Genomic DNA, 1135051 nt, shown 5'->3' on the forward strand with positions numbered 1-1135051 from the left:
GCAGGAGACACTGGTTCGTGCCCCGGTCAGGGAAGATCCCACATGCCGCGGAGCGGCTGGGCCCATGAGCCATGGCCGCTGAGCCTGCGCGTCCGGAGCCTGTGCTCCACAATAGGAGAGGCCACAACAGTGAGAGGCCCACGTACCGCAAAAAAAAAAAAAAAAGTGTACAATTTAATGTGTCAGCATATGTATACACCTTTATAATTATCACAATCAATATAATGAACATATCCATCAATTCCAACAATTTCCTTGTGCTTCCTTGTAATTCCTCTTTTCTACTTCTCCATAATATGATTCCATCCTCAGGCTACTACTGATCTGGTTTCTATCACTAGAAATTAGTGTGAATTTTCTAAAATTTTAAACAAATGAAATCAGGGAATGAGGAGATACTATTTGGGGAGGAGGTGGAGGTCTGGCTTTTTGTACTGAATGATTATTTTGATATTTATTCATCTTGTTATAAGTATAAACAGATCATTAACTTTTATTCTTGGTTATATTTTATTGTATGAATATACCACAGTTTGTTAATCCTTTCCACTATTGGTGGACTTCTGTTTGTTTCAAGTATTTCATTAATGCAAAGTAAAGCTAGTGTGAACATTTGTGTATATGACTTATATGGACATAAATTTTCATTTATTATTGGGTAAATACCTGGGAGCAGAATAATTGAATTATATGGTTGGTTGGTATATGTTTACATTTTTAAGAAACTGCTATACTTTTTCAAAGTAGTTATACCATTTACATTCCTACTAGCTGTGTATGAGAGTTCTAGCTCCTCAACATCTTAATCAGCATTATGGTCACTCATTTTAGTTTTAGCCATTTTAATAGGTGTGATTGTATATCATTGTGGTAAATTTGCATTTCTTTAATGATTAATGATGCTGACCATTTTTTTTGTGTGCATGCGATAGAGATTTGTGTAGCCCTTGTAATGTGTCTGCTAAAATCTTTTGCCCATTTTTATAAATTTGGGTTTTTTTGTTTCCTTATTGCTAAGTCTTGAGAATTCTTTACATATTATGGATATAAATTATTTATCAGATATATGAATTATACGTATTTTCAATCAGTCTGTGGCTTGAATTTTCATTCTCTTTATAGCTTCCTTTGAAGAGTAGAAGTTTTAAACTTTGCGTGCTAATTTATTTTTTGGAATAATAAGTGGCTTGCAGATTCTGGAAAAGTAATTTTGGAATATAACCACTGAAAATAGGAGAAGGCGAACACAATAGGTTACTATGTGTAGTCAGATGTAGGAAAGAGCTAAGGACAAATACTAAAAGTCCAACAATATCCATTACCTAATTCTTTAATATTAGAGCCCCCAAGTTTTAGCAGAGCTTATGGCTATCATGTACAGAGTATATGGTTATCAGCTACAGGCTACATTCCCGGCTTTCTCCACAGCTGGTGTATCTGTGTGACTAAGTTCTGGCAAATAGGGCGTAACTAGAAATAAAGAATGACATTTGTAGTCGTGCTCATAAAATGAAATGTACTTGTCCCTTGCCTTCATATTTCCTGCTTGTGGCAGATGGCAAGTACTGGAACAGCATCTTTTGCTCCAAGGATGGAAGTCATGTATTCAGGGCTACAGATTGCCTTCTAATATCAGGCTCCTTACCTCCAAAGAGGTAAGGATTTATGAGAGATATAAGAACCATCTATTTTCTTTGTTTCTGTAACTCTGGATTTCTTTGTTATAGTAGTTTAGCTTGTGCTCTAATTAATAACATCAGGATTATTAAGGGAAAGTGGGTATCACAAATTTCTAAAGAGGTATAGAAGACAAGTTTGTTTCATATATTTTAATTTTTCTGCAGTTTGATAATGTATGGAAAACACTTTTTCATACTAAAATTGGACTATTTCCTCAAAATAAACTGTATATTTTCACATTATAGGGATGTTCAAAGGATTCATCTGCCAAATGCTTTTTTAATGTGTAACCTGAGTAAAATGGACTTCTTCAGAGGTCATTTAAAAATCTATTGGATACTCTTCTGGAATGGTAAATAAGATATCTGATCTCAAGGTTAGGAATTATTGCCTATTTACATATGCAGTGGTTACTTCCTTCCCAACAAATTTGCTGATGCACACATATACACATACGTATATATACACACCTATGAATGTAATCATGCTTAAAAATGATAACTCAGTCTTTAAGAATTGTACAGATCTGTTTTTTTATTGTATTATTAGGTTTAAGATATGTACATTTCCCAAGGTCTGGACATCTTCTGGTTGAGTCTTGATTGCAGTTTTAAGCCTTAGGTTAGTAAGTGGGAGTTGTGGTAGTTTTTGACCTTGATAGTATTCAGAAGACTATGTGGTTCTTGAAGTCAGTGTTTCCTGTTTTGCAGTTGACTATTTACCATGTAGGCTGGGGAGGTTGCTTTGATCTTAGCCTTTTGTAAGGGTTGGCCACATGAATTTACGAACTTGCCAGGTTACTACCCTTTATGAAAGCTTTATTCACAGGCTTGTAGCAATTTTTATTTAGGTGAGCAAGTTTTATGCAGGCAATTGGCTATTTTTAAATCAGTAGGACTACAGCAGCAGCCTTAGCAAATGTAGGTGGACAGTACTGCCTTTAGCAATCACGAACGGCAGAGGCAAAGGATTTGGTTATAGAGAAAAAGTGTATTAGATTTCTGTGGCCGTGTAACACATTTCCATAACCTTAATGGCTTAAAACAGTACAAATACTATTTCATTGTTTCCATGGTAAGGAGTCCAGGCAAGTGTTGGCTGGATTATTTTTTTTTTTATTTTTTTGCGGTAGGCGGGTCTCTCACTGTTGCGGCCTCTCCCGTTGCGGAGCACAGGCTCCGGACGCGCAGGCTCAGCGGCCATGGCTCACGGGCCCATCCGCTCCGTGGCATGTGGGATCTTCCCGGACCGGGGCACGAACCCGTGTCCCCTGCATCGGCAGGCGGACTCTCAACCACTGCGCCACCAGGGAAGCCCCTAAACTTGGCTTTTTTAGATATTCATATAAGTGGCAGTATTTATCCTTCTGTGACTGCCTTATTTCACTCAGCATAATGTCCGCCAGGTTCACCCATTTGGTGAATAGTGTTGGGAATACTGAATATTCACATGCACAAGAATTAAATTGAACCCTTGTCTTATACCATACACAATATCACCTAAAAATGGATTAAATACTTAAACATAAGATCTGAAACTGTAAAACCCCTAGAAGAAAACAGGGGAAAAGCCTTATGACAATGGTTTGGCAAAGACAAACAAAAGAAAAAATAGACAAGTACGACCACATCAAACTAAAAAGCTGCTGCATAGCAAAGAAAACAATCAACAAAGTGAAAAGGCAACCTGCAGAATGAGAGAAAATATTTGCTAACCATGTACATGGTAAGGGGTTAATTTTCAAAACATATAAAATTGAACTCTTAAACTCAATAGTAAAAAAAAAGAAATGACTTGACTGAAAAACAGGTAAAGGCCTTGAATAAATATTTCTTCAAAGAAGACATACATATGGCCAACAGGTGTATGAAAAGGTGCTCAACATCACTAATCTTCAGGGAAATGCAAATCAAAACCACAGTGTGAAATCATCTCAAACCTGTTAGGATAGAAATTATATATATATAAAAAAGACAGGTATTGGTAAGTTTATGAAGAAACTGGAATCCTTAAATGCTATTAGTGGAAACATTAAATGGTGCAGGTGCTATGGGAACTATGTGGAAGATCCTCAAAAAATTTTAAAAAGGCACTATTATATGAGCCAGCAATCCTGTTTCTGAATATATATCCTAAAGAACTGAAATCAGGATGTTGAAGAGATATGTACACTTTTATGTTCATTACAGCATTATTCACAATAGCTAAGATATGGAAACCACCTAAATGTCTGTCAACTGATGAATGGATAAAGAAAATCTGACATATACATTAATGGAATGTTATTCAACCTTTAAATAAAAAGGAAATTCTGCCACTTCACTTTACTAAAGGACTTACCTGATCAGGTCAGACTCACCTAGGATAATCTCCCCAATTTAAAGCCAGTTGATTAGGGATTTTAATTATCTGCTAAATCCTTTCACAGTAGCACTTATATTAGTGTTTGAATAACTGAGAGAAGTTGTATACATTAGGGGCCAGAAATCTTGGAGTCAGGGAGAGGCCATCTTACTCTTATCAATTCTGCTTACTTCAGAGAATCTCTCCTAAATAGGTCTTTAGACATTAAGGTGAGAAATAATTGTTCAGCTTCTTAAATTTTTTCTCAGTTGAATCTACAAACTGAGGCCTAAGTTTTTATTCATAAAGAGAATTGAGTTCCATGTAGTGCTATAGAGTTCTGATGACATTTTAAACTACGATTGTTCATGCCGGGCATACATGCCTCAAAGTCAAGAGTAACCTTCAACCAACCTGCTCTGGAATTGTAATTACTGAATTTTGAATATAGCTTTAGATATCTGAGCCTCAATGTCATTTCACTCACAATGAAGTGATAGATATTATTTGTAAACAAATAAAAGGAAATAATTTCCTATTACAAAAAAAAAAATCCATCTCTCAGGGCCGTAGTAGTGGAAAAAAACACAATGACATTATTGCAAGCTTCAAGGATAAGACACCAGTAGCTCTCATACAAACAAAATGGCAGGGTAGCCAGAAGCTTAGTAAAGAGAACTAGGGAAAGAGACAGTCAATAAAAGCCCTCCTGGGATCATAGACAACACTAGGATTTGGAAAGCACATATACTAGGCTGAGCCCACACAAGAACAGACAGGGCAAGAATTGAAAGCATACCCCAAGCCTCACACAGATCAACAGTGTCTGTCTGAAGTTTCACAGGGGCTAAAACACAACTTCTGACTGAACACTGACAGAATAAGTTACTCTAACCAGGGGTGACTCCTCAAAAGCCAAGTTTTTAAATAATACCACAGTCATCCCTGGAAATCGCAAAGACCATGTGCATGCCCAAGGCTGCATTCTCTTATTAGTGATCAGAGAGAGAAACTTCAAGCTATCATTCCTGGCTGAACATGGAAAGAAATATAAAATCCCTGAAATGTGATAGTCTCCAAACCACACAAACCCATTCAACAAAAACCTAACTGGCTAAGGAGGCTTATGTGTAACCTTTGACCAATAAGTGGTTGTGCTGACCCAAGTGGCCAGGCTTAAGAAAATAAAGGGTTGGGGGACATGAGCAACAAACATGAGTCTGCACACTGCAGGGGAAATACATTTTATAGAATCATTTTTTTCAAGTCACTAAACAAACAAACTAATGACCTAGCAAGTAACAATTCCCAGGGGTGATAAGTATCTAGAACTTGTACAATATATTATCAAAAAATGTCCAGTTTTCAACAAAAATAATGGAACATGATAACAAACAGGAAAGTGTGACTTATACATAAGGAAAAAATTAGCAGTAGAATAGGTTTTTGAAATTGCCCAGAGAGTGGACTGAGCAGAAGAAAAACTTCAAAGAAGATATTGCAAATATATTCAAAGAACTAAAGGAAGCAAAGCTTAAAGAATTAAAAGACAGTATCTCTTTTGTATCTCATAAAATATTGAACATCAATAATGGAATAGAAATTTTTAAAAGGAACCAAATTAAAGTTCTATAGTTGAAAAATACAATAACTGAAATGAAAACTTCACTAGAATGGCTCAACAATAGATTTGAGATGACAGAACTTAAAAAAATCAAAGAACTTGAAGAAAGAGCAATAGAGTTACATAATCTAAAAGAGAGAATAAGGAATTAAGAAAAATTAACACAGGCTCCCACACAAAAACTGCTAGAACTGATAAATGAATTCAGGAAGGTAGCAGTAAACATGATTAACATACAGAAATCAGTTGCATTTCTTTAGACTAACAATGAAATATCAGAAAGGGAATGTAGACAAACAATCCTTTTTAAAATTGCATCCAAAAAAAAAAAAAACTTAAGAATAAACCTCATCAAGGAGGTGAAAGACTTATTTGCTGAGAACTATAAAACATTAATAAAGGAAACTGAAGGTGATTCAGAGAAATGGAAAGATATCCCATGCACTTATAGAAGTGCATTTACAGACTGGAAGAATTAATATTGTTAAAATGGCCATACTACCCAAAGCAGTCTACTGATTTAATTCAATCCCTATCAAATTACCCATGACACTTTTCACAGAACTAGAACAAATAATCTTAAAATTTATACGGAACCATAAAAGACCAAGAATTGCCAAAGTAATCCTGAGGAAAAAGAACAATGTAGGAGGCATAGCCCTCCCAGACTTCAGACAATACTACAAAGCTACAGTAATCAAAACAGTGTGGTATTGGCATAAAAACAGGTATATGGATCAATGGAAGAAAATAGTCCAAAAATAAACCCACACACCTACGGTCAATTAATCTTCGACAAAGGATGCAAGAATATAAAATGGGGCAAAGACAGTTTCTTAGCAAGTGATGTTGGGAAAGTTGGACAGCCACATGCAAATCAATGAGCTAGAACACACCCTCACACCATAAACAAAAATAAACTCAAAATGGCTTATTGTACAGCAAAGAAAACCATAAACAAAATAAAAAGTGACCTACAGACAGGGAGAAAGTATTTGCAAATAATGCAACCCACAAGGGTTTAATTTCCAAAATATACAAATAGCTCATACAACTCAACAAAAAAACAAACAACCCAATCAAAAAATTCACAGAAGACCTAAATAGATATTTATCCAAGGAGGACATACAGATGGCCAATAGACACATGAAAAGATGTTCATCATCGTTAATTATTAGAGAAATGCAAATCAAAACTACAGTGAGGCACCACCTCACACCAGTCAGAACGGCCATCATTAAAAAGTCTACAAATAACAAATGCTTGAGGGAGTGTGGAGAAGAGGAAACCCTCCTACACTGTTGGTGAAAATGTAAATTGGTGCAGCCACTATGGAAAGCAGCATGGAGGTTCCTCAGAAAACAAAAATAGAGTTGCCATATGATCCAGATATCCCACTCAATATACATAGACAAAGCTATAATTTGAAAAGATACCTGCACCCTTATGTTCATAGCAGCACTATTTGCAATAGCCAAGACATGAAAAAACCTAAATGTCCATCAACAGATGAATGGATAAACAAGATGTGGTGCATATATATGTGTGTGTGTGTATATATATATATAAATATATATATAATGGAATATTACTCAGTCATCAAAAAGAATGAAATAATGCCATTTGCAGCAACATAAATGGACCTAAAAATTATCATACTAAGTGAAGTAAGTCAGAAAGAGAAAGACAAATACCATATGATATCACTTATATATGGAATCTAAAATATGACACAAATGAACTTATCTACAAAATAGAAACAGACTCACAGATATAAAGAACAGACTTGTGGTTGTCAAGGGGGAGTGGTCTGGGAGGGTTTGATTGGGAGTTTGGGACTGGCAGATGCAAACAATTATATATAGGATGGATAAACAACAAGGTTGTACTGTATAGCACAGGGAACTATATTCAATATCCTGTAATAAACCATAATGGAAAAGAATATGAAAAATAATATATATATGCATAACTGTATCACTTTGCTGCAAAGCAGAAATTAACACAACATTGTAAATCAACTATACTTCAATAAAATTTTTTTAAAAGATGTGAAAAAAACAAAAAAAATTTAACAGAGTCTCAAGAGAAATGTGAAACACCATTAAACACACCAATGTATATAATAGTACTACCAGAAGGAGAGGAAAGCAAGAGAGAAAAAACAGTTAAGGAAATAAAGGCTGAAACCTTCCCAAATTTGATGAAAAATATGCACACACGACAGTCAAGAACTTCAACAAACTACAAGAGAAAAAGGAATCATAACATCAAGCTGACTGCTCATCAGAAACAATAGAGGTCAGAAGGCAGCGGGATGACATTCAAAGTACAAAAGCAGCAACTGTAAAACATAGAGTGCTTTGCCTAGTAAAACTATTTTTCAAGAATGAGGGTGAGATAAAGCCATTCCCAGATAAACAAAAACTGAGAATTTGTTGTGAGTAGATCAACCTTAAAAGAAATATTAAAAGACTGAAAGCAAGTGACAGAGAGTAATGCAAAATCATAAGAAAGAACAGAGTGCCACTAAAGGTAATTATGTAGGTAATTATACCATACTACTACCAAAGGCAGCCTATAGATTCAATGCAATCCCTATCAAAATACCCATGGCATTTTTCACAGAACTAGAACAAATATAAAATTTGTATGAAAATACAAAAGACCCCCAAATAGCTAAAATAATCTTGAGAAAGAAGAAAAAGCTGGAGGACTTTAACACTCCACTTACATCAACGGACATATCAAAGTATACTATGAAGCTACAGTAATCAAAACAATATGGTACTGGTACAAAAACAGAAAGATAGTTCAATGGAACAGAATAGAGAGCCTAGAAATGAACCCACACTTATATGGTCAATTAATCTATGACAAAGGAGGAAAGAATATACAATGGGGAAAAGACATCCTCTTTAATATATGTGTTAGGAAAACTGGACAGCTACATGTAAAAAAATCAAACTGGACTACTTTTTCACACCATTTACAAAAATAAATTCAATACGGATAAAATACTTAAATTTAAGACCTAAAACCACAAAACTTCTACAAGAAAATAGGCAGTACGTGCTTTTAAATTAGTCTTAGCAATATTTCAGGGGGTATGTCTCTTCAGGCAAGGGAAACAAAAGCAAACAAATGGAACTATATCAAACTAAAAAGCTTTTGCACAGCAAAAAAAGTCAACAAAATGAAAAGGCTGCCTACTAACTGGGAGAATATATTTGCAAATGATATATCTGATAAGGAGTTAATATCCAAAATATACACAAAACTCATACAACTTAATATCAAAAACCAAACAACTCAATTTAAAAAAGGATAGACAACCAGAATAGACATTTTTTCAATGAAGACATACAGACAGCCAACAGGCACATGAAATAATGCTCAACATCACTTATCATCAGGGAAATCCAAATCAAAACCACAATGAGATATCACCTCACACATGTCAGAATGGGTTTTATCGAAAAGATAACAAATAAGTGTTGACAAGGATGTGAAGAAAAGAGAATCCTTGTGTACTATTGCTGGGAATATAAGTTGGTGCAGCCACTATGGAAAACAGTAGAGCAGTTACTCAAAAAATTAAAAATAGAATTACCATACAATCCAGCAATTCTACTCTTGGGAACTTATCCAAAGAAAATGAAAACATTAATTCAAAAATGTATATGTACCCCTATGTTCATTGCAGCACTATTCATAATAGCTAAGAAATAGAAGCAATTCAAGTGCCCAGCAACAGATGAATGGATAAAGAAGATGTGTGTGTGTGTACGCACGTGTGCATGCATGTGTGTACACCCAAAAAACTCTTTAAAGAAGAACAAAGTTGGAGGGCTTAAACTTTCTGATTTCAACCCTACTGAAAATTATAGTAATCAAGACAGTTAGTTATTCCAGTGGTACTGACATAATTATAAACATATGGTCAATTTATTTTTGAAAAGTATGCCAAGAAAATTAAATGGTGAAGTAATAGTCATTTCAACAAATGTTGCTATGAAAATTGGATGACCACGTGCAAATGAGTATAGTGGGACCCTACCTCAAATCACATGCAAAAAAACACAATATAATACAACACAGTACAATAAAATGAAAATAACTCAAAATTGATCATAGACCTAAATGTAAGGACTATGAATATAAAACTCCTGGAAGAAAACATAGGAGTAAATCGCAACAACCATGAGTTAGGCAATGGTTTCTTAGGTACTACACCAAAAGCACAAATGCTAAAAGAAAAAAAATGGACTACATCAGTTAAAACTTTTGTGCTTCAAATGATACCATCAAGAAAATAAAGTAAAATAAGTTTCATAGGCAAATACATTTGCATATCATATATCTGCCAAGGACTTGTATCCAGATATTTAAAAAGAACTTACGTTTCAATAATAAAAGACATATAATGCAATTAAAATGGGCAAATAATTTAAACAGCCATTTTCTCCAAGGAAGATATACTTATGACCAATAAGCACATATAAAGATGTTCAACATCATTAATGCAAATCAAATCAAAAGCACAATGATATACTACTTTACACTCATTAAGATGGCTATAATAAAAAAGACAGACAATAACAAATTTGGCGAGGATGTGGAGAAACTGGAACTCATACATCATTAGGGATAGTGTATAATGGTGCAGCCATTTTGCAAAACAGAATGGCGGTTCTTCAGAAATTTAAACACAGTATTACCATATGACCTGAAATTCAACTCCTAGATATACACTCAAATGAAATGGAAATATATACCACACAAAAACTTGTATATGAATGTTCATAACAGCATTATATAGCAGGGGGATTGAAGATGTTCTAAATTAGATTTACCTTAGTGCTGGAGTTGAATGGGGGAGAATGGAGATTGATTGCTTATGGGAACAGGTTTTTTCAGGGGGATTGAAGATGTTCTAAATTAGATTTTCACGATGGTTGCAGAACTTAGTGAATATACTTAAAAATGTTGAATTGTATACTTTAAACGGATAAATCATACAGTATGCGAATTATATCTCAATAAAGCTGTTTGAAAACAAAAACAACAACAAAAAGAGCAATGACATACAAGGCCAGGGACTTTCTGAAGCTGTACAGGATAATGTATTTAAGATCACCTGACAGAAGTTGGTCCATCCTAAGCCTCTGGGGTCACAAGGTACAGAAAAAAACAGATGTTTTACCTTAGAAATATGTTGACGGTGATTCTCCAGTTGAAACAAATGAGAAGACTAGAGGAAGCCTTTCTTATGCCACAGATTTCAAAAGTCTCTACCCTTATTAAATGACCTAAAGCACAGGACTAAAATGCTTGCTTACATAATAGTGTGAAAGCATAGAGCCCCAAAGAGAAATAAATTAGAAAGGATTGAATTAAATTTAAAGGCTAGATGGGGAGACAGTAAAACAGCATATGGTGACTGGAACTGGTAGCAGTGCACTTCTAAACTTAGTAAGAAGGCAACAATAGCTCAAATGTTGCATGAGAAAACAGTATGAGTAGGTGGCTTTCCCAGCTCCAAATGAAAAACATTTAGTGAAAAATATTAACTCCTCAATGAGAACTTTCTCCTGATTGTGTTTCTTAAAAGTATGTTTAAATATACACTGATATTGAGTGTCTGACTTCCCACCATAGCTAAAATAAATATTTTCCCCATTTGTTCTCCTTCCTTCAAAAACCATTGAATTTCTGCTGTGGTCTACAGCAGTGATTTTTAACTCTGACTGGACATTAAAATACCCTGAGCCAAGATGTCCTTCAATAGGTAAATGGATAAACAAACTGTGATATATCTATATGTTGAAATTTTATTCTTCAATAAAAATAAATGAGCTCCGTGAAAAGACATGGAAGAATCTTAAATGCATAGTGGTAAGTGAAAGAAGCCAATCTGTTAAGGCTATTCTCTGATGATCCAACTAGGGTATTCATGTGAAAAGGCAAACCCGTGGAGATAGTAGAAAAATCAGCAGTCTCCAGGGGGTGGTTGGAGGAAAGAAGGGATGAGTAGGTGGAACACAGGAGACTTTTAAGGCAGTGAAACTATTCTGTATAATACTATAATGGTGGATACCTATCATTTTTTTAAATAAGGCACATTGGAGACTTTGGCAGAGATAAGCTCAACTTTATTGGTGCTATGGGATTTATAGTTTTCTCAGTAGACAAAAAACTGATACTATAGCTGCAAGTATCCAGACCTCTTCTTGCAGAGATTAAATGGAATAAGAAATTGGGTAGGACTTTAAATTCATCAGGCTTTAAATTCTTTCATATGAATGAATTATTTCAATTTTTAACGTAAAATTTCTTTGGACTGCTTTTTTCATATCTTCCTGTGAGTTAATAATGGAAGGGATTTATATTCAAATATGGAGCATATCTTAGTTGTTATTTTATCACTAGTAAACTTAAACTCATTTAATCTTATTGCAGAAACTGATGAACTATAATGACATGAACTGACATACTCTGGGTTGGGAAATAGTAAAGTGTATTACATTGGATTGAGTAACACTTGGAGTTAATTTGACTGATATATTAAAATAGTTTTAGGATGGGTTGTGCAGCTTTTTGTGGGATATATCTTACCCATCATCAGATCAAAGATAGTCCAAAAAGGAGCCATTGGTATTTTGGTCGGATCCTTTTGGTTATAGTAGTGGGATAACTCTGAGGAAAATGCTGATGTGCTCACCTGAGAGGGAAAATCACATCCTAGGTAGATCATAAGTCAAATGATCAAGTCCTATAGCTGAGAGTGGCCACTCCTTTCTTTAGCAAGTCTTCCCTAGAAAGGAGGTTCCTAGGATGAGCTGTACATTAGAATCACCTGGGGAGCTTTAGATAGTACCAGTGTCTTGGTAACACCCAGGCTAATTAAAGAAGAATATCTCGGATGAGACCTAACATCACAGAGAAGTAGACATGACATTATTTAGTGAATTTGGAAGAACACATTGAATGTATGCAGATCACCCACTGCTTCCTGCCCTCTGAGTACAGAGAACTATATTATCTATGCCTTCTTCTTCAGGATCAGGTACTCATGGGTGAGACCTGCAGAATTCCTTTTAGGTTTGTGACTGGGTATGTAAATCTGACAAATTTAGGATATGTTATTAGAAGATTGCCCTTCTCCAACTTAGATTTGATCACTAATTAAAGCTGACAATTTGATTTCTGTTATGCTTCCAAGTTTGTCTCTCCACTGGTTCCAAACTAGGGACCCAATTTATTAGCTCTGTACAATCCTAACTGATATGCCTGTGAAGCACTTAGGAACCAGAGGACTCAAAGAACCCAGTTGCAAAGAATACAGCTAATTTCATATGTGCTAGGTTTATAAGTAGCCTCTCTCCTGTTCTTTTGTTATTCTCTCTTTCTTACACTTGAATTCTCTCTCCTAGTTATTTCTCTCAGGCTGTGTACTACATATTGGCTTCATTCTTTCTCTTTAGATAGACAAGCTTGTCGATGAGTCTCTTTGTAGCTCATGGTGACTCTAGGTTTCTATGACACCAGTTTAAACACCAACTGAACAATACCTTATAACTCAAAGAATCAATACCCACAAACTAAGTCCTTGAATCAGAAAACATAAATTTCCAAGAGAAACAATAAGATTAGGTTATTTTGGAATATATGCCCATTTTTGTTCCCATCAATTGTGTTTGCAGGGAAGTCACAGGTGCATAAGAGGGCAGTTCAACCCTTTATCAGAGCCTGGGTCTGGGGATGCTTCTCAGAGTGTTGGCTGGGAAGGCACCCCATAGTATACCTACAGAATCACCAGCTTTCTTCTATTTCTATATTTATTCCAGGTCTTCTAAGTAACCTTCAAAAAGTCATTGAAACTTCTCATCCCACAATTGCAAAACTACAAAAATTCTCATTGTAAAAAATAAATGAGATAATTGTATGCACCATTTTGAGAATTTTAGGAAAAGCTCATTTCATTGTATTTTTAGGTAGTTCAATTGTATATATGAAAATTCAGGTGAAATAGGAGTAGTTGTGTAAACTTCAAAAGTTGTTACTATTTTTAAAAACATAGAATGATTATTGCAGGTAATATTACCTTGGGAAAGATAATCACAATCATTTTATTTCAGTAATGATTATTTTTTAGGCACTAATTATTGCTCTATAACACTTATTTTAAAAACATTCTTTAAAGTGTGTATCAACTGCACTCCTGAATATTTGATTTTGTTTAAAAATAGTCTCGACTGAATTTTATCTCTCTCATGAACCTATATAAAAATTGATTTTTTGCTTTTCAAGAAAAGGGTTGAAAATGTGGCTTGTTAAGAAAGGACTCTTTCATTTTGTTTCCTTCCCCATGTTCTCTTGCATTGTTTGATTCTTTTCATTTAGTTGTACTTTAATGTTGTAGGGCTTGAAAATTTCCTAGGGAAATGAAAGTGCCTGTTTTTGTTTCCCCTTTTATTTATGAATCATTGATTAGAAGCAGTACTTTTTATAGTTGAAAAAGCACTGGACAGAGCTTCGGAAGACCTGTATTTGATTCTACCTCTCTGACTAATGAACTGTATGACTTTGGGTTGGTGACGGTATTTCTGAACCTCATCTGTTTTCTGAAACTCCTCACAGTTTTCTCATCTGTGAAAGGAGTTATAATATATTTTCTTTAATTACCCTTCTAGCTCTGATATACTCTTCTATGTATGGCTCTGTGGCATGATTCTTGTTTCACAGTTATTATGGTAAACAATTACATGACCAGAGAATTACATTTTAAAATGTCTGTGAAACACCATCAGTGGTTCACTGTCAATGAGAGACACTTGTACCACAAGAACTTCGCAGAGAATCCTAAAAAATGCTAGTAAATCTGATTTATCACATGCATGAACATTTGCTCCGGATCCAAATGGTCTCTGAATTTGCCTGAAGAATGAAATGCTATGGTGGTAAAGGCGGGGAGTGACACGTGTGCCCAGAAACAAAAGATATGAGATTTGAAACTTGTGCAAAGAGTAGGATCTTTTCTGAGAATCTGAAAGTAAGTCCACCAAATCCAGGTTTAGGAACGCTTCATGGTTGGTGTCCATTCCCAGCTTTGTTCATTCATCCTGTTATCTTTAATGTTTGCTTTGAGTCATGGGCATATGGATGAAGGGGGGCACACAAAACAGAGGTCCAGGCTCTGAACTGGTATAACATCACTCCCATTGCCTTCTAGGGGTCAAAGAAAGCCACAGGACCAAGCCTTGTGGAGAAATAGGCTTCATCTCTTAAGGGGAGGAGCTGCGAAGTATTGAGGTTATTTTTGAAATCTATACCATCCTTAATTTTTGATAAAATTAGCATATGATATATACCTTACAGAGTTTTCATGAGCATTGAGTAAAATACAGTGCCTGAAAAGAGTAGCCACTCAATAGATATCTCTTTATCAGCTTCATAGTTATTGTTAAAGATCTTACCTGTGTTTAGGTTATCAAGATAACCAAATTCTGTTACTTCTACTCCTATTTTGCACTTCTTCTTCTCTATCTTCTCAACAGTGCCTGTTGCTACTGACTGAATTGTGACCCCCCCACATCACTTCTCACCATTTTTATTGAAATAACCTCTTAAATAATAAGCAACTAGCTATCTATCTCTTTTGAGGAACTATAAACTCCATGAGGGCAGGGACCCTGACTTTCTGATTTATAGTTGCATATTTATTTCCTGATACAGTACATTCTCACAGATGTTCCACAAATATTTGCTGAGTGTATGAATAGAAGGTTAAACTCTGCATACAAATAAAGTCTTAGAAAAATCAAAATCTTGTTACTCTGTTTCTTTATATTCCTCCAATGGCTCCCCACAGTCTTCAAAATAAAATAAAAGTTTCTTAGTTTAATCTACAAGGCTCTCCATGATCTGACCCCTGCCTCTGAAACTTCATCTATCACTCTTCTGGTACATGTAACCTATCTTCCAGGAGTTTTCTGACTCAATTATTATTTACTGAAAGATGTCCTTTTCCCTTGGAATAGCCAGATGTCCCTTATTTAACTGGAGAAACTCCTATCTGTCTTTAAGGCTTAGGTCAGTAATTTCCTTCTCTAGGTCATCCTCTATGAAGTTCCAACATTAACCAAATGTCACTCTTTTTATCTCTTAGCATACTGTGCATAACCATGTCACAACAATTATCAACCTACAAATCAGATGCTACCTTTTTCATCTCCATATAAGCTGCAAGCATCTAGCATATAGTAGATGTTTCATAATTACTATGTGAATGAACACAGGCAGGATAGCAGGTATGGAGGAAGTGTAGCTTTAAAATTCATTGCCAGGAATTTGATGGGGTATCCCACTTAAGCCTGAAGATGTATATTTTTTCTATTATTAAAGTCTCATTAGAGTTTTCCCCCACTAAATGGACTAAATTGCCTTTCTTTGCTGTTAAAATAACTCTTGGTAGTAAGCTTGGTGTTACTCTATTCCCAAATGACTATTGTCCTAACCTTTTTTTGCACTAAAGCCTGACTTTATTTCTTTTTGACTGGTGGATTATGTTTTATTCCTGAACAATTTCAAAAGACTTAGGCTACCCCAAAGGAATCTATTTTTGTACGATGCCAAACGATTCATTTGGTAGTGACTAAATTACTTTGGCATCTTGAGCACAGAGCCAGTCTCAGCTCCTTCAATAATAATAATGATATTTTGTTAGTATAAGTGCCTCCAGGAAAAAAGAGAAATCCAGCATAGATTTGACAAGACTAATGTTTTAAGTGGATCCTGCAGCATTTGCTTTTCAAGAGAAAGAAAAATGATAGTTGTACAAAGCAGCTCGTGATCCGTGTGCCATTGGTGCATCAGTTAAGTTGCCCCAGGCCACTTTTTTACTTACTCTTCTTTGATTTACTGTCTTTCTTAAAGTGGAATACAAATGCATTCTAACAATTTTAGCGTCACCTAGGGCTTTTTCATTTTTCCCAGCTATAGGCCAGATTTCTAAATTCTTAACTATTTAGAGGAAGAATACCCAAAAAGCACATAACTAGTAAAGAAAATACAGCAGAACATGAAAAATAATCCACAATATGTGAGTAAGCACATTTCCCCATTTCTTAAGATTAAACTAGAGCTAATTCCTTTCATAAATACACTTGACAATTTCAAAAGATGAGAGAACTTCTTTTGGGAAAATTTTTATCTTTTATTTTTCTTTGTAATGTGCCTAAGATTGAGCATGTGCTTTCATCGTGTATTAATTCTTCTTCCTTACTGCACTCAATAATAACTGACATACTTAAAATGCAACTTAGGATGAGTAGAGGTTTTCTTGATGAAACTCACATCCTCTTTATTCAGGTGAGAAAACTGAGGCCCAAGGAAAGCATGTGACTAGGACAAGGTCATACAACTGTGGACAAAGAATGTCACCTGTCATTTCAGTAAAAAAAGGATGTTGCAGCCATAAGGCCATCAGCCATTGCAGCTGCCCCTGATGTACGCTGAGGGAAATTCAGGATGGAGAAAAGCAGGATACTGGTCCTAGATAGTTAAGGTACATATCAAGGGAATAATTTCAATAAGCTTAGAATCTTGCATCTTTCCATACATAGAAAAGTACTAAAATCATTAATTTTAAATGTCTGTTTCTGTGAGTAATAGTAATCTTTTGATGTTTGACTATTTTCTTTTTTTTCATCAAAAACTCCTATGTATCCTGGCTTCTTTGTACCTCTTTGGAACAATGTCTCACAGCTATCTGAGAGGCAGTATCCTGGGCTTAAGTCCTCAGTAAGTCTGCAAAATAAAATATAATTCTCAACCTTTGGGTTGTACTTTTTTTTTTCAGTCAACAAAGCTAGCTAATTCAAGAACTAAACCAGGTACTAAGACTTCAGTCTCTTTCTATTCTTTCCACTACATCAATATATTTTTTATCCTACTTGTTCTTTTGGTGTTATCTTTCTGAATTCTTATTAATAAATTATTTTAAAGGTAGCTATACAGTTTAAAAGCAATGAGAAATTTAGCTTAATGAAATTAGTTTTAAGAAGGATTTGTTTATAATGCAAGACAATTATTATCCAGTCCTAATTTTAAAAAGCTCCCTTTTTGACACTATTTTACATAAATAAAAAAGAAATTAATACTTAATTAAGGTTGCTATGAAGATTGTAAGTCTTACTGAGAGGTTATTTTGGGATATACTCTATAGGCAAGACATATTTTGGAAGTAAAATGTATTATCTATTTTTAATTTGTACTGAATTTTATTTTTACTTGATGCATTAGGAATCGCTTGGGAGTATTCTAAAGCATTGTTCTGGACCTGCTTACAACTTCTTATTATGTTGCACTCAGTATCTAAAACAAAATAATCTATATACTGAAACCAGATATATTTATGATCAATCCAACTTTGCAGTTCTGGCTAGATCAATATTCATGCAGTCAAGATACAAATATGTCTGTATAGTATTAAATAATGGCTGAGTTCCTTTCCTTTTAAATTAAATCATTTGTACAGATGTTGCAGTGCTATAATGTATACGAATTCCATACAGTTTGCAGTTTCCTATATTTGTAAATACATGAAAAGAATTTGCAAAGTCTTATTTACAAAATTATGGTCTAGGGCTTCCCTGGTGGCACAGTGGTTGAGAGTCCGCCTGCCGATGCAGAGGACATGGTTTCGTGCCCTGGTCCGGGAAGATCTCACATGCCGCGAGCGGCTGGGCCCGTGACCCATGGCCGCTGAGCCTGCGCGTCCGGAGCCTGTGCTCTGCAACGGGAGAGGCCACAACAGTTGAGAGGCCCGCGTACCGCAAAAAAAAAAAAAAAATTATGGTCTAGATGAACAAGAATGCAAATATTCTTGCATATTTCAAGATAAAAAGGGCATATAGGTAAGTATTTATATGTGTATTTATTTTAAGATCTTGTTCATTTAATATCACTTAATTTTACTTTTAAATGTGTATCTACCTCTTTTAAGATGTCATCGTGGAAGAGCAATTTCTCATGGTTCAAAGCATTTCTCTGCTCTTACTAAATAGACTTTTGTAACAACACTATGAGGAGTAGGTATTATAATTTTTATTAGGGAAGAACTAAAAAGGCAGAAATACTTTAAAAAACATGTATTTTCCCATCTAGTTTTATTGTCAAAATAAGTGGGAGGAGTCTCAGGTTTCCTGAGTTTTTGTTTTACTACAGGTCATGCTAAAACCTTATCTCTATCTCTAGTGAAAACAGAGAACTGTGTTTAGATTAACTTTGATAGCTACACATTCTCAAATGAACTGTTTATTAATTAAGAGCGAAATGATAACTAGCATTTTGAGTGTGTGTATGAATGTATGTGCTGATTTGGGAAAGGAAGATCGTGATAATAAGAAAGTGAGAATGTTTCTGGAAGAGCATTAAGAGTGTTTTCTGTGATTGCTATCAGCCTGACCTTGGGAGAAAAAGAAAGAAATGACCAAGAAAGGATCTCTGGACAAATGGCAAGAGGAAGCACTGAGGAAGAAACCAGCTTAAAACAATATCACTGAATCAGTCAAATAATATTTGGTTGTAAGTAACTGAAACCCAGTTCAATCTGGCTTAAGCAAGAATAATTCTTATTACAAAACATCCTAGAGACAGATCTAGTTTCAGGCCAGCTAAATCCAGGGTTTTGACCCTTCTGGTGTCATCAAGATTTTGCACTACAACCTCTCAGCTCTGTTCTTGGTGGTGTTTTACAGCCTGCCACTTAGGAGTGAGATCTGTAAAAGAGGTATAGATTTAGGCATCATCACTGGATCAGTGTTGATTGTATCCCTGAGAAAGGATGAAATCACCCAGGAGAGGGTCCCAGATTAAGAGAAGAGGACCTTGAAGAGAATCCTGGAAAATACTAGCATTTCAGGATGAGGCAAAAGAGCCCAATAAAAAGACTGAGGAAGAATCTCCCGAAAATAAATAATACTAGGAACACAGAGGGCATGGGAAAGGTTGAATGTGCCACAGATATACATTTTCCGGCTATTTGATTTACAACAATTTCTTTTATTTCCAGAAATAGTCTCTATACTCAGGGTATGGCCACCAGGATTATATAACTTGACTTCTGGCCACAGCTGAATGCTTTAGTGGGTCCAATTGAGCCAAGCTGGCCCTGTCAGGTTCTTGTTTCTAATAAACTGAAATTTAGAACTGAGAGACAAAGATACCACTTATGCCATGCTGAGTCAAAGAAAACAAGTAAAACAAATTAAGTAAAAGTAAAGCCAGGGACAAGTCAGGAAGTAGAAGAGTTTAAAGAGTCTCAGCAGGGAAAGAAGCATCTGTTGGAGAAGGTTGAGGAAGGAAAAGCATAGGGACTGGGAAAGTTTTTGTTTTGTTTTGTTTTTAAGTTGTGAAAGACTTGAGTATGTCTTAATATATTTGCTTCCCCATTCTCATCAGATGAACTTGCTTCCTGAATCACAGAGAAAATAGAACTCAGTAGATAGAAAATTCCTCAATTCCTTGCCACCAATGCTGGAACTATCAGCATCTTCGTTCATTCCTTTGTTCTTGTTTGCATTGTATCACAAAGGAAAAAGGTGCCTGTTGGGTAATTTACCCCACTCTAATATTATAAGCAGATCCCCAAATTAAATAACCTAATATGTGGGGGTCACTTTATAGCAAGATTAATGAAATGAAGTCCAAGCCTGCACAGCAACCACCCTAAATTCCAGAGGTCTGTCTGCAAGGTCCAAATCCAATTTGTTCTGGCTGTTTGGTACCATCTTATAGCTGCTCTCTACTCTGGCTTAAATATGCATGAAGATGATTCTAGGACCTGAATATGGCTGTGACTTCCAGGACAGCACTTGCAATTCCAATATTCCTAGTCATCTGGCCCTTGAGAGACTGGGACTGAAAAATACCGAAAACATAAAAACCAGCAGTGCCTGCATTTTCCCTGCCTGACTCCAACCACCTTCCATATACTTCTCTTCCCCCCAGGAAACAAAAGCTTTGATCTGCTTCAGTTTGAGAAGGGGAGCTGGATGGAGGACAGGAGCCGACTGCCAGGTTGCACCGTATGGCAAGTTTCTGCTGTTTTCTCAAGCATATTCTCTAGGATTATTGTATTCTCAATGCCAAGCACAGGGCTCAGTACATAGTAGGATCTCAATACAATTTTGCAGAATATGTGAAAGAATGGATAAATGAATGAACAGGTGGATAATTTATGCCAGTTTGGGAGAGGGCAGGATCCAGAATACAAGAGGAAGGATACATTTTCAGGAAGAGGAACTTGTTTTTTCTGCTGAAACCTTTCTATTCTGCAGGGAAAGAAACAATATGGATTCTGCCTCACACACTACAGAAAATCAGATAATAGGTATTTGATGTTCTTTTAAATTCTAAGCATAGTGTTCTGTGTGAATAAAGAATTACAATAATTGGGAATATCTTTCAATGTTTACTTCTAATTTTCATTTCCAAGTGAATTAATTGAAATAGTCTGACACAATTTTCTTATTTTGGAACAACCAACATTATTAAAATAAGTTATGATTTTAACAGCTGCAAGTTTTAAACTAAGCATGACTATTAAAGCAATAATCTTGGGTTTGAAAACGAAGTGGCTTATTTACATTGCTAGAATTAAAATGTGGCTCTGTTTGATCAACACCTTTGGGTTTGTTTTTCTTTTTTAGAAAAAATACGTATACACACGCTTTTAAAATGCTAGTGTTCACTTTCTGCACCTTTCTTCTTTAAATCGGGCAGAGAACAATTCTTATTCCCTAATTCTCTTGGAAAATTAATCTAAGCCAGGCAGAAGCAACTATCTAGAAGGGGCTTTATTTTATCGTATGTCTAATAGGTTACCCTGGTCTGAATTTTTTCATACTGTCTGGTTTTATCTCCTGTTACTATTAAACCATCCTGCAGCACTGTATCTGTCTGATAGTCCCTTTCTGATGAATAAAAAAGAAAACTCCTTAAAGATCTCTTTTCAAATTGCAAAGCGTTGGAGATCCTTTACAATATAGGGAAGTAGATAAAAATAAGTATAATTTTGTTACTGTAATTGCACTTGGCCTTCGCTTAGAGCAGAAACCAAAGTTATAGTGGATAATACAGTTTCTGTGGGGCACCTGTCAAGGATAGTTTACAGCAATGGTTGATTCTGTGCCAACTTGACCAAGCTAAGCTATGTCCATATAGCTGGTAAAACATTATTTCTAGTTATGTTTGTGAGGGTGTTTCCAGAACAGATTAGCAATCTATTCTGGAATAGATTAGCAAGAAGGTCCTCCTCACCCATATAGGAGAGAATCAATTCCTTGTGGGTCTAATAAACGAAAGGGCCCCCCTCAGATGTCGGAGCTCCTTTTACTTAAGCTTATGGTCTCAGACTAAGAGTTACACTATTTACTCTGCTGGTTCCTGGCCCTTTAGACTAAGACTGAATTACACAACCAGCTCTCCTTGTTCTCCAGCTTATAGTCGACAGATTGTGGGGCTTTTTGGCCTCCATAGCAGCCTAAGCCATTCTATAATAAATCTCCTATATACGTTTAAGAGATAATTATAATTAATAAAATAATTATAATATATTATTATATATAATAATCTCATATGTATATACTTATATATATATCCCACTGGTTCTGTTTCACCCCAATACATTTACATTTATCTTAGAGAAACACGATTGAGATAAGGAAAGACATTTGTAATTTAAAAAATTAATAGTACTATGGCATTTTTCATAGAACTAGAACAAAATATTTCACAATTTGCATGGAAACACAAAAGACCTCGAAGAGCCAAAGCAATCTTGAGAACAAAAAACGGAGCTAGAGGAATCAGGCTCCCTGACTTCAGACTATACTACAAAGCTACAGTAATCAAGACAGTATGGTACTGGCACAAAAACAGAAATATAGATCAATGGAACAGGATAGAAAGCCCAGAGATAAACCCACGCACATATGGTCACCTTATCTTTGATAAAGGAGGCAAGAATATACAATGGAGAAAAGATAGCCTCTTCAATAAGTAGTGCTGGGGAAACTGGACAGGTACATGTAAAAGTATGAAATTAGAACACTTCCTAACACCATACACAAAAATAAACTCCAAATGGATTAAAGACCTAAATGTAAGGACAGACACTATCAAACTCTTAGAGGAAAACATTGACAGAAGACTCTATGACATATATCACAGCAAGATCCTTTTTGACCCACCTCCTAGAGAAATGTAAATAAAAACAAAAATAAACAAATGGGACCTAATGAAACTTCAAAGCTTTTGCACGGCAAAGGAAACCATAAACAAGACCAAAAGACAACCCTCAGAATGGGAGAAAATATTTGTAAATGAAGCAACTGACAAAGGATTAATCTCCAAAATTTACAAGCAGCTCATGCAGTTCAATATCAAAAAAACAAACAACCCAATCCAAAAATGGGCAGAAGACCTAAACAGACATTTCTCCAAAGAAGATATACAGATTGCCAACAAACACATGAAAGAATGATCAACATCACTAATCATTAGAGAAATGCAATTCAAAACTACAGAGATATCATCTCATACCAGTCAGAATGGCCATCATCAAAAAATCTACAAACAATAAATGCTGGAGAGGGTATGGAGAAAAGGGAACCCTCTTGCACTGTTGGTGGGAATGTAAATTGATACAGCCACTATGGAGAACAGTATGGAGGTTCCTTAAAAAACTAAAAATAGAACTACCATATGACCCAGCAATCCCACTACTGGGCATATACCCTGAGAAAACCATAATTCAAAAAGAATCATGCACCAAAATGTTCATTGCAGCTCTATTTACAATAGCCAGGACATGGAAGCAACCTCAGTGTCCATCGACAGATGAATGGATAAAGAAGATGTTGCACATATATACAATGGAATATTATGCAGCCATAAAAAGAAACAAAATTGAGTTATTTGTAGTGAGGTGGATGGACCTAGAGTCTGTCACACAGAGTGAAGTAAGTCAGAAAGAGAAAAACAAATACCGTATGCTAACACATATATATGGAATCTAAGGGGAAAAAATGGTCATGAAGAACCTAGGGGCAAGACAGGAATAAAGATACAGACCTACTAGAGAATGGACTTAAGGATATGGGGAGGGGCAAGGGTAAGCTGTGACAAAGTGAGAGAGTGGCATGGACATATATACACGACATATATACACTACCAAATGTAAAATAGATAGCTAGTGGGAAGCAGCTGCATAGCACAGGGAGATCAGCTCGGTGCTTTGTGACCACCTAGAGGGGTGGGATAGGGAGGGTGGGAGGGAGGGAGACGCAAGAGGGAAGAGATTTGGGAACAAAAGTATATATATAAAACTGATTCACTTTGTTATAAAGCAGAAATTAACACACCATTGTGTAGCAATTATACTCCAATAAAGATGTTAAAAAAATTTTAATAGTATTTAATAAAATTTGAAGTGGGGCTTTTCTCTTGCCCTAAATTCAGCCTGTGTTGCTGTGATTATAATTGGTGCTGTCCACCAATGTTTCTGGTTTTCCTTCCAGACACAGGGTAGGCTTTTATGTCCTAGCCTTCTTGATGACAGGCATGGACATATGACTTCCTTTGGCAAATGAAGTTTGAGCAGCAGTGACATGTGTCACCTGACAGTAGAAGCCTGTGAGGACTGAGATATCGTTTGTTGTGTTCTTTCCTTCCTGTTGTGGCAGACTACAACATTTCAGGAGGTGGAATCTCCAGCAGCCTACAACCCTAAAAAAGGATGAAGTAGAGCAAAGCCCCCCTGCTCACCCAAGACAGACAAGCAGCATGAGTGAAATAAACTTTTGTTTTAAATCACACTGATTTGGAGATTCATTTAAAAAAGAAGAAACTAGCTATTTTTACTAATATAGGAATTGATCACGAGTAGTAGGGTCTTCCATAAAAACTAAAAAGCAATATATGATGTTGGCTTAGCAGCTGGTGGTTAAGAAGGCAATCGATGTTATGTGGTGACAATTCATGTTATCCTGTGGGAAAATATTTGCTAAATCTGTCTCCTGAGGAAACCTGGGAGGCAAATCATGAATATATAGACCTCTTAGCTTGAGGCGATGAAGTCAGAAAACAGAATGCCAATGTATATATTGGTTGTTGTTGACTGCATTTGCCCAGGAATTGCAGAAAGACATGAGCTCAAAAAAGAATTTGTTGGCTCTGCAAGTAATAAATAACAGGACTAGATATCCCAGAAACTCAGAGCTTTAAAATATTGGCAGAGACAGGTATTTTTAGACCCTAAACAGTGAAGATAGCATTGAAAAATGCTTTAAGCAACGAAGATTTATATATATATATATATATATATATATATATATATATATATATATATATATAAACTCCATCTTACCACATGTGTCAGATGGCTAAAGTCCAAAACACTGACAACATCAAATGCTGGTGAGCATATGGAGTAACAGAAACTCTCATTCATTTCCGGTGGGAATGCAAAATGGTACGGCCACTTTGGGAGACAGTTTGACAATTTCTTAAATTAGTCTTACCATATGATTCATCAATTCTGCTCCTATGTATGTACATACCAAAAGGAGATGAAACCTTATGTTCACACAAAAACCTGCACATGAATATTTATGGCAGTTTTCTCATAATTGCCAAAAGTTGGAAGCAACCAAGATGTCCTTCAGCTATACACCTTAAACTTGTACAATGATGTATGTCAATTATTTCTCAGTAAAACTGGAAAAAAAGATGTCCATCAATAGGTGAGTGGATGAACAAACTGTGGTACATCCATACAATGAGGTATTATTCAATGATAAAAAGAGATGAACTGTTAAGCCAGAAAAAGACACAGAGAAACCTTAGATGTATTTTGCTAAGTGAAAGAAGCCAGTCTAAAAAGGCTAGATACTGTATGATTCCAACTATACAACATTCTGGATAAAGCAAAACTATGGAGACGGTAAAAAAACAATGGTTTTTAGGGTCAGTGAACCCCACTTCCCCCACACACACCTGAAAGTAGGCTGGATACTAACATGTGGAAACAGCACAAACAATCATTTCATTTTGACTGGAACTTTCTGTTGATATTTGAGTAGCACTGAAGAAGGATGAGGTTCAGCAACTGGCTTAGTTTTCATTCTCAGCATGGCAAAGGAAATACTAGCTGAAATGGGAATGAGAATCTAAGGGTTTGGTACAAATAATTTGCATACTTATGAGTTCTAATTCTATGTAAACTTTGGGGATCTTCAGGTAAATATTTACCTTCTTATTACTCTATTGTTTTTGAGAACAAATAGTTACCTTTTGGAATGTGTATTGTGTGTGCGTGTGTGTGTGTGTGTGTGTGTGTGTACTTAAGTGCATTAACTCAGAGCTGCACAACTGTAAAATTAAGAAGTCTGTGCAAATCCCACTTATAAGAAACCTGGAAGGAAAACAGACTTGGGTCACCAGAGTATAAGTAGACATTGCAGTACTGCAGTATGGTGGGAAGAACCTGGGCTTGGAGGTCAGGCAAATTGAGATCTAATTCAGGCTTTACTGCTTGGGCCCTTGAGAAATTTTTGTTAACCTCTATGAGTTTTGATTTGCAAGTGGGATTAATGATCCCCATAGGATCACTGTGATCATTAAATGAGATGATACATGCAAAGGGCTTGGCTCATAGTAGAAGCTCAGTAAATGTTAACTAGTTTCATTATGCTGATATTTAGAAACCGTTGAATAAATAGTGAGTCAAATAAGAAAGTAAATCTAGAGAGACACGACCTTGGTCCGGGCACCATAGAGATCTTGGTCTAAGCTCCATATAGATCCTTTTGTACAAATAAGTAAACTTTTCTTTAAATTCAGTCTCAAATATTTACTGAGCAATTACTTTAAGTCCTATATTAGACTAAGGTATATAAATTTTAAAATTATAAAACTTTTCTTCAAGATGCTTAGAATGGCGTTCAGAGAGTGATTATTTATATATCCAAGACAAACATAGCAAACATTGTCAAAGAGTGAATGCTAATTGGCAAGTGAGGCAAGATTACTATGATGTGGGAGTGTTGGCAAAATTCAAGTGTAAAATGAAGGATTTTATCTGGGTCTTAAAAGAGGATAATGGCTTAAATAAATGAGTATGTGGAATAGAACATGAGAGAGGAGTAAGTGACTGATGTTGAGTGTTTACTATGTTTCAGGTACTATCTACATATATCACAATATATAGATAGGGCCTGATACAGTTTTTGCATACAAACAGATGGATGGTGTGTGTGTGGGGGGAGAGACATGGAGAATGAAGATGAAGACATTGAAAATTACTCCACCAAGAAATTTGTCCAAGATCTTATAGCCAGCAGGCACAGAAGTGGGTTTACCAGCTAAATTCTGACTCACAAGATTCTAACATAGCATGACATTTCTTGGGTATTTTTTTGAAGAGGGGTAATAAACTATAAGGTTAGAGAGGTTAAAGTCAAATTATTCGCTTAGATCATGTCTGCTCTACCAGATTCACAAAGATTTCTGTATGGATCAAGAGTAAGGCTGGACCCTCAAGTTGGAGAGAGGGAAAAAGATGAAGATGTGTAAATCTTATTATGGAATACTAACTAAATTTTTTACTTGGATTTTTACCTTGTAAGTTCAGAAATAAATTCTTGAGATCACTATTTCTTTTATAACATTTGTTTTCACAAAAAGTTTTACCCATTAAGAATTCCTCCTACTTTCATATGTATTTTCTGGTAAGAATTGTGTTCAAAATTCACAAGTTGACTTCAGCAGGCAGGGTGGTGGAATTAGATTGTATTGTATTATCAGAAAGAGAATCTGGTAATTTTTCATTTAAATAAATTTAAATTTGTTTAGATTATAATTTTTGTGCTGGATATAATATGACTTGTATTTACAATACAATTTTATCATTATACTATATAATATTGAAATACAGCAGGCTGTACATTATTAATCATTAATAATGACTAACTTGTTTGTCTGTCAAACATTTATTGGAACATTACCAAGGTCAGTAAAAGAATTATCATAATTTATTCTTACTGTGCTTGAATACTTTATGAATGGCTTTAATTTCTATAATCTTCAATGAGACATCTTCAAAGGTAAGTGAGTATATATGGATTGAGGAAATAGTTACTGATATTCTACATCACAAGTAAGTTATTTTATCAGTTTTATATGTTTGTTTTGCTTCTACTGTTAGTTAACATTACCTATTAACATTGCTATAAAATTTTGTTGGTATCTCCTTTTTGTTCTCTTGGGGTAGAGTTGTGTGACAGTCACATTAATTTTCTACAAAATGCTGTGTGACATATTCGTTGCCTTTCACACAAAGCTTACATAAAGTTTGCTTAGATCGTCACTGGATTTTTCTCTCATCAGCTTAGTATATTATTTTTATGTGAAGTTATTATTGTTGTTTAGTTTGTGCTTAAAATTGTATCTGTTTATTATGACTTTCCTAACAGTTGGCCAACTATCTTATATCATATGTATTACAATTGTAAACTAGTCACAATATTTACTGTCTTTTGGTGTTTTGTATAAAAATGTAAAACATATTAACTGTATATAATATTTATAATATAGGCACATATAAAGAAGAAACTAAGTTACCCATAATTTTATGACCCAGGGATAACTACCATTAACTTTTAGGTACATTTTGAAAGAGAGATAAAATCGATACATAGAGGCAAAAATTATAATAGGAATTTCTCGGTGAAGTTACATTCAGACACACATTTCTCAAAAGAAGATGTACAAATGGCCAACAGATGCATGAAAAGGTGTTGAATATCACTAATCATCAGGGAAATGCAAATCAAAACCACAATGATATATTACCTCACACATGTTAGGATGGCTATTATCAAAAAATCTGAAAGAAACCAATGGTTGGTGAATTTGTAAAGAAATTAGAACATTTGTACACTGTTGGTAGGAACGTAAAATGGTGCAGTCACTATGAAAACCACTGGGGAGGTTCCTCAAAACACTGAAAATAGAACTACCACACAGCCACCGCTAAGTATCTAATCCGCCCCTAGCAGAGACCAACACTGAGTCCCCAGTATGGCACCATTCCCCAGGGTGATCAACGAGCTACCTGGTGACAGGTTTATTACACTGTATTGCTTCCATCATGGAAGAAACGGTGCTTTATTCTTATTAGAATAAATACTTACTCTGGATATGAACTTACCTTCCCTGCACACGATGCTTCTGTCATAACTATCATCCAAGAATTTACAGCATGCCTTATCCACTGTCATGGTATCCCACACACACTGTGATCAAGGAACTCACTTTACAACAAAGTGTGGCAGTGGTCTTATGCCCATGGAATTCATTGGTCTTACCATGTTCCCCATCCTCTTGAAACAACTGGCTTAATAGAACAGCAGAGTAGCCTTTTGAGGACTTAGTTATAGTGCTAGTTAGGTAGCAATATTGTGCAGGTTGGCAGCAATGCTCTCCAGAAGGCTATATATGCTCTGAATCAGCATCCAATATATGGTCTATTTTCCCCCTAGCCATAATTCATGAGTCTAGAAATCAAAAGGTGGAACTGGAAGTCACACCACTCACAGTTACCTCTAGTTGCAAAATTTGGGGATCCTCATGCCTCTGAATCAACAGGCAAGGAAGGAAGTTACTATTCTGGCTGGGGTGATTGATCCTGATTACCAAGAGAAATTGGACGGCTACTACACAAAGAAGGTAAGGAAAAGTATGTCTGGAAAACAAGATATCCCTTAAAGACTTCTCTTATTACCACCATGGCCTTTGATTAAAGTCAATGGAAAACCATGATAACCCAATTTTGGCAGGAAAATTAATCACCCAGGTCCTTCAGGAGTAAACGTTTATGCTAGCCACCAGGCAAAGAACCATGAAAACTGAGGTTTCCTGGAGAAAAAGAAATCTCTCTTAAGACTGAAGCATTAATTTCTGCCTGAGTTTCCTTCTGCCCTCTAGACTTCAGACTCAAGACTACAATATCAACTTGTATCTGAGCTTCTAGCTGGCTGACCTGCCCTACAGATTTCAGATTTGCCAGCTCCCACAATCACATGAGCCGGTTTCTTAAAATAAACTCTTAATATATATGTATGTGTATATCCAGTTGGTTCTATTTTCAGGAGAACCCTTACACAGCAAATTTCTAAAATTCTCAGCTTAGCTCTTAGATGGGCAAATAAAACTACCTGTATTATAAAGTTGTTATGAGTAAAAACTGAGACAATGCAATCAAATTACTTAGAAAAATATCAGACAAATCATAAGTACTTGATAAATACTAGCTTCCACTCTTTTACTATTACTCTGATTTACAAAGAAAAAGTATTCCAGGTATAAACTTCTTTTTTTTAGCTGTATCTTTATCTCAACCTATTTTAATGTAATAATTTCACTTTACTTTTTCTCTAGCAGACTCCAGGAAATGATTAAACTTTCTAGGTATTAAAAAGACCAGTTCTTTTAGACAGCATATTCATTGACTAACTCAATTTTCTCAGGTTGGCTGAACACACACCTTAAGTCTCTGAAACCATTGTGCAATTAAGATTATTGCTTAGATAATGTCCACAGAAAATCTATGATCAAAGAAGAAAATGACAAGAGATCAACATCTTCCCCAACAAGGCTTTGGTCATTTGGGCCTAAAGGCTGGCTTTTGGTAAAAATATTTAATGAGCACCTACTATGTGCCAGGGTCTGTTCTACAGACTGATTAAATAGCAGTAAGCAAAGCATACAAAGTCCCTTTTCCTCATAGAGGCTGCATTCTATAAGCCCACTGAAGGCTTTTTCTTGGAAAGAAAACTAGCCTTTGGAGGGTTTTGAACACAAGGGAGGTGCATGGGAGAAGAATATGAATAAGAATTCACATAATGTATCCTGTCATAAACAAAATAAACTCTTTGCATGATAGGATAAGCAAATAGAAATTAGGTCACCTTTCTCGTAATTCTCCAAATAAATGATATATGGTACTTTTTCCACAAGTTACAAACTCCTTAGCAAAAACAACTTTACCCTTCACATGCAATCTAATGTCTGAACATATGTTATATTTTTGTTATATAATCACCACGTTTGAAAACTGTTTTGCTGTCTTGAACAGAATAATGTAAACTTGGTATAGTTAGTCATTTTTCATTTTTCTTTAAATTCCTTTTTTGTGTATTTTTTATTTGATTAAAATTGAATAATAAGGAGAAAGAGAGAAAATTGCTAGAATAAAGTCCTTGAGTAATTGGGAGAGTATTAGGATTTGTGCGCATAAATTTGAACAACCAGCAATCTGGGGAAAAGCCCTGATTTATAGCACTGGCCAATTTTTATGGTATAAATACTCCCTCCCCCCAATTTTCATTGTTTTGTTCAATTTAATAGTGATTATGACCAGGAGAGTTAAGAGCATCTACCTAAAAGTTGTCACTTACCCAGAATTTTTTTCTAGCCTTTTTTTAGGAACATGTAAATATGTCTGCCATTTTATCAGCATTACTGGAACAGTGTTCATGCATGATCACCTCTAAGATGAAACAATATGCAAGCTCATTTTTTAAAGTAATAGTAATTCTCTTCTTTCTTTCTAGAAAATGAAAAATAGAAACAATAATAAAGCTACTATATTTATAGTAAAGGCACTGAGAGATTTGAATAAAATGGCAACACTAAATTAAGGTCATTTCTACTCCAGCAGACCAGAACTTAAATTGATTGAAACAGGACACCTTCAAGATGGGAGAGGAGTAAGACGTGGATATCACCTTCCTTCCCACAAATACATCCAAAACACAGCTACATATGGACCAACTCCTACAGAACACCTACTGAACACTGGCAGAAGATCTCAGACTTCCCAAAAGGCAAGAAAATCCCCACATACCTGGGTAGGGCAAAAGAAAAAAGAAAAAACAGAGACAAAAGAATAGGGATGGGACCTGCACCTCTGGGAGGAAGCTGGGAAGTAGGAAAAGTTTCCACACACTAGGGAGCCCCTTCACTGGTGGGAGGCTTTGGAGCCACAAAGGAGAGCACAGGAACAGGGGTGCAGAGGGCAAAGCAGAGAGATTCCCACACAAAGGATTGGTGCTGACCAGCAACTCACCAACCTGAGACACTTGTCTGCTCACCTGCTGGGACAGGTGGGGCCTGGGAGCTGAGGTTCTTGCTTTGGAGGTCAGACCCCAGGGAGAGGACTGGGGTTGGCTGGCTGTGTGAAGACAGCCTGAAGGGGGGCTAGTGTGTTACAGCTAGCTGGGAGGGAGTCTGGGAAAAAGTTTGGACCTGCCAAACAGGCAAGAGACCATTGTTTCAGGGTGCACAAAGAGAGGGGATTCCTTCCCCATGTGCCCACAGAAGGCAGAGCACCACCTAAGCAAGCTCCAGAGACAGGCACAAGCCACAGCTATCAGCTCAGTCCCCACAGATGGGCATGAACCGCTAATGCTGCTGCCACTGCCACCAAGAATACTGTGGGCAAGTGCAGGTCACTACACACACGCCCCCGGAAGCCTGTGCAGCATGCCACTGCCAAGGTCCCGTGATCCAGGGACAACTTCCCTGGGAGAACGCATGGCATGCCTCAGTCTGTTGCAATGTCACACCGGCTCCCGCCACTGCAGGCTTGCCCCACATTCCAATTATGACTACCATAACCCTCCCTCTCTCCAGCCTGAGTGAGCAAGAGAGCCCTAATCAGCCGCTGCTTTAACCCCCTCCTCTCTGTGTAGGGAACAAACTCCTGAAGGTGGCATACACTCAGAGACAGGGCCAAAGCCAAAGCTGAACCCTAGGAGCTGTTCAAACAAAAAGGAGAAAGGGAAATTTCTCCATGCAGCCTCAGGAGCAGCAGATTACATCCCCACAATCAATTTGATAAACTCTGCAACTGAGGAATCCCTGAATAGACAGTGAATGTTCCCAAAATTGAGATAGTGGACTTTGGGAGGAACTGTAGACTTGGGGTGTGCTTTCTGCATCTAATTTGTTTCTAGTTTTATGATTATCTTAGTTTAGATTTTAGTGCTTCTTATCATTGGTGGATTGTTTATTAGTTTTGTTGCTCTTTTCCTTTTTTAAAATTTTTATTTATTTTTTATATGTATTTTTTATTTAAAAAATTTTTTATTTATATTTTTAATTTATATATATATAGTTTTTAATTAAAATTTTTTTTTCATTTTTCTCTTTTTGTTAGTGTGTATGTATATGCTTCTTTGTGTGATTTTGTGATTAGGTTTGCTTTTACCGTTTGTCCTAGGATTCTGTCTATTCATTGTTTTTTTTCTTTCTTCCTTTTCTTCTGAGCCATGTGGCTGGCAGGGTCTTGGTGCTCCAGCCGGATGACGGGTCTGACCCTCTGAGGTGGAAGAGCAGAGTCCAGGAATTTGGAACACGAGAAAACTCCCAGCCCAACGTAATATCAATTGGTGAGAGCTGTTCCAGAGATTTTTTTCTCAACACTAAGACCCAGCTCCACCCAATGGTCAGCAAGGTCCAGTGCTTGACGCTCCATGCCAACCAACTAGCAAAACAGGAACACAACCCCACCCATTATCAGAGAGGCTGCCTAAAGTCATACTAAGTTCACAGACACTCCAAAACACACCACCGGATGCAGCCCTGCCCACCAGAAGGACAAGATAAAGCTCCACCTACTAGAACACAGGCACCAGTCCCCTCCACCAGGAAACCGCCACAAGTCACCAAACCAACTTCACCCACTGAGGGCAGACACCAAAAATAATGGGAACTACGAACCTGCAGCTTGTGAAAAGGAGACCCCAAACACAGGAAGTTAAACAAAATGAGAAGACAGAGAAATATGCAGCAGGTGAAGGAGCAAGGTAAAAACCCACCAGACCAAACAAATGACCAGGAAATAGGAAGTCTGCCTGAAAAAGAATTCAGAGTACTGAGAGTAAAGATGATCCAAAATCTCGGAAATAGAATGGAGAAAATACAAGAACCATTTAACAAGGATCTAGAAGAACTAAAGAGCAAACAAACAATGATGAACAACACAGTAAATGAACTTAAAAATACTCTAGAAGGAATCAATAGCAGAATAACTGAGGCAGAAGAACGGATAAGTGAGCTGGAAGATAAAATAGTGGAAATAACTGCCATAGAACAGAATAAAGAAAAAACAATGAAAAGAATTGAGGACTGTCTCAGAGACCTCTGGGACAACATTAAGTGCATGAGCATTTGAATTATAGGGGTGCCAGAGAAGAAGAGAAAAAGAAAGGGTCTGAAAAAATATTTGAAGAGATTATAGTTGAAAATTTCCCTAACATGGGAAAAGAAATAGTCAATCAAGTCCAGGAAGCACAGAGAGTCCCGTACAGGACAAATCCAAGAAGAAATATGCCAAGACATATATTAATCAAACTATCAAAAATTAAATTCAAAAAAAATATTAAAAGCAGCAAGGGAAAAGCAACAAATAACATACAAGGGAATCCGCAAAAGGTTAACTGCTGATCTTTCAGCAGGAACTCTGCAAGCTGGAAGGGTGTGGCAGGACATATTTAAAGTGATGAAAGGGAAAAACCTACACCCAAGATTACATTACCCAACAAGGATCTCGTTCAGATTCAACGGAGAAATTAAAACCTTTACAGACAAGCAAAAGCTAAGAGAATTCAGCACCACCAAACCACCTTGACAACAAATGCTAAAGGAACTTCTCTAGGCAGGAAACACAAGAGAAGGAAAAGACTTAGAATAACAAACCCAAAACAATTAAGAAAATGGTAATAGGAATACACATATTGATAATTACCTTAAATGTACGGGGTTAAATGCTTCAATCAGAAGACACAGACTGGCTGAATGGATACAAAAACAAGACCCATACATATGCTGTCTACAAGAGACCCACTGAAAGTGAAGGGATAGAAAAAGATATTCCATGCAATGGAATTCAAAAGAAAGCTGGAGTTGCAAGTCTTATAACAGACAAAATAGACTTTAAACTTAACACTATTACAAGAGATAAAGAAGGACACTACATAATGATCAAGGGATCAATCCATGAAGTTATAACAATTGTAAATATTTATGCACCCAACATAGGAGCACCTCAATGCATAAGGCAAATGCTAACAGCCATAAAAGGAGAAATTGACAGTAACACAGTCATAGTAGGGGAATTTAACACCCCACTTTCACAACTGGACAGATCATCCAAAATGAAAATAAATAAGGAAACACAACCTTTAAATGATACATTAAACAAGATGGACTTAATTGATATTTATAGGACATTCCATCCCAAAACAACAGAATACACTTTCTTCTCAAGTGCTCATGGAACATTCTCCAGGATAGATCATATCTTGGGTCACAAATCAAGCCTTGGTAAATTTAAGAAAATTGAAATCATATCAAGTATCTTTTCCAACCACAACCCTATGAGACTAGATATCAATTACAGGATAAAATCTGTAAAAAATACAAACACATGGAGGCTAAACAATACACTACTAAATAACCAAGAGCTCACTGAAGAAATCAAAGAGGAAATCAAACAGTACCTAGAAACAAATGACAAAAAACACAATGACTCAAAACCGATTCAGCAAAAGCAGTTCTAAGAGGGAAGTTTATAGCAATACAATCCTACCTCAAGAAACAAGAAACATCTCAAATAAACAACCTAATCTTACACCTAAAGCAATTAGAGAACGTAGGACAAAGAAACACCAAAGTTAGCAGAAGGAAAGAAATCATAAAGAACATATCAGAAATAAATGAAAAAGAAATGAAGGAAATAATAGCAAAGATCAATAAAACATAGCAAAGGTGGTTCTTTGAGAAGATAAACAATATCGAAAAACCATTAGCAAGACTCATCAAGAAAAAAAGGGAGAAGACTCAAATCAACAGAATTAGAAATGAATAAGGAGAAGTAACAACTGACACTGCAGAAATATTAAGGATCGTGAGAGACTACTACAGCAGCTATATGCCAATAAAATGGACAAATTCTTAGAAAAGTATAACCTTCCAAAATGGAACCAGGAAGAAATAGAAAATATAAACAGACCAATCACAAGCACTGAAATTGAAACTGTGATCAAAAATCTTCCAACAAACAAAAGCCCAGGACCAGATGGCTTCACAGGTGAATTCTATCAAACATTTAAAGAAGAGCTAACACCTATCCTTCTCAAACTCTTCCAAAATATAGCAGAGGGAGGAACACTCCCAAACTCATTCTATGAGGCCACCATCATCCTGATACCAAAATCAGACAAAGATATCACAAAAATAGAAAACTACAGGCCAATATCACGGATGAACATAGATGCAAAAATCCTCAACAAAATACTAGCAAACAGAATCCAACAGCACATTAAAAGGATCATACACCATGATCAAGTGGGGTTTATCCTAGGAATGCAAGGATTCTTCAATATATGCAAGTCAATCAATGTGATACACCATATTAACAAACTGAAAGATAAAAACCATATGATAATCTCAATAGATGCAGAAAAAGCTTTTGACAAAATTCAACACCCATTTATGATAAAAAACTCTCCAGAAATTAGGCAAAGAGTGAACCTACCTCAACATAATAAAGGCCATATATGATAAACCCACAACCAACATCATTCTAAATGGTGATAAACTGAAACCATTTTCTGTAAGATCAGGAACAGGACAAGGTTGCCCACTCTCACCACTATTATTCAACATTATTTTGGAAGTTATAGCCATGGCAATCAGAGAAGAGAAAGAAATAAAAGGAATCCAAACTGGAATATAAGAAGTAATACTGTCACTGTTTGCAGATGACATGATACAATACATAGAGAATCCTAAAGATGCTACCAGAGAACAACTAGAGCTAATCAATGAATTTGGTAAACTAGTAGGATACAAAATTAATGCACAGAAATCTCTTGCATTCCTATACACTAATGATGAAAAATCTGAAAGAGAAATTAAGGAAACGCTCACATTTACCACTGCAACAAAAAGAATAAAATACATAGGAATAAACCTTCCTAAGGAGACAAAAGAATCTAAAAAAAAAAATGGTTTTGAAGAACCTAGGGGCAGGACAGGAATAAAGATGCAGACGTAGAGAATGGACTTGAGGACATAGGGAGGGGGAAGGGTAAGCTGGGGCGAAGTGAGAGAGTGGCATGGACATATATACACTACCAAACATAAAATAGATAGCTAGTGGGAAGCAGCCGCATAGCATAGGGAGATCAGCTCGGTCCTTTGTGACCACCTAGAGGGTTGGGATATGGAGGGTGGTGGGGAGGTGCAAGAGGGATTGGATATGGGTATATATGTGTACATACAGCTTATTCACTTTGTTATACAGTAGCTACTAACACAGTATTGTAAAGCAATTATACTCCAATAAAGATGTTAAAAAAATAAATAAATTGATTGAAACAAGGCATCACAAGCTAATTTGTGGAATCTTGATATAGGATATTGGTTACTTCTAATGTGGCAAGAAATTCATTCAGTAGTCTTCTCTCAGTTTAAAATGAACATCATGTTTTCTGTTTTGTAAAACAATGGTACAATTCTAATAAATTTAGGTGTTGATCAAAACAATCTTTCATTCCAAGTTTACGCATAGAGATTTTCACTATTCATGGTAACCAACTGTAATGCTTTATATTGCTTTATTAAACACATTATATTCCAGATGCTGTCTGTGTCCTCGAAATAAAGTAGTAAACTACATGGATAAAGTCTCAGCATTAGAATGTTTTGGAGAGTTAGTCTTACTATTTTGTGATAGGTTTTAGAAGAAAATGTAAAGTATTTTTCATGTGTGTTTTAGAAAGATAAATAAAGGAAATGTTGAAGCATGTCATAGATGGAGCTCCCCAAGAGGGGGATTCTGAGAAGAGATTTGCATGTGAAATTTATTAAGGAGTATTTCCATGCCTGTGGAAGGTACGCAAGAAAGGAGGTTGGCCAAAGGGAGAAGCTGGGCTGTGATGCAGTCTCAGCAAAGTCTTCAGTGAATTCCAAAAGAAATCCTGAATGTGATATGACCCTTCAGAGTTTTCCTTAGTTTGGGCAAGAGTGCCAGATTTAGTAGTCTTGCACTGACCAATCATTAAATGCAGGGTACTCTGGGCAGGAGCCATGGCCTTGGTTGAGGAGACTCTCTTCAACTATGGTGATTCTCAAAGAAGGCTACTTGATGGTAAGTTTTATGTATTACCTTGACTAGGTTATAGTCCCCAGTTAGGCAGTCAACTACTTATATAGGTGTGGCTGTGAAGGTAATTTTGGTTGATGTTAAGTAAGGGAGATTGTCCTAGATACCCTGGTTGGCCCTAATTCAATAAGTTGAAAGGCCTTAAGAAAAGAGCTGTGACTTCCTTGAGGAAGAAGAAATTCTACATGTGAATAGCAGCTTTAGCTATTCACATGAGCCCAAAAGGTCAAGCTTGCCCTTCCTGATATCCTGCTCTACAGATTCCAGACTTATCTTGCCAGTCCCTATAATTGGGTAAGTCAATCTCTTGCAGTAATTTTCTTCATATATACCTTCTACTGGTTTTGTTTCTCTGAACCCTGACTGATACAAGCTGACAGCTAAAAACTGTCTAGTAACAGAATGCCCAGTAGCTGGTTGATTAATTAAACCTTCAGTCCTGGGCTTCCCTGGTGGCGCAGTGGTTGAGAGTCCGCCTGCCGACGCAGGGGACACGTGTTCGTGCCCCGGTCCGGGAAGATCCCACATGCCACAGAAAGGCTAGGCCCGTGAGCCATGGCCACTGAGCCTGAGCGTCCGGAGCCTGCGTGTCCGGAGCCTGTGCTCCGCAACGGGAGAGGCCACAACAGTGAGAGGCCCGCGTACCTCAAAAAAAAAAAAACCAAAAAAAAAAAAAAACCTTCAGTCCTTAAGGGGTATCTGAGGTGGACTTCACAGTGTTCACTATGGAGTAGTTAAATTATTCCTTGTTCTCTACCTTTCACATTCAAATTCATACTTCCTACCACATGCCAGGCAGAGAAAAATAAGAGAAGACTGGGAAGAGCTATTATGCTATTGTACTAAAGGTGATTCATATTCAGGAAGCATACATCCAATTCAAGCAATCTTAAACTACATAAATTGAAAATCTGGAGGCAATGCTAGCTTCAGGTGCTGCTGAACCCAGGGATTCAAAACAAGTTATATATTTTTGGATTCCCATCCTTTATCTTTCACATCTGCTTTCATCTGGATTAAAGACATTCTCACCATTTCTTGGCTTCCTCCACTGCTTAGGATTTCATAAACCTCACACAAGCAAGTCTGATGCAAACAAACTAAGAAAAAAATCTGCATATCAAGCATTCTGATTTTAGAACTAGTATTAAGTTTTATTTCTCGTATTTGAATGATGAGTAACACTTAACCAATCACTATGAGCAAGGAAGATAAAATATGCTGATTGAATAACAAAGTCTGGGTCACTAGCCTACCACTGGAGATGGAGGCTTTTAAGTTTCATGAAAGGAAAGGAGCTGGAACACTGACAAGGAGGTGATAGTGAGATACCTGTCTATAGCTGGGAACAATCATGATAAAGATTTTTTAAAAATCCACTGCAGAATAAGAAGATGACAAGGAAGGTTGTCTTTCTCAGCCTGGACTCTGGGAAGAAAAATAATCTATTATTATTAAATAAGTATTATTATATAAGTGATATGTAAGTACTCATTAAATAGGTATGTTTAACATATAAAAGTATAAAATAAAAAATCAAAGATAAGAAATGACAATATTTTATAAAAATCGATGGATTTTAAAAAGAATAAAATAAAATGTACAGAATTAAAGTATACAGTTACTGAAATTAAAAGCCCAGTAGATGGGTTAAATTGCCATTTAGTCACAACATAAAATGAGATTAGTAATATAAAAAATAGACTGAAGAAAATTACTTAAAATGCAGCACTTCAAATTAAAGAGAGAATATTTGAAAAATTAATATAGAGGGAGATTAAACATGTATTGAATAGGAATTCTATAAATACAAACGAAATGGAATGAGAAACAGCAATATTTGAAGGGATAAAGGCTTAACATTTCCTAGAATTGATAAAAGACCTAAATCCTCATGTTCAAGAAGCACAGTCTGTTCCTGAGAAGAATAAACAAAAAATGGAGCCATACCTCAACACATTATAGTGAAAATAGTACCAAAAGAAGGTGAAGGCAAAAGTCAGATCAGGTACAGATCAATGGTCATTTTTGAACAGTAGACTTTTCTTCTTAAAATCAAAAGAAAGTATACTATTAGCTTCAATGTAAAGAGAGAAAAATAGGGTCCACCTAAAAGTCTATTCAGTGGTGTTTTGAAGCCAGCTCATCCTGACTTGGAAGAGCAAGTTGTTAAACCATTGGCAGCTCCCAGGTTCAAGAAACAAATATAGTCCTTGAGATAGTAGCTATGAATTCTTCTGAACTGAAACAACACTACCTCATATTCCAGAAGCTCAACATAACTTAAGTAGGGAAAACAAAAAGAAATACATTTGCTGACACATCTGAGTGAAAATTCAGAACACCAAAAACAAAGACAAGATCATAAGTGAAGATGGAAGAAAAAAACAGGAAAACTAACATCAATCTGTTTGTCAACAGTTTTCTTTATATCACTAATAGGAGTCATTAGACAGTGGAATAATATCTTTTAACTAGTCATATATGTGTATTTTAGCTGACCCTGTTTAAGAAATTGTATGTTTTTTGGTTTTTGGTTTTTTTTGCAGTACGTGGGCCTCTCACTGTTGTGGCCTCTCCCGTTGCGGAGCACAGGCTCCGGACGCGCAGGCTCAGCGGCCATGGCTCACGGGCCCAGCTGCTCCACGGCATGTGGGATCTTCCCAGACTGGGGCACGAACCCGTGTCCCCTGCATTGGCAGGTGGACTGTCAACCACTGCGCCACCAGGGAAGCCCAAGAAATTGTATGTTTTAATATGAATTGAGCTAAGCATTTTATGCTTTTCTTTAAAAATAGGAATAAATTATACATTATTATCTTTTCATGTTACACTAAACTTAGAATGCGGCTTGGACTTCTAAAAGTTTTATATTCCCTCTATAATATGTTTTGGCTTATTTTGGTTTCTCTTTTATATTTTTATAATAAGAAATCTGATTCAGAAAGTAAAAGTAAATACTATCTCAAATCTTCTGTAAACTTTTTAATATGTTGCTATGGAAGTTATAATAGTTACCTCTACATACTTAAAGAAGTAAATTGAAACCCAGTTCATCTTTTTCAACAAATCCTTAGATCGTCTGGAAGTACAAATGCAACCTGAGGTTGCCGGCTAGAAAAGATATTTATTACTTCAAAGGAATTTGGCCTATTTGAATTCCTAACTCTTCCTGGAAGTCTGTCTATATCTACAGCCTTTGATCAACTTGTCAGTCTGGTAAATGGACTGATTCATCCCACGGAATAGATTCTGATGGGCAATATGAACAACCTTAGCTGTCTTCTTTTCTTATTCCATTTCTTTGTTTTGTTCTACTTTCACTCTTCATGATAAACTATTTTTAAAAGGATGAATGATATGTATTTTATAATTTTTTTTTTTAACATCTTTATTGGGGTATAATTGCTTTACAATGGTGTGTTAGTTTCTGCTTTATAACAAAGTGAATCAGGTATACATATGTTCCCGTATCTCTTCCCTCTTGCGTCTTATAATTGTTTTTGACAAATACTTTGGTTAAAATTTTATATAAAAGGAATTTGATTAAGGATAAACCATTGTACTGGATTTATATTTCTGTTTTCCTTACGCTGAAAAGTCTACAACATGAATTCTTCAATGTTTTTTTTTTTTTTTAGATTTTCTTTTTTTTTTTAATAGTGTTTATTTATTTTTACTTGTTGACAGTTTGCTTTATTTATTTATTTATGGCTGTGTTGGGTCTTCGTTTCCATGCGAGGGCTTTCTCTAGTTGTGGCAAGTGGGGGCCACTCTTCATCGCAGTGCGCGGGCCTCTCACTATCGCGGCCTCTCTTGCTGCGGAGCACAGGCTCCTGACGCGCAGGCTCAGTAATTGTGGCTCATGGGCCCAGTTGCTCCACGGCATGTGGGATCTTCCCAGACCAGGGCTCGAACCCGTGTCCCCTGCATTGGCAGGCAGATTCTCAACCACTGCGCCACCAGGGAAGCCCTTCAATGTTTATTTGACCTTCATTATTTAAACACTTCAAAATTAGTTTTTGGGGGGATAGGTAAAATGAATTCTACCTACCAAAACTTTGAGTAAGATTTTGTCCTACCCTAGGTTTAGCCTATCATACAAAATTATAATAGTGTGTAATTTATTCCTGTCTTTAAAGATAATCAAAAAATACTTAATTTTAATTAAATTTAAAACATTATTCATAGGGACCTTCAAGATGGTGGAGGAGTAAGATGTGGAGATCACCTTCCTCCCCACAAATACATCAGAAATACATCTACATGTGGAACAACTCCTACAGACACCTACTGAATGCTGGCAGAAGACCCCAGACTTCCCAAAAGGCAAGACAATCCCCACGTACCTGGGTAGGGCAAAAGAAAAAAGAAAAAACAGAGACAAAAGAAAAGGGATGGGACCTGCACCTCTGGGAGGGAGCTTTGAAAGAGGAAAGTTTCCACACACTAGGGAGTCCCTTCACTGGTGGGGACGGGGCGGGGGGAAGCTTCGGAGCGACAGAGGAGAATGCAGCAACAGGGGTGCAGAAGGCAAAGCAGAGAGATTTCCACACAGAGGATCCATGCAGACCAGCACTCATCAGCCCGAGACGCTTGTCCGCTCACCCGCCAGGGCGGTGGGGGCTGGCAGCTGAGGCTCAGACTTCCTAGGTCAGATCCCAGGGAGAGAACTGGGGTTGGCTGCATGAACACAGCCTGAAGGGGGCTAGTGCACCACAGCTAGCCAGGAGGGAGTCCGGTAAAAAGTCTGGACCTGCCTAAGAGGCAAGAGACCATTGTTTCAGGGTGCGTGAGGTGAGGGGATGCAGAGCACTCCCTAAACGAGCTCCAGAGATGGGCGCGAGCCATGGCTATCAGCACGGACCCCAGAGATGGGCACAAAATGCTAAGGCTGCTGCTGCAACCACCAAAAATCCTGTGTGCAAACACAGGTCACTATCCACACCTCCCCTCCCAGGAGCCTGTGTCCTGTGATCCAGGGACAACTTCCCCAGGAGAACACACAGCACACCTCAGGTTGGTGCAATGTCATGCTGGCCTCTGCTGCCATAGGCACGCCCTGCATTCGGTACCCCTCCCTCACCCCGGCCTGAGTGAGCCAGAGCCCCATAATCAGTCGCTCCTTTAACACCCGCCCTATCTGGGAAGGGAACAGATGTCCTCAGGCAACCTACACGCAGAGGCGGGGCCAAATCCAAGGCTGAACCCCTAGGAGCTGTGTGAACAAAGAAGAGAAAGGGAATTTTTTCCCAGCAGCCTCAGGAGCAGTTGATTAAATCCCCACAATCAACTTAATGTACCCTGCACCTTTGGAATACCTGAATAGACAAAAAATCATTCCAAAATTGAGGTGGTGGACTTTGGGAGCAACAGTAGACTTGGGGTCTGCTTTCTGCATCTAATTTGTTTCTGATTTTCTGTTTATCTTAGTTTAGTATTTGGAGCTTATTATCATTGGTAGATTTATTGATTTGATGCTCCCTTCTTTTTATATATATATTTTTTTTTTCCTTTTTCTCTTTTTGTGAGTGTGTATGTTTATGCTTCTTTGTAGGATTTTGTCTGTATAGCCTTGCTTTTACAATTTGTCCTAGGGTTCTGTCTGTCCTTTTTTTTTTTTTTTTTTAGTATAGTTTTTAGCACTTGTTATCTTTGGTGGATTTGTTTTTTGGTTTGATTACTCTCTTCTTTCTTTCTTCTTTTTTTAATTACTTAAAAATTTTTTTAATAATATATTTTTCATTCTAATAACTTTATATTATTTTCTTTCTTTCTTTTTTCCTCCATTTTCTTCTGTGCCATGAGCTGACAGGGTCTTGGTGCTCTGGCTGGGTGTAAGGCCTGAGCCCCTGAGGTAGGAGAGCTGAGTTCAGGACATTGGTCGACCAGACACCTCCTGGCTCCATGTAATATCAAATGGCGAAAGCTCTCCCAGAGATCTCCATCTCAATGCTAAGACCCAGCTCCACTCAACGACCAGCAAGCTACAGTGGTGGACACCTTATGCCAAACAACCAGTGAGACAGGGACACAACCCCACCCATTAGCAGAGAGGATGCATAAAATCATAATAAGTTCACAGACACCCCAAAACACCACCAGACATGGTCCTGCCCACCAGAAAGACAAGATCCAGCCTCATCCACCAGAACACAGGCACCAGTCCCCTCCACCAGGAAGCTGACACAACCCAATGAACCAAAGTTAGCCACTGGGGTCAGACACCAAAAAACAATGGGAACTACCAACCTGCAGCCTGCAAAAAGCAGATGCCAAACACAGAAAGTTAAGTAAAATGAGAAGACAGAGAAATACACAGCAGATGAAGGAGCAAGGTAAAAACCCACCAGACCAAACAAATGAAGAGGAAATAGGCAGTCTACCTGAAAATTAATCCAGAGTAATGAGATAAAAGATGATCCAAAATCTTGGAAATCGAATGGAAAAAAATACAAGAAACGTTTAACAAGGAACTAGAAGATCTAAGGAGCAAACAATGATGAACAACACAATAAATGAAATTACAAATTCTATAGAAGGAATCAATAGCAGAATAACTGAGCAGAAGAACGGATAAGTGACCTGGAAGATAAAATATTGGAAATAACTACCACAGAGCAGAATAAAGAAGAAAGAATGAAACAAATTGAGGACAGTCTCAGAGATATCTGGGACAACATTAAGTGCACGAAGAGTTGAATTATAGGGGTGCCAGAAGAAAAGGGGAAAAAAAGGGACTGGGAAGATATTTGAAGAGATTATAGTTGAAAACTTCCCTCAGAAGGGAAAGGATATAGTCAAGAAAGTCCAGGAAGCACAGAGAGTCCCATACAGGATAAATCCAAGGAGAAACAACCAACACATATATTAAACAAACTAACAAAAATTAAACACAAAGAAAAAATATTAAAAGCAGCAAGGGAAAGGCAACAAATAACATACAAGGGAATCCCCATAAGGTTAACAGCTGATCTTTCAGAAGGAACTCTGAAAGCCAGAAGGGAGTGGCAGGATATATGTAAAGTGATAAAGGGAAAAACCTACAACCAAGATTACTCTACCCAGCAAGGATCTCAGATTCGACTGAGAAATTAAAACCTTTACAGAAAAGCAAAAGCTAAAAGAATTCAGCACCATCAAACCAGCTTTACAACAAATGCTAAAGGAACTTCTCTAAGTGGGAAACACAGGAGAAGGAAAAGACTTACAGTAATAAACACAAAACAATTAGAAAATGGTAATAGGAACATATATATCTATAACAACCTTAAATGTAAATGGATTAAATGCTCCAACCAAAACACACAGACTGGCTGAATGGATAGGAAAACAAGACCCATATATATGCTGTCTACAAGAGACCCACTTCAGACCTAGGGACACATACAGACTGAAAATAAGGGGATGGAAAAAGATATTCCACGCAAATGGAAATCAAAAGAAAGCTGGAGTAGCAATTCTCATATCAGACAAAATAGACTTTAATATAAAGACTATTACGAGAGACAAAGAAGGACACTAAATAATGATCAAGGGATCAACCCAAGAGGAAGATATAACAATTGTAAATATTTATGCACCTAATATAGGAGCACCTCAATACATAAGGCAAATGCTAACAGAGATAAAAAGGGAAATCGACAGTAACACAACCAGTAGGGGACTTTAACACCCCACTTTCACCAATGGACAGATCATCAAAAATGAAAATATATAAGGAAACACAAGCCTTAAATGATACATTAAAACAGACGGACTTAATTGATATTTATAGGGCATTCCATCCAAAAACAACGGAATACACATTTTTCTCAAGTACTCATGGAACATTCTCCAGGATAGATCATACTTGGGTCAAAAATCAAGCTTTGGTAAATTTAAGAAAATTGAAATCGTATCATGTATCTTTTCCAACCTCAGTGCTATGAGACTAGACATCAATTACAGGAAAAAATCTGTAAAACATAGAAACACATGGAGGCTAAACAACATACTACTAAATAACCAAGAGATCACTGAAGAAATCAAAGAGGAAATCAAAAAATACCTTGAAGCAAATGAGAATGAAAACATGACGACCGAAAACCAATGGGATGCAGCAAAGCAGTTCTAAGCAGGAAGTTTATAGCAATACAATCCTACCTCAAGAAACAAGAAACACCTCAAATAAACAACCTAACCTTACACTTAAAGCAATTGGAGAAAAAGAACAAAAAAACCCCAAAGTTAGAAGAAGGAAAGAAATCATAAAGACCAGATCACAAATAAATGAAAAAGAAACGAAGAAAATGACAGCAAAGGTCAATAAAACTAAAAGCTGGTTCTTTGAGAAGATAAACAAAATTGATAAACCATTAGCCAGACTCATCAAGAAAAAAAGGGAGAAGACTCAAATCAATAGAATTAGAAATGAAAAAGAAGTAACAACTGACACTGCAGAAATACAAATGATCGTGAGAGATTACCACAAGCAACTATATGCCAATAAAATGGACAACTTGAAAGAAATGGACAAATTCTTAGAAAAGCACAACCTCCCGAGACTGAACCAGGAAGAAATAGAAAATATAAACAGATCAATCACAAACACTGAAATTGAAACTGTGATTAAAATTCTGTCAACAAACAAAAGCCTAGGACCGGATGGCTTCACAGGCGAATTCTATCAAAGATTTAGAGAAGAACTAATACCTATCCTTCTCAAACTCTTCCAAAACATAGCAGGGGGAGGAACACTCTCAAACTCATTCTATTAGGCCACCATCATCCTGATATCAAAACCAGACAAAGATATCACAAGAAAAGAAAACTACAGACCAATATCACGGATGAACATAGATGCAGAAATCCTCAACAAAATACCAGCAAACAGAATCCAGCAGCACATTAAAAGGACCATACACCATGATCAAGTGGGGTTTACTGCCAGAGTGCAAGGATTCTTCAATATATGCAAATCAATCCATGTGATAAACCATATTAACAAACTGATGGAGAAAAACAATATGATCCTCTCAATAGATGCAGAAAATTTTTCGACAAAATTCAACACCCATTTATGATAAAAACTCTCCAGAAAGTAGGCATACAGGAAACTTACCTCAACATAATAAAGGCCTTATATGACAAACCCACAGCCAATATAGTTCTCAATGGTGAAAAACTGAAACCATTTCCACTAAGATCAAGAAAAAGGCAAGGTTGCCCACTCTCAGCACTATAATTCAACATAGTTTTGGAAGTTTCAGCCATGGCAATCAGAGAAGAAATAAATAAGAGGAATCCAAATTGGAAAAGAAGTAAAACTGTCACTGTTTGCAGATGACATGATACTATACATAAAGAATCCTAAGGATGCTACCAGAGAACTACTAGGGCTAATCAATGCATTTGGTAAAGTAGGAGGATACAGAATTAATGCAAAGAAATCTCTTGCATTCCTATACATTAGTGATGAAAAATCTGAAAGAGAAATTAAGGAACGAGTTCCATTTACCATTGCAACAAAAAGAATAAAATACCTAGGAATAAACCTACCTGAGGAGATAAAAGACCTGTATACAGAAAACTATAAGACATTGATGAAAGAAATTAAAGATGATACAAACAGATGGAGAGATATACCACATTCCTGGATTGGAAGAATCAACATTGTGAAAATGACTATACTACTCAAAGCAATCTACAGATTCAATGCAATCCCTATCAAACTACCAATGGCATTTTTCACATAACAAGAACAAAAATTTTCACAATTTGTATGGAAATACAAAAGACCCCGAAGAGCCAAAGCAATCTTGACAAAGAAAAATGGAGCTGGAGGAATCAGGCTCCCTGACTTCAGACTATACTACAAAGCTACAGTAATCAAGAAAATGTGGTACTGGCAAAAGAAAAACAGAAATATAGATCAATGGAACAGGATAGAAAGCCTAGAGATAAACCCACACAAATAAGGTCACCTTAGTTTTGATAAAGGAGGCAAGAATATACAATGGAGAAAAGACACCCTCTTCAATAAGTGCTGTTGGAAAACTGGACAGTTACATGGAAAAGAATGAAATTAGAACACTCCCTAATACCATACACAAAAATAAACTCCAGATGGATTAAAGACCTAAATGTAAGGCCAGACACTATCAAACTCATAGAGGAAAACATAGGCAGAACACTCTATGACCTATATCACAGCAAGATCCTTTTTGACCCACCTCCTAGAGAAATGGAAATAAAAACAAAAATAAACACATGGGACCTAATGAAACTTAAAAGTTTTTAAAGGAAATCATAAACAAGACGAAAAGGCAACCCCCAGAATGGGAGAACATATATGCAAATAAAGTAACTGACAAAGGATTAACTTCCAGAATTTACAACCAGCTCATGCAGCTCAATATCAAAAAAACGAACAACCCGATCCAAAAACGGGCAGAAGACCTAAATAGACATTTCTCCAAAGAAGATATACATATTGCCAACAAAAACATGAAAGAATGCTCAACATCATTAATCATTAGAGAAATGCAATTCAAAACTACAATGCGATATCATCTCATGCTGGTCAGAATGGCCATCATCAAAAAATCTACCAATAATAAATGCAGGAGAGGGTGTGGAGAAAAGGGAACCCTCATACACTGTTGGTGGGAATGTAAATTGATACAGCCACTATGGAGAACAGTATGGTGGTTCCTTAAAAGACTAAAAACAGAACTACCATACGACCCAGCAATCTCACTACTGGGCATATACCCTGAGAAAACCATAATTCAAAAAGAGTCATGTACCACAATGTTCATTGCAGCTCTATTTACAATAGCCAGGACATGGAAGCAACCTAAGTGTCCATCGATAGATGAATGGATAAAGAAGATGTGGCACATATATACAATGGAATATTACTCAGCCATAGAAAGAAATAAAATTAAGTTATTTGTAGTGAGGTGGGTGGACCTAGAGACTGTCATACAGAGTGAAGTCAGAAAGAGAAAAACAAATACCATTTGCTAACACATATATATGGAATCTAAAAAAAAATGGTTCTGAAGAACCCAGGGCCAAGACAGGAATAAAGACGCAGACATAGAGAATGGACTTGAGGACACGGGGATGGGGAAGGTTAAGCTGAGACGAAGTGAGAGAGTAGCATGGACATATATACACTACCAAATGTAAAACAGATGGCTCGTGGGAAGCAGCCACATAGCACAGGGAGATCAGCTCAGCCCTTTGTGTCCACCTAGAGGGGTGGGATAGGGAGGGTAAGTGGGAGACGCAAGAGGGAGGAGATATGGGGATATATGTTTATGTATAGATGATTCAGTTTGTTATAAAGCTGAAACTAACACACCATTGTAAAGCAATTATACTCCAATAAATATGTTAAATAAATAAATAAATATATAGGCAAGTCACAGAATGGGAGAAAATATCTGTGAAATGTAAAGAACATGTATCCAGGACATATATAATTCTATAGTTTAATAATAAAATTCCAACAATCCAATTTTTAAGTGTGTAAAATATTTGAACAAACCTTTCATAAAAAAAGATAAATACTGGCCAATAATCACATTAAAAGTGCTGAAGATCATTAGTCTCCAGGAAATAATAATTAGAATTACTACAAACCCTACCAGACTGAATAATATTAAAGTCTGAGCACACCATTGTTGATAAGGATGTGAAGCAGTTGCAACTGACATATATTGTTCATATAGAAAATGGTACAGTCACTTGGAGGAATGTCTCATGGCAATTCCATTCCTAGGTATTTACACAAATAAGATAAGAATAGATATTCATAAAAAGATTTGTACAATAATGTTCATGGAAGCTTTATTCACAATAGCCTTAAACTGCAAACAGCCTAGGTGTCCATTAATAGAAGAATAAATAAACTGACTATGGTATAATAATAATAGGATGAAATACTATTCAACGATAAAAAGGGAAAATGTACTAATATATAAATGACATGAATAGTTCTCAGAATAATTATGCTGAGTAGAAGAAACCTTACAGGAAAAAGTGCATACTCTTTGACTCCATCTATAAGAACTTCTAAACAGGCAAAATTAAACTATTCAGGAAAAAAATATCAGAACAGCGGTTTACTTTTGGATTGGGGAAGACTGGTATAAAGCACGCTGGCAATGCCAGTGTTCTGTACCTTGATCACAGTTTTGTTACACAGGTCTGTTTGCATCTGTCAAAACTTTGTTAAAAAACACTTAAGATTTGTGCATTTTTATGTGTGTTTTATATCAAAAGAAAAAAAGTATGAGCAAAATATTGAATTCTAGTTATATATGCATGTCGAACTATTTGGGGAGAAATGTACTGATGTCTGAAATTTATTTTGAATTACATCAAAAAATAAGATGGATTGATGGATAGATAGATAAATAGATGGATAAATATGTAGTAAAATAAGTATAAAACATTTTAATGACAGAATTTAATGGTAGATATATGAATGTTTGCTATAAAATTCTTTCAACTTTATTGATGTTTGAAATTTTTCATAAAAATTTTGAAAAAATTTAAAAAACCATTATTCTTAAATAAGTTTAGCTAAAATAAAAATTATTAGAGGCCTTGAAAAATATCACTAGATGTAGAAAATTAGTGTTAGGATATGGGAAAATTTGGAGGCTATATTTTACATGAAAAATGTTAGAAAAGAAGATGTTCAGCCTGAAGAAGAAATTAGTAAAAGTAGACATAATGACAGTCATCAAAGATTTAAGAACTTTCAGTTTTCTTTTGAAAGAGAAATTAGTGTGGATTATAAGAAAACATTTTAGGTTACTTTGTAGAAACCCTTTTTAATAACCAGCAATCCAACCTTGGAATTAAAATGAATAATTATGTGATACTGGATATATGAAGGTATGATATAAAAACAATTCCTGAATTAGATGAGGTCTGGGATTAGAGTATAGCAAGTATAGCAGATTTTTGGTTTTGCTTACAGGAAAACAAAGAGTGCAGAAAGAGAATGTGGGGCAAGAGAAATTTGTTTTTGTTTTTTAAGAAAGAAGAAAATACAGCATGATTATATGTTAAGAAAGATAATTCAGGAGGAAAGGGAAATATAGGAGAGGGACAGAGAGAGATATTATGGGAGCAAAACTCTAGACTATGATAAAGCAGGTAGAATGTAGTCATAAGTGACAGATAAATCTTTGATAAAAATGCAAGTAGTTCATTCCTTATGATGGAGGTGAGGCAGAGAATACGAGTACAGTGCAGTAGATTGAGGCACATCATGGTGAGAGAACGAAAGTGTTCTAATAACCTATGAATATATGTTTCAACTGCCTAGTCCCTGAAAAAGTTTGATTTTTGAATTTTCTTATTTCATGAGAGAGAAATAGAAAAAGAACAAGAAGGATACCAACATTTACAGAATACGTACTACATTCCACACACTCTAAAGAAACTTTACTTGTGTTATCACATTTTATACTCATAAAACTCCTGAAATAAAGGCATTAGTGTGACTATTGTATTGATATGAAAACTGAGAAACAGAGATTAAGCTCTTTGCCCAAGATACATTGAAATGATAAAGTCAGGATTTAGAACAAAGGTCTGGCTGACCTTAGACTCCTTGTTCTTTCCATAACTCATCATTGCCTAAATAATTGAAAACCACATGTAAGAAACTCCATTAAAATTCATTTTAATGAAAAATTAATACTAATATGTTTTTAGAATCTTTCCTAGGGTGCAAATATTATGATAATGGTTTGAAACAATTATTATAAGCTTTCTTTATTTTCAGTTTTCAAGGACTTAAGACCACATTGGCACCCTTGTGGTACTTAACAGACAATTCCTAAGGAGGGCACTTAGAAACTAATATGTACTTTTTATAGTTCAAAATATGTCTTAATTTGCTAATTCATCCATTTTGTTATATAATTTTGATGTCCAATAACTACTTATAATTTTTTTTTGAAAAATGACAACACACCGTATGTTTAATGTAGAAAATCCAGCACTATTTTCACAGTCTTGAATTTCAGGGAAAATATCTTGTATTTTGAAAATAGTGCAGTGTCAGAAAGTAACTGTCCACATGGTGATGAATCTCAGTAATTCTTTTTCATTTGTCTACAGTAGGAAAATCAGTTGTGTATTCTGCTATTTTATTAGTGTGCATGGTCATTTATAAATCAACAGTTTAACTTTAACAAAAATTTTGCATTGTTAGCAGGTAAATATCTGATGCTATCTGTGCATGGGAGATTTGATAATACTTGAGAAATCTTTATAAACTGGAGAAAAGAAACTCTTATTCTGCTTTCTCTAATTATTATTAATATTAAGAAATCTCAGAAATATGTACATCATCAAAAGAGTTATATATAAAGTTAGTAGAATACAAAACAATTTTGTTGGAAGTCAAAAAAACTGCTGCACAAAGAAGCATACTAATATTATATGTAACTCCACTCCCCTCCCCTCATCCTTTTTAATGATGGAAACAAATAACCAATACAGAATAGGTCTTAGAAAATGTTTAAAATGTTAAGGTTGCTCAAAATGCAAATTTTCAGGAAAAGCGTTATACAATATATAGGGATATAGGAGACAAGTCTGTTGTTTTTAGAAATACAAGTTATAACAATTTAGAAATATTTAGATAAATTATTTTATGATGAACACTCTGGATGGTAAAGTATAGAGAGTCTGGATTATGTTGACTTCTTAAAAAAATGAGTATTGAGCTTCTGGAAGGCAGTTAGGTGGATCCTTTTGATCCCATGAAGCTTTTATACTTTGGGCAGTTTATTTTAGTTATATTTTTACTCCTAGGGTGTGGTCTTACTTGGTTGTGGTATACATGATTCCTACTCTTAAGATCTGGCTTTCAAGGATTTTACCTGAAATTGAGTGAGTGATGGCCTTGCAAAGAAGTTCTCTTCACTTTGGTCAAGCTGAAATATCATGGTGTGACCATGATTCAGCCATGCAGCATTAGGTCTTGCCCTTTGCATCTGCAGTGCAGCTATTGATCAAAGACTCATAAGGAACCTCACATAGGCTTCTGGATCATCATCATTAGCCTTTGCAATTAGCCGCCACTTCATTAGCCTTAACTTCAATCTGTGATCTTTAGTTCAGGGAAACCATGGCTCATATTCTCTGTCTAGTTTTGTAATTATTTATGGTACAGAATAGGTCCAATACCAATTACTCCACTGTAGCTGGAAGTGAAAGTTATATAGATAAATTATTAACCCATACAGAATGAGGGTTTTGTTTTGTTTTTTCTCCTAAAAACTCTTTCCTGAAGGGTATGTATTGAATCAATTTTAAAGTCACAGGTATTCTATGTATATTGTAGGAGGGAGTAAATCAATATTACCTTTTGTAACTTATGCTATTTGTTGTTAACTGAGCTTTCTAGCATAAAGTAAAATTATGCAGGTATTAAATCAAAGAAAGAAAGAAAGTGAAAACACTGTTAACTGTGCAGTTCATGGGAAAAAGCAGTATGACCACTTTAGTTTTTCCTTTTTAAAACTTTACACATTCCCCAGCTCTGTTAATTGAAAAGGGCTAGAGGCAATGAAAACATACTAATATTGAGCTCGTCTAGCTTTCACATATTGGTCTCTAAATATCTTTTCCCAGTAGAAAAAGTAGGCTTCTTGAAAACATGACTGATTTCAAGTCTGGGTCAGGAAATGTACAAGAGAAGTCTGATATCCCATTGTGCTGGAAAGTAAGTTATAGAAAATAAATGAGTTGACATCAAAGTTCACAGGAAGTGTCACCGACTAAAGATGAGAGAGTGTGAGTCTCAAAAAAAAAAAAAAAAGACTTGACTTTGTTTAAAACACAGTGAGTACTAAAGGTCATGAGTTTATCACAGTATTTAAAAGAAAGGAGAGAGAAAGAAAATTCACTCCACACCACAGGAAATAGATAGCATAGCAATTATTCTAATTGAATTTAAAGTATAATACTTAAAAAAAAAAGAATTAATCAATTATTCTACCTTCCCAACATAAACTATAATTCTATGTAACAAAAAGACCCTAGTAGGTGGATAAAACTGTCTTTTATAAGAGAAGAATTCCACGTAATAAATGCAGAAGAAATGACATAATTAGAAAACACTCTTTTGCTACTATTAACAAAAGAACTGATTTGGACAATGGTCAATAATGGATGCTAAAACCATTAGGTGAAACTTGATGGAGAATTTTGCAACGAAGGAAACAGACTGCAACCATATGAAAGTACATATCAATCAGTATCACTGAACTGAGACAATTGGACAATATGTGCCTCCAAAGAGATGCAATATGATGAAGAAAGCATCATCTATAAAATATTTTTGCAAAAAAAGAAAACAAAGTACTTGAATTGAATCAAGTTTTTAAGGACTGATATCCAGTCTAACAGAATACAGTGTAAAATGCCACAGGAAATAATCACCCAAACCAGACTGTGGATCATCTATAACTAACCTAATTTCCTCAAAAAAGCTATGACAAGAAAAATAGAGTGGGAGGAGGGGAGACTTTTCTATATTAAAAAAATAAAAGAAACAGAGAGAGAATGATTTAGGAAATACAGTACCAAATACAAAGAATGGACCCTTTGGATTGGATTCTAATTTTTAAAAAAGCAAATGTAAAAGGATATTTTTCAGACAATTAAAGGCATTTTAGCTGATAATAAGAAATTGTTAATTTTGTTAATTGTTCATAGTAATAATGACATTATGAATTTTTAAGAAAATTACTTTCTTTGCTTTTGATGTATACTAAAATTGCGTGAAATGATATGCTGTCTGAGATTAGCTTTAAAATACTTCAGCCCTATCCCCACCCTCACCATTTGTCTTTCCCCCCAAAAAGGGCAAGGAAGATAGATTGAAACAAGTACAGTAAAATGTACAGGATTTTTGAAACTGGGTGATGGGAGTCACAGGATCTTATTTTACTCTACTGCTGTGTATGTTTGGAAATTTTATTAATGCAAATTTATAACAAGATAATAAAGATAACTGTGAAGTTGTATTTTACTGTCTTTGAAGAGAAATGTTTAAAACAGGCCTTATTTTAAAATGTGATGTTAATTTCCTCAATTGTCCTAGACAGGAACTTGAACTCAGTTCATATGTAGCATCAGTATGATACATATACCCAGCAGGAAACAGATGGCACCCTCAAAGAAGTTAACTGACAAAAGTTTAATGGCTGAATTATTTTTAGAGATGAATTCAGAGTGAAGGAAACCAAGGGATGGTGAATCCTAAGGGATTTATGGAAGCGAGTATTATCCTAGGCCTGAAACAACAAGGGCAGGGAATGAAACAGTGTTGCTGTAATTTTTGAGAGCTGGAGCCCTGGGAATGGGCCACAGGAAAGGAGCTAGAGCTGTGGAGACAAGACATTTGCAGGAAAAGCATCATCTTCTATCCCCCTGCTGGTGTCTTCCATCTCCGTAGTCCAGCTAGAAATCACAGGCTGCAGTCCACAGAGGGCAGACTACAGGAGCACACAGTAGGGCAGAGGTGGGCAGAGAACTGATGGTAGATGGGGGAGGTGAGGAAAAGTGCAATGGAGAAAAGTATTAATCTAAGTGTTTATTCCACTAAAAATCTGGTTCTGATTCGAAATAATTTCGTAATGTAAGGTAAAGTTTTACAAGGTTTTCAGAAGTTTCATAGTATGTACAATATCTGTCAAATTTGTGTTTTTGTAATTCTTAAGTTGCCAATTGCTTCCATATCTTGGCTTTTCTGAGACAACATGGATGGAGCTTATGCTAAGTGAAATAAGCCAGAAAGAGAAAGACAAATACTACATGGTATCACTTATATGTGGAATCTAAATAAAAAGTCAAACTCATAGAAACAGAAAGTAGAAAAGTGGTTGCCAGGGACTGGGATGTTTGAGAAATAGGGAGAGTTTGGTACAAACTGTCAGCTAAAAGATGTCTGAGGTCTAAGGTTCTACAGAATAACATGGTGACTATAATTGATAACACAGTATTGTATAATTTAAATTACTAAGAGAATAGAACTTAAATATTCTCACCAAAAAAAAGAGATAAATATGTTAAATGATTCCTCCCTAGATGGGAGGAATTATTTCACATGTATATGTGTATCTAATCATCATGATGTAAACTTTAAATATCTTACAATTTTGTCAATTATAACTCGATAAATGTAAAAAAAATCATTCATTGCCTTAAGTGGAAATACTAACATGTTAAATTTTAATAATATTTGATCACTATATTTATATTTTAGAGTATACTAAAATGTCCTTTTTCTCAATGCTATACTTTCTCTTTCACTTGCCAAACTTTTTAATAATATTTTAACCTCTGTTTTTAATAAATATGGTCACTTGAAAGACAACCTGAAGTTAAAATTACTATTAATCTTTAATTCAAATGATAATTTACAGAATTCTAAAATGAAGGTATCCATGAAAAAATGGCATCCAATAATTTTAAAAGCTGTGTCATGAATGTGGCAAGAATTTAAACACAAGAATTTAAATAAAAAATGTGTTGGAAACTATATTTGAAAAACTGCGTGGACCAAGACCATGCTATTTCTTTGAATTTCAAAACTGTACTAAACTGGCAAGAAAAGAATGAATTTAGTCAAGAGATTTTGAGCACCGCAGTCCCATTCAATTGTGTATGCATTGTATAACTGAGTGAATAAAAGCTACGTTACAAGTTAGGATTCAATCTCTGTCCATTTGACCCACATATTCATATAGTTTTCAGTAAAAGAGAAATTACACCAGGTCAGTTAAACAGGCAATGAAAACTTTTTTCAAGACTATCACAACAGAAAAGAGAGACTGTTGTGATAGGGCAGAAGAATGGAACTCAACTCCACTGAAACGAAAAGTGGAAAAGTACTGAAGGACATGGGGGTGTGGGAGGGGAGGCTCTATCAATGCGAATAGGCTAATTGATGCTTATAGAAGTTAGGTTCCTACCCTCCCACAGAAACTGGGAGATAGGGGTGATATGTTTCTTGATGATTACATTTCAGAGAAATGAATCCCAGGTCCTTGAGAAAGACATTCCTGGGCTGTAGAAGATTTACATCTCCAAAGGGCATAGAAATAATTTACAATTGCAAGTTTTCTAAAGTAAATGTTCTAAGAAGGGAGATCAGGGGCATATACTAAAGAAGAAACTTGGTTGAAGTTTAGTAAAGCTGAGGGGAACATTAAGGAAAGTCTATTTTGGTCAGCTACATCAATATTCAAATTATTGGATTGAAATGAAGATGTCATAAAACAATGTATTTTGTATTTGATGTTTTCAAGGCATTTAGGAATATATTACTATTCAAAGTTAATCTTACACTTAATCTCTAGAGAATCTGGTTAATTGTACATTTTGTTTTACTTCAGAGTTACACTTTCATAAAACTAAGGCTTCCATATACCAGTAAAATGATGTGAGGACTCTTTATCTTAGACTGAGTAAGCAGCCAATTTGTTGTCATAGATAACGAGGGGACAGGAGCAGCCCAACTGTTGAAAAAAGTAATAAACCTGCCTGTTAACTACTGAAAGGAATTCTATTTACCAGGGATCCTTTGTGGGAGGGCTGGCATAACCATAAATTGTAAATCAAAGCATAAACAACCATTGCATGACAAAAAATTCTTTCAGGCAATTCAGTGAAGAAAATCCACCAGAAAGTTGTTCTCTTCTCTCTTTTCTAATTAATACGCAATTTATGTTCCAAAAGGTTCTAGTCTCTTTTGGCTTAAAACTTTATACCTGCTGCTCCTTAAGCTGTCTTGTTTTTTAAGCTGGGTGAAAGTACACAGGGGAATATGTTGGTAGAATATTTAAGAGAGAATAATTCTATAAAATCCCTTGGAAAATGTAAGCAAGGAAAAATTTGTATTTTTGAACAAAGACAAATCTAAGGTTAGCTTCTCTTAGATATGACCAAAATGCTGGAATTGAAGACATTTGGAATAAATAAATATGTTTTTATAAAACAAAAGAATGATTTATTTAGGTACAGAAAGAATATTGCAAATGTTTGAGGAAAAAAACAAGAAAGAAAAAAATCAACAAAGGATTATGATGAAAAGTTGTGGAAGTGGGAAAAGAGGGCCATTTTCCTGAAAATACTGATGTCCAGTTTACATCTCAATGAGAAACTGAACATTAATATTAGAACCAGTTTATAGATGTAGCCTTATACTATTTGTAGTTTTGTAGCTACTCATGCTTAAATTAGTCATTAGAACATAAAGTATAGCTCGTTTTTGTATGAGGTCCCACACTTAAAAATATATTTATATGTAAATATGTTTTTTCCTTTTCAAGCTCATTCTTCTCTATCTGCTAATAAATTTGAAGTTATTCAAAGCAAAGCTCACCACCAAAGCTCTCCCTATCAATTACATCTATGACTGTGTTTTTTTGTTGTCTGTTTGTTTAAGCACCTGAAGGAAGATAGCTAGATGAGTCACAGCTCGTATATCTGATCTAGGACTTTAATCTAAGCTCCAAAGAAAATACCAACAGTTTACCTGGCATCTTCTCCTGGGTGTCTGAAAGCACCTCAACATATCCAAAGTTGAATTAAACCCAAACGCAGTCCTGTGAAAGGCAGCACCCTCCTCACTTCCCTTTCCCTCACCACCCTCCTTATCCAGTGCTTTCCCATGACTTGTGACTTTTACATCTTAAATGTCTTTTGAACCTTTTTGCTTCTCTCCATTTGTACTGCCACCACCTTCATCCAAGCTAGCATCCTTTGACATCTACATAATTGCAACAGCCTGGACCATCTACATCTTTCTTCCTTACCCTTTCTTCACCTCCTACACCAACACATTTCTGTCACTTTTCACTTCAGCTGGAGTGAGCTTTCTCAAGTGTAGAGCTAACCACCACGTTAACCTCCTCTTTCAATTTTTTAATGGCTTCCCTTTGCTTTTAAAATAAAACAGAATTATTTTATATGACTTTCAAGAGTCCTACCTTGCCAGCCTTATCTCACCTTAGGCTTTCCCTTGCTGTTTCTCAGCAACCACACTGGCTTTCTTTTGCTCTTTTACCACTTCACTAACATACTACATATAGGCATACCTTGGAGATATTGCAAGCTTGGTTCCAGTCTACTGTAATAAAGTGAATATTGCAATATTCACTTTACGTGGATTTTTTTGGTTTCCCAGTGCCTATAAAATTCACATTTACACTATATTGTAGTGTGCAATGACATCATGTCTAAGCAAACAATGCACATACCTTACTTAAAAACTCTATTGCTAAAAATGCTAACCATTACCTCAGCCTTCAGTGAGTCGTAATCTTTTTGTTGGTGGAGGGTCTTGCCTCCACTTTAATGGTTGGTGACGACCAGGATGCTGGTTGCTGAAGGCTGGGGTGGCAGTGGCAATTCCTTAAAATAAGACAACATTGAAGTTTGCTGAATCAATGGACTTTTTCTTTCACGAACAATTTCTCTGTAGCAGGCAATGCTGTTTGATAGCATTTTACCCACAGTAGACTTCTTTCAAAATTGGAGTCAATGCTCTCAAACCCTGCCTCTGCTTTATTAACTAAGTTTATGTAATATTCTAAATCCTTTCATAAAACTAAGGCTTCCATATACCGGTAAAATGATGTGAGGACTCTTTATCTTAGACTGAGCAAGCAGCCAATTTGTTGGCTGATTGTCATTTCAACAATCTTCACAGCATCTTCGCACCGTGAAGTTTCCATCTCAAGAAACTGCTGTCTTTGCTTATCCATAAGAAGTAACTCCTTACCTTTTCAAGTTTTATTATGAATTATTGTAGCAATTCAGTCCCATCTTCAGGTTCCACTTCTAATCCTAGTTCTCTCACTATACCCACCACCTCTGTAGTTACTTCCTCCACTGAAGTCTTGAACTCCTCAAAGTCATCCATCAGGCTAGGTATAAACTTCTTCCAATCTCCTGTTAACATTGATATTTTGTCCTTTTCCCATGAATCATGAATGTTCTTAATGGCATCTAGAATGGTGTATCCTTTCCAGAGGTTTTCAATTTACTTTGCCCAAATCCATCAGAGGAATCAATATCTATGGCATCTATAACCTTAAGAAATGCATTTTTTAAATAATAAGACTTGAAAGTTGAAATTACTCCTTGATCCATGGGCTTCTGGCGGATATTATATTAGCATCATGAAGACAACATTAATCTCTTTGTACGTCTCCATCAGAGCTCTTAGGTGACCAGATGCATTGTCAGTGAGCAGTAATATTTTGAAAGGAATCTTTTTCTGAGCAATAGGTCTCAACAGTGTGCTGAAAATATTTAGTAAACCATGTTGTAAATAGATGTGCTGTCACCCAGGATTTGTTGTTCCATTTAGAGAGCACAGGCAGAGCAGATTTAGCGTAAATTTTAAGGGCCTTATTTGGGAATGGTAGATGAGCATTGGCTTCAACTTAAAGTCACCAGCTGCATTAGCTCCTAACAAGAGAGTTACTTAACCTGTTCTTTGAAGCTTTGAAGCCAGGCATTGACTTCTTCTCTCTAGCTATGAAATTGCTAGATGGCATCTTCTTTCAATATAAGGCTATTTCATCTACGTTAAAAATCTGTTCTTTAGTGTAGCCACCTTCATTAATGATCTTAGCTAGATCTTCTGGATAACTTGTTGCAGCTTCTACATCAGTTCTTGCTGCTACACCTTGCACTTTGATATTATGGAGATGGCTTCTTTCTTTAAACCCCATGAGCCCACCTCTGCTAGCTTCAAACTCTTCTTCTGCAGCTTCTTTACCTCTCTCAGCCTTCACAGAATTGAAGAGAATTCAGGCCTTGCTCTGGATTAGGCTTTGGCTCAAGAGAATGTTATTGCTGGTTTGATCTTCTATCCAGACCACTGAAACTGTCTCCATATCACCAAGAATGCTGTTTAGCTTTCTTACCATTTGTGTGTTCACTGGAGTAGCACTTTAATTTCCTTCAAGAACTTTTCCTTTGCATTCACAACCTGGATAACTGTTCAGTGCAAGAGGGCTAACATATGGCCCGTCTCAGCTTTCAACTTGCCTTCCTCACTAAGCTTAATCGTTTCTAGCTTTTAATTTAAAGTGAAAGACATGTGATTCTTCCTTTCACTTAAATACTTAGAAGCCATTGCAGGGTTGTTAATTGGCCTAATTTCAAAATTGTTGTGTCTCAGAATAGGGATTTTGAGGAGAGGAGAGAGATGAAGTAACTAGCTAGTTGGTCAATGGAGCAGTTAGAACACACACAACATTTATCAATTATGTTGGCCATCTTATATGGGCATTATTTATGGTGTTCCAAAACAATTACAATAGTAACATCAAAGATCAGTGGTCACAGATCACCATAACAAGTATAATATTAATAAAAAGTTTTGAAATATTGGGAGAATTACCAAAATGTGACAAAAAGACACAAAGTGAGCAAATGCTATTGGAAAAATGGTGTCAATAGATTTGCTCAATACAAGATTGCCTTGAAGCTTCAATTTATTAAAAAAAAAAATGTAGTATCTGCGAAGTGCAATAAAATGAAGTATGCCTGTGTATCTTGTCCTCAACTAGAGATTTATGCTTGCTAGTCCCTCTGCTTGAAATGTTTTCTCCTCAAACGGCTGTATAGGTTCTTCTTTAAGGTTTTTGCTCAAATACTGCTCCTCAGCGAGATCTTCCCTGACCATCCTATTTAAAATTTAAAAACTTTTACCCCAACTTCTACACTTCCTATTGTTCCCTCTATTCTTTCAATGCCCTAGTTTTTCTCCATGGCTATTATCATCTTGTTGTATACTATATATTTTATTTATTTTGTTTATTTTATTCACCATCCCATTAGAATGTAATCTCCCTGCCAGAAGGCGTTTTTCTCTGTGAACTGGTAATACCGAAGAGCTTAAGAGTACCAAGAACACAGTTCTGCATATTCTCCATTTGCTTTACCAGGTCTGCTTCAAGTTCTTTCCCTGCATGTTCTGTGCTATGGGAAGCTGGCCTCTACAGATTACCAATTTGGACTCGCTTGCCCTCTGGCTTTATACTTGAAGAAGTTTGCCAGTGGGAAATACTTTCAGAGACTCAGAGGAGAAAGGAAATTTAGGGTTTATATTTATTCCCATTGAAGCACCCCAATAGTCGCTATGTTTGCCTATTTAAGGTCACAGCTGTCCCATAACACCTTTCCAAAGGTTCTAGAATCCCCAGGTCTGGTAACTGCTAGCTGTCCTTGCCCCTCAGGGGACAAGTCTTCTGTTTTAATTGCTAGGCTTTTGTCCTGTTTCTTTTGTTCCTTCAACCCTTCCTACACCCTTGTAACTTATCCTTCATTGAATCTCAGTTACCCACTTGAGTGTGCCATCTATTTCCTGCAGGTACGCAGACTGATAAAGTAAGCATTTAACAATGAGACCAAAAAAATAGTGTTAATAAAATTATTTCTAGGAAAATAAGATGTGTAAAGCATGGTATATTTCTAAGTACACTGTTAATGCTCAATAAATATGTACTAATTATTAGACCAAAATTTATTCTCAATATTGGCATCAATAAATTCTGTATAGCATTTTGTATACAGTATAGCATTTTAGCATTTACTACAGCACACAGTATAGCATTTTATTAAATCCATCTGCCCTTTCCCAGGTTAAAATATGTCATCAATAACCAGAAAGTAATAACTTTTTTAAGACATGTGTTTTCATGATTAATTTGTTGTCATTTTATAAAAATTCAAGTGCGTTCTCTAAAACTGCTGCAGTAGCAAAAATATATTTACTTTGTTTTATGTTGCTGGGTGACTCCTCTGTGTACAATAATGTAGTTCAAATACAGCTTAATTTATGATGCAAGAAGAAGATAAATCATAGAACAAGGATTCTAAAAATAGCCAGTGATTTACCTGTCAGCAATCTGAGCTTCAGACTGCTATACAAAGCAACTCACTTCACTTGAGACAGTAGCCACAAAATCCAAATGGCCAAATATAAAGCTATGGGGAATTTAACAATTAATTGAAAGGTATGTTTCGAATTCTGTGTTCTACTTAACGTTGTGCATAATTTTTTTTAGGAAGGTAAATCTACATGATGCTACTTATGACTTTTAAAAATTCTCCCTAGTGAAGGAATCAACACTGTGGCCTTCTGTATGGAATTCCTCTTAAGCTCACACCTGAGCAAAACGTAATCTCTAAGACATTGCATGGGACCCCAGAAGATCTTTAATGAGCTGAGATAAGAATTACACTGATGTCTACAGGGAGTCCTACAAGTTCTTCTTTGCCAAGAAGATAAAATTCAAAAGAGGGAGGACCAGAGCCTTTGGTCAACATATAAACTTAAAAAGAAAATTATACAATTTTATTTCTATAGCCACACTACGTAATTTATTTCATACTGTAATTATAATTTTTAAACTACATAATTAGCAATTTTAGTTTTAGTCATTTAATCTAGTCATTTACTTTTATCAACAGTACAAAATACATGATTCTAAATAAATCTGATGTTAAGGCCAAATGTCCTTTGAGACATTTCAAATAAATCCATGTGGAATCTATATTTCTGTCATTCATATCCACTATGACTACAAAAGGCAAAAAAAGCTTCATATTCCTCTACTTTCCACAAATTCATTTAATTCAAATTCTTCTGTGTCAACTACATATGACATTTGTCTTCCACAATTTATAGTTAAGCAATTTGTCAGAAATCTCTTCACTCCTGGTACATAGAACCCGACCAGCTGTTTTCAATTTTTATCCTTTCCAAGTCTTTTGGCTCAGTGACAATATCTCACCTCAAAAAAAAGTCATTGATGTCTTGGGATAAGATGATGAATAAGAAATTCCTTTGGAAATTTCAATATTCTCTATATACAACAATTGTTGAAAATCATATTTTATTCATATTACCTTCCAGATTGATTTGTATCTTCAACAACAACGCATCTTTTTTTTTTTCCACGCTGTTTGGAAACTTTGTTATCTCTATTCTTATCTCTTGGAGCTAGTAATGCCATTCTTTCTAATTGTCACTTATTCTCAGCTCTGGAGTATACAGTGTCCTTGACCAATTTCCATGCAATGCCGAATTTCTGCCTATGCTAACTGTTTGAGGATGTGGACAGACCCATAGCCACATTTTACAATTGTAGGGTCTGCTTAGGGTTTCCCTGGAGTTGTGCAGTGTGGGAAGTAGGATTTCTCTGTGGATAGGCAAGAGAAACAAGCTTAAAATCCTACAAAAACATTTGCTAAGTATGCCCCTAATGTCACCATAGAATTAGTACAACTACAAATGTAGGTACCCATAATATCACACCATGCAAAAATTGCTTCTGGGAATTAAAGGCTCTTCCAGTTCCTCAGTCTAATGATAAAAATGGCCAAAAGTTCAGTTTGTTCACAGATCACTTAGGATAAGGAAATGCCTTATCATGCTCCAGAGAGTCTAATTCTGAACATTTCCCACTCCACAGTAAAATAAAGACTGCTATGTTAACTGTTGTGAGTGTTCATCTTAATTTGTCTAATATAGCTGCATTTTTAAAGATCTAAAAATTCTAAGTTCAATGAAAATCTATGGAAGATTTTTAAACAAAGTTAAGTTAAATTTGTTGATATTAAAATAGCTTAAAATGTAGTCAATAAGAAGATCAATAACTGTTTTTAATTCAATAACTTCATTAATTCAGTAACTTTATTAATACTTTATTAATCAGATCATGTGACTTTTTTCCTCATGGAATTAAGATTCCCGACTTTGACTACTCCCACTCGACCAATTGCAAGCTAGTGAGAGGCAGCAGCTATGGCACATCCCTTTGCTGAGCTTCATGCCTATGCCTCTTTGTGATATAAAGGGAAAAGTAGATGGACTGGAAAGAGCAATGAGGAACGCATAGATGACGTCTATGGTGCCTTTTGGCTTGAAGAGTCTGGGGCCTGAGATTATATACTAAATTACTCATTTAATTCCACTTCTGCCTAGACAGTACTCTTTACATTTAGCAATTACATTTAGCAATTATAATAAGATTAAGTTTTGAGATAATTGCTGCATCACGCATATTATAACATTTCATTCCAGGGGTTTTTACTGAATTCATAGAATGTTGCATTTTTCCTCTCCATTAACTACCCCCTCCTCTGTTTTTGCTTTCATATAAAAATATTTATCAAAGTAATTTGGACATACAGTTTAAAAATACATAATACTGCAAATCACACTCTCCACTGCTAATCTTCAGTAGTAATCATTTCTCATTCATTCAGTTGTCTCTTATGATATTTACCTACAAATTTCTAAGTAACATGTTAATGTCATTACTTACTAATTTGTATCTTTGTATAATATATACTGACTTCCTTCTATGGCAGGTAAAGATTTTGTTTCCTTGTGTTCTTGCTATTCCCTTTCTTCCACTCAATATGGAAATCATAAGTTTTAGCTTAATCATTATTCAGTACTTAGATTGTATGGCTATGTAAATGTTATTCATTGTTGAGTATATTGTGATTTATATTTCCTTTCTTGAATATCTTTTTATAAAGTTAATAACTTTTTTATTTTTTCATAAATTTGTTATTGTTTTTTAATTCTCTGGTGAAAGTCTATAATCCCAAAGATGATAAAATATGAAAGGGTAAAATGTTGAAGAAGACACACCAATGGAAAATTAAAATGCCAAAATTTCATCATATTAGTAGAGTTTTGCAGAGAAAGAGAACAAATAGGATGTGTGTATATATGTAAATACGTATATCTATCTCTATCTATCTATCTATCTATCTATCGAGAGAGATTATAAGGAGCTGGCTTACACAATTGTGGAGACTGGCAAGTCCAGATCTATAATGTGGACCCACAGGCTCAAGCCCCAGGAAAGCTGACAGTGAAGTTCCAATCTGAAGGCCAACAGATGAAGACTTAGGAAAGCAATAGATACGTATAAACTCCAAAAATAGTGTGCTGGAGAATTTGCTCCTGCTCAGGGAGGCCATTCTTTTTGTTCTATTTAGGCCTTCAACTGATTAGATGAGGCACACTCACACTGTGGAGGGCAATCTGTTTACTCACACTTTACTGACTTAAAAGTCAGTCTCATCCAAAACCACTCTCCAAGTTGATACATAAAAGTAAACATCACATCCATGACTTTATTTAAAATTATATCCCAACATAATCAGGTTTTCCTCCCAATATGCATATCTTAGGAAAATTTTGAGAAAAAATATGGTCTCCTCCCTACATGATTATTTATTTGAAATAGTAGTTGGCTTTGTTGCATCCCCTGGGGATACAAAAGGTCAAATAAAGAGAGAACATGAGTTTTCAGTGACTAGAATTGAAGCAGAGAGAAAGAAATAAACTATAATTTTTTAATACTTATGCTGCTGTCTCTCTGTTCTTTTTTTTTTAAATTGTCTCTCATACTTCCCTAGACCTGTGCTCTACAATGTGGGAGCCACTAGCCACATATGCTTCTTTAAATTTAAATGAATTAAAATTAAATACAGTTAAAAATTCATTGACTTGGTCACACTTACTACACTTCAAGTGTTCAATGGCCACATGTGGTTACTCTACTGCACAGTGCATATATATAGAACATTCATATTACCACGAAATGGTCTATTGAACAGCACTGCCTTAGACAAATAATATAGAATTATTAATCACGAACAAATACATTGTGCCTGTCTGTGAGAAGACTGAAGCATGAGTTGGGCTTACAAAGGCTGCTTCTTTTTACCATTAATAAAAGATGCTTGAAATCCAAAACTAATAAAATCTGACAGAAATCTTACCTTTAAAACACTCCATTAGGATTTCTTGGTTTTTATAACTCAGCCTATGACTCAATTGATAATAAAGGCCAAGACATGAGAAAGAACATGACATATTAGAGGAAAAGCAATGTGCTTCATATTTGGGAATATGGCACACGAGGAAGAGTGCTAGCCTGTCAGGGGCAGGTGAAGGGCTAGGTTCTGAAGGCGTATGTGAAAAATATTAAGAAGTTTAGTTTTAGTCCCAAGGACAGTAGAAAAGACATTCAAAGTTCTTAAACATGGAGGTAGCATAAGCAGAGTATTTTCTTTAGAAGCAGCTCTCAGTTTTATGAAGAAAGCAAGCTAGAAAGCAGATAGGATTTAGAGTTAATCTTTTCTGGATTCACATTATTTTTTGTCTGTCACAATCTGAATGGTCTGGTACAAGTTCCTTAAATTCCATCTATCCTAGTTTCTCATCTGCAAAATGGAGCTAATAATACTTCATGAGTTAAGATAAACAAATGGAATAAAATATGTAAAGTGCCTATTGAATACTTGATATTTAATAGGAATTTTGTAATTTGCTAGTACATAGTCCTTCCCTTATTCACATATGTTTATATTGAAGCTATCAAAAGATATGAAATGGAAATTATGCAAGTTTATATTATATTTGAGCCCATAGCTCAAGATGATTTGTACATGGTTTAATTGCTGAGAAGTATAAGAAGTTTGAGATCAGGTAACAGCTTGTCAATCAACCTGTGACAGCTCTGAGTCCAGCAACATCAGGATATAAATGAACACCTCGTATCAAGTGGAAGCAGACATCTTGCAGATGTACTGAACACCTAACTTACCAGCTATTCAGAGACCCATCAATATAGCATTAGGTATGGTCACAATACATACAAAGGAGAAAAGAGTTTTTATCATATCAAAATGTTTTTCAGTTCGGCCATGGTTCACTGGGTACCACAAACCCAGAGATGTGCTTTCAATCTTCAAGAGATATGTATAATTTATATTTTCTACAACTGAGAATACATATTATGAATATACTTATTTGATCCCCTCATATGGCTAGAAAGCTTTCCTCCTAGAGAGTCACATAACTTGTTTTTATGCTTCATTCAGGCATCTGCTCAAGTGTCACTCTTCCAAGGGCATCTCCTTGACCACGCCACCTAAAATAGCATTTTTCCACACTAATTTGAAAAGAAACATTCACCCCAATGTTCATAGCAGCACTATTTACAATAGCCAAGACATGGAAGCAACCTAAGTGTCCAACAACAGATGAATGGATAAAGAAGATGTGGTATATATGTACAATATAGCCATAAAAAAGAACGAAATTTTGCAATTTGCAATAACATGGATGGACTTGGAGGGTATTAGACATAGTGAAATGTCAGATAGAGAAAGCCAAAACTGAATGTTATCACTTACATATAGAATCTAAAAATATAAAACAAACTAGTGAATGAAACAAAAAAGAAACAGGCTCATAGATGTAGAGAGCAAATTTGTGGTTACCAGTGGAGGGTGGGAAGTGCGGAGGAGCAAGATTGGGGTAGGGGATTAAGAGGTACAAACTACTATGTATAAAATAAATATACTACAAGGATATGTTGTACAACACAGGGGATATATTTTTCTATACTAACTATAAATGAAGTATAACATTTAAAAATTGTGACACTATGTTGTACACCTGAAATTTATATAATATTGTAAATCAATTATACCTGAATAAAATATTTTTTAAAAATAAAATTCACAGAAAAAAATAATAAAAGAAACATTCAACTAGTGAATACATTAGTAGTGTTGATAAGACTTGGTCCTGTAGTCTTGCATTTATTTATCTTGGATTGTTTTTAAACTTCAAATTGCCACATTTGAAATCTCTCACTAAATGTCTTGAAAAATATTTCCAAAGAGGTTACTTGAAGGAAAACCTAACTACTAATTATCTTGTTCTCACATGTGACCTCTAGCACATGACAAGGAATGGACAAAAATTGTGTTTGTACCAAATATTTTCATCTTTGTGTTGGGAACCTGGAAAGGCTTGAGTCCAGATATTTAAAGTAGCCTGGGTATAACAGTCAGGAAAGTAGAATTAAAATGATAAAGTACTCATCTTAAGAATAAAGAAAACCTTATCGAACCTACAAGTCTACTCCACACTTTCCAGGAAGTCATTTTCAGTCATTAGTTCTGTTTTGTCTGGATTCTTTTATTATCTGTATAGCATTGTTGATTTATGCAATGATTTGAATATTTTATTTAAACCTATTTTATAAAAATGAGTGGAAAGCAGAAAAATAAATTGCTAATACTTAATGATTATTCAAGTAAGACAAAGATGGAAATTATTAGGCATGTTAAAAGCAGCAAATATTTGGCCTCAATTAAATTCTTAAAAAAAATAGCAGTTTTCCAATGTTTTAAGTTTTACTCAGAGGATCAAATTTGATCTTTGGCAACATATACTGTTAATTGTTTTCTTGAAGTGACAGGCTTACTCTGTTCATTTTCAAATAATTACCCAAGTCTGAATAACCATAGTTTATTTGCCAGTTGTTCTTTCAAGTAAAAATGTTGTTTCATGAAAAAGGCAGCTAGTTTCAGCTTTCAAAGCAAACAATTTGTGCAAGTTCTTTTCCTTGAGACTACCATGGCAGTTTAGGCAGGCAGCAAAAGTGCTTTATGCATACTTCCCAGTTTACCGCATAGACTATTAAAATAATGGTCAGGTTTTAATAAAATTAATAATTTTTACTGTTTCATTAAAGACATTCTTAAGGGAAACTGACTTTTTACTGCAAGTACATGGCAGTGAAGAAAGCAATGATTAGTAGTACAGTTTGGTGATACAGCTTTGATCCATGCTAAGGCACCAATAATTTTACCCACTGTTACTTTTGCACTATCTAAATTGCCCACAACAATTAATTAGCATACAGAATAATGTTAAAATAAATAATTTTGTTTACAATTATTAAATAAATTATACAGGCTTTAAATACTCAGAATATTGAATGAAGAAATAAGTATGTTAAAGAGAGAAAACACAGATGCACAAAATTTAAACTCAGAATGAAATATAATCACATAAAATATTTTTAAATTATAAGAGATTACTATGTTCAATAGCATTTTCATGAGTTATAAATATTTTATGTAATGGATAATTTTCTACAGAAATGTAAGTTATCACAATGTGCCCAGTAGAAGATATGTATGGAACACCTGAGGAAACCATTAACCATGTAACTTAATATAGTGATACTTAATTTCCTCTGGACAAATAAAGGAGTAAGATAAGCAAAAAAAATATGGGTTGATAACAATAACAATGGTGAACTTCGCATGTCATATTTTACAATGCACATGAATAGAGAGTTTAATGGAATAGAATAGAAAGCGCAGAAATTGGCACATCACTTTCATCATCATCATCATCATCATCATCACCATAGCTAGCATTTATTGAACACTTACTATATGGCAAGTACTCTCTTAAGTCTGTAACATGCCTTAACTCAAAATCTTTATAACACTCCTGTGAAAAACTCTGCAGATAAAGAATCAAGCCATATAGTCACACAACCTGGATATAGTTTAATGACTGTAGAAGCATATTTTTTATGATAAAGTATTTTAAAACAGTAGGAAATGGATAAATTTATCTATAATGTTGATGTGAAAACTGGTTATATGTTTTAAAAGCATCTAAATTCTATTTTAATGAAAGAATTACATTTAAAATGAAATAAAAGTATTAGAGGGGCTTCCCTGGTGGCGCAGTGGTTGAGAGTCCGCCTGCCGATGCAGGGGACACGGGTTCGTGCCCCAGTCCGGGAAGATCCCACATGCCGCGGAGCGGCTGGGCCCGTGAGCCATGGCCGCTGAGCCTGTGCGTCCGGAGCCTGTGCTCCGCAACGGGAGAGGCCACAACAGTGAGAGGCCCGCGAACCGCAAAAAAAAAAAAAAAAAAAAAAAAAAAAAAAAAAAAAGTATTAGAAAAAGTAAATAAAATGATGGTTACTGGTTAACAGTTTGTAAAAATATACTTTACCTCACAATTTCCAAGAAAATTAATTACAGAAAGATGATGATTTAGCTGTAAATATAAAGAAAACCATAAAAGTTTTTATAAAAATACAGCCAAACATTTTTGTGTTTGGGGGATGGAGAAATCTTTTCTGATAATTCTGCAAAGACTGTAATTCAATGTGGTTTGGTAAATTAGATTACATGCACATAGAGGACATGTATGGTAAAAACTAACAAACATATAAAAAAGTACATAAACAATAAAACACAAATGTTAATCTCAGGAAAATAGTTGCATCAAGTATGATATGCACAAGATGAACAATCTAAATATATAAAGTTCTATAAATAAATATTTGATTTGATTTAATACTTGATAACAAGTCTAAAAAGAAAAGACTTACAAAACGAGAAAGATAATGGCCAAGAGATATCAGGAAAAGTCTTGTCGTTACAAAATCAAAGACGTAAGCACTAAAACAATATCAAGATCCTGTTTTTCACAAATTACATAGACAATGATTAAAAGAGTAATATCAGCATAGGTAAATAAGCCCTCCTAGTACACTGCTGTTGGAAATTTAAATTCAAAGAATTTTCTGTAGGAAAATTTGTTACCTATCAAAAAGTCTTCAAAATGTCCATACAAAATGCCCAGAAATTCAGTTTACCATATTTTATCCTAAATAAATAACAAAACATGTTATATATACAAGTTTATATACATTGAGGTACTATTTATAATAGTAAGAAAATCAGAAAATTTCTAAATGTATATGAATTAGGAGCTTCATTTAAAAATAAGGGTACATCTAGATATTCGCCCTTTCCAAAAATAATACACAGTAGACTTTTGAACAACATGGATTTGAACTGCATGGGTTCAAACTTATATGCAGATTTTTTCAATAAATATTTTGGAAAAAGTTTTGGAGATTTACAACAATTTGAAAAGAATCATAGATGTATCACCTAGACTTACTGGAAGAAAATTAAGAAAAATTTAGATATGTCATGAATGCATAAAATACATGTATATACCAGTCTATCTTACATAGCTATAAGGTGAGAGAGAATTAATATAAAATTAATATGTATTAGTTTTCTTACAGTTTTATAACTTCGCTTTCAAAGAATTACATTACTATATGGTATCTCACTCTCTCTCAGGTAGTGTCTCTCTCTCTCTTTTCTTTTTTTATATTTTATTTATTTATTTATGGCTGTGTTGGGTCTTCATTGCTGCGTGCAGGCTTTCTCTAGTTGCAGCGAGCAGGGGCTACTCTTCGTCATGGTGCATGGAGTTCTCATTGTGGTGGTTTTCCTTGTTGTGGAGCATGGGCTCTAGGCGCATGGGCTTCAGTAGTTGTGGCTCGTGGGCTCTAGAGCACAGGCTGAATAGTTGTGGCACATGGGATTAGGTGCTCCACGGCATGTGGGATCTTCCCAGACCAGGGACCAAATCCATGTCCCCTGACTTGGCAGGCAGATTCTTAACCACTGCACCACCAGGGACGTCCCTCTCTCTTTCTTAATTTAGAAATTGTGTGTCAGCCTACCATCACAGGTAAATGTCTTTTTTAAAATGTAACAATGTATCCAATACTGTACTATGAATTTGACTATAATACTGTATGTCAAAAAGTTCTATAACAATTCATACTTTAGTGTATAGGTTAGGCTACCTTGAAGCAATTATATCAATTACACTAGGCTATCATAAAGAAATCATACTACTGCTTCTTCATGATCAATGTATGAATAATTATACTTGTAAATAAACAGAAATTTCACTTCATATTATCTTTTCATTTTTGATGTCTAGTATTAGTAATATGTAGAACTACAGTGTTTTGTACCATATAAGACAATATTGATGTAGGTACTGACAGATGATTCAATTTGAAAACAGAGAATGTAAACTTATGGTATCAAAAAACAGACTGTAGAAAATCCTGCGGCCTGTGGAACAAAAACCACATTCACATAAAGATAGACAAGATGAAAAGGCAGTGGGCTATGTACCACATGAAGGAACAAGATAAAAGCCCAGAAAAACAACTAAATGAAATGGAGATAGGCAATCTTCCAGAAAAAGAATTCAGAATAAAGATAGTGAAGATGATCCAGGACCTCGGAAAAACAATGGAGGCAAAGATCAAGAAGATGCAAGAAACGTTTAAAAAAGATCTAGAAGAATTAAAGAACAAACAAACAGAGATGAACAATACAATAACTGAAATGAAAAATACACTAGAAGGAATCAAGAGCAGAATAACTGAGGCAGAAGAACGGATAAGTGACATGGAAGACAGAATGGTGGAATTCACTGCTGTGGAACAGACTAAAGAAAAAAGAATGAAAAGAAATGAAGACAGCCTAAGTGACCTCTGGGACAACATTAAATGCAACAACATTCGCATTATAGGGGTCCCAGAGGAGAAGAGAGAGAGAAAGGGCCAGAGAAAATATTTGAGCAGATTATAGCCGAAAACGTCCCTAACATGGGAAAGGAAATAGCCACCCAAGTCCAGGAAGCAAAGAGAGTCCCATACAGGATAAACCTAAGGAGAAACACACTGAGACACATAGTAATCAAATTGGCAAAAATTAAAGACAAAGAAAAATTCTTGAAAGCAGCAAGGGAAAAATGACAAACAACATTACAAGGGAACTCCCATAAGGTTAACAGCTGATTTCTCAGCAGAAACTCTACAAGCCAGAAGGCAGTGGCATGATATACTTAAAGTGATGAAAGGGAAGAACCTACAGCCAAGATTACTCTACCCAGCAAGGATCTCATTCAAAGTCAATGAAGAAATCAAAAGCTTTACGGACAAGCAAAAGCTAAGAGAATTCAGCACCACCAAACCAGCCCTACAACAAATGCTACAGGAACTTCTCTAAGCGGGAAACACAAGAGAAGAAAAGGACCTACAAAAACAAACACAAAACAATTAAGGAAATGGTAATAGGAACATACATATCGATAATTACCTTAAACGTGAATGGATTAATTGCTCCAACCAAAAGACACAGGCTTGCTGAATGGATACAAAAACAAGACCCATATATATGCTGTCTACAAGAGACCCACTTCAGACCTAGGGACATATAAAGACTGGAAGTGAGGGGACAGAAAAAGATATTCCATGCAAATGGAAATCAAAAGAAAGCTGGAGTAGCAATACTCATACCAGATAAAATGGACTTTAAAATAAAGAATGTTACAGGAAACAAGGAAGGATACTACGTAATGATCAAGGGATCAATCCAAGAAGAAGATATAACAATTATAAATATATATGCACCCAACATAGGAACACCTCAATACATAAGGCAACTGATAACGGCTCTAGAAGAGTAAATCGACAGTAGCACAATAATAGTGGGGGACATTAACACCTCACTTACACCAATGGACAGATCATCCAAACAGAAAATTAATAAGGAAACACAAGCTTTAAGTGACAGAATAGACTAGATAGATTTAATTGATATTTATAGGACATTCCATCCAAAAACAGCAGATTACACTTGCTTCTCAAGAGTGCATGGAACATTCTCCACAATAGATCACATCTTGGGTCACAAATCAAGCCTAAATAAATTTAAGAAAAGTGAAATCATATCAAGCATCTTTTCTCACGACAACACTATGAGATTAGAAAGCAATTACAGGGAAAAAAAACGTAAAAAACACAAACACATGGTGGCTAAACAATACTTTACTAAATAACCAAGAGCACTGAAGAATTCAGAGAGGAAATCAAAAATTACCTAGAGACAAATGACAATGAAAACGTGATGATCCAAAAGCTATGGGATGCAGAAAAAGCAGTTCTAAAAAGGAAGTTTATAGCTATACAAGCCTACTTCAAGAAACAAGAATCTCAAATAAACCATCTAACTTTACACATAAAGGAAGCGGAGAAAGAAGAACAAACAAAACCCAAAGTTAGCAGAAGGAAAGAAATCATAAAGATCAGAGCAGAAATAAATGAAATAGAAACAAAGAAAACAATAGCAAAGATCAATAGAACTAAAAGCTGGTTCTTTGAGAAGATAAACAAAATTGATAAACCATTAGCCAGACTCATCAAGAAAACGAGGGAGAGGACTCAAATCAATAAAATTAGAAGTGAAAAAGGAGAAGTTACAACACACATGGCAGAAATACAAAAGATCCTAAGAGACTACTACAAGCAACTCTGCCAATAAAATGTACAACGTGGAAGAAATGGACAAATTCTTAGAAAGGTATAACCTTCTAAGACTGAACCAGGAAGAAGTAGAAAATATGACCAAAACAATCACAAGCAATGAAATTGAAACTGTGATTGAAAATCTTCCAACAATGAAAAGTCCAGGACCAGACGGCTTCACAGGTTAATTCTATCAAACATTTAGAGAAGAGGTAACACCCATCCTTGTCAAAGTCTTTCGAAAAATTACAGAGGAAGGAAAACTCCCAAACTCATTCTCTGAGGCCAACATCACCCTGATACCAAAACCAGACAAAGATACTACAAAAAAAGAAAATTACAGACCAACTGCACTGATGAATATAGATGCAAAAATCCTCAACAAAATACTAGCAAACAGAATCCAACAACACATTAAAAGGATCATACACCACGATCAACTGGGATTTATCCCAGGGATTCAAGGATTCTTCAATATACATAAATCAATCAATGTGATACACCATATTAACAAATTGAAGAATAAAAACCATATGATCATCTCAATAGATGCAGAAAAAGCTTTTGACAAAATTCAACAGCCATTTATGATAAAAACTCTCCAGAAAGTGGGCATAGAGGGAACCTACTTCAACATAATAAAGGCCATATATGACAAACCCACAGCAAACATCATTCTCAAAGGTGAAAAACTGAAAGCATTTCCTCTAAGATCAGGAACGAGACAGAATGTCCACTCTCACCACTATTATTCAACATAGTTTTGGAAGTCCTAACCACAGCATTTAGGGAAGAAAAAGAAATAAAAGGAATACAAATTGGAAAAGAAGTAAAACTTTCACTGTTTGCAGATGACATGATACTATACATAGAGAATCATAAAGGTGCCACCGGAAAACTACTAGAGCTAATCAATGAATTTGGTAAAGTTGCAGGAAACAAAATTAATGCACAGAAATCTCTTGCATTCCTAAACACTAACGATGAAAAATCTGAAAGGGAAATTAAGGAAACACTCCCATTTATCACTGCAACAAAAAGAATAAAGTACCTAGAAATAAACCTACCTAGGGAGACAAAAGACCTGTATGCAGAAAACTATAAGACACTGATGAAAGTAATTAAAAATGATACAAACAGATGGAGAGACATATACCATATTCTTGGATGGAAGAATCAATATTGTGAAAATGACTATACTACCCAAAGCAATCTACACATTCAATGCAATCCCTATCAAATTACCAATGGCATTTTTTACAGAACTAGAGCAAAATATCTTAAAGTTTGTACGGAGACACAAAAGACCCTGAATAGCCAAAGCAGTCTTGAGGGAAAAAAATGGAGCCAGAGGAATCAGGCTCCCTGACCTCAGACTATACTACAAAGTTACAGTAATCAAGACAATATGGTACTGGCACAAAAGCAGAAATATAGATCAATGGAAAAGGATAGAAAGCCAAAGATAAGCCCACGCACCTATGGTCAACTAATCTATGACAAAGGATGCAAAGATACACAATGGAGAAAAGACAGTCTCTTCAAAAAGTGGTGCTGGGAAAACTGGACAGCTACATGTAAAAGAATGAAATTAGAACACTCCCTAACACCATACACAAAAATAAACTCAAAATGGATTCCAGACCTAGATGTAAGACCAGGAACTATAAAACTCTTAGAAGAAAACATAGGAAGAACACTCTTTGATATTAATCACAGCAAGATCTTTTTGATCCACCTCCTAGAGTAATGGAAATAAAACCAAAAATAAACAAATGGGACCTAATGAAACTTAAAAGCTTTTGCACAGCAAAGGAAACCATAAAGAAGACGAAAAGACAACCCTCAGAATGGGAGAAAATATCTGCAAATAAATCATTGGACAAAGGATTAATCTCCAAAATATATAAACAGGTCATGCAGCTCAATATTAAAAAAACAAACAACCCAATCCAAAAATGGGCAGAAGACCTAAATAGACATTTCTCCAGAGAAGACATACAGATGGCCAAGAAGCACATGAAAAGCTGCTCAACATCACTAATTATTAGAAAAATGCAAATCAAAACTACAATGAGGTATCACCTCACACCAGTTAGAATGGGCATTATCAGAAAATCTACCAACAAATGCTGCAGAGGGTGTGGAGAAAAGGGAACCCTCTTGCACTCTTGGTGGGAATGTAAATTGATACAGCCACTATGGAGAACAGTATGGAGGTTCCTTAAAGAACTAAAAATAGGGCTTCCCTGGTGGTGCAGTGGTTGAGAGTCCACCTGCTGATACAGGGAACACGGGTTCATGCCCCGGTCTGGGAAGATCCCACATGCCGTGGAGTAGCTGGGTCCGTAAGCCATGGCCACTGAGCCTGTACATCTGGAGCCTGTGCTCCGCAACGGGAGAGGCCACAACAGTGAGAGGCCCGCGTACCGCAAAAAAAAAAAAAGAACTAAAATTAGAATTACCATAAAAAAAAAAAAAGAACTAAAATTAGAATTACCATATGACTCAGCAATCCCACTACTGGGCATATACCCATAGATAACTATAATTGAAAAACACACATGCATCCCAATGTTCGTTGCAGCACTATTTACAATAGCTAGGTCATGGAGGCAACTTAAATGCCCATCGACAGATGAATGGATAAAGAAGATGTGATACATATATACAATGGAATATTTCTCAGCCATAAAAAGGAAAGGGTCATTTGTAGAGATGAGGATGCATCTAGAGACTATCATACAGAGTGAAGTAAGTCAGAAAGAGAGAAACAAATATTGTATATTAACGCATATATGTGGAATCTAGAAAATGGTACAGATGAACCGGTTTGCAGAGCAGAAATTGAGACACAGATGTAGAGAACAAACATATGGACACAAAGGGGGGAAAGCGTCGGGGATGGGGGTTGTGGTGTGATGAATTAGGAGATTGGGATTGACATGCATTCACTGATGTGTATAAAATGGATGACTAATAAGAAAATAAACATTAAAAAAAAAAAGAAAGTTAAAAAAAAGACCAATGATGAAAAATTTGCCATAATTAACTCCACCCTTGGCAAAGAGGACTAAAACAAAGAGATTAAAAGAAAAAAAAAAAAAGCACTGTAAATGATTTTTCTCTGTCTTATGACTTTCTTATAACATTTTTTTCTCTAGCTTAAATTATTGGAAGAATATAGCACATAATGCACATAACATACAAAATATGTGCTAATTAACACCTTATCTTATCAGTAAGACTTCTGGCCAACAGTAGTCTATTGGTAGTCAAGTTCTGGGGGAGTCAAAAGTTATATGCAAATTTTCAACTGCATAGGGTGTTGGTGTCCCTAACCCTCACATTGTTCGAGGGTCAACTGTGTATCCACATTTATTGACCTAAAACAATGTCCATATTTGTATGTGTATACCTATATTCAACCTGGAAGTTTCTATATAGAGTATTCATAATTACTTTTTAAACTTTTTAAATTAATTTTTCCATTTACATATTTTCTGCAGTGAGGTTTTATTCATTATCATAACAGAAAAAATGAAATTTAAGATAAAGGGTAATTTGTAAGGACTGTATTTATTAGTGTTAAGAAATAATGTCACTTAAATTGTCCCAATGTTTCCTTAGTTCAGTCTCCCAAGGCAAGAGAAATAAAAGCAAAAATAAACAAATGGGACCTAATCAAACTTACAAGCTTTTGTACAGCAAAGGAAACCATAAACAAAGTGAAAAGTCAACCTACAGAATGGGAGAAAATATTTGCAAATGATATGACTGACAAGGGCTTAATTTCCAAAATATACAAACAGCTCTTACAACTCAACAACAAAAAAACAAACAACCCAATCAAAAAACTGGCAAAAGAAAAAATAAACAACAAAAAAAAATTGGCAGAAGACCCAAATAGACATTTCTCCGAAGAAGACATACAAATGACCAACAGGCAAATGAACAGATGTTCAACATTGCTAAGTATTAGAGAAATGCAACTCAAAACTACAATGAGGTACCACCTCACACAGGTCAGAATGGCCATCATTAAAAAGTCTACAGATATCAAATGCTGGAGAGGCTGTGGAGAAAAGGGAATCCTCCTACATTGTTGGTGGGAATGTAAGTTGGTGCAGCCACTATAGAAAACAGTATAGAGGTTCCTCAAAAAACTTAAAATAGTTTGCCATATGATCTAGCAATCCCACTCCTAGGCATATATCTGGACAAAATTATAATTCAAAAAGATACATGCACCCCTATGTTCATAGTAGCACTATTTACAGTGGCTAAGACATAGAAACAACCTAAATGTCTATCAACAGTTGACTGGATAAAAAAGATGTGGTACCTACATACAATGGAATACTACTCAGCCATACATAAGAATGAAATAATGCCATTTGCAGCGACATGGATGGACATAGTGATTATCAAACTAAGTGAAGTAAGTCAGAAAGATGAATACAAAGACCATTTGATATCACTTATACGTGGAATCTAAAATATGACACAAATAAACTTATCTATGAAACAGAAACAGACACATGGACATAGAGAACAGATGACCTGTGGTTTCCAAGGGAGGGGGGGTGGTGGGTGGATGGCATGGGAGTTAAAGGTTAGCAGATGCAAACTATTACGTATAGAATGGATAAACAACAAGGTCCTATTGTATAGCACAAGGAGCTATATTCAATATCCTGTGATAAACCATAATGAAAAGAATACAAAGAAGAATGTATATATATGTATAACTGAATCACTTTGCTGTACCACAGAAATTAATACAACATTGTAAATCAACTATACTTCAATAAAAATAAAGAAAAAGAAATAATGCACTAATAATTAAACTGGTATGAACTCCTAGAATATTACATAACACTTATTAAATTTCTTTTATTTCCAATTAAAATATAGCCATATAATTTGGGAAAGATGAAAATTACTTATAACAATTTAAGCAGGGGCTGGGAAAATTGATAATTTAAATCATGCTAAACGTGCCTCACCAGTTTTTTGGAAAAATGTTTCTTACCTACTGTTTAAAAATTTCTGTAGCAAAAGCTTTTTTTTTCTTGGATTTTTCCATTAAAACAAACTTTGAACATTTCCAAAAGACTCAAACTTCCTATTTCTTGATAGTTACGAATAATCTGATCTGGAGTTACAATGGATTCCTAACTTGAATGCTTCACTTGGAACTTTTCTGAACTCCAAAAGGCATGTTGGATTAGGAGGTACAGCCTCTAGTCCCAAAGGCAGAATGTTTTTGACACAATTTATGTCACAGAGGTTGCAAACCGGATGCCCACTTGTCACATCCTGCTTGAGGTCATGTTTTCCTTGGCTTACATGATGTTTCAAAAATGTTAAATTATTTAACAACAATTTTAAAATGTTTCATTTCATAGCAAACTGAAATTTCGGATTCTGGGCTCCATTATTGCTACCCTGCGTGACAAAAATCTTCTGGAATAAAGCAGCTGTAGGGCTACCAGGATGGGGCTTTCACACTTAAGTTTGCCACACAATATCTGCATTGCTCATTGTCTTACTTGTCCAACTACTTTATAGAAGTTGAATTTATGACCACTTCTTTAGGCTATGTCCAAAGTCTTGCCTGACAGAAAATGATTTCCCAAAGTGCTTGCTATGTCATCAAATTCCCAAAAATAAAGACATTTTTTGGTTTATGAAACTCTACAAAATTTCCAGGCAGACAGCAGACGTGTATCGTGGGAAAGATTAATAATTTCATTCTCCTGTTAACAAAGATTGGTTTGTTAATGCCCAAGTGGGGAGGAGAGTTCTAAGTGAAGGTCATATATAGGATATGTAAATGTTCATGAGGGATGCAATAAGCAATGAGTACCAAATGTCTATAAAAGTCTGAGTGATCAGGCTGTGGAGAGGAGAGTTAAAATGACAGTTCATAAAAAACAAGAGAGTTAATTTACTTTTGAAGTTAATGGGCAAAAATTCCCTGACCTGTGATGAACACAAATAGCAGGTTAAAAAGATGCTCACATTGGCTTTTGAACTATTTTGAATAAGTTGCAGATTTTGAAATATGTGGTTAAATATACATATTTTTAAAAGAAGAAGACCAATATATGTTTAATATTCTATGGTCCTTAATCTCAGAAGTGCTTTTTCATTGTCATGCTTTTCTTGCTTTTCATGAAAAACAATTTTGAAATCTGTTGTTTTCTCTTCAAGACACATGCAATTAGGTTTTTTTTTTTTGACATTGCTCTAAGAGTAAACATGATTAAAATGGTAATGAGCCATTCATACAGCCATTAGTAAAATGTGTAATAAATCCATACTTAGAATTCCCATGTAGTTCTTTCTGTAAATCTATTCAACTTTTTGAATTTTGTCTCATGTAATTTTGGAACTGAGATTTCCCACAGTCAGCCATTATCAGAATTATTTGCTGCCGTAAGGGATGATAAAAACTGGGTCAGAGAATACAGGTCTAATTTGAGGAAATAGAGTATATGCTCTTTTTACTCATTCAAAAACATTTACTAAAATCTGATTACATGTTACTTAACACTAGTCCTTGCTGAGGAGGTTCTTGTTCATAAGGAGCTACCACCTTAGCCAGGCAGAAAGACAATAACTAGTACAATGTGATAACTGTTTAATGATCTGAGGCAACTGCAGAGGGAGCACAGGAGGATAGATTAATATTGCTATGAGAATAGGAGAGTTCCCCCAAAAAAAGCAATAACTGTGAATTGGACTTAGGATATGATATTATCACATAGCAAAGGGATACAGAAAAAGCACATGGTAGGTTCAGGGAGCCATAAGTAAACTCATGATTGAAAAATAACTTTGATGAGAGATAAGACTGCGAAAGGGTATTGAGACCAGATGGCATGTTTCATACTGAGACATTTTCCAAGGAAAATTGAGGACAACTGCAAAATATATACCAAGAGTCTTGGAAGTTATATATACCTTGAACAATTTCATGTATAGCAGTTTTTTCTAAAAAAATAACGTGAAATAGACTATGATATAGTAGTAGGGATGCTCCTCACAGCAATATCTAGAATACAAAAATTTGGAAGCATCTTAATAAATGGGCAAAAATAGGGGCCTGAAATAGGGGTAGAGCTTCAGAATAGATCTTTAGAATTACCTACATTTTGATATTTAAGGATAAGATTTTATAGTTAAAGCAAACTGAGTTATACAGAGATCAACTTCCAACGTCTCTAATTCTTTCAAGACTTGAACTATTTCTCACATCCCCATCTGCAATATTCCCATTGACTTTAACGGCTTGTGAAGAAGTTAATAGATTCAGAGGAGGCCTGGGGGAAATGGCTGTTTGGCAAAGTGAGTCTGATGGAGAGAGAGCCAGGTTTCTGCATTGTATCCATTTATTCACCCTCACCCTTTGGTACCTATTGTTCACATGTTTCATTTACACTTTTTCGGGACAAATTTATCACTTTTCCCTAAAATGTGATTTAGTATGTCCAGTATATACTAAGACAACCTCTTATCAAAGGCAGTTTTTTATTCATTCTAACTTCTAATTTCTTTTTAATTTCTAAATTATTTATCTTTTATACAGCAGGTTCTTATTAGTTATCTATTTTATACATATTAGTGTATATATGTCGATCCCAATCTCCTAATTCATCCCACCACCACCCCCCTCTTCCCCCCTTGGTGTCCATACGTTTGTTCTCTACATCCGTGTCTCTATTTCTGCCTTGCAAACTGGTTCATCTGTACCATTTTTCTAGATTCCACATATATACGTTAATATACGATATTTGTTTTTCTCTTTCTGACTTACTTCACTCTGTATGACAGTCTCTAGGTCCATCCACATCTTATTTAACTTCTAAATTAAAGAATGGCATATGAAGGCAGAGAGCTTGACTGCAAATTTTGCCTCCACCATTTTCTTTTTCTTTTTCTGAATTATTTATTTATTTATTTTTGGCTGTGTTGGGTCTTCGTTGCTGTGCGCGGGCTTTCTCTAGTTGCAGTGAGCGGGGCCTACTCTTTGTTGAAGTGCGCCGGCTTCTCATCGCGGTGGCTTCTCTTGTTGCAGAGCATGGGCTCTAGGTGCGCAGGCTTCAGTAGTTGTGGCTCGCAGGCTCCAGAGCGCAGGCTCGGTAGTTGTGGCACACGGGCTTAGTTGCTCCGCGGCATGTGGGATCTTCCCGGACCAGGGCTCAAACCCGTGTCCCTTGCACCGGCTGGCATATTCTTAACCACTGTGCCACCAGGGAAGTCTGCCTCCACCATTTTCTACCTGAGTGATCTTTGGCAATAAACTTAACCCTTCTCTTCCTCAGTTTAATCATCTGTAAAAATTTGGAATAAATTAAAACTTACCTGTTATGGCTTGAATTGTGTCCCTCAAATATTTAAATATTGACGTCATAACCCCCAGTATCTCAGAATATCACCCTATTTGGAAATAGGGTCATTGAACATATAATTACTTAAATGATGTCATATGGGAGTAGAGTGGGCCCCCAATCCAATGGGACTGGTGTCCTCATCAAAAGGGTAAATCTGGACACAGACATGGACAAAGGAAGAATGCTACAGGAAGATGGAAGCGGAGTCTACAGGCCAAGGAATACCAAAGAGTGCCAATAAACACCAGAAGCCAGGAGAGAGGCATGGAACAGATTCTCCCTAATAGCCATCAGAAGAAATCAAACCTGAGATTTTTTGGCTCTAGACTTCTACCCTCCAGAACTGTGAGACAATATATTTTTGTTGTTTAAACCACCCAGTTTAACCAACCAGCCCTAACAAACTGATATACTACCTCATGGTACATCTGAGAGAATGAAATGTAAAGCTTATAGAATGATCCTTCTCACATAATAAGCTAACATTTTTAGCCATCAACAAAAGAGAAATAAAAGTCTGGGTACAGTTGTTCTTTGCGGTACTCCTCAATTATGACAGCTACCTAGATCTAGTCTGCTCTCTGTAAGTCGGGTAAACTAAAACTTAGCACTTAAACAACCAACTCACCACTTAAAAAACAATTCCAGTGTGAACCCTTCAGCTAGACTGCCATTCATATCCAAAGAATGCTGCCATCTTTTTCTTTTTTTACCCCTTCAATTTGATGCAAAAACTTCAACTCATTTTTAGCTTTTCTATTTCCTTCATGATTGGTCACAAAATCTTATTTTCTTTTTGGTGTATGTTCAGGTTTTTATAACATAACATTTAGACTATGTTAATGGTCTCCATATTGTTTCCCTGTATATAAACTCTGCTGCTCAGCACATTATCCTGAAATGTCTTTCTGAGCATGTCATTGCCTTGCTAGAAAATGTACAGTGTTTTCAGAAACTGGTTTAAATTCTTTAACTTGACATTCAAGAAATTTTATGATTAGACTAACATTTAATTTCCCAAACTCATATTCCACACTCAGGAAGTTGATTTCCATTTAGCAGGTATGCCCAGGGCAGACAGCATAGCAAAAAAAGCCTCCTGTTTTTGCATTTCATCTTCTGCCAAACAAATATTATGGCTAAATTTTTTAATAAACTGTCTTCTTTGTTCCCAGAATACTTCACTGCTATTATTTTATTTTTAATAACTATGTGAGACTTAGGAAAAAGTTTATAAGATAATATGGTGAATACTTATTTACTAATTACCCAGAATAAACTATATAGCCTTAAAAAATATCCTCAGAGGTTCATTATGTGCTCTTCCCCAACATAACCTTCTTTCTTAAACTTCAGAGAAAACCAGGTTCATAAATATCTTTATATTTGTACTATGTTTCTACCTTTTAAAAATATAGTATAATTTTTACATTTAGTATTTTATATTTATGCTGTATGTATCCCTCTACAACTTGTTTTTTACTCCAAATTATGCCCTTGGGACTCATCCTATTGATTCATGTAGCTCTAGTTCACTTATTTTTCCTTTTGTATGGATTTTTATGTGTGACTATATCAAAATGAATCCATTATCCTGTTGGTGGACATTTAGTTGGCATCTGATTTTATTCCATTCATTTATCATTCATTAAAGAAATATTTATTACGCATCAAAGATACAAGAGGAAAATGAATTACCCATCCTCCTGAGGCTTATGTTCTAGTACAAATCCAACCAAAGATACAAGAGGAAAATAAATTACCCATCCTCCTGAGGCTTATGTTCTAGTACAAATCCAACCTCTTTTACAAACAAACATCAGTTTATCTAGAGTAAATTTGGGTCATTGGTTATACATATCTTTAACATCAGTAGAAACTGTCAAATTTTCCTCCACAATGATTATACCAGAATATTAGAATGTTATTTGATCTACATCCTCATTAATACTTGACATTGTCAAACATAAATTTTACCAACCTGATAGTTGTAAAATAGTTTCTCGTTATAGTCTTAATATGCAATTCCCTAATTACTATAGATATAAAATTTTTTTAAGTTCATAGGCCATTTGTGTTTCCTGTGCTTTTCTCTATTTTTTGTACTGGAATATTTGACTTTTTAAAACTGATTGGTGGGAGTTCTTTATATTTTTTTGCATGCTAATCTTAATGCCTTTAAACAAAGTTTTATAATTTTCTCTACAAAAGTCAACACTTCTTTTGATATATTAGTCTTACCCTATATATTAACTTTTTAAAATGATGTTTATAAATTACATTTTCTAATTGTTTGTGTTTGTAAATGGATTTTATTTGGGGATCTAGGTCCAGGGTTAGCAAATCTTTCTATAAAAGTCTAGTTAGTAAATATTTTCAGCTTTGTAGACCAAGGAGCAAAATCCAGCAACTGTTCTCACCAAAAAGCTAAGAAATTTTTTACATTTAAAATCGTTTTTAGCTCACGGGTCTTAGAAAAACAGGCAGCAAAATGGATGTGGTTTACAGGCTGTGTAGTTTGCCAATCCCTTTACTAAACTGTGGCACACTTACCAAATTCTCTTGTTAAGTGTAATAACTTGTAGATTTGTGTGAATGTTCTAGTTAGGCAATCATATTGTCTAGGATGTGGAGTATTTATACTTTTCTTTCTAATCATCATAAAATTACTTCTTTTTTTACTGTATTTGGTTAGGACTTCCAGAAAAATATTTAGTAAAAGTGTGTTGATCGTGTTATACTCTTGTTTTTTGTATAAAAGGGACCATCATAATATTTCACCATTGTGTATGGTATTTGTTATGGGCTTGTATTGGAACATTTGTCAGCTTAAGGGACTGTCTTGTATTCCTAGTTTCCTGAGAGTTTATTACTACTACTATTATTATTATTATTATAAATGCATATTTAATCATTTTAAACTATTTTTATTCTTTTAAATTAAAATTATTTTATTTTCCCCTTATGACTAAAGCAAAGCATATGAAGATATTTTCTCATGTTAAGCTTTTTTGATTACTTGTATTAAGCTTTGCTGAATAAGATTTGCTGCTATTTTACTTAGAATTTTTCATCTATGATAATATATAAGATTAATCCATAAATTTCCTTTCTCATATTGCCCTTTTCTGATTTTGGTATCAACACTATATTAGCTTCATAAAGTGAATTGGAGAGTATACTCATTTTATGATTATTTGAAAGGATTTGCATGTAATTGAAATGATCTGTTTCTTGAAAATAGGCTTCACCTGCAAAAACATCTGAGCTCAGTAGGTATATGTATGTCTGCAGATTTTAAACTATTGATTCCATTTCTTTAATGGTTCTATATCTTTTGAGATTTTTATTTCTTAAAAATGAGATTTGATAAGATATGCTCTAGGAAAAATTGCTCCTTTTACCTAAGTCTTCAAGTTTATTGGCATAGATTTGTATTACTTTGAGTTTTAAGACATTTTATTATGAAAAATTTCCAAACATTCATCAAATAGATTAATAAAATAAACTCCCCTGTACCCATTTGCCAACATCAATTATATATATTATATAAACATTCTACTGTTTAATTTCATCTATCTTCCTGACACACTTTTTTTGGCACAAATATTTTAAAACAAATCCAATAAATCATATAATTTTTTCTCTGAATAATTCACTATGTATTAATTTAAAAATTAATAATAAATAAATATCTTCTAATATCTGTCTGCATTTAACTTTCCTCTATTTTTTTTTTTTAATGCATCCTTTGGGGGAAAAATTTAAGCTTCTAAGCTCAGTCTGGTTTTCTCTGTAGTTTCTCTCTTAGAATGAATTAGTTTCAGTGCTCATATGGCCTTGTTAGTCATTTTATCTTCATGGTTAAAAACTATTCTTTAATTATAACATTGCATATAGAAAAACTATGCAACTTGAAATCAGAGAATCTGAATTATAGTTCCCACTTACTATCTACATGCAATTTGCAAGTTATTTAGGTCTTCTGCATCTCTGTTTTCTTAATTGGTTCAACAAAGTATTTTATTTATCTCCTACTGAGAATTCAAGAATTTAAATATATATTAATATACTTGTAAATTTTTTAATGCTATAGAGAATGTCATTTGCAAAAGCAATATGAAATGCTGTATTAATCAGTGCAAATTTCTCTGGACTTCTGAATGGAGAACTCAGTGTGCATGATCTACTGATGGAATATAAGTAGCCCAATCTCTGTATATTAGGGGTCAAGTTTTAAGTTTGTCCTATAATATTTGATATGAGCAGAATTTTGCAGAGGAACATAATTTAATAATAATCCTACTGCTGTTGGTTTGGAGTTGGGTAAAAGAGGTGATGATATTTTCAACTCTTAAAGATTTATGTTCTATCCAATGGCAAAAAGAATTCTCTTCTGTCCCAGTATTTATACTTTGAAAATTATAGCAGAGGTGCTAGGATAATATGTCTCCATACATTTTCCAGCTACCACTTGCAATCTCTTTCATTAATTCTCATACTTATTTTCCTAACCCTCATATTAAAATTTTATACTGGATTCTAGGCTTAAGCCAATTTTTGGTTGTTGAGATATAAATGAGCAAGAAGTGTAAATGGAAAATGTGTTATGTTGTCTTTTCCTACATGCTTGTTTAATTGTGGTACTGGATACATTTGGGTGATGATGGAGTTAATTTAGCTTAGTAAAGAGGAAGAAAAAATGGAGGCAACAAGGGTAACGGTATCCTGAGCTTGTATTAGGACATTTGTAATGCTGAAATATGAGAAACTTTTTCCTATTTCTTGCCTTCCTCCCAATCAGTTTGCATATATACAGAAATGTGTTAGTTCCCAAGGGCTGTTTCAAACTCTTACTGTATGCAAGTAACTGTATGTACATATGTTCACTCATACACACACACACACACACACACACAACCCTTTGCCATTTGCAATTTTGCCTTTGTAAAAGATACAGTTTTAGTCCAAAAAAGATATGATGAAATTGTCTTAGAAATAAAGAACATGGATGTATTGTCTCTCTATTCTTCTTCTGTGTTTAGGGTGATATTTGAATCTTAAATGTCTACTTTGTGCAATTGCTTATAACATAAATCAATGTGACAATGGCAATAGCCCATGTCAGACTTTTCATGCCAGCTGATGTCCAGTTATTAAATAACTCTATCAGCCACCATAATGCTTGGAATTGAAAAAGTTATTTTATCACACATTAGTCTGGCAATGAATAAAAGGCCAGTGGCCATTTTGAGTGTTAGACTTTTGTTTCTACAGAATATATAAAACTATAAAATCGATCCAACTAATAAATGCTTCCACTTCTGCAGATACTATAAAGTTGTAACTTTTTTTTTTACTAGAACTATAACTCACTTACCATCAAAGTATCAAAAACTTCTGAGTGCTTATTTTTGACAGCACACTGGAGGATAGATATTGAACCATCAACAATGACAGGAAGAAAACTATGGAGGATAAGATATTGACAACCTGCTCAAGCCACCCTAAGATGAAACCTAAATTTACTAGAGCTTATACTACTGCTATTGTATGATTCAGCAGGTATATACCAGTGTGACATATCACCTGGGTGTTCTGATTTTTCAGGCAGTTCTTATGACATACAAGTTGCTAACAATATTGAACTTTATCATTGTTTAGAGCTAACTTTCTTATTTTAAAGTGATACATGATCAGGAACAAGATGTTACTTAATGTGGGGGAGAGAGAAGAAGTTTTGTGAGAAGTGTCTAGAGGAAGTGAAAAATTGGATGTGGAGAAGGAGAGCACAAGATGGTTTATGCTCAAACTTGCTTCCATTTACTAGTTTTGAAATCTCTAAAAAGAGTCCTATAATTAAAAAGTGAAGGTAAATGTTTTCAAAGTGATTTCGGAATACAGAGAATATACAGTGTCATCTCAGGGCTTAGGAGACAAAGTGTGATCTTGAGTGGTTGGTAGTCTTTTTTCAATATCCATGAGGATCATACTGCAGCTCTGACACCATGAGAACTGAAACATTATTAATGTCCAGGAGAACTTCACATGTAGATGCAAATGAGCAGAAAAACTTGAGAGAATGTCTTAGGAATCATATAAAATAGACATTGGTGACCTTCAAAAATAACTGGAGACTGGGGAAATAGTGGAATGAGTGTTATGGTGCTGAAGTCATTCTCTTTAAAACTAGAAGGTGGCAAAATGGGGTAATACTAATAACCTAATATACATAAATATAAGTTACATAGGTAAGGAGGGATGGTGTCTCATGATTTTAACAGCCAGTGGTATAGAGGGAGAGAACATTTTTATGTATTGCAAAAGGTTAATGAATTATCTCATAGTCATACTGTATTGAGTACTAAGACAAAAAGCAAAAACAAAATTCTGCTTGTGGGACTTTCTGCAGACTAACCGTTTGAAAATAATTGATATGTAGCTGTTCTAATATCTGCAATTCAATATCTTTATAGTTGAACATCTAAATCTTTTTGTTCATTGTTTCATCTGACTTTGACTTATAGTGGCTTCACTTCTTTCACATTTGGTGATCTTTGATAGACTTTATAGCTTCATCTTATCCATTGAGAATCTAGCATAACACAAATTGGGAAATCTTTTTTCCTAAGACAATTTACTTCTACATTTACTAGTATCCAAGCTGAGATCGTTTCAGCCTCCTGATGATCGTAGTCAGTGGGGAAATCACTGACTCTGAGTCTCAATTTCATTCCATCTAAGACTGAATATCTTCACGGCAGTTATTGTTGGAAAATGTCCTCAGAACAACCATTTTTAGGGCCATGTACCGTTCTAGAGGTGGATCATTTTTTTCTTTCCTTTTTTTTTTACTATGAGAAGATAATTAAAGACTACCTTATAGCTTGTGAAACTAACTATGCCTTCCGGGAAGTGTTCTATTTAGGATATAGTTGGACTGTTGTAACAATGGTCTATCAATACACTTAGCCACTTGTAAACATAATGTGTGAAGCAGAAGTAACATTAACTATATACAGACATTTCTCATCATTATCTTCTGGAGCTTTTATTGTTAGAATGTACAAAATAATCTGAAATACTGGTGTGCTATGCTTCCTCTTTTACCTGATATTACTCTTTGCCTTTTTTTGAAAATCTTGGAAGTCACCAGTTGGAGAGTTTTCAAACGTGGTAAGGTACTTTATTTCTGGGGGTTATGTTGTTGTTAATCTTAAAGTTCATGGTTTTCTCATTTTGAAAAAAATTTATACTTTAATTATTTGGAAAATTGTAATTTAAAAAGAGGAAAAATGATAACTGTAATTCCTTCATCTAGAAAAATAGCATTATCATTTTGAATTATTCAATTCTAGTATACATATGCATTTTTACTAATATATTTTCATTTAATATGAAAATTGATAACATATTTTCATTTAGGGAATAGATTTTTTTTTTTTTTTTTTTTTTGCGGTATGCGGGCCTCTCACTGTTGTGGCCTCTCCCATTGCAGAGCACAGGCTCCGGACGCACAGGCTCAGCGGTCATGGCTCATGGGCCCAGCCGCTCCACGGCATGTGGGATCTTCCCGGACCAGGGCACGAACCTGCGCCCCCTGCATCGGCAGGCGGACTCTCAATCACTGTGCCACCAGGGAAGCCCGGGAATAGATTTTTTAAAAAATAAATTTATATGATCAATCTAGAAGTTCAAATAAACTTTAAAAATTGAAACAAAATATGGCATAAAATTGTAACACCCTAATGTAACACTCTAATACTTTAATAAACCGTATCAAGATCTCTAAGTTTACCCACACACACACACGATTTCCATATATGGCATATTATGTAATATCACGTTACACATGCTGTTCTATAACTACCCTTTTCTCCTAATAGTATGTTCTAAACTGCACAGGAACAACTTTTAAGAAAAATTGCAATAAGGATACAGCTCAAGAGAATAGTTTAATTGAGACAGTGAAAGCTTAGATATATAACATTTATTCTCATCTTTTCATGAGATCTTTCAAATATGTGCCTTTATAAATCATTGCCATCTGTGATTTGGTTCGTTTCCATTCATTCCTGCATGCATGTCTACATTAGGCATTAATTTCACTATTGGGAGTCCATTATTTTGAGTGCTAGAACTAGATGCTGGGAAACAAATGTAGCTCTGCCTTTGAGACATACCAACTCAGTGAAGAGGAAACAGAATTAAATACATATAAAACATATTCATGACCTATATAGAAAACACTGGGGGTACTTAGAGGAGTGGGCAATTCTTCCTAAGGGGAAAATTGGTTTAAAAACCCTAAAGAAGAATATCTTAGTTGAGTCTTGAAGATAAAAGATGTTTGTTTAACTTATGGACTTGTAAGGGTGAAGGAGAAGAAATACGAAATAGTATCTGGTATTCAAATAACAGCAAGTTCAATATAGTCAGTAAGTCAAAAGTGTAAGATTATTAAATTATAGGTAGTAGTGGTAGCACTAAGCAAACCTAATTAACAAGAAAGTTAATCAGATGGAAAATGACATTTTTCCAAATTCAATTCATTTTTAGTGATATGTACTCCGTGTATTATCAGACAGCAATACATATGTATTATATGCTCTCCTGCTATGATGGTGAGATTAGATATTCATTTCAGTAAACACTTGAGTATGTTTTAATTAAAATGCCTTCTGAGAAAATGGAATGTCGCATTTTTAAATAGAATTTCAGGTTGCTATAATAACTAATAAAACTGCCATTATTTATTCAGAATAACATAAAAAGCATCTTTAAAGATGGTAAATCACTTTCAAAGTATCCTAACCATTAGTTACTGATATTAAATTGAATTGTATTAACAATTAGTTGAATGTTTCATGTGTGAGAAACTGCAGAAAATGTATATAGAAAAACAGAAAATAGAGATACCTTTTAAAAGCTTATGTGTTAGATGGAAACAAATGTTTAATGCACCTTCTACAAAAGAGAAGACGGTTTCCCTTCACTGATCATATCATCTGTTAAGTTCAAATCATCCAGTAAAATTATTTTTTGTTGTTGTTCCCATGAAAGTATGCAAGCCACTGAAGCATAAGGGTAGCTAAATGAGGGAAACAGTGACTGACATAAGTGAGTAATGCATCCTGGAAATATGTAGCTCTTATGGTAAAATTCCTGAAGGAATACCTGTTTCTATGTTGCAGACCTTCTGACACTGGAAACAAAAGGCCAACTGCAAAAACGTTTAAATATTTAGTTTTTTCACAATATAATGAATGCAATTTGAATCTAAGACATTTTCTGCTACAGTTTGAAAGTTAGCTTAGTCAAATTAATACATAATCATGTTTGTATTTACCTAATAATGGCAGAGACCGCTAGATTATTAAAAAAAATTAAGTCAGGAGCTTGAGGTCAAGAATCCAAGTATAAAAGTTAAGAAGAATGCCAGCCAAAGATTTCAAAGACACACTCAAGGCTTGAAAGCAAATTCCAAAAATTACACATGTGCATACTACTACTAGTGGACACCATGATGCTTTCTCTTCTTTTTTGAGAAAGCAGCATATTTGCTCTATTGTTCTAGATGGTCTTTCTCTGTCCTTCGTTTCCTCATCTTCATTTTCAGGATGGTGAAAATAATGCATACTGAAAATGGAGAAATGATTTTAAGGATTCTAGCACAGTGCCAATAATCTTTGGTTTCCTTCTTTTGCCCACTGTGTTCAAGTTTCATAAGATTTTATATATATATCCTACTTTGCCACAGAAATTTACAGAAGAGTGTTTTCACTGAAGGCATAATTTTGAAATTAAGGAAGAGTTTAAAAGTCCTGCATTTTTTTTTAAAAAAATGAGCAAACCACGCATGGCAAAGCAAAGTAATTGGTTTCAACGATAAAAAGATGCAAACAGATTCTGAGATCCTTTGTCTTATTAGTGATGACATGATTCATTACTTACATTTAAGAATCCCGTCCATATTGTTTTGCTTCTGTGTCGTTGTATTTCCTAGAATAGTAAAAGAAAAAAAGTATATTTTTTCTTTTCTCACCGTTGTGGCCTCTCCCGCCGCGGAGCACAGGCTCCAGACGCGCAGGTCCGGCGGCCACGGCTCCCAGGCCCAGCCGCTTCGCGGCACGTGGGGCATGAACCCGCGTCCCCTGCATTGGCAGGCGCACTCCCAACCAGTGCGCCACCAGGGAAGCCCCTTTATATTGTTTTATTTTTCTGTTTAAAGAGCTTGAAAACTTTAGCTGAAATCCTCCTTACATCCTAATGTCTTTCAGGGTTAGTCATTTATCTGTGAGTGTTTCAGGAATTTTTTATGGAGTAATGGAACAGACATAAGCATTTCTTATTAAATGGCTCCATAAAATTTTTTTATGATAATTTGGAATCAGAACTTAATTTTTAAATGTAATTTTCGTGAATTAACTATTTTCCTCATTTGCTGTAGCAATATTTGATGGATAGCACATGTTTTCTTTGAGAAGACAGAGTTAGAAGGTATGATCAGAAGAAAAACTTAAATCCTACCAGAGAAAAGAACTGCTGGCATTCATAAGAAAATAATATTTTAAAAATAGGACTGGGGGCTTCTCAACCACTGTGCCACCAGGGAAGCCCAGGACTGGACATTTTATTATTATTTTTTTTAAATAGTAAGAGGAAATAAAATGATGTCTATCAGCCAAAAATTATCCAAGAAACAGATGGCAAGAAAAAAATGTTTTGTGTATCATCAATTAGTTCATGTTAGTTCTAGCATTCTAAGGAAAGAAAAACTCTTTTCTTAAAATTTATTTATTTTTCCAATGTTAAAGATAACTACCCTGATATTAAGGTGGTGAAATCAAAGCATGAAAATTAGGTGCAAGAATTAGAAAGTTCTGAGTTTTCATCCCATATGCACTGCATATATATTGGACATATTACTTAACTTCTGTAAGACCCAGTTTCCTCAACTATAAAAAGGAGAAAATAGTGAACAACTGTAGGTAAAATATAAGATTATATGTGTGACACCTTTAGCAAACACTGTGTGTTGTTGATGGTAAACAATCAATAAATGTTATCATTACACTTATATATATTTTTCTCTCAGCTTACAGTGTTATACTCAACATAATTAAAATACATTTACTTCATATTTCTACTCCCCTTGCACGGTTAACTCACTGTTGATCAAAGTAAAGCTAGTGGTGAAGCTTCAGGAAAAATATGGCTTTCAACGCCATTTCTACATTTCCCTCAAATTTTAATAATCATTAGAAAAAGATAAAAAATATATTGATATATTTATAGTTTTTCCAAGGAATACTATAATATACCAAATAATCAGTTTTTGTTCTAGTATCATATTTAAGTAATTTTTTAAGAGGTAGAGGAGGGAACAAAGTGACTACAATTTCCTTGAGTACCTTAGTATTTAAAATATTTGCACATCCTGAATGCATATATATTTAAGACATAGTAGTGTATATTTAGGCCATAAAATGCCCTGAAAAGCATAATGACAGATATTTAAGGATTAAAATATCAAAGGTAATTTTACTACACTGTAGGAATATTCTTGAATTCCATCTAATCACCAAGTAACATGAATAATTATATGCTCCTCTAAATTTGTATAAAACCATTTTCATGTATGCACTATATGACTTTAACATATCAGAGGAAATGCTTACAAAATGCAGAATGTTTTAATCAGTGTTTTATAAACTATTTGGGGAAAAGCTTGACAGTCAATCGGAGAAAACCAGTTTAGAAAGAGTTTACCACACATTGTTTACTGCATTCAATCCCTATCTGCACACAATAATCACAGTAGTTTTCCATTGTTTCTATATATAGGGCTTTATATTTTAAAAATTGTCTCAGCGTAAGAGGGAAGACATATGGGAACATATGTATATGTATAACTGATTCACTTTGTTATAAAGCAGAAACTAACACACCATTGTAAAGAAATTATACCCCAATAAAGATGTTTTAAAAAAATAAATAAAATTTAAAAAAATAAAAAAATAAAAATTGTCTCAGAATGAGTTTCTAAATTATGTTATCAAATTTGTAGATTTCTTTTCTCAAACCAGATTATACATTCCTAAAGGATAGAATTCCTTTTCATCTAACTTTGAATGAACACCAATCAGTACCTGGTACTCATGGTTGCTTGACTGGATTAAATTGAATTGCATGAAAGACTTCAGGAGTCTGATTTTAGGAGACTTAAATTCACATTCTAGCTCTTCTGTAAATAATCTGTGGGTTACTGAACTAGTTGCAAACACTTTGAGTCTCTGATTCCTCAGCTGTGAAATAGGGATCATAACATGTTCTGCCCTGCTGACCTCAAAGGTCTATTTAGTACAATAATATGAATAAAAGGGTGTTGGTTTACCACAAAAGCATTGCTTCCTTTCTAATCAGGCAGGAGCTCTCCTTTACCAGCTGATACTAAATTATGGAGCCCAGATTTTACAAGGCCAACCTTGGGTGGCAAAATAAACAGTACTATTCCCACTTCCTTTCTCATCAAAAACAAAATAAACTATGTCCTCAAATATTAACTGATATCCTTTTCTATAGAACCAATTATCCAGTAAAATTAAGGAGGTTGCCAAGGACAGGAGTATAGTTATGTCTATTAAAACGTTGAGCCTAATAACAGATCTGGACAATTTTATTAATTTGATTATTCATTTTTAATTTGCGTTGTGCTTTGTCAGCTTTGATTTGTGTTTGAATTGGATATTTATGCCTTGTCCTGAACTGGATTTGCGTCTCAATTGGGCAAATTTTTTTAAACATAAAAAACCTCAAAAACCAACTACAAACTTTTATCAGTGCTTTTATGATAGTGTTTCTACTGAATTGTTTTCACTATGATACTTAACATATATTTGACACTTTTATTAAACTCTCTATAATCAGCTGTGTGAGTGTACCGTTTCCTGATGGACACTCGCTGATACAAAGTATAAAGGATACTACTTAAAAAGAGAAGGAAGCTACTGTGTGTGAAGGATTTTCATTTCACTAAAGGAGTAATAACTTTACCCTATAATCAGAGTTTTAAGCAGAAGAATGGTATTTTTAAATTTCCATGATTCTCCTAGTAGTAATAACCCAAGGTCATGGCAACCCAATACATCAAGAGATTCTGAAATTTCAGTATTGAGCACATTCAGATCCTGTGGTTTAATAAAAAAAAAAAAATTAACAAATAGCTTGCTTACATCAGTTTATTGATTGCTTTAAGGTATATTTAACCCAGATGGGACAAGACACTGGGAAGAAGGCTTACCAATATTAGTCTTCTCTCAAAAATACCTTCAGACTCCTCACACAAACATTTATGAGCCTCCATTCTTAGCTCACTTTGCTATTATCATTATTTTTTCTTTGTTCTACTATCTCAAAGGTACTAATTGGCATGCCCCTGATATCTTACCTTAACTCGATTTGTATGTTGTTCTCATTTCTGAGAAGAAGTGTCAGGAACTTTACTATCCTGTATAATGTATTATGCAATTTTTCTTACTCCCTTTTGTCAAAGTCAGGAACAACTTATTCCAAGAAATGTTCTTGTTATTTATTCTTTTCAAGGCTGCTGGCAAATTTCCACATAAAGTTGCTCAATCTTAAGTAAGTTGATGAGGGGGAACAAAGATTTCCATTTAAAATTGTGTGTCTATGGGGGCCAAAGAATCTATTAAACATCAGATTTGGTTTAGAAAATCATGTGGAGGTTGGATGCGGATGAGGCAGGAAGACCACAGAGGATGCTATTTCAATAGCATGAATAAGAGAAGTTAAGTGAATGAGGATAGAGTGTAGGGAAGAGATTTAAAAATTAGTCACCAAATGCAGAAGATGATATTAATAGAAGAGTTGCTGAGTAAATGTGGAAGATAATATAAACAGAAAAGTTGAGGATGGTTGTAACTTGAGCAAAGCTTGGCAAATGACATGACTATTTCTGTCATTCTATGTAGGATCTCATATATCGCTGGTGGGGTTATAAACTGGTATTTCTTTCCTCCCATTCTCTCTTATACCATTTTAATTAGGTCTTCACTTCCACTACTCCAGTGAAAGTGCTCTTGGAAAGGACACTGATGACTTGTGTGCTGCTATACCCAGATGGTCAATTCTGTTCTCATTTTATGTGACCCCTTAGCAGCATTTGACAAAGTTGGTCACTATGTATTCCTTAATATACTTTTGTCACTGGTTTTCTGGACACTAAACTCTTGATCTTTTTCTTTCCTCTCTAATCACTCTATTTTTCACAGTCCATCCTCTTGTGAACTTTTAATGTTTGAATGTCCCAAGGGTCAGCTCTTGGTTCTATTTTCTTCTCTACATACAATCACTTCCTTATAGTCTTATCCAGGGTACTCTAACTTTTCTCAAATTTATATCTCCTGCTAAGAACTCACTCTCAAACTCCAAACTCCTCTCTCTCAAACAGAGTATAAAACTTTCTTTAATACAGAAATAGCTCATACAACTCAATAACAAAAAAAAACAAAAAACAACCCAATCAAAAAATGGGCTGAAGACCTAAATACACATTTCTTCAAAGAAGACATACAGATGGGCTATAGGCACATGAAAAGATTCTCATCATTGTTAATTACTAGAGAAATGAAAATCAAAACTACAGTGAGGCACCACCTCACACTGGTCAGAATGGTCATCATTAAAAAGTCTACAAATAACAAATGCTGGAGAAGGTGTGGAGAAAAGGGAACCCTCCTACACTGTTGGTGGGAATGTAAGTTGGTGCAGCCACTATGGAAAACAGTATAGAGGTTCCTCAAAATACTAAAAATGGAGTTGTTGTGTGATTCAGCAATCCTGCTCCTGGGCATATATCTGGACAAAACTGTAATTCAAAAAGATACATGCATCCCTACGTTCATAGCAGCACTATTTACAATAGCCAAAACATGGGAACAATCTAAACGTCCATCAACAGATGAAAGGATAAGAAGATGAATATTATTCAACCATACAAAAGAATGAAATCATGCCTTTTGCAGCAACATGGATGGATCTAAAGATCATCATAGTAAGCCAAATAAGTCAGAAAGAGAAAGAAAAATACCATATGATATCACTTACATGGGGAATGTAAAATATGACACAAATGAACATATCTACAAAACAGAAACAGACTCACACACATAGAGACAGACTTTTGGTTGTCAAGGGGGGGAAGGGGGTGGGGAGGGTTGAATTGGGAGTTTGGAAAACAACAAGATCCTATTGTATAGCCCAGGGAACTATTGATATATTTAATACCCTATAATAAACCATAAGGGAGGGACTTCCCTGGTCATCCAGTAGTTAAGAATCTGCCTTCCAATGCAGGGGACGCAGGTTCAATCCCTGGTCGGGGAGCTAAGATCCCATATGCCACGGGGCAACTAAGCCTGTGCACCGCAACTACTGATCCCACGTGCCACAACTAGAGAGAAGCTTGCCTGCTGCAACGAAGAGCCTGCATGCCACAGCTAGGACCTGACACAACCAAATAAATAAATATTTTTAAAAAAACATAATGGAAAAGAATATAAAAAAAATCTGTATATTTGACATCTTTACTTGGATGCCAAATATATATATATATATATATTTTTTTTTTTTTTTTTTTTTTTTTTTTTGAGGTATGCGGGCCTCTCACTGTTGTGGCCTCTCCCGTTGCAGAGCACAGGCTCCGGACACGCAGGCTCAGTGGCCATGGCTCACGGGCCTAGCCGTTCTGCGGCATGTGGGATCTTCCCGGACCGGGGCACGAACCCGTGTCCCCTGCATCGGCAGGCGGACTCTCAACCACTGCGCCACCAGGGAAGCCCCCAAATAGATATTTTAAACATGTATGAACACACCCAAAACTACACTCTTGGTCTTTCTTCAACAAACTTTTCTTGCTAGACTTGTCATTTTAGGTGATGGCAACTCAAACTTCTGGTTGCTCAGGCTAAAAGTCTTGGGGTTATATTTGACTTCTATGTATCTTTACACACCATATGCATTCTCTTAGAAAATCCTTTTCTACTTAACCTTCAAGTGCAGGTATCCTCCGCTTTCTGAAATTTCACATTAATCCATCTCACTTTTGTGAAACACCTACATTAGTACGTATTGGCTTTTTCCATAAAAGCAAAAATCCTCTTAGAATTTCTTTTGGCTAATGAAAACAGGTACTAAATTCTTACTCAACTGAATTTTCAATGGAATGAAATTCTTCCCTGTCCCTGCTCAACAGTCCTTCCAATACTTCTAAACCTATTATACTTTTTCCCCCATAATGCTTATCACCTTCTAGCAAACTCTGTAATTTACTTATTATATGTATCATCTGTAGTCTACACCTGAATGTAAACTCTATGAAGGGAGTATCCTTTGTTTTCATTCATTAATATATCATGGATACGAAATGATGCTTCTCACAATATTTTTGCAATAAATACTTGCTGAATGAATAAACCATTTCACAAATCATTTTAACATTGTGATGTGATATAGAACATTCACATACTCTCCAATAATTCCGCTTCAAATTACATATACCCAAAAGAAATTACAGCATATTTGCACTAGGAGATATATACAATCCAAAATACATATGGGACTCCTATAACTCAATAGCAAAAAAGCAAATAACCCAATTTTAAAAATGGGCAAAGGACTTGAATAGATGTTTCTCCAAAGAAGTCATCTAAATGGCCAATAAGTATATGAAAAGATGTTCAACATCACTAATCATCAGGAACATGCAAATCAAACCACAATGAGTTATCACCTTACATCTTTTAAGATGGCTATTATCAAAAAAACAAAAGATTACAAGTGTTGGCTAGATTGTGGAGAAATGGAACCTTTGTAGGCTATTGGTGGGGCTGTTAAATGGTACAGCCACTATGGAAAACAAAATGGAGATTACTCAAAAAATTAAAAATAGAACTACTGTATAATCCCATAATAGCACTTTTCGGTATATATCCAAGAAATTGGAATCAGAATCTAAAAGACATATCTGCCCTCCCATGTTCATTACAGCACTATTTACAATAGCCAAGATATGGAAACAACTCAAATATCCATTAACAGATGAATGGATAAAGAAAATATGGTATATACATACAATGGAATATTATTCGACCTTAAAAAGAAGGAAATCTTGCCATTTGCAACAACGTAGATTAACCAGGAGGACATTATGCTAAGTGAAATAAGCTGGTCACAGAAGGAAAAATACTGCATGATTTTACTTATGTAAGGTATCTAAAAAAGTCAAGAAATAGGAATAGTAGGAAATAGTCAACTATAGGAAAATATGCAATGAATCTTAGTAAAAATGTTGAGTGAAAAATGCACGTTCAAACAAACTACATATGGTGATGATAAATATAAAACTCAGAATACAGATTTGATTAGGAAAGGAATGCATAGTAAATATAAATTAAGGTTAATGTTATAGTTTTTAGTTGGTGTTGGATTTATGGTACTGTTTGTTTTTATAAAGAAAGAAAATAAGACAGAAAGAAGACTATATATGAACCAATGCTAATAGTATATCATGAACTGTATGATATTTTATAATAAGCCATGGATCTAATTCTCTGCACTTAAGTTCCAATTGGAATTTGGGGAGAAATTGTTTATACTTCCCTTTGCCACCCAAAGTTGGCATCTTATTCTCGTCTCATTAGAAGGCCTAGGACTCTTCAGGGCAATTATCTTTTACTTCCCTGTCCTGGGTGTCTCAGTTCTTATAGGAGCATGCTCAATAAGCTATTTGAATAAAGTTGTATCTGTGTCATAGAATTAACAAATCTTTAAGTGTGATCCAGAATACCAAAAGCTCAAAATACCACCCTATTTGTGTGGTTTCAAAAAGTGGAAATGTATTCTCAGCATATAGGTAGGGGAATTTGGTTCAGCAATGTACTCGCCTTAAAAGTAGTCAAAAGCAAAAGTAGTTTAATTTTAATGACACCAGATACTCTGGTTTTTGAACTAATTTAGAAAAAAAAGTAGAAATATGAGTAATTAACTACATGGATGAATTAAAATGAAAACAGCTACCAACATGATGAAATAATATTTAAAAATCAATTTCTTTGAAATATTGTCAAATTTAATTTGGGATGTTTTGGCCACTAAGAACTCTCATTTGGCTCTCTAAATGCAAATGTTCATTTTATTGCTTTTAAAATATTTATGTGTATTTTAAAATTCAGCAGTATCTTGGTTTATGAATTTTATTTTATCCTATAGACATAATACAGCAAATGTGATGATGATGGTGAAGATAATATACTGTTTAGCTATGACACTTTCTGAAAATAATAATTAAAAAATATTATCATGAATGCATGCACTAGAAAACCAATGAAAGGGCTTCCCTGGTGGTGCAGTGGTTGAGAGTCCGCCTGCCGATGCAGGGGGCACGAGTTCGTGCCCCGGTCCTGGAAGATCCCACATGAAGCGGAGTGGCTGGGCCCGTGAGCCATAGCCGCTGAGCCTGTGCATCTGGAGACTGTGCTCCACAATGGGAGAGGCCACAATAGTGAGAGGCTCGTGTACCGCAGAAAAAAAAGAAAACCAATGAAAAATAAAATCCAGATCAAATAATTGTCATAATTTAGGAAAAAGCCTAGAGTTTTAGTCTTCATTATTAGTCATATTTTTCTTACTGGAAGAGACTTATGAAATATACCTCTAATATTCATAATAGTTCCAGGAGAATAATAGTTTAATGTTTCAAAACATGGTTAGCAATACATGAATAATATGCTGCAAATTGTGTAAAAACATTTATAATTATTTTAGAATCAAAGGGTAGATGATTAATAGGAAAAGCCAAGTTTTTGGCTGGGAAATATTTTATTCTTTCCATAAGGGGATAGAAAGTTTACTCTATCACTTGCCTGGTTCTTTACACTGTCAAAGGACTAGATAAAATGAACATGAAAAATTGTCTCTAGTGATAAAAATATAAATGCCATACTAAAGACTTAGTAAAAATTTCTAATGAAGAAATGGTTTATGATTTTATTAAGTATGTTAATTTTATGCAATAATTTCTATCTTTATTTTAAAGTATTAGTTAAATTAAAGTGGGTTTATATTTTAATATTTAAAAAAATACTCTTACATTTCACATGGAGTCAGTGCCCCAAAATAAAGTGGGTTTGTTCATTTTTTTTTCCTAGAGATGTTAGCCAAAATTATCATTGACCATTATTATAATATAATTAATTCAGATGACAGTGGTCAGCAAAGCAGCATTAAAATCATTTATCATATTAAAGAAGTATTTTCTCATGTTTAAATTAAATATAGGATACCTGAGTTATTATAATATATTAGAAGTTCTTACTCTATCAGCTCAAAACTCCCTATATCTTTACAGTGCATAATCTGTTAGATATTGATAAACAACTTGCTGATTATTTCTTATATTAAACATAACTACATTTTGGATCAATAAGAAAGCTGTAGCCCACTGGAAAAGAGAGAAGAAAACCAAATCATAGTGGGTTAACTGATTTGCATGCTCTATGTTACCAGCTGCTGCTCTTAATAATAAATGAAGTCATCACTTTCAGCAATCTGGAAAATAAACTGAAATAATTATGTTTTCAATTTTGATTTAACTGAAAAACAGTTATTGGGAGGGGAAAAAACATTCTCCCAACTGAAAAAAGCTGTAGTTCACTGACAGCCAGGTCAAGAGTGTGTTTTTTACAGTGGCCTAATTTATTGGGTTGCCTATCCACTGAAGTGAAGGCAACCTCAGAGGGCCTTAATGCAGAGGTCCAAGAATAAAACTCAAAAAGCTCTATATTGACAGTCGCCAGATATTACTTAAAGGCACTGTTTTTAGATTAATACTCATTTCTGACCTTACTTTATATAAATAGCTAACATTATTAAACACTTTAACTTGCTTTTCTAGTACAGTAAATATCACATTTAAGCACCAAAATATACTTGAAAGAAGGTTGATGCTATTATGATCCCTATTTGAAATGTAAGGAAACAAATTTATTCACTTGCCCAAGGTCACATAGTAAATGACAGAACATGAATTTCTACAGTCTTTCTGATTCAGACCCTGAGATTTTTTTGCCCCTGTGATGCTGACTTCCTATGTGCTCATTATTAAACCACTATTTACACTGAGGAATTAATATATAGATCACATATTTGGTTTGAGAAATGTTTTCAAGAGAAACAAAACAACTCTTTATATTGGCACATAGCATAGTAGCCACAATCTAGTACCATGAACATTTAAGAGCACAGTATTCCAGAAGACAGAGCTAGAAGTACCCAGTAGATAAGTTAAAATATTTATTTTATTTGATCTTATAAGTTAGTAGTTAGATACCAAGCTATAGCAATTCAGGGTTACAATGTACAATTGTGGTGTTGTACACCCACAACTCTAGTGAGCACTATTCACGTTGTAGACTATGTAGCTGAGATGATGCACTGGAAGTATCCAACTTCTGTACACATACTTCCAATACTTTTCAGACTTTTGATTTCAAAGAGCTAACACTGGAACACATACCTTTTCTATGTATTTCACTAAGCAGAAAATAACTAGGAATTAGTATTTACCCTCTTCTAATCAAGGAACTAAAATACAAATTAAGAACAATATAAACTTACATAGTCAAAGCCTTAAGTATGTTCAGAGACAGACCAAAAGCAATATGTCAACTGTAACAGGTTAGATTTTTCTAGGGAAGTATCAATAGTAAGAGTTCTGGAGTCTGTTTTAATCTAGATTCTGTTTTTCCTTACTAACAATAGCACCTATCTCATAATTAGCTTTGCAAATTTAATGAGCTAGTGTATGTAAACCCCTAGGCACAGTGGTTGTGACATAGACTAGTTCAATTAGTGTTCAATAAATGTTAACTAGTTTTAAAACAAAATTGCAAATATGGCAGAAATAATTGCTTGTTTTATAAATAATTCTTACAAATTAATGAGAAAAAATAAAATAAATTATAACTAAAATAGAAGTAGGCAAACAAAAGAGGAAATATAATTAGTACATAAATAGTCATTTTAAAAAATTCAACCTTGGTCATTATCAAACTAATGCAAAGTAAGGCAAAATGAAAAAGCATTTCTTGTACTCATTAAGCATAATATAATAAATAATATTTATACTGGAGAGTGTGATATAAAAGTAGTTTTATCATTGATGGTGACATTGTAATTATACAACTGTATTAGAAATATATTAGATAATATCTATTAAAAGGAATCTTTATGTTAATAATCTTTGATCCAGTAATATCTGTACTGTGGATCTTATCTAATGAAGTAACACTGATATAAAAATAAATACATAAATATACTCTGATAAGGGACTCTTACATAAATAATAGTTTATATAAGAATATTACATACTATTAAAAATAAACATTATGAAGAATCTGTAGCAAAAAGGAAAATCCTTGGAGTTTTAAGTGAAAAAGAGAGTAGAAATTGTAAGTATGTAAAAAAGATAAAAGAAATCCTAGCTTGAGATACAACATCACGTCACAGTAGTTGTATTAAATTGGTAGCATTCTGAGTGACTTTTTTCTTGCCTCTTTCCATATTCTGTAATATGGTTACAATACTTTTATAATTTTAAAATACATATTATAATACAAATGATATTAAATAAATTTGTGATTATTTACACTGTCTACATTGGAAAGTTATATTGAGAAACTATGGTGGTAGTCCAAAGAGGAAATATATCAAAATTGTCTGAGAAGTAATTTTTAAAGCCCCAAAACAACCACAAATAAAAAGCACGGTTTCTTTGCCTATATTTAGGTATAAAAATTTATAAATTGAAAACATTAAGAAGAAATACCAGGCCTCCATATGAGTTAAAAGTAGAAAGACTAGACAAGAACAGCACAACATATATTATTTCATATATGAACAGTAAACAATATAAAAGAAGATTTGTCTTTGGGAACTCTGTAAATAAAAATAATACCTACATTCCTTTATTGTCTATCACAAATCAGGCATTATGCTCCACACAGGGGATAAAAATTTAAAAGATTTAAACATAGAATGTCCTTTCAATAAGTCTGAGGCACATTTAGGGAAAAATAGTTAGTTGAAGTTTAGGAGTTTAGAAAACACATTGTGGAGGAGTTTATATCTTAGGCAAATTTTGAAGGATGAGGAATGTTTGATAAACCAAAAATGCTAAGAGGAAGAGAATACAGCATAAGCAGAGATATCATAGAAAAAAATATCATAGAAGAGGTAGTTTGGTATTATTATAATGTAAATTAACAGACAGGAGTAGCAAGAGAGGAAAACAAGGAGATAGGTCATCGAAAAGCATATGTGAAATATTTAGGGAAATAAGCTCACTAGTTCCTCTCTTACTCTGGGCCATGGACCTCTGATTACCCAACAAAAGTAATTAACTGACTTCCTTTCAAAATTGTATATATTAATAAATGCACTCGATTATTTTGCATACAATTTTAGATAGGTCATTGAGCACCCAAAATCTATTAACTAACTCTGAATCCTGTGACAAGTGAAAAACAAAACAAAATAAAGCAGCAAAAACTAATCTCATTAATTAAGCAAAAATTATGTCAGAAAAAAAGAAGCTGTAATTTCTTTACCAGAAAGTCCACCAGTAAATCTTGCTTGTTCTAATTCTGAAATACATTCCAAATCAATCCACCTTTTCTCACTTCCAAAGCCCTCTCCCAGACCTAAAGCACTGTTTGGCTACCTAGAAGACCTCTTAGTTGGTATCACTGTTTCCGTTTTGCCTTCCTATAATCTATCTGTACTCTGCACTGCAGCCAGAATGATCTGCCTAAAAGGCATACCAATTCATGGTACCGCTGATTAAAACTCAAAAGGCATTTTATTGCACTTTGATTAAACCCACAGCAAGTACCAGCGTCCAGAAGACTGGTGCTCTGGCCAGGACTGACTTCCCAGCCTCACCTGATACCCTCTTTCCTGCTGTGCCTGAGCTCTAACCCACAGGCTTCTTCATCCTCTTCACCTCCCCAATTTTTTCCTATCTCAGGACTTTGAATCTGCTCTTTCCTCTGCATTATATGCTTCTTCCAACCTTATCATGATTGATTCCTTCCTAGAATAAAAATCTCAGCTCAAATGTTTACCCCTGAGAAAAGAATTCCTTAATAACCCAATCAAAAGTACTCTGCTACCCTCCAGTCACTATTTCAATAATGTATTTTTATAGTAATTATTAATATCTGATACACTGTGATTATATGATTATTTACATTATTAGTCATTTTCTCTCTCCCCCCACCCCACACACCCTTAAGCAGAATTTGACTGTTTTCTTCTCACCATTCCTATCTGCTTGGCACACAGTAGGTAGTCAACAAATGTCAGTTAAATCAATTTCTCTAAATAATTGAGACTATGTATAGTACAGTATTTAGACTAAGTCTAAAATATTAGCTTCCATGTGTGTCCTGAACAAATGTGTTAAAGGAAAGGATGATGTCTTTTAGTATTGTTCCATGTTGACATTTCTGAGATGAACAATTAACCTTTCCAGATGGATTTAGGTTTACATACAGTACCCTAATTTGTTTTTCAATTACCCCTTTTAAAGACATGACTTAAGCAATTTTGCTTAAAAGTTTGAAATTTCTATATATCTAAAGGGAACATAAAATTCTCTGTATTTTTCCTAACTCCTCTGCCAAGTTGTTTTTCTGCTTATTTGAAGTATAAAACAAACATTGCTGAAAACTGTTTCTCAACATTGCTACTTAGTAGGTACCATACAGTCAGTCCCAAATATTTGGAACTAGTGAAATAAAAATTTGGAATTGTAGATATTTAAGTGCTAGAAAAACAACGATTAACATGTAGCATAACTTCTATTTTTTAAAGTGCATTATGAAATATGGGTGGGATGACCATATGTTTTGGTGTGCCTGAGATAGTCCTAGTTTATGTTTGCTGTCTTATCTTTATTATTTACACTTTTATTCTCAAAGTGTCTCAAAAAGGATGTTAACTTATATACTAACTATAACTATGGGTACTATTTAGCTTTGGTAGCATTATTTGTCAAACGGTGAGGAAGGATAATAATAGTTTCTACTTTTATAGGTTGCTATATGGATTAAAGAATTTAGTGCATGTAATGTGCTTAGAAAAGTACCTGGCATATGATGCATGTGAATAAATGTTAGCCATTATTATCTAGTTCTGTTGGAAAGGATGGACGAGCAAAAGCTGCCCAGTTAGGCAGAATGACAGCATTTAGTGGATCCAGGAGCACTGGCCCTTCACAGATACCTTTTCCTATTTAGTTGCGTTCAATTTTTCACCTGATTTTTTAATGTAAATGGAAGCCAAATAACCACTCAGATCACCTGCAGTCCTTTAAAATGACTGCTTCCCTTGTAGGTAGATTTTCCTGGTGTTTGACTTCAGTAGGAACAGGTTATGCTGAACAAAAGACTTTGAAACAATATAACATATGGACATTATTTGGTTAGGAATATAGTAATACAATTTTTTTCATGTGAGGAAGGAATTGGACTTTGGATTGTGTAAGAACTGGAAGACTGAGGTAGTCTGTTTGAATAGAGGTATAGTGCATTAGTTAATATAGCTCTTCTAGGCCTCTTGTTTTAGAACAGCATTCATTTATTTACCTTAGGTAAATCACTATCAGATGGAATAGACTCACAACTGAAATGAAAGTATATGTATTACGTTCACGGCCAACACCAGAGGGCTGTACTATTCGTGTGTTCAGGTCCTGTGTTTTATAATAAAAAAGGATTTGGGGATTCCTCTTTTAGAATCTTCAAGAAGCAAAATTTAAGAAATATAACTCTTTTGTTTTTCTTTAAGGGAAACACAATTTCTGTCGTTCAATTTATGCATGGAGAATTCAATCCTAATAAATATGAATCAGTTTACATAAATTTCTCAGGAAACGTCTCTAGTAGCAGAAACAAAATTGGTCAGGAGATCTTCACTCTTGAATATGTCTGTGTGAAAGTTCATTATTTATTTCAGAATGCTAAGTTACCATGGTATTTATAATTCTTCTTCATTTATAAATTAATTACAAGAGGATTTTGGAAAAATTGCTGACTTATATTTGTCTTTTTATATTCACTGGTCCTTAGTTTACGTTGTTATCCAATTCTAAATATATTCTTCCTTAAGCAGATCTTTTCGGGAAAACTACAGGTAAAACCATCTTGATCATTGATAGAGAACAGCTGGTTCTTCTATTCCCAAGTTTTGTCTCAGGACAAAGCATATTCAATGCTGATTTTTAGTCCACATTTCCTCAGACTATTGTCTTCCTTGCTCAGACTATTGTATTTGTGGGAAATGTTTTAATTTTACGTTTTTAATTTATAAAAAGTGTCAAAGTGACAAATATAATGCACTTAAATTGTTCATTACAGTGCAAAAATAGATCCTTAATATGAATTTACAATCAGTCATCAGTGGCTTGGATTTATAATACTTACTATAGAATAAAACAAAAAGTAGAGATCATTTGCCAATTAATTGGTTGTGAAATACTCTGAACCAGTGGAGAATTACCTGGTTTGTGGATGACAGAAATCCTATATGATTGTAAGGAACTGGAGGATGATGGCTTATCATAAAAGGATGCTACTGTGAAAAACAAGAAACTGATGACAAATTCTGAAAGTGACTAAGAAAATGACAGCCAAGGCAAAGAGAACTCCTAAGAAATAACATGCCTGATATAAGCTGTCAAATAGTAACTTCTACATGAGGTTGGATTTGTATTGGGTTAGCCAATATAAACATCTTACGGAAAACCCCGAATGAACTTTTTGGCCAAAACAATACATCCAGCAAAACTGATAGATTGTTGATTGTGAAATGAATTACTGAAGATTTGATTAGACTCCATTGAAAGAGCAACCAGGAAAAATGCAGTGCTACCGCTTTGTCAAATTAACCATTGGATTATATTAGATATTGACTCTCTTCTACATACATGAAGGCTGAAAAACAATTGTTGAACCCCCTATCCAGTCATTTTTAGTGCATTATCTGAGACCAATCTATAGAATTGCTACATGCTAGTTTTGGAGATGATTATCAATTTGGATCATGCATTTGTTCATTTATCAAATAATTACAATAATAAACATAAAAGAGCAGGCATTTATTGTGCAAAACCCTGGAGATTCACTATTGACAGAATAACTTGTTTTCTTTGGATAATATGAAATACTTTTTGGATCAAATGGCATACTGGTAACATGGGCTTAAAAAGTTGGGTTTGTTGTTTAATTCTCTCAAGTTAGAGTTGATTGACATTTTTCATCTATCTTATAGAAAGAACTAATTGATAAGGCAACTAAGAAAATATCCAGAAATATTTCACAGTTAAAGCACTACTGATAACATTTATTGAGCTTTCACCACGGGTGATGCTATTTAACACCGTAAGGCTGTTAAATCATTCCTCACAACAACCTTAGGTCAGTTGTATCAGAGTAGGGTAATCTACTTTAACAAATGGCTCATCCCAATGGTTCAGTTAAATAGTCAAAGGGGATTATTCCTGGTAGATGGGCAGAGGTATGTCCACATTCACCTGCCATCAGCTGGTGGAATCAGAAAGAAAGCATGAAGGAAAAACACTCTCTTCTTTATAATCTTGGTCCAGAAGAGACAAGCATTACTTCTGTTCAGATTCCTTCAGTAAGAACTAGTAACATGGCCACACCTGGCTACAATGATAGCTGAGAAATGGAGTCTATAGATGGGCAAATCTTGCCCAGCAAAACCTGACTAACATAGAAGGAGAGAGAGTTGAACAGCTAACCTACCTGCCTAACGTGTTAATGTGATCCACGTTTTACTGATGAGGAAATTGAGTCATAGAATTGTTGAGAAACTTGCTCAAGATTACACAGCTAATAAGTGGTATATTTGGGAATTTCACTGAGAATGTGCTGCCTTTCATTTCCCATCTCTTAATTCTCTACTATTTTAATTAATTTATAGTAAACTGCAAGTTGCTTTTTAAATTCCCTTAATTTTCTCATGTTTATATTTTGTTTTTCCCTAACTAGCATTTATACTTAATAGCAGAGACTCTGCTTCTTTCTGTTTTTGTAACACTCTAATATTTTTGAGGCTCTGAGATCACTTCAACTCATAATTAATGTTCAGTAAATCTTATCTGAATGTCAGATTACAGATTAATGTTTAACCTAATTTAGAAACATAGGGCATGATGTAGGAACTGATGTAAGAAAGGAATGGAAGTAATGGCTGAGTTCAGCGTCTTGGCAAATTTTCAGAAATAAATTACAATGTAAAGTTAAACCACTAGCACAATCTCTGATCTAACCAAGAAAATGATGCAAAAAAAAACTAAACATTTTTTTCTTTTTGGTATCATTTGAAAAGGTCCTTTCTAAATAAGCTGTTAATGTTGTATGGTAAATAAAGGAATGGTTGCTATACAATGCTTAAGCTTATTTTTAAATGCATCAAGGTCTGACTAAATGAATAAAAGACATACATTTATGACAAATTTTTTCAGAAACAATAGAAACATTTTTCCAACCCAAAGGAACCAAATTTGTTATGCAGGTAGTAATAAAAACACACCATAGTTAAAAGTACTCTGATGGCCAGGCATAATTATTAACTTACTGAATAATCTTTAAAAATATTTTATATAACGTTTCCCCGCTAATTTCTGTAGAATATTTTAAATCTAGACTTAAACAGGCAAATGTATTGTATATGTTCTTTTGGAAGGGAGAGGTCAGATTCCAGACATGATCATATCACAATTGTAGAATTCATGGGAAATATTCAAGAAAAATTATATGAGCCAGTCTAAAATTTTCCAGGTTGACTACATGTTGAAAGATAAAGATAAACCTTGGAATTAAATGAATGTTGGATTTTATATAGGACATCTGGAAAAGCAATGTCTTTGTAAAAGACAAATTTAAGTGGTCCTTATTTTGACACATTGAAATGCCTGGTCACTACGTTGGTGAATTTAGAATTTTCTTTATAGATTGCTTTCAAATCTTGAACACACTATTTCCCCCAAATTTAGGCACTTTGACCTTTGAAATTTTTACCATTTTGCAAACTGCATTAACTATTAATTACTAAATATTATATTTAAATCAAATTTCTTTTTCACTTAAAGAAATTTATTTTAAAGGAAAACTTTATATCGTGACTTTAAATAAAAAAGCATCAATTTTTACAAATAAAATATAAAAATTAATAATAAAAATAAAACAGTTTAATTAAAATAAAATTTATTAAATTTTTACTTTAACAAGTATGCAAATATTTTCCAGATAATTATTACTTGAAAAACATATATTACCAAATCTAGAAAGGCGTTAAATAAAGACAAATAAGCAATAAAGTGAGATTTTCCTTTTGAAATAATTAGAAAGATTGAAGAGAGTATTTGTCTCAGTATTCGATTTAATTCTTTTAACACTGTGTTCACATAAATGAAATCATCTTTTACCATCAGGGTATGATCCACAATTGGGATGTATCAAGAAAATGTACTGAATATTTTATTGGTATGAAAAGCATTAGTGTTTCTAAGGGGATTTGACTGCGTCTTGAGCTTTTGTGTTACTCCTACAAAGAACAAGAAAATTGGCTTACTTATTGACAGTAAAATAGGTCGTGAGTTTTTGCTACAGCCATTCTCTCTGCCTCAAGTATCTTCACTCCCATTTCTGCCTGTTAAACACTTCTTCATCTTTTAAATCCCAAATTTAGTGCCACCTCTTCTAAGAATTCTTTCATGATCACAGTCAGCAAAACTTTACTTATGGGTTTATGACTAATGACCTAGAATCTCACCTGGTTTAGCATATGTCCAAGTCTTCCTTTTTAATTATTACCAATAGTGCATTAAAATAAACTGACATGCAATTGGTTGACTCCACTCTGACCATTTTGTACCGTCATATTTTCTAGTAGTATCTGAAATACATGTGCAGTGCACAGAGTTTTCACTTGAAAGTGCACACAAAATGGGAAAACAACCATTATCAATCTATCTCTTTTCCACTGCTTTTTCCAGGCACAAGTTAACAAACACCTCTCTTCATGGGCAGCATGAAGAGCAAGACCTTCTGGGCCCCTGCTGGGCACTGATGTGACCATCAGCTGTGTCATGGCCCATTCACAGCCTATAAGATATGTGAAGCTGTGTGAGAACAGTTAGCATTAACAGTGGGAAATTATAGGTTAGCTGTACAACATGTGAGCAAGAAAAAGAGCCTGAGCCCCATGGTTTAGAGAGCATAGAGATTCTGAATGTTCTTGCTTCTACAGTTTTGCCATTTATTATTTGATATAAATACATAGTATTAAAATATGCATTTATTTTATCTTTGTTAACATTTTGAAATTTTGTTTGCTTACATTTAACATCTGCCATGGGCCTCATGATGATATCAATGGCCCATGAAAGTAAAAAGTCATAAAATCTGCTTAAGAGGCATCAGCATCTACTTCAAATGTAAGTCTTCATTTTAAGAAGATGGTGCCCCACAAGATGCATAATTAACTCACGTAGCTGTAGAAAATGTGTTATGGATTTCTCTTGAAACATGACTTTTTTTTTTTTTTTTTTGCGGTACGTGGGCCCCTCACTGCTGTGGCCTCTCCCATTGTGGAGCACAGGCTCCGGACGCGCAGGCTCAGCGGCCAAGGCTCACGGGCCCAGCTGCTCCGCGGCATGTGGGATCTTCCCAGACCGGGGCACGAACCCACATCCCCTGCATCGGCAGGCGGACTCTCAACCACTGTGCCACCAGGGAAGCCCAAAACATGACTTTTATTTAGAGCAAATAACTATTCTTCTAAATTAATTTCACATTTTTCCCCTAATGTTTTTTACATGTACAAAAGGTAAAACAGTCAGTCACTTTTAATGTGTTGCTCCATTAGCAGAGCTCTGGGAACAAGTAAAGGATAATTGTTTCATATCAACGATGACATTTTCGTCAGTGTTATCTGATGCTTCAGACAGAAAATCAGTTGTTGAATTAATCTACTGCTTTCATTTCATGAATTCAAAGTAAAGCACTGGGAAGTTCATTTTGTACAAAGTGAAATACCTGACATTGTTATGAATACTACTGTAAATTCAGTTTAAAAATTCAACATTGAACATAAAATTTGTGGTTTTGTAGTGAAAATTCAAACACAAATTTTGCTGGAGCACAATGTCATGGAAAACCTGTTTTCTTATCAAATTCAGAAACTTCAGAGGAGTAATGTGGTTTGATTTTGATTGTGGTGCACACACAAATTTATAATTGTGTAGAAACAAGCTGTGATATTCTACCAATCAAAATAAAATTGTCCATGTTCACAAGTATTTTTTTATTATACACTGTTACCTAATTAAACTATTTTACAGTGAAGCTGATATTAAATACCGATACTACAGCATAGCATTATGTGCTTTCTTTCTTCGTTGCCCATCAGCAACTGGATTTTTAAAATGTTGAGCCTTTGATGAAACTACCTTGTAAATTAAGTGCCTTAGAATAATATTGAATTTATTTTATGAATTTGTGTTCTAAATTGGTTGCATTTGGCCAAAATCATTTGGAAGCCTAAAACAAATAAAGAATGCAATAACAATCTACAGCTTTTAGAACTCTTAGTAAGTTACAATTACTGAAAATGATACTTGCAAACAGGAATTCATTTGTTTCCTACAAAAACAAGGGAGGAAGTAAACAAATTAGATGATGGAAACATAAATAGTATATGAGATATAGCTTTGAAATAGGGTAATTATTATTATATATTGATTTGTCTTAAGACTCTTTAAAGGAATTTGTATACTTAATTGAATAAACTTACTTTCTATGCCAAAACTAAATTAACTCGAGAAGCCTAATGATTTTGCAGCATCTAAATTTTGTGACATTTGGAAAAGTAAATATAGAGTTAATTTATTGTTTAGTTTGCTGTAAACTGTAAGAAAAAGTTTCTCTGAGTTAAGGCAAAAAAGACAAGTACATTTGAAAATATGTGGGTTGAAATAATTATCTATTTCAGTATTAAAAAATAGCAGTGAGAGTATCCTCCATTTACCAGAATCTTCTCTGAGTTTCCTTTACCTCAGTACCTATCGGGAGATTATTTCCTCAAAGAAGATTACGGTCTCTAGAAGAGGTTTAATTAAACACGTCAACCATTTCAAGTGTACCAAACATAAATGCAATTTTGAAGATAATTTGCAGACCACTTTATAAAAAAGAGACGATTTATTCTTCAGAAAGATAGAAGACATTACATTAGAATAAGATACGTTTATAGATTTCAGTAAAGTTTATGCATGCTTACCAAGAATAATTTTGCTTACAGAGTATATCAGTGATTTAAAAAAACTATTAATTGAAGCATATGTGTACAAGTTCACAAATAATATGTGTACATCTCCAAAGAGTTTCACTAATTGAACCCAATGATGTAATCAAGAAACAGAACACTACCAAGAACACATAAACCCCTCTCATGCCTCTCTCTACTTGCTATTAAGCTATAGATCTGTTTTGCCAGTTTCAAATTTTATATAAATGGACTCATATACTATGTAGTCTTCTTTATTTGGCTTCTTATCTCAAAATATTGATAATAATGTTTCCATATTCCCTAATATTTATAGTTCTGGTTAACACATTCTCATTACTTTGTAGATTTCCATTATGTGAACATACCAAATTTACTTACACATTCTAATTTTGATAGACATTTTGGTAATTTACAATTTGGGCTATTGGAAAAAAGTGCTTTATGAATATTTTAGTGTATGTTTTAGTGTATTTTAGTCATAAGGTCATATGATTATAGATATGATTATAACTATTTTATATATCCACCTCAAATAATAAAACAATTTTTAAAGTCAATATATACATATTTTAAATTATGTGATTTAATTTTAGGTCCACTTAACCTCTCAAGACTGTCCCAGTTTGAACAATAAAATAAATGATCACATTAATAATAACATGTTCTACTTTATTTTATCAGGCTGCAAATAAGAAACTATTTTGTTGTGTGTGCTTTTTGTTCCCCAAATAAAAGGACACAATTATTTACTATGAATAAAAATTTATGCAATTTTCAATTTGCTTTGACTGTAATTCAAGTTGAATACAGTTCAAGATGGAGCATTAACAGAAAGTAAAATGTTCCTTGCCATTACTAAAAATTTTTTTCAAATAGTGACAAAATCCAATTTCAAGTGAGTAATTAGAAGCACAAAAAATAATTTAAAAACTAAAATGATTCACTTTTAAAATCCATTTTATTTAATGGACAAATGACAATATTGAAAAAGAAATAACATAATTCAATATTTTGAACACTAAAAATTTCCATACTTGAAACTACATCTTAAAATACTATTGTGACAAGTATAATTTAACATTCTGTTATTAAAGGGAACCCTCTTGCACTGTTGGTGGGAACATCAATTGATACAGCCACTATGGAGAACACTATGGAGGTTCGTCAAAAAACTAAAATTAGAACTACCGTATGACACAGCAATCCCACTACTGGGCATATACTCTGAGAAAAACATAATTCAAAATGAGTCATGTACCAGTGTTCATTGCAGCACTATTTCCAATAGCCAGGACATGGGAGCCACCTAAATGTCCCTTAACAGATGAATGGATAAAGAAGATGTGGCACATATATGTAATGGAATATTCCTCAGGCATAAAAAGAAACGAAATTCATGTATTTGTAGTGAGGTGGATGGACCTAGGGTCTGTCATACAGAGTGAAGTAAGTCACAAACAGGAAAACAAGTACCGTATGCTAACACATATATACGGAAGCAAAAAAAAAACCAAATGGTTCAGAAGAACCTAGGGGCAGGACAGGAATAAAGACGCAAACGCAGAGAATGGACTTGAGGACATGGGGAGGGGGAAGGGTAAGCTGGGACAAAGTGAGAGAGTGGCATTCACATATATACACTACCAAATGTAAAACAGATAGCTAGAGGGAAGCAGCTGCATTGCACAGGGAGATCAGCTCCGTGCTTTGTGTCCACCTAGAGGGATGGTATAGGGAGGGTGGGAAGGAGATACAAGAGGGAGGGGACATGGGGATATATGTATACATATAGCTGATTCACTTTGTTATACAACAGAAACCAACACAACATTGTAAAGCAATTATACTCCAATAAAGATGTTAAAAAAAAGAAACTTTACATAACAGTACTGTAGAATGAAAGACTTCTATTTGAGGTTTTTTCCTAACTATTCTTACAAACATTTGTAATTATTTTTTTATATTTAAAAACTTTCTTTCCTTTAGTAAATAAATAAAAATCTTTTGAGATAATCATTATATAGCTAAGTATATTGGAAATATCCAAGTTCTAAGCTTCTCACTTCTTATGAAGTGAAATGCTTTGTGGTTGTGTATTTTAAATGCATGTTTTAAATTTTGATTGTCAAGGCATTCCAAAAATGGCAAATACAGCATTGTCCAGTTATATTATAGTTTTCAATGTTAACTGGCTTTAAAGGAAATGGTGAACTGTTCAAAGAAGAGTGAACTACTGCATTGAGAAACATTATGTTCCCGTACAACAACCTGCTAGGGTTGCTACAAGTTCATGATTTTTCCACAGAGGCACATGTCTTTTGATATTATGACTATTGGCTTGATGCTTTTCACTAAAATATTGGTAAAACTTTAACTAACTGAAATAATATCCTTTAGTAAGGAATGTGGCCTTTAATCCTGATTTATACTGCTTTTATGTATGTAACTATTTTGTTTAAATTTCTGCAAGCCATAAAGCCCTAAAGAATTCATTCATTTAACAAATATTAATTGAGAACTTACTATTTGTCAACCACTGCCTAGGCTTTGGGACTATAGTAATGAAGTAGATAATTCTAGTGAGAGGAAGCAGATGGGAGGATACATATATCATGAGGAAATTAAAATGGTGATGTGAGAGAAGATAGACTATGTAGTTACTGTATGGTGAGAGAAAGTCTTACAAAAGAAATAATGTTTAAGACAAGACTTTCCAAAATACAGCAGGTGAACCAAAAGATGCTTTCAATTTCTCAAGTTATTTCAATGAGAAAAGATGTTACAAGATAATTCTATTCAGATACTAAATAAAGCATCAGAAGAAACAATATTTAGCTTTAGTTATGAAAGTTAGAATACAATAAGCAAATTACCTACCAACGTGCATTTCTGCCAGCCCTTTCAAAGTTTCATGAAGTAGTGCTCTCTTTTTTTCAGTAGGTATTTGATTAAATAATTTTGGAAATTACAGCACACTTTATTTTACTATTATTGAATCTCAATGCATATTAGACTATTAAAGTGTCTAAGAAGTCCTGCAGTAGAGAAACCTATTTCATTTTATTTAACCCCAAATTTTCCTAGTATAATATTGATATTTGATTTTTTTTCATAAAGCACCTACTAAAATCCATAGAAAGCTTTTAGTGCATGAAATGCATTTTGAGCCGTGTTGGAAATATATCACTAAACACTAAAAAGAGATTTGAAAATTTTAGTCACAGTAGAATAGCTAAAGGTACACTTCAAGCTATATCTAGAAGGAAAAAAAAAGGATTGCTTAATCTCGAATGAATTCTTAAGGATTTAAATCTTTGATATTTACTGATAGGTGACATGAACAATTATCATTTAGTTCTATATTTAGCTTTTATGTCTTGAATACTTCTATGAACACCTGCAAGGAAAGGTGGCCCGAGAAACAATTCTTTAAACATATATATTCAATAAATATATACATATTTGATATGTATGTACTTAGCTTTCCATTCAAATAAATTAGTAGTTGAAAATGGAATATTTTATGACAGAATATCATGGAGTTATTAATTTATTTAAATATATTTTGTTTTAAAATAGGTTTAAAGAATTTCCTTGTTTAGCATCCATTTATGAAGAGATTTCCACAGCCATAACACCCCTGCTATGTTAAATACTTTTTTATTAAACATCTTTATTGGAGTATTATTGCTTTACAATCGTACGTTAGTTTCTGCTTTATAACAAAGTGAATCAGTTATACATATACATATGTTCCCATACCTCTTCCCTCTTGCATCTTCCTCCCTCCCACCCTTCCTATCCCACCCCTCTAAGTGGTCACAAACCACCGAGATGATCTCCCTGTGCTATGAGGCTGCTTCCCACTAGCTATCTATTTTACATTTGGTAGTGTATATATGCCCATGACACTCTCTCACTTTGTCACAGCTTACCCTTCCCCCTCCCCATATCCTCAAGTACATTCTCTAGTAGGTCTGTGTCTTTATTCCCGTCTTGCCCCTAGGTTCTTCATGACCTTTTTTTTTCGTTAGATTCCATATATATGTGTTAGCATACGGTATTTGTTTTTCTCTTTCTGACTTACTTCACTCTGTATGACAGACTCTAGGTCCATCCACCTCACTACAAAAAACTCAATTTTGTTTAATTTTATGGCTGAGTAATATTCCATTGTATATATGTGCAACATCTTCTTTATCCATTCATCTGTTCATGGACACTTAGGTTGCTTCCATGTCCTGGCTATTGTAAATAGAGCTGCAATAAACATTTTGGTACATGACTCTTTATGAATTATGGTTTTCTCAGGATATATGCCCAGTAGTGGGATTGCTAGGTCGTATGGTAGTTCTATTTTTAGTTTTTTAAGGAACCTCCACACTGTTCTCTGTAGTGGCGGTATCAATTTACATTCCTACCAACACTGCAAGTGTTCCCTTTTCTCCACACCGTCTGCAGCATTTATTGTTTCTAGATTTGAGGATGGCCATTCTGACCGGTGTGAGATGATATCTCATTGTAGTTTTGATTTGCATTTCTCTAATGATTAATGATGTTGAGCATTCTTTCATGTGTTTGTTGGCAATCTGTATATCTTCTTTGGAGAAATGTCTATTCAGGTCTTCTGCCCATTTTTGGATTGGGTTGTTTGTTTTTTTTAATTGAGATGCATGAGCTGCTTGTAAATTTTAGAGATTAATCCTTTGTCAGTTGTTTCATTTGCAAATATTTTCTCCCATTCTGAGGGCTGTCTTTTGGTCTTGTTTATGGTTTCCTTTGCTGTGCAAAAGCTTTTAAGTTTCATTAGGTCCCATTTGTTTATTTTTATTTCCATTTTTCTAGGAGGTGGGTCAAAAAGGATCTTGCTGTGATTTATGTCATAGAGTGTTCTGCCTATGTTTTCCTCTAAGAGTTTGATAGCGTCTGGCCTTACATTTAGGTCTTTAATCCATTGGGAGTTTATTTTTTTGTATGGTGTTAGGGAGTGTTCTAATTTCATACTTTTACATGTACCTGTCCAGTTTCCCCAGCACCACTTATTGAAGAGGCTGTCTTTTCTCCACTGTATATTATTGCCTCCTTTACCAAAGATAAAGTGACCATATGTGTGTGGGTTTATCTCTGGGCTTTCTATCCTGTTCCTTTGATCTATATTTCAGTTTTTGTGCCAGTACCATATTGTCTTGATTACTGTAGCTTTGTAGTATAGTCTGAAGTCAGGGAGCCTGATTCCTCCAGCTCCATTTTTCGTTCTCAAGATTGCTTTGGCTATTCGGGGTCTTTTGTGTTTCCATACAAATTGTGAAATTTTTGTTCTAGTTCTGTGAAAAATGCCAGTGGTAGTTTGATAGGGATTGCATTGAATCTGTAGATTGCTTTAGTAGTAGAGTCATTTTCACAATGTTGATTGTTCCAATCCAAGAACATGGTATATCTCTCCATCTATTTGTATCATCTTTAATTCCTTTCATCAGTGTCTTATAGTTTTCTGCATACAGGTCTTTTGTCTCCTTAGGTAGGTTTATTCCTAGATATTTTATTCTTTTTGTTGCAGTGGTAAATGGCAGTGTTTTCTTAATTTCACTTTCAGATTTCTCATCATTAGTGTATAGGAATGCCAGGGATATCTGTGCATTAATTTTGCATCCTGCTACTTTACCAAATTCATTGATTAGCTCTAGTAGTTTTCTGGTAGCATCTTTAGGGTTCTCTATGTATAGTATTATGTCATCTGCAAACAGTGACAGCTTTACTTATTCTTTTCCAATTTGGATTCCTTTTATTTCTTTTTCTTCTCTGATTGCAGAGGGTGGAACACTCCCAAACTCGTTCTATGAGGCCACCATCACCCTGATACCAAAACCAGACAAAGATATCACAAAGAAAGAAAACTACAGGCCAATATCACTGATGAACATAGATGCAAAAATCCTCAACAAAATACTAGCAAACAGAATCCAACAGCACATTAAAAGGATCATACACCATGATCAAGTGGGGCTTATTCCAGGAATGCAAGGTTTCTTCATTATACGCAAATCAATCAATGTGATACACCATATTAACAAATTGAAGGAGAAAAACCATATGATCATCTCAATAGATGTAGAGAAAGCTTTCGACAAAATTCAACACCAATTTATGATAAAAACGCTGCAGAAAGTAGGCATAGAGGGAACTTTCCTGAACATAATAAGGCCATATCTGACAAACTCACAGCCAATACCATCCTCAATGGTAAAAAACTGAAATCATTTCCACTAAGATCAGGAAGAAGACAAGGTTGCCCACTCTCACCACTATTATTCAACATAGTTTTGGAAGTTTTAGCTAAATACTTTTTAATTCCAAAAGCCCACCAGAATTAGGCATAGTAACAGCTTGCATGAAAAGAAGGAGGAGTTGGTCAGGCTCATATCCCATTTCAAAGCACTTTATTTGGTATTGTTTGGAATATGGAAGGCATCTGGCATTTTATTCCAATTAGTTTGCTTCACTCAAGTAATTAGCTGAATGTATATTTCTGAAAAAAACTATATAGCCTGTAGAACATTGGCTTTGTTAGGGATGCACCAAATGATGCAGGCCATGTTGAGGATTTTGAATTAGATCCTAGAATCAAAAGAAAGACATTGAGGACCTTTCAAGTGACATGATCCTATTTGCATTTAAACACAATTTTGGGGGAATAGATTGGATTGAGGGAAAAATAGTGAGCTGAAGGTCAGTATAAAGGTTCAGCTTACTATTTTCCCCTCATTTTGATTATAGATCTCCTTCCTTGCCTGCTCTCCCATTTTAAGCAGAGAATCCTGAATCACTCTCCAGTTCTTATGAAAGTAACACTCATCAAGACCAAACATCAAAAGAGAAATAATCAAGAAGCAGACTCTCAGTGTAGGGGAACAGGAATCACTTACAGGCAGGGGCATAACCAAAAGGAGCATGGAATATGAATGCAATGGTGGTAGTCAGTGAATGTTTGAAAGCCCAGAGTCTTAAAAATCACTGCTCAATTCAACTTTAATTAATTTCTATTTCTTGGCAAGATTGTTGGCTATGTAATAAACAAGTATGATAAATGTTAGGAATTAATACTATCCTAATATCATATTTTAAACTTTTAACTGAAAGAGAAAACAGTCTGAAGAGGTAAGGAGACAAATAGGACAAATAGTAAGAAAAATTGTTCTAAAATGATAATACTTAATCCTGAATGATATTTTGGATGCATGAATTTTTGTGTTGGCTCACAAAGCTGTAGATAAATCATATTTGAGTTGATTAATTATTTTTGCTAAACTCAGATTATATTTGATATTCAAATGAAATTTATCATCACTTTTGAAGTAACTTGCAAATTAAAAATGTATTGCTTACTTTTGACTCATCTCATGTACATTATGACCAAATAAAATGTTTTAAAAGAAAAGAATAATTATCCTTTAAATTATATTTATAGTTTTAATTATTTTGTTAAAATTGTTTTATTATGCAAAACCTTTTGCTTTGATTGTATCAAAGAAAAAGATTTATTAAGCCATACATTTTATGTGAGATAGAACATATAGATTTTATATAAATCTAAGAAATTCAACATATCTCACATGATAATTGACACTCATGGTTCTAAAAGTTTTTCTTACACAATACAGAAAAATAAGTACAAATGTAATCAGGTTAATAAATTATTTTTATTATTTTTTTGTACATAGATGCTCTCTAATTTTAACATCAAGTATTATGGGAAATATGTTCAATTCATTCATTTATATCATTTAATTAGGAGCCTATTAGTACTACAAAATTAAATATGCAAGAAAATAAACTTATGTAAGCATTTTCAAGAGATGTCAAAAATATGGGAGCAGGTGGGAGAATGGTAGGCATCCTGGAAACTATAGGTTACTGAAAAGACAAGCTCTACACTACATTCCTATTTGAAAACCACATCCAGATTAACTATAGCCTCATATTTTGAAGGAAAAAGGAGGTAACAACTTAAGAATACTAGTATTAACAGGATAAAGTTATTAATCATTATGAAGAAAGAAACACATTTTCCTTAAAAACCCTTCCATCTTCAAATGTGATTCATTATGTCAGAATATTAATTGTAAAAGATTCAGGATCTTGTCAGCAAAGTCCCACAAAGCATGAAGAAAACAGAAGGGCATCATTATGTATCAGTCTAAAAAAATTTAACGAGACCAAGTGTTTTTCAGACTTGCTTATGCTTAATCATGGGCATGAAGCATGTGACAGGATGGCTGGGCACTTCTTCAGCTGAACGTATCACAAGTAAAAGTAATGACTTTCTCCTCTACATTTTCAGAGCATTTGATCATACCTATTCTTGTGTGAGTCTGAGTGTGAGTGTGTGTGTGTGTGTGTGTTTATTTTATAACTGAAGTCTACATCTATACAGTTAATTGCTCTAATTTTAAGTGTATGGCTGGAGAAATTTTAATATATGATTCTTCAATATTAATACACTTATATAACCACTACTCAGACCAAGATATTGAATTCCAGAAGATTCCCTCATTCTGTGTTCCATCCTAGGGTCCTTCCTCTAGAGATAACCAATATTCTGATATTTATCATATTTATCACCATAGATTTGTTTCACTTATCCTTGAAGCTAGTATAAATAGAGTCATATACTATGCATGAGTTCTTTCAATCAACATTTGTGAGATCTATTTATGTGTGGTTATCACTAATTTGTTCTTTTTTATTGCTGTGTAGTATTCCTCTAAGTATGCATAATACATAATCTATATATCCATTCTATTGTTTATGGCCATTTAAGTTTTTTCAAGTACTTGGGTACTGTAAAGAAAGCTTCTATGGGCTTCCCTGGTGGCTCCGTTGTTGAGAGTCCGCCTGCCAGTGCAGGGACGTGTCCCGGTCTGGGAAGATCCCACATGCCGTGGAGCGGCTAGGCCCGTGAGCCATGGCCGCTGAGCCTGAGCGTGTGGAGCCTGTGCTGCGCAACGGGAGAGGCCACAGCAGTGGGAGGCCCGCGTACCGGGGGAGGGGGGGGGCGGGGGGGGGGGAAGAAAGCTCCTATGAATAAATGATTTGTAACTGATATGCACTCTTAGGAATATCAAAGAGTGTAAATAGTAGGTCTAAGGTAAATGTAGGTTTAATTTTCCTAAATACTACCTAAAAGTTTGCCAAAGTGGTTGTACCAATTTACACTAAAATCAGCAATGTATGAGGGTTTTCCTTACTCATTCTCTGTTCTACCACTTAGAATGTTCTCTCATTTTAATTTTAGCCACTGTGGTGGGTATTCAGTGGTTTTAATTTGTATTTCTTTGATTAATGATGTGAAACTTTTCATATGCTTATTGACTAGCATCCTCTTTTGTTAAATGCTTGGTCAGTCTTTTGGCCATTTTCATTTAAATAGACTTTTTTTTTCAAATCAAGATTTTAAAAATATTTGCTTAGTAGAGTCCTTTATATTCTCAGTATGAATCTTTGGCCAGTATATTTATTGTGAATAATTTCTTCAAGTATGTCATATTTATTAACTCTCTTAATAATAATTTTTGATGAACAGATAATTTTAATGTACAGTTAGAAATTTTCAGTGAACTTTTTGTATGTCTTACTAAAGAAACCTTTGCCTACTCTAAGGTCATGAAGATATATACTCTTATGTTTCCTTCTGTATTACTTTTTTTATCTTTCTCTTTTGCATCAATAGTCATAATTGAATTTCTTCCTTATTATGGTAAACATGAGTACAGATTTATTGCTTTCTAATTTTATTTAATTTTCTAGTACCATTTATTGAAAAGGCTACCCATTCTCCACTGACTGGCATTGGCATGTTTATTTATAAATTAAATGACTCAGTATATATAAATTTACTTCTTGACTCCCTATTCTAGTCATTGGTTTATTTGAATAGTTTTATGCCAGCATCACACTGTCTTAACTATCATAGCTTTATAGTAATCCTTGTAATCTGATGGTGTAAGTCCTATAAAATTTCTTTTTAAAAAATTGTCTTTGATATTCAGAGTCCTTTGGATTTTCAATAAATTTTGTTTGGGAACTCTAATTGTGTTAGAGAAAGACCAGTTCGTTTTAGTCTATAAATCTTTATTACAGTAAGCAAGGCTTTGTTATTTTATTTTAATATTATTTTACTGCTCTTTCATTAGCAGAAATTCTTCCACAGTAAAACTGGAGAAAGTAACAGCGAGATGCAATTTTTATAATGGGCAATTACAGATTTTTTAATGTGCCGTTGGAAATTTTCAGAATATCTAGACTCATCAAATGATATGCAAGAATGGGAAATTCACAGTATATCTGACCACATATTGAAAAAATTTCGAGTTAAAATTCCAAACAATTATCTAGGAAATTTATAGTTTAGCAGTTGAAACTTTTAGAAAAATACTGTGATAGGATTGTGATTTTTTTTTAAATGCAGTTTGAAAAGATCCTTTATGTCGATTTTAAGATTCAACAACATATTTTTTTAATTTCAAAACTCCTCCATATCTTCTTAGCAAAAGCAGGAGATGGTTTGTTAGCTAGAAAAGTTTGTTTGATTTAGGAAGGTTTTGTGCTTGTTGTTTGTTGTATTATAGGCTTGATAATGCTTTAATGCAAACACTTGAAAGAGAAAATTTGAATGTAAAGCAAAAAGAAATAATAACCAGTGGTGTGAGTTGAGGTTCTTGAGAGGGCAGGAAGGTGTAGGTTAGAAGCTCAGATAGAAAAATTGGGCTTGGATGTGATGAGGGACACCTCTAATGAAAGGGAAAGAACAGACAGGAGAATGAGTATACATATAGGCTTGCAAGATTGGTGGAAGGAAGCTGAATGACTTCCTCTTTCTTTTCTTCTGTCAAATAGCAAGGGAGATCATTTGCTGACAGGGAGGGGCACAGAGGATAGGATGCAAGGAGTGGAGAAGTTTGCAAATAATTTATAGAGTGAGAAAGCAATCTGACCAGAGAAACTTAGCAGGTCAGCTGTTGGGTGGGACTGAAGGTTAATGTTAGTTTTGTTATCATAAATTTGCTTATTGTAGAATTCTTTCCAGAAGTTAAGTGTAAAATTGTCCTCTTGTGTCACCACAAGCTATTGTGTTTCTAAAAATCTTTTCAAAATATGTTATCTCACAGAGGTTTATTTCAATACAAGTCTAGATATTCTGACTTCATTGGGAAACATTCTTTGATACAGAATGTTAGTTATTATGCTTGGAAGTTTTGAGAAAGTCTTTATTTTAATTTCCCTAGATTACAAAATTTCTTGTTCTGTCTGTGGTAAAGAAGGAAAATAACTGTCAACCATTACGTGTATGATTGATCATCAGCTACTTAAAAGTCATTATAAGGTCAGGTTATGTTATATAGATAGATATAGATACAGATACAGATAGATAGCTACCCCCAACCTTAGATGAGCTTCCCTGCTATCTTCTGTTCTTTATATTCCTTTTAATTTTCAGGTTTACAACTATTAACACCTTATATTTGCATAAAACTTTAAAGCTTGCCAAATATTTTCTCCTTTCTTGCCCAAGTTCACTCAACCATTATGCTACACATTTGGCCACAAACGCAATTCTTCTGAATCTAACTCTAGTTCTGTTTCCACTATACTACAGGAGGAATAGTAATACACTTTTAGCTAAACTGATTTAATTGTACTGGGAGGTATGACTTGTATATATTTCTGCATATGTTTTTATTTGAACATGACTATTCAAATACATGATTTTCTCCTTTTATGTTTCATAAATATCTCGTACAAACTCACTATTAATTAGATGATGATTAAATCCAGTGGACAAATGTTTTAAAAGAATCTTGTAATCATTTCTTTCTTGCTTTTCTAGGCAAAAGAATACTTTATAGTGTATATATAATTTTATCCTAATTTATTTTTTTATTTTTATTTTTTTTGCGGTACGCAGGCCTCTCACTGCTGTGGCCTCTCCCGTTGCGGAGCACAGGCTCCGGACGTGCAGGCTCAGCGGCCATGGCTCACGGGCCCAGCCGCTCTGTGGCATGTGGGATCTTCCCGGACCGGGGCACGAACCCGTGTCCCCTGCATCGGCAGGTGGACTCTCGACCACTGCGCCACCAGGGAAGCCCTACCCTAACTTATTAGTTTTATAAATGTAGAGTCTTTTATTCCAGTATTTGTTAGAGTGGGGCATACTTGGATTTATAAAAAGGAACATTAAATAACACTCAATAACCAAGAATTTGAATGTCTGCATTTCAACTCTATGTATATTTTAGGGAACAAGTTCAAGCTTTGAAGACGTGGTTCATGGTTTAAGTCAACACTGGTTGAGATCCAAAAATAAATAGCATGACTAATAAAGAAAAAAAAGTTTCTATTTCCTCATGATCCACAAAAATTTTTTTTTCTACATATATAACTGCACAAAAATGACAAGTGAAATGTCCCTTTGAAAATCTTCTCAAACTTGAAAAATCAAGACAAGGTCATTTAAAGTTTAGATCTATGTGAAAGATTTGAACAGATATTTCTCCAAAGATGATAAGCACATTAAAAGATGCTCAATTTCATTAATCATTAGGAAATGAAATCAAAACCTCAATGAAATACCATTTTACAACCACTAGACTTGCTGTGATAAAATAGATAGTAACAAGGGTTGGCAAGGGTAAGGCGAAATTTGAACCCTCATACATTGTTGGTGGGAAGGCAAAATGGTACAGCCACTTTGGGAAACAGTTTGGCAGTTATTCTAAATATTACATAAGAAGTTATCCAGCAACTTCACTCCTAGGTATATACCCAAGAAAAATGAAAAAAATATCCACACAAAACTTGTACATGAATGCTTATAGCAACCTTATTCATAATAGAAAATGGAAAGAACCCAAATGCCTATCAACTGCTGAATGAATAAGCTAAACATGCTATAGCCATCACAATGGAATATTATTTGGCAGTAAAAAGGAATTAAGCACTGAAACATGCGACAACATGATGGAACTTGAAAGCATCATGCCAAATGAAAGAGGTCAGTCACTTCAGTATTATATGATTCCACTAATATGAAATGTCCAGAATAGGCAAATACATAGAGATAGAAGGTAGATTAGTGGTTGCCTATGTGTAAAGAAAATTGCATGAGACAAGTTAAAGAAACAAGGAAGACTTTCTTCAAGACTATCGTAATAGGGGAGGGAGATTGAACTCAACTTCTCTAAACAAAAGGTGAGAGGATTGTTGAGTGACTAAATGTGTAGGAATGCTAAGGTCGATCCCTTCTAGGAAATACAGGACTCTTGACCAACTTTGGTTCAAGCGCACAGATAGCTTTGCTGAACCTCCTTGTCTCCATCCAAAGTTCTCCCTCTCTTTCACTGATTTTCAACATAGTCTGACAACTTTCCCACCCTTCCGTAGCTCCTTCTCTATTTCTTTATACACAAACATTTCAAGGACTATGGCAAACAGAATCTGAGTTGGCATCAACACCCAGCGACCCAAAGCATTGTCTTGCTCTCCTTCTTTCTCTCTTGTTCAAATGAGAACCTATGGGAGCCAGGTAATAAAGTGAGTTTTGGTGAAAGTCTAGCCCATAGTGAATCCACTGGGTCTGCACACCCATTCAGTGCTCATTTTCTCAATTCCTGACCACATAAATGGAATTGGTGTACTTGGCAATAGGGGTGACTCTACACTGAGTCTCTGGTCTATGGCATAAGAGCTAATGTACTTTGGAAAGCCAAATGGAATACTTTGAAACTACTTCCCCAACCTCAACTCCAACCAAGAAAACAATATTCTTTCCTGAGGAGTATGATGAAGATCAGTGCAACCATTAAACACGTAAGAGATGCAGAGGTAATGGGGTCCTATCACATATCCATTTAATTTGTTCTTGGGGTCGTTGCAGAAATTAGAGAATTACCCATAGCCTATTTCAGGCTCTACCAAGTAGTAACTCCAATAGAGGCTATTGTGTCACTGCTAGAGCAGATTAATAATACCTCTGGCACATGGTATGTGATTTTTAATTTCACACATGCATTTTTTAACATTCCAATTATAAAATAAGTCAGAAACAGTTTGCATTCATGTGGGATGGACAAAATTAACTTACAGTTTTGTCTCAGGACTATGTCAACTCTCCTGCCCTGTATCAAACTAAAGTCAAAAAGATTTGGGCTATAGAGAAATCCCATATAAACCATATTGAACCACACTGATGGACATAATGCCAATGTGACACAGCGAGCAAAAAGTGACCTGAGTTAAGAATATATATATATAGATCCATGTTACTGACCATTGTCTTGGTCAACTGGTCAGAGGCTTGGATGAAAAAAGACTGAAAGGTCACAGACAAAATCCCTAATAGAGGTGTGCAAATAGACATATGGCACAGGACACAAAGTAAAAAATTTTGTATTTACTTTACACCAGAAAGCATCCATCATGGAAGAGGCACTGAACAATGAAGTAGACAAAATGACTTAGCCAACTTTCTTCAGTGACCATCCCCAAAAAGGGATGAAGAGCAGAATAAAAAAGTAGCCAAAATGGCAGACATGGCAGCTATTTATGGGCCCAATTTCATGAAGTATTTTACCAATGTATATCTAGCTACAGCTGCCTCTGAATGTGTAACTTTAAGGAATAGAAGCCAGTACTGAGCCCACCATATGAGGCTATTCCTTGAGAACCATCAGGCTATGACCCTAATCAGCAGATGGCTATAATGCAGTTTTACACAATGAGAGCAGGGAATAATGCATGTGAAACCCATATGATCCACTTGGGGGTCCCTCCTGATATTCCCTGGTCCCCTGGTAACTGTGGATAGACACATGCACTACACTGAGAAAGGTATGACTATCAAGTGTCCAGACCATACAGAGGGGGTGTTTTGGAAAGGAATTTTTTTTACTTAGTATTGGTTAATTAACTCAATGTTGATACATTATATTTAGGCTAAAAAACAAACTAACTCTTCTTATTTTTAGACAAAATTGGTCTTCTCTATAGACTTTCTCCATAGACTTTTGAATACACTATCCTATATAAAAGTGATAATGAAGGTTACCTTGAACCCAAGGTGTTAATAACTCTGCAATACCTTTGTTAGAAATTATGAAAATTTTATCCACTATCATACCATTCTCAGTATTTTTTCATCAGTTGCTTCCCATCTTAATTTAGACTGAGATTGATTCAAGAATATTTTATTTAGAAACATATTTTAAAGATAATGATTAATCCATATGTTTTCACTTTCAATAAAGCAACAGACAAATTTTAGAAAATATCTCCCTTTTGTTAGTTAACCTTAAATGTTATTGTGTTGAATAGCATCTGTTTACCCCTCCACCTTTTTACACTCTGCTCTCTGACCTAGGAGGCTGACCTGGATAGCCTATATCAATGGGTACCCTTTCTGTATAGCTTCCAGTATAGAAAATTGGAAACTGTGGCAAGAGATCAGAAAAAAGTAGGAAAGTAAGGTTAGGAAACTTGTTACCCTGAAGTCTTTCCCAAAGGGGTTCTTTAAACTGGCTGTTTTTCTCAACAAAAGGTCACATCTCCTCTCAAATTGGTCATTTAAATATGAGTATGTGAGTATGTGCTTCCAAGTTCTTTTAACTGTTCCTCCTTCTTGTCTCTTTTGACATACAGGTGGTACCTACCCTCAGGGTATTACACTTTCCTTTGTGTTTTTCCAAGATCCTACCCATACTTTTGTAAATAGTGTTTTAAATGAAACTATATAGTAATGCAGTGTTTCTCAATATTTTTTTTCATAGTAATTCAGTGTTTCTCAACATTTTTTTGCTACCTATCTCCTATAGAATCTTTTTAGACATTGCTTTTCTAATCGTGCCCACCCCCCCATCTTGTCCTTCTCCTTCCATTAAATACTATTATAATATTCCAGATTTTTTACACTCAAAACCCAATATCCCCCGGGGGTACCCCTGTTGAGAATGCATGGAAAACTGATAAAAGAAGAAGTAGCCTAATGGGATTTAGGGTTGCATACTCATACCATCAAGGACCTCAATTTTGGGGAAGAAATACGACATAATAGGCTCACAGGAGATGTGATATATGCCTTAAATCTCAGCTCATATATGCCCAGAATGGATAGATGTGGGAACCAAGAGATGACAGTGAATGAAGGTGGTTCCTCTCAATATTACATATAGTAATATTTTGAGGAATTTTTCTTCTTATCACTGCAACCTTGAACTTGGTAGGTATGGGGGTTCTAGTACCCAAAGAAGGAATATTTGCTCAAAAAAATACATTCATGATTCCAACAAATTGGAGGCTAAATCTACTCCTGGCCATTTTGGGCTTCTCATGTCTCTAAATCAACAAGAACAGAACTAACTGGCGTTATTGATCCCATTAGCTGGAATGTATTGGGCAAAAAGAAGACTATTATTGGAATCCAGGAGGTTCACTGGGTGCCTCTTTTTACTTCTTTGTGCTTGTTAATAGCCCTGATCAGTGGAATACTGTGGCAATGCAAGGTGTCAGATTCTGTAGGAAAGATGATTTGGTTTACCACACTAAGGAACCCTGTCCAGAAACTTACTGGCTAAGGGTAAGGAGAATATGGAATGTATTGTGGATTAAGGTAGTTATAATCATCAACCAAGGTCTTTTGACCAGCTAAAGAAGTGGTGACTTAGCCATATTTAACACTATTTAACTCTTTATCCCTCTTTTTCTCCCACTTTCTTATATGAAAACTGGTCGTGGTTAATATTTTAGATGTCAGATAGGAGTATGACTGAATGAACATGCTGTGGGTCTCTATGTGTCTCCTGTATTGGGAACACATTCAGGCCAAAGACAACAGTGTATGCTGAGAAACAAAAGGATGAACAGTGCCATCTATCTTCTTTCTTTTTAGATTCACTCTTCACTCTACTCTCCTTCCTGAAAAGTACCCCTATATTGACCACCTCATCAGGTTCTCTTGTCCTCTTCCAATTGAATTTGGCCAATAACGAATCTCAGACAGATGATCAGAAGGAAGACAGATAAACTGGCTATTTAGCGCACCAGCCATTTCCCCATGGAATTCTTCAAGGGTTGCTACACTACTAACTTTAAAAATAACCTCTTTAATAAACCCTCTTCAATTTATCCTAATTGAATATACCATCTTTATCTTGCTGAGACCTTGACTTACACATTACTTCTGATATATTTTTGTTTATATGAGCCTAATTCCAAGATTATATACTTATGTTAGTCATATTACCTATAACGTGATATTCAATAAGAAACTAAACTGGAGGAGTATTTTTTGCCAAAGAAAGTAATCTGAATCTTGAAACCTGTAAAATTAATTGCTACTGTGGAAAAAACAGAAAACACTCTGACCTGATAAATTCAACTGTAACAGAGTGTAACATCATTCCAGTGAAAACCAAGTTTTTTTCAGAAGACTGTATGGTAATTTACAAACTATTCTACTGACAGGCAAGAAACCTAATTGAATTATTCTCTATATTTGCATTTTTTTTGTGCTCATATGCAGGTAAAAATCATGTATACACTTAATGTGTCTTAACTGTATTTAGCTTAGTATGTGATTATTTTTAAAAACTAACACTTCTATTTATAAAATTTACAACCCCAAGTATAAAACTAGAGGTAAATTCAAGTATTTTTTAAAATGTAATTAAGATGATGTTCGTTTCTGATTAAATGGATTAAATGTATCATCTTCACTGTTTTGTCCCCAGGGTATAGCACAGTGAATGACCTACTTTTCATGAATTACAATAAACTATCAATATTTATTGAATGAACAAAACCTAGTTTTTTTTAAAAAAAAAACTACCAAAAATATCCCATAAAAATTCCAAGAGTCTTATGTAAAATCTAAGCTGAAGTCAAAATAACAGGAAAATGCATTCAATGTGACCTTGTTCACAATTCTTGAATTTCTTTTATATAATCTTTTAGAGATATAAAACAGAAAAAAGTTACCATTATTTTAATAACAAAAATATGAAATCATTCTAGTCAACTCTATCAATTAAAATAATGAATGATCCAGATATTTAAATTAATACAATTTTCCAGAATGGGAAATGAACCACTTCGATTTTCCTCCTTGTAGTCTAATAAATTTTGTTGACTTAGGCCTTTCTGGAGATCCACATCTTTCAAATTTGCATTGTGGCCCATCAAATTAAAAAGGAGAAATACCTGTTCTATGATTCAGAGTGACCTCTGTTCATAATGATGTATGTCTACACACCTCATATATGTGTGTGTTTATTGAACCAGCTATTGAACAATTTTTATTAATTTATACCCTCTAAGAAATTGTTCATATGAACCGTGTCCATGTCATGACTTAATTGTCCATAAAACAGAAAGATAAACTATAATTCAATAAAGGGAAATTTCTAAAATTAACAACTAAAACAATCATCTAACAAATTCTATTAAACTCCTCTCTAGTGATTTTAATGAAAATTACTAAGTTCCTTAAAGGAAAAATAATTCAAATCTCCAATCTATGTGCTTCAAAAGCTTTCATTCAAATAAGAGAGATAAAGAATAATCGTCCTTCCCAGTTTCCTCACGGCAGTCTGAATTTATACGTGTGTTCCTGGCTTAATTAATAAGATGCCCCTTTCATTTTCAAAGGTGGCCTTGTTAAGTCAATAAATCATGTGATCACCCTAGAGATAATGCATATAAACCAATAACTAAAATATAAAGTGGTAAGTAATTAGTATCTGGAAATAAGAAATGTACAAAGCAAGTACCACTGCAATTCATAATTGGGTGAGTTCAGTTCTCCCTAGTGATCAGGGAAGGCTTCAAAGCAGAGGTGGCAGTTACGTCAGATCTTAAAGAAAGAGGAAGATTTCAATAGAGATAAGATGTAGGGCAGGAAGCTTATTCAAAATGTGTATATATTTAATGTAAAAAAATTCACATTAAAGTTTGAATGTAGATTAAAATGTAGTTTTTTATAACAAATCTGTTTCTCTTTTTTTACTGACCTTGAATCCACCATTCAGTGGGGGAAATTTCACATTTTAGTTTTATCCAGTTTTAACCCTCTTCCATGAAGATAATTTAATCAAGAGACATACAAAATAAAACAAAATGTTTAGTCTCTCATATATTTTTAGTCTTCCATTCAGAAGAGTATTTACTGTGCACTATTTGCAATGTTTTAGCATTGTTGATTTTTTATAAGAATTTTAATAGTAATACTATATTTAATTCTAATTAGTTAAGGCTGCTATATTTTTCACTCCAACAATATGTCCATTGCACCTTTCCTCATCTTGAGTGAAAGGAGAGTGGCTGCTGGTATTTTGGGGTTCCACTGAAAATGTTAGGACTGTGTTTAGCTTGGGTCAAGGGTGACATTTTTTTTTTTTTTTTTTTGCGGTACGCGGGCCTCTCACTGTTGTGGCCTCTCCCGTTGCAGAGCACAGGCTCCGGACGCGCAGGCTCAGCGGCCATGGCTCACGGGACTGGCCGCAGACTCCCAACCACTGCGCCACCAGGGAAGCCCAAGGGTGACATACTTTTGAAGGTCACCGAGTACTGTGATGTAGAGTTCTGTTATGCTAGCTATCTCAGTGTAGCAATGGCTTCCCAGAACTACTCCTACTACTGTCTACTCTGATAACTCACCCTACTTCATGACATGAGGATGCAGAGCAAGAGGATTTAATATCATATGAACATGTTTTATGGCATCAGAGACCAGAAGTATGTGGGTAGTGATGGAGAAAAACAAAGTCTAAAATGCATGAAATGTACGGAGCCAGAAATTAATCTGTAAACAAATTCTTCCAATTATCAAATTATAAAATTGCCCAGGGAGTCTCTCTGTCTCTGTCCTCCTCTCTCTCTGTCTGCCTTTCTTTATCTCTGTCTTTCTCTCTCAATATGTATGATGGGCATTGCTTGACATAGAATTAATCAGAGTTCAGTTTTGTAGGGCACAAACCTATAGCAATATGACTGAGAGTTAGGTCTGAAATCTGAGACCAGTAACACCCATAATCCATTTCCTTTCAGTTTGGTTAAATCATGATGGTGCTTCCTGACAGTCTCATCACAGCACTTTCTGTGACTCCCCACTTGGGTAGTTCACCTGCCTAAGTAACCTTGAAACAACTCTCAGAATCTAGCAGCCAGCACCCTCACTATCTTCCAGGTCCCACATCAATTTATGCAAGAATTTTGGGGAGTCAAACCCTACCATTATTGCCTAACTATGCCATATGACCACTTACTCTGCTATGGGAACCCCAGGTGTTATCTATAGGAGAAGATAACACCTGGGAGATAGTTTTATTCCATAATCCAAAAGGAAATGAACCAGGACATCCTCTCTCTTTCTCATTATCTGACTCTTCTTTCCATGTCAAAGACTGGAAAGAAAAATCAGAGGAGGAGTTTTGACGATTTCACTTTCTTCTCTCTCCCTGCTTCCACAATCCCACAGGACAGAGAAGGACTGGCTTATCCCCATTCTCTATGTCTTAATTTCTTTCTACTAAGAACAAAGAGCCTTAAAGCCTAGCTGTCACAGGAGGAAGAGGCATGTTCTCTTTGCTATGGCTGTGTACTTTATTACTACTCTTCAAAATGTTAAGTGAGAGATGAAACAAACTGGTAATTTTTTTTTCTCTCCATAGAGCTGGTTCTTCTTGTCCAATGTTCTTGCTAAAAAGAACAAAATCCTACACTTTCCTTCCCAGGAGCTATAAACTTCCTGGCTTAGTTCTGGAGGTGGGAGATGGAAAACTCAAACATGATTTAAAGGGGAAATTAAAATGCATGTGGGTCATCATGTGCAAAATATTAATCATGATACACAAGCCTGTATCTTTTGGCAGCTTTTCTTTTTCCTTTATCTTGGTCATAACCCTTCTTTTCAGAATGGAATACAGAAAAATGATGAAAACAGATCCTGAAGCACTTTAAAAGTATAGAAAATTGATATTTTTAACTTAAAAGAAAAGTTCTGCTCCAACCCTTGTTAGTACCCTTTGAAACTATGAATTTTATTTTCCTGGGATAAAAAGACTTTCATGACCAAAGTTCAAGAAGCAATACCTATATGAGTATTGAAACTTTTATGCATATTAATAAAAGTAATGTGAGGTTACATTTTTATCAGCACTCTGTCATAACTTACAGCATAACTCTCAATCACATACCTGATTTACTTTGTTTTAAATACATATTTAATAAAAAGAGTTAAATTATGTAGGCTATACTACCAAATGGTAGCATAGAATCCAAACTTAACAGAAAATTCTGTTATTCTGATGCCTAAAAGTAATATAATAAAAACATCCTCCAGTTTGTCATATTTTCTGTGATAGGAAGAAAGGGAAGAATTCAGTCTTGTCTTTAAAATCACTTTTAAAACTACCTTTTTCAATCACTGCAACTATTTATATTAGATATTTGCTGTATTAGGATAATGAGGCTGTTAATTTTCTTCATGATCAAAAATCTGGAGGTTACATAGTCCAGGTCTAGCAGAGATACTCAAGCATGTCTTCAGGGAACCCTGCTTCTTCTATCCTTCTCTTCCACCCTTAACATACATTTTCTTCCCTGACTTACGAAGGCTCTGAACTTCTGATCATCATGTTCATGTTCTAGAGATGAGGAAGGCGATAGGAGAAGGTCAAAGGCAAAGCCTAATTTTCAAGAGATTTTGACATTTCATTCAGGAGGTAAAACCTGGGGCATCCTTCTACATTCTACTGGCCAAAACTCTATATCCTGACGAATCCTGTAAGGAGGTTGTAAAGAGACTGGAGTAATGAGTATTTTGCTTCCCAGTCTCTACAGAAAAGGAAGGAAGAGAGGTTTCCAGTGAGTCGTGAGTGAGCCAACTGCCAGCATCTGCCACACTGACATAAGGCTGTCTTTTGGCATGAGTTCAAACTTAAAGGAACTTTGAAAACACCATTCCCTATTTACATTCATGATTAAAAATTACATTTCTATGATAAAGCTTTATTTATAGTAAATGTTTATGATTTGGGATAAAGAGTCCATTAACTAGTAACTATACCATTTTACATGCTATGTAGCATCTAGTATAATTAAAAACTAATTCTGATCTATCATGGCAAAGTTTCTTCATGACTGAGACAACAATTCTTAGTCAAAAACAAAGTAAGCTGACAATATTTTAAGTTATAATTAAAAAGTCAAGGTGTTCAATGTTAATTTTTTCCCAGGAAACAAAAGCAACTGATTTTCAATTGAAATTCTACTTGAGCCTCAGTGAAAAAATCCTTTGGTCACCACATCCAAAGGTATACAAAAATAAAAAGGAAAAGGCAAAACTTATGAATGAGGATGAACTTATTCACAAGAACATCATATTTAGCTCTTTTATTTTCTTTAGGTAAAGTTCTTTATCATTGCTGCAGTTCAAGTTATTATATCTGATTATGCACTATAACTATGGCAGAATGAGAGGTTTGAGGATAAGGGTCAGATGGCATCTTGAGTTTGTATGAAACAATTTACTGTACAATGATAGACACCTGGTATATGTTTAATAAATAAGGAAAGGAATTTGTATAAATGGAGGGATATATGTAATTCACACAATTTCTATGGCAGAAAATGCCTAAAACCAACTTCTGAAACCAAGGTCTCATAAGAAAATAAATATCCTAAAATAAGACTCATGATGGACAGTTTTGAGAACTTTTAGATAAATATGCAGACATTATCCATTCAGGAAATACTTACAGAGCATCTATTCTACGCTAAGGCAAAGTTCTAAGTGATGAGAATACAATAGCAAATGAGAGAGATGTAAAGATGTTTGAACCATACTTTAAAATGTTCAGCCTACAGAACATGGTATTAGTTTAAGAGCCAAAAACTAGAGGCCATTAGCTGGTGTAATCAAGTTACAGTCTAGGGTGGTCAATCTCCATTGTTTTAGAGGACCAACGCTTTAGTGGTGGTTACAATAAGGGCTTCAGATATCAGTGTGTTGAAAAACAAATGGTTTTCTAGGTGGCATACTGGACTCCAGAAGTGGATTTATATTAGTGAAAAGTGTGGCTCTTGCCTATTATGATGAATACTACACTTGGGGATTAGTGGAGAACTTAACAATATTTAAGAAATATCCATTCGCTAAAATGTCTTAGAACTACTTCCTTCCTTTACACAATAGAGCATTAAAAGATAGCAAATCATGAATCTTGTGTCCTATAGTCAGCCTCAGGCAGGGTGATAGCTTGCTGCCTGAAGATGACGGTAACTATGACAGAACATTGTTTTATCTGCCCGTTGTGCAAAGTGTGGTTGGTGTCCCTGAAAGGACAGAGAGCTGGGAGAAGAAAAGGAATACAGAGGAGAAGGGCCAGGCTACCCCATACCTCTTTGCCAATTGCTGTAATCTACAAATATAAAACTAAAAAACTAAAAATTTAAAAATTGTGCATGACCAAATCAACTTAGGTTGTATTACAACGAAAAAGATCCTACCCTACAGAGCTTATATTCTGGTAAGAGAAATGAACAATACACAAATAAATATAGTAAAATGGTACAAGGCCCTATGGGGCATTCCCAGGACAGACTCCCCCTCCCATGTCCTCGGCATGCCTTTTGTCTGCAGAAAAACTTTAGTCAAAGAACAAATTTAATCAGAGAAGTGAGGAAATGCAGAAACAAACAAAACGCAGTCAAACAGGGCAAAGTAATAATAGTTTAGTAATTAAGCAAAGTCAAGGACATTTAGTTCGTCTCAAGGGCTATAGGTAATATTCTGAGCCATATCTTCTGAGCTGTTTTGTAGATATTGAAACCCTCACAGGTGGAAGAAGTTAACTACATGATGACCTGACTGTAGCCATGACATAAGCTGCCACAGTTCTGAGAACTGTCCTCAGAGAAATGGGAACAAACCAACTCTGGAACTGCAGATTAACTATACTTAAAACAATCAAGATGATGCTGATCAGACCACCATATGACTAATTTCAAGATAACTGTCAGAGCTGACTATGCTGTTCTGCATGTAGCTTTCTTTCTCCACCTATACAGCCCTGACATTCCCATTTAAAAGCTCTTTCCCCCTGATCAACAGGGGGTGTTGGCCTTTGGACATGAGTCTACCTTCTCCCCAGGTTGCTGGCTTCCTGAATAAAACAACCTTTCCTTTCCACCAACACTTGCCGCTTGAGTATTGGCTTTTGAGTGGCAAGCAACTGGACCTGAGCTTGGTAACAATAGTACATATTAAAGTACTTTACTGAGTATTCACAGAATGCCTTTGAGTAAGTGGTTGAGCCAAGATTTGAATGAAATGGACAGAAACAAGTTCTTTTACAAAAATTACATCAAATATTTTTTTTTTTTTTTTTTTTTTTTCAGGTATCATCAGGATTTTGGAGCTCTTCTCCCTAAACTGTACATAAACCAAGGTTGTTGGAACTAAGTGTCTGCTAACAATACAAAATGAGTGCGAGGTGGGAGAAAATAATCCTCAGTACTAAAGAACAGTTTGAACATCTAGCTATGTCATCTGGTGAGAGAGAGTGACTATTTTGTAGTTTATGATAAACTGAGATTGGAATGTAAAATACCTAATGTCTCTTTCAACTCTAAAATTTAAGTGATTCTTATTCTAAATAGTCTAGGACTAATTGACATTGTAGGCTTTGATATAAGTGAAAGTCAAGACAAGTATTTTTTTATAAGAGCTTCACTGTGATATAATTCACATAACTTACAACTCATGCATTTATGGGGGTACAATTCAATCATTTTCAGTTGATTTACAGAGTCATGCAACCATCACCACAATTTTTATCCACCCCCAAAAGAAGCCCTGTACCTATAAGCAACCTCTCATCACTTCCTCCCAAACTATTCCTCCAGTCCTAAGCAATCATCAATCAAGTTTCTATCTCTATGGATTTGCTTACTCTGAATATTTACTAGAAATGGAATCATACAATACAGTATGTGATCCTTTGTGACTGGCTTCTTTCACTTAGCATAATGCTTTCAAGGTTCATCCATGTTATACCATTTATCACTACCTCATTTCCTTCATTGCCATATAATAATATTCCATTGTATGGATATACCACATTTTATTTATCCATTCATCAGTTGATTTACATTTTACATTTTCTTACTCTTGCCTACTATAAATCAAATGCTGCCATGAGCAATTGTGATCATGTTTTTGTGGGGACTTATGTTTTATTTTCTCCTGGGCATATATCTAGGAGTGGAATTACTGGGTCATATGATAACTCTATGTTTAACATTTTGAGGAACTACCAGACTATTTTCCAAGGTTGATGTGACATTTTACATTCTACAAGTAGTGTACAAGGGTTCCAATTTTCTACAGGATAAACATTTAAAGGTAAGCTTTTAAAATTCAAAAGTTAATCTTAGGATAGAATAGCAGATCATAGCCCCCCAAGTTTGTACTTAGTAACCTCAAACCTTCATTTTATTGTGACTCTATGAATGGACCCAAGCAGTTTTATCACCTACTGTAACTACTAAATAGTGTGCATTTATTTTGCTTCTCATTCTTTTAGGCTCTTATTTCATCATCTGCTATTCACTGAAAGTGGTCACATTTCTCACATTTCTCAGGTGTGGTAGGCTGAATTATGGACCCCAAAGATAACTAAGTATTAATCCCTGAGACCTTTGTGACATTGTGTAGCAGAATAGACTTTGCAGATGTAATTAAATTAAAGATCTTGAGATGGAGAAATTATCCTAGATCGTCCAAATGGGCTCTAAATGAAACCCCAAATTGGAAGGCAAAGGTAGATTTGACACAGAAGAAAGCAATATGACCACTGTAGCAAGATGCTACACTGCTGGCTTTGAAGATAGAGGAAGGGGCCACGGGCCAAAAAATTCAAGCAATACACATCTAGAAGCTAAAAAAGTCAAGGAAATGGATTCTTTCCTAGCACCTCTGGAAGAAGCACAGCAATGGCAACATCTTGATTTTGACCTAGTGAAACTGATTTCAGACTTCTGACCTCTATAACTCTAAGAAAATAAACGTGTGTTGTTTTAAGCCAGCAAATTTGTGGTAATTTGTTACAGCAGCCATAGGAAATTAATAGATTAGGTAATACATTCACATTTTAATAGGATTCTTAGGGGACCTGTACTGTCTTACCTTATAGGAATAATTCTTTTTAATTTAATTTTATTAAATTTTATTTATTTATTTTTTATACAGCAGGTTCTTATTAGTTATCTATTTTATACATATTATACATGTCAATCCCAATCTCCCAATTTATTACACCCCCACCCCCACCCCCACTTTCCCACCTTGGTGTCCATACATTTGTTCTCTACATGTGTGTCTCTATTTCTGCCTTGCAAACCAGTTCATCTGTACCATTTTTCTAGATTCCACATGTATGCATTAATATACGATATTTGTTTTTCTCTGACTTACTTCACTCTGTATGACAGTCTCTAGGTCCATCCACATCACTACAAATGACCCAATTTCGTTCCTTTTTATGGCTGAGTAATACTCCATTGTATATATGTACCACATCTTTTTTATCCATTCATCTGTCGATGGTCATTTAGGTTGCTTCCATGTCCTGCCTATTGTAAATAGAGTCACAGTGAACACTGGGGTGCATGTGTCTTTTTGAATTATGGTTTTCTCTGGGTATATGCCCAGTAGTGGGATTGCTGGGTCATATGGTAATTCTATTTATAGTTTTTTAAGGAACCTCCATACTGTTCTCCATAGTGGCTGTATCAATTTACAGTCCCACCAACAGTGCAAGAGGGTTCCCTTTTCTCCACACCCTCTCCGGCATTTGTTGTTTGCAGATTTTCTGATGAAGCCCATTCTTACTGGTGTGAGGTGATACCTCATTTTGGTTTTGATTTGCATTTCTCTAATGTTTAATGATGTTGAGCAGCTTTTCATATGCCTCTTGGCCAACTGTATGTCTTCTTAGGAGGAATAATTCTAATGGTAATATCATATATGGAGTAGGTAATCCTAGGAGTATTTGAGGGTAAACAAATTTTTGGTGTCTCATCACCACAGATTCTACATGGTAGTTTATTCTTAAACTTCTGTAATTGGGAAATACACAAAGATCTTTAACCTTTGTATAAATAACAGACAGGATTCTAGGGAACAAATTCTATGTTCCACCAACTCAATATGTAAGTAAGAATGTATATTTATTCTCAATTTTTTTCTTTACTCCCAAATCTATGATCACTAGAGGTATTATCTTGACTTTCTTTGGCTCCAGTAGAAGGAGGTATAGCTGAGAGGTTTGCAAACTCAGGCTTTGGGATTTGATTACAAATTGTGCTAGAAGATGCAATGCATGTATATCAGAGCTCATTATGTGAAGAATGAAGGAGATAAGCTTTATAAAGTACTTATTACAGAGCTTAGTGTATAGTAAACATTCAAAAGTGGCCATTATTATTGTTTATTATTATTATCAATGAAGTTATCAATGAGTGACAGTTGCACATTGACAAAGAGCTCAGATTCTGAAGTCAGACTCCCAGGATCTGGGTCCTGGCTCAGCTAGGTATTATTAGGTGTATTACCCTGGATAAGTCATTTATCATCTCTGTCTCAGTTTCCATCTTTATAAAATGGTTTTAATAACAGAACCAACTCACAGAGATGTTGTAACTACTGGATGAATTCATGAATGGATGTGTGAAGAGTCATGCATAGTACCTAGAGGCTTGGTAAATTTTAATACTTCATATTATTTATTGAAGAATTACTTTAAATTCCCTACCTTACCACATCTGAGGGTCTCACCTTTTCTGTCTGTAGAGTCTTATTTGTTTGTATGTGGGTACTGTAAACAAAGAATGTTGGCCGCCATTCTAGTTCTACATGGATCAAGCCATTAGCCACTGCTAATGTTGTCCTGCAACGGTGCACCTGAGGGGAAGTCAGGGTGGAGAAAAACAGGAAGCATTCTGTGCTATGGGTACTAGCCCTAGATACTTAAGATGCATATCTAAGGAATAATTTCTATGAACCCAGATTCTAGCATCTTCCCACACACAATAAAACACTAAAATCATTATCTTGAGATGTTTGTTCTTTGTGATTAGCAGTAATCATTTGATGTTGGACTACATTTTTTTTTTTTTCCAGCAAAAAAACTCATGAATATCCTGGCTTCTCCCTTACCTCTTTGGAGTAGCTTCAGAGCTATCGGAGAGGCTGTTTCCCAGGCTATAGCCCTAAGTTAGGTCCCTGAATAAAACTTAACTTGCAACTTTTAAGTTGTACATTCCCCTTTCAGTTGGCAGTGGAGAAAACCTGAGTAAACCTGCTGTTGTGTTTCTGTGTCTCCCAGCCTGTCACATAGCTTTTGTCACAACACTCTGTGTACCAAACAGTGTTGCCTGGATCCCACAAATCAGTGGGGAAAATCCCCTATTAGGTGGCCCCTTTACTCAACCCACTTACACAGTGCTTGGTGATAAAGAGGCTTCTGCAATTCCAAAAGCTTCCTTGGGGGCAACATCCTCAGGCCTGCCACTAGGGTGCAAATTTGTTGCTACTTTTGGGAAAGGAGCCTTTTTTGCCATGATAACTCCCAGGCAAATACCTAATGGAGCTCAGCTTACATGGAATCTAGGCTCTAAATTCAGGTTAGGCATGGGGAGGGAGCAAAGCACCCTGCACAAACATACCAGAATCAAGGTCAGAAGGGAACAAACAAAATAATACCCTGAATTTTATGGATGAGCTTTTCTTCAGAAATGTTCATACAAACTCGTATAATTTGATTCCACAAACACTATATTGATAAATTTTCTTAAGCACAACATTCTTATATTGCACATGTGCAGATCATCATATTTACTCTTGAAAAAATACTCTGGAATAGATACTATTAACCCCATTTTGCATTTGAAGAAACAAAGATTAAGATAAGTTAGGTAACTCAGAAAAAGTCACAGATAAAGGAGAGAATCAGGATTTAAATCTATGCCTACCCATTCTCCCAACAGCAGATAGATGTGACAATGTGCTTTTAATCATTTTCCAAACACTGAACATGTAGGTTGTTTCCGATATCTTGCTATTAAAAGTAATGCCACAATGAATATACATGCACATTAATCTTTGTCAGAATTTTTATTGCCTCTAGATAGAATAGCAGGAAGTAACACACAAGGTCAAAGGGTATGTAATATTTTTAAAGATTACTTTTTAATACCTGAGATTGTTTCTCAGAAGGGTTGTTCTGGGCCTTACTCCCAGCAGATGTAAGAGTGCTTAATGTGTACACTTCCACCCACACTATTATTCTTTATTCTTTGTGAATTTGACAGGTAATACGGAATATTAATTTAAGCAATTCATGATGAGGATGAAAATTTTTGTATGTTTATTAGCCCTTCATATTCCTTCTATGAGTTGTCTACTCATATCTTTTTTATGTATATAATTCCCTGTGCTATACAGTAAAGCCTTGTTGTTTATTTGTTTTATGTATGGTAGTTTGCTTAAATTTCCATGCTTAGATTTTCTTTATGGTGGTCTTGTTTTAATAGATAATTGTATCTAATAATAATATATTCGGATTAATTTTTCCTGTATGATTTATTTCATGATTTTGTGCTTAGAAAACTTTATTATTTCTCTCCCCTAGATCATACACACATGTTCCCCTGTATTTCCATCTTGTTCCTTTGTAGTTGTATGTTTCACATATAATTCTTCAAACTGTTTGGCATTATTATATTATATGGTGTAAGGTTAAAATATGAGTTTATTTTTTCTCAAATAGCTAAAAATTTGTAGCTATATCATATGTTGATTTATCCTCAGTAGTTCTTTAATTAAAGTTTTTAATTAAGCCTATATTACAGATATTATCCTCTACTTTTTGCATTTTTGTACTATCTTTGTAAATTTTTGCATCATTTTAGTTTTCCTTTATTATCTACAAGGATGCTTATGATTCTGTAACGCTAAATAACAAAGTTAAATCATAGCATTAATAAGTGATGTGGCCAAGCCTGGATTTGAATGCAAATTTTCAAACTCTAAATGCCATGTAGCTGTCATCCTGCCAGTCTGTCCCCATTATATTTGTCCTCCTTTTTTTCTTCTTATTTCAGATAGCATGTATTGTTCTTATATTTTAGTGATAACACATAGTAAATGCAGTCTAACATTTTCTTACATTTCTTGTGGGACTACATTTCAGGAGTCAACTTTGTGCTACATTTTTAAGGCAATATCCCCATTACACCCTGCAATAGTCTTTTCATTAGCTTAAGGCCCCTTCCTTCCCTTAACACTTCCTCTAGTTTCCTTTTTTTGAATAATGAATACTATATCTTAGTAGTTTGCTGTTCAGCACAGATAAGATATGCATTTTCTCCTTGGAATCTTCAGGTCCACCTGGATGCTGCTAGAATACTCCTCTCAGATCTTCTGCTTGAGTACAGTTCAATGTACAAATTTCTCCTGTCTGGCAGTCTTTAGCCAGTGTGGTTCTGCAAGATTAAGGAATTATCTTGTCCTTCTCATTTTGCCTGTTCTTCCAACACTGAAAGATGGTATTTTCCCCCCCTGGATATTTTGAAATAAATGGTATTTGTTTTGCTAACCTCAGAATGGCTGCCCCAACATACAGTGCCATTCATGTCCCAGGACTGACATCCCCGTTTGGAAATTTTCTCAGTTGGCCAAACTACATCGTGGGTGCATAGTGTCCAGGGCAAATGCTTATAGAGAGGGATAGTAATGATATAAAACTGAAGAAAGCAGGTTCAGTTTTGGTACAGATCCTGTTGTTTCAAGGGCACCATCCATGTGATTTTACCTGAATCTCAAACTCATGACTTCCCTGTGTGGTGGTGTTTGTTTCACCCACCAAAATATAGAGCAGGTCTGAGTATTTGCAGAATGTGGCACATCTGCTGTGTAGCAGAGGAAATACCTCCCACAGTTTGGCAAATCAGAATTAGTACTCTCCCTTCTAGGGCCATGGAGACTTGGACACTTGTGATTTCATGGGTAATTTGAAGAGAAAGCAGAGGAGGTGGATGAGTCAATCACTGAGAAGTATTAGTCACCAACATAAGACAAAAGCCATACTTGTTTAAGAATTCTAATATTACACAAACTACAAAGATTTAAATACTTGTGACACCTCATTTCAATCCATTTCCCTGAGAACTGTTCTTGCAGTCCATGATTTCAGGCAAGCTAATGCAAAAGTTCTGCCTGCTTCTTGCCCATGCTTTGTACTTTTTCCTATCTATTCCTTTTCACGGAACCCAGCTGTGTGATGTCTTTGTGAGACATGATAAGTGGTTGTAAGTTGACTCTGACAGGTTTCCCTCTCTTACCATTTTGCTCTATTGTTTCCAACTGCCCCTACATAGTTGCTATGCTTTTCTTCATGAAAATCCAGATAAAAGTTACACTGGCCCTGAAAACCATCTGAATCATTTTCCATTCCTTCTCTACTTCACTTATCTTTAAGAGGCACACGTAATGAAGTCCTGTTCCTGTTCTCTTGGATCAACAATTTTTGGTTCAAGAGTATCTTCTATTTTTTTTCCACCTCCTCACTCAGTTATTATTTTGTACTTACTTGAAACAATTTTTCAAAACTTATAAGACAAATTGTTAGGAGTATTTTCAGTGGCTTTCTCATAGTCATATACCTGATAAATCAGTGGTAGAGCCCAAAGTGGATGCAAGGATGTTAATCTTGTAGATTTACAGTTTAAAATTCTTTCTAATATACTCATTACCTCATTGGAGGTTATAATTCATATTATAGCTAATGACTACAAACTAATATGAAATATATTTTTGATACACTATGACATAATGTGAATCCTTCATAAAGCTAAAAAAATATTGCCTTGATCATATTTGATTTTATAACAATTGATTAAAGGGAGTAAATGAGACAATAAATATAAGTGGTTAGCACAGGGTCTGGAACATAGTACTCAATAAGTCTTTGCTATCATTATTTATTAAGTGGCTAATAGATGTCAAGTAAGCTGCTATTCACTCTATGGCTAAGGAAGCCTTTAAAGCAAATTATTTAATTGTTCTGGATTTTTTTTTGGGCTTTGACATTTTCCTTGGGTTTATTATATCTACCCACTATCATTTCCAGTATAATTGAAATCTCAGTATATCATTAAGTGATTTAGAATTTACGTGTCAGAGAGTGGTATGTTTTCTTCATTTATTTAAGTTCCTTTAGTTGCATGTTGTAATGAGCCAGCCAGGTCCAGAATTGTGTTTGTTGGAAAGAAACACACTCTCATAAGTCCAGTTATGACTATTTGTCATAGTTTCTGTTTGAAAAAAATTATTAAAAACCTGTAAGATGTTTTTATGCTCTAATATTTCTTACATAATGAGTATATCAAATGAAACCTTGTGACTGAAAATAAGCAAATGCAATGTAATAACATGGCTTCAGTTAGTACCAGATACACATTAAGGCCATAGTTAGGTAAGGGTAGTTTCTAAATCTCTAATGTTTAAAATTAAAGTGTGTAATAATTTATTTCATAAATACACAAAGGCATTTTTTTTTACAAAGGGTGCCTAACAACTTCTCTGTATGAAACACTATCAGGCTGTATTTCCATTAGCAACCTAGGATGAAAATGACCACCACAGCAATGTCCTTAATACCTCCTTTTCATAGAAGGCATATTTATGGTTATGATTGGGATTCCAAGACTCAGATCCTTCTATTTTCACAGTCTTCAAAGACAAGATCTTTTTATACATTGTTTCTTGCTCTTTCAATTGTCCAAAGTTAACCTTCTGTTCCTTCTGGTGGTTGTGACACTGATCTCTATTCTTCCTCTGGTCTGTGTGAATGATTCAGAAACAAGAAGAAACTGAACATATGTGTATTGCTTACCATCAGTCAGGGCTTTCTGCCTATGCATTATCCTCTTTTGCCCCAATATAAAACAAACCCATGTCAGAAGAGGTACCGTGTCTGAATATGAAGTGAGATAAATCAGAGCAGCATAACATGTAGGATGTGACATATCCCTTGCAGAGAAGCAGAGCCCCAGTTTTCTTTGAGAAGGAAAGGCTGAACCTGCCAGGAACACATATCCTTTTGCATTGTTTAGTTGCTTGCATTGAGAAATGCAGATGAAGAAGCTTGATTACATTCGGAAAGAGGCACACCCAGTTATTGGAGTGTGCTCATGGTAAATCTCTCTCTTTTCATTACTCCATGTTTCCATTCTTTGCTCTATCTTGTGTCCCAGTCTAAAGAAAATCTCAGTTATCTGTAGGTCAATCCCACTAAAGTATTGATCTGAGAGTAATTTAAGGGAAAGGTTTTCAGACTAGATGTGTGTATGTGTGTGTGTGCCAAGAGGTAAAAGAGAGAATTTGAAGGTCTGGAATAAACATAGTATATCTAGTTAGGAGTGCAGTCAATTGCATGTCAAAGAAACCTGCCTACATACTCAACTAAATAGAGATATAATCTAGTTGTGCTATCAAATATAGTGGCCACTAGCCGTACATGGCTCTTAGTTAAATTTTAAAATACATTAAATTAAAAATTCATTCTTCAGTCTTACTAGCTGCATTTCAAATGCTCTATAACTTTGTGAGGACAGTGGCTACTGTATTGGGCAGCACACAACACAGAAATTTCCACTGGACAACAATGGCAGTCACAGCACTGGTGACACTCAGCCTCCTTCTAGATTCTTACTAGGTTGTTCATTGTGTATACTTGTCCATGAGTCGAAGGTCAATGCTCCAGGCAAGAAAAAGGGAAAGAGTAAGAGCCAACAAGCTGATTATAGCTGATTCTCTTCTCAATTATTTTTTCCAGAAAAATAATAACTTTTCCAGAATCTCCAGCTACTAGGCTCTTTATAGCACATGGAACTGAAATGGGTCATATGGCTTCCCCTGACTGTGAGAAGGTATAGGGTGATGGATATTTCTATTGACACCTTGCTACTACAAACAAAGTCAGAGTTGTGATGTAAGACAGAAAGAAAGAATCAAAATTGAGTAGGCAACATCAGAGTTTGAAACTCATGGGATACCTCCTTTACAGCATCAATTTTACTCAACTTTAAGCAATTTAAAAGATTTGCTTTAAATTTTTGATAAGCAAATTTTAAGTAATTTAGAATTTTACAGTGCACATTAAAAGAAAGATGAATATGATATACTGTACAGTAGAATATAAAGTTATCACGGCTTTTTAGATAGAGCTTGATAATACAAAGAAATGTCCTTTGGCATGACCACTTTAATATATACATCCACAAACTTTGGGGATCCTTATTCTTCCTCTTCTGCTATTAGGAGGATTTTAGTTAATTATTTTTAAAATATCTATCTATCTCTATATAAAATATACATAGTACTTCCTTTATTAGTAGATTTTTCATTTTTGTAGGAGGCTGTAAAGAATTGATAAGTCTTCAGGATGTCAGGAAATAACGAACTCTCCACCATGGTGAGAGTTGAAAAGATTTTGGTTGTTTGGGCTTGTGTGGGAACCAAAGCTTTCTGCAGTCCCTCAGATAAGCCTCAGTGACTATTAAGTATAACTCGTGATATTAATCATCTCCCTTAAAATGCCCTTTAAACTTTATATACCATCTTCTTAAAATTAGAAATTAGATTTTGGATTTCCAAATAATATGGTGATGGAAAGAAAGCATCAATCTAATTCTTCTGCCATCAAATGATTACTCTCATTTACACAGGATGTGACTGTGCATTTACAGGCGCCTTTGTTTTGAAAGTCCTGTAGAAGGTCTTTTCTAAGGTAGCATTTTTGTGTGTGTTTGTGGGGAGAATGATACCTTTTTCCTTTCCTGCAAAATAAGTGATTTTTTGGAATGGCTTGTCTTTCTTTATTCCAATCACATTAACTTTCTTAAAAAGTACGATTTCTTTAATGACCATTATAGATCTTCCAGGACCTGAGCCCAATCGACCTCCTTGATCATGATTTTAGGGCCCTCTATGTCTTTTCCTAAGCCTCTACTTTGAACAAATATGATGACTCATATTCCTCGACAATGCTACTTGCTCCCTCTTAGAGTTTTAATAATGCTGTTCCCTTCACCAGCATGGACACAGACTTAACGTACCACATGCATGGTCCCACCGAAGGCTGGTCTCAGTAGGGAAGAGCTATGATTTTGTAGAAAAAGTGACCAACAGTGGATCAATTGTCTATAATTTTCCTGACTGCGCCCCCACATTCCAAAATTTTCAATTAAAAAGTGGGATTTTGATACATCATCATTCCTTAGCAACTTCATCCTGAAAGCTGCATATTAGTCACAAATATTAAAAACAGAAATGACCCTTCATTTTGTCTCTGTAGCTGTGTGGTTTATGTAATAATTTAAAATATTTAATATTCCTCAAAATGCAGCATCTTATTCTGTAGCATTGACAAACTTCTACATGTTGTTGTGCTTGGCACTCTTCTAGGTAAAGAAAAGAAGGAAAGGAAATAACAGAGGGGACTCTGCTCTCTCCCTTATACTTACAATTTCAAATGGATACTAGGGCATAGATAAACGCAACCAATAGCAACAAGTGAATAAATTGAAGCATTTATGTTTCAAACGTGAAAATTGAAGTAGTAGAGATTTTACATTTGCATTTGTTGGAATGACAAGATGGTAAAGAAATTCAAAAGGTCACTGAATTCATTGTTTTAAACTCTTTAAACTATACGGTACATACATAAAAGTGCACAAATCATAACTGTATTGCTTAAGTACTAAAATAAACACACCTCTGTAACCACTACATATATCATCATGCACTTTGAGAAGGCTCCTTCATGTCACTCTCCAGTGCTTTCTCCACAGATAACTGCTATTCTGACTTGAATCACAAAAAAAATATTTTTGTTGCCTTTTTTGCATTTTACAGGAGTGGAATCATACACTGTATATTCTTTTTTGCATGGACTCTTTTGTCCAACATAATACATCTGAGATTACCCATGTTGTGTGTAGCAGTGATTTATTTATATTTATTTTTTATACAGCAGGTTCTTATTAGTTATCTATTTTATACATATGGATGTATATATGTCAATCCCAATCTCCCAACTCACCCCACCACCAACGCACCCCTACTTTCCCCCCTTGGTGTCCATATGTTTGTTCTCTACATCTGTGTCTCTATTTCTGCCTTGCAAACTGGTTCATCTGTACCATTCTTCCAGATTCAATATGTACGTATTCATACATGATATTTGTTTTTCTCTTTCTGACTTACTTCACTCTGAATGACTGTCTCTAGGTCCATCCAAGTCTCTAAAAATAACTTAGCTTTGTTCCTTTTTATGGCTGAGTATTATTCCATTGTATTTATGTACCACATCTTCTTTACCCATTCGTCTGTCGGCGGGCACTTAGGTTGTTTCCATGACCTGGCTTTTGGAAATAGTGCTGCAATGAACATTGGGTTGCATGTGTCTTTTTGAATTATGGTTTTCTCTGGGTATATGCCCAGTAGTGGGATTGCTGGGTCGTATGGTAGTTCTAGTTTTAGTTTTTTAAGGAACCTCCATACTGTTCTCCATAGTGGCCGCATCAATTTACATTCCCACCAGCAGTGTAAGAGGGTTGCCTTTTCTCCACACCCTCTCAGCATTTGCTGTTTGTAGATTTTCTGATGATGCCCATTCTAACTGGTGTGAGGTGATACCTCATTGTAGTTTTGATTTGCATTTCTCTAATGATTAGTGATGTTGAGAAGCTTTTCATGTGCTTCTTGGACATCTGTATGTCTTCTATGGAGAAATGTCTATTTAGGTCTTCTGCTCATTTTTTGATTGGGTTATTTGTTCTCTTGATATTGAGCTGCTGAGCTGTTTATATATTTTGGAGATTAATTCTTTGTCCATTGATTCGTTTGCAAACATTTTCTCTGATCCTGAGGGTTGCCTTTTCTTCGTCTCTGTAGTTCCCTTTGCTGTGCAAAAGCTTTAAGTTTCATTAGGTCCCATTTGTTTATTTTGTTTTTTTCCCCATTACTCTAGGAGGTGTATCAAAACAGATCTTACTGTGATTTATGTCAAAGAGTATTCTTCCTATGTTTTCCTCTAAGAGTTTTATAGTGTCCAGTCACACATTTAGGTATTTAATCTATTGTGACTTTATTTTTGTGTTTGGTGTTAGGGAATGTTCTAATTTCATTCTTTTATATGTAACTGTCCAGTTTTCCCAGCATCACTTATCGAAGAGACTGCCTTTTCTCTATTGCATATCCTTGCCTCATTTATCAGAGATTAGTTGACCATAGGTGCGTGGGTTTATCTCTGGGCTTTCTATCCTGTTCCATTGATCTATATTTCTGTTTTTGTGCCAGTACCATATTGTCTTGATTACTATAGCTTTGTGGTATAGTCTGAAGTCAGGGAGTCTCATTCCTCCAGCTCCGTTTTTTTTCCCTTAAGATTGCTTTGACTATTCGGGGTCTTTTGGGTCTCCATACAAATTTTAAGATTTTTGGTTCTAGTTTCGTAAACAATGTCATTGGTACTTTGACAGGGATTGCACTGAATCTGTAGATTGCTTTGGGCAGTATAGTCATTTTCACAATACTTATTCTTCCAATCCAAAAACGTGGTATATCTCTCCATCTGTTTGTTTCATCTTTGATTTCTTTCATAAGTGTCTTATAGTTTTCTGAGTACAGGTCTTTTACCTCCTTAGGTAGGTTTATTTCTAGGTATTTTATTCTTTTTTTGCAACGATGAGTGGGATTGTTTCTTTAATTTCCCTCTCAGATTTCTCATCATTAGTGTATAGAAATGCCAGAGATTTCTGTGCATTAATTTTGCAACCTGCAACTTTACCAAATTCACTGATTATCTCTAGTAGTTTTCTGGTGGCATCTTTAGGATTCTCTGTGTATAGTAAGTATCATGTCATCTGCAAACAGTAACAATTTTACTTCTTCTTTTCCAATTTGTATTCTTTTATTCATTTTTCTTCTCTGATTGCTGTGGCTAGAACTTCCAAAACTATGTTGAATAACAGTGAACATCCTTGTCTTGTTCCTGATCTTAGAGGAAATGCTTTCAGTTCTTCACCACTGAGAACAATGCTGGCTGTGGTTTTGTCGTATATGGCCGTTATTATGTTAAGGGAGGTTCCCTCTATGCCTACTTTCTGGAGAGTTTTTATCATAAATGGGTGTTGAATTTTGTCAAAACCTTTTTCTCTGTCTACTGAGATGATCATATGGTTTTTATTCTTCAATTTGTTAATATGGTGTATCACATTGATTGATTTGCATATATTGAATCCTTGCATGCCTGGGATATATCCCACTTGATCATGGTGTATGATCCTTATAATGTGCTGTTGGATTCTGTTTGCTAGTATTTTGTAGAGGATTTTTGCATCTATATTCATCAGTCATATTGGTCTGTAATTTTCTTTTTTGTAGTATCTTTGTCTGGTTTGGGTATCAAGGTGATGGTGGCCTCATAGAATGAGTTAGGGAGTGTTCCTTCCTCTGCAAATTTTTGGAAGAGTTTGAGAAGGATGGGTGTTAGCTCTTCTCTAAATGTTTGATAGAATTCACCTGTGAAGCCATCTGGTCCTGGGCTTTTGTTTGTTGGAAGATTTTTTTTTTTTTTCGGTATGCACGCCTCTCACTGTTGTGGCCTCTCCCATTGTGGAGCACAGGCTCCAGACACACAGGCTCAGTGGCCATGGCTCACAGGCCCAGCCGCTCTGTGGCATGTGGGATCTTCCTGGACCGGGGCACAAACCCATTTCCCCTGCATCGGCAGGTGGACTCTCAACCACTGTGCCACCAGGGAAGCCCTGTTGGAAGATTTTTAACCACAGTTTCAATTTCTTTACTTGTGATTGGTCTGTTCATCTTCTATTTCTTCCTGGTTCAGTCTTGGAAGGTGATAAATTTCTAAGAATTTGTCTATTTCTTCCAGGTTGTCCATTTTATTGGCATAGAGTTGTTTGTAGTGGTGTCTCATGATGCTTTGTACTTCTGCCGTGTCCATGGTAACTTCTCTTTTTTCATTTCTAATTTTATTGATTTGAATCCTCTCCCTCTTTTTCTTGATGAGTCTGGCTAATGGTTTATCAATTTGGTTAATCTTCTCAAAGAACTAGCTTTTAGTTTTATTGATCTTTGCTATTGTTTTCTTTGTTTCTATTTCATTTATTTCTGCTCTGATTTTTATGATTTCTTGCCTTCTACTAACTTTGGGTATTGTTTGTTCTTCTTTCTCTAGTTCCTTTAGATGTAAGGTTAGATTGTTTATTTGAGATTTTTCTCATTTCTTGAGGTAGGCTTGCATTGCTATAAGACTTCCATCTTAGAACTGCTTTTGCTGCATCCCATAGGTTTTGGATTATCATGTTTTCATTGTCATTTGTCTCTAGGTATTTTTTGATTTCCTCTTTGATTTCTTCAGTGATCTCTTGGTTACTTAGCAATGTATTGTTTACCCTCCATGAGTTTGTGTTTTTTACGTGTTTTTCCCTATAACTGATTTCTAATCTCAAAGTATTGTTGTCAGAAAAGATGTTTAATATGATTTAAATATTCTTAAATTTACTGAGGCTTGATTTGTGACCCAAGATGTGATCTATTCTGGAGAATGTTTTGCACTTGAGAAGAAAGTGTAATCTGCTGTTTTTGGATGGAATACCTATAAATATCAGTTAAATCTATCTGGTCTACTGTGTTGTTTAAAACTTGTGTTTCCTTACTTATTTTCTGTCTGGGTGATCTGTCCATTGGTGTAAGTGAGGTGTTAAAAGTCCCCCACTATTATTGTGTTACTGTCGACTTCCTCTTTTATGGCTGTTAGCAGTTGCCTTATGTATTAAGGTGCTCCCATGTTGGGTGCATATATATTTATAATTGTTATATCTTATTCTTGGATTAATCCCTTGATCATTATGTAGTGTCCTTCCTTGTCTCTTGTAACATTCTTTATTTTAAAGTCTATTTTATCTGAAATGAGTATTGCTAGTCCAGCTTTCTTTTGATTTCCATTTGCATGGAATATCTTTTTCCATCCCCTCACTCTCAGACTGTATGTGTCTGTAGGTCTGAAGAGGGTCTCTTGTAGACACCACATAGATGGTGGTGTCTATTCAGTGAGCCTGTGTCTTTTGGTTGGAGCGTTTAATCCATTCACATTTAAGGTAATTATTGATATGTAAGTTCCTATTACCATTTTCTTAATTGTTTTGGGTTTGTTTTCGTAGGTCTTTTTCTTCTCTTGTGTTTCCCACTTATAAAAGTTCCTTTAACATTTGTTGTAGAGCTGGTTTGGTGCTGCTGAATTCTCCTAGATTTTGCTTGTCTGTAATGCTTTTGATTTCTCCGTAGATTCTGAATGAGATCCTTGCCAGGAACAGTAATCTTGGTTGTAGGTTCTTCCCTTTCATCACTTTAAATATATTGTGGCACTCCCTTCTGGCTTGTACCGTTTCTGCTGAGAAATCAGCTGTTAACCCTATGGGTGTTCCCTTGTTTGTTATTTGTTGTTTCTCCCTTGTTGCTTTTAATAATTTTTCTTTGTCTTTAATTTTTGTCAGTTTGATTACTATGTGTCTTGGCCTGCTTCTCCTTGGGTTTATCCTGCCTGGGACTCTCTGCACTTCCTGGACTTGGGTTGCTATTTCCTTTCTCATGTTAGGGAAGTTTTAAACTATAATCTCTTCAAATATTTTCTTGGGTCCTTTCTCTCTCTCTCTTCTCCTTCTGGGACCCCTATAATGCAAATGCTGGTGCATTTAATGTTGTCCCAGAGGTCTCTTGGGCTGTCTTCATTTCTTTTCATTCTTTTTTCTTTATTTTTTCCATGGCAGTGAATTCCACCATTCTGTCTTCCAGGTCACTTATCCATTTTTTTGCCTCAGTTATTCTTCTATTGGTTCCTTCTAGTGTATTCTTCATTTCATTTATTGTATTGTTCATCTCTTTGTTCTTTAATTCTTCTAGGTCTTTGTTAAACATTTCTTGCATCTTCTCAATCTTTGCCTCCATTCTTTTTCCAAGGTCCTGGATCATCTTCACTATCATTATTCTGAATTTTTTTTTCTGGAAGGTTGCCTATCTCCACTTCATTTAGTTGTTTTCTGGGGTTTTATCTTGTTTCTTCATCTGATACATAGTCTTCTGCCTTTTCATTTTGTCTATCTTTCTGTGAATGTGGTTTTCATTCCACAGGCTGCAGGGCTGTAGTTCTTCTTGCTTCTGCTGTCTGTCTTCTGGTGGATGAGGCTAACTAAGAGGCTTGTGCAAGCTTCCAGATGGGAGAGACTGGTGGTGGCTAGAGCTGGATGTTGCTCTGGTGGGCAGAGCTCAGTAAAAGTGTAATCTGATTGTCTGCTGATGAGTGGGGCTGGGTTCCCTCCCTGTTGGTTGTTTGGCCTGAGGCAACCCAGCATGGGAAGCTATAAGCTCTTTGATGGGGCTAATGGCAGACTCCAGGAGGGCTCATGCCAAGGAGTACTTCCCAGAACTTCTGCTGCCAGTGTCTTTGTCCCTGTGGTTAGCCACAGCCACCCCCTGCCTCTGCAGGAGACCCTCCAACACTAGCAGGTAGGTCTGGTTCAGTCTCCCATGTGTTCACTGCTCCTTCCCCTTGGGTCCTGATGTGCACACTACTTTGTGTGTGCCCTCCAAGAGTGGAGTCTCTGTCAAAATCCTACAATCAAATCCTGCTAGCCTTCAAAGTCTGATTCTGTGGGAATTCCTCTTCCCGTTGCTGGACCTCCGGGTTGGGAAGCCTGACAGGGGGCTCAGAACCCTCACTCCAGTGGGTGAACTTCTGTGGTATAAGTGCTCTCCAGTTTGCCAGTCACCCACCTGGCAGTTATGGGATTTGATATACTGTGATTGCACCTCTTGTACCATCTCATTGCGGCTTCTCCTTTGTCTTTGGATGTGGGGTACCTTTTTTTGGTGAGTTCCAGTGTCTTCCTGTCAATGATTGTTCAGCAGTTAGTTATGATTCCAGTGCTCTCACAAGAGGGAGTGAGCACATGTCCTTTTACTCTACCATCTTGAACCACTCCCCCTAGCAGTGATTTTGTTTATCATTGCTGTTCTGTACTCCATTTTAAGAACGTAACATTATTTACTTATTCTACTGCTGATGGTTATTTGTTTTCTTTTCCAGTTTAGTGTTATTATGATGAGTACTGTAATGAATATGTAGCACTGTGTTCATGTTACATGTTTCTGTTCACAATTCTACTGTACATTGTATATTGTATCTACCTGGGGGTGGAATTGAAGAGATGATTAAAGTCTGATTTGTTAGAAACTACAAAACCGTTTTCCAAGGAGATTGTACCAATTTCTGCCCCAGCAGCTCTACATGAGAGTTCAAATTGTTCCTCATCCTCACTGACACTTGGCATTGCCAGCTATGCCAGCTATTTTTTAAGGCTTTCTTTTGGGTGTAGTGTGGTATCTCATTGTTGGTTTTCATTTTACTTTTCCCTGATGATTAAGGATGTGAAACACTTCTTCACAATGAAGTGAAAATAGAAATGAAGTTTTCCCTCTACTAAAAGCAAAGAAAACAAAGCGAACAATAAACAGGCTAGAAAAGAAACATAACCTGGCCTGAAAGAGTTAATCACTCCTAGTTTTATTTTAACTGTTGCTAATCTGTAGTGTCTGTAGTTAGATTTGTCCTTCACAAAGCTAACCTGTCACCCCTAATCCTATGTAATTTAGGTAATTTCTCTTGTAGCAAATCACACCTTGTAGCTGTTTGCATTTCAAAAAGGAGGTCACAGACAGATAACCCAGAGATGAAGGGACCCATTTACCAGGCTTCCTGATGCCAGCAGTGACTGTTTTAAAATATTGCAAGAAGAATGCAATACCTTCACCGCTTTGATCTTTATCACTTACCCTGGATGGTGAGTTCCACCTCTAAGACCCCCTGTAATTCCCCTGGACAGGGGGGCAGTTTTTGAGGCACTGGCCTGCTGTGTCTTCCCTTTGCCTTTGCAAAGAAAATAAAAAACCTCTCTATTTCTTATCCTCCAAATCTGTCTCCTTATTTCTATTCAGCATCGGTGCACAGGGAGCCAAAATTTGTTGGCAACAATATACCTAAAGGCAATTTGGATTTCCTCTTTTGTGAAGAGCTTGATCAAGTCATTTGTTTATCTTTTTTTGGAAAGGGTCATCTATCTTCTTTTTCTTGTTGGATTTTTTGAATGTGAAATATTCTGAATGAAAGTTCTCTTTAGATATAAGTATTACAAATATCATCTCTCTGAAGCTTGGCTTTATATAGGGCCATTTGATAAATAAGTTTTAATAAAAATGTATTGCAACTGGAGAGACATTGGTACCACGCAGCAGAACTTAATAAAAATTGCTATAGGACTCTGTCTTATTCATCAGTATTTCCTTCCCCCCCCAGCTTTTTTTGATGGTCTATTTAATCAATTTGTGCCCATAAGTTCCTGTAAATCTGTGCTATAATTCCCTTTACTCTCCTGTTCCAATCCTTAAATATCTTTTTTTTCAGATATTTATTTTACTTGTGAATAAAAATACATTTGTGACAGGAAAATATTAAATATTTCAAGGCCCCAAAGCTTTATAAGGAACATGCATTGCTTGCTGAGCTGGGTGATAAGAATGAAGAAATTTGCAAGACCTGAGAGGCTGAGGGATAACTGCATTCTGCTGAAGAAGAACCCTGAGGGCAGATTTCAGAGGTTGAAAAGCTGTAGTCCTGAGGCTAGAGAGGCCTGTGTGGAAAGAGAGCTACAGGAGGAGGAAGGAATAGAAGGTGCTTAGATTTTTCTGAAGTTCTGCTATGTGGTTGCAGTAAATCTCCATTTTCAGTAAAATCTACATTGCAAGTTGTTGCTTTTTAGAATTGTACTTTGGGGAAGGGTGTGCAAAAAGTTTCTTACTCAGGATGGGAAAAATAAATGAGATGCTGACCATGGGAACCCCATCACACTTGGGTTACCTGCAATTCTAACTTAATATCTGCACAGTGTAAATATGCTATTTTTCAGTTGCATTTTCAGTTAACAATAGGAAAATGATTTATAGCCCTACAGCAATGTATTTATTACAACAAATAAAATTATATCATATTTTTCCAATCCACTATACTTCTCTAAAATGTAGACATGTGAGAATTATACCACAATATATTTGACTTGGGCTTACCTTTGAAAATTAGTCTTTTTTTGCTACATCATATTCATACTGTTAATTAATTTACATTGGTAATATAGAAGGTCACTTGCTATTTTGTATTTACAAAGTAGGTTTTATCTTATTTGATGTACTTTAGCCATGTTCTTGTTCTTCCCTCTCAATTACATAATTTAAGAGGAAGTGTGGTTTTATTGTGTCCAGAAAAAAAGAATACTGATAAGAATGAACAGTAAAAGTAATAATTGCCTGTCTTTTATATTGACATTTCTTTTTGAAAAAAAATGAATGTTGTACCTTCAGAGGGTACTATCAGTACTATTATGCTTAAAAACCATATTTTATTATGGTATACCACTAATCTTTCCTCTTCCACTTGATTCTCTAATGTTTTCTCTTCTATAGCATTAGAAATTGATAAAATTAACTGAACTACTCCCTGACAGATGATAACTCCTGCCCTCCTTCCCACAAAAGAAAGACTTTCACCTAAGATTACTATCAAAAGAATTTCAAGATGTCTACAATTTTGTACGCATGTAAAATTCTTGTAACATGTACATTCACAAAGGCATGTACATTTATTGCTAAAATTATCATTGGCGAGAACTGATATAATGGGGAGGGGTGCCAATGCCCTGGCAGATGAAAAAGGGAGAAGATGATTTCTACAAAGAACCTGAGTGTCAAAACGAGAGTCTTGATGGAATGCTTTGTTTAGACTTTTGACAGAGATTTTCAAAGTCATGAACTTTAAATATTGTTAATTCCAACATTTTAAAAACGACAGATAACTCATTTTGTATTATATCTTCTACCCCCAAAAGTTAATTTTTTGTCTTTGGTTGTCAAGGGCTGATTAGGTAGCATAGAAACTGATTACTAAAAGATTCCTTTTTTAAATTAAGGAATTCATGTCTACAACCTTCCAGAATGAAAAAGATTTCTACTCTTTTGCCACTGGGATGAAGAGATTTTTTTTGCTAATGGAATGCACATGAAATCAGGCAAAACATTCAACATTCAACAGACACAAAGGGAATATTTGTTGAAGTGCCTCCTCCTTTTTAGAGTCTGGACATAGGAAAGTACTATTTCTGTACATTCTGCCTTCCACGTGTCTATGAAAAGTGACCATCAAAAATTCCCAGCAGCCAGTGGCACCTCCTGTTGGAAAAGTTACTCTGCATGAGTTTCAACACTCAAGGAAGGTGTCCTAAATATTCTTTTATTTCTTTCATTAGTCTGGAGAGAATGTTACTGCACAGGTGCCAATTCTGCTTGTGACTTTTTTGTCTCCTAAGTTGCCTTAAAACTGGTATCTAAATAAGGCAGGCTATTACTCTATGCATATTTTACTGAATCAAGGGACATGTGTCACACAAGAGCAATACAGAGTGTCCCCAGTCCTGCTGAATGTTTTCCCTGCCATCGGTTTCAGGATTCTTCACTTTGCTTCTCTCACCTAGCTCTAACAAGCAAACAGAGAAGGTAGCAGCCATCTCATTGGTTTTTCTTTCATCCAGTATGTATCACCCTGTTGATAATTTTGTTTTCTTGAGGCCAAATATCATTAAAAGCAAAAACAAATTACTAAAGGCAGTATGTTGTCGTATGAAGAGAGGGCTTTGGAGCCAAGGGTTTTCAGTTTAAAAGTGGCTTTATCATCTACTCAGGAGTGGGGACTTAGTCAAGTTAAATATCTTCTATGACTTAGTTTCCCTAATATAAGATGGTGAAAACAACACCTAGCAGGAGGTGCTATGTAATTAGATATATGAGATATATAATGTTCTTATAACAGGTGTGATTTAAATAATAGCCAGAAGTCAAAAGTAAAATTCAATTTCTCTGTCCGTAAGCAGCTTGGAATATAATTGGAAATACATCACACACACACACACACACACACACACACACACACACACACACAATCAGTATTACGATATAGTATATAATTTTGCCAGATGATTGATAGGGATGATTACTAGGGAATTTTAGAAGGCCAAGAAAAATATTCTGTGACATTCATAAGCTAGTGACCTTTTCTGAGACAAAAGCACCACAGTGAAATCATTGTCTTAGGCAGGTTCTTTTGACAGCAGTTGGCCCAAGACACCAGATGTGGCTGTGGAAAGTTAGAAAGCTACTGCACAAATTTAACAATGTGCTAAAGGCCAGAATTGTACAGACAGATAATTCTGTTTACGCTAAAATTAAAAACATTTAAGTACTGAGGGGAGTAAGCAGTACAAATAGGTAATTCACTCACCAACGTTAAACGGAGATGAGCATAACTTTCTTCCGCAGATAGACTGGTAGCATCGATTTGAAATGAACTAAATTGCACCGAGCTACTCATTAATCCATAGAAAACCAACTGGGGCTGTGAATAAGTACCTTTCCAAATTTTTTCCCTAGCAACTTTACATCCTGGTGTTAGTGTTGAATTTAATAAAACAGGGCCAAAGAAGCTGTGGCAACTGAAGCATGAAGCTTAGCTGCAGAGCTGAGGGAGGCCACACAGGGCTTTATCTTGACCATTTCCCAAAGATATGTAATATCCACAGAATGTACCTCAGGATTTGCTCCCCTCCAAATTCTTAGTCCTCCCCTTACTCTTGGCCTCCTACATACAGATGTAGAAAAGATTCATATCCTAGTGCCTAATACAGTAATAATAATAACTGTATTAGTCTCCATTTGCTTAGTACTTTACAGTTGTCAAAGTGCAGTCACATATATTTTCAGTAGTTTTTATTGTTTGTGTTTCCTAAATTTCTAAAGACATTTTAAAAAAATACTTTATTTTTTCAAAAGTTGTATAATATTCACATATTACTGAAGGCTTTTCTGAGAATTAAATTAAAAAATCATTTAAGATGTCCCTATTTTCAAATAACTTTAGACATATTAGATGAATGGAAATATAAGAAGTTTAATCAGAATAATTATGTTTCTTGGTAGGAAAGGAAATGGAAGTGTGAAGAATCTGGATTTTGCTTAAGAAATCAAAATGAGATGTTCGAAATGGGGCCTTGAAGATTCTGGGCAAAAGAGAAAACAGTAACATTTCCCCCTATATCTCAGTTCAGCTTCTTTAATGAATCTGTGTAGCATTAATATGGTTTTATAAGTCTTTAGAGAAAGAGATTGGAGTTTCCAGGACTGTAAACATAGACACTGAGAATAACAAGTATTCTCTGAGTATTGAAAGTGACTCTTAAACACAGCACGCTCAAAGACAAATACCGGAGTTGACAAGCATGTCTTGCTCATCATCAAGTCTAATAAAGATGAGCTGGGCAAGTTGCAATGTATCTACCAGCGTTTCTGACAAGGAAATGAATATTTTTAAGAAGTATTGCCCTGAGTGGATGATTCAGCTCTTCAACTACAGGAAATCAGTAGTAAAGCACAAAAAGCCAAAAACAAGTCAAATAGAGAGCCTTTTACTCTGTGGTGTGTGTGTGTGTGTGTGTGTAAGGGAAAGAAAAGCATCTAGTATAGGTAAAAAGTTGAGGTTAAAAAAACATTGGAAATGATTTTTTAAGTGCTATAAAACATTGAGTATTTCAAAGCAATGCTTCTGAGGTTTCCGTTGATACTATGTTTTCTAAGAGTTTAAACATACTATTTGGGGAGGGTGCAGAAATAATGAGACTTAATCATGCTATCTCTATCTTTTGGTCTGTTCAAATATGTTGTGAATATAAATTTAATCTACAGCCAATATGAGACTCTGTCCAGGGATATTTTAATATGACAATATAATAATAATAATGTTTAAAGTATTATTAAAATGAGAAGTCGGGGCATTGCTCATGTTTTTCACTTGCTAGGTAAGGTCACAGCAGAAGGTAGACATTTCAAAACAGCAGTTTACTGAATACAACTGGCCATACTTAATGCAAGAGTTAAAAGTTAGATTTTATTAAAAAATGAAAAGTCTTGGACAAATATAAAACTGGATGTGACACCATAACAACAGCAAGCATAATTCAAGTGTCTCCTGAGCAAAACAAGAAATACTGTCATTCTGGTTATATAAAGAGTGTCAGAGCTTCCCTGGTGGTGCAGGGGTTAAGAATCCGCCTGCTAATGCAAGGGACACAGGTTTGAGCTATGGTCTGGGAAGATCCCACATGCCGCGGATCAACTAAGCCCGTGTGCCATAACTACTGAGCCTGCACTCTAGAGCCCGCGAGCCACAACTACTGAAGCTCACATGCCTAGAGCCCGTGCTCCGCAACAAGAGAAGCCACCGCAATGAGAATCCCGCACGCCGCGACGAAGAGTAGCCTCTGCTCGCTGCAACTAGAGAAAGCCCACACGCAGCAACAGACCCACCTCAGCCAATAAACAAACAAACAAACAAACAAATAAATAAATAAGAGTGTCAAGTGCCCATTTGGTTTAGCAACATGAAGGTCAAAGTTGACATTAGCTAGAGAATATTGGTGTGGGTTGTAGAATGAGTGGGAGCTAATGAAATGGAGAGATTACAGATGAATATATCAGGGGATTGGCTGTAAATGGGAAGAGATCTAGAGTAGTAACTGGGAGAGTAGATGGGTCCTAGGAGGGATTTAAAAGATGGATGAGACTTGAGCAGGTTTATATGTTTGAAATAAAGAGTCAAAAGAAAGCAAGAGGTTGATAACCAAAAAGAGAAAGAAGATCAGTAGAACAAAACATGGTGAGTGCTCCAGAGCATTGGCATATATTTTAAACCAATTTAAATGAATTTTGAACATTCTATACAAAGTTCAGTTTTACTTGTGTGAAACAAACCTAAAGAGAATTAGAACCAACAGAAATAACAGAAAAATTACTCTTACTAAGAAGGGATAAAATAATAAGCTATGAAGACAAGGCTTCAGTAGTTTGAAATGAATTTCCTTATAAAATACATTAAATAAATGAGAAAATATTAAGAAGACTGATCATGGTAGTAATGGGTTTTAGGTTTCATGAAATGCTATGATAACTAGGTCAGAACTTTCAAGTGGAAATTGAGAGATGCAAAATATTCCTGGAACTTATAACAAGGATGTTATTAAAGTGCTCAGATAAATATAATTCTGGCTCAAAATAATAAGCTTTCATTTATCATCTTAACTCTCAATAAAATTTGCCTCCAAATGTTTTTATGGAAAGTAAAATTCTGTCTTATAGTTTTTATAGTTTCTGGATGAGAACTTCTGAAACCCTTCTAGGATTTAAAAAAATGTTTTTAAAGAGTTGAAAACCAGTGAAACTGCTGCTATAATGAGATATAGAATTCATCTGTTTAAAACTTTGGTTCAATTCAGTCATTACTTCACTTCTCACACAACAATGTAACTCAATAAAGGTTGAGTTTATTGCCTACATTTGGCTGTGTCATTCCATCCTTTTATTATTTATGCCGCTACTGGAAAGAAATCAGTATCTGTTTATATGCTATAGCTGATAAAATTAAGGTTTCTTCATTATTAAAGTACATGATACAGTGACTCTAGTAAATATCTAAAAATGAGAAACACTATATTGTATTATAAGATTGTGACTTTCTCACTGGGTAACAATACAAACATCAGTCTATCTTTTTTGATATTTCACTGCTGCAAGTGGAACTGAATGAGATAACATTTCTTTTCTAGAAAGATATAGCCATCCTATCCTCCATAGCATTTTAACAATACTATGACTATTAATGATATAGTCTATTATTGTTACTATTTATTTTATCCAATGTGTTCAAATATTTTTTAATGGAACAGTTTCATCTGCCATCAGAGTGAGTCAACATATCTTAACTGATTTTTACTTGTAGTGGTGAAAAACTTAAAATGTGGGTAAGAAACTAATATTTTTCTCATGCAGTGAAAGAATGCACATGAAAGACACCATATTTGCAGACACTTTGAGAATAAGAGACGGATTTCAAAACTAAACATGCCTTTTAATTGAAATTAAAAAATGTTTTAGTGTGTGACTTCAGTTTAATTTTTTAAATTATTCCAAGAATAGGTAGAGTAATGTAAAATAAAGAAGCATAAATTTTGACTAGTTTTACTCTCTTTTTTATTATATTGGTTATCCATATGTGAAAACCCTTTGTAAACTGTAAAGCCATATACAAAGATTTTCTTATTAGTGTATTCCTATTCTGGTAATTATTAATAGATTGATTCTTTTAATCAAAACTTGTGGTATCAGGAGAGTAAACATTAAGGATGGGGTTTATGAAACTGAAATTTTATTTTCATTTGCCATAAAGTTTGATAATTATATACCCACACATCCTGGCCCCAAACCCTTTTGAAGTAGCATACTCTGCATATTCATTATTTAATTAATACATTGTTAATTAACTAATTTGATATTTTTATTATTTTTATTATAGACTAGGTGCTATATAAAATATAAATTGTAGCCCATCATTTAAGTCACATGCACTTAATTAGGTTTTGAAAATCCTAATTACAAAATGATTCAGTGACTTAGCATAGAATTAAAGAAAAATTTTCCTGTATTACTGAAACAGCCTTTCTTAAGGCATCTTTTTGTTCTTCACTGTGAACTTTAGCCATACAATGTAAAGGTAAACGGAAAAAAATAACTTGAAAGATAATTCAGTATGGCATGTGAAGTGGAATAATTAATTCTTCCACACTATACCATATTGAGGGAAATGTCCTATCTCAAGTGAACTTGGGAATGAGAAATGCAGAGAAATTAGTGTAGAGGAGGGCATTTATCCTAAAATGGGGATGGGGAATGAAGGGTGATTGTGAACAAGAAGTAACTGGAAATGGTGATGATATCCAAAGGACAGAGCTTGTCAACAGGAACTCTTAGCCCATAGCATTGCTTCATGGCAGGCAAGGGTCATTTTCTGATTCCTAGAGGTCATCTAGCTCCCTGGAGCACAGGAAGAGAAGCTGGTGTCCGGGAGAAGGAGCCACTCTCAGGAGGGCGGAAATAAGAAGTACTAGGCAGAGCGTCACCAGCTACATGGACAGAGGTTCAGAGTAAAACTCCAACCCTATGAAGGGAATTGGAGACATCCGGGGAACTATAGTAGAATCATCAGACTATGCAAATATGACAGAAGTAGGGGGAAGATGCAGCTCACAGGGCCCTAAGGTACTCAGGAATCTCTTCTAAACTGTATCACCAAAACATGTCTTGAGGAGGCTGATTCCAGAATCATACTGCTGACTTTGACACATTTCAATGGAATAAGTAAAATATAATGGAGACATCAGTGACTGTAGCTGAACCATGAAAAATTCTCAATAACTTCAAAACACTAGAAATTGTACAGAGCACATACTCTGGCCAGACTGTATGTGAGGTGGTTGGACCCAGAGTCTGTCATACAGAGTGAAGTAAGTCAGAAAGAGAAAAACAAATACTGTATGCTAACACATATACATGGAATCTTAAAAAAAAAAAAAAAAAAGAAAATACTAGTGATGAACCTTGTTGCAGGGCAGGAATAAAGAGGTAGACATAGAGAATGGACTTGATGACATGGGGTGGGAGGGTGAAGCTGGGGCGAAGTGAGAGTAGCATTGATGTATATACACTACCAAATGTAAAATAGTTGCCTGGTGGGAAGCAGCCGCATAGCACAGGGAGATCGGCTCAGTGCTTTGCAATGACCTAGAGTGGTGGGATAGGGAGGATGGGAGGGAGGCTCAAGAGGGAGGGGATATGGGGACATGTGTATGCATATGTCTAATTCGCTTTGCTGTGCAACAGAAACTAACATGGTGTTGTGAAGCAATTATACTCTAATAAAGATGTATTAAAAAAAATATACATAGGGGCTTCCCTGGTGGCACAGTGGTTGAGAGTCCGCCTGCTGGTGCAGGGGACACAGGTTCGTGCCCCGCTCCGGGAGGATCCCACATTCCGCAGAGCGGCTGGGCCTGTGAGCCATGGCCGCTGAGCCTGCGCGTCCGGAGCCTGTGCTCTGCAGCAGGAGGGGCCACAACAGTGAGAGGCCCGCGTACCACCAAAAAAAAAAATATATATATATATATATATATATATATATATATATATATAAGATACAATAAATAAATATATAAAAATATAATCATGTAAAATGAGATACACAAAATAATGATAGATAGTTGGGATCTGTTGGTTCAGAAAGGAAATCAATTTCAAAATTGCTGAGTCTTGACATGGACAACAGACTTGTGGTTGCCAAGGGGGAGGGGAGTGAGAAAGGGCGGGACTGGGAGTATGGGATTAACAGATGTAAACTATTACATAGAGGATGGATAAACAACAAGGTCCTACTGTACAGCACAGGGAGCTATATTCAATATCCTATGATGAACCATAATGGAAAAGAATATGAAAAAAAAGAATGTCTCTGTGTATAACTGAGCCACTTTGCTGTAGAGGTTGGCACAACATTGTAAATCAACTATACTTCAATAAAAATTTTTTTAAAATTGCTGAATCTCTAGGAAATAATAATAAAAGCCAAAAACCTATGTGTGGACTTCTGCTTCTGCCCAAGATGAAGTGACAGAGACTCAATTTACCCTACTACCTAAAAACAATGAAAAAATAAATGGACAAGATCTGTAAATCAAAGGTATTCAAAACAGTGGACATAAAGCAAGGACAGTGATCCCTAAGAGACATGGCAAAAATGAGGTGAGCTCTTCCCAGCTTTTTGCCTTGAGAGAGCTTCCATGCTGTGTGGCACAGAGAGGGGGTACCTAGGTGGAGACTGCCATGGTCCCTGAGTTAAGGAGTCTGAGCTGAGGTCTGGAGAAACCAAGGTGGAAAGAATTCTGCAAATCCCAACACCTGAAAAGAGAGCTGCACAGAGATCTGCAGTGGATTCCCTGAGTATTGAAGCGAATACTGATCAGTGCATGACTGTGAGAAAACTCCTGGAGGCTGAGGAAAGAAACGCCCTAAAGGATGGGGATGTTGTTTATAAGCATGACATGAAATACAGGACCCCTAAAGTAGTAGATTAGTGAATTTCTTTACATAATAGCTGAGAATACTCTACATCAAAAAAGTTAAAAGACAATGATAGATAAAAATGTATGCAATAAATGGAACAGATGAGAGCCAGTATTCCTTAATATGCAAAACAACTCATAATTAGTTAAGGAAAAGATTAATAGTCCAATGGAAAATGAAAAACACTGTAAAGGTGCAGAGTATGTGGAAGGGTGATTATTGCAGGGTCATTTGTAATAAAAAATTTTTTTTTCTATATTCTAGCAAGAAAAATGTGGTTAAATATATTTTGGTACACTCACAAAATGAAATATTATTTAGCATATAGAAAGAACAAGGGAAATCTCTATATCCTGATATGAAGAGAATAGGACAGATTATTTTGGAAATAAAAGAAAATTGCAGAATATTAATACAGTATAATCCTACATTTGTAAAAATTATAATAAATAAATGTGTTTGTAATATAAAAAGAAAATAAAATGGAAAAAAGTTTATAAAATTACATCAATAATGAATAAATATAAGAAAATAACATACCAAAGGCCAATATATCTATGAATATATGGATGTATTAATAAAACTACTATCAGATTTGTAAAAATATAAACAGTTGATAAACAGCAGTGCTCATATCTGCTATGTAAAACAGAAATTATCAAACAGTTAGTGTTACAGATTCTGGAGTCTGAGCCTGAGTCCCAGCTATACCATTGACAAGAATGGCTATGGGAAAATGGCTTAACTTCTTTAAGCCTTAATTCCACATCTCTAAATTAAGCAGGTATTGTCTGTTCTATTGGGCTATCATGGGAATTAAATGAGAGTATGAATGTAACATACCAGCCAAAAAGACTTGGGTCATTAGTAATGAAAGGCAACATGTACTGATTGTTCACCATGTACCACATATTCTAAGAACTCTGTATGAACTATTTTAGTCTTCAATAGCTCTATGAATGGAGACTACTACGTAAGTTGATATGTATATATTTATATCGTATATAGTGTCCAGAACATAGAAAATATTATGTAGATGCTTGTATTATTGTCATTGTCATCCTAATTTCCAAAATTTAAAGATAAGGGAACTGAGAGTTTAAATATTAAAGGTTAGTTTACTGGGCTTCCCTGGTGGTGCAGTGGTTGAGAGTCCGCCTGCCGATGCAGGGGACACGGGTTCGTGCCCCGGTACGGGAAGATCCCACATGCCGCGGAGCAGCTGGGTCCGTGAGCCATGGCCGCTGAGCTTGCGCGTCCGGAGCCTGTGCTCCGCAACGGGAGAGGCCACAACAGTGAGAGGCCGGCGTACCACAAAAAAATAAAATAAAATAAATAAAGGTTAGTTTATCTATCAAGGAATTTACTTTGAATGTGAATTTAGAAGTGTGGCTTTAGAACACAATCTTTATTTTATGTGCACTCATTAGGTAAATAATACCTATGATTGTTACTGTTAAATTATTTGATTCATGTAAGTATGAATATTTGTATGTTTACAGACTATGTCAAGGAAGATTATGCATCAAGCCATTAATTTAAAAATACAGATATATGAATTAAAAACAAATTATGTAAGTATATCTATATATGTGTGTATATTTGTATACTGTCTACCTGTATACATATGAAGTGTCTGTCTATAAACTTGTTTCATTGAATAAAATTGCTAAATATATGTTATGAGTTAAAAATGTACAGTTATTAGAGAAAATAGTGTTTGTTTTCTATGGATATGAAGAAGAATATCTTCTTCATATATGAGAGGTATGAGTGGTACTTTTGTTTTTGTGCTATCACCAACCTTATAAGATGATTATTTTTATCTGCAGAATGCTATTTCACATGTTAATGAGAGTATACTTTGTTCATTTCCATTTTATTTAGAAGCCTCTGATATTGTTTAATATAAGTAGTTAATCTTTTAAAACCCTGTCTCTTATTGTATCTCCCTCATGAATAGAGGCTGCTTCAAAATACTGAAATATGCCTCATATGATGGACATAACACAAATTAATAGAATCTCTTACTAATGCAGAACTTCTAATGTAACCATGGTTTCATCATTGAACATTTCTATTGTTAGTTCCCTATTCTAATGGAGAAGGGCAAAACAGCAGGACTTTTTGATATCAGGATAATCTGAATGTAAAATGACAGAATAAAATACAAAAGGAAGATAGCTGAGATTTATGTGATATGGATTTAAATATAAAATCTTAATTTCCAAAAGGTAAAATGGATTCCTATGCCAAAGCAATGCCTCTAATTTAAACTACAATTTATTGTGAAGAATGAAGTGCATGATGAAACATTAAGGCAAACTGTCAGCACTGATGCTTAAATGTTGTGATTACAGTTGCTATTTGAGGGTAGAGATCGTTTTGCTTGAATTACTTGCTGGTAAATTTATTGTTCAAATAATATGGTCCCTAAAATGTGGTATAAAATGGATAGCTACAATCAGTAGACTTGTGATTTACATATCTGTTGTAGATATTTTCATTGTTAAGTTGCTGTGTATAAAAAGAAATAAAGATGGCAAACCTGTGGGAAAAATGTTGAAGATGCAAATTACAGATTATGCTATTAATTCACTCAGTGGCAGGGAAATTTTCAGGCATATACCAGCTTCACAATGTTAATTGGAAGAGAGTAAATGTTCTAAAAATATGTAAAAAAAAATTAGCTTCTTTGGTAAATAATATTAAACAATACTATGTGATAGTAAAGTTAAATTGTACATCATTTATGTTGATGGATAGATCTGTGATATAATTGATTAAATTAATAGTTGTAATGTGAAGTTTAATTTTAAAAGCTCCCAGAGCAAAATATTCAAAGATAATAAATTGTTTTCTTTGACGTGTCAGCCAAACATTGATGGACACAGGAAAGGATACTCCTTTTTCGATAATTTTGCCCTTACCCTCATCAAATTACATTCAACTAAACAAAACTCTCCTACCTTATCCTTTAGAATACTGTATTAGAGTTCCTAGTTAGGTTTTGGCAGATTTTTAAAAACATGTATACATTCTTTAAACTGAGATATAATAATGATGATCTAATGACCGACAGTTAAATAACTTCTTGAAAAAGATCTCAGCATGGCATTTTTAAATTTCCCTGACTTATTTTGAGCTACTACAGACTTTCCATATCCATTTTTTTAATTGTCTAGTATTGGAAAACATTTCCTAACTAATTAGAGATGCAGATTACAGGAGTAAACATTTTATTTTAGCTCTAGCTTTGATTCTAAAGCACTGTATAAAATGAAAAGAGTAATTTAATACCTATGGCCTGATCACCTTATAGGACAGGTTTTATTATTATTTGTGTTAGTATTACTGTCAAGGATTAGTGTTTTTTTAGTTCACAATGGGATCATGAAATGGTGTCATTTATCGTGGTAGGCAAGAATTGGTCTTACTATGGAAATCATATATTATTCTCAAATTCCTTACATGTGAATAAATCGTTTGCACATGGAAGAGTTAGAAACTTACAAATGTATTTCAAGCCTCCTATACTATACCTACTACTGAGCATTTTATCTGATCATACTTGAAATTCTTCAAAGAAATGCAATATAATTACCTTTCTTATCTTCCACAAATATAAAATGTATGTGTGTTTATATATATATAATCTAGGTAAATGTTTTTAATCTATGATACAAAGATAAGCAAGCAATTTGTTTTATTCTGTGTGTTTTGTGCATTTTTAAGTTACAGTTTTTTAAAGTAACTTTACTCATTTTCAGAGATCTAAATGAAAGTGTACTGGCAGCACTCTGTTTAAAGGTGTCATATAATGACTACATTTTAGCATGTTTTCCTTTTACAGTGGTTAAATTGTGAAGTGCATGGCCAGAATAGCTCCTGATGTGAAAACTTCACATTACAGTCATATCATTTAAAATTGATTTATCTTAGAAAACTGACAGTATAATGGATATAACATCATTAACCTTGAAACCAAGATCTAAAATTATCCAAAGTTGAAAGGAATAAAGGTCACCATCTAAAGGTTATCCTCAATACCTTGATCTAATTTCTAAAGGACAAACTACTTCATCTAACATCCACTGTCTAAGTGATCACAAAATAATCATTGTAAATTAGTCTAAACTAAATCACCTTGTCCATCTGTAGAGTTCCTTTGTCCTATAATAGGTAAATGACAAAGGAAGGGAATATTGGATTACTCTTGTTGATGCCTGCATGGTGCCTGCCCCATAAACGTATGCAGCCTATTAAGCTCGTGGTGTTTTATTAATCTTAGCCAGATTGGCCAGTGTGGTTAGTCCTTTCTAAAATGTGTCCTTCCTTCATCAAATAAAGGTTTTTCTAAAGTTTTTCATGAAGATGACATCACTGCAACCCTGGAGTCTTGAATAGTTTTCTCACGAGAATAAGTTAAACAAATCTTGAGGTTACAGAAAAACAATTAATCCAGTCATCTGAAGGCCTTTCAGGCAGAAACACTGTCTTCAATTTACATGGTAAATACATTATTCCAGTAAAAGACAAGAAAATAAATAAGTACAAATATTATTTTGTACAAATATTATTTCAGAAATGTTTCAAGTAATGTAATGTGGGTATGTAAGATAATATAAAGCAAGATAAATACCTAATATAAGTATGCATGTAGGAAATAACTATAAATAATATGAAGAGACTGGGTATAAAACATTTCATGGAGACAGTAATTGATAAATGATAAATGATAGTAATTGATAGCAAGTGATAAATGATAGTAATATTCCTTAGTTGTAGGCTCATTTTACAATGTTATGACAGTACCTATTTTATTAGTCATATCTTCAACTATTTGGCCAATTTTAAATGTGCATAATGCCTTATGTGCAGTTTGAATTTACATTTAGAGTACATTCATATGGAATATTATAATTTATTTATTAAAATTAGAGCTTTTGATATAAGTATAATGTAATGTCTTTCCGAAAATGAACCAAAACATAAATTACACATTTAAATCCTTTTTTTTGCGGTACACGGCCCTCTCACTGTTGTGGCCTCTCCCGTTGCGGAGCACAGGCTCCGGATGCGCAGGCTCAGCAGCCACGGCTCACGGGCCCAGCCGCTCTGCAGCATGTGGGATCCTCCCGGACCGGGGCACGAACCCGTGTCCCCTGCATCGGCAGGTGGACTCTCAACCACTGCGCCACCAGGGAAGCCCAACATTTAAATTCTTAAAATGTAATGTTTATGGCAGTAAACATAACAGGATATAATGAAATTCTTAAACACTGACTGACAGGAATATTGAGTTTATTCGTGGAGTAAAATGGAGAAATTAAATTATATTTTCCCATATCAGGAAAACTAACTCCCAGTTTCAATCTCAATATAATTTTAATATTTAGTTTTTGATAGTAAGAACCCAAATATTCAAATTATCTTAAAGTACTTAAGAGATTTTCCTATAATATGCCTCCTGTTTGGAAAAGTAGTATCTGTGAGGTAATTATTTTTAGTAGCCCACATTTTACTTAAGATTTTGAAAATGCTCCATCAAATAACTGACATCTTGGTGAAGTAGGAGGAATAAACAAACAAATAAACCAGAGTTTGACCTAGAGTAAAGCAATTATGCAGTTATTCAAGTGAACAATCTATCTTTGCATATTTCAGTTTAAAATTCTAAAATGTCACTTTTTTTTTTTAAGTTCAGTTTGTCAGCCACTTTCTGCATTATTAGAGTGATATTTAAGCACATACAAGTTTTTACCCTTTCAAAGCAAAAATAATACCTTAGGATAGTTTAATTAGATGTTGCTTGCTTTTTAAAAATTGAAGTATAGTTGATTTACAATGTTGTGTTAGTTTCAGGTATACAGCAAAGTGATTCAGTTATATATATTGTATACATATACATATTTTTTCAGATTCTTTTCCATTATAGGTTATTGTAAGATATTGAATATAGTTCCCTGTGCTATACAGTAGGTCCTTGTTTATCTATTTTATATATAGTAGTGTGTATCTGTTAATTCCAGACTCCTAATTTATCCCTTCTCTGCCCCTTCCCCTTTGGTAACCATAAGTGTTTTCTATGTCTATGAGTCTACTTCTGTTATGTAAATAAGTTCCTTTGTATCATTTTTTCAGATTCCACATATAAGATGTCATATGTTATTTGTCTTTCTCTTTCTGACTTACTTCATTTAGTATGACAATCTCTAAGTCCATCCATGTTGTGCAAATAGCATTATTTCATTCTTTTTATGGCTGAGTAGTATTCCATGGCATATACTATATACCACATTTTCTTTATCCATTCATTTGTTGATGAACGCTTAGTTTGCTTTCATGTCTTAGCTATTGTAAAGAGTACTGCTATGAACATTGGGGTGCATGTATATTTTCAAGTTAGGGTTTTCATCTTTTCTGGATATATGCCCAGGAGTGGGATCACATGGTAACTCTATTTTTAGTTTCTTAAGAAACCTCCATACTGTTCATATGCTTATATTCTGATACAAAGATAATAACTACATTACAAAGCATTTTATAAATTCATTAATAAACTAAATGGTATATTGGTGGCTTAAATGATAACATAAATTCTATATAATTTAGTTATGTATTTTTTAGATGAAACCTCAAAATTGAGAGGGTAAAACAAGGTATGTTTATCTATCAAGACCACCCCTGACTTTTACCTGCTTGTACAAATTTGCTCTACTGTTTGTGACCTCTAATTCTTATCTCAGCTGCAAATACTAGGTTTTGCCTGATTTCTCAGGTCTGGAATTACTGGTGCTAAGAATAGCTGGCATTTATTTAGCTCTGTATATAAATGATCTCCTTTATCCTATGATATAGATACTATTTTATCCCAACTTTACACATAATGAAATGGGAAACAAGAAAATCTAAATAATTTGCCTAAGGTCAGCTGTCATATGAGAGGACTTGAAACCAGGCAGTCTGCTTAGATGATGCTTTTAGTACTATATTTTATTTCCTTACTTAGGGCAGATGTCCTCCCTTGCTCTTTCAGCCTCTCATGGGCTGAAATTCTGCTTCTATATATGAGTAAAGCCCACATGCTGCCAGACATTCATTCTACTTGCCCCTACTTGACTGCTGGATTGTGACCTATTATGTATAGACATAATGATTCAGATGCTCTGCCTGCTGAAATATTTGTGTATAATTTATCAGTATATCTCAGTGGTACATCTCCCTGCCTGTTTTTAGTTCCAAGATTCTTTATTTCCTGACTTCCTCCTACACTTGCTGAACTCCTTCAAGATTATTAAAAACAACTCAGACGACTTCTACAATAATGTGGAGTGGAATATTGAGTCACAATGGTAAAAAGAGAAAGAAAAATGGGAGGGAATGTTTTGTAGTTAAAACTAAACAAATCTTAGTATCATATTAGGTACGGGATCAAAATTTAGAATTAAATGGAGATTCCAAAATTATGAACCTCAGTTATTGGGAGGATGGATGTGTCATACAGAGAAAAGGGACACCGAGAGGAGTTAGGAATAAAAAAGAAAAGAAAGAAATTTGGTTTTGGCTACATTAAGTTTGAGGCAAAGGAGAAACATATGAAGAGTATCTTGACATGATGTTCACATGTTTATTCAATCACTTTGCATAATATCATGCTTTTTTTTTTTTTTTACTTTTTAAATATCTCATAGTGAGATGTAGGAGCTCAGTAAGTTGCACTAAGAGGCACATAATCTTCAGTAATTTCATTGTAAATTTAATTGTAATTATTAGATGAAGGCATAGATTGATATCTAAATTTGCCACTTTCAAGGCCAATTCATTTCAAATTGAATGTGCTATACTTGATAATAAATTTAAAAAATATATCAAATGATCTCACTAAGGCAGAATCTGCTTTACAGATATATTCAATTAATTTCAAAAAATTTCAGTGTTAAATTTGAAAATACTCTTAATAATTTTTATTTGTGACCTTAATAACTTTAAAGTGAAATAAAAAATCAGTCTAAAAATTTCTGATTAATGATGCTTAAGTTTTCATTGCAGGTAATTTTTAAGGTGTTTTAATAAGTATCTTATTACAGAATTCTACATTATAAAGAAACAGACGTCTGAAGGAAGAGATTATAAGATTTATTCCTGATAATTTGATTAGGCAAATTTACATAATTATTACTTACAATATTTAAAATATTCAATGAATTAATGTATTTATATTTAGAAAGCAAAGAATATTTTTTTCTGTTTTCTTTGACTTTTTCTGTTTCTTTTTTTTTTGACTTATTTAATTAGAATACTGAAACCCAATTCAACAGAAATTAATTAAAGGAGAATTATATTTTTTGCTATATCTTTAAAACTGATTGCCCTTAGGTTCTGAAGGGGTTTAGAAATCACTAATACAGTTTTGTGTTTTTTAAAATTTTCAAACATTATTCCAAATTTGTCAACTTTATTGTAACCTGGAAGTATCTTTATAGTCATAAAAACCACACATGATAAAAAACAAATGCAATGAGGAAATAAAGAACAGTTTTGTGAAGAAGTACATTTTGTATTTAAGCTTCTCTGTAACTTAATAGGAATATAGAAGTGAAGTGTATTTTTTAATTGAAGTGTTGATTTACAATATTATATTAGTTTCACTTGAATAACATAGTGATTCAATATATATTATACTGCATGTGAAGTTATAAAATGTTGGCTGTATTCCCTGTGCTGCACATTACACCCTTGTTTCTTTTTTTTTTTATACATAGTAGTTTGTAACTCTTAATCCCCTACCCTTATCTTGCCCCTCCCTGTTTTCCTCTCTCACTGTATCTGTGAGTCTGTTTCTGTTTTGTTATATTCGTTTGCTTTATTTTTCACATTCCACATATAAGTGAAAACATATGATATTTGGCTTTCTTTATGTGACCTATTTCACTAAGCATAACACCCTCCAGGCCCATCCATGTTGTTGCAAATGGCAAAATTTCATTCTTTTTTATGGCTGAGTAGTATTTTATCGTATATATGTATATGGCTTCTTCTTTATTCTTTCATCTCTTGATGGACACTTAGGTTGCTTCCAAATCTTGGTTATTATAAATAATGCTGCAATAAACACTGGGATTCATATATCTTTTTAAATTAGTGTTTTATTTTTCTTTAGATATGAACCCAGGAGAGGAATTTCTGGATCACCTGGTAGTTTTATTTTTAAGTTTTTGAGGAACCTCCATACTGTTTTGCATGATGGCTGCAACAATTTACATTCCCATCAACAGTGCACTAGGTTCCCTTTTCTCCACATCCTTGCCAACACTTATTATTTGTTGTATTTTTGATGAGAGCCATTCAGACAGATGTGAGGTAATATCTCGTGATTTTGATTTGCATTTCCCTGGTGATTAGAGATGTTGAATGTCTTTCCATGTGCCTATTGGCCATCTGTCTGTCTTCTTTTGAAAAATACCTATTCAGGTCTTTTGCATTTTAAAAGTAAGATATTTGTGTCATGCTTCTAGGGTCAAAAGTTTCTCCCTCTCTCTCTCCACACACAAACATGCACACACACTATGGGTCTATGGTTTGAAAAGTACCATACAATAATTGATATTTATAACCATAATACTGATGAATTGTCTGATGAAAAGAAGACCTGTAATAAATATTCTGGAATGAATACTAGAATGTAAATTCCATGAGCACAGGTTTGTTTTGTTTTGTTTATTCACTGCTACATTCTCAGCATCTATAACATTGTCTGGCATATCATAGATGCTTAATAAAGCATATATAGTATGAAAGAAATGAAATTTATAAATAAAATTAATAGGAGCAGTGAAAAATTATATGAGCAGAAAAATGTTCCTGGCTACTTGGATTAACACTGCCAATCCCTATAATCTTAATTCCCAACCAAGCATCAAGTATCATCTTGCATTTCTAATTTTACTTCTTGTTCTTCCTTTCCCTGTTATGTATTTCCATATAAAGTTAACATAATGCCAAAAGATCTTTACTCCAAATGTCCTTTGGTTTCTTAATCACTAAAATTTTCGGGTCATCTATTTGAGCAAGCTAATAATCTCATGTCTGATAATTTAGATTTCTCACTCCTCTGTATGCAAGTCAACTCTCAGTTAGATGATCCTTCTCATCATTTAACCCTTTTTCTCTGCTTCTCTCATGCCCCAAATAAGTCTGTATATTTGTTCAAGCCATTTACTCATACTTTTCCCTCCTAATGTAACTCACAAAGAACATTTAAAACCAAATTCATATTCACTTAATTTGAGACATTACTCATTTGATTTGCATAAAATTTCACTGGCTTATAATTTTACTTTTCCATGTTTAAGTCCATTGTGATTTTGTCTTATTTCCCCCTTAGGGGCCCAAGGATTGAGGCCTCAGTTTTCTTCCTGCATAGTTAATATTAAGCAATATACTGTCATCATTCAATATATACTTGTTCTGTGGAAAAAAAATTCTTGATGCAGTCCTTCTTTTTCATTGCTTATATAGAATGGAAAAGGGGGAAAAACCTGAAAATGGCAACAATATCCAAAGAATAGTGATATGTGAGCACATTAGAAAAGATACTGTTTTGAAGAGTATACTTAAGTACTAGTCAGGCTGAAGGAATAGCAACTATTGTGGATCTGTGGCAGAGGGAAAAAAGCCACAGCAAATTGTGATGATTCTTCACATTTCTGTTAGGTCCTGGCATGGCCACTTTTGCTCACATTCCATGAACAGAAACAAGTAACATGGTAAGGTCTATGTCAATACGGAAGGGACACATACTCCTTACACAAAGGGCAGTAAAATAAGCATTGCAGTAGGTGGCGATTTATAATCTTCTTCAGGGAATATTGTGAATAATAGCAAACAGTAATAAAATATACCACAACATGCATTATAATAAAGTAACGAGATTTGTTTTCCTGTCCCAAACGAAACCAGTCACGATAATATATTGTCATTGTATATAAACTCAGGTCTATACAAATTATAAAGATTATACAAATAGTGTATAAAACTAATGGGTATCTAATACATCATATACAGCTCTGATTACTAACATTTTGATCTCTGATTGCCTTAAGAATCTCATGCTATAAATATTCACCTCAAAGAAATGCACTTATGCATATACTTCAAAGTTTGCATACAATTTTGGGGGATTCTGGAATTTTCTAATGCCCACCTAATGACCACCTAGAGCACTACTGACTCCCAAAACAAGAGCTCTTATTATATCTTTTCAGCTTGCTTCCATCTCTTTCACACCATTAGTAGCCACATTTCATGGATAGCTACTATTTCTACCTGTAATCTTCTTAAGCCATTGTGATTTGTTTTCTGCAATTATCATTTCAGTGAAACTTCCCTTGCTAAATATTCTAGTAATGTCTATCGCTAAATCTACAAAATGTTTTCCAATTTTCATCATACTTGATTTCCAGGAATATCTGACACTGGTCACCACTCACCTCTTCCTTCAAATGCTTGTTCTCTTTCCCTGGTATCCGTGACATATACCCTCCTATGTTCCTCTCTTATCTCTGCATATTTCTTGTTAGAATTATTTCTTAAATATTTGTGTTAATTGAGGTTCTGTGACCCTACGCCCATCTTGTCTAATTCTATACTCTCTTCATTGTCAATATTGTTCACTTCCATTGTTTCAAATGTCACTAATGATTTCCAAACATTTATCATAGGCCCAGATTTCTCATTTGATAGATTAGAATTTCCAACTCCTTTTGAATATCTCTAACTGGATGGCTCACCATCAGATAACAGAAAGAAATTAAAGATGATACAAATAGATGGAGAGATATACCATGTTCTTGGATTGGAAGAATCAACATTGGGAAAATGACTCTACTACCCAAAGCAATCTACAGATTCAATGCAATCCCTATCAAAGTACCACTGGCATTTTTCACAGAGCTAGAACAAAACATTTCACAATTTGTATGGAAACACAAAAGACCCCGAATAGCCAAAGCAATCTTGAGAACGAAAAATGGAGCTGGAGGAATCAGGCTCCCTGACTTCAGACTATACTACAAAGCTACAGTAATCAAGATAGTATGGTACTGGCACAAAAACAGAAAGATAGATCAATGGAACAGGATAGAAAGCCCAGAGATAAACCCACACATATATGGTCACCTTATCTTTGATAAAGGAGGCAGGAATGTACAGTGGAGAAAGGACAATCTCCTCAATAAGTGGTGCTGGGAGAATGGGACAGGTACATGTAAAAGTATGAGATTAGATCACTCTCTAACACCATACACAAAAATAAGCTCAAAATGGATTAAAGACCTAAATGTAAGGCCAGAAACTATCAAACTCTTAGAGGAAAACGTAAGCAGAATACTCTATGACATAAATCACAGCAAGATCCTTTTTGACCCACCTCCTAGAGAAATGGAAATAAAAACAAAAATAAACAAATGGGACCTAATGAAACTTAAAAGCTTTTGCACAGCAAAGGAAATCATAAACAAGACCAAAAGACAACCCTCAGAATGGGAGAAAATATTTGCAAATGAAGCCACTGACAAAGGATTAATCTCCAAAATTTATAAGCAGCTCATGCAGCTCAATAACAAAAAAACAAACAACCCAATCCAAAAATGGGCAGAAGACCTAAATAGACATTTCTCCAAAGAAGATATACAGATTGCCAACAAACACATGAAAGAATGCTCACCTTCATTAATCATTAGAGAAATGCAAATCAAAACTACAATGAGGTATCATCTCACACCAGTCAGAATGGCCATCATCATAAAATCTAGAAACAATAAATGCTGGAGAAGGTGTGGAGAAAAGGGAATCCTCCTGCATTGTTGGTGGGAATGTAAATTGATACAGCCACTGTGGAGAACAGTATGGAGGTTCCTTAAACAACTACAAATAGAACTACCATATGACCCAGCAATCCCACTACTGGGCATATACTCTGAGAAAACCATAATTCAAAAAGAGCCATGTACCAAAATGTTCATTGCAGCTCTATTTACAATAGCCAGGAGATGGACACAACCTAAGTGTCCATCATTGGATGAATGGCTAAAGAAGATGTGGCACATATATACAATGGAATATTACTCAGCCATAGAAAGCAACGAAATTGAGCTATTTGTAATGAGGTGGATAGACCTAGAGTCTGTCATACAGAGTGAAGTAAGTCAGAAAGAGAAAGAAAAATACTGTATGCTAACACATGTATATGGAATTTAAGAAAAAAAAACGTCATGAAGAACCTAGGGGTAAGACAGGAATAAAGACACAGACCTACTAGAGAATGGACTTGAAGATATGGGGAGGGGGAAGGGTAAGCTGTGACAAAGTGAGAGAGAGGCATGGACATGTATACACTACCAAACATAAGGTAGATAGCTAGTGGGAAGAAGCCACATAGCACAGAGAGATCAGCTCAGTGCTTTGTGACCGCCTGGAGGGGTGGGATAGGGAAGGTTTGGGGGGAAGGAGATGCAAGAGGGAAGAGATATGGGAACATATGTATATGTATAACTGATTCACTTTATTATAAAGCAGAAACTAACACACCATTGTAAAGCAATTATACTCCAATAAAGATGTAAAAAAAAACCAAAAAACAAAACAAAACAAAACAAAAACATGATCAAAAGTGAATTCATTCTGTTTTCACTGAAATGCACTCCAGCCTGCTTCATATCCCACTGAAGGATGGTTCAATCTTCATATCTTACCTATTGCTTTCTTTCTTAGTTCCCAATTTTTTATCCTGTCCTTTCCAAAATGTGCTCTAACTTTTCTTGATTTAAAACTTTCCTAGGCTTCCTATTCCCCTCAATAAATTTTAAGCTCTAAGAAGATTTACATGTTCTTTCACATATGGTGCTTAGATTTTCATTCTTTTCTTTCAGTCTATCTCTACACAGTAGCCAAATGGGCACTTTTCCCTGTTTCCTATGCAAGCTATAGATTATCTGCCTCTGGTTATTTGCCCTTGTTGTTACATTTCACACTATTTTTTCACAGACTTATTTAGAAAACACTTCTCATCCTCAGCTCTGATCTCCCATAAGTAGATTAGATGGTTCTTTTCTGTGCTCCTATATCACCTCCATTATATCTCTTGTCATATTGTGTGACTTCTGACTCCCTACACAGCTGGTTCCTAGATGATGCATGGACACCTAAAATTATGAATAAAACACTTATTTACAAATGTATAATATTATAAAATAAGTTTCAATACCCAAAGACCCATTTTACAACTCCAAAACTCTAAAATTCACTGGGAAATTAAATGAAAATAAAACACTGATGTACACCACAACAAATATTTACTAACCATGTTAAAATGATTACTAAAATAAATTTAATTATATAATGTGCCAGTTTTCATAATTTGAAGATTACTCAATGGATCCTAATGAAACTTTAACACCAGCTTGCCAGGAGTCCAGTTATGCTTTCCCTATACAAACCTAACCTGGACCCAGTTACAAACCTAACCTGGACCCAGTCACCATACATATCTGTGAGATGATTTTGCATTCTGTGGCTGAATAAGATTTCAGAGAACATCCAGTAGGCTGGCACTTGGTTAGTATCAGGGTTTTTTGTTGTTGTTGCTATTTTTTGTTTTTTTTGTGAGCCAAATCCAGAGAGATAACACCAGAAAAAATATTTGGGGTTATACAGGACCCCAAATTTCCCTTCCCTAGATAAAGTGTCATGTGGGACATCACCTTGAGGCAATGGGAGCCTCAAAGTACATTACCAGCAATGTATATCAGAGGTCATGGAATTGAAAAGCTCACAAAACAAATGAAAAAAGTCAAATCACTCATTTTATCAAGTCTGTTAAAAACACACAGAAACAAGGGAAAAGAGATAAGATATGTTAACACTGATGGGATAAGGTGCAGTGGGGAAGGATCACACTATCTGAATGATGGGGCAATGTATGTTCAAATGTCCTGTTCCTCTTTCTGCCATATCAACCGTCCTCACTGATGATGTGGTTACAAAGGCCAGAGTTAAAGTTTGAGCTGGGGGTAAAAAGGCAGAAGATGCTCTGGGTAAATGACACACACTTGTTCTACTAGAGAGATGCAGGGACAAATACACCTGGCCAATATTTCTAGCTCTCCTATTAGCTATGGATTTTATATGTTACTTGGGCAGAAGGCATATAGGGTGATAACTGAAGTCACCAATGGGTGGCCAAATAAAGACTTCATGAATGATAATTTTTCATGTGTATCTTGTGTATCCTGAATACTTAGAGACTCTTGTATATTTGTTCTTACATATATTTACATATTATAAATATATGGTACCCAGATGTTTCATGAGCATTAAGTATCTCTGATCTTTCCATCTTATTCTGTCTATTGTTTATTTTATACTTAGCAATTCCCATGAATTCTGCCCATGTCTAACAAACATTTTACTTACCAGTTACTAATCTATTCTTAAAACATTTTATATGTAAAACATCTGCCTACATATTGCAAACCACAAATTTATTCATCTAATATAACTGAATAGTTTTAATAGCAACTGTACATCTCACAAAGGTAGATGGTGTGGTTGACTGTATTTGCCAAAAATGGCTTCAAGAATACTCTTCTTACCATGTGATTTTTGATGCTTCTCCCATTGAGAGGTGGGGGTCTATATTTCTTCCCCATGAAACCAAGTTGGCTTGTGACTGTCATCCAATAATAGAGTTATGGTGGAATTGACACTATGTGACCTTAAAAGCTAGGTCATAAAAAGTGAAGGAACTTCTGCCTTGTTCACTACTTCTTTTGACTTTGGTGTGATATCTGACTGCCCTTAGGCTGCCATGTTGTGAGGAAGCCCAAATCATTCTATTTAGCAATATTACAAAAAGAAGCCATGGGATTAGAGAGAGAAAAAGAGATCTCCCCTGTCAGCCCCAGCTGCTTTAGCTGCCTACACCTCCCCTCTTCCAGATCTAGCCACCATCACACTACAACCACATGAGGAATTCCAAGCCAGAACTACCCATGTGAGCACTTTCCAAATTCCTGACCAACTGATACCATAATAAATAAGAAAATGACTGTTGTTTTAAGTTACTAAGTGGTGGAATAATTTTTCACTCAGTAATAAATACCAAAACACTTGCCATTTCCCCACATGGTCTTGAACTCCCTTCCACATCTCACCCTCCATATTCATGGGCTATGAACTTGAGTCCACCTGATTTAAGACTGAGCAGACTATAAGACTCAATTGCTAAAGACATTACACGTAACTGTCATTTTGAAGAGCGTTTTCTACATGACTTCAACTATCTAGGACTTATTATTAAATTATGCTTAGTATTGAAGATGCTGTCTTCTATTCATATTCTTTCTAAAGCATACATTTGTATTCTTCATTGCTCTGTGAATCTTTAAACTATCTAAAATGAGGATTACCCGTATCAGTTATTTTCATCATTTAATTTACTATCCATAACTGCTTGCACATGTCTTTAAATGGTGAACACTAAGGAAAAGCTCATTTTCACATTGGTGATTATTTTTTCCCATGATTTCTCATCCAAAGAACAGCAGTGATCACTGATCTCAACTTCATGCAGTTTATTTGTGTTGCCAATTGATTCAAAGAAATAATTGGATTAGTATCATTGATACCAATGATCAAAGTAGATAGGTAATCATAAATAAGTCTGAATCAAGTTCTGGAAGATTTATATTTAATAGGAAAAGTCAAAAAGTAGATATCAAAAGTCAAGCTGTACCTGCCTAGTTTCTTCAGGTACTTGAGCTAGACAACCCAAGAATTAGTACTACTGAGTACTCATCTGTAAGATTGGAGTTATATTAAAACTCCCAGCATAAAATTCCATGACTCTTTAATTCCAAAGCATAGCTCTCTGAATTGGAGCAGAAGCAAAAATTAAAATCTTTATTATGGGGCTTCGTGTTAGAATAAATCTCCTCTCTAGATAAAAACAACTGCTAAATATATTTAGAATGTTTCTTTAATATTTTACCTCATAGTAGTCTAAAGAGGAATATAGATTTTTCCCATGAAATATTATTTTTCCTTTAAAAAGGAGAAAAAGTTATTTCATAAGGCATCACTGTTCTAATTTATTTGTTTTCAGTGCCCTCATATTGCTCTTAGATTTGATGTTAGACACTGAATGATGCATAATAAAATTCTCTGAAACTTGTCTTCTCTTATTACACTTTTTTTTTTTTTTGTGGTACGCGGGCCTCTCACTGCTGTGGCCTCTCCCATTGCGGAGCACAGGCTCCGGACGCGCAGGCTCAGCGGCCATGGCTCACAGGCCCAGCCGCTCCGGCGGCATGTGGGATCTTCCCGGACCGGGGCACGAACCCGCGTCCCCTGCATCGGCAGGCGGACTCTCAATCCCTGCACCACCAGGGAAGCCCTCTTATTACACTTTGACTTCAAAAAATAACTAAGTTTTTGCTCCTCTAGAACACTAAGATTCCTTAGTTATAAATTGAAAACCCTGCGACTACTTGTCAAATTGCTACATATTACAGTAATCTCATATAAATGCATAGATAAAGGCTGATTAATGTAGCCTTTTACAAAATTTATCTTGTGAGAAATGATACTTATACATTTGTGTGGAAGCACAAGAATCAGCAGCTATGTGCTTATATAACTTTCATATTCTACAGTCTGCTTTTTTAGACAGGTAAAAAGAATAATGTGTAGCATAAATGCAACAAGTTACATGAAACCTATATAATAAACAATGCTTACTATCTGTGACAGAATTGGGTACTAATTGTATGACCATTGATTCCAATTAATTGCATTTATTTTTTTAAATGTACACATAACAGAAAGTTTAAACATATTGTCTATATACTTTTTATTTCCACTATCACTTTCACAAACAGAATGTGACAGAAACTGGATGAGTTTTTACCAACATCCTCTTTATTCTTCTTCTGGCCTTAAGGCTAGACTACTTTCCTAGGCTCTCTTGTAATTGGAATGCTGCCATGTGAGTTATTCTCACCAGTGGCATATGAGAAAAGTATGTTTCATTTCTGAACCAAGGATTTTAGAAGTGGGTATGCTGCTTCTCCCACCATCTGGGTTCAAAACCCAAGGAAATGGTAGAAATCAGACAAGAAAGGACTCTAAATTACTGCATGGAAAAAAGCAGCCCACTCACTAATTCTCATCTTGGAATATTGAAAAAGTAAAAAATAAATTTCAGTTGGCTTTGTGACCGATTATTTATGTGGGATTGTTTTGTTGCCTGCTCTAAATAATACAGTGTAATAATATTACATGGCCTAATTTTTGTGTGTGTGTGTGGTACGCGGTCCTCTCACTGCTGTGGCCTCTCCCGTTACGGAGCACAGGCTCCGGACGCGCAGGCTCCGGAGGCGCAGGCTCGGCGGCCATGGCTCACAGGCCCAGCTGCTCCGCGGCATGTGGGATCCTCCCGGACCGGGGCACGAACCCATGTTCCCTACATCGGCAGGCGGACTCTCAACCACTGCGCCATGAGGGAAGCCCCACATGGCCTAATTTTTTAATGGAAATAAAATAAATTTCATGTTCCCACAAAACTATAGGTAGGTAAAATTATGATGGGAGTTATTAAATTATATATTCAAACCCATCTTAAATTTTAAATTCAACAGTAAGCATAATGTCAGTAAGCATAATAAGAAAATGTAATTTGTTTCAATAATGTTAACATTAATAACAGAATATGAATAATCCTCATAAGTTAATAAAACTGTTGTGAATATAGGCAAAATATTTTCATAAACGGTTAAGTCTGTAGCTGAAATGAGGTGACATTGAAAGTAAAATGTCTATTACAACTGTAAATATTTGCTTTATTTTGCTTCAAAATTATATTTGCACTTAAAAGGCAACTTACTGACACTTACTGAATCTTTGTTACTGTCATGGCCAATACTTAATTACTCAGTTTCTTTGGCATCTGATCTTAGTTCACTTTACCTTGACATAAAAAATCGTCCTTGGTTTAAATAGAACGGTGCTTTTTATTATTATTACTATATTATGTTACTAATATACCATGTGATATTCAGAATATCTAAAGAGATGGAAGGGCTGGCCAGCATAGTAAAAATGAGAGTAGTTTTATGACATGTTCCCCTTAAAAGAGCATATAGACAAAAAGACCACATTTGAAATAAAATGTGCACATTTTATTTCAAATATATTTATTTATTTACTGCATGGAAATATATTTATTTCAAATATAAAAAGAATTAGTAGGTGTGCCTAGTGATACTGTATGCCTCTATGGATTAAATTTTTTCATTGATGTTAGGCACTAAAACTAATAAAAGAGGTGGGTTCCACTACCTCTGCCTAAACCTAGATGACTTTTAGAAGATAAGCATATTTCATCTTTTTTTTTTTTTTTAATGGGAGTATAGCTGCTTTACAATGTTAGTTTCTGCTGTACAGCAAAGTGAATCAGCCACACGTATACATGTATCCCCTCTTCCTGGATTTCCTTCCCATTTAGGTCACCATAGAGCAGTGAGTAGAGTTCTCTGTGCTATACAGTCTGTTCTAGGATATTTCATCTTAATCATTGATCCTTGGCTATCAAAAATCATTAGGAGTAGAAGATAACCTCAGCATAATAATTTGTTTGGGAGACCTTTTTGCCTTAACTGCAAAATATCAGCTGTTTTCTTGTTCTGTACTTATTTTGTTCCCAAATTTCTTCAGATTTATTTATTTAGTGTTCTCAAAGTGGGATTCCTGGGAACTTACTAGAAATGCAAATTCTCTGGCCATATCACAGACTTACTGAATCTGAAACTCTAGGCATGGGGCCCAGAAATCTGTGCTGTAACAAGCCCTCTAGAGATTCTCTTGCTTACTAAACTTGAGATCCACTAAACTAGAAAAACTGGTGTAGGGGATGACTACATTGCCTAAACATTATTTACATTCTTTGCAGTGGTGTTAAGGGTGAGAATGTGAGAACACATAGTTCTAAGCAGAGAATGACCATGAAGAATATTTCTTCTTACTAAAATACTCTTTACTCCATGACCGTTTCCTGCCATCCATTATCAAACTGTTCCTTTCTGTGATATCAACTCTCAGGTAGCCTTTAACTCTGTGTGTCAATTATATGTGGGTATTATATCTAGAATTAATACTTCTATTTGATATATGAATAGGAGTCAGGCAAATCAAGACTTTCCTTGGAAATACTAACAACATTTGAGGCTGTACTTGGCAAATGTTGACTACCAAGGAAATTAGAACCAAGGTTTAATAAGGAAGGAAATCTTGTACAAAGAGACATTTCAACTGTCTTTAAAAATAAGGTTTCTGAGGTTTAAAGAACATTTTATGTTCTTTAAACCTCAGAATTCCAGAGAGTGAAAGTTATGAGTACTGATATATGATTAGTATGATAAAGCTATTATTAAATTAGATCTATATGAAAATGGACTGGGATGCCTCGTGACTTAACGAGCTTTCCTGTGGTTAAGAGTATTTAAGTCGGGCTTCCCTTGTGGCGCAGTGGTTGAGAGTCCGCCTGCTGATGCAGGGTACGCGGGTTCGTGCCCCGGTCCGGAAGGATCCCACATGCCGTGGAGCGGCTGGGCCAGTGAGCCATGGCCGCTGAGCCTGTGCGTCCGGAGCCTGTGCTCTGCAACGGGAGAGGCCACAACAGTGAGAGGCCCGCGTATGGGGTGGGGTGGGGTGGGGTGGGGTGGGGTGGGGTGGGGGAAGTATTTAAGTCAACATCAAATGGTAGCTTAATTGGTTGATCTAGGTACTTGTTATGCAAAGTGTGGTTTCATTTGGTAGTTGTTATAGGTGCAGAATCTCAGGGTCCACCCCAGTCCTAGTGAATCAAAATCAACAATATAACAAGATCCATGGGTGATCTATATGCACATTATGTTTGAGAGATAGTGCTCCAGTTGACATCTAATGAATCTTTATATTACTCTTATACTTAATTTAAATAGGTTTATGTTGTGACGCAGAATTTGAATAACAGTCTAGAAGAGATGGGGGTAAATATGTGAGCTTGAGCTCACATTCTACTGTGAGGTTATTAACTTAATTAAATGCTGCCCCCAAAATAAAATAGTCTGTTTCCTGAATACTGAACTTAATGTAAGTGAGCTGGTGTTTGAATACTATTTCTATAGTTAGCTTTGAACTATTTGTTTTACACAAAAGTGAAACATACCTTTTGGGTTTATTGCACTACCTCATGAGGATATTTGTACTAATTTCCAAATTATACTCAATGTTGAACCCTTCTCCCAATTCCCTCTTGCATACCATCTTCCTTTTCACTAAAACTAGGATGTCTTAATTTCCCTTACTGAAACCTTTCCTTTTTGCTTAGAGTAGGTAGTGGTTTTGTCTTCTGCTTCTTCCCTATTCCTGATGGGTCTATATGAATGGGCAGCAGAGGCAGAAAGAAAGGAGAATACCTAAAGTGGTGTATAGGAATGGGGGAACTGGAAAAGATCAAGGGAGCAGACTTTGCTCAAAGCTGAAATTTACTCGGGCAAGGAGTACTTAACATACAGTTCTCATTGCCAAAGCAATGGATGGAAAAGAGCTGGAGAGGTAATGAGAAGTGACAGATTCCGCCACACCCTAGATTGACTCAGGTCTCTACAACCAAGACTTCCATGCCCTGGTCCTGGGAGAAGGAAGCCGCTTAAAGAAATGACAAGCACGGAAGGCCAGACAGCCAAAAGATCCCCAAACCTGTTCCCGTCCCCAGCAGTGCGGGCCAACACACGCCTTCCTGTAGAGACCTTTGTGTGTGGGAAGCCCGGGCGAGGAAGAACATACCCCCTTCTCACACCTGCCCATCCCCAGTTCTTGCTTTCGCCGGGGGCACTGGGACCAGCGCCAGCCGGCAGCGGCTTTGGGGGAGTCGTGTGTATCCGCGAGCGCGTGTGCGTGAGGAGGAGAGCAAAGACGTGATTACTTCAGAATTTATTTAAGGGCCGGTGGAAACCACTGCAGCAGCTTCCAGGGGAAGCCCTAGTTTCAGAGGAAGAGGAGGTGGTGGCTGCCAAGGAGTGGGTGGGGGGGCGGGGGGGTGGAGGGACAGAGGAGGAGGAGCAGCAGCGACAACAGCACAAGGCAAGTAAGGAGAGAAGATGCTACAGCATCCTCACCGGCGCCCAGTAGGTTGCTTCTACGGGCCAACTGATGCCAGCAAAGAGGCTAGGAGGCGAAGCTGGGTGTAGGGGGGCTGGCTGCTTGCCTTTCTGCAGAAGAAACACCTCTTTTAGGTGAAATAAGACACCCTAGCTTGGAAATAGGCAGGGGGCCAGGAGGGGACCTGCCCTGCTTCTCGCGTCCCTGGGGACTCGCTTCCCTTTAGCTTTCCAACTCCTGGTGGTAGCCATAAACTCCAGAGGGGCTCCGGGTGGGTGACTGGGTGGAGAAATTCCCTTCCAGATAGTCCTCACACCTTTCCCCAAAGCTCAGGTTTCGGGGCCACACTCTGGGTGGCCCGGTGGCGGAGGGAGAGCAGCGTCGCTTGGTTCAGTTTCTACAAGTCAAACCCAGTCCCCACTTGCCGGCTCCCCGGGTCTCCAGCAGCACGCGGGGAGCTGCGGCTGTTCGGGCAATCGGGCCGCTGCTGCTTTAAGAGCCGCCTCCCCCTCTCCTCCCTTTGACAATGGTCTGAACCGAGCTCTGCTTCCCAAAGCAAAATTTGTAATATGCCATTTTTCCGATGGACGCTTCTCCTTTTGGCTGCTGACGGAGCCGCGGAAAGATGCCGAGCTGCTGCCACGCCACCCAGCCGGGGCACGTTCCAGAGGACGCCGGGGCACCCGACTGTCTAAGCTACCTTTCTCCTCGCGTTGCTAGGGAAATGGTCCACGAGTGCCCGGTGTGAGCCTCCCCGCTCCTCAAGCCGGAGACTGCGGTTGTCAGTGATCAATTGAAGAAGCAGGACCCGAAATTACAGACATTAGGTACAGAAACTGTATTTGAGTTACACGGTTCCCCCCCGCCCCGGCTTTATTTTTTTTACCCCTTCCCCCACCCACCACCACCACCACCCCGGCCCCACCCCGCCCCCAGGGAAGATGAGATGCAGATTCCCTCCTTGTCAATCACTGTTCCGTACCTCTTGCTTTCCACCCCCAACCTCTCCCTTCTCCTGTTTCTCTACCTTCTCCCTACTTGGATGTCTCCTGTTGGGCAGGATGAACAGTTTTGGTGCAGACATCATGAAGTCAACTTCTTCAGGGTGGTGGCGGGGGTGGGGGTGGGGGGGTGTGGCTGAGAGAGAACTGTCCAGCCCGCCGTATGGTGTGTGCAGGCTCTTTGGCCAGCTCTAAATTAACTGGGGTAAAGAAAGTGCAAAATGCTTCCATTAAAGGGGTTAATAATATTTCCTGAGGACAGGGGACTTCAAAGAGTTAACTAGGAGGAGGAATATTCATGTAATGTAATCAGACAATGGCTAGGATTTCTCTCACTGAATTATTCCTTGTGGGTTAACTGAGGTGGAGATAGGTCAGTTCTTAAGACTAAATCTTTGCAGAAGAAACTGACTACAGAGAATAATTACATCTTTTTCTCTAGTAGGATCTAAATCCTAAAGATCTGTTCGAATAAAGTGATTCATTGACAGAAAAAAGCCTTTTGTAGCACTGTCATATCTGAATAGGTACTGTTTGAACAGCACATATTGCTAAGAAACACACTGGATCTTGAAAGCTCTTGGGTAATGACTCCAGTGGGCATTCAAAACTTTTATTTTGAAATATGAGGGATTTAGAAGACAGTCAAGGTTATGTGCTAAGAAAAAGGGAGTTGGTTTTCCTGGTATAAAATTCTTCAAGCTAAATTTAAGCACTGAGATAATTAAACCAGCTAGGTGTTTTGTTTTGTTTTGTTTCTTTTCACAATAAAATAATCTCTAACTAGACCTTGAAACTTTCAGTAATTTAATGAAAAGGGGCATCAACATCTAGAAGAGTATAACATAATCCATATATCAATTGACTTTGGGGAGGGGATGATGAAAAGACAAATATCAAAGCAAATTGTTAGTATGCCCTTTCTGGTTTTTCAGGAATTATGTGGTACACTGCAGTTTTTAATATTGAAAATGATTCTAAAAGTTAAAAGCGGTATATGAAATAGACTAGAGGTTGAATGACCATAGCCTTCTGTACTATGCAAGTTGCTTCAGATTGCATCCATTCTGTAAGAGGGTGTTTGACTCTTACATTGAATACAGATTTTTAATTGCTTTTAATACCTAAAAATGTGCATTTAGGAAATAAGTTATACTATATTTTAAGGAATATACAACTATTTTGTAATTTATATTAGACAGAATCTCAAGATTCTGTTTTATTGCGAGAAACAAAGCTAGCTCATGAAAGTGGCCTTATTTTTTGCAGACACATTTTTTCCTTCTAATTTTGATGAGAAGACTTTAGATTTACTTATTTGGGTTGACTGTGAGGAAAAAGAAGCATGTATTCATCTTATTTCCTAAGTAACTTTTGCATAGCTTGATTTTTTTTTCAATTAAATTTGAAAAGTTTAGAGCACCCATTGGAATTAAACCTTTAGGCATGGAAGCAGAATGAATCATAAAGGTAAAATACTCTTTCTGCAAAGGTGAATGTTGGTCATTTTATAATAGAAATAAATACTTGAATTTGTAATAGTCCTTTATTAATTAACAATCTGTTCTCAGTCAGGTATCCTATTGGACCCCTACAATGGGCTTGCTAAAATAAATGCTTGCATTATTATTCCTACTTTACAGAAGAGAAAACTGAAGTTTGGAGACATGAAGCGACTTGCTCTGGTTCACATGCCTTGGGAGTAAAATTGAATCAAGTTCTTTTGAGTGTAGATTTTCTAAATTCCATCATAGCATCTTTCAACTAACTAAATCAAAGACCAACTTTTATACCGATCTAAGAGCCTGAAGTTTGTGAATGTCTAATGTCTCACGGTGATGACGTTTGTTAGAATTAGGGTAGAATATTCAGAAGAAAACTGTAGCTGAGGTAATCACTACAGTTATGTTTTTCTTTGGAATTTAAAGTTGTTATAAGTAATTCAGAGTAGAGGCAGGCTAATAGCTTTCTTCAGGAAGGATATGATTTAAAATACAGTTTTGAAAATGTTTAACCTTAAATTTAAACCTTACAAGTGTTTTGGCACAGCTTGTCACTGTGCTACCATTTCCTCTCCCAGTATTTTGTTTTAACCTTAAATGTCAAAAAGAAACACACTGGCTCCTTATAATGATTTCTCAGAATGACACAGCTGTTCAGTGTGTGGATTTTATGCATGGTATGTGAACTAATTGCTTTAAATATTTAAATGTGTTGGAACATTTTTTTGTTTTGTTTTCCAATTCCTTTTTAATTAATGTAAAGAAAAATTGTAACAGTTAGAAAAGAGTCTCATCTTTTCCACCTTTGTGATATTGTTTGAATGAAATTCAGGTTAAAAAAATCAAAAAATATATTTTCATCCATTAAGTGGTTAACAATAATATCAAATGTATGAGTGTGAGTGTGTGCATGTGTGTGTTGTGAGTTTGTGTTTAAATACATCCTATATATCTACTCTGCTCTATATTTTAGGGTGAATAAGAAATTGAACAATTCAAGTTCTGGTCTTCAGGGAGCCCAGTGTTTTGAATGATGAGCAATAATTCAAAGCATTACCTCGAATTGTTCTAAAATTTACCACCGCCTTAATTCTTTTGTATAGGCTATCAGTCACAAAATACTTTCCTTTATCTTTTAAAAAGTTTCTCCTGGTTTTCAGTGGGCCCTGACCAAATTATTCACAGATAATTGAATTCTCTCCTCAGTAACCCAATTTATATCAAGAATCATAAAAAATAATTAACTATTGAGCTGTTAAATCTTGATATTTTATTTGAAAATATCACCAGAAATACTTTCCCCAAGGACAGGAATATGTAGGCAGAAAAATGAATTGACAATGTATTATAAAACCAAAGAATGCTCCAGGATCAACAGCCAAACCAGCCTTTCTCCACATCAGACTTCTGCAAAACCAAGCCCTCTAATTAACAGCTCCTGGCCTCAGTACAACAACTGAAATTGAGATGGATTTGATTTTTTTTAAAACAAAAGATAGAAAAGAGAAAATAAGATAATTTCTGATTTTTAAAATGCTACACAACAGGTCAATGTTACATCTTAATGTCTGTGTTTTCTATTTTAAATAATTTAAAAATATTCTGAACAGTTCATTTATTTTATGACTGACTCCTGATTAGCAGTTAGGATGTGAAGTTGCTACATTAGCTAATGTAATTTATGGCATCTGTTCTGTGGAATATTTGAAAGAGTGTTAGTTTGTATTGTTTGGATGGAAACCAGACAAAGCAGCTCACAGGAAACAAAGGAATAAGTGTAATTGGTAGTATAATAACCTAAACAAATTTATGCATCTCACTCTATTTCATAAAGCATATGTCTAATTCAGTCAGAATCACTTGTCTATTCTGTGTAGACTACTGTAGGAATTCAGGAAGAGAGTATATAAAATTAATGGGTTGGCCAAAATGTTCGTTCGTTTTTTCCATAAGCTGGCTCTAGTAGCAATTAGTTATCTTTGACTTCATTCAAAACAATTTTGTTAGACTGTATGTGGCAGCTGTCATATTAGTGTGCATTTAAAAAAACCTTATCAAAATTGGTGAATTTCTGTGTAGTCATTTTAATATTGAAGATGGAAGAAAAAAAGCAACATTTTTGGCATATTATGCTTTATTATTTCAAGAAAGGTAAAAACACAACGATATGCAAAAAAAAAAAGATTTGTGCAGTGTATGGAGAAGGTGCTGTGACTGACTGAACGTGTCAAAAGTGGTTTGCAGAGTTTTGTGCTGGAGGTTTCTCACTGGACGATGCACCACGGTCTGGTAGACCAGTTGAAGTTGATAGCGATCAAATCGAGACATTAATTGAGAACAATCAACGTTATACCATGCAGGAGATAGCCGACATACTCAAAATATCCAAATCAAGCATCGAAAATCATTTTCACCAGCTTGGTTATGTTAATCACTTTGATGTTTGGGTTCCACATAAGTTAAGAAAACCTTCTTGACTGCATGCGATTCTGTACTTAAACGTAATGAAAATGTTCCGTTTTTAAAACAAATTATGACAGGCGATGAAAAGTGGATACTGTACAATAATGTGGAGCAGAAGAGATTGTGGGGTAAGTGAAATGAACCACCACCAACCACACCAAAGTCCAGTCTTCATCCAAAGAAGGTGATGTTGTGTATCCGGTGGGATTGGAAGGGAGTCCTCTATTATGAGCTTCTTCCAGAAAACCAAATGATTAATTCCAAGTACTGCTCCCAATTAGACCAATTGAAAGCAGCACTTGACGAAAAGAGTCCAGAATTAGTCAACAGACAACGCATAATCTTCCATCAGGATAATGCAAGACCGCATATTTCTTTGATGACCAGGCAAAAACTGTTACAGCTTGGCTGGGAAGTTCTGATTCATCCGCCGTATTCACCAGACGTTGCACCTTCAGATTTCGATTTACTTAGGTCTTTACAAAATTCTCTTAATGGAAAAAATTTCAATTCCCTGGAAGACTGTAAAACACACCTGGAACAGTTCATTGCTCAAAAAGATAAAATGTTTTGGGAAGATGGAATTATGAAGTTGCCTGAAAAATGGCAGAAGGTAGTGGTACAAAAGGGTAAATACATTGTTCAATAAAGTTCTTGGTGAAAATGAAAAATGTGTCTTTTATTTTTACTTAACAACTAAAGAAACTTTTTGGCCAATCCAATAATAAAATGGGAGGTGTAAAGTCAAGAAGCTTTAAGTTAGTTGTATGAAAAAAATTAATAAAATTAAAAAGTAAAAGCTAATTTTTATATAAAATGAATACTCAATTATTTGGGGATTTTCTGAATGACAGAATGAACATTAATTCATTCAATTATTTAATACAAACATCATTTACTTCCCACCTGTTAAATGCCAAACACTATGCTTGCTGTTAACAACATAATAACGAATAAGGGTAAGATGGAGGTATTAGCTATAAGTGATTTGTAAACTTGCAGGGAAAGAAAGGTGATCAATTAATAAGCTTAGTAACATCTTATTATAAACTGAATTAGGTGGGGTTAATCATGAAAAAACTTTGAGAAGTAGGTTAAATCAAGCTGTGTTTTGTAGGTAGGAGATATTTAGACTGTCATGAAAAGAGAAAGCATGTTAGATATAGGAAGTCAGTGGATCATATTTCATTGAGGTTAAAACTTTTAGCATCATTGGAATTGGGGCAGTGGGTGGAGGAGAAATAGACAATTAGGTTGATGAGTTGCAAAGAGTTTGGAGAGTTGAGGGTCAGGTGGGATTATTGGAAATCATTTTTTTACTAAGACTTCCCTCCCTTTTACTTTCTTTAAGCAATGATGTGTGAAGTGATGCCCACAATTAATGAGGACACCCCAATGAGCCAAAGGGGGTCCCAAAGCAGTGGCTCGGACTCAGACTCCCATTTTGAGCAGCTGATGGTGAATATGCTAGATGAAAGGGATCGTCTTCTAGACACCCTTCGGGAAACCCAAGAAAGCCTCTCACTTGCCCAGCAAAGACTGCAGGATGTCATCTATGACAGAGATTCGCTCCAGAGACAGCTCAATTCAGCCCTGCCACAGGTATGCCTCCTGGGAGCTTCTGTCCTTCCTACTGCAACTGAAAATGTGATAAGACTTAAATAAGCTTTGCTTTATTCCCATTCTTAAAATTACTTTTGCCCTTAGTAGATATGATATACAAATTTTGGTGAGAAAAACTTAAGAATACATAATTAATTCACATGCAACCTTGCCTCAAACAAAATTGTGGTACTTCGGTGGTGGGGGATTTGAAACATGAGTTCCTATCTGGTCTTTCTCTTGAAAATTTTATCTGTTTTTTGGTGGAGGTAGAAAATTACCTGTTGATCAGCTTTTAATTACAAGAATGTGGGAATAGTTTTCTCCTTCTTACTTTTTAAACACTATTATGACATTTGGAAATATGTATTTTACATTTTCAGTTATGTAGTCTGTCTTTGGAAATAATAGTACTTTGGAAGTCTGCTGTCCAATATTTTTTATTTGTCTTTCTTTAATAATGCCTGACACCTGCTTAAACTTCTTGAACTTATTGATGTATTACCCTCTCTTCTGAAAACAACATTTTGACCAGTTTCTTTTAAAATATATATATATATTTTGGAAATAGGAGAAAAGGCAAAAGTTCAGCTTTATTCTCACAAACTTAAAACTGTAAGATTTTAACAATTTTATTTTATAAGTAAATATTTATAAAATAATTATTTTATATGTACTATGTAATAACATGTTATATGCATTATGTATATGTAATAATAATATTACTATTATATGTAGTAATATTATAAAAAATAACTTTTTTTTTTTGTGGTATGCGGGCCTCTCACTGACGCGGCCTCTCCCATTGTGGAGCACAGGCTCCGGAAGCGCAGGCTCAGCGGCCATGGCTCACGGGCCCAGCCGCTCCGCGGCATGTGGGATCTTCCCGGACCGGGGCACGAACCCATGTCCTCTGCATCAGCAGGCGGACTCTCAACCACTGCGCCACCAGGGAAGCCCCTTGAATTTTAATTATACTGGTGCACAATCTCTTATCTAAACCCCTTGTGTTTTAAAGTTTAGAGTTTCCCCAATTTTTGTATGTGTACAATGTATACTATGGAACACTCCACTAGCCAGATTCTGGGAAGCACCCTATAATTATACACTTTCATATTTCTGAAGAGAATTCTATGAATATTCCTACTGTGTGGAAAATATAAAGACTATAAATGACCTCATGTTAGTAAGGTCTGGTTTTGCCACCAATCAAGTTTGCAATATACTTACAAATAAATATCAGTTTTCAGAGTATTTGAGTTTGGGAATTATAGATTAGGGATTATGAGCCTGTACATTTAGATGGTTATAGTTCCAATCTCTTTTATAAATACTTTGACACATTTTTTCAATATTTATTTGTATTCTACTATTAGAAATATTTAATACCCCTAGCGATCCACAGGTCCTTAAAGATAGTGATGGTCCTGTCATTTGTTAAAGCAAGTATTTAATAACCTCATCTGTAACTTTAGGGCTATACGTTTTTTGCAGGTAATAGAGGAATATAAAATTCTTCTTCAATTGGTATCTTTGAATCTTTTAAAATAGTTTGTGAGCAATGTACCTGCGCTGTTTGGTGGCATTTCATTTGACATTTACCTGGAAGGAGAAAATGACTCCCATAAATGTGAGTTTTGAGGCAGAAATAAAGTATGTAAAATTGAAAACTACTACAATAACATAAAAGTAAAATTTGTTTTAGCAAACATGGGATAGAATTCAAAGCAGAGTCAAACTTTATGACATATCATGTTTTCAATTGCCTATACAATATTTTTTAGTTGTTGATGATTTAGTGCTTTGCTTTAGTCATTTCTCTCCTATAACATTTTTTATGAACACATGCAGCAGTTATTTTAACAATCCTAACCATGAAAATATTTTGTAGTCATATTGTTTACTTTTTCATTATGTGATGGAGTGTAACTGTGTTTAACAAGGACTGATAATTCCACATCATTCCACATTCTAGGCCTGATGTTTCTAAGCTATACACCGATTTTCTACCTTTCTAATGCACAGATCCATTTAATGTTCCATGGAACCTGAGATTCAACATGTCCAAACTCAGTTATCATCTGCCTCCCACTCGACCAAATCTGCTCTAACTCCTCACCCAGACACCTGAGAGTCCTCATAGCTGATTGCTTTCTTCACCATCTCTGAATTTGGCCATACTGTTTTTTTTTTCTCTTAAATAATCCTCAGATCTCTCTATTCTTTTCTGTTCTTTGGCACCTGACCCTTAATTTCTTTTTTGCTCTATGTCCTAACATTCCCACTTTTGTAAATGTATCACATTGTTTGCTTGAATAATAGCACACTGCTTGCTGTGTGCTGACAAACATCATACTATTCCAGTCTTTTTCCTTCAAGCATATTCCTTTCTGCCCATTAAGTTCTTCCTCAATATGTTTGTCTGGTTCATTTCTCATCCTAGCCAAGACTTTGTCTGTTCTAGGAAGTCTTCTCTGAATCCCCAAATACATGTCTTCTGTGTTTCTTACCCTTATCATTTTATCATTACATTATCTGTTTATATGTCTGTTTCCCACCCTAGACTATAAGCTCCTTGAGAACAGGAGTATATCTCAATCACCTACAACCCTCTGGATCAGCAGAGTACCACGTCCATAGTGAGGGCTTTTAAAGTAAAACTAAACTAAATGTATATGCATTTTGATGTAGAAAGAGGAAAAAAATTGATATAGGAAGATCTGGTTTGTAATGCGTTTCTATCATACATTATTAGCTTGAGTCAGGACTTCAAACTGACATGCTACAAAAAGTAGTTAATATTAATACCTCACAAGGTAGTTTGTGATGATTAAGGAAAGTAATATAAGTAATTGAGGCATTTATTTATAAGGCATTAAATACGTAAATGCTTGCATTTGTTTTATCCAGAATGCTAAAGATGAACTAATTTCTGCATATGTATGTCAATGAGTATTAGAACAATTTGCTAGGAATACTGATAAACAGTCTTTAACATTTTTGAAAACAGAGCAAATATTTACCAATTACTAATATGTTCACTAAGAATACTTAAAGGAGAGGTAAGGGGAGTGAAACTTCCATTGCAAAAAGTCATTAGATATAAAAGTTTAAAATTTCTTTTCAGCATCTGATTTAGCATATATTAAGGGTCTTCTGTGTATTATTAAATGATTACATATGTTGTAAAGGGGATAGAAAAAAAGGAACATAGTTTGGTTCCCACAGAACTTAGGAAATAGATATAAATGGATCCGAATTAATACAGTACCAGAAGATTATAGAAGTACTGAAAGTATTTGCACCATAATACTGATATGTTATTAACTACAGAAAGTTTCATGTGGAAAGTGATATTAAAGAGGTGTTTTTAAGAAAAGGTTAGAAAGGGCTAGAGGGTATTTCGCGTCAGGCAGTACAGTTGTGCATAGAGGACCCTGCTTAAGGACATGTGGGGGATTAAAAGTCAGCCTGTGGTGGCTTCCCTGGTGGCGCAGTGGTTGAGAGTCCGCCTGCCGATGTAGGGGACACGGGTTCATGCCCCGGTCCGGGAGGATCCCACATGCCATGGAGCAGCTGGGCCCATGAGCCATGGCCGCTGAGCCTGCGCATCCGGAGCCTGTGCTCCGCAACAGGAGAGGCCACAGCAGTGAGAGGCCCGCGTACCGCAAAAAAAAAAAAAAAAAAAAATTCAGCCTGTGTTCTGCTTTCCAGGCTAGGCTTGGTGTTCCTAATTTGCATAAAGGAGACAGTTGATCTAGCAGTATACCTAGTTAAAAAGAGAAGAGTAAATAGGAATTAAATAAGGAGAATAACTAACAGATTGTTTGTTGAAGGGCTGTAGGGTAGGAATGAAGTTTTGTATAGTGACAGTGGAGGACTGCAGCCTGTTCATATGTGTGATGGAAGCTAAGGACAGACATTTGTATACTTGGTAAGCAGTAGAAGTTTGAGTGAACTAGTGACATGATAAGGCAATAATGAAGGAATAATGTTCTGCCATTTTGATTTAGGATAGGTTATATAATACTCATGTATCAGTTATCTATGGCTAAAATAATGCTATGTAACAAACGACACAAAACCTCATTGTCATGCAAAATATTGGGTTTATGGAATTCAGCTGACCTTGACTTGGATTGATCTTGGCTAGGCTCACTATGCCACTGGTTGGCTGAAAGTTGGCTCAGTCAACTGTATGTTAACTGGCTTTCTGATCTAGGATGGCCTTAGCTGCACCAGCAGGGGCCCCTCAACTCTATTCATGTGTCTAATCCTTCAATAGCCTAGTCTTTGCATGTTTTCATGGTGATGGCAAAGGAGTAAGAGCAAAGCAGAAACAAGCAAGTACTTTTAAGCTTCTGCTTGGGTCTTTTTTTCTTTTTTTTTGTAATACCCCTTGACCAAGCCCAGAGACAGAGTGCAAAGCAATGCAGCATCACATGGAAAAATTACAAAGACAGATGAAACACAGTTAACATCATTTTGGTCATTATTTATGTTAGGAGAGCTTATTGTGATAATGTAATAGTTCTGGTGAGGTGTGGGAATTTGAAATAGGATTGTGAACCTTGAAACTAAGAAAGACATGTTAATGTAAAGAATGTTGAGGGGAAAGAATGGACATAGCCAGATAATGAACTAAATGGCCATGACTTTGGACTTGAGTTAGAAGATCTGAATTTGAATTGGAGTTCTTCCACTTATTAGCTGAGATACCACTGGTAAGTAACTTGACTTCTCTGAAACTCTGTTTCCTTAATTAGAAGGAGGGGATGATATCTACCCTAGGAGTAGTTAAAAGGAGGTGTGTGTATGTGCTTCAGAAACCCTAAACATTATAAAATGTCACCTGGTATTTTTCATAAACTGGGATGTGCCAGTATATATTCTGATGAGGAATTAAGTTAAAAGAGGCTACTTGTGGAGAAGAGGGATACATTTATATTTTAACATCTTAAAATACCAAATATTTAAGTGAAACTTACAGGGAGTTACAGAAGTCACTTTTATTCTAGAGGCGCTCTACCTAGGTATCTTTTGGGCTTGCTACTTACTAGCTTAATAACCTTGGTCAAGGTACTTAGTTCAAATAACGATAGAACCTGCCTCATAGGATCATTATGAGAAATAAATGAGCTGGAACATGGCAAATGATCAATTCAGTGCCTCACAGATAGTACATGCTCAATAAATGTTACATGCAGCTATTGATGCTGTTATTATTACCATAGATATTATCATCATTATCCTTAGCCAAACTTAACTGCAAAGTTTTACTGGGTAATAATGAATACTAGCACAAGTTGAAAGCACTAAAAATCCTTACTCTCCACAATCTTTACCAAATTTTGTAAGTTCTTTGATTGATCATTCTTTAAGGAAAAAAAAAATCCTAACTACACTCTCTTAAATGGTTTTCCCCAATTCTTCACTTCCTCACTTCCTGTTGTGCTAAGAAGATAACATCTGGATTGAGCTCCTTCCTTTTCAATGAAACCTAATGCCACAACCACATACACAAGAGTTATATCCCTCGCTCCTGTCAAAAAGAAAGATGCTGCATATTTTGCTACCTCTGATTATAGTTATTCTATTCTTAATGTGTTTCTCTTTTTTCCAGTTAGGTATTTTTCCCCTGGCCAAATGAAATGGTATTCATCTGCAGCCTGTATTTCCTGTTATTTATAACCCTTTATTTGTCTTTCTTTATATCTCTTTTTTTTTTCGTGTGGTCATGTCGTGCGGCATGCAGGATCTTAGTTCCCTCACCAGGGATCGAACCCATGCCTCCTGCAGTGGAAGTGTGGAGTCCTAACCACTGGACTGCCAGGGAAGTCCCTCTCTTTTCTTTTTAACCCGTATATCAGGCTTCTCTCATCACCATTCTCCTAAAACTACACTCCTGTATGCCACCAATGGGTACACATTTTGCAAATCTAGTGATCCTCTTTCATTCTTCATGTTCCTTGGCATCTTTGTGCCAAGTTATTCTATTAATTATTTCATCTTGAAATTCCCATGTCCTTAATTCTTCATAACCATTCCCCTCATAGGCTACAAGGTATGTTGTTCTTCAGTACTCACTCTTTTCCCACATACCCCCATACACTTATTTATACCCATACTCGTCTTTATTTACCTATATTCTCCAATCTTAAGCATTGCCTTTCTTGTTTAAGACCAATACTTCCCTCCAAATCCTTGATCCCCTCCTTTTCATCTCCTCCTTTGACTTTTTTTGTCTCAAGCATCTTCAATTTCTCCCTCTCCCTCTCAGCTGGCTTTTTGGTAACATATTCAAATCTGTTCCTTAAAAGTAAATGATAGCAAGTACAATACCAATAAAAGAGTTCCTTAACACTGTGTCTCCACTTAGCTACCAATCTATCTTTTATTTTCCTTTATTTCCCAACTTGTCTGTTTTCACTGTCTCAATATTCGTCTTCTATTCACTTTTTGAGCAACTGCAGTTGGGCTTTTCCTCTAATACCTTGCTAAATATTATACTACCGGTAACCAATTGATGAATGCAATAGGTTTGTTTCATTAAAATTCACTGCAAAATCTGACACTGTGATTAACTCCCTTCTCAAAAATTACCTCCCCAAACAAAAAAAAACCCAAAAAACTATTTTACTCTCTTAACTTTTATGACACCACATTGTCTTCATTCTTAAGTCTTTTTGACTTTTTTCTCATAATTTTTTTCTGTGAGCAATTCCTCATCTAGCTACTTTTTAAATGTTAAATAATAAATAGAAGATGAATGATAGTAATAGCTAACATTTCTGAACACTCTGCCTATACCAGGCAATGTTTTTATTTAAGCATCCAGATATTAAAATGAAGTCTTTCTGTTTGAGGGGAGGCTAAATAAGTGAGGTACAAGACTTTATTTGCAGGATGTGCTAACATATAATCCAACTAATAAATCCAGTATTAGGTAAAACTCTATTTTAAGAATCTACAAAGGTTGATAAAGCTAAAAGAGAGACAGAACTGTTTTGCATAGCTGTTGGTCTGCTGTGCATAATCTCCTACTCCATGTATGAGGCATGGGGTGATTCCTATTCAACTTAGCCAAGTGAGAAGGGCTTCAGGGGAAACATTCTGAGCTTGATGTGTTTCCTCCAGAAGCTGAAGAATATAGAGGCTGAAGTCTAAAAGTCACAGCCATGGCTGGAGATGCCCCTGCCTCTACAGCAGATTGAAGAGTCATTTCTCAGATAAACTACAGCTCCTCCAATATCAAGACAAAGATTAATTTTTTGAAGAGCAAATGGTTCCCTCAAAAGGGGATATTATTAGGGTTATCTTTGTGTAAACCCACAGACTGAGTAGACTGTTAGAAGCCCAGGTTTCTAGATGGTGAACAATGACTAACAAAGTGGGAGATTGATTTCAGAGAAGAGACTGAGAGCAAGTCAAGTAAAACCCGGGAAGAACCTACAGAGGGGTTCTTTGAGAAAGCCACGAACACGCCCCAGAAGAAGGCTCATTGATTGTGTATTTGCCATTAAGAAAGCCCTGATCATAGATGACAACTAGGTCAGCCCATACCACTGTGATCTGTCTCCCCAATTTCCCCTTCCCTGGCCCTGATTCTTAGAAGGGTCAGAAACTGTTGCTATGGGTGGCGGATGTCAGAGTAAAGAGAGACCACCACGCCCTCATCCTCTAATTCACACCTAGTTCAGGCTCGTTTCAAGCTTTGAAGTATGTATGAGGGGTGGGGGATGGCACATCTTTAGGTTGGATAGGAGCTCAGAACTAGTATATTACGCAGCCCTGTATTGAACCGGAACTATAAAATTGTTAGACTGCATAATTTCCTAACAAAAGGACAGATGGTTTATTTTCTAAACATGAGCAGAAAAGCTAAGACATCTGGCTGAAATTTCATTTGGGGTTAATTTCTTCACCTGAGGGAATCAGAGGAGATGTAATAATATTCATTTCTGAAACCAGCTCTTTCATTAAACTGGTTAGATGTATTATCTCAGTTAATCCTCAAAACATTCCAATTGTGGTTGTTATTATTATTCTCATTTTAGAGATGATAAAAACTGAAACTTACTAGGTTAAGTAACCTATTCAAACAGGATTCCATTCATGGCTTACTTTTGTTTTATTCTAAGCCATCTTCTTTACTTCATTATGTTCATCTAGATTTAAAGAAGTATTAAACTTCTGTAGAAACCTTTAAGAGACATGGGCCACTGAAAGCACTTATCAGGACTACTCCTAAGTTCTAATAAGGAAAATTTTATTAAAATAAAATTATTAATGAAATGTGAAATGATTATTAGAGTTGGTATAATTATACTGAATATAATTATTCAAGGATCCCAATCCTCATATTTATGATACCATGAATTTGCCTTTTTATGTGCCTTTTTTTAAGTTAATAAGCAAGACAGTATAGGCTTCAGGGAAGAGTATTTAACTAGAAATTACAATACCTGGATTTCAGTTTCAATTTTGCCAAACCCTGTGACAACAGAAAACAATTGAACTTCTCAGGCTTCTGTTTACTTACATATAAAAGATGGAATTCTAGTACTGCTTAATATGTTGTATACTTTTGCCAATTTCAAATGATTATAAAGGGTATGCACCTTAGCTTTATTAATTTATTCATAGTCATTTAATACACAATTATTATTTATTCAACAAATATTTTAGGGCCTGCTCTGTGTCAGGTTCTGTGTTTACAGTATACATATATATATTTTTTATTTTAAGACCTTGGCCAATTATGGTTTCTAGGAATATGCTGTGGTAATAAGAATACAATGCCTATAATCCACTGAATATTATATTTATTTGTAAATTCTCTGAAACTATTGTTTCTAGTTATTTTATTGCCTTTTATTCTCTACTGTGATGAACCGTCCATGTTCCTAGAATAGGCCAGTTCCCTCTTTTGTGTTCTAGATCTCCTCCCCTCTTGCTATTCTAGGACAAAACGTTTTCCCTCTTTTTCCTACATCATCAATGTTTCCATCTGTAATGGATTATAACGAATAGCATTAAATATGCTTATATTTCTCCCATTTAAAAAATCTATTAACAACCCTGCTCTACCAAGCTACCACCCCATTTATCTTTCCCTTTACAGAGAAAGTTAAAAATTTCTTTTCCTATACTTGTTCTAATTTCTCTCCTCTCACTTCTCTTGAATCTATGCCACTCAGGCATTCACCGCATCAACTTCATCTAAAATGCTCTTGCAAACATTATCTATAGCTTCCATATTGATAAATGCAGTGATCAATTCTCAGTCTCCATTCCTGTTTATCATTAGACGCTTTTCTTGTACTTTCTTCATTTGGCTCTAGGACAGCTCACTTGCCTGGTTTTTCTCCTACCTCACTGGTCATTCCTCAGTCTTCATTTTTAGTTACTTCTCATACTCCCGACTCATTAATACTTGATTACTCCAGGTCTCAATACCTGTACCTTTTCTCTTTCTGTCTCTATTGACACCATTTATGATCCCTTCCATCTCCTGGTTTTAAATACCATCTAAATGTTGGTGACTCCGGAATTTACGTTTTTAATCCAGACATTTCCTCTGACCTTCAGACTCATGCTGTCAAATGCAGAAATTTAACATGTCCAAAACTGCGTTCATGATCTTCATTTAGTCTTCTGCATCTCAGTTAATAGCAATGTCAATCTTATGTGGGCTTAAGCCAAAACCTTGGTGTTTTATTTCTTTCACATTCTGTATTCAGTTTAGCAGTTAAGCCTCTCAGTTCTATCTTCAAAGTATGTGTAGAATTGAACCACTATAATCACCTCTACAACTACATCTTAAGAGTCACCATCCTTTCCAAGAGATTAGGATTTTGCTAGTCTCCTTGCTTGTATCCATGTACCTTATCAGTTTACTGCAAAAACAACAGCAAGAGAGATCCTGATTCTGATAAAAGGTAGGTCAGATTTTGTTTCACATCTGCTCAATTCTCTGAAATGCTTTTCCATCTCAGTGTAAAATCCCAGGTCTTTAAACTGGTTCAAAGGTCTAACATCTCTGCCTCCTCCTCTTTATCCATCTGATATCATCTCCTGCTATTGTCTAGCTCACTTACTCTACTCCTACCATCCTGATGTTCTTGTTTTTCAACAAGTTAGGCATTCAACTGCCTTAGGGACTTTGCCCTGGCTCTTCCCTAGGCCTGGGAAAGTTGCCTCCCCATAAAACCATGTGACTTGCTCCTTCAACTCATTCTGGGCTTCACTCAGATATCACCTTCTCAGTGAGGCCATGACTGATCACTCATTTAAAATTATAATAGCCCCCTCCTTAATACTCCCAGTCCTTCTTCTCTGCTTTTACTCCATAGCACTTATAACCATCCAACACACTGCATATTTTATTTTTCTGTCTTGTTTATTATCTCCTTCTTCCTCACTAGATTCTATTCTGTGAAGCCAGGGGATTCTTTTTTACCGGTTCACAGCTGTGTTTTCTGCATACAACAGTATCTGGCATTTAGTTGTTGTTCAAAAAAACCAAATAATAAAATGAAAGCAAAAATTATTCCTTTGCTTTTTGAACACATTCTCTATATTGTGTACTTATATGGCAAGTCATATAGTCATAAACATGTTAGCCAGCATATATTAAATATCTTGATAAAACAAAAGAACAAATACAATTTATAAAGCCTTATGGCTAAAGTGTTTATAAAGTCATAGTATATATGAGTCTGGTGTTAATATTACACCTCAAAGCCCCTTCCAGAATGAAGTGAGTTTTATATCAAGAGGTGGTGGCATTTTGAATATTTTACAAATCAGAGCATGGGAGATCAGAATGTAAATGACTTGCTTTGAAGGTATGAATAAGGATATCACTCCAAGTTCTTTTGACTTCAAACTTCATTTCTTTTCACATTTTTCATGCTCTTTTACTAAGGAGTTTACTTCCTAAATTAAGCCAGCTTTCATAAAAGAAATGGTATAAATAGTTTTGTGATGTTACAAAACTACTACCACTGTTTGACATCTATATCTGACTTTCATTTCATGGAAAAACAAAGATAAAAGTAGAATGTTTGGGTTAGTTTTTATTTTTGAAGCAGTTTATTTATTTATTGTTTTGCTTGCTCTCATTCTCATTCTCTAAAAATAAATATTAAGAGAAAAAAGCCATTAGTATTCTCAAGATGAATTTCTAACCTGAGTTTTCCAATAAATTTTATAGTCTACTTTGGTATACTTAATATTAGCATGCATACAATTCATTTGTTTTTTGTTAATCTTTGAAGAGTAAATCTAGATTCAGTAACAAAGGTGTTGAAATTCACACTATTTACTTTTTACTGGATATTTCTCTTCAGAGCCTTATGGCTCAAAGCTAGGTAGCAACCATAAAAATGCTGTAGTTTGGGAAAAGAGAGAGAGTTTAGAACTACAGTTGTGGAATTCTTTTAAAACATGACTATCACACCCTAGCTAATTATATCATACATCTTTGTATTGACCTCTGCAATTTAATTAGTTTACAAAATAGTAGCTCTGTGTTAGCTTATGCTGCATGGCCCTTAGTAAGCCCTTAAAATTTCTTGTCTGATTACTTAACAGTCTTAAAGATTATATGATTTAATCTTATTGAAGACTAGCAGGCCAAAGGTACATAGGACTTGAATTTTAAATTATACTTTGTATTCTAATCCAAGTTTTATTTGTGGTTCTAGTGATTTTTTTACATAAAAGTCTACTAATTTCCCCCAAACATGACAGAATTTATTGAGTGAGATTCTGAATAATAGGTAATTTCTTTCTTGATCCTTGAATTATGACACATTTCTCCCAAAATGAAATTTTTAAACTCTTTTTTGCCTCCCATAAAGTGAGATCCCTTATCCTGGAACTTGGAATGGGTACTATGGGAACAAAGTAAATCTCATCTCTCTTGGCTCTTATCCCCTCCTCCCACCCCTCCCAGGAGATGTTCAAGAGATAGATCTCAGGCCGCTTTCAAAGGCAGGTATAAGAATTAACAGTTATTCCTCAAGTACCTTGGCAGAAGAAAATTTCCGCTTTGAAATGTTTCTTTGACTGCAAGCCCATGTTTATTTTGATGTTAGAGGAAATTGCTGAAGAATGGAAATGATTAGAATTTGACATCACATTGTTCTACAGTAAACTAATTTTTCTGGTTATTTTTACCTATGATTCTTTTTATGCCCACTTTTACGGTAAGCTGCTTTAAGATATATATTTTGGCTCAAATTTTTTTCTATTCCTGTTAAGAGTTTAGAAAATTCACTTATGTTTTGGTGACTTATAGATTTTTAATTGACTAAGTTAAAAAAATACTGGTTATTAATTTGAAAGTTTTTCATGATGAAGTTCTCACCTAATCAATTAATTCCAAATAATGGCCATATTATTTTATCATTGTTAATTTTATATATGGGAAATATTATTTAACAATTCTTATTTAAAATGTCATTTAAAGATTTTATTGCCTGATATACTCTGTCATCAGAATGTGGTCCTATGAACTATATTCAGTCTGTACAAAATATTCCATGAGTGTTTACACTGCTAGAGATAGAAAAAACTTATCTACTAGCATCTTTTTTATAGAAAAGATGTGATTTCTAAAATCACATTTTTTAAAGTAACATTGCTAAGTAAATGTAACTTTTCTTTTAAAAATGTAATTTCATTTTACAATTCCAAGTCTAATGTTGGTATAAATCACAAGTTTTAATGACTCCCACTATGATTATAGAGTTCCTATTCCTCTTTACAATTCTATTAATTTTTGCATATGTTTTGAGGCTTTTATTAGTTGCATTCAGCTGAATCATTGTTTACTTCATGGCCAATTTAACCTTATGTCATCATGAAGTGTCCTAGACAGGCATTTTCTCATAAATTCTATTGTGTCTGATTTTAATAGTATTATAGCAGATTTCTTTTTTGTTAGTGTTTGCACTGTGCATCTTTTTCTATCCTTTTACTTTCAATGTGTCTGTCTGTACATGTATCACAAATAGCAAATAGTTTCTGGATTTTATTTTTATGCAGTCTGTCAATCTTTCTTTTAAAATTATTTGGTCTCTCTATATTTACTGTGATTACCTGTATATTTGTACTTAATCTACTGTCTTACTAAGGGCTTTTTATTTTTCTCTATATGCTTTGCATTTCTGTTATTAACATTTCATGTCTCCTTTTGAATTGATTAACCATGTATTTTTTATCATTCAATTTCCTCCCTCTATTACTCTGGCACTTTTACACTCTTGCTTTTCTTCTAATAGTTAATGTATAAATTACAACATCCATTTTCAGTGTACCAAAGTGTAATGTTTTGGTTTTTTTTGTTTTGCTTGTTTTTAATTTTTATTGGAGTATGGTTGCTTTACAATGTTGTGTTAGTCTCCACTGCACAACAAAATGAATCAGCCATAAACATACAGATATCCCCTCCCTTTTGGACTTCCCTCCTATTTCCAAAGTGTAATGTTAATGTGTACTTTTCCTGCCTTATATTTCCATTTGTATCATGTGAAGATATTATTTTGTAGCTGTCTAGAGGCAATATTTCCCTTAGATTATTTATACATTTACCATTTGTGTTACTAATCACTCTTTCTGGATCTCAGATCTTACAACTGGGGTCATTTTTATTCTACCTGAAGAGCAGCCTTCGATATTTTCTTTAGTGTAGATCTAAAGATAAGTAATTTCTCAGCTTAGGACTTTCTGAAGATGCCTTTATTTCAACTTTATTCTTCAAGGATGTTTTGCTAGATATAGAATTTTAGGTTAGTGGTATTTTCTTTTGGCACTTTTAATATAACATTTTATTTTGAACTTCACTGTTGCTATTGAGAAGGCAGTAGCCAATTTAATTGTTGCCTCCTTGAGAATAAATTGTACTTTTTTTTGTTTTTCCTTTTGGCTGCTTTAAAGAATGTTTCTTTTTTTTAAGAAGTTTTACTATGATGATCTTACAATAAAATGTATTTATTTTTTCCTGCTTTGTGTTCATAGGTATTATTGACACTGTAACTTAATGCCTTTTATTATTTTGGGAAAATTTTTATTCATTTTTAGAAAGCATTGCTACCATCAAATTCTGTTTTTCCTTTAATTCTTGAATTCTACTTCCTGTATCCTTATTCTCATTTTGTATTCTATGCCTCATATACCCTTTATTTTCTATCCCTTTGTCTCTTTATGATTTATCAGGAATCTTATTTGTACCTACCTTTATTTATTTATTTGTTTATTTATTTATTTATTAGATCTTATTGTATTAGATCATAAGTAAACCAATTATTTTTTTAATATGGAACATTTGTAGTTTTTCTTATCAGCAAAGCTCATTCAACTTGCAGTATGCCATTATTAGAAGCAGAAGGCTATATAAGCTTTAATGAGCTCAATAATGTAATTAATTGAAAAGACAGCTTAAAGCAATTTTCTTAAAATAAACATGCCCAGTACTGTGAAAAAAAGTAATCAATTATCTTTCTTAATTCATTTTCTGATGTATTCCTAGTTTTGTTACATATTCCTGCTGGATTCTGGTTGTCAGTAACTATTGCAACCGTGTTGAAAAATCATCTCTTTTCCTCCAGCATTTCCTCCTTCTAATATGTCCTCCACACAGCTGCAAAATTATCTATTTAAAATTCTAATATGAGTATGCTACTCCCTTTCTTAAAATGCTTACATGTCCACAAAAAGAAAACAAAAAACAAACAAAAAACCTCCAAAACTACTAGAACCAATAAACTAGTTCAGCAAGGTCACAGAATAAAAGATTGACTGTTTCTATCTAGTATCAAAAAGTAAAAAAATAAATTAAGAAAACAGTTCCATCCAAAATAAGGTCAAAATAATTGAGAATAAATTTAACAAAATACATAACTTTATATGTACTGAAACTGAATACTGAAAACACACACTGAAAATTATAAAATACTGCTAATAAAAATTAAAGAGATCTAAACAGGGAGAGACATTCCATGTTCATGTTTTGGAAGACTCAAAATTAATATAACACATTGATCTATATACTGAGCACAATTCCTATCAAAAATGTCAGCAGGCTTTTTTGCAGGAAGGGAGAAGGTGATTCTAAATTTTATATGAAAAGGCAAAGAACACTGAATAGCCCAAACAATCTTGAAACATAATAACAAATTGAAGGACTTACACTTATTGATTTCACAACTTAGTCTAAAAGTGCTGTAATCAAGATAGCTTGGGCTTCCCTGGTGGCGCAGTGGTTGAGAGTCCACCTGCCGATGCAGGGGACACGGGTTCGTGCTCCGGTCCAGGAGGATCCCACATGCCGCGGAGCGGCTGGGCCCGTGAGCCATGGCCGCTGAGCCTGTGTATCCAGAGCCTGTGCACCGCAATGGGAGAGGCCACAACAGTGAGAGGCCGCGTACCACAAAAAAGATAGCTTAAGGATAAACATATCCTTAAACTAGATTAAGCACAGACATAAGGATAGAACAATGGAAGACAAGAGAAAGTACCAAACAAAACTCTTAGATTTATGGTCAATTGATTGTTAACAAATATACCAAGACAGTTTAATGTGGAAAATATAGACTTTTCAACAAAAAATGCTGGGATAATTGGATATTCACATAAAAATATTAATTTAGATTCTTACCCTATACCATACACAAAACTTAACTCAAAATGGCCCAGAGACCTAAATGTTAGAGCAAAACAGTATGCATTTTAGAAGAAGAAAAATTGGAGAGAATCTTTGAGACCTTGGATTAGGCAAAGATACATGGCACTATAAATATAATCCATTAAAACTGATATATTGGACTTCATCAAAATTTAAAAATGGATACTTTATAAGCCACCATAAAGAAAAATAAAAAGACAAAGACAACTAGAAGAAAACATTCCCAAATTATTTATCTGATAAAGGACTTGTATTCAGGATATAATAGGAACTCTCACAATTCAATAATAAGATAATTAAAATACTCCTAAACAGAAAGTGATGTCAACAGCATAGTCTAATAGTCCCTCACTCAAACTGCCCCCTCAACAACAATTTGGCATTCCATTCATGGATTAAAGTACCTTTGTGGAAGCTGTGGGATTCAGCACTATATGCCAAGAGATCTGGGAATAGTCTCACCCACTATGTATTGAGTAATAGACATATAGACCCTGGTCCCAGCTGTGGACCCTGCAGTGGCCTGTGAACTGTCTCCAGCCCCTCTTGGCTGGGGTCCAGAAGACACTGGAGAACAATGTCTTAGACAATCACCAATAATCAAGAGAGCCTTTATGGAAGTCCAAGTTTCTAGTGGACAAGTTGCAGCACCAACAAAATTGGTACACTCACTATGGAAAAGAGTATGGAGGTTCCTCTAAAAAGTAAAAATAGAATTATCATATAATCCAGCAATCCACTCCTGGATACACATCCAAAGGAAATGAAATCAGGACCTCAAAAAGAGATATCTGCATTCCCATGTTCATTGCAGCATTACTCACAATAGCCAAGATATGGAAACAACCTAAGTGTCTGTTAGCAAATGAATGGATAAAGAAGATGTGATATATACATAAAGGAATACTGTTCAGTCATGAGAAAGAAGGAAATCCTGCTATTTGCAACAACATGGATGGACCTTGAGGGCATTATGCTAAGTGAAATGAGTCAGATAAAGACAAATACTGTGTGATATCACTTATATGTGGAATCTAAAAAAGCCGAAATCATAGAAATAGATTGTAGAATGGTGGTTGCCAGGGACTGGGAGCAGGAGTGGAGACATAGTATGTGGAGGGAAAATAAGGAAATGTTGGTCAAAGGATACAAACTTCAAGTTACAAGATGAATACTTTCTGGGGATCTAACGTACAGCGTTGTGTAGTTAATAATACTGTATTACATACCTGAAAATTGCTGAGAGTGTAGAACTTAAATGCTCTCAGCACAAGGAAGAAACAGTAATTATTTGATGTGATGGAGGTGTTAACTAATCCTGCTGTGGTAATCATTTTATGATGTTTAAATGTAATCAATCATATTGTAGACGTTAAACCTACACAATGTTATATGCTAATTATATCTCAATAGCTGGAAAAAATTAAGATATCGGAACATTAAAAAAGTGGGCAAACAACTTGAATAGACGTTTCACTAATGATGATAAGTGGATATCAATAAACACATGTAAATATACTCAACACCTTTAGTCATTAGGAATTCCAAACTGAAACCAAAATGAGATTGCAGTTCACATCCGAGAATGTTATAATCAAAAAGACAGCCAATATCAAGTGTTAATGATGTTGTAGAGAACCTAGAACTTCCATAAATTGCTGATTGGCATCTAATATAGTACAGCCACTATCAAAAACTCCTAAAAAAGTTAAACATAAATTCCATTCTTAGAAATCTACCCAAGAGAAATGAAAACATATGTCCACATATAGTCTGTTTACAAATGTTCATAACAGAATTATTCATAATAGCCAAAAATGGAGGTGGAAAAAACATCCCTCAATTGGCAAATGGACAAAATACTGTATATCCATATAATGAAATGCTATTCAGCAATACCAATAGCAAACTACTGATACAACAGCATAAATGAAACTAAAAAGTATTATGCTAAGGGGAAGAAGCCAATCACAGAAGATCGCATAAAGTATGATTCCGTGTATATGAAATATCTAGTAAAGGCAAAGCTATAGAGATGGAGAGTAGACTAATAGTTTCCTAGGGATAGAGGTGGGAAAATGAAGTAACTGCAAGCAACTGTGAGCACTAGGGATCTTGAGGTAATGGGAATATTCTAAAATTGTATTGTGGTGATGATTATATAACTCTATCCATTAAAATCATGGCATTGCACACTTAAAGCAGATGAATTTTATGGTATTTAAATTATTTCTCAATGAAGGTGTTAGAAAAATATTTTTTCACGGCTCCTAGTCCTCTAGAACAGTTTTCAAAAACTTCACAGAAAATAAGAAATCACAGTGCTTGTTGACAATGACATCATCTTCTCTGGATACTTCCATTTCATACTTTTAATAATCACCTCAGATAACTCATATAATTAGATTTGGAAAACACTAATCTGGAAAATAAATTATTTATCTTCTTACTATATTTCAAAATCTGATTTCAAATCTGCCTCTCTTCCTCCTAATATTCCACTGTGTGCCTCATAACTTAAAATACAAGCCTAAACTTCTTATTAATGCTGTCTTGCTTAGTGTCATTTCATGTATTTTTTTTTCTCCAAATGCATTCTCTGAGAATATAGAGATTTTATCTTATATCTCCATATCTCCCCAAACTACTAATGCAGTGCTGAGCCTGGCTTTATCTGCAGTTAACGATTGTTAGATGTTTGAAGAGTTTCACTTGGGGTTAAAGAGAAAATCAAACTGTGAGCACCAGAGGCACAGGGAGAGCACCTATCATTTTCACCACAGTATTCTCAGATTTGAGTGCTATATGCACCTTAAATAGAAAACAGTGGTAACATGAGACCATGGTTTTATCTAGGACAAATATCGATCATTTTCAAGCTGAGAGACACTGTATTCCTGCCCTCAGTGATTTTACATATTTTCAGAAGCCACAGATTCCTAATCAAAACATTATAATAAAATGTCTATGTTATGTGACTAGTAGTACGGGAACACAAAGGGCAGGCATGTAGGTTATCCTGGGGTGTTATTGTACTTCACTTATAGAAATGAAAAAGGTAAATGAAAGATGCATTTGCCTTAAGGAATGTTTAGCTTATTTGAGGTGACTGATGATTAAACCTATATTTATGATTATATATGATAGAAGTTTGACAATGATGGAAGTATGGAAATAATGAACATGAGCAAAAATCTCAGAGTAGTGGAATAGGGGAAGAGAAGAAGCATGTTGATCACAAATTCCCAAGTACTATATTAACTGACTCATTCAACTGTTTTATTTTGTTCTCATGAGAGTCCAATATAAAATAAAACTTCTATTATTAAAAAAATTTAAAAATAAATAAAGAGTATGATGTTGAGGGGAAAAAAAGAAACATTATGGATTAAAAACAATCTCATCAAAAAAGGAAAGAAAGAAAGCATACTGAAAGTAGTCCCTTTAATTCTGTTTTATGTATAGTAAGATAAAAATCTCAGAGAAGTATGTTTTCTCTCTCACACTACTGGAAAGTATCAGAAGCAGGATTTAAATACAGGTTTCCCTAATTATTTTATTTTATATATATTTATTCATTAAAAAATTTCTTTACTTATGGTATGGGCACTTAACATGAGATTTACCATCTTCATTTTTTTTATGTGCACAATACAGGATTGTTAACTACAACACAATGTTGCATAGTAAATCTCTAGAGTTACTCATTTTGCATAACTTAAATTTTATACTATTGCACCTTTAAAATGCAATTTCTTTTTTTATGAATTTTATTTATTTTTATACAGCAGGTTCTTATATACATATTAGTGTATAAATGTCAATCCCAATCTCCCAATTCATCCCACCATCCCCCAACACCACTTCCCCCCTTGGTGTCCATATGTTTGTTCTCTACATCTGTGTCTCTATTTCTGCCTTGCAAACCGGTTCATATGTACCATTTTTCTAGATTCCACATATATGTTAATATACGATATTTGTTTTTCTCTTTCTGACTTACTTCACTCAGTATGATGGTCTCTACATCCATCCATGTCTCTACAAATGACCCAATTTCGGTCCTTTTTATGGCTGACTACTAATATTACATTGTATATATGTACCACATCCTCTTTATCCATTCATCTGTCCATGGGCATTTAGGTTGTTTCCATGACCTGCCTATTGTAAATAGTGCTGCAATGAACATTGGGGTGCATGTGTCTTTTTGAATTATGGTTTTCTCTGGGTATATGCCAAGTAGTGGGATTGTTGGGTCGTATGGTAGTTCTATTTTTAGTTTCTTAAGGAACCTCTATAATGTTCTCCATACTAGCTGTATCAATTTACATTCCCACCAACAGTGCAAGAGGGTTTCCTTTTCTCCACACCCTCTTTAGCATTTGTTGTTTGTAGATTTTCTGATGATGCCCATTCTAACCAGTGTGAGGTGATACCTCATTGCAGTTTTGATTTGCATTTCTCTAATAATTAGTGATGTTGAGCAGATTTTCATGTGCCTCTTGGCCATCTGTATGTCTTCTTTGGAGAAATGTCTATTTAGGGCTTCTGCCCATTTTTGGATTGGGTTGTTTTTTTAATATTGAGCTGCATGAGCTGTTTATATATTTTGGAGATTAATCCTTTGTCTGTTGATTCGTTTGCAAATATTTTCTCCCATTCTGAGGGCTGTCTTTTCACCGTTTATAGTTTTCTTTGCTGTGCAAAAGCTTTGAAGTTTTATTAGGTCCCATTTGTTTATTCTTGTTTTTATTTCCATTACTCTAGGAGGTGGGTCAAAAAAGATCTTGCTGTGATTTATGTCAAAGAGTGTTCTTCCTATGTTTTCCTCTAAGAGTTTTATAGTGTACAGTCTTACATTTAGGTCTTTAATCCATTTTGAGTTTATTTTTGTGTATGCTGTTAGGGAATGTTCTAATTTCATTCTTTTCCATGTAGGTGTCCAGTTTTCCCAGCACCACTTATTGAAGAGACTGTCTTTTCTCCACTGTATATTCTTGCCTCCTTTGTCATAGATTAGTTGAACATAGGTGCATGAGTTTATCTCTGGGCTTTCTATCCTGTTCCATTGATCTATCTTTCTGTTTTTGTGCCAGTACCCTATTGTCTTGATTACTGTAGCTTTGTAGAAGAGTCGGAAGTCAGGGAGTCTGATTCCTCCAGCTCCGTTTTTTTCCCTCAAGATTGCTTTGGCTATTTGGGGTATTTTGTGTCTCCAAACAAATTTTAAGATTTTTTGTTCTACTTCTGTAAAAAATGCCATTGATAATTTAACAGGGAATGCATTGAATCTGTAGATTGCTTTGGGCAGTATAGTCATTTTCACAATATTGATTCTTCCAATCCAAGAATATGGTATATCTCTCTATCTGTTTGTGTCATCTTTGCTTTCTTTCATCGTCTTATAGTTTTCTGAGTACAGGTCTTTTACCTCTTTAGGTAGATTTATTCCTAGGTATTTTACTCTTTTTGCTGCAATGATGAATGGGATTGCTTCTTTAATTCCTCTTTCTGATCATTCGTTGTTAGTGTACAGGAATGCAAGAGATTTCTGTGCATTAATTTTGCATCCGGCAACTTAACCAAATTCATTGATTAGCTCTAGTAGTTTTCTGGTGGCATCTTTGGGATTCTCTATGTATAGTATCAAGTCATCTGCAAACAGTGACAGTTTTACTTCTTTTCCAATTTGTATTCCTTTTATTTCTTTTTCTTCTCTGACTGCCATGGCTAGGACTACCAAAAATATGTTAATGGTAGTGGACATCCTTGTCTTGTTCCTGATGTTAGAGGAAATGCTTTCAGTTTTTCACCATTGAGAATGGTGTTTGCTGTGGGTTTGTTGTATATGGCCTTCATTATGTTGAGGTAGGTTCCCTCTATGCCCACTTTTGGGAGAGTTTTTATCATAAATGAGTGTTGAATTTTGTCAAAAGCTTTTTCTCCATCTGTTGAGATGATCATATGGTTTTTATTCTTCAGTTTGTTAATATGGTGTATCACATTGATTGATTTGTGTATATTGAAGAATCATTGCATCCCTGGGATAAATCCCAGTTGATCATGGTGTATGATCCTTTTAATGTGCTGTTGGATTCTGTTTGCTAATATGTTGTTGAGGATTTTTGCATCTATATTCATCAGTCATATTGGTCTGTAATATTCTTTTTCTTGTAGTATCTTTGTCTGGTTTTGGCATCAGGTGATGGTGGCCTCATAGAATGAGTTTGGGAGTGTTCCTTCTTCTGCAATTTTTTGGAAGAGTTTGAGAAGGTTAGGTGTTAGCTCTTCTCTAAATGTTTGATAGAATTCACCTGTGAAGCCATCTGGTCCTGGACTTTTGTTTGTTGGAAGATTTTTTTTTTTTTTTTTTTTAATTTTTGGCTGTATTGGGTCTTCGTTTCTATGCAAGGGCTTTCTCTAGTTGCGGCGAGCGGGGGCCACTCTTCATCGCGGTGCGCGGGCCTCTCACTATCATGGCCTTTTCTTGTTGCGGAGCACAGGCTCCAGACGCGCAGGCTCAGTACTTGTGGCTCATGGGCCTAGCTGCTCCGCAGCATGCGGGATCTTCCCAGACCAGGGCTTGAACCCGTGTACCCCGCATTGGCAGGCGGACTCTCAACCACTGGGCCACCAGGGAAGCCCTGTTGGAAGATTTTTAATCACAGTTTCCATTTCATTACTCGTGACTGGTCTGTTCATATTTTCTATTTCTTCCTGGTTCAGTCTTGGAAGGTTATACCTTTCTAAGAATTTGTCCATTTCTTCCAGGTTGTCCATTTTATTGGCATAGAGTTGCCTGTAGTAGTCTCTTATGATGCTTTATATTTCTGCAGTGTCCATTGTAACTTCTCGTTTTTCATTTCTAATTGTATTGATTTGAGTCCTTTTCCTGTTTTTCTTGATGAGTCTGGCTAAAGGTTTATCAATTTTGTTTAGCTTCTCAAAGAACCAGCTTTTAGTTTCATTGATCTTTGCTATTATTTTCTTTGTTTCTATTTATTTCTGCTCTGATCATAATGATTTCTTTCCTTCTTCTAACTTTGGGTTTTGTTTTTTCTTCTTTCTCTAGTTCCTTTAGGTATAAGGTTAGATTGTTTATTTGAGACTTTTCTCATTTCTTGATGTATGACTGTATTGCTATGAAGTTCCCTCTTAAAACTGCTTTTGCTGCATCCCATAGGTTTTGGACTGTCATGTTTTCATTGTCATTTCTCTCTAGGTATTTTTTGATTTCCTCTTTGATTTCTTCAGTGATCTCTTGGTTATTGAGTAACATATTGTTTAGCCTCCATGTGTTTCTGTTTTTTAATGTTTTTGTCCGTGTAACTGATTTCTAATCTCATAGCCTTGTGGTCAGTAAAGATGCTTGATATGATTTCAATTTTCTTAAATTTACTGAGGCTTGATTTGTGACCCAAGATGTGATCTATCCTGGAGAATGTTCCATGTGCACTTGAGAAGAAAGTGTAATCTGGTGTTTTTGGATGGAATGTCCTATAAATATCAATTAAATCTATCTGGTCTATTGTGTCATTTAAAGCTTCTGTTTCCAAAAAATAAATTAAAAAAAAAAAAAAAAAAGCCTCTGTTTCCTAATTAATTCTGTCTGGATGATCAGTTCATTGGTGTGAGATGTTAAAGTCCCCCACTATTATTGAGTTACTGTCAATTTCCTCTTTTATAGCTGTTAGCATATGCCTTATGTATTGAGGTGCTCCTATGTTGGGTGCATATATATTTATAATTGTTATATCTTTTTTTGGATTAATCCCTTGATTATTATGTAATGTCTTTCCTTGCCTCTTGTAACATTCTTTATTTTAAAGTCTATTTTACCTGATATGAGTGTTGCTACTCCAGCTTTCTCTTGATTTCCATTTGCATGGAATATATCTTTTTCCATCCCCTCACTCTCAGACTGTATGTGTCCCTAGGTCTGAAGTGGATCTCTTGTATACAGCATATAGATGGGTCTTGTTTTTGTTTCCATTCAGTGAGCCTGTGTCTTTTGGTTGGAGCATTTAATCCATTCACATTTAAGGTAATTATCAATATGTATGTTCCTATTACCATTTTCTTAGTTGTTCTGGGTTTGTTTTTGTAGGTCCTTTTCTTCTCTTGTTGACCACTTAGAGAAATTCCTTTAGCATTTGTTGTGGAGCTGGTTTGGTGGTGCTGAATTCTCTTAGCTTTTGCTTGTCTGTAAAGCTTTTGATTTCTCCATCAAATCTGAATGAGATCCTTGCTGGGTAGAGCAATCTTGGTTGTGGGTTCTTCCCTTTCATCACTCTAAATATATTGTGCCACTCCCTTCTGGCTTGAGAGTTTCTGCTGAGAAATCAGCTGTTAACATTATGGGAGTTCCCTTGTATGTTATTTGTCGTTTTTCCCTTGTTGCTTTTAATAGTTTTTCTTTGTCTTTAATTTTTGTCAGTTTGATTACTATGGGTCTCGGCATGTTTCTCCTTGGGTTTATCCTGTATGGGACTCTCTGTGCTTCCTGGACTTGGGTGGCTATTTCCTTCCCCATGTTAGGGAAATTTTCAACTATAATCTTTTCAAATATTTTCTTGGGTCCTTTCTCTCTCTCTCTTCACCTTCTGGGACCCATATAATTCGAAACTTGTGTTTAATGTTGTCCCAGAGGTGTCTTAGGCTGTCCTTATTTCTTTTCATTCTTTTTTCTTTATTCTTTCCTTGCAGTGAATTCCACCATTTTGTCTTCCGGGTCACTTATTCATTTTTCTGCCTCAGTTATTCTGCTAGTGATTCTTTCTAGTGCATTTTTCATTTCAGTTATTGTACTGTTCATCTCTGTTTGTTCTTTAATTATTCTGGGTGTTTGTTAAACATTTCTTGCATCTTCTTGATCTTTGCCTCCATTCTTTTTCTGAGGTCCTGGATCATCTTCACTGTCATTATTCTGAACTCTTTTTCTGGAAGGTTGCCTATCTCCACTTCATTTAGTTGTTTATCTGGAGTTTCATCTTGTTCCTTCAATCTGGTACATAGTCCTCTGCCTTTTGTCTATCTTTCTGTGAATGTGGTTTTTGTTCCACAGGCTGCAGGACTGTAGTTTTTCTTGCTTCTGCTGTCTGTCTGGTGGGTGAGGCTATTTAAGAGGCTGTGCAAGCTTCCTGATGGGAGGGACTGGTTGTGGATAGAGCTGGGTGTTCCTTTGATGGGCATAGCTCAGTAAAACTTTAATCTGGTTGTCTGCTAATGGGTGGGGCTGAGTTCCTTCCCTGTTGGTTGTTTGGCCTGAGGCGACCCAGCATGGAGCCTAGAGGCTCTTTGGTGAGGCCAATGGCAGACTTTGTGAGGGCTCATGCCAAGGATTACTTCCCAGAACTTCTGCTGCCAGTGTCCTTGTCCTCGTGGTGAGCCACAGCCACCCCCTGCCTCTGCAGGAGACCTTCCAACACCAGCAGGTAGGTCTGGTTCAGTCTCCCATGGGGTCACTGCTCCTTCCTCTTGGGTCCTGATGCACACATTACTTTGTGTGTGCCCTCCAAGAGTGGAGTGTCTGTTTCCCCCAGCCCTGTCAAAGTTCTGCAGTCAAATCCCACTAGCCTTCAAAGCCTGATTCTCTGGGAATTCCTCCTCCCATTTCTGGACCCACAGGTTGGGAAGCCTGATGGGAGGCTCCAAACCCTCACTCCAGTGGGTGAACTTCTGTGGTATAATTGCTCTCCAGTTTGTGAGTCACCCACCCAGCAGTTATGGGGTTTGATTTTATTGTGATTGCGCCCCTCCTACCATCTCATTGTGGTTTCTCCTTCGTCTTTGGATGTGGGGTATCTTTTTTGGTGAGTTCCAGTGTCTTCCTGTCGATGATGGTTCAGCAGTTAGCTGTGATTCTGGTGCTCTTACAAGAGGGAGTGAGCGTACGTCGTTGTACTCCGCCATCTTGACTGCAATCTCTTTTAAAGCACTTAAGGTTTTAGAGTCAAAGACAGTCAAGAACAATATTAAACACTTGATACTAGTTGTTTTACATTTCTGGAGTAATCATTTAACTTGAAACTTTATTAAATAAAAAAATGATTCTTAAGAATGATGACATACTTTAGAACCAGAATTTTTTTCTATTTCATCATCATAAACTTAAATATAATGTATATAATCCTAATATACAGAGGCCTCAAAGGGATTGCTATATTAATTTGTAACATCTCTTCAGTAAGAGATTTGTCAAAAACACAAGATCAGATATAAATAAGAGAATTTTTTTCTGATGCTCTGAGCTGATTTTCAACAGAGTTTGTGACACATATTTTGCTGATTTTTCCATTCTGAGTCCCATACTGACCTTGTCCATCTTTGGTCTGTTCTTGGAAGTTGTTTTCTTGTGTATTGCTTTCTTTGTGCTTTGCAGAAAATGTTCAGGTATCTACACCTACAATTATTTAAAGTTCAGTTTAAGTAGACCTTTATCATCTCTTACACTAGTAGAGAGATGCTTTTCTCAAAATTAGAATCATACTATATGTAATTTTATATGCTACTTTTCTCGTCTAACATATTATGAGCAATTTTTCCTGTCATTAAATTTTCTTTCCTTTTTCTTTGATGTTGCCTTTGTTTTTTTGCTTTGGCTGTTGAACTGGATTTCCTTGCTTTATTCTCTGCAGTATACATAAGAAAAACAAATTATTTGTAATTAAACTAGTGAACACTGTTTTTCTTTGGAAAAAATCACCTATATTTCTTTATTTAGCAAGATTAGGAGAGTAACTATCACTTTTGCACATGGTATAAAGTAGAAGAACTGGATATTTCTCTATTCTTGCTCTTTTCCCATACTGAACTTCCCCATCTGTGTTAGCATAGATCCATATTACTAGAAACTTTTATATAATACTTTTACTCCAACGTATATTGTCTATACTTGCATTCAGGGTTGCAATTAAGTGTTCAGCAGCTATTAAATGCCACTCATGTTTAATATGTTTGAATGTTTGTATCATTCCTGTATATATCATTTACCCGTTTTTATATTTTTTAACTTTGGGTTCATCTCTTGGCTAGATGGAATGTAACCTTTTTTTTTTTTTAAACACAATGGAATTTTTTTTAAGATGTTGGGGGTAGGAGTTTATTAATTAATTAATTTTTTTTTGCTGTGTTGGGTCTTCATTTCTGTGCGAGGGCTTTCTCTAGTTGTGGCAAGTGGGGGCCACTCTTCATCGCGGTGCGTGGGCCTCTCACTATCACAGCCTTTCCTGTTGCGGAGCACAGGCTCCAGAGGCGCAGACTCAGTAGTTGTGGCTCACGGGCCCAGCTGCTCCGCAGCATGTGGGATCCTCCCAGACCAGGGCTCGAACCCGTGTCCCCTGCATTAGCAGGCAGATTCTCAACCACTGCGCCACCAGGGAAGCCCGGAATGTAATCTTAACTAAACTTTCTAGGAAAGATATTTGAGTGGTGGTATATTTTCTGAGCCCTTACAAATATGACAGTTTCTATTAACTTTTTATATGGTCAAATTCCATGTTATATTCACTTATATTCCTCATATCATGTTGTGACCTAGGTTTTAATAATTGAAATCTTTTATAACTGCTCTTCATGACCCCTGCACTACTAACTCTTCAGACTAGTGACTAGAATCAGAAACAGAAATGATAGCTACTGTTTAAGAGCTTGTGTTCCAGACACAGTTCTAGGACTTTACATATAAAACAATCAATCTGAACCACTACCCTATGGACTAGAAGTACTGTTATTCCTCTTTTACAGGTGAGGAAACTGATATGGAGAGGGTTTAACTCACCTTCTCCAGGTTGCAAAGTAGTATATGTCAGAGTTTCAATTCTAACTAAGAGAGTCTGATTTCTGAACTCTCACACTATCAGTCTACATGGGTATACTTATATACTGGTATACAACTTTTGGTATTATTTCAAACTTATATATCTTTTACTTAACTGAAATGTCCTAAAAGGAAAGGTTGTTTTTTTTTTTTTTTCCTGTTAAGATATTAGCAAAATAAAGCCCTTTTGTAAACCTGAGACACTTAGGTCTACTGACTCTAGACCTTGATATACAAAGAAAAAGTATTGCCTCTGAAATTTGAAGTGTAGATTTCAAGTTACATCAACCTATTCAACCTCTCTGTGCTGCAGATTCTTCATTTTTGAAGAGTTAATGAGGTTCACATCCATAGCCAAGAAAAACCAGCAAAAGGGACTGAGCCTTCAAATTCAAGTATTTCACAATGTCATGTGGAGAAATGCAGACACACTGGAAAGTTCCAGTTCTAGTCTTAGTTCTCCCAGACAGACCAGAGATAGTTTTCTTTTAACTGCTGAGTTTAAATAAGAAAAATAGAAAGGGAGATGAAAAAGAAGACAGCATTTTTTGAGCAGCCAGCACCAGGCCATCAGATTAGCATCCAAAGGAGGACTTCTGAAGGTAAAAACTGAATTTAGCTGAGCTTTATAGCAGTGGTGGCAGTGATGTTAGCCAATGGAAGTGGTGGTAGTTGCAATCAGAGTTAGCAGTGCCAGGATGTCTGGATTTACAATGTAACAATTTCATTGTACTTTTAAAAAAAAAAGACTGTTTTAGTCGATGGTGTCTATTTTTTATCTTAAATATTTATAATCCTAGGGAAAGTAATGACTGTTTTACATTAGAAATTTCTCAGAAGCAAAGCCTGTATCTAGTTAAACTTTGGGTATTCCCAGCACTGTACATTATCTAGCATATTGTAAATTTCCCGCAAATTTTTGGTGAAGCAGGGTGGGCAAAAGGCAGTTTCAGTGAGTTTCAGAGAAAATGAATTGAGTAGAATTAGAGATTTTAGGTGGAAAGAAACGTTTCAAGAAACTTTGCTAATAAATAAGAAGATACAAATGGGTGGTAGCTGTTGGGTAAAGTGGAATCAAAAGAAATAAATGTTTTCTTTTCTTCCAGATAGAATAACAGGATATTTTTACACTGTCGGTACTGATGGAAATAATCTCCATAAATTTGTGATGTATGAAGGAGGGGGGGAACTTTCTGGAGTTACATTTTTGAGGAGATTTTGGGAATGGGAGAATGTATAGCTTTTTACATAGGAGAATACAAAGTTTGTTTTTTTCTTTTTTTCTGTGATAGTAAATGAGATGTTAAAGTATGTCAGTAGAGGTGCTAGAGAGCCTGTGAAAGTTCTCTGCTGGTTGTTTCAGTATTCTTAGTGCAGTAGAGAGCAAAAGAATAAATTGAGAATAAATATGGGTGATAAGCTGGGGATAGAAGAAAAGATATGAAATAGTTTTCTGAGAGAATGAAAGAAAAATGAATTAGCATGTAGAGTATGATTGCTAAAAAGCATTTAAGGATCCTCTTAAGGTTTGTTATAGTACCTATTGTTTACTTGCTATTTTTTCTTATTCACTTTGTGTATTTATGCATTCTCCTCCCCCTTTTTTTCTTGACTAGAGTACTTAAAAGGTTAGCTTCTGTTGTTTTTTTTTCACCTTACTGACTTTTATTTGGCTTATCAGCTTTATAATATTTGTTTCCTTATTCATCAATTTATTTTTTTTATCATTTTCAAATACTTTATTCTCTCTTCTGTAGGTTTATCATCTTGTTCTTTTTCTAACTTTATATGTTGGATGTTTAATTCACTTATTTTCCATTTTTCTTCTTCATTATTATGAATATTAAGGATTTTTTTTTTTTTTTGCGGTATGCGGGCCTCTCACTGTTGTGGCCTCTCCCGCTGCGGAGCACAGGCTCCGGACGCGCAGGCCCAGCGGCCATGGCTCACAGGCCCAGCCGCTCCGCGGCACGTGGGATCCTCCCAGACCGGGGCACGAACCCGTGTCCCCTGCATTGGCAGGCGGACTCTCAACCACTGCGCCACCAGGGAAGCCCAAGGATTTTTTTCTTCTGAGAACTGTTTGGTTTCTCATCAATAGGTTCTGATATGTAGTGTTTAAAATATTCTGCAGTTTTTAAAAATTATATAAGTGAGTAAATAGTTTTGAACTTTTCAGATGAAGAAACATTTTTGGCTTATTTTTCTAATTTTATTAGTGTTTCTATCTTTAATACATTCTGATCAGAATCTGTGGTCTTTACTAGTGCCAACTTTCAACTTAATTGATTTTTTTAAAATATTCTAATATGGTAAAATTTGTGAACTTTCTAAGGCAATTTGGGAAAAAACTTTATTCTATTGTTTTTCAAGGTAGAAATTAATGTATACATTATCTAGACCTATCTTATGAAGTTCTTCTAAATTGTTATTTAATTTTGGTACAGTTGATCTCACATGAACTGAGAAAAGGCTGAATTAATTACATAGGAAATTTAATAACATTTTGTCATTTCTTATAACTACAGAGCTTTCAAGTTATCAGCCAGGTATAACACAATGTCATTTTGAAACATAATAAGTACAGCAATTAACAATCACTGTTAACAATGTCAAATACAATCTTTTAAAAGAAGATATTGTATAAATCTTTAGTGTTATTTTTAAGATTATTCAAATTTAGAGATAAACAGTTGTAGCCAAGCCAAAAGATGACTGGAAATACTCTCATATGAAACAGTGATATTTTTCTTTTTTTTTCCTAATATTTTCAGATAGCTCCAATATTTAAAATAAGCAAAGTAATAATAATTTGAAATTCCCTAAAATGTGCTTCAATCTTAGACATTTTAGATAAAATTAACAGAAAATATCATTTATAATTTATCTCATTGAGAAGTGTCTTTTAATTTTATCCTCTAATTTGTGCTTTCAGATATAAAGCACCTTGGGGGGGGAATTATCCCATTGTAATATGAAGAATTTTCTCAATGAGTTGCTTTTATAGACAGAAATTCTAGAGTGGCTTTATATTTCATAATTTAAATTACAATAGATGTTTTTGCAAAACTTAATGCACTCAACTGGAAGCTTTTCAATGTGTATAGGGAATTGTATTCTATTAAGTGATGACATGATTATTTTTATGAAGAAGAGTAATTATTTTCTTGGACACCTGAAGAATGTGTTAGAATTAAAATACCAAGGAAAGAATAGATGACTATATTGATAGATGAGATTGTATCTCATTGATTCTCCTAAGTACCTCAGTATGGACAGATTTCTACAGAGTGATACACTTTGGTCATTGTTTTCATGAAAGTAAATTCAAATTATTAACATTATATTTATTAACATTCTTTTAACTTTATATATTTAAAAAAAATTGTAAATGTGCCATATATCATTTCAACTAATCATCACTATAAACTGAGGTGGCTTGTGCAATCTTGGCCATGTATTTTCTGTAAACTGACAATGCATGTCCTTCTTATATTTTCAGCTGTAGGCAGAAAGGGTACAGTGAACTAGTCAGTATTTCAAAGTGTTAATTATAGGTTTCAAAGAGGTTGTGTAGAGTTAGTGGAGCAGTGAAATATGAGGCAGCCAAGGAAAGGCACAGCATATTCATAACCTTTGTGTTCCTGAACATGTTTGCCTATATGCTTTAATCTGTACACATGGGCAACTAAATTTTTAATTGAGGCTAGGCACAGATGATAGAAGGTTATATCCTCAGGCTAGGTTCTGTTGGCTGATGTTATATAATGCCAGTGGACATGTAATTCATGTATTTCAGAGACCTGACAAGTTGAAGAGGTAATTAGTAATCCTTTATGCTTGACATGAAGCACTTTGTGAACTATCAGAAGAGAAATTTGGAAATAAATCATGTCATGACAAAGCAGCGAGACCAGTTTAGATAGGCATCAAGTGGGCTGGTTTTTCAGAATGGAAATCTTCCTTATGCAGGTTCGAATGAAGCAGCCTATAACATCTATATCAAGACCTAAATTTTGAATAATAAAAAGTTCCTCTGTAGAACCAGAGCTTGCCTGAGGTGGTGTCCTGATTTGTCTTTGGGAAGGCAAGGAGAAGAAAAAACAGTAACTATTTCTTAAGGGATATTGCTGTGGGAAGTTGAAGTTTCATAAAGAAGTGAGATAGGTGTGCTTTCTCTCCTGGGGTTCTGTGATGTTAGATAATCCTTTGCTGATAAATGAAGAATTAAAAAAATTTTTTTGAGGCAAACTACAGAAGCATTGTTACCTTTTATCTTAAAATATATTTGATAGTTTAATCCCAGATCTAGCCAGTTTAGATTTGGGAGTAAGGTATATGTTATATGTACATTATGAGAATTCTCATATGACTTGATGGACAGTGAATCTTGTTTAGAGAAAAGTCTATATTAGAAACAGACTGACATACATGAAATCAAGTTCTTATTGTTGATTGCTGTATAGCATATTTTAGTATTATTGCAAGGCTCAAGATACCACCTGATTTTTGGTTAAGATTAAACTTTGCTGGAAAGTAGGAGTTGGGGGAGAGAGTGAAGGTATGTCATAACACAGAACTCTGTCTAGGTTATACCTATTTTATGTATTGCAACATCTATGTGAAGTTTTGCATGAAAAAATATTATTTTAGAGATAAATGCTATAGATAAAGTTTTCTCTGAAAAACAGATATGTTTTCCCTTCTGGACAGTAGTAACAATTATAAATCACAGATCTAAACTAGTGACCTATATCTATCACTACAGATATATTTTGGTTCTACTACATATTGTTTTAAATAGTAAAAATGGCTAATGTATTAAATTCTTATAATTTATCAGACACTCCTTTATCTCCTTGAAGTCCTTACAAAACTTCTATGAAGCTGATATTATTATTGTTTTTCCAGATGAGGTATAGAGAGAGCGATTGTTGTGTCCATGGAAAACCAACAGTAAATGATGAAGCCAAGGCATAAGCTCCAGCAGTCTGATCCCAGAGCTACTTTTTGGTTTTAATCTACTAACTATGGATTAATTTCTAAACTTCAAACTTGGGAGATTTCACATAAAGTCTAAAATTCTAATCTCTCTAAAAACTTGGGTAATCTGGTTACTAGAGTTTGCCTTTCTTCATGGGACCAGTAAGTGTGAGCTGAGCAGCAACTGGCCCTTTAGACACATTTCTGCCTGGCTCTCACAACTGCTTATGCTCACAGGGGTTGAGACCTTGAATGGCAAAAGTGATCATGTTCTGCTCTTTGTCTGGATTGCCAAGATATTCAGAATGCTCTTTGTGACCAAGTAGTAAATTTTTTCCCTTTGGTATTGATTTTTAATCTTCATAGTTCACTAATTTTTTTTATTAGTCATCAATTTTATACATATCAGTGTATACATGTCAATCCTAATCGCCCAATTTAGCACACCACCATCCCCACCCCACCACGGTTTTCCCCTCTTGGTGTCCATATGTTTATTCTCTACATCTGTGTCTCAACTTGCGCCTGCAAACTGGTTCATCTGTACCATTTCTTTAGGTTCCACATGCATGCGTTAATATACATTTGTTTTTCTCTTTCTGACTTACTTCACTCTGTGTGACAGTCTCTAGGTCCATCCATGTCTCCACAAATGACTCAATTTCGTTCCCTTTTATGGCTGAGTAATATTCCATTGTATATATGTACCACATCCTCTTTATCCATTCATCTATCCATTGGCATTTAGGTTGCTTCCATGACCTGGCTATTGTATATACTGCTGCAATGAACATTGGGGTGCATGAGTCTTTTTGAATTATGGTTTTCTCAGGGTATATGCCCAGTACTGGGATTGCTGGATCATATGGTAATGCTATTTTTACTTTTCTAAGGAACCTCCATACTGTTCTCCATAGTGGCTGTATCAATTTACATTCCCACCAACAGTGCAAGAGGGTTCCCATTTCTCCACACCCTCTACATCATTTGTTGTTTGTAGATTTTTTGATGATGCCCATTCTAACTGGTGTGAGGTGATACCTCATTGTAGTTTTGATTTGCATTTCTCTAAAAAGTAGTGATGTTGAGCAGCTTTTCAAGTGCCTCTTGGCCATCTGTATGTCTTCTTTGGAGAAATGTCTATTTAGGGCTTCTGCCCATTTTTGGATTGGGTTGTTTGTTCTTTAATATTGAGCTGCATGAGCTGTTTATATATTGTGGAGATTAATCCTATGTCCGTTGATTCATTTGCAAATATTTTCTCCCATTCTGAGGGTTGTCTTTTCGTTTTGTTTATGGTTTCCTTTGCTGTGCAAAAGCTTTGAAGTTTCATTAGGTCCCATTTATTTATTTTTGTTTTTATTTCCATTACTCTAGGAGGTGGGTCAAAAAAGATCTTGCTGTGATTTATGTCAAAGAGTGTTCTTCCTATGTTTTCCTCTAAGAGTTTTATAGTGTCCAGGCTTACATTTAGGTCTCGAATCCATTTTGAGTTTACTTTTGTGTATGGTGTTAGGGAATGTTCTAATTTCATTCTTTTACATGTAGCTGTCCAGTTTTCCCAGCACCACTTATTGAAGAGACTGTCTTTTCTCTACTGTGTATCTTTGTCTCCTTTGTCATAGATTAGTTGACCATAGGTGTGTGGGTTTATCTCTGGGCTTTCTATCCTGTTCCATTGATCTATATTTCTGTTTTTGTGCCAGTACCATATTGTCTTGATCACTGTAGCTTTGTAGTAGAGTCTGAAGTCAGGGAGTCTGATTCCTCCAGCTTCATATTTTTCCCTCAAGACTGCTTTGGCTACTCAGGGTCTTTTGTGTCTCCATACAAATTTTAAGCTTTCTTGTTCTAGTTCTATAAAAAATGCTATTGGTAATTTGATAGGGATCGCATTGAATCTGTAGATTGATTTGGGTGGTATAGTCATTTTCACAATATTGATTCTTCCAATACAAGAACATGGTATATCTCTCCATCTGTTGGCATCACCTTTAATTTCTTTCATCAGTGTCTTATAGTATTCTACATACAGGTCTTTTGTCTCCCTAGGTAGGTTTATTCCTAGGTATTTTATTCTTTTTGGGGCAATGGTAAATGGGAGTGTTTCCATAATTTCTCTTTCAGGTTTTTCATCATTAGTGTATAGGAATGCAAGAGATTTCTGTGCATTAATTTTGTATCCTGCAACTTTAAGAAATTCATTGATTAGCTCTAGTGGTTTTCTGGTGGCATCTTTAGGATTCTGTATGTATAGTATAGTATCATGTCACCTGCAAACAGTGACAGTTGTACTTCTTTTCCAATTTGTATTCTTTTGTTTCTTTTTCTTCTCTGATTGCCATGGCTAGGACTTTCAAAACTATGTTGAATGATAGTGGTGAGAGTGCACATCCTTGTCTTGTTCCTGATCTTAGAGGAAATGCTTTCAGTTTTTCACCATTGAGAATGATGTTTGCTGTGGGTTTGTCGTATATGGCCTTTATTATGTTGAGGTACGTTCCCTCTATGCCCACTTTCTGGAGAGCTTTTATCATAAATTGGTGTTGAATATTGTCAAAAGCTTTTTCTGCATCTACTGAGATGATCATATGGTTTTTATTCTTCAATTTGTTAATATGGTGTATCACACTGATTGATTTGCATATATTGAAGAATCCTTGCATCCCTGGGATAAATCCCACTTGATCGTGCTGTATGATCCTTTTAATGTTTTGTTGGATTCTGTTTACTAGTATTTTGTTGAGGATTTTTGCATCTATATTCATCAGTGCAATTGGTCTGTAATTTTATTTATTTGCAGTATCTTTGTTTGGTTTTGGTATCAGGGTGATATTGGCCTCTGCAGTTTTTTAGAAGAGTTTGAGAAGGATGGGTGTTAACTCTTCTCTACATGTTTGACAGAATTCACCTGTGAAGCCATCTGGCCCTGGACTTTTGTTTGTTGGAAGATTTTTAATCACAGTTTCAATTTCATTACTTGTGATTGGTCTGTTCATATTTTCTATTTCCTCTTGGTTCAGTCTTGGAAGGTTATACCTTTCTAAGAATTTGTCCATTTCTTCCAGGTTGTCCATTTTATTGGCATAGAGTTGCCTGTAGTAGTCTCTTAGGATGCTTTGTGTTTCTGCGGTATCTGTTGTAACTTCTCCTTTTTCATTTCTGATTTTATGGACTTGAATTCTCTCCCTCTTTTTCTTGATGAGTCTGGCTAATGGTTTATCAATTTTGTTTATCTTCTGAAAGAACCAGCTTTTAGTTTTATTGATCTTTGCTATTGTTTTGTTTCTATTTCACTTATTTCTGCTCTGATCTTTACGAATTCTTTTGTTCTGCTAACTTTGGGTTTTGTTTGTTCTTCTTTCTCTAGTTCCTTTAGGTGTAAGGTTAGATTGTTTACTTGAGATTTTTCTTGTTTCTTGAGGTAGGCTTGTATAGCTATAAAATTCCCTCTTAGAACTGCTTTTGCTGCATCCCATAGGTTTTGGATCATCGTGTTTTCATTGTCATTTGTTTCTAGGTATTTTTTGATTTCCTCTTTGATTTCTTCAGTGATCTCTTGGTTATTTAGTAACGTATTGTTTAGCCTCCATGTGTTTGTGTTTTTTTCATTTTTTTCCCTGTAATTCATTTCTAATCTCATAGTGTGTGGTCAGAAAAGATGCTTGATATGATTTCAATTTTCTTAAATTTACTGAGGCTTAATTTGTGACCCAAGATGTGATCTATCCTGGAGAATGTTCCATGCGCACTTGAGAAGAAAGTGTAATCTGCTATTTTTGGATGGAATGTCCTACAAATATCAATTAAATCTATCTTGTCTATTGCATCATTTAAAGCTTCTGTTTCCTTATTTATTTTTATTTTGGATGATCTGTCCATTGGTGTAAATGAGGTGTTAAAGTCCCCCACTATTATTGTGTTACTGTCAATTTCCTCTTTCATAGCTGTTAGCAGTTGCCTTATGTATTGAGGTGCTCCCATGTTGGGTGCATATATATTTATAATTGTTATATCTTTTTCTTGGATTGATCCCTTGATAATTATGTAGTGTCCTTCCTTGTCTCTTGTAATATTCTTTATTTTAAAGTCTATTTTATCTGATATGAGTATTGCTAGTCCAGTTTTCTTTGGATGTCCATTTGCATGGAATATCTTTTTCCGTCCCATCACTTTCAGTCTGTATGTGTCCCTAGGTCTGAAGTGGGTGTCTTGTAGACAGCATATATATGGGTCTTGCTTTTGTATCCATTCAGCAAGCCTGTGTCTTTTGACTGGAGCATTTAATCCATTCACGTTTAAGGTAATTATCGATATGTATGTTCCTATGTCCATTTTCTTAATTGTTTTGTGTTTGTTTTTGTAGGTCCTTTGCTTCTCTTGTGTTTCCCACTTTGAGAAGTTCCTTCAGCATTTGTTGTAGAGCTGGTTTGGTGGTGCTGAATTCTCTTAGCTTTTGCTTGTCTTTAAAGGTTTTGATTTCCCCATCGAATCTGAATGAGATCCTTGTCGGGTAGAGTAATCTTGGCTGTAGGTTCTTCCCTTTCATCACTTTAAGTATATCATGCCACTCCCTTCTGGCTTGTAGAGTTTCTGCTGAGAAATCAGCTGTTAACCTTATGGGAGTTCCCTTGTATGTTATTTGTCATTTTTCCCTTGCTGCTTTCAATAATTTTTCTTTGTCTTTAATTTTTGCCAATTTGATTACTATGTGTCTCAGCATGTTTCGCCTTGGGTTTATTCTGTATGGGACTCGCTGCTCTTCCTGGACTTGGGTGGCTATTTCCTTTCCCATGTTACGGAAATTTTCGACTATAATCTCTTCAAATATTTTCTCTGGTCCTTTCTGTCTCTCTTCTCCTTCTGGGACCCGTATAATGCAAATGTTGTTGCGTTTAATGTTGTCCCAGAGGTCTCTTAGGATGTCTTCTTTTCATTCTTTTTTCTTTATTCTTTCCTTGCAGTGAATTCCACCATTCTGTCTTCCATGTCACTTATCCGTTCTTCTGCCTCAGTTATTCTGCTATTGATTCCTTTTAGTGTAGTTTTCATTCATTTGTTGTATTGTTCATCTCTGTTTGTTTGTTCTTTAATTCTTCTAGGTCTTTGTTAAACATTTCTTGCATCTTCTTGATCTTTGCCTCCATTCTTTTTCTGAGATCCTGGATCATCTTTACTATCATTATTGTGAATTCTTTTTCTGGAAGTTTGCCTATCTCCACGTCATTTAGTTGTTTTTCTGGGGTTTTATCTTCTTCCTTCATCTGGTATATAGCCGTCTGCCATTTCATCTTATCTATCTTTCTGTGAATGTGGTTTTTGTTCCACAGGCTGCAGGACTGTAGTTCTTCTTGCTTCTACTGTCTGCCCTCTGGTGGATGAGGGTATCTAAGAGGCTTGATGGGAGGGACTGGTGATGGGTAGAGCTGACTCTGTCTCATTGGCGTTACTTCTTTATATCTTTAGTTGTAGAGGTCTTTTCTGGTAGGTTTCAGTCTTTTCCACATGGTTGTTCTGCAGTTAGTTGCCTCTTCAAGAACTGGTGCTGGGGAAATGCAAGTAATAAAACCCTCCTTGTCCTGCTCTTTGCCTTGGTTGTGTCATTTGGCTCTGACACTCTCTGAGAGTTGAACCCAGTTCTGAGGTCATGCCAGAGCCTCAGCTCAACAGTCTCCCATAGTTCACTAAATTTTTGTGTGCATTTATTTTCAGGCATGCCAAAGTCTTCGTATAATGCTTTATTTGACTAGTGTGCTAAAATCCCTTCTGTAATTGTATAAAGACCTTGGGTTTTAAACAGACATAAATTTTGTCATAAAGAATTTACATAGATTGGCATTGAAGCGTATTAGAGCTACTATAGTTCTGCCATGTTGTCCTTAGGCTTATGAAGTTTATGTAACTAAAAAAAATATGTGGATGGTATAGTACCAGTGCTATATCATGAGATTATGAAGAAAGAGGTAGAGTTGCTTTTAGAAAAGACTTGTAGTAAAATAATATTTTTTTAATGGTAAAATTGTGTAGAATATGCTTTGTGAGACCCGCAATTCATTTGAAATTATGTCTCAACAGCAGCTACCTAATCATTGAGAGCAGTCTTAGAGATCAAATTGCCAATAAATGTGTGTGTGTGTGTGTGTGTGTGTGTGTGTGTGTGTGCTTATTAACTGGAATGAAGTCAATATATGTTAACAGAATAAAAATTCTGCAGGATTCACTCTACCAGATATAGAAAACATAGTAACCACAAGCTCTGCCCAATTTCAGCTTAAAAATGCATTAAAGAATGCAAAAGAGCTTAGAACACATACAAAATAAAATATATAGTCCTACTGAGGGGCAACAAAGTTGATCAGGGGAATTTTTCTAGGAAAATCTCTGGGATCAATGTGAAAGAATATCCAAGCTTGACCTCATCTACACTTGTATCTCCATTTCACTTTTATCTTTGTTGTAGAACTAATGTAATTTCTAATAGCTGCAGCTAAGCAATAAAAACTGTCAATTTTTTTCCTGCTACGTTGTTACAGTTTATTCATTAATCACTTGCCTGCCTGTTGTACTTTCCAACTTAAGATTTATGGCACATTTTATGTGCCGATTCTAATTTATTTAGTATTACTTCCCCACAGAAACATTTATTTTTTCTTAACATATAATATTTTATCATTTTTGTGAGCTTTCATTGGCCAGAGATTTTTGCTTGTAAGTAACAGAAGTTGATTCTGCCTAGCTAGAGCCAAAAAAGAATTTATTAGACGTATACAAGGCAGTGTGGAATCTCAGAAAGAAAACCTAATAGTTAGGTCTCAGAAAGAGGGACCAAGGAAAATCCAGCGATGTGAACAGGAACAAAAGAACAGTCAATGGGGTGTTTGCATATGAGCTGTATCATCTCCAATTCTTTTCACGCTATACGGCACTCTGTTCAAAATTCACATACCCAGGTGAAAGAATTGAAACAGCCAAAGTTGAGTCACAAGCTCACATCGTGGCCACAAGGGGTCTATACTTTAATTGATGGTCCAAGAGTATGTGACAGAGAGGGGCAGTGTTCCAAAGAAGTTGAATTCTCATTAACAGAAAAAGGGAATAAATGCTGTGCTAAGAAACCCATAGATGACACTTCTGTTGGAGTCTTAAATTCTATCATTTTAGTTCTATTTATATGTATGTAGCTCTTAGCCATTCAAGAATGAAGTCTGTAAATGCATTTGACATGCAGACCCAGATGTATTAATGCCAGTAATTTCAACCTATTTTTCTTCTAAAAAAACATTTTAAAATCAGTTAGAGCTTTTTCCAGAACCATTTGTCTTCCTAATTAAAGAATCCTGTTGAGAGCAACTGTCTTCACAGAAGAAAGTAACAATAAGGGATTTGATTCTATTTGAAATTTAAGATGTGGGCATATGTAGGCCATGCTTTCTCACCGATTATATCACAGGTTAGCTCACAAGAATCATACTTGACTTCTTAAAGTAGAGAATGCCAATTCAAAAAGAGTCATGTACCACAATGTTTATTGCAGAACTATTTAAAATAGTCAGGACGTGGAAGCAACCTAGGTATCCATCGACAGATGAATGGATAAAGAAGAAGTAGCACATATATACAGTGGAATATTACTTGTCCTTAAAAAGAAATGAAATTGATTTATTTGTAGTGAGGTGGATGGACCTAGAGTCTGTCATACAGAGTGAAGTAAGTCAGAAGGAGAAAAACAAATACCATATGCTAACACATATATATGGAATCTAAAAACAAAATGGTTCTGATGAACCTAGGGGCAGGACAGGAATAAAGATGCAGGTGGAGGGAATGGACTTGAGGACATGGGGAGGGGGAAGGGTAAACTGGGACGAAGTGAGAGAGTAGCATTGACATATATACACTACCAAATGTAAAACAGCTAGTGGGGAGCAGCTACGTAGCACAGGGAGATCAGCTCTGTGCTTTGTGACCACCTAGAGGGGTGGGATAGGGAGGTTGGGAGGGAGACACCAGAGGGAGGAGATATGGGGATATATGTATACATATAGCTGATTCACTTTGTTATACAGCAGAAACTAACACAACATTGTAAAGCAATTATATTCCAATAAAGATGTTTAAATAAATAAATAAATAAAGTCTGTATTAAATATCAAACAGATAAATAAAGTAGAGAATGCCAGCCTATGTTTAAATTGCATTAAATTTTCTTGAGGCTTACTAACTTTCAATACATTTAGAATGGTTACAATTTGGTAATAAATCAAACATCATCTTTAACTGTAAGAAAATTAAATAATGCTCTTTCACACTCAAATATTCTTTATATTTAAAACAAGGAGTTTTAAATAAATTAAGCAAAGTATGTCATGATGTTATTTATCAGACATACCCTATTTTAAAAGTCAGTGGACATACACACTATTTTGAAATGAGTCTGTCCCACCAAGGTATTAAAATATATATAATTGCAGGAAGGTAATGAATTTTTATTCAATGATCCTTTTAAGATCTATGGTTGAATGCTGTTTAAATACTGATTTAATTAAACTAAGATAGATACAGGTGTTCAGGTAAAAAGTTTAACTCCTCCAAATGCATCAGTTTGACCTAAATTTCTCTTTGATATCATTGGTATCTCAACATGTTTAAAAAAAAGAAGCAGAAGAAGTGTGACACAGAGATGAAAATTAGGCTTCTATTTCAAGAACATCTCCTCATTAAGGGGTAATCACCACACTAAGAAGTTTTTAATGGCAAATAATCAGGAAGCACTATTAGGATCAGAAATTTGTATAATGGGAGAATTGACATCAGAATAGTGAATACAGTTACTGATACTGTATTGTGTACTTAAAATTTGCTAAGAGAGTAGATCTCACATTATTGTGGTAATCATTTTGCAATACATATGATTATCAAATCATCACACTGTATACCTTAAACTTGCACAGTGTTGTCAATTATATCTCAATAAGGCTGGAAAAAATTGTCTATATATAAAGGTCAATTGTATGTATTGAGCTATAATTATGTTGATAATAATACGGTCAATTTTGTTTTAAATTATTTCATAGAGAATATAATTGACATATAACTTTTTACTAGATTCAGGTATACAACATAATGATTCGATATTTGTATATTACACTGGGAAGTGATCACAATAAATCTAGTTAACATCCATCACCATAAATAATTACAAATTTTTTCTTTTGATGAGAACTTTTAAGATCTACTCTCTTAGCAACTTTCAGATGTACAATACAGTATTATTAACTATAGTCACCATGTTGTACATTATATCCCCATGACTTGTTTATTTAATAACTGTAAGTTTGCACCCTTTAAATTAGTCCTAAATGGTAAAATATACAAGGTAAAATGAGATCAAAGGTGTATAAGCCATTAGCTTCTCTTAAATTCATGTGAAATATATACTTTTGCCAATGGTAGTTCATTTGATTTATATAATTTAGATTTCTTTGCCTAAGTTTTGTACATCCAGCTTGCAGAGCATTACTTAAATTACTAATGAGTTTTCGTTATTCACCCTAGCATTGAGATTTATGTTCATAAAGTCTGACAGCAAATGCTGCATTCCTCTCATTAATGTTATGGCCCTTACCTGAATGTTATGAAAAAAAAAAAAAAGCTGAGGAAAAGCACATAACATTTGGTCATTATCTAATCTGCCCACACCCAATAGCTTTTTTTCACTTGAGCATTCAACATGAAATCATCTGAGAAAATGTATACTTATTTATCATTCCCTATTTTTAAAAAATTTAAAATGTTATTTATATAAAACTTAGAATACAAGCACGAATTTAAGAACATGTACCAGATTCAGCTATTAGTATGTTGCTATTAACAAGTACTAAATTCAGCTTTAATATAATGAAATTCTCTTAATATTAGTAAACAGGGGAAATAGATGAATGAAGATAAAAATAATTCTGTCTTATAAATGTATAGGAAGTGTTCCCAGGATTAGCACTCTATGTAAAAAAATTGTGTTATTACTATGGTCTGCTGTGTATATTAGGAAATTATCTGCGTATATATACCAGGGTTCTTGTGCTGTTTTGTGAGATTAGAGCCAAGGAACACTTTCATTTCTTCAACAACTTGACCTCCTATTGCTTGCAAGATTAATAAGAAGAAGAATGACTCAGGGAAATTTGTAAACAGCCTTTGCTTTTCGTTAATATCCATTGACCATTTAAGGATATTTATAACAAATTCTCCATCTTTACCTCTTGGAAATGATGTGTTGGCATGTGCTCTTGACCCAATTCCATGCCAAGAATTAACATATGTATCCCTGTCATTGCCTTTATTTTCATAAAATAATATCAACTTTATATTCTTCTTGGTTCATTGGTAAAGCCAAAGGCTCTTCCCTTATTCAAGTACATTATCTCCATGAACTCTACCGTGTATCTTTTATGAAAGTGTAGTTGCAAAACATAATATTGTCATAAAATATTGTCTGAAGGATGTTAAGATCCTCTATTCCTTCAGATTTTATATTCTAATTATTTTTCTTGAGTCAAACAATGTAATTTCTCTCTCATATTCATAGCCTCTAAATGTCAACCAATATCAAAATTGGTCATCTGTCTTCTCATTTTACATGAACTCTGAAGGTGAAGTCACCCAGTCTCATGGCATTAAATACAATTCATAACATGACAACTCCCAGATTTCATCTCTGGCTAGTAACGCTTCCTCAAGGAGGACTCACAACTGCAACTGGTTGTTCAATAGCTCCATTTTGAAAGTGAATAGGAATCTCTAATTTAACATATCTATAACTTGAACATCTAGCTCCCTGCCAGAATTGCTCACCCAATTGCCTTCAATCTCTCTGTAATAGCTTCCATTCTTCCAGGTGCTTAGGCCAAACATTTGAAGTCATATTTAATTTTCTTTCTCTCATACACACACGAAAACCAGCATTTAATCTTTTTGGCTCTACTTTAAATACATAGAAATGTGTGCATGTCTGTATATATGCATGTACTACACACACACACACACACACACACACATTTCCCATTTCATCTGCCCCTCTTTGACCATACTACTCTCCTCTGTTTCCTTCCCTCCAATCACACTGGTACTCTGGATATTCTTCAGAACTCTTCCTGGAGTGGCCTTCTCCCAGAAATCTACATGGATCATTCCTTTACTTCATTTGGATCTTTAATCAAATGTCATCTTATTGTTGAGATGACATTTATATATAATGTCACCATCTCATATAAAGTGACTTTTCCCATCTTTGACTTTTTCATCCACAGCACTTATTGCTAGTAGACAAATTATTTATCACTCATCACTGTTATCTAGAATATAGGCTTCATAAGAGCAAGGATTTTGTTTCCTTCTCTGCTGTTTTCCCAGTGGCTAGAACAGTAATGGACACATAGTAAGTATTCAATAAATGTCAATGAATAAATGAATCAGGCTGACGTGGGAGTTAAATTAGACAGCAGGAAACTTCACAGCAATGACACGGGAAGTATGCTATAGACAGAGTACACTGGCAAACCCATGATACACCCCTAACACATTAGGATTTCCAGAACTTCTTAGGAGTAATTGAAATCGGGTTGCCTTAGAACTGTAGAAGTTGGCCTTGCTGGATCAGTGAAATGTTGTCTATTACTTTCATTATAACCCTGTCATAACTTCAGATTACGGAAGCTGCAGGAAACTGTAAGTTTCGTGAAGCAGTAGAGAGTATACTCTTTGAGAGGGGCTGTAGAAGCAGTCTGCCTACCTTTGTGTCTTATCTCTGCCATTCCTAGCTGTGTGACTTTGGACAAGTGTCTTAAGTTTCTGGTCAGTCAGGTTTTGCCTGTCAAGTAGGAATATAAATAGTACTAATCTCATGAGTTTGCTATGAAGATTAAATGAATTAATATTCTTAAAGCTCTTAGCATATAGTCAGTCCTTACAACATCTTTGTTATTATTATTTATGGTATTTTCTAACAAATTTGCACTGAAATAGTAAAGGGAACCACAGAAATACTAATCATGGCTATGTATCACACAGGTGACAATTTGTCTTATTATTAATTTCTATTATGCACAAAAAGAGCAAGAAAATGAAAAAAGTTAACATGAAAATGAAAAATTTAATATTTCAGGCTTCCAAATATAGGTTCCAGCCCTTGCCTTGAGAATAATGAGTTTATGATAAAAGCAAACTTCACTTACTCAGTGGGACTTCAGCCTCATCATCACTTCTCTTGGAGATGTGGTTGAATATAACAGAACATTTAAGGAAGTCTTAGGTACTGATAGGATGGTAATTTCATTATCCAAGTTAAAGACAGCACAATTGGAAGTATAACCCAGTCTTTTTTTGTGTGTGGTTGATATCAAAGAAAAAAAAAAGAGAAGTGATGTCACACTAAAAAATCCTTTTATGTTATTGTTAGAGCCAGAGTGAAAGGACTGAGTCACCCACTAAGCCACCTGTTAAATCACGATGTTTCAAACTGTATCTACCTTCAGGATATATTTGAGAGTGGGCTGTTTCTTAGTCATAACTGAAAACATTATATGGTACCAAAATGCAACCTAAAGACATGTAATCTCTATTACTGGTACTTACTATTAAACTCTTACTCTAAGTTTCTAAGTCTGTTTAGAAGTTTAGGCAGCCCATTTTAAGGCACATCCTTATGAAACAAAATTAAAGTCAGTTGAGAAAGACACATTTGCAATTAAGGGATTTTAGCATTTTTGTCCTATACAGGAACAATATTATTTGTGAGGTTCTCTTTGAGATCAATAGAAAATATTAAGGACTTTGTATCAAACTATCAGGATGGTACACTGATATAAGCCTCAACACTTTCAAACTTGCAAAGTGATTTCTCTAATACTTATAGATTTTTGTTGAATATTAAAGATGAAAATGAGACCAACATATAGTATGTACATATGTGATATATATTATAACATATGCACATTATGTATGTTTTGTGTGTGTGTGTATAATTTTCATAGTCTTGAGATAAAGTGGCACCCTGTAAAACTTGATACTAAAAATAAAAAACTTGAAGGGAAAACAGATTTTACTATAAAACAGCTAAACATTCATGAAAAAGATAAAATACATATAAAATTAGAAAAAATTATATGTAACAGAGTTATTTGACCACACATATTAAATAATCTTAATATGTAAATAGATCTTAGAAATCATTGAAAAAGATAAACTTTCCAATGTTCCAAAGGCCATGAACAATTCATTCAAAAAAGAAATGATAGGGACTTCCCCGGGTGGTGCAGTGGTTAAGAACCTGCCTGCCAATGCAGGGGACATGAGTTCTATCCCTGGTCCGGGAAGATCCCACATGCCGTGGAGCAACTAAGCTCGTGCACCACAACTACTGAGCCTGTGCTCTAGAGCCTGCGAGCCACAACTGCTGAAGCCCACGCGCCTAGAACCCATGATCCACAACAAGAAAAGCCACCGCAGTGAGAAGCCCATGCACTGCAACAAAGAGTAGCCCCCGCTCACCGCAACTAGAGAAAGCCCGCGTGCAGCAACGAAGACCCAACACAGCCAAAAAAAAAAAAAAAGATGTGATATAGTCTTCCCTACTGAATCGGCAAGTATTGATAATTTCCATATTGCCAAGATTATGGAGAAACAGTCACTTATACACAATGTTGATGTAAGTAGAAACTGGTAAAACTTTTTTGTAGAAAAGTATGATTATATGAGTCAAAATTTTAAATTTGTATATTTTTATTTACTTAGCAGTTTAACTTAGAATTTATCTGGAGGAAATAATCAGGCAAGTGTTCAAATATGTACCTACAAGGATGTAAGTCAAAATATTGTTTATAATATGCAAAAATGGTAGGAACCTAAGTATCCAACAATAGAGGATTTGATAACAAAGTCTAGTGTATTGAAATGGTGGAAGCCCTGTAATCATTAAAATCATTAAAATCATAAAAAAATCATTTATGCTTAAGCATAAGATATGCTTATGGACTTTGAAAGCTCTCAATAGATTTTTAAAAAAAATTATTTATTTTTGGCTGTGTTGGGTCTTTGTTGCTGCACACGGGCTTTCTCTAGTTGCAGCGAGCGGGGGCTACTCTTTGCTGCAGTTCATGGGCTTCTCACCGCGGTGGCTTTTCTTGTTGCAGAGCACGGGCTCTAGGTGCACAGGCTCAGTAGTTGTGGCACACGGGCTTAGTTGCTCTGTGGCATGTGGGATCTTCCCGGACCAGGGCTCGAATCCGTGTCCCCTGCATTGGCAGGCGGATTCTTAACCACTGTGCCACCAGGGAAGCCCTCTCAATAAATTTTTAATGAAAAAAAAAAAAAAACTACCAAATATCAGGAGCAATATGACAATAAATATATATTTATAAATATGTGTGTGTGTGTGTGTGTGTGTGTGTGTGTGGCATGTGTGTATGTATACCATTACTTCATTAATTAGTTTGTTAGCAGAGGTGGACAAGCCAAACAATGTTTCTGCTTCCATGGAGTGTATGTTCTACAGAGGAAAGTCTAACAACAACTATGCACACAAATTAACAAGATAAATTCAAATTTGATGATTGTTCTGAGGAAAAGAAAGGAATAATTCTTGCATTAGGCGAAATGATGAGCACTTAAAAAGGGAACTCTGGAAAGAGGACTTTGAAGTAGTAATGTTTGAACTGAGATTTAAATGAAAAGAAGGAGCTAGTTATGAGAGAATTGAGGAACACTGCCTTTCTGGAAGAGGGAACAGCAAGAACAAGGATTCTCAGGCCAGAATAGGCTTGCAGGGCTGGAGGAGGAAGAAGGTCTCTTGCACAATGAGAAGTGTGTGAGAGCAAGTCTGAGATGCTGGTAGTACAATGGCCCTGGTGGGTTGTGAGTATTTAAAAGTGTACTTTAATCTTAGCGCAATGTATGAAATTTTTATAGTTACAAAAAATAATGAAATAATTTTATTTTTAAAATTACCTTGCCTTATAAAGTAAAAATTCACATAGAATCTTTAGCATTGCCTTCCTAAAACAACACTGTTTTGCCTTCCCTAACAGTTTAACAGGGAATCAGGTTCATTGAATCACAGCTAATTGTAAAGCTTTCAAAATTAGCAGAAATCTTCCATTAAGGGCCCAGTGATTATGTTTATTAGTATTTCTGGCCTGATTTGTTATTAGGTAAAAGATGCTATTACAGTGTAATCTCATGCATTTTAACAGCTGTGTTATTCCCAATCATTCCAAGAAGCCTATAAACTGAGTCTCTTATATTAGCAGAAATTCCCTAAACACAGTGGATAGTAACAATCCATTTTATTTTAAGGCACTTCGCAGAAATTAGTGGCTGTATGTAATTAGTTTAATGTTATTGAATGTCACTATTGCTTCATGTTAACTCAGCTAAGTAAATATTAGTTGTAATTTTTGTACAGGTAATAATTTTACCAAAATAACCTCGGAAAACTTTTTATTTGAGGTTTATTGACTTACAAATAATTTCTAAATGCATTTCCTTAATTTTATAGTAATGGTAGATGGGTCCCAAAATGTCTAGTTTTGACCAATAAATATTGACCATTTTAAGCCATTTTCAATTTGATTCTAAATTATGTTGTCATCTTCTTTACTTTTATATTTCTCAAAATTAAAAAAAAACTAATCACGATAAAAATAATTGCTGTACATTTCTACCTGATTTCATTTTAATTGTATCTTTAGCTTTAATACATGCAAAGTGCTATTAAAAATGAAGAGAGTCAAAGGAAGGGTATCACACGTGGATCAGAAAAGTATTTTTGTATGTTAATTTTCTAAGATTGTGGAAATAACAAAAGTAACACAATAAATAGCCTCATTTAAAGAATAAAGGTGGTCATGAAATTCTCCACTAAGGCAACACAGTACTGTAGAAGCTTTCCAGGTTTAATTAAAATTATAAAATACAGCTTCTCTAGGTAAAACCACATTTTTAAAAAATGCTCAATGCTTTCCCACATGTATAAGAGAATACTTATGTGTCATACAATGCTAAACTTTTATGGTTTTCATTTTAATCACATAAATTTTAGAGAGGATTTTATGGGCTCAGTGTTGAATAATCCCTAATCTTCTAAATTGGTGTTGTCCATTCCTAGAGAATAGTATTAATTTGTTTTATAAACCCTTTAGAACAGTACTCTTTAATAGAAATAGCTGCACATGTAGTTTAAAATTTTCTAGAAGTCATTTAAAAACAGGAAAAATAAATACAGGCATCCCTCATTTTACTGCATTTTGTTTTTTGTGCTTTGCAGCTGTTGTGGTTTTTTTACAAATTTAAGGTTTGTGGCAACTCTACCTCAAGCAAGCCTATCGGTGCCATTTCCAACAGCATTTGCTCACTTTGTGACTCTGTGTCACATTTTGGTAATTCTCACAAAATTTCTAACTCTTTCATTACTATTATATTTGTTGTGGTGATTCGTGATCAGTGATCTTTGATATTACTATAGCAAAAAGACTAAGACTCCCTGCAGGCTCAGATGACGGTTAGCATTTTTTAGCAACACAGTATTTTTAAATTAGGGTATGTACATTGTTTTTTAGACATAATGCTATTGCACACTTAATAGACTACAGTTCAGTGTAAACTTAACTTTTATATGTACTGGGAAACCAAAATATTTGTATGACTCGCTTTATTGTGATATTTGCTTTACTGCAGTGGTCTGGAACCAAACCAGCAATATCTCCAAGGTATGCCTGTAGGTGAAATAATATTGATAATGTGTTTTATTTAATGTATCCAAAATATTATCATTTCAACATGTGATAACAGCCACGTTTCCAGTGCTCTGTGGCCACCTGTGGCTTGCAGCTCCAAATTGGGCAGTAAAGCTTTAGAACATGCATTGATCTGTGATTTCAGAGTCCCTAAAGTTTCTCCAAAAGATAAACTATTTTGCATTTAACAAAGATGGTTAACACAGCAGAAAGAAGTTAAAGGACTGATTAGGCAGTTTTGCATCATGACAAAATAACCAGCTGTATCACCATATTTGGCTTGCGTTTTTGCATTTTTCCTTTAAGTAGAATGTTTTGGCCTGGGTAGAAAAAGTCTTGTATGCTCCAAGAACCTATTGTATTAATTCACTGAGACTGCTTTGCATTCTATATTCCACAGACAACTCGTTTCCTCTCAGGCCTATAACTTTGAACAAGTCATTCCTTCTATCTGGAATAAGCTTCTCTCATTTTATGAGCAGTCAAAACTCTACTTATATTCAAGGCTTGGCTCAAATGACACACCCTGTGTAAATCCACCTTAGACTCCCACAAGCAAATTAGTTGACTCCTCAATCATGGGGCTTCCATAGCATCTTTGTGTGTATGTATTTTCTATACCACCTGTTGAACTGTAAATTTATTTGGCTTTTATATGATTATTTTACTTCCCTCTCCCTCCAACCGTACTGTGGACACACTGTGAGTAGGTATATACATTATTCATTTTTGCCAGTCTGACACCAGTCAGAGGATAAACGCAAGGTAGGTTACTATTGTTTATATATTATATTTTGCTACCCCAAAGTATTATGTACTTTGACTTTTCTTAGATAAACTACAATTCTGAATTCTTCTTATAAATTATCTGCAGGTATTAAAAATTCCCAAGGCACATGAATTTTGCATGTGCACACATATATGTAATATGATTCTGCAACTTTAGTGGGACCTGCTATTGTTATTTATTTTATCTCATCTCATAGGTGCTCACTTTTTGGAGGGCCATGACTCTTCATCAGATAGATCCTCATTATCATTAAGTTTCATTAAATATTTTACAGCTATTTTTCACATCATGAAATCATTTTATACATCCTTTCCATGTTTTTTGTGTATTTAAACATTAGCTCCTCTAGATTGTAACCTTTTTTTAAGAGTAATGATTATCTTTATTTTTAATCAACTCTCCCCATAATACCACACAGTATTCTGGGCATAAAGTAGGTACTGGGTTCAATTAAACATGTTGGTGAACTCAAAATATTTCTGCATAACAATTATGTGTAATATTTAAGCATTACTAAATAGTAATATAGTTAAACATGTTTATATGGTGTAATTTATAATAAACTCTAATTATTTAGGTGCATGTTGAATGCCTGTTTCATACTTGAGTTCATTCATTCAGCATATTGAGTGCTACGAATCCAGCAAATGTGCTGGATACTGAGCATGCATTAATGAATACAAGGAACAAGATCCTGCCCTTTTGTATTTTACAGTGTAATGAGAAATAAAGATAGCAAATATATAAGCAACAATACATATAAAATACTCTTAATTCAATCAGGAAAAAATGGTTGAGAAAGAAAGAATAACAAAGGGAATCCACATAGATGAAGTGGGTAGGCCCTCCACGAGCAGGGGACATTTAAACTGGGATTTGAAGGATTAATAAAGAATCACTATATGAAGATCAGCAGAAACAGCATTCACAGGAGAGGGAACAGCATGAGTAAGACAGAGCATGGTCCCTGCTGAGATTTAAGAGATGGCCACTGCACCTAGGACCCAGTGGCATGAAATGAAGGTGGATGGGTAGGCAAGACACAGGATTAAGCTGAGATCTGTAGGCAACAGCAGAATTGGGTTTTACTTAAAAGATTTTGAGTAATGAGGGCATCATTAATATTTTAACAGATGAATCTGCAGAAGCAAGTGGAGGAGGGCAAGAGGGCAAATAGAATAAGAGGCACATTGTAGGAGTTCCTAGGATAGAAGATGGTGACTTGGGCCAGAGTCGTAGCAGTGGTGAGGAAAAGAAAAGATGACATATTTTGGATTGATTTGGAGAAGACTTAAGGGATAGTATGGGAGGATTAAGGAAGGATGAAGAATCAAGAATGACTAACAGTGCTTATGCTTTGCAACTTGTGGGTGTTAAAACTTCTTTTTTTAAAAAAGATGGGCAGACTATGGAGAACAGCATGGAGGTTCCTCAAAAAACTAAAAATAGAACTACCATATGACCCAGCAATCCCACTACTGGGCATATACCCTGAGAAAACCATAATTCAAAAAGAGTCATGTACCACGATGTTCACTGCAGCTCTATTTACAATAACCAGGACATGGAAGCAACCTAAGTGTCCATCGATAGATGAATGGATAAAGAAGATGTGGCACATATATACAATGGAATATTACTCAGCCATAAAAAGAAACGAAATTGAGTTATTTGTAGTGAGGTGGATGGACCTAGAGTCTGTCATACAGAGTGAAGTAAGTCAGAAAGAGAAAAACAAATACCGTATGCTAACACATATATATGGAATCACAGATGTAGAGAATGGACTTGAGGACATGGGGAGGGGGAAAGGGAAGCTGGGACGAAGTGAGAGAGTGGCATGAACATATATACACTACCAAATGTAACATAGATAGCTAGTGGGAAGCAGCTGCATGGCACAGGGAGATCAGCTTGGTGCTTTGTGTCCACCTAGAGGGGTGGGATAGGGAGGGTGGGAGGGAGATGCAAGAGGGAGGGGATATGGGGATATATGTATATGAATGGCTGATTCACTTTGTTATAAAGCAGAAACTAACACACATTGTAAAGCAATTATACTCCAATAAAGATGTTAAAAAAATAAATAAAAAAGATGGGCAGGACTAAGAAAAATATAATTAGGAGGCTATAAAAAACAATTTTTAAACTTAAGTTTGAGGTATCTGTGAGATGCCCAATAAAATGTAGGATAAACATATTGTTATAAAAATCTGGAGCTCAAAGGAAATTTGGGGAGCCAAAAGTACAAATTTGGAATTCAATGACACATTTAGATAGTCTTGAAAACTTATGGAACTGGATGAAAACCCCTGGAGAAAAAGTGTAGAGAAAGAAGGAGGAGGTCTCCAAACTGAACCCTGGGGAACACCTGTGTATGAGCTCAGGCTGCCATAATAAATACTACAGACTAGGTGACTTAAACAACAGCATTTATTTCTTACAGTTCTGGAGGCTGGGAAGTCCAAGATCACTGTGCCAGCAGATTTGGTTCTTGGCGAGCGCCCTCCCTCTGACTTGCAGACCTCTGCTTTTTCTCTCTGTCCTCAAATGGAGGAGAGAGTGAGAACTTTGGTGTTCTTCCTGTGTTTATAAAGGGCACTGATCCCAGCCTGAGAGCTTCACCCTCCTGACCTAAAGCTAAGCACCCTCCTAAAGCTAAGCACTTCCCAAAAGCTCTACCTCCTAATACCATCGTTATGGGGATTAGGCTTCAACATATAAATCTGGAGGAGATGCAAACATTCAGTTGATAACAAATGGCATTTAGAATTTTGTTTGAGGAGGATACACTAGAGAAGTAGGTGCAAAACCCAGAGAGTGTAGTGTCACTGGAGGCTTCCCTCCCAAAAAATCTTTTTGTGGTTTTCTAGTGCACTTTAGATAAAACCTCAAAATCCTTATTGTGATCTATAAATCCCAGGGTTTTGAAAAAGGATACGAACAACTCCAGGAAACTGTACTGACCCATAGTAAAATGGACTTAAATAATTTGATGATGTCAACAAGACTGGCTTCCCTGGAATGGTGTATTTGAAGCCAGACTGGAGTGAAACAGGCAATATTCATAGTGGAAGGAACTAGTGGAGACAACAATTATAATTGTGGCTGTCAATGGCAAGAGAGAAACATAGTAATGGGGAAAGAAAATGGACAGAGAAGAGATACATTTAGACAGGGACATGCTACAGAACCTTTCTGTATTGAAGGGGTGTGTGTGCAGAGCTACATCAGCTTGCAAAATCTGGGCTAGAGCGTCGCGCTGGACAAGAGTAGTCACAGTGCCATTGGTAGTGGGGGAGGGTCTCAGAAAGAGAAGCTAGAGCTGGGTGTTTGCCAGCTGCCCTACTTTTCTTATTCCTATCCAACAACCAGCTGCTAGGAGCGAGTGACGGGAAATTCCTGCTTATATCCCATGTTTTCTCTCACTTTCTCTAGTTACCAGTCTGCTGTTTTTTCTCTTTCTCACTCTCTTTCCTTACTCAACTCATAATTCTAAGCTTTCAGCCACTTCCTTTTTTACTCTTTTTACCTTCCCAGAATATATATAGCTTACTCTTCTGAGGTTAATTTAAATCAGAAAAAGAGTTCAGTTCAGGGTTTATCAGAAGAACAGTTATGTGGTGAAATGAAGCATAAGTAATAAGCCTCTATTTAGATAGTCTTAGTGGATAGCCTCATTACTATTTTTACAACACACTGAAGGATAAAATGGTAGATTAGGCAGTGATTGATATTTATTTATTGAGTACTATGTTTCATATGCTGTTTTAAGTGCTTTATGTGAAACATGTTATTTAAATTTCACAATAACCCATTTAGTCAACTATTATTTTCATCCTCATTGTATAGATAAATAAAGAGGTTAAGTGACTTAATTAAGATCATGCATTTCCTAAGTCTTAGAGCCAGGAGTTCACTCAAGTAGTCTGACACAAAGTCTAAGCTCTAACCCTTAAATTCTACTGCCTGAGGCACCAGAAATGGATGGATGTCCAGGCAGAGTTCCAGAATCATGTGGTTCCTCAAAGATGGTGCCCTCTAAATGAATGGATCAGTTTGAACCAAGCCCCAAAAGGGGGGAACCATGTCTCTGTCTAACACTTATAAGCAGCAGCTACAACACCCACACTTCAAGAGCTGCCCTTTGCTGAATGGTGCCTAAGTGCCAGGCGCTGTCCCAACCACTTTACTTGTGACATTTTCATTTAATCTTCCCAATAATGTTGTTCAGGGGGCCCTTGATGATCTTTATCTCACAGATGAGGGAAATGAGATTCACAGTGGTTGGGTCATTTGCAACCTAACCACTAAGTGTTGGAGGAGGCAACATGACTCCGAAGTCTAAGTTGTCAATCTCAAAATCTTGCATACTTTTAATTGTTCAGAATTCTTACTGAGTTTAGCCATTTCTCCATAGTCCATCTCTATTTTCTAAACCTTTTAATCTCAATTTGGGAGTCACTTGTAGGTGACATTTTGTTGTTTTCTAAAGTATATAAAATATAGGAAGTCCATATTTCGAGCATTCTCAGTGAAGTTTATTTCCATTCAAAATGTTTCTTTTTACTCAATTTTTATAATCAACTAATCTACTTAGATTTCATGTTTGTTTGTTTTCTTCTTTGTTGCTTTTACTGGTAATTGTCCTCTGAAATATTTCTGTGGTAATTTTTAGCCATCACTTTACTTTTTATATTTCTCAACACTGTATGCATTTGAAATGTAAATTCAAACATAGTGCACAATGCCAGAAGTGGCACTAGTAATCTTTTATATAATGATATAAAACTATTTTGCAATACATGTTCTGATACCATATGCTTTGGAATGTGAAAAAAACCCAAAAAACCCAAAACTTTGGACAGAGCAAATTTTCAGGTTCCATGTTTTATTCCTATAAAGAATAAGAATCTTTATTCCTTATAAGAATAAGCTCTTCATTATTTTTTTCACACGCTGTGACAAATTTTACATTTGGCAGAAGAAAACATCTTTAAAAAGCCTAAGAACAGGAATTATAACTTATTTTTAAAATTTGAAAGTGATAGACACAGTTAGTACAACTTTGCCTTTGATGAACAACTGTAATGTTTCAAAACATTTTCATTTACATATCCAGTGTGATCTTTGTTATTACTTTTACATAGGTTTATCTTTGCTTTTCAAATGAGGCAGTGGTGGTCCTCAGAGGCTAGCCTCAGAGAGCCAAATAATTTTAAATACAGGCAAGCCCAGAATTAGCTAGATGGCAAAGATGGAATACCCCCCCTACCTTTTTTCTTTTTTGTCATTTCGGCCCCTACTCAGGGACTTCACTGGCAGTACTGAACAACCCCATGGACGCAAGAGGTGCCCCCAAAGAGAGTCAAAAGATACTACCCTCCCAAGACCCAGCGCCACTCCTAAAGACAACCAAAAGAAAAAAAAAACTCAGACAATTCCCCTGAGAGCTGCAACAGTCAGTAGGAACCCAGCCGCAAACAGAGTGCAACCCACATTTCTGTCCAGCCATATTTGGGGGACTCCCAGCCACCTAACTGTTGGCAGGCCAACGAGACAATCAAGAAGGCAGTAGCTTTCCCTGGGAAAGAATCAACAACCAATGAGTATCCAAAAGCAAATTCACAAGTCAGGTCAACGATCTAATTCTTACAAGTGCTTTTTGCCTGCCATTCTGAATTTGGGAAGGAAGGGACAACCTGAAATTTTACTTTCCTCTCTCAACCAGGCACCACAAATAGAAATCTGGGAGCGCTGCGTTTGATAAGAATTCTTACCCTTTGCTTTCTTCTGCCAGTTTTCCCCAGGATTCTACAGGCTCTGGAGCGAGTGGGATGTCCAAGCGGGTCTCATCCTGTCCACCAGAAGCTCAGGAGGCGGCGGAAAAATAGTTTTCCCTCAACTCTTTTTAGTGAGTTCTGGGCCGAGAACCCCCTATTTTCTAGGGCACCTCGTAGGTGGAAAAGCTTATCCAGGTTAAAAGTTCTTGCTGTGGCCGCTGTAATTCACGGTTTATCTTGGGTAAGGTTAACCCGCTTGTTCGGCCTTAAAACAGAATTTACTCCCCTGACGCCTCACGATAGGCCCAGTCCAGCTTCAGTCCGGCCCAGTCTGACCCGGAACCAGTCCCTTTTCTAACTTGTCCGTGGTCCGACCCCAAACCCGGTCCCGTTTCTAAGTCGGACTCACATCTGACCGCAAGTCGGTCCGTTTCTAAGTGGGACCCAGTCCGAGGTTTCCGGCAGCGAGCCTGGAAAAAGATAAGTTCAAACACAGTCTGAAAGCTCCTCAGGCAGAAGCCGCGGAGGCTCCTCGAGCGACCGACCCAGCACCTCCTGAGGCGGCGAGAAGGACTCGGGCTCAGGGCTCAGCAGGTACCACGTCGGGGTGCTCGTCGCTCCTGCGGCGGTTGGGTGTCTCCTGCGGTTCCCTCTTCTCACACTAAGAGCTCTTAAAAAATAAACTGAGGCATTTAAAAAAGTTTAGGAGTGGGCTTCCCTGGTGGCGCAGTGGTTGAGAGTCCGCCGGCCGATGCAGGGGACGCGAGTTTGTGCCTCGGTACGGGAGGATTCCACGTGCCGCGGAGCGGCTGGGCCCGTGAGCCATGGCCGCTGGGCCTGCGCGTCCGGAGCCTGTGCTCCGCAACGGGAGAGGCCACAGCAGTGAGAGGCCCGCGTACCGCAAAAAAAAAAAAAAAGTTTAGGAGTTATATATGAGCAAAAGCCGATTCAATCGAAAAGCATCCATTCTAGCAAATGGAGAGGAGCTCCAAGGAGCTGTTCAAAATGAAAGACTTTCTTAGGCAGAAGGGAGTAGGAACGAGGAAAATAAACTAGGCAAAAAAACACGTTGGTTACAGCAAAGTTACTTTCTTTTAAGGGATGGCAGGCGTCTATCAGGCAGATTCCTTAACTAAGGCTGATCTGGCGATTCCTGACTGGTTTAAGATGCCATTTCTGGGAGAGCCAACTCTAAGTTGTCTCAGTTTGGTGAGGGGCTTAGCGTAAGCAACTCCATTTTGGGCTTCTTGTTTTTAAAAAAGAATATAATCTTTTCTAATGCAGTATAAAATAGAACAGTAAGACTTGAAAAAGAAGCAGAAAAAAAGTCTTACTGACTTATACAGCTAAGAAAAGACAAGGTCGGGTAAAAATAATAGGATCTTTACCTTTATACATCGCCCACCCCTCCACTACTTTCAAAGTACTGTGCATTACCAAACGTTATAGGACAGATGTCACAACAAACGGGGTGCCTACATGCCTAACAACATTATTAGTTCCCTCTTTTCTTCTTTGGTGATTCCTTATCCACAGCCAATATGCAGCCTGTAAACATGTTCAGATCTTGCCGTCCTAAAAAAACAAACTTCCTGTACTAGAAATGCAGATTTTCATCCCCAGATCATCTGAATCAGAAACTTTTGGATGAGGTGTAGGATATGCCTTTTTATCAGCTTTACAGTTTACTCTATGTGCAAAGAAATTTGAGACTGACTTACACGGTAAAAGTAGCAGGACTGAGTGATCAATTAAATGTGACAGAGAAAGGAATCGTACAGGGGTTTCTCAAAGTTTGATCTAGGTGATGAACGTTGGTATTATTAATTGAGATATGAGGGACAGTTGAAAAGATAAAAGCTTCAGTTTGGATATACTATATTTGAGACTTCTTGGTGACATTAGGCACCAGGACAGGTAATGATTTAGGAATCATCAGTATATATTATCGCTGGTGTTATGACTCTATGAATGAACGAGATCATCTGAGGGAATCACAGAGCAAGAAGACAGATGGGTCAAGGATAGAATTCTGTGGAATACCAGTTTCAGGGGAGCTCAGGTGAAGAAGCATCCATGAGGAATCTGAGAAGGAGTGATCATGAGGTTAAGAGTGGAACTAAAAGAAAATCCAATATTTTTATGGAAGACAAGTTTCATGGATTAAGATTTTAAGGAGCGAAGATTTACCCATGCTATAGTAGTACTGACATCTAATAAGAATTTTATTTGGCAACATATTGAGATTATTGTGCCCTTGTCAAGGTAAGATTCAGTACAAATGTGGAAACGGAGACAAGTTTGGAATTGAATGATTAGTAAAGATATGGAGAGAGAAAAATGTATACTACACCTGAAAGCTGAACTAAAAAGAGAAGGAGAGATAGAGAGATAACCTGGGGGATGATTTAGGGCTAAGCAATGTATATTCAGAGACAATAATTAATATTGCTTAATATTATAAGATGGAGAATCAGCATGGTGATAAAATCCACTAAAAGCAAACTTTCATGTTTATATAACCATCTTAGAATCCAATAATTTGTTTTTCCTTTCATTGTGATTACACTTAACTAACCTATACCTAACTCTAATAATCAAGGTAGAAGCTCACTTTTGTTTTAGGGTATATTTCATAATTTTTAATTCACATATTCTTGACAAAAGCTTATATTACTAATATGAATAAAGTAATTTGACCACTACACAATTTTTGTTACATCAAATATTCATGATAAATACTGAAAAAAACCTTTAAATCAAGAAGAAAATATGTCTGCAAAAAGTCATTTACACAATTATAAAATCATAAAAATTTGAAATAATTTTATGTATTGTATTTATTTTTTTAAAAAAGAATATATAACAGAGCAAGGTCTGCTTAACCCTATCACATTTTTAAACTGCTATTGAAACAAATCAGATTCAAGTCAGTAGTCAATTGGTCCAGTTTTATCTTTGAGGATAAATTTGCCCATTAATAAAGGTTTATATACTATATGCCACCTTTAGTAACTTCTTATAATTTCTTGAATCCTACAATGTTTTATTTCTGTGGTTTTGATTTTGAGTATCGTTTGATAGTAGAATATCAGATCTAAAGGCTTTTCTGAGTTAGAAGAAATAACTCTGCTTTTCAAAGTTACTCAAAGATAGCAAATATCTTAGCTCTAACAATATTTGCAATACAGTCTTCTGTGCTCAAATATATTTTATTACAGTACATGGTAATTGTCATGGAACATGCAGTAGATAACTTGCATCCAGTCTGCTCAAAGTCACTACTTTAAAGAAGAAAAGGAATGAATCTCTTTCCATAACAGTGTGTGTGTGTGTGTGTGTGTGTGTATGTATAACTGTGTGCATATATATATGAAAAGGATTAGGTATGTTAAATTAATAACACCTCTAAACCACACATTCCACACACCACCCCTCCACAGGCACAGGAAATGCCAAACGTTATGCAAATTAATTTGCCACAAAGGATTTGCCTCAAATTATTAAAAAAATCTGGTTTTTCCTCAGGGTCCTATATCTTCATTTTCCTTCTTCTGACTCTTTATCCACAACAATCCTACATAAACAAACCTAATTTCTTAGAAACAAATATTTTCAACTCTTGGTCTACTAAATTAGAAACTCTCAGAGTAAGATATGGGATCTGTATCTTTGGCATCTTCATGTTTCTCTCCTGGAATAGTGATACCCATGGTGACATTCATGTAAATATATGTTATGTGGCTTATTTTTTTTTTTTTTTTTTTTTTTTTTTTTTTTTGCGTTACGTGGGCTTCTCACTGTTGTGGCCTCTCCCGGCTCCGGACGCGCAGGCTCAGCGGCCATGGCTCACGGGCTCAGCTGCTCCGCGGCATGTGGGATCTTCCCGGACCGGGGCACGAACCCGTGACCCCTGCATTGGCAGGCGGACTCTCAACCACTGCGCCACCAGGGAAGCCCCTATGTGGCTTATTTTAAAATGTCCCTCAACAAATTTATCTGAATAGGATTATTCTTATCACATTGGTTATGGTATTCTATATTGCAGATTCCAAACCCCATATATAAATTTGTTTAAAAAAATTAATGTCAGGACTTCCCTGGTGGCGAAGTGGTTGCGAGTCCTCCTGCCGATGCGGGGGTCACTGATCCGTACCCTGGTTCGGGAGGATCCCACATGCCGCGGAACGGCTGGGCCCGTGAGCCATGGCCGCTGGGCCTGCGCGCCCGGAGCCTGTGCTCCGCAACGGGAGAGGCCACAAGGTGCAGGAAATTGAGCGGTGAACAAAACAAAGTGTTGGCCTTGAGGAAACATGCTGAATAGTGAAGGGGAGAGAACTTAAGAGCATTTGTAACATTTTAGAAGATTTTATTGATTGATTTTCATTTTACTAAAGAGAACCCATGTTCTCTTGCCGTTTCTAGGTTAATGTTATTACTACAAAGTATAAATGCCCTCTTCTGAATATGTAAATCTAAATCCAATAGTATGATATAGTTATGTATAGATTTTTCAGCTCAAGTGTCCTGTAAAACTCCTCATAGTTATAAATGTGACTTATTTAATTTATCTGTTTTTCTTTTCCCTTCCTTCCCCACGCTAATTGGATGTATCTCCCTAAGTCTGAGCTCAGAGTTGTCGTAAGGGAAGAGAACTGTAACTATATTTTGTAAATCAGTTTTAAATAATTTATCATATAGCATAACATTTAGTGAATCAGAATAGCCTTAAGGTCTTAAAAATTACTGAGAAATTATCTCATTTGGAGTGTATACTTTCCAGTAAGACCTCTCAGTTGAGAGGGAGGGGGAAGATATCTTCCTTTTTATGTTTAATTCATTACACAATTAAACATGTTCATTACTTAAAATTTAGAAATTCAGAGGAATATCTACGTTTTCTATGTAAGCCTTCCACTTCTCTCATTAAGTAATGTCTATCTGTGATTTATTTCAACAACAAAAAAATGATTCTAGATTCATAATAAACACAGATTTAAGATTAAAATTATTTTCTTTCACATGCAAAAAAATCTTGTTCCTTAAGAGAAAAAAATCAAGGTCAAAAGGTAGAACTCTATATCCTTTTAAGTGTATGAGGTTTAAGGATGAAAGAGTATCTTTTCATCTAGTGGAGAAAAAACATAGCAGGAGATCAAATAGGTCAGGACTAATTGGATCCCATTTTAGTAGGTTAATTTTTTTTTGTCTATTTTCAAAAAAACTGTCAAAAAAAACCCTTTCATTCCTTTCCTGAGAGAAGAATTCATGATATGGCTTGAGAAATTCCTTATCAATAATGAATTCTGAAGAAATAAAAATACAGTAATATGTATTGTAGACAAAAAGTTTTGCTGAAGCCATTATATACAAGAAGACTTCAAGAGACCATACTTAATTATAGGTCCCAATTAAACCTGCAAAAGTACTGAGATCTGTTCACCTTGGTTTATGTCTCTGCTTCATAAGATAAACCTGGTTGCTTCATGGTTTTGTAAGTCAAATATGCAAGGTTTAAATGTGTAAATATGCATTTTTTAAGTGTTTTTCCCTAAACATTTTATTCAGTCACAATGTCTCCTGATGAAATTATGGTGCCACATTCTTTATTATTGGATTATGAGAGTGGAGAGCCTGCAGGCCACATACCTGGTAGAAGAATTGAAAAGCCAGCTTTTTTTCCACCCCTACCTGTGTAAAACAAAACACATCCAAACAATATTGCAATGACTATTGTTGTTGCTACTTATGCTACTACCAGCTAAACCTTATTTGCACTTGCCATGTGCAATCATTTATCCCACAACAATCATGTGAGACAGGTACTATTATTAGATAAGTTTCATATATGAGACAGTAAAACACAGAAATGTTAAGTAAGTAGCCCAAGGTTACATATCTAACCAGTGTCAAAGTCAAGATTTGAACCTTGGTATCCTGGCTCTAAAGCTCATACTTCTAAGCAAGCTATACAGCCCCATATATTAACACGAACACGAAACTACATGACAAAACCACAATATGTTAAAATTAAATTAGCTTATATGTTGATTTTATGATTGCACAGTTCTGGATAAATTCTTTTGGTATTTTGGGGGGGCCTACTGGTTCAGACAATTACGTAACACTGGAAATTAGGAATGAGGTTAGGGAGCTGCCTAAGGAAATTAAGGTTGAGGAATATAAAATGCAAAACCATTGAGAAGAAACAGAAGTCAATTGATGTGTAGTGGTGATCAGTTGAGCAGAAAGATATGTTTTCTAAGGAAAACGTATTCTTATTTTTTTGACTAGTGTGTGTGTGCACAGAGTGAGGCTAGATCATCTGTAAATGCTCCTATGGGGGGAATTCTTTACATGGAGTTTTAAGAATGTCATATACTTTCTAGTGCCTCCTTGAAAGCATGCTTTTAAATTGCCTTATTTATTACTAAAGCACTAGGTAGAAATAAATTGGATGCATATGTTCATATTTTTACTATGTGGTCAGATATTGAATGAGGGGTATTTTAATCTATGTTGTAAAATATCTCAGGCTAAAAATAAAGCATGAGTCATCTACCATGATGGTATATTCAGCAGCTAAAAATCACAGTGCTTTTTAAACATTCTGACTGAGTCATTCGTACATAATTGAAAAGAAATTGCTTTTTCTTTATAAGATTCCATATCATACCTGATAGTTACATGTGCCTTTAAGGTATCAAAGTTCAATCTAGTAGTAGTCACCACAAAAAAATATTTTTCTTAGAAATTTAAGAATTCTTAAATATTCAGAAATGGCCAAGACAACAGAAATGTATATGGAAGAAGATACATTGTGAGTTTTGCATACTTTTTATAATTCATACTGAGAATTGTTAATAACAGTGCAGTCAATCGGTTGATCACTTAATGTTTTTTCCCTAACATTCCTTTACTTTTAGAAATATAATTAGAGTTGTACAAATGCATAAAAACCAGAACAATAAAAATGCTTATTTCTTTCATTGATTCACTGGTACAAAAAATTTAATTCTGTGAAATATTTTTATTTTATTCATGAGCCCTTATATGGTGAATATTATTAGAACTGTGTGAATATCTAGTTTAGTTGCTGTATTAGTTATCTATTCCTGTTTAGTTGGTGTATTAGTTATCTATCCCTGAGTAATAAACAATTACGCAGTTGTGTAAAACTCAAAACCAACTGACTCAAAACAACAGCATTTATTATCTTACAGTCTCTGTGGGTAGGGATTTGGTGTGGTTTGCCTGGGTCCTCAGACTCAAAGTCTCTCATAAGCCTGCAATCAAAGTATCAGCCTGGCTGCAGTCATCTTAATCTCAAGTAGGGGAGGAGTGGCTTCTGAGTTCACTTACATGGCTTTATTTCCTGGCTGCTTATTGGCATGAGACATTAGTTTCTTGCCACATGGACCTCCCCATAGCAATACTTGTAATGTGGCAGCCTCTCCAGAGGGTTGAGAGAGACAGAGACTGAGAGAGACAGAGAGAGAGAGATCACAGGTTTTGTAACCTAGTCTCAGAAGTGACATCTCATCACTTTTACTACATTTTCACTAGTTCCAGCTCATACTCAAGGGGAGAGGATTACACAGACATGAAATTTAGGAAATGGGATCATTGAGATCCGTTTTAGAGACTTCCTACCACAGTTTCCAAAGATATTGTAGACAATACTGTAAAGTAAGTGAGATATATCTTTTCTTCCCTTTCCGTTTTTGATAATTTTCTTCTTTATGGAATTCTCTCCCTGGGTGTTACCTCTGGTGTGAAATGATGCATCTCCTTCCCATGACTGATTAAAATTCGCTTTGAGCTATTATCCCTCAATAGGTACTTGTTGAAGTAATCTTATTTTATGTGCAAGACATTTGGCAAATGCATTGTGGACAATGAAAGAATGAGTAACTTAATGTACTTCTTCCCATTGAGTTTGCACTTGAGGTGCTTAAGATTGGATAGAATCTGTGGAAATGATTCACTTAGAGTTAGTGACTAATTATAATAATGTGTTATCTTTTAATTATGCCTTAGGTTTCAATGACTTAGAATAGAAAAATAATGTATCATGGGAGAATATCAGGTACTGTGACCTGAAAGGAGTTACTTTTTGGCAGAGACCTTAAGAAGGCCTTGCTACCACCATTTGGCAACAGTCCACTCCAAGCCTCCTTCCATGGCTTTGGGGTTTTATGAATGAATGTATTTTTTTTTTTTTTTTTTTTTTTTTTTTTTTTTTTTTTTTTTTTATGCGTTACGCGGGCCTCTCACCGCTGTGGCCTCTCCCGCCGCGGAGGACAGGCTCCGGACGCGCAGGCCCAGCGGCCACGGCCCACGGGCCCAGCCGCTCCGCGGCATGCGGGATCCTCCCAGACCGGGGCACGAACCCGTGTCCCCTGCATCGGCAGGCGGACTCTCAACCACTGCGCCACCAGGGAAGCCCTGAATGTATTTTTTGAGAACCCACAGAACATAGATAAATCTCTGCTAAAGGAGTTAGAATTTATGTGGAAAGAAAACACATAGAATGATAATGTAAGACAATATATTGGGTTGGCCAGAAAGTTTGTTCGGATTCTTCATCTTAGAGAAAAACCCGAACAAAATTTTGGCGAACCCAATATATATGAAAATAAATATAATGAAAATTCAGTGGATGGATTTTTTAAAAATTATATTTGAAAAAAAAAAAAAAAAAGAAAAAGGGCTTCCCTGGTGGCGCAGTGGTTGAGAGTCCGCCTGCCGATGCAGAGGACACGGGTTCATGCCCCGGTCCGGGAAGATCCCACATGCCGCAGAGCGGCTGGGCCCGTGAGCCTGCGCGTCTGGAGCCTGTGCTCCGCAACGGGAGAGGCCACAGCAGTGAGAGGCCCGCGTACCGCCAAAAAAAAAAAAAAAAAAAAAAAAAAAAAAAAAATTATATTTGACATTTTTATTTTAGGGTGCAAAAACAAGCAAACAAACTGCTGGCTGGGATGGTCAAGAAAGTGTTATTTGTTTTGAATCTGAAGTATCCTCATACATCCTGTGATTCAGGCCAAGCCTACTCTGGCTTGCATTTTTAATATCCCCTTGTGGTAGGTTGAATAATGGTCCCCCAAAGATGTCCACGTCTTAATTCCCAGAACTTGAAAATATGTTACCTAACACGGTAAATGGGACTTTGTAGATACATTTAAAGGATCTTGAGATGGGGAGATTGTTCTGAGTTACTTGGGTGGTCCAATGTTATCATAAGGGTCCTTCTAAGAGGGAGGCAAGAGGGTTAGAGTCAGAAAAAGAAGATGTGAAGGTAGAATCGGAAATTAAACTGGTGCTCTTTGAAGATGGAGAGTGACACTATGAACCAAGGAAAGTAGGTGGCCTCTAGAAGCTGGAAAACGCAAGAAAGTAGATTCTTTACTGAAGTCTCCAGAAGGAACACAGCCCTGCCAACACCTTAATTTTCAGGTTTCTGGTCTCCCAAACTGTAAGAGAATAAATTTGTATTGTTTTAAGGCACTAAATTTGTAGTAATCTGTTAAAGCATCAATAGGAAATTAATACACTCCTTATCCCCGGGGATTCCACTCATCCACCACCAGGCTAGTTTGCTTAATCCTTCTAGGTGGTCCTTTTGGGTCAACTACATTTCAAGATGCTCTTCTTCCTGTGCAGCCCACATCTAGTCCTCAGAAATGTGTGTGTATGTGTGTGTATGTGGGTGGGGGGGGGGTGTGCTTTGGGGTTAAGGAGTGAGAAACAGGGACAGGCTTTGGTGCTCATGTCTGAAGATGCCAAACATCCTGAAAAACAAAGATACTGTACTATACACAAAGAAGATAACAAATGTTGGTGAAGATATAGAGAAATTGGAACCCTTGTACACTGTTGATGGGAATGCAAAATGGTGTAGCCAGTGTGAAAAACAGTATAGAGATTTCTCAAAAAATTAAAAATAGAAGTACCATGTGATCCAGCAACTTCACTTCTGGGTATTTATGCACAAGAATTTAAATCACAGTCTCAAAAATATTTTTCACTGGGGCACTATTCACAGCAGCTGAGATGTGCAAAAGATCTACATGGATGAATAGATAAAGAAAATGTGATATGTGTACACACACACACAGACATACACACATACATGTATACACACAATGGAATATTATACAGCCTTTAAAAAGAAGGAAATCCTGCCAAATGCAACAAGATGGATAAACCTTGAAGATATTATGTTAAGTAAAATAAGGCAGTCACAGAAGAACAAATTCTGCATGATTCTACTTATATGAAGTATCTAAAATAGTCAAAGTCATAGAATTAGAGAGTAGTGGTTTCCAGGGGTTATGGAGAGTGGGAAATGAGGAGTTGATAACCAACAGGTGTAATGTGTCAGTTATGTAAAATGTGTAAGTTCTAGAGACCTGCTGTACAATGTTGCGGCTACAGTTAATAGTACTGCATTGTGCACTTAAAATTTTGTTAAGAGGATAGATCCCATATTAAATGTGCTTACTGTATATAAAATGATATATATTTTTTTCTACCCAATATGTCAATAGTGCCCCATTAAGAGAAGATGCTTTTCAATTCTGGCAGAACATTTCTTTACAGTATTTTAGCAAGACCTGATGCAACTCCTTGCTTGAGGATGTGGGGATGCTTGTCACCATAGCATTGTTCTTAGCCTTTGGGCCAAGCTAAAATTGAGAAGGATTCCAATTTTAATATTGGGTTATACATAGCTACTGCATTATGTATTCAGGATTCACAATCTAGTTTTGGGGATGCTGGAGGCAAAGGAATAAAGACTAATCTACCATCTAAAAGTAACTGCAGGCAGTTCTTACTTTGCATGCTACTGTGTTAACTGAAACCAGTGCATGTTGGAACCAGAGGAGCTGTGGCCTTGCTTTACACAGCAACTGAACTGCCACAGAGCCATGCAAAACCAGGACATAGTTCTTATATTCACCAGATTTGGTTAACACTGTGTCATGCAAAGTGAGGACTATCTGCATTTATTGCCTGGAGGGCTTCATTTAAGAGAAATAGCCAAATTTCTTTGCCACTGCACTAATCTCAAGAGACTTAGAATTCTGTGCACTTTGGAATTCTTATCTGGCTGTGTGGCTCAGTTGAATGCTCTCATTTACATCTGGGAGGAATAATAAATAAGGAAAAATAAGTTTCAGAAATATTAAAGAAAGGAGAGATCCGAATATAAAATATTCCAATTATATTTGATTTACTATATCTTATAAATCAAAGCATATTTATTATAAACTTTGATACTTGATATTGGTTGAGTTTTTTGGGAACCTGTTCAGTTGAATAGAAGAAAACAAGACTGTCTATAGAACATACACCGACTATAGAGCATTCTGTCATTGACTAAATCTCCAGGTTGGACGTCTCTCACACTATGATATAATCTCAATTAGTTTAATTGCATAATATCAGTACATGTTATGCTCTGATTTCAGTCAGTTTCATTTTCTTTTATTTAATAGTATTTTGAGAATGTGATATTGATATTGCAAACATTGATTCATATCAGAATCCCGGTAGCATCGATTGAAATGGAGCTGCTCAGAAGAAAAAATAGAGAAATTATAGTCCTCTTGCTATTTCTGGTTACCATTATAGTCATCATTCTTTACTTCAAAAACAGAAGATAGGAAATGAATTTAAAATCTATTTCCTATGATTTAGAACTTGATAAGTTTTTTTCTTAAAAGAAAATAGCAATATAGAGGGAAGTTGTCTGCATATCCCTTAGATTCCAATTAGACTTCTTTCTGAAAATTTTGCATATCTTATTTTAGATAATGCTACTTATTACTGTTTTATCTAGTTCTAATCTCTCTACCTGATTCCTACATGACTATTATTTCCAAAATTAAGGTATTATCATGAAGTACTTAATATTTAGCTGAAAATCCTGTGCCAGACTTGTCTGTAAGTGTGAACTTAATGGATTTGAAAATATTTCATCTGCTTTCTTGCCAATTTCTCATGATTACCTTGAAAAACGATATATGTTAATTGGTCTAATACATAAAATTTAGACAGATCTGGTTAGATATTTGTTAGAAATATCTGTAATATACATATTTATTTTTAAATAGACTACTTGCCCTATTTTTGTTTTCAGTTCACAATCAATTCTTCCTTGTAGTTATTTATAAATCAGAATGATACATGTCTTTAAGGTACTGCAGTCAGTGGAATTGCTGATAGTGGTTGGAAAAGAGATATATTTTATTCTTTCCTCTAAAAAAGTCACCTCAGGATAATATCCAGTTGTTTTTTTTTAACCCAGTAAAAGTTTTAGGCTATTATTTACTGAGTTAAACATAAAACCTGATTTTTTAAAAAGGATGGGATATTGTATTTTTTCCTAGATATCTACTTGTGTTTTGTGTCAGGGAAGGATCAAGCATCATATAATTGAAGGTTTAATTGTAAATTAAGATCGCAGTAATTGAGTCTGACTCTCAAACAATAAAGGCTGATAGATAAATTTCCACAAATTTTGTGTACCTAGGATCATAACATTGATATCCTCTTTTAAATGTTGGATCCTTCCTCTCAATTGCTATAGCACATTTCAAACAGGCTTAAAGCTGCCCACCATGGTATATAAATATGTGACGTCAGATAACACAACACTGAAAGAGGAGTAAATTGTGTATACATTCATAAATTTTATACAAAAAAATAATTCTTACTCTACAGCAAAAAGATTCCTCAAACTTTAGTAGGGAGAATAAAAATTATGTATTTAAAAAATACTATTGGTGAAAAATTTATAAGAACCAAAATCATAGAAATGCATGAAAATTATAGGGATAATTGAGGAGGTAAAATATGAAACTTAGGATATCTTGCCTTTCAGGGAAAATACATTCTAGAAATTTAATGGAGATTCGTACCTAAAATTAATCTGTATGTTGGTCTCATCTACATGCATGCTAATGCTTATCTGTTTCAATGTATATCATTATGTAATGTGTCCAAGGACTATCTTTATTTTATACATGTATAATCTAATCTGTACCTGTGCATTATTCCATGCTTAATAATAGCTACTTTTAATTGATAATTTACTATAGATTATCAACTTAACTTTCCATGAACAATTGTAATTAATAGTCCAAGGTCCTCCTAAGATAAGTAGTAAGACATAGGTTGACTTATTTTACATGAGGTATATAAAGCAATTTGCCCAAGGTCACATAGCTAGTAAGTAGTGAAGCTAGGCTTGAACCTGTTCTCTTGATCACTAAGATATTTCTTCTTGCATGTGTGTTACATCTTGTAGGCTTGAGGTAGAATTAAAGGGCTGTTGGCTACTCCTCAGCCAGGTTCTCTTGGGATGATTGGTCCTCTATTGTGTTAACAAAAATATCTGATCATCAGTCTTGCCATCCGGAAGTTTAAATTCTGCAGTAAACTCAAAGATAATCAGCTTCTCAATGGCTGGTATACACTAACCAAACCAATATATATCCAGAATGAAAATGTACTAATATAGGATAATGAACATTTCAAAGTGATCCCAAGTACTACTGTCAGCCAGTCAGCTTGTCCTTTCCTTATAGGAGTTCACGGGAGGATTCAATATAAATTTATGAAATTCCTTTAACATTTATTGGTCATGCTTTGTGATAACTACCGAAGATACAGAGATGGTAAGTGCCTCACTGAGCTAATTTAGCCCTCAAATGGATGGCAAAGACAGATGAGTAGAATGACAATTATAAAATGATGTGGTAGAGTTGTGAGTGGGTTAAGTGGAAGATGCTGTGGAAGTAACAGCAGAACCATCACCCCAGCTTGAGGGACTCAGGAAAGTCTCCTGAGAGGAGGTGATGCCTGGGCTGAGTCTCAAAGGGTAAGATTTAACCAGAGGAGGGAGGGGTGTCTTTCTAGGCAGAAGGATCTGTGGAGCAGAAGCATAGAAGTAAGAAAACACTTGACACAAAAGGGAAGTACAGGGTTCATTATGATAGAGAGTATAAGGTTTCTTTTGAGGAAGTGGTAAAAAGTGAAATAAGAAAAGTCTAGAACTATATAATGAATGACTTCATGCATAAATATGCTTGATATGTTTTTCATCCTAAAAAGAATAGGATCTTATTAAGGATTTTGAGTATAGGAGTGACATATACATATTTCCATTTAAAACACATCATTCTGAAGTAGTGGTTGTTAAAGTTTAGCCTGCCTCAGACTCACTTGGAGGGCTTGTTAAGAGTTTCTGATTCAACAGGACTGGAGTAAACCCCAAGAAAATGCATTTTTAAGTTCCTAGGTGACACTGATGCTACTAGTTTCCAGGTCACATTGTGAGAAACACTTCTCTGGAGAAGAGATTGTATAAGGATGAGAGTAGAAAAAAAGAACTCAAAAAGACACTATTTTGGAGAAATCCAGGAATAGGGGAAAAATAAAATGAGGCTTTGAACTAAGGTAGTGAATGGAGTGGATGATGAAAGGAGGTAGTAGATTGAACTAAGCAGATATCTAGAAGGAAAAATTGACTGGCTTGGTATTTGAATACCAGAGTGAGGGAACACTCTATTGACCTCCAGAAATCTCAATTGACTGTTTATTGGAAACGCCAAAAGAGATAAATGCTGGGAGAAGAAATTGTATGGAGGCGGTTGCCCAGAGTAATGGCAGAGGAGGAGAGGAGATGAGGTCTGATTTGACCATATTAAATCTGAGATAACAAGTACCCATCAATGTGTAAAAGTTGGCAAAAAGGAGCTGAGTCTGAGTCAGGATTTAGCAAAAGGTTCCCTTTATCACCTCAGCCATATGGAAGGGAATAGACAAGAAAAAAAGCAGCACAAAAAAATCATAATGGAAAGTGCTTCAAAGAGGGCACTCCATGGAAAAGGCAGAACCTTAAATCTCTTTGGTACTTTCTTCAGAAAACCCTATTCCATGCAACACTGACACAATTATGTTTTTGATACATATTAGATTTCCTGTCTAGGTTTGAGTTTGAAAAGGATACTTCGAACTTAGAAATATATAACAAAAATCTTTGGAATTTTACTTTTTTGCTAAATCCAGTGGCATTAACGCTCTTATCTGAAGGTCAGACAAGGATATTCTTTTTTCCATCAGAGAATATCCACCTCACCTGAGAAAAATTCTGCTTGCAATTTTTTTCATTTCTTCTACAAATATTGAATAAGTATGTTTTCTGCCAGGTCACTATATGGCATGCCAAGATGTCCTCCACATTTATTTCCACACCTCCACTTACTCAAGAGAGCATAATAGTTAAAAATCATTGCCTCTGAAGTTAGCCTGTTTCGCTTTGAACACTTAGTAGTTAATGTAACCTTTGTCAAGTCATTTAAACTCTTGAAGACTCAGTTCCATCATCTTAAAAATGGTGAAAATAATCAGCTAATAGAGCTGGGATGCTTTTTAATGAGGCAATAGAACTCTCAGCATGGCATCTGGTACAGTAAATGCTTAATAAATGTTAATCATTATGTTACCCAACCAAGGTCTTAGGGCAGACTTACCCAGTGTGTGTTCAAAAACAAATACAATTCCAGCAACATGAAGTACTCAGACTTACTGTCACTTTATAAAATTTCCCTTTACAACCCCTATATGTTGTAAATTCCGCACCTTATTTCTCTGAATTCTTCCTTATGTTATTCTTCAGATTGACATTCTGAAAGATCCTTGAAGTCAGAGAGGATGTCATAGCGTCTGGATTCCATACACCAGATTCAGTGTGGTGCCTTGTGCTTATTTTGTGTGCAACGTGCATTTGTTGACTAAATTGTCTTGTCATTCTCTTGCCCTACGAGACTCTAAACTCTTTGAAAGCTGTGACCTTGACTTATTCATCATCATGCTCTCTGTGTCCAGCACAGTGCCTCAGTCATAACAGATGCTCAGTCATTCTCATTTGAAGGAATTAATTGTGTGGCTCAGGGAAAATTCAGATTTGGGCTGGACTATACTTCCAGTAAGAGTGTAGATATTTTCCTTTATTAAAAAAATTTAAAGAATGACTAAATAGGGCTCTTTCTGGCTTCCATAAGAAAGACGATTTATTGGTTGTGTGTGTTTCTTGCTTCTTCTCTGCCTCCCCGGAAATTTACCCTGTAAAGTTGCCAAGGAAACACTAACAGCTTAAGCCTGGTAGAGGAGGAAGATGTCTCATTAATAAACTCAGCTTCATTATTTGGATGCTTGCCTCAAGGAGCTGGTGTTCTGGGATGAAAGATTGTTTCCATTAAGCCTTATGTAAGAAACTGAATGATTTTTTAAAAGAAATTTTGTTTTCTGACTGTTACTCATTGCCAGTGCTATGTACCTACACACTATGAAATGTTACATAAAAATAAACATTACTGATTTTTAGTTTAATGTTTTTGAACTGTTTATTAATGCTCAGCACATATGTTATATAAAGTTATCAAGCACTGATGTATTTATTGTGCAATAATTAGGGTATCAGGTCTTTAATTTGAAGTATTGACAGTATTTCACCAGAAGATAAACTTAATGTATTGTTTATTATCTATTAAATCATCTTGTGTATTTTCCTTCTTATGAACTAGAAACTCTGGGATATATAGAAATGTATTGCCTCAAGATAATATAGAGTTGAGTGTCTTTTTTAAGGAGGATATCTCATTAGTGATGTATAATGGAAAAAAATGTACACTGTGCTTGGGGTTATAACACCCAGGATTTCAAAGCTTCTTTGGAGCATTTACCAGCTGTGTGATCTTGGGCAAGTCATTCATTAACTTGTTCACTCAGGCATTCGAAAAAGATTTGGTGTACAGACACTATTACCTTGAGCCATGCTTTCAAAGTGATACATTTATACAACAATTAGAAATCCTTCATCATTTGTACACTCTGAGACTTGGCTTTTTTAGGTATAAAATTATATTACCTGCTTCACTCAGTCAGTCATTCATCCATTCAAAAAGTACTTGTTGAGCTCCATGTGTGGCAAACTGCCCTAGAGGCTGATGAGTGGTGCTCATCCCTTGCTGAACTCCTGACAACATTGTTCTTTTACCTTTACTCCTTTGGGCTTGGAGTGGTTATTATGATTTTCCGTCAGTCTCCGTGCTTCACATTCCGCTGGATCCATTTAAACCCTCCATACTTCTATAAAATATCCTCTGATTAAATGCTCTTTTACATTGTTTTCGAGTTTGCCTTTTGTTCCCGGGTAGACCCTTCACTGATTTAGACAGTTAGTTATATTCGGCTTGTTTTTCGCACAGCAATGGAGCCAGTGTGGCTGGGTGGCATGAGAAAGAAGGATATGGCAAAAGACAAGATCAGTGAAGTGGGCAAAGCCAGATCATCACAGGGCTTGCATGACTTAGTAATAAGTTTGTATTTTGTTCTAAGATTAGTGGGAAACCATGGAGGGGTTTGGATCATGGGAGTAATCTGATTTAATGTGCATTTTAAGTAGATAGCTCTGACTGCAGTGTGGAGAATATATGAGGAATGAGGATACAAGAACAGATGCAGGGACAACAGTTAGGAAGATCATTCTTTAGCCCAAGGGAGAATATTGTTGATTTGGTCCAAGGGATCAGGTTGGTAGTAATGCAGGTGGTAAGAAATAGTCTAATTCAAGCCATATTTTAAAGATAGAATTGGCAGGATTTGCTGATGGATTTGGACCTAAGAAACTGGGTACATGGTGATGTCAAGATGGACAGTACTGGGACAGAAACCTAATTTGGGGGAGGTTTTCAGGTGAAAATCAAGTTTGATTTTGCATTAAGTTTTAGATAACTGTAATACACCCAAGTGGAGGTTGTAGGCAGTGTAAATCTCTGAGGTTAAAAGGAATCCAGAATTCATTAGCATACATGGTACTTAGGAGCCATGGTACTAAATAAAATTACACAGAAGGTGAAACTCAATGGATACTAAGACAAAAAGTATTTCAAGAAGGGTGGAGTGGTTAACTGTGTCAAATGTGACTTAGAGACAAGAAAAATGATGATGAACATTGACAGTTGATTCAGCTAATTAGATGTCATTGGCAGCCTTGATAAGAGGGGTAGCAGTGATGTAGCGGGGACAAAAGCCTGCATCGAGAGAGAATGGAACGTGAGGGATATTTGGGGGGAATTTTTCCATAAAACAGATGAGAGAAATGCTTAATTTTGATATTTTGAATATATGAATTTTGTAAACTTCTCTATAAACATAAAATATCTCATCATATTTTTAAATACCTTGAAACAAATTTTAAATATAATAATTCAGTAAATATGGTTGATGTTTTCCTATTATATTGATTTCACTATACTAATATATTTTTGATAGTTGTTTAGTGCATGAAAATGTACTCTATATTGAAATATAATCACTTTCCTCTAAAGATTTTCTAAAATAATTGCAAATTACAAATATGCATAAATCAAATTTCAAAATACTCATAGCTGGTAACAATATTGTAATGCTTTAAGTATTTTCATATTATGTAAAGTGATTCTTCAGAAGAGTAGTACTTGAAAACTTGATATTAACTTTAAATGTAACTATTAGGTTTTAAGATATTCTGGGTCTGATGGCATGTGCAATGTTAGATTCAACTGACTGTTTAGAATTTTCTATTCTTCATTTTTAATGTATTTAATACCCAAGCTACCTTAACATCTTTTCCTTGACCGTAACTGGCTGATCGTACTCTTCAGGAATAAAAATAAGGATCCAGCAATAGCCCTGAGTGAAACCTCAACTTCTCATATCCTCCTTTTTCCTACCTCCACACAGAGGAAGCAAGATTTACAACATCTGAACTTAATGATCTGCAGGGCAAACCACATGATTAATCCCTATAGCTCCATCATTCAAATTGTCTGTCAAGGGAAAAATATGTCAACTTTTAGAGCAAGGGAAAAAGTTGCAGATGGGCAACAAACAGCATCAGTGCAGCACAAAGTGGAGTTTATTTTAAACCTGGGTGGAGGTGATACCCATGCTCCAGGCTGCCCTCAAATCTCACTCTGCTTAGAGCTCTGACACTGACTGCTCTACTGCATCTGTGGCTCGCCGTTCCCAAGCCTTAAGACTTCTGATTCATGGGTCAGCCTTGAATTACCAGGTTTCCGTCTCAGAAGCAGGGTTTTCCCATATTAAAAGAGACTGACTGGGGCTTCCCTGGTGGCACAGTGGTTGAGAGTCCGCCTGCCGATGCAGGGGACACGGGTTCGTGTCCTGGTCCGGGAAGATCCCACATGCCGTGGAGCAGCTGGGTCCGTGAGCCATGGCCGCTAGGCCTGCGCGTCCGGAGCCTGTGCTCCGCAACGGGAGAGGTCACATCAGTGAGAGGCTCACATACCGCAAAAAAAAAAAAAAAAAAGAGACTGACTGTATACAGCTTGTGTCAAGGACTGCTAATAACCTCACTCAGGTATTTGAACCTTGGAGAGGGAAGTGAAACTTTCATTACCTGAATTTTCTTTTTAAGAAGTGAATTGGATTCCATCATTAATAGATCCTAGTTTATTTGGTTCTGTGTAGATAACAGCAGCCCGTATAAAGGAGGCTATATAATGTTGATATTAAGCAGCAAGCTGTCCCTGAGCAGGGACAGGTGTCAGGTTGGCTTGCCACACTTCTGTAGATTTGACTGGGAAGGAGACAGTGATTCCAAATGGATTGAAAGAATATATTACATATACAGCATAAACAAAGTCTCCGTGGTGTCAGCTTTCCACACCCCTAAAAGGTCCAGGACTAGGGTGAGACAAGTAAGGTACTTAGGGCACAAAGTTTAAGGAGTCATTCACTCTCAGGATTGTACAAGTGTCAGCTTGTTTTTGCAGATGTCTAAGAATGAGGTGCCTAGGGTATAACATTTAAGGAGGCACTCACTGTCAGGATCCTGCAGGGGCAGGATCAACACCTGTATGACCCTCAAAATGAGTGCCTCCTTAAATTTTGCACCTTAGTCACATCAGTAGCCTAAATCCAATCCTGTATGTGGTCGCTAGGCCCACAGGACAACACTAAATTGGATGAGCCAGATGACAGACAACAAGAGTGACAGGTTGCTCTGCTGGGGAGGAGCCCACTCCATATTGCACCTTAGCAGTTTTATAGCCTGTAGATGGATCTGGGGATGGGGGAGATGAGTGCAGTGGAAAGTTCCATGCCTCATTGGTGCCAGGGAGGAGAATGAGAAACAGCCATGTGTAAGGTCTTCATGACTTGCTTACCTGGAGGTCCACAGAATATTCCACCAAGACATGGGCCAACCTAAGGTTAGCCTTGCCTACATGGCCCATGTGGATATGTGCAAGGTCACCAGGGCGTCAGGATAAAGCTGTTCTCCTACAACTGGTATTAAAGACATAGGTTTGGAGTCAAACAAATATATTTTGTAACCCCACTTCTTAATAGCTGTGTGATATTGGGTAAATTATATAAACCTTTTAGCCTAAGTGAGAAAAGAAATAACTACTTTATAAGGCTCTTATAACTACCCTATAAAACTGTTTATAATGTATATAAAGCATTTAAAGAGTGCCTGCATGTAGTAAATGTTCAATAAGTAGTTATTATTTTATTAGCTATTAAATCTAAATGAATATGGTGTACAACATAGTTTTAAAAAATTCCATAACGTAGTAAAAAATCAAAGTTTGTTTTGAATGTTTTAATCAAACAAATAACATTATTACAGTAGTAAGTTTAAAAACCATCTAGGAAATCAATGTTTTTACTTTTTAGTGTCTCCCTTTTTGTTATCTCTATAAAAATACATGTAAATAACAAGATAGACAAATTTGTCAAAGATTTAAGTTATATTTTGTAGATAAGATATTTAGCAACCATCAGAAAGACTGACTCACTTTCAACTATTTTCAGAGTTTCTCAAGGGATTTATTTCACCTATTAATTTTACAACATAAATGCATTCATGCATACTTATGCTTGTTATTCACACCTGAAAATTTTTTTTGAGTCAAGTGATAGATAAGCCATGTTTAGTTTGGGCATCTATCCAAGTAGGACACTCTCTCTCAACTTACACTCAAAATAGAAAATAAGATTAAAAAAAGTTTTTTTAATTAAAAGAATAAACAGGATAAAAGAATATATCTGTATTCTCTTTAGAGCCATGAGTTCATAATTTGCTTTAATTCAACTTGTTAAAAAACAGAAATACCAATGCCTTTTCCATTCATCTCCAAAATTCTATTGTTGCTTTATTTTTTTTCAAGACCATGACTATCATGAAAAGTTTAAAATTTTACAGATCTGAGCATTGGCCCAACTTTTCTACGATGGCAAGAAATCATGGTAGAACTTTTAATTAACAAGATGACAAAATGCCTCAACTAAATTGCTAAAATATTTTTTCTCTGAATTAATTTCCCTATTACCTCTCTGATAATGTCATCAGAAATTCTATTGTTAATATCATTTATATGCCTTTCTATGAATAACGAAGGTATTAACTCAAAATGTACTTAACACCTTTTTTTTGTTCTTTTTATTTAAAATGTGCTTGGAAGAAACCTTTCATGTGAATAGAACTTTGTTTTTTGTCATAGTCATAACAGGAGTATTATCAAAAAGTGAAAAGGGCTGTGTGTTTTATTTTCTGTTAATCTAATACTTTAGCCATTTTATTACCATTTTATTTCACTCCATGAAATTCTAAAACAATTTTTAGATTATATTTTAATCTTTGGATTCAAAAGGAATGCTAATTTTGTTTGCCAATTTATAAATATGTTTCATGCTTAATTTTATTGTATACTGACATGATTTACTTAGATAACAATAGAAATGTTAAAGATCACGTAAGATCAAATAATTTAGATGATTTGATTGTTTATGGTATGCGTGGTGTTGGAATAAAGAATTTCAATAGGATAGAGAGGGAGGGCCTTTTCAAAATAGACTTAATATTGCAGACATATTAATTAGGATCTTTTAGTGTTTGGGAGCCAGAAACTTATCTTAAAGTTGCAGGCAGGGAGAACATCCAGTTTCAGACATTGCTCAAATGATATTATCAAGGACTTAAGACACTCCCATTATATCTTATAGAATCCATATTGCCTTAATTCTCTGGCAGGCCCCTACAACATTTGAAACGATTTTTATAAGCCTCTTTTAGAACTAGAATGGAGAGGGAAGAAGTTCCTCAAAGGGATGCTGGGTAGGAAAAAATATTATATACAATATATGCATTACGAAGAAGACAGTAAGTTTCTTGGCAAGCATTCTTGTGGTTGCCTTATCATTCATGGCCCTTAATAAAATATGCATGCAGAAATTCATCACTCATCAAGTTCCTGTTCAAAGTCAGCTCCTTCAGATGGAAACTTTCACCACACCATCCCTTCCTTCCTTCTTCCCTGCCCTGCCTTTAATGTTTCCTGCACGTGCTCATTTGAGTCCCATATTTATTGTTAAGATTCCCCATTTTTGAGATACCAGTGAAATGATGTAATTGAGTCCCAAGTGAATTAGTAGCATGTCTTCTTAATGATATCCAGGTGTTGGCTGTTTCTCTGATCATAGATATTTAAATTTCTTTTCCTTCTATCTTTACTCAATTATCTTTCTTTCATCTTTGATTTCTTACTGAAATACATTTCCCCAGGTTCCTCAAACCTATCCATTCAACTAGATGCAAACAGATAAGAAGTGGCCAGGGTCACAAGAAAGAAACTTTTTAGCAAAAACTGTAACTTATCAATTTAGCCCCAAGCTCCTATTCATCTACCTATGAGCAGACAGGTTTTTTTGTTGTTGTTGTTTTGTTTTTTCGTTTGGGAGGAGTGGGGGGATGGTTTAAAAATTAAAACAGTTGCAAACATTAAAGTCCTGAGAGATTTTACTTAAAAACCTAAAATTCTAGCTTCTTTTGAAAAAGCCATATGATTAGTAACCCTGGGACCAAAGCCGTACAACTGATAAGGCTGAGCTCTAGTTCCTAAAACAGCACACTTGCTCTCGAGTTTGTCACAGCATCACCCATTTCTTCATTTGTGATACCTTTGTCAATTGTAATCATTTCTCAGGCATGATCTACTGTGGTTGCCGATTTAAGATTAGAAATCAATCCTTATAAAAGAATAGCTAATCTGTCCATATCTGTTAATATTTTCATCTTCTATGTATAGTAATAGAGTGAACTGTAGATAATTAGATTTTTTTGTAGTTTAAGCATTTTCCATGGGTTCAGTATTTGCAAATAATATGTTAAATTGCAGTTTCATTAAATTTCTTTTTTCTGTTCTGCCCTCACTTCAGCTTCTTAGAGAATGAAACATCTGCTCCCACCTAGAGCCATTTTCTTTACATATTTCAAGAATAATTAGTCTGTTTGTATTTTTTTCTATTTACAGATTATACAGAGTTGGAGAAAATATCTAGATTTTTAGATATGACCATTGGTATAGCATTACAGTGTGTAAGATTGTCTCAAAACAAAACAGAAATATAGCTGAGTGCCCTAACTTTGTAGCTAAAGAAAATATTACACTGTGGGACTGGGAAATTCTCCATGCTGTTGAGTGGCATTTTACAATCAACACCTCTCCCCTTTTCAGGATATCGAATCCCTAACAGGAGGGCTGACTGGTTCTAAGGGGGCTGATCCACCGGTAAGTTAGATTCTTCCTTAAATTTAACTATTGACGAAATGAATTATGTACATACCAGATCATCAGAGTTACTTGTATACAAGTTGTCATACAGGTAACTTTTTGAAATAGTTTCTTTCAAAACTTTATAGCTATTGCAGTAACTAATACAAAAATGTGAACTTGCTCTGAGGTGTCATTTAGTGTTTTAAAAAAGTTTTAATACTCATAAAATTCATCTCCATACGTTGATTCTAAAAATAAGAATAAAAGCTTCATTAGTATGTGTAAACACCTTATGTCCTACTAACGGGCTACAAAAAAAGTTAAAGCTTTTTGGAACTTGAGAGTTTACCATTGTAAATAAGTGTATGATTTCAGTTGCAATATACTTTCTAGTTACTGAGAAAAAATTATTTTATCAGCCCATTTTTTTCACAGTATTGATTCTTGATATTGCTGTTTCTTTCCTGCTTTACCCAGGAAGCTTCTAGAAAATTGGAGAAAGTGCTTGAAAGTTTTAAAAGATTATCATTTTTAGGCAATAGCAAGAGATTGATAGCCTAGTATTGGAACATTGTAGGCCTTTCTGTGATGTCTGATTTCAGAAAACATTGAGTAAAACAACATTCCTGTGATTTCATGCTTGAGGCACAAACATGAGTTCATGGTGTATATCTAAAGTAATAAAATTCAATTTATTTCAACAAACAGCCAATGCATAAATTTGTATCACTGCTTGCTTTTCACTTAGCACTGTGAGGTTTAATGTGGAACACACAGAATCCTGTGTTGTCAATTTTTAGCTATACTTCATCTAGGCATCTAGCTGAAGTATATAACTACTTTAAGACACCACTGAAGTGTTAAAAAGATAACTTTCAGTTGTAGCTCTTTCTCTCCTGTCTCACTCTCATGTGTCTCATGATGTTGTCTAATCTTCATAATGCTCCTAAAGTAGGCCAAACAACATATTTTAGTCCTTTCCCTTCCTTTTGTTTTCATTGTCTAAATTTATGCAGGAAAAAAAATGTACTGTCTTCAGATAGCTGCTTATATTTAGTCCCTGAACCTATTATACTGCAGCATAAGACAAGATGAAATGTAAGTCAGTGTAGTAGTGTAGGTGACTGCTTATGTGATGTAATTTCATCCTGCTGCTTTGTGTTATGTTTGTGCATAGCATTCAACTCTTAATAGAAAAATAAACTCATTACCTTTAAAATACCTCCCCCACTGTTCACTGATTCCTGAAAGAATTCTGCGATTAGAGATAAGTTGGTTTTAAGAGGATTTGTCCCGTGTTCAAAACTAAACTAAACACCTCTCTTCTGCATGTGACCATAAAACTCTTACCTGCTATTTACATGTTAAAATAAATTAGTTTATCATATCCTTTCAAGAAAGCAAGTTTCTAAACATGGAAGATTGAGTCAGCATAAATCCTAGTTACTGAAAGAAGCCCCTTACAGGGGAAAAAGGTCACAGAAAGGAAAGATGGTGACCTAAAGGCGAACTTAATCAACTTAATTCCCAAAAGCTAAAAGTGAACTGTATATTTGTCTGTATTTTTATACTACATGTGTGTATGTCTTTTTTTCTTTGGACATAATTTATAATATTATGAAGATATAGGTTCTCTCTTGGCCATCCCTTACCATGATGATGGGTATTTTATACTGCTACCTACATTTTCTGAAATTCAATGATAGGGCTTACTTTATAACTTTTTGTAGAGTGGAAAACATCACACAAATGCCAGAGTACGTAGGAGCTAAGACAATCTAGGGTGTTAACAGTATACATACATTTAGTGTTTCCCACTGTTAAAGAGATATTGAGAGGATATTACCAAGAGCTAGGTAATAAAATCACTTTTTAATCCTTTATAAAGCTTATATAAAGTAGTCTAAGTATGAAGGTAAAATGGTAATGGTGTCTAGAGTTGCTTCAGTCATTTAAGAATAAGGCTTTGAATTAAGCTATTGTTTTTGCCCCCGTTAGAAAACTGAAAGTCAGATTAAATTATACATAACCTAAGTTCATTTGAAGTTTCATATTTCTTTTTCTTTCTTTAAAAAAAGGCCTTTCTAATAGATTATCTGAATACTGTTATCCATTATCCATTTCTAAAGTTGTGTCTTTTTTATAAATGTTGACAGTGTATTACTAAACCCATTCTATGATGAAATTTTCATTGGTAAGAAATTCAAGTTCCTATAATTTTTTCTCATTGAACAGAATATATAAAGTGTTGAATGAATGGTCTCTCACAAGGATATGTAGCTGTGGAGTAATTTCTTTACCAGTATAATAGAAATATCAGATACATCTTTAAATATAAATGGTATATTTAAATATTGAAAAATTTTCTGTGGGTAGATATAAATATTATTTCTGAAGCATTAGGAAAAAGTGAATTTTGCTTTTTTTCAAATAGTAAGCATGTATAAAAAGTTGTGTCAAATTTGCAAATGTCATTATAAATAAATTTGCATATCTGGTAAGAATAAATTTGAGTAACTCCAGGAATATAGTTTGCATTAATATTTTTAACAATATGTTAAGTATGTTTTTTGAAAATTCAAGAACTCTCAGTTTTAATGCTAATAATGACAGAGAATCACTCATTCATTATTTTCAGGGGCAATTCAAGAAGTTTTATAATGGCTTTCTTCTGAAAAGAATTTCAAAAAGTATGTTTTTAAATTTGTAAACTGGAAATCAGTTGCTGCTGCAAATAGAACTTGCAGACTTTTCTAAATCACACAGTTATCTTAGAAAATAAACCCTTCTATCGTTAAGAAAAATATGGCCCATTATGTTAACTTAAAATTGTCTTTGAAAATTTGTATCAAAGATATTCTACATTCTGCATATATTTTTCATTCATAAAAATTAGATCACAGATTAACCTCCAGTGTAAAAACATAGCATATATTTACATATAAAAATAAAATAGATAATTAAAATCTGAAGGGTAAAATATCATTATTAAGTGCTTTTTTAATATACCATTTTTCTATAGTGTTTTAAATTTAAAATATTAACATTATTGAAAATGAAGAGCTTGTGAAATATATAGGTGTCAGGGATATCCCTCATTATCAAGTTGTCAGGTCATCAGGCCGGCCATTAGGAAGGCCAGGGTAAGGTCTAGGTAACTCAGTTTCTGATAGCCAAGGTAATTTTAGATGCTGAAAAACAGGTATAAAGCATGAATAGTTATACTGCTATACCAGCTGAACCTGGTATCTGGAGAGCTGTGGATATGCAGGTCCATGTGGTACCAGTAGTGTGACAGATCACTGTCCTGTTTGAGCCCATGAGCTGGCGACATAGAGGATTTGGAACCTCAGCCTGGAGCCAGGATTTGTCACAGACTGCGAGCTAGGTCTAAGTCTGCAGGTGGGTTTTAGTAGCTCAGCTGGCTTGGCCACAAAAGTTAAGTTTCGTGATACAGATCTAAGCAGACTAATGCATACCATGAGGGGAGTTTCTCTTTGTCATTTGGTTTAAGAAACTTTCTGATTATAAACTGATATAAACTAGCTAGTTACTTTCCTATTATTTCTGATTCTTTTTGAGGGTTAATATGGACAAAATCTAATAAAGAGTAATGTGGGACAAACCCTAGACTATATGAAACAAATTCCTGAACATACTGGTCAAGTGTCGAAGTGTCCTGATAGTTCGCAGTTCTATTATCAGTGTTTGAATCAAGTCCACCTCATTGCCTCATCCAGGACTTACAGCAAGAATGCCACTGGGGCTATTCAGTTCCTCCCTTGTTTTTCTTTCTATTTGTTACCCCGGAGTGAGAAGCTCTATAAATTTGCTTCCTACACAACTTAGTATTTTAATTGTTCTAAGTTTCCGTTATTCAAATGCTAATGGTTCTCTTTATTTCTAGAGTGTGATGAATAAGTGAATATGCATCTAATTGGTATCCCTGGGCTTGATATGCACACTGTCCTGAACATTCTCCAGCTCTATTAATTCTTTCCCCACTGAGGAACCAGAATTGTACATTCCATGTTTTCGTACTTTCTGTTCTCATTTTAATGGTCTTCCTGATGGTTCTTAGCAATTTGAGTAAACACTCTACAGAATTTAAAACAAATTCAATTTCCTGAGGGTGCTATTTAGACCAGGTTATATATTTTTCATATTGTAGATAGCATTAAAATTTTAAAGTCTCCAAAACTGATCTTAATTTGATTATTCAAAAAATGCCAATGTTCTACTCACTTGCTTCAAAAGATAAGGGAATAAAATATGTGAGTCTGAATTTTTATCTAATTTAATTTCTTTCAGCCTGAATGTTATATTGCTGTATTACTAACTTTCATTCTCGTACTTGTTTAGTCAGAATTCAGTGTATATTTGAGTGTATGCTGTTTGCTAGACATTTGTTTAGGTTTTGGGAATACAGTGGTAAACAATTCACAGTTTCTTATTTCAGAATCTTACAATATAGTGGAGTAGACAGGTTGGTAAAAACTAATTACAATATAATGTAAGCACAGGATGAAATGAAAATAAGAAGATCACGTAATCCAATTGATGGGAGTAAAAAGGGGCTGGAGGATCAAGGAGGGCAAATAAAAGAAAATAATGTCTAATTGTAGAATGAGTTGAAGTTTGCCAACTGAGAAAGGTGGAACATGGAATTTTAAGTAAGGAAATACTATATGCATAAGTTAAAACTTAGAAAATAACTTAGAGTGGCTAGAGTATGAAATAAGTTGAAGGATGGGAGGTGGTGGTGAGATAGAAGGTAAAAGATTAATCCAGGGCAAGAAGTAAGAAATTTCATGGAAAAAAAATTGTACTCTATACTAAAGAACATGAGGACCATTAAAGTCTTTAAACAGGAGAGTCACTTAATCAGCTCTGTCCTTCAGAAACATTTTTCTGACTCTAGTGGAGAGTGATTTAGAGAAACAACTAAGCAGGAAAACCATTGAAAAAGGCTCTTGCAGTCATCCAAAGGAGGGATGACAAAAATGATAATGGTGATTTTTTTTTGTCTGTCCTACTACATTATAAAACTAATTGAGGCAATGTCTCAGGGGAAAGTCAACATTTTATTTTGTTTAAAACAGTAAATTTTTAGTATGAGCCTATGAAGTGACAGTGAGAATGGAGAGGAATAAACTGATTCATGAGCTATTAAGGACTTAGTGAACACACAAGAATAAGTGGTTGTTTGGAGGAAGGAGAATAAAACTTATTGAAGAGTCAAGGATGATTTTGAACTTTCTAATTTGGCAATTGAATAGATAAAGGTACATACATGAATCCCTTGAGGGTAGAGCATTTCTGGAGGGGGGATATTGAGTTCAGTTTTGGACACATTAAATTGAGGTGACAGAGTTGGGAATATATGAATGATTTTGGAATTTAAAGGTTAGATATCATTTATAGCCATTAATTTGAACATGTAGAATAGTTAATTGACACTGTTGGATCTGATGAAATGATTCCAAAAAAATGTATTCTGAATGAGAAGATAAGAGTTCAGAATAAACCCCTGAGGAAGAAAAGCATTTAAAGGTCAGAGGAAAGGGAAAGGGAAAATTAAGAGGAAGAGTATTTCTCAAAAAAGATAAAACAGGTTGGTTACAGGAAAGAATACCAGGAAAGTTTGTAATCATGAATGCCGAGGTCAAGAGAGGGTGGTGAAAAGGGTTATTAGCAGTTTCAGGATGTTGAGAGTTCAACAACAGAGTGCCCCACTGAAATTTAGCAACAAGAGGATAAAGGGTGGTCTAGGTGAGAATAATTTTAGTGGAGTAATTCAGGTAGAATCAAGTTTCCAGTGGCCTAAGAAATTAAATGGAAGGTAAGAATTGGATTCAGTGGCTAAGGAAACAATTTCTAAGTGTTTAATTATGAAGGAAGTGAAAAGAAATAATAGCCAATATAAGCGATGAGGCTGAGAGACAATTATTTTAAGGAGAGAAAATTTGAGTGTGTTGAAACATACGGAAAACACATAGAGAGGGAAAAGAATTTACTGAGGAAAGAGAGGTTAATTAATAGGTCATTGGATGAAGCAGAAAAAGATGGACTCCAGAGCATGTTACACAGAAAGAGAAATGTCGCTTCAAATGTGAAATGGAAGTAGAAAAAAAGAATGGAAACTGATGCAAACATTTTTGTAGGTGGGGATCTTAAAAAGTTGCAAGAGTTTCCATTTAATCGTTTCTGTTTTCCCCACAAAGTTAAAAAGACCTAATTAGCTGACAGTAGTGGGGAGATGATGGGTTAAGATATTTCAGGAATATAGAGAAGATGCATCTAGCCATTATGGATTGTGGGAGAATTAGGTAGACCATAGATGGATTAGTGGAAAGTGTTGGGGTACACTTGTAGGCAGTGAATTTGTAGTGGTTATAAATAAACTCAAAGGTGTGTTTTCTTTTCCTCCAACAGTGCTCTGTAGCCCAGGTATGGGCGGGGGTGGGGGGGATGCCTACAGTCATTTTGATTTCAGGCTGTGGTTCTGCCAGTCAATTACTGTGGAAGGCCAATGGAGCAAGATAATTGAGAATATTAGCAAGAATGTCATAAAGTCTAAGCTGAATAAGAATTTCAGTGAAGGTAGGAAGGGATTGATGAAGCACAGTATTCAGGGTCTCAATAAATTTGAAAAACAGGGTGTAGGAAGAGGGATACAGAATTGTGGTGAGAGGGTAAAATGCTTGATTTAAGCATTTTAGGACCAAAACATTCCCAGGTGCTGGTAAGACCCAAGTTATGGTCATGGAAATGGTTGAAGTACAGAGGGAATGAAGCTCATTGGAACTGATGACATCAAGGAACTGAGAGGCCAGTTGGATGGATTATCTATGTGGACCCTGCAGTCTTTTCTACCTATATTTACTCCCTTGATAATCCTAGCCTGTTTTACAGCTTAAGTGCCATCTAGACACTGATAACTGAATAATTTACATCTCTAGACTGGATCACTCCCCTGAACTTCAGACTTGTATATCCAACTAAATATTTGACATGTCTACTTGTATATCCAATATGAATTTAAAGCATAATGAATTAAAAACTGAGCTTCTGGTCTTTGTCACTCTCCACAAACCTCCTGCAGTTTCCCACCTAATCAATTAATGGCAATTTCATGCACTGTTTACAAAGTTAAAACCTTAGAGTCATCCTATGAGTTCTGTCTTCATAATTTGTTGATAATTTAACCAATTTTCGGAAACACCCCTACAAAATTACCACCTTGATCAGAACCACCATCCTTTTCATACGTCCTTTTTCAGTGAACCAAGCAGGATAAATTTCTTAAAATATGAGTCAGATCATGTCACATCAAGGCTTAAATCATCATTGGCTTCCCATCAGAATAAAATCCCCAAAGCCCATGGAGTGGTTTCTAAGACGCTTCATGACTTCTCACCTTACAATTCCTCTAGGAACTCATCTCATACCTTCCTTCCCATAGTTCATTCCAACTTGATATCCCTTTACCTGGGTATGCTGTTGCTATTATTCCTTCTGCTTACCATACTGTCTCCACAGATAGCCCCTAAACCTACTCTCTCACTTTCCTTGGGTCTTTTGTTCAAATGCTAATTTATCAGAAAGATCATCCAATATTCTTTTCTCTGCCCCTATGTGTTTATTATTTGTTTTCTTCTACTATAATATAAACTCCATATAGTCAGAGGCATTGTCTCTTTTGTTCACTATTATATTCCAAAGGTCTAGAATAATACTGTCATGTGAGTTCCTCAGTGTATATTTGCTCAATGAATAAGAACAAATACTCTCAAACACATGATTTATATGATCATATTTGTGTACTTAATGTATTGATAAGAACTCTAGCAGAATACCTTATGGAGAAAGGGATTGAGGCTGTTATAATAATTCTGGAATGAGATTACACAAGTGTACTTCAGATTATGGTAGTGGTAGCAAGAATTAAAATAGCAGAGAATAAAAACCTTACAAAGGCAGTATTAATAGAATCTTCCGGTGGGAAAAGAAATAGGACTCAAGGGTAACTACAAATATTGGCCACTGGGAAAAATAACAGCAGTGCAAAAATCATAAGGATATATTTGGATACTGAATATCTTATTTATCTTGTTTAATATCATTAAATATAATCCCTTTGAAAGCAGAAATTTCTGCCTGGTTTATAACTACACTCCAACAAACAAATGAATGAAGAAGAGGAATTTAATAGGTCTTCAGATGGAACAAATGGAAACCAAGTATTGAAACTTTCAATAAATAAGAAAGTAAAAGATGTGAAGTGGAACTTCCATTGTTGATTCAAAATTTTACTTAGAGCCTCAAAGCATAGTACCATTGGTGATAAGCATCTCCGCATTTCATGAAGAAGTGCTAAACATACCCACAGACTTACTAGTTAATAATTACAGTAGTATCAGTCCTGCCACTGTGAATCACCACCTTTAGCCTCTCTAGGTGAAAACCAGAAAGGACTCATTAGCAGAATTTCAGCCGGTAAGAAGTAATGCAGGGTTTTTACACTCATGAAGAAGAGAAGGGTGTCCTTCTCCTAAGCCAAATGGGAGTGGACCCAAAGGAATGACTCATAGAAGAAGGCAGTGTAATCTCTGTGTTTAGATTTTATTCAACAGCTATATCAGCGGGCAATTCCATGGAATATATGTAAGGCAAGGGGAGAAGGAAATTAATGTGTATCCCTTAGAGTTTGAAGATATACACATAACAACTGAATCAAATGTTTGCTTCCTATGTGCCGGTGTGGATAGGGGATAGGAAAGAAAAGAATAATTTCATTTTAATTATTTAACTTATCAATATTTTTAACTAGTCAACTAGTCAGAATAGGTACTTAAAATTTTGAAGTCATGAATATGTAGCCAAAATAATGAAAGATAGTTCGTATGCAGGAATTTTGTCATGAGAGAAATGTAGTGCTTTGTATATATGATACGAAAAGATTTCTGTGTTAGGTAATTTCCTATTCATTAATGCATTACTGATTAGACCTATTTAAGCATCTGTATTTCAACACAAACTACTTATTTAGAGAGCACATTTGAACATGGTTTCCTATATTCAAACATTTAAATCATGTTTAATATGAAAGTGAGCAAAGAGATATGAATTATAGACTAACATCCAAAAGTTGGGTTAGAATAACACTGAATGTGGAAGCACTTTTGAGATCTCTCAGCATATTGTTTCACTGGTGATTAATGTGTTAAGAAACATTTTAGAAATGATTTTTTCCAGGATAGGAGAAGTTATTTGGGAAGCTGAGAGTAATAAAACAACTTCTTGTTAGAAATAAGGGTCTTAGTTGTTATTTACTATTAATTTCTAATCAATCTATAAGAATAAAGGTACTTGAAATTTTTTTGAGGGAAAAGCAACATATTAATGAAAAAGGACATAAGTAAAATAAATTAGGAACTTGCATTATTGCAAAGATATATTATTTTTGTTAATAATAATAAAACAATAAACTATATATTAATATATACTCAGTTTTCTGATCATATAAAGTTTAATATGAATCATTTTAATTTACCTATCTTTGTTCCTCAAAATCCCTATTACAGTTCTGTCCAAAATAGTAATATAATTTCAATTACAGACATTGTAAATACTTGTATTTTATTCTTTTCCTATCTTTTCTATTTCTCTTTATTTTTATTGTACATAAATGTATTTGTACATATGTGTGTGTATTTATATATAGCATATATAAGCACATTTAAGTATAAATATATGTAATATATGTAAACATACATATTTATATATATTTCTTTTTTTAATTTTAATATGTATTTTCTCCTACAAAAAATGGGATTTTTTTTTAGTTTCTTGACTAAACAAGAGGCTGGTTTCTAATTAGACTGCTCTTATCCAACATAATAAAGTGGGACTATTTTTATTCTTGATCAAAGATGCTTATAATTTTGGATGTTTATTTGCAAGACAGATGGATGAATACAGCTTTATACATGTAATTGCTCATTAAAATGTGAAAAATATAAAGTAAGAATAAAAGTTTATTTAGGAAACATATTTGTAATGCTATTGTATATGCAGTACTATTCTGGGACTTTAGAAAAAATGAAAGATATCAGTTCAGTGCTATAGATTTTTGCACTCTAACTGGTTACCAATTGTTTCTTTTTAAAACATGATTGATAAGTGTAAAACAATGGTACATAGATAAATACTTTTGTGTTATATGGAAATAATCACAGTAAGTGTGTTTAGGGGGGATTTTAGTTTTATTTTTTTGGAAGACTTGTTTTGAGAGGTGAGTGTTGAACCAGATGTTGAAGATCTAATTTGCATTAAGCTAAAATCTTTATTTTGGATGGAAGGAATTAAGGGTCTTTCTCTCGTATCCAGAAGTAATTCAACTCTATAGACTTTAGCAACTCATAAAACTGGCTACTGCAACTTATTTATAGTACATCAGTTTAAATTTAATTGCTGAAGTTTAGAGTATAAAATTAAACCTGGTCTTGGGGTACTTTTTTAAAAGTATGTGTGAGTTATTTTTTTCTAGGAAGCCCCAGACACCTCCAGGGGCCTCTGCAGCTTAATGGCTAAACACCTGTTCAGCCTCAATGAGATTAGACTATGGGCCAATTCTTATTTGGCCATTCCAGAAAAGAGTCATGATTGCACCCAGCTGGCCCTCTAAGAAGGAGGGTCTGATGAGCCACTCATGCATAGCCTGAGGCAGTAGAATTTGCACAGATTTAGGGCTGCTGCTGTTGCTTTTCCAGGGATCCCAGTGAGGTGATGCACTACCTCCTTTGGCAAAATGAGAAAGGAGCTAGTTTTCTGATGATTTGCCCCATTCTACCACTGGTATTCATCAAAGGTTGGCTGGAGAAACTGCACACTTCTGTGGCTCCCCTATTTCCTCATTAGGCTTCCAGAGGAGGCAGCATTGAGGCTTACTGGTCCTTCTAGCCCTGCCTAGGAACTTGTGTTGCCATGTGAAGGAACTTACCTGGAAGGAAAACAACTTATTCTAACTACCTTTCAGTAACTACATTGTCTTTTTCAAATGCACACTCAGGGAAACATGAATCAGCAAAATGTGAATGCTGAAATTACATGCATATTCTCTTTTTTCACTTAACATTAATTATAACCACTACAGGCACTTTAAAAAGGAATCTGATTATATATTCATAACAAAGTTATTATTTTGCAAAATTATTATTTTCAGTTGAAATCTGTGTTGTTTCAAGAATACCACATAATAGGAATATGCCTTATGATAGGCTATTAAATTATTTTTCAAAAGGTATTTGAGGATAAGCTATTAAATTATTTTTCAAAAGATATTTGAATATACTTATTTATAAGTATAGGCTATTAAATTATTTTTCAAAAGATATTATTCAAAAGGTATTTGAAGATATTTGAATTCAAATATCTTTTGAAAAATAATTTAATAGCCTATACTTATAAATATACTTATAAAATTATAAGTGTTATAGGAAATATACTTATAAAATTATAATAAGTGTTATAGGAAAAGTAGAAGAGTTATAATATTAAAAATTTAATATTTGGCTAAAAATGTTCATCAAAGTCCCTGGAAAGTTGCAAATTCATCTTTTGGCTATATAACAAATTCTCCAGATACCATATTTTACTCATAGGAACAATTTATATTTTTATTGGAGTATGGTGGAAAGTTTTGTGGTAATGCTAGTTATTCTTTCTATTTTTCCTTTTCTTCATCATAGATTAAAATGAGTAATCCACATGAGTGACTATTTTTCTTCTATGGACAAGCTTTATGAAAAAAAAAATTAAAAATCTTGGTATTCATATCCAGAAGCACTGGGTTTCATTTAATTTACATTACCATTCTCTAAAAGGCCGGGAAATTCACTAAAATTTGATATTACAACCAACATCATTATTTTAACTTTTAAATAAATGTATATAAGTAATTGTATTAAATATAAGTGGAAGTAATTGCATTAAATATAAGTGGAAAAAATAGTCAATGTGAAATAAAGACTGTCTGAATGAATTTTTTTTTTTTTTTTTTTGCAGTACGTGGGCCTCTCACTGCTGTGGCCTCTCCCGTTGCAGAGCACAGGCTCCGGACGCGCAGGCTCAGCGGCCATGGCTCACGGGCCCAGCCGCTCCGCGGCATGTGGGATCTTCCCGGACCGGGGCACGAACCCGTGTCCCCTGCATCGGCAGGCGGACTCTCAACCGCTGCGCCACCAGGGAAGCCCTGAATGAATTTTTTTAAACTATGTGTAGTTTATAAAAGAAATCTAAAATATGGTAATAAAGGTTGAAACTAAAATGACAGAAAATATATACCATATAATACTAGGTAACAAAATAAAGCAGATGCAGCTATATTAATATCAGAAAGTGTAGTCTTTCATAAAAAATAGTAAATATAAAAAGGGAGATACTTAAATATAAAAAATGGTATACCAGGGGGCTTCCCTAGTGGTGCAGTGGTTGAGAGTCCGCCTGCCGATTCAGGGGACACGAGTTCGTGCCCCGGTCCGGGAAGATCCCACATGCCGCGGAGTGGCTGGGCCCGTGAGCCATGGCCGCTGACCCTGCGCGTCCAGAGCCTGTGCTCCACAACGGGAGAGGCCCGCGTACCGCAAAAAAAAAAAAGGTATACCAGGAAAGTAGAAATTTTAAATGCTTATGTACCTAATAACAAACACTCAAAATATAGAGAACAAAAGTTAGCAGAAATAAAAAGAGAATTAAAATGCCCTTTGTCATGGTGGAATATTATAACACTTCTTTCAGTACCTGACTGAACAAGAAAATAAAATCTGTAAAGATAATGATAACATGAGCAATGTGATAAACAAGATTGTCCTCAATGATATATAGAGAATCTTGCATTTTATTTCCCAAAATTGACCAAATGTGGATCATACAGGAAAACTCAACAAATTTCAAAGAATTGAAATCATACAGAATATGTTCTCTTACAATAGCAGCATTCAGCTAGAAATTGATACAAAACATGAAATTAAAAAATGATAAATAGAAAGTACTTAAGTTTTTGGAAAGTATTCTCTATGCTTCTAATTAACTCGTTGGTCAGAGAATTCAAACTAAAAATAGGAAAAAAATGTTGAATTTAGTGATATTAGAGTGCTACATATTGAAACATATTAGGAGGTAAAGCCCCACTTAGAAATTTATATCATTATTATATGTTAGAAAAAATAAAAGCCAAAAATCAATGATCTAAGCATTATCTCAAGAAGCTAGGAAATAAAAGAGCAAATAAAACCTAGGGTATATAGAAAGAAGGCAAAAATGAAGCTAGCAGCAAAAATTAATAAGGTAAAAATATTTAAACACACCATTGTAAAGCAATTATACCCCAATAAAGATGTTAAAAAATAAAATAAATAAAATGGAATATAAAATAAATATATATATATATTTAAATAGAGTATAAACAAAGCTAAACATTGGTTTTTTAAAAACTAACTGATAATTCTCTGGTGGGTTGGTAAAGTTCAAAATAATGAGGCTATTTTTTGAGCACAATTTATGCTGATGAATTTGAAACTGTAGATGAAATGAGAAAATTCCTAGGAAAACACGTCTTAAACCATGTTAACCCAAGAAATTAAAAAGTGCCAATAATACTTCACATGAAAGAAATGGAATCATCAATTAAAAAATCTTTTCACAAAGAAAAATCCAGGGCCAGATGGCTTCACCTGTGAATTCTGTTATTGTTTAAGGGAGGAATTATACTATTAACATTTCTAAAAGACAATTAAAATGAAGAAGCACTTCCCAAGTCGTTTTATGAGGTGTATTATTTTTCTATTGCTGTGTAACAAATTACCACAACCTAAGAGGCTTAAAGCAACACACTTATTATCTCAGTTTCTGTGGGTCAGAAGTCTGAGGACAGCTTAGGTAGGTCCTCTGCTCAGAGTTTTAACTGGTTGCAATCAAGGTGTGGGCTAGGCAGCATTCTGATCTGGAGCTCTGGGTCTCCTTCTGAGATCACGTGATTATTTGTATATATGTCTATATATACATGTATGTGTGTGAGTGCTTGTGTGTATATGCACATATACACATACGTGTGTAATGATGGTTATGATCTCCATTACCTTTGTCATTCATATTCTCTTTAGTTAGAAGCAAATCACAAGCCCTGTGATGCTCAAAGGTACGCCCCATATTCATCCCTTCTGTAAACCCCCTGCCCATGCTCAAAGGGAGGGGTTTATAGAATGGATGAACATGAGGGCCACTCTCAGGTCTGTCTGCTACCTGAGGCCAAAAAGTCTTAAAGTAAGACCTGAAATATTACCAAAATGTTAGTTAATTAAATGAAGCAATACATACGTATATGACATCAGGACCTAGTTGGGTTCCAGAAATGCAAAGTTATTTTAACTTTCACAATTCAGTGAATGTAATTCTCTGTGTTAATTAATAGAGAAAAGAATTCATATGATCATCTATACAGATGCAAACTAAATGTAGATAAAAATTCAGCATTTGTTTATAATGATATTTTTATATCATATAATGATCATGTAATGACTTAATATCACTACATATTAATGATATAATGATTACTTGTCATGGTAAAATTTCAACATTCTAGAAATAGAATGAACTTTCTTATTAATTATTGAATGTCATTATTTTATTCAAATGTTTATCGAGCAACTAATATTTGCCAGGAACTCAGCTGTTTTCCCTGTTTATATACACTCATGAGAATGTCTTCCTTTAAAATACTGACAGCTCTCCATGCACATTCACTATACAGAGAAGATTACTCTACTTATCAAAGTACTTACGCATCAAAAGTACACACAAAGTACTCTACACTTACCATAATGTATAGCTGGGTTTATTTCTATTTAATAATAAATATTTTTCTCCCACCCTTCTATGTTTATTTCCTTCCTTTTTATTTAACCAAACATAGTAGATCTTCCAGATCTTTCTATATTTAACAGCTGGAGATGTTTAACTTTCAAAATTCATTTAATATAATTACTCCCTTTTAATGGCTAGATCACACAAACTTACTTCTTGGCCAACCATACGAAATTAATGAAATAAAAAATCTTTGAGGAAATGTGACTTTCACCCTAGTTTGATTTTTTTTTAAGTGTAAAGAAGATAGATTATAGAAGATAGAAATAAATTATGTGATATACTTCCCAGATTGTAGAAGATAGAAATAAATTGTGTGATATACTTCCCAGATAATTTGGAGCATGAAAATTTTGTAACCTGTAATTGTTACACTCATTGTATAGAAAGATAACCAGCACCCGAATGAAGATTTAAAAAGTTATATTATTTTTGTTTCACTACTCTGTGCAGAACTTTAATTCTACAAACCAACCACCAAAATGCATACATAGTAAATGATAATTAGGTAGAGGTTTATATTAATATTCTTTTAAACGACTGATAAATGTCTGGAATTATGTTTATTTTATGGTTGTTAACATTGGGACTTAATATATCGCAGCCTAAAAAAGTTTCCAGTATAAAATAGCCTTTACCTGGTATTGATTTTAGAGGATGTAACTAGTGTTAAGCTAAAGAGTACAGTTGATATCTTGGATCATATGGTAAGACTCCCTTCCTTCCTTCCCTCCTTCCTTCCCCCCTTTAAAATTTTTACTTGTGGATCTATTTCTTTCAAAGCACTAATCAACTCTTTACATTGGATTACATGGCAATCAGTCTTGATTTGCTTATCTAAACTAAATGATGTTGGATGCCATAAACAACACAGGAAGAATGCTGTGTCCTAGTCCTTAAGAAATGTAGTTCTAAAGTCATCAAGGAATTAACTTACGTTCACATTTTCAATGCTATTCAAACAATTTAAAATATTTATTTGGACATAAAGCAATTCCATTTTCAAGATATTGTAGTAAGAAAGGTTGCTGTAGATACTCAAAACGAAGTTTCATTTATATTAATGTTGAAGATGTGTCAAGAATTGAAATGTTTTGCCAAAGTGTAACTCTAAAAATGCAGATTTTGCTAAAGTATATAAAGGTTTTATTTAACTATCATATCAAGCAGAGTATCCATAGCCACTCATCTAACGCTTTTATTATTTTCTATCAAGGTTGGATTTAATATGAATGACTGAGAAGGCAACTTTCTTTCCTTTTCTTAAGATGTTATTGCCTTCGGCAAGCTAGTTTTTATGGAAGCAACAAAAAAAATTTCCTTTGGCAGATCTATCAGAGAACTCTATAATCCTTACTCTCAGATTAACAGACTACAAGTTTTATATTTAGTTTTCTTGAACTTTAGATGTTTTTTCTCAACAGCTCATATAATACAAAGTGTTATTGCCTTATGTCTTCCCTTTTCCTTTCCATTATTAACACCTGTTTAGATTTACAGGTGTCTTTGTTCATTTTATTTTCTTCCTCACTTGTACTCTTTACTCCTCAAGTAATTTTGTTACTCTTCTCCATTTCTTAAATATTCCAGTTGTTTCTTGCTAGCTTCCTTTGAGTATGCACGATGACAAAGTTAAATTAAGAAATACTCCAAAAAAAAGAGAAATATCCTATGTTCTTAACTGATCATACAGAGCATGTGCGTGTACACACATACACACAAACACGTTACTATATAATGTTTTTTCTTACATTTATACATTTATATTTAGTATGTATATATGTATACATACACATATATGTAAACTTAAATACTCCAGTGAAATTATACATGTTTGGCTGGTGTTGTGAAGGAAACAACAGGGGGCTATAATTAAGAATGGAAGACAAGGTCAAGGAAGTTCTCTCTGAGGAAGTGACTTCAAAAAGATGAATTACCTGACGAGTAGATGATGAATGATCTGGGAGAATGTAATAACATAAGGAGAGTAGTGGGTTAAATAGTGTTCCTCCCAAATTCATGTTTACCCAGAACCTTGGAATGTGACCTTATTTGGAAATATAGTCTTTATAGGTGTACTTAGTTTAGGATCTTGAGATGAAATCATACTGGATTTAAGGTGGGCTCTAAATCCAATGACTAGTGTTCTTATAAGAAGAGGAGAGCACACAGAGAGACATGCAAAGGAGAATGTCATGTAAAAATGGAGACAGGGATTGGAATCACGCACCTATGTATCAAAGAATGACAAGGATTGCTAACAATCACCGGAAACTGGGAGAGAGTCATGGAATAGATCCTCCCTCAGAGTTTCCAGAAAGAACCGAACCTGCCCAACTACTTGATTTCAGACTTCTGGCACCCAGAACGATCCAGTTCTGTTTTAAGCTACCAAGTTTTTGGTAATTTATTATAGCACCCTTAGGAAACTAAGACAGGAATTAAGAGTGACTAAAGTTTAGTAAGCTAAAGACAAAGTGCATTTTCTTGGAGTATTACATTTGATTTAAGTAAGAGAAAATAGCCAGATCATGTCGTGTCTTACAGAAGTGTGGATTTTATTTCAAGTGCTATAGGAAGTCATAGGAGAGTTTATGTGAGAAAATTACATAGGATTTATGTGTTAAAATAATATGCTGGATGCTCTTAAAAACTGAGTAGAATAGGACAAGAATTGAAGCAAGGAGAACCTGGTAAGCAGGTAGGCTACTGTAGAAGTCCAGGCAAGAGATGGTGGGAGTTTGGTGTAGAATCATGGCAACAGAGAAGTAAAGCAGGCTGAGATCTATTTTGAAGTTAGAACTGATGACTTACTGATGGATTGAAAGTGCATGATGAGGAAAAAATTTAAATGCCTTCCTAAGTTTTGAGCTGAGCTACTGGGTAGATGTTCATGAAATTTACCAAAACAGAGAACACAAGGAAGATAAAAATTGGGGAGGAGTGAGAAAGGAGGATTTTTTAAAACTTTTTATTTTATATTGGAGTATAGCTGATTAACGATGTTGTGGTAGTTTCAGGTGCACAGCAAAGTGACTCAGCCATACATATACATGTATCCATTCTCCCCCAAACTCCCCTCCCATCCAGACTGCCACGTAACATTGAGCAGTGGTTCCTGTGCTGTACAGTAGGTCCTTGTTTGTTATCCATTTTAAATATAGCAGTAAGTACATGTCGATCCCAAACTGCCTAATTTTCCCTTCCCCCCCACCCAGTAACCATAAGTTCATTCTCTAAGTCTATGAGTCTGTTTCTGTTTTGTAAATAAGTTTATTTGTATCATTTCTTTTTAGATTCCGCATATAAGGGATATCATACGATATTTCTCTTTCTCTGTCTGACTTACTTCATTCAGTATGACAATCTCTAGGTCCATCCATGTTGCTGCAAATGGCATTCTTTTTAGTGGCTGAGTAATATTCCATTGTATATATGTACCACATCTTCTTTATCCATTCCTCTGTCGATGGACACTTAGGTGGCTTCCATGTCTTGGCTACTGCAAACAGTGCTGCAATGAACATTGGGGTGCGTGTATCCTTTCGGACCATGTTTTTCTCCAGATATATGCCCAGGAGTGCCATAAACAAAATGAAAAGACAACCCACAGAATGGGAGAAAATATTTGCAAACAATGTGACTGACAAGGGATTAATCTCCAAAATATACAAACAGCTCATACAGGTAAATATCAAAATAATAACCAACCCAATTTAAAAAAATGGGCAGAAGACCTAAACAGATGTTTCTCCAAACAAGATATGTAGATGGCCAAGAGGCACATGAAAAGATGTTCAACATTGCTAATTATTAGAGAAATGCAAATCAAAACTGTAATGAGATATCACCTCACACCAGTCAAAATGGCTATCATCAAAAAAATCCACAAACAATAAATGCTGGAGAGGGTGTGGAGAGAAGGGAACCTTCCTACACTGTTGGTGGGAATGTAAATCGGTACAGCCACTGTGGAGAACAGTATGGAGGTTCCTTAGATAAGTAAAAATAGAACTACCATATGACCCTGCAGTCCCACTCCTGGGCATATATCAGGAGGATGTTATTTAGCTTGACATATGTGAGTTCTTTACATGGATTGAGATTTAAATTTCAGGGACTCCAGTATATAAATAATATTTAAAGGCATGGGAATAGTTAAGGTCATCCAGGGAGAGAGTGTAGAAAGAGAGAAGTCCAAGCCAACACTGAAGCTAATTAAAGGAAAATATGCAATATAGGACATTAAATAAGAAGCTTCCTGCTGGAAAATATATGAATGTTAATGAATGTTATGTTATAGAAAGAAACAGAGGTAAGTAGGGATTTTCCTCAGCAATACATTCAGAGTAAGTCTCTGGAATTTCTGTGTTTTTAGTCTTTATGCTACTTTTTACTATTTAAGACAGGATAAGGAATTACTGAAGCAAATTGCCAATGACATTTTTGTAAATCCACAAATCTAATTCACATTGCTTTTGATAGCTTCTATGAGCAATAAACTTCAATAGCATTTTGTCCTTAATTTCACAACCAGTTCAAATAGTAAACTTTAAAATGTTTATATGTAAAATCCAAATGAAAAGAAAGGTGGATGCAAACATATAGCCCATCCAAAGTTTGGTTCATCAATATGGTAGAACTGGTCTTTTACAGTCAGTCCATTTTTACACTTATATACTGTAGAACTGGAGTTGACCTTACAAACTGTATGGCTGTATACCTTTACAAATAAGGGATCAAGATTCAGAAAGACAAATAACCTTCCTGTGGTGGTCATATCTTGTTAGTGGCAGAAGTGGAACTAAGATCACTGGTTTTCTTTTGGCTGGTCAAAGCTGCAACTATGGAAACCCCTCTTTGGAATTAATTACAAGGGGATGCTGTCTTTAAAAGGCAATATTAGATTTTAGTTTCATTGAGGGAAAGAACAAAAGAGAGAATATTTATTAAATACTGTGATTATATGAGATAGAAATAAAGTCTTAAGAAATGACCCTAGGGTTTAATCCCAATTTTATCACTTTAATAAGTGCTTTGATTTTCAACCAGCTACTTATTCTCACAGAGCATCAGTTTTCTCATCTGTAAAACTAAACCCGCATTTCATTGTTTTGTGAGGATTTATCATAATCCTTTAGTAACTATAATTAAGATTCTGAGCCTCTTGTAGCCTTCAGACATAACACCATTAAAGTAACACAATTTTGAATCATCACCTTGGAAGCTGGCCTTGATAGGAAGAGTCAAGTAGAGGGAAGAGGGAGAAAATAATGAAAAAAGAGAGAAAAGAAAATAGCATTTTTACGTTTTAGTCATGTACATACAACATTGATACATTGACATTGTATCATGTACCTGCCGGGAGATTTGTCTAAGTATTCCTGTAACACCCTCAACTTTCAGAAGACTCTGCATGCCTGTGCTACAAAATGGGTGGGGGGGAAATTTCTCTTTGCATTCTTGGGCCCTCCCTAGCAATAGACTACTGTAGCTTGTTATACATCGTGAAGAGCCAGGAAAAGGGAGACTGGGAGTTCATAGTTCGACTCCTCTAGCCTTAGTGTTAAGCTGGTTCTGTGCATCAAGCCTCAGGACAGGGTCTTTCTCTACTTCCCTGGACCTTCCCTAGTGGTCTAGAGTTTTCTACCCTCCCTCCGAGGCAGCTGACCTCTGTCTCAAATCAGTAAGTGTTTCCACAAGCTAGTCTCCTGCCCTTCCCCCATGGCAATGGACCTCTTTTTTATATCATTGCAAAGTCCTAGAATTAGGTCGGTTTCTTCCTCCTCTCCCAATGGCAGATGTTTTTTTCCTACTGGCCATGATGGTTAGAGGAGGTGGATTTCTATTCCACTCCCAGTGGCAGCTGACCTTGTCCTGGGAACAAGGAGTGAGAGGATTCTCTGTGCCCTCCCTAGTGGCAGCCAACTTCTGCCTGGGACTTAGGGCAGGATTTCCCTTCCTTTCTTTTGCAGATAGATGACTCTTCTTATCAAAGCAGGACAAGAAAGATGTTAGATGCTAAAAGGGTTCTCACCCTTTCCTCAGTGGCAGACACCTTTTTCTGTTTTTATGCCTATCCCCAAGCAGCAGTTGAGCCCATCTTATAAAAAACTGATGGTGGAGCTGGTGCAGGAATTCTGATCTCTCATGATAGCCCACACTAGGCTTTTAAGAATTTGTTAAAATGTGAGTTTATTTCTTCTCACCTACTTCTATGACTGCTTTTACTTGTCTCAACAGTTTGAGTATCCTGTGTTTCCTCAGAGGGCCTTGTCAACCTTGAGTATTTGATTTATCTGGTTGCCTTGCATCCTCAGCTCTCTGATTTTTAAAGGAAAAATTATGATGTTTTTAGATCACCTTTTTTTTTTCTCATTGTTAGCATAGGAGTAATGTTCTCAACACTTTCTATTATACTAAGTGGAAGTAGAGCTCCTCACCCAATTTATTTTATTTTTTTATTTTTAAGTTTTATTTTATTTTATTTTGTCCATGCTGTGCAGTATACGGAATCTTAGTGCGGCATGAGGGATCTTAGTTCCCCGACCAGGGATCGAACCCGTGCTCCCTGCAGTGGAATCTCAGAGTCTTAACCACTGAACTGCCAGGGAAGTCTCTCACCCACTTTTTTTTTATCCAGTATTAGAATTTATTATTCTCCCTGTGGTTGGTTACTAGGTAAACTCTTTACCTAGTACTGATGAGTGATGTGAACAAATAATATAAAATTTTGAACATTATCATGGGCCTTAGAAGGTGTGAAGTAATACTCTGAGAGACTTGAGGGAACTAAGGGCACTGAAGAAATAGCAAATTCAAACTTCCTACCTCATACTCAAGAAATGAGATTCTTGAAAGAAATGGTGGATAAAAAAACCCCACAGTCATTATTCATTCTCTGTTTTATATCTTTCCTTCTTTCTCTCTTTTTCTCCCCCCCTCTTTTAGCTTTCCCCCCACCTTCCCCAATAGCTGAATTCTAGTTAATAAAATGTGCTTAATGTATGACTTCTTGGTACTTGGCTTGATATTAAAGATTTTCTAGACACTGTTTCCATGCTATATTCTAGCTTCCCTCTATATCCAGAGAAGAACTTCTGTTCCAGACAAACTTATATTCTTATTATCTTTCCCTCCATGTTTTTGCTTATGTATAGAATGCATTTTCCCATTCATGTCCTAACTCTTAATTTTTAAAACATCTAAATTCTCAGTAACTGAATTGCTACCACCACAACTTATTTGTACATTTAACATTTTTTAAATAAAAATCTGACTTTAGGGCTTCCCTGGTGGCGCAGTGGTTGAGAGTCCGCCTGCCAATGCAGGGGACACGCGTTCGTGCCCTGGTCCAGGAAGATCCCACATGCCGCGGAGCGGCTGGGCCCGTGAGCCATGGCCGCTGGGCCTGCGCGTCCGGAGCCTGTGCTCTGCAACGGGAGAGGCCACAACAGTGAGAGGCCCGCATACCGCAAAAAAAAAAAAAATCTGACTTTAATTCAATGTGAAATAAAATGATCAATAAAAATACATTTTAAGTAACAAATGCATTTTCACTGCTCATTTGATCATTTACAATATGCTGAAGGCTGTACTATATCTTTGTGCACTATACAAATATAGAACTACTTTCTGTTGGAATTTTTAAATAAAGAGCACCACCTTGTGGGAATATATGCTTATATGTAATGGAAGACAGGAATAATAATTCATTTAAAAAATAGTGCTTATAATTTATACTAAATTATTAGCGTAGAAATAAAACCTCATGCTTTTTCCTGAGGAAAATTAAAAGATGGAAAGATGGAATTAGAAAAATTTTATTATGCAATCATACATCAATTTTTTCATATTTAATGGATCAATAAAAATCCTCTGTAAAATTATAACTACTAATGATTCCTTTTATAGGAACATTATTTTAGAACTAGTTTTTAGCATAGCATAATAAATAGCATTATAAGGAACTATTAAGATGACCTGACCCCCCCAAAAGCCTTTCTTTAAAAGTAGGGAAACCAGAATTGAGGGAGTGAATTTAGTGTGTCCACAAACTCATGTATAACCAGTAGAGGGCTAGATGTGGTCACGAAAACATCATTCCTGTTTGCCTGACTGGTTTTGATCAATTGTCAGACATTAGAATATAGTAATAGTTCATTGACCAGTACTGGGGAATCCTTCATTGACCTGTACCAGGGAATAGATTACTTAACAAAAGCGAATTTTGTTATCATAATTTAAAAAATACGTAACATATAATATACTATTGTCTACTTAAAAATAATACTCATTTTTCTAGAATCTTTTTGTGGCACATTATCCCTATTTTTCTAACAATAGATAATTAATGCATCTAGTATTTCATGGAATTTAACTTGAAAAAAACTTAACATTTTTTATGGATTAGATTGATACTGGTTCTTTTAGAGCTTCCACATTTGACATTATTTCATCTCAACTTACTTTCAAAGGTTGGACTAAAGTTTGGTGATATTCCTCTTGCAATTGGGAGCCCAGAGCTGGAAAGTATTTCCTCCTCCCAAATATAAAAAGAACACAGGTTTCATCATCTTACAAAATCAAACATTGTACTTATGCTTTGGGATTCCAAATCACCTTACTACTTTTTGATAACAAGTCATATCACTCTTCTATGCTGAAACTGTGGAAGAATAAAATCCATTCTGGTTTTTGTTCTTTTAATGGTTTATTTTTCAAACATGGGATTTTCTTAAGCCAGGTTTTCCCCACCCTGTTCTAACATGTTTGAGTTGGGCAATTATTTCTAATGAAACTAAGCATCTGACTTTCATTCTTTCAGTTTGTTAGAATCTTTATATATCCTGATTCTGTTCTTTGCTCCTTATTTCTGTAACTTTGAGTGATAAATATAATTTGTAAATGTGCCTTTGTGTCTTCATGTACAGCAACAGCAAATTATAAAGGTTCAGTTACAAAAACTTGAGTCTTGCTAATGGTGACCAACATTCAGGTGACTCACAATCCAGTTATTCATTCTGATAAGAAACCATCTCACCATCATATCATCCAGCCTACAGGCCCTTATCTTTTCTCCAAAAGCCTCAACTCAGACAATCAAACCCACCAGGATTATTGGACAATAGCAATATTTCTCTATTCTTATAACCAATTGTAATTCAAATAAATAATTTTACTTGTAGCTGTTTTCATTCATAATTTATTACATCTAATTAAAGTATGACTCTGAGGAACTACTAGTCACAGATTTATTGGATTTTGCATGATTTCAGACATCATTATACAGGGTAATTCATGGTAGCTTTAGGACAGGAGTCTGTAAAGGTATTTTCGTAGTTGAGAGGTCTTTGGTGTTTTTCTTTTCGTTTTTACATGGGCCAGGTGTGTTCAATAGACAGCAGTGGCAGATGTTTCAAGATAGAGAGCAGAGCATGAGAAGTCTCTTGAGACTTTGATTCAGAACTCATACAACCGCATTTCTGGAGCATTCTGTGGTCCTTAGTATATCACATGCCAGTCCAGATTCAAGGAGTAGGTAACTGTAACTCCACTTGTTAGTGGGTGGATCTGCAAAAAAATTGTGGTCACTTTTGTAATCTACCACAACCAGACTTGTAGCCATGGAAGTAGAAAAGGTACTCTTTTTGGGTTCCTGGACCACATTCCAATGTGCATGTATGGGGGGGGATGTCTGATAATTTAATTCAGTTCTGACACTATCTATCCAGAGATAGCATCAGATTCCACAGGTTGAGGGCTCAGTCACATAAGACCCCACCCCCCACACCAGATACACACACACACACACACACACACTCTTACACATTTTCAGACACTAGTCAGCTGTAAGCTCTGGCTAAATAACCTGTGCTTCTGACCAATAGGCTATAGATTGGAGGTTCCAACAGCCCCCTCTTTGAGTTTAATTAATTTGATAGAGTGGCTCAGCAAACCTGTTTACTCACTAGATTACTATTTATTATAAAAAGCTATAACTCAGGAACAACCATACGGAATAGATGCATAGGGCAAAGCATGAAGAAATGGTGCGGAGTTTCCATGCCCTCTCCAGGTGCACCACTTTCCCTGAATCTCCATTTGTTCACCAACTGGGGAGCTCTCCAAACTGTGTCCTTTTGGATTTTCATGGAGGCTTTATTACATAGTCATGATTGATTAACTGCTTGGCCATTGGTGACTGAACTCAATGTCCAATCCCCTCACCCCTCCCTGGAGGTCAGTGGGTGGGATTGAAAATTCAGATCCTCTAATTACTTGGTTGGTTCCACTGGCAACCAACCCCCTTTCTTAGGAGCTATCCAAAAGTCACCTCATTAACATAACACTTTATCACTCTCCACACTTAGGAAATTACATGGGTGTTGGGAGCTGTGAGCGAGGAATCACACAAAGACCAAATGTATATGAGTAATATAATTTGGTCATCTGAATGACCAAATATATATATATATTTTTTCACAGTATCACCATACACACTGTGAGACAATAATCAATGGGACCTGGAATCAGAGAAACAATTGAAGGAGGGAGAAAAGTCAAATTAAATCATTTGACCTAAGAGACTTTGTAAATGAGAAGCAACATAATTTACGTGCTTAAAGATTTGCAGTAAAGTTGACTTGGATTAAAAGTCTGTTCAATTTTATCACTAATTCCCTTCCCTAAAAACTGACCTTAGACATGTCTTTTATTTTCTGTAAGTTCTGATTTGTTTCTTCATTTGCAAAAAACTGGAAATGATAATAGCTACTTCATTAGGTGATTGGTTGGATTAAATGAAATCATGAAAATAAAGTGCGTAACTGTATGGTTGATAGAGTAAGGGCTCAAAAAATGTCATTAGTATATTATTTGTAGAATTAATAATTTCCTTAGTATTTTGAATAGTGTCCTGATTACAACAAAACACATATCAGGAAGAAAACTCATTTGAAAGTAATCTGTTTTGGACATGGTGTGATTGTATTGTCAATGGAAATAGTTGCTGGGGCGTTGAAAATTTAAAACTGGGGTTTTAGATGGAAATCACAGATAGAAATGTCCATATAGAGATGACATTTGAAACCTTGGGAATGAAGGAAACTTGGAGCAAAGATCTGTACAAGAAAAAGAACAGGCAGCCAAAACTAAATATTTAGGAATTTAGAAGATTAGATTATGATTAATTTGGCAAGTTTGATCAAATATATAGGATAAGATGGTATTTTTGTTGTCGTTTGCTTTCCTGGCACTAATTTTTGCTCATCGTGTTTCCAGTCATTGGCATTGTCACCAACTGTTAGAATCCTTTTCCTCTGTAAGGACATTTCATACATCCCCAGCTTTCCATGCGCAATGAACTCAGCCTGAAGCATAGTGTAGGTGAATAATAATAGCTCAAGAAATATTTTAATTTAATAAAAGAGAAGATGTAAGGTTCATAATATAAATAAGATTCCAAAAATGTTATGATAGTCCTTCATATTGCATAAACATTCAATTTAAATGTATCTAACCATATATATTTGTATGTAATCATGTTCACATTCAAGGATCATCTATCATATCTAAGTTTCCCCTAAACTCAAAACTCAAGTATTTATTAAAAAAAAAAAAAGTTATTCCTGGTAGTTGAGTATAAAATTAACAGTACCAGGTACAAATGGTAGTAACTAATTGCAGTTGATATAGGAAAACATGGAATCATCTGGTTCTTTCAAAAACAACCTTACATTCATTTTATTAATGGCTCAACATAGGGCAGAATATTGTCCAGATTATGAACAATTTTGGACTCCTATATAGTTATTATAATCTTACTGTGAACTCTTTTTTTAATTGAAGTCTAGTTGATTTACAATGTTGTGTTAGTTCAGGTGTACAGCAAAGTGATTCAGTTATACATATATATATTATTTTTCAGATTCTTTTCCATTATATGTTATTACAAGTATGAATGCTTTAGTGAAATATTATGACAGTTTCCAGTTCTATGTAATAGACATTTACTGAGCATATATTCTGTGAAGGATGTTCTTCTTTATCAATTAAGAAAACATTTATAACCTTTGTGTGAAACACATATACTTTAACTTTCTTAGTTTAAATCCAGAAATATTTTCCAGCATTAGTAAAACCTGTTGTGACTGCATAATGTATTATATTTTATTGCTGACTTTAGGAAAACTAAATTTTTCAACTGAGTAGACATTCTTTATAAGTGTGGTTAGGGGGAAAGTGAGTGTTTGAGTCGTGCTAGGTGTGGGAGGGGATGTAGGTGGTTGTGTTTTATTTTTCTAGGCTGTAGGCAGTATGTTGATGTGTCGGAGATATTTCAAGACTCAGGAGTGAATGTTCTATTGTAGTTTCTATCTTCTTTTGTCAGAGATCTGCTGAATGTTGTTTTTGTTGCAGGTGGTATTTGGAAATTTGATCCAGAGGAACATGTTTTAAGAGACAAAAAGTGGGGGGAAATTGATACCAGTCAAACCTACTCCTACACTACTCATCTGGTAGTTGTTATTGCTTTTGTAGTTTTATTTTGTTTCCTCATGAGGCACATAGTGATGAACAAGATTGTTGACTTTCCTATTTGACACACTAAGGGTTTTGACAATTCCCTTGCTAATAAGTACTTCCTTCAAAAGAGAGAAGAGAAAAGCCACAGGAAACTAGGGAAGAAATATGGGAAGGAGTCTCCAAAATATATTGAAGTGGGAAAGAAAATTTAAGACAATAAAAAGAAAGAATTGGAACTGCAGCAGTTCATCTCACCATATTAAATATGGAGCTCTAAGAAATCTTTGCATAGAGACCCCACATTTATAAAATGATTATCATCCTGGATAGATCATATGTGGGTGAAATCAATTAGACAGACATTGCTCCAAGACCCATCCTCAGCTCGCTACTTATCTCTCTCCATAAAATCATCCAAACTTGTGACTCCAAGTATAGCTTTAAAAATTATCTATCTCTATAAAGATAAATTCCTCTCAACATGTGCTATTTACTACTTATTATTGATTACTTATGTTTTTTCTGAGTTCTAGATCCACTTTACAACTTGCATGTCACAAACACCTCAAGTACAAATCCAGTATTGCCATCATTTTTTCCTCCTATATTTTATATTTCAGTAAATGGTTCTACCACCAAGTCAAGTGCTTCAGTCCAACACTTAAATATCATTCTTGAATCTTTCTTTTTCCTGAACTACTCTTTCATCACCAACTTCCACCAATGTACTCTCCAATTTCCATCAATTAAATCTTTAAAATACATCTCAAACCCAAACATTCCCTTTTCACTGTTAGAACCCTGGTCCCAATCACTGCTATCTCTCAACTGGACCTCTGCAACAGCCTCCTAATTAGATTCCTTACACACAGCTTCACTCCCTCAAATTGTTCTCTAACTTCTATAGTAAGTGGCTCTGTGACATGTAAATCTGATCACAGCATAGCGGCAATGGAATACAGGAAGAAGTGAGGTGGATCACTGGAGATGGTAGTCAAATACTTAAATTCTTATAGCTGGGCTTTAGAAAATCAGGCAGTCACTGACGATGAAAGATCAAGCATTGCCATATGAGCATGGGTGTCAGAGACAAACTAACGGAGGCAAGGACACTGAAAAGCCTAAAAAATCAGGTTGTTGAATGAATTTCCTGTCATTTTTCAAGCCATTAAGAATGGCAATAGGAATAGGTTGAGAACCTGGACTTCTGCCCCTACCTGGAATTAATGAGGCAGCAAGCACTTCACCCACTGCAGTAGTCAATGGAGGCTTGCTAAAACATAAAATTTAAATAAGATTCAGGATTCATAACATAATACCCAAAATGTCCAGGTTTCAATAGGAAATTACTAGCATAGCAAGAATGAGGGAGAGTTCAAACTGAATGAGAAATGGCAATCAACAGACATCAATCCTAAGATGGCACAATTGTTAGAATTATCTGTAAAGGATTTTAAAGCAGCCATCATTAAAATGCTTCAATGAGAAACTATAAACATGCTTGAAAAAAATAAAGTCTCAGCAAAGAAATACAAAGTTTCATCAAAGTAGTAGAGGATATAAATGGAACCAAATGGAAATTTTAGACCTGAAAAGTACAATAACAAAAATAAAAACTCAATGGCTGGGCTCAACAGCAGAATGGAGAAGGCAGAGGAAAGAATCACAGAATTTGGAGATTTAAAAGAAATAGAAATCACCTAATCTGAAAAAAAGAATAAATTGAAAAACAACATAGTCTCACACACATATGGAACTGAAACCAAATCTCTATCATTCATGTCAATGCAGTCTAAAAAAGAAAAGAGAAAGAAGGTGGGCTGGAAACATCTTCTAAGAAATATTAGCTGAAAATTCCCCATTTTCCCATTCTAGTCAAATTTCCGAAAACAAATACAAAGAAAAAATATTGAAAGCAACCAGAGAGAAATGACATGTTATCTATAGGAAAAAATCAATTCAGATGATAGTGGAATTTCATCAAAAACCTTAGATGTCAGAAGAAAGTGGTGTAGTATTTTTTTTTAATGCTGAAAGATCTGTCAACACAATCTTATATCCAGTGAAAATACCCTTTAAAAATGCAGGGGATAATCAAGAAATTCTCAGATGAGAGCAAAGTAAGAGAATTTGGCACCCATAGACCTACTTTAAAAGAATGTCTAAAGGAAATTCTCTAAACAGAAAGGAAATAATAAAAGAAGGAAACTTGGAACCATCAGGAAAGAAGAAAAAACATGGAAGGCGGATAAATATACTTTGCTTCATCTCTTGAGTTTTCAAAATTATGTTTGATGGATGAAGTAAAATTATTACACTGTCTAATGTGGTTCTCAAAACTAATTATGATGACGGGTAATGTTTATGAAAATTGTATTATAATGTACAGCAAGTTCCTTAAAGGAAAAATACTTCACTTTTCTCCACAAGAGGGCAGTGCAAGAGCCTCTGGGGGCTCTCGTTTTAACTGTGGAGAATTAATGTGTAAGACATGAAAGTGACTCAATTTCAAAAAGTTATTAAACAGCTTTCCCTGCTCTAGGGAACAGCCAAGTTACATTTGGATTGGACCACTTCATCAAGTCACCTGAAGACCAGAAATATTCCCTTTGCTCTAAAGAATACAAAATGAAAGCTTAAACATTTTTTCATTCCATGAAAGAAGCTTATAGAAATCATTCTGGCTATGAAAAATGGGAATAGTTAGCTGCAGCAGGAACATTCAAAGAAAGAATAGAGACTTTTTGCCTTATACATAATTTTAAACCCTTGACTATAAAATTCATATTGCAAGCTACAAAACGATGCCAACCTTCAAACTAACAATTTATGTAGAGCAGCTCATGAGAACAAAACCCACTATTAAAAAGATTACAGACATTTCTAGAAATGAAAAAAGCTCCAACTTCTATTTGCATTCATACATGGTGTGGCAGGGCACAAAAACTGCTTTACTGAAAAAAACAAATGGTAACATTTTACTTACATTCCAAGCCATTCCAAAGTGAATACCAGCTTACCACAGAGAGTACCTATAAATAGATTTTTTACTTCCAAGTTTTGCTAAAGAGTCCAACAGAGTTTTAAGTACCTGGTTCTCTCATTTTTGGCATATATTTTCCTGAGATCCCAGTAAAAATAGAAACAATCCCTCTATTACCCCCCACAAAACACACAGCCACAAAACAAAAATAAAATTACCTTAGATATCATCATAATAAGGGATTATGACTAATTTTACACTCTCCTATCTTGTTTAATAGTTTCCCTTGTCTCATTTTCTTTTTCTATTTAATTATACAGTTTTCATCTGTATAAATGTGTGATCTTTAGTTTATTAAGATTTCTTTCCTTTGATCCTAACATTCCTCCTGCCTGAAATGCTGTATTGCTATATCTACCATACTCTTCTCTATTGGCCAGTTCCTTTTTAGCTTTCAAGAACAAATTCAAAAGTCACCTCCTCTGGGAAATCTCTGCAAGTATTTTCTTGCTGTCCTTCAATAAAAAAAAAATGAAGAAGAAGAAGGAAAAAAAAAACCTAACCATGACTACAGCACTAGTTCTTTTAGCTGAGTACCTAGGTGACCGTGCATCACATTGTACTAGAATTGTTTGCATATCTGCTTTCCACAAGGTTGTCAGAAACTGGAAGGTGAGGACAATGAGAAAATTTTCACCAAATCTCCTGTACCTGGCCCAGTACCCAGCACAGGACTCCATTGTCTGGTTTAGTAAATATTTTCTGTTAATGAATACTTTCGAGAGTTGTATTTTGATAAGAAGTCTACATTAGCACCATGTAAAAACACCTGTAGACAAATATATGATATCGCTTATATGTGGAATCTAAAAAAAAAGATACAAATGAACCTATTTACAAAACAGAAATAGACCCACAGACAGAAAACAAACTTATGATTACCAAAGGGGACATGTAGGGGAGGTATAAATGAGGAGTTTGGGATTCACATATACACACTACTATATAAAAAACAGATAAACAGCAAGGACCTACTATATAGCACAAGGAACTATACTCAATATTTTGTAGTAATCTGTAAGGTTACTACAAAGAATCTGAAAAAGAATATATATATATATATATATATATATATAGTTGAATCACTGTGCTGTACACCTAAAACTAACGCAACACTGTAAATCAACTATACTTCAATTTTTAAAAAAACACGTGTAAAAATGATTCTAAGAATGCTAGTCATATATATGTGAATAAGGACTGTGTTATTTCATTGAAGAAAAATGTGCTCACCACACTGGCGTATGCAATATATTATGTAAAGGCACATGTATTAAAGATATTTTCTAGGAGAAAAAAGAAATATCTTATAAAACACCTACTTCTTGCACATTTTAATGGTTTACAACAGTAGAAACATATGGCCTAAATGAACATAGTGTGTGTCCCTAATAATAGACACAACTATTATTCACTCAGTATATATTTGACTCATCCTTGACTTAACATTGCTGATATATTTTTTTTTAATTTTTTTTTTTTTGTGGTATGCGGGCCTCTCACTGTGTGTCCTCTCCCGTTGCGGAGCACAGGCTCCGGACACGCAGGCTCAGCAGCCATGGCTCACGGGCCCACCCGCTCCGCGGCATGTGGGATCTTCCCAGACCAGGGCACAAACCCGTGTCCCCTGCATTGGCAGGCAGACTCTCAACCACTGCGCCACCAGGGAAGCCCAACATTGCTGATATTTATAATTAACATGTACTGAGTAGTTAGTTATCCTGTACCAGATAATGTGCCAAATCCCTAAGGCATTATGTTATGTCATTAAGTCATGTTTCTAACTTACGAGATAAGTACTATGATTACTACGGTTTTACATGTGAAGAGGGTTGTTGGGACACTGTAACCAGAACAGGTGAGAGCCAGAAATGGATATCAGGTCTGTCAGGAATGAAGTCTTTGCCACTGAACACACTTCTACACTGCTTAAATGTTTAGGAGCCATCGTAATGCAGTATTGGAATGAAAGTGTTTATGGAAGCATAAACACTGAATAGTAGACATTGTGGTAATTATGTTGTAACTTGGCTGAGATGATATCTTCCAAATTAAAATTCAACAATTCACGAGTTAGATATTCTGTACTTATCACCAGAAAAATGTTGAAAAAGAATGAAAAACAATTTTGAATTTTGCCTTTTGCTTCTGTCTTTTTATATAACAATTTTATAATTTCATACAACATTATCATTTGTTTTCCCTTCATTTTAACATACTATTGACCTTTGGGTTGGGTGAGGTAGAGGATTATTTTATTGTGTGTGTGTGTATGCACACATGCATACACACACACACACCCCCCACATCTTCTTTATCCATTTACCTGTTGATGGACACTTAGTTTGTGTCCATATCTTTTTTTGATATTGAATTGTATGAGCTGTTTATATATTTTGGATATTAACCCCTTATGGGTTATATTATTTGCAAATATTTTCTCCCATTCAGTAGGTTGTCTTTTTGTATTGTCCATGGTTTCCTTTGCTGTGCAAAAGCTTTTAAGTTTAATTAGATCCCATTTGTTTATTTTTACTTTTATTTCTTTTGTCTTAGGAGACAGATCCAAAAACATGTTGCTATGATTTACGTCAAAGAGTGTTCTGCTTATGTTCTTTTCTAGGAGTTTTAAAAGTACTAGAGATTAATCAGCTATTTTAAAAATCTTTACATCTAAAAAATTTTTTTTAATGATGCATAGGTTTAAAATCTATCATTAAATCATATATTAAAGCTCATTCAATGAATATACATTTTATTGGTGTAATCGATACATTATAAAATCACTATATATAAATATATCTCCTCAGATCTGTTATGTAAATACTTACAAAGCTTATATGATCTAATTTATGTCCATTTCTGATCCTGATATTAGCCACAGAGCTTGTTTTACCTTTCTTCTTGGCATATATCCCTTCTGGAAGAGGTAGAAAGGTCAACTAATTTAGTTTACCCAGGGGAGCCTGCTCAGCCTCCCTTTGCCTGTGGTCCTTTTCCTCCATTCTGTTGGCTCTGGGCCACACCTTGCTATTCTAGCACTGAGAACAACAGGAGACTGTAAACACTGTGTGTCATTGAATCCCTTTGCTCTGAAAAGAACTATCTCGGAAGCCTGCAAATGGGATCAGGAGGCAGCAGCTTCAAAAAATGAGAACTCAATAGATATTTTGCCTTGCATTCTAGAAGTCAGGTGGAGAAAGTAAGAACAAGAACAGAACTGTTGATTGCTAGTTTGTTCTTGTGAATGGTATGTAGTCACATCTGAAATAAGTGTTAGTCAAGATTATCTGGCTCAAATTTCTCTCTTTACAAATCAGGAAACTGAGGCCAAGAAAGCTTAAATAGCCAGCCCAGGATCAATACGTATTTAACAGCTTAAGTGCCTGATAGCATAGTGGTATTATTTTAAACTGTCTTTGAGAATAAAAGTGCTTTACTAAGTATGTTAGATAACCAAGAAGAAATTCTTTTTAATACCAGTAGTAGTACTTTTCTAATACTAATCTTAGATATTACTATTATATTCTAAAATTTCTTTCTCCTGAAAATTATATTAAAGATAGGACTAAAACTTTATTTTATGAAATTAAACCATTATATTAGCTTTATGGATCAATGAATGTTCATGGTTTAAAACTAATAACCATATCAAACCTTCTTTTACTTATTATATTTCTTGAATAATTTTATTGCAGCCAATAGTGAATTTTCAGAAATCAATATTTTGCTTATAATTCAAATTGGAGAATATTCATGGGTATTTTATCATTAAATGTTATAAACTGAATATTCAGATATTAATAAAACCTCAAGGCATTTACCAGATAGAACGAAACAAAATATATGTAGCATTTTCGTTTTATTGTTCATAGCATCATATATGGCCACAAGAGGGCAATCTATGAAAATAATTGAAATTCCAAGGACCACCTCAGCAGCATTTAATGTGTGGATGTTGTGAGTTATCCTTGATTATGAATTTAGTATTATTGTCAGAATATATAAAAGGGTACCATTTTAACTATATAGTATTTAATTTTGTTTCAAACTTGGAAATGAAGACAAATTTCCTTTAGGTTGTGATGTTTACAGCTATGCAATTGATACATCCCATGTGTGACACCAGAATAAGATTACACCCTTCTCGTAATGATGTAGTGGAAAAACAGTTGTAATGAACAGCCAGTACCGTCCTAGGAGAGTGACTGTCTTTCAGTGATCAAAATGACTAATTTTTAAAGATTGTCAAGGATTTTGGTGACCCTTGCCTAATCACCGATAATCTGTTTTCAAGCACATCATAGAGCACACCTAAGGCAAAAAAGTATCCCTTATAGATGTGCTCTATAAGGGATCTTGGGTGTGCTCACATCATAGAGCACACTTAAGGCAAAAAAGGATCCCTTATAGATTAAGATCTATTTTGAGAGGTAACAGTGGATTGATTAGTATTGTCTGTATCCCTATGACTCAAGGTAACGTAGCATAAAATGGGTACTTTCTTTACTAGGATCAAAGAGGAAAAAAGGTTTTAGAGATTAAAGAAAGATTTGGTATACTGAGTACTTCAAAAATCTCTGCCCATGCTAACCTCCCACCCAACAAATTCCCAAAATAACACACATCATTCAAAATGTATGCTTTTGTTCCCAGGGAAATAATGCAACAGAGTTTCCCAGTTGAATTTCTGGAAGCAGGTGTCCCTTATGATAGCATCACCTTAATTCCTGCCAAGAACATAATGTTCAGAACACAATTCCAGTTTTATTTATTTCATTATTGTTTGCAGTACTCTGCCCATTCTACCAGACATACTGCAGGGCGACTCAAACAGCTTGGCAGAATTTCTATTTATATCCAACATTGTGTCTATTTGGTTACATGCCTTAATTTTTAAGAGTATGTGGTTTTTTTAATTTAATAAAGTTGTAATAATAATACTGGATTAAATATTTTCTGGAATTATATTTTTGTGGTCCCTCACACCATGTAAATTTGAGATTTTATAAGTTGATAAAGGCTACATTAGTAGAAAGCATCCCTTTGATGTGCAATGGAAAAAGCTTGAAAATAGCTTCTTTTTCAATTTACAGAGAAGAATTCTTTCAGGTAGCTTTAAAGTCCTTTTTGACCTAGAATAAATCCTCTCCACGTGCTTTAATGTTCCTGTAGTAGGTAAGATGTGTACATTACATTTACAAACCTGCTATAAATGGTATCAGCATGAGTTTATAATCTAACTTAGAAAAGGAGTAACAAAATCTAGTGTTAAATATCCTGCTATGGGAACTGAACATTTCTCTCAATTAAGTAAGGCTCTATGTTTGGGTTTTTAATGAAATCTGAGAATGCTTGCTATTGAGAATTGGTCCTCCCTCTTTCTGTGACTTATGCGTCACATTTCTCTCTATCACAAGCAGCTAAGGTATAGCACATAAAAGGATTATGGGGAGTAAAAATAAAAGAGAGAAAGAATCAGGAAATAGCAATAATACTTAGAAAAATACTGGAGAATAATAGAAATATAAATGAAATCAATAGATCTTTTATTTTACTACCTATAATGCTAATGCTAGTTATTTTCAAATAAGATGTTCAAATACAATCTTCTCAAGAACTCTCTCAGGTATGTGTTATTGTAGCCAGTTTACAGCCTTAGAAGCCATGACTTTAAAAGCCAAGAATCTTGCCCAGGGACACAAAATAGCCACTATACAAAGTATCAGAGCCAGGATTCAGCTCATGCCATCTGAATCCAAGCCAGGTGATTTTTTTTTTTTTGGATCTTGTGAAAATTTTTAATGACCATTACTGAATTACCAGAACACTAGAGATCAACAAATTTCCTGGCCTAATGGAAGAAGTTGAGAGAGAAAGGATATAAAAGGAGGAAAAATAGAGGAAGAGCAAAAAAGAGGAAAAGTTTGCCATTACTGGAGATGCAGAATGTTAGGCTCTGTATCTGAAAGGCACCAGAACATAGTGGAGAGATAGAAGCCACTTCTCTACACACATGCTCCTACTCACCTGCATCCCATCCTGAACCCTGCTCTACGCATGTGTTGTCAGCTCTCGTGGTCTGTGCATAAGCTGTGTATCACCCTCTCACCAAATGTGATAAGGCTTCCTCTCAGATATTACAGATATGTCAGTCAACTTTGGCTGAGTTTTGAAAGCTCTTTGGGGCTTTTTTTCAGGGTTTTTTTTTTTAAGCTGGGAAATTTTTGCTAAGTCTGACCGAAGAACCTTGCAAGGAAGATCATGTCGTGACATTAATGTATCTATGATACCAGCTAAGGTTTTTAATACACAGCCTTCAGCTCTTTCCTATCACACTGAGTTTTCCTGCGTTCGTGGGGTGCCATCCGAAGGGAGTTCAAATTTCAGTAATGAATCTGAGGGCAAGCATAAATTTTCTTGCTAAATTTCTTGTTTCAAGATGTAAATATAGGCTTTGAATTCCTCATTCACAGCTCTTTGCAAGTGTTTAGGACATGTCCATGCAAATTGGACATATTACAGACAACCTTGACGTATCACAGTTATGGAGATTGATAAGCTTAGGCCCCAACCATAACCCCTAGTTAAAGTGTATAAGTACACAGTAGTGACATGTCCCACACGGTCATGAACTTTTATTTAAATGACCATAGTTTTGAGCCAAGTTTCTCTATGACACAGGACAGCTCTTTGCAAGACGGTGGTGAGCATGGGGTAAATTCTAGTACCACTTCAGACGGTGATTAATTTATATGAACAACATCATAGCATCATTACCTATATGCTTTAACAGAGGTAATGTCATTCTACATGAAATTTGCCCAATTATTCACATTTTAACTGAATATTTAAGTTAATAAGGTAGCTCATTGCAAGATGGCTTAGTCTCCCTCACTTTTGCAAGTTGATGTCATATTTAACATATGAAAATACTTTAAAATTTATATAACCTGTATCTTAGAAGTTGTTACGTCTATCAAAATTTTGTGAAAGGCCAAAACCAGTAAAGAGTATGTCATTGTCTAAATTCTCATTGTTGTCTCTGGTAGAATTTGAGGGGGAAACCTTTAAGGTATTTCATAATCATCCTTATCCTGATTAGATATTGTATATAAAATTGTGACTTGGGACAAGTGCTAAGCAATGTACAGATTATAGGATTGGCCTGGCTCAGAACCTAAGAAATTAATAATTAAAAAATAGTGTATACAGAAAGTAACAGTCATATATCTACTCTATATTTTTTGGATTTGCAAGTTGGCATGTGATTGTCAACTACTAGGAAGAGTGTATTTTGACCTTTAGTGTTTGTAGAGATGAAGATCCATTTTTCAACCTACCTGTCTCTTCCATTGAACCTGTTCCTTCCTATTCACTGTTTCACATGGAATCTTTTCCCTTGGCAAGGGGAAGATATATTAATCATAATAACCAATTAGTGCAAAAAAATAGATGATTCAATATAAAGGATTATTGGTGTCCTGATCAAGAAAATAGTGAATATTGTTTTAGGTTGTATGTCTATGTGTTTTTTATTATTCTTTTTATGCAGCTATTTGAGTAGTGCCCCAAATTTAGCTGACTTGTTTACAGGAGATAAAAGAGTACTAAGTAAAATTTGCCTTTTTTAACCCCAATATCACAGTCTTACTTTCATCACATCTTAGGTGGAAAATGATGTGGTTAACACTTCTCTATTCAAAATAGACTCCAAACTCAAAAACATGATATCTTTAGCTAGCACATAATAATTTCCATTTCCACAGAAACTTTCTTGGTGTCCTGATTTATCTAACTTGAATTCTACTTTTTAAAGTATTCTTGTATAAGTTTTTTAAACTAACATGTATCATAATAACACAGGCTATTTATCCTGATGTCTGTTGTTCTTCATAACAATACAAAAATCAGAAATCTTTTAAATTAACCATTCAATAGATATTGTTTTAAACATTGAAGCATAGAAAATACAGTGTTGAATAAGGATCTTTACTTTCCTGAGGCTTACAGTCTTGATTTATAGGTGAAAATACAAAAATACAGATTTGTCTGTCACATTTTATGATTCAACTGTCAATATATTAATGCTAAAGGTTAGTAAGCCATTATACATGCTGTTTAAAAGAACTGACAGTGAATTGAGGGTAATGAATATACAAATAAGTCTAATGTAAGAAATAGTTACAAGCCTAATAAAACTATAAACAGAATCATCTGGGAGTATATGTGAGGAAGAAATTATACCACTGTGGCTGGAGGTTTGTATACAATAATGAATAATTACTATATGAACATTTATATTTTATATCAAATGAATAATTACAACATAGTAATCACACAAGGATGATTGCACCTGTGATAAACTTATTTAGGATGCAAGATTTTCCTTTTCTCTTTCCCATTTTACACACACACAGACACACACATAGAGTCCTTTTAAGAAATCAAAGTTGAATACTCATTTCTCTTTTGGATCACCTGCAAGCTGAATTTTAACCAACCCTGTGGTTCTTTATGCTTGTATACTTTTTGGTTTTGTTTGGTTTTAACTACTTTGGCCTACTTTTAGTCTGAGTGGAAAAACCTTATGCCAGCTAACCATGTTTTAAAGCTTTCCTCCTTCCTGAATCACCCCTGATGATTACTGGCTTAGGTAAAATTAGAAAAATCAGTTTCTTCAGAATCAGGGACGTAGAGAACAGACTGGTAGTTGCCAAGGGGGACAGGGGAGGGGGAGGGATAGAGTGGGAGATTGGGGTTAGCAGATGTAAGCTTTTATATATAGAATGGATAAACAAAAATGTCCTACTGTATAGCACACAGAATTGTATTCAATATCCTGTGATAAGCCATAATGGAAAAAATATTTTTAAAAAAACTTGTATATATATATATGTATAACTGAATCACTTTGCTGTACAGCAGAAATTAACACAACACTGTAAATCAATTATACTTCAATAAAAAATATTAAAACTGAAAAAAAAGGAAAAAATGAAAAATTAGTTCCTTAATTTTTATGGTTTGTTTTGATTACCGAATACTGTTATCTTCTTATTTTCACCAAAAACTCAGTGTATTATTTATATATTGGGAATAACTACTGTCTTTTTTTTTCTAAAGAGTGAATATATATTTTGGGGCCTCCTACCTGTGCAAGTCTACAATTCTACTGTGCAAAGTAGCTTGTTTAAAATGGACATTTTACTGACTTCCAGGGAATAGTGTTGTCACTTTGGTTTGTTTATGTTAACTGGTCTTCATTCATTCAATAAATAGTCATTGAGTTGTAATTATGTGAGGCACTGTTCTAAGCCTTAAGGTTACAGCAATGAGCAAAACAAAATTCCCTCCCATTATATAATTTACATAATTCTAGTAGGAGGAGAAAATGAGTGAGTTTCATTCCTTGTCATGTGTTTTTGTATCAAATTTATATAAGAAAATGTCCACATACATATCTTAATCATCAGGACATTTGTTCTTCGTTCAAATGTCTGGTTTTAGGAACTGTACCCATATACCCACCGGATACAATTGGGGATATACTGGATATACAATCTGAAAACAGGTGGTGGTGGGAGTCTTATATTGTAAATGTAAGTTACTCTGACATCTTTGGCAGATCATTTCACTGCTCACATTTGTAAACTAGTGATATATCTTTCAGCCTTAGACAGAAAAAACAATGTCCCAATTCTATGTAGTAGATGGATGAAGTTAATGCTATATCATTTTAAGCCATTAAAATTGCCTAAGTTCCTCATCACTTTAATGAGCATTTATAATTTCCAGTTTGTATCTCTCATGACACTTATTCCTTTTTATCTACTCTTTGAAATTAGTTCATGCATTTTGAGTCTCTATTTTCACTGTTTTGAATACTGCCTGAAAGTCTTTTATCTCTAAATAAGTTGGAATATTCCTCTTGAGGGACCCTACAAGATTGCTTTTCTATTCACACTTCCACTTAGTGCTTGCAGGAAGGCTAATCTCCCATTTGATTAAAATAGATTGATATTGGATACAATTGGAGGTTCATTATCAAGTGTGCTCTTCATTGCAACTTCTGTCTTTCCCGAATTAGTTGTGGAAGAGCATATTCACTGTCTTGTTTTAAAAAACTTTTACATGCATTTTTACCCCTTTACCTTAGAGTTAATATATTCCTGAAATGGATAAACTTCACTGTATATGTGTATTCTTATTCACATCAGTTTTATTTTCTTCTAGACTATAAATCTTCTCTCTTTCTTTAAATTATAATTTACTTAACATTATTGCTAGATGACCCTGGTTGTCCCCAGTATGTTTTCTTTAGTTTTGGAGGTTTTGTAACTGCGATGTCATAATTCTGGGGGAAAATCCAAAGTATTGACAACCTGGGCTCAGTCTATTCTATCCAGTCCATTTTCCCCAGACCTTCCCTGACTGCTTCAAATGCCAATTTTTTTCATCTCTGACCTGCTTTCTTTTTAAGCTTCTGCCAGTGCTTTTAAGCCATGTTTGCCAGGACTCTAGGACTGTGTCAAGATGCCCCAAGGACAGTCCAACAGGGACTCTGAACAGGCAGGTCTCTGATTCTGCTACTCTGCCTCAAACAAAGAAATCCCACTCTTGTATATCTTATATTGTGGGCTTCCACATTTAATTTTATTTAACATACATTCTTCCATTTAGAAAAAAGTTCAAATTACTAGTTACTGGATTATATCAACATTTTACTCAAAGAATCTATATTATACCCCTTAACACTGACATCTAGCCCTCCAGATTATTTTGGTGTTGGTGTTGAACTCTATATCAATTGCAAACACATGTTGTTTATTGGTATATTCCCAGCCTGACCTTCCATTAAAGTCAGAATAGGATAATAATTATGTGATAATTTGTCACTTCATTGGTCACCACTGTGGGTTTATGTGACCTGGTTGGCCAGGAAAAGGCCACCTCCTTTTTCAATCCACCTGGCTTGTTGTCCAAGTTATCAGCTTGGACAAAAGCCTCCCCACTCTAGATAGGAGGCTTTTGCTTCAAGCAGGAGCATAAGAGTGGGCTGCTCCACCAGTGAAACACCAATCCTAGTGTGATGCTTACTGGCGCCTCCTTTTAGCTCCCTTTAGCTTTTAGCCTTTTAGCGTCTTTTGCTGGTCCTTCCTCATTTCACTGGATTCTGTAATATTGGGGTGCTGGAAGATTCTCTCTCTACATTTACTCCTATACACTTAAGCCTATACACTGAAGACTCCCAAATTTATAGTTCTTTCCAGGATTTGCCATTGAAATTCAAGCTCCTGTGTCCAGCTACCTCCTTGACGTATCCTCATGAATGTCTAATAGATATCTAAAACTCAACATGTTGAAAACTGTGCTCTGGATGGTCCTTACAAACCTGATCCAACCGTAATCTTCCCATCTCAGTTTATGGCCACTCCATCCTTCCATTTGTGGTAGGTAAAATTCTTGAAGTTTTGCTTGTCTCCTATTTCCTTCACATCCAAATCTACCTTCAAAATATTTTTAGAGTCCAGCCAGGTCTCACCAACTTCCCCACTACCACGTTGGTCTGAGCCACCATCTGCATTTACCTGCTCAGCCTCCTAGCTTGTTTTCCTTGTTCCACTCTAACCACCCCTCTCCATGCTGTTTTCTTAACCCACCAGTTTTGAATGGTGAGTTAACTCAAAAGAAGCAGTGTGATGATGTTCACAAACAATCTTTGTGTTTTGATTTTTATAATTATATATATGCAGTTTGTTAATAATTAAAGATGCTTTTTTAAAAAATTATATCCATCTTCTGAATTGTTGTATCCTCAGTGCTTAGTGCAAAAGTTAGAATGTTATAAGCACTCAATTAACAATTGTTGAATTAATGAGTGAGGGATCTCATTTAGAGAAGTTTGGCAGGTTATTGTTATCTATAAAAGTGCCATGGGCATAAAAAGCAGAACTTTTTAATATAAAATGTTTTCCCAATTATTGAGAAATAATATATTGGTGATTAAATTTCAGTTTTCTTGGCTCTACCTTTTACATTTAATAACCATTAGCTGAAGCTAATTATTACCTACATTCATTTATTTAATAAATATTTATTATAACTTTATGACAAATATTGTCCTAAGCACTGGAAATACAACAGTTAATAAAACAGAAAAATATATATTCATCATAAAATGAACAAATATATAGATATATAATGAAGTGAAGAAAATAAAGCTGATTAAGGGAATAGAGAGCTGCAGTGGGGATTGGTATACTTTTTACACTCTCTTCAGATAGGGACTTCTGGAAGTGTTGACATTTGGGCAGACACTTAAATAATTCATAGAAGGAACTATATGAATATTGGGTGGGCTTGGGGGAGAGCCAGGCAAAAGGAATAGCAGTTGCAAATACTAAGGGGTGGACATGCTTAATATGGGATTTGAAATCACAACTAACTAATCTCTTTTTCCCTTGCTCTAGTTCCTGTCCTCCTCCCCTGCTCTACTTCTTTCCATTGCACTTATTCCTTTTTGGGGTAAAATATAATTTACTTATTATGTTGGTGGTTTCTGCACTTCTTTCCCACTATAGTGGAAGCTCTACAAAGAAGGGTATTTGTTTATTGTATTCACCAATGTACCCTAAATGCCTACAATAGCATATGACTCATAGCTTCTGCTCAGTAGATCGTCACTGTATCAGTTGACATTATATTTTGGGGCCTGTAAGGAGACTGTGTGGCCACTGGATAGTGTGCAGGGGCATAATGGCATGAAGTAAACCGGCAGGGCCATGATCAAATATTGCATGGCTTTGTAGGCTTGGGAAGGACTTTGGATTTTCTCTGAAGTGTGATAGGAAAGTATTAAAAAGAGTTGAGAGAAAGAGAATGGAATGATTCATATCATTCATATCAGAGAATGGTCTGATTCATATATTTACAGATCTTATAGGCTTCTGTATGAAGAACACAATTCACATTTTCTAGGAGCTCCTAGTTGAGTGGACAGGTGCACCAATATGCTAATAACTCACCTATTGCAGACCTTGGTAAGGACTACAACTGAAGTGCAGACTAGTGGAGTGAAAATAAAGATTCTGGACTGGCGAGACTTCATAGAAGAGGGGGCACTGGATCTGGATCCTGAATTTCAGTAAAAAGGGAATTCTGGGTAACAGAAGGCAATCAAGAAAGGCAATACAATCTATTGGTAAAAAAAAAATTTAGGAAGTAGATTTGATTCTGAGTGAGAGGGTAATGATGACACTAAGGGCTTTACATACATTATCTCACTTGATTTTCACACCACCACCAATGAGTTAAAACCTATTTTAATCTCCACTTCTCAGAGAAAGAAAACTGACACTCAGAGAGGCTAACTCAAAGTTTTATTAGTCAAGAAAGTAGAGGCATGGGGATTTGAATTTGGATCTGTTTGACACTAGAGCCCATGTACTGAGTTGATGATTTAATGATAATACAATCATAACTCAAAGATATATCCTATTCCTTGCATCTAATCAGTTCATTCAAATTAACATTTTTTGCATGACTGGGGTTTCCAGTGTATATAATGCTGTCCAAGACACTAATCATATTACTAATTATGTGTCCTTTTGATAATTAAATCAAAGCATTTATAATACAGATTTCTGCCTTTGTTATGAAATGTTAATATTTATGTTCCTTTCATTTATTTATGTGTGGTGAATGTTAATTACAGGGCAGATAAATTGAAGGCATTAATAAATGTCCACAATTTATCGTGACATAATAAACTCTTAATTCTGTGTCTGCATGGCCTCCTAATCAACAACTGCAAAACTGACTTGACCATAGTCATTTAGGTGTCTGTGTACATTTATAGCTAAGAAGGTGTGATTTGGTAATAATAATTCACTGTCAATACGTTCAAAATGAAGTTTTGCTGAGGTCATTCCCTAAGTGGTGGTTAATCATTCATTCCTTATTTAGTTATTGCACTGAAGAATGTACTAATAACACAAAACTGGTCACATGATCTGGATTTAGAAGAGAGGGTAAACATAAAAAATGGAATTTAATGGAGAACAAGGTGAAAAGATAAACTTCTCAGAGAGGAAATACTAGCCAGCAAAATTTGAGGACCAGGGTACACTAGATGAGTGTTTCTCAACCTGGTTCACATAATGGCACAAAGAGAAAATCATGATATTTCTATATCACAGTAATGTAGACAGAGGAGCATACTCAAGCCTACAATTGAGCACCTCAGGAGCTCTGCAAGTCCCAGACTTTGAGGAGTCACCCTGAAACTGAGAAACTGGTGTTGCAGCACACCTGTAACCTATTTGCAGCACACTAGTTGAGATGCTCTGCCCTAGTTAGCTCAGAAAGATTCATGGTGTGACCAAGAAGAGCAGGATATTGTTATCTCTTATATTCAGCTTGACTATAAAATAAAAGAATTGCACTATGTCAGTGATCCCTTAATCTTGTTTGTACGTTGAAAAACAAACAAGATTAGAAAAATACTAATTTGGCATCCTTAAACTAATTAAACCAAGATCACTAGAAGTGAGGCCTAAATATTGGTATTTTTTAAAGCACCCTAGAGAATTCTAATGTTGGAAGATTCTAATATTGCTAGATGATTGCTAGGGTCTTTTATGTCTCTAACTATCTGAGATTTTAAATAATGTTTGGAGATAGTATATAGCCACCTAAGTTTAGAGGCGAGTGAATATGTGGATGCATTAACGGGACAATCAAGGGAAATCCGTAAAAGAGACAGTCCTAGAAAAGAGATTGGAAGCCATTGGCAATGATGCTTAAGAAGATCCCTTGTAGCCCTGAAATTGCCAGGAAGCTTCCCTTTCTCGTTGTGACAAAATCAAATAGAAGTATCAGTCTCAGACTTTGAGACGAGAGAAAAAGATAAGCATAGGTGCAAATACATGTAAGCGTATAAAGAAAGGGATTTCACTGTAAAACTACTGTTAATCTGTGGAGGGTGAGTGAGCAAGCAGGGGATAAAGGCCTTAAATAGATTGGAGAAAAGTTTATTCAGCTGCTGTGAAAGGAGAAAGAGGGAAATAATGAGGGGCAGGCAGCTTAGGGAGCACTGTTGAGGTGGAGCCTGGCAAGCTTGAAAGTGCATTGGTTGTATGATGTGCTCCAGCAGCACACATCAACTCAGGTTGTAGCAGAGAAGATGGACAATTGGATTAAGACAATTCTTTACTGAATGAATCAAATAAAATTATATTAGGAAAATAGGATGATGATATCGGCAAGAAAATGGAAGTCATAATAGACCATGGATTCTTGGTTAGGTGTGGAGAGAGTGGAAATAAGAATTGGCTGGTAAATTGGGAGAAAACTGGATTAAATGATGTCTAGTTTCATGATATCCAAGAAAAAATATAGTGGAAATATAAGAATATGGGAATGAGAGAATGAGGATTGATTTTTCTGGGAAATACCCTCTCTACCATGTGGCAGGGATCCCATTAAAGTAATACTTCTGGCCTGACTTGTACTCTTCCAAGGAGAAATGATTTCCTGGGTAAGCCAGTCTGAGAGACTGAACTGGGATGCATGGCTTACTTTTTCGGTCCCTCATTTTATCAGTTTGTGGAACTGCCTGCCTCAGGGGCGCAGGCATTCTAAACTGCTTTTTGCCACGCCGTAAACTTTGTAGCTTCTCTTAACCCACTCATCTATAGCCAAAGCCTTTAATTTAAGGAGGTAAAGTCCAGTGATTTGCTCACATAGCTAAGCTATGTTCTTTAATATGGTTATGTTTCAATATTCTCTCTCTCCCCTACATGATTAATTCATACCATTCTCTCACTTCTCAAACATTCAAAACACCCTTCCCCAACCTACCCTCAGCTGATGGCCTTGCTTCTTAAGTTCCCAAGGATTTGCACAAACTCGTACCACCATAGTTACCAGCATAGGGACTCACATACTCTGCCTTCCACCTGTTATCAAATATGGGGTCCTCTTCCTCTGTAAAGCCAGTCTCTGTTCTCATAGATTCTGTCTCCTCTCAGCTACTCAAGGGCCTTGCTCCAGAAATTTGCCTCTTCTCCTTCTGCATCATCAGTTTTTCATATTCTACTAGAGCCTTTCCCTCAGCACATGTTCTTATTTCTCTCCTTCCTTTCTTTGCCAGCCACTGTCCCACTTCTTTAATTCCCTTTGCAACAATATGCTTTAAAGTGTTGTAGAAACAGTCTCCAATTTCTCTCCTCCCATTTTATCTTAAGCTTAACTTCAGTCAGCTTTTCTTCCAACCCTCCACCAAGCCAACCTTCACATTGTTAAATCCGAGGGCCAATCTTCATCATAATTGATCTCTCAGCATCTGATACAGATGATCACTCTCACCCCTTGGGTTCAGGTTTATCACTGGCCTTTCAGGATGCAGTACTGTCTTGGTCTTCCCCCTCCTTTGCTGATTGTTTCTACTTACTCTCCTTTGCTGGTCTCCCAGGGTGCTTACTGTTGGAGTGCATCAGGGCTTGGGCTCTTACCTCTTCTCTCCTCTATTTACATTCACTTCCTGACGACTTCATTCTAGTCTTTTGGTTTTTACTCTGTATGCTAATTTGGGCTCCTGATTTGTATATTCAACTTCCTTTGTAACATCCCTGTTTAGATGACTAATAGAAACCTCAAACTTGACGTGTAAAACTGAGCAACTGAATTTTCCCCAAACCTGCTTCTGTGGCAGTCTTCTCCATCTTAGTTGGTGGCAATCTCATTCTTCCATTGATCAAGCCAAAAACTTGAGCAACTGCTCAGGTCAAAGGACTTGCAGTTGTACTGGATTATTTTCTGTCTTTCACAACGACAACTGATCCATTAGGAAAATCTGAACACTTCAATAATATTAAAATAAATAGTTCATCAGATAGCCAGTCACCTAAAATTTTTTGGATGTATGAAATCAATCAATCAATCATGTGTAAATCCCCTTTTCATATTCTGTACTGAATTAAAATCAGTGGTGGATAAAGCAGTGCCAAGATATAATTTTGAGTTACAGTGTGGTTTTGCAATCAGATAAACCTGATTTCAAGTTAAGTGACTTTCTCACTTACCAGCTTTGTGACCCAGACAAGTTATAATTTTTCTAAGACTCAGATTCGTTATATATAACTGAGGAATAAAATACCTCCTTTAGAAGGTTTTGTAAAAGTCAGCACTATGACTGGCATAGAATATCATTCAATAAATGGTAACTATTGAGCCATTGTTTTTGCTCTTAATAGAAAATAAAACAGGATAGTGATTGGCTTTAGCTTCCAAAGAAAATTCTTGGAAAAAGTATAATTAAGGAGGAAATAATGTACTTGCTGCCATGACAATTTGGCAGTAGAGATTTTAAAAAGAAAGAAATAGTCTAAAGATTAGTTTAGTCCACTCCACAGTTTTGCATAATATTGCCCTTGTTCCTGTGTTATTGCAATCTTTCTAATCTTAAACATGGGATTATGAATGGAGTGACCATCCATATAAGTCAATTGTTTTAATTGTTTTATTATTCCAAGCTAACCATGGTAATGTTATCCTAAAGGTCCTTGCATAGAATTGGTTACCATCATGATTTCTCTCATCCTATCAGTTAAATCTGTTTCTTCTGTGGTGGTATAAAGTGTTTAACATAAAGTGAACCGGATGAAAAGCATTAGAACATCTGTCTTGTTTGCTTGGAATATACCTTTATTTTCTTTAATATGGTATTTCAAAGCTCTGTGAATGTGTGCATGGAGAATTTATGTGTACATTTGGGTGAGTGGATACATATGTGTGCAAAGTGAGCTGTCTCAACATATATATTTAAAATCTATTTCCTAAACCGCTACATGGCATTATTTAATAAAAACAATATGGGTTGGTAGTTAGAATATCTGGATTTTTTCATTCTTCTTTTTGTACATTTCATTCAGCAAAGACTTGCCTATTATGTACCAAACAGTGCATTCAGCCCAAAGTTGGACTGTTAAATGTACAACATATTAACTGTAAGAATCTGAGAATGAGAATAAAGATTTTTGAATTATCAGGACTAGTCAGCAAGTCAAAAAGAGATAGTTAATATTAAAATGCAATCCATGAAAAAAGAGAAGCAAACCAGCCAGAAGAGAATCTTTAAAGCATTTCCCAAATATTTATTGGATGCCTATTCTATGGCATGCATGGTACTGGTTTTTGTTAGGGACAGACAAGAAGTTCCATATAAGCCACAACTTTTGCACACTAAGGAAGCCTCTTTTACCTCAAACTTTAGCTAGGAATTATGCTTCCTGATTTAAAAAATAAAATTCAAATTCTTTATGAGCAACTGAGAATTCTCTATTCTGATGCAATAGTTCTAGTGCAGAGTATCTGAGAACATATATGGAAACTGGACAGTATATAAGATTTGTCCAGAGTGGAGGTATTCTGTTTGGTAACAAATGGCTAAGAATTTTGTCAATTTGTAAGGAAAATTGAAACTTAATGTAAAAACTGTACCGTATAGTATAGCATGTAGGGCATATTCTGGTTCAAGTTCAACATATAATACTATATATGTAGTTATCATGCCATAGAATGGACCTCCTACTTCTCTACTAACTCTTTTCATGTGTATAAAGTCAGAGCTCTGAAACTTTTTCAGATATCATTATAAAAACCTGAGCTATGTGGGCATCTGGTATCCAGAGTGGTAGATGAGGAAATAGCATCCTATCATAAAACTTTAATGTGATTTCTGTAAAATCAGACTAATGACATATATTTCAGAACATGTAATAAACTTAACATAATGTAATGAAATTATTTACTTGTAGAATTTAGAGTTCTAATCAATTAATATTTTTTCTGCTAAAGGGCCAAACAAAACAAAAAAACTCAATGCTGAATTTCATACAATTAATATTTGTAATTTAAGCATAAAGATATTCATAGGCTACCATCATAATACATGTAAACATTTGTGAAAATGTGGTTCAAGAGGGCTTCCCTGGTGGCGCAGTGGTTGAGAGTCCGCCTGCCGATGCAGGGGACACGGGTTCGTGCCCTGGTCCGGGAAGATCCCATCATGCGCGGAGCAGCTAGGCCCGTGAGCCATGGCCGCTGAGCCTGCGCGTCTGGAGCCTGTGCTCCGCAACTGGAGAGGCCACAGCAGTGAGAGGCCTGCGTACCGCAAAAAAAAAAAAAAAAAAAAAAAAAAATGTGGTTCAAGAGAAACCAGAGTGAAAGAGAACAAAAAATATGAAAACAAGATAGCATTTAAAATTTTTCTAAGTTGAGTTCTGAAGACAGTATACGTGCAGGTATGTATGTGTATGTATGTGTACACAGGTGTAATGTATATGCACATATCTGTGTGTATATATGTACATGTGTGTATAATTTACACAATATATGTATATACATACATATATAGATACATATATAAAACTTTATGACATAATGTAAAAATATAACACATTATTTTCAAGATATGGATTCAAGCCAAATTTAATATTTTTGTTTTGCTATAAATGGAAGCTTGTCAATTTCAATTTCCATATGCTTGATTTTTTTTTCTTGGTCTACATGGTCACAAATCTTGAGGGATACTAAGAATTGTCTTTATTTGGGACACCCTCAGTGAATGGTTAACTAGCTAAAAAAAATTCTTGAACTTGGCAAAAAGTCTCTGAGGCATTAGAAGATTTTTTTTTTAATTGAAATACTTTAATGCAAGATCTCATTGCTAGACTTGATGACACCTGTTACATTGAGCATCTCGTTGGCATGGTACAAAATGCTGTTTCCCCTTAGTTCACCTGCCTTTCATTTCTGTTCTAACTGTAATAGGGGTCTGGTACATCATCTCCCTTCAATAAAGATTTGTTGAATCAATGAGTGAGTGAATGAATGAACAAACCTTACAAACTTGTGCACAGCCAGCTGTATCAGAAAGTAGGAAACTCAGAAGCAGGATGTAAAAGTCTTGGCTATCTGTACAGGGTCATCTTTGCTGCGTCCTGAAAACTTCATGATATAAATACAAGGATACAGATATAGATAAAGGTGCATAATTATGAATATATATTTAGATAGATAAATAGATGATTGATATATACATGATAGATAGATAGGTAGATAGATAGCAATATATACTTAATTATCTTCCATATGTCATCCATATGGATTCACTAGGATGTATTTCCCATCTGGGCTGTAAATTTCACTCCATCTGGCATGACTTCTAACTGAATGCTTGGCTATAAAATTCTTTGTTATAATGCTGTGATGAAAATTGTATTGATATCTCTCCTCTCTCCTTTCCTCTTCCACCTCCTCCCTGTCTTTCTTCCTCTTCTTCCTTCTTCTGCACTCTCTCTCTCTCCTGTTCTTCATCCAGTATGACACTTTCCCCCTGAGCATTTATTGGAAGCTAACAGCAAATGAGAAGCCCTTTTCAGTGTATTCCTTTAACTCCCCAAATTCTTATGATTGTAGCAAATTTTTCAGCTTGTTATCCAATACCTATAAATGAATGAAAGAAAAGCTATATTGAATTGCTTGTCTTGAAGCAGAATATGTCTAACAGTTATTTGTTGAAAAAAAATTATGTTGAAGGGATATAAAAATGTTTGTGCTTAATCTTCCTGACAGGATATGAAATAGTATCTCTAAAGTATTTTTTTTACATCTTTATTGGAGTATAATTGCTTTACAATGGTGTGTTAGTTTCTGCTTTATAACAAAGTGAATCAGTTATACATATACATATGTTCCCATATCTCTTCCCTCTTGCGTCTCCCTCCCTCCCACCCTCCCTATCCCACCCCTCTAGGTGGTCAATCAAAACTACAATGAGATATCATCTCACACCAATCAGAATGGCCATCATCAAAAAATCTAGAAACAATAAATGCTGGAGAGGGTGTGGAGAAAAGGGAACACTCTTACACTGATGGTGGGAATGTGAATTGGTACAGCCACTAGGGAGAACAGTATGGAGGTTCCTTAAAAAACTAAAAATACAACTACCATATGACTTAGCAATCCCACTACTGGGCATATACCCTGAGAAAACCATAATTCAAAAAGAGTCATGTACCACAATGTTCATTGCAGCTCTATTTACAATAGCCAGGAGATGGAAACAACCTAAGTGTCCATCATCGGATGAATGGATAAAGAAGATGTGGCACATATACACAATGGAATATTACTCAGCCATAAAAAGAAACGTAATGAGGTGGATAGACCTAGAGTCTGTCATACAGAGTGAAGTAAGTCAGAAAAAGAAAAACAAATACCGTACGCTGACACATATATATGGAATTTAAGAAAAAAATAAAGTATTTTTGAACTTTTTATAAAACCAAACTGATAACATACGTTTCAGAAGGCTTAATTTTTCCCAGAGGCAGAAGGGTATATTATATGACTTCTGGGAATCTTCTCTGTAAGTCTATTAAAAACAAGTGTCTGGCTTGAAGACTTTTATTTTACCCATTTTTTAAAAAAGTGTAATTTAGTTATCCTTTTGCTTTTTCATTTTCAGTTATTTTCTGTAAAAATTCAAGTGCTTGAGATAGCTGGCATTAAACCTTCTAGAGTTAATATCGTTAATTTACTTCTGTTGGTGAAAGCTATATCTTGAGAGATTTTAGGGAGTGGTTTGTGTGTAACAATTGAAGCAGACATATTATTTACCCATCATGTGTCAGACATTGGCTGAAAACCAGTTGCTACCATCAGCACGTTAAATTTTGTTTTACATAGTAATATTGTACTTTTTTTACTTTCAAGTTAATAATTAAAATAATCTTATTTTAAATCAGAGACAGTTAAACTAAGTATGAAATTTCTTGACAAGCCACAGCCATCCTGGAAAGCTATTTGGAAAGCTAACCAAAAGTATGAGAATATGCCTCTACATTTCATATATTTTTATTTTTTATTTTATTTTTGGCTGCTTTGGGTCTTTGTTGCTGTGCGCAGGCTTTTCTCTAGTTGCGGCGAGCAGGGCCTACTCTTCATTGTGGTGTGCAGGCTTCTCATTGTGGTGGCTTCTCTTGTTGCAGAGCACAGGCTCTAGGCACGCGGGCTTCAGTAGTTGTGGCACGTGGGCTCAGTAGTTGTGGCTTACAGGCTCTAGAGCGCAGGCTCACTAGTTGTGGTTCAGGGGCTTAGTAGCTGCACGGCATGTGGGATCTTCCTGGACCAGGGCTCGAATCTGTGTCCCCTCTAATGGCAGGCAGATTCGTAACCACTGCGCCACCAGGGAAGCCCTCATATATTTTTAGAAGACAAGTATGTTCTAATTTTACTTGATTTAATAGGAATAGGGTGTTCATAGACTGTCTCTTTACTAATTTCACTTGAGCAAATGTTTCTACATGAAAACACACACCTAGCGGACTTACTTCTTATGCCCTGAAATGTTTTCAGCCATATTTTCCCAACTGTTCTATTTCTATGCCATCTCATATCTTTTCACACATGGGTACTTCTCTTTGGAAAGACTTCCATCTCCTATTTTGGTGAGGGTCACTCTGATACATCCCTTGAATTAGCTTTTCAGATGACCTCACTTAGTCTCCTTTAGGTTAAGTCAGTCGTATTAATTAAACTGCATTTCAGTTGTCTTGCTAGTTAACTGTCTCTTACTAATTGATGTTTCTCCCACCAAATTTAAAGTTCCTTGAGCACAGATATTGTGTCTTTTATAGGTATGCCCCTAGCATCTGGCAACAGTACCAGGCCTCTATAACCAAAATGGATAAGGTAGGATTCTGTATCCTAGCAATTTTCAGAACTGGGCACCACTTTTATTATTGCTACTAGGCAGAGATAGAAAGTTGAGTTGTCTCCAAATAGACCTTCAGAACAATGAAATAATGTTATTATCATAAATAGCCTACATAGAAAAAAGAAAAGTTTGGGGAAGAATATATACTTCGGCAATTTCAGCGATATTTAGAATAAAGCAGTGTGCTTAAAATAATTATGTACTAACACTATTTCTCCTTCCTACTTCTTTCAACATTAATTCATACTGCTTTCCTCCCCTCTCCACAAAAGAAATATGAAAAAGAAAGAACATATATTCTTATTGACCAAATACTTCAGATTTCCTAGCTTATATAGTTTGCTGGATTATGCAAATTCAGCAAATATATGAGATTATTCCAGGAATATGTGATATTATACCAGAAATATTTGATTTATTGTCTATTCTACAATAATAATAAGAAATATAGTGAGTCATTTGATCTAAATTATACCAGAACCAACTTACACGTAAGCATAAAAGTAAATGGGGGTTATAGTTGTACCATAATAATCTACTTGGCAAACAAATTTTTCCTTTAAATCCTGAGTTCCCAAGAAGCTTCAGGTTTGTTTTTGAGACATTTTTTCCACTCACAACTCTTGAGAGTATGAGTTACATGGTGCCACCCACCATAAGAGGAATTATGATCCCAACATTAATTTCAAGGAGGAAGAACCAAAAATTTATATATACATCACTGATTACCACAGCTAATATGTGTATATAGTTACTTTATTTGAGAATCAATGGAATAAACCCCATGTGGGCTAAGAAATCAGAAGGGTAAAAATGATTAATTTGAAAAACAAAATAATATGGCCAATTAAAATAATAATGGAAAAGGAAAACATGACTTTTCAAGTAAACTTGCAGTGATAATTAGAGTTATAGTTAAGGAGACTAATCATTTTAGCAAATAATACATACTTTATACAGGAAAAAACATTTTTTAAAAATAATTATTTGTGCTTAAAGAAAAAAAGGATGGGAGCACATCAAAGGGTAACAGGATCCACCCTGAAGGATCTCCCAGTGGCCAATGCTGGGACAATTTAAGCATCAAATAAATGGTATTATAACCCAAAGTATAAAATAAATATACCTGAGTCCATGCCAATATAAATAAATGATCGAAAAAATAATCAGATGAGAGAAGCAAATCTTCTGTACAGAAGAATTCCGTGTAACATACGTACCTACTCCCACCTCCAGGAGGTAAAGCTCAATTTCACCCCTCCCTATCACTTCTTTGAGAGCATGCTAATGACTAACTTCCAAAGAACAGAGTATGGAAAGGGAAAAATAGTAACTTTACAGTTGAAAACCCTAACAAATATTACTTTAACCAAGTGATGAAGTTAACATCGCTAGTAATATGTGGATATCATGTACACCCAATATGATGTGATGAGGTCACTTCATTAATATGAGGTGATGAGAAAGTCACTTCACCCCTGTGGTATTCTTTTCCAAAACCCATAACCCTAGTTTAATCTTGAGGAAAACATCAGACAAAATAATATAAGCATCAGATCAGGAGATATCCTACAGAATACTTGACTAGAAATTCTTGATAGTCTTCTAGAGACTATCAAGATCATGAAAAACAAGGAAAAGCTAAGAAGCTGTCACAGCCCAGAGGAAACTAGGGAACCATAGAAACTAAATAAATGTGGTACCGTAGATTAGAACCTAGGATAGAAAAGGGACATTAATGAAATGACTAGTGAAATCCAAGCAAAGCCTAGTTTAGTGAATAGTAATGTACCATATCAGTTTATTAGTTTTAACAAATGTACCATAGAAACGTAAGGTGTTAACAATTACATAAATTGGGTGAGGGATATATGGGAACTCTTCATACTATCTTTGCAACTTTTCTATAAATCTAAAATTATCCCCCAATTAAACACTTATTTAACAAGTTATCTTCTGATTTATTTAGCAGCTTGCTAAGTAAACAATTACCTACTTACATAATTTACCATAATATAGAAATCCCAACTAAGGAAATGAACATTTTTTCTACTTCTTCCCCATTGATATTATAAATTTGAATCATGACTAGACAATCAAAAGTAAAAATGAATAATAATTTAAGTTTTAAGAGCTCATCACCATCATATTACTTTTATAGTCTTCAGGTTCAAAGGAGGTGGTTCCTGGTTCTTGATTGTAAATAACTATGTCATCTTAGATACGTTCACAAAGACACCACTTTTGGTTCATTCTAGTCTCTGTCCTCCTGAAGTCTCCGCCTTTGAATGATGTGTAAATGGAACATTTATTTTTACCTCTAAAAAGTGTAAAGTCATCTGAATATGCTGTTTTATACAGACTGAATAATCTGTGTGAAAAGACATAGAAAAATGAACATGCATTGCAACACAGCCTAAATATTTGTAATCAATATTTTTAGTTCTTGGGTCAAAAATTTTCATGTATCTAAAATATGTTTTATTAATTGCTTTCTATATACATGAGATAAAGTTGTAATTATTTAAAACACATGTATGGTACTTTTTAAAGCATTAATTGTGAAACAATTTTTTGAGTTAATGTGGGGGAAATAAGAAAACAATGATTACATTCATATTCATGATGTTCTTTAAGAGTTTAGAAAAGTAAAAATAATTGAAGCATTTTATTTGATAAAGTGCCTATTATTATATAGCCTTACTGAATTATATGCCTTGCCCGTGAATGTCCTAGCCAGCTAAAATATGACTTGATCTATACATTTTAAAAAGAACTGTTCATTAAAAAAAAAAAAGGCTTTAAAATTTAAAATCTCGTTGAACAGACTGGGATTAACAAAGAGATTTAGAAACATACAGAAATAATCATGATCAAATAATAATTTGTTACTAGATACAGCTTTAAACAGTATAGGAAGCATGCTTCAGGTTAGTCAGAAGAGGTCCTCTGAATTACACTGTGCATGCTTCCCTGAAATGAAACTGTATGTTATTGGTTAACCAGGATATTTAGCATAATCACTCTGCTAGACTGTGGTGGAGGGAGGTGATTATCACTGAGAACAGATGGGCAGGTCCACAGCACTGCCAGATTCTGCACAAGCTCCATTTATTGTTGGTTCTTGCTTTTTTTCCTTCGGTGTTTAAAATTTTTTTTTAAACCTTGTATGTTCTAAATAACTAGCTGCACAAAAGGTCAGTAGCCGATGACCTTTCAGCTTAGATTTCAAATGTAGGAGAAGGATTCAAAATGCTATCACTGTGTATCTAAGAAGGATGGGGCAGATTTCATTTTACCCTCTAGCCTCCCTCAATGCATGCACGGATTTATCTGTACGCTAAGCTCTCTGCTCTGCATCTCTAGCTCCTTGTGGATTATATTGTCTCTCTGATCAGAAATGATTTTCTCGGATATGAACACCGTTTCTGGCTCCCCTAAAGTGCATCCTCCTAATGGGACCCGGTTTTACACTTTTCAAGTAAGTGTGCTTTAAATGGCTTCACTACTTAGGAAGTTAATATATAGTCAAACTTTTAATAAAGAGAAAAGTAAGGGAAGGAAAACTGCAAAGTGTGAAAGTATTAAAGGGGATGTAAGATATAGATAATGTGCATGTCAGTTTAATCTGTTTTTTTTTATATGGAGATGAGATGGCGTTAGGATTCTCTGTGAATTCAAGCAAAATAATTGTGAACCCTTAATTTTCACAAGGATTCTTAAATCTGCTACAGTATCATCTTTTGAGAGTTTATGAGTTATTCTCCTGAAGTTGTTATTTATGGATATAATATGGTGAAAATTACAGAGTTACTTCCCTGATATATCACAGAAAGGGTAGAATTAAAAGACATTTTAGGGAACTTTGCAAACTGTGTTCTCTGGGCTTAGAAAAATGTTTTGTATTTCATATACATAGCTTAACATAACTCCTGTTATTTAATTTTGTTATGTGTGCAATATACAATCAATAATACAGTAGCTTAAGTACCAGGTTTAGTATGCTTTTCAATTTGAGATAAAGTAGAAACTCATTAAGATGGAAGATTTTGTGTTATCAAAAAGTCAAAATGATTTACAATATAAATGTAAATGTGAGTTACAAAGCTGTTACCTACTAAATGTATTCCAACTGCCTGTGAATAAATCAGTCATCAGTCTAGAAAATGGTTGTCTAAAGTAAATCATATTCTACTTCATTTTTATCCTCAAATTGCATTTTTCAGTACTAAGGATTACTTTGCAATTCAGTCATATCATCATTAGATTAAAAGGAAAAATGAAACTCTTCTCTTTGTATATTTTACACTATGGGAATATAAACAGCCTAACATTTAATTATTTTAGCTATATAGTTATAATGCACTGAAAAAATAAGTGTAAAGACCTAGAGAATTAATATAGTAGAGGCAGCATGAATTCTTTTGAAAGGGGGCTCTGAATAAATGCACATCTGATTGATTAAAGTCTCTTGCCTTTGCAAACTATAGCAGTAGCTATAATTACTCTCTCCCCCCCCTTCTTATACTTCTGTTCTTAATTCTGTCGCCTCTCCTGCCTTACACTGATGTCTACTGGTAGCGCAAGTCTGTGCTGTTACAGAATATATTTACTTCCCAGTGGCGATCAGCTTATTGTGGCAGTGACTCAGAATGCAATTGCCCCGGGGCTGCTCTACAGAATTATTACTTTTTTCTTCTCCATACACTGAGATATAAACACTCCTTACAATATATCCCATAGCTGCCTTTTAGGGGCAGCTTTTGACATTGGGTATTCTGCTTCAGTCTCTTAAAGTTTAAGGGTCAGTGAATTCCATGGCTCAGTCATGACACAGGCTTTTTACAATTCTTTCAGTAGATCTTGCTGACACATTTCCTGGCAGGTGATTTTCTTTGAAAACACACTAGAATGATTTTTAACCACTTATTTTTGTGTTGATGTTATAACAATTCATGTAAAAACACTAGGATTTCAGATAAAATAGAAGTGTTGGCAAATATGAACTCTGTTCTCCTACATTTTTAAAATCACAAAATGGTATTTGATCCTGACATTCATGATAACAGGAAATGTGTGTTTAACTTTTTGTTGCTATTGTTTGTTTTTGCTTTTGGTGGAAAAGAAGGAAGAAAGAAGGATGGTTTTTAAAGCATGAATATAAAGGTTTATAAAAGTTGACTCTTTGCTTTTATTTTCAAAGGACTGAATTAAACAGAATTATTTTTCTTATATATATATTAACCTATTTAATGCGGTATACTTTCTTTGGTTGAAATACTGTCATGAGAAATGAGATGCTGTAAAAGTAACAAACCGTTTGTCAAAAAATGTATCTTGTGGAAATGATTAGTTAAATTTTCAAAAGTGGTTCTCATTATAGAATGGCATAAATGCATTTCTGAAATGATTCTGCATCAAGGAATTGAGATTTTAATGCTTACTTTCTTAAATTATTCTTGCACAAGAGTTAACATATGCAAAAACATTTAAGATAGCTTAGCATGAATGATACTGAGTTTCAGTTCCATCTTCTCATCAAATGTTTAAACTAGCTTGTCATTTTTGCTGAAATTGTACAATATTAAATTTTAAAAGTAAGATATAGAATGTATTTGACCTGAAGGGTTCAGAGGTAAAAAGACAACAAATAAGAAGCTGAAGGATATTCTAATTACAAGCCTTTCTTTTTCATTGTATTTTAATTTAGCCAAATACATTCATACTTCTACACACACATGCAAATACTATTTTGTATAGACTAACACTTGATTTAAATTAATTTCCTTATAAATGAGACCTCACTTCAATATTCCGTGAAGATAATTGTGTCTGCATGTTTCTATTCAGAGGTTCTTAGACCCTGGGTGATGCCAACACCCAATTTGCACTATATATTTTGTGCATAACTTATCACCCAAAATCAAACTTTAGAGTATAGTTGCCGAGAATGATTTTTGATTGATGAAAATTAAAATTAATTATAATATTTGTGTGTATTAGAACTGTCAATTTATGGGGCTCAAATATATACAAATGGGAAACCTACCTTCAAACAAAATTATGTTTTTTATATATATATATATATATATATATGTGAATGCAGTAAAAATTCTTTTAAATTTTATGTCTATAAAAATGATGTCCCACAGCTCGGTGCTTTGTGACCACCTAGAGGGGTGGGATAGGGAGGGTGGGAGGGAGGGAGACGCAAGAGGGAAGAGATATGGAGATATATGTATATGTATAACTGATTCACTTTGTTATAAAGCAGAAACTAACACACCATTGTAAAGCAATTATACTCCAATAAAGAGGTTAAAAAAAAAATGATGTCCCAACATCATTTCACATTTAGCTCTATTTTTGCAAGCAAAACCATTTAATAATGCTTTACTAAACTTCTAGATTAGCTAATCATGACTTAATGTGTTAATTCTCCCAGAGGTATTGATGAGCAACACGCTACCCCCTCATTTCCTAGAGATTAAGTATCTTCACCTAGACATTTTCAAAGTCTGCCCAGTCCTAAGATTTCATGGGAGTTTGTCAGTAGTTGCTAGGGACAGTAGGGAAGAGGAATACATTCTTTTCAGGTTCTTAATGTTTTCTTATTCTACATTTACCTATTTTATTCATTGGAGCTTTATGCAAGCTTTCATGAACTACAACAATAACAAACAGTATACTGCTATCAAAAACAAAGCAAAAGTGGTTTGTAAACCACTTCCTCAAACCAAAGGAATATATTTCTGATGAGAGCAGTTTTGATCTATTGAATCCACAGAGCAATTATTTCTGCTTAGAATACATTTCTTTGCCATTTCATCCTAGTATTAATAACATTAACTGCCAAGAACGTGTGTAAAAGTCTGACTGTTGCCCCCTGGTATCCACTGAAGACAAGAGAAAGACACTTTGTCACAAAATATGGAAACACATTAATCTGCCATTTCCATGTTTAAAATACTTTATGGGGGCTTCCCTGGTGGCGCAGTGATTGAGAGTCCGCCTGCCGATGCAGGGGACACGGGTTCGTGCCCCGGTCTGGGAAGATCCCACATGCCGCGGAGCAGCTGGGCCCGTGAGCCATGGCCGCTGAGCCTGCGTGTCCGGAGCCTGTGCTCCGCAACGGGAGAGGCCACAGGAGTGAGAGGCCCGCATACCGCAAAAAATAAATAAATAAAATAAAATACTTTGTGTATCCCCTGTCCTTAAAGGATAAAATTCACTTCTTTAGCTTGTCATATAAAAGCTCTTCCTGGTCTGGAGCTCATGCAACTTACTACTTTATTTACCTGCTTTCCCAGAAATTTGTCTGTATGCCTCTGTTCTTCGCCTCTTCACTGAACCTGCCCATTGGAAAATTGTTTTTGCTTAAAGACTCATCTCAAATGCCACCTACCCCGTGAAGCCTTCACTCATTCACCTGATTCATGCATGATGTATTAAGATGTATTAAGTATATTTCCTTTTATCATTTGCCTGTTTATACCACTACTGAAGCAGTTATTATGCTTTTTTTTATTGGAGTGTAGTTGATTTATAATGTTGTGTTAGTTTTAGGTGTACAGCAAAGTGAATCAGTTATACATACACATATATCCACTCTTTTGTTTTTTAGATTCTTTTCCCTTATAAGCGATTATAGAGTATTGAGTAGAGTTCCCTGTGCTATACAGCAGGTTCTTATTAGTTGTCTATTTTATATATAGTGTATATATGTCAGTCCCAATCTCCCAAGTTATCCCTCCCTTATTATGCTTTGTTTTAATCCCCGAGAGCATTTTATTAATCTGTGTCCCTAGCAAATGGATACTGCAAATATCTCTGTATAATAAGCAGAGACATATATTTGGAAGGTGATTAAAATATGAAAATTCAACACAATAAACAACAACTTATTTTTGTGTTAACTATATAAGCAGTTGGTGAGACATATATTATTAGAGAAATATCTAAAGATATATAAAGGTAAATGTGTTTAATACTAAGCCTTTGTGTACCAGTGTTGGGTTCTTCAAAATAGATAACAGTTACATTAGTGATCTCAGAAAAGCTTTAATTTTATTGTTTTTAAAATAGATTTCTGTTACAGCTAGACAAAACCTTTTTGAGGTTTTTTTTCTTTATACCTCTTTACCATTCCTTATTAATTGGGGCATTTCATATTTTATCAAGAGAACTTTAAAATTGATTAATATATAATTTTTCATTTAGCAGATAGTATTACTTGAAATATATAGAAGACTAATAGGCAAGTTGGAACTCTCAATTGCATGAAGAATTTCACTCAAATTCTTAATAATTAGGATGGGGCACCATATCTTTGTGATCATATGAGGTTGAGGTAATTCTGACTTTTCAGGAAAGAAAAAAAACAGATTTTTTAATATTCTATCATTTTTTTCTCCCTGGGAATATACCATTATTTTTCTATTATTTGGAGCATATTATAACTTCTTACCGTTGATATATATATTTTTTAAAGCTGTGGTTTTCTTTTTTTGAAGATGTTGGGGGTAGGAGTTTATTAATTAATTTATTTTTGCTGTGTTGGGTCTTCATTTCTGTGCGAGTGCTTTCTCTAGTTGTGGCAAGCGGGGGCCACTCTTCATCGCAGTGCACGGGCCTCTCACTATCGCGGCCTCTCTTGTTGCGGATCACGCGGCTCCAGACGCGCAGGCTCAGTAGTTGTGGCTCACGGGCCTAGTTGCTCTGCGGCATGTGGGATCCTCCCAGACCAGGGCTTGAACCCGTGTCCCCTGCATTAGTAGGCAGAGTCTCAACCACTGCGCCACCAGGGAAGCCCCACTGTTGATATTTTTTAAACGCACTGGAAATATCTATCAGAATGCTTGGAACATAAAAAAAAAAGAAGAATGAAAGCAAAGTAGCCTAATAGAGATAAGAAAGACAGACCCTTTGGCTCCAAGGTTACAGAGTAATATAAGCAGACTTCCCCAGCTTAGTGAGAGAACTGAGGCTTTTCTCTGTTGCCCAACTGTATGCAGCCATGATTATGATTATGATTGGTGAGCTAACACAAGAGGTATTTCAAGCAAGCTGACTGACATGTTTAAAGGTACATATTGGTGTCTGGGAAAGGCAGAGTTTTGTATAACTGGAACGTAAGCTGGAGAAGGAAATGGCTAAAAGTCAATGTGCAAACTCCAGAATATAAAAATAGGTTTGAATGTCAAGTCCAGATCCTCAGGAACTTGTATTTAGGATTCAAGGATTTTCAGCAAAGAATGACAAGCTTCGATTTACTGTTTAGTTAGAATATTGGATTGTGCCTTGGCGGGTTGATAGGACAGGGAAAACTATTCAGTAGCTTTCCAAAAATATCTAGATGAATTGTCATGATTTCCCTGCTTTACAGATGAAAAAAACTGATGCTCAAAAAAGGCACTTAAGTAGTTGTTAATAATGCAGGGTATACGTAACGTAGTTTCTGTCTGAATCTGGGGTTATGGAACCCAGAATTCCACAGTCTTTTCTGTATAGTCTTCTGCTGAAATTGTATTCAGTATTCAAAAGTATTCCAAGCTATATAATTTCTAATCCTGTTGACCTATTAATTCAGAAACTTATAGAAATTTAACTCTACTTCTTCAAAACATTGTACTACAGCCTCATTGGGTTTTTAAACTTGAGGTTCTTATTCAGTTACATCTCCTCATTTAATCCTTATTAACACAGTTTTCTTCTAGTTGGAAATATGTTTTTATAGTAGTCAAATTGCTAATCAAATTGTGCTGAAAGGCAAAAAGGGAAATAGAGGGGGAAAACCTTCCCTGAACACGCACTTTTATTAATATAAGAATGCTCTGTATATCAGTGAGACCAACTGTAGAAAACAATGAGTAGCTCCTGAGCTCCCCATAGGAAATCGTATGTCTTCCATCTGCAGAAGTTTGTGCTTAATAGAATTTGGCTAGGCAATATATTCTAAGAGGACAGGCACTGTGTACTTTTTTTTCATTGTTAAATCACTAGCACCAAGCAGTGTCCAACACACAGCCTTGATTTAGTAAGTAGGTGTTGAATTGAATTACAAATTGAAAAGGAGTATGTATTCTGATCTAGAATGACCTCTCCATAGGAATACATAAATGGTTGTAAGATACCCAGCATAGCATCCACAAATATATTTCACTTATACCTAGCTAACATAGCTTTATATTTCAAGTATTGTCTGCAGGGAAAGGAAATTGGAAGTAAGGAAGTTAATTAGGAGGCTCTTAAGATAAAGCTTTTAATGCACGGAGCACAGTGCCTGGTGGTTAGTAAGAGCTCAATGAGCAGCAATCACAACAGCAGCGACCAAAAGTGGGGTCTGCAAAACGTACTAGAGAAGGCAAGGGTATGAGCATAAAGGACAAAGGAAAAGTCATTAAGAGATAGATTCAAAGGAGTCCATTAACTTACTGAATATAGGAGACGAGAGAAAAAGGCAAGATTACCTCTAGTGAGGGAGAGAGAAATATGGAGGAGGAGCAGCTTTGCAAAACAATATATTGAGTTTGGGTTTGGACAGATTGAGTAGACAGTTGGAAATAACGGGTTTGGCTCTGAGGAGGCAGGTCTGCCTGAATAGTAGATGTAAATGTGGGAGGCATCTGCTTACAGAGTAGGGAAAACTATGGAAGTGGATGAAATGACCTTGGCAAAGAATGAGGAGAATGGGGGTGGGAGTGGGGCTGGGTGTGAAATCCTTGGACCCGCTGACTTACCCAGAATTATTATCACTTGGAGTGTGTGTGCTTGGTTTATTTTGCAAACACAGTTTGGAAGCTTTTTCCTAATCACCTCTCCTTGAATATCACCTCTGAACCTAATTCAGTTTAGGTGCTCCTGCCTCTTTGTGTGTGTCTTTGCTTTATTTTGTAAATGTGTTTTGGTAGCTAGCATTTCCTTTTAACCCCCTCCTTAAATATTGTCCCCGAACTTTAATTCAAGTTAAATCCTCCTGTCCTTAACACCTTCACAAAGTAACTTGATGTATGTCTATTGTATTATTTATTACACCATATTTAATTTTTTACTTATCTCTCTTCACCACTAGTCTGTGAACTCCTGAAAAGCATAAAATTTATTTTACTTAACTACTCATATTTGTTTATTGACACCTAGACTAACGCTTGTCGTATAGACAGAATCTGTTTTTTGAATGAATGAATTCATGTGTAAATTGAAGGCTAGCTAAAATTAATCCTCTTATATTAATTTCTGAAATCATTTGACACACCTTGTTGAATATCCCCATTATGCCAGACTTTAATGATGGTGAGCAAAATACCAGTTTTCTGTGCTCAAAAGTCTTAGTTGCCTCTTGGAATATTATCCAACAGTCATAATAGCACATTGTTTGGTTCTCTGCAAATACTTTGACTTTAAAGGTTCATATAGATATTACTGTTATAATTTATGTAATTCCAATTAAATAATTCTAATTCCAAATCTATTTTTAATTCTGGTTCACAGTTAACTTTTCCACTGTTGGTTCCTTCTTTTATATTTTCAAAATATTTTACAAATAATAAGAATTATTCTCAAAAAATAAAATTGCATGATAGTTTGGAGCATGCCTTTTGAAATTAAACACACCGTTCAAAACTAGTTTCCACCGTTCACTAGAGTCTGCCTATAAGCACGTGAAATTATTTCTTTCTTTTCACTTTCCTTGACTGTCTATTGGAAAACAGTAGAGCACGTCATGAGGTTATCATGATGCTAAATGGATTATTTATAGAATAATATATAAAGTATTTACTTCCAATAAAGATGGCATTCAATCAAGATTAGCTAGTGTTGTTTTGATGATTAATGTACTTTCTAAATAATAGCATAATTTATTCCACAAATGATCTTTTTTCCTTTTGCTTATTTTAAATTTAGGAAAAAATTAATGCTAAGAAAACATATTCACCACTTTAAGTACTTTAAGTGCTTCATATATATGCTAAGGGATCTTATTAAAATATATTTATTAATTTTTCAAGATCTTAATTTTATATTAAATATTTTTGTGCTTATAGAATATAAGCTTTCAGAGAATTGATTTAAGTATCCCTTTGAAAGTATACTTGGATTCCTTTTATAAATACATTTTTGCTATTTTTCAATTGTATTTGGTAAAGTCTTTTGATGTTTATCTTGTATCTTCGTTATGAATTTTATTATCATCTCAAGTTTTACACAGATACAGATGCAAATTTAAAATGACCAGTTTGTGAAATTGGCTAACTTAGGATATAATTCAAAATATCTACAGATTAAAAGAGAGTGGCTCACTTTGTATGCTGGGTGCTCCACACAATATGTAAAGATTTAGAGTAATTACTAAATTTATTTAGAGCCAACCAGATTTGATGCTATTATTGGCAGCAGAAATGTCAAAGAATTACTGAGTATGTTAACAATGCTAAGGAGTGTATAACATTTTTAAACAACATCACAAAATTATTCTCTAAGTTATATCACAAAACAGAAGTTGGCAAAGTTACACGGACAACTGAGCAATGTCATTAGGAAGAAATAAACATAATCTAGTTTTTACAGCTTAAATATTCTCAATTTTAATTATGTTGGTGAAAAAATACAGAAGATACACAAAAAAAGACATACTTATTTGTTGTTTTCTATCAAATAAAATCAATGCAAAAGCAACAGTTGTGAACTACAATGTAATGTTATACTGTTTCATAGCATACTGTTTCCTTTTATTTTGTATTTTTGTTTTTCTCATTAAGCACATCATTAATCTTCTTTCTCAAATAATCCATCTTTGAAATTACAGTAGGCCTACGAGATGCTAAAAAAAAAGCATTCTTTGAACTCCTAAAACAAAAAAGCTATTATAAAATATTATAAACTCACTATATTTGAAAAGTTATACTTAATCATTGTTAAAGTATATCATGTGTTGTAATGTTTTGTTTAGATGTTAAAATATTTAATGCATAAAAAATCAAATATTTTAACAATAATATAAGGCAGTTCAAATATTTGCATACACATTTCTTTCATTCAAGAAACACTCAGAGAAATTGCTTTAGATATGGTCGACATTTTCAAGGAGCAAATGTTACAATACATAATAAGTAAAAATAAATATTAGAACAGAGAATCATGCAAAATACAGTGATGTGCTAAAAGAATCGGTTAATTTCAAGTGTGTCTTTGAGAAAGACTTCAAGTAAGAACATTACTTTTAAAAAATAGTAAAGAATTTCAAAATAACTATATCACAGAAATATAAGTGAAAAAAAATTTTTTGGCCATCGTATACCAGCCATGTTCTATGACTGACCAAGGGGCCATGATCTGTGGGAATATCCTAGACAGACCTCTGCCACTGCAGGGCTTTCCCCAGATATTCAGTGTCCTGTATCTTCTTGCAGTTCCGAAACATAGTATAGACACCAGACCTCTGTGTCTTTACTTAATGCTTTCTCTGTGTCCGTGTTGTGTCATGTACATGTAGAGACACTCATTCAATACAACCTTATGTCTCTGACTTCAGATTATACTACAAAGCTAAGTAATCAAGACAATATGGCACTGGCACAAAAACAGAAATATAGATCAATGGAACAGGATAGAAAGCCCAGAGATGAACCCATGCACCTATGGTCAACTAATCTATGACAAAGGAGGCAAGGATATACAATGGAGAAAAGACAGTCTCTTCAATAAGTGGTGCTGGGAAAACTAGACAGCTACATGTAAAAGAATCAAATTAGAACAATCCCTAACACCATACACAAAAATAAACTCAAAATGGATTAAAGACCTAAATGTAAGATCAGACACTGTAAAACTCTTAGAGGAAAACATAGACAGAACACTCATGGACATAAATCACAGCAAGATTTTTTTTGACCCATCTCCTAGAGAAATGGAAATAAAAACAAAAATAAACATAAGGGACCTAATGAAACTTCAAAGCTTTTGCACAGCAAAGGAAACTATAAACAAGATGAAAAGACAACCCTCAGAATGGGAGAAACTATTTGTAAACAAATCAAAGGACAAAGAATTAATCTCCAAAATATATAAACAGCTCATGCAGCTCAATATCAAAAAAACAAACAACCCAATCAAAAAATGGGCAGAAGACCTAAATAGACATCTCTCCAAAGAAGACATACAGATGGCCAAGAGGCACTTGAAAAGCTGCTCAACATCACTACTTATTAGAGAAATGCAAATCAGAACTACAATGAGGTATCACCTCACACCAGTTAGAATGGGCCTCATCAGAAAATCTACAAACAACAAATGCTGGAGAGGGTGTGGAGAAGAGGGAACCCTCTTGCACTGCTGGTGGGAATGTAAATTGATACAGCCACTATGGAGAACAGTATGGAGTTTCCTTAAAAAACTAAAAATAGAATTACCATATGATCCAGCATTCCCACTACTGGGCATATACCCAGAGAAAACCATAATTCAAAAAGACACACTCACCCCAATGTTCATTGCAGCACTATTTACAATAGCCAGGTCATGGCATCAGCCTAAACGCCCATCGACAGATGAATGGATAAAGAAGATGTGGTACATATATACAATGGAATATTACTCAGCCATAAAAAGGGATTAAATTGGGTCATTTGTAGAGACGTGGATGGACCTAGAGGCTGTCATACAGAGTGAAGTAAGTCAGAAAGAGAAAAACAAATATTGTATATTAACGCATATATGTGGAATCTAGAAAAATGGTACAGATGAACCGCTTTGCAGGGCAGAAATTGTGACACAGATATAGAGAACAAATGTATGGATGCCAAGGGGGGAAAGTGGGGTGGGGTGGGGGTGGTGGTGTGATGAATTGGGAGATTGGGATTGACATATATACACTAATATGTATAAAATAGATATAACTAATAAGAACTTGCTGTATAAAGAAAAATAATAAAATAAAATAAAAATACAACCTTATGATGATGGTGATCATGAAGAGGAAATACTTCTTCTTCTAAGAGGCTTTCATGGATAGAATCGTTCCTGAACTAGCATGGTATTCTGAAAAGAGCAATGACTGATTTGTTTTACTAAATCTTAAACATTCAACATTTATTCTTTTTTAAAGCAAAAAACCATTTTGCATAGCAAGAAATAAGCTATATATTTTCTTTGACCCTGAACATACATATTGATAGAGGGTAGAGAAAGCTAGGGAAATCAAGAAGGGTGAGGCTAAAGGAAGAGCTGCAACATTGGCCTTGGAAAGAAGAATGCTTCGCTTTCCAAGAAGTAAAACATAAAAGGTGAAAATGGATCAAAGGATAGAGGCTGTGTCTGGGATAATAGACATCAAGCGGCAATGAGAGTGGAGCCAAGAATGGAAGCATAGTTTTGGATCAGTCTTAAAAAGTGAGTTTCTGTGTTAATCGCCCTAAATGGAAATTGGAATGGGAATAAATATTGGTAAATGTGGCAAAAAAAAAAATCAAGTAAACAAAGAATCAAAGTGCTAACGAGATTAAGTTTAAACTGTCTGGACATGGGTCAGTCTTCAGTCTAATATTGCATAGGAAGTAACATTTTTGATTGAAATTATATTTCACTTTTTTTAAAAGAGGGGGAAAAAAGCTCACTGAAAAATTACGCTTTACTCAATGCTTCTATAATATGATGTTGTAGACATAAGTTCCAAGAAAGTGTATTTTATTTAACAGTGATTCCCAGAACATGCATGGCACATAGTAAGCTCTCCAAAAATATATGTAGAATGAATAGATGTTCTTTAATAATATAAATTTAAAGATTTTTTAACCTCATGAAATATTATAACTGAAATAAAGTTAATATAGTTTACACTATTAGGTAATTATCAAAGTTATTTAAATATTTTGCCTATATGTAATATTAAAGATTAAATGGCAATATACAACATGTATTTAGGGAAATATGAGTAAATAAAACATTGTAAGTAATGATAAGAGTACAGTCATAACTTATTATAAGCTAAACAAAAGTTAGTGGAGTTTGTGCCTTTGTGGGGAAAGCTCAACATACAGTCATATATATAGCATGCCACAGGCTAGATTATCTAGAAAATTGCCCTTACTCTTCACATTACATTAATATAATTTCATTTAATATAGCCTGTTATGGTACCACATTTTAAGATAAATCTTTAATATGGGATGCTGTCTACATAATTTATTAAATGAAAAATAGATCTTTGAAGAAAAGATGGAAAAAATTGTGGACATTACGTAGCCCAGGGAAAGGAATATGGAAGAAAGACATAATCTCTTTCACTCAAAAGAAATGTTCTTTTGATTTGATACACTGTAATTGTTCAACATATGTGGTGAGAAAACTGCAGGAATACATGAGTCTGAATAAAAATAAAAGAGGTTTCAGCTGGATATAGAAAATGAGTTTATGACTATTGGGGTGATAAAACATGAAAGTGGGTAGTTGTCAGTGATAGCTCAATGAAACCTTTATATTGGGGATTTTCAAGAGGAGGCAGAGTACAAAAGGCAAGGTGCAGGTGAGATAGATTTGAGTCTCATATCTGCAACTTAAAACATGTGCATATGCAAAAATTATTAAACTTCACTAAGATTCAATTTCTTCACTTTTAAGTAATGAGAATAATACATTTCTCAGGGTTGATGTGAGAAAATGTACTTGAAAGCATTTTGTACATTTAAAAACAGTTCAGTTAACGCTCTTTTACTAGCAACAGAAACTGATTATGGTATGTTAGTCAAAAGAAAAATGTATTTGAATGATATGGGAAACACTTTTATTGACTCATACAGTAAACTGTGTGCCTGGTTCTATTCTATGCATTGGATAATTAGTGAGTAAGTGAAAAATGAGGCTTTTATTCTGGTGGGACAAAACAGGTAATAAATAGGATAATGTATAGCAATGAGCAAGTGAACCATGAAGCTTATATTCTAATTGGATGAAACTGATAGTAAAATAAATAGAACAATGTATAGTATGTTAGATGGTGATAAATGCTAAGGAGAAATATAGAGCATAGACAGTGGATAGGGAGCATCGAAGTGCACAGCTTAAACTTTGGGCAGTGGAGGCTTTGTGGAGAAGAGGACATGTGAGTAAAGACCTGGAGAAATCAGAACAGCTTTGGATCTCAGTACTAGAATGAACTGAAGGGTGTACTCTTCACAGTGCTACCACCAGATAGGTTAACTCTGCCTACATTCCTTCCATTCAAGATTTAAATTCAAGAGAGAGAAGTCTGGTTGGTCCAACCTGGACTTCACTTAATCATAAACATGCCATCATCTACTTGCCTTCTGCCTGGCTTGCTCAACCTCTGTCCCAACACTTTTCCATTTACTATAATGAGGTACACTACAGACAGAATACAGTGCTCAAACAGATTTTAGCCTTTCTTTAAGAAAAGAAAGTATCCATTACATGTCTATATTCCTCACTCCTCCTAGAACTTCCTTTCCCCATTTTCTACTTGTTTGCCCCCAACTCACTCATTCTTTCAAACCGTTTACAATATGTGTCTTTTGTGGATATGTCAGTTCCCAGTTAAGTTCACTACCCTCCTTGTTGAGATCCCATAAAATGTTGTGCTTACCTCTATCGTAATAATTAACACCAATCTACTTTAAGTAGGCATATCTGTTTCCCCATTATACTGTGAGTTCCTTAAAGACACAGTATATATTTGTTAGCTGAACGAATTATGAGTGCTCAATAAATGTCTGGGTGTATAAAGGACACATGTCATTTTCCCACAAAGTCACAAGGTGCCTTTTATACCAAGCTTTACATTGAGACTATGTCAATTAAACTTGACATTGTGACTACAAAATATGAATTATCCAACAGAAGATAGTCATCCTGCCTCTGTGTGTGTGTGCGCATGCACGCATGTGTGCATTATTGTTGATGTTGTTTTCTTTGTTTATTTGGTGGAGAGGAGATGTAATTAACAAAATTTTTGTAAAAATTTTGAAAGAAAAAAATTTAAAACATTCCTAAATTTTAAATAAATATATTCATTCTTATTTAATGTTCACTAAATGGTATCAGGATCTATGCACTTCATGGGAACTCCATATAGCACTTAGATGTTCCATTTCAATCTGTTTGATGCTCTACATTACCATGCTGTACATCAGCTTCAATTTTCTTTCCCTATCTAATATCTTCCGAAAGCTATCAGGTTTGAATATTAAATCTTCATTAATCTATAGTGCTATATAGTATAGCAGTTTGAAGGCAGACAGACCTGAGTATCTCTGCCACCTACTGAGCATAATCTCTCTAAGTTCATTTTCTTCATCTGTAAATGAAGTAGATAGAAATATTGCCCTCAAAGGATTGTCATTAAGGTCAAGTGAGATGTTTACCGTGGGGCTCAACATATACGAATGTAAAACAAAAGTACTTAAAGCATAATTTTTATTAATATTATTATTAAAGTATCAAATATTTGAATGGAATACTTTGTTTCTCAAGACTATAATTACTTCCTACTAACTATCAATGGAAATTCTCTCTGGGAATTGATATTGGGCTTTCAGATTTTACATTATTGACTATAGTTTATTTTATCCTTCCTCTCTCATGGATCAGAATAAAAGATTCTTAGAACGGTTATATGGATTGTCAAACTTTAGAATACATAATTATCCAGAAATGTAAGCTACCATATACCACCCCCAGAGATGATTCAGAAAATCTGGTAAGGGCCAAGGAACCTTCATTTTTAAACAGAATTCCAAGTGTTGTCTATGCGGAAATGTCACAAATGGGGAAACAGTGGACAGGAGATGGAGTTCTTTTACCACTATAAAAGGTACTTTCTATTTGAAGGATAACTGGTGGGTAGAAGGTTAAATATCCACAAGGCCTTCTTTTAGTTATAAATAGTTATTCTGTTTTAGAAAGACATGATTTTGATTTGTTGTGATGAATTCATTTAGTTATATCTTTCATGGGCCAATTTTTAACTCCAATTGATGTGTGAATTATGAGAATTCCAAACCATTTCTTTGCATTAAAATAAGCTAATTAAATCAAGGACCAGCCCTCAGTAATGATGACCTTTAACTTATCCCTCCTTTAGAGGATGTGTTTTTCAGGGAATTTCCAAATTCAGATTTAATATATTGCTGTGTCAAGAATGATACTCATCTGTTGTTAATTAATTTATCTGTCACCCAGAAATTATGTAAAATGAAATAAAACCTTTAAATTATCTACTATAGTAAATGTGACCAGTTCTGTTTTAAAAATTCTGATTTTTAAATTAAATTAGAGGCTGATTAAAGTAATAAGTGTTCATTAGAAAAGTGGTATTATGTGGTTGCTATTCCTGGACTACATAATTCTTAAATAACAAGAATAAGCCCTCTTGTGTGTTTGATAATTATCTTTATGCCTTCAGCTGAATTTCAATAATAAGGCCTATGAAGTGTCACTTTGCTTTCATAAAATATCTGCCCTTATGTCAAGATGTATTTGCAAGTTCAAAATCACAACAAGTTCATAGGAAAATTATAATGTTGAAACAGTCATGAAGAAAGCACTAGTTTATTATTGGTTATAAGTTCATTAATAGCTGTCTCAAGATTTTTTTGAATTTAGCTTCAATGAGAGGATAGCAATCTTATTCTAATCTTACAAAATAAATATCATCATTAGATATATTTTAAGAAAAAATGCTTTTAAAATACTTGAATTATTAGTGTTTATTAATGCCTCGGTCTCCTGCCCTTTGTGCTATTTTTAAAAAGTACAACAGTCACTATGCAGACATTTTTTTAACATCCAGCAGGATCATCCTTAGAACAGACAATATTTTCTGAGTCTTCGTGGCATGGTTGAAGGATTGTAAGATTAGAAATCAGATCAACAGATATCCGGCCAGTTACCACCTGTGTGAGTTTGGGCAAGTTATTTAACTTTTCAGTTTCAGTTCTCTCACTATAAAATGAACACAATAAAACCTATCTCACAGGAATTTTATGAAGATTAAAAATGGGTAAACTACCAAGTACAGAGTAAGCTTTTAATATTAAAAATAATGATAATAATAATAATATTAATGATACATGATTTGGTTTCTAACTTCCAGGGTAACCACCAATGGTTCTCACCTCCTGAAGTTCATGCCTTTGTGTAGACCTCTCCTTCATTAAATTAGAACTGCCCCCGTGTGAATAACAAAATATGGTGTAAGTGGACGTGCATGCCTTCTGAAATGCCCCAGAAGCCCTATAGAGATGCCCATATGAAACAGAACTGAGGCCCCCAGCCAATAGCCAGCACTAACTTGTCAGTCATGCAAGTGAAATACTTTGGAAATGGATCCTCTGGTAGTATAGTCAAGGCTTTACATGAGTGCTGCCCAAATCAATCTCTAACTGCAACCTTCTGAGAAGTTCCAAGGTAGAACTACCCAATTGAGCCATCCCCTAATTTCTGACTCACAATAATAATGAGATAATAAATAATCACTGTTATTTCAAGCCATTGAATTTTGGGATTTGATATAGCAATAGATAATTAACATGACTGTCAAGGCAACCTTGTCATCTCTAAACAAGTTCATGGTAACCTAGGCTGTCCATTTATATTACATTACCCCTCATATAGCTTTCCTAGCCAAACCAACTTGCTCTTTTGCCATCTGATTTATCTTTGCTCCCCACTTTACCTCCCTGCTTTTACTTCATAAGTTCTTCGATCTTCGAGCATCAATATCCTTCACATGAAAACTATTTCATGGGCCTTTCTTCCTGAAAGTCCTTTCTAAGATGTTTACAAAATAAACGTATAAGTTGCTTTATCAGCAGGCAACGTCACTTCTCTTTGGATTCTTTTGGCAGCTCATCTGGTTTAACATTATTTTATGGTGGTTACATAAACATATATGTGCTCTCTGGTACTTGCCAAAGGCTTTTTCTTGGTAAGAAAGACACATGATTGAAGGTCACGTCTACTTGCTACGATTGTGCACAGTACAGGAGTTTTTCAGGCAGGGGATAACCAGTCCAAAGAGAATATTTGGAAGAAAAAATAAAATAAGAAACCCCTCATAGGATTTTTTAAGTGGAATATTTTACTGTAATTTAATTTTCTTATAAGCAGAATAATGTTAATTTTAGTAATCTGGATAGTTAAAATAATTATTTTATGAAAGATACACAAATGTTCATTTTCCTTGAATAAAATACCATTTTGCTTTGAAAGACTTTGAACCCCTATTAAGTAAATATACAGATTAGAGTAGCTTGGTTAGTAATGTATTTTATTATCTTAACAAAATTCAGCATAACATTGATTCTAATATTTGAAGGTGATAAAGTTTATGTGAAATTTTAGTATCTTCAGTTGTACTTTAAAACTGTTCCTGTCAGCTCTGGGTTTGTCAACAAATAAATGATTGATCTAAAAGTATTTGAAATTGTTTTGGATAAATTTCCAAACCCCTTTCCTCAAAAAATAAATGGTCACAGGATATTTTCAGAGTATGTATATATCAGATGAAAACATAAGCAGTTAAATTGACTTATTTTAACATGTGTTTTCATTGAAATATTTCCTAAAATATGAGATTTTATTATCTAAGCATTTTCAAAATCTTTGCTTTAGCTCAGCAAAAAGTGCTTCAAGCAGCTCTTATAAAATATGTATATATATATATATATATATATATATTCTGATAATATTTATATGATCTTGACAGGAGAGATTTATTTACTGTGTGTCTCTGATAATAGTAAAAGCTTATATAAGCTCATAAAAGTAAACCTATTATAATTAATAAACAAAACAAAAACATTAATCATATACCAGGCTCAAGAAAAATAGTAATATAGAGAAACTGGACCTTATCTAAGGAGTTAGCAAAGGCTATTATGTTACATAAAATTAGCTAGGATTCAGTTGAATTGAATATTTTAAAATTCTCAAAATAGAATTGACTACAACAAGAGAGAAGTTCTTTTCTGTACTACATAAAAGAATACTGAATACGAGTAGTCCATGTCCAGCTGTGTTGGAGGCTGGTATAGCCATGTGGATTGTGCTTTAGCCAGGAATTCTCTTCACTCTTCCCCTCTTCCCTAACACTTATTCATTCTTCAAACCTCAGATCTAAAGTCATTTTCTCAGGCAAACTATGGTAGATACTGATACTTGCCTCCAAATATCTATTATTTTATTCTTCTCTATTAAAAGTTACTCAGTTCTTAATTAGGCACATTTAATATGGCTATATCATCCTTCCTTACAGCTAGGTATGGCTATATGACTAAGTTTTCACCCACTAATGTAGTAGGACTAGTTGTGTAATACTTCTAGGAAGCTCTTGAAAAGAGATGAAAGGCACCATTCCCTACTTTATTCCTTATTGATAGTTGGAATGCAAAGCTGATTGTTGGAACTCAGGAAGGCATCTTTGATGATGAGGTAGAAGCACATTCCAAATTGGCAGAAACAAAAGAGAAGGAATATGGGCCTCTGTTAAATTGGAACTTCCCTAAATAGCCTTGGACCACATACATCTATCAGTCTTTTATATGAGACAGCAGTAAACTTCTCTCTTCTGTCACTTTTATTTTGTGATTTTTATATCAACTGAACCTTATCCTAATATAACAGCTATTGCTAATCCATTAGATAACTTCAAGTTCCTCTGTTTTACAGGTTTATAAGCACCATACTCTTTTCTAGTTATCTCATTATATAATTATATATATATATGGATTTTTTAAATGAAAACTCCAGACAGCAGAGCCCATGTATGTTTTTGCTCACTTTTTTTCACTGAAGCCTGTCTTGATGCTGACCACAAAGTCAATATTTTCATAAATATCTGTTCTATAAGGAATGCTCATAAGGTCAATATGTATGAGCTGAGATTGATAAGCTTAAGTGGAACTTTAAATTTCTCATAAAGCACAGAGGCCTCTGTTTGTACTGGTTGTCTGTCCAGCAGTAGTAGTGGATTTAAGACTATCTCTTTGTCATAAGACTTAGCCGGTGAGAAAAGTACTGTGAGAAATACTCTCTGTTTTGGTGGGATGATGAAATCCACTGTCTTCATCACTCTGATGAAATTCAGTTTCCAGGTTTCTTAATTACATTTATCTTTACTTTCAGGAACTATTTCCATTATGGAGATGGGGGTATTGAAAAATAGTTATTAAGCATTTGTTCACAAGTCTACAGTAAGATAGAAATTTAACAATCTTAAGGTGATTTTAAAATCTCACAAATATTGCATCTTTAAACTTAGAGGATATTCTTCACCCTCTTACATGCTTTGAAAAAAATTTGTATATATATATATATATATATATATATATATATGATTTTTTGCTTCATTATGAGAATTCTGCCAGTTTTCAGAACCAAAAAACCCCACAATCTTGTTTCAGTTTATTTAGCATTCAAATTAGTTTTGGTACAATTCCATGAAAGCAGGAGAGAATATCAAAAGAATTTGGGTTGCATGTCATCTTACCTCAGGAACACAAAGCCTTACCGAGCAATTAAACTTGGCAAATGTAAGAGCAGCGAGAAGCACAAGAGAATCAATTAAATTGTTTAATTGATCCTTGTTTAATCAATTAAATTGTTTCCATAAATGGACATGAATGTTAGCCTTCTCAGGGGAGTGGAGGGTTTTTTCCCCAAGAAAAACAGAAAGTCTATAGAGGCACCATGGTAACTACAGGTAGAAAAGCATTCGTATGTATTTTGCTCATGGGAACTGGAAAGTCAAAGGCTATTCTAAGGATCATATTACTAAATAGGTAATTGTTGGGTTGTGCAAATTGTTACCATTGCATTCATTTAGTCTTAATAAAAGAATGTGAACATTTATGCTTGGAAAGCTGAGCGCAGTGGCATAGAAATAAGAATCATCTTCCTCTAATTCTGACCATTTTTTATTTAATGGAATTTCTCTAAGGTTTTTTTTTTTAATACAAGAAATTTTAAGATTCTGATGGGCCTTCTGAAACATCAAGAAAAGAGTCAATAATGGTTCATGAAGTTTTAGTCTTAGATATATTCTAATTGCTTAAAAAAAGATAATCAATTGCTATTAAATAGAATTTTATATTATCTAGAATCCTCCATTAATTCCCTGATTAAAACAAAAATATATTAACAAGCAATACATCAACAGATGGTAAGGCGTGACATGCAACCTGCTGGTGGTACAGAAGTAGATGATAAAAGAGGAAATGTGAAAGTTATTTTTCCTGGGTGTCTACAGAAAATGGATATGCAGCCCATGATAACTGTTTTTGTATTGAGATATTAGAAAATTTAACATTAAAAGTGCAATTGAATACCATCTGTATAGTTGTAAGCCAGAATCATGATCACTGATCAGACATATTAAGTAAAGCTCTAATGAGAGGGTGAAAGTCAGAGGTACAATTCCTACTGAGAATGTTTCCAGACTAGAACAGTGTACAGATTGGATTTATTTTTTCTTTCAGTTGAGATATTAGAGTGCTTTTAAGTTAGAAAGAAATATTGATCGCTCTAGGAACTTGGGGTCAACTAAAGCTTCTTTAACAGCAGTAGATATTTCAAAAATAATTTAATACATTTAAGGACTGTAATTAATTTCTATTCTACAGGAGCATTGTAATTAACAGTTTTGAAGCTTCTAGCAACAGTGATTGAAACTGTGCTGCTCTTTTTGTGTTCCTTAAGGGGTTTATAAATTCTTAGCTGGGAAAGTGAAGAAAGACTTGTGATTGTGGTTATCAGACCAAACCCAGGATCAGAATCACGAGGTGAAAGCTCTGAAATTAGAGGCAGAGTGGAATGTGGGGATTCAAGTTCACCAGAAAGAACCTAGAAGTAGAGACAGCTTGTGAAACCTAGGTATTGACTCTGCTGTTTCCCCTTTGAGGATGCAGTCTTGCTAAAGCCAAGTGTGGGTCAAGAATCACAAGAATGGGTGTCTGTAAACATTTTTTAAACGGACATGCATAGATTGTTGGCATTCCAAAATGATGACATAAGGTCTAAGTGTAGAACATTATGTTGTTATTAGAAAGAAATTGGCTATTTTCTCACTACTACAGAGAATATGATAGCAGTTGTGTAGCCACCCTTTAGGGAGTCAAATGATAAGGAAGAGACAAGCCAAGATATGCTACTGCTTTGGCTGGTACCCCTTCTTTTCTTAAGGTCTATGACTGTCACCATTTAATTGGGAACTTATAGCACATGAATACATCTGTGCGGTTTCTTCCCACCAATATGCGACAAAATCTGATAATCTGAAGATACTCATATTTGACATTTGGAGCATGATATTTAATTAAACTTAATTTAATTAATCAAACTTCTTATTGCCTTCTTATGATATCAACCAAGCTATATTAGTTCCTATTATGTATTTTATAAGTACTTTTGAGTTTAAGTTATGAATTTTTATTAATTTTCTTTAAGCATTTTCTTTACATATGATATGTTAATAACTCACCCTTATTACTAAACAACAAAAAAGGCTTTTCTAGAAAAAGAACTTTATTAAGCACTGACCTTTTTTACATGATTATAATTAGAATTATAAGAAAATCCTTATTTTATTCTGTTTTATAAATAAACAGTAAAACTGACTTTTATAATACAGTTTGATGAATTTTAACACATATATAGATTCATGTAACCACCACCACAATTCAGGTACAGAACTGTTCCATTACCCCAAAAACTTCCCTCCTGCTATCACTATGCCATCACACTCTCCCTCTATCTCTATCCCCTGGAAATTTGATCTCTTCTCCATCATTATAGTTCTACTTTTATCTTTCAAGGATGTCATATAAATGGAATCATATATAATTTAACCTCTTGAGACTAGCTACTTTCACTCAACCTAATACATTTAGAGATTCATCCAAGCAGTTGTATGTATTAATAACATGCATGTTTTTAAAAGCTTCTTATACATAGTTCTGGAGGTAATTTTTGTTCCAAATGCCTATATCTTTTTCCTAGTAAATATGCCATCGACCAAATTACAATTTTAATATCTCTTACTAGAAACAGCAAGCCTTAAACTACCAGGCCAAAACAATTTTTATTTAATCTCTATTCACAATAATAGTGTGGGAAAAGGCAAGATTTTATTTTTAAAATTTGTTAGAGGCTTTATCATAAAAGCATTTTAAAATTACATGTTTAAAAATGTTCTTTTATTGGCAATCCTTTCAACCATTTTTATCCCCAAGTATCAGAATAGAGACATATACTTTGTGTTTAATGGGAAGAGTTGGATTTTAACAAATGTAGTTTATATTAATGATCAATTAATTTTTATTTTCTAAATATCTGAAAAGTAGCAATTTGGAGGAATGGCAAAAAAAGTTTAAAAAATCAACATGTAAAGCAGTGCTTTCCAACCAGAGAAGATTTTGTTCCTCCAGGGGACATAAGACAATGTTTATAGACATTTTGCGGGGTTTTCTTTTTGGGGGGGTGAGGGGACAATATCCTAGCATCTAGTGGATATAAGCTGGAATATTGTTAAACATTCTACAATGCAGGGGGCTGTCCCTCGCAACAAATAACTATCTAAAATGTCACTAGTGCCAAGATAAAGAAACCTTGAATAGGGTGTTGTATTCCACAAATGTTAGCAATTAATTTGCATCAACATTTTCTAATTTATATACAAAGACTATATTATTTATTATCATTATGCCAACTTCAAGCATCCAAGTTTTGATACTTGTATTTCAACTTTTTGTTATGAAAAATTTCAAACTACAGTGAAACTGAAAGAATAGTACAATGAAGATTTGAATCACCGTATCTTGATACACAACTGTTAATGTTTTCCAATATTTGGTTATATTATGTCTATTTTTTCTTTTTTCTGAACAATCTCAAAGTAAGTTGTGTAGATCATTGCAATTCATCATGAACTCCTAAGAGTAAAATATTCTCTTCTATAACTACAATCACGTCACATGTAAGAATACTAACAATAATACCCCAGTATATATCATCTAATGCACACCTCATATTCCAGTTTTTCCAATTGTTCCAGAAATATGTTTTATGACTTTATTTTTCTTTTGAAGAGGATCAAATCAAGGATCACACATTGTATTTGTTTTTTGTCTCTTTCGTCTCTTTTATTCTAGAATAGTTACCCAACATTTTTAGCATTCAAGGATCCGTGGTCCTTGACTATCATATTTTCCTTTGGGAGTTGTGAAACAGTAACTTTATCATCCTATTATCCCTTCTATTTATTAGCTGGGATACTACTGTAAAGAAGAGCATTGTCTTATTAGCTTTGGATGAGCTGTAGTTCCACCTAAAATAGCAGAGCAACTCTGAATTACCAATAGAGTAAAGAACTGATGCTATAGAAACTTTATTATTTTGTGTGTGTTGCGTGCATAGAGATTTTATAGGTGAAAATTCTCACATTAAAATAGCACAAGAATCATTTTAGACACAGTACAATCAATACAGCAGTTGTTACACAGTACTGACAACTTTGAATTGTCTCACAAAATTTGGATATATGATTTACAAATACCTTTTTCATTCAGTAAGTTTCCTGCTCATTTTGATTATGGTTTTCTTTGTTGTGCAGAATCTTTTTAGTTTGATATAGTCCCATTTGTTTATTTTTGCATTTGTTTTCCTTTGGAGTCAGATCCACAAAAACATCACTAAATCCAATGTCAGTGAGGGTACTATCTATGTCTTCTTCTAAGAAGTTTATCACTTAGGTCTTACATTCAAGTCTTTAATTCATTTTTGAGTTAATTTTTGTGTGTGGTGCAACATAGTGGTCTAGTTTCATTCTTTTGCGTGTGGCTGTCTAGTTTTCCCAACACCATTTATTGAAGAGACTATCCTTTTTCCATTGTATGTTCTTTGCTCCTTTGTCATAAATTAATTGTCCATATAAGTATGCATTTATTTGGGGGCCTTCAATTCTGTTCCATTGATCTGTGTGTCTGTTTTTTGTGCCAGTACCATATTGTTTTGACTACTGTAGCTTTGTAGTATAGTTTGAAATCAAGGCGTGTGATACCTCTAGCTCTGTTTTTCTTTCTCAGAATTGTTTAGGATATTTGAGATCTTTTGTGGTCTCGAATTCAAATTTCAGAAATTTGTTCTAGTTCTGTGAAGTATGCCATTGGAATCTTTATTGCATTGAATCTGTAGATTGCCTGGGTTTTAACAATATTAATTCTTCCAATCCATGAACATAGAATATTTCTCCTTTATTTGTGTCTTCTTCCATTTCTTTTATCAGCATCTTGTAGTTTTCAATATATAGGTCTTTTCAGCTCCTTGTTTAAATTTATTCCTAGATATTTTTTTGAGGTGATTGAAAATGGTATTGTTTTCTTAATTTGTCTTTATGATAGTTTGTCATTAAAGTATTATATAAAAGCTACAGATTTTTGTATTTTGATGCTGTATCCTGTGACTTTACTGAACCCATTTATTGGTTCTAATTTTTTTTGGTGGACTCTTTACGGTTCTCTCTATATTGTATCTTGTCATCTGCAAATAGTGACAATTTTACTTCTTTCTTTCCAATCTGGATGCCTTTTATTTCTTTTTCTTGCCCAATTGTTGTGGCTAGGACTTTCAATACTATGTTGAATAAAAGTGGAGAGAGTGGGCATCCTTGTCTTGTTCCTGATCTTAGTGGGAAGCTTTCAGCTTTTGACCATTGAGTATAATGTTAGCTATGAGTTTACAATATATGGCCTTTATTATGTTGGGATGCATTTCTTCTATACCCCCTTTATTGAGAGGGTTTTTTATCATAAATTCATGTTTAATTTTGACAAATGCTTCCTCTGCATCTGTTGAGATGATCATATGATTTTTATCCTACATTTTGTTAATGAATCTTTCAGTGTGGCAAATTAGTGTATCCCCTTATCCCCTTCTCTCTCTCTCAAACACACACACACACACACACAAATCTTATTGTGAATTCATGCATTTTTATATTTTCAGTACATTAAGATCAATTAATCAATTGTAAACATTTGTTTTTATGCTCAAGTTATCCCAGATTTAGTCAGTGGGAGCTCCTTCAAGCTGACCCTTGTGTCCTTTGACACGCCTCTGTTAGTCTTTGAATGCTTATTTATTTTCTGTGACAGAAAAGTTGTATTTCAGGCTCACCTTCCTTTCCCTTCTCCAGACATAAAATCAGTCAGTTATCCAAAGGGTCTTGGTTTCTTTTAATGGTAAAATGTCTTTAGAATCCAGAATCTGAGCACAAGAAGAGCTCATTACTAATTTTTAGTAATTGAACACAACTCCAGATTGTCATATGATCTATTTAGATTGTACTCAGGAAAGCAAATAGCTCAAGATGCATTCAAATTGAGAAAGTAACTGCATTTATTCTTCTATTCATTAAATATTTGAGTATGTGCTATGTGGTAGTCACTGTTCTTGAGGATACAAGTTGTATTCCCAAGATAGTCACTGTCACTGAAGCTACAAAGAAAGTTTACTGTTGTGATGGTGCTTACACTCTGTGGAAGGGAGATTGAAAATAATAAATAAGCAAATAAATATTTAGTATGTTATATGATGATAAGTGATGTGGGGGAAAACAAAGCAGGACAAGGTAAGGGGCAGAGTAAAGGAGACAGAGTAAAGGTGTGGTGGCTATTTTATAAAGGAGTCTAAGTCGGGGGGGGGCTTGCTGAAATTGTGACTTTTGAGCAGAGACCTGAAGGAGCTGAGCGTGTGAACCAAGCAGGTTATAGGCTGGGGGGAATGGTAGGGCTGGGAGGAAGGCTAGTACTTAAACTGAAGGAGCAGCAAATATAAATCTGAAGTGGAAGATAACTTGATGTGTCCTAAGAAAGCAAGGGGACCAGTGTGGCTGGAGCCAGAGTGATCAGATACGGTCAGGCAGAGCTGCATATCTGGCATGTTCTGAGGGATACCCTAAAGCAGTTCTCTCTTTAGCTTCCCTAGGTACCAATTTTCATAATCTAGTATTAAATTTACCAGTTTGGCTTATTAACAGGATTAGGGAATATTTTACATGGAAGGCCACCTCTACATATGAAATTGGAAAGAACACATTGGCTTTCTCTTCTATTAAGTTCTTAATTCCTATAACGTATCAAGAAATATTGTTTCTCATAACATATCAAGAAATATTGTTTCTCATCATCTTGGACAAAAATATTCTAGGCCCATAAAAGGAAAGAGAAACAGTTACAGTATTCTGTATATAATTTTGGAATAAGTGAATGAAAAGATTATTGAATGGATTTAATTATCATAAGATTATAAAATAGAAGGAACCAGGGTTGTTGTTTTTTTTTCTCCTACCAACATTTAGAGTACACACCATGTGCTCTGTCCTAAGCAGTTTACTCACATATTAGCTAGTTTAACTTTATAATAATTCAGTGTGGTAGTACTGCCATTATCCCATTTTCAAATGAATAACTTGCTCAGGGTCACACAACTAGTAAGTGGCAGAGCCCAGATCTCAGCCCAAGCAGTCTGCTCCCAAGTCCTTGAACCAATATTATAGAGTTCCTCTAAGTATCAACATGCTGCCACGTTGGTAGTAGAAAGGTAAAACAGAGAGAGGGAGAGTTGGTAGTATATACAGATATTTTTTTCTCCTAATATTCTGCCTTTATGTCTCTATTAAGTTGTTAGACATTTTTTTTCCTTTATTTTTCTCTATCTCCAATGCCCAGTTCAGTGCTCAGAATATAGTTCAGAAACGTTAATAGCAGTAACTAATCACTACATGGAACTCCAAATCTGGATGATATGGAAGAATATTCTACAGCTGTATTCCCAAGGAATTTTCAACCCTAAAATCATCCTCAATGTAGTCACATTCTAATTAGGTTCTGCAAATGTTGATGCCATAACTGGTTGGCGTAATCATAGCATAGCAAAATGGAAAAAAAAAATCCTCTATGAAAAAAAGATTAAACGAGTTAGTTCTCTGTTGATTACAGGCAATGTTTTAGAAGAATTCTTTTACTAGAAGATGCAATTTAAAATAGGCCATGTAGGGCTTCCCTGGTGGCACAGTGGTTAAGAATCCCCCTGCCAATACAGCGGACACGGGTTTGAGTCCTGGTCTGGGAAGATCCCACATGCCATGGAGCAACTAAGCCCATGCACCACAACTACTGAGCCTGTGCTCTAGAGCCCACAAGCCACAACTACTGAAGCCCACACGCCTAGAGCCCGTGCTCCACAACAAGAGATGCCACTGCAACGAGAAGACCACACACCTCAACGAGGAGTAGACCCTGCTCACCGCAACTAGAGAAAGCCCGTGCACAGCAACAAAGACCCAGTGCAGCCAAAAATAAATAAATTTATTTAAAAAATAAATAAAATAAAATAGGCCATGTAAATGAAAAAAAAATTGTGAATCTAGATTTATAGGTCAGTCAAAACCAGCAAGAAAAATTTATCTTCAGTTAGTTTCAAACTGGCTTTCTATGATGGGATAATATCACCTGGTAGACACTGTGGAACTATTTTTATGAACTGCATTACAGTTTATTATGTTGCAATTAACATATAAAATTGTAACTTTAAGTTTCATCAATACATACACTTTTTTTTTTACAGTGAATGGGACAAAATTTCTCCCCCTTTTTAACAAAAGTGTCTATCATTCATGAATGTTAATGAATGCATCAATTTTTGAAAATAAAAAAGATAGCATAAAAGGTATATAATAGATTATTTTTAATGAGTCATGCATTCTGTATTTGTCTTGTCAAAAATAGCAGTGTCTCTTATTGCTCATAATTCAACTCCTATCACTCCGCCTAAACACATTTCACGATTTGACAACACAGCAGTTGTCTTTCTCTAAATTTAAGTTGCAAGAAGTGAAGGGAAAAAAAAAACCCCAAAACACCCAATAAACTTTAGTATGGACTTGGCAAGTTATCAGTAGGGCCTATGAGTTTTGAAAGTCTTAATTTAAAATTTTATCAACATTTAGGGAAAAATATACAGACTAATGTTAAATGCAATTGTAAAGTTAAAATAGAGCATCTTTTGTCCTATTTTTACTGGGTTTAGTCACAATAGGCTTGTTCTCTGATAGGTTATTTTTGGATCCTGATGTTAACCATACAGAAAATTATCATGTATTTGAGAAATAGAAAGTAGAGGTGATGAGCATAGATTGGAAACAAAGAGGAGGGGACAAAGAATTGCTGAGCTTTGAGGTAATTGGGGATAATGGGCTAACCTGTGTCTAGATTTAGAGACTTTGTGAAAGAGCTGGTAGATATGGCTCATTCTCTCAGGATTGTTTTTCAGTAGTAAACTTAAACTCCAACTTTAAACTTGGAGTTTAAATTTTAGATAGGCCTGACTTCAAATACCTTCACAAACTATTACCAGCTCTGTAACCTTGAGTAGTTGACTTAACCACTTCTAACCTACTAAAAAATCGATACAAGGAATAATGATAGTGCTCATATCATGTGTTGCATATTAAGTAAAATAGAATATATAGTTTTGCACAATTCTTATTTTCATTAAGTGTAGTGAAGCTATTGATTGGTGATATTATTTAATAGCTCCTTAATTCCACAATGAAAGTGTTCTGAAGTTTTTTAATATTCTAAATTTATATTTATTATTTGATGTTAAATTAAAAATACAGGGCACAGTGTGCAGTGTAATCCTATTGTTATAAATGTTTTTGAGTGAATGTATTTTTTAAATTCTGGAAGTATACCCTGAAAGATATTACAACCAGATTTTTCTTTCCAGAACAGTAGGATTTAAAGTGATTTTACATGTCACAAAATACTAAAGGTTTTTTTTGTTGTTGTTAGATTTGCAGATTTTAGGTGATTTTATTTTGTTTTTGCTTACTTGTACATTCAAATTGTTTTAGAGTAAATGTACTTTACTTTTTTGCTGAGAGATAAAAGTTACATACAATGCTAATCTTAAAATACTTTAATTTTTCACTTGTACATCAGAGCTAATAAATAAGGTACAAAGTTCTTTCAAATCATGGAAAGCCTTCTAGGTATTTATCATATATTTTGTTTATTAACGATAAAAGAATATAACAGCTCCATTATCACCAGTGCATGCCTTTGGTCTAAATAAAATTGTTGTGAGCTTGTTTATCATTTGGCTCTGACCTGAGTAAACCTGAAGAACTGAAGCATAGAAAGATGACATGATTTATACAAATCGTGATACCATGTAGGTAAATTTTCAGCAATATTAATGAAAAAGCATGATTCAAGATAAGTGCATACTGGTAACTAAATTAAATAGTTCAAATGTTGGTTTGTTTTAAACAATTCTATTTGAATATCATTATGAAGAAAAGTAGAAAAAATATCTAATTTAGTTTTACTTTAAACAGTGGTTTTCTATTTTTGGCTACACATTTTTATTATTTTACATAAGTAATAAAAAATCTATATCCTTATTTAACAAAGGATAATGTTTTGAAAAAAGTTAAACTGAAATAATTTTCCCATCAAGCTGTAGTTTCATTGGTAGCTTTTAACCTCTGACACTGAGTAATAATGTAGAGAATGGGTTAAAGCCTGACCCTCTCTAGCCAGAGGGGAAATAAGAGGAATGACAGACAGGAATTGAGCAGTCAAGATATAGTAGGTAAAAGAGAGAGAGGCATATAAGGCAGAGAGAAGATTTGACCATAATGGACTTCCTGTTGAGATTCCCTCAGCTAGGGGCAGAAAGGAATTTGGTTTCCTTAGCATGCCTATTTCTCCTGTAGGGACATATAAACCTGTGAGTTCCCAGACCAAATCTTCCTGAAAGGACACACTGAAAGGAGCTGATTTGAGAATCTGTGGGCTTGCCATTGGGCTAGGTGTGAGAAAAAGCAATTTGACCCAGCAGTAAAGGTGTCTGTGGGAAGGGGGGACACCCATCCAAGGAAAATCAATGGACCTTGAGGCTTAGGTAAGGCTAAGCTGGCTGGCAATGTTGACCAGCTCCAACAGACATCCCAAGCTACATTAACAAGCTACATTATGACCATTTGTGAATATAAGAATATAAGATGGGAGATGCACCACTGGACAGACAAGGAACAAAGGAGGTAGGGATAGCATCCTTTGAGGCCCCTACTCTTGCTCTTCTTTTGTGAGCTTATAGAAACCTTACACCCTGAGCTGTCATCTCAGAGAGTAGCCAGAGTACAAAATATGGAAGTCCTGGGGAATCAGAGCTTTACCTGAAGGGACTGTTTAAATTGTCAGACTGGATTAAGTTCATTTCTTATCCACCACCCAATGTATGTAGCTTCTTCAGGAGAATTAGGTGAATTACGTAGTAAACAAACAAACAACTCACTCTACCTTCAAACATAGTGCTAGTTACATTTATGACATGGTTACTGTAGTGCAGTTCTGACACTGGTTACCTATAGTTAGCACAGACTTCATAGTTGAGGGCACAATCCTTTGTAAGACTCTTCATACTTCAGACACCAGTGGCAAGCTCTGGGGTTCCCAAGCTACCCATACTTCTGACCAACTGGCTCTAAATTTGAGGGTCCGTACTACTCCCTCAGGTTCAATAATTAACTAGAACAAATCAAAGAACTCAGGAAGCCACTATACTTACAATTAAAGTTTCACTACAAAGGATACAAATCAGGACCAGCCAAATGTAGAGACACTTGAGTGAGATCTGGGAGGGTCCCAGCTGTAAAGCTTTCCGTGTTCTCAGGATGCATCACCCTCCTGGTACATTGATGTGTATCACCAATCAGGAAGTTCATCAGGCTTCAGGTGTCCAGAGTTTTTGTTGGGGTTTTATTATGCAGGTATGATTAATTGAATCACTGCCCAAGTAATAGAACTTGATCTACAATCCTGTCCTCTCATTGGAGGTCATAAGGTCAGGCTCAAAGCTCCAATCCTCTAATCACATGGTTGATCTTTCTGGATTGCTCTGACCCTATCCTGAAACTATCTGAGGGCCTATCATGAGTCACCTCATTAGCATAAACTCAAGTATGGCCTAAGGGACCCACCATGAATAATAAAGATACTCATCACTGGGGGCATTCCAAAGTTTCAGAAGCTTCCTCCTAGGAACCTGGGACAAAAGACCAGACAAATGTGTTATTATATAACATTTTACATATTTTAGAAATTGTATTATTGTTAGAATTTTAACAAAATTCAGTAGTTTTCTGAAACAAACTTTTATACCATCAAAACATTTCTTGTACTACATATATGTGTATAGTTGAGTATGCATATACATAGTATACATATGCATAGTATATACATAGTGTATACATAGTATGCATAGTATATATATCAGAGTATATACAGGTATGTCTCATATATATGAGAAAAGAGTATGTATTAAGCAGGATGGCACCATTTGCACACGTATCTTATGTAAATTCAACTATTCATGTACTGCAACAACAAAAGGGGAGACAAATAACCATTTAAATGTTACAGAAGATTTCATGCAATGAACATATTCCCCAAGTGAATGTGATATGGGAAACCTAAACAATTTCTGTAGTAGATCCTGTGCTTTTCATGGTGTGAGCACCTTGTGAGGCTGAATGCAACCCCTGTTTTAAAAGATACTTCTCATCCATTAAAAAGTACACATTGTACTTTTCATACAAAGAAGCTCCATGGCAGGGAAGGTCATGCATCTGGTGCTTTTCCTCAGTGGGAGTGATATGTTCTAACTTGGGAGGAGAACTGCCTGGAATGGACTTAGTGTGATGTAGGATGTCGATCTCCAGTGTGATGCCTCCCTGAGGGATTTTCTAGAGTGGTTTTGAATAAATTGGTTTTTGCCTTATGAGCTGACTTTAAAACCTAACCCTCTCCACAGAAAAGGTATGATTTCCCTGTAAACATGTATATGTGACAGGTTTGAGGACACCATATTCAGATTAGCCTTTGGCAACTAATTTTTAAAAAAACAAAAGTGAATAGTTGTAGATTTGCCCTAAAATAGAGTGACCAGATGACAGGTAAAAGAAATATTTGTTGCATTATCTGTGACATTTTTTGAGGCACAGCTTGTAATTTTTTACATGAAAGACATTGTTAGGAATCTAATTTTCTCATTCTTGTTTCTTAGGGCAACACAGTTTCAGTTATGTTAAGTAACATCCATTTGAGCATTCCTGGGAGTTTAACACTGTGTTTAGGAGTTGGTCTATCATTTTATAATTGGAGTAAATGGGGGGAACACATGTGATACTCATTAAAATATTTTTCTTTAGCCTATTGTCAATACTTTCAGAAAGAGGTATGTGTATTTCACTATATAGACTTACTGTTGTGCTCAATTTGCCTGTTTTAGAAAGATCATTTGGAACAGAGCATCCTGGGTTCTGATTCAATTATGCCCCTACAAATCTGCATGATGTGGAGCAAGTATCTTTCAGAGAGTCACTTCTTTCTTTATAAAATAATAGGCTTGGACTAAATGATCTCTAAGACCCCTTCAGCTTTAAAAGACTATATTTTTATAAATTTTTTTCAGTTCAAATATAAGCCTCTGAAGTGTCATTTGAATAATGATTAATTTCATAAGTATTCAATGAAGATGAATGTTTTCTATTTACAATGTTAATCAGAACTAATATCATTCAAATTAATTGTTCTTCATACTTAAGTCTATTTTACAAAATGAATGAGTCATTCATTCTGTGAATTTTTGTCATTCACACAGAACTCTTTAGAAGCTATTTTTATTTCTGTCTAAAGGAAGAGATTTATATAGAGTAATTTTTGTTGATTTTATATACTTGAATTGAAACAATGATTTGTATTAAAGATTTTAAAAATGAGTCCTCTTTCATGATACCATACTGTAATGTAAATATCTCTATTACAGCATTTATCACGTTTTATAATAATTATTTGTGTATGTTTTTCCCCTCAAAAGTTCAAAGACCACATCTTACTGAGGTTTATACTTTAGCACCTACAATGATGCCTGCCAAGTGATAATGGTTTAATATATGTTAAATGAAAAAATTAATGAATAGTGACCAAAGAATGTGTCATTATAGAAGCCAAGAGTGGAGACAGTTTTAAAGAAAGAAGCAATAATTTGTATCAAACCGATTATTAGAAGTGGATTAAAAGGATCACTGGATTCAATTCATTAGAAATGAAGCCAGATTGCAATGGACAAATTAAACCAAGTGGAAGCAGTGAAGTTAGACCACTTAAGAAGCATAGTTATGAAAGGGAGAAATCTAAGGCAGTAGAGTAGAGGTTGTAAATATGTTAAAGGCATTGTTTTTAATTTTTAAATATGTCAATGGTATATAATGTGTGAAGGTCATGCTGAAGGATCCAGTGGAGATGCTGGGAGAGAAAGATACCCAGGGTGAGTAGCAGAATGACACATCGGAGGAGGTAGAGGAAAATAAAAGTAATTTATAAACAAATTGATATATTTGGAAAGGAATAGATGACTGAGTTCTTTGGAAAAGATACTTTGAAAAGAAAATGAATGCATGTGTAGAAAAGAGGGCAAGATAAAGAGATTCACACGTAAATAAGAAAGACTAAAGATGGAGGCTATAACTTCTCTGGGTAGACAATGTTCATTGTCCATTGCAATGAATAATGACTTGTAAGAATCTCTCTCCTTGCCTAATGCCCTGAAGGAGTGTTCATATTACCATATTAGAATTCTCCAGAGCAAGTGGTTATTGTTCAGTCAACACAAACTCTCTTATAAAATGGCTATACAGTTTGAAATATTCATCAGTGAACCATTTTTAGCTATCACCTTTAGTTCTAACAACACAAGAGTTTTCAATGTTTTTCTCTAATAGTATTGTTTTGGTAATTATCTGTAGAATAAAAGTAAATTATCTGTGGACAATAAAAACAGTACACTTTCTCTGAATTATTTTCATTTTATATGCTGGCTTAATCATTTTTTACTTGTTATAATTTTATGATCAGAGAACATTTGCAATTAACCATTGGTTTAGATTAGTTTACTGTATTCTTCTTAGTAACTTACCACTTTTAGATTCATTCAATTTTTTTTCTTCTACTGGGTTTTCGTAATTTTCTCCTCCTGTCTCCTAAGTTATATTTATTTTTCTGCAATGCTTGGCAACAGATAACTGCTGTAAAGCTGGGTCTGAAAAACATGCAGGACCATCCTCTTCTCATGAGATAAGAAAACTAGAATTAAGGTAGTTCTGTCAATATTAACTTATTAAATGATTTTTTATCTTTGATGATATCTCTGTTTTATATCACTAGCAAAAAAAAAAAATGTGAACACGGAGTATTTGTTTCAGTTAAAAGAAAGTCTAGCCAGAATTCACTGGACATAAAAGGCTGTCACTGGACTCTGAATATTACTGCCTCCATTTTGGTGGAATGAATTGGCTCTGTCCATGTGGCTGCCTATCACATGTCTCAGATTATAAACTGCAGGTAGAAGCATCCAAATGGCTGAATGTACTGGTGCTCTGGTCGTTAAGGATCAGGGTAAGCATCTGGCTTTTGGCAGTGAAATGCAGACCTTTCCTTCCATCAAGACACGTGCATCCATCCCTCTACCTCTCTCTCTCCCAACTCAGTCACAGTCTAGGCCCTCTGTATCTGCGGGTTCCACATGTGCGGATTCAAAAATTTTGGACAGGGAACCCGTGGATACAGAGGGGCCGACTGGACTAGCCATTTTATATAAGGGACGTGAGCATTAGCAGATTTTGGTATCCATGCATTGTCCTGGAACCAATCCCCCATGGATACCGAAGGATTGACTATACTTAGTTCAAGTGGTGACCACCTTGTCTGAACTCGTCAATGAAATCATTCTAGAGAATTTTAAGAGAAACAGAAAAGAGGAAGCTCTGTACTTGTACACATAAAGTTTGGGAGCAGTATGGAGTCCCATCTTTTTAAAACTAGGGAACCTAAAGAGAGAAAGCAGACTTTCAGAGGGTAAAATAGAAAAGAAAAAAGAAAGAGAGGGGTACAGATAAAAAGAGTGAGTCTGTTGACATTCAAGTACTCTTTCTTTTCTTCATTCCTGAGACTCAGTTTTATTTCTATCCCTGAATTTTATGACACCCATTATTCTTTTAATAATTTATCTTTCTTAAACTAATTCGAGCTGTTTATCTGTTAACTATGGTTGCTGTAAGGACATTCCTTATTTGTAGGCCAATTAAAATTTGATAAAGTATGGTGAAATTTGATGTAGATGAGATAGTAAAATATTTATATAGTGTTTGATATTTATAAACTTTTAAAATTATGAACTAAGTTCTACATAAATAATGTCATATAGGTTGGTATAATATAAAAATCCTATTAAAAAGGAGAAAAAACAAAGAAATTATACCCTTGCAAAAGCCTAATTTTTTTGCTTAGAGACAGAATTAGTACTTCAACGTTTAAACTTACAAACAATAGGTTATTTCCATTTCAACAAATTACTTGCTTACCTGAGTGTATTTCTTGTGAAAATACTTTAGTGTCTACGTTCGCACTACAAAGGATCTAAAATTCTTCCAGGATTCAAGTAGTGAGTTTTTCTGTTCAGCGTATTAAAATTTTCAATTAACCTTCACACTATAACATTTCTGGATTTAGGGGCCTCTTCTTGAAAAGCTTTTCAAAATATTTGTCCCAACTTATAAGTATTATTTAAGAATAATACAGTTGGTAGAATTTTAAGTTGGATAATTGTTGATATTAAAATGTATTTGTGCTTTTTATATCTTCTTATTGGTAGATATATAACAGATAGTTTTTACAAGAGATGCTGAATTATACTCACAATTCCTGAATTATTATCACAATTATTTTTATCAAAATAGTATTGCTTTTTAATTTATACATATGATTGGAAGAAGAATAGATATTTTTTAAATTGTTTTTCTTTAAACTATAATGTATGACCATATTTATTCCTTTTTATTTATTGAAAAGTACCCATGTGGAACTTCATTTCTATCAGACAGGTGACTTCACACTTTTCAACACTAGTGCCTATTCCAAGCTCTGTGTGTTATACTTCTCTATACTCGAACCCCCTGGTTCCCTCTTACATCATCCCATTTACCTGAACTCTATGTCTTTCTTCTCTTACCTCCTCCATGAAACATCCTTGATTATCTCCCCACACTCTATTCTCCTTTCCTTGAACTCCGTGTGTAATCTTCTAATAACTATCTCAAAAGAGTTAATGCAAACATGAAGTTAGATGGCATCTCTACAATGATTGATATATTTTAGGTGCTCAGTATGTACAAACTCTCCCTTTGATGAAGTACATAAGTATCTAGACAGAAATTTTGACTTGACATTAACCAAACCAAGCACCAAATGGGTGATGTTTCATAATATTTTAATTACATAAACATATACACATATATATTTTGAAAAGAAAGTGAAGAATCTTTGGAAAGTGATGGCTTTTACGAAAACAGAAGTTAATTGCTTGCATCTGATACTAATTCCACCAGAACTCTGTGTTATAATTAGGACAAAATGGTTTGTGAAACTGTCTCAGTAAATGATCCAGAGAATACAAAAAATATTCACCAAGAGAAGACAAACCTTTTATCTACATAGGTTTAGGAACCCCTGGGGTGCCTACAGCAATGTCTCTACACACTGTGGTTTTCTCCTGAGCCACACTTCATGAAGGCATATCTTTCCTATGCGCATCCTCATACTATGGGTAAACCTCCTCTGAAAGTTGTAATAAAGTACGAGTTTAGTTGTGTATTTGTAAAATATAAGTAGAAATTAGCAATTAGCTTTTCATTTTGGAATCAAAGCTCATTTATTATAATTTGTGCAGAATGTCTTTTGCATAAAAGATGGTTTGTTGATGTCTATTCTTCCTGATCAGAAGTCTCAATAGATTAAATTTATCGGCTGTTTTTAGATAGATATATTTTGTTAAATTTTCTAAACTAAATCCTCTATAGTCACCAAGATATCATTCCTATAATGATAGAATCTGAGGTACCTATACTAGAGCTGAAACTTAACTTAGGTCTCTGTGATTCCAAATATGGCCTCTTTCTACTGTCCTATGCTTTCTCTTGCTTACAAACATAAGGTTCTATGATGTTTAAAAATAGTAAAGGCAAGTTGTTGAGATATTTAAGCTAAATTAAAATATTTAGAGCTACAAATTTAAGATCTGGAAAAGTCTTTTTTGAAAAACTGAGAGAGAGCCCAGTTTTCTGCCTGACAAATAGTAGGCTCTTAATGGATATTTATGGACATTTATTAAATAAGTCAGTTCAGTTTTTATTTAAAACATAAATAAGACATCCTGATAAATCTAAGTTCTTTTCAAAATACATATGATTCTGTTAATATTTTATAAGAACAATCAAATTTTGAGGTCATATCAATACTTGTAACTAATATATTAGTACATATTGCTTCTCACAAATAATTCTTCATCCAGTGCTAAAGGATTTTCTCTCTCTTTCTCTCATACACACATGCAGAGTTATGTTTCTTAAAAAAAAGAGATGCCAGTACTTCTGATAATATTTTAAACATCTTACCTATACTACCTCTGGTTTCTATATCACTTCAAACATATTTTACCATTCTTGCATTTCAGCGTCTGATACCTGTATTCCTCAGGATCATAAGTATAGCCAATAAATGTCATTGAAAAAGACAAAAACAAGAAAGGAGGTGCACAGCTCTTCTGCCTGTTAGTGTGAAACAGAATAAGGTGTTACACTTTGGTTGGAGGAGGCCACATAGGTCAGCCACAAATTAGCATTTGAACTTTTTATTCAGGCTAAATGAGTCTACTGAGATAGGATGTTAATTAATTTGAGCAGATGTATGTCAACATCACTCTAGGGAAATAAATGAGCAAAAAGACTGCGAAAGAACTTAGCATCATGGAAAAAGCACCGGATGAGAGAAAAAAAATGTAAAATCATTTAATAAATATTTTTACTTTGCAATTTTAAAGAGAATATCCCATGTAAATATGAAAATGTTTTCTTTTGATGTTTTTGTGAACTCTTTGATATAGTAGAACTTGAATTCATTCTTAAGTCTAGAATTACTGAGCCCTAAAAACAGAGTCTTTTAAGGGCATCTTGGGTATAATTTTCCATATATTTATAAAATTTATTTAGCTTGAAGTCATACTTTTGGTCATGCAACAAAGAAAACACTAGTTTAACTTTGGGATAAAAATTATTTTCCTTTCAAATGAATAAAACTATGGAAACCCATAACAGACAGCTCCATGAAAGTCCAATTTTACATCATCTTTTCTTGGCCTTTAATTGTCTTACCACCTAAAATATGTGCACGCATGTGTGTGCACACACGTGCACGCACACACACACACATACTGCTGTCACCACACCCACACTCCATTTTTAAAAAGAAAAACAAGGCTCTTTAACACTTATTTTTGAAATGTAGCTAGCTATTATTGTCTGAGTTTTGTACCAGTTAGAGAATCCTGAGGCAATCCTTGATTCCTTTAGAGAAATGGAGGATGACATTTTCTCCCTGTGTTTTAAAATTGTTTCAACTATTTCGTGTTGTATAGCATTTTTTTAAAAGGTTCAAAATTTCTTAACTTTGGGATGAATTTTTAAAAAGAGATTAAGCTAGCCAAATAGCCCTATATTGTATTTCAAGAACTTATAAAAAGTTTTATGCTTTTCTATTACAAAAAGGACTAAATTTCAGCCTTTTTAATACAAAACATACTCACCTAGAAATGGCACTAATACCATTGTGTAAAATAGAATGGAAACATACATATGTTCATAACATGCATTGCAGTGCATGTTTCCCCAGGCAACTCCAGCCAGAGTGTAAATTGGCAAGTAGTAACCCATATTTTACTATCTGTGCCCTCACTTGCCATTACAGGTCTTTAAATCCTTAGCATAGGGCCAGCCACAGCTTCAACTGTTTTAAAAGTCTCCAAAGATATCTCAGGAGTTCTCCTAAATAAATTCTTTGAGCTACTGTTATCTTCATTGACTGTCCTGGACCTTTTGATGCACATTGCTCTATAGCTCTGTGATCACACTCAGATGGGCTTGTCTCCACTATCACCAATATGCCAGGGCCATGATGTGTTCCATGCAGAAGCATAGGAATCCTCTGTCTGGGTGGTCCAATTATTGGTGATTTATTTGTATTTTACTTATCTGGATTTCCTGATTATTGTCAGTGAGCTTATCTCAAGTTATAAATTATAAGAAAATATATTTGCATTAGGGTAAAGAAATATAGATCATATTAACTATGCATCAATCCTCCATTTGTTTTAAATACTGATTTAAGTCCAAGCATCACAAATTGCGAAGTCTAGAGAACATTTGGAAAACCATGAATATAATTCTCTGCGTATTTCAATTTAGTTGTGAGAAAAATCAGGCATGATACAATAGTATTTCTTACTTATAAGGCAGAGTAAATCATTGATATCTCCTCTGAGAAATGAGCCAACATCTGGGATCCCAAGAAACTATACTTGGTAAACCCAGTAGAATATCATCTTTTTTAGGGTGATTTTGTTTCACGGGATATCTTTGGAATAACAAGATAATGACTCAAAAACGTTTTGGACATTATTATTCAAATAATGGCCTTCTATAATAGCAGATTTCAGCAAGGACCACTTGATTCCAGGGAAAACCCTTTAGTTTGTGCCCATCCTATGGCTCTTATTTGAGAAGTCTTTAGTTTACCAAAATATGTACATTTCTTGTCAGTGAGAGTAAGTTAGCTTCTACAACTTTTCTCCGTTCTACAACTTTTTTTTCTGCATTCTACAATGTATTTCTATGACATACAGATTTAAAACTTATTCTGTTCTGTTTCCAAAATGCATGTGGATTTATATGAAAATATTGTTTATTTACATTCTATGTAAGATAGCATCAATAAAATATGCAATATAATTTTATTATAATACTAATATTTGCAACTCTAGATAAATTTAGATGTGTCAGATAAATAATTATATTTTCTTACTCCAGTAAGAAAAATAAATGAAAATCTTGTGGTATTATATTTCTACATATTAACACTTTAAGAAAATTGAATTATAAATACATTAACATAACAAGTTCTTCAAAGAGAGCTATTGTAATGGCTGTCATGAAATTTGACCCAGGTACAATTCCATATTTCTACCCTTCAGATTTTAGAGAATGAAGGTGGAATATTTCTATGCCACCTTTTGGCTAATAAGATAGAAAAGGTGATAGCTATTCACCTATGCAAAGACTAACTTTAATGATAGCTGGTGGAAATTGCTGAAATAATGCTGCTTCCCAGAATAATTGATAGGCTTTGTGATAAGATCTTTGAATAAGAAATCATTAATTATAACAATTATATAACTTTTTAAAGTTGATCAATTTTAAAGATCCTTCTCTACTCTCTGGTAAGCAGAAAAGAAAATATGCAAGAATTCTAACCAGAGTGAGTCTGACAGAAAGGATTTTAAGTATTCCTTTTAGATTTTGGTATTTGGGGATTTTGAGAGTCTATCCTGTACAAGAAACTGCTGATCTGGGAATATCCCAATGAATGAAAGTAGGCCTGATTCCTTCACACATGGAGCTTTCTTTCAGTCCTGTTGGCAGACAGTAATCACTCTAAATAGTGTATAGCTGTAAATCAAGGAAGAATATTCAGTTCTCTAAAAATATGTAAAAATAACTTTCCTTTAATTTGGAGAGGGAATAGAAAAGGCTCCCATAGATGAACATAATTATATTTCTTTTTACTTCAAATCTAGTGTCTCATAATTCTCTAGCAGTCTCTGTAATCATAATTTAATGGTAAATTGATATGATTTTACCAGTTATTCAAATCTAAATGTGAACAGGCATGGGAACTTTATCAATCAGAATAACGAAGATTGCAAGAATGCTTGGTAGGATTTACATTGAAATGGTTGGATAATCTTAACTTCATTTTATGAAAAAGACTATTTGTGTGTGTATGTGTGTACGTTTTGGAATCGAAGAGACCTGATAAGCCACTTCTTATTTAATACCTTCTTTTCTTTTGAAAAAATAAAAGTAGGGGCCATCAAGATAACTATGTCATTTATATAAATATAAAAATTTTTTCAGCAGTTTAAGAAATTGAGTTGCTACTCAAAATTATGTTGAATCTGAAAATTAGATAATCTGACACATTCTTGCTAATAAATGAAAAATGCAAATATAAATGTAAGAAGTGCAAGATGTATACTCCTGATGTATACCTTACATTTTAGCTTCTCTTAGATCTATCATGAATTTCAGTAATAAGGACCCCAACAATGGGTAGCTCTCAGGTTTCATGCTATACGTGGAATTTCTCTCTTAAATTGGTTGATTGCCATTGATAAGGTTTTTGCTTGATGTCTTACCAGCCACAAAAGTTAGTGTAGGGGGTCGATAAATTGAATCTAAACAACCTAGTAAGCATTCATTAAAAGCTGGCTCAAATTTCCCCACTTCCATTTGATGACAAATCCCACTTCATCGCCTACCTAATCTCATCTTACGCAACAAGCGTTCACTCATAGAATGACCTATCAACACATTTTACATTTAGTTGGTGAAAAACAGTTCAGAATTTTGCATGTTTTAAAATGCGTGGAAAATTGTAAGAAATATTCTATAAATAATCACAAAACCAAAGTCAATCAGGTTCAACAGGAGCCTGTTTAAAATGTTAGAATGTCAATAAACCCATCCAATTATTCATAATAAGATGTATTATTCACTTGATAGCCATAGGTTTTTGTTTATTCGTTGGGTTAATTTTGGTAAAACAACCATCACACATTTAGCAATGAATAATTATTGGACGATCTTCACCCCAAAGTATTTGGCCTAATCAGTAAGTTTTCGTTATGATGAATAAGTAATGATAACTAGAAAGTGTGAAAATATAGTGTACATTATTTAAAGTATTTGGAAACAGTTGGCAAGTGACCTGGATGCACCCAATCCAGTGATTCCTCATATCATGGCTAGTCATAGACTAGTGGTATCAGAATCACCAAGGGTGCTTCTGAACATAAACATTTATTAGTTCCTTGCCAACAACTTTTTATTCAGTTTATTTAGGGTTAACCCCTGGGAGTCTCTATTTCTAAAAACTATTTGAAGTATCCTGATAGGCAGCAAGGTGCAGGAGCCACTGAATTTGACTGTGTCCTCTTATATTTTATCGGTGCCATATTCAAACACCCAGAAGAAGTGTAACTGTAGTATGTATATCTCTGAGCCTTAGGCTTTTTGTTCTTCAGACATGGGTTGAGAGTCTGGATATTTTTTTGCTCTTCATTTACATTTAAAGTGCTATTGTTTATTTTGCAAATGATCTCAGCTCTATCAAGTTACTGATTTGCTGATTTGTGCTCTAATCTTATTCTTGTCCTTTATGAAATGAATTATAATGTTTTGTGTTTTACCAAAGTATCAGTGAAAAGGTTAACAGAAACCCATGACTAAAGAACTACTTATTTTCTCCTAATGAAAGTCTGCCACTGTTTGAAAATTATGCCTATTAAGATTTACAGATTATCAATCCAAAGAATCTCATATTAATGAGATATAATCTCTTTTGGGAAAAAAGGAAAAGAATGCCAATGTTATTCTTTAGTTATAGTTATCATATTTAATGAGATTTCATTTAATGAATAACATGTGATAATGATTTTATACACATTATTGTGTGTTATAACACTATATTACATACCATATAATCTAAATTGGAATTATAGTTTGAATACTTACCATTTTGAAATCATGGAACTAAGTTTTTAAATTAACATTATCTTATATGCATTTCTCACAACATGTAGTATAGAATATTAGAAAGGTTATTGAAAAAACTTTGTCAACTACATTAGAAAGTACCATATATATGTATATACATCTATACATACATATATGAAAGAGAGAAAGATATGTTTTCAGAGCTTTTAATCTTCTATATAATGAATGTCTAAAAGGCAGGCACAAAATGTACCACTTCCAGAATTTACATGATCGCAAAAGCCTGTGTTTTTAAAGTATTTAGAGGAGCTCTCTTTGGGAAATGCTGTTCTAAAACCAATTCACTCCCTTAAGATTTGCTCACAAACCATAGCCTTTCATCCTCTTCAGCAAAGAACTTCTACCTTTTTTAAAGACAGGAGAAAAGCCTTGGTTATTCAAATATCCACGCAGCCTTGTCACTGAGAATTTAAAATGAATTCATATGGTACCAAACAAGAAAAACCCTGGCATACATTTCACACAACCTTCAGTTATTGTGCTGAAAATATTGTATAGATTTTTAATTAGCTCAGAAAACATTTCTGTTTCAACTCTCAGAACTAAGAACTTCTACTTGATCTGTTGCCCTTTCACCTGTACAGAAACATTTTCTTCTGTGAGATTATTCACCACACCTCAGACAAAACTCCCCTTTGTCTCAGATATCTGCCCAGAAAATTTCTTGAACATTTTGTTCCTAGATCTGAGGAAGAGAAAATAGGCTTTCTCTTGGATTAGGGACTATTAAGTGTAAATCTTAGCCGATTTGGAGGCCATGTTTTCCTCGATTAAGTTGAAAAAATTGGAAGAAGCCATTGTACAGAAAAAGTAAATAAAAAAGATTTAGGGGAACCCTTTTGCACTGTTGATGGGAATGTAAATTGATACGGCCACTATGCAGTACAGTATGGAGGTTCCTTAAAAAACTAAAAATAGAAATGTCGTATGACCCAGCAATCCCAGTACTGGGCATATACCCAGAGAAAACCATAATTCAAAAAGACACATGCACCCCAATGTTCATTGCAGCACTATTTACAATAGCCAGGTCATGGAAGCAACCTAAATGTCCATTGACAGATGAATGGATAAAGAAGATGTGGTACATATATACAATGGACTATTACTCAGCCATAAAAAGGAATGAAATTGGGTTATTTGTAGAGATGTGGATGGACCTAGAGACTGTCATAGAGAGTGAAGTAAGTCAGAAAGAGAAAAACAAGCATCGTATATTAACGCATACATGTGGAACCTAGAAAAATGGTACAGATTAACTGCTTTGCAGGGCAGAAATAGAGACACAGATGTAGAGAACAAACGTATGGACACCAAAGGGGGAAAGTGGTGGAGTGATGATGGTGTAATGAATTGGGAGATTGAGATTGACATGTATACACTAATATGTATAAAATGGTTAACTAATAAGAACCTGCTGTATTTAAAAAAATTTCTTTTTAATTAAGAAAAAAAAAAGATTTAGGAAGAAAGAGATCTGGAGACATTAGAGTTCCTAGTTCCAGTTGCCCCAGAGACACAGACACATCCCAGGCTTTGAGTTCCAGGACAAACCTCACTATCCTGGAAATATGTCCTACTTGGCTTAAGAAATTTAATTTGGGTTGCTGTCATTTTTGTAGTTGACTGCCCAAAACTGTATCTCCCAGCAATCGAGTTCTACAATGTTTTTTTCCTATATAGATCTTGACACCACTTGTATCCTTCCTTCCTTACTGCTGGCATTTTAGTTCAGGCTCATTATTTTCACTTCAATTATTGAAGCACCCTTCTACCTGGTCCCCTGATTCTAGTGTTAGCTTCTTTCAATTTAAGTTGCAATATCTAACACGTTACTTGTAGAAGATCAATTTCTAACAACAACAACAACAACAAAATTGTATCAACTCAATTAGAATTTTTCTGTCTAACCACTGCCTTTAAGATAAAACCCAAGGGAATTCCCTGGCCGTTCAGTGGTTAGGACTCCATGCTCTCACTGCCAAGGGCCCAGGTTCAATCCCTGGTCAGGGAACTAAGATCCCACAAGCCGTGCAGTGCCACAAAAAAAAAAAGATAAAACCCAAATCTTAAAATTCCATCAAGATAATTCTTAATCTGGTTCCCAGCTACTTTTCGAGATCTATCTCTTACCACCTACCCCATCATCACCACCAAAACATACACTCTATATTTCAGTTATCTACTGTTGCTGAACAAAAACTCCAAAACACACTGGCTTAAATCAACAATTGATCACTATTTTTCATTACCTGGTAGTTGACTGGATGGTTCTCACTTGGAGTCTCTTATGAATTTGCAGTTGGAAAGCAGTTGGGGCTGGAGTCATGTGAAAACTGGGCTGGATATCAAAGACGGCCTCTTCACTCTATGTCTAGCAGCTCAGCGCTCCTCTGCGTCTTGCCTCTTAGCAGTGCCAGAACTTCTTGCATGAAGGCCTACAAGAAGCAGGAGGCAGAAGTTGTTAGGTCATTTAAGGGCTATGCTTGGAGCTGGCACACTATCACTTTTGCCACATTGTATGGGTCAAAGCATTCACAGGGCCTTTCAAGATTCAACAAGGTAGAGAGATGGAATCCAGTCCACCTCTTGATGATGGCAGGGTAAGATAACACTTCAGAAGAGCATTCAGGGATGGGATACACAATGTAATATATCAAGCGTTTACTTGATCAGGTTTTCTTCCCCACCCCCTATCCCCAGTGTAGAGTTCCAAGGTTTATATATATGAAACTGTTCATTCTTCAATCTGTAATTTTTGAGAGGCTGATTAATCTTATTAAGCAATTTTACTGTTTAATTATTTTAAAGTACAATAATAATTTTAGTTATATACCATTGTTTGTGCTATTATAGTAATGATAAAACAGATATTTCAATTCTTTAAAATTAAGTTGGCTGTACTGAAATGATTTCTTAGAATTTTTGTCCTCAGCATATTCATCCAGACCTCAGTGTGGTCATATAGAAAAGAGCATGTTGATTAAGAGAGGGATCAAATTATTAATTGTTATTTTTATTAAAAAAACCCATAGTTTCAGAGTATGATCTTATTCTTTCTGAAAAGGTTTTGGGGAGATAAAACTGAGACTGTAATTAAGGATGTGGCAAAAAATACATGAATACCCTTGCTTGAAAAGGTATTTATGTATACAACTAAAAAGCTATTGGTAAAATAAGCATTTCACAAAGATAACTCTGAGAAGTAAATTGTTATAATACAGAAATAAGTAACTATAAAAATATAACCTTCCGGGCTTCCCTGGTGGCGCAGTGATTGAGAGTCTGCCTGCCGATGCAGGGGACATGGGTTTGTGCCCCGGTCTGGGAAGATCCCACATGCCATGGAGCAGCTGGGTCCGTGAGTCATGGCCGCTGAGCCTGCGCGTCCGGAGCCTGTGCTCTGCAACGGGAGAGGCCACAACAGTGAGAGGCCCACGTACCGAAAAACAACAACAACAAAAATATATATATATAAAACCTTTCAAAAATAGATCTCTTTCTTATGACAGTATCTTCCTCTGGATATTATAGTAATGTAATGTATTGAAGTTTACTAAATTTAATAATGCAGTACCCAATAATAAGTACATTATCACTATTTCATTTGGATATGGATCAACCCAGCATTTTATTTGTCATTCATCTCTTCATTCAGTTACCCCACAAACTTTTATTGCCCATCTGCTAAATGCTAAGTGCTGTTGTCTTGGCCTTGATATGTTGACATTGCCACCAACTTCTGAGTGTGTATTTCTAGCTTGATCATTTCCCACTCCCTGTAATCTGTGTTCACCCTAGCAGTGCCAACTAGACTGCTTTCACCATGTTCTTTGTCCTTCTACTTGCCAAAGTCAATGAATATTTTTCATTGATCTCAGTGTATCATTTATCACTGTTAACTCCTTCCTTCTTGAGTTCTCTCAACGGGATTCTAAGACAGCTCAATCATAGGGTTCTTCCAATTTCGTTCTCAAATTTCTCCCTATCTCAGACTCTTCCTCTCTTTAGCCATTAAATATTGATTTTCTCCAGAGTTCACTTCTTAGTCCACTGGTCTTTTCACTTAAATGCTCTTTCTTCACATTTTTATCATATATTTGCCTTCACTCCCTCTTATGTACTAATGACATTATAGCAAAGGCATCTTGACTATTTGTAACTTTTAGTTCTACTAAAGAATTATCCCATATGCATATCAAGATTAGTTCAACTCAAATGCCAAATAAAACCCCCATTAAATAGTACTCTTACACTGCTCTGTGGAGCTACTTCAGCCAGAATCTTCAGAGTCCATTGAAACCAGAATCTGAACAGGAAACTTATTTCTGTTCAAGTCCTCTAAGACCTGTTTACTTCCACTTCTGCCTTACTTAGATCGTCAAAATATATCACTTTAATCCCTTACCTTCTGGCTAATTGCATCACATCGTTTTGTATATTTAACCCTATCAAAGATATCCCTTTACTATTTTTCCAAATAAATTATTTCCATGATTTTACAGATGCTCTTCCCTCGGTCTGGAATGCCTTAACTTCACAAATGCCTAGCAAATTCTTATCCATCTCTGAAGACTTAGCTCAGATCATATGTTTCCTCTATGTGAATCCTCCCCTAGGCCATGAGCTCTATAATCTCTGGATTTTCCCTGCTTCTTAAACATCCCATACAGCCCTATTATAGCACTTAATGCATTGTATATAACCTTTTTCACTTGTCTGTCTTCCTGGCCAGGCTGTGAATTTTGAAAGGGCAAAAATTTGTCATTTACTCTGTATCTCCTGTGTCTAGTGCTAATTAATTGGTCCATTTACTTGGGATTAAAGATTAGAAGTGTTTTTATACTAAATTATTTGTTTTACCGTGAAGTTAACAAACTCAATCTCAGCAAGAAAACTCTCTTTGCTTCAGAATGTATCTTAATGGCTTGGTTTTTTTTTTGTTTGTTTTTTTTTTTTGCGGTATGCGGGCCTCTCACTGCCGTGGCCTCTCCCGTTGCGGAGCACAGGCTCCGGACGCGCAGGCCCAGCGGCCATGGCTCACGGGCCCAGCCGCTCCGCGGCATGCGGGATCCTCCCGGACCGGGGCACGAACCGGCGTCCCCCGCATCGGCAGGCGGACTCTCAACCACTGCGCCACCAGGGAAGCCCATGGCTTGGTTTTTTAATTAAGATAAAATGGTCTGAGGCTGCTTTGGGATAGACAGAGACAAGTACACTGCTTCACATAATAAGTTAATTGGGATCTGTGGATATGGAGATAAAATAATAGAGCCCCCAACAGGAAAAATGGTCAGTTGGACAGCAACAGATTCACAGTGATGTGGAGAAGGAGTGGCTAAAATAACATTTCAGAATAAGAATGCCTCATATTCAGATTACTATCATTTATTCTGTTGTTACTATGCATTACTATTATTTATTCTGAGATTACTATTATTTATTAAACATGCAAGTGCCATATGTGAATGATGTTTTGAGACTATTTAGGAAAAAAGGCCATATTCAAGAATTCAGTGAGACGAAAACTTTGAAGTGAAGAGGTTGTTGTGAGAACGAACATGCCCATATTTTTAAAAACATTAAGGAATGAGTTGGACTTCCCATAGGACATGATATGGAGATAACCAATAATGTTTAAATCTCAAAATGAAAAAGGCCTCAGTTGACATCTACGTCATATTTTTGTAGAAGCTAAAATGTCTATCAGTTTCTCTAGTGTCTATTGTATATCATTAGGTATCTTAAAAGTGGATTTTTTTCTTAGAATACATTAATTCTTCACTTGTCAATTCAAATACAATCTCCAGTTATGAATGGTTGTGACTGGTATCTTTCCAATAAAGCTTACTCAACATCATTAAAGAACAGAAAGTTCTAGGAAGGTAGTGACAAAGCTAGAACTATACATAAATGAAAGCAATAATAAATACATGTGGCAGTGCTCTTTCCAAAGAGGCATGTGTGTCTAAAGGATGCAGTCGGGTTGGGACAGATGGGAGAATATGACTCACTACTTGTGTGGAGGCAAGCTACGGCTCAAAGACATTGATTTCTGCTATTTATTTCTCTTATGGGAAAGTAAGCTTCCTTATACTTTTGCTGATAAAAAGCTTACCAACTAAAGCTTTGGAATGACACAAATATTTTCTTTGCAAATGTATTATTATAGTTCTATAAGAAGCACCTGCAGTCTCTTCATGTAAAATCATAGTATCTATTGTAATGTTAGTTTAATGACTGATCTCAGAATTCCTAACTGAAGCTACAGGAGTCATGAATTAATGTTGTTATTGTTTAAAGGAAAATAAATATTCTAATTCTCTTCTCACTTTTTTTAAGGTAATAATAGTCCTTAGCTGGAAAAACACAACACAGTTCTGCTTCATTTCCTTATTACATTTATCCTAGATACTTTTATTGTTCCTATAATTAGAGATCATTTTCCTTATTAAAATATTAGTCACATGGAATTTACATCATTTGTCAGAGAACTTTACAGCAAATCATGGTGGAATATAGCTCAAATCTACAATTCTCTTTGTTCTTTAATTTTGTTGCCTCTTCAGTTAAATATATCACTGATCCATTTACAAGTTAGTCAGTAAGTTAACAGTTACCATAAAGTGAAGAGTATATAATTTTGTATTAGACTGAGGCTCAGAAGTAGACTTTTGATACCTGGATTTGAAATCATTCAAAATGTATAATTGATCAGTACATTTTTTGGTAATAAAATAAAATGTAAATGAAACTTATACACTATAACTTAGGTTTGTAGTTAAAGTGAGCATAGTTCCATAAATTGAGCACGATTTCCACAGAAGATAAATACATTTTGTCACGGACAAATAATTTTACTGCCAACACCAGAATCTAGGTACTGGAAAATATTATTTTCTTTTCCCTTCCAGCACTCCCACCCCCAGCCTCTGCCACACTTCTCACTGCCAGGCTTAGGGCATGATTAGGAACTGAGAAGTCACAACATGCTAACTCTTTCCATACTGCAGAAGAAAACAATCACAGGATCAGAAGCGCCTACATCAGTGGTGTTCAAACTTCCTAGACCCTAAAACCCTGACTTATAGTAAGTCCATTGCTTTCCAATGTGATGCTCTTTTTTACATCCTAAAGTGAAATTCATACAAAATATTAATATAATTCATCTAAATATACAATTTTTTAAAAGTCAGTGTAACACTCTAACTGAAGTATAAAAGAAGTGTAAAAGAAAGTTAATGCATAGTAAATGGCATGTATTTTAATATGTAAATGTTTAGACATGTTCAGACATAATGAGCATATTAGATGCCTTTACTTATGTGTAGGATCTTTGTGAATATGACAGATGAGGTATTATATTGGTGACTTGAGTCACTGATAGTTAGACTTTCCAAAATGTTTTCAAATAAAACAGGGTCTGGTTAGTATTCCCTTTGCTGTTGGGGTATCATTACTTCTAGGCCCTCTCAGCTGAAAGAGCAATTAAATATATGCATGTTTATCTATCTGACCACAAAGATATGTATCTAGATAGCTATCTAGATAAATTAGATAGATAATGTAGATATATAGATCTATATTTGTTTCCTGCAGCTGCTGTAACAAATTGCCACAAACTGGATGACATTAAAATTATTTTTTAAAAACAGAAATATATTCTCTCACAGTCTGGAAGCTAGAAGCCCAAAATTGAGGCTTTGAGGTAGAACCACACTCCATCCCAAGGCTCTAGAGGAGAATTCCTTCCTTGCCTCTTCCAACTTTTGGTGGGTCTAGGCATTCCTTGGCTTTTGACCACATTTCTCCAGTCTCTGCTTCTGTGGTCTCATTGCCGCCTCCCCTTTTGTCTCAAAACTTCCTCGGCTCTCTCTTGTAAGGATACATGTGATTGCATTTAGGGCCACCAGGATAAACTACATTAAGCTCCTCTCTAGATTCTTAACTTAATCACATCTTTTGCCAAGTAAGGTAATATTCATAGGTTCCATGGATTAGGACAAACACATCTTTTTAGGGCTCATTAATTATCCCACCACAGTATTCCTCTATATCTCTATTAAGCTAAGCATGAATTCATGGAATGTCTCTAACCCTAATTTGGTATCATATTGATTATTCTAGTCTTCTTCCCTTGCTTCTCTATAACCTATGACTCCAAGAGAGAGACCTGGCTGTCACCATCAGCCATCCATTTACTTAATTGTTCAATTCCATTATATATCTATAGTGATTTCAAAACTGTTAAGTTGTAGCCTGGAGCAAGTCAACTCCTGAGCAAGTGAACTCAAGAAAGTGTCTTTTTGTCAGAAGCCTGATCACAGTTATCCTAAATACTCAAGAAACTGCTAGTCTTTTGTTTATTGATCACTTTAAAGGCATAATCAATCTGATTAATACTAAAAAAAAAAGGAACTATTTTGTTGAGCAATAACAGTTTTTTCACAAGACTTTTATTTTCCACAAAAGAAAATAAAGGCTTTTTCAAATTATTATAGATACTGTAAAGATGACATGGGGAGCCACCAAAACAAATTTACTGTGTTGTATATTTCTTCTTGGAGGTTACGATTTTCCTTTGGCACTTGACTTCCCACCACAAAAGACAACTCCTCTCATGAGAACTTCTTATAGAAACATTAATTTTTACATAAAATTATCTTGCATTAGTATGGACAGCTGTTGAGAAGGCGCTTATGGACAGGGTAGTCAGACTTGACCATGCTGTGGACAATTTCCTACAGCTGGATTCATTTGAATAGCACTCATTAAATAAAGAAAATGCCTGCCAATGAACAATGTGTAATGCAACAAGAAAAAAGGTGGAAATGACTGGATTTCTCTATAAAAGAATAAACTGTTCTGTTCTTATAATAGAAGACTGTTTAGCAATTGAAACAAAGGAACTACAGCTACATGTATCCATATGGACAACTTTCAAAAACTTAATGTTAAGTAAAAAAAACTAAGTTATTTATACAAATTTTAAACACAGAATACTACACGTTGCTTATAAATACATATATGTATATAATATGCAAAAATCCTTATGGGAATAATATACTCCAACCTCAGGATAGTGGATACCCCTGGAGAGAGAGATAAAGGTGGACTAGCTGAGGAGGTACAGGCTTTAATTGTATTTATGATATGTAATTTTTTTTTTTCCTAAAGAGAGACCTAAAGTTAATATGGAAATATGAAACATCTCTAAAATCTTGATAGGTGTAGGTTGTCTGTCATACTATTACTATAATTTTCTATATGTTACTTTCATTGAAATGCACCAAAATATCTTAGAATTCTAAAATGTAATAATTTTTTAATATAGATAATTATTGCAGTATGTAAATTTTTGTTTGGAATAGTTCCTGTTTTTATCAATAATAACACAAAGGAACACAAAGACATATGCATTATGTCCTTAAAAATACTTTTAAAGCCCTAAAGAACTATACTTATTTAATACTAAATGGTTGATAAATTCCCCATTTCAAAGTTTCCTTCCTTAACGAGAAATAATTTCTTCCATCTATTTTAATGACAACTTAACCTTTGCTGAGTTGGCTTGACAAGGCATTGTCTCATATGGGAGATTCATTTCAACCCTCATGGTGAGTTTGCAGGGAAGGTTTTCTAGTTGTATACGTATTTATTGTTGAAAGTGAGGAGGTTCTGAGACGATAAATCACTTTCCCCAAATTAGTTGTTCGGCTGGTATCAAACACAGTTTTTTCCATTCTTAATTGCTCTTAGAGTAAATCTTTCTACCTTCCTTAAATATTAAAGAGAACTTCAAAAGGTCTGTCAGGTGATTTGTGTGTTTATTCTCTTGCTTTGATAAGGTAGGAGTGGTAGTTGATGAGACATACAGAATCTGCCTAAAAGAGGCAATTTACGCAAACTTCTACTGGTTCACTTGTTCTCGCTCTCTCCTCTCCCTCACATTTTGGGAATTGATTTCAGTAAACAGAGTCCTATTTTGGAATGCTAATTATCCCTGGTTGGGTAAAACCTTAGTTAAGTTTTAATTGCTTTAATCAGATTTAATAGAAAGACATTGAAGTTACAGAAATCAACTTGGGAGGATAAAATGTGCTCCAAGCAATCATGCCTAAAAGAAGTGGAAAATGAAACAATAAGGAATATGAAAATAAGTAAAAGTATTAACATAAGTACTGTGTCAAACCCTGGAAAACACTGGTGAAACAAAGAACTCACTAAGAGGAAGAAGGGATTTGTTGGTTTTTTTTGTTTTTTTTAACATCTTTATTGGAGTATAATTGCTTTACAATGGTGTGTTAGTTTCTGCTTTATAACAAAGTGAATCAGCTACATATATACATATATCACCATATCTCCTCTCTCTTGCATCTCCCTCACACCCTCCCTATCCCACCCCTCTAGGTGGACACAAAGCACCAAGCTGATCTCCCTGTGCCATGCGGCTGCTTCCCACTAGCTATCTATTTTATATTTGGTAGGTTATATATGTCCATGCCACTCCCTCACTTCGTCCCAGCTTACCCTTCCCCCTCCCCACGTCCTCAAGTCCATTCTCTCCATCTGTGTCTTTATTCCTGTCATTCCCCTAAGTTCATCAGAACCATTTTTTCTTTTTTTACATTCCATATATATATATGTAAGCATACGATATTTGTTTTTCTCTTTCTGACTTACTTCACTCTGTATGACAGTTTCTAGGTCCATCCACCTCACTACAAATAACTCACTTTCATTTCTTTCTAAGGCTGAGTAATATTCCATTGTATATATGTGCCATATCTTTATCCATTCATCTGTCGATGGACAATTAGGTTGCTTCCATGTCCTGGCTATTGTAAATAGAGCCGCAATGAACATTGTGGTACATGACTCTTTTTGAATTATGGTTTTCTCAGGGTATATGGCAAGTAGTGGGATTGCTGGGTCATATGGTAGTTCTATTTTTAGTTTTTTAAGGAACCTCCACACTGTTCTCCATAGTGGCCGTATCAATTTACATTCCCACCAACAGTGCAAGAGGGTTCCCTTTTCTCCACACCGTCTGCAGCATGTATTGTTTCTAGATTTCTTGAGGATGGCCATTCTGAACAGTATGAGGTGATACCTCACTGTAGTTTTGATTTGTATTTCGCTAATGATTAGTGATATTGAAAATTCTTTCATGTGTTTGTTGGCAATCTGTATATCTTTGGAGAAATGTCTATTTAGGTCTTCTGCCCATTTTTGGATTGGGTTGTTTGTTTTTTTGATATTGAGCTGCATGAGCTGCTTGTAAATTTTAGAGGTTAATCCTTTGTCAGTTGCTTCATTTGCAAATATTTTCTCCCATTCTGAGGGTTGTCTTTTGGTCTTGTTTATGTTTTCCTTTGCTGTGCAAAAGCTTTGAAGTTTCATTAGGTCCCATTTGTTTATTTTTGTTTTTATTTCCATTTCTCAAGGAGGTGGGTCAAAAAGGATCTTGCTGTGATTTATGTCATACAGCATTCTGCCTATGTTTTACTCTAAGAGTTTTATAGTGTCTGGCCTTACATTTAAGTCTTTAATCCATTTTGAGTTTATTTATGTGTATGGTGTCAGGGAGTGTTCTAATTTCATTCTTTTACATGTACCTGTCCAGTTTTCCCAGCACCACTTATTGAAGAGGCTGTCTTTTCTCCATTGTATATTCCTGCCTCCTTAATCAAAAATAAGGTGACCATATGAGCATGGGTTTATCTCTGGGTTGTCTATCCTGTTCCATTGATCTATATTTCTGTTTTTGTGCCATTACCATACTGTCTTGATTACTGTTGCTTTGTAGTATAGTCTGAAGTCAGGGAGCCTGATTCTTCCAGCTCCATTTTTCTTTCTCAAGATTGCTTTGGCAATCTTCGGGGTCTTTTGTGTTTCCATACAAATTGTGAAATTTTTTGTTCTAGTTCTGTGAAGAATACCATTGGTAGTTTGATAGGGATTGGATTGACTGTAAATTGCTTTGGGTAGTGTAGTCATTTTCACAATGTTGATTCTTCCATTCCAAGAACACAGTATATCTCTCCATCTGTTTGTATCATCTTTAATTTCTTTCATCAGTGTCTTATAGTTTTCTGCATACAGGTCTTCTGCTTCCTTAGGTAGTTTTATTCCTAGGTATCATTCTTTTTTTTGCAATGGTAAATAGGAGCGTTTCCTTAATTTCTCTTTCAGATTTTTCATCATTAGCGTATAGGAATGCAAGAGATTTCTGTGCATTAATTTTGTATCCTGCTCCTTTACCAAGTTCATTGATTAGGTCTAGTAGTTTTCTGGTGGCATCTTTAGGATTCTCTATGTATACTATCATGTCATCTGCAAACAGTGACAGTTTTACTTCTTCTTTTCCTATTTGGATTCCTTTTATTTCTTCTTCTTCTCTGATTGCTGTACCTAAAACACTTCCAAAACTATGTTGAATAATAGTGGTGAGAGTGGGCAACATTGTCTTGTGCCTGATCTTAGTGGAAATGGTTTCAGTTTTTCACCGTTGAGAATGATGTTGGCTGTGGGTTTGTCATATATTGCCTTGAGATAATCATCTGGTTTTCTCCTTCAATTTGGTAATATGGTGTATCACACTGATTGATTTGCATATATTGAAGAACCCTTGTATTCCCGGGATAAACCCCACTTGATCATGGTGTATGATCCTTTTAATGTGCTATTGTATTCTGTTTGCTAGTATTTTGTTGAGGATTTTTGCATCTATGTTGATCAGAGATATTGGCCTGCGGTTTTCTTTTTTGGACACCTTTGTCTAGTTTTGGTATCAGGGTGATGGTGGCCTCGTAGAATGAGTTTGGGAGTGTTCCTCCCTGTGCTATATTTTGGAAGAGTTTGAGAAGAATAGGTGTTAGCTCTTTACTAAATGTTTGAAAGAATTTGCTTGTGAAGCCATCTGGTCCTGGGCTTTTGTTTGTTGGAAGATTTTTAATCACAGTCTCTGTTTCAGTGCTTGTGATTGGTCTGATTATATTTTGTGTTTCTTCCTGGTGCAGTCTCGGAAGGTTGTGCTTTTCTAAGAATTTCTCCATTTCTTCCAGGTTGTCCATTTTATTGGCATATAGTTGCTTGTAGTAATTTCTCATGATCCTTTGTATTTCTGCAGTGTCAGTTGTTACTTCTCCTTTTTCATTTCTAATACTATTGATTTGAGTCTTCTCCCTTTTTTCTTGATGAGTCTAGCTAAAGGATTATCAATTTTATTTATCTTCTCAATGAACCAGCTTTTAGTTTTATTGATCTTTGCTATCATTTCCTTCATTTATTTCTGGTCTGATCTTTATGATTTCTTTCCTTCTGCTAACTTTGGGCTTTTCTTGTTCTTCCTCTAATTGCTTTAGGTGTGAGGTTAGTTTGTTTATTTGAGATGTTTCTTTTTTCTTGAGGTAGGACTGTATTGCTGTGAACTTTCCTCTTAGAACTGCTATTGCTGCATCCCAAAGGTTTTTGGTCATTGTGTTTTCATTGTCATTTGTTTCTAGTTATTTTTTGATTTCCTATTTGATTTCTTCAGTGATCTCTTGCTTATTTAGTACTGTATTGTTTAGCCTCCATGTATTTCTATTTTTTACAGATTTTTTCCTGTAATTGATATCTAGTCTCATAGCATTGTGGTTGGAAAAGATACTTGATATGATTTCAATTTTCTTAAATTTACCAGTGCTTGATTTGCAACCCAAGGTATGATCTATCCTTGAGAATGTTCCATGAGCACTTGAGAAGAAAGTGTATTCTGTTGTTTTGGGATGGAATGTCCTATAAATATCAATTAAGTCCATCTTCTTTAATATATCATTTAAACCTGTGTTTTCTTATTTATTTTCCTTTTGGATGATCTGTCCATTGGTGAAAGTGGGGTGTTAAAGTTCCCTACTATTATTGTGTTACTGTCAATTTCTCCTTTTATGGCTGTTAGCATTTGCCTTAAGTATTGAGGTGCTCCTTTGTTGGGTGCATAATATTTATAATTGTTATATCTTCTTCTTGGATTGATCCCTTGATCATTATGTAGTGTCCTTCTTTGTCTCTTGTAATAGTCTTTATTTTAAAGTCTATTTTGTCTGATATGAGAATTGCTGCTCCAGCTGTCTTTTGATTTCCATTTGCATGGAATATCTTTTTCCATCCCCTCACTTTCAGTCTGTACGTGTCCCTAGGTCTGAAGTGGGTCTCTTGTACACAGCATATATATGGGTCTTGTTTTCGTATCCATTCAGCCATTCTATGTCTTTTGGTCAGAGAATTTAATCCCTTTACATTGAAGTTTGTTATCTTTATGTATGTTCCTATTACCATTTTCTTAATTGTTTTGTGTTTGTTTTTGTAGGTCTTTTCCTTCTCTTGTGTTTCCTGCCTAGAGAAGTTCCTTTAGCATTTGTTGTAGACCTGGTTTGGTGGTGCTGAATTCTCTTAGCTTTTGCTTGTTTGTAAAGGTTTTAATTTCTCCATCCAATCTGAATGAGATCCTTGCTGGTTAGAGTAATCTTGGTTGTACGTTTTTCCCTTTCATTACTTTAAATATGTCCTGCCACTCCCTTCTGGCTTGCAGAGTTTCTGCTGAAAGATCAGCTCTTAACTTTATGGGGACTCCCTTGTACGTTATTTGTTGCTTTTCCCTTGCTGCTTTTAACATTTTTTAACATGTATTTAATTTTTGATAGTTTGATTAATATGTGTCTTGGTGTGTTTCTCCTTGCATTTATCCTGTATGGGACTCTCTCTGCTTCCTGGACTTGATTGACTATTTCCTTTCCCATATTAGGGAAGTTTTCAACTATAATCTCTTCATATATTTTCTCAGTCCCTTTTTTTTTCTCTTCTTCTTCTGGGACCCCTATAATTCGAATGTTTGTGCGTTTAATGTTGTCCCAGTGGTCTCTCAGACTGTCCTTCATTCTTTTATCTTTTTTCTGCTCTGCAGTAGTTATTTCCACTATTTTATCTTCCAGGTCACTTATCCATTCTTCTGCCTCAGTTATTCTGCTATTCATCCCTTCTAGAGTGTTTGTAATTTCATTTATTGTGTTTTTCATTATTGTTTGTTTGCTCTTTAGTTCTTCTAGGTCCTTGTTAAACGTTTCTTGTATTTTCTCCATTCTATTTCCAAGATTTTGGATCATCTTTACTATAACAACTTTGAATTCTTTTAAAGGTAGACTGCCTATTTCCTCTTCACTTGTTTGGTGTGATGAGTTTTTACATTGCTTCTTCATCTGCTGTGTGTTTCTGTCTTCTTATTTTGCTTAACTTACTGTGTTTGCAGTCCCCTTTTTGCAGGCTGCAGGTTTGTCATTCTCATTGTTTTAGGTATCTGCCTGCAGTGGGTAAGGTTGGTTTAGTCGTTTGTTTGCTCTTTAGTTCTTCTAGGTCCTTGTTAAACGTTTCTTGTATTTTCTCCATTCTATTTCCAATATTTTGGATCATCTTTACTATCATTATTCTGAATTCTTTTTCAGGTAGACTGCCTATTTCCTCTTCATTTGTTAGGTCTGGTAGGTTTTTGCCTTGCTCCCTCATCTGCTGTGTGTTTTTCTGTCTTCTCATTTTGCTTTGCTTACTGTGTTTGGAGTCTCCTTTTCTCAGGCTGCAGGTTTGTAGTTCCCTTTGTTTTTGGTGTCTGTCCCCAGTGGCTAAGGTTGGTTTAGTGGGTTATGTAGGCTCCCTAGTGGAGGGGACTGGTGCCTGTGTTCTGGTGTATGAGGCTGTATCTTGTCTTTCTGTTGGGAAGGACCAAATCCGGTGGTGTGTTTTGGGGTGTCTGTGAACTTATGATTTTAGGCAACCTCTCTGCTAATGGGTGGGGTTGTGGTCCTGTCTTGCTAGTTGTTTGGCATAGGGTGTCCAGCACTGTAGCTTGCTGGTCATTGAGTGGAGCTGGGTCTTAGCGTTGAGATGGAGATCTCATATTACATGGGGCTGGAAGGTCTCTGTTGGACCAATGTCCTGAGCTCGGCTCTCCCACCTCATAGGCTCAGCTCTCACTCCTGGCTGGAGCACCAAGACCCTGTTAGCCACATGGCTCAGAAGAAAAGGATGAAGAAAGAAAGAAAGGGGGGCAGGGAGGGAGGGAGGGAGGGAAGGAGGGAGGAAGGAAGGAAGGAAAGAAAGAAAAAAAAAAGAAAGAGGAAAGAAAGAAAGGGAGAGATTAAAGAAAAGGAAGTTATTAAAATATTTTTTTAAATTATTAACAGTAAAAAAATTTAAAAATAATAAAAAAAGGAAAGAAAGAAGTGAGCAACCAAATCAAAAACAAATCCACCAATGATAGCAAGCACTAAAAACTATACTGGAAAAAAAAAAAATGGACACACAGAACCCTAGGACAAATGGTAAAAGCAAAGCTATACAGAAAATCACACAAAAAGAGAAAAAGGAAAAGTATATATATATATATATATATATATATATAGTAAAAACAAAAAAGGGAGAGAACAACCAAATCAATAAACAAATCTACCAATGATAATAAGCTCTGAATGCTAAAGTAAGATAAACATAAACCTGGAAACAAATTAGATGCAGAAAGCAAATCCCAAGTCTACAGCTGCTCCCAAAGCCAATTTTGGTATGATTTTTTGTCTATTCAGGTATTCCACAGATGAAGGGCACATCAAGTTGATTGTGGAGATTTAATCCACTGCTCCTGAGGCTGCTAGGAGAGATTCCCCTTTCTCTTCTTTGTTCACACAGCTCCTGGAGTTCAGCTTTGGATTTGGCCTCGCTTCTGCGTTTAGGCCGCCTGAGGGCATCTGTTCTTTGCTCAGACAGAACTGAGGTTAAAATAGCAGCTGATTAGGGGACTCTGGCTCACTCAGGCTGGGCGGAGGGAGGGGTATGGAATGTGGAATGCAGCGTGAGCCTGCAGTGGCAGAGGCTGGCATGTTGTTGCAACAGCCTGAGGTGCGCCGTGTGTTCTCCCAGGGAAGTTGTCCCTGGAACACGGGACTGTGGCAGTGGCGGGCTGCACAGGCTCCTGGGAGGGGAGTTATGGATAGTGACCTGTGCTTGCACACAGGCTTCTTGGTGGCTGCAGCAGCAGCTTTAGCATTTCATGCCCATCTCTGGTGTCCGTGCTGATAGCCACGGCTCGCACCTGTCTCTGAAGCTCGTTTAGGTCGTTGCTCTGAATCCCCTCTCCTCACACACCCCGAAACAATGGTCTCTTGCCTCTTAGGCAGGTCCAGACTTTTCCCCAGACTCCCTCCTGGCTAGCTGTGACTCACTAGCCCCCTTCAGGCTGTGTTCACATAGCCAACCCTAGTCCTCTCCCTGGAATCTGACCTCCGAAGCCTGAGCCTCAGCTCCCAGCCCCCACCCATCCCTGTGAGTGAGCAGACAAGCCTCTCAGGCTGTTGAGTGCTGGTCAGCAGGGATCCTCTGTAAAGGAACCTTTCCACTTTGCCCTCTGTGCGCCTATTGCTGTGCTCTCCTCTGTCGCTTTGAAGCTTCCCCCTCCCCACCCCCCGTTTCCACCACTGAAGGGGCTTCCTAGTGTGTGGAAGCCTTTCCTCCTTCACAGCTCCCTCCCAGAGGTGCAAGTCCCATCCCTATTCTTTTGTCTCTGTTTTTTCTTTTTTCTTTTGTCCTACCCAGGTTCGTGGGGAGTTTCTTGCCTTTTGGGAAGTCTGCGGTCTTCTTCCAGCGTTCAGTAGGTGTTCTGTAGGAGCTGTTCTACATGTAGATGTATTTTTGATGTATTTGTGGGGAGGAAGGTGTTCTCCACGTCTTACTTCTCCACCATCTTGAAGGTCCCCCAAGAAGGGATTTTTAAAGTATTTTGTGATCTGTGCTCTAGTAGAGGTATGTTGACAGTAGAATAAGTTGTCTATCAAGAGCATCTACACTTACCAGGAGGTATAAGGAGGCATCTCAGGGATCTGGGTTAAATGAGTAAATTTTCCACAAAGTGTTGGTCGAGACTAAGGCACTGAGAAAACTGATGTATTCTTGGATGTCTTCAGTTCTAGTTGGGTCCACTCTGTACTTTTCTCTCTCTCCTTCCCTTATCTCTTGTACTTCCTTTATTTCTCTCTTTTTTCTTCGGAGTTAGGGAGTAAAGGATTTGGAGACAGTGTCTAGATGGCCAATGGGGAGGATTTGTGAAAAAAATGGGAAAAGTCAGTCAAATGTTTAGAGCTGAATTTCCTCTACTACATAATTGTCCCAGAAGAGATTTTTTTAAACCTTATATCACATCAAATAATTATTCTCTGTTTCTGGTTTCTCTATGACTGTTTCAGATTAAACTTTTTGTTTCATCTGTAGAATACTTATATACATATTTAAGTGCTTCATTGGAAGAGACTTATTTTTAATTCTTTCACCTTCTGCTTTCCACCTAGGTTTTAGGGCTATATTGTACAAACAGTATGTGCTTTATAAATTAATATTAACTGATATAAAAAAACAAACTTGTCAGGCACTGGCAGGGAACCATTCATGGCTTTTTAAAAATATTTCTATTTTTAATTTTCTCTAATAAAAGTCATTGGGGAGCGGGAAACAAGATGTCTTTAGCTGGTATCTAAAATAAGGTTGGTACTTGAGTAGTTTGGAATATACAATTAGACACTTTATTTGTAAAGCACAATAAGAGTCTGAGATAAAAATTACAGTTTTGATGTAATATTAAATATCTGAATATATTAGAGTAAAATTTGGAAATTATACTGAGCCAGTGAGGATTGCTATGTTGATAATTCAGAATAGATGATACATTTATCTTGTTTCCTGTTTATCTTCAGCTAATCTGATATGGAAGTAAGTAATAGCTGTTGGCTTTGCTGTGATTATTGATTAATTTTAAGTGCTTTGATAATTAATTCTTATAGTGTATTCTACACATGCTGAGATGCTGACTATATTTATAATACTTGTATTTTCACTGAGGACTTAGCTTTGATGATGTGTGAAAATGAATTTGTAGAATAAATTTGAAAATCTGGCTTTGCTCATCTTTTATGACTTGCCTGATTTAGTGAAGTGACTAACAGCACAGTTTGCTAATGCTTTTCTCCTAGTTGTTACCTTGTATTTTATTCTCGTTTCATACATAAAGGATAGATCTGTACTGAGCTACAACAAAGGCCACATGAATGCGTTTTTCAAGTTGTTTAAGTCTTATAATAGAACTTAAATTTTCATACAATTCCTAAATATGAAAAAAGTCCTATAAATATCCTTATTTCCTAATAATGAATATCTTCTTGCTCTTCAGCCTTCATTTCCTCATATGAAGAAACATGTGATAGCATCATAAAAGAGACCAAAATGAATAGCTTTTACATAATTATTCAGTTTTTGGGGGGAGGATAAGGTTGGGGAGGGGTTCTATCCACGTCCATGAACTTTCTTCATTCCCTCCTTGCCCAGATTGTATCTGGATGGAGAGGAAATATTAGGTATTTTTTTGACATTGAATTAGATTTTCTTAGTTTTAGGTGTCTCACCATGATCTCATAGCATCTGCTGCAGTGAAACTTTACCTTCCCGGAAATTGGGCATCATGACCTGGTATCCATTGATGTGTGGCTGGTCCCATCTGATCTTTCAAGTATTGTTCTGGAACCCACTGCTGATAACTGTATACCTGGCCTTTGCCTGTAGTCAAGAGTTCCCAAACTCTGGGATGCTCTTATATTTAACCCAGGCCTCTTGAAATCCACCATCATTCTCAGAACTTCTGTATATCCCTTGGTGTCCATTGTCCGGAAGATTTCAACCACATATTTCATAATTCAGGCTGGAGTGTGCCATATCTGCTGAGGCTACTCTCATGTTTATTCATCTAGACAACTCTCCTGTCATTACTTTGTTGTGTCACGGAGACCATAGCAACTGGTAACACTGGGGTTTCTCTGAGGGCTTTGGAGTTTGCCAAGACTACACAGGGGGAAGCAGGAAATTTCCAAGATGATCAGTTTCTCCAATCAACCTGAATTGATTCAATTTTCCTAAATCTCTTTATGTGTCTGTTACTTTATCTGCTCTTTCTTCCGACATTATGGTCTATCATCTCGGCTTTGGTTCTTAACAGATATAAACTCTCCTTTGGTTGTTTCTAGAAAAACTTGTACTCTCTCTTTTGAAAGTCTGCTTTGCTATGAATTTTTTAGTTAAGTTTGAAACTCAAAGTTCAGTAATAAACTTTTAGTCCTGGAGGTTCTCTCATGGTCTTCTCTAAAATAATTCTAAAAGTATGAAAAGTAACAAGAAAGTAATTTAATTTCCAAGAAAGGAAAATACATTGGAAATATTTCAAAACTTTGGCCTCCTTAATTGCACTCCTTCTTTTACTTGGTAAAATATCCAGCAAGGAAGTGATTATTGAAAGATAAATATTATATTATTCAATGTCACTAGGAAACAGGATAGCACAATGACTTGAAGCAAGGAAATATGAATTTAGAAACCATTATAATTGAAGATGATCTTTGTCATAACACTGATAAGTTGTAATTTATATTTCACACATTTTTCCCTGTAGTACTATTCTAATTCAGAACAATTTTTGCACCCAATTTCATTCCCACTCAAAACTTTTACAAGTTTTAAAAACTCATAAGTAGTGAAAATCACTATAGAAATTCTGCAACTGAGTATAATCTACCAGCCCTTATTGCTATAGATTTTGAGGTCTGCTCCATTGTACTCTTTTGTTTGTTTGTTTTTTAATAACCTGGACCTGAAGAATAGGATAAAAAGGGTATTAGAGACATACACCATTTAAAGAATATATGTATATATTTGATAGACCCTAGAATCATAAATGATCTTTGGAGAAAATTAGTACGTTTTATAGAATATTCTTTTATATTAAAATGTTTCAGCATTATTTATAACTACCATATTGAATACCTATAAGCATTTTGAACATTTTAGCCAGTGTCCTTTTCATCTAGTTACCCACTGCATTTTATTCATCCCTTTCTTCAGCCAAGGTATTGGTGACATTGGATATGAAACTGAACCCTACTTTGCTCAGACGGCTAAGTGCGCCTTCACAGTATTTCATACCAGTGTTATGATACAAGTTGGAATGTCAGCTAAATTTTGGCCAAAAACCAGTTACATGAGAGACACATTATTAATAGAAAACTCTTAAGGGAAATTTGATAAATGGAGACAACTTCTTAATTGAGATAAAGGGGCTTTTACTTTTATCAATGAGAAGCTACTTCTGTTAATACGTTGAGAGAGAGGAAGATGCAAATAACAAATTTTAAAACTTTCCTAGGCACGCTGCTAAAGAGTAGGTGGTTATGGGATGGGGGAAGAAACAAGCAATAGGCAAAGTTCATGCTTTGATAATTCCATCATAATATCAAGAACTTTCTAATACTTAATACCTAAAATTCTGAAAATGGAATAGACTGTATCCAAAAAAGTTGTGCTTCTGTTAACTAGATATTCACAGAGAAGCTGGATTTTCTTTTACACATAGAGTAAAGGAAAATCCTAACTGCATAATATCTTATGTGTTCGTTTGATTATTGATTTCTTGCATTTTTCACCCAGTTCTCCTTTGGCTGAAAGCAACAGATGCATGTGAACTAGATCGATAACAGGGAGTATTAATTATAAAGGTTTAAAGGACCTCACAGAATCCAAGGATGGGAGTGAAAGGATTATCTGACTTTATGAAAACTAGCAGGCTGAGCCAGTCTTAGGCTGCCAGCTGAGCTGTATGAACAGGCTCTCAGGGACTGCATGATTATTATCTCACTTTCTTTTTTTATGTCTGCTCTATCCTCCTTTCTCTACAAATTGGCTTAGTCATCAGTTTGCACAAGCCTGAAAATATCCACCCCAGAACCTAAGGGTACATAATCTTCCAGCTATGAAGTCAACAGCTCACTAGTAACAATCTCTAAATCTCTAATTTGATTGGATTAACTCATCTGTTAAAGCCAGACCACCCAAGTCATAAGTTTCTGTCCAGCAAATGTCATGGCTGCATTTATTTCAGAAGACTATTTTTGATCCAACTGTGACTGAAGTTGTGGGTGGGGAGACAGGCTTACATTAAAGATAATGCTGACCTTTTAGGAAACTGAGCAGCACGGTTCTCAGAAAGTGTGTCTATTACATTTATTTTCTTAATTAACATCTACTTAGTTAATTTTGTTATTTCCAGAATTGATATCATAAACCTGGGAACTGACCTCTGAGTTTCTTTCTAATTTTCAGATTCTGTTGTTCCCATTTTTTCTTACCAATTTTGTTATTATTTTAGCCCTTAAATTCACCTCCTTGACTCCAGTCTTACTCCATTTCAGTGTACCCTCCTGAGTCATTCTCCTTAAGAAAAAATAATAATAATAATTATCTTCAAAACTTCGCCAGTACCCTTATGAGGAAATCTTCCCTTTCATATCCTACAAGGTTTGTGGGAATGAAGACCTTCCTTTCTATCTCATATCTTGCCACATCTTCACATGCCAATATGTCAATCATCTGATCACTTACTTGTCGCCAATTATTATCTTCTTCATCATTTGTTTGTTTTGTTTTGTTTTGCTGTACTTTGATTGATCCAGCCTTAGCCTAGGGAACTCTTCATTATTCAAAATTCCATCCAAATATTAACTCACCCTGAAAGTCTCTGATCCTGTGATGCTGCATTTTGTTTCCCTTTTCTGTGATTTCATGGTATACTCTACTTACACTATCATCACATTTCTTCTGTACAGGTAGTGTTGTTACTTAATTATCTGTCTCTTATGCTCTACTAAAGTTTTCTGAAGGGCAGGGGCATTATCTTTTATCTGTGAATGTGTAGGGCCTTGTTGAGTCCTAATTGTAACTAATTACTCAACAGGCATTTTTTTAATGAATAAATACCATACGATTTATGACAGTTTGATTTGCTGGTGTGGTTTCCATTTCCTGGATATAATAAAACTGAAAAATTTCCCTTGAGAAAGGTGAATGATATAGTAGGAAAATAATTCAAGTTATTTTTTGAATATAATTCCAAAGAATTATAACTTTTTGTACCTTAGGTTTCTCACTAATAAAATAAAGAACAAGGAATAAATGATCTCTAATAATTCTTCAATACTAAAACACTAATATTATAGAAAAATATTGACTTTTTAGTGTTTAGTAGTAACATCAGTTTTTTTTTCTACTCATAAATATTGCTATGGTAAATCAAAATTATGTGTTGATAATTGTACTCCAAGCTTATCACTACACTGATATAAATGAATTTGAAGTATATTAAAACATAACGAAAAACCAGATAAACAGGTGTAAGTCTCAGATGTATTTCTGCTGCCCTGACTTCCACAGAGCCCTAAAGCTGCATACTTCACATCTCCCCTGGGATGTCTAACAGACACCTCAGATCCTCAAGAGAGGATTTTCCACTCTCAAATCTTGCATCTCTCCAATCTTCTCCCTCTCAATAAATAACAGCACCATCTATTCAGATTGCTTTTTCTTTCTTTCTTTTTTATTTTTAGGATTCATTCTTGATCTCTCCCTTTTCTTTATATATACCTCATCCCCCAATTCTCAATGGAAATCAGCAAATTCTATCAGCTTTACCTGATGTCATGCATCCAAATATCCTAATTTCCTTCCAGTGTTAGATGATGTCAACTCTTAACTGAAATATAACAGTAGCCTTTTAACTGGGCCCTGTGCTTCCATATGTCTCCCCACCATAGAAACCAAAGTGATCCTTTAAAATAGCTATCGAGGGCTTCCCTGGTAGTGCAGTGGTTGAGAGTCTGCCTGCCGATGCAGGGGACACGGGTTCGTGCCCTGGTCCGGGAAGATCCCACATGCCGTGGAGCGGCTGGGCCTGTGAGCCATGGCCGCTGAGCCTGCGCGTCCGGAGCCTGTGCTCCGCAACGGGAGAGGCCACAACAGTGAGAGGCCCGCGTACCGCAAAAAAATAAATAAATAAAATAGCTACCGAGGGACTTCCCTAGCAATCCAATGGTTAAGACTCCACACTTCCACTGCAGGGGGCATGGGTTTAATACCTTGTCAGGGAACTCAGATCCCACATGCTGTGTGACCAAAAAAAAAAAAAAGTACTGATCGTGTCTCATGTCTTCCATACTTAAACCCTCTAAGGATTTCCAGTGTACTTGGAAAAAAGAATGCTTCAAATCCTGACTCTGCCCTTCATAACCCTCCTCTACTATGCTCATGCCTGCCTGGAGTGCTCTGACCAAGATCTTTGACTCACTCTTTTTCGTGGGGCGTTTTCTGTTACTTTAATTTATTTTTTAATTAATTAATTTATTTTTTATACAGCAGGTTCTTATTAGTTATCTATTTTACACATATTAGTTTATATATGTCAATCTCAATCTCCCAATTCATCCCACTACCACCACCACCCCCACTTTCCCCCCTTGGTGTCCATACGTTTGTTCTCTACATCTGTGTCTCTATCTCTGCCTTGCAAACCGGTTCATCTGTACCATTTTTCTAGATTCCACATATATGCGTTAATATAAGATATTTGTTTTTCTCTTTCTGATTTACTTCACTCTGTATGACAGTCTCTAGGTCCATCCACGTCTCTACAAATGACCCAGTTTTGTTCCTTTTTGTGGCTGAGTAGTATTCCATTGTATATATGTGTCACATCTTCTTTCTCCATTCGTCTGCTGATGGGCATTTAGGTTGCTTCCATGACCTGGCCATTGTAAATAATGCTGCAATAAACATTGGGGTGCATGTGTCTTTTTGAATTATGGTTTTCTCTGGGTATATGCCCAGTAATGGGATTGCTGGTAATTCTATTTTTAGTTTTTTAAGGAACCTCCATACTCTTCTCCAATTTACATTCCTACCACACCAACACTGCAAGAGGGTTCTCTTTTCTCCACACCCTCTCCAGCATTTGTTGTTTGTAGATTTTCTGATGAGGCCCACTCTAACCAGTGTGAGGTGATATCTCATTGTAGTTTTAATTTGCATTTCTCTAATAATTAGTGATGTTGAGCAGCTTTTCATGTGCCTCTTGGCCATCTGTACGTCTTCATTGGAGAGATGTCTATTTAGGTCTTCTGCCCATTTTTTGATTGGGTTGTTTGTTTTTGTAATATTGAGCTGCATGAGCTGTTTATATATTTTGGAGATTAATTCTTTGTCCTTTGATTCATTTGCAAAGAATTTCTCCCATTCTGAGGGTTGTCTTTTCATCTTCTTTATAGTTTCCTTTGCTGTGCAAAAGCTTTGAAGTTTCATTAGGTCCCATTTGTTTATTTTTGTTTTTATTTCCATTACTCTAGGAGGTGGGTTAAAACAGATCTTCCTGTGATTTAGTCAAAAAGTGTTCTTCCTATGTTTTCCTCTAAGAGTTTTATAGTGTCTGGTCTTACATTTAGGTCTTTAATCCATTTTGAGTTTACTTTTGTGTATGGTGTTAGGGAGTGTTTTAATTTCATTCTTTTCCATGTAGCTGTCCAGTTTTCCCAGCACCACTTATTGAAGAGACTGTCTTTTCTCCATTGTATATCCTTGCCTCTTTTGTCATAGATTAGTTGACCATAGGTGCTTGGGTTTGTCTCTGAACTTTCTGTCCTTTTCCATTGATCTATATTTCTGTTTTTGTGCCAGTGCCATATTGTCTTGATTACTGTAGCTTTATAATATAGTCTGAAGTCATGGAGTGTGATTTCTCCAGCTCCGTTTTTTCCCTTCAAGACTGCTTTGGCTATTCGGGGTCTTTTGTGTTTCCATACATATTGTGAAATTTTTGGTTCTAGTTCCATAAAAAAAATGCCATTGGTAATTTGATAGGGATTGCATTGAATCTATAGATTGCTTTGAGTAGTATAGTCATTTTCACAATATTGATTCTTCCAATCCAAGAATATGGTATATATCTCTCCATATGTTTGTGTATTATAGTTTTCTGAGTACAGGTGTTTTACCTCCTTAGGTAGGCTTATTCCTAGGTATTTTATTCTTTTTGTTGCAATGTTGAATGGGATTGTTTCCTTAATTTTTCTTTCTGATCTTTCATTTTTAGTGTATAGGAATGCAAGGGTTTTCTGTGCATTAATTTTGTATCCTGCACCTTTACCAAATTCATTGATTAGGTCTAGTAGTTTTCTGGTGGCATCTTTAGGATTCTCTATGTATAGTATCATGTCATCTGCAAACAGTGACAGTTTTACTTCTTTTCCAATTAGTATTCCTTTTATTTCTTTTTCTTCTCTGATTGCCATGGCTAGGACTTCCAAAACGATGTTGAATAATAGTGGTGAGAGTGGACATCCTTGTCTTGCTCCTGGTCTTAGAGGAAATGCTTTCAGTTTTTCACCATTGAGAATGATGTTTGCTGTGGGTTTGTCGTATATGGCCTTTATTATGTTAAGGTCAGTTCCCACTATCGCATTTTCAGGAAAGTTTTTATCATATGGGTGTTGAATTTTGTCAAAAGCTTTTGCTGCATCTATTGAGATGATCATATGGTTTTTGTTCTTCAATTTATATTAACAATGGTATATAGCATTGATTGATTTGCATATACTGAAGAATCCTTGCATCCCTGGGGAAAATCCCACTTGATCATGGTGTATGATCCTTTTAATGTATTGTTGGATTCTGTTTGCTAGTATTTTTTTTTTGCGGTACGCGGGCCTCTCACTGTTGTGGCCTCTCCTGTTGCGGAGCACAGGCTGCGGATGCGCAGGCTCAGCGGCCATGGCTCACGGGCCTAGCCGCTCCACAGCATGTGGGATCTTCCCGGAACGGGACACGAACCCGTGTCCCCTGCATCAGCAGGCGGACTCTCAACCACTGCGCCACCAGGGAAGCCCTGTTTGCTAGTATTTTGTTGAGGATTTTTGCATCTATATTCATCAGTGCAGTTGGTCTGTAATTTTCTTTTTTTGTAGTATCTCTGTCTTGGTATCAGGGTGATGGTGTACTTGTAGAATGAGTTTGGGAGTGTTCCTTCCTCTGCATATTTTTGGAAGAGTTTGAGAAGGATGGGTGTTAGCTCTCCTCTAAATATTTGATAGAATTCACCTATGAAGCCATCTGGTCCTGAACTTTTCTTTGTTGGAAGATTTTTAATCACAGTTTCAATTTCATTACTCGTGATTGGTCTGTTCATATTTTCTATTTCTTCCTGGGTCTGTCTTGGAAGCTTATACCTTTCTAAGAATTTGTCCATTTCTTCCAGGTTGTCCATTTTATTGGCATAGAGGTGCTTGTAGTAGTCTCTTGTAATGCTTTGTATTTCTGTGGTGTCCATTTAACTTCTCCTTTTTCATTTTTAATTTTATTGATTTGAGTCCTCTCCCTCTTTTTCTTTATGAGTCTGGCTAATGGTTTACCAATTTTGTTTATCTTCTCAAGGAACCAGCTTTTAGTTTTATCAATTTTATCTTCTCAAAGGACAAGCTTTTAGTTTTATTGATCTTTGCTGTCGTTTTCTTCATTTCTTTTTCATTTATTTCTGATCTGATCTTTATGATTTCTTTCCTTCTTCTAACTTTGCAGTATTTTTGTTCTTTCTCTAATTGCTTTAGGTTTAAGGTTAGCTTGTTTATTTGCAATGTTTCTTGTTTCTTGATGTAGGTTTGTATTGCTATAAACGTCCCTCTTAGAACTGCTTTTGCTGCATCCCGTAGGTTTTGGATCATCGTGTTTTCATTGTCATTTGTCTCTAGATATTTTTTGATTTCCTCTTTGATTTCTTCGGTGATCTCTTGGTTATTTAGTAATGTATTGTTTAGCCTCCATGTGTTTGTGTTTTTTACATTTTTTTCCTTGTAACTGATTTCTAATCTCATAGCATTGTCATTGGAAAAGATGCTTGATATTATTTCAATATTAGTAAATTTACTGAGGCTTTATTTGTGACCCAAGATGTGATCTATCCTGGAGAATATTCCATGTGCACTTGAGAAGAAAATGTAATCTGCTGGTTTTGGATGGAATGTCCTGTAAATATCAATTAAATCAGTCTGGTCTATTGTGTCATTTAAAGCCTGTGTTTCCTTATTAATTTTCTGTCTGGATGATATGTCCATTGGTGTAAGTGAGGTGTTAAAGTCTCCCAGTGTTTTTGTGTTACTGTCGATTTCCTCTTTTAGAGCTGTTAGCATTTGCCTTATGTATTGAGGTGCTTCTGTGTTGGGTGCATATATATTTATAATTGTTATATCTTCTTCTTGGATTGATCCCTTGATCACTATGTAGTGTCCTTCCTCATCTCTTGTAACATTTATTTTAAAGTCTGTTTTATCTGATATGAGTATTGCTACTTCAGCTTTCTTTGATTTCCATTTGCATGGAATATCTTTTTCCATCCCCTTACTCTCAGTCTGTATGTGTAGGTCTGTAGTGGGTCTCTTGTAGACAGCATATAGATGGGTCTCGTTTTTGTATGCATTCAGCAAGTCTTTAATCGTATTAAAAAGAAGGGAATTTACATGGCATAACAAAAGATATGCAAAACTTAATGAAACACAATTCTCTTAAAATTCTCAAACTTATATTTATAGGATGCAGAATGCACTTGAAATGATTAAATGACTTAAGCTGATTTTTTTTTATTGCAAACTGTTTTAACATCAGCTTAACCCCCATGTATGGTATTCAAAAAGAACACAGCCTTTGAATTAGAAAGATGACTTTAGTTAAAAGGAGGATTGAACTTAGGAAAAGGCTGGGGTTTCTTCTGAAAGGAATCTTCAAGTACCAATATGTATAGAGAAAGAATACTAATTTTGGTTACATTTTCCCCCTTAATGTTAAATATAGAAACAACATAATACCCTTCAAAATAAAACACTCACATAAGATAATTTTGGTTGGAGTAATTAATCCATTCACATTTAAGGTGATTATCGATATGTATATTCCTATTACCACTTTCTTAATTGTTTGGGGTTTGTTTTTGTAGGTCCTTTTCTTCTCTTGTGTTTCCCACTTAGAGAAGTTCCTTTAGCATTTGTTGTAGAGCTGGTTTGGTGGTGCTGAATTCTCTTAGCTTTTGCTTGTCTTTTGATTTCTCCACTGAATCTGAATGAGATCCTTCCCGGGTAGAGTAATCTTGGTTGTGGGTTCTTCCCTTTCATCACTTTAAATATATCATGTCACTCCCTTCTGGCTTGTAGAATTTCTGCTGAAAAATCAGCTGTTAACCCTGTGGGAGTTCCCTTGTATGTTATTTGCCATTTTTCCCTCATTGCTTTTAATAATTTTTCTTTGTCTTAATTTTTGTCAGTTTGATTACTATGTGTCTTGCTGTGTTTCTCCTTGGGTTTATCCTGCCTGGGACTCTCTGTGCTTCCCAGACTTGGATGGCTATTTCCTTTCCCATGTCAGGGAAATTTTTGACTCTGATCTCTTCAAATATTTTCTCAGGTCCTTCCTCTGTCTCTTCTCCTTCTGGGACCCCTGTAATGCGAATGTTATTGTGTTTAATGTTGTCCCAGAGGTCTCTTAGGCTATCTTCATTTCTTTTCATTCTTTTTTTCTTTATTCTGTTCCATGGCAGTGAATTCCACCATTCTGTCTTTCAGGTCACTTATCCTTTCTTCTGCCTCAGTTATTCTGCTATTGATTCCTTCTAGTGTATTTTTCAGTCCAGTTATTATATTGTTCATCTCTGTTTGTTTGTTCTTTAATTATTCTAGGTGTTTGTTAAACATTTCTTGCATCTTCTCGATCTTTGCCTACATACTTTTTTCGAGGTCCTGGATCATCTTCACTATCATTCTGAATTCTTTTTCTGGAAGGTTGCCTATCTCCACTTCATTTAGTTGTTTTTCTGGAGTTTAATCTTGTTCCTTCATCTGGTACATAGTCCTCTGCCTTTTCATTTTGTCTGTCTTTATATGAATGTGGTTTTCATTCCACAGGCTGCAGAATTGTAGTTCTTCTTGCTTCTGTTGTCTGCCCTCTGGTGGATGAGGCTATCTAAGAGGGTTGTGCAAGCTTCTTGATGGGAGGGACTGGTGATGTGTAGAGTTGGGTGTTGCTCTGGTGGGCAGAGCTCAGTAAAACTGTAATCTGATTGTGTGCTGATGAGTGGGGCTGGGTTCCCTCCCTGTTGTTTGGCCTGAGGTGACCCAGCACTGGAGCCTATCCGGCTCTTTGGTGGGGCTAATGGCAGACTCTGGGAGGGCTCACACCAAGGAGTACTTCCCTGAACTTCTGCTGCCAGTGTCCTTGTCCCCACGGTGAGCCACAGCCACTGCCTGCCTTTGCAGGAGACCCTCCAACGCTAGCAGGTAAGTCTGGTTCAGCCTCATATGGGGTCATTGCTCCTTCCTCCTGGGTCCTGATGTGCACATTACTTTGTGTGTGCCCTCCAAGAGTGGAGTCACTGTTTCCCTCAGTCCTGTCGAAATCCTGCAGTCAAGTCCCACTAGCCTTCAAAGTCTGATTCTCTAGGAATTTAGGAATTCCCCCTCCCATCGCCGACCCCCCATGTTGGAAAGCCTGTTGTGGGGCTCAGAACGTTCACTCCAGTGGGTGGACTTCTGTGGTATAATTCTTCTCCAGTTTGTGAGTCACCCACCCAGTGGTTATGGTATTTAATTTTATTGTGATTGTGCCCCTCCTACTGTCTCATTGCAGCTTCTCATTTTTCTTTGGATATGGGATATCTTTTTGGTGAGTTCCAGTGTCTTTCTGTCTATGATTGTTCAACAGTTAGTTGTGATTCCGGTGCTCTTGCAGGAGGGAGTGAGCACACATCCTTCTACTCTACCATCTTGAACCAATCTCCTGACTCACTCTAAAATGTCACCTTCTTACTGAAGTCTTCCCTGATCAAGAGTTCAATTCATGTTTCTTTCAGCATACTATGATCCACTTTCCTTTGATGTATATTACTATGTAAAATAATGTACATTTATGGTTATTTTGGGGGTTTCCTTCCCACCTTTCACATATATCTATGAGGTCTATTTTAACATGTAGAAAAAATGTATTAGATGATTACTTTAGTTTTAAGAATTAATATTCATTGGTTTAAAGTTATTAGTCTCTTATTCTATCATTTATTAGCCTTAAATTTTAAATTGTGGCTCATATTTTTCTACTCTTAATTCTAACAAATTTTAATATTCACCTTTACAGAGCTTTGTTAAATTTATATGTTGTCATTTACAAACTTAATTAATACCTTTTTATATTTTGGTCTGCATTCATATAGTTAATACCTTTATTTCCCTTTAATGGTTTAAATTGTTTGACAGATAACATCATTTTAAATTGCACTTTAATAAATATAATATATTCAAGTCTAAATTCCCTTAAATATTTCAATATTGTAAACTTAGTAAATATTTTTACTTAAAATAACAGTTCTAACTAAGCTGACACAGAACAAGAAATAGCCTTGGTCACCATTGTACCTAGAACAATCTTGATGCATAGATAATTTATCTCTGTCTATCTCCTTCTCCTATCTCCATCTATATATCTATATCTATAATTAGAATAAATATAAAGTTTATATTTTTCCTGGAGGTTATTCCTTCATGCTGGACTATTGGATTGGGCTTAATTCTCTCATTGGACCTCTCATTTTTTTCTCTCTCTTCCCCACAATTTTTTTGTTTTTGTTTTTTAATGCATTACTCATGATTTTAGAGTGGTGCGACATAAAATAAAAGGTTAAGAATATTAGATTGAAAATAGGAAAATACAATTTTGAGGAAATTAAGATGTTACTTCATCATTTGATGCTGGAAAGGAAAATGAGATATTAGCATTAGGCTCAGGACTCTTTTTTGATTGGCTATAAAAATCTATAACAACCTCATTTTTATATTTTGTTTCTTAAATCTTTATTTAATATAGAGAAATGTCTTCTTTGCTAATGAAATCCATTAAAATAAAAATAATTCTCATTTTGGCAGTCAGTTTTTTATTCCTCTGACACATTGACTCTGATAGCCGATGCCTTCTTTGCTTTCAGATGAGTTCTTCTTTGTGTTGAAAAGAAAACAGTTTCACTAATGAGTTATATATGAAGATGTTTGATTTCTTGCATCTCATCTTCTAAAATTGTAACTCTTGGTGCAATGCTTTAATTTTAGAAATAATCCAAAATTAGAATATGATACATTTTACTGATATTGAAAAATACCACAAGTGTTTCTTTTCATAGCCATTATTATAAAATATGTCTTTTACACTCATTGGCTTATGTCTAATTGTAGAGTGCACATGACTGTTTTATGTGTAAAATATAATTTTCTTTTGTTCATGCTGCTGATTCTGTTGTGTGGGTGAGCACCGCAGTCCCATGATTCTGAGAAAAATAAAACTTGCCTTTAGCACATTTCCTCTGCTGCTGATTATAGAGATAATTATTCTGATGTTTCTGTGGAAATACTTTTAATGATGTGTTTTGTAGCTTGTGTTGCTGGTTTAGTATTTCTGTTTGTTTACTTATTTACAAATTTGTAAAGTTAAATTATATTTTGTGGGCATAGACAATGATAAGTCACTACTGCTTAGGGCTGAACACATAAGTACCCAGTAATTTGAATGGAATGTAGATTCCCTCTCATTGTCAGGAACTCATTTTATTTCATTCCATAGAAGTTATATTTGTCTGCTTCCACTTATAAAAAAGCTCTGTTCAAAACAAGTTCTGTCTCTAGAATATATGCAGTATGTATGAATATTATTTTCAGTAGAAAGCTCATGCTTTATCTACTTCTATTCTGAAAGGTGGAGTCCTATGCATTTTACCTACTCTTTTCTTGAGTCTGATTTCCTGTTACCTATAACATTTTTGGGGTTCTTGATCCTTTTCAATCAACCTGTATGCTTTAAGACTGTACCCTGACATCCTCTGTCTATTAATGATGGCTGCCCTAATTCTTGCTTATTGGATCAATGGTGCTCTCTCATTCATTCAATAAAAATTATTGTGTGTCTACTAATGGAAAGGCATTATTCTAGGAACCGGGATACTGAAGTTAAAAAAATAAATAGAAGACTCTCCCTTGTGGAGCCTACATTCTAGTGGGAGTGACTGATGATGATGATAAATATATAAATAAAATATAGAGTATATCAGATAATCATTAAGCACTAAAGAGAACAGTAATTCTGGAGGTATTAGGAAAGGCTAATCTGAGTATTACATTTGGGCAAGAACTCAAAGGAGGTGAGAAATGAACTGTGCAGATATTTGAGAGTGTGTGTGTGGTGTCACTGTATACCCTTGTCAAAATGAGTTTTAGTCAGGAGGGTTTGGAAGGGAATAGAAAGAGTGGAGGTAAATACCATGAGTAGAGACGACTTCTGGTTTTTTTTGCATGAATTATGGCTCATTTTTAATTTGTATATGGCTCCTTCCAGAAATTGTAACCCCTGTTCTTACAAAGCAGGTTTAAAATAAAAATATAATTTTGTTTAATAGACTGCTCCTATCAGAGGTTGTCCCTATATTAGTTTTATTTTGTCTGTGGAATGTGAGCTGGTGCTAAATTTAAATATAATTTTAGAATGAGATTAAGAAAGTATAATCTACTCTTACTTTGCATGTTTGTTAAAAATTATTTAGCACCTCATAGAGTTCCAGATAAAATGATTTATAATTGAAATTACATTGTTACTAATAACTTTTATAGGCGTACATTTCTTTTTGTTAATTAATTTTTATTGGAGTATAGTTGCTTTACAATGTTGTATTAGTTTCTGCTGTACAGCAAAGTGAATCAGCTATACTTATACATATATCCCCTCTTGTTTGGATTTCCTTCCCATTTAGGTCACCACAGAGCACTGACTAGAGTTCCCTGTGCGATACAGTAGGTTCTCATTAGTTATCTATTTTATACATGGTAGTGTATATATGTCAACCCCAATGTCCCAATTCATCCCATTCCCCCCTTTCCCCTCAGTATCCATACATCTCTATATCGGTGGAGACAACTTTCAAAAATAATTTTATTCTGAAGAAAAGCAGAAAAATGGGATGGTGGTAGGTAGGAGATGGAAGGATTAAAAATGCATTTTTTAGGATAGTTGAAATTACAGCATGTTTGTATGCTGATGGGAATGGTTCAGTGGAAAGAGAAAAGTAACGATGCATCAGATGCCCATTTCTGGTTTCTTAGTCTGTTTTTATGTCTTGCTTATGTAGTACTGACACCTATTAAAATTAGATATTGATTATCCTGCTTCCTACAGGCAAAGAAAACATTATGATTCAAAAAAATAGATCAAGACACAAATATTTTGACCATATAATTGGCATGGATTTTCTTAAAAAATTAACTGAATTTCCCATCAGTTTTGCTATTATGCCATTGCCTTGGTTCTGATCAAAGTCTAATTTAAATTCTCATGGAGAGAAATTCTTTATTTTAACCATTAGGTCATACTCCTATCTAGAAGCATAAGTATAATTCTGTTATTAGGATTCAAAAATATGAATAACTATATCTATTAAAACAGATATAAATCATATGTAGACTAAACCTATGCAGAACCATTTGACTATGAGGAGCTAGAGATAAAATATCATTAAGAAATCAAGTATGTTAAATATTTTTAAATATCTGACATTTGTTACTTCTAGTTTTGTAACTTAACATTAAGCTGAAAAATACATTATTTTCTGTTTACATTATCATATGAGGAATGTATTAACATGTCAAAATTATCAATTCAGTTATTTGACATTCTATAGACAACTAGTTGAATGACTAAATGTTTACTTTATATCAAGTCCTAGTAATGCCTTAAGAACATAGTTTTAGAAACTGTATCCATTTTAGAAATTGTGTCTTATGTTAAAGCAACAAAATTCCATCTAAAACTAGTTTTGAACCATGAAGAGATTTACCAGTAACTCAAAATCCAAAAATAAGGTAGGACTCAGTACTAGATGGTACAGTACTTCAACTGTGTCATCAAGGACACAATTTCATCTCTTTCTCTGCTCTGCCCTCCAGAAATGTCATCTCCATCCCCAAAGAGGCAAAACTCACAGCCACAAGTTATCTTCCATTAGCAACCAGGGCCACATGAATCTTTATTCACATCTAGTAGAAGACAGAACACTTTCTATTTCAGGGTTCCAAGTAAGAGATTCACTGAGGGTGCATCCCTAAGATAGTGTCCTGAGGACAAAGAAGTAAAAATGCTGATTTTCTCAAGTCAAAAAGGTATTCTGAAATTAAGAGATTAATTATCTTTTCCCAGACTACCTGGGATGCATGTAGGAGGAGTAAACAGTTGCTCTAAAATCTGGATATTTAGAAAGGAGAAAAGAAACCAACAATGTCCACTGCTGAGACCTAGATTTTATTAGAATGTCTTGCTTTTTAAATTTTATCTCTTTTACTAATGACTAGATTTCTTAGACAAGCATAGTGGAGAAATTTATAGGAATTTTATTGTGTAAGTATATTATTCAATTCAGCAATAAAATATTTACTGATTTATTAAATTTTATAGATGAGATACGCTTCTTGCCTTCAAGGAACTCAGAATCTCACCAGGAAGAAAGATGTGAATGAACCACATTTATAGTATGTTGAGTGTTGTAACCAAGTTAGCACACAGTGCTAGGAAAACATATATAAATGATCTGGATTAGTTTCCTAGTAAATAATAAATTACCACAAACATTGCAACTTAAATTGGATGTAGACAGAGCGGCACTGGGGCCATGGTGTAGCTGCTATTCATGAGTCAGTATGGGTTTAGCAAGGCAAGAGGTTTGGGTAGAAAAATTCAGTCAAAGCTCTTGCTAAAGTTAGTAGAAAATTTTCATTTTTCAGTATCCTTCACATTATGGATGTAAGCTCTAGTTTCTCGGACAACACAGCGTACAGATACCACCCTCAGGCTGGGGAAGGAAAGGGCAGGAAAAAAATCCCTTATAAATAGAGCTTTGCCAAAACAAATAGCATTTTCAAGAGGCATGCAGATGAGGAAAAGGACATAGTATTCAAGAATTGAAATAATTCAAATGTTCAAATGACCAGAATGTGTAAAGCAGTGCACACAAGCATCCATGAATATGTAGCAGAAGAGGTGGAAGGCAAAGAATATTTTTTTATGTTTAAATAAATTTAAAAGACAAAACAAAACTGGAAGCTAGGTTTTGGAATGGGTCAACCACATGAAGACTAAAACTTCTCACATTGATGAGAATATAGAAGGTGGTCAGTTCTAAGAAGGTGTGATTTCTATACGGGTCTCAGTGAATAAAGAACTATTTACTAAATAGAAAAATGCCAGTAAGCCTTATGCCTGTTGTACTTGAAGCACAGGAGACTGAGAGAGACTGGTTAGCTGTTTAGCAAAACCGGTTTCCTTTCCTTCCAGGCACTGGGCTACAGGATATGTCCCTTCTTCCCTTGCTCTTAAGAGCAGCCATCTGACAGATTTATGGCCAATGAATTAGTGGCCACAAAAGCAAGCACAAGTTTCTGGCCTGTAAAATCCCATGTAATCTTTTGACAGGTGGGTGTTGATTCCCCAAACAAACTAGAAGCAACATGTTAAAGACCACAGAACTTCTATCATCCTGGGTCCTTGATAGAGTGTGTGGAGCAGAGTTCCCTGGCCCACTGATTAGAAAACAATTCCATTGAGGTTTAAGACTTTTTCTGTTGTAGAAGCTACCATTACCTTAACTAATACAGAATATTGTCCCCATGAGTAAGGGGATAGGAGAGTGATGCATTCCAAAGAAAGCTTGGTTTCAGTCAGGGCAGGCAGGTGGAAAGAATTCTGTGAAGAATTAAATAAGAGAGTTATTTTCATGGAAAAGGGCTTCTAAGGAAAAATTTGGATGGGAGGGAAACAAAGTGGGATAAAATGAAGAAGTGATGTAACTTTTGCAGTAATATGTAGGATGGATTTACTACTGAGCTAGAAGGAGCTTGGGGGCAGAAAACTTGTGTCATTTCCTAGTCAGAAATATTTCTATTATGTACTTAAAGAAATGTAGAATGATTGATTCAAGTTTTTATATCTAAAGCTTTCTGTATGAGAACTTTTAAAACATTTTTTTCAGATAGGAATGATAGTCTATTTTAATGTATCATATCTTCTGAACATAGAGACACATAGAGTTATGTTGAATTTTGCCTATATTTTATTTTATATATAGAATCCACACTAGAGGGTCAATGCATATTTCTAAAAAGAAGGTATATGTGTACATATGAGAATACTTATTCATTTTGGGGGGAGGTATAGGCAGTAGAATCAAAGGAAAAATATAACCTGCAACAGATTATTTTGAAGCAGTTAAATAGCTAGCTTTAAATATCTTGAATAGTGTATGTTTGCAGTCCAGTTTACATTTTTTCCATATTCAAATCTACAGATTTAATATTTTCAAAAAGTCATGATGGATCAAATAAACATAAAAAACTATATTTTAAGTATTTTCCTTAATGCATCGTAATTTATTCCCCTAGATAAATGTATTCTGTGATTATGTTTGGTTGGAATAAAAACAATTGCAAAAATCAATTCTTGCTCTTATCTTTACATAACAACCTAGAGTGTAAACTTTATAATACAAAATCAAGCAGTTCTGAATGTATTGATAATTTAACTTCTTCATAAGATAAAAAAATTGATTTTTATATAAAAATGTGCAATGGTTTTAACAAAAGTCTATTAACATTTCAAAATCATTCCATTTGGATGCCTTATCACTACTAAAAATCATACTTCAATTAAGAAAACAGCCATATTGAGTACTTATACATAAACTGCTCTTGCTATTGTGGATCATACATTGCAGAAGCTTGCAATATATTGGCTCTTTCCCAAGAATTCATGATTAAAGATTAGAATAAACCTCAATTAGATGATTAATATGTCAAATTACCACTCACCAGAGTTACTGTATTGAGCAGTATTTATTAAGGACTGTTATCTAGGGTGTGTAGAAGGCTCAAAACTCACTCTGATCTTTTGTTAGTGATCATTAGGCCACACATTTTCTTTCGTGTGCCTCCTTAGGTCTGTAAGTGTCAAGAACAGGTTGTTTTCCATTAACTCTAGTCATTTAGTTATACTCTAGCAATCTGTCTATGAATATTTAACACCACTCTTTTTTCAAAAAAAAATGTTCTGTAGTTTCTGGATTTATGTGATTCTCTAACATTAAATACAAACTAGGACAGCATATAATAAAAAGAAGTTTTAACTATTATCTTTTATGATACTTTGATAATTTGACACTACCCCATTTTTCCTCCCTCCCAAAAAGCACTATACTGGCTTCCCATTGCACTTACAATAGAATCCAAACTCCCTCCCTGGGCTACCAGACACTACATGGTATGAGTGCTGCCTACCTACTCTCTTTTCACACACTTACAGTCATCCATTCTGTTCCCAACACACTAGCTCTTAGAATATACTATGCTTTTCCCACCAGAAAAGTTGTGTGTATGCTCTCAGGAAAGCATCCTGACCCCTCGCTCACAAGTATTCCCTTGACTGACTGCTTCTTAACCTTCAGATCTCAGACACCTTGTCTGTCTTGTTATTTGTTATTCTGCCAAACCTGTCAAAGTACCTGACACATAGTAGGTCACCAAAAAATATTTGTTGAAGGAAGGAAAGAAAGAAGGCAGAAAGGAAAAAGGGAAGAAAACAGTTGTCTTTTGCATTGTGAGAGGTTACAAATGAATAAACCCAGATAATTCCATTTTTAAAATGATCCATCATAAATATTATGATAGGGCTTCCCTGGTGGCGCAGTGCTTGAGAGTCTGCCTGCCGATGCAGGGGACACAGGTTCATGCCCTGGTCCAAGAAGATCCCACATGCCGTGGAGTGGCTAGGACTGTGAGCCATGGCCGCTGGGTCTGCGCGTCCATAGCCTGTGCTCCGCAGCAGGAGAGGCCACACAGTGAGAGGCCCGCGTACCACCAAAAAAAAAAAAAAATTATGATAAGCTCTAAATAGCATTTTGTGTAATATGCCTCTACAGCTAAAGATTGTGCAGGTTTTAGCAGCATGTTAATTACACAGGACTTGAAACATTTTTTAAAAATATACTATTTCATGTAATTTGGCATACTATAGATCGCTGGATGGCTCATTATAGTAATGAAAGCAACATCACTGTAAACAATCAAAGTTACATGCATGTAAGTGTACGGATATAGGCTCTCCTATTGCATGCTTGTGTAATGTGGATCTCTCTATAATTAGCTAATCAGTTCAAATAATTTTTCTAATTTAATTTTCTTCTCCATTTCCTATTAATAGATTGTCATGGTTGACTTACCTGATGTAATTAATAGCTTGGGAACTACATTATGACTGCTGAAAGGCATCATTAAAATGAATCTTTAAATATTTTCAAGCTATTTAATTTCCTTTCTTTTTTTACGGTACGCGGGCCTCTCACTGTTGTGGCCTTTCCCATTGCGGAGCACAGGCTCCGGACGCGCAGGCTCGGCGGCCCATGGCTTACAGGCCCAGCTGCTCCACGGCATGTGGGATCTTCCCGGACCGGGGCACGAACCCGTGTCCCCTGCATCGGCAGGCGGACTCTCAACCACTGCACCACCAGGGAAGCCCCTTTAATTTCCTTTCTTAAAGACAAATTGAAGAGGATAGAATCAGTTTGAAGAGAATAAGAGTTTCAGTACAATATTAATAAAACATATAGTTATTTTAATTGACCAGTTTGAGAATTCATTCAATTAGTTATCTCATATATTTTTAATCTTTAGAAATTATATGGTTACTTTAATTGAAGAAATTATCATTAAAAAGGTGGGAACTTTTATGAGGGAAAATAAAAAAGAGGAAAAATTTCAAATATATATATTCAAATTTCATATAACTAAAAGAATAGGATACCTTTGTGTTTCTTGTGTATCACTGACTTTACAAAATGGACTTTTCCATTTAGCTTTAAATAGGTAGACCAAATAGAATTGTAAGGGCTTGCTTCAGCTTAGAATTGCAATTCTTTATGACTCATTTATTCAACAAAATATTTGAGTACCTATAACGTGACAGCCAGTGTTCTAGTTAAATTAAGGAATTATTACAAGATAACTATGTCATTTATTTACTCAGTTGATATTTTTTGAGTTCTTAATACATGCCAGACAGTATGGTACATTCTGAGGCAACAGCAGTGAACAAAACAGTCTTTGGCCTTGTGGAAATTATTGTCAAGTGAAAAAAGAAGCAGATAGATGGATGGATAGAAAGGTGTTAGGGAAAATTATAAGGCAAGAAAAGTGATTTAGAAAGTGCTGGAGAAGACAAGGCGATCCTTGTAAAGGTGAAGATGTCTGTAAGATTATAATGGTGGGTTACAGTATCTAAGATGGGTATCTAGGGATGTGAGGACATGAGGCAGAATGAAGAGATGATATGCAGTGGATGTGGGTACTCCTAGCTTTGGAGAATAACTGAATTTTGGGTATTTGAGGGAATAGTTAGAAGTACAGAAAATGGTGTATAGAAATGAGATATTTAGAATTTAGATTATGGTAATTAGGGTGTAGCTATTGATGTTAGCAGGACATAGCATGACCTTGAAAGTGGGTGGCTAAGATGTGATTGAGGATCAAATCATTGAAAACAAGAAGGTCAAGATTCTTTTGCATGAATGTTGAATCATCAAGAATTGACTGGAAAAAAGAAAGTGGCTTTGAGCCAGATGTTAAAATATTTAAGGTATGAGGGAAAGTAATTAAATTACATCTTTAAATTACTACAACAAAGAAAGTAGCAGGCAGTGCAGCCTAAGAGTTTGGGCTTCAAAACTGGAGATTTTCCAGAAGGAAATAGTCTGACAGTGACAGTAAAGAGTAAGAGCTCCTATACAAGAAATTTCATTGGGCACTCAGCTACTTCCATATCAAACAAACATTGCTAGTTTATCTGGTGGGTGTGGTAGATTGATGCTCAACACCATCCCACTTCTAATAGGTCTTGAAGAATAGCAGAATATGGAAAGCTAGAACCTACATTTTCAAGATTCTCTTGCAGCCGGAGCTCCTGATATGATTTGATTCAGGTTCAGTCAATCTCAGGACCTCTCAGAAAGCTCTCTTTCTGTGGCTTCCATCCTATCATCTGGAAAACACAACAGAGAGGTATTTAGGGCTTCTGTGGAAGAGTTAACAGAGGTCTCAGCATCTTGTTAGCCACTTTGCGGATGCTGAGAGGTAGGGAATGTGGCAGAGATCTTATTGCTGCCAGCTGTAGCAGGTATGCTGGGCTTCTGGAGCTGCCACTGCTGTTGTTTTCCTGATCACTGTGTGGTGCCTGAAAGCTAGAGACTTCCTGATTGGGAAAAGATAGCAGTTCCCCTTGATCCTTGTCATGTGGGGTAGCTTTAGGATTCATTACTAAATATTTAACCTAAAGTCAGTTTATTTAGCCCTCCCAGTGATTCAGTAACTTAATATGCTATGACGAATCCCCCACTAGCTAGAGTGGATTCTGGTCTCTGATAGCATCCTCTTTAATAGAACAATATCCAACAGTTAGAAAGAGCTACACAGAATTCCATGTGATAGTCATACAGAGAGAACTTAAGGAAAAATGTTACATGAATGACTTTTTTTCAGCTTCTCTTTTGACCACGAGGCCTTCCCTTTGGCTCTGTAGAATGTAAGGGTAATTATTTGAACATGTTTTCCTCTGAGTCTGATAGAATTTCATGTCTGGCATTATAAATATCTTTCATTAATTATCTAGTTACCTGAGAACTTTACTTAGTGCCATGACAAGTGATCTACGTATTCCAAGTGAGTCTTTTTTCTTAATTAACCTTCGAAAACAATTAACACAAGAATGGACACATTTATATAAAACAAATAAAACAGCTGCATTACTTTGCTGAGGTTTCTTTAACAAGGTATTACAAACTGGGTGGCTTAGACAATAGAAATTTATTGTTTCACAGTTCTGGATGCTCAAAGTCTGAAATCAAGCTGTTGGCAGGGTTAATTTGTTCTGAGAGCTGTATGGGAGAATCTGATCCATGCTTCTGGTTGTCTCAGGGATTCCTTGGCTTTAGATAGTCTTCTCCCTGTGTCTCCACATTGTCATCCCTCTGTAAGTGTCTGTCTCTGTACCCAAATTCCCCCTATTTATAAGAACACAATCATATTGGATTAGGACCCAACCAAATGACCTTATCTTAGTGTGATCATCTGTAAAGATCTTATTTCCAAATAAGGTCACATTCATAGAAACATCTTTTGGGGGAACACAATTCAGCCCATAACAAAAACCAAATAAAAATATAAATGTCTGGTAACTGAAAGGTAAGTGCATAGTAGAGTTGATAAAGAGACAAGAAGTTTGTATGTTATATCTAATTCACTAATTTAATCTCAGTAAGAACTCTATCAGGAAATATCATCCTCATTTCGCTAATGACTAGACTGTCATGATATTTCTTATTTCTTAGTTTGATAAATATACCAGGACTATGTAAGATGTTGATATTCTGGGTATTTGCATCATTCAGCCAAATTTAAACAAAAAACAGTATTTGTACTCTGAAGTTCTAAAACTAATCTATTTGAAACAAATCTAATGCACTTTTCTACTCTTCTATACTGTTTTCCCCAAATAGAAATTTACATAAGAATTATAAATCTAGAAACATCCTTTCCTTGATTTTCACAATCTTCATGGAAAAAGATAATATTGTAAGAACTATTTCAAACATGAGGAACAGAAAAGTTGGTATGCTGAGAATTTAAGGTCCTTCCAGGTATTTGATGCTGCTATGGTGGAAACTTTTCGTAAGAGTTTCAGTAACAGGTGATAAGGACTGCGGGGAAGGAGAGGAGGAATAAGATCCCAGAAATGTGTCCAGGGTAGAGTTTATAAGTCTTGATGATTTATTGGATGTGTAGCAATGAGAAAAAAGGAGTTTAGAATGACTCCCAGATTTCTGATTTGAAAATAATGTCATAAAAGCATCCACGTGTATATAGAACTGTATTCAAAAGGAGAAGACATAGAGAAATTAAGTTTTGAGGACATTGAGTTTGAGGTGACTTTGAAACATTCAGGTGACGTGCACTAAGTTCAAATATGAGAATCTGAGCCAATGCGAGAAGCCAATGATAGTCTTCGGAGGCCTGGACTGAACATCAGAGTAAATGTTCAAGAGCAGCCAATTCCAAATATGAGTCATAAATCAGAAAACAGATTAAGCTGAAATAATTGTGGCACAGTACTTAGAATTTTTTCACTAATTACATTTTTATTAATTTAATTATATAAGCCCAGTATGTTGTGCAATATAAATAATATGCATTTGGATTTGTATATTATTTGCAGTTATTAGAGTGTGTTTATACATGTTAGTTAATCCTCGGGATTTTTGAGAAAAAACAGGTTTTGTCCTACATGTAAGTTTCCTTTTGATTTACACTTGCCAATGATTCAGTACATCGAGTTGTCGGGAAAGAGGGGTGTAGCACTGTCGTAGATTACATTACTGTTAAGTTAGCATTATCTGCTATTTTTCAAGTGCCAAATACTGCTCATTACAAATAAAGTATAACTTTGTCAGTCCATTTTTTATAAGTGATTTAAAATTACTAAAAAGAAAATGAGTGTTATAAAATTCATGGAGATGTCAGTAATAGGAACATACTATACTTTCTCATTAAATTCCTCTTAGTTTTCATGTATATGATCTCACAGATTAAAGTTAATAGCAGGAAAGAACACTGAAGGAATGCCAAAAAATACATAAGAAGAAAAACACTGAGAATCCACAAGTGATTATTCTTTAAAATAAAAATATAAATGACAGCTTAAATACTAAAATGTCATAGAATAACAAATGAGTTAATTTATTTCTACAATATGTTATCAAGGAAAGGACAGTAGATTGCAGAAAGAAAAAGGCTAAACCATGCAGGATAGTTTAGTAAGTTTACTATAAGAAATAGAAATCAAATCTATTATTCTATAAAGGTAATTATTTTGAATTTCCAACTTTGTCAGTAATGTGTCATTTATTTGTATCAGAATACTATAACTTCCTAAAGTTTTTTTCCCTAATTTCCTGGTCTTAATAAAGTATTTATCTATATGTGAATAAGTTATGAGAGAGTGCATCCCTCCAAAAAGATCCTAACTTTGTGTGGGTGAAAATGCTCATTTAAAAAATAACTTCTAAAAGGGTTAAAATAAAGTATCCTCACTTACAATTAATTCATTTCCTCAGATGATTGCAAAAAGAAGTTACAGGCATTTGTTATTATTTAGCAACTCAGTACGTGAATTACTATCATGCAATGTAAAAGTCAAGGCCTTCATTCTGCTTGTTGCATATTACTTAAATTAGTCTACTCCCAGGGTAAAAGGTAAGGTAAGGTATTCTGAATGATAGCATCAGTAGGAGTGTACATGTGGGTAGGGCTTAAAGCAAAGAAGAACATTTCTGAGCAGGTCTGCTTATTGGACTGACTCTACGTACAGAGTTTGTATGGAAGGGTTCAGGGGAGGAATCTGGGCTGGGACAGAGAAGAGCAGGACCAATTAACAAATACAGTCTTTCCTTAGATTCTTCTGGTTCTATTGAAACAGACTTAAAAAGGTTTTCTATCTATCCTCACAATTCCAATTCAATCTGCTCATGTAGTACTGATTCAGTGTGTCTTTAAGAAATAATCATATAAATAAATGAGAGGATGAAACACAAATACTTGCATATCACTTTTATTTTATTTTTATTTTTCATTTGTTTATTTTTATAGAACAATGAGGTTTAGTTGTGGCACTGAGGGGGAAAGAATCATATATAAGACAGGCTGCTAATTTATTGCTATTTAAATGTCACAAATGAGAGGTAAATCTAGATTCATTTGATAAATTGCTATTAGAAAACTGATCTATGCTTGATTATTCTACAGTTACTATATGTTATTGATCTATTTCAAATGACATAGCTTTTTAAAAATACATAAATAATTAAAAAAATAAAAGTGTTAATTTCTTAGTTTGATAAATACATTGGGACTATGTAAAATATTGATATTAAGAAAATCAGGATGAAGGCTTTATGGGAACTATATCTTTAGAGCTCTTTGAAAAGAAGATAAAACTGTCTTTGTTCATAGATAACATAATAGTCTCTGTAGAAAATTCAAAAAAATCATGAAAAAAACTCCTGGAACTAATAAGTGAGGTGGTAGGATACAAGGCTAACATACTAAAGTCAATTGCTTTCCTATATACCAACAATGAACAAGTGGAATTTGAAATTAAAAACACAACACCATTCACATTAGCACCCAAACAAGTGAAATATTTAGGTATTAATCTAATAAAATATATACAGATCTATACGAGGAAAAATACAACCTGATGAATGAAATTAAATAACTAAACCAATGGAGAAATATTTCATGTTGATGGAAAGAGGCCTTCTATAAATCTAACAGTATTTTATAATAAACAGTTAAGAAAGTAAACATTTTTGAAAAAAAGCTAAAATTATAAAAGGAAGTTCAGTAAAAACTAAAGCAATCTATTTATTTTAATGGTTGTATAGTATTCCATTGTTTGGAGGTATAATACTGTATGTAATTATACATGAATTAATAGGCATTAAGTTTCTAGTTTTTGCTAACACAGAAAGTAGTGCAATGAACATACATTTACTTTAAAATCAGTTTAATAGTATATGGCAGGATAGATTTTTAGAAGCAGAGTTAAGTCAAAGAATACCTGAATTTTCAATTTTGATAAATATTACCAAGTTGCCTTCCAAAGAAATGTGTGACTTTACATTTCCCTAGTTGAATGTGTGCCTACTCTGCCTAAATCACCTTATAAATGACATTTGTGACACTAATTATCTTATATATGACAACTATAATACTATGTGGAAACACTGGCTTCCTTTTACAAATGAAGAAAGTATATTTCTAGTCACTTAGGATATTTACTTTTTATGTATTGGCCTATTGTGTTACTTGGTAAACCCTCTTTTTCTGTCTTTTACCTTTTCTGCCTTTTTCTGGTTTAGTTTTTTTTTAATACAAGATATTCATGTTTTTAAAAATTTATTTATAAATTTTCATTGTTTTGAGTTAATCTTATTAAGCTCTTATTTTTCATTGATAAACTATTTGAAAATGAAAAATATCATTTTCTATTTTGTTAGAAGGAAAGTATTAAATCCTTCCCATTAACTGTTAGACTATTTTAGGAAAGGAGTCTTAATGGTATTTGAAATATTATAAATGCCTTTATTACACATAAGGTTACACATATGCTAATGATGAAAAAAAAAGGCAGATGATCAAAGCCTATAACAATAAAGTGCTGTATTAGAAAATGAGGCGTGCCAATGAGATGCCTATGAACGTAAAGTGGTTCCTTTCTAATTTGCAAGGTACCTTGGAAAGCTAGGTCCATACTAAGTGTGCTTTTATGCTCAATTGGCCTCTTTGGTAAACCTGCCTTAAATTATTAAAATGTTCTATGAAAAATCAAGCCTTTTTGGTTTTGAAACTGAATACTGTAAATTTTAACTAATTCAGTGTAGTCGCACGTCAATAAAATGATTTCATAAAGCTCTGTTCTTGTGTCCATACTAAGCCAGCTGAAAACACTATGCTAGGCAATTTATTCATCCCATAATTATGTCTTGAGCCTCTATCTGGAGCTAAGCTTCGTGTTGGGTACTGGAAAAGATAACTAAGACACAGTACTTGACCTTGAACATGTGCCAGTCCAGGTGGAGGTCAGTCAAGGAAAGCTGCAATGACATCAGAGGCCACTTAGGCATGTATGGAAGTGGGACCCTAGATCCAGCTGGAAGAGAGAGAAGGTGACAGTTGTGATTTATAGGAAGATTAGAAGTCAGATCAAGGGAAAATTGTATTTCAAGCTGGGGTACAGCATTGCAAAGTCCACAAAGTAGAGAATTGAGGGAATATAAGAAATGTGGTTTGGCTGAGGGCACCTACTCGTGGAAGATGGGACAGGAGAGGTAGAGGTGTGCCAGGCCATCTGGTGTCTCTTGTGTCAGTATGAGTTCAGATTTTGTCATACAAACACAGGGGAGATGTTACGGGATTTTAACTGAAGGATGATAAGGCAAGATCTACTAAGTATTAGACACACTGTTAGCTAACACGCTGACATTGATGGACAGTACGGAAAATAGAACTAAAAGCAGGCAGAAGACAAAAAATCACATTGTGCATCTCAGTAGGCCCTAAGGGATTCAATTTACAGTCAGCCCTTCGTATCCCCAGGTTCTGCTTCCAAGGATTCAATTAAGGGCAGATCAAAAATGTTCGGGGGAAAAATAATCAAGAAAGTTCCAAAAAGCAGAACTTGAATTTGCCACAGGCAGGCAACAATTTACATAGCATTTACATTGTATTTACAACTATTTACATAGTATTTACATTTTATTAGGTATTGTAAGTAATCTAGAAATGCTTTACAGTATATAGGAGGATGTGCCTTGGTTATACTCAAATACTATGCCATTTTATACAAGGGACTTGAGCATCCTCAGATTTTGGTATCTGTGGGGGTCCTGGAACCAATTCTCCTCAGATACCAAGGAACAAATGTACTACAGTAATTGTAGCACGTATTTCTTTAGTGCTGTATGTTTATGTGTGAAACGCTTTCCATGCCTTGAGTCATCTAAACTACACAAAAATCCTATGAGATTGTAACTAGGCTATTATCTTTTTTTTCATGGACAAATAAAAACACTCTACTGCTTAATTTTGCGATGCTAAAAGAGAATGCAAATGACCCTTCCTTTGAATAGAGGATGTCTGCTTGTGTAGCTGTTCTTGGTCTTTCAATATAAGCAATCAGCTCAGGAGTTGGAAATGGTGAGGTCTTTAAAGGACTCCTGACCAGGTATCCAACTATAAATATTAATTCATTTGTTAATTTTATTTTTTGCATTGAGCATGAATTATGTTCCTGATATTGAATTAGGTGCCTGAAACATGAAAGTGAACAACACAATTTTTTTCCCTCATAGACCCTCCAGCTTTCAGTATAATTTTATATATTTGAAATCAAATTTTATATATATATATATATATATATATATATATATGACATATATTCTTGTCCAGTGCTTTATGAAACAATACTATTTAGGACTATTTTTCTATACCATTTTTTTTTTCTTGTTTTTTGGTTTTATTCCCTGCAGAATTAAAGTACTTCTTCACTCATCCAAGTATTCCAGAGTATACTATTTAAACTGGCATGATTGTAAATGTATTTTAGTAAGTTTAATTATGAATATCATTGTATATAAATCCTGATTTGCATTTCTGATTATTTCCTTATAATGATATCCTGGAGTATATACTAACTTTGTACAAGGTTATACCAGTTAACACTCCCACCAGAAAAGTGTTCAATAGCAATGATGAGAGGGGTTTTTTTAAATGTAAACATTATCTCTTGATGTATTGTTGGAAAATGTTCAGAGATGGGTCAAAAGTGATCACAAGATTGAACCAGAATTTTTAAGGATCCTCTTTGTATGCCAAGGAGTTTTTCAGCTTTCACTGTTTTGCTTGAAAATTTTCCAGAATTTTCTGTCGCTCACAAAGACTACTTTCGGAAAATCTGTCATTTATTCTGCAATGAAAAGCTTATAATATGTGGCTTTAGCTTTTCCTAGTAAATTGTTGTGGATTTAACAACTACACATCTATCCCATTTCCATTTGAAGGTTGTGGAAGAGATGAAGATGGAAAATAAGATAAAAATAAAAGACAGCTAATTAGAATATTTTAATAGGCACATAAACTTCCCTAGGTGAAGCTCAGTTAGTTTTGTGTAGGTGGATATGTTTTCAGACTTGGCCTTCTTTTTATTCTTTCTTGTTATGAATATTTTGTTTACAATAGCAATTTCTTTGAAGGCTCTTCTTTTATGATGACTATACAAAATTAGTACATCATAACATTGGTTTGGAAAAAAAAAAAAACAGAAGTAGTTATGCGTGAAGACTCTGGGGTATACCCTGTGTTTAAATCCCTGCTCTGCCACACATATTTGTGACTTTCTGTACCTCTTTTGTTTTCACTAAAATTGGTATACTCATGGAACTTATCTCATGGTGTTGTTTTTAAACACATTAAAATCTGTAAAGAGCTTTGAATAGTATCTTGTACCTAATAGGTGATAAATAAATTTTAAATATAGAATATGATTATAAATATATTTATATATTTTTCTTTTAAAATTCTGTTCAGTAGTCAATGATTTTATTGTGGCTGTACTGATAGATTAAAGTTACCCAAGTATCAAATTCAAACTTAAAAACAAATGTGAATTTATCCGTGAAAATTGGAAAAACTAACATGTAGACAAGCTTGAGGTTCAAATTACCCAAAGCTCATGAGAAATGTATATTTCTGAGGGAAGTTATTATACATACAATATGTACACATACACACATACACATCTATCTCATATGTTTGTATATCTATTATTATGGGAATATATATATATATATATATATATATATATAAAATAGCTGTTTGAAAAATATTCAATTCTTGGGGGTTCAGCTGAAATTTGGAATGTGTGTGAAGATAATTTGGAATCTGCCAAGTGAAGAAATCAAAATATAAGGCATAGGCAATTAGGTGGTTGAAATAGGTTGCTGTTTATCTGTGGAATATGTTCCTTTCTTTTTTCCTCTTCTAGTCTTCCTTAACATCTAACAGGTAGAATATAATGGTTTTGAACTTTTTAAAGTGTTCGTTACTTCTGATGAAGAAAGGCAAGGTTGAGTTCTCACAGAAATGATCTTGAGTTCTTTATTGTCAAGGAAAAGGGAGAATATTTTCTTTAAAGGTGGTGTCTGGCTTCCTCTTTTGCTCAAGTTCTGTTTTCAGAACTCTGACCTGTCCTGGATCCACAGAAGCCTCATTTGATTGTGGGATTGAGTGGAGGTGACCTGGTGCTTTGAGCTTGGGGCAGAGAGAAGCCAAAGACTGAATTTCACACAAGAAGACATCATGCAATTTCAAGTTTAAAGAGAAAGTTAGGAATCAAGAGCTAAAATTGAAATGAAGGGTCCTCAAATGGGGCTGGGTAGAGTGAGCAGTTTCAGAAAGCAAGGTCTGAAAGTAGTCCCTGAAGCAAGAGGACATGGTTAAGAGGGAGCTATCAAGGGCCCTAAGATCCTTGGGACAGAGATGACTTTATGTAAGTCACTGTAATTAAAAGCTTGTTCACCTCATCTTTATACCTGGGATTTGGCCCAGATATATCATCTCAGATCAAAGGTAGGAGAAGAGGATGATGGAATAGGCACTCTAGTAATATAATTTGAAGGTCTTCTTTCATCAACAGGAGGGCTAGTGTTAAAAACCTTCTTTCCCTTACCATTTTCTAATTCCTGTGTAATATCTGAAGTCCTTGAACCGCTATGGAGTGGTACTACCCGATTTCCAGCATCCGTATATCCATACTTCACTGGGAATTAATGGACAGGTAGTTCTGCTTTGGTTCAGACCCCAGTGAAGTGGTCTTGTTCCTTCTATTCTTTAAAATGCCTTATTCTTTGTATAGTCATGGTAGAGGAAGACTGGTCTAGATGAGAGCCACATCTGTCCCATCACCTATTTTTGTAAATAAACTTTTATTGGAACACAGCCGTACCCATTCATTTACATCTTATCTATGCTTTTTTTGTGTTGCAACAGTAGAGTTGAGTGGTAGGAAAGAGACTGTATGGTCTGCAAATCCTAAAATATTTTCTTTCTGGCCCTTTGCTATCCAACTGATAGTCCTGATCAATGAAGATAATATATCTACTGTAGACCTTCCTGGTTATATAATATCTGAATATTATGTCACATTTTTCACAAAAGACATCGATAAACATTAGCTTCAAGATAAAGATTAACAGAATAGTATAGGAATAGAAAACCTAATATATGTGTTTAATTCAATTTATCAACAAATAGTATCCTTAGTATATATCAGTAATGTATTTTGTTTGGAGTAAAGAATGAGCCAGCCACAATCCATGTGCTCAATGAACTAATATTCTAATAGAGAAAATATACATAAACAAATGCAATGCTATGTGGCAATGTTAAGGTAGAGTTATATGCAGAGTGGTATCTGAACATAAGTTAGTTCTGCTCATGGTGAATTGGGGAAAGTTCTATACAGAGTAGGCATTTGACCTGGGCTTAAAAACAAACAAACAACAAAAAAAAGAAAAAACACTTGGAATTTGCCAGGCAAACAAGAAAGAAAAAGTATTCAAAGAGAAGGGCATGCATGAGCAAAGCATATCAGTCCTTTTGGGCTGCTATAACAAAAATACCACAGATTGGGTGGCTTATAAACACCAGAAATTTATTTCTCACAGTTTTGGAGGCCCAGAAGTCCAAGGTGAAGCACCAGCAGGTTCAGGGTCTGGTGAGGAGGATTAGGGACTGCTTCCTGTTTCATAGATGACCATCTTCTCTCTGTGTCCCCTTATGGTGGAAGGGGCTAGGGGGCACTCTGGGGCCTCTTTTATAAAGGCACTAATCCAATTCATGAGGGCTTTATTCTCATGACCTATTCACCTCCCAAAGACCCTACCTGCAGATACCATCACATTGGAGACGCTTTCAACATATGAATTTGGAGGGAACACAAACATTCAGTGTATAGCAGGGTCTCTGATAAAAAGTAAGCCTAGGAAATATCTTATAAGCCCAGTTTAACTGAGCATTATGTATGACCTCCAGTTTCCTCAACCTTCTTCCTTACGCCTGCATGGCAGCATTCTCATGGTATTAGCAGCTGCTGAAATACTTATTGGTACTCCATCCTCACTCTTCATCCAGCCCTGCTCTGGTCCTCCTTTGATCTCATTCATCCCACCAGAACAGGTGTTCTTCAGGTCAAGAGGATATGCTCAACTAGGTCCTCCACTACCCCTTTTAGGTCATCTCTATGTACCAGGAACCCTGAAATGCCCTGACCCAATAACCTGAACCTGCTCCCAAGGCCTGAAGGGACCTCTTCCTTTGTCTATAGACCTCAACTCTGACATGTGCACCCATAGAACCACTGAGCCAAAGAGAGGCTGTTTGTAGTGGAAGAGCTCAAACCTGTGGGCCAGAATGTACATGTGCACACATGTGTTTGAGCCTCTTCACTGTGTGGGACAGAGCTGTTTTGGGTGGGAAAGGAAGGCGGACAGCACTCAACCTCCTTTTGTACTCTTGTCATAAGCCCTGCAAATGTTATGGGCAAACCTGTAGCCAGATGCCAGAAAACAAGTACTAACTGCTAGGACCAGTACTCACTGTAGCTCTGAGTACAGATCAGACCTGCTGGCCATCACTGTAGTTCTAGATACAGATCAAACCCACTTGCATAGAGAGCAAGAGCTCAACAAAGACATCAAATAAAAACTGTCATGGGGGAAATACTTGGGTAAAAAGAATAGAATGCCAGATCCTGTCCTTTTGATTGATTGACAAGATTTTCTATCTCTTTCCAAAGATGCCTTGTAACAGTTAGTCTTATTACTCTGAATACATCCAGGTGCAGCTTCTTTTTAGCATTTTAATAGTTTGGCACTTTCTTCTGTTTCCTTTCCATAGTCAACCTGCTTCTGAGCCTCAAAAATTTATGAGAAAGAAGATTCTGTGTTCATTAAGACTTTTAAATACTTGGGAAATACCTAATCTATGTGTAATTAGTTTATAATTAAATTATTTAATATGAAACTGCATGTAAAAGTATCTGACAACAAATAATAATAATCTGCCTCCAGAATATCAGTCTATCCTTCATTGTCTTACTTTAAATATAGTATTATTTTGCTCAACTTGCCTTCCTTGTATTTTTTTCATAAACTATAACAATCCAAAAGATTTTCTTTTAAATGAGTTTTTGAACTAAGCATTACTTAGCAGTCTGCCCCAGTTTTCTATACGTTGTAGATTCGGCTTAAAATAACTTCTTTGTGTGTTTAGGCATAAGCATTTGCATGACTACTTAGACTTTGAGGTCAATTTTAAAAATGTAAGATTTATAAATAGGAAAAAATGAACAATCTCCAGGGACCCAGGAAAATCAACTTCTGTATAAAGATTGTAGATTTCAGTTCCTATTCTACCAAAAGGTTGTCAGAAACTGCATAAATGCCAAGAAAACTGTTTGCATTTTTTTGTTTTATTTTTTCAGTTAGTAAACGTTATTCTTTTTACAAAACGACAAAAGAGTGAATAGTCCTATGTATCTAGACTTGGCTAGCTAGAGTTGCACAAGAAAATTTGGTCAGAGTCAGGTTATGGAAGACTTTGTATGCCGTGCTAAACCACTTGATCTTGGAACTTTATCATGTGGACAGTGGGACTTTGTCAGGCTTTTTTTTTTTTTAACAGTGTGATGAGCAGATCTGAATTTCACGTATATTTTTTTGAGATCTGAAGTTTTGTCTGGAGTGTAAAGATTCTAGAAAGGAAACTAGTTAGAAGGCTGTTACCATAATCCTTACCAGAAGAACTGATGTGGACCAGGGCTGTGGCAGTGAAAGGGAGAAAATGAGAGAAAAGGACTCACTAGAGAGAAGTGGTTATGGGAGGTGGGAATGTTTAATAAAACACTGGAGAATAAAAACCACACATAGGATTTCAAAATAATTGAAGAGCTCTTGTTTGGTGTCAAAGTGAAATTAAATATTCTCTCTCTGTCTCTCTTTGTCTCTGTGTCTGCCTCTGTTGCACTCTCTCTTTATTTCCTCTTTTAAAATTTCTGTAGGTAGATGGCTTTTGATGGAGGCTGGGCTTTCTCCTAGAGGAGACTTTCCAAGTAAAGGGAGCAGTATAAGTGGTATTAGATAATAGATGATGGCCTACTTTTACTAATTGTAGATATAGTTTAGATAAATGATGAAAAATAAATTTAGATTAACTTGAGTTCAGATTGTCTAAGGCTGAGGCTAAGAAAGAAAGATTGAAAGGTTTGCTTATAATGAGAAAGGGTCATTTGATCTATTTTCTTAAAATTATAAATCAGGTCAAGGCATGGATTCGATGAAAATATGGTATTCCCCTGGGAAACAAAGCAGTGCCCCCAAAATGCACATCCCTTTTTCTGAGAGAAAATGTTCCTTATTATGCAACTTCCTCTCAGTGCCAGGGCTCAGATCTCTTTCTCTTCAAAGCCACACTAATGTCTTTAGCTCTATGCATCCTTGGCTTTCAGTTTCTTGTTCTTTGATCTACCTTAGCAGCAAATTGACAATAGGAGTATTAGAAGCACTAAATCTACTTGAGTCAATCTTCATCTTGGAAATAATATTGTCTTTAGCATATTCTTTAAAAATTTTCATTAAAAAATAAAAATATTAATGATAAATGTAAAGATTTAGTGAAACAAGACCATATATTAGCTTCTATAAACTGGCTAGTTTAGTAATATTATTTAGTAATAATAATTACTATTATTAGTTTAGTAACTATTACTAAAAACTAATTACTATTATTAGTTTAGTAACTATTATTTAGTAATAATAATCCATGCCTCAAACATTTGCAAAAGCTGATAATGACATGTCCATTTATTTACTCAATCATTTGATAAATATGTTTTGAGCATCTGTTATGTGCCAAATATTTCTCTAGGCTCCATAATATAACATGGGCAAAATAGAGAAATGTGCCTGTGTCATGGAGCTTACATAGTGTTCAGGGGGGCTAGACAATAAATGCAACAATTTAAGCAAATATATAGTATGTTAGATAGCAATAAATATCCTGGTTGAAAATAAAGCAAAGAAGGGTGCTGCAAGTTTAAGTAAGGTGGCAGAGAATGCCTTGATGACATGAGGGAGAAATTCTCTGGGAAAAGGCAAAGAGAGTAGCAAGTGCAAAGGCTCTGAGGTGAAAGCATTCCTGGCATGTTTGAGCAAAAAGGACAATTCTGCTATAAGAGAATAGATTAGGGAAAAAAATAATCAGTGATAAAATCAGAGTAGAGGCATGCAGATCGCACAGGACATTGTAGGCAATAGCGGTGACTTTGGCTTTCTTTTACTCTGAGCGAGGTAAGAGGCCCCTCGAGGATTGTGAGCAGTGGGTGGTGGTGCTGGTCTGACTTTGGTGTGAACAGAATCTCCCAGCTTGTGTTGAAAATAGACTGAAGTAGGGCAACTGCTATTATTGGCAATGGTTTTGACTTCTTCCCTGAAGCAGCTTTATCTGAATTTATCTGATTATGAAGAGGAGAAGTCAGGAGTACAAGAGTTAAGTCCATGGACAAACAGAAACAGCGGCTGAGAAATCAGGCTCAAATTAACAGATAAAATTCAGAAAAGCCCACAGTTCAAAGATATGGGTCATATAGCAGGTCGGGACTTGAACATCATTAGCACAAATGAATGAGTGACCATTTGACACCCTAAATGCTACTTTTATAAATAGCATCTTAAATGCTACTTAATATAATACCCAGGTAAGACAAAAATCTGATTATGTTAATTTAAGTTATATTTTTAAAACAAATAATTTACTGTATTTTTTTGGAAATAGAAATTGAGCAGTTTCTATTGTGTGTCAGTGGCGGCAGGTTGTTAGCTTGACAAGATGTTGGAATCTATTTGCCAAAAGTAGTGTTGTATGTGGAGTGTGCTCTTTGATCTGGAAGCTTTCCAGTCTGAAATGGCTAAAATTTGGGGTAAAATGTATAAATGAACTCAAAATAAATAAAAGCTTATGGAAATTAATTAATGCAATGAAGTTTATGGAATGCTCATTGTATTCCAAGCACCTTACTACAAGCAGGGACTGGGCAGAGGTGGATGTCACAGGGATGAATAGGATAGAGAGGGCATATACTGCAGTGGTTATGAGGTCAGGCTTTGAGCCAAAGAGACTAGAATTCCAACCCTGATACTTGGTAGCTTTATGACATTGAGTAAGTAATTTAATCTTGCTAAACCTCAGTTTCCTCAAATGTGAATGGTGATTGCATATCTGCTTTATATTATAGGTCTGATGGAAAATTAAATTAAATGATTGTATAAAGTACTTCGCAGAGAGTCAAGCATATAATAATGACTCATTTAATGATGCTAGTTGCTCTGTTGCTGCTTTTTGTCTGAGTTTAAGAGTTCACAAGTTACGATATCAAACTCTACATTTCATAATGTTATGTGTTATAAAATAGATTGGATAGTATATAGATAGATAGATGGTTCAATGTGATCGCAAGGAAGAAAGTACTAAAGGTATCTGGAGGAATCAAAAAAGATTTAAAGAGGGAGCCAATAAGCCGGATTTTGAAGAATGCATTTGAGTTTCCAGGTGGAGGTCGTCATTCATTCATTGTCAGTCATTTAATTAATATGCATTTATTGTGTGTATGCTATATCCTGGAACTGTGCTGGAACTGCAAAACTTTATAAGAAATAATCTTTGCCAACCCTTTTCCACTATGATGAGAAAGAGCAACTTGTAAAAATCAACTGTTAAACTATGTGAATGTGTATTTCCTAAAGCTGCCTGTAAGTTACATGCCCTGAGAGTAGAGTGGAAAGAAGGTAAAGGTTGATTCTGTTTACAGTAATGAGAAAGGGGAAATCCTGCAATATCCATTCTAGGTGCTTTACACACTCACTTAACCCTTACAACAACCCTCTGAATTAAGTATGTGTTCCTCATGAAACTAAGGTTCAGGGATTTTAACTATCTTGTCCAGGTCACTTAACCAGCAAAGGGAAGAATTAGGATTTGAAGATGACCACAGCTAACTTTGTAGAGGGGAGAGAAGTGCGTGTTGCCATGTGCCCAAAAGAAAAGAAGACCTGGAACATTTGTGAGCATCTCTAATGACAACCACAGATGGCTCCCTTCTCTGAGGAACTGGTCAGTGTTGTGTTGGCTGAAGTAAGACAGTGCAGGAGGATCATGTCCTTAGGTTTAAGGTTTCCTGGTAAGGGCTGGAAATAGCAATGCAGAGTATTGGAAGCGTAGTGTTCTGGAGGGATTATCAAGTAGGCACTTAGGCATGAGGAATAATCAGAGACCCAGACACGGGATCTCACAAGAGATGAAAAGTTTCCAGGAAGTGCTGGGCAGCCCATGCTGCCATGAGAGTTATGTGATCAGCCGGACTTCTCATTTTTAATAGAGAGTCCTAAGACCTTGGGCATGCAGAAATTTGTTCTGTAAATTCAGGATCTTTACAGATAAATAATGTTAAAGCCAAGTGTAAAGGTCAGAATCTTTGTGTTTAGTTTCTCATTTTGCCACATTCCTACAAGGAATTCTTAGTTATTGTTGAGTGTGACACAGGGAGCCATCAGAAACAGGGAAATCATTTTTGTCTGTACTTTAGGATTCCAGGATTTCTAATACTCATTTATATTAGAGTAGGACTAGCCATATGAAAGGGGAGGCACTAAACTCTTTAAGGGAGATAAACAAAATCCTTCTCAGACCTCTAATAGGGTCCAGTCTATATATAATCGAATACGAACTTTGTGAAACCCTTGTGTGCTATGGATATCACTGTTTACATCATCTCTGCCTTTTAAAAGGGATCAGAGCCACAGAAATAGCCATTACCAAATATCTCAGGGTAATGATTGGAGTACCCACCCTCCAGAAGAATGGGATCAGGACTGGATTTGATTGGTGATATCATGAAAATGTATGCCTTTTAACCTTGGACTCAGAGAGTGTGCATGATTTATACCTCCAGCTGAGAAAGGGAGGGACCTTTGGTCTTTACCCCTTACTACCTGGCTGTCTTTGAAGAATTTTTTTAATCCCACTGAACTCCACTCTCCTCATCTGTAAAATAGGGAAAAATAATATTCACCTCATAGGTACTCAGATTTAAATGGGATCTCCCTATTATGTTTCCTTATGCCAAAAACATATAGGGAAACCTGTGTTCTTCAAAAGAAAATTAATATAAAGAAGATTAATTTACAAATAATCTTGGTAAGAAAAGATATTGTCACCAGTCTCATCTAGGAATTCAAAGGCATCTCATTTTTTTTGATACTTAATTTTCAATATTGTTGAGCCAAAAATAATCATGGAATGACCTGAAAATGTAGCCTGGGTGCAAGGGCTTCTGTTTTCATTTTTATTAATCACAAAGAACAATCTCTAAGAGGATTATTTCTGTAGTCACAACTGTCATTGGTGAATAAAGCATTTGGTTGTCTCTAGGGAAGTGGGACTGCTGCCAGACAACTCATATGCATGAGGAACTAAGCATGGGTTAGAACATATATTTTGACCTTTATGATTTGGGACTATTCATTATGGCAGATTTTCATTACTGATTGTTGAATTTTAAAGAACAGTCTGTAACCCCACTCTCCAGGGAAATGATGCTCCAGTAGGGCTAAAGCCATTTTAAAGTCTATTAAGTAAGCTCTGTTTGCTCTGAGGCATGTCATAGTCAAGAAGAAGAGCAAGCTGTGGTATGTTGCATAATATACCACCTTCTCGGGTTTATTTTTATGCCTCAAATCTGTCTCCTTTTCTATCGTACTAAACCGTCTTTCTAGTCTTACTCATATAAACATAACATCATCAACATCCCATGATACACATATACTCAGCATATCCCTTCTGTTTCATTTCTGGCTGTTGAATTATCCCACAGGGTTCGGTGCTAGAAACATTGAACTCTGATCATGTGTATTAAAGCTGACACAGTGTGTAGAGTCAAAGTTTATTGTTACCAGTTTTTTTCCCTTCACCCGCTAGATTTGATTACTTTGCACATTTGTTTCACCTGTTTCTTTCTCTGACTTTTTTCTGAGACATTATAAAGTAAGTGGCAAATAACATGGTGCCTCACCCCTAAAGGCTTAGCATGTCTTTCTCCCGTTATAACTGCTGTACTATTATCACACCAAGGAAATTTCACATGATACAATGCTATTGAAGAAATAATCTATATTCAGTCTTCTCCAGTTCTCCCCCAAATATTCTTATTCTTTGTAGCTTTTTAATTCAGTCCAGAATTTAATCAAGGATCACACATTGATCCATGATTGGATCTTCCATGAGCTCCCTTTCCTCAAACTGATTTGCCTATTGAAGAATCAAGCTGATTCTTCTTTCTCACATCCCGTTTCTCAAATACCTATCTCCCTCTCTATAAAAGAAAGAAATATGAAAGGAGAAAGAAAGGAAAGAAGGAAGGAAGGAAGAAGGGAGAGAGGGTAGAAGGGAGGGGGAAGGGGAGAGAGGCAATACCTCACTTTCATCCATCCCAAATTTTTCATGGTACATTGCTCTAAATTAGAAAAACTTCTGAGACACAAAACAATAAGACAAAACATGCATTGGCATCTGTGAAGTTTTCCTTAATCAAGTTACAATATTTCCTCCCTTTTTTATTATGCTACGCATTGCAAATAAAATTTACTTCCTGTATTTTATAATTAAACATTTTATTATATGTATGTTGCTTTTCTTTGAATAGGAATTTGACTGATAATAATTAGTCAATAATTTTGACTAAAAATAATTTGACTAATAATTTTGACTAACAGCAGTTCATGAGAACTCAAGCTAGAAGGAAGGTTTAAAAATTGGAGCCTTATGATATTGCACATTTTTGATTCAATTTATTTAAATATATTTATTGCAGAAATTTTTAATAGGCCAAAATTTACAATATATCAAAAACTGCATACTTTGCTCCCAATTTAACATAGAGTAGCAAATTTTATATGTCACTAAAGATGTGTGAGGAGGTGTGTTCTCTAAATTTCTTTTAGGGGGTAATTGAACAAATACATTTGAAGACTTGTGTCCTAAACAATACTTTCACACCTTCACTTTCTCTCACATTTGCAACACCACCTTTCCCATCCTCATTCTCAGTCGCTGACTGCCTCTTACTCAGAGAAAACAGAAATTCCCATCACCACATCTCCCCACCCCCTTGCATCTCATGCCGCTATGGTCTTTCTTCCCTGTTGTTACTGTGGAAAAACCTGCCCTGTTCCTGGCAAAGACCAATCCCTTCCTCAGCTCCCTCTTGCTTACTCAGATGGTTTCTATAATCTTCCTCTCTCTCTATGCTTTTCTTTTCCATCAATGTTCAAAACTCTGTTATTTTCCAATATTAATAATAACATTTTTACAAGTTCTCTTGACTCCACTTGTGGCTTTAATTACACTCCCCACCCCAGTTTCTCTCATTTCCTTTACAGCAAAATGACTCAGAAAATTGTGAATGCTCGTTGTCTCCAGTTTCTTCTAATTCTCTCAGGCTCTTGCCCCCAGCTCTCCAGTGAAACTGATAATATCAAGGACATCAGTGATCTCTGTGTTGCCAAATCCAGTGATTAGTTTCTAGTCTCCAGGGGTATTTGGCAGTTGATTACTCTCTGCTTTCAACGTCTTCCAGCCTTGTAGTAATAACATTTCTATGTTTTTTTTCCCCTCCCTCTCAGACCACTCTCTCCTAGTTTCTTTTATTGGCTCCCTCCTCATCTCCCCAACATCCAAACACTGAAAAGCACACCAGACTCAGTCTGTGAACCTCTTCACTTTTTATTCATTTTATCGCATACCTTTGGTAATCTTGGCTGAATTATAGATTTGAGTACATTTTATAAGTAATGACTCCCACATTAGCGTCTTCAAGGTGGATTCCTCCGGTAAACTCCAGACCTCAAAATAATACATCTTCATTTTCTAAATGGCATCTCAATTTAACACATCGAAAACTTAGTTCCTAACTCCCTGCCCCTTGCTCCAAACCTGCCCTTCTCATAATTTTCCAGATCTCTATTCTGTTTTCCAGATGCTTTGGCCAAAATTCTCCAAATCATCAGCCATCATCCTTGACTTTCCTCTTTATGTCACACCCTCATATAATTTTACAACATATTTAAAGTATGTTCATATATACACTGGCTACTGAAACTGGCTGCTTCAGTCTGGTCCAAGTCACCACTGCCTCTCTCTGGATTCTTGTAAGAGCCCTCTCATTGATCTCTCTGCTTCCTTTCTTGCCACACTTCAATCTGTCTCTCCAGCAGCTACCCAAAGAATTACATTAACACAGAAATCCCATCATGCCACTTCCCTGCTCAAAATCTTCCAGTTGCTTCCCCAAAGCCAAGTCCTCACAATGGCCTATAAAGTCCTACATGCCTGAGGCCCAAGTTACTACTGGGACTTGGTCTCCTTCTCTTCCTTGTTCACTCTGCTCAGAATACTCCGTCCTTTATACTTGCCCTTCCATCATACCAGAAGCACTGCACCCACCCCTTAGATATTCACGTCTTATTCCTTCATCATCTCCTGCCTTCGCTCAAATGTCACACTCTCCCTGAGTGCTTTCTGCCCTCCCTATCTACATTGCAACCCCATCCCTCCCTGTTTTGGTTTACTCCTTAGCACTCACCACCATCTACTATTCTTTATATTTGCCTATTTGTCTTCTTTATTTTCTGTCTTCTCAGCCCTCACCACCAGCCCTTCAAGGATGTAAGCTCCCTAATGGCAAGGACTTTTGTCTGTTTTGACTGAATATGGTCTCCTACTATGTTTCCATTTTCTGACAGAGTGCTGGATCCTCAACCAGAAAGTCTTTCAGTGTTTCTGAGTGTAATGAGTTTTTGAAAACAATGATAATTGAGAGATTTTCTGGCTTTTCATTTTGCAACTTTATTATATCAAACATAAGCCGTATAGTACTTATAAGATGCTTCTTTCATACAACAATTTGTAAGACTAGTTTAAATTGTCTTCATAGTCAGGAACATAAAACTCTTCCTGCTTAGATCTGAGTAAGTAAGAAGAAAAAGGGAATGGTCATTAAATTCTGAAGCATTTAACATAAAACTCTTTCTGCTTAGATCTGAGTAAGTATGAAAAAAAAGGGAATGGTCATTCAATTCTGTAGCAGCTGGAGAAGTGTTCACTGAAGTGCTAGAACTTGACCTAGGCCCGAAATAAAGAACAAAGATTTAGAAATGTAGAAGGGTGAATGAGAGAATGAAATAGGCAAGAGAAATGATGTGAAACTGAACTGACCAGGCAGGAATGTATGTAAACATGATTTTTTATTCCCTGAGGCAGAGCATTCCTTTTAAAGGAGTAGTAGGAGTTATGGTTTAGGGCTGTAGGTAGAGGCTGTACAGGGTGACCTTGAACAAACCGCTAAGGACTTTTATCCTCTAGGCATGGGGTATTTATCAAATACTGGGTTGGCATATTTTGATTGGAGAATGGGGGAATGAAATGGCCAAACAAGGTGTTGGTTTCAGTGCATTCTAGCTGTAAGATGAATTAAACATAAAAGATTGAAGGTAGAGAACCCAAATTGGGTTTTAGTAGAGTGGGGATAAAGCAAAAAAATATTAATGCTGAATTGAGCGAGAATATCAGAAGGTAATTTTCCAAAAGCATGAAAGAATAGAGAGAGAGATAGTAACTGGTAAGAAAGGGTTGCAGAAACCTAACTTAGAGTAGGTGAAAAGAGAAGCCCTCTCTCAGAAGATGGCATTGAAGAGAGGAGAGCCTTCCAGGCCTAAAGAAAAGCAAATGAGAAGTCCATCTTAAGGCAAGAGACTGATGTAATAGAGGAATGGGTAAAAGTAGCATTATGCTCAAGTGGGAAATGGCAGGAGATGAAGCCAGAAATTGTCAGAGGCCTTGAAGAAATGAAGTCAGATAACCACTTACAGTTGGCAAGTTAGGCTGCCATTTGCTTTCATTGAAAGATTCTTAATAGAGGAGTTATGCATCGAAGAAAGTGGAATGAATTGAGGGTGTTAAACATGAGTGAAATCAATGGAACATGTATAAGTAAATGCCTAAGTGCCCAAAGCAGCAGCATAAAATGAGAACAAAGCAGGAAAAGACTGGTGAGACTGAAGGAAAATGCACATTGGAAACGCAGAGGGGGGTTCTGTGATAGACAGTCTGAGGGTCTGGAAGTCTAAGAAGTCTGAAGAAGTTTTTGTTGCTTTTTCCATTGCACAGAGCTACTTAAGAAAAATTACTTACATCTGATGAATGTGAATCTGGCACCCAGATTTCGTTATAGGATCTAAATATACAAACTTCAGCAAATCTCTAATTGCATTTAGTGCTCTTACTTTTGCATTTTCTTAAACATAAACTTCCAATTTAGAATAAATAGTATGTTGCTTACTTAGGAACATTAGTGGTGGCAAAATTGTGATAGAGAGAACCATGGAAAAGATTGATGCTGATAGCCCAGATGCATTTCTCTCTGACAATTATGAGCTTCCATCAAGGTAGGTGTTTATGTTTATGCTGAGTTTCTAATGTTTGCCTTTGCAATTTTCAGTGGGCTGCCTTTCTAGAAATATCCTACAAAGCAAAATAAACAAACAAAAATCAGAATTTTTTGAAAGGTGACCACATAGCTCCTAAAATTCCCTGGGTAGACCTATCTGTGAATCAACAGACATTATATGTTTGAGTTGTGTATTTCCAAACCAATTAATTTGTTTAATTCAATATGAATTTATTAAGCATCTACCGTATGCTCAACACTGCTAAGATGGTTATTCATGATACCAAGACAAATGTTATGTCTTATAATGGGGAAGATCTTGTAATGGGGAAACTGGACATATATTCAAAATAAAGACTATAATAGTAAGAACAAATGATATAAGATAATAGATAGATAGATGGATGAGAGAGAAATATAAGGACCATTTATTTCTAACTGGGGCAATATTTGACTAACCTTCTCTATAGTGGTAGAATACAAAATGGATCTTGAAAGATGGGTAGTATATCAAGAGGAAATTATGCATAAATAAACCCATGTACTTATGGTTGATTGACCTACAACAAAGGAGGCAAGGATATGCAATCCTGAGGAAAGACAGTCTCTTCAGTTAAGTGATGCTGAGGAGTTCCCTGGTGGTCCGGTGGTTAGGACTTGGCTGTTTCACTGCCGTGGGCCTGAGTTCAATTCCTGATCGGGGAACTAAGATCCCACAAGCTCCATGGCATGCCCCCCCCCCCCGCCCAAATAAAGGGATGCTGGGAAAACTGGACAGCTTCATGTAAAACAATGATATTAGAACATTCCCTCACACCATAAACAATAATAAACTCAAAATGGATTAAAGACCTAAATATAAACCATAAAACTCCTAGAGGAAAACATAGGCAGAACACTCTGTGACATAAATCATAGCAATTTCGTTTTGCATCTGTCTTCTAAGGCAAAAGAAAGAAAAGCAAAAACAAACAAATGGGACATGTTAAATGTGAAAGCTTTTGTACAGCAAAGGAAACTATGGACAAAACAAAAAGATAACCTACTGAATGCAAGAAAGTATTTGCAAATGATACGACCAATAAGGGGTTAATATCCAAAATTTATAAACAACTCAAACAACTCAATATTAAAAAACAAAGAACCCAATTAAAAATGGACAGAAGACCTAAATAGACCAAAGAAGATATACAAATTGCCAACAGGCATATGAAAAAAAAAAAGTTCAGCATTGCTAATCATCAGAGCAATGCAAAAACCACAATGAGATGCCACCTCACACCTTTCAAAATGGCTGTTATTAAAAAGTCTACAAAAAAAAAAAAGTCTACAAGTAACAGAAGTTGGTGAGGAGGTGGAGAAAAGGGAACTGTTGTGCACTGTTGGTGGGTTTGTAAATTAGTGTAGCTACTATGGAAAACAGTATGGAGGTCCTCAAGAAAACTAAAAATAGAATTACCATATGATCCAGCAAATCCACTGCTGGGTGTAAATCTGAAGAAAACGAAAACAGAAATTCGAAAAGATATGTGCACCCCAATATTCATAGCAGCATTGTTTACAATTGCCAAGTTATGGAAACAACGTATAAGTGTCCATTGATGGATGAATGGGTAAAGAAAATGTGGTGTGTATGTGTGTGTGTATATATATATATATATATATACATTGTATATATATACAATGAAATGTTAGCCATAAAAAAGAATGAAATTCTTTTTCAAAAGAATGAAATTTGTCATTTGCAACAACATGGATGGACCTAGAGAGTATTACACTTAGTGAAATAAGTCAGACAGAGACAAATACTCTATGGGATCACTTACATGTGGAATCTAAAAAATACAACAAACGAGTGAGTATAGTAATAAAGAAACAGAGTCACAGTTATAGAGAAAAAACTAGTGGTTACTAGTGGGGAGTGGTAAGGCATGAGATAGGGGTACTACTATGTATAAAATAAATAGCCAACAAGGATATATTGTACAGCACAGGGAAATGTAGGCATTATTTTGTAATAACTTTAAATGAATTATAATCAATAAAAATATACCTGAAACCAATATAATATTGTAAATCAGCTATACTTCAATTAAAAATTTTAAAAATAAAAAACAGTGGTATTGGAAAAAGAGATGATGGATAGATACAGGAGATATCAAAAAAGCAGAATGACAAAACATGATAGTCAGTTGGAAATTGTGACAGAAAGACAAGGAGAAATCTTTGTGTTAATTTGTCTCTGTCTCTTTTAATTTGTGTGTTTGTACGTGTGTGTGTTGGTGGTAACTGCTCCCAGTTATGATGGAACAGGGAGGGATAGCATGTGATCTTTAAGAACCAATCCTGCAAAAAGTCATGTACACCCCTGTGTTCACTGTGGCATTATTTACAATAGTCAAGATATGGAAACAACCTAAGTGTCCACTGATGGATGACTAGACAAAGAAAATGTGGTATATATATATATATATATATACAATGGGCTATTACTCAGCCATAAGAAAGAAGGAAATCTTGCCATTTGTCATAATGGAACTTGCAAGTGATTTTCACAATGCTAAGTGAAATAAATCAGATAGAGAAAGACAAATACTGTATGATCTCACTTACAGATGGACTCTTAAAAAAAAAAGAGCTTATAGATACAGAGAACAGATTGGTGGTTGAGAGATAGGCAAAATGGTTGAAGGGGGTGAAAAGGTACAAACTTCCAGTTATAAAAGAAATAAGTCATGGGGATGTAATGTACAGCATGGTGACAATAGTTAACAATACTGTATTGCATATTTGAAAGTTGTTAAGATGGTAGACTAGACTAGATTTCTTATGGTGATTATTTCACAATATATACAAATATCGAATCATTATGTTATATACCTGAAACTAGTATAATGTTATATGTTAACTCTACCTTAATTTTAAAAAATCCTGAAATGTCAAAATGGCAGGTGATGACAATCGTTAGTAGTGCTGGTGGGAGGAAACAGATGACAAAGTAGTGCATTTTACTCATTTGCGGATAAAAATTGGAGTGGATTCTGGTTCAATATGGCCATACCCTCTGTATGTGACAAATGTTTCACATTTGTCTGATCCTATTCTCGAAATGCAAATATTTTTAAAAACCTGGAATAATAAAATGATAGGAAAAGACAATGAAATTTCAACTTTCTAATTTATTTTGTGTAGTATTGTTACATAACAGAACTCTTCTTTGGACAAGTGCTGGGATTCTCAGCAATGATTAATGTATTCACAAAGTATTTTACAATGTAACATGTATTTTAAATCGCTAATTTAAATGTGAAAATGAATAAAAATTTAAACAAAATGCAAATGCTAATCAAAAACTCAGCTTATGGGACTCATTACCCTCACACACATTCCAAATTATTTGTGAGTCTGATATATTTTTTACCTTTTGTCTTCTATGGTCATTTATATTAATTGCTTTTTCTGTCCAGTTCTGTCCAGATCCTTTAAACATCAGGCTGGCCATCAAACAACTGTCATTATTATGATATTAGGTCCAAATGACACTTTTTTCTCTCCATAATAGAAATAACTGGAATTGACTATCATAGAATTCTGAGGGGGAACTTGAGAGCCTGGATATGAAATATCATCCATGGAAGCTGATAACTAATGTGACAGTGCCAGTCCTTATAGATAGGTGGGGCTTGGGGATAAATGGCTTACTCCTAGAATCACCTGTGACATGAGCTTCCTGTCCTTAAAGATATGAGCTGTGTGTTCGAATAATAATTTTAAAAATTAATAATAATAATGTTAATCAGCAAGTACTTATACTTGCTAAGCACTTTACATGAATAATTTAGTAAAGTCTCACAGCCACCTAATGAGGCTGTGTGATTAGTTCTGTGATTCATCCCTATTTTACAGATGAATCATATGAGACACAAAAAGGTAAAGTAAATTTCCCAAGGATACACAGCTGCTAAAGGAATGGAGCTGGGATTCTAACAAAAGCAGTTGTGTCCGGAGCTGGACACTTAAACCACTTACCTGATTTACCTTCCCAGAAGTCACCTTTCTTTCTCATGTGAATAAACTAATGACAGACTCACCCCCAACAGACATTCTAGATCAGCGCAGTCATGGCCATTGGATGTTACAGATGCTTCAAGCTTAACACACGGTGCTGTGCATGTTCACATGTTTTTCATCCCTAAGGGAAGCTCCCTAAGGTCAGAAATCACATTAAGTTTTACAAAATATGAATATCCATTGAATAAAGGAATCAATATATACAATTTTTATAAAGAAATCTAGTCCCAGGGTTTTACATGATTCATCATTTGACTATAAGAACATGGAGTTGACTGGCATATGTTTTCAGGTTTACTTAAACATTAATATTTAGCTAAAAGATGACATATTTCTCTTTAATTTCACTTGCACTTTCTCCTCAACAAATTGGAATTGACAGTTATGTAAAAACAATACATTTAGACAGACTAAAAATGTTATTTATTATTGTTATAATGGTTACTATTAGCCAAGAGTGAATATATAACTCTTCTAAACTGAAGATGTATAGTTCATTTCCTGTTGTTACTAGAAAGAGTTACATGAATTAAACATGGCATACTTATTACTTTTAAGATATAATCACTAGCAGATTTAAGGATTAAGCAACCAAATTTGAAAATATTTGTGTACATTTATTGAATAGAGTTATCATTAGGAATCTGCAATGTTAAAATATTAATATGTTTATAATAGAATATTTCTTAAGTAGTTTGTGCTTGACTATGCATTGATAATAGCATTTCTTAGAAATACAGCGGTTATTTATCCTTTCTCTGAGCTTATATCCTAAAGTTTCTGCTTTGTACTATATATGAGATTGTGGGGCTTCCCTGGTGGCGCAGTGGTTGAGAGTCCGCCTGCTGATGCAGGGGACACGGGTTCGTGCCCTGGTCCGGGAAGATCCCATATGCCGTGGAGTGGCTGGGCCCGTGAGCCATGGCCACTGAGCCTGCGCGTCCGGAGCCTGTGCTCCACAACGGGAGAGGCCACAACAGTGAGAGGCCCGCATACCGCAAAAAAAAAAAAAAAAAAGAAAAGAAAAGATTGTGTTACAGTGTCCATGTAATAATGAATGAGAGTGGCAGTACTGTGTAGTGCTTTAAAAACAGAACATTGACACCAGACAACCGACTTCAAGTACTAACCTTTCCATATAAGGCATTAAGACATGTGAGACACTGGGGAAATTACTTAAATTCTCTGTGCTTCCATTTCCCCTCATACAAAATGAGATGTGCATAGTAGCAAGATCAAATAATTATCCTGAGTATTAAATAAGTCAACACATGTAACAGTCTAGAACAGTGCTTGAAATATAGTGAAAATTATTGTTTGGTGCTCTTATTATTGATCATATGAATTGTGTTGTATCTAGAAACTAATTTAATTTCTACCCCGAAAATGTATGATAATAGAAATTATCTACAATGAACTGACTGAAATGTGAAGCCTAAAGAGGAAATGTTCTTTCAGAATGTTTAATTTCCTTCAGTAAAAACTTGGTATTGAAAGATACCGAAGTGTAAATAAATTAGAAAGTATGATTTTTTTTTTTTTTTTTTTTGCGGTACACGGGCCTCTCACTGTTGTGGCCTCTCCCATTGCGGAGCACAGGCTCTGGACATGCAGGCTCAGCAGCCATGGCTCACGGACCCAGCCGCTTTGCGGCATGTGGGATCTTCCCGGACCAGGGCACGAACCCGTGTCCCCTGCATCGGCAGGCGGACTCTCAACCACTGTGCCACCAGGGAAGCCCCAGAAAGTATGAATTTAAATAGTATGGAAGCATGATAGCAAACAAAGCCTGTTAAATGTTTGAATATATTCAACAATATGAAAACAATATCTTTTAAAGCCAACCTTGGCTCCCACACTTACCATTAATCCCACTCCTCTGGAGTGTTCCTATAGCACTTTGCACACTTTTAATCATAAGGTCCTGTCCCACTGTATATAACTATATGCTTTGTTTTCCCCACTAGATAATCAGCATTAATGTGGTTGAAACTACATCTTATTCAAAAGTGTCTAGCAGAGAGCCGGGCTTAAAATAGTGTGGACTAATTTTTTGAATTTGTGCATTATGTGTACCTCAAGAGCTTTTGACTCTTACCCTGGTGGTTTTAGGCTATTTATTTGGTCTTATATAAGGCAGTAAAATGAAACAAGAATTACTAGAAAGCAATGGAGTTATTAATAATGAAATGACTTTTACTCAGGCACCCGGCATTTAATTTTTTTCAGTGTCCTTTAAGAATATATTGCCACAGATGAAGCAGTACGGCCTTTTAAAAATGATTCCTACCCCAAAGACCCTTCAAGTTTCTGCATGAAGACAAGAACCAATTTACCTTTATACGTTCATCAAACCAAAAAAAAGGGGATGGGGGTGATTCTATCAAGTACTTTGAAATTATTACATTTATAATGTTATAAATTCCCAAGTGTTCAGCAAGGTATTTAATTAAACTTGAAATCTATATCCTATAGAATTGAAAATATTAGATCTCGAAAATGGAAAAGCTGTCTTCTATGAAAGTCATTTTCCATTTTGATTTTTAAAAACTCTATGTAGCTTTCTTTCCCTTATAGTTTTTTCTAATAGCTTTATTAAGATAAAATTCACTCTTTTGAAGTGTACTCCTCGGTGATCTTTAGCATATGCACAGAGTTGTGTAACCTTTACCACTATCTAATTTTAGAACATTTCTATAATCCCCACCAAGAAAAAAAACTTGTACCTATTAGCGTTAATTCTCCATTCCCCTTCTCCTCCAAGCTCCTGGAAACTACTACACTAGTTTTCTTGGTCTATGGATTTGTCTATTCTGTGCATTTCATGTACGTTCCATATAATTGGAATCACACAATATGTGGTTTTTGTGACTGCTTTCACTTATCACATTTTCAAGGTTCATCCATGTTATAGCATGTATCAGTATAGTTCATTTCTTTTTATTGCTAAATAATATTCCGCTGTATGGATCTACCATCCAACAGATAAAACTTTGTTGATCCTTTCATCAACTGATGGGCATTTAGGTTGTTTCCACTTTTTGGCTATTATGAAAAATGCTGCTATGAACACTCATATACAAGTTTTTGAGTAGAGATGTGTTTTCATTTCTCTTGGGTATATAACTAGGACTGGAATTTCTAGGTTATTTGGTAACTCTATGCTTAACATTCTGAGGGAGTGACAAACTTCCAAAGTAACTGCACCATTTTGCAGTCCCACCAACAATGATAAATGCTCTATATAACTTTTCATGATGCACAGTTGAGTTGCAGAAAAATTGTCTCCACTTTTTAGAATAAATTTCAATTTTTATCACAATATAATATATATCACAGTATATCTGGAACATGTCTGTCACCGCCTTAGACTGTAAGCAGAACTTTAGAGCTGAAACCTATTTCATCCAGCTTTGTGATGCCAGCACAATTCTGACACATGACAATCACATAAAAAATGTTGAATTAATAAATGGTGATGTGAATTTATAATTTAATAAAAACATTTTTCTGACTTCCTTATAATAATTCCATCTGTGAAGTAATTCTTCCAAGTGAAAGGCTTTCAAAGGTTAGCTAGGTAGGTAGCTAGCTAGAAGGTAGCTCTCATCCTCTCTTCTCCTGTCTATCCTGAGGTTTTGCTTTTCTTCTTCAGACCAAACATCTTTAACAGAAAGCACTTTCACTGATGAAATGTGAATTTTTTAGTTGACTGAATTATTTTAAATACAGTTCATATTTTATATGATATAAACCTAGATTTCTTGTGTTTTTCTTTTATGAACTTATTAATTTTTTTATGTCACATTTAATCATGTGTCTCACAAACTAGGTAACTCACAGAGAAAAAAATTCCAAGGATAATTCCATGATAGCCTGAATCATGTTAATTCAGTATAGGAAATCAACATCTCTAAATATTTTATCATGTTCAACTTCCACTTTCTGCTCATGTGGCAAATATGAAAGTCTGAAAGACCTTCACAGTACAAAAGCCTTGGAAAAATGCAACAAATAGGCTGTTGAAAAACCAGTGCAGTGTTTTCTGAAGACTTGAGCAGCCTGGTGACATTTGCTGATCCCAAGAACTAAAAACTCGGGGTTTAATGTCAATGGGGTATGCTGGGAGCAGGGGAGGAGACAGGGCCTTGAATCTAGGAAGAAAGAGAATAACTAAAACCCCTGTATAGATCCAGAACCACTGAAGGACTACACTCCCAGAGACAGGATTGCCTTGAAGAATTCTGCCGTCAGCAAAAAGATGTCAGACTATCAGTATGAACCTGAGTTAAGGTTTAGAAAAAAAAAGTTATTACCACCATGCTGCCCTTGAAAAGGATTTGAGTTCAAATTTTTAAATTACTAGTCCCTGCTTCACAGTGCCTAACAGAAGGAAAAATATATTCTTTCTGAAGGAAGTTCTTTCAGCCAGACCTCACAGAATTCCCACACATTAAGATAACCAAACATGAGCTTGCAATTTCTATTTTAAATCACAAGAAGAACTAAGTTGCCTTGTGCTAGAATCAGAAGACACAATAAGTAGCAAATTTTATTTCCAAGGATATCAAATTTCAGGATTATAATACACATAATATAAGTTTAAAATGTTTAAAGAAGAGCACTTCTAGGGACTTCCCTGGTGGCGCAGTGGTTAAGAATCCTTCTGCCCATGCAGGGGACATGGGTTTGAGCCCTGGTCCGGTAAGATCCCACATGCCACGGAGCAACTAAGCCCGTGCGCCACAACTACTGAGCCTGTGTTCTAGAGTCCGCGTGCCACAACTACTGAAGCTCGCACGCCTAGAGCCCGTGCTCCGCAACGAAGAGTAGCCCCCACTCGCCACAACTAGAGAAAGCCTGCGTGTGGCAGCAAAGGCCCAATGCATGCAAAAATAAATTAAAAAAAAAAAAAAAAAAAAAAAGAATAGTGCTTCTAAAAGAATGAACCTGGTATGGCATGTTTTAAAATTCATACCTCAATAGCTTTATCAGGAACAATATTTTAGTTATGTTTTTTCTAATGCTAATCCATCTGCATTAAAGTTTTCATTACTAAATGTGAACAGTTTAACATTGTCTTTATTTAACAAATGTAATCTCTTTGACAAACCTAGAGTGAGGAGCTGGCAATATAACAGAGGCAAGAAAGTCTTAGTTCTGGCCCTCACAGAATTTACCATCTAGATGCAGTTATTTATATTGGATTAGAATAAAAAGCTTTTAGTCTTCTGTCTTACTGGGATCTGAAGATTTACTAACCTTGATGAACAAAAATCACAGGAAGAGTGGAAAGAGTAATTTAAAATGAGAGATATCTCACCTAAACATCTCATTAATTTTAATGTTTTATGTATTATTGTGTTCTAAACAATTCATATTTCAACATCTGTCAAGATTCTTCAACCAATCAGGGTCCTCCTTTTGTGTGTACCATTGACTTCACCACTCAAATGATTCTAAGAGTGATTTTTTTTTCAAAGCAACAGAGCAAAATTAGCAAACTCATGGCTAATTAGAAGAGGACTGAACCTTCTTTAATGCATTAAAAGCAGAGATTTAGAAAAGCTAATTTGATTTTTGCTTACTTGTGAAGTATAGATACAGGGTTTTTAAACAACACAAGCAAAAGGCAATAATAAATTTAAGAGTAATTAAGTTATTGCACAATGAGACTGGGTGCTAGTATGTATTTAATAGTGTGGGGCTGTTAAAGAAAATGTAAAAACTCAGCACGAAGAAAGTGTTGAAAATGTTTTCTTCCCTGAAAAATAATCTCCTTTTACTTCTTCCTGTATAAAATTCTTACTCATAAAATATGTTCTTCTTCTTGATGTACATTATTAAACAAATTATTTCAACAACGAAAGATAAAATTGAGAAAAAAAGAACATCTGAGTATATACTTTGACTCATAGCTGTTGTCCATTCTCCCAAGAAACATTAGCTTAAAAACAAGTAAAGAGTGCTATGGTCTCTCAGTCAAATAAAGTGACTTTCCTGTGTTGCTTTATCTGCATAATGTGGACAAGAGTCAATCATTCTAATGCAATTTATGCATGTAAACAAAAGATAATAATCTAAAACATGGTTCTGCAGTTGAAAAAAATTTCTACAGAAGTTTATAACTTGGACTATTTGCAAAGCATTAATTTTTGAAGATGTGAAAAAAAATACAATTTCAGAACAGGATGGCAAATAGGGTTCATCTCCTGTGCCAGTTTGGGTTACTAAGTAGTTGCTACTTAAAGTTCAGATAGAGGAATTTTACAAGGCTGCTTCAAGAAATAAGTGATTATTTCACGTTGTCTCAGGCGAGGGAAGATAGAGTGCCAACACGTGATTTATTTGATGAAGCTGTAGAAAGACAGTATAAGACAGTAAAAATCAATGTATTATGTACATGATTATACATTTCACTCTCTATATGTAATTTTATACACATGTATGTTTATGTAGCAGTTCAGTATTGCTAAGACTTGTTCTATAAATGAATAAATATCTGTAGGATAGAGGGAACTCAAGAGTTTTTCCTAACTTTGGCTAAGTCTTTGCAGATTTCTTATGAGCAGTTGAAGAGGTTAAGAATATATGTGAGTTATTTTCCATATATTTCCTTCTTGAAAAATTTATCTTGAAGGGTACTTCCCAAGAAAGCAGAGTCTTCTGAGATTCTTCATGCTTCTATTTACCAGAAAGATACTCAGATGTTAGGGCAAGTTTCCTGGAAGGAAAAGGGAAAATGACATATTTCTTATGTACAGTGTTGTTTTAACATCTTTTGTTTTGTTACTGGGGAAGGGATATCAAGATTGTCAAAAAGGAATGGAAAAATTTCTAATGGCAACAATAAATGAATGCTGTTGAAATTAAAAGAATTGGATGTCTACAAGAAGACTGAATGGTTATTAAAAGGAGTATGCCAGGGTGTTATTGCCTTGATAAATTTAATAAGGCCTAGAATCCTACCCTTAGTTTGGCAAGTCCAGAATTTTGTTGCTTTCAATGTCTCTGAGTGGTTGTTAAATTCATAAGAAGGAAGATAATGTTAATAATGTCATTCACCTGCTTAAATCCCTTCCACGGCTCCCATTGCCCTTCACCAAAGACCAAAATAATTAACATAGCTTACACTACACTGAATCCATACTGAACTGCCTTTTTTAAACAGTTTTGTTGAAGCATCATTCACATGCCATCTAATTTACCAACTTAAAATGCAATTCATTGGCTTTCTGTAGATTCACAGAGCTGTGCATCCATCACCACAATCAATTTGAGAACATTTTATTAACCCCAAAGAACTCCTGCACTCCTTAGCTATCACCTCCCCCAATCTCCCCATCTCCCCTAGTGCTAGCAACCACCAATTTCCTTTCTGTTTCTATATATTTGTCTATTCTGGACATTTGATATGAATGGAATTATACAATACATTGTCCTTTGTGACTAGCTTCTTTAACTTAGCATAACATTTTCAAGGTTCATCCATGATATAGCAAGTATCAGGACTTTGTTTCTTTTATTTCTGCATAATATTCCATTTTATGTAGATACTACATTTTTCATCCATTCTTCAGTTGTTGGACATTTCAGTTGTTTCCATCTGTTAGCTATAATGAATAATGCTGCTCTGAACATTCATGTTCAAATTTCTGTGTGGACATATGTTTTCCATATTCTTGGGTATATTCCTAGTAATGGAATTGCTGGATCATATGATAACTCTATTTTACCATTGGAGACATGGCCAGACTGCTTTTCAAAGCAGTTGTGCCATTTTACATCTCCATCAGTTGTGCCATTTTACATCTCCACATCAAGGATGTGGTTTCTCTACATCCTTGTTAACATTTATTATTTATCTTTTTGATTATAGCCATCCTAGTGCATGTGAAGTGGTATCTCGTGGTTTTGATTTGCATTTCTCTGATAGTTAATGATGTTGAACATCTTTTCTTTTGCTTATTGGCCATTTGTACATCTCTGGAGAACTGTCTACTCAGATTCTTTGCTCACTTTTAAACTGGGTTTTGTTTTGTTTTTTTAGTATATTTATTTATTTATTTATTTATTTTGGCTGTTGGGTCTTTGTTGCTGTGCTCGGGCTTTCTCTAGTTGGGGTGAGCGGGGGCTACTCTTCTTTGTGGTGCACAGCCTTCTCATTGTCATGGCTTCTCTTGTTACAGAACACAGGCTCTAGGCGAGCAGGCTTCAGTAGTTGTGGCACATGGGCTCAGTAGTTGTGGCTTGTGGGCTCTAGAGCTCAGGCTCAGTAGTTGTGGTGCATGGGCTTTGTTGCTCCGCGGCATGTGGGATCTTCCCAGGTCAGGGCTTAAACCTGTGTCCCTTGCATTGGCAGGCAGATTCTTAACCACAGCACCACCAGGGAAGCTCCTAAACTGGGTTATTTTTTTATTCTTGAGTTGTTATAGTTATTCATATATTCTAGAAACAAGTACTTATAATAAGATACATGATTTTCAAAAATGTTCTCTCATTCTATCAGTTGTCTTTTCTGGACGATTTCACTTGAAGTGCACAATTTATTAGTTTTGATAGTGTATTAGTGAGCTCAGCCTGCCATAACAAAATACCATAGACTTGGTGGCTTAAACATTTATTTCCTCACAGTTCTGGAGGCTGAAAATCTGAATTCAGGGTGCCAGCATGGCCACGTCCTCTTCCTGCCTTAAACATGGCTGCTTTCTTGCTTCTCCTCAAATGGCAGAGAGACAAACCTCTGCTGCCCCTTTGTTTTCTTCTAAAGGGCAATAATCCAACTGCTATGACCTCATCTAAATTTAATCATCTCTCAAAGACCCCATCTCCAAATACCATCACATTGGGGGTCATGAATTTGGGTGGACACAATTCAGGCCATAGCAGATGGTGTCCAGTTTATCTGTTTTTTCTTGTGTTGCTTGAGCTTTTAGTGTCGTCTCTAAGAAGCCATTGCCTAATCCAAGATTACATTTTACCCCTGCGGCTTTTTCTGAGAGTGTTATAATTTTAACGTACTCATGGTTTTTTGGACGTTAGGAAATTGTTTATGCCGTTCCCTAATCTGGAAGTGTTTTTACTCAACAGATATTTTGTCTGGCTGACTTTTACTCATTTTTCATATGATGCTCCCTCCATACACATACCCACTACAGGGGTTAGCTGAACTGTGCCTGGGCATGCTCAACATGCTGGTTATAGCTCCACTATAGCATTTCCCACATTGTACTGTAATTGCTTCAGTTACCTTTGTTTACTATGTTTTTTCCACCATTGTACATGTTGTAATATCTGAAAAAAATTACAGGATCTCCTGCATGTTGGACATTCAATAATATTTTGTGGAGTTAATAAAGGAATTATCAGAATGTCAATTTATTAATTTACAGTGAGAAATAGAATTGTCAAATAACCTGGTATACAAACTGAGCTGACAAATCTCCTCACTGCAGGAAACTACACAGAAAATTCAATTATTCTAAGAATATTTCTTGGTATCCATAGACTCAGAACATGTTACTGAACTTTTAACAGTACTATGTCATGGTAGTGTGTCCTGACAATTCCAGAACACACATACACTTGCCTCTCCCCCATCCCTGATGACTCTAATCCTTGAGCCTTGACTCCCTTTCAAAGACAAAGTCCTTAGAGGAGCTCTGCCAGCTCTTCTTTTCCTATGGCTTGTTTTTCTCTGTTATTTGGTACCATCATCTCCCCCTTCTCGCTGACAATTTCTGCTTTAATTATATATCAATACAACATAATAGGACACAAAGTGTTACTCTCTGAGCCCTGTTCCTCTTCTAAATACCGCACACAGTAAAATTCTCCAAGGCAGGGCAACACGTTTTAATATACTTTATAACTTTATAACTTTCTATAGCACCCACTACCACATTTTAACTCAGTGGATAGCAAACAATGCCATAGCCCGAATATTTTTGGTTATATAATTATAACTCTGTTGATTGCTAGAGAGACATGATTTAGTCTGTTTTATTTAGAGTTAGAGCTTTGTTGGGTTATGTTGGCAGATTTAAATATTCAGCTTGAATGCTATTTTGTGTGCCTGGGAGTGTTCGCCACAGCAGGTGTTACCTAACCAGATGCTAAAGCCTTTTAATTTAATACGCGGCATCTTGTCAAACATGCCTCCTGCTTTACACTGTCAGAGCTGTTGAAAATTCGCTTTTCCTGCCAACAGGGTTTTCGGTTGGCAGTGACTCAGCCCTGACATGCTTTAGCTACAATGCCTATTGGGCCAGGTGATTTTACTAATGTACTTAAAATGTTGAGTTTTAATAAATTTCCAATTTTTTTATGCACCAAATAAGCAAAGATATCTTTTGGGCATTGGTAGAGATAAAAGATTCTTTCCCTTTCTTTCCATAAAGCTGAGTCAAGATCAAGGACAAGATCATTAATTGGGTTATAGAATTAAAAGCCTTTGTTCGTCTGTTAGGATTTCCCTCTGGTGACCTTCTTCTCTCTTCTTCCATACATTTGATACAATAAGATCAGGCCTAAGGGCTTTTTCTTTTTTGGCTAAAAATACACTGGGAACTGGAGGAGGTTAAAGGGAAAGGACACTTGAAGTGGGTAACTTTAGTCTTGGTTCTAGGCCATTGATTTTGTGTTTCTCATTCCAGTAATAATAGGCAGAGGGCAGGATCTGGGAGTTACAGAAGCTACTCAAACTTAGTCAGAGGCCAAGGGGGAGGGCTCTTCATTCAACATGGTTCATCCTAATCACCTGGGTTAGGAAATCTATAAAAGGCTTTAGGCTGAAAACCTGGATTCTGGCCAGAATTCTTACAGGCAGCTGGGCTCCTCACAAACAGCATCTCATAGCAGCCAGCACAAGGATTCACTGAAAGCTCCTCAAATATGTTTTATCCTGTCATTTCATATCTGATGATAGACAATATCTTGAGAGTTGTGTAAGCCCCAGGGTAATGGTTATAGATGCAGTCAGAGAAGTGAGGAGAGAATAATAGCAGATAAGATCAGAGACATGTGTTCTACGGCACTTTAAAGAAGTTTTACGATGTCCAGAGAATTTCCTCATAGTTTCTATCTTTACAGCCATTAATATTATGGCTTAGTTTAATAAGAGAACATAGAGTGTTATTTGATGTGTTTTAGGTAATAATAACCCAATTAACTGATCAGCAAGAATTTACTAAGTGCAAAGGAACAAAGAGGTAAGTCATTTTCTCTTATAAAAATGTGCTGATTTTACTCTATCACAATACTTTTGATAATTTTTTAACATTCTAGTCCACTAATGACACAGTGGCCCTCTCTTCTTTATTGTTACTCTTGAGAACAATCCTGCTGTCCCTGATTTATCATTAGGAGTGATATTAGGATCTTCCCAAAAAAGAGGGAATGGATGATTAGCAATGAGATTTATGTAAGTGATATATTTGTCAGTTATGTGCCTCTCCAGTTACATTTCAGTTAACATAAAGAAAAAAAAAAACTACACAATTTTTTTTTTTAATTTCCTGAAGCATCTAATGAAATATCCCATCCTAATATGGAAAATTTGGTCTTGGAAGAAAAAAAAATTGTATGTCAAATAACTACATGTAGCTCAAAAATTACTGAGTATATATAATTTATGGACATCTATTGTAACCAGGACCTATGCTAGTCACATTTTTACTAATGTCTCATTTTTTTGTTTTACTCTAAGACTTTATTTTTTAAAGCAGTATTAAAGTCACAACAAAATTGATTGGTGGGTACACAGATTTACTATATACCCCTGCCCCCCATGCACGCACAGCCTCCCATGTTATCAATATAGCCCCTATCAGATGGTACAGATAGCCTCTCCTGTTATCAGTGTAACCCCCATCAGATGGTACAGTTCCTACAAATGATGAGCCTACATTCACGTATTATCACTTAGAAGTCCATAGTTTACATTAGGGTTTATTCTTGATATTGTACATTCTATGGGTTTGGAAAAATGTATAACGACATGTATCTGTCATCATAGTATCATAACAGAGCATTTTCACTGCCCTAAATATCCTCTGTACTTTGTTTTTTCATCCCAACCCCCTCCAACTCAACCCCTGGTAACCACTGACAGTAAAAATTACTGTCTCCATAGTTTTAACCTTTCCAGAATGTCATGTAGTTGGAATCATACAGTATGTAGTCTTTTTAGATGGCTTCTTTCACTTAGTAATGTGCATTTCAGGTTTCTCTATGTCTTTTCACAGCTCGATAGTTCATTTCCTTTTAGCACTAAATAATATTCCATTGTATGGATGTACCACAGTTTATTTATCCTTTTACCTATTGAAGGACATTTTGGTTGTTTCCCAGTTTTGGCAATTATGAATGAAACTGCTGTGAACATCCATGTTCAGTGATTTTTGTGGATATGAGTTTTCAGTTCATTTGGGAAATACCAAAGAGCATGATTACTGGGTCATACGGACTAATGATTTCATTTTTACCCACACTAACCCAATAAGAAGGCACTGCCACCTACATTTCCTAGATATAAAACTGAGGCTTAAAAAGTTCACTGCTATTGGCCTAGATATTAACCTAGCAGCGTTTCACTCTGAAGTCGGTACTGTTTGGACCAAGCCACACGTGACTTCCACGTAGGCAGAGTATAAGGCCAATTTACCCATTAGCCACAATGAAAGCACCACTTAGACCTCATGATACTTTTAGGAACCCTTGGAAAAGTTTCGATTACTTTTAAAATTAAAAGAAAATAAATGAATATAATTCAGTCTGTATTATATTAATCTTTATATCAGCACAGCCATAAAATAAAGATTTTAATATTTTTTATGAACAGAGGGGCCCACAAAGGCAAAATTACATAGGGCCCACAGAAGACATAATGCAGTGCTGGCAGAGTCATCAATTTTGGGGTTCTGAAAAACTAAGTGCCTCTAAATGTGTTCGCTGACAATCTATGATAACATTGCCTGCTCTCCAAAATTCAACCACAAAGCCAAATTATGTCAAACAAATGTTGTTAAAGAGCACATGATACCTGGGGCAGCTCTATACACACACTGACAAATTAAAGTCTGGAAAGCAGAGGAGGGATAAGATATAAAACGGGCACATTTCAGTGGGTGTGTAGCAAGCGAGGCATGATAGGAACACGACTTGATGGCCAGCCTGAGGCTGCCTGACAGCACCTGTATTTGACTCAACAAGCATATACTTTTTGTATGATGCCAGTTACCTTGATTGGAAGATTTTTGAAAACAAAGTTACCCAGTACCTATGGCCACATCTATACCATGAAGTGTCTCTTGTAGCATGTTTGATTTTAAACAGACTTGCATCTCTCAGGTCATTATTAACATAATCTTCTTACATTAACATAATCTTCTATTACGCAGTTTTAGCAAAAAGACAAAACAGTTGTCTTATTGGAATATGGATACTTAAAAAATCAAGGGGACACAAAATAGTATTTGCATAACGTTTAAATCTCATTTTCCTTTTAAATTGGGCAGCGTTACTCAACAATTTCTGTGAAAACTCTAAAAGTCCTGTTGTGCCTGTCAAATTGTATTATTATGCAGGCAGCTCTACCTTCGAGCTGTCTAGCCCGGCGCTGACCATGAGGCACAGCGGTTTCACACAGTAATTTTGGATGACAGCTTTCCCTGAGCTCATGCAAGTTTAGGAGGCAATTATAAGACCAGAGGTCATTAATACCGCATTTGATTATATAACATGAGAAAATAGGAAAAAATATATGTAGAGAGGGAGGGATAGGGTATTGATTCTATGAAACAAATGCTTTTTTGCTTCCAACCTAAATGATTTCCGAACTAAATTTATAGAGACTCTTGTGAATTTATAACAACAAATATTCTGAGATATGTATACATACAAAAGTTAGGGAATATATTAAGTCTTTTAGCTGCTTTGTTTTCATCTCTCCAATGTAATACTTCTGTTATTAATTCTAGAAAGTATGTTCTATGGTGTGGAGAAGGAGATGGGTATCTTTATACATGTAAATTTATGACTATTTATATCCAAATAAATATAAATTTAAAATCCAAAGCTTTCCACCAAGTAATACAAATAGAATTGCTGGAAGAATTTTCAATTTTCAAAAGATGAGACACCAAAATATAGTAGAGTGGGGACACAGCCTAGGGAAGTCATTATAAAAAACATGTTGAAGTAATTAATTGTCTAATTTAAATGCTAGATGGTCAAGTTAGCATGCTTTCCTGCCATATGCTTTCCTCAGAGCTATTTTTGAATTGCACAAATGTTAGATGGTTGGAGAATAAACTTAAAAGATGCTTTTTTGTGGTTGGTGAGGGTGTTGGTGGTGCTTAGGAAAGCTGAATTCCAGCTCATCCTTTATTTTTTCTCTTCTCTTTCTGACTGATTTACACTCATGGTTTTTCAGCCAGTGCTTACTCAGATATATGGTTGCAGAAATAAGGCCATTGTCAGTTCATTAATTAAGTGGCCCACAGAACGCAAGTTTAATTGAAAGATAAAGAGTGTTAAAATTGTAATTATGATGAATGTATTGTCATAGATTACTCTGGAGACTACTGCCTGGTGTCAATGTCTTGAAATTAAAAGGTTGAATTCCCCTTCTGTCATGCAGCTTCTGCTGACTTGCTTTTATGAGGTGAGGACTCATCTATTAAGTCAAGGCCTTTCAAGCTTATGGTTAATGGAGAAAATATATCCTTTTTTCTTCAAATAACCTCCTCAAGTAAGCAACACCATCCTGAAGTGAGGCCAGGAAGTTAGTCTCTTTCCGTCCTTCCATGTTTAATATTAGATACCAGAAAATGCACTTAAAGATGAACGTGTATAAGAATAGAATTTTCCATATCTGTGTGAAGATGGGCAGCCTGGTAGGTTGTGGTGATTTACAGGGTGGAAAAAGGAAGGATTGCCTGAGGAATCTCTGAATCTATACAATGTTTGCCTGACCAGGATGTCTCTATAGAGTGTAAGTAGGCACAAGAACTGAATCAATCTGTACTTTGCCGGTATATCTTTCACTTTGAGAATACACATGGAGGGCCCAAAACAAGAGAAGTTTCTTTCCACTAAACTGACTGAGAACAACCCACTAACTTAAGGGCTGTTAACTGAAATACTAGCAGCTCAGGCACTTGAATTATTCAAGTTCACCCTTAGCTCACTTGCCAGCACTGACATTGTTGTATACTAGCCTGGGCCTTGCTAGAGTTACTTAATCTCTTTCATCCAAGTTTTCTTATCTGGGGAGAATAAGGCTGTCATGATGAATAAATGATATAACATGTAAAATTCCTAACAATATCCCTAACCTATAATAAGTGCTCAAGAAACGATAGCTTAAAGAAGAGGATGCGGTGGGTAGGAGAGAAAAGAGGTAACACTAAGAGTTAAAAATTGACCATAAAGAAACTTTGAATTTTATGCAATTTATGAGACTTGTAACTTAGAATTAGGAGGACACAGAAATTAGACGACTTGTGTTCGTTTGTAAGAAATGATGCTTTCCTTTGCTGTACTACTGAAACTAACACAACATTATAAATCAATATAATCTGATAAAATTTTTTTTAAAAAGAAGGAAAACAAGAAGGCAAGAAAAAAAATGATACCTTCAATTTTTTAAAAACTACTAACAGGAAGAAATTTATTTTAATTTGCTCTCTTTTTAAAGGAACTGCTGCTCTATGTCATGAGTTGAATTAGTACTGAGGGGGATTAATGTAGCTAGAAATGATTCACTCTGAGTAAAGTACATTGAGTGGTAAATGCCTGAAAGTGTATAAACGTTTTGAGAGTAGGGACTTTAACTTGCTTCCTTCACTGTCATCTCCCTAGCACATAGGGAGTGCTCATGTGAATGTTTGTGTGTGTGGTGTTCATGAACACATGCTAAGAAAGAAAAGGGCACTCCCTTCTGTCTGAGGATATTTCTATGGCACTGTGTGTCCTGACCACTCTTTAAAATTCCAAGAAAAAAAATACAGAGTGGGGAAAGTCATTTTGGTTATTGGGAAAGTAAGAATTTTGGCAGGCTGTGTTTGTGGAACAAAATGGTCTGAAAATTGTTGAATATGGTTTCTGATTGGCAACTGATCTACTAATTCTGTCTCAGTGATTCAAAGCAAACTCAGTTCTTCTTATAGACTCCTTTGAATTCAGACATGGTGAGGCATGAATGAAATCTTCCTCTAACATTTATCCTTCACTGCCTTCAGCTTCTGACAATACTCTGTGTTACACATAATGTTCTGTTTCTCACCTTTTTTAATGCGAAATCATATTTTTGAATTCTTTCCATGTTGTTATATAAAGATCTAGCCAACTTATTTTGCCTTTTACACAATATTACATCGTGTGTTTTTACTATATTTGATTCATCCATTTTCCTATAGATGGAAACCTGGGTTGTTTCCAATTCTTGGCCACAAAACCAGCTTTCGTCAGAATCTCTTATATTCTGATGTCTATAGTATACTTTCAAGAGCAAATTATGAACCTTGCATCATTTCCCAAATCCATTTGGCCATGCTTTGTTTCTGGGGAGCTTGTGGAAATACTGTTCTATGGAATATAGTTTGAGAAACTCTAGATTAGAGAAGTAACATATGAGTTAAACATGCATTTTTACTTTGAGAATGAACTTTGTTCATGGGACAAAAATAATGTCCCATGAACAAATGATAAATCTGAATGCATGAATTATTTAGGAACAATAGTTTTACTTCATATATGTGCAATAAAATATAGCAGACAGTAATGCCACTTCTGTGTAGAATGTAGTACGATATAATTTCAGATATAGGCAAATATAATATGGTATAATTTCAGATTTGGCAAAAACAACAGCTACAAAGCAAAAAGAATATCGGGCATGTTATATATTGAGCAAATTCTAACAATCTCACTCAGAAAAAGAAATAACTCTAATTAATTATACCTTTTAAAAAATGTTTTTGATATTAAAGTTAAAGTTTAGGGAAAGTGAACCATTCGCATATTGTTACAACAAAGATTTATTGAATATCCTTGATTTGTCAGAAACTCTGCTAAGTCCTGAGGCTATAAAAATAAACAAGGGGGCTTCCCTGGTGGCGCAGTGGTTGAGAGTCCGCCTGCCGATGCAGGGGACACGGGTTTGTGCCCCGGTCTGGGAAGATCCCACATGCCGCAGAGCGGCTGGGCCTGTGAGCCATGGACGCTGAGCCTGTGCCTCCGGAGCCTGTGCTCAGCAACGGGAGAGGCCACAACAGTGAAGAGGCCCACGTACCGCAAAAATAAATAAATAAACAAGGTAACAAAATTGTCTTAAAGGATCATGCTGTTTATTTGGAGATGAGTACGTAATTCAATTATTATGAAAAAATGCAGTAAGTGCATTGATAGACCTTGAACAAGGTATTATAGATCATTAACAAGGCAACCTGGTGCTTTAAAAATAAGTCAGGCAGATAGGATAGGGAAGAGTATTCCTGGTAAAGGAAATAGTATGTGAAGGAAATAGAAAATAAGAGAGATGAGAAAATGGAAAGGTGGAGATAGAAACAGGAAGAAGTAATCTGTGTCAGATGCAATAGACATACTAAGAAGAAGGTATTAGAGAGGAAGAGTTACCTGTAAGTCAACAGTGCCTGTAAGCACATAAACTAATATTTCTTCCTGTGTGGCACTTTGGTGCTGGGTTTTGAGTGCTTATTAGTGATGAAAATTCCTGATATGCCTCAAATGTGAATTCTGAAAGATCTATGAGGTCAAGTGCAACAACTATGCCTAAGTTATCTCCATATCTACAGCACTTAACATAGGGTCTGGTATGTGTAGATGCACAATAAATGTTGTATGTATGTATGGATAGTTAGAGAGATGATATGTTTGTATTAATTGCTACTGTTGAAAAATTTGATGATTTTCCATTTTCAGTGAGAAGAAAGCAGTGTTGCAGAAATAAAAGAGTTTTGGAATCAAGGAGGATTATTTTTAGCTGTGTGACCATGAGCAAGTTATTCATCCATGCTAAGCTTCAGTATTCTCATCTGAAAAGTAGGAAAGAGATGAAGTAATTCATATAAAATACTAAGTTCAGGGCAGAGCAAAGTGGCTTCTGCTCAAAATGGTAGTTGCTATTTTTCAATGAGAAATAAAGCTAATTCATTGTGAAAGGGCCGTGTTTTAGATGGTTTGGATTTTAAAAGTTAAAATCTGTTTAAATTTGATGTGCTTAAAAGTAGGAAGCTCTGAAAAGTTTTGTGAGCTTCAGGAAAATATAATTTTTTAAAGACTGAGGAAGGACAAATTAGAAGGGGAAAGACTGTAATCAGGAGAGGAAAAAAAAACAACAATCTATTTCAGTCATCCACTATGAAACAGATTATCTGGATTCAAAACCCAGCTATACCATTGACAAAGTGTCTAACTTTTGAAATTTTATTAACTTCTCTAGGCCTCAGTGATTTTTTTAAAAAGATTTTATATTCATAGAGCAGTTTTAGGTTCATAGCAAAATTGAAGGGAAGGTGCAGAGATTTCCCATGTACCCTCTGGCCCTACGGATGAATGGTCTCCAGCATTATCTGCATCCCCCGTCAGGGTGGTACATCTGCTACAATTGATGAACCTATATTGACACATCATTATCACCCAAAGTCCATAGTTTACATTATGGTTCACTTTGGGTGTTGTATGTTTATACGTTTGGACAAATGTTTAATTACATGTATCTGTCATCAAATATCATATAGAGCATTTTCACAGCCCTGAAAATCTTCTGTGCTCTATTCATCCCTCCACACCCCCAACACCTGTGGCAACCTTTCAACTTTTTACTGTCCCCATAATTTTTTTTTGTCCCCATAATTTTTTTTTTCAAGAATGCCATATGGTTAAAATCATACAGTAGTAACCTGTTTCAGATTGGCTTTTTTCACTTACTAATATGCATTTAAGGTCTCTCCATGTTTTTTCCTGGCTTGATAGTTTGTTTCTTTTTAGCGCTAGATAATATTCCATTGTCTGCATGTGCTGCAGTTTATTTATCCCTTCACCTACTGGAGGGCATCTCAATTGCTTCCAAGTTTTAGCAGTTATGAGTGAAACTGCTATAAACGTCACGTGCAGGTTTTTTGTGCAGACGTAGTTCTCAGCTTTCTTTGGAGTGACATTATTTTGGAATGAAATACCATGGAGTGAGATTGCAGAATTGTATGGTAAGAGTGTTTAGTTTTGTTTAGTGAGATTTTAGTATTGTGTTACAGAGTTTCATTACAATTAATGAGATAATTAATATAAATTGCTTGGCAGAGTGCCTGGCATATTGTAAGGGCTCAGTCAATGATAACTACCTTTACTGTTACTAGTATCTAGGAAAAGTTGATTTAAAAAATGCTCAGTTCATGTGATAGCATGGATGGAGGAGTAGGTACCGGAGAGAGAAATGTCAGTGAAAAACTGTAAAAACATTTGATGATTAACTCCAAACGAGGCATCTGCACCTGTTGCAGTCCTAGATATGCAGGATGTTCTTGTCTAACACTTGTTGCTCTGAATGGAAGGAGTACCCCATTTCCTAGTTCTCCACACTCCCTTTGGACTAATGAAGAAGAATCCTAAACGGTAATTATAAGTAATGATTATATAATTCTCCAGTTAAAAGAAAAAGGATTGCTAAATGCACTCCAAATCTGAACCATATAAACCTGATGGACATAGCCTCATCCACCAGAGGGCAGACAGCAGAGGCAAGAAGAAAGAACTACGATCCTGCGGCCTGTGGAACAAAAGCCTGTGGGACAAAAACCACACTCACAGAAAGATAGACAAGATGAAAAGGCAGAGGGCTATGTACCAGATTAAGGAACAAGATAAAACCCCAGAAAAACAACTAAATGAAGTGGAGATAGGAAACCTTCCAGAAAAAGAATTCAGAATAATGATAGTGAAGATGATCCAGGGCCTCAGAAAAAGAATGGAGGCAAAGATTGAGAAGATGCAAGAAATGTTTAACAAAGACCTAGAAATATTAAAGAACAAACAAACAGAGATAAACAATACAATAAATGAAATGAAAAATACACTAGAAGGAATCAATAGCAGAATAACTGAGGCAGAAGAAAGGATAAGTGACCTGGAAAACAGAATGCTGGAATTCACTGCCATGGAACAGAACAAAGAAAAAAGAATGAAAAGAAATGAAGACAGCCTAAGACATCTGGAACAACATTAAATGCAACGACATTGACATAGTAGGGGTCCCAGAAGGAGAAGAGAGAGAGAAAGGACCTGAGAAAATATTTGAAGAGATTATAGTGGAAAACTTCCCTGACATGGGAAAGGAAATAGCCACCCAAGTCCAGGAAGTGCAGAGAGTCCGAGGCAGGATAAACCCAAGGAGAAACATGCTGAGACACATAGTAATCAAATGGACAAAAATTAAAGACAAAGAAAAATTATTGAAAGCAACAAGGGAAAAACGACAAATAACATACAAGGGAACTCCCATAAGGTTAACAACTGATTTCTCAGCAGAAACTCTACAAGCAAGAAGGGAGTGGCATGATATATTTAAAGTGATGAAAGGGAAGAACCTACAGCCAAGATTACTCTACCTGGCAAGGATCTGATTCAGATTCGACAGAAAAATCAAAAGCTTTACAGACAAGCAAAAGTGAAGAGAATTCAGCACCGCCAAACCAGCTCTACAACAAATGATAAAGGAACTTTACTAAGTGGGAAACACAAGAGAAGAAAAGGACCTACAAAAACAAACCCAAAACAATTAAGAAAATGGTCATAGGGACATACATATCGATAATAACCCTAAACGTGAATGGATTAAATGCTCCAACCAAAAGACACAGGCTTGCTGAATGGATACAAAAACAAGACCCATCTATATGCTGTCTACAAGAGATGCACTTCACCTAGGGACATATACAGACTGAAAGTGAGGGGATGGAAAAAGATATTCCATGCAAATGGAAATCAAAAGAAAGTTGGAGTAGCAATACTCATATCAGATAAAATAGACTTTAAAATAAAGAGTGTTACAAGAGACAAGGAAGGACACTACATAATGATCAAGGGAGCAATCCAAGAAGAAGATATAGCAATTATGAAAATATATGCACCCAACATAGCAGCCCCTCAATGCATAAGGCAACTGCTAACAGCTATAAAAGAGGAAATTGACAGTAACACAATAATAGTGGGAGACTTTAACACCTCACTTACAGCAATGGACAGATCATCCAAAGGGAACATTAATAAGGAAGCACAAGCTTTAAATGACACAGTAGACCAGATAGATTTAATTGATATTTGTAGGACATTCCATCCAAAAACAGCAGATTACACTTTCTTCTCAAGTGCACACAGAACATTCTCCAGGATAGATCACACCTTGGGTCACAAATCAAGCCTGAATAAATTTAAGAAAATTGAAATCATATCAAGCATCTTTTCTGACCACAACACTATGAGATTAGAAATCAATTACAGGGAAAAACCACAAACACAAGGAGGTTAAACAATACGTTACTAAATAACCAAGAGATCACTGAAGAAATCAAAGAGGAAATCAAAAAATACCACAGACAAATTACCATGAAAACATGATGATTCAAAACCTATGGGATGGGCTTCCCTGGTGGCGCAGTGGTTGGGAGTCCGCCTGCCGATGCAGGGGACACGGGTTCGTGCCCCGGTCCGGGAAGATCCCGCGTGCTGCGGAGCGGCTGGGCCCGTGAGCCGTGGCTGCTGAGCCTGCGTGTCCGGAGCCTGTGCTCCACAGTGGGAGGGGCCACAGCAGTGAGAGGCCTGCGTACTGCAAAAACAAACAAACAAACAAAAAAAAACCTATGGGATGCAGCAAAAGCAGTTCTAAGAGGGAAGTTTATAGCTATACATGCCTACCTCAATAAACAAGAAAAATCTCAAATAAACAATCTAATGTTACACCTAAAGGAACTAGAGAAAGAAGAACAAACAAAACCCAAAGTTAGTAGAACAAAAGAAATCATAAAGATCGGAGCAGAAATAAATGAAATAGAAACAAAGAAAACATTAGCAAAGACCAATAAATCTAAAAGCTGGTTCTAGAGAAGATAAACAAAATTGATAAACCATTAGCCAGACTCATCAAGAAAAACAGGGAAAGGACTCAAATCAATACAATTAGAAATGAAAAAGGAGAAGTTATAACAGACACTGCAGAAATACAAAGCATTCTAAGACACTACTACAAGCAACTCTATGCCAATAAAATGGACAACCTGGAAGAAATGGACAAATTCTTAGAAAGGTATAACCTTCCAAGACTGAACCAGGAAGAAATAGAAAATATGCACAGACCAATCACAAGTAATGAAATCGAAACTGATTAAAAATCTTCCAACAAAGAAAAGTCCAGGACCAGATGGCTTCACAGGTCAATTCTATCAAACACTTAGAAAAGAGCTAACACCCATCCTTCTCAAACTCTTCCAAAAAGTTGCAGAGGTAGGAACATTCCCAAACTCATTCTATGAGGCCACCATCACCTTGATACCCAAACCAGACAAAGATACTACAAAAAAAGAAAATTACAGACCATTATCACTGATGAATATAGATGCAAATATCCTCAACAAAATCCTAGCAAACAGAATCCAACAACACATTAAAAGGATCATACACCATGATCAAGTGGGATTTATCCCAGGGATGCAAGGATTCTTCAATATATGCAAATCAATGTGATACACCATATTAACAAATTGAAGGATAAAAACCATATGATCATCTCAATAGATGCAGAAAAACCTTTTGACAAAATTCAACACCGATTTGTGATAAAAACTCTCCAGAAAGTGGGCATAGAGGGAACCTACCTCAACGTAATAAAGGCCATATACGACAAACCCACAGCAAACATCATTCTCAATGGTGAAAAACTGAAAGCATTTCCTCTAAGATCAGGAGCAACACAAGGATATCCACTCTCACCACTATTATTTAACATACCTTTGGAAGTCCTAGCCATGGCAATCAGAGAAGAAAAAGAAATAAAAGGGATACAAATTGGAAAAAAAGAAGTAAAACTGTCCCTGTTTGCAGATGACATAATAGTATACATAGAGAATCCTAAAGATGCCACCAGGAAACTAATAAAGCTAATCAATGAATTTGGTAAAGTTGCAAGATACAAAATTAATGCACAGAAATCTCTCGCATTCCTATACACTAATGATGAAAAATTTGAAAGAAAAATTAAGGAAACACTCCCATTTACCATTGCAAGAAAAAGAATAAAATACCTAGGATACCTAGGGAGACAAAAGACCTGTATGCAGAAAACTATAAGACACTGATGAAAGAAATTAAAGGTGATACCAACAGATGGAGAGATATGCCATGTTCTTGGACTGGAAGAATCAATATTGTGAAAATGACTATATTACCCAAATCCATCTACAGATTCAATGCGATCCCTATCAAATTACCAATGGCATTTTTTACAGAACTAGAACAAGAAAGCTTAAAATTTGTATGGAGACACAAAAGACCCCTGAATAGCCAAAGCAGTCTTGAGGGAAAGAAACGGAGCTGGAGGAATCACACTCCCTGACTTCAGACTCTACTACAAAGCTACAGTAATCAAGACAATAGGGTACTGACACAAAAACAGAAATATAGATCAATGGAAAAGGATAGAAAGCCCAGAGATAAACTCACGCACCTATGGTCAACTAATCTGTGAGAAAGGAGGCAAGGATATACAATGGAGAAAAGACAGTCTCTTCAATAAGTGGTGCTGGGAAAACTGGACAGCTACATGTAAAAGAATGAAATACATGTAAATAAACTCAAAATGGATTAGAGACCTAAATCTAAGACTGGACACTATAAAACTCTTAGTGGAAAATATAGGCAGAGCACTCTTTGACATAAATCACAGCAAGATCTTTTTTGATCCACCTCCTAGAGTAATGGAAATAAAAACAAAAATAAACAAATGGGACCTAATGAAACTTAAAAGCTTTTGCACAGCAAAGGAAACCATAAACAAGACAAAAAGACAACCTTCAGAATGGGAGAAAATATTTGCAAATGAATCAACAGAGAAAGGATTAATCTCCAAAATATATAAACAGCTCATGCAGCTCAATATTTAACAAACAACCCAATCCAAAAATGGGCAGAAGACCTAAATAGACATTTCTCCAAAGAATACATACTGATGGACAAGAAGCACATGAAAAGCTGCTCAGCATCACTAATTATTAGATAAATGCAAATCAAAACTACAATGAGGTATCACCTCACACCAGGTAGAATGGGCATCATCAGAAAATCTACAAAGAATAAATGCTGGAGAGGGTATGGAGTAAAGGGAACCCTCTTGCACTGTTGGTGGGAATGTAAATTGATACAGCCACTATGGAGAACAGTATGGAGTTTCCTTAAAAAACTAAAAATAGAATTACCATATGACCCAGCAATCCCACTACTGGGCATATACCCAGAAAAAACCATAATTCAAAAAAACACAGGCACCCACAGTGTTCATTGCAGCATCGTTTACAATAGCCAGGACATGGAAGCAACCTAAATGCCCATCGACAGACGAATGGATAAAGATGTGGTACATATATACAATGGAATATTACTCAGCCATAAAAAGGAACAAAGTTGGGTCATTTGTAGAGACATGCATGGACCTAGAGACTGTCATACAGAGTGAAGTAAGTCAGAAAGAGAAAAACAAATATTATATATTAATGCATATATGTGGAATCTAGAAAAATAGTACAGATTAACCAGTTTGCAAGGCAGAAATAGAGACACGGATGTAGAGAACAAACGTATGGACACCAAGAGGGGAAAGTGGCTGGCGGGGGCAGGGGGGTTGGTGGTGAGATGATTTGGGAGATTGGGATTGACATATATACACTAATATGTATGAAATGGAGAACTAATAAGAACCTGCTGTATAAAATTAAAAAAAACCTGATAAACAGGTCAAAATGGTATAGTGCAGAAGCACTGGACACACAGTCTGGAGAACAGTGTTCACAGCATAATTCACTCTCTATGGGTTGTGAGCTTCATGAACTTCAACTTATATCTTGATAAGTCGGTTTCCTCAGCCATAAAATGGGAATGAGACTCCCTCACTATTTATTTAGAGAGCAAGATGAAATAATGAATGTGAAGATAGTGCCTGAAATTTGCTAGAAAGTTAATAAATGTAAGACTAATCTTAATATATGGAGTCACTAAATAGTTTGCTCAGAATCAGTGCCATGATAGTGAATTAAAAATGCAAAGTCATCTGTCACCAATAATATCTTGACTAATTTCTGTCGTTGGTTATGAACACATGATTGTTTCAGTGCACTTACAGATTTATATTTCCTTTTTTCACTAAGCATAAAAGCATTTTTCTCTATTATAGAAAGTTTTGATGACAAATACGTAGCAGAAAGCTAAAAACAAAATTCACTGATAATTTTACCACCTGGAAATATGTAATGTTAATATTCTGAAATATTTCCTTCTGATCTTTTTTTCTTTCTGTAGATAGCAAGCTAAATCTCTAGAAAGATAAACCAGATACATGTTTTGTTTAAAAATGGTATGATGTTAAATGTACAGATTTGATTAATATTTTGCCTTACAATATTCATGAGTATAGGATTAATTTTAAATATATATGTTAATAATATACAATGCAGAATCTTTGTTACTTTCTTCTTTTCTCCATCAAAACTATGCCATTTATATGAAGAAAATTTTTTTATGGAAGTGTTTATTGTTTTCTACTTGTTGCTTATTTCCATTCTCCACTTAAATAATATACTCAGAGAATATCAACATTTAAGCAGGCACCAATCAGAGGAGAAAACATTTATCTGTAATGCCAGCCAAATGTAACAATGAACTCTTTCATCTTGATTCTACACTAAGTCTACTCTGAGGTCTTTGAAGTACCCACTTGGTTTGAAGCCACTCAGAGAAACTTAGCACAATAGGTGGTTTGAAGCAAACAAAAATATAAACCCTAAACCTTTCCCAGCTTTGCATAATCATCATATTCATTTACTTTTTGCTAAATTTGCCTTTGTGGAGATTAGGTTAACCAAACCTGTCTCCTCATTTTGCTTTTCTTTTTGATCTTCTGACAGTGCTTTCCCAGCCTGGTGCCAAATTTTCCCAAATACTTACATGCATTTGACAAGCATCAATTTTATTACTGAGAATCACTGTAAAGAATTTAATGTTAATATGGATCTTTTACTATTTACTATTTTCCAAAATTATTTAAAAATATTTGTTTGTAAGTTGGAGTAACGGAATAGTTGAATTAAGTGTCTTACCCTTCTTTTTAAGCAAACTTTATTGTGTCTAAATGCATAAATTAATAAGAGAATCTTAGATAATGTTATCAACTCTTAGATACGTTTATTATTTTGTAAGATACAAGTGCATTCTCTTTCTTCCTCCTATTAAATAAGTAAACTTCTTAATCTCTAAATAGTATATTTAAGAATTTTTTTTTTGATTGTTGGTGGTGGTTGTTGGTTTTTTCTTATGATGTAGTATGCTCAGTCTAAACATTGCTATCTGGAACGAGAGTATGAGATCTTTGGAGTTGTTCACAAAATTAGCCAAATTTAAATTATTCTATATTATCAATATGCTATCATACTAATGTTAAATTCAATATGATGTATCTGATACATTTTGAAATATATTTTATACACTCATCTGAGCAGCGTATTATAATATGTATTTGTTAAGTACCGTGTACTAGCATTTTTTTAAAGTTGGACCCAAGTTAATTTAATAACAGCAATGTACATATAAATAACAGCAATGTATAGTCATCTAGGCCATGTTTTCTATTCTCTACACTCAAAAGTTTATATTTTGATTTTTTTTTCTTCCTGCTGGAATACATTTTTTTAATCTGGAATATGTCTTCAAAATTTTTTATTCCTCTTTCAGGAATTTGCTGCACTGACAAAAGAATTAAATGCCTGCAGAGAACAACTTCTAGAAAAGGAAGAAGAAATTTCTGAACTTAAAGCTGAAAGAAACAATACAAGAGTAAGTATAAAACTGCCTCTGCTTGGAATTAATTCCATGTATAGCTCAGTGCCTTATCTCTAGTATACTCATAGAAATATAGGCCTTTAAAAACTTGAGCAAGACTTTAAGCAGACGCCAACTCATGGTCTGTTACTTAAATTAAAGAAGAATTTACTGTACTACAAAAGTCAAAACAGGAAGACAGGAAACCTAAATTACAGTCTCGGCTACTAAATCATTATGTTGCCTTAAAAAATGTTAGTATTTCTTCTGGTCTTTGCTTTATTCGACTTTAAAAAGAAGGGTTGTATTTCAGTAGTGAAATTTTTGGAATAGGTTGCATTGGAATAGGTGGGCAATGATACTTCAGAAGCTGGTGGTGGGTGATGGGGGAGGGCAATGGGTTTGAGAGGGGAGCATGAGTTTTGACTTTGGGGTGCTATGAGGGAATGACCTAACATTCATCCTCACCTCACCCCAGAAAAATAACAATTTTTTAAAAGGTGTTAAAAACATAAAACCACTGGAACAGGACTCTCCTAATTAAAAGAGGCATACCTTTTCTATTTTAGAAGATCATTAAGGAGACTTCCAGTTCTGATATTGTGATTTTATGAACCTGATGGAATTTACAATATTCTGTTCTTGGAAACCCATGTATTTGTTTAATCTCATAACATTCCATGTAACATTAAAGTTTAAAATTTCATCAAAGATGCTATATTTTGTAGTTCAGAAGAAAAATTCATTAAATTTCATAAAATATATAAATCGCCATATTACCCATAAATAAGAGAAGTTTCTCTAGTAAAAGAATGTAGAGAAAAACCACTTTGGTGTGATTATAGTTCAATCTCAATGTGAAGTAGGTGAAAATATTTTAAGTGTTAGAGCTATGGCAGATTCATGCTGAGAAGGTAAGTTACAGTTAACTGTATATTCATTGCATGCTTGGTTTTAGAGAGTAATATAAAAATGACAGCTCCACAAACAGTCAGCTTGTGCCCCTGGAATGAGCTTGTGCCCATGGAATGAGAGATACCATTGCATGCATAATAGTTATATGATCAAACTCAGTTTCTTATTTTTCAGGGTCTTACTTTATGGTAAAGAGAATTCACAGGGTATGTACGTAAGGGATTGGTTTTCATTGAGACTTTGATGAGCCAATCACATGGACTGCCTCTTATAGGACATAACAAGAGCAATTTAGATCGTGTTATCAGGTGTCAGATTATTTTTTTCTGTTTCTTTCTCCCTCTATATATTTTTCCCACCCTTGATTTTTAAATTATACTTTTTCCATACAAATTTAAAATGTATTTCTGCCATGAGATTTATTCTGCCCTATTTCACTATTTTCTATTTTAATGCTTTAGGCAACATTCCCTAGAGTAACTCAACATAGCCAAATGTAAAAGCAGGAACAGGAAGCTAAAAATGGAGGGAAATGCAAACTTCTCAGTAGACTTCCAACTAATCTTATTTAAAATGCAACAGAAACTCTTTTATTAGCCATGTATGTATTTCTCCTTTATACAGCCCTTTAATCCTTTCTACAGCCCTATGAGGGAAATATTATAATTATCGCCTTTTTACAGATGAGGCAACTGAGCTCAGAAAAGGGCAGATCACTTACCAGAAATCACACAGTTAGTAAATAGCAGGGAAGGGATTTGAAAGCTAAGACAAACTAACTCCAGAGCCTGTGCCCTTAGTCATGAGGCCATCAGCACAATTACTCAAGTTAGATGCATGAAGAAACTCAAAGATTTACTACAGTTTAGGGGAAACATTGCCTAAGAGTAGACCACGGTAGTATGGAGTGCGTTATGCCTTCTTGATTGTGACTAATTCCAGAGACTGGGAGGTTTGGCAACAGCATCCTCACAGTTTTCATCACATTACACCCCATGAAGCTTGGAACTACCTGTCGTTATTGCATCTGTAAAGGAATTTGGGGTAACAAAGAAAGCAAGGCAAGCTGTACTTGAAATACCCATTCAGGAATCAAAGTGAGAGAAGTACAAATATTAAGTTCCATTAGGGTAATAGAAAATGAAGCCATTGATTTTTAAACGTGAATCATAACTACTTTGAAAACATGAATCAAGCTGGAAAACATTTTTCTACCTTTCCTAAAGCAATGATGTGGAGGATTTTTGTTGTTCATTATGTCAAGGAAAATAGATTTATGAAACCTTCCTTGTGCAAAATATTGATTATATAATAACTTCTTAAGTTACATTACCACCTCTCACCCTCCCCCACCACCCCAAAAATACCCAGGGCTGAAAATCAGACCACCTTCTTTCTTCCTCCATAATGCCCTATTAGATTGAGAACATTCAAATAAAATCATCCTAATGTTATTCATGATTATACAAAAATAAAAACTTCATAAATTGTAGTGGGTATTTACAGAAACATTCAACCAAGCTTTATTGTTTAACGTTTCCACACTACCAAAAATGTAGAAAAAATGATGAAACAAATTTTATTATTCCTAAAACTTCTCTGACCATACCTAGGCAAGTTAAACTTACAGAAAACAGCATTCCTGCCATTATTTCAACATCCTCAAATTGACTACTAAAACTTATGTTTTGTCAGAATTACCTGAATTAATTAAAAAGTAAAGGAAAACTAGAAATATTAATATAATTATTTCTTAACATCAGAGTAGAAAAGTTTTGTTGTTGTTTCATTGTTGTTTTGTTGTTTCAACTGTTTTTGTGCCTGAAGATCTCAAAGGATGGTTTATATTATTAACAGTGTTTCATAATGCAACTATTGTATGACTTTGAAAGAGAAGTTAGGGTTTCAAGAGTTAGTCTTAATGTCAGTTATGAATCATTACACTGTAATTTCATCTCATAGGTTATAAACTAAAAAAAAGACAGTTATCTTTAGTTCAAATGAAAGACTGAATTTGAAACATTCCTTACTATGCCTTTTTGTTTTGAGCCAGAATAATTATGTTAAATAAATGTTCAAATACAATCAGACACCTGCCATTAATAAAGAAAAGCTTCCCGTTCTTGACAAACCTGTTTATACAAGTTAACAAAGTCCCTCCAAACTTATTTCCTCGATGAGTAGAACATACAATCCAGTTGAGAAAGGAAGACCCTAGTAGTTGAAAGCAGGTGAAGATATGTGCGTGCATGTATGGATTCATGTATATTTATTTATGAAAGTGCTACAACAAGATATGACTGATACAAGAGTGAATAAGATAGGACATATACCCTCCCAACAGCTATTTCAATGTGGGACTCAAACACATACATAAGAAGACACATAGGTTATCTAAACCGTACTTGAGAGTAAAGGATGCTGAGTGGACTGATCATGAAAGCAATCAATTTGAAGGTTTTCATTTTCAGATGTTAGTATTGTGTTATGTGACCATATTACAGAGGCCAAATTAATTTACAGGGCAGAATGCATTTCTACTTGAAAGCTGTATGTGATTGAAAATAATTGCACACAAGGTTATGTTGAATTCATATCTAATGGAAAGATTTATAGTTTTAGAAATTTAGCTTAAAAATTCCCAGTGAGGCAGTATGTGTATATGCATATACAATATTATATGTTTGTGTGTATACATATATAGGCTGTGGTCATTTAAAGTGAATTCCAACATAGATGAATGGCCACTCACATGGTCCCTGCAGTCCTTTGAGTGTACCAAAGAGAGTGCCTTCTGCAAGATTTATGAAACATTCGATTAAAGTTTGGCTCCCAGCGAAGGTGTACAAAGTAGTAGAATGTTAGTGGCATCTTAGGTAAGTTCCTTTTTATTTTTATTTTCACTTGAAGTTTAAAGCTATAGAAACATGCTAGGTTAGGACATTTTTGCCCACATTCTCCAATATACATAATGTACATTCATTATTAGTTCAATTCAACAAGTACTAAGCATATATTATATAGAATATTTTCCTAGGCATCGAGAAGTATTCAGAATAAATTTTTAAGCCCTTAAGGAGTCTGTTTTATATGAATAAAAACACAGTTGGTTTTATTGTTATATGGATGAGAGTTCCTAATTGCACAAAACAACACAGTTTGCTATTTTAATCAAGAAGGCATTAATTAAAGCATATAAGAAATCTCTAAACTGAACTTTCAGGTACAATTTCTAGGACCATGTTTCTTAGCTTTGTAAGTTTATTTTACACCCCAAGTCCCAGAAACATGCAGCGTCTGCTAATACCTGTGCCAGCAAAATCGATGCCCCATGCCCAGAATGTTTCCTCATCTGGATCCCCTCAGAATCTGTCCTGTGCAGGGAGCTCTGGTTGGCCGGCTCTTAAGTCACATGTCTGCCACCTGGTGGTAAACATGCCTGAGAAGTGTTCCTTGAATCCTACTGTGGGAAGATGGCATTCAGAATGTGGAGACCTAGCAAACATGGAGGGTATATTCAAAAGATTTGGGGGCAACCTGAAATGGCAGTCTGCACTACCACCCAGATTTAATCATACCCTTTTTTCATATTAAAATTCTAAATAGCAGCAATACTGATATGTATCTATCCAACAATACAAATAGACTTCTTAAACAAAAATAAAATCACCCTTTATCAAAAAAGAAGGTTCATAACCTCTAGTTAACTGCATCCAGCTTCATGGGTTTCTTCAGTGTGTACAGTCTTACTCTCATTAAATCACAATCTTATCTTAATATTCTGTAACCTATGGACTACTTTAAATGTTCATCAGAATCAATATAACCAATATAAAATAGAGTAAAAGGGTAAAAATATAACAAGAAAATGGGAAAATAATATATACTATGTGTATGATACAATAAAAATAGAAAGATCCTATTTTCTCCAACTGGTTACAAGGTCCTATTGGCAAATATAAATTCCAATTCTAAACCTTGATTCCTGGACCTGGGTCTATACCCATATATATCAGGTCTGAAACTGAGAGAAACTGAACCTTACTTCCATCACTAATTCTGAGTGTATACTAATTCCAGGGTGATAGCATCCCAACCTATCAATGTGTTACCTCTCAATTTAAATTAAAATAGATTCTTCCTTGGGTCACTTAACCATTCTTTAGGATCATCTGCTTCTGAACGTGTGATAGCATGGTGAAACCAGGGCTGGGAGCATCAGTCAATTACATTAGCCCTTTCACTGTAAGATGAGTTTTTTTGGGCAGAAGTAATATTGTGTATGATAACAGGATTTTAAGCAAAATTCTAATAAGATGGTGTTGCTGGTAGAGGCAGAGCCATTAGATAAGGCAAATCCATATCCAGAAAAAGTTTTTATTATAGTAGCAAAAGACAGCTGCCTCCCTGATGGAAGGGATTTGATGTAATCTGCTTGATTCAAGATGAGTAGTTTGTTTCTAGGTATATTGCACCATGTCAGGACTTCAAGGTTGATGGCTACAGCAAGTAAATTGGCTATTCAGCTGGGGTGGTAACCCTATCAACCTTAATGATGAGAGGCCCATTTTGTCAGGTCAATGAATAACTTCTATCCCAGAAACCATGGTCACTATTTTATGCCCATTGAGCAAATGCTGTGGTGGCCAAAGAAATAAGTCAATACCCAGAGGATGAATCATTTTGTCTACCAGATTATTGAACGCGTTTATACCAGTGTGTACCAAAGATATAGTCCTAGTTTAGAGCTAATAGCCAAAACAGTTTTGTATTCTATTTTCCTTAGCTGTTACCATGCTACATGGTCACAGGTCCCTTTAGGGAAGATTTTCTGATTATCTATTGCTTTATAATAAACTACCCCCAAATTTAACGGCACAAACAATATTTTACTATACACACAGTTCTGTGGGTCAGGGATTCAGAAAGGACACAGTGGTGACAGCCCTTCTCTGCTCCATAAGGTTTGGGCTCTCAGCTGGGATGACTTGATGGCTAGTGACTGGTAGATGATTTATTTCTATCAGAAAAAGCAAAAAGCACTGATATATACTGTTTGTTAATTTCTGTGGTGTTAATACTCCCACGGTGGCTGTTTTCAAACTTCCAACATGTCACTCAATGCAGAGTTGGGAAAAGATGCACAGTAGTGAACCATTATATAATATTTTCTACTATCAAATACCATTGAAGTAAACAACCCTATAGGCATGAGTAATAGTATAATATAGTAAGATAATTAGGAAGTGATATATTTTGAGCATTCACTATCTTTTAAAAACATTTTATTAAATCATAAGTTTACATAATTTAAGCTTCAACAATAACTGTGCTTAACTACCAGCTCACAAGATTTCTGAAAATTATCCTCTCTCACAAGATAGTATGGACCAGCTTTAGCATATGATTTTCAGGTGGTGACTCAAATATCTGGAGGCTGAAAGATCTACTTGTGAGGTGACTCCTTTGCTCTTGTGTCTAGCACCTGGGCTGGAGTGACTGAAGGACAGACACATTTAACTGGGACTTTATATCTGAGAACCTCCATATGACCTCTGTGGCACAGTGGTCTCAGAGTAGTGAGTTTTTGTGTGGTGGCTCTGGGACCTAAGAACAAGTACTCCAGTGAACTAGATGGAAACTGCATTGCCTCTTAGGACCTAGACTCAAAAGTCACAAATTGTCACCGTCACCATACAACACAGGTTGATCAAAAGAGTCACAGGCCCAACCAGATTCAAGAGGGGGGAACATAGGCTATGTTTTGCCAGGCACCTACTTAATGATTGAGTCATACATGGTTGTCAAGACAAATAAGATGACACTTATCAGTGAAGCAGGGCGACCCATTGGAATTTGGTGGATAAGGTAAATCAGATTCATCTGAAACTTTCTAAATTTCCTTTCTCTAATTCTTGGTGGTACCTTTTTATTTTCATAGTAGTGCCAACATTTCCAAATAAGACACCTGGCAAGGCTCTGGATTCATCATACATTGTAGTTCAATGACCTCTCCTAGATCAGGCTCTTTTTCTTTTTTCCGTTATGTCTTGGGACCTCAATAAGAGGCTGTTATGAGCAGCCATAGCAACTGTTGAGTTCTCTGAGCCTTGACCTAAAATTTAAAACCTTATGCTTGTCATTTTCTTTCTTTAAACTCTTCAATGCAACGCAAAGCACCCAGCTCACCTCATTGTCCTTATATTCTTCCTGCCCTTCAAAATGGTCTTTTGTACATATGACTCAGTCCATCAAAGCTTTACTGTCAGAGACAGCCCATTTCAGGATAACTCAGGTGGTCATTTCAGCAGCTATCCATGAACCACGGGAGACAATGCCCCTTTTTTGACGTTAATCTACTTATTACTTTGTCAAATCTGTCTGGGTCAGATATCCCATATTCCCATTTGTCTGAAGAGTTGTTACTTATAGCCATAGCTGTTAAAAACTACTGTTTTAATCAGGGTTCATTTATTCATTCAACCAAAAATTTATAAGCATCTACTATGCCAATCTTCTAGGCACTGAGAGATACAGCAATGGACAAAATAGGAAAAAAGTAAATAAAAACACTTCATTTCCTCATGGGCCTTACATTATGTTTTGGGAGACAGACTTAAACAAGATAAGTGTATAAAGCAAATAGTGAATTAGATATAGACAAATGCCAAGGGGGAAAAACAAACTGGAAAGGAGATATTTCGTACAGAGGGTGACTAGGGAAAGCCTTGTTGAAAGGTGAGATTTGACAAAAACCACGAAAGAGATAGTGGAATGAGATGGGCATGCATATGTCTGAAAGAGAGTGCTTTAGGCAGAAAAAAACAGCAAGCACAAAGGCCCTGATGTAATAGCATGGATGTCTGATAATGTTAAAACAAAAAAAAACAACACTACAAGGAAACCAAATCAGCTAGACTGGAGTGAGCAAGAAGAATAGGAGATGAGTTCAGAGAATTGAGATCCCTTTGGTACTTTTAAGGACTTTGGCTTTTACTTGAGCCAGATGAGAAGACCATGAGGATTTGAGCAGAGGTATGAATGACCTGGCTTCCATTTTAACTTAAATAGTGTTTTGAGAATAACCTGATGGAAGGATGAAAGCAGGAGGACCAGTTAAGAAGCTACTATAATAATTTGTGGGAGATAATGGGTATTGGGCCCAGGTGGCAAGTGGGTTCAGTGGCAAGTGGTTAGATTCTGGAAGTTGTAGGAACATGGAAAAGATTGATTTTAAAGACTGAACTATAAATTTTAAGATGGGTAAGAAGAAAGTGAAGGCAAGAGTATGGTGAGAAGTAGTAATAAATTCCTACGATAAAGAGATTGAAGGTGCAAGTATTTTTAGAGTTTGAGCATTTAAATAACTGAACTAAACTAATGATTTGTGAGTTGTATAATAAAAACTGAAATTAGTCACATTTATTGATAACAGTAGAATCTATCATGAAACCATAATTGTGAGTTACTGAAATAGGGGGGAAATTGAGACCATTGGAGTACACAAAGTCTAGAAATTTAGATGCCAATATGCTGGAGAAATCAGCATCTTTAATTCATATATTTAAATGAGTTATCACTCATATATTTAAATGAGTTATCACTCATATATTTAAATGAGTTATCACTCATGTATTTAAATGAGTTATCACTCATATATTTAAATGAGTTATAAGAATCACCAAGAATTACAACCGGGGTAACACTGGAAAAATGACAATAATCTAGTTGCTAAGACATTCAAGGAACAATGACCAGGGTATGGCAGATGACTGTTACAATGAAAGGTAGCAGTCAGTATGACCTGATGTACTGTCATAGCATTCTTACTTGCATATAACAGAATTCACTCTCTATCTAGTTTAAGTAGACGACAGTGATTTTTAACAGTAATTAAGAAATTCTTACCCAAAACAGTCTGTAGCCTAACCTTTCAGTCAAAAAGTTTAGAACTTCACTGCAAAGCTGGTAAACAGATTTTTTCTCCTTTTCTGTGCAAAATCATGATTCCACCTCCCATTGAGCATACTAGATACCTTCACCAACTTATTTATATGGCTTATAACTTATTTATACCGCTCATTTCTTGCATGTGTGTAATTAATAGAACCTCTGTGGCACCAAACACTGAGAATTATAGTTTTTTGCACTCTATGTTGAGAAGGTGGGATTAACATTGTGAGAAATTTACCAAATGTAAAGAGTGTGATTGAAAGATTTAGATAATCTCCAATAACAGATGTTCTTTATAGCTTCAATATAATACTCATATTGTGTTTCTTGCCTAGAGGGTACAGATTATATCTTATACAATTTTGTATCCTACCTACTCCCATGCAATATTAGAAGCTCAAATAGTTATTAAATTACTGTATAGATGAAGACATCTCTAATTTACAGTTAGAGAAACCAGTTTTCTTGTATTATGTCGTTTCTTTGTAAGTATATCATCTACCTAAAACATACATATATATATATATATATATATATATATATATATATATATATTAACCATGTTAATTAGCTTAAGCTTTTAGGAAATAATGCCAATTAACCATGGCTGCAGATTTAGCTTTGATATAGGCCAGAATGTACACTGGGAAATTTACCTAATTTATCAATTTTTTCTATTCATTCAATAAATATTTTTACATATGCATAAATGCCAGGAACTGAGCCAATACTCAAATACAGAAAAGATCAAGACAGACATGGTGCCTATCCTCATGGAACTTATATTTCAATGAGGAAATAGAATGAAATTTAGTAAAACTATTTTTAAGAAATTATACACATCATATGAAGAAATGAAGCAAGAGAATGAAATAGAGAGTTATGAAGACTTGGAAGAGAGAGACCTACAAATGCTTTACCTAGAGTAGTGGGCAAATGCTTTATTGAGAGGGTGATATTTAAACTGAGACTTAATTAAAGGTGAGAAAGAGCTGACCAACTAAGGAGCCAAAGGACAGTATTTCAGGCAGAGGGTACAGCACGTGCAAAGGCTTGGAAGACTGAGGAACTGAAAGTAGGCTGGCATGGTTAGAGCAGAGTTTGCCAGAGAAAGACTAACAGCAGATAAAGTTGGAGAAATAGGCAAATCTCTATAACCTATGTGAAACAGCTTGGATTTAACCAATGCACACATGTATCTATAGAAATCAAGAGAGTAGAATACCATGAATATAATCAGAGATTGGTAAATAAAAGAAAAGCTCTTTGAAAATATTAATTGTATCAACTTCATATTGAAGAACTTTTAATATTATTTTGATGCTTACATATGACTCTGGCCGACTGATCTATATACCTTTAGGATCTCAGATATGTGTGGGGTTTTTGTGTTAATAACAGGCAAAATTTTCTGACACATTGAACCATAATTAGTGACAGTGAATATAGCAAAATTAACTCATAAAGAACTAAGAAATATGATACTAGTATGTGACACTGAAATTAACGGTAGCATTGTTAAAAACAAATTTTCTTTACAGTATAAGCTTTAGGAAAAATCTTGAAAGAAAATAGTTTTTCTTTACTTCTTTCCACCTCAGTATCTTATATCTGCTTTTTACTTTATTGTTTCAGGAACTCCTGCTTATTTTGCCTAGACATCATTTGTTAGCCTATGCTTTTCACTAGCCTTCTGAAAATCTCCCCTCCTTACTAGTCATATATTATTCTTCACTAGTGAAATTTTAATAACTGATAACAGTTTTTAATTTTCTTTTCATATATCTTTGCTTTTAGTTGCAGAACTGACTTATAAAATAAAATGAAGGTGAAACTCCAATTCACAGAATATTTAAAAGCAAAATTTATCTGGGAAGAGTTAGAGCATAGAGTCTGGAACCAGAATGAAACATTGTTCACTGAACTTTCCCCTAGTCTCTATCATGGCACCAGACACTGACTGGTGAATGTAGGTTCCAGAGTAGACAGTTTAAAAATTATGTCCTTTAACCTCTTTTCTCAAAATGACTATTGCTGGTCTCAGTTACCATATTCCAGTTGGCTACATATATTTTTCTATTATGTAATCTAAGAATTTAATTGTGAATAAAATCATTAGTGTTACCACTATAATTGCTATAACAACCTATGATTATAACTATAATCACATTTAAAGCAACATGGTGATTATACTCATTTCCTTCAAATTTAAATGATCAGATATAAGTGAAATTAATTTTGACTTTCAGTTCTATTCTCTAACAAAATCATCATGCTTTGTTCAATGTTCTTCAGTCATTATCCTATTGGATCATATTATGGTGTGTTCTAGTTCTCCTCAATTTAAACTGAAATTATTAAATCTTCTAAAAGAATGCATATAATTCACATTATATTTTAAATTCAGTAAATTGTTACTTGATAGAAATGCAATTTACTTTTAATATACTTTATGAACCCTGGTTCATGAACTCAGATTTGTGCTTCATTGATGCTATCTGTAGTATAATCTGAGGTTATCATTAGATACTATATAAATCTGAAATCTACTAAAATGGAAATCATCTGTATGTATTAGTGACTTGTATCCATAAGATAATTACATTTTCTGTTAAACCCAATAGCTGTTACTGGAGCATTTGGAGTGCCTTGTGTCACGACATGAAAGGTCACTAAGAATGACGGTGGTGAAGCGACAAGCCCAATCCCCCTCGGGAGTGTCCAGCGAAGTTGAGGTTCTCAAGGCGCTGAAATCTTTATTTGAGCACCACAAGGCCTTGGATGAAAAGGTATAGTATTGTGAAAGGATTGTTCTAATTTTATGTCAATTATACTTCAATAAAGCTGAATTTTTTTTAAAAAACTACTGGAAAAAGGGTATAGTATTGACAAAAGATTTCAGGCTTAACTGTGCTTTTGTCATCAGCATCAAGCTCCTTGTCTTCATCCATGACTCTTACTGGCTGCTGAAGTCAGTCAGTTCAGAGGAACACATTTGAACTATAGGAAAAATCACTAAAAAAAAAAACCACGCCCTGACTATTACATGTATATTGGTATTATTCATTATTCATTCATTATTCATCATTCATTATATTATTCATAACATTTTCTTCTTTTAATACGTCTGAATCTATGGTTTATCAAGACTTCTATTACGGCACATGAGAGTCCTAGTCCAGATGGCCATTTGAAATTTAATATTGTCATTTAACCTTTCTGTTTCTCCCTCTCTCTCTCATTCTCTCCCCACCCCACCGTCTCTATCCTCCCTAATCCCTCTGAAGTGCGTGGCTATAGATGCCAACATAGGAGACTATTAACTGACAATAAAACATACCTTGAAGTGTAAATTGGAAATACTTTAACCTTTAGAGATTCATATTAGAAGCATACAGTTTTATTTTGGGGGTTTCTAATATCTTAGTTCTGAACACAGTTTTAAGAGTTTCTGCGGGTAACAGCATAAAGTATTAGTAGAAAAATCTGCTTTAGGTCTTTTTTAAAGTAACTGTAAGTTTCTCTTAGCTGTTACTCAAATAAGCTCTATGGACATCAATAAACCAATACAATGATAATATTCTTTGGATATTAGTAAGGCTTATGACATCATTTCAATTCTGTAAAATTTCAAAGAATGAATTTTTTAAAATTAATAAGGCTTTAGGATTTTGTACAGTGGGAATTGGGGCACTTCATTGTAAAGTATCTGACAAGTTCTGAGCATTAAAATCCAAACTAAGGATTATTACTCAGCTATATATAGGTTTTGAGCATACAGACACTTTTTGCTCTATTTAATATTTATATACATATATATTTTTATCATCAGTCTTTCAGATGTTCTTACAGCAGGGGATTTATGTGGAGTATGTGCATAGCATATCTATAATTCTGTCTTCTAGATTATTAAGAAGAAATTGTATCTTATTTTTAATTTTAGTATGAGAGGCAAATAGTTTATGAATAATTTTGAGTAAAACAGAAATGGATATTATATAAAAATCCCTGATGAATATAATATCAACTAATATCAAATGTCAAATAATAATTTAATATAGTTTACTTTCGTATTATATTTCATTTCTTATTACAAAACTGCATTATTAAGAATTTGCAAGACTTTACATTTATAGAATATCTATTATGTGTCAGACTCCTTGGCATATATTTAGCACACAAAGATAAATAAGACATGTTCTTTGCAAATGAGGAGTTCATAGTTCTGGAGTTCACATGTCAATAAGAGGGAGTGGTAAGAAGAGATATATACGATGTGATATGGAGTCACAGGAAAAGTTGTGACTAATTTTTCCTGAAGAAGTGATGAGAAAGTCAAGAATGTCTTCACAGAGGAGGTGAAATTTGGTCTGGGTATTAGACTGCGTAAGGACTTTTTAAGCAGAGAAGTAAACATACTGTAAGCAATATGATCAATATGTGAACTAACCCAGAGCTTTGAAAAGAACATGGCCTGTTCAGAGAAAACTTAACAGTTTTGAGTGACTTGAATGAGGGACTTGAGAATGAGTGATTTGAGATGTTCCCTAGATGTGCTCCCACATCACTTAGGTGAGGGATGCTTTTATGAAAAAATGAATAGAAGGCAATAAACAGCATTTAGGACAAATAACCTAATGGGTGTGAGTACATTTAAGAAGAAAATGGTTGTAGTACAATTTAGGATCTAAAAGTAATTTAGTATATAGATGTTCAGTGAACTTAGCATAACTAAATGAAGTATTTCATACTGTGACCCCAGGAATTGTAATAGGGTTTAGTAACTCACCAAATGTGCCCTGGACATTGGTGAGTTCGGGGCAACAGAACTGATTATCAACTAAGTAATACCTAACAGCCTGAAGGAAAAATATTATGATCTTGGGCTTTGGAGTTAGACAGACTTGGACAAGTACCTTAATTGTCTCTTAGTCTGTTTTCTCTTCTTTTGAATGAAGAGAATAATATTAATACCTACCTAATAGCATTGTCTGACACGCAAAGCTCCTAGCCAGTACTTAGCATATGGCAAATGCTCAGTAAATGTTAATGAATGTTATCGTTAATGATAAATTTCAGCATTTGACAAAAATTTCAAACTAAGTGAAGATATTGGTATCACTGTTGATTCACATGCTTATTTAAATTAACATTTCATTTAGTTATTAAGGGGTTAATATGTGCCTAAGCACCTTCATAAACAATTCCCCTAAGAATAGCTCACAGCTTCTTGTGTAGATCAGGAGAGGTAAGGAGACAGACATATGAACAAGTAATTATAATATTCTATTTTAAGTGCTATGGATATTATGCTAAAACATATGTGGAATATCAGAAGAAGATGCAATTAATCATATCGAGGGCAAGAAACTACCAACTTTACCACAGAAGGTTTAGAACACAGGAAGAGATAAATAAAATACAAAAGATTGAGCATAGCTGTGGACAGTTACAATGACTAGCAGTGTTCATTATTGATGTCCTTATTTACATATCCACTGAGTTGTAGGGTAGAATTTACACAATTATCTAAGACCAGCAGTGATTTTGACGTAAGTCTCCAACATGTTTACCAATTCTGTGGACTGGAGGAAATGAGAAGTATACATGTGTTTTTCAATCACTCAGATATCACTGAGTATTTTTTTAAAAGATATACTGGGTATGCATGGGAAATGTAACCAAAACTCATGTTACATACACTCCACATATATTCCTGTGATCTAATATCACAGTGCCCAAACTGGATTTGAACGTCTGGTCTAAGATTCCCTCACGATGCTTTCTGTTGCAGGATTGATAATTCCAAAATAAACCCCTGCCATACCTTAATTTAAATTTGAAATGTATGCTCTTCCACCCAAGTCCTTTATCCTGCAACATACTCGTCATTCTTAGGGACTTATTTTAATCCTCAGGGATAACATTTCTCTTGAAACATCTTTTTTTGGGGAAAATGTTTTTCTCTTTAATTATTTTTTCATACCACTATGAAGAAAATAAATGTGACATGAAATTAGAAATCAAAAATTCTAGATGTACATAAATATATTTGGGATGTTATACTATAGCTCTATAAATAAGCAATCAATATATCTTAAAGACTATGTGGACAATAGATTAATTGAATGTAATTGAATAGCAAAAAACTAGAAAAAGTAAAGTATATAGCCAAGACCATCAACTGTGTACTTATATTTAGGAAAAAATTAAAACTATAGTTTTTTCTTGTCTAGATAACTTCAAAAGAACACCAAATTCAACAAGAAAAATAAGGATATTATGGCATTCTGCTGGTGCTGTGCTCAGAGCAGTGCAAAAAGCTGCAAGCCTTGTCAGAAATACTATTTTTTCTTACCACTGGAGTTCCAGTTATATAGACAAGATAAAATGTTAGATTCCTTTATACTCTAGAAAGGTTACTCCTTTGGATCCTCCCTTTGTTTTTCCTTTACCAAGTTTAGCAGAGATTAGTGCAAGAGGAAGCAAATATGTTTCATTCATTTGAGTCTTACCCAAGAAATAAATACAGAGAGAATACTTCCTCCTCATATAAATGTGAATAAAGCATTCATATCATAAATGTATTAATATTTGGAACATCAATTTTTACATTTATAACATGAATTCAAAATATATTCAGCAATTGTTTTTATTTTCTTGTGAAGAGAGTTTTAGGTTCATTACTTTGTATATAATATAATTTCAAGTTGCAAATCTGTTATAAATGTATTGAGGGGTGATTTTTCATATTGTTTGAAAAGCTTGATAATTTTTACTGCTCGAAGGCTCAATATAATAAGAATATACATGCTTAACTTGTGGTAAATTTGAAACAGTTTGGAACAGTTTCTGTGATTTTCAGTTTAACAAAGAAAGGAAGACATTTAACCCGCAGTATAGCCTGGTTTCAATTGCTCCTTATGTGGCTTGCATGACTCTTTTAGGAACATCCCAATGCATCAGAATGTCTTTAAATATAGTGCCTTAACCTCTTTACTGCAGTCTAAATGTGATCTGATTATGTTGCATATGTTGAGATTAATTTATATTTAGACTGTTTCATATTGCTTTTCTCATCAACTAGGATTCTTAGATTTTTATCAGAATACCCATATTTTATAGCTGCTATTTTAGGAAGTGGACATAAAACTTTATAATCATCTCTATTAAATAACAAGGACATCTACTAAGATATTTGTTGATATCTGCATTCCACATATCAGCAATCCTCCTCATTTTCATGCCTTTGGGATGTTTGCTTTGTTTGCATCTATCCAAGCACTCATGAAAAAAGTATTCCCCAAGTCAAATCATTAAAGATTTCCTTCTAAGAAGCTCTTGTTCGGTTATGAATCAGCATTAGTTTTATGCATTTTTATGAACAATTGGATATTTGTCTAACAGCACTGGTACCTGGCAGCCCATCTGGCATACTTAAATATCATGAAGGATCCTCTGTGATTATCTTTGATATGAAATGTCCATTTATATATGTATTACTAATTCTCAGAGAATTTGAACCTAAGTATAATTAATATTAAAATTCCAGTCAGGCATTAATTCTTTCTTATTCAAGATGTATTTCAGGAGTTAAGTGTACCCAGTCACCTGAATATATTTCAGTTATCATTATACATTACTAAAATAATTGAGATTTTTTAAAATTTCTAATTAGATTCTAGATTCATAGGATATCACTTGTTTTTTTGCTAACTAGAAAATAATTTTGTAACTTCAATTTTAAAATTACTATGTATCTAGGTTTTTAGATATTTTATGTATTTATAGTCCCAGTTAAATCTTGCTAAAAAAAGAAAAAGACCATTAATTAAAATATACCATTAATAAATTACTAAAATGAATGTTCATTTAAATAATTTATTTCTATAATTAAAATGCACACGGTTATATCCCCATGGTAAATCAATGTTAATTCATAAATAATCTAAAACTCACCATGAATTCCATATTGAATTGAAGCTATAAACTTTGTTGTTTTTTTTTAAGGAAAATTAAATTGCTGTAGTCATTTATTTTAGTTTAACCAAATTTCTTTCTCTGAACTTTTCTACTTTTGACAAATTTAATATGGAGCATACCTATAGATCTGAACATATAATAACTAAAACAATTTTAGAAGTTCTAAGAAAGCAAGGATCAAAGAAACACTTCTCTGAGTTTCATTTGTGTATGAAACATTTGGAAATCATTACTTTCAAACTAAATGTGCAGTCTTTGGTTCTATAAAATATAATGGTTTAACCTTTGGTATCTGAAAAGTATTTAGGAATTCCAGAGTAGATATATACTTTCCAATCCCTCAATAACAATGTAGACCTCTAACTAATACAAAATTAATTTCATGAGCAGTGGACATTTTTCAGCTTCTAAGAATCCTTTGCTTTTAGACAAATTATTTTGTACTAAATGTCAAAGGAAAACATAGTTATTATTTTAAAGAAGTAGAAAGTTTTTTGCCTATATCTTATGCTTAATCATTGACTGTTTTTCAAATGAATTCATAATAAACTTTTGAACTTTGCCTCCACTTACTATGAATCAGAATTCAGAACAAGAGGGGTTGATCTTCAACCCCATTGTAAACTCTGTCACGAAACACTAGAAGGACTTGCTTACAAGAAAATCCCTTAATACAGTCATACTATGAAGTGACAATGTAGTCATAGTATTCCTGAGCACTTAAGGCTATATATACTTTAATACTTTTACAAATGTGACTGTCTCTGATAATGTTAATGGATTCAGCACAGTTTACTATGTATGGGATGTACATTACTGCACATATTTTGGTTTTTCTTCTAGGTAAGGGAGCGACTGAGGGTTTCTTTAGAAAGAGTCTCTGCACTGGAAGAAGAACTAGCTGCTGCTAATCAGGAGGTAACATACCAAACTTTCTCCTCTTTTGAGGTGCAATATCGCTAACCTTATATCCCTTGTGTTTCACGTCACTTTTATTAAAGCTGTCACAAAAAATAAATTACATTTGGTATATGCCACTGAACAAGACCTGTTAAAACTAGTTGCCAGAGTCATGCTTTCTGATTTCTGGTGATTCAGATCTGTCATTAAGAGATGAAAGGAGAATTAGCATGAGCTAGTGATATGAGAGCTAGTGAGGTGGGGATTTAGAAAGACTGCAGTCAGAACGCCGGGCCTTTTGAGAAGTAAAACACAGCTCCAAAACTGGAAAACACGTCAAATATCTGTTAAATTTAGAAAATGTTACAGATGAAGCATTGTTCCCATGTTTAGTGGCATCATTGAATCCACTCTTTTGCTCTCATTCATAACTCTAAGAAAGTATTTTATAATCATCCATGGGATTTAAAGAGTTGTTTTTTCCTTAGAAGATTTTACTTCTTTGGTTATTTGTCTACAAATGAACTTGGGTCATTAGATAAGATATAGATAGGTGAATAGGTGATAGATAAATAGATCTCAAATTAAATGTATATAGGGCACTAAAATAGCCCCATCTCTCTCTCTCTGTCTCTCTGCCTCTGTCTCTCTCTCCCTCTCTCAGATTATTTACAAGGCTACCTTTTTCAGGTGTTTATTCCAGGAATGCAAATGGGGGTATTATTGTTACTAAAACTATTTAGTAATAACTTCCTACTTTTAAATAATTAAGAAAGTGGGAGGCCAGTGTCATTAATTATAAGTCTTACCAAGAGATTCTTAACAAAGTAATGTTTACATTTACATTTCACACATAAACAAACACACATTTTCAACCATGCTAAAAATCTTGTTGGTACAAACTCCCTAGTTTTTTTAAATAAGCTAGGCCAATTAAACGAGCTTCTATAGGCTTTTGTTTGTCCTAGGTTCAACAATTTAAACTGAGCAATGAATTTCCCATTCTCACAGATGGTTTTGGAGTTATCACCCTTTAACACTTTTCTTTATATAATCTCTTCCATGAAGACTTCATCCATTTCTCATCCATCCAAGGTTTCAATGATGACTCTGGTGAAAAAGAAACCAAATCTATAGCTCAAAGTCCATGCTCTTTTCTGAGCTCCACAAAAGATTGTAAACATTGGTTTGGCATCTCCACAGGACTTTGCTTTGCTAATGTTTGTATAAATTGTTCTCTGACACACGTGTTCAGCAGGGGTTAATCAAGGATTAAAAACCAGCTTAGGGTTTGATAATGAAGACATGCACTAAAGGGACTGTAACCACTTATAGGGACCAATTTTTCTAGTTTACACAAAGGCACCATATGTGCTAATGGGCCTGGATCTCCACTTAATTTTTCCTTGTGTCCCCTTAGGTTCTCTATGGTACATTAATGCAGTGAAATAATCAGTCTTCTTAAAAAGAATATGAGATAACTATGTGTTCTGTTCTGAAAAGATCCAAAATGTTCTACTATACACAAAGGAAGAAGTTGCAGAGAATGCTCCCAATTTTGCACAATTACAAGTAATAATAACACATTATTATAGGACTAGGAAAAATAAATTTTGGATATAAATACCAAACTGTTATTATTAGTTGTCTTTGGTGTTTGCAAATATGTACTATATATTTCTATAGTGTTTGATTTTTTTAATAAATTTTCATTATGCTTATAAAGAAATGAAATAATAAATATATTTTAGAGTCAGATGCCATTTTCCATATTAGATTATTCTATTGATAAATTAATAATAATGATAGCTAATATTTACCGAGTGCTTTAAATCTCTAGGCTCTAGTCTAAGTGCACATATATCAGCAAAATGATACTGGAAGTTAGGTACTACTATTGTTTTACAAGTGAGCCCAGAGAGGTTATTTCTCTTAATGTACCACTGTTCTCTCCTGCTTGAAAATGTGGTTATCTTTGAATTTATCTTAGCTCTATGTATTCAGGTGATTCCAATCCATACATTTAACTATGTCCACAGTCTACCCTACATCCATTTACCCTCAGCTTTTTCTATATACATTAAAACTACTGTAGTTCAGATCTTCATTATTCTCAACTGGGATATTACAGTATGTTTTCTGCTATATAATTCTTCAGGGTGAAAACAGCTAAGCAAAGCTCCAATCATATTGATTATTTTTCATAATATTTTCAGACATGTAATATAATGTAACATATGCCATATTAATATACTACTAACATAATAATATAATTTACATATTTATATATGTTAAAATATAATGGTATCTACTACTAGACCTGTAATATACTATTGAGCACCTCTTCAGTGGTCCTAACCTAAAAATCACCCTTAATTCCTATTACCCCTGCTACTCTGAGTCATTCTAAGTTCTTGTTAAGTTATAATATTCACTGTTTTTGAAAGCAGCCAACATTCTTCCTGACTCTAAATCTTACTTATGCTAATGTCTCTCTTGGAATGTCTCCACAACCCCAATTCACCCACTGAAATCATACTTTCCCATTTAAACTCAAGTTCAGACATCACCTCTTTTATGACATGAACTCTTTTATGATTTCTTGCCAATAGTCATTGCTTCTTAGTTTAAATTGCTTAATCTCATTGCTTCAGCATTTATTATGACTGTTCAACAAGTATTAGAGTTAATTATATACCTGTCTAAGCCTAGTTCCCTGAGAAAGAGGGCTATGTCTTGCTTATTTGTGCTTATTTCACTCAGTACAGTGATATAAACCTTGTGATCAACATATATTTGTCAGATTGCATTGTATAGAGTTCATTCTACCTGGTGTTTTCACATTATTCCTTGGCTATCCCCTTAATAGATAGTTTGAACAACCTGAGGCATGCTCAATAAACAGCAATACACTGATCATATTATTAAATTAAGTTGTTTGTTATTTCAAAATATAATTATCGAGCAACTACTATGTGCAGAAAATTCTGTGAGTTCCTGACAGGAAGAAATAGAAAAAAATAAAATAATTACTAAAGCATTATGCAAATGTTTATATAATTTGCACTCCAGTGATGGAGACAAACATATAAACATATAAGTAAGATGTAATTTAGTACAGAACTAAATTAATATAAAATAGAGACCCAAACAAAGTGCAAAAGAGCAGAGAGAAAGGTATTCATTCTAGACCAAAGTATCAAAGAAGGCTTCACCCTTGAAGGAAAACAATGATTTGGCTTCAAAACTGTGGAGAAACATTTCAAGCTGAGCAAACAGTATGATTAAGGAAACCTAAAATTGCCTGTGTTAGGGATAATGGATGATATTGTATTGGTAAGAATTAGGGTATGAAAAGATATAGGAGTGTAGAGAGCTGACAGGATGCAGATCCTAGAGAACCCTGAATGCCATGCTCAGAATTTGGAATTTATACTTTATGAAACGAGAAAGCTCTGAAGGTGTAGTTTTGTTTTTGTTTTGTAGTGTTTTGTTTTTTGGTTTGGGTTTTGGTTTTGGTAAAGTGAAATCCACTGAAAGTATGTTCTTTTTTTTTTCTTTTTGTGAACTGTGGGGTTGGGTGGAGTAGAGCTGGAAAGTTGACAATCTGATATGGCTAGCTGACATAGTCATCTGATATGTGATTTTGATAATGATGCGTCAATTAAACAGACATTTATTGAGCATTTTCTGTTTGTCAGTCATTGCATTAAGTACTGGGTATAAACATATTGATAAACTAAGATATTAATAAAGCAACAATTCTCTCAAGTCTGTTATGGAAGATAAACATGGTAAAAAGTAACTTTAATAAGGAGTTATTATTTAAAGGATACAGAATTTCAGTTTGGGAAGATGTGAAAATTTCTGAAGTTGAATGGCAGTGATGGTTGCATAACAATGTGAACGTACTTATTGCCTCTTAGCTGTACAATTAAAATGGTTAAAATGGTACATTTTATATTATATACCTTTTATCACAATAAAAAGTAATTACAATACAATAAGACTAAAGTGAAAATGAAAGTACAAGCTTTAGTAGTATTACAAAGGAGAGTAATTAATTGTATGGGCATGAATGAGGAAAAGCAGATGGTGTTATAAAAATCTTCCTAGAAAATTCCTGCAATTTGCAACAACATGGATGAGGATGAACTTCGAGGGCATTAGACTAAGTGAAATAAGTTAGACAAAGAAAGACAAATACTGTATGATCTTATTTATATACAGATTCTAAAAATGTCAAACACAAAGAAACAGAGTAGATTGGTTGCCAGAAGCTGGGGTGTGGGGGAAATGGGGAGATGTTTGTCAAAGAATATAAACTTTCTGTTATAAAATGAATAAAATTAGGGGATCTGATGTACAGTATGTGCACTATAGTTAACAACACTGTATAGTATACTTGAAATTTACTAAGACAGTAGGTCATAAATGTTCTCACCACACACACACACAAATAGTAACCATGGGGATGGGGATGAACTGGGAGATTGGGATTGACATACATACACTAATATGTATAAAATAGATAACTAATAAGAACCTGCTGTATAAAAAAATTAAATTAAATTAAAAAAAACTAATGGTAACTATGTGAGGTAATAGATATGTTAGTTAACCTTATAGTGGTAATCATTTCATAATATATACATATATCAAATATTCACATTGTATACCTTAAACTTACACATGTTATTTGTCAATTATATATATCTCAATAAAGCTGGAAAAAAAATTTTAAATCTTCCTAGAGCAAAAAATTTACCTAGAATTTGAAGGGTGACTACAAAGAGCTTGTCAGCTGGAGGTGGAGGAAGAAAAGGGAAGCAGGCAGTAGTAGAGATGGGGACGAGGCTGCAGAGAAAGGCAAATCTGAGTTAGGGATGCCTAGAGCCTGGGCTTCGTCCTGTAGACAATGATGGGTCAGCAAAGGGTTTTTTAAAGGGAAGAAATATAACCAGATTTTTAAGTTTGCAGACCAGTGTATAAAATTTAAAGATGAAAAAATATATATCCTAATCAAGGTACTGTGTTTATAGTTCAGATTTGTAAAAATCACTACTGTTTCTTGAAAGAAAGGGCTAGTGTTGCAAAATACAGAACTTGCACAGAGAACTTGAACTTGAACAATCTGGCATTTCTTATGTTCTGTTAGTAGTGGGAAATATAGATATAAATGAAAGAATCAAAACAATATTGTAAATAAATATATATACATAATGGAAATTTGCTGTCATTTTATGCCTCTTTGAATAGCCCTGCAAGGGCAGATTGTATTGTTAGCACTGAATACATTTTCCAGGCCATTGTCCTAGAAAAGTGAGTCCAGATTATTTAGACAGAGAAAATACAATCAAGTCTTTATTTCTCGCAGAATATTTTTGTTACTGCTTAAAATTAGAAAACTACAAAAAATGTACAGTAAAAGGAAATAAAGAGGAATAAATAGATTACCTTCTAACAATGTGTTCTCCTTTAGCAGAAGCCCATATGCTTTTTTAATTATTTAATTAAACCAGACAAAATGAATTATTCAGAAGCTACAGTAAATATTCAATTGACAGACTAATTTTCAGTGAATACACAGCTGTACGTATTTTAAAAGCTTTTCTGCATGATTGTATTATATATAAAAAAGAGCTGGCACATTTAATTGTAGACTGAACTATATTTTTATGTTGCTTTCATTCTTTGCTTTTTTTTATTCCAACCACTGAATTTATCAACTTTCAATTTGAATTTTCTTAAGGAAATTAGCATTTCATGTTACCTCATTCCTGAAGTCTAATTTCCTAAGGAAAAATTAAAGAACTTTATGGGCAAACCAGGTATCATTCATATTCAGAAGAATATTGGATCAAGATGGTGAGGGGAGCTAGAGGCAGCAGATTCACATTTTGGGGGTTTATAGGACTACGGAATACAGCCATTGTTTTAAATACATTATGCATTTAATCATCACAACAGTCTTTTGAGTTAAGAACTAGTACTCTGTTGAATCCATGGAAATGAATGGAAATATGGAAAAGGTAAATAGATACAGGCAAAGGTGGAACCTACCCCCAAAAGCAAATAAAAGGCAGGGAAGGAGCAACGAGAGATGTTATGTGAGACTCAAGTGAGTCAAGAGTCCCTGAAGCAAAGAAATGATAGAAAGAGGGAGAGGGAGAGAGAGAGTTTTAAGTGTAGGGATTGGATGTGGTCGACAGTATTAAATGTCGCATGAAGACATGTAGGAATATGTCTACTATGAGGTGATTAGATTTACAATTAGGTCACTGAAAATGTTTGCAAAGACAGTTTTAGTAAACTATAGTGAAAGGAGAATAGCTGTGATGAAAAGAATTTGAGTCAATTAGAAGTCTAAAAATGGGAGACAGTGAGGAATACTCATTTGAGAAGTTTGGCAATGAAGGAGAGAGGAGGCTAAAAGCTAAATAATTAGGCAATATTGAAAGACGGCCTGTTGAAAATGCTTACAGCCGATGCAAAGGAAGAAGAGACAAAGGAGAAGGGATTATTGATGGACAACACGGAAGAGGATAAGCGTGATTTGGAGATCAATGGCAAGTAGTGGAACTCCTTCCTCTGAGAAATGCAGGAAGGAGAACAGAATGTGTAGTAGAGAGATGAATGAAGATTTTGATTTGGAGAGGAAAGAAGACATAGCAATTTTATCAGAGAGTCTTGCCGAGGAAATGGGTTATCTGATAAGGGAAGTGGAAATTCTCCTTACTGAGTTTAAGGAGACTAAGAATACGATAATGTAGAATATGGCAAAGAGTCAATAAGACTAAGCAAGGACATTTTAGGGTGGGATGGTAGACCCAGAGGAAGTTCTCATTACATTACCCTGGCAAATTAAATAAAGCCAGTTTCCACAGAACTTATGAACTGAAGCAACATGGATTCACCATGGTATTTCCTTATCTAATCTATGAAGTTCTGTTATTCATCATAATTTGAAAGGAAGAGATACAAATATGAAACTAACGTTGTCTCAGATGACTTTGGTCCAGAGGTAAAATGTTTCCCTAAACTTGACAGGGGTAAAAATCAGGAAGCTTCTGAAATCCATGAGCAACTCTATATTTAAATAGTTAGAAAGATATTTGATAAAGATGATCCAGAAAAACATGTGGAAAGTGGAAAAGTTGTTGAGCAGTAATTATTAGAAAAATTTGCCTTGGGGGAGCTGATAGCAATACTCACCTAAATTTATAGGATCACTTATTTGCAGAATTAATGAAATGACCAAGTAATTTTTTTCTTCAAATTAAAACTGCCATATCTGTCAGTGGAAAATTCCAGATGTAGAAAAAGACACCACGGAAAAAATTCTTAAGTTAAATTATTTCAGAACCCTAAAATTGATAATTATTTATCTTGATAGACCCTTTGCCAGTTACTCATTTCTTTGGTTCTCTTAATTCTGTTTCTTTCCTGTTCTATGAGATAAAAGCAGATTTAATACTTTATGTCTCTCACTGCCTTTAAAAAATGATTAATCTTACAACAGCTTTCTAATTTCCTGCATGTTTATGTATACCACACATCACAATTCAGCTGGTTAATTTAGTTTCATCATTAGTAACTGTATGAAACTGTTTTCATTATTAGTATATTCCATGACCAGCTGTGAATTAACATTCTAACAGAAAGTCAAATATAAGTTTTGTGCTTTATTAACATTGAAGCAAGTCACCATGGCTCAAGTTAACAAAAAATAGTATTTTTTTAAATGACAACAGTGTTTGCAAAAGGTAAGGGCATCCTTGCAGCTCCAAACTTACATCCCTTGAAGACAGTGAAAAATTCTTTACCAGTCTCCAGTAAAGCCAAATGTTACGAGTCTCCAATAAAGTTACGAGTTAGGAGTCTCCAAAATGTTACGAGTCTCCAATAAAGCCACTTATTGGGAACCTACTCTTCCTGTTGGAGTTGTATCATTTTGGGTTAGAAAATTGTATAGTTCTTAATTGATTTTGTTTAATGGAAGAGTTTAATCATAGTTGAATGATGTCCTTTTTTGCTTTATATTGATAAACTCGAAGTTTCAACATTGTCAAACCCATAGTTATTTACAAAGGCCTAAGGTTCCTCATTATACCTCTAGATGTTTCTTTACTATACTGCATTATAAAAATAAGTGTAGAAACTGTAAATTACCCAAATTATTATCATCAATAGAAAAATGTCTTCTTTGCTGTTGATAATTGTACTGTTCCAGTACAAAGAATCTTTCCCACATTGAAAGAAATCAAGACACCTTATGACAATGTATGTTAAAACCCAACAGTGAAAAGAGAGCTAAAGAAATTGCTGTTTGCTACTTCCACTGTTTTTACTATTTCCAAGACCTCTATGAAGCAATTGTTTAAAATATAGTTTAAAATTGTCTCCTGTTGTTTATGAGACTTTTGAAGTCTGTTCGTAAGTCTTTTCAAATTCTCCTGTTTTGGTTAGAATCTTTTCTTTAAGGAAAGTATAAGGTTTGTTTTTCTTGTGATGGCAGACTTGGTTGTTTTATCTTTGCACATGGAGATCATGAACTGTTTTTTTCTCTTTCTATTAATAGCAAGATCATGCTTGATATTAATACTTTGATCATAAGCATCACGATTATTTTACACATGTGTTTATTAGAGTAGTCTTATTAATTTTAAAGCTAAATATTTGAGAGATTACTTATCTTTTAAAAAATGTAAGTAGAGTACTGAAATTTAGTGAGATACAAGGTACAAAGTAAAAATAAAAAAGAATATTAAATTCAAGTCAAAAGATTTCAGTTTGAGTTGACTCCTATATCTATCACTTACTGATTCTATAATCCCTGGCAATTTATTTAACCTCTCTGCACCTCAGCTTTTTCATCTGTGAAATGGAATATTAATAAATTTTGGACTAGCCTATCTTTCAAAGAAGTCATGATGTTTAGATAAAATCATATACAAGGCAACACTTTGTAAACTTGAAGTACTAAAGTTGTATTGCGATTATTACATTCAAAAGGTGAATATCAGGTAGTTATTAGTTAAGTAGATGAAAACTCTCTTCTGTTGACAATTTGAACATGCTGATAAAATAACAGTACTTTATTTTATACTCAGAACAAAATCTCCTTTTATTAAAGGAACAAAAACCTTATTATTCATAGGATGATTCTGTAGCACATGCACTTTATAAATGACTTTGCAATTCACTCCTTTATGCAGCTTGTAAAAATAATAGCATCTACAAATTTGAGGGAGACTATTGTGTGCCTGGCTAAGCACTGTACATATCCCGCAACACACATGCACACACACACACACACACACTTTTCAGTTAATCATCACAATGAACATCTGAGAGAATTGTAATTATTACTAGCATTTTGAAACTGAGGCTTCAAAGAACTAGGTGAATTGTTTTGCATGTTATCACTAGTAAGTAGCAATCCAAGTCCGGGATATCAGACTCCAAATTTGAGTGTTTAACAGTAGGCACAAGGCTGCCTGGCCTTTCTCTTAATAGCAAACTTTCTTTATATATGAAAACTGTGTTTCCAAATCAACAGTTTAACTTTTACCAGTTATTTAAATTCATCATGACATCTTTATATTTGTTGTATTTCTGTGGATTACTTCAAGGATCATAGCTTCACTATATTGACAGAAAGATAAAATAGGGATTAATTAATGACACGCATTAAATCAACTAGTTAAATTAACCTGCATTTCAACTGCCATATACTGGGTTGAAATTAAACATTTAACTCTACAGAAAAGATACATTAAAACATCTAGATGCTATTTGCAGTTATTTGGATAAATTCAATTACTGGATTTTAAACTTTGCATCTAAATGTTTTCCCTTGGTGTACACTTCAGGGTGATGCTGCCTGAAGTCCTGAAATAAACAGCGTGATAGCATTGTATTAGTCCCTATACTTTCAGTGTAGAAAATGTGAGACCTCAAGTTCTACTAAACAATATCAGAGGATTTCGGCAGCACTTCTCTGTTCCCATTTCATTTTGGCAGGGAAGAACAGTGGATCTCAAATGTTGAGAAATTTGGAAGTTCCAAATTGGTGAGCTTTGGGGATGCTAAAAGGAAATGTATGGACAAAAAGAATGCACAAATTGCTTTAATCTTGTTTTGTGTATGTGAGTGTGTGTGTAATTAGTAACTTGACTGCTCATGATTTTACTTTATAAAAAGTTGATAGCAGAAAACATCATAAATTTGATCAGCTTGTATTTACCATATACTATTTATTTGTCTTAGTGTTTTGGGCTGCTAAAACAAACTATTATAGACTGGGTGACTTAAACAACCAACATTTATCTGTCACAGTTCTGGAGGCTGGGTAGCCAAAGATCAAGGAACTGGCAAATTTGGTGTCTGATAAGAACTTGCTTCCTGGTTCACCGATGGTGCCTTCTTACTGTGTCCTCACCTGGCAGAATGAATGAGAGAGACCTCTGGGGTCTCTTTTATAAGGGCACTAAAACCCATTAAATATGGACTCCACCCTCACGACCTAGTCACCTCCCAGAGACCCCACCTCCTACAACTATCACATTGGGGGTTATGATTTAAGATATGAATTTGGTGGAGGGGGACATAAACATTCAATCCATAACGCCATTACCAGCATTTAGCCAAACTGCGAAGCTCCAGGGCACAGTCGTTCGCAAGACTTGCCTCACTTCTGACACCAACTGAAAGTTCCTGGGGCTCCCAGATCCATTCTTAGCTTTGATAATTCACTAGAAAGACAGAACTCACTGAAAAAAATTATTGCATTTACAGTTATGGCTTATTACAGGGCAGTGATACAGATCAAGATTAGCCAAGGAAAGAAACACACAGGGCAGAGTCTGGGACGGTTCCAAATGCTAAATTTCCACTGTCCACAGGATGCATTACCTTCCTTGAATTGAATGTGAGATAATTCTCCAACCTGGGAAGTTCACTCAAGCTTTGACTGTCCAGGGTTTTTATTAAGTTTTATTTTATTCATTACATAAGCATAATTGATTGTTTGATTGTCCGTGTGGTTGATCTCAGCCTCTAGATCGAGACGCAAAGACTCCTAAATCATATGGTTGGTCTTTCTGACATTACCAGTCCCAATTTAAGACTATTAAGTGTGACCAGCCCCATCCTAAGATCCACCGTAATTAGACCTCGCCCTAAACGAAAACATTCGTATCGGGTATGTTGCAGATTACCTCCAAAAGCTGAAGGCAAAGGCCTGACCTCTCTTCAGGCAAAGCCAAATTCTTTACTACACAGCTAGAGATCATCTTAACTGGCTATCCTAACTGAAGATTTTTTAATGAACACTTAGTGTTAATAGTACCTCCTTATTTAATAACATGCTGATAAAGCCAATATGTTATTTTCCACTCAGAAAACACTGTAATTGGGAGATAAGGAGGAAGAAAACCTATAGGTGGAATCAGATATGTGTTGAGGAAGTTTTAAAAGATCAATTAACAAGAGAGAAAGTGAGAAAGGGAGAGAGAGAGAGCAAGAAAGAGAGAGAGGGAGAGACGTGTGGAAGGGAGTGGGAGAAAGAAAAATATAGTTTTCTTAAGAGAAAATTGCAATACAGTTATATTATAGTGTCAGAAATATTTTGGGGGCACCTACTGTTTTGGGGCACTGGGCCGGGTCAAGCACTTAAGTGCTGTGTTTTCACAGGCTTCCAGGAAGTTTCAGTCATTTACCTCTCTTCACCTTCAGGTTTATGGATCCCCACATTATGAGATATTTGCTGTTATTAACAGAGAGAGTTTATTGAGATCCTGCTAACGTCTCATCACCTTATAGGCAGAATGTACTGTCACTATTTTAAAGATGCAGAAAACATGGTTCTAAAGCTTGAAGTAACTCACCTGAAATACACAGCTAGTAAATAATTGAGCAGCTGCTCTTTTGTTGAGTCTATCCATTTCTTCAGATCCCTACTTTTAAAAACTCTTCACAAGGTATTGATTATTTCCCACTGATTCGCAGAGGTATAGCTATTTTCTATCCAAGGGATTGGATGGATTTGCACTCTCACTGATGTTTCTGTTGTATCAAGAATAAAAGGACAGGGAAGGAAAATAAGTTAATATTTCAATATTAGAAAAAGAGAAATCTACTGATATCCTTTTAAAAAAAGTATTCTTTCCAATACACAGAAGCCTCTCGTAAAGAGGAGAAATAGAAAGGTTGTCCACCCTAGTGTACTAGTTCTCCATCCTGGCTGTACACCTGCCTCACCTGTAGAGCATCTGAAAAATACAAATGTATCCAGAAATTCTGATCCATTGTTAGCATGAGTCCTGGCCATCTGCACTTAAAAAAATTATATAGTATGATTCTGATTTGAGCCTATAGTTGAGAACTATAGTAGAGAAAAATCATGGGCTTTGAAGCAGACAAACATAGGTTCGACTCAGTCTGCCATTTACAAGCTATGTGACTTTTACAAATAGTATCATTTTATGGAAAAGGAAAAAGGCACAGAGAAGGTAAATAACTTAAGTTCGTACTGTCAGAAAGTGGTAGAACCAGAATTCTACTTCATAGTTCATGATCTTAATCAGTACTCTGTAAAATCTACTGGACATGTACCAAGTACTTTTTGGGTCTTGAGGACATACCAGTAACCAAGTAAGAAGTAACTCCCTGCCCTCAAAGAGCTTATGTTAGAAATTTTTGATTTAAAGTTAATTTTAGGTAGAGAAAAATTCTATAAAACAAGTTACACAGAGCTATGGATAGAAAGCACTGCAAATATAATCCACACTTATTTTTAGGTTTTTTCTGTGTTCTCTCAGTTCTTACTTTTGTAGTATTAACCAATGCCATCTAAAACATTCTTATTTAGACATGAGTTTAGCAAAGAGCATGTGAAAAAAACATATCCACTTCATCAGGTAATTGCATTTCAGGGATAATTTATTCTATGTTTCTACTTATTTAAGTGAAATTGGAAATAATGTATGAAAGTGAATAGAGAGAATAAGTCTAAAAATCAGGAAGTAGAGTTATAATTCTGACTTTCACTGAGTCCATTTGAACAGTTTATAAAGAAAAAGATGGACGTGGGCCACTATACCAGGGATCAGCAGACTTCTTTAAAGGGCCAGCTAGTAAATACTTTAGGCTCTGTGGGCTAGAAGCTCTTTACCACAACTACTCTACCATTATAGAGCAAAAGCAATCAGACAATTATGTAAATAAACGAGCTTGGCCCTGTTCCAGTAAAAACCTATTTATGAGCAATGGAAATTGAATTTCTTTTAACTTTTATGTATCACAAAGTATTATCCTCTTTTGATTTTTTTTCAACCATTCAGAATGTGAAAACCTTTTTTATCTTGTGGGCCTGACAAAAATAGGCAGCCTGGAGGATGTAGTTGGCCACCCCTGCACTACATGATCACTTAGGTCATGTCCTAGAGGCTTACTCTGTCACAGCCTTCAGCAGCCTTTCACGGGGCTGCTGCCTCTACCTGCGGTACAGCAATAGCAAGAAAAAAATTCTCTGTACTTGAAGACTTCACATGCATTGGTCCTCAAACTGAAGGGTGTATAATGGTCACCTGGAAGAATATTAAAACGCAGATTCCATTTTAATGAAATCTGCATTTTAAGGAAGCATCACGATGATGTTGAACTGTTAATAAGAATCTTGATCTAAATATAACATAAATATAGGACATAGAATCCATAAACGGCAGATTACAACACAGTGGGATATGTATCACGGTAGAAAGAAGGAGACAAAAATATGCAATGTTCTATGAGAAGTGGATAGTAAGAAGCAGTTAGAAGTTAGTGTGGGCAAGTGGAGAGAAAGTGGCAAGTACAAAACCATCATTCTATCTAGACTATTCAATTGGGTGCTGTGAATATATTCTGCCCTGGCTGATGACAAGAAAGGAAAGGAGTAAGCATACTCCAAACAGGAGCTGTAACCACCACACCTGGGTATTTACTTTCCCCCTAAATGGTTCTGCTCTTTGCTAGCTCTGTGACTACAGGCGATTTCCTTATAACCTCTTTGCGTCAATTACCTCAACTCTAATAGAATTTACCTCATCAGGTTGTTGTAAGGGTTAAATGAGTTAATACACTGTCGACTGAAAAAAATGCACAAGGTGAGAGTTGTGAGTTAGGTTTTAGTTGAGGCAAAATGAGGACTATAGCCCAGGAGATAGCATTTCAGATAGCTCTAAGAAACTGCTCCGAAGAGGTAGGCGGGAAGGTCAATATATATGTGATTTTGGTGAAGGGGGAGTACCTGCAATCAAGTACATATTTTTTACAGAAGTTTTCTGCTAGTTTCATGAAGGTTACTGCTAGTCACGAGGAGTAGATATCACCATGAAGGATTTTAGTGCTTTTCTAAATATGAGGAGGTACAAGAATTGGGCTCATAAAATCTTCTCCTGAAAATATCTAACGATCTGAAGACCTGTTCTGCCAGTTTTTCCCAGAGCACAGAGTGCCTCATTCTTGATCTCCACCCTGAACTCCTTTCACGGGGTGTTGAAGGTCAGCAGCTTCAGTGGTTCATAATTTAATCTTCGTAGAGGTAGATGGCAAGTGTCGATGGCAAGTGTCAGTTTGTAGGTGACACATGTAGAGTGCTTAAAAGTGCTTGGCACGAAGTATCTTTCAGTAAATATTATTGTTATTGATGTTGACGTTGATCTTTTTAGCCATGATACTGTTCGACTCCATTTTAATAAGATGATTGAACTGAGATCTGGAGAGGTGGAGTGTGTGTCCACCGTGGGACTGACCAGGTGACAATTTACTGGGGATGGGAAGAGGCTTACCATTCATTCTCTGTAAACTTCATTTTCTTCACCCATAAAAATAAGGTATAAAGGCCACATAAGTTGTGGACCCTTCCCATTCTGGCATTTTATAATATGTACACATTTAAAAATCACATAAAAATAAAATTGTAATGCGTGCAAACGAATATAACGCAAGATTACTACCTTTAGAGCCCAAGCAAATGGATTACATTAAAAAGAATTGTTCAGAATAATGGGTTTAGTATGCTGCTTTTGTGATTTCTAAGGAAGGAACTCAGTGGATAAAGCCTTTTTATTGCCCTGGCTTGCTTTTTTATAAGCAAGGATGACTAATGGATATTGTTTCTGCCTTCTACATTTTCTCAAGTACTTTCAAGCACTTTGAAATGCTTTTCTTTCCCTTAAGACTCTTTTCCTTAGCATAACAGAGATAAAAGGAATTGTTCCAGGACACAGCCTATAATTTTGTCACTTCTGCCCTGATTGGAGGAAAACAACAACAACAACAAACCTCAACTATGTACTTACAGTATTAGCCCTGCCTGGCTGAGGAGGTCAAATTTCATGGTGCTGAAAGAATAGTATAGTCCATCTCCAAAGAGATTTATTTTATTTTTTTCATAGGCTTGTTGGCCATTTTGATTTTTTAAGCATTATTGAGGTATAATTAATATACAAAAAATGTACATTTTGTACAAGTATACATTTTGATGAGCTTGGACATATGCATACATTCATGACGCCATCACCACAGTCAAAGTAATAAACATATATATCACCTCCAAAAAAGGTCCTTGTGTTCTTTTGTTGGTTTTGTTTTGCTTTTGTTTTTGTTTTTGTCATAAGAACACTTAGATTAGATCTATCCTCCATTAAAAAATTATTGAGGGCTTCCCTGGTGGCGCAGTGGTTGGGAGTCCGCCTGCCGATGCAGGGGACACAGGTTCGTGCCCAGGTCCGGGAAGATCCCACATGCCGCCGAGTGGCTGGGCCTGTGAGCCATGGCCACTGAGCCTGCGCGTCCGGAGCCTGTGCTCCACAACGGGAGAGGCCACAACAGTGAGAGGTCCGCATACCGCAAAAAAAAAAAAAAAAAAATTATTGAAAGAAAACAATTTAGGTGATACAAACCAGCTTTATTTAACACGTTGTGAAGTGGACAGTCTCTTTTCAGAAAACTACAAAATGGGATGGAAGGCAAGAAGCTTTTATAAGATAGAGAATAAAGAACAAGGAAGAGAAAAATAGAAAATATCTGATTGTCTGGGCCCACACTGTTCACCTTGTTATGGGTGGGAAGGCCCAGAGTTGGCTTGGTGTTTGGAGTTGACTGACTGGATATGCTGCTTTTCTGGTCATGAAGAGCATTTACAAGGACAGAGTTACCTAAGTTACCTAAGGTCTGGTTTGCTGATGTGGGTCCATCTCGGATCTAGAAAGTTATTTCAACATCTCCTAACATATGTTGAAGTACACAATACCATATTGTTAACTATAGGCACTATGTTGTACAGCAGATCTCTAGAACTGATTCATCTTGCATAGCTGAAACTTTATATCCATTGAGCAACAACTCCCCATTCTCCCCTGCCCCCAACCCCCAGAATGCACCAGATATCTTTTCTGATCTCTGCAGCTAAGCAGGGTCCAAGCCTGGTTAGTACTCAGATCACAGAGATGAATTTTAATGTGATGTTTTAAAGGATTCAAATATATGTTGATGGAAATATAGCACCTTTGGATTACTAAAACAGAATGTTCATTCTAAAACATCCCAAATTCCCTGACAACAGATGGACTGCAGTTGAATAAACAGATGACAGAGATGTGATTAATATTATCTATACCTACCTTTATTAATTTAATAATCAGTATTTGCTTGATGAATTTAATACTACCTTGTATACATGAAATAACTAAAGAAGAAACTTTTATTCATATCAGCATAATTCATAAAAGAGAAAATACTGAGACTTTTGAAGACAGACTCTTAGTCACAGAGCATACCTGCTACTCTATAGACGTAAGTTCTCAATGGACTATTCAGTTTGCTGTGACCCTCTTCTCAGCATAACTCGGTCTCCTCATTTTGCTTTTCTTTTTTGTTTATTTGGAGGAGAAGGGATATATGTAGTCAGTTGTCCCTCTGCCTTTAGCTGAAGCCCAAACCAAATTAGCATATTTTGATACTTCTGACTTTAGAGAGTAAGGGACCTAGTGGTAGTGACTGTGGGGAAAACGAAGAAGTAAGCCTTTGTTCCATGTCAAGAAGTACTTTATCATAATCAATACCTATAGTAAGTCCTATTTGCTTTTTTCATTCTGAGACAAGTGTTAAAAGATAAACTGAGGCATATTAAAATTTTGTAAGAGTTTATTTGAAAAAATCAAATCAAATCGAGCAATGCCAAACCAGAAGTGGTCAGGAGTGCTCCACCATAGGAGCCAGGGGAAACCCTCAGAAATAGTGCAGGAGCAAAGAAGAGAAATTATTTGATTGGCTGTAGCTTAAATCCTAACTGGCTGTTTGTGATCAGTTATCCTAAGCGTTTGGTCGTGTAATCTTGAGGCGTCACAGGCGTAGATTTTGGTTTGCTTCTGTAGGTCGCTTTGGCATTAGCGCCACCTCAATCTAATGGCCTCCTTTTTTAATTAAACTATTTTTTAATTAGGATTCTGCTGTCTTCTTTAGGGAGGGAAGTTATTAGCAATGGCATCTTCCAGGGTGATGGAGACTGCAATGTACTTTTTCCATGACATTCAAAACTTTCAACTGAATTGCTGCCACCATTCTCAGCACTCAGCACTGAATTATTGCAGTTGTTTACATGTGGTGTTGCACTTCTCAGTGTCATTTGTTTACATCAATGAATATTTTCCACCCCTCCTCATGTATTTATTTGCTTATTTATATTTTCAACTGAGGCTTGCTTTCTTGCAGTGAAAAATAAAATGTGTTCAGTGTGTGTTTTTCTATTATTGACACTTAGGGAAAACTCTTCAGGACTTCTCTTTTGCTTTTGTCCTCTGGATTAATTCCTCTACTTTACCACACTAACAGCCTCCTTGGCCATTTTTATTACTATTCTTTCATCTAATGCCATTCTTAGCTGCTACTCTACTACAATAGCAGTACTGTGCCTTAACAAAGTCCACTAATACTGTCCAATTTAAGTTGTTTTGTTTATATGCTTCTAATGCATTTATATGCTTCTAATGATAATGCCAGCGTTTGATTTTATTATCGTTTTAAATATTAAAGAATTATTTGAATAGTGGAAATAAATAAAAATAAAGAGTAACCAAGTATCAGAAAAATGTAATGACTGAAATACCAATTAGATGAAAAGGATAGAGATAGTTTGATAGAGAGTTGTAATTTAGATCAGAATTACATATCAATAACTATACTAAAATACAGCTATTGTTGAAATTACTATTGTTGAATGTTATAGTTAACGTTGGAAATAGAAATCTTAATCATTCACTGTAAAAACAAATCTATCTAAGGAAACATTTGAAATGTTATTGTTCTTTCAACCATTGTCTTAAACGTAAAACTAAAAATAACAGTTTTGCATGACAGTTACTGTTTTAAGAATGGTCTTAAAAATCTTTAATATTATCTTAAAAGAATTTTTTCATCATTAAAAACTAAATAAGCTTAGATTCCGTAGTCATACAAGGTATCCTTATGTTTTTAGATATAAGCAGATGTAAAATTTGGAAATAGCCAAATTGCATGTACTGTTTGTGTACTATCTTTTTCATCAAAGCATCACCAGAAACTTACTGGTGATGTGCTTTTAAATTTTAATATCCAGTCAGTTCATCTAATGGGAATTGGAAAGGCTGGTCAGCCAGAGTGGAGGAGGTTAAAAATAAAAGTATGCAGTATGTTCTAATTAATTCAATAATTATTTATTGACTGAATAGTATAGTGGTAAAAATTCTAAGCAACCACCAAATTAAACTATACTTCCCACCTCCAAGCTACCTGGTCATTCATTAGGATAAATGGATTCATTCTTTAAATCATTAATTAAATAACTATTTTTTAAACTTGACAAGGGGTTAATCCTCACAATACAAACCTCTGATTCCCATCTCAAGACGATTTGATTGTTCATTGGATCAGTTACGTTTCACAGGTTTTCAGTCTATCCATTCTCACTGAAAAACAATGGAAGTTAATGTTACACATGAGCTGATCAAACTGCATTGGAATACATGAAGTTGCTTTTCACTGGTTTTAATATGCTTCAGTGATGCTCATAAATCTTACGTCCAAAAGCCAGAGCTGGAAAGTGAAATGGCTATTGCCTTAGTATCCTTAGTTCTGTTTGAATAAGTGTCTCAATCTTTTTGGTTTCCCAATTAATATATAACAACACAAATCCAAACTATTGTGTCTGGAGAGTTGAGTTGCTTAAGTGTAAATTGTAAATCCTTTCTGTTCTACTAGTTGCTTTGTCTTTGTTTTTTTCATGTTGCAACCTCAGTGTAATCTAAGCCTGGAATTCAGCTAAATTAGAATAAGTTATCTGTGTAGAAGCAAATTATGTGTTGGTGTAGTGAGAATTCTGTAACTCTCACTCTTGGAATTGTTAATTGAGTTTGGGGTAAAAATAGATGAAAAGAATCTTTGTTAATTAGATGTGGGCACTGTCTGGAAGTTGTTGTTAAATACGTAAAGGCAAATATGAATTTAAAAACATCAGAATGAAGATCCCTGGAGAATTAGCATGAGTATGGTAGACATGATTTATTTTAAAAAGTAGCTGGGAAATTTTCAAGGTAAACTGGAATGCCTGTGCCACAAAAGAATTATAAATAAAAATGATAAATAATGTAAACAGCATGATTTCTATTCCTAAAAATAATTGAAGACATCTTATGTGTCTAAATTGTTTTGCCAAATCAGGGCAGATAAATTCCCCTGCTATCAGACCACAGAACTGTAGTCCTGACCTAGATAAATATTTGGATTGTGTATGCGGTGAATCATTTCATTAATTTTCAAAAGGCATTATAGCATAATGCTTAAAAACCATCCATTTTGAAGGTATCATACCTGGATTGGAAACCTTTGTCGTATCTTTTTCTGTATGACCTCAAGTATATTATTTATGCCCTTTATGTTAGTTCCCTTACTTATAAAATAAAAATAATAATACCCAGTTTATAAGGTTACTGGGAAGATTAAATGAAATAATGTATGTAAATTGCTTTGCGTGTATGTGACATATAATTGATGTTCAACATATAGCAGCTATTATTATTGCTAGCAGTTCTTAATTATACATTTAATTTCTAAACTCCTATTCCTTATTTGTCTTCCTTCCTTATCCAACTTCAGGGAAATGTCTCGTACATTGACATTTTCAAAAAGATGAGGAAGAGGAAAAAAGTGAAAATTAAATTAATTTACATTGCTTTTCTGTTTCCACTTTAAGAATTTTGTTGGCAGAAACAAGTTTCTGGATACCCTTGGAATTCCACTTTCCATCTAATGTCAGTCTGTCCTAAGTCTAAAGCATATAAACACAGTGTGTACTTCAGTGCACCTCAATCATATTACCTAGGCTACAATACACTTGTAAGTGTTTTTTTTAATATTTTAAGACACAATGAAATTGCCTATTACTTTATATTTATAGAGTATCTCTTGTAGACTTTCTTTGAGCTGCCCTTCCATGGTCCTATCCCTATCCTCCTTTACAGTTGTCTGTGCCTTCTACATCACCTCCTCACACTGAGAGTTGTGAATATCCTACAAGGCTATGTCAATATTTCTTGTTCTTTTCTTTCTGTATTTCCCCAGTGAGCTCTTCCATGCCCAGGGCTCCTTTTTAACCTTGAATCATGTAATATGAACTTTAGGAAAGACTTCAAGTTCATATGGTCTTTTATGTGGATAACTAATTTGCTTCTCCATGTATACATTCTCAAGTATTTTTCCATCCAATTTTTCCAACTCCCTATAGGACTTTTCCATTCATACAGTCTGCTGTCATTCAGTACTCCATAAATATTTCTAGAGTGCTTTCTACTTGTCAGAGAGTTTACTAAGAACTGGGAATAAATAATCAATCAGATATAGTTTCTGGTCTCAAGGCACTCAGCGTCAAAATAGGCAGTCAGAAAATTAACAGCCAGTTGTGTTAACGAGTGATAATTTGTATGATACGAGTTATTGGAGAATGCTAAGGAATTATGTAACTTAAATCGCTGGGATGCCACCCATCCCACAGTGCATGACATATAAGCTAAGACCTGAAAGATAACTGAGAAGAGTTAAGGAGGAGGAAGGGTGTGTAAGGAAAAACTCTGTCCTACCTTCTGTGATTCTCCTTTCCGCTCACACTGCTGCTACACTCGCAGCGCTTCCAACGCCAGCTATACGGGAGTTTTTCCCCTACCAAACAATTCACTGCAACACCAACAGAGTGTCCGATAGTTTAACTCAATTCTGACACTATCTACCTGGAGGTAGCACCAGATCCTACAGGTTAAGGGCTCAGTCCCACTCCCACCCTACTTCAGATGCCAGTTGCAAGTCCAAATTGTCATCTGTGCTTCTGACTGAATGGGTATAAATCAGAGACTCCCACTAACCCCTCCTTGGGTTTGATTAATTTGCTAGAGCAGCTCATAGAACTCAGGAAAACATTTACCTAACCTACGTTTACCAGTTTATTAAAGGGTATGATAAAGGATACAGATGAACAACCAGATGAAAAGATACATAGAGTGAGGTCTAGGAGGGTCCCGAGTTCAGGACCTTCTGTCCCTATGGAGTTGGGATACATCACCCTCCCAGTATGTGGATATGTTCACCAACCTGGAAGCTCCCCAACCCCTGTACTTTTGGGAATTTTATGAAGGCTTCATTACATAGGCATATCAGTCATTAAGTTCATTTCCAGCCCCTGTTTCCTCTCTGGAGAATGGTGGATGGAGCTAAAAATTCCAAGCTTGAAATCACAGCTTGATCCTTCTGGCGATGAGCCCCCATCCAGGAGCCCACCCAGAATCCCCCATTAGAAAAAAAGATGCCCTGAGTGCTGTTGTCAGGAATTTACAAGGGTTTTAGGAGCTCTGTGCGTGAGCGTTCCAAATGAATATAAAAACTCACAGCCAAGATGGCATTTTGGGTGTGTGTAACTGCAAATCCTTCAATAAGCTAGAACGTGAAGTATGAATAAGAAGATAAAGGTGATAATTATTACATTATAAATGCTTACAGTACATCATATACAATTAAGTATTTTACAGTCCAAACACCCTAAAACATAGGTATTATTATCCCTCATTTTATAGCAGAGGAACATGAACTTGAGGTTAAGAAACTTGTATAAAATCATACAACCAGTAACACCTAGAAGGGCCAGGACTCATCCTAGGCCTTTTAAGAATATTTCAGAATGCTATGCTTCTCGGAATCACCTTCCAAATAAACTACTGTGTGAAATTACTTGTCTCAGGGTCCGCTCTCAAGAAATCTTAAACTTGGAAGAAAAGATAGTATAGATGAAATGATGTAAAGAAGAAAAATTTATATAATGTGCTGAGCACAGTTTTTGGCACATTGTAAGAGCTCATTAAATGATTGTTATTTTATTGTTGTTGCCTTACTGCTTCTTTCTTTGTTTCCTTCATTTACTAGAATGTAAGCTTTTTGAGAGAAGGGCTTTTTTCCCCAATGGTGTCTCATATTTAGAACAATGATCAATGAATATTTGTTGAATAAATAGATTAATACATTTTAGGGACTTCTCTGGTGGCACAGTAGTTAAGAATCCGCCTGCCAATGCAGGGGACACGGATTCGAGCCCTGGTCCGGGAAGATCCCACATTCCGTGGAGCAACTAAGCCCGTGCACCACAACCACTGAACCTGTGCTCTAGAGCCTGCAAGCCACAACTACTGAGCTCACGTGCCTAGAGCCCGTGCTCCACGACAAGAGAAGCCACCACAATGAGAAGCCCGCACACCACAATGAAGAGTAGCCCCCGCTCGCCACAACTAGAGAAAGCCCGCGCTCAGCAACAAAGACCCAATGCAGCCAAAAATATAATTAATTAATTAAAAAAATTAAGTGCTGCAAAGGACTTCCCTGGCAGTCCAGCGGTTAGGACTCTGTGCTTCCACAGCAGAGGGCATGGGTTCGATCCCTGGTCAGGGAGCTAAGATCCCGCATGCCACGTGACACAGCCAAAATAAATAAATAAATAACAATAATAATAAAAAAATAAAGTGCTTCAAGAAAAGAATTGTCAACAACTCTACATCTGGCAAAAAATATCCCTCAGGAATGAAAGTAAAATAAAGACGTTCTCAATGAAGGCTAAGAGAATTTATCATCTGTGGGCCTGCTGTAAAAGGAAGTTAAAGGAAGTTCTTCAGGCTGAAGGGATATGACCCCACAGATAAACTTGGAAGTTTAGGAATAAATAAAGAGCAACAAAATATGAAAAAAAATACATTTTAAACACTTGAGAAATGTGACAATATAGAGATATGAAATAGACTCTATTATTTTCTCCCAAATCACATTTCTCTTAAGAATCACATGTTTCTGTGCATTTCCTGGCACCTGAAGTTTCCAGGATGTCACCTTTCAGTGATGTTTTAGCTGTCTTTTGAAGAGGACATCTTACATCATATGAAGAACTCACTAAAACATTTTTATGAATCTCAAACCTTTGTTTTCAATAATGAATTTCATTTTCTGAACTCTCTGCCTGGAAAGTTTTTCTCCCAGATAGCCACATTGCTTCCTGCCTCTCATCTTCAGGTCTATACTCAGAAATCACCTAATTCCTAATTAAACTGCACCTCATAGCATCCCTCCCTTGCTTTAATTTTCCCTTTGCAATTATCGCCATTTAAAAATGTATTCCACTTATTTTTGTTTGTAGTTTGTCTCACCCAACAAGAATGAATTAAAGAACTTTGCCTTTTCCCCCTATTAATTTTCCTAATACCTGATATATCATCAGTGAAATATCAATGAATATATGTGAAATGAATGAATCTCTCCAGGTCATCAAGGAAAACTGTTTTTCAAAGAAAGAGGATAGAAGAGAGTCTGTTGCAAGACATACTAGGAACCCTGAAATAGTCTGGTAGAAAAAGGGATGGGGGCTGGGGGATTTTCCTGACTAGAAGACTGGCCACCAAGACCACCAGTAGTCCACTGTGTGAGCTCAGAGCTTGTCAGAGATTGAGAAGAGCCAAAAACAACCTGACAGAGGCAAAGGTTTAAAGAAAAAAACTTGGAAGGCTGCCTTGGGAATATAATGGGTTTGGGAGCGCCTAGAAGCAGTGAGTCAGGCTGTCAGAAGCTTAATGAGCTATCAGGAAACACGAAGAAGGGTCAAGGCAAAGCAATAAGCCAGAGAGCAAGAATCACACAGATGCCAGAGTTTTAGCTGAAGTATGTTAGCTTTTTGAGTCACCTGTCATTCTTTTATCTTATTCCTTTTTTTTTTTTCCTCCTCCTTGTCACCTTGACTAGCCTGAATGAGTACCGGTACACCCTCATGTGTTCTTTTTTTCTAAAGAACTCTTTTTTTTTTTTTTTTGCCCCAGTTTAAAAAAAAAAAATTAACTTTTTACTTTGTATTGGAGTATAGCAGATAAGCAATGTTCTGATAGTTTCAGGCGCACAGCCAAGCTACTCAGCCATATATATACATGTATCCATTCTCCCCCAGACTCCCCTCCCATCCAGGCTGCCACATAACATTCAGCAGAGGTCCCTGTGCTATACAGTAGGTTCTTTTGGTTATCCTTTTTAAATATTGTAGTGTGTACATATCCATCCCAGACTCCCTAACTATCCCTTCCACCCTTCAGTCCCCCACCCCCGGCAACCATAAGTTCGGTCTCTAAATCTGTGAGTCCGTTTCTGTTTTGTAAATACATTCATTTGTATCGTTTCTTTTTAGAGTCCTCATATAAGCGATATCATACGATATTTCTCTTTCTCTGTCTGACTAACTTCACTCAGTATGACAATCTCTAGGTCCATCCATGTTGCTGCAAATGGCATTATTTCGTTCTTCTTTTATGGCTGAGTAATATCAGATGTGAACTTGTTAATGGTTGATCCCCAAATTCTACCCCACCTCCATGGGTTGCATGCGTCTTTTTTTAAATAAACACACCCCAAATCTCTGTAACATATGGACCTCCAGGATCAGGAGAGGTGTCTGGGAAGTACCTGGCTCAGGTTGGCCAGAAGGGCACATTTCCACCTCCCAAATAAGTGCAAAGACACTTTTAGTTGCAAATGACAGAAAACGAATCCAAACAAGATTGAGCACAGAGGGGAAATTTTGGGCTTATTTTACTGAAGTGCCAGGGATAGAGTTGATTTATGGCTAAAATCAGCAGCAGAAGTAATTCATCAGGGCTCCAGCTTTTCTACCTGCTTCTCTATGAGGAGGAACTGATGGCAAACAGAACTCTGATCATATCCCACCAGCTTACATTCCATAGTAGAAAGGAGACTCTTCCCCCATATCTCTGCCAGAAATTTCTCTCAAGGAATGTTCTAACTGCCCTGGCTTAGATCATGTGCCCACCCATTGGCCATGAGTCTGGCCCCCTGATTGACAGTCTCTCTAAGATTAGAGTGGGGAAGGAAAATTCCCCAGTGAAAATGTAAGATGTTGTCACCAAAAGGAATATGAATGAATTCTGGGCATTTTAAAACAAATGTCAACAAACACTTGACAGATCATGGTTGATCAGTTAAAATGACTGTAGAAAGTTTCTCTTGACCAGTGTTCCATGGGCCTCAGTGGATTGGTATGTGTGGAAATGCATGCAGAATTCTGCCTATATGTGAATCTGTCCAGGGAGGGGTCCATACTTCAATGAAGTACAAAGGATTCCAAGGTGGGAGGGTAGCAGTGCTTGGAAAGGAAATGCTTCCTTCCCATCCTCACCCACCATTAACTTCCCCTGACTTAATAGAGCCCAAATGCAAAGCCATGTGAGACAATGTGACATAGTACAAAGTATAAAGATAAGGACTTTTGTTTGATTCCTTAGTTCTCATTAAATTCTCTTTATCTCAGTTTAATCACTTGTTAAATGTGGATCATAAGACCTAATTTGCAGATTAAAATACTTCAACACAGTTCTTGGCACATAGTGGGTTTCCAGCGCATTGTTGCATTTATGCCACAACTGAGTAAGCAACAGAGACTCCCCAGAAGTGATTTGTCCTAACCACCACGCCATCCTATTTGTAACAGGTCATGCTGTTTAACAGTGAGGGATCCAGTCCTACTTAACTATTCTAGACAAGTCACTTGAGCCCTCCCTTTAACAGCGTTTTCTGTCAGTAGAGCCCAGAGAATGTTTTAAGGCTATCAGCCACTTTCATTCTGCTTGCTATATTTGTAAACCACTTCTGAAGCCACCTACTGCATTCCTTTGTCAGGCCAGCTGGGAGAATTTCCTAAAGAGGCCTGTGCTACCTTCAGCTACAGATTTCTAGGTGACCTTCTCGGCGCTTTTGAACACACAGAAGAGCAGACCCAACCCCCAAAGTTGTATTCGCAGGAGAGAACCTCTCACTTTCCCCAGTGTGAAAGGAAGAAGAATCAAGCTTATTAACACCTACAATAAAATCAGATGCTGAAGCTTTGCTTTCATAACTACCCAGGATAATTTGTTATTGAGCAAAAATAGAACAGAATATAATCATATTAGAATGATAGAGAATGAAGAGGATCCTGCATCAATTATCCAGTTTCAAAAATCTAATTTGCAGGATTGATTTTTTAGAAAAAGTAGAGTTTGCATGTTAGTGGTTGAAAAGTTTGTCTTGGAATTAATTGTCATGTATATATTTTATGAAAAACTGGAAGTTTGTAATTTTTTAATATAGTGACACAACCATATTTGCACAAGGTTTTCCATGTGAATTTGGTGTTTTGACTTTTCTAATTAAGGTCATTAATTTATCATTTCACTGAGTCATTCAGTAAATCTTTATAGATGGCCTGCTTTATTTTAGGCACTATGGTGTATTTGATATTTATCTGAACTACTAAACAAATTGAAGTTATTCTGTAAACTGAGAGTTAAGTTTGATGTTTAAATATTTTTTAAAAAGGTCTCTCTTCACTTCTAATTCAATAATGAAAGAAAAAGCATAGAATTTTCAAATTTATTGTTACTGTTGTCTTAACATATTTAAGTTAAGTCATGGATGTTATCTTAGTAAAATGTCAGCATACAATACTTTAATTTAAAAATTCATAATAAAGTTTTATTATGTATTGATTATAATATTATTGCTTTATGCAAGAGAAAGATGTTAAGAATGTAATATAAAAATGATATATCCAGGGACTATTTCATTCTTGTTTTTCCTTTGATGTAATTCATTTCTACACTAACTAACATGAGAGGAATGTCTGATGATTCTCAAGCACAGTAAATCTTTATCTCTTGTTTTTTCTGAATGAATTAGGTTTACATTCTTTGTTTTTCTATATCCATTTATTTAATTTAACATTTATATTAAATCCCTGCACATACTAATGTGATGTGCTGCTTCATATGAAAATGTTGTTTTCAATAATGTATTCCTTTGAAAATTATTTTCCCATGAGATATCATTAGGACTTCTGCTAGCTAAATAAACAAGCAAAGTGAGTAAATAAATAAAGGAGTAAAATATTAGTTTTTAATGAGTAAGATACACACCAAAATAAACACAGATATATTGTAAAAAGTATAATGGCTAGGTACACTTTCTCTGAGAAGTAGGTTTTTCAGCTGACTTTTGAAAGCTGAGATTGTGTCAGCTGTAGTCTGAGCTGGGGAAAAATCCTTCAGGCAGGAAGATCAGCAAGTTCCTCAGTTCTGGGTGAGAAAGTGCCAGGTTTGTTTGAGGGACAGAAAGGAGGCCATTGTGGCAGAAGGGATCATGTAGGGTGTTACAGACCTTGTTAAGAAGTTTAAAATTATGCTAAACAAGTTGGGAAAACAGAGAGGTTCTTTGGAAAGCTGAAGAGTGACACAATATAACTTAAGTTTAAAAGATGAATCTGGCTGCTTTGTGGATGATAGATTGTAGATGGGCAAGAATGGGAGTAAGGGAACCAATTATTTGGTGATTGCAGTACTACAGGAGAGAAGAGCTTTTACAGAGTTGTTCTTCATTATGTGGTGATATGCCCTTAAGAAATGATAAGTTATGTGTTGAATTGCTGGAGGTCATATGCAAAATCACTTTTTCTCATGAATATATCATTGGCATGTGGGCAGCAATGGCAGGCAGCAGGACACATACCCAATCTCTCGATGTCTTTTGTTTACTTGATAATTCTTTGTCTGTGTGACACGTTGGTCTCATAATTTCAACATATAATTTTAATATGATTCAATATTTATTTAATATAAGTATTAAATATAAAATTCAATAAATATTGAATCATATTAAACTTATATGCTTAATATGTGCTAAATACTATGGACATTGATTTCCCCTAGAACCAATACTGACTCAATATCTGAGTTGATACTATAATAAAACTTGCCAAGAAACAAATAATTTATGGTATTAATATAATGTAAAATATTTTCGAAATAATATGTATAAATAGCAAATATATTTTAAAAATGCTAGGATGTGATTTTCCACTCTGTATATTATTAAGATCACTTAAACTACAACTATCTGAGAATCTAAGTTCAAAGTATCATGTGTATAAATCTGACCTGTAAAATTTTGCAAGAATTAATTGCCTTCTGAGAATTTTTTTTCTGTAAATTAACTATATTTGGACTAGAAGTACTAAAATAATGGCTGTTAAAATAATGACAATGAGACCAATTTAATTTTAAATGCTCATGATAGTAGCACAAATTGTTTAAGTCTAGCTTCTTTATTTGCTTGTTTTAAAATTGCAGATATGCTGTCTCTTAGGGAAGATGAATGTGCTCATAATTCGTTTTTAGTTGTCAATTTTCTGATTTATCTTTCTTTCATACTTTAAAAATTCAGACTAATACAAATTTTATTACATTTCATAAGTTAAATTAAAAAGTAATTTCTGAATTAATAACACATGTATCATGCCACTGATTTAAAAACATCTCAAGCTAGATAGATACATTTTCCAACTAGAAAATATTTTCTTAATTTCACATTCCTATAAATATTATAAATATTATTCGAAATGCTAGCTTAAATTTTAGAAATATTCTTGAACTAATAATATGAGTAAAATTTAATGTTTATTTTCTATTTGTTTGTATTCATTACTTAGCCACATTCAAGTAAACTCAGTTTTCTTATACTTCATGCTCTATTCTAGATTTTAAAGGCATAGTGCTTTTATTTTGCAGATTGTTGCCTTGCGTGAACAAAATGTTCATATACAAAGAAAAATGGCATCAAGTGAGGGATCCACAGAGTCAGAACATCTTGAAGGGATGGAACCTGGCCAGAAAGTCCATGAAAAGGTATGACACATATGACATGCTCTTATGTGGAAGTGTTTACTTGCTGTATCGTTTGACAGGAGTATGAAGTATTTGTGTAATTCATGTAATAAACATTACTGTGTTTTGACTTGTTGATCAAAAGTGCATTATTATTTCCTTTATCATTAATTGCTCCTAATTTGATTCTTTCAAAAATAATATATGTGTGGATTTATGCACATATATATATTTGAATTTCTCATTACTTGCTATTAACTTGATTCTCTTAAAAAGAATTTAATTACATATCTGTTTGAACATATCTATAATTGAATAAGTATCTAAATATATCTATATATCTCTATAGATATATTAATCTATATCCAGGACTGTTTAAAATACAGTAACAATAATTTTGATTTATAAGCGATATTATGTACAATTCGTGACTAATCTGTGGCTTATCACTGCAAAAACTTTTTTATAATATCTTATTTGACTTATTTTCTATGTGTTTGATAAGACTACAGCAGTACTCCAGTTGATGAAAATTTACATTGAAAGATATCTGAAGTCATTAGACTTTTACTGTTTTTTAGAAGAAATTGATTTTCCTTTCGGGTGGGGCATAGACCCAGGCCAAGGAAACCAACAATCTGTTTGGCGCTTTTCTGTGCTGAACCACTTGTTCCCAGCACAAGAGAAAGAAGGTCAGTTGCTGGTAGGTCTGGAATCAGATTAAGATTACATAGGCATTTGCACATCCTGTGCATGAGACTTAGACCATCTCCTGGATATTTGCAAGTTATAGCCCTGGATGCTTGAGCTCCTTAATCATCAAGACCTCATAAATCAGGTAGCTAAATTGGTGTCATTGTGAATATCAGGAGGTTTTAAAACATAGCGATTAAGAAGCAAGTGACTGTACCACAAAACAAATAGCACTAGACTTCTTATCATAATAAATTGAGCACTTCCTCATTTATCCAGTTGAAACAAATGGAGGGGCTTCTTATGTTTCCTCCTTCAACTGTGAAAGCAAAAGAAGCCAAGTAAACCAGACATTTCCTGAGACCGCCATCAATTCTGGTGGCTGAGAAGCAAACAACTCTTCATTAAAGGCTTTACTATTTTAGCCTTTATCAATGTATTTTATAGAAATCTTAAGGTAGGTATTAACAATAAGCTACAATCTGACAGCTAGATTTCATGAGCTATGTTTCAAATTTGAATAAAACTTATTTCTCTTTTCTTCAGATAAGTAAACTGACATTAATTCAGTAAATAAACCACCAAGCTCTTTAGAATAGGGCATTTGCACACAATCCTCAGTTTAGGAAACTAACATGTCATTTTACTATTACTGTTTCATTTTAATTATGTCATCAGTAATCCAGTGCTATACCTTTCCTCAGAGAATTACAGAATGACATTGGTTTGAGTATGAAAATGGACTTTATGGTCATCTAGTCTTTTTCTTAGAAGTCTTCAAAATATAGTGATGCCATATTATGCTTATCTGGACGAAAATTAAAGAAATATGCTTTCAAAGGCATAAAGAACTTAAGATCTTGTCTATTCGATAACAAACCATTTGGTGCTTAAAGCATTCCTCTAGTACTTCTGGGGAGTGGTGTACTCATACATGTAGTTTTGTTCAAATATTATTTTTTTTAAGATATAACCCCTAAATATTTAGGCATTATAGAATATAAGACAATTCATGTCAGATTAATTCATGTCAGATTTTCAGAAACTGATTACAGTATTAGGATGAGGACCTGTGAATAAATGATGTTTGTCTCTATTGGACTCAACAGATAGTGGTATATACGTGGAGGTTTCTGAGTATTTGAAGACTTAAAGTACTTGTCAACTTTCTTTGCCTTCCAGTTCTTGGTGAAGGCATTTCAGACAGTGTGGAAGAGAAATTCTGTGCCATTGCTAACTCACTCACACTTTTTTATAGATGTAACTAAAGATTTTTAAACAGTGTAATTATCGGCATACTTTTTTTTAATTTCCCAGAATTGTAGGAAGAGTGATTTCCAAATGCTTTGAAATAATGATATACTAGTCTTTTTAAAAATATCATGCCCCTATCCTGCAATGTAATCCTAAAGTATATGTCATATATTTTTTTAATTTTAAAAATAAATAAACTGTGCTTTAATTCATATTACTCCTTAGATGATTCAAGAAAGCACTTTAAAAGTTTTATTTATATCATATTTCTTTGCCTGATATTTCCTTTGTTTTCAACTTTATTGAGATATAACTGACATATAAGATTATATAAGTTTCAGGTGTGCAATGTGATGGTTTGCTCTACAAATTGTGTAAAGTTAAGGTATACAGTGTGATGATTTTGTATAAATATATATTGTAAAATGATTATCATGATAAGATTAGTTCATCACCGTGTGTGTGTGTGTGTGTGTGTGTGTGTGTGTGTGGTGAGAACATTTAAGATTTACTTTCTTACCAACTTTCAATTATACAATATTAACTATGGTCACCATGCTGTACATTAGATCTCTAGAATTTATTCATCTTCTAACTGCTGACATTTTTTGATAAAAGCTGAAATAATATCCTAATTATTATTTTTATCATCCCTTTATAAATACTGCTAAATTATGCACCTGAACATTATAAATCATCTTTTTGAAATTATCCCCTTTAACAGGATTATTTAAGGTATGTTAATACCATTGAATAACAAGTGTTATAGGATTGTAATTTAAATCCTAACACTTAATTTTTCAGTAACAAGTGTTTAAAAGGTATATTAAAACAAAGGAAAAGAGAATATTATTTTGGGGAGTGTCTATGTAGCGAAGGTTATCAGCGTAGGATGACTGTAGTATTAGTGTACAAACTGCAAAGGGGTTGTTGGGGAGGAAACATGAAACTATTGTCAGGTGCTGTGGAGCTGTCAGAAAATGACTTGCAAATCCTAGTCACAAGGATCGCCCTTTGTTTAGGGCAGTAAAGTTACTTAAATTACATAGTCAGGGTGGGTTATTAGCCAACAGGAGAGGTTTTACGGCAGTGGCTTGAAAACTCTGTTGACAAAATAGTTGATAAAAATAGTCTCATAAAAGCACACTCGGAAACAGGCCTACTACTCATAGAAAAGTTGTGTAATTACTACCAACATTTTGAAAACAAAAATGAAAAGAAAAAAATAAGCTTAACTGAAACAATTTTGTTTCTGTGTGCCATGGATTTAATCAGGTGTTCTAGAAGAACATAATTATCCATGGGATAATAAAAAAATTTTCAGAATACTAAATTTTACCTCATTAAAAGTTCAGGGCTAGGATCCATAACTTTCTTCCTGCTGCTTTCCAGAGAGGAGTTAACTTGTGAAAAATAAATTTTAATAAGCATGCTTCTCTTGTAAAAGAGATAGTAATGCTCCTGGCTCATATATTCTGTACTTCCAGTTATTTTTTCCAGCTGCAAATGTTTGCTAAGTAATGTGAGTAAGTAGTATGTTAGACAGTGGTTGAGATTCAGAAGACATTCCCTGTAAAATTTGCAGGAGTGAAAATAATATGCAGTGAAAATAATCTGTCCAAATTAATATTGCAAAACATTATGAATAAAGTGGTATCAAAAATGATACTAGAGTTTAAAGGAGAGATACATTAATTGTGACAGGAAGTGTCAGAGAGACAGTGTGGAACAGTGACTTGTTTGAAGTCAGTAGACCTGGATTCAAATCCCATCTCTGCCAATAACTACCTGGGTGTCCTTACTCTGTAACTTCCCTGAGTATCAGTTACAGGTAAATAGTCATGCCTAACTGGTAGCTTCCTTGTAAAGAATAGAAACACTGACTATGAATGACAAAATTCTTGACACATTGATTACAAGCAATAAACAGTATGGTTATAATATTTATTAATACTGTGTTCTCATGGTCATTCATTTTTCAATAAATATTTAGCAGTGACCTTACTGAAGTGCTGGGAAATTTGTCCTGTTCTGAAAAGCTTAGAGTTTTTGAAACAAAGGGAACACTAAGTGCAAATGCACCGACAGTGGGAAAGAGCTTCTTGGCACATTCTTGGGAAGAAAGGATGGCAGGGTAATGTAGTCTAGCTGTCAGGAGAGGGAGAAGCAGGAGACAGGCCACACAGGGGCACTGAGCAGGGGCCAGATCATTTAAGTTCTTGTCGGCTGTATTAAGGAGTCCAATTTTATTTTCAGAGCAATGGGAAAACATAGAAGTGTTTTAAACATGGAAGCATCTTGATTAGATACTTTTAAAAAAATCATTTGCACTACAATTTTATGTCCATTTATCATTTTTTCACATATAATACTTCAGAAGCAGATAGAGACTTTTTTTCCTTTTCTTAATTTTACAGACAATGAAATTAATGCCTACTTAGAAAAACTAAATGACTTATTTGTCCAGAGCAGGACGAGAACCCCGGTGTTCTCACCTCCTTTGTACTGTCATGTTCCTTCATGCCAGGATGCTTTCTCTAGGTGTTATTATTGATTTTTGAAAATTCATTCTAATTCAACCTTATTTTTTTCTGATCTTTTAGTCTTTCATAATTACACATATTTATTTGTCTAGAGTTGATTGTTTTATTCTACTTGAGTATGACTGTTTTTTAATTCCTTACTTTTTTTCCCAAAAATCTCTATTATATTTTTTTACTCTGAACAGATGCTCCAAGGCAGTAGCATTTAAAAATTTTAACTACTATGAGTATGGCTTTTAAACCTGGGCAAGAGGGGTCCACAATTTAGCAGGTCTATCTCTGGCCCTCTGTGCCTCTCCCTAAGGATGAAGAGTCCATGGGACCAGGGGAAACTGCACAGGTGTGAGCCACACCAGCACCCCTTTTTGACCACATGCCAAGCTCCTGGCAGCCCAGACTTTCTGACCAAACAGACCTTAGCCTTCAGGGCCTTTATGAGCTTGTTCCTAGGAGCAACATCTGTCCCTGCCCGCCCTCCAGTGCGCCCATCCCTGGACCTAAGAAGAGACCAAGGGATACCTGTTTTTTGGGTCCCACGGAGTTTGAAAGTGCTGACTGAGGTATCCACATATATACAGGTGAAGCAGACTGGTATTCTGGAAGGAGCTGAGGCTGAGAAGAGAAGGAGAGCAGGCTACAGTCCAGGGCCATATCTGGGTAACTAAGTTCTGGTGTGGAACTTCAAGGAGTCTGAGAATTATTCATTCTGGCCTAAAAGCCGGTGTGAAGGTATTATTTCAAGGAAGATAGTAGGACATATTTTTATTTGACAGTTTGTTAGCTTGATTTATAATTGTTAGATATTTGGAGTTACGGCATGTAGGCCTCTCTTTGCTCGTTTGCCTTGGGCTCCACAAACACTAAGGACCCACCTGTCTGCTACCCAATGTAAGAAATATGATTTAGTTGCCACATTTTACTACGCACGCACACATGCACGTATGTGTGCATGTGTATGTATATATCTGTGTGCATGAGGGTGTAAAACTGAAACTGAAGTTTCACAAAAGAATAGTTACACTTTACTATATGCAATACATTTTGATATTTTTTGTTCATTAGTGACTGAGGAATTACCGTAGTTCTTCCCAGAGCTACGGGTGGCTGATCTTTCCAGTGATCACACAACAGCACATCCTTGGCACGTCATGGGAGGTCCTTTCCAAACTGGCTGGCCTCTTCTCACCTCTCAAGCTTCTCTGCTTGTCACCCCACTTTGAACTTAGGTACTCTGAACGAACCGAGCTGATGCTTCCCTTTTCAAAAGTGTTGCTCTCGTTATTCTCTCCTCTTAGAATTTGACATTAATTTGTGACTGTTCTTTAAATTAATAAAATGCAGCATAATAATTGGGTAATATGTAAATGTGCAAGCTGAATAAGTATAAAATCAGAAATATATTTTTGTTTGCATTTTTTCAGTTCTTTAATTCATGCCAGATAGGCAGAAGAACTTGGCCAAAAACATGTAAAACAAAATGAAGAATCGGTGGCAAGAATAATTCTGAGATCAGAAAATCTAGTTATTGTCTAATGGTTGCATTCTGTACATGAAGGACACTGAGCTGAAGTTTTTTATAAAAGATGAAATATGGGATGTGCCTTTACCAAAATTAAGGGTTTTGTGGATTTTTAGTGATACAAGGCTGTTTTAGACTGAACCACCAAGGGCAAAAACGGGCACTTAGAAAAAGTTAATATAACTATGTGAGCAATATGCACCTCAGTAATGACAAAAGACCTTCATTTCCTCATGCTCTTGGGCCATATTATGAAATACCATAATATACAGTCTCATACAGACCTGTTAGCTGTATATTTAAATGTTTGGCTTATGAACATACCACATATCTATTTAAAAATACTGTAAGATACCATTTATCACAAATGCTATTCTTTCAAAGATCTCTGCTCTGTTCCAGCTGAAAGCCCTCATCCATAGGGATGTGTCCAGTTATTAACTGTATTTTGCCCATTTTTATATGCCTTCTTCACTCCATGTCAACTACTGCCAGTAACTGTTCATCCAAAAATTCAGTTCTTTGTTAATTGTGGCTTATTTTATGCATTATTGATTAAGCCCCAATTTCTTCTCTGTATCAAAGATAATTATCATTTGAATTTTTTTACATCTGAATAGCCCTAACAGAATATTTTCTTCTGTGTGTTGATCCCCTATATAGTTATCTAATTTCTCATAATGACATGATAATAAAGTGTATACTTCTCTTTTAATTCATCAATTGAATTTTCAAGCAATGAAACCAAACAGAACTATGGGGTTTATGAATTTGCCATTTGGGGATTGGCACACCTCCTAGCAAAAAGAAGGTCCAAGTGTAGCCCTCGATATACGAGGCAGGAGTGGCCTAGAGGACTACGATTGACTAGAAAAGGGCCCAGAAGAGGCAAGGTTAGGCTGTTTCATGGTTCATCCATATTCACAGGAAGTTAGACTGTATCAATTTTATAGGAGTTGAGTATCAATTTTATAGGATAGGAAGATTATGACCAAAAGTCATCTTTTATATACAGTGGCAAAAATAAGAAGTAAAAATCATCTACTGTTGTATGGGAATTTACTAAGTTCAAAACAAATCTCTCTCTGAATGCAGTGACTGGATTTTTATGCTTTCACTATTCTTTTAATAGGTGGGAAGTGAAAGTGGAATTGACTCCTCTATCTTTTTTTTTTTTTTTTAATTTATTTTTGGCTGCGTTGGGTCTTTTGTTGCTGCACGCGGGCTTTCTCTAGTTGCAGCAAGCAGGGGCGCGTGGGCTTCTCATCGTGGTGGCTTCTCTTGTTGTGGAGCATGGGCTCTAGGTACCCGGGCTTCAGTAGTTGTGGCACATGGGCTCAGTAGTTGTGGCTCGCGGGCTCTAGAGCGCAGGCTCAGTAGTTGTAGCGCACAGACTTAGTTGCTCCGTGGCATGTGGGATCTTCCCGAACCAGGGCTCAAACCCGTGTCCCCTGCATTGGCAGGCAGATTCTTAACTACTGCGCCACCAGGGAAGCCCTGACTCCTCTATCTTTAATAACAAATTTAGTATCATTTATATTATTAGCCCAGACTCGAGAGAAGCAGAAAAAACAATTTTTTGCTGAAGTAGGATAGTTTCAGACTTTAAAAGGCTGAGTGATTCACAAGGGTTTGACAGAAAGTTTGTTCATTTATCTCTGTCCTTTTGGCATAATTTGAGTGTCTAATCTGTGACAGGGACTCTGCTTTCTTATATGGATATAGAGAAGAACAAATACTTTCCTTCCCTCTTCATTGCTTTGTCTGGTCTTTAAGCCAATCCAGGAGAATTTTTAAGTCTATCATTCAGATGTTCTGCAATTGGCCTAATTTTATTTTTCACTTTGGTAGAGTTTATCCATCTTAACATTTCTCAGGAAGCACGAGTTCCCCAGAAATTTAATGGATGTTTTACAGAACCCACTCCCCCCAAAAAAGAGATTTCTCAGGACAAGAATATTAATATATATAATACTATACAATTTTGAACTGTTATCTTTACTGTACTATTTATTAAAATTTATTAAAATTGCCCAAGAGGAACCATAGTACACAGTGTTTCCTAAACTTGTATAACCAGAAATTCCCTTTATTTGCAGGAGAATTGCACGTGCCAAAATGAGTACTCTGAAAAATATTCCTTAATGCTGGCTCTGGCCTTTCAAAGACAGGCAGACTGTTCTTCAAAGCTGTCTGTAAACCTCATTAACAAAAGGGCTACATGCCAATGAGAACAAGATAAATAACTTGTACAAAGCCCTTTACATTTGCCAAAAGTACTTTTACATAGTTGTTTCATTGGATTCCTGCAATAACCCTGTGATGTTTGTAGAGCAAAGATTACTGGCTCAAAGTCACACAGCTTGTGAGCCGGATGAGCCGAGATAAATAGTGTAACAAGTATACAAATATTAAAAGTGAACATGGGTGAAAAAGGTGGCATATAAACTACCTGATTTCAAAATGTAAGAGTATTTACTTCAAGCAAAGTCTTAAATCTGTCCAGATGTCTAAAAGCATGAAAGAGCTTATTAGGCTGAGCATGAGTCTTTAAAAAATCAAAAAAAACCTTAGACAAAAAAAACTTTGTTACACCCGTGAGTTACACTGTGTGATGTCTCCACAATCATCTAGTCAAGTGTACTGCTCCAGCAGTTCTTACTGTGCTCTTTGCCATCAGTTTCTTTCTTCATCCATCCCATTCCTATAACATACAAAGCTCTTCCAACTTAAAAGAAATTCTCTTTTGGTCCTACTTAGAGCTATTGCTCTATTTTCCACTCCCCTGTGCAGCAGAGCTCTTCGAAAGGGTCATCTACTCACTGTCCCCAGTTGCTTTCTGTGCTTTCTTTGTAAGCCTATTCCAGGAAGGTCTTTGCTCCACCACTACACAGAAACCTCTCCCGTTACCATCATCACTAATTTTATATTGCTAAATACAGTGGCCAATTCTCAGCCCTTCTTGAGTTGATGTCATAGTTGTTCACCTTCTTCTTTCTTCTTTTTAGATTCGCCTTTATTTTTCACCTGCAGTATAGGAAACTTCACTCTCTGTTTTCCTCCTCCCTCACCAGTGGCTCAGTCTCTTTTCTTGGATCATATTTTTCTTCCTGACTTCTTTTTGTTAAGCATCTAGATATGTACTTTATGTCCAGTGAGATTATTTTATCCTGAGAGTTACATTAAATTTGCTTTAAACTCCTATCCCCATCCAATGGAAGCTCCTATATACTTTCCAAGATTTTTTCAAATTCCAGAAAGTTTACATTCTCATGGTCAGACCTTGCTCTAATACTTGTTTGTTTGTTTGTTTATTAAGGTATAGTTGATTTACAATATTGTATTAGTGTTAGGTGTACAACATAGTAGTTCAGTATTTTTATAGATTATACTCCATTTAGAGTTACTATAAAATATTGGCTATATTGCCTGTTTTCTTCTTGAATTCTTAATGTTGAGGTGACCCGGGGCTCGGTTCTCCATCTTTTCTCTCAGTGATTTCAATCAGCCTCATAGCCTTAAATGCTGTCCATATGCTAATGACTTACAAATCTTTACCTCTACAGACCCTACAACCAAGTATATATATCCAACTGCCTGTTGAACATCTGTCATCTCCACATGTGCATCTAAAAGTCACTGAACCTTAAAATGTCAAAAACCTTACCCTTTGATATTCCCCTCCAAAACTCCCTGCATCTTCTCCATCTCAAATGATGGAAATCTCACCTTTCCAGTTGTTCAATCTAAAGAATTTGGAGTTATCCTCAAGTCCTCCCTGTGTCCCACACCCCACATCAAACTGTAAAGAAATTCTATTTGCTCTACTTTCAAAATATATCCAGAATCTGCCACTTCTCACCACTTCCACTAAGCACTCTGCTCTAAACTGCTATCATCTCTCACCTGGATTATTGTAATCACCTCCTTCCAAGTCTCTCTGCTTCTCTTGTGGGCCCTTATTGTCTATTTTTAACATGACATGAATCAGAGTGATGCTTTAAAACATAAATCTGAACGTGTCAATCATATGCTCAAAACTCTGCAAGTGTTTCCCATTTACACGAGGCTCTGCATGATTTGACTTTCCTCATTCTATGACTTCATCTCCACCATCACCCCAGCCACACTGGCCTCCTGTTGACTTCCGACTTGTTCTTCCTTCTGTCTAGAATGCCCTTCTTCCAGATACCTGCGTGGCTATCCTCACTTCCATCAAGCCTTTGTTCAAATGTCATCAATATATTCTTATATTCTAAAATAAAGTATGATTCATTTATTTATAATGTCTATAATTTATAGTCTGTCACCCCAGCTAAGAATAAACTCCATAGAGTTTAATTATAATATCAGCTTTCAAATTCCCATTTTAAAACCCTATTGATATTGTCACTGAAATTGCTTAAATATATTAATTAATTTGGGGAGAATAGTCACTTCTATGATATATTGTCTTGCCATCTGTAATATGGTTTGAGTCTCCATTTATTTATGTATTTTATGTTCTTCTATAAAATTGTTTAATTTTTCACTTAGAAGTATTGCAGATTGTTAGATTTTATTTCTTATATATTGGTTCAGTATAGTGTGGAATAGCATGGGTCAGAATGGTATGCTTGACTTTACAGTCTTCAAAGTATCACTTCAAAATCAGTGGCCCCTCAAAATCAAATGCCACCCACGTACTATTGCAATAACCCGCTGACATACGAGCTAAATGAAACCATTCCATACCAATCACTGGCCTGGTTTTCAAGTTCCACTAACAGTAGTGTCATTCCCTAACTGAGTGGTTCTTCAGAGGTTTTCCTTTCTCCAAGTTATACCAGACTGAGGCTTAGTTTCACACTTAAGTTCCCAAATGCATCAAGATGACTGAGCCAGGAAGGTTTTTCCAGTCTTAGCCACACACCAAGCTGGAACCTGCTGACACTGGATAGTGAACTCAGGTCTCAGTCCAGACTCTTACTTCCCTCGTGGTAAGTTCTCCTTGTGAACTCTTGGAGCCCTTTCTGATGTAGTCAATTGTCTTAGTCTGTGAGAGAATTTGAAATAACACTGAACTTCATAATTAAATGGAGAGCAATTGAGTCTCTCAACATCATTAATCATTAGAGAAATGCAAATCAAAACTACAATGATATATCACCTCACACCAGTCAGAATGGCCATCATCAAAAAATCTAGAAACAATAAATGCTGGAGAGGGTGTGGAGAAAAGGGATCACTCTTGCACTGTTGGTGGGAATGTAAATTGATACAGCCACTATGGAGAACAGTATGGAGGTTCCTTAAAAAACTAAAAATACAACTACCATATGACCCAGCAATCCCACCACTGGGCATATACCCTGAGAAAACCATAATTCAAAAAGAGTCATGTACCACAATGTTCATTGCAGCTCTATTTATGGTAGCCAGGACGTGGAAGCAACCTAAGTGTCCATTAACAGATGAATGGATAAAGAAGATGTGGCACATGTATACAATGGAATATTACTAAGCTATTAAAAAGAAATGAAATTGAGTTATTTGTAGTGAGGTGGATGGACCTAGAGTCTGTCATACAGAGTGAAGTAAGTCAGAAGGAGAAAAACAAATAGCGTATGCTAACACATATATATGGAATCTAAAAAAAAAAAGAAAGAAAAATGGTCATGAAGAACCGAGTGGCAAGACGGGAATAAAGACACAGACCTACTAGAGAATGGACTTGAGGACATGGAGAGGGGGAAGGGTAAGCTGGGACTAAGTGAGAGAGTGGCATGGACATATATACACTACCAAACGTAAAAGAGTTAGCTAGTGGGAAGCAGCCTCATAGCACAAGGAGATCAGCTTGGTGCTTTGTGACCACCTAGAGGGGTGGGGTAGGGAGGGTGGGAGGGAGAAGCAAGAGGGAGGGGATATGGGGATATATGTGTATGTATAACTGATTCACTTTGTTATAAAGCAGAAACTAACACACCATTGTAAAGCAATTATACTCCAATAAAGATGTTAAAAAAAAAAAAAAAAAGAAAGTCTCTCTTTTCCTCTCCCTCCAGAGGTTTCATGCTAATTATGCAAACCCCACCCCCCACCCCATTAAGACACTGTGGAAGAAATAATTTATCAAGGCTCCACTAAATATTCTTCCTCTGGGGCAGGGTGTATACTTTTCTTATATTTACATATCTAAAAGGACTCCTTAGTAATTCTTACAGCTAGAAAGATCCTCTTCAGTGTTACTTCTTTATTCTGTAGCTGAACAAAGAAACATTTGAAGACTTTCAATTGAAAACAAAAATAAAAAACAATAACAAACAAAAAAACTCCTTATGTACAATTCATCTCCTCATATCTTCTAATTATATAGATTAAGAATTTTACAGATGAGTGTTTTTCCACATTAATAATTCAATATTTTTATTTCATGTTGTAATATGAGAAATAGCTACTTTTTATATTTATGAGTGTTATTAACATTGATCATGGCAACATTAGAAATTTCTCATCTTTTATTTAGATTTAAGACACTATAAAAATGAAGTATATTTCTATTAAGCCACATACATCAGCTAGTGAATGATGTGTATTCTAGTTTAAGCATTATAAGAACTTCAGAATGACAAGAGATTCCTCAGATGAAAAGATTCTTAAATTCAGTGGAAATTAAAAAGTGGCCTAAAAAAAAAAAAAAAAAAGTGGCCTAGAATTTCTGTAAAGATAATAAATCTATTTTATATTTATTAACAAAACATTATTGATCACATTAAACTAAGAACCGACAACAAAGGTCTATTGCTGGATATTTTAATTGAATAAAATTATCAGGAATTTACTTTATCATAATGAGTTTGCAGATCTCAGTGTTGAACAGTAAAATTATTAATGGAGAAGTAACTATAAGAAATCATCTGGGAGGCTTCCCTGGTGGCTCAGTGGTTAAGAATCTGCCTGCCAATGTAGGGGACACAGGTTCGAGCCCTGGTCCAGGAAGATCCCACATGCCGCAGAGCAACTAAGCCCGTGTGCCACAACTACTGAACCTGTACTCTAGAGGCTGCGAGCCACAACGACTGAAGTCTGCGTGGCTAGGGCCCATGCTCCGCAAAAAGAGAAGCCACTGCAATGAGAAGCCTGCACACCTCAATGAAGACCCAATGCAGCCAAAAATTAATAAATAAATACATTTATTAAAAAAAAAGAAATCATCTGGTCTAGAAACCTTCCAAGCAGGGCAATATTTAGTCAATTCTATTACAGAGGTTTGTTTCTTCTCATCATTTGGAATTAAGAGATAAAGTCAAGTCGTTCCATTTGAAATATTACATTAAAAAATAATTAGTTGATTCTAGGGTCTACTATTCTTGGGTCTATTATCACATCTTTTATTACATATATTTCACCAACAATTTTATTATTGTATTACTTTGAAGCTTTTCCTCTTTATGCCAGTTTTTTAGGTTTGATGAATAAATTACATACAGTTATTAGTAAAGTACCTGGATAATATAGATCTGTGGTTCTTAACCTCAACTAAACATTGCAGTTACTTAGGGAGATTTAAAAACAATTATATGTCTGCACCCCACCCTTGGATATGGTCTAGAGTGGTTTCCATTCTATATTTTTATTCAGTTCTTCCAAGGATTCTAATGGTTGAGAATAACTGATGTGGAATACAAATATTAGTTCTGCTTTGTCATAGGCTCTAGGTTTGCAGGGATTGTAAATAAATGATTTACATATAATGAAACAGATTTAAGGAGTCATTGTGGAATTAGAAGTAACAGCTGTGAATTCTGTGCTGTAGAATTTCAAATCAAAGACAAAATGTTGTTATTTGTTGGACAAGATTTGAAACCTGAAGTCAGGTCTGATTTTTGAGAGCTAAAAGCAATATGGAGATTAACAAAAGCAGTGTAGGCAGATGCCCAAAAGCCATAGCCTTGAAGCATTAGAAATCCCCAGTGCTGAATTGCTATCTGGTCCTTATGAATTTGGTTAATTGGTTGCTTTATTTGGTTTATTCTTTTTTCCCACATTATGCTGCATTTAAGCAGGAGTCTTCATATTCTGAGCACCCAACCTAGTGTCTGGCATATGGTAGAAGCTAAACAGAGTTTTGGTGATTGAATGAATAAATGAAACAATAAGTAGGTTTAATGAATGGATAAATGAAATGATAAATGAACAAGAGAGAATGAACAAAAAAAGAGAGAGAAAATTGACAAAAGAAGGAAGCAAGGAGAGGGGTAGGTAGAGAGAAAGTACAGACTCCTAGGAATATGAAACTGGAATGCCTTCATTCAAATCTTAATCTTATGACTTTTTAGTAGTGTGACCTTAAGCAAAATATATTCTGTGCTTAAGTTTCCATTTCTGTATCCAATAGGTTGTTACAGGGATTAAAGAGTTTATGCACCTAATTCATGTGGAACAGTACCTGACACTTAGAACTTAATAATGTTAGGGAAATGGAGTAATTGTTACAAATGAAAGCTTAGAGCCAGAAAAATTTTTAGCTATAAGTTCTTGGGTAAGTACTCAATAAATGTTAGCTATTATTATAATTTGTCATTATTCTAATGAAAGATACAGTCTTATATGGGGATTTGGAGGCAAATCCAAATTTGAGAATTTGAAGTAAAATGAGGAGTACAACGATCTCTTGGAATAAAAGGAAATATTTGCTAGGGTATCAGATTGACTGAAGTCTTCCAAGTCCCTTCTTTGGTCAAGGCCTGGTCTCAGATTTACTCATATAGTCCACATACAGACTTCATTATCAGCCTATGGAATCCCTGACTGGTTCCATCTTTCATTCTGTTATGTATATTTCTTTCATCCTAATACATTGATGACTCGCATGGAATTTACAATGAACTATCAGCTCTAATTTTTGTTACTTATTATTTTTATGCCTATGAACACTTCCTTTTTATGGATTTGGGGTTTTTTTCTTTATTCTTTGTTCTACATTTCTTTTGTACTACATTTCTCTTTTCCTCACAGAATGAAATATATTTTATTACTTTCCTGTTTTAAGGATTTCTTCATATCTGCTAAAGAATTATTGGTGCTGGATATTTATGTTAATGATTGAAAATCTTAGTGTAACTTCTTTGAGCAGATAATCAATAATTCATCTCTAACCATAAAATTTTATAGAACTATTTTCAAAAATGAAATGGAACTGCTTATTGTTTACCCCTTCAATGCTGATGAATTTTAAGTATATCTGTGCCTCTAATATCTGAATTAATAGTAAGATAAATTCCTGATTTCCACTCTTTAGCATCTTTTTCTATTTTCTCTAGAAAGATTAATAAACCATGAGAAGTAAAATGCATAAAAGAAAAAAGAGCTTTTTGAAATTCATTAGGGGAGAATCCAAGACTTATGTTTTAGTCATGAAAAACATGGGCAGGGAGGTGTCAAAAATGTACAAGTCAAGTTCAGAAATATGTTCAGAATAAAGTTTAAATTATCAGCTGCCATAGTGACTGTAGTTAACAATACTGTATTGTGTATTTGAAAATTGCTAAGAGAGTAGATCTCAAATGTTCTCACTACGAAATAAAAATGGTAACCATGTGAGGTGATGGCTGTGTTAGCTAACCTTACTGTGGTCATCATTTCACAATGTATATATACATCAAATCATCACTTTATACACCTTAAACTTGCACAATGTTATATGTCAGCTGTATCTCAGTAAGTCTGGGGGAAAACTGTCTACTGCCAAGTGTAATAGCTCCTGAGGAAAATGAAAAAGGTCAACCAAATGTTCATTCCACATGGGCAGCACCATCGAACTCTAAAAATTTATAATTAACATAGTTCCTAAATCCTCTGGAATAGCTTGTCAAGAAATATCTATCCAAGGGAGAAATCAATTATTGTTATGTTAATATAGCAATTTAAATGCCCTCTATTCTGTACACTAAAGAGGCACTCTCATCACTTAAAAGCACTGTGAAAAATTATTTATTATTATGCTTAACAAACTGCTATTCTTTGGCAGGAGAGCAATGTATGGCCACAAACATATGCCCAAAATAAGTAAAAACCATTAAAGGAGCATAAAATGCAGAATTAAAATGGTCACATTAGTAATTTAACTGTACCACTGTTTTGTAAACATGTTAGAGTATTCTTTAATATATGCTAAGGCTAGAAGTAGAGTGAAAAAAAATATTAATGGTTAGGTCATTTTGCTGGAGATTATCAAATTCAAAGAGAGACCCATTTCCATTTTTTACCTGGTATAATATGGAAGAACATGTGTAAATTCCTGGCTTCATCTCATGAGAAGTCACTGTGACTGTGACATGATGAGGCCTCTGGGGCTTCATTTATTCCACTTGGTCTTACACACAGGCTGTCTATTTTGACCATATTATTTATTTTAAGGTGAATTTATAACAACGCTTTCCTAATTTTACTTCAAATTTTTCCACTCTTATAGATAATTCATCTATATAGTGCTTTTAAAACAGGATAAAAAAAAGACTAAATTCCCTGTCATAAACTTTATACAATGAAAGCTAAGTATATTGTCTCTATATTTCTTTTCTTTTTGAATCCTTACTGTTTTTCCTAAAACTCATCATATTCATTAATGGAAACATTCATTCATTCATCCAACAAATATATTTTTGTGGAAGATGCTGTTTTGGTCACTAGAGACATAGAAGGAATCAAAACATTTATTTAGTCAACAAAAGTCTATTGCATCATGTGCCAGGCATCTTTCTAGACACTTGTGATACACCAAAGAGTAAACATATAAAGGCTCTTTACCTCCTGAAGCTTATAATCCAGCAAGTTGGAGGAGGTTAGCAGAAAATAAACAATAAATATAAATAAGTAAATCATTTGTCATGTTAAAAGATGATAAATGCTATTGAAGAAAAAAAAATTAGAGAAACACAAAAGGATCAAGAGTCCTAGGGAGACATAGGGGTGGAGACAGTTTGCACTTTTAAATAAGGTGGTCAAGATTGGCGTCCTTGAAATTGTTGAGGTTTTTAGTCATGTGGGTTACTAGGGTAAGAGCATTCCAAGCAGAAGGAAGAACTAAGCAAAGACTGTAACTTGGGACAGTGATTGACTTTATTAGAGGAACAATGAGTTTGCCAGTGTGGCTGAAGCAAGAGAGCAAATGGGAGAATAGTAGGAGAGAGTTCAGAGAGGTAAAGGCATGGGGGAAGGGGAGGGGAGTAAGGAAGGGTAAGGGGGATGGGGCAGTGGTTATTGCTCACTGTAAGTTTTCGCTCTTGTGCTGAGTAGAATGAAAAATCATTGTAGTGTTTTGAGCAGAGGAATAACTTTATCTATCATGTAACAAGATCACCATGCATCACTCTGGTTGTTTTAAGAATGAACATAAAAGGACAAAGTTAGAAGCAAAGAGACCAGTTAGGAGGTTATTACAGTGATTCTAGTGAGAGTAGATGATGCAGACAAGGGCTGGTATTGAGCAGGAAAAACCAGCTACCAATCCCAGGTGAGGATTTGCATGGAGGATGGCAAAGATTATAACAGTACCAACCACCAGAAGTCAGAGCCCACATACCTCAGCCTATTGCATCTTCTGGGGTTTCAGAGTCAGCAAAGAGGACTGACAACAAGGAGCTCCTTGACATACAGGAGGTAGCCTACATGGGGAAGATTCACATGTACTGCAAAGATAAAGCAAACATGTTTTCCTAATAGATTGCCCCTGCTCTGCTCATAGAATCTTCCTCCGGTTCCCATCTCACCCAGAGTAAAAGTCAAAGTTCTACGGTGATCTCAAGAACCCACATCATCTGCCCATCTATATCCACTCCCATCCTCTTGCTGTAGTTCATTCCATCCTAGCCACACTGGGTCCCCTTGAAAATTCTAAACCCACTTGTGTCTCCCAACCTTTGATCTTTCCAACTGAAGCAACACTACTCACAGAAAGGTGAAGAGAGGCAGCAAGATCAGCATCTGTGGCCTGCACAAATCTCTCGTGGCTAGGGAACTGGTCCTTCCTGGTAGCAGAGGCAGGACAATGGACTGCACGCACGCCTCTCATGCTGCAGGAGAAGACCCGTTCTCTTCCCATGAGGGGCAGATACACTGGTGGGGCTGCCAGGTGACATACAGCACATGCAATACAAGGAAGTTCACTGCATACCTAGAACAGGGAAATGGTTTCTCCTAATAAGGAAGAAGAATCTGGGGCCAAGTTATAGCTTGACACCTAGCTTCCATGTACGGGAATATTCCAGATGCAGGACATTGACTGGGCAATCCTGGAGAGGGTTGGCAGTTTGCATGAAGACTGCTTCCCCAACAGGTGACAGCAGTAGACAGCACGAAAATGAGTCATATTTATTCTATTGCAAAGATAAGGCAAACATGTTTTTCTAATAGACTCAATAGGAGATGGGAGAAAAAGAGAGGACTTGGTGGTGACACCAAAGTTTTTCAGCCTGTGGAAGCATACGGAAGGATGGAGTTTTTACCAACTGAGCTGGTGAAGGTTGAAGGTGAAACAGGTTTGGGGAAGAGGCACAGGAATTTGGTTTTGAACATTCTGAGTTTGGTTGGACTGCCTATTTGATATTCAAGCAGGAAAATGGAGTAGTAGTTGAACATACAAGAATATGCAGGTTAAACCTGGGATAGAGAGAAAATTTAGGAATATATATTTTAGTGAGACAGACAACAAACAAAATACATATTACATAGCAGGAATAAAAGACCTCTCTGATAAAGTGATATGTGAAGAGATCTTTAATGATACCTTCTTAGTCACCTTTGATGATCCTCCCCTCTGACTCCACAGGTGATCTCATCCAGTGTTATAATTTTTCATAGAAAACATCCATGCACTGACTACTCCTGACTGCAGGCTCATGCAACAGCCTAAGAGACTTAACTTTGACATCTCACAAGTTACCTCAAACTTTGTTTCCAAAACCCAGTTCTTTATTTTACCCCATCCTAATCCCAAATCTGTTTCTTCTGAAGATTCCCCCTCTTCTATAAATAGCAACACCATTCTTCTAATTGAAGACCAAAATTCTTAAAGTCATGCTTGAGTCTATGCTTTTGGTCACATATCACGTCTAATCCATTGAAAGAATATGACTAATTCTCACAACCTTCACTGCTAACGCCCTGGTGCAAGCCAGCATTATCATCCACCTGGATTACTTAAAAGCCTCTATAATTCATCTCTTTAATTTCATCCTTTACTCCTACAGTCTGGCTTTTACAAGAAAGCAGAGGGATGCGTTGAAAATGTGAGATCATGCCACTCCTCTGCTCAGCACCTTCATAGGGTCCCCATCTCACCCAGAGTAAAAGTCAAAGTCCTGCAGTGATCTCAAGAACCCACATCACCTCAAGAACTCATATCATCCTTCCACCTATACCCACTCCCATCTTCTTGCTGTAGCCTATTCAATTCTAGCTACAACGGGTGGCTTTAAAAATCCTATACCCACTTGTGTCTCCCAGTTTTTGATTTTTCTGTTTCCTTTGTCAAGTAAACACATAATTTATGCTTTCATTCTGGGTTTGGCTCAATGTTTTCTTTGCACAATCAATTCCCCTAGTATATGCTTGACCCAAATACTGCATGTGACATACTGAGCAATTTTTCATTGTCTCTCTGAAATTCAAATTTACCTGGGTAGGTAAAAATTCGGGAGATGGATGATGGTGAGAGTAGCACAGCAATGTGAATATACTTAGTGCCACTGAACTGTACAGTTAAATATGATTAAAGTAGTATGTTTTATATTATGTGACTTTTACCACAATAAACATTTTTTTAATTAAAAGAAAATAATAAAGTACATTCCAAAGGAAAAAAATGTTTAACTGGGTACCCTGTATTTCATCTGGCAACTCTAACTGTGGGGAAGTGGGAAGGAAAAATGGATGCTGAGCAGGCAAGCAAAAATTGTCCACTACAGGCAGCTAAGAAAGGCTTTACGCAGACCACCAGGATCATGAGATGAGCAGGTTGCCAGCAAATGTTTACAGGTAACTTCCCTGTTCAGAAACCTTTGATGACTCTCTGTCATTCTGTTTAGTACCCAAAGTTCATGCTATTTCACATGAGAAGCTAAGGACATCTTAATGTATGCTGGCCCTCCCTTTCAGGTCTCATATCCTCCCATTTCCCCACAGCACATCTTTTGCTCTGCACACAGGGCTACTCATAATCCCCCTGCAGAGAATGCCTCCCTGCCTTTGCTCATGTTGTTTCTCCTTCCTGGAATAACTACCCCCTCCCTTATTTTACTTGAAATATAATTGCTTACCTTTAAAAACCCAACTCAAAGAGTGTCACAAAAGGTATCTTCTTTCTGCTCCCATAACACAAATATGTAAGCAAAACATAGCTCTATGATAATATTTCATTGCAGTACTTAATACCTGCTTGTTTGTGTGTCACTTCTCTGCTAGATGAAAATTTCCTTAATGTCGGGAATGTATCATCATATTTTTTAAAAATCCTAAAACCTAATTTCTTCCATTTGGCACATAGTAGGTGCTCAGTAAATAATTATTGATTGAATCAAAATATATATTTAAAACATTTTATCATTTGAGCCTTTATTGCCTTTGAAAACTAGTAATTTAAGTGTATACTTCTACACTTTAAAAGAAAAAAAATTGAAGTCTTTGTAAACTTATGTTAAGAAATAACTTCTTGGTATAACACCAAAAGCACATAAAGGAGAAAAATGATAAATTGGACTTCATTAAAACTAAAAACACTTTCAAACTGTGCCATCAGGAAAGTAAAAAAGATAATCGAAATACTGGAAAGAACTATTTATAAGTCATATATCTGACAAAGGACTTGTATCCAAAGTATATATAAGCAATTCTTATAACTCAATAATAAAAGACAAATAACCCAATTAGTAAATGGGCAAATACTTTGAATGGACATTTCCACAAAGTAAATACACAAAACATCAGTAGGCATAAGAAAAGATGCTCAACATAATTAGTCATTAGGGATTGCAAATCAAAACCACAAGGAGATTCCACTTCATACCCACAAGAATGACTATAATAAAAAGACAAGTTTTGGTGAGGATGTGGGGAATTGGAACTCTCGTGATTGCTGGTGGGAATGTAAAATGGGGCAACCACTTTGGGAAATATTTCTTCAAAATGTTAAACATAGAATTATCATATGATCCAGCAATGCTTCTCCTAGGAGAATTCTTCTCCTAGGAATCTCCTAGGAGTTCCACAAGAACTGTAAACGTATGTCCACACAAAGGCTTGTACACAAATGTTCACAGGTACATTATTCACGGTAATCAAAAGGTGGAAACCATTGAAATGTCTATTAACTGATGAATCTATAAATTACATGTAGAATATTCACATGGTAAAACACTATTCAGCAATAAAAGATATGAAATACTGATAATATGCCACAACATGAATGACTCTCAGAAACATTATGTTCAGTGAATAAAGCCAATCACAAAAGACTGTTCTGTGATTCCATTTATGTGAAAGGTACATAATATGCAAATCTGTATTGAAAGAAAGTAGATTAGTGGCTGCCTCGGGCTGGGGGTGGGGGTCTGCTCTTAGGGGACTACTAATGGGTATGAGGTTTCTGTTAGGGGTAATGAGAATATTCTCAAATTAGATTACATCGATAGTTGCACAACTCTTTAAGTATTCTAAACACCGTTGACATTTACACTTGAAACGGTTGAACTTTATGGTATGTAAATTAGATCTCGATAAAGCTATTTAAAATAAGCATTGGGTTTTCCTTTAATTCTCTCATTTGCCCTTTATGTTAAAGTGCCACAATTTTAAAGGTAGATCAAGATAATAATGATTTGGAACAAAGTTGCATATTCTTTTTCTAAGGTATACACCACAGGTTTAATATGACCTTTCCACTCCGAAATTATGAAAACATATATTAAGCTCAGCACAAAATATATTTAAGGTGATTTGAACAGATGAAATATTACACATTTTTAAACATATAATGTCAATAAGCACTTCAGAGAAAAATTGACTGTTCAAAAATTTTCCATGGGTAGTACTAAATTCCAAAGTAGCATAAGGACTATGCAGTACACATCTGTTACCTAAAGGAATTGAAGAGGTTAACATTTTGAAAGTGTTTTATTTTCGTTGTCTGATTACTATTTATATTTACTTAAATTTCTCTTGCCTTGAGCCCATTAAAAAAATTGCAACTTTTAGACAAGATTTTAATGGACTTCAGGTGCACAGATTTGGAATAATCATTTTTCTAATTAGAAAATTAACATCATTCAGTTGCACTGAACAAATATTTGTAGAATTTATACACGTGTGTGTGTGTATGTGTACTGTCGTATGTATATTCATATAGCTATACATACACATACTATATTCTTGTTACTTGTCAATACCATCCAGCATGTGTTATTTTATCGTTTTGATTTTTATGTTCTGATTAAAAGTAATACGGTAAAGGGTAGATGAAATGACCTCGGAATTCAAAGTTCTGCATTTTAATTCAAATCAACTTCATGTAATTACCTAAGTCTCAGTTTCTCCAAAGTTCTTAAGGACTCAAATCTTAAATGTAATTTTTCAATGACAGAAAACATTTTTCACTGCAAAAATGTATTTTCTAATGACTTTTGTAGTTTCTAAAAATTGCCATTTTTTAGTTGACTAGAGGAAATTCTCAATGTGAGGAGGCAGAAATTCTATTAAAGCTTAAGGTTGCCTCATTACTTGTAAGTGGTGTACAGAGTTCGAAGATATTTGCTATTATTACAGAAATCCTGTAATATCATACCTCAGTTATCCCAAATTTGGACATAATTGATTGGCAGGTCGCTCTAGCCTTTCTCTCTAAACCAGTTCTCAATTGCTGTCTAATGAATATAAATAGGCTTTTCCCAGTTCAATGTACAGATAATGGTATCTTATATAAATGTCACTATAAATGTTTTTGGGTTTTGTGTTCATAAAAACTGTCTAAAATGTTGGTTTTTTATTAGCTTCACAATAATACTGCTCTGCATTGTATGTGGTATTGCACGCCCCAACAGAGGGGTTTCACTTTGGAAAGGCAGTTCCCTTCCACTAAGAGCAATTGCTAGGCATGTTCTCAGCTCTGATCCCTCCACAAGCAAACAATCCCAGCAGCTAGGGGAATCAAGACTCTGAAGGAGCAACTGGTCAACTGACCTTTGATCCTTTCCAACACTCTTACACCTTTCACTAGATAATAAGAAGTTTGGCACTTGCAATACAAAAGTTCAGTAATATTTTCAAAGTACTAATTCTGCAAATCCAACTGGTATCTTAAGATGCTATCTTAAGACTGACTCTATCTTTCTCTGCCCTTTTAATTTTGATTTGTCCAACTGTTTCTCCACGTGTTAGGTAACTGGACTTACCAATACCTCTTGCCATTTGTTTGCTTTCCCATTTTCTCTATTTTATTTTTCTCACTGCTTTTGTGATGCTTTCTATACTCCTCCTTTTATCCTACAGTCAGTTTTGTCTAATATGACATTTGCATTCCAAAATATCATGAGTTATGCAAAATTTCAAAATAAAAAACAGGGCTTATGGGGGAAAGGGGTTTGCAGTACAACACTAAAACCTTTATCAATGACTTTTAAAAGAAATAGAATACTATTTCTAAATACTATTTCTAGTATTTCTAATACTAAAAATAGTAGCACAGTTTTACACATGTTAAATGGTTAAGGATTGCATACCTGCTGTGATAAATTTAACTCTTTACTTTGAAAAAGATCTGAAGTTTGCTGATCACAGTGGATGTCAGAAGGGTGATAGCTGTGATCTATTGTGAAGTGGTGGAAGGAGGAGTATCTAAAATCAGACAGGTGTAACACAGATATGGATGGGCTGACTCAAAGCGCTTGATGAAGTGTGAAGTTGGTGTTAGATGTTTGAGGAAAGTGCATGTGTACATTTTGTATATTCCTACACTGATTGATTCAGCTAGGTCTGGTTTTCTGTGTTCAGCCAGTGATTATCAGGAATGAGACTGTACATAAGAAAACACAAAAGTTACATTATGTTCAAATTGTTTCTTTTTTTTTTTTCAAATTGTTTCTTATTGTCAAATTGTCATGCTAGAATGAATTCATATTTTCCAAACAAGCATTCTAACAGAATTGATAGTACTTTTTTTTTCTCCATACTTTCCTATTTCTAGTTTATTGTGATCTCTTTCTCTTAGCACTTATTTCTCCCCAGCTCCTGCACTGTCTTCACCACAAAATTTCTCCAGTGCAGCTAGGCTGTAGGTCATCCTTCTGAAGACATGAGTTACCCTGGTTTCCAGGCAGCCCCTTCAAAAAGAGGAAAAATCAATCTCAGAGTATTTAAACTCTTCAGCCTCTTTCCTGTGGATTGTGTGCACTCATTACTTTTATGTTGATAGCAATATAGAAAGCAAGACTTTTCTATGCTATACCTTTGTTCCAGCTAGGTCAGATTCACAGCAGGAATAACTTTCTTTAAAAGAAAAGTGTAAGTTTTCTTTTACTGAGAGTCATTGAAAATAAGACTTGCAAATTCACAAAGGATCTTGAATAAAAATAGAAAATATTACATAGTTTCTGTGCCCTTATTTATTATTTAATAATAACATGCTGAGTTACATAAATATTTATTTATAATAAATTTTATATGTAATTGATTAAAAATAGCTGCCACTTATTGAATGTTTATGCTATATCCATGTTTTGTGCTAAACCGTGTATAATGTAGCATATATAATAGTTTCCAGTTCAAATGCATCTATTAACCTATTTGAAAATTACTGATCTACTTTTATATTTTAATGTCAATTATGAGTTTTCTCAGAAACTTAGTTTTCCTCCAAAGCTAGTTCTGTTAGAGTTCTTATTTCTCAGTATGAAATCTTTATCAGTCTCATATCTTTAAGTTCATGAATTTTAAATTAAAGATGAAGAAAATTCTAAGTGCAGTTTCTTTCTCTTTTCCTGCAGCGTTTGTCCAATGGTTCTATAGATTCAACTGATGAAACAAGTCAAATAGTTGAACTACAAGAATTGCTTGAAAAACAAAACTATGAAATGGCCCAAATGAAAGAACGTTTAGCAGCCCTTTCTTCCCGAGTGGGAGAGGTGGAACAGGAAGCAGAGACAGCAAGAAAGGATCTCATTAAAACAGAAGAAATGAACACTAAGTATCAAAGGGACATTAGGGAGGTAAGTGATTCGCGGCACTTTCAGTCTTTGCTTCCTGAATGCTGTCTCAGAGATGCTTTTTCCATAATTTCCCCTAATGGCATATACTCTTTACCTTTTCTCAAAAGACCGTAAATCAGTATGCATTATATTAGTTATGAAACTTGTTCACTAAGGCAAAAATAGTTTACTTCATCACCCCTTTATTTTTATTTTTTTTTCTGCTTTACAACAAAATGAATCAGTTATATATATACATATGTTCCCATATCTCTTCCCTCTTGCGTCTCCCTCCCTCCCACCCTCCCTATCCCACCCCATAAATATGTATGGAAAGAAAATGTTGGTATCAAATCTCAGAAGTAATAAAAACTACAGGTTTTTAAATGAATTTTTAAATGTTTTAAGCTGTTAATTTTAAATAACCCTAGATTCGGGTACGAATAATGAATTGCTATACTCTTAGCAGATGGGAATACTCAAAGACATTACTTTAAAAATATCCCTCTTATTTTGGTTTTCTATCTGTGAATGTGAAAGTACATGTGTGAAAGTGGGAACCTTTCTTTCTCTATATGTTCAGTTCTTACTAAACTTAACAACACTTCATCTATTTGAAAAAGTGGGTACTTTAAAGTTACAACAAAAATTACAAGGAGATGTCTTATTTGTGATATTGCCAAATCATCGTACCAGCTGAGGTGAAAAGTTTAGAATCTTTTCACTGTTATCACTCTATTTAATTAAAAAGAAAATTATCTATATTTATGAAAATTTTATTTTGTGACTTTTCACCTTTTCCATTTTTACATGTTCTTTTAAATCATATTTTTATTTTTTTATCTTTTGTACATCATTAACTAGCTGTTATTGGAGTTGACTCTATGTATCCAATTCTTTTCTTCCAATTCTCCTTTGAGCCCATTTTATCATACTTTTGCCTCCACGGTCCCATCAAAACTGTTCTTATCCAGTTTGACCTCCATGTTGCTGAATCCAGGAGACACTTCTCAGTCCTTGGAAGCACTTGATCTAATTACCACTTCCTGGTGTATTTCTTCACTTGGCTAATAGCACACTACACTGTTCCTGATTTTCCTTCATTTTTACTTGTTACCCCCATCTCAGGCTCCTTTACTGGCTCTACTTCTCATCCCCAACCGTGGAATGCCTTTCCTCCTCAATTTACCTTAACTCCCCTGGTAAATTCATGCCGTTTCATGGCTCCAAAAACTACCCATGGTCTTATGATTCCCACTTTATATCTCCACCTTATCCATCTCTCCTGATTTCCAGATGCCTGTATCTAGATCTCTAACGGGTATCTCAAAATTAACATTCTCAAGACTGTTTTCCTGATATTCCCCCCAAGAAGCCAGACTTACTTGCAGTCTTACATATCTCAGCTGACGGCAACTCCATTATTGGTGCTTAGACCAAAAACCTTGGAACTGTCCTTGGTACCTCTCTTTCACTCACACACTGCATTTGCTTCATCCATAAATCTTATTACTTCCAACTTCAAAATATATCCGTCCTGTGACCTCTTCACACACTCTTCATGGCTCTGCCTTATTTCACACAACCACCATCTCTCATTGGATTATTCTAATAGTCTATACTCAACACAGCAGCCTGAGTGACCTCTTGCAGTGTAAGTCAGCTCAAGTCACTTTCTCCTTAAAACTCTTCAATGGCTACCTATTCTACTTACAGTAAAATCAAAGTCCTTGCAGTGGTCAACAACCCTGTACAATCTCTACTCCCACCCTCTCACCTCTGGGAACTCATCTACTACTCTTTCACTTTAATCCACTCAGTTCAGTTACTGTGGCCTCTTAAGCAAGCCAGATCTATTCTGTTGCATTTTCTTTTCCTTCTGCCTTTTACTCAAATGTCTTAGTGAAGTGTTCCCTAACCGTGGTATTTACACATATACACTCTCCTTCTTCTTTCATTTGTTAAAAATCTCACAGAATTACTGCCATCTGACACAGTATGTACTTTGCTGATTTACTTGTTTGTCATATGCTTTCCTCTCCACTGTATATAAAGATTCATAAGAGCTGGGGTTTTTTGTTTTGTCTAGTTTTGTTCATTGCTCTATTTTAATCACATACACAACTACTGAGTATATACTAGGCACTCAAAAGCTCTTGTTGAAAGGATGGATATTTACGGGTGTTAGGTGTAAACATAAAAAGGCATGGATGAAATCAGAATATGTCCCCAAACAATGCCTACTATCTCAGAGTAAGGTAGATAATCCATGAAGTGGTTCTGTCACCGCACAGATAATGATACACCTTTTTATGAGTTAACAGTTCGGGAATGCATCTCTCATCTTCACTCCTCCCACAACCCAAACTCAGAGAATTTATAAAGTACATGCAGTTTAACCCCTCTTCTATATTACTGTTAAGGAACACTAAGATTTTTGACTAGTAAACCACCAGGGCCATTTCTTGAGCTTTTGCTCATTTCCTATTTCTTCATTCTCTTAGTCCCACAGATTTAGCTGTTTTTCTTTCACTTAACACTCACCTATTATATTAATGCTTGTTTAATCCAGTGTCATTTGCAGATAGAGCCCAGTATCTCCAGCTCTCCCTTTCTTATAACCTAAGTAAAACTAACCCTTTGATTCTAATAGTCTTTGGATGTAGGTGACAAAAAGCTAAGTCAGATTTAAAATGTCAATTATATATCTGATGCCAAATTTTTTTTTATAATTAGGAATACCTTCTCACAGGTAAGGTGTTCTGCTTTCACCAGGAATTCTTTGTTTTTTTCAATTTATTTATTTATTTGTTTTTATTTTTGGCTGTGTTGGGTCTTCATTGCTGTGTGCGGGCTTTCTCTAGTTGCGGTGAGCAGGGGCTACTCTTCGTTGTGGTGCGTGGGCTTCTCATTACGATGACTTCTCTCATTGTGGAGCACGGGCTCTAGGCACGCGGGCTTCAGTAGTTGTGGCATGCGAGCCTCAGTAGTTGTGGCTCGTGGGCTTTAGAGCACAGGCTCAGTAGTTGTGGCGTACGAGCTTAGTTGCTCCACAGCATGTGCGATCTTCCCGGACCAGGGATGGAACCTGTGTCCCCTGCATTGGCAGGCGGATTCTTAACCACTGTACCACCAGGGAAGCCCCTCACCAGGCCACCAGGGAAGCCCCTCACCAGGCCCTCACCAGGCCCCTCTTTTACAATATAACTATTCTTATCAGCTCTATAAGTTCTGGGTAGTTATATCTTAGAAGAGTTTCACAAGAAAGGAGTATTTCTCATCACTCACCTTTGAGGGGGCTTGCAAACACAAATGTCTTCAAAACCAGGTAAACAATATAAATGTGTGAAGTGCCAGGTGTAACAGTAGGAAGTGATAGGGTTAATGAGACCTGAACAAGGAGCCTATAATCTGTCTGCCTTTCTAGATGCATCACGTGTGTGTGTGTGTGTGTGTGTGTGTGTGTGTGTGTGTATTAAGCACACTGTGAAGACCAAATAAAATATTTCCCATAAGATTCAGGATGCAAGCCATGGGAGCCTGGTTTATATTTAATTTCTTTAATTCCTTCTGTCCTTTAGGGAAGGTACCTGTAATTGTCCCATTTTTCTCGGGTGATGTAAAGTAACTTGTCCAATGCCTAACCACTATTCTCCCCAACACACTACCTTCCCCACCCCCCAGCACCAGGAAGAATAGAGGACTACCCCAGCTTCAAAATCTGTGCTTCTTCCACTATGAGCAGCTTCCAAAATCAACAAGATGCAATCATTTACTCAGTGATAGCAACTATCATAAAAAATGCAGCTGCACTATAACTGCTTCCTAAATAATCAATCTTTTGATCTTTTCAATAAGCAAGAAAATGTGAAAATCACATACTTTAAAAAGGTATCACATAACACTGAAAACTCCGGACTTCGCTTTTATGTGTTCTTGAGCTGTGGTCACAACAAAGTCTACCAGATTGCATGATTTTAAGTAGAAAAGACAAACAAGGTGATTCTCCTTGCTACCCCTATAGCACTGCTAACCCAGTATGATTTATATATGTTATAAGCAATAACTATTTGTTGAATTAATTAGGAAAAAAATAGAGAATAGGAAAAAACTGACCACATAATTAAAAACTGCAATGCATTTTGCTGTGCATGTGCATGGTCTAATATATCTGAAACAAATTGTGTAAATATATTTCATTCATGGTTTCAGAATACATTTTTGCAATTATTCTTTGTCAAGAAATAAATCTATTCAAAGTTTACTTTTCTTTTTTTTCTTTTTAAGCCAGGGTGATGATTACATCTGTTTAATGTCTTGTATATTTACAAAGTTTACTTTTGTTTGAAGTTTTGTCTTAAGCGCTCCTGAAATTGACTGTCACTTCTTGGAGTAAGGGTTAAAGCTTGGCATAGTACCCAGACTAGAAAATATAGTCAGTCTCATATGGAGGCTTAGTTTACCTCTCCACTCTTTTTTTCTTTTTTTTTTAAATTGGGGTATAGTTGCTTTACAATGGTGTGTTAGTTTCTGCTGTACAACGAAGTGAATCAGCTATATGTATACATATATTCCCCTCCCTCTTGGACCTCCCCACCATCCCATCCCTCTAGGTAACCACAGGGCACCGAGCTGAGCTCCCTGTGCTATATGGCAGGTTCCCACCAGCTGTCTGTTTTACACATGGTAGTGTATATATATCAATCCCAATCTCCCAATTCATCCGACCCCCCTTTCCCCCTGCCCCATGTCCACACGTCTGTTCTCCATGTCTGCATCTCTATTCCTGCCCTGCAAATAGGTTCGTCTGTAACATTTTTCTAGATTCCACATATATGCGTTAATATACGATATTTGTTCCACTCTAATCAAGAAGGCTACTAATCGGGTATTTGGATACTAATATCTCATTAAATATATTGATATTCAAAGAGAATTTTCTGTGAAGTATTTCAGTTATATTTTGTTTTGTGAATACAGCTTATCACTCCAACTTCTTATTAAGAGCTCTTTGAATGTTCACTATGTGATTATATGAGTGAATACATATCAATTTTGTCTTTTCTATTATCTGAAACATGGAGTTATACTTTTCACTTTACTAGCTCTAAGTTACTATAGAATTATATTTATTTGATATAATAAAATCCAGTTTTAACATAAACTTCAAGTTAAGAGAAAATTAATCCTTTATGCAGTTTTTCAACTTTTTTTAGGCAGCAGTTTTCAGGAACTAGAAAAAGCTTTCTTTTTTAAAATTTCCAAGTAACACACAGCGAAAAGATACTTCTCCAACATGTAAATTCAAAATTTATTCTTGGCAACACAGCCTGCAGTTATAAATTGAATCTCCCATATGAATCACTGAATTAAAAATGAAATACGAAAGTCACATCCAATGACTCCTATATGTAATATACGCCATTGTCAGATCAGCTAATTATAGGCATAATAGTAAGAAAAAGATAATACATAAATAATAATAAAAAGCTATTATTTATTTAGTGTGTATTGTACATGGTAATAAAAAAGAATAATAAAAAAGAAGCTAGAATTTACTGAGTGTATATTGTACATAAGACATCATGCAAAGCACTTAAAATATATCACAACAATGTCATGTATTAACATCCCAACCAAAAACCGAAAAAAAAAATATATAAGAAAAAAGAAAGCACATGAAGTTTAGAAAAGCTAAGCAGTGTTTACCCATAACAGGGTTAATAAGTATCAAAAACTAGAATTTAAAGCAAGTATGTACTACTTCATGCTCATGTTCTAAAGAAACACGTGTATGCCTTTAACTGAATTTATGGCTATTATAATTTTGTAAGATGTTTATATATGTAGGCTAAATTTAGACTTTTTTCTTGGGCTACAAAATTGACATAACATTCCTAGAGTTCTGTGTGAAAATGAAATTAACAATACAGAATTAATAATTGTAAGCAGCACTTTGAAGGAATAGTCTAAGATTGAAAACTCTACCCTCATTGGACTAAAAAATATAGGAAACAGAAAAAGTCAAAATCTTAAGCAAAAGCTTTTTAAATAGTAGCTTTTGTTTGGATGGCTAAAATCTAGGGATGCATATATAATGTTGAAAAAAATTAGTTTGGATAATTTTTGCCAAATTGATGGATTAATTGTTGCATACATTTGAACATTAATATTAACATAATTAACCAAGTAGTCTTTAGTTTGGTCTTGAAGTTCAGCAAGACTAAGGTAGTCAAAAAGGCAACAAAATCTCATTCCAGATAGAAATGTTGCAGAGTGTGTTAGTTTCCTAGGGCTGCCATAACAAATTACAATAAAAGGGATGGCTTAAAACAACAGTAATTTATTCTCTCATAGTTCTGGAGACTCTAAGTCCAAAATCAAGGTATCAACAGAGCCATACAGTATTCCCTCTGAAGGCTCTGGTGAAGTATTCTTCATTGTGTCCTCTAGCTTCTGGTGGTTGCTAGCAATCCTTGGTGTTCTTGGCTGGTGGCAGTATAAAGACAATCTCTGTCTCCTTTTTCACATTGCACTTTTCTCTGTATATCTTCGTCCCCAAATCTTCCTTTCCCTATAAGAACACCAGTCACTGGATTTAAGGCCCACCCTATCCTGTATGATCTCATCTTAACTTGATTACATCTGTAAAACCTTATTTACAAAGGATATCACGTTACCAAGTCCTAAGTGAACATGAATTTTTCACTATTCCTCTCAGTACATAGAGATATTGTACATAAAGAAAGTGTCAGGACATTAAGCTATGTGTTTGCAAGGCTTTGTAGCTCAGATTTTACATTGAAGATGGAGGGGAACATACAAAGGTATTGTCAAGAAGCAAGTTGGTCAGCAGGTTGGGAATAAGTAATCAGGAAAAAAGACTAATGGCAAGATGACAGATTAGGCTATTAAGTGGGAGTTAGGGTAGAGGAGTTTTCAAGGATGATCCTAAATTTCTGTGCAGCACGGTGTCATTCCATAGTCAAGTAATACTAGGTAGGGGGAGGCAGGGAGACTAAGGACAACATGATGAGTTTCTTTATAGACTATGACTTTTTAATTAATTTTAATTTTTTTATATACACATAATTTTCAAAGTCAAATACTATCAAGAGAGTACAAATCTAAACATGCATGTGCACAAAACACATACATATACAAAAAGCCACCACTTACCTCCCATCTCACTTCCCTGAAATTCTTTTTTCCCCCCCTCACTGTGTCCAAATTTCTTTTTTTTTTTTTTAACATCTTTATTGGAGTATAATTGCTTTACAATGGTGTGTTAGTTTCTGCTTTATAACAAAGTGAATCAGCTACATATATACATATATCACCGTATCTCCTCTCTCTTGCATCTCCCTCACACCCTCCCTATCCCACCCCTCTAGGTGGTCACAAAGCACCAAGCTGATCTCCCTGTGCTATGAGGCTGCTTCCCACTAGCTATTTTACGTTTGATAGTGTATATATGTCCATGCCACTCTCTCGCTTTGTCACAGCTTACCATTCCCCCTCCCCATATCCTCAAGTCCATTCTCTAGTAGGTCTGTGTCTTTATTCCCATCTTACCCCTAGATTCTTCATGAACTTTTTTATTTTTTCTTAGATTCCATATATATGTGTTAGCATACGGTATTTGTTTTTCTCTTTCTGACTTACTTCACTCTGTGTGACAGGCTCTAGGTCCAACCACCTCACTACAAATAACTCAATTTCGTTTCTTTTTATGGCTGAGTAATATTCCATTGTATATATGTGCCACATCTTCTTTATCCATTCATCTGCTAATGGACACATAGGTTGCTTCCATGTCCTGGCTATTGTAAATAGAGTTGCAATGAACATTTTGGTACATGACTCTTTTTGAATTATGGTTTTCTTAGGGTATATGCCCAGTAGTGGGATTGCTGGGTCTTATGGTAATTCCATTTTTAGTTTTTTAAGGAACCTCCATACTGTTCTCCATAGTGGCTGTATCAATTTACATTCTCACCAGCAGTGCAAGAGTGTTCCCTTTTCTCCACACCCTCTCCAGCATTTATTGTTTCTAGATTTTTTGATGATGGCCATTCTGACTGGTGTGAGATGATATCTCATTGTAGTTTTGATTTGCATTTCGCTAATGATTAATGATGTTGAGCATTCTTTCATGTAATTGTTGGCAATCTGTATATCTTCTCTGGAGAAATGTCTATTTAGGTCTTCTGCCCATTTTTGGATTAGGTTGTTTGTTTTTTTGTTATTCAGTTACATGAGCTACTTGTAAATATCAGAGAGTAATCCTTTGTCAGTTGCTTCATTTGCAAATATTTTCTTCCATTCTGATGGATGTCTTTTGGTCTTGTTTATGGTTTCCTTTGCTGTGCAAAAGCTTTTAAGTTTCATTAGGTCACATTTGTTTATTTTTGTGTCTATTTCCATTTCTCTAGGAGGTGGGTCAAAAAGGCTCTTGCTGTGATTTATGTCATAGAGTGTTCTGCCTATGTTTTCCTCTAAGAGTTTGATAGTTTCTGGCCTTACATTTAGGTCTTTAATCCATTTTGAGTTTATTTTTGTGTATGGTGTTAAGGAGTGTTCTAATTTCATACTTTTACATGTACCTGTCCAGTTATCCCAACACCACTTACTGAAGAGGCTGTCTTTTCTCCACTGTATATTCTTGCCTCCTTTATCAAAGATAAGGTGACCATTTGTGCGTGGGTTTATCTCTGGGCTTTCTATCCTGTTCCGTTGATCTATATTTCTGTTTTTGTGCCAGTATCATACTGTCTTGATTACTGTAGCTTTGTAGTATAGTCTGAAGTCAGGGAGCCTGATTCCTCTAGCTCCATTTTTCATTCTCAAGATTGCTTTGGCTATTCGGGGTCTTTTGTGTTTCCATACAAATTGCAAAATTTTTTGTTCTAGTTCTGTGAAAAATGCCACTGGTAGTTTGATAGGGATTGCATTGAATCTGTAGATTGCTTTGGGTAGTAGAGTCATTTTCACAATGTTGATTTTTCCAATCCAAGAACATGGTATATCTCTCCATCTATTTGTATCATCTTTAATTTTTTTCATCAGTGTCTTATAATTTTCTGCATACAGGTCTTTTGTCTCCTTAGGTAGGTTTATTCCTAGATATTTTATTCTTTTTGTTGCAATGGTAAATGGGAGTGTTTTCTTAATTTCACTTTCCGATTTTTCATCATTAGTATATAGGAATGCCAGAGATTTCTGTGCATTAGTTTTCTATCCTGCTACTTGACCAAATTCATTGATTAGCTCTAGCAGTTTTCTGGTAGCGTCTTTAGAATTCTTTATGTATAGTATCATGCCATCTGCAGACAGTGACAGCTTTAGTTCTTCTTTTCCGATTTGCATTCCTTTTATTTATTTTTCTTCTCTGATTGCTGTGGCTAAAACTTCCAAAACTATGTTGAATAAGAGTGGTGAGAGTGGGCAGCCTTGGCTTGTTCCTGATCTTAGTGGAAATGGTTTCAGTTTTTCACCATTGAGGACGATGTTGGCTGTGGGTTTGTCACATATGGCCTTTACTATGTTGAGGAAAGTTCCCTCTATGCCTACTTTCTGCAGGTTTTTTTTTTTTTTTTTTTTTTTTTTTTTTATGCGTTACGCGGGCCTCTCACTGTTGTGGCCTCTCCCGTTGCGGAGGACAGGCTCCGGACGCGCAGGCTCAGCGGCCATGGCTCACGGGCCCAGCCGCTCCGCGGCATGTGGGATCCTCCCAGACCGGGGCACGAACCCGTGTCCCCTGCATCGGCAGGCGGACTCTCAACCACTGCGCCACCAGGGAAGCCCCTTTCTGCAGGTTTTTTATCATAAATGGGTGTTGAATTTTGTCAAAAGCTTTCTCTGCATCGATTGAGACGATCATATGGTTTTTCTCCTTCAATTGGTTAATATGGTGAATCACGTTGATTAATTTGCGTATAATGAAGAATCCTTGCATTCCTGGAAAAAAACCCACTTGGTCATGTTGTATGATCCTTTTAATGTGCTGTTGGATTCTGTTTGCTAGTATTTTGTTGAGGATTTTTGCATCTATATTCATCAGTGATATTGGCCTGCAGTTTTCTTTCTTTGTGACATCTTTGTCTGGTTTTGGTATCAGGGTGATTGTGGCCTCATAGAATGAGTTTGGGAGTGTTCCTGTCTCTGCTATATTTTGGAAGAGTTTGAGAAGGATAGGTGTTAGTTCTCTAAACGTTTGATAGAATTCGCCTGTGAAGCCAACTGGTCCTGGGCTTTTGTTTGTTGGAAGATTTTTAATCACAGTTTCAATTTCAGAGCTTGTGATTGGTCTGTTCATATTTTCTGTTTCTTCTTTGTTCAGTCTCGGCAGGTTGTGCATTTCTGAGAATTTGTCCATTTCTTCCAGGTTGTCCATTTTATTGGCATATAGTTGCTTGTAGTAATCTCTCATGATCCTTTGTATTTCTGCAGTGTCAGTTGTTACTTCTGCTTTTTCATTTTTAATTCTATTGATTTTTTTTTTTTTTTTTTTTTTTTTTGCGGTACGTGGGCCTCTCACTGTTGTGGCCTCTCCCGTTGTGGAGCACAGGCTCTGGACACGCAGGCCCAGTGGTCATGGCTCACAGGCCCAGCCGCTCCGCAGCATGTGGGATCTTCCCGGACTGGGGCACGAACCTGTGTCGCCTGCATCGGCAGATGGACTCTTAACTACTGCGCCACCAAGGAAGCCCCTAATTCTATTGATTTGAGTCTTCTCCCTTTTTTTCTTGATGAGTCTGGCTAATGGTTTATCCATTTTGTTTATCTTCTCAAAGAACCAGCTTTTAGTTTTACTGATCTTTGCTATTGTTTCCTTAATTTCTTTTTCATTTATTTCTGATCTGATATTTATGATTTCTTTCCTTCTGCTAACTTTGGTGGTTTTTTGTTCTTCTTTCTCTAATTGCTTTAGGTGCAAGGTTAGGTTGTTTATTTGAGATGTTTCCTGTTTCTTAAGGTAGGATTGTATTGCTGTAAACTTCCCTCTTAGAACTGCTCTTGCTGCATCCCATAGGTTTTGGGTCATTGTGTTTTCATTGTCTTTTGTTTCTAGGAATTTTTTGATTTCCTCTTTGATGTCTTCAGTGATCTCTTGCTTATTAAATAGTGTATTGTTTCACCTCCATGTGTTGTATTTTTTACAGATCTTTTCCTGTAATTGATATCTAGTCTCATAGTGTTGTGGTCAGAAAAGACACTTGATACGATTTCAATTTTCTTAAATTTACCAAGGCTTGATTTGTGACCCAAGATATTATCTATCCTGGATAGTGTTCCGTGAGCACTTGAGAAAAATGTGTATTCTCTTGTTTTTGGATGGAATGTCCTATAAATATCAATTTAGTCCATCTTGTTGAGAGTTGAGATGGTGTTGAGATGGAGATCTCTGGGAGACTTTTGCCATTTAATATTACGTGGAGCTGGGAGATCTCTTGTGGACCAGTGTGCTGAAGTTGGCTCTCCCCCCTCAGAGGCACAGCACTGACTCCTGGCTGGAGCACTAAGAGCCTTTCATCCACATGGCTCAGAATAAAAGGGAGAAAAAAATAGAAAGAAAGAAAGAAAGAGAGAGAGAGATAGAGAGAGAGAGAGAGAGAGAGAGAGGGAGGGAGGGAGGGAGGGAGGAAGGAAGGATGAAAGGGAATAAAATAAAATAAAGTCATTAAAATAAAAAATAATTATTATGAAAAAAATTTAAAAAGTAAAAAAAAAAAAAAGAACGGACAGACAGAATCCCAGGACAAATGGTGAAAGCAAAGCTATACAGACAAAATCTCACACAGAAGCATACACATACACCCTCACAAAAAGAAAAAGGGAAGGAAAAAAAAAAATATATATATATATATATATAGTTGCTCCCAAAGTCCACCTCCTCAATTTGGGATTATTTGTTGTCTATTCAGGTATTCCACAGATGCAGGGTACATCAAGTTGATTGTGGAAGTTTAATCTGCTGCTCCTGAGGCTGCTGGGAGAAATTTCCCTTTCTCTTCTTTGTTAGCACAGCTCCCGTGGTTCAGCTTTGGATTTGGTCCCGCCTCTGCGTGTAGGTCTCCTGAGGGGTCTGGTCTTCGCTCAGACAGGACGGGGTTAAAGGAGCAGCTGCTTCTGGGGCTCTGGCTCACTCAGGCCGGGGGGAGGGAGGGTATGCGGGGCGAGCCTGTGGCGGCAGAGGCCAGCGTGACGTTGCACCAGCCTAATGCGTGCGGTGCGTTCTCCCGGGGAAGTTGTCCCTGGATCCTGGGACCCTGGCAGTGGCGGGCTGCACAGGCTCCCGGAAGGGGAGGTGTGGAGAGTCCCTGAAATTCTTAATTTCAACCCTTTTAGCCATTACTTCTGGTATTTTCTCTTATTTAAACTTATCCTATGTCTTGCTGTTATATTATATGAGGATTTTAACTCTCTTCTTTCCCTTCCTTTCTCTTAACACCCATCCTTCCACTATAATCATCTCAAAATCACATTCGGTGTTACCATTATTATGACTATGTAAATAATTCCACAAATGATCCAAGTAGTCATTTTCAATGGTAATTTTTCCTTTTGTATGGCTTTCTGTTTTTCTAGGATTTTATTAATTACCTGGTAAATAAATTTGCTTACTTATTTTTAAAGCTATGGTAAGTCTTTCCACCCACTCCAACAGTTTGGTTTCATAATTTCAATTCAGATTATGGACAATGGTCCATAATTTATCGGATAATTTATCATTCTTATTTTTAAGAATGAGAGTAAGAATTCTCATTCTTATTTTGTTTGAATCATCTCTGTTTCCTCTGCTCTCCACCTCTGATCTGTACCAAAATTTTTATAAGCCTGTTTCATTCTTCTTGCTATTGTTATGGGATTTACCTCTACTAGCACCTTGAAAATTCAGGAGAAAAAGTGACCAAATCCCTGAATTAGAAAAGGCATAGGGTTTCCCTGGTGGCGCAGTGGTTGAGAGTCTGCCTGCCAATGCCGGGGACACGAGTTCGTGCCCCGGTCCGGGAAGATCCCACATGCTGCGGAGTGGCTGGGCACGTGAGCCATGGCTGCTGAGCCTGCGCGTCCGGAGCCTGTGCTCCTCAACGGGAGAGGCCACAGCAGTGAGAGGCCCGCATACCAAAAAAAAAAAAAAAAAAGAAAAGAAAAGAAAAGGCATAAAACCCAGAATACAGATAATGACTGAACTTTGAGGGAAGGTGGAACACCTGTTCTAAACTAAAAGATAGAGGTTAAGGATTTATGTGGATGTAGTTAAATTTCCAGATGGTGGTTAAGGAAGATCAGGAAGCTGAAGGACTGTCCATTTAAGGGCTTCTATTTCTGTTGGAAAATTAGAATGGAATTTATCTGTTCTGTGCATGTGGCAGGACTGACTCTGGATCTTGTAGGAGAGTAACAAAGAGACTGCTTAGGAACAAGTGGTCAAAGAAACCTGGATGGTAATAAATGGAAAACACCACCATCTCCTCAATGTCAGGCTCCTTATGCAAAGGAGCTTCCCAAATTATCAGAAAACCACACCAGGCCCAAGATGCTCACTTCTGCAGCTGATTTTTCCCCATATCTCAAAAAAGTAGGTTATCTACCTACTAATAAATTCCCATGTAAGCTATTAGGAAGATAAAATCATTTCCATGTTATCTATGAATTATATGGTTTAAAATTATTGCTTAATATAATAGTTAATATTATATTAATAATATAGTATTTAAAATTATCGCTTCATTTGCACCAATAACTGATTTTCCCCTAGAGATTTGTATTCATTGAGTTCTATAAATTCTTTTTCATTGGAATATATCATATTCCAATTAAACAAGGGAAATGGTTAAGTTCCAAAGTAAATTTGTCAATTCATTTGTGAGTGTGATTCAAATTTACTTTTTTTTTCATTTTTGCCTTCTCTTTTAACCACTGAGCTACTCTTACTTATACATGACAATAAGGATACTGATGATATTTATTATCCTTCTTTGAAAAACCCTTTGCAATTTGGAACTATAGCCACCATTTTACCAATTTTATGATTTGCAACTCTACCCATAATTATACTGATTTCTACTGTGTAATGAACTAATTTTTCTGCCACTTCTTTTCTAAGAATACCAAGTCTACAGTAAGGAGTTTTAAAATGTACTCCATTGCATTCTCAGATAGAGAAAGCTTTTTGCTAACCCAAGATGGAAGAAGAATTCTGACAAATAAGTTGAGAAAACTCACATGAAATCTTGCATCCCCTTAATGAAAAGAAAGGAATGAATATTTACCTCAAGAAAGCAATAGTTTCTTTTATAGCTCACTATTTAATTTAAATAATAAGACAGTATATAAACTAAGAATCTGATTTTTAAAATTATTTTAATTGTAGGCCATGGCACAGAAGGAAGATATGGAAGAAAGAATCACGACCCTTGAGAAGCGTTACCTCAGTGCTCAGAGAGAATCTACCTCCATACATGACATGAATGACAAACTAGAAAATGAGTTAGCAAATAAAGAGGCCATCCTACGGCAGGTTCAGTATCTCTATCTTGGTTTTGTTCTGGTCGGTGTGTTCTCACCATTCTCACAAAACATGGAGTAAATAAAATATGGTATTCTTTGGTAATCAATCATTCTCTAAAATGTATAACCAAGCTAACTAAACAGATGTGATTTTTAGTGTGTAATCTAGAAATCTATCTTAATAATAATAAAAATAATGACTAATATTTACTTTGTATCTAGACATGAACCAGAAACTGTGCTAAACAGTTTACATGTATTACCTCACTTAAATCCAACCACCACCTGTAAGTACAATTATTATACTGTAAAGTGTAATAATTATTATACAATTATTATATCGAGGAGTAAAGTAAGTACAATTATTATACTGAGGAAACTAAGGTTCAGAGACATGAATCCTCTCCTAAGGTCACACATATGGTAATTGCAGAGTCAATAATGGAAACCTAGGTCTATTCGGCTCTGGAGGAGTGGGCAAACTATGGCCCATGTGCCAAAACTATGGCTCTGTTTTATAAATAAAGGTTTATTGAAACATAGACATACCCATTCATTTAATCATTGTCTATGACTGCTTTTGTGCTACAACAGTAAAATTGAATAGTTGGAACAGAGACTTTATGATACACAAAGCCTAAAATAATTACCATCTGGCCTTCACAGGAAAAGTCTTCCAACTTCATCTCTAGAGCCTGGACTCTCAATCATTATGCTACATTCCCTCTCCTACTCCAGCTAATGTTATGATTTTCAGTATGTTGCTATTACAGTGTATCTGAAGTCTTAGTACTAAGTTGTATTCCATTTGTCCAGGTTAATACTCACTATTAACTTCTTTTCTTTTTGCTGCCGTCAGTAAAAGGTTTTCTTTTTTTAATGTGCTGAATTTATTAAGGATTATGGATAAGTAATATATGAAAACATGAGAACAATAATCTCTTTGCACAGTAGGTATGGTAGTAGTAGCTTATTTTAACTCTAGAAGAGTGGCTTGAAGCCCACAGCCCCTGGTGACTGGTGTTTGCTATCCTAACTGTGACAATTTAAGTGTCTCTTTTTTCGTCCCTATTTCAGATGGAAGAGAAGAATAGACAGTTACAAGAGCGTCTTGAGCTAGCTGAGCAAAAGTTGCAGCAAACTATGAGAAAAGCTGAGACCTTACCTGAAGTAGAGGCTGAACTGGCTCAGAGAATTGCAGCCCTGACAAAGGTACTGCAATAAAACAGTTGGTCAACTTAGATATACTTATAGAAATGACTAGTAATCAAAATGGAATACATGAAGATTTTCTTTAGGCTTTATAAAGATTAAGTTTATTTAATCTTTATTGGTCTGTTATTTAGATGCATTTTTATGTTACACATATTTATGTTGAAATGAATGACTGATACATATGATATGATGATTCCTTTGCCTATTTAAACATTAACAAAAACGAACAAAATATCACATCCTTAGAGTTAATTTTCCATGGTTATATTTGCACATATGGATATACATGAGACAAAATAATTTAGTAAGCTTAGCATAAATTGTACAGTATTAGAAATGTAGGAGATACCATAAGCAGTTGATTCCTTTCTGACTATGGTATGAAAAAATTTTGTTAGAAGTTAGACAATAGATTTGTAGAAGTCTAAAGCCATTAAATAGTCAGAAAGTGATTTTAATAGTTGTAATTTCTTCTGAACCAATTAAAATCAATAATATTCTGAAGAATGTTCAAAATTAACTGCTATATTATGGACATTAGATTCTGCAATTATATGCATATTTTAGAACTTAGCAACCATTATAATGCTAAAACGACTATTCTTACCTTTCACAGTCAAATGGAATGGCATTGCTTGAAAGTCACATGTCACTAGAATGACAGTACAGATTTTGTCACTAAAAGCATGTTTGACTTTTAATATCAATTCAAAAATTTACACACATTTTAGATGTTCACACAGTCATTACCATGTGCTGTTTTCCACACCACTGCAGTAAACGGGTCAGATAGATACATGAAATGCAAGTTATAAATTCTGGCATTAGGGATTATCCAAAACAATTGATGCAACAAAATAAAAGTAGACACATATAGTTACTTTTGGAAAAGTAAATAATTAAAGAGGAACAGTAAACTGTTGCCTATTAGTTAAAATAGGGTAGTTAAACAGGTAGTGAAAAGACAAACAGTTGACAAAGCAGAAAGTATTGGTATAGTTTGTTGTAGAGTATTGGACTAACTAGCTGAATGAAACTTTAGTCTGATTAGGGTGATACAATCTGGATCCTTCCATAGTCACAGACCATGCCGTAAACCACTCTGGAAATTTCAGAGATGTGTGATTTCTAAAATAAATATAAACTTATTTAATTTTAGAAATATTATTGAAATTATATAAAAAGTGCAAACATAGTAGTAGTAGTATGCTATTTTTTTCTTGCAAACACATTTAAAATTACTATAATATGGATTAAGATATGTATACTTAGGCTTTTCATTTGAGGAATATAAAGAACTTTTATAAAGAGTTATCTTATTGAACTGAACTATTTTAGGGGGAGTTAGGCAAGTGGCTAAATAATAAAAGTAACTTTTGTAATATTTTAGTGTAAAATAATCAATAGTGTCATAAGTAAACTACAAGAAAGTCTGGAATCTCTCCCCCAAAAACACAATTTAAAATTCAGCAAAAAATTGCCCCAGATTAACCTCTGATGGATTGAGAATAAAGCATAATTTAAAATATAATACTTGACATATCAGGCTTTAAAAATCCCTAAGAATCCTTAATTTAGAATGTAAAACAAAACAACTTAAAATAGGTGTCTCATCTGTTTTTCCCTCTATTTTATTTTATTGAGGTCATATTTGATACATATATTCACTTATGCACCCAAAGTAATTTCCTCAGTTCACTCCTACCTGATAATATATTGCTAAAATTCCACTTCATCTGGACTTAAAAGAGAATAGAAAGGGAATTAAAAGGGAATAGACCCCTTTGATTTCCTCACTTTTCAGGAGTTTTACCTCTCTTAAAAAGTATGAAAATGTTAGAATTCACTCTGCTTGTCCTTTTTACTGCTTTCTCTCCTGACTGGCTCTGTATCAACATTATTTCAGATATACAGTTTGTAGATTATCGCCATATTTAATTCATTATTCACACGCCTCTGGTGCTGAGATTCTATTTTCAGTGTACTCCCTCTGCTTGTAACCCTTTTATAACATTTGAAGATCAGTCTTTCATTTGCTCTCCCAAGCTTTATGGCTAAAAAGATTTTTGACCATTTTTTTATCTCTGTTCTCAAGACCTTTAGGGACTGTCTCTAAAACCGGTTTTAGTTATTCATTACTTCAATTCCAATTTCTTTTCAGTGTCTTATTATTGATCTCCATAGTCTTTTCTACGTCATAATGTTTTTGACTTCTCACTAATTTATGATTTATGCTTAGTTTAGTCTCCCTCTCCTATATTTTGAAAGATATTGTTAACAATCCCTCATATATTTTAATTGGCCTATAAGTATTTTTTCTACTTTTAGTATCTGCCACTATTGTTTTCTTCTCTTTGGCCCTCCTCTCTTTAAATTTGATTGCTTCTCCATTTCCAGATATATTCACATTCTTCTCAAAACTATTTCTGCCTATAAAAGAAAACTGTAAAGTTTTCTTCTAAAACTTTAGCTCGTTTGAAAATTGCCTTGTCACGTTAAAGAGTGAAACCAAGATAAGCCCTATATCCCGTCAAGGAGTCAAAATATACAAGATTGTTCTTATGTGACTATAGTATTTACACCAGTTGCTTAAATTGCAGTCTTCATAAGGTCAAGGTGAACATAAATCAATAGTGGTTGCAAATTGATCCAGTGTTTGTTTAGAGATGATGTCTGAATTTATTCTTTGGTTGATAAGAATATCTTTTTTTGCCAGCGTGGGGTGTGTGTGTGTAAAAATAGGTAGCTAAAGCTCATTTAAGGCTTTTAGAAAGTAAGAAGTATTGAATAATGGCTAGGGATAAAATTTAAAATTTGGCTTTGGTGAGTGTATATACAATTAAATAATAACATTTTGGGATCCCAGTCTTATGATTTATGATGTTTACTTCTTTAATTAAAATGCATATTCCTCAGCAAGGACATAATTCATCTTGAATTCCATAAGGTATTTCATTCATTTTTAGTACCAATAAAAAGTATCAACAATAACAGTGATTTAAACATGACAGAATTCTCGTTTAATCTCTGAAGTGAATTTTCACAATGTTTGGTGTGTTTTCAGTAGTTAAGATGGAAACAGCTAGAAGTTTTAAGGACCTTTGAAAGATCTACTGACTTACTTGTATATTTGAATAAACAGTTTTGGAAATTGAAATGTTCATGCCTTGACTACCTTGAGTCAGTCACCAGATTAATTGTCATAACATTAACTGCTTGTTAAAATGTACTTTTGAGAGATTACAGATATGTTTAAGAATTTAAAATACATAATTTCAGCAAAATTTTGAACCATTTACTATATTCTTAATTGAATTATAAATTTTTTAAAAATATTATAAAATCATTTTGTGGCATTTGAAGACTATGGTAGCATTCTGTGTTGCTTCTGGTTGAGGAGAGAAATTGGTTATTTGTTATTTCTTCATTATTTTCCTGATTTATGAAATAAGAATATCAGAAGGAAAATCTTTCAAAATGTAAATATTGAGTTATTATTTGCATAAGCACAGCCGTTAAATGTTTATTTTATAGATTAAGTTGGAATTTGTTGCATAAAATAGTACATATGCATATGAACCAATACATGAATAGGTTACTATTTCTTTTCAGGTACTGAATGATATATTTATATATAGTCCTATATTTGCATAAAGTACATTTCACTGTTTTTGAATAAACTTATAAAATGTAATAGAATATGCTCTGGAGTTAAATTTTGTTATCCTGACATAGGGTACTTTGGCTGTTGTGATTATTTAACTTGTAATTATGATTAAAATGTTGATGTAACTTTACATGTAATCTGTACATAACATACTAATACAGTTCAGCTATCAGCAATGTCACATGTGTTGAACACTCTGCATCTGTGGTAACCTGACATTCACCTCCAAGACATGTAACTAACCTTGGCACTGGGCAAACATTAGCTCACAAAAGGCACTGTGCTGCCTATTCACTTTAGGGCACTATTTTGTTTCCATAGCAACAAATCAATGCAGAATCAGTTTTAGAGTGGTCCCTAGTATCATTCAGGAGAATTCACAATAAGTTTTCTTGTCCTCACAGCATTATTGTCACTTTATTTGAGGACTTCTAATCATTTTCATTTAAAATGTCGAATTAAGGCTATGTCTAAGTATAGGCGCTGAGGTTCTACACCTACAGTCATAGTTTGTATTGAGAGACCAGAAGTCATTTTGTAAGTTTGCCAGTGCTGCTGAGGAAACAATCCTGCTTGAATTGGAGAATACTCATAATAATTAACCCCGTGGCTTAGCTTTTTCTCTGATTTCTACAGAGCTGGGTTTATAATAAATTTTGTTCCAAATTTATTTCACCTGAGTCATTGGCTTGGCCTACTCCTCAATATTGAGGTACTTTGTTTCCATTATTTTTAAGTAATATGATAAACAAACAACCCAAAATATAAAACTTATAACAATCTATCAGAGACATATTCTAGTGTTTGGTTTCCCATAATTCCAATTATTACATGACTCTTTCAGAGTTGCTTTAATTCATTCTGTAGTGGTCTTTCATTGCCAGCCATCACTAACCTTCCATACCTTAGGTTGGTAGCTTTTTATTTGAGCATATCATTACTTTTCACTTATAACCATCAACTTCATCATGTTCACCAGATATCAGTGTAGTTCTTTCCACATAAAATTCTATTAAAGTATTAAATTTGCTGTCACATTTTTCTTTTAAGCATTCTGTGCTATGTTCTGTTCAGTGTCAGTGCCTTTAGTTCTGATTTTTCAATTTTGTCCCTCTCCTTTTCCTTGACTCGTTAGTCTGATCCAACCTCTTCTACCTCATCTGATGATTATCAATATGTTATGGAAGCTAAACTACAAGAAATGATCTCCATACGTAGGAAGGTAGTCCTACTGGACTTTACTTTCTATTGCTAAATAGAATTCATCTAAGTTTTTCTTTTCATTTGTAAAAATTATGTTACTTTTATTTATTGATAATCGACCATCTGTGCAGTTCAGTGCTTCAGGAGCTTAAGATTGGACAATGGCAGGTTTGTGTTCAAACCATGCACAGTCTGCATGTTACATTTGGCTGATTTCATTGCTCATAAATAACTCCGATGTTTTGCTGATGCTTGGATGTAACAGGCCTTTGTAGCTGACACATTTCAAGCAATGCTGTTCAGCTGCCTGTTTAAAAAAAGTTTATTTTTTGAAAACTACATTTGCGGTTGGTAGTAGCTTGCTTTACATTTTATTTCAGTTTATTTAGAGGAAAAGTGTTAACCGTATCTTACATGTCAGGTGCATTCTTCATATTTCTTAACAGGCTGAAGAAAGACATGGAAACATTGAAGAACGTATGAGGCATCTAGAAGGTCAACTTGAAGAGAAAAATCAAGAACTTCAAAGAGTATGTATTTTAAGACCATCCCTCTCAAGCATCAGTTTATGGATTTATATTCTACATACAAGAACTGAATGTGTTTCTTGATTATAGGTTATATTTAAAATCATATGAATATGCCCTGTGCATTAAAAAAAGTTTCTGCCAATTTAATCAAAACAGACATAAAATTAAATCCAGTTTTAAAACTAGAAAAAATACAAAAACAAGCCCAAATATTTTAAAGTGATTTTTATGTTAAATTTATTTATTTATTTTTTGAATGTAAGGCTAGGCAAAGAGAGAAAATGAATGAGGAGCACAACAAAAGATTATCCGATACTGTGGATAGACTTCTGACTGAATCCAATGAACGCTTACAGCTACACTTAAAGGAACGAATGGCTGCTCTAGAAGAGAAGGTAAAAGGACCAGTAGAATCACATGATTATCAGCTATGTTCTTATGATCATGTTTGTTTTACACTCTGCTACAATCATTGCATTGTTCAGATGATCCATTTACTTTCCTTAATTTAAAAAAAGCCTGATATATTCTTAAAAGTGAACAAATAGTTTCTGTAAAAATATGTAAGATCAATTTTTAAATGAATAAAAAATGTTACATGGTATATAAATCTTACATATTAGCATGATCATATAAGACAAAGGTATTAAAACATGGTGCACTTTTGTGATGAAAATATTTCATTTGTCTTTCATGTGGTATGCAAAAACGAAGAGTAAGACAAAAATTAGTATTTTGGAGTGTGTGGGGAGGCTTGCTTTGAACCACACAAATGTTTCAAGTAACTGAATCTACTGCTAGTCTAAAGGCCAAAATGTGAGTGAGTTTATATCACCAATAGCACTAGTGTCAGTCCCACCACAGAGTTTAGAAATGCAAAACTTTCAGCTGCATTGTTTCCAAAAAAGTGTTTCTGTACAATCTACAATTTCATTCACAGTTAATATATCCGATTAATAGTTGCTGACTACCTGACCAGCAAGATCTAGTGAGCTGATTGCCAATTCCAGAGTATAAAAAAAGGTAGGGACTAAAACCTAGGTGGAGAAATCATTTTGGAAATTTAGATGGAATGCCAATCGCTACCTAAGCTAGACATTTTCCCCTGCTCCATACAATAAACCAAAATAGGAAAAATGTGTCAATGAAATGTTAAAGTAGTTTGATTAATTTACCCAGTAAGAAGTCATAAGGCATGCCTTCTTCCCATTCAGCACCACATGCATGCCAATAACCACACTCTTGTTTTAATTTAACTCTATAAATTTGAAAAGAATACATTATTTTAAATCATGCTTTGTAATACTATAAGAAAAGCATAAAGCTTTTACAACAGTAATACTTTTATGGCAAGGATTTTTTTCAAATCTATGATGCAAGTTATTTCCACATCATGATATATAACATTAGTTTTTTAAAAAGCTAATATTTTGTTTTTATTTATCTAATAATCTAAACATTATTAGAAATTGTTAATTCTGTATTTGAAATAAGGATCCAGAAATTGAACTTTTAAAAGAATCTGATCTTACAATTTCTTCTTTCTTCGGGTAGTAAAAATGAGTTTATCTGAATTCTTCTCTATGATAGCTTTGGCTAGTATTTTGCTTTTTATTCACTTTTTCTCATTTGAAAAGTAACCTAATTATTTCAAATTCTAAAAAGACTGGGAAGAGGCAGTCAGAAATAGCTTAAAAGTTAATATTTATCTTATTTGTCAATCCAAGTGTTACAAAGTGACATTTCCTATTTAAATTATGTATTTCTAAAAATGTTAAGGTGTCTTGTTTAAAGATTCCATTGAAACTTGGTTTCCATGGAAATGAAAAAATAGATGCACCAAGGAAGGAATCAAAGAAGATTCTTGAGTGATAAAAAATTAATCTACACATTTAATTATTTTCTGTTTTATTTATTATTTATGTGTTCTTTTTCTTTTCTGTAGAACGTTTTAATTCAAGAATCAGAAACTTTCAGAAAGAATCTGGAAGAATCTTTACATGACAAGGTATTATGGAAGCTTACATTTTGCCCACTTTTCTATTTCACATTGGTGAATATTTTGTTATAAAATAAATTTGATAATAAATAATTTTAGGATGTTATCTTTTAAAAATATTTTAACTTTTATATTATACATACAGAAAAGTGTACATATATAGGGAGAGCTTGATGAATTTTTACAAACCAAACATACTGAAAATCAACATGCTGGAAGCCCAACTTAGCATATAATCACTACTCTTATCCTAAAGGATAATCACTATCTTGACTTCTAACAGAAAAAAAATGTTTTTGACTTTTTTCATGCTTTATATAAATGGGATAAAAATGTATGCACCGATTTGTGTCTAGTTTGAGATACTATTTTAGCAGGAATGTATTAAATACCTACTGTGCATAAAACTGTGCTGTTATATTTGCAAACATGAACTTAGTTCTAAAGTACCTGAAAAGTCTAATTGAGGAGAGAAAACACAAAGCAATGAGTTGTAGAGTCACAGATGCCAAGTGTCAGATGAATGAAAGATAGTAAGAACTACAGGTAGGAGAGATCAATATACATTGCTGCTATACAGAAGGCTTCAGAATGCTTTAAGGAAAGAGGACTGTTTTGCAAGGCTTTCAAATACAGTGCCTGTGCCATGATTGCAAGTACTTAGAGTGGGGAGGAGGTGAGTAGTGACTTTGATATCTTAAATAATAATGGACATAACAGTTTGGCTGGAATCAGTTATTCTTATTGTAGGATATGTGATAGACTAGACAGATAAGGACCAGATTATAAAATGTTAAAAGCTGTAATTGCTAATGTGTTTTCCTCCTTCCTTAACATGTAAAATTCTTGTTGGCAATTTTGTCTTATTTCCTTTTGTTCAGCATCAGTAAATGAAATAATATAAAATCACTAACTTAAGAAGTGACTTATAGATGTATATTAAACAAAAGATGGAAGGAATGGAAACAGAGAAAGGAGGGAGAGAGGGAGTAATAGAAGGAAGGAAGGAAGGGAGGAAGAGAGGGAGGAAGGGAGGGAAGGAAGGAGGGAAGGGAAGGAGATCTGGCAGCAGTACATCATTTGGAAGGTATTGGAAAAGATGAGAGAATAAAGATAAGAAAGAACAATTGTACATTTAACTGTATTGAATACTACATATTATGATGTTAATTTAAAAAATAACTATTTAGTCCCACGGTCAGGATGTACACACCCTTAAACCCCGAAAGATAGGTGTATGAGAGCAATACAATATGGTGCCTAGAAGATAGCATCTAATTCTTTCTAAAGTAGTTCAGAAAGTCTACAGTGAAGCAGATAACATTTCATCAGGCTCTTGAAGGCACATCTGATCTTAACAAATAAAGAATGGTAGGGAAGAAGATGATAACTATGCAATAGCACAGAGAAAACAAAGACGGTTGATTGGCTGAATCACCAGAAATTTGCTGTGACTGGTTGTGTTTAAAGAACTAGGGTGTAAACAGATTGTGAATTCGGGACTTAATCCTGTTATGGAATGTTATGTTATCCAAAGCTCTGTGTGCTTCTGGCAAGATCCCCAGAAACCACTCCCCAACCTCCTACCCAAGCCTGTAGCTCCAAAAGTCTGCCCAGGCAACCCGCAGTACTAATCATTCCATGCTTTGCATTCCTGTTCATGTCAATCACTAGAGGCAGCAAATCCCAGGCCATACCTCATTTCTGAATATCATTCCATACAGCTGAGCACATTTCCTCATCTAACCACGTCTCCTATAACTCCTCAAATTTTCACTCGATTATATTTAACTCACAGTCCATTATTAGTAAATATCCTTCATATACTCAACCTCTTCTTTTCATGTTTCTCTTCATTATTTTGATCTCTAAAATTTGAAGTTCCTAGGACTGTCCTTGGATTTCTTCTCTATGTTCGGTCCCTGGTGAGTTCATGGATTTAAATACCATCTGTAAATTAAGAATTTGCAAATTTAGATCACCTACTATACTTCCTCTTCCCTGAGGGAGTACATATATTCAAGAGTCAATCCAGTATCTCTGTTTGGACACATGGTCATCTCAGTCTTAACAAGTAATCCCCCAACCCCCCAAACACCACCACGACCTAACCTAATCACCACCAGCAGCAGTCTTGTCAGTAAATCACAACTTCTTTTTCTTAACTACGCAGGCTAAAAACTTTGGAGCTGTTCTTGACCTCTTTCTTTATCACACACCCTGTAGCCAGTCCAAGAGCAAATTCTCTTAATTCTATCTTCAAAATACAACCAATATCCTTGCCATTCTCTTCCTAACACTATTGTTGTCCAAGCCATAATTCTCTTGCCTGTTTTTGGAAGAACATAATAATTTTTTATCTTCTCTACTTCCTAATCCCATTCATCAGTCCATTTCACAGCCATCAGAATGATCAGGTCACTTCTCTGCTCAGAAATCCTCCAATCATTTCCTATCTCACTCAGAGTAAAAGTCAAATGCTTTAAAAGTAATTTGTAGGGCTTCCCTGGTGGCACAGTGGTTGAGAGTCCGCCTGCTGATGCAGGGGACGCGGGTTCGTGCCCCGGTCCAGGAAGATCCCACATGCCGCGGAGCGGCTGGGCCCGTGAGCCATGGCTGCTGAGCCTGCGCTCCGCAATGGGAGAGGCCACAACAGTGAGAGGCCCGCGTACTGCAAAAAAAAAATAAATTAATTAATTAAATAAAATGATACATCTAGCAGAGGAATGTGTGGGAAAGAGATTGAAGGTAGCAATACATCGTGGAAGCTGGTAAAATAATTCAGGAAAAAGGTAAAAACGTGTGTAATGTAGGATGGTGGTAGAAAGAATTTTAAAAAGAGCAGATAAGAGAAACATTGCAAAGGCCACATTGACAAAAAATTGTGGTGAGAAAAGAAGTATGAGTCCAGTAAAATGTCCAGCATTGGCCACATGAAGGGGGAAAAATAACAGCAATAGAACATCTGGAAGGACACATTTATAATGTTATAACATTTATAATTACAAAAACAAAATTAAGTCCTTACATGAATATTTAATTAAGGGCTATAAGATCACCCTCATCTTCATAATTTTGCAGACTGAAACTGTTAATGCCAGTCTGAGAAAATTATCAGATGCATAAATTATTGTACCAATATCGAGCTAATAATTTTAACTCATATCAAGTGATAATTTTTTTCTCATCCTTTTAATTTAATCTTCCTTCTCTTTCACCCATGTGTCCTTCGACCATTATAGGATGGTTGAAACCCTTTACTTACTGTAGAAATAAGACCTTTTCTTTATTTTTTAAACTGCTATACTTTCTACTCAGATTTTGAAGTGATGTATACATAGCTGGTCATGACCTTAGTTTTCCCATATATTTAGAAACTTAGCATTAGTGAACGTTAGGGAATGTAGATAAAATTTTATTGATTTCTGCTGTCATATTTTCATTTCAAGGAGAAAATCAGGCATTTTTTGCTGTCATGTCTAACAATATGTAATAAAAATATGTTAATCATTTTTTCCATTTTTAAAAAGTCATTAAGCTTGGTTGTTTGGTTTATCATAGTTGAGTGTTGGTACTATTGGCATATGCATATCATCTGAGTAACGCCTCTTTGACTTTTAGGAAAGATTAGCAGAAGAAATTGAAAAGCTGCGATCTGAACTTGACCAGTTGAAAATGAGAACTGGCTCTTTAATTGAACCCACAATATCAAGGTAACATTAAATAAAAAGCTTTTTCATCAATAATCATTATGAATTTCCTTATGGTTTCATATCTCCTCAAGTAAAATAAATAAGTACCTCCTGTTTCTCAGCAGGCATTGCCCTATTTTGATCCCTTACTGATTTACAGTTTCTACACTCAAAAATAATTCTCTAATTCAGTAATTCTTCCCTTAAATATTCAATAAAAATATAAATTATTACCTTTTGTATTCTGTATTAAATATATAGAGAGCTATGTCTTCTTATATATTATAAATTATAAATGAAGAAGTGGAACCGTATATACAGAGATTACATCTTTTTCCAGGAAGAGTCATTTTCTCTACATGCAGAAATGTTTTCAATGTTTAATTTTGCTGAAGAAACATCATTGGTATGATCACTTAGTATCTGACTATTTTGTTAAACTAATTACAATAAAGAGGGAAGGAGAAATTAAATATGTTTAAAAAAAAAACTTCAAGTAAACTTGTTTGTACTCATCTACTTTGACTCAATACCTAATCTTAAAAAAAAAAAAAAAAAAGCAAAGAGATCCTTGTTTACTCTCTAGATAGGCAGATCAAGCTCAATAATTCACGTATAATTTTCCTTTGTGCTTAGAGCCTTTTATTTAAAGTTGATAAAAAAAACCATAGAGGGATTCACCCATTTGAGCATTTATTTGATAGACAACACAGTATCAGCTATTTGAAACTTTTGACCACCACAGACTTCTAAAAGTCCATTTTTCTTGGTCTTATGCTTATCCTAAGAATGTTAGCTCTACAAAGGTTGGATATTTTGTCTGTTTTGAGTACCATAATCTCAGCACCTAAAAAAAGAAACCTTGTATATAGTATACTCTCAATAGATATTGTTGAATAAATGAATATCTAGTAAAGCATTTTTTGGACATTCAGGTGAAAAATCCAAATTAAAAAAAATCCTAAGGGTGCTTACATTCTCTTCAATGTGAGTATTAATAAGAACAAAATTCAGTATTTTGAATTCAGTTTAGTATAAGAAACACAGTTCTGCAGGCATAAATACACCCAAGGAACTTTTAAATAGGTAGGTCTCTAATTTTGAAAATAATGTTTATTTTTCTAATGTTTTATTACGGTTTATATATCTGAGGCTATTAATTCAGTGATATACATGGTGATGGTGATGATGATGATGACGGTAAAGGAGAAAGAAAGAACTGATAAAATACCAACAGAGTAAATACATAGAACTAGCATTATTCAGTCAACAAATGAAACATATTTTAATAAGACCAAATGGCCATTTCATTGTCTTTTTGACCTTCAGTCTCAGAAATACAGAGTTCTAGAAGTGTTGTCTAAAAGTTCATCACCTTAGTGAGTCATCTTGGCAGCCTAGCAATGTGACATTAATCCACAATGAAGGATCATCAGGGAAACTTGGGAACTACATACAGAGCAACTATTCTTTGATACAATGGATTGTAATAGAAACAACACTAGACCAAAAATAAGAAAATTGACATTCCTAGGTCTTAAACATACAACAACTAGCAGTTTGATTTTGGAAAACCCATTTTTCCTTAATAAGTTCAAATATATATATATGTATATTTACATAATTATATAAAATAATTTTTATAAAATATATATGTATATTTACATGAATTATATAAAAATATTTTTTATAAAATAATATTTTATGACTATCTCACAAGATTACTTTGCAGATAAATGAGACAAGTGAGAAAAGTGTTTTGTAAACAGTAAATCAACTCACAAATATAAAGTATTATAGGAATTATTAAGACAGCTAATTTATAATGAGATAACTGAATATTTATTAAAGAGCAATTATTTCTTGAACATTCATATTTCTGAGTGCACATAATTGAAAAAAAAACAATAAAGAAGACAGAAAGTGCATGAGAACTTCATCTACTAGTTTTTGATCTTACAGGTGGGGAGGTAAGAAGAGTTGAGCTAAAGTGAGTATCAGTGACTAATATCCTCTACTAGAATCTGAAAAGAAAGTAAAATGAGTTCCAGAGTGGCCGAGAAAGCCTGATTTGGCTCAACTCAGGGGAAAGGGTAGGATCTGGATAATTGGAAAGGACAATGAAGGACATCCCAGGAAGCAGAGAAATAGGTAACAGCTTTTCTCTAAGAAAATTCGTGCTTGATTTATCTATTGAAGCTCCTTTGTGAGATTATATTCAAGAGTCACAGGAGATTCAAGAGGGAAAACTAGCTGGTTCCTTGTTTAAAGGAACCAGTGACTGTATTGTAACTTACATCTGCAAGTGCCTCTCGAAATATTGTACACCAAGAATAATTTAAAAACTGTGATATATGGATATACTGCCTCTGACAGATCACAGAGTTGAATAAAAAGAGAGAGGTGAGGGGTAACTGCTTTAGATGAAGTATAAGCAATGGCTCTTCTACAATTGTTGTTGGTTCAGGTCTTTGTTCTCTCAAGATCAATTAAGTACTTTCTACTTGTGAGCCTGTGACATTGGAGATACAGTGGTGATGGTAGTGAAGAATACATGTTCCAGATGGAAAATGCAGGAATATGAATTTGAGGACTGTTATAATAGAGGGAATACCAGGAGCTAGAATAGTATATGAGGATGGGACTTTTAAGCTGAGACCTTAAGAATAGTAACCACATAAATGTTTGAAGAGACGATTTCAGGCAGAAAGAATAGCATGTTCAAAGGCTCGAAGCAAAAGAAAGTATAAGTTTGAGGAAAATGACAGACAGCACAGCTAGACGAAGAGAGAAGGCAGAGAGTAACTAGCAGTGAAGCTGGAATGTAGGAGGGGCCCAGGTAGAGGACCTTGTAAGACACTGAAGAGTTTTGAGCAGGGCTTTGATGGGACCAGATCTGTGTTTTGTTTCATGTTTTTATAAATGACTTGGAGTTGAGAGATAAAACAACAAGAAAAAAAAAAAAAAACAAGAAAACAGTACTCCTAGTATGAGGTGTTAAAATTTTAGAAATTCTACTCTGATACCCACAGAGACATTACCCTAAGCAGCCACAGACTAAAAGTCGCTAGGATGTTCTGACCTAGACAGTTAGGACTGTGTTATAATCAGTTGCATCCATTCACTGTCTTACCAGATATTTATTAAGTTCTTATTGTATTCTAGGAATACCTCCTTGAGCATACAATAGTGACTAAAATCTGAACTTTGCCTTCATGAAACTTATACCCTCTGCTATAAATAAAGACTGAGAGTTGTGCCATTTAATGACTATGGTCTGGTTGGTTAGTTTTTAATATATGACTAATTTGTAATAAAGCCATTTTGCTTGATTAAGTCTCAAGTTCACTTCTATAAAAACAATAGCTGTCATCTATTTGGGGGATGATTCTTTAGTTCATTTGCTTTAATGTCCAATTTGGCAAAACAAAGACATGCATCAGTTAGGTCAGTGTCTTCTACTCTTTCAAAAACCCAGACCTCACCTAACCTTTCATAATCTTGCCGAATATTTGGGGATGTTTGTCGTTGTTCACAAAGAGAGCTAAGAGTGAAAGCATAGTAGATCAGCAGGAGCCCCAGGTTCAAGAGAAGACACGGCTTTAAGCATATTTCCTAATGATGATGGATCATTTTATAGGACAGCATGTTGCATTTGTAATTATCATCATCATCGTAACAGTAAACTGAATTTGCTGTAAATCTCTATATAAATAATATATTTGGAGAAACCTTTAGTGCACTTTGATTACAGTGTACTTTATTATCATGTTTTTTGAAAACCAGTCTGACGATATTTTCCAGTTAGAATTTTCCAACTGTTTCGTCTCTAAGCAGATTTCAGAATTAAATGTGCTTATTAAAAGATTTTTCTTAATCTTTTTGGAACAATGTCTTATCAAAAGCTGAAAAACTCTTCTGGTGAAATATCCTATTTTATTAAAAAAATAAGATTATTAACCTTGGGCCAATCTGATTTTAAGTATTTTGTTGATTTTCTAAATTGAAAAATAAAACATTGGAAAATAGATAATTTTGTGACCCAAAAGTTTACACATTTTTCTCTTAGCTTAATGAGGAATATTTAAAACAAATACAGTGATAAATAGCATGTACTGGGATATCCACTAAATAGCTCAAACTAAGAGTTGTCGGAATGTAAGCCAATGGATTTTGGTTGTCAATCTTAACATGTTCCATTGGACTACTGCTTTTGAAAATAATGATTAATAAACAGAAAGGTTTTTTAATATTCTAAAAAGAGAAAATGAACTTGACCTTCAGAATGAAACTGAGACGGGGGTTTCTGATATAAGCCTCCGAAGAGACCTCTGAGAGTTACAACACTTCAACGCTTATTTTCTTCCTTGAAGTTTTTTTTTTCTTCCTTTGAGGATTTGTGCTTTACTGCCAATTAAGCAGTGGATAATGATTTGCTGGTAAAGTTTAAGTTTTGAGATTGAGCATATTTTATGTTTTCCTTGTTTCCAGAACTCATCTAGACACCTCAGCTGAGCTGCGGTATTCTGTTGGATCCCTAGTGGACAGCCAGTCTGATTACAGAACAACTAAAGTAATAAGAAGACCAAGGAGAGGCCGCATGGGTGTGAGGAGAGATGAGCCAAAGGTTAAACTTTTTATTTCAAGTCTTTGATGGTTTAAGTAAATGCACTCTTCCACTTTGGATAGCATTTTATTTTATTTTATTTTATTTTTATTATTATTTTTTTTTAACATCTTTATTGGGGTATAATTGCTTTACAATGGTGTGTTAGTTTCTGATTTATAACAAAGTGAATCAGCTATACATATACATGTGCTCCCATGTGTCTTCCCTCTTGCGTCTCCCTCCCTCCCACTCTCCCCCTCCCACCCCTCCAGGCGGTCCCAAAGCCCCGAGCTAATATCCCTGTGCCTTGCGGCTGCTTCCCCCTAGCTATCTACCTTACTACGTTTGTTAGTGTGTATATGTCCATGACTCTCTCTCGCCCTGTCAAAACTCACCCTTCCCCCTCCCCATATCCTCAAGTCCGTTCTCCAGTAGGTCTGCGCCTCTATTCCTGTCTTATCCCTAGGTTCTTCATGACATTTTTTCCCCTTAAATTCCATATATATGTGTTAGCATACGGTATTTGTCTTTGTCTTTCTTGGATAGCATTTTAATACTGAGAGAATTCATTGTTATTAATTTCAGGTGTGATATATAGCATATTTTTAAAATTATAATTAACGTATAATCCCTACTACGTACCAAAAGTTGAACCAAGTATGTCCCAAGTATTTATCCACATAACATTGTAAATTGAGTACTATTTTATACTAATTTCAGATGTGAAAATATTGAAGCTGAGAAATTTTAAGTGTTCAGACTTACACAGCCATTAAAGTGATAGAGATAAAACTTGAGCCTGTATTCGTGTGATTTCAAATTCCGCACTTTTATCTATTATGCCATATTGCCAAACAAATGGGCTTTTAGTTTGCTTGGGCATTTAAGCAATGGCACTTATATTGTTAATTAAAATTACATATTTTAATAATAATTACTGTTTTAATAACACTTTGAGGAAAATGTACACAGACTGTTGAAAGTGTTTATAGAAAACTGTTCATTATAAGCTGCAGTGCCAGTCTTTCATTCAGTCAATAACTTAAAATCTGTAGGCTGTATATGTTGAGTAAGTATATAGTTGCATTTTATAGAGAAGTAATATATAGTTCCTGTGTGCCCTAAGTATAGTTTGTTTTCCTCAACCTCTTTTATGTGTCCAAAATACTATATAACCTACTTGTCCTTATTTATACAAGGCTCTTGACATCCTTTGATTTTTTAGCTGGCAACTACATGTCATGTATAAGTTAGTCCCTTGTAGTAGGTATTCAATATCTAATGAATGAATAAATAAATAAATGAGCAAACGAAGAATAAATAAATCCATCTCAGTTCTTTTCTCAGTTTTATGTGGTAAATAAATTAGTGCTACTTGGTACCAAAACAATTTGTAACACAAGTACTTACTCAGGTCCTCAAATCTGAAGTAACTACTCAGGGCAGTATCTTGTGGTCCCCCCAAAAGTCATTTTACATCATCACAAAAATGAAAACAATTTTTTTAAAAGCAGAAAATCTAGGACTGCTCTCTTACTTTCAGCCATCTCCTACCTTCAGACCACAGCTTGAAAAGCACTGGTCTGTTGGTTACTCAAGACTTTTGTTCACATGGAGGATTTATTATATTCATTTTAAAAACATAGTCATGTAAATTATTGTAGTATGCCTTGGGTTTAAAAAAATCAGTGAGGCATTTAAGTGACCAGAGCACTGGAGATGCAATTAAACCTCTGCACAATATTTTTATTAATACTTTTTTAGAATGTTGGAGAGAGAATTCTTGTGTAATTTATTGAGTGGTAATATTCGTACCCTCAGTCTAATTAGTATAAGAGATGAAAATGCTGAAGTACAAGTGAATAGAGATTGTTATATTTGAAAACAAGTTAAAATGTTGCAAACATAGATGCTTTAAAGTAATTGCTGCCTTGAATTGGGGTTGAACTAAAAATCATGCAGAAGTTTATCATTTTTATTTCTATTAAAATATTGATATTTATGCTGAAAATTAGTACCTACCATTATTTGAGTACCAAGGAACTATTTTATTGAAATGATAAATTAAAATATTAATAATCAGTTCTACCTTTGTCAAGTAAGCCATAAAAACATGTATGTTTTTAGTTTTTATTTTCAGAATAATGCTTTGAAAATGAGCAGCATGATAAATACTGTAATTGTTCCTTTACCATCTAGGTGAAATCTCTTGGGGATCATGAATGGAATAGAACTCAACAAATTGGAGTGCTAAGCAGCCACCCTTTTGAAAGTGACACAGAAATGTCTGACATTGATGATGATGATAGAGAAACGATTTTTAGCTCAATGGATCTTCTCTCTCCAAGTGGTCATTCTGATGCCCAGACCCTAGCCATGATGCTTCAGGAACAATTGGATGCTATCAACAAAGAAATCAGGTGAGTTCAATGATTTTTGATGGTCTCAAGTGATTAGAAGACCTTGATTCTAAAAATGTGATCATCAGATCAGAAACATTGGCATCACCAATAAAGCTTATTAGAACTGCAGTATCTCAGACCTCGCTTCACACCTACTGAATAAGAATGTGCATTTTCACAAATTCCTGGAATAAAATTAGGACAGCTTTTGTAAGAAACATATATGAAAAATATACAGATTAATGATGATATTAGAGCAATATAAAAGAATTAGGTAAAGGTGAAATCTTTGATGAGTTTTCCAAATTGAAAATCTGGGTAGCATTGGATTTTTTGTTTGATTAAACTTCAATCTATCTCTTACTCAACTAGTTCCTCTAAGTTTTACTCTCCTTTACAATTAATAGAATACCTAGAGTTTAAAACTACAATTTTTTGTATAGCAGAACCATATTGCCTCTCACCAGAAGGTTTTTCTGGAATCATTTACCACCAATCATTTGAAAGTACAAAATTTCTTTTTCTTTTTTGAAGAGGAGGCAGTTTTTCCATTGGAATGTGTTTGAACATTAATAATGTACTGTGTTACTTGATTAAACCTTCCTTTCAGATTCTAATCTTTGGGTGAAGTTAAAATGCACCATGAATTCACTTTGTTATACAGCAGAAACTAACACAACATTGTAAAGCAATTATACTCCAATAAAGCTGTTAAAAAAGCATGCACCATGAAAATAAACTTCAAAGTAACAGAATTCATATTCTTTGTATAAGTGAAAAATTAAAATTAAGAGTAAATTTGCCTCAGTATTTGTATTGATTTATTTTTTAGAGAAGTTTAAGATTCACAGCAAAATCAAGGGAAAAGTACAATGGTTTCCCATATACCCCCAGCCCCACACATGCATAGCCTCCCCCATTATCAACATCCTTAACCAGAGTGGTACATTTGTTACAACTGATGAACTTACATTGACACATCATATTATTCAAATACATAGTTTACATTGTGGTTCACTCTTAGTTGTTCGGAAAATGTATAATAATGTGTATCTATCATTATGATATCATACAGACATAGTATTTTCACTGTCCCCAAAATTCGCTGTGCTCTGCCTATTCATCCCTCTCCCCAACCCAACCCCCGGAAAACACTGATCTTTTTACTGTCTCCATAGTTGCCTTTTCCAGAGTGTCATATATTTGGAATCATACAATATGTAGCCTCTTCAGATTGGTTTATTTCATTTTGTCACATGCATTTATTGTTCCTCCATGTCTTTTCATGGCTTGATAGCTCATTGCATTTTAGCACTGAATATTGTTCCACTGTATATATGTACCAGTTATTTATCCATTCACCTACTGAAGGATATCTTCGTTGTTTCCAAGTTTGGACAATTATGGATAAAGTTCTAAACATCTGTGTGCAGGGTTTTGTGTGGACATAAGCTTTGAAATCCTTTGGGTAAATATGAAGGAACACAGTTACTGGCTTATATTGTAAAAGTATGTTACGTTTCGTAAGAAACTGCCAAACTTTTCCAAAGTAAATACGTAAAAAGAAAACTTTGCAGTGATCATAACCTTGAAGTTAAAGGTTATATCATAGGAAAGCCATTTGTGGTTAAGAGGAAAATATCTCAGGAGAGGTGGTTTCTAACTCCATTTTGCAAACAAACTATACTGGTACCCAGTTTTATTATATCAATATGCAAAATGTGTGTAGATTCAACTTAAATAGGATCTTGAAGCAACCCAGCTAAAGTTCTTTATTCTTTGTGTCTTTGTAATAAATAATGTATGCATATTCTTGAAACTTCTCCCTATTTAAAGAAAGAGTAATAGTGTTTTGTCTTCTCAAAAGCATTTATAGCAACAGTATTTTTTAAAAAAATTTTCACTATCTGTCTCTCATATCTACATTATTAAATTGCTTAGTGCTTATGTAAAGGCAACTTGGCTGTCAGGATTTTATTTGGCCAAATTATAATTATGAATGACCATTTATTGAGAATTCTATCAGTTATACTTTTTCATTGGATAGGAGATAAGACTCAATGACTTTGTTGAGATTTGGGTTTCTAAAAGTCTCATATATTCATTCCTGAGTACAAATGTAAGATTAGGATTAGTGGCAGAAATTAACTACGCACTCAAGGTTTTAAAAGAGTTTTAACAGGTGGTAGTATAGAAATGGGGTCAAAATGAAAGTTGGGAGGAATTATGTATCATTTGAAAAGAAAGATTTTCTAATTTTCAGCCAGGAAATCTCTGGAATTTGAAAGTTATATTGCCTAGGGAAAAAAGAAAATATTAGATTTGATATAAAATGTTCACAAAGTTATTTATTTATTTAGTGAATTCCGATTAACATTATAACAGCATAAAATGTATCAAAAATAAACTGTATCTTTCAGACTAATTCAGGAAGAAAAAGAATCTACAGAGTTACGTGCTGAAGAAATTGAGAATAGAGTGGCTAGTGTGAGTCTGGAAGGCCTGAATTTAGCAAGGGTCCACCCAGGTACCTCCATCACTGCCTCGGTTACAGCTTCTTCGCTGGCCAGTTCATCTCCCCCCAGTGGACACTCAACACCAAAGCTCACCCCTCGAAGTCCTGCCAGGGAAATGGATCGGATGGGAGTCATGACACTGGTATGATGTGTCCAGAGAACCTTTGCTTCCATTAGAATTACTGATGCATTAGCTGAAATCTATTCTAGTCTAAAGACTTTCTGTGTGTTTTATTTTTTTTCTCAACAAACCTATGTGGTAGATACAAATATTAATCCCACTATGAAGTGAGGAAACGAAGCCTACACAGGTGTAACTTTCCCAAGGTCACATAATAAGTAAATGGAAGAGCAGAAATCTAAATATCACATCAGAAATCTGAATGACTTAAACCATTAAATTCATTTTTAGTGATGATACCTTGATGATTGAGACTGGGTGGGTTTTTTGTTTTGTTTTGTTTTGTTTTGCTTTTGCGGTACACGGGCCTCTCACTGTTGTGGCCTCTCCCGTTGCGGAGCACAGGCTCCGGACGCGCAGGCTCAGCGGCCATGGCTCACGGGCCCAGCCGCTCCGCGGCATGTGGGATCCTCCCAGACCGGGGCATGAACCCGTGTCCCCTGCATCGGCAGGCGGACTCTCAACCACTGCGCCACCAGGGAAGCCCTGAGTGGGTTATTTTTAACACAATAAGTTTCAAAAATTATTTATTATAATCACTTCAATACACCAACATAGACTGTTATAATTTTATAATATACATAATATAATTTTAAAAGAAGAGCAATCAACAATAGCAGCAATTTCCCAACTGAGTTTTATAATTCATATCAACATTTTCACCCTTCTTTATTCTTTAATTCTTTATTTCATGTATCTTCTTTTGGGATTAAAAGTTGGAAACCTAAATTAGGAAGTACCCTTAACATAAGAGAGAAAAAAATCAAAGTACTCCTTGCTAAAAATAATGTTAGGTGGAATGACTACTGAATGTCATGATGTTTAGCCACTTGATTCTTGTGATAACATTTGAAAATGTTATTATCTCAAGCGAAAGTAACTGAAATGTTGAGAGTATGGGTAAATTGTCCTTGTTCAACACAGCTTGTAAAGAGGAGCTGGATTTTTTTTCAGATTTGCTAACTCAAAAGCATATACTGTTTTTTTTGTGTGTGTGTGTGATTACCTGGGAATATGTTGAAATGACAACAATAATGAAGATTTAAATATTCTGAACTCTTTATGGAGGTAAAATTCTATGTTTTGTATAATGAATATTAAAACTATGTTATTAAAACAATAAAATTCCAATTAAAAATAAAAGTTTGGGGCTTCCCTGGTGGCGCAGTGGTTGAGAGTCCGCCTGCCGATGCAGGGGACACGGGTTCATGCCCCGGTCCGGGAAGATCCCACATGCTGTGGAGCAGCTAGGCCCGTGAGCCATGGCCGCCGAGCTTGCATGTCCAGAGCCTGTGCTCCGCAACGGGAGAGGCCACAACAGTGAGAGACCCGCGTACCGCAAAAAAAAAAAAAATTAAAATTAAAAAATTAAATAAATAAATAAAGTTTGGGGATAGAGATTAAGTAAAATGCAAATAGGTCAAATAATAGTTTGTATACTGCAGAAATCTAGTACAAATGTAACAAATGGAGGAGAAATTAATAATACGACAGAAGAATATTAAGTGTATATACTGTTTCTGGTCAGAAGGCTGTGAAACTTCTATAAAAAGTGTCACAATGCCTGCATCTCTCTGTGTATATGGGTGTGTATAATATCTGAACAAAGAAGTTTAACTCAATTTCTAAGTGGTATCTTTAAATAACTATGTTGCAATAATGTGTATTGTGGCAAAAAAAAAAAACCTGTAAAGATTATTTTCATTAGAATTAATTTATATAAATGCACACATATGTGCATATGTATGTGTGTATGTATATATATGATACTGTCACCCCAAGGGGAAAACTACCTTATAAGTAAATAAGTTTTAAAATTTTATCTTCATAAAATTTCTATTATGTCTGTCAGTTTAGATATCTTTTTCTTTAACTTTGCGACTGAGAATTGATACAGAAAACTGTTTATATGGTGAGGCAATATTTCCCATATCCAAACTCTTTACAATTATGGAACTTGCAAGTAAATCTGTATAAGCGAGAAATGATGAAAAAAAATTTTTTGAAAGGAAATACTTACCTCCTTAGGCCATTGAGTTTACTATTCTTTGCTTATTTCCGGACTTGATATTAAAGATATTTTAAAGTAGATAGCACAGACCATGGCAAGTCCAAACAAAGGCCAGCTAATCAGAGCTGATCCCAGCTAGATACAGCACAAATTTTTAGCCAATGTACTAAGATAAACTAACCCAATATACTGATCTACATTATGATCTGCTTATTTTAGAAATCTAGGAACTGTCCATCTGATTTTATTAACTAAAAATGATATTGTCTCTGGCTTAGTTTATCCATATGTAATTGATGACCTATTTATTATCAAAGCTACGGTAAGAATATTGGCCCACAGAGCATAATTTAGTTGGCATTCAAATTAAGAAAACTTTGGTTATTTCTGTGTTGCTATTATTTCGTTACATTTTTGCAACCTAGTATTTTGCCCTTTTAAATATTTTCATTATATATTAGCATTATAACCCTTGACAGTGTTATTATTTTTATAATAATAAAATAATATATTCATAGCCATTTAGACATAATGTTTATGTATGTATGAATAGGATGCCACTGCTTTCATGCATTTTCTTGAGCAGTTAGTTATAAATAAATCAGTGGTAAATCAGCATTATTATACTATAATTAGAGTACTTAAAAGATATTTAGAGGGACTTCCCTGGTGGTTAAGACTCCACGCTCCCAATGCAGGGGGCCCCGGGTTCGATCCCTGCTCAGGGAACTAGATCCCACATGCATGCTGCAGCTAAGAGTTCACATGCCACAACTAGGGAGCCCGCCTCCCGCAACTAAGGAGACTGCCTGCCGCAACTAAGAGACACGGTGCAACCAAATAAATAACTAAATAAATAAATAAGAGACACCTAGTTCAAAAAAAAAACAGATATTTAGAGCATTTCCTGAGGATAAAAAAAAATATTTTAAATGTTTAATATCTGACTCAGAAAAACAAAAAATAAAACCCAGAAAGTCTTTATCACCTAACAAAACTTTGTCATCAAATTCATTATTGTTATAGTGAAAGACAGGAAGGTTTTCTTTTACCTGTAGAAAATATTGGAGAAAAAATAATTTTGTTGCATATAATTCATGTTTGAATATTCAGAGCAAAATTTGAAATTTTAAGGGCAGAGATTGAAAAGACATTGTATTCATTCATATTGTATATGTTTATATGTTTTGCAAACATTATTATTTGTCCTGATAATAAAGCCTATTTGTATTTACTTTTACCTCACCACAAATCCATAGGCATAAATAACATGTTAGCGATATCTAATTTGAATATTGAATGAGGTAAATCAACCCATTTTTCAATAGCAACAAAAATGTAAAGTATAATGGAATAGTTTAGTAAAATGTTTTACTTACATAAGAAAAATTAACAAATATTAAGTGAATAAGTTTTATCTAGGATCACAAATAAATAACTTTTTTAAAAAAATTCTCTAAAAGAGCACTGACAAGAAAACAGCAGCCCCAGAAATATGATATACTGAGGCCAGAGCTTTTGGTATTTGGAGATGGAGAGTTTGTTAGGACGCCAGGAAGTTTGAGATCACATAGGAACAGCATATCTGCCCTGAGAAGGTCCAAAGCCCTGTGTAGATGAGACAAAAGGGAGTGTTTATAAACTACATATATGTGCATTGAATCTTCATTTACACATAGTCTTCTTCACTCCCATCTATATTTTCTCGGGAGGATATAGTCTCATATTTACTTCTGGCTAGCTCACTCCATATGTGCTTCATATTCCCTAAGGTCCATGTCTCATGTCTCATGTTTTACGTATATACACATGATCCCATCATGAAGACCTGTCCCCTGCAACATGCCATCTAGGAAGTTTCCTTTCTAAAATAGTTCCCTGGAGGAATGCTTTTATAATGGTTAAAAGACATTTATTTTGAAAAGAATGGAATGAAAACAAAAAAAGGTAGTTAAATTATAGATACTGTTTAACTTGTGACATGGTCAAATGGTAATCATTAATTGGTTCTGTTTTATGTCGCTTTTATTACTGCCAATCACAGCCAAGTGATCTAAGGAAACATCGGAGAAAGGTACTGTACATTTCTTTGATCTGATTACTAACTGAACATTGTTTTTTCTGAGATTTAAAATTATATTTCTTCTAACTGAAGCATTTTATAAAAAATATTAAAAGTATTTAAGTGTTTTTGAATTGTTTAAATATGATCATAAGAGCAAATGTCTCAAAATAAAATTGTTTATGCTTTCTAGGGTAATGATTAGACTGTGGGGACTAAAATATCCCGATTTCCCACAGAATTTTTAGATCTCTCTTGGTAGAATTAGATAGTTTACTGTCGATATCTAGAACAACAATGATGCTTGCTTTAAAATATAGGTTTTACCATTATTCAGATATATAAGACCAACAAATCAAGAAACAATTGCCAATAAGTGATAGCTTCTTGCTTCTACTTCCCAAGAGCAAGGGACCTGCTTCACTATGCCGGGTCAATGGGAAGCACCAGGTCAGCAGTCAGAAAGAGTGAGAGGAAAGCATGGGAAGGAATGTTTATTGTGGTTTTTGTAGGAATGGAAAGGCAGGGTAAGCAGGTTTAAGATTGGCTAGTTTGAACAATTTCAGTGGGCTGTAGGGTCTAGGGGCTCTCTAGTTGCCAGATACCTGGCCAGGGATGATTAAGACAGAGGAATAGTGCCTCCTGGAATGTAAGAGCCAGATAGAGAAGAGGATCTGAGGTACTGATGAAGATGATTTGTTTGCATATGGAAGACACACTCCAGGAACATAGTTACCTATCTCTAGGAATTAGCTAGCCCTGCGATGGGCATTCTCAGCATGGTCTCAGATACTAGAGCATCACAAATACAGAAAATATAAAAATAGAATTAATATACTACTTTACTGCTTGGAATGAAGTCAAGAGAATAAATATTGGGTATAGGAAACAAAATGCACTACAGTTCTGATTCACAAAATGACAACTTGTTAGATGACTGAGAACGGCAGAGCTCAGACTCACAGGATATCAGATGGGACAAATTTCAAAGGTTCAACCTACTATCCAGTACATCAATCTATTTTCAGCATCTTCAAGATGTGGTAGTCAGCCTATGCCCAAATAATTCTGGAACCAGGGAACTTTTTTTAAATTAAGGGAATCCATACTAGGCTTACATGGCCTTAGATTGATTGAATTTCTTTTTATTTTCCATTGTCTGTCTTCTTTTAGCATCATCTCCTGGACACTACCAGTTAGTTCTCAGCTGTCAAATTTACCATGCATAATGTTATTACTATTTTTCTTTGACCTCTTCCACCACTTAAAAGGATTATACTGGGAATAAAGGAAGAAATCTGAGCAGATGATGTAAAAGAATTTCAGTGTGTATAAGGAAAAAAAGATCATAAAGGAAGGTCCCATGCAGAAATATAGCCTCAGGGAATTCAGGGAGTAAAGAGATGATTGGTAAGAAAGGTAGGTCATAAGAAAGAAAACCACAAGTTAAAATTTGTTATATATATATATATATATATATATATATATATCAGGGTAAGGAGTTATATGCATGATTTAATTTGTACATCAAAAGGACAAATTAAACTAAGTATTATCAGTTCTATTTTATTGATGAGGAAATTTAGTCTTAGAGTAGATAAGTAATTAGCACATGTCATTCAACAAATAAGAGAAACTAAGATTCAAATCCATCTCTGATTAAGAAGCTTTTCTCCTCCACTTTGTTTATATAGTGTGAGTTCTAAGTGTTATTCAGAGAAATGGTTTGTGTATGATGTTTTTAAGAGCTGATATTTTGGTAAAGTTGGCCTAGTTTGACCCGCCATGTGGAGAGAGGAGGGCATTTTATGAGTGTGTTTCAGGAAAACATCTGAAACAGAAGTAATCAGGCTTCACAGAAACAATTGTGGAAAACAATCATGGTTAGATAATGGAATTGTGAAAACTTAAGTACGTATTAGGAAGAGTTTAGAAATATGCTTTATGAGTTTAGATGAGATGTGAGTTTAGAAAGAGTTTTCCATAGTGTTGACATCATGCTGAAAGCAGTTCCTGAAAACAGTTCTTCTGGTGGCACTGTGCTCATTGAAATGGAGAGAGGAGATCTTATTAAGATGACTGCCTAAGCTGTTAAAAGTAACCTAGGCTTAAATGACAAGAGCCCAGACAAACAATTTCATTAAGTTTCTCCAACACATAGTCTTTATCATATATAACACACTTATGCATAATAGCTTAATGTAGAAACTAGCAAGACACGGTATAGACAAAAGATGAGAACACAGCTTTAAACATTTTGTTATAGCCATATTGAGAAATTTCTTCAACAGAACTTCTAGAACCGTATATCTTTTAGCTATGCTTTCTACAATCTGTCTCTCTCTCACTCTCTCTCTCTCTCTCTCTCTCTGTCTCTCTCTCTCTCTCTCTCTCTGTCTCTCTCTCTCTCTCTCTCTCTATATATATATATATATATATGTTTTAATGCACAATGGTGCTATGAAAAAATGCAGCATTGTTTTTAAAAATGTCTTTATTGTACAATTAAGTTGATTTTTGAAAACTCTTACAGTTCTATATATCTATCTCTGACAAAATTTATGGTATCCTGAATTGTTCTGGACTCTGAACTAAATTCTTTAAAGAAATCCCTTCCATCCCATCTGCTTATGGTGCTCTGTATGCCTTTGTCAATTTTCCCATGAGAGGTAATGAAATGAAAAAATTTGCAGAAATTCTGTTCTTACCTTTTATTATTCTCACTTTAAAAAGAAAGCTTTTTTCTTATAAACTGCAACTCTTTTTTGAAACATCTGGGAACACATTTAAATAGCCTAATTTAAAACACTTTATCTGATACAGTTATATTTTGCCAACTTCTCACTTCAAAAATCTCCCACTTAAAAATGTCCATGTTATAATAACCTGACTATGCATATTTTTAGTGAATTAGCTCAAATGTGTGTTCAATAACTTTTTATAAAGCTTTTACATTCTGATATATTCAAATGGATTCCAAGATAGCTGTTTCATAGTCCCTGGATATTGATCTATGGTGTTTACTTACTCTTAAATAATATATTTGTGTAGTGAGTCTATTTCTGTGTCTGTGTGTGTGCGTGTGTGTGTTAACTGGAGTGTCTTAATTTTTAAATAGTTATGAAATTCATACTCTTTAATAATGTGAATTTATATATGTAATACCTATATGCCCCAAGTTTCTTGTTCTGCTTTTATATTAGAATTACACAAATAGCCTTGCTTTATTGATTCTCCATTTTCATCAGTTTCAGTTGAAATTTAGAAAAAGTTCATCTGACGTATGTTTTTGCTTCTAGATTGCAGTGGTAGAAGAAGATGGTCGGGAGGATAAAGCAACAATTAAATGTGAAACTTCTCCTCCCCCTACCCCTAGAGCCGTCAGGATGACTCACACCCTCCCTTCTTCCTACCACAATGATGCCCGAAGGTATGACTCTCCCAGCACACTGCACATTGTATGTTCTCTTTCCAAAAATATTCCTCATTCTTTCAGTATCAAACAGACTACTTAAAAATTTATATAAAATTTTTGATTTAAGCTATAATTCTGCTCCCTCTCCACAATGTCACTTGTGAAAAAAACAAATTTTTATTCTGAGATCAAATTTTCAGTTTTAAATTTAACTGTATATTTATGGTCTTGTTACTAGCCAATATTTATGAGAATAGATTTTCTACTTTTAGTGGATATTTCCTATTAAAACGGAGTCAGACTACAGGAAGGACTTATTAGAATAGTTAACAAAAAACTAAAGGATTCTAATACAAGACTATAAATCTGGCTTCTAGTATAAGGATAATTAAGGTCTGAAAAGTCCATGCTTGTACCCCGATTACTTTTAACAGACAGGTATGTAAATCACCCTATTGGTGCTGCAAGTGCCAGCTATAACAGCTCCTCCTTAGAGAAGAAAAAAAAAAAAAACACATTTGCCGAAATATTAAAAGAAAAGTTTACATGGGGAAATACCCCATTTGTCATAGCAACTCTTCATACTGTCCTTTCCATCTGCCTAAAAAATTGAAGCAGATCTCTATTAATGCCATAAATAAGTCTAAGCATGCAATTTACATCTTAAATGTATGTTCTTTCACTGTCATCAATTACAGCATCTCTGAACACTTAACTGTTATAACCGAATGTAATGACTTAACGATTAATACTTTAAGAATCTGTCCTCTAAATAGTATATGTTTTACAATAAACGGTTTTGAAAACAGAGCTTTCTGTGCCAGCCGACTTTTTTTTTCCTGTTTTGTTTATTTTTAGTTTCTAATGTGAAAAAAGTTATTCCAGATTCAAAATTTATACTTACTTTACTCTCAAAAAAAAAAGAGTGAAATATATTGTAATATATGAAAAGCAGTAGCTTTTGGAGTTTAGAGAATATGAACTCAGATTAATTTGGATGAATAAAGTTAAATAACTCATCACAATATTGTCAAATTAACAGCTGTAAAGAAGGATAACAGTATCATTGAACCTATCCTATTAATACAGTGGCAGATACATTGACCAGGAATGGAACCTAGATCAGCTTTCTTGGAAATAATTTCAGCTTATCATGTACCTAAAAGAATACCTGAGAACTGTAAGAAAAAATATACAGTGATCACTCAGGTATATGATTTGTTACTTCAAAATCTCACAGGTGATTTAAAATTCAATGAATTAGTCTCCAAAACTGAGAGAGAGAAAGATAGCTAGAGGAAAATCCAGTAAAACCATGGGCTAGAATAGAGCATAAACTTTATTAGCTATACTTAAATTTCTTGTCATAGGTCATTATGTTTAAGATCTAAAAATCAAACTCTGCAAGAAGGAAATAGGTAAAGAGTCAAGGGCTAATTTATAGAATTTATAAGTTAATAAACCAACCTATGTTCATTGATTAGTTTGATATTGTATGAAAAATAAGGAAAATATATTTGAGAAAAAAAGAAATTTTTCTAGAGAAAACCTGGAGGCTCAGGGCCCTAAGCCTGAGGAAATCACACTTTAATATGCTTAAGAAAAAACATGGGAAAAAAGGAGAAAATAACATTCAAACTGTACTTGTTCCTCCTTTCGTACTTTTATCAAGGAATTTAATCTTGTGTACCTTGTGGATGCTACACCAAAGCAAGCAGTTTGTCCTCTTTCGTGTTTTACAGTAGTTTAACTGCCTCCCTCGAGGCTGAAAGCCTTGGGCTTGGCAGTGCCAACAGCAGCCAAGACTCTCTTCACAAAGCCCCCAAGAAGAAAGGAATCAAGTCTTCAATAGGTCGTTTGTTTGGTAAAAAAGAAAAAGCTCGACTTGGGCAGCTCCGTAAGTATGCATGTTTGACTTTCCACTGCCACTCATTTTCCTCACTTCTTAGCATCCATCTGTCTTTCGTTCCATTTCTCATATTTTAATTTTTTTCCTACCTGACAAACTTTCTGTTTTAATCAGCTGTATTTAATCCAATACAGCTGAATCAAGCTTGACAAAACTTTCAAAGGAAGAATATTGTAAAACTTTCAGTCCTTTTGATTTCTCTGTTAATAACGATACTAGAATTTATATTATGTTAACACTGTGATAGACACAAGGACCCTCTGAGGCAAGTGATATTACTGTCATCCTTATTTATTGATGAGTAAACAATGTATTAGTAATTTGCAGAACTGAGATAGTTGTCCTAGGGCCATGTTTCAAAACCAGCTTAAAACCATTGAGTATACTGCATAGATGTGTATAAGAGCTTAGCTGTGTGAATTTAAAAGCTTTTCTGTTGAAAAAATTAAGAAGCCTACAAAAAATCCAAAAGAATTCTTTTTAGGTCAAAATAAAGCATTATAAAGGGCATAAAATGTAAAAAAAGACAAGGTTTCTTTGTTTTAAACTGTCACAACTTTCCACTAACAAACTCAACAACATGTAGGTGGAGAGACAGAGGGAAGAATCTGGCAATAGAGATTGTGTTAGAATTAATTATTGTTGGTGACTAATTGAATAAAATAGATCAGTATGTTTGAAATGACCCTAGGTAAATATATAAATACATAGATACCTTGTTAATAGATGGATGGATAGATAGATAGATGGATAGATGGAGAGTCTGAAACAAAAAGAATATGTGAGATGTATTTTCTAAAATGATGACATATACACTTGATCTTTTTTTTCTTTGGTGTCTTTCTACATATTTACTTTTTTTCTGAAATCTCTTTTCACCATCTTGGTTATTTATGATTGCCTCTTCTTTTTCCCTGCTCATCTCCTTCTATTTAATTTAGAACTAGAGTTAAGTTACAGGGAAAAGGATTTAGCTCCTACCTCTAATAGTAAGTGATGAACAGAATGATACAAAGTTCTTAGCACTCCCTTTGGATTCTGAAATAAAGGAATTATTATTCACAAGTAATGTCCCAACCCCTAGACTTAGTTTCCTGCCCTGGCACCGCAAGAATTTCTGGGAATAATATTCATTTTTACAGATTTACAACCGTGATATTATTCAAAAATATCTTGCCCCACTTCCACAGCATGAAACCCACGCAAAACATCAGAAACCATAGGAAACCGATGTTTATAACACATGAGCAGCCAGTTGTGTGATTGAGCGTTACCATCAGGAGAATTAAATCCTCTTTGGGTTTCTTTTTCTCAGGATAGGAACCCCTTAGGATATAAAAAAAGAAAAGTATTATTGCATAAGGAAAGAAAAGAAAAGGTGATTACTTGGGGGATATAAAATGTACATGCCAAGACATTGTTATAAAATTTGTTTTATTTTATTTGACAACTATTCATAGTCAAAATCAAGGTATCCAGGATATAATTTAAAGTCTAGAAAAATATAGAACCTTCTAGAAACTTAGCCTTTTTACCCATTTTCAGTGACTGTGTGTCTCTATGTCAGAACAGATGAGAAGGGAATCAATTACAATTAGGTTCTTATCAACTCCATCCAAGTCAGAAAATAGCAATAGCTATTCAAGATCACATTATAGTCCTGAGAGGATTTCGGAGCTCTGAGCGTTTTACTCCATAGAACAACCGAGTATAAACAAAGCCAGTGTCAGCAGCATAGTAAGGACTACAATGCTGATGAGGAAGACAAAGACAAAAATCTATACCTCTGGAGCTATACAGAAGCTACACTGAGGGTGAATCAAAGCTCCTGGAGAAACCAAAAATAAAGGTCTTTATTGAAAATAATACTTGAGAAAATAAGAAGAAAACACAGACACAAGTAGGTTTCAGGAATTCATATTTTTTTCCAGAAGAAATGGTACATGGTACCACTAGTGCTTTGGTTGAGGGATATGGACTCATGTTTACTTGTGTCCTGAAAGATGTACATCCAGTTTGTGAGGGGAGGACCATGAAAACTTACCAAACCCAGGGGCTACCACTTAATGCTGCTGATTCACACATCAGAAGAAATTAGGGAAACATCTCTAGTGATCATGATTTTAATATCTTGATCTAGAAAATTCTGACATGGGAGCACTGTCAATGTTCTTTCTTCTACCAATGAAAATAGAAATAGAAGATAGGAAATGATGGCATGGAAAGTAATATGGTAGAGTGATGATGGTGTCAAAGAACCAAATTTGAAATTTTGGACCATGTCCCAATACTTAGAACTCTTAAAGAGTTTAGCTCATAAATGCAAAGAAGCGTAAGTTAACCTGAGAGTAGCTGTGCTAGATGCCTTTAAATGAAATGAGGTGTGGAAGAAGAAAACTTTCTAAATAGAACTATGAAAATGTTCACTCAATTCCATCAGGAATGACAAACAGAAAGGGAGGAATTCTTAGTAATTCACAGAGAATAATAATTATAAAGGGGACAATATTTTCCTTACATAACAATCTGAAAAGCTAGGGTAATAAAGTGAACTTCAGTTATGATGAGTCAGTCAATGTGACTGCATTGATAACCACTAACCATGTAGAATCAAATTCAATATACATATAATCTGTTTTTACAAATGTGTTATAGCAGAGGCAATATAAATGTGGAAACTCCAAAAGTCAAAGGAAGCAACACATTGAAAAGCATTTGAATAAAGCTAAAAATACTTTAAAGATAAAGTATTTAAAAAGATAAAACATATATATGAACCATGCCTCCTTGAAAGTCACAGTTGAATTTGGGGAGAGTGTCCTGGCAGAGGAAATATTCCTTCTAGCAGACTTGGGGATCTGGTTTTAGTTTCTCTTTCTCTCTTCTTTCTAATTTCATTTTCTTTATATATTACAAGCACCAATATGAAAAGATGCAAAAACAGTTTCAACAATCTTATTGAGGGACACGGAGACAGCACGGCCAGTAAATACCTCTGCTTACTTCCTAGAGCATACAATAGATACAGGATGCAATAACACCCTTTAAAGACTTAGCAGCCGAATAACCACAACTTTTCCCCCCTGAGTAATGCATCCAGATGCAAAGCATCTCTGATATTTCCATTAATCTTTTTTTTTTTTTTACGATACACGGGCCTCTCACTGCTGTGGCCTCTCCCGTTGCGGAGCACAGGCTCCGGACACGCAGGCTCAGTGGCCATGGCTCACGGGACCAGCCGCTCCGCGGCATGTGGGATCTTCCCGGACTGGGGCACGAACCCGTGTCCCCTGCATTGTTAGGCGGACTCTCAACCACTGCGCCACCAGGGAAGCCCTCCATTAATCTTTAAACATGCTCGTGTCTAATCTATATTTTAAAGGTCATCATTAATCCTGCCATCTTCCCGAAATATTGACTTATCTTTTCCCTGCCCTTATAATCCAAGCTTAAGTGAGTTGTCCACAACTACTGTTTTTACTTCCTCTTCTGTCAATCACTTTACAACTTTCCATATCCTGACTTCCACGCATAAAATCCTAGAAACAAGTTCAGTTTTAACCAATATGGAAGGAAAGGCTAGATAGTATCAAAGCAATTTGAGGATGGTAACAAACTTACAGCTATATTTATGATAATGTAAACTTAAGTAGTAGATCTGAAATAGGTGACCTCTTCCTAAAAACAGATTCTAAAAAATTTTGGTACAAAAGCTGTATCTAACAAATAATAGATATAAGTGAATGGCATAGACATGTAAGAACAATGTCAAAAAAGCCACCAACCAAAATAAACTGATTATTGGAAAAACTGCCCAGACCAAAAGGGGAATTATAAAATTCTTATTTTTATTACTTTTGTTTAGTAATTTTAAAGTTTAAAGAAAATGAATAAACTGAAGGTGTACCTTATGTGAACAAGATATACAAATAAGTGGACCTATTCCAAAACTCACATTTTTGCCTCTATCTGCTTACTTGAAAAGCAAAACTTCATCCAGAAAAGAGGCACTAACAAGAGGACACTGAAGCCCAAGAGAGTTGATATCTTGAGGGGTGGGACAGGGGGAATGCTGATAATCCAAAGTCATTTATTTATTCCTACTTTGAGTGAATAGCATATGTTGAGCCAATGTGAAGTATAGAGTACCAACCATGGACTTTAGGAAAATGGTTAAAGCATGGCATTGGCGTCAAAGAACATTCAATTTAGCGAGACAGATAGTACATAAACATGGACAACCATTCATTTAAAACAAATCAAAAACTTGAATATGTTTCTGGCCCAGAAAAGTTTTACCTGCTACATTGTCTGTCCTGTCAAGACAACCATGAACAGGAGTTCTGAACCTCGAGATCCATGATTAGGCATCAGTAATTGGAATCTTGACTGGCTTGACTTTTAATTTTATCTGAAGGCACAACCTGTTTTGAAACAAAGCAAATTAAATTGTGTTTAAAATAGGCATATCAGATGAAGCTCGTTTGTTTCTTTGACAAAATTACTTGGTAACAGAACAGGAAAGGCATTTGCGTGAGCTGTAACTCATGACAGCCCTGTAGACAAGATGTCAGAATGGGGCCTGGGTGATGGAAAACTTTGGTGAGATTTATAACTGGTTGCATAGGCCTCCTTTATAGTGATGGTAAGTGGAGTGATGCCACCTTGGATTCAGGTTTCTAGTGGCAAGATTAGGATTCACCCTGTTCTTGATCCTCACATCCCTAATCACTTGGGCATGAATATTTCAACAGCCCAGTAATCTGATTTTTGGATCACTGATAGGGAAAGAAATCACAAATGAAAAAAAAAAAAAATCAGTGTTCTTCCTTAAAGACTACCTCAAAAAACTGAGATTTGGAAGGTCCAAAAATATCCCACTTTAAAAGTATAACTCTCAGGAGCATTTTTTACAAGAAAAATTTAGAATTTTCAGGTAACTCTAAAGTCAATATATAAGTCAGTAAATGTAGTCCACGTTAATAGATGTACAGCATTGAGATAAAAGAAGACTTTTCCATTCTGTTCGGCTGTTGTAAAACAAGAGCCAAGGAATAGTATCCATTTCTGTTTACTACACTTTCGGAGGCATATCATAACCTCGGAAAAAGGTTGGAAGAGTGGATTAAGCTGATGAGGATTGAAATTATGTGAGGAGTAGCTAAGTACAGGGGTATGTTTATTCTCCTTGCTGACCTGTCTGGATGGCTGATTAAGAATATCTGAAAAGCTGTTATGTGGCGGAATCTTTGGTCTTTCTGTTGTTGAGTGAGGGTACAAAACTGTAGCCGAAGTGTTAAAGTTGTAGAAAGATTAACCTCATCTCAGTGTAAGAAAGAGAACACTGGTGAGTCATAATTGTATACAAACAAGGTAGCTTGTCAAAAAATGACTTATTTGTCACTGGAGATGGTCAAGCAGAAGCTAGGTAAATACGAGTAAGAACTGTTGTGGAAGGGGTCCAAGAATTAGAAAGCAGTTGGACTGGATGATCTTTAAGATCTATTTCAACCCCAGTAATCCTGAATCTATGAAGCTCTAACATTTAAGCCTTAGGCCCAGCAACTCTTCCTTCTACAAAATATATACCATGAGTTATTTACTATGAAAATGCATATTATTTTTAAAATTACAGACTTTCAGAATTAGAAGATATCTAAAGATCATGTAGTGAGCCACATTCTATATTATACAGAAACTGAGATGATTTTAACAATCATCATGGCAAAGCAGCTGCTTGGTAGGAGAATTAGCAGTGGTTCCCAGATGTCACTTCCTGGTCTAGTGCTCCAGACAATATACTCGTGGGACTGTTTCCATCAAAAATTACCTCACTGAGCTCCTAGTCCCGTGGAGCATGTTTGGGAACTTAATGAAATTAAAGACATGTTTTTTTTTCAGAAAGTTTATAACTTCTTGAGGATATTACACACAAATGCATAAAAAGTAAAGAATAATTCAAGGCAATAATAAAAAAGATCACAGAATATATTATAAATTTTCTTATAAAACATATAGACATAATGTCAGTAAAGAGTTCCGATTATTATTAGTTTTTCTCTCCCTGGATATGTTTGATTCTACTAGGAACATCTAAGTGCCGTGCATTTTCCTTCAGAATTGAAAAGGTTAAAGCTTGAGTTTCAAATAGAACCTATCTCTGAAAAAAAGGGTACTGAAACCACATGAAAGGACAAATTCCAAGGGAAACATGATGGAAAGGAACCTGGCTCTTTTTATGGTTAGTTGGGAAGTGGGTACAGTCTGGGGTCCAGAGTATGAAACCAAATTATTAATATCAAGCAAAAGAAATGATAAAAATTGAGGGTCAGGTTAACCAAGCTGTGGAGAGATTGGAAATGCAGAGATTAGGAGACAGCAAATTGAAGCAGACACAGCACAGGAAATGATCTAGGTTCCAGGGTCAAGTATCCAAGCAGAAGTGAGAGTTAGGAGTCAGAGCAATCAAGTACCACGCTTTAGAGGCAGTTTACCAGCTTAGGAAAACGGTAATAGAGAGTGAAGAGGTAGTGATGTTAAAAACATTTGCTACTTCTGGGGGAGTCATCTGTTCCATATGATTTTAACACATTTACTGCCTAGGAAACACCAGCCCTCCCAGGCCTTCAGAGAGTCCTAATAATAATGACTGTAAAGAAAAAAGAACAGATCACACGTGACTACCCTAGCAGATGTCAACAGTGAATGGTAAGCATAAAGAAAAGAGGCATTACAAGAAGGAAACAGAAATCAAAGACAGAGATTTTCAAGAATGGGGAATTGATCAAAATATAGCAAAGCTATGGAAAAATGGTAAAAGCAGAAAAATGTATGTAAATTGTACAGGTAGTATCTCTGATTACAGATGTATAAAATGCATATATTGTTGAGTAAAAAAAATAAAAACTACTCTTGCAAATTTCCTTTAAGTGTATATGAGAAGCAATATATTTCAAAGAGACTTTTTTGCCTGATAAATTGCAGTTTTCTTTCCTTTATTGTCATCTGTCAGATTATGTAATAATGGTCTAAATTCTTTGATTTGTTATGATCAGCATAATGAAGAAAATAATTTCACACTGACAGAAACAACATCAACATTGCACCAGCATTAGTTAGCAAGCACCTTTCTACATGTAAAATTTAGGTGCCTGTGCAGGCCTTTACCCCGAAATTCAGATTGTTCCTAGATGTTATGGAACTAGAAAATTCAATATAATTTCCCAAAGTATCAATTAGAGATGAGTCATGCTCTGCGTAGTGAAAGGGTCTTCTTTTGAAGAAAGCATTTTTTAGCTTCAATTGTGCATGCATTTATTACATACCATTTATGAGCCAGGCACAGTGCCTAGGTGCATCCTCCAGAGAACTAACAGACTAAGAGTCATGAAACAATTAAGTAATCACTTATAAATTCAAGTGCATTTAAAATCTAAATGAGTGGTATGGATTAACACCGCAGTGAGGTCAAGTAGAAGAAAGATGAAACTACTGATCAGCAGCAGACTATAGTCTTAATCTCCCTGGAATTAGAGTTCCTTTTTAATACGATAGCAGGGAACTCTGCGGGAAAAATGGAGATACAGAGCTTTTGCAATGTGGGTTTTGGCCAGAAATTCTGACGGACTTGTACCTCAAGGGTCAACATGAAATATATTATTCTGATTGGAGTCTGAGGCCCAGGCATCATAGAGATATTTGCCTTCACAATCCAAACAAACAGATATCTCCAACGAGTACCATCCAAAGATCTGGGCATATGAAGGTCCTTCCTCAAATTCCTCAGCCTGGGTCTTAGGTAACCTCACAGTCTGTAGCACCTCTCTTGCAATTCTCTAAAACCTTCCTTCTGGTGCCTGGGAGAGGTTGGGGCAGGCAATGCCATCCGGGCAGAACACCCTCACCCAAGACCTGGACCTGTGTAGGTCTAGTCTCTAGAAGCATTCAAATTTTTTTTTTTACCTTTCAGAACCTGTAACTAGCCAGGAAGGCAGTGCCATCTGGGCAGGGTGCCTAATCCAACCAAACCATGTGCACCTGTGTCCCTGTTTCTCCCTAACTCCCTACCTCGTATCTGGGGTTGACCAGATGCCTTGGGAAGCCCAGCGACTTGCCTATGGGGTTGTTCTGGACCAGTGGCCTGACCCTGGTTCAGAAGGATGGTCTAACAATTGAATCACTCACTCCTGCTGTTAGAATGGTATCATATGAGATTGGACCACACTAGATTGTCATCCCACTAATTTTGGGCTACTCAAAATGTTTGTATACAAAGAGGTTGGAAAAATATTTGACTAGGCCCCTCACACCCTAAAAGTTATTCTGTCTCAAACACTTCCAAGTCCTTGACAACCTCACAAAAGAGAGTGTGCCTGAGTGATAGAGTGCCCAGAGAACTTCACTGAGGACATGAATTTTGGCTTGGGCTTTTGCATATGCAAGCACTAGGGGGCCACTGACAAGGTGATAAGCAGTTTATTATCTGAATGTACACTGGCTCATGGGACTCGAGCCTTCTATGCCTGAGCACTTTATGCCATGTGATGGATGGAGTTAATGATGCTCTCTCCATATTCCTAAGGGGTCTCCTGGAGAATAAGTAACCCTTAGCGTCCACCAGCCAGTGTTTCTCACTGGGGACTCTCTTGCCATTTCAAGATGGGCAAACTAAAGAATTTTCTACTCATTGAAGGAAGTTTAGATTTCTTGTCTCCTACCTAATATATATCGGTTGCACTTTGCAGTCGTTGTGACATCTAAAAATGTGGCCCTCTTCCTCCATCAACATATGCAAATATTTACATTCCCTCTGGAAACTGCTACTGTGTCCAGTATAGAACCACTACTATATAGCGCTGCTGAACAGGAATATAATGCAAGCCACAAATATAAGTTACATATGTAATTTTTAATTTTCTAGTAGCCATATTAAGATAAGTAAAAAGAGACGGGCGATTAATTTTAATAATGTATTTTATTTAAACCAATATAGAAAAAATTATTATTTTAACATGTAATCAATATAAAATTATTAGATATCTTATTTTCTGGTACTAAGTTTTCAAAATCTTTTGCATATTTTATACTCAGATCACTTAATTTGGACCAGCCACATTTCAAGTACTCAATGCCATATGTGATTAATGAATATATCGGTCTAGATGAGTAGATATTCCTAAAGTCCACACAGCCATGGGGTCCCACTGATGCCTAGGAAAAATTGAAGCAGACTCTCACCAGATTTAGATAATCATCCACAGAGTAAAAGAGTTCATAAGCTGGTTTGACTGAGGTCATCCTACCAGTTAGCTGGTCAGGTGGTTGGAAAGACGAACCTGGGATTTATGGGGCAGATGGATCAGTTCTATGAAAGAATGTTTTTCTCATCTAGAAATGTTTTATTTGGGCTTAAAAAATGCACATAATTAGACTTTTGCTCCTGCTTAAGGGTACGGTTCTACATATGCTGCTTAAAAATAATTTTGCCTACTTTGGCCTTAAGTGTCATTTTCTATTGGCATTTTCAAACAGGATGTGTCGACAATTCTATATTAAATTCTTTTCAAAGGATATTAGATTTTGAAGTGCTCAGACTATTTCCAAGCTCCTCGTGCTTTTTATTTTTATAATTTTATTTATGAGAAGAAAAGTCTAATATCTACTTTTTCTGGGTCTAGTTTTGACTCACAAAATTGCTCTAGAGCTCTCTTTGTTTCTCCTCCAGAGTGTTATTTTTTTTTAAAAAACTGTTCTTTTCTCTAATTAAAATGTTGGGTTCTTGAAACAAATTTAAATCATAAATTATATGTTCTTTGCTCAGAAGGGCAAAAAGCCTGGTTCATTCAACCGTGTAGTGGTTGAAAATATCTCATTGTTTATAGAATGGGTCTACTCATCAATCTCTGTGTCCCCATCTGGACTGATCAAGAATTTTTAACTTTTTTTTTTTTTAAGAATTTTAAACTTTTAAGTGAATCATTATTCATTTCCATTTATGTTTCAAGAGAACAATTTTATTGTTAATTGCAGATTGTGAATAGTAATTTATGGACATACAGTAGGGCAAGTATACCAATGAGAGAAATAAAATGAAAATATTCACTCACTGTGCATAATGGAAATTCCCACATTTAAAAATGTTTCCTGGGCTTCCCTGGTGGCGCAGTGGTTGAGAGTCCACCTGCCAATGCAGGGGACACGGGTTCGTGCCCCGGTCCAGCGGAACGGCTGGGCCCATGAGCCATGGCAGCTGAGCCTGCGCGTCCGGAGCCTGTGCTCCGCGACGGGAGAGGCCACAACAGTGAGAGGCCCGCGTACAGCAAAAAAAAAAAAAAAAAAAGTTTCCCAAGAGTACTTTAGTCAACTAGTGGATGACTTTCCTAATGATACCAACAACAAAAATCATTCACAATAAAAAGTTCTTTAAGTATTAATTGCATACGTGCATAATTGAATAAATTTCAGTCCTCAAACTCTGAATCCCTGAATAAGATCTAGACAGCAATCAATGTGTTTTCAATTAAAGAGGACTTTCTTATAATTATCCAGTTCTGTAACAGAGTTAGTAGGCTATGAGATTAACTTATTTATATCACTGATCCAGAATTAATAATACTGAGTATTTAAATTATTTGTTAAATGAATTATGAAAAATAATTACAACAAAATTATCCTTAATAGTACTTATTTACTGATATATTGGTGAATGTTTTTGTGTAGACTTTTAAGAATTAGTATTAGCTTAAATCTTTCTACTTAATCTTGAGCTTAAATGGAAATTTAAATCTCTTCCAATTAAAATGACTTAAAAATAATGAGCATTTTTCATTTACCTTGACTTCGTGTTTTTCACATAGTAAATAGCAAAGAGAAAACAGAGCCCAGGATTAAGTTCTCATTTTTCAATTACAACAGATAATTTATGAACAATGATATGTTTAAAGATACTAAATAATTGCTTTGTAAAATTGTTTGATGCCCAACACACTTTCCTTTCTTCCTTCTCTTATTCCAAGGTTTTATATATATATATATATATATTGAATATATCCCAAAGCCAATAAAACTGACACTACATCAAATAATTTGTGACCTGCTAGGTAAAATCAAGTCTTACCAGGATCTTTTGAAGAAAGATTTAGAATTTTTTCAGGTATTATTATAAAAATTACAAAACAAAACAAAGCCTGCCAGAACATAGGAAGTTCTGGAAGTTACGTTGGTACTGAAGGATATAGGAGTCATCCAGGTGAGCAGAAGAGGGTTCCAGAACAAGATACAGAAAGTTTTGGTAACTCAGCAAATGTTTCTCCATTCTCTCAACTTGGAATTGAAGACATACACCTGAGTTTCTGCTCATTGGGCTATCATTTATTTCATTATATATGAAAAATTTCACACGTTTCAAACATCGAAAAAAACTTCACACGCTGCACAGTTTTTTCATTTTTCGTAAGGAAAAGTAGACCTCATAGCTTTCAAACTATATATTCAAGTGTTTGTCAGTGTACAGGCTACATGTATTATGTTGCTACTAGGTGCAACTGAATGGTCTACCAAGAGGTACCTTTTATTTTTTTCATTGTCTCAGCGTATGTTTATGTATGTACCCATGCCATCGAATGCATATTGTGTTAGAAATACAAAGGCAGGCCAAAAAAAAAAAATGTAATACTAAACAATTGCTCAAATAAACTTTTAAAAATTTAATTTCAGAATTGACACAATATATCCAACCTAATATGAATAGTTACTTCTTCACAGGAGGCTTTATGGAGACTGAAGCTGCAGCTCAGGAGTCCCTGGGGTTAGGCAAACTTGGAACTCAAGCTGAGAAGGATAGAAGACTGAAGAAAAAGTAGGTTTGGAGATTTTTTTTTTTCTAACTTTTACTTAGTGTCATTGTTTGTGGGGAATTGAAAAGAGAGTAATTGGAAACAAAGCAATAGACAGAGGCCAGGAGTGTCCTGGTCTTCCCTAAAACTATTTGATGCACCAGTTTCATGGTTATAATGGGCTAACTATTAAAATAAAAATCTTTGGCCCATAGTAGAAGTAAAGTTTTTCTCTAGAGATCATTTATTTCAAAACTCAAATATATTTAAAAGATTCAGATGTAGCCATACAAATAATGTAATATTCCATTTGATGTTAAATTCTACTGAATTGGTATGATAAAATGAGAGAGTAATCCAACTTTGTGTTCCTCTCACAACAATTAAAGGCCCTCCTCTTAAAATGGAGTATTTAAAAGGAGAATGTTTCTCTGACTGACTGAACATAAACTTATTTTAGACTCACAGCAGATTGTTTTGCATCTGTCAGGAAACTGATAGTGTATTTTTTTCATTCATGTATAATATGGAACCTTTAAATGACTTGCAAAACTGGCAATTTTGGAGTCTCAGCAGCTGTTAGAAAGCAAGTGGGTCCATATATAACATATTTTTTAAAAGCTTAGTAACATTTTCACTGATGAAAGCGGACCTTTAGACCATGTTGTTTAAAATCCAAAGAATTTCTCTATATCCCAGAATCATTTGGTTGGTTACTTCTTTTCTTCCCTCTCAAATATTACATTATGTTTATAGTTTTCATATTAACCTTCTTTCCTATGAAAGAATGTTCATTGCTTGAGGCATCATTATTGTAACATGGTTATATTAGTCATGCTAATGTGCACGTGGTTATACTAGTCAGGCTAATTAATTTGTTTCATATTTTGCCTTCTCACTTGCTTTGCAGATGTTTGCTAATAATGAAGAAATATGTAGTTACAAGTTGTAGACAAGTCCACTAGTCTAATTGTGTCATTAATTTTCTACTTACTAAAATTAGTTATATACCTAAATTTAGTAGAAATACTGTTCAGAAAAAAGAAGTGACCGTGGGAGCATTATTTCTTGAAGACAATTAAATGCTCAGTCACATTCCACACTAATAAATACTTCCTCTTTCATTACTGATTGCTCAAAAGTGTATTTAAATATTATCACAATCTGTTCCTATCAATAAATGTTACATTTTATGGTTATTTACTGAGAAAAAAAATTTTCTCCTTTGATTGACTCTAAAATTTATTTGATGTCTAAAGATTTTGAATGTATTTATTTAAGATTGCTTTAAATCTAAATGAATAATGATAATCAAAACCTAGCCTGACTAATGGACATGGTTTATTTCCCTTAAAAGTTAATTCTCATTTTTCCCAAAATGAAATATTTACAAATAATGGCAATCTGGCCAGTTTTCATATTGCATATAAGGCAGTGCCTCACATAGTTCATTTGTTGTTTATGGACCAAGTTAAGTGTCCATTTTAACAGCTACTAAAGTTAAAAAATTCCAATTATACAATGACTTGACAATATCATAAATTTAGAATTAAAGTTTAGCAATTGTTAAGTTTACACCCTGTTGGATTGATTTGATATTAATTTTATGGAATTATTTCTTGAATCCTAAGTATTCTCATAGTCAGAAAGTGATTTTAGTTCTGGACTTGGTTTGAGATCTTACTATGTTTGACTTTATTGTTTCATTTTGCAATGTGTTTTGGCAAAATATAATTTTTAAATGTAGTAAGTAGAATACTAGTCTTGAATATTAAGAAGAATATTAAAAACAAACTATAATACAACAAAGGTTAACATTCCTTAACACAACTATTTCCTATAGAATAATAATATTTGGGTTAAAATGGATCCAACAAAGCTAGCATTGTTAATCAATGAAAGGACAGAAATATCTCTCTTATTGTTTATCATCTCATAGCAAAGCCCTATGAGCACAAATATGCAACCTGTATTTGTAAGACATATAAGGAAGTGCTAACACTTATTCAGGACTTCCATGGCACCACGCCTGGGTTTCTGGGTTACCAAAGAGTGAAGTGCCTTCATGTAATGGGTTTTACAAGATAAGCAAGGTAAATTATTTTTAAATGACATAGTTTCAAAATTTACTTCTATCAAATGTATTATTAATTATGATTAAATATTGATCACGTTCTCAAATTTTCTAAAGCATTTACAATTTTATTTAAACAATTCCAATATTCTTTTTTAAAAAGATACCATATCCTCTTTAAGTGTGCTTCAAGGAATCATACTCTTTTCTGTGTTCAAATTTCATGTGTACTTGTCTACTTTCAAGATAGAAAAAAATTCAAGTACTTTTTTTGAAAAAATACACACAAAAATGGAGCAAACTATTTCAAAATGTTGAACACTATAGATTGTACATGCATGGTTGCAATGACTATAGTTTCTTAACAGTTGTTGTTCTACATTTTATCTAATGACCAAGCCAAATGATGTGTCCAGGACATAGTACTTAGACCTATGATCACTGTACCAAAGTTCATATCAGAGATTCATTAGTCTACCTCTGGGAATAGCAGAGCTGGAAAAAAGTCTTCTTTTTAACTTTACTAGGATATCAGGTATCTACAGTTGACAATCTGTGAATTTAAACTTAATTGGAAGAAATCTTTAAATAAGTTACTTATGACACATTTTAAAAAACCATATGGGGGACATACTTTCAGAAAGCAGCATTCAAGACATTCCAAATTCTTGCAAAGTTCAGAAATTACAATGTTAGCAGTTCCAAACAAAGGTCTAATTTGAGGTGCATTTACCATCCAGCAAATTAAACACGTGTAGATTAAAGCATTTTACTTGGTCTGTGTTCCTACTTTGTTCTACTTCTACTTTGCTTTCTGGTGCAGAAATTTGTTTTTCTTATATTTCTAGCTACTGTCCTATAATGATAAATAGGAAATCAACAATACTGGATCTGTTAAAGCATCTACTGTTCTAAAAATTCTTGAGTATTATCTTCCTTCGTTGTGTATTATCACTCAGGTGCTATTCTTCCATCAGAACAACATCTAATCTTAAGGTCTAAAGTCAATCTATTGTTGTTCTACCTGGTTCATTTTTACTACATCTTATCTTTGTTGTACTTTACTTTAAAGCTTTAATTCCATAAATTTCTTCACCAGGCTTATATAGAGTACAGGCAATACCTACAATAATTGCATCAAACTGAAACTCATCTTGTAATCCTTCGAGTACTTCATATTAATTTGTCTAGCCTTCCCCTTTAAAATTGGACCAGTTTTTCTGCAGTCTTGTTGTATAGTTCTCCTAATCTTTAAGAATTGAGTCACTTATTATTTGCAATATGTGTCTCCATATTAAATTTATGATTCTCCACAGTTTTCTCAATGCGTCACTACTCTCTGAGATCTTTTCCATCGTCCCTTGTTTGATTTCATTGGATGGCAAGCATCTTTTCTGATTTAACACAAACTGAATATCTTCCTCATTTCTAAGACTAGACCTGAGAACTTCACTTCTTCTCTTTTACACTTATCATCCTGATCTTCAAGAACTTACTTCCCTTTCTTAGCTCTCCAGCAAATGTTTTCACTAAGACCTAAAGCTACTTGCTCAGGATGGCCAATGAAAATCAACCACACAACTCCAAAAAATAACTGCACAGCATAATAGAAGCTACTGCAAGGTCAAAAACGTACATGGTCTGGCCCACCAAGAACCTCAATTTATGAATGTTCTTTAACTCCCTAACTCCCCGAACTTCACTTAGAATCTAGGTGTGGGTATTTTAATACCCAGTAAATAGAAACTCTGTTCTTTGCCAAAGTTTAGAATTTATTTGGTAATAGACAAAGGAGTCAGACAATAAGAGATCAAAATGTCAGCTTTATTACTGATACAGCTGATAGAACATGATTTAGGTATATGGGAAAAAGGGAGGTTCCTAAAACTGAACCCCCAAGTTAGATAAAGTTACCTGACACAGAAAGAGCTGGGTAGTCATAGGTTTCCAAGATGTGAAAGTATAAGCCCCATCTCTCCTTAAAAATAGCATCTACAATATTATGGTTCCATAAATATGTTACTCTAGAATCAATAACCATGAACTCAAGGAAGAAAATGAAATTTTATGTCATTAGCATCTTTGCCTAAAAAAGAGTTTTAGAAGTATCAATATATGTGTATTAATATCTCTTCAGATTTCTTAACTTATTTTTTCTCCTGGAACATATTTAGCTGCCAATTTCCCATATCACCATCTCTGGAAATGTGTTGATAAGGTTTATGACAAACTTCTTAAGATCTGTAAATATATTTTATACATAAAATTAATTGAAAATTGTAAAAGTATTGGTTTAAAATAATTTTTCCTCAAAACTTTAAACATAGTGCTCTTCTGGCTTCCAGTTATGTCTAATGTCAATTGATTGTCATTCTTTTATGTATAACATATAGGATTTATTTTTCCTTTCTTTCTCTCTCTCTCTCCTGAAAGTTTGAGTTCTCCCTTTATCTTTGAGGTTCAAAAATGTCATAAGTATGTTTCTATTCAAATGATTTTTATGTTTCATTTTTCTGTTTCATACTTTCAATCTAAAGACTTGTTAGTCTCGTCTGTGTTACATGTATTGACTTAAAAGATTTTTATTTCTAGACTTAACTTTGATTCTAAGAAGCTTATTTTTAGAGACTTATGAGATTAAAGATGAAGTTGTCTGTTTCAGTAGTAATACACCTGTCTAACTCTCACGACAGTCCTTGATAGGCAGTGAATGTATTAAAATCGACAGAATACCCAGTGAATTGTTACTTAGCTCCAGAAATACAAATCCTGAAATATCTGTGTCATTTTTTATCTGCTAATGTTTTTCTCCTGCATTTTAACACTGTGTAATTTTTTATTAAAACATATATGCATGTTGAAATCTTGAGACTAAATTGAAAGATACCATGTGAATATTAATATACTGACTAATATATCATTTTCAATCTTTAGTTATAATATAGGTAATATATTATTATATGTTAGATTTGCTATGTTCTCCTGAATGGATATCACTGCTAAGTGAATATGGAGATCGTATTTGAAATCAATTTTTCAACATCACTAAAATGAAATTAACATTCCAACTCAGCTATCGGCAGCATCCTCCAGAGAAGTAGTTTTATCCCTGGAGCATAACAGTCACAGTTAATCACTACCGATGAATCTTTATGTTAGAACTTCAAAGACATAAAAGCGAAGCTCTATAGATTTAGTTAATTTATTTCCATTGCAATCCTAAGGGTCTTCTTCAGTGCATAGACATCAATGTGTTTTGAGACTTGGCACTTTTAATCTTTGGCATTTGTAAGTTTCAGAGTTTGCATATCTCTAAGCAAAATAAATGTCACTGAAAAGATTCATCATTAAAGGTATCACAGAAACTCCACAACATTCTTTCATTCAATAAATATTTATTAAGTGCCTATGTGCCAAGTTAAACTTATAACTGAGTTGTATTCCAGAGGTTAATTTGTAAGACATGTGTTAGAAGCTTTGAATACATTTTCCCATGTAAGTAAGGTCATATATATGGAAGGTAAATGTCTTTGCTTCCCCCACAAAAATATATTTTGTAAGAATGTTATAGGCACTAAATTTGGCTGAATAAAACAAAAAGGGGAACTCACTGGTAGGATATTAGAGTATCTCAGAGATTGCAGAAGCAACAGTGCCAGGACAACTCTAAAATTTCAACTATGACAGATTATGAAATACTTCTCTAGAGTGTTGTCAAGAACTCATCTTTTCTTTTTCACATTTTTAAGTTCTTAGGTGAAAGAATCTGATTGGCCTAATGTAGAAGAGATATTTGTACTTGGATCAATTTGTTATAGTCAAGAGTTCATTTAGCACAGACATGGTTACAGGGGAACACTCTTGGGCAACCAACTCAAAAAGCTCTAATAAAAGTAGAAATATTTCAGAACCTAAACCCAATGTTCTCAATATTTATCTGGGAAAATGTGTCAGTTTCCTACTTGGAATTCCAGAAGTTTGTCCGCTCTGCTGAGGAGCTAGAGCTATCATTGCCTTACCATCTGATCATGGATAGCCCTGCCAAGCTCCAGCCATGGACAATTCTAAGAATTTCTTGAACCTAAAAAATACTAATAGCCAAAGGCTAAAGGCCAAAATCCATTGAAATTTGTTAGGAAAAATGAATCTGAGGAAAACCAATGTGCTTTATATACATATATATATATATATATATATATATATATATATATATATACACATATGGAGGAAGGAAGAAAACATGGAGGGCTGCTCTTATGAACCTACAGTGCAATGTTAATAGATTACAGAGTATGTAGAACCAGAAGCCCTGTATAGTCTCCATATTTGCTGTCCATGAAAATGAAAAGAATAAAATAAGAATTAATAATAGTAAGTGAAAACTCAAGATACTTACATGTACCAGAAGAATGACCTCCTTTTCTAAAAACTAAAATCCATATTGTTTGTCTTGATTGAAGTAAATCCTGGATTAATGGAACATGCAAATGATAACTTTTCACTCATTCACTTAGTGCCTATTATGTCCCAAGAACTGTGTTAGAAACTACTGATATTTGAATTATACAGTTCCACTCTTCAAAGAGCTTATAGAGACACAGTCATGAAAATAAATTATTGCACTTAAGTATTTCAGTGGCCATGATCCTTTCTCTAAGTCTCTGGTCTTTGAATAGAATGAGAAAAGTGTCATAAGCCTAAAGCCACCTAATGTTCTTATTTAACGGATGTTCTCTGAGCTAAAGACTGGTCACCTCACTGTTAGTTCCCAAAATAAATGTGAAACATCTATTAGGTTATTTTTGAACAATAAGAAAGGGGATTTTTGATCACCAGAGTAAATGGAGTTCCTTAAGAATAAGCTGTGTCCTTAAACTTTTCAAACATTTTCCAGACATGTAGATGAGGAAAAATGCTGTTGAAATACCACATATTGAGTTTAGCAAGGTATTTCAATTACTTTCTAAATGAACATGAGATTGAAATGAGACTAACAACATGGAAATATAACTGGTGGGACCGTTGTAATCACAGGGGCTGAATAAGTGAATTGATGATGACTGAGTGAAACAGAAGGTGGTAGACTCAGCCTTTTCATATTTGATTTAAATACGAATATGAGATTTGTGAAAGCATGAAGCTAAAGGACATAGTTAAGTTTTAGATAAATAATTTTGTTTAAGGAAGACCTTTAAAGAGAGATGCAAATCTAACAAGATGAAGTTTAATAGGGTCATTTGCATAAATCTGCATCCAACTTCATGACCATACATATTGATTACTTGTGTATAGGGGGATATATATCATTTAACTGCAGCTCCTAAGAAAAATGTTTCTACCGAAAAAAGACAAATTAGCAATGCCTGATAAAGATATTGATTTCCAATATCCAAAAAGCAATTGATAAGGCCAAAACTCTATGCACTGACCAGATCATAGCTGGATATTCGGTTAATTTCTGGGAAATAGGCTTGAAGTAGATGTATTCAGACATATATTCAGAGGAACTTGACCAGCATAACAAGATGACACCAAACCATGTCTTCAAGCAGTGTTAGAAATAATTAGGAACATGTGGAGTGTAGACAACAAGGATCCAGATGCTGCTAAGAAAAAGAGCAATCAGGTGTATTCTTTTGACTGCATGATAGGATCTTGGGCCAAAAGTGAGAGATTGTTACAAATAAATTTGAGCTGCGTCTAAGAATTGTTAACGATCACAGATCTGAGAAGAATTGACCGCTTAGAAAGAGAGTTGTTCCTCATGATTATGTCCAACATAGACCTGCCAAGCATATGGATGTGGCAAAATTATTAAATGAGGGATTCAAATTTCAGCTGAGAGATTGGATTACATGCTCTTTAAATTGCACCTGTCTTGGGATTCTGTGATTCTCTACACAATTCAGAGAACTAGATGCAGAGAATCTCCACTTTTTTTAAACATTTGCAATGCTTGGCATAGTGTAGGTACTCAAAACATATGTTCAGAATAAATGAACACAGGACTAGAAGCTGGGTGGATAAAGAAGACGAAAAACTAAGAATATGGTACAGGAACTAGGGCAGTGACTTTCACCCAGATGAGCAAACCAGAAATCTGGGCTTTGCCTTTACCCCTCATTCTGCTTTGTCCTTACCCTTCCTCTAGGCACCTGCGTACATGATCACTGTCACCTCCCTATACTATTAATCCAGATACTAGCTCTTTAAAATCTCTCAAGCATGTTGATTTTCTTCTTTTCTTTCTCAGGCCATCATACTAAAACCGTGTCTATACTTCCAGCCTTGCCTTCCTCTAATCCATTCTTCACACTTCAGCTAAAGAGATCTATCTAAATCATATTTCTGAACTTGCCTAAAATCCCTCAGTCATTTCCTAGCATCCCTAGGATAAATTCCAAATGCTTTTATATAGCCCCTAAATCCCTATATTATCTGGTTCCTGTTTATCTCACCAGCTTTATCTGTCTCTACTTCCCATCGTACATGTTATGTTCTTAGTATACTCAATATCTATTTCTTGTTTATAACTTCTTCTGTCTCCCTGTGTGCATATATCCTGTTCCATCTTCATCCTCATCCTTTGTGTAGTAATGGTAATAATGATCTACTTTATATGTAATAAATATTTAATAATCACACTGAGTAGTTGCAGTACGCTAGGCACTGTCCTACACATTTTACATGTATTTTCTCTTTAAGTTTTCACAAAGATTTTGAGGTAGAAACTGCTATTTCCTCCACACATGAAGAAACATAGCTTTCCAAGCACTGTGGTATATAAAAGTGCAGGTTTCCCGAGCCCTGTTTTCTCTGAATTATTCAGGATTCGGGATAAGGCCACAATTTAAAGAGTATGTAGTCCAGTCTTTCAGCTGGACCTTGAGTACCCTATCTAATTTTAAATGGTCTCCATGAGGAGTCAAAAAAAAATCTCTCTCTTTATACTCTGAAAAGAGTAACATAATTTTTTTCATAGAGAATAATTAGTTTCTTATCTGACCCCATCCCGTCCTTCAAAATGAGAAACAAATGTATTCAAATTAAACACCTTTTTTTAAGAATGAGAAATGGAGGTAATTTCAAAGTGCTGTAGTTGCTTTATAAAGTTGATGTTTTTCTGATATAATTAGCCACACATATTATCCCAAAGTTTGATATAAGAATAGTAATGCTGGACATATAACCCAAGAAAACCATAATTCAAAAAGAATCATGAACCACAATGTTCATTGCAGCATTATTTATAATAGCCAGGACATGGAAGCAACCTAAGTATCCATCGACAGATGAATGGATAAAGAAGATGTGGCACATATATACAATGGAATATTACTCAGCCATAAAAAGAAAGGAAATTGAGTTATTTGTAGTGAGGTGGATGGACCTAGAGTCTGTCATCCAGAGTGAAGTAAGTCAGAAAGAGAAAAACAAATACCGTATGCTAACACATATATATGGAATCTAAAAGAAAATAAAAATGGTTCTGATGAACCTAGGGGCAGGGCAGGAATAAAGACGCAGACATAAAGAATGGACTTGAGGACATGGGGAGGGGGAAGGATAAGCTGGGACGAAGTGAGAGAGTAACACTGACATATATACACTACCAAATGTAAAATAGATAGCTAGTGGGAAGCAGCCGCACGGCACAGGGAGATCAGCTCCGTGCTTTGTGACCACCTAGAGGGGTGGGATAGGGAGGGTGGGAGGGAGACGCAAGAGAGAAGAGATATGGGGATATATGTATGCATATAGCTGATTCACTTTGTTATACAGCAGAAACTAACACAACATTGTAAAGCAATTATACTCCAATAAAGATGTTAAAAAAAATAGTAATGATCACTAATAAATAAGCTATGTAAGAAATTTAAATGTGTGCTTGACTCAATCTAATGTTATTCATCCCAGTAAAACGTTCAAAGTTAGTGCCTAATAGCAAGGATAATTAAGTTCCTTTATTAAAAGAAAAAAAAGTGACTAATTAAGGTAAATTTAAATGTAATGCTGACTGACATCTTAATTGAGAGAGTATTCTCTATATTTCCACAAATATAGGCTCTTGTATTAGCTCTGTATGGTAATTTTTATAAGGACTTTGAAGATGTGCTTTTTTCCCATAGTTATTTAAAATTAGCCTTTCAGGAAGCAAGCTTCTCTACCTTGTTTCCACATTTCTAAGAAGGCCACTGATTACGTCCTATTGCTAGGATTTTATAAAACATAGTTCTATAACAAAAGACTTTTCATTCAAAAATATATATGTATGTGTATATATGTTATATTGTATGTATATATATATATATATATATACACGAACATACAATTAAATGTCTTTATTTCAGATTTTACATACTTAAAATTTTAATTTGGGGCTTGACTGTGGTATGATTGCTAGGCAAATGAATTTAAAAAATTCTTGGAAGAATAAAGATTTTTTAACCTCTTTTAAAGAGTCTCAAATATTTTAGCTATTTTGAATCAATATTAACTTTAAAGAAAAATTATTTCTGAAGAAGTATGTTGATGAGCCATACTTAAAACTTCTGAACCATTTTCTTACATTTGTAAGGATCACTAGAAATGTGCTTCGCTATTTATTTTTATCTGTATCCCATCATCTGTCTTTATATGTAAAGCAATTTCTGCCATCACCCCGGGTGCTCTTGTATCCACATAGAACAACCATTCACAACTTAACCTTTAAGTTCACAGATTCATTACTTCCAATGTCATTCTCTACTCCAAGTCAGACACCTCTCATGCTGTATTCTGAATCTTGTCATCATCCCCAAATCATTCCTGTTCGAAAATTACTAATTCAAGCATATCATTCCTTCCTATCTCCTCCCTTCAGCTCCCTTTATCAACTTCTTCTACTATCGTCTTTTTAAAAACTTCTATCCTTTCCCAGTGCATCAGCCCCATTTGGTCCTCTTCTCTCTCCCTATTTAGCTTAAATTCTATGTCCATAATTTCACCACACTCAAAAATTCCTAAAGCCCATCACTCCTCTTTCATTTGGTGACATCCACATCGTAACTACAGCCACCAATGAATATTCTTTCTCCATGGCTACATGAGGGCACCTCTGTGCTGCAGGAGAAAATTAATGCAGGGAAATTTGGACCAGCTTCATTTGGGAATTCAACACTGCCAGGTAATCCCAGTACTTTTCTCTCACCAATCTTCTTTCTACTCTCTGCAACTTCTGTTGGAGACCTCCACTGTCCTCAAACCCACATCTTCTGCAGGTGCGTTCACATTCTACTTCAGAGGGAGAGAAAAAAAGAGACCAATCTGAGTCCTCTGAATTATTTGCTGCCAAATCCACACTAACACTTGCCCCCATCCTGCTTTATTACAGAAACTAGGTTAATCTCTTCTTACTTAAGAGCATCCTTTCCCATTTTGTCAGTCATGTTGTGCCAGTTTCCCACTTGTACTTATACATTCAAATTCTGCTCTCTTCGGTGTTGTGGCCATCAGCATTTAAACATTCTCAAGTTTCACCTATTGAAAGAAATCCTTTCTTCATTCCACTTTTCCACTTCAGTTACTACCTGTTCACTTCCCAATCTGGTGTTAATGATTGATTTTTTAAATTTCTGAGTCACCAACTTGAACCTTAAGAAGCGAGAGGCAACTATATTCCACATATGGAGTTCATTTAGTAAATTATTTCTAGTATGGAGTTGTCCATTCAAAGTTAGCTAGTTTATAAACCGAAGGCCCATTCATTCAGTAAGAGATCTAGAAGATTAAAGTGAGGAAACTTAAACATTTAAGAATCCTGTTTTGGAATATAAGATAGACGTTAGTTGATAATGTCTTCTTGGTTGTGTCTGGATGTATGCTGATGTTCCCAAGGAAAATATTGTGCCAGTAACTGGATTGATCTTATTCATTAGTGGGTACCTTAAAACCTGTTTTCTAGGTCAATGAAAAATTGTTATTTGCCTATTACTTACAGTGGTCTTTAACTGAAAAATGTTAATTCTTGACCAGAATCTCTCTTGCCAGTCTCGTAACCTTGACAATCTGGAGTAGAAAGAAAAAGAATAAGAGGTTATATGTTCCTGTAAATAACTGCATGTAGAAAAGAATATCAATTTTTATAAGAAGAAAAATCACTTTATCCAGACCAAAAAATTATGCAAATATATATTACCTCTGATATGAATTTATAATATATTATCACAAACTCTCTTAGAGTCATTTACGATTCTTTGCAGAACATATTTTTTTGAAGGTCATGAGCTGAAATACTTACTATTCTAAAGTGAAATAGCTGCTCAGTATTGCTCTTAAACTAATTGACTATAGAGGAGAAGAAAGTTCATAAAAACTATGAAAAGTCAGATAACATATACATCAATATATATATTGGGACTTTAAGCAATACTTCTTGAGTGATGCCTTTATATTTGTGTTTCCTGTTTATTTTCATCATTTCTCTTATGTTTTATATTCAGGGTATTTCTATAGGTACAAGTTTCCTATTTTAAAAATGATAAATATGTGAGAAATATTAATATTCCACTGTGTGCAGATTTGTTCAACTTGTTTTATTGGAGAGCAATTCCTAAGTAGCTAGTAGACTGAGGAAGATTATTTTGTCCATGGTAATAACTGGCCCCAAATACTTTGGCAATTTTCATGAAGAGCACAGAAATTGCCCTTTTCTCAGAACTCATCAAAGTGTTCACAGGTATGTTGACAGAAAAACCACTTTAACCTCCTGGAATGTATCTCTTTTGGGTCTTAATTTTCTTTATGTTGCATATATGATGTAAGAAATATGGCTTAAATTTCTTAGGACATTGTGATGCCAATTTGTATGGACAATTATGTTTTCGTTTGTGTGAAAATTTAAAGAGCTTGCCACAGCTGTTCTGCAGCTAAGGTCAAAGAACATGCATTTCTCTAAAATGCACATTTAATGAAAGAATACACAGTTTCTCTGAATGAATGTGTTTGGAGGAGGCATGTGCAGGGTGTGGCATCGCACGTCCAGCTTTTCTTTATAATGATTGTGCAATAAAAAAGGGAGCTCTCTAACTTGCCTCATTTCTTAGATAGGGAATCTCTGCTTCATATTTTGTTATATTGACTCTATTTTATGAGCTATAGTAAGTTTTATTTTTCTAAGAATTAATCTATTATGCTTGTACAGAAAATTTTAAATAATGTTCTCATGGCCTTTTGTTGGATTATTTAAATTCCATATTTTCCCAGTGCCTCTATTCTATCCAGGGAACAAGTGGGCTACTTCAACCACTACATTTAAATCTACGTTTTTGTGATGATTTTTCGTAGCATTGGTGAACCAATCTAGTTCATTTTCTCCCTCAGAGTAACATTTATGAACATCTGTCCAGATAAATAAATGCTTCTACTGAAAGACACCCAGTTAGCACAGCTCAACATTTATTTTGGCAGTTCAAATAGAGGAGGAAGAATTCCATGTGGCAGGGGAAGAAGAGTGATAGAATTTTTTTATACTTTCTCATGATCTGATTACTGGCACATAATTATTATTGTTACAGCACTTGTTAGAATTATAAAATTATGGATCTGGAATGTACAAATTTCTTCTTGCCTCAAATTAAGTTCAGGAGATTGAACATCAGAACCTACTAGTGATTTTGACAAAACCATGTATGTGAACTGGAATCCAGACACTCTGACCCTCAAACCAGTGCTTTCTTCAAGTTGCTGCCTTTCCAAGTCTGCTGTATTTTTCTTAAGCTCTAACAGTAAGCTTATAAATCTGTATGAGAATCTGAGCACCACTTAGTAAGTTACTGCTTCTATTTGTAAACAGTAGCCTGAGGCAAAAAACATTCTTTAACAAGCTGCCTGACTTCCTCCAGGGGTTTACTAGAGGCTGGGAAAATGTGGTCATGCATGTTTCAGAGTGGCTCATTTTCAAGAGACAGACTTACTGGTCAACTATTAGAACTGCCCTCAGCCTGCTTATGCTTTTGGACGCAGTGAGTATGTGTGTCATGGTGAGGAAAAAAAGTACCATGTCTTTCTCGTATCTGAGCTTCCACACATCTGAAATGATGCTCTTGTTTTATTCCATGGCTTTCTTTGGATTGAAATGTATCCGTTAACATTTGTGTGCTTTTCTTTTTCATTCGTCCTTCTTCATCTCATGAAAAGCACGTCAGGGTAAGTTGAATCACAATGGCTGCTGAACATGTTTATTTTCAGCACCATCCTCTTTTTCTTTTATCTTTAGTATTTCTCTTTTCAGTTGTAACACAAGCTGCACTGCCTCTGACCTAAAATGAAAGTTGTGAAGTGTATTCGTTTCCTTACCATAAAAGGAATCATTGGTTCAGAGAAATGTTGTTCACATTCAGATTAATCATGTTGTCCTTTCAGGCACTTCAATTTCTTCGGTTCTATTACACATATATCAAAAGGCAATCCAGATGACATTTCCCCTGTTTCTCAGGTCACTCTCTAGGAGTTAGTGTGACATTCAGTGAGGCTTAAGTAATAGTTGCAGGCCACTTGAGTACTTTTGACTGTGCTGCAAGGCTGAGACTGCCTGTATGTTTTTCCTAGTGCTGTGTGGTTTTCCACCAGCATTATATTCAAGAGATAAGTTTATTTGTTGATTACTAGAACTACACGTACATGAAGTAGGTTAAATGCTGGATCTTCCCCAGAAGGACTTTTACACTTAGATTCCAAAGTAATCCTTGGTTTTGGCTGAACCCTTTGGTTTTGTGTGTTCTTTTGTTTCCTATACTACTAGTTAATTTTTAAAGCTTTGAAAAGGTACATTACTAAGATTACTGTTTCAAATTTCAAATCCTGCTTTTTGAACTAAACTTAGACTTTGTTATTTATTTCTAAAACCAACTGGGCTTCAAAGTAAAACAAATTATGCATAATATTATAAAATATTACCTTCATGTAAATGTCTGCATTGGTAACATGGTGAGCTACAAAACACTTTAAGATGGAGAGAGGTTTTGCTTTTACATTTAAAGCAAAACATTTTGAGGGGACAAGTAAAATGGCTCCAATAAGATGCAATTATTCAGGAATTGTGGAGAGTGTCACTAATTGGCAATATGGATATTTTATATACCAATAAAGGTCATGTGCTTTGTTCATTAATATGGTTTATATTTGTTATATTTTTCCTACTCTAATTTTAAGTTATAGTTACTATTACTAATTATTTAACAATGCAATATTTACTTAAGTAAGGATAATTTATGATATTAAATTCTAGGAAGTGTTCTTGCAAATGCAAGGTAAGCTGTGATTAGAATGCTATTCAACTATGCTGGCCAAATGCAAGTTGTAAGATCTTACTTTTTAAAAACAATCGATATTCTGACATTGGATTTTTAAAGCATTATTTTCATGTTATCATGAATTATTGGCCTAATGATTTTAAGTTTCATGAGGAAATTGAAATAATGAAAACAATGTCAAGAAATATAACTTCATTCCCCCATCCCTTTTTGAATGAAATATTGAAAAATAATAGATTCATAATGCATCAATATTTATGGACTTTAAGAAAATGATATAATTACCTTAATTGGAAAATTCAATTTCTTGTCTTGCACAAGCTCCTGGAATTTAAACATTTTAAGACCTCAAAATCATTCCCTTAGTACAGTTGCTAAAAGAAAGCTTAGGAGGTTAAATGTCAGGAGAAGATAGTACAAACATAGTAAAGACGTGGGAAGATTTGAAGTGGAAAGAATATTGAATTAGGAATCAGAAGACAAGACTTTAAGCCCCAACTTTCCCATGTGTTTGTTGAATACTTTTGAGTGACTGACTCATATTCTGTGTACTTTCTAATATTACTGTCAACTTCCCAATACTCACAAGAGTATGAGAATATATGAATAATCTCAGAAGCATAGAAACTATAAACTTCAAATCTGAGTTAAAGAGGGCTCAAAATTAGATGAAGCACTAAAGCCATCTAGTCTAAATGGCATCCATATAAACCTGAAAAATTACCAATGTTCCTCCAGTAAGTCCCCAATTTACAGTCAGGAAGGGACTGGGAAGAACAAACCCCAGTGTCTTGCAAAAGTGAAATTGTTTACTGGAAAGTAATACAAGCCCCTCTAGTTTTTAATAGCAGCATGAGTAACTGTATTGCTCCATCGCATTTGTGCGTGCATGTGTGTGTTTATACCTTTTCAGTGGTTTTGAAAGTGATTAAATTCAAAATAAAATGAGGAGTGAAATTATGTAAACCCCTACTCAAATTCACAAATAAATTAAATTTCTTTCCTGAGACTGTGCCCTCCATTTCAAGTAGCTTGCAGGGGAAAAAAAGGTTTCAACATGAATGAACTTTGGTTTTATGTAATTAAATAATTTCAAGCAACCTAGCATGTATTCTGAGAACCTAAATAAAACACTACTTAAATGTATAATGGACTTTTATATGCACTACATGTGAAAATGTGCCATAACATGATACACAAACACACACTTGCACTTACACACATACAAAATCGCAGCATGCGGTGCTTTCAAAATCAAGTCAACCTTGTTAATGTCAGATTTGAAACTCTTAATTTTATGGAGCTAACTGTGTTTACTTAGGTAATCAATGTCTGAAGCAGCTGATTGGGATTTGTAATATATTTCTGTTTAGGATAATTATGTTAATTAATATATACATTTTCAGCTTACAGAATTTAAAAAATTTGAAGTGGCACCATATTTCCTTCATATTTGCTGACCAGAATTTCAAGCAGTTTCTCAAATATGTAATTTTAATTTTCATGGAATTGATCAACAGATATAGATTTCTGAATGATGAGATTATAGCTCATTGGTTGAAATTTGAGGAGATCATGTTCTATTTACCCTCTTGACTGTTGAAGTTTATTGGAACAAGATACATTTTATAATTAATAATGGTGTGAAGTCTATGTAAATTTACTGTTATATTATGTAGGGAAGATTTATTCTCTGTGCTACACTTTTAAGAAGTAGATTCAATTGTCAAATTATTCTGACTTATATTTCATTCTTGGTTCTTATCGAGCCACATACTTATTTCTCCCGGTTGTATCAATAAGTAAGTACTTGTTGTGTGCCTCAGTAAGTAAATAAGCCCTAAAGATAAATTATTCAACCAGAGAATTACTTTGTATTACAATAATACAAAATTAATTGAACTGAAACAAATTCAGCTTTTCCATCCTGATTGTATAAATGGGGGTAACCTCCTTCCTCTGGCCAAGATTCAGAGCCTGTTTGTAGTAGGGAACAGCAAGAAAAGAAAAGTCATAGCTCTTTTTTTCTCTTATAGGGTTGAGGACTGAAATGTGTGATAGTGAGGGGGAAAAGACTCTCTATGTTAGCCAGGAAGTCACATAAATGTATGCCTAAATATGAATGTAAAAAAAGGAGAGAAATAAAGGTGGAAAACTATCATTGTCTTTAATTCTAACAAAGAGGTGGTTGTTACTCTCTTCCTTTTACGGTTATGAAAAGTTCAGAGAGGTTAATTAGCTAAAGGATAGTGTGGGGTGTTAAGAGGCTGACTGTGTGACCAGGTGGCTGACACTCAGATTCTGGCTCTGCACTCACCAACTCTGTGCTCCAAGCGGCCTCTTTTCTTCAGTGTCCTCATCTGCAAATGTGTATCAATATGTATCTTATTGAATTGTTGTGAAGATTAAGTGACTTACACACATAAAGCACTGAGGATAGTGCTTCACACGTAGTAAGTGATATATGCATGTCAGCTGTTATTATCTGAGATCTAAACCCTAATTTGCCTGCATATAGAAACTTTGGTCTTTCAAACCATGATATTATATCTTAGAAAGATATGAGGTGGTTCATATGAATAAGAGAGCACATTAGATAAAGTTCTATTATAGTACTCACTGTATTCAATTATAATACAACTTATTTAAATACAATTTTAAATGAGAAGTATAGTAAGTGCAATAACTAGAGTATATACAAGTTATAATATTTTTGTAGAAGAGAAAATTAATTCTCCCTGTGAAAGGTCTTGGCATCTTAACAGGAAGGATAAAGCATAAATTTTGTCAGAAAGATAAGTGTGAGTTTGTCACAATTATGATGCGAAGAAGGATGCTCTAGGCAGAAGAAAAAGGCATATACAAAGTCATAGAGGGTAAAACAGAATGAGGTATTTGGAAAATGGCAAGTATTTCAGTATTGCTTGAGCAGAAGAAGCTGGGACATAGCCAAGGGCCAGATCACCAAGGGTCTTTTTAGTTGAACTAAGATATTTGACCTATATTTTCAGTTGCCTGCTTAAAAACCTCAAGGGGGAGATTTTTAAGCAGGCAACTCTTACAAAAATATTTGTGTTTAGAAAGGTCTTTCTGGAAGTTGGAACAAGGATGAGAGTTAGGGAATACCAAAGGAGAGGCAGACTCTGGGCGTTCATTTCCATGCTCTACAAATGAGAATTTGAACAAAAGCTTTGGTAATAGTTGATCAATTTACAAAATGTCATATTTAATGTTAGAGAGGGCACTTTTATTTCTTCCTGCAGCCAATCTGTGTAACAGGTAAGCAAAATTCTTACTTCTTTTTAAGATGTAATAAGTAGTTGGATATTAACAAGGACATAGAATACTTAAAAGCTGCCCTTGGATCAAGGATCCTGGATGGTTGTCAACACTGAGAGTTCATGGATTACAAAATAGCAATCTTGAAAAAGATATTCTTGGCTAGATCCTGCAAAGAAAAATGCATGGTACAGTAGAAGAGCAAACTCTCATCTCCAGGACTTTAGTCTTGGGTGGGAGACGAGGCCCATGTATGTGCTGCTCATCAACAGTCTTTACGAGCAATGCTGACACTATGAGTTTCCAGATTTTGAAAGATAAAAAAGTCATTGTGGGATCTGGGATGATCAAAAATAAAAGGAAGTTTCATGATTTAGGCAAACAGTAAGATTTTGATAGTGGAGGAAGAAGAGAAAGACCGTACCAACTCTGGAAAATGGTACTTGCAAAGATGGAATTATTCATATTATTTGCCAAAGTAGATTTTCAGTTCTAGTGAAAAATAAGGAAAGATGATTAGAAAGGAAAATCAAGACTAAACCGATATCAGTCTTTGTAATCCAGGTTAAGGATTATGCTTTAGGCATTCGAGGAACCATTGAAGGGTTTTCAGAGGATAGTGCAATGATAAATAGCTCACGTATTGGCTGTTTCCTTTGTACAAGTCACTGTTGTCGTCATCACATTACATATATTTTCTTATTCAACTCTCATACCAACCCTCTGAGGTAGGTACTGTTATCAACTTCATTTTACAGATGAGGAAACTGAGGCACAAAAAGTTAAAGTGACTTGTCTTTGGATGCACAGCTAAGAAGGGAGGGCACCAGGAATCCAGCCCAAGCATTCCCACTTCAGAGCCCACTGTATTACCTACTTTGCCATGACAGCAGATTTTTTTCATGGCAGTGAATTGCAAGGGCAAGAAGCTTGGAGAGTGGGGCCAGTTAAAAGACAGAAAAAAGAATAATGGCAGTGAAAAGAGAAAGTGAAAGAAGATAAAATGCAAAGTATGAATGGGAAATTGACAGGCATTAAATGGAGGGTGACTGAAATGGCCAGTCTGAGTGACAAAGGAAATGGTACCCTATGGTATTTAGACAGTCATGTTGCAAATTGGCAGTCCCAAAATAGCATCCTAGGCTAAGTGGTCTGAGAATAAAGTCTCTTTTCACTGACAGCAATGAACCATCCGTACTGGAAAAATATGGAAGAGGAGACTTTCCTGCCCCCATAGTTTATGAATTTTTGAGTAACTAATGAATTTCATTTCTCAGAGTTTTATCATCTTATTGAATTTGTTGATTTACAAGTTGTTCACCCAAACTGTAAGGGTACAAGAACAGGGACTTTGTATGCCCCCGGACTAGGTTTGGCAGTCAGTCACTAGATTTTTGTAGACCTACCATGTATCTGTTCTTTGTCCTCAAAACAAAAAATGAAACTGGCTAAAATCTCTGACTCAATAAAATGTTAAAGATATTCTAGGGAAAATTGTTTAGTACTAAGGGGCCTATAAAAATAAGTAGTAAATATTGCCCCCGGGTCCAGGGTAGGATGGCTTCTGAGAGGAAGTTATTTTTGTTGTGTCTTGAAAATCAAGATAAAGTGAGTGGGGAGACAAGACAGGAAGGTGTGTGGATATTGTTTAGTGTGAAGGAAACAGAGCTTAGAAATGTAAGCATACTCCACCTATGAGGTCAAAACTGGAATAATTGGAGAAAGACATAAAACCTGAAAACGAGGAGCCAGACATTTCTATTTGGATGGAATCATTTAAGCAAAATCATACTTGCTTAAATTAGTCTGGATTAGTATTTAGGAGCTACAAGCCTGGAAAATACCCTCGATTTCTTTACATTTTTAGACATTCTCAATCCTTTATTTAGAAATCCTTGGGTCTAGACATTACTAGGGTGCCCACACTTTGTTCCTGTCTTCAGATCAGGCACAGGTAAGTGCAGGCTGCCCTCTGCACGTTTCTGTATGAACTTGCCAATTACTCACACACCTGAGCATTCCCCAAGCGCTGGGCCTTCTTAATGTGTCACATTCCATTTACAGTAACGCACTGACACCTTATCAAGAGAGTCTGAGGCCTTTGGAGGGAATCTAATGGTATTCTTTATTGCAGACAAGAACGTGTTCCCTGAAAATGCTCAGTGACTCAGAAGTTTTTCTGATTCAAAATGACCTTCCCTTACAATTAGTGCTTTTCTTTTTTTGTTTCCACACAGGAAATGACAATCCTGTACCTGAAACTTCCTCTAGAAGGAAGTGCTACTGAATCTGGTCTAAAACTTAAAACAAAAATGGATGCCCATAACTATAGTAATGTATAAGTGATTTGAGGGGAAAGGATGGTTAAATATTAGATTGTCTAAAAGGAAGGAAGGAAAGAGAGGAGGGAGGGAGGGAAGAAGGGAGGGAGAAAGGAAAGAAGGGAGGGAAGGAAAGAAGGGAGGGAAGAAAGAAGGAAAGAAGGGATGAAGGAAGGATGGAGGGAAAGAAGGAAGGAAGGAAGGGAGGCAAAAATGTTTCTTTAGGCCTGAATAGAAAGACAGTAATTTCAGATGCAGATGTGTACTGGAGCATGTGATCATGACATCGCTCTGGAAGAACTGTTACTGAACCTTTGAAAAGGTTGAATCTGGGGTACAGAGAGAATGCATACATTTCTACACATGCACTGGACGAACAGAGAACACCAGTATATACAAAATGCCTGTTTGGGCCAAATCAGCTTTATATTTAGTATTTCTAATATTTTTCTGACAGTGACTTCAAAATATCTAATGACAACAATGGCCCCATGAAATTAATGCTATACATGCCCTTAATAATGTTATGAAATCATCATGTATTAAACTCAGTGATTTCCAACAATTAGAGCATTACCCATATTGCTTTATTTTTCTAACAGTGCCTCTCTCTCAAGCCAATATGCCCAGATATATGTCTCTAATAAATTCTGTATAATGCAGACTTTTTTTATAATAGAGAAGAATTAAATGTAATATTGCTTTGAGAATTTCAATGCATTTCTTTACATAATAAAAACTGCCCTTGGGTTAAGGAAAAGCAGGTCTGGAGTTAACATCATGTAGCACACAGTCCTAGAGTAAAATCCAGCCATCCACTCCAATCTGGCCTGTTTCTCACAGTTTCAAGTGTGTCATTTCAAAGGCCTCTACTTGGGATTTAGCCCTGCCAGCTGAGGACCAAAGGGCAAAATCCACTGGACTTGAGCCCCCTTATTTCATTATCTTTGCAAACTCTTACTAAAGTTATTGTGCTATGAGAGTTTGTGATTTAAACACAATAAACAAAGCAAAGAAAAGGAAAACTTTTCCAAGGTTTACATCGTCCAGTGACTTCTCAAACAATTGTATGATAAATTTCTGTTCAAAAAGAGAATAGGATTATTTGAACACACTGGATTACCTCAACCAGATTCCTATCAGGCGTCGCAAACCAGATCAGACTCTTAGAATCGTGTGGAATGGGTGCTATGCTGACAAAGTGGCTAAAAAAATGGACTAAAAAGTACATTATGGGATGCAAGTTGCTGAAACAAGAAACAGCTAAATGTAAATACTGGCTGACATGTTCAACATTCACAACTATTTACAGAGCACCTCTTTGGTGCCTGACTTTGTTCTAGATGCTTCAAATACACTTCTGAACAGAATATGTATATGAAACATTGGTCCTCCTTGAGCTTATTTTCTTTCATGCGATGACAGATTGAGGAGTGAATGACACTGTATGTTAGAAGCTAAGTGCCATGAGAAAAAAATAAGGCAAGGAATGGGGATAAAGAATGTCTGTTTGCTGTTCTGGGAAGGAGGAGAAGAGATATTCAGAGGGAAGGAGACCTTTGAATAAAGATTTAAAGTATGTGAGGGAGTAAGGCATGTGAAGATAGAGGGGACAAGCATTCAAATAGAGGGAGCAGCAGATGCAAAGGTCCTGAGGCAGAAAAAGGCCTGGGCTGTTTCCAGGGAGCAACAAGGAAACCAGTGTTGTGGAGTGAGATGGGAATTGAGTCAGAAAGATGAAGAGGGTAGGGTGGATCCTATCAGCTGCATGAGCTTTTATTCTCAGTGAGACAGGTAGTAACTGGAAAGTTATGAGCAGAGAAGTTACATTATCCAATTTAACTTTTAATAGGATCACTCCAGCTCGTGTGGTGTATTTTTTTATTAAGGAACTAGTCAGAATTAAAATGTTCTAGTTTTCAAAAATGGCGTATGTACAGTTCATGTAATTCACTTGTGAAAATGTTATGTGCTTCCTAGGTGTTGAGTGCATATTGACTTGCTTTTTTGCTAAATGTAGCAAAAACCAGTTGTAAATGTATACTTGTTTCTTCCCCTTTAATGCCACTCACCTGTCACATAACTGGAAGTACTTTTTTCCCTAATGGATATAATATTACAACACTCAATAATGCTCTTGGCTCTGTGGAAGCCTACTCTAAATTTTCTTGCACGTATTCTGTGTTCAGTCCTGCCTCTGCCCATCCACCATTACTGCTCATCCAGATTGGAACATCATCTGTAACTCCTTCCCACCAGCCCTTTGAAGTCAGTTCAGTTGCTGTAAAGCCTTCACTGATCATTTCCATTGCTACTAACCCCTTCTCCAAAACCCTCACCCTCAGAATATGCCTCACTGAGTTTTGGCATCTAATTGTGCATTGTACTATGTTTTTAAACAATTTCATGTGTTTGCCTTTTCTACGTAACCAGGGATCTCCTGGAAAACTGGGTGCATGTCTGTATTTCCACAGGTCTCAGCTCACAATAGGTGCTCGATAAGTACCTGATGGTTGGTTGTTTAACCCTTCAACCCATTTCTGTCAATATATCTGTCACAGTGAGACTATGCTATTCAAATCTGGTATTCAATGAAGGAATGTCACTGAGAAGCCTGAGGGAATGGGTGAGGGTAGAGCAAGCCAGCTGAGGGAGTCCCTCTAGTTTCACCTTGGATTCATGGCACCAGTGTTGCTGTTCCATTTCCCAGGTGCTGAATAGCTTACACGTGCTTCTTTGCTATCCCATGAAATGAAAGAGCAGTTGATTTATGTGTCTCTTCATCTACTATAACTAATTTTTGTTTTGCCTCCCTGTTTCTTTGTCACACTGCATTTTTTTGGTAGCATCCATCACAGACACGGAAAGCTTTTGTGTTAAAAGACATTTTTATCATATATTTTAACATATTATAGTCCACCACAATAAACAATTAATCAGTTGGTAGTAGGAAATAATTAAATGCTTCATTTTAGAGTTCCTAAGCATGAAAGACACACAGTCAACATAAAGCAATATGTGTAAAAATGTGTGTGTAGGATCAATGCATCTAAGGAATAGAGAATATATTTTCCAATCTAGTCCTGGCCAGGTGTATATCAATTTGAGTTTCAAAGAAAACAGAAACTTGCTATTTCAATCACGAGCGATCTGAAATTGGTTTTGTAGATGGATGTCAAGGGTCAGTAGTAGAAATAGTGATTAAAGATGCATTTGTCAAGGTTCTTTACAACTTTTTGTTACCAGAAACAACCATTTGTTTTCATTGAGATGTTTTGCTTTCATTAAAACCAGTAGTGATTATAAATGGAAATAAGTGTACTATTGAATTTTACACCTTACATTGCTTTGTAGTGATGGAAGTCAATTTACCTCGGAGTTCTCTTCAAATGAGAAGTAATTTTGTAGTCTATACGAAAAGCTAACTCCTAAGATAGCCACCTGGACCCAGAGAGCATACTAAAATCAAGCATATCACTTGAATGGGGCTAAAATGACCAACTTGATCTTCTGCCTCTATAAACAGGCATTTATCTACTACTGAAATAATAAGGGAAACGGGCAAGACAGATGGAAGAAGCCTCATTTAGATCCTGTAGTGCATGCCAGAATACGCATATGTGGGCCAGTTTCTTGTTTAGGGAATATGATATTTGCTGATAATAAAATTCAGCTTCTTAGTCCATTAACATTTAATGTTTGAATTTTAGTGAATAAGTGTTGGGGAAAATTATTTTTAGATGTCAGTGTTTCATTTCTAATAAAATCAATGGATGATTTGCATGTATTATTCAAAGGAAGAAGGATTTCTGTTATTTCTGTGTTAACTCATAAAAAGCTTATAAGGGATTATTGGGTTTTTAAAAAATATTGTCATTAAAAATAATCACTGCCGTCTTTTCCCATATTACCTGACTAATAATCTTTGCTGTATACTTCAGGCATGAACTTCTAGAAGAAGCTCGGAGAAAGGGATTACCTTTTGCGCAGTGGGATGGGCCCACTGTAGTCGCGTGGTTAGAGGTAAGAGAGTTAAACCAGAAGGCTCTTAATCCAATCACTGCTAACTTGATAGTATTTTTAGAGACAAGTAAAGACCGGTTCCTGACATCCTAGTTTTCCAATAGTCTTGAATAACTTATAAAGAGAATATTTGCTTTATCTAGGGACCCGTGGGCATTCTTGTGGTTTTACTCTGATGTTTTCTTGAGATTGTGGCAGAAGGAAGCAGGCTGTGAGATAAAAGAAAGTTTTGGTAAATTCTATCTTCTTCATATCTAGAGTAAATCAAGAAACGGTTTTTGAGTGATACTTCTGTTGTTGCAAGAAAACACCTGTCCCAGTACATCAGTCCAGAGCCCTTCCTCATCAGCAGGTTAACAGAGAAGAGGCATCTCCATATATTTAACACTTCTGTCTTATCCAAGATATTGCTGCCATTCCTTTGCTTGTAGTATAATTCCTGAACCTAGTTCTTTAAGACTAGGTGCCAGCTAGATTTAGACATTTGGAGTTATGCAGAAGAAGATGCATTCCCTTATTCCCTTCTGTGTCTAGACTGAATGTTTTAATGAAACAAAAACTGCATTCAGCATTTCCTGCATAACACAAGGGTCTGGAAAAGTGAGTTTAATACTTGATCAGCTTGGAGGCAGCAGGAGCAGACCAGGACAGCGAACGAAATACATATTTGAGCACGAGTGGCCCCTTCATACCATTTATCAATAGTTTTCACTGCCCCTTCCATTCAGTTCTCTAGTGTGGGCTGTTGGTAGCTGCTAGGATATGCTGATGTCAAGGCAAAGAAGAATACAGTCAGCCCTCCCTATCTATGGGTTCCCCATCGTGGATTCAACCAAACACGTTCAATCCGAGACAGAATCCGAGGATGATGAGCCTGTGTATACCAAGGCCCAACAGTAAGGGACTTGAGCATCTGCGGATTTTGGTATGGGGTGTCCTGGAGCCAATTTCCTGAGGGTACCAAGGGACTGACTGTATGAACTTTTCTTGCTTGGCAGAGGCAATTAAAACCCATTGTTTAAAAAAAAAAACAAAAAAAAACATTGTTTTAAAAGGTTCAGGATTATAAAATTGTCCACCTTCATTATCATATCACATCCAGAGCTAATGAATTAATCAATAAGGAACAATCAAAACTCACTTGAGTTTAAAAAATAATAATATACAGATAAATATAAAAACATGCTGCATTTTTTTTCCTGGGCTAAGTGAAAGAAGGCTGTGTCTTGCTTTATTTTATTCTTTTATATCAGTCAGGGAATTTTTAGCTTCTTAGTGATCAGAGCTGCTTCTTCCAAATATTGCTTTCAACTTACTATATTTTAAAAGTCAATTATAAGACAAAATGCTTAAGAAAGCCCACCTCAAAACTGAGAGCAATTCTTTGTTCAGTTTCACTCCAGTAAAATGAGCTGCAGTTTGACAGAGAGTTAACTGCTGTTTTGGCAAGTGATGAACAAATCCTTTATATATTAAAAAAAAAAAAAAAAATTTACTGACATTAAGGGGCTAGGAAATGACAAGCAGTGAAGTTTGTGCTAATTAGAACTATCCTGAGCATGCAGAAATTGCCCATAATGTGCTCCGTAAAGTGACTTTATAAAATGACTTTATACAGTGACTTCACAACTATTTACAGAGCACCTCTTTGGCGCCTGACTTTGTTCTAGATGCTTCGAATGCACCTCTGAACAGAGTATGTATATGAAACATTGGTCCTCCTTGAGCTTATTTTCTTTCATGCGATGACAGATTGAGGAGTAAATGACACTGTATGTTAGAAGCTAAGTGCCATGGAAAAAAAATAAGGCAAGGAATGGGGATAAAGAATGTCTGCTTGCTGTTCTGGGAAGGAGGGGAAGAGACATTCAGAGGGAAGGAGACATTTGAGTAAAGATTTAAAGTATGTGAGGGAGTAAGGCATGTGAAGATAGAGGGGACAAGCATTCAAATAGAGGGAGCAGCAGATGCAAAGGTCCTGAGGCAGAAAAAGGCCTGGGCTGTTTCCAGGGAACAACAAGGAAACCAGTGTTGCATAATAAGTGAAATTATACAATGGAATAAACAAGATGAATGAGGTGGGTGGTCCAATGAATGAGAGCTCTTAACTTTCACCTCCTTTAGTATCTCCTTCAGTGCCCAGCCCACTAAAAGTGATGTGAACAAGTAAGTCTGATGCTTCACACACCATTTATCGACATCAAAAACTTTGTAAAAGTCTAATCAGGGCTGACCTTGGTAACCATGCATTGGCAAGCATTTGGGTAATGTTAACCAGTGTGGAAATCCAAATATCTTAGCATAGAGGAGATGAAAAGAGGTGACAATCTTCAGGGTCCAGTGAAGGTATATTTAGATGTTTAGTTATTTTGAACAACTTGAGTTTACAAACTATGAAGTCAATTCCCATCTTCTGTCATAGCTAATCATGTGTGTCAAGGCAAGGTCAATTCCTTTGCCTAACCTGTAGGAGATACTATATTCAGTCATGCACTGTACCTATATCCCCTCTCTCCTTCTCTTATCTCAGTCAGGCCACATTGACTGAAAGGTTTGACTTTTTGTGTTTCCTCTACAGAGGCAAGCAACCCTTTAATATGGCAGAATTTTTTAATTAAAAAAAATCAGTGTTACCTATTATCATGTAACAAATTATCCCAACACTTAGCATTTATTTTCCTCCTGGCTTCTGTAGGTCAGGAATCTGGACATGGTTTAGCTACCGCCTCTGTTCAAAGTCTCTCACAAGGCTGCAAGCAAGGTGTCAGCCAGGACAGCAGTCATCTCAAGGCTTGACTTGGGGAAATCCAATTCCAAGCTGACTCAGTTCCTTGCTAGCTGTTGGCCAGAGACATCTGTTCCTTTCCATGTGGGCATCTCAAAGGACAACTCACAGCCCTGCAGCTGGCTTTCCCCAGAGCGAGAGCTCGGAGAAGACAGAGGGGGAGAGGACTGGCAGGAATGAAGCCACAGTCTTTTCATAACCTAATCTGGAAAGTCAGATCCCATCACTTTTATCATAGTCTTTTCATTACAATAAGTCACCAGGTCCAGCCCAAACTCAGAGGAAGAGGACGATACAAGGGCAGGAATGTCAGGAAGTGAGATCATCGGGAGCCATGTTAGAAGCTGCGTAACACCAAGCCTTAGAAATAATAAAGCCGAATCCCTTCCATTTTACAAATGGGGAAAATAAGGCTGAGGTTTAGAGGACTTACTTGACTTGCCAATGACAAGGAAGGAATTAGAGCCCAAGCCTTCTGATTCTTGATCCAGAGCTCTTGGCATTGTATACTGCTGATTTATAGGTTTTCTTCTCTTACTCTCTCACTTTTTCTCACTCTCATCCTCTCTCCTTTTACTCAATCTGTTCATGTCAACAAATAAAATCAACAACAACAACAAAAAAATCAGTATTTTGGCTGTTTAAAACCAAGATTTAAACTGCTCATTTGCATGTGCCTGTTTCTTACTCATAGCTAATGATGGAGGAGGGGTGGGGAGGATTGGAAAGAATATTCCTTATTTAAGTGTATGTAATTCAGATGCTACAACACAGTGCGTTCACCCTGTGCTGCAGATAATATGCCAGGCGTTATGCTGTGCTCACTGCACTACCGATTCAATTGTCTTTCCAGAGCCTCACAGCAAAGCTGAAGAATCACAATCCCTAATTTCCAAAGCAATGTTCATTTTGTAACTCTCTTTAGCTAATGTTTTCCAGATGTTTATAATGTTAGCCTCTTCCATTAGCCCAGCATTTCATTCTCCAGAAAGTATTTTCATATTTAGCATCTAATTGAGTTCATACACCTATAGGTAGATAGATTGGAAATGTGGATTAGCGACATTAAAGCCTTTGATCAAAGGCACTCAGAATTCCAAAGGAGAGTTATAAACTGAAGTCGTTTATTAAACGAATGTTAATTGAGCCTTTACCAAACGCAGCTTGTAGCTGTTCTTGTCCTTAAACTCAAAAGGAGATTTGGTGAGGTGCAGCCATTATATGTATCCCTAATAATATAAATTAGTTGTTAAATTGCAGACCCTGAAGTCTACATTTCCAATCTTTGTTTCCATTACTGCCTAACTGGTTTTTTTGAATAAATTATTTAATGTCTTTGTGCATCTGTCTCTTCTGGGGAAAAAAATAATAGCATCTCTTTCATGGGGTGTGGTAATAAATGAGTTCATACAAGTAAGATACTTAAAATAATGTCTAGCGCATAGACATTGTTAATGGTTAACTATTATTATAACCTGGGTATGTATTTTTGCCTATCCAACAGCTCTGGTTGGGAATGCCTGCTTGGTATGTGGCAGCCTGCCGAGCCAATGTGAAGAGCGGTGCCATTATGTCTGCTTTATCAGACACTGAGATCCAGAGAGAAATTGGAATCAGCAATCCTCTGCATCGCTTAAAGCTCCGATTAGCAATCCAGGAGATGGTTTCCCTAACCAGTCCTTCAGCTCCTCCAACATCCAGAACTGTGAGTCCATTTGTGCTCCTTCCCTCTCCCAGTGCTGGGTGAATAGCAGCATCTCCAAGTCCACAGAGCAAAATTGTGGCAGCACACATTTCAACGTCAGCATGAATTATTCTGAGGAGATTTAGCTTGCTCTCCATTAACCTTGCTGCTACTTTTAATAGGTTTTCAACTGAGGAGCTGTGATTCCTATCAGACTTGAAGCCTGCAACCAAGATAGACTTTTGAGCTAGCCTCTAGACTAAAGTTTAGATTTTTCTCCCAAGCAACAAGACCAAGAGTTTACTCTTTTTCACAATTTTTCTTTTTAATGTAATCCAGCATCTCAGGAGATGAGCAATAGGGCATTAGTACTTTTTGAAGATGTAATGCTAGACTCACTACTTCTTAAGCAGTTTTCATAATTATGAAAGTACCTTAGTATTTAATGTTTTATAAATACCAAGTGGATTATCTTCCTTCAAAACCTGTTTGCCTTTTATTTATAAATCCCTATTTCTCTCATAATTTCATCCCTATCTTAATATTAGGAAAGAACAAAATATCTAAAAAAGGCATGCCAGATGACAAATTCAAACACAGAGGAAAAACTCCCAAATAATATTCATGCTTTCTTTAGTCCTTTCCCAAATTATATCTTTTGCTGATAAAGGATATGATTTCTGTTGTTAAATGGATTTTTCATGCAAAATAGTAAAATATGGAAGAATGAGGTAAGTTTGAATAGTGGGCAAAAGATAGAAAAGTGATATTACTTTATTTCAGTTTTCAGGCACAAAGCTAACTTCAGTATAAATTTTTACACATGGTCTTAAACACAGACCATAAATTAGAGAAATTTGCTTCATTTTTTTTTTTTTTTTTTTTTTGCGGTACGCGGGCCTCTCATTGTTGTGGCCTCTCCCGTTGCGGAGCACAGGCTCCGGACGCCCAGGCTCAGCGGCCATGGCTCGCGGGCCCAGCCGCTCCGCGGCATGTGGGATCTTCCCGGACCGGGGCACGAACCCGTGTCCCCTGCATCGGCAGGCGGACTCTCAACCACTGCGCCACCAGGGAAGCACCCCATTTTTATTACATATATTCTTGTATTCCTTCCCAGTGCACTAGATTCCAATGCTAGAAATACAAGGTCAAATCACCATTTGACCAATCACCATTTGACCAAGATCACCATTCTTCTCCAACTCATCCTTCATCTAATGATTCCTGAATGTTCTTCCTCTAAAGAGTTTTCACTAAGCCCCAAAGTCTGGGTTTTCTTCCCTTCCTGAGTTACTACTCCGTATACTTATAAAAGCTATTTTATAATTTTCTCTTCTTGATTCATCCCACACTAGGCCAAGCAAGTATATTATCAGGTTTTCCATAGTCCCCAGGCCTTAACTCAGTGCCTGGCAAATTGTAAATAGTCAGTAAATATGCATCTTAAAATAATGATCGTACAAGTCACTCTACTCACCATTATAGAGGAGATGAGATATGTATGCCCTGATTACAGAGAGGGCAATCAAACTAAGAAAAGGAAGATATGTTCACCAGCAGGTTTAGTAGAAGATGACATAGTTTAATTCCTTAATGTGAGATAGAAGCAGAGTGCCGTGGAATTCAAAGGAAGGAGAAATCACTTCTCGTTGAATAAGGCTTCAAAGAGGAATTAACATTTGAAAGACAGGTAATATATTGTTAATTAATTATTAAAATTATTAATACTTTCACTATTAACTTTTTGATAGAGACCTTTTCATTCTATTTTCTTTCTCATTTTATAAAATTGAATTATTTTCACATAATATTTTATTTTGTACTTTTAAAGCTTAGTAATATAGCATGAATATTTCCCCCATTTTATTAAGTATGCAATTGTAATATTTTTAATTGCAGCATAGCTCCTTAATGGAAATGCTGTAATTTATTTAACCAAGTCCCTAATATTGGACATTTTGCTTACTTAAACAATTTTCTTTGTATTTCTAATACCATAGTGGCTAAGCAAGTAGTTATATTATTGCATTAACTGAACTGTAGTCATTTCCATAGCAATATTTGTATACAGGGCATTTATATTCTTATTACTTTTGAACCTTAATTGTCAAATTGTATTGTATAGTCCTTTTATTCTTTGTCAATGTTAATGATTACATTGCTTAAATTTACATTTTAAAAATTACTAGTAAAGTTAAATTTTTTCATATGCTTATTTATTTTAGCATTTAAATAAATTACCTATTCATAACCTTTTTCATTTTTCTATAGGATTATAGGAATATTCATTTTTTTACTAATGTGTAAAAGCTCTTTATTCACAGAAGACATATGCCCTTTGCTAAATATTGATGCAAGTTTCATAAGAGATAAGTTGTCTCTATTTGCTTTAAAAATAATCTACTGAGTGCTTTTTATTTCTTTTATTTCATCTACATGGAAGTATTTACTTGTTTCTAATATAGTTCAAATATGATTTGCTTTGCAAAAAAACTACATGTGAATTTCTAGGAATTAATCCACTGCATAAAGTGAAGCTGAAAACATTTTAAAGTCATCACCTAAAATTATATACTAGGAATCATACTTAGAAAATTCAAAAGGAGTTGGTTTGGTTTTTTGTTTGTTCGTTTTTTTTAAGAAATGTTATCATGTCTTCTAGAACACGGCACATAGTTCTGATCCTACAAGATTTTCCGTGTGTTTAGGTTTGGGTTTGGTTTCTAAGAAAGATGTATCTTGTTCATTCATTCAAGTTCTAAGAGGAAAAAACAAGATACTTAGATTTTTTCTTTTTAAACTGAACAGAACTCTCCCTCCTTTTCTGTCTAGACGAAATGGGCTAACATTAGAAAATTCTAATGTTTACATTTATTATTATTATATTATTTACATTTATTATATCTTTGGGCCAGCCCTAATCTTCCAGCTTTCTGTTTCCTCTTCCTAAGCTACAGTTACTGTAGAAGGCCTCTTACAAAATAGAATAGAGATGGAGATATCTATCAGATAATTGAAATATTTGGTTAAAGAGGTGTGTCATAAAGAATAGATAAATACTTTAAATATTTTATCTTAAGTAAAAATATGTAAATGTTCAGGCATTTGCAAATTTAGATAAAACCCTAGGACTTTTCTTTGAGTATAATTCCAATGCCTGGAGTTTCACATTATGTTTATTTGATAACTTCATCCATTAAACATCTTCAATTTTTAAAATTTGAGTTTCTTTTTAAAGTGATAACTTGAAGATACTTGAAAAGCTATGTGAGTGCAGAATCCTCCCGGAAATTTACAAATTCTTCCCCAGACTTTGCTGAAGCTGTATCTCACTGACAATGTGTTTTAAGATTTACCTTTATCTGGTCTTTCCAAATAATTCAACTTAGTGTTCATACATGAGCCAAGTTTATTTAATTTTGGCTGTATGTAATATTTATTTAAATTGAGTGATTTTTTAAAAAGTGCAGTGGAAGTAGACAGGTTTGGGAACAAATATAAGCGATCTTTAGTAAACATAGAATTCAGCAAATTTGAGCAGACATGTAAGGCATAAGATAGGCTTCAGCACAATGTACGGGGAAAATAGCATTTATTAAACTAAAGATTTACTTGGGTAGAGATTGTTTAATGAAAATTCTAGTGAAATTGTAGTAACAGCCAACATCAGTGGAATACTTACTAAGTGTCAGTCCCTGTTCTAAGTGTTCTACATGCAATAACTCATTTGAGCCTCAGGACAATGCTATGAGATAGGTACTTTTTTGACATCTATTTTACAAATGGGAAAAACTGATGAACAGAGAGGTTAAATGACTTGTCTAAGGTCACACCCCAGGTTGTTTTGCCCCATAGTCTATGCTCCTAACAAGTGTACTCTCCTGCTTCTTGAACTCTACCAGTTTTCCTTCTTCTTTGCAACATTCTTCCAGTCTACTTTGGTTCCACTTTTCATTATTACTAACCTCCTAAGCCTCAACCTTTAATGTAAATAAGGTGAAATATAATTGTGTAAAACTAGTCTTATTATAATGAGAAATATTTCTCTTCTTATGGTGAGAAATATCAATTCAGATAAAGGAAAAATGTGGATCTAGGCCATTTTGAAAGTGAAAAGTAAATTTCAAATTAATTTACTTTGTAATTCAATTATAAAACAAAAAATTCTTCAGAATGACTTATGTAGTAACAGAAGTTACTTCTAGCTAGATAAAGTTTAGGATTATTCTGAGGTCTGGCTGCTTTACTTATTTTGTATTTCTGACAGCAAGAGAATTATTTTCCTCCAATTAATTTTCATGAGTTATCCCTTAAACTCATTTTAATATTAAATTTTATATCATAATTCTGTTCTAAATGATTTAATTAGTTAAGTGCTTTAATTCTCAACATCCTTTAGGAATTTTCCTACTAGATCTCATTTGATAATACTATCTGAATACTCTACTCCATCTGGACTAAGGTGAGGCCAGCAAGGCACCTCAAATAAAACTGAATGAGGCACTCACTGTCACTACTGGCCTTGCACTTGCATGATCCTGAAAGTGAATGCTTCTTTAAATGTAGCCCCCTTGACACCTCACCTACCTCATCCTAGTCCCAGCCCTGTATCAGAATATATTACATCATAATTTTAAATTATTTGTATTTTTTCTAGTATGAGTATGCAGTTTTAGTCTACTTAATGGATGTAGATTCTAAAATTTAGAGAGGTTTAGGAAATGTCCTGGGTAGTTACTGAGAAGTGGCATTGCTAGAACTCAAGCCTCTTGATTATAATTTGGTAAATTTCCAGATAGTTAAAATTTTAGAAATCATTTACTAGACTCAAATGGTATTCGCCACAAAAAAAAAAAAAAAGAAGAAGAAGAAGAAGAAAAAAAGTCTACTGGTTTGCATTCTCCAGCTCAGATACTGGGGGTTGCAGCGTGGACTGATGTAAATGATTTTCAGCGGCTCTCAGAAAACCACAACCAAATTATATGATACTTGTCCTTTACGCTTTTCCAAGCTAATTTTTGCATTGTCTTTATCCTTGGACCCAAGGCACCAGAGTCCTTTGGTTGCTCAAAGCGTCCCACTCTAGCTATTCTCTAGGATGTGCTCTTTGCTGAAACACTCATGCTCTAAAGCACCCTTTTATGACTTACCCTGTTGAAAGTTCTATCCTTTAAACTGGTAGTAAAAAGAAATAAATCTGAATAATTGACTTACTACACATGGGTTTGCTTATAAAATAAACTTGTTAAAACCTCAACTAATGCCTAACTGATTGGGTTGTTTAGAAGTCATTTTATGGATTACTTTACAAGACTCTAGAGCAGGCAGTGCTTCTCAGAAGTAAAACTGCAGAGCATAAGTGAACAGCTAACTTACAACTTCAGAAAGTTTCACAACCATATTTTAGAAAATTGCCCTGGGTATATACTCATTTTGCATGTAAAGATACAGATAAAGCCATAGCTTGCAGAGTCCTACTCACCCCAGAATATGGTGATAGACTGGCAAATATAGACTTTAACCTGTGAAAGAGATTATACATGTATGTATTCTAGTATGAAATAATACTGGTCAAGTTTCTTATAGAAGGAGGGAGATCTTCATTGTTTGGATTCACAATCAAGGTCGAATCCTTAGAAATCATTGTAAAACAATCTGGCTTAAATGAATTTCCTCTCAGGTAACCATCACTGAAGCTCACGTTAAACAGTATAGCCACTCAGGCAAAACACTGTTGTCACTGGGTGTAAAGGGAATGTGACAGATGATTGTAAAATTATTTTTAGCATAGTACACGGCTCAAAAATTCAGTAAAAGCAATTTCTGCCAAATGATTTAATGATTCATATATTCATACACAACTTTCTCTTTATAATGAGCACCATTCCTGGAACCTAGGGATAGAAGGGAGGGGCATTTAATGACATGGATGGCTGCTGTATTCTCAGTATATTTTACAGATGTGCACGGTTTTATCTTTTAGGAAAAAATTCATATATGCTCAAAATTCCAAAATGGTAGGAGAATGAGAATTCTTTACATATATATGATGCTTAGCCTTTGAGATTTTATGCCCATATGATTTATTATAATTATAAATATTGAATACTCAACTCTGTTCTGTTACACAACTATATATATGAGTAACTCTCTTATACATGAGATTTATCTTATGTCAAATTATATTCATCAATTTAGTTTATATGTAGTTATTTTTAAAATTATATTAAATTACATTATTTATAATAGAAAATAAGTCAACATGGTACTATGTGTTGGTAGAAAAGGCAAAAGAGAATTATGGTGATGACTTATGTCGGGGTATCAACTTTGCTACTTCCAATTCTTTGAAACTAGACCCCTTCCAAAACAAGTAACAAGCAATACATAAGATTAAATTCCACTCTAACTATAGAATTGATGTGCTTGGACAACATTGAAATGTTCATAAATATTTCCCAGTAAAACGGTGGAATTTAATGGGAGGTGGTTCCCAGTGATCTGTATGTTACTAAGTGGACTTTGGTCTAGAAATTGTATGTATTAATACTTCAGTGTATAAAACAAACATCATGGGTTGTTTTATTTAGAAGGCAAATGAGACTCCATAATAGAGTAGTGCCTGCTAGAGGGAAAATTCCCTTTTACATCTAAAATAGTGAAGGATACTGCTAAAAAACTAGGAAACCTAGGTTTTGTGACTTCTGACAATATTTAGTGGAAAAATACCTATTATTAACTCCAAAATAGCATTTCTCTTCTTTTTTCTCTATAAGAATATAGGAAAACAACATATTTACTGAACTGTAAAAGGAAGCGGTCATTTGGGAAAAGCTGATACTGGTTTCCAAACAGTTTATGATAGCGCTTTCAGCTTTGTATTTACAACCAGTTTTCTCTTTCCAAGGACTTTGAAGAATTAAAACTTTGTGAACAAAATATAGGTAATAACACAACAAAATACATGTGCCTTTGTTTACTGAAGAAAAAAATAAAAATATTCTTCTACAGATCAAATTTATTCAGTTCTCCATGATTACAAAAAGTGGATCCAATAGCCGCATACCACTGAAATGCAAATTTTGATTAAGCCTTTTTCCTGATTAATAATTACAGAAGTATCATTTTAAGTCTATCACGTGTGAGCTTCACAGCATGCCTCTTTCTATTTAATCTTTTGAAGTAGAAGAAAAAGACAGCTATGAGAAACTAGCAATGCTGTCTCTTGTGCATGCTATAGAAGCAAGAGCATGGTCGTGTTACTGTGGTACCATTAACTTACAGTGGTGCTGCGTTTCTTCTTTACCACTGCTTCCCTCCCATGGATCCCACTGCTTCCCTCTGGGCCTCCTCACTAGCCTTCAGGCAACGTTTGGGTGACCCATGAAGAAATGGAAAATCTTGCAGCTCCAGCAAAAACGGTTAGTCTTTACAGCTTTGTTGAACATGAAGAAAGTTATTTTGCTGCTATTTGGATGGAAAAGCTATTTTGTTTGCGTAGATCAGAATAATGGGGTATGTTTACATAGTAATATGCAATGATAACTAACATTTTTCATTGTGGTTTTATTTCACTGACCCTAGACATTTTTAAATGAAGCCATACTAGATTGGCATAATGTGGTTAATATAAGAGTTTGTAACGTGCAAACAATAATCAAGAATTTAATGACACTTATTTATACATTTTGCAACATTGGAAAGTTTTGATAACAAATATCACTTAAAATTGAACATATTCACAGGTAATGCATGTTACCAAACCCAATTAAATTTGTAATAGAATGTGTAGATTGAATACTCATTTTAAATATAATTATTTAGTTTCTTGTACTTTACCATCTCAAATACAGAGCTTCCTCCTCCCACCCGCATGCAAAGTGTTCATTTAGTATTAAAAGCACAGACTTAAAAAATTCATCGTGACTCATTGTAATTGTCAGCTTTTAAAAATATATTACATATAATCATTTCTCATTTAAAGTAACAAAGTTGGGCATGCCATGCATTTTATTATGAGCAACTTATTTTTAATTTAATGTCCTTTTAATTTTATTCCTGTTTGAAAAATTGATTATCTAGTTTCTGATGAATAAAAATGCCAATGTTGTGTGCTAATTACATTTTAAGTTTGTTGTGCTTGGTCTTTTCTTGTTTAGCTTTGTTTGTTGTTGATTCTTGCTGAAACCCATTTGATTACCACAAAGTTTTGTTAGAAGGATGCAGTTACTTTGTCCACTCCATTAATTTACTTTATATAAGGTTTATCCATCATATGTACGTATACACATTTGTGTATTGTATATTTGTATGTATATAATCAGAAATTTTTGTCATAACTTACTACATTTGTAAAATCCCACACTTTTAAGAATTAAAAAAGGTTTGGAATGACCAGATCAAATGTATCATGAAAATTCCATATGTTGTATGTGCGTGCATTTAATTAGAATAAATTAGAAACTGTGTAGGTGCCTTTGTAGTTGCCCTTGAACTGCTCTATTGATTACTGTGGATCTGAATAAGGATCTGTGTACTTATTTGTCTGTGTCTTAATTAACATTTTTAATAACAAAGCAATTTTTCTTCTACTAGAAAAAATTTACTGTATTAATTTGAGATTAATTTATCTTTATCTGCTTTATTAATCATTTCCTGCTGCTAACACAGAAAGAATCTGAGGAAGGAAGCTGGGCCCAGGTAGGAAATTCATGTGCTTTAAAACAATATCATTTAGTAGGCTATAAGGATATAAAGTAAGAAAATTGTATGTCATAATATTATAAGTCTTCACTTAGCTTAAGATTAGGCTAATCATGTATTTGACTTTATTATGTTGAATACTATAAGGTCTTTTAAAATCACCATATTTTGCAAAGAAGATGATCATCATTTTATACCTGGCCTCTTTTGAAAGGAAAATTTCATTTCTCCTTTAAAAGAATGAACTATAACTTAAATTTCTTGGAAATCACCCCGAATATATTTAATCAGGAATCATTTATGTTGGTTGTAAGCGGGGAGGGGAGATTTCAAAAAACTTATTTGGAATCACCAATTCTTTAAAGTATAATGGAAAGTGTGTGAGAAATGGAGTTGGAGGGACACGTGTTAGCCTTGCGACTACACGTCAGAAGTCACTCCCATTTATTGAGATGACATATGAGCTAAGCATCTGTACTTTGAACAAACATATATGCTTGCAACGAAGCTGTTCCTTTTTCAACATTTCTGCATGTTTATTACTAAAAGAATTAATATGTGTTATAGGTAATGTGATTCAAACTTTGACTGTAAGAAAAATTTTTGTAGTTATTACTAGGACCTACTTTTAAACATTGAGTAACTTAGGGTTACATTAGGTTTTTATTTTAGTGAGAATTTCATTTTTTAAGAACACACAAAATAAAGGGAACACCTAGATTTTCATTAGAAATACATGTTATAATTGTGAGTTTGTTGTTTGATAAGGAACTAAATAGAAGACATTGTCAAATTAATAGAGATTAATAGTTTTTTTTAAAATTGCTTTAGAGATGATGGTTGATTTTGGTTTTCATTTTGGCTTTTAAGAACAGTCGTAAGATCAGTTCATACTGTTATATTAAAGAATTAGATTGTCTTAGAGTTTGATCATGCTCTGCTTCTTTAAGTACAGAGTCTGTATTGATTGATATCTACGAAAGACTGATTGCATCAATTTTTATAGAATACTGGCTGCATGCCTCACTAGGTAACAATGGCCACATAAAGCTTCAGCATTCTATCTCTCTAGCCTTGTGGCTCCTTTCTCTATTCATTTACTGAGGTTTCTATTTTGACATCAAGATTTGCCATTACACACCATGGCAATGGTAATAGTAGCATTGAAGAGAAGGAAATGGTGGCGTATTGGCTAACAGATAAAAATAAAATAAGTTGAATTAAATAAATCTATCAATACAAAGAAAGGATCTTTAAGCTCAGCATTTGTATTATATCATTCATTTTAGCTTTTGAATTAAAATGCATATTTGTATAAAATGTAATTCCTTTTGAGCAAACAAAGTGAACCTTATCATTCTCTTTAGGCAAGGACCTTGATACATGTACCCAGAGTTCCACTTTGTACCAAAATAAATCAAATATTTAGGGGCTAAATATTATTTCTGCTTTGTTTCAATATATCATAGGAATTAAATATCAATTATAATGATAGCCCATACCCTCCAATTACCGTCTCATTTTATTGGCTAAGAAACTTGACTGCTATAAAACAATTCTAGTGTCCGGTTTTTCTACAGACCCTGGCATATGGAGATATGAACCACGAGTGGATTGGAAACGAATGGCTTCCCAGCCTGGGGTTACCTCAATACAGAAGTTATTTTATGGAATGCTTGGTAGATGCAAGAATGTTAGATCACCTAACAAAAAAAGATCTCCGTGTCCATTTAAAAATGGTGGATAGTTTCCATCGGTACGTTTTTTCCAAAAAGTAATTAAAGTGAAAAATAAATAACTGTGTATATTACTAGAACATAAAGATATTTAAGAAATATAGAATATGTGCTCTTTGAAACATCTGTGTACATCTACTTGGCAAAGTATCTTTATGCAACAAATTGCGGGGACTATCTAATGTAGACCTGGGTGCATATTACATGCCCAAAGTTTATGGAACTGAAGAGTACAAAATTCTCATACAGCATAGATCTTTTTTTCCCCGTATCTGTAGGAAATTTCATGTTTGTGATTTGTACCTATATATGTTTTAATATTAGAAAATTATTTATTAAGAATAAAATCATCAGTCTCAACTATATATGGAGTTATAAATTATATAACTTAGGGATATACTAGAAAAAAATTTGAGAAGGAATTCTCTTCTGAAGAAAATTTTTGTTTATGTGTAAACCTTTTAGTGCTTTTGCTTATTTGTACATTAATTTTCAGGAAAAAAAATACTGAATGGGTTATGAGACATTGGTAAGAGCACAGATAAATGAAAGGCAAATGAAAATTAGTTTTTCAAGTTGCTTATCATCTAGGGAGTAAAAAAATGGTTGTTATAATACCATGTCATAAATGTTATGTTGTGCCTGATCTCTTTGTAGGTTATCTGCAGAATTGTCAGTTGTATTATGATTATTTTATATACAGTTTATTATAATAAATTAATAAATATAAATCTAGACAATTTGGGAAACTGTGTTCACATCCTGTCCAACATTTAATTAGTGACGGAAATTAAAATGGTATAAAAATCATATATGTTAATGACTAAAGTTAGGATAAAGAGATAATAATTGAGATTCTTCAGTCAAATTTATCAAAATGTTTTGAATCTTAACACAGTTGTTTACACTGTTGGATTAAATTTAGTAGAGATAAATATAGCATCGTTTTTAAAAACCATTAAAATGCTGGATGGGGAATTCATGATTTAAAAGCAGTTCAAGTGAAAAAGATATGTGATTTATAGTTGACACAAAAATCTCAGTTCTGGTTAATGGCTTGACAGGGCATATTTAGACTGTGTTTATTGGCAGGCACAATAAAAGTCCTATCATGTGGTGAGATAACAATAAGAAGCTGTATTAATTTATGGACATTAAATTGTTTTTGATAAAGTGGTAAAAATCTGGGGGAAAGGAAGGAATTAAAGAAATTTAGCTTGGATAAGGGAAGACTTCAGATAAGTTTTCTTATGTTTTAATACTATGTGATAGAGTAATATTTGCTGTCTTGAACATGTGCTTTTCTAGTACAAATAGGTATAGATAATAGGGTGAGTGATTTATGTTCAACAGAAAATACAACTTTGTATCACTCTCAATTGCTCTATAGTACACACATTGTGAGGTAGTGAGTTCCCTGTCACTGAACATTTAGGGCCTCAAATTTTGTGTGGTTGCAATAGACTTTTAAATATTAGAATTTTTGATGACACACTTGTGCCTGTTTTCTCTTCTTCACTGGATCAACTTTTAATTGCTTTATTATTATAGTAGAAATGATTCATCCAGAGATCAAGTTTTCTTTTTTAAAAAATAAAAATTACTCAAATGACAGGGTTCTTGTTTGTTCTGGGAAATACACAAGCTTCATCTTTATGCTATGCTTAGCTCTGACTTAAAGCAAGTAATACTTTACTGCATATGGCATCCCATTGTCTTTACAGCCCAGTTTTCCATCTGACAAGACATTGTTGTAACAACATATATCCTTTTTATAGAACAATTTTACGTTACATACAAAAACTGGGCAGACGTTAGGCAAGCCCCAGTGGTTTAACCTCAAGCTGGCTAATGTCTATGATGGTTTTTACATCAGTATTATCTGGTATTCCACTGAATTAGTTTGCTTGGGCTAGCATGACAAAATAACATAGATAGGTGGCTTAAACAACAGAAATTTTTTTTCTCAAAGTTCTGGAATCTAGAAAACAAAGATCAAGGTGTCAGCATTATTGGTTTCTTCTCCTTGGCTTGCAGATAGCTGCCTTCTCACTGTGTCCTCACATCATCTTTCCTGTGTGTGTGTACTTCCCGGGTTTCTCTGTGTGTCCAAATTTCCTCTTATAAGGACACCAGTCATACTGGATTAAGGCATACCCTGATGCTGATTTTAACTTAATTACCTCTTTTAAGACCCAGTCTCCCATCACAGTCACATTCTGAAGTATTGGGCGTTAGGGCTTCGTTGTAAGAATTTGGGGAGACACAGTTTATCCCATAACAGCAATTAATGCAGATTTCTTTCCATTTTCCTCTGATTCTTAAATATTTGAACTCAGCTTTGTTCTTATTAAAATGCAGGGCTTAGAAATGAATCCAGCACTTAAGAGTAGCCTGGCCAATGTGTATGTCTAAATTTGTCTATAATTCTAAACATTTAAGAAATCATTAATATTCAGTGCTCTTTGTTCTTGAGGCCTAGAGATTCTTTTTACCTATTATACTCTTCCACATCCTTTATATATAATATCAGTAAGTCTTCTTTCTTCTCTCTGAACATCTCTGGTTTCTAGATTTTCTTTTCATGCTTTTCTTTGTCCTTAGTGGGACCTTTATTTTGATAGCATTTCTTCTTCAACTAATTTCCCTGTCCCCTAGAATTATCTATCTTCCCCAACTCTTGTGTTACTTCCAGATTATTCTCTCTTAAACCAAAACCTTTTATTGTCATTTTTATCCTCCTGTGAAAATTGTCCAATAATTTTTATCACCTTGATGTGTTCTACACTTACTCTGAACGCAAACTTTCCTTAATGTAACCCCATTCTCCATATAAAATCTTATTCCTCCTAACTTCCTGGCATAGATCTTCACTGTGGACACAGGATCTATCACCACACATTTAACATTTCATCAGCCATCCTATGTTCATGGTGTTCCATATCCTTTACTAACCCTCCCTTTGCCTGATCCTTTAAGGATCAGTCAGTTTTCTGCTCTTCCACAATATCCTTTCCACATAGAGTTTCAATATCTGCTGACTTGTTCCTTTCACATATTTCTGTATCACTTAGAGTTGGTGGCTATTCATTTTGGTATTTGGTTCTGTATGTTATCACTTAACTCATTCATCTTTTTATTATTTATTTATAAATTTACTTATTATTTTTGGCTGCGTCGTGTCTTCGTTGCTGTGCTCAGGCTTTCTCTAGTTGTGACGAGCGGGGGCTACTCTTTGTTGTGGTGTGCGGGCTTCTTATTGTGGTGGCTTCTCTCATTGCAGAGCATGGGCTGTAGGTGTGCGGGCTTCAGTAGTTGTGGCACGTGGGCTCAGTAGTTGTGGCTCATAGGCTCTAGAGCACAGGCTCAGTAGTTGTGGCGCATGGGCTTAGTTGTTCCGTGGCATGTGCGATCTTCCCGGACCAGGACTCAAACCTGTGTCATTCTTAACCACTGTGCCACCAGGGAAGCCCTCATTCATGTTTTTATATTATTTTTCTCATCAGCTAAAAAGAAGAGTATCATCCCTTTCTTATAATTTCCTTCTTGTCTCCATAATATTGACTCTTTTCAAAGGAGTAAAACGTTCATTTGTCTTCAAACAATGTTGAAATAGCCTAATGGAAAACAAAGACATGTGGATAAACAACATAATCCAAGATTATTTTTAAGACTATGGTTATTTTATTTCGAAAATACTTTTGTTTTTACTCTTTAGAAACACTGTGTGCTTAGAATAACTATAATTTTAATTCCCTCCAATTCTAGAGGATTTAATTACAAATGGAATTTATTAACCTGTTGCCTGAAGAAGTAGTGCATAGTGTTGACTATGCTTAATCATCTACTGAGTAAACTAAATGTGTTTTCTCCTTTAAAAAAAAAAATAACAGAACAAGTTTACAATATGGAATTATGTGCTTAAAAAGGTTGAATTATGACCGAAAAGAACTAGAAAGAAGACGAGAAGCAAGCCAACATGAAATAAAAGGTAATATGTCTTTCTTTCATATCAAATGCCTTTTTTTTTCTGGGATTTTTAGCTTTCACTTTTATGAACCTAAAATGCTGTATGCATTACAATTGTCATTAAGTAACGTAAGTATTCAGCTAGAAGAGTGTCATCATTATTTCTTTTTCATTACTTTTCTGATTAAAACTCAGAAAAGGATATCATCACTTTATAAGATAGATATCCCATTTGGGGAATATTCTTGATTTTCTGAATTGAGATTTATTCCTCTGAACCTATTACTTATATATTCTGTTTATCGTAAACATGCCTCCACATAGTTTTGTCAGACTTTCAATAGAACATTCTTACGATTCAGAGAAACATGGTATATAATTTATTTATAGCAGTTTATCCCTGGTTTGCATCATTTGAATTCTATTTCAGTGACCAGATATTTTATTTTTGTAATATAGTTGTTGAAATAATACAGGGATTTTTATATAGAAGTTACAGTGGGAATTTTCCCCTATAAATGAGACTAGTCCATTAATAATTTTAGCTAGGAATGATTTTAGAAACATTACTAACTGCTGCAACTATTGTTTGTACAAACCAATAAGACACTTCCTATAACAGACTTTAGAAAAGTACTGTATTTAGTAATTAACTTTTTAAATGTTGAGCAGTACCTTAATATACAGGGGAAATAATTGTTTAAAAAGAGCAACATGTTAGACTTTATACTTGTTAGAGACCACTTTATTTTTATTGTTGTTGAAGGAAAATTTAATGATTAGGTATAAGATATAAATATCTACGGGACTTTTATGGGCAAAAATCATAAGCCCTTTTGTGTCTATTTATACTTCTTAATGGGAAAAAGGCTCAGATTTTTTGAAGAAAATTTTGAGTAGAAGCAAAATAAACTCCTTATATTTCTGTTTACCATTACCCAGGAGTTGATACATGGAAGCATTTCATCAAATTCAATAAGTGTTTGTACATTAATTGTTCAAAGTTAGGCACGAGTCGGTTTATTGTCATCTTCACTGCCTTTAGGGCTTACCTTAGACAAGAAAATAGTATATATTACATGTTACCCTTCCTTCCCATATTAAAGTTTAGCACTGTTTTATTCTTTCAGATCACCTATCTTAGACTTCTGTAATTTTCATTTGTGATAAATATTGTCAGAAATCACTTTTATCTTTGGCAGTTCTTGGACAGTACATTAGTTAGCGTGGAATGGGTTTGAATGCCTGTGAAGGTGATTGATTAAAAGTATTTTTCTATATATGGTTCATTGGAGAGTAGACAGACACACAATGGATTTCTTGTAACACTTCATTTGACTCATTACCTAGGAGCAAGAAAGTGTTCTTCCATTATCAAAATTGGGTTATTTGATTTCACTTTATTTGGGGGACCCAGGAAATTGCAAGTTGTTTTTAGAGCACTGTTGTTCAGTTGAATTGAAATTTGGGAACTAATTGGCCAAATAAAGACACCAAAAGGAAGTCTGTGCTTGATCTAACAGAGATGTTTTAGCACACAAATAGATTTTACCCTTGGGATACCTGTTTCTGGTTTTCTTTTTTGAAGTATTTTTTCCAATTAAATTTTATCATGCTTGGTCTCATCACATGAAATGCTTCTTACATAGACAGATGATCTGGCACTACATCAAATATTATATTAGTATTTGGCAATTGCTAGTTAGAGTGTAGCTCTGAGAAAAACTGCCAGGATTCACTATGATTATACATAGGCAACTCCATGTGTGATGTAGCTGTGAGTGAGATCATAAATAGCCCATTTCCAGTAACTGATCTGATGACATTTACAGGAATAACTCTTGACTGTGACTAGGGGTCTCTGTTATTATCTGAAGTGTTAATTAACCTTGACCTTAATGAACAGCTTTCTGAAGTGAAGAGACCATGTGAATATCAAAATCTATAAGCATTTAATTTGTTGCTAGGAAACAGTCAACACGGATCTCTGGACATTTATTGTTTAGGTCAAGAGGATCCTTACAAAGCTTTAAAGTCAGAGCATAAAATTTGCTTGGAAACAGATTTATAGAAAGGGATCTGATTTACAAAATGAAAAGAAAAACAAAACTATGTTGTTCTGAAGAAGAGAATTTGGTATTAGTGTCTTATTTACCTTTACCCTGTAAATAAATGGATTATTTTATACTTATTATTTCATGAATAACTACAGATATGGCAATGGAATTTTTGGTAGACGTATATTTACAGAAATATGGTAACTACAAAATATGTCATAGGCTATCAAAATACAAATCCAGCTCCAGAAAAGAACAAATACTTCCTATTTACAAATCCATTTAGTGTAAAGAAAACTCTACATTTTTGTTGAACTATTGTCCCATTTTTTTTTTATTTTTTTTTTTTTAAGGGCTTCAGATGCTTGGCTTTTTTATTTATTTATTTATTTTTGGCTGTGTTGGGTCTTCGTTTCTGTGCGAGGGCTTTCTCTAGTTGTGGCAAGCGGGGGCCACTCTTCATCGCAGTGCGCGGGCCTCTCACTATTGCGGCCTCTTGTTGCGGAGCACAGGCTCCAGACGCGCAGGCTCAGTAGTTGTGGCTCACGGGGCTAGTTGCTCCGCGGCATGTGGGATCTTCCCAGACCAGGGCTCGAACCCGTGTCCCCTGCATTAGCAGGCAGATTCTCAACCACTGCGCCACCAGGGGAGCCCCCATTTTTTTAAATGTTGCATTTAGTAAAAATAATTGGAGAACTGTTACTGCCAACCATACATACTATACATACCTACCCAAGTGCAAGTGTGGTATAACCAGTAGTTAGAACTAATCAGTTGCTATCAACAGCAGCTGACTAATGTAACCAAAATATAATGCCAACCAACTTACATCCTGTTTTCTGAGGTCTAATGCCTCAGTGGAAGAACTAATGAATGCTCAGAGGAAAACATATACTTTAGGACTAACCAGGGAGACCCAGTGAATATATATATAATATAAAATTTCCATAGATAGTAAGGATTATTACCAAAGTACTTTGCTTTGCTGAAGACATGGGGAAAGAAAGAGCTGAAACTCTGAGGGAGACAATAAACATCCTACTTCCTGAAGAAATTCATTCTTTGGCTGGAGCAGGATATAGTAATGCGATTGTGGAAAGTGGGCATTTTGATTCTTTCCTCACATGTTTCTCATTAAACCAAATCCAAAGAGAGACTTAGGGCCTTTCTTTTGAAATAAAATTGTTCAAACCACAATAGGAGTTAAGTAGAGGTATGTGAGTTATATATACCTTCCAGATTCATATGCAAATGCTTTACCACCACCATGGATTGGTAGAGACAAAAAGAGTACAAATTAATCTCAGGAATCTGCACTTCTGACTATAATGGAATACATTAAATCAACCAAGAACAAGTAGAAAAACTAGATCAATCAATAAACAGCTGTTTGAAGGCAGCAGAAAGCAACTAAGACACCCGAGCCTTGAGAGGCCATGATCTTGAGAAAAAGAGAAATGTGTTGAGAGGTAAGCCTGGTCATTCTCTGCTGCTTTTCCCTGTCTTACAGAACAGGGGAGGGAACATTGTAATTTAGAGGTGCCAAAGCTGCCAGGTCTTGAGGAACCAAGAACCTGGAGAAACAGGAAATAAGTAAGCCTGACACTTTATGCAAAGTTATATATATATACACACACACATATACACATATATATGTATATATATATATAAAACATGTCAAATAATGGGGCAAAATGAGGAAAACCAAAAGGAATAAAACAGAAAATATAAATATATCCATAAGTGACCCTGGATGATTTTTTTTCAGACATGGACTTTAAAACAATTGTGATTAATGTGTTAAGAAAATAGGTGACAAAATGGAAAAATTTTAATAAAGAGCTAGAATCAGTATGTTAAGAAATGATTAAATGGAAATTTTAAGAAGCAGAAAGTTTAAACTGGAACTAATAATGAAATAAAAGATATATCAGTTGAAAATATCTGGCCTGAAATGTGAAAAGAAACAAAAGGATGAGTGATACAAAACAGATCATTAGAGACACTGGACACAGGGAGGATTCTAGTATAGGTGTAATTGGAATCCCAGAAAGAGAGGTAAGAGAGAATGAGGAAGAAGCAATAGTTGAAACGATACTGGTGGATATATATATATATATATATATATATATATATATATATATACATTTTTTTTTTTTTTTTTTTTTTTTTTTTTTTTTTTAGCGGTACGTGGGCCTCTCACTGTTGTGGCCTCTCCTGTTGCGGAGCACAGGCTCCGGATGCGCAGGCTCAGCGGCCATGGCTCACGGGCCCAGCTGCTTCGCGGCATGTGGGATCCTCCCAGACCGGGGCACGAACCCGCATCCCCTGCATTAGCAGGCGGACCCCCCAACCACTGTGCCACCAGGGAAGCCCCAAAGCAGCACTATTCTTAATAACCACAGTAGAATCCACCCAAATTTCCATCAACAGTAGAAGGGATAAATTGTGACATAATCATACAATGGAATACTAAATAAACAAGCTACTGCTATTTGCCATAGCATGGGTGAACCCTATATTGAGTGAAGATACATATTGTACGACAGCATTTATAAAAAACTAAAAAATCAGGCAAAATTAATCTGGCGTGAGCATAGTCAGAATATTGGTTATTGTTGAGGTGAGGATAATAACTGAGAAAGGGCGTGAGGGGACCTCTGTGGTGCTGAAGTATCACTTTATTGCTTTGATGTTATACACAAGAAAATCTGAATTGGTTATAAATTAATGCATTAGGACAAATTAGTAATGCTTTTGAAAAACTTAATATATAAATACTCTCCCCCCACACACACACACAAAGAAGAAAATACTAATAAGATTTTTGCAGATAAGTTAAATTGGGGAAATGAACAGTCGAAGTTGAAGAATAGTTCCCAAAGTATTCTTTATACTTTTTCTGGATAAGGTATAAATTTCATTCTGAAAGAAAAAAAAAATTAATAGGAAAACTTACTTTTACTGTACTAGTAAATTATGGGTTTCATTTACCTTTCTAGAAATGAAAAAAAGTTTTGATTCTTTTTTTAGAAAAAAAGTTTTAATTATTTTCTCATTTCCCCTTAAGGATTAGAAAAAAAGGTTTAATTCTTTTCTTATTTCCCCTTAAGTTCCTCAAAATTCTTTCTTTTCAATGGAACATTCTGGCCCTTCTGACTGTTTTGCTGGCTATTATGTAGTATTATGTCAACTCATAATGCGAAGGAATGGAAAAAGGATAAAATATACTTTGATATGTTTTGGTCTAAAAAGGTATATATGACATTTTTCTCTAAAGGTTTTAGTTTTAGAAAATAAAATTCAAAGTGTTTTGTACCTTAGTAAAATATTGCATTTCAACCTAAAAGGAAAAACAACTTATGACTTGAGAGTGGTTGATTTTTGGATTAGTATGTGACTGAGAAATAATGGATTGACAAAATAGTAGGGTAAGTATCAAACTGTTGAGTGCCTGTTCTCTTACTGTTCTGTTCTCTGACTTATTGCTTCAGATGGAAAAAAAAAAAAGTTTCTTCTAGCCTATACACAATAGTTAGGTAGTAGTTTAAAAATACTCTGATGAAGAACCATTTTAGATTGTCATCTTGCTCTCTTGACTGAAGAGCTGTATATGGACACAAATAAGAAACGTCCCCATCTGGTGGTAAAAGCATTGAACTTCAGACAGACCCCTAGAGCTCCAGAATGAAAACAAGAAACACTTTGAGACATTATGTTCCATGTGATGGAAATGCTCTCATTTCAGTGATAACAAACACTCTTAAAATCACAATTTTTTTTCTGGGCTAAAAGTAGAAAGGGTTAGTTATTAGAAAGGTAAATACATTTTAACACAAGGAGCCAGCTGCACTAGGGAGTGAATAAAGAAGCTAGCATAAATGCTAACTTGGCCAGACGCCTGTGGCTCATTTCAGCCAGCAGTTTTTATTTACTATGCAAAATACTGCAGCCTAAAATGATGCACCTCTTTTTCTAGATGTGTTGGTGTGGAGCAATGATCGAGTTATTCGCTGGATACAAGCAATTGGACTTCGAGAATATGCAAATAATATTCTTGAAAGTGGTGTGCATGGCTCACTTATAGCCCTGGATGAGAACTTTGACTACAGCAGCTTAGCTTTATTACTACAGATTCCAACACAGAACACCCAGGCAAGCCCCTTTGTGCTGTAGTTGCACTGTGTCCTGGTTTATGTAAGGACAAAGTAAAGTTTTAGGGAAAAAAAGTCGGCTGTGTATTCATGATTCCTAATGGGAGTTAGTTCAACGTTTGATATATGTCACTGGGACTTTAATTTCAAGCTACTGGATTTCTAGCCAAAACAAAATCATAAAATTAAGTTGAAAGGGATTTAGAAGTTATGTGGTCCAACCTCCCACCTGAATGCCAGATTCCCCCAATCAATATCCCTGACAGATGGCCTTTAGTCTCTGCCTCTCTGAGGGGCAGTCATTTCTATTTACATGTCTGAATTATACAGACACTCAGCTCTGGGTGTGCCATTGTTTCCCAAATCTGGATAATTATTTGAATTGCTGGAGTTCCTTAAAAACTTAAAATAAAACGTGCAATCTACATCACAAGCCTAAGAAATCAGATATCAAGAGATAGGGCACAGGAACCCTCATCATTTAAAGTTTCCCCAAATGATGATTGGCCAGGTTTCAGAACTACCTGCATAGACTTGACAAAAATGTGGCAGTCTAACTTTACTTTTTATTTCATTTTTGTATATTTCAAAGTTTACATAAAATATTCAATTGGAATAAAGTAACAAAGTGAGGTCAAACCCTTTGACCTCAGACGTTTATGTGAGGCTGTCTCTACTGTCCACAGACTAAAGAAAATTGCCCTTCCTTGTGTTTATAGTGTAAATTTACAATGGCTTATAGATATACAGGATGAAAAAAATGAGACCCCTGTAAATAAAACAGGGTATTGGAATGTTTTCTCAGGTAAATATAATCGCTATGATTTTTCAAATAAAAGGTGACTTCAATGATGTTAACTCTAATCTGATCTCGACAGGCAAGGCAGATTCTCGAAAGGGAATACAATAACCTCCTGGCTCTGGGAACTGAACGGCGACTGGATGAAGTAAGTCTTTGTCTGTCATTGTCATTCAAAAGGGACCTGGGACAGTACAAGTAAAATGGCTTTCAAGGACTAGTGCTCAAAATTCATCAGATGCTTGTTCTATGGATAGAATCTAGAATTTCCCCTACTATTATTCTTAAATATTTAATTTTACTAATTTGATTTGGAAAGAACTTTATAAATTCATATATATTATCATATCGGCAGTTAGAAACACTAAGAAGTATTTCAGACATTTTTCATGAGCTATGACAGCAAAATAATGTTGAGCAAAAATTTTTTTAAATTGTAAGTAATGACAACACTAGCCCTAATAAATTCAGCTCTTTAATAAGGGATGTGCTTATTTCTTAAATATCAGTGTATCTTCACAGGAAATTTTAGGATATTAAAAGGAAGAAAAAACTTGCTTTCAATAAATGGGAAGCTTTTGATTATTTTAGATATCAATATTGTGTTTTCCTTAAAAATATATGAGTAACATTTTAACAGTCATAGGAATTGAAGGTTATATTGAGTGTAAGAATCTCTACACATAGTAAATGCATGTTTAAATGATTTGGAAAATAGTAAACATGTAAGTAGTCTCCCAAGATGAAGCAATACAAGGGACGTTAGCACACTCTGTGCATTGATAAACTGTGGATTTTAATATTCCTTCTGAGGTTTTCAAGGATCTTTCTGGAAGAAATGGGGAGGAAACCTGAGTATGAAGTGGAAAATACAGTGATGCATAATTCTGTGTTGCAAAATGCAGGTGTTTCTTGGCTGTAAAGAAAAGCTGATTAAAATAGTTCTGTGAATGAACACAGCAATTCCTAAAATGAGACAATAATTCCACACTCAAATGGGCAGGGCAGGTGATCTTGGTTTTATAAAACCCAAGCTGTCCTTTTCAGAGGAAGTTAGACAGATAAGCTCTACAGTCTTGACCTCAGCTAACTTCCTGTAAATTCATACTCCTCTCCAATCAGGATAATGATTAATATTTTTTAAAAACAGTTAATATTTAACTGATTTTAATTTTATAACTTTGATAATCTTTTCAATCCTTATTCTTTTTTCAAAATTTTTTATTGAAGTATAGTTAATTTACAATGTTGTGGTAGTTTCTTGCGTACAGCAAAGTGATTCAGTTCTCTCTCTCTCTCTCTATATATATATATGTATATATAATATGTATATATATGTGTGTATATATACATATATATTCTTTTTCACATTCTTTTCCATTATGGTTTGTATTTTTTAAAAAATGTTTCTTTTGGTTTTTATTTAGCCACTTAATTTTTTATTAATTTTAAAATTTTGTTATTGAAGTATAGTTGATGTACAATATTATATGTTATGGTGTACAACATAGTGATTCTCAATTTTAAGGGTTATACTCCATTTATAATTATTATAAAATATTGGCTATATTCCCTGTGTTGTACAACATATCCTTGTAGCTTATTTTATACATTATAGTTTGTACCTCTTAAGCCCCAACCCTATTTTACCCCTCCGCCCTTCTTTCTCCCCACTGGTAACCACTAGTTTGTTTGCTATATCTGTGAATCTGTTTCTTTTTTTGTTATATTCACTAGTTTGCTTTATTTTTTAGATTTCACATATAAGTGATATCATGTAGTATTTGTCTTTCTCTGTCTGACTTATTTCACTTAGCATAATACCCTCCGAGTCCATCCATGTTGCTGCAAATGGCAAAATTTCATTCTTTTTTATGGCTGAGTAGTATTCCATAGTATATATACATGCAACATCTTTTTTATCCATTCATCTACACTTAGGTTGCTTCCATATCTTGGCAATTGTAAATAATGCTGCTATGAACATTGGGGTGCATGTATCTTTTCGAATTAGTGTTTTCATTTTTTTCAGATATATACCCAGGAGTGGAATTGCTGGGTCACGTGGTAGTTCTACTTTTAGTTTTTTGAGAAACCTCCATACTGATTTCCACAATGGCTGCAGCAATTTACGTTCCCACCAACAGTGGACAAGGGTTCCCTTTTTGCCACATCCCCTCCAGCATTTCTTATTTGTGTTCTTTTTGATGACAGCCATTCTGACAGGTGTGAAGTGGTATCACATTATGGTATTAATTTCCATTTCTCTGATGATTAATGATGTTGAGCATCTTTTCATGTGTCTGCTGGCCATCTGAATGTCCTCTTTGGAAAAATGTCTATTCACATCTTCTGCCCATTTTTTAATTGGGTTGTTTCTTTTTGTTGTCGAGTTATATGAGCTATTTATATATTTTGGATATTAACCCCTTATCAGTCATATCATTTGCAAATGTTTTCTCCTGTTCAGTAGGTTGTCTTTCTAGCTACTATTGTGGAATGCTCTATTTCTCCCTTCAGTTCTGTCAGGTGTTGTTTCATGTATTTTGGGACTCTGTTGTTAGGTGCACTTAATTATATCATTTTGATGAATTGACCCTTTTATCATTATAAAGTATCTCTGTCTTTAGTATATTTCTTGGTCTTAAAGTCTATTTTATCTAAAATTGGTATTGACGTTTTATCTCACTTGTGGTTACTGTTTGCATGGTGTATATTTTTTCATTCTTTTGCTTTCAACCTATTTGTGTCTATGCATCTAAAATGTCTCTTGTAGGGAGTGTATAATTGAATCTTGTTTTTTTAATCTGGTTTGATAATGTTTAAGTCATTCACATTTAGTCTGAATGTTTAAGCTATTTATATTTAGAGTAATTATTGATATGGTTGGATTTCTCTCTGCAATTTTATTTTTTTCTATATGCTTCATGTCTTCTTTTGTTCTTGTGCTTCTGTTCTTCCTTTACTGTCTTCTTTTGTGTTAAATAAATACTTTTCTAATGTACATTTTAATTCCTTTGTGGTTTCTTTATTACATTTTTGAGTTACTAGTCTCAGTTTGTTCTAGAGATTATAATATGTAATTTATCACAATATACTTCAGATTACTACTAACTCAATTCTAATAAATTATCAAAACTTTGCTCCAATATAGCTCAATTCCCTCCTTACCCTTTGTGCTATTATTGTCATATATATTACATCCATATGTGTTATAAATCCAATAATAGTGTTATAATTATTGCTTTATATGTCATTTTAAAAATTTAAGAGAAGAAAGGAGAAAAAATGTATTTATAGAATTTTTTATATTAAACCACATATTTATCATTTCTGGTTCTTTTCATTTTCTTCTGTGGATTCAAGCTACTGTCTGGTGTCCTTTCCTTTCTCCAATATAACTCTATTCCCTCTTTATGTTATAAACCCAACAATTGTTTTTTAACTCAGTTAAGAGAATAAAAGAGAAAAATATGTTTGTAGTGTCTTTGTATTTACTATATAATTGCCTTTTGCTCTTTATTTATTCATGTGGATTCAGTTTACTGTCAGGTGTCATTTCCTTTTACCCTGAAGGACTTCCTTTAGTATTTTTTATAAGGCAGGCCTGCTAGCAACAAATTCTCATTCTTTGTCTGGGAGTGTCTTTAGTTCACCTTCATTGCTGAAGGATACTTTTATTGGACAAAGACTTCTTAATTGACAGGATTTTTTTCTTTCAGCACTTTGAATATGCCATCTCATTCCTTCTGGCCTCCATTGTTTCTGATAAAAAATTAGCTGTTAATTTTATTGTGGTTCCCTTGTATGATACATCATTTCTCTCTTGTGTTCAAGATTTTCGCTGCCTTTTAACAGTTTTACTATGATGTCTACTTGGACTTTGGATGTGTAATGTTTTTCATCAAAATTTTGAATTTTTGGAGTATTATTTCTTCAAATATGTTTTTCTGCCTAATTCGCTCCTCTTCTGGAATTCCCATTAAGTGCATATTGTGTGTTCAAAGATGTTCCATGGGTATCTGAGGCTCTGTTCATTTTTCTTCATTCTTTTTTCCTTTCTGTTCTTTAGACTGAATAATCTCAATTGCTGTATCTTCAAGTTTGCTGATTCTTTATTCTTCCAGTTCAAAGATGCTACTGAACCTCTCTAGTGAATTTTTTTTTAGAAATGGCTTTTATTTATTTTTGGCTATGTTGAGTCTTCGTTTCTGTGCGAGGGCTTTCTCTAGTTGCGGCGAGTGGGGGCCACTCTTCATCCGGTGCGCGGGCTTCTCACTATCGCGGCCTCTCTTGGTGTGGAGCACGGGCTCCAGACGTACAGGCTCAGTAGTTGTGGCTCACGGGCCTAGTTGCTTTGCAGCATGTGGGATCTTCCCAGACCAGGGCTCAAACCCGTGTCCCCTGCATTGGCAGGCAGATTCTCAACCACTGCGCCACCAGGGAAGCCCCCTCTAGTGACTTTTTAATTTCACTTGTTTCACTTTTCAATTCCAGAATTTCCATTAGATTCTTTCTCTCTCTGTATATATATATAATATATATATCATATATATAATACATATCATATACATGTATAATTTCTGTCTCTCTATTGATATTCTCTATTTGATGAGTCATTTGATGAGTCTTTTTTTTTTTTTGCGGTACGTGGGCCTCTCACGTTGCGGAGCACAGGCTCCAGACGCACAGGCTCAGCAGCCATGGCTCATGGGCCTAGCCGCTCCATGGCATGTGGGATCCGCCCGGACCGGGGCACGAACCCGTGTTCCCTGCATCGGCAGGCGGACTCTCAACCACTGCGCCACCAGGGAAGCCCATTTCCTTTTTTTTTTTTTTAACATCGTTATTGGAGTATAATTGCTTTACAATGGTGTGTTAGTTTCTGCTTTATAACAAAGTGAATCAGTTATACATATACACATATCCCCATACCTCTTCTCTCTTTCATCTCCCTCCCTCGCACCCTCCCTATCCCACCCCTCTAAGTGGTCACAAAGCACCGAGCTGATCTCCCTGTGCTGTGTGGCTGCTTCATACTATCTATCTGTTTTACATTTGGTAGTATATATATGTCCATGCCACTCTCTCTTTGTCCAGGCTTACCCTTCCCCCTTCCCGTATCCTCAAGTCCATTGTCTAGTAGGTCTGTGTCTTTATTCCCTCCTTGCTCCTAGGTTCTTCATGACCATTTTTTTTCTTTAGGTTCCATATATATTTTAGCATACAGTATTTGTTTTTCTCTTTCTGACTTACTTCACTCTGTATGACAGACTCTAGGTCCATCCACTGCACTACAAATAACTCAACTTCGTTTCTTTTTATGTTCGTTATGGTTTATTACAGGATATTGAATATAGGTTCCTGTGTTGTACAGTAGGGCCTTGTTGTTTATGTATTTTATATATAGTAGTTTGTATCTGCTTTTAATCTGTATTCTTAATTGTTGAATCAAAAAGATAGTCTGCATAAACACATACACACTTTTTTTTTTTTTTTTTTTGCGGTACGCGGGCCTCTCACCGCTGCGGCCTCTCCCGTCGCGGAGCACAGGCTCCGGACACGCAGGCTCAGCAGCCATGGCTCACGGGCCCAGCCGCTCCGCGGCATGTGGGATCTTCCCGGACCGGGTCACAAACCCGTGTCCCCTGCATCGGCAGGTGGACTCTCAATCACTGCGCCACCAGGGAAGCCCCATACACACTTTTAAGTACAATTATTATCCTTACTTAAAAGTTGGAAAAATAATTTTAATAAAAATGATTAAAGATCTGTCATAACGATTCTAAAATGCAGACTGACCTGAAGTAGAGGTCCAGTCAGAGACACAAGTCTATGTGGGTTCTAGTGTTGCTTCTTAAAAGTAATGAACAAGTTGAAAGTCCTAAATGGAACATTATTATCTGCCTTTAAAATATGCTACCTCTTTTTATTACTAAAAAAGCACATGATTTTATCATTCAAACCCTCTAGTCGCTTTTGTCTCAGTTTTTCGTTTCTTTGTTTGATTTTGGTTTTGTTTTTTGAATGTGAACAAAAATATCTAAACAACTTAGCTGGAGCCAGAATAGACTTGTTTCTGGGGCTGCTCGCATTCAGATTCCACTGAAATGATTTGAGAAGTGTTCATGTGCTGCTACAGACAGAGGATATCCTCAGCTGAGAGCGTACCTTTCAATCTCCTCTCATGGAAACCTTTTCCTGTGATGTTGTTGCTTATAGTTCCCATTAACTTTCTGCAGTAACACTATGTTGAAAGAACAGAAGTTAAGGAATCATGATTTAAATTCTCAACTTACTGGCATATTTTTGAGCCCTTATCTCACACATTATAGGAGCTGTACATTCCTACAGTGTAATGTAATGTTTTATAGAACTGAAGGAAATTTATGTTCATGCAATAACTTCTCCAAGATTCAAGAAGTCAGAGAGGCCACAACTGTGAAATTCTGCTTCTTTTTTCCATTTATAAACATTTGGAGGTCTAAGGCAGTCAAATGCTGCAGTTGAGAAGAGTAGCAGAAATCTCTTAAAATGTAAAATGGCTATCATACCTAAACAATATTTATATATTAATAATAAGGATTCTAAAAGAAAAATGGATAAATGTAATTACATAAATGATTTTATCTTTCCCAGATTAACCTTGTATGCTACTTAAATTAGTAGTCTATGATGAAGAATACTTTATAGTGTTTCTTATTTATAAAAATAATTTAGGCTGAATATCTATCTATATTCTCTATGCCCAAATGAAGTCACCTGAGCTAGCAGAGTCAACCACACATATTTAACTATAATTTTAGGGAGTAGACAGTCCTTCCTTAGATGAAAAACTTAGTGATATAAGAAGATAAGATCTATGTAGAATGATTAATATTTTCTTTAGATTAGAAACAAAGAAGATAATCAGTCAAATGGTAAATTACATATTGTTGCTTACCAATTCAGAGAAAATAACTGTTTGTCTGCAGGTACAATGTGTATGCACAGAGAGGGAAGATTTTATGCAATTAAGATATAATAGAATCAGCAACAAGAATTACATTGTAAAACAGCAGCCAGAGTTATATTATGCTTTTGGTGGCATCTAATGAGCACATGTATTTATTAAAAGGAAGGTGACCATTTGCATAGGTTTTTCAACAAACTACAAGTTAATTCTGTATCAGCTGAAATCTAGCAAATGACAAATTTAGTTTCTTACACAGAGTATAAATTATCGTATCCCATATGAGCCAGGTTGTATCAAATATAGATTTCCCATAACATATACCTTGTATACATAAAAGCAAAATTCATGAAATAATCAACTGTGTGAATCAAATAGTGTTTACCCAATACTTATTCAACTAAGTATATCATCTCATAACATAAAAACAGTTGGCATGAAGTGCAACAAAGTATACCCAAAATTCTTTTTGGAAAAACTTTGGGGTTTTATTTTAAATTTTCAAAGATTTTACTTTCATATGTTTTAGATTCGAAATCATATGAACTTTTTAATAAAAACATTTCTATTTCACATATCCTGCATTCTCATTTTGGAATCAATATAACCCTTGAACTATAGTATTCCATATGTACACTTTACAGACTGAATGTAAATAATCAGAGTTACATGTTTTAAGCACCTGGACTAGTTTACTTGTTTTCATTACATCAAATTGTATCTCTGTACTGGCAGAGTGATGACAAGAATTTCAGGCGTGGGTCGACCTGGAGAAGGCAGTTTCCTCCCCGTGAAGTACACGGAATCAGCATGATGCCTGGGTCCTCAGAAACATTACCGGCTGGATTTAGGTTAACCACAACATCGGGGCAGTCAAGGAAAATGACAACGGATGGTACAGTAGTTTTGCATTTCTGCTTATAAAGTAAAAAGCTTGTTTAGCAAATGCTGTCGTTCTCTGATCTTGCACAGCTTTCTGGAATTGATTCTTTTCTTAAGTTGGTTTGCTCTGCTTGAAGTTTACTTTGCTTTCATCAGACCATACTCTTTTGTAAGCTGCTAATGCATGAACTCATGGCACTTTATTCATATTTTAAAAATAATTTAAAATATCCTAAAAAGGACTATTTTGGCTAATGTCCACATCTAGGAAGAAAAACATCTGCATGATTTGTGTTTCTTTACTCTTCTATTCACCAAGTAAATAATTTGTTTAGAGGATGGATTTGGACTAAAGGTCCTTAATAAATGGAAATTAACTCCACTGTCACCCTACATGCTTGAATATTGCAAGTTTTCTATTTCATCTTAAAAACTCAGACTCATCAGATATTCTCACCTATGACCAAGGCAGAAGGCCTTAAATAAACAAGCACAACCATGAGAAGAGAATTAAACAAACACAAAACCGACAGTAATTTCCCAATTAGTATTTCCTTCTGTGGACATTAGACTTGTGTTATATACTTCACAAAGGAAAACAGCCATTCTGGAGGAGAGACAAATTTGAGTTGTAGTCACAAAGTTATGTCTGTCTGGTAAGCATTAAACAAAAAAGTCCCACTCTCTTTATTGACACAATCACCTAGAATTATTATTTCTTGTCAAGGTGATAGTAGTTGTCATGGCCCTTAAAATAAGTTCCAGTATAAACCATGATCTTTGATCTATATTCCATGATCTTTGATCTATATTTCTTCTAAGTTGTTACTATTATGGAACACATTAGCAAAATTCATGAGCAATTTAACATGATTAAAATGAGTATAGCAGCTTTTCAGTATTGGAGGGGAAGATAATCTATCATACTGAATTCTCCAAGAGCAATCTTTGCTTCAAAAACAGGAGCACCCAGGGGAACTGTTCTTGTTAACAGATTTCACCTAAGGAGGAATACACAACTTGAAAGCTCAGGTGAATCACACTGGAATAAATTTTCTTTAGTAGCTTGTCTTGAGAAAAGGAATATGAGTGGCTTCTATCTGAGAGAAAGAAGGTCTATTAATATGTTCAGATCCCTTTATGCAGGGAAAATGAATCTTTCTCATCTGAAATTTTGTACTCAATCATCCAAGTCCCTCTAAAGCCCTTTTCTCCATTTGCAGTTCCTTCATCAAGACTGCAGAGGTTAGACAACTCCACTGTTCGCACATACTCATGTTGACAAGCCACTCAAAGGAGGCAGCACTGACTTGCTGTGAGTAGTTTTCCTTGGCTGACAAAAAACCACCAAAAAAAGTGGAACCTACATAGACTAGTAAATATACACAATACTCTTCGTTGTGCCGAAGAGTGAGAGAAGTGAGAGAACCCCTTTGAATTGCTAGAGAGTGGAAAGTTCTTTACATTGTAACTCTTAATCTAGGATTTCCTATCACCATCTGTCTGCTATGGTTTAAGGCCCATCTGTTGGAGGCCTGTCACTATCTTATTACACATCAGTGGGTTGCTACTACACTGGTTTCTACTTTTTCATAGCACATTGATGCATATAGCATTTTACTGATGAGAGTTTCGCACTTACAGAATAACACACTTTTAAGTGAGTATTTTATATAGGGGAAGTTGAAATAAGCAAATAGTATTTTAGTAGGTACCCAGAGTCAAATAGTGGCAGAATCAGGAAAATGATTTGGAGGTTATTTCACATTAAAAACAAAAGTATAACTGAAAAATCTGAACTTCTGGTATGTTGTTTTTCATCAATGTGATTAATACTTGTTGAAAACGTATAGGAATTTTAAGTATCTGGGGTTTACAGCAGATAGAAACCAAGTGAAATAACATTATAACAATGGCGGACAGGACAGAAACCCATCCTATAAAATCATAAGCTATAAGGCATTTGTACTTCGAGAAATACTAGTTGATGGAATCAAATTCCAAATCCATATGAAAATGGAATTTTATTGGAAACCGGTCTTAGTAAAACTGTGTCTTCATAGAAAATAAATGTCAAGAACTCATAAACATTTTTTAATCTACAACTGTGCTTTACCAAAATATTCTACCATTTACGATGAATTAAAATTTTGGAGAAACACTTTTTAGAGCAATATTTAGAACCAAGTATGTGCACAGGGATGGGGAGGGGAACAGCTCATCTTGTGCTGTTTATTCATTGCCTTGAACTAAAAGCTCCACACAACTTACTGTTGGTCTTTGGGGCCTAATATAGGAGCTGATATGCTGCCTTATTTGGGTCACTATTTGAAGCTGCCGATGATAAAACAAAAAGCTTTCAGATAAGAGATTTAATTTCAGAATGTAAAACCCTAACATTAAAAATTTAATTATGGTATACAATTTGGCACCTTATTAGGCATGATCTAAAATTTGTAATAATTTGGCTAAATAAGAGGCTTTCCAAAATACTGTTTGTAATAGTTTCTACACATAACATGATAATTTACCAGGAACTAGAATTAGAATACTTCACTAATTTACAAATGACTACTTAATATGTTGAGTAGTGCTTGCTTCTTAGCTCTTGACTGATGGGTAGAATTACTCTTTAACTATTTATAATCTGTATTTTGTGCTTGGCATTCTAGTTCATATTTCCTAGTTTTTACCATTAAATGGAATAAAGGTATTTATTTCCAATAAGTTAATCTGGGACAACCAATTTCTATTGTGAGGAAACATTAGCATTTTTGTTATTAACACAATTCAGAACATATCATTTATCTCTTGTGTCGGGATAGTAATTGTGATCTTTTCCTAAGTATATTATGACTGGAAAGAATCAGTGATGCCACATCACTAACCCAGATTCTTTATATGTTACTGATTATCATTATGTTTTTGTCACAATTAAACAAAGATCTCTTTTGAAGAGCTCTAAAATATATGAGTTAGAATACAGATCTATTCCATGGAATAGGTCAACTCAACTCAATTTATTAATGAGCAAGCTGTACGCTTTTCAAAAGGACTGCTGAGGTTTTCTGTGACTACCTTTGTTTATATTACTGCCATACTTTCTACAAAGTTGAGCAAATCTTATTTATGAACCTCGCCTGCAGAAAATTAGAGAGGAGCAAATATCAATTACATACAGCCATTGGTTAGACCTGAGATGATATCCTACCCTTAGGACAAAAGTGGGCAGGATGCATGGAGGTGCACCAAGAGTCGCAGAGGGAGATTTTTCCAATCTGGGATCTTTCAGTAAACTAATGCTGTCCATTACATATTTTAGATGTCGTCTTTTCAGTCTACTCTACCTAAAGTGCACTACCATCTAAGAAGATAAGCAGTGAAAACCTTTGTGAAGACTGAATTCTAAGGAAATAATCACAACTAATGGTTTATTAAGCTGAAAATGTGATTTTGGGGGGAGTCAGATATTAAGTTTGATTAGTTTACTACAATTGTAAGAAAATGCTTAAGTCATTTGAATAATAAGCATCATCCACGTCATAAATTCTGTACAACAGATGCTTTTATGAAATGGAGCCACTTGGTTTTTCATGTTTTATTGTAATATACTTGGCATTTATGTATTACTGTGTATGCATTTCTTTTTAAATGTGTAAGTCTTATGTAAATGGATATAAATATGATTTTTTTTTAAATAAAATATATGGTTCATGGAGTCTTGAGTGCAAACATTTGACAATTCCAAGTACTGTTTGTATTTTACCATTCCACCATTTTTACAGTTTTTGAATTGTAACAAATTGATATGTTTCCTGGAAGCATGTTTCATGCTTCCAACATGTTTCTCCTTTAAGTCTGTCAATCCTTAAAGCTGAAAACCTGCCTCTGATCATGTAAAAAAGAATGATTTAACCTGGAACTGGAGCCAAAAATAGACCTTTAAAGGAAATCAGGGATGTCCTATATCTTTAGAAATAGCACTGTGATGGCTCGATCTCCTTTTCAATACGAAACAAAGCCAAACTGTTTACAAGAGTCAAAAGCAATTATTTAAAAAAATTTATAAAAAAAAAAAAATCTCTTCTTATTACCTATGGACCAAGGAAAAAAAAAAAAAAAAAAACTTCTTTACTAAGAACCACATGTTCATCCAAATACCTTGAACCTCCAGCCAGCCCTGTTCAGTGAATGTCAACCACTGCAGAGTCTGAGGTCATTTCCACTGGAAAAAGCAAAACCCCAGAAACCTTTCCCTTTTGTCAATGTAATAGGGCATTAGCCAGACTCATGTCTAACTAACGTTATATGCTCTTAGCCGAGAAGGCCTTGTTGCGACTTCCCTGAAGTCAGTCTTATCAGAGGAAATAAGACAGAATGATTAACATATATAGTGTATAAAAGTATAGAAGAATAATCTCTTCCCTGTGGCTTTATTTGGTGGTGTTACTGTTGTTTATTCTTTGTTTATATGGGAGATTTCAAAGTAAAATCTATTTAAGAATACCATTTATCTAACTGCTGATTTTCTGCTGCTTGATCTTATTAACAGCAAGACCTGTCATTAGTAATTCCTTTTTTGTATTTAATTTGCTATGTTTGCACGTACATTACATTTGTTTTGATGTCAATTTTTGTTTAACAGATTCACTCAAAAGGTAATGGTAACAGAAACCCTCTCCATTGTCAATAAACAAAAATACTTCCAGTTCTCTGTTTAAGCTTTGTTTTCTAGTCACATAAAGTTTAAAATTTTACTTAAACTATAATGAAAATCATTCTTCTTAGTGATCAATCTTTTAGCTTCAAAAGTGAGTCTGCCACAAGAGGGAGCACTAAACTTGCCTATGAAAGTGATTTTAAATTTTCTAAAAATGTTGCCTGATTAGAAACAATGGGAAAGAGCTTTTTAAGTTCGTCTGAATATGGGGATCTTGACTTACAGAAATGAAATATAATATAGAAACTATGGTATCATAATAATACAAACTCGATTTGTATCTACTGTTCTGCACAACTTAATTGCATAAACAGTTCTTCCCCTTTAAGAGATTACCTAATAAGAGATATTAACCATTTAAAATAGACTAACATACAGGGATATAAAAGATCCAGTTACTTGCCTCAAAAACCATAAAATATTCTTCGATGTATAAGATCATTTTGCCAGATTCTAAAACCCATTTCATGGATTAAGCTTAGAACCTTGGTTTTCTTCCTTTTAACTATCAACATTATGAATTTTCATATTTTTAATAATCAGAGCCTTTACAAATATAATTTTATATAAATAAAACTGCTTTTAAATGTAAAGCAGTTCTCATTTGTATACACTTAGTACATTTTCACAGGCAAAACAGATCAATTAATTGGCACTTTTCTATAGATTTTAAAATAAAATATTTACATTTTAATTTTAATACCTTACAGTAAAAAAATTCTATGCAACTACCAAAAGAAGATCGTGCAGAATTTATTTCAGCAAATTACATTTTTTAGTAACATTATATTGTTATTTTTAAAGACATTTAATTCAAAATATTTTAAGTACTATTGAGTGAAAGTACCTTATGGTAAGTATTAAAATAGAAAATTCCTTTTTTTTTCTTCCAAAATTTAAGCAATCTGATGACTGTATCTTTCTTGCCCCACATTCAGTCTTGTGAGAGGAGCAGTACTTTCTCTGACCCTGCAAAGGAGATCACTTTCTTTAACCAGATACAAGAAAACACCACTTCCCCGGTCTTGTGCACTGTTTTCCAATCCCACTCAACAGGAAAATAACCCAAGCCTGCTTGCTGAAGTGTCTCTCAGATTGATAACCACGAAAAATGTGCAAGAGGATCAAAGATGTAATCGTTAACACAATTCTTGTATATGCCTGGGTTTATACCTTGCAGATGAACTATGATACACAATCGGCTAAAGAATTTGCCATTTCAAATGAACTGAATTTTATATGAAAAAAGAAGGTAATACATCTTAATTCTAAGACATTAAAAAGTGTAAGATTACAGTTGTGATAAGATAAAATGTACTCAAGAGAAGAGACAGTTTAAGGAACCCAACAACTTCAAATTATAAGCTGAATATCTATCTAATTAGTTTAACTCAGTCTGCTAAAATAATTAAAAGGAGCAGTTAGATAAATGTATTTTTTCAGGTGTGACAATCAAAAAGCCAATTTTAGCAAATAACAATTTACTTTGAGAAGCCATTTATCTTATAGGCTACAGTCCAAAAAATCCTAACATTTTCAGAATGTCTTTATACAAGTTGTAAGCAACTTTTATGAAACAAACAATAAGCTCTTATCTATTATCTCTCATATATATTTTGTGATATGTTACCAGACTATATGTTAAGACAGTTGCTCTTAAAAATAATGTTCCTGATGGACTGAAAGACTGAGGAATACTTTAAGAACCGTCAAGACATGGGTATGGTATTTTTTGAGTTTAAATGTATTCTTTGATAACTGATCTCATGTAGAGCTCTAAGTAAACCAAATAAGTAATTATCTATATCGACCTACTCTGGATAATTGGCACATTATCATATGCTTATTAACAAAGACTAATTTTCAGTTATTTTTTTAATGCTCAATAGTTTTACAGAAGTTTAAATGGAAGGATGTGCTTTGGATATGACAATTTTTTTTTTTTTAGTGAGTTATTTAAAAATTAGAGATTTCACATAAAATCTGGATTTTTGGTTTCTCTTAAAACTCCTCCCGGTTTTTAGCTAATGTAAAAACTTTTACATTTCTTCCTTAAGAGCTTTCCTTGCCAGTTTCCCCATTTCTACACATTTCCTTGTTTCCAAAAGAAGCTGGAATCATTAAGAGTATACAGTCAGCTAAAGAGCCCTCATCTCCATGACAAAGAGATTGGATTAATTGACCTCTATGCTCTCTACCAGCCTGTGATTCCCCTTGACTAAGTAACAAAGGATTGAAGAAAGCTGTACCTTGGTTGGTACCCAGCCTTCCCTCAGGAAATATGTGACTAGACAGATTCTCCTACTTAGAAAATCATGTCTAGGTGATTACCTAAAACGTCCCATTTCATCCATTTCATTTAAAATAACCATGCATGTGGGCATCTCAAGAATATTAGAAAATATTCAGAATTTCTATAAGAAAATTATAATTGTTTTCTGACTTCACTTGAGTTTTAGGTCTTGGGTCAAAGCTGCAGAGTCCTAATTTCAGCAAGTGGCTCGATATTAGTGTCACTTTCAATTAAAATTTTTTTTGGGGGGTACAATTTTTATAAATCGTATGTCAGACATATTTTTCTTAAATCAAAGTTCTGGAAAATCTATAATGAGCAATGTTACAGGTAACCAGTAACAGTGCTAATTGGGCTAATCAAACAGAAGGCCTTTTACTAGTTTTCACGTACATTGTTTTTAGATGTTTTTAGACCAAGCTCTACAATTTACATTTCAGTTTGCATGTAATTTCTATTTAAATATTTATTTCTGGGAAATAATTCCAAAATCTAACTCCAATTAGAAAAGTGACAAAAAAAGAAAAAAAAGTCATAATGCCTGCTTCAGCATTTCTTCTATGTGCCCAAAAATGCTGGGGTCTTCAATTGTAGGAGATATCTGGAAAGAAAATTAGAGCCAGATGAAGGTGCTTCATTGAACCCTTCCATTCTATACAATTAAACAATTATATGCAATCTTGTATTCCCCATTATCTTATCATACTCATATGGAAAGGTTCAAAAACAGGGAACTTTGAACTCAATATTTTAAAATGTATCTATAGTAAAATAAACTGTTCAGTTAGCAAAACTATTGGTCCTAGATGGTACTTTCTTTTATGGGCCTTTCAATGAGCATCTATAGAAAAAGGTTTTTTTTTTGGCATTTGCCCATACAACCACTCCTTACCGTTGCATCACTTTTTATTAGATCTTGATGATTAAAAATACATATATTTGTGCATGTATAATATGCACAAAAATTAAAAGAATGCATATGCTTGAATCAGCCTAAATTACCTAAAATAATTTTCACTCAAAACAGGAAAAATAATGAGCATATATATCAATTAGAATTTTCAAAATATCTATAGCCAGCCTCTCACTCACTATTAGTCACTAATGATGGCAATGAAGGAAAATTTATCCTTAATTTAATAAGATTGAGTTTCCACAAGTTTGAATTTGACATATTTACTAACAGTAAAATATTTTCACATACTGGTTCTTATAATCAAAAGTATATGGTCTTAATCTGTGTTTCTATCCAAAACCCTCATTCCTACAGAGAGAATGGCTATGCAATTTTTCCCCCGTAATATTAAAAAAAAAGTACTGTTACGTGTTTTTTAGGGATATAATTCATGCTTGAGAACCACTGAAAGATCTTAGCTGACACCAAAGAAGTGGGGGAAAACATTTCAAAACCAAGCACTCAACATCCTTGATAATTTACCTTATATGGCTTGCCATTGACAAGGGCAGACAGAGCTGAGCGGGGAATTTTGCCAGATCTGGTTTTGGGTAACTGTTTCACAAACACCGCTTTTCGAAAAGCAGCCACGGGGCCAATGCTCTGTCTAACATGTTTCACAATTTCTTCTAAGACTTGTTCCTCTGTTGTATTTATATCTAGGGAGAAAGTTCAGATGGTAAGCTCTGAATTAACTTTAATCATTCAGGGCCCCAGCAGTCGGGGAGGAGAAAGACCTCTCACCTTTCTTCAGCACGCAGAGTGCTAACGGGACATGACCCTTCAAAGGGTCTTCCTTGCCAACAACAGCGCAGTCGGCCACAGTGCCATGGGAAAGGACAGACTGTAATTTAAAACAAGCATTCATTTAGAATATCTATACACATATACATGCAATATTTATAATTTCAATTGGGGAAAATAGTACACATCAGATAACTTAAAAACCCATAGCTACCTCTGTGAAAATTACTACCAATTCACCATTCACATCACTATTACTGAGGTGATTGGTTAGGATCCCCAGGTAGTCACTCAGTAAAGGCTAAGCAATTAAGACAAACTGCTTAGCTTACCTGGAAAGTAAGGGAATGATTTCTTCATCTCAATTGTTTATTAATGAAGTCTGGGAAACTATGCAGTGATACCACTTGGGAACAAATTGCAATGAGCCCTGGAAAACAGATGGCCTCATGGTGTTTTGGCTTCAGTGCTGGCTACCATGAGGACACCTTCCGGAGGAACCCAAAGCAGCCCCATCAATAAACAGTGATTTGGGACTTCCCTGCCGGTCCAGTGGTTAAGACTCTGCACTTCCGCTGCAGGAGGCACCGAAGTGATCCCTGGTTGGGGAACTAAGATCCCACATGCCGCATGGCACAGCCAATAAGTAAATAAAATAAAACTTTAAAAAATAAATGGTGATTTTATTTCCACCTCTGTTACTGAGCAATGAACAGAACACACTTATCTTCTTGAGTGACCACCCATCCAGAGAGGATTTTCCAAGATGTGGAGGAAAGGCTGCACGTGGAGTGAAGCCCTGACATCAGATAATCACCACTGTTGACCAACCATTTTCATATTGTTCACCCTAAGCTCTAAATGCCTTAAAGAGCAAAGCAAATTTCTATCTGGAATCACAAGAACTCAGAGAATAGAGTAACCACATGAAATACAGAAGCTTAGGATTAAGAAGAAAAAAAAAATCTGCTGTGATGGGACTTTTAAAAATGAATGTTCAAAAAGTTCTTTTCTGAGAGATTAATATATATTTCAGTGACTCCAAACCCCTATGGCTGGAGAAAACAGTGAGCAAACTTGTAACCAAGGGCAAGTTTGGCAGTCCTCATTCTTTCCTCCATGCATTCAGTCAACAAACATTTACTAATACCTCCTATCCTCCAACCTCCTATATTGCAGTAGACTTGGTGGTGAGCAAAAATAAGCTGGGTACTGTCTCACGGTGCTTACAGTCTAGTAGCAAAGGGTGATGTTAATAAATAATTGTGAATATTTAATTACTGTGAATGTCTAGATGTAAAGTGGTACAATCTTTGGGGAAATAACTTGGATTTGTAAATGAGAGATAGAACCAAAGCAACCAACGTGGCAGAAGAATATGGATCTCAGAGAAGCCTTCCCTTAGGAAGTGACTCAGGATGAGCTCAGGTCTAAAGGGTCCGTATGCAAGGACCCTTGCATACAGGGGAGGGGCAACAGCCCTGTGGAAGCATGGGCTTGTACCATTCAAATCTAAAAGGGACCAGTGTGGCTGGAGAGCAGAGAGCAAAAGTGAGAATGGTGTAAGAGGAAATGAAGCTACAGAGATAGAAAAGGGCTGTGAATGTGAAGGGCTTCCAACTATTTTAGTGGCATTGGAAGGTAATAAAGCACTTTCAGGAGGTAAGGAGGCAATGCAAGATCAGGATGGATTTTTTAACAGACTTTATTTTTTCAGAATAGTTCTAAATTCACAGCAAAATGGAGCAGCAGAAAGTACGTTTTTCCCATATAACCCCTGCTCCCATTCACACACGGCCTCCGCACCATCAAAATCCCTCACCAGAGCAGTAGAGTTACAACTGCTGAGCCAACACTGACACATCACTCTCACTCTACTCCACAGTTCACGTTAGACTTCACTCTTGGTGTTGTACACCCTATGGGTTTTACAGCACGGATCCATGATTACAGTGTTTTACAGAGTAGATTCACTGCCCTAAAAATCCACTGTGCTCTGCCTATTCATCCCTCACCTTCCAATAACTCCTGGCAGCCACTGATCTCTTTTACTGTCTCCAGAGTTCTTTTCCAGAATGTTAATATAGTTGGAATCCTACATATGAAGCCTTTACAGATTGGCTACTTTCACTTCAGAGTGGATTTTGAAAAACAAAAACTTACTTTGGTTCATTGTGAAGAATAAATAGAGGATTGTTGAAGGTGGGTGTCATCGTTTACCCAGGGAAACACCCAGAGAGGCTACAATAGTAGACTAAGGTTATAGTAGTGGGTATAAAAAGATTCCAGAGTTTTTAGAGGTAAAATGGACAGAATTTGATGATAAATGGGATATGAAGTAAGAAGTCAAAGGGGTTAAAGATGATTCTGTGGTTTTTGGCTTGAGTAGCTGGTTGGATAGTGGTGTCATTTTCTAAGCCAGAAAATGCTGGTGAGGGCTAGGCTTGGGAGGAAAAATCATGTATTAAATCTTGGAGATATTCCATTTGAAGTACCTTTCAGACCTCCAAGTCAAGGCAATTGGATCTGAGGAGAATCTTAATCTGAAAATGTGTATTTGAATGCCATTAATGTATAGATGACAATGAAAGCTATGCACATGGATGAGATTATTTGGGGAGAAAGCAGTGAGCAGAAAAGGTGAAAGCCTTAAAGAACTCTTAACATCTAAGGACCGTATGAAAAAGGAAAAGCTGACAAACTGCACTATAAAGGTACAGTCAGAGAGGGAAGAGAAAAACCAACAAAATCCGGGACATGCCACTAAAAATCCCAAACTTTCTAGGGAAAAAAACAAGTAATCCAAGCTGAAAATGAGCTTTCTCTTCTCTGAACTCCTAGAAGACTCAATGAACTGCTAGAATGTTTGGTACAAACCCAGTGGACTATCTCACACTGCCCCTAATTAAGCATTCAAATCAACATTGCCCCGTATCCTACTGTGAGCATCAGCCTTGAAGTATTCAGTTGTGAGGGCTGCCATCCACATAGCTTTTGACTCCTGCAGTGCTCAGGATGGTACGTGATAAATGATTTTTGTACTATATATTTTATTAACTTCATTGCTGAGGTAAAGGTGTCTACGCCCTTTCCTTTAGTTGGTCCTGACTCAAAAGCTTCTGCAAAACACATACTACATAGACCATACAATACCACCTTCTCTCACTGCTTCAGTGTGAACTCTCAAAATGTTTCCCATTTGTTAAGTTCTTATTTTCTTTTCAGTCTGTACGTTGAGAGTAGAGACACATTTTATTGTCAGAGCTTTGTTTGGGCAGTTAGTCTTGACGGTCACCAGCCTGTGGAAGAGAATAACTTCTCTATAGCAGGTAGGACACAGACTTGGTAGGTTCAATCCTTTAAATCCTATTTAGTATTCCCTTAATGAATAGAGAAAAATACTTTTACCTGGCTAACCAGAGTTTTAATGGTCAAAAGCCCATTTATTTAAAGTGTTCACTGGTGCTTCTATACCTGAGTTTTTGAAGTTTTACAGTTTAAATCACTGTAAAAAAAAAAATCATACATCTAGATATTTTGCACCTAACCAGTATGACTATAATTTTAACTAAATTGAACAACAAAACTTCTAGTCTGCCATGATTTCACCTTGCTATTTTAACTTCCATCCTTGGTCTCAGTGTTTTCAGAAGTGGATGGGAAAACGCTGACTGGTTTTCTATAAGGGCAGAGAGAGTATTTTAAAATCAGAAGTAATATATAACACAATTCCTTATAATATCAAAGTTTCCCATTTTTTGCCAACTGAAGATATGATTCTTAAAAATCTGTGAGAAACATGTCATTCTCCAGAATTCCGTGCCATCTGTAAATGAAGTTCATTATAGTGGATAAAACATTATATTATTCTATCAGTGTTAAAAAGATGCCATAAAGGAAGAGAGGCAGCTTTCTGTGTTGGCTCCACAAACAGTATTTGCATGCCAAATAATGATTTCAACAACTGAATTGTGAAAAGGGAAAGCATCAAAATATATCTTGGCAACATATTGGGACAGAAGCCCACCAAATGTCCTATGGGGGGGGGCGGAAATCAAAAGCCACATTCATGTATTCCCTCCATATAAAATCCATGAAGTATCTGTGGTTAACTGGCATTCAAGTACCAAAAAAAGTGACACAACTTAAAAGGTAATTGTTTCACCCAAAGTGAGCATATAAATGTTATGGTAACAGGCCTGGCAAGTAACTGTCATTCTTGGTTTCTGCTGTACTGCCATCTTTGTGTAAATTTTATTTGATTTAAATGGTTTTATGGTTTTAGTGGGCTAAATTATACAGGTTTCTTAATTATGTTTTAACTATTTTAATTTTAGAAAAAAATTAGTTTAAATCAAGCACCCTTGTAAAATACACTCTGCAGAGGGAGATTGTCTTTGCTATGGGAAGAGGAGGAATATTGTTTTACCTCCTCTGACAATGAAGTCACCTAGGAAACTGCCAGATTCCACATCTTCATCAATATTCATATCAGTGCCCAGGAAAATATTCAGCAATTTTACAACTATTTACATCCAGCAGTCATTTAATGTTGGGTAGAAATGAAATTGCATGGCATCTTTGTTGAATATGCACTTTAAGGAAATATATTCAATCTTGAAGAAATTATTCCTAAAATAGTGAACAAAATAGCTAGCTTGAAAAACAAACAGTGATGCTTTGGTCAGAATAACCTTCGAAAGGGAAAACTGTATGCGAACACTGCCCTAGGCTTTAAATGTAGTATTTTAACACCAGATTTCCAAGTTTCCAAGGATACTCGTAGGATTATTTAACAAACTAAATCTTAAGCTACAAGGGAAGAATGAAATCAGGGAGCCCAATTTGTTCCCTGGAGATGTCTCTGCATGAAAAGATCTGCCCACAACAGTGAAAAAGAACTAAGCAGAAGGACCACATTGACTCCTAGTAACTTGAGCTCGCATGACCTGAACTAGCAGATTTAGGACACATTTTTCTTAAGAATACCTTGAACTTCCACCTAAGTGTCCCAATTGTCCAGCTAGATGGTAGGCTTTCAAAGATTAATCAGCTGTTCAAATAGATTTGGTTATTACTGGATATTTATAGAAGGCCCTCACATGCATTGGGATATGCAAGGATAATGTCCTCTTAAATTTCTAAAAGCCATTGTAGGACTCTATTTTCTTATGTCGAGAACAGAAAAGAACACAGTGTTTCCTGAAATGTTTGTGATGTAGTCATTTTAGTAGAATTTCTGTTTGATTTAGTCTTATGTAAGGTGATAAATTTGTCAAATGTTACTTTGGGAAACTGAAAAAGCTCAGATATTTTCACTGTATATAAATAGACATTCAGTCTATTTTTATTTTCTATAAATAATATTCCCAATGGATTTAAGACCCTCAAGTCCTATTTCAAAAAATCAAAGTGGAATCCAGCATTCATTATTAAGACTCCCAGAAAAGCATTTAAATATAAAATAAGGTTTGGGCAGTTTAGTAAAAGCTGTCATTAATATGAACATTTCATGTACATATTATCAATTTGTTAAGCAACTTTACTAAGGAGCTGGGAAAAAGCCGGTAAAAATGTTGGTTTTCAACCCTCTAATAGATTCTAACATGGAGAAGACAACCCAGAATTGAGATATTAATTTCCTTATTAGACATAAATATACAATAAAGAGTTAATCATTTAATTCATATAAAGGGAGACATTCACTTCAAGAAGGTTTAAGGCTGAGAAGTGTCCTGTTACATGCTATGAGCACTCTAAGACCCAGGGACAAAATTCCTGTTAGATGTCATGGATTCTGGCACAGTTTTTTCAATTTTGCTGTTTTAACTGCCTATCTTCTGCCTGCCTCACTCTGCTGTTACATATAGTGAGAAGCATGTCAGTAGAAACATTAAAGCACAATATATATTTGAATAGGTTGGCACCCTTCATTCTAAAAAGAGAGAACTAAGAATTTTGACTGATAATAAGAGCTATGCATATGTAATCTCTGTATTTTGATTAGCTGAGTCTGCCAGAAATGGACGTAATCTCCTATAAGCAAGAAATTAAAAGTTCCTGAAGCCAGAACCATCTTTTATCAACACACCAAAATACATGAAGCATAAATTTCAATTTCAGGTTATCACAAAATTCAGTCAGTTAAAAACAATATTATAAAAGCAGATAAAAGTCACATGTTCCAAAATATTTTATAAAATTATTTCCTTTTACTCAAATAATATCACATTGACCGTCACTAAGAAAGAAAAGCCTACATGACAAGAAGTGTTAAGTGTTAATTTGGGGCTGAAGTTAAGTACAACCTTTTGAGAAAGTGACCATTTTTTTAATTAGAGAAAGGGGAACTATGATTCTGCATACTCTCATCCTACTGCATTATCAGTCATACTGCTTTAAGCATTTTCTTTAATTTAAACTGCAGTTTGCCCCATTCCATTCGAAAACTATTCTGGGTTTGGTTCTGGAAAAGATGGAGTAAATACATTCCATCTTATCACTTCCACTAATTGCGATGGAATACTTTGGGCTAAAATTCATACCAGAAGGGCTTCCCTGGTGGTGCAGTGGTTGAGAGTCCGCTTGCCGATGCAGGGGACACGGGTTCGTGCCCCGGTCCGGGAAGATCCCACATGCCGCTGAGCGGCTGGGCCCGTGAGCCATGGCCGCTGAGCCTGCGCGTCCGGAGCCTGTGCTCCGCAACGGGAGAGGCCACAACGGTGAGAGGCCCGTGTACCGCAAAAAAAAAAAAAAAAAATTCATACCAGAAGACTCTATCAGAACCTGAGAGACAACCTGATGGTGAGTCCCTTGTTTTTTGCTTGTTTAGAAGTTTTTGGTTTTCATTGTTGTTATGGTTCGTTAGTTTGTTGATTTTGCCTCCTATATATTCTGGCCTGGGTTCTATATCAGTCAAAAATGTGGAACTGTCAATAAGTACAGACAGAAAAAGCCCTAAGAAATGCCTGCTGTGTCCACCTAGATGTCCAGGAAAAGGAGCAGAGGAGCTGGGAAACAGAATCATTTTGATTTTTATTGTCCCTACTCCAGATGGACACCAATGAAGAAGCAGTGTCCCTCTTCCTTCCTACAGAGCTGTAACCACCTTGTTGACTCTTCACACCTTTCACCAGGTGAATGCAGCCAAAAAGCTGTGTCCTCTCCCTTCTCCACTATCACTGTGCAGCAGATCCTGGGGATGGAGCACTGGGGACTCCCCCATCTTACACCAAGAGAGCCAGGAAAGATTCAGTACCACTTGTCCTCCCCACCAGCAGCCATCCAGTTCCTGAGAGTTGATCCCTGTTGACTAGCTCTGCCCTATACCAGGCAAGTGCTAACAAAGAGACAGAGTCCCTTCCTCTCCCCAGGGACGCTAGGTAGGTAGACCTTGCAGGACTGAACTCCAGCAGGAGTACGGGGAGGCTGAAGCCCTGGGAAGGCTATAAGTATCCGAGAAGAGCAGTAAGGGGGAGCCCTGGGAATCAAAAAGTGAAGAGTAGATCGTGGAGAGAAAGGAGCTAGAAAAAGGGATATTTTAAATCTGAGTATGATGTCCTGAGCCTACTGTAAAGTTGTATATGCATGAATCCAACCAGAATCAGCATATCACAGATTTTGAGCACTTTACTTGAGTTTCAGATTGGCCTCTGGGAGAGAGACACAGTGAGATGTACGAGAATAGCACTGTAAAGGCTTTGAAAACAAAATTGACGTTGGAACCACAATCCACAGAAAGTGGGTAAGGACGTGTGGTATGATCTTAAATGGCTTGACCATCTGCTAAAATAAACAATCACAAGAGCAAAAATCCAGATGATTTTCAAAGGATCCAAAATCTCATAAAGTAATAGTCAAAATATAAAATGTAAAATTACTGGACATGAAAAGAATTAGAAAACCTAAACACTCCTTTAAAAAAGATAATCAACAAATGCCAAACCCCAATCCAAATATTACAAATATCAGATAAAGATTTTAATGTAGCTATTATATCTGTAGGGGAATAAAACTTTTCCAGATTTCCTCATTGGCCCTATAAAAAACCCTAGCCTCCTGAGACTCTTCAAATACCTTGAGAATTTGATCTATAGCTGTTTGTTTAGATAATTGCTCTGATATGAAAGGATAATAAAATTTTCTAATTTCCCTGGGTGGGCAAAATGCTTACATCCTAGACTAGATCCCTAGGTTAAACTCATAAGGTGCTGGGCAGACTGGCCCACTCACTATCTTCCTTGGTATTTACATGTCAAAAAGATGAAGGCTTAGAAGTTGGAAACATTTCTAGGTTGCAAAAGTTGAGACACACAGGGCTATCTGCCTCCTGGAGAGATGTTATGTACATATCAAAGAACTGGAGTTTGGATTCAGGCTATTATGTGTCCAAGGAGACCTCTTTAGGAGGGGGAAAGATAACTGCCTCCTTCCTCTTTATAAGCAGAGAAAAATAATTTTCCTTATTTCTCATCTATGGTGTGGCTGGCTACTTACGTAGGGAAATTTCCCATCGGCTCTTGTTGGGTCACCTAGGGGTAAGACCGGGAGTAAGAAAGCGATGACACACTTATTATTAAGAAATCTGTCTTTGACAAAGAATGCCTCATTTGCACATTTAGGATAAAATTTAACAAAGATAAATATTAACAACTCCACAGTAACTGTGGTCCAGAAAGTATGGGCAAGCACCCTTGGAATGAATGGAGAAGTTCTCAGCAAAGAAATAGAAGCTACAAAAAAAGAACCAAATGACTTAAAAGAAGGGAGAAAATGTAACATGAGGGAAATAAAAAATAAAAAAGGAAACCAATAATAAACTTGGAGACATAAATATATCAATACTTAAGTTAAATGTTAATGGTCTTAAAAACACCAGTTAAAAGATAGAAATTGTAAAACTGGATTAAAATAAGAACAAGACCCAACTATGTTATCTACAAAAAGGCCACAGGAGACATAATGATCTAGATATATTAAAAAGGAAAGGATGGAAAAAGATAAATGATACAAACACTATTAAAAACATGATTACCACACAAAGCCAACTTCCGATCAGCAAAAATTACTATAAATTTAAAAAAAAATCAATATATTAAACAATAATACATTGCAACTAAGTGAGGTATATCCCAAGCAATGCAAAGCTGGTTCAACAGTTGAAAATTAATTAATGTGATTCACCGTATTAACAGGCTTAAAAAGAAAACCCACACAATCATATCAATAGAAGCAGATAAAGCATTTGATAAAATTTAACATTCTTTCAAGATTAAAAAAAAAAAGAAAGAAAGAAAAAACCCCAGCAAATTAGTAATAGAAGGAAACTTCCTCATCTGATAAAGGCCATCTACAGAAACATCTACAGGTAACGTCATTCTTAATGGTAAGATATTGCATGCTTTTACCCTAAGATCAGGAACAAGACGAAGGTAACTGCTCTCATCACTCTTACTCAGTATCATAGTGGAGGTTCTGACCAGTTCAAAAAGGCAAGAGAAAGAAAGAAAAAATATTCAGATTGGAAAGCAAGCAATAAAACTATCTCTATTCACAGACAGCATGACTGTCCACACAGGAAATCCCAAGAAATACAAACACACACATACACACACATATACACACAACTCTTAGAACTAGTAAATGAATTTAACAAGATCATAAGATACATATCAGTTCATAAAAGTCAATAGCAGTTCTATATCCACTAGCAATGAAAATTTGGAAACCAAAACTAAAAAAAAATTCTATTTACAATAGCTCAGAAAACTAAATACTTAGGTATAAATTAAGAAAATATGTTCAGAAATTGGATCATTTGTAGAGACGTGGATGAATCTAGAGACTGTCATACAGAGTGAAGTAAGTCAGAAAGAGAAAAACAAATATCGTATATTAACGCATGTATGTGGAACCTAGAAAAATGGTACAGATGAACCGGTTTGCAGAGCAGAAATAGAGAGACAGATGTAGAGAACAAACGTATGGACACCAAGGGGGGAAAGCGGCGGCGGGGGTGGGGTGGGGTGGTGGTGGTGAGATGAATTGGGAGATTGGGATTGACATGTATATACTAATATGTATAAAATAGATAACTAATAAGAACCTGCTGTATAAAATAATAAATTTTTAAAAAAAGAAAATATGTTCAGAATCTGCATACTAAAAAGTATAAAATGTCAGTGAAACATATCAAAAAAAACCTAAATAAATGCAAAGACATACAAAGTTCATGAATTGGACAATTCAGTATAGCCCAGATATCAATTTTTCTCAAATCCATCTATAGATTTAACACAATCCCAATCAGAATCCATGCAGGATTTATTTTAACTATAGAAAAGCTCATTCTAAAATATATATGGAAAAGTAAAGGAACAGAATATCCACACGATTTTTGAAAAGTGGAGCGATTTCGAAAATAGTGGACACTATTCAACTCTAAGACATTCTATAAAGTATCAAGACAGAATAGTATTGGTGAAAAGATAAACACACAGATCAATAAAACAAGAGATACTCTAGAAATAGACCCACTCAAATACTGTCAGCTAATTTTTTACAAAGGTGCAAAGGCAATTCAATGGAGAAAGTCCAGTCTTTGCAACATATAACACATGGAAGAATTGGCATCCACATAAAAAAAAAATCCTCAACCTATATCTTGCACTATATACAAAAAAAACCCTCAAAATGTAAAGGTAAATTGATATAAAATGTAAAACTATAAAATTTTAGGTGAAAACAAAGAAGAATGTATGACCTTGGGTTAGGAAAGAGTTCTTCGATAAACATCATCATCTATAAAAGAAAAAAATGCTGAATTAGACTTCATCAATATGAAACACACTTTTGCTCTATTAAGAGCACTTTTAAGAGAATAGAAAGACCAGTCACAGACAGGAAAAAAATACATATCTTCAAACTGCATATCAAACAAAGGACTTGTATCCAGAATACCTTAAAAACTCTCAAAACTGAACAATAAGAAAAATAACCCAATTTTTAAAAAGATGGTCAGAAGATTTTAATGACAGAGAAGAACATTGATGGCCAATAAACACAAGGAAAGGTTTCCAACATTTTAGTCATTACAGACAATCAAATTCAAAGCACAATGAGATATCTTTACACATCTATTAGAATGATTTAAATAAAGAACAATGGCAGTTCTGAGTACTAATGAAGATGGGAAGAAACAGACCCCCTCAGACACGATGGGTGGGAATATAAAATGGCACAGCCGCTCTAGAGAACAGTTTGGTAGTTTCTTATAAGCCTAAACATACACTTAACATGTAACCCAGCAGACTCACTACAGGCATTTATCCTAGAGAAATGAAAACTAATTTTTGCACAAAAACCTGAACTTGAATGTATATGGCAGCATTATGTATAACTGCCTCAAACTAGAAGCACTTAAAATATCCTCTAATGGGTAAAGGAAACATAAATGGGTTAGTACATCCACACAGTGGAATACTGCACAGCAACATAAAAGGACAAATAATCGACATACACACAACTTGAATGGATCTCAAACGCACTTTCCTAAATGAAATAGCCCAGTCTCCAAAGGTTACATACTGTATTACTCCATTTATATGAGATTCTAGAACATAGGAACCAAAAAACATAGGAACAACAAAAAAAAATTAGTGGTTCCCAGGGGTTAGGGGTGGGGAAGGTCAGAATAAAAAGGTGACATTATGGGGAAATTCTTGGGCAGTGTTGAAATTTTTCTGCATCCTGGTTGTTGGTGATGGCTACAAGAATCTATACTATAAGTAAAAAACTCATAGTATTATACAATAAAAAGGAGGATTTTACTCTATTTTAAGGTAAAAAAAATTGAAAACATTTTAAAATACTCTTCTGGGGACTTTGTGTAATTTACATTGGAAGAAAATTCTCAGGATTTAAGAGTACAATAAAATGTTTAAATCACACACCCAGTAAAGACTATATGTATACCTGGCTATCAACAGGTGCCAATCAAGAAGCTAGAAGCAATCAAGTAGCAAGGATCAAGAAGCAAATGTATATAGACTCTCCCATAAATTACAAATATATGTAAGTGCTTAAAATTCCTCTCTACCACTCAGGCAGGAATCGGGGAATCTGGAGAACAGGAAAATCCACAGGAGAGAAAGTGAGGTGAGAGAAATACCAGAGTGACCAACCGAGCCTATGCTTCAAAGGAAGGGTCTGGAAATTTTCCAAGTGGAATGACTTAACCTCAATATTGACAACCTCAGTATTGACTTCAGCTCAGCTCTGTCCCTAAATACTACCTGGAATAAAAGACCAATAGTCATCAATACCTCTTCAATGGCACCTGCAGAAATCCTGTGACCTGCAACATTTATCACGTCATCAACTCGAGACATAACATATATGTAACCTTCTTCATCCATGTAACCAGCATCCATGGTGTCATAGTATCCCTGAAAATAAGAATAAATAATGTCTGATTAGCATGTAGTATTAGGTAATGAAATCATTTTTAAGCTTGGTAAAATATAAAATGTGATAGAAATAGGTTTACTGTATTCATTTGAATTTTTTTCATAACTAGCCTATGGAATTAAACTATTTTTGATTTTGAAAGCCTACTAGAATCTCTCTGCTCCCCTAACAGCCAAGAATAAAAGTGTTCTTATATATGTTCACGTTAAGTGTTTGAACTGAGAGTTGTAAAGCTTATGAACCCAATTTCTTCCTTTTAATGGAGAAGTAATAGCTCAATATTTCCAGTATACTTTGGTATTGCAAAGTAGTTCTCTGATAAATTTCTTCTTTAATTGTGTTAAATTTTAAAAGCATTAAAGCTCTCTATGAATAATTACAAAATAGACCACTAGTTTGTTAACACAGATTTGGATTGCACTGCAGCCTCAGTGAAATATAGTTAAATAGTAAGTATAAAATTTCATTTTTTTTTATCGACTCAAGAGTAGCAGTACATCTTCACTGGTCCAGCTATCACAATAGAATGAAAAATCAAGAAGAATAAGAAGTAGAAAAAAATAAATATTACTTCCCCTAATGCTTCTGAGTTACATTAATACCTGTATTACAAGCATGGGCTTCAGGACAAATCCAGGTGAGTCACTATTTGTGTTTCTAAATCTTCCTAAGACTCAGCATGCTCATCTGTTAAATAGGGTAATGGACCATACCTTGTAAGGCTGTGAGAAGCATACATGAGATGGAGCATCTAAAAAGGGCAGACCCTGGCACATCATGAGCCCTGAATAACTGGCAGCTCTTACTGCAATTACTATCAGAGAGTAAAGTAAAGACATGGGCTCTGGAGCCAGAATATATGGGTCCAAATGTCAGCTCTGTTACTTCTAAACTGGGAGCAAGTTATAGAACCCTTCTGTGCTGTTATTAAATCCTTAGATGAAAGGGTTGAGGTCAGGGTAACAAGACAAGAGTATAGATTCACTACATATAGTTTAATCATAAACTATGGTTTATGGGGCTTTGAAGGAGCTTTCAGTGTTAAAGGCGGTCATGCTGAAAACCACATGCACATATTGTGAACCACTGTCAGGTTATAATTAATCACATCAGTATTCTGGTGATTTGACTGCGGCCCATCAGGCAGATAGATTGGGCTGATTGGAGTCAACTCTACTGACAAATCTTCTCTGCCACAGTCCCTTGGGGCATGTTTAATCTTGGCTACTGAGGTCATTTAACCCTGAGATGTCTTTCTAAAGGAAGCTATTTTAATTCTCGTCATTTGTCTAGTTGATTAGGTTAGCTGTCCTTCACAAAAATGCTAGATAGACTCACCTTTTTACCCAGTGTAAAATGAGGACCAGGTATCTCTCTCAGGGAAAGAAATAGAAGCAAAGAAACAGCAGAAAGATGATAGATAGTGGGACCCTTTCGCCTATTATCAATTATGTGCTGTTATAAACACAAACCACAGAGTAATAGGTAAATGATAAAACAGAACACAGAAAGATACTGTTTGTTATCCAGAGCACTGGAGGTTAGGCGTTGAGAACACTGTCTCTATCCTGTATCTGTATTATAAAATAAAGAACTCAGAGGACACTCAGGAAAGAATGTCAGTAATAGCTAAAGGGATTTAAAAAAATACAACTTCTGGCAAACAGAACAAATTTTGCTCACATAACCGGGGGAGAGGAGGTAAAGAGGTTCTAATGACAGTGTCCAGTTCTGATCAGATGTTCTCAGTCCGTGCAGAGGAATCCAATGTGAGGAATCATACAGAAAGTCCCCTGAAGTTTTAATTTAACAAAACCTTTCTTGATATGAAAGGCTGTTACGTTTCAGAAAAAGCTGCTAAGAGAAACGGAGAAATTTCTATGTCCAGAGATTGATAAAAAATATTAAAATGACTTATTTAGACATTTGAGGTTTGGGCATTCTTATCCCTGAGATCTGGAAACTGGTCCAAATAACCTTTAAAAGTTGCTTTGTGATCCATGATTCTAAAAGCCAGCCACTCAACTTAATAGGCAAGAACTATAGAGAAGTGTGTAAGATGATTTAAAAAAAAAAGTACAATAAAGTTCTTACAGGAAATTTTTCAAAGTATAAATGCTTGAATGCCTCCTGATTCTTCCAGAGTCCTGAAAAAGCTCCAGGTGGTAATGGCAACCTTATATAAAAACAGAGCAGTGAGAATTATGATGAAAATGGTAATAAAGACAGATTGATTAGAACTGACAGTCTTTCACTGTGATGGACGATTACAATTCAAATCCCACATTGAATTGTAACCCCTAAATCCACTGGACAGATCATGTCTAACTGAGGCTGAAGTGGTTGACCATGACATAGCAAAGTCACGAAGGGATGACTGTGGTTCCTGGGAAGGGCACAAAAGGCACACGCATCTGGCATTCAAATAGTTATTGGCATCAATCATTGTTTCAATAAGAAGCATAACATCTACAAAAAGGAACCAAAAATGCATCACTGAATTACTTTTTGAGAGAAATATCCTTCCACCATAGGCAAATGAATCTATTTTTTTGAAGTATCAAGGTGCTAGCTGCCACCTTTGCCAGTCTCTTTGTGATAAGACGTTCCAATTAAACATCCCACAGTCTTTATCTTCACAATCAATGTGCCTCCCCACTCTGAGAATTCCCTCTCACTCTTCTCTCTTCTGTTCTTTCTTTTTGTGAGCATCCAGATCTATGAGATTTCTCACCCCTATGAACACACGAAGATAGGTGAGCATATAAAGTAGAAGGTAGCGTATATCTGTTCTTTTCAATCAATTTCCTCTTATATTTCTTTCATTCCTCCATAGTATGAAACAGGTGTTATACACACAATAAGGGCTTAATCTTTATCTATCACCCATCTGTCTATCTATCTATCTTTATGTAAACAAATGAATTCTCATATTGGTTCCCTGTAGGAAGTATTACCTAACGAAAATAACCGCTCAGTGTATTTTCAGGAAACTTTTTAGATGTGTTATAGCTTGGAAATTTAGATACAGTAAAACTTAAAGATTTTCAAAACCCTACCCTCCTGTACTCACAAAAAACACCAAGTGAAGTGGTGACTTCACAGTGCAGATGTGAGAAAATGGAAAATGAAATAGACATGGTTACTGCCAATATGAGGCAACATTACACACCTTCTACCCCAATATTAGACTTCTGAGACACTGAACTGTATTCTCACATTCTGTCAGGCAGAAAATGCTGTTACCAGTGGGATCAGCGGCCCAGCTGGGATTTCCCATTTCCTCTATGTCTGGCCTACCCATAGGTCCTCCCTTGCTAGGTCTTCTTTTTGTAATATTTTAAGATGGAGGAAAAAAGGCTACATCACCGTTTCTGGACCTCCCGTAATTTCATAAAATGCATGCGAAAGCATTTTGTAACCTGAAAAAAAAACCCCAAACCACAGAGATGCTGCTATATTGTTGCTGTCGCTGTTGTTACCGTTACCGTTCATCACTAAACCTGCAGGAAGGCAGCAAGCTGAAGCAGATGATCCCTTCAGGTCCTGATTTTTCTATGTTAATCTTTCGAATGAACCTTGTATATAATTTCACTTTATCTGTTTGTTTTAATCGTTAATATTTTTATAACAAGTGTAAAAATCATCATTACACATTGAAATACAATGTGAATATGGCAACCACTAAAAATCATTTATTTAGCAGCATTTACAGGATGCTGAGGGTAAACAAATGAAGAGGACGCTAAGAAATGACAAATCAAAAGCCAACATGGGCCACAAGAGGAAACATTAATGAGTGAAGCCTACTATACTCAAAATATACAACTAGAACAATAAACCTGACAGAGATGCATTCCGCTTGCATATTAAGTGAGAAATAATTTTCAGGTGTTCCCCAAAAATGTACCACAAGATATAGTACTTTCTGTGTTTCATGGGGATATTCTTTTAACAGACGCTTGGGTATAAGAAAATACCTCCCTACAATAAGAATAAAAAGGCAACTGTGATAATAAATGGCAACTAACATTCAGTCTGTACTGGGGACAACAGAGAGTGGTGCGGTCTAAGTTTGAATGTACACACCAGGTGGAGTGGCAACAGCTGTTCCTTAGCTCCACAGATACACAGACACACAGATATCCTGATGCAAATCCGTAAACACAAAACACTGCCCATACGAAGAACAATGCACATAGAAGGGCATATTGCTAAAGAAGTGTCTCATCCGTTTTATCTACCCCAAAGCTAAGACTTCGGTTCACCGGCAACCACGTACCGCCTCTTCACAGCAGAGACTTCTGAGTGTTTGCAATAATAATCCAAATGAGTTAGTACTTAGTGTATCGAATGTGAGCTGAGTTTCCTGGTGGCCTAGAATGTATCTAATTCAGTGCGTGCACGTGAGACCAAGAGTTTAGCATTTTCCGGCAAGGGTGTTACTGGAGAGAAAAGGAAATCTTACACTTCCCAGAAGTTGGTTAAGTTTGCAATCTCCATTCTTAAAAGAAGATGGCCTGATAATCTGTGTTTTCTCTTACTTCCTGAAAAAAATTTGGTACTAGCAATTAGTAACATATAGATTATATTCTTGTAATTCATTAAAGCCTAGAGGATTACAAGTAGAGGTAGCCATCCTCCAAAATAAATAAACAAATAAATAATAAGCTTTAAGGATACCAGCTTTCTCAGCTGTTGCACAAAACTTTAAATATTTGCATAAATCTTCTGAAGAACAGGGACAGTAGGGATTTTTACATCATGTGTGAGAAAGGTCTTCATAAGTTTGGATATACCTATAGACCTTGGGAATTAAGTATAACATAGCAAGGTATATCCAGGAAGAGATTACAGAATAGGAAGGAGAAATCCAAGGCCAAACACAGTATTAAAGAGGGACCAAGGAGAAGACCATGAACAAAAATAACCAAATCACAACTGTACGAGAACCAGGATAGTATGTGAGGGGCCTCCAGAGCAGAGTTTTAATAATGACTGAGCGTTCAACAAGGTGAAGTGAAGTGCAAATTCTGTTTGAAAGTGGATTCAACAGAGGTCATGGAACTTAGTGACTGAGATGCTGTGTATCTCCCCCAAGATCGCCATTTCTGCAGAGTGGAGCTGAAAGAACTGGAGTGATCAAGGAGTAAGCAGGAAAGTAAGTGCAGGCAGTAAGGTTAGACTATACTTTTTAAAAGTTTGCAGGTGACTGGAAGGAGAGATGTAAGTCAGGGTTTAATGCAGAGAGGCAGGCTGATTTAGGATGGGGAAAAGTTTGGCAGAGTAGCCAATGGAGAGGGGGTGGAGATTTGAGAGTTAGAGAAGAAAACACCAGAAGAATTATCTGATCATCTGATTTATTTATTCATTCATGGATGCATGCATTAACTCATGCATTTTCTTTATTCAGTCAAGTATTTGTTGAGTGCTTGGTATTCCTAAATCACTGTGTTAGACATTAATGGAAAGAATATATAAACTATTATCTGAGATGCGTGGAGATCCTGGAATATTGTGTATTTACAAGAAATTTAGTAATTTTTAGAATACATATAGGGAGAAAGACTGTAATGAATGATGTCTATTCCATTAAATTAATGACATAACATCAAAATGTAAACATTTAAGATATTTGTCAGGCAAGTTTTACAGCAGATGGTTAAATCCTATACTGCCAGGAACTCTTGGAAGGGAAGTTTTTATCACCAGCCAAGGTATGGACCTGCTGCAAATGGCATATGTGTCTGGTCCCAAGTCATTTTTGAGATGCCCCTAGAAAACTTCTTCATTATCCCCAAGTCTAACTGAGGAACAGGCTGGAAAGCAAGATATGAAATTACGATTGGTAATTAGTAGGATAAAATAAGAGAATGCTATCCATTCTTCACTAATAAAGCCTGGTGTCTAAAAATTCAGATGTTATTTCAAAATTGAAAAGAGACTCTAAAGAAGGTACCTTGGAAAATGCCATTTATTGGTCCTAAAGAAAAGCAGAAAAGAAAAGGGAGTTCCAGAATTGGAAGTGTGTACATATATATATATATAATTGCTTTATACATATATATATATATACACACACACACACATATGTACTTCATATATATATGAAGTAAAACATGTGAGAAGAGAAGCAATAATCTCCAGAAAGAAGTTAGGTGTATATGAAATAGAGCAGAATTTTTTTGCCGTATTTGAAATTAACGCTTTTCTTGTTGCTAACCTAATGATTATTCAACATTAAATGCAGGTTTTCCTTCTGGAATAGTGAGTGCACTGGGGCTCTATTTCTAAAGTTCTAGAATAAATATTTTTTTTTCTGTAGTTACAATAACATAAAAATTCATTGGACTGGCAGAAGGAAGGAAATTTTCTGAAAATACTAAGAAATATGTCGGGAAATGCCTATCCTCATCCTTCAAATGCAAGATCAAATGTTACCACCCTGTGATACCTTTCCTAACTCTTCCCAAACAGAGTGAAAAGGTGAGTTTTGTTACAAACTATCCAATTGTGAGTGAGGAGTTCCTCTTAGAGAAAACCCTTTCCAAAGAGAACATTCTTAAGCTGTAAGAGAAATAACTGAGGCAGCAGTAATGTGTGTGTGTGTGTGTGTGTGTGTGTGTGTGTGTGTGTGTGTGTGTTGAGGGGGAGGTATCATAGAGAAATCCTTAAATAGCTAATGAAGGAAGAGAATGTCCATCACTGTAGAAGGTAAACATCCCTGACCAATCTGAAATAAATAAAACTCCTAGATGCCTCCAATCCCAGATAAAGGACGGTCTGTACTCACTGCTCCATCAGGAACAGCCATTTGCAACACAAATACTGTAAATTGAAGACAAAACTCCTGTTCCCTAGAGAATTCTGGAGTTGGATCCCAACTTTGCACTCTCAGTATTTCCTACAGGGTCTTTAGGCTTTACTTGTGATTTTCCTATGAAGCTGCTTTTCACCTCCCCAGAAGAGACTGCTTAGGCCATAATTTCTTTCTCTCTGGGCAGACAAACAACTGGGTTAGAAATCTAAGTTCTAGCTGTGTAACTGCTAATGATGTTCAGATTCCCATGTCGAAAATGAGATAATATCTGTCCCACTGCCTACCGCACAGTGTTGTTTTAAGACTAATAAAAGATCATACTAAAATCTGCAGAGGACATTTAGAAAGGAACGGGATTACAATTACACGACATCCTTGGTTTATTCAAAGGATACACTGGTGAAGGAAAGCCGTACTGATCCTCTCCCAAACAGCAGCACAGTAAGTGACCAAATCACTCCTGCAAAACTATAAGGATGTGAACCAATATCACTAAGGACCTAGTGTTCAATATCTGGAGGCCGAGAAATCGGCAGGCACCAGAGTAAAAGCCACTTAGACAAGGCCATCCAGCTCCCTGGCATCCCATCACTGCCTGCAGGGCACAGGCCAGTGGGACAGAGCAGGAGGCAGACAAGCTGCACTTCCAATAGCAACAACCGTGTCTGGTCAGAGAAAAATGTGTACCCAAGAATCAGGAAGAGTCAGAGACCTATGGCTTTAATAACAGTGAGCACTGTGGTACTGAGGGAGGCATTGCAGTTAACCTTTTCTCTCATGCCCTGCACGGTGTTGCCTGGAAATTACTGACTCATATTTCTGCACTTTGAAGCTCTGGTTGCAATTACAGAAGCACCTTCTAAAATTCATGAACATTTTGTATTCATAGCAATTCAGGTATCATAATTTTCCCACAAAATTAAGTGCCTGGAGTTAAGTTTCAAAATCAGAAGAATTTTCTACCATGCAGGCATACAGTTTGCTCTTGTACTAGAAAGATAAATCCTTTGAAAGCAAGTAATCTACAAGAACTGCAAGATTCATGTTTATTACATCCTAGGGTCTACAGTAGTTTAGGAATCACTTAAATGTCTACCTTCTAGTTTAGGGATCCCCAGAGGAGCAAAACAGAGATTTCTAGAAAGCCTTAACAAAGGAGTTAAAAGAGCTGAAGTGGATCAAGAGGTTTTTTCAAAATTACCACATATCATTATTTCTGGTTTGGGGATGAGTCATCTTAATATGATAAAATGAATCATTATGCTTAGTACCTTGGAAAACTTAGAAATATGATTATAGCTTCAAATTTTAAAGAAACTGCCAGAGAAAGATAATTTCAAATGATACTTACACTATTTATAACAGATTTTACAGTGAAACAAGAAGCTACAACTGTATTTACAAAAAACAAATTTGGGGGCTTCCCTGGTGGCGCAGTGGTTGAGAGTCCGCCTGCCGATGCAGGGGACACAGGTTCGTGCCCCGGTCCGGGAAGATCCCACATGCCGCGGAGCGGCTGGGCCCGTGAGCCATGGCCACTGAGCCTGCGCGTCCGGAGCCTGTGCCCCGCAATGGGAGAGGCCACAACAGTGAGAGGCCCGCGTACCGAAAAAAAAAAAAAAAAAAAAAAAAATTTGGGATTGAAACAGATTAATTTTTTACTGACTTACTTTAATGTAGTTTGAACCCCATACATTTCAAATATTCTATGCAGCTTTTTCTCTCTATTCTTTCTAATCACTACAGGTATAATTAGTGAACATAAGTAGCATTAGGGAATATTTTTCTTTCAAAGAATATTCCACTTAATTATTATACAAGTAATACAGAAAAGCATGGGCATGAATAATGGAGAAGAATGGACATCTATCTCTGGCTGGTGGTCTCTCCCCACAGTAGCTTTTAATGCCAGCTCTGTTTTAAGCCTCTTAGGGACAGAGTCTTTTTTTTTTTTTTTTTTTGTGGTACGCGGGCCTCTCACTGTTGTGGCCTCTCCCATTGCGGAGCACAGGCTCCGGGCGCACAGGCTCAGCGGCCATGGCTCACGGGCCCAGCCGCTCCGTGGCATGTGGGATCTTCCCAGACCGGGGCACGAACCTGTGTCCCCTGCATCGGCAGGCGGACTCTCAACCACTGCACCACCAGGGAAGCCCGGGACAGAGTCATTCTTATTATTGATGGCCTCACCTCATATCCATGCAAAGGTAGTATAATATAGCAATACACCATATAAACTAGAACTTTTTCTGAAAAAGAAGAGGTTATATTTTTGCTTTTGAAATCATACGGCAAGAAGCCACACCTATAGTTTACCATTGGTTATTATTTCTTAGCAATCACTGTACATACTCAGGGATCATGGGAAGTAAGAAAATACAACCTAAAAATTGTTTGCAAATAAAATTTATGAAGACTAAATTGACAATGAAGTTGTTATGATGTTAAAGTTTATAGATTTTCAATTAAATATATATTCATTTTGATTATAAATTTTTCAAGTTTCTTAAACATTAGAATTTCAGATATTTTGTGAACCCTGGAAACCATATATAATCTCTCATCAAACACCTTTAAAAGTCCACCAAGTGGTTCTGGGGACTCAGGTAGCTGGTCCCTGGAAAGGACCCTGCTTTTCAGATCATAGACCTTTAGAATATGGTCTACATGGAAAAAATTATTCTCTTCTCAAATTACACACTGCTTTTTTAAACCACGGTAATTTTTATTAAGGCAAGAATGGTTTTTATTAAGGCAAGAATGGGTTTTTCCCTTCCCTTAATTCAATTAAACATATATCTATTATGTGCTCTTAAAAAGCATTCATCAGCCATTTTCCATTCGGGATGAATGATGTGTGTCCCTTCAAAGCATACAGAAGAGCTATAGATAGATACAAGCAAGTCTTCTTGATTAAATACAAAAACATCCTATGCATACTGCAAGCAGCTATTGGGACGCATGAAAAATTTTCAGGTCAATGAGTTAGACTGGAATGGCTACTGGAGATGAGGGTTTCAAAAGGAAATTCTTACTCTCACAGATAAAAATGAGTTCCTGAAATAAGGTTTCAAGACTGTTCTATTACAAAAAGAGAGATCTTGGTGGTAACTTTTTTCTCATTATTTCTACCTTACTTTTTGAATATAATTATATATATATAATATTTTCAAATACCTAGTTTCACTATTAACTTAAGGGATGAATCAAAGTCCACTGCATGTCATTATATATTGTATCATCGAATAATTTATAATGAAATCTCAGAATCCGAGATCTGTACAATAACATTCTCTGTTTAGGAACAGAGAGGGAAGAAAATCTTTCTGAATTGGCGACAACCTAAAGCACAGAATGTTTTAAGGCAATAAACAGTTCTGTTATTTTCAAGTACTTGAAGTAACACTAATGGCTATGAGAAAAAAATTATAGTTTATGTGCTTTATTATTTCTGAATGGATGTGGGGTGAGGCCACTGATAATTAGAGTGACAGGATGCATGACGGGTTTAAAACTCTACTGGCATCAAACGCCACCTTTGGGATCTTGCGAACATTGCTTTATGAAATAGATGACTCACTTAGAGTTAGGGGTTATGTAAAAATGTAAGCTGCTACAGTGCTTTTAAAAGCTCTCACAAACCATGTGCTTCCCTAAGCTAGTCAAGCATCCATCCACAATCTTGTTCACATTAATCATTTAGCAAGCCTTCCTCTTGTCCCCAGCAGTTTTCCCCCTCACAGGGAAGATTTCAATCAGCTCTATGTTAATATGGATTCTGATTCAGAAAAATATGAATAGAAATGGTATATTCAGTATTCATTTTTCCATTTGCCAGCAACGCCTTAAAATTTAAATTAAAAAGAGTAATAAAGTGTTCACATGTTTACTGATAACAATAAAAAATCTGAGAAGAAGGGCTCCCCTGGTGGCGCAGTGGTTGAGGGTCCGCTTGCCTATGCAGGGGACGCGGGTTCGTGCCCCCGTCAGGGAAGATCCCACATGCCGCGGAGCGGCTGGGCCCGTGAGCCATGGCCGCTGAGCCTGTGCGTCCGGAGCCTGTGCTCCGCAACGGGAGAGGACACCACAACAGTGAGAGGCCCGCGTACCGCAAAAAAAAAAAAAAAAAAAAAAATCTGAGAAGAAATATACATATAGTGCATCTCTATTAGCGTTTTATAAGGTTAAAGTATCCCTACTTGAAAAAATACATTCTTTTTAAGATAACTATTTTTCATTTAATTTTCAAAGAACTTAAAATGTTTTATTAACCTGAGAAAAATCTTATACCAATCTGAGAATGCCAAGTAATAAGAATTCTTTTAAATAAATAGGAAAATAAAACTTTTTTAAAACCACATGCAACATTCTTCATTCATAAGAGCTCATTCTGGCAAATTCTACTACTTAAGGCACATCAGTAGAGATGCCAATATCATGCTAATCAGAAGCAATAAAGCTACCTGTGTCAATTATTAAAATGTCACATACTGTGTGTCTCCAACTTAATCAACTTCCAATTCAGCTTCTGCTAGCTTAACAATTTTAAAGTACTGATGTAATGAAAGTACGTTTGAATATTTTTACTACAAATTTTAGCACTTTGTCTATCAAATGAACAATGATAAAAACTGCTAGCAAGAAATTGTGGTACTTGATGAGTCAGGGATTATATATTGTACTATTATCTAACCCAGTAATTACACTTTTAGAAATTTATTCATACTATTGTCATTATCAGAAAAGAAGAATAGACAACACAAAAAGGATGTTCAATACTGCATTATTTATAATCATAAATATTCAAAAAAGACTAAGAGGCCTAGAAAGGGAATAAACATTTTTAAAAGGCCGAGTAAAATTTAAAATGCTTGTGAGACAGGGTTAAGGAAAAACAGGAATACATGAGAATAAACCAAGTTGTTCCAACAACCTAAAACGCGTTTCAAAAAGTGGAAAGTCATATATATTACAAAATTAACACTGTATTACTGAAGGGTCAGAGTACAGAAACTTTATTTACTTCTTTATATTTCTGGTACTTAAGTTACTTTTATCATCTATGCATTACTCGTATAATCAGAAATATTTTTTAAAAGATGCAAGATTTATGTTTTTACAAGTCCTATCTAAATTGGTTCCACTTTATGGGGCTTCCATGTTAAAATTACAACAGCTGGCATTGAGTATTCTCAAACAATTTACAAGCTTTTTCTGGAACCTCTTCACTAGTAATATCATTGCAACCACTCTATTTTTTCTTACTTTTACATACCAATTCTTGCTCTTTTAAATAGTAGCACTGCAAATTTTGCTTACTTTACCACAATGTTTCCTAAACACCGAGCCTTCAGTTTTTGCATGTTGTCATCCAAAATCATAACTGGAAAGTAAAATATTAAAAATAAATAAGTAAATAATTGAATAAAAACACATAAACTTAAGGCTTAAATGTTTCCAAATATTTCTATATTCAGCTTCCCAAAACTCTAGCTTTAAAAAGGCATCCTTTAATTCCTGTGAGACCACAAACATACATAAAAAAGCTAAAATGAAAATTTTAAGTGTACATGTTTTAAATTTTTAATTAGATAATGAATTTTTGCTCAGAATCACCCTTAAATAAAGACATAGTATTTTAAATATACTGGTAATTTTTAAATCTACATTTATATCCATTCAAAAATACCCCTCCATTCTGTCAAAAATATTAAAAATATGTTCGGCTTTTCAAAAATTAAAGGATACAAAGTGTTAAAACACAGACAAAACATACTTCAAGCAATAAAAATAAAGAATTTAAAAGCCTGGCAAACTCCTTTTTCTGATTTAAGGCGTAATATCCACTTATGAGCTTTAAGGTCAATTTAACCTTCCCAAATATTATCCCAATGTGTTCTATGCTACACTGTAAAAGTCCTGAAGGATTTCAAGAGACCAAAGCTTGTATCAACATGCAGTAATCTTCAGTACAAACTAGAGTAAGGATATATCATCATGTTTTAAGCTTTAATAGATCCTTTATGTGGCTTCATCCATCCAGGTTACTCTACTGAAAAATGCTATAAGAAAAGAAGAACATTATCCCCAGAAAAAGTTAATTGCTCCTGTGTGTTCCCAGAGCACTTTGTTTCAAAATTCTATTCTGACAATTATTAGCGGTGTAGGTATCTGTCCCTCACTAGATGTGAGCTCATTAAGGGTGAAGCCATGATTATTCATCTTTGTCTCCCCAAATCCCAGTACAGTGGCCAATTTACTATGTGCCCTGGAACACATTCTCGCTCTATTACCCCTCCCATTTCCCTATCTAAAAAGTGGTAAAATTCCCTTCTCATAGGGTTGTACAATAATTACTTGAAAAATAATATAGTGATAATCTTGCATAAGATACTCAATGAATGTGAAATTAAGTATTACATTACGTTGAATGTTTTTCACATAAAAATGATTTTCTTTCCTTTCCCAAAAGGATATGGCTTTTTAACATTATAATATTAAATGTTACATTATACTTTTGAATCTCTGAATAACCATAAAAATCATGCGTCATAAAGTCATTATTTCTTTGGTTATACTTTAGTTCTAGCGTTTAAGCTGTGCTGTCTGTAAGCCAACGGCTTTCAGACAATGAGAAACATCTGTACTGAAATTCCATGAGGCATCAAAGCTTTAACTCTTTCTTACAGCTGGATATGAAAATGGTACTGAAACACTGAAAGGGAACGTAGTTAACATCTCCCACAGTCATCAGCCCCTAAAAATGGTTCAACACAAAAGCAATTTTTCCAATAAAAGGAGTAGGGATGACAGAACCCTTCAAAGGGAAGATGTCATAAAGCTGCATTCACCCTTCCATGCCTGGAGAAGTCACTGACTTCACAGAGTATCTATTTTTGCCCTTAAAAAAAAATCTTACATGTCTTTTTATAAATATATCTGCTAGGTTAAACCAAATGATCCTTAACCAGTCATTGTCCTAGAAGGAAATGTAATATTTTTACATTAGAGAAGCAAAAACACATCTCTACATTTTGTAATTTACATGCAGATACAAACTGTATGCAGGAATTATATTCTGCTCCTAGATGCTGGGTTTAAGCTAAATTGTGCGACTTTATGCAAACAACGTGACTTCTGTACCTCATTTTCCTTGTCTGTAAAATGAATGTGTAAGACTAAATCAAGTCAGCCCCTCTGGCTTCTCTGAAATATTAATGACACTACTAGCTAAGACTCAGTTCAGTCTTTCTACCAGCAGGTGCTATGTTAGTGCTTCATTGTGTTCCATCAGCAACCCTATGAAGCATATAGCACTATTATTCCCATTTAGAAATAAGGAAGTTGAATGTTTGACTTGTGTAACAATGTATAACTTAAACAAGTCACCTTGTATAAGACATACAACTAGGAGGTGAAATCCAGGGGATTATTGAACTATTATAATCACTACCAATAATTTAAAAACAAATATGGAAAAGATAGTGTTTCTCATTGTCACATACTGCCAGCAAGGATGAAATTATTTTTCTTTTTAGAATCCTTACTCTTTATATTCATTTTTTTTAGCCAACAAGATTCAAAAGCTTTATCATCACTTCTAAATTAAAAGATAGCATATATAATGGGGAAAACTGCAGCTTTTATAACAGAAACAAACAAACAAAATAAAACATAATGGTTTGCATTGTCTTCAGGACCTAATGAGCTGTGTTACCTTAGGAAAGTTATTTAGTCTCTCTGGGCACCAGCTAACTCATCTCTAAAATGTGAATAATATCGGTAAATTAAATATACCTCAGCATTAGTTGAAAAGATGTATGCGAAGTACTTGGCACCTAGCATATATTCCGTAAGTGTTAGTCTCACATACATATGCTTAACTTGCCTTATATTATGACAGTCATTTAGAATATGTCCTTAGAAGTCTACAATCTTACTTTTGATCAAATCGGCTAATAACAAAAATTATCACAAAAAGTTAGACATTTTTAATACAAGGCATTCACTCAAATACTTATTAAGCACCTAGTATGTTTCAAGCAATATGATTCACACTAAATACAGAAAAATACCAAATTTATTAACATTACATATTTCAAGTAATCAGGGTAATTTCTCACCATTGTATCCTGGAACACTTTTTCCTGCTTGCCCTGGAGGAGGTGTTTTAGAATTACCTAATCCAATGCATGATGCTGTAATTGGGGAACCAGTCTCTGGAGAAATAAATATTATTTATAATTTAATATTTCAACTTGAGATCATGATGTTTCTTCAGTGTCTGCACTGCCCCCTCCCTCCACAGAATTTCACTGCATGAGGAATAGATAAATGGTCCAAATGAACTATTTAAAAATGAAACAGATCCAGTAATTGATATGATACTGACATTTTAAAAATTTAAGGACACAAATTTAGAATAATATATATAGTAGTGCTTCTTTTAAAGAAAAGAAAGGCCTCTCTTAGTGTTTTCAGTTGTGGATCAGCAGGATGAAGAATGGAGAATTACATGACTGTGATAGTTTTACAAAACATGTTAAAAACTGAAAAATCTCTAGAAAAGATGCTTTCTTTTAACTCACCTAAAGCTATTTTATCAGGGTAAATAACAGCAATGGGCAAAATATTTGTTATTTATAGTTTAGTCTCTGGAATAGGTAACATGAAGATTTTTAAAAATCTTATCATATTCTAATTTTTTAGTATCATATTTAGTATCATTTTTTTTTTTTTTTTTTTTTTTTTTTTGCGGTATGCGGGCCTGTCTCTGTTGTGGCCTCTCCCGTTGCGGAGCACAGGCTCCAGACGCGCAGGCTCAGCGGCCATGGCTCACGGGCCCAGCCGCTCCGCGGCATGCGGGATCCTCCCGGACCAGGGCACGAACTCGTGTCCCCTGCATCGGCAGGCGGACTCTCAACCACTGCGCCACCAGGGAAGCCCCTAGTATCATTTTTTTAGTATCATATTCTAATTTTTTAAGAACTACATTTGCCTAGAGACCTTGCATCTAAAACTGAATTTACCAATGCTTTATCAAATTTCTCTTAAATCTGTTGCTCCTGGACTTCTGAAGGCCCAAAACCTACGAAGGAAGCTATTTATCTTATGCTGGTTATTTCCTCAAGACCAGAGACTTATTCACAATTAGCCTTCATTGATTAACAGAAATGTTAAATTTGTCTTCTCTGTCTCAAGTTGTAACAGTCAGAATAACAGCAGCTATTACATAATAATCATAAGTTCTGAAACTGATAATTTTTTATAAAAGGATGCATTTGTTATTATTGGCAAATACAAGTTTGGAGTTACCAGAATATTTTGAATATGAGATTTGTCTCTATGGAGGGTAAGATAAGAGGGTACTGATTGTAAAAATTTCAGAACTACTGGCTTAATATTATACACATAAATGTACACCTACATACACCCAAGGGATTAACTGCCAAGCCATTCAGATCCAAAGTAATCCAAGATATTAAAAACATCTATCTTCCTAAGGACTCAGAATGTACTTCCACTCTGGTTTCCACCATGATTTATCATGTATTTATATCACTTTAGAATGACGGGAAGAATTTATTACTGTTCTTTACCTTCCAGAGTAGTTCAGTTTATTATTCACGTTTTGATGGCGGCTCAGCTGGTATCAATAACAGAAGATGAACTCTCGAACTTTAAAACCCAGTTCCTGAGTGACAGTCCAGTGCTTAAGGTGCTAAGCCAGATGGTCACCGCTGAGGAGAAGCAGCGAGTAACCGGAGAAGACATTGCTGGTGTTTGACAAAGAATTCTCAAATACTTTCATATCATGACAAAAAATCGGGAGGTATTTTATGACCATGGCATTCTATCAGCTATGAGCATTCTCCCTACAGCACAATCAAAGCATGGGGGGAAATCCACAGGTTTGGAAATTTAGCAGCATTTTTCCCTTTGCCTTTTGGAAAATGTCTGAGTATTTATCTCAGCTACCCTGCAAGAGCAGTGAGATGAGAGCAGTGGTGATGACAGGAAGCAACCCTGCAGAGCGAGGTGCTTAAAGGAAGGTACTCAGACATAACAAGGTGACAAGAAGAACAGAAGGTACTAAGACACATTAGGAAAAGAGATGTCCCCTTCAAGATGCTGCCGCTCTGCCTCCCACCGTGGTGAGAAGCAGCTTCTGAAGTCAATCTTCTATTTTTAAAGCATATCTTGTCAAGTTCAGGTGCTCAGTAGGGGCACTCCGATCACCTGAAGTACAAACTCTTGACACTTCTCAACACCATAAGGCCTCTCAGCCCTTGTCACCACATAGCTCTAGAATGTACAAATGTACCTTCCAGTGGCTCTAATACCTATCAATGGTTCTAGTATCTGCTGCTTAAAAGAAAAACAAAAACCCTGCAACAACAAAAGTGTAACTGCACCCTGCTTCATCTCATCTCAGTGTGGATTCTTATAAAAGACATGGGCACTCTGTTCTTCTGAAAACTGGGAGGAAGGGAGTGTGGGAAAAGGAAGGGAGAATAAAACCTACTCTTAAATAAAGACACAAGAAACTGAAGTGCTGTCAATATCTACTGCCTAAGTTGACATTATACATCCTTCCTGAGATTCTTAAGCATCTTTTCGTAGTGATTACATCCTCATAACCTTTAACCTTCAGCTGTTTTGTTGTAGTTTATGATTGTAAAGCAACTATGAAAAGCATACTTTTCTATATGATTATTTTGACTGAATTTTAAGGGCAATGAAAAGTATTATCCATTCAGTTACTTCAAGAAGATAATGTAAGTTTATACTTTGAACATTAATAATCTGAGCATCTTGTTGTCTTTATTTTGTGCAGGGGCCATGCTCATCTTCTCTATATCGTTCCAATTTTAGTATACGTGCTGCCAAAGTGAGCACTTATTGACTTTATTTTGATATTCATTTAGAGCATTAAAAATGAACTGTTGGGGAAAAAAATGAACTGTTGGTAGTGACATGCAAAGGATACAGTCAGACAAAATGACAGTTCCTAGGAATCTAAGTATAATAAGCAGCCACAGTTAGGACAAAAGTGGGTTGAGAAAGACCATAATGGTTGTTACAGAGACTTTGGTTTTCTCTCTTTATACCCCTGAACGTCCCAAGACCCAAGAACTGATCAATCTGCACCGTAGGCACACAGATGCATGCTCACACATTCATGCACACAGACTGTATAACCACCCTGGCTTCCCAGCAGGTCCACGTGCAGAACAGGCTTCCAGTTAGGGAAAGCCCCAGGCATGCTGCAGTCCTTAATCAAGCTCCAAAGGACTCCCAAAGCCCCATTTCAAAGACGTTCTGAAAACATCTGCTTCACACTGCCCAGGCTATAATTAACTGGCTAGCAGTTATCTAAGCAGACAGGAAATCCAGATGTCACATTTTGACTGGGAAAGAGCTACATTGAACAAACCAGAACATTCTCTTTGAAGAAAAGAATTGGACACTTCATTTGGAGAAATCTTTCCAAAGAGGTCCAACCTTAGAAAGACAATGCTCAGCAATTCACCAGCATAATTTCCTTAGATAAGAGACAACCAGGAAGAAGATGGCAGGAAATTGAAGGCTCTGAAGAATAAGTTACCTTGGTATGTTTTATATTCACACTGCATGAGAAGCTAATACAGACATTTCACTATTATTTTAGTGTTTTTACTGCCGCACTCCACCTTATTGCATTAGTGAGCTGTTACCTAAATGAATTTTCCTTAAAAATTCTAAAGGAAGAAAAGGAGAACTAATAAACATAATTTTTTCAAACATGAATTATGCCATGTACCATGTGCTAAGTGTTTTTTGTTTATATTATTGCATTTAATCCAAGTATAAGCTGATAGGGAGAAAAGGAAATATTATTTTAACAGATGAAAAGTACTAAGGCCTAACATAGAAAATTTAAACAATCTGTCCTGTTTCGCATAGTTCTTTCAGAGCAGGAGAAGAATGGCATAGATAAGTATGCCACTCATGAGGTTCCCGTGTAGAATACAGAGGAGAGAAGAAAATAGAGCCCACCCAGACTGCATCCCAGCAGAGGAAGAAAAACCTTTGTGACACGGAGTGAGTCCAGTCTCTCATACTTGTAAATGGAAGTAATGGTGGTACGTACCACTTATTAGCAAACATTTATTGAGCAGCTATTATGTGCTAGGTGCTGTCATTAGAACTGGGGATAGAGCAATAAACAAAAGTGACCAAAATCCCTGCCTTCATGGAGCTCACATTTTAATTGGGGAAACAAACAATAATAACATTCAAAAGTCTAACATACAGCATGTCAAAGAGTGATAACCACTAAGAACATAAAGAAAGCACAGATAGGATATGAGAATAGGATATGAGAAGCGATGGGAAGGGATTGCAATTTTAAACTGGGTAGCCAGATAAAAACTCCCTGAGAAGTGACATTTGAGTAAAGACTTGGAAGAAGTGAGGACGTGTGCCTTATACATATCTAGGGACAAAGAATCCAGGAGAAAGGAACCTCAAGTGCAAAGGTACCGAGGTAGGTTTATTCCTAGAGTATTTGAGGAACAGTGAGGCAGCCACTGGGACTGAAGCAGAACAAATGAGGAAAGTAGTAACAGGAAATAAAGTCAGAGACGTAGTGAGGAGACAGCTCACGTAAAACTACTTCAAAGTCCTCTTAAAACCTTAAGTTTTTCGTCTGAGTGATGTTGTGAGCTAGTGTGGACCTTTAAACAAAGAAGTTAACGAATCGCAACAATGCAAATAGAATCTACTTAAATATTTGAGCATCATGTAGGTTTTATGATCAGGTTTATTTAATTTGGGGCTTTGAGAGAGACGTGGGAGAAAATGATGGACAGATGGGAGCTGTTTTAGGATGGCTGGTTAACGACAGAGATTCCTGTGGCTTTCTGAACAGCAAGAATCAATTCACTAGATTGACAGAAAGACTAGAGCTCAGTTATGTGGTAGATGGGAGACAGATTGCCCGCACAAGCCAAAGACAATCACTTTTGTTATATAAGTGTTAGTGTTTCTACAAATCAATACAGCATTCCTGAAAGGCAAGTTGGCAATTCTTATAAAAAGCCTTAAAAATGGCAATTTTTCTAAAAACTCTTAAAGGTTGAGCATAGCCTCTAACTCAGTTGTTCCACTTTAAGGGATATACACAAGGAAATATTTGTAAGAGCTCACAAATATTAAGCATCAAGGATGTTTACCACAGTATTGTTTATACTAGAGTTTAAAAGATTGTCCAAAAGAATAGGAATTATTCCATATTAAGGAGTAATGCAAAACCAAACACCATAGGAAAATGTCTAGTGATAGGAAATAATTCTCACAAAATATTGTTTAGATAAATGTTATAAAATGCACAATGCACAAGGTGATTTAATTTTTTAATAAATAATATACATTGGGCAAAAATATACATCTTGGCAAGATACACATTAAAATATTAACAGAATTTCTTAACACCATTTCTGAATGGTGAGCAAAGGAGAAATTACATTAAAGAGTCCAAAGGCTACACCCACAACCTTGAAATCTCTCCACAGTCGTGGATTACAGGTGGGTACAACTTGTTTAATACTTCTTCTACTGTCTTGTGATGGCTTTGAGTAACAGAAAAGAGTGAAAGTGATGTTTTGTCAGTTTATAGGCACAGGCCTTAAGACATTCAGAACGCTGTCTCAGGAACCCGTGAGGTGCCATGTAAGGTGGTCCACTACTCTGAGTCCGCCAAGCTAAAAATGCCACTTGTAGGCGTTCTGGACAACAGTCCTAGCTGAGTCCAGCCTTCCAGCAGTCCCAGGCATGAGAGTGAAGCCACTTTGGAGCCTCCAGAGCAGCTCATTCACCACACAATTCTCTCTGTGTTGTCTCAATCAACAGTACTTGGAGCACAAAATCCCTAGCTGATCTCTACTCATATCTTTGATCCATAAAATCACGAGCTATGGTGGTTATTTTTAGCCACTAGGTTTTAGGGTAAATATTTTTTACACAGCAATAGATACTTGGAACACTTGACATTAAGAATATTACAAAATCTTTCAAAAAAGAATTGTGCATGTAATTATATGAAAACACTCTCCTAGCCTGCAGTTGAAATCAGGTTCTTCTTGTGTGCTCTGAGAACCATTTATATCAGCAGGACCAAAGTCTAATCCCTGACATTTTGTGCTCAGGAAATGTTTTCTGACTAGTAAATACATACTTACATAATTTTAGGCTCTGACTCCCATTATTAAGATCAGTGTTCTTAAAAAATAAGTAGCAAATCACACAATGCAATCCCAAAATGAACAAGAGAACAAGAGAAATAGAGGACTCAGGAAAGAGAAAAAAACTGTATGTTACTGTTGCAAGTCTGTTACAATCTTTTTCTTATTCCAAGAATGATATTCAAAGGTCAGTCCTTCAACAAATATTTATTGAACATATCCAACCTACATAATTCATTTCTTTTGGGGAGAAGAGAGTGTTAAAGATGGAAAGACATGCCCAACAGAAATAGAAGTTATGTACAAAGTTGAGACATTAGACCACCAAGGACTGACTGCAAGTTATTTACCAGAGCAAAGCTTACAGGGCTGGGGGGGTGGGGGGTGGGCGAGGGGTGAAAGAAAAGAAATAATAAGGAACAAAATGAGAGGGGGGTGCAAAGGCAGATCGCGAAATGTTAAGAAATTTGGATATTATTCCGGGAACACTGGGGGACCCGGGGAGTTGTAGCAGAGGAGATTTGTTCAGATTTGCACTTTAGAAAAAGCTCTTCCATTGCAAACTGTGGCACTAAACTGAGAATCCCAACCCAGAGCAAGAAATCAGTTAGATGTTGGTGGTCTGATGCAGGTGAGTGGCAGTGGAAGATGAGACCAAGTTGGAGTTACACTCAGAATCAAAAGGCCTTGCTGATGGTTTGGATATAGGGACAGGGCAAGAGGGAGAAATCCAGGACAACCCCCAGGGTTTTGGCTTGTAGATGAAAGACAACACAGAAAGAAGAGTAGATGTGAGTGAGGGCTAAGAGGAAGAACGTTATGGCAGGTTCCGCTCTATAAATAGGAGCTCCTGCTGCATCTGGAAATCTGCCATTGTGCTCCCACTGCGGTTCTAGAAACACTACATTTAAGCAGTATGGATTTTAGAAGTTGGTGGCCCATGCAGAGAGCTGAAGTCCTGGAAATAAATCAATTCAGTGGCACAGGGCCCTTGAGCCATAGTAACCACAGCATCGTGATGGGCACAGAAGCAATTTGTAAAGAAACCATTCTCTACACCTCTAAATCTATACTGTAAGCTCTAAATAACTTGCATGGTGGTAGCAGAAAGAAAGTAGAAACAGTGAGGTGTACAACAGTGAAAGAAAATCAATTTAATCTTTTGTGTTCACGAGATGGTACAATTACATTTTAAAATACTTGATTCAACGCAGCCTACCTTTTGGTACTGGAAGCAAACCATTAATTCAACCTGAGAGACACTGGTCTTATCCTACTCTCTCACCAGCACACTGCGTCTAACCTTAAGAGAAACTCATAAATAACCTGTAGTTGAATTAGATAAAAAATGCTGTATTAATGAAAGCATAAGGTAAAACATAAGAAGAAAGGGCTCTGATCAACACAGAACAATGAGACTTCTGGTTCTAATGTTAACTAGCTAGTTGACACTGGGAAATTAAATTCTCTATGATTAATATTTTCATTTATAAATTGAGCTCTTATGTTCTAAGTTTTCTTGAGTCTGGACTATCTACAGACCAGGATGCTAAAAATGGCCTTTATATTCATGAAAGATTATTCACAGAAAGGAAAGGAAAGGAAAAGAAAAATGTTTATTGAATGTTACTATAGGCCAGGAACTTGCTGCATTGTTCATATACATTTCACTTCATTTCAAGCTTTCTACAAGCCTGTGAGCAAACACATGTGCACTAGATTAGAGACTTGCCAGCGGCTACAGAGTAAGTGGCTAAACCAGGATTTAAACAGTCTTATTGGGATTCAGTATCACTTTTTACTACCCACATTGCTTTTCCAAGGAGAATAGTCACCTGTTGTTTTCTAATTAGAACGGACAGCAAAAGAGGAATTGGCAACTACTACTTCATGGGGCCAAAGGGCCCACAGTGCAGAGAATTACATGCAACAAGGGAAAATCAAATTTCCAGACAATAAGGTTTGTTAAGGGAGGGTTTAGGAACTCTTTGTCTCGTAAAGATCTACAAAAACATGACATATTTCCACCTTTCTAGAGTGTATTAAATGAGACTCTTAGCAAGGGTAGGACAATTAAAATAAATGATATTTCAAAGACCAAACCAACTTCATATTATTAATCAATTTCTTAGCGTTTAGTCTCTTGTCAAAAATTATCACTAATATAATAATGAGCATAAATAGGGATTCTAAAAAGCAATTATACATATCTGAACTACTTCATGTATAGTAATCATATCTGAAAACAACACCAACTTGGTGTTCTTCCCACATTATAATGCTGTAAAGATGAAAATGTCTGATTCAATGGCTGCTATGTGACTTGGGATATTCATTTTCAGATGGATTAATAATTCGTAAACAGTTATTCATTTCAAAGAGAGAAAGCCTCACCAAGCCTAACATTTGACAAAAGATTATTCCTTCCACAAACCAAATTCACACAGCTTACCTCTAAGCTCCTGCTTCTCAAATTGTCAGTAACAATTACGTACTTTAAACTAACGAAGACTTGCTCTAAAGGAGAAAAAAAAAATGCTGTTGCCAGGCAACAAAGATGACATCAAGACATTTTTCCTCCCTCACCAGATGAATACTTTCACAGTCTTACTAGCTGAACATTGCTGACATGACACTGTGTCTACATGACTGCTTTTCCCAATCACAACTTCTCATGCCAAACTATCTACAATTTCTTTCCCGTGAATGAAAAAGAGAGATGAATTTATTTTTGACCACTCTGCTGGGAAAAACAAAATTCATCAGACAATAGTGATTCATTCATATTACTGAAGACTCTTCACCTTCTGCTATTTGAAAGCACCATAGGGTATATTCTGGACAAGCCAGTTCATGAGGCAATGGCACTGCCTATCCAGTCTAACCCTGAGTTCCACAGTGTGTATTTCAAAAGTCTACTTCAATCCACCGTCTTTGAAAATGCAGGCCTATACTTTAACCAAACCCTACCACCACAGCCCGAATTTGATGGGCTCAGAAAATATTCAGTAAAACCCAGAAAGCAGGGAATGACAGTTGAAAAGTAAAACCTAGGAAGGCAGCATTTGGTTGTACATAGAAATATTTTACTTCAAGACCTGCAACCAAAGGAATGTATGCTAGTGGCTATTGGCACCCAAACCACGGAGAACAGATTTTTGAATAATTAAAGATAGTCATCAAGATAGTCACCAAGAAGATACTTTCCTCACTGTATTGTCAGCCATACAGAGCTTTTTATCCCTTAGCCCTAGGAAGCCATTTTGCAGGAAAACATACAGGATTTTGCATGGGGCACAAGCTAGGTATGTTTAAGATGGACGAAAGTCACACACTAGCACATGGGGGTGTAACAAGGTTTAAAGAAAGGCAGAAATAACAAGAGTCATAAAACTCCCAATGTGGAATTCCAGGGATGAAGAGAATACCCTGTCACAGACTAAACTCAGAACTACACACTGACAGATGGAAATTCCTCTTCAGTACGTATATCAGTTCAGATGCCTGAAAGTGGAAAGTGTGAAAATGCAAGGGTAACCAAGGAAGAGGACGATCCAGAAAAAGATGTGGCTTAAACTTGGACACTTTACCTATCAAGTCTTAAATCACATTTAGTCTACCCAGGAGGAATGAAACAGTACTATATTTGAGCCTGTATCACTTCTCATAGAGATCTCTGGTTAGGATAACTGTTATTAAACTAAAATGAATTATTCCATTTTGTGGTTTTGATTCTTGTAAATAAAAGATATTGCTGCCTTTAAAAAATCTTAGGCTAATGGATCTTCTCCAGATACACCTAAGGATAAGGACTGAATTTGGTCAGCTTAACCAATTTTTGTGGGTTAGAACTCTTGTCCCAGTTGTCTATCCTCAGGAAGTATATCTTACCAAACAGCGCAAAAATAAGGATTATCAGGTCAAGTAGCCTTGACACATTTTAATAATATGGTATTAGGATGTGTGTGCCTTTAGGATCAATGATTTTGATTTAAGAATCAGCATGACTGAAGTTTGCTGGAGCCTGTGGGTCCATTTTAGTAAAATCCAGAATTATCAGATTCTTCCTCAAAGGAGGAGCATTTAGGCTATATATAGAATATAGTTACTTCAGAACTAGCAATTGCAACTAAAACTGCAGCAGTTCAGTCAAACAGGGAGAGAAATGTTGTGAATACTTCAAGATATAAGAACTCAGCAAAGGTGGCTCAAGGCAGATAAAGTAAGATCAATGGCCACCAATGTCTCAATCCATTAGGAGATTACCATTTTCTCATTGAAATCCCTTCTAGGGGTTTTAAAAACTCTACGAAGAATTTTACTCCTCCATTAAAGTGATGGAAACAAAACAAACAACAAAATCACCCAGTGCTACTCAAGTTGGTGGTCATTACCTCATTTCAATTACTTCATCACTACGGGGGGGGGGGGGTGTGCATCACTTAAAACACTTTAACATAAGGTTTGTATCTTCTGATGGAAACCACACAGATTTGTTCTGCTAGCAGGTGGAAAGAATCATTGATTCTTTTGATCTAAACCCTTCACCAAGTTGTCCCTTATAAAAGCTACTGTGGAACTTGAGTGTTCTAACTTTGCAGTGGTTATCTTTATTTAAGTGACTGATAGCAAGTAAAAGAATAAAGTGTTTCTACATAAAATTAAATAACATTACAAAGTGGGATGCCAAACTTTTTTGCTGCAGCCATTTATAAACTAGTGCCATATCTTATAGTAAACAGGAAGGAACGAGAGAAAGAAGGAAAAAGAAAGGGAAGAGAAGGGAAGGCCGGAAGACAGGAAGGAAAGAAGGAAGGGAAAAAGGAAGGAGGAAACTTCAAAAAGGGATAAGGTCTACTATGTTTTGGGTTTTAGTACTTAGTTGTTTAATTTTTTTTTTTTTGTACTAGGTGATTCACTCAAAAGGAAAACAGTTCCTTCATAGGCATCTTAAATAAGAAAAAACAATTCTTGCAAAGGACACAATGCACTGCACTGACAGTTCTTTCTTTGTGCTGTTTGATTTCTGGAAAAGCTCATCTTAGTACTAAAAATGATCTATAGCAGTGCAGTGTTTTATCTGGTGATTGTACAACTGAGGGTAATGAAGTTCTGGCTGTTTATTTCTTTGTACACAAATTATCATATCTTAAGGGAACATTTATCAATTCTCTTAATTTCCCCTTTTCAAATTATGATTGTAGCACCTCTATTTCTTAACCCCTATTTAAAAAAATGAAAAATTCAGTCAATAATCCAGATGCTTCCAATCATCTTATGGATAAATTACTATAAAGATAAAGCATCTGAGTAAATGACAATTTGTCTATTACCCAGAATTATGAATCAAATATATACAACTCTCCTATATAAACTTAGCAAGACCAATTTCCTTCATGAGAGCATTAAATGTTTACATTATTACAATCCAAAACAAGGGGTTAATGCTTCAGTGGTGTTGAACAGAGACAATTCTTTATTGAAATGCCCCTATAAGGAGTTGATCTGTTCTCGGATTTTCCACAGATTAGTTCTCAATTTAGAATCTTAGGTATTATTTAAATCAGACATCAAAGAGTGTTGATATTAACAGATCAAAAGAGGATGTTAGTCACTAGAAATCTGCTGTTGCTAATACAAATTTCACTTGGGTAACAAAAACAACATTGTAATATAAATGGAATGACTGCAGAGTGCCTCCTTATAGCCCAAGTCACAGGAACTAATCAATTTTCACTCATACATTTTAGTTACTTAACATACCCCTGACTAATTCCAAATTACACATCACAGTCTCTTAACAACTCATTTGTACACATATATTAATGTAATCAGAGAGCAAATTCATAAATTATGCATTGCATGGAAGGCTCATAAAAGTGTGTGATTGTATAAAATAATATCAATTTCTAAGTCAATAACAAGTAACAGCAACCTTGTAGAAGACTTGAAATTTTAAATAAAGAAAAATATTCCTTTGGGCAAAGCTTAATCTTCCTTCAAATGTGATCAGGTTTTTGCTGATCTACCTCTTGGGGAAGTGCATGACCATCTATTTGATACGTAAAATATTAGGAAATTCATAAACGTACTAGAAATATCAAATGTTTCTTTCTTTTTTCTAAGAGTTAATAATAACCCATAAAGTGTTTGCCTTTCCCCCCATTAATCTGATATCACCTTAAGAAAGGTGAACAGTTGCAAGTATTAAACTTCAGTATCACTTTGCAATTATTTACCACAACATACAACTTTGAAAATACTGAACTGATTTCTTCAATGCAAATAAATAAAGATTCTAACTAAATTTTCTGTTAGTAGCAGACACCTGCACCACGTGGGATAAATTTCTTTTATAAAGGACAAAACCACTAACCTAGCTAGCTAGCTACCTACCTACCTACATACCTATCCCTATGTATGTATTTGTGTACTTCAGTTGGACACAATATCAAATGCTGTAAAATTAAATGTGGGGGATGGAAAGAATCCGTCATTATTAGTAGAAATACACTCTGTTTTCCACGGTAATGAGCAGCCATTCAAAGCACACTGACATAATGTGTCTACTAATTCCTTCTGAACAATACGTCAAAGAAAAATTGCAAATTCATGTGGAACTCAGTACCCACCAGAGACCCCTTATGCTTGTTTCTCAGGATTCAGTGAGCTTTTTTGTAAGGCTGGATGCACTAACTACATACCTCTGCACAGGCTATTATGTGCAACGATATCAATAAGCAAAAGTAAAGGAATCATAATTTTATTTATTAATGTGTTGGTTGCCTTCGACAAGCTTTAGCATAGTCACCTTTAAGGGAGCCAGGGGTGGGGAACAGAACTCTTCTGCAAGCACTCGTGTGAGGTCATTGTGTATTGGAAACAAGCTGTATGTTGACCAGGAAAGGAAAACCACCTTGGAAAACCATCTTAAAGGTGATAAAATATTTTCCTCTTTACGCCCAGAAAAATAACTGTTAGAACTTTCTGGATGAATAGGGGATTCATCAAGTCTATAAACACTCCTCCTTGCAGAGGCAATAATTCTTCGCTTGTTTTTTGTGTATTTTACGCATAGCACTGCTCTTTCTCCATATTGAATCTTACCTTTTTTTATTTCCCAAATAGCTACAAATCTGAATTTAGATAAGAAATTTCTCCCTTAGCAAATCAAATTACAGACAACAGAAACTTTCTTTCTGATTTGCATCTTATTTAAAGAACATGTATTCTGCTCTGATCATTCACTTTATGTTTCATATTATAATGAATATAGAAAACACATTTTCCGAAAGAGTAATATCCAAGAAAATATAAAAGTATAATTTATCAGAATCAGAGTTCTAAAATATTAAACACTGAACTTCAGTTTTAGTCTCTCACTTGATCTTCTAGATATTAAAATTAGACCTAATTTTTGCTAGAATTTTTAAAATCAGACCTAATTTTTGCTAGAAATTTTATAATCCAAATTTGATGCCCTGCCCAAAATGCTCAGAAGATGGAAATTCTGAAAATACTAATATACAATTGTTGATCTAATTAGTTGAACTGAGTAGGACTGAACTGAAGTATACACATAGGAAGTCTGTAAAGGCTCTGATAACTCATAGCTACTTTCAGTGGGCCAAATGGAAAAGCCAACAAAATCACTACATTCGGTGACAAGGAAAACAGATTCCAGGTAAACTACTTACTTTCACATATGTACACAATCATTCCTCAAAAGAAGCAGCAGAAAGTCTTTTTTTTTATCTGTACCAAAGTTTTATTCTATCCACTTAATACGACAAGCTGTTTCCCAAGGATCAATTAGTGGGAGGAAAATAGAGAATAAATAAGTAAATAAATAAATTACAGATATAATGATAAGCGTTTTGGTGAAAAATACATTTGTCTGTTGAGTGCTAGGCAGAAGAGATTTGATTTTATTGATCATAAGAAAAGAGCCAGAGAACCACAGGAAATCCTATAAAAGAAACAGTGCTTTAAAAAAGTACTCCTGCAGCAGTGTGCAGGGTTACAGCAAAGCAGGGAGCACAGAGATGAGTGATGAGGATCATTTAAATCAGGGTAGATGACAGTGCGGCTGCTGCAGCTCAGAGGCAATGGGAGTACTGAAGATGGGATGAATCCAAAGGGAAATCTGAGATTTAGTGACTCACTGGATATATGAAGCAAAGAGGATGGGAAGCAAAAGTAGTCTTCAGGGCTTTATACCCAGGGACCAAGAGAATGGTAGCATCGATGTCATTTAAGGAGACTTTTTAACAAAAACATAATCAAAGAATTGCTTATTTCTATCGAAACCAGAACCACCTGATTTCTGAGTTTGTGCCTGATGGTCATAATTCAAAATTTCCTCCTATCCTTGCAGTGCCTCTGAGCATGTCTGCAATATTTATGTACGTGTTTGGAAAATGCTCACCAGTTTGCCACCAATGGTCTAGGACAGGTACTCTGAAGACCTTTTTGGACCATTCCAGGGTCTCCACATCACATCGTTCTCCAGCCACAAATAATGTTTTGAACCTGAATATTAGAGAGAGAGTAAATTCAAATTATTCCTTGAAAGTAAACTGAAACAATTTCATCTACCTTCTTTTAAACATTGTAGAATCTAATCACATTAATTCTGTCAGAGGAAAACACTGTAGAATGGCTGTAGAATGGTTAGAGGCATTATTTGTTTGGACGCGGTATAACTAAATGCATAGCACAGCACTGGAAAGAGATGCTTCAAAAGTAGAATTCACAGCTACAGCTTCTCAGTTCTGAGAAGAGCAACTGAGTTGATCTTTGTAATATATCTATCATATTCACCTAATAATCAAAAACGAAAAACCTTTTTCCTCTTGACATTATCTCTGTTAATTTTAGCTCCAAATTTGATTGCTGTATTTTACTTAAGTCTATACACAAAAATACACTCTGGAGTATCAGCTAAGGCAACAAATATGCTCATAAATATGAGGCACTTGCTCCTTCTCATGAGTTACTTTGGTAAAGATTATTATGATTTCAACACATATTTCCCCTATTCCAAGGACATATTTAGGAAAGATTAGTGATTTAAAAAGAAATGCCATTGTGGCCTTCCAGGTTAAAAAGACTCCTATCAAAAAGAATATATGATTACTAAGAGATGAAGAATCCTTTGCAGGGAACATCATGCCACAGTGTAGAAAGGATGAAATAGGAAAAATAGAAATGAGTTGACACTATTGGTGGTTCATTGAGAGAATGACTATTTTTTTCTTCTATTCTCAATGCCCCCGTGGCCTGTCTGTCAAAGAGTCTGTCATACAGAGTGAAGTCAGAAAGAGAAAAACAAATACCATATGCTAACACATACATATGGAATCTAAAAAAAAATAGGGTCTGAAGAACTAGGGGCAGGACAGGAATAAAGACGCAGGTGTAGAGAATGGACCTGATGACATGGGGACGGGGAAGGGTAAACTGAGATGAAGTGAGAGACTGGCATGAACATACATACACTACCAAATGGAAAACAGATAGCTAGTGGGAAGCAGCCGCATAGCACAGAGAGATCAGCTCGGTGCTTTGTGACCACCTAGAGGGGTGGGATAGGGAGGGTGGGAGGGAGACATAAGAGGGAGGAGATATGGAGATAAATGTATACGTATAGCTGATTCACTTTGTTATACAGCAGAAACTAACACAACAATGTAAAGCAATTATACTCCAATAAAGATGTTCAAAACAAAAACAAAAAAAACAAAGAATGTGTGTATAAGAGTTAATTCATTATCATCAAAATAAAACCCAAAAAAAAATAAATAAAAACTAATCAAATAAAAACCTGCCTACCCATCCTGAACAATGTAGTATAGCCACAGAAGACTATTTACCCTTCCTTAACTTACATCATTTCATGAAGATCTGACGAAGATTCAAATATTCTCACTCTGTTCTCCAACAACATGCATTTCCTGCCTCTGCTACAAACATATATCTCCTTCTATAGTTGTTTGCTTCTTGCCTATTTCTCACAGTGCACTGTGAGCTCCTTAGAATCGTTCATCTTTATGACCTCGATATCAATCAAAATACCTGGGATTTTTAGGTACTTAAACTTTAAGCAAACTACATATATATTTGCAATTCAAGCTAAAATTTAGGTAATCAAATATGTATTCATTTATAACTTGCTTGAAATTAAAATTTGGATTATCAATTATGACCTCATCAGACAGAAATGTTACAGCAGGATGAAATAAATAGTAACACATTAAGCTATTAAAAGTAAGTTAAAGTATAAGAAAAACTAGTATAAAGTTTTAAATTTTAAAATGATGTTGATACATCTATGATTTTAGATGCTATGTAAAAACAAGACAAAATAAAATATAAACGCCATATTGTTGATAATCTTATGACTGAAAAATATGAACATATCTTAATTGTATCTTATTCAAACTATCAGCTTCCTGATTTTTTTAAAACTTCTGTGATTAAGAATATTATGCATTTCTAAGGTAAACGAGGAACAAGTGATGCCATTTGGAGACGCAAGCCTGGGCGTTGTCATGAAGGAGCTTATAGAGTTTTCTAAGGAATTTGGATTTCTCCATGAAGGTGGTGAGAAGCTAATTAAAGCCAATTAAAGCATACGGTATTTGTTTTTCTCTTTCTGACTTACTTCACTCTGTATGACAGACTCTAGGTCCATCCACCTCACTACAAATAACTCAATTTTATTTCTTTTTATGGCTGAGTAAGCTAACACATATATATGGAATCTAAGGGGAAAAAAAAGGTCATGAAGAACCTAGGGGTAAGACGGGAATAAAGACACAGACCTACCAGAGAATGGACTTGGGGATATGGGGAGGGGGAAGGGTAAGCTGTGACAAAGTGGCATGGACATATATACACTACCAAATGTAAAATAGATAGCTAGTGGGAAGCGGTTGCATAGCACAGGGAGATCAGCTAGGGGGTTTGTGACCACCTAGAGGGGTGGGATAGGGAGGGTGGGAGGGAGGGAGACGCAAGAGGGAAGAGATATGGGAACATATGTATATGTATAACTGATTCACTTTGTTATAAAGCAGAAACTAACACACCATTGTAAAGTAATTATACTCCAATAAAGATGTTAAAAAAAAAAGCTAATTAAAGATTTTAAGCAGGAGAGTGGCACAGTGAGATTTTTGCTTTAGGAAGACGCCACTGGCAGGAGTGGGGAGGACAGAAGGAAGGTCAGGACAGGAGCCCAGGGGCCCTGGCTTTGGGAGGCTGCTGCCATCACAGAGATGGTGAGACTTGAACCCAGGCAGCCCCCGGGGACCCCCGGGGAAAAAAAGTGGAGGTGGAGACGGGGGATAATCTAGGAGGTCTGAGCAATGGGACTTGTTACCACTGACAATTCCCGTTTCCTTGAAAAGCCTTTTAGGAATACGTTGTATGTCACTGGAAGAAGAAAAACCAACACATAAATAAACCAAAAACCCAAACTCTCAAATACCTGACCCTAAATAAAAGTAACATTAGAGAAAACATGATTAGGAGGAAAACACGGCTATCCATGACAAATTGTAGAAGCAAAAAAGACTGAAAATGTCCACTATTGCTTGCTTTTGTGCTGCCTCAAACTGTACGAAACAGATACCTTTAACGACTGATCATTGATACATGTTTCACACTTTATCAATAGATTAACTTTAAAATACCATATTGCTGTTGCATAGTATCACAGGAAATTTGAAGAACAGAAAGAACACACACACCTATATGTACATATTGGGATTTTTGTTGTATTTTTGCCGTTTATGACTACAAGGGGTTTCAAGCATGGTTTTCTTACTAACCAACAGAGGAGCTATTCTTTGCATTTCATTGAAGGTGTAATCATTTTCTGGAGCATATTGTACCTTTTCCACCTTCTTTCTTTGTAATAGCACATGTATAACAGAATTTATTAGTCCCAAATTTTTCTTTAAGGGCAGAAGTAAATTTCCAATAGTTTGCTGTCTGAAAAAAAAAGAATATTGTGCATTTGGATGATTTGTATTAAAATTTGTAAAATGCTAGGTTTGGCTGATTCTAACAGTACAGGCAAAGAACAACCAAAAGGAAGAGTTTTATGGATATCAGAGGTCACATTTCCATCATCTGCCAAGCCACAGATTACTTCAAAGAGCTCTGGACGATCCATATAGTCATGTGATTAGTTTATATATGAAACTTAATACATAGAATTTCAAAAATATTTATTAATGAAAATGTAATGCAAAATATTGTCACTTAAAAAATGTTAGCACACCATATAAAATAATATTTGGCTAATCCAGGGATAATTCATACCTGATATTACCAGCATTTTTACAAGTTTTAATTAATTTTTTGGCTTTTTTCCCTAGCCAAGTAAACTTCTATTAATTTAAATAATTGATTGTAATAATGAAAAACCATGCATAGCACTGATTCCTTATCTCATGATAAATTTCAGCATTATATATCTTTAAACGTAGTATTGTTTTGCATTACATTTCTATTGCCTTTCTTCTTATCTTTTAATTACATTAGTATCATCATGATAGCAATCTTCATAATGGTGCTAATAAGCAAAATAGAAAGGTGTGATATTCAATAAAGAATAGGAAAAGCGGTGTCTGCCTTCTCTGCAAGTCAGAAAAAATCCCTCCATTTCCATTAAAACCACTTTACTATTTACCAAAAGCAGAGGAAAATTCTGGGGCTCATTGGTAATTTAGAAAAACGTCAAATAGTATAGATGATCCCCTTTCCCTAGATACACTTAACTATCACTCTACTTTTGTATTAAAGTTCCTAAAACTGCCCCAAAGTTATTATTTTTCTCAATTACAGACTTCAAATTGTATAATATTAATGAGTATAAACACATTATAAACAAAGATAAAATTCAGGAATAAGACATGACTGACAATTTAAAATCTTCTAATAAATATTTAATCCAATATTACTTAACACCTAATTCCTCGCAAAAAAACAAAACCATGATATGTAATTTTATATTTTTATAACCAAATGATTACTTAAAAACTCTTAGTATAAATCTATAATTGAAAGATAAATTATAAGATAGTTTAAAGATAAACTCATGCCTAAGAGCAAGAGTTATATTCTTATTTTGTAAAGAACATTTAGTCCTTTAGGCTTGCAAAAAAGGAACTGAAACATTTTTCAACAGTGAAATTTCTCACTAATGACCTTGCCATTATTTTATTAATATTACAAATAGATAAATGTCCCATATTTAAAAATTCAAAAATATATTTTTGTTTACAAATTCATTTCATAAAAGTGAATGGGGAGCTAGTGTTTAATGCGGACAGAGTTTCAGTTTAGAAGGTGAAGTATTTGGGAGATGGATGATGGTGAGAGTTGCACAACAATGTGAATGTACTTAGTGTCACTGAACTTACAGTTAAATATGGTTTAAATAGTATGTTTTATATTATGTGACTTTTACCACAATAAAAAAATTGTTTTAAGTGAAAATTAGCCATTTTTCACAGTAATTTGGATTCTATGGAGAGTAAATTTACCCATATTAATTATATATGTCCTGTCTCTGCACTGTACAATATGGTAGCTTCCAGCCACCTCTGGCTATTTAAAATTTAAATTAGTTAAAATTGAAAAAAATATCAATTTCTTCATAGTATTAACCTTTTCTCAAGAGTTCAGTAGTGACATGTGGCTGGTACCTACTATATTGTAGACATCAGTTTTATTGGATAATGCTTCCCTAGATTGTTATATACTAATTCAATATATGGGAGATGCTCTGATAATGGTAACACATGGAAAGATGAATCTACTTCCAGATGAATAATACTAAAAGGATAAACAAAATGATAATATACAATACCCAGAGTAGAAAAAAGGGGGAGAGAGATTAATGTGAATGAGACCTATACCTCTTTCCTCAATTCTATATAAAATTGAGTATAATTCAAGACTCAAATTAAGTTGAAAATTAAGCAAAAAGGGAAACAGAAAAATGGTTATGTTGTTAAATTAATTTTATTCCAAAATACACAGGAAGCTGCATAGTAATGGATAAAAAGCCAAAGGTAGATTATGGTGAAGAATTCTGAGGTAATAAAGTTAGGGCAGAAGAAAACTAAAATGAATATTTCTTTCAAGGTCATAAACTACCAAACAAGAGAATATTACTCTTCACTTGTGCCAACAGAAGTTAAACAAAAATAGATTATTTCAGTGATGCCTCATCGACTCTAGTTCACACAACAGAACATCATTATTTTTTTCCATCAACGTCCCTGTGGTTATTTCCATCTTTCCTTCATTCTGTTTTCTTCTATTACTCCCCACTAGAAAATTCAAATTACCTTTTGAAAAAACTCTCCACCGTTTTGTTACAGTTATTTATTGCATTTATTTTGGCTTCTGTTTAAACATAATATCCAATTATAATTAGTACAGTAACAACTATATAAATTCAACAACATATTTCATCAGTTTTTGCTGCTGCTTTTTCATATCCCATACCATTTCCCTGTGTGCATTTTTCCTGTCAAGAAAGTCTCTGGGTTTTAAGTTCTCTTAGCTTTGTCCATATGCACATTTTTCTATTTTGCCCTCAGTCTTCAATAAAAGTTTTTTGTTTAACAATTCTCCCTCAGAACTTTGCAGATCTTTCACTATTGTCATCTAGCATCTATTGGCATCAGTTTGGATTTTCCTCTTTGGTGCTCTGTTGATTCCTCTGGTAGTTTTTTGGATTTTATCTATAGCCTCAGTTCACATTTTGCAATTTTCAAATGACCTGTCCAATGAGAATTTACTTATATTTAACCTTCTTAGTACTTGGATGGCACTTTCCAACTAGGATCCACATCTTTCTTCAATTCAGTAACATATTCAATTATTGCTCTTCAACTTTCATTTTTTTTAACGATTCTTCCATTTTCTTCTGAAATTCTTACTAGATACATTTGTAGTTTCCTATTCTTCCCTCCAAGTCTCTTTAACAGTTCTTTCAGATTTATTACTTTGTCTCTCTGTTTTACATGCTGGGTAGTTTCCTCAATAATATCCTGTAATTTTTAACAGTCTTTCCTTGTGCCCATATATTTGTTTCATTTATTTAGTTTACACTATCCATTGTACTTTTTAATTTTTTCATACCCAAGTTTAATAATTTTACATAAGAGTTATTAGTTTATGACTCTGATTATCCTTAACATACTTATTTTCACGTTTGATTTGGCTATATTACAAAAATAATCTCAATTGGAATGAATCCATGTTCTGTTGATTTTATTAGCATTAGAGTTCCTTGTGTGTTTGGAATTTTATTTCCCAAACTCTTTCAAAATAGAAGTTCTTTGTCTTTGTTTTTTTCTCCTTCTCTCTCTCCTACACTCACCTTCTCTGTTCAATAGGTTTGTGAGTGATATAACTATCCTCTAGAGGTCCAATGCCATAATGATGATTCAGAATTATTAATCCACAGTGATACTCAGGATATCACAGATCCTATTCTAGGATGACAGATGGGCAGTTTGGTTCAGTCTCTGGTTGCTTTGTCTCAATCAGATTCCTAGACCAAAGCTTGCTATATGTCATAGTCCCAGAAAACAACTGACAGTCATTATTATCAGCCTCCTTTCCTGAGTGGGGAGGAACACCCCAGCCCATCCTCAATCACTGAGCAAGCTCTGACTCCATGACCTAAGCAGGGTAATACTGAGTCCCTTTACTCTGCCAATGCATGCTTGTACACCTAGCAAGCCTCTGGCGTCAGCCACCCTTACCGCTTTGCAAACCTAATCCATTTCCAGTCCACAGAAAAGTTTATTTTTCAGCTCAGTTCTGATGCTCTGCTTCTTGTTTTTCATAGTATCTCTCATTGCTGTGTAATGGGGAAAGAAAGGCTGCATCAAAGTACAAGGTACTGTGTTATCTTGAGTGGAAATCCCAGCACAGAATTTTTTCTAACTTTACTAAAATTGAACTAGAAGATCACGGGAAAATAAATCACTATGATGTGACAAAAAAGAGCAGTGAATAAGAAAGCAGAAGATGATAATAACTGCTAAGGCAGTCTATGTTATGAACAGTTCCAAGTGCTTTGCATGGATTATGTACCTTTTATTTTCATTATATTCTTGTACTATTACTGCTCTTATAGTCCACAAAAAGAAAGAACGAAAGAAAGAAAGAAAAGAACAGAGAGGCTACATAACTTTCTCAAGGTCACACAGCCAGTAAATGGTAGGTTTGAACCCAGGGAGTCTAACTCCAGAGTCAGAATCTAAATTACCATACCATACTGCCTAGTCCTAGCTTTGCCCCAGAGTAGCTTTGTAATCCTGGGAATGTTATTTCACCTCTTTGTACCAAAGTTTTCTCTACTGTGAAATGAAATCATTACACTAGATGACTTCTCATCTATTTTTCCAAACTCTAGTTGTCTGATAAAATGAACTTACAGTTCTGGTTAGTTACGTATTTCAGAGTACCCTCTTAAATTGGGGGGAACATCTTTAAATTTATTTTAAAACAATCTTTAATGAGCTATGTAACATTTTAAAAAGAAAACTTCATCACTTAAAATGTTCTATAGAAGGAGAGATAAGCAAACTGCAAATCAATCATGAGCCTGCAATTACAATATCAAGAGACCATCCATTCTGTAAGTTAGTATGAAATGTCTTGAACGTAAATATAAACTTAAAAGTATAGCTGTATGAGAAGACTTGGGTTCTCTAACTTGGGTTCTCTCTTGTCTCTAACCCAAACAACTTTTCTTGGACCTTGGTTGCCTAGTGAGATAGTTGGATTTTGGAGGTCCCTTCTGTTTCTAACATTCTCTTTAGTCCACAAGTGAGAATCTATCAAAGTAGATCAGTGAAGGTATTATTTGTACAGACTACAAATATATGAAAAGGAAAAGCTGCACTTATGCCATGAATGACAAGAATCCCTGGGTCAAGTTAGTTTCCTAATTTACCTTTCATACGAAGAGTATGTTCATGGAATTTAGTTAGGAGTGTGGGCTCTAGTCAGATCGCCTGAGTTACTTTCTTTCTAAAGAGTTACTTAAACTCTCTGGCCCTAACTTCACCCATCTGTAAAATGAGAATAATCACAATTCCTACTTATTGTTATAACCAAATGAGATAACAAACTTTAACTGCTATGCCTAGCACATAGTAGGTGATCAGCAAGTGTTTGCATTTATTAATAGTAGTCATTTGAATAACTGAGGCTGTTTATAGAGTCTGCATTCCTAAATATCTATTAAAAACATAGGTTCACATCATCATGAAAAACTTAGATGCCTAAAGACAAAGGGGCATGACTGGGGGAACTTATTGCAATTTCTCTTACCCTAAAATCTCATACTCCATGTCTATACCTATTAGTTTGAAAGAGTGATGTTTTAATAGGTATTCAAAAAAAAAAGGTATTCATTCGGTATTGTTTGATGCTTTATAGTTCAGGCAAATCAGAAATGGTTCTTGCCTTTACAGTAAAGGTTATCATCTAAAACCCATGTATAAATGGGAAAAGATGATGCAACAAACAAGACACCTTAGCTTGCTGGTCACACATCTACATGCCCTGTAATCAGAATGCATTTGTCAGAAAAGAGACACTGCAAGAACAACAGCCACTGTTTCTTCAAAACCCCTGGAATTGTCTTAAGACGTGGAGACGATACATAACCTCAGATGTTTTTACCAAAATCTATGTTTCTATGCTTTTGACTGAAATGGAGAAAACTAAGTTGAAATGTAGTGAATAAAGGAACAGAGAGTGAATAGAAATATAATAGATCCATTTTATGAACGCATTGTATGCTCATTTTATGAACATTTTACGTAAATCTGGATCCATTTTTTCATAAAACAAAAAAAAAAAAACAGAGGAAAAAGAAACAAATAAACAAAACCACTGACCCTGCCCAAATTGAAGTCTTCTTGATTATATCTGCAATTGCTATGATACCTGTTTTAACCCCTTCTTGGGCCATAGCAGCATAAAATTCGTAACATCTGGCATTTAATTTAAAAAATTCAAACTGACTTAATTCAAACCCACTTTTGACTTGAAGAAACTACAAAATACTTTAAGTTCATGATAGCAGTGACCTATTTCAAAAAGGTTCAATAAGATTCGATGTTGGAAACTGCCTTGAAGACACAAATTGCTATAATTATCTTTGAATATACATATCATTAAACTAAAATGAATGGCAATAAACCAGCACAAAAATACCTAAACTATTCAGAGCACATTATTACAAAACAATAGAAAAATAATTTCCTTCACTCTTTCAACATAAGTAATTTGGACTATAGTTTCCACGTTTTATCTCTATAAATGAAATCAAATAATATTTCCCTCTATTTAGACTATTAGTCTATTTTCAAAAGACAGATGTTATATATATATGTGTGTATATATATACATACACATATATGTATATATATATATATACATACTCATTTTAAGTTACACTTAGCATTTTATTTTAAGGAAAATATGTAAGCTGAGTAGTTTAAAAAAGAGAACTATTTTGATAAAATTTGAACAGAAATAAACAGGATATGGCATTAAAAAATATTCACAGTATAGTTAAATTTCCAACTATTTCAAAGATATGTTTAGAACAGTCATTCTTAACATTCAGAACCTTTGGCTCTTTCCATAGTGGTACTGCAGTGATAGAAAAAATATATAGGATGTTCAGTTATTCATTCTGATTGCAGTTTTTAATGTCATTTGCCCTGTGCATCCCGAGTTCACCTTGTCAGAGAGTACTGCTTCCCCAAGGCTGCCCCAGGGTCCTGTTGACGGATTGCTCTAATGGCAGTTGGCGCTGTAAACAAGGCAGCTACTCCATGCTCCGCGAGCACACGGAAATAAGCACCAGCATCTGGTGTTCCCACAGGCTTCCCCTACAAGGAGATTCATTTAAAATGTCACTGGGTAAAATGTCTCATATTTCATTGACTGTTCAGTACCTACACATTTAACACAGCAATATTAACAAAATGGGGTTCTCAACATTGAAACTATTTATCTTAGTTTTAAAATATTCCCATGTTCCATCATAAATAAAACAAACCAAATGCCCAGGCATCAGAGAGCCCATTTGCTCCAATACTGCATCCTAAAAGCTTTTCAAATTGCACTTTTCCTTTCATAAGTTTTGAAAGATAAAGGACTGGAAATATATATATATATATATATCACATTCAAATTAAAAACATAAAACAGTCTTGTATTTTCCCAGCAATTAAATACATTGTTTTGTCTGGCAGATTATATGAGAAATGTAGTTGCTATGAATTTCTAATATTAAACTTTTTTCATGATAGCTATTAAAAGTGACAATAGCAATTCTCAAAATATATGAGAAGACAGAAAAATCTGGAATCACAGTGATTTCTGAGCAATGACCTTTTCAATTAAATGTCTCACTCCAAGAAAAGCAATTTCTAAGAATTTTTTTTAAAAATCCAATAAGATATCTCAAAATATGTAAGTTTTCCACAGCCTCAAAATGACATTATGCATGTTCAAAGGATAATCCATTCATAAAAATTTAACAATTTTTATAGACTATACAGTTCAAAATGACACAAAGCATTTTTTAACTAATGTTCCTGCAAAGTGGAAAATGAGCATGGCATAAATAAATCAGTAATTCTGCAAAAATTCAAAGTGTCCCATAAAATCTATGTTGGCCCAACCATATCCCCTCGTTCCTCAATACATTCTTATCACTGGTACTTCTTCCTTTGTTTCTAAAGTCAGGTGTCTGGAATGTTAATATATATATAAAATATAATATATATTTCACAGTCAAATCATTTTGGAAGGGGTTGGGGTGAACAGGTTTCCTATTTTGGATCATTTCTTGAGACTAAAAAGTGTTAAAGTACATCAGGAAATTCTAAGAGATGAGTGACTCTATGTAATATTTCCTAAACTTTGTCCATATCCCCCATCTGAGCATCCCATGGACCTTGTATTCTGGAAAACACACTTGGGAAACACTGAACTATGCTAACAAAAGGAGAGGAGAGAGGAGGGGAGGGGAGGGGAGAGGAGGGGAGGGGGGAGGGGAGTGAGGAGGGGAGAGGGGAGGGGAGAGGGGAGGGGAGGGGGGAGGGGAGGGGGGAGGGGAGGGGAGAAGGGAGGGGAGAGGGGAGGGGAGAGGGGAGGGGAGGGGAGCAGAGGGGAGAGGGGACAGCAGGGGTGGGGAGGGGAGAGGGGAGGGCAGGGGTGGGGAGGGGAGAGGGGAGGGTCAGGGGAGAGGGGAGGGGAGGGGAGGGAAGAAGGCAGGAAAGAAAAAATTTGCTAGAAGTCAACTCAGAGGTCTCCCCAAATAAAGAATAATAAAGGAGTGGATGATAATATGAGGCCAACCATAGCCATTTAATAATTTTGATTCACTATCCACTTCTAACTGGATCTTTGCTAGAGCACTATTTAGTTTTTACATTTATTTTTTTAATAGTTACCCTTAATATTCTTTAATATAGTTATATTTTCCTTTTTTTACTACCTCTTTGTTATATTCTGTTGCTTCTTCTCATGCTCTTTTAATACCAAAGAAGACATTTGTTTCAACTAGAAATTCATTTTAATTATCACAACTATCCCAAAACACTTGATTTCAATTTATTTCATTACTATCCCATACAGGTCAACACATTGGCATAGTATAAAAAGCTGCCAGATACAGTATGGCAACTCATGTATATAATTTAATGCACAAATTTTGAAGCCTTGAGCATATCAGCACTAACTGTATTATTTCTAACCAAGGGAGGTAAACATTTGACTTTTATTTCTTCAAATCTGTCTTAGGCACGGCACTGATCACCCTGTGCAGTAGACTGTGTCTTTGGAAACTTGACCTCACCCACGTAAAAATGATTTGTCAACTGACCTTACGCAATTGACTTGCCCTGTCAATGCTGCCATTTTCTTGCCTGCTAAATAAGAATAAATCACTTTTCCAATATGATTCTGATAAGCTAAAAGCACTGAGGTAATATTTTAAGATGGGTTGACCTCTACTGAAGAAAGATATTTTATAGCCAATTAGAGTTGAATTCCACTGCAGTGCCAGTGTCATGGGACAATGATAATATACTCACTAAAGAATGCTATTAGTGTCATAATGAAAATGCTATACCATAATGACTACCTACATGGAGGACACAATTTGATGTATTTTATAGTGCCTTCAAATTAATTGTATCTAATGATAATGAAACAATAGTTAATTAGAAATAATAGTTAACAACTGCACTATACTTTTTATAGATAATATAAAATTGTTACTGTTGCAATTCTGACCCTGCACCAAATTTCCAGCAATATTACATTTATTGAACATAAAAAATCAAAATAACATGTCATTACAATTAGGATACTAATGGAAGTGATGCATAAAAGCTCACAATGTTTTTTGTAATTCAGATGAATTAAGAAAGCTTCAATTGTTTTGGCTTTTATTGTCCATGCCCCAGAAGATCATTTGAGGCAATGAGTGATATTTCCTTATTTTGGAATTACGTTAATATTTATATATTTTATTTTTTATTTTCTTAAAACTTCTATTTGATCTCAAATTTTGATTAAAATATAAGTTATGACACCTCAAAGAAATTATTGTTCCCCCAGCCTGCTGATTAACACATACATTAGGCTCTGAATGATATAAACACCTCAGCAAATAGAATACTATCATATACAAATATAATAGCAAATATAATATATAGCAAATATAATACTATTATATACAAATATAATAGCACAGAATAAGATCTTTCATCAGAAATGATTGTTTGCATACAATCATAATACATTAAACAGTGCTAATATATTCATTAATTTAATAAATACTTATTGGTCATCTACTATGGTCTAGACACTTTTCTAAATTCTGGGAATAATTATTTGAACAAGCCAGGTAAGGTCCTGCTCTAAGAGAACTTATACTTTAGTAATTGGGGTGTGTGTGTGTGTAGTAATATTATTAAAAATTACATAGCAGGTGCTATAAGCTATTTTATGTCTAATAAAGGGAAAGACTACAGTGATAAACGTAGGACCCATATGTTCTCAGCATCTATCACCACTAGCAGCTTCAGAAAACTGAAGCAACGCCAGTAAGCCTCTTTCATTATGAACTCTAAATGCAGATGACTCAATGCCTTATTGATTTGATCGAACACTCTTCTCTCCTGCCCTCCTGCACATCATAGGCTCATGTGCACACACAGACATGCATGCACACATAAGCAATATGACTCCTTTATAATGCTTTTTAAAAGTAACCAGTAACACTCTAAGTATGCTGAGCTGCTTGGAAAAAATGACACTGACTCCAGAACTTGCATATTCAGTAAGGGGCAATAGCCCCAAACCTATTCAATTTTAAAATAAGAAGATTCTAAGATTATAGGGATTTTTAACAACTAACATATACACCCAAAGAAGTAATGCAGATAACTTAAAATCTCTTTAAAACTCAATCGATGTCATTACCAGTTGCTTTGATTCCCTGCCTCTAAACTAAAGTCTACAGTGTTGATTGCTGCCCAGAAAACAAAGGCAGAAAGCAATCCCTAAATGGCAAAGCAGAGATTATGAGCTTTCAGCTGTTATAAATCATGACTTTTTAACATCAGAGATCTATAAAATATCAACTGCTTATATTTATATTGTGGTTAGCAAAGGTACAAAGTACAGAGAACACGACAGTTCTCTTCAGATACCAAATATCGTAAAATTAACCTTCACTCATAATTGTCTGCCACTTACTGCTTCAATGTGTTAATGTTAATGGACCACAGATGTACGTTCAGAGTTAGAAAACCAGGTAATGCCTAGACTTCTCACACAAGTTCCAGTGAGGTTAAGTTTTCAATACAGGAAAGTAGAAATACAACTTAAAATACAACTTAAAACAAAGGTATATGTAAACATTAGAATTAAATTTTTGAGTAAAAAAAAATTGACTTTATTATTAATCCTATGATTTCAGTTTATTCAAGGCTTGGGGGTCAATGGTACTTGTGATTTCTCAGACTTTGACATAAAATTTTTGAGTCAACTACAGTGTTTGCCTCTTTTTGTGGCAGGATTTGAAATACATTTGGTCTCTTTTTGAACACTACTTCTGAGAATGTCATGGAAGGCATGCTTTTACTATAGTTCTAAGGTGAAGACAGCAAAAATCCCTTATGGACTAGTTCTGAATTTCATTTCAGCATACAGGTGCAGCAGTGTCAGTTTATTTATTTAGGAAGAGTGATGAAATTGACAATAGCATTTGTTGAGTTCCTACTACATGCCTGGTATCAAGGGATGCAAGTCTGGACATGCAACATCTAAACCTGAGACTTGTTAAAACATAAGCAGTTTTCCAGGGCATATTATTTAGTGAAAAAAGCAAAATGTATAATAGTGTGCATCCCATTTGTATAATGCTGTCTGTATACAAAAAGAAAAGACACTGCTTATATATGAATGAACTATTGTAAACAAGAGATTGATTGCTTCAAAGTGAGAGAAAGTGGACAGCTGGGAACAGAGGGCAATGAGATTTGCACTCTTTACCCTTTTGTGAGTTTTGAAATATGCACCAAGTGCGTGCATGACCTTTTTTAAAGATGGGCTTTTTCTTTCCTGAAGTTCCTCTCTTGATAACTCACATTATCTTGTGCCAATTTTGAAAACATTACTGCTGCTTTAAAGCCAGATGGGATAATTGCCCTATGCCTTAAGACCCTCAGCCCTAGGAGTCTATGTTACTATAGCAGACTCCTTTTTGTTTGTTTTGTTTTTTGGTGGGCTTTTTTTTTTTTTTTTTTTGGTGAAAAGGAAAGTTTGCTTTATTTTGGATGCTGGCAACCACGGGGGAGGGGGAAGGGCAGACTCCTATCCAAAGGCCAACTACCCCCTACTGACAACCAGTGGTCAAGAGCTTTTATAAGGAGTTTTTTTTTTTAAGTAGATCTTTATTGGAGTATAATTGCCTTGCAATACTGTGTTAGTTTCTAGTAAAAACTTACCTATAAATACAAATTAGTAACTAAAAATTTATATCGACTAACTTATTATTTACTAGAGATTTCCCATCGTTCCATGGGCCTCACCTGTGAGAATATACTTTTATCTTGCTTTCCTTCATCGTATCCATACCACCAACTAATTTTACTCTAAACCAGTGGTTGTCAACCCTAAATGTACATTAGAACTTCTTGGAATGCTTTAAAAGGTACCAGTGCCGGGTCCCCACTCCCTGAGATTATGATCTAATCTGCCTTGAGATGGGGCTGGACAGTGTTATGTTTTATGTGTTCACAAAATAATTATAATCCACAGCCAGGATTAAGAACCAATGCCTAGTCCTTAGATATTAAGCATTACCCAAGGCTAGGCTGTCTTCCAATATCCACCTGCCTGGTTACCCTACTGGATGAGCCTAGAATTTAGGCTCTGCTTTTTTCCATATGTTATTAATAAATGAGCCAATCAAAGTTTTGGTAGAAGAATATACTGATAACTGAAATCTGATAATAGGAAGCCATCTACTGAGAAAATAATTGGAGAGAAATGCCTCATTGCTCCAAATTCTTTATGCCTTGATGTATAAACCAGACTCCAGACTGGAGATATATATATATATATATATATATATATATATATTTATATATATATATATGATTTGTAAGACTTAGCATGCTGAGTACAAATGCCTTATCTCCAAAGGTGGAATGATTAACCCCAGCTGCTCTTTCATGCTTTCCAGAGACCTTTGAAAATTAAGTCTTAGTTTGGGATTTTACTTTGGTTGTATCACTGCTTGAGATCAATATATCTTTATCTTTTAAATAAAGGGTTTCTCACCTGAATTTCAGGGGGTTCATAAATATTCTTATTTTTTTTTAATGTGTATATGTTCATTTTCCTAGGGAGGGAAGTCAACTGCTTTTATCAGATTCTGAAATCCCTTTCATAACCAAAAGGTTTCTACATATATCCCTAGGTTTCTAGGCAAAATCTCTTCAAAGATTTTGTTTTGCTCTGAGAAACAGCTTGGATAAAGCGAGAGGGCAGATGAACAGGTAGATATCATAACATCTGTTCACTTTCTTCTCCACAGGGTAAATAAGTTTCCCTAGTCCTACCCTTTTAATCCACTTTTATCAAAGGGCTACAAATAGTCTCAAAAACCAGACTTAGTCGTCTACCTGAGGTCCCCAACCAACCTGTCTTCTTTTCCCACCTATTATTTTGATTATAAAAATTTGCCATTTGTGTAAGTCAAAACCAGTCGAATATCATTAATTTCACCTGGTTCAAATTAATGCTTTCTATAAACTTGTTATTTATTTATTTTTTTTGCGATACGTGGGCCTCTCACTGTTGTGGCCTCTCCCGTTGCGGAGCACAGGCTCCGGACGCGCAGGCTCAGCGGCCATGGCTCACGGGTCCAGCCGCTCCGCGGCATGTGGGATCTTCCCAGGCCGGGGCACGAACCCATGTCCCCTGCATCGGCAGGTGGACTCTCAACCACTGCGCCACCAGGGAAGCCCCTAAACTTGTTATTTTTGACAATCCCTCTTTACTATCTCCTGTGGTGGATACCACAGGGATGCAATTCCTCAGGCTTGAGTCCTTGCCTTTCATCAGTTAAGAAGGACATGCTCTAGCTTCCAGCCTGAAAAAGTAAGACTTCTCCATGACTATATTAAGGATGTGTATGTTTATCTGTAACTCCATCTAGATCTATCCCTTTTGTACAAACTTTCACCTGTAAGATGAATAAGGTCTGAGAATCTAATGTATAACATAGTAACTACAGTTGATAACACTGTATTATATAACAGAAATTTGCTAAGAGAGTAGAACTTAAACATTCTCAACAGACAAAAAAATTAATATGGGAGGTGATGGATGTTTTAATTAAGTAGATGGGAGGAATCCTTTCATAATGTGCACATATATCAAATATCCTACAATTTTACTTGTCAATTATACCTCAGTAGAGTTGAAAAAATCAAAAATAGATCTATTGCTTTTGGTTTGGTTCTTCCCCTGCCTTCTCCCATCTCTAGAGTTGACCATACTGGGCCTTGTGGAGATCCTACCCCCAATGAATAAACCACTGCTTCCACCTTGGTCATAAAAATACTAAAAAGATGCTTACCCCCAAAAGTATTAATGGCAAGTAAATGAAGCAGAGCAATGGAATTGGTAATTCTGCAGACCCAGTGCTGAGCTAATTAGGGACTCTGACATATTTACCGTTCTCAGCAGTCAGAGAGCATTTATCACTAGGATAGCTGGTAGTTCAAGGCTTCTAGCAGGACTGCTTTCACCTCTGAATTCCTCCATGCTGATGAGCAATCACTCTGCTATCCTGTACTAGAGGTACAAATTCAGGTTTTCTTTACTCATAGTGAGTAGTGAGAGACTTTGCTGTAAGCAGAGAAATTAGATGGCTTCTTGCATTATTACCCTAACAGATTTCTGCCCAGAAAGTAAAGTGTGGCTATTCCGTATGTGTACTGCTATTCAACCTGAGGCTGCACAAAGCCTGACTCCTCCGTACATCCAATAATTTACCAGTACAACCTTCAACATGCTATTTCCCCACGTTAAAAAAAAAAATGGACACACAAATTTTCTCACGAAACTGCTCTGATCAGGGTGACTAACCATACCCAAATTGCCAAAGCTCTCTTCAATATTTGTCCTACCAGACCTCTCTCTGTAGCACTTGGCACTGCTGATCCCCCATCTTCTGGAAAACCTTCCCTCCACTGGTCTTCAGGACACTTTTCTGATTCTTCCATCGCCTCTCCAATTTCTCACTCTCAAGTTATATTGCTTTCTTTTCTCAGTCTTCACCTCTCTGCATATCTTGATCATCTTAGGGACTTAAATTATTAACTCTTCTACATCTCTAATTCTGAAAGTTCTTCTGAGTTTCAAACCTGACTTCCCAATATCATACAAATGTCTGCACAGCCCCTTTAAACTCTACATTACCAAAACTCCTCCACAAGAACTGTTGCTCCCACACTATCGTACTTCAGTTGATAACTGCCATTAATCAGTTGTCCTAGCTGAAGACATCAAAACTATTTTCAACTTCCTTTTTTACCTCTGTCTTACAATATCCACTTGACACTCTAACATCCTGCCTTTGCCTTAATGTTCAGATCACTGACACCCTGGTTCTGGCCATCTAGTTTGCAATACTCAAGTCTCCCAATTGTTCATCTTAAGATTATGACTAGAGAACACTGCCTTTGGAGCCAGAAAACCTTGTTTCAAATCCCAGCTCCATCACTCTTGTGCCACTGGTAAAGTTATTCAATGTCTCTGATACTCCGTTTCTACAGCTGTAAATCGGGATGCAAAAAATTTACCCCATGGGTTTGGAGACAGAATTAATTAAAACCATATAAACTTCTTAGAGGAGTTCCTATCATCCAACACTCAATCCATATTAGCTATTATTATTACTTGTACTGTCTCATCCACAAAGCTTTTCCTGTCTACTCTAGTCCTAAACTTCTCTTAAGGGACTAGTAGACAGATTTTTGAGCCAAGGTGGAATCCAAACACTGCCATTTACAAGCTATGTGACCTAAGGCAACTTATTTAATTTTTTTGAGCCTTATTTAGTTCCATCATCAGAAAATTGTCTCAAAACAGGTTCAAGAATTTATTGTAGAGTATTAATGGTTCAATGTAATAGTTTCTGGAAATTTTTTCACATCTTCTATACACTGTAAGAAATTTCTTAGGTAGTGTCTCTTCAATTGGTTTGCTTTCTGTCCTTTAATCTTAATTATTTGACTATATTGTCAGTGCCTTCAGTGCAAGGAGTGTATCTGATACACCCTGCTTCCCTATCAACCCTAGCAAAATGCAGAGCTCACAATAGGCACCAATAAATATTGTTGATGGAGCTATGACAATAGCTGCACTTGCTTGTTCTAACGTAAAACACAGGCACACACAGAGAAAAATACACTCAAAAATAAAAATCTTTGAACAACTAGTCATGTGAGAAACCTAAAAGATGCTGGCATCAGCTTTACAATCTTTTCCAATTGAGATGATGAAATTATATAGCTGGGATCAAAGTAATAACTGAGTCATCATTTTCCTCATTCTGTACATACATAAAATCTCATTGCCATTATACTAGATTTAAAAGAAATAAATAATTTTCTATTATATGAGGAATAAGGGAAAAGTCTCTGATGTGTGCCTATTGAGTGTACTATTGAGTGTACTATTGAGTCTCTGATGTGTGCCTATTGAGTGTGCCTATTGAGTTAGCAACAATTGTGGCTACTAGTATTAAAGAAGTAACATACTCTATGCTGGAAAGAAGCAAATCTCTGTCCTTGAAAAGGGGATAATCAATAAAGAAAACAGGCTAATATAGGTGGAAGTGCAAATTTCTTGCAAAGAGAAGATAACTCTATATATGCAAGTGACAGTTACATTGTTGAAAAGAAGCCTGGGAGGGGCTAAGAATTCAGAACATCCATGTGTGGAAAAATACATCATAGGATGTCTTCATGGAGGTTACAGATCCAGTGCAGCACAGAGCAGACAACATAACATTGAAGAAACACTGGGGATGATTTAACAAGAGTGGTCAATACAAAAATAATTTGAAAGTAGTTCAAAGAATTATCCTCAATATTCTCAAACACGAGACTTTCATACTGGAAAATGGCTTAACATTTTGATCCATGTATATACAGTGATAATAATGTCTCACATTTTACACAAATTTATATTGTACACACCATCATATTTTGTATATATTTTATACATACAAATACATACAATCATATTTCTTTGGAGCTTTCAAACTAATTTCACATAGTCTTATTTGATTTTTATACAAATAAAGGAAAGTATAGAGCTCGTTTCTACACTAATCATTCTATAAAGAAAGAAAAAAATAGGGGTATCTAAACTCTTCCATCCTCCTATGAATTCAGGAAAAGAACATTCAGTAAGAGATTATCTGAGCTGAATACTCTGGTGTTTTCAAAGACATATAGGCAGTTTAAAAGCTAGTAATGATAAAGCCCATCAAAAATAGAAGTGAAGGGTTATAAATGTTCAGATAATAATGAACCATGAAATGTGTTATATTATTTGCAGATTAAAGACTTCCAGGCCACTCTCATTTCACTCACAAGTTCTACTCTGAAAGGACAGATCCTTGAGGGGAGAGACCCCTGGGTTGTTTTCCACAACTGCTGCTCATTCTTCAAAGTTGGTAGGACCAGGATCAACACATCTCTGTGTGCTGATTCCTTTGCCTGGTGCTTAGAAGGGAACTAATGGGCTCCAAAGGGAGTAGCCTCTAGTGTTCTGATGGTCGCTTCACACTTGTGAGGACAAACACAGTTTGAAAGAAGAAATGTACCTGAAAATTCAAGCATTACAATGGCCGGATTCCATGGGAATGAATGGTTAGTGTTTATATTATAGAATTTTATTCTGAGAAAGAAAAAATTCATAGTTTTAAATAATAATAGTAGCTTATAATATCTAATATTTATTGTACAATTATATCCTGGCAACTCTCCTAAGGGATTTCAATGGATTAATCAATGTAATGCCATGTAAGAAAGGTACTATTAATAGTGATATTTATTTATTTATTTATTTTTTGCAGTACACGGGCCTCTCACTGTTGTGGCCTCTCCCATTGCGGAGCACAGGCTCCAGACGCGCAGGCTCAGCAGCCATGGCTCACGGGCTCAGCCGCTCCGCGGCATGTGAGATCTTCCCGGACCGGGGCACAAACCCGTGTCCCCTGCATTGGCAGGCGGACTCTCTACCACTGCGCCACCAGGGAAGCCCAATAGTGATATTTATAGATGAGAAAACTGAGGCTAGGAACAGTTAAGTAACTTGTCTGAGGCCAAATAATTAATATGTAGAAGTTTCAGGAATCATGCTATGGAAGTCTGAACTTCCATGCTTCCTCTCGAACATTAAAAGTTGTCATTATTTTAGAATGAAACCTTTCTTCAGTAAATGCGTTTGGAAGGTGAGCATCACTCACTATGAAAAGAAATTGGAATTAATTCCAGAGTTAAAAAATTAAAATGTTATCAAACAATATATTTATTCTAGAAAAAAAAACAACCAACTGACTTGGAGAAGATTCACAGAAGTGCAGAGCTGGGAGAATACGTGTCAATTCTCCAGCTTTAATGATGAAGAATTACCAAAGAGGGTGAATTCATTTGTCCAGGGTCATATAGGTAGATGAAGGCAGACCAAGATAAATAACATGGATATTCATATTTCCAGTCCTGTGACCATGCTACTACAACACAACTCAGAATCTTAAATCCTCTACTTCTTCTAACTAATGTATTTCCTGAGAAGGCAGAATGTAGTACGTATCTTCAAAGATAACTGTTGAATTATTAACAGACAACCATCTGCCCTGGTTAATCTAGTGAGGATACCAAAGAGTTTATTGAAATGGCTTGCTGCTATGAAATATACAATTTGTGAAATGCAAACAAATATAAAATGAAAGCAAGCTTTCATCCCTTGATTTCAAAGAGACTGTTATTACATAAAAATGACAATTGCCACATCAAGGTCAATTATATCAACTGGTTTATAATTTAATGCCAAGATAGATTTATGGTGACTAATAACTAATAATCCACTCTAGGTAATAACTTATCCAAATTGATTTCTTTTTCTTTTTTATTTAAAGTACAATCTATTTTATTTTGTGTTATTTTTGTTTTGTTTCGTTTTGTTTTGTTTCTTTAGCGGTACACGGGCCTCTCACTGTTGTGGCCTCTCCCGTTGTGGCGCACAGGCCCGGACGCGCAGGCTCAGCGGCCATGGCTCACAGGCCCAGCCGCTCCGCAGCATGTGGGATCTTCCCGGATCGGGGCACAAACCCGTGTCCCCTGCATCGGCAGGCGGACTCTCAACCACTGCACCACCAGGGAAGCCCCTATTTTGTGTTATTTTTATATACAAGCAGTTTACTATCATTTTTCTCCATTTACACCTTTGTTGAGGTGTAATTAACAAAATTTATATGTATTTAAGGTATATTTTGATACATGTATACATCAGCAAATAATCACCACAAACTAATTAATATATTCATCACCTCACATAGTTACCATTTTCTTTTTTCTTTCTTTTCTTTGTGTGTGTGGTAAGAACACTTATGATCTACCCTCTTAGCAAATTTCAAGTATGCAAAACTGTGCTGTTAACTATAGTCACATTGCTGTACATTAGATCTCCAGAACTTAATCAGCATGAGTAACTAAAACTTTGTATCCCTTGCCCAACATCTTTCTACCCAACAGCAGAAAAATATACATTCTTCCCAAGTACATACAAAACATTCTCTAGGATAGATCATATGTTAGGTCACAAAACAGCCTTTACAAATTTAAGAAAACAGAAATCATTCCAAGTATCTTTTCTGACCACAATGGAATGAAACTAGAAATCAAAAACAGTAAGAAAATAGGAAAATTTACAAATACATGGAAAATAAACAACACACTCTTGAACTACCACTGAGTCCATAAGGAAGTCAAAAGAGAATTTTTAAAGTATCTTGACACAAAAAGAAATACATACAAAAAGAAATACACAACATACCAAACTTGTGGGATGCAACAAAAGCAATACTAAGAGGTAAATTTATAGTGATAAACGCTGTCAATAAAAAAAAGAAAGGTTTCAGATAAAATAACTTTATACCTCAAGGAGCTAGAAAAAGAATAATAATTAAGCCTAAAGTTAGCAGAAGGAAGGAAATAGTAAAGACTAGAGTAGAAATAAATCAGAGAATGGAAAGAGAATAGAAAAAACTAAAATTACAAGTTGATCTTTTTTAGAAGATAAAATTGACAAACCCTTAGCTAGACTAACTAGGAAAAAAAGAGAAAAGATCCAAATAAATAAAATCAGAAATGAAAGAGGAGACAATATAACGGATGCCTCAGATATTAAAAGAATCGCAAGGGACTACTATGAGATGTTTGTCAGCTAAGCTGGTTTCTTGTTCAGCCACCACTACCATGTGGAAGCCTGAGTTCCATTGTACTAGGCAATTGAAATGTGTGTACAAGATACATATTTGTCCATTAACACCCAAGCAAAGATAAGGAGAAAGACAGGACTAAGGAGAATTTGCTTGCCCTTGAGAAGAAGGGTTGGGTTTTGATTTAGCAGATGCCAGGCCTTTTGAAAAAGGGGGCAAATAGGAAATAGAAGAGAGAGGCCAGAAAACATATGAGTATAACCACCATTTACAAACACACACACACACACACACACACACACACATACACACAGCAGGTTGCTAAATTTGTTTATACATGAAAGTTTCTATATTAGAGTACTGTTTGTTACATTCTTCCTCTTTGACAAAACCTCTGAATCAAGTACGTCCTCGTCCATATGTTGCTGGGGATAGGTCTGTTTCAATCAGCATGCATTAATAAAATAAATTTATAGAAAGGTACTGTTTGTTTTCTTCCTCTCAAAAACAAGGACTGAATTATTCAGAATTGGTTTACATATTTTAATTGGTCAGTCCAATATGGCTTCCAGAATTGCATACATTAAATATGTCCAGGTCAATGAACAAAATTAAATCTTTGCTTATTAAAAAAATATAACGGATTACTTAAGTTGCTCATGAAGTTCTCTAGTAAAGAGAATATTAGAATTACTTTTTCCTCTCTCAGTGAAAAAAGGCCTTACTTACAAATGAAGTTGTTGTGTTTCTTTTTCTGATATATTCATTCAGGCATTTATTTAACAAATATTTATCGAGAACTCAGAATGTGTCAAAAACAAGGCTAAAAGTTGAGACTTGATGGTGAGCAAACACTAAAATGATACCTTCCCTCTCAGAGTTCAGAACAGAGAGGGGCAAATAAATGAAAGGAGCCTATAAACTAATGTGAAATGGCAACTGTGACACAAGTCAGGAAGGAAAAACCCAAGGTGCTTAAGAGAGACTAGAAGGATTTGACCTAGTCAGAAAGGTCAAGGGGGGCTTCCCTCAGGAAGTGACACTTGGCTGTGCTCTAAAGTATAAGAGGAATATATTTCAGGCAACAAGTAGGAAAAGTACTGTAGCAGAAATGAGCATAAGAATAACTTCAAAAAAATAGGAGCATGTTGTGCCTTAGAAGGGAAGAAAATGACTAAGATAGAGTGAATGTCAACCCTTTCAAATGTTGAAAAGTATGAAGAGGACTGAAAATGTCCATTGGCATCTGAAAAAATAAAGATCACTAGGGAAATTAACAAAAAGCTGTTATTATGAAATGATGATGACAGAGGCCAATTGGAGAGGATTGCAGAGTTAAGTTCTAGGTTAGAAAATGAAGCTATTGGGTATAGGCAAGCCTTTAAAGATGAAGAGAGAGTACTGTAACTGCAAGGGGATAGAGAATCAAAGATTTTTGTGGGGGTTTTTGGTTGTTGTTTGTTTGTTTTAATGAGAGAAATAGGGATGTGTTGAAAATTTGGTAGTTATCAGGAAGCTAAAACCAAAGCAGACAACCAGGATTTCCATGTTTTTACCCTGCAGATGTTGGGCTATATGTCCTCTGTGGCAAAAAAGAAAATCTTATTTAAATATCCACTGTAAGCTTTTATGGTGAAACACAGATTGTTTCAAGTGGGTAACTCTTATGTACTTAGAAGTTAAACTGGGGCTTCCCTGGTGGCGCAGTGGTTGAGAGTCCGCCTGCTGATGCAAGGGACACGGGTTCGTGCCCCGGTCTGGGAAGATCCCACATGCTGCGAAGCGGCTGGGCCTGTGAGCCATGGCCGCTGAGCCTGCACATCCGGAGCCTGTGCTCCGCAACGGGAGAGGCCACAACAGTGAGAGGCCTGCGTACCGCAGAAAAAAGAAGTTAAACTGAATATCCAACTTAGTTATAACCATTTTCAATTTTTTTTCGGCCACTGTAAATATAGATTTGTATTAAATTCCAGAATATAACTTTTTTTAACTTTGCTGAGAAAAAAAGAATTCATTCATCATTTATTCATAAGATATCATGAACCATTTGCATTTAATAAAAAGAGAAATGTTTTATGAACTGGTTGCTGTACTCTAGATGATTTGGGCACATAATGAACTGCAAATCTCTTAATACTTCAGAATATCAATTTTTGTTAAATTAAAATATATCATTAAGGAAAAATATTATCACAGATACCAATTCACTGTCTACCTCATTTATAGCTTTGAAATACTATAATTCATTAAGAATGAAAATAAAACTGTGGTCAACTGTATGCTTTTATTTCTCTTTAGAAAAGGTAATCCTATGAAGATATGAATGATCTACTAAACTATTCCGTTTATGATGTAAAGAATGTATTTTTATTATTTAATGGGAGATTTTAGTTTCCTAAATAAAAAATACTAATAATACTAAAATAAAATGATATTAATATTAATTTGGTAGTCCAACTAAAATTGGGACACATGTGGGACGATTATTTGGTGGAGGTTAATAAAGATTTTTTTCACTTGCTGGCCTAGTGACAAGTCAGGACTCTTCTATACCTTTGTTTGGTGTTAACTAATCAAGCAAGCAAGTTTTTTCCCAGCATTTTGCATGTTCAAGTTGTCAATTAATCTGCTTAGAAATGGTTCATTCACACAACGTATTTTACCTACTTCCTGAAAGGCACTGTGCTGGACCTTGGGGGTACATAAATGACAAACATTCCCTGCCCTCAAGGAGTTTACAGTATTACAGCACTGTATTTACAAGATCAAAGGAATCTAGATGGTATAAGAGAAGTATAAAGAACTTCAATCCGCCTGAGGAAGGCAAAGAAAATATCAGAGAGAAGATGTAATTTAAGTTGATCCCTTAAGAAAAAGAACCACTCGGCTACGTGATCAGAACAAAAGTGGAATTTTAGTAGAGGAAACAACTTAATCACTGGCAGTTCTGTTCATGTAAGTGCCAGTAGGAGCGGATTGTTGGGTGGGAAGCTGAATTAGAGGCCAGGAACAAGAGACAGACTTTAGAGGTAGGCAAAGGGCAGATGACTATGGATCATTTGTATCATATAAATGAGTTTGAATTACGTTCTTTGACAGGAGTTCCCTGAAGCCTTTTTTGTACTTTTTAGTTACATTTTTTATATGAGATAATTGTAGATCCACATGGAATTGTAAGAAATAATACAGAGATATGTCGTGCACCCTTAATACAATTTTCCCTATCAGTAACATCTTGTAAAACTATAGTTTAATATCACAATCAGGATATTGATATAATCAAGATAAAGGACAGTTCCATCTCTACAAGGACTCCTCATGTTGCTCTTTTGTAGCCAAAGGTGTTTATTATGCAGAAAAATAATTGATGTTTGTATGCTTACCTTGTCTCCTGAGACCTGGTTGAACTCACTTATTAATTTAGGGTTTTAAAATATGTTTTATAATTTCCTACATAGACAATCATGCCATCTGCAAATAAAGACAATTTTATTTCTTCCTTTCTGATATGTTTCTCTTTTTGTTTCCATATATTGCCTTATCAAATTGGCTAGAACTTCCAGGAGTATATTGAATAGAGTGGTAAGAACGGACATCCTTGCTTTGTTCTCAGACAACAGGGGAAGTACTTAGTCTTTTATCATTAACTACTGGCCACTGGCTGTCCCTTTTGGGGAGGCCTAGTGGTGACAAATTCTCTAAATTTTTCTTCCTCTTGAGAATGTCTTTATTTCTCCTTTATTCTCAAAGTATATTTTGGATGAATATAGAATTCTGGATTGACAGTTCTTTTCTTTCCACACTTGAAAAACATTGTCACTTCCCTCTGGCTTCCCTAGTATTTGAAAAAATCCTGTCATTCAAACGGTTTTACCCCTACAGATAAGGTATCCTTTCTCTTTCACTACTTTCAAGATTATTTCTTTTGCCTTCAATTTTCAGAAAGTTAAGGTTTTCTTGTGTGAATGTGGATTTCTTTAGAGTAATCTTGTTTGGGGGTTTGCTCAGTTTCTTAAATCTATAGATGTATATCTTTGGCCAAATTTGAGAAGTTGAGAAGTTTTCAGAAGTTTTCCATTATTTTTTTGAGTACTTTTTTCAGGCCCACTCTCTTTCTCCTTTCCTTCCATGACTGAAGTCACAAGTGCTAGATCTTTTGTCATCATTCCACATATCCCTGAGGCTCTGTTAGTTTTTTCTTTTCAGTCTATTTTCTTTCTGTTGTTTAGATTGGGTAATTTCTATTGTTCCTTCTTCCAGTTCATTAATTGTTTCCTCTGTCCCTTCCATGCTGGTATTGAGCCCATCTATTGAGTTTTTATCTTGGTTATTGTATTATTCAGTTCTAAAATTTCCATATGGTTGTTCGTTATAGCATCTATATCTTTGCTGGAACTTTTTATTTCTTTACTGTGACTGTCTATTTTTTCAATTGTTTCAAGAATGTCCATCATCAATTTTTGAAGCATTTTCACCACAGTTGCTTTAAAATCTTTGTCAGACAATTCTAACATCTCTGTCATCTCAGTATTGATATCTATCAACTGTCTTTTCATATTCAGCTTGAGATAGTTTTAGTTCTTGGTATGAGGAATGATCTTTTCATCAAATCCTGGACATTTTTTTGTATTATATTATGAGACTGACTCATATTTAAATCTTGTTTAAAGTGGCTTACTTAGATTTCACTCCAGCAAAGAAGGCAGAGGTAAGGGTAGAAATCCAGGTTCCTCATTTGGCCTCCACTGATACCCAATTGGGAAGATGCACTTCATTACTGCTGGGTTGCTTCTAGTTCTAACGGTAGGCTTCCAATGGCACCTCCCCGGCTGGACAAGGTGAGAGTTCCCTGTTACTGCTCCCAACATGGTGTCTACTGACACCACAGGGAAGAGACAAGCGATCTTGTTATTGAAGGTGAAAGTCCTGACTTTCTACTAGGCCTCCACTGACCCCGTCCATCCCAATGGAGAATGGAAGGGGTACCTCATTACTGATAGGTGAGGGGGATAAGTCCAGCCTCCTTATCTGGTCTCTACTCTCATTGCAAGTTCAAGGGGTCCTCATTACAACCTAACAGGGATGAAAATCTTGGCTCCCTAGTCAAACTCCTTTGACACCACCCTGTGGGAAGAGGGAGGGTTACGGCTCCTCCTTAAAGGCTGACAATTCTGGAAGTCTAAGCTTCCCAATTAGCCTTTGCTGTTTGGTGGTGGGGGTGGGATTATGGATTTTTCTGTGGCGTTTATCTGGAGTAGAGCCATCTAAAAGTTTTATGTCTTGCTTAGGCTGCTCCTTCCTAATTCTTTGGCTTGAGAGATCAGGCTTTATTTTTTTTCTTTTTGGAGGTTTTTTTTCTGTTTTTTGGTCTGCAGTTGTTGGTATTTCTGGATTGCCAACTTCTTCAGACACAAATCTAAGACATATGAAGGAAAAGTAAAACCCAAGTTCTCATCATTATGTTGTTTCTTGAGTCCCAGGGTCCCTAAAGACAGTTTTCCTTCTTCTCTCCACCTTTCAGTCTTATGTTTGTTTTAGACATAACACCTAAAATGTTTAGTTCTACTTAGTGGGAGGAATAGAGAAAAGTGTATCATCTCTATCTTCCTGGAGGCAGAACTCAACCCTTTGAAAAATCTTGGCCTTTGCATTTTAGATAGATAATTGTAAGTGAGGAGAGCTCAGAAACTGAAGTTTGGGTAGAGATGGCCTGGAAGGACGTCTGAAGGGCAGGAGTATTTGTTAGAACATTCTCTAGAGTGGCTATCTGAAATATACAACTGGAAAGGATAGGCACCACACAAGTGAGATCAGAAGCCAACCACAGAATACACACCAGTCAACAACATACTAGCTAAACTATCAGCCTTGAACATATGGCAGGAGACATGGAAACAAGAGGACACTTTTGATAGGTACTAAAATGTAAATTCAGTAGACTGTAATGAGCAATAGGTTATGATATGTAAGGAGAATGAAGTTAGAATCACTTCTTGATTCTTAGTTTGGATGACTGAGTGAATGCAGGTAACATTAACAACACTGTAGAGTATATGGAAAGCAATGTCTTTGCAGGGAAGAGGGGAGATAGTGAGTTCATTTCACATTGTCTTGAGCATAAGGGTTGCCTGGGCCATCTGAAGGTGCCCAATAATAAGCTGATGCTTAGCAGGAAGGTCAGATATAGAAAGGAGGAGTTGGGAGCCTTGGTTTAATTAGTAATACTCAAATCCAACTGTATGGAGATTATCCAGGAAATATAAGCAGAATGGGAAAAGAGGGCTAAGAACAAGACCCTATTAATCCCCAATGTTTAGAATCAAAGTAAAGGAAACCAAGAAAGGAAAAGGAGGACAAGCTGTCAGAGAGGTAGAAAGAGAACAGAGGAGTAGCATACAATTTAGTCCTATAAGCATTTATTAAGTGTTTAGTGTGTATTCTGCACTAGCTGAGACTGGTTTTTGAGGCTCCCACACTTTACTAGGTATGAATTCAGGACAGTGTGGTCAGCTCACTAACAGACATATGCTCGGGGGGCCAACAGAACCACAAAAGGGGAACCGAGCACAGCCAAAGACTATGAGGAAATTTTCCAAGAGATGATTACATCTAATCAGACTCTACAAGGATAGGTAGAATTAACCAAACAAGGAAAGACAGAGGGAAAGTCATGCCAGGCAAAAGAAACAGCCTGGACAATAGCAAAAGGGCAGGGGGCTCAAGAAAACAGAGAGAATTACCTTCAGTCAGCAGGGTTGATGCCACCGAGAGAAAAAATAAAATCAAACTGAAGGGGGCCCTTTGACTTTGTCACTTATGAAGTCACTGTTGACCTCTGATACAGCAGCTTTATAAAGCAATGTAGAGAGAAACCAGACTTCAGTGAGATGAACAATAATAGGAAGAATATAAAGTTCACACAGTATGGGAAGTGTATTTTTTCAGGGAACTTAGTGGAGAAGAATATAAAGATGGGATAGCTAGAAATGTGCAAAAGTCTAAAAGGCTTTGTTTTGTGATCAGAGAGAATTGAAGATGTTTATAAGTCGCAGGAAAGAAACCAGAGTGCAGAGATAAGGTTTAAAAGGTTAAAAAAAAAGATCACTCTTTTGTACAACAAATACTTTTAGAGCATCTACAATGTTCTTGAGCACATCATTCCAAGATAAAGACAAACAACGGAGCTCCTTGCATGGTGTTAAAATCATGTTTTAAATAAACTTGAGCAATAAAAAAAGGCCAATGGTAAATGCACAAAAATTACATGTACTTCAGTTCTAAAGGCAGATTAATACTTATAAATATAAATACTTTTCAATATAATGGCACCTTTGGCTTTGTCACTTTATGTTAGCAATTTCACAATTCATTATAAGTATTCAGTGTTGAGGCTTATTTTGTTTACTTCAAGGGGAATTATTATTTTAATAAAAACATTTATTCTATTGCAAGGATTTTGGTATGGAACAGATGTGTCAAGATTATTTTATGTTTTAATTCTTACAAACACCACAGTGCATGTTAAGTCTACAAAGGACAAAGGCATAGTATAAAATATGTGGAGTAGTGCATGATGGCTTAATACTTGGGTCCAAGTCTGCCTTAGTACCTCTGAGCATTCAGAGACAGAAACCAGCCAGCTGAAAATGAAGAAACACTCATGTCTTTAAATGGTGACTGGGACTAGAAGACTTCCATGAAGACCAAGAATAGTCTCTAATATTTTCAGAATCATTGAGTTAAAGAATTTTAAGATTGTAAAGAACTTTGACATCATCTAATACTATTATCCACACCTCGCATATAAAATTCCCATCTTCAAATTTCTTTCTTGATGTTGACAGACTTTAAGTGAAAGAGAGCCTCCTATTTGAGAACTTCCCTATTCTACTAACGGTCAGTTAAATTTTCTGATTATTCCAAAAGATAGGTCTCTGGAACGCCACATTACTACACTACTTCCTTTATATGTGGCAACTCTTTAAATGTCAAAAGATACTTAACATATATGCACACTAAATATATTATTTTTATCAGACTAACCATTCACAATTCCTTCATCTCTTTCTTGTATGACATTTTCACCCTGGTCCCTTTCATCCAAATTCTTTCCAATAAGTTAATGATTTTTTTCTCCACCTCATTAAACTGAACACAGATTTCCAAGTGTGAAAAAAATAAGATTATAACATTGCATATGGTGAGTATTTTTTTAAAGCAATCCTATCAACCACTCATGTTTTAACTCATAATACACAGGGATTTAACCACATAAACTGCAACCAACTCAAGTTTCCCTTACTTCATTTTTGCAATTATTTTTAATATAAATATAAGATTGTAAAGATTTCCATATTTTCCCATCTTGTGTTTTTTGTCCCCAAAGTCCAAGATCATTTGTATACTGATCTAGCAAACCACCATTTTGCTGTCCCTCTCAAATTTTGATCTCTTACATATCTGATAGGTATGTGTTTTAAATATTTGTATAAGGCATTTGCTAAAATTAAATAGAATAGGCATAAGAGCAGAATTTTCTAATATAAACACAAAAATATTATTCCTGGGTAATATTAGTCCATGCAACAGAATCTAAAGCAGTCCTTTATTCAGCTATGAATCTGATCAGTCTATGACTCTCTCCCTTATACATAGAGCAATCATCAGAAACTACCAAAAATGTCTAGCTAAAATCAAGAAACCACGTATTTGAAATCCATTAATCCTATAAGAACACAAAGAGGTGAATCTCTGTTGCTTGTTTTATGATGGCTGTTTTCTAAGATTCTAAATCAGTATCAGTCTAGTAATATTTTCTAGAAAGTGATAGACATCAAGCTTGTTAGTGTATATTTTTCAGAATATAATTTTTATGTCTTTGTTCAACACAATTTAAATAGTTGTTTATTTTTTTCTAAATATATATTTCTTTCTCTTATGAAATAACTGGAAGAAGATATAAAAACGTCCCCTGCCCCCATTCAATTTTCTTTTCCTACTTAGGACTACTTCTCTAAAACTTTTAGTAAAATTAATATTATGTATATGTAGTATTAATTTTATTTTATTACCTCATATAAAACTGTTGTGTTTCCGTGTAGAAGAGGTCCATAACAGATATAGGAATGTCCGACAACCCAGCCTAAGTCAGAAGCTGCCCACCACACCTAAACAAAAAGAAGATAATAAAATGCATATATCTTAACCAGAGAAATGTCATGTAATGTGAATTTAAAACCATGATTACCTCTCCAGGTTTAAGTCCATATATAGAAGACATTGACCAGTTAAGCATTACAGCATATCCTCCAGTGGGCCTCACCACACCCTAAAGAAGAGAAAAGGTGAAATTAAAATCAATAGACAGTGTGCTAAAAGATTCTCTCTCTTCATACTGTCCACTTAAGAAAAGTTCCTGTTTAGAGTATTTCATATTCTATAAGTTATAAATAACTTTGACTTTCATATAATTGTATCTGAATCACTATTTCTTTGGCTCCTCCAGTAATAAAAACAGAATAATTTGTCCGTATTAGTCCATTTGTAGAATCCATTCTCACAGACCATTCTGAACCTTCTAAAGGAAACATGATTTCACAGAATCACATGCAATAAAAAACATTTACAGTGGTAACATAAATTATCAACATTACAGGGAATTCCCTGGCAGTCCAGTGGTTAGGACTCTGTGCTTCCACCATGGGGGGCATGAGTTTGATCCCTGGTCGGGGAACTAAGATCCTGCAAGCTGTGCACGTCCAAAAAAAAAAAAAATCAAAGACTTAGCATGAAATTTTCAACAATTACATTTTCACACATATTTCCAGAACAAAAATGGAAACTCTCAAAATTAAGTGCACAGAAATGTCAGAGGTAGCTGTGTGCCTAAGAAACAGACTACTATAAGGATGTTTATTCCTTAATATTATTAAATAATAACAGGATGCTTAGAGGAAAGAGTCATATTCTAACTGGATCCTTAATACAATGCTACCCTTGTGGTCACACTACCACAGTATCAGAGCTGAGCAGTTATTTAGTGATGAATTCTCAAACTCTGAGGAATCAATCCTGATGAGTTGGATCTAAGGCTGACAGATTTTCCTTACATTACATTTGGGCAAAAGTAGGGATTGTTACACCACGGTACTATAGTTTCTAGCAGCTATCCTTGACAGCGAACATATTCAATGTTAATACAAGATTAATTTTTGAAAACTGAGCACAAGAGTTATCATAAATAATAACTGATAGTAAATTTAATAATTAATTTCATTTATTGCTTCACTATAAACATTAATCATCATTGGCTCAAAAAGACAATGATGTGAATATTCAGAGCAAGAAGGTGAATGCTTGCTAAGAAATATGTTATATTTCACTCACAAGTATTTTCAAGCACCTCTCAGTAGAGCAACTAGAATTGCTTTGTGAAGAAGATAATTATTTTACCTGAAAGGGCACACATGGTCCTAATTAACGAACGTGCTACTAGTTGAACATTTTTTGGCACAGTTCTGTAACTGTAACACACATACATGAATCAGGAAATGAAAAAGAAATTGACTTTCTGTTTGTTACTAAAATTGCTGCTCTCCTCAGGTACCACTAATAAAACATAGGTATCAAGCTGTGGAATACATTTTATCTAGTCTCTTGGCAAACATCACAGGCAACTTTGTTGGCATTTGATGGGTACTTTCTAGGTTGTATGACATGGTTAGCATGCAGTTGGCTCTCTTGATCACCTTGGGAGTATTAGAAATCCTAAGCCCCTGTCAGTAAATTTCACACATGCACTTTCCCACGTAAACTGAGCAGCTCTTTACCGAGTATATGCTGTATGGTCTTCCATGCATTTTGCTAATTTGTTTGTCCTATTGAGAAGGTCTTTTCCTATAGTTCAATACCTTGATGAATTTGATATTAATCAACTTGCAAACACTCTTTTCTAAAACTTTTTATTCGTTTGGTAGAGGATAAAATGTGAAGTTTTTTCATAGACAATATGCTATCCATATTCTTTGATAATTAATGTCAGTCATGATTTCACTTAAGATGTTTTAGAATTTCTCTTCACCTGCCTGTCCCTGCAATTAGAGGTCATTTTTATAAATAATTCTAAATATCATTATAAATGGGTATATTTTTATATTAAATGAGGGTAAGATTAATCAACTGGAAGTTATAGAAAGGAATAAAAGGCTAAGGAGAAAATAAATGAGTAGTAATTCATTTGTAAAACTTAGAAGATATTTTAAAGGATAGGTTATCAAATTTCTGTTTGCCTCTCAAGTGAACCCTTCTTTAAAGGTTATTTACCAATGTCACTTTGTCTGTAAAATTGTGGCTACCTAAATCCATTTGACCCCAAAAAGTTAGATTTAAAAATGAGACCATGCATGAAAAAGTATATAAAATTATACAGGTTAGAATTTAATGTCCTCCTAACAAAATTATTTCCTTAATTCTAGCAATTACTGTTTTTTTTAAAATTTTTCCCTGTGCTAATACCACACAAAAGGCAGAAATGTTAAAAATTTAGAGGTTATCATTGAACATTCTCATTAAAAACAACTAAAGTGGAGCTACAGGAGACAGAAAAGTCATGTCTGTTTATCATTGGTCTTTGATATCCACTTATTTTTATTTTTTAAAGAATGAGTATAAAAAATTTCTTCAGGCGTCTTTTTTAATAAAAAATTTTTTTTATAAAAATTTTTTTTTAAAAAAATTTATTTTTTTATAAAAATTTTCTTCAGACGTCTTTTTATGAAATATCAGATGACAGTTTTCAATTTACTGGGTATTTGGTATGGCGTAGAAAATAAAACTGCATAATTTCATATTCTCCATGTAGATCTTTTATAAGAAGTTCAAGAGTAAAAAAACTGAAAGATTAGTTTTAAAAAGAGAGTTTCTTTATTATAATATTAATATGTGACTAACATTAAGATGATAAGGCATTTCTTGTTTGTAATCATATTTTCCAGGTAATTATAATTAAAATGCAAAAGATAAACCCTGTTCAGCCTCCGAAAATACATAAACCATGCTCAGAAAAACCTACAAATTATTATACTCTAGTATGCAAAATTAATCAGAAAAAAAAATGGCATTTTAAAGTATATTTGAAATCTTGAGTATGAGATATAAATATTCAACATCAGTGCTTACCCCTAAAACACAAGCATGCTGCATTTCACTCTTTTGAATATGTTACTTTATGTATTTATACCCCATCTACCTTCAAAATAAAGATAGATGATCTAATATATTTTCAGAAAAGTCCCGCAACCTGCCAATACACTGTTCTAGTTTTTGTAGTATCAGCCATAATACTTCAAGTCTTCTGGAGAACTTGAAAAACATCCAGGTGGGACTAACACTCCATGTCCCTAATAAAGACATGAAAGTGAATTCTATCTCAGAATAGACAGGTGCTCTTTAAACAAAACACTTTTAATGTATATGGGTATTTTAAAAATTCAGTCCATACAAGTGAAACTAAAGGCTGATTATTCATCATCCAGGAATGGGACGGCAGTTATCACAGAAGGTTCTTTATGATTTCCAGTTTAACGAGCTGCCTTTGAAGACAAGGAAAGCCACAAAATATTATAAATGGGGCCATTAACATAAAACAGAAAACATGTCTGTATCAAATGTGTACTGTTTGGTTGCCAAAATTTAAAAAAAAATACAGTTGAAATAACACCAGTTGTAGTAGAAGAGAAAGGAAGTTTGAGATGTGTGGTAAGATTAAGAGTTTGCGAGTCTTTTAAATGTTTTTTAATAGATCTATAAAAATCTGAATGGCAAATCTCAAACTATTCAGGTAAGAGAAGTCTAGATAGAGTAACCGACAAAACCTCATACTTCCTAAGTTGAGCCCCTCTATCACCCTACTCTGTAATAAAGACTTGTACAAGACAAATATACATATTTACATAGATATTCATTCACACATACATATGTAAATACATATGCATATATGTCTATATGTACACGTGTATATGTCTATGCTTTGTATGTATGTTGATATATACATTTCAATTCAGTCTGGCAAATTAAGTAAAAACAAAACAAGAAGAAAGAGGAAACAAAAATATTACCTGAAGAAAAGAAGTCTATCACCAAAGAACAGTTGGAGTCAGTGAGTTGAAAAGTATGAGGTATGGTTCTGCTTACTTAAAAACTCCAACAAACCAACAATACTCTTGCTCTCATAGTGGTTTTACAGGTGATATCCCCTCTTCCTAGAATGCACCCTCACCCCTTTTCTGAACCTGGTTAGCTCCTACTTGATCACACAAGTACTTAACAACACTGTGAAAGTGTCACCTCTTCTGGAAGCCATCCAAACCCACTAGGTTTGTGTTAAAAGCCTCTCCCTCCTCTTTCATGGCCCCAAGACCTGCAAACTTCTCTAAGCCTCTGAGCACTAACAACATGCACCTACTGCTAAGTCTCCTCCACCACTCTGGGCACCATAAGAATGCTTCTGTGTCTTCAGCATAGAATAGGCGGTTAATACATTTTCTGACTGATTAAAAGAGTTAACAGTTAAATGAATAAGCACATGTACGGAAACTATAATTTTTAAAAAACATTCTTCTTTGTTCAAGAGAAACCCTTGAAACCTTCAGAATTTAATGAATCATATTAGTAGAAATGGAATGATTCCATTTGGTATATTTCATCAAACATAAAATCTCTTGCTGTAGACAAGACAATGACTCTGAAGCTGCCTCTATGGAGGATACTTTAGCAGCAGTATAACTTTTTATTGGTCTGAACAACTGTGAGATAAGGGGCAAAGGTGTAGCAAATTCAGCATTTTAACTGCAAGAATTGTACCACAGATTAAAAAAAAAAAAGTTCACAGGTTTTTTTATTTGACTTTCTCTTATTTTTTTCTACAGTATAGAATATGAGTAAGTCACCTAACACGTAGGAATAAAAGTTAATGTAAATTATATAAATTCACATCAGGACAAAGGACTTATCTACCACTTTCCTGTCATGCCTTCTTTTCTAATTCTTTGCTTTTGGTTTCTTTTCCCCTGTGCTCCTTTGGCACTAATTTTTTTTTTTTTTTTTTTTTGGTTATCTCCATACCTCCATGACAGCAAGCCAGAAGAAGATAAATATGACCATCACTAAATCTCCCACTCCCAAAACGACACCCCATCCAGATAGAGATTCTTCTATTGTGTAGTTCCTTGAAGTAACTTGAATATAGGTACCTAAACCAAACAGGATAAAAGTGTACAACAGGACAGAAATGTATGCAAAGCAGCTCTGCTGTGGTTGCTAGAATATGTGCAGCAGCTAACAGATTAACCTGTCATATAACAACCTGACAAATCCAGGGTTGGCAGATGCAGAGATGCAAATATGCCCTAGATATATCTGAAAATTCTAACCAAAAAACAGACTGCATTGTGTGTGTCTTATATGTGCCTATGAGAAATGAGCATTTTTTTTTTTTTAGAAATGAGCATTTTTAAGCAGAATATTTTTATGGGCTCACAACATTATTTTTCCTCATGAAGATCAAAGATCAAGAAAACAAATTATATGATGACATGAAATTTATATTTAAATGCTTCGAAAATTCATGTGTGCTCATCTTTCCTGTACTTCTATTCTGGGAATCCCAATATTAAAAATTCAGATCCTATTAATTCTGATTATGTCTACCAAAAATGAAGTGATAATCTTATGAATAAAGAGGCATCTGGATACTCAATATCTTGTAATAACCTATAATGGAAAAGAATCTAAAAAAAGAATATATATATACATAACTGAATATATATATATAAAAATATATATATATAAAGTTGAAACACTTTGCTGTACACCTGAAGCTAATACAATATTGTAAATCAGCTATATTTTAATTTAAAAAAAAGGCATCTGGGAGCTAACTGGAAAAGTAGGAGATTTTTTAACAAATATTCTGATGATCTACCATGGCCCCATTCTAAGTTTAGTGCCATAGTGGATTCAGAGATGTATGAAATATATTCTAAGACCTCAGAGAACATGCAATGTTATGAAAATAAGTAAATAAAAAGTAATATATTAAAAAGTAGAATAAAATAAGTGGTATAAATATTTGTTGGCAACATATAATTTCAATGCAATTGAAATTCTAAAGTCCACTGGAGGGTTAAAGGAAATGTTTCTGAAAGACCTTGAGAAACGACTACTTTGTCTTGCCATTCTGCATGTCCTACTCTGTTAAAACCTACTCGTCCCCATGATTTAAACACCATTCCTCTACAATCAATGACGTTCCAAGGGTCTATCTGCAAATCCAGATGTATTCTTGGACCCAGACTTTCACTTCCAGCTACTGGCTGGGCATCTCCATGTTAATGTCCCAAGGATACATCATACTCAATATGTCCAAAACCTCCCAGTTTTCTCAGCCCCAAACCATTTTCCTTTGTTTCTACTTTAGTAAATGTTCGAAACCACTCTTCTATGTTCTCAGGTTCAAGGTCTTGGACTCCTCCTCTGCCTTACTCTTATCCTTGAACCAAATCTGATTGTTCCCTAATAAGTTTGCTGTCCTAAGTAAGGTCCTAAACTAAACACAGCCTGGAAAACCAATCTCCTAGTTTCCACTATATGTACTTGCCTATCTTCTCAACAAAATGTTGCCAGGGTTACCTTCCTTCATATTTTTTCTTAAGAAGCATTAGTGCTCTCCATTCCTTACATACAGTATATAAACTAAATTTCTTGGCTCAATTTTAAGCAATTGGCCCCTGCCTATATATCTGGCCATTTCTCTTCTTTATCTGCACCAAATGCACTAGCCATCCTGGAACCTTCCTTACACACTCCTGCCTTTGCTTACGTCGACCCAATCTACCTGGCATGCCCTCCTCCCTATTATGTCACCTGATGAAGTAGTTCTATTCATCTTTCAAATCTCACCCTGTCGGGTTTCCCTGGTGGCGCAGTGGTTGAGAGTCCCCCTGCCAATGCAGGGGACACGGGTTCGTGCCCCGGTTCGGGAAGATCCCACATGCCGCGGAGCGGCTGGGCCCATGAGCCATGCTGCTGAGCCTGCACGTCCGGAGCCTGTGCTCCGCAATGGGAGAGGCCACAACAGTGAGAGGCCCGCGTACCGCAAAAAAAAAAAAAAAAAAAAGTCACCCTGTCAAGTGCTTTCCCTGACATCTCCCTGATAAAACAGCACTCCCACTCTTTCTATCACCCTTATCCTGCTTTATTTTTCTTCATAACACATCACAGATTGTATAGTTCTTTGTTTACTTCCTGTGTCTAGCCATAGAATGTAAACTTCTAAAAGACAGATATATATTTGGGTGCTCAGTAATCTTTGTTGCATTAATGGAATTTAATCCTTCAGACACCATCCAATCTCATCTTTTCTTCAGGAAAGCAAGAAGTAGGGTTGCCCTCTTAGGGCAAGGATCACAGACTATCTTACATTATCTGTGTTGATATATATTGCAATCCCACTATGCTGAAGGGGCTGTGCTTTACTCATATTTTTATCTCTTTTAGCACCTAATGAACACTCAATAACGCATACTGAATAGAGCTAAATTCAACGTGAATAGAAATCTCCGAACAATTAAATCCTTCTCCGACCTATAGAAATAGATTATCTTCAGGATGGGACTACATTACAAGGAAAATGAGGATGATTAAAACATCAAACAGTCTTCAGTTTGGGCATCTAGGAATCCCACAAAGAACTTCTTGACCCAGAGAAAACCTGGAATAGCTAGGTTTCTTCCTTATCTGGAACCACCACTTTTCAGATTTAATGTCCTGTATATTACTTTCATTTTATTTCTACTACACTAGCTGAGTCAGCTTTGAGTTGATGACAAGCTCTTCTTCGGCCCTCTCATAAGAATCCCCATCCAGGCCACAGTGAATTTCAGTGATTTAAAGTCTTGAGGTAGCAGAAAAGTTTTTTATAAGATTCCTTCAGGCTTTTAAGGAGCTAAATTGATTTTTTTTATTTGGTTAGGTTATACTATGTTTTCAGGGTCAGTGGTTTCATCTCATGCTGATACTTTTATATTAGATTATAACTTGCTGAGTCCCCTTTTATTTTACAGCCAAACGTTCATTTGGACTCTATGTGCATAATGCAGGATTGCAAAAAGTGAAGGGTATGGGCTTCCCTGGTGGCGCAGTGGTTGGGAGTCCGCCTGCCGATGCAGGGGACATGGGTTCATGCCCCGGTCCGGGAAGATCCCACATGCCGCAGAGTGGCTAGGCCCGTGAGCCATGGCCACTGAGCCTGTGCGTCCAGAGCCTGTGCTCCGCAACGGAAAAGGCCACAACAGTGAGAGGCCCACGTACCACAAGGAAAAAAAAAAGAAGTGAAGGGTAAGGATTGCATCCAGCAGATCATTTGGACTGCTTATACAAACAAATCTTAGAGTCTGCAATATAAGAAATATTTATCTTTCAGATGACCAGAGTTCTTAAAATAATCATAGGGCTTTGATTTTACAACAACACAAATATCTTCATGTATATGCATTAATTTATTTATGCACTCAACAAAAATTTGAGTACCAACTACATATAAAACACGATGGTAGACCAAAACGTAATAAAACATGGTCTCTGTACTCCGAGAAAATATATCCCTCTACCAAACGTTCTCTTTTTCACAAGCAAGTGAATTTTATATAAAACGTCTTAAGTCTTAATTTTCCTTTATTTACATCTAAACTAACAGAATCACTATTTTAAGAGTGTTAGCAGGTAATTTTTCAAAATTCTGATGCTACAGAGGTCCGATATCAATAAAGAGGCCAATGCCCTACAGGATTCAAGTGATTGTAAAAGTCCCTTTGCCTGCTAACATTCTATGATTCAATGAATATTGAACTCCTTAATAAAGATTAATAGGAAGATGATATCACAAGTCTTTATGAATTTATATGAAAAAACAGTATTATTTAGAGATACTAGGCAAAAGTGGTATTTGTTTGGTATCTGACACATTCAGGATTATTGACACTATTGACTTTGTTTTGTGAAAACACCTTTCAGGGTAAAAGACTTAAAAAATCCTTGAGTGTCTTCAGTGCTGCAAATCAAATAGTTCAATCCCCTGGATAAATTCCCTGTTGTTCAGACTGTCTAGGCCAATTCTCAAAGTTGCATTTTTAACAATAAGTTGAATTCCTCTAAATCAAAAATCAGTTTTCATACTGTATGAAGGTTATGCCTCAATTTAAAAAATAATTCATTTAAAATATATTTTATAAAATTTTATTAAACCAACTGATATTCAATCAAATATATATATTAATTTTAACAGCTTACTAAAGCAATTGAATATTGCTGATAATTGTGAAGATTCTGAAAGAAATAAGGACAAAGCGTTTGACATTAAACATAATGAATATTTTTATATATTTAGACACAATATGTCTTTAAGATATAAAGTACTTTCAGTCAGTAGTCAAATATTCTCCCTGCAAAACAATCTGCCACTATAATTATCCCTAAGATAGTGCATACCTTTGGCAAACCCGTTGTTCCAGATGTGTAAAGAATATACAGTGGATGTTCGGAAAGAACAGGAACACAGTCATGTGACTGTGCTTTTGCCATCTCTTCATCCCAATCAAGGTCACGGCCTGGAGCCAAAGGAACCGGCTCCTACAAAGCAAAAATATAGGAATATGCACTGAACAAAGGAGATTATATCAGGAGAACACTGGAGAGTAGCTAAATCTACATTAGTCTGAGCATCTGACTGAAATCTAGGCCTATAGAACACTAAATATCAGAATTATGACTCAGTATTTCAGGGTCACGAGTTAAGATAAATGTTCATAACAAAATCCAATAGTTTGATGTTGGCTTCAACTAAACTTCCAACAGAAAATGTTTTATTCAAACTTAGAGATATCCTTAAGAAATTCAATATGATGCAGGCATGATTTCATCAACAGTCAGAGCTTAACTAACAGAGGTTCATGCTTCTATAAATGCATGTACACTAACACCTTTATAAGCTAACTTCTATTTTCTTTTTGACCTGAAACACACACTTTATTTTTCTTAATTGGGGTATAGTTGCTTTAAAATGTTGTTAGTTTCTGCTGTACAAAGAAGTGAATCAGCTATATGTATATATATATATCTCCCCTCCCTCTTGGACCTCCCTCCAATCCATCCCCCCATCCCACCCATCTAGGTCACCACAGAGCACCAAGCTGAGCTCCCTGCACTATACAGCAGGTTCTCACTAGCTATCTGTTTTATACATGTTAGTGTATATATGTCATTCCCAATCTCCCAATTCATCCCACTCCCCCTTCCCCCGCCCCGTGTCCACACGTCCATTCTCTACCCGTGTCTCTATCCCTGCCCTGCAAATAGGTTCATCTGTACCATTTTTCTAGATTGCACATATATGTGTTGATATACAATATTTTTCTCTTTCTGACTTACTCTGTATGACAGACTTTAGGTCCATCCATGCACCCCAATATTCACTGCAGCACTATTTACAATAGCCAGGACATGGAAGCAACCTAAATGTCCATTGACAGATGAATGGATAAAGAAGATGTGGTATGTATATATACAATGGAATATTACTCAGACATAAAAAGGAACGAAATTGGGTCATTTGTAGAGACGTGGATGGACCTAACTTCTATTTTTCACAACCTATTTCTTTTACTTTGGAACTACTGTCTTCACAATGAAATCTCAACTAACCCACTAAAATTTCTCTTTATACAGGGCCATTTAAGAGTAATACTGCAGCCATTTTTCCAAATGAGAGAATATTAAATAACTTTCAGGGGTGGAGGAGTAATCTACTTCTGCTTTTTCAAGAACAAAAATCAGTTTTGAAGTTAATGAGAGTATAAGACATACACAAAATCTATCCAAGTTTTCCTCCATCTACGTTACTGACTAATATGGTAGAAATGTTTGTTTTCTTTTATGTTCCTAGAACCAAGCTCTAGTGTTATAAACTTTATAATAATAGAGCCATGAATTAGACAGACAAATCTTAAGTTAGACAGACCTCTTTAAAAATGGTGCCAATGAAATAAGCCAGACAGGTGAAGAAAAAGGAAGTGGTTTATGGAAAAATTACTCTAGTGGGGAGTTATAGCTATTTAATTCCAGTTATGATCCAATACATATCTAGTTATTTTATGAAATGTTGACTAAGCTCAAGATGACACATCAGGAAGTTTACAGTTGGTGAACTTGTTAGTAGGCACAAGGCTAGACTTGTGAAAGTAAGTTCCTCATTGAAAGTAAGTTCACCACCTAGAGAATATGTGTAGCCATTCACTTCACCAAGGTGAATCCCTGAACTAAGTCCAGAGACTCTGACAGACTTTTAAAAGCCAGGCCATTTCCACTTTTCTGGTTCCCTAATGTTTTGATCAGGGTTGTAGAAACCGGTCATATATTTAAATGGGTACATTTACAAATTAACATTTCAATATAATATCACAAATATGATGCCTACATGAATACGCACACTGATAGACAACAATCTGAGTTGACCTTCATGAAGGGGAAGTTTTAGGCCCAACTGGTTTCTCCAGCCTCACCTTGAATGTGCCCTGGATGTGCCATTTAGATAAATAAAAACAGATAACTGTGACCAAATTGTAAATTTCCATTTGTTTTTATGTATCAGATAAACACAACTAATTTCAAATTATCAAGCCCTTGCCATCACAATTACGGACCTATAAACAAATCATAACACTGTGTAATAAAAAAGGTCAATTGATTAATCACAAAAATAATTGCAGATAAAATGAAATGAGGACTTCAATGAATGGTTATTCTTTAGGCTAAGAAATACAGGAATGTATAAAGAAGATCTGATGAAAGGAAGAGAGGGGAAAAATCAACCTTAGCCTTTATATACATGCATTTACTTCTACAGACATGTCCTTCCTAAATGTTATCATTCTTAAAATGCAGTCCTGGGGGAAGCACCAGGGGTGACTGATGTGACCTGCCAGTTAAGCTGTCATTGCTTGCCTGAGGCTTAGGAGTGGCAGCCAGGTTTTTATTTCCTCTGGCAAAAATGCAATCCTGGTTAATGAAATGCATCACCGAGTCTCATAATTTGTGTCTCTCTAAACTCAAAGCAAAGCCAATCCACTGGGCTTAATAACTGCCTCAACAGCATGTCAGATATGAAGGACAAGAGACATCCAACTAAAATAAAGGAAACTCAAAACAGAGGGAAAGGTTTCAAGAAAAAGAAAGAAGGAGAGAAAGGGACCTAGTTATTGGAGGGGGAAAGGGAAAGTGGATCTCTACCTATTAAGAGGGAAGAGAAGCCTACCATCTTTTTTTTTAAATCAAGTGTAAATAGACTAAATATTTATTTAAAAGGCAAAGATGGTCAGATTGGATAAAAAAAATTAAGGCCCCAAAATATGTTATCTATAAGAGAAAATGTTTTAAAATATAAACACATTACTGGTTAAAAAGAAAGGGATGGAAAAATGTTACACTATGCAACAAAACGTACAAGCAAGATTATATGGTTATGTATCAAAGTAGATTTTTACAAAATACCAAATGATAATGAAAATGAGCAACTGGAACTCTTATAATTTTCTGGTGGAACAGTAAAATGATATGTCCACTTTGTAAAATTATTTAATAGTTCTTTATAAAGTCAAATATACATCTAATACATGAATCAGCAATTCTACCCCTAGGTATTTACACAAGAGAAATGAAAACACAGGTCCACACACAGACTTGTGCAAGAATGTTCATAGTAGCCTTAGTCATAATAACTCCAAAGTAGAAATAACCCAAATATCCATAAATAGAAGAATGGAAAAACAATTTTTGATATATTTATGGTATGAAATACTACTCAGTAAAAAAACAATAAACTACTGATACATGCCACACAAGGAGCATATCTCAAGAACATATTGAACAAAAGAGGATAGACACAATAGAGTATATATGGTATGCTTCTAGTTATATGAAGCCTGGGAACGAATAAAAATAATCTATGACAATACAAATCAGAAAGCATTTGCTTCTGGGGATGGGGAATGGTTGACTGGAAAAAGGAACAAGTATGGAGAAATTCTATATCTGGATTTGGATGGTAGTTACACAGGTGCATGCAATTTTGAAAATGCATCAAACTGTACTCTTATGATCTGTCCATTTTATTGTATGTAAACTATATCTCAAAAATTGAAATAATAATAATTTGAGTACCTACAATGTGCATATTATATTAAGATGTGAATAATGCTGAATAGAGATCGTGTACAAAAATTAATAATAAAAAAAGAGGAAAAAAGATATTTGCCTGAGAAAAATCTGAATAGGAAACATTCATATCCATATCCAATGTATTTGTAAAGTAAAAGAAAATAGCACATATCTTGTTGGTTAAAAGTCATTAAATTGAGTTTAAATCTTGGGTCCACCACTTATTAGCTGTGACTTTGGGCTATGACCTGTCCATGACTCAGTTTCTTCATCCATAAAATGGGGCCAGTAATAACATCTACTTTATTGGTTTATAAGAATGTAAGAATTAAATAAGGAGTATCTGAAAGTACTTTGTGCTTAGCATTAAGTTTTATGTAAATTCTACATGAATTCATACATGTGTGAATAGTACACACACACTAAACACTTGTGTGTGTTTGTTCCTACCCTTCCTCTAACCTTCTCTTACCCAAAGCCTTCTTTATTACTGACTTTGCATTCCCTGATTGAAGAGCAACAAGTCTTTTTTAAAAACATGCTGGAGGTCATCTGAAAGAAACTTAAAATTCTTCTTCGAGACAGTAAAAACATTAAAATCATTGAGTGCAACAGTTCATGAACCACAGACTACTAAAACTACACAGGAATTTAACATGGTAATGCGAATTGCTAGGTGGTAATCAAAATGAGAGAGCTTTAATGCTCTCTGTTCTTTTTATTTGCGGTACACGGGCCTCTCACTGTTGTGGCCTCTACCGTTGCGGAGCACAGGCTCCGGACACACAGGCCCAGCGGCCATGGCTCACAGGCCCAGCCGCTCCGCAGCATGTGGGATCCTCCCGGACTGGGGCACGAACCCATGACCCCGGCATCGGCAGGCAGACTCTCAACCCCTGCGCCACCAGGGAAGCCCCTCTCTGTTCTTATATCTTGTCATTTAAGCATTTTCCACAGATAACCTCTCAAGAGTTCTACAAAATTATACATGATTCTTTGCACACTTTAAATTTTCCTTCTGCAAAAAATTTTAATCTGCTAGAAACCCAAATTGGTCCCAGTATAAATAGCTGGAGACTTAGCTTGGATTTAGAAATGAGGTGATCATTAGGGCAAATTTGCTAGAAAAAGCATTGTAAAATATAGTCATTGATGTATTTACTGCTTTTCCTTCCTTTACGGATCACAGAATAATTTATCTGTTTAGAATATTCATATTTTGTTTTCCTGAACATAGTTTTTATTTCCAGACCAATTACTTTTCCTAAAGTTTTTAAAAGACATTTTAAATGCAAATTAATCAAGACTGGGTAGCTGAGAGATTAAGCACCCAGTCAGAGTATACACATTCAGATCATGACCCTGACAAAACTTGCAGGTGAACCACATTGCTTAGAAATATCGAAAAAAATAAGAAAAAGTTATGTCATGAATGCATATATGTAGATACTAGTTTATCCTTACATAGGCATAAGGTAAGTGATATTTAATATAAAATTAATAATGTGGTAGTTTTCTTACTGTTTTATAACTTTGCTTTCAAAGAATTACATTACTATACAGTATGCCTCTTTCTCCGGTAACTGGAAAAACTGGGTATCAGCCTATCATCACAGGTAAGTGGTTTGTTAAAAAGTTTAACGGTGTTGGGCTTCCCTGGTGGCGCAGTGGTTGAGAGTCTGCCTGCCGATGCTGGGGACATGGGTTCGTGCCCCGGTCCAGGAAGATCTCACATGCCGCGGAGCAGCTGGGCCCGTGAGCCATGGCCGCTGAGCCTGTACGTCCGGAGCCTGTGCTCCGCAAAGGGAGAGGCCACGACAGTGAGAGGCCCGCGTGCAAAAAAAAAAAAAAAAAAATTTAATGGTGTTTGTAATACTGTAGTATGAATATGACTGTAATGCCATATGCCATAAAAACTGTATAATTATTCACTCATTAGTGTGTAGGCTGGGCTACCATGAAGCAATCATATTGCTGCTGCTTCTTTATCAATGCATGAATCATTATACCTAAATATGAATTTCTTTTTCACATTATCTTTTCATTTTTGATGTTTAGTGTTGTAATACGTAGCACATCTACAGTGTTTTGTATCATATAAGCCAATATTGATGCAGGTACTGATAGGCAATTCATCTTGTAAACAGATGACATAAACCTATGGTATGAGTAAATATAGTTATAAATCTACTTTCTCTTATGATTTTTTAAATACCATTTTCTTTTCTCTAGCTTACTTTATTGTAAGAGAATACAGTATATAATACATATAACGTGCTAATCAACTGGTTATGTTATTGGTAAGGCTTCCAATCAACAATAGGCTATTAGGTAAGTTTATGGGGGAGTCAAAAGTTATAAGCAGATTTTCAACTGCCCAGTGGGCCAGTGTTTCTAACCCCCACATTGGGTCAACTGTATTATTATTATAGTTATAATGTAAATTAATAAAGGACACCACAATAGACTACACATTCATTCTAATTCATTAATATTACAGATACTCCTATGTTCCACTTTTTGTTTTAAGCTCGTTTTTTATAATGACAGAAAATATCATTCTTTTTTGCCAAAAATAGTGACATTCCTGAAGTATTGTATATTCAACAGTTTATAAATCAAGGGTTCCTTTCAAATGGTCAAAAAGAGTCATCCTTAGCACATCACCATAAGCAAGGACCAAATTCAATATTCAGATTACCATATTTGGACGATTATAAATGAGAACTTTATCTGGCTTGTGTTGTCCTATTCTCAGAGCTTCTTCTAGAAGTGGTATGTATTCTACCTTCCTTCCAGGTTCAATGCCAAACGATGCTGTAACAACAACCTTGGGCTACAATGAAAAATAAGTAAATAAATACATGAGAAAGCTTAACCATCTTAATTAAGGTAACCACAATATTTCAGATGCAGGCTGACAATTTAACATTTCTTAAGAAACGTTTGAATGATTCTGTTCTCTATTAAATAAAAGGCCTGAAAACCAATAAGCTATTTTTAAATGTTATAGTCCTAACCACTTCCACATAAATCTCACTTACCTGTTCAGAATTCTACACTTAATGATGCTTCTGGCTAATAAACATGAGCTGTTAAAAAATACTTTCGAAAGAATTCATTAAATCAGGTAGATGTAAATTTGCCATGAACCAGTGAAACGGAAGCCTAGGGCCCCCTCACTTGCAGAGGCCTGCATAACAGCTGGTTGTTGCTGAAGTTGTAGCATTTCTTAGGTGGGGAGACCCAGCATGACTGCTATTAGGAAGTATTTCTAAGGTTTTTTATGCAAGCATCTCTGCCTGAACACCTAGAGAGAACTCAGAAGGAAGAGACCTGAGTCTCCAATAATTATTTTATGATTCTTTTCTCATTCCAAATACATACTCTTTTTCACCAAATTTTATATTGTCATTTTGTCATATTTTTCTTAAAAGGGCCCTCATTTAAGTTTCAAGCCCCACAAAACCTGAACATGCCCCCGTCATTAAGACACACTTGGCACTCTTCTTTACCTGACAACTTGCTAGTCATTCTTCAAGATATGCACAGGTGTAGCTAAAAGGCTTAGGATCAATCTTCCTTCCCTGGTAGATTCTGAGCAGGCCTGAGATATCCAACTATAGTCAAAGTGTTCCTTTGTCCCCACCTCTGCACAGGAAGCTCTCCAAGGCCAAATTTGGACCCTGTTACCTCCCTGTCTCCTATGCCTGTTACAATGCTTGCCATACCATAAGCTCTCAACAAATATTTGTGGCACTGAACCAAAATTCTCGTTAATCTGCAAAACAAACATATCTTTATTCTTTTAAGTACACTGTTTCTTCACGGAGAAATCCAAAGCAAAGGAAACAGATAATAAATTACTCAGGAGAAAGATAATCAGTCCAACATAGTGCACCTATTCCTGAATTTTGATTTCTGGTTACAATACATTTCATCTAGGGAAGGTTTATATAATGTCAAATATATGCATATATAGCACTTTCTGGTTTTTAATATCATTTAATATTCATGGAGCTGAGGCTCAGTGCAGTTGCATAGCTTGCTCCAGGTTAGAAGTGTTAGAATCAAAAAGAGGGCCAGTACTGACTGATTTCAGAATCTTCCTCTTTCCACTATTTCAAGCTGCCTTTTAAAAGCAAAAAAAAAAAAGGGAAAGAAATGAAAAAGTAAATCTTTTGTTTTGTTTTGTTTTGTGGTACGCGGGCCTCTCACTGTTGTTCCCTCTCCCGTTGTGGAGCACAGGCTCCGGATGTGCAGGCTCAGCTGCCATGGCTCACGGGCTCAGCCGCTCCGCAGCATGTGGGATCTTCCTAGACTGGGGCACGAACCCGTGTCCCCTGCATCGGCAGGCGGACTCTCACTGCGCCACCAGGGAAGCCCGAAAAAGTAAATCTTGTATCCTTTTCTAAAGGTCAGACATTTGAATATAATTCACATTTTAATATCTGAAATATGTACAAAAATAACTCCAGATAACATTCCCTAAGATTAGAGTTCTGAATTCTGAATAAATGAAAGTTACACATCAAATTAAAAACATATATAGAATATATCAAAAGTTGAATAATTTAATAATTTTATTAATAATTTATAAATAATTTATATTAATATTATAAATAATTATTTGATAATTTAAAGTCAAAATTAAGATTCTTTCTCTAGAAAATAATCCCTTTCACATTTCTATTAACAACCTTTTATTGGAGGTTTTATTCCATCTCAAGTGGACTACATTCTTCCCATCTTCATCTGTTAAAATAAAACTTTTTCTTCGGCCTAATTAGTTGAAAATTACGACATCAAAATCATCCCTGGTTTCAATTATCATCCAAATATCTCAGGTATGTATCTCTATCTCCATCTCCTCGCCATTAATTTGACTTGCTCAATGGTCCCACCCATAAGAATATGCACTTACTGCCTAAACTCCTTAACAAGTTTGGGGGTGGGGGAGGTGTCTATGTGTGTGTGTCTTATGGATGAAAACTCCTCCAGTGATACAGCATAAGTTTTATAAATTTATATATATATAAATTTTCCCACATTGTATAAAATCTTTTAAAAAAGAAACAATATATCTCATACCTTTGCCCAAATGGTGTTTAAGATTTCTGTAGCTAAAAAGCTAGCGTCTATAGCTTCCTCAGAGAAGTCTCCAGCTGCCCACTGATTTGCAGATCAGTGACTGATATTTCCCCCTAGATTTCCCTTCATAAGCACTAACTCAACATGTTTTTAAAAAGAGAGAAAAAAGAGAATCCAGCCAGTTAGTGTGCAAACCAGCTTCCTAGTTCTAATAACTGATCTATTACCAGATGAAGTCAGATATGTAAAACCTCACCCCATGCCTAGTACTCTGGGGACCCTCAATATATATTAGTTCCCTTTTTTTTTGTTAAGAATGTTTCTCATCCTGGCCTTATAAAACTCTATAAAGGTCAGTCATCTCCTACTCCCATAATGACCTTCCTTCTTTAATCTTCCCACTGCTGTTCCTCTCCTGCACATTGCCCACTAGCCACTGATTCACAAAGAGACCACCTACCAAAGGTTCTCGTTCTATCCTCTCTCCCACTCACATCATATTGCAAGACTTGCCTCCTCTGAACATTGCTTAAAACATGACAGTCATCTGCTCAAAAATTTGACCGGTCAGCGTCTACAGGATGCAATTCAGACAATAACAGCCTTTTCGAGCTCACCTTCTCTCCCTCTTCAATCACATTGGTCTATTTGCTGTCCTTTAAATGAATTTTTACCCTTTCCTGCCTCCCATGCTAGACTCTTATTCTTTTTCTAGCCTTTTGGATCCCACTGTCATTCTCTTCAACTAGCTGAATCTTAGCCAAGACGTAACTCAAATCTCACCTCCTTCAGGAAGCCGCCTTCAGCCACCCCAACTAAAAGATATCATTCCTGCCTCTAAATCAGGGATCTGCAAACTATGATTCAGAGCCAAACTCTGCCCAAATTACATTCTGTAAAGTGTTGTTGGAATACTGCTTTGCCCTTAGTTCCTGCAGTGTCTAAGGCTGATTTTGTGCTACAACAGCACAGCTGAGTAGTTGCAACAGAAACCATGTAACCCGAAATGCCTAAAATATTTACTATCTGGTAACTTACAGAAAAAAGTTTGCTGATTCCTGCTCTAAATTCATAGAATCATAACAGCTAACCTTTTTTTTTTAATGAGTATTATATGTCAGGCACTGTGTTAGTGCTTTAAACTCAATATCTCAACGATATTTCACAACAGCCTTTCAAGTTTGTGATTTTAGTACCCCACCTAAACGTGTTACTTCACCTGTCCCTAACACACCCTCTTAACCACTGTGCTATACCACCATTCCTGGAAATATATAGATTATAAAACTAGTCATGTGTCCCAGCCATTTGATAAGTATCATTTCTTAACCAGTTCCAAGGACAGTACCAGGCATAGCGTGGAAGCTTAATAAATACATGTTGAATGAGTAAATTAGTTATTATTTTTCTTAAATGTCTTACACAAATATATGGCAAGTTAACTTGAAAGGCTTGCACCTTATATATTCTTCACAGTATCTAGAAAGATGTCTACCACATAGGACTGACTCGAAAATAAAATTTTGGTTAATAGTGTATGCCAAATAAAAAGTAAACTTTATCTTAGTTGATAGGAGGATCTAATAAGTACAGATCACTCTTCGATGGTTCATCCACAGATAAATACAGCTGTCCTATATGCAGCTACGACTTGATTCCTCCAAATAAAGCACTTACCTTTGCATGATCAATGCGACTGCTGAGTTCTCTGGATGCAAATCCCCCAAATATGAGACTATGGATGGCTCCTATCCTAGCACACGCCAGCATGGTATACATCGCCTGGGGGATCATGGGCATGTAGATAACCACGGTGTCACCCTTCTTGACATCATGCTTGACCAAAACACCAGCCAGCTTAGAGACCTATAACAACATCATCAGATCAGCAAAGTGTTCTCTGTGGTGATTCACTGAACTTCTCAGTTACGACAGTAATGCAAGAAGATGATCACCACACCCCCCACCCCCCGCCTGCAGTGGATTATAGAAGTCTGAGAAATACATATTTGATGATGGTGGTAAGAGTTTAGATGGTGACAATAATAACAGACATCTGGATTATAATAACTGACTACAAACCAACTTACTATTATTATCCCATATGAATTCCATGGCTTAAGTTTGCTTAATTATTCATTCAACAACATTTTTACTAAGAAACTATCATGCGCCAGACATTGTGTTTAGGGTTGGGAACACAACACAAAGACTTGTCCCTGTGGAGCTTTTATGCTAAAGGGGGAATCTGTCAAGTGAGCAGAAAAATAAAATAATTACAAATTTAGTTATATGTTGGGTTAACTGTTGAAGGAAACAGTTAAGATCAAAAGCCTACACATGATAAAATTTGTTGCAAGAAACCTTTTCATGGGCAATTACAGCAAGCTGTGGGAAGTATGCCAGATCTAAGTGAGGATCTAAGAAGTTCAACATTCTTTTATTTAAAAAATATATATTGAGTTCCTATACATCACACCCCCTGTTTTCTGATACATCAGTAAACAAACAAGACAAAGATCTCTATCAGAGTACTTATGTTTTAGCAGAGGATATGCAATAAATGTAATAATTATGTATTATGTTAAAAGGTATTGAGTGCTATTTGATGGGGGAATAGAGCAAAATAGAGGGGATTGGGAGTGCAGGGGATGTAATTCTCAATGGGACGATCAGAATAGTCCCAAAAGGGTCTTCCCTGGTGGTCCAGTGGTTAAGACTCCACAATGACTTCCACTGCAGGGGGCATGGGTTCAATCCCTGGTTGGGGAACTAAGATCCCGCATGCCGCAGCACAGCCCCAAAAAAAAAAAAAAAAAAGATAGACTTAAGAAAGTGACATTTTAGCAATGACACATAAGAGGTTGAGACTAAGTGGATATCTGTGAGCATACTATTTCAGGCAGGAAGGGCACCAGTACAGTGACGTAAGGGGGATCATAGGTGATGTGACTGAGGAACATAGAGGAGACCAGGGGAGCTGAAACAGAAAGAACAAGTGAGAAAGTGGTCATAGATCAGGTCAGAGAGCTAAAGGGTCAGTAGGGATCCACCGGGCAAATGGAAGGACTATGGCTTGGCTTTGAATGTGACTGTTCAAGCTAGTAAACAGAGGAGGCCTGAGAGAAGGAATTAGGCCACACTGCTATTTGAGGTTCCTTTCCTTTCACTCTGCCTCTCCTACTTTTTGAACAAGTTCAAAGGATTCTGAATCCTGATCATTCTTCCTTTTTCTCTCTATTCCCTTCCTCTGTGCAGATGGGGAAAGATGTGGTCAAGGTTAAGGACTCTGGGGAAAGACACACAGTAACAAACAACTCTCTCAGTGTTTTATCCTGCCCTATATTGCAAACTCTAATTTAGTGCAATTTTTTAAGAGCCCCAAGTTGCCCAGTAGAAAGTTACAAGAAAGATAAATCAAAGTAATATCAATCGTGAACTTAAATTCTATTATATGGAGCTCAAGAACCAAGACAAACACTGAACGTCATATCCAAATATCTCAGTGTAAACCCTGCAGAAAGTGGCCATGCTCTGGGATCGCATTACTGGGTGTCCTGTTTAAGGTACAGCACTGGGAGAGACCAACGAGAAGAGTTTGTCCTATTTACAGCGATAGCCTTGGCATCTTAAATAGTGTTGAATAAAAAGAATTTTCAACCAAAACCCAATCTAGCAATGATTCAGTAACTTTATAATCCTGTCTTACTTCACAACGTTGCTGGAAGATGTCCAAAATTTTTCTGTCCTCTGAAAGAAATGAAATCAATAAATTCAAGACTTTCTTTAAAAGAAGGATCTCACAATGGCTAAATGTAGCCCCAAGATGTATTTAAGGTGGGGTCATGTCACACCTAAAAAAAAAAGAAATGAGCCAACATATTAAACTTAGAAGGTTTCATATGCAAATTCAGATTTCCAGGTTCTCTCGAAAAACTGGAAGGTCTAGCCACAGTGGGTCTGTGTTCTTGAATGACAACAATCAACTGAACCCCATGATCAGCTGCTGGGTTTGCCATGAAGTTGCTATTCCCTAGGGCTATTTATAACAGAGCTTGCATTTTTCTTTCCTTCTGGATTTAAAATATATTCTTCTACATCCTGTTTATTTTGTCATGTGCTTACACCATAGTTCCATAACCATAGAGATGTGATATATACAGATAATTGATTTTTCTCTCATCCATGTCTCCCACTTATATTATCTGCCTGGTTCCTGCAGGCATCTGAGCTGTTAACCACTGCCTTGAAGACAATCTTCAGTCAAATTAAGCTGTACTATGTCTATATCACCAATAGATGGTGCCCATTTGGCCTTGCTAACCTCCCTTCTTGGAGCTACTCCTCAATGTTTACATATGATACTAACCACACCAAAGTTGCTCTGAAGACAAAAGTTTTATATGAGCAATAGAGAAAAATATCTTTTTTAGTAGTTTCTGGTGCTAAATGTCACTCCAGTAAAATTTTCCATTGTTATTCTAAATTTTAAAATATATATATTTATTTTTATAAATATGAAAATGAATGGGTAAATATGTTTCAGGTAAGACTTCTAACAAATAAGCTAATGAAAAATGAAATTTTAGCTCATAGCAAAAGACAGGATTGATTTAATATGAAAATATTTGAGAATGTTTCATTAAAAAATATTCCTCATTAATATTATATCTAGTGTTGGGACTTCCCTGGTGGTGCAGAGGTTAAGAATCCGCCTGCCAATGCAGGGACATGGGTTCAAGCCCTGGTCCGGGAAGATCCCACATGCCGCGGAGCAACTAAGCCCGTGCGCCACAACTACTGAGATTGCGCTCTAGAGCCCACGAGCCACAACTACTGAGCCCACGTGCCACAACTACTGAAGCCCGTGCGCCTAGACCCTGTGCTCCGCAACAATAGAAGCCACCGCAATGAGAAGCCCACACACCACAACAAAGAGTAGCCCCTGCTCGCCGCAACTAGAGAAAGCCCGCATGCAGCAACAAAGACCCAATGCAGCCAAAAATAAAAATAAATAAATTTATTAAAAAAATATATTATATCTCATGTTGGTTAATTTGGAAACCCCAGAACAGAATACTTAATAGTCTTACTCAGATGCAAAAGTAATCATTTTGAAGATAAGTGTAAGCAACAGCAAGCAGTTAGAGGAAATATCTAGAAATCTCAGTCACCTAAGAGTTCATAATCACTCAAATAAAGTTCTATGAAACCAACACAAAGGACAATCTGATTATTGCTATTTCAGGGTTCACCTTGTTTTCATTGGCTTTTTGATGGAAAATTATCAAACGGTAGATATTATTTTTATTCAACGTTATATTCTTATTCTACCATAGGTGTCTGAGTGTAGATTTATAATTTTTATTATTATCCAAAAGGAAAAAATTTTAACATGTATTTCATATAACCTACAGTTTTTCAACTGAAGAAAAAATTAAATCATGTGCCACTCACCCAATCCATATTAATCTTTGCACCTTCTTAGAACTATTTTAATTTATCAACTATTTAATAGTCTTACACAGGCACAAATCACTAAAATTGGTTTTCTTTCTGACATCAAGCGCAATACATAACCCATACAATCATGGTCAGGCCATGATACTCCTCTAACATGAGGATAACTGAGCTGGGGACGAAGCCTGAAGAAATGAAACACATGTGTATATATACATATTCATTTAGAACAACAGTGTTTGCTTTTTCCCACTAGTTATTTATTACATGAACTAATTATTATTTTGGTACTAATTTAAAGTTATTTTAATATCTAAGTATCCTGCCATTGATTCAAGTTATATAGTATCTGCTATGTGTCCTATACTGAGGTCAAGTCGGCAGGTGCAAAAATGAGGAAGATATGTTCCTTAAGGCAAAGAAATTCACAGTCCAGGAAAAAATATCATACATAAATAGTAATGATAAAATAAGAAAATGCAACAAATACGTATGTAATATAAAACGGTATACACATATATTTGGTTTATATATAACACACATATATTTGGTTTAGATGCAAATAAAAACTTTAAATTTTAGAATGGTAAAATAAAAACATGTAAGCATAAATAATGAAAAAAACTTCAGTAAAATTTTTATGTACTCATTCTGGAAAATCTTCATTCCAAAGCAGTCTGTGAAGAAAGACAAATACCATATGATGTCACTTACATGTGGAATCTACAATATGACATAAATGAACGTATCTATGAAACGGAAACAGACTCACAGACATAGAAAACAGATCATGGGGGGAGGCGGGGGAGGGATGGATGGGGAGTTTGGGACTAGCAGATACAAACTATTATATATAGGATGTTTAAACAACAAGGTCCTATCGTATAGCACAGGGAACTATATTCAATATCCTGTAATAAACCATATTGGAAAAAAAGTGGTCTGCGACTTAGTAGAATTTCATGACCAAAAGCCCATGACACAAAAATAAACATTAGTCAAAACTGATCAAAGACTATGTTCTACAGAGTAAATCAGCACTTGCTTCACAAACTGCCAGTGTGTCCATCTAAAGAAAATCAGGTTTGTATGACAAAGACAGCGCTGGTGTCCAAACCACAGTAAAAACATAATCAGAGGCAACCTCAGGGCCATGTCAAAGAAAATTACATGGAAGAGAAGACAAGAGAAAGCATGCTTTTCAGCGGCGATGATATTACTCTGCAAACCCTGGTCGAATCAATATCAGAAAATGTAACTACTTTAAAATTCAATTATAATATCTGAGGAAACAGTTTACTAAAATTGGGGATGAATGACCTGTTCTTCAGAATATATAGAATTGCCCACAGAAAGAGATAATTACCTAAAATACCTTCATTTTACTTTTAAACATATAAGGTAATCACATATTTTGTACATACACAGACATCATACACACGTTGTTGGTTTTTCTTGTACACACAGAGAGAGCCACCGAAAAGGTAAAACTTTATCTCTAATGAATTGTTTCTTCTTTTGGCCATGCACCAGCCATGCATCCAGGTAAATAAATACCTGTGAAAAGAATCAGTTATACTAAAACTGCTTAAGATCTGAAATAATACTAAAACTATCTTTTTGAAAGGAAATCTTTCAGGAATGCAAAATATTTTCATCTAACATAAGAAGCTTCCAGAAATGTAACTTTTTAAGACAGTGACTATTTATTGGAGATGAAATTGAGATAATTCTCATTTAAATATGATGCTATATTAAGTCCATTCAATTGTGAGATATTCCTTTCAATAGCAGGAAAGTGGAGGTGATGTGATGTTATTAAAAGAAGAGAAACCTTTCCTCAAAAAATAAAAGTATCCATTTATATTCAAGAGTAAAATGTATTATTACTATCTAAAACAGAATATATTTCATATTTTAAAACAGAATTCTATTTTAAAAAAGTATTAAGTAGTATCTAATTTTCAAAACAGTTATCTGACAGTGAGCTAGAAAACATTTACTAACACATTTCCTTTCAAATAATTTTCTCCAAATGAAGGAATAAATATCATTACTCAGAATAATCATTTTTCTCATTCCCATTTTCTTCGCAAGTGGGTTTCAATCAATATTTCGTCATTTTAACACTGTGTATTTGCAAGCAGAATGAAATGGAGGATTGTTTAATCCATTTAGTTCAGGCTCAAATTAACCACAATTTCAATAATCTGTGAGCTTTCAAGACTAATGTGATTACAGACTATATTTCACAGAAAATTAGTTCAATCCTACATTTCTCTATGCACATGTGCTCATATACTTGATAAGGAATATGTTCTTCCGCTTCTTTAATATTCATATGTTGTGATTTACAAGTACATCATCAAAATTTATCACATCTTATAAAGGACACTTTGTTCATTTTAAAATAGTACCTCTATGTAACATTCAGGCCATTGTTGACAGAGAAAATAATCTTACATCAAGGAGAAGTCCAAGGTCTAAAAGAACAGAAAATGTAATTGATGCCCACCATTTATTCATGACATGACTACAGAATGTGTAATAAAAAGGAAAGGAATTATATAGAAAAGAAATAATTAATTATTGCCTCCACTTTTTCCCATTTTAACATCTTTCCACTCTAGGCGTTAATGGTCGAGTAATAATGAATTCCTCCTGATTTTACTCACTTGATAGTTTCTGCCAAAGTTCCTAATCCTCATGGAATTTGCTATTTGGATCAGGAATTTGCCTGAGAAAGTAAAGGCAGTTCAGAATGGATAGAGCAATAATTCAGGGTGAAAAAGGTTGTGAGATGGCCTGGAAAGGTATAGTGTCGTATACTGTATCTTTTAGAGCCTTGTTAAGCTCTGTTAAGTTTAGATTTATCCTAAGTTCAATGTGTAATAATTCAAAAGTGTTAAGTAGGCATTTTCCTTATTCTTGCAATGCAATGATTATTGCAAGATCTAGGGTTGTGACACTGGGGATAAAAATAAATAATACGATTTGAGAAATACTTCATGTAGACTGTACAGGGACTGATGATTGATGGATGCAGGGAATGATGGGAGGAAGGGAAGAAATGGGCCCAGATTTTTGGTTTTAGCAACTGGTTGGAAAGTGATGCTGTTCACAAAGTTGGTTCCTGGGTTTGAATCGATGTTCCCTGTTAAGCTTGAGGCACGGAGATGGGAAGGTCAAAAGTTTAAAATGGCCTTTGGAGGGCAGAAGACAAAACTTATTAAGGGAATGCTAAAGGAGAAAAAAATACAGCACTGAAGCCCCAGTGGATACCAGGGACCATGAATTTGTAGTAAACCCGTATTTTTAGTGAGTTAATTTTCCTCCAACAGGATTCAACATATTAAGATACAGGAATGAAGATAACAAAGAACTGGGTTGATCCAAAATGTAAACTAGATAGCTAGTGGGAAGCAGCCGCATAGCACAGGGAGATCAGCTCAGTGCTTTGTGTCCACCTAGAGGGGTGGGGTAGGGAGGGTGGGAGGGAGATGCAAGGGGGAGGGGATATGGGGACATATGTATATGTATAGCTGATTGACTTTGTTATACAGCAGCAACTAACACAACAATTTAAAGCAATTATACTCCAATAAAGATGTTTTTTAAAAAAAAGGAAACACAGTAGGCAAAATAAAAACAAATTTTTTAAAATAAAGAATTGGGTTGATTGATCCAGGTCTGGAGTTCCACCACAGAGGTGAGGTAGAACAACAACAGGTAAGACAGGTGAGCATATTAGCAAGAGAGTTGTGTTGTTAAAGAAGCTAACCAGGATAGCTGAGAGACAGAAACAGAAGAACTTAGGTAGTGACTACACACAGTCAGAACCATTTAAAACTACGATATTCAAATGATATTGTGTCTAAAAATGCAGACTGTCTGAAAATGTGGTTTTGCTGCATTGTGTACCAGAGGTTTAAAACAGACACTCTGAAAATTATAAGCCCCAATTTACATATGATCTTGACCCTTTCCCCACCTTCCATCCACCAAAAAAGCCAAACTCTAGGGTTGCCTCATGCATCTGTTTCCAGCTGATCCTTGCAAAGTCCTCCTTTTGTCCTTGGGACATCTACGACATCCCCCTTTCCCTCCACTGTTCACCCCATCCCTCAGCTTATCCCACCTCAGGTAAATCTCCTTCTCACAGATCCCTCCATTTACTACATCAACCTCTGTAGCTCTTTAAAATGCTCAGAAAGCCCTCTCAAAACTAACTCACTGGTCTCTATCTCTACACATTCCTCTAATTGAACCTGCTTTTCTCTAGCACCAATATTTCCAATAATTTTTCATTTGTATTCATTTTATTTCCCTCCCTTAATCCCTTGAATTATGAATATTGCAAGAATATTGACTTTATTATTTGTCACTGCTAATGCACTGTATTTCAGCTATATTATGTGTTAAGCAGTTTGGTAGCTACATTGGAACCCGAGCACCACTCAGAAAAGTACCATTCAGAGATATATGGAGAAATATCATACAAATTCCAATTAAAGAGTTCTCAAATGAATTTTTAAAGCATAGCTGAAGTCAAAGTTGATTACTTTCTGTATGTTTCCTAGAGCATTTCTAAAGAAAATATTCCAAGTCCTGAAGCAAGTTTTATTACATTTTTTAAAATATAACCCACCTGGACTGAAATGAAACAAATTTCAACTATTAGAGAAGTCATTTTCCACAATTTTACACTCATATATCTTTACATAGACATTCTAAAAAAATCTAACAAAGTGTGGTTAAAATATACATTTTTCCAAATTTATGTTTAAAAAGGTACAGAATCTACTGTGTTTTATTAATAAAGAACATTCAATTCAAATTTACGTAAGTCATCTAGATATGGCTATATTCTTCAGTGAACATAAAAGCCATGATAATAATTATTGCTCTACATATCTGTATTATAGTAATAAGCATGAAAAATGTAAAACAAAGTTAATATTTTAAAACAGTTACAGTGTGGCTGCTACAAACACCACATTAAAAGGCTAATGGAGGATACTTTTTTAAGTAGCAGTAAGTGAATTAAAACCAGATTCCTTTCTCTTGGTCTAATAAATTGTTTAATGTTGTGTTTCTCAACCTGGGAGATATTCTCTGTGGAGATATTTTCACAGTTGTCCATGAGACTTCTATGAGAATTTTTTTAATTTTGTGTTTTACTTTTGATGACAACTTTTAAAAATAAGGCAAAGCATATTCTGGATTATATGAGCACTCATGCAATTTCACCGTATTTATTTGTATTTGTTTTTTATAATCTCATGTATATTCATTAAAAGCCAAATGATATCACGGTTTTTTATAATAAAATTGTATAATAAAAGGCTTTATGAAAGTTCAAGTACTACTATGTGACAAGAGAATTAAGGCATCATAGGGAACGTGTTGCCAAACTCAAAGGACCCAGGGCCACAGCACTCAAACCATAAGCACCTTGCAATCAGTCATTCCATTCTAGCTCAATATCATTCACTATATGAAATTAATATTGTCAATTTGAGATTGACTGACTTTGTACATTTGTTTTTATCCTGCTTATAAATCAGACATGGCTTTATATATGTATTGAGCTATAAATAAAGGATATTAAAACCTAGTATTAATTGCACATTAAAAATAATTAAGTCAATACAAAAAGTATGTAAGAATGTTTTTTCTTTATGAATTGTTTGTATGTCTCAATTTTGAGAGGGGGAAAAATGGTTTCTTTGATTTTTCTTCTCATAAAGAAAGACAAATATAAAAGAAGCAAGAGATGTCAACAGGAACCTTGAATCATTTAGAACAATTCTGCACTGATTATTTAATCAAAGCTTTAATTGAACAAACACCCCCAGAATTTTTACAAACAGTACATAAAACAGCACAACTAGTCTGGGTACACCAACCACACTTCCCAGAATTTGCCTGTGTTCCTGTTAACCTTTAATGGTTTTGTTGGTCAATACATCCTAAAAGTCAATCAACATATATAAATGGCTCAATTTATATTGAGAAGTTGCTAAATATCCCAGGAGTGGTACAAGGACATGAGATGATTCCAATAGCTGGGTCTGTTCTCAACAGCATTAAGATCAAAAGGAGGCACACATATCTTTAAAAAATGAAAAATTCACAAATATAATGCATACCCTAGTAACTAATAAACAAAGCAACATAGATCATCACACATGCCAAAAATATATCATAAATATCCATAAATAGATCAAACTTCCCATAAAAACTATATATGATAACGCTAACATAATTCAGCTTTATAACAGAAACAAAATGATCTTAAATCAAGTACGGTATGAGAAAATGAACAATCAATTTCCCCAAGAGCTCCAATCTTCACAACAATTCTGCCGAATGCAATATGCATTGATTTACTAACACTTATTTAACTAGTACAAATGGCAAAAATATTAGCATAAAACTGTCAAATGCATTAATAATGCTAACAGCATCACTTCCCATGTGTAGATATTTATTGATTTTGAAAAGTCTTATATGAAAATATTTCACTTCATATACTTGAAATATGATTCTATCCTCATATCTTTATTTGCATCACTAAGACAATCAGTGTCTTCAATTTATGTTAATTAGCTTTATCCTCTGCTTGCTATGAAAATTATGTCAGGTCAAATAATTTCATAGTTTCATACATTTATTACTAAAGGTCAGAAACTGAAAGTTGATGATGTACCCAGCTGTCCTAAAGTTGGTGACTATACAACAGGTACAGGTGCTTGTCAAAAGAAAACGAATAATTGGGCTTCCCTGGTGGCACAGTGGTTGAGAATCCGCCTGCCAATGCAGGAGACATGGGTTCGATCCCTGGTCCAGGGAGATCCCACATGTGGCGGAGCAACTAAGCCCGTGTGCCGCAACTACTAAGCCTGTATGCTGCAACTACTGAAGCCCGCATGCCTAAAGCTCGTGCTCTGCAACAAGAGAAGCCACCGCAATAAGAAGCCTGCGCACCGCAATGAGGAGTAGCCCCCGCTCGCCGCAACTAGAGAAAGCTCGTGTGCAGCAACGAAGACCCAACACTGCCAAAAATTTTTTTAAAAAGGACTCTCATTAAAAAAAAAAAAAAAAAATATATATATATATATATATATATAAAAAACAGAAAGAAAGAAAACTAAAGCGCTTCTAACTAATAGTCTTCTTTTCCTAGGATTCTGCTTGAAAACTATACAGAAACTTTCCCTTGGGGCATTACACAAAAACACCTCAAAAGATGGAGAGTGGCAGGGCATCTATAGGTGGCTGCCCTATAATAGACTTAATGAGACTTTTTGCAAACCCATTAGATGAAGCCAGAGATCCAAGATAAGATACATATGTGGAACAGCTTCCATTAGATGAAGCCAGAGATCCAAGATAAGATACATATGTGGAACAGCTTCCAGAATCCCATGGCACAAACCATATCCTATCCTTTAACTGCCCACATGTTGCTATTGTTAAGGGGATTTAAGCCCAAATGGTGTCCATTCATTTCTTTCCTGGATCATTTGTCATCTCCTGGTTTCCAATCTTGCCCACCATGTTCTCTGCTTCTTCAGAGATGCCAAAGTGATTCCTTTAACAATATGGAGCTTCCTGTCATACTCAGAATAAAATATAGTCTTTACCGTGGCCTGCGAGGTCCTACATGCCCTGACTCCTAGATACTCCCCCATCCTCACTTTCAACCACTCTTCTCTCATCACCAGCCTTCTGGCTCTCCAAGTCTATTCTTACTTCAAGTCTTTGCCTGATATAATTTCCTCCAAATGTTCACATGGTTTCTCCCAGCCTTTGAGTCTATGTCACTGGGGCATCTCCTCAATGATACGTAGTTTTCTCTGACAAATCTATATAAAAGGGCAGCCCAAGTTACTCGCTAGCCTTACACTTTTCTTCCCTTATATCGTGCTATCTTTTCACTTGTATTGTATTATCTTTTTATTCATAACGTATCTCCCCAATTAGAATGCAATTTTCCTGTAGATAAAGACTTATCTTTCACTACTGTAATACACGGTGTCCACAGAAGTGCCAAAAATATATTAGGTATTCTAAAAGTATGTTTTGAATAAATAAATAAATTTGGCTCCATCACCATTCCAATCCAAGAAAATAAATTCAAAGCAGACTGCCTACTGATTTTATTGAGTTTACTTTCAAAAAGGTCAGAGTTTAACCACCCTGAAGATAAGACAACTCATCTAATAAGGACCTACTAATGAATGATAAATAAATTCATTAAGCAAATGTAAGAATAAAAACTACTACAGACCAGACTTCCAGGTTTCCAAAATGGCCAAGTAAGGTAAATGTTTTAAGCAGAGCTTTGGATGCAGAAAGATATAAACCTTCACAGCTAGGCAATGTATTAAAATAAAGAAGATTTTCATCCTATTAAAAAATTAAAATTTCCCAATGTAAAAAAAAATTATGGTGTGGAAGAGACAAGTGATATTATTGGAAATAATCATTTCTCTTAGACAAGAATTAGAGTTTTTTTTTTACTTTTTGAATGAAAGTAGAACTATTGAATGTTCTATTCATGAACTTAATAACTTCTCTACTTAATAAAATAAAAGCCACAGAGAACCAGGAACAGGTAATCAAAGTGGAGCACAATGCCTCTGTCTTTCCTAACAGTCCTTCCTTTAGTACTTTAGAGAAGAAAAGCCTGGGGAATCAGAAGCTGTCAGCAGGTGAGAGAAACAGGCCTTTTAAGTACTCTGATGTCAGGCTAAACTGAAACCAATGAACCAGTACAAATCTCAAAAGGGTCTAAGAGTCTAGACTCAATATTAGAAAATCAAGATGAGTTAGCAGAACGGCTTCTAAGCAAAATGTGTGTGTATACTTATCATATACACTTATTGATTAAAAAGAAAACAACAGAAAATGCGAATAGAAATAACCATTACTTAACTCTTCCAATTTTATGTTTCTAAAGTTTTTCTTTGATGCTTGGTCATGTGTCAAATTCAATATACAGATACAGATAATATATTTATAATGTATAAATAAGTTTCCTAATCAGTATAGCAATTAAGATTAACCAGTATCTTAATATTAACCTAAGTCTTAATAAAATGAAACTATGGCAATATGCCCAAATCACAGAATTAAGTTTTTAAACATAGACTAAACTTTATCTAAAAGCTGAAAATGCAAACCTAAAATAAAACAGAATATAACAGGTTATCAGGAAATTTCTGTTATCTCATAATAAAACACAGCCTCAGATGAAAAACAAGGTCATTTGGTAACAGAGTGCCTTAAATCCTCAGCCCCAGCGTGAGCTCTGTCTCTGTACACTTCATTCTGAAAATACACAGTTCCCACTTACAGACCAATGAAATATATCCAACAGTATATTTGCAGCATTATTTCCTTCTGTTCTGTATTCAGTTGCCCACTATTTAAACTCCCTTCTTATTAGATTGGAATTCCCCTAGTATGAGTTCTAGAGAGAGGCAGGGCCCCATTCCTACTAAGAAATAAAAAGACAACAAGACAGTTCCTCCCAACTGCCTAGGACTTTGGGCATGTAACCTAAATTTGGCCAACTAGATGTACCTACTCTGTCAATCTAGAAGTCAGGTCAGCAAGTCTACTTACTAGACAATTTGTGGATTCTTAACTTTTCACTGCTGCCCCTTCTCCCTTGGGGTGTGCCATTTTTCTGAGCCTAGTTCTTAAGTCCTCACTTTTCATAAATTCCTCTTATGTTCAAATCAGCTGAAGGTAGAATTTGTTGCTGCAGCCAGGCTGATACCCAGCCTGTGCAAAAACCACCTTTTCTCTCTTTATTGTTTGTAGCAACTCAGGATTGGGGCAGTAATTGTTTTGTCTCAGTTGCCTTTCTTGAAATCTCTTAGAAAACTAAACACAAATATTGCTGATGCAAAAGGATATTATTTCAGAGAGCCAGGGGGAGTTGACTGAATACTCTAAAAATTGCATGAAAATTCTAAATGAGGCTTAAAAAAAAAAAAAAGGCAAAGTAAGAGAATGTGATTCAAAAAGCTTCCATTAAAAAAAGCAAAGGCTGGGCTTCCCTGGTGGCGCCGTGGTTGAGAGTCCGCCTGCCGATGCGGGGGACACGGGTTCATGCACTGGTCTGCGAGGATCCCACATGCCGCGGAGCGGCTGGGCCCATGAGCCATGGACGCTGGGCCTGTGCGTCCGGAGCCTGTGCTCCACAATGGGAAAGGCCACAACAGTGAGAGGCCCACATACCACAAAAAAAAAAGCAAAGGCCTCCAAAACCTAGCATGACAGACTCTGCTCAACCAGAAGTTCTCAACTAGTGGTGATTTTGCCACTCCAGGGACATTTCAGCAATGTTTGTAGACATTTTTGGTTATCACAACTGGGGAAGGGGTGCATCTAACGGGGAGACCAGGAATGCTGCTAAAAATCCTACAGTGTACATAACAGCTCCCCACAATAAAGAATTATCTGGCCTAAAATGTCAATAGCGTCAAGGCTGAGAAACCCTGCCCTCCACTCTACCTCCCTTCAAATCATAAATAAATAAATGCCCTCCCCCAGAGCTAGAATAACTCTCCCACAATTCATAATACCCAAATACTTTTATAGTTACTTATGCAATCCCATTTCTACCCCAATATTAAAAGAAAAAAAAAAATCTCATAACTTATCTGTCAATATCATGATCCATCTGAGAACTACCCAAAAGGGAAAAAACTAAAGAGCGAGCAAATAAGGGAAAGTAATGAGTATGTGCAAAGAGCTTTAAAGGGCCAGGAAGCCTGAGGGAGTGGCAGGAAATACGGGTTGAAAAACGGTTGCGTTCATGGCCAAGAATGTTGGGAACTGAAGCTTGGAGGGATGATGTGATCAGACTCCAAAGTGTCTTGTACATCACAGAAGTCCCGATTTTGCTCTCTGAATAATGATAATTTTTAAAGAAAAGATTTCTAAGTGGGGTAGAGAAATATGTTTCTTAGGAAGAAAATCCTAGTGTCACTTCAGGTGACAATCTGACAGGAGCAGAGCCTGGTAGTAGGGAAGTTAGGAGGTTAGGACACTACTTCAATAGTACAAGAGCTGAAGAGAACAGCTGAGCAAAGGTGATGGCAATGTGGACGGAAAACGAAGGCCAGAGAGATTATAAGCATGTTCTTAGAGATTTGTTAACCTCTTCCTTTAAAATAAGTATCTTCCAGTACTGTAAAGTATAATTAAGGAATAAAAATACTTTAAATACATTAACACACCTCTATTTCCAGTGTGCACCAAAAGTACAGTAACATGTCAATGAATTAAAGTTATGCAATGAGAATGTATGCTATTTAAATAATTTCTGTATGATTTCCAAATAACATGTACAGAAAGTTTATAATATTACCTGCTCCAGGACTTCTTTATAGGTAATAGTGGCTTTAGTATTTGTAACAGGACTGTCATAAATGATAGCAATCTTATCTCCTTTACCATTTTCAATATGACGGTCGATGGCATTGTAACAAATGTTAAGCATCCCTTCCACAAACCTGAAAAATAATTGGAAAGTAAAAGTGAATGACTTCAAAATATATATTGTTACTTAACTAGGTTTCTATAGTCCTAGTTTGGCAGAGCTGCCCTTCAGTGTTTCCCCATGCATGTTATGTCAGGTAATGATGGCTGTAAACTATTTAAGATGGTACAGAAGTGACACTTTTAATAAATATGTATTTATTTTCATGTGCACAAGAAGAAAATATACCTCACACTTCAAGGTGACAATTTTGTGGATTTTATTGCTTAGGATGAAACTAGAGTACACAGCACCAAAATAAGCTACTTTACATGGATGAAATGAATTGTATAGAAGTGCAGCACAGATGCATTAAGCTGAGAGGGCAAATAGGAGATGCACGACTGAAGTTTGGGTACCTGCTGTAAAAAGACAGACTTACTGGAAAAATCAATTCTTCTTTGAAAGGTGTATATATATATATATGTGTGTGTGTGTGTGTGTGTGCGTATATACACACACACACATATTTGTTTCAATTAAATGCAATACCCCCAATTTCACAAAGAATAGGTTAGTTCTTTTCTGCATGTGTGAAATGCTTCATAATCTGAATAAACAATCAAAATGCACATAAAACGTTAATAGCTTTTTAAAAACTTTTCAATTCACCATTCTTTATCTCAATTATTGAGTGCGTCCCTTTGAAAATAAAGACATAATGTAGATAGATGGAGAAAATTTTAAAGAAAATATAGCTCATTTTCCTGAGCATGGAATTTGCCACTTTTTTAGAAGGAGAGTATTAGATAAAAAATACAAGTATAGTAATGGTCCATTTGTTCCAATGTCAGACTAGCAAATATTATAAAAATGCAAAATAACAGGAGGAAAATATTGAAGCAACAAGGAAAAGTCCCATTAAATAGCTGAGTATCACTGTCAGGTCTTAAAGAGCCCTGTGTGAAATGAAGCAGGGAATTAAGAATGCCTATAGATACAGTGGCAGCAATAAGAAATAACAGATACAGAAGGCAGTAGGAGGAGGAATCATTTACTCAGCGTCAGATGACTCTGTATACATCAGTAACGGTGAATATGATGACCTTACAGTACAGCACAATGAGTAATTAATACAATGATTTTGAATTGCCAAGTGCAATAGATTTGATGTTTGCTCAAAAACATTGTTTCTTCTCCTCACCCTTACTTCTATTAAAAATATTTTGTCTCTTCCTCTTGCCTCCATCTTCATCAGTGGAGAGTACTTCCCTTGACTTTGGGGTCATCCATGTGATGTCAGCTCTGGCTAATAAGCAGTCATGAAGCATGCACTTGCTTGAAAGCGCCTGACAGGACTGGGCTTGCTCTCCTGCACCTACACCCTCTCCAGGAGAAGAGCCTCCAGGTATTACTGCTGCCTCCTCCTCAGCCTGGTACCAAGAATGAGTATTTGCAGATGGGAGCAGAGCCCAAAAGAAGCAAGGAGCCCAACCCAGCCAGACACATGTCTTAGAACAGCGGCCCCCAACCTTTTCAGCACAGGGACCGGTTTCAGGGAAGGTAATTTTTCCACGGATGTGGAGGGGGGTTGGTGGGGGGTGGATGGTTCAGGCGGTAATGGGAGTGATGGGTTAGGTGGTAATGTGAGTGATGGGGAGCGACGGGGAGCGGCAGATGAAGCTTCGCTCACTTGCCCGCCACTCATCTCTTGCTGTGTGGCCCGGTTCCTAACAGGCCGCAGACCGGTACTGGTCTGCAGCCCAGGGGTTGAGGACCCCTGTCTTAGAATAACATTTCCAGTTGTGTTGATCCCATGACAAATACAAATTAACTGATGAATAAATACCTTATGGCTCAGAGATTTTTATGGTGATATGCAGCATAACTGTGGCCACAATTAACTAATGCACTAAGAAAAAGAAAAAATATTTACTCAATATTTTGGCAGAAATAAGGAAAGATACTTTATAGAATTTTCCCACAAAATACTTATTCATATTTTTGTGTTTCTGCTTTTATTTCTGAAAAGAATACGTTTCAGACACATGAAAGACTGACTCACTGGAACACTTCTAGATGATGTCATTATCCTCTATCTACCACTTCTACTCTACCACTCTTTGTGCTCAGTATTGAATTATGCCCATAACATTTCACAAAACAAGGAGCCCTCTCAATTCCAAAGATTCATGGAGGACTCACTTTGTCATTTGCCTTATTGTTCTACTTCCTACTTGTTCCTTCTAGATATCTGTTGAAGGAGTTCACAGAGAGGATGTGACCCCAGGTTGACCTGTCAGCTGGACTCAGGCAATCAGAGGATCCCCCCATCCTTGGAACATGTGTGTCACCTACTATTCCCATACGAGTAGCTGTTTCAAGGACATAGCCTTGAGAAAGCAATGTGTTGTTGAGTCCATCTGGACTGAATATGTGTCTGAACCCAGATAAGGACATTATTTTCAAGATTCCTGTGGGTGGGTGCGGAGATCTACTCATCTCCTGGCCACCCACGACATGCCTCAGACGCAAGTTTCCTTGCTTATTAAATCTGCCACCGACCTACCATTCTGGAGGGGCCTGCCCCTTTCTTTGGGCTCTCCTTGCCCTCTATGAATGGGGGCCAGTTTGCGAACCAACAATATTTTTCATGAAATCTCCTTCCTTTGCCAAATATTTAATTGACAGTAACTTCTAACATTCTATATCCATCCCTTTGCTCACTCTACGTACATTCCCTAGGTGATCTCTATACTTTTATGGTTTCAACTTCCATCTTTAGCTCCAGCTCTGATCCCCTTTCTGAACTCCATTCCCTTATAGCCGACAGCCTGCTGGACATCTCTCCTTGGAAATAATAATATGTCCAAAACGATAATCATTTTCACCCCACCTCCAACTCACAGCCCATCTCAACTGCAAACTTGTTCCTCCTCCTGTTTTCCATATTTCAAGGAACCACCTTGCACCCACTGCAAGGTGTAGAAACTCAAAAGTTAAATTTGATCCCTCATTCTCCACATTCTATCGATTGTATGTACTGTCACATCTGTCTTTGCAATTGTTCAGTTCTCTCATTGATAACCTGGGTTACAATTCCTTTCTCTTAATTAATCTCTTTGCCCTAGGTCTTACCCCATCCTCTCAAGTCATCTTCCTTTGCTACTAGAATGTCTTTCCTCAAATTAAATATTATCACATCAAATGGCACTCAAACTCATTTAATACCTTTCCATAAAGCTCAGGATAAAAAGTATATATCTTTAGATGATATAAAAGACCCTTCATCTACTCAGCTTCATTTCCCCTCATGCAACTTCCCATTCTCCAGCTATATTGAATTACAAAATGTGCAATTCCTAGAGTTCACATTATTCAAAGAATTTGTGTGGCTGTTTTTTCTGTGGCTGTCCTTCTCCTTTACCACCGCCCTCTCCCAAGTAGTTCCAAAGACCTGTGCACATATCTGTACAATACTACTTATCATATTACATTAACAATTAGTCCACTTACTTAAATGTTTCCCTCATTTTACTATAACCTGACAGCAAAGACTATATTTTCCTTATAGTCTGAGGATCTATATATTAGGCACCCAATAAATATTTGATAAATGAAGAATGAAAATATTAGTAAACCTTCAAGACACTTTGGATTTAGGATCCATGTACAGTAGCCAGGGTAGTTTTTACTATTTTATTTTAAAGTTGAGTGAATGGAGTCTTAAAAAGAATAATGCACAGGACATTTGGCTAAGAATTGGAAAAAGCCATACCTGCAACCCAAGTCTCTGGACAACCTGACTGGTGTCCTAGTCCACAATATCCTATTAATTCATTCATTTATAAATATATATTTTTTCTATCCTAGAGTTCACTGATCCTTTCCTTTGTGATTTTCATTCTGCTGTTGAACCAATTCAGTGAGTTTTTATTTTCATTATCATATTTTTCAGTTCTAAAATTTCCATTTGTTTTTTTCTTTACATCTTTTATTTCTTCGCTGAGTCTATTTAATTGAGGCTTTTTAAAAAATGTTTCAAATGTGTTCGTAGTTGCTCGTTTAAGCATTTTTTTATGATGGCTGCTTTAAAAATCCTTGTCCGATAATTCCAGTCTCTGTCACCTCAGTGTTAGCATCTACTGATTGCTTTTCTCATTCAAGTTGATATTTTCCTGGTTCTTGGTATGACAAGTGATTTTTGTTTGTATCCTGGACATTATAGGTATTTTATTAGGAGATTCTGGAGCTTATTTAAAGATCGTATTTAAATCTTCTGTTTTATCAGGCCTCCTCTGATACTGGGTCAGTGGGGGAGGGAGACAACTCATTACCACCAGGTTCAGGTGTAAGTTCCAGTTCCCCATTAGGCCTCCACTGACACTCATGAGAGTAAGGGGTACCTCATTACTGCTGAGCTAGGGTAAAAGTTCAGGATCCCACTAGGCTTCCATTACATCATCTTGGCTGATAGTGGGGAATGGCACCTCATTTTGACTCCCCACATGGACTCCACTGACAATGCCAGGGGCAAGATCCTTCTTACCTCTTTATCTTAGCCATAATGAAAGTTCCAATTCCTGATATAACTTTCTCTAACACCACCAGGGGAGGTGGCGATGTTTAGGACACCTTGTCACAGCCTGGTAAGAGTAGAAGTCTAGGTTCTCTATCACCTTTTCACTGGTGAAGATGGGATGGGAGCCACAGAGCTTTCCATAGTGTTTGACTGTATTAGGGAAGTTACTGGCCAAAAATGTCCTGTCTTGGCAGGCTGTCCCTCCCCACCCCTTTTATCTTTGCGGGGGAAGGTCCAAAGAAGTTTTTGTTGGAACTTTTTTTCTGCACCCATTGGTGTTTCTAGGTTGCCACCTTCTCCAGCACTCAGTATAGGATATATAAGACAAGAAAGAAAACCCAAGGAACTCAGTGCCATGTCATTTCTCATGTCCCAAAGTTCCTAGATGATTTGGTTTCTTCTCTCCTCCTTTCAGAGTCTTCTTATGTGTATTTTATATATAATGTCCTATGTTTTTAGCTATATTTAACAGGATGAATAGGAAAAAGTGCATTTTGTCCAACTTGTCCCGAAAGTTTCTAAGTAATATTTATTGATCCCTTATTCTAGACCAATATTTCATGTGTATGAAATCATCTAATCAAAAAACAACCCTAGGGACACTTGCGCACTGTTGATGGGAATGTGAATTGGTGCAGCCACTATGGAAAACAGTATGGAGGTTCCTCAAAAACTTAAAAACAGAACTACCATAAAATCCAGCAATTCCATTTCTGGGTGTTTACCTGAAGAAAATAAAAACATTAATTCAAAATGATATATGCACGCTTATGTTCACTGCAGCATTATTTACAATAGTCAAAATGCAGAAGCGACCTAAATGTCCATCAATAGATGTGTTGAGTTGATCAAGAAGATACACACACACACACACACACACACACACACACACACACACACACACACACTGGAATATTACTCAACCATAAAAAAGAATGAAATTGTGCTATTGGACGTAGAGGGTATTATGCTAAGTGAAATACATCAAAGAAAGACAAATACCATATATTCTCACTTATATATGGAATATAAAAAAACAAAACAAATTAACAAACAAAAGAGAAAGAGACATACAGATACAGGGAACAAATCGGTAGTTGCCAGAGGGGAGGTGGATAGGGGTTTGGGCAAAATATGTGAAGGGGAATTAAGAGATACAAACTTCCAGTTATAGAATAAATAAGTCACAGGGATGTAGTATACTACACAAAGATGTAATATAGTCAATAATACTGCAGTAATTTTGTATGGAGCCAGACAGTTACTAGACTTATCATGATGATCATTTCATAACGTATTTTATTGTCAGATCACTCTGTTGTACAGCTGAAAAATAACACAATATCGTACATCAACTGTACTTCAACTTTAAAAAAAACTACCTATGAGGTAGGTACTATTGTAAACCCCATTTTATGTATGAGGAAACTCATCTGACAGCAACTTGCTAAAGGCAGCATATTACGGAACCAACCCCATGAACATCAAACAGCAGTAACTCTACAGGCAATACTCAAAGAACTTCAGATTTTCTTTCCAATTATTTGCAAATTTTGGGTGGTTTAATATTTAAATTACTTGTACCCTAGCATTTTCTTTTTGAAGGATGCCCTTAAAAAAACTTAAAGAATTTTAAGGGTACCCTTTGGGACAGACAGGAAGGAAATTCAAGCAGAGGGAAAGGCCTGCAAGCAGTGTTAAGCAAGAACTGTTGGAGAAAGTAACACATTGGCATGGCTCCAGAAATGGTTATAGGTAATGAGTATACCGCTATAAACTAGCTAAATTTAAGGGCTGGTTTACTGCGGATGACTGGACCAAGTGACCTGCAAAGGGCCTCCTGGCTCAAAGATTTGATTTTTCTACTATGAGAAGATTCTTATTTCATTTAAAATCAAATCATTTCAGTAAAGGTCAACTGAATGCCTTCTATGTGCTGTCTCTTCAGTACCCCTTCTAAATTTATGAGAAGGTTTTAAATGGTTTGTCTCCCCAGATTATTAAAATAACTAATGCTCACTGCAGAAAACTGAGAAAATATACTTTGGAGTATTTTATATTTTCTATATGTAAATATTCTGCCTCTATGTTTAAGAGTACATTATGAGTTTTTTCCAATGATCTGAACAATTCTCAGAATGCGTTTGATGAAGGCATAATATTCCATTCAACTGCTGTTCAGTAATAGCCTCCGCAGCACTATTTAAGCACAAAGTTATCCTGCATTGTTGCAAATTCCTTTTCACAATATTTTCGTAATTTTAAATGATCCCAGGATGATGTTTCTTGTAGAGAAATACTGGTCATATTGCTTTTTATTAGATAAGCCAGCAAGATTCCTACAATCAAGCACACACACACTTTCACACATCAAACAACCAAACTGCTTTCCGGAAATATTGAATCAATTTATATTACCGTCAGCATTACCTGAAAGTTCATTTTATCACACTCCTCTAAACACAGATTCTTCTCAATCTTCTTCAATTTTAGCAGCAGTTTTAGAAGTTTTAATTTTGGTTTATGTGATTACCAGTATTAAACACAATGTCTTACCAATTTTTAAAAGTTCTTTATATAGGACATTGAATTAAGTCTGACATTCTTACAAGTTATATTCTCAGCTTATTCACTGATTTTAATTCATAGTGTTTCCTGATATGAAGATATTTTAAATTTGTATGTAGTCAAATAAACTCATAATATTCCTTCACAATTTTTCCCTCTAAGATAATTCATACTACTCTCTTCTGATTTAACTTTTTATACTGATGCCTTAAGTGTACCATTAAATTATTCATATATGTATATAATCTGTATGTAAAATCTGTTATATATTATATACATGTACTATGATATGTGTGTATATATAGATATATATATTATGATGTGGCAGTACAATTATATTTATTTATCAGTAGTCAATTTGCCAAGCATCATTTTTTGACTAATCCTTACTGTCCTCATTCATCTGTGATGCTGCATTCTTCCCATACGTATTAGTATTTTATACACACACACACACACACACACACACACACACATATATCAGCAACTTTGTCAGGGCTATATAGCTACTAGATATAACTACTGGAATATTCTACCAATAGGGTCTTTGACTAGCTCTCTTTTTAAACTCAGTAAGATTTAATTCTGTTTTAGAAAGGAAAAATTTCATACTCTTTATCCTACCCAACCCCTGCCCTGAATTCCTTCTGCAGAAAACTGGAAGCAACCTGAATGTACCCCATAACCTACTTGAATAACAGAAAAAGATATAAACCTGAAATAAAATTGAAAGCAATATGGAGCCACTAGAAATGGTGCTAGCCCCAGATCAGAACAGTGGAAACAATTTTTAACATATAAAACAGATAGGAGCAAAGTGACTGCTCAATCCAGAAATCATGAGAAACATGACAGATCCAAGGGTATGATACTGAAAGATTTCCGTGACACTTTATATACTGCTAAGTTAAAAGAAAGAAAAGGAAGGTGTAGAAAAATTTACAGAGCCATACCACAGAATACTCTACATTCATGAGGAACCTATAAACCCTAAGAAGGAAATACAAAGGCTCACCAAAAAACCTCTCTCGGGCTTCCCTGGTGGCACAGTGGTTGAGAGTCCACCTGCCGATGCAGGGGACACGGATTCGTGCCCCGGTCCGGGAAGATCCCACATGCCGCTGAGCGGCTGGGCCCGTGAGCCATGGCCGCTGAGCCTGCGCGTCCGGAGCCTGTGCTCCGCAACGGGAGAGGCCACAACAGTGAGAGGCCCACGTACAGAAAAAAAAAAAAAAAACTCTCTCAATAAAACTCTGAAATAACTCCCAGATCAGAGGGAGGTAGGAATAAAGAATGGGCATTGATGTTTCGATGGAAAATTAAGACATAATCAAACACACACACATCATACAATATTTAACCTGTCTAAAGTCTTTCTAAACTAAGTATAATTTCTGCATGGATGGTCGTCCCAAAGATTCAGGACCTGTAAAATAGGAACAAGGCTCTGTACAACTTCTAAGAGGCCTAGAAACTCTACATACGATTGCCACATGGAAATCGCCTCTTCTCCCTCAAACAATTATAGGAAGAATGACTCTAGCAATCAAAACCTGTATTCATTGACAAGTGAACAAGGATCCTTACTTGGGTTTTGAAATGTACTCAGCTACCTTCTGAATCTTGACACTCAGATGAGCATATGTGTATGTGTGTGTGTGTGTGTGTGTGTATATTATGTGTATGTGTGTGCATGTATGTGTGTGTATATGAGTTAGAAGACAAAATAAAGCCGAGGTGTGGGGAGGGCATATTCTCAATATAAATAACAAAGAGAAAGGTATATTTGCAACTTCAATAATATTTAAAGTGTTCCTACAAGTCAATAAGAAAAAAATTTTAAATCCAATAGGCAAAGAATTTCAGCACACTACCCATAGAGGAAAAAAAATGATAATGGCCAATAAGCATAAAAACAGTGCTCAGTCTTACAAACATCAGGAAAATGAACATTAAAACAATAATGAGATGCCTTTTTTCTAAACTGGATTGGTATAAAAATATATACACACTGTTGGTGAAAGAAAAGAGAAACTGGCATTCTCAAGTAAAGTTGGTAAGCAAATAAATTAGTTCAGCAATTTAGGAGTGGATACATATACTTATCTCCAAAATGTACTTTTAACTTAACCAAAGCAAGTTGCTTACATGTTCACCTCTGTTGCATAAAAGCACAAGAAGGAGTCTAGAAAAATGGACAAGAAAATATTAACAGTAGTAAACTCCGGGTAAGAGAAAGTTGGGAGACAGTATGGAGAAGGGATGGTCTATATTTTTATATGACACGTACTTTCTCTGTTATTTAATTTTTATGAGCATGTATTTAAATGTTGAATACATGATTTAAATATATTTAAATAACATTAAAAGCTTTAACAGTCTAGATGGCTTGTCTCCTGATGTGACTCAATCATCAACTCTATAATCAGTATAACTACCATTAATGAAAAACACTCTAATTTAATAAAAACATCTTCTTGAATATTCTTCTGGTAAAAAGAAGCATTTCTTACACTTATGATAACATCTAAACTCAGTTTTAAGAACTAAAATTTGGACCATAAAAACTTCCTTCTTTTTATTGTTCTCACTAGTATTAACTTCAAGCAGCTGAACAGTCAATAATAAATAGCTAGACAGAATCTTCAAATCACAGAGAGATCTGTCATAAATCTGTGGTCATCGTTCCTGCTGTCCATATCATTTTGGTTGTCCTCATTCCAGGCACTTGTAAGACTGCACTTTCATATCCACTTGAAATGAGGTGTGGCCACGTGGCTTTCTCTGGCCCGTGCAATGGCAACAGAAGTAATGCAAGGAGTCTTCAAGAGCAAATGCATGCTGACAACTTCTCCTTCTCCCTGCCACAAGGATACTCCAAATGGCAACTGCACTACTAGCTTATATCCTTGAGTGAGGATGGATGACATGGAACAAATCTCTTGGGTAACCCAAGATAAACCTGTAGTATAAGTGAGATACTCCTGGGCTATTTTAAAACGGGGAGATTTGAGTGTTGGTTATTCCTGCAGCATAACTTAATCTATCCTGACACAAAAGTCTTAAGATCCATAAATTCTCACAAATTCAAACAAGCTTTAAAATTGTCGTATTTCATAATTTAAAAGGCAAAGGGATGCATTCCAGGACAAACGAAACAGGAGGAATCTCAGCTAGTGTAATTCTATAGTCACTACAGTAATGTTAGATTCCTTGAAAAGGAGTCAGAGATAAGCCATCATCATCAGTGTCTGAGTTCACAGAGGCGGGGCTTGAAGGTCTTCAGAAGGGGCTCAGAAAAAAAGAAAGGTTCTGAAATTCGTTCTAGATGTCCTGAACATAATTTTCTATTTTCCTTTGCCTTTTTCTCATCAAGCCCTGCTAGCTTACATCTAGCATAAAACCTTGGACTCAGCTCTTTGGAAAAAATCTGCCTTGAGTTGTATTTCTTCTGTTCTTCACTTTAGCTGACCCTAAGTCTTCTCTGTCTTTCCTAATATTTGATTCTAGCCTACCCTGCATTTGACTTTGGCTTTCTTCATCAAATGAGTTAGACTGGAGTGTGTACTTGGCCCACACATTGGGCTAAGTCAGTGAATGTGGGTGGATGTCTGAAAGATTTTTAAGAGGTAGGGAGCCTGACAAGCGCCATGGTCTTGATCTCTGGATACCAGAAAAAGCTACTGGCAAATTTTCACATGATTCTTTTGTTCCCATCAATTCCTATAACCATCAACTTCCCCTCTGTTCAGGGCTACATTTTCTTTTTTAAGCATGTATTTATTGTCAGTTTTCAAACATTACAAAAGGAAATAAAACGCTGACACTCAAAAAAAAAATAATCCTCGTGTCAGAGGGGAAAATTGATAGCATTTACTCTGTGGATTTGATTACCCAGCAATGTAAAGTTAAATTGGTAAAGTCTAAAATGTTCCTCTCAATTCCACCACTGCCTCCTTTGCCAAGAATAAAATTGATTTAATATACTTTCAACAGTGTAGCCTATGAAACTCTTTCACAAACTGTCATATTTTGATTTGCATAAAATAACTGTTGAAAGCTTCCTCCAGCACAACCATATTTAGTGGTGACAATGTTGTAACCCTCTCTGTACTCTCAGCTGCTCTGTACTCTGCAAATTTTCATTATTAAATAACTGGAAAGTCTAACTTATAATATACCTTCTGATATGAGTTTACTTCCTTCAGATCAGATTATAATTTCCTTCCTTGATGACCTATGTGGGTCTTCATTTCATCACAGTTTCAGAAAAAGAAAACAAACTCCAAGCTCTTTTTCAAAAGTTAAATAAACCTGAAGCCAACATACTGAGAACAATTCAAAGATGATGAATACATTTGGTTATTTGTATACTAAAACACTAAATCTATATACTAAAATAGTGATGAACATATAATCTTTATGATTGATAATTCATTATTTTATAAGAAGACTATGGAAGATTATAATCCCCAGCATTAACTGTCAATAATCCTTTTAAAACATTTTTCTGTTCAACAAATTTAACAGTAAATAATTTGTTGTTGATTAGAACTGAGACTGTGAAGGAAGGGGAAAAAATATAACTGGGTACATGTTCTCCACTCTGAAAGGCAGACTAATTTGCAATAACTATAAGATGAAGCAAAACATGGCAAATTTCCTGACAGAAGTACAAACTAAGAATGATGAAAGCACAATAAAAAAGAGTTTAATTCCAACTGCAGATATGTGGTAAGGAGAGGGCTGGATGTTGTAAGGAATGCATCAGTAGTTAACAGCTTGGGCTTTCAAGTCAAAAGGCCAGAGTTCAAATCTCAGACATGTTGTTTACTAGCTGTATGACTGTAGGCAAATTAACATGTCTAGGCCTTTCTTCCCTCATCTGTGAAAATAGGAAAATAAAATAAAAACCAACTACATAGCACTTACCAAGACAATACTATGAGCATTTAATACAAATTAATTCATTTAATTCTCTTAACAACTCTGTGTATACTAATATCACCCTCATTTTACAGACGAGGAAACTGAGGTATAGAGAAGTTAAGTGGCCTATCTGAGGTCCACACTGGAGCATGACAAGCTGGGACTGGATGTCAGGCTGTCAGGCTCTGAGTCACAACCACTATTCTGTGTGGATGAGTTAATGTGAGAGAACTCTACACCCACCATGAGCACAATTTTATACATATTTCATTGACTCCTTTCAGTAATGCTATGAGGTGATTACTATCACTACATACATCTACAAACGAGCATCTGGCTTAGATGAATTATGAAAGAACACTTTTGTGGCAATGGGTACAATGAGCTGGAGCAGGAAAAGAGGAGAGAGGACTGATAGAGATATTTTGCAATAATCAAGTGTGATGATAAAGATGGAAATGAGGGAGAGATCTGAGAAATACAGAAGAATGAAAAGAAAATTTTTAGAGTAAAAACAGGAAGAGAATGCAAAAAGTATCTATCAAAGAAACCGGGACTCTAGAAGGGTCAGCAACCCTAGCCTCATGCCAAATCTGGACCACCACCTGTTTGTGTAAATAAAGCTTTATTGAAACACAGCCACACTCAGTTGTTTATATATTCTCTGTGGCTGCTTTTGCTTGACAACAGCAGAGCTGAGTGGTTGCAATGGAAGCTATCTGGCCTGCATAGCCAAACATATTTACCATTTTGCACCTTAAAGAAAAACTCTACCAATCCTTGCTCCAGAGAAGCCCTGTCCAACAGAAATTTCTGTGATGATGGAAGTGTTTCATATCTCCACTGCTCAACAGGGTAGCCACTAGCCACAAGTGGCTGGCTAAATTTAAATTCAAACTAATTAAAAGTAAATAAAATTTAAAATTTAGTTCTTCAATTGCACTAGCCACCTTTCAAATACTCAATAGCATCATTAGCTAACGTAAATTAAATTTTATTTAATTCTAATTAAATTAAACTTAAATTTAAATAACCACAGATGGCTTACTGACTACTATATTGAACAACACAGTTGTGGGGAATTTCAAAGAGGTAGATGTGGTCCCCAGAGTTAAATACTATAGAGAGACCAAGCAAGGTAAGGACTTCAAATCAGTCCATAGAATTAAGCAACAAATAGGCACTGATGAACTTTGGGAGAGTAATTTGGGTAGAGTGACAAGGCCTGAGGCCACCTTTCAGTGGATGTGGATGCAAGAGTGCAAGGGAGAGGAGGACCTGGAGAATAGACAATATGGCCAAGAAGTTAGCATGTAAAGAGAAGGGGAATGTTCTAGCTCCTCTTATCTTGTGCAAATCTTTCAACTGAATTTTATTAAAAGAGAAGGGTGAAACATGAAGGTAGCTGAGGGGACAGGGACTGAAAACTAATGGAAATACTGTTTGTTTTTTAATGGCATTGGCAAATGGGAAAGTAAAAAACAGGGCAAAGTTCAGGTTCTGTTTTGGAAGTCCAAGTGCATCAGTGCCACTGAAAGAAGAGATGTGTGTTTTGGGGTGGGAGCATAACAAGAGCTAAGGCAAGAAAGAGCAGTGCAAACCTTACCTTAAAAGCCCTGAATACCTCGTTATGAAAGGGGAGGCCATTAAAGGGGAATGCCCTCTTCAGAAAGGGATTTCAGGTCACTCTTGGGAGGCAAATGAGGAAACAGAATCAGTGAGGATCTATTGACTAGCCTAGAAAGTAACAGGAAGTTAAAAAAAAAAATGTGGGGAGGTATAGAAACAAATCAAAGGAGCTAGAAGTAGGAAGAAGGGTGTATCAAAGAAAACTGAGGTCACATCATCTCTGTGTATCAGGTTTATGTTCTCTTTAAGGGACACCTGAAATAAGAAAGAAAAATATATAATTTCGAAGTAAGAGAGGGAATAACATTTTGTTAATTACCAATAATGTGCCAGGTTCTGAGTTTGGTAAATCATTTAATCCACGCACTACCCCTTCAGGAAGACAGTGTTATTCCTATTTTACAGACAAGAAATGAGGCTTAGAGAGGTCAAATAACTTCCCAGAATTATCAAACTAACACATGGCACACTGGAACCCAGTGCTTTCCCACTCCGGGGGAAATATGATGAATTTCCAATTTTCCATGTCTGTGTGCTAATTTGAGTAATTCTTATATCCTCACTAGACACTGTTTCCTGTGGGCAAAGACCATGTGCTAGCTCATTAATGGCACACAACAAGTTCTCAATAATTCTTTTTATCTTTTTTAACATTTTTTAATTAATTAATTTTATTTTTGGCTGTGTTGGGTCTTCGTTGCTGCACGCGGGCTTTCTCTAGTTGCAGTGAGCAGGGGCTACTCTTCGTTGTGGTGTATGGGTTTCTCATTGTGGTGACTTCTCGTTGCAGAGCATGGGCCCTAGGCACGTGGGCTTCAGTAGTTGTGGCATGCGGGCTCAGTAGTTGTGGCTCGCGGGCTTAGTTGCTTCGCGGCACATGGGATCCTCCCGGACCAGGGCTCGAACCTGTGTCCCCTGCATTGGCAGCGGATTCATAACCACTGTGCCACCAGGGAAGTCCCTCAATAATTATTTTTAAATATATGTTACAAGTGTGAATGAATGTGAATTGAAGTAGTACTCTTCTGACACATTAACACAAATAAGTAAAAGAGTCTCATGAGGTAACTGCTCAGCAAAAACAATGACGTGCTCAAAAGACTACTATTGCACACAAACAGAGAAGGCTTTAAGCATTTTTAAGAGAGCATCATATTGCTTTGTTCACACTGTGACATCCCATCTAAATTACAGGTACTTGGCCTTGGGCAGTATGAACTGACTGTTCCGGGAAACCCTCCAAATTGGGTAACTGCTTACTTGGGGCAGCATAATAACCTCATGTTAATGGAACCACTAGGATATTGTTTTTGTAAAAGTAGTTGGAAAGCACATCTCTCTATAGAACAATATTTTAACAGAGAAACATAACGCAAAGAGAAATCTGTTCTTTAGCCCTACTGATACTTTCCACATGAGTACACTCAGAACCTGGACCCATCCCACTAGCTTTCGCCGCAGATTGCCCTCATCTCAGCATGAAAGGACAGCCCAGGCATCTACACCTCTGCCAGATCATCTCGGATTAAAACTGAGTGAATTGTCAGTGAGAAATGCAGCCAACAGGAAAAAGAATAAAAAGAAAGGCTTTCAAGAAATCAATACCTGTTATCTGAACTGGATCCACTGTCAACAGAGAGAGAAGGCATGAATGAATGATCCTAAAGATCCCCAGGTTGTGAGTCATGCTTGGCAGCTAAATTCAAAGCAGAAGATGAGGACACAATTTTATCTTGCTTGTTTTATTTTTATTCTAGAGGAAATGCAGGAAAAACAAAGAATTGAAGCAAAAGGAAATAGGATTCAGCTTAATTCAAATGAGGAAAAGATAAAATTATAATTAAAACTAAAGGTCAAATGTAAAAGTGAAGATAGAGATGTTTAAATTTCAAAGCATAAATTTATTAAAATTTAAATATAATCCCCAATAAATATATGTTTAAAAGTACATTCTAAAGGAAAGTAAACTTCATCAGTCAGCCCTGTTCAAGAGAGCTACTTAGAACACTCTTTGGAGCAGTGGTCCTCAACCAACCAACTCAGAAACAGGTCATAATGAGCTCATAAGGAACCAAGCTCCAAATCGGAGCAGGTTCCTAGAAAACCAGACAGAGACCAGGATGCCCACGGGGACCCTAAGCAGGTAACCCTGAAATCTCAGAACCATCCAGGGAATCAGGAGGGGGCAGAAGAGGAGGTACACTCTCCAATGTGAACCGATATTTGTTGGAAGGGAGAGAAGATGCCTTTTAGCATTTAATCCTAATGATAGCCATGACAACGTGATGAAGAAGGAACAAAAAGGAAAGGGGGAGAGGGAGAAAGGAGAAGAGAGAGCAGCCCCAGCACCATGCAGGGCAGGAGAAAGCCAATTTGTTGACATAGTGTCATCTTGCTCTGGTTAAGGAGGAATGGGAAGAAAGGGGAGAAATAGGTAAGGATTGAAACTAATGTGCTCTAAACCTTAGGACTTTAGGACTGCATATTTTTTCTGTGTTCATATTACATCTTCATCTTAACTATCCATTTCTCTCTCTTTAAGGCTATAACTCAGGCAGAGTGATACGCTGCAATGTTCTGATGAAACTGTCCTCTACAGCTGATGCTCCTAGAAGGCAGACACCACATTCATTAACTCATTCTGCACACTTAGCTCATGTCCACAGAGAGATGTCCTATACAAGCTCTTATTAAAGTGGAAGGATACAATCAATCATTTTAGAAGGTCTAAAAAGAACTTTTTCTTCCCATTGAGCCTTGTAAATTATTCTGAGATTGTTTCTACAAAGACTATGTAATTGAGGGAGATACACAGGGAGCATCAATTTTGTTTGTTTTATTGCTTAAAATAAAATGATCTGAAGCAAATGTGACACAATGTTAAGAGTTTACAACGCACAATGTTCAGGGTCCACTAAATTATTACCTTTATTTATTCCTAAATGTTTCGTAAGGAAAAAGACTGTGGAGTCTTATTCACAATATTTCTTAATACTTTTGGAGAAATATTTTGACAATATACATCAGGAAGTGTATAATTTCTCTTTGACCCAGAAATCTTCTAAGAATTCATCAGCAAGAAGGAAGGAAAGAAAGAAACAGAGAGAGACAGATGGACAGTCAGACACAGGGATAGAGAAATCTTTGGAACGCTGCATCCAAAAAAGCAAGTATTTCTGCAAGTAAAGAGAAACCACCCAAAAATCAACAGGAAGGGATTGTGAAATAAATAATCTTACATTCACCCAATATGTTTAAATATTCTGCATACACTAAAAATCATGAAATAGAAGAATAGAGGAATGGAAACATCACAACTTATTCCAAGTGGGAAAATGAGTTATCAAACAATATGAACAGTATAATTCTATTTTTCTGTAAGAACAAAAATAGAGACCCAAGAGTCAAACAGACTGACAAACAGACAGAGATAATAGATTTTTAAAAGGCACAACACATACACATACAAAAATATGTGTGTACAAAAACTGGTGGTGAATCTGAATAAGGTTTGCAGTCTAACTAACTATCGTACAAATGTCAGTTTTGGTTTTGATAATGTACTATAGTCATGTAAGATGTTACCATTGGGGAAAGCTGAGTGATGGGTACAAATGACCTCTTTCTACTATTTTTGCAACTTCTTATGAGTCTACAATAATTCCAAAATAAAAATTTGAAAAGAAAATAAAAGACTGAAGGGAAATATACCGACTATACCAAGATATATACTAAGAATTATTTACATATTGAACTATAATTGATACTCCACCTATTTTGGCTTTCCTGAGTTCATCTAATTAAAACTTAAAGTAATACTGCACCTTTGTGGGGGAAAAGCATAAACCTAAATTTCAATCAGAATTACTTTTGAATAACAAATGTCAATGAAAAGTAATTCAAAACTTAGATCTCAAACCTAGGCTTTATGATTATAATGCTGCTCCTTTACCTAAACCAGATTATATCCCCTCCAATTTCCCACCTTCACTCTCACCAAAACAACTTTACACATAGACAGAAACTAAATCCAACTTAACTAACCAGAAACCACTGAGTGTAAGTTAAAACATTAAGAAAAGTAACCTACTGTACAGCACAGGGAACTCTACTCAGTGCTCTGTGGTGACCTAAATGGGAAGGAAATTCAAAAAAGAGGGGATATATGTATACGTATAGCTGATTCACTTTGCTGTACAGTAGAAATTAACACAACACTGTAAAGCAGCTATACTCCAATAAAAACTAATAAAAAAAGAAAAGTAGACAAATTTTTTGTCTTTTTTCCCTAGTTTTATCATCAAAAAATCTAAGAACAAGGTCACAAACTACATCTTTGCTCTATCCTTGCCAATTCTCCCACTATCTACATATCATATCATAGATAAAACATTTTCCACTCACATTTCGATAATTTGAAACTTGGACACAGTGCAGCCTGCTCAATTATCCAAGAGTTCATTATCCAGCTGGTGCTAACCAAGCCCATTATGTCTCTTTATTCTCTTTTTTGTTACTTGTCTTTTCTTCACCTTCCTGTGTGTTAGCCCCTCTAGCAGAAAATGAGAGGTTGCACAAAGGGATAAAATTAAAATTGGTTGACTCTTTTATCTATTAAAGGATTCATTGGTTACAAAATGACCACTGTTCATCAAAATGTAAGCCTGAGTGTTCTAGTTACTCACACCTCAACAGTCAAAGGTAATTCAGAGTAGATTGTAAAATAAAAGCAAATCTTATTACCCATATTTTCAGAAAATAATAACTAGATATCACTCATGATTACTCTCCTTTTATTAAACAGGAAAATGAAAGCTATCTCATTACAAGCAAAAACACTTTTTTTCTTTGATGTATGAAATCATACCTCAAAGTTATACTCTACCTAGACTCTCATTCAGCACCTGGAATAGCGCCTGGCATGTAGGAGGCATTCAAACATTTGATGAGTCAACAAGAGAAAGAATGAGAGAATAAATGAAGGAACAATTGAGTTAGGAATGGATAAGTTCTAGAGCCAAAAAACTCCACTTTTAACAGGTCAACAAATGTGTGTGTGTGTGTGTGTGTGTGTGTCTGTGTGTGCACACCTGACTTGCTTTTAAATCTGTTAACACCAGTAGTATGAGGATAAAACAGGATTAACTGGAGAGGAAATATGACACAATGAGAAGCTGATACACTCTAAAGTCTAACAGATTTGGTTTTTCATCCAAGATCTGCCACCTGCATTCTAAGTGAACATGAGCTAGTTACTTAACTTTCCCTAAATTCTTCTTTAAGAACGTATTCTCTTGAGAAGTTAAAAAAACTATGGTAAGGAGTATTACTGGTGCTATTCTTACTGTGATAATATATTTTGTATTGTGTGACACTTCAACACACACTCACAAACACACTCACATATGTGCATGCACACACACTCATACAAGTACACATGTACAGAGTAAAATCATCTTTTAGGATTTAAGATTTTGATTTGAGTATTATCATTTCCATCAAATACAATATTTGAAATAACTAGATATTTAATAAGAAATATTAAATATACACACTGACAAACGTAAGGTAGATAGCTAGTGGGAAGCAGCCGCATGGCACAGGGATATCAGCTCGGTGCTTTGTGACCGCCTGGAGGGGTGGGATAGGGAGGGTGGGAGGGAGGGAGACGCAAGAGGGAAGAGATATGGGGACATATGTATATGTATAACTGATTCACTTTGTTATAAAGCAGAAACTAACCCACCATTGTAAAGCAATTATACCCCAATAAAGATGTTAAAAAAATTTTTTTTTCTAATTATAAATTTTAAAATTAATCCTTTTATAAATTAAACTAAGGAAAGGAAATTTCATTAAGTTGGATCTTAGGCTGTAAGATCTAAGGCTGTAACAACAAATTACATTTCAAACAGTTCTTGAAATATTCAGGTGAAATGAGATGTTTAGAGTAGATATATGTTGAAGATCTTGAGCAGTCAGAACTCAACATTTTAAAATAATAATAAAATCAGTTTTGCATTTTTCTAAAATTCAAGCTTTTATCAGATTAAGATCAGCTTTTATTCCCAACAATGTAAATATTAACATTTTTATCATTTGTGGCAATACCATAAATGTATCCTAGAGAAATAATATTTTTATGTTATCTCATAGCTATCACTTTTTTTCTTTCTTTCGTTTTGTTTTTTAAATGGAGGTATAATCCATATATATTATATTAATTTCAGTATATAACATAATGATTCGATATTTGAGTACACGGTATACAAATTTCTTTTCTTTTCTTATGATGAGGACTTTTAAAATGTACTCTCTTAGCAACTTTCAAGTATGCAATTCAGCGTTATTAACTGTAGTCACCACGCTGTCCATTACATTCCAGGACTTATTTATCTTGCAACTGGAGGTCTGTACCTTTTGACCACCTTCACTCATTTCACCTACCCCCAACCCCCTCCCCTTTGGCAACCACCAGTCTGTTCTCTGCATCTATGAGCTTAGTTTTTGTTTTGTTTTGTTATTTGTTTTGGTTTTTAGAATCCACATATAAGTGAAATCATATAATATTTGTCTTTTATTACTTTTAACCAGTGGGTTTTCTTTGTTAAATAAAATTTGGTTTATCTGGTTAAGATATTTACTAAAAAGAAAAAAAAGACTAAAAAATGATAATCTGGTAACATGATACTGATACAACTCTTAAATCTGAAATTCTTGGAACCTGATATGTGCCGAGACAACTTTCCCAGTCCATACTCACAAGGGAACTTGGTCTGTACCATATAAGTAAAGTATTTCCCTCCTTGCAGTATGTGTGTCTTTGGCTTGAGGACTCAATATGCTGAAGAGAAGCAAAAGGAGCCAACTGCCTCGTAGTAAAACTTAGACTCATGAAGACAAGAAAATTTCAGACCCTCTGATGCCTAGGTAGAAAGAAGATTCATGGATCATTTTGGGTCTTGGTGGGATGGATGATTCAGGTAATATCTACCTGTAATTTATATAAGAACCTAGATTTAGAAGATGGATTAAGAAGGTTAATCTCTATGTGGTGAAGTTTTAAAATCAGTTTGATGGATATATACAAGGTTATGTGCATTCCACTGCAGAGATAACAACAAAGGTGACTGAGATCTGACCCCTGCCCTTCTATCACCTAGTTGTGATTTTTTTAATTACTGGTAAGAGAAAAGTATCAGCGGAGTATGAGCTTATATAGTGGGTGTATAGTGACTAAATGGAGATGGGAATTGAGCATTCTTTGCCAAACTAGCTTAAAGGGAAATAAGATTCAAGGTGATGGGCTCTTTAGGAAAGAACCATTTGTCAAGAAGACATGTGTAAGTTGACTCTGGGAAAACAGTGAAGATTTACATTCCACTAAAATGAGAGGAGAGTGGAAGACACATAGAAACCTAGGAGACAAATGGGAGAAAGGAAGTTGCATCTCTGATTAAAATTTTTTTTTAATTTTAACATTGTTTTCATTCCTTTGTACTTTCTAGGTACAGTCATATGACAGCCAGACAGAAGTTAAAGAGTGTAGTCACAACTCATTACCAATATTAGGCTTTTACCATGTGACCCAATGGGTGTGAAAAATTAAGTCTACCGCTATATTACAGGTCACTTAATCTCTCTGTCCTTTAGTTTACACAGTCATAAAAACGCATTATAACTAAACCTATCTCACAAGGCGTCAGAAGGATTCAAAAAATACATACAGTCTTAGCATAGCATCTGACCCAGAGCAAGTGCTCCATAATTAGTGACGGCTGTTGTATTGCCATGGGTGTTATTACTATCATTATTGATAGGCATGCCTCAGTTTTAAAGAAAGGAATGAATAGCTCAGTCATGAGCTAGAGAATATCACATGTGTGTTTCCTTCTCAATCTATTACAGACTCTCCAAATATTATTGTGTTTCACACCCTAAACATTCAAAGGAAAATTTAACATTTTTAGATCATTTGTTCCCCAAAGTTTTGCAACACCTATGGTATAACACAGGTAAGTGAGACAGTCTACAACTCATGGTCCTTGTACTGGATTTCAAAAATAAGATATTCATATTAGAACCAAGAGAGACAGATGCAATATGATTCCTAAAAAAACTCATCTCTGCACTTAACATACGCCATTTATCAAGGCCTGTCCACCTGCACTAGGATCAAGATGAAAAGCAATGAAAGCAAAACAGCAAAGAATACTATACTTGAATGCATTAAAAAAGTAATCAAAATCAACAACTTCCACAATTACAAACATACAACAAGTCCTAGTATTTTCTTTTACTGAGAAGTTGGAGCAAAGGAAAATTTTCAAATATTCATAATTATATGAATTAATTAGGCTACTTATTACCATGTTCTCTTAAAAATAATGTTAAAGCATACTACAAGCAATGAGTAATGTGGTCATTATAGATTTTCCTTAAGCCAGAAAACCAACACAGCATTTTTTTTTTTTTTTTTTGCGGCACGCAGGCCTCTCACTGCTGTGGCCCCTCCCGCCGCGGAGCACAGGCTCCGGACGCGCAGGCCCAGCGGCCATGGCTCACGGGCCCAGCTGCTCCGTGGCACGCGGGATCTTCCCGGACCGGGGCATGAACCCGCGCTTCCTGCATCGGCAGGCGGACTCTCAACCACCGCGCCACCAGGGAAGCCCAACACAGCATTTTTAAGAGAAGGGCTTAATATTGTTTTCTACTGTCCAGGAAACATTTCTAAAGTAGGTAACAATTAATATAGAGCCCCTCTCCCATCACTTTTGGGACTGTTGTACACATCTTAAATACTTTATATTAAAAAAACAGTTTATTTTTTCAAAGAACATCAATCTATTATTCCAGATATAATAGGGATATTTTCCAAATGTTTCTGACATGTAGATCCAGATTTTTTTTTTTTTTTTTTTTTGCATTACACGGGCCTCTCACTGTTGTGGCCTCTCCCACTGCGGAGCACAGGCTCTGGACACATAGGCTCAGGAGCCATGGCTCAGGGCCTAGCCGGTCCACGGCATGTGGGATCTTTCCGAACCAGGGCACGATCCCATGTCCCCTGCATCGGCAGGCGGACTCTCAACCACTGCGCCTCCAGGGAAGCCCGATCCAGATTTTTAAAATTACTTTTAGTGGTTTCAGTGGAGAAGGGGTAAGAAAAGAAAAAAAAAAAAACCTAAAATTAACTAAGACAATTATTATAGAAACAATATAATGTAGTATATATTTAGATAGAGTACAGACACTAAATTCAGACTGCCTGGGTTCAAATCCTAGATCTGCTATTTACTAGTTTTATATGTTTAGGCAAGTTTCTTAAACTCTCTGTATCTCCATTTCCATACCCACTAAACGAGAATAAAAAGTACCCTACGTCACAGGGTTGTTAGAAATATTAAATAAATTCAAACATTTAAATAAATTTAAGTACTTAGTATTGTACCTGGCTCATAGCATGGATACCATAAAGCTTAGCTGTTCTCACTATATGCTGGACACTCACTATTCATGTACATGAGCAAACTTAGCCCTTCTAACAGTCCTATAAGTTATTATTATAGATTATATATATATTGTTGATTTCACAATCAATAAAGATAGGCTGGATTACACACGGTAACAATGGCAAACTCTCAACTTGAAAAAACGTTTACTTCTCACTCACGCAACTTTACTCAGGCTTCAAATGGACTCCCTGAAGCATTGTTATCTATGCATTTTTGCTCAGCAATCCAGGCTACAGGTGCTTCCACGATGGATCTGACAGACCAGAGGGGACTAAGGATTGAAGCAATGGCCACTAAATGTTTCACCAGGAAGTGACATGCCTCAGTCTGGTTGCATTAGCCAAAGCTAATCACATAACCACGCCTGGGTGGGGAAATCCAATCCTCCTGTGTGCTCAAAAGTAGAGAACAGACATTGCTGAACAATAATACCCATCACAGTCCCCATTTTATAATTATTTGGGACAATGTATTGTTCAAAGAGTGGGGCCTAAGTTTTAACCCAGATCAGCTTGTTTTTCTCCACTAATAATGATCCTCGGGGCTTCCCTGGTGGCGCAGTGGTTGAGAGTCCACCTGCCGATGCAGGGGATGCAGGTTCGTGCCCTGGTCCGGGAGGATCCCACATGCCGCGGAGCGCCTGGGCCCGTGAGAAATGGCCGCTGAGCCTGCGCGTCCAGAGCCTGTGCTCCGCAACGGGAGAGGCCACAACAGTGAGAGGTCCGCGTACCACCAAAAAAAATAAAATAAAATAATCATCAATAGTTTTTTTCTCCTACCGACCAAGATAGCTTATCGCAGGGGTCCCTAACCCCCAGGCCAAGGACCAGTAGCGGTCCACTGCCTGTTGGGAACCAGGCCACAGAGCAGGAGGTGAGCAGTGGGCTAGTGAGCTCAGCCTCATCTGCCGCTCCCCGCCGCTCCCCATTGCTTGCGTTACCGCCTGAACCATCCCCCCACAGCCCTCACCGTCCGTGGTAAGACTGTCTTCCACAAAACTGGTCCCTGGTGCCAGAAGGTTGGGGACCGCTGGCTTATCGTACAAATTCCCATTAGTAACAGTGACAAACTTCATTCGGCCTTGATTAAGCAGGGAGAGTTGGGAAGAAGGCAATGTCAGGGCATTTGTGGTTTAGAAAAGCGCTAAATTCTCAACTGAGAATTGATGAATCTCTAAGAAAACTTTTAAAAAGTGTGGAGAGAAAGCAAAGTGAGATTAGTGCAAAAGTAGATTTTTCTAAGCTCCGTTGCATTTGCCTATGGTTATTTTAGCAAACAGTCAATAATAATGATTTTATGTCCCTTCGACTACTAAATTTTTTTACCATTTTATTGTACTAATTTTTTTTTGCACAAATATTTATATTGATCATGTCTACAGCAGATACTGAGTATTCTTTCTTTTCCCTTAATCTTCCCAAATTTCTTTTACTTAACTGATGTCTCTTGGGAGACATCTTAAAAATTATACTTGGGAAATGTTGTTATTCTAACATCAAAACCTAAGAAGAACGTATTCCTATTGTCCAGAGTTATCTCTTAAATCAAAGACCTACAGACTTCAGATGCGTTTCTTCCACTGAGAGCAACTTATATGTTAAATCAGTAAAATTCACTACTTACCTACAAGTTATAAATCAAACGCTATCCAAACAATGTATTTGAAAAACCTGTTTTCAGCTATTCTGAGATTTTCAATTGGACTATTTCATACTGGAAACTCTTAAACTTCAATTTTCCTAGATAGTATAAGAATAATACTTCTCCTTTCTATGCACTGTCGCTTACCTCATTTGGCCATAATATCAGCAAAAGTTTATATAATTCATACTTTTTACAAGTTCTCTAACCACATGGTTTAAATAATTTCTACATTCAGATGTGCTTCCTAAAACTGTAATTTAAAGAAGATATTACACTCATATATATTATCACAAAGATTCATTAGCCTCCCACACATTTCTCTCACAAATGTCACACCACAATGGAAAGCAATGATCTCCCTCATGGAGTTGCTGCTTAAGCAGAAATTCTTTAAAAAAAAAAAAAAGAAGAAGAAGAAAGAAAAGGAAAAGAAGAAGGAGGAGGAGAAGGAGAAACAAATAATTTCAACCACTGCATTTTTTTTCCTCAACTAACAGTATATAGCATGAACAAAGGAAAAGTAAGCCACCTTCCAGGAGGTGATAAGAGTTTGGACTTTCTCCCACACTTGGTCACAGCTGATTGAATTTCCATTGTTCACTGATTGTGCCATTTGTCAGGCAATCCATCCTTGCTTATGTAATCATAGCATTCCAGTTGTTCACTCTGTTCTGTCCTGAACGTTCAGCAGCATGACAGAGAAAATTACACACAGAACAGCACCAAGCCGCTGACCTTTAGAATATAAAATAAGGCCGATCTTTTGAAATTGGTCTTTGTGAGGTTATCTGAGGGACAGTATTTCTAACAGGCCATTTTTCATGCTGACCAGATACCTTCATAAAATATTTTTTATTTATAAAAAATGATAATTTAAATATTAAATATACCTGTACTGTGCACAATATTATGAATAAATACATTTCATTTAGAGTTTGTCAAAAGGGGACACATTTTTCATCTCTAGGTAAAACTCTCACCTTCAAACCAGAATTAAGTATAATTTTAATAATACCTGATAAATACGAAGGAAGTTTTACAGGAAAGAAAGAAAGAGAGAGAGAGATTAAATTTCTGAAACAGCTTAATGTGGCTGACTAATTGTTTGCCAAAGAATCAAAATTCAGTAGAGGAATTAAATTACTTTCTGGTTATATAAAATCCGCATTATATTTCCTTATTTGTTTTCTTTTGAAAGAATGTCAAACTCAGAAAAGTTGCAAGTACAAGATAAAGAACTTCCTTCCCTCTGAACCACTTATTGACATGATGTCTGAAACCCCAGAATAATTTAACAAATCAACAAATCTTAGTTCTTTCACCTTTTTTAACTGTCTCCTTATCTTCTCTGTCAAACTTACAATCAAATGCTTAGATATCTAGCTCACTAGAATCTCTGCAATATACAACAAGAACATATAGATCTGCTGAGTAGCTTTTTACTCCGTCTTTTAGACTTTTCCATTTTGTTTCTTCCATGAACTTGTGGTATCTAAAGAAAAAAAAAAAAGAAACCACACAAAGTTCAACTTGTAAAAACACGGAGTCCTGTTGATGGGGAACAGGTTTCAAAATAAGCAAAATTTCCTTGATTCCTATTTCACAGGTTTCTTCACTTCTGCCTTTAAACAAAGGATTCCCCTAAAGGGGGAGGAGGGGAAAGTAAAGATAGTGAGGAAACTATTTTTCTGGTAACCCAGACACCTCCACATGCTATCATCTTGTCTCCCCTTCCTGTCACTGTCAAACATCTCCATGGACTCTTTTTCCCTACCATCAGTTCACCCTGTAATGCAGGATTCTGGCTTTGGCTTTCATCTCTCCATTGACATCGCATTATTAAAAGTCACTGAGGAGGGCTTCCCTGGTGGTGCAGTGGTTGGGAGTCCGTCTGCCGATGCAGGGGATGCGGGTTTGTGCCCCGGTCCGGGAGGATCCCACATGCCGCGGAGCAGCTGGGCCCGTGAGCCATGGCCGCGAGCCTGCGCATCCGGAGCCTGTGCTCCGCAACGGGAGAGGCCACAACGGTGAGAGGCCCGCGTACCACAAAAAAAAAAAAAAAAAAAAAAAAGTCACTGAGGATCCTTGAATCAAAACTGCTATCTTTCAATCCTCAATAGCCTCAAAACATCTCTGGAGCCCTTTACCGCTATTGATTTGCCCTATTTTTATCTCTTCTCTCCCTCTTACTCCATGGCACAAAAACATCCTGCTGTTCCTTCTCCTACTTCTTTGAACAAGTCTCATTCACTCTCATAGGTTTTTTTTTTCCCCTTCCACTTGTCTTCCAAGTTCAGTTTTTAGTATTTTTTTTTTCTTTCTCTCTCTCCCTCTCCTCTTTCTCCCTCTAAATTGCTCTCTCTCTCTCTCCCCACTTGGCATTCACCAAGCTTCAGCTCTCACCTCTTTACAAATTTCAGTCAAATCTATAATTCTACAAGTCCTCGCCAAGTTTTCAACTCATTATCTTTAATTTCACAATCAATTCCTCCACTTGGATATCTGAGTCAATCTGTCACATTTACCATAACTTCTTTACTTCCCTACACCCCACTGCCAGGAAGTCACTATGTCTAAATAGCTTGGAACAGCAGTCACTCAGTTCCGGCCAAGTGTTGCAATGCAGGAATGCTGACTCACCGCTGACAGATATTCTGCTTTTTTTGTTTTTTTAAGAGAAGCCCCCAAAAACTGAATCATTAAAGGAAATTTAGATTTTAGATGAAATCTTCCAATGTTTAAATACTGACAACTACTTTAAAAAGCAAACAAACAAAAAGCACCTGGGTCACACAAAACCTATCTGCAGGATTACAATCAGGTTGTGACTTACAGCCTAAGAAGTGAAGGCAAATGCCTTAGCTTCTATTCCAAGCCTTCCAAAACCATCCTGAAACTACCTTCTGAATTCGAGTACCAGTAACTCAAAATAACCACGAGAAGCCAACTGGTCTACTGTTCATTCTATCCTACAAGTGTATTTGGTTCTTTCTCACCGCTCTGTCATGTTTGTTCTGCACACAGAAGTGTTTTTCTTTCTAAGTCCTACTTTAAGATTGAATTTAAATGCTATCATTTCCCTGAAAACTTCCTGGACCATATTAGCTTATATATTCCAAAGACATTAGTACCTAGTACTGTGTGTCAGGCACAGTCCTAGACGTTTTACATGCTCCCCACCACCACTATAATCCTAAGAAATTGATACTATCATCATTCTTATTTTATTCTTACTCAATAAGGATAATGAAGCCTGTCCAAAGCAAGCGGCGGACCTGGGGTTGAACACAAACATTTCTTGTTCCAGTGCAGAAAGAAGAGTAGTAAATTCAAGTTTTGATCATCTACTATGTGACATGTGTTTTGTGCCAGGAAATTTTTAAATGCTTAACAAGACTCACCAGACCATTTACAATATGGCTCTCTTCTTCTTCTATTATTTCTTGATAATTTCCCTGCCTCATTAGCCTTCTTTCAGTTTCTAGAATTTACTGAGCTACTTCACACCTCACGGACTTCGCACGTGCTGTTTTCTTTGTCTGCAATGTTCCTCTCTCCTTCTGATTCTAATCTCTACTCATTGTGATCTCAGTTTAACCATCATTTCTTCAAGACTCCTACCATGATCCTTCCAGAAAAGATTATTTTAAATCCCCCTATTATTTCATAGCACCTACTGCAACTCTAAATAAATAGGTTTGTAATAATTTAATGTATGTCTCCCCTACCGCTGTGTAGTGAGTTTCTCCACTATCTCTTTCATCATTTTCTCTGTGCTATACACACAGTGAGTGAATGATTGGTGTCTTTATCACTTATGAGCCATTTTAAGACCTAGAGGGATTAAACAACCTTTATCTCATAGCTAGTAAGAAACTGAGATCTTGCATGTTAACCTAAACAACTTCCATCATAGAGATGTTAACCAAGCAGAAATCATTTTCTAATAATCTGCATTTAGTCAGAGACTTTTCCTTTTCAGGTTATAGTCACTGTTAATGCATATTAAATTCTAAACCAAACAGTATGTGAGAGTCCGATCATTGAATGTTGTTTAAATAAATAGAAAATGTTGTTTAAAAAAAATAGAATTGCAATGCTTCCAAAGAAAGGGATAAGGGATGACGCAGACTGAAGAGTTAACCACAATGCACACAAAAGTGAATTGCCTAATTTTTCAGAGTGGCAGCTGGATTTCATTTTCAGGAAAGGCAGCAGGATGTCTAATTCATCAGGAGAAAATAACCAAAACATCCATTCTGTTGTTCCAGGATTAGAGAAATTACTAGGAGTTCTAATTGCTTCACCTTATATTGCAGTTCTCTACTGAAGTCTCTATAATATTTAGTCCCCCCAAAGCTAGGTGTCAACAATGTGAATTAACCAACAAACTGTGAGGAAAGGTGGTTCTTCACATGTTCCTAAAGCACGTACATGTAATTTGTCTTTCAAAGATCTCAGCGATTACAGTCCCAGAAATGTATTTTACAGGGCTATTGCCTACAATAGAAAGTCCCTAGTATATCACCCTTAAAGATTTCTATTCCATGCTCACACTACTGCATTCGTAAACTACTATTGGGTAGTGTACGCCGTTATGAAAGCTAATATGCATTACTATTTATGCATTGGGGCTTTTGGTAGGCCTGTAGATTCGGAGGGGAGTTTACTTTCATGAAAAATGAACAGACAAGCTTATAATGAGGAAAGAGAATCCCTCTTGCCTCTTGGAAGCCAAAGGGCATCAGAGGTCTTGACTACACCTATGTCAGCTCCAACTAGAAGAGAACAATTAGCTGTAGCAACCCCTCCTCATTTTACTTAAGAACTTGGCAGTCAACATCTCCCTTCCCCCATCCCAGCTTCAAAAAGAAGCAAAGCACCTTCACATCAAATTGTGCCTGTATCCACTTACCACCTCCCAAGACATACAGAATCAAAAATCATCAGATCTATGTAATCTGTTATCTGACTATCACTTTTCAAACTCATATGTCTGTTCTGTCCTAGAATCTACGGACATAAATTTAAAAAAAAAAAAATGACATTTGTCCTGCCCTTGAGTTTACCTTTGCAGAAAAATGTTAACCAATGAGAAATATCTGCAAATAGGATTCAGATTGAAACCACATATTGAATGAAGTTTCAGATTAGATGTATGGTCTGCTGTGTCTACTTGCCTCCCCAACTCTGCTCTGCCAACCAAACTCCTTAGTAAGACGGAATCACACTGCTAAAATAAATACAGACTCAAAGACTTATCTGTTATTCACTTTGATCTGTTGGGCTGCTATAAAACAGGTATAGCCATGTGATTCCAAGAGTACAAAGACAAAGAATTCAGATACAACATTGTCAAATGTCAGTGATCTACAATGTACTGAATTTTTGAAAATACCTACAAGGACCCTTTGACAAAAATCCTCATTAAGAAAGGAACATTTTTGGGCTTCCCTGGTGGTGCAGTGGTTGAGAGTCTGCCTGCCGATGCAGGGGACACGGGTTCGTGCCCTGGTCCGGGAGGATCCCACATGCCGCGGAGCGGCTGGGCCCGTAAGACATGGCTGCTGAGCCTGCGCATCTGGAGCCTCTGCTCCACAGCGGGAGGCCACAACGGTGAGAGGCCCACGTACCGCAAAAAAAAAAAAAGGAACATTTTATGCATACAAATTTTTTTTTAATTAATTAATTTATTTGTTTTTATTTTGGGCTGTGTTGGGTCTTTGTCACTGCACGCGGGCTTTCTCTAGTTGCAGCAAGAGGGGGACCACTCTGTGCTGCTGTGTGTGGGCTTCTCACTGCTGTGGCCTCTCCCATCGTGGAACACAGGCTCCAGGCGCGCGGACCCCAGCAGTTGCAGCGCACGGGCTCAGTAGCTGTGGCTCGCGGGCTCTCTACAGCACAGGCTCAGTAGCTGTGGCACACGGGGCCCAGCTGCTTCGTGGCATGTGGTATCCCCCCGGACCAGGGCCCAAACCCATGTCCCCCTCATTGGCAGGCGGACTCCCAACCAGTGCACCACCAGGGAAGCCTGCGTACAATTTTTTTTTAATTTAGGCAAGCAACTAGAAATTAAAAAGAGAAAAAAACATCAGAGAGAAAATCTCCAGATTTTAAAGGTCTATCTGATGGACACTTTGATTTCCACATTCTCTGCACTCCCTTGAGCCCTCACCAACTTCAACTAATCCTCTAGAAACCTGTCCTTTCCTTTCCATTGCCACCATTGGCAATGGTCTGACCATTGCCTTAGGTCTGGCCCTCATTGGTTTTTACTTGGAATATCCCAGTGACTTCTTAATTGGGTTCTCTGCACACAGTTTTATGCAAAGGATGCTCACGTAAATAATCTCAGTTCCATACTTTATGACATATATATGTACACAGAACTTTTTGAGAACACATTCTTAGGCGAGACAATAATTCTGTGTTCTGATCTGAGAAACACTAGGATTTCCTGTTCTTAAATAATTGTGGTATGAAAGTACAAACACAACTATTCTTCCTCTAACATTTATAGGGTCTATTTCATTAAGACTTGGTCTTAACCCTTTAATAAATTAATCTTCTTACTAGTTCTACATTTATATACGAGAAAACTGAAGCACAGAGACATTAAGCAACTTGCCTATGAACACAAAGCCAGTAACTGTAAGGGCCAGAACTCAAACTCAAAATTCCAGCACCAGATACCACGCTGTTGACCATCATGACTCCTACCCCTACTGCTTTGCCGCATGCATACCAAGTGCTTGGGCCACTGTCCAGCACATAAGAGAGGATCTGAAAAATCCTCTGAAACACTACTAAAAAAATTGACTGGATGGGGAAATATGCTCAGATTCTAAAGATAAAACCACCTAAACAGCTCCAAATAATCGACAGAAGACAGAGCATGGTGGTGACAGAGAACAGTCTCTGGTCAAGATGTCTTTCGCCATTTCAGGTTCCTACTTTCAACAAGAAGGCATCTGTCACCATCATCAAAAAATCTACAAACAATAAATGCTGGAGAGGGTGTGGAGAAAAGGGAACCCTCTTGCACTGTCGGTGGGAATGTAAATTGATACAGCCACTATGGAGAACAGTATGGAGGTTCCTTAAAAAACTAAAAACAGAACTACCAGGTGACCCAGCAATCCCACTACTGGGCATATACCCTGAGAAAACCATAATTCAAAAAGAGTCATGTACCACAATGTTCATTGCAGCTCTATTTACAATAGCCTGGACATGGAAGCAACCTAAGTGTCCATGAACAGATGAATGGATAAAGAAGATGTGGCACATATATACAATGGAATATTACTCAGCCATAAAAAGAAATGAAATTGAGTTATTTGTAGTGAGGTGCATGGACCTAGAGTCTGTCATACAGAGTGAAGTAAGTCAGAAAGAGAAAAACAAATACCGTATGCTAACACATATATACGGAATCTAAAAAAAAAAAACAAAAAAACAAAATGGTTCTGAAGAACCTAGGGGCAGGACAGGAATAAAGACACAGACCTACTAGAGAATGGACTTGAGGACACGGGGAGGGGGAAGGGTAAGCTGGGACGAAGTGAGAGAGTGGCATGGACTTACCTATACCACCAAATGTAAAATAGATAGCTAGTGGGAAGCAGCCGCATAGCACAGGGAGATCAACTGGGAGCTTTGTGACCACCTAAAGGGGTGGGATAGGGTGGGTGGGAGGGAGACACAAGAGGGAGGAGATATGGGGATATATGTATATGTATAGCTGATTCACTTTGTTATAAAGCAGAAACTTAACACACCACTGTAAAGCAATTATACTCCAATAAAGATGTTAAAAAAAAAAGAAGGCATTTGTCAAACCTGACCATGTCATTCCCCCATCTCACTGCTGGGAACTTGGAAATGGTAGTGGGAAATCCCACTGCAGTGTTTTGCAAACTTTTACAGGAAACATCTCTCCCTAATGGCTTGCTGATGAAAGCAACCACACTCTTAAGGCCCATGGCCCAAAGAACAGCCACAACTCTTGAGTTCTGACTGTGTGACTCACCCTTAATACTCTGGCAAGTTTGAGATTTATTCTACAAATGTATCTCTGTTTGTTACAATATAAAAACAATGTTTATAACTACTTATAACTGCAACTCTGGGAGGAAAACAAAAAACTTCATTCCTACCATGATTTCTAGCACCACCTACCTGTATGCAAATTCTTTCTGGGTACCAGGTACTGCAGCTTCATATACAGGACAGGGCTGTGGACCTAATCCGAGCTACTTGGCATGATACCTAAATCCCTTCCCAAACCAACCCCTGACTCACCAGCCCCCTTTCCCACCTCTCCAGCCAACACAATTAGTTGCAACCATATCAACAGTCAAATTTCAACCTGTGTTCCACCTCGTGGACTTTAATAATTAGGACCTTGTGGACTTTGAGAAGACATATCCACCCTTCCAAACCCTACTTAGGTGTAATCTTATTGAAGTCGTTCTTCCTCCGAGTGTGTGGATACTTAGTAACACTCCCCTAGTTTATCCCTCTTCTTGCACTTGTTTCCCCGTGGCTGCTTCCCATACTAGACTGTGCTGTCCCTGGAGGCTGGCTCTTGCTCAACTAAGCAGAGCCCTGCCATACAGGTAAATTTCTGGTCTATAGGAAGCGGGAATCACAATAGGTAACCTAATCCTTCAGGACAAGGCAAAAGAGCTGACTACGAAATTGAAATTAAACACAAATTAAAAGGTCTGAGCGTATCTCCAGTCGCACTGTCTTTCCCAAAAGAACTCCAGGTTCCGGTGCAGGGGACGCCAAGCCTTGGCACCCAAGAGAGAGGGGGGTGGGCGAAGGCGTCACTTACCAACTGGTGGAAGGCGAATGTCTGTTCTCCAGCGTTTTGGTCCAGGGCTTGTACCAGCTGATCTGCTCCGCGGCTTTGCCCCAGAACCTCTCGGGGTCGGCCACCGAGGCCGCGAAGTGGGTCTTGTACTCGCAGCCGCCCGAGGACAGCGCCCGGCAGCCCTGGCCCCCGAGAGCGCCCCGTTGGCCGGGGGCCACGTACGCCCTGCGGGCCGGGCCGGCTCCCCGGGCGGGAGAGGACGCGGGCAGGGACCCCCCGAGTCCCCCGGCGCCGGTGACTTTGCGACACTGCAGCCAAGATGGCTTCATCGCTGCCGGCGGCGCCCCCCTGCAGGCTGCGCTGCCCGCGGTCCCAAGCCCACTCCTCGGGCGACCCCTGGGGCGCTCGCGACTTCCTGGGGCCCGAGGGGAGCAGGCGGGAGGCGGGGGCAAATTCCGAGGTGTGCCCAGAGCCCGGGAGTTTGGAAGTCACACTGGAGCCGCCGGGAAAAACCGACCTGGAGCGGCGGGGGAAGCCACAGCCTGCAGCGGGGGCGGGGAGGGGGGCGCACAGCGTCCCCGCGCCGGGCGAGAGCGGCGCCGCGCGAAACCCGACGCCTCTGCGCGTCTCCAGCGCCGCGACTTCGCCTGGAAAACCGCCCTCAGGCTGCAGAGCGGCCTCCCTTCTCCGACGCACAGGTACCCCTAAGGTGAGGCCGACGGACCCAATTCACTGTTTTCCAGCAAACAAGCAGTGCGCAGCTTCTCGGGGTTGGTCTCTGGAGAGCCAGCCGGTGGAGCGGCCGTGCCTCGGCCCGCAGCGGAAATCCGCCAAGCTGTGCTCTGCGGCCCAGCCCCTGAAGCGTCGAGTTTTGTTTCTTTCTCTTTAAAACAAAGCTCCAACCTCGGCTATTTAGAAAACAGGTGGCTCCTGGGTAAGGGCTGCTCCAGGATTTCCCGACAGCTGTGAGAGGAGGAGAAGTGGAGGGAGGTTGCCCAACCGAGTTGGGAAGTGCTTTGGGGGTGACTGGCGCTGGGGAAGGTTACGCCGTTGGAATGGGGATTCACTTGCCAACTGGACTCCCCGCAGGATCTAGGCAGAAAGCAGAGTGACTTGTTGCTTTTCCTCCCTGCCCATTTGCCTCTTTGGAGTTTCTTTGCCCTTTTTTTTTGGATGAGACCCCACGCTCCCCCCCCCAAAAAAGATTTAAGCACAAAGGAAGAGCAAAGTCAAGATGAATCAAAAGAGAAAAAGAGGAAGCTGAGGAAAATTAAAAGAGAAAGGCGGTATAGATTACCGTCTGGGTTTAACATTTTTCACATTCCTTCACTGTTTTTTCTACCTGTTAGTGAATTTCAGATGCGGTCGCGTTTGCCTTTGTTACGCCAAACATATGCTGTTTGGTGTGACGGTGTTTGCAGTTTTAAATGTAAAGATGTGTATTCCCAAATCTGAAGTGGGAAATAATGAATGCCCCGAGCCTAGGAAGATTGTAAACAGATTTTTTTTTCTGCAGGAAAAGAATAATGTGAAGATAAAGGTTAAACAGAACAGAGGTAAATCTAATGCAAAACAAAGAACATTTCTTTAAATAATCACCTCAGCTATTCCCTTTCAACTAAGAAGGCGCTAGACTTTTCCCTAACACCTGCAGCCTACTCTCTACCAAAGGCCTCACAGCAAATGATTTCCAATAGCAAAAGGCACTTGTCACTATTTGAATGCAGAGAGAGTTAGGAAGCCCGATAACCTCCTGTCCTCCTCCTTTCCTCTGCCCAGCCGTCTAATGCTGCTGTCTGGTCTACAAGATCCTCTGACCCCAAATCATCCCCTATTGTATTACAGTGATGTCCATCCATCTTAGTCGTTTGCTCAAAAGATATGTGAGCCCCTGCATTGTGTAAGTTGTGACTTGTTGCGGGGTGGGGGGGGGATATGAAGGAAGCAGGCAGATCTCTACTGGCTCTTACTGTGTATCCACATTGTGCTGGCACTTTCAAATATGTTAGCTCCTGTATTTCCCAACTAAGAAACGGGAAGTATAATCCCAGTGTTTACCACCTTGAGGCTGTGTGATGGATATCCTGGCACACCAGTAATTCAAGGTGCACAGGCTCCTCAGGTTAGTCCTGCCACCCACCCCAGCATACTATACAAAGACCATTTTCTTTCTGTGCCCCAACTTGAGAAAGGTGGAGAATCTGACTCCAAAGTCCATAATTTTCATACCAGGATGATTATTAAAAAGAAGAAAGATTTTAGACTTCCAATAAAATATGACAAGGTGAATACCCACATCCATTCCTCTTCTTCTAGAAACCTCACTGAAAAAGAAAGTACGGTGGTGGTGGCGGTGGTGGTGATGGTAAACACCCAGAAGAACAAAGAGAACAGGAGAGGACAAGAAAACAAGTGAGAGAATGGAAAGAAAATGAATTTATGGTATGTGACTGGGGTGGGGGCAGGGGGAGGTGCCTGGATGGAGAAAATGGATTTCCTCATCACACACCTGAAATGCCTCAGGATTTGGAGGCCCTGGGTTCCCCTGGAGGTTCAGAATGAAGGTTAAGGGCTTAAAAACCAAAGGCCTAATTAAAAGATTGTGTGAGATGAAATTAAACCCCCTCACACACACTGCTGGGTGGAACCATTTTCTCTGGACCCTGCAGTACATTGTCATGTTTTAAGTAATTTTACGAAACAGATTGTGAGTGTAAGTTCCATTTCAAGCCAAGGGAAGAGCATACAGTACAGCACAGGAGGAGTGTAGTGGACAGGCAGAACAGGAGTGGGCAGTAAGACTAGAAACTTGAGCCAGATGCAGAGCTGCAAAATAGCGTCAAATGCAGGCCAGGACCTGAGTTTGAGACCATTCACCTTTGACACTAAAAACCTGTTGACTATCGCTAAGCATGTGAAAAGCTTAAAATCATTAGCCATTGAGACCCGGTTTGAATCCTAGTACTGCCTGTAATTAGGTGGGAAAACCAGGAAAATGAGCGAATTTCCCTACACTGTAATTTCAGTATCTGTATTTTGAGGCTGGTGATCCTTACCTCACAGGATTGTTGCAAGATTTAAATATGTGTAAATTGCTTAGCACCAAGGCAGTAGCAAACGAAGGTAATTTAAAGCCTGTGAACCAACAGCCACTCCAAACAATCAACCCCCAAACCTCCAGCTTCATTAACACCCTTAAAATTTTACAGTTAGAATTTTTTGCAAGAAATTATTTTGATTGAAACATGCATGTACATTCCATACTGCTTCAAAAACTAAAATAAGATTTTTGACTAATTTGGAGACAAGGTAGTTGCGATCTTTTCAGTGTTCCAGCCCTCTAAAATTCCAGCTTTTTATAAGTACAATATTTATTTCATTGTATAGCAATAAATGGTATATTTAATATGCTATTCAAGATGACATTTTAAAGAAATCTTAAACAAAGATTAATTGATCAGATTATCTGAGAGAAACTTTCTAGTAAATGGGAAAAGCATAATAATGAAGGAAAGAGTGAAGAGAATCAAAAAGTGTGAAACACTGCTCAAGAAGGAATGAGCGGAAGGGAGGAAATTGGAATTGAAATACTTAATGCCTAAGAAAAAGTTGCTGAAAATTAGAAGAGCAGAGTGGAATTAGAATTAAAAGAGAAAAAAGATACAGGAATCCTACAACTTAATTTTTCTTAGGATTACAATTTCTGCCTAGGATCAGTCGTTCTTAGTACAGACTAACTTTTTTTGCAGAGAGAGTAAAAGGGATTAAAGAGTACACAATTGAAAAGTAAGTGTAGGCTACCCTGGTCATGTATTCTGCTGACCACACAATTCAACTTTCTGCATAAATTTGTTAAGAGTTAAATGTCTAACTTTGGGTAAGTATTAGAACTACTAAGATTTTCACTTATGACAAAAGCAAAAATGTTATATATTGAATTTCCTGGATATTATGAAAACTTGGCAAGTACACATGGAATCATTTGCAAAAATTACTTTATCTCTGCAGCAGGTACATGCTGAGCTGAAATTTGAGCCTGCAGAAACATTGCAGATTTATTCTGATTTAGCAGAAAATTTCTGGAATATATGCTGACTTTCATGGCTTAGTAAATATTTTTAAAACTTCTAAAGTGAAATGACTCATAGTAATGTAATTATAGACTCCTATTTTGAAACTTTCTTCTTTTTGCCCACATAGTAATTGCAATAAAGGCAAGGAGAAAAAAGCGGATGAAAGAATTGTTTTAAAACAAATAACATTCCAGTGGATGGGAAGAACTCTACAACTTCAGTTCATTCTAGCAACCAAATATAAGTTATGGGATTCATCCACCAGCCTTATTTTTATTTCTTAAAAAGATCCTAAAATTTAGTGTTAATTAGTAAAAGGTAATAAAAATGTAGTTGTTTTTATCTGAGAAAAACTGGAAAAGGAACGACCTAGGCAAATATTTCCAATCATATTTTTCAAGTTCTTAGGGTTTTTTTTTTCATTTTTTTGTTTGTTTTTGTTTTTATCTGTATAGCAATTTCCAGTTGAGGGGGGGAAATCTCATCAATGCAGTTGTGATGGAAAATCCAGTAAAAATGGCTAATATTTTAATCAGATCACCGAAATCCTTGAGAGGTCATTTTAATTCTTCTTCACAGATTATTCCTAAGAAAGTATTCTGTTTCTGTTTTATATTCTTAAACCAAAGCCACTGCTTGTTACTCAATTTTTTGTAATAATACTTTAAATATGTAAGAAATGATCTCATTTTCAGGGAACAAATGATGAAAAGGAAAAATATCCTTTATAATAAAATTGTTCATAAAGTGTAGTTGATTACCTAACATTACTTTGGGTTACCTGTGTGTGTGTGTGTGTGTGTGTGTGTTAAGAAGATACAAAATTAAACTAGAAAATGAAAAACAAGTCCAGTTAACCAAAACAAGAGCTGCTCTTATGTAACAAGGAAGTGGGTAATCATTTGGGGGTTTTAAAGACAACACAAGTCTTTCAAATGAAGCTATTTTAAAATTGAAGAAAATATGGAGGCAAAGAAATTGCTTACTTTAAGTAGATCGTGAAAAAAGAGATCTCATTTACATGCATAACAAAATTATAAAGTATTTGGACACTTTTTCCAACCATCATTCTGAATGATGAGACTTCAGATGACTCTTGTGATACTTTTCTGTTTTACCTGTTAATACAAATCCCTACCTGTTTTTAGAATTGAACACCTGAATATTTAGAGCTCTAGAGTGTGTTCAGAATTCCCAGTGGAGATATTTTGTGTATAAAAAGGATTTCAGTGGACTTCTCTTTGTTATTTGCTTACACTTGCTTTTTTTTTTTTGCTTAATCCAGATATTCTTATAACTTGGTATGAATAAAAAGTTTGCCTCTTTATATCTACATACTTATAACTGTATGTGGATATAGAGTTTCTCTATAACATTATATTGCTTCTTCCCACTGAAACTTTTATTAGCCTAGTATAAACCAACTTATCAGTTTTGAAAGAGTAAGAAAACTGTTATTGGTATTTTTATTTTTTATCATTTTTTTAGTAACATTGTTTCATACCTACGAACTTCAAGTAATGTTGCTGGGAATCTCCTCCTTTCATCTCTGCTGTGACAACCCCAGGAGACAGTACAAAGATTTAGGTTTTTTGATAGACGATTGCACCTGCAAAACTAACTAAAAATGTATGTGTGTGTGAAATGACTAATTTCTGCTTTCTTCTCCTTTGACGTGTCTAAAGTCCATTCCTTCGTCACTCCTTCAGCAAGCTAATCTAGTACCCTGCTAGCCCAACTCCCTTTCTGCAGGTTCAACTATCTCCTATCACTCAATTAATTCATAGGTGTTTACTGAGTGCCTCTCCCTCCCCATGCTCAGCAGGATTCTCGGAACACAAAGAATTGTTTATAAATGACTAAGAGGTACTAATAAATCCATCTCTGTTCCTAAGTAGCTCACAGTCTAGTCAGGAAGAAAACACGTCAGCAAGTGCCATATGGTTTGTTAGGCCCTTTAGAGGCAGATGAAAAAGCAATAGTGGAGGACCCAAAAATGGAATGGAAGACCCTAGGATTAAAGTAATCATTCTAAAACATAAATCAGTTGTATCACCATCTTGCCTAAAATCTGTCAGTGGCTTCCCACCTGCCTGTGGTGAGAAGTCCAAAGCCCAAAGTCTTTAGCATAGACCTGCCAGTTTCACTTGGGATCTATTCTGCTCCCCTAGAGGGCATTTAGAAATGAGTAGTGTACTATTATCTATTGCTATCTAATAAATTATTCCCTAACTGAGCAGCTTAAAACAACAGATATTTATTATCTCATATGAGCTTCTCTGGATCTGGAATCAGGATGAATTAGTTAGCTGAGTGGTTCTGGCTCTAATCAAGTGGTAGCCAGGTGGTCTGTTGGTCAGAACTATGATCATGCCAACGGGCAGGGGTATCGAGTTCATGCTCACTTACATGGCTGTTGGCAGGAAGCTTCAGTTCAAGGGGCTGTTCAGAGGACATGGCAGCTGGCTTTCCCCTGAGCAAGATGAGTGATTGAGTGACGGATTGATTAAGTGATGTGATATGTGTGTGTGTGTGTGTGTGTGTGTGTGTGTGTGTGTGAGAGAGAGAGAGAGAGAGAGAGAGAGAGAGAGAGACCAAGACAGACTCCACAATCTTTTATGACCCAATCTCATCTCAGAAGGGCAATTTATCACTTCTTCTTTATGCTATTGGTCACACAGACAAACTTCGGTACAATGTGGGAGGAGACTATACAAGGGTGTGAATAGGAAGAGTCTGGATGATTGGGGACCATCTTGGAGGCTGGCTGCCAAAAGTAAGAATACTTTTGGTTTGTCGTAGTGACTGGAGTTTACTTATTAACATGGGCAAAGACCAAGGATACTAAAATCTTGTACAGGAAAGAATTATAGCCCCTTACCAAACTGCCAAGAGTGTTGCCAAATAGTTCTTCTACACTTTGTATATACTGTCTTTTCCTACATGCACACACCTGGCTCTATTCATACCTGGCTTCTCACAGTTCCCTATAAAATCCTAGTCCTTCACCTTCCACAAATCTTCCTTCTGACTGCAGTGCCTTCTTCACCTTGGCAACGCTTCCAACTCTCTCTTTAGGATTTAGTACAAATCTCTTCATCTCCTGGATGCATTCCCTGATCACATTAAGCAGATGAGCCCTTGCTTTTCTCTGCCCTATTCATATATTTGTTATAGCATACACTACTGTAATTACCTTTACCAACCCTGCTCCCCTGGAAGACTGTGAGCCCCTGCAGAAATATGTATTATAATGTTGGTTTAACCTCAGTGTCCCCATACCTTACACAGTTCCCACACACAGCAAACACTTCTTAATACAAGTTAGTTGAATGAATGACCAAATTAGTGGCATGTTGTCTGTGTTTGTGTACCTGTGTGTACTGGGATTGTGCCACTTAAGAGAGATTTGTAGAGTGTAAAAGCCTGAGAACAACTGATCTGCTCTGTTTCAATCCAAACTCTGCTTGGTTCCATTTGTTTCCCGTTAAAGTACAAATTTGCCTTCACATCCCATAATCTATTTTTGAAATAAACGTTTTATATCTTTGCCAAAAGGATAACCGAAAGTTATATTTTCATAGATCATGTCTATAAATTGTAGGGGGCACTACCTGATTAATACACTTATTTTTCAGAAAATGTTTAAGAGTTTAAGATCCTCTCTAAATCAAGAAAGAATAATCCTGCTTCGGTGCACTTAATGATGTTTAACTGTTGAACTGAAAGAGTTAATATAAATTCTAAATGTGCTATGTTACAGCCTATAGACTTTATTAAAATGAATCTGCAGTAACAGGACAAAAGGTTACTAGCCTAAAAGAGTTATTACAAGCATTAAATAAGCCAAGTTATGGGCAAGAGCAATCTAAAGCTATGAAGACTGAAGCTTACTATTCTAAAAGAGCTAATGCAATATCCAAATGCATTGACCTAAGGAGTAGTTTATTAACTGAAGCACCTATGCTGTTTAGGAATAATTTGGGAGCCTCTTAGGGCTTGGAGTTTTGCTCCTAGAGCTGGATTCCAGAATTGTCCAGTTTCATGAATTTCTATTTATGAAAGATTCGGCCTCCCAGTCATGATTCTGCCCTGACAGACTTCTGCCAAACCTTCCAGATGTTGAGTGACTTCCTGGACCTTCACCTGCTCCAAAACTCCTCTGTTATTCTGCTTGGAGACATGACTAGTTCAATGTATGCTCATTTGTTCAGGTAGCCCTTTCAGCAAAGAACTATTGAATATCAACTATATGTCAGGCATACATGGATACAGAGGCCAAGAAGACAGACGCTTTTTGTTAGATCGCATGATGTATATGTTCTAGTAGTCAGATATAGAAAATAATAACTTAGCACACTATAACACAACGTATAACTATATTTGAGATAAGGATGTGGGCTATGATAAAAATAAAACAAAGTAAAGGGCAAGTGAGCAAATTCCCTTAGGAAGTGATAATAAACTAAGACCTGATCTATAGGAAGGAACTGCCAATGGGAGTATCTGGGGGAAGAGAACTTTAGAGAGAGGGACAGACGGAACACTTTCAAGGTCTCTGTGGATGGAACAAGCTTGATAGGTATGGGAGTTAGAAAGTTAACAGGTGATGTTGGAGCATGTTTAAAGGTTGAGAGTGGCTGTATTAGAGACAGGAAGAGCTAGATCCTGAAGAATCTTAGAGACTACAGAAAGGAATTTAGATTTTAATCTAAATGCAGTTGAGAGCTATTGGATGGATTTCAAAAACAGAAGTGTATCTGATTTATGCTTATAAAGTTTGGGGGTTTTGAGCCTCCTATTCTGGTCCTTACCATAACCATTAGCTCCTGAATCTGACATCTGTAACAAAAGGCCTTCAAAGAGGTGGCTTTGGGTTTGCTAATGACACACTGTCTCTTTTTTCTACGATGTTTATATTTTATGGAACTTTAATTCTGAATCCCACCTTGACTCAAGTTCAGGAAGCCCTTTCTCCTAGATTCTGTATTCTAGTTTTACCTGTCGTGTAGACAGGCACTTAATTCTTCAATCATTCTTAGCCTTTGCTAATTCTCTTGTCAGGTCTGTATTAGAGAGCTATAAGGAAATTTCACCCTCTCCCCTTGCAAACAACCAACCAACCAACAAACAAACAGAACAAAACCTAAACAACCAAACAAACAAAACCCCCAAACGTCAACATCTTAAACCCCATTCTGGACTTCATAAGACTCAAGAAAAGTTGAGTGCATTAGCGACCCCCCAAAAATACAATTTTAATACTGCCAAATAGTACCAAATACCCCTTATTCATTCACTGTCATAACTGATAGTAATTTTCCAAATTGGAGTACACTCAATGGCTATTCTAGACCCAGAACATCCAGTCTGCTTAATAAAGTTCTTAACCTACTAACCTTAGAAAGAAGATCAGTCATTCTAAAGATATTCCTCACCCCTTTCCTCAAAAACATTCTCCTTGACATCATCAAGACCATGCTTTTCCCATGTATATTCTCTGTGATGGGAAAACATTAAAAACAAGCAAGAGTCACTTGGTATAAACAAGTACAGAGGAGGCAGAAGCTCAGTTAAGTAGACGCCTCCTTTGTAATTTATAATTTGTCTTCCTGGGATCAGATGCTTTAGGAAGTGAACAAAATATTTTGTCTTTGAACAACACTGTTTTGAATGACACTTAGACCACAATCAATATTTGAATTAAAAATGTAACTTAAAAGGCTTCCCTGGTGGCGCAGTGGTTGAGAGTCTGCCTGCCGATGCAGGGGACATGGATTCGTGCCCTGGTCTGGAAAGATCCCACATGCCGCGGAGTGGCTAGGCCCGTGAAACATGGCCGCTGAGCCTGCACGTCCGGAGCCTGTGCTCCGCAACGGGAGAGGCCACAGCAGGGAGAGGCCCGCATACCACGAAAAAAAAAAAAAAAAAGTAACTTAAAAAAACACACGATTTCCTTAAACATGAACATTTATTCTTTTCAGGATTAGATAAGCAGTAATAGAAAAGTGACTGACTTTTGCCCTGTGTACTCCTTTGTTGCTTACCTCATGTGCAATGCCTGTTGATTTTGACAATGCTGCATGTAGTAGCACTCTATAAGACTCTACAGAAGGCAAATAAATTTGAATCTCAACACTGTAAATGCATTGTGGTAATTAAAAAGACCAAACTATTATAATTAAGTTGTAATTAAGATATGTAACAGCAACAACAAAAAAAGATATGTAACAAAATTCTTAAATTTCTATGAAAGACAAAATACATAGAGCAAAGCAAAGACTTTTACTGTAAAAACTAAATTAAATCTATACTAGGGATTTAGTTATGTTGTATATAACTGAATGGTAATCAGATTTTTTTGTGATTGTTATGATAACCCCAAAGTTGACTTGTTTCTCCACAAATAGTATTAGAAAATAACATTTAAGTGATTTATTGCAATATACATTTAAATCAATTCAAAATAAATAATCCTGTGAATGTTTAACTGAGCTGCTGCAATTTTACTTTTGGTAATTTGATCAAGGTTTTTGTGCAAGATCTAGATCTAAGAGATTTGGGGTTTGTAGGCAGTATTCTTCCTCTGTCTCTCAAAACTACACTTAATCAGCTTAGGTTAGAAAGATGACAATCAGAAAGCTTCCCAAGGAAAAAACACAACCCACTTCAAATTTCTCTTTGGAAATGGAACGTAGGTTAAAAAAATTTTTTTAAATAACAGTAATACCATTGGCATGCAATCAAAACAGATTTATTAAGAACAAAAGAGCATAACTATTTTAAACTTATCTGTAACCTCCCCTCTTATTAAGAAAAAGAACCAAGATGGCTAACCATATGGTAGAGGCAAATTAACAAAATTTGAGGTGTACACTTTGAAAATACATCAGGTCAAAATACAAGTGGAAGCATTGATAATGAACATGTGTAGCTAACATTTATCCAAGAGGAGAGAGAAATGGAGAAACTTAAGAACATTTAAAAACTATGATTTTTTTCCACTCACTCGAATAACCTTTGATATAGGCCAAACAAGTTGTAAATCCCAGTTCAACAAAAGCAAATGAGTAAATATAATAGGGAGAACCAGGGAGAAATTGTTATAATAGAGAGGTTAGGAGTTCAGGCTCCTGAATCAGACAGTCCTTGCTTTCAGTCCTTGCTCTATCACTTATTAGCTGTGTGATTTGGAGCAAGTCTCCTATTCTAAGACTCAGTTTCCTCGTGTGTAAAATGGGAATAATACTGGTGAGCTTAAGTGAGATAATGCATATAAAGCACTTGGTGCAGTACCTAATTCATAATTGGTACTAAACAAGTGGTTATTTCCATTCATTGATTCAGCATGTATTTATTAGGCATCAGGTATATGCCAAGCATTCTGTTGGCTAATTGGAATATAACAGGAGCAAGATTCTGTTGTCATCAAATTTATAGTTTAGTTAGGAAAGAAACAAATAATCAATTACAAGAAAAGTGCTGTGGGAGTATGGGAGTACATGATCATTCTTTAAAAAAGTGGGGGAAGGAGGTAAGCCAGAGAAGCCTGCTTGAAGGACATGATTTTTAAACGTGGAAATGCAATAATAGACAGGGGTTGAGCAAGAAACAAGTACAAGAGTGTTCCAAGCAGAGGAAAAAGCTTATGAAAATAACTATAATTTTTTCAGAGGTTCAGATAGACATATGCCTTTCTTATCTTCATCTCTGGCCATGTTGTAACCTCTGTCTGGAGCACACTTGAGCCTCTTTGTATTCTCCCTGCCCCATCTCACCTCACCCAGACACAGTGGTTACTAACGGTCAAGTGAAGAAATGGCCAGGACTTGTAACACCGTCTTAGTGCTTTTTAAGCCACATAAAATAATATGGAACTTATCTTCAGGGTCACAGGAAATTGGACGCTTTTAAGTACATGTACATGAGTGTGTGTGGGTATGGGTATCAGACAGTGTTGTTTCCTGGAGGGTTATAGTCCCCATTGCATTTTACTAGGGCAGCATCAAGTTACCTTGGAGAAAGGAGAAATGGATCTTCCTGGGCTGCCGAGAAAAGAGGCCCATAGATGGAATAGTCCAGAAGCATCAAGTAATAGCATTAATTTAAGTTTCAGATAGCCCCATGGTCAATGTGCGAACAGTATCTGCCGTGATACTAGACTTTTTTTTTTGCGGTATGTGAGCCTCTCACTGTTGTGGCCTCTCCCATTGTGGAGCACAGGCTCCAGACACGCAGGCTCAGTGGCCATGGCTCACGGGCCCAGCCACTCCGCGGCATGTGGGATCTTCCCGGACCGGGGCACGAACCCATGTCCCCTGCATCAGCAGGCAGACTCTCAACCACTGCGCCACCAGGGCAGCCCTAGACTTTTTTTTTTTTTACAGTCACAGATAATTTATTATTCAAAAAAAAAAAAAAAAAACTGAGGCATAAGGACTCAAAGAAATTAACAGAAGATATTTTACAAGGGACCTTGAAATACTAGACTATTTGATATATAGATCACAAAGGAAAACTGTACCCAGCAGGATATAAATGTTTAAATGTGCAGAATATATAGTCCAAAATACTTAGTAATGGCAGTAATGACAACAGAAGCATGACAGTACACTGAGAAAACTCACAGAAGACTTTATGCCAAATTATGACCCAAGAAATGGACCATTCAGGTCAGAGACAGAAGAGAAACTGGGGAATAATTTGATTTGCCTAGTGTACTCCAGATAAACTCCAAATTCTTCAACCTAACTTACAATGCCCTCCATGACCTATCCTCTCTTTACCTCCCCTTCCTCATCTCTTACCAGATCTCTAAGTTGCTTTATCACTGGTTATCACTCTCCTCTGCTAATACACATTGTTTTATTTTGCTAGACCATTCTTTTCTTTTTTCCTAAGATAATTCCTCCTCAGCCTGAAGATCTCTCCTTGTACATTGCCTCTTCCAGGAAGACTTTTCTAAGTATAGTAGGTGCCTCTGTTTCCACTGTCTTAGCACTTATCACAATCCACTCTCTGCCACAGTAAACTCTAACTTCTGAGGGTAAGGATCAGGCTTATCTTGGTATCCTTGATATCTAGCATGGTAATGTTACATGGTAGATATTTAATAGGTGTCTTCTGGAGACTGTATCTGATTGACCAATTGACTTAAAGAGTGAGTGAATGAATAAGGGAATAAAAGACACACACACAGTCCCTCCCATCAGGAAGCTTGCACAAGCCTCTTAAATAGCCTCATCCACCAGAGGGCAGACAGCAGAAGCAAGAACAACTACAGTCCTGCAGCCTGTGGAACGAAAAACACATTCACAGAAAGAGAGACAAAATGAAAAGGCAGAGGGCTATGTCCCAGTTGAAGGAACAAGATAAAACCCCAGAAAAGCAATTAAATGAAGTGGAGATAGGCAAACTTCTAGAAAAGAATTCAGAATAATGATAGTGAAGATGATCCAGGACCTCGGAAAAATAATGGAGGCAAAGATCGAGAAGATGCAAGAAATGTTTAACAAAGACCTATAAGAATTAAAAAAGAAACACCTTGAAGAATTAGGGAACAAACAAACAAAGATGAACAATACAATAACTGAAATGAAAAATACACTACAAGGAATTTAAAGAAGAATAACTGAAACAGAAAACGGATAAGTGACCTGGAAGGCAGAATGATGGAATTCACTGCCACGGAAAGAATAAAGAAAAAAGAATGAAAAGAAATGAAGACAGCCTAAGAGAACTCTGGGACAACGTGAAACGCACCAACATTCGCATTATAGGGGACCCAGCAGAGAAGAGAGAGAGAAAGGACATGAGAAAATATTTGAAGAGGTTATAGTCGAAAACTTCCCTAACATGGGAAAGGAAATAGCCACCCAAGTCCAGGAAGTGCAGAGAGTGCCAGGCACGATAAACCCAAGGAGAAACATGCTGAGACACATAGGAATCAAATTGACAAAAATTAAAGACAAAGAAAAATTATTAAAAGGAACAAGGGAAAAACGACAAGTAACATACAAGGGAACTCCCATAAGGTTAACAGCTGATTTCTCAGCAAAACTTCTACCAGAAGGGAGTGGCATGATATATTTAAAGTGATGAAAGGGAAGAACCTACAACCAAGATTACTCTACCCAGCAAGGATCTCATTCAGATTTGATGGAGAAATCAAGAGCTTTACAGACAAGCAAAAGCTAAGAGAATTCAACACCACCAAACCAGCTCTATAGCAAATGCTAAAGGAACTTCTCTAAGTGGGCAACACAAGAGAAGAAAAAGACCTATAAAAACAAACCCAAAACAATTAAGAAAATGGTAATAGGAACATACATATCAATAAGCTACCTTAAATGTAAATGGATTAAATGCTCCAACCAAAAGACATAGACTGGCTGAATGCTGAATGGATACAAAAACAGGACCCATATATATGCTGTCTACAAGAGACCCACTTCAGACCTAGGGACACATACAGACTGAAAGTGAGGGGTTGGAAAAAGATATTCCATGCAAATGGAAATCAAAAGAAAGATGGAGTAGCAATTCTCATATCAGACAAATTAGACTTTAAAATAAAGAGTGTTACGAGAGACAAAGAAGGGCACTACATAATGATCAGGGGATCAATCCAAGAAAAAGATATAACAATTGTAAATATTCATGCACTGAACATAGGAACATAGGAGCAAAACAGCAGATTACACTTTCTTCTCAAGTGCTCATGGAACATTCTCCAGGATAGATCATATCTTGGGTCACAAATCAAGCCTTGGTAAATTTAAGAAAATTGAAATCGTATCAAGTATCTTTTCCAACCACAATGCTGTGAGACTATATCCATTACAGGAAAAATCTGTAGAAAATACAAACACAAGGAGGCTATTAAATACACTACTAAATAACCAAGAGATCACTGAAGAAATCAAAGAGGAAATCAGAAAATACCTAGAAAAAAATGACAATGAAAACACGACGACCCAAAACCTATGGGATGCAGCAAGAGCAGTTCTAAGAGGGAAATTTATAGCAATACAATCCTACGTCAAGAAACAAGAAACATCGCAAATAAACAACCTAAACTTACACCTAAAGCAATTAGAGAAAGAAGAACAAAAAACCCCAAAGTTAGCAGAAGGAAAGAAGTCATAAAGATCAGATCAGAAATAAATGAAAAAGAAATGAAGAAAATGATAGCAAAGATCAATAAAACTAAAAGCTGGTTGTCTAAGAAGATAGCTAAAATTGATAAACCGTTAGCCAGACTCATCAAGAAAAACAGGGTGAGGATTCAGATCGATAGAATTAGAAATGAAAAAGCAGAAGTAACAACTGACACTGCAGAAATACAAAAGATCATGAGAGATTACTACGAGCAACTATATGCCAATAAAATGAACAACCTGCAAGAAATGGACAAATTCTTAGAAAAGCACCACCTTCTGAGACTGAACTAGGAAGAAATAGAAAATATAAACAGACCACACACAAGCACTGAAATTAAGAGTGTGATTAAAAATCTTCCAACAAACAAAAGCCCAGGACCAGAAGACTTCACAGGCAAATTCTATCAAACATTTAGAGAAGAGCTAACACCTATCCTTCTCAAACTCTTCCAAAGTATAGCAGAGGGAGGAAGACTCCCAAACTCATTCTATGATGCCACCATCACTCTGATACCAAAACCAGACAAAGATGCCACAAAAAAAAGAAAACTACAGATCAACATCACTGATGAACATAGATGCAAAAATCCTCAACAAAATACTAGCAAACAGAATCCCACAGCACATTAAAAGGATCATACACCATGATCTAGTGGGGTTTATCCCAGGAATGCAAGGATTCTTCAATATACGCAAATCAATCAATGGGATAAACGATATTCACAGACTGAAGGACAAAAACCATATGATCATCTTAGTAGATGCAGAAAAAACTTTTGACAAAGTTCAACACCCAATTATGATAAAAACCATCCAAAAAGTAGGCATAGAGGGAAGTTACCTCAACATACTAAAGGCCATATACGACAAACCCACAGCAAACATCATTCTCAATGGTGAAAAACTGAAATCATTTCCTCTAAGATCAGGAACAAGACAAGGTTTCCCACTCTCACCACTATTATTCAACATAGTTTTGCAAGTTTTAGCCACAGCAATCAGAGAAGAAAAAGAAATAAAAGGAATCCAAACCGGAAAAGAAGAAGTAAAACTGTCACTTTTTGCAGATGGCACGATACTATACATAGAGAATCCTAAAGATGCTACCAGAAAACTACTAGAGCTAATCAATGAAATTGGTAAAGTAGCAGGATTCAAAATTAATGCACAGAAATCTCTTGCATTCCTATACACAAATGATGAAAAATCTGAAAGAGAAATTAAGGAAACACTCCCACTTACCATGGCAACAAAAAGAGTAAAATAGCTAGGAATAAACCTACATAAGGAGACAAAAGGCCCGTATGGAGAACACTGTAAGACACTGATGAAAGAAATTAAAAGTGATACAAACAGATGTTTGTATCATGTTCTTGGATTGGAAGACTCAACATTATGAAAATGACTATACTACCCACAGCAATCTACAGATTCAATGCAATCCCTATCAAACTACCAATGGCATTTTTCACAAACTAGAGCAAAAAATTTCGCAATTTGTACAGAAACACAAAAGAGTCCGAATAGCCAAAGCAATCCTGAGAAAGAAAAACAGAGCTGGAGGAATCAGGCTCCCTGACTTCAGACTATGCTACAAAGCTACAGTAATCAAGACAGTATGGTGGCACAAAAACAGAAATATAGATCAGTGGAACAAAATACAAAGCCCAGAGGTAAACCCACATACATATGGTCATCTTATCTTTGATAAAGGAGGCAAGAATATACAATGGAGAAAAGACTGCCTCTTCAATAAATGGTGCTGGGAAAACTAGACAGCTACATGTAAAAGAATGAAATTAGAACACTCCTTAACACCATACACAAAAATAAACTCAAAATGGATTAAAGACCTAAATGTAAGGCCAGACACTATAAAACTCTTAGAGGAAAACATAGGCAGAACACTCCATGACATAAATCACAGCAGGATCCTTTTTGACCCACTACCTAGAGAAATGGAAATAGAAAGAAAAATAAACAAATGAGACCTAATGAAACTTAAAAGCTTTTGCACAGCAGAGGAAAACATAAACAAGACAAAAAGACAACCCTCAGAATAAGAGAAAATATTTGCAAATGAAGCATATGACAAAGGATTAGTCCCCAAAATTTACAAGCAGCTCATGCAGCTCAATATCTAAATAACAAACAACCCAATTCAAAAATGGGCAGAAGACCTAAATAGACATTTCTCCAAAGAAGATATACAGATTGCCAACAAACACATGAAAGAATGCTCAACATCATTAATCATTAGAGAAATGCAAATCAAAACTCCAATGAGGTATCACCTCACACCAGTCAGAATGGCCACCATCAAAATATCTACAAAGAATAAATACTGGAGAGGGTGTAGAGAAAAGGGAACCTTCTTGCACTGTTGGTGGAAATGTAAATTGACACAACCACTATGGAGAACAGTATGAAGGTTCCTTAAAAAACAAAAATAGAACTGCCATACGACCCAACAATCCCACTCCTGGGCATATACCCTGAGAAAACCATAATTCAAAAAGAGTCATGTATCACAATGTTCATTGTGTCTCTGTTTACAATAGCCAGGATGTGGAAGCAACCTAAATGTCCATCGGCAGATGAATGGATAAAGATGTGGCACATACATACAATGGAATATTACTCAGACATAAAAAGAAAAGAAATTGAGTTATTTGTAGTGAGGTGGGTGGACCTAGAGTCTCTCATACAGAATGAAGTAAGTCGGAAAGAGAAAAAGAAATACTGTATTCTAACACATATATATGGAATCTAAAAATAATTAATTAAATTAAATGATTCTGAAGGACCTATGGGCAGGACAGGAATAAAAACACAGACATAGAGAATAAACTTGAGGACACAGGGAGGGGGAGGGGTAAGCTGGGACGAACTGAGAGAATGGCATGGACATATATACACTACCAAATGTAAAATAGATAGCTAGTGGCAAGCAGCCGCATAGTACAGGGAGATCAGCTCGGTGCTTTGTGACCACCTAGAGGGGTGGGATAGGGAAGGTGGCAAGGAGATACAAGAGGGAGGAGATATGGGGATATATGTATATGTATAGCTGATTCACTTTGTTATAAAGCAGAAACTAACACAATTGTAAAGCAATTATACTCCAATAAAGATGTTTAAAAAACAATTTCTATATTAAAAAAAAAAGATGTGGCACATATATACAATGTAATATTACTCATCCCTAAAAAGAAACGAAATTGAGTTATTTGTAGTGAGGCGAATGGACCTACAGACTGTCATACATAATGAAATAAGTCAGAAAGAGAAAAACAAATACCGCATGCTAACACGTATATATGGAATCAAAAAAAGAAAAAGTTCTTAAGAACCTGGGGTCAGGAAAGGAATAAAGACACAGACATAGAGAATGGACTTAAGGACATGGGAATGTGGAAGGGTAAACTGAGATGAAGTGAGAGAGTGCCATAGAAATATATACACTACAAAAAAATAGCTAGTGGGAAACAGCCACATAATACAGGGAGATCAGCTCGGTGCTTTGTGTCCACCTAGAGGGGTGGGATAGGGAGGGTGGGAGGGAGGGAGACACAAGAGGGAGGAGATATGGAGATGTATGTATATATACATAGGTGATTCACTTTGTTATACAGCAGAAACTGTCACACCATTGTAAAGCAGTTATACTCCAATAAACATGTTAAAAAAAAAATAAAAGCTGAGAGAATTCAGCACCACCAAACCAGCTTTATAGCAAATGCTAAAGGAACTTCTCTAAGTAGGAAACACAAGAGAAGAAAATACCTACAAAAACAAACCCAAAACAATTAAGAAAATGGTAATAGGAGCATACATATCGATAATTACCTTAAATGTGAATGAATTAAATGCTCCAACCAAAAGACACAGGCTCACTGAATGGATACAAAAACAAGACCCATCTATATGCTGTCTACAAGAGACCCACTTCAGACCTAGGGATGCATACAGAGTGAAAGTGAGGGGATTGAAAAAGATATTCCATGCAAAAGGAAATCAACAGAAAGCTGGACTAGCAATACTCATATCAGATAAAATAGACATTATAATAAAGAATGTTACAAGGGACAAGGAAGGACACTACATAATGATCAAGGGATCAATCCAAGCAGAAGATATAACAATTACAAATATATATGCACCCAGCATAGGAGCACATCAATACATAAGGCAAATGCTAACATCTATAAAAGAGGAAATCTACAGTTACACAGTAATAGTGGGGAACTTTAACAATTCAATTACAACAATGGACAGGTCATCCAGACAGAAAAGTAATAAGGAAGGACAAGTTTTAAATGACACAATAGACCAGATAGATTTAATTGATATTTGTAGGACATTCCATCCAAAAAAACAGCAGATTACACTCTCTTCTCAAGTGAACATGGAACATTCTCCAGGATAGATCACATCTTGGGTCACAAATCAAGCCTTGGTAAATTTAAGAAAATTGAAATCATATCAAGCATCTTTTGCGACCACAGTGCTAAGAGATTAGAAATCAATTACAGGGAAAAAAATGTAAAAAGTACAAATGCATGAAGGTTAAACAATACATTACTAAATAACCAAGAGATCACTGAAGAAATCAAAGAGGAAATCAGAAAATACCTAGAGACGAATGACAATGAAAACACGATGATCCAAAACTTATGGGACGCAGAAAAAGCAGTTGTAAGAGAGAAGCTCATAGCAATACAATCCTACCTCAAGAAACAAGAAAAATCTCACATACACAATCTAACCTTACACCTAATGGAACTAGAGAAAGAATAACAAACAAAACCAAAGTTAGTAGAAGAAAAGAAATCATAAAGATCATAGCAGAAATAAATGAAATAGAAGCAAGCAAAGTAATAGCAAAGATCAATAAAACTAAAAGCTGGTTCTTTGAGAAGATAAACAAAATTGGTAAACCTTTACTCAGACTCATCAAGAAAAAGAGGGAGAGGACTCAAATCAATAAAATTAGAAATGAAAAAGAGAAGTTACAACAGACACCACAGGAATACAAAGCATCCTAAGAGACTACTACAAGCAACTCTATGCCATTAAAATGTAGCCTGGAAGAAATGGACAAATGCTTGGAAGGTATAACCTTCCAAGACTGAAACAGGAAGAAATAGAACATATGAACAGACCAATCACAAATAATGAAATTGAAACTGTGGTTAAAAGTCTTCCAACAAACAAAAGTCCTGGTCCAGATGGCTTCACAGGTGAATTTTTTTTTTTTTTTAAACATCTTTATTGGGGTATAATTGCTTTACAATGGTGTGTTAGTTTCTGCTTTATAACAAAGTGAATCAGCTATACATATACATATGTTCCCATATGTCTTCCCTCTTGCGTCTCCCTCCCTCCCACTCTCCCCATCCCACCCTTCCAGGCTGTCACAAAGCACCGAGCTTCACAGGTGAATTTTATCAAACGTTTAGAGAAGAGCTAACACCCATCCTCAAACTCTTCCAAAAAATTGCGGAGGAAGGAACACTCCCAAACTCATTCTACGAGGCCACCATCACCCTGATACCAAAACCAAAGATACTACAAAAAAAGAAAATTGCAGACCAGTATCATTGGTGAATATGATGCAGAAATCCTCAACAAAATATTAGCAAACAGAATCCAACAATACATTAAAAGGATCATGCACGATGATCAAGTTGGATTTATCTCAGGGGTGCAAGGATTCCTCAATATACACAATTCAATCAATGTGATACACCATATTAACAAACTGAAGAATAAAAACCATATGATCATCTCAATAGATGCAGAAAAAGCTTTTGACAATTCAACACCCATTTATGATAAAAACTCTTCAGAAAGTGGGCATAGAGGGAACCTACCTCAACATAGTAAAGGCCATATATGACAAGCCCACAGCAAAAATCATTCTCAATGGTGAAAAACTGAATGCATTTCCTCTAAGATCAGGAACAAGACAAGGATGTCCATCTCACCATTGTTATTCAACATAGTTTTGGAAGTCCTAGCCACGGCAATCAGAGAAGAAAAGGAAATAAAAGGAATCCAAATTGGAATAGAAGAAGTAAAACTGTCACTGTTTGCAGATGACATGATATTATACATAGATAATCCTAAACATGCCAACAGAAAACTACTAGAACTAATCAATGATTTTGATAAAGTTGCAGGATATGAAATTAACACGCAGAAATCTCTTGCATTCCTATACACTAACAACAAAAGATCAGAGAGAGAAATTAAGGAAACGATCCCATTCACCATTGCAACCAGAAGAATAAAATACCTAGGAATAAACCTACCTAAGGAGGTAAAAGACCTGTACTCAGAAAACTGTAAGACACAGATGAAAGAAATCAAAGCTGACACAAACAGATGGAGAGATATACTATGTTATTGGATTGGAAGAATCAATATTGTGAAAATGACTATACTACTCAAAGCAATCTACAGATTTAATGCAATCCCTATGAAATTACCAATGGCATTTTTTTTACAGAACTAGAACAAAAAATATTAAAATTTGTATGGAGACAAAAAAGACCTCGAATAACCAAAACAATCTTGAGGGAAAAAAGCAGAGCTGGAGGAATCAGACTCACTGACTTCAGACTATACTACAAAGCTACAGTAATTAAGACAATATGGTACTGGCACAAAAACAGAAATATTGATCAATGGAACAGGATAGAAAGCCCAGAGATAAACCCATGCACCTATCGTCAACTAATCTATGACAAAGAAAGCAAGGATATACAATGGGGAAAAGGCAGTCTCTTCAATAAGTGGTGCTGGGAAAACTGGACAGCTACATGTAAAAGAATGAAATTAGAACACTCCTTAATACCATACACAAAAATAAACTCAAAATGCATTAAAGACCTAAATGTAAGGCCAGACTGTATAAAACTCTTAGAGGAAAACATAGGAAGAACACTCTTTGACATAAATCACAGCAAGATCTTTTTTGACCCACCTCTTAGAGTAATGGAAATAACAACAAAAATATACAAATGGGACCTAATGAAACTTCAAAGCTTTTGCACAGCAAAGGAAACTATAAACGAGACGAAAAGACAACCCTCAGAATGGGAGAAAATATTTGCAAATGAATCAACAGACAAAGGATTAATCTCCAAAATACATAAACAGCTCATGCAGCTCAATAACAAAAAATCAAAGAACCCAATCAAAAAATGAGCAGAAGACCTAAATAGACATTTCCCCAAAGAAGACATACAGATGGTCAAGAGGCACATGAAAAGCTGCTCAACATCACTAATTATTAGAGAAATGCAAATCAAAACTACAATGTGGTATCACCTCACACCAGGTAGAATGGGCCTCATCAGAAAATCTACAAACAACAAATGCTGGAGAGGGTGTGGAGAAAAAGGAACCCTCTTGCACTGTTGGTGGGAATGATATAGCCACTATGGAGAACAGTATGGAGGTTCCTTAAAAATAGAATTACCATATGACCCAGCAATCCCGCCACTGGGCATATACCCAGAGAAAACCATAATTCAAAAGGACACATGCACCTCAATGTTCATTGTGGCACTATTTACAGTAGCCAGGTCGTGGAAGCAACCTAAATGCCCATTGAATTTAAGCCTCAGAAAAATTAATGCCTTGCTGAAGACTAAACTGATAGTATGTAGAAGAGCTTGGAATAGAATCAAATTAGATATAGTAAGATTTTGAGTTAGAGAGTAAAGTGTAAACACAAAAATATTTTTATGGAGTTGTAGAAAAAGATAGATTACTGTGTAGACTCACTTGTATTGATATTTACAGTGAAACAAATATGGTCACCTTTGATGCCAGTATAAACTTTGATGTTCCACAGTTTTATAGACATGATATAATAATTGTACTTTTTTAAAACTTCAAAATATGTGGGTAAAAGTATTGTGGTCTAACTAGTATTTGAATCTTGGGTAAAGCATGTACTTTTCTTCTTGGGTCATGTGGTCATGATTTATTCATGATGCAAAAGCTGAGAGCTGGAAATCCAGCCCAGGTATCCTAGATCTGCTGATTAACAAATATCAGCATTTTGATCAGCAGCATTTGCACAATTTTTCTCAGAGTAAACGTATTATTAGGAGTGGTAATTTAAAAATATCTAAATCTCAAATACCTTTAATGCACATTAATTAAAATAAATTATAAATGACACCCCCAAGCTTGAGTAACTAGAATATTGAGAGAATAAGAAACTTAAAGTTCCTGATATGAGTATTTTGAAAATACAAAGCAATTGGCCAGGCTTTAACATCAAGTAAATAGTAGAATAGAAGTTTGGAGAATATTTATAAGTCAGTCACCTATCAAGACACTAAAATATAACATTAGCAAGGTTTGGGTGATGCTCCTTTCTTGTTAGATCTTGCTATCGTAAGATTTATATCTTATCACCCATAAATGTAGTAATTTATTTGCAAGAAGATCTATGAGATTTTAGTTTTATGATTGTTATTTTTATTATTAACCTTGAGCTTTTGATGCTTGTTTACTTGGGTGTTATGGAAAATTGTACTTAATCTTTGTGGATTTTTTTTTAGGAAATTAGATTTTAAGTCATTAATATGTAAGCTGCTGGCAATTACTTAATTGATCTTGTTATCACTGACGCAATTTCTTTACAATAGAATTAAGTCCGTATGTACACAAGATTGTTCAGAGTCTCACAGAGTTAGAAATGAATGAATTAATGTCACTTATGATTAAATAAAAATAGTGTATGAATATAACAGAAACATCTGTAAAAAATAATATCATTACAATATCAGCAAGAATCTGTGAACTTTGGGTTTCCCTGGTGGCGCAGTGGTTGAGAATCTGCCTGCAAATGCAGGGGACACGGGTTCGAACACTGGTCTGCGAAGATCCCACATGCCGCGGAGCAACTAGGCCCGTGAGCCACAACTACTGAGCCTGCGTGTCTGGAGCCTGTGCTCCGCAACAAGAGAGGCCGCGATAGTGAGGGGCCCGCGCATCGCGATGAAGAGTGGCCCCTGCTTGCCGCAACTAGAGAAAGCCCTCGCACAGAAACGAAGACCCAACACAGCCAAAAATAAATAATAAATAAAATTTTAAAAAGAAAAATAAAAAAGAATCTGTGAACTTAAACCAAGTATCCTGAATTTCTATAGAGGATTACCAGACCCCAGCCAGTTGGGACTAATACCTATGTTCTCGTCTTGTTTTTGAATGATGTATAATGTCTGAGCTGGGCCCCAAACCCTTGGATGAGATACTCCAGGTACTTTTTCCTACCTCTCTGCTGCCTGGCTGCAGAAAACCCTGTGGAAGACTCCAAGACCTTAGAAAATGGTGGAGCTACCTGACAGGAATCTATGTCCCTGACAAATCATAAAGAACAGTCTATGTCCCTGTCACTTCCTAGGTGAGATGGAATGTGAGTGAAAAATAAACTCTATTGTGTTAAGCCGTTGAGATTTAGGGACAGTCTGTTACAGTAGATAGTCTAACATGAATAATACAGAGGGTATGAGGAAAACCCCAACCTTGTCTCATGCTTTCCTCTCAGCATCCTCAACCCTGCTGTATATTAAAGTATCATTAATTATGTACCCATTGGTCTAAATAAAGGTGGCTTTGATCTGGATATTGCTAGAAAATCTATCAGTTGTTTCCAGCATTCCTACAATAAGAAATATGGGTCTAAATTAGAAGTATACAGTGCTTGCCATAGGGCCAAAATATTCTCTCTTTCTCCCATAAAACACTGAAATGATTTTGTTAATGATTACTGATATTTTCCCCTCCCACAAGGTCCATATTTTCTGCTAAGATATTTCTATTACACAATTTCCTATCAGTGGAAAAAGAACAATTTGGGATTCTAGGGAGTCTGATTTAATGAAAAGCTATATTGGTAGTTCAAACTCATCAAATCATATAATGAAATGCTCATTCCAATTAGAGTTAATCCTCAAGTTATTTGAACTTATAAGATGAATATATTTTCTATTAGTAAACCAAAATTGTATGCTAGCTACCAGATTGATTAATTTTTAGCAATATAAAGTTTCTCATTCTTTAAATGCACAGAGAAAGTTTGATCATGATGGCTAACAAAAGTAGTACAAGTATTTCTGAAGTAGGGTACACTATTTTCACTTAATTATATCCAGAATCCAAACATCAGAATAATGAGTCTTTGTTATTCTGAAATAACATTTTTAACTTACTGATTTTATGGATGGATGAAATGTTTCTCTTAATTAATTCAACCTAAGAGGAAGTGAGCATTTTACGTTGCATTATATCTGTCATTTTATAGGTGAGAAAACTGAGATTCAGAGAAGGAAGGTAACGTCCCCAAGGATCCACAGCTGGTAAGTGAGGGTGCTGCAATTTGAACCAGATGAGATTGGCTCTATGGCCTGAGCTCTTAATGACTAAGTCCATTAACCAGAATTTCTCAAACCTGAGATCATGCAGACTGTTGAGAATGTATCTGTGGATCCCTAAGGGTCTATGGACCCTAGATTGAGAAATACTATAATTAAATATTAAACACATTTAAAGTTACTACTCAGCACACATAAGCTTCATTATGTAATATCTTGGTCTAATAAAACCATAAACACAAATTTACATAGCAAGTACAACACAGTTGCATGATGATAAAAGAATCTATCAGATGATCTAAAACATGTGTATACGTACATGCAAATCTGTCTATCTGTCCATCTAGTTTTTCAGTTATTGAAGAGTATGGACTTGGTTAGGTACAAATAGAGAGTTTTAGTTTTTTTTTAATTACTGCCTTTACAATACTCTTTGGAGCACTTTCTAAACCTAGGTATGCAAAGCAATATAACACCAAGAATTTAAAAGGAGTAATGGAGCAAGGATGTGTCCTTTCCTGAGAGGGATCTAGCTGAGAATAAATCTGTAGAAGGGACTTCAAAGCAGCTTCCTCCCTTCTACCTTCCTCTCCCTATCTCTTCTATCCTGCTTCGCAAAAGAAAGGCACACATCTCAAAAATCTCTCTGGACGTCAAACAAAGTGACTTCAAAATATTGGCTTAACAAAACAAATCAGTGTCAATGGATAACCAAGGAAATATAAACCACCTCAGGACTTGGGTCTTTTTCTGTCTTACAGATATTTCTGTTAAAAGTGAAAAACTGGCATTTAAAATGGATTGATATTGATAATTGTTATTTAAAGATCTCACCTCTTCCAGCTTTTCACATTGTCAAAGAATGTATCAATTTTCAGGGAGCTCCATAAGAGCAAAGCAAATAACACGTAGGTAAGAAATGTTAAATATCGAAAATAGCTTTTTTCATGTATTTAATTATAAGTAGTTCTTTTAAGCTATTCTCAAGATTCATCCTTGGGACCTGTCATTAGCTAAAAAGAAAAACTTTGAAGAGTTGAAGCAGTATAGGTTAGTGAAGTAGATCCTTTTAACGTAATTGGAATATTTTTTGAATATTTTTTGAGATTACTGAGATCTTCAAGATACACTGGATAAAACCCACAGGCAAATTTTTTATGCTTTCTTTCAGATTTGGTATGTATTATTCAACAAAGTAGTTAAAACCTATTTTATCAAGTCATATTGTGAAATATTTAATTATTTAATCCTCCTCTTATTTCATCTTATGAAATGACTATTTTCTACCTTTTATTAATAAAAAGTAAAAGTAAATCTAGCCAGACTGGTTAGTTTTGGCAATAGATAAGTTTCTCTTTATTTAGATACAAGAAAAATGTGATCACAATAGCTAGTAAAATAATAGAGTTCTTTCTGATTTTGTACAATGCTTTAATTTAACTATTTGAATGACCAAGCATCAGAGTTTAATACATGTAGGTACACACATTTAACAAGGAAATATTTCTAGGTAAATAAATGATCTATGATCTGAGCTACATATTACACTGCATTGTTAAAAAATACGTAATGAGAAATAACCCATTGATTTATAATTTTGTTTTATAGCTTATAAAATTGTATGAATTAATCTTGTCTTAAGAGGATGCTATCTTAATCTCATTAAGAATTCATTTCTAAGAAATTATTATATACTTGTAATAAAATTTTAGTTATTGTGTTTTGATGAACTACAGATCATATTGAAACAACTGGGTCCAGAAAAAAAATACATATTAAACGTACAATTATAGGAAATTTTTAATAAATCACATTTAATTTATATCCATAAACTAGTTCTCTTACCTCTGAACAGACAGGCATAAATCAACAAGTATGCTGCATAAGAAAACGTTCACCTGGGGAGTGAGATACCAGTGTTGACTTCTAATTTCTGGTGGTGGCACTCCTTGAGGTCTTCTCTCTTGGATTTGGTAAGCACCATTTCTTCACTCTTCAGGCAAGGAAGTAAAAATCCATAGTTTCCTCCTTGGGTAAATAAGTCACAACTTGAATAAATTTTGGTTCTCCGTATTTCCTGGGGTTCTGCTTAAATGGACTTGAGGTTGGGATAGGGACTAGGGCAATAATCGGGAATGGGAACCAGCCATCAGGGAGATAATAGCCTCAATTATTTTCAACATTCTTTTAAATGCAGAGAATTGCTGCTTTTTTCTCAGCCTTGGGTTTTTAGTTGTTGAGCCTAAGACAATAAGAACATTGCTACTCAGCTCACATACACAGAATGAAGCATAAATTTTTAAAATTATACAGTGAAATGATTGTGAAAACCACAGAATACATCCTCAGATCCAGGGGAGCTGCAGACCCCAACTTCAGGTTCTCTAATCAGTATGCTTTCCAACTTTTAGACAGGTGCCATCTAAATCCACGGTAGCTTGTGAACTGGAGATTACATCAGTCTCCACAGAATGTCTATACTACTGTTCATAGAACGAATTTCACTGAGATGTATTTTAAAAAGTCAAAACAGATTTGACCATTTCTAAGTAATCTGACATTTTATTTAGAAATTTCAGGAAAAATCATGATGAAAATTAAGATTATTATAATAAGCATTGTAGGTTAAAATTCAGAACAACTTTTAGTACTTTAGTATCAATCAATTCTTTAAAACTTTATTAAAGAATAAATGTACCAAAACTAGAAGAGAAGAAAAAGCACATATATAGAAATATAATTCTCCAAATTAAATTATATTTTTATAGGGAATTCAACAATCTAGATGAAAAGAGTATTTTCAGTAGACAAATATTTTCTAAAAATAATTATCTAACAACATTGCTTTTTTTTGCTTGTTTTTGGTCACCATTCTCTAATTTATCACTGATGTAATCAAGTTAACATCTCTAGGGTCTGGGAATAGACTTCAACTATATGAAAACAAATGAGTTTTAGAAATACATCCAAGTCCTCTATAATGTAGATATAATAGAGACAAAGTATCAATATATTCAGCCTAGGAGATATTAGTAAGAATAAAAACACAGAGAATAGTTTGGCAATATATAAAGAAACCCAGAGAGTTCCCAAGGGATGCTCACTAATCTTGCAGTTTTCAATTTATACCACATTATCCTCTCAGGGTACCGTTATGCAGAATTGATTTTGGCCTCACACGTGGAAAGAAGCAAATTCTAAAGTTGATGTGTGACTTTTCCTCTATATCTAAACCAATAACTAAAGATAAAAACCATTCAAGGCAAGGCATATATTTGTTAATGTATGAACAATATATTATGAATGAATGTATGAACACAATATATTATGAATGAATGTATGAACACAATATATTATTTCCATGTGTCATTTTCTCATTGATAATAACATCTGACTTATTCAGTGGTCAATCTTTTGGTAAATTCAACATCTGTAACAAATCTGAGAACCTGATAGTAAATGGAAAAAGTTCTGACCCACTGAAATACCTAGTATTCTAAGATTCATGCATCTTGTGTACTGGCTAGACCCTTGATTCAACATTAGATATAATGAATGCACATTTTTAATACTTGGGTGTTTTACTTCTCTGTCCACATCAAATTAGGAAGAGAACTGGAAGCTTCATTTGAGAATTTGTGCATGCATTCCACAAATTTTTTTTTAAACTTCTCATGTGCTCAGCATTACACTGACAAACTAAACTGTTATTTAATAACTAAATAACAGTAAGAAAGGAAATAGAGAAGCAACCGTACTAAAGCCAAGCATAAAACTGATGATTGTAAAAATGACTCTAAATTGTTAAAAGAAGAGCTTGATACTTTCTGTTTATGTAAGCAAGCAGGTAAGTGTGTTTATTTTAGTAAAAAATTTATTTTATTTTCATGTTAGTAGGATTATAACTTGAAATACATATTATTAAAAAGGTTATTCTTGATACTTAAAGAAACAATTTGCTATCTGAAATTCATTTATTGAAGCAATGTAATTCATAACAGCAGCAGGTGTATGCCAATAATAACAGGCAGTGTCTCACGGTTTCTTTAGAAACTTTTAGAATTTATTCTTATAAAAATAGTCACCTCTAAAGGCTGGTACAGCAATTTAATAAGCTTGAGATTAATTTTGGTTACATTGTGTCTCAGAAAATAGACATTGTGAAACAAGGCACAGCCAGGTTCCTGGAGAAACCACAGTGGTTATTTTCAATTGGCTATTTCTATTAGATACAGGAATAGCACTGAGAAGCTTTGAAAATTTAATAGTTTCTGGCCTTCCTAGAGGACTAAATCAGTAGATTGAAATGAAATATTATGCTGGATTTCAAAATAGAATATTGTGAATTATGTACACAAAATAATATTAGTGGTCATTCAGAAAAACAATCAAGCATTGCACATGTTAAACCAGCCATGTAGACTGGCATGGGTTCATAAGTTCAGGGACTTCATAAAATACTGCTGTGGACAAGTAAACATTTAAATCAAAATTGAAAATACAATCCTCAGGTCTATCGTGTGGTGTATTTTTCAGTCTGAGCTACATATGCGTTATCGCATTTTGTGATCATGTAAAAGCGCAGGTTCCCAAAATAAACACAGTCACCTCCAATCAAGTTATTAACAACCCAGTGAAATTGAATTTGGCTAAAACCCAAAATTGGCAGTCTCCTCTCTCATCTTCTATAGATGTTCTTTCTTGCCTGTATAATGCATCCATTGTTTTAATCTAACAACATACATCAGTACTAATCATTAACACAAACAGCTATGCATGACCATCCATATATTTTGACACGTAAAACTGACAATTGTTTCTGAGCAAATGTTTCATATTTTACTTGCCGTCTACTGCTTTCTAGGCTTTTCCCAGAAATGGCAGTTTTGAATTAATAATCCTACATTGTTATTATGTTTCTATAACAGCATTCTGTTAACTGTTCTTAGCACTCCATTATATGTAATTAGAATTATAAGTGCAAATGAAGTAAAAATAAAAATTCTACTAGATGTTTGATTCATCCCTTTAGTAAAGCAATTGAATAAAATGAAAATCTGCCATCTGTTCTATGGATTAAAAATCCACATGTTTGTAACATGGCCTTTTGTAGCCTTTTGATAGCTATGATTTCCAGGGGAAATATATTAAGATAATTTTTTATTATACTTCTCAAAATATTTTGGATTCTCTGAAGTTTTATGAATTTATGATTCTTGATCTATATCAGTTTTTCTTTCCATTCCTTAATTTGTATTATATATCATATAGGTGTTTTAAATCATGAAAATAGCTTTTAGCTTATTTTCTTGAATGCTAAAAAGAAATTGAAGAAAAATCTGTTTTTCTGGGTACTATCAATGAAATCTCAAAAGAATGAGTTTTTGGGGAAAATAGAGCTTTTTTTAGTAGTGATATTGTATAAAATCACCAGATGGCATCTCCTAGTCCCTGTAGAAGATTTCTGTTCTCTTGCTAAACAAAATATTCAAAAGAACAACAAAAAATATTACGCTATACCAAAAAGGAGGCGTTTCCAAGTACTAACTGCTTATTTTTGTATTGTACGTCTCTCACTTGTTAGTCTCTTGCTTCCATTTTTACTGATTTCAAAAAATATTTATTGCCTATGTAAACTGTAAGGTTTACAGACAAGGAAAAGTGTAGAATCAACCACTAAAATTCTGTTCTTGAAATCTCTCTCCAAGGACATTAAATCCAGGGTGAATATCAATTATCTTTTTAAAGCTCACAGTACAATAATGGTACTTCTGATTCAAAGCTGAGCTTTGCTACAAGAGGCAGAGCCCAAAAGGCAAAATTAAATATGCAATGTCTAAACTGAGCTCACTGATCATTCTTCTTTTCCTCTGAGAATCTCAAGCTGTGGTTTACAAACAGCTTTCTTGTGGGGTGTGCTGTGAAATAGCAAATGGAATTTTAACTTATCTGTTACTTCAGGGCTTTGTTTACTTTCCTAAATATGGAGAGCAGCAGGATATAAAGAAAGAATTTTGGAAAACTATACCATCTAGAACTGTTTCCCAACCACTCTTCTGAAGAAAAATACTGTTATGGTCCAATATATTGTAGACGTAACTGATTAACCAGAAATAAGTGTTTTTGTTTATCTGCTTGTTTGAGATGGCTCACGACTTCTCCTAATGTGTCTGGTGAATCTCTCAAAAGGAAACATGGATTAAAGTAGTATAAACAGTTATTTCACCCTAGCATATGTAGTTTGTTGATTTCTTATCAAGATTTTTATTCAAACAAATATGCTTTGGGGAAAGTTGACCAGGAGGAAGGTAATATTAATCATCAGTTTTAAGGGATCAGTTATAAAAATTTCAACAATATCATTAATGATGCAATTTTTTGTTTGCTCATCCATTAGTGGATCAGCAAATTTGGAATTTTTTTTATTCCAACTTCTATTGGAATAAAAGTTTTCTCCGCTATCTGAAAGTTGAGTGTTCCTGTGAAAACTCTGGGAAGCAGAAATGGAGTAAAGTGAAGAAGCAACTACCTGATGGCACATCTTGCTAAGGACACGCAAAAATAAGTTGAGATAAAGCACAGATGCTCACAGACAGTTTAAAGCTTTCGTGGCCTGATGCTAAGGTGCCGAGTGTAGTTCCCGGGAAAAGGGCTTGGAGGTGCCCTCTCGCTGCTGGGGGGTGAGCACTGCCTCTGTAAACGGCTCCCTGCAAAACAGATACTGAGTACTATTGTCCCGTTTTTCCTGAAAGGAAAAATCCTCTTAAGATTTCTTTCAGTTAGCAAAAATAGATACTAATGAGGGTCTTTTGTAAAAGTGAAGTGATACAAAGCAAACTTTCGAAAAGAGGGGGATACCTGTATATTGTATTCCATTTTAGGTGTGATGTATGTCATCATGTGTTTTCTCAAAGAGAAACTTGTATACATTAGAAAATACCTGAGTAATTGACTGAAATTTTCGCTTTTTATATAAGATGTGTTGATGCAAACTGACAGGGCACAATTGTTTAAGAGATTTTTTAAAACTTTCCTGTTGAATCATACAGAATGTTGAAATATGAAGACATCAATGGGACTATCTTAACAAATTTACCTCCCTCCTTTTAAGGAAATTCCAGCTCAGGGAGGTAAAATAATATGTTCAAGTTTGAGTATTTTTTTAAAGCAAAAAATTAAGAGAAAACCATAGTAAACAAACAGAATACCTATGGCATAAATGAGACAAGTTTATTTCTCTTACATATCCAGGGAGCCCAAAGGTTTCCATCCCAGGCTCCTGTCTTGCTACTATGCTATAAAGGACTTCCATTCCCAAGGCCACCTCAAGGTCCCTGATAGCTGTTGGAGTCTCAGCATATAGGTACTCATTTTAAACAGCAAGAAGAGAGGGATTAAAAGGACCCTCTTTAAAAGCATTTTCTGGAAGTTGCACACCCTATTTTCCTTATAGCCGTTAGCTAATATTTAGACATATGATCAGACCTAAAGGCAAGGAAGCTCTGTGCCCAGCTAAAAATTGAGAAGAAAGTGAAAATAGTGATTAGGAGATATTAGAAGCCTCTAAACTCAGGTAGCTAGTGAAGGAAGAACTTGTGAGTTAATTCAACTCTTTAGAATTCCTGTCTTTTCTTTCTTTCTCACATTTCAACTTATTATGTGAATATATCCAAGGTACTTTATTGTTACATTATTTTTTTTTTTTTTTTTTTTGCAGTACGCGGGCCTCTCACTGTTGTGGCCTTTCCCATTGCGGAGCACAGGGTCCGGACGCGTAGGCTCAGCGGCCATGGCTCACGGGCCCAGCCACTCTGCGGCATATGGGATCTTCCCGGACCGGGGCACAAACCCGTGTCCGCTGCATCGGCAGGCGGACTCTCAACCACTGCGCCACCAGGGAAGCCCTATTGTTACATTCTTCAAAATGTACTTCAAGTCTCCCCTACGTCACAAAGTTTTTTCTAACAACCACATCTCAAAATAATGAATTAACTCTCTAATTTTGATGTTCAGTCTATACCACAAAGTCTGGGCTGTATTGTATTGTGGATGCTTTGGTTTCTATGCAGCGTTTTTCCAACTGCATTACAAGTTTCAAGAAGCCAGGGAGTATAACTTTATTACAATTTGTGGCTGGCCCTATCTTTTGATTTGCTGGATCCAGTGGCCTTTGAGTCCTCATCCTAATTTACTGGGTGTAACCTAGTCCTACCCCTTGGCTTCTGTGGCATCTCTCACCAGCTCTTCTTAGTTTTAGAATACTGTGTACCCACAATCCACAGGAAAAGAGATCTTGAACTCTGGTCCCTTTCAGTGTTCATTTGTAGGATATTTTACTACTGTCGAAGTTTGCAGACTGTTGACCTACAGGTCTAGTTTGTAGACATATTTTGTTTGGCTCATATAAGGTCATTAAAAGAATGATTTAGTTGCCAACATTTAAAACTTGGAGATGTCACATTAAAAAAAGGAAATTAAATTTCTGGCTGCTCTTAAAAAATTGAAAGGTCTGGCATCATCAGGTCAACATTCCCACATGCTTAATAGTGTCATCCCTTGTGGAAGAGACTGTGCTTTGTGTTCACTAAATTTCATTTCTTTCCCTGTGCACACAACTAAATTACATTTCTCAATAAATTAGGTGTGGCTGTTTGATTGAGTTCAATCAATCAAATGTAGATTTATAAGTTCAAGGAATGGCTGTTGAAAAAATTACCCATATGATGCTCAGTGCTCACTTTCTCACCCTGTATGTCACACTGATGCATTTTTACTTCCATAGTTCCTAATATCAAAAATAGATACATGAAATTTTATGTTTCTTTGTATGAACTCTCTCAAAATAGGCCCAATAACTATACAATATAGCCATCTTTAAATTTCATGAGAATTTTTACAGAATCCCAGTTAATGTTAATGTCATCAAAATATAAAATATATTTAAGTGATTTTCCTAAAATAATTCCTTTACCTGAAAACATCAAGTATTTCCACATTTCTGTCCTTCTCTGTACTTTTTCAATCTATATGACCTAACTGGAAATTAAAATGTGAAAGATATAGTTGAAGTCACCTGGCTTCTTTTTCTCCAATCTTATTCACATCATTCTCTTTCCAGAAGTAACTGTTAGCCTAAATTTGGAATTTATCATTCCCATGCACATTTAAAAAATATTATTATATAAGTAACAACAAGTTATATATTATTGATTATATATTATTATTGAGTTATATATTATTACTTATATAAGCAAGTATCAATAAGTTATATATTATGATTTGCCTGCTGTAAAAACATGTCCATGCACAACACAGAATGCAATTTTCTTTTTCTTATTCAATGTTATGTTTTGTTTTAGAAAAAGAAAATGCATTTTTGTTAAACATTTTACTTATTTCTTCCCTTTAAGCATTTAAACAGTTAATTAATTTGTGGAACAGCTAATCCATTCACATGGATTCCAAATTCAGTAAACCTAAAACACTATAAAGTTGAAAATCTCCCTCCCACCTCTGTACTTACAGCCACTCAGTTTCTACCCACCTCAGTCCCCCAAAATAGGTACCCATGGTTACTAGTTTTTTCTGTATCTTTGCAGACAAGTTTTATAGGCATAAATAAATGTTAGCACGCTATGCATTATTTTGTACATTGCTTTTCCACTTAATAACATATTGATTATCTTTTCATATCAGTGCATAAAGAGCACTCTTATCCTTTTTTTGTGTAGCATCATGTTTTATTTCATGAATGAATCTCTACTTATTTAACTATTATTCTATTGATGTACATTTTGATTGTCTCTACTTTTTTAGCAATTACAAATAATGCCACAATATATAACACACATACGTAATTTTGCATGTATGAGTTATATCAGTTATTTATTCTAGCATAATAAATTAGCAGCTTAAATTGATAAATATGTATTATCTCACACTTTCTGTGGGCCCAGAACACAAGCAGAGTTTATCTGGATTCTTCTGCCTCAGTCAGTCTCACAAGGCTGTAATCGGGATTTGCCAGGTCTGTGTCTTCATCTGAAGGCTTGACTGGGGAAGGATCTGCTTTCAAGCTCACTCACTTGGCTGTTGTCAAGATTCAGTTCCTTGGAGATTTTTAGACTGAGGGCCTCAGTTCCTCTTGGACTGTTGGCTGGAGCCCTTCCTTATATCCTTGCCAGATGGACCTCTCCATAGGGCAGCAAACAACATGGCAGCTTGCTTCCTCCAGAACAAGGACTCTATGAGAGAGTGCAATGTAAATAAAGAGCCACAAAGAATAAGAAATAAATTAATAGATGCACATGCACATGTATGTTTGTATATGTGGAGGAAGAGGCTGCCAGGGGAGAGGGAAGTAGAAGATAGCAGTGGAGCCACAGATGGGCATGAGAAGAGAGTACTCAGATAGCCAATAGATGTTTGCTGGAAAGCACTGCAAGACAATAACAACCAGAACTGACACTGGGGGCAGTTTTGGCATGCTTCAAATGTAGATAAACACAAGAGCTTGCAGTAAGGAAGCCTGAAGGGGTGGGGACAATCGAGCTCCCAGAAGGCTTGAAATTGACCTACCAAGGCCAACTTCCAGGGCAGGGCCCAGGGAAGAATCTCAAATTTAGTGTAACATAGATGACAGAGAGGAAGGAGAAGATAATGGTTGTGGAGAGAGTAGAGCCGGCAATGTCAGGAAGCAAGTTACTACTGGAAACAACAGAAGGGGGAGCTCTGTGAAATAAAAGAACCAATCAGAATCAAACCTTCCTTTAAAAATTCAGGAAAACTAATTTCACACTAAAATGAGTAAGAGAAGACTAATGTGTGAATCCCATAAGCAGAAAGAAAAAAAGGAATAGAAGAATATCTACACAATTAAAAGACCCCAGAAAAGAAATACAATAGATAGATAGGCAGACAAATAAATATTAAAACCATGCCTAATATTTCAAAGTGAGCTAAAAGATATCAAGAAAAATACATAAGAAATAAACTTATAAAAATACAACATAAAATCAGAATTAGAAAAACTCAGCAATGACCTGACAGAACTCAAAAAAAATCAGATTTGACTTTTTAAATGCTCTTATAAATATTTTGTACCTTTAACTTGGAACACATGTGCTAGAGTTTCACTGAGGCATATGCCTAGTTGTGGGATTGCTCCATCAAGGTGTGTGAACATCTTCAAATTTGCTAAATATTGCCAAATTGCTATCTGTAATAAAATAGTTGTGCTAGTTTACATTCACACCAATATCTTAGGAGAATCAACAGTTCTGTATATATTACCCATCTTTTTACTGTCAGGCCTGTTTCAATTTTTCCAATCTATTGGGCATGAAATGGTATCAAAATATTATTTAAAATTTTATCTCTGTGCTGACTAATGAGGTTTAGCATTTTTAATGTAATTTTTATCAAACTTTCTCTGAATTACCTATGCACATGCTTTTATCTATTTTCTTCTGGGTTGGTTTTGTTTTTCTTATTGATTCATAATAATTCTTCTATTTATTGTAAAAAGTAGTTCTGTTACATGGATTTTAAGTATTTTTTTAAGTTTAAGATACGTCTTTTTAAGATATGTCTTTTTAGTTTACAATGTCTCTTTTCAAAACAAACCTTGTAATTTTAATATGATATATATTTCAGTAAGTTTTCATACATAGTGGTATAACATTTTTGTGCTTTTTTTCTCTCCTACACCAGTAACAAAAATAAATGTCCTATACATTCTTGAACACTTCATAAAGTTTTGCTTTTACAGTAGAGTCTTTAACCCATGTGGAATGGATTTTAGGTGTAATGTGAGGTATGGTTCTAATAGTTTATTTTTGTTATATCAATAACCACATTAAAACCAATTTTCACTAATACAAACAATGCTGCAATTGGCATGCTTGTGCTCATGAGCACGTGCTTCTTATGGTAGCACCTAGAAGTGGAGGGACTGGGATGAGGGGCATGCACATTTTCTTATTCAGTAGCTGTTGAGAGATTATTCTCCCAATGGAATTTTCGAATTGACACTCACCAGTGAAGTTTGAATTTTACATCCCTATGAGTGTCATCAGACATTAATTTGAGCCAATCTGATGAATGTTAATTGTTGTATCAGTAGTCATTTTACAAAGATTTTTTTCTTTCAATTTGTGTTCTTGAAATATATAATCATTTGTTCAAAGTGGACTATTTTCTGAATTTGCATAATTTGTGAATCCCGGAGTATTTCTTTCAGAGTGATAAGCAAATATCCCCAAAGAAGGTATTAAATAACTATTCCTTCCCTGCATTGTTACCTTGTATGTAAGACACTATCTTAAAGATGATCAAGGAGGGCTTCCCTGGTGGCGCAGTGGTTGAGAGTCCGCCTGCCGATGCAGGGGATACGGGTTCGTGCCCAGGTCCGGGAACATCCCACATGCCGCAGAGCGGCTGGGCCCGTGAGCCTTGGCCGCTGAGCCTGCGCGTCCGGAGCCTGTGCTCTGCAACAGGAGAGGCCACAGCAGTGAGAGGCCCGCGTGCTGCAAAAAAAAAAGATGATCAAGGAAAAGGAATTTATAATTATTTATTTGAATTTTCTCATCCCCATGCTTTAAATATTCATACTACTACTACTAACATATCTGCATGAGCACTTGACAATTTTAAAGAGTTCTAGCATGCATTTGGACAAGAATTTAAAACTCAGAGTTTCTCATAACTAAACATTAATAAAAATGATAAAATGTTCTTTTTTGTGCTAATGAGTCACTCCCAGTTTTTTAGCTCCCTATTATTTTGTTTCATCAAAAATGTTTGCATATTTATATCAACTTTCTGTTTACCCTTAGATTATTCATGCCTGAGTGGTGTGTCAGCTGCAGAAATGGGTTTAATGAGTTTCATGGGAATACCTCATTCCAAGAACAAAAACTGGAAAAGAAATAAAACACAAATGCCTGCATACTAATATGGCCCCTTGTTAGAACCAGTCTCAGAGTACAAGATGATAGAAAGTCCCTACACAATATACATCTCCTTCAGAGAGGCCTTTATTTTGGCTTTCTTTGTGTAATCTCCTACAGACACCACACTAATTCTAAATATATAAACAACAAATACCCAAAGGTAGAGGTTACCGTTACTCTACCCTGAATATTGTATTTCTCTGCACCTGCTCAGGTTTTATTTTATAAGCTATTGCTTTGTTCTGCTGCTTTTTTTCCTTCTTTCTTTTTTAAGAACGATTGTTGTTTATGATAGAAACCGTTCCCATAAAAATAAACATTTAACTTATTAGCATTCTACACAGACATCCTATTTCTTTGAAAGAGAGCCTTAATTTACTTTGGTGAAGATAATGCATTATAAAGCACCTTTTTTACATATTTAATATATGCTATGTAGTGCTATTCTATTGGGACAGCAAGCAAAGTTAATTTAAAAGAGTGAAATTTAAAGTTGATCTATGAAGCGCATAAAAAATGGAGAACTAAGGCAATTACTCATGCTTTTCAGATTAAAAATTCCTATATATATATATATATATATATATATATATATATAAAGAGAAAGATTTTGGATCTGTATAGTTTAGATGTATTCTTTTATGTATAGTTCCTCTGTGTGTGTGTGCATGTATGCACATATGTGCATACACAGCAAAATACATGGAATTATAATCTTGATATTCTAATGCTCATGAAAAATTTGATCTTAAATTTTACAGTAAACATTAAACAAAAGATTTGCAAGGAACCCTCCATTTTTTAAGCCAGGTGAAGGAGGAGATAGGCAAGAGGGACAAACAGGAATAAATATTAATGACTAATTTATGCAAAACACTTTACACATATATTTATATTATTATCGTGGTTGGTGCTATCGCTTGTAATCCACTCGCTTATTTCATTAAAAATAAAAAAGAATTCTTCTTTTTTGGCAAATGACCTGAGAAAAGTTAGCAATTGCTCAGTTTGCATGGTTGGTATCAGAGTTGGGATCAGAATCGAGGTTTGAACTTTATAGTCTGTTTGACTACAAAGTCCATATCCTATCCTATCTAACACACCATGCAACAAGGAGAAGTACACAGTAAATTTTGACTAAGGGTGATAAGATGTGCAAATGTGTCCAGTAAGAGCATAAGTGTTGTTTTTTTTGTTTTTTTGTTTTTGCGGTACGCGGGCCTCTCACTGCTGTGGCCTCTCCCGTTGCGGAGCGCAGGCTCCGGACGCGCAGGCTCAGCGGCCATGGCTCACGGGCCCAGCCACCCCGCGGCATGTGGGATCTTCCCGGACCGGGGCACGAACCCGTGTCCCCTACATCGGCAGGCGGACTCTCAACCACTGCGCCACCAGGGAAGCCCATAAGTGTGCTCTTAATGCTCTTCTGTGTTGCCAAGAAGGAATGAACATGTACCAGCACCATTTACCTAAGGAACACAATTGTTTGGAGAAAGTTCAGATATTAGATACTACTACTAACAGCCTCTATAGTGATACAGAGTTTACAAAAATATTTTATATGATTTAGATACCATTTATTGAGGGCTCACTTTCTGCCAGTCATAGTCCTACTATCACATTTCATTTATTCAATAACCAGTGAGTGAAGTATTATTAACTAATCTTTGTAGAAGATACTGAGGTTCAAAGACTGATCAATATCATAGAGCCCTTCAGGAATTTATCAGAATTTAATCTAAGGTCTCCAAACTTCTCATCCTCTAAACTTATACTCTTTCCACTGCTCCAGACTAACCACTCAGTACATCAAACAGAGAAGGCACTCAAGAGCCCAACAATAATTCCAAGTTAGAGAATTGGAATAATTATTATGATTGTTCATACTTTCAAAATTCCTTTTTTATACAGAGTAGTCCAACTCTTTGGATTCCAAAACATCCAAATCATTATCTCAGTCCTTTATATAACATTGCTGCAAGAAATTAAGTAAACAAAACAAACAAAAAAACCCAAACAAAAACCAACCTCACCATCAAAATATTTTCAATTAGATGAAGAAATAATAGAGAACACTTCTTTAAACTTTCTTGAATGTGATAATAAATGCTACAGTGTTTTCAAACATCATTTAGGAAGGCCATCTATTGTAACAGTTAAACACTATAGCTGTAGAATTCTGACTTCCAGAATCCAAATTCTAGTCCTAGAACTTATTTTCTTAGGCGATGACATAGCAAATCTAATTTTCTGCATGTATGTAATGGGGATAATAATACATCTGTGAATCATTTAGAATGGTTGATTATAAGTTTTAAAAAACTACCTCCCCAAAATTTAAATAACCAAAATGAATGCACTTAGCTCATATAAATTGAGATTTCAAAAGTTTCAAGAATGCTTTGATCGCAGCTCTGGCTGCATTTTTCTAAGGTTGTGTGCCAATGTTGGCTTACTTTGGGCTAGCCAAATGTCTGCAGCAGTTGTGAGCCTCCCATCTCACCCTGTTCCCTCCAGAGTTAAGAGAGCCCTGCTTTTCCCACAAATGTCAAATATAAGGCCTTCAAACTTCATCTGGATTTAATCATCTAGAGGCTTATGCCTACCCTTTAAAATCATTTCTATAGCAGGAAAAATGACAAAGAATTCTCTTACTGGTGTAGGCCAATGTATAGATTTGGGACTGGGTTCAGTCTTAAACAGACCACATAGCAGCTTTACTGCAGGGAAAGAGAGAGAGAGATGGCAGCTGATAATGTCAAAATCAATGTCCCCTGCAGCCTGCCTTATAGGGTGAAAGAAATCATCTATGTAATGCACCCAGCAGAGCTTCTGATACACAGTAAAGGATACATAAATGTAGATAATATTATCCTTCTAATGTTTTTACTTTATTTTTATTTTATTTGATAATTTTATTAGTAGGCAATAGAAAATATTGAAGGAAAGATTATATACAGTATCTTAAAAATAATTTTCGTTCTAGAATATAATTCTATATAACTAAATTAGACTGTTGTTACTTTATGTGCTGAATTTGGGCTTAAAAGAGAACCAAATCATATATCTTGATTTAAACAATTCTTTGCGCTCATCCTCCATTTTTTTTCTATGAAAAATATTTATAAATTAAATTAATCTTTCAGCGACAGTTAATTTGGCAATAAAAACTACACTAGAGTAATTTCATTAACTAGCCTGTTGGTTCTCAAGCTGCATGTATTCGCGATACACTTTCAAATGCACCAATTTTTGGCTGAATACCAAAAAAGAAAATGGGTGATTTTTTTAAAGCACACTTTAGAAAATTGAAGGAAAGAAAACCCCTCATTTCACAGTTATTCAGCTATCCTCTTCAGAGCTGAGCCACAGTGTTGTTTTATTTTCTACTCTGACCACACTCTTGTGAACTTGCAATGCAAAGTTTTCACATGTTCTGATAAAAATGTCATTTCTCTTTTCTTCACCTTCCCTTTCCTTTTACCTCTTTTTTTTTTTTATCGTAAGAGATCACCAAACCCAGTTTTCCGTAATGATAATAATAGCTAAAATTTATTGAGTGCCCATTATCTCCCAGAAACTGTTTTAAGTTTTTTTATATGCATTAATTCCTTTAATCCTCAAAATGGTGACATTTCTTGTGAAGGGTCGTTATGGTCCTTTATGCAGTAGCACACATTATTATTGCAAACCCTTGAGTACATCTATCTTTTGTTGTAATATATGCTTTAAGGAGTTATTTTTGTAGTTTGAATAAATTACTATAAGCAAGAATGCTTATATAGTCATCCCTTAATCCCTTAACACACACACACTCACACACACACACACATATATCCGTGCTATGTGATTTAAGTCTCAAGCTCTTGAACTAGCATGGGTCTCCAGGCACAGGACCCCCACAGTTCTTGAGTTTACAGCTTTGGATTCATGCACACTCAGAGACTGCCTACCTGTCTCTGAATCATAGATTCAAGTTGCTGTAAGGCAGAATCTGATTGGCCTATATAGGGTGAAGTGTCCGTAAATGATTCACTCAGCTATATCTGGGAGGAAGAATTTTATAGGTTGAAAGAAGAAGGAGAAGGAGAAGGAGAAGAAAGGGGAGGAGAAGGAGGAGGAGAAAATGTATCATAGACTCATCAATTTCTGCTATTAGTAATAATGTCCCTGATAAAAGGAAGCAATTTTATAGCAGTGCTTAGTGGGATTGGAGGAAATTGGGACATACAGAGATCAGCAGAGGCTGGACAAAGGAAAAGGAAAGATACCTTACAAGGAGAGTTCCTTAGCTTTATGTCTAAGGGTCTGAGCAAGTGCTTTAGTAATTAGCATGAGAAATGTATGAATTATTTATAGTTGTTTAATTGTGTTTAACTGCACAGCACACTTGGTTTTCTCTGCAGTGTGAGTTGAATCATTCTCATTCAATTTCTTATAATTTGAATCAAAGAAACCTTCCTAGTATTATTATAAAGTTATATTGGAATAGAGACTTCCATCAGAAATTATAGTTAAGATTCTTATACTTAGGGCAGATCACATAGTTAGCAAAATTTGTAGAATACTGCAGTAATGATACATTCCTGTCTGCAAGTATTCTGCCATTATACCTACCATTATTTAAAATGTCATTTCTACAAGAAAAGAAGTGAAGGAAGAATATAAAGACAAAACAAAAACAGAAGTGCAATAATCAGTTCCCTGGACATGATGCCTCTAGAAGTCTATTCACATCATTTCATAGAGAGTCATTTATGCTATAACTGAGTTCTGTTCAGAAGCTTTCTATGAGCCCCTCTCTTCTTGTCTTGTTTGACCTTTCTCCCCACTGTACTGAAGAACACCATAGTTTTCTTTGTTAACATGACGAACCACAGGTTTTCTTTCAAGAAGCTTACTAGTCAATATCCATAATGCCTGTCCCCTGAGAATATTAACATGTAGAGGAAAAGAAAGAATAAGACCCTGAATTATCAATTTAAACTTAATCTCAAATCAAGAATCTGAATTTTACCTCATATCCAAGTTCTTTTAAGTAAGAAAACATTTGGTATTATTAGTCTTTTAATTTTAACAATTCCGGTTTTTGTGCAGTGATACCTCATTACAGTTTTAATTTGCATTTCCCTAATGACCAATGACGCTGAACATGTTTTCATGGTTTTTGGCCATCTGAATCTCCTCTCTCTGTTTGCCTTTACGTTTACTCATTTATAAAATCGAGGTCTATATTTTTCTTATTGATTGATTTTCTTAATCTTGTTGATTGATTTCTATTGAACAAGATGTATATTATTCTGAAGACAAGTTCTCTGATGGATGTATGTCAGGCAGTTATCTTGTTCCAGCCAGTGGCTTATCTTTCCACTCTCATAATAGTGTACTTTGTGGAATAGGTATTCTTAATTTCATAAAAACCAATTTATCATTTTTTTCTTTCAACATTCACTTTTTGTGAACTGTTTCAGGGAACTTTGCATACCTCAAACACTTGAAGACCTTCTCCTATATTTTATTTTGGAAGCTTTATTATGTTACCTTTTATATTTATATCTATGGTACATCTCAAATTAAATTTTTAGAGATCAAGGTTTATCCATATTATTTATGAATATTCAACTGGCCCAGCACCATTTATTGAAAAGACTGTTTTTGTACAACAAACTTTAGTGATGTTCTTATCACAAAACTGATGAACACACATGTGAATCTATCTCTGAACTCTCTGTTGTGTTTCCTTAATCTATATATCTATCTTTGCACCAATATCACATATTCACAGTCACTATAGATTTATGTCTTGATGTCTAGGAATATAAGTAATCCAGCTTTATTCTTCTTCAAGATTTCCTTGGCTCATAAAATTCTTTACATTTCCTTATAAAGTTTTAGAATTAGCTTGTTAATTTTACTTTTTAAAAGCTTCTGGGGTTATTGGAATTTTGTTGAATTTGTAGATTAATTTGGGTGAGATTTAAAATTTTTAGTGTTTTGGGTTTCTATTGCTGCATAACAAATTACCACAAATTTAGGGAATTAAACTGACACTCATTAATCATCTCATTTTCCACAATCCAATGTCTAGGCATCATTTATCTAGGTTCCCTACCCAGGGCTAGGGGTCACATGGCTGCAGTCAAACTGTTGGCAGGGTCTGGGGTCTGATCTGAAACTCAGGGTCCTCTTTTAAATATTCATTTCTTTTTCTTTTCTTTTTTTTCCTGCACAGAGCACATTATTTGACTAATTGTTGTGACGATTATGGTAGCATCACAGTTTGGCTAAGTCCTGCTCCAGATGTAAAATAAATTGGAGGGTAGGGGTTGGGATGGGTAGCAAGAGAGGAGAAATGAAGAGACAGCTAAATAATCCAAGAAGAGAGGAGGGCAAAAGAGGAAAGGAATTTATAGCAAGAAGAAATATATAAGCCCTAGAGAAAGCAGCCCATCAAGAGTGCCCTAAATTAAACACTTCAAGCAGGTAAAAGCTGGTTGAGATTTTTCAGATATGCATTTGGTAAGTCAGGCCTGGAGGGTGGAGTAGTTAAATAGCCAGCATAAAACAGAGAAGCCAGATACCTTCTAAGATAGGAGGGGCCAGAAAGCCACTCCATCGAGGGATGGAGAAGTTGGGTGGAGGGATAACCCGGTTCCTGCTGGCCCTCCCTCACCCCCGGTCTTGTTCTTGGATGAGTTTAGGAGTGAGCAGGTGGGAAGTGTAAAACTGGCCCCAGGTCTATGTCAATATTCTGGATCAACTCTAAGATAAATTTCACCTGGGTCTCATAGGCTTAGACTGAGATATTATTGTTGATTCCTTGGATGCTCCTGAAGCCCTAAGGCTGGAGGTGGAGCGGGTTGAGCCAATAGATGCTGGTGGTGAGGCTTATATAGTGTCAGCTGTCAGTGTTACAGCAGTAAATACAGTAGTAGTTGGGGGCCAAAACTGACTTCCAGGTATATGAACTACATAATCTGGTGGAGCAGTTGGTAGCCCAAGGCTTGGTCATCAACGAGGCTGATGGGCAGGGGTCAAAGGCACTCAACACATGGAACCGGACACAGTCATCAGCCACAGTGTTCTTAATGAGCTCTAGGGTCTCCTGGACTGTCTGTGTAGGGTGAATCTGGGAGTTCATTGTGGCCTGAATCACTGGGGGGAATAACATTTATTTGACCCCTGCATTAAACGTGGTAAATGCTGTGAAGGACCTTACCAGCTCATTGGTTATGTGATTTCTCTCCGGTAACCTAAGGCCTGAGTCTCCCTCTGCTTTAGATCTGCCTCAGGGGCCCTCAGAGGTCAGGAATCAGACCTTGACCATACAGAAATCTGGCAGCATAGAAATCTGACAGCTTTTGCTTCTTCAAGACCAGGAGGAAAGAGTCTCTGACTTCTTCCTTCTTTGCTGTCTAAACCCTTTTTAAATGGCTCATGTGATTAGCCAGGCCCACTCAGGATAATTGTCCTTTTTCTTAATAATTAGGGACCTTAATTATGTCTGTAAAATCCCATCACCTTTGCCATATTCTATAGGTTAGCAGCAAGTTAAAAGGTCTGCCCACAGTCAGGAGGGGGAGATTACACAATGGTGTGAACCATTAGGGTGCTTTTAAAATTCTGCATGGTACAAAGTAGTGAGTCTTCCAATCCAGGAACATGGCATTCTTTCTGTTCTATTTATTTTGTTATTTTAAACTTGTCTCAACCATATTTTGTAGTTTTAGCAATCTATTGGAAGATTTATTTCTAGGAGTTAGATTTTTTGTGCTATTATGAATGACATTATATTGTTATTTTCAAATTCTTATCTACAACATATAGAAATAAAATTCACTTTTGTATATTAGCTTTGAATCCTGATAAATTTACAGAGCAATTTCTACTAGTTTATCTGTAAATATTATTAGATTTTATATATATACACAATCATGTCATCTGTTTCCCTTTTTCCTCCCAACCTTTATACTTTTTTAATGCTTTTTGACCTGGACAGAACCTACAGTACAGAGTTTAATAGAAGTGGTAATAATGGCATTCTTGCCTTATTCGCAACCTAAGGAAAGAATATTAAATATTTCATCATTAAATGTAATGTTAACTATGAGTTTTTTTATAAATATCCTTTACGCAATTGAGGAAGCTTACTTCCACTGAAATTTGTGGAAATATTTTTTATCATTATTGAGTGTTGAATATTGTCAAATGACTTTTCTGTATCTATTGATATAGTTATATTATTTTTATTCTTTATTCTCTTAATTTGATTAATTATATTGATAACTTCTCTAATATTAAACCAAACCTGCTTTCCTAAAACAAATCACAGTTCATCATGATAACACATCATATATTTTTATATTACTTTATTTGACTTGCTAATGTTTATTTAAGGATTTTGCTTACATGTCATGAGAGATACTGGCCTGTAATTTTTCTTTCTTACATTGTCCTTGTCATGTTTTAGTATCAGATTTATTCTAACCTCATAAAATACATAGGAAAGTAGTCCCTCTCTTTATATGCCAAGGAAGGTTTTGTTTTGTTTTGCTTTGATTAATATTATGTATTTTTTATACGTTTAGAAGAACTCACAAGTAATGGCTGGCATTTTATTTTTTGTGAAGATTTTAAGTTATGGGTTCAATTTCTTCCATAGATATAGAACTGTTCAGAGACTTTTTTTTTTTTTTTTTTTTTTTTTTGCGGTACACGGGCCTCTCACTGTTGTGGTCTCTTCCGTTGCGGAGCACAGGCTCCGGACGCACAGGCTCAGCGGCCATGGCTCACGGGCCCAGCCGCTCTGCGGCACGTGGGATCTTCCCGGACCGGGGCACGAACCCATGTACCCTGCATCGGCAGGCGGACTCTTAACCACTGCGCCACCAGGGGAGCCCAGAGACTATTTTTTATTATGTCACTTTTGGTAAATTATCTTTCTTAAGGAATTATTCCTGTCATTTATCCTGTCTTCCTTCTGTGCCAGTCTCAGTCCAGGCGTCTAGAATCTCCACCCCCACTCAACTACCAATGGAGAGGAAGTTAATTATTGACATAAATTCTTCTGAAGCTGTTAGGTAAGCTTAGTAACTATTAATTAACTAAAGAGATTTAGTTGTCTAATTAACTAGAGAGATTTATTTTTTACCAAGTATAAAGAAATAAAGTTTTCAATTTATACAGTTCTATAAAGTCAAAGAAAAATCAGGCAAATAAAAATTGCCTGATTTTGTTCATTGATTGGTTGGTGTTTTCACTCTCTTGGTTTGTTTTGGGTACTCTTGGAAGCGTGTAGCAAGTTATTGAGGGATTAGTGAGGGATCAAATGGAGGGCATGCATGCTCAGACAAGGACAGTATTCTACAAGTAGAGTTGAATATTCTGAGCTATGCGATAAGCATCATCAGAGTTTCACACACCAGATATACTGTGTTTGCTCTGAAGCCCAACAGATGACTTTCCCTTTTGTGCGTTTTGATTCTTTCCCCCCTCTCTCTGCCTGTGTAAGTTCTTGTTGATTCTCAGCTGACATGCCAAATACTCTTTCCTCTTACTGCCAAACATCCCTTTGATGGTCTCTCTCTAGACCTTAGTCCCTCATTATCCATAACTTTAAACTAATGCTTAAATGGTTTACACCATTTATTTTCTTATGCCAGTGTGAACCTGAGTTTGTGCCTAAAACCCAAGGAAATATATCTGTAACCGTTTAATATAGAGGTGCAAATGTACGACCATCTTTCTCTGTAAGTATCTACTTGGTAGTCTGATGGAAGAGAACTTTGCTTAAATATACTATAATATTGAGATTTCATCACTTAGGTATTCACCACTTTGGGTCCTCAGTGTTAAAATCCATGTATTTTTCACCGAGTAGGCTCCTACTTTGCACTGTCCTATAGTGAGGAATCAGTTGAAAACTAGTGTTAGCATTAGTGGGCAAAAAGAACTCCTGTGTTCTAAGGAGTTAGAAAAGATATCAGTATAATGGAAGGAGGAGCCCAGCATGAAGATTAAATATTTAGGATGCAAGAAGGTGTCTTCCTATAGATTCTTCACACATTTACCTATGGTTGATTTTGTCAAAATATGTTTATTTTGCAAGTGGGATCAAGTGAAAAACAGATACTTTGATAAAAGTTACAGAATATATTTTTAATTATTTCATATGGGTTATTTAAATGCAAAGAAGAGTTATTTCTCCTTTTCTGCTATATTTGGAAAGGTTTTCAGTTAAACAATATCTCTTCTTTGTGTATAAAAGATTTTTTTCTAAACACAGGAGATGTGTACAGACTGATTAAACTATGAGAAAGAAAAAGATAAGACACATAGCTTATCTTCTGGCAAACTCTTTGCATTTTCCATTAAGCCCTTTTTACAACAGTTTCAGAACCTTTGTGAATCTAATATTAGTATCATGAAACGTTAGAGCTGATAAAGACAATCTAATTTACACTACTCATTTCCCAGGTGACGAACAAAGATCTCCTAAATCCCAGTTCAGAGGTGATTCCACAACATCAAAATGCTGTTGTCTCCTTACATATTTGTTTTCATTTATAATTGTTTCAGGAATGGAACTGATATCTGTAAGAGAATAATGTTCAGATTAGTTAGCATATTGGAGTAATTTTTGAGTAAGTGCTTTAGACAAAGCACATTGTTTTAGTATATATTTTGTTCAAAGACTGAGTAGCTGTTTTGCTTATTTTCATGTCATGTGAAGATGCTGAAATGACATTATCAGTATTAAAGGCAGATAAATTAATATGAAATCTAGTCAAAATTCTCCCTTGGCTAAGTGGGCTTATCATAAACAATACACATATCATTTGAAATTTCCATTTTAAAAAAGCATAAATCCAAGCCTTCAAGTGAGAAATATTAACAAATAGTCTATCTTTAATTAGAGTTCAAGTAACTTGCACTTTAAAGCATGAAACTTGACTAAAAATCCTTATTTTCAATTTACTCAGTGTTTTTAATCTTATGCAGTGCTTTAAGTATTGAGTGTCCTGCAGCACTGGTATCCTTCTATTCATTAAATGCATGATTTTGAACAAAGAACTGACTCCTTGAAATGCATGTTGTTGCATTTCACTAAGTGAATTTCTAAGTAGATCAAGAAAATTAACTTAAATTCTTCTGACTTAACGCAGAATAATTTAGTGCTACACAAGAGAGAACTAAAAAACCAGCTTAGTCACTTGGAATTTTAGGAGTTATATTAAGTAAGAATTACTGGGAGGAAATATTATCATAAAGTACATAGATATTTTAAATTATTAGATTTATAGGGAATTCCCTGGCGGTCCAGTGGTTAGGACCTCACACTTCCACTACAGGGGGTCCAGGTTTGATCTCTGGCTGGGAAACTGAAATCCTGGAAGCTGCATGGTGCAGCCAAAAAATAAAATAAAATTATTAGATTTATAAAATTACTAGATCTGTAAAATTTAACTAATTATAAGAATGTTTACTTCATTAGTTAGAGAGACCCTATCTCTCTCTAGAGAGCAATACCTATCTCTAGAGAGCAATTTTCCCTCCGCCTTTCAACTTCAGAAAGTGTAATACTATGGGAAAAATGAAGTAAATGAAATAAAATAACTATTTTTTAAAAATACGTGGCCACTGTTCTTTCAGGTTTGGTCATTACTTCCTGTGCTCCTCTAAGATTGTGGTACCGCATTTTAAGAATCACTGTTTTGAATCGTTTGACTCTTATCTACTTTTTCTTCAAATCTATTCCAGTTGCCTCTTTTTCTAAAGCTTTGTCAACCTGAAAAATGAATCCTTGCAAGTTTTCCCCTCTTCTGAATAACATATTATTCTGATACATGGAATGTATTTTTTATTATCTGCTATTATTTTGAATCATATAAAATTGCCATTTGAATAGTCAAGCCATTAAAATGTTGGCAGTTTCATATAATTCAAATTAATATATGCCAAGCAGTTCATGCATGCTTTCAAATGTGTGATTCATTTCGTTCCTTCACATACTCATTGTATACTACATTTTATTTTATTATATGTAATTACATATCAATTTCCCATCTAGCTTATAAACTCCCAAGGAAAAGAACAGTCACATTTTTTGTTTTTAATTAAGAAGAGCACAAAAAATTTCTGTTGAATGAACAAGTGAAAGTAGCAGTAGAATAGAAGCAAATACTGTTATTGCATTAATAAATCCACTTTTTTTTTTTTTTTTGGCCGTACGTGGGCCTCTCACTGTTGTGGCTTCTCCCGTTGCAGAGCACAGGCTCCAGACACGCAGGCTCAGCGGCCATGGCTCACGGGCCCAGCCGCTCTGCGGCATGTGGGATCTTCCCAGACCGGGGCACGAACCCGTGTTCCCTGCATCAGCAGGCGGACTCTCAATCACTGCGCCACCAGGGAAGCCCCAACTTTTAACATTTCTTAGCTTGCGTTTTTTTATATAAGAAGCTAGAGCTTCTTATATAACTTTTTCTTGGTTTAAAAAAAAAAGAGAAGCAATATAAAATTTCTTCGATATGTGATATGTATCTTTTAATCCAGAAGCATAGATATTCATTCATTCATTCATTCAACAATATGTTGTCTGCACCTACTGTTTTGGACATCGTACTATAGGCATAAGAGACAAAAATAATATAAAATATTTATTGAGTTCTTGTATGCCAGGCACCATTCTAATGTTTTACATATTTTAAGCTCACGTGGAACCTATGAAATACTATTTACACTTATCAAATGGTGAAAATGAGACACAGGGAAGTACCTTGTTCAAGGGTATACAGCTCATAAATAGTAGAGATGGGCTTCAAACCATGCAGTCCAGTTCCAAAGTCTGTCCCCTTAACCACTGTCTAGTACTGCTTCTCACAACAAAATCTGAACACAACACCCACTACACTCTGAGTTAAAAAATCATTTGTATTATTTTCATCACTGTATCCTGAGCACCTAGACTAATGCCTGTTACATCTTACGTACAGAGTAGCTGTTGTTGCATAAATGAATAAATGTTCAAGAAGAATTCCTCTAGAGAACTGATATGCTGAGATAAAATCTGTTATAGACATATAAAAACAGTATTGTAGAAGGTCTTAGGATGCAGGACCTAACCTTGTCTGATAGAATTAGGACAGATTTTATGAGTAACATGTGAGCAGTATTGAAAAGATATTAGCCATAAGACTATCCTTGGTGTAGAAAACAGCATTTGCAAAAATTTTGAGTCTTGAATTGAGTTAGGTTCTACTGCTGGGTGTTAGTAGAAGATAGCAGAGACTGGAAAACTGGAAAGTTACTCTGGGATGGGACTATGAAGGGTGATGTATCTCAATCTTGGGAGATTGCATTTATCCTAAGGGCAATGGGAAGGCAACCGGCTTGTTTTCTTTCTTCGTGTCTCTCTTTCTGTTTGAAAACCTTTTAAAAGTGATTCAATCCAGGGACTTGCCTGGTGGCGCAGTCGTTAATAATCCACCTGCCAATGCAGGAGACAGGGGTTCGAGCCCTAATCCAGGAAGATCCCACATGCCATGGAGCAACTAAGCCTGTGAGCCACAACTACTGAGCCCACGTGCCACAACTACTGAAGCCCGCGTGCCTAGAGCCCGTGCTCTGCAACAAGAGAAGCCACCACAATGAGAAGCTTGCGCACCTCAACAAAGAGTAGCCCCGTTCTCCGCAAACGCAGCAACGAAGACCCAACGCAGCCAAAAATAAATAAATAAATTTAAAAGCGATTCAATCCATTAGCAGTGTTGCTGTTGTTATAATTGCTCTCAACTATATGTCAGCTAGATTTAGTGAAATATCAGTCATTAAAATGGTAAGTTTCAGATTTTAAAACAAAGTAGCAATGTATTGAACCAACCCTCCACAAGGTCAAGGAGAATGACCGGTAATTTAACTGTCTGTTAGAACAAAAATAAACACTTTCAGAGGAAGATAACAGAAATTACAGTTTTTACATCTTTCCCCAACAATGTCTAACATGTAATAAAAAGTACTGGACTTCAAAGAAGTAGCGAAATGTGATTCATTGTCAAGAAATTTTTTAAAGTATTCAACAGAAAAAGCTCTAAGGTGGCTGAGGTATTGGAAGGAGCAGACTAGGCCTTTACATATGTTCAATGGGCTTAACAGCAGATTGGAGACAGAAGAAAATGTCAGTGAAATTGAACATAGATCAACTGAAATTCGCCAATCTGAAGGTAGATTAAAAAAATTGTAAAAAAAAATAAAGAGTATCACTGAACTGTGATAACTGTTACGTGGTCTGATACATGCAAATGGAGTTCTAGAAATATAAGAGAGGAACAATAGGACAGAAAATATTTGGAGAAATTTTTCACAAATTTGGGGACTAACAAGAGGCTCAGCTAACTCCACACAAGGATAAATACAAAGAAGATACACTGAGTGACAGTATAATCAAACTACAAATGAATATCAAAAGAAAAGAAAGTGTCTTAAGTAGCAAAAGGTGGGCGGGGGGGGTGAGATATATGACACTCAGAGGAATAGCTATATGAATTAAATGAACTGATTTCTCATTTGGAAAAAAAAAAAACAAAGAAAATGGAATGGCATCGTTAATTGCTAAGAGAAACCAGAATTCTATGTGCTAAAAGAAATCAGAATTTGATGTTCAGCAAAAATATTCTTTTAACAATAAGAATAAAGAATAAAATTTTCAGATAAGACAAAACAGATAATTTGTTTCAGAGATCTGCACTACTGGAAATGCTGAAGACTTTAAACTATAAAATATGACTGGGTAGACTTCTTGCTTCTTTATGTATTCTTCCTATTGCCTGTCACAGTACCTTACACAAGGTAGGTGCTCAATAAATAATTTTTTTCAGAATTCATGTTTGTAATTAATTAACAAATAAAAAGCAGTTTTGGACCAATTATCTGAACTATCAATACTATCATTCACCAACTTTTGCAATTTTTGTTTTCCTAGTCCAGTTCTGTTTTTCCTGGCATTTGAAGGTTTTGATTTACCTATACTATCCAAAAAGCTTTACTAAAATTCGGTCAATATTTAAAGAGAAAATGAGATTTGTGATGCCCAAACAAATTCTGAACAACCAACAATTTTCCTTGAAAGATTCATGGTTTCATTTTATTGATTTATTACGCCTGAAGTGTCCAAGTAATTGCCTTGTGTTTAGAGACTTACACTTTATCATAGTATAATGTATTTAAATATATCTACCTTTATTTTCTAGATAAAATATGATTTAAAAAGTATTAGTGTGCATTTTTCTGGGATATGCATTAAACTATGGTCTGCAAGAAATAATTATGGGAAATATTCTGCTGTGTGTGTGTGTATGTGTGTGTGTGTTTGGCCTGCACAAAATTTATTATAGCCCTAAACCTTCTATTCTGTATTTTAATTATCTTAATTTCCAAAACTAGAATACAAACTCCTCATGAACAGAATAAAATTTGGAATCCTTTGCTACAGTGTTTTCTCCCTAGTAGCTGCTCAGCTATTGGTGAATGAAAGAAAGAATGAATGAATATTATAGGTGATAGAATCTCTAGTTAGGTGTTCAGTCTTCTAAGTTCTAGTTATTCCAAAGTTGATATTAAAGAAGTTGGATAGTTTACCACACAATTCAATTATTTATCTGTTGTTGACCTCATAGCCAACGTCATAGATTTATCTATATTTCCTCTCTGTATTCTCACTCTATTCTCCCTTCTGCTCCTGAAACTACATTTAGCAAGGTCTCAATACTTTCCATCTTACTTAACACAATGGCTTTCTTTCTATCTTCATTATATTCCAAATCTTAGAACCAACACCCAACCTGTTAACTGAAACATTTTTCTCAAGGTTTCTGTGACACCATACTTGCCTCATTTTCCTCTTGGTTCATAAGCTTTTAGATATGTATTTCTATTATATACAGTTTTGGTTATTTATTGAAATGGTTGTATTTTTTCTATAATACACTGATAATATAATATCACTATATTTCCTAATACTAATATATCCTTGAATTCCTATGAAAACTCTATGTGGTTGTAGAGGGTTATTAGTTTGTTGTAATTTTTGTATTGAGGTATAGTTGACTTAAAATGCTGTGTTAGTTTCTGGTATACAGCAAAGTGTTTCATATTCTTTTTCCATTATGGTTTATTACAGGATAATGAATATAGTTCCCTGTGCTATACAATAGGACCTTGTTGTTTATCCATTCTATATTTAATAGTTTGCATCTGCTAGTCCCAAACTCCCAATCCAACCCTCCCCCACTCCCCATCCACCTTGGCAACCACAGGTCTGTTCTCTGTGTCTATGAGTCTGCTTCTGTTTCTGTTGTGATTTTTAATCAATCCCAAAGGTTTCTTTTTTATTCTATGTAGTCATAAGCAGGTTTGCCTAAAGTGAGTGAGGGAAAGAGAACTTTACTATGTTTTGAGCTCAGAAATATGTTCACTTTGAAAATGACAGAAAAAACTTTCCATTTTTCCAACCTGTGGTAGTTTGTATAGAATCAGTCACATCTACAATTAAACCATTAAGGAAAGAATTCTTTAATAAATTTAATAATGTATTTTTTGTTTCTCCATGGTTATTATTCAATTTTTTTTTACTTTTGTAGTCAGTATTGGTAATTTTTCAGAAAATTACCTATTTCAATAATATTTTCAAATTTATTAGTGGGTCTCTGAAAGGTAGTCTCTTAAACTTCATATCTCTCATTTTATCTCCTGTTTTATGTCTAAAATTTTTTTTTATCACATTTGTCATAGAGTTTATGCTCTACTTTATCACACACCCTCCTCATCCCTACTTTCCACAAACATGCAAAAACAAAAATAATTGCAACAGAAATCACATATTTTGGATTTATTTATGAATTGTTTCTCTCCTAATTTTTAAAAAATTATCACTTTTCTACTTTGATCCCATTTATTTCCATTCTCATATTTCTGTAAACCATTTTCATCCCTTCTGTATTCTTTATTTGAATAATTATTAACATCTTGGTTTTTTTTAACATGATGCCCTCTTTAAAGCATGTTACTTTACCTCTGAGTATACAGTTGGCTGTATCCCCCAAGTTCTCATTTTTCTTTTCTTTTTATCTAAGAAATTTATTAATGCAGATTTTATTTTCTATTTGAACAGATAATTGCTTTGGAAAATTTTTAATTAAAGTTTTTAAATTCTTACTCTTTGTAGGTCTCTCTCCTGAGAGAGATTATTTCCTATCAATGTCTGATACTTGCCAATCAGAACTCCCCACTCTTCCCTGACACCCTGCACCCAGCAGTTTCCCCTGCAGACTTCACAGGTCTCATATGCTTTCCTTATGTGTACATGTAGTTTCCAGAATTTCCATGCTTCCTAGCTTTGCAGAAAATATAGTTTGTGAATTCCCTCTTTCCTCCCTCCATTCTCCTTGATGCTGTATATGGTTTCTAGGAAAGCAATGGGAAGATAAGTAACTAAGCCATTGCTACTTTTTTCTGGAGACTGAATTTGTAAAATATTAATAGTGACTTAATAAATCTGCTACAGCAGAAAGGACCTTTGCTCTCTGCTAAAATTTCTGCTCATTGAATATATATACTTTTTATAGCATTTCATTACTGCTAAAGTTAATGTTAAACTCTTTCATTGACTAATCTAACCTTAATTAATATTCCGGCCTCCTGTATCTATTCAAAGAATGTGTGATTAACATTTTAAAAGCTAACTTGAGTTAATACCTAGGGAAGTATACCAACAGTGTTAGCTGGATTACAAGGTATTTTGTAGGAAAATGATAAAAATAAAATGAATCCAAGGAAAAACAGTAAGCTGCCTATTTGAATGTCTTCAATACTTAGAAAACTAAGTAAATCATTAGAATAATCTATTTTTTATCTTGGACTCATTAATTATTTATATGACTTAGTGAACTATTCTATGACCTCTTTATAGAGTTTGATTTAATTTGTATGTATGATATGATCAAATCAATTTGTGTCTTAGACTCTTAGCTTTTAAATATAAAATGAAAGGCCATCCAGATTTTTTAAATTGAGGAAGGATATTAATATTTATTAATGTAAGTTTAAAAATACCTTTCATTTAAAAAGTATTATCAAGATCCCAATTTTCATGTTTTTGGTAATAGGCTCTAAATAATGATCTATACACAAGATCCGCTCTTGCCCAAGCTACATGTAAGCCTTCTACATATAAGCTTATTATTCATCACAATATCATAGTCTCTCCTCCGGCTAACAAAATTGTCTCTAAAAATTCTAGTGGTAGATTTATATTAATAAGGACTAACCTGTCTCATAATATTAAACTGCATGCATATTTCAAACTATCATATATCATTACCTTTCAAAGTTGCTACCTTCTACTTGGTTAATTTCCAACACTACATTTTGGTTACAATTGAACACACATAATGTGTGTTTTTTCACACTCTTATTTTACAACTTTAAACCTTCTATGATTACTTGATTAATAGTTTGCAGGTGCTCTGTGGACTGCTTCTAAGTAAACTGGATACCTCTGTCAAAAGTATTATAACAGCATTGTGGTTATTGTATTAATAATTTCTATGATTACCTACATTAATGCATTTTTATGTAGCTCATCCCAGCTGCACAAACCCATTCTCTTATTAATAACATAATTGTGATGTCTACAGAGTTTGATCCTTCTCTTCTTTCAGGCCGTAACTCAAATGTTATCTTCTTGGCAACGTCTTCCCTAGCTATCCTATTTAAAAATATACCTCCAATTTCCCTACTCTCTATCCTGAATTATTTTGCTCCATAGCATTTATCATCCTCTGATAATTTATATTTTACTTATTTATTTGTTTGTTTATAGTCTGCCTCTCCTATTTAGAATTTAAGCTTTATGATATCAGGAATAATATGTGCCCTGTTCATGCTCCAGTCACTGCTGCCAGAACAGTTCCTGGAATGTAGTACGTTCTCAATAAATATTTGTTGAATAAACAAAAAAGCAAAACTCAGAATAATATGGACATTATAGGAAAAGATACATAGGAAGTGTCAGGGGTGTTAAAGTAATGTTTGACATTACTCTGTACTCTGGATTCATGTTTACAATAAAGATGTTAAATGAGTAGTGAAATTATGATCTGAGCATGGGCTATGAAAGGGTGGGAATATAGTAGAAGCTAGAAAACTGAGTCAGATATGCTCATGCTACACTGTGTCTTCATTTCCCTTCAGATGCTGGGTCTCATTCAGTCATCCTCATTGTGACTTGCCTCTCACTGTAAAGAATACTTTTCTTGAAAAATGTAAGACAGCTCCATCTCTATTGATTTTTTCCTGTCTTCTGGCATGGATGGTACTCTGGGAAATTAAAAAAACCCCATATAGTTGGTTCCTCTACTATTTAAGGCTCTCCTCAGTGTCTAATGAAGCAAAGTGTTCTATAACTGAGTACGTAAGGGCATCAGTACCAAAGCAGCTGGAATCATAGCTCATTTTGCCACTAGTGCCTGATGCAGGATGAAGAAAGTAGCAATATGCCAGGTGGAGATAAGTCACTTAGCTGGCTGATCACATCAAATTGCTCTCAATATAATCAGCTGGGACACATTTACCAAACTGACATTTTAAATCATTATAAGGAAGTTGAATTAATTACCTGGTTATATGTTTTAATATTATGTGTTCAGTATATGCTCATAGCAAGCACTTAATAAAAATGTTAACCATTATATACAGAAGGAAAAAATAGAACAAATAAAATCATAGCTGATTTCTTGGTAATGTTAGACTTATCTTTACATTATGACTCTGGAATATTGTCCGAATCATAAACTCGTTAGTTATCAATGAATGTTTTTGATTACCCGAAAATCTGTACTGAGGCATCAGCTGAGAAAATTAGGAAAAACAGACTGGAACCTATAACACTTAGCACCCAAATTTCCTTGTGTCATTTTCCATTTAAAGTCAATCAAAATTGGATTACAACTCATTTTTAAATTTCCCTAGTTCTTCGTTGCTGTATGTCTGCCAGCCCCTGAATCACAATTCAGCTGTGCTGTGTCCTGCATACATTCCTCTTAAGAGGCTTTATTGGTTGGTTGCGATGAGGTTTTATACAGTCCCTTGATCCCACAGAGCTCATTATCCTGCCGTTTTCACATTTCATTACATGGCATGGAGAAAACGAAACATGGGAAAGACTGGGGCATAGTATACATCATTTTTCTAACCTTTGAAACTGATGACAAATGGCAATAAAAATGTATTTTAAATCCTAGTATAGTGACATTGAAATTAATGTAAATGGTGAGTTCTGTGGGTCCTCTGTCTTCCTCTTCCATTAAAAAAACTACTGAATACTACTGCCTTGATACCATAACAAAAATTTTTTATGCTTTTTTAAAGCTGTTTTTGGAACTAAATTATTTTTTTCTTAAGGACTTTAAAACTCTGACAATGTCAAAATTACAATGATAAAGAGTTTATGAAGGCTTTTATTTATCACTTCAAAATAATTGTCAAAGAGCCTCTAAAATTTTACTCCTGGCACAGGAAAAAAAAAAAAAAACCTACCAAACGTTTAACACTGGCTACGTTATGAAGCCATAGTTTTAAATTTTGATTTATTGGGGCTTCCTTGGTGGCGCAGTGGTTGAGAGTCCGCCTGCCGATGCAGGAGACATGGGTTCGTGCCCGGGTCGGGGAGGATCCCACGTGCCGCGGAGCGGCTGGGCTCGTGAGCCATGGCCATTGAGCCTGCGCGTCCGGAGCCTGTGCTCCGCAGCGGGAGAGGCCACAACAGTGAGAGGCCCGCGTACCACAAAAAAACAAAAACAAAAAAAAAATTTTTGATTTATTAAAATCAGAAATATTATTTTTTAATTTAAAATATTTAGCAACATAAATGTGATCAAAAAATAATAACTCTCACTTCAAATAAGCCCTTAGTTTTTACTGAGGGCATTTATGACAGCCCATAAATTCATTTGCCATTAAATAAGAAAATGCACTTATTCTACTGTATTTATTTCCCCAGTGTTTTTGTAGGAGACAGTTGACTTCTTTATCCTACTGCCCATTATCCTACCATGCATCACCCTACTGCCCATCTTATTTGGGAAGAATTCCCCTGATTCAAGTGATAAGAGAATTCTGTCTTCTACTACAGAAACTGAAGGATCCAGATATCACCTCTCCCTGACCCCCTAAAGAGCCAGCTCATGATAGTGAATCAGTGAAATTCTTCAGCTTTGACTTTGAATCTGCAAAGATGCAGGTACATTTGAAGACATTAGCAAAGCAGTACTGTGAGGCTTGCAAAGGTGCCAAGAGTGGTATCCTTAGCATGAACTAGACCGTATTCCCTGATTTCTAACTGAGACTGATTCTCCGGCTTTTGAACTGAAGTTTTTTAACTAATCATTATTCATCCAGGAAAATAATTTCTCCTTAAGTTCTCCAGAGTTGGTGGTGTTGCTTACAATAAACACTCTGGTGAAGAAATTGGTATTTGTGAATAGATTGTAGACACCAGATGCTTAGAGAAAGGAGGATTCTTGGGTTCGATGTTGCCTAAACAGTGCTGAAGGGGAATGCAAATCTCCTGTTCTTATCGACAGGTGAAAATCTGGCAATGAAGGTATGCAAGGCATGAAGGATTCAAGACTATAGGGCGGGGTAGTTACTTATAATCATACTGAAAAGCTTGAGGAGAGAAAAAGAGGATAAAACCTGTGCTGTCCATATGGTAGCCACTAGCCCCATACGGCTAAATAAACCCTGGATACTTGAAAACTTAGTGCTTAAGAACAAAAGAATGTAAAATATCTCATTTTTACTGCTTATATGTTGAAATATAATATCTTATGCATATTGGGTTAACTAAATTATAAAAATTAATTTCATGTGTTTATTTTTACCTTTTAAATTGTGGCTTACTAGAAAATTTTAAATTACATAAGACACATTTTTTTTATAATTTTAAAAAAAATTTTTATTGGAGTGTAGTTGATTTACAATGTTATGTTAGTTTCAAGTGTATGGCAGAGTGAGTCAGTTATACATATACATATATCCACTCTTTTTTAGATTCTTTTCCCATATAGGTCATTCCAGAGTATTGAGTAGAAGTTCCCTGTGCTATACAGCAGGTCCTTATTTATAGTAGTGTGTATATGTCAATCCCAATTTCCAATTTATCCCTCCCCCTCTTATCCCCTGGTAACCATAAGTTTATTTTCTACATCTGTAACTCTATTTGTTTTGTAGATAAGTTCATTTGTACCCTTTTTTTAGATTCCACATATAAGCAATATCATATGATATTTGTCTTTCTCTGTCTGACTTACTTCACTCAGTATGACAATCTCTAGGTCCATCCATGTTGCTGCAAATGGCATTATTTCATTTTTTATGGCTGAGTAATATTCCACTGTATATGTGCACCACATCTTCTTTATCTGTTCCTCTGTTGATGGACATTTAGGTCGCTCCCATGTCCTGACTATTGTAAATAGTGCTGCAGTGAATGTCAGGGTGCAAAACATATTTGTGACTCACAATTTATGGCATTGGTTCTGAAAGAGTGAGGACATAATAGGTGTGGTTATATGGGTGAGATTCTTAGGGCTTAAAAATATACCCTCATGGGGCTTCCCTGGTGGCGCAGTGGTTGAGAATCTGCCTGCTAATGCAGGGGACATGGGTTCGATCCCTGGTCTGGGAGGATCCCACATGCCACGGAGCAGCTAGGCCCGTGAGCCACAACTACTGAGCCTGTGCGTCTGGAGCCTGTGCTCTGCAACAAGAGAGGCCGCGACAGTGAGAGGTCCGCGTGCTGCGATGAAGAGTGGCCCCTGCTCGCCACAACTAGAGAAAGCCCTCGCACAGAAACGAAGACCCAACACAGCCAAAAATAAGTTAATTAATTAATAAACTCCTACCCCCAACATCTTCTCTAAAAAATATATATATACCCTCATTATCCAATCCCACTAACCAGATAAAGAAACCCCTTTCCATTTGCTTAAAACACTGTAACTCCCTTGCATGAGAGTGTTCTGTGGCCAATTAAGTCAATTTTCTTCATATCCAGTGGTCCATCCTTCATGGTCTCCAGGATTCCAACTGGAGCCATATACCAGCATGTTTCCTACAGACTCAGAGAACTTCAGAACTTTGATATTTATGTGTGTAAATATGTGGCAATATTAGTGAAAATAGACGGTGCTCCACAAAAGAGGGAGCAATAATGGACATATATACACTACCGAGCATAAAATAGATAGCTAGTGGGAAGCAGCCGCATAGCACAGGGAGATCAGCTCGGTGCTTTGTGACCACCTAGAGGGGTGGATAGGGAGGGTGGGAGGGAGGGAGACACAAGAGGGAAGAGAGATGGGGACATATGTATATGTATAACTGATTCACTTTGTTATAAAGCAGAAACTAACACACCATTGTAAAGCAATTATGCTCCAATAAAGATGTTAAAAAATAAAAAAGGAGCAATATAATTTGAAATTGGGCTGAAGGTATTACTGTGAGCACACCTCCCAGAGAGTCCTGATTCATTCAGTGTGTTACTCAGTCAGCTGACATGGGTCTAATTATTTGCTTCCCTAAAATGACTGATGACTGGTTACCCCCCTAACTTGCCCACCCCCCTAACTTGTACACATCCTTTCAGGGTGTTGTACACTGAGCCAAGTTAATTCCCAGTATCTCAGACTGCCATTGCAATCTGCTGGAAAGAATGAGAATTTTTTGCCAGTTAGTAGGTTGGTGGAGTTCTGGCCAAAGTCTGTCTCTTGGTTGACCCAACTGAAGCCAAATTCATAGTGATTTTATTTCACAAGTCCTAACATTATTCTGTAAATTTCATTTCTGCTGAAGTTAACTGGAGTTTATTTCTATTGCTCACAACAGAGGGCACTCACTGGCTGATGTAGATTTATGGAACTTAGCAATGTCTTCCATTGATTGGAAAGGGTACTGATGTTGATACGAATACACCTATTTTAAATTTCAGCTTTGAAACTAAATAACTGTGTGACTTTCAGCACCTACCTTCTTCACTTGTAAAATTAGAATATTTGACCATCATTTGACTTGCTTCCAAGCCTAAAATTCTTGATTCTTTCCACCATAACTGAGTCTACATGTAGTGTCTCCAAACTACGTTTATTTTTAACCCAGTGGTTTGACAGCTCCCACCACAAATACTCAATGTGTCAATAGAATTAGAATTATTAAGAAAGCCTGCTCTAAATCTGAGGTTTTTAATTTCCTGCTCAGTGATATATTCACCAAAGTTCTAAAACATAAACCTACATTCACTAGTTTATCCCCTGAAAAAATGTTTCTCCCTATTTATTTTTAACCCTATAGTTACAGCCTTTGATTGTTAATTTACAACAGTTATAACTAAATCAATTTCTTTAGTCTACAGTAGAACATAATCTCCAGGCCAAAGAGGAAGACAAATTCAAAAAGAATAATTTTACGCATATATCACAAAAACTGTGGTAAGTGCCACAAAATTTAATAGGGTGGGGACTTCCCTGGTAGCGCAGTGGTTAAGAATCCGCCTGCTAATGCAGGGGACTTGGGTTCGAGCCCTGGTCTGGGAAGATCCCACATGCCCGGAGCAACTAAGCGCGTGCACCACAACTACTGAGCCTGCGCTCTAGAGCCCACGAGCTACAACTACTGAGCCCATGTGCTGCAACTACTGAAGCCCACACACCTAGAGCCTGTGCTCCACAAGAGAAGCCACCGCAGGGAGAAGCCTGGGCACTGCAACAGAGTAGCCCCTGCTCGCTGCAACCAAAGAAAGCTCACAAAGCGAAGACCCAACACAGCCAAAATTAATTAATTAATTAATTAAAATAAATTAATAGGGTGTTCTGAGATCACATAATGAGGCACCTGGCAGATAACTGCCTCCAAAAGAAGCAATGTATTTTTCAGAGGTATGCTAAAGGTGAAATCTGGATCACTCTAAGGCTGGCAGCTGATGGGTACAGGCCTTCTCCAGCTGATGTGTTAAATGCAGATCAAACTGAAGCACAGGGCAATGTGTGGTGTATCAGTTTGCTGACATCAAAATGCTTTATTAATCCTCGTTTCCTCTTGGAGTTATAGAACCTGAAATCTCAAAGGGCTTAGATCCAGGTTTCCTCCCCTCACCAGCCCAAATAGGTGTTCATATCACCTGAGAAGGACAGTAATGAAAAGGCAAATAAATGCCTTCTGTTTGCTTCAAACATCAAGATATCTGCAGAACTCTGCCTTACATGTATGCAGCCTTTCCTGGTTCTACTTTCTTTTAAACTAAGAGAATAAAAGTTCTCACTTGCAGGAAATAAATCCAGAATTCTCCTTAAGAAGCAAGAGTCCCGTAAGAATCCACTATCGACAAAGCGGAAAGTAGTTTTTCTTTTAGGCCTAGTGTCCTCATTTTCTTTGCCACTTTAGTTTAATTTAGGTCCCGGGCATGTGTTTATTTTCACAGAGGTATTTATAGAGAGAAGAAGAAAAGAAAGAAAAGTTTAAATTTGAATTTCTCCAATGCCTTCAAGATACTGGGGCTTTCTCTAAGGGACATGAATGTATATATTTCCTTCATAGTGACAGCTTCCTGAACATGATAGCCTGGTTAAGTGCCACTCTCTGGAGAGAGTAGGCTGGGTTATTACTGATACTTCATCTACATGGAAAAATCGCTCAATCACCTAGGCCTCAACTTTCCAGTCTGTAAAATGTGAACAATAACAAGACTGAAGAAAATACATTTCTGAAGTGTTTGGCACAGTGCCTGGCCAGTATCTACTCATTAAACATTAGTTATTAATATAGCCATCATTACTGTTTTTAACAAATAGCCAATACCAGAATAGTGGTGGGAGTTGGGGGAGGGGGCACAGAAAGGCAGGGAAAGGAGCACAGTCATGTTACATAGACAACCTCTGAAAATATTTTAATTTATGTAAACCCTATGGTCACCCATACTATACATTTTAACTACTTCTATTGACTATGCATCTTTAGATAGACTTTTATATATTGCATTACACGGCAGCATATTGCAATGTTTAAAAGTAAGGTCTCTGGGGTCACAATACCTGGATACAAATGCAGTCTCTACCATTTTCAAGCTCTGCAATGTCAAGCAAATTACCTGTCTGAGCCTCTGTTATTATATCCTTAAAATAGGGGTAAACATAGTGTCTACCTCCTAGGATTGTTGTGAGAATTGAATGAGATAATATATGTAAGTTTTCAGAACACAGCCTGACACAAAGTAAACATCCAAGAAATATTAACGCAATATAATTGTTATATCAAATATGATATATCAAATATCATAGATTTATCATATTCCTCCCTAAGAATCAATAGTGTTTTCTCATTTCTTATCCTGGAAAGCCTATTTAAGGGTTTTGCTCAGGGTGGTAAGAGTTGATCTATCAAATTTTCATTGAAAAGTTGAGGCTAAAACAAGCAGTGTTGCCAAATCTCAAATTTTTAAGATTGATTTAAGCAATTGCATGGTATCAGTCATAGTTCAGTCATAAAAATAAAGAAACCACTCTGCTATTTTAAGTAGGGACAAATTTAATACAGTGAACTGGTGACTTAAAAATATATAGGAAGGCCTGGAGAAGCAGCGACTGTGGAAAGCATTCATTATTACTCACTATTACTCAGTTTTATCACCAGCCATGAGGGGATTAGAAAGTTTCAGGATCACAGGAAACTTCCACTAATGATCTCAGGTCACCACTACACCAGATGAACAACTTCCAAGGGGATCCAAAGGAACTGCAAAGCATCACAGTTGTTCAAGCCCATGAGGTCTACTTACTGGACGAAGAACAATGGTTTCTGCTTCTCTTGGCATTTTGAACTTTGTGGCCTCTGCTTGGTGGACTCTAAACCAGAAACCCGCTGGCAAGAGATTCTGGGAAATGCATTTGCTAGACTTCCAGTTGCTGTGATATGAGGACAGGAAGGAAAAGAAATAAGGGTGCAGGCGGTTGGTCCCTCCAAAATAATACACAGCACAGTCATTCCTTTGTCCATTCAGCATTCATATAGAACCTTCTACCTATATTCAAATTTAAAAATAGCATTCTTAAATCTAACATGTTATAATTATTTCTTATTCAAATAAATATATGCTCACTCTCTCCCTATAAAGGTATGATCCCAAATTCCATCAGTTAATTTATCCAAATCAGGGTGATATCCTTCTAGTTTGGTCACAATATTTTGGGGTAAACTTCAAACAATAAATTATAAAGTTAACAACCACAAAAATACTTTATATAAAAATAGGAGAGGGCTTCCCTGGTGGCGCAGTGGTTGAGAGTCCGCCTGCCGATGCAGGGGACACGGGTTCGTGCCCTGGTCTGGGAGGATCCCACATGCCGCGGAGCGGCTGGGCCCGTGAGCCATGTCCGCTGAGCCTGCACGTCCGGAGCCTGTGCTCCACAATGGGAGTACGCAAAAAAAAAAAAAAGGGAGAAATGGAAAAAATGACATAGGTTAATATACATAAATATATGCATAAAAAATTAAGCAAGAAAGTATGCCTGGGCACTGTAGTGATTTCTGCATCTGGATGTGAATCAATAGTTGATACTAACTACTTCCTTTTTCTGGCAACTGTTCTAAGTCCTCTTTGTCCTCACCTGCTTCTGGTTCTTTACCTGGTGGAGTGCCAGGTAAAGAAGAGTTTCCCTTCTATTTCACAGGCCACCCCACTGTGTAGTAGAGACCTTATTTTTCCTTAACAGGACCATTCATCCCAAACTGTTCAGTAAGCCCCTTCATTGCCTGTTGGTTCATTGACAATTGCAACTTGTAGTTTTATAGAAATTTTATTTTGTCCCATGGTAGAAGTATTCCTCCCTTATGCATCGGAGAGCCCAAAGTTGTTAGGACAGGAATTGAGACAGTAGTAATGAGATGAACCACTCCCACTTATTCCCTTAGTGCCAGACCCACATGTTCTCATTGTCCTTTTAGGTGATTGGGTAGCTGATAAGATCAGTAAATCCCAGGGGTATTAGTTTATTGCCACACATGGCACAGTAAATGAGTTTCTTGGTCATAAACAATGTTTGAGATTCTATGACAGTGAGTAAGGCATTCAGTGGGCCCAAGGGTTGATGCTTCTGGGAAAAGATTATGGAACTGAGAAGGGATATCCATATACACAGTGTCTGTTCCACAGAGCTCAGAGTGCTACCCTTAATAAGATGTAAAAATTCAATATATCAATTTGCCACCAGGTGACTGGCTGGTCCTAGTGAATGGTGCCATACTGGGGACTCAGCTTTCTTAAGTCTTGACAGACTGGATATTCAGCAATAGTGTTCACTGGCTAGATTAGCCTTGGAGAAAGTACGCCCATATGGCTTAACTTTTGTACAACTTCCATCTGAATGGCCTTGGACACTTTGTTCTTGAATTCATTGAGCAAGCACTGGGGTGGCTGTTGAAGGAGACTGATTACCATCTATAGGTCAAGTCATCTTACCTACATGATTATTAAGAGTCTCTGCAGCGTATGCCCTTTGGTGAGGCGGTGTATATATGGGATACAATTACCTTCACACTCAGTAATTACCTAAAAGGTTCTCCTCTGCTGATCTCCCATTTACTCCTCCCCTAACGTCCCTGTTACTTATGCTCCAGTTATGTTCCTTCCATGTTCATCACTATTCAGTAAATCTGTTGAGACCATCTATTAATTGGTATATACAGACTTATGACGGTTTGACCTATGAGTTTTCAACTTCACGATGGTGCAAAAGCGATACACATTCAGTAAAAACTGTATTTCAGATTTTGAATTTTGATCTTTTGGGCTAGTAATATGCAGTATGATACTCTCTTGTGATTCTGGGCCATGGCAGCTAGCCTCAGCTGCTGGTCAGCTACACGGGGGTAAACAACTGACACTTTTACAACCGTTCTATATCTATACAACCATTTTGGTTTTCACTTTCACTACAGTATTCAAGAAATTACATGAGATATTCAACACTTTATTATAAAATAGTTTTTGCGTTAGATGATTTTTTCCCAGCTGTAGACTAGTATAAGTGTTCTTAGCACGTTTATAGTAGGCTAGCCTAAGCTATGATATTTGGTAGGTTAAGTGTGTTAAAAGCATTTTCGACTTAACAGTGCTTTCAACTTACAATGGGTTTATCAGGATGTAACCCCATTGTAAGCTGAGGAAGATCTTTATCCATATATCTTGTCATTTCCATCACCAGCAAAGTGAAACACTAAATGTACTGCTCAAGCTTCTACTTGCTAGGAAGATCACCCACTGTCTTCCAGGAACCTAATTGAGTGGAGTTGTTATGTTATATTTTGTAGTTCTGACTGGTTGCAAATCTGTTTTCTTTCTTTTTTTTTTTTAAGATTTTTTTTTTGATGTGGACCATTTTTAAAGTCTTTATTGAATTTGTTACAGTATTGCTTCTGTTTTATGTTTTGGTTTTTTGGCCCCAAGGAATGTGGGATCTTAGCTCCCCAACCAGGGATCGAACCTGTACCCCCTGCATAGGAGGCCAAAGTCTTAACCACTGGACTGCTAGGGATGTCCCACAAATTTGTTTTCTTATGTAAACCACCCTTGGAAGTTTCCTTTCTCATACAGTTGTTTATAGAAACTCCCCATGAGGTCGCAATGCATATTGAGAGAGAGGTGTCAATGGGTGCTGCCTGCAGAATTTAGAGGGGTCTTTTTCTCAATGGTGGGGGGGTGGGGTGCAAGATGTAGCAATTTATCTTTTACTTTGGAGGGAATATGTCACCATGACATAGGCTACTGGCACTTTAGAAACTTCACCGAGATAGCAGGCCCCAGAATAATCCTGGAGATTGCTTCCTAACTTCTGGCACATCGTGCATCATGACAAGGCGTCTGAGATATTTCTTGACTCTTGCCAACCAGACCTAAAAAGAATGTCATCAGTGTAGTAAACCCCAAACCCTATGGGTTGAAGAGATGGTTAAGATTCCTATAGAGAATTCCTGTGGTGAGGCATAAAATTAAAATAACTCTGCTAGGTACAATTAAAAAAAAAAAAAAACCTGCTACCAGTAATATTTTTTATGGGTATAACTTCAGAGACAGACTGCAGGTTTTGAATTTATGTGAGTTACTATTTTAGGAAGATTCAAAATTGGGTGAAAAATTATTTTCATATCTAATAAGCAGATTTATAAAATAAAGCCAATGAATAAAAGTGATATCTAAGAATAGGATAGGAGTATTACATAAAAAGAATAAATAATCATGTAAAATGGCAAGAGGTAACAAATAGAATCATAGAAGTTAGAAATTAAAAATGAATTTTAGAGAGATAATGAATATGATGCAAAAGTACGGATAAGGCAGAGAAAAAAAAGCAATGATTATAAAGAATGCTAGTATAATCTACTTATGAGTTATTCTATCTATCATAATTATTTTTGTTTTTAAATTAGTAACTGTGAAAGGGAAAGTATCCCCAGTGGTGAAAGCATGTATGACTGGTATAGAAGAAAAAAAAACATTTGCTACAGTGCTAACACCAGAAAAATCATAGATTTTATTTGAAATTTAAATATGCCCACTTGTTCATCTTTATGTAGACATTTAAAACTCAAATATACTGATTCATTATCTTCATTTTCTTAGTTGCCATTGTTCTGAAAAAATTTTAAGTATTTCTCTTGAATAATTCAATGTCATTCTCTCCTAGTAAAGTTAGTCACCTTCATGCTACTGTTATAAATTAGAAAGGTGTTGCTGGTTTTAAAAATAGCTTTCTTTGCTTCAGATGAAACATAATAAATACAAAACCATATATTTTCCCCCAAGTTTCTTCCAATTTAATGTTATTTAATAATTCTTTTAGTATTTAACATTCACATTTTATTACCTTTATTTTATGGCGATGTACATATAACAGACTTTTAAAACTCAGAATATATGCCTAGATTCTTTAATTTCGCTAAGTCTAAAAGTGTCAGCATTTCACATTCTTAATACAGCAGTGCTGGAAGGGATTGAGAGAGAAACATCATTAAAAGTTTGTATTAGGCATCCATGTAGTAGGATTGATACCATGTTGACTATAGTATGAAACGTAAGTGCTCATTTTCATCTGGTAACATATAATCTAATTTATAAACCACTCCAAATCCCTCCTCACTGTATATACCTGTGAATAAAAAACATTTTAAGCTCATTTCATTATTTTATAATTTGTTTTGTATTTTATAACTTATAGTTCTAAGTATTTGTCAGCGTAAGAGTTTAAATGACTAGCATTCTGTTCTTTGTTTTACTTTCAGATTTCAGCTCTGCCATTTTTTAAATTACCGTTTTATTGAGATATAATTCACATACCATAAAATTCAGCTATTTAAAGTGTACAGTTCAGTAGTTTTTGGTATATTCACCATTATCTAATTTTAGAACATTTGGTCACTCCCAAAAGCAACCCCATAGCAATCATGACTTGTTCCTCCTTAACCTCAGTCCCTAGAAATCACTATCTACTTTTTGTCTCTATGGATTTTCCTATTCAATACATTTCATATAAATGGAATCATATATGTGGCCTTTTAATCTAGTTTCACTCACTAACAATGATATTTTCAAGATTCATCTATGCCGTAGCATGTATCAGTACTTTATTCTTTTAGGGAGGAATAGGACTGTAGGACTATACCACACTTTGTTTATCCATTTATCAGTTGATTGACATTTAGGTTGTTTCTACAGTTTGCCTACTATGAATAATGCTGCAATAAGTATTAATAAGCAAGTTTTTGTGTGGACTTGTGTTTTCAATTGTTTGGGGTATGTATATACCTAGGTAGGAGTGGAAATGCTGCTTCTTATTGTAACTCTATGTTTAACATTTTGAGAAAATGTGAAACTGTTTTCCAAAGTGGTGGTAGCATTTTACAGTCCCATCAGCAATGTATGAGGGTTCCTGTTCCTCCACACCCTAAGCATACTTGGTACTATTTGTCTGTTTTGTTTTAGCCCTCCAAGTGTGTGTGAAGTGGTACTTCATTGTAGTTTTAATTTGCATTTCCCTAATGAATGAATGGTGTTGTGCCTCGTCACATGTATCTTTTTTCTCTTTGGTTTATCTTCATGGGAGATAGGTCTATTAAAATCTTTTGCCCATTTAAAAATTAGATCATTTGTCTTTTTGTCATTGAGTTGTAAGAGTCTTTTGTATATTCTGGATACAAGCCTCTTATCAGATATATGATTTTCAAATTTTCTTCCCTTTTGCAAATATTTTCTTTCACTCTTTGGGTGGTCTTTTTACTTTACTGATGCTGTCTTTTGAAGCCAAATGTTTTGTTTTGATGTAGATGAACTTATCCATTTTTTTCTTTTGTTGCTTGTGCTATTGGTGTCATATTTAAGAAACCATTGCCTAATCCAAAATCACAAAGATTTACTCTTATGTTTTCTTCTAAGAATTTATATTTTTAGCTATTACATTTAGGTCTCTGATCCCTTTTGAGTTAATTTTCATATATGGTGTGAGGTAGGGGTTCAGTTTTATTCTTTTTTTTTTTAAATAAATGTATTTATTTATTTATTTATTTATATTTTTTGGCTGCGTTGGGTCTTCATTGCTGCACACAGGCTTTTTCTAGTTGCAGCAAACGTGGACTACTCTTCATTGTGGTGTGCAAGCTTCTCATTGCAGTGGCTTCTCTTGTTGAGGGGCACAGGCTCTAGGTGCACAGGCTTCAGTAGTTGTGGCTCACGGGCTCTAGAGCACAGGCTCAGTAGCACCAGGGAAGTACCAGTTTTATTCTTTTGCATGTGGATATCCAGTTTTCACAGTGTTTTTTATCAAAAGACTATCCTAATTGTTAATGCCTACAACTAGCATTTCTATTTGCTTGTTATTCATCTATGAAATATATATATTTAACATAACAGTATAAATAAATATACTGAAAGTACACCTATCAATATAAATAAATTTCATTCTTCTTTGAAAAAAATGTTTTAAAATGACCCTAAAAATTTCATGAATGTCTTTACCTATCTTAGCATGTACCTACTTGGCTTAGTGTAAATGTTATTTTCTCTTATCTATGTTTCTTGGCTACTTAGCACCATTCCTGAATCATTCTATTCTCTGTCTGTTTCACTTGCCAACAAGATTATGGCCTAGATTTACCAAGAAAGGTGCTCATGTGGGAAACAAAATGCATTGCTCCTGGTCAACAGTGGGATGTATTTGAGCTTAATTGGATGTTTTTGCAGTATCCTCTGAGAATTTCTCTGCAAATTATCTGCCTTGGAGCTTCAGGCAACTATAAACATACATAGCGGATCCCTACATTTCCTGAAACTGCCTGAGTCGCAGAAAGCTAACAGCGAATCTGAAAGTTATGGTAGCTGTTCGTTACCTTTACTCTTCCAACATACACAGTGGTTTTCCAAGCTTCCAATTCTTTGTATTAAACCTCTTCCTTCTTGGACTATTTAGAGTAATTTTTGTGTTTCTTTTTGAAGTATAACTGATATACTTATGTTGGAGGATATGCCACACACATATTTTTAAGTACTATGGAATCAATATTATACCCACACATTTAAGAGGTTTTTTTTTAAAAAAAAAAAAAACTTAACTATTTATTTATTTTATTTACTTTGGCCATGTTGGGTCTTCGTTGCTGCCCATGGGCTTTCCCTAGTTGCAGCGAGCGGGGGCTACTCTTTGTTGCAGAGCGCAGAGGCTACACTTCATTGCTGTGCATGGGCTTCTCACTGCTGTGCCTTCTCTTGTTGCGGACCATGGGCTCTAGGTCAGCAGGCTTCAGTAGTTGTGGCATGTGGGCTCAGTAGTTGTGGCTCAACAGCTCTAGAGCACAGGCTCAGTAGTTGTGGTGCACAAGCTTAGTTGCTCCATGGCATGTGGGATCTTCCCGGACCAGGGATCGAACCCGTGTCCCCTGCATTGGCAGGTGGATTCTTAACCACTGCTCCACCAGGGAAGTCCCCTAAAACCTTAACGATTACAAAAGCTTTCTCATGCTGTCATCTTCCTTGCCTTGGTACTGCTGAAGCTTTGTCTGGGATATCTACAAAAGAGGGAAAGTTTTCCACTCATACTCCTTGCTGAAGTCACTGACTTAGTGCCTGTGGCATAATGGGCTCCGCTTTCTATCCCCTGAAAAACCATAGCCCACTGAATTTTCTTCCTCTTTTCACCAGATGTCTCCTCATGGACAATATGTAGAACCTTCTCTGATTTCTTATGGGAGGGCTGAGTCTTTGTGGGAGTGCATGGAGAGTGTCTTAGTTTCTATTTTTCACCTTGAAAAAAAAGTTCCCAGAGTGTTATTTTCTCTTCATTTTGTTTTCAGCCAATCGTCCAGTTCTTTCTTTTATAATACATTCTGGTAATACAACTACAACCGAGGTACGTAGATAATGGAGATTGATGGAGATGTTGATATCTATAAACACACGAGTAAAGGCTACATTTTCTGAGAACCAACTATGTTCTCGGTACTGTATGATGCATTTTACATTATAACATTTTTTAGTGGATACTGTGTTCAAGGCACTCTGCTAAGGAGTTTGTAATCATTATTTTATTAATTCTATGAGGTAGGTACTCTTATCATTTCCATTTTACTGATGAAAAAAACAGGTTTTAAAAAGGTTAAATAATATCCCCACAATCATAGAGTTATTATGTAGCAAAAACTAGGTTGCAAACCCAGGTCTGTGTGGCCTTGGAGCCCATATATTTTAGATTAGTCAGTTCTGTGACTTATATGTGTGCATATATTAAAGAAGTTTATACCTTCCTTCTTTATTATTCCAATCCATCCTCCATTACCATGGGGTGCTTGTTTGTTTCTTAAGCAACTAATACAGTAACCTCTTGTTCATGAATTTTCAGTGGTTCCCTACAACCTACACTCTTTAGTATGGCTCAAAAGCCGCTTTGGTGATTTGACCCCTTGAACCTACTGAGTCTTACTTCCCTTTCCTCCTCCAAACTGTATCTTATTCTAACATGTTTTCCCTCTGTGTGACACACTTACATGACTGGCAAACTCCTAATAATTCTTCAAGTCTTGTCTCCAAACATCACCTTCTCTGTGCAGGTTCTATTGATTCGCTTTCCTCAGGGAGACTTGGACAGAACTTCACCTCTACTCTCATTGCTCCTTGCATATTTGTGTGAGCAAAGTATGCCTCTGTAATAGGTTTGTTGTGAAGATTAAATAAGATAATCCATGTAAAAGACTCAACAGAATGCCTAGCATACAGTAAATGCTCATCAAAATGTTAGTTATATATTTGTATTTTTATCACTAAGCATTAGCCAAAAATATAAAATTAGAACATTGCAATTTTATTTAGTTTTTCTTATAGCTTTCCATTTTTTATTGTTCTACCTTTTATACTGTAAATTCTTTTACATAGTGTTTGTGTTTCTGACCAGAGAAAATCCTGGGAATATTCTAGGCAGGGCTTGTTGGCTAATAGTTCCCTGCTGCTAAGGGTGTCTAGTTGGTTATCAAACCAAATTTGGAAAAGTTCTTAGACCCCTATTTGAAAATAATTTGTTACAGTGATGTACCTGTTGGTTTGTATTTAAATAGTGTGATGGGCTGGGAAGATTTGAAGTGAACCAGCTGAGCATCTATGGTCATGGCAGAGAAGAAGCGTAGTTTCAATTGCTCAGCTCTTTGAAAGGAGGTGGTGCTAGGCCTACTTTCAGGGACAGCTTGATGGAGCCACACAAGCTCCTTGCCTGCTCTGTTGGCTGCCACCATGACATTCTGATAAAGGTACCATCACTTGACTGAAAGGAAGAAGAGGATACAACAGGGACTCACAGACTGATAGGATATACCTACTCCTTCGGATAGGGGAGCTCATGCAGTGTGCCCTCAGTGAGAGCCAACAAAAAAGTGGTCTAGAGCTTCCCTGGTGGCGCAGTGGTTGAGAGTCCGCCTGCCGATGCAGGGGACACGGGTTCGTGCCCCGGTCCGGGAAGATCCCACATGCCGCGGAGCAGCTGGTCCCGTGAGCCATGGCCGCTGAGCCTGCGCGTCCGGAGCCTGTGCTCTGCAACGGGAGAGGCCACAGCAGTGAGAAGCCCGCGTACCGGAAAAAAAAAAAAGTGGTCTAATGTTCTTAAACTGAAAGTAAGTAGGCATATGTGACTGTGTCATGTCTTTCATCCTAAAGCATAAAAGAACTTGACACAAACATGGAGTCAGGTTTACAAGCTGAGTAATAACATACTTAGGCATTACTAATGCACTATGTTTTTAATCTTTATAACCACAATTCTTAACAATATTTTTGTCCCAATCAGACATTGGAGGAAAGATACAAGGAGAGATGAGGAAAAAAGGGGGGGGGGAAGGGAGAAATAGAGAAAGGAAGAAGGAAAGAAGGGAGGAAGAAAGAAAGGAAGGAAAGGAGGGAAGGAGGAAAGAAAAAAATGAAAGGAAAGTTAAGGAAAGGAAGCAAAAGGAAGGGATGGTTGGAGGTGACATTTTTCCCTTTTACTGACTACACCACACCCTGCTTCATTTTCCTGTTGCCTCTACCTCTGGATTGTTTTCTGCTAAAAAGTGTTTTTTCTCCTTATCTTTTAACATTATGCCACCCTGCAACAGCCAGTTTCTATTGTAACCCTTCTTTTATACTCAGAGCTGTTATGGCAGACATAACTAGAGCTTTCCTGGATAGACAAGAAGAAAATATATCCTCGTAAAGTCCGGAATGCCCATGTGACTTGCTTAGGTCCATTAAATGTGAGCAGCAGTAATGAGTGCCTCTTTGTCTTCTTTTGGATAGAAGCATTTCCGAGTGGAGAGCAAATGTTCATGCTCTCCTTCCCTGCCAAGGCAAATGTGGAAGCATCATGCTGAAAGAGTGACTTTACTTGTAAACTAGCAGATCCTTGTGCCACCATGATACACACAGCTTTCTGGCTAAACCAAGTTCATATATATAACACAAATAAACAGTAAACGTTATTTTAAGCAACTAAGATTTTGGCATTGTTTACTGCTGCAACATAACCTTTAATATTTTGAATAATACAAACATACCTTTTCATTATACACATGGATCTGAAAAAGACATCAGTCCTCTCAGTCCAGTAAAAGGTCCAATTATATCAATTTGACCATGGATAAAGGGAACTTCCTAGACATATATTTCTTTTTCATAAAGTTGATCAGTTGGGCTATACAAGTCATTAGGTACACTGAGTTTCAGCCTGACCTCACAGTATTATTTGTCTGTCTCTCAGTATCTTGGCAGAAATTCTTTATCAACTTCTATACTTGTGAGTGAAAAAGACGGTTGCATGCCCACATTAAAGCAATAATATAGAAAAATCTCTGACTTACAATGGATGGCTACGACAAGTAGAATAGCCACTCTTTCTATCTATTTTAACTTTTATCCTGATAAAAGACAGATTCTTATGACTAAAAGAATTCTTTCCTAGTCCAGCACCCTTCTTACAAATAAGTTTTTTGGTTCATTGTATTCCTAATTATACGCAGTTCTAGCCCAGCTCCTAAGGTCTGACATAGTCGAGCGTTCCTTTGGTTTCTGTTTCATAGTACTAAAAGTTAGCTGTAGTTACTCACAGATTTTAAGAAATGTAGGAGTCTGGGTCATTCTGGTTTCCTTTTTCTTGCTGCAGGAAAATCAGAGGTGTGCAAGGAGCGGAACTGTTTCATTATTTCCTAGGGATGTGTCTATAGTTCTAAACTAAACACATCAGCCTGATAACAATAATTACTTTCCTGGAGAGGAAACCCTCAAAAACCTTAGCGTTCTTCATTTATTTATTAGTTGAACAAATATTTACTTTATGATGATAGGAGTTCAGGTAGTTTTCCAAGTACTGGGGGCCCTGCCATCATGGGGATACCAAATAATATACAAAAAACCAAATGAACTAGAAAATGTTAGATAAACAATTATTGGACTAGGCAGTGCCTGGAGTGGGTCACTTTAGATTGGGTGGTCAGCAAAGACTCCTTACTTAATTAGTGTGATTTAGCACTTATTACTGGCCTCTTCCAGGTGAGTACACACTTGGAAGCAAAACAAAAACAAAAATAGTAGAAGACAGAAAACTGCCCTCCAAGATATTAGTGAATTGGGGAAGAACTATGACCAAATTGACTCCAGAGAACCTGTTCAGCTCCTTCTGTTTTACTACTCACACCATACCCCCTTCCAACAGTCAGGCCTGATCCAAATCTGGTCACATCAGTTTCTATCAGAATAAGATCAGGGTGTGGGGGGGCGGGGTTTAATGTGGTGAATCACACTGCAATCTGACTCTGCCTTTGGCTCTGAGCGATGCCCCGGGCATGGAGAACGTGTAAAGCCAATTCATTTCAGATCTGAAAATATCATCAATATTATATTCACTAAACATCCTCATTTTTATCACAGTGCTTTTACTGACAGATATGAAAAGGCAAATTATCCTAATCAGAACCAAATTTTTAAAAGAGTCAATGAAAAACTGTTCAAGTGCCTTGGAGTACCAAAGATATCTTGTTCTGTGTTGACAGCAAATGAAACAGTCATTTAGAAAAACTAACAGTGTGTGGATTAAGTGGTCAACAAGACTTAATGCACAGTGGATTTGAGTCTTTCATTGGCATCTAGGAGGGCAGTTATTGAGTCTCAGCGCATGGAAAGTTAAAAAGTCTCCCTCTGAACTTTTCACGCATGCTAATGCAGAGGATGACTCTCCAAAAGCTAGGCAATCATTTAGCTGACACCTACAAACTGATGGAAAAAAGGAAAAGGTAGCCACAATTTATTTAGTGCTTTTGGTGGCTACTCATCCCTGTTGCCCTCACGTATCCAGCTGGAATATTTCACCAGGGCATCAACCTCTGCCCTTATATACACTCTTCAGTTATGTTCAGGTCATTCTGCAGCATTTACTGGGACAGACATGGAGGCTCCATGGCTGTGGTTATAGTTTATCAGTTCAGGAGAGTAGTGTGTATATTCCCATAAGACAAGTAAACACAAACTCATAAAAGGTTAAAAGTGCATATTTACAGAATCCCTTTCTACAGGCAAATCTAAGAGATGGAGAATTCTGTGCTGTAACCATATTCGAATTATACATGCACAACCTCTTTGATAAAATAAAAAGGATAGAAAAGAAAGGACAAAGAAAGAAAGTAAACAAAGAATTCTATCATCTTGCCTCTGATATTTTTTAAAGCTTTTTATATGGTAAGATCAGCAAAGAAAAGATAATGTCAATACTGGGAGGAGATGAAGGGAAGAACCAAATGCTGGAACACAGGTTGAGAGCCTCTGTGGCATACCCCCTTAGGCTAGGACATAAATTAATCCATTCCCCAAGGGTTGCTTCACAAGAGCAGACTGTCTATTAAGGCAAGGCTGAGAGACTGTCTTATTTATTGTGTGGGTTTTTGTTGTTTCTTTTTGTAACTAAAGCATAATGGACTTTTTTTCTCCTATATTTTCATTTGCACCAAGGTTATAAAAGTGATCTGAATTGTATATTAGCCATTTTACATCCTCAAGAAATCTCTCAATATGACGCTTTTGAAAGTGAATGATTATGCGAGGTATGTTTAGAATAGCAAAGTTGTACTGGGAAATGTGAATTGCATTTTTGACATTTATCCATAAATTAATTACTCAAGTATTCATGCATAACGGGAAATTGTTGAGTTTTTTTCATGTGTTAATTATTGACCAAGATCTTATTAATATTTAGATATACATCATTCCGGCATTATTTTCCTATATGGAGTATATCTCCAGAAATAAAATATGAGTCTCTAGGGTAATTGAAAAGCCACTACATTTTACAATTATCAGATAAAGTCTAAGGTGATAAATATTGCTTTTAAAACAACCTGGGAAACTATAATTTCTAAAAATAAATTGTAAACTAAGCATGATTTTATTTTGCAGGGCTTTGAAGCTATAAATCAATTTATGCTTGCCTCTCTATTCATTTAACATATGGTTCCCTCACTTTCCTATTTACAAGGAACTCATTCAAGTATCCCAGGAAGTGATAATAATAACCCCTCTGTATCTCACAGCGGCTACTATGAAGATAAATGGAATAATATACGTGAGCATGCTTTGGGATACTTGAATGAGTATATATACTGATTTGAAAGAATACATAAATTAAAAAGTGGCTATGGGCTTCCCTGGTGGCGCAGTGGTTGAGAGTCCGCCTGCCGATGCAGGGGACACGGGTTCGTGCCCCGGTCCGGGAAGATCCCACATGACGTGGAGCAGCTGGGCCTGTGAGCCATGGCCGCTGAGCCTGCGCATCCGAAGCCTATGCTCCGCAACCGGGGAGGCCACAACAGTGAGAGGCCCACGTACCGCAAAAAAAAAAAAAAAAAAAAGTGGCTAATATTGATTTTTATTGAGGAACTATAGAATGAACATTTAATAAGATTTTTATACTTTAATTCAGATAAAATTTCATAAATATATTCAACGTATTTCAATAAAAGAATCAGTGATTTAACACATCCTCTGATTCAGGTGATTCAGAATAAATGCTATTGATTTCCTCTTGACTTTGTTATTTCTGATCACTCTAGTGAGTCCTCATGTGCCAGCACTCACTAGCACATTTTCTGGTCTGTTGAGCCTCGATTCAGAAACAAACCCATATCCTCCTACCCTGTGTTACAACTCTAAACAGTTAAGTCAGAGGCTATCTAGAGTTAACAAATTATATTCTTCACATTAAATTTTAAAAGCCATTGTGTTATCTTCAATCTTAATTATGCTATTTTTAATCCACCATTTTACTCATAAATAGAGAAGAGTAATGATGTAAGTTATCAGAAAAAACAGATAATCCATTGATCTTTCCAGCAGAATAAACAGTTGTGTGCAATGGGACAGTTGTGAGGATTGTAAAAATGTGGCTGTAACTGGGTTGAATTTATTCTTCTATGGCTTTAGTATATTATTGGAGGGGAGTCCCAGCTGGGCTCTCCACGCCCCCTCCCAGTGAAATTTTGGCTATTCATGGTTTCAAGGTCATCAACGGTCAGAAAATGAATACAGATTAATATAGGGAATTGAATTTAATTCTCATTACTCTGGAGAAATAGCACTGGGAATGGATGCTATACTTGCTTGTCTAATAGATCCTTCTTCTGTGTCCCCAAGGCACCTTGCCTACAAAAATATTTTCACTTGGACAAATAAATAAGCCAGACTATGGCATATATCTTTTAAAAGACCAAAGCATGGACTGTGCACTTTAACCCTCAGCATCTAGAGTAGTGGCTGGGATGGAGTGAATGTAGTATAAAATATATGAAGAATGAATGAAAAAATATTCATTAGCCATTTTAGATCTCAATTTGGAAAAATGTTACTCTTTTATTCTGACATCAGATAAGATTAGAAAAAGAGGCTTGGGAAAGGAACTTGGGAGAAAGTGATGGAATTCAAGTAGTCCTTTAAAACGTAGATTGCTTTCTTGGGGAAGGGGAAATACCTTATTAGGCTATTCAGTTACACATATATAAAGCAAGCACTCTGCCTCCTGTTTTTTGTTCTTGAGGGAAACTGGTGCAATTATTTGGAACTTTTTAATCAGAACTCTCCTTGTTCTTTCCTTTGCCCAAAATGTCTTTCTCTCTTTCTGTTTTGTTTTGAATACGTTTACAGCAAGATGCCCTGTACTGGCAAAGTATTTGCCTTTGTAAAGATTGTGTGTTCTTCTTTGGGAAGTTACTTAGGAAATAAAAAGAGCTGAGTCTTGGTCTTATAAGATGATGAAATCTGACCTTTAACTATGAATTAAATGATGGGCCATTTGTAGGGAATCTATATATCGCAAGCACTGGTCAGGCCCCAGGAAAGGCTACTTCACATCACTTGCCCTGTGTCTTCAAAACAAAGGCAACTGCTGTTAGTAGGTGTGGAGGTTTATGTGTTGTACTGCTGCTGATGTTTGAGACAGACTACACTTCCAAGCACAGGGATGATTCAAGTGGGAAAAGATAGAAGGCAACTAACTTGTTGAATTCACTCTCTTAGGTATGCAGTAGAATCTTGCCTAACAAAGTAGCATTTCCCAGTCGTACTGAATGTCCATTTTCTTGCTTCCTGTTCCAATTCATAATTTCTGAGGTACTTTCAGATTGTGCAATAGTTGTGACAGTCACTAATGGAGGCTGAAAAACATTTTACAATATAAAACAATTCATATTTCTCTTAAATTTGAGTATAGGTCAGTCTATACCTACACTGTCAATATGGTAGCCACTAGCCAAAGTGGCCATTGAACACTTGCAATGAGGCTGTTCCCAAATGCTATAGGTGTAAACACTGGATTTCAAAGAGTTGACAAAATAATGTATTATATCGTAATAATCTTTTATATTGATTATTTCTTGAAATAACATTGTTTTTGGGTATGTTAGTTAAAATATTATTAAAATTAATTTCATCTTTTATTTTTACTTTTTAAATTGTGACAAGTAGAAAATTTGTAATGACATATGTGCTCACATTATATTTCTATTGGACAGTGCTGGTCTAGACCTAATATGTGTGAAGTGTAATACCAAACCCTCACATAGGCACCTAGTAGGACACTAAACTCTAGAAAGCAGAATAGTAGTATTTGCTACAATTACTAGTGTAAAAATGTTTAGTAAGATTTAATAGAAATTTCAAAAAGTGGTTAAAATTTTCTATTTTATTTAGTTAAAAGACTAAAAATAAAATACATTATTGAAATTAGTAATTTCAAGGGTGAGTTCATGAAATAGCCCTAAATGTGTTGCTAAAGAAGAAATATGTACATTCAACAATTATGGCCAAACACCCAGAATAATTATTCATGCTATGGGGAATTCCCTGGTGGTCCAGTGGTTAGGACTCTGTGCTGTCACTGCCGAGGGCCTGGTTTCAATTCCTGGTTGGGGAACTAAAATCCCACAAGCTGCATAATGTGGCCCAAAAAAAAAAAATTTATCTGTGCTATATATTCTACTTTGAACTGCCAAAAAAAAAAAAAAAAAAAAAAGCCTTCAGCTATATCAATGTAGTGGAAAAATTTTTTAAGATATTTGGTGGAATAAATACCAAATCCCACCTTATCACCATTCTCAGACTCACTGTGGAAATGTCTACTACATGCTTTTAAAACAAGATACACTAGAGGAGTTAAGGAAAACAACAAGGTTCTCAAATAAAACCTGAATGATGAAACCACACCCTAAACACAAGGAATGCTGAGTAAAGGGAAGGCTTGAAGGTCTTGCTCTGTTTGGGGAAAGATTTGTGGAATTTCTGTATTTCACATGTTATCCAAATATTGTACCAAACCATTATCTTGTTAAATAAAGTTAATTAGTCCATACATTGCCCCAGAAAGCCCAAATTCTTAAGAATTTGTCTTAAGCACAGAATTTTTCTATCTTCTTTGACCAATTCCATAATAGGTCTGAGAATCTCATGGGATGTATATGAGTATGGAATTGTATCTTTGAAATAGTATAAAATTTTTATACTGTTGTGATGGGAATTTGAGGTTTCAATGTTTATTGATTTTTTAGAATCTGTCTAATTTTATATAGTTGATGCTCAAAATTGTGTGTATATGCTGCACAAAATTAATTGCAGAAAATGTTCATCATGTATTAAAAATCTCCATTTGGCTTGGTATAAATAATTGGATAAAGTATCAAAAATATTAAAACAATCTTTAAATAGCCAACAATAAAATAGCAAACTATGGTCTTTGACAGAAAATGAAATCAATTTTGAATTTGTGCTATCTGCTGTTGTTTGAACTTTTGCTTGACATTGACAATGTTAACAAATACTTATAAAGATAAACAAAGCTAATTTAGATACTTTAATTTTTGACAGTTTAAAATACACTATTTCAAAATTTAGAGAAAATGATTTTTCTAATTTAAAAAACTTTGTGTAAAATATGCAACAAAATTGAATTTCTAATAAAATGAAGAAATTAAGAAAATTTAAAATATTTGCCTAACTATTATAAAGGAGAAGATTCGTAGACAAATAATACTGAAACTAAGTTCTATAGATACTGTTTTCTGGCTATTATAAATTCAAGGTATGGTCTTGATGGAATAGAGCTGAGCAAACTGTGCAAGGCATATGTCACTACCTTACATTTTCCTTATAATATCCTAGCAATGAAACAACTCAAAGAAACATGTATGGTTATAGATGGTGCAGCATGAAATGGGAAAAATCTTGATATAAGTAATATAAAATTATATTAATATAATTAAATTAAGTATTTTTGAAATACTTTCTGTGAAATGTTAATTTTTCAAGTCTTACCCCCATTACAAATATTTGAACATGAAACTTTATAGATTAATTCCAAGTACTGCATTATAACGTTATAAACAGTTCCAGACAAATTTTTCCAAATTGAAGTTTTTAAAGCAAATCAACATATTTTAAGCACTGTAGTATTCAGCAAAGGTCTGATATGGCATTATTGTCAATAGAATACAAATTATGTGAAAACCTTGATTATAACAGTGTAATGAGTAATTTTGCTGAGGCCTAAAAAATTAAATTATATGAAATAAATATATAATTTAGAATTTGCTTTGCTTTATTACTCATCCAAATACTTTCCTCTTTTCAACAGACTAATGAGTATGTGCCGTAATATTTGAATTTGTTCATTTTTGGAATTTTGCTGACCTTCGGTAATAAACATTACCAAAGCCTAATAGATATTTTTCAATGTGTTTATGATGAAGTGATATTTGTCAAAGTAGAAGGGAAGAATATATTTCATTTAATAGCCTGTAGTCATAATTTATAAGTTTCAAATATTTAGTCTTATTGTATAGGGACCTACATTTGTAATGTTTTCCAAGTTCAGACTTGCTCTGAAGGAAGTAGACATTTCTATTTTTACTAACCTTGTGAAGAAGCCAATCAGAGTATCAAAGTATAATTTTCTAAAAGTTAAAAATATAACTCACAGAAACATAAAGTAAGCTCAAGTCAAAAACATTAGTGAGGGATTAAGCCAAATGTTAAGCTGGTTCAATGGAGTATAAGAAAGAACAAAGTATGTACTACAGAGAGAAAAAAAAAATGCTGAAATGACATTGCTAAATTAAATACAAAACTGTTTAATAGACTCCAGGACCATAAAATGTAACCTTCTGGGTTACCTTTTCTATCAGACAGAAATCATTTGTATCTCAAATGGACAAAAATCATTTACAGTTTAACAATCTTCTAAAGGTTAACATTTAACTACATGGAGTGTGGAACTTTGTCAGTAGTAAATAGTTAATCAGACAAAACCGAATCCTCTTAGAGAATTAGATAAGCCTTGAGTAGACCTGTTAAATGGTACTAAAGTGTGTCATGGAAAGGACGTGCAGTCATCCTTTTGCATCCCAAGTTTTGGATACTTTTTATTAGTAAGGGAAAAGAAACAAAAGCTGGGAAATTCAGTCTTGAGAGGGACTTCTTCTCTAACTGGAGCTTGGGCAGTGAGCCAGGAGGCTGATGAATAGAGATAGACTCAAAAACATGCCATGTGGTAAGAGGAAATTGGCCCCGGCCATTTAGAGGCAGGTCTGAAACCAGGCCAGGAGGTGCCCTGTGACTGCGACTCTTCAGGGATGGGCCTGGACTGGCACACTCCAAAAGCAACCTTATTTTGTTGTAATTATAATTTATTCTGTATTTTCAAATCCTTTTTTTATCTTCAGGCTTCAGTAAAATCCAGACAAGTGGTAGCTTCATATTTAGCTGTGTTGTGGGAACTTAAAGAGAGGGTCTCTTTGTTGTTTGGGTGAGGTATTCATATTAGGCATAGAGAAAATTGGGAAGCCCAGTGTTTTTCCTCATGCTGAAGCCAGAACAGTGATAGTAGCAGTGGCTCAAGGGAATGTGACCAGAAAGAGAAATTACTCACCATTGAAATTGTTGGTTATACAAAAAGGAGGAGCTATGTTGATCAAATGTGGCCAATACCAGTGGCAAGAGAAGATCAGGCCATATGAAATACCTGGGCAGGTATGTATCAGAAATACTTGGAAGGGGGTCTTGGAAAAAATTAGCTTTTTCCTTTGGACAAATGAAACAGGTTCCAGAGCACCTGTGCTTGTTGAATTGTAGTACAGTGATTACAGGTATCAACTCTAGAGTTATATTGCCTGGGTTCAAATCCTAATTCCACCTCTTAATAGCTATATCAAGTTGATATTATCTAGCTTCTTTATGTCTCAGTTTCCTCATCAGTGAAATAGGTATAAAGCATACCTACCACACAGGATTGTTATGAGAACTAAATTAATATCTTTCTATCTGAAAATAGTTAAAATGGTACCCATCATATTGTATGTATTTTGGTAATTTTTCTCCTGGAATAAGCTCTATTCTTGCCTGCCTTCATTCACTTTTGAACTGTAGAAGTAGTATCCTGCAAACCGGTATATTTCCCTTTTTAGTTGTGTACAGAATTTTGGAAAGCAAGAGGAAGAGAGATGCCATCTTTCCTTGCCTTTGGAGATGCCTTCAGCAGAAGTAGTAGCAGTAGTGTCACATAGTCTCTTCTATGGGAGTGGGAGTAGGGCTCCCAGGTTCCCACTCATCTGCAATAACAGCAGGGACATAGCCTCCATCAGAGTAGTGGCAAGGCTGGGCTTCAGGGCAGGAATGGTGCCAGCTCTGGATCAATGGATAAAGCACGGTACTCTTTGGTTCACCCAGCTTTTCCAACAATTTTGTAACTAATTCTGCATTAAATCCCTTTACACTTGAAATATCTAGAGTGGTTTCTGTATTTCTGACTGATGGACACAGCTATTATTGTGTCCATTATTATATTATATAATATATATTATATTATTTCCATTATTAATATCAATTATAGTATTAATATTATTATTAATATCCTCTGGAATATTATCTATGAACCAAAAAGTCTAACAATATAGCCTTCTTACCCACCTTTTCCAATCTACTACTCTAGTCCTTTTTTCCACAGACTTCTTCCTTGAACCAGAGCATATATAGTGAATGATCAATAGTTATATGAACTGGTGTATCATTTAAATACATCACTGTAGGTTTATATCTATCACTGATCAATGGCATAGTGGGTAGAGAGACTTCTTTCATTTGACGCCAGTCTAAGAAAGATCATATTATTTTGGAGAATGAACTTTGAACAATTAGAAACAATGAGTAAAATCAGTAACAGGAGAGTTCTTATGTCCCATATAAGGCATAGTGTGTGATTAACCTGTAATACTTTATCTTTCTCCAGCTCTCTACTGATTACCATGACTTGTAACAGTTTTAAGGAAGAAATATATACCACACAAGTAACCTTGTTTCACAGCTGGACTGCCTTGGTAACGGAAATTTTGATCAATGGATTTAGCATCCAAAATTATAAACTCATAGAAGGATTTGTGAATATGAGGGTTTAAAACTTGGGAATAATTCAAAGAACTGGTCTGGAAAAGACAGAATTGATATAGAGGGAGAGTACCTGGCTCAGCAATGAACTTAAAATGTTCTGAGAGATCAATCTGGCTCATATTTTTCCTTGGTCCTAATTCTTCCCTTTCTTCTTTTTTTTTTTTTTTTTTTTTGTGGTCCGCCGGCCTCTCACTGTTGTGGCCTCTCCCTTTGCGGAGCACAGGCTCCAGACGCGCAGGCTCAGCGGCCATGGCTCACGGACCTAGCCGCTCCACGGCATGTGGGATCTTCTCGGACCAGGGCATGAACACGTGTCCCCTGCATTGGCAGGCGGACTCTCAACCACTGCGCCACCAGGGAAGCCCCTGTACTCTTGATATGATATAATGAGAATGATACTTTGCCTCTCTGGTCTTTCTCCACAAAATACATTATCCCAGTCTAATTATGAGAAAAATATCAGACAAATCCCCATTGAGGGACATTTTACAAAATATCTGACCAATATGCCTCAAAACTGTCAAGGTCATCAAAAACAAGGAAAACCTGAGAAACTGTCACAGCCCAGAGTAGGCTAAGGAGACATAACTACTAAATGCATTGTGGTTTCCTGGATGGAATTCTGGGACAGAAAAAGGACATTAGGTAAAAAACTAAGGAAATCTTGGGCTTTTCTGGTGGTGCAGTGGTTGAGAGTCCACCTGCCGATGCAAGCGACACGGGTTCGTGCCCCGGTCTGGGAAGATCCCACATGCCACGGAGTGGCTGGGCCCGTGAGCCATGACTGCTGAGCCTGCGCGTCCGGAGCCTGTGCTCCGCAACGGGAGAGGCCACAACAGTGAGAGGCCTACGTACCGGAAAAAAAAAAACAAAAAAACACCTAAGGAAATCTTAAACTATAGACTTCAGTTAATGATAATGTTAGGATTTTATTGCCACATTAATTGTAACAAATATATCACACTAACATAAGCTATTAACAATTGCTTATATTGGAAACTAGGTTTGGGGTACATATGAACTCTGTGTTCTATTTTGTAATTCTTCTGTAAATCTAAAGCTATTATAAAACTGAATATTAAAATATTTGGTAGAACATTTGAAAAGTTATTATATTTGGATGACCATAAGTTACATATTTAGATGTAGAAATTATTTTACTATATAGATCCAACAAAGCAGAATAAAATGAAGAAGGAGTTCTAAATATGTTTACTCTTTCATGATAATATACCATACTAAAATGTTTTGTTTGGAAATGTTTGCAGCTTTTGCCTATGTAACTAATGGGCTTCAATCCTAAAAATGCTAGAGAAATAAGAAACTATATTTCAAGTGGAAAAGACAAAAATCGCAGGAAATAACAGTCATGCTCTGAAATATAATAAAGTTATTGAGGGGTTCTATATAATAGCAGTACAAAAAAGAGAGAAGGACACAGTTAAAGGGTAAAATCTACTGGGGACACATTTAATTCAAGTATTGTATTTTGGAAACTACCCAAAAGCAGTAAGAGAGTTAGCCTAACGTCTGGGAAATCACAGTGAGCAATACAATAGAATGGCAGTTCATTTGTATATTGAGAGGAAAAAAATCAGTATAATAAGGAAGAAAACAAGGTTTTCCTACATATAAAGGAAAAAAGTAGTCTACACCATAAACATGTTTCCCAAGTAAATAACTATCTCCCAGGTAGAAAATGTGTAGCTTATAAGGTGCAGCTTGAAATGCAAGGACAATTCTATGTCAAGAATACATCTAAAATTGACACACAGTTCATTGCAGAGATTGCTTTAAAAAGTTTAAGCAAAGAAATCCAAAGCTGTCATCTGAAGCATTTCAAATCTGTGACAAAATGCTTAGTTATAAAATGATGGTTCTAAGCCAAATTAAGCCACACTGGCAATCTTACGGAAAGAGAAACTGATATTTCGCAAGGGTTTGTCACATCATGTTGGAATAAGGTATCACTGATACCCTGGGTCTCTGATGCCAGAAGTGAAGTGATAGACCCTGATTTAATCCTCAGGAAATATCTTTTTCAGTCTACTTGAAGATAAGGAAGCAATCTAATCATTTGGAAGACCTATGATAGTCCCTTCAAAAGACATATTATTAGGAATGTAGTTAACCACAAATCAGTGATTTCAAGGGCTTCCCCCAATATAATAGAAAAAAATAATTTAGAACCATCTTGCCTTTGCCTAGAAAATAACTTTTTTTGTTTGTTTGTTTGTTTTTGTTTTCACTAATAATCTCCATTTATTGAGAGTTTATTCTGTGCCAGGCAGCACCAGGCTAAGTTACTGACCTTATTTCACAGATAAAGAGGCTTGGAGAGTGTGAAGAGTTTGCCCAAGATTAAGAGCTAGCAATTGGGGGAGCTGGGGTTTGAACTCAGGCGAACTTCAGAGGTAATAGATTCACGTGACAGAACATTAGAAAAGGTACACAGGGGAATTCAATGAAAAGTCACCCTTTTCCCCACGTTCCCCAGCCACACATTTCCCTCCTCAGAGACATCTGCTTTTGCCGTGCTGTGGATCCTTCCAGAGAAATATTTATACCCCAACATGTATGTATCACAATTTATTGACTAATCTGTCCCACTGATTTGAAATGTCACTTTTATGGTATAATAGATTCTTATACGTATTTATATTACTCTTTTCAGAGCTGTCCTGACTCTTTTTTGCCTATCTTTTATGTTTGCCATTTCTCTAAAATTCTTTTTATCTTCTTTTTGATTTAAAAAATTTTTTGCTTTTCTTGTTTCTTTCTCTTAAGGCATTATCCATTATGTTCATTCACTCGTATTATTTAATTTAATTTATTTAATTAATTAATTTAGAAAGTAACTTTTTAAAATGGATAGTCCTCAAGCAACTCAAGCAATTTAACTTTATCTATTCATGATGCTAGATCACAGAATATGTGTTAAATAGAAAAAATATTTATTCGTTTTTTGGTACTCTATGCTAACACTTAAATATAGAAAATCTATACAATGTGCTATTGTGAACTTAATTGTCAAAATAATTTTCAAAATCTGATTTTATTGATTAACTCCAAATTGAGTATGTAAATTCTACACATGCTTACTTTGGCCTGATGTCCATAGTTTGAACATTTTTTTTAAAAGCAACTAATAATTCTTTCAATGAAGAGTAAAACACTAAAGGTGAAACAGACAGACTGATTCCTGTGATTGTTGGATAGTTATGTTGTTTAACTTCTTGGCTAAAGGAATTAATTTTGCTTATTCCATTATAGCCTTAGCACAGATCATTATTCACATTCATTTATTTAACAAATATTTACTGATCACAAATTTGCATCAGTCATTGTGGTAAAATTCACGGGATACAACTGTAAACAACATCAGAAAAGTCTCTATCCTCATAGAGCTTATAGTCTAAAAAAGAAGACAGATATTAATTAAATAATCATATAAGCAAATATGAAATTGCTCTTGTAATAATTACTAGGAAGGACAAGTGTGTGGTGCTGTGTGATTTAGTCAGACTTGGAGAAAGCTTCTCTGAGAGTCACACTTGGGCTCAGATATAGTGAGTAAAAGTTCACCAGACCAAGAGAAGAAGGAAAATTTCCCAGGTAGAGGGTAGAATGTATGCTACTAACTTATGGCGGAAGATAGTTTGGACCATGAATAAGCTTTGAAGATCATGGTAAGAATGTTTGCCTTTATTTTAAGAGAGTAGGGAAAGCATTCAGGAGTTTTAACCCAAAGTGACATAACTATTTTTGCATTTTAAAAATGTCATGCAGTCTATTATGTGGAAAAAAGGTGAGATGACGCTGGCCTGGATGTAGGTAGATTAGTCAAAGGGTTATTATAGCACTCAGGAGTCAGTTTTTGAGAAGATGAGCCATGATGTTTTTACTGAAAATGCTAAAAAGTGGATAGATTTGAGAGCCATTTAGGAAATAATATACGCTGCATTTGGTAATGGGTTGAATATGGGGGTGAGAGATAAAAGAGATTTCTGGCTAGTGTAGCTTAATGAGTATTGGAGCAATTCATTAAGACAGACTATAAAAGAAGATTATTAAAATGTAGGGAAATACAATGTGTAATTGATGATTCCATTTTGGGATGTTGACTTTAAGATACCACTGAGACATACCAGAAGGGATGACCCAAGTAGCATTTCCAGAGTGACAGAGTCAAGATCTCCAGAAATCTGCTCCCCGTAAAAACAATGAGAACATTAGCAATAATTCTCAAAATCAATTTTTTAAAAACTCTGGAAGTTAACTAAAGGCTTGCAACAATTACAGAAGTCTTTGTGCAATAAAAATGGCTGAATCTCAGTAAGAAGAGTAAGTATTGTAGCATTTTAACTTGCCTTACTCCCATCACCCACTTCCCAGCTCCATAGTAGAACTGAAAACCCACAGGCTCACAACTAAACAGCTGTAACAACCAGCAGTCTAGCAGCCACTGGAGAGACAGAGTGGTTTTGGATTTTCCTGAAGTCTCATCCCCAGAGAAATGGTATTATCTGACCTTTCTAGCAGCTCCTAGGTAAAGTTTCATTCTTAGAACTTGCCTTTATTTGACCTAACTCAGAACTCTCTATGTGTGAGTCTTATCTCCAGGGTATTTGTAGAAAATAGTTACTGGTAATTGTTTGATATTGCAGCTGCCTGAGGCAGTGATACTACTTGTAGCTAACAAGAGGTTGACCAAAAATCTCAAAAAGGAAATGGGGAATGAGATGTTTATTGGGGGATTTGAAAAGGACTGACATATTCCTGAAAATCTAGGAGGTGATGCTCACATGCAGAGCTGTGCATATACCCAGGAATGACCTGAGAATGCCCACCTTTGGCTGATGTTGATGCTCTACCTAGGTAGGAAGTAAAGACTAAGCCACAGATTTAACTGTGCTGGAGCACTGAAGGTGTACCCTAACACACAAACAAAGGGTCTCAGCAAGACTGAGAGACTTACTGGTTCAGGGCCTTAACGCAAATCTCTGTCTAATCATTAGCTGATCACTAAGTTAACTGAGAAGAGACTTCATTGGCTGGATACAAGAAAGAACACAGACTGAATTAGTCCAAGAAAGCCACTCAACAAACAACGTTGCTGGTGGGGTTGTAAAGTGTTGCAGCCACTTTGGAAAACTGTTTGATAGTTCCTAAATTGTTAAACATAGATTTACCATAAGATCCAGAAATTCTACTCCCAGGTATATGCCCAAGAGAAATGAAAACCAATGTCCACACAAAAATTCATACATGAATGTTCATGGCAGCATTACTTATAATAGCAAAATAGTGGGAAAAAACAAATATCCATCAACTGAAGAATGAATTTAAAATATGCTGTATGAATCAATGTGATACACCATATTAACAAATTGAAGGATAAAAACCATATGATAATCTCAATAAATGCAGAAAAAGCTTTTGACGAAATTCAACACTGATTTATGATAAAAACTCTCCAGAAAGTAGGCATAGAGGGAACCTACGTCAACATAATACAGGTCATATATGACAAACCCACAGCCAACATCGTTCTCAATGGTGAAATACTGAAACCATTTCCTCTAAGATCAGGAGCAAGACAAGGTTGCTAACTCTCACCACTATTATTCAACATAATTTTGGAAGTTTTAGCGACAGCAATCAGAGAAGAAAAAGAAATCCAAATCAGAAAAGAAGAAGTAAAACTGTCACTGTTTGCAGATAACATGATACTATATAGAGAATCCTAAAGATGCTACTGGAAAACTACTAGAGCTAATCAATGAATTTGGTAGAGTAGCAGGATACAAAATTAATGCACAGAAATCTCTTGCATTCCTATACACAAATGATGAAAAATCTGAAAGAGAAATTAAGGAAACACTCCCATTTACCATGGCAACAAAAAGAATAAAATACTTAGGAATAAACCTACCTAAGGAGGCAAAAGACCTGTATGGGGAAAGCTATAAGACCCTGATGAAAGAAATTAAAGACGATACAAACAGATGGAGAGATATACCATGTTCTTGGATTGGAAGAATCAACATTGTGAAAATGACTCTACTACCCAAAGCAATCTACAGATTCAGTGCAATCCCTATCAAACTACCAACCGCATTTTTCACGGAACTAGAACAAAAAATTTCACAATTTGTATGGAAACACAAAAGACCCCAAATAGCCAAAACAATCTTGAGAAAGAAAAATGGAGCTGGAGCAATCAGGCTCCCTGATTTCAGACTATACTACAAAGCTACAGTAATCAAGATAGTATGGTACTGGCACAAAAACAGAAATATAGATCAATGGAACAGGATAGAAAGCCCAAAGATAAACCCACGTACATATGGTCACCTTATCTTTGATAAAGGAGACAAGAATATACAATGGAGAAAAGACAGCATCTTCAGTAAGTGTTGCTGGGAAAACTGGATTGCTACATGTAAAAGAATGAAATGAGAACATTTCCTAACACCATACACAAAAATAAACTCAAAATGGGTTAAAGACCTAAATGTAAGGCCAGACACTATAAAAAACTCTTTGAGGAAAACATAGGCAGAACACTCCATGACATAAATCACAGCAAGATCCTTTTTGACCCACCTCCTAGAGAAATGGAAATAAAAACAAAAGTTAACAAATGGGACCTAATGAAACTTCAAAGCTTTTGCACAGCAAAGGAAACCATAAACAAGATGAGAAGACAACCCTCAGAATGGGAGAAAATATTTACCAATGAAGCAACTGACAAAGGATTATTCTCCAAAATATACAAGCAGCTCATGCAGTTCAATAACAAAAAAACAAACAACCCAATTCAAAAATGGGCAGAAGACCTAAACAGACATTTCTCCAAAGAAGAAATACAGATTACCAACAAACACATGAAGAGATGCTCAACACCACTAATCATTAAAGAAATCAAATCAAAACTACAATGAGGTATCACCTCACACTGGTGAGAATGACCATCATCAAAAAATCTACAAACAATAAATGCTGGAGAGGGTGTAGAGAAAAGGGAACCCTCCTACACTGTTGGTGGGAATGTAAAGTGGTACAGCCACTATGGAGAACAGTATGGAGGTTCCTTAAAAATCTAAAAATAGAACTACCATGTGACATAGCAATCCCACTGCTGGGCATATACCCTGAGAAAACCATAATTCAAAAAGAGTCGTGTAACACAATGTTCATTGCAGCACTATTTACAATAGCCGGGACATGGAAGCAACCTCAGTGTCCATCGACAGATGAATGGATAAAGATGTGGCACATATATACAGTGGAATATTACTCAGCCATAAAAAGAAACGAAATTGAGTTATTTGTAGTGAGGCGGATGGAGCTAGAGTCTGTCATACAGAGTGAAGTAAGTCAGAAAGAGAAAAATACCGTATGCTAACACATATATATGGAATCTAAAAAAAAAAAAAAAAAAGGTTCTTATGAATCTAGGGGTGGGACAGGAATAAAGAAACAGACATAGAAAATGGACTTGAGGACACGGGGAGGGGGAAGGTTAAGGTGGGACAAAGTAAGAGAGTAGGATTGACATGAATACACTACCAAATATAAAATAGATAGCTAGTGGGAAGCAGCTGCATGGCACAGGGAGATCAGCTCTGTGCTCTGCAACCACCTAGAGGGGTGGGATAAGGAGGGTGGGAGGGAGACACAAGAGGGTAGGGATATGGGGACATGGGGATACGTATGCATATAGCTGATTCACTTTGTTATACAGCAGGAACTAACACAACACTGTAAAGCTATTATATGCCGGTAAAGATGTTAAAAAAAATTTATGCAGGAGTGAATTGGTACGTCTTAGAGCAGTGGAGTTATGTTATAGGAAAACAACTTTTGAGTGGGATTTGGAACCTAACCCTCATATAAATTGCATTTAATGCCTAAGGGCCTGAGACTGATTCCCGTTCAGTGGGACCTCAATAGTTACCGACAGTCTGGAAAGATAGATGTAAGCAGTCAAGGTCATCTCCATATCTTTTCCAAGAATAGTATGCATGCCCAACTGCTCACATGCAAGATTTAGATTAAAATCCAGTAAGCGTTGTCTGCTGTGTGCCAGTGACACTTTATCTTGTTAACCTCCTCCTAAGACACAATTTATTTATATTCATTAAGTTTACAGAGGCTGATTTAATAAAACAGAATGGAGTAAATCCTTCAGGCAAACAGAAACATTTTATAGTTCTCATCCATCATTTGTTCTCTATTAGGAATTTTATAGTTGTTATAAAGTCAGGAAGAATAGCAAACACACTTACTGCGTGCCAGACACTGTTTCAAACAGTTTACACAGATTATGTCATTTGACCTTCACAACAACCTATTCCATAGGTACCATTTATAATCCAATTTTACAGATGTGGAAACAGGGCAAGAGACATTGTCATTTAGCCAGGGTCACACAGGTTCTAATCATTGAATCTAGGATTCAAAATCAGCAGGCTGATTTCAAAGCAGGAACTCTTAACCTTGAAGCCATACTCTCACTGAGCACTGAGTGACTCACTCCTGAGGGTTTCAACTTTGTTTTGACTTAAGTTTAACACAGTACTCCTAAAATTTTAATGCATTTAAGAATTACTATATAAGGGTATAGACCCCAAATCAAGTTTTATAGGTGATAGAAGGGGTTTTTCAAGGGCAATCTTTTGCCTTACTAGCTGACTTTAAGATTAACCTTAGGAAGAAGCAAAATCACAGCCATCCTGTGAAGTAAATGCAATGTAAGTAGAAGTCAGTCCTCCCTAACAGGGTGCTGGGATATGCCGATTACAGATAACTTATCTATTCATTAGGTCTCAGAAGTTTTTAGGTAACACTAGTCTACTTGCTGTATTGCAGGTGATATATGAAATTTAAGATATAAAATAAATACTTAGAAATATATTTTTATTGGCAGTGTTGCCTTTTCAGACAAGTTTTCATCACTCTTCATTTATTTGTTCATTCATTTGTACCTTTCCTCTTTCCTTCCTTCTTTCCATCTACTCATTATTCATTCACTACTATATTTTAGGTATGTGGACAAAATAAAACAAAATGAAACAAAACTCAAACATGGTCTTGTCCATGTTTAGCTTATGCCCTTTAAAAGAAGGAGGAGTTTTCACATTTTTCAGTATTGGTTTAACTCTCAGAAACATGCCCAGTGTTAATCAGTGGAACTGGACCTTTTGCCTAAAACCATAGAAAAATGTTAAATGCGTTGAATTATGTCTTCATATAAATATATTAGAACTCTAATAGATAACATTCTGGTACAAGATAAGGATTATAAGAGTCTCATTTGACTTTGATAAATGCATTTGTTTGTAATCACAATACTTTCTTTTACTGCTAGATAATAGAGATAATGTGTTTAGCCTAAAAATGTCCACCTATTATCAAGCTGGGAGAATCAACTGCAATTGTCTATATTCTATTTTTATATGTCTACTTTTAAAATTTTCTTAATGAAAATTCCTGGATTTTAACTTCTAAACTATTCCAGTTATACAAATAGAATTAGGCAAATTTGATGCCCAAATGTTGCTGTGTCCAAATGAAAACTTCTAAGTCATGAGTAACACCAAAATATTAATAAATGAAACCTGTAGGAAGTAGAGATTCCAGGCCAGTAAGATGAGGAAGTTCAACCTACATCTCATTCTGGAGGAAACAAAGTTACGATCCCTCATCGCAATAAAGTAATGCCCATCTGAAAAGGTCTCGTCTGATGGAGGTGTTGCCACGTTATATTTAATTCGTTTAAATTTTATAACGAACTTGTATTTTGTATAACCAGGAAAATGAGTGTATGACTCATGGTTTCTATACAGTTAAAAGAAAAATAAAAATCACCAATAAGCCTGTGAAACAAATACACAGTATAAGCCTTTCTACCATAGAAGGAAATTTGTAACAATGAAAAGTTGTTTTCCAGAGCTCTCTTTGAAAAGTTGAAGACACAAAAGAAAAGTAAGTTTTGTTTATTCCTCTTTAAAAAGGATTTTTGCATTTCATAAGATGACAACTTACAGTCCACAAAATGTTTTATATTTCTTTCTGCTACTTTCAGTTCCCTCAGGATTTGTGTAAACACTTTCCAAATTTAGCAATGGAATGTCTCATAAAAGAAAAATTTGGAAGGGCAATATTAATATTGGTAAAAGGGGTGAACATAAAAGCGAACAAAGAAGTGAAAAATTTGAAGAGTGAGAAGGAGAATAAAATAATACTTAAGAAGACAAGAAGCAAAATGCAGGCATTCTTTAATTTACACAAACATTAACTTTCTAAATTAACAAAGTAGTGAAAAAACACTGATAATAAAGTCTCAGATTTAAAGAGAATTTCTACCTGGAGTTGGTGATAACTAGGCAGTAGTATCCTTGACACATTATTATACTATAACCCAGATCTAAATCACATTGTGAAGATGAGGACTCGGAGAACATGAAAGCCAAATTATTGAAGCAGCATATCTGAAGTCAGAGGTTCTTTGCTTACATAGAAGAAACTACTAGTCATTGAGTAGGTGGATCCAAAGGAAACTACTAAAAAAGAAAAACGACCTGTCGGATGATAATTGAAATTACCTGGAGGCTTAGCGTTGATGGTGTACCACAATCCTTAGCATGCCGGGGAGACATATAGTAAAATACCTCTTTCCTCACAAAATCTGTTTTTCAATCATATTACTTGCTCATATTTTCGAGGAACTATATTTCCAACTCTGTATTGAAAATGGATAGATGAATGGCATTTTCTTTATTTTTAAAATGCCTTGAAAGTCAACTTCATGGACCGTATCTCTTCAATAACCTAAGGAGTCAAGGGAGGAAAACATTCAGACATGGGATATAAATAATAAGTGAAGAAAATACAAGTATAGAAATGAAGGAGAATTGAAGGGCAGAAGTATAAATGCTGCAATTTTACCTACACTTTTTCTCCTGAATGATGTTGAATGCAACAATTAACCTGGCTCTAACCTCCACCCACACCTCCCATTGACTCAGTGGGAACTCTTCACAGAGCTGCAATTATGAGCTGCACATAACACAGAATTGTTAACTTGCTCATTTCCATCTCTCCTATTTCCTAAATATATCATCTCATCTCCTACTATGAAAGTTCCACTGATACCAGATGCAGATTCTTTATGTCTCAAGAGCTATAATATTTATATATATCTCATATGAAAATGAAAGATTAAAAATCTCATATCTATGGTTAAAATATGTCTTTCACACATATGAATCTCTGTTTTATATGACCACTAGTCTGAATAAAAAAGACAATCACTATGTACTAACACATTATGATGCTGAGAATCTAGGGTGGGAATTTTGTCCGCATAAAGACTTGGGGTAAGGAGAGAAAGATACCTCCCGCCTGATAATACAATTTCTACAGGCTCAGTAACATGTTCCGTTTTTTTTCTTCAGGCTTTGTCTCTAATTTTATATATTTATTTATTTGTCTCTAATTTTAAAACTGATGTTAATATTAATTAGAATTGACATAAATGACCCAGTATAGACACCACCATTTAAATCTTTATAGCTACTCTCTGTCCTCATCTAGTTCATTTTCCTCAAAACATTTCAACAGAATGAATGTATTATCATTATTTCATTACTTTGGAATGAAGAAGTTTTCTCAATAATTCCCTAAAACGTCTCCTAATGAATATCTTATTTTCTATGTAATAGCAGTATTTTCATTATATCCTCTCCATAACAAAATCTCTCATTTTTTTTTCCTGTTATTTTATTGTTCTTTTTATACTACCTGGAGTATAAGGTAAGCTACTACAGTTAGTAGGAGTTCACAAAAGAGCAAAGAGTTTGGGGGGATATATACAGTGACATTTTAGGGAAGATGTGAGGTGTTAAGAAATCTTGAGTCCTCAGAATTTCAAACTTTGGCCACTGCTTACTTTTCCTTTGTACACTAGAGATACTTCTTTAGCCAGAGTCAAAAGCCTTCAACAAAGTAATGTTGTTTCATATCTTCCATGATGAACAATGAAGAAAATTGCATTGAGTGCTATCCAACCAATTAAACCAAGCTATAGTTTGGTGTGAGGGCCTGTCTGTGTGACCTCAGATTGGGTCTTTTCTCTTCATATGTGACTAGAACATCACCAGTTTATATGGATAATTTTGGCTTTCTGCTACTCTATTTAGAATTTGTAATCATTTTTCTATAATAAATTTTAATATACTATTTCAAGAAGAACCTCCTCACCTTCCTGCTCAAAAACTTTAATGGCTTTCTGAATAAATTCTAAACTTTTCTGAGTGACTTCCAAAGCCCCCTGTGGTACCTACCATTCCCCTTCCCTACCAGCTTCTTTCTAATCTTAATATTTTGCTACTTCCTGAAGTAGCAAACATCTTCCATGTTTCAGTCAAGTTTAACTGTTTCAATAATAACATACATGCCATTGCTTCCTGAGGCGTACATTTACACATTCTGTTCAGTTCAACTGAAATGTCTATTCAGTTCTGCCTCCACCTAAAAAATCCTTCTGTTTTCAAAGATGCAGCATAAATGACATGTCTTTCATGATGCCTACTATGTTCCATGTAGTCCTTTGTTCATATATTTTAATGTTGTGGCACTTACCAAGCCCTACCTTATTCTGGAGATAATTATGACAGCTATATGTTACTGTAGGGCAGAGGTCACATTTTATCCTTTTCTTGTAAATCTCCATAGAATATAGTAGAGCAAATATCTTGTACAAATGAAGCAATCAATAAATATAGTGAACTAATTTTTCATTGTAAAATGCATTTAAAGTGAAGTTTATCTTCTAGGAAAAATGATTATTTTACTCATTCTTTTATTCACTAGTGTTTATTGAGCACTGATTTTATGCCAAGCAATGAATATACAGTGGCAAACCAAACATTGTCTCTCTGCTCATGAAATTTACAATCTAGTGTTATAGTGTAGTATAAAAAGGACTGAACTGATTGTCACTTGGCTTTCAGTCTGAGCCCTGTTCCTCACTAGCTAGGAAAAGTTGGTCAGATGATTTAATCTCTCTGGATCTCATTTTCCACTATTGGTCAGATTTGATGTTCTTTAACATCCTTACTGGCTCAAAAATACCATTATATTTTATTTTGACTCTGAGGAGTACATTTGGGTGGATGCAACTTGTTCAGTAGTATATATGTCAATATCAATGCTGTCTTTTTTTTAGAATTAAGTTGCTTTCTCTCTGTTCGGACCAAATACAGTAAGAGCATGTGTGGGTATTTACTGAGTAATATCAAATAGTCATGAAAAATAGTAATCAGCTTCAAACAAATATTTTAGTAGGCCTAATATAATGTACTAAACGTTAGTAATAAATATAGGACTGGTATGTATTGCTTTAGGCAAATGATGACCATATTGAAAAATCCTGGCCAGGAAGTTCCCTAGAGTAATGAGTGTTCCTTCCATTTATGTTCACTCAATCAGGCAGTAATGATGGAAAAGATAACTTTCTCAAATCAGTTCTGTGCTTAAGAAGGAACTGAGTATACTAAAGAATGGCTAGTATTTAAACATGCTCACGTCTCTCCTTAAACACACCATTAACATTCCATTTTTGGAGAAGTCATTTCTGAATCCCTAAACATTGATTTAGGTTATAGATCCTCACTGTACCATGTACTTCCCTTAATAGCATTTGTAACTATTTTAGTTGAGAAGTAATTCCACAGATACCAATAATTCCAGTAGAGTATCAGTGGTCTTGATTACTGCTTTATCTTCAGTGCTTTATCTTTAGTGCACAGGGCTTGGTGCATAACAGCCACTTGACATGAAACTATATAATGAATGAATGATTTTCTTTCTCTCTCTCTCTCTCTCTCTCTCTCTCTCACACACACACACACACACACACACACACACACATACTTCTGAAGCAGATAGCTTTCATAACTACCGGTAATAAAATTTGCTCTTAAGCTTTAAAAAAATCACCACTAAGTTGATTTTTTAAATATTTGAGGAGAGGAACAGGAAGGAGTAGTGGAGGGAAAAAAAGAGAAGAGCTCATGATGGTGACCACTGTCCCGTAAAAATTGCTGAATACACACAGCCACCCATTCTCCTCCTAGGAGGCCTTCACCTGTCTTCTCCAGGGATCAGGAAAAGCAAGCACCTTAGATGCTGCCACTGCCTATTAACTGTACTGAAAAACATTATCCCTTGCATTAAAACTATATATCCATCTTTTTTAATATCTCTGTATTACTGAATTGTGATAATGTATGTCAACAATTCATGTGCAGAGTTCAAAACTGACTTCAGTATGGAAATTCAAAAATGAATATTTGTGTGTCCATGCACGCGCAAGCGCACACACACACACACACACACACACACTTAAAGTAGACACCAAATAGAAATTTTTAAAAAACACTAGTAGTCTTTTGGGATAGAGACAATTTTCATGACCTTTTGTAAATACAAATTTGACACAGTGTGGTTGCAATAAAGATAAGACCAGTAGAGAGCACTACATGCATTAACATTTAAATATTCTTTTGAATAGTAACTAGTAACAACATTTAATGAAACAATAGTATTTCTCACTTTAAATTTTACTTAGAGGGGCTTCCCTGGTGGCGCAGTGGTTGAGAATCTGCCTGCCAATGCAGGGTACACGGGTTCAAGCCCTGGTCTGGGAAGATCCCACATGCCGCGGAGCAACTGGGCCCATGAGCCACAACTACTGAGCCTGCGCGTCTGGAGCCTGTGCTCCGCAACAAGAGAGGCCGCGATAGTGAGAGGCCGGCGCACCGCGATGAAGAGTGGACCCTGCTTGCCACAACTAGAGAAAGCCCTCGCACAGAAACAAAGATGCAACACAGCCATAAATAAATAAATAAATAAATAATTAAAAAAAAATGTTTTACTTAGAGTTTTCTCTAATTAGTGAATCAATGTGTTACTTTATTTGAAAAAACAAGGTACTTAAACATCTTCTTGTGGTTTCACTGTGTTCCTATCTCATTTGGTGGTAATAAAACCTTCAATAAAACAAATATCCAAAAGTGGATGTTTTTAGGCTCTTAATTTTTTTTTTTTTTTTTTTTTTTTTGGCTGTACGCGGGCCTCTCACTGTTGTGGCCTCTCCCGTTGCGGAGCACAGGCTCCGGACGCGCAGGCTCAGCGGCCATGGCTCACGGGCCCAGCCGCTCCGCAGCATGTGGGATCTTACCGGACCAGGGCGCGAACCCGTGTCCCCTGCATCGGCAGGCGGACTCCCAACCACTGCGCCACCAGGGAAGCCCTAGGCTCTTAATTTTTAACTTGCTTTAGACACTGTTAGTTTCTCAGTTGAAAATTGGGGTGATCATCATTGATTTACTGGATTGCTGGATGGTGCTTCATACCACATATTTTGAAGACAAAAATGGTCCTCCGTCTCTGGCAAATAGTTTTTTTCAAGCACTTTGGCATTTTAGGTTCAATTAAATATGACAGTTCTATAGAAAAGAGGTATCAATTCTCATGGGATAGAATGCCTACAATGAAGCAGGAATAAAATGGCTGCAGGTATGATAATCTGAGAGCATTATCATTGAAAAGGGCCACATTAGTCCTGGGTTATACAGAAGTACACAGTTATAACCGAGTGGAATTTACGCTCATAAAGATGATATAAACAAGAAAGATTTTCCTTCTTACTGTTTGAGATAGCAAAAACCTAGAAACAGCCCGAAAGTTCATCTATAAGAGAAGATTTCAGTGGAATTTTTTGAAGTAGTTAAGAGATCTTACATATATAATGTATTGATATGAAAATATCACTAGATAAAATAATCAAGGTGTAAAATATGGTGTATAGGCTATTTGAGTTTTTAAAAAGGTATGTGAACACACATGAATGTGTGTAGACACGTATATACGTGTATGTACATATAATTTCTTAAAGAAGACACGAAAATCCCTGTTAACATTGGTTACTTGTGGTAAGATTTTGTAATACCTATCAAGAATTGTTTTCCATGTGCCTTGTCTTACACTTAACATTTCAAAAAAAAATTCCTCATTAAAAAGAAAATATATTAACTACATAAAAGACTTAATAGTTTACTTGCTTGTCCTAGGTTAAAAATGGCAAAGATTTGCTTACTTTCTCCATTTATTTGCAATTGCTTTGATTTGGGGTCTAGACAAAAATATTTGTTCGGCTTGATTTGCCACTACTGATCTATGCAAAATTCGAGGTGACAGGAACCTGATGATATTTAGAGTTAAAGCATTTTTCATTTGCCTTATTTTTTAAAAATTTTTATTCTAGTTGAGTCCTCAAGAAGCCAAAATAAAGTCATAATTGTATTTATTATTCAAGTAAATGCTTTGAGCAAGAAGTAAAATTAAGAAATCACTGAAAGAGGAAGTTTCTCAGAGATCCTGTATTTCAGGATGGTGTCTTGCATAGCTGCGGACTTGGGGAATGGCACAATAAGATTATAAGCATCAGGAAGATCCACCTACATGAGCAAGGGGATAAGAATTCATCGAGGACCAGAAAAGCAGGGAAGGCAGAGAAGCAGAGAATGAGGCACTTAGTTTAAGAAAAACATAATCTGACCCCACTGAGAAGTTATAGGAAAAAGATATTACACTTTATACTTCAGGCTGAGCCTAAGAAAGATCACATTTAAATGCAAACTGATTAAAATTGTAGTGATTTTTGCTTTAATTTAGAGATTTGAAGGATAAAAATAAGGGTTTATAACTCTCTCCTGAATGTGCTGTCCATGCTAATGTTGCATTTTGCTCTCAAACTTGCTAATTACTGACAGTATGGCCCTCAGCACACCTACAGTAAATTCTGTTACTGCCTCAATTACTGTATCATGTCACAATCTGGGAAGAATTTGAAGATGGCCTTTTCATCTGTTTCTTCCTAATATTCCTAATTAATTCCATTGTTCCAGAATTCGAGAGAAGTTGGGCAGGATTAAGAAAAAAATGAAAGTCAGGAACTGAGGTGCTTTTCAAGAGAAACCCATTTAAACCATATTTTAAATAAAGCTAAAGTTTGAATAAAACAAGCCTTGAACATCCTTAGTGTCCTTTTTTAAGGATCAAGGCAATAGAGTTCTCTCATCACCATGATAAGATTCTCTAGTAACATAGGCACCCAATTATGATAATCTTGTCCCTCCTTTTCTTTAGTTTTCATGAAATCCCATAGAAGATCTGGTCCACTTGATTAGCAATCTTTTTTTTTTTTTTTTTTTTTTTTTTGCAGTACGCGGGCCTCTCACTGTTGTGGCCTCTCCCGTTGCGGAGCACAGGCTCCGGACGCGCAGGCTCAGCGGCCACGGCTCACGGGCCCAGCCGCTCCGTGGCATGTGGGATCTTCCCGGACCGGGGCACGAACCCATGTCCCCTGCATCGGCAGGCGGACTCTCAACCACTGCGCTACCAGGGAAGCCCTGGTTAGCAATCTTTTGATTCAAAATTGCAGAGTAGCTTTCTCCTCAAAGGTGTGACATTTTATTATCCGCATACAGGAAAGAAAATATCTCCAAGTCTCCTCTAAAAGTGAATGTAGGGACTTCCCTGGTGATGCAGTGGTTAAAAATCTGCCTGGCAATGCAGGGGACACGGGTTTGAGCCCCGGTCCGGGAAGATCCCACACACCATGGAGCAACTAAGCCCACGTGCCACAACTACTGAGACTGCATGCTACAACTACGGAAGCCCATGCACCTAGAGCCCGTGCTCTGCAACAAGAGATGCCACTGCAATGAGAAGCCCTCGCACCACAACGAAGAGTAGCCCCTGCTCGCCGCAACTAGAGAAAGCCCACACCCAGCAACGAAGACCCAACAGAGCCAAAAATAAATAAAATTAAAAATTTATTTTAAAAAAATAAATAAAAGGGCTTCCCTGGTGGAACAGTGGTTGAGAGTCCGCCTGCCGATGCAGGGGACACGGGTTCGTGCCCGGGTCCGGGAAGATCCCACATGCCGCAGAGCGGCTGGGCCCGTGAGCCATGGCCTCTGAGCCTGTGCATCTGGAGCCTGTGCTCCACAACGGGAGAGGCCACAACAGTGAGAGGCCCGCATAACGCAAAAAAAAAATAAAATAATAAAATAAAAAATAAAAGTGAAGGTAAACTGCCTCCAGGAAGCATTCAAAGAACCCAGACTTTTTTTTATTATGTATGCCTTTAACATATACAAATTTATACTATCACTTATTCTTATTGATACATCATTGTGTAATTCATACTATGCCTTTCCATTGACGCTTCTCTTTCCTTTCCAAATATTTTGTAATTCCTCAGAAATAACATGAATGTCTCCTATTTCTTCTAACTTCATCCCAGGCCCAGCATCCTAGTCAGTACTCCATCAAATACAGGGTAGATATGTTATTTTTAAAAATTTTTGTATCAAACACAATGTGACTTATTTTCTGATCATTCTAATGTTGCCTGCTCCCTGCTGCATGTTTCATCACAACTTTCTATTTTATTTTCCTTGTAGACTTCATGGTATGATGGCAAATGTTTAACAACTAGCTTTCCTGAGGAAAACACAAAGCTTCCATATGTAATATTTGCCAATATCCATGGTATAAACACTCCCACCATGGCCAGTCTAAAGATACCAATGTGATGTCACTAAAAGTGACGTTGGGGCAAGATGCACATAACTGGGTCTCAAGTGTGAACAGCCTTCAGCATATCACTGTTTGTGGTTCTTACTACTACCTAAGATTATCTGATTTATTGTTTATTTGTGTTTTATCTGTTTCCCTTCATAAAATCTAAGCTCCATAAGGAAAGTCACTCCCTCCATGTTTACCACTGAACATAGAGCAGTGTCTGGCATATACAGTAGCAGGTGCATCATAAAGATTTGTTGGATAAAAGCATAATTGTAGACTCAAAATTGAGTATATTAAAAACATTTTAAGATGTGATGGTAATAAAAATATTTTTAAAAAAACATTAAAGTTTGTGGGTTCTGAAAGTTCAGAAGTATCTCCTGAGTAGATGAGAGAAAGAAATGAGTCCAGTATCACTTTAAAAAATCACTTTATCTTGCCTCTCTTGCATCTATTAGGCTTTCCCAATGGTGTAACTGTGAGGTTGGGATGCATAAAGAAAAAAGGAAAACTGTAAGCTTTGAATTTAAATTTCATCATAAAAGATCAATCATAACTTCTGTGAAAACAGAAAAATGTTCATTTCAAAATGAAACAAAAACATCATTTTATATTCTATGAATTAAATAGGCATAAATAAAATATACAATTACCAGAAAGACTTTGCACTTATTACATGTGCTATTGCCTATGGCAGAATCAGAGCAAACATTACTATATTTATTATTTTCATGATAACTGGTAATGTAAAATAATGTAAATAAGACCCTACAAATGAGGATTATTCAGATTTCAGAATTCTTTCAAAATTTTTAAAAATTTCTTTTGAGGACTTCCCTGGTGGCACAGTGGTTAAGAATCTGCCTGCCAATGTAGGGGACACAAGTTCGAGCCCTGGTCTGGGAAGATCCCACATGCCGTGGAGCAACTAAGCCCATGCGCCACAATGACTGAGCCTGTGCTCTAGAGCCTGCGAGCCCGCGTGCTCAACTACTGAAGCCCGTGTGCCTAGAGCCCGTGCTCCGCAACAAGAGAAGCCACCACATTGAGAAGTCCGCACACTGCAACAAAGAGTAGCCCCTGCTCAGTGCAACCAGAGAAAACCCGTGCACAGCAATGAAGACCCAACACAGCCAAAAATAAGTAAATTAAAATAAATTTTAAAAATTTTTTTGAAAGAAATGAAAAATAATTAAAATTGACATTTTATATTTTATTTCATCATCAATTTTCTAACATCCAACACTGAATTAGTTACTCTTTATTTCATTCTGATGTTAGTAGTTTTTAATGTAGATGCTACAACTCAACTTTTTTTCTTAGCCTGGATAGTCTGTACATTTCATTGTATGATGGGCACAAAGCTATTCATGGAAGGTTCATTACATTTCTGTTAAGTACATTATCTTTCACAACCTGACTCTCAATGGTCCTTGTTTAGGCTTGTTTTTCTTATGCTCCAAATTGAACTGCCTATTTTGCCCAAACGCACCATGTCTGCTCTTCTATCCCTGGCTTTTCTCTCCCGCTTCTCAGAATGCCCTTTTCCCTTATCTCTGTCTTTTGTAATCCTGACATTATTCTAGACTCCGTTCAGTCCTCAAATTATTCATTCTCTGCACAGCACATAGTCACTAATTGACCTCTTTCTTGTTTGTTTCTTAGTTTGTTTATTGTCTTTCTCTCCCGTATAGAATATAAGCCAAGTGAGAACAGGGCCTTTTCTTATTCACTGCAATATCCCAGTGCCTAGAACAGAGTCTGGGATATAGTAAGTACAGTATTTATTGACTGAACAGACAGATAAGTAGTTATTAAAACAAGTCTAAGATTCAGATATTTTACCGTGAACATACTTGCCACTCAGTTTAAAAAAGCTCTAAGGAGAGAATAATATAGTAAGGTTCTCTATGATTATTCAAAAAACCCCAAACCTTTATATTCCAAAGTATAGGTTGGCACTTCATCTTAGTCTAGTGCTATTTTGACAAAGCTGTGAGAATTAGAGAAGATAACGTGATATCGTGACTCAGTCAAAAATAATTTCTAACACCCAAGGCTGAAAGAATTCCAGTTTGTGGTGTTATTTTCCTCATATGAAACTGTGCTTATTATACTCCATTTATAATCTAACTAAACACATTTTCTTGGTATGCTAATGCTTTATTCAAACCTTCTCTCGATTTTGTCATTTAATTCACAAAGATTCAATTAAGTGAAACAGACCTTAACGTAACTTTGAATGAATTTTTTAACAAGAAGAGACCTTATATTCAAAATAGGTAGTCATTTTAATATTAACCTGTATTTATATAAAATGGAACCAGTGTCATAGTTCTTTCCTCCTTTGACCTAAATTTCCTCCATGCATTTCTCTCTTTGAGTATATCTCAAGCATAACAAAAAAGAGAAAGGATACACACACACACACACACACACACACACACACACACACACTCATATATGGAACTCTGAAATAAAAGACTGAAATCACTAAATCTTGAATAATGCAATGTGAAGTGTGTTTCTCAGTGGAAAGCACAGCGGCTCTTGAATACAGGTGCTACTATTTTTTTTAAAAAGCATTTACTTTTTTAAAAAAAATTATTTTATTTATTTTTTGGCTGCATTGAGTCTTTGCTGCTAAACGCAGGCTTTCTCTAGTTGTGGCGAGCGGGGGCTACTCTTCATTGCGGTGCGTGGGCTTCTCATTATGGTGGCTTCTCTTGCTGCGGAGCACGGGCTCTAGGTGAGCGGGCTTCAGTAGTTGTGGCTCGCAGGCTGTAGAGCGCAGGCTCAGTAGTTGTAGTGCACGGGCTTAGTTGCTCCCCGGCATGTGCTATTGCCTATGGCAGAATCAGAGCAAACATTAATCTTCCTGGACCAGCGCTCGAACCCGTGTCCCCTGCACTGGCAGGCAGATTCTTAACCACTGCGCCACCAGGGAAGCCCCAGGTGCTACTATTTTTAAGCAAGTTGCTTAAACTCTGTGAGTCTCAGTTTACTTATCTATAAAATGGGATAATAATACCTAATCCTCTGGGCTGAAAAGATAAAGAGAAACCAACCTAGCTCCAAGCCTGGCATATATATAAAGTGTTCGATAAGTATTTCTGAATTAATGAATTTCATTGAAAATAAAGTTGCCACAGAGGTAAATTAATATATATCATTTAATGAAAAATTGCACTGATTGTGTAACCAAATAGCTAAAAGTATAATCACAGGTGTTTTTAACAATTCCCTGATTAATACACAATTAGCAAGGCAACACACATGTGAATGGATCAAGTATATTGACCTTGATGAAACACTGTGTTTGATACAGGGGTGGTCCAGGCAGTTTCTCAAGAGACTTAAGCATGGTCATATCTACCAAAGCAATACAGTAGATTAAGGATATTTTCTTATGTTTCTGCATGTCTCAATTAGAAATTCACAAGTGTTATCAGAGACAGTAGTTATTCATCCTTCATAAAAAACAAAATCTAACAGATAATGAATTGTTTATTATTCATTTTTAAACCTGTGCAGACATACGCTAAAGGCATTGAACTTGCCACTATTAGAAATAATAACTAACGAATATATGGTGATTTGTGCTTTCTCGTCCTGTCTTTTTCAATCCATACAAAAACCCTATAGAGTCAACAGAGAGGGAGAATGGTAGAGTAAATTTTCAATTAGGGAGCTCAAAGCATAAGTCCAGAAACATTCTATTAAATGTTTGGTGCTGAGGCTACATCAGGAAACAAAAAGACAAAAAGCCTACCTTCATGGACTTCACAATCTGGGATTTGTATTGAAATCATGGCTTTTAGATTTATGAATCAAGCCACTAAAGTACATATTCACAATACAGGATGTTGTTAAGAACTACATTAGTGGCCAAGGGATTTGTATGTTCTTTTCGTCCTCAGTTATTGAATGAGGTTTGGTATTTTGTGCAGGGCCTTGGAACATACTCTGTTGTTATTGTCCACAGTTCAACTTCTGTCTGTTGTTTGATTTAGGGGAGGTGAATAATGATAATCCACCAGAATTGTTGCTTCTTCCTGTCTCCCACAGCACTTCCTTTCTACGGTGCTTAGAGCACTTACTGCTCTCATTTTTGCTCAGAGCTTGCTCATATTCTCACAGCCAGCTCATTATTTGTCTTCCAACCTGTACTGAGTACTGTCTAGAAAAAGTGCCACATCTCATTAATCTTTGCATGGCTAGCGCCTAGCAGAGTGTTGCCATACAGTTCAGGTGGGATGTATGTTTGTTGTATGAATATATTTGTATATACTTTACTGTTTTCAAAGCACATACATGTGCATGATCTCATCAGACCCTCACAAAAACTCAGTGAGATTGCAGGGAAGAATTAGTTCCCTCATTTTACAGAACCTCAGTGAGATTGAAGATTACCAATGCCCTTGTTTGACAGATGAAGAAACTGGGGATCAGTGAGAGATCTGATTTCTGAAAAGCACATAACTAAGACCTGAATTTCCAGATCAGTGTTCTGTCTAAACACTAAATGAAAATATAGGCATGCTGAACTATTATTTTCCGTTTGTCTTTAAGGTCTGTTAAGTGTTTGGCCAATCATTTATGACTTTCCCAAATCACTGGTGAAATATTGTTTGTTAGTTTTTTTTCAAATTTAAACCATGAGATGGGAAAGTTTTCAGAAACCATCCGTATTGTAATCAGAAGACAATGACGTAGATTATATGCAAATATTTTGCTGTAAAACTGTGTCTGTCTTCAGGAGTATATTGCTAGCCAAAACAATTCTGCTCTGTCATAGGGAAGGTGAGGGAGGCAGCTTTGTCATTTCCAATCCTGAACCCATAGTCATCACCCTTCTGCTTACACAAGATTTCTATATGCCTCTTAATTTCTTGATCAAGAAAATGAGAGTCCCTACAGTGGCAAGATAGTGAAAGCAGTCTGTTGGGGTGAAGGGGTCACAGCTAATAGTTGAAGGTTCTAGTAACTGAATCTTGATCAACTGATTCTAAAGTCACCCTTTTAAAAACATCTCCCGTTAGATTGCAGGCTACTGGAAGGCAGGGATTGTATTGAATCCCCAAGTCAGGCCCTGGCTTAGTTCAATTCCTGTCACATATGTTAATTAATCAATAAGTGGCAGCTCTGAGGGTCAACCTGGAGGAGTGCTAAGGACATGTTTTTCAAACTTAGTAACAGAAACTTCTCTTTGTGTTTTTAATTGTTTTCTCATTGTGATTTTTAATTTAAAACCATTATTAAGAAGTTTGCTTGTGAGATAAGTTATTTTCTAGGCAATATACTCAGGTCCTTAACGGGGGCCTAGTGATGGAACTCTGTCTTGTGTACTGTTATAAGTCAACATTCCAAAATAAACTTTAACAGAAATTAGCAGCAACTACAGTGAAACCCCAACATTTCTGAACTAGAAGCATTTTCTTTCTAGGGGATGGGATTAAGGGGTTGACAAATTCTCTTAATCCGAAAAAAATCATGTCTCTCTGCCTCCCTCCCATCTATCCCCTCCCTTTCATTCTTCTCCCTTCCCCCAGACGCACGTACACTCTGACCATTTTGTTTGAGTGGAAAGTTGAAAGAAAGCAACACACTAGCTACACGCATCCAGCGATCCTTGGGGTGGAGGAGCAAAGTTCTAGGGCAGAGCCTTCCTTGCCAGAGCCGGCGATGCTTTCGCTCTCCGGTACCTGCTCAGCTTCACGCCGCATCTGAAGGTCTGCCCTTCGCGGAACAGTTGCGTCTCCATCTGGCTGCCAACCCACCCAAGCCTTCTCTCCTCCACAACCACCACCTTCCCTCCTTCCCCCCTCCTTTCAGTCTTCCCTCTCCACCCCGCCCCCAATCTCCTCCTCTTTTTCTCACTACAAGCGGTTGCTGATGCTGAAGCTGAGCGTCACTTCGGCTCCCACGGCAGACATGGCGACATTGACAGTGGTCCAGCCGCTCACTCTGGACAGAGGTAAGGGAGCAGCTCACCCGTCAGGCCACTGCGTCCCCTCTGCCTCCCCCTCTGCCCCCGCCAGCTCCCACCGGGACTGCCAGACGCGCTCGGGCAGGGGGAGCAGGGCAACGAGGAGGAGCGAAGAAGGCTTTCGCGCTGAGAGCAGGATACTTTCTTCCCCTTTTCTCTGCCCGCCACGTCCCCGCTGCCCCCTTCACGCCTCACTCGCCCGGCACAAGGGTGCCTTCGCCGGGCTGTGGCGTCCCCGCCGCCACTCCCAGCCCCTCGCCGGATCGCCTCCGGGCCGCCGGCTTTGTTGGAGCGGAGGCGCGGGGATCGCTCGGCGCCCGCCTGGGGCTCGGGGCTGGAGAGGGGCAGGGAGGAAGCTTGCCGAGCCGGGCGAGGGCGCCTGCAGCAGGAGACCGGGGAAGCCTGGCGAGTGAGCCGCTTGCCAGCCTACGCTGCCGGGGGCCTGGGAGGAAGGAAGTTTGTCCCCGCGCCGGGGGGCGAGGGTCGGTCAGGCTGCGGGTGCCCGGGCAGCCGCCCGGGGGCGGACAAGGCGTACCCCGTGTGACCTGTGCCGGGGCGCAAGGCGGCTGGACTGCAGCGGCGGGGAGCTGCCCTCGGCCGAAAGGGCAACGCGGAGAGCGTGCAGCCGTGCCGGGGCCGGGGGCGCAGCGTCGCGGCAGCCGTGCCCTGCTCTCCTGGGCTTCGCGCTCTGAAGGCGCCAGGGGTCGCGTCTGCCCCGCCGCCGGCGGCTCTCCGGCAGTGGCAACTCACAGTTTGTCCTGCCCCAGCCAGCCTCGTCCTCTCCCAGCCCTGTGACACCGCGGTGCCCGGGCTGCGGAAGGCGCTGGGACGCAGCACAGGCTGGGTTGAAATTCAACTTCTGACCTCCGACCCTGTACGTTCTGCTCTTTGACTTAACTGGGGAAGCAATGTTTGCTTCCTTCCCAGGCCCTCCCCAAGCCTATGGATGGAAACCTCCGCTGCGATCTCGACCTCTCCGGTGCATCCGTGCGGGGTTATACCTGTCCTTTGCGTGTTCGAGTTTCCTTTCTGGCTTCCGACGTCCAGTTATGAATGCGCTGAGTCTCACGACTCTGCAGCGGAGGACACCTCGTCCTGGTCCGCAGAGGCCGGATTTAGGACCATGGGCGGCCATTTGGAAATGGTGTGCTCAGACGAAAATGATTTAGTCCGATGTGCCTCTAAAAATATTCTTTCTAGCGGATTAAACTGGACTGTGGGGCAAGGCAAAAGAGCATCCTGCTGCGAGTACAGTGAAAAAGCCAGGGCAAACTTAGTGAGGTTTTTAATTTGGAGAGATTGTGGGTGACTTTAACGTAATCTGTTGGCGCCAGAGCGGATGTTATGTGGTGCCCATAGCAACCTTACTTGGGGTAGGAGTTGAAAGATAAAAAAATAATTGATTTTATGTTGGGAAATGTTGTTTTGCAAGCTAGTAAGTTAATAACAGTAGTTAAAAAGGTCAGAAATCCATTGCATAATCCATGATTTCTCCCCAGGATCATCATCTGCCCTAAGCAGGATAAATCCATTGCCTCTAAAAACCAGACAGATGGCAAGCTATTAGAAATTATGGATTTCCCAAGTATTTCTGTTTTAATGTAATGAGATCTTATATTGTCCCATTCCTAAATCATAGTCTTTAAACATCCCAAGTAAAACGACTACGTTAGGAGAGAAAACGAACAAGCAAACAAACTCCAAGAAAATTGCATACCTGAGGAATTTTATATACTACTACTACTAAAAACATTTCACTTTGGGGGGTCTTACTTTAAATGCCTGGATCAGTTGTGGAGAGGAAGTGCAATCAGACTAAGTTCTATTCTTTGTTCTTGTTCACAGCCAGACTGTACCTGTCCTTCCCAGTTGTGATTAGGTTCATGGAATAAGTAGCTCAAGAGGCAAGGGTGGGTGAGACAGTGAATGTATCTGAATAAATTCACCAGCAGCTCACTGCGAGGTCTGTAATTTACAGACGGTGGGTTACTGGCATCATTAATGTGCATGAAGTCAATACATATTAATAATTTCCCCTATACATTATTAAAATATAATTAACTGTTTAATTACATCATTAAATTGATGAAATAAACTGATAAAAATTTTCCTACAGAAAAAAAATCTCTTAAAAGAGAGAGCCCTATATTAAAAAATGCATAATCAGCCATAAGAAGAAACAAAATTGAGTTATTTGTAGTGAGGTAGATGGACCTAGAGTCTGTCATACAGAGTGAAGTAAGTCAGAAAGGGAAAAACAAATACCATATGCTAACACATATATATGGAATCTAAAAGGAAAAGAAAAAAAGTGGTCTTCAAGAACCTAGGGGCAAGATGGGAATAAAGACACAGACTTACCAGAGAATGGACTTGAGGATACTGGGAGAGGGTAGTGTAAGCTGGGACAAATTGAGAGAGTGGCATGGACTTATATATATACTACCAAACGTAAAATAGATAGCTAGTGGGAAGCAGCCGCACCACAGAGGGTGATCAGCCTGGTGCTTTGTGACCACCGAGAGGGGTGGGATAAGGAGGGTGGGAGGCAGGGAGATGCAAGAGGGAAGAGTTATGGGGACGTATGTATATGTATAACTGATTCACTTTGTTATACAGCAGAAACTAATACACCTTTGTAAAGCAATTATACTCCAATAAAGAAGTTAAAAAAAAAATGCATGGGTTTAGGCACTTTCCTTCAGTCCAGTAGCTCCATCTCTCCTTCACTTACCATCTCAAGGTCAGAAAAGATAATACAATGGAATTCTCCAAAATGTTACTTCTGCTTATCTTTTTGCCCTGATTTTAAGCAGAATGGCTTTTTAAAAAAACATGACTTATAAGGAAGTCTTTACATGACTTATAAAGAAGACTGACAAAATCAATTCTTGGAGAAAAATGGATAATTAAAATAATTTGTATGAGTAATTGAAATTGTGTAATTTTAGGGGCTTCCCTGGTGGTGCAGTGGTTAAGAATCCGCCTGCCAATGCAGGGGACACGGGTTCGAGCCCTGGTCCGGGAAGATCCCACATGCCACGGAGCAATTAAGCCTGTGCGCCACAAGTACTGAGCCTGCACTCTAGAGCCTGTGTGCCACAACTACTGAGCTCTCGTGCAACAGCTACTGAAGCCCACGTGCCTAGAGCCTGTGCTCCACAATAAGAGAAGCCACTGCAATGAGAAGCCTGTGCACCGCAACGAAGAGTAGCCCCCACTCGCCGCAACCAGAGAAAGCCCGCACACAGCGATGAAGACCCAACACAGCCAAAAATAAAAATAATTAAATTTAAAATAAATTTATTAAAAACAAAAGAAATTGTTGGGCTTCCCTGGTGGCGCAGTGGTTGGGAGTCCGCCTGACGATGCAGGGGATACGGGTTGGTGCCCCGGTCTGGGAAGATCCCACATGCAGCGGAGCGGCTGGGCCCGTGAGCCATGGCCGCTGAGCCTGTGCGTCCGGAGACTGTGCTCCGCAACGGGAGAGGCCCCAACAGTGAGAGGCCCGCCTACCGCAAAAAAAAAAAAAAAAAAAAAAAAAAGAAATTTTGTAATTTTAAATATTTGAGACTTTGCTTTAACATGATCAATAGTTTACAATCTGCATTTAGGCACCTATATAAAATAAAGTGCTGGTGTCACAGCCACTGAACTTTTCTGTGAGTTAAATTCAACTTGGATACATTGCAAAAGTGTAAATGTAAATCTTGATTTCTTGAATTCTAAAATAAGTTGTAATCTAAAATATTGATTAAACAAATTTTGATATGTTTTCCCTTTAAAAAAATTAAAACTTTTGTCCTTTGAAAATTCTAATAGAAAACCAAGAGCTTTTATTTTGTGGATTTCAAACTTATGAAAAAAAACATGAGTGCAAAAGTTGAATGCAAATGGAAATCCCATGAGTGCCACACTTTTCATAGAATTTGTGATACATTAAAAGTTTTCTCTCTTCCCTTTTCCCTTTTCAAGGCAAGCGGAGCTTATTACTTTATGTATTTCCCAATTCAAGCCTTGGGCAGCCTATAGCTTTTCTAATCAGCTGTTTTCACCAATTTTTATAAAATCTGTATTTGCCTGAAAATTGCTTTTGTTCATAGTCCAAAAGGGCCTTCCTCCTCTCTCTCTCTTCGTTATTTATTTATTTATTTTTTAGCATGAGGAGAAATTAAGGAAGAAGGAAAGTAAAAATCAAGCTAGTCTTTATGTTGTTTTAAAGTTGTATGCCCTGATGGTTGTGATGGGGAGGAGAGAGGGGCTGACTATATTTTATGGCTCTTGTCCTAAAGTCTTTTTACATCAGCAGCCAGAAATGTTTTAGTCTACAAACATTAAGTATTTGCTTTCTTTCTCATTTTTTCCATAAGCGTCACTAAACATTTAAAAACATATCGAATTTTTTTTTGCAAATCAATATTTGAGTTTCTTTTTGCACTACAGTTACAAAATATTTTCCAGGAGTCAGAATCGTGTCATATTCACCTTTTCTTTTCGTTTGATAATGAAAAGTTACAAAGAGAAGGAACCAAATTTCTAAAAAGTCTTAGTTATTGAAAAAGGTATTTTCCATTTAATGAGAGTTTTATACAGTTTTAAAATTGAAATTGAAAAATTAATGATTGAACTTCCAGGAAAAGAAACAGAAATCTGGTGAATACCTTCTAGTTTGGTGTGTCAGCCATCCAAGCTCTGAGATGTATTTGCTGTTCTCTGGTCATTTATGAAAGTAATGCTTTTGCTTTTGGGGTGCTTTTTCAGGATCACAGCTAGGGCTTAGCTATTTAATAGGGAAAAGAGAACATTTAGAGAGGAGTATCAAATGGGAAGATATGTGTATTGGGTTTTAAGGATGTTATTATAGGTGCAAAGCCAATACCTCTTGGAGAGAGTTCTTTACTTAGTTCTGACATCTATTAAGATACAGTCTTCATCAGGTCAGAGACTCTGCTGGGTTTGTTTACACAGAGCTCAACACACTCTTAATATTGATTGATTGATTAATTGAATAAATGAATGAATGAAATTGACTTAGTTGGACTAGCTATCATGGAGTCATTCGTAATGCTAAAAAAAAAGCCTTCCAACCTATAATAATGTAAAAGTGGTGGCTACCTTACTTTGTCACTTTGCTTTGTGTGTGTGTAGCGGACCTGAAAGTGGAATGCTCTCCAGGGCCAAGAAAGGATGTGAGGTGCTGGTGTTGATACTTATACTTGTAGCCCTACTTCCATTGCTTGCATCCACCTGCCATCTTAACTTGTTAATTGAACCAGGCAAGTTAATGCCAGAGTACAACTGAAAAGGGTAAGAAGAAAAAAAAGACAAAAAAGGAGGAGGGCTTAGCAGAATCTGCCCCCCCACCAACACACACACACATAAGCTATACTGCCTTACTTTTTTTTTTCCTTTTAACCACAAATGGATGAATAATAGAGCTATGTCCTGATAAACAAGTTAGAATTGATTTAATTTGAAATCACTCTGGGTTGGCAAATGTAAACACAACCTTAAAAGTCATGTAGATTAAATCAATGCTTTACTTCTGTTCTAAGTGATAAAGAGGTTTTTTTTTTTTCTCCATGACTGACTTTTACTAAGTGATGTGCTAGCTGAATTTGAAGACTTGTCTATTAAAAGTAAAAGTAAATATACCGAAAGACTACTTGAAAAAAGTTGGGTTGAATTGAAACTTATATTGAAATTATACTCAGATAGTATCTGACTTGGACAGAAAACAAGGGCTTCTAGTTTAAACTGGTGGTAATTTCCTCTAGAAACACAGTAGCTATTCCAAGTCCAACTGGTTATGCTATTTTTGTTTACTTGCCTACTGTGGTGATAGTTAATGATATTTCAGTATGAACTCTGTTTTTTTTTTTTTTTCTATCAAAGAATCATCTTTCACCAAAAAAGGAAAAAGGTTAGAATAATGGGAATCATAGAATGGCAATAAGATTTAAACCCCCAAGTTAGATGGGGAAAAATCTCCATCAAATCATAGCCGGGTCTATTTAATGGTATTGAATTTGGAAATATGGCTGAGAGAATGCTGAAAGTGATTTTTGAGGAAAGTTGTCAAAGAGCACTAATTGCTGATGAACAAATATCCTGGCTTCCAAAAAGATGTTAAAGATGTTTGGGGTAACTACAGACCAATCTACTTGTTGTTGCTTCCTGGCAGAAAAATCTAAGGCATATTAATAGAAGAATGTGACACTGGCACTTAAAAAAGAAAGTGGTGATCCCACAGAGCCTACATGGGATCACCAAGAATAGGGTTTTTCAAATTTCAGGTGTGTGCCATTGCAATACCATATACTCATGACAGCACAACTTCCATAGAAGCACTGTGGAAAGTGTGAGGTATGTGAAGTGGATGATTGCACTGTTGGATTTCTAGTGGTTGAAACACTATTCCAAGGCAATTTGGTTCTCTGTCCTATTCAACATTGTTACCAATATTTTGGATGAGTGCCATAGAAGATTTTTTTAAGTGTCATAGAGCTAAGAAGAATAGCAACTAATTTGGCCAACCAAATCAGTATTCTAAAATTATAACTAGCTTGGAGTTTGGGATTAGCAGACACAAACTACTATATATAGAATAAACAACAAGGACCTACTGTATAGCATAGGGAGCTATATTCAATATATTGTAATAAACTATAATAGAAAAGAATATGGAAAAGAATATGATATAACTGAATCACTTTGCTGTACACCAGAGACTAACACAACATTGTAAATTAACTATACTTCAATTAAAAAAATATATATATATAACAAATCTATAAAGAAAGTTTAAAGATCATATCTATCATTCACTGGTACCAAATCAATTTCCTGTACTGAATAGAGAAAAACCCGTGAAACAATAGCAACAATTCAAAGTCAAAAAAATATATAATGTTTAATAGCCAGGTAAGCTCACAAATTTAGATATTTTTAAAAGTGTAACAAGAATGTAATGTCTTTCAATAAAAGTTGTTTGCCAAAATCTTTAAAATAAATAAATAAATGAAATTATAACTAGCTTGGACAGGGTACAGTAAAAGAGATAAAATTTAATGAAAATGTATTCTTCATTCATTCATTCACCAGGAAAAGGGAGCCAGCGCTGTCTATTCATTGCTCTTGGTTCTACTGCCCAGTGAATACTGCCCCACTGGACTCCACTCAACCACCACTAAAACCTCAGGCAGGCCCTGTACCTCAGTCAAGCCGTAATGATTCAGTTCTGGGTCGAGACAGGGATGGTTTAGTATGGCACTTAAAACATGCACCCCAGGACTTCCCTGGTGGCGCAGTGGTTAAGAATCCGCCTGCCAATGCAGGGAACACGGGTTCGAGCCCTGGTCCGGGAAGATCCCACATGCTGCAGAGCAACTAAGCCCGTGGGCCACAACTACTGAGACCGTGTGCCACAACCACTGAAGCCCATGCGCCTAGAGCCCATGTTCCACAACAAGAGAAGCCACCGCAATGAGAAGCCCGCACACTGCAATGAAGAGCAGCCCCCGTTCACTGCAACTAGAGAAAGCCCGCCGTGCAGCAACGAAGACCCAACACAGCCAAAAATAAATAAATAAAACAAAAAACAAAAAAAACATGCACCCCAGAGCCAGCCTGCCTGAGTTTGAATCCTAGCTTTCCTATTTACTAACTCTGTAACTTCCAGTGTTACTAGGCTGTTTTGAATCTCAGTTTTCTTGTCTGTGAAATGGGAAATGATAAAAATAGCAGTGACTTCATAAGGTCAACGAACCTTAAACGAGTTAATACGTGCAAAATACTTAGAACAGGCCTGACACATGAGCACCACTCAACAATGATAATTATTCCTTCCCTGAGTCCTCAAAGTCAAGGAAGACATCCTTCGATATCCGCCGGATATTGATTCCAGGACCCCCTGCTGATAACAAAATCAGAGGAAGCTCAGTCCCTTACATAAAAAACTGTGGTACAGTCAGCCATTGTTTCTGCATCCGCAGATTCAAGCAAGCATCCATCTGCAATTAGTTGAATCTGTGGATGCGGAACCCCCGGATATGGGGAGTCAACTGTACTCCCACCCTACTGCCAGGAGGTAAGGACAGATACTGTTTGTTGACTTCAAGCTATACTAAGAGGCAGAGACCGTGTTTATTTTGGTATGCTGTAGAAGCAGGAAGCATTTGGAGATGCCTGGGGGTCAAAGCAAATATTTCCTGTATAAATACCTAATTTGCCAGCTCACTCTTTCCCTAAATCCTTTCTTTCTTGATGCTTCTATAACACTAATTTTCATAATTGTACTAGAGCACTTACCACACAATATAGAATTTTTTTCTTTTACACTGCCGTCACCGTAACAACATAAGTTATTTATATTCATCTTTGTGTACCCATTGCCTGTCACAGTGCCTGAAAGACATGTGCTCAAATGTGTGCTGAATAAATTAGTGTTTTTTTCTTCAAATACTGCATAGCAGTCAGGGGGTAAAACTAGGTGAGTTAGCTAAGGATACAAGATGACAGTTTTTTTGTTTTTGTTTTTTTTTTTTTTGCGGTACGTGGGCCTCTCACTGTTGTGGCCTCTCCCGTTGCGGAGCGCAGGCTCCGGACGCGCAGGCTCAGCGGCATGGTTCACGGGCCCAGCCGCTCCGCGGCATGTGGGATCCTCCCGGACTGGGGCACGAAACCATGTACCCTGCATCGGCAGGCAGACTCACAACCACTGCGCCACCAGGGAAGCCCAGATTTTTTTTATTCAAGAAAAAGTCCCTGGGGCTTCCCGCGTGGCGCAGTGGTTAAGAACCTGCCTGCCAAAGCAGGGCACACGGGTTCGAGCCCTGGTTCGGGAAGATCCCACATGGCGCGGAGCAACTAAGCCCGTGCACCACAGCTACTGAGCCTGCGCTCTAGAGCCCGCGAGCCACAGCTACTGAAGCCCACGTGCCTAGAGCCCGTGCTCCGCAACAAGAGAAGCCACGGCAATAAGAAGCCTGCGCACCGCAATGCTTCAACTGGAGAAAAGCCCACATGCAGCTACCAAGACCCAGCACAGCCAAAAATAAATAAATAAATAAATTTATTTTAAAAAGAAAGAAAAAAAAATCCCCACATTTATTCTGTTCAGAATTAGAATGGGTGCCTTCCGGGAATTTGTGAACATTCCATTACCAGATTACTGGAAAAGTACAGACAAAACTTGAATGACAAATTGGAAAAGTTGTTACAGATGGACTCTATGATTCGGTAATTGTTAAGGACAGGGACTAGAGTTTATGTAGATGTTCAGGGTTTTAATTTTATTTTATTTATACAGATATCAAAAGTGTACTAAGCAGGGCTTCCCTGGTGGCGCAGTGGTTGAGAAGTCCGCCTGCCGATGCAGGGGACACGGGTTCGTGCCCGGGTCCGGGGAGATCCCACATGCCGTGGAGCGGCTGGGCCCGTGAGCCATGGCCGCTGAGCCTGCGCGTCCGGAACCTGTGCTCCGCAACGGGAGAGGCCACAACAGTGAGAGGCCCGAGTACCGCCAAAAAAAAAAAAAAGTGTACAAAACAGTTGACTGGGGAAAATATAACCAAGAGTGACTTTTTGACTCTTGTTTAGTGCTGTTTAATTTTGAAGCATCACATCATGCTGAGAGAGGCATACACATGCCAGTTAGGGATGTGAGCACTGGATCCAGACGTCCGGGTTCAAATTCTATCTATGCCTGCCTCTTCCTTAGCTCTGTAACCTTGGCCTGTTAATATCTTCTCTCTGTCCTTTACTTTTCATCTATAAAATTGAAAATAATAATACTTTCTATCTCTTAGGATTACTGTAAAAATTAAGAAAACATATGCAAGTGCTTAGAACGCTTCCAAGTCCATAGTAAGTGCTCAACACTGATTGATTATTCCCCCACCCCTTCTCCCCAGAGCATGTGTTTTTCCCAGTGCAGTAAATGAAAAGTGCACAAGCTTTGGATTTAGACAGATATGGATTTGAATTGCAGTTCTGCCACTTACTATGTATGAAGCTTAGAATACTGCTTACTCTCTCCACATTCTGTTTCTTTCATTCTTTTTTTTTTTTTTTTTTTTTTGCGGTACGCGGGCCTCTCACTGTTGTGGCCTCTCCCGTTGCGGAGCAACAGGCTCCGGACGCGCAGGCTCAGTGGCCATGGCTCACGGGCCCAGCCGCTCCGCGGCATGTGGGATCCTCCCACACCGGGGCACGAACCCGTGTCCCCTGCATCGGCAGGCGGACTCTCAACCACTGCGCCACCAGGGAAGCCCCTGTTTCTTTCATTCTTAATATAGGAATAATGACACCCACTTTATGTGGTGATACATAGGCTACAGGCTGTGGTTACATAGGCTTGCAAGGCTAAGGTTCTTCCTTAGCCTTGCAAGGAAAAGAGAATGAGAATCTACCATGTGGCAGGTACCGAGTCAAAGGCTAGGGGTAGAGCGTGCAGGGAAGACAGACATGAAACATAATTTATGATAACATAGTTTGAGTATTATAGTAACAGCTCACACATGTTGAGCATTTACTACGTGCCAGGTGTTGTGCTTAGGGTTTTTCATATTTCATTTCAATTAGTCCTGAAAACAAACCTCTGAGCCACATGCTATTAGTATTTTGAAGATGTGGGAATTGAGGCAGAAAGAGGCTAAATAAAGGGATTGGAACTCAGTCTGGTTTATATTGTGACCTTGAGCTTAATCACTATGCTACACTGTGGAGAGCAAGTACATAGGTCTGTAACAGGGTCTGTAACAAGACTTGAGGGACTTGGACTTGTAAGGGATGGCAAACACGGAGGTGCTTGCAAAGGCTTCAAAGAGCAGACAGACTGGTAGGAGGCACCACCAGGACAGTATGTTGTTCAGACAAAAAGGAAAGAATTTTATTCAATGCTTATAAAAGGGGTATATACTAATGCTGGTAAAGACTAATTTAAGTGATGTATTTTAAAAGTCTAGCACAATTATTCAAAAATGGCAGGTGTTTAATAAATGGTTGTGCTTATTATTAATCATGTTTATTACTTTCTTGGTACAAAAGATCAAAATACCCAAATATGGAATTATAAGAAAGTCTAGCAAGATTCTGTTCCTTCTTTCCATGCTGCGCCAGTGAACCAAGAGATTATGACTGTGACATTTAGATTATCTTTCAGTGATCTGTCACGCGCAGATAAAACTTCTTCATATACTTGGAATTTTGACAGGCTCACAGAGGGAGTTGAAAAAATGATAATAGGGCCCCAAGTCCCTTTCTGTACAGTCTTTGCTGTTAAGTGAGACAAATGCAGCACAACCTGAGTTTCAGGCATGAAGAGAAAATTGTGACTTCTTTTCTTCCTTCAAGATTGGCTCTAAATGGCCTGAAGGGCATAAACACACTCTGCTAACCCATGATCTTTAAAATATATGCCTTGAAGTTTTAACATGTGTTTCAGTGGCCCAAGCCATGCTGTATTTGCCTGGCATTAGATGTGGGAGAGATGATTCATCTAAGTAAACTGATCTCAGAGACGCAGCAGTGAGTGGTGGCGGAGGCGAGATCTTAATTCCCTGCCCAGGAATTGAACCCGGGTAGCCTGGATGAAAACCAGGAATCCTAGCCACCAGACCCCCCTGGTTCTTGCCTCCTAGTAAAAAATACATTTCTCACGAGGCAAAAACTGTAAAAACATACAAAGTTTATTATTGGAGACATAGCACAACAAGAAGTGGGAGAGCACACAGAGAAACGGTTGGTTTAGTTAAGATAGAAGCAAGGCAGAGATGCACACCCGGAGAGAAAGGTGTGGACGTCCTCCCTAATGAGGAGGCGTGCAGGAAAGAGGCCTTAAGTCATCTATATAGGTCAGTTCTTCTGGGTCTTTGTTTATCTTTGGCCAATTATCTGGTTTCTTTTTCCACACCTGCCCTGACCTAGGACCCTCCCCACCATGCGTGCACATCTTTTTTCCAAGATGGATCACAGCCCAGAGGCCTATGGGACAGCCTTAGCATCACAAATTATGGGGTGGCGCCCCCTCCTTTTTGACCCCCAAGGGGCCTTTCTGTGCATGTGCAATGTTTCCCTTGCCCTAAGGATGGGAAATGTATGACCTCCTGATCTTTTAACAGCATTTAGTCCCTCTCTGTCCCTGCCATAAAAGTGTCCAATGTCCAGTTATCTACCCTATTCCTGTTGCTGTTTCTTATATCGAAGTGCAGATCTCGAAATATAGAGAGGAGTCCGGTCATAAATATGTAGTCCGGAGCCCGTTTTTCTCTTGCCTCAGAAAGTGTAAACAGGGGGCTGGTAATGAAAGTCTGGCCTGGAGCCCATCTATCTCCTGCCTCAAAACCTTACAGATAACTGAAAATTAATTAATGGTTAATTTTTAACCATTTTTAACCTGAAAACATAGGATTCATTTTCTTTCCTTCTCTGGTATAGTATATGTTCTCTAGAAAATGGAGCTTTTGTAAAAGAATAGTGGAAGATAAAACAAGTAAGGCAGGACAACAATGCATATTACTAACGGAATGATGAGATATTTATGTGGATGGCTCAAAGGGAAATTCTGAATCACTCCAGCTTCTCAGACCTGTTTTAGTTAGTTGAGTTTGACAGATACATGCCTCTGGGTAAATAAGGTATTCTGGATCATGTAGACACTCATTTCTTCTTATGACACACATTTTGCGAGTGTTGACAGTTTGGCTTCCAAATGATAACTTTGAATAGCAAAGTATTAAGATTGTGTATACTATGGACTGAATGTTTTTGTCTCTCCCTTCCCCATTCATATGTTGAAATCCTAACCCCCAATGTGATTTGGAGGTGGAGGCTTTAGGCAGTAATTAGGGTTAGATGAGGTCATGAGGGTGGGTTCATGATGAGATTAGTGTCCTTATAAGAAGAGACTAGAGCTGTCTCTTCACCCTGTGAATATACACCCAGAAGGCAGATGGCTGCAAGCTGGGAAGCGACTTTCACCAGAAACTGAATCTGCTGGCAGATTGATCTTGAACTTCCCACTCTCTAGAACTGTGAGAAATAAAGGTCTGTTTTTGAAGCCACTTAGGTTATGGTACTTTGTTATAGCAATTTAAGCTAAGACAGTATAGCAATCATCACATGATCTTAGCCTCCGCAATCGTCTATCCTAAGTAGTTGAACACATTAGCTATAGGCAAGATAAGTTGTACACAGATACACACTGAGGTATACCTAATTTCCTCCTTAGTTTCATTTTTTCCCTGTGTGAGTTTTGAAATCTTTGTCTTACATGTACTAACAAGTTTTCAGAGCCTCTTCTCTTGGATTGTTCTCCATTATTTTCATATACATTGAATTATTTAAATACATTTAATTATTTTTTTCTTAGTTTCTCCTGGATATTTTTCGAGATGAAATTTTCTATTTGTAAATTACGCATTTTCCAAATGTAAAGGAGCTGTATCTAATCATTTGTCTTACATTCAAACAATACTGATCTAATATTGATGTAGGCCTTTGCTTATTTTGCTATAAGTCTTTCTTTTAATGTTTGTATTGTGGGGGGGGGTGTTGGCTAGGGTCGACAGTGTGTATCTTTAACTTATCACAGCCTTCCTTAAAATAATATATTTCCAACTGCTGCCTCTTGTCTTTTGTGCTATTGTTAAATCTATGCTATAAATGCATAATTCATTGCTACTAATTGTGCTTTAAACCAGGGCTCACAAGTTATAACCCCCAAACCAAATCCAGCCTGAGAGCTAAGAATGTTTTTTTCATTATTTTAAATGGTTGGAAAACTCAAAAAGAGAAATATTTTGTGACAATGAAATATTTTAATACAATGGAAATTGTATTAAATTCAAATTTCCATGTTTATAAGTAAAGTTTTATTGGAACATAGCCATGCTCATTAATTTACATGTTATCTATAGCTGCTTTCAGGCTACTTTCAGGCTACAGTGGCAGAGATGAGGAATTTCAGAGACAGAGACCATTTGGTCTATAAAGCTTCAGCTATTTACTCTCAGATTCTTTATAGAAAACGCCTGCCAACCTCTGCTTTTAGAGCATTAAAGAAATAGAAAAGAGAGAATGGCCTTTACATTTGCATTCAGTTGAACCATCTGAGTTGCTTGACCCTCAGCTTGCAGTCTTCCTTGTACACCCGTGTCCCAGCTGATTCTTGCTCTTTGCGCTTACATTCCCACAGGGGTAGACTACTGTCGCTCCTTTCTTGGTACTTACTAGCCTGGTGGTGGTGGACAAAGGAGCTTCTCTGTTGTCCTGGCCCAGCCTTGGTCTCAGGAAGACCCTGTGCCTGAGTCTCAAGGATGGGGCTTTCTCAATGATGCTGCCTCTTCCTGGTCTCCCAGACTAAACTCTGGCTTCATCCTTGGAGGGTCTTGGTGGGAGAGCTCCCTGCCCCTTCCTCAGTGGTAGGGGGCCTCTAATAGTATTGGTATTGGATCCTGAAATTAACACTGTTTCCTGCTTCCCTCTCCCTCCACCTTGGCATACAGGTTTTTTCTTTTATCTGTCTCCCAGTTGTAACAGGTTTTTACCTTTACTCTTAACTCTGACCCATTCTTTCTCACGAGCTCCCAGTAAAAGTTTGTAAAAATTGCCTGTATTTGCCACTCCCAGAGGTTTTATATTGTCATGCTAGCTCACATTTGGACTTTCATCAATCAGTTAAACACTTTAGCTGAATTCTTCTTCCCCATTTTTTTTTTTTTTTTTTTGCAGTACGCGGGCCTCTCACTGTTGTGGCTTCTCCCATTGCGGAGCACAGGCTCCAGACGCGCAGGCTCAGCGGCCATGGCTCACGGGCCTAGTTGCTCCGCGGCATGTGGGATCTTCCCAGACCGGGGCACGAACCCGTGTCACCTGCATCGGCAGGCGGACTCTCAGCCACTGCGCCACCAGGGAAGCCCTCTTCTTTCCCATTTTTATGGCACCCAGTGTCTCTTCTGCCCATGCTCTGCCACAGATGAGTGAGCCTGTGCTGGGTGTGAGCCTGGCTCACCTCCCCTCTCTGCTTGGATGGGTTTCTATACTCTTCAAGGTTCCTATACTATTACAGTTTTGCAAAGTTAACTTATCCTATGTGAGCTAAAATTCACACTAACCTAATTGAGTAAGAAATTGTGTTCCCAGTTGGGAAGACAGACTTGGAAAGCATTTTTGCAGCCTGGTTAATTTTTGGTATTTATTTGCACATCTGAGCGACTGTTTGGTTAGGCAGACTGTCTTTATGTTGTTGCTCATATTTCAAATTAAAATCCAATTCAGAGACTAATTTGAGTGAATCTGTAATATGGCAGACTGAGCTAACACAGAACCTCTCCCATTACAAAGATCAAGATGTGCCACATAAAATCTAACAATTAAACTCTCTACAGCTTAGAATGCAAGTGAGAAAGCATTGTCTCCAGGTGCCAGGAATGAAAGGGGAAGTGAAGGCTGGAATGGCAGTGGTATCATGCTGACATCTTGGTACAAGTGGACGGAGGGAGATGAAGGGGATGCCAAGTGGTCCCAGACTGAGAAATAAGCCCCATGGCTGGGGGCAAAGCAGGAACTGAGGGTGACGTGTTAGATCTTCATTATACCCATACCCTAAACTGCATTGCTTAGCTTGGAGTCTGAATATATACCACTGAGCTGGTTCAGGAAACTTTTTCTCAAGGAACTTACATAAAACGAGTCCTAGCCTAGGACAGACTAGAGGAAGTAAAATGAAAGCACTCTTAAGAAGCATTCAGCTACATTATTGGTTTCTCATAGAACAAACAATCCCTGCCAAAGGTGAGCTCGCAAATAAACATTAGAAATGAATGAGAAGGAGGTAGAACATTCGAGTGAGTCAGTGCTGACAACAAACCAGGGGGTTAGCGAAATTCAGAGAGAAGAGGAAGATATGTCTGAAAAACTAAAAGAACTCGATATAGAAGAAATCAGAAAGAGACTATAAGCATATTTATAATGATTTTTAAATGCACTTTAAAAATAGAAACTATAAGGAGAGAACATGACACTGAAAAAATAAGTAAATTTGAAAAAGATTCCTGAAAAATATGAGAAAAGAATGCTAAAAGCAGATTTTTTAAAAATAAAATGACATTAAATTATATTAAAGTTTTGAAAAACTGAAAACTTCTATTTATAAGACTTTTTTTGTTTTGTATTCACATACAGGAAAATAATTAGCACCATTTTCACTTTATCTGATTCTAAGGGCTTATATTAGAAATGACTGTGGAACCTGAAAGGAAGCTCTTCTTGGTTAAGTATCAAAACAGCCAGGAACTGGGGGTAAGGCTTATGTTTGGTTTTGATTTTCTGAGATATTAATCTGATCATGTCATTCCTTGCATTAAACTTTTTAGTGGCTTCCCATTTTCCAATATTTTAAATATATCTTAATATGTTCTTAATTTTATTAACTGATCATATGCCAAAAATTATTTATGTATAGCCTTTCCCCTTTACTACTTATGTCCCAAATACCTAGAACACAGCCTGGCACATTGCAGGTGTTTAATAAATATTTGTTAAATAAAGTCAGGATCTTGGCAATGTTGTTCTCTTTGTGGGGAGAACTCTTCTCTTCCTCTTCCTCCCGTTACTTGGCAAATTCCTACTTGTCTTTTTAGCATTTGGGTTTCAGATTCCTCAAAAACTCTTTTCTTGTTCCCTGAGCCTAGTTTAGTTCCCTCTGTTTTATGCTTCCATAGCACCTTATAACGCCTTTTTGTAAATTCACCCAATTATTCACTCAATTCTTGAGTGCCTACTATATCCCAACTCCTGTTCTAGGTCCTATGTAGCGAACACAGACATAATTTCAACTCTTGTGAAGCTTGTATTGTAGTGGGGTGAAGGTGGAGGACGACAAGACAAACAAATAAGTACATAGTACTTTCTATAATTTTAAGTAATCTGAAGAAACATGAAGCAGGTTTGCGGGGGTGGGGGGCGGCGGTGACAGAGCCAAGGAAAGTAGGGGTGGATCCAGGGAAGTCCTCATGTATTAGATACAGTAAGTCCCCTGCATACAAACGAGTTCTGTTCCAAGAGTGTGTTCATAAGCCCAGTTTGTTCGTAAGTCCAACAAAGTTAGCCAGGTACCCAACTAACACAATCGGCTATATCGTACTATTCTGTAATAGGTTTATAATACCTGTCACCACTGCTTTTACGCTTGTTTCCGGACATCCTGGGCTTGAAATAAAGATACTGTACTACTCTACTCTATACAGTACTGTACAATAAAGTACACAAAAGCACAACCACTTCTGGAGGATGCACGCACGTGACAGTGTAACCCAGACACGTGAAGTAACTTACGTGATTGGACATGCGAATGCACATTCACATCTTTGAAAGTTCGCAACTTGAAGGTTTGTATGTAGGGGACTTACTGTATAAGTAAATAAGGAGTTTTCCCTGAGGATAACTGGGGAAAAGTAGCACAGAGGAAACAGCAAAGGTAAAGGCCTTGAGGCAATAATGTTCTGAAAGTATTTTAGGAACAGCAATGAGCCCTGTGCCTGGGGCACAGTCAACAAGGGAAAGGGTAGAAAGAGATGAAGACAAAGAGCTTTGGGGTTGTTGTTGTTTTTTTCTGGACAAGTGATGTCATTTTAGTTGTTACAGTTATCTCTGGGATGGGCAGGGCCAAGGGGGAAGGCGCAGGGTGTGGGTTCTGGATGGACAGTCCTAGGAAAGCCGTCCTAAAGGTGCAGCCCCGGGAGCAGCCACGAGGTGGCGCAAGGCCGCTCCAGGAACTGCAACCCGAGGCTGGGGGCTGGGAGTCTTGGTGATTCCCTGGGACGCCAGGCCTCGCCCTCCACCGGGCTGGTGGCCCCCCGAACACCCTAGAGGGGTTTCGCTACCGTCCGGGGTTCCGAAGATGGTGCCCATCTGTTTGAGGGGCAGTTCAGTTGTCCCAGCCTGGGGACTGACACCGCAGAGCATCCACCGCGGCAGGTCTGCGCCCAGCTCCTTTCTGAGCTGCTGGGGCGGTCGGGACAGGGGGCCCCAGGCAGCCTGGTCACCACGCAGCTGTAGGGAACCCGCCGCCGGACATGGTGACTGCGGCCGCTGAGGGCCACCTGGCCGTCCCCGGGAAGACGGCGGCCTGGACGCGTTCCGGGAGCCCAGCCGAACACTGGAGGTAGGCCAGCGCGCCCTCGGACTGGAGGAGGCTGACGCTTGCTATTTTGAGGACTTTGGCTTTTAGTCTAAGATACTAAAGCCACAGATGGTGGGATTTTTAGTTTGAACGGGCTAGATTAGTTGGGAAGTAAATAAAAGAATCCAGACCAGAGATGATGGTGGTAGGGATCCGGGTAGTAACAGGAAAGGTAGTGATGAGTGGTCAAATTCTGGACACGCCTGGAAGACTTAGCCTGCAGGATTTGGTGCAGGTTTGAGTATAAGGTGTGGGAGAAACAAAGCAGTTGATGAAGAATCAGGTGTTTGGTCTGAGAACCTGAAAAGATGAAGTTTCACCTGAGATTGGAAAGACTCCAGAAGAGCGTAGGGGGAGGGGTTTACGTCCAGGAGAAATACCGATTTTGGATGTGTTGAGATATCAGTTAGACGCTAGAATGAAGAATTTGAGTTGCCAGCTGTATAAAAACTCTGGAGCTCAAGGGAAGAGTCCAGGATGGAGATATAAATACGGGAATTATCAACGTATAGATGGTATTTAAAGCCATCTGGAGGATGAAAAGATGGGACGTTTGATGACTCAGCTCTGCGTAATTACAACACTTAAAGGTTGAGAAGATGAGGAAGCACCAGCCAGGGAGGAAAAGCAAAAGACAGTGGTGATCAGTGGCCAAGTAAATGAAGTCTTTTAAGAAGCTGGGAAGGCTTATCTGTGTGAAATGGTAACAGGTGAGGTAAGACCTCGTCTGGGAATTGACCATTGCGATTAGCAGTGTGAAGGGCACTGATGGTCCTGACACTTTTTTGAAATAGTAGGTAAAAGCTTCATTGGTGTAGACTCAGGAGAGGATGAGATATTTTAGGGACGGTAAGAACAACATTTTGTAGAACTTTTGCTTTCAGAGAAATAGCATAGTAGCTGGAGGGAGATATAATTCTCAGCATGCCTGGAACTCCTGGTAAGAAGTACACACTGTGGTAACAACTGTGTCCATCTTGTTGACTGCTTTTTGCCTGGTACCAATGCTTGACCCAAAGCAGATTGCAACTGAGTATTTCTTGAACAGTAAGTACCATTTCAGTTAAAATTATAACCTAAAATTTTTTAAGGTTTAGAAGTCATTTCAATAGATGTTACTTTTTAAAAATTGGATAAGAATATGTGTTTTGACACTGGTTAAGGAATGATCACAGATAATATGATCATTCCACATCTACTTACCAATTTCCCATCTGGCTCAATTATACTAAGCACCACATACCACCTTTATTTCAGGAAAACCATGCAAAAATGACAATTTAATTTGTTAAAAATATTCAGTGCATGTAACTATCTACAGCAGAGTTTTTCAAATCATGGAGAGAAGAAAGTAAATATATTTTTCTTTAGCAAAGTAGACTTTGGTTTAAGTTTGGAGAGCATCAGGAAGCCATTAAGTCTTTAAAGAGCCGTTCACAGTACCAGAGTTTTGTGTGTGAAAGGTTGATTCATTGCTAAATGATGGTACACATTTATTTAATGAAACACATTTATTTGGTTTGAGGATGAGCGGTTGTAGTACAGTAGATCCTAGGCTTGATGTCTGGTGAACTACAGAGATGAACGAAGTCATGAAAGAGCAGATTAAACATGTAGGTTGCAGATAGATAGAGGTGCTTAGCTTTATTTGATGGGTAAGCGAGAGTGTTTGAAAATTTTGAGCAGGGAAGTGAAATCATCTGAGCTGTATATTTATTAGCTGCTATGAAAATTGGCTGCAGGATTGAATCTATGAGGAAGAAGAATGTTTTACAAACATGACTCTGGGAGATTTTATTGGATGCTCTTTGAAAACCTTTCCATGGTAAAATAAATTAGGAGATATTGGGTTTCCCAAACATCAGGTTAAACAAACTTAATAAGATGTTTCTTTACTGTAGCCTTTCAGATACTTTGTGAATCTCTAGGTCATACGGAATATGCAGATCCTGGAACTCTTTGTTCCAGGAATCTTATTATTCTTTGGAACAGTTTGACAATTTTGGACCACTGTTGTATTATTGTTGTAATCTGGATGACCTAACCTGAATTTGAGGAAGAGTTATAGGAATGAAAAGGAAGGATGAGATAATGATGGGCATGCCTTACTGACTAATAGATGATGAAAATGAGGAGAGGAAAAAAGTCAAAGGGGAGACATGTGGATTCACACACTTGATGAGTTTAGCTTAGCACTTGATGAACTTTAAGATGTTGAAGGACAACCAAGTATAAATCAGGGTTTTAACCTGGAAAGAATTCAAGGCTGGAAACAAGTTTCAGGAGAGCAGATACTATGTATATAGTGCAGGAGGCTAATCTTGAAATGATTAGAGCATGAATTAGGGATACTGAAGAAGTGATAGCTACAGATTTTTTTTTCCAGAAAAAAAAAATGTGGGATAAAGCAAAAGTCTAGTTTTAGAAACGATGCGGCAACAAGTGCTTGAAAGTAAGCACTTGAAAGTAAGCATCATTTTCAGTATTCAGACTGAGACATAAAAAGAAAACCAGTATAAAATCTGTTTTTATGCTCAGAGTGTTAATTCCCCATGTCAGTAAAGTGTGATGCCTCCTTCAGAAATCCTGACATCCTCAGCATACTTGGGCAGTCGGTATATTGTGACAAGCCAGGAATTCCTCACTGTTTCAGCTTTGTCATCCGCCCTGTGATGATTCATTGTATCCACATAAGGAGTACAATCCTAGTTTCCAACTCCTCTCCTTGACGTTCTCAGAGATCTGCCTTCTGGGCCTCCTTGTGAACCACTGCTCTCAGAGAAGCAGTTGTTGCGCTTCCCTGGTGGCGCACTGGTTGAGAGTCTGCCTGCCGTTGCAGGGGGCACGGGTTCGTGCCCCGGTCCGGAAAGATCCCACATGCCGCCGAGCGGCTGGGCCCGTGAGCCATGGCCGCTGAGCCTGCGCGTCCGGAGCCTGTGCTCCGCAACCAGAGAGGCCACAGCAGTGAGAGGCCCGTGTACCGCAAAAAAAAAAAAAAAAAAAAAAAAAAAAAGAAGCAGTTGTTGCTTAGAACTGTGCTTGTCAGCACTTGCAGGTGTATCATGGAATATCTAGGAATTTATTTTTTTAAATATCTTTATTGGAGTATAATTGGTTTACAATGGTGTGTTAGTTTTTGCTTTATAACTAAGTGAATCAGTTATACCTATATATATGTTCCCATATCTCTTCCCTCTTACGTCTCCCTCCCTCCCACCCTCCCTATCCCACCGCTCTAGGTGGTCACAAACCACCTAGCTGATCTCCCTGTGCTATGCGGCTATTTCCCACTAGCTATCTATTTTACGTCTGGTAGTGTATATATGTCCATGCCACTCTCTCACTTTGTCACAGCTTACCCTTCCCCCTCCCCATATCCTCAAGTCCATGCTCTAGTAGGTCTGTGTCTTTATTCTCGTCTCACCCCTAGGTTCTTCATGACCTTTTTTTTTTCTTAGATTCCATATATATGTGTTAGCATACGGTATTTGTTTTTCTCTTTCTGACTTACTTCACTCTGTATGACAGACTCTAGCTCCATCCGCCTCACTACAAATAACTCAATTTCGTTTCTTTTTATGGCTGAGTAATATTCCATTGTATATATGTGCCACATCTTCTTTATCCATTCATCCATTGATGGACACTTAGGTTGCTTCCATGTCCTGGCTATTGTAAATAGAGCTACAATGAACATTTTGGTACATGACTCTTTTTGAATTATGGTTTTCTCAGGGTATATGCCCAGTGGTGGGATTTCTGGGTCGTATGGTAGTTCTATTTTTAGTTTTTCAAGGAACCTCCATACTGTTCTCCATAGTGGCTGTATCAATTTACATTCCCACCAACAGTGCAAGAGGGTTCCCTTTTCTCCACACCCTCTCCAGCATTTATTGTTTGTAGATTTTTTGATGATTGCCATTCTGACGAGTGTGAGATGATATCTCATGGTAGTTTTGATTTGCATTTCTCTAATGATTAATGGTGTTGGGCATTTTTTTTTTTTTTTTTTTTTTTTTGCGGTACGTGGGCCTCTTACTGTTGTGGCCTCTCCCGTTGCGGAGCACAGGCTCCGGACGCACAGGCCCAGCGGCCATGGCTCACGGGCCCAGCTGCTCTGTGGCATGTGGGATCCTCCCGGACCGGGGCGTGAACCCGTGTCCCCTGCATCGGCAGGCGGACTCCCAACCACCGCGCCACCAGGGAAGCCCGATGTTGAGCATTCTTTCATGTGTTTGTTGGCAGTCTGTATATCTTCTTTGGAGAAATGTCTCTTTAGGTCTTCTGCCCATTTTTGGATTGGGTTGTTTGTTTTTATGTTATTGAGCTGCATGAGCTGCTTGTAAATTTTGGAGATTAATCCTTTGTCAGTTGCTTCATTTGCAAATATTTTCTCCCATTCTGAGGGCTGTCTTTTGGTCTTGTTTATGGTTTCCTTTGCTGTGCAAAAGCTTTTAAGTTTCATTAGGTCCCATTTGTTTATTTTTGTTTTTATTTCCATTTCTCTAGGAGGTGGGTCAAAAAGGATCTTGCTGTGATCTAGGAATTTATAGAACATCTGAAAGGCTGAAAAAGTATCACCATCAGAAATAAAACCTTTTAAAAAAAATCAGAAAACTGAGATAAAATAAAATACAGCACAATATGTCCTTTGTTGTGTTAATATCCTTTGCATAATTAAGTCTACCTGCATTTATGTTTAGAAGGAAATGCATGTAGCAAAACATGTAGATGCATTTTCAAGGTCAGAATGGGGAGTTTGGAAGAAAAATATGGAGCAGATGGTAAGCTCATAGGAAAATTAAGTCAGCCAGCTCTCCCCAGATGGTCATCTTTATACTGGTTTTTGTAGTTTGCGAATTAGGCACCTGTGTTTTCTTCAACTCACTCCCTGCCATGTGAATTCTTGCATTCGACATTTTAATTGCAAATAAAAACGATAAAGTCTTGATTTTTTCCACCAAAACCCCCATATTTTTTATTCTTATTTTTTCTTGGAATGAAAGAACACTTATTCATATTTTGGAATTCCTAAAATGCTTATTTGAATTTTACTATTTTCTATTCACCTGGTATGGTAATGGTTCAATTCACATAAAGGATTTCTTTTTGCATTTCTCAGGAGACTGGCTTGAGTAACTTTTAAGAACTGTTCAATTAAAAAAAAAAAAAAATATATATATGTTTTCTCTAGAATGTAGTTTTAAAGGAAGTCTATGATTCATGATAAAAATAGCCATATTGATTTCATATCTAATTTAGTTTAAAATGTTCCTTGACTTTGACAGTCACATGTTAAGTACATCATCTACCCCCATACATAAGAAGAGCATAATGCCTTTAAATACACAATGATTTTCAGGTAAGCAATGTGTTTTTCTTTCTTTTTTTTTTTTTTTTTTTTTTTGTGGTACGCAGGCCTCTCACTGTTGTGGCCTCTCCCGTTGCGGGGCACCAGCTCCGGATGCGCAGGCTCAGCGGCCATGGCTCACGGGCCCAGCCGCTCCACGGCATGTGGGATCTTCCCGGACGGGGGCACAAACCCGTGTCCCCTGCATCAGCAGGCTGACTCTCAACCACTGCACCACCAGGGAAGCCCAACAATGTGTTTTTCTCAGTCACTGCTTTCAGACTTCTATGGCATTTTAACTGGCGTTCTATTATTGAAATGTCAGATAAAAATAGTAAGGCTACCTCTATCCGCACTTAATAAACCAACATAATTTCCTCTTTTCTTTTGCATCGTTTATATGCATTAATAAGTGTTGACACTGAGATGCATGTACAAGAAAAAGGATCCCTAAGAGAGACATGTTAATCTTTTTCCTTACCTGTTAGAGATATCCTTGATAAATGTAACAAAAATAAATGCGTTTAAAGTATTATTAGAATGTGATGACGTTCTCGCACCTGAGTTAAGGTATTCAGAGTACGTATAATTAAAGGTAAGATAAAACTACTCAGTAAACTATGGCAAGAGTGGCTTATGTTAAGGCCACTTGAAAAATAATGCCTTTCAAATTAAACTTGTTTATGTATGAGTAGCTTGTTCTGCATTAAAAAATGTGAATTCATACTCAGATTTAAGTATTGGGATATTAGCTTATTCAAGAGATAAAGCTAAGCTTATTTAATCTTCTCTCAAATGGAGCAAAACCCAGCTATTTACTATAAATTCAGGACCTTGTTGAACAAGTCATTTCGAGTTTATTGCATTTGCCTGTTTGTTTTGAGTCAGATCCTAATGACTCGCGAACTAGAAAAGGTACAAGTATAATTTTAAGGACATCTAGTGGTCTATGGGATTAAATTTTTTTCATCTGACAAGAAAATATTGTTATTTTTAATCTAATATGAAGTTGTAGCATCTGTTTTTATCCAAATAAATGTTTTATTTGTGAATTTTAAACTTAACTCCTCATGCTTAGAGTCTACAACCGAACCTCCAAACTTCATCTCCTAGAACTTCCTTAAAATTACACTTAAAAAATGTTTCTGATACATTTTCATGCATACAGCAATTGAGTTATGGTTACAGAGTCAATGAACAGTCTTTTGTGTAGTGTGTGTTGAATAGCATAGAGCAAGTCAACACTACTCCAAAATATTTCCTCCATCTCTGGGCAGGTATTTTCTTTTGGCTCATTTATTTATTCCGTAAATATTTAATGAGTACCTGCCCTGTTACAGGCCTTCAGCTGGGCATGGACATCAAAGGAGAACAAAAAACAGTCATGGTTCTTGTTCTCATGAAGCTTACAATCTACAGGAGAGAGGTAGTAGTCAAAGAGTCACGGAGATAAATGTACAATTACAATAATAAGTACTAGGAAACAAAGATGGACGGTACTATGAAAGAACCATGGCACAGAGTGGGCATCTTAGAAAGAATGATTAGTGATAGTCTTGATATAACATAAATTAAAATGTTTTCATATTTTTTAAACAAAGAAAAATATCTAAAGCATAGGACTGGAATTTATATTTACCCTATAAACCTCCCCAAGAAGTGAATTTATTTTGTAATTAGGGGAAAAAGGCATTCAAGTTTGTTTTTTGTCATCTTTAAATTTATTTAACTGTACTTATGACTAAATAACACTTCATTAGTTACTATTTGCTATGCAAATGCAATAAGTTACTAAACAATGATTTTTCCTCCTCCTCTATTCCCAAGATTTGTTTTATAAAAGAAACATCAATTGAAAGTCTGACAAAGCAGCCCCAGGGAATCTAATGTAATGAGGAGAAACTCATTATTTCACGATTTTTATTTGGAATTTTAAATCATGTTTTGCACAGCTTGATAGTAGTCATGTTCTCAACAACTATTCACCATAGCAATTTCTGCAAACACCAAGCTTCACTTTGTCCTCTAATCATCTTTTAAAGACACAGATAGCACTGCACTAACCTCACTATACAATTCTCAAAGTAACTAAGCAACTGAGTCATAGTATGATATAGTAGTGATAAGGTAACAGAGGAAACATTATTAAGTAGCTTGATAGCAGAGTAATTTATCCAAGTGTCAGTTTAGATAAAAACATTCATCCATTCTCTAGTATAGGAGATATTTGAGGACATGAAAAGTTAAATTTGTAAGGTTTCTTTATAATGAGCTCTTTGAAAACACCGAACTTGATTGGGTGTCTCTCCAGCAATTTCCTGATAAAATTTTCCCTTCCAATTTCCTGAGCAATATGAAAAAGGCGATTGGGATGTCCTAGTAATAATTACCAGGAAAAAAAATTCCAATTTGACAATATACACAGGTGGAATCACTACCAGTGTAAAAGCTTGGTTATGTTTTACGTACTAAGCCAGGGAAATACTAAAACTCAGAGAGCCTAAGGATCCATATCTTTTTGTGTCTAGTATTTTAAGATGCCAGACAATAATTATTTAACTAACTTTTATTGAGAAAACGTTAGACAGATAAGGAGTTATGGAAGGGAAGGTAAAATATATAGACTTCAATTAAGAGTTAAATTTAAAGCTCTGAAAAGTGTTTTGTTCTTTCATCAAGTGCATCTAAAATCAGTTGAGGCTGTAGATGAAGTGTAAATAAAGCATAGTGTGGATGGACAGGCTGGGTCGCTGGTGATGCAGTGTTGAGGTATCATCTTGCTAATCTGTACGTGGTAGTTGTATTCCTACAGCTATACTCCCAGCACTTAACTGGCTAATGAAGAAATGCTCATTGTATTCATTGTCTAAGAAATTTTAGAAACAATTTGTCTGCATACAAAATGTAGTTTGGACAATGTACTTTGAAATACCTCCCAGAGAGTTGAAAATAAGGCTTCCCTAAAAATTTTCATGAGTGCTAAAATAAACTCTGATCCACTTTCCAAGTCATACCCATGGTTCTTACTCCACTCACTTGTAGAAGGTTAAAGTTGATTATTATAAAAAGATGGAGTCTAGTCCCTTAAATCCTAATTTTCTCAGAATTCACATTTTGTAAGAAATCCAAATCTTGTCAAATTGGGCTTGATCTAGTATCACTGTTAACTAGTGAAGACAAATACTTGTATATAGTATTTATATAGGTATATATAAGTACATAATACTTGTATAATATAACAATAACATTTAATTCCGTACAATCAATTGTACTCAACAACCAGTTTTTAAGGGCCTACAATTGTCATGATTCTGGATTGGATATAATGGCGCATACAAAAATTAACAGGGTACAGGTGTTTTAGTATTTAGCGTAAAAGAGGGCAGTAGTTTGTTCAACTTCTTTCAGACATGCAAAAACAGATTACATTTTGGCCAGGTCTAATTTCTCATAGATTCTCCAAACACGATCAAGTCAGGTGTTCATTTGTGTCGTTGCCAAGAAGGCTGGAAACAGAAAATGAGATGAACTAATTTCACTGTCATTAGGACTAAGGTTATAGTTGGCTGTCATTATGTAAAGACATGGATGCAAGATTAAAAAGAAACGTGAGGTGAAAATATAGAAGAAAAGGAAAGACATCAAATATGAGATAAAAGAAAGCACAAACAAAAAAGGAAGTTGAAACTCCTGATTTCCTGAGGTCTCAGGTGATGGTAGGCAAATCAAGCTTCAATTTTAGCTGCTTGGGAAAATTAGATGATTTTTTTTTAAAAAAGGAAGAGGAAGGAAAGAAAAAGAAAACGTTGAATATAGTTCCTCTAAAAACTGGGAACACGTTACTCATTCAGACCACGTAACAGGGATTGTTTAACAAAGCTGTATCTTAAGCTTTGTATACTTAACGATTTGTTTATTGGGTAAGTAATCTCTTTCACATGAAACAGGTACAGGCCACTTCAGAGAATCTCTCAGCAACTACAGCTTTTCATTTTGTAGCGTAAAGTGTTCTTCTGGTTGCAGTAGGTTTGGCAAACAATTTGAGATTCATGATTTAAAAATTCTAGTATTGTCAGACTTCTGTGATGCACTTCAGTGTCGTCCCAAATCCTAGAAAGAGAATTCATTCAGCTTTTGATAATAAACATAAATTGGGATTCTTTTTCACAGCATACTAAGCTTTTAATTTGAGCACATTTAAATTGAGCTAGTCCTAAGGTTTACCAATTAGTGTGCCTCTAAGGAACATGGCAAGTCGTGGGTGGATCCAGAGATGAGTGTCAGATGAGAAGAACACAATGGTTGTCATGTCTCATTATTACTTGTAAATTGACAGAATTTCCTTTCATATCAGAGCAATGCAAGTGCGAAGCATTATTGGCCATTTATTTTCATTTGTTGGTACACATGCTCTGTTGTGCAGCATGAGATTTTTAAACTGAGCATTCTTTGGTCCAATTTTTAGATACATCATGAAGCTAGTAATCAGTATTTCATGTACACTATTTAAAATGTAGACTTAATAATGACTTCTACAATACTGTACATGAAATACTAACTTACGGCTAGATTTAATTGTCCATAGCCATTTTCCTTAAACTCTGTGGGTCAAGTATGTCTTGAAAAAGAGGACCTCTAGTCAGCTTTTCAAAGGAAATTTGAGTAGCATAGTTTCATTCCTATAATTTAACATTTCCTCTTCAAATATTTCCACTAATAGAACAGGAAGTGAGGACCCACAGAAAGAAAGGGTTAAAAGAAAAGATGGTATAGATGTCAGGTATAGTTCATGTGCTAGGTCCTCTATATGAAAATCTCATCGTAATTACATTCTCCTTCAGACCTCACAATCACTGTATATAATCAGTATTACCACATTTTATACTTCTCAGGTCTCTGACTTTTAGGTTTATATCCATATTCTCCAACTGCTTGGTGCAGTGCTAAAATATTTTATATCATCCCTAATTGACGCTGGATAGAGGGATCTTATATGGATAGGAAGAGACTAACAGGAGAAAGTTCCACACTCTTATTATGTGCTTTTAAAATAATTCTGTCTTCAGGGTGCTGATACTTTTCTTCTCCCTTGTTATTCTGGTTACTTGTTCAATTTGTTGACACCATCTGCTTATGGGTAAAGAGGCAGACACAATTATTGATGGAACAGGCTAAGGCATGTGACTGTATTCACTAATAAATCCTTTTCTGCTGAAGAGACATTCTTTTGAGACCTCATCATACAGCTGTGCACCTCCTCGGGGTACTGGTTCCTCTTCTCCCCACCTGTGCTGTCCGCGCCTTGGCATCCCCGCTGCCACCATTTAATTGAAGCTTTCACCATTTCTTGCCAAGACCACTGTAATAGCCTTCTTCCTAACTGGTTTCCTGTGTATATCCTTGACCCACTGGAATTAACATTTCAAACAGTAGTCATAATGATATTTATAAAATGTGAACCAAATCATATCATTCTTCTGCCCAAAACTCTTCAATGGCTTTCTTTAGTAATTACACCAAAATATAGCCTTCTTTTTTTTCGATGTTGGGGGTAGGAGTTTATTAATTTATTTTTTCTGTGTTGGGTCTTCGTTTCTGTGTGAGGGCTTTCTCTAGTTGTGACAAGCCGGGGCCACTCTTCATCACGGTGCACGGGGCCTCTCACTATCGCGGCCTCTCTTGTTGCGGAGCACAGGCTCCAGACGCACAGGCTCAGTAGTTGTGGCTCACAGGCCTAGTTACTCCGCGGCATGTGGGATCCTCCCAGACCAGGGCTCGAACCCGTGTCCCCTGCATTAGCAGGCAGATTCTCAACCACTGCTCTTATAAAATCTGCTTAAAATCTAACCCCTGTTTACTTCTCAAACTTTGTTTCCTATACAGTGGTGTGCCGTAATTGGTACTTTCTGCCTTGTGAGAGCTGAGTGTTGAGTAGTCAAGAATTTTTCAAGCCAGTGGTATCATGTTGGTAGCTTGAAACTGGTCACGGTAGCAGTATTTACACTACAGAAATCAGAAAACGCTACAAATAAGGGCTTTTTCTGTTTTGTCCATGTGTTTTGTCGAGCGGGTTGTTAATCATTTACCAGTACACCACTGCTGCTATTGCTCTCTGCCTTACACACTGTGCTCCACTGACACTGGTTTTGTCTGTTCTTCCAATATGTAGGCTTGCTCCCCTCGGTTTAGGGTCTTTGCCCTTGCGATTCTCTTCAGATATTCCTCCTTCGGATTTTCATATGGCTGGCTTGTTATCAATATTCAAGTCTCAGTCCAATGTCACCTAACCAGAGCGGCTTTCCATGGTTATCTTATTCAAAGGACCACCATATGTGACTCCAGTTTCTCAATAACGTCAACCTTATCCCTGCTAGGATAGTGCCTTTAAAGTCATTTCCTCTGGTATTAGTTAGTTTGTATTTGGTTGCAAGTCACAGGGAACCAGACAGTAAAGCATATATTTGTCTCATAGACAAGAATCATGGGGTTGCACAGTTCAAGGCCAGTACACAGCTCAGTGATGACATCAGGGGCTAGGCCCCTTCCTTCTTCCTACTCCACCTGCCTTAGCGTGTGACAGCCATTTTCATGATCACAAAATGGCTGATTCACCTCTAGGCACATTTAAGGCTCGCAAGAGAATGGGGAAAGAGTAAGGGTTCGAAGACCAAAAAGCTGAAGCGTACGCCAGCATTTTGTTCATCTAAAAAGCCTGCCTGGGGCTTCCCTGGTGGCGCAGTGGTTGAGAGTCTGCCTGCCGATGCAGGGGACATGGGTTCGTGCCCCGGTCCGGGAAGACTCCACATGCCGCGGAGGGGCTAGGCCCGTGAGCCATGGCCGCTGAGCCTGCACGTCTGGAGCCTGTGCTCCGCAACGGGGGAGGCCACAGCAGTGAGAGGCCCGTGTACCACAAAAAAAAAAAAAGCCTTCCTGGAAGCCATACCCAGTGACTTTACACTTACAACAACTTGGCCAAATGACAGAAGAGTCTGGAAAGAGAAGTATGATTGCTTTCCAGCTTTTGTAGTAGAAGGAGGCAAGGGATATGAGGGTTTTAGATGACTCTGGGGTAGATCATTCATATTGTTTGCCATAGTACTCAATAAATTTTTATGGAATTAGTGGACAGTATGCCTTAAATGACCCAGCTCTATCTTCATCCAAGTTCCAGATGCAGATGAGTCATGGGTTAAATTCTGCAGTCTAAATGTTAACCAAGTTAATAAAAAGTCATCATTAAGGAAAGAGAAGATGATAATTGGACTCTTCCAGATGATTGGAAGTTCATTTCACTTAAGTTCCAATATTTTATTGTTTTTGGTTATAATGTTCAACTATTTTAAAGGAAGTCTTTCCAGAATATGTTATCTTACTATCATCAGGCAGTTGATGATAATTTGGTCATTTTTAATTATTAAAATATGTTATCAAGGGGCTTCCCTGGTAGCGCAGTGGTTGAGAGTCCGCCTGCCGATGCAGGGGACATGGGTTCGTGCCCCGGTCCGGGAAGACCCCACATGCCGTGGAGTGGCTGGGCCCGTGAGCCATGGCCGCTGAGCCTGCGCGTCCGGAACCTGTGCTCCGCAGCGGGAGAGGCCACAACAGTGAGAGGCCCGCGTACCGCAAAAAAAAAAAAAAACATGTTATCAATATGAGCACATTGATTATACTGTAATGTATTGAAGGGTTACCTTCCAGGACTTTGGGCAGTGTTATATCTGTTTGCCTCAGTTTGCGATGATGCTATATTTAAAAAATAAGTTTGCCATACCTTTATTGTTTTATTTCTAATCCCTTTTCCATGGCAGGATAGAGAAATAAATAAGAGCATGGGCACTGGAGTCAAACACCTCTGGTCTTAAATCCTGGCCCTACTAGCTGTGTAACCTTGAGCCAGATAATTCATCTTTCTGAGCCTTAGTTGGTGTTTTGTTTTGTTTTATTTTGTTTTTAACTATACAATAGGAACAGTAGTAATCCTTTTATATATTTTTGAGGATTTTATAAGATGAGCTAAGTAAGGCAAGTAAACAATGAATAAATGATGGCCTTTAACTCACTTTATTCTGGATCACATATTGAACTATCAGTAACCTTAAAGTGCATTTGTGAACCACTTTCTGCGTCAGCACCATCTGAGATGACTACTAAAAGAGCAAATTTCAAAGCTTCACCCTCAGCCTCTTTTTTTTAATCTTAATTTTTAATAAATGGTCCAGGGTTATTTTGTTGTTGTTGTTGACTAAAATTTGAGAACCACTGTTTTCAGCCCTCAAGCAAGGATTTGTTGATCAGATTAGCATAATCTCTGTTAACAATGTTGGAGAAGTGGTGCTGGGAATGATTTTAACAATATAGCTTCTTGAGACACATCTCAAATGTAGTCCAGATTCTAGAGCCATATTGCCAGGATTCAAATCCTAACTCTACAACTTACTAGCTCTTTCCTCAGAGAAGTAATTTTAACTCTATAGGTCTCTGTTTCCTTTTCTGTAAAATGGAGATAATAGTACCTACTTCATAGTGCTAAGAGAAGGAAAATGTTTAAAATTCGTGCATACTAAACACTGTACGTGAGAGCAATTAGCAATTGCTGTACGTGACAGCAATAAGTAACATTGTTATTAGATTTCCTGGGGTGTACCTTGAGAGGCCATATCAGTGATTCTCAGCATGGTCATGCATTATATCTCTGGGGAGCGCTCTGACGATACTAATGCCCAGACCATATCCCAGAATAATGAAATCAGAAATATATGTAGGTAGGATCTAGGTATCTGTTTTTTGTTTTGTTCTGTTTTTCGGTTAACCCAGGTGATTCCAGTGGGTAGCCAAGGCTGAGAAACACTCTTCCCTATCATTTAAATGCTCTCCAGAGAACTCCCTGGCAGTCCAATGGTTAGGAATAGGTGGTGGAAGTATGAGCTTGAGAGTTGGCAGACCAGAGGACGAGTCCATTTCAGAAAAAAATTGTGAGATCTTCTTGCCTTCATTGTGTTTGTCAAGCAGCCTGCCCAGTCGTTATCTAATATTTCTTCTAATCTGAGCTATCCTGCTAAACCCAGACTTCTGTATTAGTAACCAAATTTTGTAGAATAGTTTCATAAAATAAGTGTGAGGTTCTCAGTGAGAACCCTAAGGGAACTCATAAATAAACTACACACACTTTACTGCAATCATTTTAAGAACAAGTATTTTACTTACTCAAAGGCTTCTTTTGCTTCCTTCCAGACCTTGGCTTGCAGGTTTCTGGTGCTTTTACAGAGCTAAAGGGAATCTTTAAGAATTTCATTTTAAGCTCCAGTCTAACATCCAACGTATCACTCACCACATCTTTGCAGCACCAGCCAGGCCTGGGCTGGAGGGACCTGATCTCACTCACTCTTAGTTTTTAGACTTCTTTTGGCTTTTACCAACTGCCACATACCCCATGACCTCATACTGCTAGATTCCCCTGGGTAGATGCCAGCAAGATGGTTCATGCTCTATTGCCACTGCTCTCCAGTTCTCTCCCTCTGATCAGATAGGCAGAGGGCAGGCAGATCACCATGTCCGCTGCCTGTGTCACCAGGAAAGGGGTTCTAGTCTCCCTCTGTAGGCAACCCCCAATGGCTACAATTGGTTCTATTTGGAACACTCCTCGCTTGGTTAATGGAAGAGAAGCAAAAGACATAGTATTCTGTCCAAAGTTAATGACTTAACAATTTTTCATGAATTTTCTTTCATCTCACAGTTAAATCTTTTTTTTAAAAATCAATTTATTTATTTTTGGCTGTGTTGGGTCTTCCTTGCTGTGCGTGAGCTTTCTCTAGTTGCAGAGAGCGGGGGCTACTCTTCGTTGCGGTGCGTGGGCTTCTCACTGCAGTGGCCTCTCTTGTTGTGGGAGCATGGGCTCTAGGAATGCGGGCTTCAGTAGTTGTGGCTCGTAGGCTCTAGAGCCCAGGCTCAGTAGTTGTGGCACACGGGCTTAGTTGCTCCCTGGCATGTGGGATCTTCCCGCACCAGGGCTCGAACCTGTGTCCCCTGCGTTAGCAGGCGGATTCTTAACCACTGCGCCACCAGGGAAATCCCACAGGTACCTCTTAATAAGGACTGGAAAAGGCCTATGGTATTACATTACATAACAGGACCGGTCCAGCTTTGAATAAGTCTTAATATGGTGGATAGTGTCTAATTTCTTAGATCGCTCTTTTTTGAACTTTATTTCTCAACTTTGGATGGTCATAGGAACCATCTGGAAGCTTAAGAACAAAGAAACAAACAAAACCTCATGACTGGATCTGACACTTAGAGATTTTGAATAATTGGTCTGGGGAAGCAGGCTGGTTTTAAAACTCCATAGGTGATCCAGGTGAGCAGCCTTTGCTAGGAGCTTTGTTTCAGGATGGGGCTAGTACTTAACACTAATTACTTTCATTCATGAACTTTTGTCAATAATTCTGAGACTCCCAGAAGAATCCCATTCAGTATCCTGTTCTACAGGGTATCAAAGAATAATAGAAAATGCAAGTGTTTCTGGATTGCTGGGGCTGAAAGAAACCTGAACCATCGTTTTGTTCACTATCTCTTGAAATGGGATCTGTGAAACTACTTTAGAATCACTTGAATCATTTGTTTAAAAGGCAAATTCCTGGACCTTATCCTCATACCTCCTGAATCAACCTCCCTCAAGTGGGGTGAGGGGTCAGGAACCTACATTTTAATACATTTCCGCAGGTAATTCTTAGGCACATTCATGTTTTAGAATCATTGATTTGTAGCAGAGGTTCTTAACCCTGCATGCACATTTGAATTAAATAGGGCTATAAAACTACCCATGCCAACTAGACCAGTGGTTCTCAACCATGGCTGCACTTCAGCATCACCTTGAGGGCTTTCAAAAGCCTAATGCCTAGGCCTCCCCCTATGCCAATCTCACTGGAATCTCTGGGGTGAGACCCAGGTATCCAAGGGTTTTAAAGCTCCCCAGGTGGTTCCAGTCTGCAGCCAAGGTTGAGAACCACTGTTCCGTATATTTTGGTTAAATTCATTTGGGGTGAGTCTCAGGCATTAATAACTTATTGTGGTAATCATTTTTCTGTATACATATATCAAATCATTATGTTGTACACTTAAACTAATACAGTGTTATATGTCAATTATATCTCAATAAAATGGGGGAATAAATAAATAATTTTTAAATGTATTCCGGGTAATTTTAAAGTGCAGTCCAGGGTGAGAACTCCTGAATAGTCACTTTCAGCTTTTCTGAACTTCTTCTAGTTCAGTCACGTGATACCCTTTAGCCTACAGATTCAGGCTTGAGTCCTTTCCCCCCCACACCAGACCCAAGCCAGTCTTGATCATGGCTGATAGTGATCTGGAGGTTTCGTCTCAGGAGAAGTTAGTTATATGTCCACCTAGACATAGACTTCTAACCCCTGCCTTCCTAGCTAGTCTCATTAATTAATCCATCATTCATTCAACAAATATAAACACCTAATATCTGTCAAGTACTCCTCATTGAACTATGGATACAATAACAAATAAATACTGTTCCTGACCTCACGAAGCTAATATATTTGCAAGGGTGAAGGATGGAGACATATATGCAAAAAGAACTATAGCAGAGAGTAGTAATTATTACAATGGATAAGTGAACAGAGGACTGTGGGATCATGGCTATGATAGCAACTAAATCAGCCTTGGAGGGTCAGGGAAGACATGCCTAAGGAGATGCTATTTAAGCCAAGTCTTCCCTACATGACCTAACACACCCTCCATGATATGATTTCTCTCTACTGCATCTCTTGCTACTCTTGGCCTGGTTTCAACTTCAGCCATACTGAACTCTCAGTTTTGTGAATGCCCCACGCTCTCTTGGTAAGACTTCAATCCGCACTTATTTGCCTGGAACTTTTTTTCTCCTTTTCCTCACCTGTACCTCCTACCCAGGGCTCTGCTTAGCTGTTACTTTCACAGAGAGCTCCTCCCTGACCTCCTGGATGATGATAAATGTATTGGTTAGACATCCATGTACTAGCCTGTAGAGCTGCATAGCTCATGCCCTCTCTGTTGGGTATCTGTGATCCGTCAGACCTATAAATGCCATGAAAGCAAGAGCACCCGTCTGTCTCTATTACCATAGTGTCTCTCATGCCTGGCACTATTGGATGAATAAATTAAATGCATTCCAGGAACAGGGGATGATATGTACAAAGTCACAGAGACATGGTGTTCCTGTGGCATGTCCTAGAATAGTGAAAATTGTGGATGGTCAACGTATAGGATGGGCAGGAGGAGGTTTCTAGAGATGAGTCATAAGAGGCTGGTTGTTAAGGGCTTTGTATGTAGCCCTGAGTGGTCCGAACTTCACCCTTTAGGCAGTAGGAAGCCAGAGAAGGTTTTATGCAAGAGAGTATGATAATGAGCTTTATCACTCTGGGAGCAGAGTAGACAGTGGACTGTAAAAGAAAAGCCACTTAAAGAACAGTTAGGAGATGTTCCAGTACCTCAGGAGAGAAGTAATGAAGCAAAGGGTTTCCATTCAAAAGACATTTTGAGATAGAACCTGCAGCACTTACTGACTAATTGCATGTGGGGGTGAATCTGAAAGATGATGCCATGGTCTAGCTTGGAAGACAGGCTGGATGGAGATGCTATTAATAGAAATATGGAATATAAGAAGAGAAGAGCTAATTTCAGGAAAAAAATATGATGAGCACAGTTTTAAACATGATGAGAGTCCCAAGTGCCTGTTGGCATCTAGAGTCTTTCATGCAGTTAGAAATGCATACAATTCTTAGCTTGGTATCTTACTGATTGTGGATGTTGCTGGTGTGGTACAGTTGACCATGTTGACTTTCAGTTTATGTAACAAAGGACAGACTTTTGAAAGTGGCAGTGTCTTACTGATTTCAGGATTTATCCTTCCTTGGGCTAAGATTGGCAATCAGTTGGCAGTACGTCAAAGGAGAGTCTCCATTAAAGTTACTTTTGGGTTATTTTCTTTGGTTAGATACATAAACCTATACCAACCTCACCCTAATTCAGAGGTGGTAGAAATTTTATTATAGGTAGCTATACTGTTATGTTTTTTTCTCATTTAGCTGTGAATTCAGAAGTGTGTCTTGTTAAGCTAGTGCCAAGTTTAATAGGAACACAAATTGAGGGATGGATGGATGGATGAATTTATAATCTGATGGCAGGGATACGGGATACTTTCTGGAGTTAATCACTTAGGAATTGAAAATCTATTCTATACATAAATGCCTAAGTGACTTTTCAGTGAGTTATTGACCGCAGCAAGAGAAGTAGAAGAGATCACCATAAGTATTATTATTATTATTTTTTTTTTTTTTGCGGTACGCGGGCCTCTCACTCTTGTGGCCTCTCCCGTTGCGGAGCACAGGCTCCGGACGCACAGGCTCAGCGGCCATGGCTCACGGGGCCAGCTGCTTCGTGGCATGTGGGATCTTCCCGGACCGGGGCACGAACCCGTGTCCCCTGTATCGGCAGGCGGACTCTCAACCACTGCGCCACCAGGGAAGCCCCACCATAAGTATTTTTAAAATAGCCTTCATCATATCATTTTCTTTTGGCAATACAAGACCATCCTGGGAATTTTAAAGCTATGGCTATAAGAGACTGTGTTTCTTGATATATTAACGTGTGTGTGTGTGTGTGTGTGTGTGTGTGTGTGTGTGTGTGTGTGTGTTTGTGTGAGTTTTATTTGGGGCAAAATGAGGACTATAGCCCGGGAGACAGCATTCCACATAGTTCTGAGAAACTGCTCCAAAGAGGTATGAGGGAAGGTCAATGTATATGTGATTTTTGTGGAGGGGGAATACATGCCATCAAGCTCTTACTTTTTGGAGAAGGTTTCTGCTGGTCCTGTGAAAATTACTGCTAGTCACGAGGAGCAGACACCACCATGAAGGATTTTAATGCTTTTCTAGATACGAGGAGATGCAAGAACTGGGCTCATAAAATCTTCTCCTGAAAGTATCTAACTATCTAAAGACCTGTTCTGCCAGTTTTTCCCAAAGCACAGAGGGCCTCATTATCGACCTCCACCTTGAACTCCTTTCAGGGGGTGTTGAAGGTCAGCAGCTGCAGCAGCTCATAGTTTGATCCTTGTGGAGGTAGATGGCAAGTGCCAGTTTGTAGGTGACAGGGCCCCCTCACTGTCATAAATTCGACCATGGTTTGAGAGGTATTTCATGACCATTTTGTTCCACAGTGCTAGGAATGCTCATTCCCAGGTATGGCGAAGATTTTGTTGATAGGCCACTCTATGTGCTATTATTGGACTAGACCTTATTAACAGTAGCCAAAAGTCTCTGGACCGTCTGTCTTACTAGTCTGTTGCAGTCCAGGAAAAAATCCCCTCTTGTTGCATCTTGCCATATCTGGAGTTACACTGTTACAATCATCGATCTCATATAGAGCTGTATATTTTTGTCAGAGGCTCATTGACACGTTTGGTAACGCAAGAAACAACAATCTGGTAAAACAGGCAAAGTGCGAATAACATAGCTAGCAGTATTTTTGAAGTCATAAGTAAGAATTAATTTTATTCTTCCATTAGGTGCGGCCCAGTATACCCCCAGGTCATCTGACTTAGTCTGTTCTCTACTGGTCCTTATCTTTCAGGGAAATTATATATTGGCACTGTCCATAAGGCCCAATTTCCTAGCATTATTAGGCTGGTTATCCTTAGTATGATTTAATTGTTCCCAAGATAAAGGGGGGCCTTAAAACTTAAATGACCGTAGCCTGGTGTTAACCACATAAATTACACCAGACTCTGGGGCTGCAGTGATGAATAAACCCAATTAAGTTCTTACCCTCAAGGAGTTTATCGACAAGTGGAGAAGATGCACATTAATGAAATCGTCATACTAATAACTGTAAAAATGCAGGTGTGGTCAATGTGGAATGCGAAAAGAAAACCTGAAAAAAGCATCTCAGAGGTAAAATTCACAGGATTCATTTGGTTATTGGGGTATCAGAATATACAAAAGACATGCTTCCTGCTCTTCTTTCCTGAAAGAATATTCAAACTAATTTGTGTGACAAGAAGTAACTTATGAGAAATGCCATTAAGGAAGATGTATTAAGGGACAAATTGTGTGGAACAGATTTAAATGACCTTTTATCAAAAGATGAGATCAATAAGCTATGAATTGTAAATTCTCATTTTGCAATTAATTCCACTTACCTTTCATTGTCACTGTTTTCATTGTCACTGAAATGATGGTACTTCGGTGATGAGATTCAGTTTACTCCATGTCTCTCCATTTTGATTTTTTTTTTTTTTTCATTCAGATGTTGCCAGAGCAATTGAATTACTGGAAAAACTGCAGGAATCTGGAGAAGTACCAGTGCACAAGCTACAGTCCCTCAAAAAAGTGCTCCAGAGTGAGTTTTGTACTGCTATTCGAGAGGTATGAGACTAAGATTTTAATAACTATATTCTGCCATATGTCTTCTGAATAGAAAAGATGTCTTTTCCACACAAACAGTTGAAATAGTTAAGATTGTAATAGTTATCCAGACATTACTGTCTAGTGCAATAAGGGGAAATTGAACAGGCTGATACGCCCTTCAACAAATCTTTATAATGCTTTCCTGGTTAACAGTTTCAAGAAGCCTGAGGTGAAACAAGTGTGTTTAAAATGACTATTTGAATTTTTTATTGACTGGTGGTGGAATTGACTAATCAATTAATGTATTTCACTGGTTACAAGATGTTCACTTAAGATATATACACTACATTGTTTTATTCAGTAAGCCCATCACCCCTTCCCTATCAGGTACTAAATAATAATTCATTAATTAGCACTTAAAGTCCATATATCCAACATATTTGTCCTGCTAGAAGTCCCCAGTAGTGAATTAAGTACTGTCATCCTCTCCAAAGCCAGCTGAACCCAGTGACTACCAGGAGAGTTTGTTGTAGCAGAAGGCATGCACCTCTCAAGGAATGCTTGCATCAGCCTCCCTTCCTCTTTGCAACTCTACTTGTGGATAACGCACATTCTGTGCCTCAACAGTGCTAGTTTATGTGCTGTCACTAAGTGAAAAAACCACAAGTGCCTAAGGCAGAGACACACAAGACCTCTCTCACTACATATTGAAACCGTAGCCTACCCAATGAGGTTAATATTTGGATTTTGCTGGGATTTGACTTAGACTGTGCTTGTGCTAAATCTTTATTAAGTGAAGGTGTTAACTACTTAATTTTTGTTTATAATGAACGCAGCTTAAGGAAATAACTATAATTCTATCTCTAAGCTTTTTTTAAAAATTAATTAATTTATTTATTTTGGCTGTGTTGGGTCTTCGTTGTTGCACGCAGGCTTTCTCTAGTTGCAGTGAGCGGGGGCTACTCTTCATTGCGGTGCATGGGCTTCTCACTCGATGGCTTCTCTTGTTGTGGAGCATGGACTCTAGGTGCACGGGCTTCAGTACTTGTGGCATACAGGCTCAGTAGTTGTGGCTTGAGAGCTCTAGAGTGCAGGCTCAGTAGTTGTGCACGGGCTTAGTTGCTCCGTGGCATGTGGGATCTTCCCAGACCAGGGCTTGAACCCATGTCCCCTGCATTGGCAGGCAGATTCTTAACCACTGCGCCACCAGGGAAGTCCCCTATCTCTAAACTTTAATCGATGAATTTGACCGAAGACTGAAAGAAAATTCCTCAAAGTGTATGAATTTTCGGCTATCAGCTGCTCAGTGGGAAAGGTATAAGATATGTAGAAACTCCACAGGCCTCCTGTAGTCACTCTGTAGACTAAGGCTAAGTCCCCTATCTTTCACAGAGTGCTACTCCCCTGAGATTTGGTGGCTGACTTTTCATCTTAGATATCCTATCACTTTTCTATTTCCACAGAACTAAAGAATAGGAACCATCAAATATCTCTCTCTGCTCACTGGGAATTTGGCTTGTGATCAGTGCAAAGTCTCTACTTTTATGGAACTTACATTCCAGTGAGAAAATGATGATAAATAAATATATAATACAATATCAGAAAGTGACAAGACTATGGAGAGAAATAAAGCAGGATTAAGGGAGTACGGGTAGGGCTCTATTAAATTAGGGTGGTCAGAAAATAACCTAACTGAAGGAACAAGTCACACAGGTATCGGGGGTATAGTGTTCCAGGCAGAGGAAATCACAAGTGAAAAAACAGAGGCAAGAATTATCTCAGTCCATGGAAAGAACAGTGAAATAAGGAAAGTAGGCTTCCTAGAGGCAGCTGGAGAGCAGATCACACAAGGCCTCGCAGGCCATGGTAAGAACACTGGACTCTATCCTAAGCATGATAAGAAGCCCTTGGAGAGTTTTGACCTCACCTGATTAGCTTTTTAAAAATGTTCCTCTGACTACTGAGAGAATACAAGTGTCTGCGCAAGAGTAGAAATAAGAGAGACCTGTAATAAGGAGTAGGTCACGTAAGAGATGAGATGATGGCAGCCTGGACCAAAGTGACAGCAGTGCACGTAGTGGGGAGTTGTCAGGTTCAATATGTATGTTTTTGAGAATAAAGACAATAAGCGTTGACATATTGGATATATGGATGAGAGAGAGGCGTCTCAATGGATTCTTAGGTTTGGACTTGAACAATCGGATCAGTGGTGATATAATGAGGTGGGAACCTCTGGAGGTGGACCAGGTTTGGAGAAGACTATGCAAGAGCTCTGTTCTGGGCATAGTAAATTGATGGTCCTTTTCAGACATCCACGTAGAGATGTCTGGCAGGTATCTAAGTCTGAAGCTTAGGGGAGAAGCTGATGCTGGAGATGTAAGTGCGATGTAGATATCTGTTCACAGAAACACACAGGCCTTCTTCTTTAAAGACCTTGGTAAGGAAAAAGAGGATGGGAGTAAGAAAAAAAATGAAAAGAAATATGGAGACATTGTATAGGCATTATAAATATATCTTACGAACTCTGTGGTAAAGTGTGCTATGTTTATCATTAGTGGTCCATGCAAATCTATAACTGATCTATAAGCAGTCCAAAAATTTCAGAGGGGAAAAAGAGATGATATAATTTATCTACCTTACATTTTATAAACTTGGACTAAGAAGATTAATTTTATGTTCACAACACCGTCCTTAGTAATAATTTTGTTCTTAAAGGCAATACATGTCATATAGAAATTGGTTTGGTCCCTTCATCTTGGCTAACATTTCATACCAGTTGCATAGTATTGTTTATATTTGTTACGTCTGGGATTTTTATTATTCTTATGGGGTTGTTTTACAGTAACTGTGGGAAGTAATGATAAAAGTGTGAAGCCTATATGTATACAAAAATTGTGAATCATTGAATAATATTGCAAATCCATCTAGTGAAAATTTGTTCAATAAAAATATAAAATATGAATGCATTTTGCCAGACAGGTGAATCCACAAGCCAATAAAGTACAACTAGGAAGTACGATGATATAAGATGATGAATACCTGAATATAACGTCTAATTTCACTCCTGGTCTTTTGGGTACTGCCTGTCATGCTGGCATGAAACCTTTGAACTTTTGGTTTCTTAGTCAAATAATGCTCAGAATTTCTGTGGTTAAATTATTTGGCTTTTCAGAAATATTTGCCAGTAAATACTTTCCAGTGTGAAAGTTATAAATGTTGTCAGGACTGTTGGAGAAAAGAACAAGAACTACAGAGGCACGCTTCTTAGTTGCACTTACCAGAGCAAAAACAGGTGCAAGTCACACCACTGCCAACAAGACTGTAAAGCCCAAATTATGCTTTAAAAGAGAGCAGGACAAGCTATTGCCAGTTTTGTTTTTGCCATATACATGTGTGACAGTAGTTATTGTTTCATGTTGAGGCAATCCCATATTTTGCTTTACATTTGGGTGAAACCACCGAATCAGCTTCTGGCGTATGTGCAGCACTTATATGGGAAGAATAGTTTCATGAAATTTTATTTTGTTTTTTAATGTGGATGATTAAAAGAGATGAGGTGTTTTCTCTACTTAACTTTTTCAGTACTCTGTAACAAAGACTGAAAAAGTTTTGTTGAGATCAGTACTGAAATGAGACCATCTATGTATACAACCAAGAAAGTCATTGATCTATTAATAAATGAGTTGCACTTGAATGATAATCCACACCCAGCTTTATTCACAGAATACAGATAGTAGTTGGCAGTACTTACCTTGCTTGTGTTTTCTTGCTCAGTGATCTTAACAAGACCTGATTAATAATTCAATCGTACCTATTTGGTGCAAGTAATTCCGGAGTACATGGCAGAGAAATGGGGTGACAGGTGATGCTGCCTTTCCGAAGTGAGAGATGCCGGTTGACAAAAGAAAGTTCACACAAAGTTTTGAATGAGAGATGAACTTTAAAAATCTATGCTACTGGGCTTCCCTGCTGGTGCAGTGGTTGAGAATCTGCCTGCCAATGCAGGGGATACGGGTTCGAGCCCTGGTCTGGGAAGATCCCACATGCCTTAGAGCAACTGGGCCCGTGAGCCACAACTATTGAGCCTGCGCGTCTGGAGCCTGTGCGCTGCAACAGGAGAGGCCGCGACAGTGAGAGGCCCGCGCACCACGATGAAGAGTGGCCCCCGCTTGCCACAACTAGAGAAAGCCCTCGCGCAGAAACGAAGACCCAATACAGCCAAAAATAAATAAATACATTTATTAAAAAAAAAAAAATCTATGCTACTGATTCCCAGTAAAAATCATCTCTGCCACTTTAAGTGGCTTCTTCAAGTTTTAGTTCATCACTGTATTAATTAGCTTGAATGACCCAAACTTATAAATTAAAATATAAGGAAAAATAAGGGTTGAAATAAAAGGATTATAAAATGTTGATTTTTGGATAAGAGAATTTCCTAAGAGAATTAAGCTGCCGTTCAGATAGCTCAATGGCCAAAAGATGGACTTCTTCCCAACACTTTATATTCTTGTGCTTCAGAGTAAGAAATCAATAGTATATTGAATGGTCATATTTTAAGAGAAAATCCAATTTCTGCAACAGAATACCAAAAAATTCCTTCTGAAACTAAAATGATAAAAAAAACCCACGAACAAACAGAATTAGCCATCTATTTACAATCATTATCTTCCAAGTTTTAAAGCCTTCAGGCTCCCTGCTTTCCAGAGTGATATGCTCACTCATCTGGTGTATGCTGTGCTGAGAGCAGACCGTGGTGAGGACTTACTCCTACATTTATGCCTGTCACTTGCATATTTGAACCAAATATACAGAACTGAATGACATAGTTACCCCAGACTGCCTTCCTTGGCCGATCGCCAGATGGTATGTGCTAGTATTTTCTAATACAATAGAACTACAGAATAAGAAAATAAAACCAACTCTACATAGAAGCTATCATTCTGTGATAGTGGATTATTGAAAAATATTCCAATTCTCCTCTCCTTCTTAGGACATATTACAGTCGGACTTCTCCATCCTCCCTTCAGCTACATGTGGTTATGACAACTGCTTTGACTAAGGAAATGTGAGTGGAAGGGTGCTTGCCACTTCCTCATGGAAACCTTTGAGTCAGTGCAGTATTTGCTATGTTCCCTTTCCTTTTCATATGTCTAGTGATGTTTTATATGATAAATGATCTATCAGCCTGGTTTACAGAGTGGGAAAATGAGAAATGCAGGCTTTAGCTAACTCTTAATGAACATGTAGGGTCAGCAAGCAGTAAACCTTTGTTACTTTAAGGCCCCAAGATGTTGGGGTTATGGTACCACAGCAAAACTCAAGCTATCCTGACTGCTACTGAAATAGTCATCAAACTCAAATATGTTTTCTATTAAATCATGCCTCTCCATTTTCATAGCTAAAAAAAATAAAATAATCATCAAGCCAAATTTACCTTGGAAAAAGGTTATAAGCAGTATCAACCCTTTTACTGCTATAAAACAAAATTAATTTTTTAAAACTATGTTGTGTTTTTAGTAAGCTGTGATAAATCTTTTTAAAACTACGTGAAATTATTGTCTGATATAGTGTACCAATGCCCATTAGATGGCTCATAAATTTTTAAATGTTGAGACACTTTGGTCATACATTGCATTTGCTTCTAGCTTATCTCCCATTTGCTCCTACTCTTTTTTTTCTTCCTTAGGATGGAGCTCATTAACCCTCCATCACTACCTCCCACCCCATCTAGGTCTCATACCATTTTTTTTTTCTTTTTTTTTTTGCGGTACGTGGGCCTCTCACTGTTGTGGCCTCTCCCGTTGCGGAGCACAGGCTCCAGATGCGCAGGCTCAGCGGCCATGGCTCACGGGCCCAGCCGCTCCGCGGCATGTGGGATCTTCCCGGACCGGGGCACGAACCCGTGTCCCCTGCATTGGCAGGCGGACTCTCAACCACTGTGCTACCAGGGAAGCCCGTCAGTCTGCTATTTAAGTGCTCTTAGTTTCCAATGAGATTTTTTTTTTTGGAGGGATGTATAGATTGAGAATTATCACCACCATGCCTTCTACCAGTAATATGTGGAAAATGTCACTGCTAGACATTTTGTCAGATCAGAGTGAGCAGCAAAGTCATTAGAGCCGTGCTGTAGTCAAGTTTACCAATGTTCGAATCCCAACTTAGCTACTTATTTTTGACCTCTCTAAAATTTCGTCAGTTTTTAATAGTGGGAGTAATACCATCAGCCTTGAGGTGATTCTGATAATTAGAGATCATACATGTAAAACCTCCTAGTACAGTCTGGTAGCCAATAATTACACAATCAGTGGATGCTATTATTATTAAAGAGTAGAGTCTCAAATTATTACTGGGTACAGTGTTTTGGTAAGTCAGGAAATAGTTAACAGATGGGAATAGGAATGGTAGTTTCTATAGACTAGATCTAAGAAAACCCATAAGACTAATAGACATATTCATTGCCCCACTGTCATGCATTAAAATAAATTGAGCCATTGCATCCTAATTCCACAGTCTCATGGGCCGTAACTTTATGACTCAAGTGCTCATTCTTGATGCTGTTTTGTACAGCATCTTAATCTACTTTGTGCATGAAAACGCAGATGGCAAATGCAATGAGCTTTATGAGAAAGCTAATGATTGGTTGTGTAATAGCATATAGATTTCTAATTACTTTAAGAAAACATATCCTTGGGTCAGTAGCAACAAGATGAGATGAAACAAGGATACACAGATGGAGAAAGAAGAGTTGGAGGAAGGGAGGGTGAGAGGAAAAAAGGAAGAGGAAGGAAGAGGAAGGAAGGGAGGAGGGAAGGAAGGCTGGTTGATGCTAATCATGGCATAATGTACTATAATATAATGGAAAGGGCTACCCTGGTGGCACAGTGGTTGAGAGTCTGCCTGCTGGTGCAGAGGACGCGGGTTCGTGCCCTGGAAGATCCCACATGCCGCGGAGCGGCTGGGCCCGTGAGCCATGGCCGCTGAGCCTGCGCATCTGGAACCTGTGCTCCGCAACGGGAGAGGCCACAACAGTGAGAGGCCCGCGTAACTCAAAAAAAAAAAAAAAAAAAAAAATATATATATATATATATATAATGGAAAGATAGGAAGAATATCACATGGAATAGAAAGAGCATTGACAATGGATTCAGATAACCTGGATTCAAAGTTTTGCTTGACCATTTAATTATGTGATCTTGTGCAAGTTACTTAATCTCTATGATCTTGGTTTTGTTTAATTTTTTTTTTTTTACATAAAATAACTTCCTGGGACTGGTGGGAATACTAGATCAAATGAGATAAAAAGTATAAAATACCTTGACGAATATAGTGCCTAGCTAAAAGAGTAACTAAGAAATGGTACCTATTTTGGTGAAATAATTAGTGGTTTTAGTGACAACACAAAATTTTACTATGTTTTAATGGAAATATTAGTTACAACTATAGAGAATAATAGTCCTTTAGTTATTAATCAAACAAGTGTAGAATTTTTTTTTACACGATTGCTTTTTTTAAAAATTTTATTTATTTTTGGCTGTGTTTGGTCTTTGTTGCTGTGTGTGGACTATTCTCTAGTTGTGGCGAGCGGGGGCTACTCTTCGTTGCAGTGCATAGGCTTCTCACTGCGGTGGCTTCTCTAGTTGTGGAGCACGGGCTCTAGGTGCGCGGGCTTCAGTAGTTGTGGCTCGCGGGCTCTAGAGCGCAGGCTCAGTAGTTGTGGTGCACAGGCTTTGTTGCTCCAGGGCATGTGGGATCTTCCAGGACCAGGGATCGAACCCATGTCCCCTGCATTGGCAGGCGGATTCCTAACCACTGTGCCACCTGGGAAGTCCCTAGAATTTTTTTTTTTTAATAGGAAGATCCACATTTTAAGAAAAATGTTGACAGTTTAGAGTGGTTTTAGAATAAACCAATATCGTAAGGAATCTGGAAACCTTGTCATATGTTGAGAAGTTAGTAACAACAGAGGTCATTTGGTCATATTTCTGATTACTTTAGAACAATAGTTTTTAACTTAAGGTCATGTATAGGCTTCATGTTGTAAGTGTGGTAAGAGCAAATCTATATAAGATTTATTTTTATTTCCTTCCCTTTATGTGCAAAGAATTTTATGGCAAACTATGTTTTTTAGTGTTTTACTTTAAATATGGATAGAGTGGCATGGATTCATTCTGTAAAATTATCATCCTTGTCATATAGTGGCATTTAGAATAGCATTACATTCGTCAGAATTAACAAACATGTATCTGAAATTATGTTTATGCATATATTTCTGTTCATACTGAACTTAAGTTGGCAGATGACAAAGAAAAGAAAGCTTGGTGGCTCTTACACTTCCTTTGATTTTATTTGCATTGCTAAATGTGATGGGGCACAAAAGCCAGACTGTTTCTCGTGTGATAAGGTTCCTGCCAACAAGAGCCTGAAGTCAAGAAAGCTTATTTCTGAGCATCCTGAAAATATATCACAGAATATAGAATTTTTGTTTTCTACAGAAAAAGCTCAATTTTAAAAAAGTGAAAATTTACTAAAACTTATATTTGCCACAGTGTGTCTTGACACATTTCCAAGCAAAAGAAACCATTAAATAATTGGAGAAAGCTTGATCAAATCATGCACTCTAGAAATGTTTGAACTGGTGGGTTGCTGAGAAAAACAACACAAAATTAAAAGAGTGCCTCTGTTCACTTGCTATAACCTACTTCTGAACTTTGATATTTTGCTAATATTTTGCAGCCAGTTATGGTGAAAATAATAGCTGTGCCATTTCCACTTGGCATGCAATTGGGTGAAAACTGTGATTGTTTCAGTAAGTTCTGATTTTTATCTATCTTGTGAATGATGATATCCTGGTGTGTGTATGTGTGTGTGTGTGTGTGTGTGTGTGTGTGTGTGTGTGAGTGTGTGTGAGAGAGGGAGAGATACCCCGTGGATATTTTAAAGGCCAAGTTGTTCTAACAGTGAAAAGTTTCTTTGTTAAGCAAAACTCCTAATGGAAGAAAAATCTTGATACTTTGTGTACATGAGGAGTACATATGGAGTTTCTGGGTCTAGCATCCAGCTTGATTAGTGTGGTGAAGAAGACAGACATTCTACTTTTCATAGAGACTTATTACTTTCAACATCAGGGTGCATTAATGTCAAGGACTCTGACAATAATCCTAAAAGATGCCTTGTCTGCTCTGTGGAAAGTGGCCCAATAATTTCACAGCTATAGCCTGAGACCTATAGTTTCAAGTTTTTATTTAGGAACGGAGCAAAATGTGTTCTATTTACTGACAAAAGTTTCCAGAAGATGTGTTAATGCTCTTGGTTGAACTTGGGTCAGAGATTTCAATATGTTTATTTTTAAGTAAAGGATTGCTATATCTTAGAAAAAATTGACAAGAGAGGTTCATTCGAGGCTAGATTTTATTGTAGAGATGTTAGGCCATAAGAAGGAGGCTAGTCCCTAGATTCCAGATTTGCTGATCGTGTACAGTTGCTGTTGGAAACAGCTGCCATTTTAGAGGGAGAGATTTTAGAGCTGAAAATTTGTGACATTTACAGTGCTGAAAGAAGGATATCTGTGAGGGAAAGGGAGTTGAAACGGAGAAAGCCTTGTCAGTTTATCCATGGGGAAGATCTACAACAACTGGAAAGCCTGCAAAACTCTTTTAAAGGTTACTTCTGCTTAGATTCAAATGTAAAAAGGATTCAAACGTCATTCCTTGCTGACAGAGGCTGCATAGTTGACACCAGCCTTTCAAAAATAACATCATTTGACTTGAGGATAAAGGATTTGGTAGAACCTGAATTCAACTTGAAGTGTATTAGAGAAAGCCCATGTGTCAATAGAAGGCTACTCTGCTCTGATAAACTGTTTAACTGACTTTGCTATTGAAAGTGATGTGAGCTGCAGCTTTGAGCACTTGCTGCTATGAAACCAGACTCTAATTGATTGGATACTAAAAATGACATAAATATTTCCATGTAAAAGATAACTCCAAATATTAGGTTTTTCTAAACCAAAGAAAACAGCCTTCTCATTGAAACATAATTTAAGCAGGCACAAAGTTTTCTTTTTTATATGATTTGTTTAATTTGGAATTATATTTTCCAGGGAACAGCCATTAATTTTTACGGAAAAAGAGTCACATTATCCTTTGTGAAATGAGTCAATGTCAAAGGCCAAAAAAAAAAAAAAAAGACATGAACATTTACACATGTATTTTCTTGGGAGAACAACATAACTTCATTAGATTCTCAAAAGGGTCTGTGATATCTCCTCCCACCCCCATCCCTCAAAAAAAAACTGAAGAAAACTCTCTAATAAAGGATGATGGTATCAGTTGAGTAACTACATGACTAGTTCATCTCTAACTCTAAGGTCCTTCCAATTCTATGAATCTATACATAGTTACACAGCAAGTAATTTTCTTTTTAAATATTTATTTATTTTATTTATTTATGGCTGCATTGGGTCTTCGTTGCTACGCACGGGCTTTCTCTAGCTGCAGAGGGCGGGGGCTACTCTTTGTTGTTGTGTGGTGGCTTCTCTTGTTGCAGAGCATGGGCTTTAGGTGTGCAGGCTTCAGTAGTTGTGGCGCGCAGGCTTCAGTAGTTGTGGCGCACAGGCTTAGTTACTCTGCAGCATGTGTGATCTTCCCAGACCAGGGATCAAACCTGTGTCCCCTGCATTGGCAGGCGGATTCTTTTTTTTTTTTTTTTTTTATGCGTTACGCGGGCCTCTCACTGTTGTGGCCTCTCCCGTTGCGGAGGACAGGCTCCGGACGCGCAGGCTCAGCGGCCATGGCTCACGGGCCCAGCCGCTCCGCGGCATGTGGGATCCTCCCAGACCGGGGCACGAACCCGTGTCCCCTGCATCGGCAGGCGGACTCTCAACCACTGCGCCACCAGGGAAGCCCGGCAGGCGGATTCTTAACCACTGCACCACCAGGGAATTCCTTAATGTTTTTCTTTATGTAGGTTACATGGAGTTATGTAAAGCTGAGTATATATGCATGGTAGGAATATATGACTATGTGAGACTGTATGAATGGGGTGGGAAAGACAGATACTATGAAGATTTCTAAATGGATAAAAATAATAAAAGAATAAGTGTACTCATTTTGTTGAGCTTTTCGGAGAAACTAATCTATAATTTTATCACAGGAAATTGCAAAAACAAAATGACTACATCACTCACTGGAAACAGAATTTGTAAACTATAGTTAGAGTTCTATTCCTGCAGCTTTTTCAGAGAGAAGACACATTTTTAACAATGTAAGGCGTGTTTATAACATCGACATATCACTTTCTGGTAGCAAGAACAGGGTCTGTGTGGCAGGAACCATCTTAGAGTATAATTGCACTAATGGGTCATTGATCTTAAAGGTATCTAAACAGACCCTTACAAATAGTCTGTAATGACTCTGAAGGCTGTTAGCATCACTGTTGGGTAAATACTCAGCTCTAGCCTTTCTATTTGCTACTACAAATGATAAAATAAACAGTACATATTTCCAGAAGCTTGTAATTACATGTACTTACACAGTAGTTCAAAATAATAGAGCCCTCAGAGAAGCTGTGTTTTATATCAGTCAGATAAAGTGAACATTCTGTCTTTTGTTGAGGTCATAGGACTGCAAATCAGAACTTCTATTTTTGGCACCACGGATGATAACTTTTTTCTCTCAGTGAACAAGTCATTTAACCTTTTCTTGCTTCAGTATTGCCAACACGTGTAGACAAGTCCATTTGTACAAGCCATCTAAAATGAATGTTAAGTTACAAACTGGCGTTTTTAACCAGCTTGCTGTTATCCCTGAGTGTGATTTGTACATAGAAAAGGGAATGAAATTAGTATCACTTGTAATTCAAATATATGCAAGACGCTTAACTTCCTCCCTCCCTTCTTTGTTTCCCTTCTTCATCCTTTTCTTCCTTTTCTTCTTTCATAGAAGACTTAGGGTTAAAAACTGACCACCATATCTTGTATGCATCATTTCCTTGATTTTTATATAGTCTGAGTGCCTGTGTTTAATCCTCAGACACATTTATTTTAATTTTATGTGTTTAAAATGTTATAAGGTATCATGCTAATGAAATCTTTGGGGATATTTTTTTTCACTTAATATCAGTGCTAAGATTCAAACTTTGTGTGTATGTTGCTGTGATTCACTTGTTTTGACTGTTGCGTGATATTCCATTGTGTAAATGTTTATTAAATCACTCTCCCATTGGAGAGCATTGAGTTGTTTCCAGCTTTTCACTATGATCATTGGTGTGGCTATTAACATACATGCATTTATTTATTTATTAGATGACTAAGACTTCTCTTGGATATATATGTAGATGTGGAATTTCTGGTTCATAAGGTATAAAAATGTTCAACTTTAAGAGGTAATGCCAGTTTTTAAACTTGGTTGCTCTAATTTATACCCCAGAAAGCAATATAGAAGGTGCATACTCACATTAGCTCCAACTCTTGGCATATGAGACCTTTAAATTTTACCAGTTGAATAACTAAAATGGATCTCATTGCAGTCATCATTTGCATTTAGTTGATCACGAAATTGTTGAATATCCCTTCTTGTGATTATTGGAGATATGTTTCTTTTTCTGTGAAACATCTGTTCATGTATTTTTCTACTAGTTTGTGCTTTTGTATATGTATGTATACATATATATTTAATATATTCTTGTTATCAGTTCTTTACTGGTGGTGTATACAGTGAATATATTCAGCTACTTTGTAATGTGCCTTTAAGATGTCTTAAAATTGTTAAATTTTAAATATTCACATTGATCATTTTTTAAATAATCAATGCCATTTTGGTATCTCACCTCAGAAATATTTCCCTATGCCAGTGTCTAAAAGATATTCACCTATAATTTCTACTAAAGGTAAAAATTTTATTTTTAAAATTTATGTCCTTAAACTATCTAGAGTTGATTTTTGTATAGTGTGAGGTAGGGATCCATTTTTTTCTTTTTTTATCTATAAGGGTAAATATTTCCAGCTTTATTTATTAAATAATCCATAATTTCCTCCTTGATCCATTACATTAATATATACCAAAAGCTATATACAGGGATCTGTTTTTGGGTTTTCTGATTAATTGGTCAATTTATCTATCCCTTCATTATTTCCCTACTTATCTCATTTGGGAGATCCAAGGCAATGAATATGGGGATGGGTGGGAGCGGCAGGGAGCGAGGCATAGTTTTAATTCTTGCAGGTTGTGATCCTAGCTTTTGTTTCATTAGGAGGTTTGTCAGTGCTTGCTAATGTGTAAAAGTAAATTAATAAGAGCAAGCCATTCATGGATCAGTGGACAATTATGAGTATGTGCCATAAGTTAAAGCTTATGGTAACTCCAATTCTGTTCTTTGCACCCGAGGCCCAAGGAGGGAAGGAAGAAAAAAAGAACATAGCCTAATGTTCTCAGAGCATAGTTTCACATTCACAGTTTGTGGGTCTCTTTCTATTTCTTTCATCGAGGTTAATAAAGGGTTTAAAGTAAAGTCATCTATCTTACTAGAATGAAGGCAGAGAATGTTTCAGTCATCACAGTAAAATTAGCACCTAGTATAGTGTCTGTAATAATGAGCATTTAATAAATATCTGTTGGATGCGTGAAGAAATTCATTAAGATGGCTCATTTTCATTAGTAGACAAGCAGATATTTGATTTTTATAAGTCTTGAATTTCAAATAGGACTCTGAGTTCATACAAATCCCAGACAAAACATGATGACACCTCTAGTTCAAAATAAGATCTTACTCACATTAAAATGGCTTTCAACTTTGAAAGGCTACCTGTAATTAGAAGCAAAATTTTATTTACATTTAAAAGTTGTTTCCAACCTTGAAAAATGACTTGTAATTAGAATCAAATTTCAAGGCTCTTTATGTATTTGCATAAATATATATGTTGGTATAAATGTGCAAATATGTAACATGTGGCTTCTCATGTAGTAACTGTATTTGACATAAAATTAAATAATATGTATAAGGTGTAAAAGGAATCTTAGGAAGCACTTAGTCCTGTGCTTCTTAACTTTGGGGAGTTATAAACTTCTTTGTGATTCTGGTGATTGTGAATTTGGTAAAATTATGGACCATTTTTCCAAGAATACGTACATGTGCAAATATTTTTTAAAAATTCAGGAGCTGGAAAATCCTCTGAAACTGATCCATTTGGCATCTTGATTTATTATAACCTCTTAATTTTACAGATGAGAAAATAAGATCCAGAAAGTTTACATGGTCTTTCAAGCTAGTTAGTGCCTGAATCAGTACAGAATCAGTCTCTTGAATCCAAGTCTAGTTCTGGTTTCACTTGTTAAGGACAGTGGCAAAAATAGAACACTATGCAATGTAGAAACAATGAAACATTTGTTTCACTACTTATTGGTAATGAGCTAAACTGATTGGAAAATTGTATCATGATTCCATTTCCGTAACTCCTATTCATATCAGTGTTCCATGTATACCAACAGCGTTATTTAAAATTTTTTGCTTCTGGTTCTTTCTTTGCCTCATTTAACACAAGATAATGTATTGTGTTTTTGTAATATATTGTATCATATATTTGTTAAACAAATTTCCAGAAGGCAATGTAAAAATCTAGTTACTAATCTTTGTATACTTGGCATTATATCACCAAAACAGTTACGACATTTCTAGAAAATTTCAGTCCCTTCTGGAATAATTTAGGGCTTTTTTTTTGGAAGTATAGTTAGTTGATTTACAATATTATATTAGTTTCAGATGCACAACATAGTAATTTGATATTTTTATAGATTATACTCCAAACAAAGTTATAAGATGTTGGCTAGATTCCCAGTGCTGTACTTTACAGCCTTGTAACTTACTTATTTTATGCCTTGCAGTTTGTACCTCTTAATCTCCTTTACCTATGTTGCACCTCACCCAATCCCTCTACCCTTTGATAACCACTAATTTGTTTTCTAGGTCTGTGAGTCTGTTTCTGTTTTAATTTAGTATTTTTAAGACTAAGCTTTAGCAAATGTGTTTCAGGATCTATCACAAATATGCTTATCTATTCAAATGTGCCCATAGTCCTTTTCCTAATAAGTTAGCTTGACAGCCAGGAAAACCGTTTCAACCAATAGCCACAACTTTAGGGAGAAGGCCTGCTCTCCTAGATAAAGAGAAAAGAAAACTGTTACAGGTAATCTTGTCTTCCAAAACTACCTTGTATTCTCATGTCTATTTGTTGGCCATATTATAAGAGACCCCAAATATTTATTAAGCCTGATACTTGGAAACTTTTTTTTTTTTTTAAAGAAGATGTTGGGGGTAGGAGTTTATTAATTAATTAATTTATTTTTGCTGTGTTGGATCTTCGTTTCTGTGCGAGGGCTTCCTCTAGTTGTGGCAAGCAGGGGCCACTCTTCATCGCGGTGCGTGGGCCTCTCACTATTGCGGCCTCTCTCGTTGCGGAGCACAGGCTCCAAATGCGGAGGCTCAGTAGTTGTAGCTCACGGGCCTAGTTGCTCCGCGGCATGTGGGATCCTCCCAGACCAGGGCTCGAACCCGTGTCCCGTACATTAGCAGGCAGGTTCTCAACCACTGCGCCACCTGGAAAGCCCCTTGGAAATTTTTTTTCTATTTGCGGTACGCGGGCCTCTCACTGCTGTGGCCTCTCCCGTTGCGGAGCACAGGCTCCGGACGCACAGGCTCAGCGGCCATGGCTCACGGGCCCAGCCGCTCCGCGGCACGTGAGATCCTCCCAGACTGGGGCACAAACCCGTGTCCCCGCCTGGGCAGGCGGACTCTCAACCACTGCGCCACCAGGGAAGCCCCACTTGGAAACTTTTGAACTGCATTTTCTCCATGCTGCTGTTTCCAATAGGTCAGCAGAAATACATCCCAGACTTGGCCTACTGGCTAAAGTGCAGCCAAAAATTTCTTTGCTCTCCATTCACACACTGCTAGCAGCTGGAGGTGCAATCATAGTGTCCAGTCCTACCAGTTAATAGGCAAGAGACAGCAGTCATTTTTATTTTTTAATTCATTATTTATTTTTATTAACGTATAGTTGATTTACAGTGTTGTGTTAGTTTCGGGTGTTTAGCAAAACGATGCACATATATATCTATTTTTACACATAAAATAGTTATACACATTTTATACCTATTTTTTCACATTCTTTTCCTTTACAGTTTATTACAAAATATTGAGAATAGTTCCTGGTGCTATACAGTTTGTCCTTGTTGATTACCTGTTTTACATATAGTAGTGTGTATATGTTAATCCCAAACTCCTAATTTATCCCTCCTCCCGCCCCTTTCCCCTTTGGTAGCCATAGTTTGTTTTCTATGTCTCTGGGTCTATTTTTGACAGCAGTCATTTTTAAAGGCATCTTTGCAAATTTCTCAGGAGCTGTGCAAAGACATATGCAAGTATAAAAATCAAATAAAGAGCTAACCAAGCAACAACAAAAACAACACAATAAACTATTTACCTCAGAGTCACTGAGGGAGGGATTAGGGCCCAGCAGACACACATACTCTTCCTCTCCTCAGTCTTGCTTCTGGAAAGATGGGGTCAGTTGCCAAGGACAACAGTAACAGGGAAATCATGGAGGTCTGGATAGCCCACAGAAGTGTCACCTTGATGACAACGGACAGATGTGTACCTTCTGCGTTAAATAGTAATGTTCCTCTTTCTTTAAGGTCAAGAAAGGAAACGGAAATTAATCTCTCTGCAACACCCAATAGAATACATTGTTTTTCTTTCACTGATTTCCTTGATACCATTTTCTTCACACACCTTGATCACCATTTTTAGGTCCTGTCTACTTGAAAATATCAACAGGCGTGCGGTCATACAAAGATGACAGTGCTGTAACACATCTAAAAAATACTCAGGGCTAACTATTCTGAGAACTATAAACCCATATGTAGTCAATGTGGGAAAGGTTGCTGGCTGTGTAGAGAAATTAAAATAATACTACTTCCTGAAGTTTCTGATTGAAAGAATATTCTGTTAAATTTACTCTGTGACCACCTGCTTAACTGCCAGATATTTTTGACTCTTTATTTCAGAAAGTGAATTATAACTGGATTCTAATAAAATTCATTTGAAAATCATTGTTTCCTCACAGATGGGACAGCAATTACTTTCGTGTCTAGGATAGAGATTAACCAACTACCACTGCACATTGAGAGAATTGGGATTGCCAGACATTAGCTAAGTAAATTAGACTTTTCTAAACAAGCTATAAAACGTGTCCTTCCTCCAGATATGACAAAGAGTTATGTCATTTATATTTCAATAAAAAATATATCCAAATAATTAGGTTGGAAGAAATTAAAGGACTTAGAAAATTATGAAGGCCCCATGATAGTTCAACAGAACTTCTGAACAATAAATACTTTAAATATTTGAAGATAGTCCCATAGGAGGATGATAATTTATTAATTACTCTGGTGAAGAGTTTATAATTATGAGTGTGATTCAAATCACACTGTTGATGTTTCATGCAAAATACCTTGTCAAGCATAGGCAATTATTCAAACAGTAGTTAAGGGGAAGAAATTCATTGAGAATGTTCATTTGCTTTAATTGTGTCACATGATTACAGCTGAGGGAGGAATTATCAAGATCTCCATGACATAAGGACTAAAAGTAATAGAATTGCTGAATCATACCTGATGTTCAAACTTTCATCTTAGAAAGAATAAACTTGGGTAATAAAAGAATCCATTTAAAATAGGATTTAGTCATCATGGTATAAAAATAAAAACAAATGAAATTGACTGTTATTGTAAGTACAGCTTTATAATATTTGCATTGCCAAATGCAAAGACAGACTGAAATGTCCAAATATTTGAACATATGACTACACATATGTATTTCCCCAATCTGAATTTCTGTATAATTAAAATTGGACTGTTAAGTTATAGCTTTAAAAAAAAAAAAACCCAGAACATTTATTCTATCTTTAGTTAGCTAGTTATAATAGTGAGAAAAATAAATATTGACTAATGTGATTATATTTCATAAAATATTTGCATTCTGTAGAAGACAAAATGTTTTCCTCTCATTGAATTTCCAGTGATAAAAAGATTTACGTTTGTTCATTTATTATAAGATTCCAGAAAGTTGTTTTTTTTTTTTTAGTTTATTTATTTATTTTTGGCTGCGTTGGGTCCTTGTTGCTGTGCGCGCTTTCTCTAGTTGCAGCGAGCGGGGGCCACTCCTCGTTTTGGTGCGCAGGCTTCTCATCACGGCGGCCTCTCGTGTTGCGGAGCACGGGCTCCAGGTACGTGGGCTCAGTAGTTGTGGCTCGCGAGCTCCAGAGCACAGGCTCAGTAGTTGTGGTGCACAGGCTCCGTTGCTCTGCGGCATGTGGGATCCTCCCGGACCAGGGCTCGAACCCCTGCCCCGTGCCTTGGCAGGCGGATTCTTAACCACTGTGCCACCAGGGAAGTCCCAGAAAGTTTTTGACCATCAAATACTTATATTTAACTTTAAGAGATGTTTTACAGTGGATGTCTAATTAAATATGAGTTTACAAGCAAAAGATTCATAAGTTTATCATCTGTCTGGTTATTTTATTTATTTAATGCCAAATGTTCAGATGTTTACAAATATTGATTTCCTTTGAAGAAAGCAATATTTAAAATTGTTAGAAAAACATATGCTTATTGAACTATATTTCAATGTGTGTTTGGTATCAACGTGCATATTAGCAACTAAAAGTAAAAGGAGAGTTTTCCTCAATACAATGGCTAATTTGAATACATAAAACTATTTAATTGGATTTAGAAGCAGTTGCATTGTAATTAAGCTTGTTGACTCACTTTACTAATAGAGAAATAACCTTTTAGAGATAGCGTTTCAGACAATGCAATTCAATATACATAATTTTATATTAATGTAGCAAGTTATTTAGGAAATAAATAAATAAATAATATGTTGTGTTAACTCTGAGGGACATTTCCTGTTTCCCACTCTTCTCCATCACCTCTCCTTTCACTTGGCCTCTAAAAACCGAGTATCCACTGATATATTCTCTTTACCTTCTCTCCTCCCATTGCCTTTGCCTTTCAGTGTCCGGAAGAGAGAAAGAAGCTGAATGAGATGGATGCATTCCCCCTCCCATGCTCCACCCTGCACATTCTGTTTTCAGCCTAAGATTCTTTAATTCTGTGTGTGATATTGGTTCTTTTTCTTTCTTTGTTTCTTTCTTTTTTTTTAATGTAGCATTTGCTAGGTTTATGACCTTGGGGCTTAAATCATTTTTACATGAATGCATTTTTCCATTTATAGCAGAATTTTCCATTGACCTTTCCTAAGGTGTACAAATAATTCCTTAGAATCCTTGTTTGCTGCTAAAAATGACACAAGCGTATCACATTTACAGTTTTCACGTACAACAGTAAATTAGGCTCAAAATGAGTGAATCTGAATGTACCTATGATAGTACAGCAAAAATATGTTACCTTATTGCATGAAATGCTAATTTTCAGTTTCCAGCTAGTACCTGAGGAGCTCTTGGTGAAGTTCCTGACTCATCCATACATAGTCTGGCCATAGTCTTGGCTCATTTGAAACTTGGAGAGTTTCTGCTCACTGTGTCTAGTAACAAAAGACTCTGTCTTCCTTTGTGGCTTCCCAGTAAGCCATAGATGATGGCGCCAAACACCGTGGGTGTTTGTGATGATAGTTATAATTTAGTGCACCTTTGGAACATTTCTTCAGTCCTCTATGCTTGCTGTGCTCCCCACTTCTGCTTATTTTGTAGCAGCTGCTTGTCCTTCACCCTTTGCCCAGGACTTGCCCGGTTTCTGTATGTAGCATCAGTTATTATGGGGACAAGCAGGATTCAACTTTTTTATTGAAAAGGAGAGTATACTTACCTTAGTAAGTCTTCTGAACTTCTCAAGGGTACCATGTAAGATTGTGCACTGAACCTTTTAGGAACACCATTTATTTTTGTGGTTGTCCTGAATTTGAATATTTATTACTACAATTTCCTGGCAGATGGCTGTGTCTTGAGGAAGGGCCAGCTTTTTCTAATAGGCGCAGGAGGACCATTTATGCAAAGTATAGGACTGGATTTCTCATAACATATTCTTTGTCATTTTGTGCATTTGTCACAGAGGAGCAGTACTGTGTACATTGACATTCTACGAGAAACCCCAGATCTTTTAGGATTTAGCAGAAGTTCTTGGAGCCTTGCAACCAGCAAGTTTCCTCTCCCTGATTTAAACATCCTCACATCTTTTAACTTTCCTCATGCAGCACGGTTTCCCTTCCTTTTAATCATCTGGTTACCTTCCTCTCCATGAAGAACTCCAAAGTTTATGAGAAACGCTTACTGGAAGTGTTTGATTCTGTAATTTTATATTTTGTATGATTGGTTTATGTGCAACACAGTTACCTAATTCATGTCCACTTACTCTCAGTACACCATGGGCCAGATTCAAGAGTATTCAAAGGTGACCTTCTCTTACACTGAAAAGAAGAAAATATGTATATAAAAAAATTACGTAAGGGATAATTATGCTCTTAGTAGCTACATAGTCATTTAAATTTGTAACAACACATATACTGTTATATGGCCATCTATCAATACTTCTTAGAATCTTCCAAAAAATGTTATTCAGTGAAATGATTCCCAACAGTTTTAAAATTAAGGATATGGCTATTCTAAGGACACCTGAGAGGTGAATTCAAAAAAATCAGAAGGTGCCAACAGACATGGTTTTCAGCCTAAACTTCTGGGACTCTTTACCAAGCTTATTGCATGGTGCTCTGGTGGAGTGCGGTGCCCTCTGACTGAAGATGACTCCACACACAGCCAACTAAACAATCTGACCATGCAGTTTGAATTGAGTAGAAGGGACAGACATATCAGGTGTCCACAGAACTCCCCCAACTGAGGAATCCTCTAATTCAGATTGAATGCTCTCTTTATTTATGTGTGACCAGAAAGCACATGCATCTTACATAACAAAGTGAGTTCACATGACACCTTCACTTGGGCTTTGTAGACTTCTGCTCATTTGTCTCATGAACTAAAGGACTTTGTTGTTGTTGTTGTAAAAGATTAAAATACCTTGGTTTAAATTGCTGAATGCCAGCGTCCTTTCTCCACCTAAGCCAAAACTTAGGCTACCTTAACTTCACCTTGTACTTCACCTTGCAGCTTCTTGCTGGCTGTTGTGTCATTGTTTAGATTGGGTATCACACCCTTATCAGTCTTCCTAAATTGTCAAGTGCAGAACAGTTGAGATGCAGTGGGTTGGTTTTTGACACTGGAGACTGTTGTCTGCTCTAGGATTTCCTCAAGGGTGAGCCTGTCCTGCTACTTGATAGCGATTATGGGTGATAAAAGCCCTTTGTGAAACCAGCCCAGAGGCAGGTACTGCCCTCTAGTGATCTTATCCAATAAGTTGTATATGCTCACTTAGTTAATTAAAGCTGAGTGATAGGTCACCTGAACAATGTGGCAGGTAGCATTTCTGATGTATCTTGTTAGAGGACAGTTAAATGAGATACTATCCACTTCTTGGTTTCTGAATTAATTAGTTCCTGGGAACTTTGACACAAATAATACCAAAAGACAAATAATACACAACTGTGAAGAAAGACATAACTCTTTTCAGTGTCTTGCCTCTCTTATCATCAGGGCTGGTGTCTCTTTATCCTTGAGTAGACAAACACTGACATGTTTGAAGGACTTTGTGAATGATTACCTTGCTCCTAGGCAGATGGCCTCCCATAATTACTATTACACTCTCCTGGGAGGCAACTTCAGCATTATCGGAGGGAAGAAAAGCTACCAAGGTGCAGTCAAGTTGCTAACCATCCATTATTTCACTACAGGAGGCTTACAATAGCTGTTTCCAGCTTTCCCTTGCTCTACTATCAGTGTAGTAACGCTTCAGAGATAAGTATTTTCATGTGGACTGTAAGTCTGAAGTATACATCTGGTTTGAGCCATTTTGAATTACATCTTTTATTATTTCCATCTGAGTGCTCCCTAACTGAAACAATAGAATTTAAATTAAAAAAAATTGAACCTAAGAACATTATTTGTATGAGTAGCTATACTGGATTAAAAAAAGAAATAATAGTAAGAAAAGTATAATAAAAAGTCAGAAAAAATGCTTTAATAGTTTTCAAAAGGAACTCTAAGTCAGTTACTTAGCAATCTAACTGAACCATATTCAAATGTAATCAAGTACCTACTACTCTTTTTTTTTAAAATAGATCTTTATTGGAGTATAATTGCTTCACAATACTGTGTTAGTTTCTATTGTACAACAAAATGAATCAGCCATATGCATACACATGTCCCCATATCCCCTTCCTCGTGAGCCTCCCTCCCATCCTGCCAGTCCCACCCCTCTAGGTCATCGCAAAGCACTGAACTGATCTCCCTGTGCTATGCTGCTGCTTCCCACTAGCTATTTTACATTCGGTAGTGTATATATGTCGATGCTACTCTCACTTCACCCCAGGTTCCCCCTCCCACCCTGTGTCCTCAAGTGCATTTTCTATGTCTACATTTTTTTTAACATCTTTATTGGGGTATAATTGCTTTACAGTGGTGTGTTAGTTTCTGCTTTATAACAAAATGAATCAGTTTGGGGTATATGTCTACATTTTTATTCCTGCCCTGCAACTAGGTTTATCAGTACCTTTTTTTTTTTTAGATTCCATATATATGCATTAGCATATGGTATTTGTTTTTCTCCTTCTGACTTACTTCACTCTGTATGACAGACTCTAGGTCCATCCACCTCACTACAAATAACTCAATTTCCTTTCTTTTTATAGCTAATATTCCATTGTATATATGTGCCACATCTTCTTTATGTATTCGTCTGTCGATGAACACTTAGGTTGCTTCCATGTCCTGGCTATTGTAAATAGTGCTGCAGTGAACATTGAGGTACATGACTCTTTTTGAATTATGGTTTTCTCTGGGTATATGCCCAGTAGTGGGATTATTGGCTCATATGGTAGTTCTATTCTGTTTTTTAAGGGACCTCCATACTGTTTTCCATAGTGGTTGTATCAATTTACGTTCCCACCAACAGTGCAGGAGGGTTCCCTTTTCACCACACCCTTTCCAGCATTTATTGTTTCTAGATTTTTTTGATGATGGCCATTCTGACTGGTGTGAGGTGATACCTCATTGTAGTTTTGATTTGAATTTCTCTAACAATTAGTGATGTTAAGCATCCTTTCATGTGCCTCTTGGCCATCTGTATGTCTTCTTTGGTGAAATGTCTATTTAGGTCTTCTGCCCAAATTTTAACTGGTTTGTTTGTTTTTTTAATATTGAGCTCCATGAGCTGTTTGTATGTTTTGGAGATTAATCCTTTGTCTGTGGTTTCATTTGCAAATATTTTCTCCCATCCTGAGCGTTGTCTTTTCGTCTTGTTTATGTTTTCCTTTGCTGCACAAAAGCTTTGAAGTTTAATTATGTCCCATTTGTTTTTATTTCTGTAACTCTAGGAGGTGGGTCAAAAAAGATCTTGTTGTGGTTTGTCAAAGAGTGTTTTTCCTCTTTTCCTCTAAGAGTTTTATAGTGTCTGGTCTTTAATCCATTTGGAGTTTATTTTTGTGTATGGTGTTAGGGAATGTTCTAATTTCACTCTTTTACATGTAGCTGTGCAGTTTTCCCAGCACACTTATTGAAGAGGCTGTCTTTTCTCCATTGTATGTTCTTGCCTCCTTTGTCATAGATTAGGTGCCCATATGTGTGTGGGTTTATCTCTGGGCATTCTATCCTGTACCATTGATCTATATTTCTGTTTTTGTGCCAGTACCATACTTCTTGATTACTGTAGCTTTGTGGTATAGTTTGAAGTCAGGGAGCCTGATTCCTCCAACTCCTTTTTTTCTTTCTCAAGATTGCTTTGGCTATTAGGGGTCTTTTGTGTTTCCATATGAATTGTAAAATTTTTTGTTCTAATTCTGTGAAGAATGCCATTGGTAGTTTGATAGGGATTGCATTGAATCTGCAGATTGCTTTGGGTAGTATAGTTATTTTTGCAGTATTGATTCTTTCAATCCAAGAACATGGTATATTTCTCCATTTGTTTATGTAATCTTTGATTTCTTTCATTAGTGTTTTACAGTTTTCTGAGTACAAGTCTTTAGCCTCCTTAGGCAGGTTTATTCCTAGGTATTTTATTCTTTTTGTTGCAGTGGTAGATGAGAGTGTTTCCTTAATTTCTCTTTCTGATTTTCGTTGTTGGTGTATAGGAATGCCAGAGATTTCTGTGCTTTAATTTTGTATCCTGCAAATTCACTGATTAGTTCTAGTAGTTTTCTGGTGGCATCTTTAGGATTTTCTATGTATAGTATTATGTCATCTGCAAAGCGTGACAGTTTTACTTCTTCTTTTCCAATTTGTATTCCTTTTATTTCTTTTTCTTCTCTGATTGTCATGGCTAGGACTTCCAAAACTGTGTTGAATAAGAGTGGCGAGAGTGGACATCCTTGTTCTGTTCCTGATCTTAGTGGAAATGCTTTCAGTTTTTCACCATTGAGTATGATGCTTGCTGTGGGTTTGTCATATATGGCCTTTATTATGTTGAGATAGGTTCCCTCTATGACCATTTTCTGGAGAGTTTTTATCATAAATGGGTGTTGAATTTTCTCTAAAGCTTTTTCTGCATCTATTGAGATAATTGTATTGTTTTTATTCCTTAATTTGTTAATGTGGTGTATCACATTGAGTGATTTGCATATATTGAAGAATCCTTGCATCCCTGTGATAAATCCCACTTGATCATGGTGTATGATCCCTTTAATGTGCTGTTGGATTCTGTTTGCTAGTATTTTGTTCAGGATTTTTGCATCTGTGTTCATCAGTGATATTGGTCTATAATTTTCTTTTTATGTGTGATATCTTTTTCTGGTTTTGGTATCAGGGTGATGGTGGCTTCGTAGAATGAATTTGGGAGTGTTTCTCCCTCTGCAATTTTTTGGAAGAGTTTGAGAAGGATGGGTGTTAGCTCTTCTCTAAATGTTTGATAGAATTCGCCTGTGAAGCCCTCTGGTCCTGGACTTTTGTTTGTTGGAATATTTTTAATTATGGTTTCAATTTCATTGCTTGTGATAGGTCTGTTTATATTTTCTAATTCTTGGAAGATTGTACCTTTCCAGGAATTTGTCCATTTCTTCATGGTTGTCCATTTTATTGGCATAGAGTTGTTTTTAGTAGTCTCTTATAATCCTTTGTATTTCTGTAGTGTCAGTTGTGATTTCTCCTTTTTCATTTCTAATTTTATTGATTTGCATCCACTCCCTTTTTTTCTTGATGAGTCTGGCTAAGGGTTTATCAATTTCCTTTATCTTCTCAAAGAACCAGCTTTTAGTTTTATTGATCTTTGCTATTGTTTTCTTCATTTCTATTTCATTTATTTCTGCTCTGATCTTTATGATTTCTTTCCTTCTACTGACTTTGGGATTTCTTTGTTCTTTCTCTAGCTGTTTTAAGTGTAGGATTAGATTGTTTATTTGAGATTTTTCTTGTTTCTTGAGGTGAGATTGAATTGCTGTAAACTTCCCTCTTAGAACTGCTTTTGCTGTGTCCCATAGGTTTTGGGTCATAATGTTTTCATTGTCATTTATTTCTATGTATTTTTAAAATTTCTTCTTTGATTTCTTCAGTGACCTTTTGGTTATTTAGTAGCGCACTGTTTAGCCTCCATGTGTATTTGTGACTTTTACAGTTTCTTTTCCTGTAATTGATTTCCAGTCTCATAGTGTTGTGTTCAAAAAAGATGCTTGATATGATTTCAATTTTCTTAAATTGTCCGAGGATTGATTTATGACCCAAGATGTGGTCTGTCCTGGAGAATGTTCCGTGTGCACTTGAGAAGAAAGTGTATTCTGCCACTTTTGGGTGGAATGTTCTATAAATATCAATTAAATCTATCTGGTCTTTTGTGTCATTTAAAAGTGTGCTTCCTTATTTATTTTCTGTTTGGATGATCTGTTCATTGGTGTTAAGTGGGGTGTTAAAAGTCCCCTACTATTATTGTGTTACTGTCACTTTCTCCTTTCATGGTTGTTAGCATTTGCCTTTGTATTGAGGTGCTCCTATGTTGGATGCATATATATTTATAATTGTTATATCTTCTTCTTGGATTGATCCCTTGATCATTATGTAGTGTCCCTTCTTATCTCTTGTAACAGTCTCTATTTTTTAAAGTCTATTTTATCTGATACAAGTATTGCTACTCCAGCTTTCTTTTAATTTCCATTTGCGTGGAGTATCTTTTTCCATCCCTTCACTTTCAGTCTCTATGTGTCCCTAGTTCTGAAGTGGATCTCTTGTAAACAGCATACAGATGGGTCTTGTTTTTGTATCCATTCAGCCAGTCTTTGTCTTTTGGTTGGGGCATTTAATCATTTACATTCAAGGTTATTATCTATATGTATGTTCCTATTACCATTTTCTTAATTGTTTTGGGTTTGTTTTTGTGGGTCTTCTTCTTCTCTTGGGTTTCCCACCTAGAGAAGTTTCTTTAGCATTTGTTGTAAAGCTGGTTTGGTGGTGCTGAATTCTCTTAGCTATTACTTGTCTGAAAAACTTTTGATTTCTCAATCAAATCTGAATGAGATTCTTGCTGGGTAGAGTGATCTTGGTTGTAGGTTTTTCCTCTTTCATCACTTTAAGTATATCCTGCCACTCCCTTCTGGCCTGCAGAGTTTCTGCTGAAAAATCAGCTGATAACCTTGTGGGGATTCCTTTGTATGTTATTTTTTGTTTTTCCCTTGCTGCTTTTAATATTTTTCTTTGAATTTAATTTTTGTTAGTTTGATTAATATGTGTCTCGGTGTGTTTTTCCTAGGGTTTATCCTGTATGGGACTCTCTGTGCTTCCTGGACTTGACTATTTCCTTTCCCATGTTAGGGAGGTTTTCGACTATAATCTCTTCAAATATTTTCTCAGACCCTTTCTTTTTCTCTTCTTCTGGGACCCCTATAATTCGAATGTTGGTGCATTTAATGTTGTCCCCGAGGTCTCTGAGATTGCCTTCAATTCTTTTCATTCTTTTTTATTTATTCTGCTCCTCTGCAGTTATTTCCACCACTTTGTCTTCCAGCTCACTTATTCGTTCTTCTGCCTCAGTTATTCTGTTGTTGATTCCTTCTAGTGTATTTTTCACTTCAGTTATTGTGTTGTTCATCTTTGTTTGTTTGTTCTTTAGTTCTTCTAGATCTTTGTTAAGCATTTCTTGTATTTTCTCAGTCTGTGCCTCCATTCTATTTCTGAGATTCTGGATCATCTTTACTATCTTACTCTGAATTCTTTTTCAGGTAGATTGCCTATTTCCTGTTCATTTATTTGGTCTTGCAGGTTTTTACCTTGCTCCTTCATCTGTGACATATTTTTTTGCTGTCTCATTTTTAAATTTTTTTTATGAGTGGGATTGTGTTCCTGTCTTACTGGTTTTTTGGCCTGAGGCTTCTAACACTGGAGTTTCTAGGCTGTTGGGTAGAGCTGGGTCTTGGTGCTGAGATGAGGACCTCCGTAAGACCTCACTCCAATGAATTTTCCCTGAGATCTGAGGTTCTCTGTTAATCCAGTGGTTTGGACTTGGAGCTCCGACCGCAGGAGCTTCACCCGACCCCTGGCTCGTGAACCAAGATCCCCCAAGCAGCATGAGAAAAAAAAAAAGAACAATAACAAGGTTAAAAAAAGATTAGACTAGGAAACTAGCAGATATGTTAAAAGAATATAAAAATAAAAATATAGATGAACCAGCAACTGGGAGGTACATCAGTACCACAATAGGAAAACAGAGGAGGAGGGAAAAGAAAAAAAAAATAGAAAGAAAAAAAAAGGGGGAGAAGGTGTTGGCTATGGAGGGCGGGGCCTAAGCAAGGGCGAGGTTTGGGTGGTGGGTGGGGCCTATGCTTCGGACAGGGCTGAAATAGGCCCTGGAGGCTGTGGAGGGTGGGGCTTAGGCTCCAGGAACAGAAGGGGCCCAGTCGTGCCCCCCACTCATGGTCTCAGAGGTCAGAGGACCTCACCTGGGAGCCCAGCTGGCTCCCGATGCCCAAGTGGGTGGGGCAAATGCCGTCTGCTGCTCTCCCGCTCCTTCCAGAGGGCCCCTCCCACCTGCCTTTCCTGTTCTTCCCCTCGCCCTCCATCTTTTGCCCCCAGGACCAATGCAGCATTGTGGAGGGCGGGGGCTTGGAGGGCAGGGGATCAGCCTGGGAGCTCAGCAGGCTCCCTGTGCCCGAGTGGGTGGGTCAAATGCACTCTGCTCCTATCCAGCTCCTCCTGGAGGGCCCCTCCCACCTGCCTCTCCTGATCTCCCTGGCCTCAAAGGCACCAATCCTGTCTGGCCTCCACTTCTCCTCCCCCCTCAGTCCCCCCACCTCCTACTGGTTCACTTGGGGGTTCCTCTCGTCTCCTTGGGCATCAGGGCCCCCCACCAGCGGCCAGCAGGCGCCCTAGTTGTGGGGAGATGCTAACTCGGCGTCTTCCCACACTGCCAGCTTGACTCCGCCCCCCCACTACTCTTGATAGAGTAGTCTGATTATTTCCTTTTTTAAAGCTTTATATCTATTTAATAACCTGAAATTTAATTTATGTGAGATAATTAAAAGTGAGAGAATCCTTTCATCTTTATTACATTTAGTCTTTCAAGAATATGTCTACATAATAGAAACAAATATGGGCTTTTATTATATATAATTTCAAGAAAGGAAGATTTATTTTTCTTGTCAGCTGTTACAAATCCCCTCAACCACGTGCGCGCACACACACACACACACACACACACACACACACTTTTATTTAACACTGGTGAATTAGATTAAGGCCATCTGCTTTCTTACCTTGTTACCTGGTCCATGATTATCATAATATTGAATTTAGAAAATCATCTAAGAAATGGTCCACAGTGGCTTACGCTCCACTTGGGAGGCACAGGCAAGAACCCTGACAGCTCAAGGTAAATCATGGCAACAATTCTATGACAACCACTTTATAGAAGAAGCATTTTCCACTCTCTGGAAGGCTGTACTTCCTCTTACTTTGAGGAGGGTAACTTCTTGTCATCTGCCTTTTCAGGGTGGAGATCACATAGCAGTAACTCTTCTCATCTCCTTATCTAAGAGCCAGAGGACAGCGGCCTGTTTGTCTTCTCATAGTTTCATAAAACACTATGCAGTGGACTCTGAATCTTGCTGAGACTTTCAGTGTCACCTTATGTGTAAGAGTAGATATTTTGGGTATGATACATGCTGACCACATATGTGATCACACTACATCATGACAGCTGCCAAAGAAAACTTCCAGTTTCTCCAAAGATGTTGTTAATATCACACGGCATTGATTGTGATTAATATCACAAGTCATTGATCCTATCCCTCTTTTCCACTGCTCAGTCGTTGGACTGGGCTTTTTTTTTTCCCCCAAGGCCAAAAAAAATGTATATACATATGTATACCAAAAAAATTATATACACATATATGTAAGTATAGAATTTTTTTTATATTGGAGTATAGCCAATTAACAATGTTGTGATAGTTTCAGGTACACAGCAAAGCGACTCAGCCATACATATCATGTATCCGTTCTCCCTGGACTGGGGTTTCGATTTCTTACTTTGTCTTAAAGTAAGATAATAAGAACTGTATATATAGTATATAATAAGTAGGCACCCCTAGTCTCATTAGATAGCAGGATAGGCCACTCAGTTTAAAAAAACAAGCCCGGTAAAATTTCAGATAAATGGGCTTTTCATTGCATTGGTCATGTCAATGTAGAATTTCTTTAATTTTATAATACAAAGTGATAATTTGCTTAACAGATGAGAAAAGTGACTATGCGAACTTATTCTTTCAATAAAAGCTTTTAAAAATATGCATTTACATAGGCAGTAAGAAAATAAAGAGGACACTATAGACTTGCAGGCATGGAATCAGAAGTTGTTTTCCTTTAATGCTGAGTTATGCTGACAGTTATCTCTGATAAAAATGAATGGGCCATGTGACAGGAATAATCAGTGGCTGAGAAAGAGATTCTTTGCATCAATCTGAATTGATAGCATTTACCTGATTGAGGGTAGGTAGTAATGAAGCAGTTCAACCTAATTAAAACTTTCTGAGCATTTTTCCCCCTTTCGAAAGTTAGATTTTTATAGGATTTAATTTGCAGGATATGGAAATACAAAGGCAGATTTTTGTCATGCCTAAGGGCCGGTTAATAATGCATTCGGATTCAAATCATCTTCCACATTGATAAAACTGACCTACTTTTTCTTTCAGAGAGAAAACGTCTTATGAAATATTTTCACATAAAAAATGTTGCATTTTGGTGTCTTTCTTTTTACATTCTATAATTAAACCTGGCATATCACTCCCAAAAGTTAAATGAAGTTCAGTTCTTTTTCAGGTCTGGGCTTTTTAATGAGTTAGCATCTCTGCTGCCTGAGACAAGTGGCATTCCCTGCTTTGCGTGCCAGAGAATTTTTCTGACAGTAGTAATAATGATGCAGATGTTTTTCTTTGTGGGAATCTTCCAACAATATCCCTAATGAAAACACATGCCTACTTCCTGGCAAATAAAAAAAAAATCATTTTTCAAAACAAAAATATTCAAAGGCCTTCATCCTAAAACGGCAAATATAAACAGTCTGTTATTTTTTTCACATCATTTTTGCTGTGTTCTGTTGTAGCAATAAAGTGATTTTCTTAAACTTTTCTTTCTGGTCTTGATATGGAACCAACTTTTACAAAATCTCATATAGATTCCAAGTAGAGTGGGGATATTTAGAGCCGTAAGGTTATAATTAGATCACAGGGGTCAAGCTTTGGGAATTGACTATTGAAATTGATTTGCCATGCCATCTTGAACCTCATGTCTAGCTCATTTGGTTTCAACAAAGAAATAAATACAGTTGCTCTTAGTATTATGCCCTTAAACTTATGAGTGTAACTTTGTCTGTAGATATGGAAATAATGAAAGATCTGTGTAAATAATCTTAAATCATTTTTTTTAGAAAATTGAGGTATAATTGATATGTAATTTGACAAATCTTTTTTATTTTTAAAAATGTGAAATTTTGCAAAAATGCAGACGAGGTTTTTCTAAAATAAAATCTAGGTATATTTTGGGGTTTGAGTGAATGTTTGCTGCTGCCCTATCCTCAAAGGAATATTTTAATGTGTTTTCCCCCCAAAAAGAGCCTTTCATCAGTTAGCTTTTAAAAAAGAATTTCCAGTTCAGTGCACAAGAGGTGTCCTTACCCTGTTCTTTGTTAAAAATGATATTAAGAAGACTGAACATGAGGTATATCCTCTTAACAGATTTTTAAGTGTGCAATGCAGTATTGTTGACTCTAGGCACAGTGTTGTACAGCAGAACTCTAGAATTTATTCATCTTGCTTAATTGAAATTTTATGCCCATTGTTTAGTAATTCCCCATTTTCCCATCCCTCCCTCCACCCCCGCCACTTGGCGACCACCTCTCCACTCATTGATTCTATTAATTTGACTTATATGCCTCCTGTAAGTGAAATCATAGAGTATTTGTCTTTCTGTGACGGGCTTATTTCACTTAGCGTAAACAAAAGACAAAAGTCTTGGTTGAGGTGGAGAAATTGGAATCCTTACACACTGTTGGTGGGTTGGTGGGAATGCAAAATGGTGCACCTGCTATGGAAAACAGTATGGAGGGTCCTCAAAAAATTAGGAATAGAACTACCATATGATCCAGCAGCCCCTCTTCTGGGTATTTATCCAAAAGAATTGAAATCAGGATCTTGAAGCGATATTAGCACTTACCCTATTCCTAGGCATTATGCGTGCCTGCAGTCATGACAGCTTTATTCCTGAGCCACACCCCCAGATGTGGTTCAGGATGGATGAGGACCGGAGATGTCTGTTGTACCCATTGCTTGGTCATTAAAAAAACATAGTGTTTTACATTTACTTGTCTGTGTTAGGAGGACTATGTCAAAATGCCGCATCAGATGGGCCACATCAAAATATTCTCATTTTCCACACTTATTTACCACCAGGGGGGTTATTGTGAGCCTCCTTTCTCCCTTCTTGGGTGACTGAGCAATCATAGTCATTAGGACATATCATCAGAATAGAATGGGAAGGGACATGAGCAATCTGGATAATTCAGGCCAAATGAATCTGCCATCAGTAGCAGCTTGGTGAAGTTTGTGTGCACCTATGGGTAGGTGCTGTCCACTGTTCCTAAGGGCCAGAAGGCTGTGATGTACCTTTCAGAGAGAATGCTCTTGCTAGATTAACTTTGTTCAGGCATGAGTTATAGTGCTGTTGGCCTGGAGTTCAATGTTAATTATCAACAATATATATTGAATAAGGTGTCTTGAAACAAAAAGTCACATAAAACAAGCTGATAAATTCATCAATTGATGGAAATGTAACCAGAGGCTCATAAGATCCCAATTCTGAATTTTCCATAGGAGCAGTGGTCCAGTATTTGCTAATTCAATGTTTGCAGAGACTTTATAGACCATGACTATTGCAACTAACAAGAGTCAGTGGTGGTGTTCATTTTCAATATAGTCAATTCAAGAAGAGAGATCAGGTCTAGGAATGCAGTTGTATAATATAAAGAATCATAATTCATAATTTTCCAGGATCCCTAAACATGTGAAACATGATGAAACTATTTTTATAGGTTTCACAGAGATTACCAAAATGTGCCTCACTGTAGGGTTAGTGTACGCTGAAGGATTTGGTCATAACTGAGACAGTTAAAACTTCTGCCATCTGATAACTTATTTGAGAAAGGACCAAATCTTCTGCTTCTCTATTTTGAAGACTACTTGAAGGCTGCACAGCTACTATCTAAAAAAGTCTTGGGGCTTCCCTGGTGGCGCAGTGGTTGAGAGTCCGCCTGCCGATGCGGGGGACACGGGTTCGTGCCCCGGTCTGGGAGGATCCCACATGCCGCCGAGCGGCTGGGCCCGTGAGCCATGGCCGCTGAGCCTGCGCGTCTGGAGCCTGTACTCCACAGTGGGAGGGGCCACAACAGTGAGAGGCCCGAGTACCGCAAAAAATAAAAAAAATAAAAAAGTCTTTAAGTGGTGAGTTAGCACATGTTTTAAAAACACTTTCTAAATAGTAGGAGGAACTATGGAACCTTTGGAAAATTTAAGTGATGATGCAATCATTTGGTATTAAAACCCAGACCAGAAGTCAGGATTCTTTTTTTACTCATTTTCAGCATGTATCTGCAACCGCTTCCACTCTGAAGCTTCATTTATTAAACAAGCTTTTCTGGTACTGACTTAATTTCAGAAATAATATGTTAATAATTTTCACTATTTAATTGTTATAGAAAAATTTATCTATAGTAAGCATTGCTTCCTGTAGTAAGTATAAAAGATCTTTATTTCTGTGTACCACATAAATTGGCAGAAAACCAGATAGGGGATTACTAGAATTATAATTTGTTAATATCTTCTCTTCTTATTGAACTGTCCATAACAGTTTTAACTTCATTTAACTTTCAAGTAATCAAAATAGAAAGAAAAAAAGCAAAGCAAAACAAAAATAATTAGTAGATTATGAAATAAGTCACACAATCTGATTCTATTTTTTTTTTTGCATTAGGAGTGAAATTCTGTGGTTTAAAAATCATATGTCTATCTCCAATAGGATTTTTTCTAATTCACATTTTCTTATGAAAATTAGGAGGACCGATTACTTAACATGTCTGTGGCACTAGGATTCTGATGAGTAATGCTTATAGTTACAATTCGTTTTTGTGTTTTGATGATCTGGCTCTGATCTAATTGGTAAAATACTGAGTTAAATTATATAGTGTATAATTTCATGCTGAGGAGTTAAAGAAAATCAGGACAAGTCTAATATGAATTTGGCAGTGAATATCCCAAAGTTGATCAGGAAATAAATAGTCTGTTTCTCTTTTCTATTGATCCCATCCCTTTCATTTTTTATCAGACTTCTAGTTACCAGTAAATGGGCCTGTATTTTCTTGAGTCTATCTGAAAAGAAGCAAGAAGAGGTAGGAATCACTAAGTATGAAGTATATAGGCTATAGTAAAAAGGGTAATTGATAAACTCTGTCTTTGGGACAGATGATAAGATCTATACATGGAGCGCCTTTCATTTTTCAGTCATTCTTTCATAAATACATTTGGCACATTTATAAGATTAAATATGATAGCACCATTAAAATAATGTAGAAGACTAATACATGGCAAAAATATTCCCAGTATTTTAAGTGAAAAATCAGATTATAAAAGGTATGTAATGACTGACTTGATATTGATTTCTTAAAATCAGTAAATAAAGCAGACTAGAAATAAATCCCCCAAAATGTTAACAGTGGTTATATCCTGGTATGGAATTATAAATGATTCTAATTTCTTGCTTATACAGTTGTACAAATTTTCTATAGTATATATCGATTACTTTTACTGTCAAATCACTTTTTAAAATTTTATTTCTTTGTATTCCCTCTCTCCTGAATATATTTTATTTGAAAAGGCCTATATATGAGTTATTTAAATTCAAATAGATGCCTTGGCTCTATAGGTTAAATATAATACTAAGGCTCAGCTTATAAATTACATAAATAGATGTTGGAACCCCTCAAGACCCTCACATCTTCTCACTCTAAATTTCTCCCAAAGCATAACATATACACAAAGGACTTCATTTGCCAACTAAATAAATAGATAACTCACAAATTATATCTTGTAGCCCATATACTTCTTCTAATATTCAGTCCTACATATCTAGCTGTCTACTGAACATCTCTTGGAGATCACACAATGACTCAAACTCATTATCCTGCATCCCTGCCCATTGCCAGCAAACTAGACCCCTTTCCATCTTTTCTCACCCAGAGGCTTCCAACACCAAATTCTGTTCAGTTTACTCCTTAATCATATTCACCATTCTACTCTGAATTATATCCAGCATCTCTTTCTTGCCAAACTATAATAGTTTCCTTTTCAACCATGATCCGTTTATGATGTCCTAAATATTGCACAGAACATAATTTAACTAAAACTTTTTCATCGTTTATCTGAAACTCCAATCTAACTGTACATCCTGTACTTTTACTGTTACCTCTGGCAACTTTATTACTAGCTGTAATAATTTTATCTCAATCAACTGAATAATCAGGTTGATTTTTACTGAGTTAAAGTTTTTCTTTACTATTCATTTTATTAGCTGATACGACTCATATGACACTGGCAGTATACTCCTAATTATCCAAAATGATTAGTTCCTTTTCCTGATAAATACCTATTTTAAGAAGTAGAAATTGATTTTACAACTCTTGCAAACTTTTAAGTACGCGGGTAAATTTCAACCCTGCTGAGCCAATATCCTAGAACTTTGGAATCCTTCATGAGATTTCACATTGTCTTAATCCAATCAGAAAAAAAGGAGACAGATTTTAAGCCCCAAACTTTGTTTGAATTTTACCCAAAGTAAGCAAATAGAGATAATCCAGCACCTTTGAATGGTGCTATACTAATTGGAAATGACACCTTTCCAAAATTTTGCTCAGGCGTTTCCTGTCACAGGGGACTCTTGCTGTATAACGACGACAGGACAGGAACAGCTGCCTTAAGGGAATTCTTTTTTAGACAACCATAAGGAAAGAGATTTCTCCCTGGTGGCTTGGCCACGTGCCAGGTGGACCCTGTGGAAATCATCCATTATTTGTGATCTCATTTTTTCCTTGCAGTTATTAAACTATAGGTATATAGTTTGTATATATATAATTTGTATAATTTGTACAAAATATTTGTACTACCTTATGAAAGTTATGTGTGTTAAGAACCCACTAGGAAATATAAACCAATTATAAAAATAAGTAGAGAAATTAATGATTAATGGCATAGTTTTAAAAATTATAGTCATTCTTCAGTTTTATAGTTTCACAACTAATGCTTCTGCTTTTTTTTTTTTTTTTTTTTTTTGCGGTACGCGGGCATCTCACTGCTGTGGCCTCTCCCGTTGCGGAGCACAGGCTCCGGACGCGCAGGCTCAGCGGCCACGGCTCACGGGCCCAGCCGCTCCGCGGCATGTGGGATCTTCCCAGACCGGGGCACGAACCCGTATCCCCTGCATCGGCAGGCGGACTCTCAACCACTGCGCCACCAGGGAAGCCCTGCTTCTGCTTTTATATAACAGAATAATTATAATTAGTTGTAAAACTATAAAACTATACAGAGTATTTTCTGTTCCCTTTGGAAAATGTAAGTATATGGCAGAATCATTTTAATTCACTTACAACAAATGATATAACTAACTTTTGGAAATTTTAAAATTGATGGCGATTCTGAAGACTGTGATATGTAACATACCAACAGTCCTGATGCCTCCCTACTGAGTTCCTACAGAACTAAAAAAAGAAGAAGAAAAAAGAAAGGATGTGCCATCCATTTACTGTCAGGCATGAAGGGGCATTTAATCCTCTTTGAGAAGTGATCCCAGGTTATCCTCCTTGAGGGTCCTCTCATCCCTGCCACATCATTTGGGAAGCAGAGTGCTGGAGAACTTTCTTAGCGTGCCCTTTTCATTAGAATTAACCTATAACAGCATTTTAGAAAAAGTTCCTGTCCCTTTATAACTTGGCTAGGAAGATGAGTAGATATTGAAAGACATCAATTTGTCCAAAACGTTCCTTATCTTCATCTATATCTAAGCATTGGTGATCATTTGCAACTTGAGACTATATTTTCCTTCAGTCTAGTAATACCTTTTTCATAAATTCACTTTAACACACGAGTTAGGTCACAAATGATGGACCATTTCAATTCAGCTTTTCTACTGCTGTAGTCTACTTAGTGCCCTTTAAAGCAGATCACAAATGGCATGTATCACATTGCAGCAGAAAGTCTGAGTTATGGAGTCTCACGTGTGGACTGTGAGAGGTAGACTTGAGATTTCAGTGCTGTTACATAGCCAGTGGTCCAGGAGTACTCAGATCCTCTCCTGCATTCTGTCATTCTTCTCAAGGAGTTACCAACCAAGGAAGCAACATGAAAGGCCCATAACCAAATAGGAAACAAACGACCACTTTGTTATTAGCATGGAAAGCACCCAAATCCTCTCTAGTACGACTCTTTCTGGTAAAATATAGATTGGAGAATGAAGTTTAGGTCCTTACATCTAAATGAATCCCCCTTTGTCTCCAGTCTGAATCTGAGATGTCAGGTTTGGCTTAAGAAGGTATAATAGAATAGAGAACGAGAGCAACAGCTACATCTCCTCCAAGCAGGCAACTCCTACCTGAATTCTTGTGACATGGGTGCAGAAAGAGTAGAAGATGGGTCTTGTGGCTCCTAACCCTTTTAGAGACACTGTCAGTAACCCTGGTAAAACCATGGCTTAATATGGTTCTTGGATGCTGACCAATCATGTGAGCAGATAGGTCTTCCTTCTCTGGGGATATTGAGGCAATAAGTAAGCAGGTGTACAGAGGCCCACACTTGAAAGAGAGGGGTCAGAAATGTTTAGTTACTCCAAATGTCACATATTTTTCAATCTTCAAATTCAGTGATTTTTGTTTTTGTTTTTGATTGTAGGTAATGCCACCATTTCTGGCAAGAATGTCAGTCGACATATTGATTTTACCAGTAATATTGTCAAACATCTGTTTTAATGACTGAACTCTCTTTTTTTAAATTATTTTTATTTTTTTATAAATTTTTGGCTGTGTTGGGTCTTTGTTGCTGTGCACGGGCTTTCTCTAGTTGCGTAGAGCAGGGGCTACTCTTTGTTGTGGTGCACAGGCCTCCCATTGCAGTGGCTTCTCTTGTTGTGGAGCACAGGCTCTAGGCACGCGGACTTCAGTAGTTGTGGCTCGCAGGCTCTAGGTGTGTGGGCTTCAAGTAGTGTGGCACACAGGCTTAGTTGCTCCACAGCATGTGGGATCTTCCCAGACCAGGGCTCGAACCCGTGTCCCCTGCATTGGCAGGCAGATTCTTAACCACTGCACCACCAGGGAAGTCTCTGAACTCTCTTTTTAAATCATTTCAACCTAATAGAGATGTATTATCCTTTGCTTCTCTATACCTGTTGGTGTTTTTCTTGGCCAATGGGTGGCGTGTTTTCATCAAAGTTGATGGCCAAAGAGAGATGTAGAAAAAGACATTACCCAAGATAATTTATTCTTGGATTTTCACAGGATTGATTTGACTCTTGATGGTCCTACTGTAGTAGACATGAATTGTAACCAGTGTGTACCATTTTCTTTTCTTTTCAAAAAATGGTTGGTTCTAGACATTAAATTTTATACCCTAAATTTTGTGGTTTATAAGAATTCTAACACTGTGATTTTAAATGGAACATTTCCACAGTTAGAAAAGCATATGGGAACAATATAGATACATGGATTGCTATAGATTTAAATGTATAACATTTAATTATAGCTGCCATTTTTCCAAAATGGAAGAAAAAATTCAAGGCAAAAATTAGATATTTTTTGAATATCTCTTCCTTAATAGATGAGCCAATTTTCAATTGGTCTGGAACTATTTCTACAAAGCCTCCTAAAATAAGTAGACCATGTGTTTGGTGACGAAATCTCTATCTCTATTTTATTCTAGTCACATCGAGTACGGTATGCACATTCACATCAGGGCACTCGATTTCTGCATGCATGGACTCCACTAAATGCAATTAAATTTAGAGCCACATATTTCTTTTAGATACCTCCCTTGGCCTAAAATTTGCTTTCAGAAAAACTGCCAAGTTTTTATTATAAATACACTGTGGCTTAATATTGTGAATGTTGTCCAACTACCCAGGTGGCCTCTAATTATATAAGGACATGAGGGGGCTCAGTCTTCACTTTTAGTGTTATGAAAATATTTAAGTATTTTAAAATCAGAGTCCACATCAAATAACTTGATTCAACTCTTATCTCAGTTTCCAAATCTGAAAAATCAAGAAATCCATTAAAAATTTATAGATAGCTATAGATACAAATATCAGTCTTAATACTTACATTGCTTTTTTCTTATTAAAAAACTACATTCTTGCTTGCTTTTTAATAAAAACCTATATATAAGAAGCTTTAATTAATATTATAATGTGGTAGGATTTGGACCATGAAATTTTCTCATTTAGACTTTCTCATTCATTTTCTCTAATCTGATCATATGTCTTTCTACTATTTTCCCTCTTGAGGTAACTTGGTTTAATGCCATTTTCATTTTTCACAATGTTGCTGAAAAATTTATTTCTTTTTTCCAGTCACTGATATAGAGAAGTTTATTTAATCTTGATTATAATTCTATTGACATTTTAGTAGCTAGCCCATCTATAATAAGACAGTTTGAAAGAGATATTACCATCCATTAAAGTATATGTTGCTTTCCACACTGATAAACTTTGAGGAATGGGGGCTAATGTTATCTTTTTATTATATTAAATACTTTCTTAAATATCTGTAGGTTTTTGTGTTTTAAGGTCTTTATTTTAGGTTTCCAAAATAACAATTAAGTTTCTGAATATTGTCATCTCTTAAGAAATATTTTCTGCTTTTTTAAAAGTCAGGTTTATTGAAGTATAATTGCTATCGAGTAATATTTCCCCTTTTCAGTGTACAGTTTCAGAGTTTTAGTAATCCCATACAATCATGTTAACCATAACCTTTATCAAGATATTCGAACAGTTCCAACACCCCGCAGATTTTCTCATACCTGGAGGTCAATTCATCCACCCCCAGCTTCTGACAACCTTTGATCTGTTTTCTGTCCTTATTATTTTGCCTTTTCCTGAGTATCATGTAAATGAAATCTATAGAGTCTGGCTTCTTTCACTTAGCAACATGCATTTGAAATTCATCCACGTTGTTGCATGTATGAGTAGTTTGTTCCTTTTTATTGCCTAGCAGTATTCCATTGTGTGGATGTGCTTCCATTTGATATTCATCCACAGTTGAAGCCTATTCAGTTTTTTCCAGTTTGTGGTGATTATGAATAAAGTGTGCTTGTATCTAATTTTTGTATGAATATACATTTTTTATTTATCTTGGATAAATAGCTAAATGTAGATAAGTGAATCTTACAAGTTTAGGTTTAAATCTGTGGAAGACTATTAATTTGTTTTCTCAAGTGGATGTGCCATTTTCTATTACCACAAGAGTTCTAGTTGTTCAACGTTCTTCCGCATACTAGGTATTGTCGGGATTTTTAAAAATCTAGACATTCTAATGAGTGTGTACATGTGTCTAATTATGATTTTAATTTGAATTTCCCAGCAACTAATGATGTTGATTATCTTTTCATATTTGCCACCCATACACCTTTCTTGATGACATGCCTGTTCAGATACTTTACCCAATTTTTAATTGGGTTGTTTTCTTGTTATTGACTTTTGAAAACTCTTTCTATATTCTGGATAGAAGGCCATCATCAGCTATGTGTTTTGCAAATATTTCCTCTTAGTCAGCTTGTCTTTTCATATTCCTGTTTTTCCAAGAGGTAGTTTCTGCATCTTTTTTTTACTGTGACTTTAGTCTATCCTCTCTTAGTTTCTAAACCCTCATATTAACAAATTTGCTTTGATTTCTAATGAAAAAATTGTAACTTTTGGAATTGGAAGAGGCTAGAAGAAAACAAGCTCTAAATATAGCATAGTTCTGTATAACATTTACTTGAGTAATGTAGCAATGAGGAATTCTCTTGGCTGAAAGTAGCAGAAAATCCAACTTCAGTGGCTGAAACAAATAGACTGTTTTTCTTCATTACAGTTAGTTGAGAGTAGGCAGCTGCTCACAGGGATTCAGGAGCTCCAAGTGATCAGAGCTGATGTCTATGTGTTTCCCTGGCCTTTCTCTTGCAGTTACAGGTTGCTACTACAGCTGATAATATCCACAATCAGGATGAGAAATAGAGGTGGGGAAACAGACAGTGTTTATACCAAAACAGCAACACTTTCATAGAAGCCTCTCATCTACTTCCAGTTGAATTCTCGCTGGACAGAACTGGTTCATGTGGCCAGGCAGTGCTGGGAGGAGGGAGTGGAAAATGGGGGTAGGGTAAGGTGAGTCTAAGTAGTGTTTGCCTCACGCAGCAACTTTAAATAACATCAAAATACGAGAGTCAACACAGCTATCTGCAAGAGCGGAAGACAGAACAATCAGAATCTAGTTTTGAACTCAAAGTTTTTTCCACACTTCTCACCAAGCAGCTAAATTCTAAAGGCATTGTTCCAACCAAATCTCAGACACACATATAATAGTAATAATAGAAATATAGCAGCTATTATAATAAAAGTATAAGAATAACAGGTTATGGTTCATGAAGCCACATACTTTGTCTTCTTTGGCTGACTCTTGAAGGTATCATTTTACATAGTAGAAAACTAAGGTGCACAGATAGTAGGTCCCTTAAAGTCACATAGAAAAGGAGCAAAGGGCAAGAAACTGATGATATAGATTTGTCATCCCTTTCCTACATCTCTGTACCAATCAGGGTTTTCAAGATCAAGAAGAATGATTCAGTGTAAAGTTTATATTGTGATATTGTCTACATAGTCTATGATAAATGAGAGCTAAGAAGCAAGAATCCTCTTGCACTTGAATTTTAGCTCTTGTTTTAACTCTAACTGGGAATTCTGTTGTAAATTTGGTCCACAAGAGAAGCTTTTATGACATTTGTACTTGATATTCTCCCAGTGACAAACTTTCTATCCAGAAAAGATAGGCTATCTGCTTTTTAATATAAAGAAACGTAAAATTTAAACTATTCACTTAAAATATTTTAAAACACTCCTTCTATAATGAACATTAATACTAATTCAAAGTTTTAGAAACAGCCAATATATTTTTTTTCATATTTTGGCCCAGGTGCCTAACCTACTGACTAGAGTAGCTTGTAAGTAAATATTAGTTGAATGAATGAATAAATGGATCTTTTTGAACCAACTCACCACAATTCCACTGCCTTTATTGAATTGATCTGTATTTGTAAATTTTCAATAGCTTAGAATAGCTTCTAAATATACAAAATGCTATTGAATTTGTGGGATTTATTCAAGGTTAGGAAATTATTGACTAAGATGTAAACTAAAACTCTATACAAGAGTTTTTATAAATTATTTGACTTTCACTAGGAATTAAACCCATAATATCCAATAGAATCTGCTTAGAAATGCTGTAGGTAAGGTTGCCAGACATTTGGGGACCCAAAAGATTCAGAGGATCATAAGCCCCATGCACTGTCCCTTGAAGAAGCTCGTACAACCATTTTCTGTTTTCCCTTCAGAAACTTTCTCAGGGTATCTGGGAAATAGTTTAGCTTTCCATAACACCTTTCTTCAAAATTTTATACTTTTACAATTGTCCTTGAAAAGTAAGATAGGCAGGGATAGGTTTTGCCCCTTAGGAAGTAAAAAGTTAAGAAACGTTCCTAAGATGACATAGCTAATGGAAGTAGAATTAATATCTCCAAATTTTGACTTGACTCTATAACTAGACCATGACCTTTTTAGCTCACTTTTGAAAATCAACTATCAGAATCTATTGTATTTTATAGGAAAAAAGACTGACAATAACACTGGATTTATTTCACTTAATCTTAGTAGGTTATAACCAGAAAAGAGGATTAAAATGCTATTTCACTTTCATTTGGAGTGGTGCATTTGTTGGTTTCAGAATCGTATTGTTGATTGGCAGCCACCACTTGTATAGTGGTAGACACCGTATAAAACCCAGAAACTTTTATGCAAAATATAAGTACTTGTGACACCTGCACATCTGTTTCAACACATGCTGCCAAAATAGTAGTGGTCCGATGTTGTCTCAATATAAGAAAACCTGATGTGGTTAAAAGAGGAAACGTTTGGGAGGCAACTAGATATCAATTTCTGTACCAAATTGGCCACTAACTAGCTGTGCAGTTGTGGTTTTGTTATCATCTCCATGGCTCTTTTCTTGTGTGTAGAATGCCTGAATCACAAGTTGTGAGAATTAAATGAACTCATAAATATAAAATGCTTAGCACTACTCTTGGCCTACAGTAAGTCCTTGTTAAATGTGCACCAGAATCATATTTGACTCCAAAAATTATTTACTGAACATTTACGAGACCCTTCACTCAGTGCGATACAAGTGTTGTTTTATAGCTCACTAATTATTACACATCAAAAGAAAATATATAGCTTGATTCATTAGTTCAGGGTTTCACAATCTCAGCATCATTGACATTCTGGCAGATAATTCATTATTGTGGGGAGCTGCCTTGAGCATTGTAGGATGTTTAGCAGCATCCCGGCTACTGGGCATGTCGACTATTAGATGCCAGCATCACCATCCCTCTCCCCATTTGTGACAACCCAAAATGTCTCCAGACATTGCCCAGTGTCTCCTGGAGGCAGGGGCAAAATTCCCCTAGTTGAGAACTACAGTCTTTGATCAGTTCTTTCTAAAAGTGTTCATAGACTCCTAGTCCTAGAGGATTCTTCCTCAAAGATCCCAGGGTCAAATACATTGGGAAACATTAAATAATAATGATAATAGTAATGATAATAACTAATTTTTTATGCACTTACTACATCCTACAAACTGTTCTTATCTTATTGAATCTTCACAACAGACCTAGAAGTTAATTGATGCTTTAAGCACATTTTTCAAATGCAAAAATTGAGCCCCAGAGAAATGAAGTAACTGACAAAAATCATACAATTATTAAGTGGCCCAGGGTTTGTTTCCAAGCCATCTCCAGAGCCTGTGCAATTACCTACATATAGTACTACTTCTTGCATAGCACATTTTTAAGTTCACAGTTCAAATTGGAGTGTTAAGGATAATTATTCTTAATTTGTATTTGCTTTATCTCAGGCTCTTACAAAATTAGTTTTTCTTTTGTGCTTCAGTTTTCCTCATTTTTATTTTTTATTGAAGTATAATTGACATATATTAGTTTCAGATGTACAACATAGCAATTTAATATTTGTATACCTTGTGAAATAATCACTACAGTAAGTCTAGTTTAAATCCATAACCATGAATAGTTACAATTTTTTTTCCTTGTGATGAGAACTTTTATGATTTACTCTCTTAGTAACTTTCAAATATGCAATACAGTATTATTAACTATAGGCACCATGCTGTCCACCATATTCCCATGACTTATTTTGTAACTGAAGTTTGTACCTTTTTGCGCACTCCCAGCTCCCCTCCCTGGCAACCACCAATCCGTTTTCTGTATCTATGAGCTTGGTTTTATTTATTTTTTTTTTTGGTTTTTTTAGATTCCACATATAAGTGAGATCATGTGGTATTTATCTTTCTCTGTCTGACTTATTTCACTTAGCATAATGCCTTCAAGATCCATCTACATTGTTATGAGTAACAAGATTTTACTCTTTTTTTTTTTTTTTGGCTGACTAGTATACCATTGCATGTATATACCACATCTTCTTTATCTATTTATCCACTGATGTCCACTTAGGTTGTTTCCATACCTTGGCTACCCTAAATAATGCTGCAGTGAACATGGGTGTGCATATATCTTTTCAAATTAGTGTTTTCATTTTCTTTGGATAAATACCCAGAAGTGAAATTACTGGATCATATGGTAGTTCTATTTTTAATTTTTTGAGGAACCTCCATAATGCTTTCCATAGTGGTGCACTAATTTACAATGGCACCAACAGTACATGAGGGTTTCCTTTTCTCCACATCCTCTCCAACACTTATTTCTTGTCTTTTTGGTAATAGCCATTCTGACAGGTATGAGGTGATATCTCATTATGGTTTTGATTTGCATCCCCTGATGGTTAGTGATGTTGAGCATATTTTCATGTGCCTCTTGGCCATCTGTATGTCTTCTCTGGAAAAATATTCAGATCCTCTGCCCATTTTTTTATTGGACTGTTTTGTTTTTGTTTTTGCTGTTGGATGAGTTTTTCATACATTTTGGGTATTAACCTTTTATCAGATATATGATTTGCAAATGTTTTCTCCCCTTGAGTAGGTCACTTTTTCATTTTGTTGACGATTTTCCTTGCTGTGTAGAAGCTTTTTAATTTGATGTAGACCCATTTGTTTATTTTTGCTTTTGTTGTCTTTGCTTTTAGAGTCAGATCCAAAAAATAATCTTTAAGATTGATATCAAGGGTCTACCACCTATGTTTTCTTCTAGGAGTTTTATGGTTTCAGGTCTAACATTTACGTGTTTAATCCATTTTGAATTAATTTTTGTGTATGGTCCAAGATAATAGTTTAGTTTAATTCTTTTGCATGTGGCTGTCCAGTTTTCTCAACACCATTTATTGGAGAGACTGTCCTTTCCCTATTGTGTATTCTTGCTTCCTTTGTCATAAGTTAATTGACCATACATGTATGGGTTTATTTTTGGGCTCTCCATTCTGTCCTATTGATCTCTGTGTCTGTTTTTATACCAATATCATACGGTTTTGATTACTACAGCTTTGTAATATAGTTGGAAAACAAGGAGTGTGATGCCTCCAGCTTTGTTCTCCTTTTTCAAGATTGCTTTGTCTATTGAGGTCTTTTGTGGTTCCATATACATTTTAGGATTGTGTTCTATTTCTGTGAAATATGCCGTTGGAATTTTGTTAAGAATTGCATTGAATCTGTAGATTGTTCTAGGTGACATGGTCATTTTAACAATATTAATTCTTCCAGTCCATGAGTACAGAATATCTTTTCATTTATTTGTGTCTTCTTCAATTTCTTTCATCAACATCTTATTAGTTTTCAGTATACAGGCCTTTCACCTCCTTGGTTTAAAAAAAGCACTTTTTGTTTTAATCAACTGATGACAACCATTCCTCCTCCCCCAATTATTTGCTACATGATTGTCCTCATAAACATCCTTGAATGCAAACAAACACGTCACTCCTCCGGAAAAGATGACCACAATGACTCCAGACAAACTCAGTTGGCCAGGAGCCAAGGAGGGAGAAATTTACTCTGCTTGGGGAAGGCAGAGAATGTTTAACAGAGAAGACAATATTTGAATTAAGCCTTTAATGATTGTGTTAAACTTAGATAAATAAGAGTCTTCCTAATGGAAGGGCATTCCAAACAGAACATACAGCATGTGCAGAAGCCTGGGCAACTAAGAGGGTACGATATGTTTGGGTAATGGTCAGGGAGGAGAAAAGGAAGTACGAAAACAAGACTAAAGAGGAGGCTGTGCTCTGCATTATTTTCACTAGCTTGACTTTTGTAAGAATTTGACTTTGCAACCTTTATTGTAAGGGCAGCAGACAGCCAAGAGCACAGCAGTAGTATGGTCAGGTAGGTACTTGATGTTGATAACTAAAGTCTATAGTGTTTTGGTGGTAGAGAGACCCAATTAAGACACTAATTCCGTGCTTCGAGCAACAGATAATAAATAAGTTAGGATGGAGCAAATGGGTCAGATTTGAGAGAGTTTATTAACAAGGGAAACAGGCAAACAGGCTGGAGAAAATCCTCCTCTTAAATGGGCTGTAAGAGCAAGTAAGTGGCATTTATTTGTGGAAGGGCCATTTCTGTGAAACAAAACGATACACTTTCAAGGAAATAACATGGAAACATGTTTAGCAGTTATTTTGGTAACCTAAAGAATTTGCATGAACAGGTCCCAGTTCCACAAAATGCTCTTCTGGAAACTTGCTCTCTTCCTGTTCAGATTTCCCACAGAAACTGAATACCCCAGTTATTTAGTGGAAACATAGGGATTAAAGGTGGATCCTCAGTAGTGCTCCTACCTTTCTACTCCAGACCACTTGGTCTTTCTCCTCCTAAATATGCTACCTGGGAAAGATGAATCAGCATTAGTGGAGATTCAACCAAATATATTTGAGAAATGAGCCAATAAAAAATGTTGGGAAATCAGCATTCAATGAATGGTTGTTGAATGGATGAATTAATCAAATTTTGAATTCACCTTAATAATTTTTGACTTAAGCGTATAAAATAAGATCAATAGAAAGGAAAAAATCTTCAATTAAAATTTTCCTATTTCATCTTTTACTGATGTAGTTAATGGGTCACTCCTGAAAAATACTCCAGCATAATACCAAATGGACTTTTACCCCTGTGCCTTATGCAATAGATATTTACAAATTTATTATTTAAATCTTCAAAATGAGCATATAATCAAGCATATTTAATCGTGTTATTTTTTCAAAATATCTTCTTCAAACTATCCTTTAAAAGTCATCCTCTATACTTCAGTTTATTTAAAATTGAGCAATTTATTTTACTACTGATTTCCTAACCCCTCCCATCCCTGGTCGTTTAAAGGAAAAACAGTTTTTCTGTTATGTTTCAACAATTTGTATAGTTGTGTCTAGAATCATAATTAGTAATAATATCTGCTGTCTAAGGAGTACCTGCTGTGGATGGCGTTTTGAAAGTATTCTTTCAAAGATAACCATACTGGCCGGGACAACCCCCATCTTCTTGAGGTGCATTGGGCAAGCTGGCGGTGCTGGGGAGGGGAGATGTTGCGGTCGCTGTTAGTGACCCTGTGGTGCGTCTCTGTGGGACCGGGAACTTAATGATAGCCAGAATGGCAGAAAATGGTGATAATGAAAAAATGGCTGCTCTGGAGGCCAAAATCTGTCATCAAATCGAGTATTATTTTGGTGACTTCAATTTGCCACGTGACAAATTTTTAAAGGAACAGATCAAACTGGGTGAAGGCTGGGTACCTTTGGAGATAATGATAAAACTTAATAGGTTAAACCGTCTAACAACAGACTTTAATAGTAGAAGCATTGAGCAAATCAAAGGCAGAACTCATGGAAATAAGTGAAGCAGAACTCATGGAAATAAGTGAAGATAAAACTAAAATTAGAAGATCTCCAAGCAAACCCCTCCCTGAAGTGACTGATGAGTATAAAACTGATGTAAAAAACAGATCTGTTTATATTAAAGGCTTCCCAATTGATGCAACCCTTGATGACATAAAAGAATGGTTGGAAGATAAAGGTCAGGTACTAAATATTAAGATGAGAAGAACATTGCACAAAGTATTTAAGGGATCAATATTTGCTGTATTTGATACCATTGAATCTGCTAAGAAGTTTGTTGAGACCCCTGGCCAGAAGTACAAAGACACAGACCTGCTAATACTTTTCAAGGACGATTACTTTGCAGAGAAAAATGAAGAAAGAAAGCAAAATAAAATAGAAGCTAAATTGTAAGCTAAACATGAGCAAGAAGAAAAACAAAAGTTAGCAGAAAATGCTGAAATGAAATCTCTAGAAGAAAAGATTGGCTGCTTGCTGAAATTCTCGGGGAACTTAGATGATCAGATGTGTAGAGAAGATTTGCATGTCCTTTTCTCAAATCATGGTGAAATAAAATGGATAGACTTTGTCAGAGGAGCCAAAGAGGAAATAATTCTGTTTAAAGAAAAAGCTATGGAAAGCAAAAGACGCAAATAATGGTAATGTACAATTAAGGAACAAAGAGGTCACCTGGGAAGTTCTAGAAAGAGATGTGGAAAAAGAAGCATTGAAAAAAATAGTAGAAGATCAACAAGAATCCCTAAACAAATAGAAGTCAAAAGGTCACAGGTGTAAAGGAAAAGGAAAGGGAAATAAAGCTGCCCAGATTGGGTCTGCTAAAGGAAAAGTACAGTTTCAGGGCAAGAAAACTAAATTTGATAGTGATGATGAACATGATGAAAATGGTGCATGTAGACCAGTAAAAAGATCAAGAGAAGAAACAGACAAAGAACCTTCATCTAAACAACAGAAAACAGGGTTTCCCTAGTGGTGCAGTGGTTGAGAGTCCACCTGCCGATGCAGGGGTCATTTTGTGTCCCGGTCCGGAAAGATCCCACATGCCGCGGGGCGGCTGGGCCCGTGAGCCATGGCCGCTGAGCCTGCGCGTCTGGAGCCTGTGCTCCGCAACGGGAGAGGCCGCAACAGTGAGAGGCCCGCATACCGCAAAAATAATAATAATAATAATACAACAGAAAACAGAAAATGGTGCCAAAGATCAGTAATTTAGTAAACATTTTTTATTCCTTTTAATTAGATTTTAAGCTGCTTTTGTCTTTGGAGGCTTTTAAACAGAAAACCGAATTAGGTCCACTTCAATGTCTACCTGTAAGAAAGGAAAATTTTTTTGTTGTTTAACTTGTCTTTTTTTTGTTGTTGTTATTGTTATCCAAACGAGTATGTTTTTATGTATAATTCTGTTTGTGTTCTTTCAGATTATTCAAATATCAAAGGAAACATTCTTCCACTAAATTGCCTTTGTAATATGAGAATGTGTTAGTACAAAGTAATAAACTGTATACTGCATAAAAAAAAAAAGAAACGACCATACTAAATAAATATTCTTTACCCAGTTTTTAGATGGGCAAAAAAAGCGTCAAAGTGGTAAAGTAGTTCAACCAAGACCTCATAGTTCCCCAATTGTATTATAAGGCTCAAACGTAGGTCCGTTAGTCAGCAAAACCTGTATGCTTTCTTTTTTTTTTTTTTAACCTGTATGCTTTCTATGACATCATTCTGGGTCCAGATTTTACCCCCCATTTTTTCTATTTCACCTAAATGTTAACATGAACCCATAGTTGATATGTTGTTCTGTATTACTAATTCCAAGAATCTCTTACTTTACTTGTCTTTGCTCCTGAATCTCTATAGTTATGAATGTGTATCAGTAACACATTCCAACTTGCATACCTTCCAACATTCAAGGAAAAGATATTGTAATCCCAGCTCTGTGGAATATTAACTTAGAAAACTATTTTTAAAGTGTTACCTAGATTCAGGAAATAACTATATACATTATTTTTATTACGCATTTGAGAGATAGAACTATAAATAATGGTAAAAATTTTTACCAACAGCGGTTTTTATAAAACCAAATATAAAAGTTTTATTACTTGATAAACATGGATAGCCAAATTAAAAAGTGAATAAAAGTGATTGCCCTGTCTTCTCTGCCCTAACCACCACCTGCCCGCTCCCCCGCCCCCCAAAAAATAGGAGGGATTTTTGTTCCAAATCATCAGGATAATTGATTCAAACCTATTTCACTTTGTGATAGGGAACTTCTGTCTTACAATGAAAACTTATTGTCCTATCTGCAATGAAAGAATTGATATTCTTAATGTTCTTACACGTTCTTTTTTTATGTGAACATTTTAGGTGTATCAATATATGCATGAAACGATAACTGTTAATGGCTGTCCTGAATTCCGTGCCAGGGCCACAGCAAAGGTAAGACTTGAGTAACTTTAAAAATATACTTAACCCCAGTGATCTAGTAATTGATTGTGCGCGTGTGTGTTTCAGGTATTCTCGTGTGTACACTGTAAGAGAATTTAGACATCAGTGGCAGCCCAGAGTCTAGAACCAGTACTACTTCCCAGGTAAAAATCCTAATGGAAAATTGAACGTTTCTGCTGCTTCTGTAGCTTAAGAAAGGAGAATGATTTCATTAAACTCACTGAATGTTCATTTGGCACAAGCAAATCTGCTGGTTCATTGTATAAATACTTCTTGGTTTTCTGACACATTCCTCTGATCCAAAAGAACCTGTTCCCTATTCAACGCATGAAGATTTGTACAAGTCTAAAAGTTTGACCCAAGCTAGACATGACGAGAACTCACCTGATACCCACTGATGCAGGATTCTTCCATGTACTCAGCAGAGTAGCTGAATGAATATGATGTTGACCTAAAGGGAAGGTCTGTTACCTGTTTTGGTAGTGACCACATTTGCTCTTGAAAAACTCAAATCCAGAGATTGCAGAGACCTTCCGAATGAAAATGTTACAGCAGTAGGATCATGAAATTATCTGGGAAACAGACCATAGGAAATAATAGTTTTAAACTAAAATCACTAATGCAGTTCTTACTTTACAAGTACAGAAATGTTATAATAGATATATATTTGCTTTTTAAAAGCTTTTCTCTTTCTAATATGTGTAAGAAATAAGAACTGCTGAAAATAATCAGAATTTTCCATTTAATTCTTTTGTGTTACATCACCGCTTGTTTGGTTTCTCTCCTGATTTTTTCAGTTTTCCTTCTGTAACTGAACACTATAGATTTGTGATTTTTTTGTTTTTTGATTTTTTTAACCCAGGCAAAAAGAGGGTATTATTATCATTACATCATGCTTTGCTTGTACTGAAGTGGAACACACACAGAAAAATGATCCCTACATGGTTTAATTAAGGGGAAAGTGAATTATGTAGTGTTTTACCATTCTCATTTCTTATTCATGTAGAACAGCAGGACAGCAGCATAATGTTGCAATAGCACAATATTTTCTGGTTGTTTCTGGGCTGTCTGCATTGCATCCATGTCAGCCATTAAAATCTATGCATGACAGCAAGGTTTGCATGAGCAAATGCATGTAGCTAAAAGCAAGCCATTATTTCCATATCATTCACTATCTTTCACTAAATGCAGACAGTAGCATAATGCTAAATTGATGTGATAATGCTGTGTGTGGAAAAGAATGTACAGTCGTTGGGAATCAATATTTTCACAGTGTTGAGTAAATCGCTTTATAGTAGGTATCTAACCAGCTGTGGTTAAGGCAGTTTACCAGAGGTGGAAAATAAGAAGCAGGCAGAAGAATCTTTTCTTGATAGAAACTATTTAAATCTTCTCCATGGAGGGGAGGGGGGTGAAAACTAATGGTAAGTTGTTTCCTTCAACTTAGTTTTTAAATTAATATATATGAATTTTAAAATAAAGTTATATCCATATTAAATGATATTTTGTACATCTAGGTATAAAACCATGGACTGCTCATTTTGCCTACGTTACTGCAGTAGTTGAAATATTAATGTAAAATATAGGGGGCAAAAACCTGTGCCAGATAAGAGGACCTCATAATAATATGGAATATTGATATGAATAATTATAATCTGAATCTATTATTTTCTTTTAGCTTTTTTTTCTTTTAGGCATTTTCAATGAAAAAAGAAAAAGAAACTAAATTTTCTAAGCCAGTGGTTTGGCAATAGCAAAATTCTAGATGTATTCACCAGTATATGTACATATAAATGCTCCTCTGTGTATTGAATACATTTACGTGCAAACACCAAGTTAGACCGTGTATCATACAAAGAAGTGGAAGCCACGATCTCGGCCCTTCGGGTGCCCATGGTCAACATATATACGATATATACAGTAATTATAGTTTATGTACCGTATGTAGGTATTATGTACCAAAGCTATTTGGAGTCCAAGAATAGGAAGATTTGCGTCTAACCAAGGTTAGTGGGAAAGATGTTTATGAGGAAGGGAAATTTTTATCATAATGGGTAAGGTCTAGAAAGGTGGAAATATCAATAGTTGGGCTGAGCTTTACCAAAGAAAGGAATTATAAAGGACATCTAAATGAAGAAAGCCCCCTCCCTTTCGTGTTCTTTCTTTCACAGGAGAATGCTATAAAATAGGAGGAGTTGCCAGATCTACACACTGCAGGTCATGTGATGAGCCTTATTTCCCTCGTTTTTATCACCCAATGACCATCTTTTCTTTCAGGCAACAGTTGCAGCTTTTGCAGCTAGTGAAGGCCATTCCCACCCTCGGGTAGTCGAGCTGCCAAAAACGGATGAAGGCCTTGGTTTTAATGTGATGGGAGGAAAGGAGCAAAATTCCCCCATTTATATCTCTCGCATCATTCCTGGAGGGGTGGCCGAAAGACACGGAGGCCTCAAGCGAGGTGACCAGCTACTATCAGTGAATGGAGTGGTACGTTCATAACATAATCAGAGGTTTTTCTCTCTAAGCACATTCTTGTTTTTCCCCTGCTGTTACTAAAGTCAATGTTGAAATCCTAGAACAAATCTTAATTTTGTGTCCAAACAGCTTCCTCAGCATTGATGGATATTAAGCCTACAAAAGCAGCAATTTTATAGTTTTGATGTCTCATTTTGTCTTATTCAGGGATGATAAGTAGGACCTAGTGGGAAAATCATCCCAAGATATTATCCCAACTAGTAGAATTTCCCCCATATAATACTATAATTGAATTAATATTTAAAAGAACATAATTTCAAGTCACTTTTATTCAGTTATTATAAGCAAATATACACATTTAAAAAATAAAGCTAAAACTTCTCACTCTATATATTTTTTCATTTTCATTAAAGAGGAAGAATAATTTTAATATGCGTAATAATAACACACATGGAAAAGGCTAATGCACAGATAATTCTGTAAGCCGGGTATAGAGCTATAGTATAACAAAAATATATCAGCCTCTTTCCTGGAAAAGTTTGATTATATTATCTATTCATCATATTTATTTTAGTTTTCACATGAAGTTAAAACTAAGAACATACATTTTTTTCATAACCTCATATTCTTTGGATGCCATTACCTCCACATGTAATAACGAGTTGTTAATGAAATGGCTTCATGTGAAATGAATAATTTTTCCCCATAGCTTCTACTTAAATAAAAAATAATTAACCTAAAAGCATAAATTTCAGAAGTATAGATAGGAACATATCAAAGCTTACTTTTCTGTTCACCTAGGATCTGTCTTCTAAGAACTTAAGATTTTAAAAAATAAATTAGATTTGGGTTATTTGTGGCCATATTGATTTCTGCTAAGGACATAATATCCAAAATAAATGAATTTGGAATGTGATATTTTGTTGGTAACTATGGAGTACATTCTTCTATTTATATCTTGCATTCTTTTTTAGCCTGATAAGTAGCTTTATAGGACCCCAAATCATTCATTCAACTCCACTGATCCCTGCTGTACATCAAAATCATCAGTCCATGAATATTTTATTTCCCTTAAGCATTCCAATTCTAAAATTACCATTTCATTTACTTCTTTCTATGCAACAATGCTTTGAGATGAGCTTTTTATTGACCTTTAGATAACTATGACTTTTCAAAGCATGTTTCAACTGACAATTTTATAGTCAAGCTTTCTAGGAGAGGGCTCTAGAGCTAGGTCATGCAATTATGTCACAGAGTAATCTGTGCCTCAGTGTATGAAATTACAATTTCTCTGAATATATTGGGTAGATCAAAAGAGAGTATAGATTTTAAAACATGAGAAGTACAAAAAAAGAACCAAAACTATATTAATAGTAAGTGTATATATATATATATAGATAAAGGAACAGTAAATATCTATCAAATCAATTTAATATGAGTTGACTTTAAGCTATCTGTCAAAAGGGCTAAAGAGCCTTTGTTTAACCCATACATTTGCAGGGAACCCAGCTGCTGCCATTTCATAACCACTCATCCATTCCTTGCAATGACCATGTGACTTTATCTGGGAGTCTGCGGGAGCAGTTGGAGCAATGAAATCAGACACATTAGGCTCTACCACTCAATATCCATATTTTTATGGATTAATATCTCCTAAACCTGAATTTTCTAATCTGAGTAAGGGGAGTAGTGACTAATTTGAAGGGCTCTGATGAAAATTAAAATGAGGCAAAATGTCTGTTGAGAGCTATCCTGTGATAATTTGGTTATACACACCTTTGATAGGTAAGCGTGGTTACTGCAGAATGTTGAAAAGGGTTAGCAGTCCCCCTATGATATTGCTATTGCCAGCTATAAGTTTTAAAGCAAATTATGCTACACATATAGTTATATTTTAGCAAACATTTACTAGCAAATAGGCATTAATAGACTCATACAACCTCTTCCGTAAGTTTGATGATATCCCAGTTCTCTGCCCATTCAGATATTCCAGTCATTACCTTGAAAAAAAAGGTTTACTTGAGGCAGATGAAACAACGTTCCAGAGCCAGGATTTTGTTATCTTTATATTCAGCATCAAACAACCAGAAATTCTACTAGACTGACAGTTGAAAATAAGAAGCTTTAGTGTTCAACTTAGGCCACTGATCCTTTGGTACAGGCTGTGGGCCTCCTTAAGAGTTTTGTAACCTGGTCATGCAAAGGTGAGGGACGTCTCCAAAATCTCTAGTATTCCACTTATATTTAAAACGTTTAAGTTTGTCGATTAAGTTCCATTTATAATGATAGTTAATAAGTCACTAATTGTGTCACTGGGAATCCATTTCTGACATACGTTGCTAATAAAACAAAGCATCAAGATGGGTATAACAAATGCTTTTGTAGTGACCAACCTCTAGAGTGTTGCCTTGGTAACACTCTATAATGTTTGCTGACCACCTAGACTGCTTTAAGCTTCTAAGTTTGGAGTTTAAAACATTGTACATCTGTATAATCAAACTATACATTATAAACTACCTATTTTAAAGTACTTAAAAGTAAGTTATATACATTTTAACAGTACTACTATTTATCAGATATTCATCAAAAGGTAGTTTTCCTTCTGTAAATGAGAAATTTCATGACCCAGTGGGTTTCCAATAGTCACACAAAGTAGTTAATCCAAGGCAACAACCCTGGGCTCCTAACATTGAATCCACAAGTCTTTTCAGGATAAATAATTCCAGGCAGATAGCAGTATTTAATGAAAAAAAAAAATTCTGTAATGGAAGGGCCAAAAAGAGAAAATGTTAGCAAATGATCAAATTTACACTTTAAAATAAAGTACCATCTGGGGAAATTAATATGGAAGATTTTCAGAACATGCCATTCTAAACTGAGAACAAATTTTGGAAGGAAGTGATTTGAAGGGCTGAAGCAAACCTTACTACTTCAGTACAAGTACTCCGGGGAAAATTTCCTAGTGTCCTACTTGAAAAGTAAAGAAATTGTTGCATGGACCTTTAGACGTCTGAAAAGACACATGAAAAGATGTCTTAATTATGCATGTTCGTTTTTATGCCCTACCTGCTTTTAGAAAGGATATATCATGATATCTGATAAAAAGTAAAATATGTTAATACAGATTTATTAACATGGCATGTTAGGTAATGAAGTGGGATAGAAAGGAAGAAAATCAATAAATAGAAATAAAGAAAAGATACAGTAGAGCAAGTACTGTTTTTCCTCTTAGCCTCTTAGAAATCAAAGCAGAAGGAAACTTATACCAGCTCAGCTAGCATTGGTAGGGATTTTTTTCTATCCCTGAGTTCCAGGAGAAATTTCCCATGGGAGTTTTACAAATGAGATATTGAATCGCCTAATAAAATTTTATAGAAAACGCAGAGGCTTTTTGCGCATGGCTACTTCTTAGGTCAATCCTCAGTAAAAACTTAGAGCTGAATGCTCAACTAAAATTTAACGGTAACAGGAGGTCTCAGTGTTATAGTTAGAATTTATAGCTTTCTAATGATCTCCTTTTTGCCCTTTTATACCAAAGTGTTTCATCAGCAATTTTGAGAAGGACCTAAAGGGCTGTATATAAAGGTTACAGCCAACATGCAGCCAGCAGGGTCAGTAAATACATTTAGTGATTGAGTCTGGATACAAAAAATATCAATAGAATGGTACAATAGGCCTAATTTAATAAGAATCTACATGAAGTCCTGCTCATTTGCCCAGAAAACTAGCTACCTATATGCAGAATCAGGAAGGAATGGCTAAATAACAAAACCAGGGGGGGAAAAAAAAAAAAAAGCCCAGGGGATTTCAATTGATTTCAAGAGAAAAATGAAGCAAGTTGAGGGGAAAAAAAGAAAAACACAAAAAGATGTTAATGTAATCATAGGGGCCATTAATATAAATATCATGTACAGACAGAGGAGGAGACTGGTCCAGCTCTGAATATGCTGTTCAGCTCACACCCCACTGTACTTTGATCGTGGTTCCATCCTTGGAGAGAACAAGAAGCTCATCCAGAGTCAAGCAGTCTTGTATGGAAAGAAGGACTTGCCTTGTTCAGGGTAGAGAAGAGACTCAGGGGAACGATGGCTGCCTTCACTTGTCCTCCATTGTGTGTGGCAGCAGATGGCAGAACCAAGACCAGTGGATAAAAGCCACAGGGAAGGCAGATTACAGCTTATTATAAGGAAGGACCTTTAAACACATAGGGAAAGACTGAATCATTAGTATGTGCCCATCATTTGAAGTCTTAATCAGAGATTAGAAGACTAACCAGCAAGAGTATTTCAAAATATGTGTACAATGTAGAGGGATGGAACAGTTGGTCCCAAGGTCCCTTCTAACTGTGTACTGTGTTTTCAGATGGGCTTTTGCTGAGACTCCTAAATACCCCTACACACACACACACACACACACACACCCTCCTTATACAGGTAAGTAGGCTCTACCTACTCTCTGTGTACCCTACTAATGAGACATTTTTTCTTGAACAGAGCATTAGACATATACTACAATATAATGCTTTTTATTTATCTAGCATTTTACAGTTTATGAACAGTATTTACCTAAAATTCTCCCATTTGTTCCTCAAAAGTCTCATGAAAAGAGTAGGGTCAGAGTTTGTTCTCTCTCTCTCTCTCTCACACACACACACACATACACACAAATGGATACACACACGTGCACACACAGGCCCACACCAAATACACACACAAGAAGTGAATTTCAGCCTTTATTGTGATCATAACCAATGCTTACCAAATGTAATAACTGGTTACTTAAAAAGTAAATCCCGATGAAATCTGAATAAGCTCCGTGGATTGAGCCTATGTCAATGCCCTGGTTTTAATATTATACAGTTGTTTTAAAAGATGTTAATATTTAGGGAAGCTGGGTAAAGGGTGCATAGGACCTCCCTGTACATTTCTTTTTAACTTCTTGTGACTCAATAATTATTTCCTAATAATTTTTTAAAAGGGAGAGAGTCCACAAGAATCAACCTGAAATATGATATCCTCCTGGTGCTGATGGGAGAGAGGACAGGTGGAGACAGGAAGGCACAGGTTAGAAAGATAAAATAAAAGCATAAGAACTTTAACAATATGTCATAGTCAAAAGAGACCTTCACTAGCTCCTGAAATCCAGGCATTGTTTTAGAGCATCATTGGTAGGGAAATTGCAGTTAAATTTGCCCAGTAGTTAATCCTAAATAAAGCTGTTGATACAGTGTATGAACAGTGCTAATTGATTTTTAAGCATAACAGATGAATGAATAAAACTTGAGGGATGGAACAGCATAAATTGTTTTCCTGGAATATGGCTTTTCTCCCATTTTATAAATACCTATGCCAAGTTAAGGGTGAGTCCTCACAGCCCAAATTATTTATACAGAAAGGCTATCAGGTGTGGAATGAGGATGAAACACAAATTAGAACTGTCTAGATCTGAGCTCTCTGAACCTACAGCATCCCAGATGGGAAATCTGTATTAAATCTTACTTATCTATTATCTGAACAAAGAGAAAATATACATAAGAAGATATTTTTAATTACTATGAAATACACTATAAGATTTCTATGAAAATTTAAGCTCTACATTAAAAACACATGCCCCATTGACAGCAGTAATTTTTGTTCATTGCCTTCAGTCTTAGAACAGCACCTATCTAGTCAAAGCTCCATATATATTTGTTTAACTCCAGGCACCATTGTAAGCACTTTACATATTGAATTTATTATTTCCTCATAATGATCTTTTGTGGTAGGTGCTCTTATTGTCACTCTTATTTTACAAATGAGGAAACTGAGGAAGAGCGAGATGAAATGACTTGCCCAAGTTTGTACAGCTACTGAATGACAGAAGTGGAGAGTCTAACCTGGGCACTCTGGCCTTATTCATCCTAATTTAAGGGTAAATAAATATCTTAGCCCTTAAAAGATGAGTATTTTCCTGTATGGTATAGAAATGATCAAGTGGTTTTTTAAACTTTTTTTAACTTTTATAGGTTTGCATAAGCATTTTTTGTTGGGAGAGGGTCTGTTGTTTTTCTGTTTCTCATAAAGGGCTTTGACCTTTAAAAAGTTAAGAACCATTCCTAAAAAACAGCATTTTGGAAAAGGAGGCATTTACTTGAATTCAAACGGCTCAGAATCCTGAGGGGGTGCGGAGAGTTTGGTATGAATGTGTTTGATGGTTCCATCCCTGCCTAACCCATCACTCCACCTTGTGTCAGGCACAGAAAGCACAGGGCCAGAGTGTGGCCTGAACAGCCAGTGACAGCCCTGATCCACACTCACTCTTGGGGGTCCACGCGGCTGTTAGAGGGACGCCATACAGGCATAAAGAGGGGGAAGGCAAAGCAGAGCCTCAGCCTTTGGGTCTCTGTAGGGGCCTGGCATGAGCATCCCTGAGTTCTAGGCTAGGAGGCCTCAAGTAAAGCTATTCTCAGATTCTCTTTGCCAAGGAATTGTTATCAGATTCTTTACCTTGCTGGGCAGCTGAGTGCGAGATTGTTTGGGTTATAATCAAATAGGAGTGCAAGCTGGAATTTCAGTTAAGTGCTGAAAATTTTTGTTCTCTGAGTAATTTCATGTGACACTCCACTCACAATTGTGAAGGCTCCAAGACAAGTACGATTATGTTGCCTTAACCCAGTCACTTTAGGAATGGCACAAACAAGGCAACATAATCCGGTATACTTTGCAACATTGAACAGGTGGTGTTCTAGTCCCCTTCATTCCGAATTGGCTCATGATAGATCTTCTCACTTAAAAAGCAGAATAGAAGAATATTGTGCTATCCCAACCGAGCAGGTAACAATAGCTCACAGGCCAGAACTGCTACATTCCCGCCCTGCGATTTCAGCCTACAGGAACGGGCACCAGGTACATTAGCTCTCAGACGTTAATAGACCAACTTGAGCTTTGAGCATACCCTGAGGTTGTGCTGACGAAATTGACCGAAAATGTATCAATGCCAGAATGCACTCACATTTAGCAAGTATTAAAGTACAGGTCTCTATATGCTGGAAAGCATTCCCACCCATGGGGTCAGACTGGCCTAAATCTCTATTTAGATTGCTAGTAATGGGTATTTGACTATTCAGTTTTCTTCTGGTACAGTCTTTTTCGTAGTTATTTTTACCATTTGTTGTTTGTGTTTTTCTCATTTTGTGCTATTTTAGCAATACTTTTCATTCATTCAACAATTATTTGTAGGGGCTTCCCTGGTGGCGCAGTGGTAGAGAGTCTGCCTGCCAATGCAGGGGACATGGGTTCGTGCCCCGGTCCGGGAAGATCCCACATGCCGCGGAGCGGCTGGGCCCGTGAGCCATGGCCGCTGAGCCTGCGCGTCCGGAGCCTGTGCTCCACAACGGGAGAGGCCGCAGCGGTGAGAGGCCCACGTACCGCAAAAAAAAAAAAAGCCAATTATTTGTAAAGCACTTATTATGTGACAGCTGCTAAACAGAGACCTGGGTATAAATGTGAACAAAAGAGAAAGGGTTATAACCTTCGTGGAACTTTCTGTCTGGTAAAGAGTAGAAAAATAGTGATGATGATAATAATAAACATACAGGCATACCTTGTTCATTGTGCTTTGCAGATAATTGAGTTTTTTACAAATTGAAGGTTTGTGGCAACCTTGCATTGTAAGATGATGGTTAGCATTTTTTAGCAATATTTTAAAATTTAGGTATACATATTGTTTTTTTAGACATAATTCTATTGTACACTTCATAGATTACAGAGTAGTGTAAACATAATTTTATATACACTAAGAAACCAAAAAGTACGTGTGACTCACTTTATTGTGATATCTGCTTCATTGTGGTAGTCTGGAACCAAACCCTCAGTATCTCCAAGGTATGCCTGTATACATATCCATGTATATGTAACTGGTGGTATAGCCATCACTTACCCCAGCATAAAGGAAATTCCCCCAGAGATTCAGTTCAGTTCCACACTGGTCAGAGTAATGAGATTTTTACTCCATGTGTGTATTAGTTTCTGTGGCTGCTGTAACAAATTACCGTGAACCTGATGCCTTACACAATAGAAGTTTATCCTCCCACATTTCTGGAGGTCAGAACTCAGAAATCAGTTTGAATGATCCCAAACCAGGGTGTTAGCAGGGCTGGACTCCCTCCAGAGGCTCTAGGGGAGAATTTGCTTCTTGCTCCTTGCAGCTTCTGTGTTGAATCTGCCTCTACTTCTTTCTTACAAGGACACTTCTGATTGCATTTAGGGCATAAGTCAAGGTAATCTCATCTCAAAATTCTTAAGTTGATCATATCAGCAAGGACCCTTTTTCCATACAAGGCAACATTTACAGGTTCCAGTGAATAAGACCTGATGCCTTTGAAAACCATTATTCTAAATTCAGAGGGCTTACAAGTTTCCAGGACTATGGAAAGGGATCACTTGTCCACAGACCATGAGCACACTCGTTTTCCACTCTCAGGACAGTATGTGCTGAGTATTTTCCACCTACTCCTGGTTCTGACAATGCAACTTTCTCTTTCCCCTCCCACTTTGAATACTTTTCTCCTTTTACTTCTGCCTGTATAATCAGTGAAGCTTTTTATCCTTCTCTTCCTCCTGCCCCCCGCCCCCTGGCCCCAATCTCTATCTAGTCTTTGGATAACGGGGGGAAAAAATGCATTTCTGCCTTACTGTCAAAGTCAAAGTCTTTCAGCTATTTCTGAGTTCTTTGTTTGCTCTGTAGATGTAAGCTGAAGGAAGCAAAGGGGGAGGGGAAGTACAGAAAAAACACAAATTTATATCAGTACTTCAGAATATAACACTGCCTCATAATGAAGTACTATAACAAGTGTTAAAGGGGAAAAAGGGGAAGAAAACAAGGTGCCATATAAAAGAATAAGAGGAGCTCCTTTTAATAGTGTTAGGGATAGCCTCTTTGAGGGGTGACATTTAAGCTGAGACTAAGGGCAAGGACGAGTCAGTCATCATCAGAAGAAAGCTTGCGTGAAGGTATCCAGGCAAGAAAGTCCATGACTTGTAGTGTAGGATTGTTACCTACCAGGGTTCTTGGCCTTCCTCAATCAATAGAAATTGATAAGAAACCAGACAAGAAATTCAGGCAAGGCTTTACTGGGGCCCCTGCTACGGTAGGGGGGAGCGAAAATAAGTAACAGGTTCCCTTGCTCGCTCCCCAAGGAGGGGTGAGCTCATTCCTATATGGGGTGAGAGTAGGGGTGTGTCCAGGGGTCTGGCCGGAGGGATGGCTTAGGTGCTTTGCCCACCCCTTTGGTGGTGGTGAGTGCAGGGGGCATGCGCAATACCCTGCTTTTGCTCCCAACATCTTGTTTTTGCTCCTGGCTCTTCAGAAGTAGCAATAGGATTTGGTCCTTTTGTTATCTTGTTGTCCGTAATTTGCCCCAACTGTGCATGCACGCAGTTATTTTTGGTCCCTTATAGTTTCTTTGTATTTTGTTGCTGGAGGAGACGTTTGTCCAGGTGCAAGCCCTGCAGCAAAGGGTCCCAGTCTCAGGTCCCAGCCTGTCTCAGGATTGGCTGAAAAAAGAGCAGAGAGACTGGGTCATGGAGAGTTGGATAAGATGAGCTGAAGAGTGGTGGGAGCCAGATAGGGCAGATTCCTATAGGTGCTACCAAAAAGGTTATATTTTATTCTAAGTGCAATGGGAATCTCGATGTTGTCCGTCAATTCTGAAATCTGGTATTATGCTAAGAATTTCTGATACCTACTATGGCTAGTCACTAAAAACTGAAGTGTCTTATACTTTTTCTGTTTTAGTGTAGTATTATTATTTTTTCTATATTGAAATTTTCTTACTAAACCCTTAAACCACTTAAATAAGATCTGGCATCTGATAACTTTAGAAGTAGTTTTCTGTCTTTTTATCGCTACTTTTAATGGAAATTAGAAACCTTTTTCTTTATTGTCAATTGATATTTTCAACATTTCAAATAAGTCATTACATTTCAAGTTCTTATAGTTTCTGAGGAGTTTAAGGATAGTCTAACCATAATATGACCATTTACAATTTGGGGACTCTATTTCATCATCTGTAAAACAGAGATAATACTATCTTTCTCACATGGCTGATCTGAAGATTAAAATAAGAGAAAGTGTGTGAAAGTATCTGCCACTATGGCAGACATCTTTTAAAAACCCAATAGCTGGGACTTCCCTGGTGGTGCAGTAGTTAAGAATCCGCCTGCCAGTGCAGGGAACACGGGTTCGAGCCCTGCTCCGGGAAGAACCCACATGCCGTGAAGCAACTAAGCCCGTGTGCCACAACTATTGAGCCTGTGCTCTAGAGCCCACAGGCCACAACTACTGAGCCCATGTGCCACAACTACGGAAGCCCACGTGCCTAGAGCCCGTGCTCCGCAGCAAGAGAAGCCACTGCAATGAGAAGCCCGTGCACAGCAACAAGGAGTAGCCCCCACTCGCCACAATTAGAGAAAGCCCATGCACAGCAACGAAAACCCAAGACAGCCAAAAATTATAAATAAATAAAATAATTTTAAAAACCCCAATAGCTGCTAACTATTAATTATTATTAACTGTTAATATAAATTTCTTTAAGGCAGGTAATAGTCTCCTTCCTGTCTTACAATTTTCTTGCATGTAGATATAAACTTTCAGCTCAGACTAAGTCATTTCCTCTGCTCTGTTTATTTTCAAGAGACAAGAAAAGTCTCTCATTAAATATTCTAATTTCAGAGGCAGTTAGCTCCCACTCACGTGCTGTTGATTATTGGCAAGTCATTGGATTTTTGGGTGTCCTTACGTCTGTAAAACTGATGTAATGACAGCGTCCTGTCTACCTTTCCTAATGAAGGTAAAAGAGAGACTTGATAAATATAGCACTGGCAAAAATATGACTTTATCTTTCCACAAAAACATAGCATTATTGCTGTATATTATTATAAAACAGGCTTTTCATCAAACCCCCAGACAGATGTCTTCATAGTTCTTGTGGCAGCAAAGTCTTAATTTACAAAAGCAGAAAATGTAAGCAGAGTAAGGATCCTTCTGTTGGCTGAGAAATAAGCGGTTCACCTTGAAGGAATACAGTGCTTGCCTTCAGGCTCTGTGCTAGGTCACGTTCTGGCATCATTTATGCTTTATGAAGCTCGTCAAACCCAATTACCAGTTACTGTTTTAACCATTACTGGAGAAACCAATTTCTGTTGCCTAAAAGCTATGCTTTATGATCCGATTTAAGCCCAACTTGCTTGAGAAGGACCATTCTTCTAACTTACTAAATGTTGGCCTGGAGACTACTGGTACCAGCCTAAAGCAAAGCCGGAATGTTGTTAATATAACCACAGCTCCATAGGTGTACCCGATGAAATGCAAACCGAGTTAAGTCTCAGAGTTTGTACAGTTTTATAGAATGGATTATGATCTTGTTCCTGATTATACACTCAAAGAAAGAAGACACTGATACAGATGGAAATCAAATAACACTTCATGAGCTACATGTGATTACTGGGGGGGGGTTCATGTAACATGCCCAAACTTTAACTCAAATGTTAGTTGCTGAGCCTCAGCTATGGGAAATTCAGTGAGAGAGTCTTAGATGTTGTGGTGCCAGACCACAGTTTCTAAGTTCAGCCATGGGGTGTGGACAGTTTTAATGAAGTTGCAAAGTGTCTCATATTGAACCATAAGCCTTCCCTCCTTGGTTTGCTCTGTCTTCTCATAGATACAGAATCATTTGTTGGTAACTTTTTTACTGCTGACTTTACTCTGAAATGTAAATTACATTGTAGCCCTTCAGTGGCACCTAAACACTTCTCAGAAGTCATGTTTTTATTCATAGGTGTGCCTGTTATCACCAGCAACTATGCAAATATGGCATAGCTTAAGACTTAGGAAGGTAACTTTGAATATGAAGCAAGGCACTGAGACTTTACATCCTGGAGTTAACGTCTGAATATGTTGCAGTTATGTTTTCGACTGAGCATGAATTTAAATCTCTGCAAGGCTGGTGTGCACAAGATTTGATCTCCTAAAATCAGCCTGAGCCTAGCTTATCACCCAGCACCTGCATCTCAACTCAGCTTTTTCGTTCTGAACTCATCACCACATATGCAGGAGTCAGTACATATTCAGAAATATAGTAAAAGGTGACGTTAGAAAACTTGAGGCTTCTAGACAGTCACTGAGCTTCTACTTCTGAAAGCCAAGGGGGCATGATGCTGTAATAGATTTGGTTTTGTAAAAGTAGATTTGGCTCCCCTTAGAGTAGGAGTGATAAATTTGACTACAGTGGGGACCAAGAGGAGATTATATAAATGAATGGAGATGACCAAGTGGGAACTGTGGCAATCTAGAGAGGAAATGTCCCAACACAGGTCCAGCCAATTATTGCCATTGGATAATGTGGACAGTGTTGGCGGACAGTTCAGAATTTTTAAAAACAGGAAACACCTTCTGGCTTTGTAGAGGAGATGATATATAAGTAGAATTTTAAAAGGATAAATAGTAGTTATCTATAGAAATGTCGGTTGATGGAGGGTTACTCCAGGCAGAGGAGACAACATAATGCACAAACGTAAGAAACAGCATGATGTCTGTAGCGAAAGAGTAAGGCCAAGTGGGGTGGGATTGGGTTTGGAGGGGTGGGCAGGGGCCATGTCGTAGTGTGCCCCATAAACCATGATAAGTGGTCTGGACTTACCATTTGAAGGTGGTAGGAAATGGCCAACATAACATGTGTTTTTTTTTTGCGTTTAGATAAGTTGGTCTGGCAACAGCCAGCATGTGGGAGTGGGAGTATGTGAAGGAGTGGAGAAAAAACTGGACGTGGGGAGACCAACTAGGAAACTCCTAGGAGTTTTGGAGAGACATGATGAACGTCTTGCAAGAAAAGAATTAGGATGGAGAGAAAGGAAGAGATTTCAAAACTATTTTGGAGGTAATGGTACTATAAGCAAGACCTGGCGGTTGACTAGATGTGAGAGGTAAAGGAGAGGGAATTACCAAGGAAGTCCTGAGTTTCTGGCATGGTTCCTGCCTCTTGTGGATACAGGAGAAAAGATGTTTCAGGCTGAGCTCTCAGGAGGACTCAGTGACGTCAGGTCAGAGGCGGGAGCCCACAGGCATCATGGACGAATGTAAAGAAAACTGCATTTCGGGGCCTAAGAGTACAGTTCCACTTGGTGATGGTCCAAAACGTGTTCCAGTGACTTGGCAATTAAAAAAAAAAAAAAAGGTGTTTCAGGCAAGAAAGTGAGGTGCCCATTACTCAGCAAATTGTGGTGTCTGCAGGTCATCCATGTGAAAGTATACAAAATAGAACGATTTCATCTGGTTTTGGAGAGGGCATAGGTTTTAGGCTGCGGGTAATTTTAAATGAATTAACTGAGTTCTAGCAGACTGGCAGCATTTTAAAGTAGAAAACTTTATTTTTTTAAAACATTCTGCTTCGTAAACTTTTCACTAAATTAATTTGTCTTAATCAGAGTTTTTCAACCTTAGAACAGTTGATATTTTAAACTGGATAAGTCTTTGTTGGAGAGGCTGTTCTGTCTGTTGTAGGATGTTTGGCCAGCATTCCTGGCCAGTCACACACCCCGCCTCCAGTGGTGACCAACAAAAGTGTCTCCAGACATTGCCAGCTCTCCCCTGAGGGGTTAAATCATGCCTGGTTGAGAACCATCTTCTTAAGCTAAACTGTTCCAATTTCAAGGAGACTGATACAAACCAAATATTAGGTGCACCATTAAAGTCTAACTTGCATACATTATACACTGTATGGTGTATGTGAATAGAATGGACTTCTACCAAATCATAGCATGCGCGGAATTTCACAAATGAGGCCAATTCTTGAAAAGAGACTTTATCTAAGGCTTGTCTCTGAATTGAGGATCTGTGAGGAGGAGCCCTGCAGTTGACCCTAATTACCTTCTATAACAAAGGCAAGGAGATTGACCGCTCACCATTATTGAACCTGTCTCTACAGGCAAACAGTATTTTAAGAATACCACTTTAAAGGCTTCAATCAGACTGCCAAAAAAGAATTATTAACCACGTGCCATGTGCTTGGCACTGGGAAAGGGACAGTTTAAACAAATCATAGCTCATACCCTAAAGGAGCTCACTTCTGTCTAATTCTCCTAGAAACATCAAGTTAAGTTTTTCATAAATAGACAGGACCACATTACTTACAATTGGCCTGAGCTGTAGGTTTGGGTGATTTGGAGAAATTGTGTGTCAACATGTCATAAACAGAAATATGCTAAGGCCTTGCCACTTCTCTCTTCTGCCTAAGTCTAGAAGGCACAGTGTCTATTTGACTACTCAATAAAGTCTAAAAATGAAGTCTTCAGGGTACCAGAGCCCTCTGAGTTTTACAACAGATCTGAAATAAGGCTGGCCACAAGGCTAGGAGTGGGGCAGCTGCTAATCCTGAAATTCTCTTTATTTTTGTGCCCATGATCTGTTTAAATTTTTTTAAGTTTATATTAAATGATCATTATTATGTTGCTCTTCACTCTTATACAATGTTAGAAGCAATTTTAAATATTACTGACCAGGATGTAGTAATTTCTAGCTAATTAGCACAGGCACCCATTGCACACATCATTTCACATGGGTCCTGTTTTGTTGGATGCAGTTGGCAGGAGGGTTAATGCAAAGCTGTCTGATGCTAGTTATCAGATCACACATCATTTTATGGTGTCAACATCTGTAGGTATTAAAATAGTTTTTCTTCCAGTTGCATTGAATATAATTTTGCACATATTTTGAGTGTTCCACAAAGTACCCCAATCACTTAAACCTGCTTGGCCTCTAATAAATTTATTTAATTTTTAAGGAGATCATCGAGAGTTTAATTATGTGGAATTTTTTAGTAAGCATGTTTGATTATTCTGTGAAGAAAACAAGTCAAATATAGTCATTAAAATTCCCTCTGACGCACCTTCAATTATTTATAGGAAGGTGGGTAACCTAAGCGGAACTTTTAGCTTTACCTCTCTTTGTTGTGTTGTTACTCTTCCTAGATCAAACCATGATCACCTGCTCAGCTACTCCACCAAACCCTAAGTTTGAGAGCTACTAAATAGGGCAGTATATTGACAAAATATACGTAAATGCCCTGTATCTGGAGCACATATGTGGCCAAACGAGGTTGTAGAACATTGCCTGGACATAGTCTTAACATGCATTCATTCATTCAAAAAGTATTTATTATCAACCATAATAAAGATTAAGGAGGATAGGGGGTGTCAGGGTAGAGCGAGGAGGGTGTGCTGCTGGGCAGAGTAACCTCAGTGAGGAGGTGGTATTTGAGAAGAGCAGTCAAGGAGATGAGCGGGGGGGGGAGCAGCATGAGTATCTAGGGAGGAACATTCCAGGCAGGAAAGAATCAATGCAAAGTCCCTAAGATGGAAGAGTACTGGCATGTTGGAGAAGAAACAAAGAAGGTAGAGGTGAATTTGGCAGTAGTAGCTCACAGTTTTAATTTTTAAAGTTTTTGCTAATTAAAAATATGCAACTTTTCAAAAATGTATATCTTCTACTCAGTGTATATGCCACTATATTAATGGTAGTTTGAAAATCCCCAGACTACACTAGGTGTAGAAATAAAGCAGGCAGCCCTTTAAGTGTAGTAACAAAATTGACTTTTCTGTAGTAACAGAAAGACCTTCCTTTGAGAGCTTACAGGCCAGGCATTTCCTAAGCACTCTAAATGCACTGGGCAAATTAACTCTCACAGACTAATTCAGGGTAATTTATGGAGTTTACGAAGCAATCTGGTAACTTCTCTGAACCTTAGTTTCCTCACTGCTAAGAGATGGTAATAATAGTGGCTACCTTGTTTTTATGTTTCGGTGCTTAAGTGGCATAACATAGTTCCTGACACGTAGTAGGTACTATATAAATTATTTAAATTAATTAATTAAATAACTATAAATTATTTATTTACTATATAAATTGTGTTGATTGTTACTAGTTCATAATTAAGGGGGCAGCCATTGGTTTAAATAAGAAATCATTATGTTTTCTCTGAGAAGTGGCAACATCGTTAAGTTACAAGTTTGTTGATGAACATTAATCAATCCATAAAACTTAGATAATTATTCATTCATTCATTTGGCAAAGTATTATTGGGCCTGGTATTGTCTTAGTCACCAGTGAAATAAAAAATAAAAGCCCCTGATTTCACGCTTACAGGTATGGGGAGGAAATAGGGAAGAAGACGATGTTTGCAACATAGGCTATTTTGTAAATAAGGGTAAGTATGGGGTTCCATGGGAGATCATAACAGGGGCATCTAACCCAGGTATGGGAGGGCCAGAGGTGGTTCCTTCTGTGAAGAAAACTCATAGGCAAGTAGGTGCTGGGTAGGTGGATGGAGGCAGCAAAGAGCATGAAAGGGCCACCTCAGAGTAAACCATGCTAGAGTCCAGACACGAGAAAACATGGCCAGGCCAGTTCTTCCATTTGGACCCTTAAGAGTTGGCAAATGAGGCTAAAAATGTAAGCAGGGCCTAGATTGTAATGCACACTGGACTGCAAAGCTAGGACTGTATCTGAGCAGTATGGGGATTTAGACGGATTTTAAGCAAGAGAGTGATACGATCGAATATGCATTTTAGAAAGGCTGCCGTGATTGCAATGTGAAGAGTGGTCTAGAAGGGGCTGGGATTTGAGGCAGGGTAACCAAGGGTAGATATAACTTAATGTTTTAATGAGAGAAGAAACAGATCTCATGATGAACCTGTTATGTAGGGAACAGCTATGTTTCTTTGTTACATTGTTATTTGGGGAAATGGGAGGAGAGGATCAATAATAATTGTACTAAAGGAGAAATATAAAACCAACTCATTTCATTTTCAAAAGAATTTCTAGGTCGACTGATTCGTAACTCTCTCTGGGATCTCACATCTGTCAGCCTCGAAATCACTGCAGTTTTTCATCTTAGGAGCCATTAGTGAAAAACAAAAATTCGAACATGCGGTGTTTCATAATTCTTCTTCACCAGTTCTTAGTCAAACATCATCCTCAATTTATATCATTCACACTTAAACATGAATGATCTAGCAGGTCATGTAACTGAAGCTAGCATGGACAAATAAACAACCAAGAGTTAACGGAGGAAAGGAAAACTCAGGTTTCAGCAAATTAACGATGCCAGGAGAAAAAGCGTTCGGTCATGATTGAATGGAATTTTGGTGGCCTTCCCTTATAATTGGGGTTTTGAAGCTCCCACAAACCACACTTCTACGTCCATAATTTCTGAGGTAATGTAGCTAAAACCCCTTCATTTCACCTAAATGGCCCAGGCAATTGCAGGTATAATTTATTTTTTGCTCAAATTACCTCAAAGCTGTGCCTCAAAGCACTTTGAAAACAAAATTATCCTTTGTCCCACCTTCTTCAGTTTATTCTAGAATGACTCACTTTCCTCATGTTGATTCTGGGCTACAGTAGTTATACAAGAAATATGTGAATGCATCCTTATAAAATTTCCAAAGAATTCAATGTTAAAAAACTGGTCAGATTTTTTTAAAAAGCCGCTTTAATCATTTTCCTCACCATCACTCCATTCCAGTTCCTTCCTCTCCCCGCCTGAGGAAACACTATGATGGTGGGTATTTATCCAAGTGTTTTCCTTTGCACGCAAGTACACACACACACACACACACACACACACACACATACATATATTCAATTATTTATTTATTTTTAGATATAAAGTGTATGAGACAATATAGAGCCGTGATTAAGAGGCCAGGCTTGGAGACAGATTTGTTACCCGTTAATGGTGCGCCCATGGAAACTTACTGTTCTTCAGTTTCCTCATATATAAAATTGGGATGATAACGTTACATACCTCACCAGGTATGTAGGAAGAGTCACTATTTTGATAAATTTAAAGCACTTAGAACAGTACCTGATAGTAAACACTCAATGAATGTTAGTCATTATTTTAAGTTTTTAAAATACACTAATATTTTCATATATACTTATTTTTCTATGACTTGCTTTCTCAGAACTATGTCTTGGATATCTTGTCTTCTCAGTACATACTTAAGTTTTTTAATCTGCTGTATAGTATTCCATGGTATGTGGTACCAGAGTTCATTCAACCGTTCCCCTGTTGATGGACATTTAGCTTGTTACCCAATTGTTTTTATTGTTTTGTTTCAGTTTGTCATTGTGAACACTGCTTCAACGAAAATCTTTATGTATATGAATGACTATTTTTTTAGGGTGAATACTGATAGGTGGCAAACCAGGTTAGGAACACATGGGCACACTTTATTTTAATAGATGCTGCCAAATTGACCTCCAGCTTCTATTGCCAGTTGTATGAGAATAAAAATTTCCACCAAATCCTCGGCAATAGTTACCAATTTTTAAAAATAAGTGAACAATTTTTATTCCATTCTGGATTTAATCTGCATCTCTCTAACTAAATTAAAGTTGAACATCGTTTACCTGAGAACTTTACGAGAGGGAACTAGTCATACAAAATCCTGGCAGGAATGAACCAGGCATGTATAATACAAAAAAGAACTCCAGTGTAATTTGGGGTTTGAATGAGAGGGAGAGTCTTAGAAGGTGGAGTTGGAGAGGCCAGCTGGGAGCGGAGGGTAAAGGTCCTTACAGGCCATTGTAAGGTGTTTACACTTAATTTTGAGCAAGAAAATAACATATTAGAGAATAAGTGCTATTTGGAATGGACTTTGAATGATGAGTGGAGGTTTCCTAAGACAGGAGAAGGAGGAAGAACCATCTAGTCTGAGGGAATAAAACTGAGAGAAACACGAAAATATGGTGCTCATATGTTGAAGCTGAATATAAGGAAATAGAGCTGGACCTGCCTGTGTGATGGAAGTGCTTTGCATGCCACAGGGTACTTTTATTTTCATTTCTAGAAAATGGGGAAATATTCATGGGGTAAGGGGACCCTCATTTATTGGGTGCATTCTATGGGCCAGGTGTAGCACTTGGCACTTTACATGGGTAGTTCATTAAATTTTAAATGACATCTTTAAAGGAAATGTTATTCACATTGTTTTGCATGTTGGGAACTGGGCCTCAGGAAATGAAATAACTTTCCCTACGGTATACAGCTGGCAATCTTTGGGCCTATCCTTCAAAGCCAGCACTCACCAGATTGGGTGGGTACTATGCACTGTGCTGGGTCCTGCCTGGGAAGAAACAATCAATGTAGCTCAGTAGCCCCTGCCTCCAAGGACAGGGTCTACCAGAACTGTGTTCTTTCTGCCCTTCAGTAGATTGTCGGCAAGGACACAGGAAGACCAAGTGACTCAGGCTAGAATCTGGAGAAGAATTTAGACGAGAGAAACTAGAGGATATTTTAAGATGGTAAGAAATAAGAGGGAGGAGAGGATGAGATGAGTTGGTAAATGGGGAATAAATATCAACCAGTATCCGTGGTTAATTGGATGTGGGTTGAGGGGAGAGTTAACAACATCCCCTGGATGCCTAGTTTGGGTGGCTGCATGCTAGTGATAGCAGGAGCCAGAGGGGAGGGGTGAAAATAATCTTTGGGGATTAGAGCCAGTTAGAACATTTAAAATAAGTACAGTTTTATTTTGTTGAATTACCTGAAAAATCTTAGTATAAGTCACTGGTGACAAATCCACAGAATATTCTGTGGTGTGCTCTTTTTTTTTTTTGCATTCTGCGGGCCTCTCACTGTTGTGGCCTCTCTCGCTGCGGAGCACAGGCCCCGGACGCGCAGGCTCAGCGGCCATGGCTCACGGGCCCAGCCGCTCCGTGGCATGTGGGATCCTCCCAGACTGGGGCATGAACCCGCGTCCCCTGCATCAGCAGGCGGACTCTCAACCACTGCACCACCAGGGAAGCCCCTGTGGTGTGCTTTTAATTGGAAAAGACATTTATATGTAGAGCCAGTGAGATATTTGACAGTAAAACCTGAAATATCCCTTAAATTTTCACTCCTTTTCCTACAAGAAGGCATCTGTAATTTTGAGTCTCTGTAATTAAATTAAGCATTATAGCTATTATTACTGTATATTATTCATGGTACAAAGCAACATAAAAGTCCCTGCTGCTTTACACTGTACAGGAAACACATTTGACAGCTCTGGACTCAGACAACTTCTGCCTAGATTTGTTGTGTTTCTCCTTTATGCTTTATATAATTGGTAGGACTTCTAGGATTCTAAGACAGGTTAAATAATAAAGGGTACCCTTTGAAGGGTTTGGGTGAATAATTTCAGAGACCTGTTATTGTCTCCATTGATACCCCTTAGAAAACAACGGTCTCTCTGAGATCACTAGAGTAAGATACTGAAGGAAAAAAGAAAACTATTCTGGTTGACAGAATCCTGATGTCATTGCAGCATAATACAAGCTGACATCTAGGGAGAGGAGATGGGATGATGTATGCCACGCTTAGTGAAAGGGAGATTTCCCAAAAACTTCCTATAGGCTAAGCCTTTTTCTAGGTTGCAAAGTCTTTCAAAGAACCTTCCAGTGTTGGTCCTGTCTGCATCACATCATAACCCACCTGCCATAAAAATCAGTGGAGACTATCTGAAGGATGGGCTTTGGTATTTGTCCTCGGGGATCCAACCGGTGTCCAGGTATGCAGTCCTGGTTCATCAATTTAAAAGCCTCACCTGAATCTGGATACTCCTCCTAAACTAGCTTTGCCATTTAAGCCAGGCTCCATCATCCTTGGGATTCTACAGTGCCAGAAGGAGATAATGCTCCATGGTACTAGATCTGTCTTTAGGGTGTTGGCAGGGTTTCAGAGTGAGCAAAATTGACTCCCCCGCCCTCGAACCTATTCTTCCAAACCTTTCTCTTAACTCAGATCCCTCCTTCCCTTCCCTTTCCTTTCCTCATGCTGCCCTTTGGTGTTCAACAGACCCATCCTTCTTTGATAAAATTGCTCCCCCCATGTCCACTGAAAATTCAAATTCCACAAGGGCTACTGCAAAAACAAACATTTACTGAAGATATATCACGTACCAAGCACTACTATGCATTCTTCAATCTTGACATTTTCCTGCGTCTTAGTCAGTGACCAACTGTCTAGGTTTGCCCAGGACTGAGGTATTTTCTGGGACTTTCAGTCCTAAAACCAGGACAGTGTCCATCGGAGACCTGAGACACAAAGAGGTGAGGTCATTCTCTAAAGGTCACACTCTTGGACAGTGATTTGTTATGACTCAGACCGGGATCCCCCTAATCCAAATCCCTGGCCTTTCTGCCCTGTTACACTGGCTGTACTAAGGGTTGGTCTGACGATTTGATTAGGAACCACACTAGATTTTAGTGACTGAGATGTATTTGCATGTTTAAGTGGAGCTGTAATAGTAGCACGTATGGGTATGAGGGAGGGGATTCTTGGTGGGTATGTTATCATCACCTCTACAACCCCCCTCTCAGGCCAAACCAGACCTGGAAGCAAATATCAAGAGTCGGCAATTTTGATATTCCTGCTTCTGAACATTTGCGAGAGGCTCTGCTCCTGGGGGGGTTTTGTGTCACAGAGTGTCATGGCTTGGGAGAGTGTGGGTGGGCAGAGCACGTATTTTGGAAGCACAGATCAGTGTGAATCATGATTGGAAGTGTACCCTGTAACTCGACTTCCCGGGTGAAACCTACCACTCAAAAATTAACAGACCGATTTAAAGATCTCACTTTCTAGGAATATTTTTCCACACAGCTTTGTTCTGCTTCCAGATGTCTAGTGTTCACATTTGTACTCTTGAAGATGGCTGTATGTATGTGTATGCGTATACGTGTGTGCATGTGTATATATGTGTATTGAGTGTATATGTGTAGGTATACAGGTATGTGTGTGTGTGTGTGTGCATGTGTGTGTTGTATTTATCCCAACAACCATCAGGACTTTTTTTTCCTCCTGTCGGTGCCAGAACATTGAGGGTTAAGCAGAATTACTATAAAGCATTACAACTGACATGTAGTAGCTGTATTTGTCTCCAGTTTTAGGCTGCGGATCTGAAAAGGTGGGCTCAGATCAACCACATGTTAGATCTGTGATTTCTGGTGCTGATTTTTTTCTTAAAGCTTTTGCTTGCTTTAAATTTTCTGCCCCTGGGCCGACTGCTAGTGCTCTGCATTCTCTACTTCCATGGTTCAAAAAATTTTATATGTATAACTACTCTCACAGGATAAACATGTGTGTAATTACATACACTTTTTTCCCCCATTAACCTCTTTGCTCTCTTGTCGTGTTTGGCTATTTGATGATTTTCCCCTCTCAAGTTTGCTCACATTATGCATGCTCCTATCAAGAGAATCTCCTGCACGCTCTTCCTTTCCCTAACAAAGTCTGGCACCGTGGAGGGACTGAGAGAGTTTTTCATGAATAAATGATGATCATTTGTGATTAGCATATCAACTGTATGTATGGAAATGATGCTTCTAAATTACTTGACCGTGATTAGAAGCAGTTGATTTACCTAAGTAGTTTCAAACCTTCTTCCAACAAACTCCATACATAATTAATTTAGTAAATACATTTTCTTTGGCTTCCCAGATAATATAAAAGACACTTCTACCTATTCCAAAGGCAAATTATATTTTGTTGTTGCTGTTATTATCCTTAAGCACCTGAAGCCCTCCAGTAACATGATCACCCAGGAAACAGTTCAACAACCAGCTAACATTTTTTGGACCCTTTTAAAGTGTCAGGTGCTCTTCCAAGTGCCTTGTGTATATTATCAATAAATGTAATGCCCATAATGATTCTATAAAGTAGACACTCTATGATACCCTTTTTACAGATGAGAAAATTGAGGCGTGGGGATGCTAAGCAGCTTGTCTGAGCTCACAAAGCTGCCAAGTTAAGAAGCTCAAATTCAAACTGGGGCAGTACTGGCTCCTTAGCAGCTGCACAGCACAGGGAGATCAGCTCGGTGCTTTGTGACCACCTAGAGGGGTGGGATAGGGAGGGTGGGAGGGAGACGCAAGAGGGAGGAGATATGGGGATATATGTATATGTATAGCTGATTCACTTTGTTATAAAGCAGAAACTAACACACCACTGTAAAGCAATTATACTACAATAAAGATGTTAAAAATATATATATATAAATGTGTGTGTGTGTGTATGGCTTATTCATTGACTAAGTATTTATTGAGCACAAAATAGACGCTGGGCACAGAGATAAATAAGACTCATCTTGCCCTCGGACAGTCTAGTGACAGCAGAATGGTTGAAAACTAATAAATTACAGTGCACTGAAATAGATATTAGCATTTAGGCAGGAACAAAGTACTATGGGAGAGAATTAGCATATTTTTTCCAGAGGATAAATGTAATACTTTTTATACTTGCCACTTTTCTTCAGGAAAAGAGAATACATTTAGAACAGAATATTAACATATTTGAGAAAAGGAAAGGATCAAAGAGTCATAAAGGTTTTTTTCTGAATATATCCTATAACTTGTGTGGAGATAGTTCATTTTTTTAAAAAACATCTTTATTGTAGTATAATTGCTTTATAATGGTGTGTTAGTTTCTGCTTTATAACAAAGTGAATCAGCTATACATATACATATATCCCCATATCTCTTCCCTCTTGCGTCTCCCTCCCACCCTCCCTATCCCACCCCTCTAGGGGGTCACAAACCACCGAGCAGATCTCCCTGTGCTATGTGGCTGCTTCCCACTAGCTATCTATTTTACATTTGGTGGTGTATATATGTCCATGCCACTCTCTCACTTCGTCCCAGCTTACCCTTCCCCATGTCCTCAAGTCCATTCTCTACGTCTTCGTCTTTATTCCTTCCTGTCCTGCCCCTAGGTTCTTCATAACCATTTTTTTTTTTAGATTCCATATATATGTGTTAGCATACGGTATTTGTTTTTCTCTTTCTGACTTACTTCACTCTGTATGACAGACTCTAGGTCCATTCACCTCACTGCAAATAACTCAATTTTGTTTGATAGTCCATACTGAATTAAACATCCAGTCAATATGGTTTTTTTTTAATGACCAAAAATGCTGACTACAGTGCTACACCAAGGCAAAATTGTAAGATTTCCCTCACCTATCCAGCCCTCTTTCCTGGAGTAACATAGTAAAGACACTCTTAAGATGGCATTTACTATTTGAGGTGGTTATAGTCTAGGGCACTAGGTCTAAACACTAATCTGCACATCAGTGGCTGGCTGGCTGTATCAGAGTTTTATAATGTCACATGTTCCTAGCTCGTATTGCTGTGGACCTTGATATGGCAAGTCTGGGATACAGCCTATATTTTAAAAGTGTTTTATAACTTTATAAGTGTTTTATAATACAGCCTATATTTTAAAAGGCTATATTTTAAAAGTGTTTAAGTTGATTTCTGTGTACATCCAGGTTCAAAAACAACTGGTCTGAAAATACCCATGAATAGGAGAACCACTGATATGCTATTTACTTTCTCTTTATTATCTTATTTAAGGCTATGGATTAGTAGGTAAGAGCCTAGTCTCTGGAAACAGATCTCAGTTAAGTTCCATCTGACTAGCTGGGGACTTGGGACAAATTTCTTAAGCTCTCCATTACCTCTCCATTACAAAGCAGCTAACAGTGCCTTGCACTCAATAGGTGCTCAATGAATGTTAGAGTATACACACACACACACACCCCCACACACACATTTATTATGTATAGACACACACACTCTTAAAATAATATCAAAACACCTTCGTGGACTAAAAGCAAAACTATCATAAGAACAAAATGAACAGTCACAATTACCTTCGTGGGAAAGGAGTAGGTCTGTCTTTGGCTATATTGGGCCTTTTCAAAGTTGAGAATAATAACCCACTAATAGTGAGCATATAGTCTTATTCTGCTTCTTCACTGGCCAACTCATACACTTTAGAACTAGGAGTTGACACATCCTTGTCATTAGTTTCTGTCCTTTCAAATCATGTAAAAACCGACCCACCATTATCTGAATTAGTTAATCTAAAAAAGCAGAGTGAGGCTGTTGAAAGAGCAGTCATTAAGAATAATGAGTTCTAATCCAGCACTGCAACTAACAGATTGATAAAATGGACCAAGTCACAGCCACTCTTGTTCTTTACTTCCTTATGTGTTAAGGTGCAAGGAGATAAACGAGGTTGCTTCTAAGGGCCTTTGCAGGTATGATATTCTGAGTTTGTGAGCTACTTAATTGTACTAACATATCATAACTCAATATCCTTGATATCATTTTATTTCCTGATAACATTATTTGGTCCTTAATCCAAAAGAATGACTGATGCATTTAGGAGCCTATGCATAAACCTGGCTCTAGATACTCCTGCAGTAACTGAGAGGTATAGCCAACTCTCGGTTATCCAACGAAGTGTTTAAGCAGCTTATCAGCGAACTGGGTCAGGATTACGTCCATATAATCCTCACAGAGGAAGAACCACATGCACATGAAGACCTGGGCATGGGCCATTGGGCAACTGATTGTGCACAGATATTGAGATCCCTTTCCAGGGCAGGCATCTCTTCCGTCTGAGGTCTAGCCAAGGTCAAAATTTAACAACTGGTTTTTCTATAACAGGGGGGAGAGCACATATTGTGAGCAAATTCATGTATCCAAATGTAATCCAAAGTTCTCTCTTATTAGAGGGGATTCTTAATCAACCAAGATATTGAGTGTACCAAGAAATAGCAGCCATTTTGATAACTCATTGTGTGGGGGGAAAAAATACTACTAAAAAATCAGAATGCAACAATGTTTAAAAGTTGGTTCATTTATCAGCCACTGACTTGCCAAATTTGCATCAAAGTAACTAACTTTAAAATTTCCCGGAGCTTACTACTGCTACATGAGATTACTAATGAATGAAACAAGTATGCATCTGGTTATTTACTGAGATCATTTCTCCCAGCTTCCTGAATGAAAATATATTCCTTTATATATTAACATTTTAGAAGATCCAGTTCTTACGGTTTTTCTTCAGTTTAGTATTTTATTAGTTTGTATTTATGCATTTGGATATGGTAATATTAATAAAACCACTTGAACTCTGCTTTTCATTTGGATTTCTATCTGTGTTTTTTAAAAATTTAGCAGGGGAAAGAAAGATTTTCAGGATGGGAATGTCCATTCTTCCTGTGCATTTTAATTTACTTTGGTAAAGGCTCGTGGCCAGACTAAGCACTACTGTGGAGTAGGTAATATTTCTCTTTAGGGGCTTTAATTTTTTCAGACCACTTCTCTTTGGTCTAAATTTCCTGGATACCTAGTATACCCCCATGCCTTCCCCACCACCCCTCACCTCCTTAATGACATCCAACTTTTACCAGATGTCTGTTGGAAAGCCTTGTTAAATTAACCCATGCTAATGACTTCCTCAAATTGCAATAGGTACAATAAACTCTTAAAGCAAGAGGATGAAATCTAAAACTACAGAATTTCTTTTAGAAAGTATAGAAAGCTCTTATGGAAAGTATAAAGTTCAGGGTTTTTTAATAGAGGAGGGAATTTCACTTTGAAATTGGAAGTTTTCCTTGGTCTCCTCAAATCACATAAGGGCCACGTTTTCATCCTATGTGATAAGCTGGTGTTACAGGTTTTCAGTGACTGCTCAAACTGAGCTAATTGTTATAAAGGACAATTCCTGAATCAGGAGGGTGTGTGTGTGTGTGTGTGTGTGTGTGTGTGTGTGTGTGTGTGTGTGTATACATATCTATATCTGTAATAGAAATCTTAACTGTTTACAAATAAACTATTATATTTCAAAACATGTTTTAAATATTTTAGCTTGCAATGAGGCATAGTTTCATTAAGAGTGAGAGAGACTAAGTCAAAAGTAGGAATAAATGATAAACTTTCAGGGCTAAGGGAATACCTGCTGACAGGTGTTTGTTCCTCAGCGTGTATACCCTAACTGATCAGATAGCTTTTTCTATGCATGGAACAGGAAAGGTTGTCTGCTTTTTTGTTCTTACTTTAAAAGGGAGAGAAAGGAGAGAAAACTGCCTTATTCTTATTAAAAAGTTATGCTGGAGGACTAAAAGCACTCCAGAGATAAATTATAGCTTAAGAAGACAAACATGCCCCCCAAAGTATTTATAAAGTAGGCAAAACCAGTGGAAGAAGAGAGCCACCCAGAATAATCCTCACGATTTTTCTGAAAACAATTTTAAAAACAAAGTCATTGAGTGTTTGAAATGATAGTCTTACAAACATGCTTATATTTCTTCAAATCTCTGAGTTACCTCTTAGTTTCTGTTATACTGCTTAATCATGTGATTTGTATTATTTTTAACAGAGCATTTTTAGTAGTAGAAATGAAGAAGTGTGACACTGCCCAGATCCCATGTGGGTCTGTGCCCTGGTGGGAAAGACAGAGTGAAAAGGTAGAGTCAGACTAGGAGACCTGTTAACTCTGCCGCGCCCGAAAGAATCTGAGTCACCGTCTAAACCAAAGATAGAGCACTGAGGCAAAATTCTGGATTTAAAGACCGTGGAGTCTGTTTTTTTTTTTTTTTTTTTGCAGTACCCGGGCCTCTCACTGCTGTGGCCTCTCCCGTTGCGGAGCACAGGTTCCGGACGCGCAGGCTCAGCGGCCATGGCTCACGGGCCCAGCCGCTCCGCTGCATGTGGGATATTCCCGGACCGCGGCACAAACCCGCGTCCCCTGCATCGGCAGGTGGACTCTCAACCACTGCATCACCAAGGAAGCCCCCGTGAGATCTGCTTTTTATCAGTTGCTAACTGTATTGGGGAGAGCAGCGCTGGGGGTGAGAGAGGTAATCCTGCCAGTTCTGCAGGGCTGAGTATGGCACACCAGCCGTGTTTCTCAGCCATTCTCTATGGTGAGAGCCTGATGGTCCCATGTATTAGTCCCACAGCCCTCCTGTGGCAACTCTAAATAGTAGGCAGAGTGCCTAAACTGGGATAATGGGCCTCCAAAGGTCCGGCCTAGAATTCCCAACCCTTTTAAATGAAAGAAAATAGAACAAAAGCTAAAAAGAAGTCTGGAGACTAATCATCTGGCCTAGAAAATGGGTGAACCATTGTTATTAAAACATATAAACATGTAAGTTTTAATATTAGAAAAGAAACTAGAGAAGGGTATGAACAAGCAAATCAGCCAGTTTTCCTTTTAAAGGAGAATTCCATACATTAATTGTTAATACATTAACAATTCACCTTGGGGCAAATTACAAAGAAATTACAAGCACACTGAAAACAGAGTTTGTGTTATATAAAGTTGTCAGTTTTCCCCTGTCCATGTTCTTCCAGAGAACTTAGTAGAACATGACTGGTAAAATAAATGCTTAATAAACATCTGTTGAGTGTCCAAGTCAATGACTGAGTGAATAATTAAAGGAATAAATTAATCAGTGAATAAGCCTATTTTCCTAGGCTTCCGCCACAGATAAAAATTCACTCGGCTCAACAGCTATTTATAACCCCTTGCTCTCTATTTAACCCAGACTTGGCAAAGGAGTGGTTATATAAGTTGCCTCCAGGGCTCTCCACAGTCATTTCTTAAACCCTTAGTATCTGCCTGGTTTTCAAATGACTGAAAGCCACCAATGGCTATCTCATTGCTAAGTTCAAAGCATTTTTTTTCTGCAGTCCACATCCACCTCGCTGAAGCAAATGACAGAATGGAACACAATTCTTAAGTCTCCAAATCTGTACAATAGTCGTAATTAGGAATCTCAAGATATAATTTGTGTGCTTGAAATGCAAATTGTTTTTTGTAACTCAAGATAATATTCATTTTAGCCCCCCTTCTCCTTGGCTTGTGAAAATGTAATCTCAACCAATTTTGGGTGGCCTTCTCTGCCACTTCAGTGCCACTCTTCAGTATTCTGGCAGTGTTTAAGCCTATCTTGCTCTCTGTCTGTCACATCACACATGTTTCTCCCCCGAGTTTTACCCAGGAAGCAAGTCAAGAAGGCCTTTGCACTTGGATCCTATAAAATAGGAGTTATGTCATCTACCCTGGGGATCAGCTGAAAGGGAAGGACTGCCTCCTTTTCTCAGGGTTCCATTATGTCTGATTACAACTTTTCTTCTCTTTTACTACTCCCTAATCCCAACCTGGAGAAACCTTAAAAGGGTTGGGAAGTGTATATATGTCCATGCCACTCTCTCACTTTGTCACAGTTTACCCTTCCCCCTCCCCATATCCTCAAGTCCATTCTCTAGTAGGTCTGTGTCTTTATTCCTGTCTTACCCCTAGGTTCTTCATGACATTTTTTTTTTCTTAAATTCCATATATATATGTGTTAGCATACGGTATTTGTCTTTCTCTTTCTGACTTACTTCACTCTGTATGACAGACTCTAGGTCCATCCAGCTCATTACAAATAGCTCAATTTCGTTTCTTTTTATGGCTGAGTAATATTCTATTGTATATATGTGCCACATCTTCTTTATCCATTCATCCAATGATGGGCACTTAGGTTGTTGCTTTGTGACCACCTAGAGGGGTGGGATAGGGAGGGTGGGAGGGAGGGAGATGCAAGAGGGAAGAGATATGGGAACATATGTATATGTATAACTGATTCACTTTGTTATAAAGCAGAAACTAACACACCATTGTAAAGCAATTATACTCCAATAAAGATGTTAAATAAATAACACACACACACACACACACACACACACACACACACACACACACACAAAGGGAGCCTCTTTGAGTTTACTTATAGTAAACATAGTTTCCCCAACTATTGTCTGTGCCATGACGTTCAAAGTGTATTTCTGAAACTCAAAAGCCAAGAATTTATTTATTTTTTGTTTTCTGTCACATCACATCTATCTTATAGGTATGTGTGTATATCTGATTTTATCCTTAGTAAATTTTCCTGAAAGTAAAAATCTTCATTTATAAAGGGTTTATCCAGTGCATAACGATAGTGCCCTCCAGAAAAACTGTACCAGTTTGTGTTATATTAACAGTATATAAGTACCTTTTCCCTACGTCCTTGTCAATACACCATATTTAAAAATACATCTTTACCATTTTTAAATTAAAAATGAAATATTTTTTCATCTATATTTCTTTAATTATTAGGGATCTTGGACATTTTTCATAGGTTTATTGGGCATTTTAAAAATTATTATTTGTCCATGAGTTCTCTCGCCTATTTTGCTTAGACCTTTACTGACTTGTAAGAGCTCTTCATTTGAAGAATATTAACAAATTGTCGTGTATTGAAAATATTTTTTATAGTTTGTTATTTGACCTTTCATGGTGTGTGAGACATAGAAACTTACAATCTTTAAATCTGATTTTTGTGGGGGGGTTTCTTGGTATTTTTACTTAAGAATTCCTTTTGCATTGCAAGATGATGAACACTGACCTGTGCTTTATTTTAGTTGTTTCAGCATCATTATTTAACAATCCTTTTCCCCTTTGGTCCAAATTTCACATTTATCATACAATCAAGATTTATATATGATGGATCTACTTCTAGACTCTGTTTCGTTCTACTGTTCCTTACTACACCAATAAGACACTGCTTTAAGCATTGTAGATTCTTTTATTTTTTTTAATTACTTTATTTATTTTTGGCTGTGTTGGGTCTTCGTTTATGTGTAAGGGCTTTCTCTAGTTGGGGCAAGCGGGGGCCACTCTTCATCGCGGTGCACGGGCCTCTCACTATCGCGGCCTCTTGTTGGGAGCACAAGCTCCAGACGCAGGCTCAGTAGCTGTGGCTCACGGGCCTAGTTGCTCCGCGGCGTGTGGAATCTTCCCACGCCAGGGCTCGAACCCGTGTCCCCTGCATTGGCAGGCAGATTCTCAACCACTGTGCCACCAGGGAAGCCCTAGATTCTTAATAAACGTTAATATCAGATAGGCAAAGTCCCCATTCGTTACTCTTTTTAAATTTTTTCCAAAGTGTCCAGACTAGTGCATTTACTCTTCCAGGTGAAATTTAGAAATTCCATTCTAAATGTTAGTGTTATCGTTTAGTTCTTCACTGTTTCTCACCCTCCTAACTTGAACCTCCATTCAATCCATCCTGTACCCTAGTGCAGCCTAACCTGCCCACGATTCAGCTACAAACGTAATAAATAATAACAATGGCAATACATCTCATTTGCCATATCTTTTTGAAATTTCAGAGTAGGATTGTACTATGACACTAATTTCACATTTGGCTCTCGAGAAAACAACATGGAAACTCTCCCCTTTAAGAAATGTCACTGTCTTTTCAGAGTGTAGAAGGAGAACACCATGAGAAAGCTGTGGAACTACTCAAGGCTGCTAAGGACAGCGTCAAGCTGGTGGTCCGATACACCCCGAAAGTCTTGGAAGAAATGGAGGCTCGCTTTGAAAAGCTACGGACAGCCCGGCGTCGGCAGCAGCAACAATTGCTAATTCAACAACAGCAACAGCAGCGGCAGCAACAAACACAGCAAAACCACATGTCATAGGTAAGAGGTGCCTTCTTCTATACAAGGAAAGACCCTTACATGGTTTTTTTTTTAAATATAGTTTCTTAGACAGCTGGAACATAATTACTAGATTTAATAATCCAAACAAAATCAAACAAATAAAAAAAATGACCTCAGAAAATGTAAACAAGACAGTTGCTTACTTTATGTGCCATTCAGCCATATTCCCTGCAAATGTAAGGTATTTTTGAAAAATGATATTCTTTAGGAGGCCAGGTACACACTATATGATGCCTTTATACAAACTACAAAAATGCAGCCTCTGTGCAAACCCAGATCCTCAGGCACATGGCTATATGACAAGAGTGTGGGCTAGATTCCAGCCCCCCTCACCTCCTTGGCCAGTTGCCTTTGCACAGTGTACAAACTAAACTGAAACAGTTTACTAGAAAACTGCTCCACTGAAAAGAATGAAGTAGAGACCTGGCAGTGTTTATGCTCTGAGAGATTTTGAAATTCTCTCTGGGTGCTCAGTTAAAATGTGTCTAAGGTACACCTGCCTTTTTCTAAATTCCACTTTGTGACAGAGAATGCTAAATCAGGTTTTTGCTACATGTTTTAAAGAAAATTCAAGAAAAAATGTTAAGAGTGAGAATCACCATGTCTGAAGAGCCTGTTATGTGCTAGGCTCTCACATGTCATTCCTAATCCTCAAACACCCCTTCACAGTAAGTATCACTAAAACACCATGTTTTAGATGAATGATACAAAGCTGCAATAGCTTCAATGGATTCCCCACAACCACACTTACAAGAATTATTGTAATAGAATATTTTCCCTTCTTATTTTGCCAAGTATTTCATGTGCCAACATCAGAAATTCTGGAGTTACATAAATTTTCCTTGCTATCCTTTGGAAGAGACAGTTCATATTGTTATATACCTCTATGCTATGATGTCTGCAAATGTGTATTTGAAATGAGGTTCAAATGTTGTTGGGAAGATGACAGTGGGTAATGGTGGTTTTAACTCATTCAATATCAGATTACTATTTGCACACACTGAATTCGAGAAGAGATTTTCAACATTTTTGTGCCACTCATGAAAAGAAGCTGCGTGGGGAAGTAAAAAGAGTATGGGATTTATTCACAGAGAGTTCTGGGGATTCAACTATCTTTCTTTTGTAGCCTGCTAGTTTTGTTATATATATATCACAGTTTGGTGTCTTTATCTAAAATTACATTCCATTCTAAAAACTACATTTATTTAACAATAAATATTTATTTGTTACCGTGATGGGCCAGGCACTGTTCAGTGGGCTGTAGAAACAGCAGGAGCAGAGCAAAATCCTTGCTGTCATGGTGTTTACATTCTGGTTGGAGGAGATAGTTAATTTACAAGTAGAGAAAAAATATCCTATTGAGACCAGTACTTTGTAGAGTTAAAATCGTGTGCTTTGATAGAGACTGGCTAGGTGATGACCTTCTGTGAGGTGATCAGGGAAGACCCCTCGAAGGAGGTGACACTGAAGCTGAGGTTGAATGACAGTGCGAAGCCAGGAAATGAGCCTAAGAAGAGGAGGAAATAGCCAGTACGGTAGCTCTGAGGCAGATGTGAGCCTATTTGACGTTTGAGGAATAGAAAGAAAGCTGAGGTAGTTACACAATAAAGAGTGAGAAGGACAGTTAGATAGATGGGGGCCAGGTTATAGAGAGCTTTTTAAACTGCTTAGGGAAGTTAGATGTTATTGCAGTGGGAACCACTGAAGGTTTTTAAGCAAAAGAGTGACATGATTTATGTGTTAAAAAAGATCACTCTGGCTGCTATGGGGAGAATAGATTAGTGCAGGGTAAGAGTAAAAACAGAGACCAGTTAGGAGACTATTATATAGGAGTCCAAGCAAGAGATATGGTGGTTTGGGCTGGGATGACGCAATGATCTGGATGCATACAGACAAGTCATTTTGTCCATATCCTTCTCTCTAATCCATTTCAAACATAAAGGTACTTCACATTTGTACTTTCAGAATCCTTGCAAAGGTCTTCTTGCTAATAATAACAATCCAGTATTCTTCAAACATTGACACTCTTCTCCTGAACACATTTTTTCTTCCATTCTCAATAATACAGACTTGTACCAATTCTCCTAAATTGTTTTACCACACTGGCCCATAGTAAAATTGTTTTAAAATGTTTTAAAAGAAGTATGTTGTCATTCCGACTTCTGAGGTCTTACTAAAAGCTTCCAGTATTTATGCTCATTCAGTCATCTTTGGAAGTATACAACTTGGCTATAAATACTGCTGGGCCACTTACTCAATTCCATTTCTCTGTTCCATCAGTCTTCATTAAATCACTTGAGAATTTCCTACTGTCTCATTATCGAAGAGTAACATTTTTAGTAAAAGGCATTTAAAACCATGTTTATTTGTTGCACAGGATACGGTAAAGCTCTGTTTAAGTGAACATGATATTTATATCTATGCCTGCCAAGACAGCACTTGTAGTGCACAGCATCATGGACCCTTGAGATGAAACTGTAGTGACCATTTCAAGTACAAGCAAAGTACAACTCTGTCATGTCATCCATGGATTTTATGGTGGATTCAGTCAAAGAGACCTACGTTAGCTCTTGTTCAACTTTTAATTAATTAGATTTTTTAAGGATTAAATGGGATTTGTTACACTTGCTAACTCATACTGTGGTTGCTTTTGAGAAGAGATCTGAAACTATTTACATTGAACAGATCTCTGATTTTTTTTTTTTTTTAAGTTTGACAAGTCAAGCAAAGACCAGGTAAAGCAAAAATACTTGTCAGATATTGTCTTACTGTTTATCACATGAAATGTAACTTCTGTTCTATAAATTAGAAATAATATTTTGTCTGAGATGGTAGAAGTTATTAAGTAACTAGCAATGGTCAGTGGTACATACAGATGTAAAATAGGTTGAATGCAAGTAGTGTGTGGAAAACGTGTCTTATGCCTACTTTTAATTTTAAACTTCTCCTGAAGTGAATTTCAGTTGTCTTTTTCCCTCACTTCCATCTTTGTTAATCAGGAAGATTATACTACATTTCTTAAATGTAGTAAATATGATCACTACATAATTACATTACAGAAACCTAAGCAGATAATATGAATATAGGTTTCTTTTTAATACTATACCCACTTTTTGTGAGAAAGTGTCACATTTATTCAGCTTTAAGCATTTTTTTTTCTTTTTCTTTTTTTTACTGAAGTGTAGTTGACTTTGATTATTAAGTTTTAGGCATACAGCATAGTGATTTGACATTTATATGCATTATAAATTGATCATCACGATAAGTCTAGTTACTACCTGCCACCATACAATGTTATTACAGTATTATTGACTATATTCCCTATGCTATACATTGTCCCATGATTTATTTATTTTATAACTGGAAGCTTGTACCTCTTAATCCCCTTCACCTATTTTGTCCCCCACCCCATAAGCATCTCATTTATTTTATTTTGTTTTATTTATTTTTACTTTTGGCTGCATTGGGTCTTCGTTGCTGCCTGTGGGCTTTCTCTAGTTGTGGCGAACAGGGGCTACTCTTCATTGTGGTGCGCGGGCTCCTCATTGCGGTGGCTCCTCTCGTTGCGGAGCACGGGGTCTAGGCGCACGGGCTTCAGCAGTTGTGGCACACGGGCTCAGGAGTTGTGGCTTGCGGGCTTTAGAGTGCAGGCTCAGTAGTTGTGGCGCACGGGCTTAGTTGCTCTGCTGCATGTGGGATCCTCCCGGAGCAGGGCTCGAACCCATGTCCCCTGCATTGACAGGTGGATTCTCAACCACTGCACCACCAGGGAAGCCCATCATCTCATGTTTTTTTTTTTTTTTTTTTTTTTGTGGTACGTGGGCCTCTCACTGTTGTGGCCTCTCCCATTGTGGAGCACAGGCTCTGGACACGCAGGCTCAGCAGCCATGGCTCATGGGCCCAGCCGCTCCGCGGCATGTGGGATCTTCCTGGACCGGGGCACGAACCTGTGTCCCCTGCATCGGCAGGCAGGCTCTCAACCACTGCGCCACCAGGGAAGCCCGCCTCTTTTAACAGCTGTGCTGCTCTACCTCTTTCTTCAATGGCACCTGCCCTTTTATATCCCATCCCGCCTCATAGACACATTCACATGAGCTTTCCAGGAATTCAGTCTTACACTGCTTAGAGTGTAGATACTAGCAATACTAGCAATACTAGCAAAGGCGCTAGATACTAGCAATACTAGATAGATACTAGATACTAGCTACTAGCAATACTAGATACTAGCAATACTAGTAGATACTAGCAATACTAGCAAAGGCGCTAACCCTCACCACTGACCTCTAAAACAGTGCCCTGTGCTTCAGAGTACTTCGCCATTACAGCTCTGTTAGTGTCCTGTTGCTGCCCTAAAAATTACAAAACACATTTAATGTCTTAAAAGAATACAAATTAATTTTCTTGTAATAATGTAGGACAGAAGCCCAAGACAGTCTCACTGGGCTTTCAGAGGCTCTAGGGGAAGATTCATTTCCTTGCCTTTTCCACCTTCTAGGGGATGCCTGCATTCCTTGCCTCCTGGTTCCATTCCTCACCCTCCAAACCACCAGTGATGGTCGAGTCCTCACATTGCGTCTCTCTGACCTCTGCTTCTGTCATCACATCCCCTTCCCTGAGTCTTTCTTCTCTCACCGTCTTCCACTTCTAATTACATTGGACCCACCTGGACAATTCAGGATACTCTCCCTATTTTAACATCAGCTGTTTAGCAAGCTTACTTCCATCTACAACTTTAATTTTCCTTACCATGGAATCTAACATATTCACAGGTTCTGGGGATTAGAACGTGGACATATTTCAGCGGCCATTATTCTGCCTACCACAGTGGCTCATTGAAAAATTAGCAAAGCAATTTGATCAACAAAATTTAAACTAATGTGAAAATGAGGCTTTTATTTTTAAAAAAATGAATCATTAATCTGTTCAATTGTAAATCATGGGAATGAGGGAAATAATGAGAACATTTGGTGCAGGTGGTTCTTCCCAGTGGGTATCTCAGTGATGCACAGTTTGGATGCCCAGTGCTCTCTCAGCTGCCGGCATATCCCTCAGGCCTACTCCCCTTCTGGGTAGATGAAGAGACCCAAGACTCTTACTAAAATTCATCTGCTCTAAGTCCCATTCCCTTAGGACATGTAACTGTATGATAAGTTAATGGATTAAAAACTCAGTCACTTGGTAGCTCTGTCACCTGGTAGCTAAGGGACTTGAAGGAAGTTATTCAATGTGAGACTCATGAAAATGGTCTGTTATGGAGATTAAATAAGAAAACATATGTAAAACTCTTTACAAAATATGGGCAATTGGTGAGCACTCAATAGTAATAGTAGTGGCAGTAGTATAGTAGTTAGAATGTTAATGGCAGGTGATATTTTTATGCAATATCTTGTTAGGTGACTCCTGAAGAAGCACAGTGGCCTCATGCTTGACTTTCCGTTCCACGCTGTAGGCCCAAGGTGCTTTTAGGCATTTCTCTAGAAGGCTTGGTGGCTGGAGAGTGCTGATGCAGAGTAGGCAGATGGCAAACCTACCCCCCATGCACACTTTCACATCAACCAGAACAATCCGTTAAAATTTTTTTTTGTATGTGGTGCTCTGCATTCATTGAAATAAAAATATCTGCAGCTTTAAAAACAAAGATTGAAAACCACTGTTCTTTCTGACAGAAATGACTCCATAATGGTAGAAAAGTGACAGGTCTGGGGGAATGTTTGGGGAGGCTGCTCCCCCAAATGTGACCACGTGGGGCATCTGCTTACTCTGTTCTACTCTGTGTCAGGCTGGCTGACCTCGTAGGAGAAGAGACAGGCCTACTATCTGCTTTACAGAAGGGATATTGGTGCTTCCAGCCTATCAGAGAGAGGCTTTGCTTGCATGTATCTCAGCAGGAGCAACACTAGTCACCCTAAGAGTCATAATATATAAAAGTTACCTCTTCTTTGCCTTCATGAAGAAAAAGAGAGTCATCTGGAATTGGGAGGAAGAAATGTTTTACATTTGAAATGTTTCCAAACTGATTTTTTAAACTTTAATCTTAGGGAATAACTGTGTCTTTTCCATCCTCATTTGATAATTACTTCCTTTGCAGACATCAAACAGTTTTTTCACATGTGGAAGGCTGTGCATGAATGATAGCGCCCAAAATAATCCTTGCTGTTCTCACATAGCACATGCTTCTTTGATATTTTTAGCATATTGTAGTTGAATACTAATCACTGATTTCTCTTCACTCTTTCCCCCCCCCTTTCAGGTCCTTGAAGCTACTTGATCAAACACCCAATAGTCACAAGTTTGAAACCGTGCTTCAGAATCCCAGCACATAGTAAAGGAAAAGACAACACTGATAATTATACCTGTCAAGAAACTGTGAACACGTGGTGTATAAATTCTTTACAAAGGCAACTCGACACCTTCTTTCTCTGGGGCTAAACCCCCGCTGCTCATGTGCTCTTTACACACACAGACCTTCCATTCACTGCAGTGGGAATTCTCAGTGTGTAAAGGGAGAGGTTTTCCAGTCTGCAGACTGAAACAGAATAAGAAGAATAAAGTCCATGACTTTCAGATAAATCACCAGGGCCAGGGTTAAGTGAATCTTGGGTCTATAGCTTTTCCAGAGAATAACAAATCCCTCATTAGGCTATAGTTCAAACTGCATCAGTTCAAGGTTGTCGCCACTTAAAAGAAACCTACACACTGCCCCTCACCCAGACCTGTTCCACTCTGTATCGCTGAGTTGTCTGAATTAGAATTCCAGTTAATTGCAAATTCAACCTCTGTTCCCCTCTTGAAAATGGCAAGTTATTATACTATATTTATACTCAATTCAGGTTCTAGAAGCATTTGGCTTTTTATTTTCTGTTTCCATGAATTTTATTATGCATTAATAGGGTGGGCAATTTCAACTCAACTTTTAGTTAGTTAAAAGCAAGGATAGAGAACTCTAGTACTGTTTTTTGTTTTTTTTTTAATTTAAGTCTTGCTTGTATCTATTCTTATTAATTCTAACAGAATATAATGTCTTTTATTCCACAAAATATATATTATCAGAGTGTATTTGTTACAAACTTAGGTCTTTTCTTACCAAGTGTTATGAATCTGGTAAGAGAATACTAGCAAAGGACCCGGCTTCATGAACTGATCCTCGTGTGATATTTATATATAACCCTGCTCTCAATATTTTTTGTTAATTTTATATTTTTGATTGATAAACTGGAGAAATTTAAACTCTTTTTACCTACACGGATGTGCTGTCATAGAAGTCTGTTTGATATTTCAAAGCTTAGGGCTTTACAAAACTAAATTATGGATGTGCATATATATATATATATATATATACAAATATATGTCATACAAAATCTAGATCATTTTTCCCAAGTATAAACTGGATATGTTTGGCAATATAAGATCAAAAGTATTATTCCTCTAAAAATTAGGCATATGGAAACCAGAGATATTAATATCGTGAATGAAAAGATATTGCTGCTTCTAGGGTAAAAATATACCTACTTCATTACACATATTCATGTACGTAAATAGTGGGATATCTTTCAGAAAGTATCATTTACTATAAAATGATCTGTTAAAATCATCTATACTGATCATAACTTTTAACTTATGGTGAATCTAGGCACATAAGTCTGATTTTACTTTACGGAATTAGCAGGAAGCAGTAATTATTTGGGCACTTAAATACCTTAGCCACACAAATGTACCTGAAGAAAGAATAAATGTCCAGTTGAAACATTCTAGAGAGATCATTAAAACTTGAGGCAAATATTTGAATATTCCGTTTTCTCAAATGAAGAAACTGATTCCCCAAGAGACAATAAATTTCACATTTCAGATAGTCCCTCAAATTAGAAATTTATGAAGCTCAGTTTAGGAACTGTTTTCTTGAAAATAAAACCAATTGGAACTACCCCACATGTTTCATTTTGCCCTGTCGGGTGGTGTTATTGTCAATACCAAGTTCTGCCTACTCTTCATAGCCCATCACTCAACAGAGGACAAACAGTAAGGAAACCAGGAGGTGCACCTATTTCAGCAATGTCCTGCCGTGGTAACAGATTCCCATTCTTGAACACGTATCATTTTTTACTAGAGAGAACTGGAGTGGGGGTGGAGCAAGGGTGAGGACCCTGAATGTTATGTAAAATAGGGTTACAAAAGAGGTAAGCATGACTAAGGGAATGAATGAAGAACACAGGAGTATTATTCAGTTTGAAAGAGGTAGTTCCCATTTTTATAAGAAAAATTTAATAAAACATACATTTTAGTTATCATTTAACAGAAAAATATTCAAGCTATTCAGGCTATACCACAGACTGTCATAAAGGGAAATCATTGCACCCTTGTGATGAGGAAATGGTCATTTCAACACATCTCAGTACACTGTATAAATTTGGAGCTTAAGGTATGTTTTCATTTAGCCGTAAGTGGTTGGTTACTATTAAGTTATCATATGTTTTCATGGCAATATAAACATTGTCATGGTGTTACAGAAGCAACTGTCAAATGGGCAGACAGCTTACATTTGTGTTTTCTGGAAACCTTTGTATTTTATGCTTCATTTGCATAATGTTTTGTGCTAATAAATGTATGCCAAGTCGTTTGTCCAAGTGAAGGGGCAATCCATCACACCTAAGGCATCTAAGGACAGATTACATGTCACACTAGTCCTGTTTACAAATGACCAGTCAGATGGCCAGTTTTCTTCAGTAAAATCTAGTTGTTGAAATGTAAGCCTTCCCCTAAAGTTTTCGTCAAAAGTAGCTACTTTCGTCAAAAGTAGCCAGTAGACTTAGAGAGGCTGCTTGTGGTTGTCTAAAGGTTCACTGAAGCCAGAGGGAAAAGGAAGAAAGTTACTACAACTTGTATTAATGCCTTTTATTATTACTGATCATATTAGAGCCACTGACAAGTCCAAAATCATATTAAAATAAAGACATATCATGTTGCTCTTACATGAAGCTTTACTATAAACAAATGAGATATTAAAAGTTGGGGAAAAATCTGTTGTGACTGTTCATCAGTGATCCTGCTGAATTTTAATTCTTTCCCTTGACCTAATTGGTGGCCAGATTTTTCTAAACTCGATCCTGCTGAATTTTATTTCTTTCCCTTGACCTAATTGGTGGCCAGATTTTTCTAAACTCTTTCCTGCTGTGATTTTGAAGGCAAAATACACAGCATAGTTCAGTAAAAGAAGCCTTAAACCTTTTCACTGAGGCATTTACATTTTGATTCTGTTGCCATTTGAAGTAGAACCTCCACAGGGAGATAATGAGCTTAAATTACAATTGACTTTGGAAAGAATAACAGATTTTGTGCTTCCTCAATCATGTAATCAATAGGGAATTCTCTAGTTATGTGAACTACGACTATCTTTTAAGACAATGCTAAGATCTTAATACAAAATCTGTCATTCAGGAGCTTTTTAAGAATTCAGGGCTGTCTCTGAAGAACTTGGCTGGAGATGGATTATACCAATTTACAAATGCAGTTTTCAACCATGACAAATCAAACTGATCTGATCTCAGTTCATTTTACTCAACTGTGCCCATAGGACTCTGAGACGTTGGAATACTTTGTCTACATTATTTTTAACATCTATAGATATTTGTGGATGTGTGAATAATGCTTGAATTTCTCATCTTTTGGCTAGTTTGTGTTTATCACACAGACACAGCCTGTTAGTAAGACCAGCTTTAACAGCACCATGAAGTAGAAATCAATGCTCTGAAGATTCAGGGAGGCCAACGTAAGGCAAAATCTCCTGAAACATGGGGTAGTCCTACCCATCTCATCCCTCTCTAGATCATAAAATCCCTGAGAAAGGGCTATAACCGCCTTGTGGACTGCTGTATCCCTAGGATCTGGGATAATGCCAGCACAGTAGAGGCGCTCAATTAATATTTGTTGAATGAATGGACAACTAAATAAATGAATGAAATTAGACAAAAAAATGAATTTTGCCTTCTGATAATTTGAAAAACTTCACCTATTTATAATATCCTGATTGTCATTATAATTTCTGAATTACATAATTAGAACCAGAATTGACTCTTTATAAATACTTTTTAGATATATGAATTTGGAATCAACTACTTCAAAGGCTTCAAGGGTTTGAGAACACTTAGATAGGAATGTTTGGGGATTCAGAGTTTTTACAATGAATAAAACTCAACCTTTCTAGCTATTTATGAAAGGTCCCTGAGTTATAGGACAAGGATGATCCAAACATGGAACTCCATTTATAAATTTTGTAAAATATTTTCATTTTTTAAAAAGAAAATTCATATCATCAAGCATATTATTAATATGTCCTTCAATATATATTAACCACTTTTCTCTAAGGCTTTCATTGTAATTGGAGACACCACCTCTAAATCTTTTCCTGCTTTCAAAAGATCACTTCTCCTTTCTTATTTGACTCTTAGTATGTACCTGAGCTAAAGATTAATCACATAGCAATTAAGACTTTTCCATGTGTTTATTCATCTAACAAATATTTATTGTATACCTAGCATACGCTACGTTTTGGAAATACAATGGCAAACAAGACAGATGCGGCACCCCCATGGAGTTTGCTGTGAGGGGCTCCTCAACACTTGCTCTAGCAATAACTAGGGTTACTGTCTAATGGATCCTTCTGCACAGCTAATAGAAGAAATGAAATCATGAAAGACTCTGCACATATTTATGTGAACTTGCTTTTCTAAACACACCACTCAAAAATGCTGCTCAGTGTACCCAAACATCATAGTTATACCCCAGTGAGGTAGGTAATAATTTATTCATAACTAACACTTATTTAGCTCTTACTACTATGCTCAGTACATTCATAGACTATATCATTAAATCCCTTCAACAACTCTATTTAGTAGGTTCCATTTTATAGACAAGAAAACTGAAGCACAGATATGTGACCTGTCCAAGGTCACACAGTTAGCAGATGGAACTGGGATTTGAACCCACACAGTATAACACAAAAGCTCATGTGTCTAAGCGTTATCTGTGGCTTGGGGGACACCATTACATTAAAATAAATGTCAGTAACATAAATGGGTCACTGTATATAAAAGTTCTTTGAAATTGTAAAGTAGTATATAAAAAGATATTAGTAAAGTATTATGATCAACAAACCACATCAGTGGCAGAAACAGAGTGAGAACTCAATCTTAAGTTGCAGCTTACTCTCATGAAGAACACTTCAAGCCAGGGAAATGGATAAAAGTACAGATCCAGAAAATTTCTGACATGTGATAACTATTGCAATGACTTTTGAGAATTACTTATTGTTAGCCACTGTGTCTATTTGGTGCTACAAAACAACAACAACAACAACAAAATCCCTTGCTGTAAGGGCTTATAATAAATACACAGTGGGGAGATGAATCGAGGATATTCCACATTTATGGGGAAAGATTGGGCCATGGTACTATTTTCTCACCATTGCATGTGATCTTGTCTTTCTAATTGTTTTCATTATTTTTCTGAAAGAGCTACAAAATTGTGCAGTGGTTCAACCTGACCAAAGTGGTAACATGCTGCTGGGAAGTAAAAGTATTAGATACCAGACTGGAATTATTGTTTTCATTCTCAAATTTAAGTTCTTTTAAAGCATGAATATAGAGGGACGTTTAGATGCTGAAGGCACCTGAATATTTGGATTTATTAAGTAAAATGAATTAAATTCCTGTTAAGTTCCTTGTGTTTCTCCATTCCAGATCATACAGTGAGGTCATGCTATTGAGGGGTTAGGTTCTAAAACCAATATGAAAGGCAAAAATTGAGAAAGAGGAATCATACTCATTATTTAAATTTATTCTCCCTCTGGCCCCTCCCAGTTAAATGGGCATATGATGCAACTTAAATGCTGGTTCGTATTTGTGGAAGCAAGGAGTATTCTTAAGAAAACTTTATTACCTCATCATTCTTTGCTACTACCAGCTAATTAGCTCCTTCAAATAATATTTTGGAAAGTTTAGCTTTACACGTAATACAACAGTAAACTCATAAGCCTTTTGTCCAAAACGATACTTAACTTCTACTTCCCTTTTGACACTTTTATTTTTACTAATGATATTACCGTTCTCTGTACAAATCTGCTGGGCTTTCTCATTTGCCATTCACATCAATTCTTACATTCTACTTTGACAAAGTCTCTTGCAACTATCTTATCCATTTTCAATATTCCTACCTATGAACAGAAATTTAGTACTTTTTACTAGGACTTCTGTGAGCTTTTAACTGTTTTCCCAATTACTGTGTCTACCCATATAAATTTCCCTATACATTGATGCTTGATAACTCCCCCTGTAGCTGTTCCTTTGCTCAAAATTCTCCAAGGGGTCCCTCATCAAAAAAAATTAAGATTTCTAGTCAAGACTCTGAACCAAAACACTAACATGATGTTGGAGAAGAACACTATAGTGCCACCCCTCCATCTACAAGGGCAAAACACAGAACGTAAAATGTGATGGTACCGAAATCTGGTACATGGACTGTGAAATAGAAGTCACGGGGTTCCATGACACTGAAAAATGTCACAAGTTTTTCTTCTAGATGAAATGAAATGCAGTGAGAGACTAGCAGTGTTCTGTGGTGAAGATACAGGACTGTATCAGATTATGATGTACCAATTCCAAAATATTTGGGGTGGTGTGTGTGTGTGTATGAATGTGCGGGGTTATGCTAACATCCTAACATTAGACACAAGTATGGTTTGAGATGTGGATTTCCGGACTAGATAGCACTGCTTTTTCAGCCGTGCTCTATCTTGCCATCCAAGTTGACCACTACCTATTCCTGGAAACTCCTAATCTTTTCTTCCCCTGAGCTTTTGATTATTTCTGAAATGCCTCTCTCCTTCTCCTGCAAAAAAAAAATCCTCAACTTTTAAGGCCCATTTCAGATGGTCCTTCTTCCAAGAAGCTTTTTCTAATTTTTCCAGGCCTGATATTAACCATCATCAAATCCCACTGCGGTATCTGTACCCCTCCTTAGCTCTTTTCTTAGCTTGTCTTGTAGTATACCCATTTGTGTCTTTATCATCTTGATTTCTCCTGCAATTAGTAATTACATATGGCGTGGGTGCTTAATATTTCATAAAAGGAATTACCTTTCACTTGTCAACTTCACAGAATGGCTTCCGGATTATTTTGGGGGTCTCAGTTCTCAGTAGCTCACCAGCGAAGTTCATCTGAATTGAGAACTCAACACCAGATACTTTTTTTTTTTTTTTTAATTTATTTTTGCTGTGTTGGGTCTTCTTTTATGTGCGTGGGCTTTCTCCTAATTGCGGCAAGTGGGGGCCACTCCTCATCGCGGTGCGCGGGCCTCTCACTATCACGGCCTCTCTTGTTGCGGAGCACAGGCTCCAGACGCGCAGGCTCAGTAATTGTGGCTCACGGGGCTAGTTGCTCCGCAGCATGTGGGATCTTCCCGGACCAGGGCCCGAACCCGTGTCCCCTGCATTGGCAGGCAGATTCTCAACCACTGCGCCACCAGGGAAGCCCCAGATACTTTTAAAGAGAATAAAGCCTTAATTATTGAGTATTTTGATTAAAAAAAAAAAAGTAATGATAAAAGTGGTAATCCTTATCACTTATTTCCTAGGTTTTTCTGATCTGATTTTTATTCTCAGGATGAATGTGGAGGTCGATGTAAACATTTTGGATGACCATCACCACCACCACCCCCTCCACACACACACACACAATGATTTACTGCTGGTTTATCCCCACATATTTGGTTACTTATTCCGCGGGAGAAATGATGAAGGATAAAACTGGTTTTCGGGCTTCCCTGGTGGCGCAGTGGTTGAGAGTCCGCCTGCCGATGCAGGGGACACGAGTTCGTGCCCGGGTCCGGGAAGATCCCACATGCCGCGGAGCGGCTGGGCCCGTGAGCCATGGCCGCTGAGCCTGCGCTTTCGGAGCCTGTGCTCCGCAACGGGAGAGGCCACAACGGGGAGAGGTCACAACGGTGAGAGGCCTGCGTACCGCAAAAACAAACAAAAAAACTGGGTTGCAAGTCAACAGCCAAACAAACAAAATGGGCACCATAATACTACTTTCAACTGGACTCCAGTCCTGTATTAATGGTCCTCCCTATGGCTACTCTCCAACAGAACACAGAACTACCTACTCTTCATTAGACCTCCCCCTCCCCCCGCAAACCACTGCATTTGGAATGGGGGATTGGGAGAGTAATTACTATTGTCTCAACTCCTTAACTTACCCGGAAAAATAAAAGTTAATTGAAATCAAAACATTTCACTAGCCTTAGCCACACATTGTGTTATTTTGTGTTGCCAACACATTGTTTTATGAGTATGACATTTATATAACAAACATGCTCAATGTTTAATTTAAACATATTAATTTAATCCCTCCCCCCAACCTAAGGAAAACAAACCACAATATCCTAAAGGAACATTCCCATACATAGACAAAGAAATGCACTTTTTTCCATTCTTTAAGTTAGAATGATTACAAACAGAACTTCAAGAAATATCCCACATGAATGCAACATAGTTTCAGTGAGTTTAATTGCTACCTGTCTCATAAATCGTGCTTCCTATGGGCTTCTGTTCATTAAATGCATTGTTGTATCTAAAAGGGCTATAAGAGTGAGAGGCTGACTGGCTGCCATAGAAGGAGACCCATAAATGGTCTATACCTGAATTTTTTGTAACAAGTTTCTAGTATCTGCTCCTCAGCTTTGCAGATCCAGGCTCATTTGTTTTTTCTAGGAAACCCAGGGACAGTCTCAGCTAACACCTGTTTTCTCAGAATAATTACAGCACCCCCTTCAACTCTCAGAAGTGGCCCAATTTAGACAAAACAAGATGTTGTCTACCTACCTAGAAATGATAAAGCCCTAGGATGATGGTTCTTATTGACCTTCTTCAACTCACAGGATGACTGGGAGGATTCCATTTTGTTGCAAGTAACAAAAACAAGACTGAATAGAGCTTGAGTGAAAAAGAGAATTCACTATCGCCAAAGCAGGCCAGATCTGGGATCTCAGTGTTGATAGAATTTTCACCTCCTCTCTCTTTCTCAGCTCTACTTGTCTCTCCTCTTTTTGTCTGTGGCCCTTGTTCTCCCTGCTAGTCAGTTTCTCTCCCTTGTCTGTTTCTCCCTCAGTCCTTGCAGTACCAGGCTCTTAGTCTAAAAAGAAAACTAGACTCTTATTCTCAGAGTCTATATCGTACAGGCAATCTCTGAATGGCCCTGCTTGGCTCTGGTGCTCACCACCTGAGGCAAATCACTATGGGAAAAGGTGGCATGATTGGCTAGCCCCGGTCACTACCTCATGTCTACTGAGTATCATTTTTTGCTGCAGGGAAGCCAAAAAAGAGTAACACACTAATAGTTCTACTCAAGGCAAGCTAGGAAAAGAACCACAAAATGGACACAGATATCAAAAAGGGGTCAATTACAGGTGAGATAATACAATACAGAGAAACTAGAAAAATCTTCTTAGAAGAGATACCAGTTGAAATGGGTGGTAAAATCTGAGTGGGATTTGATAGGTATGGAAGGAGTCTGGAATAGCTTTGAGATAGACATTGACTAGAGGAGGAGCACTACCCCAAATCTTGGCTTAAAACAGGAATCATGTATTAGTTCTTAATTCTGAAGCTCATCAATTTAGGCTGGGCTCAGACAGGAAGTCCTTGTGGGTTTGGCCGCCTGGGCTTCCCTAAGTGTCCATAATCAATCGCCCTGAATCAGCTCAGCAGCTCAGCTTCTTGGTTGGCTGACTCCCAACTGAGGTGCCTCAGCAATCCTCCACATGGTGTCCTATCCTCCAGCAGGATCGTTTGGGCTTGTTCCCATGGCAAAGGGAAAGAATTCAAGAGAGAGCAAAAGTCCACAAAGCCTTTTGAGAGTTAAACCGACACAATGTCACCTCCACCACATTCTATTGACCAAAGCAAGTCACAAGGCCAGCCCAGATTCAAGGACTGGGGGTGAAGTCTCTATGATTTGGGGTTTTTTTTTTTGCGGTACACGGGCCTCTCACTGTTGTGGCCTCTCCTGTTGCAGAGCACAGGCTCCGGACGTGCAGGCTCAGCGACCATGGCTCACGGGCCCAGCCGCTCCACGGCATGTGGGATCTTCCCGGACCGGGGCACGAACCCATGTCCCCTGCATCGACAGGCGGACTCCCAACCGCTGCACCACCAGAGAAGCCCAAGTCTCTATGTTTTGAAAGGAGAAGTTCATTGCAAAGGGCACGCATACACAGAGAGACAGAAAACAGCCATTTTTGCAGTCAGTCCACAAGAGTACTTTTACTGAAATAAGATTATTGGTAAAGAATCCTCAGTAGGCAAAGTTATAGTTAACATTTATTAAGTGCTTACCATGTTCTAAGCACTGTTCTAAGAGCTTCACATATATTAACACATTTTAATTCCTGCAACATCTTTTATTTCAGAGAAATAGACTACCTGCATATGGAAGTCTAGATGTGGCTTACTATTAGAAAAGGAAACAACTGAGTCCAAAGTCAGGAATTCCCTGAACTCTGGGTTGCTGTCCCTCCTCAGAAGTCAGACTACTCTGCATAGTTGCTGCTTGGGTTCCCAGCTGCCCATGTAGAAGGCGACAGCTAATAGGATGATGTGTTAGTTGGGGTTCTCCAGAGAAACAGAACCAAAAGGATAAACAGATAGATGTATATAAGAGGAGATTTATTATGGGAATTGGCTCCTGTGACTATGGAGGCTAAGAAGTCCCATGATCCGCCAACTGCCAACTGGAACCAGGAGCGTCTATATCAGAGGGCAGGAGAAGATGGATGTCCCAACTCAAGCAAAGAGTAATTTCACCCTTCCTCTGCCTTTTTGTTCTATTTCTGGCCCTTAATGGACTGGATGACTACCCACCTGCACGGGTGAGAGTGACATTTACTCAGTCTACTGATTCAAATGCTAATCCCTTCCAGAAACACCTTCATAGACACACCCAGAAACATTTTACCAGGTCTCTGGGCATCTCTTAGCCGAGTCAAGTTGACACATAAGATTAACCATCACAGGTGGTTTCAACCTTTTCCTCTCAAACATAATGTAACCCACTGAGGCAGATATAACAGGATGTTGAGAGAATTTGTTTTTCTGTTGTTCAGAATGATGGCTAAGGCCTGAAGCTGAAATCAGAATTTATCATATGTTCCTATAATCTAAAGAAAGCCTTGGACTTTCTAAGAGGTAGTTGAATTAGCCCCACTAACTTCAACCTCTCTCATACCACCAAACACCACAGCAACAGAGAGAGAGAGAGAGAGAGAGAGAGAGAAAATGCAGTTTTTGGAGAGAAAGCTTTCAATCTCCACCTCCACTCCCAACCAGGCTAAGCCATGTGAGAGACGGGAGCTTCAAGACAATCTCTCATAAAGAGTAGAGGTGACTGTAAGAAAAAAAGTCACTAGGGGCTTCCCTGGTGGCACAGTGGTTAAGAATCTGCCTGCTAACACAGGGGACACGGGTTTGAGCCCTGGTCCGGGAAGATCCCATATGCCACGGAGCAACTAAGCCCATGCGCCACAACTACTGAGCCTGCGCTCTAGAGCCCGTGGGCCACAACTACTGAAGTCCGCGAGCCACAACTACTGAGCCTGCGAGCCACAACTACTGAAGCCTGCGTGCCTAGAGCCTGTGCTCTAAAACAAGAGAAGCCATCGCAATGAGAAGCCCTCGCACCGCAACAAAGAGTAGCTCCTACTCACTGCAACTAGAGAAAGCCCGTGCACAGCAACAAAGACCCAACACAGCCCCCCCCAAAAATCAATCAATTAATTAATTAATTAAAAAAGAAAAAAGTTACTAGAACCTCACTCCCCAGATGAATAGCTACTGAGCTGCAGAAATCTATTGTTCCCTGATGTTGCTGTTGCTTCTACAGCTGAGTGCCATGAGAGGGTTCTTAGGAGAGCTTTGACGTGTGGGGTGTGGGGACATACATGAACAAAGAGATGGAAGTTAGGGGGACCCCCTTCAGGGTTTGTGCCAGCAGGGCTTGAAGGGAATATGGTGCCTGGGAAGAAGATGGGGACGAATCTCCACTTCATTCCAATTCCCTGTGGCCTTCAGGATTCACAGATAAGGGCCTCAGCAGTGGCACTGTATCCATGTGACGGAGTAGAACTTAGAGGAAGGGCTTGGATGGGCTTGGATGTTACATCAATGTCAAGTTACTCCACAAGCTGCTAAATGCTTATTCTCACTTACTTTGCCTCTTACCAGTAGCAAACCTCATGGACCAAAAAGAGTCTGTCAACCACACTTTGAACAGCACAGCTTAGGTACACTCTGGAGAAGAACTGTGTATCAAACATAAAAATTGCAGTTTTAAATAGAATTGGGTTTAATTTCCATAAAATAAGCTACCAGAAAGTTGTGGAATCTGTCGATGATATTGCAAGGGGGAAATTCAAGTAAACGCTGCTGAAAAAAAAACAGGTTAGAAACAAACAAAAAACCCACAAGGTATAGAGATTCTGAAAAAAAAAAAAAATAGTTAGAAACAAACCAAAAAATCCTATCACAATTCTGTTACACTCTAATTTTAAACTTATTTTATCCTTTTGTGAGTCCTTACCTTTAAATCAAAGTCCAATTCTAGCAAAGGACTTGCTTCAAAATTTAACCAATCAGGTAACAGTGTGACTGAATAAAGGGCTCACTGTCAGAAGATCACAGAAGCCAGTACTATGGCACCGGTTTTTGAGAGGTCGACCGACAAGGAGAAAGGAGGCGAGGCTTAAATCCGTCTTCCCCTCATCTGGGATGAGGTCAAGCTTTTTATGCGTTGTGGGGGAGGGCTGCTATGCGGAAGCACGGGCGGGGCAGGTTTCCATTGCAGGGCTTTGGAACTTGGCCATTTATGGCAAGATGCGGTAAAGAGGCTTCAGCTGCACATCTTCCGGAACTGAAAGTGTTCTTGCCTTCAGGTTCCGGTCATGTCCTGGCTCTTTGGCTCCTGAAATTTTGGTTCCAGTTAGTGTGTGAGGTCAAAATTTTTTCCTCCGAGCGTGCTCCGGCTGCATGACTTGCAGTTTTGTTCTGTTGTTTCTGAAAAACAACTCAGTATCTTGTTAGAAACAGGACCAGGCCGGTTTGGGGCTGGTTCTGCTGTTACAATAGCCGATTACGATGTGATTTCTTTTGCGTTATGATTTCTACTCATCGTGTGTGAAACTCATAGGATTTAAGCTAAGTAATTCAAAATGGAATCACAATGGCCGGTGTGAACTGCCATTATTAGTTTCAAAACGTCCAATATAGGACTGCGAGTGTCTTAGAGCGTTGCTTTAGACAAGAAATTTGTTTGGTAATTTGGTAACGTCCGTGAAAAGACTTCACTGAAACAGGAGATCTCATAGAGGCAAGACCCCTTGGGGCATAATTGTTACACCCTACTAGCAGCCTCCTTAAGAGACCAGGAGCGACTTGACCAGACTTTAAGCTGTTGCGAGCTGTTCCGGAGGGATGCTGCCGCAGGCTCTGTCAGAACAGAAGGCAACTTCGAGATGAGCGCAAGTCCAGTTGTTGGACTGGAGACCACCTCTCATGCTGAGACGCTGCTTCCTGGATCCCTCTTCAGAGTGGTTCGTTACCTCTTTTTCTCTTTCTTCTTTGCGTGACTAACCTTGTGCAAGGTTGTGTGCTTGTGTGCCATAAACTGAGGGGATTTGTGAATTGAATATTCACTGCACTTTGTATATTTCCAATCTCATGTTTCATACCTAGCCTTACCACTGGGTCCTGTGACACAGCCCTGGATGATATTATTTGTAATAAAAAATACAGTCAGCCCTCCATATCCTCCAGGTCTGCATCCAAGGATTCGGCCAACTTCAGATAGAAAATATTGGGAAAAATAATTCCAGAAAGTTCCAAAAAGCAACACTTAAGTTTGCCACATGCCTGCAACTATTTACCTAGCATTTACATTTTGTTTTCAACTATTTCATAACATCTGCATTGTAGTAGGTATTAAAATAATCTATAGATGATCTGAAGTATACAGAAGGATGTGCTGCATAGTTTATGTGCAAATACTATACCGTTTTATATAAGAGACTCGAGCATCCTTGGGTTTTGGTATCCCTGAGGGTCCTGGAACCAATCCCTGTTGAATACAGAGGGGAGACTGTATTTGGTCTTTGACCCACTTTGTGGCAGAAAGCTCCTAAAACCTTTGGTACTTCCTGTGTTGAGAACAATAAAGGCGTCTTATGTTATGTTAATGAAATGACTTTTGGAAAGCCTCTGGGTCTTTTTTTTTAACCAGTTTTTAAAAATTGAAGTACAGTTTTTTACAATGCTTCAGGTGTACAGCAAAATTGTATATATAGTAGTATGTATCTGTTAATCCCAAATTCCCAATTTATCCCTCCCTCCCCTTTCTGCTTTGGTAACCGTAAGTTTGTTTTCTATGTCTGTGAGTCTATTTCTGTTTTGTAAATAAGTTCATTAAGTAAATTTATATCATTTTTTTTAGATTCCACATATAAGTGATATCATATGATATTTGTCTTTGACTTACTTCACTTAGTGTCATAATCCCTAGGTTCATCCATGTTGCTGCAAATGGCATTATTTGGTTCTTTTTTATGGCTGAATAATATTCTGTTGTATATATATACCACATCTGCTTTATCCATCCCTCTGTTGATGGAAATTTAGGTTGCTTCCATGTCTCAGCTATTGTAAATAGTGTTGCTGTGAACATTGGGGTGCATGTATCTTTTTGAATTAGAGTTTTCATCTTTTCGGGATATATGCCCAGGAGTGGGATTGCTGGATCATATGGCAACTCTGGTTTTTTAAGGAACCTCCATACTGTTCTCCATAATAGCTGCACCAATTTACATTCCCACCAGCAGTGTAAGAGGGTTCCCTTTTCTCCACATCCTCTCCAGCATTTGTTATTTGTAGACTTTTTGATGATGGCCATTCTGACTGGCATTAGGTGGTACCTCATTGTAGTTTTTTTTGTTTGTTTGTTTGTTTTTTGCAGTACACGGGCCTCTCACTGTTGTGGCCTCTCCTGTTGCGGAGCACAGGCTCCGAAAGCGAAGGCTCAGCGGCCATGGCTTATGGGCCCAGATGCTCCACGGCATGTGGGATCTTCCCAGACCGGGGCACGAACCCGTGTCCCCTGCATCGGCAGGCGGACTCTCAACCACTGCGCCACCAGGGAAGCCCCTCATTGTAGTTTTGATTTGCATTTCTCTAATAATTAGCGATGGTCTTTATTCTTAGAGGAAATTAAATCACAATTGAGTGTGTGTGTGTGTGTGTGTGTGTGTGTGTGTGAGAGAGAGAGAGAGAGAGAGACATTGCTTTATAAGAATTGAGGAGGGACCCATGATTGGTAACAGTTACAGTAAAGGTGTGTATAGGGGTAAATTCTGCTTTTGAGGGACCTGAAGTTTATACTGAGGAGAGGTGGAAAATGAAGCTTTTAAAGAAAAGTTGCAAATAAAAATTAGGTGAAACTGCATATTTATTTAGAGTGAGAAAGAAATCACAAGAAATTATAAATTTTCACAACTTGACAAATTCCACAAAATCCAGATGTTACATAATTTCTAACTTTCCCTTTCTTGTTCTTTTTCTTCGGTTTTTTTTTTTCTTTTTGCTGTCTATGAATTCTCTCTTTTTTGTAAATTTATTTATTTATTTATTGTTGACTACGTTGGGTCTTCGTTGCTACACGTGGGCTTTCTCTAGTTGCGGGGTGAGTGGAGGCTACTCTTGGTTGTAGTGAATGGGCTTCTCATTGCAGTGGCTTCTCTTGTTGCGGAGCACAGGCTTTAGGCATGTGGGCTTCAGTAGTTGTGGCACACAGGCTAAGTAGTTGTGGCGCATGGGCTTAGTTGCTCCGTGGCATGTGGGATCTTCCTGGCATGTGGGATCTTCCCAGACCAGGGCTCAAACCCGTGTCCCCTGCATTGGCAGGTGGATTCTTAACCACTGTGCCCCCAGGGAAGTCCATATGAATTGTCTCTGGATACAACATTGACTTAATAATAAGAGATACAACATTGACTTAATAATATTTTCCGTGGAAAAAATAGAAAGATCATTTAGCAGTCTCCTCTAAACTGGTTGATTAAACTTTGTTGTTATTTTTTTTTTGTTTTTTGTTTTTGGTAGAGTTTCTTAAAACTTCATGACTTGATATTTGGAACATAAAATTAATTTTTTAGGACTATGGTTAAATTTGGAAAACCTTCTGTCATATATAAGTCATAAAGTCTCAGGAGAGTGTTTGCTCATGATTTATCTTAATATTAATTCTATTTGAATTGACAATACTCTTGTAAAAAAATAATAATGAGAAACCTCCATTAAATAGAGTCTGGAGACCAGAACAGGGAGCTCTCATGCCCTCTGAGGATAGCAGAGCCCACCTAGAAGAAGAAAGACTCCTCTCCTTCCCTGGCAGGGACTTGGCCAGTGAAAAGCCATGGCCTCTGTTTTCCACAACCCTCCCAACTTCGCTTTTCCCTCTATAAAGGTGTTCTCCTTCTCGTTACTCAGGGACTTCAGGTGGCTCATCATGGTTGCAGACCCTGAGTTGCAATTCTCTGCTGATCCTGAATAAACTCATTGTTGCTGGAGAAATATCTGGCAGTCTATTTATTTTAGGTCAATACTCTCTAAACACTTTGTTACTGATGTCCTCACTGTAGTGGTAGTGCATTGCGAGTTTTTAAAGTTTTCTTTTTCTCTCAGTATTTCTTACCAAATCGGCAAGCAGTTTATCTTTTCCCATTCTGTTCATATGGAATACTTCCTTTTGACTGGATTATCAAGCCAAGAGCCTACTTATTACTTTTATTCAAGCTTATCTTTACCTCTTAATAAAATTCTATTTTGGATATTATCTGATTTGTTTTTTTGTTGTAATTCGCTCCTCAATATCAGATTAATTCGTATTGATTTTATCACTCATTTTTTTCTTTTCTTTTTTTTTTGGTCATAGTTTTTATTTTATGTATTTATTTATTCATTTTTTAATTTTTGTTTTGGCCGTGTTGCTGCATGCAGGCTTTCTCTAGTTGTAGTGAGTGGGGACTACTCTTCATTGCAGTGTGCTGGCTTCTCATTGTGGTGGCTTCTCTTATTGCGGAGCATGGGCTCTAGGTGCACAGCCTATCAGTAGTTGCAGCACGCGGGCTCAGTAGTTGTGGCACGCAGGCCCTAGAGTGCGCGGGCTTCAGTAGTTGTGGTGCATGGGCTCAGTAGTTGTGGCTCACGGGCTCTAGAGCACAGGATCAGTAGTAGTGGTGCACGGTCTTAGTTGCTCCGTGGCACGTGGGATCTTCCTGGACCACGGATCGAACCCATGTCCCCTGCATTGGCAGGTGGATTCTTAACCACTGCACCAGCAGGGAAGTCCCAATCACTCATTTTTGTGACCTTTTCTTTTCATGTTTCACTCATGTGAATTTATATGTCCTCTCAGTTCATTATTAAATACATTTTAAAGTGGTACAATAATATCCATATATATCCACATCAAGAGTTTATAATTTCTCCCTTCTTTTATTGAAACATTCCAAACTGGCTTTATAAATTACAATTAAAATGGAGTATCCGCAACTCATCGTGCCCTTGTCCCAAACCTAAAATGCCCAAGGCCACTGTAGGGGAAATATAAAGAAGTGCCAGTCAGTGGAAAATGGTTTTGACGGATTACGTTAAAATGCTTTATTTTTTGCTAATCGTATAGGAACACATGATTATGTGAAAACATTTGCTCGGGCCTCTCACAGGGCTGGCTGCTGCAAGTGAGGAGCCCCAAGCTTAATTAATGAGGCTTAAGCCTCATTAGTGTCACAGTCATCCTGCTTCTGCTTACGGATTTTCAGAGTTACTTGCAGATGGGTAGGTAAACCTACCTCCTGTTGGGTGTGCATATGTTTTAGGGGATTTGGGGACTTAACTTTTAGGAGAGAAAACCTAGAAAAGAGAAGCTGACGCATTTGTCTTTCTAGGGGTACTGAGTTAGACTGAACAGTTGCCATACCACTTTGGGCCTGGATATCAAAATGGAAAATTATAAAAAATGAATAGTCACTGCCAAGAAAAGCCTGTCTTCTTCATGTGTGTGTATGTGTTATAAAGAAGACAAACCAGAGAAAAGCCTAGGTCTTACCTACCATTCCAGCAATTCAGAAGCATCTTGTGAAACGCCAGTCTCCCTCCCAATTCTAGGAATGACCCTTAATCTTGCTTTTCTCCTTTTTTTGCTCCTTAATAACTGATATTCCAGACTATAGCTCTGTACACTTGAAATGAAGCAAATAAAAATTTCTCTGTATAAATGTTAGGATATTATAATGAAAGGGATATTTGAAGCCTCAGTGAAATTAAGAAAACAATGATTTAACCTAATGCAGGACACACCTACTGATAAAATGAAAGACAATGGACTTCTGAATGCCAATTTGAAATATTATTATTATTTTTTAATGTGATTCAGAAATACACACATGGTTTTTTAGTGCTTGAAAGTGCAGTTTTCCATCTGACCACCAGGTAGCAGACAAATGCCTTGCAATAAAGGCTCTTCAATCACTTGAACATGAAAATGTCAAAAACTTACAACAAAAGGAGCGTAAATAAAGCCGAAGACATAAAGTGATTGACAAACAGTAGTGCTTTTGTTTTCAAAAATAGAGGATGCCAGAAGGCATATGCTAAAACAAAACGTCTCAGCCATTTTCCATCTCAATATACTTAAAGACTTTATCAACTGTCATATACTTTGTGGGTTTGGATTGAAGAGGCAGGGTCTCCTCTCTGAAAGTGAGCAAGTACTAATAAAAGGAAAGATGTCCACATGTACCGCCCCTGCTTCCTGGAATTACTTGAAGTGTCTAAAGAAGGTGAACATTGTGTGTTGTCACCATAGTTAATCTACTGACAGAGACATCCCTAGAAGTTCTCTCTAGTCATAGCAAGGCTAGCTGCAAAAAGAAGAAAAGTGAATTCTCAATTTAACTTCATGTGTAAGTGCCAATAAAGAGTTTAGTTTAGTCATTGGCACATTTTAAATTAAACTCCACTCCATCAACTATAAATCAATAAAATTGCAGTATAAAATTCTTGTTTCTAGGCAAGTTTAAACAAATTATTCTTTAATACACAAGATCACCATGATATGTATTTTTCATTTAATTTAAAATATAGGACTACCTCATTTTACTGAACTTTGCTTTATTGTGCTTTGCAGATACTGCTTTCTTTACAAATTGAAAGTCTGAGACAACCCTGAGATGAGCAAGTATATTGGCACCATGTTTCCAAAAACATTTGCTCACTTCGTGTCTCTGTGTCACATTTTGGTAATTCTCACAATTTCAAACTTTTCAATTATATTTGTTGTGGTGATCTGTGATCAATGAACTTTAATGTTACTATTGCAAAAAAGATTATGACTCATTGAAGGCTCAGATGATGGTTAGTATCTTTTAGCAATCTTTTGATTAAGGTATGTACATTGTTTTTTTAGACATAATGCTACTGCACACTCAGTAGACTACAGTATAGTATAAACATACCTTTTACATGCACTGGAAAATCAAAAACCTTTGTGACTCACTTTATCGCAATGGTGTGGAGCTGAACCTGCAACATATCCGAGGTATGACTACAATCCCTTAATGTTGTAAAACCTTCCCTGGGTTTTATTTAAACAGGTCTTCTCCAACGGATAATTAGTCTTTCGTAGAATCAAGTTGGAAAACTTGTCTTTGAAATCTGGGGGTTCTAACCTTCCCCCTCCCAGGTCTTTGACTCTTACACTGTCTGTAACCCCAGCCCCCCATCTTCCCTGAGTGCCGAGTAGTCACGTGATTGCTCCTCCCTCTGTCAAAACACCTGTTGTCATATCCTCAATTGCCATAAAAGACATGGTGATGGGCTTTCAAAGTTACCCTTCTGAGCACTGACTGCGTTTTCATAGGACTTGAACACTTAAGCTGAAGGGAGAAGGGAGAAGGTACAGAACTTGAGACTCAGAAGTCAGAATGCTGGATTTAAATCCCAGCTCTGTGCCTTACTAGCAAATTGCTTAATCTCTGTGTAATTTCTTTTCCTTCTATGTAAGATGGGGGTAAAAGTTACAGGACCTAGCGCACGGGCCTGCTGTGAGCCTTAAGTGAGATCACGGGACAGTGGGTCTGGCATGATGCAAACTCTTAATGAGTACTAGTTGTATGTCTTTGTTACAAGGGAGGTTTCCCATAAGCCCCTTCTCGGGTGACTAGAATCATTACCCTTGACAGATTTTCCCTTCAGTAGGCCAGAGGATTCTGACCATGGCTATGGTTATGCAATCTGACCATGACTAGGTTGAAGTTTGAAAGAGCAGCTGTTCGTGACAACAATTGTCATGCTGTGTAGCCCTATGCAAGACATCCAATCCTTTCCACAAATGAACCTCTTAATTTGTAAAGACACGTTATTGATTAGACAGACAAATACTCTATTTACTGTAGTCTCAAAGCTCTTTTTCAACCAAGAAGTTCAAAGGTAAGTTCTCAAATGACTAATAGACATCTCAAATCTAGTACATCCGAATTGAACTTCTGACTACCTCACCCCCCATTCAGTACCCTCTCATCTTAATTTGTGGCAGCTCCAACCTGCCACTTTTTTTTAAGGCATATGCATTGGAGTGACCCCCAACTCCACTTTTTCTCTCACATCCTACTTCCCGTTTGTTAGATAATTCTGTTGCCTCGACCTTCAAAATGTATCCAGAAGCTGACCGCTTTTCACTAATTCCATTGCCATCATCCTGGTCCCAGACACCATCTCTCACTTGAATTACTGTAATAACTTCCTAACTGGTCTCCCTGATTCCACATACCCACCCCCAATCTATTCTCAGCACAGCATCCAGATCCTTTAAAAATAAAAGTCAGATAGTGTCACTCCTCTGCTTAGAACTCTGTAATGACTCTTCACCAGGAATAAAGGCCAAGGTACTTAAAATGTCCTTCAAGGCTTCCTGTAACCCAGTTCTCACTTCTCTGTCTCAAGTCCTACCATTAGCTCATTCCCCTCCAATCACATTGGCCTCTATGCTGTTCCTCAAAAATATCAGGCATGGCCACCTTCAGGCCTTTGAGCTAGCTGTTCTCTGTGCCCAGAATACCCTCCCCTGTTTGACTAATTCCTGCAGATCCTTCAAAGCTGTGTTCAGGTCTTATTTTCACAATGTGGTCTACTCTTACCACTCAAATTAATATTGCAACCTGCCTGTCCACACCCCTCCACATCTCCAGCCCATAATACCCTGTTCTACTTAACCTTTTGTTCCTTAGTACTCATCACCTCCAACAACATACATGTGTGTTTATATTCACTCCCCCTCCCCTGCATCTTTTATGCTGCTTATTTTATTTTGTCTATTTCCCTCCACTTGAATGTAAGCTCCACAGTGGCAGGTATTTTGGTTTGTTTGATTGATGGATGTGTCCCAACTACCACGAATACTCAATATTTGCTGAACGACTGAATTGGAGTAGGGGGAGAGAAGTAGTGTATAGAGAGGAATTAAGATACATTGAAGATTTATTGGTCACTGTTCTAAGCACTTTCACATATAAATTCACTTGTTTTCCTCTTTTATGTGAGATTGGCAAAATTCAAACCTCTGTTAACACAGATTTCTATCATCATTTCTTGCCGAAGAGTTGCTTTTCAGATGCCAGGAGTATAATTGGGTCAGAACAGTAAGAGTAACAAGAATGGGGGGAAAATCTAAGAGAAAAGAACATGACAAATTCTTTGAATGGAGTTTCAAAATGTATTTTACAATGCTTCAGGGTCTAGCAGTCAGGTTCATCAAATATAAGCTCACGCTTATAAAGTCATTTTCATTTCCTTAGGAAAACTGGCTCGGATCCAGTCTATTAAAAGAAAATGTCTCAGCAGAAGTTAAAATGGATAATTTAAAAGATAACTAAATTCAATCGGGCTTCCCTGGTGGTGCAGTGGTTGAGAGTCCGCCTGCCGATGCAGGGGACACGGTTTTGTGCCCCGGTCCGGGAGGATCCCACATGCAGCGGAGTGGCTGGGCCCGTGAGCCATGGCCGCTGAGCCTGCACGTCCGGAGCCTGTGCTCTGCAACGGGAGAGGCCACAACAGTGAGAGACCCGCGTACCGCAAAAAAAAAAAATATATATATATATATAAAAAACTAAATTCAACAAACATATATTGAGTGATCATTATGCACTAAGCAATGTGTGGGTGGCAAGTAGGATACAAAAAATGAGGTATTTTCTTTTCCCAGTAAAAGGTTATAATTGAGTAGGAGGCACAGGCATACAACACCAATAATTATAATTCACGGCAGAAAGTGCTAAGTGCTATCATAAAGGTATAGGGTGCAATAGAAAGATGAGAATAAGAATGATTAATTTCAATACTTAGAGACAGTCACTTTTAAATTTCAGTTTAAATATGTGTGTGTGTTTATCTCTTGCAAGGTGCTTCAACTAAATTGACCTCAACCAACTGCAAATAATTGCTGTGGGTTTCATTTTATGTTATCAGACTCTGTGCTCTTCATTTGTCACTACCTCAATTTGTTTAAGTAATGCTTTGCAAAGTACAAAGCCCTGAATCCTGGAGCTTTAATGATTATTTTTTTAATATAGTAACGTCCCGTAATCTAAAGTGCTAACTGGACTCATTTAATTCATCATTTTATCTGAAGTTGAAATGAATCAGAAAATATGAAGTATGAATTCCATAAGACGTAATTCAAGCATCTATCGATAAAATATACTATAGTGTTAGCTTCATGAACACTACTATCTGAATGTATTTCAAGTAGATGATAAAAATTATAAATATAGAAACAGATCAAAAATGATGAGGAAATTCCTATGCTAATATTTGCTTTTTTAGCAAATGATAACATCAGAATCAGAAACCTAGGAATTATCTTTGAAATCTCCCTATCTTTCCTCATGCAATAGCCAATCCAGCATCAGACCCTATAGATTTTTACCTCCCCAGTATCTTTTTTTTTTTAATTTGTTTTATTTATTTTATTTTTGGCTGCGTTGGGTCTTTGTTTCTGCGTGCGAACTTTCTCTAGTTGCAGTGAGCGGGGTTTACTCTTCGTTGCAGTGCGTGGGCTTCTCATTGCGGTGGCTTCTCTTGTTGCAGAGCATGGGCTCTAGGTGTGCAGGCTTCAGTAATTGTGGCACGCGGCCTCAGTAGTTGTGGCTAGTGGGCTCTAGGGTGCAGGTTCAGTAGTTGTGGCACACGGGCTTGCTCTGTGGCATGTGGGATCTTCCTGGACCAGGGATCGAACCCATGTCCCCTTCATTGGCAGGGGGATTCTTAACCACTGTGCCAGCAGGGAAGTCCCTACCTCCCCAGTATCTTTTAAATGCATCCACTTCTTCTCATCTCCACTTTTATTCTAGTCCAATCTACCAACCACCGTATCTCACGTGGACAATCACTATGGATTCGTAACTAGATATTTTACATTGGCTTTTGCCTCCTAAAAGTCATTCTTTACAGTAAGAGTGATTCCTGTTGGTGTGTGTGGTTATTTAGGGACCCCAGGTGTCAAGAATTGGGTGACTCATATTTCTCAGCTCATGGCACACTGTCGTCATCCGTCCATGCAATGTTCTTCTCTTATTTCATATTTTTTTCTCCCTGTACTTCCCATCACCATTCTTTTCTCTCATTCTGCTTATTCATGTAGGTATATATACTTGTTAATAAATATGATACTGTTTCAGCATAATGGGCTTAGAAACTGTGTAAATGTCATAATGCAAGAGATTATACTCTCTATCTTATTTTTTCTTTATTCAACACTATGCTCTTAAAATTTATCCGTGATGCTATTTGTACATCTAATTAAGTACTTCTGCCTGCTGCCTAGTACTTTATTGAATGCATTCACCACACTTTTACTCACCATGCCCTGAACCCGAATTCTTTTTTTTTTTTTTTTTTTGCGTTATGTGGGTGTCTCACTGTTGTGGCCTCTCCCATTGCGGAGCACGGGCTCTGGACGCACAGGCTCAGCGGCCACGGCTCACGGGCCCAGCCGCTCCGCGGCATGTGGGATCTTCCCGGACCGGGGCACGAACCCGTGTCCCCTGCATCGGCAGGCGGACTCTCAACCACTGCGCCACCAGGGAAGCCCCCGAATTCTTTTGTTCAGCGTGGATTCATTGAGCAGCAGCTAAGGGTCTGGCAATTTTCTAGGCCATTGGAGATAATAAGGGAAAATATAATGGACAAAAAAATGTCCTCAGGAGCTTATGTTGTAATGGTAGAGACAAATAATAAACAAGATAAATGAGTAAAATATAGATTATGTTGGATGGTAATAATTACAGGAGAAAAATAAAGCAGGAAATGAGGGGTAAGACATGTGCAAGGATGGGGGATGTCAAGGAACACCTCTGTGTTCAGAGAAGGTGACATTTGATTTAAGACCTAAAGGAAGTGAGGATATGAGCCACATGGGTATTTGGAGGAAGAGTATTCCAGGTACAGAAAGACTAAGCTCAAGTTCCGAGGTAGGAGTGAACGAATGTGTGCAATAAGCAGCAAGGAGGGGAACGAGCAGTACAGGTGAGAGTAGAGAAGTGACATGGAAATACCTCTTCAAGGACTATGTAGATCCTTGTGCTGAATTATATGAGAAATTATTGAAGTATTTGAGCAGAGGAATAATGTGATCAGATGTATGCTTCATTAGGAATTTTCTGATTACTATGTTGAGAATAGACTGAAAAGGGCAAGGCAGGAGCAGAGACTAGGTAAGTGAGTCTCACAATAATCTTGTGTGAGAAAGTGGTAATTTAAACCAACATGGTAGCAATAGAGGTGATAAGAAGTTCTTTGGTTTTCGGTATATTTAGAAGGTGGAGCCAACAGGATTTTTTGATAAATCATTATAGTGCATGAAATAAAGAGAGGCAGAGATTACACAAAAGTTTTTTGTTGTTGCTGTTTGTTTGGGGTTTTTTTTTTTTTTTTTTTTTTTTTTTTTTTGCCTGAGTAGCTGAAATAATGTATTGTCATTTACTGCATGAGGAAGATAAAAAATTCAGTTCTGTTCATGTGCAGTTTGAGATGCCTATTAAACATTTAAGTAGAGTGGTTCATCAGACAGTTGGATTTATGAGTTTATAGTTCAGAGAGAAAAAGCTAGACTAGAGATATAAGTTTGGGAGCCTTCACCATTGGATAATATGTAAAGCCATGGGATTGAATGATTTCACTAAGGGAATAATTATAGCAGTATAAGACACTGATGCCTGAGTCACAACAACATTTTTAGATCAGGGAGATGAAGAAAAACTAGCAAAACAAGGAAAGGGTGTCCAGGGAGGCAGTTCTTCATCTAGTCTAAAAGAGATTTTCTAAAGGCATGCCTTTTGCAGTCTATGGAAATATACCTCAGGTCCAAACAAGGACCTAGGTTTGGGGATTTGATGAGTTGACAAGACCAAGAGAAACTGCAGATAAATACCGCTTAGCTCAAAAGGCTTTCACTTTTTTTATTTTGTAAAGAAGCTAAGAAACATCTGCAAGCAAGCAAAATGGAATGGGGGTAGAGGACATAAGCTATCTGTCCAGTGACTGACAGTCTTTCTGTCTAGCTTAGCCACTGCTCACTCCCAGCAGGTGTGTCTCATGGTGTCACTTGCAAGACTTACCTAATGGTCTGCACGTGGCGGTTTGCAGGCAGCTCTGCACACTCTCGAGGACTTGGCGATTCAATGTGCCTCATAGTCTGGCCAGGAGACCTATAAGCTAATTGGGGAAACTGGGCACTCTGGAAGGGCCTCATATTCGATTGGTTTGCAGTTGTATCAGCCTCATTTTGATTGGTTAGACCCAAAGTTACATAAGCCATTGCATCATTGATTATATAATGTTTTTGCAAGTTCTATCACTCCTTATGAATATATTCCAGAGCTTTCTTTTTTTACTTTTCAAAATATGTTTGCATCTTTGAGGCACAGCAGGTGTTTATCTTCTTTAACCGAAGTGCTCTATGCTTACCCAAAATGGAGTATACATGTTTACAACTTTAACAACTAGTGAGAAAAACATGTTTACAAGCAGAAGAACACTTTCGGTGGGAAAGCTTGTTTACCACTTTAAGCACAGCAAAACAGGTTTTTATTCATTCTTTTAAAATGTAGGATGAGGCATACTTAACAAAAAATTATTTCAAACATGACCCATGACAAACCATATTATCATTCTTCTGCTTCAAATGCATCAAGGGCTTCCTGTTGTTCTTAAGTCAAAGACCAATATATCTAAAGTGGTTACCAGGATCCTACAAGGTCTGGCTTCAACATACCTCTCTAGTTTCATCTCAAAATGATCCTTTTCATCCACACTGGCCCTTTTGATGGAACCCAGTTTGGTGCAGGGGCTTTGTATGCAGTTTCTCTGCTTGGAAATCTCTTCCCTAATCCCACACCCCAGCTACCCTCTAATCACTCAGTTAATTCCCTTAAATCTCACATCATTTATTTCTTCCTCAGGGAAGCCTTCCTGACTTTCTAAACTATATCAGGGTCCCTATCTCTTGCTTTTAAAGCACCGTATGTTTTTCCTTGGTAACCATTGTATCCTTTGTAATTTAACTTTTATCTGAATAATTATTTAATATCTTCCTAATTAGAAAGTACATTCCATTTCATTCCAGCAATTAGCACAATGCAAGGTTACAATAGTAGGTTTTTATTAATATTTGTTGAGTGAATCAATAAATGGAAAATACTTGTCATTGTATTTTAGTGGAACAGCACAGCTTTCATTTACTCCCCTTTTTGCATTGTTTTCTTCCTTTCTTATTGAGGTGTAATTGACATATAACATTGTATTAGTTTCAGGGGAGCAACATAATGATTCAGTATTTGTGTATAGCAAAATCATCAGCACAGTAAGTCTAACATCAGTCCCCATACGTGGTTACAATTTTTTTTTTCTAGTGATGAGAACTTTTAAGATCTAATCTCTTAGCATGGCTTTCCTTTATATATATATATAAATTTATTTATTTAATTTTGGCTGCATTGGGTCTTCATTGCTGTGCGCAGGCTTTCTCTAGTTTCGGCGAGCGGGGGCTACTCTTTGTTGCAGTGCGCGGGTTTATTGTGGTGGCTTGTCTTGTTGCGGAGCACAGGCTCTAGGGGCACGGGCTTCAGTGGTTGTGGCATGTGGGCTCAATATTTGTGGCTAGTGGGCTCTAGAGCGCAGGCTCAGTAGTCGTGGTGCACAAGCTTAGTTGCTCTGCGGCATGTGGGATCTTCCTGGACCAGGGCTTGAACCCATGTCCCCTGCATTGGCAGGCGGATTCTTAACCACTGCACCACCAGAGAAGCCCAGTACAGCTTTCTTAAAGTGCTTATTTTTTCACTTAAAAAATCCAACTTGGAAGCAGCATGTTATATTGAGAAATTCTGCATGTAATATGGGCATCTTAAATTTACCATGAAACTGAATTTTTTGCCTTAGTGATGCAGAAGCTAGAATAATAGATTTTATAATCCATGCTTAGTGATGTTTCAGTCAACAAATATGACCTGTTGTTAGTCTGAGTATCTCAAATCTATGCATTACTTTTTGGAAGAGCACAACTTACTAAGAAATAAATGTGTGTGGAATTTGACTCATCCATAGTTCTTATAATGAGTTTTGGGATTATTATAGAACATAACCACAATGCTTATGGGTATGAGTCATGAAATGCCTGAATTGAACATGCTCACATTCAAAGAGAGAATTTTGACAACTCTGTTGACACTTCAGCGCTTTCATTAGATGTTTTTAAATTGTAATATGTATTCTGGGTTGACCAGCATGTAAATTCCTTGATTATTGTTAAGTAGGTTTGCAGAAGAATTTTGGGTTGCCATTCATCTCGTGCCACCCAGAGATCTATTACGTATCCGTGTGGACAGCCGCAGTGTTGTTTATCCCATTTAAGAGGAAGACACTTTTCCCTCAGTGCCTGCTGACCGCCAACCCCACAACACATTTTTTTAAAACTCTAAAGCCCAAACATAAGACACCACTTTCTCCTTTATTTTCTTGTCTTCTTCTTGGATCATTTGGCTAGGGAGACAGAAAGGGGAACAGCTTGTTTGCTGAGAGATTTGGAGTTTGATTTTAGGTTTAACTGAGTAAGAGGAAGGGGTGTTGTTGAGTGTGGAGTAGAAAAGGGCAGAAACTTTGAAGTAGGAGAGCAAGGAGCAGCAAGGTGCTGAAGATCTTGCCCAACCAGAGCAATGTGCCTTCCAGAAGACAGCTTTAACACCTCGAGTAAGCTGCAAGCTTGAGAGTTGAACAGAATCAGTTAACAAAATTATAAAGAGTTTTGATTAAGTTAAACTCTGGAAAAGTTGTACTCATTTTTGCCCTTATTCATGCCCTTTCATATAATACTGTTTTATTTTCATCAAAGCATTTATCACTACCTAAAATGTTTTTATTTACTTATTATTTATTTATCATTTATTTGTTTATTAGTCTGTTGTTTATAGTCTCTTTAGCCCTACTCGGTAAGCTCTGACAGTAGAGACCTTGACGTTTTTGTTCTGGACTGTATTCCCATTACCTAGAAAAGCATATGGCACTAAGTCCCTCAAGAAAACTTTACTAAATTAATTAAAGAATGCTTAAAGTCCCAACAAGTATTTCTGTCTTCTCTGTAAAGTCTTTCCTGATGAAGTAAGTCATTCCCTCTATGTTCTGGAGTATATTTCATTCATCCATCCATCCATTCATTCATGTTTGTTCATTCCTTCGTTCACTCATGTATTCATTCCTGCAACAATCATTCATTGAGCGAGTGGGGTATACTAAGAACTCTGAGAAGTAAGAATGCTATACGGTTGAATAAAACTGCCTGTAGTTACAGTCTAGAGAGAAGACAGGAAGTCCAGGGCTGTAATAGAGATGTGCACAGGCTTTTATGAGCGTGCATAGGAAAGAGCTATTAATCCAGCCTCGTAGGGGCAGGAAAGGCTTCCTAGAGAAGAGATCCTTTAAGCTGAGATCTGAAGAACAAGTAGAAGGGAATCATGTTTCACAAAGAAGAAGCAGCGTTTCCAAGGCTGAGAGCCTAAAATGGAACATGGTAGATGTTGAGAACTACATTGTTCATCAGACAAATCCCAGGAAAGAGACAATACCCTGCACATAGTAAGTACTCGGTAAACGTTTCCCCCAGTGGTTGTATGGTTTCTTCATTGAGAAACAGAATAATTATGGAAACTAAAAAATCATCCATAATGAGTTACTCTATGCTTTCCTTGCCTTGATTTAAGATCAATACATTTCTGTCTCCTGCTACATCAATACATGGCTGAAATAGCATTAATTCCTACACATATTCTATTTTAAACGTCTTAAAGGACAGAATTTATGTCTTCTATGCGGAGCCATTACTGCACCACACTTCACAGTTTAGTGGCACAGAAATTCCTGTCATGGGTGGCAGAAAGGACATGAGTACCAACCATTACCCCATCCTATACCCTAACTACTGTGTGTCTGAAAGGAAATCATCCATCTCTATCTTAGGAGAAGGAAAACTGGTGCTTAATATCTGTCAAAAAGCGTTCACTACTCTTTGGCAAAAACAAAAATCTCAATTATTCTTCAGTCTTCTGGGTCTTCATTATATTCCATGCTAGTTAATACAGAATAACTTTGGAGGATTTCTTGGCAATTGTAATTCATGGCTGGCTTCTCTCTGTTCTTTATGATTTCTAGCCAACTCCCATCTGTTTTGTAGTTTCAGTAGGAACTTGTCACAAAAGAGATTCACTGCCCACCTAAGGTTCAAAGGAGTGGCACAAAAGCTGCAGAGATGTTTCACATCTCAATCTGTAAGAAGAATGCAAATGCTAGTGTCCAGGGTACATATGAATCCTGTTAGAGTCAGAAAATGTGCGTTATTATTGAGGTAATGAAAAGACATCCAAAATAGATGGTTCAACAATTACTTCACTCTAAAACAAAACCACAAAACTCATATGGAATATAACAGGATCCTAAGGAGAGGGATTGCTGGGACAGGGTCAGCTGTAAACCTGCATGACGTTTAGCATCCTACTTGAATGGCCATCTCAGCCCCACAGCCTTTAATCATTTCTAGTTCATCCCTTTTCTCCTTTTTCCTTATCATTCCTCCCTTTCCCTACAATGCACATACGAAGTTAGGAATTTTAACACAATTTCATTTAGTTGACACCATTTAAAAATATGACAATTTTAGGGGCTTCCCTGGTGGCGCAGTGGTTGAGAATCTGCCTGCCAATGTAGGGGACACGGGTTCAAGCCCTGGTCTGGGAAGATCCCACGTGCCGCAGAGCAACTAGGCCCATGAGCCACAGCTACTGAGCCTGCGCGTCTGGAGCCTGTGCTCCGCAACAAGAGAGGCCGCGATAGTGAGAGGCCTGCGCGCCGTGATGAAGAGTGGCCCCCGCTTGGCGCAACTAGAGAAAGCCCTCGCACAGAAACAAAGACCCAACACAGCCAAAAATAAGTAAAGTAAATAAATAAATTTAAAGAGTTAAAAAAAAATATGACAATTTTACATAAAAATTGAGATTCTTAGTTTCTCTTGAAGAAAGAAAATGGGCCCGCGTTCTTTCTTGGTGATAATTAGGTAGAGCTGACAATACTCCCTGGAGTCTCTGTTTGCCCCAGTCCTCGCTAATCCCTTTATTCACACACAGACTCTTTCTCTTACATTATCTATCTAGTTTCTGTAGGAGTTAGAGTTTCATTTCTCTGATTTTCTGTTTTAGTGCCTGTATCTCTCATGTATCACTTAATGTCTGCTCTTGCAGTTCTGGATAAACAAGTCCGTCCTCTTACTCGGCTGTTAGCTCTATAAGAGTTCTCTGATTCAGTTTTGGGCCTGTAACGATGTTCTCTGATTCAAAGGGCCTATGACGATATTGTTCAGTGAATAGTTGATGAAAAAATGCAGTAGATGAGAAAGTGTCACAGAGTAAATAAAGGACTGTTTAGGGCATTTGGCCCTTCTGTTAATGAACAATGTGATCTTCAGCAAGAGATACCTCCATCTGGGGTCTCAGTTTCTGTGTTTTTAAAAATAGGAAAGTTAGTTTTGATGACTGTTGCTTTCTCTTCACTCTAGCATTTTATGATTCTAGAGTTCTTTGAACCGGACTTTCCTCAATTTCTATAAATTTGCCAGCTGGGTCACGAAATCCCCACGCTCTTCCCCATTGAACATGAGTGGGAAATTATTCTGATTATAGTTTTGCAAAGGCAGACAAGAGAGCACGTCAAAGAAAATCACACTTGGCACATTGTGAATGAGGTTTTAAACCAAATATTTTTAGACTGCGTTTATTCTTCGATGTGCCGTTACCTAAATCCTCCTCGCAGGGCTCTCGTTTCAGAAGTGATTTAGAGTTAATGATATGGTAGGAATCAAGCAACTCTGTCTTCCCGGTTATGCCACACAAAAGGGGAAAAATACAGACACCAGAGAACTCATGATGAAGAATTTGCCGAGTCATGTGTTCCTTTATGTTCTACAGAGCAGAGAGAATTCTATTGCCACTTGAAAGATAAATAATAATAATTGTAATAAGTTCTACTTTATTCCCAGCAGGGCTGTCAGAATCTGAATAGTACTTTTTTTGCAATCTTCCAACTGGGGATACAGGCTCCCTGATGTCTTTGCAAGGCTCAGAGTCATGTCGAGGTTTATTCTCTTTCCCCTGACTAGGGCTCCGACTGGATGTCTCAAGTAGAGGATGTGACTTACTCCTTCAAATGTATCACTACAGAAATATTAATTAACCATCGTGGAAAATTTTAATATAAATAAAAATTTATATTTTTATAGGTTTAGAAATGTTGGAATTTAAATCACCTAAAATATTGCCTTGTAGTAACTCTTAATAATTCCAAATGTGAGCACACACACATAATTTTGAAAAGGATAGTTGTCATTTTATACTCTCATATCTTTCCCCTTCCTACCAGTGCTCTGCTATCTGTGGAGAATCATGTCTGCCTCCCTCGTGTGTACTGTTGGTGAGATGACAAGTTTGACGTTAGAGGGAAATATCATTTCCCAACTTTTATATTTCTATATGGAGCATATTTCTCAGCTTCAGCACCACTGACATTTTGAGCCTGAAAAATCTTTATTGTAAGAGCTTTCCTGTGCTTTGTGGGATGGTTAGCAGCATCCCTGGCCCTTGCCCACTAGATGCCAGTAACACCTCTCCAATTTTGACAATCAAAAATTTCTCGTTATTGCCACTGGGGCAAAATTGCCCTCAGTTGAGAACTAGCAGTATAGTGTGACTGTCCTACAATAAAATTCCAGGCCTCTTATGAGGGAGGAGTGACTTTGCTGTTTGGAGACTTTGAGGGAAGGAACTAAGCATGCATGGCCTGGCACCTTCTGGATTCCCTTTGGAATCTGTTTGCCTCCAGAGAATGTATTATGGTCTGCTCTTAGGCTTCTGGTAATATAACTGGAGCTTGAATTTGTGGTGGTGGTTTACTTAATCAAGTGTTCATTTTTTAAAAATCTAGCTAATAGTCAAATTTGTACCACCATGGCATGCTTTAACGGTTACATAATTGACTTTAAACTGGCATGATTTAGGTGAGTGGCTTTAGAACTTAGGATTTTGTGAGTGCAAGCTATGTGGTTATTTTGACCTTGACAGGTCATCACAACTTAAGGTGGCTTTATCCTCAGGCAAATTGACTGTATCTCAGCAAAAATGGGCCGTAATGGCCTTGGCAGATGTTGGCCGCTTGGGCTCTAGAATGCAAGCTGCTGTAGCTTGATTGTAAATAGTGTTCTGTCATGGCACTGCAAAAGAGACAGAAAAATGCACTTGTTCTTTTTTGCACATCGACAGGGAAAGAAACATTTGCTGCTTATGCTCTGTTTTTTCAGCCAGGCCTTCAGATTGGGACTTTGAACAGCAGAGACCGTTGAGTTCCAAGTGAACAACACTAATGAATTTCAGACTTTAAATTATTAGTGCCAGGCCTGAACAGACAGTGCTAGGTCAGCTGCCCAAAATTCCATCCTTCTTTTTGTTGTCTTAAACTGCATTCCTGGCAGACGAAGAGCTAATATCTTCGATTAATGTTCCTTGTCTGCATGTTCCTGCATGTACACCCTCCACTACCATCACTACATGGTCTCAAAATGGCTGGAGCTTTGTTCATTACAGACGTTCTAACCTTAGTTTTAAATCACAGAGGCCCAAACTCTGATTTTATTTGTATTAGGTTGGCCAGTTTGGGTAATTATGCAAAAAAGTAAAATTAGGTAGTTCCTTACCATAAAGAGAATATTCCTTCTTCTTGGTTGGAGGCAGAAAACAACCCAAAGAAACTTTGCGAAACTAAAGGTTATGAAAGTAATTAAAGAGGCTTCTACTTGGAAGAACATATTTCTTGGAATCACAGTTCCCAAGAAATCAAGAAATGGTTTGGAAAAACAGGTTTCAGCCATACACTCAGAAAGGAGCAAGAGAAGAATACAAATAAATAAAGGAAAGCAAATAAGTAAACTTGAGGAAGAGAAAGCATTCTTTAATTTTAAGACCGTAGATGATATTCGAGACAGATATGATCTTCAAGGCTACAATAAACAGATATAAAAATAGAAAATGCTTCCAGGTCTCATTTCTTTTAAAGAGAACATATAAAAGAAAGGAATTATTTCCATTATTCACAAAGAGTAACTAGGATCCAATAACATCTAATAGAGGAAGAGAAGTAAGATCTTAAAGAGCAGGTTAAAATACTGCACAAGGGCTTCCCTGGTGGCGCAGTGGTTGAGAGTCCGCCTGCCGATACGGGGGACACGGGTTCGTGCCCCAGTCCGGGAAGATCCCACATGCCGCGGAGCGGCTGCACCCATGAGCCATGGCCGCTGAGCCTGCGCGTCTGGAGCCTGTGCTCCGCAACGGTAGAGGCCACAACAGTGAGAGGCCCACGTACCGCAAAAAAAAAAAAAAAAAAAAATGCTGCACAAAGGGCAGGATTCAGGAAATTCCTGACCTTGAATGGCACAGTTAGTTCAAGTAAAGCTGCACAAAGTGAGTACACCTGGAGTCCCCCGCCTTGAATAGCTGTTATCAAACAGTTCTAATGTAGAGGATTTGGACCTACTGAGAAAATAAAACCAGGGACATTGACATAGAGACTCAAGAATCACTTGGTAAACTTTCAAGGTGAGAGTTATTGTCAACAGGCCTGCATATACTGCCTCTGCCTTGAAGGGCTATGATCCAGGGAGTTTTAACGTCACGAATCCTAGGGAAGGCACAGACGAGATGAGACCCTAAAGGAAGCTGGGCAGGACAAGAACAGCGTCCATGCCTGATCTGAATATTTGCCTGATAGAAGAACATCTCCTGGGTGAGATTATCTGACTTGGGGAAAATAAAGGGGGACATAATTTGTTTGAATTATGGAAGCTTTTAGCAGCCCCTTAAACTTGATATTTCTGTCTAAAGCAGACACCAAGGAGACAAAATCTAGAGAAATATGTAAGAAAGATAAGTCTGAGCCAGAAAACAAAGATAGGAAAGGAAAGAACGAGACATTCAAGTTTGGCCAACAGGGTTAGTTCCACCTGTCTCAACTAGGAAAGGGAGCAACTTAAGAATCAGGTTAACTGTAAAAGCTGGACTTAACTCTTCTAAGCAGAGTAGGAGAATATTAAAGGGAAATAAAATATAGCAGCTCAGTAAAAAAAATATGCACAAGGAAGATCTGGAACCTTCAAAAGCTTCAGGAAGACAGTGTCTTGGGGAGCACATAGCAGAGGTATTGGTCTTTATTGGACCCTGGGATACAAGCTTCAGTATTTCGAAAGCAGCATCAGTTCGGGAATCTGCTGAAGAAGATTCTTTAATTGAACCAATGTGGAGATCAGGTGAAAACCTTCCGAAGCATGCTGGTTTCACACGCCTAAAAAATAATACAATGAAAAGCAGTGGGAACAATCACTATGCTTGGGCCCAGGAGAAAGTGGAGGCTTTGTCATTTAGTGCAGAATCACAACATAAGAAGCGCAGATTCTAGTGGGAGATGAAAATAAAGAAGCTTTGAATACGCTGCGTACAAACAAATTAGACCTGGTCACTGAGGATCCCACACTGCAAATTTTTAAACTTTGCAAAGAAAAGGCAGTATTACCACGTGTCTAGGTAAGCATTTGCGAGGCTGATTAGGAAGGAAGAGTACTCCGGAGAGAGGGAACGGTGTCTTGTTCAAGACTAAGAGACATGAGATAAATGTCACAGTTGGAGGATTGCAACTAGGTCAAGTGACGGAATGAGGTAATGGCCAGAAATGAAGTCAGAGGCTAGACCTCATGTTAAAAATATATATATATCCTGATCCACAGTAGGTGCTGAGTATATGTTAGGAGGGAATGTGAAACCAAACAACAAACAAGTTTTTTTACAGTTTTAATAATGGAAATATTTCCTACATTAGGAAATGTCTTGGGAAAAGCAACAGCAAGTAATATTCAGGGTAAGATTGATAAAATTGAGCTGGGGAGGGAAGAGGTGCTACTGGAAGTGGCAAGTAGATACAATATGCTATATCCATTGTCTACTGCAGAGCAATGTGCCCCCAAATGTAGTAGCTGGAAACCACAAAAGTTTATTATTTTCATGATTCTGCCAGTTGGTTGGATGGCTCTTCTGCTGGTCTCACCTGAGCTTCCTCATGGGGCTGTGTTCAGTTGGTGTGTTGCTGGGGGATTGTGCTTGGCTGGAGCAGCTGGAATGGCAGGGTCTTTCTCTCTATGTACTCTTTTATCTCAAGAAGGCTTGGTTGAGCTTCTTTACAGAGTCTCAAGAGTTCCAAGTGTGGGAAGGGGACAGCTGCAAGACTTCATGGGTTCTAGGTTCAAGAACCTATACAGTGTCACTTACACGACATTTTATTTGCTAAAGCAAGCCACAAGATCAGCCCACGGTTGATATGCAGCAAAATATTGTGGCCATATTTTTTCAGTCCACCCAATCAACTAAAAAACCTTTGACATTTTGTGTCAAAATCAGTTGGGAACTGACCTCAAGTATCTGAATTAAAATCCACCAACCAGCCTATGATGTCATCCTCATTCCAGATTACTCCTAGTCTTAGGTCTTGGGGTTCTATAAGTGCTACTCACAGAGGGGCCATATATCATATGGGTTATTCTTCCCCTTCTGCACAATGTTTTGTTTTCCATAGAATTCATTTTTGTTTTCTTTTGTTCTTGTGTGAGTTTTTTGTACATTTATATTAAGTTCATCTCCTCACTCATTCCCACGTTATTACTTCTCTATATATTTAAAAACAGAAGGTATTCTCCAGTTTTCTCTTCCTGAAGATATTTATTCTGGTGAATTCTGTCTTGCTCCAGTCTGATTGGCCAGATGAACAGCTGTCCCCTTGAAATTTCCCATTAACCCATTCTTGTGTTTGCTTTCCCGTTTCATGGATTTTGTTTCGCTTGTTCTTTGAACAAGTAGAACTCCTTTCTACTTGTGAAATGCATCCTTTAGAAACTTTCTGAAAGAAGGTAAATTTTTTTGAAGCTATGCCTATCTACTAAAATTGCCCTTTTTCTACCTTCACACTTAATTGAAAAAAGTCTAGATTGAAAAAACTTTTGTACAGAATTGTGAAGGTATTGTTCTTCTGCCTTCAATCTTTCAGCATTGCTCCTAAGATGTTTATTGCCTTTCAGATCTTGATCGTATGTATAAATCTGAGTTCTCTTGGAAGGTTTCAGAACCTTCTCTTTGTCCTTGATCTTCTGAAACTGCATACTGATGTTATTTGATTTGGCCGAGTATTCACTCATTGTGCACTAATGGTTAATTCAACCTGACGAACCCTGTTCTTTATTTCTGGGGAATATTTCGAAGTTTTTTCATTATTCCTTTCCACCGCTTTCTTTATTCTTTCTTAGAATTCTTATTATTTGGATGTTAAAACACTTGGCCTGGTCCAATAAAATTTCTAATCTTTTCTATTTGCTCTGTTTTTTCTACTTTTTAGGAGGTAGCTTTAACTTTATTGTTCAATCCTTCTCTTGAATATTTCGTATTTTATATTTCCATGACCTCTTTTGCTCTCCAAATATTCCTTTTGTAGGGTTATTTCTTATTTCACGATACAATAATTTCTAAGCACCACAAGGTGTAGCCTTTTGTCTGTTCTACTTACTACTGAAGCCCTAGTGCCTGGCACATAGTAGGCCCTTAAATATTTGTTTAATGATTGCCCATGGAGATATTTTTATAGATTCTTGGAGGGTTTTTTTTCTCTCTGCACAGTGTCTGTTTCCTCCAAAATTTTAGTTTCCATTTATTATGTTTTCTTTCATTGTACATCTGCTTATTCTTGGTTGTCTACTCATGTTGAAAAGCTCGGCTCTGAAAAGCTGATCAGAAGCTCTATATACACAGGAAAAACTTGTTTATGGTGGATTTCCTTATAGGATTAGTCAAATCGAATTTAAAATATTCAGTCCCAGTTTTTAGCATACAATTTACTTAGATTTAACCACAGAATGTTCTAAATCATGTGAGATATATTTAAATTTCTAGTTTTAACATGTTCTATCATTTTTCTCATCTTCCTGAATTCCTCTTAATCCTTACGGTAGTAGTCTATACAGAGTAGGGTCACATCAAATCCTTTAACTCTTAATTTTACCATCCAAATATATTCATATAAATATCCAAAGATCTATATACAAGGATATACATTGCAGTGTTGTTTGTAAACAACCCAAATGCTCATCAGTTTGGAGAGTGTAAAGTAAATAATGGTATAGTCATATAATGGAATACTCTACTGATTTTAAAGAGCATGAGGGAGACCTACAGTGCTGATATGGAAAGATGACTGAATTTTGTTTTAAGCAAGGTAGAAAACATAAAAATAAATACGTGGTATTCCACTTGCATAAAAAATGAGTAGGCACAGAATTTATTATCCCATTCCAGAAGTAAAGCCTGGGTTGTTGTAGGGGCTGAAGGAACCTCCTTTGGTAACTTATTCTAGGGATTAATAAAAATATATAAAAATAAAACCATCTCTATGGTTTTATTTATATAAGACAAATTTTAAGTTATTTCTTTATATACTGTAGGTATATAAAGGTACTGTAGGTATATAAAGGTATAAAGGGTACTGTATTTCAGGTACCCTTTTATGTACATGTATACTTCAGGTACTTTACATGTATTAACTTTAATTCTCACAACTACATATAGACACCATTATTATCCCCACTTTTAGATGAGGATGCTGAGGCACAGAGAAATTAGATAATTTGCATAAATTTATTATCTAAGGTTTGAATCTACAAAATTCATGTCCAGGTCCTATTCTTTGACCACTATATTATCCTATTTATTTAACCATTGAAAGTTGAGGTTAAAACATTTCTAGCTGATAGATGGTTAGAAGGGCCAACCTTTAAAATCACAGTTGATTATTCCAAAGAAAATGAGTTTTTAAACCTTTTAATCAAAATGCTGTTTACTCTAATATGCACCATTACTCACATCTTCCTCTTTATTGGCTTATAATTCCTACTGGTATTTCATTTTTATATCTGCCTCCTTATAAAGACATAAATTCCAGACTTGCGTTTCTCTCACCTGGTGCTGAAAGCAGCCAAGAAATATTTGTAAACTTGAAATCTAAAAGGTAGATTTTCACCACAAGAAAAAAGAAAATGGTAACTGTGTGAGGTGATGGATTGACAGATACGTTAATTATCTTGATTTTGGTGATCATTTCACAATATATACATATATTAAAACATCAAGCAGTATACCTTAAATATAAACAATTTTTATTGTCAATTTTACCTCAATAAACCTGAAAAAAACCTACATTTGTACTTACATACGTTTCCTGGATGTCTTCTTTTCTAGTAGCTAGAGATACAGTCAGCAAACTGGCAGATTTATCATAGCATGAGCTCAGGCTAAACTCAGGAAATATATTCTTCCCCATATCCTCCCCTTGCCCTCTAAATTATGCCAAATAGTTCCTTCTTAAAGCTTATAAAGTGCATTGTAATTAAATCATATTTATGTATTATGACTGGCATGCCAAAGTTATTTCATTCCTACAACGTTAAAGAAAATATAGAAGATTGGAATAATATATCCTTAAACTAGCCCAGTTCCCATTCTCATATTTTTAAAAATTATTTTATTGGGGGGGGGGGTTGATTGTATTTTTATTTATTTTCCCTAGGAGCCCCTGGGAACCTTCCTATCTATGGCTCACTTTACCCTTCTGATAGACCCTAACTGGCCCTTTCCATAGCATTGTCTCCTACTGAGAGAAAACTATTCCAAAGGGTAGTGCACACTATCACCGTTGCTCTGCCCAGACCCCTCACATCCCTTTGATTTCATCTCTGTGCTCATCTCCAGGTTCTGTGTGCCTTGTTTCCACACAAAGTGCTGACCCTGTCTAGAGCTACTTTCCCTGTAAGTGCCGAGAGCAGGAAGTTCCTAGGAGGTCACCAGCAGGGCCCTTAGGCCATGACTGACTTGATACTTAAATATGAAAGCCCAGATCCTTTGCCTACAGAGAGGACAAATTCTAAGACAAAATTTACATTCCAGAGATCCCAGTGACAACAGGCTGTTACTGGAGCTTTGTCTGAAATCATATCCTTTCTTGGCTTCTTCCTCTTCCCTGTTCTGATTCTCTCACTCTCTTACCAGATTTTTCTGGGAACACTTCTTTAATAAACTACTTGCACACAGATCCCCATTTTGAGATCTACTTCTGGAGATGCCAACTTCCTAACCTAAGATGTAAAAGAATAGATCTTCATCAGGTTTTTATAGTGTAAGAGTCTCCCCAAGCTCAGCCCTCACCCAGGTGTCTATGTTCTTGTATGGGCTAGATCTGTTTACTTTAGTAGGTTTCTTCTCCCTATCAACCTAATTCACACTACTGTGGTATATGTGTGTGTTTGTTTCTTTCTCCTGAAATTTATCTCTACGATTCAGGGTTCTTCTGGCTACTGAATGTGTCCTGTACCCCACAGCCTCCTGAAAACTATGTTCCTTGCTATCAGTTCTTTCTCAAGAGTTCAGGTTGATTCCCAAATATGTATTTTGAGATCTTAAATAATTTTATACATACATACACATATACGTGCATATACATTAAGATATCTATTTGGTAGGACAAAGTCTTAAAGTTTTACTCTTTCAGCCTTACTGCTCCTAGGTTATTGTTTCTGATTATGTGGCTTGCTGCATCAGAATGACCTGAGTTGGGATGATTTTTGCTGTTACTCTCATGAAAATTATTTTTACATATCATGATTCATTATACACATAGATACCTACACATTCCTACACACATGTTGTACACACACACGTGTAACTGAAATAGCATTTTAAAGAAATGATACTCTTACGACATATAATATCTGATATTTTGCACTGTACTTCATATTTTTATTCCACTTAAAATACATTAAGTTTAAAACATATCCCTGGGCTTCCCTGGTGGCGCAGTGGTTGAGAGTCCACCTGCCGATGCAGGGGACACGGGTTCGTGCCCCGGTCCGGGAAGGTCCCACATGCCGCAGAGCGGCTGGGCCCGTGGGCCATGGCCGCTGAGCCTGCGCCTCCGGAGCCTGTGCTCCGCAACGGGAGAGGCCACAACAGTGAGAGGCCCGCGTACCGCAAAAAACAAAACAAAACAAACATATCCCTTTTTTTCAAACTTGTGCTTCGATTTATTTTGCCCATATGATCTTAATACATTATAATTTTTATGACTCAAGGTCTTTTACTGATCTCACTGTTATAATTTCCTGCAACAAAGGTAGATATAAAATTTAAATTTAAAAAATGAAACTTCCTCTGACTATAAAATCCTAAGTGTTAAAATATTTCTTTGGGATTAAGTTGTGATTTTACAATTAGTAGTAATACATAATTGATCAAAATAACTAATGTTTAGTTTTGATAATTCTTAAACATAAAAAGCAAAATTATATTGGAAATATTCCTTAATGAAATGCTACTAATCGAATGACTGTTACTAATCGCTAAAGTAAAACAGGGTTCAGATCCATTTTTTCATAAAAATAAGCACTAAGAAATCTTATTCACATAAGTAAGTATGAACGGAAGAAGATAGCTGACTAATAACTAATGTCATTTAGTTCATTGAATTGTTTCTGAGTTATATGTCAAAATCACATAGGGCTCTACAATAAAACACTATTTTTAATGACCTATTAGTAAATACCTTGATTAGGTCCTCCATTAAATAAGTAAAAGGGGATGATTAGAAACTACTTGTCATCAAAAGGCTATATTAGTCATTATAGCCATTCACCTTCCTAATACATACACCAATATTTAAATTTGTTCCATTGTTTGGCATCCTGGTGATTTTTGCACCTGGAGTCAATGTACCCTAGTAAGGTTCAGGATGGGTGAGAGGATTATCTTTTTTATTTTTATTTTTTTCTCTCTCGGTACGCGGGCCTCTCACTGCCATGGCCTCTCGCGTCGCGGAGCACAGGCTCCGGACGCGCAGGCTCAGCGGCCATGGCTCACGGACCCAGCCGCTCCGTGGCATGTGGGATCCTCCCGGACCGGGGCACGAACCCGCGTACCCTGCATCAGCAGGCGGACTTTCAACCACTGCGCCACCAGGGAAGCCCGAGAGGATTATCTTTGACTCATAAAATGGAAGAAAGATTGTTTGAGAGGGGAGATGGAGAAGAACACATAAGAAACTTGCTGAGATGTGTTCTCATGCACACCAATTTTAAGCAAGTGTGCATATGGAAATTGAGCACCTGAAACCCTATTCCTTTGAAATATCTTGGAAAGTCTTTGTATACTTTGAGATATATAAGTAACTCAGTCAGAAGACTTCTGCCCTAGGGTTTATATATTTATGAATGAAATTGTTTTGTCACGGCCATGTACATGATTAAAATTATTGGTTAAGGGACAAGTGATTATCAAATATTTGTTCTAATTTACACTCCCGCCAGCAGCATTTAAGAGCTCCCATTATTCCACATCCTTCCCAACACCTGGGATTGTCGGCTTTTTTAACATTTGCCAATCTGCTATGCATAAAATGAGAGCCAATTATAGTTTCATTTTGTATTTCCTTGATTACAAATTAAGTCGAGCAACTTTCTATATGTTTATCGGGCATTCAGGTTTCCAGTTTCCTTTCTTATGATTTTCTGGGTTACATATTTTGCCCAGTTTTTAACTTTTTCATTACTTATTTAAATATTTTAATATACATATATACACCTATATATTATATATGTATATTAGATACAATCCTTTGTTGGTTGATGTGTTGTAAAACCTTCTTATTTGTGGCTTATATTTTCACTTTTTTATTACGTTTTTTGATGAATAATACTTAAAATATTAATGTAGAAGAATTTATCATTTTTTTCTTTTTGTGTTTTGTGCTGTGTCTTATGTTAGAAATCCACCTGAACATCATAAAGATATTCTTCTATAAGTTTTGCTTTTCACATTTACATTCCACCTAAAAGTCTCCCTCCCTCCCTCCCTCTCTCCCTCCCTCCCTCCCTCCCTCCCTTCCTCCCTTCCTTCCTTCCTTCCTTCCTTCCTTCCTTCCTTCCTCCCTCCCTCCCTCCCTCCCTCCTTTCCTCCCTCCTTCCCTTCCTCTCTCTCTTTCTTTTTTTCTTAGGATAGTAAAATGTCCAGACACAATTTGTTGAAGAGCCATAATTTCACCACTGAATTTCAAATACCACCACTATAATTCATAAAGTGTCCACATACGGGTGGGTCTATTTATTTGGGGGCTCTTTATCCTCTTCCTCTGCCCCACTGCTCTATTTGTCCCTGAATCAGTATCAAACTGCCTAATTACTATAACTTTTATAGTAAATATTAATATTAGGTGGAGCAAGTACCCCACCTTTGGCTTCTTCAGTTGTATCCTGGTCATTCAACATAAATGTTAGAGTTATCTCATCATATTCCCCAATGAAAGTATACTGGATTTAAAGATTAAATTTGATGAAAATTGACATGAGTAAAATATCCCATTCTCCTATTTATGGATATAGTATGCCTTTCTTTTTATTCAGATATTTCTGAATATTTTTCAATAAAGTTTTAAAATTTCTCCCAAGAAATTTTCAGATATTGATCTTACAGTTAGCCATCTGCCTGAACTCTTATTGGCTCTAGTAATTTGTATAATATTTAAGTTTTATACACAGGCCTCATATCTATGCAAATAAAGGACAGGTGGATGACTTCCAAAGTTTTTCCATGTTAGAGCTGAAACCAGAAGTCTGACTTTTTCTTAGCGTCCTGTGCTGCTCACTCCCCTGCCACCCACTTTATAAGGCATTATAGAACACAAGCTTTGGTAATAAATAACCCCATCTTCACTCCCCCATCAAATCAAGATCAACTGACACTGTTAATTGCCACAAAACTAAACATACAACAGCAACCGCATGTATTATATTTGGACCGTTGGCTTCCATATAACGCTTTACTCATTTTCTCAGACTTGTCAGACTGCACTTTCCCAGCCTCCTTCACCAATTTGTCTTCCTTTCCCTGATTCATTTAAATATTGGCAATCTTAAGGATCCTTCTTAGTCATCTTCTCTTCATTCTACACTCCTTCCAATATGTTCATCGCTTCAAGGAATATTTAGCTAATTTAAAATCTGAAAGTTTTACTTCCATCCCAGTCCTTTTTTTAAACTTCAAACATGTATATCCAATTGCCTCTCATCATTTACATTTGAATTTTTAAGAAACAGCTCAGTAAATATTTTTGATTGATAGAGTGATGAAAGGGTCTTGTGCGCTTCCTTTTCCTACAATGTCATTAATCGGTGAGCTCAGTAACTACTGCTTGAAGATCAGTGTCAGAGTCAGATTGAAGCTTAAAGGCAAAAAATGTCTGTTTCTTTCCTCCACATGTGATTGTAAGCCTCTTGAAATTAGGTACCACAATTTGTTTATTTTGGAAGGGCTCATAAAATTTTTTTTAACACTTGAATAGTGTTAACCTCTTAGAAAAAAGTGACCAGAATAGCTAATTCTTCCTTTGAACTTATTTTACTGTGTTTATTGATGATGTGCACAGCTCAAGTAGCACTGACATAGCATTTATGTTGACCTTAAAATTAAGAATTGATGAGATGGGATGGAGGTGATAAAGAGGAAGAGGTCAGAACTGGGAAAGGTGGAAGGAAAAAAAAAGGATAAAATGCAGATTCTTTAGCAGAGATATAATTAGGTTTACTCTGCCTTCTTTTGAATGTGAATAATCTAACTATAGGAAAAAAGAATTATTCTGTCGTACATATTGGGCTTGAATGCTAGCCTAACATTTGAGTAAAGTTCTTAATCTAACCTCACATGGTTTCATAACCTGTAAAATAATGCATGTAGAGGAATGATTGCAGTGACTGTCCTTAGATAAATTCTCAGTAAATACCTGTTATTAAAACAAGGCAGTGAATTAAAGTCCTTTAGGAGGTAAGACATAAATAGATGTCAGGAGTTGAGGAACTCCAATTGGCCACTCATTACTTAAACTGATTGAACACCAATTTAGAATTATTCAATCAGACTTTTGCTTTCAGATGAATGACTTTTTTTCTTCACTTTACTTACATTTACCCCTCTTCAGGCACCCCACCTCGCCTCCCAGTACTTCCATGTATTCACTGACCTCTCTCTAAATCACTTTTTTTTCCTCAGGTGAAGGGTTTTTAACATTTTCCAACCGAGTTCTTAAAGGAACAGAACACTTCTTTAGTGCTTACCTGGGTTACAAAATCAGAAGATTAAAGAAATAACAGTTTTCTTCGACAGCACCAAAGGTTTTTCACCAGATTGATGCATCCTGAGCTTTAGATTTTGTGCACACTCCACTGAATTAACCTGAACAGTCTGAAAAGAAAGAACATCTTCTAAAAACAAACAAGAAAACTACCTTTAAAATCCTGTCTACTCTGCATAGCAATTGTGAAATCAGTTTAATATTCCAAATGATGTACTATTCAACAAAATCTGCCCAAAATGTAAACTTTCATGTTACTCTGGTTTCTCCATGAACATTTTTTCCCTAGTAAACACTGCAAAATGTACAATGAGGGCCCCGAGTAACTAATACCTGAAATTGGCTTTATATATTATTTGTTGCCTGATTTTCATCATGGTAGGGTTGCTTCTCACCCTACAAAAACCTAAGCTCCTCACGGGCAGCCCTGTATTGCCTGATTCTTTTATGCCTCCACATAAGTTCTCTGCACACTGATGACTCAATAAAGACCTGACAACTGGTTATATTTTAAGTCCATATATTCCAAACAAAGGCATAAAGAGGGTGAATTCTGATTGAACTAGCGGAGCCTTCTAAAGAAGGAACATTTGGGAAATATATTTGTTAAGAGGCACTGAAAGTTACCTCCTTCTAAAAGGGCAAAAGAAAAACCCTGAAGCCAGTTGCATATCAGAAATGGCATCCATTAATTTCTTTGCCAAGCAGCATAATGCAAAGAGGCCTTTGAAAACAGTTGCCCTTAAGAATCGAGTCATGGTTTAATGTGTTTGGTTTGGAGCACCTTGCTTTTAGAAGCCAGCACCTGCAGCAGACTGACTGAGTCACTGCTTCTGGTAGCAGATTGGGTAATGATGCTGATGACATTTATGGTCCAACATTTCAAGAATTAATTTACAATGGAAATAGTTCTTAGTGCAATGAATACATCACTGCAGTGAAAGATTGACTCCCAGTTTACCAGCTATAAACTATGCAGCTCAGCTTAAGTCCTTTAGAAGGCAAGCATTACAGACATTACTCACAGCTATTTGGGGTTCATAATTCACTGAGAGAATATTTGAAATATGAAGGTATATGCCACTATAGTAAAAATCAAGAGTAAAAACCTAGAAAGGGATTTGGAGGGGGAGAAGAACAATAAAGAAATGTGTTCCAGGTGCCTCTGTGTCTCTTCCCTCCTCTGGTCAGATTTCCTATGGAAGCCATGCAATTTCATTCCTGATAATCCCCTATATTTTACATCAGGAAGTTCCCATGAAAACATTTCTTCTTTCAGCTTCTCTTCTTTATCACCAACTTATAGCCAGCCCATCATTTTTATTAGAAAATTTTCTGTAAATCTGTTAGGAAAAGTAACATAAATTATGCATCTTCATATTATTTTGTGGATTATTAAAGAATTACAAGTGCCTCATTTCCAGTCTTCAGAAAATCTAGTATTTTCCTAGGACTTCTGGCCTATTCTCCAGATGACTCTGACCACCTGTTTTTTTCAGGGAGAGATGGCTCTGTCTACTGAAGGTAAAAAATATGAGGGATGTACTGGTAATAAACATACATCTAAATGTTGATTAAACTATTGGCTATAGGAATGAGACTTGTCTTATAATTATAAAAAGTAATACAAATTATGCAAAGGGATTAACATAAGCTATTATACTGCAGTAAGCTACAACAAATAATTGCATTTAAAGGCTAATTATTGAGAAGCAGAGATACTGGAATTGTAATTATTAGCACCTATTCTTGGCCCTGAAATAGACTTGGGATGAGCTCTTAGATTGAAATCATTATTTTTCTGTGTCTTTAAATTAGCATGGTCTTTCTCAAAGCAAATGTCCTTGTGGGGAGGAATAATTTTTTAGGGGGTGGTCTGAATGGTCACAGGGGCAGTAGGGAAAGACATATACTCCAATTAGCATTTGCAAAGCCTTTTGTCAGAGTTCTGTATGAGCTTAATGGGTTTTTAGTTAGTCTGGTAGTACCCCTCATATACACCTTCGTTCTCTCCCAACCCATCCCAACCCTTTCTTCTTTTGGTCATACCTAATGAGAGTAGATGTATCCGTGTGCAAACAGCACATGAAACATTAGGGCTGCTTTCAAAAGTCAACTAACTCTCTAAAGAGGAAATTACAGGTTGGATAATGTTGATATAAGAAGAGTTTGTATAAGTTGTGCACTGTTTTGTTTTCTTTATCAAAGTGTCCATTTAGAAAACTTGGAAAAAACTCAAAAGGAAAAAATAATGAAGCAATTAAATGTATAGTTCCCTCATCCAAACACACTGTCATTCTTTGTGCGTTAATACATAGGAATATGTAGTACAAGTACTGCGTGGAGGAGTTTGCAAAATTCTATAAAATGTCATTACTTTTGACTGAACATTTACTGGGAGCTAATACATAAAATAATTGAAAAAATACCACCCATAAAAATAGAAGTCTTTTTTATGGCTTACCAGCAAGTGATATGGCTCAGTGAGTAAAGCTAGGATGGGCATACCGGAGATACTCAACCCTTTGTCAATGTTCCCAAGTGCCACAGTAAATATAACACATGAAACTTAATAGCCATGATTTTAGGAATTAACCTCCGGAGAGGATTATGCTAATAATTAGAATCCTATGTATTTTAGTTTCAGTGAGCTTTAAGTCTTGCCGCTCTACTTTTGTTATACATTGATTTTAAAAGGGATGATTTTGCCTACCATACTCGAGTAAGGATTAAAAATGATATTCTCACATATGGTGAAATAGCCATATTAACCTAGATAGATTGAAGAGCATATCGTTGTAGTATGACTGTAGATCACTTAACACCAATCACTGGTATATGATTTCAGTATAGAACTCAGATATTTTTCTCTAAGGATTGTTAAGAACTAGTTTTTGTAGCACTTTTGTATTTTGTATTATATGTTCATATTTCAGAATTTAATTTATATTGTGAAAACATTTTAAAGTTATATCTTTATTTATTCATTCAAAGAATGAAGGCCAAAGTTTAGAAAAGAGATGGAATGGAGAAGATATAGTCTCTGGAGTTGAAGATAAGATTTTATTAGAACTTGTACATTAACCAAAATAAAAGGAACAATGATTTTAAGTAATTTATTTAAATAACTTTAATATTACAGCATTATATAACTTCCTGTTTAAACAGTAATATCTGTGTGAACATTCTAGAGTTTGTCAAACTGAGCTGGAAACAATTCATCTTGGAATTTTGATTAAGTATTTATTGCTAGGCAGAAAAAAAAGGAAAAATAATTAGTATGCTTATCTTTTCTCTAGTTCCACCTAAATATAACTTCTAGCTATGGTATTTAATCTATCACTACTACTGTAATGTCTTAAGTTAAACCAAACAACCTCTTGGGTCAACAACTTGTCAGATCCCTAGGTTAAGAATAATTTAGTGTATTAGGAAATAATTCTCAAAATCCCCTCCCTGACATTTTGTATGAATTTTGCTGACCATTAATAGGCAAAATAATTTGTTCCATGTATGGTGTGTGTTCTATGTACTAAAAATTGATTTCAGAGCTTGATACACATATATATAACTAACCCTAAAAATATCTTGTGGAAATGGGTATTAAGAATTCTGTTATGACTGAGGAAAATAAAGCACAGAGAGGGAAAGTAGTTTGATCAATTTATAAGCTGGGAACTTGTGACTTGACCAAGGTCACTCTTACTTCACAGGTCATTCCCTTAAGTACTATATACATAGCTTTCTACATTCTTTATGTTGGATCAGAAAACCACAAACGTCTCCATGTGATAGTACTAAAGAACTCTTGAGCTGTTGAATCACATCTTGAATTCAGTTGGTTATACTAACACGACTTTCGTGGTCATTAAGTATACTAGAGACTTTATACCAGTACAGAACATTTAACCTTTCTGCCGGGCCAGAAGTCTAATTTGAGCAGTTTTACTTTGATGCTCTATTTTTGATTGGTTAAGCCATTCATCCTGTTTGACATTGTTGTGTGGTGTTGCTATGCTTACTTTAACCAGCTGTCACATTCCAGCCCAGAGGTGGGTGAAATGATTTGTGTTTATATGTAATTCTGAAAGGCTTTTAGATGCTTTGAGTTGGCAGTATGTCAATATAAAAGACATTTATCCATCCAGCATAGCAAGCCTGAGAGACTTTCAAAATTCTTCATGTAACTTTATAAAAATTTCTTTCTGCCACTCAAATGTTGGCAGACTGTTCTTATGCAATTATTTCTAGCTCTATTATTAAGCCTGTGACTGTAAAGAGCTGTCTTTGTAGCAGATACTCATTTCTTCATGTTGAATTGGTTCTAAATTTGTATGAGACTATTCATATCATATATCCTGTCTTTCTGAAAGAGATTATAACACTTAAAGCGGGATAGTTGTCCTGAGCTACAATTAGATATGGGAAGAAGTTTGAATTCCTCCAGTAGAGTTTCTGCACAAGTATACAGATTGATATAAGAATATAGACATTTAATGAGCATTTAAACGCCTGAAGCAAGTCCAGGTGCTAGGGATACATAGAACAGTTCTGCATTGAGGGTACTAATAATGCAGCAGCAAAACAAAACAAAAAAAAAAAACAAAAAAGACAAACCCACATACTTTTAGTATTCTTTAGCCACAAACTCATAATCCTTCCAAAAAGTTTTGACAGCTTAAATCAGTGGAGTTGTGGGTTTAGTTATTCAGGAAATCATCTCAATTTTTTGTCACTTTCCTGTGTAGAAAGCTTATCTTCCAAAAGAGTATTATCCCTATTCACAAAATGTAAAGCCACCCAAGTGATTCAAAAAGTAACTTTAAAAATCAGTAATTTCTTCAAGAAAGAAAAAAAGGCCAACCCCATATCAATCAATGTCTTTATCATCATTCACACAAAACACCCAGTTAACCAGTTGCTTTACTCAAACTTTCACTTACAGCAGGTCAACTTAGCATTTGGACATAGAATGAATATGATTAAAAGGCATTATCTTCAATGATAAATTAATATCCTTATTTTCAAGTTATGTTTACTTGGAGACAGTTTTTCAAAGAACAAAGGTATGTTTCTATTACCATCATTACTTAATTACAGCAGTATGATTTTATCAAAATTGGGATTTATAAAATACATTATTATATGTAATATAGTTACTTAGGAGGATAATTTACTTTTAGTGAACTAAACATGATATTACGGTGCTTCGTTTTTATATCTCATTTTAACTGTGCGCAGAAGGAAAGTGTTAACATTTAATTGTCTGCGAAATATTTTCAAGGAGTTAGCTTTGATGTGAAAAAATAATAGTTACTTAGGGAACTGTAATGCTATAAGCTTGAGACACCCAACCCAATGAAAATTCTTTGAATGAAAAAGAGGGCAACCACAACAAATAGTATTTAAAATGCGTCTCTGATCATATGAAGCTTTCACTTTCTTCATTATTTATTTCCATGTTCACCTGTCTAGTACACCACCATTACTCTTTTAGTGATTCATCAGCATTGGCAACCTAACCATTCCCTAAGAAAAAGCAAGGAAGGGCAATCGGTACATGCTCAAGCTGAGTTAACTCAATGCTGTTTATCTGGATGTAAAGTAAGAAAGGCAGTCAATCAGTTAAAAGTTTTAAATGTTTGATGGTGTTGTATCATGTAACCTTACCATCTGGATGACTGGATTTTCGTCTTTATATCCAGATGTCTGGCATCATGCAGACACCACCTCAGTGGTTCAATCAGTCAACAACTTTCATTGAGAGCCCCCTTTGCCTGGACGACTCAGCAAGGGCTAAAGGAAATGTCACCTCATGCATGGGCTATTACAGTATCCTCTTAATTAGCTCTCTTTACTCGCTCTCCATTCCAAACAACCAGGATACCAAAACACCATTTTCAAGATCTAAGTTAAATACTTGCTCAGGAGCCTCGCCTTGCCTCAGGTTTTCACTGAACTCTAGTTGCTTCATAGGTCTGTAACAGAAGAGTTTACAGAAACTCTGCTTTTAAATTAATCATGTTATTTACCCCTCTGTGTGTAAGCCCTTCTTCAGCTGTAGCCTGGAGTGGGTAATACTCAACTCCGTGAGCTGCTTTTATGCTTAGCTATATATTATGCATATCAGACTTCAAAAACTGTTCCAGGATCATAGTAGTCACTCCGTGAATGGAGGTAATTATTTTTATCGACTCATGATCAACATCAATAAGGCATGTAAAACTCAGTTTCTGGTATAAAAGAAAGTGATGAATAAATGTCCCTTCTTAAACTTCATTTAGAGTCAACATTTACTTTACCCTAAAATCTCATTGATTATAAGATGTCCAATTTGCAACTTTTTTGAGGAGAAAAGGCATCCTATTCCATTAATATAGGCAAAGACTATAAAACTCAGACTGATTTCATAAATTACGGTGTGGAAAATTATGCTTATTGAGGAAATACACTGTTGTTTCTACTGCTATTACTACTATTATTTTAACAATTCCTTTTTGCATTATGATCCAGACAAACTAAATTAATTGTTGAGGGAAAAGGAGGAATCAAAAATGATTCTAAAATTTTTGGCATGCGTACTTATGCATGTGGTGCCACGAAATGAAATACGATATGTAGGAGTAAAAGACAAGTTAAATTTTGTCCATGTTGAGATTGCCATCAAGGGGGAAAGAGTCCATTGATCACTGAGTATATGAATGGCCTTCTGAAGAAAAATCTGCAGATTAATATTTGGAGAATGTTTTACTGTGATTCTTTTAGTTACAAATCCACTCAGGGTAGCTCATATATGACTCCCATGAAAAGTAATAAGGGAATCACTTGAGCCAATGGTCACTAAACCAAGAGGACTTCTTTGGAATCAAGATAATTCCAAAGATCCCCACATCAAGCATTCATGAGTCTTCATCCTAAATCTCAATCATTGTGCTTTCTTTTATTATCATTGTATGAGTATGTGTTATGGACTAGGCACTAAGCTAAGCATTTTTTATGCCTTATGTCCTGCAACTCTCACAAAAAGTCGTGTGAGTTCTGTTATTATCCACATTTATAAGTGAAAAAACAGCTTCTGAGAATCTAAGTAATTTACCCAAGTACCCTCAGCTAATTAGTGGTCAACTTCAACTCTTATCCAGGGACCTATATGTACTACAAATAGTGGGTGCTGTGTTCTCTTCTGCCTCTGAATCCACTCTATTCCACTACCAATTGGCTTTTTGGTTTACCTTAACTCATGTTCTCCCATAATTTCAGCCTGTGTGTGGCCTTTCATAAACTCTCCAGTCCCATCAACATCATGACCTTTCAATTTAGTTCCCACTATTAAATGGTGATTTAATTTCTCTATTTTTTAGGCTGACTCATGATAATAAGAATCTGTTTATCTCAATGCAATATTGAAATCAAGCTATGCATTTCATAAATGTTGTTCAGTCTGTTGATTGGTTGCCCTCACATCAGATACCCATCCCTAACTGATTAACAGTTACTAAAAAGGCCAGCCAAGCCAATCAAAGGATGCATGTGGGGCAGCTTTCCTTAGGAAAGGTAAGACTGAAGCAATAGTAGAAACATCTCTACGTAGGAGATAGGTGGGAGTTGAAGCTATGGAAGTGGGAAAGGTCCACAGTAGACCAAAAAGAAAAGAGGACACACAACAGAACCCTAAAAAATAAATATATGAAAATTGGCCAGAATAAGAGAGGTCAGTATAAGAAATTAACATAAAACAGAAAATTATGAGAAAAGTAGAAAATAGTGTCAAGGAATTCTATGGATAAGAAAGTTTGAACATTAAGGGTGCACTCCACAACAAAAGCTTCAGCAATATCAATTCTCATATAGTCCAGGGTTGAGCAAGACAGGTCCTTGCTCTCATGGTGGAGGAGACAAATGTTAGCCATCACACTAATTAATGCACAATTGCAATTCTGAGACATGCTACCGAGAAGAGGTATATGGTATTTTGAAATCGTAGGATACGAGGACTTGATACTGTGAAAGAGTCCAAGAAAATCTTGCCTTAGAATTGATGCCTGAATTGAGGTCTGAAAGGAGTGGGAATGGACTAGGGGAAGTGGAGGAAGGAAGAGCATTGCAGACAGAATGTGTAAAGCTCCTTTGGTAAGAGGGAATGTAGTGACTGATAGAAGTCTCTTATGTAGCTGGAGTGGAGAGAACAAGGACTTGACCAGAAAGACGTACTACTAACGAGGTAGATAGGAGGTAGACACGCAGAAGCTTGACGGTCACATTAAGGGGCTTGTTCTGTCGATACCCTATGTGCAATAAGCTGGGAGGGAAAATGGGGTGATTGACATGATGAGATGAATATTCTGAAATGATTGCTCTGGCTGCAATAAATAGGAAAGATCAAAGAATGGCATTATGCAAGATTTTTCTGTTTCAGTTAACCAAGTTCCCACTATTACTGGTTTAAGAAAAAAGATCTTTGTTGGCTCCAAACTTGTAAAGCATGGCCAAGAGCAGATATTCAGGCATTTGGGGATCCAGATACTTAATGATATTTTCAGGGATATATCACTCTGTGTCACAGATCTGATTTCTACTGTGTTGGCTTTATTTTTAGGCAGGATCTCCTCTCCCAGGGACATGGCAGCTGGCAGCCTAGAGTAAAAAACATCTCTTATATAAGAACCTCAGCAGAAAGAGAGCTTTTTCCTTACAGTTCCAGCAAATATCCCAGGACTGACACTTAGTGAACAACTTGGTCACACTCCCGTCCATGAAACAGTCATGTGGCCAAGGAAGAGGACACACTCATGGTCAGGCTCATTTCTGGAGGTACACTCAGTCCCACCTGAACCACATGGCCCGAGAAGAGGAAAGGGACAGTCCCCAAAGGCAAACTTGGATGCTGTCTCCAGAAATGGGAGGCCCAGAGAAATTATGGGGGAACAGGTTAAGAAGGTCTTTCGATATTCCTGGATAGAGATAACCATAGTTTGGATTGAGAGGTATTTAAGGAGAATAAATGTGTAGGATTTTGTAGTGAATTAGACAAGAGGTAAGAGAGATTGAAGTATCAGGAGTATGTCCCAAGTTTCATGTTTATATAACTGGTGATATCATTCACTGAGAGAGTCAACACTGAAAGGGTGCCAGGTTAAGAGGTAGGGAGAGAGGCAGAACAGCATGAACCTAACTTGGAATGTGTTTACTTGGAGGTACCATTGAGACATTCAAGAGATGATAGGAATCTAAAGATCAGTTGGATATACAGGTCTGAAGATCAGGGAAGATATCAGGGCTGGAGGATAAGCTTGCCCAGGGCTGGAACACTCTGTTTTGAAGGTTGTAATGACCATGGATAGTGATAGAGGCAGAGCCAGTTTATGGTCAGTGGAATCAGTGAAAGATAAAGAAATAGAGACTGCAAGTATATACTAGTCATTATGGTAGATTAACTATGGCCACAGATTCATTACTATTTCTTCCACTGAAAAGTGGAGTTTAGTTTGCTTCTCAGTGATTCTGGATTGACTTTAGTAACTTGCTTGACCAGAGTAATGCAATAGACACAATGTTCTGGGACTTTTCATGCTATATCATAAGGAACCTTGTGATTTCCACCTGAGCCTCCTGGAATATGTGCTGTGAAAAGGCCCAAAGAGCCAGCCCAAACAGAGTGTTCTTGGGAAAATTATTAAACTCCTTAAGCTTCTACTTCTTTATTTGCATAATAATGCAAACTCAATTTTTAGTTGCTGGTTTATCATTAGTGTTCACTCAGTCTGTAATGAAGTGAATTAAGTAGCATAAAAGGAGATAAGAGTTGGCTTGTTTTTCCCTTTACTAAGGATTATTTCTATAAGATTTTAAGCCTATAACAATTTTAGTGGTAACTATTTATTATATAATATTATCTTAAACTATCATTGACTCCATTTTACAATGTGGCAAGTAAAATTAAAAAGAGAGCAATACATTAGCAATTTTAGACCCAGTTTAGACTTCGCATTAAATTCTAGATCCTTTGCTCAGCAAATGTACCTTGTTAAACAATTAAATCACTAGTCAACTAATATCAAATCAGAACTGTTAAAGAAATAAATTTCATGTTCTGTGCTTTTTGTGACAACGTGGGAACTTTCAGTGGTGACATTTTCAGGGGTACTTTGCCATTTGAGCAGGGATTTTCTAAAGTTACAAATAGCTATACTCTAATATCATTCCCAGAAATACCACCTCTGAAAGTCAGAGAATTAAATTACTTCTTTAATCTAGTAACTGTTGTAACCTCAAAGAGAGAATTTCAGGAAATACCACTGTCAGATTAAGTATTTGTAGGAATGCCATCTTAAAGAAGAATTTAGGGCTATAACATAGCCAGTAATTTTATCTGACTTGTATTTTTCAAATGAGAAAAAAAATAGGGGCAATCAAGACACCTTGATTTATGTAGCAACTTGCTTCCACATAGTACTTCCCAATTTCCATAACCTCACTGGATGAAGTTTTCCTCTGTAACCCAGTGAACTTGCATTTCTCAGGCATGAGGAGAAAGGAGTCTCTTTTGACTCTTTTTTCCTGAGAACCTCCTCGCCATCAGGTTGCAAATGGGAAAGGGGATGTTTTCCTATAAATTTGACTGTTAGTGGCATGTTTTCCACCAGCTGAGGTGGGTCTGATATAAGCTTAGTGGCAGCCCACTTGTTCACTCCAGGGGATTTTGGAGATGGCAAAATCCTGTCCTTACTTGACTATTTTGTCAGTGTCACTCTTTTCCCCCTCTTCTCCCCTACTTTCTTTGAGAAGGGAATGGGTGTGGATTACTGCAAGCAACTCCCAAAGGCCCTTGTCAGAAAAGTATATATGACTGCATGTGATGTGTTGTGCTGAGCTGTTTACTGAGTAGACACCAGCCTTCACTGTTAGTCCATTGGAAATGAGATTAATCCAAGCAAGCTGTCATGGAGAGTATTGTATTAAATCATACATTTATCACCATCTGTATTATATCCAGAGCATTGAAAAACTCTTAACTAAATACTTTGAGGCATTATAATATTAACTGAGAATATCAAATACATTTACAAGTATAGAAGTAACTGAAGTTTGGAAATAAAATTAATTTTTATTCACTTGAATTAAAAATTACATTATATTCTCTGCTTACTTTTATTAAATGGATATGGTAATGTGTTTTAAAATTGAACTTTAAAAAACAATCTTTGGATAGTTCTTTTTATTCTAATTCTACTAAGAGCAACAACAAATTTCCCACTTCTTCATAGAAGTAGAAGAAGGAGACAGTGTCTAACAATAACAAAAGTGAATCACTCAAACTAAAGTTGAAATTATATGTGAATCTTTATAATGCCCTCTTGAATTCTTTTCACTTCAAATCCTCACACTGTCCAATCATGGATAAAGAAAGACTTACCTGTGTAGTAAAGTCAGCATCCCATATCAGGGCATGATGCTAACAGAGTGACAGTGGCTACAATATTTTTTGAACCCACCCCCTCTTCTTTCCTTTCCTTTATGGAATAATATCTATTCTTTTAAGCCTGGTGACTGGACAAGCAAAAGAAAAGAAGGGGAAACCTTCCTAAGAACAGTACAACTGCCAACCTCCAGCAAAGAGTCCATATGCTTTGGCTGGTGAATATATGTAACTACAAACTTAGAAATTTTGAACTAATTTACAAATTAGAAGAGAAGATCATTATCTTTATTTGCTCTCTGTGAACAGCCAATTTAGATGCTTCAAGGATATTTCCCTTTTTATCTCTCTCAGTGGTAACCTTGTGAGAATTATTCCAATGATTGGCTATCTGATTTTCCACTTACTTGTTCTGTTTTCATCTCAATTCATTCTAAAGGAGATTTAAATGATGAACAATAAAAGACACATGTCCATCACACACACACAACACAGAAGCATAACATATGATTAATAAAATCAAAAAGGCTTTGAAAAGGAGGAGGGCAGTTGCAGTCTGCTTCACTTTACTATGGTTTGTGTAAATTTTCTTATGCCAGCACTTTAATAATACAAAAAAACGCTCAATACCTTTAAATATTTTATTGACAATATTAATATACTAATGTATCAAGATGTTTTCAGGCAAGTAGATATATATGACCTAACTCATGATTTCTAATGTACTGTAGATATTAAAATGATGTAATGTTGTACATTCTTTTTGTTTAAAAATATTTTCTTGTCCTGAATAACTTCTATCTTTCCCCCACATACACACACAGTTTGACATTATATGGTGCAACATTAAGGTAAAAGAAAAATTTTAGTTAGTAGGCTCCCTTGAAGTATGCTTAAAATAGAAATGTGGTATTTTCATCTGTGACGCCAACAGGACCTAAGGTGAGTCCATGAGATGGTAAATATTCAGATTTATCCACAAAACCAACTGTTTCAGCATTTTCAGCCCCAACTTAAAAATATCATATCAATGACTGCCAACTCCATTAGGGGGTTCTTTCACCAAAATCATAAACCAAAATGTTTCTTCATTTAAACAATTTTATTTGTGGTGGAATTTCCAAAATCTCTTATATCTTGAAATCATCCACAAAATACTATTTTGTGCTTACATTAAAAAGATGCATTTCTTATAAGATCAAAATATATACCATTAGGCAGTATTGTTATATTTTTATTTTACACAATATAATCAAAGGATTAAAGAGACAAGCAAAAAAGTTAAATATATTTAAAACTCCCTATAACTGATTTACAGCTATTCTAAAGTTTTAAAGAAAAAAAATAAAGCTCTAAACATCAGATGTAATATTTTGATAAGCAATATTTATAAAAAAATATAAGTTAAGCATTGCAACAAGCTACCTTTGATGAACTGCCCCCTATAAGAAATAGTATCTCTGGAACTATATATCTAAAGCAAGACAAAGGAAAAGAAGAAAAGAAAGTATTAATTGCAATAGTGACTTTTTAGTTAAATACACTTTCTTATAAAGTGGCAAGATAATATTTACAAATTTACAACTGCAAGGAAATGTTTATTTACAGGTTGTCTTGCTTTTGGACTTTTTTGGCCTCTTTCCTCCTGTGTAATAGGCCCTCCTGGCAGAACTGATCTAGACTAGATTTTTAGTTCATAGCACATGATAGATGAGCCTGGAATTAGAGGCCCCTTGAGTTGCAGGCTGAGAATCGGTGCTGGCAACTGGGGAGAGAGATGCTGGGTCCTGGAGAGGCAATCCAGGTTGCTCTGAGTTGGTGATCCGATCCACTATGCTGGATAAGCAGTCCAAGCTGGATAAGGAGCTTTTATCTGTGGCATATACTAAGGATACAAAGAGAAAACCATTAAAAAAAAATCCTTGCTTATGTTGCCTCTTAAGCAGCAGGTCAGCTCCTTTGAAACCCAGAGGTCAGGTGGTCACAGAAAGCCTGATGTAGAAATTTACAACAAATATCTAGCAATTCACGGGGATGAAGGTGGGGAGTGGAGAAGCGCCCGGGTAATATTTCAAGCAAAAGCTCCTATGTCTGTGTGTGTGCATGGATGTATCTGTTAGGGGGATTTTGAGCAGAAGATGTGTGTTTATTTTGCTCTGTCCCAAAACGCCATAAATACCATTCTATCCTTTTCCCAATACCGCATGGAAGAACAGACTCTGCTTTGATAGGCTGAATTGTGAAGTTGAACTGGTTTTTAAACTCCTCTGAGGTCATCAATTCTTACCATTTGGTACATCAGGACAGTAGACGCTGTCAAAACTGCTGCTTTTTCTGGACCAGACAGGGCTGTTACATTCGGGCTATAATAAAAGATACAAAAGAAGGCATTTGTTTTCAGGTCTTGGCAAAAGATGCTCTGACGTAGGGTGAGGCAGTGCTTGCCCACCAGCTCCATAAACTGACCACTGTCAAATACCTTCATTGCCTTGATTTAGGAAGGGCTAGCCTGACCAAATTGCAAGGGCACTGAGGTCAATCTCTGTGCTTGGAGAAGAGGACAGAGGCAGCAAAAGGAAGAGGGTGGGTGGAATTCAGCAGCCATGTGCATTGGGTTAACCATGCAAAATGGATTGGAGTAGAAGGAAGCCACACTAATTCAGAGAGAGAGAGCACTTTCCCAGGGCAAAAACACATTAAAACCTGGCAGCGTTGGCGCAAACGCCCTCTGTAAAGAATGCATCAACATCTTCCAGCCAGGCCTCAGCAGAGCAGGGACTCGGGCCACACGGGCATCTCTCTCTTAAGTTACAAACTGCGGGACAGTGGAAGCCTCACACAGTTGCCTTTAGATGTTAGTGTATGGCAGGGGCCACTGGTGGTATATATTGGAAATAAACCGAGTTGTAGAGAAAACATCTGATTGATCATTCACAGCCACCTATCTCATGTGACAGCCTCTTCCTACGATGTACACTTAGAACTTGGTAGGAAGTCAAACTAAACTCCTGGTCCGCAGCTACCTGTTTCCTGGCATCTGTCTAAATGCGGCACCTCTCTTCTCTTTCAGCACCTGCCTCCCCATTCCCACCCCCAACTATCCACCAATAACTACTGGCTGTTTGGTCGCTACACCTGGCCTAAATGAGATGTAAAGGTTTTTGTAAAAGATTGGAAGGACCTAGTAGGTGCAGAGCTCTCTCTTACCATGCCGTCAGAGCAGCTGGAGGTGGGGCTGGTGGGCTCAGAGCAGCTCTGCCCTGGCAGGCTGTAGTAGTTTTCCACCTGTTCCCTCAGCAGCTCCTGCAGGCTCTCAATGTAGCGGATGGCATTCCTGAGGATCTCCACCTTGGGCAGCCTCTGGTTGGGGTTGGTCGTGGTGCACCGCTTGAGCGTCTCGAAAGCCTGGTTGACCTTCTTCAGGCGTCTCCGCTCACGCATGGTGGCCGCCTTCCTCCGATCCATGGTGGTGGACTTCCTCTTGCATGCTTTGCAGGCCCACATGAGGCAGTGGCCGGCCTGGTGGTGGCCCGTAGGTGCTCGCACGTGCTCATCCTCGTCTGAGCCCTGCAGGTCTGCTTTGTGCGCCCCGAAAGCAGCCACTCGCGGCTCAAACTCGTCCCCGAACTCGCCCTCGGGGGACGGGATGCAGGAGCCATCGTAGAAGTACTCAGAAGGCGAGAACTGGCAGCCATCCATCATGTCCATCTTCTGCGGAGAGGAAGGAGGTGCACCTGGGCAGCAGCGAGATAGGGGAGAAACCGGAGCCTGGCGCCGCTGCGGGCAGGCGAGTCCCGGGCGGAGCTCCCTGGTCGGTTTCTCCGGTAATTAACAAGGGCAGACGCCTGGCGGCCTGGGTCAGCCGCGCTGGGGTTGAGGATCTTTATATATTCTTGGGGAAGGGAGGCCGGCCCCAGTGGCCCCGCACTATTAGCATATCCCACTGCAACCCCCGCCGGGGCTGTCTGGGCAAACCTCCGCCTTTCCTCTAGAGACAACTTGCTGTTTACTGCCCCTTTTGACGCTAATGGTTTTACTGCATTTCTGCTGGGGCGGGGGTGATGGATGGCTCCCCAACCCACTTACTTGCACACTCTAGATTACCTAAACCAAGGGACACTTAAAGGGTGTCACAGACAAAAGAAACGAAGGAAATCCTACTTTGTACGATTGCTGTCACATTAAAAAAAGATAATTAGTAAATAGAACTCCCTACTTCAGCTGACACCAAAAGCGGACCTGCCTTCCCAGTCCGGGACATGAGGGATCACTTTATTTTCAGATGTTTCTCTTTTTCATGAACTTTAGTTCTGTCAGGCATTTTTTCAGCCAGTAGGCCAAATATCGGTTGCTAAGAGCTTGAAGTGGCACTTTCAGTAATGGAGTGGATCTAGATTTTTGTTTTAATCTGTTTTGTTTCTCATCATATTGCCATTTTGTAGGCTCTGTGTTATCGGGGGTAAGCGGGGAGGGGAAGGTTCCTTTTCCCCAAGACAGAGCCCGCTCTGAGTTCTCTCACTATGCTTATTCAAAAGGCGTGGGCACAGGAGGGCCAGGTGGCCAGGAACACACCTCCCTTCCTCTCTTTCCCGCTTATGCGCTTGTTTGCCGAGCGCCTTCTCTTTTGCGCCAGACCTTTGATGGGCCCTGAGCCGGCGGAAGGTACGCACTGACTGCGCCTCTTAAGATTTGTATTCTAAGAAGCCCAGTTTTAGACGGCGAACTTCTTTCCAGGGGTGCGTCTCCCTTCTCCCTCTCTTTCTGCTCCGCCCTGTCGTTTCTACAGACTAAACAGCCAAGCAGGGCTTTGGGGTCGCTAATTTTCTGCTTTCAGGCAAACTAACACCGTTACAGATGCGTCCCAGCTGCCGGCACAGCAATCCTTCTTGGCTCGTGTAAAATTTCCAACTCCTCCAATCCGAGAAACTTCACACACTTTGGCGACAAAAGCCTTCCAGAAAAGCAATCACAGCAGGGTCTTTGAAACTTTGGTGGCTAGAAGGCGAGAGGGGAGGGCTTCCATTTAAGTGACAATGAACCTATTAATCAGCTTTTGTCATTCCTCCTCCACCCTTACTTAACCCACTACCAAATCACTTGTGGGAGGTTGGTGGGGGGCTTGCTGTTTATATATGGGAAAAGCTCTTACTTCAGGCCTAAACAAGTATTCTGAGGTTTGGGGTCAGGCCTTGTAGCCTCATTCAAAGAGGAGAGAGAGTTCTCACCTTGATCTTGGGTCATACAGTCCAGTAACTGTTGTGACTCCGAACGTATTGGGGGCTGAGGGAGCTTTCTTTTCTATTACTTTTTCCTAAAATTATTTTCCAAAAGCAGCCCTGGCAGGCAGATCCCTGTCTGCAGGAGCCAGAGAAGTATTAACTTTTTCAGGTGAAATCTGTACTCCAAAGTGAAGGTCCCAGAAACCAGAGGTGGGAGAGTGTCAGTCACCAAGGTTTGCTACAGACATCCCCGCCGCAGTCCTCTCTTCCAAGTTCTGTCATCTCTAAGACAAAGACACTACTACCACCACCATCACCATCCACCCTCAAAAATCAGGCCCTTTCATTCCAACGGGCTGCTTAGTAGGCCTGTGGGAAATTCATCTGTACCTTATTTAGGACTATTAACAAGTGGCTGCCTTTGAAATGAATAGGTACCCAGGGCTACACCAGATAAAAGAATTAAGTTCCTACAGGACTCATCCAGGTGGGTGGAAACATTCCAAACCAAGCACATTGCTACCTCTGAAACACAGTAGTGGGTAGATATTCTCATCTGGGAGTTATCAGCCAAGTCCCACAGGTTCTGGTCAGCAGCAATAGTACCATTTTCTTTGCCTAGAGGGTTCTGGTCAGCAGCAATAGTACCATTTTCTTTGCCTAGAGAGTCCAGAAGTTCACACACTGGTTGAAGCTAAACTGAGTTGTGTGCAGATTTAAGATTTGGGCACAAATAAACTTTAAGCGGAAGATAGAAGTTACCTTGCCTTTCAGCTGATTTCTTTCCACCGGGCACCTAATGTGCTTTGTACCCAAACTGCTCAGCGTTGCATGTGTGGAGCAAACAATTATTAAGAATTTTCTATTTGCCAAGCACTCTTCCCAACCCTTTCCATGTATTCACTCGTTTATGACTTACAACAATTTTGTGGCAACTGTAAGTGGACCCATTATTAAAAGAAGGTAACCAAGCTCAAGGAGTAAGTCATTTGCCCCCGCTCACACAGAATTGGAAACTAGGCTTCCCCGTGGAGAGTTTGTGCTCCTAGAGGTGAATTTCGTTTGTTTTTTTCTTGAATCAATTTGTTCTCACTGCGCGTCCTTAACGCTCCAGAGCAGAAACTCGCAAACGCCGGTCCCCAACAGCTTTCCCTCGGCTCCCGGGCTGGGAAGACGCTGTCACTCAGGAAGCTCTGTCAGGAACGGTGGTTCTCAGAGGTTAGGGCTGTCTTTGGTAAGGTGATCTCAAACAAATTTACCAGAGTGCCGCGGGTGAGTGGAACTAAAGAAGCCGAGAAAACACAAGCGCCCGGCGGCTTAATGGGACTTGCTAGGGGGGAAACAGGGTCCAGGGTTGAGGACCCTTGGGACCCGAGTGCTGAAAATAGGATCTCAGAGCACCAAAGTTAAAAAAACGAAACAAAACTTTTAGACCTCTGTCAGGGGCGAGAAGAGAAAGAGATCAAAAAATGGGAGGCAGGATACAAAGAAGGCAGGGAGCCAGCGCCTCAAAGATGGCTGGGCTCCCCTAATTCGGGAGAGATTCCCCTGCTCTTTTCCCAAGAAAGACCCTGGGTGGGGAAAATGCGAAACTGAGTGAACGAGACAGAGGAAAAAAAAATTTTTTTTGAGTGGGAAAATTGAACAGAGAAGTATGAAAACAGTTAAAATTTACTTTTTTAAAAATAGGTCGTTTACAGTGCTCATCTGGGTGGCCTCTTCTTCTCAAAATCAGACTAGATTGGCTTTTGCTTCTCATAGAAAGGAATGAAAATACTGTTTTCCACTATTTCTCCAGAGAAGTGGATGTCTTCCATGCAGAGAAAACTCACGATTGTCTAATATGTAAACGGGTTGTTAGAAATGATATTCCAACACTGACTGTCTGCTAGGAAAGTATCACAGTAGTCAGATGATGGGAGGAAAACTCAGCCCAGCTGGGTGTTATAAATGAATGCCCACCAAGGTTCTGGTGAAGTGTCAACAGATATAATGTTTTTAAATTTTTGTGTCATTTTACATTCTGAATAAAAATAAACACATGCTTAATTTTCTTACAATTTAGACTTGTAAGCAGGTATTAATTGCAAAGACCTTTAAGTAATCATCAAGTTTTTTTTTTTTTTAAAGAGAACATATTTTAGTTTAACCATTATGGCAACAATCCTAGTGTTGATGGACAGACCACACCAGCAAAATGATGCTTAGAGCTTCCTTTTTTAGTAAAATTTGCCCACCCTAGGAATTCTGCACAATTGAAAATTCTCCATGCTTCTCTTAGCAGGAGAAATCAAATATACATAGGAAGATAAGTTCATTTCAATTCGTTTCTGCCCCTACCTGAGACCCTTATCAACTCCTGGACCAAGGGAGTTCTTGAAATGTTTGCTTATTATACCTGACGTAACAACATGCTAAACAATTTCAAACCGCTGTTAGCTCTGGGAACCAGGCACACCTAAGTAAACACATTAGTACCTGCCAAAGCTGCTGGAAGAATTTGTGGAGAAGACAGCTGAGGAAGACATTGGCCTCTGCTTGAATTCGAAGACTCCCAGGAGAGATCAAAGGCCTGAGTAAGGACTTTTAGCAGCCTTGAGAGTAGAGAAAGTAGCCAGTCCTTGCAGCGTTATCTTTGTTCCAGCACATGGCATAGGCATCCCGTCTCACAGGCTGACTCTGAACTAGGCTTGCAAAAAATTGCTTTTCAGAATGAAACCTCTAGGAAGGAGGGTCATCTTTTACAACACTTTTTCTGACTTTAAGGGAGTGACTGGAGGAGTCTGTTGGGGAAATGTCTTGATGGCTTAGCTCTTTGAGGAAATGCCATGTTATTGCTAATTTACTAAGAATGCATTAGAGTAGGAAATGAGATATTCAAAGTTTAAACTAAAAATTTTTTTAAAATACTTTTTCCAGTTAAGGTGTTATAGGAGGAAGGTTTTGAGATGAATAAAAGGGATAAAATATTACTAAGAGAAAAGCACAGATGGGTAAATTGTAACTTTGAGTTAAGAGATGTCTTAATAGGGATAGAGGTCACTTTAGCAGCCCAGGACTTCTCTGCCAGTCTCAAGAGGACTTGGGAACATTGAATTTTAGCACCACACCTCCACCCTAAAAACATATGAAAGAGTCTGAAAAAAAAAAAATGAGTCCGTTAGACATAAGTGGATTTCCACTACGTTCAGGCTTGAAACTCAATGATCCAGGTGTGATGATTAAAGTTAGTTTCAGAAAGCTGACATTTGACATTCTACAAATTATTTCTATAGTAACATAAAAGAGAAAGTCACTCGTTATTTTATACTTGATAACTTCATGCCTGCCTCTGGAAAGAGGCTCAGTTTTAATCTCAAATTGCTTATCTTTACCAAGTTATTAACATCTTGATTTTCTGCTTCCACAGCCCTGTTTGTTTTGGCTTTGGCCTTAGTCAAGCTTATCATCATTAATATCAAATAAAAACATTTAAATTGCAAACACACCAAGGATTTCATTGGAAAGCCTAACATGTCAGCTATAGCAGTGGAGGTCGCATGAAGTCTTTGGGAAATACTTGCTCTATTTAATGAAGAGACTTCTATAGGCAAACTTATTCCAAACAGTTTCTCAAGTTACCCCGCCAAGAGAGATAGAGAGGATTTGATTTACAAAGACTGAATAAAAACTATCAGCAATTAAAGTCCGTGAATTGATAAAAGCTTTTTGCTGATGAGCAGACTATAACACAAATCTTATTATAAATATATGCACAGTTATAAAGTAAATGAGTTCACCTGGTCACTTATGACATCTGATTTCAGTTGTGGCGTGGATCTGATTTTCCAAAATATAGGGGTGTGCGTGTACATATACATTTTTAGGAAATCGTTATCGATTCTCAGGAAGAAAATCATAGATACATAATAAGCATGATTAATGGATATACACGCCATTAAGCCATCTTCAGTTACATGTGTTCCGATTAGATAATTTGCAATGCTTGACCACGTATCTTTTAATTAAATGACTCCTCTAATTTGGAGTTTACTAGCTAAATCACTCTTGAGAAAGAGCTTTTGGAAAACAATTGTCAAATACAGCCAAATTATTCTGCAGTCCTTAAATGCTCCTCATTTCTCAAGGGCTTCTCTTTCAGGATGCATAAGCAATTCTGAGAGCGAGCTTGAAGCCACTGATGTTGACTGGCTCCAAATCCTGGCTCTGTACTTAAAACTGCAAGAACTCCTCTCTGTTCCAAAGTATCCTTTTCTCGTAAGAGATAACAAAAGGACCCCTTTACAGGTTTTCGTAGGGTTATATGAGTAAACAGGTAAAGTGTTAGTAATGGCTCATTCATTTTACTGCTGGTCTCATTGTTATTAATACTTTCTCAGCCAGAGCCTGCAAAAAAGCTAGAAAACTAAATCTCATGGAACTGTGGCTTTTGGTGGAAGAAAAGCCTCTTGATGGTCAATTTAGATTTACTAATGCAAAATAAAAACAGCTGACATTTAGTGTTTATTTTTGTGTCCTGTTTTGGTTAAGAACTTTATCTCAGTGAATCTTCAGAACCCCAGGAGTCACGCACTATTATAGTCATCCCCATTATTTTATAAATGAGGAAACGGGAAAAAGAGAGGAGCAGTGATAGTTCCACGTTTACACTGTAGCAGCGAAGATTCAATCCAGTTTACGGCGCACAGAGGTTCAGCAGTTTGCATCCACTAACACTCCCACCTACTTCTCTCACACTTTTGAGAGGGATTATATGTCAAGATCAGTTTCCTCTATGACGCTTTCTGCATTTTAGGAGAAAGTAGAATTATCCATACACTCAGAAAATTGAGTAACTATTATCCCCAGGAAGAAGCTTTTTGAAATGCTAAAGGGGCAAGACACTGCTCCATGCCTGCGGGGGGCGCAGTCTGTGGCGGCATCTGGAACTCTGGCGGTGGGCAACAAGGTCCAGACTGGAGCGTTGGGAATGAAGTTTGGGCTGGGAAGTGCTGAATTAAATTTGATTTTCACATTTCTGAACTGAGGACTAGCTGTAGAGAAAAAGAGGGAAGGAAGCAGTTAAGGGCGGGTGGGGGGAGTGAAAGTACCATTTACGGAATGTAAGAGAGAAGTAGCAATTCCAAAGAAATAGCTTGCCTCTTTCCTCTGCTTCACTTCCCACTGTGATTCTTGGTGGTCGTTTCTTCCTGAGGTTACAGGATAAACAAACCTGGCACACGTTGTAAAATCCTCACGGTGAGGAGCTCCTGGGGCTTCAAGCCTCTCTGGGGCTTTGCTATTTGGTCCAGCTAAGAGGTTTCATGTGTGTTGTTGTTGTCTTTTGCCCTCAGCCATTTAACCCTTACCTCTCTTGAAGCAACCTTCCTTCAAAGATGCCCACCCCACCTCATGAGACAGATCGTCCCCTTCTTTTATCTTTCTATTTGGAAAACAAACCCAAGCCACGAGAGGTCTTGAGGCTATTCCAGTCTTCTAGCCACCAGTCTAGTTCAAGAAAACCCGGGAGGGACCAGAGAGACCTGGCTCAGAAGCCAGCGCAGCCCCTGGTGCACCATATGAATGCTTCCTCACGAAGGGCCGGGCCTGTAAATTCAAAGAGGGAAAGTAATTCGGGCTAAATTAGCTGAAGATTTTTTTAGGCAAATGAGCAGAATTTTTGTGCGGTAATTTCTTGTAACAATGAGATTTTCCTCGATTGAACATTCAGTCGTTAACTTTGAGAAAGTAAATCTCACCCAGATCTCCAGGTAAAGGACAGTTAAAACAGAAAGAAAAGGGATGCTGATAAAAGGGAAAAGGGCAGATTTCTTCCGGATGGTCTTCATTTCTAACCACAAGTGTGGGGTCTACATGAGATAGAAAAGTGAACAGTTTAATTCAGACACAGGAAAACAACCCATTTTCCATCCCTTTAAATCAGTCCATAAGTAAAAGCCCAAATAAATGGGCTTGGGTGATTTCTAAATTAAAATGTGGTTCACCTTTATTTATGCCTCAAACATATTTTTTTCAGTTGAATCAAATTAGGAACAACTTTGTTCATATAGAAACTTACATTTTAATATTACTATATCAGGATCCTCGCACATTTTATATACAATACGTCACTACACATTTAAAATATATTTCTTAGGTTTACATTAAAAAATGAAAGTACTAAGATTATTTACAAAAATATATTCAATACCACTAACATTTAGATGCAACGTTCCCACTTTGCTTTAAACAGGAATGAACTTCTTTTGAACATGGCACAAAAGGATCATCGTAATAAAAGTAAATATATTACAAAACCAACCAAACAAAAACAAAGCAAAACTGCTAGATCTAAGCCACTCGCGGTTCCCCAAATACAAGCCCAAAGCCGAAAGGCTTTTTCATCTGAGCGTGCACAACAGTTTCCGAGAAGTTTCTTTGTGAATATGGCTCCTTCCCTTTCATAAGCTCCTGGGTCTGGGTTCCTAAATATTACTGTAACGTGACCTAAAGGATTAGGCGAATGAGGGAGGGAGGGATCTTCCTGCTACGTGGAGGACATCCCAAGCACCGGCGCCGGGTTACTTCTCCACCACCTCCTCCGCGCAGGGGAGTTTGTGCTCCTCCGAGGAGATGCTGTCCACGATGGAGGAAAGACATCGAAGGCTACTCGAGGCCGATGAATCAATGCTTGCCCCTGCTGAGCGCAGAAAACACACACACAAACATAACCCCGACGGAAGGAAGAAGCCGGCCGCCCCGCGCCCCGCGCGAAGCCGCTTAGACCGCGCGGGAGGACTGGTCCCCGTGCAAGGAGCGCCGGTCTCTTAGGGACCGTCCAGGCTCCTGCTGGGCTCCGAGCGCTTTCTGCCCCCAGCGAGCACCCCAGTCCCCTCCCGGGATGTTCTCCAGCGCAGTCCAGTGCCCTTTTACTTTACCTTCCTTGGCAGTTATCACGAGCCCCCTGGAATGATCCGAAACACTTGGCCACTGGGAGCTGCAGGTGCGCAGGAAATCCGCACCCTCAAGCTGGAGGAAAACCGAGGCAGCAGATTAGTCAAGAAACATCAATTCCGGGGGTGGGGTAGGGCACCCTTTGTGAGGGGGGGTCTCCCCTGTTTCCTCAGGCCGGGTACGAATTTCCTGCCTATTGCAGGCACCCCGTGTTCACGGGTCACCGGGGGTTCATTTGAGAGGGACCGGGAGGGGCGGGTGAGGAAGGAGGACGCGAACGGAGACCGAGCAGCTGGAGGTTAAGGCCCCAAGGAGGGCGACTAATCAGCCTATGCATTCCCGGCCCCGGCAGCATCTGGGCTTACATTCTCTTGCTTGGGTCTGTAGCTGAAGGGGTCCACCCCTAGCTCCTGCATTTTGTCCTGCTGATCCAGCCGGTGCAGCAGGTCCTGCAACCGCTCAATGTAGTTGATGGCGCTCCGCAGAATCTCCACCTTGGGCAGTCTCTGGTTGGGGTTGGCCACAGTCCGCCGCTTCAGTGCCTCGAAGGCCTCGTTGATTTTCTTTAGCCGCCTCCTCTCGCGCAGGGTGGCGGCCTTCCGCCGGTCAGTGGGGGCAGATTTTCTCTTGCAGGTCTTGCAAGCCCAGATCAGGCATTGGCCGGGGCAGTGAGGAGGCTGCAGGCCTGGGGGCGCCAGGACATGTTCCTCTCCGCTGCTGTCGCTCCCAGCTTCCGGGGGCATTTGGTCCTGGCAGGGGGACAGGGTACCATCACTCCCTGGATACAAAGGAGAGCCCTCTGCCACTTCTAACGGCTGCAGGGTAACATTTTCCCCATCCAAGTAGAAGAAATAGGAGCCAGTTTCAAAAAGGTCCATCATCATGTTCTCCTCCTTGGCCTCTGACTCGGTCTGAACGGGGTGATGGGCTCAAAAACCCAGAGGAGCCACCCAGATGGCATTTAATTAGTGCGGTGACTTAAGTCGCCCCAGCTTTATATATAGAAGCTCCTGAAACTCAATCCAACTTTTAGCTGTCATGGAGCATCAGTCTCTCAACGTGATTACAGCCAGTGCTCTCTAGAACATCTAGTTTGAAAGAAAACTGAGAAGTGTCACCCCCAGAATGATGTGACAACCTATATGCAGAACAGGTTAAAACAAAATACATAGAGAGAATCCAATAATTTAAACAAAGCATCGAACACTTCAATCTGGGGCAGTTTAGACGCTAACCTGCTTACAGGACAACTTCAGAACAACTGGGGATTAACACTGCTCCATTCCCCTCCCCCAGGCTCATCTGAATTCTAAGTATAGACCCATGATGAAAGATTTCAAAGGCAATAGCCATTGCTCCAAAATAGCTTGGTTAATGTTTGCAGACTGGTTCAGCTCTTTTCTCCCTCCTGCCTGTCAAAAAGGTGCTATTCCTGTGATTAAAACCATTACAGTCCTTCAAAGGTTATACATGACTTTCAGGCTTCAGCCTCAATAGCAGCAGGTAAATCTCTTTCCTCTCTTTTACTAAGGTTGAATGACAGTTTGGGAGCTGGAAGGGGGTGGCTGGAGGGTGCTCAGATTCCTTCCTTGGCTATCTCTTTTTGGAGGGTGGCAACCAAGATCTGAATTCCGTACCCCTGTTCCACGGTGGAGCAGTAGTACCTATAAGGTAAGGGGTGGGACTGAGGATGGGGATGCACTAAATGTAATAATGTCTCTTGAAAAATAGTTTTAGTGGAAATAAGACTCACACTATAGCTATTTGATATTCCAGGATTCAACGTGCCACTCCAAGATGCCTCTGTTAAGGCTCCTGTTCTACAATGTGTGGTCATAGCTTTTTCATTAGCATTCTCGGTATCCACTGACTCCAAATAAGTTCTTTCATAGGATTCAGATGAGAAAGGTAGCAACCAAGATACAAACCAAGGAACAGAATGTTTAGTTGCAGTTTGCCCATGGTCCAATACACACAAGTATGGTGGTTGAGGAGGCAGTACAAGATAAGGGTGAAGTGCAGGGCCCCTAAATTCCAAAGATGCCCCCTCAAGTCTTAGCTAAGTTAATTTCTATTTATGTGTGGATGGGTAATACTAGGTCTTGATTTCTTTAAGATAACAATGGTTGCCTTATGGAATTTTGGTGAGAATTCGATCAAATGATACCGTGCGTGTGAAGCATATAACCTTATATTAGCTACTTGATGAACATTAGTTATTTAAAGCATAAGGCTATGTCAAGGCTAAGACCATTTCTTATGAAGGAAATAAAGCACAGCTGTAGCAGAGATTTATTTTTTCTCCTATTTAAATTCTTTAATTTATTTATTTATTTAATTTTTTAAATATCCCTTCCCTTTCCCTTTCCTTTCCTTCCCCTCCCAGAGCTCTGGAAGGACTCCTTCCAACCTTAAATTGCCTTTGGGGTGACAGTCAGCTCTGGTTTTAGCCTTTATAGTTAGGGCCTGAAAAACTAGATGGAAACATAAGATCTTCTTATTCTACCCCAAGCAGTGATAATTATAGGCTGTGTTCAATACGATTTCACTTTTTAAATGAAGAGACCGAAGACAACGTCCTTGGACTCAATGGTCAGACAACGTAGAAACTAGTTACATTTTTTAGTTAAGTCACTTATTCCGGAAGATAATTCTTCATAGTCTCTTCCTATTGAGTCACAGACTTGGGATGTTAAGTTCTGACATTTTGTGCTGTTTTTGCATTTTTCTTATGTGCAGCTGAATAATTCCTTATCAAGTGTGAGAACCATTTTTCTGTGTTTGGAAAAGTAGGAGGCACAGGGAATAAGAAGAAGCCAATACTTTTGTGACATTTTCTCCTATTTCTGCCATTCCCCTGGTTGTGATATCAGAAGTTAAGACTCCAGATTGGAGGCTCCAAGAGTTAAGGGAATAGCCTAACCTCTATTAAGGAAAATTACCCTGAGCTCTTAACCTCACTCTGTGCTGTATCTTGTAATGTGAAGACAATTTGAAAAGTCATTTTAACCAGTAAAGTTATATAGCATTATTGCTAAGATTATTAAGATAACAATAGCTGAAATTCATTTATTCGACATGTTTGGGGTACCTACTGAGTGCCAGATAGTGTCTTGGGTGACAAGAATAAAATGGTGAAAAATGATCTCTTCTTATGGAGTTGGAATCTAGAAGGGTGAGTGAAATTGACTAAGTAATTAAAAAAATGGAAGCAATAGCACTGGAATTGGGGGTGGAAGACCTAGATCACAATCGTTTGGGGCCTATGAGAACTTAGTCAACCCTAATATCTCAAATTCTTAGTTTTTTCACCCATAACATGTATAATGACAAAGACACCATACTCTCAAAGGTCATGATAAAGTTTTTAAAAATGTGAAATTGCTTCAAAAATGTTGCATACCTATAAAAGTATTTTTATTACTGCAATTAGGTATAGAGAAAAAATGAGATAAGAAAAAGATCACTTCTAGGGAATTTTGTTGCTTGGGTGACAGAAGTAACGAAGCATCGACATATATACACTACCAAATGTAAAATAGATAGCTAGTGGGAAGCAGCTGCATAGCACAGGGAGATCAGCTCGGTGCTTTGTGTCCACCTAGAGGGGTGGGATAGGGAGAGTGGGAGGGAGGCTCAAGAGGGAGGGGATATGGGGATATATGTATGCATATGGCTGATTCACTTTGTTGCACAACAGAAAGTAACACAACATTGTGAAGCAATTATACTCCTATAAAGATGTATTTAAAAAAAAAAGAAGTGGGGCTTCCCTGGTGGTGCAGTGGTTGAGAGTCCGCCTGCCGATGCAGGGGACACGGGTTCGTGCCCCGGTCCGGGAGGATCCCACATGCCGCGGAGCGGCTGGGCCCGTGGGCCATGGCCGCTGAGCCTGCGCGTCCGGAGCCTGTGCTCCGTAACGGGAGAGGCCACAACAGTGAGAGGCCCGCGTACCACAAAAAAAAAAAAAAAAAAGTAACGTTTAAGGTGACACCATTCTTAGATTCACCACTGATTTTAAGAGGTATCGGGTAGATATGAGAAAGTCTGCACATCATGAACCTGCTAAAGAATATGAAAGTGTGCACTTTCTCCTTCATTTTCCCCTTATTTAAGTGTTGTCACTGGAGAAACAGTGAGTTCAAAATGTAGAAAGAGAAGATTCTAGAAAGAAGAAGAAAAAGCTTTGGGGTGCTGATCAAGAGCAGCTTCCCAGAAAGGGGTGGCATTTCTTTGTGTGAATTCAACTATCACTATTGAACTGTCATTTCTTATTAAACTACAAAGCCCCTTTCACAACATTCTCTAGAACTCGGGCCAATAAAATTAATGTTGTTATTCACCTTTGTTCAAACAGATTTTTCCCTCTTTTGTTGTTGTTTTGGGGATTGGGAGTAGGGATGGGAAGAGAGAGAAAAGGAAATGCCAGCTTGGGAAATAACCATTTTTTATTAGATTAGGTAATGGGAAAATACGCAATGATTCCAGACAACTAAATACGGAACTCTTGGAACTCAAACAAAATGTGAGATGCCTGTAATTGCAATTACATTATTTCTCAGTACAACTTGGGAGACACAGATCTTGACAAGTGGTCAAAACAGGTTTATCCTCCAAGGTTTAAATAGTTCAAATATGTTTTTTTAATTATGGAAAAAGTAAATAATAATAAGAGAATAATAATATTGTGTCAGTAAATCACTTCAGGGGCCTAGAGTTCATTCATAACGAAATGTGAAAGTAAGCTAGTGATAGAATTGAGAGTTTTCAAATAGTTTACCACCCCATTATTCTTACTTCATGCTTAGTTATTTGTAAATGCATTTTCTTCCCATCATCTCCACAAAAGCTTGAGTATGTCCAGTTCTTCTTCTCCGTGAAAAGGAGTGGGAGGAAAAGGATTATGGCCAGCTCAGCCAATGGTGGATTTTAGCTATGAGCCTTTGGGAAGATGCTGTTATGTGGTAGAAAAACAGTCTCGGAGTAAGCCAGAATCTAAGTTCTAGCCATCCTCAATTATACATTCCAAGCCTCAGTTTTACAAGAGATCAAATGGCATATGTAATGTATACATCACAGGTTTGTTGTTAGCATGGATGGAAAAAATGGAAATGGAAAGTTTGTTGTTAGCATGGATGGAAAAAATGGAAAAAAATATATGTTGAGTCCTTGCTATGGAATATGCACTCAACAAACTTTAATTTCCTTCCTTCCCCTACACAATTCATAAGGCCTCTGATTGAAATAGCCAAAGGGAATTAACTGAAATACCTAGATTTGTTAAGACAGATGTTTAGGATAAATTTAGGGATTTATTTGTGTTAATGGGGTAATGGAAGTGAAAATATTAGAACTAGTGACTCTGATAATTGTGTTTCATGTATTTATGCCCTCAACAAATTTCCAATTACTGGGGGACAGACACTAATTAAAAAAATGACTACCTGAGCTAGGAACTTTGGAGGAAAAGAATGTGATTCTTTATGAGTGTATAACAATGAAGAGTCTGTCATGAATGGAAGCTTGCGAAAGGACATAAGTTCCTGAGATGTTGGGTTGGTATTTCTAGGGAGCAGAGTTGAAGATTTTTAACAAACCTGTGGATTGGAGTAGTGGTGACAGTAGGAGGAAGGTCAGGGAAGAAGTAGACACAGGGTTAGCCAGAAACTGATGAAGAGATTTTTGTGGGTTATACCTAAGGAATTTGGCTATATTATTGCATAGCTGGGTTCAAAGAAAGCAGTTTCAGTTACAGCTGAGAAAGTAGACCTGAGGGCCAGATAGAAAATATACTTTTTCAGCAGTGGAAAGAAAGAGGAGAAAAGGGAGTAAAAGAAAGGGGGTGGAGGAGGGCAAGGAGAGAAAGAAAATGAACAGCACTAAGTCCAGCCTGCCGGGAGAAGACGATCAACTAACAAGGCCAGTGAGTGGCCCTGAAGAAGTAGAAGGTGAAGGAAGGGCCTGCTGACTGAAAGGGAAAATTCAGAAGAGGCAGATTAATGCTTTAAACTTGTGGCTGCTAAATGAGTAACCTGAACCCATGCACCTGTAATTTACCTAATCTGCAGACAGTGTGTGCCCAGAGATTCCCGAACACTGTGGTAAAAATAGTTTGCACTTAGACTGACAGAACATTCGAGTTACTTCAGAGGACATGGGAGAGGGGCACAGACCAAGCAGAGGAGAAGGGAATGTTTTAAAGGCGAATGCAACTTCCAGACTGTGGCAGTGAGAAGTTGGGTGGAGAAATGGGGCTGGATCTGGATTACAGGGACTGCTGCGCAGCTGCCTTTTTCAAAATAGCTCCGAAGAAATGTGTCTAAGATGAGCAGAGGAGGAACCAGAGAGGCTGCTCTTCAGATTTTTCAAATATATTTTTTACTCTTTGCTCTCACCCCCCTTTCCCTTCCACTTGGGAATAGAGCAGGACTTCCACAAAAACCTGTGTTCAGTTCATGTACTAGACACAAAATGCTACTGAAAGAGGCTGCTGCTCATTTATTTTCTAGGCACAGTGTCCAGGGAAAGAGACCATAAATGCTTGTCTACCTGAGAAACTCTTATTTGGTGCTTAAAAAATGAAGTTCTCTTTATAATTCTGCACTCTCCCTATTTTCATTCAGATTTAGGAGTTTGAGAGCAACATTTGTGAACCATTAGAATGTTTTCAGGTTACGTATTCCTTCCCTGTGGGTCACCAACTGGCAAAGGTTTGCTTAGGACAAGTACCCAGGAGGTCCCACTTTCAGTACAAAGACTGGGAAATCCTGGACAAATCAGAACAAGTTGGTCACCTTACTTCCAGGAAAAACAGGATAGATGCTGACAAGTATCTATTCATAAATAAGAACAATGAACAGGGTGCAGTATATACAAAGTAGACTTTTTTCTTTAAACATAATTATAGTGATTACAAATATGGGGTTTGATGTTAGATCTAAATCCTAGGCTCAGCTCTGCCACTTGCTAATATTTGACCTTGGGCAAGTTATTTAACTTCTCTAAGTCTCAACTAGTCCATAAAATGGAAATAATATTACCTTATAAGGTTGTTTTCATGATTAAAACAATGTTAATAAAATACAGTGTCTAGCGCATAGTAAACAATACAAATTGGTATTATTTAACTTTTGATTGAAGAAATATCATCCATCTACGTGTCACCTCAATAAATCATACTTTGCTTTTTTTGTCTTCTATATGACCAAAAATTTTATATTATTAATAATACATAATGTAAATTTTGTATTACATAATTTTAAGAATATAGATATAATACAATATCATGCATATATGGCCTTTTTCACTTAAAATATTACATAAACATTTTCCATGATGCTACGTAAAACTAATGTTTAAAATTTCTAAGATATATGGAATGATTTTTCAATGTTATTTACATCTTTTAAAAACTAAATGAATTGTGATATTCAGATGACCCAAATTATAGTAGGGTCTGATGTTACTAGCTTGTTAAGCTAAACAGATGTCTCTAGTATAGAATGGTTAGCCAAGTATTTTGTTACTGCCCTCCAACTGGCTGGTTATGACATATTGTCCAAAATAGTTGGTGCTTTAATGCCTATGTCACAGCCTACTGTGACAAATAGTCACCACTGTACAAACACATTTATTCCATAAAGTTTTTCTACCGGTTTGGAAAAAAAAGTTGTTTAATCAGACGTACACACACATTTCATACTTTTTCAGAAGCTCAGACATTTCGCCTTGAGATAATGCATGTTAGCTTTTAGGATAGTAAGTGATAGAAATATGGCAAAAGTTATAAAATGTTTAAATTGTATATAATCTGGTGTTTTTGAAGTACAGGGATTATATTTTCAAAGTGCCACTAGTCACATAAAAATTAATCACGTTAAGTTTTATCTTCCCTGATTTCAAGATCTGAGCTAGATGTTGTGATTGGAAAAACCGTGCTGTATAATTTCACAATGTAAGTATAATCTTTTTATTAAATCATTTAAATTATTTTTTAAATTTTCTTCTGTTTAAGTATAAGCTATCATGAGATTTAAGCTATAATATTCCAGAATTTGTACTTTTAGAGTATAGAATAAAAAGTAGTTATATATATTTTACTTTGTAAAGTTGTAGCCATTATTCAATTCTGAAAAAAAAAAAGTTGCAATCCCTGTGTCAAAGTGCTTTAAATAAATGATTTCATTACATCTTTTTTTAAAAATAAATTTATTTATTTGTTTATTTTGGCTACGTCGGGTCTTTGTTGCTGCGCATGGGCTTTCTCTGGTTGTGGCGAGCGGGGGCTACTCTTCGTTGTGGTGCACCGGCTTCTCATTGCGGTGGCTTCTCTTGTTGTGGAGCACGGGCTCTAGGCGCACAGGCTTCAGTAGTTGCAGCACGTGGGCTCTAGAGCACAGGCTCAGTAGTTGTGGCGCACGGGCTTAGTTGCTCCGCGGCATGTGGGATCTTCCCGGACCAGGGCTTGAACCCGTGTCCCCTGTGTTGGTAGGCGGATTCTTAACCACTGCGCCACCAGGGAAGCGGGATTTCATTACATCTTCACAATGTTTTATCAAGTATGATTTATCTCCATTTTAAAGAGGGAGTAAAGCATTGAGAAGTTAATCTACTTGCCTGAAAATCACATGCTTATAAACGAAACTCTGGCTCTTAGAGCAGTCATTTATATAATCAAAATGAAGTTCTTATTCTGAGCCTCCTTACAGTGCCCAATAGAAGAGTAGTCTTCAGTGGGAAAAATAAAGTCTAGGGGCAAACTACCTTAGAGGACCTTTGAATGTTTATTTGGCAACCTGTAGGATAACTTCCGTTTTTCTAGTGACCAAAAGAGGCACTGTTGATAGCTGTTGGCTGAGATTTGGACCTGTGTTGTACTTTGGGAAATAATGATGCAATGCTATTTTCCATGTACAGTGCCATGTACAGGCAGCCTGTACCAGAGGTCATGAAACTGATGCTCAAATTCAAATGCTTGAAACTCATGGTCTATTTGATTATTTTAAAATATACAGTAAGAAGGAAAGAGAAAGAGTAGGTTAGCACACTTAAGATAGGGTACAAGTGGGGCAGAGAGACCATACTATACAAGTCTTGAGTTACACAATGCATATATATCCTGTCTTTCTCCCTTCCCCTTCAGTCTGCCCCACTTACAGTATCTACAAGGACTATAATTGAGGGTGATCAAAGGATTTCAGCAGATGGAAGGTGTCTGAACAAATACACAGGTGCTCTATACACCTAGTCAAAACTACAGCTCACCTATAATCTACTGGGCAGCCAGCAGATTCTGTGGACCAAACTGGATTTCACCAATAAGTGGTCAGTTTAAGACTCCTTAAATATTGGGTTTCTCAGGCATATTTAGTTATTTGATGCTTAATTGGCCCTCCATCCCTTTCTATGTTGACAAGCATAGGCTACACTTACTTTGTCTGTCTCTAACCTGTTTTCCAAGCCATTTGCTTTTATATTTAGTTTCATCTGTTCTCCCTATTTTTTGCTCTTATACTCTATGGTAGGATTGACTATTCTTAAATAAGAGCAAATGTATATTATATCTCCTTTCAGAAGTTCTTTACATGTTTTCAAACAGAACTGCTATCGCTTGATATTTTCTAGTTTCTTGCCTAATTTCTTTGAATTCTTTAACATAAATCTATCTTATAAAAGTTTCATAATCTCTAATTTCTATTTGCCACTTCCCATCCCTTGTTCTTTGCTTCTTTTCGAAAGTTGCAAAAAAAGATAGCTTGGGCTTGAAAGAGTCTTTTTTTTTCCTCAAAATGGTTCCAAGAACTACCACATCAGCTGAGTGTAGAATTTCTTTCTAAATTTGTTTTCAAGAAAACAGACGATCATATGCTTTTGGAGATCAACAAAGTAAGGTGCTTACGTAGCCCTTAATAAAGCATTCTTTTTACTAAACACAGAGTAATGTGGATTGTGACAAGCATGACTCCTATGATGGATATTTGGTAAAGTATGATTTTCTTTTCATACAAACCAGGGCTCTATTAACATGGTTTCCTCAAGTCTACTTCTCACTTCCAAATCCTCTAGGAATTGACACCAACTGTCCATTTTGACACTTGTTCATTAATTTCCTTTCAATGGGACTATTCTCTTCTCTCAGCTGTTGTAGCAATTTAAGGTTTTACAGACTCTTCTGGTATGGCTCTTTGTTGAACATTCTTTCTGTGTTCAGACTGTGTAACACCAGAGCCTGAAAGTATGTCACAGAGTCATTAGTGTAGTTCACCACTTGTTCCATTATCCACTCTCACAGAGGGAGACTTTAGCTGACCCCTTAAAAACTGAAAAGGGCAAAATCAATTAGTTCTCTCCAGCAAGATTTAATGGTCTTGATAGCAGTAAATCCGTGCTTCCTTTCCTAACCTGCATCATTCTACACACCTGACCTGACTGCATCCAATAGATCTCTAGTTATAAACTTCTTACAGAAAAAAAATGTTTTTTCCTGTTTGGGAGGTGTGTGTACACACGCTGTGTGAGGGAGGTCATTTCACTGCCATGACTGTAGGCACTAACAGATCCCAGTAAACAGAGAATGATTGTTGCTTCTCTTTGTGAAATATGAACAACCTTGCTAATTTTTATTCATGATTGGGAAACCCCAGCATTGTGAGGATTAAAGGACATAAAAATGAATAATACAAGAATGGCTGTAGAAGAATATAGCATTTGTTTTGTAGTAAAATGGAGTGGGACCGTGTGACTTTTCCATGGCGCAAGTTCTTTTCTTGTGTGTCAAGTTTTGTTTTGGGTTAGTGAGAAACATCACATCACGAAGAAAGAACGCAAGAAGCAAGGGCTGCTTTACACTTTACCAATCTGTTGTGCTGTTCCTGGAAATTTTTGCATTTGAAGTTTGACAGAAGGTAGCAAATTTTGTGTGTGTGGTTGCTATGCTTAAAAATAAGTATATAATAAGTGATATTTGATTGTTTTATATTATTTTACCATTTTATAGATGAACATGGTTTAATCCTTTAGATTTTCTTTCATCTTATGATATAATAGCGCTAAGAACATATGCTGCTTTTTTTAACTAAGTAATTTCAAGATATTAATTCTTTAATGTTCCCTATATAATTCTAAGACAGCTAGACTTCTTATGTTTCAAACTTTATTTTTACTTCTTTGAGTGTTTGGTATTTTATATAGCTTTCTAAAACTTTCATAGCAGAACTTTTTCTTTAATCTTATCCATTTTAATTCATCAAACAGCTTATTTTTTCCTGACTTTGAAGAAAATCCCAGTCTTCTCTATGAAATAAGTTATCTTTTGAAGATTAAAGTGATGATTAAAATCAGCTTTTGGACATATGATAATACTATAATACTATTTTTGGCAGTGGTGTGTTACTTAAAAAGTTTTATAAATACATTATCTTAGCAATAACTTCAGCCGCAGGAAAAAATGAAGCACGATCATATAAGATTAGTGTGAGATTTCCTGAGGGTACAGTAATTTAGCTCTACCTTCAGAAGTGGGCAGCAAGACTTTTCTGGGACTCTGGGGCTTTTAATAGTCTATCTAGTATAAAGGCAAATAATGGAGACAGAAGAGGAGGGAAGGGGGAGAGGCAGGGAGGAAAGGAGAGAGGAGAGAGGGAAAGGAAAAGCTGGAAGGGGAAATGGAGGGTTGTGAAGTCATTCTTAGTTCAGAATTGACCATTAGACTTCTATCAAAATCTACTCTTTTTAAAAAATCACAGCGTTTTGAAAATCAAAGGCCTCAGAATTAAGCACATGTTTTATTGCTGGGTTACTTGTTCCTAAGCACAAGTATCCTTCCTTGGTAATAGAATTTGCTGAAAAAGCACAGAATCACTGGAAGCTTGATGTTGTCTCGTATGTTCCTATTTCAAAGTTTATGACTGTAAGAAAATACTCACAAGAGACTATTTGTGGAGTGTGGATCATCAAACGATTTCTATTTTTCACAACTGTCTCTTTTCACGTCTCATATTGATTACAATATTTGCTTCTATGGTTATTCATAACCAAGCACTTATCACATTGCCCTTTAGTGCTTATTTATTCATATCCTCCACTCTGTAGAGCAGGAGCTATGTAATCATCATTGCTTAGACGGATCACCTGGTGGAAAACAGGTAGTATGCAATCTCTGCTCAGTGATAATTGTCAAAACCCACATCATCTTCTCTGAGATGAAGTGGCGTTTTCCCTTATTGGATATTTATTTCTATTTCTATTTGGGATTTGTTTAAATTTTTTGGTGCTTTGCCCAAAACATTGTGTGTCTCGATCAGTGCAAGATATAATGCTCGTTTTATTTTAGTAGAAGTTCCTGGAAACTTCATGGGACAAGAGGTGCTCTACTCAAAAATACATTATATAGCAAGATTTATTTTTGGAGCTGAAATTGCTAAGCCTTAGATACTAAGTCTAAGTAATTAATTGCTAAGTCTGGCTGCCACAACAAAATTAGAGTACATCAATTTGAGTTAAGGCACTCATGCTATGTTTATAAGAAGAGAGTATGATAGTTTATTGGCTACTTGTTTTAAAAGTATTGGTGGGGGCTTCCTTGGTGGGGGCTTCCTTGGTGGGGGCTTCCCTGGTGGCGCAGTGGTTGAGAGTCCGCCTGCCAATGCAGGGGACACGGGTTCGTGCCCCGGTCCGGGAAGATCCCACATGCCGTGGAGCAGCTGGGCCTGTGAGCCATGGCCGCTGAGCCTGCGCATCCGGAGCCTGTGCTCCGCAAGGGGAGAGGCCACAGCAGTGAGAGGCTTGCGTACCGCAAAAAAAAAAAAAAAAAAGTATTGGTGGGTTACTTGTTCCTAGTCATCCAGCTCCTGAATACCTGGTCATCCTTGTTTTTTTCTGGCCTCCATGTCAATGAGAGTCTCTATTTTACCCAGCTGGCCCTGAGAGTGAAAGCCTTAGGACAGTGGTTATCTTACCCTTGGCCATTCTTCTGGACACCCTCCAGAAGCTGGTCTGTGTTGCCACCTTTTCACTTCTTGAACCCTGCGGGTTCAGGGTTTCCTGGGTACCTGAAGGTAATCAGAATAGTATGTATGGAACCCAGCACTGGAACTAGTAATCCTTAACTCACCTCTTTGTATCCTTCAACTTTCTTCTTCATAAAGTCTTGGCTTTATAGTAATAAAATATTTTAATTTACCTTAAATTAACTTAATTTTGTACATTTTTTAGTCCAGTAAATATTCATTTTAAAAAATGGTATCTTAAATGTTACATACCGTGTAACCCATTTATAAGAGGACTTTGAAATGATTACAGTAGTCTGTATAAGGTGCTGTTGAAATTACCAGGCCTCAGTAAACTTCTTAAAAAAGAACACGAACTAGTGGAACACCTAGTAGAGCAGGCCTCTCCTTTCACGTGACTTAATTTGGCAGATTTTTTGATGGATTAATTTATTAATTTTTTTTGTCAATTACATATAATTCAGGCCCAAACTCTGAAAGCAAAATGGTCATACTTCTAGCCAATGCCATAAACTCCCCAATTATCTTATTAGGTATCTTCATGAAACTTTGATGAATTTCTTTTGTTGACCATGATGAGAAGAAAAAGGTTTGGAAAGCACTACTCCAAACTGTTGATAATAGTTATATTTAGGTACTAGAATTTTGGTTGATATAAATTTAAAAGAGAGTTTTCTGTAATTAAAAAAAATCTATAATAAGCATTCTCTAGTTTTGTAATGAGAAAATCAAATGAATATTATTTAAGAAAATCAAATAAAAATAGGAACTTAGTCACAAGTAGAACTAGTATATCTGGCAAATAAGACAGAATCTTAATTTTTAGGACAGGAAACAAGGCCTGTACCGTATTTGCAGCAAAATTCTCTTGATGCTGCAGCAAAATTCTCTTGAAGGAATAAACCTAAAATTTCCCAAGATAAGGACTAAATCTTCCCAGATTTTGGGGTGAATTGCTTCTGATATACAGAGATGAGGACTGTGGGAGCTGGGAACCATGTAGCTTTCTCCAAATGATAAGCTTCAATTATCTGGGCAATTCAATTATGGGAATAAGGTCCTTCCCAATTATAACAGATTATGGTATATGCTACTTTAATTCAATTTACTGGACTGGGAAGTAAGGTTACTCAAAGTAGCCCAATAGTCTAAACTTCAGTTTGGTTTTTTTTCTCTCAGGAATGCTGTATTTTTTTATTGAGATACAATTCACATGACATAAAATTCAGCCTTTTAAAATGTACAGTTCAGTGGTTTATATAGTATTTTCACAAAGTTGTACAATCATCACCACTATTTCCATCACCCCAGAAGAAACCCTGTATCCATTAACAGTCACTTCCCATTTCCCACTCTGTCCCTGGCAACTACTAATGAGCTTCTATGGATATGCCTATTTTGGATATTTCATATAAATGGAATAATTACGATACGTCTGGCTTCTTCTGTAATCATGGGTGAAATCCATTTCACCTGCCTTCACTAATCAAGGTTTTAAGACTTTCATGACCTCTAAGCAGCACATAGCCTGAA

General features: G+C 36.2%; 5 protein-coding genes, 1 long non-coding RNA gene, 1 other non-coding gene and 1 pseudogene across 27 annotated transcripts; 3 read left to right on the plus strand and 5 right to left on the minus strand.

The window, feature by feature from the left end:
• Positions 1 to 190353: 190353 nt before the first annotated feature.
• Positions 190354 to 663466, plus strand: PPFIA2 (PTPRF interacting protein alpha 2). 12 transcript variants are annotated; one of them, XM_032644985.1, is made up of 33 exons: positions 190354 to 190427; positions 191118 to 191224; positions 196715 to 196965; positions 276421 to 276474; positions 470941 to 471042; positions 482520 to 482684; positions 488722 to 488796; positions 517980 to 518096; positions 543101 to 543322; positions 557682 to 557828; positions 558896 to 559030; positions 564350 to 564433; positions 564697 to 564828; positions 566379 to 566441; positions 570054 to 570145; positions 574616 to 574751; positions 576933 to 577153; positions 579556 to 579793; positions 583888 to 583917; positions 587205 to 587335; positions 589063 to 589217; positions 600993 to 601086; positions 625971 to 626052; positions 630342 to 630542; positions 637880 to 637942; positions 639192 to 639221; positions 640787 to 640980; positions 644854 to 644951; positions 650966 to 651141; positions 652019 to 652087; positions 659627 to 659786; positions 660997 to 661088; positions 663096 to 663466. In XM_032644985.1, the coding sequence occupies exons 3-32, from the start codon at positions 196717 to 196719 to the stop codon at positions 661053 to 661055; spliced, it is 3774 nt and encodes a 1257-aa protein (XP_032500876.1). In that variant the 5' UTR covers positions 190354 to 190427; positions 191118 to 191224; positions 196715 to 196716; the 3' UTR covers positions 661056 to 661088; positions 663096 to 663466. The 12 variants fall into 12 exon arrangements, with proteins under 12 accessions (XP_032500876.1, XP_032500878.1, XP_032500880.1 ...); XM_032644986.1 differs by lacking the exon at positions 190354 to 190427 and having other exon boundaries at positions 640805 to 640980; XM_032644987.1 differs by lacking the exons at positions 190354 to 190427; positions 660997 to 661088 and having other exon boundaries at positions 190971 to 191224.
• On the minus strand, positions 615063 to 629411 carry LOC116760305. The gene is made up of 3 exons (XR_004351697.1): positions 629280 to 629411; positions 627416 to 627515; positions 615063 to 615436 (listed from the first exon to the last, which is right to left on the minus strand). It is a non-coding gene; the product is annotated as an uncharacterized LOC116760305 (long non-coding RNA).
• ACSS3 (acyl-CoA synthetase short chain family member 3) lies at positions 658547 to 812957 on the minus strand. 7 transcript variants are annotated; one of them, XR_004351695.1, is made up of 18 exons: positions 812135 to 812575; positions 778315 to 778459; positions 763140 to 763328; positions 759073 to 759207; positions 752649 to 752789; positions 743353 to 743433; positions 743177 to 743272; positions 720794 to 720945; positions 710424 to 710527; positions 695894 to 695989; positions 693090 to 693153; positions 683048 to 683129; positions 680809 to 680931; positions 679248 to 679285; positions 676982 to 677959; positions 668486 to 673117; positions 668225 to 668400; positions 665231 to 667387 (listed from the first exon to the last, which is right to left on the minus strand). XR_004351695.1 is itself a non-coding variant. In XM_032644998.1 (16 exons), exons 1-16 carry the CDS (start codon positions 812440 to 812442, stop codon positions 667319 to 667321), a joined length of 2061 nt encoding a protein of 686 aa, XP_032500889.1. In that variant the 5' UTR covers positions 812443 to 812957; the 3' UTR covers positions 665231 to 667318. The 7 variants fall into 7 exon arrangements, 4 of the variants coding, with proteins under 4 accessions (XP_032500889.1, XP_032500892.1, XP_032500890.1 ...); XR_004351694.1 differs by lacking the exons at positions 676982 to 677959; positions 679248 to 679285 and adding an exon at positions 658547 to 659805 and having other exon boundaries at positions 665341 to 667387; positions 668486 to 668585; positions 812135 to 812957; XR_004351696.1 differs by lacking the exon at positions 665231 to 667387 and having other exon boundaries at positions 668362 to 668400; positions 668486 to 668585.
• LOC116761381 lies at positions 698568 to 698669 on the minus strand. The gene has a single exon (XR_004351956.1). It is a non-coding gene; the product is annotated as a U6 spliceosomal RNA (small nuclear RNA).
• Positions 812958 to 837665: 24708 nt separating the features above from the next.
• LIN7A (lin-7 homolog A, crumbs cell polarity complex component) lies at positions 837666 to 1054571 on the plus strand. Of its 4 annotated transcripts, XM_032645005.1 has the most exons (8): positions 837666 to 837733; positions 838510 to 838660; positions 839604 to 839721; positions 961778 to 961896; positions 1012001 to 1012072; positions 1014359 to 1014568; positions 1045721 to 1045939; positions 1052211 to 1054571. In XM_032645005.1, the coding sequence occupies exons 5-7, from the start codon at positions 1012013 to 1012015 to the stop codon at positions 1045937 to 1045939; spliced, it is 489 nt and encodes a 162-aa protein (XP_032500896.1). In that variant the 5' UTR covers positions 837666 to 837733; positions 838510 to 838660; positions 839604 to 839721; positions 961778 to 961896; positions 1012001 to 1012012; the 3' UTR covers positions 1052211 to 1054571. The 4 variants fall into 4 exon arrangements, with proteins under 4 accessions (XP_032500896.1, XP_032500895.1, XP_032500893.1 ...); XM_032645004.1 differs by lacking the exon at positions 838510 to 838660 and having other exon boundaries at positions 837670 to 837733; XM_032645002.1 differs by lacking the exons at positions 837666 to 837733; positions 838510 to 838660; positions 839604 to 839721 and adding an exon at positions 922579 to 922922.
• Positions 1009382 to 1010612, plus strand: LOC116760426 (annotated as a pseudogene).
• Positions 1054572 to 1109447: 54876 nt separating the features above from the next.
• MYF5 (myogenic factor 5) lies at positions 1109448 to 1112219 on the minus strand. Its single transcript, XM_032646074.1, has 3 exons — positions 1111567 to 1112219; positions 1110647 to 1110722; positions 1109448 to 1110244 (listed from the first exon to the last, which is right to left on the minus strand). The coding sequence occupies exons 1-3, from the start codon at positions 1112065 to 1112067 to the stop codon at positions 1110054 to 1110056; spliced, it is 768 nt and encodes a 255-aa protein (XP_032501965.1). The 5' UTR covers positions 1112068 to 1112219; the 3' UTR covers positions 1109448 to 1110053.
• Positions 1112220 to 1119619: 7400 nt separating this feature from the next.
• On the minus strand, positions 1119620 to 1121481 carry MYF6 (myogenic factor 6). Its single transcript, XM_032646127.1, has 3 exons — positions 1120877 to 1121481; positions 1120496 to 1120586; positions 1119620 to 1120257 (listed from the first exon to the last, which is right to left on the minus strand). The coding sequence occupies exons 1-3, from the start codon at positions 1121393 to 1121395 to the stop codon at positions 1120139 to 1120141; spliced, it is 729 nt and encodes a 242-aa protein (XP_032502018.1). The 5' UTR covers positions 1121396 to 1121481; the 3' UTR covers positions 1119620 to 1120138.
• Positions 1121482 to 1135051: the final 13570 nt, after the last annotated feature.

The sequence above is a fragment of the Phocoena sinus genome, chromosome 10 (genome assembly GCF_008692025.1).
Source record: "Phocoena sinus isolate mPhoSin1 chromosome 10, mPhoSin1.pri, whole genome shotgun sequence".
Lineage (NCBI taxonomy): Eukaryota > Metazoa > Chordata > Mammalia > Artiodactyla > Phocoenidae > Phocoena > Phocoena sinus.

Excerpts from the sequence above, each read along its gene's own strand:
- MYF6 (XM_032646127.1), bottom strand. The coding sequence starts at position 1,121,395 with ATGATGATGGACCTTTTTGAAACTGGCTCCTATTTCTTCTACTTGGAT. Across the intron at positions 1,120,587-1,120,876 it reads ACAGACCCAAGCAAGAGAAT|CTTGAGGGTGCGGATTTCCT; the intron begins GTAAGCCCAGAT and ends GTTTTCCTCCAG. Across the intron at positions 1,120,258-1,120,495 it reads CGTGATAACTGCCAAGGAAG|CAGGGGCAAGCATTGATTCA; the intron begins GTAAAGTAAAAG and ends TTCTGCGCTCAG.
- ACSS3 (XM_032644998.1), bottom strand. The coding sequence starts at position 812,442 with ATGAAGCCATCTTGGCTGCAGTGTCGCAAAGTCACCGGCGCCGGGGGA. Across the intron at positions 743,273-743,352 it reads ATGGACTTAAACCTGGAGAG|GTGTGGTGGGCAGCTTCTGA; the intron begins GTAATCATGGTT and ends CTTTTTGTTTAG. Across the intron at positions 668,586-680,808 it reads CTGCAGGTGCCATTGAAGAG|TCTGTCCTTTCCCATGGCAC; the intron begins GTATTGATGACT and ends TTTAAATTACAG.
- MYF5 (XM_032646074.1), bottom strand. The coding sequence starts at position 1,112,067 with ATGGACATGATGGATGGCTGCCAGTTCTCGCCTTCTGAGTACTTCTAC. Across the intron at positions 1,110,723-1,111,566 it reads CCAGCTGCTCTGACGGCATG|CCCGAATGTAACAGCCCTGT; the intron begins GTAAGAGAGAGC and ends CTTTTATTATAG. Across the intron at positions 1,110,245-1,110,646 it reads CTGTCCTGATGTACCAAATG|TATATGCCACAGATAAAAGC; the intron begins GTAAGAATTGAT and ends TTGTATCCTTAG.
- LIN7A (XM_032645002.1), top strand. The coding sequence starts at position 922,841 with ATGCTGAAGCTGAGCGTCACTTCGGCTCCCACGGCAGACATGGCGACA. Across the intron at positions 961,897-1,012,000 it reads TTTGTACTGCTATTCGAGAG|GTGTATCAATATATGCATGA; the intron begins GTATGAGACTAA and ends TGAACATTTTAG. Across the intron at positions 1,012,073-1,014,358 it reads GTGCCAGGGCCACAGCAAAG|GCAACAGTTGCAGCTTTTGC; the intron begins GTAAGACTTGAG and ends CTTTTCTTTCAG.
- PPFIA2 (XM_032644985.1), top strand. The coding sequence starts at position 196,717 with ATGATGTGTGAAGTGATGCCCACAATTAATGAGGACACCCCAATGAGC. Across the intron at positions 566,442-570,053 it reads AAGAATCTTTACATGACAAG|GAAAGATTAGCAGAAGAAAT; the intron begins GTATTATGGAAG and ends TTTGACTTTTAG. Across the intron at positions 579,794-583,887 it reads GGATGGGAGTCATGACACTG|CCAAGTGATCTAAGGAAACA; the intron begins GTATGATGTGTC and ends TGCCAATCACAG.